The sequence below is a fragment of the Equus przewalskii genome, chromosome 4, assembly GCF_037783145.1.
Source record: "Equus przewalskii isolate Varuska chromosome 4, EquPr2, whole genome shotgun sequence".
Classification (NCBI taxonomy): Eukaryota; Metazoa; Chordata; class Mammalia; order Perissodactyla; family Equidae; genus Equus; species Equus przewalskii.
In genome coordinates, this window is record NC_091834.1 from 46,776,002 (window position 1) to 47,929,434 (window position 1,153,433).

The window sequence follows — 1,153,433 nt, forward strand, 5'->3', positions numbered from 1 at the left end:
GCCAGGAGCCAGAAGCCAAGAATGTCAGCAGCCTCTAAAAGTAGAAGCAGCTAGTATGTGATTCTCCCTTGCAACCTCCAGAAGGAACAAGCCTGACAGACACGTTGCTTTTAGCCCCTTTAAACTCATTTTAGACTTCAGATATCCAGAACTATGAGAGGATAAATTTCTGCTGCTTTAAGATATTAAATTTGTGGTAATTTGTTACAGCATCTATAGGAAAGTAATACAATCTATAAAGAAGTTCGATCAAATGATCGCCAAGATCCTTCCATGATTTGAGAAAACTGCTCTGCACTGTCAGCTTTGTGGATTTTTATCTCAAGCATTTTTTTAATAAGCATAACTTAAGAAAAATCATTTTTCATTAGTTATTTGGAATGTAACATTCTTTGTTGTAATTAGTCTGTTGGATATTAGCATGTCATCATCAAGAGGCAGCAAACAATAGGGAAGATATTTCTTTTAGTTTCTTTTACCAAGTTGAAGGAAAATGTTATTAATTGATTTCTATGTTTGAGTAGCCAATTCAATTAGAAATTCAAAACACAAGAATCTTGCAGAAATCAGCTGCCAGATTTATTAATCTATCTGAAAATAAAAACACAACCAAACAAAAGTATAATAAAAACAGAACTTTGAAAAAAAAAAAAACCAGATACATTTCCCAAAAGAGTTTATAAAGCGATGTTTTGAACCCTTCTATATTGGAAATATCTTTAATGTTGGCCAATTACTTACTTACTTCAGTGAGTCACTACCTTAAACAGCAAAATACATGGTTTGTCCTTAAATATATATAATTAACACCAGCTCTTCCTCTGATCCATTATGATAACTCACAGCCCAATTCTTCCTCACTAGTTCTGGCAAACTAGAACTAGGATTTTAAAAAGCAAAAAGAAAAAGGAGAAAAATAAAAACAGAAGGAAAAAAAAGGAAAAAATCCTTAATACAATTTTCATTTAGATCATATTTTCAAGACCCACTTTCAATTTCTCCAAATATGTCAATTCTCTTCCCAATAAAACTTTAGCTGAATATTTTAAAATCTGCTTTTACTCTAAGTGCTGTAAATGGCCTCATGAGCATAGTGGGGAAAAAAAAGTTCGGACTTTTAAGGCATATAGCCCATAATGGGCCTAATGATATATAATGCATATGTAGAACAATCATTGCAATCACAGGTTACACACATATGTTGAAGTTAGAATCCTTTTTTTGTAGGATTAAATGTGAATAGTATCGATTATGGTATGTGGGTTTCCCAATAACTGTTCAATTTAGCAACATGAACTGTGATCGGTGTTGTGTTGGAAAATGGGTTGCCAGAAAATCATTTTTCAACAATCTTTCCTGTGCTTGTCATGAAACGCCTTCATAGGTTGATTTTGGCTTTGTGTTTAGGATTTTTTTTACCAATTTTCTATACACTCCTAAAAAATCGTTGTTCCTCTGGGATATTGATGGACTGAACAAAATTCGTATTTCTTGTTTGAATCGTTTAGCAAGCTATTCAGAGTTACTGCAACACCATTTACTTATGGTCTTTTCAAGGTGAATGGAACAACACAGCCTGCTTCCAATATTTTCTCCAAATGCAAAACAAAAACAAACAAAAACCTTTGAAACTTTAAATCTTTAAGTTTTCTTTCAAACAATCCAATCACATTTACACGAGTGTCCAAAACAACGTGATAGATAATATCAGTGCCAGCACTATGTCATACAGCAACTTCCTCATATTCTTTGACAGTTTGTAAATAATTTTCCATTTCACCAAAAGTTACAAAAGTTTCCACAGTTTCCCTTAGCAAGCTGAAGCTTACTCTTCATTTGTCAATGTGCATAAAAGCTGCTTATAGCATAGCATGGCGTAAGCTATTTTTTAAGCAATAAATGGTTCGAGTCATCTATTTTGTCCTGAAATGCTATCTGTAGTTAACTGCATTGCTTATAAATGGTCATAGTAAATTCAGCATGAAAGAGAGTATTACAGAAAAGACAGCAGCAGAAGCATTAGCATTATCTAATATTTATATATGTTATCAACATAACACAGCAGTAAAAGGTTTAAATGCATATCAATGGGTACCATGTCTAAAAATTACTATAGTACCTATTTAGTGTATTGGATATTTTTCTTAAGGAGTGCTTGCTGCATCTAGGACAGCATAATATGTGATTTAGTACAGTTAATTCTTATTGATTAAATAATGTTTTTGTGTACTGAAGGAAGTAAAAGGAGACAGATATTTTTTGCTTCATTGTGATCCCAGATTTAACATTTAAATGAAGATCTCAAAGAACCATGACATATCATTATTTAAAAACTGAAATGGGCTTCAAAATATTTAAATGACAGTATGATTTGTATCTAAACAGCAAGGTGGCACCAGATACATGTAATGCTACTGGCCTGTGACTCAGTTTGGAGCCAGAGTCCAAAATTGTGCCCCTCATTTACAGTCATGGTGATTACTCAACTTCAGAGAGAATTACCCATTTTATGGTCATCCTCTGTGAGTCATATATAAAGCAAAACAAAACAAGAAACAGCAAATGCAATCTCTAAATACCTTTTTACAAGAGGTGCAAAAACAGTCATTTCTAACAATTAAACTGCCATTTACAGTAGATTTTTTTTGTACACCTTGCAGAGACTCAGAAATGATAGGGGAAAATGCCCAAGGCAATAGTCTCCAAGTGGATATTTACACAATGTGAATTAACTGTACCGTAGATACCCAGAGAAAAGAAACATTTTCTTATGTTGTTATGAAATCAAATCAACATGATATAGCTTCATCATAATTAAAACCTGTAGGACCCCATCCCAAGCCTAAGTAAAAAGTAATCCCCGACTCCCCCCACCCATTCACCCATTATCTTCCTGTTACACAGAATAGATGTTTAGATTACTCCCACCCACCCTCAAATAAAGTGCACAGTCCATGGCAGACCATAGAATAATGCAACAGGAAAAGCCCCCTTTTGCGTATTATTATTTAAAAATAAAATACAAACAACAAAAATCAAACAAAGATTGAAGAGAATTCAGAGATTCTCTGCATCTTGCAAAAAGAGGAAAAGCGCGAGGAGGCCCTGCTTGACTGTCACTTGCGTTAATACACATAGCCTTCATTGTAGGGGTGGGGGTTGCAGCAGCCCCCTTCTGGCATGTAGGCCATGCTCTCGTCAAAGTGAGACAGAGGCACCGTGTCCTCTTCGTTGATGTGACGCTCCATGTCTGTCTTCAGCAGTGGACGCTGATTATCTGGAAAGGCCATGGAGAAGAGTGCTTCTGGATCGCACACAAATTTGTAGACATATCTCTCTCCAGCCACCTGATGAAAACATGGAAGAGAAAAACTCATCCTTATGTATAGCTCTGGATGTTAACCAGACATACTGTGGTGATCACTTCGCAATATAGACAAATATCAAATCATTATGTTGTACACTTGAAACTAACATAATGCTATATGTCAATTATTCCTCAATTGAAAAAAAATCATCTTCACCATCCCCAGGGAAAAGAAAGAACAAAACCATGGTTTAATACACCAGAAAGGATGGATAACAGAAAAAAAAATAACCGAGTAGTAGAAGGTATACATAAAAGAAAAGAAAAAGTCCTTTGTGAAATAAACTATGGCTAATCGAGGGAAATGCAAAATGTTGACCTTGAATAATAATTACATTTATTCCAGATATAGCTAAAACGCTTAGCAGCTTGCTTGCTTTAATATGCATATTATTTGGAGGAAAATATCAATGATTCCATTAGGCATCTCACACTCAAATTTTTTCCCTCTGTTTTATGAGGTAATACTCACAAAATAAACTGGACCTTTACTTTTCTGAAACTGTAGAAAAACGAAACTTCCAAACCTTAAAAGGAAAATGCGTCATGTTCCTAATAAGGCTACACTAGTGATTGACTGATTCACAGGGTGAACTTATTCTTTTTTTTTCTTTTGCAGTGTGTATTCTCATGTAAAAAAAAAATAAGATGCATAGCCTTATTTAAATGAAGGATGGATCAAGAGGACAGGATTATCCTGGGTACATCACTTTAAAAAATGAAGGCAAGATGCATTAGACAGAAGTTAAGGATGTGTGTAAAGTGTCAAATGGAAGTAGAGGTGTAAAAAAGTGAAAGGAATTTAAAATACACAATGCATAGGGAGGAAATGAGAAAATGAAATGTGACAGCTGCCTGAAATAAACGAGAAGTAGCATAATTTATAGGGAATGACATGTCCCCAAACTTAAATTTTGAAGACTAATGCTTCTCTAGGAAATTATAAACAATTGAAGGAAACAAATATATGTGCCCCCCCACCACCACTAACAGACAATGCTGAGGTTCTCAAAACCCCCAAGGCAGGGGGGTGTGGGGGCAGACAATTCTTTGTGTTAACTTTGATAGTAACTCCGTGTGTATCTAGAGCTTAGAAATTTCAAAAAGGTGAAATTACTCAACACCTCTAGGTTCCTGTGTATCAAAAGGGCACAGCTAGTGGCTTTGTGATGTGGGGAGACAGTGAGTTCACAGTTTATAAACTATCTGTGTTATGTTTGGGAGAAAAGGAGCTAGCACCAAAGAATATTGCTGTTCTGGACTCAGAGAATTTAGAACATTTTTTGCCCTAGATTTTTACCCTGTAAGAGGAACCAATTTAGAGACTCCATATAATCGGAAAATTTTTAAGTTTGAAAACAGTCAAAATACTTAGTGTTTGTGAACTTGGACATGTTTCTTAAACGGCCCTCAGTTCCCCTTCTTTGTGAAATAGAGACAGAAACAGCTCCTTCGAAGCCTGTGGTAGATTCAGATGGAAGTCTCTAGTACGATGCATAGCAAACAGAAGAGCCTGGCATAAATTATTCATTTTAGTTCTTTACGAAAAGGAAATTAAGTTCATAAAGGTGAAATGGCGAAATTACCGTAAAAATAAAAATAAGCAATATCAGAAACATACCTGAGATACTAAATCCCAGTTTTTCTTTGTTCAAAGCATTTTGAGACAAAAATAAAATAAATGGCCTGCATACCTCAGAGCTTTTAATAACCTGCCTTGTTTTGTTTGGGGCTGCAGAGAAAGTATTTGCTTTAGGCTATTGGACCTTTGTTGTCCAACCTATTGCTATTGGTTATAATTAGAAGTGATTTGATAAATCATTGTGAGGAATTAAACTGTATAATATGCAATCAAGATGATGAAATCTCTTAAGGACTCTGCTTTGACTTGCTGCTTCCCTCTATTTTTCTTCTGAATAAACATTTTTAGGGCTACTACTATATTTATAGAGCTATGTTAAATACAACAGAGTTTAGAACAAGGGCTGATAACCAAACAAGGGAAAAGTGTCTTCCATTCTCAGTAACACAATTACAATACGGAAAACGCTGTGCATTAAGTATACCCAAACTGCAATGCTGAGATAGGTAAAATATGAATTTTGCAAGAGAGATGAATCAGAATTAAACAAGGCGGTATCTTTTGAACTATGCTTTGCAAGACTAGATATTTAAATTATGTGTTAACTTTTAAAATTTCAAAAGTAATACAGAAATACTGGAGGAAAGCTAAAAATTACAGATTAGGCCAAAAGAAATGAGCTATCATCATATCCTCCAGAAATAACCACTGTTAAAATATTGGTATCTATTTTCTAGGCATTTCTAAACTTTAAAGTAGAAGTATACACATGTACTAGCTATGAGGTATAATAAACATTACTCCATCATTTCTTACTTCTTTCACAAATCCTGAAATAATCAGGTGTCTTTCACATGTTTAGATCCAGTTGATTATTTTTATTTTATTTTCTAATCTTTCCATTTAATTTTCTTTTACATATACCATGTATACACATAGTTTTAAGTTTATGAACAAGTGTGGTCATATAAACATTTTTCCCCTACATGTTGAAATATATTAATTCTAAATCATAGTTTTTAAAGAAAGGACTGCATAATTTTCTTCTGAATGACTATACTAGAATTTACTTAAACATTAGAATGATATCTATGTTAAAATGTAATGAAGAGAAGAGAAGATATTTTAGAAAGAGAGAACAATATGAGTGAAGAAATCAGAGAGTCACAGGTATGTCAGAGCAGCAGGTCGAATTGCTCAACACGTGTGAGGAAGAAGAGCAAATATGCAAGGCTGTAAAAAGGCCTTGATTGTTGTGCTAGTTACAAGTAGATTTCAACTTTCACATGTTTCACCATTAAATGACCTGCCCTTTCTTACATTACACAGCAGCACCCCAAAAGGTCTGTCACATACAGCATTTTGCTGTCCTGTAGAAGCTGATAAATAAATAGCTACAAATAGTTTCCTTTGGCAATTACAGCCTAATAGGGGAAAATGTAAGGAGTAATGACATTTTTATCTGTATTTAAACATCCATGCCATTATTTGATTATTTGATAGCATCTCGCCTTACTGATTTATTAAAATAAGAGGTAAACAAACAGAATATGTAATAATTGGATAAATAAAGAAGAACACGGAAGTGGTGATAATAGTAATAAGAAGCTTAAGTTTGAACACCTTTGCAAATATTTAAGACCAGGCCTGACACATTGCAGATGTCCTATCAAACATTGTGCCTAGAAACTGAGGTGTGATTGGAGATCCTATAATACTTTCTGGCAGTCTGTTAATGCTCCTTTTAACAAGGGACTTAATGGTCAAGACACATAAGCCAAATATGCCTTGGCTTACACTGGCTTCAGGATATGAGATGCATTTGTTGAAGATTTTTATTGTGCCAGGTACAATGCGTGTCTCAAGCACATTATTTTATTTAATAGCCCCAACAACTTTAGGAGGTAAGAATACCACCATTTAGTAGGAGAAGAATCTGTTCGAAAAGGTGACCCAATGAGAAGCCAGCATGCAAACCTAAATCATGACTGCATTTTCTTTGACTGCTGTGCAATGCTGCCTGGGGGGACAGCTGAGCACCTGCTATGCCAGCCCACTGGATGTGCCGGAATTAGGCAGATGGTGAGGAAAATGAAAAGAACGGCATGTATTTGAAAGGATTTGGCTGCAAATGGGAGTAGTAGATGAGAAAATGGGAGGAATTACAAATGACTCCAGGGTTGAGATAGAGAAGGCAGGAGGAGCAGGTAATAAACCATTATACATTTTGAAGATGAGATTCAGGGAAATAGGAAGCAATTGAGAATCTAATTCAGCCTGTCTTTTAAAGATCTTGGTGGTTCTAACTTCTGAGATGGCAAACTCCAGAGCGTTGATTCCCTTGGTCTGGGAAACTCATTGATGCTGTTCCCCTCTGTTCTAGTAACTTTCATGTAGCAACTGGTAGCTTTTTCTTGGCCTAACCATAGTGACATAAAAATGTGCAGCAATCTGCAATATATAACTATGCTCAAGTCCCCCTAAATGCACAAAGGGTGCATAATAAAACCATAATGTTCACAAAGGATAAATCGTAAACTTAGTTCACAGTCAAGACAATTGGATTGAAGACACATGCAGGGCTGAGGATGTAATAATAACAAACATACAAATGTTTTGTCTTTATTCATTTATTCATTACCTTCTTCAAAATTTTTACATTTTCTGCTAAATGTAATTCATTTGTTTTAACTAACTCTTTTTTTAAAAAGCTACTTTCAAATATTAAGGGAAGCTCATTTGAAATAAAATATATTTACCTTCATTCTACCAACAAAATAAAATCAAATACTTATTTTTAATAAAATGTTTAGGATGTTAAGCTGTCAGGCAACGAAATCAGGCAAGGAAAAAAATGTTTCTCAGAATAAAAAAAAGAAATGTTCTGAATGTTTCAAGAATCAGAATCTATAAGCAAAAGTATTTTGAAATCATATAATTGTGGAGAATGTAGGAGAATATCAATGACTTCTGGATATACACATGCAATATTAGTACTGAAACAACATTTTTTACCAAACACAGCAAAGTGGGGACTTCCAGAAAGTCCACTGCTTTGTATATGGTAGTATTACACATTTGTCTATAATACCCATGAATTTATAAACAGAAAGGCATGTAATACCAAAACCAAGAGCTAAGCATATGTTAAAGTGAGTGAAAACCTTGCTTCAGCAATGCAATGATATGTGGCTTTTAAAGTGTGACATGCAGATTAATGTGCAATATTTCAATGAATTTTAATGCTGTATTAGCTGCTCACCTTTTGCATGATTCCTTTCTCATAATAATAGCGGAGTGAACGGCTAAGTTTATCATAGTTCATAGCTGGCCTGTTTTTCTGAATGCCCCAACGCCGGGCCACCTGCCACCAAAACAGAATTCCATAGTAGTAAGTATTAACTTATCAACATATTTCCTAAAAATTAGTTAATTAATTAATTACTTCCAAACCCTCCAAAACACATCCAAATCAAAGACGTAAGTAAAAAGAGGCAAAAGGTATCATGATCTGAATTTCCTCCATCCTGGTTTGCTTTTTAAACCAGGCATGCAGTGATCATTCTGAAACATCACAATAGAACTCTTTGTCACTATTGTTTTGGATACAAAATTAAATGGAAATAAGGGAATGTATTTACAATGGGAATGAACAGGCTGCAATTCACCAACATGAGGCAAGCTTCCCATTCTGAGATATGTTGTCAATTTTTCCTTCTTAGTTTTTCAGATAAAAACTATAGAGCAAGAGCAGTTTAGTGATCTCTTTGTAAAGGTATTTTTTGAGGTTATGCTAAACCAAAGAAAGATATTTTCCTTGATACTAAATAAAAGAGTGAAGAAGTGGTATAGTGTGCATAGCAGAGGAAACAGTGTACAAATTAATAATCTGAACTGCAAATAATTTTTATTGCCTGAAGCAGCATCAGAATAAAATTGTAGCCAATACTAAAGTGGGGAATTAAACATTCATTTAGAGAACAGTAATTGGATGCTAAAAATAAGAAGGAAGTGGAAAAGGTCACCGTGTACATGAGACCACATTCAAAAATCTGTAAAGCAGAATGTCCACTTTGTTGTTTAGTGAAAAATCTCAGAGCTTTTTGTAATGTGGTTGGAGGAGCAATTTATCTGGCAAAGAGAGAGTTCTTCAAGAGCTTTAAGAAATCTTCTTCCTCAATATATGTGTCTGCCCCACCTCACCAGCAAGCTGAGCTAGCTGAAGCATTATACAGAATAGTGTCAGCTGCTTTTGTTACCCAGCTAAAGTCACGTTCTCATTAATTTCCACTTTTTATTAGTCTGAGCAGAAACTGCAGCTCGCATGCATACCTAGCCAACCCCAAGAGAGTATTATCTAATAGGGTTAGTGTTTTCCTTCGTGTCCATGAAATTCCACATTTTTACTATGTCACATACACTAAAATAGAATGCTTTTCAGAGAGATCATTCTCTCTCCTCTTTATTAGCAATAATTTTTCTCCAGGGTTTGTTTTTTTCTTTTAAAAATACTGATCCTTGCTATTTTCTCTCTCACTAATTTGTATTCCCTGAATGAAGATACAACGTAATTTAGTCACATGCATCAGTATACTTTTTTAAGAGCAGAGAGATGTGACAAAACGGGGACATGACTATACATTCAAGCAGACAGTCACACTGACAGGTACATCTTAATTTTCCAAAGATAAACTTCATTTTAACGTAAATGTTTTGAGCAACAGTGAAATGGGAAGGTGGCAATAAGAAAGGAAAGTAATACCCTTCTAAATAAAACATCTTTTAAAAACCTAACAAGGGCTATCAGTCAATCTTTAATAGACACGATAACTGAGAAGCATGCAAACCTGGTGGGGCCGTGAAATAAATTATTAATATCTCTCTAAATGAAACAACAATTTCTGAATACTTTTTCATTTACAAATGAAATTGTTTTCTAGAAATTCAACAGGATGCACTTAGAAAGTAAAATATGTGCAACAAACTTTAAGACAACACAGTGGAAGACTTTGGGGAGAGAAAGATGATTTTTTTAATACTCTAAGCGGAGTTTGACTTTTATGATGCTAGTTAGTTCTCAGCATTCTGGTCTTAGCAGACATTTTGAAACAGTAAAATTTATTCTTCGAGCTGTCTCAATGTTACATTCATCACAAAGCTGAGGGAAATGGGACATACTAATACGCCTGTGAAACGCAGACAAGTCATGCAAGATGAATAAGTTCTAGCAATCTGCTGTATAACACTATGCCTGTAGTTAACAACACTGTCTTTACACTTAAAAATTTGATAGGAAGGTAGATCCCATGTTAAATGTTCTTACCACAACAACAACAAAAAGACTGACGCAAAATGAACAGATAACATAAATAATTTCCACCCACCAACTAAGAGAGTCCATTCAGCCCTCACATATCACCCACCAATCACCACCACATTCAGCACCACTAAAAGCCAATGCATCACTCTCAACACGGAGTGGGTGCAAGGTTGGAGATACTTTCAGTGACTTCCTTCTAACACTCCTTCAGATGAAAACTTCGGCTGTTAGGGAGGAGAGTGAGAAGATGATGGCACTACAGCATTCACCCACACTGTCAAATGAATGGAACAGGAAAATGTAATAGTTGAAGTATTGTTCACTTTATTTTTAAAAATCATGCTTGAATATGCAAGAGTAAACCTGGAAACCACAATCAGGGCCTGGCTCTCAGACTTCTTGGCAACTCTTCCAGCTCAACAAGTTTGAATACCATCAGAAGACTTCACTCTGAGTCCTATAGACGCTTTACTGTGCTAATAATTGTTTCCTGGAGCAATTCCCTAGGATCTAAGATTGATCTAACAATAACATCTCGTTATCTCAAATATCTTAAAAGAGAGATGTTAAATATTATGTGCTTGCTAAAGTTATCCAAACGCACTGAACAGATAATCAGCATGAGTGAAGTCTCACTCAATATTATTCTAAACTGCAAGATGAAATATAAAGAAATGGAATGCAGGAATAATTCCAACAAGGATGGCTTCGGAGCCACCTTTCACGAGCTGTGCTGACACAGATCCCCAGTCCCCAAAGAGCTCAGTGTAGTAGAAAGAAGAGGCTGAGGGTGGGCCACAAGGCTAAAGAAATTTCACAAACATTTTCCAAAGAAGAAACTTAAACATAAACAGCACAGTCATTGCCTGATGGAAGCAATTGCAACAGTCAGCAATGCAGCAATCAGAAATGAGACGTTTCATTTCAAGCAAAGGCCTTAGGAGACATTTAGTGCTTACTGCACAATTGCCATTGAGTTAGTTACTCTTTAGAAATGGTCTACTGATTCTGAATTACCCAGCCCTTTTTTCCTTTATGTGTCTGCTACAGAAAAGGTGTTTAAATGTTGGTTTGTTGTATGGAACAGATGTAATCATATTTCTTCTCTGCATTTAAAAAATCAAAGAAATTCAGAATCTGATAGAACTTAATGGTCATCTGGTCAAGTCTCCTATTCTACTTATTCAAACGTGATCATCATAAAAGTCAATAGTTGCTAGATAAGGAACTTAATCATTTGCGTAAGAATTTTTACTCTTCTGAATGGATCAATAATTACTAACATAATTCAGTAATTTCCCCTATCTTAACAAATGTATGACAAAAATAAAAAATTCTGTTTCTGCTTATTTTAATCACAGGTGGCAGGAGATAACTGTTTGATATAAATTCTTGTTGAATGTACTCAGTTCTCGCATGAACCAAGTCTTGCAGCGATTATTAACATCTTTCATGAGGTGAAGAGCACACATACCCAACATGTTAAAGGGCTTTCAAATTACTTTACATTACGTGTTTCTAGTCTCAATTTGTTAGTACTTCACATTTTTGTGGTTCTCTCACTTACATCATTTAAGTATATCTACATAAACATTTCCTTTGACAGGCAAGTTAAGTTTTAGACACGCTACAAAACTCAAACACCCAAGCATTCAGTCCACACTAGACAATGGATACTTTCAAATTCTGACACTGAGCCCTCTGTGTGTGTGTGTTTGGTGTGGGGCAAAAGAGATGCAAAGCTAACCCTCCAGTACAACTAGCGTATTGATACAACCTGGAGTGGATTTAACTGTGCTAACCAGCTCCTCTTATTTTGTACTTCTTTTTTTTTTTTTAAGATTGGCCCTGAGCTAACAACTGTTGCCAAGCTCTTTTCTTCTTCTTCTCCCCAAAGTCCCCCGGTACATAGTTGTATATTCCAGTTGTAGGTCCTTCTAGTCCTGCTATGTGGGATGCCACCTCAGCATGGCTTGATGAGGGGTGCCATGTCCATGCCCAGGATCCTAACCAGTGAAGCCTGGGCCACTGAAGCAGAGCATGTGATCTTAATCACTCTGCCAGAGGGCTGGCCCCTTGTACTTCTTTTAACACATATTTGAATCAGATAATCTCTTAAATCTTCATCAGTAATGTGCCCTTATCTTCTGGATATCAGATTAGGGCATGTTATCTGATTATGATAGAAAACATGGTTTCATAGGGCAGAAAATTTAAGAGGTATAGCCCCATCAGCTTAGGTTGTAAATGTCCATCTATACCAAATAATCACTTGAGTTTAAAAATAGCTGGATATCTTACTCAATTTTTTTACCTTCCTGAGGTGTTTAGATCCTACAGCCAATATGATCGGTCACAGGCATTTTAGCTAAAAATCTTCCATTGCTTTCTTGGCTGATGTAAACTAAAGTCAATTTTAATAGAAGCAGAGAAAGCATCGTTAATAACACACAAACATTTCATATGAAAATCACCTTTCTATAGAGGTCCAAAATACTATTCATGGGTTATGCTGTAATAGTAACAGCAGCATTAAGCCTAAAGCTGGTCCTGGGAAGAATAAAATTTAACTGAGAAGTTCTTCAGGAAATACTCCTTTTGTATGTGTATGAAGGCCAGGGGGCACCGAGATAGTTGAAGGTAGCTGAAAGTGTGTTCCATTTATCCATATTATCTTTATCCAGGGTACTCTCATTGTGCTAATTTCTTAGCAACATTTTAAACTTTATCCCTACCTTCCAAGGGAGTGTACACAGCCCAGCTGACTTGAAACAGATGTCACCAACAATCAAAGGGAAACAACATTCCTACCAGGCCCTTGTCTCCTAAGAAATACTTAAGGAGTGAGAATTTTCCACTGTGGCCCTTGCATCCTTTTATCCCCCACAGCTGTTTCTCCCCCATTCCCTGTTGCACATGACTTTAGTCTCTAAATGTTCCTCTCCAACCCCCTTGACAAAATCAAGATTGTCCAAATAATAGCTGCTAATTCTCAAGAACAATTCCTCCATACCCAAAACTAGTTGAACTTTGGCAGACATCTCTCCTCTCTCCCTCAAAGACCACAAAACATCCTGCCCTCCTGCTCCAACGTAGATGCTCTTTTAGAGACTTCCCAAGTCCCGCATTCTTGAATAATGATGCTCTGGTTGATTTCCTTCAACATCAATTCTGTAGGATAGCATTCAACAAGCATGCAACACGTTCATTTTTATTTTAAATGAACACATGCCTTTTTGCCATCCTCCTTCTAACTCAGAAGGTTTCCCTAAAGTTTTAGAATTAAAGAAATACATTTTGGCATGTTACTCAAATATACGTTTCTTTATATTATATCTGATTTTCTTAACGAAAATCTACTAAACCCACCTCTTCAGGCTCAATCAGTTTAAACTCCATGCCTCGCCCAGTCCAGGCAATGAAATGAGAATTGGAAGGGTCGTCCAGAAGAGCTACCAAAAACTGCCAGAGCTGCAATGATCCTCGCCGCTGGTATGTGGGGCCTTCCCGATACATTCCTGGCTCTTGTTTGATGTCCCCTAAATTAAAAATTTTTTAAGTTTCTATTATTAGCAATATTATGACATTTACATAAAATTGACATTAAACCAATCACGAAAATGGTTAAACCACAACTACTTTATGGGTTTCTGTGAACTGTAATGTTACCATTAAATAGGGATTTAAAACAGTTAAAGAGTTGAATGTAAACTAGGAATCAGCACAAACTTGTAGACAATTATATATAATATATAAAGGTCAAAATAAATGCACACAGGTGCAGAATAAACCCACAGATGTCATTTACTTATAAAACTTTTGTAATAACTATCTTTTTTTCCCATTCATTTCTTTAACAACCATAGCATCTAATCACATTTCTTTGCTTTTATTGTTAATGTCATTACTCACTGTTCTAAGCAACACTGAAGAGGGAGTAATCAATTTTAAGCTCTGGGCATTTTATTTGTACAAATTAAATTCAGTAAATTACAATCATTAACTTCATTGACCTGTAAATACTTCACTGACCTCTACATGACAAACTATTGTAAATTTTAATGCAAACATTTCAACACAAATTTAATAGCATCTTAAACTCTGAGTTAAGTAATCTTCACTTTATATAAATTAGGAAAATCTCTTGGGTAATTTAGGGCATACCAGATTACCATCATACCATTCTCCCTCCACACCTTCATACTGGCACTACCACATTCTCAACTGGAAGCAAATGAAAATTCTCTCATTTTTCTTTATCTTCTGTTTGCATTTCACTCACTTGAATTCAGTTTGCTATTCTTTTTCTAAAAGTCAAATTTAAAAATGTATATATCAGAGCTTTCTAAAAATCCATATTTTTAAGCAAGAAAAGTTTCTGTTACATTTATTTGTTATTCATATATAGTGTAAACATCTATTGAGTAGATGACAGCAAAGAACGTGTTAGTTTTGCAAGGCTTCTAGTATAAATCTGGTCAGATATCTTGGTTTTACCAAAAAAGAAAAACACCTCAGTTTCATGTCTACTGATAATGTACTTCAGTCTCCAGCCAACCGTCTCAAAAATATGCGGAATTGGTCACATTGGGGATTGAATGTCTAGGGCCCTGCAAGCATATCATTGTTAATGCATGAATTTCTCTTCTCCGGTAAAGAAACAATTCGGCCAGAATATATTCAAGCTGATCTATTCACACTAAGTTTAAATTATAAAACAGACCAAATCACAAGCTTTTTAAAACTTTCCTTTAGTCTGTAGACAGAAACATACCTTTTAAAATAATTACAGAAAGAACAACACTTTAAAAACCTACAACAAAATAAAACTACTCAGTCAATAGCTACTAAAAATTATGATGTTTTGGTCTAAGCTAGATATTTAGAAGTGTCGCTTCATATTGATTTTAATGACAGTTTTATTTCTCTCAGTTTTTCCTTCTGAGATTTACAAATTTTTTTCATGGGGGTAACTGAGCAATTGTGCAGAGAGAGTGAAACACTGTCAAATTTTATAATCTCTAGATTGCTTCTGCCTATAAATGTAACTGATCATACTGGCCTTATACAATGAAAAGATAACCCTTGGTCTCTTTCTTCTTGTTCTCTATTCCTTGTAAAACGCAAGACTAATACTATCTTCCAAAAAACGTTTTCTTAGTATAAAATTGAGGAATACTTAAAAGTCAAAAGGAACAAATAATGAAGACAGTTAGCTTCGGTAAACACTGGTGTGACTTTGGCTTGTTAGATTATATCATAATCCTGTCTATCCTTTTGAGCAATTTTTCTTCCCTCAATGCCCATACTGATTATCAAGATTTACTAAAATATTAAGCTCACTAAGAATGACAGAAACTAATGAAGGTCATTCCAGGAAGTAAAGGCTTCATGCCTTGTGTCAAGAGAAAAGGCTGTATTTTAAGAATCATGATGCTCTGCTAACGGTGCTAAATAACACAGATCACACCTCTGAAACTCAAAGCTTAAAACAAACATCTATTGTAGAATAAGGCCAAAAAAGTGATCCTTATTGGAGCTTAATCCTGCGACCTTGAACGAATTTATCAATTTAAAGGAAGGCTAAAGAAGCAGATCTTTCCAAGGTTTATCATCCCTTCTGGGAAGTATAAGAAAGCAAAACCCTCTGGAACAGAGTACGTAGTGTTCAAGCAAGTAATTAGAGATTGAGAAGCAATCTGAGCATGCACTTTGCTGTTTAAATAAGGACAATTAAAAACTTCTGAGAGCTACCAAGTCATTACAACCACGATCCCCAAAGTTTGTGCAATCAGCTAATCAGAGGCCCCTGCTCGCTTCCTGTTAAACAATCAAAGCAGGAACTAGGGAGACCACTCTGAAGAACCAAGACATCAGTGAACTGTTCACTTTTTACCCAAGCTTCCTTATAGATGGTGACTTCGGGCACCGTTGTCAAGAAAAGAAGACTCTATCTAACGTGACACCCTTTTCTAACATCTGGGACCTTTTCACTGCAGCAGCAAGTGATATTAAGAAGGTAATGCTCTCCTAACTCCATTTGAAGCAATTACAAAGTAATGCCACATTAGTAATGAACATCTTCCAGAAAAAAAAACAAAAAAGGACAAACAATCACTAACTAAACGGGCAGCTATGCTGTTCCTGTGTTCCATAATGCATCTTTTCATGAACAATAAAGGGAAAGAGTCTGCATTAGTCATCTGTGCATCCACAGTAGCATGCTTTCTGTTCTGCTTTGTTAATTATGGGATCAGCTTTCAATAAATCTCGAACAAGCTGCATGTGCTCAGCAGGGCAATGGACAGGCCCCTCTCACTCTACACAAAGCTCCTCAAGAACGATACTCTGGCTGTATCTCTAAAAATGGGGTCTCTCATAGGGGGAAAGAAAAAAGCTTCCGGATGGAGGAAGGAAAGAGAGAATTTATAAGAGGCAAAGTTTAGCGAGAGTTGAGTGCATCATAAATGATGTGCATAGAAATCTTTAAGTAGGGATGTTGACTGTTTTCAGCAAAGGCGAGGGTGATCTCTCCACTCCCTCTTATAAAAATCAAACCTTGATGTACAATCAAAAACCTACCATCGAATTTCTCTGGGACAACACAGGTGTCATCATAAAACTGCCTGGGGCCCTTTTCAAACATACAGCCTGTGGGGGAAAATAGGATACATTTACTCATGACAGAAATGAAGCTCACAAACAATTTAAAATATAACCATTAACACAAAAATTGGGGTGGAAAAGGACTGTCACTTTGTAGCTCTGTGACCTTGGACACATCCGTTTAACCTCTGTGCCTCAGCTTCCTCATCTATAAAACGGGAACGATGATAAACCATCTACCTTATAGGGTTGTTCTGAGGATAAAATGATTCAATATATGCAAGTTGAGAATAGTGCCCAACACACAGTGATATATGAGAGTTAGCTATTTCTATTATAACTAAGCCAAGCATAGAACTCACGTAAACACTGGCAACCTAGGAGTTATAACATTATTATCTCCTTTCCCATTTTCTTCCAAGTTTCATTATTCAATGAGACAAGAGAGAAATCAAAGTGAATTACTGATATTTATCTTGCATTATTACCCCGATGAACTAAAACACATTTGGTTTACCCCCTTGCTTCACTGGAGATATATTCAGCTAGGCTAACCTTCTCATGTTTTCATCTTCAATAGCCAATGTAGTTGAAAGAAATTTTCTTTTTGAACTTTCCTTTTTACGGTAACATAACTAAGCTCACAGAAAAAAATGCAAAATAAATTGACAGCTCTTCACAATTGTTTTCTCCCCCAAATATCCTTGATGGCGGACCTTCAGTTAATAGTTGTTATCTTTAATTACCAGGAAGAAATTTCACCTAGGCTAGTCACAGTTTTATTTCTCAAATGTATTGGTCTCTATGGTGGGTACATAACATTAACAACAGCAGCAACGATAATTACACTGCATTTGTGTGAAATTTTTGGTCTCAAATATTTTGGATTTACCAGCTCATTATATTATCCTTTGGGAGACTACTTCTATTTTTGCTTCTATTTACTTCTGTTATTATCATTTAAACAAAACAACCAATATTAGATCTAACCTAGAAAGATATATCTAATTCATTTTACTGAGGACGCATAGCATATTTACACCAAGAACTATGCACATACTTCCCAAAATACTTTAATGGGGATTATATCCAGATAAAACCATTTTTATTCATTACTTTGCATGTTTCAAAGTCTATTAGATCAAAGCTTTCCGATCATGGTTACCATAAACACATCCACAATAAAAACTCCTTCTCTAGCCCTCTTTTGCGAAATTCCATTCTTAACAATAACTTGTCCAAAAATGTAAAATCCAGGATATTTAAAGGCAAATATATTTAAATCTACCATGTTTATTTCAAAACAATGACTTAGGTCTGTAAAGCAAAACTAAAAATTCCTCGAAGATACTTTTCAGTAGAGAGCAGTAAGGTGGGATAATCTATAAAGCACATGTCCTATTTCAAACGGATGTTGTTGTTGGCAAAAAAGAATACAGAAATACACTTTTCTGCTGTTTATATGCACATGACTCATGTTAACAACCACCTACAAGATAGCATGATCTGAAAATCTTCCTTTAACAAAATAAAGTTTTAAAATAATGGTTTAGGAAACATAAGTGATTTTTCCCGGAAAATATAATGATTAAGTGACTGCATCCTTGGGATGTCTGATTATGTTGAAAGGTATTCACAAGGAATTTTAATAATGGAAAACTTAACTTCTGTTCTGCTGGGATGAGCCAGGAAGCCTTCTTGTCTCATATAAATGGAGTGGCAGCTAGGCACTTCTGAAAGAAGAAACAACATTGGTCAAAGAAAAGTCTGGAGCTGAAAATGTGCTGTTTATCAATGGACAGAGTGAAGATAGGAAAGTAACAGAAACTGACAGGAGTCTCCACAAGGGGAACCTATCAACACATAGTTAACATTTCAGGTAGGGCCCACACAAGAGATGGAAGAAAGAGACGCACATCATGGTGAACACTGATACTCTTGAACAGGCATGTGCATTCAAAGGTTTACCCATATCAACCTTACTAAAGGCTGGCTCTACCTGCAACCCCATAGAAACGTGACAGTGTCCTTGAAACAGTGTCATGAGTTAAAATATGTTTTAGGACATTTATGGAATAAATTTGTATATCCCACGGCATTCAAAGCAAAGATCAACAGAAGATTCATTCTGAGTTTACTTCATGAAACCTGGATAGCAATTACTATGAAAAGACAAAATTGCTACATCTCTTAAAATTAGGTCAGCCTTTTAAGGTGACTGCTATTTTTTCCCCCAGATAAAAGCATAGCTGGCTTTTCATTTTGTTAAGCACACAGGTCATATTCAAAACCAGAGGCTATAAAACAGAAATCCAACAATTTTATAGCAAACATGGTTATTACCCTAAGAGTGAGGCCTTGCCTATGTGGCCAAGTTAACTCATCACTGAAAAAATAAATTTGGTTAATGGTTAAACTTGAGTTATAGTGATGGCTGTGTATTTAATATGTTTAGTAGCTTAGATATGGGGAAAAGGAAAGAAATATGGATTAAGAGACAAAAGATTAAAATTCAAGTCCTGAATTTACTCCTAATAAAGCTGCATGACTTTAGCTAAGCCATCGTGTGTCTAAGTTTATATAAAATAAAGGGTTGGGTCAGATGTTATCGAAAATCCATTATGGTCCCAAGTTCTTTGATTCTGAATATAGAAGTTTACTCACGTAACCAGAGGTCAGTTCATGGGGAAGCCAATGAAGTTTCAAGCTGAGGGCCTTCACTTGCAAGAGTCCCTTCTGAGCCTCTCTACCTAACTTTGTACATGCTATTTAATTTTCTTTCTCTTTCAGAAGGTTCCCCAAATTTTATAAGTTTTAGATGCCATAAACCTGGGCCTAACCTTGCATATAACATATATCGGTTCTACAGGAATGTATAAATATATGTGATTAAGTTAACTCTATCTTCTGTATGCGTTATTAAAGCTTTTTAAACAACACATACAAAAATAAATTTATAAAATATATATTATGTGTGCTCTTTAATATAAGAATATGTCCTCCTTTTCACCACTTTTAGTAACCACGACTTCTGAACAAGTAATAAAGAACATTTAAATGAACTGGAATTTAAAAACCCTTATCTCTTCTTAACTATCTGTCTATAGACTTTTGTGCTATGAGAGATAATTACCACTATTTACTTGGCCCAGATGTCATTCTTTCTTATCTGGAATGTTCCATTTTTAAAGTCTATCTGATTTTTTAAAAACGTGACTGGTAATGAATGTCAATCAAAATATGAGACACTTTTTCACAGAAGAAAGTTTCTCTCATGTGGTTTTAGTTAAAAATCTTAATGGCAATCCATAAGAGCAATAACATTTAAAAGTATGTAGGAATCAATAGCTTACAAGTTGAAAACAGTGTAAAACTCATTATCAGATGTTTTACTATATCACGCCTTGTTATATAAAGTATTATGTAGTACGCAATTCTGACCTTACAAAAGGCAGAGTTAACCTTGTTTCCTGATATCAGCACTTATGACAGGGTTGCAGTGTAGTTGATCTGCTAGGTTACCAAATAACAAGCAATCCATTTTATCCTAACTTTTTAACCAATGGTACTTTAAATTAATTTTTAATGTTATTTTGATTTATTGCCATGCATAAGGTCCCTCAAAGCAGCTGGGGCTGGAAGGAACAGTGTTAATGACTCTGCCATCAGCTCAACAGCTGCTTAGAGGCGAGCATTTTGTTGTACCAATGTTGACACCCTGCCACAAAATACTTTTACTGACTGCTGCCCAGCTGGAGTGTGGCTGTAAAAACAGCTGGCTGGCTCTGGAGGCAGCTAGATGAAAACATATAGGCAAAACTCTATTATATATAAGTGTGACTAAATGCAGTCTTTCCTCCCCAGGGTGGGGAGAAAGAGAGGAAGAGAGGAAATGCAAGCAATTCTGAGAAACCCACTATTCAAAGTTGAAGGAACATCTGATAAAAGTACTCTAACATAATACAAAATAAGCATAATCCTGGAAAACTAGACATTTGACATCAAAGACAGGCTTTGATGGATAATTTCACTAATACTCATGTATCTATTGAACTGGCTGATTTGTTGTTTCCTGTTCTACTTACTCTGGAATATTTTTCACAAATTCTATTTACTAACCTGTGATAGTTAAAGTATACTGATTTAAAATTCATAATAAATTAATGAATTATAATTAGGCTAAAAACCAAAACCCCTACTACATTTCCAAAGGCCCAACTTGTGATCTAAAAAAAAGCACTGAACAGCAATTTAGAAAAAAAATACATATATGAGAATATAATTGGGTTTTCGCCAGCTCTGAATACTATTTATTCCACCCCAGAGTAAATAAAATTAACATCTAGCTCTTGAAATTGAGACACTTGGCTAGCATTGTTTAAATCCAGTCTATCTTTAAAATCGGTGTCCTTTACACAGTCCAGAGAAGCCTGAAAAATTATGGCTAAGAGGAGTTTATTCCCCTAAAGTAACTAAAGTCATGTTATCCTAAAGTGATATCAGTTAATTTATGACTATCAGAGTGGGTCAGACTCTAATCAAATTGTAGAAACATTTCCAAAGTGATTATTCAATCAAATGACTAACATGGTTAATTAGGAGCCATAAACATTGCTCTGAAGTTCATCAAAGTAATGACTTGCCCAGAAAAATTACTGCTAATTAAATTGCCTGCTGCTTTCATTTCTACCTTATCTAATAAAAAATCCAACCAATGAAGTTTGGCATTACATTGTAACTTTTGCTAAATGCTCAACTGAGATCCAAACTAGCTAAGCGGTGACTTCAAAGGCAAAGGTTTTGTGGCAGGGAATGGAGGCACTGCGTATGTATTCACTTAGGTTTTTTCATGGAATAAAACTTGCAAAATTCAGCAACAATGATAAGATGTAATTGAACCTATGCACAAATGTTAAGATGACAGCATATTTGCACTGTCCTCTTACACGTCCACAGATTATAATCTTAGGATCATTCATACAGCATGGTGATTACAAACATGCACCATGTCATCTAATTGACCTGGTTTGCATCTCATTTCTGATATTTTGTGGGAGTATGGTATTTTGTTAGTTATTTAACATCCCTAACTCTCAATCTGCCCATGTGTAAAATGGGAATAATAATGGTGATATCCTTCAGAGGACAGTTGGGAGGACCATATGGGGTAAGTTATAGGCAACATTTTGCCCAGTATCCACAAACAGTGAGGATTCAATATATGGTGCTTATTATTAATAACAATCCATTTTTAAGTGAACCTCACAAGTATTTAAACTGAGTGAACCCCAGTACTTAAAACTAGAAATAATTATGTATTGAAATTATTTTTGTATCTTAATTTGCTATTCTTAAATCATGTATCTATTAAGATGGTTGATTTGTTGCTTATTAATGTAATTATTTAGTAATATTCTTCACAAATTTATCTATTAACCTATGATATTTAAAATATATTGACTTATAATTCATTATAACTTTATGACAAGTTTTAAGTGAGAATCTCCGATACATTTTCAAAACATTTGGAGGTACCTCTTTCGAGCTTCTTTTTATTGTATTAATTATTAGCCCCTGATATTTGGTGCTAAGTGACTTTGGTCTAAAAAGTTTTGCCTTTAATCTGTAAATTGAATTACGTAAATTTAATTTAGGACAAAGGATTTTTTACTATTTTGAAACATGGACCAAAGAGCCCTACAACATGACATTAGTACTGGGTCAGATCAGCTCGCAGAAACTAGACTGCCTATAATTTGTCACAGATGGGTCCACGGTGATGAAAGCTGATCTAATATGCTGCAAAAATTCAAAGCAGCAAAGCACAGTTGTCATTTTAATGCACTGGTCAATGTAGGGGGAGTTAGTAAACTACAACCCAAACTACCCGATTTGATTAGTCTTTACCTTTAGTAACACTGGTAAAATTCCCTTTAAATTATGATACACAGGTATGAACATAAACTTGGCTTCTCTGCCTCTTGACTTGCATTTTAAAGCTGTACTAGGAAACAGAATATAGATTTGGGAAGCCTTACCAAAGGTGGGACCACACAGTGCGGTTTTGAATTTGCACATAGAACACTGCTAGGTACTGCCCTGATTTGCATATTTGCTGCCCAGCAGTACAGAATGAAGGTTTCCCTTCAGGGCATGGTTTGCCTAAAGTTTCAGAAGCTACATCAGGCCCAATCAGAAAATATTTGCCACAACTGTCTGAGACATCCTTATAATTTGTTGAAATTGTTATCAAATAGTGTGCAAACCTGCAAACACTTCAGATTGTGAACTCTGAATACAGAAGAAAAAAACACCTCTCTTTAATTTGATGCTTCTGGTTAAATTCTTATAGCAATAATCAACGTAACTTAATTAAGCATTCAAGCCTCTGAGAGTAAATGAGAAATCCCAGTAAAACAAGTTTAAGTTCAATAATGTATTTTAATGTGATTTTGCCTTCATATGAGTATGCAATGTGAATATGGATTGAATACACACTTGACTAACTTCTGGAGGAGGTGCTGTGACAAAATCAAGTCCACCTAAATTTGTGTATTGTATATTGATAATGGTGGAAAACTCAGCACATTAAACGTCCAGAGCCAAAATCTGTGTGTGGACATACATCCAAAATTATCAGATACTTGGTGAAAAATGCATGTGTGTATATGTAAATCAATGTATACATAAGAGTTTAAGCAAGTGTTTCAGAAGCACGTATCTGTTATCTAAAGAAAAACTGAGCTGTATCAAGAACTAATGACATCAAACTCATTCAAGAAAGATGAGCATTATGACTGATTTTGCCCAAGTTTTATCCGTCTTAAGCTTCATGCTTGACTGTTTTGTTTGTTTCTTCTCATTTCCTGGCAAATTTGCAGTTTAATGCTTAAAATCCAAAGGTTTTCTAGAGTGCATAAATAATATGAGCTTTATGAAGATGTATTTAAATACAAATGCATTCACATACATCCTAGTGTGCATCCTCTGACTCTGCATTTCCACTTGCCACATGAATAGATTTTGTGTAGCTAATGGAGAAAACTATATTTTATAAAGTTTTCTGAAAAGGATGCTAATGGAAGAAAATGTTTTTATGCCCATATGACCTATTATAGAACAAACCTAAAAGTAATTAACCCTAAAATAAGGCCCAGTATTAGTATGTCTGAATTCACCTGAGAAAGAAAGCAAGTGTGATGGCAAAAAAGTCATTTTAGGAGACCCATTTGTTGTCAGTCACAAAAGCTCTATGTGAATTTAACATCTTGGTGACTGAACCTCATGTGAAGAAGGCAGAAAAGTTAGACTTGGCTGAAACTTAAGAAGAGCCTGATGAATTTAGTATTACCTCATTCACACTCAGACAAGATCTTTCTGATTCGCATTTTTAGAAAACTGTGAATATAAATAACGTAAAATCTGCAGAGATATCTCTTCCATCACAGCTCAGATGTACTGAATCTACTGTGGATAGACTTTGAGGACAGAGAGAGAACCATGTTAGTGTTTATATGCCTAGCATAGTGTTTGCAAAATCCTAAAAAAGAAAAAAAGTAATGCAGTTATCTGCATTCAGATGCTTTTAAAACTTACAGGTTACAGAAGGTGAGAAAAACAGGACCGAATTTTACCTACAAAACCACAAACTTCTCTTGTAAGCACTAGGTTTTTGGGGAACAGTAGCCTACACAAATAATGACCAGATTCAAACAGGATTAGCTTATATGATCTAGTCGGCTCACAAGTTTACAAGTTTTACAAGCCTGTGAAGGTTTTATTAAGTTAGAGTTCAAAATAAAGTTGAAGTGATGGGAGATATAAGCACAACTGTAACTTTGACTATTGATTAGATATTATTGTACTCTGACAATTAACAGAAGTTTAAAAGAAAATATGAGAAAAGATGTCTTTTGCTGCCAAAACAGGCCACAAAAAAATTCTGAAAAGGTGGAAGATTTAAGGTTGAACTTCAACCCTCAATTGTTCCCCTTCTGGAACCTACATGATTTGAAACAAATACATCACAGATTGCTTTGTCCTCTCACTTTCATCCCTCCTTGGATCCCCACAATATTCAGACGATTTATCTTGCTTGCTGTGAACATGAATAATACCAGTAAGAATTTCAGTACTTTTGTGTTTCACAGTCAGAAAACAGTGTGACAGGGTAGTATCTTGTTGGCCTTGCACAATACAATTGTATTAACATAAGAACTTCTCCCTTCTTTATCTTATCCTCTAGCTCCAAAAAATGTATTTGTAAATATAAGAAACAATTACGGCATCTTATTCAAGGACTAGCGATCTTTGAGGAAATCTCCAGAAGTAAGATAAAATCCTTTATTACTGCCTGGACCCCAATACTGTTTGGATAACTTTACAAACGTAATCATATTTAATCCTTACAAAAATACAAATGGATGGGAATTATTTGTCCCTTTTTATAAATGAGGAAACTGAGGACAAAAAAGAGATAACAAATCATGCTCAATATGACATAGATAGTAAACAGATTTCAGGTCTAGGATTCAGTATAATATTTCCAGTGTCATACAAAGTGGGTGGTTTTCTTTCTTAATGCTAAGGATAACAAAAACATGTGGATGAAGCAGTGAACTGTGGGGGCCCACACACTGAAAGAAGGGTCACCAGAATGGAGAGTTCAAAGAGGCTTTTCTAAACTGAAGAGAATAGTAAATAAATCACAATGACACATGCTTGTCATTCGTTTGGATGTGTTTTGTTTTTCACATGTATTTTTGAATATCTATCCTTGTAAAGTTTTCCAGACTGTATTGGAAACAATTAACTGGAAAATTCACACACAGACATAGGCTAAAAACAATCATCATCTACTTAATCTGACAAAAATTCCTTGAAAAGATTTCAGTTGTTATTCATATGTTAGGTAAAAATATTTTATGAAATAAAAAGTCTCTCTTTTTCTCTAAACTATTAGTTAACTCACTTAAGTATAGAAATCCTTCAAGTGCAAAAAAATTCCATAACAATCTTCTAAACCTAAAAACACATACTCAATTATATATATATACGCATATATATCTTTTTAAAAGTAAATAATATTTATCTTCCCTTTCTTCTTCACATTCATGAAACACACACACACACAGGGAATGACCAAAATATGCCTGCTTAAACTGTCTCATTTAATTTCAAATGTCAGTTGCGCATGTAAAAACAGTTGTATGTTCATTTCATCCACTCCCAATAAGTAGTTCTCAGCCCAAGCATCCTGGTTGCCTTCCTTAAAAAGAAACTAAGAATCCCACACTATAACAAGACGCTCCCCTCCCCCTTCTAATTCTCTTTTTTTCATGCTAGTACAACTCACAAGCAGCTTATCCCTCCCCTCCCCCTTTCCTGCCTGTAAAATCCAAGTTAGACAAACACTGTGTGGCTAAAATGACATATTTGAATGGAATTCAGACCCACCAGTTCCTGTTTATGTTTCTGATTTGAGAATGTTGTCTTCTCATTCACTATACATTAGGAACACTGCAAGGCCATAAATAGTGTCGGGTTACATGCAGGCAGGACCAATGAGCATTAATCATTACTTCCAGTCAACTGGCAAAAGCAGCAGCTGATGGAACACTACACCCTTCAGCTCTGTATAAATGGACATTCCAGAGAGTAAGAGTGTGTATGTGTGTGTGTGTGTGTGTGTGTGTGTGTTTCCTTTCAGTCTCCATTTTATGAATGAAACTCCAGGCTCTATAGAGTCCATTCATGGAAGAGAAATGCTTACAGGGCTCTGCCCCTAGGGATCAATCAGTCATGGGCAAAACTGATATGATTGGTTTAAGACAGCCTTCAGCCTTCCATTACTGACTTAAAATGCAGTCCCTGTCCATTTGACCTGTGTTAATGCATAAAGAGTAAATCCAGATCGTGGTCTCAATTCTCAAATCAAATCACTAGCCAATGCCACTTACTGTAACTGTAGATTTAGAGCATATTTAAGTATTTCTTAGAAAAACTGATATAGTGGTCCAGAGTACTGTTTTGGGAGATTTGCTATTTTAGCTCAGAAACGAATGAGGAAAACTCATATGAGATATGCTAGCGATAAGAAGCAAAGTCAAATTGTGAGGCCAATCCATGACCTCTGTTATAATGACAAAATCAATTAGGAAGACATCACTGTGACTTTTTCAATTGAAGGACCTAAAAATCAGAGATTAAGTGATCTACTAGTCCACAAATCACTGGCTGAGTAAAAGAAAATTATCTTTGGACGTTAGAGAAACAGATAAGATGTTAACATTTTCTGAAGGATCAATAGCTCATTCCCTTAAATTCCCAAGCGATCCTCCAGTTGAATTTCTTGAAGCAATGGTTTAAAAGTTGAGAGGGAAAAAATGAACTGCCATGTTTCAGGAGAAAATGTGGCCACAAGAAAATGATGCTTAGTAATGGAACAGGGCCAAGGCTGGGCCTTTGGGAGTGTTAAATATCAGGTACAAAAAGCCAAAGTTCATGGGACCATAATCATCACTGCACTGGAAATTACTAAAGATGGTAATAGTGAAAAATATCTAGAGATTTTAGGAGGAGAGAAAAAAACTATGTATGAGCAATAATGGGAATGATTTGTGAAGAGTCAGTCCCATACTGAACACTATTAAACATATAATAGGTTTTATCAGCCATCTGTAACTTGCTCCTTGACTCCAGAGAGAAGAAAACACTTCTCTCTTCCAATGCCTTGAAGCCAGAGGGGAAAATAGTTGCAGTCAACAATCCCTGTATACATCTCTAAAAGACTGCTCAGGGGATCTTTACCATGTCTGTAGAAGAAGGAAAGAGGAGAAATGCGAAAAAGTGCCTGGTCTTTGGTTTTAAATTTATAAAGGATTGTTTACTATGGCATTATGACAATTTAACATTTATCTTCCAATGTCTAATATCTGGTAAAGAAAATGGTGGAGAATAAAGTTCTGAGTTAAAAATAAAAAAACACCATATTTTGGAGTTCAAAGTTGAATACTTGACACAGCCATGTGGGGAGATGATAAGGATTCCTATAATCTTCCATCCAGAGAAAACATGGACCAGAGCAAGACCACTGGAGTGAACACGCATGAAATTATTAATTTCAAATAACATTTTTTCAAGGCTTTAAAAAAATTCAGTATTCTTTTAGGAAATGCTTTTTAAGGTGGTCCACAGATACGTAAATAAAAATGAGGAGATGAACCTGAACATTTTCTAACGTAATACTTCATATTTTTAAAAAATATGATTTTTGATCATGGAGACTTCCTTTTTGGAAATGATGACTCTTGCTAGTTTATGGCCAGAACTGGATATTCGAAGTAAATATCAGTAGTCTTGTCTTCTACTCTCTCTGTTCTAGACAATTTTAATTAGCATTTTTCAACAGTTTATTTTTGTAATCACTGAATTCCTTGTGTTTCTTGAACAATATTTTTGGTTGTTTACCTATGTGTAACTCAATTGTTCAGAAAGGATGTAAGGAAATTTAGTAGAAAATATGTATTTCTCTGAAATAGATATCTTCTAAGTAAATAATAAGAAATCATTTTAAAAAATAATATACTCTGATGATAGCATTTCTAAGACATTATTATAGTCATAATAGTAACAATCATATAGTAATAGTTTAGAGATGGACTACTAAGTAATTTTCTCCTTCTGAATTTGGTTGTTTTTTTTTAATTTTGTGCAAGTTGTGTCAGTTGATTGAGGCCCTATCAAATCATCTCCAAACACATAAAGCGCTATTTATGTTTCTGTGTGGCTGCAGAAAATATTGTTCTTCTTGCTCTGCTGTCCACTGATTTCATCTTATAACTTTTACTTTACAGCCATATTATATGCTCTGTAAGGGGAATCCCAATCAGTGCTTACTAGAAGCAGCACCGGGAATTACTTCACTACTTACCCTAATATATGATTAAGACGAGGACCCACCAACACAGCAAAACACACAACAACACTCACAACATAAAAATCTTCCTGTCTTACCACTTCAGAAACCCAAGAGTAGCTAACTTTCTTGATTAAAGTGCCTGGGCTTCTGTGAGTACCAGATATATTTGTCAGCTCTGACGGAGGAAAGTTCAACATATTCCTAGTTTTAACATATTCAACATGAGGTAAATATTTTTTCAGTACCTATTTCATTTCTCTGCCTGCATATAATTTTTCTACATCCTAAGGACAGATAGCACTTTCTAAATTTAAAGATTTGTCTATCGGCCTTCTTCAAAGTCCCAAGGTGATGAAGAAGTATATGAGGAACGTGGGAGAGATTTCTCAGAGGAGAATGGATGGATTTAAAAATGGAGGGCTCTTATTCTCCCAAAGGGAAACTTTCCTTACATTACATATTGCAGTCCCTCATAAGCTTTCTGGGAAAAATCAGATTTGGCTGACAAAGGGCTGTTCTAGTTAAATTTTAACCTATTGAGCTATCAAGAGTTTTAACAAAGAAAGAGTGAAGTCCAATAAGAAGGCTCAGACAAACTGAAAGTTCATATACTCAAAGAATTTTAGAGCTGCTTGGGCCATTAATTTGCTCCTTTTCCTGCTAATCATTATTCAGTTTTTTCCAGAGGAACTCTTAGGGAAAGTCTCTTCCTTGACAATCTCAACTCTTGGCAATGTTTATGGTATATATATTTTTAAAGGAAACAGGATGCATTTTAATCCTAAATATCACGTGAAGTCCTATATTTTCCTATCGCACAACAGCGAGCATCTAACAATTAGAATAAAACTGGTGGACCACTTAGTGTGAAATGTACACCCCCAAATTAGGATGACCACACTTTAGGTCTTAGAGTAGATGCTGTCATTGTTCTAGATCGTGCAGAGCTTTTAAAAACCATAGAAACATACTTAGTCCAAACATTAGAGAAAAGGATCAATAATATATGTAAAAAACTGTGCATTAAAGTACTTATTTTGGACAATTGATTAGAAAGACAGACTGTAAACTATGCTGTAAACTAAGAATAAGAAAACCTTGGTTCTAGTTTTGGCTGTTTTACAAAATATCTAACTGATGGTAAGTGAACTTGGATAAGGCTCAGACATTTTTATCTGTACAACTGAGGGGTAGAGAAGGAATGTGAACCAGGTGATCCAGAAGAGCTTTCATGAGTTTTAAGATACATAGTTCTACGAAACAACTATTTGTACCAACTTCCCAATTTAAAATAGTGCTAACATTTGCCACCACATAAATGTTACGCGCCTCCAAGTTGAAACAAGGCCTCATCAGTACTAGCAGGAAAGGCCCCAGAAAATACAATTCAAAAATACAACAACATTTTCTTCAGGACACACGTGATGTCAGCTTTCTCCTCTACCCTCTACTTTTACTACTTCCTCTTCTGAAGCTCAAGGTATGCACTTTCCCCCATTTTCTCAGTTCAGCAACCTTCATCACATCCCTGAAAGTTCTCCTTTCCCACTCATTATTTCCAGCTCTTAGATTAAACTTCACCACATGGCTGGGAGGCAACTTTGAAACTCATTAGAGTAATAGAAGGGGCCTCCAAGACTAAAAACACCTCATTAACGTGTTGTCCTTCCAATCAACTCCTAGGTTAAGATTTTAATGCACTCCAACTTGAAAGGAGCACAGCACCAACAGTGGGTGGGACTATAAGCACTGTGCAGGGAGGAACCTGAAACCCACAAGGAGCACATTAATTCTCCTCCCACCTCTAAGGCAGCCCTGGACGCAAACTAACGCAAAGTCAGGTAGGTTTGCAACGAATGAGAATATAATGTCATCCTTTATTTAGCATTCTTTTCACTTATAGGACTGCTGTGATTAATTTGGACACTTCTCTTCTTAAACTCTAAATGGGTTATTTTAAAACGCACTTATTCTGTCTGCTCAGGAAAGTAGTGCGTAAGCATTGTTAAAATACAAGGCACTTTATAGACAAAATAGAAATTGCCTATAATATCACCACCCACAGATAGCCACGGCATTTCTGTACTGGGTCTTATTTTGAATCACTTATGCTTTACATATATATATATTCAATAGTCTCATTTCATTAAACATTTTTTAAAAATCTGACCTCTAATGGCTGTAATAATATTTCTGTTATAGATAGCCATACCTATTTTACCATTCAATTACTATATATTTGTAACATTTCTCTTTCTCAAACATTCATTGTGTCTTTCATTCCTTAAGATAATTTCCTGAGTGTGAAATTACCTGATCAAAGCGTATGAACGTTGCATGCTAGTATTTTCTTGAGTCAAACTTTAGTTTCATGGGCCTACCTCCTCCTAAAAATACTACCCTAAACTATCAAAAATAAATTAAAAATGAAACAAAACACCAACCAATCAAAGAACACATACAACTCTAATAAAATATGCTGTTGTGAATATCTAAAATATTTGCCTTATTGGGCATTCTGAGCCTGGAAAACCCCATATGCAAGCATGAAAACGACAAAATAACCATGATTCTATGAAAAGGGGGCAGTGCATAAGGCACTCCAAATGAAGCACTCAATCCTTTTTATATAGTCACTTCGCCATAGGGGCAAGAAAGAGAAAATCGTGTTGGATTCAGGAAAAACCAACCAACCAACAAAAAACATACAAACTGCTTTGTGCAGCACTATTAGGCTAGAGAAGAAAAGGAAAACAACAATAATCAATGTAATTGGACTGTTTAGAATTTAATATCATAATATAATCACTATCACACTGTACTGGTTCACCAAATTAGCCCTAAATGTCATTTTTTTATCACTTTGGTGTCTTCTGATTCAAGTTTTTTTCTCTTCTCCTGAATAAAAATTTCTACTCTACTAACATACTATTTTGCATTTTTTTAGCTTAAATACCCAGCAGTTGAAATTGCATTCCTGTAATTATAATTACAACTAATAGACCTTCCATTTCCCATGTCATAATTAACGTCAGGCTTTATTAGAGCATAATCATGCTGCCTTTTCACTTACAAAGCTTCTTTTATTTTCACAACATTTACGTTATATTGAATTAAACAATAAAAAGTTCTAGAGGCCTTCTGAAAGGACAACCTTTGGATCATAGATGCTAAGAAAACTGACTATGACCCTTTTTGCGCATTGTTTTTAAATTACATAAAATATTTTCTAGTGTGTTATTGTTCAATATCAACAAGTGTACCAAGAAATCAATGATTCAGTGATAAGTACATTAGATTTCCTAAAAAGGTTATTTAATGTACTCTCAGCAAGGATGAAAGAACTAACGACAACAAAACAAAACACCTGGAGATCAGACTTGTTGACTGCAGTGTATGACATATACAGACATGTCAACTTAATTGCAGCAATTTGGTGGCCAGTAAAATACATTTTGATATGCACAGATTAATTTTTCATAGGCCCTGGTTACACTGTTGCTTCAGTTCTTTTAGACCACATTCAGAAGACACAACTTTACCATTTATTCAAGCAAAACAGAACTGAATCCTATTGGCAATACTGAAACTGGAATTCAAAGGTATCATACAACTTCGGCCATTTGAAATATAATTTAGAAGGGAGAAAGTAACATAAATTAATAGCTTCTCAAATATTAAACAAGTGTTCCACAAATCATTTGCAAGGTATATGGTACACTTATAAAAGAGATGCCCTACATACCTTTAAAATATACTGGACTGTAATGGACTGAATGATTGTGCCCCCCAAAATTCATTTTTGAAGCCCTAATGACCAATGTGGTATTTGGAGATGAGCCCTTTGAGAGGTAATTAGGATTAGATTAGGTCATAAGGGTGGGGCCCCCATGGTGGGATTCCTCCTTTCCTCTCTTTCTTTCTACTGCGTGAGGACATTGACAAAGTGGCCATGTGCAAGCCAGGAAGAGGGCCCCCACCAGAAAGTGAATCTGCTGCCACCTTGATCTTGAACTTCCCAGCCTTCGGAATGGTGAGAAATAAATGTCTGTGGTTTAAGCTTCCTAGCCAATGGTATTTTATTATAGCAGCCTGAGCTAAGACATGAGCTATGCTTTTTAGGTTATAAGTGACTGAATCTGTGCTTTTGAGGGTTGGACAGTAACTGACTCTGAAGTTTATATTCTGTATGGCTCACAAATAATGCAATTAAATTACAGCACCAGCTCCTATTTTTTGCCCTCATTGGATTATTTAAATCTCCTTCTTATTTGGTTCACATCTTCTCAAGAAGAGTTACATATCCTCAACACTATGTCACATATAATTTTATACACAATATAAATATGAGGAGAAAATATGTATGTATGTGCATATGTATTTGTGTATATACCAAAGAATCAAGAAAATGGTTTCAATGTTAATCTTACTGGGATTATACGTATAAAAACATTTCTAGAACACACAAAGGAACTTTAAATGCTATGCTCTACAATCCGGTTGAACCAATTATTTGGGCTATTTTATATGATTTCCATGTGAAGTTTCTTGAAATCATGGTGAATTAGAAAAACATCAATTTAAATTGATGCATCAAATTAAAATGTGGTTTAGAGAATAAGGATAACATCAGTTAGCAGGATTTGAAATTTACAGAGAAAAATGAATCTGGTTTATAATAAAGTCCATTGTATTGCAAGATTCTTAATTATTGATGTAAATTATGGGCAAACATAAAAGGTTCTAAACTGAAACCACTATGGCACATTTCAAGATAGTCTCCAAACTACAGGGCCTGGGGCAATCATCCAAATAAAGGCCTTCACCTCATATGTTTAAATTATTAAAATTAAAACCCAGTCAAACAAACTGATAAATAAATATATTCTCTCCTCCCAATCTTTGAATATATACCATCATAGCAACCTGGAATGTCAGATCAAATCTAGAATTTGGGGAAATCTCTAAGATTTGCACTGGAATAGGATAGCATGGAGCCAGTTTCCAGTCTTCAGACCCCAGCCCACCCCACTTCCTGCCTCTCTTCCTATTCCTTGACCCCACATTGTGCCACACCATGGGCACCTCACACACAGGCATATGGGCGCATCCAAGCTCCATCCTCATCCTCCCACAAACAGCTGTCCCTTGGCCACCTCCTAGGACCTAGGGGCATCCACAGGAGCAGTCTGCTCCGCCTTCAGAAAACTGCGCTTGGGATAAACATGCTCAGGTTCTGGAAGTGGACTCAGGGCCAACTGAGCAGGGAATTCATGGGTCCTGGGTAGCTGGTACTCTTTCTAGAAGTGGAGGCGTGGCCTCTGAGTGGGCAATTCCTCTCAGTCCTCTAACCTTCTTGCCAAACGAGGAAAGGAGGCCAGAGGGAGACTCTCTGCAGTAGGGCTCCCTCTTGGTGAGCATTAAGGGCAGTTCATATCAAAGCAGGTAATTTTATGCAAGTTGAAAATTCAAGACCTAGAGACAATTTTCTTTCCTCAAGTAGAACTGATAGAAAAACTCAGCAGAGTTATTTCAAGAGAAGCAATGGTTCCTTCATAAAGAACATCCATAACTTTGCATCCCAAAAGGAAATTACGTTGTTTTCAAATACTTCCAAGTCCACAACAATCTACTGACCAATTACAATAATAATATTAATATTTCGCAAGTACACAATGCCCTTCTTATAAGCATTAGCTTTTATTTCATACATTTTTCAAAATTCCTGAGATGTTTGAAAAGCAGATGTCCTGATTTTGATATTATAATAGGAGAAACTGGGCACAGATGAGTTAAAGTAATTCTTCTAAGGTCTCAAGGTCAAATGCTGGCAAAGTTGGTGGTAACATTTGCGATAGATTTAAGCGCTCCTTACTTTCAGGAAACCTCTCTTCTCCGTCTTGATATACTACTTCGTGGGGCCTTTCTGGCTCAGTGAGACTAAAGTTAATCTCCATGAATAAACCATAAATCTTTATTTTTGCTATTCCTCTCCTAATACGTAAGAATCTATATTTTTGGACAATTGAAATCTTGCCACCAATGAAAGAAAAAATAAACAGTTCTAAGCAATGTGACCTAGTACAGAAAAATATTGCTTTCTGTAAAATTGTTATTAAATTATTAAATAGCGCTGCTGTAGCAAAATGGAAAGAAAGCTCAGAATCAAGAAAAGAATGACAATGTTACTCTCTGAGGCTGAGAGTGTGCTTAATCTTACAAATTGCACTTTTTTGGACTGGTTTCATTTATAGACACTATTTCAACTATCAGCTCATGCCAAAATGGTTTGATACTCCAACCCTCCATAGACAGGGGAAAAATTCAAAGAAGGGATAAAATCGGAAAGATTCCACAAAAAATGGTCAGGAGCCACCCAGTCTGGCGCCAACACTAATCAAAGTGTCAAGCAAGTAAAAAGATGTCTTGATTGTAACATAAAGCGTGGGCCTACCTGAATCATATGCAAAATCTCTGGGTTCCTGTTTAATCATCAGAGGAGGGGGGAAGCTTTGGCTGGCTGCACCACCAACCATGGTGTTGTGTTCATACACTGGGTCGTGGTACTCCTGCTTAAAGCCTTGAGGTGGGAAGGGGATGTTTGGCTCAGACATCTGCCGTTGGTACATAGGACGTCCTTCCCTTGGCATTGTCGGCAAAGGAGGAAAGGAATTACAGGGTTCAGAAAGCTGGCGGCGAAATCTAGGAAATAAGAGAGCATGTTTCAAATAAAATGGTAACAAGGAATACTCTTTAAAATACCGGCATGATTTTTAACTACTTAGGTAATGAACATGATACTAACCGACCTGAAGTGTGAATCTTTACCAAAAACCAAATTTCTCCTTCCTGGGTAAGTAGCACTGTGCTTTTTAATCATAATTTGACTTGTGTTCCCTCACTAGTCTCTTGCAGCACCATTTCAGCACATTGCAATAAGTTAAAGATGTGCTTCGAGTAGTGATAGGAGAGCAGTGCACTATTTTGAGAAAATATGTATCCTGACAGTTAAAATGCCCAATTCTAAATCAGTTGGATCGTTTTCCATATTTCTATATTAAGAGGGTCTCAAATAATCATATACAAGAAAAAAACAGGAAAAACAGAAAGAATCTAATCTTAAACTACATCCCCTTTTATTCTGTTACCAAACTAATCAACAAACAAACAAATCAACCAAATAAAAGGGAAGGTTTTCCTTCCCTTACCAGCAGTTACTGAGGAAGCAAGAGAGAAATGACTCTCTTCTCAAATGGGGAGGATTCAAATCTTCAACAGTGTCCTAAATCACATGGTATTCTAGTGAGAAATGAAACTGGGAAACATTACAGAGACTGAAATCCAAGCTGGCTTTTAAAAGACCTTTTTTTTTTTTTTTTTTTAAAGATTTTATTTTTCCTTTTTCTCCCCAAAGCTCCCCAGTACATAGTTGTATATTCTTCGTTGTGGGTCCTTCTAGTTGTGGCATGTGGGACGCTGCCCCAGCGTGGCCGGATGAGCAGTGCCATGTCCGCACCCAGGATTCGAATCAACGCAACACTGGGCCGCCTACAGCGGAGTGCGCGAACCCAACCACTCGGCCACGGGGCCAGCCCCTTAAAAGACCACCTTTTTATTGTCAAATAGCAACACAGAACAGATTGGCTTCCAATAACTCCAAACAAAATATCAGGATGATAAAAACAAGCATATAATACGCAGCAGGCCTGCAAAGATGAAAATAATGTGTATGTGTTGCATTGATTTGGGACAAGGCACGCTGTAGGTAATGAGGAAGTTCTGAGGCCTTGGCAGAAGGCTGAGAGTGAGTCTCTGTGTTCCTTCCTTCTTGGTTATACTGTGTAATGATTGGCTACTCACATAATCGTTTGGTTCTGTGTTTCTCATCCATAATATCATTGACCCACCACAAAGATGTAGATTAATTAAAGATTTAAAAGTGGTCTAAAAATGCCCCAAGAGTGCTTCAAAATAACCTATCCAACATTTCTATGAGCAAATATAAGCCTGTTAACTCCCCCCACCAACACTAAAAGCATTCCTGAGACTTTAATTTGGAAAGTTAACATTTAATTTTGGTAATGTTAAATAAAAATAAGGTAAAAGCTAAAGAAAGGCAAAGCAATTGCTTAAGCATTTCTAAGAACACTCCATACTGTGATTTAACTCTAGCCTCACCAGCTACCATGGAAAGCAATGAAATTTCACCTACACCTGCAGAAAACAAACTTAGAGACTCAGATATCGCAAAACAGTTAGGCTGACTGGCACTGCATTCATTTCCCTTCTCTTGCTTATTTCATTAGCCAAAAAAAGAAACAGAAATTATCATTAAGAACTGTCAAGGAGTGAATCAGAAAATTGTAACTTGAAGTTATAATAAGAAACCAGCTCACTTGTGAAGCCTTAAAAGGAAGTTAATAATACTTGTACTAAAAGCTTCGTAAGGAAGCGAGCCATTTGTTTTTACGAGTTGACCTGATTCTACTCAGTACTTGCTGAGGACCACGTATATATCAAACATACATGCTTCATAGGAGGCTACAAGTGTTTGGTGCCAATCTTATCAGCCACTGACCAACCGTAAAAAGAAAGTGACTCAAGAAGCTTCTGGAAGCGGGTTAATGGGTAAGGAGAGCATGCTGATGAACTCTTGGATAAAGAAAAACAGTATATACAAGTGGCAGGAAACACTGAGAAAAAGAGACAGGGCTCCTGAACAGTGGGTTCAGGAAACCGTGCCAAAGGGCTGGCCCGAGGAGCAGAATGAGCCTCAGGAGAGGAAGCAGGGTGCAGCCCTGTTGGCCATAAAGCATTCCCAGAGTGAGGTGGGGTGCCAGGGCTGGAGGGGGCTATTTGAGGAAAGGATCTGTTCCCAGAGCAAATTTGCCATTTATAACTGAGGGACTGTCAGTTGTTGGCTAGAGCCCTCCAAGAAATCCTCCTCAGAAACATACGGCTTCAGAGATTTTCCTGGGATTGGCCAGCTGGTACTATCCTCACAACTCAGTGGGGGGCAGTGGGAAAAGACCCCGAGCTTCCCTCTTATAGTTCCGGGCCGGCTGTTCTCAGTCTCCAATGTTTGACTTCAAGTAGAGAAACTAAAATGGATTTGGCTAAAGCATTTCAAGTTAGGTCACCTCAGAACAGGCATACTGCTTGATCAGCAGTCACCTTCCATAGCTGTTTTGCACGAACGGCATACTAGGCAATCTAGAATTCTGGCACTCAATTCAAGGGTGAGAGATTCAGGTATCAAGAAATCTGGGAAGTCACAGAAGTGGACAAAATAAAACTTGCTTTCTTGTTTGTACTCTTTTTCCCTTTTAGTCCTGCACAATGTGCATCTGTTGAATGGCCCACCCTGCAATAAGATTTCTTTCATCTGTATTTACAAAACTGTTTACACAGATGCGCATACCATCACCCTCTGACAAGGTTTCAAGTCTGTGGGGTGAGGAGGGAAAGATAATAGGAAACATTTCATAACTAAAGTACAAGAGGACTTGATGGAAACAAAGGTAGAAAAGATATGATTTAGTTTTACATCGGAAAGAATGACATCTTCATCTTATCCCTTCATACCGAAAGAGAGTTACTGAAAGTGAGGTTGAGTCCCATTAAATAAACTATAAAAAGCAGATCTGAGTATTCCCTTATTTTCAGAAAGTTGCTAGTAGCACTTCTTCTGGTTTCCTCTGCTGATCTAGAGGATTCCTTTGGTTGAGTTATTTTTATAATGGTGTGTCAGAGCCAGTTTGTACTGGCTTATTGTTAAATTTTCAGGAATTTTGTGAGCTAAGTGTTAAACACATCCATTATTAACAATTGGATTACGTAAATTAATAATTTTTTAAAAATTATAACAAAGGCAACAAATACTCGAAACTCATTGCTTCCTAATTATTTTACTACATTTTACTCTAACTATGCTCTTGAGGTTATGTCTATTTCTGTATCGGTATGGCAGAAACACTAAATAATGGTGCACTACTGCACATCTCTTTCCAACTCTACATTCAGGGTTGTCACCTTGACAGCCTGGAGTGGGCCATGGGGGGGATATTTACATCACAGACTCATCAAATGCTACAGATGAAGTCTTTTGGTTTTTCTCCCACAGAACCTGTTGTTCCACATTTACAGACTTTATATAAGTACAAGGTAGAAGGGGAGGGAAGGATGCTGCAGACAATCAACGTGTGTTTTAAGTTGTATCATTAAGAACTCTAAGTCCTCCAATGTTTTATTTAAATATGAATTTATTCATCTCTAGGAGTCAAGAATTACCCACTACAGCATTCTCCCCAGCTCCGCACTCTGGTTCTTACCTTGTGTCTTTCTAAGGAACACTAATTCAGTCTCTAACTCTTTAACTTTATATTCTCAGTATCCAGGGTCCTGCATCTGCTGACATTAAATATTCATCACTTGGAAAGCATGGAAAATAGTTTTAATCAAATAAGTTCTACGCTGCAAAACTATGTACAGCTAAATCATTCAATCTAAGGTAAAGAAGCTAATTCCATAAGCCACCTACTAAAATTAGTCTCCTAACTTTATAGAACAAGAACACACATATGCTCATAAAAATGGGATGATCTGATTTAAAGTTTAAGTGAAGCAATTTAATTCAAGCAAAGCGAAAGGGAAATGTTCAAATGTCAGTATATAGATTAATTTTCCATTTTAGCAACCAATTTAAATGTTTATAAAAGAAATGTTTATAAATGACCTTCTCCACAAATTATTTATAACTAAAGATAGAGCAAGCTCTTCCCAAAAATACTTTACATAGATGTGCAAAATTAATATGCTCACTTTAAATCTACCACAGGTCTTAGGAACTGGTGATAGGAATTCCTTTCAAGATTGCTAAGAACAGTTTTAAAACAACCAGTATTTGCAGTTTACCTGTGGTCCATGGGGTAGCTGCTGTCTTGTATGGACTGCGATGGAGGGAGGTGAGCTGGGAAGGCGCGGTCAGGTTTCGGAGTGTGAGTTGAGTTTGGAGATGCATGATGTAGTGGGGACACTGGAGTGCTGGATGGTGTCGGGGGGTTGGAGGGCCTCATTCCCACTTGTGGTTTCTGATCATAGGCACTACCCAAGGAACAAAGAAAAGAAAATATTTGTTTCTTTGGAGCAATTAAAAAAACATTTTTTGGGCCACCCGGGTGGCGCAGCGGTTGAGTTTGCACATTCTGCTTCGGTGGCCCGGAATTTGCCAGTTCAGATCCCAGGTGCCGACATGGCACCGCTTGGCACGCCATGCTGTGGTAGGCATCCCACATGTAAAGCAGAGGAAGATGAGCATGGATGTTAGCTCAGGGCCAGTCTTCCTCAGCAAAAAGAGGAGGCTTGGCAGCAGATGTTAGCTCAGGGCTGATCTTCCTCAAAAAAGAAAAAAATCAAAAAAAATTTTTTTTTCCAACCCAAGGGAAGAAAAAATATTTTAGGCTTAAGTCATAAGTCAGTCAGAATTTTATGTTTTTTGGTTTTTGTAATTCTAGAATATGTAATCTTCAAAATCACCATAACCTTAAACAAAAAATAGGATAATTAATATATCATTTGGAAATGGCATAAATATAAAATATATTTTTTTTACTACATATACAAATAACTTAGTATAAGGAAAATCACCGTCTATGAGAGCAGTGGCATTATTTCCATCTATTCTTGAGATGTCTCCTTGAGCAAGTTTGATCGACTTTTTTCTAAATTATTAAATATTCCTGACATTATAATTCTTCCATATTGCATAATATTTTAGAGCAAGAACTAACATCATTTTAAAAAGATGGAGACCATATCTGGCATGCCTTTATTTGTGGTAGAATTTTTTAAGGCAATGCTTCTGCCTTATTTTCATTTCTTTGACATTAACTTCCACACATGGGGTAATAAAGATTAATGAGACAAATTTAATGTCTCATATATTTAAACTTTCTTGGTACAAAAATAGGTACAAAATAGTGTTAAGAATAACATCCTAGGGGCCAGCCCGGTGGTGTAGTACTCAAGTTCTCATGCTTTGTTTCAGTGGCCTGGGGTTCACAAGTTCAGATCCTGGACACAGACCTACGCATCACTTATCAAGTGATGATGTGGCAGGCGTCCCACATATAAAATAGAGGAAGGTGAGCATAGATGTTAGCTCAGGGCTAATCTTCCTCAAAAAAATAAATAAATAAAAGTAACATCCTATTGTCCTTGTCTAGTTTCTAAACATAAATTACAAAAGAATAAAATGCGTAAGCTTATTTTTATATACTTTATGAATTTAAGTTGCTTTCTTTTGTGTAGCTCTTAGGAATACGATTTAACTAATTTTTGTAATTTAAAAAATATTTTATTGAAACTAATTTTACTTAAATTTCTAAATATAAAAGGTATTTCTAGGTTAAAATACTATATTTTTTTAAAATAAAAAGCATTCATCAATACATATTTTTTCTTTAAAACCAAAATGGTTTTTTTGATTGACTTAAGCAATAATTTATTCTGTCGCTCCATCTATACAATAGCATTACATCCAAGTGCAAAAACACCCCACAGAAGTGAAGGCATGCATGAGGCATCTGACTATTCTTATGCAATAGTATTCATATTATGTTTGGTTCTACCTATTTCCATTATCAGTATTTCTGAACGAGACCCACTTCTTTTACAAAATGGTTCACTTGTCTCATTCCCATGTAACAAGAAAAAATGGTATACCTTCTGTTCTAGGATATTACTTTTCTCCTCCTATGAAATGCTGTATTGAATTATATTGTTTGTATAGAAATAGAAGCACCAGAATTTAATCCATATATTAATGTGGGAATTATTGGTCCCCAAGAAGAACCTCAAAATATTTAGCCAATTCTTGTACTATTAATTTATGAATGTCAGATACGTTATATAAAACAATAGTTAATTCATAGTCACACTTCTGATCAATGCTGAAATGAAACGACAATTCTATATCTATTTGGTTCACTAATCAAAAATTCTTCGATACGTTAAATAATTATTTTGTGAATACGCAGTACTCTTAAGGAGAAAATGCAAAACTTAAAAACACTGTAAAATAAGACTCAATTTGATCAGTATTGCTTTATCTGAACTCAGTATGTTTCAATAGTTAACTTCTGCAAGAGATATTTTTTATAAAAGCTTTGTAGTTTCAATTGAAGTGGCTCATAATTTCAGGCTCTGGTGACCTCCTCAAGAAGCAGATATAAAAGACAAGTTTGCAAGAACGAATAGTGATAGACTATCCAACCATTGGTCAGATGCTGTGAGACTGCATAAATCTAAGTTTCTTGAATCTTATATCCCCTTGGATACCAAAAGTGCATAGAGTAAACAAACAAGGAAATAGAAGACGCCTTTGGATCATAATATATTGTAAACTCAAAATGCAACTTATAAAACTGCAAATATTTGTAGTCATTTTTATAAGTGTTCAAACTAACTTTTAAGAACTAAGTTTCTACAATATTTGAGAGTAATAATATTCAATATACAAAAATCAACTTTTTCCTTATGCAATTATACAATTTACTGAGAAGGATTTTTAATGAACATATATGTTATCAAATTTTCCAACAAATGAACAATGCACTTTTACTGCTCCACCCTTTATTATGATCAGAAAGAGCAACCGGCTTTTTAATAGATAATAGCCTCTGCTAAGCTTTATAAAATTCTAACTTTATTGCAGTTGTCCATGAACACATCTTATAGATCATTTGCGAAGACTGTCAGATGACTAATGTACTGCTTAGACCTGCCAAATGTTTCATTTTTTTCGACAAACTCTATCTAAAGTGCATAATGCATTCATTCTAATGAGAACTTTCAATAGCTGTCCATGCCAAGTAAGACCCTCTTTTCAAACTCAGGATGCATCACTACAGCAGAAAAGCAACTAACAATTTGGATGAAAATTATTGCTTTAAAATGATTCTAAAAGTGTGTGATCAGATGGTAAACGGTTCTTCAGAGTTCTGCTAAGCGCATTGCCTAATTAGCTTGTTGTATGCTGAAGACGTAACTCTTATAAAATATGACTTGAGATCTTATATTATTCTGGACTCTTTGCTTCAGTAAGAACGACTATGCTCTATATATACACCTGATTGCTTTACCTGACATTGTACAGGCACTTTTCTCCATAGCTGAATTTAAAGGGCTGTTCTTGACTGCAGGCAGAGCCAAGTTCTGAACACGGACTGTGGGGTTCTTTCTTGATTTTCAGTGGTAGGCCATGAAAAGCCACTAGAAAACAAAATAAAAATACCCACACAAATGAAATGCAATTAGGAATTAAGTATGTTAATCTGTTCTACTTCATTTGGTTAAAATGTCACTAACATTTCATGTTAACTGACATATATAAGAAAAACCAAATTTGATTAATTTCATGGAAGAAAAGATTCTGGAGAATTTCCGTATACTCCTTTTCTGCTTTTATTGTATGACAAAATGCATGCTTGAACTCTCTCTCATTACTTGAAGTGAATTGCTTGTAATTTGCTTAGCTGATATTAACAACATCAGAAACTCAGTTTTCAGAAAGTAAGTTTTGAAAACATTTCAGAAAGATTTCCAATGACTAAAGCAGAAAAAATACAGCTGATTATCTAAGAATTAACTGAAAACTGGAACACAATTTTAAGCATTATTGAAAGAAAAATATCTCAAATCAATCAATAGTAATGGTTTAATAGAAAGACAACTGGACTATGAGAAAGAAAATTCAGGTCCAGGTCCAGGTCCAGTGGTAACTGATGATACTTTGGGCAAAAAACTCAACATCTCTGAGGCCAATGCTCATCTATAAAATAGAGATAAAAGTATGAGCCTAACCACTTAACAGGATTTTGAAGAGGAACTGTGAGAACTATGTTAGAGTTCTTTCTCACATGTAATCCACCATAAAACATAAAATTATTCTATCTTAAATGATTTCTCCTTTTTCATATGACTTAATGTATGGTTATGCTTATATTCATTAATGCTTAATATAATACAAAGATCATATCATAAAGTACTAAGAAATATGTATATTTGAGGGGAATCATCTTTAAAAACCAATAAATAAATAACTATATATTTTATTCTTCTATATGAAACTGGAAAAGTACATATTAGAGATCCTATTAGAATAATTGAAGTTATGGTGTAAATGGAAATTTAGTAAAAAGATATGAGAAAAACAGACTGAGAATGGATTTTATTTTCATGTACAATATGCACAAGTATGACTAATAAAGGGAGAAACACAAGGACACATGTTCTGGAGATTTGTTTTAACTCCTACAAAAACTAGAATTAAAAAACAAAATGTTACGTCTGTATTCTATAAAGGAAGATACAAAAAGAAATTTTGTGGTTTATGATACCATTCGATCTTGATCCTAACATTACAGCATTATAAACTTTTACTAAGCTTGAATATCATATATAATTTTAATATAAGAATTTGATATCAAGAACTATCAAGCTTCAGGAAAATAAATGCTATTTGTTTATGTCTGGACACGATTTTGACAGAAATGTTCAATGGTACTTAAGAGCCATCTGAAACATCATAGAAAAATTTACCAAAGAAATAAACAAATTTTACCTAAATTAGTTGTCTAACAAAAACTTAGTAAATAATAATAATGTTATTTCACTGAGTAGTTTATTTCAAAGTATGTTTTTAATGTAATGTGTATTTAATATACCTGTTCAAAGTAGAGAGGACAAGAATAGAGACAAAGGAGAAATTACATAGATCTTCATATGCCAGGGATGCATGTGCACGTGCTCATTACCTCTACCATGTCAGAAAGTTATGATTAATTAACCGTCAGATAGAAGAGGTTTGAGAACCTCAAGAATCAATTATGAGGACTTGCTTGGTTTCTGCTTTGAACAAACTAACTATAAAAAAACTGTGATAAATAAGACATATTGAATATGGACTAAGTATCAGATATTTAAGAAATTATGGTTAATTTTGTTGAACGTGATAACGAAATGGCAGTTGTACATAAAAAAGGTTTAAAGTTAGAGATTCACAAACTATTTACAGATAAAAAAATACGTCTGGGATTTTCTTTAAAATACTCTAGAAAAAAATGATGGATGGGAGATGAATCAAATTAGAAGAATGTTGCTAAATGTTAAAAGCTGATTGATAGGTAGTTGGGAGTTCATTATAGTACTCTCCTTACTTTTTTCTGAGTCCTAAATTCACATAATGAAATGTTTTTAAAATGTAGAAAACACCACAAAGATTTAAAATAGTACTCTATAAGAAAATTCTCTCCTTTTGAGGGGCTGGCGCAGTGGCACTGTGATTAATTTTGGGCACTGCTTCAGCGGCCTGGGGTTCACAGGTTCAGATTCCAGGTACAGACCCATACTCTGCTTATCACCATGCTGTGGTGCCATTCCACATATAAAATAGAGGAACATTGCCACAGATGTTAGCTCAGGGACAGTCTTCCTTGCCAAAAAAAAAAAAAATTCTCTCCCTGTGTGTATGTGCGTGTGCTACTTCTTAGAATGACAAATATATACGGTACAACCTTTATAATACATTAACTATACATTTGTTGCCTGTCTTTTTTTTTCACTTGAGTAAGAATTGCCCTGAGCCAACATCTGTGCCAATCTTCCTCTATTTTGTATGTGGGTCACCACCACAACATGCCTGCTGATGAGTGGTGCAGGTCTTTGCCCAGGAACTAAACTTGGGCTGCCAAAATGCAGTGCTCCAAACTTAACCATTAGGCCTTGGGGCCAACCCCTTGTTACCTTCTTAACAAATAGTTTTCAACTATTTATTACTTCTTTGAACATATATAGGAAAATGTATACTCAAGTTCAGCACTTTCGATTAAGTAGTAGGTTTTACATTTTCTTAAGAAAAAGCAGTAGCGACATACAAGGAACTCAGTTTGTCATTAAAAGAAATAAGCAATCATTATACCTGAGAGATCAGATCTAATTTATATGAATAAAAATTGATAAGACTTCAAAAGCTAATAAATGTGCAGTATGATGCAAAGTTTATCATATTTATCAAAATATCAGGCATATCAGAGACTACTATATTTGATATTACTATATTTTAAAAGTCTTTGGGACCATGAGGTAGGAAAAGATTTGTGAACAGGACACAAAAGCATAAAAAAAAATAATCTGTATACAAATTAGGCTGCATTGAAATTAAGAACTTCTCTTCATCAAGACACTATTAAAAGAGTGCAAAGTAAGATACAGCAAGAAGATGTTTGCAATAGGAAAGATGTGACAAAGAACTCGTATTCAACATAATAAGAACTGCTACAAATTAATAAGACAAAACAAATGACCCAATAAAAACGGGCAAAAAGACTTAGGCAGTTCATAAGAGAAGACATTCATATCGCAAAACAAATGAAAAACAAAAAAAGCATATATGAAAAGGTATTCAACATCATTACTCATCAGGAAATTGCAAAGAAAACCACATAAGATTATCATCATAGACCTACAAGAATGGTGAAACTGCAAAAGATTGGCATTGCCAACATTCGAAGAAGACCCAGAATAACAGGAACTTTTAGATATGCTGCTGAGAGTATAAATTCATAAAAACACTTTGGAAAACTTTTTGGCAGTATCAACTAATTAGACTCTTAGGTACATATCCAAGAGAAAGGACTGAATATGTTCACCAAGACTCATATAAGAATATTTGTAGCAGCTTTATTCATAATAGCAAAAAATGGAAAAATTCAAATGTTCATTAGCAGGAAAATGGATAAAAAAATTGTGGCATATTCACACAATAGAATACTATACCAGAACAACAAGGGACAAATTACTGATACATGCAGAAACATACGTGGTCTCAAAGACATGAAGTTGAGTAAAAGAAGCCAAGCACAAAACATTGTAGTATATGAATTTTAAGAATAGACCAAACCAATTGATAGTGAAAGAATCACCTTCTATTGGTGGAAAGGAGGGCTAATGACTGAGAACGGGCCCTAGTAACCTTCTACTATGCTGGAAATACTTTATATCTTGCTGTGGGGGGGTGGTTGTACAACTACATACATGTGTAAAATTCATCAAGCTGTACATTTAAGATTTTTGCATTATAATGAATGCATATCTCAATAAAAAGATTAAAAAAATATGCGGGGCATCAAGCAATGCTATACAAATCAGATATTTTAACATGTCTGGCCTCCCGTTCCAAGAGAGACATCTGAGAATATGCTTCAACTTCATAAGATAAATAATTCCAGATGGGTCAGGGAGGAATGACAAGTCTGTGGCACCATCATGAATGGCTGTCAGCATGACAGACAATAGCCTCCTATCAAAATGTCCACTAGTATCAACCTAGAAGCAAAAGGCATGGTCCATCTGAGTGGCTACACTGTCTGGAGCTCAAGTGCTTTCAGATTGGCCCCATGAGCTTCCTGAAGTGACTTTAGAAAAAAGGATTTATGGATTCCCAAAGTGTTATCAGAGGCAAGTTGATCCCTAAATGCAGAATCTCCAAATCAAGCCAATCGTCAGATTACTCAGAGAACTTCTGAAAAAACAGGGATTCCCAGAGCCCATATGTTATAGGTTGAATTGCGCTCCCCCATCTCAAATTCGTATGTTGAAGTCCTAACCCCAGTACCTCAGTATGTGACCTTATTTGGAAGATTAGTTAAGATGAGGTCATTAAGGTGGGATCTAATCCAATATGCCAGGTGTCCTTGTACAAAAGAGGACACAGAGACACTCACACAGAGAGAACGCCATGTGAAGATGAAGGCAGAGAACAGAGTGATGCTCTACAAGCCAAGGACTGCCAAAGATTGCCAGCAAACCACCAGAAGCTAGCGGAGAAGCCTAGACTAGATTCTTTCTCACAGCCCTCAGAACCCTGCAGACACCTCCATCTCAGCCTAGCCTCCAGAACTGTGACACAATACGTTTCTGTTTTCTAGGCCACTCAGTTTGTGGTACTTTGTGATGGCAGCTCTAGCAAACTAACGCACCACTCCCAGCAACTCTGATGTACTAAGGCTGAAATATAGATCAGCATTCTGTGTCTTATAAAATTTACTACATGCTTCTCATAACTGGCCAAATTTCAAATCCACTGTAACGCTTGGCAACACCTGAATCCAGTGTGTGCTGCATTGAAATAGGTCCAGTACTTGAAAAGACTTAAAAAGATCTAACAGTGTCTTCCTTTTCATTAGATGCTGACGCTCAAGGATGCTCACAGTTTCTCCAACTCAAAAAGTTGAGGGCTCCTCTACCCTCTCCATAACACATTCAACCTGTGTGGGCCTCTTAATCATTGTGGGCCCTTGGAATTGTGATTTTTTTTTTCTAATCATAAGCCAAATAAATAATCCAATAAATCTGAGCTAGCTAGGATTTTTTTTTTTTTACTCGCCGTGTGTGAGGAAAAAAGAAGCCAACCTGAAGATCAACACTTTGCACAAGAACCACACGCTACTTTATCTTCCTCATTGTCACTTTCCTACTTCCTGGAGATTCTATGTCACAAAAATGACTTCTCTTATTTATTCTTAAATAAGGGCAGCACCGAGACTCCCACCAGAGAGGGCTGAGCTGAGACCGAGTTGAGTATTTCATCACAGGGCTCAAAGTCTGAGCGTCTGCTAACAGGCAGTTTTCCAGCTCACTGGCACAGGCACAAGGAAAGCAGCGCATTCATTTTGTGCAATTTGCTTTACCTTCCCACATGGAGTTGGTGCATGTAAAAGGCTGTTAAGTACTAAATTATTCCTTATCAAATCACCATCATCTGGAGTCATGATCAACACTAATTAAATTACTTTCGCTGAACACGGCTCCAGCCTGCTGCCGAGGCTGCCAGGTACATTTCATTTCGCTTACTCTGCTGTCCTTGCTGGGTCTGGAACAGAGAGCTACAGGCATCTGCATTGTTTGTAGTTTTAATTAAAGTGAGTCTTTCCTTCTTCAAGTGCATCAAATCAAGTGAGTTAACTCCTTCATTTCATTTACAAAGAAGTGATGGTTCAAAATGATATTATATCTTTATCCTTGACTTCAGACAGTTCAGATAATTTATCTATGAAATCTGCAGGCTTCCTCAGGCATTCCTAAAACATGTTTCCCTGCAAACTCTTATGACCCCCAACTCCTCCAGACAATCAGATCTTGAGGAGGAGAAGGAAAGAACATTCAAGAGATGCATCTTGCATTTTTTCTTTGACGGAAGCCTGACCTTTAAAACCACATCTTAAGGCTGACTAATGATGACTGAGTTCTAATGGTTAAATTTAAGAGCTCCAAAATACCAGGACTTTAAAAAAATGCACTTTCAAAATAAACTTAACCACTTCTTAATTCAAAAGTTTACTTGGGGTTATGTTATTCGCCGTAAAGTATTGGGTAAATTAGTAATTGCTTTCATTTTAGAACTATGAATTATGAGGCAGCATCTTGCTTCCATTTTTTCCCCGCCTACATTTTAGAACAGAGGCAGAATCTTGTTGTCATTCTTCTGGAGCACAGAAATGCCCTTGGCTTTCCATGTGCAACACTGCTGGTATACAACATCTTTGGTTGAGGGCTGACATATAATAAATCACATTTGAACACCTAAAATATAGATGGAGATAATAAACAAAAATTTGCTCATAGGAGAATAATTTCCCAAACGATCATAACATTGGAGCATTTTTTAGTACCATAAATGGAAAACAGACCATGTTTGTTATAACTGACTGGTTCATGTTAGCCCAGAGAATAAACAATGAAATCTATGAATCGAGTTTCTATTTATGTTTCTGTAATGAAGATGATGATGTCTTGTAAATTAATGAAGGAGAATATGTTTAACTGTAGGTGTAGACTTATCAAACTGTGGTTGAATTTGGAATCTTGATAAAAACACTAGCTATGATGCTTTTAAAAAAAAAAAAACCTTCAAATTTACATAGTAGTATACAGTTTTCAAAAATCTTCACCTACTCTGATTCTCATATAATGCAATCTATTTTGAATAAACAGTCTTATGATTTCCCTCATGCATGAGCACCACTATAACATTGTATCATGTTTCTTTGCCCATTTGTTCCTCCATTAATTCATTCGTCTACCATGGCCCATACCATGCCAGGTGCTGAGAGGGAGAGGGAATATATGGAACTAGAGGATGAAGATGAACAGTGAGACTCAGTCCTTATCATCAAGAGCTCATACAAAACTGATTAGAGCTTTATTTAGGTTTTTTTAAAAAAAGTTTCCTCTAATAAAGATATTAGCCAGTATTCTTAAGTTTGATTAATTTATGTGTATGCAATGCATATTTCTGTATACATGACCTTAATAATATATTCTTAGCACTGGTATGTAAATGAAAACACTTCTCCAAGGATTCATGCTTGTGTTTAGGCAATCTGCCTTCTTTCAATTTATTACTGTGACCAAACGCATTTAAAAATTCACACCACTCAAACTCCACTGAAAGAAAGATGTTGCTGTCCAGCCTTTAAAGCTGCCCCGGACTCTGATAACCAAAATGTCACAAGTGACGGGTCCCCTTCCACATGTGGACAGTGAATGTAAATACAGTGATGAGTTGTCTTGGCTCTGACCTTTCACTCTCCTTTCCTCCCAATTCTTATCACACGAGTGAAATAGAGGAGCAATTTCTATGTGTACAAAACAATTACCCTGGGAAGAAAAACACATTTTTCATTACTTCTTCTCTAAACACAACCATGTCTTTGAAGCAAATCTATAATGTTTGAAGCAAAACTAGGTAGGAATACAGTGCCTTGATGAAGTCTCCTGGTTTTCGTGTTGAGATTTCTGGTCTGCTCAAAAATCGTTTTAGAATAGCCTACTATAGACATTCTAGCATAGAGGTTGGCAAATTATAGCTTGTTGGCCGAATCCGGCTTCCCACCTATTTTGGTAAATGATGTCTTATTGGAACACAGTTCCACCCGTTCATTTAGGTATAGTCTAGGGCTACTTTGAGCTACAATGGAGGAGTTGTGACAGAAACCCTACGACCCACAAAGCCTGAAATATTTACTATAGACCGTTTACAGAAAAAAGTTTGCTGATCCCTGTTCTAGAATATGGTCTACAATGGAAAAGGAGAAAGAAAAAACCAAAGTGGATGGATGGAACACTGACACCTGCTAGTGATGGGGTACAGCTAAATTTGTCAACAAAGGACATTTAATTTTGCTCCATTAACTCTTTGATTACCTTCTCAAAACCAAGTGTGCAGCCTTGTGTAGCCAATTTATGGGGAAATACACAAACAAGATGATGAAAAATGACACAATATTGAGGCTCTAAAACACTACAAATTTATGTGCTTTGAGGAATTTCAAGGCATTTACTTAGACCTCATGGTTGGGTTATACATGGAGAATTTTTTATACTTGTCTACAAAAAATAACTGAGAATATCAAAACAAATCATTCTGTGGACACTAAAGTGCTCGTAAAAAAATTTCACTAGGCTATAGCAGAGAATTAAAAAAATCTGTAAAAGGGGAAAAAAGTAAATGGTCTACATAAATTAGATCATTTAAGACATCAGATAGAAGCATGGCATGAAAAATGCATGCAGCCTTTCATACAAATATATGTAGTTAGGGATTCACTCACTAGACAGAAAAGCATTCACTTTAAGTTAATATCACTTCAATTTCAGGTGATAAATGGATGGCAATGACCTCAATTAGTACTCAGTTAAATTCCAGAAGCAAAGGGGAAGGCTTGTATACAAATAAAGACAACAGTGTCACATGCGCCTTAAATCCATCTTTCAAGACACTCAGAAAAGCAGCAGGCACTTCTGCTGCATCTGAGCCTCTGAAAGATTCTTTTCCAGTACATTTACCTCTCCCAAGCCCTCCCCCCCACCCCGCCCCTGCCCCTGCATACACATACCACTCACACATACACACACCAACATCCATTACTAAAGGGCCTAATCTCAGCTATCAGCGGAGTGCCTTTATGGGGCCATTAAACCATTTCTCTTGTTTACAGTGCCTGAAGAAAGATGTGAATTATGTCTGTGACAAAACAGGCGATAACATTTCTAAACTGCTATCAAAATGCAAACTGAATCGCATTTAAGGACAGGGACCCTGATTCGAGTTTTCAAGATTTTCCATTATTTGCAGCATCTGGAAATACATTCACCTATAATATTTCCAAGACAGGAATTTAGACTGTAGCACAGCAGGTTGATATTTATTTTTTCTTAAATAATATTCTTTAGGTAGAACAGTTATAAGAAAGATGATGCAATGTTTTTAAAGGAATATCATCAGTTGGGATAGAGATCCCACACCTAGAGTGCCTTTTGCTGTTATTTTGGCAACACATAAGATACTGTTTAGTAACACCTAATCACAAAGGCAAAGGGAGACTGTCACCCCTTGTTATGAATCTCAGAAATTTTGAATTGAAGAAAACATTAGATGTGATCAAGTTTTTAAGGATTGAGCTAGCGTTTGCATACTCAAGAAATTTTTGTACTAAAGGAATCATAAGTGGAAGCCTAACGGGTAAAAAGATTAAATAAACAAAAAAAGGAGCTACTTTTGTTAGAAGAAGGCAAAGGTCATACTTCTGCCCCTACCTTGCTCCCAGAAGTAAACACTCAGCACCTGCATTTCCTGGGCAGTTTGGAAATCGGAACTGAGTCTCAGAGAAACCATGCATTTCTCAGAAGAGGATATCAAACTCTTCTTTCTTTGACCTAACTCCTATCAGTAACAGCAACCCCACACTACTGCAGTGATTCCTAAGTGGTCTTGCCAGGGGCGTACCTGAATAAAGGAGGGGGTGCAGTTTGAAAAAGTCCCGGAGGTGATCCTGCACCCCACAGCCCCATCCAGAATCAGATGTCTACAGACTTGGAAACCAGTGCTGAGGACAGAGCCAAAACCAGAAGCCAGGTGTCCTCACAGTCTACAGAGCAAAGTCTTCTGACGATGGTACAGCCTCACAAGATACACTTAATAATTCAACTCTGTCTACTTTGCAGAGTACCATTATGCCATCTTACTCGACGGAATAGGATGGACAACCATTCTGGATTTGGGCCTGTCTTTCTTCTCTTCAAAAATTAGTAGTGATAGCGAGATACGGCCAACTCTCATTCAGGTGAAGGTCACCTGTCTATCAGTCCTAATGAGCTAACGGAGGTTGCCAGCATTTCCGTCTGGTTCACAGAGTGGTTTCAAATAATCTCAAATAGCGGGGATCATTTAAAAACCAGTTCCAAAATCTTCTTCTGGTTTAAAAATCCAAACTTCTGGCTTCTCTAGAAAAAACACAATATCCAGCAGCACTGAGTCCACTTTCCAGGCTGAAAAGGAGGGCAGCAGTTGGCTGAGCCCACTATCAGCTGCCCTTTTGGCCAAGAGCTCTGTTTTCCTATTTGCCACAGTTCCTAGCAGCCCTACCACTCCACATCCCATCATCTTGTGCACCAGATTTACTTCACTCACTTATATGCTTGGCATACTGGCCTCCTACCCCATATCTAACACATAGCCAAGAAATCATTAGTGACTGTGTTTCCACTTGTGGACATGTGTGTGCACATACACACATACTCTCTCAGACATCACCTCTAATTAGCAAAAATAAATATCGCAGAACTCATATTGCACTGTGGCTTAGATACTCAAGTACTCATTCTCAGGCAATAAGGTATAGTGGCAAAGCTAGCAGGCACTTACATCTGCCTGGTTTCAAATAGTGCCACTGGCACTTACCAGCTGTAAGACTGGGCAAGCCACTTAACCTCTCTGTGCTTCAGTTTCCTCATCTATAAAATGGGGATGGTGATAGCACCTGCCTCATGGCGTTGCTGATAGGACTAAATGCGACACGATGTGTGAAGTGTGTAGTACGTGCTCAATGATGTTAGCTTTGGTGCTGTTATTACTCAGACCCAGAATCATTGGGCATGACAGCTGGAAGAGAGCACGTAGTTCATCCAGAAATGCAACAGCAGAGTGGTTAAGAGCATGGAGACTGAATCCTGGCTTTGCTACTTACTAGCTAAAGGACTTCGGGGAAACTAGGTAACTGCCGTATGATTCGGTTTCTCCCTATATAATATGAGGCTTATCATAGACCTTGCTCACAGGGTGAACTACTTTTTCTATTTCACCTTGTTCTCAGTTTCACTTTAGTCAGTCAGCGACAAAATAAGAGCAAAAAATTTACACATGGAGAAGAATCTGTAAAGGAAACTTACCCTGACAGAAAAAAAACAAAAAGCAATTAAGCAACTAGTGTGGACTGGTAGAACGAGTACTGGATTAAAGTCAAGTAATTTGTACCTAGTTCCTACACCACCCTAACTAGCTGATGAGCATGGGAAAACTGTGCAACCCCTCTGGGCTTCTGTTCCTAATCTACGAAATGAAGACATTAGACTCAGTAATCTTTCGTTATAGCTCTAAAATTTAATGCCTGGGTGTAAGTACCCGCTTACTGATGTCAGAGAGAAGAGGAAAATGTAAAGATCTGATACAACAATTCAAAGGGCATAACATTCTGAGGCTACACAGAGCTCTGAGCACTTCAACAGCAATAGGGCATTACTGCATTTCTCAAATGGTGGTCGCTGAAATTCAGAATCACGGGCCTTAATCATCACTAAAAAGCAAAATCGACTGTAATCTAGTATATTGAAGAAGGGAGGGGACATTATGCACATTAGAAAGGTGTACATATGGTTACCATTTTAAAACACTTGATGCTTTAAAGTGTTTCACACATCATCTCCTTTCCAGTTGATGTCAGAAACTAATATGCTATTATATTAACAAAACAAAAAGGAGAATCAAAAAACAAAAGCTATATTCCTGATTTTAAAAGCATCACAAGTACCATTAATTGAAAAATAAAGAGACCACGTACAGAATATGTTGATTCTCTCCTCTAAATTTTCAAGCCCAGTCCTGCTATCACAGTACTTTAGCAATAGTGGCACTAAATGATCCTCATCTTCACAGCCTAATTGCCAGGAGAGAGTGCCCTGGGAGTAAAACTGGTTCTTCCATCTGGAAAAGAGTAAGAATAAGGAAAGGAGGCCTAATGTCTGAACAATCCAAATCTAATCAGTTTTGCGTTTTGCATTGGCTTCAAATCAGATCTTCCTACCCCTACTGGTCCAGTAGATGGAAAGCAGCACGACACTATTTTTTTGGAAACAAATTCTGTACAGCGAGCCCAAACATACAGTACTTCATATCCAACTGGCAGGAACAAAACCTGAACAAGCTGCAGCTATTTGAGAAACAAATCCAATAAATTGAAGGGAAGTTCTGAATCAGGATGCCCACCCAAACCCCCACCTCTCAAAAATTGCTCTACATAATAAATTACCTAACTATGACCCTTATGATAGAAAAACACCTCTTCTGCGGAAATTGTTCCACTTTACTTTAATATGGCTATTCTTTAAGCCCTAGAAAGTCACGAAAATAAATATTACTTGCCCGCCTAGTAATTCTGTAATTTCTTTCAAATATAATGGACCACACTATTTGGAAAAGACTGGGCAGTACCTATTATTATTCCCAGCCGAGCAGGGGGCTGGAAGATCCCAACACGACCTGGTGTTTCTCAGTCTAGCATGAAGAAGTTCTGAGGAACAGTGTGACAGATGGGCCCTGCAGATACCCAGACACCAAGCGTGCTCTGTCCTCACCACGGTGCGACTACGAAGACAGGGCCTTCCCACAGGAGGAACATGTAAAAGGTGGGCTGCTTCTATCCTGCATCCTCAGTGTCCTCTAGCTCTCCAGAACAAAGCCCAGAGTGCCACCCTCCACAGACCATCTGTATCGATCTCTAACAAACGGTTCAGGAAAAAGGGGTAAATATATTCTTTGAAACCCACTGATACAAAAAAGAAAGCAGGTAATAGAGAAGAATCCATGCAGATGGTAGCATCTAAAGATATTTTACTTAGAAGTGATAAATGATAAATGGGATCTTTAATTTTCCTTTTTTATTAAATCACAAAATAGGAGCTCCCACCTAAAATTTTACATTAATTACTCTACAGACCACAGTAACATAAAAAACAAAATTAAGATAATATTTCATTGCCAAAACAGACTGCCAATTACTAATATGCCTGTCACCACTTTGGAATAATAATTACTAAAAAGATCAGCAGTTTCTAAGATTTGTAAGTTTCCCTCACCAAGAACAAGTAGTCAAATAAATAAGTTTTATGAAATAAAGTATAACCATTTTCTCCAGTATCCTTTTAAAAGCAATGAAATAAGTAGTTAGTGATGCAAATACTTGCTTAAATGAATTTATTACTGTGGTCTTCAGAACCACAGCAATATAATTCTAAATTTAGAATTCATCTCACATGCATCAGCATGATCTGGAAAAGTCTTTAAAGAAGCCCACAGGTAAGAGAAGTGGTACCTGGCCTACAGAGTGGATACCACCACCGAGACGACTGAAACTCCAAACCACACACCGTGGTCTCAAGTCTAAGGAAATTCTATTATTGTTCCATTTCTTCAAATGTTTGTGTTTTACTTGTTTTAATATGTATCCCCTGAAAAGGAACTTTCAATTTTGATTTAGTGAACCTGTACTGCTTGAAAAACTCTATTTTCTTTCAAGTTAGTGAATCCTTACTTTTGATTCATAATTTCAACATACTTTTCTTCCAGGCTGTATGTGAAAAGAGCCTGTAATTTGCATGGCCTTAAATTGACCACTTTGGTACCAAAATGATACACTGTATAAGCAGGAAGCAACACTCAAATGGCTGAAGTACACCTGCGGCTTTCTGATGTCACTCTCCTGAAGACAGGATTGAGATCAATTCAGACATTATTAGCCACTTGGCTCCTTGTTCAAAAAGACCCCATCGGTAGACAATCAAAGTTTAGAATATGTTCTGAATATCAGAGCTAGGAAAGTTTGCCCAAAAAAAAGAAAGCCAGCTGGCATGGGCCAAAAAAAGTACCTTTCAGTAAAAGGCAATAAAACTTTACAGGCTGCCAAAATAACAAAGATAGAGTAATTACAAAGGAAACTTTGCAATTTTCCTGACAATAAACACCTTCTTAAAAAGAAATTATCTGTCACCTGGCCTAAATTGTTACGGCTGTTAATACTAGCCAGGGTAAATCCTGCAAACGCATTTTATTTAAACCAACTACTAATTTGGCACAAAATTTTTATAATTTCTTCCCCAAAATAAATTTGGGGATTTTCCTTAAATATACCTTGTAATATTTAATTCAATGTATATTAGAGCAGTTTCCATGAAGAATCTCCACTCTTACAGAAAGGTTTTCACCCAAAGTATTTTTCCCAGCTTGAAAAATGTTCATTTAACTGTATCAGATTAAGAATCCTCCCAAAAGGAAAAGAGAGATGCACGAGATACGAAAGTAGAGACTATGATTTGAGCCACATTTTTAAATGCCTTTATGAGGAAAACAGCCTTATGATGGAAAAAAAAAGATCTGTCATTATTTTTTAGAAACATTTATAACCCACGTACTTTATTCTTCATACAGCAGATAACATTGATGTTGGCCAAACTTCCTTATGGAAATCCATGAGACTTTCTCAAAAAGTAAGACTCATAGCAAAGCAGCAGTGTTTCCTTCCTAAACTAAGACAAACCACCATCAGCGCCTCTAGATGCCAATCAAGCCCTTTTATCATTGCTTAACAAGAAATATTACCATAAAAACATCTAGAGCACAAGAGTGATATCAGAATAATGAACTGGAAAATGTCTCTACGGACACAAGCCCAGCCCTCATCATAAAACAAGAAGCAAACAGGGCCAGCCTGGTTGCCTAGTGGTTAAGTTCAGCACGCTCTACTTCGGCAGCCCGAGTTCCATTCCCAGGCGAGGACCTGTACCACTGGTCAGCCATGCTGTGGGGGTGATCCACATACAAATTAGAGGAAGACTGGTGACAGATATTAGCTCTGGGCAAATCTTCCTCAGCAAAAAAAAACCACAAAAGAAACAACGACAAAAAAACACAAGAAGCAAACGAGCTGCTGAGAAGGAAAACCAGCCAAGAGAGCCTTGAATAGGTTTAACTAAGCATGTGACATAAAGAGTCAAAAGACACCGTATAAGATATACTATATAAGGAACTGATTTTACTTTGGAGTGTTGTACAAAGCAAATGTAAATGATCAGGATATATACATTCCCATGGCTGAAGGATATAATCTCAAGAAACCATTATTAGAATGAAGAATTTCAGAATTATATTAACATTTCGTAAGTAATTTTTATGATTTCCTAACGTACCCATTTTTTAATAGATTGCTTACTTTGAATATAAGCTTCTTTTTAAGAATGTGTTATATGTTAGATTAAAAATTCTTCTTTTCTACAGGAACATAACTCTAATTTTTAATTGGCATGACAGTTGCGAGTTATGAATCACAAATGAACCTAGTCAGATTACAGCATTTCAGAAGGAGTTTAGGAGATTATTCTTGTCCACTTTCATAATCTTTACAACAAGCAGTTCTGAGAAATACTTTAATCATGGATATACAATTGGCTAAATGTGATTTCTATACCCTGCAGCCCAATTTATATGAAGACATTTATATAAACTTACAACTACATTCGACTTAGTTGATATGATCCAGTGATATACAATTGTTAGAATAGCAAGTATTAGACAACTTGTCATTCATTATATACACTTAAAACCTAAGAGGTTTTCTTAATTTTCACCCTATTTACAGTATTCCAGAAAGGCTCCTTAAATGTGTAGAAAATTATTCTTAAATTTTTATTACACTTTATAGCGTTGTTGATGTTACTTCCCAGCTGCTAGTTCAAAGAATGCCTGCTTCTTCTTTTTCTATTCTAAAGAATAGAATATTGCACTATCCCACAAGTGCATCCTTGAGGCTACATTATAGGAGAAAATTCCATATGATAAGATCATTCTTATCCTTCAGGAACCAAGCCCTGTCTCATGGGAACCAAGACATCTCACCAGTTACTAAATTTGCGCCATAGCAATAGTGTCATGGCAATATTCCAATGTATATTTTGTACTTTGACTTGCTAACTGCAAATAAGGGGAAATTAGATTACCACATTAAACATAAAATGTGGAGCATAAGTAGGTAGCAGTGGTGTACAGGTGTTATCAGAAATAGAAAACTGCAGCAGAGGCAATAATATTTGACTATTACAAATCTTTTTACTTCTATATTGGGCAGAACATTCCATGGGAACATCAAAATACATATCAAATCATACTAATCCTTGCACAATGCAAGTCTTTAGGTTATTTATAATATACAGATGCACTAACTGGAAAATAAATTCTGCACTTGATTTTACTTTCACATAAATTTCACTTAAATAAGTATTAGAATTACTAATCCTTTTGAGCTTTTTTAAAATTTAAGGTGTAAGGTATATAAATGGATCTCTATTCCTTTTTTTTTTTTTTTTGGTGAGGAAGATTCACCCTGGGCCAACATCTGTGCCAATCTTCCTCTATTTTGTATTGGGATGCCCCCACAGTATGACTGATAAGTGGAGTAGGTCCAGACCCGAGATATGAATCTGCAAACCCAGGCCGCCGAACTGGAATGCACAGAACTTTAAACACTTGGCCATGGGCCGGCCCCTAGATCTCTATTCTTAAATGAGGTGGTATATCCAAACCCTCAACTTATTCTAATGTTTAACAGCTTTCTTTTAAACTGTCAAAACTATATTTACTGCTATGTTAACCTATTTAAATTTAACCTTTTGAGATTCTTGGGTGTTAACAGCATGCCCATGTGAACGAACAGATATCATAATGCCTGCTATGGATCACAGATTACAGGGACAATCATTTTTCTATAATTTAGTGATCAAAGAGGATGATACACAATGACAACAAACAGCGTTCTTTCAAGTCCCTTAATGGTTTACCAACACAACACATTGTAGGAGACTAGTGTGTAGATGGATTTCTTTTCTATATTTCCTTTTTGATTTACATTCTGAAATATGACCCAATTCTTTAGAACGCAGAGCTTGGCCAATGTGTCTGCTGTAACTGCAGGTGTAAGGTGACTCTCCGCTGTGTCAAATACTGTAGTCAGCTGACATATTCAGCAGCCGATATTAGCATGTAAACACACAAAGATTTATACAGCCCTCCTTTGTAATTGATAATTCCAAGAAACTAGAAAACTATGAAGATGAAAGAGTACTCTACTCTCCTTCCATGTGTGCAAATAGAAAAGACAAGCTTCGGAGAAACACAGGGATACCAAAACAACTGTATGATCACAAACACAGTAGCCCTGGTTTGCATTCTCCTCCTGACCCCTTTGAAGTTAACAGAGCTTTGTAAATTGAGGGTGTGCATAAGGATGAAAATTAAGTCAGGTAAAGCCGATTATCCTCTTCCCTTACAATGCATGCATAAATTCTTAGCCAGTGCACATTTCTTTGAATTACTACATTAGATTCCACTGATTCAATTATAAACTTTCTGATATATATGCATTATTTAGTTTGTATTTTTTTTAAACGTGGTTAACCATGCTGTGCATATATGCTAAAACACATTTACAAAAAATATACTATGCCTCTTTGGTTTTTTCTCTTTACTTTCTCTTCCACAACAATGTGGCTTCTAACTTCATGCTTAGAAATTTCCAGGCTGGCTCAGTTGTCCTTAGGATAAACCCCAAATATATCTGGTAGACTTTTGCTCACCCAAAAAATCTGACTGACTTTGACCCATCAAACTTCATCTCCAGCACTATCCAAGGCACACCTCTATCCAAACACTGCTGCTGAGGAACAAAGAATGCGCTTGCCTATTTCAGAGCAATTAATGTCTGGTGGCATCACATCTCATAGGCCCGCCCTTCATCACTGGGTATATCATGCAAATCTTGAAGAGCCAATGAGGTGTGGTAATCACAGGTATACTGAAAATTAGGTACCAAGGAGGATTAAGTTCCACTTCTGTCACTAACTACTTGGGCACTAACTACTTGTAACCTTGGGCACACTATTTTGCCCGACCAGCTTAACTCTGGTACACAACTCTATCTGAAACAGTATAGGACGCTGTTTAAAAGTATAAACTCCAGAGTCAAATCTGCAACTTGGTTGCTGTGTTACCAGAAACAACCCACTTAACTACTCTGTGCCTTATTTTTCTTCCCTGAAAAAAGGAGATAATCGTTCCTACTAAATAAGGTTGTTGTGAAGATTGGATGCATTAAGGTATAAAGTGCTAGAAGAGTATCTAGGACACAGTGAGCACTAAGCAAATATTAGCTATTATTATCCATCCAATATAGCAATATTGGCTGGATAATCTCTAGGCTCATTTCCTTTCTAATATTTCTTGAGTCTGGATTTCTAAGTCCATTTCATTTTTTCATTCAGGTCACGTTTCATTTTTTTCATGAAGCCATTCTCAACTATTCCAATCTGTTGATCTCTTACATTAAAACACACACACACACACACAACTATAGAATTTACTGTCTATAACATTCATTTAATTTGTAGTCATGTAGTATCTTTTATTGTTAATATTAGAATAGAAATGAAGTTTATAATTATGAAAGTCCTGACTCATTCCATCCTTACTACTGTAAGCCCCCTTGTAAGATAAGGAAATGGAAGTATGGGGAGATTAAGTGACTTACCAAGGTCACACAGCAATAAAGTAGTAAATAGGGACACTGAGCCTAACTAGTAGGACCCTATAACGTGCACTCTGGACTGCTACATTAACTCCTCACTCTACTGTATCTTAACTCTCCCAGAACGTTTCCCTCTATTCTTCCAAACTCCCCAGGATATTTTTTGAAGTCAGATCATCTGTCTGTTTGTTTGTTTTAACATATTTTCATGCATATGAACTGTATCCCATATAAATAAATACTTAAATATTTGTCTGTCTTTCTCTTGGCATTATAACTATGCAAGTAATTCATACAATTTTAAAATGGAATGACTCTCAAAACCATAGTTGAAAAATGCTTTGGTCTGTTGAAGCATCTTTTTTTTCCAATTATGAGTCATGAATACGGGAAGGAAGCACTTAGAGCCCTGTGCATGGACAACCTACCACACACACTAGAGAAACAGCAGGGTCTTCCACAAATTTGTAATGTACACGCTGCCACATCTGTAGTTTTCCTCCTTTTGGATTGGTAATGGAGCATAATGGAAGGGAGGCTGATGTTTACTTTTTAGAGAACAATCTATTCCTTATGGCTATCTCGGGAAGATATACTTCCAGCATATGGTAGGTGGCAGGAATGACATCACAAACCAAACTTTTTTACTGCTAGGTCAATCAAATGCATCATTTTGAATTCTTTTTAACTGTATGACTGGCATTACTATTCTGAAACTGTTACTGTAGCTTATGAAACCCTCTGGCCAGTACATATATTAAATAGATATTGATAACGTTTTCCTTCTTTAGCACTACTGAGTTATCAAATACTTAGCTGTGTCCCAAAATTTTGACACAGAATATCTCATTTAATCATTACATCAACCCATTTGCTTTCCCATTTTACTTACGAGGCTCAAAGAAGTGAAGTAACTAGCCCAAGATGACAAAAATGGTAAATTATGAAACTAAGATTTGAACCTAGACATGTGGGGCTCCAAAGCCGACATGTTAACTTGTGATGTTATAGTTGCTTTAAGATTTTTACTTCACTTCAGAGTCCAATTGTTGAAACGCTTAAATTCTAATTTCTTTCCTTGTGGTTGTTGATTTTCCTTGGAAGCTCAAAATACGAAAATCTGATATCATATATGAATGATTGCACTAATACTTGTGAAATGCTTTGGGTCGAACACATCTGGTCTTGTAGAAGCCCAACCACTGCCTAATAATTGATTCACTGGAGTAGTAGCTATTTTATAAGGATGATCTTAGGTCATTCACAATTTAAGCAGCTAATTTACTTTTAAACGGGCTTCCAGAAGGCCACATCTAAGGTCGAATACCATTTCATCACAAGTAGTGTTACAGCAAGGGTGCCGTGGATTAATTTTTATTATTTAAATAGAAGATGATCATAAAATTAGCACCCTTCTAAAATAGTTCTCATCTTGATTATTGCTATTTAACCAGTGAAATTTTTTCTTCAGGCTGAGTGAACACTATAATTATTATTGCTTTGCATTGTAAAGGTTGCATCTTAATTGAAAAATCAACACTTTTTTCCCTTTCAATGAATACATCAACTTCAAAGTCAACAAAAACATTGAAGATGCAGGCAATTTTGTTAGACACACCAATTAGGCTGTCCTTGATCAACCAGAATTCATAACCCATAATCTTAAACATAGGATGTTAACTGATCCTATAACCGGGCCTGTATTGCAAGAACTGAATGTTTCCAGCTCAAATTTCTTTTTATGAAATCCCTATGGTCAAAGTGACCATAGCTTTGAACCAACAACACCTCTGAGTTTCTTCTGACAGTATCATTGTGGATAAGCACCGACCTGCTTCCTGTGATCAACAGGAAAAGTTCAAGTTGTTCTTACAACTATATGACAGTATATGTACATACAGCCTATAAGTTGGTAGGTGTAAGCATAATTTTAAGTATGGCACAAACAAACAAGCAAAAACAACACAGAAAGGTAAGTTGATCAAAATAAATGCATTTGTAATATACTATAATATGAAATGTGTATTTTGTATATTTCATGTATATTTGTATATATATATAGAACAAAATCTTATGTGCTTTCTATGTGCCAGACATACATATTACTTACATATTTCATATAAACATATACAATGTCTTGTATATATGTATATACTCATTTAATACTCAAGTTACCCTAGCGAAAGGTAACATTATAATCCCTATTTTATGCAGGAGGACACTGAGGCACAATAGTCTTAACTTATTTATACAAGGTCACACAGCTAGTAAAAAGCAGAGATTTGAGCTGAAACATCTTAGGCCCAACTCCTCGCTCTTATGCAGTACACTGTACTCAGTCTCCTGAATGAGTCACATCATGTTTATATTATATAGCTTTAGTGTCTACAGCATTAATACTACGAAATAGTATGAATGGATACAAAAAAGTAGTATCAGACAAAATGCCAACGGGATCTTCAGTTAATTTCAGTATAATATTTTCAAATGTTTCCGGCCTAATTATACGATGCCCAAAGATAAACAGCATCCCAAACCAAAATTTAAAAAGTCTCTTTTGAGAGCTTCATTATTTTGTTAAGCAAACGTTCAAGATTCCTGAAGCTGGAGGCTAATGTACACATAGGACTTAACCACATTTCTACAATTCAAAGCATAAGGATGAAGATTTTCATAGAGTAAAAGGAAATTTAGAGGGCTGTCTACTCCACCCTTGCTTTCCATATGTGTATTATTTTGTATATTATGTTATAAATTAGAAGAAATCACTATAGAAGAAGAAACATTTCAACGTTTTCCATTGTTCCTTCATTTATTATATTATACACACAAATTTATGTATGTGTACCTGCATGAAACAAAAATACTTAAATGTATTTTATCCACTTGTATAGTCATAGCATTTCAATAAATGAGTGGTTAGCACATTTTGCTGGAACGTGTACAACAGAAAAGGTTACAAGACGAGTCTCGGCTCTGCCACTCACTATCTATGAGACTTTGGGAATCACACTAACCCTGTGTGAGCCTTGTCTGCTCTGCCTACAACCCAGGGCCATTGTGAGAAGCAAATGAGATGTGGGATGTGAAAATGATCTATGAATTCTAAACTGCTAAACAAATGCAAAAGATTAATATTATCGTTAGTAGTTTGTATCTTTTACTCCGTAGCATCTAGTACAATGCCTGGCACTATGAATGTTTGTTGGCTAAATTTACTTTTCATTATGGGAAAAAAACAGCCAAGGTAGGAACTTAACCAGAAGAACAAGCTGCATTTTACCAAAATAAAGATGCCAAATCTTAAGATTCTAAAACTGTTATCCATTTAACTATATAGTTAATATGAAAAGAAGACATATTTTTTTTCTCATTTCACAGTCACAGCATTTGTGCCTATTTTACTATGTTTACAATTATTGAAATTTTACATTAGGAGTTTAGGATGCATTTTAATATCAGTCCTAACAAAAAAAGGATTAATATTTAAAGAGAGAGGGAGAAGGAGGTTTGCTGATGATTAGAATTTGACAAAAATTTTAAGACAAGTGAGAAGGCAATATTCTAAATAAAAAACAGATGGAGTCATTTGTATATGTGGGTCTCCTTATGTGTATAACACACACACATCAATTCATATGACTACATCTAAATTTATATAAGAGGATAGGTCTATACATTCCATAAGCACGTTATCAAAACGTTATCAAAACGCTTCAGGAATTGCCATTTAAAAGCCACGGGCCTTAATTTCCACTTTGATCAATGGGACAGCTTTATCACAAGATGGGATGACTGAAGTTTATTGATTAGCTGATAACCTCTAATGTACCAGCCTTTAATCTGCTATAAAACAGTGAATGAAAGTCGAGCTTTCAGAAAGGAAAACAGGTTTGATTATCCTAGAAGAACAATATGGAGAGGCTTAGAACAGCAAAAACATCCAGGAAAACAGTGCAATGACATCCAGTTACTTAGCTCTCCCTGTAGACTCAAGACTTGAGACAACTGCGTCACCTGACATTCCAGCCCCAGTGCCAAGGACTAGAGAGTCAAATCAAATCAACATAATAAGGCTGTTGTGTCATGAGGATGGAGAAAAACAACCTCCAACAGCAGTAAAAGTTCACTTCACAGCATGACTGCCATTTCAAAGGGAAAGCTAACACTATTGAAGAGTTTACTTCAATGTTATCCATACATCTTGACAGGAACGAGCCATTTTTCACTGAGTTTAGTGGCCTTGAGAGTATCTGACAAGACTTTTGCTGGCAATGCTATGACTGGAAGGAAATCTAAGAGCATCTTAGTGTTTAGGACTAAATGTCCGTGTTGACAAGTTCAGGGGGAAAAGTGGACAAAAGACAGATATATATTTCTTTCTGATCAAAATTTATCCAGAATTTGGGACTGGTTCATAGATCTCGATCATAATTAATATGAAAAACCTAAATAACAGTAAACTAAGAATTATGTATAGATACACTAAAACTGATAAAAGTAGATAAACACAAGCCTGGCATAAAGATGTATCAAATTGAATTTCTTCCTCATCCAACAAGTACGTATTTGTGCTAGTGAAGTAGCAGAGAATAAAGTAGCTTCTTTAACAAGAAAATGATTGAGAAAAATATTTCTCACTCCAGTATTACAAAAAAGGAATTTGATAAAGAAAAGGTTACTGATAAGTATAAGTATGTAGGTCCATATAATATTTATTTCCTATTTTCCCAATACACAGGTAAAGGCATATAATCTTCTTTTAAAATCAGAGAGCCCAACAACCATTTTGGATTCAGTTTTTCAGCTTTAAAACAAGAGAGTTGATAGCGTTAATGTACAAGCTCTCTTCAAGCTGCCATTTTGGGATTTTCATGAATATTTCCTGCTGCTTTGGGAATTCCACCAATACTACTACTATGACTACTACTACTACTACTACTACTACTACTGCTTCTGCTGCTGCTACTACTGTCTCAACAGCCCAAGTGGTTCTTCTCCCCAGTGAGGAAAATACGCCATGTCTGAAACATTTCTGAGTTTAAAAGCTGCACGTAAGCAACATGCAAATAAATACTGTTGTCAGAAATCTCTCTCAAATTCTGGATAAATGAGAAAAATCTTCATGGCAGGAAAATGCAAGAACTGTAGCCTAGGTGAGAATTGGAATAGTTCCCAAATACTAAGAACTTCCATCTTACACTCCCACAGCTATTTGCTCAAATAAGTTCACGGACTATCTTCCTTGGGACAAACCTCTATTAGAAGGTTCTCTTGGTCTCACTCAATCTATCAATATAAGAAGAATTTTTAAACAAGATCAATGTTCTGTATGAAGAACATTCTTTGTTAGTGATGAAGATTTTCTTTTTTTCTTCAAGAGTAGTAACAGTCTTGAAACCTTTACAAGGGGGCTGAGTACTGGCTCTTAGGGAAGGGAGAAGGTCCCCACAGACTAAAGTAAGTATGAGCTGGGAACCCGAGCTACGTAATTTCAGTCATCACGTGTGTTGGTTATTTGATTATTTTGTGCCGTAAGTTTATCTCTATATAAAATGGGAATAATATCAAGTTATTTCAGAGTATTTGTGCTAAATAGAGATTACTGAGAAATGTATTGTGAGATATGAGTATCAAATGATATTTATTAGAGAGCCCTAATCTGATAATTGACACTTAGCTCTAAAGTTACATAAATGCAAACAGCTTTCCACTATCCCTCAAAGAAAAAAGAAACACAGGAAAATAAAGCAGATATTTGCATTAGATTTCAAACAACTTGAGCCACCTGTCCATGAATATGTTAAAAAAAAATATCTTCTAAATACCCAAGAAGCTATTCATTCAATGCAATTCAATATTCACTGAATACCTATTACATGTAAATTACAAAGATAAGTAGGACATGATCCATCCTCTACAAGCCAAGTGAAATAGTATTAAAATGGAGATGTATATAAAGCATTTATGGGCACTTAGAAGTCATTAATTCTGAATAAGATAATCAAGGAATAAATAACATCTGAACTGAATCTTAAAAATGAGTATGATCTCAAAAAACAAAGTAAGTCAATATTCTGTATATATATTAATTACCATTAGAGTACACAATTTTTATAAAGCTGTAAGATATTCTTCTAAATACCCCATCACAGGAATTTAGGCCTAGGCTACAGAGGTGTGAACACAGACAGTGACAGTCATCCACTGGGAAATTCAGTGGCCACACCTTTGAGCAGAGTGCTTTTTGTGGAAATAAACATAAAATTAAAAAAAAGAAAAACCCTCAGCACATTTCCTTCAGAATGTAATAGATCAGCATCCGAATACACAATGATTATGCATATCCACTGACCCCTATACAATTTCACATCCCTTGACATGAGATGAAAAAGATTTTATTTATCAATTACATGCACCTAGGAATATAAGTTCCATGAGAACAGGGTTTATTTTTCCTGTTTGTCCACCACTGTATTATCAGTGCCTCCGCAGAGTGATGCACATAATAGGCTCAAAATGTACTTGTTGAATGAATAAACTTTAAGAATCTTAAAAACCTACTTAGCATCCCCAAGAAAAGCATACAACTGTAGATATATGTATCAATAAATAAGTTAAACTAAAATCTCATTAGTAAAATAAGAATTGTTACATTGTTCACATTTTTTATTCATATTTTAAATCATAAAAATGAAGATAATGTATATGGCTCACATTTGCAAGAATACAAGCATTTCAATTTCGCAAGCAGAACTATGAATAGAAGATTCCCCTACAATAAGACATAAATAAAGGAACAATCACAATTCAAGCCTCTTCTACGGGATCTAAAAAACACTCCTAACAGGACTGTAAAGCCAAAAACTAGGAGTAACCATGAAACAACCTTGAATGGTTTAACAATGTGGCATCTAAAGCAAAATGACCGTCCTTGCTAAACCTTAGATTTATATAAGATTCAGAGATTGCAGACAAAACCATTACATAAAAGTACTTTTTCTTATCTTAAAGTTTAATCAGACATTGTATAAACAGGATTTTTAACCTAGCCATTCCTGATATATTGTCAATAGTTGAGTTCTTGAGTTAACATCACCGTCAGCTACTGTCAAATGCAAGTAGTGCTTGTTGGGGTATAATTCATTAGCTTTAAAAAAGCAACCACATCAACCAACCATTTTTATTTAGTGAGACACCGCACAAACTCTCATTAGGAGAAAATTCAATAACAGACACAAGCAAATATGCACTGCGCATCTTAAGTAGATGTTCAATGTTATAAAAGGGAAAAAAGTGGAGAAAATGATAAAAATAAAAGCCCCCAAAACATTAAACACCTAAGAAATATACTTGTATGGAATAAAAGTTGACACGTACTAGTTTAGCTCAGATTATTTCTTCTTTATAGCTGATTTCATGAAATTTACATGTTCTATGAAATGGTGGCTCCCAAAGTACACCTATTTTCATGACTGCTTTGGCCTTATTTGAAAGACTAATAAATGTTGTGTTTGCTCTTTTTTATTCATCACTATACAAAAGTGTATATGTATATATTAAAAATACTAGAACAAAGAATATAATATTTGGTTCTATAAATAATTTCCCACCCTCATCCTTTACCTAAATTTTCCAACAAATACAGTTTGGCTCTCAGACTAATAAGTCCACTTGCTGTGTAACAATATACTTATTTTATACTGAGTCAACTTCAACCAAAGATGGCACAGATTACTTTTCTCAAAATAATTTGTTACTAATTATAGGCAGGGTGAGTGGAAAGTATTTGTTGACATACTTCCTTTGAGTATGCCTCTGAAGTCAATTTCTAGGATAATTTGTTACACTAAAGGCAAAATTAAAGAGGATAAATAAAATAGGAAAGAAAAAGCTAAAAACTTGGGTTGAGATATATAATTTTAGTTTTCAGCTTAATGGAAAAACAAACACCAGTTTTGTGGGGTTGGTATTTTTTTTTTTTTTTTGGCTTTTCACTTTAGCATTAAATCTGAACTATCTACCTTAAGAAGAATAAACTGGTAAAACCAAAAGTTTTGAAAAGGATCTACAAGAGCAGATTTTATTAAAACTGATGCAATTTTCTAGCTATAATTATATAGTCATTTATAAAAATTTCTATTTACACATTATTTTCCTATTAATTATGTCTTTTCCTAAAGTCCACTTTTAAATTCAGGCGAGCAGTCACTATATCTTTTCTTCTTTTCCCTGAGTGTGGAAAAAGTGTCGTTGAATTATAATGTGGCCTGGGGCTGAGAAATTATTTATTTCCTTGTCATTTTCCAGATAAGTAAATAAAGGTTAACTGACATGTCCAAGGTGTATGATTTAGATTTTGTTTCTTCTATTGAACTTGATGGATTCCTTTAAGGTTATCTAAAACAAAATTTCTTGCAAGATGTAGCTTTTTCTCCCACTGGATTTCTGTTTTGATTTGAAAAATATACTCCTTGTGAAATAAATAAGCATCAAACTAAAATGTTTGTTTTGCTAAAAAGGTGGCTGCCAGACTCTAAACCATGACAGGCATAGGGCATAAATTCACCCGCAATGGAAGAGCAGACCACCTGATGACAAGAACCCTTCCTGGATGCACCTGCAACAGGGTGGGCTACCAATGCTTAGTTCTCTCTGATCAACATTAGGAAGATTTAAAATTTACTAGGTATCTTTCTAAACTAGAATGATTCAAGAATGACAGGGTTCTACAATCAGCAAAGACTTTCTTATAGTAAAAGTAAGAGAAAATAAGTAGAAAATAGTCTTCAGAATTGGAAAATACAAACAGTCAGCCCTCTGCATTTGCAGGTTCAACCAATGGTGTATAGAAAGGCCTATAACGGTTGCATCTGTACTGAATGTGTACAATTTTTTTCTTGTCATTATTCCTTAAACAATATGAAAACTATTTACATAGAATTTACATTGTATTACATATTATAGGTAATCTAGAGATGATTTAAAGTATATACGAGGGTGTGTATAGGTTATACGCAAATCCTATTCCATTTTATGTAAGAGACATGAGCATCCTCGGATTTTGCCATCTGTGCGAGGGTCCTGGAAACAATCTCCTCATGGATACCAAGGGGATATTCTTGATAAAAATTAAGAAACTATTTTAACAATATAAATTTTATACAGACTTTATTTTTAATTTCCTAGTATATTTAAATAATAAAATGATAATATATTACCTATTTAAAAATTTTCAGAAATTGTATCTATTATATAATGAATTGTATACGTGTATGACTAGCAGAGTCCATCACACAACTTAATTGCAAAAGACTGATCCTGCTGTCTTTGTTCTACAAACAAGCAAATGACAGGTTAGGCAAAAATGTCTAACCTCGTGTTCCATGGAAGACCTGCATCAGAATTATCCACAGCTCATTAGAAATTTGGGGGCCTCATTTCAGATCTAAAAAGTCAAACTCTCACAGGATAGTGAATATGAAGCTGCATTTGAACAAGCTCCCGAAAGGATTCTTCTTCAGACTCAAGTGTGACTCAGACTCCTGGGCTGGACTGATGTAAAATGACATAGCTGATTACTTTCAGTAAAATAAAACTTATCCAAAACTTATCCAAAACACTTACCTATCTGCATAGGGCAACAGACAAAATCTAAAACTGATCAATCAAGAATTTGTGGCACAAGCATATTATTTAGCATGTGGGACAACTAAAAAGGAAAAGAAAGATGACTGCTTCCAGAGAATAGGACTGTGTGGAATAGAAAACGATCTTATTTGTGTTTTTTTCCTACTCTATGAATATACTGCTTTGATAAAATATTTAAACGGTGAAAGGAAAAAAGCAAAAGACAAAAAACAAAGCAACAAACCCAAACAATCCAAACAACAACAACAAAATACACAAAGTAAACTTAAAGCCTTCAAGAATAGCTATTGCTTCGATCTCAGGCGGACTCTCTCACGTGAGGAAGGCGGGAGACAATTTATCCTTGAAATGGATAGTTTGAATCTGACCACAATCACATGTTGAAATACGCCTCAAAAAAGAATTAAAAGGAAAACAAAACACAGTCACAAACTCACGTTCTCAAATCCCAGAAATGGAATTCCTTTTTGAATATGTGCTCTCCTTCTGGTATAAGCCGTCAGAGAAATGAAAAAACAAGTTCTTCCCTGCCAGTCATATCCAAAAATTTAATCAGGCAAGAAAGGTTTCAAAATTAGTAATAAAACGTAAAGTTTTATAAAGTACTCACTGTAGGTGTAGAAAGAAACAGAATGCAGAAGGTAGCTTAGCAGAAAAGAGGAAAATTAAGAAATGCAAACCATAAGTGGAACTTTCCGATCCAGGGCAAGTACGTTAATATAAAAGAAATTACTCAGTCAAAGTCTGCATAGACCTATCTGACTTCAGTTTTCTAAGAAGCAGATTTGTAACAGTAATCTGTTAAGGGATGTTCCCCCACTTCGCTGCACAAAAAAGAGACCCAAACTGCTATTCTTTTACAGAATGATTCTTAAGAAAACGAAGCATAGCTATGACTTTTATTTACTTGAACAAAGTGTCACCCACATAACAGTAGTTTTAAACAGTAGAGTCCCCCCACACCAGCCTGTCTTGATTATTTTCAGATGGATCACTAGTATTGTATCACAAATTTCAGTTAAAGTCTAGAAATTTGCAAACTTTTTATATTTACTTTCATAAATATATCAGAAGAGTCCAGGTTATTATTCTTTTAATGACATCATCCTAATTGTCCTGCATTCCATTGTTCTTTCTGGAGTGTAAGAGAAAGGAGCAGCGTTACAAGGATCTATCCTGCTGGGAATTTTGCATACCCTGACTATCCCCCTGGGAATGTTCTGGGAGACGGTGAAATGTAAATGTGAACATCAGCTATCCTGTGAGTCACCATAGAGGAAACAGTGAAAGGAACTCATGTAACCAAATGAAACAAATTTCTTAGAAAAATCACTTTAACTTTATAGTGAAGAAATGAGAGGTGGTCGATTTTTTAAAAATTAGTGATATAACTAAATTTAAAGTTTAGGATTTAAGATTATTGAATAAAAATTTAAAACACCTGCTTTACAAAAATTCAGTTTATATACAAATTCAGATCTACTTTGGAAAGATAAGTTTCATCTATGTTCCAAATTCTCTTCAAATTGTCTTTTCTGAAGAGATGTAATTCTACTTCCTCTGGACTGAAGCATATGTATCCTAAAGTAATTCTTTCCTTTTTTTTTTTTTCAGCAAGTATCTTGAGTTCTGAGAAGATTTGTGTCTAAGAAATAAAGAATTTGTTAGAGCCATGTCATTGTTTCTCTTAGCCTTCATTCATTTCCTAGGATGAGTTTGTAGGGAGTTTTCTGTTTATTTGTTTTCATTTGTTGTTAATGCCTTATTCGTGCCTCAAAAGTCAGCATCCGTCAAAAGTTGGCAAGCCACAGTGTAACATCATTAGATTCCAGATCTCCAATTGAAATATTTTGTAAATTAAAAATAAAGAATGCTCAGGAATATTTGTAGAGAGTACCCAAGTGTTACGGTTTAATTTCATTTTTCACAATTTTTGAATGCTTTGTTCACATCTCTTCTATGTATATGTTTACATGTTACAGTCAAACGTATGTTCTGTAATCCAGTGTTGAGCAGAATTTTGCTATTCATTCTCCTAACCTACATTTACAAAGGGCTAAAGCACTAAAAGCAAAAACAGAAGCATTTTATTTGATTGAAGAATGTAAGGAAATCTGATTATTCACGTCTGAAAAACTAACCCATAGAATTTATAGACGGGCCACACAACAGGGATAGACTTTATTTCTATTCCTGGCGTAGGATCCCTCTGCCCCACTAGGAATCAAACATTTGTAAAAGGCGTTGAAGAGATAATATAACTTTCATTTCCAATATACGATAACCTTCCCCATCTAGAAATCCTCCTCAGAATTTAGTCCCTATGCTCTAATTTTATGCTCCCTCTTTTTAAAATCATTTCCCTCTTGTTTCATCCTCAACGAAGACTGAAATTAGCTGGTCACCATTATCTGAACAATAGTCTTTTCTGTCAGTGAAAACGTGAAATAAAGCACACCTTCACTTTCTTTTTATTAGACTATTTCAGAGTTATTTTTACCTTTTTTTTATAGATTTCCTTTATAATGAGGTGTTTTATTCACGAGTCCCAGAGCCATATTTGTTAAACTGTAAATATTCACTAACTGAAGTAAAATAAAATTTCAGCATTCTGAAAATGTTTGGTTAAACGTTCATGGTTTCAGCATGTTTTTCCAGAATGAGACTATATATATCACTTTAAGACATGATCATATGTTTCTACCTTAAGACAGGAATTAGGACTTTGAAAATACTTAGGAGAAAATATGCACTAAGAAGCTGATCATGATTATGACAGTTTTTCTTATTGTGCTTTTACAACATGCAAGGCATACTGAATGTGACATGCTCCTAATCCTCAAGACGTTCACAGTTTTATCAACATGCATCTAAAATATTATAATATAAAACAAGATACAAGATGCTATAGAGTCTAACTCTGCAGGGTAAACATGGCAAAGAAAAGGTCAAGAGAGATTACAATGTGGGGAAGTTTAAGCTGAGTCTGGAGTAGGGAATGCACCAGATTGCAAAGCAAAAGTAAAAAGTTTTAAAGCAAAAGGAGCACACACAAAGGCAAAGAAGCATAAAACAACTTGCTGTTTGGAGAACTGAAAATATTAGAAGGGCTCACTCTCAGAGAGTGGGGAGGAACAGTGTGCTGGGATGGCAAGAGTTAAAACTGAAACAGTAGTGAAGGCCGAGGTATAGAACAATGTTCTACACAGCTAAAGAATTAGGACTTTGTCCTGTAGGAAGTTTAAAGAGAAAATTAACGAGATCAGATGGCTGTGTGTTAATGCCATCGCAGAGAGTGGACTGGAAGGAGAAAAAATAGAAGGCAAGAACACCCATCTAAAGGCTGATTCATAGGTTCAGTCAAGGCAGAACAGGGTGTGAAGTAGGGTAAGCAAAACAGAGATGGAATAGAGGCCATGAAATTAGGCTATTTTTGAAAAGCAGAATCAACAACTTGATAAGCAATTGGAGGTTAATGGTAAAGAACTGGGAGGGATTGAAAAGACATCAAAGGTTTTCAGCTTGGATGGTAAGGCCATCAACCTAGAAAGGCAACAGAATTAAAAGAGAGATGTTGGTTAGGAAAAATAATGATTTCAACATTGGCCTTGCTGAGTGTGAATTGTCTGTACAGCATCACATTGAAGATCGTGGTTCCTGTGTACACGGTGTTTTATACCAACACTCAGCTGAGGGCTGAGGGGGTGAATCCAGAGGTGTCGCATTTTTCTAATTCACACAAAGATCCCAGTGGTGGATCAGGTGAAGATGTCCAGTAGACACGGGCAGAGTGGAGACCCAGGCTAGAGATAAAAACGTAGGAGACATAGCTACACAGAACTGTGCTGACCACTACAGTAGTCAATACCCACGTGTCTATCAAATTTAAAGCCATGATAATTAAAAATGCATTTCTTTAGTCCCATTAGCCACATTTCAAGTGCTCAATGACCAGCGTGGTTAGTGGCTACAGTATCGAATGGTACAGATATACATTATTTCCATCATCACAGAAAGTTCTAAGGGACATGCTGGCATGGTATGTGTAAAACCAGAGGAAAGATTTGGGGACAGAAACTCAGAAAAGAGAAGAAAGGAAGATGAGTGGAGTGAGAAGGAGTAATCAAAGGAGTACAAATAGAAAGGAAAAAATGATACCACTGTGGAGCAAGAGAAGAGAGTTCAAGAAGAAGAAATAGTCAAGAATACAAAAAACTGAAAAGAGGTCAAATAAGAAAAGGAGTAAAAAATTACCTTTAGGTAGTTATTTTACTCAGCATTTGGGATAGTACTGGAATCATTACCAGTTTCTTCAGATGTAAAATGATTCAATGAGACTATTCTCCAGCTCAGATGACAGGTTTAGCTTTTAGAAAGAACTCAAATGCTCCACAGGAAGGGAGGTTGGAAATGTGACCATTCTCTTGCCACATTTTAACAAAGAAGCAAAGGCCTTCCTTAGCCAGCATCCTTAGCTATCATCCTTCTAGGAGTTTCTAAGAGTCTCTAAATAAGGTCTATACCATTGCTGAATAAGTTTCTTGAAATATATCTAATAATAATATTCAGACATCAAACAGCACACAAATTTCTCTTTTCAGATCAAAAATCAAACGGAGAGAAGAGCAGTTACCAGCGGCTGGGGCAATGGGAAGTGGGGAGGCATTGTTAGTAAGTGTCAGTATGTGATGATGAGACAGTTCTAGAGATGGATAGTGTTGATGTTTGCACAACAACATAAGTGACACTGAATTGCACACTTAAAAATGGTTAAAAAATTAGGGCTGGCCCGAAAGCATAGTGGTTAAGTTTGTGCGCTCTGCTTCGGCGGCCCAAGGTTCATCTGTTTGGATCCTGGGTGCAGACCTACACACCACTCATCAAACCATGCTGTGGCCACAGGCCACATAGAAGAACTACAAGGACTTACAACTACGTATTGGAGATTTGGGGAGGAAAAAAAGGTTAAAATGGTACATTTTCTGTTGCATATATTTTACCACAATTTAAAAAATTTTTTTAGTGAAGCTAAACAAAAACATGTAACATGGGAGAGAATCTGGAAGAAACTTCTTACAACCCTTGACACCTGGGAAATTTAAGATACCAAACATAAAACTTAAAAACATTGCTCACAAACATCTGTTACGTGAAGTAACATAGGTATTTGTATTAGATTTATGATATTGGGTGTGAAAATAGGGGTTTGGTAAGTTGTAAGATATTAAATATCTCTTGTTGCTGTTGATATTGTCTCCTGTGAAAATGTCAATGGTCTGGAAAAATGAAACAAGTTAGAGCTTTCAATGGTGCTAAGAGAACAAAAATGTATTAGGCCAGTTTCACAATCAAGATGGTATTTATACCTTTTTCTTTACTATTCACACCTCAGGTCAATAGATGCAGTTAGCTGGTAGAATGGTAAAGCATAAATATCAGAAAAAACCCCGAGGCAACCGTGTTTGTACAGGCAAAATGCTCACTCTGCAATTACAGGAGGGCAAGTAGCCCATGAATCACTCCTCACGCATTCTCTGACAGCAGGCCCTGGAGCAAGGCTCAGGGAAAGAAATACTGAAGGGATTCTAAGAGAAGCCAATGGCTACTTCCATTTGTGTTACTGCAACCAGGAAGCAGAAAACGAGGCTAAGAATTAAATCAAAGCAGGTGAAAGTTCATGAAAGTAAAATAATATAAGCCAATGAATGCTTGGTGCAGAATTTTTGTTACACAATAAATAATCTCCTAGGGATTTTAACTACTAACTGTCTCCCATCAGCACCCAGACTTTTCCTTGTGAACATACTGAAAAACTGGAACAAACACTTGCATGATCATGGATCACACACTGTTTCTTCTCCAAGGAAATTAACCAAATACAGAGAACAAGACTACCTTTTAATCAACTCAGTTTTCCTTAGCTACTATTTAGAGCCCTGCTCAGATCATCAGGGATTCTGCTGATGTCACAACCTGACAAATAAAATCACCTCATGATTGTGAGCTAAAGAGGCACGGACACAATGCAAGAACAGACACTGGAAGTGGAACAAACCAAAGAGAAAGAAGGAAAGAAGGAAATCAGAAAGACAAAGGAAAATCAAGCGATGAGTCATACTATACTTACAACTTTCAGCCTGATAGTCTGGCACAAACTGCTCATCATTGTCAGGTACCTGAGCTGAAGAAAAAAAAAATTGAAAAAAAATTAAGAGAGAAACTGCCAAGGCATAAGGAATGTCAAGTAAGATCTTTCAAGTCAGATCTTTTTAGGCTAAGATCAAACCTATTATTATTTGCCAATGAGCTCCTATTTAAAATGGTATTGACAGAGTACTTAGGGGGGAAAACAGAAGCCATCACTGATGTCAACTAGAAAACATATATGTCAGAAATATAACGGTGGCAGTTGTAGTCCCTCTGAATTTCACCTGCCAGGTGAAAATAAAAGAGACATGCAAAATAAAAGAAGCTATGGGATTTCTATTAGCTGTAGTGTTACTTTTTGCAAGAATAGACTAAAAGGTATTCCAATTGACCCACTGCCAATGCTTAAGCAGCCCATTTAAATTGACACAATTCTTTCAAATGATGCAAGCTACCACACACATCCTTCTGCTTTTTAGAAATGTCTGCTTTTGGTATGTTCAGTCTATTACAAATTAGACTACCATAATTAAGAATGTTTGCCCTGCATTTGGCCAAAATATGTGACAAAATTTTTTAAATGAAAGCATTGACATTGATTTTGGTCATTTAATAAAATATTATGTTTCATTGATTATGGTCATGATAAAAATAATAAATGATAAAAATAAACTCCATTTTTTCATGCAAAATATTTTCCTAGTGACTATTCAGCACTAACAAAAAGAATGTCACTATTTCATCAGTCCTAATGTCAGAGGACTTCCCTATTTTTAGTAAAGGAAAAAAATACTGAACAGCCAGGACTTAATGCATTTGGCAGCAATCAAAACACAAGTACGCTTTTTCACTTCTAGAATATTTTCATCGTGGTTGATTGAGACATCAAAATAACCTATTTCGAATTGACAGAATATTACGAAAATAAGTTTCTACACGCACACACAAACATGCACTCACACACATACAAACTATATAACATAGAAGTTAGGTTACTTTTAATTTGGTAAAAATACAGTGTATTATCATCCTAATTAACGTTAGCTATGATCTAATTAGCTAGTATTACTTTATTAGTATTATCTAATACTGAAACTTTTTATCTAATCAAGTCATACTAAAACAAATGTCAATTAATTTTTTAAAAAAGAGTCTATTCTGTATGGGAGATGCTTATTAAAATAATCAGTCTCTATTGAAAAAGTGTTGGGCTGGTAACTGAATGAGTTAAGAACAATTCTACATAAAAAGAAATTCTATACTAAAAATTCCATATATAAAAGGAATACAACATATAGAACATATAAACAAGAAACATATAAAAGTTTCTTTTAATCGGTTTATTTAACAGTATTTTTAAAAATAGAAATTTTGGGCTGAATAAAGTTTATGTTCTATTATGAACAGCAGAACTAATGATAATCTTGCCTATTACCAAAAGATATGCAGTTTGACATTCATTCTAACAACTTTATTCAGTATACCAATACTAAAACTTATTAGAGACAAATTCCATTCTCTGGCACCAAATGAAAGCAAAGAAATTAAGAACTTTTTTTCCAAATTATAACTGATGTCTATTTGATCAGCCTATACCAGAAGAAGAGTTTTTTTTTTCCCTCCATAGTCCACTAACATCTGATACTAGCTATCATGGGTAACTAAAGTCATGCAAACTTCAGATCATAGTTCTATGACATAGAAGCTGTGTAAACTGTGTAACATTATTTACACTCTTTGAACTCCATTTACTCATCTGTTTAATGGTGATAATGCAGGCTTTTTGTGAGCATTAAATGAAATAATCTAAACACAATGCCGGATACTCAAGAAATGTTACTTATTTTCTTCTTTCCAAACCTCCACCACCCACCCATTTTTTTTCAATTCACACACAAAAAACTACTTCAATCATTACAAAGTAAGTTTAAAATCTTTACTTTCAATGAATTATATTGGAGACTAATAAAAGTAATAGCTAAAATTTGTACATTAGCATTCTCTTAGCTAAAAACACCTTTTTTGCCATTGCAGTCAGCTTGATTTTTCTCACAGACTCACAAATTATTAAGTGGAGGAGTACCCGTTAAAATAAATCTTCATACCAAAAAAAATTACAAAAATGTTTTTAATAAATAACATAGACACTCAAATCCTACACGTTTTTTCCATCATATCCACATGTTTTGGTTTTCCTTCTAAATTAACGGCTAAACAGATATAACTATTGAGATTCAAAATTATCAAGCACAGCAATTACTATGCTTTTAAAAAGCTGGCATTTACAAGAATTTAATAAAAATGTAATACCTCTTTACAGGAACAGTTAAAAATAGCTGGTGAGTAACAAAAATATATTTGTAACTAAATATGCTGGTATGAATGTCCTAAAGATCAGACTTTTTTTTTCCTTACTCTCATAAGACAAAGTTGTAACTCCATGATACGCATCACTCACTGCAGGGAAGGCATAAAAATCACTGATGGATAAGAAACGTGTGTTGGGCTACGTGTGGAAAAAAGGGCAAAACTTTAGAAGCAGAGGAAACCAGAAATTATACCTCACAAATATACACAAATTAGCTGCATACTCACAATTTGTAAAAAAGAATAAGGATAAGAATTGCTATTTCTGTTCTAACTCCTTAACATACTGAATAAATACTTCACACTTATGCCTGAACATATTACAGAATTTTAACAAAAAACATATGACTCACATTTTCACAGAAGCTAATCTTAAGAAACTGAATAGACCAAATGAAGCAGCATGCTACTTAAATAGACAAAGGCTTAAGTCTACTTCTCATTTCAAGTTAGAGTAAAAGGAAAGCAGTTAACGAAAAACACAAGTTGGATCTGGGCAAGGAAAATATGACACAGTATTGCCACACTCGGTTCAGAGATTTCCTTTTTTCCCTCAAGTCCCGGGAATTCTGTGAAGTAGCAAACTGCAGCTGCCTGCAAATTTGTGGCAAGCCATACCAACTCCAAAGTGGAAAATTAACAATAGAGGCCAACCTAAAAAAAACGCTTTTTTACTGCTGTCTATTATAAACTATGCTTGGAATAATCACCTTTGGGGAATGAAAATGTTTCCCCACACTACGTAATTAAAGAGGAAGGGGAAGGAAGAGTAAGAAAGGAGAAGGAGAGAAAGTATATACCCAAAGACCAATAAAAGGCTTTCAAGAAGATTAAGCATGCGGATTTTATTGGTAATGGCTGGAGCGCCTCTATCAGTTCATTGCACATTAATAGACAAGTTGCCATCAAGTCTCAGGACTTCAGCTTTAAAAGGCCAGCATCTGCACTCTCAGCTATCTGCTTCACCTAGATTATTATCCAAAGTTGTTTTTCTCTCCTCTCTTTCTTTTTACTACATAGCAATCCATATCATGAGAAAAACTCATGAAAATACTAATAATGATGTGGACATCACAGAATCACTAACCCTCATTTTCAATTTTAATATACTTTCTTAACTCACATTTCCTGGGAGGTGGGAAATTTTTAAATAGAGTTTGCCTTTATTCTATGCTTCTTTTAAACTTTCAAATAAAATAATAATTATTACTTAAGAAAAGGTGGGTGTTTAAATATTTTCCAAGGTTGGCTGCAGGCAAGTTAAAAGCCCCTTTTTCTTACAAACTAGGCGCCTGTTGAGTTTTCCTTTAAAGCTAGGAAAAAAGTAGAAAAACTACAAATGAAACAAATGTCAAGTATAAAAGGGGTTAATATTTAATTAAAACCAGTTCTATCCACTGTAACAATGACCTGGAGCCAAACAAGGCGGAAGATGTATGAGTCATTCTTTCTGCCCGTGAATGAGACAGCTGATCTCCTCAGCAATTCCTCCAGACAAGCAGGCAGAACTGGAGTTCTGCCTCCATTCACAAAAACACAGTCCAGCATGAGCCATGTGGCCCAACCGCAATCTTTTCATGTCACACCCTTCCAGAGAGCTAAAGCAAGTCAACTTGAACTTACAATATAAACACACCGATTTTATTGCTCTATCTCAAATACAGCTCAGATCCATTAACGTCCACATTTAAATAAATGACAAGTTTACAAAATTAAATCCACATATATTTATATATGTTTAAGCCATCCTGCTTTATAGGAACTTGTTACAGAAACTTGAATGTACAAAACCAAGAAAGGAAGGAAGGAAAAAGGAAGAGGGGAAAGAAACAAGGATGGGAGGATGGAAGAATGGATGGAGGAAGGAAGGAATGAAGGAAGAAAGAGGACAAACCATTAAAGAAAAGCCTTATTTTTCTTGCCTGTTATTCAAATTTTCTTTTTCCTAGGATTATAATAGATTATTGCTGAACTTTGTGGCATTTCACTTTGAATCACAGGGTTAGAAACAAGCTTCTCTGAAGACATTTAAATTTTATTTTAAATAAAAGTAAAACAACAAGAAAATCAACCTTCGCACAGTGGTATTCTGTTTAATCCTGAAACGAAGCTTCAGGCCATGGAACAAAATAATCATGAGGCCACTAAGCCTAGTTTTATACCACATCCGCTTTTAACATTAAAACGATTGTACCAGTGTATAAGCATTAATTAATGCAGAAGTATAAACATATTTAAACATACAAAAAAAAGGGCCTATTTCCTCATGACAGAAACATCTTTAATACTTGATAAAGACATCCTTTCTCTATGCTCTGAAAGAAAGAAAACAGTAAGTTTTAGTCGTCTTTGGTCTCAAATCAGCTTCAATTCCTAACTCTAAACTGATCCATATAGTGACTTGAAAACTTAAGAGTACCTCAGAACTGTTGTTTCTAGCCAAATATTTGCCCCAATGCTACAGAGGTCTGACTTTATTATTAGCGGTATTTTAATTACAACATTGTACACAGGTCAAAGGGAAGAAAGGTACATTATGAAAGTCAAGAAATTACACATTTACTACAACTAAGCTAGAAAAGCTCAGCAATATTTCAGTAACATTGATTAGAACCCTCTGGAAAAACTGTATCTAGGCTACATCAAATTCAAATTTTATTTGGAAGAAACTTTTCTATTTTGCAAATAGACCCTAGATGAAAAGGCATTTATATAATTCCAATGAATATTTAAAAATATAATACATTTACTCTACATATCTTTTATTCAAGTCAAAACAAGAAGTCTTTCATATTTTAGAGTATTTCCTGGCACAGCAAAAAGAGGGGTGATAGACCTCCCTTCCCTCTTACAAAATGACTCTTGCTCAATTCTAAAACATAGTATGGACTTCTGTAATTTAACGCTTAATTCTCAATTCCTTTTTTATGTAAACCACATAAAATAGTGTAGTTTTTAAAGTCTTTATTCCTTACTGCATCATATGAAAAAGAAAAAAATTTCGGAGCACACATCCAATTCACGTTCCATTTTAAAAAGAAACAGTATAATTTTTGAAAAATAAAAATGAGTGCATTATGCCTATTGTGTATCGTGGATGACATTATGTACAGAGAGCGACAACAGCCTATAGTATTTAAGGAACATCATAACAAATGATTTTTAATATAAATTTAGTGTCAGCCACTGAAGTGAATTGAGGAGATACAATATCTCTACTTTTAAGTCAACCTGACTATTATTTGAAGGTCACAGAAAACAAAAGAAAAAATAGCCTGATCTGCATGAGGTAATAACTTTTGGTGTAGAATGGTTGTTCTTGGAGATAAAACTTTGACTCAAGTGTGGTGGCAGCACGAAACCCTGCTACACCACCACTGAAAAATATTTTACCCCGATGGCAGGGAATCACTGTTGACTTTTTTCCTTAGTATTACTGATGAAAGGGAAAAGCAAGAACATCTACACCCACATGCAAAATAAGGTTCGAAAGTTGCTATATATTTACAGTACATACATATGACATTTTTTATTTCTCTTTAAGTTGTGTTGGTAGGTAAGCTTTAATAAGCATCTTTAGAAGAATGCAATCCTTTTTAAACTCAATTTTACATCCTTCTATTTCTGTCCCCCCCACGCTAAAGGGTCCATTTTAACTATGAATTTCTGGGACACCATTCACTAAAGCCCCACTTAAAACAGATTGTTAAGAACAAGATGTTACCACGATGATGATGGGATTGATATTTGAACTCATTATTTCATGGGATCAAATAATTGAAATGGCCTTTCTGTCAGTAGCAATCTAATTCAAAAGACAAAGAATCAATAAAGAACTGTACATAGTAAAATTACAATATAAAGTAGCTATGGCAAAATTTAAAATAGGCACATTCTCTAATTTTTTTTAACTGCTACTGTGGTCACTGAAAACATTACCTTTTCAATTTTCTTCAGAATGAAAAGTGATTATTTTAAATTGTGGTATATATGTTAAAAACTTTTAAATTGCAGTGTTAGTACTCAGAAAGTGATACGAATATAAAGTTCTATTCTTCACAAATATATTTTTGAACCTCGTTTGGAAAGCAATTTTGGGGCAGAACGGCAGTATGTTTTTAGAGAGGACTTTAGCAAATTGAAAATACCGGTTCTCACCCCGCCCTCAAATAGTCCTGCCTTACCTATCCCAATTTCTCCATTGACATAAAACACATTTCATAATCCATAATAATTCAGCTATGACTGATCCTTACATTGCACTTTGGGTCTAATCTATAAAAATTCTTACAGGAAAAAGTAAACATGCTAGGATGTATCATTTTCCAAGTATTTAGGGACTTGGATAATTTTTTAAAAACACGATTTTTACATGACACTTTACAACTACCTTGACTCTCACGTCTAATAAGATTTTTAGATCTGTTTAACTTCCAGTGGGATTCTAACTCATGGGAGAAACTTGGCTAATTGCCAATGATCTTTTTTAAAAGGGTCAAGATGCCTTAAAATTCCATGGTCACTTTCATGGCTACAAAGCGCTTTGAAAAGAAATATGTAAATGGTTCGTAGTCTGCCAATTTGGCAGTGTTTTAATTTCTGGATGTCCAGAATGACATAAATGGACAAATCTAGCTACGAATAAACTAGTGTAATTTTGAGATCTCTTCTTAGCTAATATTGTTCAAGATGTGGGATAAGTCAAGTCAAAAGGCTAATGCAAATAGTATAATTACATATAATTGCTAAAAATAAAAATAAATGTGCAGTCTATTAACAAATAGTAAAAAACAAAAACTCTTCTCACTGTTAGATTTAAAAAATTGTATTAACTTTTGGTTTATATCATGGTAGGATAAATTAATGTAAGTTATTTTGAAAAACGTTTAAATTGTTCCAAATTGCAATCTTATCCATAGTTTGTAAGTAGCAGCCCACCTGCATCTTCAGTAAGACACTCCGAGGACTAATTCCTGAACTTATTTAAGCTTATGAATTCTTTTCTAAGTAAAAGTCCATGTTCCTCCAAATACATCAGTCATTTTCTAGGTTTATTTTATATAAAGTTGAATCTTCAGAACTGATTTACAGGTATGTTAATAATCATGGGTAAGAATATTCAGTGCAGAGTTTTGAAAGATAGACTGGGATAAATTATTCAAATCACTTATCCAAGAGACAAAGGAACAAAACAAGTCAAAAGTAAAAAACTGTGCTGAAACTGATTATAAAATGGTAAGAGTCTGTCACAGATTCCACATTTTAAAATTCCAGGAACAGAGTTGCTATGCACATTCAAAATCTGCCAGCAAGTGCACTGACTTGGAATCAATGAGACTTAAACATCTCAAGAACCAACAAACCTTCCAGAACAATTAAAATAGATATTTTGAGTTATTTTGGAGAAGCGAATAAATTCCCTTAATGTTCTCACAAGCTTCAACTTTGCAAAACTAACAGATGAAAGTTAATGCAAGAACCTCTGTGCAAATTTTTCTTGAAAAAGTTACGTTTGAATACATGGCTTATGTTGCAATAATAAGTAATCTATTGCAATAAGTTTCATTTACAGAGACAAGCAAAATGACCTTTAAATGTAAGAAAAACTTTCATTAATACTTACCTTTCATTAACATACAAATACAATCACCCTTTCAAAGGGCTACTAGGAAATCTATTTAACTGAAGATTCATAAAGATTGCAAAAGCTCTTTGGAGAACTAGAATATCACCAAAACAAAGAAACTTATTTTACATGCTAACAGCAACTTGATCAACTGCAAGCAAGACCACCGATAAAATGCAGCAGTCTGCCTCAAAGTAGAATAGCCACACTTGGGTTCCATTTAAAGAGACCCTCTCTCTTCTTTTAACCATCTTAAAAATCTGTTCCAAAAATTGCATGTTTCCCATACAATATAAAGACAGAAATAACACAGTTATACTTAGTGCTTAAATATCTATAATTTTCTCTTTGTGTTTCCCACAAAACACATCACAGGATAAAATTAATATTTCACATTTATTATGACAAATAGAAAAGAAAAATTTCAAACTACGGACGCGAAGAAAAATCTCTCAACATTAGGCAGTTCTCAAGCTGTATAAAGCTGTACTGAAGCAATATCTCATTGTTCCAAAATAAAGTTTCACACAATAAAAGGTACAATAGATTGCAACACAAAATTTTATCAAATAGTAATCAAAAATCAAAGTAATGCCCTCTAAATGTCTCCTTGCCGTAGTAAATAAATTCTAAAACAAGTGACATAATAGCAAAAATCAATTTCAACAAACATCACATAACAGTAACAAATAAAAAACATTTTTAAAATTCTCAAAGCCCCCAAAGATTTATTTTAAAGCCACAGATTTCCTAAGTATTGGATACACACCTAACGTTCTGTGTTGTGAACAAGGTGGAAAGAAGACACTTGCACTTAAATCTTGAAGCATCCCGTCCTGATGAACCCAGAGAAACTAATTTCTGCCATCAGAAAAGTCCTCCACCAGAACACCAAATAATGATATGCGCTGCTCTAAAGGAAACAGCAAGCCGGGTTCTGGCTCTAGGAGGTCTCTCGAGGTACAATAATATAAACCTGATCAATTGCAATTAAAATCTGAACAGAGGCTTAGAACTTGAAGTCTTGGTGCATTAGTTCTTGCCAAAAGCAGATGTGATTGTGAGCTGGAAGCAATTTCTCCTGGTAATTTGTGATGACACTGGGTAGTGCAGCCCCACATTCCCCAAAGACAAACTCATCAGCGGCTCTAATGTATGCATGACACATGAGGTGGCTCTTTTAGAGCTCAATTAATTGGGCTGAACATTAAGACAGCAAGTTCAGGACTTTTTTTTTCCCTTCTAGAGTTGCTTTCCCCCTCCTTTTAAAGCAATTTTTTTTTTGCCTTACCTTCTGCAAGCCATGTTTCCTGTAATTGACTTAGATCTTGAAAGAGTTCTAAAAAACAAGTCAAAGACATAAACAAAAGATTTGCAAAGCTTTAGGCTTCATTAAATGGAAATGTTTGTCATGAAATTGGTATTAAATATCAATTTAATTTGGGGAGGGAGTCAACATAAAAAGAAAGAGGATTCATAACTTAAATATCTCACTGATCCTGCCCATTTTGATGGCTATTAAGCAACACTTCTTTAAGAAATTCTTTTAGTCGACTAAATAATAAAGTCATTATCTTTTTTCTCCCCCCTTTTAACAAATACCTTAATAAATAAACTCAAGGACACCAAACACACATACACTAGGATTCACAAAAAGGCTGAGGTGAAGGTGTGTCTTTCCACGGAAATCTTTCTTAAATATATTCAACTCTTGCTAAAATAGTAGTAGGGGAAAAATTTTAAAGACCGGAAAATATTTTATATATATCTTCTGAATCTGATGTAAAAGATGTAACAGGATATGGTGTAATTCTCCAAATACTATATGTTTTCAGGTTCAATGCTTCCAAACTAAAAGGGACAGCTTTTAAATATAAGATTTTAGAGGAAAATTTCTACTATAGGTAGACAAAAGCTTTACAAAGGTCAGAGAGATAATTCCCTGGTACCTGTTTCTTATCAAGTCCAAAACTGTGTGTTTTGTCATAGCGGGGAGGGAGAGGGGTATCCAGTTAAGTATGAAGATTTGAGGAAGTTTCAGAATTCAATATACCTAATCTAAAGGGCAAACTGAGCTTTGATAATTAAATCTAAGTATATTAAGTTTATTGTGAATGTTCCCATATGGCTGGAATAATTTATAATACATTGACCTCCTACCAACAGTTCATAAAAAGAATCTGCAACTTAATTTCCCAAATAGGTATTATAATTACTAATTAGGCCTTAATTATGATTCAGTGAACACTTTAAGGCCTGTAAACAAAACATTATGATCTCACAATGGAGTCATCAAAATCATCCATGAAAATTTTGATAATAGTATATGGTTTTAGTGTCAGGGGGATGGGAAATCAAACAATCACTTATATTGTTTAACTTCTAATAAAGTAGAAAGGAGAAATTAAGCAGTGTACATAGCTGCTTATTTGTTCCACTGTGTTGGATATTTTTAAATTGTTACCTTAGTGTATGCGATTAGTTATATGCCATATGGACATGGGTATTTAAACACAAAAGAATGATTAAAAGAAGGATGTCAACTGTTAAGTTTTTATTTCCTCCTTTCATTAGTTTGTGACAGGGCCATAAAATATCCTCCAATGCAAATCATCACGTTATGTTAAGTGCTCCAAGTAAAAGTCTTACTTAAATGCAGTAATTTGAAAGTTTATCATTTTTAACCTAAGACTGAAGTGCTCCTCTTCTCTATGAGGGTGGAGAGTATAGGTAAAGAGGGGGTATTCAGCCCCAAATCAAACCTCACCTTCTGAATCATGAGCCAGATCTCTGTTAATGAATTTTCTTTTCCTGACATTTGTTGGTTTCTCGTTACAATTTCTCCCACGCTGATTCTACAAAGGGAAAGATAAAATCCTTTAGAAAAATGTAAACCTCAGATGTCACACACAAAAAACACATGCACACATAGTCTACTGAACCCTCTCTCTAAATAGAAAAATCAAACTCAAGAGTATAAACGCTAATATTCATTTTCTGCCTTTATTTGACAGTGAAAGCTTATGCTGAGAACTCAACAGCCAGGGAGAGTTGCTTGCCAGTGCCGATCATAACACACTACTATTTATCAGACATATACTCATGGTATCTCAGCATCAAAACAACATTAAGCAATTGCACTTAAAGTCGTTTTTAGGCTGGATCAAAGCTAGTGATCAAATTAAAATACAGTGAATTTTATTCTCTGATAACCCCCCCCCAAAAACAAAAGGAGAGTGGTGAAATAAAAAACAGAAGAGAGAAAATGAGAGAAAAAGATAAAGAAACAAAAACAGCCCATGTAAACAAAAAGTGTCAGCATTTGTCTCAACTTCATTCTTTTCAATGTGGCAGACAAACCCAGCCAAAAACTTTGAGTGCAGCAGCTGCTGCTGCCCTCCATCTCCTCTTGCACTCATCTTGGGCACTTTAATCAGAAAAAGGGGTCTTAAAAACAAAACTATGCCTTATCCAAATCACTGAAAGGTAAGCTCATTTTGAAGATTGGGCTTCTAGAAGCAGAGTCGCCCTACAGTGGCAACAAAGCAGATAAAGTATCTGCAATCCCAACCCCCTTGCCCCCCTCCCTTCTCATTCTCTCCCTCCCCCCCCCACCCCCCCGTCGGAGTCAAGTTTATAAACAGCAACTTTCGAACTGATCACTCACATTGGTGACCATGTAAGGCACTTGCTGGTCATAAAATCCATCCATTCTGCCGCTCTTCGCAAATCCCAGCTCAGTGTTTTATATTTTGAGCATTTAGCTGGAGATTTCCTCGGGATCTGGACTTCTATCAACCTAGAGGGGAACAAGATGGCTTTTAGGCTAAAAAAAAAAAATTCATGAATGAAGCTCTTGAATTTGCATAGCTAATTACCCTCCGACGGTCCCATTCACAAAAATAACCCTCCCTACACCGCCTCCTTCACCTGGATCCAAAGAGAGCCAAGAGAGTTCACAATTTACATATTTTCGGCAGTAGCAAAAATCCGAACAAGAGGCGATGTATTTATTTACACTCTCGATGTTTCCCTGCGCGGTCGATGTACCCCGGGCAGCTCTGATTCGCAAACGTGTGCAAAACTAGCAATGGCGATCAACGAGACTTGCTTTGCACCTAACGGGACTAAAGAGACGGAGACACCTCTTTCATAAGGATAGTTTTTGCACCCCGCAACCATGCAATTATCTGGAGAGACACAAAAAGTTGTTGGAAAGACCCACCTGAAGGCCACGCTAGGCGAACGGCTGCAAAAAATTCCCTCTAAATTTAATAAAAACATTAATTATTGCCCAGCACTTCCCCCTTGGAAGCCGAAAGCGCCTCTGACAGAGCTCAATTCGGTGGTTTTTCCTCTACTTCTCCTCCAGGGGCCTCCAATCCAAACTGATGGATCGCTGCCTCCCATTGGCTCCGCGTCTCTTTCACAAGATCAGATTTCGGGCTGTCAATCAGGCGGCTTGCTGCCCCTTCTCCTGGATCTTCCGCGCCCCTCTACCCAAAGCGGGTGCTCCACCGGCTGGCGCAGGGTCCACAGCCTGCAAACGCCACGGAAGAAATCGACTGCCTTCCCAACCCGCTGCTTATTGTTAAGGCGCCCGGGGACTCTGAAGCCATGTGTATCGAGTCGCCAGTTCTCCTTACTGGTGTGTTTGGTCACTACTGGGCTGATTTCCTAAAGCACTTTTGCTCGGCTCAGGTATATACCCTGAAGTGCGATCCACTAAGCCTGTGCCTCCTTACTCCCCCTCCTCCCCTCCCTTAAGATCTGCAGCCCCCCTACTTTTAACCGAAGGGGCACACCTCGCTCTGTTGCCTCGTTCCCAACGACCTTTTGGCCCAAGTTCTCTTCTCGTTTTGCAACACCCACCACCACCATTATGGTTTATCAAAAACATTTTTTTTTGACGACCATCCTCAAGTAAAACAAGACCTTATCTTTCATGGGACAGTAAAATAAAAAATCCATGGGGGAAGCACCTGGGAGAAGCAGAGGAATTCCTTGTAAGGAGGGTTTGCGTTGGAAGGGAAAACGGAGGACTACAGAGCGATTTAGGTGAGGAAAAGTAACAAAATCAAATTTGTCTCACATGTACACTGGGACAACGTGCTTCCAGTCCACTGTGGAGGTGGGGAGGAGCAGGGAGGGAATGGAGTGGCTCGGATATCCTAGGGACCCGCAGGCTTCTCGAGCTTTTGTTATGTATACACGGAGGTAGAGGGTGTCTCTTACTGTACTTGACGCTTTCACTTCCTCTCCAGCTTTTAAACAGCCAGAGCCGGAGTTGGGGGCGAGTGGTGACGGGGCTCGGGTTTCAAGGACAATGACCAGGACGTTAAAAAGTGAGGGCTGCAACTCTGAAAGCACTTGCCCTGTCCTCCTATGGGGCTTGCAGCTCTAGTCTCTTAAGAAGACTCGGCTTAACAGGGGATGGGAGGCCTCGGGGATGGGACCAGGGACTCAGTGGTGTTGAAATTGACTGGTGACGACCAATGCTAGAGACCAAAGGACGTTTCCGGCAGCTGTTCCACCCGTTGGGAAACGTGCCGCAGTTCTCGATTTCTGTTTGAAAGTTTCCTTCCTTAAATGGAACGTTATGTAGACGCAGGAGTGTGAACGCACAACACTCAGTTCAGGATCCATGTAAGGAACGAGGAGGGGAAAGATCTGTATCAAAAACAATTTTTTTTAATGTATAAAAAAACATGACTGGGGAAACGCTCAATAACTGTGGACAGCAAGGACACACACTGTACATTCCCTGAAACTTGTAAATCAGAGTAGCTGGTGCTAACACACGCACCTACAAGCATTTTGAGCGGGAACTGCACTTTAACCCTGGCCAGGGAGGGGTTCCGAGTGCAGCCTGGACCTGGCGGCGAGGATTGTGAGGTTTTGGATACTTTCTGAGGGTGCAATCAGGCGGCAACCCAATAACAAGGGTGTCCCGCCGCACAGCACTCCCCGGATAACCCAGCCCCTGTAATCTGAGCAACAGTTTCCAAAGACCTTCTCTGCAGCCGGAGCCTGACGGGTATCCAGGGTAACCGGGAGGGGGCGGAGCTTCGGGTTAGGCCCCCGCGAGGTTCTCGCCGCAGCCAATAACGAACCGTGTATTCCCAGCCCATTGTTGTTTACTGCTGACCCCGCAGCGCTCCGCTAGGAGATTGGCCGTTTGGGGAAGGGGGCGGAGCCTCTCCCGCCCTGCAGCCACCTTTCGGCTCCATTCACAAAATTCCGGCTTTCTTGATCACGTGGTTGGGGGCGTGGAGGGGCAGGGGAAATGACACAACAAAGGCCCAAGTTTCCCAAACCACAAAACTTTTTTCTGCCTCGCTACCTCCTCTATGTCCCGTCCCTAAACAAATACTAGAAGACGAGGAAAAGGAGCCTTGGGTCTGGGAGCAACAACCAGAGGGAGAGAAAAAAGTTCGAAATGAAAGGAAGGCTCACAGGGGGATAATTGTAGGGTGCACTGCATACGAGAAAAGCTGCGAAAGAGGAAAGGAAGAGAATTCAGGAGAGTGGGAGAAAGCCTTAAGGACAGACTAGTAACTTTTGCTTGCTGTTTTAGGTCACTGATTTTACAAGTGCGAACAGTTCGATTGTAGATGGAGTTCAGTTTTCTCACTTAATACTCTGTAATTTTCATTTCTACTTTGGATTGATCCCAGTTTCTTGTTAACATTTTAAAGCTTCTTTCAGGAATATTGCAGGTTTTCGCTGGCTGACAGTTTTAGTTTCCATTTCCCAAGTCATCACACTTTCACAGGCCCCCAAAAGCACCCCCCTGTCCCCACTAGCCCTGGACTGGCAAACCGAAAGGGCACGCTAAGCCTCCAATTTTACTACGTATTGCGGGGGCTCCATATTTCGGTTTTGGAGTCTTTAAACGAACTCAACTTTTAACTATTTGATCTTAACAGTAATTGATGTTATGTGAATAAGCGGACAGTCTTGCTACACCTCAGTTTTGTTGAAATAGCATAAAATTTTGAGATAAATATGTCCCCCTAGCAAGTGAGCTATTGAACCAGACTCCATTCTCTCTTCTGTCCTTTCTGTGCCGTGATGCTTCGTGAGACACAAGCTTTTAGTCTGGCTGCTGTTTATCTTCTATGCTTGGCACTGGGAAAAACCAATAGACCTAGTGGCGGGAGACATCGCAAGGGCTGAAAATTCGTCGTTCAGAAAATGTTACCCTTGTGGAAAATGTCTACAGAGGCAGCTGATGCATCCCCAGGGAGGAACATCAAAAGTTGCACAAAGTTTCCACTACCTTTGAAAGTGAGTCTTTTAAAAATCAGCTTAGTAAATGCCAGTGCTTCTTGAATGGAAAATTTCATTTTGGCAGGATTTCAGGCACAGAATGGCAGAGCGGAGGCCAAGAGGCTCTGACATTTATTTACTTGTATTTTGAAATCCCATTTGGGTTTTGAAATAAGAGCTCTTGAGAGAAAGCCTCCCTTCCAAAAAAAAAAAAAAAAAAAATCCGTTTCTGAGTTTGGAAAGTTTTTAACTTGCATATAAAGCTATTTAAATGTTTATGGTTCCTTTGCTGTTATTTAATAAAGTAAAATAATACTTATTAGTGGCTTTTCTACAGTTTACTTATTATAACATTCTACTGAAAATGCATGATGTTAAATAAAGCAAATTTCTAAGAGCAGCAAAAAAAGGAAACAAACTAAAAGGATACTGCTGGTTTTAAATGGTGAATATGATTAGAATTAAATAAAATTTGCTCCAACTAGGTTGATTATTAAGTAAAATAGTGACCTTTATCATTTGTTTTTAAAAAATGCTATGTAAAGTAAATTGTGAGTGGCCTAGTTTGCACAGAGCTACATCAAATAGACAAGAAAAAGATGGAGTATTAAATAGGCAAATGGACAAAGGAAATGAGCAGGTGAATACAATTCCAAAGGAAAACTTAGAGGCCTTCCAGAACGCTGAAAGATAACCAGTAGTTTTAGGGGGCTCCCTGTGGGAAGAGAAGCAGGGATTGGAGAGGAGGGCGGAGCTTAGGAAGAAGGTCAGGGTATCAAGGAAACTGACACTGTGTAGAAGGTGTTAGCTCCCACTGTCCACCTTGCTTGCCATTGTCTGCTGGGGACTATCTGCAAACTCCAGAAGGAGAAGAAATACAAACATGGGATAAAAATAGTTCTTCACTACGCTGAAAGTCAGGACATTATAGCTTTAACAAATGAAGAACATTTTTATCCCGTCAAGTTGGAAAAACTTTTCTAATATCCAGGAATGTCAGTGTTGGGATAAAGGCACTCACATATATTGCGGGTTAGAATGTGACTTTCTGCAATCTTTTAAGTAAGTTTACATTACCTACTAGACACTAAAATGTACAATCTCTATTAGATATTTATTATTTGTTTATATTCATATAAATATATATATTTTTATATATTTATTTATATATTAGTTATTTATAGAGGGCAGAATTTAGAAGCAACTTTAATATCCACCAATAGGGGAATTATTTTAACAAAGTATGATAGTTTCACACTTTGGCATTCCATTATGTTATGTAGCTGTTAAAAAGTATGTTAAAAAGTTATGTCCTTGGTTCTCAAACTTTAGATCACGTAAGGAGCTCCTTCTTAAAAACTCCTATTTGTAGGTGGAACTGTAAAGGTCCTGATTCAGTAGGCCTGGGCTGGCACCCAGGAAGCACATCACTTGGAAATGCTGTTGCAGGAGATTTTCTTGTAGTCATTTTCTGACTCTTTCTTGAGAACTGTGCGTTGGACCTCTCCCAGAAGTTCAAAGGGAGGCCTGCAATGTGTCCTACTGTGGACATGTTTTACTTGACTAGCATAATGTTGACCCTCATGGCAGATTCACTGTTAATATTTAAAATTCAGATTCCTAGTACTGCTTGACAAATTGGAGAATACAGTAACACTGAGCCCAAAGTCCCACATGGCAATCACCAGTTGGAGCTGAATAATTTTACCCTTTGTAAAGGAGCATGGCTCTCAATTTTGCCATGGTCTACACTCTTCCCCAATCCCTGCTTTTCTTGTTTATGTTATCCACCTGGTGCCTGTAAGCATTTGCATATGTCAACCCTGATTTACATGTGAAATAGCAGGTTAAGTAAAAAAAGCAAGACACAGAATATAGTTTCATGTATCCTGTTTTTGTTCAAAAGAATAAACAGTGTACATAAAGATGTGCGTATATACACACATACAGATATATGTATATATACATATGTACCAGTGTTTCTCAACATTTTTTATTATGCCCCCTAAGGAGCCTTTTGGGACATTTTTTTCCTTATTGCCATTCTCCCATCTTTTTCCCTAATTGCCCTCCTCTCATTAAATTTTAAAACCTCAGATATATTACATATCTCTTTATGTCACAAACCATTGTAATACCTAACATCCATCCCTCCAAGAACCAATTTTCAACACTTGGGGGCAATATCACCCCCATGGAGAATATATAACGTACACCTATAATTTTTTCTTTTTATAGATGCTTTACTTACCTATAAATATTGTTTTTTTGTCATCAAAAAGAAGGATACACAGCCATCTTTTATTAGTAGTTACATATACCTCTAGTAGATCTGATTGTAGTTGTGAATTAAAAGATAATCAAATTTTTATTCTACTACTGGGAATAGTTTGTTCCAAAATGCATGCATCATAGTCATATTTTTTAATCCATTAAAGGAATGAACAAATTAAAGTTAGTCTTGTAAGAACTACAGAAATTTTCATTTATAGGACTGTAATATATCCAGGTAGTCATGGGTCTTAATTTTTGAGAATATATAAAGTTTGGAATAACTAAGAAGCAAGGAACAAAACACAAATCCTTGACCTTCCTTTAGAAAGAGGACCACTTGCCTTTCTCTTAGAATTGCAGATATGGCATTGGGAACTTTAAAATGAACAGTAAAACATCAGCAGAATTCACCAGTCTCTACTCTTATAGCTGTTTTCTGGATCACAGTGAGAGATGCAGGTGTGGTTGCCGTGCTTCCCTCAAATGTAAAAAGCAGGTCACTAACAATAAAGTTAACCTTTTATGGGTATTAGACATTGGGAAGAATATTATTTCCAGACTGGCTTCCCAAAGTACCTCCTCTCGGAGGTCCTCCTGGAAATAGTTTGTTTTCCCCAGTTTTGAACCCCAAAGTTGCATTAGGAAAAGTCCTTCTTGGGGGCTCTCAAAGTTGGCATTTTTCCATAATTCTAAATTCTAAATTCTGTGTAAATGTTTATTACTGTCCTTCATTCAGGACCTCCTCAGGACCTCATAAACTCCTCAGGACCTTGATTATGATTGTGTTCCTAGCCACTGGCGCATAGAAGGTGTTTAAGGCTTGTTGTTAGATGAATGAATCAGTGAATGGATAGCATGCTTCAGAATTGCCTTCCTCTTCAAATATAAACACATTTCAAATATTAACCTAAGCAATGTTGTGGGCGATGACTGTTCTGAAAACAAACAAATAAAAAATTACCAGACAATGGAAGAGGGCTGATTACCCAAGTACAAATGGCTTTTAAATAAAAGTTTACTCTTAAAATTATTGTTGAAAAGAAAATTAAAAGCTGCACTGAGCTAAATATATTTCTTTTATGCATATTTCATTTTTTTTAGCACAGAAAAACATTCTTGCGATTTTTAAGGATGTGATACTTATTTGACCAACAGCAAAGTATCTGAAGTATATAATTCAGAATCATAGCTTATACCAATGTGACCTTTCTTTCTCTCTCTTCTTTTAATTTATTAAATGAAAGGGTTGTACTAGATGCCCTTGAGATATCTTATGAAAGAAATTCCCTGATTTTCTTCTTTTTAATCAATTGCTGTGTTGAACTCAGTCATAGAAAAAAAAAAAGTGTGGTGGAAAGAGGATTTGGCATCAGACAGTCATGGATTTGAATGCTGGCTCCACCACAGGCCAAATTACTTCATCTCTCTGAGTCTCAGTTTCCACATCTGTAGAATGGAGATAAAACTTATTTTCCAAAAGTGCTGTGAGGAAGAAATGAGCTAATGTATTTCAATTGCCTAACAGAGTTGACACTCCACGAAAGTTGCCTTTCTTGTCCATTGAAGCTTTTCTCTAACACAAGACAATAGGTCTCTCCTCTGTGGGTCAGTCCTCCTGGCCTGATGCCATAGATTTATCCCTATGACCTTCTGGATGATTTTTAGGACTGTCCTTGACACTTGGGAACGGTCAACCTGACTTCCTGCCCATGTTTAAAACAATTTTTAGCTTCACGTCCATGTAGAGGCCGATTCCTGGTTTCCAATACTTATCCCTCTGGGTAGGGGGATTAACACAGCAGACGCCTCTCCCTGGTCTCTGCTGGTCGGCTGACTTGATGCTGGACAAAACATACCAGTTTTCGTGCAGTTTAGATCTCCTTACTATATTCAAAAAGTGTCGGATAGTAGTTGAAGGAGAGAAGAAAATGCTGCTTGATGAAAATGCACAACAGAGGAATTAGTCTGAAGATAATAAAACAGAATAGTGGTCCAAAACAGTAGTTTCTGAACAGGGGCCAAAAAGTCTTCCCTGAGTGAGGGTCACCAATGATACTTAAGTCAGCTTCTTGGTATTTGAAGAACAATGTGTCTTTGAACTTTGTAATGGTGATTTCACTTCTTTGTGATCTTCCTGAATTTCCTTTTATATTTAAAGTATTCCTTTTGTCCTGAATTTCTTCTCAAGTTTAAAAATAGCTGTTTGACTACAGGCATTTCATGTGAGCACATCAAAGAAAGCTACAAATCTTCTTTGTATCTGTATGACACACTCTAAATAAAACTCAGGTTTTTATTCTTGATTCACTTTTATATTCTAAATTGAAATTACTCCCTGTTTCTATTGTGTCAAATAATGCCAACATTCATTAGTTTATCAAATATATTTGGGAGCAACATGGTCCACCCAGAAAATAAGTTATTTATGAATGAGAATCTTACCTTCGTGGGAAAGATTTGTATCTGACACTCGACATCATTTGGTTCAATAAAGGAAAGCATTATCAGAAAGGCATTCAGGAAGCAGAACGCCATTGTTTTACGTATGTGTATGGATGAGAGCTGAAAATAATCTTTGCATTTAGACTAAAACAAATGCATCCTTTTCTATACATGCACAAATTCTCACACTCATTCCTTCTGAAATCTACTCAGAATTCTTAAAATAATGTGTTATCAGTAAAAATAGAGGAAAAGGCCATGACATTTATTATAAATAGCTCTTGTTATTTGACTCATTCATGATGTAATGGGAGGTATCAATGCTTGGATCTTGATAATTCAATCTTACCGCAGGAAGAGGCATCAGTTTGTCATCAATGCCGTAACTGCTTTTCTGATTTTCCAGCGTATAGAGCCATCCTTAATAAAAGCTTGTCAACTTTTACTTCAGCCTTCAATATCTGACCACTGATCAAGAACACTCTAGATCATTGTCTCTCAAACTATCTGCAATGAAAGACCTGTATTAGTTATCCGCCACTGTGTTACCCCCAAATTTCGCAGCTTAAATCAATATACATTTATTATCTCACAGTTCCTGTGAATCAAGAATCTAGGAGCAAGTTAGTTGAGTGTTTCTGGCTCTGGGTCTTTCTGGAGGGTATAGTCAAGCTGCGGCTAGAGCGAAAGTCATCTGCAGGGAACTTTGCTTCCAGGCTCACTCATGTGGTGGTTGGCAGTCTCAGTTCCTTATGACTATTGGCATATAGCTCAGTTGTTCACCATATGGGTTTCTCTGTAGGGCTGCTGCTGACATGGCTTCCCAGTGCAAATAACCCAAAACAGAAAGAACTCAAGATGGAGGCCACAGTCTTTCATAACCTAATCTTGGGAGTGACAAACCATCAATTCTGCCACATGATACTAGTCACACAGACCAATACAACATGAGAGAGAGATGGCACGCAGGTGTGAATACCAGGAGGCTGGGATCATTGGGGGTTATCTTAGAGGCTAATTATAAGAAGATTTTTCTTTCTTTCTTTTATTTTTGCTGAGGAAGATTCACCCTGAGCTAACATCTGTGGCCAATCTTCCTCTATTTTGTATGTGGATCACCACCACAGCATGGCTGCCAATGAGTGGTGTAGGTCTGTGCCTGGGAACCAAACCCCAGGCCACCCAAGTGGAGCCCACTGAATTTAACCACTAGGCCTTGGGGCCAGCCCCAAGAACAATTTTCTTTTTAAAATGTCCAATACATCACAGATTGAACAGATTTATTTGCCTTTCCAATTAATGCAAAATGGCTTCCACAATTAGACTGAGGCTCCAGGAGAACAGGAACTTTATTCATGGTTGTGTTCCTTCATACCCTATTCTTAAAGCTGCTAAAACAAAGTGCTATAGACTGTATGTTTGTGTTCCCCACAAAATTCATATGTTGAAATCTTAACCCCCCAATGTGATGGTATTGGGAGATGAGGCCTTTGGGAGGTAATTAGAGTTAGATTAGGTCATGAGAGTGGGGCCCTCATGATAGGTTTAGTGGTCTTGTAAGAGGAAGACAGAAGGATGTCTTTCTCTCTCTCTTCTTTCCCTTCTCCCTCCCTCCCTTCCTGTCTTCCTCTCCTTCTGTCTCTCCACTTGCCGCCCAGTCCACCGTGTGAGCACACAGTGAAAAGCCAAGCCAGAAAGAGAGCTCTCACAAGAACATGAGTATGCTGGCACCCTAATCTTGGATTTCCAATCTTCAGAATGATGAGAAAATAAATTTTGATTGTTCAAGCCACCCAGTCTGTTATATTTGGTTATGGCAGCCCAAGCAGACTGAGATGTAACTGTGGGTCCACTACGACCAGTTCAAACTGACCCCAACTTATCAACAGAGTGATTGAGTTGTTTTTCATAAGCAGTAAGCAAAAAAATGTGCACGTCCCAAAGCCAGAGCATGTGCAGAGGAGAAAATCTTGACCTGAAATGACACCGGAACCAAACATTCTCCCTCTAGCAGAACCAAAGGACCAGGACATGACCAGAGCTTGAAAGCTGGCCTCTTTGTCAGAAGAGAGGGGTTCCTTGTCCAGGTCGATCCGGTGTTAAAGTCCCTTCCACACCTTACCATAAATGTTTAAACTCCACCAAACGAAACCCACCCTGCCAGCGTTTCTGCATACCAGCCTGTTCTTCCTGACCTCAACCTCTTAAATTTCTCCCCAAACCCTGAATCAGGGAGAGAGATTTGAGAGCTTTTACCTCTTGTCTCCTCACAATAGACCTTTTCCTCACAACCTCACAATAGAGCTTTTTCCTTTTCTCAAAAGCTGACGCCCTCATAATTGGTTTTTATGCAAATCAGGCAGAGAACTGCAATTTTGTGCCTTAACAGAGACACAAGGAAATCGAGAATTTCAAGTTACAATACCATTTAGGGATTTCACGCTGCAGGATTGGGATATGTTTAGTAATAACTAAACTAAATCCCTTATCCTGAAGTTTAAATTTATTTTCTCAGATTAAATTCTCTATTCAGCATTCACCATCCCAGGGTACCAGGCATTGTGTTAGAGTCGGAACTCACAGATAATATAGTCCCCCCACCAAATGAAAACCATAAACTAGAAGTAGAGATATAATAACGGTAAAATACCCCCTTAGAGGGGCCTTTCATGACCCCCCCCCCATGTTTCCCCTAACTCTCTCTCTAGCATATTAATCTGTTTATTTTCATCATAGGATTTAGCTTGTGTAAAATTTTCCTACTGTTTACCCATATGCCCCTGGTTTTTGTTAGTTTCCTGACCCCTCCTTGCGCCTTCTTCCCCCAATACAAAATTTAAGCTCCAGGAAAGTAGGGCAGATCCTGGTGGTCTTGTTCATTATTTTATTTACAAGTCTGCCTAGAACTGGACTTGACTCCAACTAGGTAGTCACCAAATACACATTGAATGAATACAGTTTTCTAGAGGTGTGTTCAAGGCAAGATGGAACCTATTACTTTTTTCTATAAATCTTGTCTCAGACTGTCCATGACACAAGGCCTTAAATTCTACCTCTTGCATTTAAGCTTTCCCTTAAGGTCTTGGCTTTCAGTGTCTTGATCATTGTTTCGTTCCTCCACTGAGTCCTGTCCTCCCAGCTTCTTGAGTTGTGGAGCCACAACATAAGCACAATATTCTTGCATCTGTTCAGTGATTCTGCTTTTGTCATTTACATTACTGCATTTAGTTTGGAACTAAGTGATGTCAATGGGAGTTTTGCATGCATAAGGACTGCAAATGAATCTGCTTAAATTAAACGGAAATTAAAGAGACCTTTTCAAGGACATTTGTTCTAAAAATTGATGTACTTTGCCGCTAGTCTCATGTAAAATTATTTTTCAGTAGTCATGGAAATCGCAGGTAGCCCACTAACCCAGGAGGAGTAAAGGAGACCATTTCCTTGGAAGTTATAAAAATTTGGATGGCAAAAGTTTTTTTTTTGTTAGAATTTTTTGTTAATTTTTACCTGTTCATTTGTGAAATGTAGGGGGTAAAGGATGGCTTGGAAAAAACATTGAGTTCTGCTCTGTGCTAAGCTGTGTACTGGGCACTTTATATACTGCAAGAATTCTCTCACTGGATCTTTAGATCAATACTGCAACAGCGGTATTAGTGCTCCATTTTACAATTGAGGAAACTGATACTCAAAAAAAGTGAAAGGATTTACTCCAAATCATAGAGGCAGCAAGTGGAGGAACAGAGCCGCAAACTTCAGCTCATTTGACTCCTGTGAACCTCAAGACCATGAATGATTGGTTAAGTCTGATTTCAAGCACTTTCTAATGTGTAGTCTGGACAACTATGGCTACACAATAAACAGAATAGACTTTCTCAGTTTGTCTCGAGAGAAGGAGAGAAGAATCTTAGAATACTAATAAATGTCATCTGGAAAAGAAAAAGTTGCTGGGGTAGGTTTGAATGTTTGAGAAATGCTGAGTTGAACACAACTGAATCAATTTAAAATGATAGGATGTACAAACTTCTAATCATAAAATAAATAAGCCATGGGGACGTAATGTACAGCATAGGGAATATAGGCAACAATAGTGTAATAACGTTTGTATGGTAACAGATGGTTACTAGTCTTATCAGGGTGATCATCTCGTAATGTATATCAACGTCAAATCACTATGTTGTACACCTGAAACTAATACAATATTGCATGTGAACTACACTTCAATAAAAAATAAAATCAATTTAAAATGAAACAAAACAAATAACTCTTTGGCACTTATCAGAGCCTTTAGTATGCTAAAGTTCCCTGTGAATTAAATCTCAGTGGAGGTGGTTTAGTGCCTCCTAGAGGTGGGGATCATGGGGGGCAAGGTTGAGACAGAGCAGACTAAACTTTCCAGAAGTATCTGATCATCTAACATTTTGCCCCCAGTAGAGCATCTTGTAGGACTAAAGCTCTGTGGATGAAAGTTTGTGAAATACTTGTGTAAATGATTAGACCAAAATCAAAGCCGGAATATTGAAAGAGTTTACCCCTAGCGCTGCTAATTATACTGATTCAATATCACCGTGTGGACATAAAAGATGCTCTTCTTAAGAAAAGGCTATAATAAGAATAGTAGAAAATTGGTATCAATGAATATTGAAGAAATGACACATGGAGGCCCCTCTCTCTGCCTTTTTCCCATCGCCACTTTTGTTTTTTCTTCTGTGGTGCCCTAACTCTAGCAGGCACCTATAGCCTTAACAAGCCCACTCAGGAAAATGGGGAAACTGTTTCTTGCTTAGAATACCAGAGAGTACCCTTTGTAGAGATTTGATGGTTCTTGAGTATCATATCAGGTTGCTCACATTTTGGAATGATAAAATTTCAAAAAACTATTTAAAGGTCAACATAAAGCTACCAGCTTTTTATTTTGCCAGATAAGAACACAAATACAACAAGAAAGGTGGTGGGGGGCAGGGAGGGGTGCAGGGGGCAAATTAGGGGGTAGTAATTTGACTATCAAGTTACTTTATGAAAAAAGAATACATTTTAACAAAAAGTTTTAAAACGTATAAAGAGCATATACTATATACCTAGACTAAGTCCTATAAATCAAGTATTATAACCTCATAACACCTATATGTTATGTATGTACACTTCTGTGTAGATATTTCACTTTTTTTTACACTTGTGTTTTAGTCTGTTCAGGCTGCTATAACAAACGATCACAGACCCAGTAGCTTATAAACAAAAGAAATTTGCTTCTTACAGTTCTGGAGGCTGGAAGTCTGAGATTGTGGTGCCAACGTGGTCACTTTCTGATGAGAGCCCTCTTCCGGATTACAGATTACCTTCTTCTCTCTGGATCCTTAGCCTGAGAGCGGAGACAGGAAACAAGCATTCTTGTGACTTTTATAAGGGCATTAATCCTATTCATGAGAGCTTTACCCTTATGACCTCATCTAATCCTAATTACCTCCCAAAGGCCCTACCTCCTAAAATCATCACATTGGTGTGTAGGGTTTCACTGCATGAATTTGTCTGGTTGTGGGGGGAGGCGGCACAAATATTCAGCCCATAACAACTTGTGAATAGGTTTTTCTGTATGAGTACTTGCTTGTGGGCCAGAATTGAGAAACCACTATTCTAACCTGAATCCCCAGACCAAAGTAGGCACCTACAATCTCTTGTTTGAAGCCCTTGTTGTTTTTCGGAGCAGAGAAAGAACTCTACGTCACCTCAGTATACTGCGTGTTGCATAATACTCAAAGGGTATGGGACCTGGAATCTAATATAGTGATGTTTCTGTAATAAAGCATGGATATTCACACACAAAAAAATCAAATAAAGGTAGATTATAACAAGGCCTGACATGAGTGCGGATTAGGATGCAACATCTAAACTACCTTTTAGTTTTCAGAGCATTTTCAGATGTATGTCATCCATTCCCCCTCAAAAAAACCCTTGCTCTCCGTTAAATTAATGCAGCCTAGTAAAATAATTAATTTGATTTCAGTTCTATGCTTTGTGAAATTGACCTCAGCTACAATTTATTGTGTCTACAAGAACATTCTCTTATGATCCTGAATATGAGGTTTAGTAGTAATAGGTGAAATTTGCGTGAAAAGGAAGATTTCTATTTCTTAATTCCTTAATGAAATGCCATTACCCAGGGAATAGGAAAGATGCTAAATAATAGGCAGGTAACTATTGGGATTATTTCCACAACTAAACTTAAGAATGTTTGACTGTGAATTTTATTAATGAGCAGCAGTATAGCACAGCGCTTAAGAATATGGCTGTAGTTTGACTTCTGTGGGCCCTGAATGCATTTGTTTTCATAGGCTCCTTCCTCATTAAAAAATTAATGACAATAAATATATATATAATTATATTATTATATTTTGAGACTGTTGGAATAAGGAATCATTATATATTCAATATTATTATATTCATTGTATTTATTGCATATTCCATAGGTACCGTGACAGATAAAAATTAGACTATTGGTGGTGAGCATGATGCAGTCTATACAGAAACTGATAAATAATAATGTGATCTTGGGCAGATTGTTTAATCTCTCTAAACCCCATTTCCACATTTTTTTAAATGTAGGTAATAATTACGCCCAGTTTACAAGGTTATTGTTGGTTTAAATGACCATTTACATGATACACTTAATAATCGTGGTTATATAACATGAACAATTATTTGTGTTTCTTCTTAACTTTCTACTAGCTGTTTTACGCTTTAGTTCTCCCTTGTTACTGCCATCTTTTCTCGGAATCCAGAAATGTTGGCTTCACAGTTCCAACTCTATGGAGTGACAGCTGTAGTAGGGGAGACCTCAGTGGTCTCCTCGTCTCCCCTTGATCCAAAGTGTGTAAGGAACTACAAAACATGAACACTAAGGAAATCCTACAATATAAATACACATTTTTCATCATTAAAAAAAATTCTTTTCTGCGTTTTCTCACTAATCTCTAGAAACAAAAATACTTTCTTAATCCGCATTATCAATTTAGCCATTACTGAAAAAAAAGGAAGGGGGTAGAGAGAAAAATGGGGATGTGGGAGAGAAATGTGAAGTGTGACTTCCAGTTACATTCACTTTATATATAAATCATTGATTCTAAAGAAGAATCTCCGATACATGACCATTACCCAGAATGAATGAAATGTCATTTTAATTCAAGCCAATCCTTAATATTTTCAGGACAACATAATATTTTGGACAAAAATACAAATGAATGCCCATAAAATCGTGCAGCCCTGTACAGAGCTAAGCCGCTTCTTGTCTGGGTCTAAGGACAGGAGTGCTTAAATGCTTCATAATCGTCTCTCGTTCCCTTCTATTCTCCCACACTGTTAAGAATGAAAGAGGGTAGGGTGAATATGTACATTTGGTATTCATAATCTCATTCTAATAGTTGGCTTGTGTTCAACAAGAGTCTCTAATTCAATGAAGTGGCATATCTTTAATGGAGGAATAACAAAGAAGGGAAATTTGCATTTCCTGTTTGATAAAGTGAATACAATATATAGAATTTAGGAAGTGACTGTTAATATTGTTAGGAGGTGGTTTATATACTATTACAAAAGATTTGCTTTCCAACTGAAGTCATATAGTCATATATATGGGCATAATTTGGGGGACTAAAGAGGAAAGAGTTAACAATTTTAAATCGGACTAAAAACATAGGTACTTTGGGGTAAGTCTATATGTGTATACATAAATATATAAACATGAATACCTTTTTTAAATATAAGAGGGAGCAAGAGAAAATATTTATGACATATTCATCTATTCTTATAAGGTTTCCTACAATTTGACTGCCCAGCTTATTTTCTGTGAGTTAAGAAACCTAGAGAGATGATTTCTTTGGTGTTTAAATGTTCAAATGTCATAGACATGTCATAAGACAGGCTGCAGCCCCCCACAGCATTATCTATTGCATGTTAATTATTTATATTAATGTTTGTTTATGAAGTGGGCAAAAACTTACCTATTGACTAAATATTCTTGCGCTCCAGTAAGTACAAAGTATAGCCAGAAAGTTTTACTGAGAGAATTCATCCATTTGACTTTATCTGTTTTCATTGAGTGAAAGATACATGGCTTAAGATTCTTTATGTTCTAGACTTAACATTGTCTACTCTATAACTTTGTGGAACTCACTTAATAATGTCTCTGCTTCAGTTTTTCTTACTGTAAGATGGAATTACTACCTATCTTTCTGTTTTATTTCCTGCCCTCAAATCCTGTGGACTAATCTGAGTATTCAGAGTTCAAGTGAATGCTTTTGTTTTAGTCTCATTAAAGTATTGTGTACAACTCCCATTGGTAAAGGCTAATGTGCAAAAAATACATACACACATTGTGATTGTACAGTTTTTGAACTGATTTCCATCAAATATTCCAAATCTTTAAATACAAAAGAATGCTGGGACTTTGATATTCTGGGTCTTTGATTAGCAGTGGGCATATGTCTAACAATGCCTCTAGAAAGGGCATTTCTTTAAGAAAGTCATAAATAAGGCAAACACACATTCCTTATATGCAGAGGAATCAAATACAATATATAGACTAAAGGGTGATGCTTATTTCAAAGACCCTGCCATTGCCTACAACACCTTCAGATCTCATCCTTTGTAGCTCGCATCAATGCTGGGAGCAAATTCCTGTTGAATAATTTTAATACAAGGGAGTCTTTGACTGTGGATTTTCTTTGAAATAACTTAAACCATTTGAAGAGGCATCTTGTGAATAAAATGAGATAGGTAATGTTGCCTTTGTTCAAATATTGGTGTGAGTTTAATGTAGCAGTATTGAGACTCATTTTGTTGTGTCACTCAAATAGACTCTGAAGACAATAAGAAAAGGGAATTCTTAAATGGGTAGCTGATGAGAGAATCATTATGGTGACTCCTTTAACTGGCAATATTAATACATGAAGGGCAGTGAAGACGGCAGTTCTTAGGGTATTTGGCTAAAGCCCAGGGAAAAAAGTATTTGGGAAAATTTTCATTATAATTGAAAACTTCAAGTTGGCTGAAGCCCTGGAATGTCTCATTATAATCTTTTTAATTTATAGGTGATACCACTGAAAACCGGAGAAGTTAAGCAATTTAATCAAGTTCACAGAGTTAAGGTCAGAAATTGGGACTAGAGTGAGGATACTTGACACAGTAGAATGTTTTTCTCACCACTACATCATTATTGGTGACAGGTTCACTGACTGCCTCCTGAAATAACTAAGCTTTGTAGAGACAAATCTCTCAAATGTGTAGTGATGTACACAGATAAGTGCTAAAAAATGTTGTATTTTTTAAATTTTAGATTTCATCACTTAGAGCTTTGAAAAATTCTGGAGGAGTTTTACCTACAGTGATTCATTCTAACAAACTATAACACTATTTTCACTCTATTGGAATATATATGTATATTTGATACATATAGTTTGAACTTTACCTTTTGACATTTATAGCAGAGGAAAATAATTCTAATTTAAGTATTTGGATTTCTAGTTTATAGCTCATTTTCAGAAGAATTGTATTGCTCAATACTTGCTACCATTATAATTTTCAGTTCCTGAACTCATGAGCAAGAAATGTCAGATGATCTTTCATGTCGTTAAATTGAATTGAATCTGATCCCAAGCCTCTTCTTGCCAGCTGGTAAGAGATCCTAACTTTAGTCATTTTGGCAACATCCATCTACCTTTCCCTAGGACCACAAGGGAATCCAGGAGTTTTATAGGATGACTGGAAAATGGGGGAGGGCCTCAGTTCTTCAATCAATCGTGACTCTGACAACATGCTCAATATCCAAGCCCACTTCTTTTTGAAGATACTTAGGCCAGTCAAGTAATCTTTAAGTTCTTCAAGATTCGCCGCCCTGGAAGTCCCATGTACTCAACCAACCTCCCCCAGGTTCTTCCATACTCTTAAGGTTTCATCAAGGACTAAGGTCCAGTAGCGACCCACCTCTTCCTAGATAAGACAATCTTCTATCTCTACTTTGATGGTTCTGCCCCTCTGCATCTTCCCCCATTCCTCTGCCTCTCTCTCCAAACTCCAGCATAGCCTCTCAATATACTGAGGCTTTTGAAAACAAAAGGTGGGAAGGGAGTTTATCTTAAGGTAACAAAAGGAACACAAATTCTGGTTACTTTTTGGAATGAGGAAGGGCATGGAATAGAGATGTCAAAGTAAAAATAGATCTTGTTCTTTCTGATCTGTTCATAGGAGTGAAAATGAAACGTAAATTAATATCTCAATAAATTATGCTGTCAGTTGCTCTACACTTAGGACCATCATGAGTATACTCTGTATTTTGATCATTATGAATATTAGTATATAAAAGTAATGGCTAAGCACAATTCTTTACTATTACAACATCTTATTATCTGAGAGGACCCTGGAGCCGATGCAGTATCAGTTCCTCACCTTATAGCAAATGAAATTAAGAACCAGAATGAGACATCCTCATTCTCACCATCACAGACTTAGGTAAAGTTAGTATTAATTATTTTCTTGGTATTAGAAAACACTTTTCCTTACAAATAGAAATGAATGATTCTAACAAAAGCCAAAGAGACTTTTAAAACACCAACACTGGCAAAATTCACAATAGTTTCAGAGTTATTTACACACCGTCCTTGCCTGATATAGACCTGAATCCTAGTTAAAATCAGTCAATAAAACATTGAGTAATTATATAGAAATAAACAAATTATTTTCATTACAAATTACTTCAAATTGAACATTTTTCCCACCTCTCCACTGCACTATATAAAGACAGTATAAAATCAAAATGTTTAGACAGGAATAAATGAATTTTTTGTGTTTCCTCCTTAATGATGTAATGATAGTTTGGGGGGCTCACTTTCCCGTGGGATCTCCCTTACCTATTCTCTACCCATGGCAACTGGGGACAAGTAACATACCTATGGGTCACTCTCTTCAGAACTCCTGGAACAAAAAGAGAGAACCAGTAATTATTAAAATATATATAGCAAAATACAAACAAAGTCAGAATTGTGAGGTCCATTTTGACATGAAATTTATAACAAAACTGGGCTAAGGATTTTTGATAGCCAATCTACACAGTTATTCAAAAATAACAAAGTTAGAGAGAATTCAGTATTGAGTCTTTAAATACCACAATAATGCTACAATAATACCATTTAAGCAACTCTTTATCTTGAATTTTCAGACCCAAGTTCTTAAGTATGACCATTGTACAACAGTTAGTAGTTATGTATTAATTTCCGAGAAAAAAAATGAAACAAGCCCTAAATTCTCCTTATTATTTTGAGCTTTCTAAAACTGTTTTATCTTATATATAAGAGGCTTGAGAGGAATTTAAAGTTTTGACTATCTCAGTATTATTAACAAAATGTTTAGCTAAATACATAGTTATAGATCTTATTAAGTATGATGGCAAAGTAGTAAACTTTTTGAAATAGGATTGCATAATATAGCCTAATAAAGTGTTCTTATATAATATTTTGCTTAGACTTCAGGCAATCACCAGCAATCAATCAGGGAGGCAAAGATTTGATAAATTAATAAATGTTGAAATTTTCTTTAATGATGTCATTTTCACATGGGAGTCAATTTAAATGTATAACATATTCTCCAGTGTATTTATGTAAGCATGCTCCATGAAGTTTCCTTTAAGGAAGGATTTACTGAAACCGATTTTGGGCAACATGCGTCAGTCAACCAGGGTAGATGTTAAAAATTCAGATCTTAGGCAATTTTCTCATGCATTTGATCACTGCAGATTAAAAATTATACTTTTTCATTCTTCTGTTTGGTACAAACGGGAAACAAAATCCAAATCCTTGATATTTTTAAGCATAGTTTTACTCATTTAAATTGCTAGCATGAATGAAATCATGCTATGTAACTTCTCACACTGTAGAACTATGAGTAATAAAGAATAATTAATAGAGGCCAGTTATATAAACATTTTGTTGAGTACGAAGACAAAATTGAATATATATTTTTTCCAGTTTCATAATGGAGATATAGAAATCAAATTTCTATATTGGTTAATTTTCCCTTATTTTCTTATGAGTTTCACTTGTTCCAAGGAATATCTACAACTGCATCTTTAGAAATGAACTCTTTTGACATATAGTCATATGTCAGATATTAAATATAAATTTAAAAATATGAAAACTAGTCTTAAAGACACGCGGTAGGCAGATCATTGTTCTCAGTTCTTCACGTCTTTCCAATGCATCCACACACTTTGCCATGTGACTTTGGAGTTGCCTCTATTAGAGGCATTTATATTGGACTTGGCCAAATTACTTCCTTCGGCCAATGGAATGTGGGAAAAAATGATAGTGTGACAATGAGTCTCTTTCTTGAGGTCCAGTAACATACTAAGAAAAAGAGCATGCCCTAGATAGTTGCTGCCCCTTTAGCTTAGCCCCAGAGAGAAGACACATGAAGAAAACCTGACCCCAACTGTGAGTCTGCAGCTAAGACTCGCTGAGCTATAGCCTAAAACAGAACTTAATGTAATTCAGCTGAAGCACAGTCAACGCTAGTGTGCAGAGCATGAGGATCAAAGCTTCTCGCATGCAATGGAAACTTCTCATTGTTTACTATAAAATATTGTTGAAGCAATAGAATAAGCTTACACAATACACATATAAAAGTGAAAAATAAATATACTAATTCATTATGAAATGAATGTACAAATCATTTGGACAGAGAATTAGCCCAACATTCTTCTCAACCCAATGTCCTCCTTAGCAGTATGATGTGGGTAAGTCATGTGGTTCTCAGATTTCTCAGCTGTGTTGATGTGCTGGTGTTGGATGGGATGATTTCTAAGGTCCACAGACATTCAATAAAGCAAGAATGCCTTTGCACGCCAAGAGAAATTAAAAGTGTCAAAATATAACATTTCATAAGTTGAGTGTCTCTAGAAAACCATTATTGCAAGCTACTTGTTACTGTCATTTATTCATTCAGTGGTTACTTTAGAAAACCGTCTTGAGTCCAGAATTTATGCCAAGCACGAGGGATGAAAAGGGAGAGATGATGTGTTTTTTGTCTGTAAGAAATAAAAGACCTAATAGGGAACACACTACAAAAAAGAAAAATGTAAGTATTATAAGAGTGTTACTAACTAAGGGCTTTAAGAAGGTAATCTCTTCCAGCTGGAGAGATTAGGAAAAGCTCTTGGGAGGAAGTGGCGTTGGAGCTGGATCTTGGTGGACATGATTTCAACGGGAAGAAATTTAAAGTCATTTGTTGACTGAAGGAAGGGCACCGAAGCAGGGCAGAACTAGTTATTTGAAATGGTGAGTTTTTCTCTTTCAGTGGCGTATACTGTGTCAGGGACAGGATGGAGATATGGCCAAGAAGAGAGGTAGGGGCCATATTTTTGAGGATTTTGATTTTTATGTTCAGGAGCTTAGAATGTATCATGCAGAGAATGATTAATGACTAAAAGATTTTGAAAAGAAGAGGATCTAATGAGTACTTTAGAAAGATCCAACTGGTAATATTCGGGGAGAAAAGAGATGAGGAAGACTCAGGGGAAGTTGGAAGCAATTTTGGATGGGCCTGAGCTAGGGTGGGTGGGACAGGGAGTGGGCATTTTAGATACAAACTCCAGGATGTGCATTTATTTTCTTTTAGGAAGATAGCATATGGATAAGATGATAGAGTTACTAAAGAGTGACTTTACGGTTAGATGATATGAAAATAATATTTAAAAAAAGGAAACAAGTATTTAAGTAATTTTTAAAACTTTAATGTACATAAGAATAACTTGGGTTTCTTGGCCTTATAAAGATTTCTGGGCCTCAACCCTGGAGATCTTGAAAGAGTTGGTGCTGAGAGAGACCCAGAACTTGTATTTGAATAAGTACCTTAAGTGATAATGATGCAGGTGGTTTGCAATCATTCTTTGACTTTGGTTGGAAAATATAGTATGAAAGGAAACATTTATTGCCCACTTCCCATGTGCAGACGCTTGGCTAAATGTGTGCACAGAGGATCTCATTTCACCCTCACTGTAAGCCTAAAACGTAGCTATTAATATTATTCTCCAGCTTACAGAAAGCCAAGAATTAGAGGGTTCCACAGCACTTTGAAAGGCAGAGAGCTAGTAAGTGATGAATTCAGGATATGAATCAAAGACTATCTGACTTCAGAACTCACATTAGAGAAGTTCATGATGTTTGAGACTGTAGTTTTTGTCTTTCTTCTTATACTTTCTCTTTTCAAAACTTTCAACTGATTGGGACCAGTGCCACATATAACAAGATTGTCTGATTAAATTTACTCCAGTAAAAAATTTTATTCCTAAGTAGAGAAAGACCAGCTGGAACATAATCAGTCATCATAGTGGGATGCCCTAGATATGAAGAGGCCCATCCTACCAAGAATAATACATATGCACATAGCAGTAATTCTAAAATAAATATAGAAAATTTCTACAGCATGTGTTATTATAACTATTTAAGCAGAAACACAAGAACTTTAAAGTGGAACATTATCATTGCCTTGTACATTTTTCCCTCACTGTCTTAAAATTGACATCTGAAAATAAATTCATGATCTTGAAGCCTAAGCATTAATTGTCTAAATGAATGGTTCACAATAAAACATACTAAAAGTCTGATTTAACTTTATTCTTTTTAACTTTCTCTTGGCTTAAAGTACTTTTTTTTTCTTCAGACTGAAGGGTTAGTCATTTATCTGCATTTTCTATAATAATGGAAGCAGTAGTAGCTTATGTTGCTTCAAGAAATAGAAATGAATTAAATATGTTATGGGTCATATTCAAATGCCTGTCAACCCAATACATATGTTAATTCTCCCCACTTTGAGAAATACGCCTAAAGAGGGAACCATTAATAGATTTTTCCTCCTAAAACTTAAGGAAAAATGCACACAAAAAATGTCCCGAGTTGGAGCAGCAATTGATATCTGTCATCATTGTAAGTTTCCAGTTTTAAACCCAATAACTGTTCATTGTTACGTTATTTGTTCTCCAAGATGGTGACTGAGGAAAAGGTGGTGGTAGCATGTTGTCACTTTAAGTTGATAATGCAGTTTTTATTTGCTTTTCCTATCAGTGATAATTTTTCCTGTAGCAACATTTCTCCCTTGCTCCTGGAAGTGAAGATGACAGCATTAGAAAGAGTTCCTTTTAATTGCAGACTTAGTAATCAAAGTCAATTTATGAAGATTTCAGTATTGTTTTCTAGGCCTTTTAGAGGTGGCTTTTACTTAAAGTTTATAGTGATTATGTCCCAGACACAGTGCTAAACTATATGCAGGCACCGCTGGGTACTGATTTCTCTGCTTTTCTTTATATTTCTATCCAGCTTGCTGTGTATCTTCTCCTGTCCTCAAGGAACGTATTAACTCTTAAAGAAAAGGGGGGGAATAAAAAGCCTATACAGCACCATGAGTAGAAAGTTTGATATATGATAAAAAATATATATTTGAAAAACACATCAAACGAGAGATGCAGAATTCCTTTAGAAGAATCATTCATGACAGGTGCGGGACATTTGGCCCTGACAGAAGACACAACGAATAACCCTTCAAGGTCTGTTCTACAAAAGTCCTCTGGCCTACACTTCAGTATAAACTTTTCGATTCCTTGATAATGGGGAGACAGCCTGCCAAGGAATGGAAGATCAAGGAGAGGGCGCCAAAATTTTTACTTAGGATATGATAAGTTACTGAGAAGCCAAAGAGAATCAACCGAAACTGTGTAAAACCAACGTATAAACACAAAAAGTGGATACAAAAGAAATACATCTAAATCAATAATATTCTTACATTGAATCACAAAAATACTTTAGAATGAAAAGACTACCCACACCTAATAAAAACAAAAAAATAAGGTACCCAGTAATAATCCTAAAAAAATGGACAGAACTTATATGAAAAATCTATAGAAAATTAGTATCTCTTTATATAACCAGTTTGCATAGATGAGGAGAGAACAGATGTGAGTACTCAATATTGCAAAGATGTTGATCCATTCCAAGTGAGTCTATAAATTTAGCACAATTCCACTCAATATTCCAATTAGATTTTTCGTATAAAAATAAAGAAATAAGAATATATCCAACATTTTTTCTTAAGAAGAGTATTTGAGGTAAAATTTAAAATTTATTTTATATTATTAACTAATATAAGGTGGTATGATCACAAGAATTAATAAGCAGATAATTGGAATGTAAGAGAAAATCTAGAAATACAACTTAACATATATAATAACAGAATATAATGAAGTAGTGCTTGGATTCAGAGGAAATATAATTAAATATTTGGTATTGAGAAAATCAGCTAATCATTTAGAAAAACATAGATTAATAGTTCCCAACTCATACTTTACACCAAAATAAATTAAAAACAGATTAAATAAAAATTAAATCAATGTGATACAGTTTTTCTATAAATCAGATTTGACAAACTGTTTTTACAGTAATGGCAAATATGAATTGGTTGAAAAATTTGAACAAGGAATTTGGCAACATGTACCAAAAGTTTTCAAACACGCATGGACTAACAATTTATTTTTAAGAATTTATATGAAGAAAAAAAATAGGACAAGTGCGAAAATATTTATGTATAAGAATTTAGTGTATTTTTTAAACTTTCTCTTTTTTACTATTTTTATTTATTTATTTATTTTTTGAGGAAGATTAGCCCTGAGCTAACTGCTGCCAATCCTCCTCTTTTTGCTGAGGAAGACTGGCCCTGAGCTAACATCCGTGCCCATCTTCCTCTACCTTATACTTGGGAAGCCTACCACAGCATGGCTTGCCAAGTGGTGCCATGTCTGCACCCGGGATCCAAACCGGCCAACCTCGGGCCGCTGAAGCGGAATGTGCAAACTTAACTGCTGCACCAGCAGGCTGGCTCCAAATTTCACGTATTTTTTAATAGAGGAAAATTAGAACTGATTAAATGGTCAACAGTCAAGGATTTATTTAGCAAATGATGAATGCAGCCGTGCCATGGAATATTATGCAATGATCTAGAATGATGATTGGAGTGTTTATTCAATCCTCTTTATTCAATGTACCATTTTCATGTGTAGATAAATATAAATTTTAAAATATTTACAAATACACACAGCTTGAAGAAAATACATAGAAAGTTTAATAGTGCTTATGTTTTGGTTGTATACGAATACTTTTCTTCTTTTTGTCTTCTGCTTCTTTCAATTTTCTTATTTTCAAAAATAAATAGTCTACTTTTAAAGTTACAAGAGGATAAAAAATATTATTTTTTCTCTCCTGAAAATGAAGCAGATGAAAAATTAAGAAAATAAGTACCCTCTCACGCAAGCGAAAATTTCATTACCACTCTTAATGGCCTTGCCACCCGTACTAATCTTGCTGGAATGAATTCCCAAGTATTGGTACCAGGATTCATTCACTGAGTTGTAAAGACCATTCAGTATCTCCGAGTAACACAGAGGAAGTGGGGGCCATTTGATCTGAAGGATCTTAAGAAATCTTATTAACTATATTAAATCCATTTGCCATGGGAGTTGGATAATACCTTTGCACAAGACAAACTTAGAGGAAACGTTCAAAAAGATTTTTAAAACCTCACTCTACAATATCCTCTCCATTCCAAATTTAACTTTCTTTAATCATAACCCACAGAACAAAAGGGCAAATGGAAAACTCTCTGATGTTTATCACATCACAGGCACCACCCTCTTTTTTTTTTTTTAAAGATTTTATTTTTTTTCTTTTTTCTCCCCAAAGCCTCCCGTTACATGGTTGTATACCCTTCATTGTGGGTCCTTCTAGTTGTGGCATGCGGGCTACTGCCTCAACGTGGCTTGATGAGCAGTGCAATGTCCGTGCCCAGGATCCGAACCAACGAAACACTGGGCCACCTGCAGTGGAGCTTGAGAACTTAACCACTTGGCCGTGGGGCCAGCCCAGGCACCACCCTCTTTTTGATAGGCCATGGCCAGTCACTCTGACATCCCACGCCAAGCATTTCGCATCCTAGATATCTCAATCAAAACGTAGTGACCATGTACAAAATCTCTGCAGCCAGTATATCGGGATTGAGATTCTGGCTTTGCCTCTTGACTAGTTGTGCAAACAATACCTCATGCATCAGTTTTCTCATTTGCAGACGGACGATCCGGATTCTATATGAATTTTTGAAATTTTTAATGCTAACTCAAGTTTCTTTTGTAAATATCGTGTTGTTCAAACCTAGTACATATTCATGTGGGTCTGGTCCCTAGGCCTCCACTTTATCAACCTCTTGGGACCTTCAATATAAACTCTAAACTCCTTGGTTTGGCCTAAGAAACCCAGCTTTGATCTGGCCATGTCTTTCCTCATCTACTTCTTCAACTTCCTAGGCTGCTTTCAGTTCTTCATACACAGCACACACCTCAATGCCTGTGCACATTGTATCCTTCTGTATATAATTCAATCCCAACTCTGCTTCCTTACTCATCAACTCTTCTCATACAAAACCCAGGACTACCTTACGCAGGAAGCATTTCCAGCCTTTGCCTTAGTCTGTCTAGATTCTCTTCCTCTATTTTCCCAGAGCAACATGTGTATGGCTCCATCATATCACCTAGCAAATTATGTAGTAGTTGTAAATGTGTCTTTCTACAGTAAACTACAAACTCTCTGAAGACAGCCACTTTGTCTAATATTCCATGTTTCTAGCACAGTTCCTTGCCCCCAATACATGTCAGTAAATTTCTTGTTTTTCTGTCCCTTTACATCTAGAAATGATGAAAAAATTCACACTGAAGTAGTAATTTCTCACAAGTCTTAAGTGCTGCTCATTTTCCGGTGTCTGTATTTATTGTGGGTCCCTTACCTTTTATCAATGCAAACATTAATGGCAAAATTCTTGTCACTTTATTACATTATTTCTTCAGGGCCAAGTATTTTATTACCCTGAAGACACACAAAGCATGCAGGATTCTGAATTTCTGATCATGAGCATTTTGTTTGCAGATTTGCCTTCTTCCTCTTTTTGACTCTGGTAGGCTGGCTGAAAACGTGCGGAACCGAAAGTGAAGAGGGTAGAAGAGGAGCCACTTGTAAGGAATATGGGTAATTTATAAACTGGATAAATTGTTCTGAATATTTGAAAATTGCCTACTTAAGACTACTAAATTAAGAGCAAATATTTTAGTGTTATAAACTGCTTTAAGCTTCTATTGGTAAAGACATTGCTCAGTCAATGAGGTAGAAACTTCAAATGAAAACCCATAAACAAGTCTAATTTCGTAAGACTAAACTAATTATTCTTTTTTGATGTTAGCAGAAGATGTGGAATGAATTCAAAGCAACAAATAACTAAAATATAAAATATGCTTATGTTTTAACACAGTAGCAGCCTGAGTCTGGAGAGCATGGAAGCCTTCTTCAGTTTCACTATAATCCACTCCTTGTCTGGTCCCCAATATTATAGCAAGCCTGCCCCAACATCTCATCATAATCTCAAAGGCCTACCTGTAGCGTTTCTCATTATATGGTCCAGACTATCTCATCGAGATCACTTGGATGTGTAAAAATGCAGATTCTTTGACACTATTCTAAATCTACCAAATCATGTTTGGCACATTATGGTTAGAGAATCTTCAGTCTCTCACCAGCATCCCATGTGGTTCGTACTTACAGGAGAGACCAAGAGTGACTGCTAGAGGTGAGAGGAAAAAATGCTGAGCAGTGCCACATAATTGTTGTCAAGATGATGGAAAATAAAAAATAACGTCAGCTGCACAAACCGAATCATAAGTTATAATTTTATTTGTTCCTTGACAGTAAAAAAAATATTTTATTAACAGACTTAAAAACACAAAGAGAGAGAGAGTCTTGCAATAAAGAGCTTTATCGCTTCCTCATCAGATTATGCTCCTGCTTGCAATTTTCTTTACTCAATACTCAGGGTAGAATTTTAAAAATCTGTTCTTTTAGCTTAAAAAATAATTATGACAAACTAGTTTCTTCCTCGAAATTAAGTGCATTCTTTTTTTCATGGAATGACTATTTCCAAGTTTTGCGTCATTTTCTGGCAACTATTTATATTCTTTAAATGAATTATCAGCATACAATACTCCTATTATTTTTTCCCAGTTTAAAAAAAAAATCTCTCTCGACCTCACTTATTCCTCAAGTTATGACTTGTTTCTGCTCCTTCTCTTTACAGCAATACTCCATCAAATATTTGTCTATACTTTTTTTTTTTTGAGGAAGATTAGCCCTGAGCTAACTGCTGCCAATCCTCCTCTTTTTTTTTTTTTGCTAAGGAAGACTGGTCCTGAGCTAACAGCCATACCCATCTTCCTCTACTTTATATGTGGGACGCCTACCACAGCATGGCTTGCCAAGCGGTGCCATGTCCGCACCCGGGATCCGAACTGGCGAACCCCGGGCCACCGAAGTGGAATGTGTGCACTTAACTGCTGCGCCACCTGGGTTTTATACTTTTAAAAGCTTCTCTCTGCCTATTCTTTCTTCAGTTAGCCCTAATTCTCCACCAGAATGCTCTTATCAAGGTCACCAAAGACTTTCATATTGCTAAAACTAGTGGTCCATTCCCAGCTCTTAGTGCATTTGACCTATCAGTGCATTTGACAGATGTATTTAAACACAACTTGTTGAAGCACTTTTTTCTCTTCACTTCCAGGATACCACACTCTCCTGCTCTTCTTATTTCTTTACAATCTTCTTCCTTTCCTTCTATCCTCTTATTGATCTTCTTCAGCTTCCTGATCTCTAAATTTTGGGGCGAATCCCGGTTTGGTCCTTGGATCTTTTCTCTTTTCTGTTGATATGTCAGCTCTGGATAGTCTTATCCCATCTCAAGCCTTTGCATACTACCTATATGTATTTTGAATATTCCTTAAGTCATATTTGCAATTAGGCCCTTTCCCTTGATCACCTGCCTCATACATTCAATTGATGACTTGAAGCTTCACTTGGCCATCTGTTGGGCCTATTCAATGAACAGGCCTCAGACTGAGCTCCATATATACATCACCTCCAAACCTACTTCTCTCATAGCTTTTCCCCATCTTTGCAGATGGCAGAGCCATCTTGCCAGATACATTGAAGACATTCTTGACTTTTTTCCTTCTTTCTCACAACTTACTTCTATTTCATCATAAAATCCTCTTGGCAGATTCTGACCACTTCTTATTGCTTCTACTGCTTCCACCCTCGTTCAGGCCTCCATCTTCTCACCTGAAGTAGAGCAACAGCCTCTTAATGCTTTGCTATGGACTGAATGTTTGTGTCCTCCTGGATTCATATGTTGAAACCTAGTACTCAATGTATGGTATTAGGAGGTGGGGTCTTTGGGAGGTGCTTGGTCATGCTAGATCATAAGGGTGGAGCCATCACGAGTGGAGCCACAATGAATTAGTGCTCTTATAAAAGAGACCATCAAGAGATCCCTAGTCCCTTCTACGATGTGAAGATACAACTAGAAGTCAGTAATTTACAACCTGGAGAGGGCTCTCACCAGAACCTGACCATGCTGGCACCCTGATGTGAGCCTTCCAACCTCCAGAACTGTAATACATTTCTGTAGATAAGCCACCCAGTCTATGATATTTTGTTATAGCAGTCTAATAGGACAAAGACATTCTTCTTCTTGCTTATACGCTTACTCCCAAAAAAACATTCCCAATGCAGCAGCAAGAGTAATCCTTTTAAAATGTAAGTCATCACTCCTCTGTCCCAAACTTTTCGATAGCTTTCCATCTCACCCAGAGAGATGAAAAGTCATTACAGTGGCCAAAAGATCTTAGGTGATATATTTGTCATCCATGCCTGTATAACAACTTACCCCAAATCTTACTGGCTTAACACAACAGACATTTATATATCACAGCTTTTGTAGGTCAGGAATCAGGGGGCAACTTTGTTGCTTCCTCTGGCTCAGGGTCTCTTAGAAAGCTGTAATCGAGGTGTTGGGTGGCACTGTTGTCTCATAGGAAGGATCCATCATGGAAGATCCACTTCTAGTCTCACTCATGGGATTGTTGGTAGGTTTCAGTTCCTTGCTGACTTTTGGATGGAGGCCTCTCTCAGTTCTTGCCATAGGCCTCTCCTTAGGTCACTTCACAACATGGCAGCTGGCTTCCATCAGATAGATCAAGCAAGAAAGTAAGAAGAGGCAAGCAAATCTGGAACCAGAGTCTTGTAATCTACTCTTAGAAGTGATAGACTGATTTTTGCTGTATTGTTGTCACTAGAAGCAAGTCACTAGGTCCAGCCCACAGTAAAACGTTGAGTGTCAAACAGGAACATGAATCTCAGGAGGTGGGCTACATTGGGAGCCAGCTTAAAAGCTGCCCACCACAGATGAACTGCACCTCTTCCATTACACATCTGACGTTCTGTCCTGTGATTTTCCCCTTGATCATACTGCTTCATTTACATTGGCTCCTTTGCTATTCCATGTGTGAGCTATACCTTCTCAGGCCATTTGGGCTATACATGTGAAGAGACTTTTGAGGTTTTTATTTTAATTTTTCTTTTCGTTTTTTTGTTTTTCATTTATTTGTTTATTTTCGGATGTACATCATAACATATGAGACTTTTGAGTTTTAAAGGTTGCATTCAAGTCCTGAGAAGTTGCCTAGAGCAACAACGATGGTAGTGATCTCATATCAATTTCACAAGAATCCATTGTTGTCCAGAAATGAGTAGCATGTTTGAGTCTTGCTGCTAAGAGTGGGCTATGTAATGTAGTACCATGAATTTATAGCGTCGTGTATTGATGGAAAGTATCTGAGGAGTCATATGGAGCTGGCTTTTGTGAACTACAGATTCTTTTGACCAGTTGCAGTTTTATCAGCAGGTAGGAAGTGAATCTCAATGATCCCAGAGCTTGTTCATTAGTTAAGACAAGAAGGTCATGGTGGCAGCAATGCTTAGAATGATCAGAAGAGAAATACTACGTAAAAAGTCAAAGCACAGCTTCAGAGGGAAAACAAAAAACATTAAGAAAAAGAAAAGAAGAAAACACAACTAATATAAAAGTTAACCAGATTGAACTTCACAGGAACTTGAAGCGAAGATTATAGACAACCTGGAAAGTCTATAAATAAAGGGAAAAGTTAGTATGTTAGGATATGGGTAAAATATTCCATTATTACAGAAGCAAGACCAAAGATGTGGACTTAAATTGTGACTGTAAAAAATATCCATCATTCATCTGTTTTGATGGAACAGTGATAGGAAGTGAGAAAGTCTAAAGGACAAAAATATTATAAGAAGAACTCCATTTTGATAAAATATTTGCTTTTGTTCCACCAGATCTTTCATCAGTAACTTCCTATAAAGGTTGGCTGTGTTAGCATACACTCCTTCAGACAAAGATCAGGCTTTGTGGGTTTCCAGTGAACTTTATAGATACTTCATAAATATTAAATAATTAATTTTGACTCAGCAAACAATGACAAGATCTTCAATAACAGCACTACATTTTCCTGACCAGTACATCATCTACAGATAAATGAATTTTTAAAAAAATGACAGAATACTATGTTTAATATTTAGAGTACTCCTTTTTCATTAATTTACTATCTCCCGCAAAACATTTATAGCTCATTTAACATGAAGTCATATTTTCTACTTAAATAATAAGATAAAATTTGAGTATTATAATTACTGGCATATCAGAAACTAAGAAAGACTATTTAAAAAGAATCAATTTTACCAGATTATTAAAAGTTCTAAGGCCTTTTAAAATTCTTATTCTGTAAAAAGTTTACTATAAGTTAGATTACTAAGGCAAACATTCCCAATTGCTATAGAGTGCATAAATAGTAAGGTTTTTAAAATTATACATTAATAGGAAGGGGTCATGGTTTTGATTAAATGTGTCTAATACTAGCTAATCATATTCAGAGTTCTCTTTACCTAACATTGTTTACCTGACATTTAAAAATTAAATAGGAAGAACAGCATCTAAGTCTACGCTACACATTTGAAATTGATAGTTTATATTTGGTATAAAAGGGATAAAATTTATAGTCCTGAGTGACAATTTTATGTAACAAGGCATGAGAATGTAAAATTCCATTCAAATTCCCTTCTTATCACTATTCATGAAAACAGCATTTCTCAGCTGGGAAAGCTAACGGTGATATTACATGGTGACATTATTTCAGAAGAGTCGTCGACGATGCAGAATATCTAATTTTTTCACACATGAGTAAGGACTATGTAAAATTTAGCATTTAATTTGCATTCTATATGCAGTATTTTAAAGGGCAAGGTTAAGTATTTTTTGAAATGTTATAATAACCTAAAATTAATTTAAAAACAAGAGTTTCATATTTATGTATATTTTTTCTTCCAAGAATTTCCAAGTAGCTTTTCCAGAAAGAATAGTCTATCTTGATATACTAAAGATACAAACGCTATTACTGCTGCTTTAGTAAAAAGGAAACTGGAGCATGGAAGTGCATAAATGATTTTTCTAAGGCAACCCAAATAAAGGACAGGAGTAGAGGAATCGTAAGATAGCCACGGCTTCAGTATTCCTCATTTTAGTGCATGATGCTTTTCTTTTAAATATTAAAACCAGTGGAATAGCCTAATAACATCATGTGCAAGGGATGAAGCTGTTAACTGCACTGTTTTCACAAGCTTAAGAAGTCACAGTCCATGCAAGACCACGCAATTTAATCCCCTGTCTTTATGGACAAGGAAATTTAAATCTAGAGGGATTGTGACTTGCCCAAGGCCATAGAGTATGTTAACAGCACAGATAAAGCTCAAACTCAGGTGTCCTTTATTCCCTGAATAGTGCCGTGCCCACCAAGATTAAAGTGAAAGAATTTAATCAGGTTCCCAGATACTTTGATCCTTTATGTCCTTAGATTAATGATATAAACATTTTTGTTATAATAGATTTTGCCCTTACTGTGTTTCTAATATAAGCTGCACATGAGGCATTGTTTTCAGTTGACTTTTATACTTGAGGCAACGTAATTTTAATAAACTTTTTTACTTAATTCAAACATAAAGATAAAATGTTTGCTACTCTTCACGTCTGATTCTCCACTTGTTTATTTTTTAACAAAATAGCCGCTAACTCTTGTGTTCCTGTAGCTTCGCCATCTAAAGCAGGTGTCAGCAAACATTTTCTGTAAAGGGCCAGATAGTAAACGTTTTTGTAATTACTCAATTCTGATGTAACTACCAGTGTTTGTAGCAGCAAAGTAGCTACAGACAATATGGGAGTGAATGGAAGCGGCTGTGTTCCAATGGAATTTTATTTACACAAACAGGCAATTGGCTCATAGACTATATGGTTTGTCGACGCTGATCTAAAGCATGGTGATTGCAGAAAGAAGGACCAAGATGATGGTACGCTGTGGCATTTCAGTTCGGGAATATTTCAATTCCGTAATGAAATCACCATTAAAGTCTGAGAGGTCTAGCTTCTTGAAGTGGTATCTATAGATTTACTGAGTTGGCATTCCTTTTTAAAAATAAAACTTATTTTAACCTTGCTTAGATTTCTTTTTTCTTAAGTTATCTTAATGTTATCATTGGCATCTTTTTTCTTTTTAGGAGAGAAAACTGAAGAATTAGACAATATATAGGGTTTAAATACCACTTTATATGCTTTCTTAAATGCAAATATTTCCAAACCTTTGACCCTCACACCCATTTGTCTCATTGCTCATCTATGCCTCTTGAAAACCCCGATGAAATGCCAGTAAAAGAATTTAAAAAGCTGCAAACCCACAAGATTGTAGAGAACTGGAGGAGACAATTTGGTGGGCAGAATTCTAAACATGTGTTTGGAAGATGGGAAGCAAAGCAGGCGTGGGGACTCCCTTGGATTAGCGGGGGAGGCTAAGTGGAAAGTGCCTGTGGAGGAGGGCAGCATGAGAAATGAGCCAATCCTGACCTCCAGTTGCAACCTTTTGGGGAGACTCGGCACTTGAAGGCACCAGTTAGCAAGGAAGGTAAGATGTGAAGCATGGGAGTGAAGATAGGAATATTGGTTTAAAGTTTGTACATAAAATGTGTAGTTGCCTCCTTCCCAAAGCCCAGATCCCCAGCTCTCTCACAGCCCCGCATGCCTTCAACACCTCCATAATTAGTAGGCACTGGAAATTTACTCTGAAGAAACTAAGCCAGAGAAGCTCAGGGCTCAGGGACACCCAGTGCAATGGGGAGCTAGCAAGAGAAATGGAACAGAAAGCAAAGAGATCAAGTTACAGTCAGCACAGTGAATTCTAGGTCTTCTAGGCTTCCTTCTTACCTTGCTCCAAGAACACCAGCCATAAAGCCTGAGGAGACTTCTCTTGAGAAACTAATAGTCAGGGAGAAAAAAATAGAAAACAAGAAAATGCTGTATATTGACAGATGAGGATCTCACTTACCAAACTCTGGTACTCAAACTTCTTTTCCCTGTCTTTCCTCTTCAATCTCTCCTCCCACTCCCCACAGCTCCCATTAGCTTTTGAGCATCTTATTATTAGGTGTGATCTGTCACTAAGGATCACCAATTATTGTAAGAAATTTTGTGGCACAAAAGAAAAAGACATCAAATAAAAAATTAAAAACAGAAAAACCCTCAAAACAGGAAGCTAGAGGAAACAGATTCAAAACAGGAAATAGGCAGAAACTTACATTTAATATCATCAGAGAGGAGAATATTTATTACATCTCTAAAATGGGAACAGAATGATATTATAAAGAAACAGTGATAGAATAAACAGAAATCACTTAAAATTAAAATTATGACAGGGAATATAAATCAACAGTAGGAATATAAAAAGAGAAAAATCTCATAAGTTAGAACAAAGAGACAAGTAAAAAACATAGAAAAAAAATAAACTTAGAGGATTGATCCTAAATGACCAACATCCAACAAATAGTCTCCAGAAAGAGAAAAGAGAAGGATAAATTATCTAAGAAGCAATAAAAGAAAACTTTTTGAGAAATTATTGATTTTTTAAAAGAAATCCATGAAGTAACTTCAGGACATTTTAAAATTTTCCTAGCCTAGTGTTTTTATACATGAAGAATGATTGTAATAGAGATCAGAAAATGTGATACTTAAAATTTAGAGCAGTTTTAAAACCTTGACAACAGAAATGAATTATGCATAATATAGTAGAGGCTAATTTTGATCTATTCTGCTTTAGTCAGATTATAAATAGCAATACCGTCTGCTGTATTGGGTGCCATACTTTCAAAGGGCTGGATCCTCCAAGGGATGGAGTAATGAAATGGGTAGCGGGCAATTTGCTGGATCAGTTATTTATTGCTGGATAACAAACCACACCAAAACTTTGTGGTTTCAAATAAGAAACATCTCTTTTGCTCATGATTCTGGAGGTCAGCAATTTAAGCAGGGCTCAGCTGGGCATTTCTTCTGCTGATCTAATCTGGGGTCATTCATGCAGCTGTCATCATCCGGTGGCTAGACTGGGACTGAATACCTCCTTTATGTGTCTGAAATTGGTGGTGACTGACGGCTGAGCCATTCTCATCCTCAGGGAGACTAGCTCAGGCTTCTTCACATGGATGTCTCAGCTTCCGAAAGTGAGAGTGGAAGTAACAAGGCCTCTTGAGGGTTAGACTCAAACCTCTCATAACATCAGTTCTCCAGTATTCTGTTGGTCAAACCTGGTCACACGAGCAACTCAGATTCAAAGTGGTGGAGAAGCTGTATTCACCTCTTCTCGTGACAAGCTGCAAAGGCATGTGCATGCAGGGATGGGAAGAATCTGTACCCACTATTTTGCAATCTATTACTTTTACTCGAAACCATGTCGCATGAGCAATGGTTGAAAAACTTAGGCATGATTAGCCTGCAGTATAGCACAGCAGCTGTGGTAATTATTTTTGGACATCTGAAGTGTTGTAATGTGGAGGGGATGTTACACTTCCTTTTTATGGACCCTAGGGGTCAAATAAAATATGCATACAGAAGTTTTGGAGCGCCAATTTCTGCCTGTTACTAAGAAGAACTCTTTAAAAATTGTGCAATGTTCTGTCACAGGAAGGCTTCAGGTATATGTCAAACCACCATTTGTTTAGGATGTGGCAGACGGGATTTGTGTATAGAATGACATGGGCTCCAGGGCTTTGAATGTCTCTTCCAGTGCTGGATCCTCATGAGACTTTCAATTTGTAGGGAGTATAAGAGAGTGCTCAGGACTAGATCATATTTGGGAGAGGCCTGTAAATAAATACTGAGGCCTCACCTCAGTAACTTTATAAATAGGGAGAAGAGCAAAAGAGAGGAGAAACAGAAGCACGGGTGATTCTGAAACTCCAGGGGAGACAAAAAAGCAGTGCCAAACAAAGGGCTAGGAAAGGAAAGGAAAAAAAAATCAGAATCACTGATTGAACATAGTATGTCACCTCAGTGTTTATCTCTGCGTGTAAAATTTTGTACCGTATTTGAAATATCCATTTCACCTTTTTCTTCTCTGATACATAAATCTTTTTCATCTGAAATTCCTATTTGCGAAGTTATTACTTGGTTTCCAAGTTATTCAGGCTCAAATACCTCCCTCCCCTCCGAGTTTTCCATCTATAATAGCATCTAACTAGTATATCTTTCCTGGGAGGATAAATTACTACAGCTGTGGGTTTAAAATCTATGGTTACCTTCCAGCCTCCTGCATTTTTAACTGAGTTTATATTCAGACTCCTCAGAGAGAGAAATATGACCAAACAACCAGGAGAAGGCTGCATTACCTAATCCAATAGTACATTAGTGGCAGGATAAAGACAAAAGCTAGGCCCAAGAAGCCAGGTAGACAATTTCCTGGAGACTCTTGTGTCTCCTGCTTCTCTATTTAGCTCTTACCTGGGACTGGCTCAAGTATGATAATGGCGAAAGTTATTGATAGAGAGACATCCACATTTTTATGAATCCCTCCCTACTCATACAATAACAAGACCTTGGTATTATAAATTTAGTAGATGGAAGACCACAGAAAGAATAAAAACAAAACTGTCTATATTTTTCTTTAAGATATGCTTTTTTTTGATGAGGGAGATAGGCCCTTAGCTAACATCTGTTGTCAATCTTTCTCTTTATTTTTTTTTCTCCCCAAAGCCCCAGCACATAGTTGTATATCATAGTTGTAGGTCATTTTAGTTCTTCTATGTGGGATGCTGCCACAGCATGGCTTGATGAGCGGTGTGTAGGTCTGCACCCAGGATCCAAACCAGCAAATCCCAGAGGCCTGAAGCAGAGCATGCAAATTTAACCACTCGGCCATGGGGCCAGCACCAAGAAAGCATTTTCAAATGAAATCATGAAGGCTGCAGGTAAATTAGGTCAATCTAAAAGATATGAATTTAGTATAAGCAGGAAACATTATAGGCAAACAAAGTCTGAATGGGGCTCCTTCCACCATCAGATTTTGGATTGGATATCCTTGATGGGGACCTGTCGCTTTACTAAGGCAAGTTAAGCCAGGAGGAGGGAATTGCTGGAGTTTGGGAAGAATTGTTGGCTTAGTCCATGCATTCCTCCAGCTTTGCTGGAGACTAGACCATGACTAAGCAATGTATGTGAATGCCTGCCAGCCTGGGTTTTCCTACCTGGAAATCCCCTGGCTGGCACAATTGGCACTTATTTCTTTGAGGAATTTCTAGTAAGGCAGATGTATGCCCTACGACACCCATTACTAATATTTTCCTATATTCTCCAAACTGAACAGTCTATCTAAGGAATTCACATTCTTCCTTCCAAATTCTTCTGGATTCTTGTTACGGCAATCTTTTGTGAGGGATAATCCATGCAGTGTTCTTTTCCCTTAGCTTTCTAAATGAATCTCTAATTTGTAAATTTATGTATTGAAACAAATTTTATTTATATTTATTTTTCTATGTAATAGTTTTATTATATATAAGTATATTGCATGTAAATTGACATAGATATAGAAATATATACCTGTATATATTTCCAAATACACGTTTATAAATAATTATTTCTAATTTCTTTTCCTATATCTTAGGAGTTTTTGGAAAAATCAAAATACCTTTCTTAGGATTCTTTAAGTGGAGTTTCCTTTCTGGCTGCTGTTAGTGTTGGCATTTGTCCTCAGTTACCAATAATCAAAGTGCTCAACATTTTATTTATATTCCAAAATAGAAAAAATATTAGGATAAAGTAAGATAACATTTCAATAACTCCAGCCCCGAACGCATGCATCTTTCTCCAACATGTCAGCAGACCATGCTTCAAATACTTATTGCATATTCCTCAGAATCAGCAAGCACATCCCTCATTTGAGAAGTCACTAGTTATCATTTTTCTTGGTCCGTGTATTTATATATTATTACTGGCGAACAGCTATCAATATTCACAACAAATTTGGGGAAAATAAATCTAAGAAGTGAAAATTCCTCATGCTCTTCGTCTAACACCAAGTCTTAAAGACAATCGCTAACTATCTCATGTCTACTAGAATTTCCATCTCCCACCACTCTCTTCTTTTATTCCTCTCATTAATTGGCATCATGCCATATATTTGACTTTTATAACTTTATATATCGCTGACATTGTTCCAGATCAACAAATGGTTCTATCTCATTATTTTTGATAGCTTGCAGAATATCTCTCTATTTTATTTAATGATTTCTTTATTGATAGGCATGCAGGATGCTTTTCTTTTCTTTTTTTTCTATTATAGTCAGTGGTGCAGTGAACATGTATACATACACACAGAGGCACAAACAGATATTATTTTTGCTATGGAGCATAATTCTGTAAGTGGAATTGTTGAGGAATAAGAGAAAAATTTACCTGCCAAAAAAGACTGTCAACTTGTACCCTCACCAACAGTTCTTCACAGTATCATTTCTCTAATAATCCATGTCAAAATATTTTTAAATTTTATAACTCTGATAGACAAAAACATTCTAATCAGTGTTTCTTTCATTTCTGGAAGGAATAACCACTGCTTTATACCCTTGCCCATTTTTGAATTGGGTTGTTTGCCTTCTTTTGTATTGATTTTGTATCTACTGTTCTGCCAAATTTTGTATTTATATTTATATTTTTGTCTCAACAGTAGATCTGTTATATTTCTTGCAAATATTTTCTACCTGCCTATTATTTTTCCATTTATTTTTCATATGAAAGAGCTCTGTGTGCTGTTTCCTAATGTTCTCCTTGTACCTGCTCCCATTCCACAGAGATCATCGTCTTCAAGTTTGTTTTTCTCCTTCCTTTTGTTTTTTTGTAAAATACAGTTTTACCACATATGTATGTATTCCTAAGCAATATGGTGCTGAATTTTGCTTATTTTTTCACTCTATAAACATGGAATTACACTGTTTGTACTCTTCTTTACTTTGCTTTTTTCACTCAATGATAAATTTCTAAAATTTAATTCATGTTGATATTTGTAGCTATAGTTTGTTTATTTTCAGTAATTACTCTTATGTTCAAAAAACTTGCTAAACCCTATTTTTAATTATAATAGACGGTTCCTGTATTTTTTTTAATGTTGGCAATCATAACATTACTAAGTAGTGACTTTTATTTCTTACATCCCAACTGCTATCTCATTTATTTCTTTTACTTCTTTAATTGATCTACTCAATGGTGTTTTGACAAACCAGCTTCCTCCAGCTCAGCCTGCCCCTTATACCACCCCTTCCAACAAAAAAATCCATGACGTGTAGTATTTGCCAATTTTCATAAAGCAAATAATTCTACTATGGACAATTTCAAGATACTGCTACCAGCAGTATCTTGGAGTTGGGAGGTGTGCCTAATGGGCTCTCTTTGAGGCTGTATGAGCAGGCTCCCCCAGGCCAAAGGATTGTAGGCTCTCTAGTGCTAACATTTTATCATTGAATCAGATGATTGCTATAAGATTTTTTTTTTTTTTTGAGGAAGATTGGCCCTGAGCTAACATCTGTTGCCAATTCTCCTCTTTTTGCTGAGAAAGATTGTCGCAGAGCTAACATCTGTGCCAATCTTCCTCTGTTTTGTCTGTGGGATGCCGCCACAGTGTGACTTGATGAGCAGTGTATAGATCCGCACCTGGGATCTGAACCCTCCAACCTCTGGCTGCTGAAGCAGAGGGCATGAACTTAATCACCGCTGGGCTGGCCCCTGTACTTTTTTTCATAGATACCTTTAATAGGTTAGAGAGTTCTTTTCTATTTCAAGTGTGCTAAGAGTTCTTATCATGGTTTTTGAATGTTCCAGCAGCTCTTCTGCACCTAGTGAGATGATCTTGTTTTTTTTCCCCTCCCTCCTTTATGTGTTAAATAAAATTTAGAACTTCTCTAGGGCTGATACTCTTTTAATCCTCAGGTAACCTAACATAGTAATTATCTATTATCTTCTTTTTTTCTTTTTTAAGATTTTATTTTTCCTTTTTCTCCCCAAAGCCCCCTGGTACATAGTTGTGTATTTTTAGTTGTGGGTCCTTCTAGTTTTGGCACGTGGGACGCCACCTCAATGTGGCCTGATGAGCAGTGCCATGTCTGTGCCCAGGATTCGAACCAGCGAAACCCTGGGCCGCCGAAGCAGAGCCGGTGAAATTAACCACTCGGTCCCGGGGCAGGCCCCTCTATTATCTTCTTTACACAGTGTTAGATTTCATTCGCTAAAATTTTGTGTGGGATATTGCATCTGTATATGAGTGATAGTTTTTTTTCTACAGCAGTGCTTTGGAAATATAATACCCTTCATCTTAACATTATAATTTGAGGAGCTTTTCTTCTTTATCTGAGTCAGTCTGTACACGTTCTCTATTATCTGTTCCAGTAATATTTGGTAAAATTTGCTTAAAAAACTGGTTGAGCCTGGTCTTCTTTGTGAGAAGATTTTAATTAATAACTGTTTTCATTAATAGATATGGGAATATTCTGTCTTTTGTGTGATTTTAAAGTCAATTTCGAAATACTTCTTTTTCTAGGTATTTCCTATTTTGTGTATGTTTATAATATGAATTAATGAACTATTTCTTTGTGTCAACTATTTTTATCCTTTATCATATCCCTCATTACGTACCTGTTTCCAAGTCTTCTCTTTTTTTTCTTCATCAGTCTTATTGGAAGATTGTACATTTTATCAGTTTTTTCAAAGAACTAACTTTCGCTATTCTTGGGTAAGCATCTATTGTACCTTTGGTTTATTTTATTGAATTCTGCTCATATTTTTATCATTTCTTCTATGTTCTTTAGTTTTTATCTGCTTTTTAATAAATTTATTCATGGTGTATTTTTTCATACAGGTAGTTTAATTTTTATCGTTAAATCTAGCCGTCTTTCCTTTTATGATTTCTGAGTTTTGTGTCATTTGAGCAAGCTATTTCACACACCCAAGGTAACGAAAGTGGTATCATATATTTTCTTCTAGTATTTTTATCATTTCTTTGTTATTGCTACTTATGTATTAAATCCACTTAGAATTTACTTTTGCTATCATGTGTGTTATTTTTTTCCAAACTGATAGTTAATTGGCCTAACAACGTTTAGCAAATGCTTTCAAAGTTTGACATCCTCTTTTGAAAACCATATATTAAACTCCCACCTCTATCTGGATTTATTTCTGGATCCTTCATCCCATCCTACCTAGCCAGCTTTCTATTTGTCTCGTGGTAACATGCTATTTTAATTATAGTAGCTTTAGAGATTATTTTAACCTTTAATAATACAAGTCCTCCTCCATTATTCTTTTCCTTTTCCTAAAATTTTCTTAGCTATTTTCACACACTTATTTTTCTTAATGAACTTTACTTTTTTTTTTTTTTAAGATTTGGTTATATGTACATGTATCACAAAATTTACAAAAGGAAATACAGAGAAAAGTAAGTTTCTTTGTACATCTTTCCCCCACTCCTCAAACCTCTCACTGGAGACAACTTCTCTTATCAGAGACATTCTATGCAATAGCAAAACATGAATACATTTTCCTTTTATTCTTATAAAATAATAGCATTTGTGATGTACTTTGCTTTATTTTCACGTACTATCTTGGCCATTTTGTCAACATCAGACATAGGAGACTATGCCTGATGAACTTCAGAAATAGTTTGGCAAATTTTCAACAAAGTGCATATCATTGAAAACTCAAACATATGGTCAAATGCCATTTTTAAATGCTATTTTAAGTAACTTAAATCCGAGGAAGTAATGTTTTGTCATATCATATGAGGTCAACTTTTCAATTCAATCAAATAACAAATTAAGTCACTTTTGGGATAATATTCTTTAAAAGATGAAACATACCAGCTTTCGTGTCATCACATTGTACTGAGCAAACACTAACTTTAAATACATATATATATATTTTCATAAATTTGTGCAAAATACTTATTCTCTCTATGCTCCAGTTTCCTCATCTTTAAAGGCAGATTTGAATGAAATAACTGAAATCACTTTCAACTCCAAAAGTCTACTCTTTTATTTTATTCTCAAAGTAATTACTTCTTGTTAGTTCAAACACAGAAGACAATGGATTGGAAGGATAATGTAATACATGTCTTCCTTCCTGAAAGAGGTGAACAATTGATCTTTAAAATGCTTTGTGATCATGGCAGCTTCAGTGGCCTCAGCAGTAGCCAGCTTAGCAAAGTATTACCATTAATATGATTCAACCGTCTAAACTCCCCTTTTCCATGTCTCTGAGTTCAAAATTGCACATTTTTAGGATGGAGTGTCTGGATTGGCTCCACTTGAGTCTCTAGCCACCACTGGAACAGGAACCCAAAGGTAGCAAGATGTATAGAATAGCTCTCAATGCTGGAGCATTTCATTGTGAATTGAAGCTTTTCTGAAAAGAAGACACTACTGTCATGACCTTGGCAGCTATATCAAGAGGTGTTTATTCATCTAATATGAAGGATACTCTGAGTATAATTCTGTATACTAAGCATATTCCAGTTTTTGTATTACATTAGGGGAGAAAGTACCGCACACCATTATTAAGTAAATATTTCAATTTCACAAATGCAATTCAATTGTAAACATTAAATTTGCAGTGTTTTATTTCTATTTAATTCTTGAATTTTCTTTTAAGATTACCTCCTTTTTGTTTTGGTGTGGGAGTACTCCGAATGTAAGTTTTATTCCTTAAAAGATATTGGAGTCTAATAGAAAACAGAATAAGCAGTATTGATTTCACTAAGAAGTCAAAGAATATAATTTCTAAGATAGTGCATTCATGTTTGTTATTGTATAGCTATTTGTTTAATGGACAGGGCAGTCGATTGAAAATGAAGGCATGTTATTTTACTTATCTATGAATGAGGACTCATAATTTTGACCTATGAAAACAGAGCCTGTGAGAAATAACAAGTGTATTTAGAGGAATTTAGGAGTAAAAGTAGCTGACAATATGACACTGTAAAGGTTTATTCAAGGTCTAGCTTTTCCTTAATAGTTTTACCAGATGATTGTTAGGTTGTAAGCTCCCTAAGGACAAGAATCAAACTCTTATTGCTTATTATCCCTAGAAATTGTGGCAAATGATCAATGCCTATGCATTTGATAGAAGGAAAGTTGTCCTGGGCGAAAAGAGAAATGGAATTACAATACAAAATATACTTAAAATGAGACCAATAAAGCCGTAATTGTAAAGGTGAACAGCGTAGAACCTCAATAGGAATGCACACGCAGAGGAAACACTATCAGGGAAAACGGAGTTCATAGCTGGGCTGGGACTGGAAACAGGCACACACAGGAGGGTATGACCAGCCCTCGAACCCTGCTGCCCTAGGCAACTGTCAATCTTCCTTTTGTCCTTGTGCCAGCTTGTCACTCTCCTCTGATTCTTTGAAACCATGTAGATTCTACAATAGTCCAAGAAACATTTCTCTCTTATGGCTTTGAATCTTTAAATCATATTCAGTTGATATTTGACATACTTGTTGACAGCCTAAATGGATTTTGTAATAGTGTAGCTTAGATAAATCTTTCTTCTGTTGTAGGGGAGCCAAAAATGTTTTTACGGCTAACTCTAGCTTAATAAGCAGCCAGAGTTTTTAAAAAATGCAACCATTTAATTTTTAATATGGATTGGTTCCTTTTGGTAATTAAAAACAAACATTTTGTAAAACTGCCAACATATTAATCAAAATAATATAGGGTTATGTACATTAGGCATTTAAATATGTTTTAAACCTTTCTTAGATGGAATCTTCAAATAAAATTAAAACAGATTGAAACAAGGCCCTTTATTGCTTATGCTCTGTGTAGACCAAAGGTCATATATAAAATCCAGCTAGGACCATATTAAATTTCAGTAGATTCTAAGGTTTACTTGGGTAATATGTATTTAAATGTTTGTGTCACTCAACTAAAATGTGGCACCAGGAAACAAAGGAACTATGTATCACCGTGCTTATGTAGGCCTCAAAGTTTTTGCCACTGGTCAAGTTTGATCAATGATGATCCCAATCTCTTTCATTTTTCCCATTAGTAGCAATGTTAGTAAGCTCCCAGACATAAAGATTATCAAGTATGATCATTTCAAGGCCCTTGAAATGGTTATGCTTCTGTGCAGTTCTATGTAGTTGCTGGCATTTCATTCACTTCTATTATTTCTGTACTGCCAAGGGTATTCCAGGATTCCTTTTGCCATCTTAGCCATTATATTAGTAAAATAGAAATCAAATAGTAGTTATCTTACATTAGTTTGTAATAAAAATCAACTTGTTAAGATTTTAATCTTAATATTAAACATCATGTATCTTACCCTTTTATTAGTATCTTACTAATTTTCCAACATCAAATCCTAACACGTATATGTATATCTCCTATCATGCCATCCTGGCAACTCTTTTAGTTTAATCAGAATCTTACATCATTAAGATATTAAGAATGATTAGATACTGTATGGAACCACCAAAGATCTTGAATAGCCAAAGCAATCTTGAGAAAGAAAAACAAAGCTGGAGATATCACACGTCCTAATTTCAAAGTATAATCAAAGATATAGTAATCAAAACAGGATGGCCTTGTCGTTAAAAATAGACACAAAGATCAATGGAACAGAATAGAGAGCCAAGAAATAAATCCATGCATTTTTGGTCAATTAATTTTCAACAAATGAGCCAAGAATATACAACCGGGAAAGGGTAGTCTCATCAACAAATAGTTTTGGGAAAACTGGAGAGCTACATGCCGAAGAATGAAACTGGACCCCTATCTTGTACCATACACAAAGATTAACTCAAAATGTTTGATTAAAGACTTGAAGATAAGACCTAAAACTGTGTAACTCCTAGAAGAAAACTGTGGTTAAGGCTCTTGACATTGGTCTTGGCAATAATTTTTGGATTTAACACCAAAACCAAATGCAACAAAGAGCAAAAATATGCAAACCACATATCCAATAAGGGGTTAATATCTAAAATATGCAAGGAATTCATACTACTCAATAGCAAAAAACCAAATGATCCAGTTAAAAAATGGGCAAAGGATCTCAGATATTTATCCAAAGAAGACATACAAATGGCCAACAGATACGTGAAAATGTACTCAACATCACTAATCAACAGGGAAATGCAAATCAAAACCATCTCACACCTTTTAGCATGTCATAAAAAACGATAAGAGATAACAAATGTGGGTGAGGATGTGGAGCAAAGGGAACCCTTGCACACTGTTGGTAGGAATGTAAACAAGTGCAGCCACTGTGGGAAACAGTACGGAAGTTCCTCAAGAAATTAAAAATAGAACTACCATATTATCCAGCTATCCCGCTTCTTGGCATATATATCTGAAAGAAATGAAATCACTATCTTGAAGAGATATCTGTACTCCCATGTTCATTGCAGCATTATTCACATAGTCAAGATATGGAAACAATCCAAGTGTCTGTTGACAAATGAATGGATTAAGAAATTGTAGGGGGGGGTGTGTGTGTGTGTGTATGTATGTATGTACGTCATTCACACACACACATATATATATACAATCGAACATTATTCAACCTCAAAAAAGACGGAGACAGAGAAAAACTATTGTACAGCAATCACTTATATGTGGAATCTAAAAAAAAGAATTCAAACTCACAGAAACAGTGTAGAATGGTGTTTTCCATGGGCTGGGGGAAATAGGGAAAGGCTGGTAAAGGGGTACAGACGTTCAGTTATAAGATGAAGAATATCTGAGTATGTAATGTACAACATGATGACCACAGCTGATAACACAGTGTGGTATAATCAAAATTTTCTAAGAGTAGAATTTAAGGGTTCTCCCAAAGGAAAAAGGAAAGGTAAATAGGTGATGTGATGGGATGTGTTGATCGACTCAGTGGTGGGAATCCTTTCACAATGTATATGTCTATCAAATCATCATGCTGTACATTTTAAATATACAAGAAATTTAATGTCTATCAAATCATCATGTTGTACATTTTAAATATACAAGAAATTTAATGTCAATTATACCTCAATAAAGCTGAAAAAGAAAAGAATGATCAGGCATATTCTGACTATGTCACTTCCATCCTTTCAAAATGTTAAAATGAGAATGTGATACAATTCTTAATTCTGAACTTAATTTTCTTATTAAGTAAAGCTAGGATAATAATATTAAATGATGATTATCCATTAAATGATGAACTCAGTAAAGTTAAACAAACTAGATTCAAAAGGACTTTCCCTCTGCTCAAAGACAATGTAGCATCATTCATTTTTAGAGAACAAATAGGTTCCAAGTGCTAATAGTTTGGCCTACATAACATTTAGAAGCTTTAAGCACTTTGAAATAATATGAAAGCAAACGTGGAGATGGGAGTTTGGACTGAAACTTGAACTACCGTATAGATCTGTCTGCTTCCTCCTGATTGTTAGTTTTTCCATGTATTTTTGCAGTACTTGGGAGGTGAAGTTCACTAGACTTTCATTTTCTTTATGTTGATGGAGCCACTGAAAGCCCCAAACTACCACAAAGTCAGGAAATGCAAAGTGTGGTCACTTTCCACAAGCTATTATGAAATAAAATTGCTTAGTATTCTTGCGTTATATGAGGTTTCAGTTATCGATCTGGAGCATACATCATCAACAAGCAAATAAGTGAATGTGGCCCTCTTTCCCCCCTTTATTCTCTATAAAAAATCAGCCTGATATTATAGCCAGCCGCAAACCTCTCTCTACTCCCAAAAGTTTAGTGGACGTAGGCTACAAAACGCAACAACTAATATGTTTTTTATTACTATATAATATTAATGTGTAGTTTATTTTTGTGATGCGATTCTAAAGTTACTTCTTTTTAAAGGCTCCTGTAGTTCCGTGTTTGGGAAATACAAGTATAAACATTAAGAAATGCTTCAACTTCAATACAAAGTGCGGAATTTTGGCCTTTGGAATATAAGGCCGTTTCTTGGAGGCCACTGAAGTGCAATGGTCTTTAGTTATTCACTGGCTGGAAGGTAAGACCTATGTTTTGTCAATTAATGCAGCTCTCCAAGTACAAATGTGTAGGCTAAGACAAGCTTACATTTAATATACATTTTCCCACAGCATCCACTGAATGTGTTCTTTAAACTTTTGATGTTTTCCTAAGAAATAACTTTATCAATTTTCCCCTGAAATGATCCGTCTCATTTGCAGTTATAAACCAAGAGCGTTAAGAGACAATTTGAAAATTCTTAACAGTTTCCCTAAAGCCCCAAAATTCTGTAATGCAAAAGCCTATAGGATTTAAATTTGTTCTTTTTTCAGCATCATTCCTGAACTTTACAAAACATAAAACAAATACAAGCCCAAACCCCAAACTAAAACCGCCAAATTCTGTAATTATAATGCAGTTGTTGAGCATGTGGAATTTGGAACCAGGTAAACTTGGGTATGAATCTCAGTTTTCCTGTATTATCTTGGACAAAATATTAGCTTTTCTAAGCCTTAATTTCATATGTAAACTTCCGGGCAATGATAGAGTTAACCTTGTAAGATTCTCGGAAAGATTCTCTGATATAGTCTGCTCAGCAGAGCACCCGCCACACGGGAGACTGGTTATGAGGCGATTGTTTTTTGGCTTTCGTCAGACTTTCTCTACTGTTATGGGCTGAGTTATGTTCCCCCAAAAGTCATCTATTGACGTTCTAACCCTCAGTACCTCAGACTGTGACTGTATTTGGAGATAGGGCCTTTGAAGAGGTGATTAAAGGACGGTGAGGTCACAGGGGTGAGCCCTAATCCAATATGACTGATGTCTTTATTAGGAGGAGATTTGCACACACACGAGAGAGTGCACAGAGGAAAGACCGAGAAGGTGGATATCCACAAGCAGAGGAGAGAGGCCTCAGAAGAAACCAGCCCCGATTGGCACCTTGATCTTGGACTTCTCCCTTGCAGATCTATGAGAAAATAAACGTCTCCTGCTTAAGCCTGTGGTATTTTGTTATGGTAGCCTTAGAAAGCCAATATATCTACCCAGGAAAAATTTCTCCTCTTGTTTTGGAAACAGATCTCACTGCGTTGGACAAAAATGTTGAGCTTATGAAGCTCATGACTAAGTTAGGTTGTGATCATAGCACCTTATAACATCCATAGTCATTTGTCCAGACTTCAAACCAGGTCACTCAGAGTCCTTCTGTAGCTTTTTCTGCTGAAGGAGGCGGGACGTTTTTCTAATTCTTCACTTAAGATTATGGTTCTAGAGCATCTGGTAACCACACCTGGTGAGGCAAGGATAAGCCAGAGAGGATATAGTGGGTATCCAGAGGGAAGCAGAGGTGAGAGGCAGGGAGGGAGAGTCCTGGAGCTTCCCTTCGATTCAGAAACTCTCTTTCATTTTGTGAGCTTACTCTCAAAAAATGTTCTGTTTAACTTAGGTTGCAGTTACTTTTAGCTAAAAGAATCCTCACTATTCTTTTGATTTTTGTTATAAAATTGACCATGTGATTCCACAAGGGAAAAGAATACTTACATCAACAGAGTTGATTTGTTACGGGTTGAATTGTGTGTCCCCCCCCGAAAAGAGATATGTTGAAGTCCTAACTTCCAGGACCTCAGACTTTCTTTGCAAATAGAGATTTTGCAGATAGAATTAGTTAAGATCAGGTCCTGTTGTAGTAGGCAGGGCCTCTAATCCAACATGACTGGTGTTCTTCATGAAGATATGGAGACCCACAGGGAGAATGCCACGTTAAGATGGAGGCAGAGATTGGAGTGATGCATCAAGAGGTGAAGGAATGCCAAAGAGAGCTGGCAAACTGTCAGAAGCTGGAAGAGCCAAGGAAGAATTCCTCTACATGTTCCAGAGGAAGCATGGTTCCACAATAACTGGATTTCAGACCTCTAGCCCCTAGAACTGAGAGACAATACATTTCTGTTGTTTCAAGCCACCTAGCTTGTAATAATTTATTACAGAAACCCTAGAAAACTAATATAGCCTATGAAAAAGGGATTAAGATCCATGACGCTCTGAATCTTTCCTTGAGATCCCATATTTTGAGCAATAAGGCCCTCCTCTCATCTCCTCTAGTCCTTATTTGCACTCCTCATTTTTTAATGAATAGTGCAATTTGCATTGCTGTTTTAACATATATCCTGTATCAACAATTAGATGATAACACTTTTGAGGTCAGGGCACATGTATTTCAGCTCTCTGCAGCCCAACACAGTGCATAATTAATCTACATGTTGTCATTGTCGTCATCATCATCACCATCATCATCACCAGCAATCGACACCCTTAATACAGCTACCATTTGTTGATCATCTACTACATTGCCAGGAGCTAAGCAAGGAGCATTCCATACATTATCTCATTTAATCTTCACAAGACTTGTGCCAAATAAATTTTAACCCACTTAAGGAAATGAAACTGCTGCTGAAAGAGATGAGTAAATTCCCAAAGTTCCCACAGTTGGTAGGAGAGGGGAATTAAATGCGTTTCTATATGTCCCCATAGTTAGAGCCTTGATGATAATGTACTTGCTTTTTGGAAAGCTTTTCTAATTTTGCAGCTGTTATGCATTCTAGAATCTCATGTATGTTCTGAGTTACCCAAAATGCCCTTATATCTTTTTGTAGGGACTTTGTGATCCTATGATATTATTCTAGTAGTTAGATTAGTAATTCTGATCTCTCTCTCTCTCTCAATTTATCTAATCTCCTGGTTCTCATTGTGATTTAAGGTTAGGTGAAATGAAATTATTACTTTTTCAATACCATATAAAATTAAAATTCCAAAAATAAATTTTCTTGAACTGATTTGTATTCTTTAGCTACTTTTATAATTCCCAGGGCAAAATAAGGGCTCCCTTAAAAACCACTGGGGCAACATTGACTTCCCTTCAGTCTCAACTATGAACTCAAGCTGTTCTATCATTGTTTCCTCAGAAAATGCTTCCTTCACTTCCCATTCTAGAGAAATGTCCACATTATATATTATGATAGTACCATGCCCTATTCTTTGTGGGAGGTTATTATTATTAATTTTTAAAAACTTGTTTGTGTGATGTTTTTCTCCTTAGTAACACTGGTGTTCTCCACTATTCTGTAAATTTCATGAGGGCATTACAGCTTCAACTTTTTTATTCACCAGTGTCCCTGGTGACTAGTTCAGTGCCTGGTATATAAGTAGTATTTAAAAAACTGAATGAATGGGTGAATAAACGACACTAAGTGCAATGTCCCTCACTTCTTTCAACTTTCATTCCATTTTGGCTCTGGATGATTTGAGCAGTTGAACAGTCCTTCTTTCTAACAGTATCTTCCTCATGGTTTCCATGACCCAGTAGCCTGGGCTCTTCTCCTATCTGTGTGCCCACATGCTTGATGTCTTTTCTGGATTCCTGTCTTCTTCTCACCTATTAGCGTCGACATTTTTACAGCCTATTTCGTCCTTCCACCCCTCAGGTGGGCACCTTCAGGTGACATTCTGACCTTCCTCCTCACTCAATTCTTCCACCAGTGCCCAGCTTGGAGCCTGTGCCTGGTGCATATTCCATTATGGCAGCAAAATACTTCATAGCATTCACTTGTCTACTGTGTCTGTCTAGCCTGTCAAGCTTCCTTAAATGATGGGAAGGATTTATGTCTTATTTCTTTCACCTCGTATGGTGCCTCACACGTATCTTTATGAAAGAATGATTGAATCGGCTCCCTGCTCTGAAGCCTCTAATTCTGTCCATCACGCTTAGAATAAAGCCCAGTCCTGAGCATAGTCATCAAGTCATAACCTCATTTCCCATGTTTCTGCTCTCACTCAGCTCAAGCCAAAATGGTCTTCTGGCTGTTTCTTGACACACTAGGCACATTTGCATTTCAGGGCTTTTGACCTGCTGCTCCTTCAGCCCTGAATCTATCTATGGATAGATTTTAAGACATCTGTGAACTTGTCTCTCCCACCGCTCCCTTATATTCCCATGGCTTTTCTTATTCAAGTCTCCACTCAAGAGCCATCCTCTTAGAGGCTTTCACTGAAATTACCTAAATAGCATTGCACTTTACTTTCTACACTTTATCCTGCTTTACTTATTTTGTTTTTCATAGCACTTAACAATATCTAATATGATATGTTTATAGCCAGTTTATTGTTTGTCTCTGTTACTAGAATATAGGCCCTGAAGGGGAAGGGATGTTGTCTATTTTACTCATTGCTGCATTTTCAGCATTAAGAAAAGTTACATAGTAGGTCGCCACAATTATTGCTGAGTGAATGAATTGATCAATATGCTCAAGCTTTTCAAAGGTGGGTATCATTTCACATCCCTTTTTTATACCACCAATCATCTGACACTCTGTCTTTAATATAATAAGTTTTCAAAAACTACTTGTTGAAGCTACTTTCATGTGAGGCTCCCAATTCCGAGCAGTGCATCCTGTTTCAAACCTTGGATCACTAATCTACAGGTATCAGAAGAGAGTCTCTCTCTTAATTGTTGATTCCGAATTTAGTCCTTACTCTTTCTGCTAGTACATTATTTTATTTTACTTTTCTATCTTATTTTTCATGCTATGTTTTCAGTTTCAACACGTTGCAATATTAATTGTATGAACTATCCAAACGAATGAGCGCATTTCAGGTCTGTGCTGCAACAGCTTCTCTTATCTGGGACTATTCTAGTCCTGCTAAAAATTACAAACATTTCCATAATTCTTTTAGAAAGAGTTACAGTAGATAGGTTATATATAATTAAGGAACAGAATAGAGTCTCTTCTGGTATCATTTTGGCTAATCATTATAACTTTGTTCTTTGGGGACAAATGGAAATCATGATACACTAGGCTTTTGATACCATATAGATGACAAGTAGTGATCACTTATCAGAGAAGAAAGAAAATACATAATGTCACTGAAATGTTTATAACTTTGGGAAATATTTTAGAAAATCTTTTATGTAATATGAGCATAAAAGTCCCTAGACTAAATTCTAGCAAATCAAATTGAAGTTTAACTGCATAATAATTGTGATTTAGAACCAAATGACTTAAATTCTTAGCATCTCAGCTTTCTTTCTTATATATAATCTTCAAAGAATTTCATCAAGGTGAATGAAATGGGGAGTCTTGTTTTTCTCTTCTTTTAACAAGGTCTTATTCATACTTGCATGTGAGCATTCAGCCCCTCCTTTAAAAGCAAAAATTTGTGGCACAACTAGTGCGAGGAAGCTGTGGAGCTTCTCAAAAAGAAAAATTAAAAGCAGACAGGAAACTGGCACACAGTAGGGAATCCAAGCTATGGTTTCCTCACTTACACGTTCTGTTCTGGTCATGCTATGTAAATTGAAAACATGAGACATTTTTGCAACTGCCTCTCATTTAGCATTCAGAGACTTTTCCATTTGAGCCAAACACATTACTAGCTAAAGGGATGGGAAGGAAAAGCAAGGAATCAAAGCTGCATCCACAATAAAAGGAATCTGAAAGACAACATGGTTTAGCGGAAGATACTCTAAATTGCAACTATTACAAGGAAGACAGGAAGATACTTTTTAATAAAATTCTACGTCAGGGGTTCACAACCTCACATCCACCACCCCGAGGGTCCATAAATAGATTTCAAGGGCTGTATGAACTTCTATGGGGAAAAATTAGATTTTTATTCTCATTAGCCTCCAACTGAAATGTAGCATTTCCTTCAATTATGAATGTAAGCAACAGCAATAGTAGCGTTACTTACAATTTAATCATCAATAGAAATCAGAGATATTTTTAAATCACATTACAGTTGGTGATATCACAAATTATTGTTTATACTCATCACTGCTTTGATAGTTATTTTCCATATTGCTAGGTCTTGTTATTTAATATGTTAGTAGAGTCACACAATTTGAAAAAATATTTAAATGACTTCATTTCAATAAATTGGCTTTGTGATCCTTTCTGTTTTGTTTTATGCATGTCAGAACATCATTCTGGGAGCTTAGTCTTTAACTGACTCCCCAAAAGGTCCATGGCACAAAAAAGTTTAAGAATCTCTGATAGGTTGATATTTTGTATTAAATTAGTATAATCTGCTAAGATTTATCTTTTTTTTTTTTTTCCTTTTTCTCCCCAAAGCCCCCCAGTACATAGTTGTGTATTCTTCGTTGTGGGTTCCTCTAGTTGTGGCATGTGGGACGCTGCCTCAGCGTGGTCCGACGAGCAGTGCCATGTCCGCGCCCAGGATTCGAACCGACGAAACACTGGGCTGCCTGCAGCGGAGCGCGCGAACTTAACCACTCGGTCACGGGGCCAGCCTCTAAGATTTATCTTTTAAATCAGTTTCAAGGGCAAGATAAAAATAAGAATTGGATAAAAAAATTTCCTCAAAAATCATAAAAATGACGTAATGAGGTCAAAACAAAAAGGGCGTTATTGAAAACATACCAATTAAACATACAAATTTCTATGTTATAAAACGGTGGGAGGGTAACTATCTTCCACTAAGGTATATAATCCTGCACACTGACCTTGTTCCAAAACGGTCATGACCTCTCACAATGCAATTTCTATAGTATGGATATATGCCAGAGAACAGATAGCAAGACTTTCCACAAACATGACATTGCCTTTGAAGCCACATGTGTGAAAATTCTTTTACGGGTGATTAGAGTTTTTGGTATATTTAACAGCAACACCTGTATTATTTGCACATATTTGTTAAGAAATTTTATAGACAATATTGCCCTTGTGATGGAAACATAATAAAAATACGTTTTCCTAATCTAAAAAAAGCTTTAAATGTAACATTGGATTTGGAGCACTGCAAATACGATTTCTCAGAATCTCTGCTTTTAAAGGCTTCTCTACTTCTAGATAGAGATAACTGGAAAATTGCAATCTTTTTTTTTCATTTCTGAGGATTTTTTTTTTTTCAGGAAGATTAGCCCTGAGCTAACATCTGCTGCCAATCCTCCCCTTTTTGCTGAGGAAGATTGGCCCTGAGCTAACATCCATGCCTATCTTTCTCTGTTTTATATGTGGGACGCCTGCCACAGCATGGCTTGATAAGTGGTGTCATGTCCGCTCCTGGGATCTGAACCAGGGAACCCCAAGATGCTCAAGTGGAGCATGTGAATTAACCGTTATGCCACCAGGCCAGCCCTGATTTCTGAGCAACTATTGAGGTACTCTCTTTTCCTTGAGTTTTGCTTTCTTAACTGGAGATGAAATGTATTTTATGTTACCATTGCATTTGAAAATCTCTGTAGTCAGTGAGAAATCACCAGACTGCTTCTGAGGATGAAAGGGAAGCATATTGACAAACAAAAATAAGCCCCAACATCAATAATTAAAAAAATATTGGGCTTAAAAATAGGATAGATAAATATTATTTATTTTAGAAAAATCATACTCTGTTACTAAGTCATTTGCATATCAGTTATGATTTGTACATGAATGTGACTCTAAGGTCCCGGAATTTCTTTACCTCTACATTTATCTTTCTTGAAATTTCAGGGTGGAGTGAAGGGAACTAGGGGGATGATGATGAGATATTTCAAAAGTTTTCTTTTAATCTTTCTTGAAAAATTTATGGTATAGTGGATACCATCTCTTCTAACCATAATCTACATACAGTAGTGTCCCTCCTTATCTAAAGTTTGGATTTTCATGGTTTCAGTTACCATAGTCCACGATGGCCCAAAAATATTAAATGGGAAATTCCCAAAATAAACAATTCATAAGTTTTAAATTGCACACTGTTCTGAGTAGCATGATGAAATCTCGGGCTGTCCCTCTCCATCCTGCCCGGACATGAATCATCCCTTTGTCCAGTGTATCCACGCTGTATATACTACCCACCCATTAGTCACTTAGTAGAGATCTCAGTTTTCAGATCGACTTTCTCGGTATCACAGTGCTTGTGTTCAAGTAACTCTTACTTTACTGAATATTGCCCGTAAAGCACAAAGTAGTGATGCTGGCAATTTATTACAGTACATAGTTTTAATTGTTCTATTTTATTATTAGTTATTGCTGTTAATCTCTTACTGTCCCTAATTTATAAACCAAACTTTATCATAGATATGTCTGTATAGGGAAAAAACATGGCCTATGTTGGGTTTGGTACTATCTGCGGTTTCAGGCACTGGGGGTCTTGAAATGCATCCCCCATGGATAAGGGTAGACTACTGTCCCAAAATACTATGATGACCTTTAATCTCTACACAGAGATATTTTTACAGATACATTTTATGAGAGGTTAAGCCAGGAATAAATATCCCTTTTTTCAGAAATAGGGTAAATGGGGCACTGCTGTGTGGCATAGTGGTTGGGTTTGGTACACTCCGCTTCAGTGGCCTGGGTTTGCAGGTTTGGATCCTGGGCATGGACCTACATCATTCGTCAGCCAAGCTGTGGTGGTGACCCACATATAAAGTGGAGGAAGGTTGGCATAGAAGTTAGCACAGTGCTAATCTACCTTAAGCAAAAAAGAAAAAAAAGAGCAAGATTGGCAACAGATGTTAGTTCAGGGCTAATCTTGTCAGCAAAAAAACCCACAAAAGGTAGATATATTTAGAAATTATGAATCAAAAGACATATGTATTAAATAACCACCTAATTTATATTTATTTCATTTTGGTAAACTACATATTAACCACAGGCTGACAATAAAATATAGAGAGTTCACCAACATGGGTTTACTGTCTATGCAGACTGAAAAAGATGTCACTTTTTGAAGTGTTAGTAGCTTACTCTTTTCCGTCATATTTCTTATTACCAGATAGAAAGGAGTCTTAATATCAAATCAGAGCCAATAATCCAAAAATAATTGACTTATAACTTAAAGGACTCTTTTAGAAGTTTTATAGTTGGTCCTTCTATCTTCAGAGAGAAACATGTTTAAACAGTAAAGTTACAAAACAGAAAGAGATTAAATTGATCAACTTTTTAGACTTTGAGTGAAAAAAAGGTTAAAATCTTCCCCATTTTTATGGTCACAAAGCCAATTCTCTATCTTACCTAAGTGGAAATTTACCTTCTTGTTCATTAACTTGTTAATCATTCTTTAGCTGAGTTTACATCATAAATCCCAACACAAATGACAGGAAATGTATCTTTTGCTTTTCTTACTTCCTCTAAAACACCTCAAAATAATAATGATCCTTGACCTGACGTTTGTATAGCTCTTTAATGAATTTAAGCTCTGTCTCATACATTACTTTATTCAGTCCTTGGTAAAACTCAGGAGTAGATATAGTGGTGTGCTGGAGCCAGCCTGTCTCAGCTCCTGAAAGCCGATTGTTAAGTTTTCAGGAATAAGTTCAATAAAATTAAATACTAAATTATATAAACTTATAATTACATAAATTATATTTGAAACGAAAGTACTAACTATTCAGGACTCATAATTTCCTAATCACTTTACAACAAATTTTATCAATTAGGGCTTTTTTCCTGCCACTAAATAGCTATTATTAGCTTAACTTTACTAAAGAGGAAACTGAGTCTTTAAGAGAGGAGGAAGAAAGAGAAGGAAGAGAAAGAAAGTGACTTACATAACATAGTAGGGACTGGCGCGCTTCTAACCCATATCTACTTTCTTTTTTTTTTTTGGTCGAGTGCTTGGTCAACAGATAATGAGTACCTCTACTCGAAAGGCATTATAATAGGAAATTTATAGTGAAAGCCTAATGCCTCCTTCTCCATCCTCACTCTCAGCCAATGACTTTGCTGTCTATTTCACAAAGAAAAGAGAAACTCTCAGGAGAGAACTTCTGCGAGCTTCCTCGACCCCTTTTGATCTTCCTCCTTGCATCAGCACCTCATCCTAGGTGATTTATTAGCATCATTTGATTGCGTGGATTTTTCTTCTTTGAAGCACTTTGTTCTCTGGGATTCCAGGACATCACTGTGGGCTTGGTTTTCTCCTTACCTTTCTGACTGCAACATCTCCTTTGTTTTCCTTTTCATGCCACTGGCCTCGACGTGTTGCATTGTGTATAGGGGATCTTGTCACATCTTATGGCTTTAAAATCTGTCCTTTTGTCTCTCTATTTATCTGCCTTTTTGACTACCTATCAGATTTATTTATCTTTATTCCAGAAAGCTCCCCAGAATTCCAGATCTCTCTTTCTCTCTGGCTTATTTGACATTTTGGCTAAGAAGTCTGCTAAGCATCTCAAATTTAACATGCCTTAGCTCCTGGTAGAACTGCCCTCTACCTAATCCTGTGTCAGCTCCTCCTATAGTCTTCCCATTTGGGGCCACAAATCTTGATTCCTTTCTTCACTTACACCCACATCCATCTAACAGTGAATTCTTTCAGTGCTATTTCCAAATATATGCATAATTGAATTGCTTCTCAACATCCCATTGCTATCACCCTGGTCTATAGTGACCAGTCAGCTCCTAGCTTGATTATAGCAATAGCCTCTTAGCTTATCTTCCTTCTTCTTCCCTCAGGCACACGTAGTCTGTTACTAACAGAGTAACCAGAATGATCTTGGTAAAACTTGTCAGAACACGCCACATCTTGTCTTAGAACCTTCCAGTAGCAACCCATCTCACCTAGAATAAAAGCTAAAATCTGTGCTATGGCTGAAAAGCACATCCTATCTGCACCTCCTCATCTGCCTCACTCTTCGTCTCACCTCTCCCTGCCCCATGGCTCTCTGACCTCATATCCTAATATTCTTCCCCTTGCTTATTCTGCTATTCTTTGAACACCTGCTACTTTGCCAACATTGGGCCTCTGTGTTTGCTTTTCTCTCTGCCAAGAGTTTTCCAAGTGTGCTCATAGTAATGCTTTACTTTTCTTTTTCTTTTTTGGCGAGGAAGATTTGCCCTGAGCTAATATCCATTGGCAATCTTCCTCTTTTTTTTTGCTTGAGGAAGATTGTTGCTGAGCTAACATCTGTGCCAATCTTCTTCTAATTTTTGTATGTGGGATGCCTCCATGGCATGGCTGGTGAGTGGAGTAAGTCCACACCCAGGATCTGAACCCGTGAACCCAGGCCACCGAAGCAGAGTGCACAGAACTTTAACCACTAGCTGTGGGGCTGGCCCAATGTTCTTATTTTCGTAAAGTCTTTACTCGAAAGTAACTGTCTCCCTGTGGCTTTCCCCAGCCGCCTCACCTAAAATTCAAGCCTCCTTCCCTTCTTCAGTATTTTATATGTCTTTCTTTGTCTTATCTTTTTCTTCTCAGCATCATCACTATCTTATACAGCATATTTAACTTATGCATCTTCTTTTTGGTATCTCCCTTTCTATAATCTAAGTTTCAAGAGACCAGGATTCATTTTGTCATTTTGTCTTTCAACATGCTATCCTAAAACCTAGAACAGTGCTTGATGCACAGCCATTGCTAAACACGTACAATCACGTGTTGCTTAATGATGGGAATACGTTCGAGGATGGCATCATCAGGTGATTTCTTCGTTGTACGAACATCCTAGAATGTACTTACACAGACCTATGTTGTATAGCCTACTATACACCTAGGCTATATGGGATAGCCTGTTGCTCCTAGGCTACAAACCTGTACAGAATGTTACTGTACTGTAGGCAATTGTAACACAATGGTAAGCATTTGTGCATCTAAAACATATCTAAACATGGAAAAGGTACAGAAAAAATAAGGTATAAAAGATAAAAAATGGTACACCTGTATAGGGCACTTACCATGAATGGAGCTTGCTGACTGGAAGTTGCTCTGGGTGAGTCAGCGAGTGAGTGGTGAGTGAATGTGGAGGCCTAGGGCATCACTGTACCCTACTGTAGACTTTATCAACATTGGACACTTAGGCTACACTAAATTTATAAAATTTTTCTTTCTTCAATAACACACTAACCCGTTTACTATAACATGTTTACTTTATGAACTTTTTAATTTTTAAAAACTTTTTGACTCTTTTGTACTAATGTAGCTTAAAACAAACATGTTGTACAGGTATGCAAAAATATGTTCTTCCTTTACATCCTTATTCTATAAGCTTTTTTCTATTTTAAAATTTTTTAAATTTATTTTTTACTTTTTAAATTTTTTTGTTAAAAGTTAAGACACAAACACACATGTTAGCCTGGTTGTATACAGGGTCATAGCCTGGTTTTATACAGGGTCAGGATCATCAATATCACTGTCTTCCACTTTCATACCTTGTCCCTCTGGAAGGTGTTCAGGGACACTAACAGTCATGGAGCTGCCATCTCCTATGATAGCAATGTCTTCTTCGGGAATATGTCCTGAAGGACCTGTCTGAGGCTCTTCCTGAGGAGGGGTCACTCTTTTCAGAAATACATCCATGGTGGTTTGCTTGGTTTATTTCTCTTTTTCATCACAGATTTGCTTGTAAGCAGTTAATGCACCATGAACATTCCTCTTTATTAATGAAAATCTTTTGGTATTGGGGTCCATGTTTTCAAACTTTTTAAGGAGCTTGTTGAAGCCTGCAAAAGCTTCTGCTAAACCCCTCACTGTAAATTTTCTTAAGGGTTTTTCTTCTTCTACAGTTTCCTTTTCTCTTGCTTGTTCTTCATGTATGTGACATGATAGCTATGACGTCACTAGGCAATAGGAATTTTTAGGTCTGTTATAATCTTATGTGCCCACCATCATACATGTAGTCCATCACTGCAGTGCATGACTATATTTGTTGAATAAAAGATTAAATGACAAGACAAAAATATGGAAATTAGAGCAATGAATCATCTAGTTGGGCTTACATTGGCATAAAGAAGAGAAATTCAGCCAAGTATCTCCATGTTATGAGGAAGTGATTGTGACTTCATATAACTAGGAACACAGAAATTTTGAAGTTTATTACAAGGTAATGCCAAGTTGATTCTGGGGACTTGGGGAGAAAGAGTTTGTAGATCCTCACTCCAGCACTGAACCATTAACTTGGTTCAGCAACTCTGGGCAGGTCTCACTTTTTTCTCTAACCCTGCTAGTCTACTTTCAGACAGTTTACGTTTTCTGTGTTTATTCTCTCATGCCTTTGGCTTGAACGTAGCCCATGTCCACCCCTACCCAAAGCTCTACTTCTGGCTTTGTATATCATGAACTCTCAGTTTCAGTTCCCACTGCTGTTTACTTTTCTCTATCTCTTACCTGGAAATCATAAGAGATAGAATCTTCTTTAGCAAATATTTTTACAGTTTAGGTAACTGGCCAGTCAAAGAATTGGCCTCTCTGTTTCAGACACACTGCCATGTTACCATCTGGTACAATGGCACTAAATATCATATAGTACAAAATGGTTTCCTAAAGACTAACTGGTTTTTTTTAATGTTTAATATATGGAAAATTTTAATTGAAGACAAAATAATGTTCCATTAACTTTCTCAACAAATCTCTACTTCCAGATTAATGGCCATTAGTAGCAATTTCGATTTAACCTTTTCCCACAACATCTTACTTTTAGAAAATAATGACAGAAATACTACTATATTACCTTCTGCACTCCATATAATGATTATGTTTAATTTGTTTACTTGAAAATACTTACCAGTACTTATACAAAGAAATGGAATATACTGAGGAACAAGACAGAGTCCTAAGGACTAACTGTTCAGCAGAGGCTATCAACAAGGCATGGTTACTTAGAAAGAGTCTTAGGTCAATTATAGCATCAAGACTGACACATTCAGTAAAATGTAGTGAGATGAGAAACATCATAATTATATTAAAAATATCACAATTATCACAATGGATGCTAGAGTGATCATTCAACACATATTTATTGAGCAATTTTTATCTCCACACACTGTTTTAGGCCATGGTGGTGAACAAAATAAGCAAGGTCCTTGTTTGTATGATACTTAATGCTGGAGGATCGGATGGACAATAAACAAGTACAAAAAAAAGACTATTTCTGATTGCAATAAGTGCTATGTAGAGAATTAAAATAAGTGCCAGGTGCTATTTTAGATTGGGAAAGAAAGTCTCTGAGACAGGTGACAAGCCAAGATGTGAATGACAAAATGGTACCAGGCTTGTGAATACCAGGGGAATAACACTGCAGGTCAGTGTAACAAACTGGATAAATTTGAGAAAATTTAATGATAGTGTGACTGGAGCCTAATGGTTGAGGTGTAGAGACCAGAAATTTTAAAGTGAGGATTTTAGATTATACTCCAGGTGGGATAAGAAACCACAGACTATTGTTAAGAAGAGCAGTAACATGATCTCATTTACATTCTTACCAAAGATCACTTTGGGTGCGTTTATTGTAGGTAGACAAGAGTGGAAGATGGGTCTACAGATTAGTAGAGCGTTGCAATCAGCGAACATCCAGGTGAGAAATGATGGAGGCCTACACAGCGAAGGTGTCTGCGCAGATGGCAAAAAGGGGGAGACTTACACTGGTTTTGGAGATTGAGTTGATAGAAATTGCTGATAGATTAGTTGTGAGTTATATAGGAAAGAAAGAAATTCAATCCTCAACCTTAGAAATTTACCTTGAACAGCTGGATGTATTTTAATATTATTTACCAAATTAGAAAGAGTGGGGAGTAAGACGTCTAGTCATATCTAAATATTGTCTCACAACCATCTCTACCCTTTTAAATTGTCCTCTGTTTTGCAATGGCTGAACACATGGAATCTATGTTTCTCCAACTCACTTGTCCACAGGTACTGGTTTCACTTTTGCCAGTGAGGGACTCTTGTGTGAGATTTGGAAGGTGAACAAGAAGAAGGCATCATTCTTCCGTGGGAGCTTTAGACAGCTGCGTGGGCGTGGGAGACGGCAGGTATAGGATTTTCCCCAGCGGCTTCCAGATACCCTCCGTGCTGTGGGTAGCTGAGACTAGTAACAGCAGTTTCTGAGTTCCTACATATCCTGATTTTGTCCCTAGTTGGGGCTTCCCCAGACTTGCTAATGGTTTTATAATTCTCTAGTTCCTTGAATTGTCATTTCCTGTATGAAAAGCTTAGAGTGGTTCATAGTTTCCTAAATAGACTCTGACTAATATAAAGAGAATAATCAGTAGTTCTGCTTTCTGGATTTCAAGAGAGAGAGATCAGAGCTGGAAACATAGATTTTGAAGTCACTGGTGTTTAGATAATAACATGGGACAAAATAAAGTTTCTTTGTAGATTAAAAAAATGGGGCAGGAGAGAATCCTGTGGGTTCAAAGCTTTTGAAGTCAAATAAAAGTAAAGTCAGAAAAGGAGACTGAGCAGGAGAGGTCAATGAATTAGAAGGAAATGCAGATGGATATGGCGCTATAAACGCCGAGGGAAGAAAATGTGTCCACAAGGAGGGAGGTCATTGAAGTCCAGAATGATCAGGGAAAGTTTAGATGGAGATGAGGGGTGTAGAAAGGTGAGTATATTTTGGATAACAAAAGAATAAATTTTTAGCTACTTATTGAAGACAGCTAGAAGAGTTTGAGCAGAGGAACAAAAATGCTAATGCATTTAGAGTCTTCATGGGTGAAGTAGGGTGACAAAGAGGGTGTGAAAGAAACATGAGAGTCAGAGGTTTTGGAATTGGTGAAAATTACAGGTGGGGCAGGCCATTGAAAAAATAAGGTGAGATAAGCAAAAGTCTTTCCAGTGAAAGGCGTTTAGTAGGTCTTGATGACATTGAATATTGACATTAAACACATCACCTGGGGAGGTTTACGTTGAACTGATTAAGAGGAGGATAAAATTATTGGCAAAAAGAGAAGTTAGGAGAGGGATGTGATTCTGCCTTTTCTGTAGAAGTGGCATTTTTAACACCGAATGATTGTCGCTCAACAGAATCAAAGAGTTAAAAGTCATTTAATAAAAATTTTATTTGGAAAGAAATTGCTTTTCTCCTTTGCTCTCGGTTTATTATGGAATTCCAAACTTATACCAAAGTAGTGAGAATAATATGATAAATCTTTGTATTTCTAATATCCACTTCAACAATGCTCCACGCAGGCCCAATCTTGCTTCACCATAGTCCCATCTACTTCCCTTTCAACCCCCAGATTATATTGAAGCAAATTCTAGTCATTATATCATTTAACCTGTAAATATTTTAGTATGTATCTCCAAAAGAGAACTGTAAAAAAAATCATAACCCTAATACCATACCTAAAATATTAACAATAATCCATTAATGTCAGTTAATGTTTAGTCAGAGGTCAAATTTCCCTGATTTTCTCAGAATATTTTTTTGTTGGTTTGTTTGAATTAGTATGCAAATTATGTGAGTGATTCCCTTTTAAAAAACATTATGTAATGTTAATACTCATAAAAGGGTATATATATATATATATATATATATATAACATATATGAAAGATATAAAGCAAATAATGAAGTAAATACTATGAATCCGAAATCCCAACTCAAGAACTAGAATTTATCAATACTGATAAACTACCTGTTTTCCTCTCCCCTAGTCAAACCCTGTGCCATTGTATCTAAAGTTAGCACTATTCTAGGTTTCATATTTGTCATTCTTTGCTTCTTTTTTAAAAAAAATAGTTTTACCACATATGTATGAGTTCTTAAACAATATGTTGTTTAGTTTTAGTTGTTTTTAAACTTTAGAAAAATATCATATACTGTGATTTGCTTTTTTTCACTGAGCATCATGTTTCTAAGTTTCATCCATCTTGTTTTGTGTAGCTGAAGTTAATTTATTTTCACTGCTTTATAATCTTTCACAGCGTGACTATCACTGTTTACTTACCCCTTCATGGACATTTTGTTTCTGCATAGTTTTTTTTTCTATTATGAACAATTTTTAGAAATGATATATCTATTACACATGTACTAAAGTATCTACAATGTGAACCAAGGAATGGAATTGCTAGATCATAGGTTACTGTCATGTTCACCTGTGCAAAATAATACCAAATTGTCTTCTGCAGTGATTATACTAATTAACACTCCCACTGGCAGTTTATTAGAATGCTTACTGTAGCGCATCCTTACCAAAGTAGAATGTCAGACTTAAATTTTGCTCGTGTAGTTCGGAAAAGCAGGGTCAAGTCTTGGTTTTAATATGTATTTTCCTAAGTTCTAGTGAGGTTGAATTATTTACTGTCAAGCTCTTCCGTAAAGAGGTTGATCATCTATTTTTGTCTTTTTTAGGGATTGACTTTTTTAAATTATTAATGTGAAAGTGTTAACCTAGACAGTAATCCTTTACTATTAATGCGATTTGAAATACCCTCTTCTAGGTTGTGGCTTCTATTTTCTCTTTCTTTGTGGCATTCCTTGATGAACAGACATTCTTACTTTAGTGTAATCAAAAGGATCAATCATTTCAGTGTTAGTGATTTTGGAGTCATTAAGAAATCCTTCTTACCTCAAATTCAGAAAAATTATCTTTATTTCCTTCTAAAGATTGTACAGTTTTATCTTTCACATTTACATTTTTATTTCATCCAACTTTTGTTTGTATTTTCTATAATAAATGAAAATATTTTTAAATTTAAAGTATGTTATATCAAACTTCTAATAATTGTAAAATGAGTGCTGTGGGTTAGACACCCTGGGAGATGGATTTCTGAGATTCTGGGATTTTTGACAAGAGACTAATTTTAGGAACAATACCTGGGAAGGGTGAGAGTAAAAGGGCAAAAGGAGAGGCTGAACTGTGATGAAATTAGAGCAGAGGTCTCAGCTCCTCCAAGAAGGAGCTCTGAAAGCCAGGAGGCCATTCTGAGCAGTCCCAGTTGAAGCAACAGCCTGGCCTTTGCTCTGAGACGTCTTCCAGTCACTAGCGTAGCTGCCACAGGGGCTCCAACTTACAAAAGGCCGACTCCTTAAACTAGAGGCAGTTCCCAGAGAGGGACTGAGGTCTGGACCTTCAGTGGCTCAGGACCCCTGGCCGTTGAGGAAATGGTCACCCAGAAGTGGGATCTGAGCAGCACACAAGACCATAAAAACTATAATGAGCTCACAAAGTAAGGTTCGAAAATTATGTTCACTGCTGCATCTCCAGTAAGAACACGGGATTAGAAACAGAGTGGGCAGACAATCAATCTTTCATGGGAAAGTGAATATAACATGAATTGGACACAATGGGAAAATATTTCTATTCCTTTTAAGTTGCTTTAGCTGTGTGTTAAATAACCGAATACAACACATCGAATAGACTTTGCTGAATTCTGTTTTTATCATCTTAATTGGTAGTTGAATTCAGAAGGGCTTGTTGGTTGCACACAATGGGAGTTCAACTTGAACTAACTTAAGCAACAAAAAGGAATTTGTTTTCCTTAAAATAAAAGTCCAGGAGATATTTCAGGTAGAGTTGGTTCTAAGGGCTCAAATGAAGTCAAAATGACGTCAAAATGACTCATATCTGTTGGCTCTTCTTTCTTTTGTATTGGCTTCTTATTTAAGCTCTCCCCATACAGAAAAAAAATAAACCAAAACCATGGCCATCTGCAGCTCACTCTCAGATCCTGCTATGTGGCAACTACATAAAAATTGAGTTCTCCCCCTAACAATCTTAAAAAAGATCTAAGGAAGACTTGAAGTGACTTGGCTCGCATTGCATGCCCAGCTTTTAATCGTTCACTGTGACTGGCTCAACAGAATACTCTGATTGACCTGGCCTGCGTCATGTGTCTCTTACGGAGCCCAGAGAGCAGGTGTAGACTTCATTGCAATGACATGGACGGAACAGCACTGTTTCCATCTCACTGCAATCATATGAACTCAACAGTATGACTGAACACCATAGTGTCCACCTCACTCCATCCATATGCACTGAACGGAATTCTTATATCATGAGGGAGGGATGGTTCCATAAAGTGATGGTGCGAAGGTATATATAAATATTTATGTACCTATATTTACCCAGTTTTTAAAAATTTAATTTATTTTGTATTTTAAAGGAAACAAATTTTTCTTGCAAAAAAGAAGAATATTATTCCCTTAAGGAGTTTCAAAATTTTTATGTGTGTTGAAAATACCATATTAATTGTTATACCTGGTCCAAATTGAGCATTTAATTTATATACCTGATTCAGAATAACATATTGATTAGTTACATATATATTTTACAGTGACAGCTTTTCATTTAGTTTGTTATTTCATAATTTAAAATATGACTCAATTCTTATGTATTTATTTGAATATACTTAAAAACAAGTATCATAAACATGTCTTCAAGTATAAACAAAGGCCCTCTCTGGCAACCAAGAAATCTAGTTGGCAAAACTTTATCAATATGGAAGGGTTTGAGCCTCTAGACTAGCCTAGAAATAAGGACCTTTGGGCAATAAGTATCCTATTTCCAGTTTCTGAGTAAATTTTTGACAAAGTGCCAAAAGTTTATACAGATGATTGCCTGCCCTCCCCCGCTTTCTCACTGTGTTAAACAGCTATAGGATTTAGGTTGGAGACTTTTTCCTTTCCAATGAAATGATGTGATAATGATTAATTATCGTTAAGCTAATTATCATCAAGATAATGATTAATCTTGAAACGCGTCAGCTTTGGTAGTTCCATCAGGCCATGAATGTTGGTTTGCTAAAAAGACACCTATGTCAATTAACGTATATGGAACACAGTACTTGTCTAAGATGTTTTTTCTTTTTTATATGTGAAATTGATATCGCTGGGGGAATTTTTGTCATATCATTTTATATTTTTTCATGTAGCAGCCAAGATTATATCACCACACAGTCTATACTGAGAAGTTATAGTGAAGGTTCTTCTATAGTTGCTTTTGAAGCTCTGTTTCAGAATTTGTGACAAGTTGGAGAAATATGGATAGAAATTTATTTTTATTCTGCAAAGGAAAATAAAGGGACTTGCTAAGCAAGAGAACATTGTGCATTATATCATAAAGGAAAAGACTTAAGAGAACTAGCTGCTTTAACCTCTTGAAACATTTTCTTGTAATCTGAATTATAACTTTATTAAAAACCATACAATTTTAGTTAGATGGGTACTATTCGGTTTAGTTTGGTGTTTTGCCATACTCGTTTCAAATTATTTTCTACTCACTAGAGCAAAACACCAAAGTTATTTGTTTAAGCTTGTTGTGTGTTAAAAAATGATTAAATCCATCTTTTAAAAACAGGTATTCAGGTTTTGTAGTAGTTCAAATAGGCTTTCTCCAATTAACTTGAATTCACAGAGTATTTTTTCACTACTTAGTTCTTTTGTGTGTGGGAGGAGATGGTAGAAAAGAAGTGATACACTTAGGAGAGTAATTACCAGAGCTTTCTGAGAAGTATTTTTACTCAATACAATCAGGTAGTTTTTTAATCAAGTGATAGCATATGGGGATGAAGAAGCATATGCGTAATTTTATAGACATGTGATTTCCCTCCACATGTGACTATAATAGACTCCATGAAACTGATGGCCAATTCTCCCTTATCTTGAAAATTACCTTCTACCCTCATACCTATGGTTATGGAGGAGCGGCTGAACGGTTTGGGATGGTATCTCTCTGGCCCTCTTACAGTTTATCAATCCACCGTGGGCGTCTGACCTAAGTCTGGTTATTCAGAATCCTAGCTCAGGACTTTTACGTTGGCGCCCAGAATACTAAGTTCGTCCCTTTCTAAGGACAACTGTAAGATGTAAACTGTGAGCTGCTTTTGACTGATCTGAAGTGAAGGCAAAGAATAAAGCTGACGTGGAGAGCAAAGCAAAGTTGAGAGGTGCAGAGGATGTCCTGGGGGCACCGCATCCCTGTATCTAGCGGTTCCTCTTACCTAAGCTCATTCCTAGTCTTGAGTTCCATGAGACATAGTGTCTTATACTAATGATCTTTGCTGTCAGTTGTGAGAGATGAAATTGGGTCTATGTCAATTGCAACCAAAAGAGTCCAACCTAATACAATTGCTCTTTTTTTTAACTCTGTTTTCAACCCAATTTAGATCATATGAAGTGTACCTCCAACTTATTGAAAGGTTATACATAATGGATATTGACTTGTAAATTAGCTGCTCTTTCAGTTAAAAAGTTGGTCACCTATCTACATACAACCTGAAAAAATTCACAGAAAAGATGTGAGCAAAAGATTTTTTTACACTTCTATTGTTTCACATGGGCAACTTGACTTTTGTCCTCTTAGGCTTCTGTTGCTGATTGCCGTTATTGTGGGCAGCAACCATTGCCTGTAAACGACTCTGACACTCTGTTAAAAATGATATAAGTCTGGAGTAGTGAAAGCCATCATGTAGAGAGAAACTACAGAGAATGAAGCCATCGCAGAGGAAAGCTGAGATGACAAATGGGTAACACCGTTTGAGTCTGGGAATCTAGCAGTAACTGAAGTCAGTATTTTTCAGATACATAAGGTAATGAATTTCCTTTTCTTATTTAAACTGATTTGAGTTGAGCTTCCTTCTGTAATAAACTGTAATGATCTTGAGCAATGCAGAAAGGCATAACAATAAAGAATCAGGATGTAATTCTTCCAGTATAAATTATGTTTCTTAGATCCACTTTGATGTTGGCCTACCAAAAAGAGAATTTATGAAAAAACTGAAGATGATCCAGTGAAAACAGAAACTGTTTTATGTAGTAGAAAAATAAATCTTATAAATAAAGTTTACAACATATCTAGAAGGGATAAAATAGAAAATTGCTTAGATATAGTGGACTGCTTTCTATGAAAAATTTTGCCATATATCTATCTCCCAAACTTAGTAGAGACATCATCAATCACTGTCTCCCAGTCCGTGATCCCATCCCTTGCAGTGGGCAACTGTCTGTCTATGGCTCCTGCTGAAGCGCCTTTCCTGGGAGCCGTGTTTTATACCGTGTGACCATACCCACAGGTACAGAATTATTAGACTTGGAGTAGTCTCAAGGACAGTTAATCTACACACTCAATGACGTCTGGTGCAAAATGAGGAACATTGCTAAATAGATTCCTTCTTTCAAGAACTTGGGACATTAAGTCCTGATAGAATGCACCTGTTAGTAATGGAAGTTGAAGCTGAAATGTCTCACACAGCGTACAGTTAGACTATGATGGCCATATACAAGTTAAAATGATAAAGAAGGAACCAAAGAATGAGGAGAGAAAGGTAGACTTACTGAAATATAACTTGAGAAAAGAATTACAGTCAGGAGAGAGAAACAAGAGGAGAACTGGTCCCTAAGGCAAGACTAGATTCCTTACGATTTTCTAGTGTCACTTAGAAGTTCATTCCATTCTCATTTGTGCCAGTTGTCATTTTATTGCCTTTTGACTTCAAATTCGCCCTTCAATACCTGCTCTGCAATAATGGATTGGACTTCAAACATTTTTCCATCACAGAGAACACATGTTAAGTTTTGTCAGTAGAGGGCACAGGAGAGACATTGAGGGAAGAAGCCTTCTGATTCTGGGATGTTGTGTTTTGTTTTGTATTTTATTTTTTGCTCCTGCTGTATGTTCTGTCAGTGGTGGGTGTAGAGGGACATCCATTGGCACTCTGTCCCAACTGTGACCCCAAAACACGTAGTCCCTCAGTCACCTGACACCTGCGGTCCACTTGTGATCATTTCACTTGGCCCTCCCACCTGGAACACCATGCTCCAGGCTCTGTGCACCTGCCCCAGCGTAAGCTGTCTGTGCACCTGGAAGGGCTGTATTCCGGGAGGAGTCCTCTCCAAGTGGACACCACAGGCTCCAATTCTCTGGCAAAAGCCCCACCCCTTTTCCTCTGTACACACCCACTTAGCAACCTTGGCTAGTTGTGACCTTAGTTCCTGCTTGCCCAGCCACGTAAACTAGCAAACTTTCCAGAGGTTTGCATCCACACCTTCTCCAACAAAATCTGAAGCCCACCTTGGAATCCCACCTTCAACCTTGTCCTTCATTACAAACTTTCCCTCAGCCCTAGGATAACCTGTAGAGTTCTCTTTATAGTTACTCTCCTAACGTAACTTAATAATTCTTTAAAAAAAATTTTTTTATTTCTTATTGCAGTAACATTGGATTATAACATTATATAACTTTCAGGTGTATATTGTAATATATTTCAAATTCTGTGTAGATTACATCATGTTCAACACCCAAAAAGTAATTATAATCCATCACCACATGCGTGCCTGATCACCCCTTTCATCCTCCTTCCTCCCCACTTCCCCTCTGGTAACCACCAATCCAATCTCTCTTGCTATGTGTTTGTTTGTTGTTTTTATCTTCTACTTATGCGTGAGATCATATGGTATTTGACCTTCTCCCTCTAACTTATTTCACTTAGCATAATACCCTCAAGGTCCATCCATGTTGTCACAAATGTCCGGATTTCATCATTTCTTATAGCTGAATAGTATTCCTTGGATATATACCACCTCTTCTTTATTCATTCGTCCCTTGATGGGTACCCAGATTGCTTCTGAGTCTTGGCTATTGTGAATAATGCTGCAATGAACATCGGGGTGTGTGTATCTTTATGCATTTGTGTTTTCAGGTTCTTTGGATAAATACCCAGTAGTGGGATAGTTGGATCATATGGTAGATCTATTCTTAATTTTCTGAGGAAACTCCATACTGCTTTCCATAGTGGCTGCACCAGTTTGCACTCCCACCAGCAGTGTACAAAGCTTCCCTTCTCTCCATATCCTCTCCAACATTTGTTGTTTCTTGTCTTGTTAATTATAGCCATTCTGACTGGAGTGAGGTGATATCTCATTGTAAGACTTGAATGTAAGACCTGAAACTGTGAAAATTCTAGAAGAACATAGGCAGTACGCTCTTTGATATTGGTCTTAGAAGCATATTCTCAAGTACCATGTCTGACTGGGCAAGGGAAACAAAAGAAAAAATAAAAAAATGGGACTACATCAAACAAAAAAGCTTCTGCAAAGCAAAGGAAACCATCAACAAAGTGAAAAGACAAGCTACCTATTGGGAGAAGATATTATGCAAACCATGTAACAGATAAGGGGTTAATATACAAAATATCCAAAGAACTCATACGTCTCAACAACAAAAAAATCAACAAACCAATTAAAAAATGGGCAAAAGGACTGAACAGAGATTTCTCCAAAGAAGATATATGGGTACCAACAGGGTGCCAACAGGTACGTGAAAAGATGTTCAACATCATTAGCTATCAGGGAAATGCAAATCAAAACTACAATGAGGTATCACCTCTCTCTGGTCAGAATGGCTATAATAATTCTTGATACCAAAACTTTCGTGTTCAAATTGCTGTGACTTTTCCCCCTATTAGACTCAAATCGCTACATCCCCTTTATAATAAATTTCATTTGTCTTGTACTAACTTGAATAACCTTGTTTCAAGAGCTGGATTCAAACAGCCAGAACACACGAACTGATTTTTCTCTTTGAGATTCAGATGCTTCTACCCTTGTCTTCTGACTTTCACAGACTTTCATGACACTGACCTCAAAGCCTAGATCTGACTGCACACACCAAGGTGCAGAACACTCAGATCACTTTTGATGAACCCAAGGTCTGATGTATTTGTCAATAGTACCAGGAATAGTTTTGCATACTATAATATTTAGCAGCCACAGGAGAAGGGCAAACCAATGTAAGTCAGGTTAAGGGTATATGGAATAACTGATTCAGAGAAGCTGAATATGTCCCTATTTCTATTTGAACTCTGTTCATAAATCAATGAGCTAGAGCAAGAAATGTAAAAAGAGTAAATACCCAAACAGAATTTGCTTGAGTTTCCCCAGATGGACTGTGAGTCATGCAGGTTAATTTATCCTCCGAGAAAGCATGTAATTTTCTTGATATACCCATATGCTCTGGGGCCACAAGTTAATTCTTTCATTTAAGAAAAAAAAGTCACAAAATAGCTTCAGTGCTTATTTAATGATTGACTTCATTAAGATGTGTGCCCAACAAATTTCTGCAAAATTAGATTCATAGATGTTGGTTCACTATTGCAGGAAAACTTTAAAAAATGGAGAATAGAAATGAAGCTCCTATAACATCTCAGCCCATTCTACATTTAAATGTGCTTAGTCATTAATTACATCACTAACAGGCTACACATTTGCTTTTTTTTTTTCCGATAAGCATTGATAGAAAAATATCAAGTAGAATTATGAAAAAACACATGGATATAATGCAAATGTTTGGGGATTTTTAATATAATAAGTATTTTTAAATGATGTAGTCTATACTAACAACAGAGAATTAAAAGCAGTCTGACAATCAATAACTACACAATCATACTGGAAAGAGCAAAGTACAATGACTTTCAGTATAGCTGACTCTTTAATTACAGATAAAACATCTTATAGAATATGAAAAGATGAAGAGCATTTCTGCTTAGAAAAGCTGATTAAACATTCTAGTGTGCAATCAATATGGTATTTGCAGAACATCAAAAATTAGTACCTAAACATTAACCTCCTCAAAGAAAATTATGGCTAGGTCATGCCACATTAGACAATGACATTGAAAGGAGACGCTAAAAAATGTCTTTCTGAATAATTTACTTTTTTATAGTTGAAAATTATAAGACTGTATTATAAATAAAAAATTAAATGTAAAGAAAAAGCTTTTAAAATGCTTTAAGATACATTCTTAAAATAGCATTCAACTGAGATCAACACTTCCACTATCTTGAGGTGAAAAGAACAGAAGCATGAGTGTTTTGGGTGAGGAGAAGTGGAGAACCAATTTGAATTTCCACAGAAATGATTTCTCCCAAATTAAGTACATAAGCATTATGTAACTCTGTTCTTTATGAATGTATGGAATAATAAATTTCAAAGGAAAGTATTCTTGTCTAAAGAACATGGTTTTAAGCAGTATTTTGTGGGTGTTTTCCTTAACTTTAACCTATAATTTATAAGTAGAATTATATATTTGGAGTATAAATCAAAGGTCTTCAGAAATTTTAAGAGTTCAACAAAATTGAAATAAGCAGGAAAGATTGTAAGAAAATTCCCCAAAGAGTAAGCGTTACAGATTGTTAGTGAAAATACCTGAAAGCAAAAAGAAAATAATATTTTAGAGGAAAATATTAAATATCTAACTCAGCCTCTAGATAAAAAGGATTTTATGGAAAGAACACAATGAAAATATATACAGAAAAGTGAAGTTCTTATGCCTTGAATTTTATAATTGAATTCCTGGAGAATACAGTTCAAGAGCTAATAGATGACATTTGGGAAGAAGAGCTCAATTATTCCTTAGAGATGCTGAGCCAGAATTGGAAATATTCTGTGTATGAGTCCAAATGTTGTCCATTCCTGTTCTTTTGAAAACTCTAAAACTCTTTTATTTACACAGGACTATGGAATGGTAGCAACAAGTATTGGTTAAGAGCCTAGTTCCACTCAGCTCCACATCTTATTACCTGGGTGAACTGGAACAATTTCTTAGCTCTCTATACGTCAGTTACTACCTGTACAATTGGAAAATAATGTCTATCTCATAAGATTATGTGAACATCACATAAGAACATATAAAGTGCTTAGAATAATGTTTAACTCATAATAACCATTCAAGTAACATTATCAGCGTGCAATGTGGTTTATTTAGTATTCTTTCAGCAGCATTAGTTTCTATACATGCATGACACAGCGACAATTAAAGGTCATAGATATCAATTTAATCAGCCTACTCGTTCTTTCCAAAATAGTCTTATTTAAACTCTTTTTCACCATTTTACTTCATTGTTCAAGAACCGATAGCTCTCCCCTACTGCCTAGGTCATCAGAGGTAAGTTTTATCTGGATTCTAAAACTCTCTGTAATGGAAACCAATTTTACTTATTTAAGCACCCACCTTTTTTTCTTTCTGAGGAAGTTTAGCTCTGAGTTAACATCTGCCGCCAATCCTCTTTTTGTTGGGGAAGACTGGCCCTGAGCTAACAACCATGCCCATCTTGCTCTACTTTATATGTGGGACACCTGCCACAGGATGGCTTGACAGGTGGTACACAGGTCCGCACCCGGGATTGGGGCCAGTGAACCCAGGGCCACCGAAATGGAATGTATGAACTTTGCTGCGCCACCCGGCCAGCCCCTAAGCCCCTTTACTTTTTACCCCACATTATTTCCCCTCCGTTTCACTTGAGATTGCCCATTCTTTCCTACATGTGCCACGTCTTTGTTCGTCTGTCCTAGTGGCCCAAAACAGTTTTTCTCTTTCCCATTCATTCAGAGACAGTTCCAAAGCATTTCATTGAAGAGTCCTTGTGCTTGGAACTCCCTTCCCCTTCATTTTTCATTCAGAAATACATTTGAGTATCTAATCTTTGCAGAGCCCTGCCAGGTACAGCAGGGAGTTAACCAGCATTGTCCCTGATCTTGTTGACTTTAGAGATTTGCATAGGAGATAGACAATGAAATATCCAACCAGCCCATAATTGGTCTGCCTAGATTGTTCTTCCCCAAGATCTTCACAAGCCCAGCTCCTTCTCATCATTCAGGCCTCAGCTCCAATATGGCCTTCTCTAAGATGTCTTTTTTGACCACCCTGTATGAAACAGCACCTCTCCTACCTACAGTCAGTGTCTATCAGACCACCTGTTAAATATTCTTTATAGCATTTACTATTATCTGAAAGTATCTTTTCCACAGGTGGGTTTACTTGTGAAGAGGAGCGTTGCATTGTGTACCCTGCTCCCTCCCCCCACCTCCCCACCCCAATTATCCACTGACAATAGTACTGTGGTTGTTTGGCACAGATAGTCCTTAACTCCGGTGTGGGCCCTGATTGGCACAAGTTCATCAGAATCGTTCCTCCACCTTTGCCAAAGTAGGTGATTTAGGAGTCAAATGTTTGTGAGGGGACGGAAAGACCTTGCTTTTGCTCTGGACGGTGTGGTGTACACATATAACGTCTGGAATTGCTGCAGCCATTTTGCTGCAAATAAGACAGTTTTCTTTCTTTCCTTCCAAACTGTATGCCTTCTATTTCTTTTTCTTGTCCTATTGCAGTAAATAAAACTTACAGTAATATTGAATATGAGTGATGAAAGTGGATATTCTTACCTTCTTCCTGATTTTAAGAGAAAAGAATCCAGTCTTTTATGATTAAGTAATATGTACTGGTAATGTAATTACTTAATATATACTGGTAATATAATGCTCATTGTTGATTATTTTATAGACGCTCTTTAGCTAACTGAGGTAATTATTCTCTATTCCTAATTTGCTGAAAATCTTTATCCTGAAATGGTATTGGATTTTGTTAAATTCTTCTGGGCTAATTGACATGATCATATGATTTCTTTTTTTAAGCCATTGATATGATGAATTACATTGATTGATATTGGGGGAGGAACAGAATTGGCCACCCCAAAATGTGTCTCTTTGGGTTGACTATTTTTAGGAACAAGAGACTGAAAGAAACTTTGACCTCCCCTCTAACTTCCCAGAAGAATGTAAGATAGAAGGCCTTTCCCCAGGACAGGCCATCAGCATAGATAACTCTGGGTATTGATAGACTGGTAGGGTCCTTGCTAAGCCCATTCTTATCAAAGTTCTGTCTACCAGACATTTGCTTTTCCATTTCCATGTGAGTTGCCTTCCTCCTCTTTGAAGTCCCAAATCTCTACCCTCAACATTCTCCTTTGTCTTTAGCTGAAGATGGTATTTAAGGTGGTGGGCTTCCGCCATTCTGGCGAGTTACTCAGCTTTCCTGGGTTTCTCCCACGTATATGTGTTATATAGCTTTGTTTTATTTTGTCTTGTTATTCTGTCTCATGTCAATTTAATTCCTAGACCAGCCAGGAGAACCTAGAGGGTAGAGGAATTGTCTTCCTCCTGTACACTATTTAAATACTTAACTAGCTTTTGCATATCTGGAATAAACATCAGTTGGTCATGGTGCATCTTTTCACATGTTGATGGATTGGGTTTATTAATACTATTGTTGAGGATTTTTATGAGTAATTTCTTGAGAGATACTGGTGTAATTTTTTTGCACTGTCTGACTTTGGTGTCAGAGTAATTCTGGCATCATAAAATGAGTTGGGAAATGTCCCTTTCTCCTCTATTTCTCAACTAGATAGTGTAAAATTTGTAAAAATTGGTGTTAATTTTTCTTTAAATGTTTGGTACAATTCTCGAGTGAAACCAGCTGGAGCTGAAGATTTCCATTTGGGGAGCTTTTAAAATATGGATTCAATTTCTTTAATAGTTACAGGACTTTTCAGATGATCTATTTTACCTTCTTCAGTTTAGGTAGTTCGCAGTTTTCCAGGAATTGGTCTGTTTCTTCTAAGTTGTAAATTTTATGAGTGTAAAGTCGTTTGTCATAGTTCCTTATTATTTTTTTAATGACTATAGGATCTGTGGTGATATACCCTCTTTCATTCCTAATATTGGTGATTTGTGTCTTTTTGTTTTTATTGATGTCAGTTTTCCCAGAACTTTGTGAATTTTATCGAGTCTTTTGAAGAACTAACTTTTGTTTGATTTTCATTATTGTCCTATTTTTAATTTCATTGATCTCTGCTCTTATTGTTATTATTGCCTTCCTTCCACTTTCTTTGGGTTTATTTTGCTCTTTCTTTTTTCTAGGTACTTCATGTGGAACCTAGATGAATGATTTGAGCTCTTTACTCATTTCTAATGTAAACATTGATTGCTATATAGTTTTTTTCTCACATGGTTGTAGCTGCATCTCACATATTTTGCTATGTTAGATTTTTATTTTCTTTCAGTTCTATGTATTTTTAAAAAATTTCCTTTGAGTTTTCCTCATACATTCATGTATTTTTTTTAGGAGTTTGTTGTTTAATTTCCACATGTTTAGAGATCTTCCTGTTGTTTTTCTGTTGATTTCTAGCTAAACTCCATTAAGTGAGAGAACATACTCTGTATGATTTCAGTTCTTTTAAATTTGTTAAGGTTTGTTTTATGGCCCAGAATATGGCCTGTCTTGATGAATTTTCCATTGGTCTTTGAAAAAAAATATGTGTATTATGCTGTTGTTGTGTGATGTGTTCAATATATGTAAATTTAATCCTCTTCGGATTGTATTGTTCAATTCTTCTGTATCCTTGCTGATTTTCTGTCTAGTAGTTCTATCAGTTGCTAAGAGGTGATGTTAAAGTCCTCAACTGTAGCAGTGGATTTGCCTGTCTATTTCTCCTTTCAGCTTTGCTAGTTTTTGATTCATGTATTTTGAAATTGTTTGGTGCCTATACCTCAATCTACCAGGAAGACATAGGGTCATATGTCTTTCTAGCAGACTAATTTTGTTTTTATCGTTATATCTTACCCTTCTTTGTCTTTAGTAATTTTCTTTGTACTGACCTCTATATTATTGGATATTTATATATCCATTCCTCCTTTTTTATGATAAATGTATGCACTCTGTATCGTCTATGCTTTTAGTTTCAACCTACCTAGGTCATTGAATTTGAAATGAGTTTATTGTTATAAATAACAAATGGGCCCTTTTGTAAAAATCCTTTCTGCCAAACTCTGTCTTTTGATTGACATTTAAGGTAATTATTCACATTTAAGGTAATTATATGTTAGGATTGTCTATCATTTTATTATTTGTTTTCTGGTTCTCATTCCTTTGTTTTTCTTTTTATTCCTTCCTATGCATTATTTGAACATATTTTGGCATTTTACCTTGGTTTATTTATAGTGGCTTTTTTTTGAGTGTTCTCTTTGCATGCTTTCATGGCGGTTGTTCTGGGCATTATAAAATACAGATGTTACTTAGCAGTCTGCTAGTATAAACATTTTACCACTTATAGTGAAGTGTGTAATCTTCATTTCCGTTTAGGTCTCTTTACTTTCCTTACTTTAAATATTACTGTTTAGAGTATGAGATGGTATTACAAGTTGTGTTTCAATAGTAAATTTATAAAATTCATGAAGTGTGGACAGTTTATTATATGTACCCGTATTTTCACTCTTTCAATTGTTCTTTCTTCAATCTTAATGTTTCAAGATTTTCTCTTTTTTCATTTCTGTTTGAAGGACTTTCTTTAGACAATCATTAAGGGTGGGTCTGCTAGTGAAAAATTCCTTTAGTTTTCTTTCATCTGAGAATGTCTTTATTTTTAATTCCTGAAGGATAATTTTGCTGGTTATAGAATTCATAGTTGACAGTTATTTTCTCTCAGCACTTGAGAAGAATGTTGTGACACTTACTTCTGGCCTTCATCAGTACAGATAAGAAATCATTTAAATTGACTTTTCCCTGTAGGTAACATGTGCCCTCTCTCTGGTTGTTTTCAGAAGTTAACTATGATGTGCCATACTGCGGATTTCATTGGATTTTTCCTATGTGAGATTCACTTGACTTCTTATATTTGTAGGTTTGTGTCTTTTTCCAAGTTTGGGAGGTTTATTATTTTTTTGAATTTTGAATTTCCTTTTGAATTTCTTTGAATTTGAAGTTTATTATTTCTTTGAATAATAATCTTTCAGTCTCATTCTCTCCTCTCCTTCTGGGACTCCAGTGATATTAATGTTGGATATTTGTTATTGTCTCACAGGTCCCTGAGACTATGTTCATTTTTTTCAGTCTATTTTGTGCCTGTTATTCAGATTTAATATATTCTGTTGATTGTCCTTAAGTTCACTGATTCTATCCTCTGTTGTCTCCAATCTAGTATGGAACCAATCCAGCAAGTTTTTTATTTCTGTCATTGAGTTTTTCAGTTCTACATTTTCCATTTGCTTCCATACATTTTTAAAAATAATTTCTCTCTCCTGTTTTCTATTTTTATTTGTTTCAAGATAATTTATAATTGATGTTGAAGGGTTTTTATGACAACTGTTTTAAAATTGGATGTCCAGTAACTGCAACATCTGATTTATCTCAATGGTGGTATCAGTTGATTGCCTTTTTTTCATTCAAGTCTTTATTTTCCTGGTTCTTACTATGATGGGTGATTTTTTATTGTATCCTGGAATTTTAATCTATTGTGTTAGGAAACTCTGGTTCCAAGTTAAATCTTCTATTTTAGTACTCAATCACTCTGTTTAGCTTTAGCATGTAGGTCTTAGCCTGGTTTTGTGAGCTGTTGTTCCAATGACAGTTTAATTTCATGGAGTTTTTGAGCTTTTGTGGTTTTATTTTGGTCTGCTTTGTTTATCTTGTGCTACTGGGGCTCTCACTACTTCTTGTTGGTACTTCCTCAGGGGATGAAATGGGTAGGGATTTAACCAGACCTGGCTGCTGAATGGGGGAGGAAAGTCTCAGAACTACAGGTCCTTGCTTGTGACCCTCCACCTCTATAGAAACAAACTCCATAATGGATGCTTGTCCTCCACCCAGCTTATGATTATACTGTAATAAAAAGAGTCCCATTAGCAAGGCACTGTAAGTGATTTTGCTGTCAGAATCTTAGGAGGATGTAAAAGAAGCAGTCACAGATCTTTTATCCCAACTTCCTCATATGAGACTTTGAGATAATAAAAGGGGGTGACTATTTAGGACCTAATTATATGGAAGTCTTAAGATGGCTAATTATAAATGGTATGCAACAGGAGAAAATTGACAGTGTGTTCATCAAAACCTTGGTGAATTTTATAGGAAATTCAGAAACTTACAATTATCTCTCCTCAAACTTTCTAGGATATAAAAACCTTTAGGCAGGTAGGCTCAATTTATCTGAGATTAGACACCAACTACAAACAAAGAAAAGTTCTGATGAGCCTCCAATATTGGATGCCAGAATGCTCTCTTTTAACATTAAGTTTGTAATATGAGAAGAAAATTGACGTGAGGGTCATGGTCTCTTGACCCAGTCTCCAGGAAGCTACCCCAATATTGGGTGAAATTACTTGGTGGTTGAGTATAAACTCTTTCAGGTTTATTGGATAAAGGAGCACAGCATATACTATTAGATAATATATTATTAGATAGACCTGCTAATAAGCCTCTTAGGGGCAATGGAATTAATTTACGGGGATATGGAGATGCCGCTGTAGTAGGGTAAAAATTAATGTCTGGTAAAATTTTGGAATGTATGATAAAAAAAGGTATATCCCAGTGGCATCTACATTACTTGAATGTATAATTAATATGGATATAATATCTGAGTGGAAATTCCTTCTCTTAACTAGGTAAAAATGAAAAGAGATCTACTCTTTGTTAAATGCTAATTAGACAAGCAAAATTGAAGCCTTTAGAGTTACCTAAGCCAACTTGAATAGTAAATTTGAAACAATATCAGATATCTGGAGGACAACAAGAAATTACTGACTTAACTAAGAAAATGTTAGATTCAAGTGTATTAGTGCTCACAAACTCATTGTACAATAACTGGGTCTAATTTATAGGCCAACAGTAAATTATAAGAGACTCAATAAAACAATATTCCCAATGGCATCAGTTTGCGATATGATACACTCTTCAACTGATACAACAAAATATAATGGTGACTGGTATTCTGTAATTAATCTGGTTAATGTGTTTTTCTCAATATCAGTTGTAAGGGAGAATTAACAATGATTTTGTTTAACTGAAGTATCATAAGATGATTTAAATTTATGTGAAACTGTTTCCAACACACAATTACTGTATTATCTTAAGGATGTTTGAACTCTCGCTTATATTGTCATAATCTGATAAGATGGGACCTAGATCTAATACTACTGGCAGTATTATAATATACCATATTGATATTCTGAAACTAAGGATCAAGCTTAAAGCTATCTTACTATGGTCATAAATCACATGATAATCAGAGACCGTTGATTAACCCCACAAAAGTCTAGAACCCCACAAAGACTGTGAAGGTTTTGAGAATTATAAGGACAAGAGCAACCTATGACTTATCACAGACCACTAAAAATAAGTTATTTTTACTTCCTTTTTCTCATTGTGAACAATGCCTATTGGAATTTCTTGACTTGTAGAGAAATCATATCCCTCACTTTAAGATACTGTTGGCTAGAATCCTTAAAATTGTTTTCTAAAAGGCCATATTTAATTGGGGGCTTAAGCAAAAACAAATCTTAGAACTACAGAAGGCTATAAACCCAAGCTATTCTTTTATGACAACAAAGTCCTAATGCTGGCAGTAGGAAGTGTTGGCAGCCTATACTCATGCCAACTGGACTCTCTTTCAAAAACCCAACCCTGCTACTATTTAATGGTTACTTCTGGTCTTTTTGACTAGAAAATTATGAGATATGGCTCTCCATCATACTCCTTTAGATAGACAGTTACTGGATTATTATTGGGTAACTATGCAGACAGCCCAAATAAGTAAATGGCTTATGACTATATTAAGTCTTGAAATATCTATGACTGTGGGTGGTACCAGAAAAGCATTCCAACAAAGAAGGCAATGCCCAAAGAAGCTCCTTCATAAGATAGAATAGAAATAGTATATACAAGAACATCCTACCAGGGCGTCTACAAAAAAGAGCCATTGTATTCATAACTAAGTAGTCTCTTCCCTCCTATGACCTATTGTAGAGCTTCCCAAGGACTTGCCTACGACTACTGCTGAATGGGAATGCTTTTGATCAAGTGTCTGAGGAGGCCTGGCAATTGGCCTGGTCTACAGAGGGCAGTTCTAGAAGCAAGGGCTATGATTCAGTGTAAAAATCAGCTACCCTGTATCCAGCAAATAGTAAAATCCTTATGGAAGAGCTGAATTACAGGCTCTGTCCCTTGCCATGACAGAAGAACTGGAAACAAATAAAAGTCCCACTATTTAGGTATATTGACTTTTGGGCTTGCAATTTCTTCTGTAAAATGGAGCGTAAAAAAGATCCTTATATGGGATACTGCTCTTTGAAAATCACTATGGAAATTCTGAGATAAAATCAAAGTAAGGCAGGCTGATGCTGACCAAAAGTGTCCTGTGCCAGAATCCGAACGGGATTGGAATCAAGAAGCTGATCTCTAGTTTGATCTCTTGAAGTGGCACCTTAGGTCCATGACAGGAACAAACAATAAAGGAACTCAAGCCATGCAATGATGTCACAAATGGTGACATATACTGGTGGCCCCCGCCAAAGTCAAACGTTTAACAAAACAGAAGAGGGAAAGTCTGCAGTTCACCCTTGCTAGCATGTGGTTGATAAGTAGATTACTTTGGTTTTTTACCTATTCCTGGGGCGAGGGAGGGTTGCTGAAAAGGACATTGACAGAACTTGATCCATATTCTGGGTTTGGATTCCGATATCCAGTAACTGAAGCCAATGCTTTCAATGCTGTCAAAGTACTGGGACAAACAGGAGTCAATGCTGCTAATACTATTAAAAGACCAGGACAAAAAAAATACTGTACCAGTTTGGCCCTCCTAGTTACATTTCATCAAATCAAAGCATTCACTCTCCATCCACCTAGTTCGACTATGAGTGAAGAAACATAGAAACATCACTCTCAATGGACACTTTTTTTTAAAGATTGGTTCCTGAGCTAACAACTATTGCCAATCTCTTTATTTTTCTGCTTTTCTCCTCAAATTACCCCAGTACATAGTTGTATATTTTAGTTGTGGGTCCTTCTAGTTGTGGGATGTGGGACACCGCCTCAGCATGGCCTGACGAGCGGTGCCACGTCCATGCCAAGGATCCGAACTAGCAAAACCCTGAGCCACTGAAGCAGAGCACACGAACTTAACAACTTGGCCATGGGGCCAGGCTCTTAATGGACTTTTCGTATTCCTCATCATCCTCAAGGAAGTGAGTTAATAATAATTGACATGGTCAATGTAAAATAACTGTTTAAAGAGATGGAGGGTGACAAGGGATTGAAGGGCTAGTCTCTAAACTTCCAGACTTCTATTTTACAATTCAATATCAAGAATTCAATATTGTAAAAGGTGGTAAAACTGACACTGATGCAACTCAACAACAACAAAAATAAGTAATACAATTATAAAATGGGCAATGGACCAGAACAAACACTTCTCCAAAGAAGATATACAAATGGCCATCAAGTATATGGAAAGATGCTCAACATCTCTAACCATTAGAGAAATACAAACAAAACCACAATGAGATATTGCCTTATACCTACTAGGATGACCACTATAAAAAAAATATCAAGTGTTGATGAAGATGAGGAGAAATTAGAACCTTGGTGCACTGTTGGTGGGAATGCAAAATGGTGCGGCCACTATGGAAAACAGGAGATTCCTCAAAAAATTAAAAATAGAACTACCACATGATCCTACAATCCCACTTCTGGGTATATATGTACATCCAAAAGAATTCAAAGCAGGATATTAAAGAGAAATCTGTACACTCACAATCATTGCAGCATTATTCATAATAGCCAAGAGATGGAAGAAGCCCAAATATCCATCCACAGAAGAATGAATAAAGAAAATGTGGTAGATACATACAACAGAATATTATTCAGTCTTCAAAAAGGAGGAAATCCTGTCACATGCTACAGTATTGATGAACCTTGAGGACATTATGCTGAGTGAAATAAGCCACTCACAAAAGGACAAATATTATATGATCTCACTTATGTGAGAAATCTAGAGTAGTCAAAGTCATGAAAACACACAGTAGTATCATGGTTTCCAAGGGCTGGGCTGGGAGGGGGAGATGGGGACCTGTTGTTTAATCGTATAAAGTTTCAGTTTTGTGAGATGAAAAAGTTCTAGAGATCTGTTAAACAACAATTGAATATGGCGAACACCACTGAACTGTACACAAAAATGATTAAGAGGGTGAATTTTATATTATATGTTTATTGCTACAATTGAAATTTTTTAAAAACCTGATATTGATGTCAAATACATTGGTATACTAAATTAAATCCTCCTCAGGTCATTACATCTGTGGAGGAGGATTGGCCTGAAGAAGAATCAGACTCAATTACTGATAGAGTTATTAGATGTACTATAGCTCGTAATCACTGAATAGATGTATACCATAAAGTACAGATAGCTGAAAATCAGAGATGCAAAAGAATAGCAAAGTTAGCACAAAAATACAAGAAAGTTTGTGCTGATGTTATTGGATGATCAAGTTGTCTGTTTAAATCCATGCTAATCTCGAGGGGCTATTACAAAAGTGCAAAATGTAATCTGTAAAGTATTCTTAGTTGTCTGTTTGATTATGCAATAAAACAAGTTATTGGTTAATGACTAATGCAATCACTATCACTCCTGAATCTATTGTTTCACCATAATAAATGCACATTTGAGCCTAAGTTGCATAGTTCGTTTCCTAATACTATTAAGTTTTGTGACATGACATATACACGGGAATAACTGTCATTTGCAGCCCATCTTCCTATACCAAAGAGATTTCTACTTTGTAGTTCTATTCTACCTTTTAAGAACAGTGAATTCTGATACATTTGCTAAAAATATGTTAGATCTTAAGGAATATGGAGGAAGATCCATCCCTTTATCCATATTAAATGATTAAAACTGGCATAATAGTTATTAAAAATTCTCCTACTTCTTTCCATTTATTAAATAATTTTTATGACATCAAAGGTGGAATTATGGTAATCAATTATCATTGCCTGTCCTACAGTTTCACTTAAGGACTTTTCTATTTAGTTGTCTAGCCAGTTTTGAGACCCCTATCCCAAGTTAGAATAGCTAGTACCATATTGGATAATGTATACTGGCCACAAGATATTTAAAAAAATTTTTTTTTTGGTGAGATGCTTATTGAACAATTTGGGGATTTTCAAAATAGTTTTGAAGAAAGAAAAATTTTTAAGTAAGAAGTGCTGTAAATATTTCTACCAGCTATCCTACCACATAAAATTATCTGGCCAGTTCTAAGGAAAATGCACACACACACCGCCCCTCCTCCCCAAATATCCAGAACTGAAGCTATTCTTTATTAATTTAAATGATGTTATAAATTTGGTGCTTTTCTGTATTTTAGATTTTTGTGTACTTTCTCCAGTTCTCTACTTAGTGGATTTGAAAGACTGTAAAACTTGAAGTTAGGAGAAACTGTTCTAATTCTCTCATGAATTAGCTGTGAACTCGCCTTTTGGAAAGACCCATCATCTGTAGGTCTCCATTTTTTTTAATATCTAGAGTGAGGCATTGATAATGTCAACGACTTTAATTTTTTTAAGGTCATAGAAATGTTTATTTAAATCAACTCTTACAAAGAAGGACAACACGTAAAACAGATGAAAGTCCAACTTCTCAGATAGTGGTGGGAAGGCGATCCTTGGGAACACTTCTTACTTGTGTTATCCACATGCCTCGCACCCTTGTTTTCATCAAAGCCTCACCCAAAGGGTCTCTTCAAAGTACCAGGAATCCATTAGCTTAATTTGATAATCTGTGGATTCAACTATTTGCAGTTTCATTTATTAACCTAAAACCCCAAGTACAAAATCTAGCTTCAATTAAATGATTCACCTAAAAATCAGTCTAATATTTTAGCAAATTTCTAATCATTTAAGGAAATTAAATAAAATATAATTTATATTTTGTCTCTGCAAGGTTTCAGGATAAAGTAATTTAAAAATACAGCAATGTGTTTTATATTCTGTACTAAGAAAGTCAGAATTGAGATACAGTAGCCCAGAGCCTCACAAATTAAAGTAGATCCTCTCGTGTGTGACAGCCAAGAGAAAGTAGGAGATTCCTTAATCAGTGTCTTTAATTCAAGTCAAAACAAGACTAAATACATAAAAATGGTGTTGTTTTATTAAAATTCAGAACTCTAGCTCCATCAAAGTATTTAAATTTTAAATACCTGTTAACAGGACATTGATATTTATTTAATGTCAATGACAATTCGGCAATATGGAGTAAAAACAGCACTCAGCCCAAGAAAGGTAAAACAGATGCACAGGTGAAAAGAGATACAGGGAGGCTTTGGGCACCCTGTCCTGAGTATTCTGATGCTCAGCTTTCATTTCTCTTTCATTAGACCCAGATGGTACAGTTTCTCCACATACCTAGTAGAAAGGCAAGTACAAGATGTTCACAAACTAACAGACTTCCAGTGATGAAAACGCGACTGTTAATTGCAAAGTTTTATTTCCAGATGTTCAGATAGCTGAGTGCTTTTCAGATGGCACAAAAAGCTTGACAGAATAGCTCCAAGAAAGTAAAATAAGACAAGAAATCAAAAAACTACTGAAATTTGAGAAATATGAAGCCACCATAAAGGAGTGGATATTCGAAAAATCTTGGTGATGGGAACATCTGGAAGATATGTAGAATATGCATTAGGAAGTAGAACAATCAGTTTAGGCTCATTTTATGGAATATAATGCTCATGATAATTTAACTTGAATTGTAAAACACATAATATCCTTTTTTTTCCCCACTAGGCTGTTAGTGGTGAATGTCAAGAATTCAACAAGAAGAAAATTAATTTAATATGTGGGTACTTGTTTAAATAAGTAAAATGAGTCTCAGCAAAAGGAACATGATTATTCATTTTTTTAGTGTTCTTATACTTTATTATTCTTTCAAAAAATTCCTCCAATGCAGAATATTGTTATATCTTTATTTAAGGACAGTTGCAAATTTCTGTGGATATATGTGTCCTATAAAAATCATATTCTACATATGTATAAATATTTCTCCTCAAGTACCATTGAAAAGCTTGATTTCATCTGGAGTAAACTTGTGAACATGCTAACAAATCAAATATGGGTGGCTTTTGGGCAGTGTAAGAGGATAATTTTCATAAACTGTGATCTCCAGACACTGTTGATCATATACTAATATCTGTGAAACATTTTTAAGTTTATACACCTAGTATACGTGTATTAATATTGGTAATAAAGAATAAACCTGTTCTTCTGTTCTAGCATTTAAACTACATTTTAAAATATATTTAAAATATATTTTAAAAGGATAAGATAGCTCTGTGTTGGATGTAATACATTGTAATAGGCCAATGGTCCTACCACAACTAAAAATTAAAAAAAAAGAAATAAATAAAACTGTAATTTTGAGAACATCAGAGTACTCTGAATTAGTGAAGACTGAGTGAAATAAAATTCCAGAAGTGAAAGAGCCCTCCTGGGGAGCTCCAGACCTCTAGTTGTTTCTTTCCTGAGAGCATTTATTGAATATGGGTATGAGCTGAGGATAGCTTGGGTTAGGTAGAGGGTCCCTGCTATGGGAAAGGGAAACCAACACAGCTTTAAATTGTGCAGTTCTAAATTACGGATTGATATTTGAGGAATTCCAAATGGATGACCAGCTTTCACTCTGAGATATTTGCTGAATCTAGGGGGCTATGGGAGGTTGGGAACTCGGTTGGAAACACGTTAAGGGCAGAGTGAAATATTTTGTAACTTTATGGTGCTTAAGAAACAGAGTTCTCCTAGAGGGACTACTTCAAACTCATGGTCATCTCTACCTCAAGATGTAGGTCATATTTTGATGCTCCAAGGCATAGAAGTTTAAAAAGCTAAGCTCAAAAACTAATAATGTAGGAAATTAATCCCCCACCGTGTTTCAGGGCAAAGGAAGCAGAGATCTTCCAGGCTCTCTATCAAAGCCCAGATGAAAGTCTGACTAAAACTCAAACTCATCCAGACTCAACCTTTTCTTTTCTTTCAACACTTTAAATAATTCACTCCACTCTCTTCTTGCTTGCATGGTTTCTGAAGAGAAGTCTGATGTAATTCTTATCCTGTACCTGTATAAGTAAGCAATGTTTTTTCCCTCTGGCTTATTTCAGGATTTTCTGTTTGTCTTTGGTTTCTGCAGTTTGACTTGGACATGCCTAGGTGTAGATTTTTGGTATTTATCTCGCTTGAAGTTCTTCAAGCTTCCTGGATCTGTGGTTTGGTGTCTGTAATCAAGTTTAGAAAACTGTCAGCCATTATTACTTCAAATATTTCTTTTGCGTTCTCTCTTTCTTCATCTTCTGATATTCCCATTATGTGTATGTTACACTTTTTGTGACAGTTCCACAGTTCTCCAATCTTCTTTTCTTTCCTTTTTTTCCTTTTTTCTCTTTGCTTTTCAGCTTGGGAAGTTTCTACTAACATATCTTCAAGCTCACTGATTCATTTCTCTGCTGTGTTCAGTTAACCAATCAGGCCATCAAAGGCATTCTTTGTTTCTATTACAATGTTTTTGATTTCTAGCATTCCATTTTGATTCTTCCTTAGTGTTTCTATTTCTTTTCTTACATTACCCATCTGTTCTTGCATTTTGTCCATTTTTTCCCATTAGAGACTTTAGCATATTAATTATGACTGTTCTAAATTTCCAATCTGATGATTCCAAAATCTCTGCCCCATCTGCATCTGGTTCTAATACTTGCTCTGTCTCTCCGGACTGTGTTTTCTCTCACTTTTTAGCATTCCTCGTAATCTTTTTGTTTAAAGCCAGACATGATGTTTCAGGTAATAGGAACTGAGATGTATAGGCTTCTTCTTTGAGCTCTTATGTTTATCTGGCTAGGAATTAGACTGTATTTAATGTTTGTTGTAGGTCTCAAAAGCTTCTTCTAGTGTTCTCATTTTTGTCTTTGGGTTTCCATAGAAATTCCTTCTTAAATAGAGTCAGTGTCTATCACTTGTGTCGGTTATAATCCACTGTTATTTTATCAGGCCCTCTTGGTGTGGTGGTAGGCAGTGGGGAGGTGAAGCATTCTATAATGTTTTAGTTAAATATCAGTGTTTTTCTGAGGGCCCGAGTTGCTGGATTATGACTTTCAGAAGAGTTTCTTAGCCTCTTTTTTCTCCTGTTATGTGAGGCAGCCAAGCTAATGTGGCCTGGGGTTGTGTAAATGCTCTTCTCCTAGGCAGTATAAGGTTCTGGTAAAGTAGTTTGCCTTGAGGGTAGGCCTTTGATATGGAGACCCGAATTCTCTGAGCATTTCTTAAAATGCTTACTTTTCTCTTGCATGTAGTTCAAAATGGTTACTTCCCTCCTCTCCCCATTTCTGGAGCACGAGGAGACTTTCCTCTAATTTTTTACCATGGTGGGGCTCCTGGAGATAAAACTAATGAAAATATGGGCAACGTTTCTAAGATTTTGCCCTTTTAAAAATATGTTAAAACTTTTTTTTCATATTTAATGAGGATTATACAGTCAGATTGTTCAGTTTAGAAAAGAAACCCACGTTTGGAATAAAATATAAAAATCCTTTTTTAGTTTCCACCAATTGCCATCTTCTCTTCAGAGGTAACCACTTGTCAGAATCTGATGTCCCTTAGATTTCTAAATAGGCAATCATATATTCTGCAAACAATGTTAGTTTTATGTCTTCCTTTTTAATATTTATATTGCTTGCATTAGACACATCTTACGTGCTACTTTAGATCCTCTCTCTTCTCTCATCTCCAGTCTTGCCTCATGCTCCTCCTGCTCACTCTTGTCTTCCGTGCTTCCTTCTTAATAATAAGGTACAAAATGCTATTGATTCTCAAGCATGTGAAAACAAAAAGTTTGGGTGTGTTAACTCCCTATGGGGGACTAGTGGAACTCAGGAGTCATTGGATAAATCTTTACTCCATTTGCTTCCCAGACTAGACTTTTTGAAGATAGTTCTGTGAGACAGAGCAACCAGTTGTGCTTAACACCAAGTGGTGGCCACCTCAGTAATCCAACCTTTCATTGATCGTTTTTCTTCTCTGCCTCACTCCTGCTTCCTTATGATTGTACTTCTGAAAAAAAATAGTAGCACAAGAACTTTTGCCTCAACATTTGCTTCTTAGGGAACCTAGGCTAGGAAACCATTTTTTCCTTTTCTTACCTTATTACATTGGCTAGAACCTCCAAAAGAATGTTGAAAAAAGGTGGTGATGATATAGATTACAGATGATATAGATTTCATGTATGTCTGAAAATATCTTTATTTTGCCTATCCATTCAAATAGTAATTTTTATTTATAGACATAAATTTGAAGGTTTTTTACTACAAAATGTGAAGATTTGTTTTTTTCCTTTTCATCTGACTTCCTGGTCATGATGAGAAGTCTGATGTCAATTTTATTTTCCTTTTTTTTTTTTAAGGGATCATATGCTATTTGTTTTTAAGACGATTTTAGAACTTCCTTCTTATTCTTATGTTTTTTTTAACATGAACCTCAATAGTAGGTATCTATATATAAGTATTTTTTCCATATATATATTCCTATATATACTTTGTCTTTGATATTTTCTTTCTATCTGAAGATTTGAGTCTTTCTTCAGCTTGGGAAAATGTTCTTCAATCTTTCTCCCTTTCTGTCTCCCTTTCTTCGTCCCATCCTCCTTCCCTTCTTTCTTTCCTTCTTTTTAGATTTCTTTCTTTTCATTCTTTCCCTTCTAATCCTTCGAGGATGAGATGCTGATGTTTCTGAAAACAGTATGTCTTTCAAATTGTCATAATTTTTAAATATTTTTGTTCTATATTATAGAAATTTCTTTGATTTTACCTTCCATACTACTGACTTGTTCTTCATCTATTTATTCTATGATTTTACTCTAGTAAAGTTTTACTTTGGCAATGATATTTTAACTGTTTCTTTTTTCCATATAGATTCTTTCCTATAATCCCAATTTCTCTTTTTATTTTTATAGTTGCAGTAACTTCTCAAATCACTCTGGAAAAATTATAATTTTTAATTCTCTTTTATTTCTTGTATTATATCCCTTTTCTATGGGCTTAATTGTTCTGTTTATTCATCTTGGTCCTTTTCTTTCCTGCCTTTGATTTTCCATAATGACAGATAAAACTCAATCATCTGCTTATTTTTGCTTAAGCAGTAAAAATATCTTGACTTTCATAAATGGCATGTCTAGGAGTGATCAGGCTTAAACAAGATCTCTCTCTTCCATTTCTAATCTCCATTTTCTTACAGATTTTTAAAAATTTTCAGGCAACAATCTTCTTGCAGAGAGATGGCTATGATTCAAGGTTAATATACCATCTGCAAACCCAAAACATGAGCTTTGCTTCTGAAAACTTCAGCAAATACAACAGAAAATAATCTGCTTAGCCTTACTGAGATTACATACTGTAAGTCCACATTTGAAGAATTACCAAGGAAATACATGTTAATTATAACAGATTTCAATACCAAACATAATATTCTTAAATCAGACATAATATTCTTTTTAAAAATAGACCTCCCACTCTTATTTCAAACTATAAGATAATTTTTTTCAAAGTTTTGGGTTATATGAATTCAATCATTTTTTCCAATGAGTTTTGAAAAGTAAATTCCTTTTTTTCAAATTACTTTCACTCTTTCTCATATAACTAAAGGCTTTAAAATTATGCCTTTTGATTTATTTTAAAATCATAAGGAATTTTTTCATTCTATTAGAATAAATGCCAAGAGATTAGACAGCTGTCTCAGAGAAACACAAATGAAAGGGTGAGACTCTGTGAAAATGCAAAATATTGCCGTTTATTTACATCTTCCAAATTTGGGAGTTCATTTCTGAACATATATGTAATATTAGAACAAATATAGAATGTGAACTATAAGCAATTATTTTTTACTATGATGGTTCATAAACTCAAATTTATTACGGGCTTTAGCTTGGGTCTTATAAATTTAAAAAGGTTGCATGTAACTTATAACCTCAAGGAAGGGCTATTTTGCCTGATCTAATCCATGTGCTACCAAATCTATAAATTATCCAAAGTTTAAAACACCAATACAGTTATAGATTAAGTTGGATTGACATAGGATAGGAAGACTAGCCTGTTGAAAAGAGGAATATTTTCAGTACAAAGAAATCACTACCAACCAGGGAGAGGCAGAAGAAAGAACCGTGAAGAACAGTATGAACCTGGGACAATTGCATAAGGAACTGAAGAGAAGACCTGTAACCTAGAGATAAAAAAGCCTGTTTCAGAAAAAGATCAAAGCTCTCACAACAGAGGGAAAAACTGCAAAAGGAAAATTGTTGGAGGTGATCATAGAAATAGGCTCTCTCCTATTGGAATGGACTTGCTGAAATTTTGTTACATCATTCAAAACTGCTTTAAATACATCATCGAAGGGTTTCTTCAGAGACGCTATCTAATAGCTAAAAGCTCTGTAGTTGAAAGAGGAAGAAGAAAGGGTTTTGTTATGTAACGTGCTATGTTTGATTTGGAAACCTTTGCAGGTATTGAAATGTCTATTGTGTATACATACAAGCTGACAAAGGTACACAGGAGCACACTGAACATAATCAAACTTCATTCTAATTCTGTTTCCACCTATGAAATGGGGAAAACAGTGCACTCTCTGAGGTGCACGCCAGAAGATGTCTATAGGGATGTAAAATACTCTTGACATGATAGATTTAACAACCTGCTTTAGGTTATTTTTAAGAGATTCTGTAGATCTATATTGCATAACAATATGTAATTTTGCTAATTATGAGGTGAATGACTCATAGTACAAGACCGGCGTGTAGAAATCAGCTTTAGCTAGTGAGTGAGATGACCACCGAGCACTCTCATTTCATTGTGTTCTCCTCTTACATTTACAGTACATAAAATTCCAGTGAAGTGCTACAAAATTGTCTTTCTTTATGTAAAACGACTCTGGAAAGAAATCCAGCTGCTAGTGGTAGAGATTCATTAAAAGTATTAGTGATTTTTACCCAGAAATTAACACTTTGGATAAATTAAAAATGTATCGTCAAATTATTTGGCAGCTTGGAAATTTGAAGTTGTCAAGCCCAATATAAGTTCTGTGTGAAGACAAGAAAAAGTGATTTGTGAATCTGATTCAGCAAATGTTCTAAATAGTCCAAATTTGTTCTGGTTGTGAAAGATAAAACTTTAGTAAAATCTGAAAAAGCAACTAACTTGTAGTATGAAGCACGTAACATTAGAAGAAAATGTGCTTTTGGAGACATTTTAATAGCTGTATAGGTAAACCATATTCCCATGTTATAGATACATTAAAAGTCTGAAAGTATTGGCATACTTTAGTTATAGTTGATTGCATTTGAAAGAATGAAATATATGCTTAGAGCTGTATTCTTGAATTTGAGAAGGTCTCAGAAAGCACTTTACTAGAATATGAAAGCTCTACTATAATTCACTTAAATTATCAGGAAGAATTCATAATGTAGTAGAAATAAATATGATTGGAATCCAAGAAATCTGAATTCTAGCCTTGATTTTGGTACCAGATAGATGTGTGATTTTGTTCAGGGCATTTGATCTTTCCAGGGTTTGGATCTTTTCTCTTTCAACTGTGGGGGTGTGGAGTGTGGGGGTGGTGAAGGGTGGAGTAGTAAATCCAGGTGAGTCCCTTCTAGCTCTAAGCTGCCATGCTTCCTCTGATGTTCTTTAGCCACGAAAGAAATGTCAACATCCCAAAGTATCTGCAGATGATTATAAGTCGCTCCAGCTGCTCCTCACTTTGCATGTTGGCAGCACTACAACTAAAGAAGCCTTTGTGCCACGAGATGAGTAAGAGATTGGGATCCATCTACACTGCAAGCAGACTGGCTTTGCTTCTCTCTGCCACACGCCCTCAGAGTGAGTGGGATGTGACTGCCAAGGCAAACATGATGAAACTGTGGATTTGAACATTAGCCTAAAATACAGGAAAAAGTTAAATGCTGTTACAACTGTCTATGGTTCCATCTACCCTTCGACTAAGTATTCATTGAAAGGATTCTGTAATTTAAAAACATTTTAGTACTCAAATATTTCTATAGCTTTCCCCTCTCATCCTTTCATGCTTGAGAATAATGTTTGAGGCATTTTTATCTGTGAAGAAACGTAAGAAGAAGAAACTAATGGGTTTGATCAGACAAATCATTTACGCTCTATGTTTGTCTGTGATGTTAGAATTAAAGAGGAGCAACACACCTAGAGCAGGTGTGAACGCCATGTCTCCACCTAAAATTGCCAGAGAGATGTCAAGATGAAGTCCCATTGTAAATTTAATTTCAAAGGACAGAGATCTTTTTTAAACTTTTTATTGAGATTATGATAGTTTACAACCTTGTGAAATTTCAGTTGTACGTTATTGTTTGTCAGTCGTGTTGTAGGTGCACCAATTCACCCTTTGTGCCCACCCCCCCATCCCCCTTTCCCCTGGTAGCCACTAATCTGTTCTCTTTGTCTACATGTTTAACTTCCACATGTGAGTGGAGTCATACAGAGATTGTCTTTCTCTATGGACAGAGATTTTCATAATTCTCCTCGATAGCTAAGATGTTTAATTGCTGAAATAGGCTGGAGTTTCCAACCAGGCTTCAGGGTTTATTCAGATTTGACCTCCTCTGTGAATCTGGCCTGCCTCTAGTGAGAGCACTCAACTCAACGGCTCTTTGCCCTCTGCTCTCTACTCTGCAGTCCATGTGGCACACACATATGCATTCCAGCAAGCAGCAATTTTTGATGCAGTCTCTTTGCATTTGCAGATATAACATAGCAGTCCTTGAGGACAGACTTTCTCTTTGCTCTGCTTTAGAAACTAGGAACCACCTGGCACATAGTAGGCCTTTAATAAATGCTTATTGAAAAAATGTATGAGTCATGCTGCCCGGATGCTAGTGATATCCTCTGGAATTTTGTTGCCAGAACTTCTTCCACAAACAATGGTAGAACTTTGCCCAGCAAATTCATTGCTGAAATTTAAGAGGATGGAAGGCTGCCTTTTTGAAAATGAGAGAAAAATTTTATTCTAGCTAATATTTATCGTAGCTAATATTAAGATAGAGCTGAATTCGTGCCAAGCTCTGTCCTAAATTCTTTTGTTTTGCTGGGAAAGATTTGCCCCGAGCTAATATCTGTTGCTAATCTTCCTTGGGTTTTTTTCCCTTCCTAAAGCCCCAGTACACAGTTGTATATCTAGCTGTAAGTCCTTCTAGTTTTTCCATGTGTGCTGCCACCACAGCATTGTAACTGATAAACGAGTGGTGGTGTTCCACGCCTGGGAACCAAACTCAGACTGCTGAAATGGAGCGCCCTGAACTTTAACCGCTAGGCCATCAGTGCTGGCTCCTAAATTCTTTACATATATTAACTAATTTAGTCCTTACTCAACCATATGTGAAAGATGTCATTATAATTCCCACTTTACAGATGAAGAAACTGAGGCACAGAGAGGCTAAGTAAATTCACCAAAGTCATACAGACATTGGCAGAGCCAGGATTCAAAGCCAGGCAGTCTTGTTGCAATGTTCATGCTTTTAACCATTATGCTATGGTTCCCAGAAAAATAGTCCGTTGTCAGTCAAATGGAACTGTATTTATAGAATTAATAAAGCTGATTTAGTTAATTAGGATTAGAATACATCATTCAGAGTAATCCTTAATCAGCTATGCTGGTTAAAAACACTCCCTTTGGTGTTGTTTTAATCATTTAAAAAGAAATAGCTCTATAGGATAAGGGTGAAGGATTTCCCCATTTAGAAAAAGGATTGATTTCACAAAAAATCTTTTGCCATCCCCTTCGGTTTGTAAATCTGAGAAAGCATGTTACTTAGTCCTCCCACATAGCTCCACTGTAGCTAAGTTCATCGAACCAGTGAGGAGACTCAAGGAAGCTTGAGCAATTCTCGCGTGGCAGGCCGCTTGGGATTCTTGTTCTTCACATTGCCTCGCTGCCCTCTCAATACTCTACTGGCTGCCTGATGATCCTTGTCAAAACAAGAAAACTAAAAGCATGATAATGTAGATTTCTGTGGTCCAAAAATTAAAACTAATCCGGACAGTCTAAAAAAGTTGGTGTCTGGGGCTCCCTGTAACCCCCACGAGCAGATTGCTGCATCGCATTTCAGCAGTGGGATAATTATGTCGTGAATCTAAGGCTGCCTTAAGAAAGGGAATAGAAAGGGAGAAAAATGGCTAAAAGTAGACACATACTTGGCATCAAGCCCTTTATTGTAAAACAAATTTTGAATTTGCTGGGTCCAGAAGTCATTACAGTACTGAGTAAATAATGAATATGCATTTGCACTGTAATTTTTGTTGGAAAAAAATGTAGTGTTAATAAAGCTGTCAGACTTGAGAGAAGCATTTCCTAAATTGTCAAAGGATTTCCTGTTGCTTCAACTTCAGCTTCGTGTTGGTAAACTCTGACTGTTGTAAACTAGTATCTGAGGGCCTGGCAGGACCGATAGTACTTTTACGTTAAATTCCTTTTAGTGAATGAGTTACATTTTCATTACTCTGAGTGGTACTTTAGCTTTTGAAAAAATACAGTCACTTAAGGTATATTTACTATTTGTATAATGAATTTTTTATTGGGAAATGAAAATTGGTCTTACTAACCCAGAAAGTTTTGTGTTAAATTCCCATAGACACTGTATTTCATATAAAAGCTGCGCTGTATCATGATCATCTGTGATGGATTATTTCACTTTACGAATCGTTTCTCCACCACTGGTGAGTCTTTAGAGTATACTCTAAAAAATTAAATTTGTGCCTGTACTGAAAATGGTATTTGCAGAGGATCATATGTTAGTTTTTAAACTACTATACTTAAATATATTATGTGATAATAGTGTTATTTAAATTACTATATCTGATGCAAGCAATATTTTAAAAAATAGATTATATGTAGAGTAGTGAAATTAAGATATATTTGAGTATATTAGAATGATTTTCAGAAAATCTAGTAGGGTCTTATTCCAGAAAATTCTGGGCAACTACAGAAGTAGGAATTATGTGTGTCCCATGACATACAAATCAACTGACACTTTTGATTCTTCTTCCTTATTTACCTGTCAGCATCTTTTCACCCTAAGGATTTCTCTCCCTCTTGTCATATGGCTCTTGTAATATAAGTCCCTGGTGGTTTTTTCTTTATCTCTTTGGCTGCTTCTTCTAAGTCTTTTTTCCCTTTTCCTTCTAGCCAACCTATAAATGATGATATCCTTCCATATCTACAGCCCAGACATCTCTACTGAACTTTTTTGTAGATATTTAAGTCAACATCTCCATCTGCACTTGAACGACTGATTTATCCTTTCCCTCCTTCAAAGACAAAAACAGGCCATGATATCTATGCTCCTCAGGCAATGTTCCCTATATTTGATGATAATACCAATAGCCATTCCATTGCTTAAAATAGGAATGAGGAAGTCATCCTTGCATATTTTTTTTTTACCTTGTCTCATAATCAATCACCAATAACTGTATACTCTACCCTTCAAACATTCTCACATCTGTCCCATTTAAAAAAATTTCCTCTGTGTTCTCCCTTTATGCAAGGAGCAGTTTCCTTAGAGAAAAATCCAGAACAATACTAAGTGTTCCTTCCATGCAATCCTATAATTGCATCATACTATCTCTGTTCACCCAGTCATCACCAGATGTTGGAGCTTTCCAGGTTAGACATGATCATTCTAGTTTCATCTCCATACTACTCTTAATATCCACTCTCTGACTTAAGCACCCACACAGACACCTCCTAAAGACCCTCCCACCTAACTACTGGATCACCCACTCTATGATCAGAAAGCTCCCCATATCTTCAAACTCCTCTTAGAATATTCTTTTCTCTTCCTTGCCTTAAGTGAAACCTGGATATCTACTGGAATAACTTCTTCCTCTTCTTTGCTTGAAGTTGTTTCCTTTCTCACTCACTGCAGGGTCTAGGTGTACTACTTAGAATTTCCTGCTTTCCATTGTTACTTACAATCCATACTTCAAGTTTTTAAGATTCATTTCTTTGGGTAATTACCTTATCCTTCTCATTCACGCTGTCGTCTAACAACCTTCTCTTCACCCAGCTCAATCACTGAGGGCTGGAACTTATAGCTAAATAATTGTCCTCCCACCTCAGGTCATTTTTCCTTATAACTTCCATAGGTACAAATCTTATTCCCTGGTCTCTCACTTCTCTGATGTTCTCTTTCCATTGGCCTTTTTAGCCATTCTATTGCTGCCATTCCCTCTTATGATAATATACATAAACCCTGTTATCACCAGAAACTTTTAAAATAGAAATTTAAAGCAATTCACTCTGAGATAAATGACTTCATTTTTATAGCTTTCCTATCAAATATTTCTATGGCTACAAACATCTGACCTCACTAAGATCCCCAGTGTATTAACTCCATCACTTTCTCAACATCCATCTGCTTCCTAGATTAGCCTTGTTTCTGTGGCTCATAAATAACATTTCTCTTTTGCAAATATTCTCAGCTGGTTCTTTGACTCTCCCTCTGTGTTACTCACCTAGGGAAATAGTAGGTCTGGCTGAGCTCTACCATCTCCCTTTTCTGTATTTAAAGTGAACTGCAGAAAAACTATGGAAGAAATCACCCAATTGAGCCACGGAGTATTTGCCATACATTTTTTAATTAAAACTTCAACATTGTTAATTTAAAATTTCTTGATTTGCACTCAATCTGATCCAACAATTCTATTATATCTCAAATAGACTGATTTCCCCCACTACCAGAAATTACTTCATACCCTTGTCTTGAGGCAGAAACGGGTTAGCTTCTCTCCAAATCATTTCCTGTTTCTACCGGACTCACCAGCTGACTATATTTCCCAGCCTCCTTTACAGTTAGATATAGTCTAGTTCTGGCCAATGGAATGTAGGCAGAAGTTACATTCATCTCTTTCAGACCTGGCCCATAAAAAATCTACACACAATCCTTCTCTTTGCTGATCTGCTGAGTGACTGGAAAAGCACTTTGAGGACCTAGAAGATGGTGAAGTCACCAGTTGGAAAGAACTTGAGTCGTGAGTGAGTAGGAGGAAGATAACTTGCCTTTCAGGAGCACTCACATTAGATTTTGGACACACGATAAATACACATTTATTGCAATCAGCTGCTGGAAATTTCAGATTTCCTTTGTTACAATAACTAATATTATTTATTTTAACTAATGCAATACCCTTTCCTCCTACTGTATTCTCAAGTAATGACCTTGTGAGCTAATTCATTAAGAAAATTGAAACCACCACAATCAAATCCCTCCATTTCACATCACTAAATGAACAATCCGCTTACATTTGCACCCATCTTTTGCTTTTTCTCTTCTGTTACAATGGAATGACTGGCCCTCCTTATTTCCAAGGACAATAAGTCTGCTAGTGCTCTGAAACCCACTCTTCTTATTTTATTTTATTTTATTTTTTGTGAGGAAGATTCACCCTAAGCTAACAACCAATGCCAATCCTCCTTTTTTTTTTTTTGGTTGAGGAAGATTAGCCCTGAGCTAACATCTGTGCCAGTCTTCCTCTACTTTGTATGTGGGATGCCTCCACAGCACAGCTGGTGAGTGGAGCAGATCTGTACCTGGGATCTGAACCTGCGAACTGGGCCACCAAAGCACAGTATTCAGAACTTTAACCACCTGGCCATGGGCCAGCCCCTGGGATCCACCCTTTATAACCTCTTCAAGGAGCTATGGTCCTTCATTTAGTCATCTCCACTTCACCTGCAGAACCGATTTTCCAGCTACGTAGGATCCTTCACATCAGCATAGAAACAGGCTCTAGGTTCATCTATTTCAATAAAAACCTTGCCTCAATTCCATGTTTCCTTCCAATGACAGCCTTTACTCTGTCTCATTCATAATCAAACCTTTTCAACAGTTTTCTACATCTACTCTCTCTACCACCTCACTTCCATGTATTAGTTTTATAATTTTTGACTGTAGAGTGGGGGTGAGGGAATCAGAACACCGCAGAAAAACACAAAGAAGAAAATAATAATCAGTCACATGTCTACCAGCCTTAATTAATGTTGGTTAATATTACTGTTTATTTGCTTTGGAGTTTTATTATTTTTTTCTTATTTTACTTTTTAAAAATCAATTTATTGTTTCTGCAAAAGTGATAAATATGAATTATAAAGTTCAAATTTTGTAGAGAAATTAAAAAATGAAAGTGTTGAAAAAAATCTCCCAAATACCACTCCCTTGAAATTATTTTCATTTACACAAAGCAAATGTATATATCATTCTGCATTTGTAAACAAAGAATGCTTGATAGAAATTTTCTTTTTGAGGAAGATTAGTCTTGAGCTAACATCTGTGCCCATCTTCCTCTATTTTACATGTGGGACACCTGCCACAGCATGCCTTGCCAAGCGGTGCATAGGTTGGCACCTGGGATCCGAACTGGTGAACCCCAGGCCACCAAAGCGGAACGTGCAAATTTAACCGCTGTGCCACTGGGCTGGCCCTTGATAGAAATATTTTTCTGCAAATGGAATCATACAGCATATATTATTTTAAATAAAATAAATTTTATTTTATTTAAATTTCACTATTAATACTGTTGCCTGTATACTTGACTGATACTTTGGCTGGATGTAATATTATTGGCTCATACTATTCTAAGAACGTTTTGGAAACTTCATTGTATTCCGGCTTTGAAGGCTGCTGAGAACTTTGATGTGAGCCTGATTTTCCTCTATTGTAGGGAACTTGATTTTTAATTCTAGATGCTCAAAAAGGACTTTTTAAAAAGAATACCCAGGGGCTGGCCCAAGTCTAAGTGGTTAAGTTCACACATTCTGCTTTGATGGCCTGGGCTTTGCCAGTTTGGATCCTGGGTGCAGACATACACACTGCTCATCAAGCCATGCTGTGTTGGTGTCCCACATAGAAGAACTAGAATGACCTACAACTAGGATACCCAATCTGCCAATCTTCCTCTTTATTTTTCTCCCTGAAGCCACAGTACATAGTTGTATATCCTAAATATCTGAGTTAGAATATAGTTTGGTCTTAAGATTTCATTATCAAACCATCTCAGAATAGGGTTTTCTTTTAGTTAACAGATTTAATTATTTCTTTATTTCAGGGAACTTCTCTTGTGTTACATTTTAAAACAATTTTTTGTTCTATTGTTGGATTTGTACTTCAAGAACAAAAATTATACTTAGATTGGCTTATCTTGTTCTATCATCCATGTCCAATTGTTTCATTCTATTCCATTCTTTTTTTTAAGGAAGATTAGCCCTGAGCTAACGTCTACCACCAATCCTCCTCTTTTTGCTGAGGAAGACTGGCCCTGAGCTAACATCTGTGCCCATCTTCCTCTACTTTTTATATGTGGGATACCTGCCACAGCACAGCTTGACAAGTGATGCGTAGGTCTGCATCCAGGATCCAAACCAGTGAACCCTGGGCCGCCAAAGCTGAACATGAGAACTTAACTGCTATGCCACCAGGCCAACCCCTCATTCTATTTTTCAGGTTCTTTTTTTAAATCTACAGTGATTATTTAAAACCCTTCCTCTATGTCAGCAATTTTATTTTTAGTTGTGTCATTTTTGTTCTTTGCGTCTTCTAATTAATTTATTCATTCTATTATAATGACTTAATCTTCATTTCCCCTTGCATTTGCAATTATTTTCAATCTGTCTTATCATTTCATCTTGGAGCACTTATATACAGAAATCACATTTCTTAATTGGTTCTACAATGTGAAGCAATCATGAAGAATGTCCTTTTGTTCTTCAAGTTATGACTTCCTACTGGATGAGCTCTTTTTCTGTCTTTTCCATGCTTTCTTTCTTATCTCAAATTGTTTTGCTGTTGTATGTTTGCTTAATTGCCATGCTGGTGGTTTTTTTCTTTCTCATTCCCAGTTGTCCCTGTCTAGATGCTCTGTTTGCTTGGATAATTGTGAGAGTAACTAGGTTATCTTCCTACAGCATCAAGGTCTGCTTTGCTTTATTTTCTCTCTGAGATATGGCATGAAGGCTGGATAAATTGTCGCTATCCAATTTTTGTGGGATGGGAACAGCTCTGAGAGTTGAGGTGGTGGTGGTGCTAGTGTTGTTTGCAGCAGAGTCCGCTTTTTCCTTTATCAATTTTTTATGTACGATATCCAAAGTTTAGTCTTCCTACTTATAAACGAGTACAGGTAAGTTGAGGTTTAGTGAGTTTATACAAATTTTAGGGTCCTTGTTAAGGAAAAGAATACAAAATTATGAATACGAATTCAGTTTCAGTGCCTCAAAAGGGGCTCATGTAAGTGAGGGAAACCCAAGGCTTAAGCTTTGTTAGCATCCGGTAAATCTGCCTTAAGTAGGTGCATTTTGTACCCATGTGATTCGAGATTATTTTTCTTATGTAATATATAGTCCTGATGCCTTCCTTTCTATCGGAGACATCTTGTTTTGTTTCCTCACTTTACAGCACTCTTTTCAGATGATGCCACTTTCTCTGCTTCATGATCAGAAGAAGAAAAAGAGAATGTACCACCTTTGGTGGTTTCACTCAAGATTTTGTGGTGTTGCTCAGGAGTTTGTGCAAACACCAGCATGTATTAGTCAGGGTTCTCCAGAGAAATAGAACCAATAAGATATCTATTAATATTTATGAGGAGACTTATTATTGGAATTGGCTCATGTCACTATGGAGGATGAAAACTCCTAAGACCTGCTATCTGTAATCTGGAAGAGGAAAGCCAGTGGTATAATTCAGTCTGATTATAATGGCCTGAGAAGCTGGGGGACTGCTGGTGTAAGTCCTGGAGTCTGAAGGCCCAAGAACTAGGAGCTCCAGTGTCTGAGAGCAGGAGAAGATGGACATCCGAGCTCAAGAAGAGAGAGAGAATTCACCTCCTCCACCTATTTGTTCTATTCCGGCCCTCAGTGGATTGGATGATGTTCATCCACTTTGGTGAGGGTGCATCTTCTATACTCAGTCTACTGATTCAAATGCTAATCTCTTCCAGAAACAGCCTTCTAGACACATCCTGAAACAATGTTTTACCAGCCAACTGGGCATCCCTCAGCCCAGTCAGACAGGTAAAATTAACCATCACAGGAAGGGATAGGAGCAATGTCATGTGCTGTCTTTTTACTCTGGATAGAGTCCAATACCCTGTCATTTTTCCAGCTTACTGATTAAAGTTATTAATGCTTGTTTAGCTAGTATCTGTAAATTTTATCCTGGGTTTTACTATATTTGAGGAGATAGGAGATAGGTTTTGTGAGGAATTTCTCAGGGTAGAATTCTCCATCACTCCCCAATCCTTCCAAACTGTTCCCATCGCTTCTCTGCTCCTGTCCAGGCCCCTCTGGCCTGCTGAGAATGGACAGGGCTGTATGTCATCAGTGAAGGAAATATGCTAACCCCCAAAACCTCTTCCCTTCCTTGGCTCAGGAAACATTAAAAGTGCTGCCTTTCCTGTCCACCACCTATGCTCAATAGCATCTGCACACTTCTATGTCCTTCCTCCACACACACACAAACACACACACACACACACACAAATTATATGTATTTAAATCCAGATGATGGAAAATTACCATCTCAGAGGTGAAAGTTCTCCTGTCTGGATCCCTGAAACACAAAACTATTGACCCCTAAGGAAAAAGGGTAAAACAAAACAAAACAAAAACACTCTCTTACTGTGGTGCAATCAACATCTTAAGGAAGACCTTCTATGTAAACCCAATTGATAATCTCATCTGAATCTCTCTTGTATTTTGCCCCCCAGTTTTGCACTATTGGCAGACCCACTTCTGTGACTCTCAGTACCACTGTTCCATGACAGTTTATTTCTCCAATTGCTCAAACTTTGTCACCAACATTTCTATGGTTCTAGCTGCTTTGGATGCTATTGGATTAGGTGACTCCAGCTGCTCCTTCACTGTGCACTCTGCTGAAATCCTCTTGTTTTTGCCCTTGGAAAGTCTCAGGTCCTTTCTCTTGGCTTGCCTGTATCTTTATTTTGAATATTTTCTTTGCTTTCTTCTATACTCTTTTCCTTGTAAAAAAATGTGAGGAATAGTATGGTCTGACCTGTCTTTTAGATGAAAGAAAGAAGCTTTCAGGTTGACTTTGACCCCAAGCTTTCTTTGATACTTCTTGAATTGCAATATCAAAGAGCACCTTCATTCTCCACTCCAGCTGAAATGGCTCAAAACTTGATAGCATAACTGTTCACTGCTCACTTCTCCGTGGGCTACATCGATGGATTCTAGAAACTTACACTCATCAAGGGCAGCTTCCATTTTATCAGCTGACTCTATTCTCTTTATGAAAAAAATAAATGACGGCAATGTCTCTCGTTAGCGATGGAGTCATCTCTTACCTAGTCTGACAACACTCTGTTGTCCTTCTTACATCACCTATTCTTAAGTTTTTCATTCTTCCACATTAGACAAACAGACTGAGGAGAAGAAAAAGCAATGAGATTTAGTTTCTGGGGTTTTAGGATTCATCTAAAACTTTGAAATTTTTGTTTTTGTGCTACAATAATTTTCTGAGTGACTAAATTATCAATTAAATTCAGGTAGTATTTTCTTTCACAGAATTTTGCACTATCTAAAATCTGTCTTCTGGCAAATGCTTAAATTTAAACTCAAGGATACATTCCTATCCGTAGTCTGCTCTAGCCCTCTTCTTGAAGAGGCTCCTATTCTTTCACTTTTTAGAAATATTTAAATGAACCTTTGCAATTTCTCCACGATCTTCTTAAAATTTAGAGTGCTAAAAAGGAGGATGAGCCTAAAAATCAATTAGCAGTTCGTAATTTTCTTTCCATAAGTCACAAAACTGCCTGTTACATTAAACTATGTTAGGCTAGAATGTACTACCCTCTAATACAAAGCATGGCTTTCATGTCACAGGCCATTCCTATTTTTGTAAATTATGTAGAATAAACACTGACAATCATGTTGCTTTTGAGCAATTGGAATTGAAGTTATTTTTCATAAGAAACCACTGAAAAATTCCTCCAATGAAAGTTGGGATGAGAATATGTACTTTATAACTAAACTTTGGGAAAATTACCCAGCTATCTAGGTGTACACCAGACACAGACATTCTTCGCTGGGACCTTTCTGTTATTTATTCTTCTATTAGCACTAGTTTTGAAGTTTCTGACCTTCAATGTCAGAGAAAGTTCTCTTGATGCCAGTCTTTCATCCATGTGAACTGAAATTCACACGAAAAGTACAGTATAATCTAGCTTCAGAGCAGCAAAGATATTTATAAGTTTGAAAAGTTTTGCTAGTCTTGGCTAAAATTTTAGCTTTCAAAATCTAATTTATTAGAAATTAAATATGGAATATGTTAATAGTATAGATAGTATTCATAAAAGGATGACTATAATTTATACTTCGTTAGTATAGCTAGGCTATGATATTCCATGAAACTCGGAAGTGATGTTTCTTTGCTTTCTGCTTTATTATATACAGAGAATGACTCTCTCAACTTATCTCTGCCCACTCTATAACTTTACCCACTTATCTCAAAAAAGACATGATATGACATCATCTCTTTGCATAAGACAACAATGAATCCTTTTGTTGTAGAGAGGTTCAAAAAGTTAGCCACACGGGGCTGGCCCCGTGGCCGAGTGGTTAAGTTCGCGCGCTCCGCTGCAGGCGGCCCAGTGTTTCGTCGGTTCGAATCCTGGGAGCGGACATGGCACTGCTCGTCAGACCACGCTGAGGCAGCGTCCCACATGCCACAACTAGAGGAACCCACAACGAAGAATACACAACTATGTAGCGGGGGGCTTTGGGGAGAAAAAGGAAAAAATAAAATCTTTAAAAAAAAAAAAAAAGTTAGCCACACTAAATATGATTTTGGTTTTTATTATATAACAAAGGCCACAACCTGTATTGACAGCAGAGTCACATCTTTGTAGTGCAGATAGAAAATGAGAGAATTGGAACTTGCTAAACTGCTGAGATCACCAACATGCATTATTAATTAAAATAAATAAGAAATAAAAGAAAAAATGACTTTTACTACTGCTGTTTGAAAGGTCTGTAGTGCATTATCTATTCATCAGTTCAATTTCTTTTACCACATCACGCATCCAGACTTATACTATGTGGGTGACAAAATCCTCTCTATGACCTTGTCACTTTAAGTTTTCATAAATTTCCCCCACCCCAGTGTCTGTGTCATGTTCACAAGAAGCTCACTTCACTGAGTCTTATGTTCACAAAGTCTCAAAACACAAGTAAAGCTGCTGTCATTGATGGACTATTTCAAAATAACTAAACACGATATGAGTTAATCTGTCACTTGGAAAACTAAAAGTGAGTTCCACATTTTGTTGAGTGACCTTGGAAGAAACATGTAGGCTGTATCTACTAGATTCCAAAACAGACAACTGAGGTGGTCAATTGAGCAAAATAGCAGATTTTAGAGGAAGAAGGAGATGAAAGAGGAATAGGAGAAGAAGGAGGAGAAAGAATGAAAGAAAAAGAAGGAAAGAGAAGAGAAGAAAGAAAGAGAAGGAAAATTCAATTTACTGAAAAAACCAATTATGCTTTAGTGAATTTACTAGCTAATAGATTAAAATAATCAGTCTTTTAAGGAAAAGATGTGAAAATTTTAATCTCCTATGTAGTCTTTGGTGATTTGAAAACATTTATGCAAATTCAATGACATTCCTTTCTTTAAAAGGAGGAGCCTAATTTCCCTACCCTTGAATGTGGGCTGCACTTGTAACCCATTGTCAAAGAACAGAATGTGGTGAAAAATCAAGGTTTGTCCATAAAAAGAATAGCTTTTGCCAAGGCCCCGCTCTTTTGTATCACTCCTAGGGGAAGCCAAACGCCATAATGTGAAGACACTCAAGCAGTTCTGAGAAAGTCTTATGTGGAGATCTGACGCCTCTTAACAATAGCCAGCAACAACTTGTCAGTCATATAAGTGAGCCACCTTAGAATTGGATACTTCTGCCCCAGTCAAGAATTCCAATGACTTCAGGCTTGACCAGCATCTGACTACAACATCATAAGAAATCTCAAGCCAGAACTGCCCATCCAAGTTGCTCTTTACTTCATGATCCATATAAACTGTGAGAGATAAAATATGCATATTGCTCTTTTGAGGCATTAAAGTTTGGGGAACCAGACAAGGACAGTACAAGAAAAGAAAACTACTGGCCAATATCCCTGGTGAACACAGATGCAAAAATCCTCAAGACAAGTTATCAAACCAAATTCAACAGTATCTTAAAAGGATCATACACCATGATCAAGTGGGGTTTATTCCAGGGATGCAAGGATGGTTCAACACCTGCAAATCAATCAATGACTTATACCACTTTAACAAAATAAAGCATAAAAAGTAAATGATCTCAATAGATGCAGAAAACATTTTTGCAAAATTCAACATCCTTTCATGATAAAAACTCTCAACAAACTGGATATAGAGGTGACATACCTCCAAATAATAAAAGCCATATATAACAAGCCCATAGCTCACATCATAGTCAATGGTGAAAAATTGAAATCTTTTTCTCTAAGATCAAGAACAAGGCAAAGATGCCCACTCTTGCCACATTTATTCAACATCGTAGCGGAAGTTCTAGTAACAGCAATAAATAATTAATACTTAGTCATGATACTAATATTTTCATTCTGTGGCATCTACTGTTTGAGTTAAAAATGGAGATGTGTTATTTTTTATATATTCTACTATAAACTTGGTTCCTCTAATATTTCTCCACTTAAATTACTGAAAAAAAATCTAATGGAAACAAATATAAGTTAATATTAAAGAGGGCTTTTGGATATGATGGAGTAAGAAGTCTCAAGAATAGTTCTTGTTTATGTCATACCTGCCACATTTGGTGGATGGAGGATAAAATCCCATAACCATAATTTTTCCAGAAATGGTTTCAGCTTTTTAAAATTTTATTTAATATTATATAATTTTTTCTCTCATCTATATCATCCATTATTCTTTGTATCATTCCTTTCTAGGGGTTATATTGGTTAAATATTAGGAAATACATTATAATGCTCATTATTAAATATCTTGGGAATGACTGAGGGAGAGAAATATCTAGGAAAATGCTCTTTTTTGCCTGGGATTGGGGAAGAATAAATTTTGTCATTCTTTTTGTTTGGTATAGGCATTTATTTTACTCCATTATTTTATTTGCTTTCTTAAATAAAAACGTTTATTTAATATTACTTATTGAGGGGTCTAATTTTCAACTATAGAAACAAACATAATTTTCAAGTACCTTAAAGTAGAGTCAGTATAAAGGAAAGTTATCACGTAAAAATAATTTCATCATTTACCTTGTCAGTAGGTTAAGATATTAGAATTTTAGAGCCAGAATCTTAGGATTTATCTGGCCTGACTCTATCAGTTTTTATAAAGGAAAAATCAAGTCCCAACAAGGTTGAGAAAATAATCGGGGAAATAACACCAGAATCCAAGTCTAGTAGAGCATTCTTTCCATTTTATCATCTTGCTGCTTGTTTTGGATATATTTTTAACAACTTGCCAAATTTACTTTTGACACCAGAGTTATTATCTTATTCTCAATACCTTTACCATTATTATACTTCCCAACTGACTAGGCTAATGGAACACAAGCTTTTCTTTATCATGAAAACATCTGGGAGCTACAGAAGTGCTTCATAAAGCCCAGAGGCTGTTGTGACTCTTAAATCCATTACCTGGGCCGCCAGAGCATAGGTCCAAGAGAGTCATTAAGAAACTTGAACTGTGCTCTGGTTCATCAGTACCTGCATATGTACAGGTTACTTTTCCTCTACACCAATTTTCTTAGATGTATAATGAAGTTAGTAAAAAATGGAATACAAAAATATTTAATTGATCATTCCACTCACAGTTGGTCATCACCCAAATCTCACAGTCCTCACTTTCTCTGTTGAAATCTGTCTCTTCCCTGGGGATACTGCTTTCTCTGCAGTCAGTCATCTCGAGGCACAGGTTTGCTTCTTCACACGCTGCATGCTCCTCTCCCAGAGGTGCAATAGCCCTCCTTCTTGCTCCTCATTATGATTTGCAGACAATTCTCACTCCTTACTTTTTAAAAGTATGCAATTCTTACTCCTAGAATTCTGTGTCGTGAGACCATCCTATCCAGTATCTCTCCTCGCTGCAGTTGGTACTTGGCTCTCTTGTCACTTTCTTTTATTCCTTGAGAATTTTCGTTCGGCTCATGGTCACTCCCCACCACTACTCCTGCCATAACGCTAAAGAATTTCAATGTTTACTTAGATGATTCTTTCAATATCTTTGCCTAAATTTCTTTGACCTCCTTCCCTCCAGTGCCTGTGAGCCCATTCACTCTCAAGGTCACACTCTAGAACCTGTCGTTACTAAGAACTGCAGTCCCTCTAAATTTCATTTATAAGCATCCTTTTTTTCCCCAACAACTATATCCAATCTTTCCAGTTCACTTGGTCTAATATCCCAACTGGAACAATCTCTTTAACTCCTGGGGTCTATAATCCATTGACCCCATCACCTTTTATTATCCCTTACCCATCCTCATATTTCTACTTTCCTCATTATCCTGCTTAAATTCCATGTTCAGTCATTATAACCACTCCCCGTCTTCTACCTTCAGCTCTCCTGCCTTTCACTCACTTTGCTCTGTTTTCTCAGCAAAGCCTGTGTGTATCCTGTTTACCTCCAACTTGCCTGTCTTTCCATTCCTGCCCAGACAGTGCAGCTGAACATGCTGGAGAAAAATACCACATCACTTTAAATATGACCACAAATGTCAAGTGAGCTTTTAACGATTCCTGGAATTCACATTGTATTTGCCCAATCCATTCTCTCTCTCATTTTCCTTGATGACTATTTCAAATCATCTTCTCTTTCCTCAAATCTCTAACACCTACTCTTTTATGTTAAATCTCAGTCGGTGACCTACCATGCTATTTTTCTGAGAATTTGAAGCAATCAGAAGAGAATTTCAAAAAGCCCTGAAAAATACGTATACCCACCTATCTGCACTTATGCCTGTAAACTGTCTGTTGTATAAACTATTTCTACCCTGAGTAATGACCAACTCTTCCAGTTGTGTGCCAGTTTCTACTTAATGACTCAAGCACATTGCTTCTGCAAATCTTCCCCCGGCTTCCTCATTTCTCTCCTCTCTACTAAGATTTTCTCATAAACATAAAATATTCTGTAGTACCTCCCACCTTAACACAATTCTCCTTCGATCTCTCTCCTCTCCTCAGTTATTACATCAGGTTTTTTCCATTACTTTAAAGAAAACCTTCTCAAAACAGTTGTCTTCACTAGCACTCTCTAATTTCTCTTCCGTTATTCTTACTTGAACTCACCACATTCAGGTTTACTTGCTTTCAACTCCAAGGAAACTACTCTTGTCAATGTCACCAATGACCTCCACATTGCTTGCATGCTTGTCCCCCCATCTACTGACCTATTAACGGCATTGACAGAGTTAGAGAATCTCTAATCCTTAAAAAACTGTCTTCACTTGGCTTCCAGGTTGCCTCACTGTCAGGGTTTTTCTCAAGAATACAATCTCATTTACAATTGCAACAAAAAAGAATAAAATGCCTGGGAATAAACTTAACCAAGAAGTTGCTCATTCTCAAGCTTTTCTGCTAATATCTCCTTTACTCACCTATCTCTTAAATCAGAATATTCCAGGCTCAATCTTTGGACCTTTTCTCTTTTTAATCCACATTTTTTTAAAATCATAAAACATCAACTCTAAAGATTATTTAAATCTTGACAAATTCTAAATGAACATCTTGAGCCCAGACCTGGTCCCTGATGTCCCAACCCGAATGACTGCTGACTTGAAATTTTCACCTTGATGCTTAATGGTCTAATGGGCATCTTAAAGTCAACATATTATATAATAGCAGAGAGAGAACTCAAGAATACAATCTCATTTACAATTGCAACAAAAAAGAATAAAATGCCTGGGAATAAACTTAACCAAGAAGGTAAAAGCCCTGTATAGTGAAAACTACAAAACATTGTTGAAAGAAATTGAAGAAGACTCAAACAAATGGAAAGATATTCTGTGCTCATGAATTGGAAGAATTAACATGTTAAAATGTTCATACTCCCTAAAGCAATGTACAGATTGAATGAAATCCCTATCAAAGTCCCCATGACATCTTTCATGGAAATAGAATAAAGAATTCTAAAATTTATATGGAACAACAAAAGACACCAAATAGCCAAAGCCATCCTAAGATAAAAGAACAAAGCTGGAAGTATCACACTCCCTGATTTCAAAGTGTACTATAAAGCTGTAGGAATCAAAACAGCATGGTGCTGGCAGAAAAACAGACACACAGATCAATGGAACAGAATTGAGAGCTCAGAAATAAACTCACGCATCTATGGACAGCTAATTTTTGACATGGGAGCCAAAAACACAATAGAGAAAGGAAAGTCTCTTTAATAAATGGTGTTGGGAAAACTGGACAGCTGCATGCAAAAGAGTGAAAGTAGACCACTATCTTATGCCACACACAAAAATTAACTTAAAATGGATTAAAAATTTGAATGTAAGACCTGAAACCGTAAAACTCCTAGAAGAAAATCCAGGAAGAACACTCTGACATTGGTCTTAGCAGCATCTTTTTGAATATGTCTCATCAGGCAGGGGAAACAAAGAAAAAATTAACAAATGGTACTACATCAAACTGAAAACCTTCTGCATAGCAAAAGAAACCATCAACAAAACAGAAAGACCACCTAACAATTAGAAGAAGATATTTGCAAATCATATATCCAATAATGGTCTAATATCTAAAATATATAAAGAACTCATACAACTCAACTACAACAACAAAAACAAATAGAGGGCAGATTAAAAAAATGGACAGATTATCTGAACAGACATTCTTCCAAAGAAGATATACAGATGGCCAACAGGAACATGAAAAGATGTTGAACATCACTAATTCTTAGGCAAATACAAGTCAAAACCACAAAGGAAATGCAAATCAAAATCACCTCACACCCACCAGAATGGCTACAATTAATAAGACAAGAAATAACAAGTGTTGGAGAGGATGGGGAGAAAAGGGAACCCTCATACACTGCTGGTGGGAATGTAAACTGGTGCAGCCACTATGGAAAACACTATAGAGATTCCTTAAAAAAATTAAAAATAGAACTACCATATGATCCAACTATGCCACTTCTGAATATTTACCCAAAGAACGGGAAAACACTACTTCAAAGTATATATGTGCCCCTATGTTTATTACAGCATTATTCACAATAGCCAAGATTTAGAAACAACCTAAGTGCCCATCAACGGATGAACGGATAAAGAAGATGTGGTATATATATATATACACATATAATGCAATACTACTTAGCTGTAAAAAAGATGAAATCTTGCCATTTGTGACAACATGGGTGGACCTTGAGGGTATTATGCTAAGTGAAATAAGTCAGATGGAGAAAGCCAAATATCGTATGATTTCAGTCGTATGAGGAAGATAAAACAATGACAACAAACAGACACATGGATACGAACAATAGATTGGTGGTCACAAGAGAGGAGTTGGGGAGAATGAAAGGGGTAAAGGGTACAGCTGAATGGTGATGGATGGCAATTAGACTTTTGGTGGTGAACACAGTTTAGTCTATACAGAAGTTGAAATATAATGATATACACCTGAAATTTATAAAAACGTTATAAACCAATGTTACCTCAAAATACAAAAAAATGTCGTTCTAAAAAAAATCTTAACCAATTTTAAAAAATTAACATATTACAAAATGAACTCTTTATGTTTTGCCTTCCAAAAGCTGATTTCCCTACAGTCTTTCTTACCTGCTAAATGCAATCCCATCCTTCCAGTTGCTCATGCCAAAAATCTTTGAATCATCCTCTTTCTCTAACACCCTAATTCAACCTATCAGTAAATTCTTTTGGCTCTACTTTCAAAATAAATCAGAACCTGACCATTTCTCACCACCTTTTTTTATCACTCTGGTCCAAGCCTCCATCATTATTCACTTGAATTAATGCTCAAGCCTCCTCACCAATCACCCAGCATCTGCCCCTTCACTCTGTTCTTATTCTAACAGAGTGTTTCTTATAAAACACAAATTAGATCAGATCAACCCTCTGCTCATGATTCCTCAATGGTTTCCCATCTCATTCATGTACAAGCCAAGTTATTGGAAAGATCTAGATTCCTGTTCAAACCTTCACCCTCATCTGTTATGATCCCCCCTTTCTCACTTTGTTGCAGACACATTGACCTCCTTTACCTTGCCTAAACAAATCAGACATGCTCCCACAGGCTGACTGTTTCCTCTGATGGCAATGCTCTTCCTTTGGAGACCCACGTGTCACTCTTTAGCTCCATGATCTTTGTTCAAATGTCACCTTCTCTATGAAGACTTTTGGCAACTCTATTTAAAAGTGCACTTTCCATATATTCCCTATAATCCCTCTCTTCTTTGTTTTTCTCAATAGCGCCATCTAATACATTGTGTATTTTATACAGTTTATTTACGATCTGTACTCACTCACTAAGAAACTAAAAACCCTGTGAAAGTAGGAGTTTTGCTTTGTTCACAGCTGTATTCTCAGTACATAGAACAGAGCCTGAGGCAGAGTAGAAATAATGGTGGTATTTGTATTATTAATTATACTATACAAAGTAATAAATGAGTTGAATTAATGTTTCAAAGTGTTGTATTTCTTTTACATTCATGATGATATGAGAAATATAAACTAAAAAATGTTTCTTTTTTTTTTTTTAGGGATGTTTAACGTTGAGTGGTTCATAGCACAGAGCACAGAGATGAATAAGAGTGGGAGATACAGGATCCTCTCAGACTGGATAGATTTGGGCAGCATGAAAATGGTTAGGAGGAGAAACATGAGGACAATTAATACAGGGAAGGAAGGTATGCTCTTTCTGTGGCTTCAGAGTGAAAGCTGAGATTGAATAAATTCAGGCACTCACATAGTGGGAAGCATCAAGGTATGGAAGATAATTTCATGAGCTACACATATGTCCAATAACTCAGACCACGAAAAATGGACAGAATCTTATTGATATTTACAAATAAATAAGCAAGAACTTTCACCTTTCAGACTAGTGCCAAGGACTAGCTATCACCAATGTGGGCATAGCCCTTCGCTATTTTAAAAATTTTGACACATATTCCCTTATTTAATCTCATAACACTTGGGAAAAGGCAAAGACTCATTTCAATTTTATAGAAATGATGTTTAGAAGTTATGTGCCATGGCCAATATCTCAAGGCTTCAAATGAGTAGAGCTAGTATCTTTGCTAGACTCTCAGTTCAAAATATTTCCCTTTGCATCATTTCAGGAATTAATCTGGGTGCCCCAGGCTGAATCTACCCAGAGAGCGGGTCTTTATCCATGTTGCATGACATTACTGTAAGGCGTTTGGGACTGGACTTTCTGTTCCAAGGTGCCAAGGCCTGATCAACGTGGACAGATCCTTTCAGTGAGGCAGGGCTCCACAACCATTCAAGATGGAGTATTGTTGCTGTATTAGTCGTCTACTGTGCATAACAGTTTATCCCCAAACTTAGTGGCTTAAAATAATAATAAGCATTTATCTTTTAGTTTCTGCTTTTCATGGATTTTGGAACTATGTAATTGGGTGGTTCTGGCTTGGGGCTTCTCATGAGGTTACAGTTAAGATACTTGCAATCAGTTGAAGGCTTGATTGGCACTGGAGGATCTCCTTCTGAGGTTGCTGTCCCATGTAGCTGGCAAATTTTGCTGGCTTTTGGCAAGATCCTTGCCACATTACTTCTCCATAGAGCTGCTTGAGTGTCCTGTAAGAACAGCTGGCTTCTCCCTGAGTGAGTGGTCCAAGAGAGCAAGGTGGAAGTCTTATTGCTTAGCCTTAGACAGCACATTCCATCATTCTGCAGTATCCTGTTGGTGACACAAGTCAGCCCTTTACTCAATGTGGAGGGCATGACATCAGGGTGTGAATATCAGGAGACTCATCAGGGCCATTTGGGAGGCTGGCTACTGCAGCTGCCCACAAGAGATCAAGGGCTCACATTTCCAACAAGAGCATTATACTTTTGATAGGATTGGTATGACTGTTGAGGCCTGGGTAAATGAACTTTTCTAATGTTATAAAAATAGTTATTTACCTCAGCTTCTTATGTTAAAAAAAGTTTCCAATTCATACTTCCCTCTCTGCATTCAAAATACAACTCAGCATTCAATTCTTTAGGAAGCTTGGCCAGACCAATCAGTGTACGAGCAAAATAGTGATAAGATGAAATCTCTTTACTCACATCATAATAAAATATCTATTCCTGGTACTCCAAGAATAGTGATGGTTGCATAATTCTCATTAATTTAACTTTAATAAAGATGCAGCAAGAATTACTTCATCAAATAGGTTCTATTGCTATAGCACTGTCTGTTCAACTGTTTCCTGATCAATTTAAATGTATTTTTGCGTGGAAATAGTGGTGAAAGTCAAATAATCTGTAGATTTGCAATGTAACATTTTGGTTGGAGGAAAATCATATATGATCCAATTGAATTGAATTGATTACACTGAGAGTTTCATCCCTCTCAGGGAGTTATTTGTGAACAGAACATAATTATACACATTAGTAAAGCAGTTGCTCAAGATCAAACAATACGCATATGCAATAATCATAATTTTGAAGTATCAGATAAAGTTCAAAATAATCGAGTCCAACATATAACCCAATAATCCCCCCTTGGACGTGAGCGACAGGTGGCCATCGAGACCTTCACTCGGCAAAGCTTCCCTGTAAAGAGACTAATAGTAAATACTTTAGATCTGTGGGTCAGAGGGGCTCCTGCAGCCACTCAAATTTACTCTTGCAACGTGAAAGCAGCCATAGGCAGTATGTAAATTAACAAGCATGGCTGTTTATTTATACTCCTTTATTTACAAAAACAGGCAGCTAGCTGGACTTGACCCATGGGTCATAGTTTTCCACTCCCTGATTTAGATTATGGGTCATTTACTGGCAAACCAGGCCTAATATAAACAAGATAGTTTTCTTTGATTACTATTGCGTCCACGTTTTTTTAGAATGAAATGTGTTAAGCAAACATGTTCTTGGAAATGCAACCATTTTTGACTCTGTTGTTTCAAACTCAGTCAGTGTTTAAACAATTGTGTTTATTGTACACATCCAAATGCATTTGAGTCCAACTCACATTTGGTTAAACGTCTTCTGTGTTTGAGATATCAACACCTCTCAAGGTAATTCATTAGATGATTGACTGTATTTAAATGAATTAATCACTACATCCTCTGTACTCCCTTAGTATATTATATTACTTTATCACATTAATTTTAATTTTGTGACTATTGGCCTCCTCTACTTGATTGAAGACTCTTTGAGAACTGAAATTTTATCTCATGTACTTTTGTACCCCAACATCTAGAGCAGTGTGCAGCATATAATACATGCTTAAGAAATGTATGTTGTTGTTGTTGTTGAATTAAATCGGAAAGTTCCTTATCTTCCCCCTTTTAACTTCCTTGCATGGTCTCTCCTGCCTTTGGAAAACTAATTCTAACATCAATTCCATATCAACGTCATGTAGTCACGGCATATTATTATGCCACCATATTCATCTTTTCTCTCACGCTTAATAAATTCACTTCTTTCAATGATTATCACCTTGCCCAGCCTGTGGATTCTTCATTACCTTCATTATACATCACTGGATGTGCTCCCAGTTGTTGGGATCCCTCTTAAGGTACAATGCCCACAGTAGCACTATATTGTTCAGTAAATCTTTATTTAGTACATACTGTATGCCATTGCACTGGGGAGGACACTAGTAAACTCTGTGCTTAATCATTTATTTTTTCTGGTGAGAACATTTAAGATTTACTCTCAGCAGCTTTCAAGTTTATAATACAGTGTTGTTAACTATAGTCACCATTCTGTACATTAGATCCTCAGAACTTAATCATCTTATAACCGGATGATTATACCCTTTGACCAACAAAGGATAAAACTTCTTGACAGTCATTGCCGTCTTGTACGGTCCTTATCTATTTTGATTTAAGTTCAGCCTGGCAAAGGAAGAGCTTGTCAGATGCTACTGGGACTCTCTTGGAATACTAACGAAGCAAGACTCCTTCATCTGTAGCACATGTAACTGACAGATTACTTTTCAGAATATGAAAAAATAATGTCTACAGATTCATAGAAAATAACTAACCATCAGATAGATGATAAGACTATAAAAATCACAGAAGAGGAAATCTGCATGGCCAATAAACCTCCTTAGTGATCAAGGAAGCCCTGTAATATCTATGTGGACAAACATAGTAACTTACAGTAATGTTTCATGCTTATCTTATTTCTCATTCCCTGGGTATTAATGTATAAGAATAAAAATCTGATCCTAAAATTTGTCTTCCTGACACTCTTTTCAGTTTTCTCTACTGGTTAGTCTATTTTCTGTTTTCTCTTTTTTGTGTATATTTCTTTTTCTATGAATTTTTACTCCAGACATCAAATTTTATTTAAATGTTTTCTCTAACCCTATATATATATACATATATATAGAGAGAGAGAGAGAGAGAGGAAGAGAATTTGTCACTTCTAAATGCTTTAATTCCCTTTCAAACCAAACCCCTAACCAAAAGTTTGAAAGCTTTAGCAGTGCCCATGTGACCTCCAATTTCTTATCACTGAAAGACATAACATGCGTTTTATTTCTCTTCTAGAAACATCCCAACCTTCAGCGTTGTGGAACTTCGATAAATATTTGTTGAATTGAGTTGAAATGCATGATGTACATTGTGTCTTCACATGGAGTCATAAAGGAGGTGGCAGTGAGTAGGGTTGATATATACCACCGGGACAGAGACCATTTTCCTATTAGGTGTGTTACACTCGGCCTCTTGGGCACCCTTCATCAATGGCTATTTAACAAGCTTCTCTAACTGATATGAGAATTCTTCACCTCTACCATCACCTAGGAGTCATTCTTTTCACTTGGGTTCTCCTATTTCCAAAGGCCTAGATCCCTGTTTTGCCAACTAATATTAACGATTCATGAAATCAATTCATCATCAGTATGTTTTTTTAATGATGTGATATCTTAGCCTGGGTCCCTCTCCCCAAAAAGTAGAAGCTGAGACTAGGATATATATATAAGTGATTTATTTGGAGTTTGAGCCCAAGAAATAGTAGTCAGGAACTCAGAGTAGTGAAACAGGGAAGAAGAAAAAACAACCCAGAGGAACGTTATTTTGGTCATTATTATGGGCATCAGGGCTAGATCCCACTGGCATGGCTCTGAAAAGTCAGGAGTCATGTACCTCAGAAGGGGAACGGAAGAGAGGAGTATTTTTCCACTGTCTCCCATCCCCTAATAGTCAAAGATTACTCCAAAAATGTGTTAGTTTTCTCATGCTTCTCCGAATGGTTGATGGCGTTCTTGTCTAGTCCCAAGCAGAGGTGATTGAGAGGCCCCAGGGCAGGAAGCAAGAAATACCTAATGCAGCTGAGGCAAATACTAACATCTGGATGCACAGCAAAGACTACAGTTAGTATTTGGGGCACAAAAGTTGCCCCAACACAAGGGAAACAGAATAGAATCGGATGAGATGAGATGACATGGAATAGGATAGCTTAGAAAACACCAGAATGTGTTGCATATAATAATGGCAAGTGTTTTTCATGAAAATTATATTTCAGTTCTTTCCCTTCATGTATGTGTGTGTATATGTGACCGTGTATGTGTATGTGCATGTGTGTTACTGAATTATGCAGTAAAATATATTTCTTGGCTTTGGTCTGTGGTCAAAAGTTGGACAGCCGCTTTTGCCATGCTTTTACATGCACATCTTGCTCTACTTTGGTTTTCCATCTAGAACCCAGATTAACCTTTTTTTCTCACCTCCTCTGTGATCATTTATATTGAACCATGAGAATATCTAATAAACAGAAGCATACAGAGCAGTTCTTCAACACTGTTCAACTTTCTCCTATCATTTATAACTGAGTGTTTATAGTTTGAATATCTCAAATCAGGTACAAATGGCATTTAGACTGGAGTGTGGTTTACCAGGAAGTTAGGCAGAAGCTACATATTGTACTTTGTGGATAGCTGAGGAATGATGGCTGCACCTTGGAATACACTACGAGAAAAATCAGTCAAATAAAACATGGGCAATGCATTGAGTTAAAAAAGAATTAAACTTTGGGAATCTGCAACTTCTGTAAAATGAATCCATTTTATGCACTTGCTTGATGTCACGGAGAAAACCAAATAAAATAATGTCGAAAGGCCTACATATGAGGTACAGTCTTTTAAAAATAAAATTTCTGAGTTTTGACTATTACAGGATCTTCTCGAATTTACTTCTTCATGCAAGAGCTTTTGGCTGCTGTTGGGATATTTTCCAGAGGTAAAGTGTTTGAACCTGAAAGAAAGGCAATGAGTTGGATTTTTCACCTATCATGGCATTCATGTTGAAAGTGTACATTAGGGCATGTGAATTGACAGCTTTGAATAAATTATTCAAAACCCCCTCCATTTTTTGGTAGATCAGGAGCAAAGTCTTTTTGCAGCAAGGTGTTCTTCATGGCCTTCTTCAGAGAAATGTTATAGAGGTTAGCAAAGTATGTAGCGCAGCATGGAAGTTTCTATTTCATGCTTAACATATCTGATCCTATTGGGAATGAAGCCACTGTCAAGGGGGCTAAGAAAAGGTCATTTGTGATTTAAAAGTTTTCAATCTTATAAAATAAAGATAAATATATGTATATTTCAAATATCACCTAATCTTTGTTTGTTTTAGAGCATTTGCTTTGCTTTGAAAATCTTATATTAGTGATAGCTAGATATATAAATATTTAAACCGTAATTTCAAGTGCTAGAAGTCAAATGTTAAATTGATTGAATTTTCTGCTTTGAGTTTCAACATTCATGTGTCATCATTGTGACATTTTCTTACTTAATACTTGGACATCACTAGCTTTTAAATGAAATTATACTTTCTCACTTTCCATTTTCTATTAACTTTAAAAGCTTGAATGCTATTAAAGAGTAGCAGCCACTTCTTTGAAAGGTGTGGTCTGTTCTTAAATAATTCACTCAGAGACAGCTAACCAGTAACACTCTAGTTTTGCATGTGTGGCTTCTTTACTGGGCCTGTTATTAAGTCAACTCAGAGAAAAGGGCCAGAAGAAGTTCTGGTAATGATATAATTCTCTCTGTTGGGAAAAAAATAAGCATTTGAATATGGATAGGAAGATACACAGACTGATACATGATAGTTGAAGAAAGAGAGAAAGAGAGGAAGAGGGAGAGAGAGAGAAAGAGAATGGGAATTGAAGTGTTGTGTCGAAGTTAACAATAAGAATCCCAAACCTCCAATTTTCAGTGGCTTCCTGGTATTGCTGCAGATCTATAGGAAAAGTATATCACAGAGAATAGTACAAAGAGCTCCAAATCCCTATTTGGTCTTTCATCTTAGTGAAATAGTCAGATCTTGCGTGAGCCAAGAAAATTCCTTTTGCTTTTTTAACTTGAGGCTCAGACTAAGTCAAGCCAAACAGTTTACCTCGTTCTTTTTCCTAATCATAGATAGGGCAGCTTACTATCCCGATAGGTTGAGAAAGCATGGAAGATTTAGCTCATAGAAAAAGGATACCTATCTCCTTCAAAAACTAGTATGCAGAGCCTGCCACCTCACCCATTTTGTGGCTCCAAATCCCACCTGGTCCTGTTAAGTCTTTTCAAAGACAGAGAAGCAGGTCTATGCTTATCTTACTACAACCTCCATTTGGGAGAGAACGTAGAGAAGAGAAGACAGGAAATGCTGTGCAAATTCACAAAATTAATATAATAACCAACAGTTTTTGGATCTTACTATGTGCCAGGTACTGTCCTAGGCTATTTATATTTGATATCTTATTTTATTCCTTACAATGTAAGAACTATTAGGATCCTCATTTTATAGATAAAAAACCACGGGCACTAAGAGTTTACTAGAAGTCCGACGTCAAACAGTTAGTGACTGGAGGAACTGGGCTTCAAAAGGGAAGCGCAGGAGGTACCAAGGGAGCGAAAGGCTTTATGCACCTCACTCTTCTCACCTAAAGCTTTGCCCGCTAGCCTTGTCTCCCATCACGCAGACTATAAAGTCTTCCTCCTTAGGACATGGTAGGGACAGTGAGAGAATTTGGCCCACAGAGGGCAAGTTTTTAAATGTCATCATTTATTTTTAACTTTTCGCTTCTATTATTATATTGTTTTCAATGACAGAGTCTCTTGAGGTTTCCAAGGAGAGAATCATAGGTTTCTTGAGAATCGAATCTGTCACATTATATGTGTTTACTGAGGTGGTTCCACAAACATTTAGCTTCTGTTTGATACCAGTGTCAAAACATCCATGTGTGCTTCCAGAATCACGCACAGCTAATCATCTAAAATATCTATGTGGCGCCTGTGCCATTGCGAGTTTGCGTCCTCTGGGATTGCCTTACTTAGGATGCGATTTGAAGGGGAGAGATATTTTTACCAACTTTGTTTTTACATTTAATTCACTCTCCTGATGAACTTGCTGTTCCAATATTCTCTAAGGACAGGAGAAATTAATAGTAATGAGCTCATTTGGAAAGAAATGGGCTCGTGATGATTTTGGCTTTGTTCACACAGCAGTAATGGCTCCTGCTCATTTTATTTTAAGGAATTTTGCTTAGGCAAGATGCTGAGTGCAGCAAGGTGGTTTTCACTAAAAGAAACGTATTGAATTTTGGTGAGCCTCGGGGACAAAAAAGGAAAGACAATTGCCTATAAAACGTGGTATTGTTATCTTTTGGCAAAGAAGAACAGTAGGTGTATGCAGCTTCTAAGTGATAAACATGTACGTTTCTAACTTCATCTGTACACCTGCCAAATCCCCCCGGCAGCTGTCTTCATTACAGCCATCTGAGCACTAAGAGAACAAGTCCAAAATTTCCCAAACATCACGCATCATAGCTAAACTTTAAAAAGGTTTTTACATCATCAGTTGGAAAGTTTCTGACAGTATGTATAGTAAATTTTAGAGTGTAGAGTTTGTGGAGATTTTTATTTCTTTTGTTTTACATAAACACTATGGTTTCAAAAGATAGCATATTTCATAAATGAGAATGAAAATGGTAACAGGGTTTCTTCGAGGAAACAATGTATCTGTTACTGCTTAGAGAGATATTAGAGAATAAGACTGTTGAGTAAGATTTTAAGGAAATGATCACGTCCTATCACAGATTCCTATTTTCAATGTACATAGTTTTGAGTACCTGATTCCCTGTTTTCTTGCCAGGAAAGCTTGGAGAACATGGAAGGGAGAAAATACTCCCTGTGTTTCTTGGGGAGATTCTTTCTAGAGGGCGATCCTGGGCTCCTGTCTGACCAGCTCACGAGTTTGCTTATCCCATGTAAGCACTGTAAGGTAGAATGGGGAAGCATCCTCACTAGTTGCAGTTGTGATCCTGGATCCTCTCCTACTGACTCTGGTGCTGTACCTCTCTGAGTTTACTCATTTGAAATGTAAGGACTAGGAATCACATCCATTGCATAGTTATTTTAACTGTAAGGTAATATAATGCGTGCAAAGTGCTTAGCATATTACCTGGCACATATAGCCAAAGGGAGGCAATTAATCATCTCACTCAGGTGAAACCTAAAGAAATTTCTTCATGAATTGATTTTCATGTTTGGAAATTAAGACTTATTTGAGCAGGGCTTGTGAACGTCCTGAGCAAATGTCCTGAAGAGTGGAATGCATTTTGTGGTCAGCCTTAAAAGGGGCTGTGGGGAGGTCAGGCCACACTGCATAGAGGGGCATGATTCTTATCATAGAAAGAAAGCTCTAGTCTCTCAAAAAGGGAATGAGGCAGATGGCTCCGTGTGTGTGTGTGTGTGCGTGTGCGTGTGTGTGTGTAGCATTTGCATTTGGCATCTGACTGGGGAAGAGGGAACACAAAAGCAAGTGAAGTTATAGCAGAAAAACTCCTATGTCCTAAGTCCTACTTCATAATTGATAGTCCAGTAGAGTTGGGAATAACATTTAGAAATTGATTCTCAGTCTGTTCATTGATTTCCGATGACACATAGGGATGGAATTGTATGTGATTTAAACAAAATTTGTTTTTCTACCAGAAGAGCAAGTAAAATAGTTTTTTTAGTTTTATTTTTAAAGCTGTATGACCCTTTGGATTTTGAGATAGCTTGATAGACTAGAAAATTGGTGGACTTCAAAAGCAGGCACTGCTGATTGAATTCAGCTTCCCTTGTATTGCTCTGGAGTTTTCGTCAAGTCCATCTCTTTGAACTGAGTGTCCATGCTTAGACAATGGGGGGTCTTAATACCTACCTTACAGGATTCTTGAGAGGATCAAAGTGAATAATAGATGAAACACCTACGGTAGCGCTAGGCTTATTGCAGGCAGTTGAGAGATATTATGTTAGTCTCTTTCCATTTAGGAGTGGAATTATTATTGTTAACTAGGGAGGTGTGGTAGCTAAAAAGTTTATGCAAGTGAACAAGGAGAAGATGTTCATGTAAAAGTCAGTGCTTCAGATAATATTAGGAGAAGATGATTCAGCAAAGCCAATCACTTATTAACACTAATGAAAAACCAGTTTAGTGAACTCTTGTGATGTGTCGGGTACTGTGTTAACTTCTTATATGCATTGTCACAGCCGGTCCTCACAGAAGCCCTGTAACGTTAGTAATTACCCACAGTTTAGAAATGAGCAAAGAAACAGAGAGATTTAGTAGTGGTGCTAAGTATTTCCCTCGTTAGGTATAGAGGATAAAGAAAAAGCAGATATCATTTCCTGTATATGAATAAGTGAACGAGTTCTAGCTCATTTTTTAAAACTTTTGGTTGTTTCATAATCTAGACAAAGACAGAAGAGAAATGTAAGAATTTTCCATCTTTTGGTTTCAAGTACGTAAGATATTTACATTACGGGACATTAGATACTTTTTTGAAGTCCTATTTTTAATAATAACACCTTACCAATGATATCTTAAAATTGTCTGTGGTATGTACGTTTGAAAGAGTTTTCGAATTTCACAAACCTTCTCTCATAAGAGGCAGCAAAGAAGAGTGGCCCAAATGTGCCACCGGAACCCTGAGGTTTTAACTCCCCACCCGCTGCGATCTACCTTTGTAAACTTGGGAAAGTGAAAACTTTTTGAACCTCTCTTTTCTCAGTCATTAAAATGAGCGTATGGGGGCTGGCCCCATGGCTGAGTGGTTAAATTGCGTGCTCCACTTCAGCAGCCTGGGGTTCGCTGGTTTGGATCTTGGACGTGGACCTACACACTGCTCATCAAGCCATGCTGTGGAGGCATCCCACATAGAAGAACTAGAATGGCTTACAACTAACTAGGATATACAATTACATACTGGGGCTTTGGGGAGAAAAAAAGGAGAAAGATTGGTAACAGATGCTCGTTCAGGGCCAATCTTCCTCAAAAAACAAAAAAACTAGAGTATGGTCTAGATCCTCTCTTAGATCTCTTCATTTGAAAAGTCTTCAAGATCACACCAGGTAAAACTAAGAAGAAAACATTTGAAATGGCTGCTTTTTGGCATAAGGGAATCACTAGTATGAAGCAACAAAATGTTTCCCGTTACTGTGAAGAATATGCCGTTTCATTTTCATAATGTTCTGAAGTGAATATTTAAAATTATGCACAAGACATTGTTATAAGAAATATTCAATGAAAATTCTAATTTTATTCTTTCAAGGATTGCAAGTTGATTATGTATAGGTTGATTCAAAATACATGTCAATTTAAATTCTCTTACATTTTAGATGCCACTGTTGAATAACAGGTATCAATAAAATCCTTTCCAAATCAATCCATATTGAGTTTTCATATTATTCTTTGTTTCGGTCATGTCAAACATACATTTTTCTATATGAATTGCATTTAGTAAGAAAATTATATTGTTACCAGTAATAATACCTATAAAGAGTGTTGTATAATCAATTCATATTGGATATTTAATTTATTCCTCTTCCTCTTGCCAGAAGAAGCTTATAGTAGCATTTTAAGAGGATTTGTTTATTAGAGGGAAAGGGGAATGGTTTCAGATTTGGGTCATATGAGGGAAACATTAACAAATGAAATAAACGTGATTTGGAGCTTTCTAGCACTTAGTGGCATAGTTCACTTTGAACTCTAAATTATTTATGGCACAGAAAGAGACACTTGGTAAACAGCAGGAAGCGCATAGAAATCAAATACAAATTGTGGTATTTGCTAACTTTAACACTTGAATTACCAAAACCCAAGCCTGGCGATAGTTTATTTACTCTGCATTACTTCCCAAGGAATAGTTATATTTCTCAGGGAAAAAATAAATCAGCAAATGACTAAAAAAACTTTACAAGGAAAGTGAAAATAATCCTTCTGATTTGATGTTAAAGTAAATTGTACAAAGCTGCCAGGAAATTGAAAATGCCTTTTTTTTTCTAGAACTGACAAATTCTTGATAGCCTATCTTATTCCAGTACAAATTAACGATAATGTGTCTATGAAATGCAATATATCTCCACCAAGGCAATAAATAAGCAAATAAACAAATAAACAAATTCCTTTCACAGGAAAGTTGGAAATCTAGGTGTGTGTATAAATTCTTACATATATGTAAGTAAATAAATATATATCTGTGTGTATGTGTGTGTGTGCATGCATGTGTGTATATGCATGTGTATATATCAAAAATTTGAGAAAGCTTCTCTTTAAAAAAAGGAAAAAACAATGAAAACCAAACACCATTTGTGTAAACTACCATGAATTAGAGTCTACCTATTCTAAACCAAATTAGAGTTACGGAAAAATTGAAATCTTAAATTATCTCTTTCCTTTAACATATTTCAATCTCCTCTACAATATGCAAATAATTATCCTTACTTTTGAAGAATTTTCTTTTAGTACTTCTTAAGAGTTTCTCTTCTTTATATAAACTTGTTTCTACTTGTGGATTTCACTTCAGACACCATGGGCTGAATCCCAAGGATCTGGTAGGCCTCCTTTTTCACGGAAGAAAATGATCACAGATGATGCTTCTTCTCTTGAATTCAGGAGTGAAGCCTTTCATTGTCATCTACTCCTGATGACATCTGGTTTATTTGTCATGTAACAGACAGATTTACTTTTTAAAAAGATTGAAGTTGCGATACTTTTTTCCTGGAAATTCCTTAAAGTTTCACTATGGATACCTTTCTAAAATTCAGTATTCATTATGTATACTGCTCAAGTTCATGGCATACTTCCTTTAAATATAAATACCGCATCACTCATTTCAGTTTCCAAGTGCTAAAGTCCAAATACAGTAACAACTAAGAGCCCGAGTGCAGCTTTTACTTCTTTTCTCATTCGTCATTGCACATTTATTCTGTTGCTTCTTTTCCTTCTCTTGTTATTTTCTTTTTCTCAGGATTTTGGATCTGGGCCAGGTTGACTGTAAACCCTGTGAGATTTCCACTACTGATGACTGTTTCTCAAAGGAAGCACTTTGCAAAAACTAAACCCCTAAATGTAAAAGATCTGGTTATAAATATTCCCTATGATCATAGATTGTATTATCAGTTTTTTGATCCCTGAGACAAACAGATCTGTCTCAGTGGGAAACATTTAGCATTTTTGGTAGAACACATGCATTTATAGAAAGGATTGGTAATGGGACCCTGAAAGAAGATGAAAAACATTAAGGGAAGGTAAGCGTTGCTGAATTCGCAATTTTGACCAAGGCCAGACCAGGGTACGCACACTGATATAAAAGGTGCTCAATTAGGCAGGATGTATGCATGTCCGTAATCTCCAGGACAGGCTGCAGGCAAGTAGACACATAAATTATGGGATGTGAAGGGGAATAGCTGAGGAGGGCAGGAAACCTGCAAAAGGGTAAGATAGAACCTCTCGTGACTTCATCATGACTGATTTCCTGAGATTCTTGCTCTTCCTCACTGATCACAGGAAACAAGAAAGAAGCAAATGGCATAATTGTGGGAGATTAGAGAGAAATATTAACCTCTTGCTCCCTAGATTTAAAGGTAAAGAGACCAGAGTAGAACAGGATGTTTTCGGAAAGGTCTACTGGCAGGGAAAGGAAAATTGACCCCTAAAATAAAATATCTGTGAGGAAAGGTAGAGTCTAAGCTGTTTGGGCTTAAGTTCTAAGAGTCTAAGAGTTCAGGCTTAAGACAAAGGTCGAAGCAATAATGAAGGAGAATTGATGTGAGCACAACTTTGCCTGAAGGAGGAAACCCATCTCAACAGAGCAAACACAGCATGGTGCTATATTTTGGGGAAAAATGGCTAAACATCATGAGTAAAGGAAGAGAAATGTAACTTTAGGACCTATGCTTGGGGTGTAGTCAGTCCTATAGGCGCAACCACCAGGAGTTTGTTGACAACCTTCAATGGTGTCATCTAGTGGCTGTGACAAAACAATAGCACAAGTGTATGTGTCAAGACTCATCTTGGCCTCTGTCTGAGCCATGCCCCCCACTCCTTCTCCTTATACCACAGGGTCTTGGTGATTCCTATAAGAAAAGGAGATAGGAACTGGTTTCTAGGGTAACAGGAAATGTAAAAAACATGAGCAATCAAGAGTAAAAATAAATATGTAACTGTATTTAAATCCTGAGTTTATCGAGAAGGTCAAAGATGAAACCCATACCCATTTTCTTCTCTGTCTGCCAGAATAGGACTCTGTTAATCCACTGAAAGCACACTAGCAAGTGGTCCAGACACCATCAGCAGAAGAGGAGTAGAGCTGGGAATGACCATGCAAACACAGGCAATAATGTAACAGAGAAGAATCACTACTCTATCACTTCCATGCAAAACTGAAGGTGGAAGACAAGCCTTGTGGATGACTTTTGACCTCAATTTAAAATCCATATTGCATTGGTATAGAAAAGCTAAAAGGCAGTAAGTATATTACTATATATAGTAATATACTGAGTGAGTATATATATATAAGGTATTTACTCTTTTAAGTGTTGAACTAAGGAATTCTATTTTACTGGTAAAAGTTGCTTCAAATCAGTTTTTAAATAAAGAAATTTGTTTTTTTATTAAAATAAAGGAAGAAAGGAGTGCTCTTCTCTATCTAAAATCAAACGGTGCTACAACTTTGGTCTTACGTTTTCAGACCACTGTGGATACATAACATTATACTTGGCCACAGAGTTTCTTAACCAAAGTTTCTAAACCAAAAAAATTTGAAGGAATCTGGGAGCCTAAACTTTTAAAATAACAAATAATATCTTAATAATTAATATAAGTATGTGCATTATTAGGTTGTCTTATCATTATTATTTTTAGATATTTCAATTATAACTTCCAATTACCTTCATGATTTGGGGTTTTGCATTTTATCCAAAACATATTAAAAAATCTAAAAAAAACTTGCCAACTCCTGTCAACCCCATTCCTCAATTATCCCTACATCCTCAGGCATTGTTTATTTAGGAGAAGTAAAATTTTAATATTTGCCTAGTAAAACATAATTATGCAAATTGCCCTAAAATTAAACAATGTTCTCTAAAATCTAATATTTTGGAAATAACTATTCTATCATACACATACTTTTATTTTATTGGGTAATTCAGATTTGACTATAATTCTTTTATTTTGAAAGTCTCACAGTTTTTTTTTTGCCAATTTGAGCTATTTATGGAGATAGGAATAGTTCTGGAGTATGTGGGTGTTGTGTTCCTAGTTAACTGTGAGAATGCGGCCAAAGAACTCTAACTATGCAGGCATAATTTAAAAAAAAATAGTGAGGCGTTCCTACAGCTCTAAACACTTTTTGATTCTAAAATATACAAAGTAATGTTGGGACTAATTTAGAGAACTTAAAAATATGATAGAAAATAAATAATATTTTTGTCCAGATAAATGTACCAGAGAATGAGGATCATATTCAGATATTTGAAATATACATCCCCAAGATGCAGAAAAGGAATGCATAATTTAAATATCAAAATGAGATATTAAAATCTTTTTACAAATTTGAAAAAGTCAAATTCCAAAATAGCTCTAAAATGAAATGGAAATTCAAATAATTTAAAAATAGATACAAAATCAGAGGCTATCATGCTTTTCAAAAAATACGTGGTCTAGAAACCAATGAAAGACTGAGTTCTAGGGAGGATCATTGACTTGATGCTTTCTATTTCTGAAAGCCTATTTTCCCTTCTCTAAAGTTGACAATTGTTTACAGTTAAGGATCACTTGTAAACTAGGAGAACTAAAATGAACATAAGATCAAAGACGTAAGAGCTTATTCTTGAATTTACAAGTTTCACTGTTCTTAAATGTTAAATATTATGTGTTGGGCAGCAAATATAAGACTTATTTGAAACCAAAGGGTCATTTTAGAAATCTTAAATTATGCAATTATTAAGTAACAAAACATTTTTACCTATGGATCATCCCTGATAGTTCAGCTGCATGAACAAAAGGGAACCTCAATGTACCTATGTGTTTCCTTACATAAAAATAAGAAAGGGGCCAGCCACATGGTCTAGTAGTTAAGTTTGGTGTGCTCTGCTTTGGCAGCCTGGGTTCAGTTCCCAGGCACAGACCTACACTACCGGTCAGCTGCCATGCTATGGCAGTGACCCACATACAAAATAGAGGAAGATTGGCAGCAGATGTTAGCTCAGGGTGAATCTTCCTCAGCAAAAAAATAAATAAATAAAACAATTAAATAAAAAAGATATATAAAGTAACAATTGAATGAGCATTTTTCAATATTTTAAATTCCTTTCCATGATATAACTTTCAATGCCTTGAAATTAATATAGACAATATGTGAGTCTTGTATTCTTCAATTAAACTTAGTTGCCAAGGTAGCATGTGTGTGTGTGTGAATAAATGAGAGTTAGACAAAACTTGTGTCTTTCCCTTAAAAAAGTCTCTAAAAGGTAGAATCTACATATTGAGAACAAGAAAAAAAAACCCATATCTATGATATAACAACTTTAAAAGAGATGCCAGATATTTAGAACTACATATGTTAAGGTAATCTAAAATATTACAAGCCAAAACCCAGCTAATTCTTCATAGATGTGAAAATAGAGCTCACAGCATGTAGTACTAGAGAGCATAGAAAAAGTTACAAATATGTATAAACATTTTGAAAATATTGTTTAGCCCATCTGCAGCTCTTTAAAGATGCTAAGTGCTTTAAACTCCTATTTTATCCACTATTTCTTGCACAAGTTCCATTATAAGTTACAATTTGTTTAATGACTGGAGGCAGTGAAACAAGCTTTGAACACATCAACACATTCTCTACTAAATAATGAGATATTAAAAGTTATGTATTTAGGATGCAAGGATGCAAGGATGTTAGAGGGTAAATCAAATCTGAGGGCAGAGGCCTTGAAACTCCTTGGAGATCTCTGAGTTGTGCCGGAAGTCTTCTAGGTCAGCTATTATGCAACAGTGTTTTCTATCTATGTGGTGGTGAAGGCCATCAGTACCACACACCTAACTCGACTCTGGACTGTGGTTTTGATAAGATACTGTTGCTGTGTATTTCTATTATTCTTGTCCTTTCCTCCTTCACTCACAATAGCTTATTCTAATGCAATAGAGTAAATACACGTTATCATGTAAGAATTTTGAAGCTCTTTACATTTATATGAAAAGTTAATAATTCACTTCATTCAGGATGTAATCATTTTTCAGTATGTATTAGTAGTATATTAGCAATACATTCATCTTTTAGAAAAATTTCTTTCATCCTGTGGTAGGATCATTGAAAACAGAACAAACTGAAAGCAGGTAGATCAATTAGGTAATTATTGAAAAAGTTCAAATGAGAGACAAAGACCAAAGATTAGACAACAGCAGTGGGGACAGAAGTAGAAGATGAATAAATAGATGTGACATAAACTGAACAGAAAAGCCCGGTTGACTGATTCCATATGAAAGCGTGGATCATGCTTCCATTAAGTGAAAAAGCAAATACAGACAGGAGAGCAGGTTGTCACGTGAGACCGTGGACGAGTCCAGTTTCGGGCACACTGAGTCTTGATGCCTGTGGAACATCCAAGTAGAGTCAGTAGTAGGCAGTTGTTACAGGTCTGCAGCTTAGAAGTGAGATCTGGGCTGTTGACAAAGATTTGAGGATGAGGTAGTGCTTTTCCCAAAACATCTTCCGACATTCTGACTGCATAAACCAGGGAGCTTGGGGGAATATGTGAAGTGACTTATTGCAAACGTGAAGTTTCACTGTAACATTTGTTCCATCTTAAACACGTATATGCATTTGTGTTGGTTTTTGCATAAACTGTATTTATTTATTTTCTAAATCTTAGGTGAAGGTGAGATCCAAGAAAACACTCACTCTCTGGTGCGGTGTTACCTACCCTACCGTAAGAGGCAGTGAGCAGTGAAAAGTACTTTGTAGAGAGTCAAGCCAATATTCAATTCCTCATTTTTAGCTGTGTGACCATGCGGAGATCATATTCAACTCCAACAATTAAAAATAACAACATCATATAGTGGAAACAAATCATCTATCACTTTGACTTTTTATCCCTTTCCTTTCAGGATACAGTAGTAAAAGTCCTGGGTAAAAATAAGAGTCAATGAAACTTGATTAGGAAAACTGAATGGTAGAGAGCAAAGAATGAAAAATATTCCAAACCTAATAATAATATAACAGGAAAGCTATTGCTTCTGCTATCAAAATACTTGCTTATAAACTTCCCAAGTATAGGACAGCCTCATGAAAGTTGTTAATTATAACTTTTAGATCTTACCATTTTAAATGGCATACAACAATGGTTTAATGGTCATAACAGATAGAATCGCATAACCCACATGAGGACAATGGACTGTTTTATTCACAGATGTTTCCTGAGCTCACAGGCGTTCAATAAACACATACAAAATTTGTTAAATGAATCAATAAAAGACACGCAGCATTTTTGTCTCATCAGTGTTTCAGCATATTTAATCTCACTTGAAACAATTCATGTCAACTCTGACCCAGATTCCTAGCTGAGAAATTGAGGATGGTAAGGCAGCAGTAAGTCTTATCATTATCAGGCAAACAGTTCTCCTTCTGACTGCAGAACTGACCTTTTAGAGGAAAAAAGTGCTTAAATGAAAGATGGAGAGAACTGAGAGCTCGTGGACTGAAAAATTTACAAAAGTGTTTTTGCTTGTTAGCCACAGCATTCTAAAATTAAGAGTTCATATAAAAAGCTTATAAAAATCTTCCAATTCTCTTGGAAAATGGAAAAAATGGCAATGCCAGTGTGACTTTCTCATTTGGCAACAATTTGCTTGCCCTGAGTGGCTACAGCCCCTAGAAACCACTCAGAAACTGAGTGTTCAGTTGCAACACAGTTCTTGCCATCATCCAATGCCCTCGTGGGCAGTTTACCCAATGGGCTTCTCTCCTCAGGTTACCCTTGTTAAAAAACAAGACAACAGGCCAAATGGGGTCATTTGTGCTAAGTCCCACGTCACCAACCTGACACTTAATTGCAGTTTCAGCTGTCCCAGAAATGGAATCTTAAACCAGTCAATCAGGAATCTCCTAGTTGGTAATCTACCTGATAGACCGCTGCCATCCTCGAAGGAAAGCAACCTTGCAGTAACCAACCTACTTTTCTGCCTTGTATAACTTCCTTGTTTCCTCCCCCTTTTGTTTATAAAAGTCTTTCCTTTTGTGCAGCTCCTTGGAGCTCCTTTCCGTCTGCTAGATTGGATGCTGCTAGATTCTAATCCATTTTTGCTTAAATAAACTCTATATTTTTAATATACATCAGTTTATCTTTCAACGCCCTCTTGGCCTCTTTAGACATTTGATGTGCAATCTTTCCTTTAACCTTTGATTCATAGATCTCTAGGAGAACAACAGGCTTAGGTGGGACATTAATACTGTCTTCATTTGGGTTCAAACAAAGCTCCCTCAAAGGCAGAGGCTGAGGCCAGGTCTTGGGTGTTTATTAGGAACATAATGCCAGGAAGCAAGAGTGAGAAACAGGGAAAAGCGAGACAGAGATGCAAGACAAGCCAATAGAGGGTACATTAATGAGTGGGCTACTGCTGTGGGTAACAGGAGTACTGCTGTGGGTAACAGGGTCTACAAAACTGGGTGGACCACATCTATGAACTGTCAGATCTAAAAGAACAAGGAGGCTGGGACATTTGTCAGCGGACGCTCATTCGCAGTTGGTTGATGGTGGGGCTGGGAGATATTACTCTGCTGCACTTCAGCATGGAGCCTCGGAATGTCCCACCAAGCTTGCTTCTTTGCAGGAAAGTGTTCTCAAGCAGAGTAGTGGTCAGTGTGCAGGGAACTTTCCGGAGCTGCAGGTAAACTCACGCAGGATGTGGGGGATAGGGCCCTTTTACAACTGGCTGTGTCATGCAATTACAAATCATTAATTTTTTAAAACCTTTGCATGGGCAATAATAATTATTTCCATATTCTGATATTTAAAATTTTTTTGTTTTTAATCTACATCAGTTGGAAGTTAGGTGACTAATGCTCTCAAGGGAATGATATTTTATATGACTGGAATTTTGGAACAGCTTTTTGACTCTGATGATATACTGCCATAATACCAATTTTCCACTATACCAAAGACTAATGTTAAAGAAAAGTTATTCAATGATAGTTATCAAAGCAACATAAGGAAGACTTTATTTAAGGGGGGACTATTGTGATTGGCGATAGGGACCACTGCAATGGAATTTTGCAGCGGGAGAGAGAGATTGGGCTCGACTTCAAATACAGCATGGCCAAGTGGAAATTGATAGCTAAGGAGCAGGGTGGGGATCAGTGGATGGAGAATGACTAAGAGGAAACATCAGGGGCAAGGGGGCATTCTTGCTGAAGGCATGCCAGGTAATCAGGCATCACCTGGGGGGTGATGGAGGATAAGAAGGCAGATTAGATATGAGGGTGATCAGATATGAAGAATGGGGGATTCCGGCTAACTGACTTAGTAGGATTCTTGCTAAAATTGGACAATGCAGACATGAACACAGAAGCCCAAAAGTTGAAGCCTAACTGAAAGAATTCAGAGGAGGCTGAGTAGAGTCCAGTTAAGGAGAGAATCTTTGTCACTAAACTGTACCAAAAACTCCACGGAATTGATTGATTAATTTCTCCCATGTGTGTGGATGGCAATGAGTCTCTGGTAGCTACATCAAACTCGGTTACAGTAGTGAAGGCTCTGGAATAGGAAAAGGACTCAAGGTAAAGACATGCTAAGTTTTCATCCAGCTGGCAACCTTCTTTCTACTCAGGAAATTCTGATCAATGACAAGACCCCCAGAAAATCTTTTATGCTGTAAAATATTTTCAAGGCACTTTAATTTTCCCCTCCAAACACTTGGTAATTTACACATGAACCAGTCTAAATTTATTAGTATTTGCCAAGCACACACCTCTTCAAGAGATTCAAGAGATTCAAACTGGGATAGCAATCCAAATGCAAAAGGTGGGCTCTGACCCAGCCTGTAGGGGCGGCTTCGTGAGCCGACTGTTCAGCTATTGCTCCAGCTGAAGCAAAACTTGTGAAATGAATCTACCGGAAAATGTGGGGAGACATAGTATACATAATTTAACTTGAGAGGAGTTCTCTAAACCTCTCATTTACGGTCACCTTTTATTACTTTCTTATTTCTACAGACGAAAGTAGAAAGTGTCTTCATTGTTCCAAGAAGGAGGAAAAAAGCATTATTATATTGCAAACTTCCAAATAACTAAAACCAGGATTAAATATATTACCTGAAGAAGTAAATTATTGAGATCATTGTCTTCAGCCAAATGGGATTCATCACAACCAATGCTTTTACTTTTTCACTTTTTGCTTGTTAGAGAGATAGCAATCAAAAACTAATGATCTAGGAAATAAAATCTCTGTCTCTTTCTTCTCCACCTTCCTCCCCCTCATCAACTTATCTACATAGAGTCCAAGGTGAGACATGTATACTGGATTCTAGCAACCCAGATGCACTTAAGTGAGGATTAAGCAATTCAAATGCATTAAGGATTAAGTGAGAGGACTTTTACTTTACTTTAAAAGGCATCAGTGTGTAGACACAGCTCTGAATATGGATATTCTACTTGCCTACCTCCCTATATTAGTTTTCTATTGCTGCTGTAACAAATTATCACTAACTTAGTGGCTTAACACAACACAAATTTATCTCACAGTTCCATGGGTTAGAAGTCCTAAATGGGTCTCACTGGGCTCAAGTCAAAGCATTTTCCTTCTAGAGGAAAATCCACTTGCTTACCTTTTGCAGCATCTAGAGGCCCCTGCATTCCTTTGCTTGTGGATTCCCCTCTACCATCTCCGAAGGCAGCAGTGTAGCATCTTCAAATCTCTCTTTGACCCCTTCTTCTGCCTCCCTTTTCCACTCTAAAGGATCCTTGAGATTACATGGGGCCAACCTGGGTAACTCAGCTGATTAGCATCCTTAATTCTACCTGCAACCTTAATTCCTTGTTGCCACACAATGTAACCTATTAACAGGTTCCAAAGATAGAGTGTGAGCTTCTTTTGGGGGTTATTTTTCTGCCTACCATCACACCAGCATTCCCTGCAGAATAGAAGACAGCTGACTACTACTCCCAACTCCACCAGGCATGCAGACCCTGCTCTGGCCCGATGATAGCCACTTGTGAGTTAAATCATGCCATATTAGCTACTGAATTGACTGAAAAGTTGGAAATGTTGTACTTTTGCATATGGGAAAGTGACAAGAGGTGAGAAGGACATCAGGATGAAGTGTAAGTTTATTCAGCTAAAGTTTATAAGGGATAAAATATTTTTTTTGTGCTGACATCAATTTCTTATAATTTACCAAATACAGACTATTTATTTTTCTTTTCTTTTCATATACTTTCTTCTGAAGCAAGTAATACATTTTATAGTAACTCAGGAGTTGTTTTGGTGACTCTTTGTTATTTACTCAATCAAACATTATTGGATTTCAAATATAGGATAACCCCATGGGAATAGTAGTGACTAGAACCCAGGACTGGCTTTCAAATAACTCATCAGTTTAATGAGAGAATCACACAAGTAACCACTTAAAATACAGAGTAAAAGAACTTTATCGTAGGTAGCAGAGTCTTAAAGGAGCACCAAAGAGACTCAACTCTCCAAAGAGTCACTCCAGTGCATTCTAGACCAGGGTGGTCCCAGAAATCCTTCCAAATGGAGGTGAACTAATCCTTGAGGAAAGGAATGTGCCAATGAGTATAAAATTTGCTGAAGTGCATAGTCCTGCAAGAACATGGCATGTCTGGTGCGATGCAAGTATAACAGTGTAGCTGGAGCTAAGTTTGCACACGGGGATAAAAAGGAAGAAGATGTAGGAAAGGTTGACAACATCCAGCTCATGAAAGCCCTCATTTGCCTGAGGATTTTGGACTCCTATCATACTAAAAATGGTGATCCGATAAGGGCTACCACCTATTTCTAGAAAAATACAGTTGGCAGTGTGGAGGAAGGATTGAAGTGGGGATAAAGAGGATTGTACTGCTGCTACCACTACCACTACTATTATTACATTTCCACCACAGCTAAACAATATGATTTGAATGTTTGCTAAAAGAAAATAATTTTGAAAATTATTTCTATGTAATCCTCACAACAACCCTGAAACAGGTCCTATATTTATTCCTGTTTTACAGATGAGAAAATTGAAGCTTAGAGAGATTTAAGTAACTTTCCCCTGAAAGATATTCTGTAAAACGGGCAGCTGGGAGTAAAGTTTACAACTCTCTTATAGGTCGCAAAGGCAGATTTACCTTGAAGTTCTCAAGCTGAATCTTCCAGTTATCTTACTGGCATGGGCCCATTCCAAAACGTAATGACTATAAGGAGGAAGCAGCAGCCTGGTCAGTCACATGGCAGAGTCACAGAGTGCTGCCTCACTCTGGAGGCCACCACATCCATGGGACACCAGACAACACTCTGGGTAGCCTAGGTGAGCATCTGCACTAATTTTGACCTCAAGCACAAGGAACCCAAAGAGACGCTGCTCCACTCCATGCTTTGTGGCCATTTTGACTTTAGCCTCCTGGCCTCCTGGCCCAGTGAGGACCTGAATGAGTTAAACCATGACTAGTGAGCTCAAAGGGCTGGAATTCTCTGAGACACCCCCTAGAAAAAGAACTTTGGAGGAATTACCCTTGGTACTTTACCAACAGGAGTTAGGATGTCAAAATAAATTTCTAAACTATCAATTAAAAAACTTATTCAATCATCTTTAAGAAAACACTGAGTTATTTTTCTATTTGCTTTGTAGAAAAATACTGCAAAACTGTTGTCTGCAAAGAGAGAACCAAAAAAGATGCAGTCAAAAAAATGTAGGAAAACATATGGAAGTGCAACAGGCAATTAATTCTCTTTCTAAAGAAATATTTTGCTTTATAATTTTGTATTCTTTTTCTTAGTAAGATGTCACTAAATTGTATGAGCTTTAGGACCCACAAAACTTGGATCCACCCAACTATAACTGTAATCTAGGTAGGAAATGAGAATCTGAACAAAGACAATAGGGATAATGAGTAGGGAATGGACTTGATAAATATTAAAGTGGTAGAGTGGATGGGACTGATATGAATGGAAATTTAGAAGAAGTAGTGGTTGAGCCTTTTCCTGGGATTCTGACTTGAGAGACCAAATGAGTACTGGTGCAATTTACTGAGCAAGTCCTCCAGGAGGTGGAAGAGGTTGATATTGAGAGGCAAGGTGAGTTTTATTTTGGAGACTTTTATTTTAATATGTCTGTGGGGCATTCAGGTAAAGATGGAGAAATAGTCAGTGGTAATTCATAGGGAGAGTGAAAGTTGGATATACAGGATACCCCTAATTCCATATACCACAGACAACAAGCTGTGGAATGCCTCCCATTATTGTCCACACACCTACTTTTCCATCCTCTCTTCTTCTTTCTCACAGCCAAAGATCCAGGAAGTCCATGGATTCTGCAGTTTCTACCATAGCCCTTGAGAGGGTGACTCTGGGGGAGTGCTGCCTGGCAGGGTGAGGCCTACCCACTCCTCTGCTGGGTCTGTCCAGAGCAAAGAGGGTAGGTCCCCATATATGAGAGCTGTGGAGGTGTAATGGGCTGGTAGATGTTAGCTCTCCTCCCAGTGGTTCTCCTTTAGGGCCTGCCAGGCCTGGGTGGGTGGCATAGTAGGAACAAGGGGAGTCCTTGGAGTCCTGGTGACTGGCTGGCTGGAGGAGGGGGAGGATTGTCGAAAGCAGTGTTATTACATGAGGCTTTTAGGATCTGACAGGCATGAGCACCAATCATCTGTTACAGGTCCTGAGGTTCTCCAAAGAGAGATGGGTTAAAACGAATGCAAGAGGAAAGATGTGCATTCAGCGCAGAGTTTGAGTGTTGACAATGAAATCTGGATACCATCAATTTGTGTTTGAGGTGTGGGGGTGTGGTGGATGGAGAATCACAGAGAAGAATATAATTAAGAAGTTGTTAATGGAGATTCTAAGAGAGGCATGCCTTTGGACAGTGGCCAAGGATTCTGGTGATGGGTGTCAGGATGACATTATGGTACTTTGACCCTCAAATTGCTATGGAGTTGTCCAACTGCAGGCTTCTCTGCGTGGTCTAATGGTGTTTGATTGGATTTACAGTTTGTAGGAGGTTATTCTGGCACATCTTCAAATGTCCAGATAACTTTGTGGGAGAATTAGGCTAGGAGAGTGTAACACTATCTAAATAACCTGGACATACACTGACAATTTATTTTGAACCTGAAGTTGACAACTGTTTTTCTAGTAGATTTGTCAACCATTTTTGCAGAACAGAATAAGGTCTTCTGTACTATGTATATTCTTGTCCTTTATTAATATGTATGTGCCAGGCATGGTTGAATTCTTTAATGTATTAATTAATTTATTTTTAAAGACATATTCTGATTTTAGAGTTGAGAAAATTGAGGCACAGTGACCTCGAATAACTTGCATGAGGTCACATAGGGAGTAGGCGGCAGATCCAAGAGTTGTACCCAGATCTGGCCCCAGAGCACGCACACTTAAGCATCTCAATATCCACAGTGGACTGACAAATGCTTGAAGAGTTCATTCATGGACAAAGCCTGGCCAAAATGGCAGTAAGAAATGACACAACTGAGTGGTTAACATTTTTATTTCAAAAAGCAGGATACCGTAATAACACTTTCTGAGAAAATAATTGATACTGTAATTAAATGAATTCCATGTTTTTAAACACAATGAAGATGTATAGAATCCTTCCAATGTGAGTTTATTCAAACTTTATTTAAATAGAATGCAATTTAAATAGGAGATTTAAGGGGTGATTCCTTCTTTTCACAAAATAAAAGCTCTTTTGCAGGTTTTTGTTTATTTATTTATTTAAATTTTACATCCTCAACATATATTACAAGGGCTTAATCTTTTAATTTGGAATATAAGCATTATATTTGAATAATTCTTTGAGGGTTATATGTGCCATGAAAAGTACATTTTCTTTTTTATAAACAACAAACTGACACAGAAGGTAATGGAGCCATGTAAGAATTTTGTCTCATTCAAGTAGAACACAGTCTGAGGTTCAAAACAGATTTTTCCTAAAAACTTGCAATTGCTTTCCATCCCCCTGAAAGAGGAAAAAAAGAAGAAAATCTGGAAATATATGTGATTCATTGATTCTCATTGGATTTAAATTTCTTCCTGCGGTCAACTACTGTAAACATCTGAGCCTTTTGCTTTATTCTGGCTGTAATCACATAACCGGTTTAAAATGAAAACTGTTTTAACATTTTATTTTCTTCACTTTCTACGAGGTATCTCCTTTCTTCCACAATAAATTGACCAGTACTTTTTGCAGCAAATGCACACGGTATGCATATGTCAGTGGAAAAATACATTTATATCCTTTAAAATTTCTGGTTCTTCATAGACACTTCCATTCCTATTAGAAGCATGGATATCCAGGTTTATTCTGGAATCTCTCTCTGTTTATCAACTCAGGGTATGGCAATATTTAGCAAAGTGCATTTCTCTTTTCCCCTTTTCCTTTGACCCCTGCAAACCCAGTTAATTTTTACATAGGAGCTTCATCCACTTAAAACTTTACACTGCTGTGTCTACTATATTTAAAAGAGATTGAGTCAACAACTCAAACACTCACCCACACACGTATAAGAAAAATTTCCATCTTGTAAAGCTAACATTCATTATTCAATATTTTAATATACCATAGAACCTTCAGTTTAGAATTTTCCTTAAAATATATATTCTCCACTTGAAGCTGTCATAAAAGTGAGTAGAATATCTTCTCTGATTTCAAAACCATCAAAGTAGGTTTTTAAAAACTACTTTCCAAATCCCAGGAGTCACGTACTTGACGGGCAAGCACATCAGTATCTTTAGAAACTGAGTTGGGGAAAGTGAAATTTGACTTTTATTTGAACATTTATTATGGTACCAATGAATCGCACTGACTGAAAAATGTAACTAAGATTATCACTAATTATAGTTACACAGCTACATTGAGTAAAGCAGCATCCCACGATTTCAATTATTAAAGCCTTATAGGCAGGTTCTTTGATTTGCCTCATCCCACTGTCTATTCAACAGCTTCCAGGGCACAGATTGCTAAGAATGATTCACAAACTCTTCCTGCCTTCACGATATACTATAAAAGGTAGCCAAGAAATAATTGTATGTTGTACTGAACATAAAATAATTTGTGGCTTCAGAATATGTTTTTGACACAGAGCCTGTCTGCGCATTGTAGAAAATTTTGTCAATTTATGTGAAAATATTTATTACCTGTAACCATAGACACACAAAATCAATGTGTGTGTTATATAACATTATGTCAGTAATGCATTTGTTAGTGTTTTGAGCTTTCCTTTGGTCTAGATTACTGCTCCGCCAAATAAGTTTTTTTTCTTTTATACTAGGGCAAGTGATTGCTGTGCTGCGTTTGCAATTGTAATGATAATTTTCCTGGGAATGCTAAATTATGTCTTAATTTTATTCAAAAGCTTTTATTTTCAAGGCAATTAAACTTACTGTTGATTGATATTTACCATCCAACTTTCCTGGGACACTAAAAGAATATGCTTTATACATAATCTTCCATTATAGCACATTGCTTGAGAGTAGCTATTTGATATAACAGCATTCAGTTGAGTTTTCAAACCAAAGAACAAAAATTACAGCAATTTCACTTGAAATCCATAAATCCATGCACAGGATTGCATTCAACAGAATCACTAGATGCTATTTGTTATTCAAAGATGAATGAATCAATAGAAAAAGAGAACTGATAAATCATTAGTACTTTAATGCAGAGTGGAGAGAGAAACTAATAAATCATGCATTTCAAGCACTTGCTTTCCTTATGGCATGTTTGAAAACATAAAACATGCAATGATGAGATGCAGGTCAATAAGAACGAACAATACCAAAACTGCTGGGAGTAGCATTTCATTTTATACCATAGGTTTAATGAAACACTAAGCAAATACTAGTCCATAATTTCTTTAAACAATCAGAGAATCCAACCATGCCATGAACACCTTAAACAATGACCCAGGTCATTATTTCCAAATAAACATTTGAAATGTCACAGAGATGGGACTAGAGTTGGGGCGTTGCTAATTGCATGCATGATTTGCTTCAATGAGTTCAATATTATTACAGGTAGCAATTTATACTAGAAAGGAACTGATACAATCATTTACTTTCTCAAGTGTACTTAACTGATCCATTAAAAATTACAGACATCTATACTCATAAACGACAGAAAAAAGCAAGAAATCAGCTATTGAGCTTTAACTGTGTTGTATGGCCTATTGTCTGTGAAAGTGAGAATTTTAATTAGAATTAATGGGTAATTCACTTTTTTCCAGAGTTTTGGTCATCACAAAATTAAACATAAGACTATAAATATTCTCCACAATGTTTAATTAATTGTGCATTAACCCATTTCTCTCAAGCATCTTTTCCTGAATCTTTGGTGGGAAACACAGTTTATTAGGCACATAGTTTAAAACATCAATATTTGGTTACTGGTGTGGTTATGAATTTTCTTGTAGATTCACATGCAGAAAGGCATAAGGCTTGTCATATTACCACACTTGACTGCCAAGTAACATGTTTTCACTTATTTCTGGAATTAAAAACAAACTAAACAGAATCAAAACCACTTTCTATTTTTCAGCACAAGAAAACTTTATACCTGATATTTTAAATTCCACTCAGCAGCATTAAGACGTCAAAGAAAACCTATTTAGGTACAGCAAGGTATCATAGACAACTATTTAATAAAATCTTTCAGTTAAAAGTTTCTCCTGAAGTCATAGGTTAAAGATCATCAATACACTGTTTTATTCTAAAAGGGAAAAGTAAAGCAATCTGTGATTATGATCATTGTAGCATTACTGATTACTGCTTATTAATAATTGGAACCACACTGAGAATCATATTTCCCGTGGTACTTCCTTTTTTATGTTTCACAGGTTTTTCATAGAGGTTAGTAAATGGAAGTTGGGAGAGGAGTGGGTGAGAGACATAAAAATCTATGGGGATGCATGCAACAAAAATATGCAGTATCACTTCATGTAAACTTCTGCTTTCTTCATGCAAAGATGCCTATAAAAACTGAGACAATAAATTTTCTAATAGCTGAATTTTACATTAGCTCAGTAACAAAAACTGTTAAACCAATTCCATGATTTTGCATGAACAGGAGACTTGAAATGGTTCAAAGATTTCCAGCATCAGTGTTCCATGGCCCAATTATGCTAATTAGACCTCTAAGAATGAAATGATACAGGGTTATTCCTTGCTTCGGTTTCTTGTTCTTTTGACGAGGGAGCAGAACAACCCAGTTTTTGGAGGAGGGCCCATCAGCATTGGGGCTTGGTTCTTGTGTGTAATTTTTATCTACGATAAAAAAAAAGAGAGAGAAAGAGAGTAATCTACAGATATAACACCAAGTTCTGAGAATTTCTGTTAGGGTACTAATATTTCATGAGCTACTGAAACACCCCAAGTGTAAAAGGTAGTTACAGAGTTTCTATGATTTCAAAAATATTTTTTAAAGGAGATAAAGATTTGCATTTAAACCATATTCTAATGCTCAGGGTACTAACAAAAAATAAAAATGAACTGAAATCATATTTTAAATATCATGTTACTTCTAAGCTCACTTGTAACACCCCAAAACTCCTAGTTTAGGCTACATGATTATCTAGTACAATTTATTGACCATTAGCTACATATTATTTACTTAAGGCAGGAAAAGATGCGCCATCATAGGATTCAAGAGTCCCAGTTATAGCCCAATGTGAAGATGTACTTGGTGTCAAGGCAAGCCTTATTTATCTTGCTAATCAGATTGTTTCTCTCTTTCCACACGATCTGCAAGGTTTAATTTCAAAACAATCATTAGGAATGAAAGTCAAAAGTTAACGCGCATAAAAGGTCAGCAATGATGAACTGGCGTTCTAATTTGTTAATTAATTGGTAATAGAATAGAATCAAATATTGAAAAGCCTGGTTAAAACACTTTGAGAGACTGTTCTAAAGCTACTCGTTTTGATTTCTTTGATATAAAACTACGAATCACCTTAAATGAGACAACCTTAAAGTAGATTATGTCTGCAATTTTCTCTAATTCAAGTCTAAATTAGAGAAGACATTTTATGAATATATGCTATGCTCAAAGCTAATTGAAAGCAATTATCAAAGTGGCATTTTGTCTGTGACTTTAAGATACATTGTAGGATAATAAATGATTCTCATTATGTAATAAAAAGGTCTCATCTTGCCTTTGGGCTAGTGACGCTAAGAGTTTTTCAAAAGCAATCTGAGACATTTTCTTTGGAGAACTGCGACTAACACAAGAACCATCGCTTATTAAATATCAGTTGTCACCTGCACAGCACTCGCATCAGAGATGAGTATTTCTTTCAAAAAGAAACACCACCTCATTAAAAGCTGCAAGAATATATCTCTTAAAGTGCATACCTGACATTTTCAAGTTAAAATGAATATCCTTCACTTGTCATTCACTAATAGCAATGAAACAAAAAAAAAATGCATGTCACGTGGACGGGATCATTAAAATTGGCACTGGGGCTTTTGGGAAATGGAGATTTACTTCACGGTCTAGAAAGACAGAAGTATGTCAAAAACCTGGAAAAATGAACAACTTTATTCAACTCTGTTGGAATCAGGTTATTCTTGGAAGAGTCAGTGTTCTCTTTACTGTAAAAATAAATTGCACCTGTAAAAGGCCACTAGGCTAGACCAGCCCCAACTTGCTAGGTATATGATTTTTATTTTATTTTATTTTTGTTACTTTAAATTGAGGAACTGATAGCCAGTTAAGATGCCAGAGTGCATCTATCTATGTAGACTGAAAAAGATGTCCACCAGATTTTCTCCTTAATTCGGTTTTAGATTACACTGTACCTTATGCCAGTGATCTTTGAGCTCCTCTGAACCCTAGCTTTGTACAGGACCTAACACAACATCATTTATTCATGTCACGAAGTTTATTGAGCCCCTACTATGCTTCAGACACCATACCAGGAACTTTTAATAAATAGATAATGCACAATCTCCGTCCCCAAGAAATTATAGTCAAGTAGGAAAGAGAAATTTAACAAGTACATTCAACAGTGTTACAGATGCTGAAATAGGAGGCTAAGCAGAAAGGCACCATTTGTTTTAATGCTGAAAGTGAAAAGGAATCTCTTTACACAAAAATTTCACTTTAAAATGAGTACCTGGGGAAGCAGTTATCACATATTACTTGTATGATAACCTTATATTCAAACAGGACATTAGCAGCTAAAGAAAGAAAGTATACATTTCTGATTCACAGTTGCTGGACCAAATCTGTTAGAGGGTATAATAGTATTACAAAATTTTGCAAAATAAGGTCATTATTACAAATTATTGTTGTTAAGACATTGGAAGAAATATATTGTTCTAGACACTTATATAAGGTTACCATCAATTTATGACAAAGCATAGCCAAAATACCACAAATTATTGTGTATGAGATTTTGTTTGGTCTTGGCTTTTTTAGGTATTTGAATTTTGTTTGCTCTTGGCTATCTTTATGTTGGCGATCCTTTTTTGAAAGAAATCACGTTATTCCTTCAAAAAAATAGCACAGTATCTCATTCAGTGCTCTTGACACAATGGGACTCTTAGTCCGTGCTACTGACTAATACAGAATTCTGGTTTTCAATTTCTAAGCAGGATAACGGCCAGTTCTACTTTAAAAATTATCTACAATATCTCTTCTTGGTTGTTTAATTACTCCTATGTTCAGAGTACACAACTCTTTCTTGGATCTAACACTATTTATGTAAAAAATTAAACCTACATCTTTTTTATCTGTTGTTTATGGAAATGAAAAACAATTGGCTGTGTTTTCCTCCGAGGGGAGGTAAGTTGGAGGAAACTAGCATTCAGGAAATGTCTATGACATATCCTGGCTCTCTACATACATTATCTCATTGGATAATTACATGACTTTGTATATTTGAGCATAAGCAAAAACTACTCCATTAAGGACGAGAATAATTCCAGTCCAGGTGAATTGTTGGTGTTGTAGTCACACAAAGTCCAGGTGTGGGCTTCAGAAAGTTGTAGAGACTTAAGTGCAACTTCAGATTCAGATTGTGGGAAACCTGGGTAAGGAGCCCTCACTAGACCTGGAATAATGACTCAGATGCCTGTTTTGTATACATTCCATGCTCTCGTATTTTTATTTCTTTGAGAACCTGCTATCGACTAGAAACACAATGAGTAAGGAGCAGATTTTATCCCTAAAGAATTTAGAATGTATTAAGTTTCAGCAATTTGAAGATATGAACCAAACATTAGGCTCTCTTTGACTGTTTCCATAGTTACTTTTTAGGTGTTCCTCAATACATCAAATATTTATTGAGCACCAGCTATGAGCAAGGCATTTTGCAACTTGATTTTGTTTAGTTTGGAAGAGAATCTGAGATTAGAATTGAGAGAGAATGGTGGGCGATCATAAGCAATGGTGATGGGGCTCCTAGAAGCTGGAATGGCTGCATGAAAGCAGAAAAACCTGCTTAAAAAGTGCAAGATAAATAATGTCAGGAATAGAATGGAGACCTCCTATTTTGATACTCTTCATTTCTATGTATCCCACGCTCCTTTGGAAAGTAACCGTGGCAGAAGACAGGCACTTCTACTGTCCCCTGACTCTTTCTACTTCTATCTTTCTATTTCACATTAAGATTGGACACATCTAAAAACATAAATGAGAAAAAACTTGATTTCAGTTTCAGTTTTACAATTATTCAATATGAAATAAAGATGCACACATAGAAATCAGATCAAGGATTACAAGACACAGTTTTCTTGTTTCTATCGCATTGTCAGAGTTGCATAGTATGATAGCTCCACCTCATAATTGTAATACCAAGAATAACAGGAATTAAAAATAACAAAATTTGGCTTTTACCGTGTGCAGAGCATTATGCTAAGCACTTTATACACGTTATTCAGATGCTACCTGTTTCATCCATCTCTTTGAGTTGCCCTCAACAAAAGTCTACTCTCGTAAAAGCATTTTTTATTGCGGAGTGTAGAATTGAAGTATGATTTCATAAAAGGGATAGAGAGGGGATTTATGTCTTATGGCAGACAGTGAACAGTGTCTATTGCAATTAGACATTTGTCTTCCCTCCAGACTTTCCTTAGCCCTACCAAAGTCGAGGGAAGAGAGGAGGCTCTCCCCTGACTGGTTCTCCGGGCAGGTTTGACCCAACTCATTGGTACTTTCTTTCCTAGTTCACTGTTCCTCAGTGTCAAATGTTCCTACCACCTTTTATAATTCGCCCCTGAAGGCCACATTGCCCATCTAAGGGCTTGTCAAAATATTCTGATAAGATTAAAACAGAAACAGATCCATTCCCTTCAAGGAGTTCTCATACCTGCTACCAAAAGAATAATTTTTTTCACAATTTTATTATTACATTACCTGGTTTTATCATTCCATCAAGCCTGGGAGGTAGGTGTCAGCATCCTTATTTTATGATATAAGACAAGAACTTAGACAGGTTCCATAACCGGCATTCCACCACTCAGGCTGGTAAGTGCAAGAGCTAGGTTTGCGAGCTGCTTCTCAGCTCTCCTAAGCACACCGTGTTAACGCCCACCTCTGCACCTTTGTTCCAGCGATTGCCCTTTAGAACCTTCCCTCCCTTTTCTGCCAATCACATTTTGATCCTTGTCCTACCCAGATCAAGTGGCACATTATTGTGAAATGTCAAAGCACACGGATAAAAAGAAGATTCTAAATGTCCACTGAGAGGAAAAACAGGTCACTTACAGAAAAATCAAAATCAGCATGGCATCAGACTTTCTCAAAAACTTTAGTGCTAGAAGACAATGGAGAAACACCTTCAAACCCAAGAGGAAAAGTTAATTTTATCCCAGAATTCTATCGTTAGTCAGTGTATTGATTAAATGCAAGGGGAGCAAGACGACATTTTCAGTCATAAAATGATCTAGAGAATTTACCTTTTATATCCCTTTGAAACATATTTGAGGGTGTTCTTCAGCAAAACAAGTGAGTGGACTAAGAAAGATTCAGGAAACATAGGATCATATTGACAACAGGAGATGCTAGAGAGGATGTGGAACAACGGGGAGTCTCATACATTGTTGGTGCGAATGCAAAAATGGTACAGCCACTTTGGAAGACAGTTTGGTGCTTTTTTAAAAAACTAAACATACTCTTACCATATGATCCAGCAATCATACTCCTTGGTCTTTATCCCAAGGAGTTGAAAATTGATGACTGCACAAAAACCTGTACACAGATGTTTATAACAGCTTTATTCATAATTGCCAAAATCTGGAAGCAACCAAGATGTCCTTCAGTAGGTGAATGGATAAATAAACCATGGTCCATCCAGACAATGGAATATTATTCAGTGCTAAAAAGAAATGAGCTTTCAAGCCATGAAAAGACACGGAAGAATCTTAAATGCACATTTTTAAGTGCAGGAAGCCAATTTGGAAAGGCTATGTACTGTATGATGCTAACTATATGACATTCTGGTAAAGGCAAAACTACAGAGACAATAAAAAGATCAGTGGTTGTCAGAAGTTAGAGGGGGTGGGATGAATAGGCAGATCATGGAGAATTTTTAGGGCCGTGAAACTGCTCTCTATGATAGTATAAAGGTGGATGCATGTCATTATACATCTGTCCAAACCTACAGAGTGTACAACACCAAGAGTGATCCCAAATGTAAACTATGGACTTTGGGTGATTATGATGTGTCAACATAGGTTCACTGATTGTATCAAATTACCACTCTGGTGGGGGTGGCGATAATGGGGAGGCAATGCATGTGTAGGGGCAGAGGGTACGTGGGAAATCTCTGTACCTTCCCCTCAATTTTACTGTGAACTTAAAAGTGCTCTGAAAAATAAAGTCTATGAAAAACACCACAATGACAACTGAGACCCAGGATAATAGATTTGCAAGAAACCTAGACAGAAACCTGCAGGAAAGGGCTTCTGCCATTCAAAGAAGGGGAGTGGGGATAACAGATAAATTGATGTGTTAGAGCTTTAAAGAAAATGAGAACTATTATAATGATGACTTTGCAAAGAGAAAAAAAAGATTCTAAAAGTATTATAGGAAAGAAAATGTGATTGTGGGTTCTACAGTTGATAAGTCAGTCTCCATGATTGTATATTTTATATTGATTTAAACAAAATTATTATATAATTTTTCAGAAACAGAACAGCATAATGGTTAAAGATCAAAGTGCCTGGGTCCATCACTTCCTGTCTGGGGACTTTGGGAAAGTGACTGTGACTCATTTCCTTCACCGATATGAAAGAGATTTTAATATAGGATCTGCTTCATTGGGTTCTTGTAAGTACTAAATGAATCAATGCACACAAAATGCTTAGAATGTTACCTGGCACATAAAAATCACTCAGTACGTATTAACTCTTACTGCTAAGTAAGAGAATTAAATAGAGTACTAGAAGAGTGTTAAAAATCGCTTTTCTGGAGCATGAAGTAATACCCAAAACTAATAGGTCAAAAACCGGCAGCCAAGTGTATTGTTTACAGATACGGAGTAAATGATCAGAAGACAGCCAAAGAATTCGAAGAGCAGCCCTGGTGACACAGAAGTGATGGCACAGAGGCTGGCTATTTTTCTTGAAAGTCTATACATTCTGGTTTTTTCAATGTGCATATATTATTTTGGTACAAACGTTAAATGATTTCTAAAAAATCCCTCTGCAGGTAATTGTCTTATACTCCAGTGTTTTTTCTAAAGACTGGCACCTGAGCTAACATCTGTTGCCAATCTTTTTTTTTTTCTGCTTTATCTCCCCAAACCCCCCAGTACATAGTTGTATATCTTAGTTGCATGTCCTTCTAGTTGTGGCATGTGGGACGCCGCCTCAGTGTGGCCTGACGAGCAGTGCCATGTCCACGCCCAGGATCCGAACCCTGGGCTGCCGCAGCAGAGTGCGCGAACTTAACCACTTGGCCACGGAGCCGGGCAAAAGTGGTCCACAAACCAGGAGCACAGATATCGTTGTTAGAAAAGTAGACTCCCCTGTCCCACCCCAGACCTTCTGACTCAGATTCTGCTTCGTAACAAGATCTCCAGGTGATTCATATTTACGTTTAAATTTGAGAAGCCCTGGTCTCTTTGTCATTTTGCTTCTCTTCCTAAGGGGTAAGGCCAATAAGAATCTGTTGACTGACTGACTGACCAGCACCTTCTTATATTCACCCCCAAAACATGTGGCTGAGAACTAATATTAAGGGAACCAAATAACCTATTTCACTCAGCTTTAATTAGCTTTGTTGTTAATCTACTAGGTACCAGCTTACTTCAGTTTAGTGCTAGGCATTCCAAATTGAATAGACATTTTTTAAACATCATTGAGGTGCTTATAGTTTAATGATGATAACATATGCAGTAGTGGAATGTGATATACAGTGTACTACAGTGATATTCTCAGGATACAATGGGAGCACACAACAATGCCATTCAGGTCATGGTGGAAGGGTAGGTCATAATTAAACCCAAGCTTTCGTGTTGGCACAGCAGTTAAGTTCACAGGTTCCACTTCGGCGGCCTGGGGTTCACTGGTTTGGATCCTGGGTGAGGACCTATGCACTGCTAATCAAGCCATGCTGTGGCAGGTGTCTCACATATAAAGTAGAGGAAGATGGGCACAGATGTTAGCTGAGGGCCAGTCTTCCTCAGCAAAAAGAGGAGGATTGGTGGCAGATGTTAGCTCAGGGCTAATCTTCCACAAAAATAAAAAAGCAACATCACTCTGAAAGCATGGATTAGGGGCTGGGTGCCATACCAAATGCAGGGAGATCAGATGGGAGCTTAGTGCAATAATCTAGAAAAGATGTTAAAAGGACTTTAGTTCCAGCAGTGGCAGTGGGAATGGAGTAGGAGGCAGAGTTGAGAGATATCAAGGAGGCACAATCTATAGGACACGATAGTTAATTGGATGAGTGGAGTATCGGAAAAGGGAAAGATTCTACAATGACTTTCAGGCTTTTAGCTTTGTTTGCTATGTGTGTGATGATGCTTTTTATAGAAAGAGATGCATTTTGGGCAGGAGTGGAAACTAGGAAGTTGGCGAACTCAGTGTGGAGTGTGATATTCTGAAGAAAATGTTCAGTGTCATTTGGATATGTAGATTTGGGTGTGATGAGCCTATAATAACATCATCCATTGAGAAGAGATTAAAATATTAATATCAGATATTAGAAGCGAATGTCAGGGGCCAGTCCAGTGGTGCAGCAGCTAAATTCACATGTTCTGCTTCAGCGGCCCAGGGTTTGCTGGTTCACATCTGGCGTGCGGACCTACGCACCACTTGTCAATCCGTGCCGTGGCAGGCGTCCCACATAAAACAGAGGAAGATAGGCATAGATCTTAGCTCAGGGCCAGTCTCCCTCAGGAAAAAGAGGAGGATTGGCGGCAGATGTTAGCTCAGGGCTAATCTTCCTCAAAAAAGAAAAGAAGCAAATGTCAGATACTAGACTGGGTAACTGAGAAACACCGACATTTAAGGGTGAAGCAAGAGAACGATATCCTACGAAGAAATTTGAGTACACACAGCCAGAGAGGCAGATGAAAAACCAGAAAGAAGGAGCATCGTATAAACATTTCCATTCAAGCCTCAATGTGGCCTATTCCTCTTCTGTTAATGAGGGTGAGACCTTCAAACTGCATGTATCCAGGCTAGGCGTGCCTCAATTTGTCACAATGGTATACATATAAGTAATGTAAGCTCCTATATTGTTTATACTAATTCTAAATCTGAAAATCATTATGTTTGAAAGTTACATATTGCAGGATATTTAAGCAGTTTGTCATGGGGTTGGCAAGCATTTTCTGTGAGGGGCTAGATGGTAAATACCCTAGGCTTTCTGGTTTCTGGGGTCTCTGTAACTCTTCAACTCTGCTGTTAAAGCACAAAAGTCTCCACAGACTTTATGTAAATAAATGGGTGTGGCTGTGTTCCAGTAAAACATTATGTCTGGAAACTAAAATGTGAATTTCATGTAATTTTAATGCTACAAAATATTAGTTTTCTTTTGCTTTTTTCAACCATTTAAAAATGTAAAAAACCATTCTTAACTCTTCCGCTATACAAAAACAGGCAGCTGTCCAGATTTGTCCCAAAGGCCATAAATTGCTGACCCCTGATGTAATTACAGTCAAATACTGAAAATAACATCTAGAATTATGAGGCATAAGGTGAAAGAAAGGGATCTTAATTTAAAATTATGATTTAATGGGTCAATAGCTAAAAGATGCATAAAAGTGGAAATAATTTCATATGGCATATCTTTACTATATTGAGTGCCACCATTCAGAATTTATTCTGTGAAAATTCTGAATTAGAATATACACTAACTTTCCCAATTTTGTTAATGTATCCCCTGATCAAATTTGGCTTAAATGCATAATCTCTTTACTGCTTTGCACCAGGGTAAGCCTAATAATATTGTGGTTCTTAGAAAGTACCTCAGCAGGTAGCATTTTGCTTTTTAAATATTCTCCTGTATCTAGCCAAAATTTTCTTCCCTTGCTTCATCTCTTTAAGAGTTTATTATCACTGGATTTATTCAGCTACTTTAAAAATGAATGGGGTGTTCAGAGCAAAATAAATGCCGTAGAATATCTGTGGAGAGAGCTTAATTTAGCAACTATCTGGAAGATTAAAAGTTACCTAGCTTGATTCTGGAATAAGATTGTCTCCTTCCAATAATGGAAACCATTTTGAATTCATGCATATAGCTGAGCCATATGACAGTGGGAATAAAGAGCATGCTAAATTTTTTAGGTCCATAACTGCCAAAAAGCAAAGCAATGAAACATAACAATTTTCAAAATCCCTTTGCCAGCTACTTTATGATTCTAGCCATTATTTTCTGAAATGTTAGTAATTTCCAAGTTTAATGTTAAAGGATTTGATCTAACATTAAATTCAGAGAAATCATTGTGAAGATTTATAATAAAATCTTTAAAAAATGGGTTTAGGAGGTTTACTTGCTGATGAAATTCACAGGAATTTTAAACATGTATGGTAATGAGGAAAGAGAAACTTTTCCCTGAAAGTGATGGGCTATTTGGCCACATTATAGGGGAAATATTCACTCCTGGATTTGAAATCTCTTTTAAGATATAAATTTGGTTCTCCCTTCCAAAATATTTTATGGTTGTAAGTTGGTTGCCAGGAAAGGTCAAAGAAATTTTTTAAAATCTTTTTTATAATTTCCATGTCTCTACAGAGAAATTATACCCACAAGTTTAACCCAGTAACTGTTCTTCTTTTCCTGGGGGCTCTCCAAAATTTTGGTCGGACGAAAAAAATAAAAACAAAACAATACAACAAATAATTCCCTCCAGACTACAACCAGAGAATATTCACAATATTCATAACTTGTGATTCTACCTTTCTTAATGAATAATATTTTATATACTCTTTCTTGTGTGGTCTTTTCACATAGCATAGTGGTGAAAATCATGGATTAGAGTCACTAAGCAAGGGTTTGAGTCCCAGTTTGGCCACTGGCCAAAAGACCTCACACTTTTGGGCCTTGGTGTCTATTTATTAAAGGAATAATAATACACTTACTTTATAGGACCATTGCAAGTACCAAGTGAGGCTATGCATATCGTATATGTGCTTAATAAATGTTACCTATTATTTTTAGTGTAATTATGCTTAGTTGAGTGGAAAGCACATTTTGCTAACTCCCTTCCTAGTTGAGAGAAAAAGGTTTTCTGGATTCCTTGGGTGACATTGGGAGATGGGATATTATCGCTATCTGCCTTCTCTCTGAGGAGACCAGAACCACCTGGTAGGATTCCAGTTGCATGCCAGACTCCCCCTCTACCCAAAGGAAAGACTAGAAAAAAATCTATGTGGGACATTTACTAACACACAGAAAGTATGGGGTTTTTTTTAAACCCAGGGAAACCAACAAACTTATACTATTATATTGTGAGAGGAAACTTCTTTAATGACCCAGTTCCTAGACTCAGGTATACCCTTGGCTATTTGGAACACCATGGCACTGATCTGAAAGACTTTCTCATCAATGTTAAACTATTTCATGCTAATCCAGTAAACATTTTGACATGGTACCCATAAAAAATTGCCAACATGGTATAATGATAATTGACATTCCTGAAAAGTACCTAGAACATTGATTAGGCAGAATAATTTAGTTGAATTAAATTGGAGTAAAGAGGAAGTAACCTGATTATTTTCCAGATTCTCCTATTTCACGGAGTTGTTCCATCATATATTCAGTTGTTTAAGGTAGAAATCTGGGTCATCCTTGGCACCTTCTCCTTACTGCTCATAACCAATCTATTACTAAGTCTGATCAGTTTTATCCCTCAAACATTTTCTGTATCTCTTGACTTTTTTTTTGTCTTTCTACTATCACCACTCTAAGGCCTGAACAATTGCAGAAGTCTCCTAACTCATTATTGTCTTCCCTTCCAATCCATTCCCTACCCAGAACGATCTTACCACCATGCAAATTTGATCACATCTCTCTTCTGGTTAAACTCTCTTTGGTTCCACATGACTCTTAAACTATAGTTAAAAATCCTTCCTGTGAGCTTCAAGGTCATGCAGCTCTGATTCCTACTGAATCATCCACCTTACCCCACAGCTCTCTTCCTTCTGTTCCACATCTGTCACGTCATCTCTCAGATCCCTGTACACATGATGCTCCCTCCCACCCGGTGCTGTTCCCTCTGCATAGGACACTCTCCTCTTCCTGTATGCCTAGGTATATGCTCCTCATCCTTTAGTTCTCAGGTCTATTTTGAGTTCCTTTGAAAGTCTTCTTAGATCTCCTCTGACAAGTTCAAATCCCTCTATTATACCCTGTCATAGTACCATAGTAGCGCAGTACATAGTATAACAGTTATAGCATCATAAACCTTTCATTCACAGACCTTATATAACTATTGAAATTTTATATTTGTGTGACCCTTTGACTAATGTATACTTGCACTGAGTTCGGAGATCATTTTCTTTCCTGTTTTGCTTTCTCTCCACTATAATACTCTAGGACAAAAATGTCAGCATCTTCATAAAGAAGGAATTCAATAAACATTTGGGGAAGGAATGAAGAAATGAATCACTGATGTTCTTGGCTTGGATGAAATAGTTGTATTCTCTTCTTAATTTGTATTTATTGATTTGAAAATCATGTTTAATAATATCTATTTTGTTCACCCCATGAGATTGTCATGTAGATAAAACAATATAATATGCTAAAATTCTTTAAATTTTTTGTCTCCTCAAATGAAACATATGCAACTATGTCCTGAATATTCATATAATATTCAGAACAGGAAATAAAAACAATAAATTATTAAATTCTATTCAATGCATTTTTATTAAGAATTTTTTTAATTTGAGTTTTTATTTGAAATTGGTAACCCATCCTGGGAATATCTCTATGAGACACTGGACCCTGTTTTCTGTTAGTGGACAAGAAGGCTTACTCTGTAAAACCTTTGACAATACAGTTTGTGGCCTTTTGAGGAAAAGCTTAGAATACGTTAGCCACATTTTCTAATTTTAATACATGAAATCAGAGGAAATGAAGAGGTAGATAAGGTATGACCACAAGGCAAATGTGGGAGGAAAGTCAGGCTCCAGCTTTTTGACTTTATAGTTTGTTATCCCCAGCAAAGAGACCTCTAACTGCTCTGGAAGGAAAAGAATCAAATCAAATGGGTAGACAACTAACTACCCATTCTAGAGAAATATATTCAGTTTTGAACCAGGTGTGACTATAAATAAAATAAATATTGGTGCTCTTGAAAACTAACGACAAAATTCTGTTAAGTACATACAATTTTATCACTTTTAGAATGTTTAACAGTCCTGGACCACATTAATATAAATGCATAAGGTATGTTACATACTTGGTATATTTCTCATTTCACTTTTTGCCCTTTCACGTTTTTGGATATTGTGTCAATTTGGGTTAGGAGTTCCTATCAAGAATATGAAGATGAGACACTGTTATCCTTTACCTGAAATGAAATGAACTCTTATAACTTGAAACTAATGACTAGATTATTTCAGGTTTCAAAATAGAGACTAAAGGAGCCATTTAGGTTTATTTCACAGTATTTAAGTAGAATATAGTAAAGAGAAGAAGTATACAAAGGTAAGTCTAATCATAAACATAGCATGTTTGAGACAACTTTTTAAGTATAATATAGTAAGAAAAAATTCTTTAAAATACTTTTGTGTAAAATGCAATCAAATTTAATCAGTTTGGCATTAATTAAGCTCTAATAATGTACTTCAGTGTGTTTCCTAAGTAGTGTGATCTGTTTCCCCTTCATCCAGGTCGATTTGTGCACATTATGGTGTCATCATAATTTTAAAACACACTGAGAAAATGACAGATCTGCAAAATTAAAATAAATGATTAATGGCATTTTTTTTTCATGTTTTGCACTAATAGGTATTACTGAGACTTTAAATTAATAGAGCTGTCAAACTCTTGGGTGTTACAGACCCAGCAACGAACCAAAATGGAAATTATATATTCCACAGACACCTAAAGATGACACTTTGGAATATTTTAATTTTTAATTAGTAGGTGCAATTGTTCTGTTCCCCGTAACCACTGCAAATTAATTGGGAATTAGTCACAACCAATCCTTTTTTTTAACAATCTGAAATGAAGAGATCGGTGCTTTACACCTTAACATTCTCATTCGGGGGGCAGAAACCACACATGCAGTAAATTGCATTGTCAATTACAAAAACAACAACTGTTGTGAAATTAGGAAAAATTATGCACAGGTAAACAAAACTAATTAATGCATAAGTAACAGGGGAACACACAAAATAATGCCCAACTAAACACTAACGTGCCAGTCTTTGAAAAAAATAAAAGCTTTAGAAACATAAATTTATGCAAAAGCATTTACCAGTGAAATCCTAGGTAAAAGGATGCTTTCCGTTTATGTTTTATTTAACTGCTTTTGGAGTCTCACTACCACTATGCCTTAAAAAAACACCCACCAGAACAGAAGTCTGCTTATTCTAATACATGTCAAGATGGCAGAAGATTGTTAATTTTCTACTCCTCGAAATTTCCACATTTAGACTCATTAAATAAGAAACAGTGGTATTTCCTTCTTTAAGACTTATCCTTATTCTGTATTTAAATATTAGGCAAGTGCAATTTCTAGGAACATCAGGAGAATATTCATTATCTACACTTACCTGTTAAGCATTTCCTACTGATAATTTATGGATTACTCTTTTCTTTCATCACTAAAAATACAAATGTTCCCTTGTTGGCTTTTTCCCTCTTCTAAAGTAAGCCATTAGAGCAGCTTAAGATTCCTTAAAAATGGTGCGTCTACAAAATCGGTGTCAAGTTACAATAGCTGTATAACTTTTAATGAGAAAATTATATTCTTATCAAATTTTCAAAACAAGACTAATTTCCAGGAAATCAACCTGGTGCATTAAATATTATTTAATAGTATTTAATCAATTTAAAGCAAGGGCCTTGGGAGTTTCAAGAGTTGGGTAAACTTGCAGATAACTTTCACAGTGCTGTTTTATTCTGGATGAGTTTTAATATAATTTTCTTTTCAGCTAATTATTAAAGATGTGCAAATATTGTGGTGAAATGATGTCCTTTACCAAAATGAGTTTATCTGTAAATGATCATGGGAAAACAATAAAAGCCACGCTACATTTTCTGTAACACTTTGGCCAAAACTCAAAAAGATGTCAATTTTTGTCCCATCATAAAATAAATGAGTTTAACGTTTTTTTCCTGTATGATTCAGGATAACAGGGAAGTTAATCTAAACAATGAAAAAGAAGAAAATTCAGGTTCATTATTAAATGTAACAATAATATACACCATAAAATAACTAAAACTTGCTTAATGTTGCTAAATGTGATATACAGTAATTTTCAACAAACCTTCAATACTCCTTTGTGATTTCTAGGTAGCTGGTTATAGGAATAAAGAAATAGTTTCAAGAAGATTAAGTAATTCTGTGAAGTCCAGAGGTCACTGATACAACAAATATAAGACCTTGGACTCTGGCTTTTAGTCCTGTTTCCTATGCATTTGGATATATGTATTTTGCATAGTAATCCTCCTAAGAGAGTTTTTCCCTCCTTCCTTATGGAAGTTCCACAAAACATTGCTTGCAAGGAGTGAAAAATATTTTTAACCTCAGACTATCTTGAATTTCTGCTAAAGTGCTAGAAAAGTTGATTATTTCAGTTGTAGATGCCAGCTTGCTCAAAGTTAACTTTTAAACTATTAAAACCTAGTGTGGGTTTCAAATAAAAACCTGATATACAGATGTTTTAATAAAATGGTTGAGATTCTATAATAAAAGAGTAGTAAGGCTGTATAATTTCTAATCTGTTTTCAGTTCCAGGTCCGTGATCAGTTAATTTAGGTAGTAGATACAAGGAGATCCACCTACCATAAAGACAAGCAAAGTAAAGCTATTTTCCTACTTCTCAAATTCACCCCATCCTCCCCATAAATATTCCCATGTACTGTTTATATTGAGGCTTTAGTAGCTTCTTGTTAGGAAGCAGTTCTATCTACAATTTGCCTTTAAAAATATGTATTGTATTTTTATTAATCAAGAGAGAGATAAGCACATCAGCTCTGGTAAAAAGCAATCCATTTGACACCATTATATTTTCTAATACAATATTATGTGAAATGCTCATTTAAATGGTATCCAAAGTAGAAAGGATTTTCATGGCATTCAATTTTACTCGTAGATTGAAAGGGCCATTAAAACAATTTCTTCTCCAAGCAGCTTATTTTGCTTCTCAGCTGCAAGTGTCCTATGCTAGGTTTACTGTGCTTAGAGCGGCTGTGTTGTTAGTGTCATCAAGCTCTGCGGAGCCTGTCCACCACGGGTGACCCTGCTGGTATTTGAAATACCAGTGCACAGCTTTCAGCATTACCTCAGCCACCACCGTATGACAATCTACAGATGGGTGGTGTGGTTCCTAGACCAGGAAACAAATCGGGACAACAACAGTGAGAGCACTGAATCAACCACTAGACCACCAGGGCTGGCCTTGAGTTGCAGGGGAAAGGCAAAGTGCCAAGGAGACTCACTGCCTGGCTGCCTGTGTTACACTTGTGCTCCTTTACTCAATGCTATGCATTACTGAAAGCTTCAGAGACATATTTCCTCCTGTCTTGACCTTTTTATCCTTAGGCAAACAAACTTAATGAACTGATGACAGGTTTGGGAGTAGAAAAACAAGTTAGGAACAGTCCCAGTCTTATAACTCTTTGCTTCATGACCTTGGACATTCACTTAACCTCACCTCCACAGTCTAAAAGCCCCTCCCATAACTTGTTCGTAATAGTCTTAAACTATGTTTGCCTATAGAAAAGTAATCTAAAACATATATTGCGTGTGGTCATCCACATCTTACTGGCCTAAAGAAATATCTAAAAGTTAACTTTATCCTTATAAATGAGCAGAAAAACTATGCCTTTTTGGTCACTTATTATCACTCAAGCAACTGTCTCTTTTACTTGAACAACTGGTAGATGCTATCTCAACTGCTTAAATGCAGGACACAAGATTGGGGGAAAAAATGAAGTTTTCTCAAAGTGAGTAAGAGTTAAGATTCAAAGTTGAGGGCATTTCTCAGACTTCTTTAGTATTTTTGTAAGAGATATGGAAATGGAGACTATACTGTGAAATCTCCAAGTTGGCAGATAAACACTTTCTGGCTAATAATATGCCAAACTGATGGGGACAATTCAGGCAGATCCCAAAACAGCCATATACAAATGCAATCTAAGGAGAGTGGTGGTGTTTTCCGTTCTAGCCAAGAAAAAGTGAGTACACCTCCCTGAAGACACCTACAAACCCTCACAGAATACACGGGCAGCCAGCGGAGGATGGTGAAAAGCAAATGCTAGCAGGTAGCTTGGGGAAGGAAACCAGAGCCTAAGGTGCTGTTGAACCAGTGAGGTGTTTCTGTTTTTTCTTCCCTCTCATACTTCCTAGCCTGGATCTATATAGGCACCCACAAACTTAGAACTGTACACCAAGCACAGATGGAGAGCTCCAAGAAAAGCCCTGTTTTTCTCATTCAAGGGGTAGGAAAGAAGGGCCCTACAGGTCAGAGAGAGTGGGAGAAATACCTTCTTTCATTCCCCGCCAACCCCTCCCATCACAGTTCCCTGGCTCCATAGCAGTGGCAGGTGCCTACAACTCCAACGAAGGAAAGCCCTGCTTTCTGACCAGCGAAACGATGGTCCCAAAAGTATGGATGGATACCTACTGATCTTTTTCTTTCTCTCTATCTCCTTACCACAGGGCCCTGGAGGCAGACGCTATATCAGGAAGTGCATGGCAGAGCAAGGGAATTAAAGCCTTGGATTTCTAGCCAGAAAAGCAATATGAGAACTCTGGGATTAAAAAAACATCAGTGAGATCCTGGAGAGGAGAGGGGCATAAAAAGCTATCCCTTAAAGTTGTGTGTGATCTCCTGAGTTTACCCCTGACCATAGATTTGACTTTAAAAAGCACACTGATAACTCGGATAACTGATTTAGGAACTAGACCACCACCAAGGTTCCAGACAGGCCTATGCATCTTATACACTTAGGATAAATCTGAATAACAATGCAAAGACTTTGAAAATTAAACTGACATTAGAACCACAACTTACAGGAAGCAGATCAGGATTTGTGACCCAAACCCAACTGGGCCAATTACCTGCTAAAATAGCAACAACAACAAATCAACAGTTCCCACATGAATTAAACAATACACAGAGTCTCATAACATGATATTTAAAATGTGCAAAATGCAATCTAGAATTTCACAACATAGGATGATCCAGGAAAATCTCAAAAACTTCCAGGGGAAAAGATAGTCAATGCTGCAAATCCTGAGATGATCCAAGTGTCGGAATTATCAGACAAGAGTTTTACAGCAGCTACTATAACCATGTTCCAAGAAATAATGGCAGACACTCTTGACATGAAAGGAAGGATGGACACTATCTGCTGAGAAATAGAGGATGTTAAAAAAGGAAACCAATTGGCAATTTTACAACTAAAAAAATACAATGACCGAAATAAGAAATTAACTGGGTGGGCTCAAGAACAGGATGGAGATAAGAGAGGAAAAAGTCAGTAAACTTGAATATAGATGAATAGATATTATCCAAAACAACAATAGAAAGAATAAAGAGGAAAGAAAAAAAAAATAACAGAGACTCAGAGATCTATGAGATAATACGTAACGTATCTAAAACATGTCATCAGAGTTTCAGAAGGAAAGGAGAAAGAATGTGATGCTTAAATCAATATTTGAAGAAATAATGACTGAAAACGTCCCAATTTGGCAAAAGACATAAACTTACAGATTCGTGAAGCTCAGAGAAACTAAAACAGAATAAGCTCAAAGAAATCCATGCCCAGACTCATCAAAATCAAACTGCTGCAAACTAAAGACAAAGAAAAGAATCTTGAAAGCAGCCTGAGGAAAATGATGCATTACTTACTGCGGAGCAATGATTCAAACGCCTGGGGATTTCTAATCAGAAACCATATTATGTAAAAGACACTATGCAAGGCATGAAGGGAAATTAAAGATGCATCTTAAAATGTTTACAATTAAGTCAAAAGAACCAGACACAAACATGTACAACCAAAGCACAAGGCCATGCATCGGGATGGCATTAAGAAGATAGCAACAGAGAGTCACAGGAGTACAAAGGATCAGGCAAATATTTCAGACAGATGGAAAGTTAAAAAGTCTTCATGAGGAAATTGCTGCTAAGCTTGGCATTGAAGAAAGGGATTTTATTTTATATTTAGTATATATGTATTTATATCCCATCAGCTTCCAGAAAGATTTTGAAGTAACTTAGGAAAATATATCTATCCCACCAGGATAGGATAATTAGTTCAGGCAATCTGAGTAAAGGGAAAAAAAATAAGTCTATCAAAAGAATAAACCATAGGTAAGATTAGATGCAAGAAATGCAAAGCATGGATGCTAGAGAATTGCTGGAAGAAACCACAGATTTGCTGGTAGTCTGCTTGGAGGCCAGAAGAATGAGTCTCTTTCTAACCCACAAAATAGAGAATTAGGATTTTAGGTACAAAATTCAGCAGTATGAGTAGTGAGCCTCTGGAACATGGTCCCTATGAAGCATGGCAGGCTGATGGCAGACTTGGGAGAATAATTGAACGCCAAGACAAAGACTCTGAACTTTATTTTGTGTAAAATGAGGAGGGATCGGACTTTGAGATCAAGGCGTAAGATGATCATAGTTGGGTTTTTCAGCTGTAATTCTGGCAGCAATGTGATGGAGAGTTTTGGCAATACTGGGAAGCGAAAAATAATGTATTAAATAAAGAGAAAAAATGTAAATCAGCTGAAGAAGAATTGAATTCTGTTCTAAATGATAGAGTTGTAACTGACACTAACATTAGAGAAACATTAAGGCCCCGAGGAGTGACTGAGTGAGGCATCAAAGTGTCATAATGAAGAGAAAGGCAGTAGAGCCCCCGAGCCTCCCCTACCTCTTACTGTGCGACCTGGGGCAAGTTGCTTGACTTATTCGCTTCACTCTTTTTAATTTATGATATGGGAATTATAATAACTATTGACTTCTTAGGGTTGTTTTGAGGATTAAATAAATAATGAATATGAACATACAGAACAGAAACTGGTACATGGTAGACACTCACTAAATGTTAGGCCCTGCTACCATGGTTTCCTCCAAACCTCTCCAGGACATCCAAATGTCTTGAAAATTCAATCAGCCTTCATCTAGATACCACTAAATTTGTGGGACTAGAAAATTTTAAACCTATGAAATTTGTATTTTCTCTTTTAGTGGCCTGAGATCAACCTGTATTCTGGCAAATGATTCAAAATTAAATACCAGTTTGAAATCAGGATTATTTTTAATAATTACAACAACAAATACATAAATAAAAATCTAATAGGCCCCAGAACACTGTTGCTCTTTTTAAAGAGTTTGTGTTTTAAAGTTGTGCTAGATATAGTTTTTTTGTGAAAACAGTGTCAAAATGAAGTTAAACTCCAGTTAACAGTGTCTAGAGCAATGGGAAAAAGATCAGGTCTTCCTAAGAGGGGGTGCAAGCAAAGGTTAGGCAAGTAGCCAGGGTCTGAGTCAAGTAGATGCTAGAGCCAGGGAAGAAAAGTGGCATTCAAGTCAAAATATAGCATCTTATAGAATGGTCCACACAGTGGAAGTGGGGCCAGCAGGAGGCAGTTGCTCTTGGGCACTAAACAGCCAGGTATCTTCCCCAGGAATACCAGGGATCCAACCTGAGACAGCAAGACTACCAGGCTTGGCAGGCACAGACTGACTACCAGATCAGCGCTGAGTTGAATGTTAAAGGTATTTAACATTGGAAGCTGATATTGGGCAAAGTGGCTTCAGAGTTATGAGACGTATTATACTAAGGAAAGTATATAAAAATGGCAAAGGGAGACGAAAACACATGTAAATGCTTTCCAGAATTTGCCTTGACTTCGGCTGTCACTTTGATGAGTCTTTGTATTTTACCTGTGGTCATTTCACCATTTAGCTTATGATCTGTTCATGATGTCCTGTCCATTCTCTACCACGTGGAAGAAAGTTTCAGGAATGCTTTCTATCTTAATCAGAGATGAAGCACCTAGAGTGATAATTGCATTACAACCTCTTTGGCATTGCTTTTCATAAAAGTATCACAAGTAATAACTAATACATGGCTATTAATATTTCAAAGTATGAACAGAATGCAGCCTATATAATGTGTAAAATGAATACATAATTGATAATGCAGAGGGAAGTAGCCCAAAGAAGCTTAATTGTATCATACCAGGAAACAGAGCGATTAAATCTTTTAAGGGTGAAAAAGTATTTCTTCTCTGATACATTCAAATTCTTTGCTTTGAGAATGTAATGAATAAAGATAACTCAAAATAACTTTTACATGTATTTATATATGAAAAATATGTGAATGAATTGCTAGCCAACCTACATTATGTTCAGTGAAAAAGATTTAGTAGAAAGCATTTTTTTAAAATTGTTATACTACCCCAAGAAGTATTTAAGAAATTCACAAATTCAAAACGCATTTGATATTGGTAGGCTAATGATGTGTGAGGCACAGTGCTATGCTCTGGGGGTACAAAGATGACCAAAATCCTGGTGCCTGACCTCAATAAGCTTATTTCTACCAATGAGCTAGGCAGATAAGCTGATAATTTCAGCGTAACATAGTTACATGCTTAGTGCTTTGATAAGGCTGTGAAGCACTCAGGCTAAGCTTTTAGACTAGTTGGGGTCAGGGATGGAGTAGAGAAGTGGAGAGAGGGGCCACGCTCAGGAAAGGACTTATGGAAGAGGAGCAGCACGAAATGAGTCTCAAAAGATGAGCTGTGTTACTCAACTAAAGAAGGAGAAATGCTTATTTGGATAAGAGGGAAGTGCATGAAAAGAGGAAAAAGAAAGAAGAGAAGATATTGATGAAATCGGAAGTCTAATTCAAATAATATTTTATCAGATATAAGGTAATTTAAATCACTTTAAGTAGAAGAGTGTCATGGTGAGATTAGTATTTTATAGTGATCATTCTAGAAAAATAGATTTACATGGAAAAGAAAGAAAATGGAGATGCAGAAAGATTGATGTGATTACTGCCAGGAGGGAGAGAGAAGTGAAATGAGCCAAATCTATGACAGTGGTAGTAGGGATAGAAAGAAAGGAAAAGATTCCAGAAATGTATCATATCAGGAAGTGAGCATGTTAATTGAATTTGAGGGTACGGAGAGAAGTGTGGGATGACTCTCAGATTTCTAGCTTAGGAAACACTGGGTACATAATGGTTTCACTAACTCAGTATGATAAAGGGAAGAGCAAGAGTTTGGGAATGTACGAAGTCAGTATTTGGTGGCGGGAAGGAGAGGGAGGGAGGCAGACGATGAGTCCGTTTTGCTTATTCTGAATTTGAGGCTCCTGGGACTTTGTATAGTCACTCCTCACTTAACAAATCTTTACTAGGCACCCATCACTTGTAATAAATGGGGGCAGAGGGACTGGATGTGCAAATATAAAATGAAATCTGACCTAGTCTATAACCTCCCATATCTTGCCGTTCTCCTCCCTCTCTTCCTCCCCAAGCTGCCCTTTTTTTCTCCCCGTAATAGGAAAATATTGACAATAGAGTCAGTGTGTTCAACACGCTCAGGAGGGAGGACTGGGGAGGAAGAAGATAGAAATGAGAAGACAGGCACTGGAGTCCAGCTTACAGAAAGGCTCTTCTTAAACTATTTCAACATAAGCTTTTCTAGAACTAACTGTCTCTTTAGTTTGATATGCTTGTTAACACAGCTAATAGTTATATGGCTAAAATTCGTTCTTTGTTGACTCTGTGACTATTACAAAACTGTGAACACAGGAGTACTTAACAAATTTCTGTTGACTACTTTCCAGTAAGATAGTTGAAAAGGTCATAAAAATAATTACAAAGTATATATTTAAAGAGTTGCTTTTAAGCTCTTTGGTTTTGGCTTTTCCGGATATTTGAACTCAGGATTGGTGAAATTTGTAAGTACAGATGACCTTAATTTTTTTCAATTACTTTTTTAATCCTGGTAAAATACACGTAACCTGAAATTTACCACTGTAACTATTTTTTAGTATACACTTCAATGGTGTTAAATGCATACACATTGTTGTGCAACCATCTATCTCCAGAACTATATTACTTTTATTATTTTTTAAAAGTACTAATTGATCTAAGAATCAAGACCCATTTATCACCTGCTTTTGCATTTTATAGATTCCACTTAAACAAAAAAAAACAGAACTTCTGCTGTGCTCTAAAATTATATCTAGAGCCATTCCTTCATAAATTGAATATCAACTTATGGATATTTAAATTCAGCAAAGAATTTTAACTTTCTACCAATTCTCATACTCTGTAAGAAAAACATTGTGTTATTCAACTGAAGCAAAGAACACTGTCTAGTTAAACCATACCAATGCTATGAATACTAAATATTCTCTTTAGTTAAAGTGAAATTTAAAGTTCAGAGCTCCATGTTGTTCTAGGAAAAGTAGAGTATGCCGGAATGTGAAATAACAATAATGAGCCGCAGTCTAGTACAGTTCGTGGCCCACTGGAGGCTGTGATAAATGTTTTAAATGAATAAGAGAGTTTCCAAGGAAAGAAAATTAAATATAAATTATATAAAATTATTATTAATTTCACAATGGTATAAATCATGATAATTAATAGGTGAAATGTATGTCTTGTTACTAATTTAAAGTTAACAAAAGTATCATTAGAAGGGCTTGTGTGAAATAAGCTAAAATTATTCTAAAACACTAATTAGATTTTAATAGACATAGACTATTGTCTATCAAAGCTGGAAAATGGCAGTAAGTAATTTACCAAAGGTCACACTCTGGAGGGTGGGGTCCCCAGGTTGCCCTGGGCCTTTTCAGGTTGAGACCCACAGTGGGGAGCAGTGATGAAGAGCACAGACGGTGGAGCTGGGCTACCTGGCTTTCAGCTTCTACTCTGCCTCTTATCACCTGTGTGGGATCAGGCAACCTATTTAACCTTTGTCTGCCTCAGTTGCTTCATCCATAAAATGAGGCTAATCATAGGGTTTTGTGAGAATTAAATGTGCCAAAACAGGTCAAACATCTCAAACTATACGTGGCACAAACTAAAAGCTTAATAATTGTTAGATATTATCATTGCCATTAAGACGTCTTGATGTAAAACATGGCACAGGGACTAAACTCTCCTGCTCCCAAATGAATACAGACTACTCATGGAAGGTGTTTGGGTTCATTGTCTTTCATTCATTGTCTTGCGGGCCAGAGTGGTGAAAAGTGATCTTTCATTAAATACAAGAATACAGCTACCACCACTCCCACCACCATCACCCCCACCGTTGCAACTCACTGCCAGCACCTCCACCAGTTCCACCACCACTGTCATGACCACCATCATCACCATCACCATTATGACCACTATTACTGTCCCCACCATCCTAACCAGCAGCCCCACTCACAACAACACCAACTTTAACATCCATGTGAGTATAAACGTGAATTTGAAAGTGTCTTTTGAAAAGTGAAGAATAATGGACAAAACACAAGTGTATACCTGCTAGTAAAGGGAGGAATAGGAATTTTTTAAAAGATATTTTGAACCAAGTACAGAGAAAGTAGAAGGCATAGAAAGTAACCAGTCTAGAGAGATTTTTAGACAAGTTTGTTTTACATTATTATTACAGAAATAATGGATTTCACAAACTTGGGGTTCAGGTAGCTAAAAGGAACATGCCAAGAACAAACAACAAAAAGTCATACTTCTGTGCTGTACACAAAGACTAAGCCAACAGTTTCAGAATAAAACCGTTGGAAAGGTAAAATGAACACGTCCGTCTTACATGTTAAGCTGTGCTGTTTGGAATCTGTACCTAAAGTTGTTTAAACTAGGGGTTAAGAGAACGGGTTTTAATCAGGGAGTCCTGGGTTTGAGTTTCACGTCTGCTACAAACCTGACTTTGAGTAAATTATTTAACCTCCCAAAGCCTCAGTTTTCTCCATCTGCAAAATGGTGATGTCCATTATTGAAAGTTTGTGTGACCATTGACTAAATACTCACATGTAACGTAAGCACTTAGCACAATGCTTGTGCTAATCTAAGATTAAGAACTTCCCAGTCGCTCCCAGACCAGTCTCCCTCTCAGTCTTCACTATGCAGTAAATGGCACCACCATTCACAGGTAAGAGCTAATTTTTGATTCATCTCTTTACCTCATCTTCCATCCCCAAGAGATCTCATTAGCAAATTCTTTCTGTTTCACCTCCAGAACGTAGCTCAAATTCATCCACTCCCTGCAGCTGTCCTTGCCCAAACCCAGAGTACTCTGATAGACCCTGTCTCCCAGCTGCTACTCAGTACAGTCCATTCTTCAGAGAGCAGCCAAGTGAACTTTAAACATGTGACTCAGATGATGTTTAAAGCCTTGCATAGCTTCCTATTGCTGTTAGAAAGAGCTGCTACTCTACCATAATTTTTTCTACCTGATCTGTCCCCTGCCCATCTTTTCTACTTTACCTCTCACTGCTCTCCCCTTAGCTCTAGAAGCTTTGGTCACACCATCCTCCTTCCTGTTTCTTTAACACACTGAGCTTTTGACTCTTCTTTCAAAGAGGCATCCCAGATCCACTTATCTAAAGCAGTAGCCACTACGCTCCAGCTAGCTCCTCTTCATCATTTTGCCTTATTTTTTGATAACTCTTGTAATCTGAAGTTATATTTATTATATTTCTGTTTGTTTATGTTTAGTTAGTTTCCTGTTATCAGAATGTAAGTTCCTTGAAGGATGTTATATTATTGTCCATGTTCTGTTATTGATTATGCTCTATATTACTGATCATGCTTCTATTCTCAGTGCCAAAAGCAGTGCCTAGAATATTTTTGAAATGTGGTTAAAATATTCACCATACAAATGGAAATGAAAACTTTTTCAGATCTAAATGTCTGAAAAATAACATCTCATTATGGAGAAAACAACTATAGAGGGAACTGTCTATAGGGAAGGAGGCCCTCGAATCCCGAAATGGAGGCAAAAAAGCACATGGGTAATAAATTCAGGAAGAGTTATGTTTGAAGGGCCCATAAATAATTTTCTCATAAGGTGTTCTGAAATGAGTACTAGAAAGGTTAAGAGAAACTTTTTCAGTTTTGTTTAGTTCCAGAGTTCATAATTAATCTATGGCATCTACAGGTTAGACTTAGGCTAACACAAACATTCAAAAGCTAAATCATTGCCAAGGACATATACTGCTGAAAACCTGAATGCAATGGGTCTGTCACATAAATGGGACAAAAAAGGTACTTGCTGATAGGCCCAAAGCTTATATATCATGAATAGTTAGTTATAGGGGTATGTGAGTAGTTACTTATAGGTGTATGTGATATCTGGAAAGCAAAAATGAAAGTGACATAGCATTTCAACTACTTCGTACTCACCGTGCATGGGGTCTGCATCCATGGTTCCCCATCGATCTGCATTGGCAGAGACTTGCTAGTCCTGGGGGAAAATATTTCATTTTAAGTATAACACTGACATACTTTATATAACAGACTATATGTAAGGTGTAAGATGATGAGACCAAAGAGGGCAAATACGGTAATAGCTAGGCTCTAAATTTATCTCTTTTGAAAGGGACTTCAACTCTGGACTATTAATAAATATCCTAAAAAGTACCTTGGTCATAGGAATGTTAAAAGCTTCCTCGTAAATGTGATGATATAAACAAAAATTCTAGATGCCAAAAGAAAAATGTAGGGTTTATGTTTAATGACACAATCAGAATTCCTACAGTTAAAAGCGCCTCCTTGTTTTCGTGCAAACCCATGTCGTAAACCTGGAGAAAAAGTGTTTGATGTCTTAGATTTCCCAGTATCAGTACTTTCACATACATAACATCAATTATATCTGTGCTGTAATCCATGGTTTCACCTTAGGGTCCTTTTTATTCTACAAGTAAAATTTTGGAAAAAATGTTTCTTGGAAAATTGTAAATTTAATCCACATATAAAACCTTACTTTCTAATTATTATTTATTTAATTTTATAGAAACAATGGTGCACTTTAGTGCATGAAAGAATTTAAGTTAATGATGCTTCAACAGTTTTTTTACTGGGTAATTTGCCCAGTAGAGGCTTCGATGCTTCGGTAAATTAAACTGAATGTGAACCAGATTAGAAAGGATGATATTTCTATGTTAGAATTGTGTCTATGATCTCAACAAGAAAGAATCAAATTTCAATGAACCTGACGAGTATAGCTAACTAAAATTTTGTGAAGTCTGCCAATTTTCATTATTTTGAAATATATCAGCATTCATCATTGATCACAAGAGGCAAAAACAAGGCACATGTCGTTATTGGAGGCCTGCATACTTTTAGTTATTTGGTAGTCACACCACGTCACATTCCTTTCTCAATTATAGAGAAAGAACTACCTGATGACCACAGAGGAGCATTGAGCCAGCCGCCGTCCAGCACTTTTCAGTCCTGTGTATATTTGCCCCATCTCCATGGCTCCTTCCAAGCCAACCACCTCCAGTAGCTGATCACTCAAATCTGAAAGAAAAGAGAAGTCTTGTAAGTTACAGTGCATATGCATATGCCCACAATTGAATGCCATTAGATATTACGGAGATGAAAAATAAAGGCTACTTCAAAAAGAAAGCTTTTCTGTCTTGGAGATGGAAGCAAATGAAAAGATGCCCTACTTCTGAAACTCTCAGTTTAAGTAAACCTTGAGGTGCTGTGGAAAAAGATTTTCTGTCAGCTTATTCTAAAACAAAATGGGAAGAATGGATTCTGAGCCAAATAATGCCAAAAAATATACCAGTAGTTTTTAACATCAACAAACTTAATGTAATTCCACATGTATATATGGAACATTTATACATCCCACATCAGACATTTGGCAGCAAATACACATTTCAACACTGCAAATAAAGTATGAAGATGTGCTGTCAAACATGATTTTGTTAAATTACTTGAACAAAAGACCTTAGAGATCATGGACTTTCTCAGTTTAAAGATAAGACGACTCAGTCTCTAAATCATTGAGTGACTTGCCCACAGTCATAGGTAACTTTGAGCAGAATTTCAAGAAAGAACATGAATTTCTTGAGATGTTTTTCTGATGATAAGAACTATGCTACCAAATATTATTTGGGAGTAGACTAGACAATTAGCACAGTGCAATCTTTATTTTTTTAACAGACGACAGTTGAAAGAGGCTAATAGTATAGATATTGTTTGTTGAGTGTTTACTAGGTGCCTCGCATTGGACTAATCACTTTCTATACATCATCTCATTTGCTCCCCCTCAAAACCAATTTAAGATAAATATGCTGATTCCCGTTTACAGACAGAGAAGCTGAAAATTAGAGAAATTAACTACTTTATTCATATTCCCTACCTAAGAAGTGACAGAGGCAAAATCTGAACCCAACCACTTTGATGCATAACCACTATGCTACATGTGATAGATCAGCCATACGAGAAAAAGAGACTTTAAAAATTTATAGAAATGCAGGGGGCTGGCCCCGTGGCGGAGTAGTTAAGTTCACACGCTCCACCGCAGGTGGCCCGGTGTTTCGTTGGTTCGAAGCCTGGGCGCGGACATGGCACTGTTCATCAAACCACGCTGAGGCAGCGTCCCACATGCCACAACTAGAAGGACCCACAACGAAGAACATACAACTATGTACCCAGGGGCTTTGGGGAGAAAAATGAAAAAATAAAATCTTTAAAAAAAAATTTATAGAAATGCGGGTTATATGTGAATAAATAGTTTAATATTATTTTAGTAGCAGAAAAAGCTGTGGGCTGTGACATAGAGTGGGAGGGCATGATGATGATATAAGATAACCATGCAATAGTTGCTCATCACTGAGGGTAGACTTGAGGAAAAACAGGCAAATGTGTTTTGTATGGACTCCATTTTGTATGGAAAACACTCATTACCCACTGATGAGTCAGTCTATCGTAGCATGGCCTTCAGAGATGTAAATGGTACATTCTCAGTGTAGTTCAAGTGCGTGGCAAAAAGCACTTTGAAATCTCAAAGTTCGTTAGGCTCATGATCACCGGCAAATTTAATATAAGCCCTTAAAACAGCAAGTGTGACCAAGCCACCGTATTTTTTTAAGTGAATTGATTTAAAAAAACTCAGTTTTTAAACTTTAAGCTATAGCTGTAGCTTTGAGATTTCTCTAAGTAAACACAACCTTCTAGCTACAAAATCAAATGTTAACAAGTCATAATAACTTAGAGCATTCACCTTGCTGTTCTAAACCCTATTTAGACATATTTCTCATGAAACTTATTCTGTGTTTCTAGTTTAAATTTATGTTGCCAAGAACAGATGGACAAGGAATAGAAACATATTCTTTCAGCTGTAGCCGGCACTAAAATGTGCTTGGCTCTATAGCCTGGGTGTTAATATACGCATTTCTTAGATATATGTCAAGCTGAAAACTACATTGTGGCAAGCACTAAAACCCCAGATGTGTGTCTGGTGATATTTATAAAACAACAACAACAACCACAAGATTGAAGTTCATATTTGGTATTATATATTTCACACTGCCTGATTTGTAAATAGGTGAAATTTTATGCTAATTTTTGTAATGATCTGGTTGATGGGAAGTATTCTGCAAGAAATTAGACACTTCCTCACGACAGAGTTAATCTGTGAGCCCTCACTTTTCCACAAATCACAGGGATTGTCTACACCCACACCATATTGCTACTGTCTACCACCCTCCTTCTGATTTTTTTTCTTTCTTTTAATTTGTCTTTGTTTTTCTCCCTGCACAAATGCCTTGACAATCAATTCTGCCATAAATAATCCGTAATGAAGACATTTCTTGTGGATTTGGAAGACGTAGGCTTTCAAACTTTCATGTTCAGCCCAACACAAAGAATTGTACAGAAATTGTGGAATATTTGCTAACTCTGGTAAAGGTAAATAAATATCGTATTCCTTCTAATTAGATACTCAGAAAAAATGAAAAGAAACTCCACATTTGTGCTGCACAAATTTACTCCCCTAATGCTTCTACATTTTTTGATACAGCACAGTTTGCAATGTCTGTATACAACTGGTGCCTCTCACATACTGTCTTTGAGATCAGGGTCCTGATTGATTTCAGGCAAAGATAGTGTTTATCTCTATAATTTTGAATTCTGCTTCCATATGTAGCATCATCTAAAAACATCAAAGACTTCCTCACTTCACATTCCAGCTAAAATTTATTTTAAGTGCAGGTCCCCTTGAGATGTCATAACCAAGCGGATTAACCTACTTAGTTGATTTGCTACTGGTCTATTGATTTCATACTAGGAGTAGCAAACGAGAGCCCGTGGACCAATCCAGCCCACTGCCTGTTTTTGTATGGCCTGCAAATTCAGAATGATTTTTACATGTTTATAGAGGGGGAAAAGTGTTTAAAAGAATAATATTGTGACATCTGAAGATTATATGGAATTCAAATTTCAGTCAATAAATTAGTTTTTCATGGAACACAGCCACACTCATTCATTTAGGTTTTGTCTAAGTCTGCTTTCACACTACAATGGCAGAGTAGTGTAGTTGTGACAGAGACCATATGGTCCACAAAGCCTAAAATATTTACTGTCTGGACCTTTCGAGAAAAAGTGCCAACCTCTGCTTAAGAGAAACATTAACTCTTTCAGGTCACTGAGGTTTTCACTTTAGTTCTGCCACTATCAATGCTAAAGGGAATCACAGCGGCCCCAAAGACACAAGACCCAAGCACTCATTCCACAGTGTATGTATCTGTGTGTGGAACAGCTGTTCTCAACCACGAGGTCTCACCACATTAGAGTACTGTGAGGATCCTCATAATCAATTTGTTATTAATCATGAAATAGCAAACTTCCCAAATAACTTTATTGCAAAGGAAGAAACTAGAGCAGCTTAATGTACAATGTTACGCTCAGTCACTGCATCCTGGTTGGCTTGCTTGAGTGTGAGAAACAGAAACAGAGTCATAGAGAGGAAGATAGAAATTGCAACCAGACCTAGAGATCCAGGTGAGACTCAGCTTCACCTGTGAGAATCACCTGCCCATCATTGAGAAATCATGACATCCTAACATTGGGAAATATGTGTCTATTCTGAGGAAGATATTATTTTTGTTCAATTTAATGTTATGAGATGTATTTTTGAAGGGGAAAAAATAGTACATTTCTGAAAGAGTTAACATGCCTTTCCAAATGGCTCCACGGGAGTAACAGAGGCAAGAGAATCTGCCAAATTTGATATTTTCGTATTTAAAATAGAAAGTCTAGTAGAGGTGCTTCAGAGGGAAGAAACTTAATGAAATAACCAAAATTGGGTCATATTAGAGTGAGATTCTTAAAACAAGGTCAGTGATTCTGAATGGGGAAAATGCTTTATTTTTACTAATATGGAATTGAAATTAAGCATTTATTTCAATTACAAATTTAGCCAAGAAATCATAGCTACGACTTTGTCACTGATACTTATCACAGATCTTTTCATATCACATTATAGTTGTTGCAATATTTCAAAATGCTATTTAAACTAATTATTACCTTGAAATCTTAATAATTATTGACCTCCTGCTCGATTTTAAAGTTAATTTATTAATAAAGAAGCCCTTATGTTACTAAGTCAAAATTTTGACAATGTTTCAATATAATTGATTTCCTTTGTTGGCCTACATATTTTATTTTATGAACTTTAAACATTACTCTGAAAAGAGATGGTAGATTTCACGAGACTGGCAAAGCAGACCATAGCACAAAAATGGTTAAGACACCCTATTTTAGAGTTAAATTTGCCTTTGACTTTGCAAATCTTTTCCTGTACATTGTTAGTGCTGCATTATTTTGTCACACAGTGAATCAGATATGAATGCAAAATCTGAAAGTCAGGGGCTCAGTATAGAGCTGAGAACACAGGAGCAGCACAGCTAGTAAGTGGGTAATATTTATTCATAGCTTCGTCTCTTCATTTTTGACAGTTATGCCCTGATAATATGTCTCATTATGTAATTGTTTCAGACTGCCATATGTGAAGGAACAGAAGAGGATGCATTACAAACACAGACCGAATGTGGGTTGTAGCATTTCGGCGTTTCGTAGACTATAGTGTGTACCGAAGGGAGAAGTACAGCGGTGGAGGCAGGGCTTTCTCCACAGGCATGGTGTCCAGCGAGACGCTGCAACACTGTGGGAGGCCACGTCCTGGGGTACCCTCACTGACTCAGTGGGGACATTTTGTAATCACCATAAATTGCTAATTATATCACTGCCTATTAGGTCCTTATTTGGCCAGGGTGAGAACAGCTAGCTACAGAGTTGCACTTTCTGAGAGTGGCTAGATTGTATATTTGCCTGCCAGTGATGCTTCATTTAGGTAGCAACTATTTGAAACATGGCTGGGGATCCAGAATAAACTTTTAAAAAGCCAAAGAATAGATGAAATTCCTCCACCAATGTGAATGCTTCGAGATTCTTCCTTAAAATGTCCATCTATTACCTGTTGATTCTTAATTTAGATGTACTTCTAACAAGCACAAATGGCTGTTTTCCGTGACCTCCATAAATTAGAAAATGCAAATGAGAAAAAGGGATGAGTGGAAAGAAATGGAAGAAAAATTTATTAATATGGATTCTGTGTTTCCCAGTACAAGTATGTAAACATTAAAGCAGACTTTTAGCACCCTAGGGAACACACAATACAATGATATGTCTATCAATGAAAGGGGCAGGGTTAGTATCCACAGTGTGTGCCTACTATGGGCAGGTTCTCTGCTAAGATATTGACAGGCATTCTCACATTTAAGACTTCCATTTAACACTTCTTTGAGGCTGGTTATTCTCCTCTCTTTCTTGATAAGGAAGGTATGTTACTTGTCCAAGTCTTCACATATAGTTGAAAATCTAGTTTTCCAACTGGGTATGCCTAACTCCAAATTCCATGTTGCTGTACCTACTGACAACACTAAGAATTAACCAATTAAATATTAGCAGTGATGGAAAAGAAAAAATAAATACTGCAAAGAAATATATATAACACCTTAAAATGGTACTGCAAATAATCATACAGCTAAATTGTTTCAGATGCCATCAGCAAATGAAACCACAGTACAAAACTCTCATTCATCATGGCTACTCCAGGTCATGTGTGAATTATATACTGAAGAATCGCTGTAAGAAGGCTAAGAAATGCAAAATACTTTTTGGAAAGATTTCCATCCAAAATCGTTAAAATGTAAAAACTAAAACGATTAGAATCTAGTACATAAATGGATTAACTACAGTTATTTGGAGAATCTAGCAGTGGGAAATATCCCATTCTCTGTTGAAATCTGAAAAATAAGGGGTTAAGATACATATACAGAAATATATATATATAGAGAGAGAGAGAGCCGAGAGAGAGAGAGAGAGAGAGAGAGGGAGGAATCACATGCCTGAGTTTAAAAATGACTTTTAAAGAATGGATTTGATCATCTCTTTTAAAGCCATATGGCTTTTGAAAACAACCAGCCAGCCAGAGCTGACTATAACTTTATGTATTTTCATTCTAAAATTCTGAACTTCCCTAAAACGGATCCAAAAAAAAGCAAAGACCAGAAATCACAGTATGGCGTATTGTCAACAACTTTCCTGCTGTGACCAAAGTAGTCCAGGGCCTGCAAATCATTTTGCTGTGGTGGACTTGAAAAGTGATCTTCACCTGGGGACACACACCCAAGAAATCATAGGCATTTCATTGACAAGGCCCATGGAGAACCAGCTTAAAGACTTCCCGCAGCAATCCATGGCTGCAACAGGCAATGTGTATTACCAGGAAAAGTAAGTAGAGTTTATGAGCGCAAGCTAGCCGTGAATCTGAGCACCGCCGCTTCTGGGTTCCTGAGTCAGTTTGTTTCGTCCAGCTTTGTGGAGGGACTCAAGGCTGTTGCTTGTTTTCCTTGTGAATAAACTGTTAGTGTGTGTGGGGATGTTTTCACAGCACCAGTCCTCCCCTGCCCTCTTCCACAAACCAAGCTACTTTACGTGTCTCCTCATATTAGTGCCATCACTAAACAAAGCAAGTGCTCATGAATGAAGCCTGATGTCAGCAAATTCTGAACAGCATCTGGAGGGGCATCTGGCACCCTAACACTGATGCCTGCTAAGGGGTGAAGTCACCAGGAGATCACCAACCTCTATTCTCCTAAGACTTAAGCAGTTCCAACAACTGAAAAAACCCCACTCAAATTAAAATCCAATTTATTAGGGGGCAGCATCAATATTATTTTACATACGACTGTGTAGTCTTTACATTCAGTTTCCAGAAGCTCTACGAAGATCAGTTACTTTCTTAAAATATATAATGGCATGTTTCTGCTGTCTCCTTATTTTAGTTTCAATGAAATATGAAAAACAATAAAATTTTAAAAACATGGTAAAGCATTTGAACTCACTTATAAGCAATGCTTAATTAAACTTAAAAAATTAAGGACAAAACATCATGATGAGGAATAGCGATTTACACTAAAACGGTCCCTGTATGACAGAGCTGGTTTTGATATCCGATTATTCCTGGTTACATATAAATATTGTGCTCCTAGCAACAGACTGAGAGCCTCAATTATGTTGGGGTTATTGTGCTTTCTCGGGCCGTTTGCATGAAATCACTGCTCGTCAGAAGTAAATCTCACTCTCCTGGCAGTTTGTCTTCGGAAAAGAGCTACTTGACTAAATAGAATTAAATCCCAACAACTTTCATCGGGGACTTTTTGATATCGGTAAACTATAGGATTCCATCCTGGAATCTGGTGTCCTTCAAGAGAACTCTCGAAACCCGCCGAGTTCAAGACACTGCACAAGAGAGCTGCCACAGCGTCTGTTTAGAACAGGGTGTGTATATAAGGAGTGTTGCTGCTGTGCAGGACTGAAGATCCCACTCTCAGCTGAGAAAAGGACATGAGAACACAACTGAGACAAGGACCACTATTGTCTCAAGCACTAACAACACACTTCATATCATTATTGCCTCACCATTTAAAGATGAGCACGTCTTGACTCATCAATGCCTCTAGGAAAAGATTATTTCAGTGAGAGAAGACTCTGCTTAGTTTGGCTTTTCAATTTTTTAAGCTTGTAATAGATTGTAGGCAGATGGACTAACATATCCAATAGGCTATCTATCAACATGTTAGTAAAGCTTAAAATATACCTGCATTCTTCTATTTTGTATATATTCTCCGTCTTTTTCTTTCTTATGCAGTAAGATAATATTATTTCATGACTTATGGCTACAGAAAAAGAATTATATTACATCTTGGATTACTAAATTGAATTAATGTTGACATAAGTGGTTTTATTTGGATGGGATTTTTCAATTAATCTCATTTGTAAATACTTATAAGAAATACAATATCCTTTGTCATGTCAATTATGAAGTTGGTGGAGAAATCCATTCCACACATGAAATCACTCAGAAGAGAGAGCCTGCAGCCTGCTACTGTACCGGAGAGCTTCAGCATCTCTTCACCTCCTGACGCTTATTAATCATGCACTGACAAGTTCCCACAGAGCTTGAATTAAAAAAAAATAAAGAATGAGCCCTTGTACATAGACATGTTGAGGGATTCAGATAAGCACAAAAGATCTCTGTGAAAAAGTTTTCCTTTACATTTTAAGAAGCATGTCATGTTATCTTTATAAAAGAACTGCGTTGATATTAATCCAGATTTTAGAAAATACAGCAGCCTTCAAGACTAATAGTAACGCGAAAGTAGAAATGGAACATTCAAAGTACTTTCGCCCCAAACAACACTGAGAACAGAAGAGAAGTTCAAACGCAAACTTTCCGATTTCCAGCGCTGCGAAACTAAGGACTTCACCTCTCCTTTCACGGAGTTGCCTTGGGGTGGGGGAAGCCAAAATCTCTTTTATAGAACAAACTTTACTGGTATAACTCATTCTTCTCCTACGTCTTCTTATAGGATATATCCTTTTTAAAAATATTTTAAAGTACCACTGCATTGACACTCTTGGTACAAAGAAAAATTATTCTCTTGAGTTGTATTCTTTTAAAAGTTATTTGTTTAAAAGGGCTTCACTGTATTGGTCTTGTAGCCCTTCCTACAACAGAACAGAAGCAGTTCTATGAAAGAAGTCTAAACTTGGACAAACCGTTAAAAAAAAAAGCAAAGTTCCTCTCTGTTTTTATCAAATTTGATTGCTGCAGCTGTTCCCAGTTTCTGTATTTTAAAAATAGCCTTATTCAGTGCCTTGTTGGCTAAAGGCCAGAGTGCCATTAGAACATGCTGTACGGAAAACCTCGATTCAGTTACAGATACAGAAATATATTTAAGATCACTGGGGGTCATCTGCAGCAAACACTTGTAAAGGAAAATAGAATTTTAATGTGTTTGGACTGATCGCCACTTTTACCAGACAGTTTAAAGCTCCTGTGATGAACTTTCCTATTAACATTTTTCTCTTAGTTGGGTAAAAATGCAGAATGAGTATCAATTTCATTGGAAAAATATTATTAGAAAGGTCTGTTTCTCAAATAGCAGTTGTACAGCTGAGATGCACATTTCAAGGAATACCTACTAGTGGATCCTGTTTGACAAGTTCCCAGGTACACCTCCCTCCAGTAGAAAGGCGGGTATCATGGAGCAAATGCTACAAAGGGAATCACAGCTTCTCTCTGACGCAGGCCACCTAACTAAGGTCACCAGGTGTGAGATAGAACAATGTACCCAAGGAAAATGAGTCTAGGAACTCATTTTGGACTGATAAATTCATACCTTTGGGCTTAAAGTATGTGGGGATAGGGTCAAAGAATTGAATTATTCAGTAGAGTCTCAGAGCCGTACACTCCATCTATTCAGTTCTTTCTTTTTTCCACAACAAAGGACTGAAACTAGCATTTGGGACTAAACAGATTCATAAAGGAGTGTTAATTTATGTTGCAAGTAGAAAGAATCTGTCCTGTGTGGATCATCAATAAAAAGAAGGAATTTTTAAAGCCGGGGAATGAGAGTAGCAAGAAACAACTAGAAAGCTGGTGTCTAGGGAGAAGCTAGGTGAGAAGAGCAGCTTTCATCAGGGAAATGGGCATTGTTGTCAAGAAGTGAAGCATCTGCGATTGTACCTTTCTTCAAAGCTAGCATGTCAGCCTTCCACAGTTTTGAAGAGGCTGGCAGAAGACATGAATCTCTGGAGTCAGCGATTCAAGGCTTTACTACCCACAGCATTTATGTCAGCCCTCTGACCCCCAGTTTCCATAGGGCAAAGCGAAGAGCATTTCCACCCTGGAGTCAGAGGGGGATAGAGAAAGTAGGTCAGCACTCTGCAGGCCTCTTGGGACAGGATTTGGCTCAGTGTGAACCTAGGGGCAGAAATAAGACTCAAAGTGGTCTTATTTCCACAGAGAATGAGGATGAAGAGATGACACCCAGGTGTTCTAGGTGCAAGGCTAGGAGAACCACAAGTTCAGAGGGATTGAATTGGGAAGCAGAACAAAGCTGCACATAACGGGGCTGGTGGCAGCTGACTGTAATGAATTTCTTTATTAGGCTATTAAATATAAATTATTTTACTGTTATTCTTTATGATTTCTCAAATAAAAGTGGAGGTGATAAAGTATACAATATCTTAGATCTCTAGATTGCAATATTACAAAATAAGACATTTGTTATTTACCATGTGCTTATTATAACCTCAGGAATAATGAAAACAAAAATGTCAAAGCAAAAAAATCAAAGAAAATTATTAAAATCACATATATCAGTTGCTAGCTAGGTGCTGAGTACACAGTGGTGAGCAAGACATAAAGAGAGATTCTTAACACAATCACTGGACAGGAGAAGTTCACATTTCACTGTAGTTCAGAACGAGGAATAAATCTGGAGCTCCTGGAGGCCACTGCATGGGAGGAGCCATTCTGGTTCCTAAATTGTTTGAGCACTTGGATTCAGCCATGTCTGAACCTTGTCATGGGATTTTTCAGTTATATAAGCAAATATATCCACTTTATATCTTTTAAAATCATTTTAAGTTTAAACGTTTAAAATAAAAATAGTCTACTTCTGTTCAGCCAGCTGAATTGAGTTTCTCTCATTTGCAACTGAATGACACCTGAGTGACATGACTTCCGGGTCTTACTACTCCAAGTTTCATCGTCCTCAAGATACTTTGGTGGTATCATTCTCTCCACTGACGCATTGAACTGATTTGTATTCCTTAAAGATCAAGAACCTTGGCATTCAGCAATCCATAAACTTAACTTCATTTCCAATATTCCTCTATGCAAATTTTTATACCTTGTCCAAACTATTTTCTGTTTCCTAAATTGGACCAATTGCCACTGCTCAATAATACGGAAAGCTTTTCCCTCCTCTGCTATTTAAATTCTGCTAGTCTTTTAAGGCTCATTTTAATAACACCCCTTCTGTAATGCTTTCTCTTATGTCACCAACCCACTGGTAAATGTTATAAAAACATAGTATCTTCATGACTCTTTTGGCATTCAACCTACACTATGAGGGAGCAATCACAGAATCAAATATTCACCTAGTGTGGCTCCTGGAGTGCAAGATCTAGTAGTTAAAAATGGCACATAGCACTTTTCACTTTGATCATCTCGTTGCCTAATGAGCTACATGAGAGTGTCTTACTACTGAGTATGATCATCATCAATGTTTCAGTCCAAAGCTGATTTTCACCCCACATTACTCACCAAAGTAGTACCCATTTTTACATAGCTATTATGAATTTCTGATGATCTCTTTTTGTTTCTTCTTGATTAGGGATTTAGGCGAGAGTTTTTATTTTGCTGGCTTACACTTGATCTCTATATTTATTTTGTTATATCATACATATTGTTTCATAATACTACTTAACATTCATTTGTTCATTTATCCATTTATTTCATACAAGATAGTTACATTGAACACCAAATAGTTGCTCAGTATATCAATATATGCCAGGCAGTGTGGAAGCTGACTGAGATACATGTGAATAAAATTATCATTCCTAATCTGAAAGAGGTTAGTAGCCTTAAGAGACTTGACATGTAAAAAAAAAGGTACCGTAGTATAATCAGTGCTACAATAGCCAAGTGTGTGAAATATACATTGAGAAAAATGGAGAGCATTTAATTCTGTGGATGGTAGTTGGGGGTAGGGAGAGTTGGGATGGGAAGAGTTTAGTGAAAGTCTTTCTGGAGCTGATGATATTGATGGTAAATTTTAGTTTTCTGATATTGGGTTGAATGAAGCTCTTCCAGGATGAGAAAAGTGTATGAAAATATAATGACATATAAGGTCACATGGTATGTTCAGTTAATTATAAACATCTCCGTTTTCTTGGAGTAGAAATAGCAAGGGGAAGAGTTGTGAGAAATGAGGTAATGAGGACTCAGTCATAAAGGGCCTTATAAACCTTGCTTGGAAGCTTGGATTTTCCCTGTAGTTGACTGGGAGCCAGTTAAGATTTCTAAGCTAAGCAGAGAAGTGATTAGATTGCAATTTAAAAAGAACATTGAGGGAGTCGTGTGGAAGATGGATTGTAAGGAAATGAGGTAAGAAGCAGGGCGATCAATTAGAACAGCACTGAAATAATCCTGGTGAGGGATGACAAGGAGTTAAAGTAAGGCAGTGACCATGTGCGTGAAAGGGAAAGTTGTTTAGGAGGCAGGACCAACAGTACCAGGAACCAGGAGACGGAGTGTATTAGAAGGCATGATGATGCCCAGGTTCAGGCTTGTGAGGCAAGCTGACGGTAATGCCACCAACCAACGTGGGGAAAGCCCAGGGGAAAGTCAGTGGGGCAGTAGAGAACATAGTGAGTTTGGTTTAGGATATGCTGATATTGTGGCTCTGTGAGACATTCACGCTGAGCTCTCTGAAACTCTGCAGAAGACTGCTTGGAGAACATGTATCTGTGGATACGAACACTATTTCTAAATGAACTTAAAATCTTTAAGGGTGAGAATCATATATTGTGTTGCTTTGGAATTCTTTTGTTTTGTTTTTAGATTCCCAAATGTACAACCTGGCACAGAGCAGACAATCAATAAGCATATGTTGAATTAGTAATAATGTACTGTATTAAGTACACTTGAAGCTTTCCTGATAGTCTTCTGGAAGTGTCTCCAAAAGAAAGACAGACTCACCTTAGAATTTGTTTTACAATGAGTACTATCTTGGAAAACAAATGGCTCATGATTTCAGAGAAAATTTCTTGAAGTGACAAATGTATTCCTTTTGATTAAAGGCAAAAATTGATAGATTATCTTTTATGAAGTAGTTATTTCTTATACTTATCTGCTCTGTTTAGTTTCCCACATTTTTTCATGATTTAACATACTCATAGTACTTAAGAACTATGCTTAAGCCATTGTTAGATGGGTGTTTTTTTTTTTTTAATTTGCAACCAAAAGGATTCCTTACTGATACAATTTTACAGATGGGGAAAGGAAGTCAGAGAAGACAAATACTTTGCCCACACTTATACAGTAAGTGTCCTGGACTCTTCTCAGGATGTCACAATTCCTGCCCGCATCTCAAGGATACTGATGGAAAGAGTCCTTGGATAATTGTCATTAATTAATAATATCTTATCAAGGTAATTTTCAAAGGTGAAAGCTGTTGTTATCTTGCCATTCTTGTTGTTGGAAACCCTTCTATCATTACTAATTCTTTTCAATCCTCAGAATGATTCAAGAATACTGATAACTCCATTAATTTCACTAACAGCTCCAAAGACTGAATTCAATTTGCCACATTCTTTTGATATCTTTTAAATAGCATAAATAAGTTAGGAGTAAGTCTGTAACAATATAATAAAATGTTATATAGCTGTCTCCTAAATGTTTTGTTTTCAAATATTTCCAAAAACAATTACAATTTGATAACATTTTTAAAAGTTAAAAATTCTTTCTTTAAATCAGAAATATCTAGGTACTTATTTGTCATTGTAAGATGCTAATCATATCACATTGTTGGTTGTTAGAAGTATATTATGAATTCTGAGTTCCATTAAATGATTGCTTTTTTCCAGATAAGTCACCATGCAAGAGGCATTTACTTATTACACATGTTTTTCAGCATATGTTGCAAGTTTATTTTAATGCTGAAGAGGCACATTATGATCAAAGCAGAATTCTGCCCAATTTAAACTGTTCCAAGCTATTTTCATACATTCACTCATGTAATACTGTAAGATTTACATTAAAATGAATGCTCCTCTACAATTAAGTGATTCAGTCAACATTTAAAAAAAAAGGTGCAAATATGTGCAATGTGAAAAAAAATCCACAGATGTGCGAATAATCTCTGTTTGGGGGCCAGTACCAGAAAGTACAGTAGCCAAAAAAAAGTTCAAATTTTTGTCCTTTCTATACTCAAGTTTTTCTGTACTCATGTTAAAGGACATACTGAAAAACAATCACAGGATTTTCCCTTATGATGCTAATTGGATTAGCCAATAACAAATTGGAGTGAGAAGCAAATAAACTACAAAATCAACAATAGCACTTAGAGATGGATATATATTTTGATTTGTCTCATTCTTATATTCATCTATTCTGATAATGAATAAATTTCAAAGGCAGCAATGATTCACCTATGCTCAGAGAAGGTTCTTATGTATAAACCAGAATATTTAGCATTAAAGCATTTAAATAGGAGTTAGCCAGCTAGGATGCAATAACAAAAAGAAAAGCTTCTGATTTAGAGGTCACTAAACCTCTAGCCTAGTGTATGCAGCTGTCCAGGTTGTATCCTATATAGCTCTAGAGTCACCATTCACAGCCTAGGCAAGTGGATGGCGTCTCCTCAAATTTGTACAGAGCACATCCTGTACAATCATAATATCACGAAGCTGTAGGAAATGTGAAGAAGTTTATTCACATGTGACAAATGAGATCAAAGTGCTTCTTAAAGTTTAATTTCTGTTTTCATGAGATATATTGTGGTGGCCATTGGAAGAATGTCCAGTCTTTATCTACTTCAATAGGTGTGGAGCAAAGAAAGACAATGTCAATTGACGATCTGAACTATTTAGACAATCTGAAGCTTCTTGTCAAAGAGCAGCAGTAAAAGGTCCTTAATTGTCATCCCTATTCCCTTCTCCCCAAGGAAACCGCAGGATATTTATCCTTCCATCATTTTAACCGAGCTTCCCAGTGCCATCTATTTGAGAAAATATAAAAATGGAAATGGCACTCACAGATGAGCATATTCCTAAAAAGAAGGACAATGAGTTGATGTAATTGTACTTAAAAACATTTTCCATTAATGTTTTTTCAACTAATTAACATTTATAGAAATCATTGATATACGTTATATGAAATCACATCCTTTAAAATGAGGACAGTGCTTCTGTTCACAAATTTCAATGTGCTCTGGTATAGTAGATGAAATTTTAACACGTAGAAACTTGTATACTGAGGCCTAATGCATGCCTCCATGTTCAAATCTGATGTGACCCAGACCTTCAACGGTTCTGATTTATTGCAGCTTTTCTACACAGTTCTACAAGTAGCCTTGGTGAACTGAACCTTGTGTCCATATATGTGTCCATCTAGATAAATATGAGCAAGGAAATGATTAACCTGAGGTCTCTTGTTAAGTCACTGACCATACTTCCATTAGTTACATGAGGCCTCCTCTCCACACACAGTTTAAATTGGGAAATATAAAACTGCTGAGAAAATACAGCGTTTACGATTTGGTGAGAAGTTAATATGACCTAAATTGTCTCATAAAAATCTTCATTGGCTCTTTGCCCATGAGAACTAAAAGGTTCAAGTTCTTAGTCAACTGGCTAAAGGGAAGTTCAGAATATTTTTGGAACAATCTGAAACAGCCAAGACCCCTGTTTTAATAGCAGGGCAGCAATTATTTTGCACACAAAAAAAGGATAATAAAAGCAGGGTCACGGGTATGGGACAGGGACATATACTCAGGTGGATCAATGCAAGGAGAAAAAGAAACGTATTACTATGAACAATGTTTCTGTTCTTTATCTCTGGTAGTTATTTTCATGCAGTTCTTTGAAATTAGGAAATGTGCTTTTATTTGGAAAAGTGTTAAGCATTTGAAGCCTTCAGTGTGTGTGTGTGTGTGTGTGTGTGCGCGCGCGTGTGTGTGTATCAGCCCACAACGTTAGGTGTTCAACAAAAATATCATAGTTTTTATTTCCTGTCAATCAACTTAATTCTGCCTCCATGTTCCCATTACTCCATCCTATCAGTAAATTCCATCTCAGATATTTTAAAAACCAATTTCCTCTTTAAAGATTGTAGAATAGCCAGGAAAATTTGAAAATTGGCTCTCATTCTTACTGTGTCATATTGCCACTGTTATTCCTGGTATATAAGCTTGCATTCTGATGCCGTGTACATGTGGGACTGAGGACGCTTGTTGAGACGCGTGCTGGGGCTGCCTCCTAGCTCTTCCATCTGAGATGGAAGATCCCTCCACAGCTCTTCCATCTGAGGACATCTCACCACCTTCTTAGGATTCTTCCAGGGAACCACTTGTGGTTGTACACTGTTCTTGGGATCCACCACAGTAGCCCTTTCTTCTGCCTGGCCCAGCAGAACCTCTCCTTTCTCTTTCCTTACCCTTAAAATCCTCTCTTTCTTTGGGACGTCTCATATCCTCTGTTCAGGGAGCAAAAGTCACAAATTGTTGGCTAGAGGACTGAATCAAAAGAAGTGTCAAAGAACTGTTTGACTCAGACCATAACATGTTCTCAGTTTTTCAATCCTTGCTAAAACTTGTTTTTAATATATCAAATTTTTCTGTTTTTTAAAACCACTTTATTGAGGTATGATTGACATATAAAAAGCCGTATACATTTAATGTACACAATCTGATGAATTTGGAGAGAAGCATACAGCCATGGAGCCATCACCACAATCTATGCCATAAACATATCCATCAGTGACAAAAGTTTCCTCTCCTCTTTTTATTTTGTGATAAGAACACTTAATGTAAGATCTACTCTCAGCAAATTTTTAAGTATACAATACAGTGTTGTTAACTATAGGCTCTATGCTGTACACTAGATTTCTAGGAGTTATTCTTGTATAACTGAAACTTTGTACCCTTTGACAAACACCGCCCTGTTTTCCCCTCCCCCCAGCCCCTGTAACCACCATTCTACTCTCTGCTTCTATGAGTTTGACTATTTTAGATTTCTCATGTAAGTGGGAGCATGTAGTATTTGTTCTTCTGTGTCTGGCTTATTTCCCTTAGCATAATGTCCTCCAAGTTCATCCATGATGTCACAAATGGCAGGATTGCCTTCTTTTTAAAAGCTTAATAATATTCCATTCTAGGTATATGCCACATTTTTTTAATCCACTCATCCATCAATGAACACTTAGGTTGCTTTTTTTGTCTTGGCTTCTGTGACTAACACTATGGACATGGGAATATAGATAACTTTTCAAGATTCTGATTTCAATTCCTTGGTAATATACCTAAAAGTGGGATCGATGAATCATATGGCAGTCCTGTTAATTTCCTGAGGAGCCGCCGTACTGTTTCCCATAGTGGCTGCACCAACTTACGTTCCCACCAACGATATACGAGGGTTCTCTTTTCTCCACATCCTCACCAACACTTCTCTTTTTTTTTTTTTTATAATAGCCATTCTAACAGGTATGAGGTGATATCTCATCGTGTTTTTGATTTGCATTTCCCTGATGGTTAGTGATGTTGAGCACCTTTTTCATATACCTATAGGTAAATGAATGTATCTCTTCTTTGGAGAACTGTCTATTTTGGTTTGTTTGTTTTTGCCGAGGAGTTGTAGGAGTTCCTTCTATATTTTGGATATTTACACTTTACCAGATATATAGTTTTCAAATATTTTGTCCCATTCTGGCTAACATTTTAAAAAATAAGTAGATTCCAAATAAATATGTAATCATGAGATTCTTGAAAGATTGAAGGATCTGGTAAAATTGGGCCAACTTGCCCTCCTTGCAAATTTCCTCCTCTTTAGAGAAGGCATGCCCTTTCCAATTCAACCAAGTCCCTACCCCCAGGGCTTCACTTTTGGCCCCACTGGTCACTTGTGATTTTGTCTTCTGAGCATAGAATACTAACTGCAAAAAGCCCCAGGGCCAGAATGTGGAAGAGCCTCACTGCATCCACAAAACAGGAAATGGCATCATACAGGCAGACAAGCCAAATAACAATACAATACATGCATGAGTCTTATATTAGAGATAGAGATGCAGACAGTAAGAAGGATGTAAGCAAGAAACACTATAGACTTTGAATAAGATCATTTCTTATCTTTTTCTTCTTTTGAGGAAGATTAGCCCTGAGCTAAGTACTGCCAATCCTCCTCTTTTTACTGAGGAAGACTGGCCCTGAGCTAACATCCACGCCCATCCTCCTATACTTTATACGTGGGATGCCTACCACAGCATGGCGTGCCAAGCAGTGCCATGTCCGGACCCGGGATCTGAACCAGCGAACCCCGGGCCGCTGAGAAGCAGAACCTGCAAACTTAACCACTGTGCCACTGGGCTGGCCCCGAGATCATTTCTGACATATTATGCTAACCAGGTGATAATTAATTTAATAACATATTCAAAAGAAAAAATTCTGTACCAACTACAAGCTGTCAATTCCTGAAAGGGCTGGCATTTCTGAGATAAATTAGAAAGACATGGTAAGTGACTCCACAGAGATTCCAGTCTAATTAAGAGAGAAGGTAGTGTGTGGAATCCACATAGGCAAACAGTTCACTAAAAGACCTATTGAGAAAAGTGATAGGGGTTAAGAGAAGGCTAAGTTCAAGGTGCCAGGTTGTTTGTAGGAAGGGAAGTTAACCATCCTGAAAGGCAGATTTCCCAGGGGAAGTCACATGTCAGCAACAACCTGAGACTCAGCCAGGTGAACAGGTAGGCAACGGTGGTTTCAAGCAGAGCAACACTGTCAAAGGGACAATGAAAGGTGAGATAAATCCTGATACTTAAAATAACCTAGAAATTGTTCAATATAGTTGCAGCATGGAATTTCAGGGGCTATGAGGGAAAAGGCATATTGGGCTCAAAAAGTAAGCAAGTTCATGGGCACATGGTTTTACAAACCATGTCAAACAGTTTTGACTTATTTGAAGGGCTGTTGGCCCCCCCATTGAAGTATTTTATACAATGAACAACATATGCAGATTGTTGGCATGGAGAAATCACATGACCCTTCCAAAATACAATTTCTTTAATCTACAAAGTGGAAATAATGTCATCCTGCTTGCCTCATCAGATTATTGTAAAAATCAATATATGCTAAAGTTCAGCAAACTCTAAGATACAAGTAAATCCCATATTGGATAAAATTCATTTAATGTTTCAACTATTTTTGTAGGAAGTGAGTGAGCAGGATCTCTGATAGGTTAAATAAATTTTATTACATAAGACAATAGTAGTAAAGTACAATTTACATCAGTTACTAGCAAATATTCAACTAAGAAAAAGACGATGCAGAAAACTTAAGTATTAGGGTAAAAAAAATAAGATGGAGACTATAGGTATTGAAAATAACTTTTAATTAACCTATTATATTCAACTTATTGGGTGTTGAAGACACCTGTCGTACTTTCTTCCTTCCCCAACTCTTTTTAAGCAACCTCCGTATTCTGGCCAGGATGGCATGGAGACATTCTATTCTCTGAGAGAGTCATGACAGAGGTCCTGAGGTAGCATCCTGTGTCCTGCATCTCTATGGTAGGGTGTTCTACTCGTACACAGAAGCAGTGACACTAATGTTCCCTATGCAAAAGTTAGGCGATGTACTTTATCCGTGGTTCCTGGATATGCGGCTTTTAAGCCTGATTCTCTGTCATTTGGAGAGACTCTGTGGCTACTAATATCATTAAATAAACTCCTTTTTTCTACACAAGCGAGGCTCGATTCTGTTGTTTGCAGCTAAGTACATAACTGATACATGTGTCAAAGTAAAACTATAAATTTTATCCTGAGGTGGCAATCTTTTTAGTTCCACTCTTCAATTGTACTTTGGAAGCACGGCATGAAAAAGTGAGGGTGAGAGAGTAAATGTGGAACGAAAGAGGAGAAAGAAATGGATCCCAATGCTATATCCTCAAAGAAAAGTAAAATAGATATTTTTAAAGTAGCAACCTCAAAACTTAAATATGTTAGCAACACAATTTTGTTTGTAAAGCTCTACTGTGATCTTAGTAAAGTCTTATAGAGATTAATCATGCAAGCTTTATAATGTGAATTCTGGGTCCAGATTCTTGCTCCTTAAGTTATTAATTGTGTGACCTTGAAAATATATTTAATCTTTGCAAGCGTCCTTTGTCTGTAAAATGAAACAAAAAATACCTAGTGAGAGAATATATTCATCACACTTAGCACCGTGCTTGGCACAGGACAGGCACTCAATAGTTGCTGTTACCCTCATAAACAATATTAACATTTCCTTGAACTAGAAAAGGATTCCAAGGATGGAAGAGGAATAGTGAGTACTGGTACTCTGGGATCTTGAACTACAGTGGGAGTGCAGTATTAGAAGGCCTTAAAAACTCGAAGAAAACAAAGACTAGTCTAGGATAAAGTGTATTCTATTTAATCCTCATGTTTGAAGTAGGAGGCAGCAAGGATTAATGGGGGTTCAGGTTCTACTTCAAAAGGCTCCCGTCCATTTTGGTGGATGCCAGGGACAGCCAGACAGCCCTGATTTCTCCCTCTCCTTCCCTCTTTCTTCTAAGTTATAGATTGATGTTTCTTTGTGCTTGTGTGTACGCGTATGCTAGTATTTTTATATTGAACGAGAGTTCTAAATGAAAATAATTGCATTAATTTTAGAATAGTTAAGGAACCTGACTTTTATTGGTTCTTTCTTCATTTTTCTGCATTCTAATTTTCTGTCTAATTCTGGAATGCAAGAGCACTAGGTAGACTCTTCAGCTAGCTAGATTCTCTAACTACTCACTGAAGCCACTGCTAGTGTCCGTTCAGGCCTATCCCAGTGCTCCAAGAGTTGGCAGAAATAAACAAAAGGACATTCACAGCCTCCTGGATAGGGTTAGTTTTTATTTTTTCATTTATCCTTTTTGCTCCTTCATTTTTCTGTTTGGATCCTCCTCTTCTTTCCATTCTATCCCTTAACTATCTGGCATCTTGGTAGCCTATATATTCTAGACAGGGAATTACTAAATTACAGGAGTGATATTGATATCGTGGCATACATTGTTTCTCTTCTCTCTGTGGGGGGCATATGTAAGTCTCAAACAGAATACACTAGTGGCTATATGCAGAGTGGGAAATAAACAGGACATGGGTATAAACCTGGGAAACTATTACTACTGATGAAAAAAACCCTTTGAAACACCACTCATCAATTTTTAAAATGTAGCTCATGTTTAAACATTTATTTGCTTCAAATAAATAATGAAAGGCAGTTCTATCTCCCCCAAACCAAAATTAAGTAGTGTTGAAATTTCTTTTCATAGAGAAATATATTTCTAAATTAGGTATTTGGAAAGAGACAGACACTGCTTGCAACTATAAAAACAAGATCAAAACATTTTGATGCCCTTTCCCCACTTCAGTAGGACAGCAACTACACAAAGCTATTCTCTGGAGTAATGATCTTGCCTCCCTCCAAAGGTTTTTTCATACCATACTCAGGAGGTCATATCCAGTCTTCAGCTGCACAGAGCTCCACTCCTATTAATTTAAAATGGGGGCCTCAGAGATTCACCTACAGGAAAATCTGCTCCTTACGAGGTAGCTCTATCAAAAGCCATTTGAAGAAAAAAAGGAGAATTTAGCTTTGAGAAAGATAACTATTTATATAATCTACCTTCTTCACTAATAAGAAATCAAGAAAAGCTTAAAACAGAAGTTAATAAAACATCTTTGGCTCACACAGAGTTCAGTTTCCTTCATGTTTCAGTAACATTGTTTTGGGGGTTTACTTTTTGCATCTGATATTGTTATTTTTTATCATCATCATCATGCTCATCATTTTGTTAAGCTATCTGGCAGAGAAAAAGGTTATTCACCCTATGGCTGTCTCGTTTTTTAAAAAGTGTCGAGCATTCATTGAAAAAGAATGAAAGAAATCTGGTTGAAGATGCAGGTGCACTAATAAATGGGTGGTCTTTGGATGACAGTATTTATGTGTACTGTGGCAAAGCTGAACAGAAACCTAAATGTTATACATACAAAGTGGTACAACAAGAACATCTGTGTTGGGGGGATTGAACTGGCATGGCTAACACCTCCAGTGCCAGGTGCAAAGGAAATTTCAATACAGCTTGAGTAATCTTGACTGCTAGCATCTGCCTGCATCAGATTATCTGCTATGTTCCTAGTCCACCACTATCCATTAGAGTATTTATGTGATACATCTGGTGGTGCAATGGCCAAGCAAGAAGTGGCGATGCCTCCATTACTGGGGGCAAATGCCTGACTCTTTAACTCAACACAAAAGCAAGCAGGAATTCTTTTCAGGCTCAAGGGCAGCCAGCCAATTTTGGGAGACTGATTAGCACATAGCACTAGAGAAAGATGGCTGCTTTGTCCTTTCAGTTTAGTTAGATACATATCCATGTGCACAATCTGGAAAAGGTTAACTCTTCAGTTTAAAATTCTGTCTCTAAATATTATTGCCAGAAAAATAACAGAGTTTTAATGTGTTGTGAGAATCATAACAGAATTTTAATGTGACTTGGCTCCATCCAAAGTCTCAACGTACATCTGATTTTCAGAATCCATCAGCGTGGTGGAATGAGGATGGTGGAGATCATCCATCCAGCAGTCTCTATGACCTAAAGCCTCATGTAATCAACAACGCGTTCTACACAAACTTCACGTCCCTCTCTTTAAATCTCCCTTACCCTCAATAAATGACCATGCCACCTACCATAGAGAAACTAGAAGTCACCGATGGGCACTGCTTAAACATGGCACCATCTTAGAGCCTACAAGGACCAGCATTCACCTTTTCCTCTTTGTTCCCTTTTATAACAGGTTTGTTGTTCTTTTTCTTTATAAAGTAAGCCCATTTCTTCCTGCTTTATAGCCTCACCTTTTCTTGATTTTTCATTCATTCTCCCTCTCCATTGGATCCTTGCCATCTGAATTTTAACCCACTCAGGATTCTCTCCTGAAAAGAAAATTTATATAGATGTTCTGTTCCCCTACAATGATCACTTTCACCATAACTCCCCTCTTTCTCAACTAAAAATCTTTACAAGTTTCTTGACTTTGTTCCCCTCCTTCTTACCTCTTAAACCACGCAAATCTGGCTTCTTTCTTTAACATTTCATTAAAATTCATCATATTCATTTCATAAGTCATGTCTCTTCATGCTGCTCAAAGCAAAAGACTTCATCACCCTAATAGATCTTTCGGCAGCGTTTGACATGTCTGATCACTACTGCTTCATGCAGTCTCTTTCCTCAGCCTCTGCTTTGTGACACTCACTCTCATCTTCTGTTTTGTTTTGTTCCCCTGACTTCTCTGGCCGCTTATTCTTAGTCTCCTTTGCTCTCCCCCTTTCTTCTATCCAACAATTAGAGGATGAAATTCTGCAGGGCTTTGTCTTGGGTTCTCTTTTCACTGCGTCCTTTCTTTAGAAATTCTCATTCACCAACACGGCTTCAGATACCACCATTTTGCAGCTGACCTACACATTCTAATCTCCAGTCTCCCCAAATTCAGGCCGTAACATCAAACTGTTCATTCAACATCTGAATTTGAATGACAAACCCAACACTTCTAAATTGACTCATCATGTCCATCCCCCCCAAATACCCATTCCTTTTCTACATTTCTCAATCCATCCAAATTTTACTACCACTCACCCAACTGATTCAGTCAGATAACTTGTCAGCTTCGATACCTATCTTTCTCTTTTCCCAAATCTATCAATTACCAAGTCTTGCCAATTAACTTTTAGAAATTAAACAAGTCATACATGAATATGTCCTTTGTAAAACATGGCAACAATGTCCTTTCAGCATCACTGTCAGTTCTTGTCCAGCTTTGTCTTTCTCTATCTAGAGATAAAATTACTTATCAATTTGGTGTATATTCATCCAAATCTTTTGTCCATTTTTACATATACTCATAGGTACAAGTTAGAATTCAAATACACGGATTAGTTTGTATGTCAGTTGTTACAAAAAACAAATAGTGACATGCTCTGTAATTTGGTTTATTCAGAGAAAAACATATCCTGGCTAGATATTTTTTAATATATAGATTTGTCTCATTTTAATTAATGCACAAAATATGACGGTATAAATATCCTACTGTTAGGCTTTCTTCTATTTAAAATTAGGCTTTCTCCTCTTCTCTATTATAATGCTGCAGTGAGTATCTTTATACCTGGCTCTTTGTACGAGTGTTTCTCAAGGTTGAAGAATATAGTTTTAAAAGATACCACCAGAGCATACTCCCAAGTAGTGGTGGGACACCCTTCTCCATGGATTTGTCAGATTTCTGTGTCTGGCAAGTAAGGCTTTATCTGTCTTTGTATCTTTTCAAGGATGTATAATACAGTGTTGGAAGATAATGTGTCCCCCTCCAGAGTGAAAGGAAGGTATGTTTATGCTACAGTGTAATAATGTTCCCCTTTAAGCTCCAAATTCTCCTATAATACAACCCACTGCACAGGCAGATGTTGTCTGGCTCTCTTTGCGTTGTCCTGTGGAAATTAGAGCTGGGGGAACTAGAACAAAAAGCCTGATATCCTGGCTACTGCTACCATTATAAGTAATAAACTATACTTCATCATCTAACCCAAGCTTCTTGTGTCTTCTGCCAGCACTCATGAAACTGTGGCAATGGCCACGTAGGTTATATTCTCACCAGAGATTATGGAGACTATAATCTTCCCCACATTTTATGGCCTTAATTGTTACTATCAATCATAGTAATAAACTTTTATTTTTTTGTTTCCAATAAAATAGGAGAAAAATGGCCTCTCCTGTTTTAGTGTGCCTTTCTCTGGTTACGAGTATACTGAGGTGGTACATATTTCTTTCTCCCTCTCTCCCCATGTGCACCTTCCCAGGTACTCCTCACACTTTTTCACTTTTGTTCATCTCTGATACCACCATCCTAGTCCAAAGTAACTGTATTCGCTTCCTAACTGATTGCCCACATCTATTCAGCCTCTCTCAAGTGCAGATCATACCAGTTTCCTAATTACATACACTTAGCCTTTCTAATCATTCTTGGGATAAAAGTCCAAAGTCTTGACCAGGCTTACATGACCACATATTATCTTGTCCATGCTCTCCTTTCTAGCTCTATCTGCTGCCATTCTTGTCTTCATTTATAACAGTAAACATAACTCTTCACTTTGTTGAATATATCATATTCTTTCTTGTTTTGGGGATGTTCATCCATATTTGAATTAAGCATAAATATTAGTTATTCTCTTACATGCACATTCCTTTTTCTCTCGAATTTCATCAAAGTCTGTGCATGCAGATGAGCCCAGAATAATAAGAATGTCAATAATAATACTATTTTGAACATTTAATAAGTGCAGTTAATCTACAACAGTTTTATATGTTTTATCTCATTTAATCCTCAAGTAGTCCCATAAGGTGAGTACTAGTATCATCTCCATTCTACACGAGGAAACCAAGACACAGAGTTAAATAACTGGCCCAATTAATTAATGGTGGAGCTTAGATTTGCAAACTAACATTCTGATTTTGGATTTGAGCTCTTTCCTAATAAGATGACTAATGTTACTCCTCTGTGCACTGAAATAATATGTATCTGAAAAGAAAAAAAAATTTGAAAGAAGTGTTTTATTCAGAAAAGTCAAACATTTTCAAATATATTTGTTTATACTATGCTAATCTTGTCTCCCTTTATATGTGTGCTACCGTCTACATGTGGCCTGGATATTTCTTTTTTGTTTTTTGTTTGTTTGTTTGTTTTGTTTTTGGAGGAAGATTAGCCCTGAGCTAACTACTGCCAGTCCTCCTCTTTTTGCTGAGGAAGCCTGGCTCTGAGCTAACATCCGTGCCCATCTTCCTCTAGTTTATACGTGGGACGCCTACCACAGCATGGCTGCCAAGCAGTGCCATGTCCGCACCCGGGATCCGAACCAGCGAACCCCGGGCCGCCGAGAAGCGGAACGCGCGAACTTAACCGCTGCGCCACCGGGCCGGCCCCTGGATATTTCTTTAAGCAGATTGATTTGTAGAGTCACACAAATAGTTACTAAGCTCTTACTATGTCTCAAGCCTGGTGCTATGACTTGAAAGCGAGTAGACAGTATTCTCGCCTTCCTGGCGTTTACTGTCCAACGAGGATACAGGTTTAAAACAAAAACTGATACATAATTGCAAATTATAATAAATACTATGAAGGAAATGAAAAAATAGGCCATGATGAGAATGAATAATAAAGGGACATAATTTTGATTTTTTTTTCCTTTTAACTTTTTAACCTGATCAGAAACTAGAGGTAAAGGAATGTGTTTAAGAAAGAAAGAAAATGACTGGTAAATATGGGTGTTATCACTCAAATCTCAGACATGCTCAAGATTTTTTTGGATTTCTCAAAGCCACACTAGTGTATTGTTATGTCATGAGCGATAAACGTGGTTTAAAATATTATCATAAATCAAAATTATAAAATTTAAAAGGTGGTTATGAAAATACATATAGTAAGTTACCACTTTTGTCAATGAAAATGCCTTGGGGGGGATTAGGAAGGGGGTATGTGTCCAGAAGATAAATTGGAGGATTTGTACCAATATGCTGGTCGTGGTTATCTTTGAAAGATGGAATTTTGAATTATTTTCTGTTCTTTTTCAACAATATATACTTTCTATATATCTTAGTTTTTATGTATTACATTTAATAAAAACTACATAAATATATTGTTGTTAAAAAAATTCTTCTGAATCTCTAGTGTATCTTCTTATTTCATCTTGTCCATTGAATGAGAACTTGAATGGACTGAGAAAGTCACTTTTCTCTTTACAGTCCAATGTCTACATCAAATGACAAGAGAAAGGGCTAGAGGGTCTCTAAGTTCCCTTACAGATCCAAAGTGCATTATATTTCTAAAGGATATGCATGAGGATTCTAAAGCACTATTTGAATATTAAATTTTTTAAAGTGAGAATAATGCAAAGTTTTGTTTGTAAATAATATCATCTTTTCCCATAATGATTTTAATAATTATGAACAACTGTCTACTAATTTTCTCCACCTTCAGTTGAATTTAATGCTTAGATTTTTGCTTGCTTCCCTGATACATGGATTTTTTTCTAGATGCCAAATCTCTGAAGCTAGTTGTCTAGCTGCAATCTCTGTAACTTCATTCTTCCCATTTTCATTAACCTTAAAGAAAAACAATCATTGCAAATATTCTTTGGTGTTTATCTGGATCAACAGTCTATAAAGTATTACAAAGATTTTGTGACCATTGTCAGATTCTGAAGAAATTAATCGTACCAGATTTATGTAAAAGTCTATGATGAATAGTCATATTGCAAATTCCAAAAGACCTATTTAGAATACAAGTGGAAAACAGAATACACCTCAAAACAAGCTACAAGCAAGAGAGATGCAAGTAGGATCCACATAGAGCTCAAGCTACCCATTCCCTTTTCTCCTTATGAAGTCCCACAGGCTTGCTCGGTGGACTGATCCTTGACAGAATATTATGTTCCTCTCAAGGCAGCTCGCTCTCCATCATTCTGTCTTTTCCCCCACTTTCCTCTTTCCTTTTCCCTCCTTCATCCACTGAGGTCAAGATGGTGACAACTCCATTGCATCTGATCCCATGGTTCTATTCATACCTTTGTAATAGGTCCCAGTGTAAGTTAAACCTCCTCGAGTGAATCTAACTTGAGTGTTTAATCTGTTTCCTGTTAGGACCCTTACTAATGAGTAAATGTTAGATTTCATTTGACTTTGAAATAAAGTTTATTTGGTAGCGTAGATTCACATAAACACACAGATACACACACCAGATAAAGCTTTGTGTTCATAAGACTACAGTCTTCAAAAACATTTGAGCAAAAAGAATTTTCAATATGAGGTATTCTAATATTAATATGTTCAAAATAGAAAGGAGAAAAAGAAACATATGGTTTATTCAGAGGAAATGGAGAAAGAATTTGAAATCTTTTCCCAGTAGATAATAAATTTCAGCTCTAGGCTAACTTCACCATGACGCTTGAAGTCATATTTACAAGGTCATAGTTTTAATAAGAGTTTTAAATCTTGATCAAGATTACTCTATGTGTCTCAATGCTGAAACCATCTTGCAAAAGCACTCAATAGTTAAATAAAAATATCACTCTTAAAAAAAATGTAGTAAAAACCACAATGATATTTGCTCACCCTCATAGGTGAATTTGTTGGTGGTCTAAGATGTCTGCCAACAAAAGCTCTTTTTGTGCTGTGAATTGACCAAAGGCCAAATGCTAATGGGAATGAAGACGATCTGCCTTGGAAGTGGCTCTTGCCCATAATGAATAAGAGATGGCTTGAAGGAAGATAAGGGGAAGCTGATCATACTTTTGTCCATTTATGGACTTTATAGACTAAAGTATTACATTTTATTCTTTGAGAAAGAAAATAAACTATCATTCCTGGGACAGAGACTCTTTTGTACAGCTTTATTGAAATATAGTTCACATACCATACAATTCACCCATTTAAAGTATACTATTCAATGTTTTCTAGTATATTTACTGATATGTGCACCATCACCACAGTAAACTTTAAAACATTTTTTATCCCCTCAAAAAGATACCCCGTATCCTTTAGATATTGCCCTCTTATTTCCCAATCTCTGAACCCCGCCAGTCTCACTATCTCCCCAGCAACTACTAATTTACTTTCCATGTCCATAGATATTCTGAATATATCACATAAATGAAATATAATATGTGGTCCTTTGTGACTTGATTTTTGCACTTACTATAATGCTTTTAAAGGTTCATCTTTGTTGCAGAATGTATCAATACCTCATTCCTTTTTGTAGCTAAATAATATTGAAATGTATGAATAGATTATATTCTACCTGTCTATTATGAATAATGTTGCTATAAACATTAATGTACAAGTCTTTCTGTGGACATATGCTTTTATCTTTCTTGGACATTTGCCTAGGAGTAAAATTGCTGAGTCATATGCTGACTCTATGTTTAACTATTTGAGGAATGGCTAGACTGTTTTGCAAAGTGGAAGCGCCGTTTTACAATCCAACCAGCAAGATATAACGGTTATGATTTTTCCACATCCTCATCAACACTTCTTATTATCTGACTTTTTGATTCTAGCTATCCTAGTGGAGGTGGAGTGGTAGTGCATTGTGGTCTTGATTTGCATTTCCTTGATGACTAATGATGTCAAGCACTTTTGCATGTGTTTATTGGCCATTTGTATATCTTCTTCGGAGAAATATCTCTTCAGAACCGTTGCATATTTTTGAATTGTGTTATTTATCTTTTTGTTATTGAGTTGTAAGAGTTCTTTATATATTGTACATACAAGTCCCTTAGATATATGATTCACAGTTATTTTCTCTCATCTGTGTGTTGTCTTTTCACTTTATTGATTGTGTCCTTTGAAGCACAAGTTTTTAATTTTGATGAAGTCCAATTTATATATTTTTTCTTTTGTTGCTCATGCTATTGGTGTCATATATAACAATCTATTGCTGAATCAAGGTCATGAAAATTTATCCCTACTTTTTTTCTTAGAATTTTACAGTTTTAGATCTTACATCATGGCCTTTGATTCTTTTTGAGTTAATTTTGGTATGTGGTATGAGGTAAGGGCCTAACTTCATTCTTTGTAAGTGGCTGTCCAGTTGTCCTGGCATTATTTGTTGAAAAGACTATTACTTTCCCACTAAACTGGTCTGATGCCCTTATCAGAATCAGTTGACCACAGACACATGGGTTTACTTCTGGATGCTCAATTCTATTCCATTGATCTATATGTCTATCATTATGCAAGTGCCATGCTGTCTTGATTATTGTTGCTTTGTACGAAGTTTTGAGTTTGGGAAGTATGAGTACTCCAACATTGTTCACCTTTTTCATGATTGTTTTAGCCATACCGGATCCCTTGCAATCCCGTATAAATTCTAGAATCACCTTGTCGATTCCTACAAAGAAGCCAGCTGGGATTTTGATAATGATTATGTTGAGTCTGCAGATCAATTTGGGGAGTATTAGCATCTTAAAAATTTTAAGTTTTCCAATCTATGAACATTAAACGTTTATGTATTTAGATCTTTTTCATTCATTCAACGTTTTGTAGTTTTCAGAGTACGAGTTTTGAATTCTGTTTGTTAAATGTATTCCTAGTATTTTTTTCTTTCCTGATGTTACCATAAATGAAATTGTTTTCTTAAATTTCATTTTTGATTGTTAATTGCAAGTGTGTAGAAATACAACTGACTTTTATATACTGATCTTATATCTAACAAGCATACATGCTGAACTCATAAGTTTAGTAGATTCTTTAGGATTCCTTGTATACAAGAAGTTATATTATATATATATATATTTCTTACATTATATGTGAATAGAGATAGTTTTATTTCTTCCTTTCCAATCTGGGTGCCTTTTCTTTATTTTTCTTTCCTAATTGCTCTAGCTGGAACCTCCAGCACAATGTTGAACAGAAGTGATGAGAATGGATATCTTTGTCTTATTTCTCATCTTAGAGGGAAAGCACCCAGTCTTTCACCATTAAATGTGATATTAGCTGTGGGTTTTTCATAGATGCCCTTTATCAGGTTGAGGATTTTTATCCTAGTTTGCTGAGTGTTTTTATCATGAAAAGAAGTTGGACTTTGTTGAATGTTTTTTTCTGTGTCTCTTGAAAAGTTCCTGTGATTTTTGGTTTTCATTTTGTTGATATCACGTATTACATTAATTTATTTTCAGATGTTAAATCAACTCACCTTCTTGGGATAATAACACCTAGTCATGGTGTATAATTCATTTTGTATGTTGCTGGATTTGGTTTGCTACTATTTTGTTAAGCATTTTTGCATCTATATTCATAAGACACGTTAGTCAGTAGTTTTCTTTTCCTGTTATTGTCTTTGTGTAGTTTTGGTGTCATGGTAATACTGGCCTTATACAATGAACAAGGAAGTCTTCCTTCTTCTTTTATTCTTTGGAAGAGTTTGTAAGTAATTGGTATCAGTTCTTCGTTAACTGTTGGATAGAATTCACCCATGCTGCCAACTGGGCCTACACTTTTCTTTGTGGGTAGATTTTGATTACTACTTCATTTCTTTACTTATCAATTCAGATAGTCTATTTCCTTATGAGTCAGTTTCAGTACTTTGTATCTTTATAGGAATTTATCCATTCGATCTCATTAACGTAACTTATTGGCATACAATTTTTCATAGCATGCTGTTATAGTCTTTCTTTTTTTTTTCTGTAAGATCAGTAGTAATGTTCCCTCTTTGATTTCTGATTCAAGTGATTTGAGTCCTCTCTTTTTCTTGGACAATCTAAATAAAGATTTATTAATTTTGTTGACCTTTTGAAAGAGTCAATTTTTGGTCTCATTGATTTTCTCTATTGTTTGTCTATTCTCTACTTCACTATTGTTTTTCTCATTCTTTTCTTCTTCTATTCTCTATTTCAATAATTTCTGCTCTAATCTCTATTTCTTCCTTTTTTCTTGCTTGCTTTAAGTTTAATTTGCTCTTCTTTTTTCAGTGTCTTAAGATAGAAGGCTAGGTTATTGATTTGAGATTATTTTTTCAACCTATACATGCAGCGCTACAAATTCCCCTCTAGGCACAGCAGGCCATAAGTTTGGTAGGTTGTGTCATTTTCATTAATCTCACAGTACTTTCTTATTTCCCCTTTGATTTCTTCTTTGACCAGTTGGTTATTTTGGAGTGTATTATTTAATTCACATATTAGTGAGTTTCCCAAATTTCTTTTGTTATTGACTTCTAATTTTGTTCCATTGTGGTCAGATAACATACTTTGTATTATTTCTACCTTTTAAATTTTATTGAAGTTTATTTTATGCCTAGCATAAAATCATGTTCCATGATTTCTTGAAAAGAAAGTAAACTACTGTTGTTGTGTGGAGTGTTGTATAGATATTATATAGATGTTTGTTTTACAGGTGTTCATACAGATGTTATGCAGTGGTTTATAGCATTGTTCAAATTTTCTGTTTCCTTGTTGATCTTCTACCTAGCAGTTCTATCATTATTAAAAGAGGGATATAGAAATCTCTGACCATTATTGCATTGTCTTTTTCTCCCTTCATTTCTGTCAGTGTTTGCTTCATGCATTTTAATACTCTGCTGTTAGGTGCATAGATGTATGATACTTACATCTTGGTCACAGATTTACCCTTATCATTATAAAATGTTCGTCTTTATTTTTAGTAACACTCTTTTTTTTTTTTTTAAAGATTGGCACCTGAGCTAACATCTGTTGCCAATCTTCTTTTTTTTTCTTCTTCTTCTTCTTCCTCCCGAAGCCCCCCAGTACATAGTTGTATATTCTAGTTGTAGGTCCTTCTAGTTGTGGCATGTGGGACGCTGCTTCAGCGTGGCTTGACCAGCGGTGTCACATCTGCTTCAGGATTGGAACCAGCGAAACCCCAGGCTGCCTAAGCTGAGCATACGAAATTAACCACTCGGCCACGGGCCAGCCCCAACATTCTTTTTTGTAATTTTCTTTTTATGTTACTATAGCCACTCCAACTTTCTTGTGATTGCTGTTTGCATGATATAACTTTTCTCAGTCTTTTACTTTCAATTTATTTCTATCTTTGAATCTGAAGTGTGTCTCCTATAGATATCATCTAGTTGGATTTATTTTTTTCTGTTCTGACAATCTCTGCCTTTTGATTGGGTTGTTTAATGCATTCACATTTACTGCCATTTTTTATATAGTTGAATTTATGTCTGCCATTTTACTTTTTGTTTTCTGGATGTCTTGTATCTTTTTTGTACCTCTTTGCAAGTAGATATTTTCTAACCTAGCATTTTAATACTTTAATGGTTATTACTTTAATGATTTTTTCACTATATTTTCTTGAACAATGTCAGTGTTTGCTCTAAGGTCTACTACATACATCTTAATTTATCAGAATCAACTTCAGACTTATACTAACTTAATTCCAGGGAGATACTGAAGTGTTGCTCCCATAACTTTATTCTTTATTCTACCCTTTCGTGATGTTATTTTTATAACTATTACATCTATAAATGTTAAAAACATAACATCATATTTCTAATGGTTAAATTATATAATTTCGTGTTTTTTAAAGAAGCTGAGAGAAGAATCGAGAGCATTTAAGTATTTAGAGCTTTTGCTAATTAATCTTCTAATTTATAATTTCTGTATCTCTTCATTTGTTTCTGTGAATCTAGTTACCATTTGGAATCAATTCCTTAGCCAAAACAGCTTTTATTTCACTCATCTTCTCTGTGCTATTATTGCCAAGTGTGTTACATATCTATATGTTATAGGCCTAATAATATATTATATACCTAATGTTTTATACAATAGTTTTTAAACCAGTTAAGAGAAGAAGAGGAAATATGCATTTACACCATCTTTTATGGTTAAATTATTATCATTGCTCTTTGTATTTGCACGTGGATTCAAGTTACTGTCTGGAGTCAATTGATTTCAGCTTCATAGTTTTCCTTTAGTATTTCAAGTAAAGTGAGTTTGTTAGCAACAAATTCTCTTGGTTTTTGTTTATCAGGAATATGTTTATTTTGCTTTAATTAATGAAACATGATTTTGATCAATATAGAATTCTTGGTTGATACTTTTTTTTCTTTGAGCACTTTTAATATGTATCCCAATTCCTTCTGACCTCCGTGATTTCTCATGGGGAGTCATCTATTAATCTTACTGGAATTCTCTTGTAAATTGCAGTGTGTTTTCTTCTTGCAGTTTTCAAGACTTTCTCCTTGTCTTTTGCTTTCAATACTTTTACTATGATGGATCTGATTGTGGATCTATTTGTCTTTATCCTTTGTGTTTGTTGAGCTTCCTGGATGTGTAGATTAATGTTTTCAATACATTTTTTAGCCATTACTATTTTTTGAATAGTTTTTCTGCTCCTTTCTCTCCTTTCCTTCTGATACTCCTATTATGCATACATTGGTGCACTTGATAGTGTCCCATATTTCTCTGAGTTGAATTTTTTTCATTTTTTCTCTTTATTCATCAGATTGCACAATCTTTATCAATCAATCTTCAAGTCATTAATTCAGATCAAATCTACTGAATTTTTCACTTTGGTTATTGGACTTTTCAACCTCAAGATTCAAATTTGGTTCTTTTAAAATAATTTTTTATCTGTTTATTGATACTGTATTAATATTGTCTATTTGATGTAATATTGTCATCATACCTTCCTTGACTTCTTTAATCATGGTTCTTTTACTTCTTTTAATATATTTACAATGGTTACTTTGAAGACTTTGTCTGTTGAAACCAACATCTGGTTACAATCATAGGCAGTTTCTATTGGTCACTTTTTTCCCTTGTGTATGGATTATACTTTTCTGTTTCAGTTCTTGTATTTTTTTTTATTGGAAACTTAACACCTCAGATAATATGTTTTAGCAACTCTAGGTACTACCCTCCCATCCTTGGGGCTTGTTATTATTTGCTTATTTATCGTTTAGTGATTATTTCAGTGAAGTCTACTCCACCCCCTCCCCCAACCTCTCCCCACCCTGTGTGTGTGAAGCCTCTACTGTTGCTTCTCAGAGAACACAGCTCTGGGTATGCCTACAGTCACCCTTCGATGACAATGATTTTTGCAGGGCTCTCTTTGACTGTCTCTTTTTCTTGTCACACTCAGCTCCACTACTTGCAGGCCTATTGTGCTCTTATTTTCAACAATGCCCTGGGGGATAAATTGCTTGACAGACTGATCTAATCAAATTTAGGATCATTTAAAGGGATAGTTCCTGAGATCAGAGTTTGAGATTTGTTCTGACCCTTGGAGGGCACTTCCCAGCTGCGTCTATGCCTAGTTCTCTCCAGCTTACAGTTTAGCCTGTATCTCCAATAAATCTACCAATCTCCTCCCAATTGCCTTTCACCATAATCACCAGTGTTTTTGACAGCACCTTTCAGCTTGAACTTCTCCACATTCTATTACAAATAAAGTCAGTTCCTGTGGGAAGAGATATGGAGCTATCTATTTTACAGCCTGTTTTTTTTTTTTCCAATTGCAAAATCTTTCAGCCACAGCTCTAGATATGGGAGTGGGGACAATAGCGCACTTGTCTCTGAGTAACACCTCTGCTTTAGGAGCTGGGTGCTCAGTTGATGGAGGAGGGCACAGAGTTTTAGCAGATTTTCTTAAATGTTACTTAATTTATTCATTATATGATCCATGTGTTAAAATTACTTTTAGACAATTTTTTCCAGTTTCAGTAAGGAGCAGGTCCGCAGAGCTCCTTATGCTGTCAGGCTGGAAGTGAAACTTTGACTTTGGTTTTCGTCTGGGAGTAGGGACTGGATTTACCTGATTCAGCCAAATGTATTACTTGAAATGTTTGTTTGTCCTCTTTTGTATAGCTTGCATGCAGTCAAGGCCATAGAATCAAATAAGTATTACATATAGATATTAAAAAGAAAATGACTAATAGAACATTGTGATGAAGCTTTGATCAGGTTAGCTAATAACGTACAGCATCACATGATATATTAAAAAGAAGAGATAGTTAGAAACCAAGCAAAAATAAAAATGAGTGGCTTAATTAAGAGTACAATTGTTTTCTTTCTTACAACACAAAAGCTTAAATTTATTCTCTAAAGTCAGCCACGTTTATGCTTGTGAAATGTGCTCTTGTTATATAGAGGGAATTTATTTATTTATTTTAGCAGATGAATTCAGGTTATTTAATCTTATAATTATTTCCTCTAAAATAAATTTAAAAAATATTACTTTTCTCCGTACTTAATAGAATTTCTATTCATTTTTCCCTCCCCATGAGTCATTGATATTTCAGTTTCTAGATTGGGTACTAAGTTTCAGTTTGAAATATCTGAAGGTCAAATTATTATTTGGTTATAGAGATCCAAGGATTGAGAAAATGTCCAATCACATCATAAATAACCTTTCAGAATCCCCACAAGAATAATAAAAATGAAATAAACATAAATCCACACACACAGACAGAGGCACATCAGAAATTATTGCAAATGGTTGAATTTCAGGAAAAAAATGCTATTACAAATATGTAATCCCTAGTTATTCATTTCCCCCCCAGATTCTTAGATTTAAAGCCAGATTCCTTCATTATTTCTGACCTGATATGAAACACCATCTGGCATGTGCATGTTAAGAGGATTATATGTAAGCAAAATAGATATTTTTTCTCTTTCTGAATCTAGTACTTTTAAAGGCATGTAGATTATTTAGGTTTGAAATGAGAATTACAACTAAACTGATGAAGAGAAAGGATGAATTTTGGGATCCATTTTTTAATAAAAGCAATTATATATTTAACTATTTTAATTGGAATTCTGATTTCTCTTTTATATTTTAGCCTCATGTCTATTTTCCTCAAAGAAAGATTATAAATCAAGACTCTATAGAGGAAATGATAACGTAAATATTTTTATAAAAATTTTATAATGTGTACATGTCAAACTGAATCACATAGTTCATCAAATCTATGTTGGCCACATTTTCCAGATAATTAACAAATATTTATCAATATCCAGTTGTTTCACTTATACTAAATGAAATGAATCATAAGTGAAAAATGTTACATGGCATTGGAATCTATGTCTATGATTACTTTTTTAGATGAGGCATTTCTGCTGTTTTTAACGTTTACTTAGAAACTTTTAAAGCTGGTAGCTAATAGGTCATGTTATTAAAAATTTTTCGTTTCTTTTTTAAAGATTTTATTCTTTTTCCTTTTTCTCCCCAAAGCCTCCCGGTACAGAGTTGTATATTCTTCGTTGTGGGTCCTTCTAGTTGTGGCATGTGGGACGCTGCCTCAGCGTGGCTTGATGAGCAGTGCCATGTCTACGCCCAGGATTTGAACCAACGAAACACTGGGCCACCTACAGCGGAGCGCGTGAACTTAAGCACTCTGCCACGGAGCCAGCCCCTAAAAATTTTTCATTTTAAAGATAAACAAGCTGAGGTCTGCGAAGTTTATATAACTTATCTAAGGGCCTACACCTATTTAGTGAGAAGTCCAACTACAGATTGTCAAGTCTTGGTTCATTACACTTTGGACATTACTGTGCTTCTTTTATACCCTAATGAACTTTGGTCCAGAAAATCTCACTTTGGATGATCTGAGAATACATATGGCTACCCCATCTTCATGCACACCACTCTGGAAATTGAAACTAGATTCACGCTTTGGAAAGTTCCATCTTTTTAAATTTTTACTCAAACAATCATAGTGGCTAAGTGTTTGAATTTCAAAACATTTCCCAAATGGGTAAGCTACTAGAGAACTCTATGAGCAAATAGCCAAACAAAACTAGGCAATGCAAATAAAAAGAGCCGATTATAATAGAAGTAACCGTAAAGGATTTTCTCAGGTCAATTCACCAGGAAATAAGAGTCAACTAAATTTTCATTTAAAATATGGAATAACAAAGGCTTAATGGGTTCTTTCTAGATAAAATTACACAAGAAGGAGGGGAGAGAAGGAAGGAGGCAGAAAGGAGAAAGTGAGTCAGTAACCTTATTTATTGGTCTAATCCTTTATACTGGACCATATGACCAAGAAAAATATGCAAATGCTAAAAGCACAGAACAAAGGTATATAATTATATACATGTCACATATACCTATGTAACATTTGTCCATCATTTCATTAAAACAAAACAGCAGAAAAAATAATGAGAAACTTAAAACTTGAAGTTCTGTTAAAGTCTGATCTACTCTCTTTTGCTTCTTTCACACAAGATCACATCTGTCTTCAGAATTCTGGACAACTATGTATGCCACTGGAAAATATGAAACAAAATAGTTTAGCAAAGTACATTTGTTGTTGTTCGGTTGTGTCTGCTAAGAATAGGATCAATTACGATAGCATTTATTAAGCCATTGCCTATGCTGAACTAGCTTCTGCTCAGAACGATTTAACCACTCTTATTCTTTAGGCTCAGAGAACTCAATTTCAGCATCATAGAGAATTTCTGGCTTTGAAGACAAAGGTTATGATGTCATCAGCTTCTGTGGCTGCCTAGTTCCAGTGATGACAGTGTTCTTTGTAATTTAGTTTTATTTTGTTCTACAACTGATGCCTGTTTGCCTTGTAGGCCACAAGACAGAAACAGCTGCAGTGCATGCTATTGATTATTTCCTTAATTTGAAGGAAATACAGATAGAGGCTGACAAGACTGAAGGACAAAGACAAAGTTGTTGCTGGATGTACTCTGGTACACAGGCCACTTCCCATTGCAACATGCTCTAAATTAATGCAGAAAGTGTACTCCTTGTTATTTTAATACTGTAACCTTGTGAAGTGGCCTATCTGTTGTAATTGGGAGTTTCACCTTATTATTGTTTTTATAAAACCAAAGACACTAATTTGAAAAGACACTAATTTTAGTACGAGTAATCTGAGAAAATCTTTAGGGCTATGTTGATAGCGTGCACGTGCACGCGCGCGCACACGCGCACGCGCACACGCACACACACACACACACACACACAGAGTATAATACTACCCTAGGCCATCATCATGATGATGGCCATCCAGGAAGTGTGACCCACAAAGCAAAGTGGCTTTGCCCATAACAGTGGATGTTAGCAAATGTGAAACTGGCAGATGATTTTGCCCTTTGTGGCAATGAGATAAATCATAAGAGAAAAATGAGCAGTAAGGTTTTCAGGGACAAATAAACACTCAACCTTTGCCATTGCATGGCACATACCAAACATTTTTTTTTTTTTTAATATATTTCTTTGGCTTGATTTTTATTTTTTAAGATTTTATTTTATTTTCCTTTTTCTCCCCAAAGCCCCCTGGTACATAGCTGTATATTCTTTATTGTGGGTCCTTCTAGTTGTGGCATGTGGGACGCTGCCTCAGCGTGGTTTGGATGAGCAGTGCCATGTCCGCGCCCAGGATTCGAACAAACGAAACACTGGGCCGCCTGCAGCGGGAGCGCGCGAACTTAACCACTCGGCCACGGGGCCAGCCCCCATACCAAACATTTTTTAAAACCTCTCTTCTAACTCAAAACTCATTACTTCTGTCACCAACAAAGAGGATTAAAGTTTAAAACTACTGGAATCAGTTTTTTTCTCTTTTTGTTTGTGTGTGTGTGTGTGTTTTAAAATATTTTACTACAAATGGTGACAATGAATTCACAAGAAAAGTATTTAGGATTACTTACGGTAAAGTTGATCATACAAATTTTATTAAGAAAATGATCAGGTGGTACTGAAATAATATATGTTTGTGTGTGTGTATATAATTTGATATATATATAATTTGATTTTATATATACATATATAATTTTTAGTATAACAAAGATTTGAAAGGAACTTTAGAGATCATCTAGTCTGATCTCTACATTTTATAAAGGAGAAAATCAAGGTATATATGTGTAATAATGTAACTTTCCACTGTATATTCCACAAAACAGGTGCAGAACACATTTTATATTACTCAAAATAAATGTAATTATCTTTTATATTAAACCAGCAGATTTGATTATTTATTTAAGATGTTTTCCAATTTTAATTGTTCCACATTATTTTACTAGTTTATAAAATGTTTTCATCATTACTGATAAATAAGGATATATATGGATTAGTATATACACGTTTATGTATATTTCATTCCTTTTATTCTATGAAATTTACACCAAAAGCAAAATGCAAGAAAATTAAGCCATTCAAGGAGAAGTGTTAATTTCTAGGAAATATTGCTTTATCAGTGACTACAAAATGCATCTACCTTTTGTTCAATGACCGTCATTCATTGCTGAGTGTAAAGTTGTTAAATAATTAAAAAAAAAATTGTAGTAGGATAAATTATGACATATTCCATCCCAAACCAAGATAACCAAATAATTTTCACCATTAGAAAAAATATATGAATTGAATAATAGAAAAAAGTTTATGTGTAATAAATGATAATTCAAAAGTAGATAAATACAGTTGGCACATAAAATGCAATGCATAAAATCTTATTTTCTTTGCTAAAAAAAAAAACTTCACAATGAGAGATAGCTGGTGGAGGAAGTATGAAAGAGAGTTGGTTCTTGGAAAGTTCATTCTTCCTGAAGCTTTCTTTCAACTATACATTTTTTAAACTCACATGGGCTCATGCTTCTTCTGTATGAAAATTGAACTTAAAAAGTCATAGAGGTTGAAGATTTCTGATTCCATATGTAAGGAGTTTGGAAGTCACCACTCTGTCCTAACAACAAATAAAAGGCTGCACAGGCTGAAAAATCAACAACTCTTCTTGGATTCATAAGAGAGAAGAGGACTCAGGGCAAACCACAGCCTCTAGGATTGAAGAGACAGACAGGCAGATATAGGAGTCCAGGCTTACTGGGCGAGTGACTCAGCCACAAGCAAAACTGCCATGGGAATCAGTACCAGAGTAGGGAACCGTAATTGAAGACTTGCTGGAGGCTCAGCATGGACAACTCTCACAGTTAAAAACTCCAGGGGTTCCACTCATAGGGGGCCCCTAAGTTATTGTGAGATTTACCTCCAAGAGCTTGACCAGATTCCCACAGTAAATACCGAGAAAAATCCCCTCAGGTTCCCTGTAGGTGGGGGGTAAAAGGAACCATTTTTAAATATACCAGAGTATTCTGTTCTTTTTAATAAGGTCTGCCTTTAGAGGAAAATAATTAACCACAGCCTAACCTGCTGCACTATTATCTGAGCCTAACTGACCTGGGGAAGGGAAAGAACAACTCCAGCTCATTCTAGCCATCCTGATCCACATAAGGAGGGATAAAAAAGCTGAGAAATACTTGTGAAGTTCATAGTCCAGAGGCATAGACTCGCTGAAATACCGACACCTAATTATAGGACTCTAGAATACTCCCTTCCCTCCACACCTTGCCACCACATTACTAAAGGCCTCTTTACAGCAATTCCTTTTACTTGGTACACCATGTCTTCTATCAAGAAAAATTTACAAATCATAGAAAAAGGCAAAAACCATAATTTGAAGAGACAGAGTAAGCATCAGAACAAGATATGGCAGGGATGTTGGTATTATCAGACCAGGAATTTAAAACAACCATGATTAATATGTTATCGCTCTAATGTAGACAGTACACAAGAACAGAGAAAGTGAACAGAAAGATGGAAATCCTCATAGAACAAAAAAAGAAATGCCATAGATGAAAAAAAAAAAACTGTAACAGAAATGAAGAATGTCTTTTATGGACTTATTAGTAGACTGGATGTTGTTGAGGAAAGAATCTCTGAACAAAGGCTGAAATACGCAAAGCAAAATATCGAAAGACTGTTGGAAAACTACAAAGGGTATAACATATGTGTAATGGGAATATCAGGAGGAGAAGAAAGAGAGGATGAAATAGTTGAAACAATAATTACTGAGAATTTTCCCAAATTAATGTTAGACACCAAACCACAGATCCAAGAAACTCAGAGAACACCAAGCAGGATAAATGACAAAGAAAACTATACCCAGGAATATAATTTTCAAATTATAGAAAATCAAAGACAAAAAAAAAAATCCTGAAAGAAGGCAAAGGAAAAAAACACCATAGCTACAGAGGAACAAAGATGAGAATTACATACAACTTTTCTTCAGAAACCACGCTAACAGAAGAGTGAGTGAAATATTCAAAGTACTAGAGAAAAAACCCACCAAGCTAGAATTCTGTATTCTGCAAATTTATCCATCAAAAGTGAAGGAGAAATAAAAACTTTCTTGGACAAAGAAAAATTGAGGGAATTTGTTGTCAGTACTCTACCTTGCAGGAACTGTTAAAAAAAAAAGTTCTTTAGAGAGAAAGAAAATAATATATGCTAGAAACTCAGATCTACTTAAAGAAAAGGAAGACCATTTAGAAATGAATATGTGAAGGTAAAAGAAAACGTTTAGTTGATCTAACAGATAACAGTTTAATAAAAATAATAATAGCAACAATATATTCAATTATGTATGCTTATGTAAACATCATATATATATATATACACATATATATGTGTGTGGGTATATATATATAAGAGAAGTGAATGACAGCAATGATACAAGGGATGGGAAGGAATTAGGATTATTTTGTTATTATAAGGTACTCACACTACCCGTGAAATTGTCTCATTTGAAAATGGACTTTTAGAGACCATTAAAAAAGTAAGAAAAGTATAACCAATATGCTAAAAAGGAGATTTTATGGAATCATATAAAATGGTCAATTAAAAACAGAAAAGGCACTAAAAGAGTGGAAGACAAAAATAGAAACAAAGAACAACAGTAACAAATATAAAACAGTAGTGAATATGCTGGATGTTAATCCAGCGACATCAATAACACTTTAAAGTATCTAAATGCACTAGTTAAAACACAGTGATTGTCAGAATGGATCAAAATCCACAGCCCAACTATATGTTGTCTAGAAGAAACCCACATTAAATGTAAACACATGTATATTAAAAGTAAATGGACAGAGAAAAATATACCATTCTAACACTAATCAAAAGAAATCAACAATAGTTATATTGATATCCGACAGAGCAGACTTCAAAGCAAGGAAAGTTTTCAGAGCTAAAGAAATGCATTACATAATGACAAAGGGATCAGTTCCCCAAGAAGACATAACAATTCTTAATGTGTATGTGCTAGCAATAGAGCACCAAACAACATAAGGCAGAAAGTGATAGAACTGCAAGGAGAAATCCAACTATCACAATTGGAGACTTCAACATCTCTTTCTCAGAAGTGGACAGATCCAGCAGGCAGAAAATCAGTAGAGATACAGTTGAACTCAACAATACTATCAATCAACTGGACATGATTGATGTCTACAGACGACTTCATTGAACAATAGCAGAATGTACATTTTTCTCAAGCTCACATAGAACCTTCACCAAGATAGATCACATTCTGGGCAATTAAACACACCTCAGTAATTAAAAAAATCTTAATCATACAATGTCTACTTTCATATCACAATGGAATTAAACTAGAAATCCATAACAGGAAGATAATTGGAAAATTCCAAAATACGTGGGGCTTAAACAATGTACTTCCAAATAACACATGAGTCAAAGAAGAACTAAATGAAAATGAAAAGACACTTATAATTTATGGAATTCAGTGAAAGCAGTGCTTAGAGGGAAATTTATAGCACTGAATGCATATATTGTAAAAGAAGAAAGATCTAAAATCAATAATATCAATTTCTACCTTAGGAAACTAGAAAAAGAAGAGCAAATTAAATCCAAAGTAAGCAGAGGAAAAGAAAGAATAAGAATTAGAGCAAAAATCAATACACTTTTAAACAGCAAATTAACAGGGAAAATCAATGAAAACAAAAGCTGGCTCTTGAAAAGATCAATAAATCGATAAGCCACTAGCCAAGCCAAAAAAGAGAGGACACAAATTATTAATATCAGAAAAGGAAAAAGCAGACATCACTACAGATGCCATAGAAATTAAAAAGATAATAATACCATGAACAACTCTGTGCTCACAAATTTGATAACATGGATGACATGGATCAATTCCTTGAAAGACACACCTGCCAAAACTCACAGAAGAAGAAATAGATGACCTGAAGCGGACTATATCTATTAATATATTAAATCAGCAATAATGACCTCCCAAAACAGAAAGTACTAGGCCCAGATGGGTTCAACAGTGAATTCTTTACCAAACATTTGAGAGAGAAATTATACCAATTCTCTGCAATTTCTTTCAGAGGATAGAAGCAGAGGGACTACTTCTTAACTCATTCTGTGAGACCAGCATTACTCTAATACCAAAACTAGACAAAGACATTACAAGAAAAGAAAACTACAGACCACCATCCCTCATGAACTTAAAAGAAAAAATTCTCAACAAGATATTACCAAATTGAATCCAAAAAAGTACAAAAAGAATTATATACCATGACCAAGTGGGATTTATTCTAGTTATGCAAGACTGGTTTAACATTTGAAAATCAATTAATGTATTTCATTACATCGACAGACAAAAAAAGAAAATCATGTCATCATATCAATAAATGCAGAAAAAGCATTTGACAAAACCAACACCTATTCTTGATAAAAATTCTCAGTAAAGTAGGAATAGAAGGGAATTTTCTCAACTTGATAAAGACTATCTATAAAAAGTCTACAGCTAACATCATACTTAATGGTGAGAAACTTTACACTTTCCCACCAAGACCAGGTACAAGGCAAGGATGTCCCTTCTCACCACTCCCTGTCAACATCATAGGGGAAGTCCTTATCAATGCAATAATGCAGAAAAAGGAAAATAAATGCTACAGATAGGGAAGGAAGACATAAAACTGTCTTTGTTGTCAGATGACATGATCATCTACAGTGAAAATCTGAAAGATTTGGCCAAAAAAAACCCCTCCTGGAACTAATAAGCAATTAGAGCAAAGTTCTAACAATGTTAACATACAAAAATCAGTTGCTTTCTTTGTACCAACAATGAACAAGTGGAATTTGAAATTAAAAACCCAATACCATTTACATTAGCACCCCAAAAATGAAATACTTAGGAATAAATCTAACACAATATGTACATGATCTCTATGAGGAAAACTACAAAATTCTGATTAACAAAATTAAATAACAACTAAATAAATGGAGAGATATTCCATGTTCATGGATGGGAAGACTCAATATTGTCAAGATGTCAATTCTTCCCAACTTGCTACATAGATTCAATGCAATTGCAACCACAATCCCAACAAGCCATTTTATGGATACCAACACACTTATTCTAAAGTTAATATGGAGAAGCAAAAGACTCAGAATAGCCAACATAATATTGAAGGAGAAGGACAAAGTAGGAAGACTGATGCTACCCATATTCTGGACTTACTATAAATCTCTGGTAGTCAAGACAGTGTGATATTAGTGAAAGAACAGATAAGTCAGTGGGACATAATAAAGACCCCCAAAATAGACCCACATAAATGTATTGAACTGATCTTTGACAAAGGACTAAAGGCAATACAACGGAGCAAATATAGAGTTTTTAACAAATGGCGCTGGAACAACGGGATATCCACATGTGAAAATCAAATAAATCTAGACAGATACCTTACACGCCTCACAAAAGTTATCTCAAAATGTATCACAGACCTAAATTTAACACACAAAACTACAAAAGTCCTAAAAGGTAACATAGGAGAAAACCTAGATGACTTTGGGAACGATGATACCTTTTTAGACAAAACACCAAAGCCATGATCCATGAAAGATAATTGATAAGCTGGACTTCATTAAAATTAAAAACTTTTGCTTAGTAAAAGACAATATCAAGAGAATTAGAAGACAATCGCAGACTGGGAGAAAATATTTGCAAAAGACACATCTGATAAAGGACTGTTATGCAAAATACACAAAGAACTCTTAAAACTCAACAATAAGAAAACAAAAAACATGATTAAAAAACAGACCAGGGGCTGGCCCTGTGGTCTAGTGGTTAAGTTTGGCATGCTCTACTTAAGTGGCCCGAGTTCACAGGTTTGGATCTCAGGTTCAGACCTACACCACTCACAAGCCATACTATGGTGGCGACCCACATATAAAGTGGAGGAAGATTGTCACAGACGTTAGCCCAGGGCTAATCTTCCTCAGGCAAAAAAAAAAGAAGAAGATTGGCAACAGACATTAGCTCAGGGCTAATCTTCCTCAGCCAAAAAAAAAAAAAGACCAAGATCTTAATAGACACCTTACCAAATAAGATATAAAGATGGCAAATGAGCATATGAAAAGATGCCTTACATCATACGTTATCAGGCAAATGCAAATTAAAACAGCAATGAAATACCACTACACAGCTATTAGAATGGCCAAAATCTGGAACACTGACAACACCAAATGCTGATGAGAATAGGGAGAAACAGAAATTCTCATACATTGCTGGTGGGAATGAAAAATGGTACAGCTACTTTGGAAGATACAGCTAATTTGGAGGTTTCTTACAACACTCAACCTACTCTTACCATATGATCTAGCAATCATGCTCCTTAGTATTTATCCAAAGGAGTTGAAAACTTATGTCCACACAAAAACCTGTACACAGATTTTTATAGCAGTTTTATTCATAACTGCCAACACTTGGAAGCAACTGAGATGTCCTTCAGTAGGTGAATGGATAAATGAACTTGTACACCCAGACAACGGAATATTATTCAGTGCTAAAAAGAAACGAGCTATCAAGCCACGAAAAGACATGGAGGAACCTTAACCGCATATTTATAAGTGAAAGAATCAATCCGAAAAGGCTACAAATTGTATAATTCCAACTATATGACACTCTGTAAAAGGCAAAACTATGGAAACAGTAAAAAGGTCAGTGATTGCCAAGGGTTAGAGGGGAGGGACGGATAAATAGGTGGAGCACAGAGGATTTTGAGGGCCATGAAATTATTCTGCATGATGCTATAATGGTGTATACATGTACTTGTCCAAACCCATAGAATTCATAACAGTAAGGTAAACTCTAATGTAAATTATGAACTTTGGGTGATTAAGATGTGTCAGCGTAGGTTCATCAGTTGTATCAAACATACCACTTTGCTGGGGGATGTTGACAATGGGAAAGGCTCTGCATGTGTGGGGCACAGGGGGATATGGGAAATCTCGTATCTTCTCAGTTTTCTTGTAAATCTAAAACTGCACTAAAAAAATGTTTAAAAATAAGCAAAGTTATAGGTTATGTGCCAGAAAGCATTATTAGGAGAAAACAAATGCTTAACACAAGTTTGCTTCAAAACAGGAGGAGTAGATTGAAGTAATGTAAAAGATTCCCTCACTTGGCAAATTCACACAGTTTAACTTTATTTCATATGGTTTGTTTTATTAGAAAATGTGACTTCCCATAAGTTAGTGAATGTATTTTTGCCTAAAATATTAACGTCAATATAACACCTCTTATGGTGTAGTCACTCAGTGTATTTTTGGGGAAAAAGTCATTACACTGGGAAAAAAGGAAATCTTGCCTGAAAAATGGTATATATTTTCAAAAGCTGTTACGATGAAAAGTCATTAAGTAAGGAATTATTACGTGAGGTAATCTGTAAAGTCAGAAATCCTCTACAAATTAAGAAAAAAGAGTAGAAATTAGTGACATCGAGAGAAGATAGAGCAATAATTAAACTATTTCAAGTGAAAAACTGGTATAACTAGAGAATTATTATAACATTAACAACTTCGCCACATTTTATTCTAACAACACAGATTCAAAAGCATTTTAAAATGTTAACTTAAACTTCAGAACAAACTTTCTAGATCAGAAGATCACCCTCACTAGTTTTAACTCTTTTCAATCTCTTTGAAGTTTACTTTCCTTATTTCAGTTCCTGCAAAGAACCAGCCTCAACTATGCAGGGCAACTCTCACACACGCTCTGTCTGTCTGGAAAATGACCCTCTCTGAATTTCCCACGAAGTCCAAATACCTCAGCGCAGTCTTCCTTCCTCTTCTATCACGTGAAATATGTCCCTAACATGTAGGTCTGTTTTAAATATCTTTACAGCAATTAAATAACGAGTATGTAATGATTTGTATCTTCATTATTATGCTGTAATCCTCCTGGAGAACAAGCGTTGAATCTCAGTTGTTCATTTTTGGTTGACAAATTGGATTAAGCAAGAATCTACTTTTTAATGACAATTCAGGTGATGCTGTATTTTCCGATATTCTATAAAAGAAAACTACTTGGGGCTTGCCGGTGACACGTTTGCACACGTTCTTCTTATGCGGCCTGGGGTTTGCTGGTTTGGATCCTGGGTGCGGACCTATGCACCGCCTGTCAAGCCATGCTGTGGTAGGCGTCCCACATATAAAGTAGAGGAAGATGGGCACAGATGTTAGCTCAGGGCCAGTCTTTCTCAGCAAAAAGAGGAGGATTGGCAGATGTTAGCTCAGGGCTAATCTTCCTCAAAAAAAAAAAAAGAAAACTACTCAATAAAAAAGTAATTTTTTAGCATATTGAAGAACTGACTATCAGAAATTGATAAAAGAACTTCTGCAGAAAAGTAATTGCTTGCCATATTGTAAAATTAAATTTTATGTGTGTACATGTTTGTGCATTCTTATTGTGCCTACATATGTGTTTGCACATGTATATGTTTATACGTTTGTGTATATGTGTGTGTGTATATACATATATACATATACATGTATGTTTATATGTACAGTCTCTTGGTATGAGATGGAAGGCAATTTTCTGCTATCCACGAAAAACATTGCTTAAAACTAATTACTGTGTTATATTCCCTGACAATGCCTGAAGGTTCACTATATTGCGATTCTGATTAAAGACAATCATGTTTACTAGTTTTCAAAGTGGAAAAGGAAAAGTCTAGTTGATGTACAATTTTCATATTTCTAAGGAAAAGAGTACATAGTATTGGAAGTATATTGACAATATTATTCAAATATCCTGAAGCTATCAAGTCTGTCTTATAATGTTCAATTTAGCCTAAGCCCCATCCTATGAGTTTGAGAGAGGTTGATGACATTTATTGAGTTTTCCTGTTAATACATCTAAGAATTCCCAGGAATGGTTCACATCACACAAATCTGCTAGGTGCTTATTTCCTGTAGACCATTGCCCTGATTCTTCTGCTGGTCCACTCCAGCTAGCTCAGGGCCATTTCTTCAGATTGCTGTATTCTTTCTGCTTCCTTCTGGCTCTCCTTTAATTCTCCTCCCATATATGATACAGTTAAATAAAGATTTAAGGGAAGGAAATTAAAGGAAGAAAAGTAAAAGGTTCAAGTAGATATTAGATAGTCTCTCTTTTAGAATCCATCAGTCTTGCTTTCCTGAGGACCCCTACCTATTGGCCTTCTTTATCTTTGATCCTTCAATGCTTTGGTGTTTCAGGAGTCATGTGTCTTCAGTAGACAAATGACTGCTCAAAATTCCTTCCCCTCAAAAAATATTTGCAAGTCATACATCCGACAAAGGCTTAATATCCATAATATACAAAGAACTAACACAACTCAACAACAAAAAATCAAACAACCCAATCAAAAAATGGGCAGGAAACATGAACAGACATTTCTCCAAAGAAGATATACGAATGGTCAATAGGCACATGAAAAGATGTTCATCATCGCTGATCATCAGGGAAATGCAAATCAAAACTACACTAAGATATCACCTTACACCCATTAGAATAACAAAAATATCTAAAACTAATAGTAACAAATGTTGGAGAGGTTGTGGAGAAAAAGGAACCCCTCATACACTGCTGGTGGGAATGAAAACTGGTGCAGCCACTATGGAAAACAGTATGGAGATTCCTCAAAAAATTAAAAATAGAACTACCATACGACCCAGCTATCCCACTACTGGGTATCTATCCAAAGAGCTTGAAGTCAGAAATTCCAAAAGTCCTATGCACCCCAATGTTCATTGCAGCATTATTTACAATAGCCAAAACGTGGAAGCAACCTAAGTGCCCATCAACAGATGATTGGATAAAGAAGATGTGGTATATATATACAATGGAATACTACTCACCTGTAAAACAGAACAAAATCATTCCATTTGCAACAACATGGATGGACCTTGAGGGATTTATGTTAAGTGAAATAAGCCAGATAGAGAAGGACAATCTCTGTATGACTCCACTCATATGAGGAATTTAAAAATGTAGACAAAGAGAACAGATTAGTGGCTACCAGGGGAAAGGTGGGGTGGGGGGTGGGCACAAAGGATGAAGGGGTGCCCCTACAACACAACTGACAAACAATAATCTACAACTGAAATGTCACAAGATTGTAATCTATCATTAACTCAATAAAAATTAAAAAAAAATTCCTTCCCTTCAAAGTCCAGAGCAAGTCTTGGAGAAAAAAAGAGAATTCTTCCCCTCAGGAGTCCAGGGTTGACCAGTTTTTGTGAACTTGGGATGACTGACAGTATGACCACGCATTTGCCTCAGGAGAAAATTCCCATACCACCATGAAGAAGGATCCAGGCCACAGAGACAAAGTCAAGAGAATCTTTAAAGTAGACCAAATGCTTCTCAGAATCTGTGTGATTCAATCTTACCTTACCCGGCATGTAGCATGCACTAAGACAGGACTAGCTCAAATTCCTAATTTGGAAAGTGAAAAACTAACTTCTTCAGGGGCATGATCCTGCAAAGGTGCACCCAAAATGCATTAAGAAAACACTATTTACTGTAAATTGTCTGATTATTTTACTAGTTCAAGCTTTATCTCAAAGCCATGAAGAGGTACTTGTGAAAAGTGGTCACTGAAGTGGCAGTCCCAGAACGGTGGGTGTGCCCACTTTAAGGATGAATTCCAGGCCCCACCTTATAAGCAAAAATTCTTTAGAAGCCCTAAGATGTCAGTTTCCATGCTCCAACAATTTTAAGATCTAGACTACATCCAGAGCAACAGGAAGAATCTGCTGGCCACTTTAAAATAGCATTTTGTCTTTGGAACACAAAGACAACTCAAGCTTATTATCCATGGTTGATATTTTGCCCTAATGGTTGCAAAAAGGAAGAGTGATTTCTTGAGGTGTCTTGGCTAGAGTTGGAAGACAAAGTGAAACCCATGAAGGGAACTCAAGACAATGCAAGTCTATGTGTACAAAAGGCTTGCCTTAAGCTATGTGCAGGCAAAGAAAGAAGAAAGAAGAAAAGGGACATAGAAAGGAAGTAGTGGGAAACGATTTTTTCAGACATTTCTCCACCCTTGTTTGGTCAGCCAATGACAAGCGGGACTATCTGAAGCAACTCTGACTGAAGAGCAGTGTCAATGTCTCTCTGTCTTTCTTTTTCTTTGTACTTTATATCTTAGCCAAGGGAGGATGTTCATATTTGCTATTTTGTAAAGCAAGAATTCATGCCAATGCCCTTTCTTCTTTCCCATAAATTGAGTCCCAGAATGTCCTTTTTGATGCCACTTTGAGCCCCAGGTCTCTTTTTCATCACTCTGAGTTGCAAACTTAGTTGGGTAAATGCCCTCACTTGCTCCTTTTGTTTTCTTAGCAAGTGTATCAGGTGTGATTGGGGAAAATCCTTTCCCATTGGAAGTCCGTACTGCTCAGTAATAACTTTTCTCTTAGTTGGAGGTACCATGATTGAATCCCTGAGGTGAAGGTAATAAAGTAGGAATGCATTTGATCCACTGAAATGGATATTCTCTGCTCCTATATAAATCGCCTAAAGATGATGAGCATCATCTAAGAATACTAAATGCAAGCTATGGGGAGGGGAGAGGGTGGTGGGTAGTCCCAGGGGAAAATTATCTGTATAATTAAGAACCAAATGTCAAGAAATAGGAGCCAGAGTACGGGAAGAGTATGTGGGGTGCATCCACAGGTAGATAAAGAGAAGAGTATCTCCCACCCCTCTACCTGCCATGCCCACTGCTACCCCTCGGAAAGGGAAAGAAAGCTGGAAATAAAGGTTTTGTTTGTCACTCCCACATCACAATTACACTCAACCGAGCAAAGGTCTGGCAAGGGCAGTTTTAACTTCAAACCTCAGGGGGAGAAGTGCCCCTAGTTTGGGTTCAACAAAAGAAACCCAAAATGCCTAGAAGATATGTTATCTTCACGGCACTCCTTGCCAGGCAAGTAACAGCCCTGTAAGCTACACACCTCTGCCTATGTGTTCATCCATCTACCTCTGCGTGGGATGAAACCGTCCAACGTGGAGAAAAAGTAGGGAACCTTGTGATGGACTTGGAAATTCAACACACTACATAAATAGTAAAGAAAAAAATCCTCTACCTCATCTCAAAAGTGCGGTTACATACACACTTGTCATTGCTAATTGACTGGAGAATGAAGAATAAGGTATTAAGTACAGATTTAAAAGAAAAAGAAATTTCATACAGTATTCTCCGAAAGTAAATGTGATTTCTGAAATGTACAATACACATATGTATTTTTATGTTTCTGAAACTATTTGGCCCTCTCTTTGCAATATCATCCCAATAAAATATTCCTCTTCTTCTTGAAGACATGAACCACAAAATGCTAAGTGAAATACTTATTACAAATATATTTTTTAAGTGGCTTAAACGCTCCAAATGCCAAGTAAATTACTAGGAATAAAGATAACATTTTTGAAAATGGTTTCATTGAATGGATTGTTTATGCAAACATAAACTTAATAATCTGAAGCCAAACAATAAAAATCTGTCCAAAGTATCCTCATTATATTATACCCCTCTATCCAGTTTTATCAATACTTATGCCCTTGGAAAGTTACTTCTTGTTGATACTTTTCCATTGGCAACTGAAAAATCCCAAGGGATTTAGAAAAGGTGATGGAGGGGGTGTATTCCCAATCTTATATCATTGCAGTATTCACTTTAAAGCAATGTAATCCTTTTCTGTTTCTGCCCCAACATTTCATAATTATGTCATTTTACAAGAATCGTGTAATTTACATAACCACCTAAATTGTCATAATTGCTAGAAAGTGCTGAAAAAGCATACGTTAGGCATTTCAGATTCATTTCTGCTCTCTGTTTTAAATTCATTTGAAATGCCTTTTGCATAAAAATTCTTTTGGTCAACAAAAAAGTAACTTGGGTTTGATTTTGAAGGAACCCTCTCTTCTCCCGCCCAAGATGACTTCTCTTCTTCCAGGAAGCCTTTCCCAGATGGATGCTGAGGTTCTGTCTGAGTGCTTGAGGGCCACCAAGATAAACAAGCCCCTCCTCTTGATTTTACAGAAGAGGAAACAGACCCACAAAGGTCAACTGACTTGGTCTGAGTCACACAGGTCATCTCCATAGAGTCAAGAATAGAACTCACTTTTTTGACTCGTCTATTTAATTCATTGTCCCACACTGTTATCCACTGCATTTAGAAAGAGGAAAAAGGAAAGATAAAAGAATGGAACGGTCTCTCCACAGTTTTCTCAGCATGCCATTTCCATTATAATTATCTTAACCATCTGTTTTGCTTGGAACAGGCAAAAGAATTTGATATTAAGAAACTAAACTGTCATTCTGTACAACAGAGAGGAGCTTCAGAAACAGGACCCTATTTCAGGATACGGGAGCAGGTATCAATTTTATCAGAGGTTTCATCGGCACCAGTGAAGTAGAATGCCAATATCTGATCATTACTCTTGGGAAAATTTGTAGCTCATGTAATTTTAAAAATAAAATTTTATAGCTAAAATCATTACAGCATATTGCATGTGATAGTTGCTAAAAGTGTAATCGGGAAACGTGAAGCGAAGCACCATAAAACAGTTAAGCGTATTTGAAAATGCCAAATAATTGTCTTTATCTAACTCTGTTTCAACTTCTCTAAAAAGCTAATCTATCCTGTATTCTTAAAAGACAATGTATCAATGTTTAGCATGCTGAAGCTAACTCTGTTATGTGAAGCTATAAAATTTTGTGTCAATATAAGTGATATGCATAAATAGCAAACCATATTTCTGGAGTGTTCCCCTTTGCGTGTGCACACATATATAGACACACACGCTGTACACAACACACACAATTTATGATACTACTAATTCAGACTGAGTTTTAAAATGAAATAAATAAAAAATGAGCCGATTCACTTATTTGATATTTTTTTGTCAAATGTTACTGCAAAATATGCATTTTAATCATGATTTAAAAACAGAATTTAAAGAGTGATGTACCTATTTTGCACTTACAGACTTTTCAAATTATAGATATTATTTCAAAGAAAAATAATACTTCATATTCATCATGTAAAATGAATTATAACTGGTAAAACTTAACAGCATCAGAACAAGTAACTATCAACAGAAAAGGCAGCTTATCACTTCCCAAATAAGCAGGGAAGGCAGAGCGATTTTCTTAGGAAAATGAAGAAAGTATTCAATTCAATTAAGGAGGAAAAGAAATAATAAATTATTAATAATAATAATAATAAATTATTATTTCTGCCAAAAAAATTGGGAAAATATTAGTAAAGCTAAGAGGAACCACAGACTCTTTCAATAATAACTTCTTCCAGAACATATAATTTATCATAATGATATTGCATAAGAAAAAAGAAAAAAATGAAACAATACGTATTTTGATAAAAGGACAATTTGAGGTTTTCAATAAAAATCAAATGAGAATCAAATTTTATACGGCCGATACACGTAACATAGTCCTGTAATTCTACTCAAATAATTTTAGGAAAGGTAGGAAATCTTCATCTGAAAGAAACATACTAGAGTTTATAAAATTGTCTAAAAATTAAAGCAATTAAACTTTTCCCAACTATGAATTATATATGAAAAAGAAGTAATTTAATTTCAAATTTCTCTTTTCTGAGATAGTTACCCAAAAGCCATATCAACCAATAACTCAACACACTTAAGTCAATTCAGTTCTTACACTAGCAATTCTAGTAGCTTGATCAAATCTCAAAAAAATTGAAGTTAAATGGAAAAAATTTTTAGTGAAAATAAGCATGTAGAACACAAAACACTTTCAGAATTTAATATTAAGCCTTTTATCTTCTCCTGGATACTTTTTGCTTTTCCTTCCAGTCTTTTTCTTCTTTCAAAGATTGGCACCTGAGCTAACATCTGCTGCCAATCTTTTCTTTTTCTTTTTTTCCACCTTCCTCTCCCCAAAGCCCCTGAGCACACAGTTGTATATTCTAGTTGTAGGTCCCTCTAGTTCTGCCGTGTGGGACGCCACCTCAGCATGGCTTGTTGAGCCATGCTAGGTCCACACCCAGGATCTGAACCAGTGAAACCCTGGGCCACTGAAGCAGAGTCCACGAACTTAATCACTTGGCCACGGGGCCAGTCCCTATAAGTCTTAATGTAATATTTACCCTCCATTTTTTGGCAGCATGGTAGAAGACTAATAAATCAGTCTGGCATACTAAACCTAATAATCAGTTTCGAGCATAGAGAAACATCTTGCTGAGACTTTTTACATTTACTTTCTCATAAAAAAAGGTTCATTTTTAAAGTGACAGGTAACATTCTGCAGTCCAGCATTACACCTGCCTAATACTCTTCCACATTCATCACTCATAATAACTTTTTACCCTAATAAAAAAAATATATGCATACTTAAATACTTACATACATATAAATATTACTCATTTATAAATATAAAAAATAAAGTAGAAATTGATTCCACTGGAACAAGCAACATGAATATGAATGGTATGCTCAATTTATTCATGCTTTCCTTCTTCCTTCCTATTATTTTTTATTACTTTCTGGTTTATATGTGTTGTCTTCTGTGTTTCCCTTCAAGAGGCCAGCTGTGAAAATGTTAATGAATGAGGCATTTATTTTTTCAGGTAGTACATTCAATCCACTAATGTGACTGTGTAGCCCCCAAACTGGCACTAGGGTGAGAAAAAATTGTCTCGGGTAAGTGTGAACAATATATACGTCATTTTTTCTAATATTTTACAATTATTCAAGATAATTTTAATGCCATTTGAATTTTAATTGATATAGGACTCATGCAATTCACCCAAGACATTTCGAATAAGAAACAGAAACAGGTCTGATAGCAACAAAATCAATTATATGGAGGAGTCAACAATGCAATTACCTGAGATATGAAACAAGCCATCAAAATACATCATTAATTTGGCAACCAAGATTAGAAATTATCATCATTTTAAGTTCACCTACTTAAGATGACCGAAGAACAAGTGTTTTTTTCTTTCATGTATATTTTTCTTGATAATTTTTGCAGTGTTCAGTGAATGTTAATCATTCATTCACTATTAATTTAAACACAAAACATTCAAGAATTCTGTGGTCCTTACTAGAGTGTATATTTATTAAAGGCTATTTTTATTACCATACATGTCACTGGAACCTAACAAAATAATTTTAATGTTAACACATTTTGAATATATCTATTAAATTGTTGGCATCCTCTCTATACGCAACCATACAATAAATATCTCTCAGAGGTTGGAAAGAAAGAAGTTTCTTTAAATTCATAAACTTCTTTTTATCAGAAATAAGAACTAACGAAAACTGTGTTATTTTTGCCTTGGTTTCCAGGAATCCCAGGGCTAATTTTGGCTCAACTAGAATAACCTTTCTTGGAGTATATTTTTGATTTAATAAGAATGAAACTCAGCAATGCTTAAGAAAATCATCATTTTCAAAATAGCTCAGGACAAAGGGTTGCAATTTTAATCTTCTGTAGGGTGCAGAGAAGTGGAGGTGAAGCTGAACCCAGGCAGGGAAGTTACACATAATACTCTCTAGGTTGGGTGTCTGGGCAGTGGTGGTCCCCCCCAAGCTTCCTAGTCCAACCTCCTTGGATTAAGCTGGCAGGCAGGAGCATTGTTCATATTTGCTACTGGTCAGAAGTCCCAGGGAGCCACAAGATCTGTGCCATCCCTACTGATATTTAAACCAGATTAGACAATGGTCTCCATGTGCCAAACCCAATAGAGATATAGGAAGACGAAGGTGGTGACCCACACCCGTGGGTCTCCCAGATGGAGAACAGTACAGAAGCACCCAAAGTCACTTAATTAACTTCACAATGATACAATCCTACATCTTATGGAATTGGATTCATGACATTGTGGTGGGAGTTTACAGAATTTTCCCTCCTCAACTCTCTACCTGTTTGACCTTTCACTTCGATCTCTTTATTCCTACTTGAAAGATTTTCAGTTGTATTGCATCTGTATCTTTTACTGTAAAGCTTGAAATCTTATGGAAATAGGTATAGTCTAAATTCAGGTATGACAAAATCTTTAACAACTCTTGAACTATTATGCTAGTCAAAGAACTTGTAGGAAATGAAAAGGAGAAAAATCCATGTGAAGTGCTCATAACAGGCATTCAGTAAACAATAATTGTTATAGCTATTGCTACTCAGACTAAAATTAGAATTATACAGATTTATGAAAAATTAAACATAGAATAGGTGAATTTAGTTAACCAAGGCAGGTAATTCTTAGCAAGAACATACATCAAAGGAGCAGTTGGGTGCCAGTCGAAGAAAATATTAAGTGACATACTGCGTATTGTATATACGTATATATGTTAGTTAACTTTCAGACGCCTGTTGAAGTACCATAGGAATACAGCCTATGAAAGTTAGCCTGCTTTGTCTAAGGTCTTAGCATTTTTTTATTTCCTTTTTTTTTACCTGTCAAAAGTAGATGGAGTCATACAAAGCAATGATTATATGACAGTGAGCAGGGATTTTGTTTTGTCAGCAATAGAGAATCTTCCAAGGGAGATAGATGAATGCCCACTCCCAATGCCTAACTTTGTAACTGCTTTTGCTGTTTGTTTCCTCTCATTCATTTTGCATCCGTGTTAGGCTTGCATCTGTTTATGTACTTGTCTATTATTCATCTACAGGATAACTGCTCAGCAGTCGTTACTTCCTTTCATATCTTCTCTGCATCTTTTGTTTCCATGGGTTGTTTTGGCAATAAAACCAAGAAAAGGGTACAAAGCTTATAAAAAAGTGCAGTTGGAACATCATGTTTTTATAGCTCTAGGAACAGTATTGCTGATTTCAAAAAGTTTTTAAAAATGTTAAAATGTATTCAGGAAAGTTTAAAGCTCATAGGTATGATAAATTTGAAAATTTGAGAAAATGGAATTTAAGAAGTGTTTTCTAAAACAGCTCATTCTTGTTTGATCTTTACATGGCAGACTGCCTTGTGCAATTTTCTGTAGACTATACATTTTAATACCAAAATCTCAAGCAATGCAGTCACAGGAATTCCTTACATTTACATAGCGCTTCATAATTTTATTATGTGTTTACTCAATCATTACGTCCTCTGATCTTTCTAGGTAGATAATTAGCATCTTCATTTTAAGAATAAAAAAGGAGAATAACTATGTTAAATGATGTGCTGAGGTCAAAAGGTCAATGAATCTCTGAGCCTAGACTAGAATTGATATTTACCTGATACCCATCTAGCCTCGTGTGGGCCAGAAGAATCCTCACAATATAGAGTTGCCCCAGATTTCCTGTGAGCCTAGGGGGTAAAACATAATTTGGGAATCTTAGATTATATAAGCATAGCTCTCTGTGTAATTTTAAATTATTATTGTGTTCTCGAATCCAATTAAGACTTTATTTGTAATTAAGGTCCATTACACAAGAATAAAAAAATTTGCCTTCAATAACAGAGTCTTCACGGATTCTCTGAAATCCTTCCATTCACCTCAGAATAAAAACTTCAACTATGTATGATTAATTTGGTCTCCTCAAACTATATTATTTCTTGAGCATCTGATTCAACATGTTAGGCTGGACCTAAAGTGTAATTCTTAGGTTACTTCCAGCAAAAAAATTGAAGGTACATAAAACCAATTCAAAGAATCAAAAGAGAAACATCTGTATAAGCCCATGTATCCAGAATATGCTCATATTTGTTTCTTTGTGAAATCTTCACATATGTAGGAGATAATTTGTAGATTATTAGAGATAATTGTTATTTTCCTTGTTCAGACACTTGTTAATTTGTTCAATAAGTCTTCATAATTATGAAAAACATGAAGGACCATTCAAAGGCAACTGCAATGTCATTCCTTCAAATACTAGGCTCTTAAACCATGAAAATAAGAAATTCCCTAAATTTTGATAAGCACAATAAAAGAAACAATGAAAAAGTCCTTGTGTACTATTTAGGTTTGGTTGAGAATGTTGAAAATGACATGGAGAATTGCTTCTGACTATGGCAGTGATTTTTATCTAAATGATGCAAAATATTCCATGGTTTGGGAAGCCTAAAGGACATCTCAGATTTAACAGCACTAATCCTTTCATTAAATGCCAGAGACTTCCACTGGAGCCTATTGAGATAGGTTATGATTTCCAAAATAATTGGGATTGAATATTTGGGATATTCAATTGGGATAATTGGAATAATGGAATTGGAATCATTGGTGATGAGACCATCCTGAGCTGGCCTGATTATTACGGGATTGGAGTTTAGCTGGTAGAGGGGATTAATATGAGATTGGAGTTTAAAGATAAGTCTATAGAGATGAACATGTATTTTACCACATTACTATTTATAGACCCTATAGGAATGCATCTTAGATCCAAATGTTGACATTTAGACATAATTAAAAAATAATTTGATCTTGTTACTTTACTAGCCACCATATACAAGTTTTGTTGAAAACATTAGTGGAAAGGAAAAAGTGAGAAAGTGGAGAAGATAGCTCAGTAGAGGTCCTATATGTCCTATATCCTCCCTCATCAATTACATATTGCCAATATGTTGCCATTAATCAGAAAACACTTTTCTGCTAAAGAGATTTCATTATTAACTCTCCATGTTAAATTATTTCAACATCCTGTATCTCGCAGTTGTAAAAGAACAACAAAGCAATTCACCAAAGCCTAGTTTCCATTTAAAAGAAATTTTCTTTGGTAACTATATAGTAGTTTTGCAAAATCATAGAATTTCAACAAGCCATTTGTACTGCCTCCAAAATAACCAAGAAGTGTCAATCTTTAAGCCAATTACTTAATTATTTTAAAAGTTATTGTCTTTGTAGTGGTTAAGCAATCATCAGGTGATAAATGGCAAAAAGATTTTATTTTGGTCCACGACATCTAGGATTCTCCTAAGAAACCTACGTTCCTCCTTCTTTATCATTGTCAGACCTATCACTGTGGCATAAGATGACTGATAAAGAAAAGTAGGCTACCTCCCTCTTTCAAACTCCTCAATCAGAAATGTCAGAAAGTGCCCCCTTACCTTTTGTTCCCTCCCCAAAAGAAAGATCCTTGTGAAAGGGCTTAACTTCTGCCCTTTGGGTCTCCTGGTTACTTATAGCAATAAAGAGAGAAAAAGCAAGCAGCCAGAAGAAGCTGTCTCTCTGTTCTAACATTTCGCTCTTCATTGTTGTCTTTCAGTCACTGAGTAATTAACTCTTAATAAGCTAAGTGACATCTTCAGTAAATGATTACAGTTTAGAAGGATTAACAGAAGATGCTATTAAAAAAAAACCTAAGCCACAGAAGTCTGAAAATTTTTATATGTGCCCTTATCGAATTTGCAGAAACTGTGAGTTAATCATTTCACAAACCTTTTTGGGAGGGTCCCTACATGTCTCCTTCAAGTAACTATGGTCATCAATATGGCCTTAACATTGATGTGGCTTTTGTCCTCTTTTTTGACTCTCACTCATAAATGCCTGCTAGCGGTAACAAACTCAAGCACCATCAAGAAATAGTCCGGAATTGATTTAATTATGTTTTGACTTGAAGTTAGTCTTTTGGAGCATTAATTAAACGTATGGAGCTTTCTTCTAACCTAGCTTCATGGGCATCCACTTAAAGTAAATGCTCATTATTATTGTTATAAATTATATTATTAATAATTCATATGCATACTGTATACCAGATAGAAGTTCACAATATAAAAACAATCAGTAGCCTGATTTTCACTTAGTAGTTCAAAACATACAATTTCTCCTACCTAAGATTTCTACCTTAGCATTTTCTTCCATAGTGATCCTACATAAATCCTAATACATTAAAATTAAATATGTGAATGTTATGTTCCTAAACCTAATTCATATAGTTTATGAAAAATGACATATAAGCAATACCCTAGAGAGCTTATGCATGTCCTAAAGTTGTCCTTGAGAAATAAGTTGACTTTTAAACAGTTTATACACACTTAACAAGAAAGTGCAAATTAAGTCTTTTAAAAATTTAATTGAATTTGAAAATGTTTTGTTTTAACTGGTTGGCTTTTACCTGAAAGTAGGAAAGCAAAGTAAAATGAATGAGTAAAATTGATTTGCCTGGACCCCAGGGAACTGACAAATATATCATGAAGACATTTAGGTAGACATAAGAGCAAAAAGGAGAACATGAGAAACATAATATGCAAAGTACAGGGGAAAATTTGAAGAACAACAATCAATTTTACAAATATTGTAAAATGACTGCAAATTAATGATTAAATAATAAAGTAGCAAGAAAATTCCCTGCAATAAATTAGTTTTAGAAGCAATGAATATAAAATAACTAATTGGGGTAACAGGACAAATTGTATTAGGTTACTTGACCTGCAAGAATTTATATATTTCAATACTTATATATAAAAAGGCCAATGTGAAAGGAATTGACAATTTTTTGGCTGCCATTTATTAGGCAGATGATGCCGGATGAATGTGGAAACCTAAGCCGATTTCATGTGATGTCGTCAGTCCCTGACCTGCCTGCAGGCTGACATAATTTTCTTTCGCAGAAACCAGTCTCCAGTGGTTACCAGTCTTGATCTTCTCCAGGGTAGGATGAGTTCTCTTTGAATTACGGGAGCAGGGCGTATGCTGCGATGGATAAATCAGCCAAACAGAAAGGCCTGACAGGGCAAAGAAGCAGTAGGGCACCTGTCCTTACATTGTCCGGAAAGTGACCTCGAGAAGTGACTTTCCACGAGGTAAGAGGTAATTCTGTCTCTACTTTGGCTTAGCTGATATCACACACAGTAAAGGTCGCAAATTGTGACAGCTTTCTGTGCTCGAGAATCAGATTCCTGTTTGTCTGAGAAGGAGCAGAGAGCCGTGAGGCCAGCTTCTCTGAGGAATCTAGGTCAGGATTCAGCCAGGAATGCCACCCAGGCCCATCAAAGCAATATCTTACATTGTGGAAATACTTTGAGCAAATCCTAACGGTTGTCCATAAATTATATTACAACCTGAAGGAAGAAAAAGTTATTCTGTCCCTTTTTTGACTCCAGCTTTTCATAAGGTAAGTCATAAAATGTAATTGGTGACCTCAGAGAAAGGTCATAGTTCCTAAATTCAACTATACCCTTCATAACTTTCAACTCAATAATAATAACTGAAGATAATATCAGTGCTTCCAAATTCAATAGAAGTGTCAGCAGCAGTAAATATACAAGAACCACATCCAAATATATAGGAGTTTTTTTTAAAAAAAGGTATATGAAGCTTTCTGGGTGTCCCTGAGATACTGAAAATGTTCGGAATTTGGATTTCATGCAAATAGGAAGCATAGGCACATTTCTTAATAGAGGTAACAGTATGAAGATTGGAGATTGGAAGAGAATATGATAGAGGAAGAAAATTACAGTAATAGAATGATCAATTTTTTAAAAAACAGTTTCAGACATTCAATGTAAATATATGAGAAGGTCCATAAGTAAATACGTTAAACTTATTTTTAGATGATTTACCTTTTTGTAGACCAAAAGACAGACAGGAAAAGTAAGAGATTAAATGGAAAAAGAAAGACTTAAAGGGAAATTTGCTTATTGCTCTGCAGTTGTACAAATAAAGTTGCCAAAGCTATGCCCCATGCCTACTAAAGTGCGAGAAACAGATTTGGCGCCTAAGGTGTTGTGCAAATGTGACCCGAGTCTGGACACCTGTCGCTAGCGAGAGTGGAACTGAACTTCTAGTTCCCTCAAGGGCCAGGCAAGTCAAAGAAGGTGAATAAGTGGTGGAAATTGCTGGTGAGAAACAAGCAATCAGAGACTTTTTAAAATTCCTAGAACCAGATGGATGCTAATCTATTAGATTTAATATTAAATAGCTCAATTTCCTGATTGTTATCTTGAAAAGTCAAGGTCAAATGCTAAAATCACCAAATTTATCCACCCAAGACACTATTTGAAATAGAGAAATCACACTTTTAGACCCTGGTATGGCATTTCAGTTTCCAAAACAAATATATCCAGGAATGTCTTTTGAAGTATTAGTACATCAAAGCACACTGCTTTTCAAATACTTCCTTCAGAGATAAAGCATTCAAGTTGGATGATTTCCTTAGCACACTGCATTTCATAAATAAAAACTTCCCCTCTTAGTATGACCACTATTCTCCTGATAAAGCTGAGACTAGCGTCACCTTAGACTGTAGCCTCTTCCTCAAACAAGGCCACAGTATTGTCAGCTCTCCCTTCAAAAGGACCCTCACTTTGTCCTTTCTACTTTCACGGCCATTGCCATAATTTGGAACTGAACTGGGATCCATGATAACTGATTTCTGTCTCATCTTTGCTATTTGATATTGCTCAAATCCTAATTTTGTTTACTAAATGAAGGTGTAAGACCACTCGATCTAAATTTCTATTATTCATATTTTCCTTCAATATGCATAAAGTACTATGGGAGATTTTGTATGTGTGTGTGTGAGAGAGAAAGAGAGAGAGAGAGAGGAAGAGGTAGAGAGAAAGAAAGATATTCACTTTCCAGATGCTCACGATCATATAAAGAGAAAAAATTGACTTCTGGGAAAATGAGAAAAACTGGAAAAGGCATAAAGAGGAGACAGAACAAGATGCAGGCCTTGAATAATGAGAAGAATGTTAAAAAGTTAGAGGAGAGGGGAGTAAGAATGAATTTACCCACTACCATTTTTCTTCTTAACAGTTTTCTTAAAATTCATTTTTTTCATAATTTCTTCCAGCCCAACGTCACTTAATACCAGTCACTTTTATTACTCCACAACTCTTATTAATTTTACTTTTTGTATCTCATCTGTGGCGAGGTAGACATGTATGGAGTAATTTTTGAATGGAAGGAGGAATGAGCGTCATGGAGATGTCATAGAGGAGTCTTCCCAAATTCGAAACCAATTTACTCTTCAGATTTATTTATACTAGAGAAACAAACACACACCTCCCGTGATAACCTGGGAATAATAAAAATAATTTTTTTTAAAAGGGCTATCTGGTACAGTAAATTTCTTACTGAAAGCTTTGTTACAGACTCAAAGTCTAATTATGATTATTTATGGGTAACATCAGGTAAGGAAGTTAAGAATTTGACTCAAATTGATTAAGCAGAAAGAGAAAACATGACATGTTTAATTACATTATACCCTGTTAGGAAAAAGACTTCACAAACTAAAAGAAGTGAGTTGAGTACCCCAGGTAGGCACAGAAAAAGGGGGATTCTAGAAGCAGGTGGTGGCCAAGAGTTGAGGAGCCTATCAAATGGCCTCCAACATTCAAACCTTGCGGCTTCCATGGCAAGACTATCAGTATAACGGGTAAGAGTGCTCAAGCTATTTGAACTAAGGGACAGGTTACCAACAGAAATTATGACAATTTTACCCTCCGTCTAATCTGTCTTCATGAAGGGAATGTGCTGGCTAGATCAAAGTGAAAACAGATTCATTCGACAATTATATCTCATTGTAAATAAGAATTGGCATTCTGGTTATACATTGGTTTTCTATATAGAAAGAAAGACTTCTTCAGGGACACTTCTTAGCTGGTTCATCTGTAGCGTTCATGAAGGCTTCAATCAGCCCAGGGATCTATTTGTAACACTGCTTGAATTTTTTTTTTAATTTCAGCATATTATAAAAAAATTAAATCTAAGTGTAATGCCTAATATTTACTGGGTGTTAATTACTTGCCAGATGATGCTCTAATTGCTTCACATCTAACCTTGACAAAAACTTTATGTTATACATTTACAAATCAACTCCATTTTATAGACGAGGGGACTGAGGCACAGAAATGCTAAGTACCTTGCCCAACGTCACACAGCTGATAAATGGAGGAGCCAGAATTCAGAAGCAGATAACCTAGCTTCTGCAGCCACATTCTTAACCCATGTGCCAAACTGCCTGTCAGATTGTGTTGAAATGCCTACATCCATCTTCTGTGCTAAGAATGGCATATAATTCACTATAAAACTACACAGTAAATTATAATTGTAAAGAATGCATACAGTAGCTTTTGAAATCAAGTTCTACGTTAGTTTTTTCTTTTTCTTTTTGACTAAGGAACTGGGAGTAACGTTAACAAGTGTGGCTGAGAGATCAATTCCCTGAGTTTTGAGTCTGTGCCCTCTGTCTGGCTCCAGGCTATAAGGACTGGATTCTCTAATATTTCCTTGAGGACGCTTATTATCTACTCTTAATAATTGATTATTAACCACTAAAATAGACACAGCTCTCTATTTCTCTATCCTTAATGCTCTTATATCTGAAGTCTCTCTGGCAACCGATTTTTTTCTCCCCTGTGGGACTAGAGTTTTGAATACTGTGATGAGGATGAAATTTTTAAATGCTTTCAGTAAAATCTTTTCCTGTTTGGAGTTGGAAATTTACATGACTATCCTCGTCATTTGTTCTCCTCTCAGAACCATGCATCTACTCTATGAATGCAATCTGACTCTACCATACTCATGACTCAGCTTCTCTCACTCTCCTTTGTCTGCCCTTCCTCCACCCCGTTCCTCCCTCTCTTTCAAACTCAATAAGAGAAAAGATCCCCTTGAGTCCATTTCGTGGTCTTCTGAAGTGGACACCTCTCTGTTAGGCAATATCCTTGTGTTAGGCTGCTTCCATGGCCCACTGGTCTCACACAGTGTACAGATATGTGCCCTTGGTTTAAGTACTATAGCTTGTCCAGTATCAGTTAGGACCAATTTAATAGGATTGCATGAGAAAAACATAATATTTCACGCTCAGAAAACAAAGTGTGACTGCTAAACACAAGGATCATGTGTAAAATATTCTTGAGTTATTTATGGATTATCCACTATAACTATTACACATTTCCCTAAGAACAAGCTGTTTAGACTCAGTAACAAGCGGGTTTTGCTTTTATTTATGTAAACTCATGAAGGAGGAGAATGAGGAGGAGAAGAAGAAGGACAGCAGCATTTTATAAATGTAAAATCTGAAATACAGCCGGAATGAGTGGCTTTTCTGAGGATATGGAACTAACAAAGGGCAGAACCAAGATTTGAATCAAAAGTATGATGCCTACCTTATACCATCATGCTGAATCCCGGAGTAGATTTCACGTTCTTTTTAAGAGGCCTCTCTACACTCTTGTGCTTCTCTATATGTTTCATCAACTTCTCTCTCTCTTAATCTCTCTCACACACACACACACACACACACACACACACACACACAGTACTTTACATATTCCAGTTATTATTATTTTAAGCCTCTTCTAGATATTTAAAAACCTCTTCTAAATGTCCAACATTGTGTTTCTTTCACTGTTTCCCTGCTTTTCTTCCAGGGCAAATACAACAGGGTATTATCAAGTTTATGCTAAAAGTAAGATAAGAGATGAAAAATAGAACCCAACTGAGGTTTTCCTCCTTTTCACCTCATCTCAAACACTTCCTAACACCTCATGAAGCGTTCTTCCTACCTTGGGTATTTAGAAATACTGATGATTTCCCTGGAATGAACAGTGCTCCTCAGCTCGGACAAGTGTAAACAGTCGGGCTTTTCTTTTCCACTTGGCAGGGCAGCCAATAGAAGCTGGAGGAAGTCTCACATTCCATTCGTTATATTAAATTAACATGAAAAATTCACAAATTTTTCAGCTAAATAATGAGTTGTGGCAGAAAAGAGGGTTACAAAAGAAAAGACAGATGTGAAAGACAGTGTGATGAAGTCTAAGCGTGGTATCAAACCAATTAAATTAGCCTTCTCTTAAAATGGTTACCATTGCTTGGCTAAGAATTATTTGCAATCAACAAATTTGAAAAGTCTTACTGAAAGACAGATATAAATGTTGCAGTAAAAATGAAAACATTCCCATATTAAGCCTTGAAAAAATAAAATAATTTAATTAGAGGTGTTTTAATGATTAAAATATTTTAATATTAATCACCCTCCTATTGCTACTACACATAATGCAATCAGCAGAGTCAATACGTGTATACTCTTATGATGATAAAGCCCAAGACACAGAATTCAATTAAAGACATTCACTCTACTCGAAGCATCTCCCTTGGCCCCTAATTAAGTGGGAAGAAAGACAAAAAGTATAAACACTTCTTGAAAAATTTTCAGAGAACTGTGAAACAGGAAGCATATCAAGAGGTTACTTGGAGACCTCTATGCTGTTGCAAAGGTAAGAGTGAAAAACAAGGCTAAAATAATGCCCTTGTCAAAGACTTCCACACACACGCGATAATCCTGTGGGTACCTACTCCTAGCTCCCAAACTTACCTCTCTCTACCAATTCCTTCACCGTAATTTGTGAAAAAGCCCTCCATCTTTATTGTACTGTCCTCCTAGCTTTTTTCTCCTCTCCCCTTCATAGATAAGCTTTTAGTAGTTTGTTGCTCCTCACCATTGAACCAGTGCCAGCAAAGATCACCAAGGTCTTAGCAAGTTCGAGACATAATGCATGTACATTTCAGACCCTCTTCTCTTGACCTTTCAGAGGATTGTGGAATACTCTATATTCCAGAAATTCTCTTATTTCATCTCTTTAGCACAACATTCTCTTATTATTCTCCTCATTCCTTATTGATCATTCCTTCTAAATCTTAGTAGAGTTTTGTCCATTTCATTAGACTTTCAAAGAATCAGTTTGTTTTATTTGCTTGTCTATTGAATCTTTGTTTTCTATTAGAAATCAATTTTTTCTCTCAGCTTTTATATTATTTCCCTCTTTCATATTTTTTGCATTTATGCTATTTTCCTAACTTTGAGTTGATGTCTTAGCTCATTAATTTTCAATCTTTCTTCTTTCTTAGTACTTATATAATAGCTATATAATTTCCTTCTAAATATCTCTAGCTGCCACTCTTAAAGTTAATCTATAGTATTTTATATTTAATTCCATTGTAGTATTTTCTTAATTTCATTTTGATGTTTTAAGTTTTCAAAATGTATGGATATTTAAAGTGCAACTTCTTGGGGCCAGCCCCATGGCCGAGTGGTTAAGTTCGCGCGCTCTGCTGCAGGCGGCCTGGTGTTTCCTCGGTTCGAATCCTGGGCGGGACATGGCACTGCTCATCAAACCACGTTGAGGCAGCGTCCCACATGCCACAACTAGAAGGACCCACAACGAAGAATATACAACTATGTACCAGGGGGATTTGGGGAGAAAAAGGAAAAAAATAAAATCGTAAAAAAAAAATAAATAAATAAAAATAAATTGCAACTTCTTTATATTTTATAAAAAATATTTTAAGTGGGAGAATGAAATGATCTGCTTTATGTGTTTAGAAGATTACTCTGGCTTTTGTGGTGCTGGTGGATGGAATATGTCCAAAGTGGACGCTGGGAGACAAATTGGAGGCTATTGTGGTAGCTTGCTTGAGAGAGAATGATGGTCTTATTAGGATATTCATAATGAAGATAAAGAAAGAGTGAATAGCTACAAAACATACATTGAGGGTCCAATGGACAAGGTAAGTGATAGCATGAGAAAAACATTAAGAAAAAAGTGAGTGAAGGATGAGCAAGGGCCAGGAGCAATAGATCCTCCCTGATTTCTCTATATGTGTCCCTTCTCTATATGAGTCCCTTCTAATTAAATAATGAGAATAATTCATATTCAGTCTAGGCTTTAAACTACCTGAGCCTTAACTGCACTCATGATTTCCACTATTAAGAAAAACACAGATATAATATGTTTTATTGACTTCGTAAACAGACTTGAATGATGTCAATACAAAATAACACATTCTTTATTTGGAAGAGTGTGTAAATAGGATAACCAAATGAGCTAAAGGACTATGATGAGTAAAAGTTGACATACATAAGAGGAGGAAAACTTTAACTGTAAAAAAGCTTAATATAAATCCTGTTCAATAATCACTTTTTCATAAATCAATAGGATTTCGAAACATGGTTTACTCAATATGTTTGATTGCACTTCATTTTTAATAGGTACCCAGAAAAGAAAGATTTTGTGTGTGTTGATGTAGGAAGAATTGTGCTTGGAGAAGTTACTTTGGATAAGAAGAGGAATACAGATTCCTTCTGTGGCTGCATTAAGATTTCTTTGAACAAATAGTCTAAATTAAATAGATTTTGGATTTGTTGCCTAGAGGAATAACTAAAGATACATTTTCAAAGACTATAGATAAAATTTCCAGAGAGCTGAAATTAGGGTGAAATGCAACGGGACATTCTCTGCCACTTTGTGCTAAAGCTTTCTTGCATAATCCAAGAACATTTAATCAGTTCAAATTTGCCTGAATGGAAGAGAACAAAAATTTCTGGAGGGTGAAAGGGATGGGAGGGAACAGCCCAGAGATGGCGATTGCAGCTGTAGCTCTCCAATGGCAACAAGTGTTATGGAAATACCCATAAGCACAATCAAGTCTATGTACAGCAGGAACTTGGTCTTTGGTGCAAAGAGGAACAGACTTTTCACAGTTGATTTAATTTGCCCATGTTACAAAATGGAATAATGACCATATAAGGGAATAAAAAAAGAATTGGTAGCTCTAGAGTAAATTTGTTGCTTCAACTAAGGCCCACTCTTCTAAAAAATGTGATTAGCCCTAGGAAAATCTGCATCTTTTAAATTATTATTGGTAGACGTTTATTTTAAATCTAGAAAATTTTGATTCTTAGAGCCTTCCAGTCCTGCTGTATTTTGTAATGTAGATGTCTCACGTATTTGTCCACAAAATTTGTTCAACAGGTGTGAAGCAGTCATCCTATAGTACAACTTTGTTTTTGAACTCTACACAATTCCCTGTTGAACATGGATTAAAAAATCCCTTGGACATCCATCTCTTTCATTCCTGGAGTAGAGGACAGATTCATTACTGTGTACTGACTGTCTCTATTCTACCTAATTTTTCATAGAAAGACAAAAGCTAAATACAAACTCAAAAGAGGAAAGTGCAACTATGCGCGGTAATCTTTGATAGATAAGGGCCATTTTGTATATTTATCAACAAGAATTACTTTTTAAAAATGCAAAACTGGCAATGTAACAGGGTCTGTTAAGTTATCCCCAGTGAGACTTTTTGCATTTGTTCAAAATACAGTAAATGTTCATTTAGTAAAGTGAATATATTTGAAATATTCATTGTCATTGCAGTTGCCTTGTAACTATGGAGCATGTAAGATTGTCAGTAGATAGCTATGGGTTTTTCTTCTTTGGTAGGTAACAGGAATTTCTGATGTTGTCATTGAAACATTAAAATTACAGAAATTTTTAATTGTGTTTCTTCCCATTTCTCTTTTCACCTTTGATCTAAAGTTAAATGGTGTTTCTTGATTTCACAAGCATCTTATTATATAAAATAAACACATTTCAAATTGTTGAGCGCTTTTATCTTCTACGTTTGCAATTATGCATGTCCTGACTTTGAAACTTTATTGCAGATTAAAAACAGATTAAAACACACACATACACAGACACACACACAACCTTGAATTTGCTTAGGAAAGAAATCCATCAAAATAAATAATTCATGATGTTGGGATGGACTGAAATCTAGTCTTTTAGGAGGTGCCAACAGATGGTTTACATTTATAGAATGCACACTTGCTGACTTCCAAATAGAAATTAAAATTCATAAAGTATATCATTAGTACTCCTTATAAGCAGCATTATGTTTATGATATGAATTTGGATTTTCCCAGGTGAACAGTTTTCTATCATAATTTTAATAAGAAAAAAAGTAAAACAAATTGCTTTTCAGTTACTATTTTATGTTAGCAAGTTTAAAATTAAACTCTACTTGTGATCATCTAGCAACAAAAGCCAATGGGCTCAGAGCTAGATGAGGCTGTTGTTTTCATCATACTCAAGATTCTATAAGACCTCAGATATTGAAACAATAGGCATTATAACAACTAATAAAATAAGGCAGCCTCTCTAGCTTTCATTTCTTATTACATCACTTAGGTGCGGAACTTTCAACCAATATAATTAAGAGTGAGACTTCAGTTTATTAAAGGTCAGGCAACTAGGCATTTTTAGTTAATTTTAGCAACTCTTTCACCTAAGTGTGGCCACTTAATACCATAGAATTACAGTAACATTTCACTTTTAGTGAACCTTGCTACTAACCAAAATGTTAACATTTAACTCCGGTAAGGCTATGACTAAAACTTGCTTTAAGTCCACAAAAAGAGATGATTTCTTGCTCATTAAGATTCTCTCTATACAGTAGAAAGGGGAATATTGTCACTTACATATTTAATGCAATCAAAAAGTCAAGAAAACCGTTAAAAAAATAACCTGGGATCTTCTTCAGTAAGTGTGGCTAGTGGCTTACTTGGTCAAACTAACTAACAAATAGCAAAGCCTCTTCAGAATGGTTGTATTTATTTACAAATGCAGAACATAAGAAAGTTAACTAAATGAACTGAGAAATTACTAGATGCTCTTAACTATGTTTTAACTGCTTTAAATGATGTGGGCAATTGTTTTCATTCTTTTCTTCAACATGTTGGGTTGCTCAACACCCAAATAATTTAGACAAATATTACAATAGCAAAAATCTATCATTTCAGTGAAAAAAAGAGTCAAATATAAATATTTTGGTATCATAGCAATAAAATAACTAAAGCTTAGGTTGGATTTGTTGCTTTTCAAGTAACAGTTTTAATAATGTGTAAATGGCTCCTTCATATTTTTAGACAGAAATATCTAAGCACATATAATATTCTCCCTTTCTAAATTTTACTATCATATGCCCTTCGGTGAAGGATAAGAGACACAAGTTTTGGACACATCTATTCAAAAATACCTAGAGTTGAGCTGATATTTTTGCCTTCTCAGTGACTGATATGCTCAACTGACAATAAAATTAGACATTAAGGTTAAATTCAATTAATCCATACTCCATTTAATATGTGACGTGGACAAGACCAAATATAAAACAAGATTGAGCAAGATCCTCTTCCTTAAAATGGATATAGCAAAGAAACCAAAACATATTTTATGTAGAATATAATTTTTGATGTTTTAAAAAGAGATTCAATGATCTGGTGGTAATTTTGAATTTTATGTACCGAAATTCAATATTCCTATCTGTCAGTCTGATTCTTTTTCAGCTAGATGTGTAGTATTCCAAAACCTTACATTCTATATATTTCTTTTGAAAAGCAATTGGCATTAACTGTCTTTAAGAACACAAAGCAGAAATAAATTCTTCCACATAAAGCTTTCTAATTAAATAACTTAAGAACAAACTGTGAGGATAAGGTTATACTTAGTGAAATGTACTTTAAACATGACAGAAGACCTTGAATAAATCCTGGGTTGTGTGGTGAATAATGACACAGATTTATCCTCTCTGGCCTTAGGTTAGGAGAAGGTGTAGTGAGGGCAGAGGGGGCCCTCTGGAGAGTAGGAGCTCCCCAGATGGTAATATAGTAATTGAATTTTCAGCCTAACAAAGGAAACTCAATAATCTAATGGTATTGAGTAGAAAAAGTCTACATTTTTGAACCATCTCTTTTGCCTTGTAGCACGAATGGAATCCAGATGTACTCACTGTCCCCGGAGGAATGGTTTGGAGGACTTCTGGACTCAGAGTCAAGGATCTGCCACGGGGCTATTGCAAAGGACAGTTCAAGCAGATGAAAGTGAAATACCCAGAAAGGGAGTGGATGTGGGATGACACATTCAGAGTTCTGGCCAAACCAGCTCCTACCAGTCAGAGCACATTGTATTGAATCAGACTATAGCTTAGAGCACCAACTGGGCAAACGGCAAGGAATTAGACAAAGGTTATTCCCCTTGGGAACAAAGGGAGCCAGAGAGCATCTTATCCAACAAGTCAAGTTTCCCTTCCTGTCACATCATGAGGTGACTTGGGCCATCCCTCCCATTACATGTCAGGACAACATCTTGGAAAAATTTTGGGGAGGGGGACAGGTGGCTTAGAACTCTGACAGATCACATACTTTATCTTAGAATGACTGAGCATCACACAAAGAGATTCATTAAGTGTCAGAACAAGCACGTTTTAAAATAGAGAGGACTATACTTTGTTTTTCTTTCCTGATACTCAGCAGAGGGTGGTAAATTAGACTCAATTAATTATTGATAAAATAAACTGAATGTTTTCTACATACCTGAGTAAACTGCGAGTGAGTTTGCGACCGTACAAAAGCAGGTGGTATTATGATGATTATTATGTTCTTTATTGTGTGATGACATAGTGCACATCCAGGTGAAGGAGGGAGCCATGGAAAGATCAAATTTTCAGTATTCATGCATTTTATGAGAAATCTCTCTAAAATAGCTGTACCACATGCCCTCAGGTTGGCCTTGTGCTCTACATTAAATGAGCCCAAAGACAAATGAAATCACCTGCCTCTGGGGACCTCAGTAGCCTGATTCTGAGACATTTAGGGATGCTCCAGTCACTTTGTTGTCCAGTCAGGGATCCTAAAAAGATCTTCCTAAGTCCTGATCATAATTAAAAATCTCACTCATGGGAGGAGCCCATGGCCTAGGGGTTAAGTTTGGTGCACTCTGCTTCAATGGCTTGAGGGTGGATCCTGAGCACGAACCTACACCACTGACTGGTGACCATGCTGTGGCAGTGACCCACATACAAAATAGAGGAAGATTGCCACAGATGTTAGCACAGGGTGAATCTTAATCAGAAAAAAAAATCTCACTCAGAGGATAGGCTCAACTCTTGTGGGTGATAGAGATCATCAATGATCAGGGCCTAAATCTTAAGAAAGCCAAGTAGCTACTGTTTTTGCACTTTTTGGAATTCTGATTCACCATATAAGAAATCTGGCTAATCTTCTGGAGTGACCTTTAGGGAGTTCAAATGGAGAGTGAGAGTCTTTGAGACCCCATAGAAAGAGGCCACGCTGTCCAAGTGTCCCGGCATAGGCGCAGTAGAGTGAGGGAGCCATGTTGGACATTTCAGCCCATTTGTGCACCCAGATGATCACAACCCCGGCCAACACCAGTAGGAGCAGAAAATCTGCCAAGCTGAGGCCAGGAATTGCACAGAATCATGAGAAAAACATGGTCATTGTTGTTGTAAACCACTAAAATTTGGGATGGTTTACCATACAGCACTAAGTAACTAAAACCAAAACTTTACCAGAAGTAGGGTGTTACTGTAACATAAACCAAAAATATGTGGCATTGGCTTTGGGATGGAGGCTGGGAAGAATGTGGAAGGACTTTGAGGAGACTGTTAGTGAAAGCTGGAAAAGCTTATTTTTTCAGCTTTCTACCCTCCACTTGAATTTATGCAACAGCCTCTTGATCTTCCTGTGTCCAATCCATTTCTTCCAAGTCAGAGATCATTCTAAAACCAAATCTGATCACAGCAGATTTAAAAACTGTCAAAGATACTGCTCTAAGCATTGGATAAAGTTTTTCATTTTCATTCTGGAGGGTTCATGATCTGTTTCATGTTACCTCTCTGGTCCTAATAGTTAGCATACACTTTTTGGCGTTAGGAACGTTTCTCTAAGTTTGGAATGTTTCCCATCCTCTTACATTCTCTTTTAAAAGATTTTTTGCTCTGTAGTGTCAGTTCAGATGTTACTCATCTTACCACTTAAATTTCCGTACTCCTCTGCTGCCTTCCCCATACTGTGCTAACTGGTGCAACTAACACATTTTTTCTAATCTGACATTTTCCAGGCCAAACTAATTCCTAAATGTCCTTTGGGTACTTCCTTTGGAAAATCTCTCCCTACTTTTCCAGAACTGAGTTAAATTCTCCACCTATGGATCCTATGACATTCCATCCTTGCACCAATAACTGTTTTTCAAACTGTAGTATAACTGCCTGTTGACGTCTATCTTCCCCTTAGATTCTCAGTATATTGAAGGCAAGAGCTATGTCTATTTCTCTCTACCCCAGGGTTGAGAATAATATCTGGCCAACAGTAGGCTCTTTATAAATATATTCTGAATAATTGGGGCCAGCCCGGTGGGGTAGAAGTTAGGTTTGCACGCTCCACTTTGCTGTCCTGGGGTTCACCAGCCAGGAGCCTGGGCACAGACCTATGCACGGCTTGTCAAGCCATGCTGTGGGAGGCGTCCCACATATAAAGTAGAGGAAGATGGGCACGGATGTTAGCTCAGGGCCAGTCTTCCTCAGCAAAAAGAGGAGGATTTGTGGTGGATATTAGCTCAGGGCTAATCTTCCTCAAAAAACAAAAAAAGAAATATATATATATTCTGAATAAATGAAGAAATAAAAATGAATAAATGATTGGGCCAAATACTTTCATACTTTTTCCCAAACATTGTTTTCATTCTGGCAAAGTAAACATAGATATAACGTCTCCTAATTTGGGGTGTTATGTGAAATTTAGTTTGCTTCTCGCTTTTATTGTGAGGGGATTATACAGTGAGAATGGTGGTAAAATAGGGGAATTTAGGCTGTTGTTGAAGTACCCTCTTGTCCTTGGCCCCGACTTAGTAGGTAAATGCTATTGAGTGCATGTTAGTGCTACATAAAAGGAATCTTTTCTGTGGTGGTCTATTCTCTCTGTGCTCATTCAATTGTTATTTTTACAAGGCAAATAGCTATCAGTGTATAGAGAAGCCATCAAGCTCTTGTAGATGGTTTTAAAATACTGTTTTTAGTTTGTATGCCTTCAAATTGCGCCTAAATAACACAGTTATTTTTGACTGATTGATTCTAAGAATTTTGCTATTACAGCCAAACTATGACATTTTGCGTCATATATTTTTAGCATTTTTAAAGAATGAAATGCTTTTCTATTTTTTTAAATGATTTTTCATTTTGAGTTTCAGCCAAATATTTCAAAAATCCATAGCTCCTAGAACTCAGAGAAAATTAGCAAGGCCAAATAAATATATGCGGCTTGCTGCTGCAGCTGTATACTTTAAAGAAAGCTAATATATCGACTAATTCTTAGAAGAGCATCCATAAATTGCTGTCTTTGAAAAATGTTTGTAGCTATAAAGGCTAGAGATGATGTCATTTTGCTGCTACAGGTAAAGAGGCTTCTGTGTGTTTGACCTTTTAAGTACTTCTATAGAGATTCTAAATACCAAGGTATCAAAATATATCCACTATTATTTATCCAACAAGGCTCAAAATAACATGACAAACATTCCACTGTATCAATTTATAGCCTTATATATTTTTACCTTCATATTATTTTAATGGTTCGGTTGTGTTTTAATACACAAAAGAATATACCTTGGTTTAACTAAATGGACAAAACTGTTCATTTTAATACAGCCTGCAAATTTAAAATGGTCATTGTCTAATCAATTTCCTTGATGTTAATGATCACCACCAGCATTAAAATACATTAATACTTAAGCAAGCTGTTACGCTTCAGTGTAACTGAAGTTTTTTTTGTTTTAATTTCTTTGTCATATGACTATTACTTTCTATTTTAAAGCCAATTTCCTTTGAAATACAGATAATAAACAAGTTAGTTTCCCTCTGGAGATATCTGTGCTATATGAGACATATTTGTGTATGAAATGTGTGTCTTCTAGGGTATGGCAGATGAAAGATGTCGCAAATTCTTTGATGCTTTTCTTATCAAGTCTTAGAAGGCTCTGTGACTGTTTTAACCAAAATGCAATGGCAGAAGTGATACTGTGTCAATTTCCAGTCCAGTCCTTAGGGGAGACTGGAAGCTTCCACCTCCTTTCTCTTGGAACTACATGGAGAGGTAGACGGATCCAGATCAACCTGGCCCTTGAGCCCTCCATGCTAAGATGCCAAGCTGAACATCACCAAGTGATCCTGGTCATGCCGCATGGAGCAGAAGAATTACCCGCCAAATTACTGACCCACAGAACCATGAGTTGTAATAAATGGTTTAAGCCACTAAGTTTTGAGAGGTTTGTTACACAACAGATAACCAGAACACAGGGTAGATGGTGTGATTTGTTGGGCTGACACTCCATTTTGTGATTCACTTTCATCAAACTACTTGAGAACCATTCTACTAACTAGGCTACAATAGGATAAACATCTAAATATGAGAAAACGACTCACTATGGTATATAGAAATACTGCAACTATTAATTCAGCCCTGTAATTCCAGGGCTGAAGAAAAAGCAAGTCAGGGCTGCCAACCACGTATTATCCAATTTTTATATTTGTTTTGGAGATAAGCCAGGTCTGTTAGCTTGTGGCCCACTGATCTAACCACTGAGTAGAACTCTCTGATTTTTAGATTTTAAACATCTATCTTAAACATTAAAATAACACACATACATATTCCAAATCCTTCTCTTACATCAGCAGATTATAAAGTGCTTCATAAAGCATCTTATAGCCAGCCTTGATGGTCTAGTGGTTAACATTTGGTGCTGTCACCACCATGGCCCAGGTTTGTTTCCCACTCAGGGAACCACAACACTCATCTGTCAGTTATCATACTGTGGCGGCTGCGTATTGCTGTGATGCTAACAGCTGTGCCACGGTTATTTCAAACACCAGCAGAATCACCCATGGTGGACAGGTTTCAGTGGAGCTTCCAGCCTCAGACAGACTAGGAAGAAGGACCTGGCCGCACACTTCTGAAAAAAGTGGCCATGAAAACCCTATGAATAGCAGTGGAGCATTGTCTGATACAGTGCTGGAAGGTGAGAAGATAGTGCCAAAAGACCAGGCAGGGTACCACCCTGCTGTACACAGGGTCACTAGGAGTCGGAATCGCCTCTACAGCACTAACAACGAAAGTCATCTTATAAAGATTCTGTGAGATAAGCAGTGAATTTAACCCACCACCCACAGACAGCTGCTTCTGGGGAGGAATTAATCTACAACAGCAATAAATAAATAAAGAAAACAAAAACGGAATGAAAAGCAACATCCACATTTTAGTATTCATGTATATGTATATAAATACACAGAAATGCTTCAAGCATATGCAGGGTTATTGATTTAGAATTCAGTATGAAGAGGCGCCCAAAGAATTCTCAGAATAACAATGCACAACATAAAAGAAATTCTTCTTCCATTTGGTTTCTTTTAAAATTTAAAAATGAAACTAGCACAATTGAAGAAATGAATAAAAGAAATATGTTAGAGGACGTAGACTCTTTGGGGATTCCTAGCATTACTAATCAGTTTTGGAGAAAGTTAATTTTACTTTTCCTTTAAGAAAAGCAGGTAAATCTTCCGTTGGTTGAACAATGCAACTCATTTAATCCTCCAAAGCACAACACATTTAGAACACACACTGAACGTTTTGAGAATAAGTTATTTTATGGATCACTTCTGATAGGGAAGGGGTGACTGAAAAATAATTTGAATATTAGAACATTAAGTACCTTTCACTCTGATGGTGTCTCTGTAGAATGGAAGGGCAGTATATTAGTAATCTGTTATGGGTAACAAATCACCTTTGAACTTAGCAACTTAAAACAGCAAATACATATTATCTCACAATTTCTGTAGGTGAGGCGTTTGGGAGTAGCTGAACAGAATGACTCTGGCTTAGTGTCTCTCATGAGGTTGAAGCTAAGTTGTCACCAAGCATCCGAGGGTTTACCTGGGGCTGGTACCCTTGATGGCTCACTCGCATGGCTATTGGCTGATGGCCCCAGTCCCTCACTGACTGATGGCAGAGGACTTAGTTTCTTGCCATGTGGATCTCTCCACAAGGTTACTTGAGTGTCCTCATGACATGGCAGAGTGAAGGGTCAGAGAGAAAGGAGGAAGCTGAGATGCATTTTATGAGCTATTCCCTGCAATCTCACATCACCACTTGCCCTTTACTCTATTCATTAGAAGTGAGCCACTGAGTCTCCCCCACACTCAAGGGGAGGCCGATTAGGTTCCACTTCTTAATGGGAGCAGCATCAAAGAATTTCTGGAATATTTTAAAACCACTGGTAGGTTCAAAGACTCGCTAACAATCAATTGCATTGGTTTGTTTGCTCCTGAATTAGAGGTGACAGCCTAAGCAGCGCATACTTCACAGCTGTGGGCCATCATTAGTGTATATTTCTGAAGACTATATTCTTTCAGGGCTTCCTCTGAATTCACCATTTCTCTAACCCCACCTCTGAGCCTCACAGAAATCAAATATATCCTCTCAAAATGCAACTTCATATTCTGGCAGCATGGGAGCAATTCAGGTCAAGGTGTTAGCTAGATCAGAGGAAATAGTGCAAGGCTGAAAACAACCAGCATTGAATTGAAGTTCATGGATTTAGAAACTTCCTATTTAGATGCAACCCGTTTGTCTTCTTTATTTATTTGTTAGGAAAATTTTGTTTTCACTCCTGAGAAATATTGTCACATGATTGGAATCCAAAATAAATCTTGGAATCAATTACATATATAAGATTTCATAACACTTCTTTAAATAAGCAGCAAATATTTAATTACCTGTACTAAATATCCTGTAACTCCATAAGTTAGAGAATTAATAGGTGGACATTGTGGAAAGGTAGAAATATGCTGACCTTTCTGAATCAGGGCTCATGGATTCCTATGCCTTTTGCTAAGTTTATTACACGGCTCTTATTGTTGTTGTTGCAAGAGAAGGATATTGCTCAACCTACCTCACCAGAAAGGGGTTTCATTTTCAAGAGGCCTGTGGACAGCAGTGAAACAGAAAAGTAAGGCTGTCAACCGAGACGCAGCTCCGGCTTCAGGCGACGCTCCCTGTTTCTCTGTTAGGCCGCACTCCGTTTCTCGTGGCATTTCCACTTTTTACTGCACAAATGCTACAATTTCCTCCTTTCTCTCTCCTAACCAGCTACCTCTGCTTGCTCACAGTTTCTCCTCCCTCACAACTTTAGCTGGCATTTGGCCTTTGCAGCCTCTCTCCTCCTCTGTATATCATACCTTTCAGCTTCTAAGTCACCTGTTAGCCTATGTTCTGTCCTGTGTAATATGTGTTGGGGCCCTGACCATCCTTTCAGCCAGTCAGCTCTGGAGGGCAGACAGGGGAACAGGGGCTGCAAAACCCTGCTCTTCAGGAAGGGCTGTGGCAAATTTGTTCCTCTCAGAGGGGGTTGTTGATAATATAGGCACTCTGAGCCCTTGCCCAAGTAGTACAACGTTAAATAAATAGGTGATTAAATGAACACAATATTTTAGTCCTATCTCTTCTAATAATTTCCAATATGACCTTGAGAAAACGCTTTTATGTGTACATTTTCTTATCTGTCAAAGAGCAATTCATTTGTTTATTTACTAAATAGACATATTAAAGGCCTATTTCTGTGAAGCCATGTGCTAGAATTTGTGGGCCTTGAAAGATGCATAAGAAGTTCCTTACCTTCCAAACTTTCTAGTGATTAATAGGAGGGATGGAGCCTGTAAACAAATAAGTGAAATATGAGGTAGAAAGTGATTTTAAAAAAAGACAGTTTAAACGTATAGCTATTGGGGTTCAGATTAGAGCTAGCTAAATCAGAGATAAGAATATCTTCATCCACTATCCTACAGAACAGATAATATGCTAACTGACATAACATGGGTACAAGCTCTGAAGGGAAAAGGTTGTAGGATAAGTTTTGAAAAGAATAGAGTCCTCTAGGAACACAGGCTCTCTTATGAGTAAGCAATAATTTAAGAATTGATGACTGACCAAAAAATTTTTAAAAGCTGCCACAAATTATTCCAAACATTTTCACGAGACTCTCAGACTTTTTTCAAAAAAGTCTGTGGCCAAATTTAAATTCATTTTCTTTAATATTTTAATCGATACCGGAAATTCTAGTCAAAGAGAAATAACATGAGAAAGAGAATATGCCGTGGTCCAACCTATGGTACTTGCTGTTTTGATGTTCTTGCGCAAGTCTTTTGCTTTCCAAGACCTCAGTCTTGAAAACATGAGATGACTAGACCAAAGAATTTGAAGGTCCTTGTAGCTCTATAATTCTATTGTGTCTGGTCTGATTAGTCAAACAGTTACCTGTCATTACAGTGGTTGCGGTTATATATTTTAGCACCAAACCACAATTTAATAACAGGGCCCAAGAGCCGCAAAGCCTCCTATTCTGTTCCATTACTAATTTATCAGGGGCTAAAAGCAACCGAACTGAGGATCCCAGGCAGACAATGGTGCCTTTGAGGGGCAAGGGCAGCATCATTTAAAGGGAAAGCATTACCATTCTAAAATAATGGCAGAGCCCATGGCCTGAGTGCTTTGAAAGAGAGCACTACAAAAAAGGTATTCTCAGCTTAAATGCCCCAACACAAAAGCTTTCAGTTGGGCTTATAAGGGAAAAAGAAAATAGCTCCTCATAAATCCGTTTCACCAGTATCCTTTTGTGTGGGTGCTGGTGCCCAGGGGGTGGGGTAAAGGCAAACTATGATTTTCCAAAACCTAACAATATTGTGTTTCCTATTTAGAACAAAATTCCAACATTTTGCTAATGAGGATAAAGAAAGTAGAAGGCATTCTTGTGCTTTTGCCTATTTTGGTTATTAAAAGATCCTGCGTACAACCATGCTTATTCAGTGTATTAGCAATTTAGTTACATATCTTCTGCCCTCTACTCTTCTTGATGCTTTGATCTAAAACAAGTAAATAAGCACACAGTAGTATATGTGCATATGTGATTTAATTCAACTTGATTTGAAGGGCAGCAATGAGACTAAAAACTAAATAATTCTTACTAATTAATAATGTCATTTATATACTATCTCTCATCAACGACATTTGATGATAGCATGTTTATTTGGAAAATTAGATGAATAAATGGTCTGCCAATTTAAAGAAATATAGAAAATATATGTGGAAGTAATTTTTTAGTAGCCCAATCAAGTTGGCAAGGCATTTGTTTACAGATTCTCAGTACTAAAGTCCTTTAATTGTGAAAAATTCTATATAAATGCCAGGCATTATTATGACCATATTTGTTGTTAGTGCTGTCAAGTCGATTCTGACTCCTGGCAACCCTGTGTACAGCAGAATGGAACCCTGCCCAGTCAGCTGCACCATCCTCTCATCTTCCGGTGCTGTATCAGACAATACTCAGCTGCTATTCATGGCCATTTTTTTCAGAATTGGGTGGCCAGGTCCTTGTTAGTCTGTCTTAGTCTGGAAGCTCTGTTAAAACCTGTCCAGCATGGGTGACCCTGCTAGTATTTGAAATACCAGTGGCATAGTTTTCAGCATCTGCAGCCACTACAGTAAACAACCAACAGATGGGTGGTGTGGTTCCCCAACGGGGTAACGAAACTGAACCATGGCAGCGAGAGCGCCAAATCTTAATCATTAGACCACCAGGGCTAGCTATTATTACCATATACAAATATGTAAATATAAAGTGGAAGCAAATTCTCATATGATAAAAAGTGAAAGTGTTTTCTAAATCTGTATAGATAACCATAAACTATGAAAGAACACTTAAAGATTTAGATCAAGGGGCCAGCCCCGTGGCCGAGTAGTTAAGTTCATGCCCTCTGCTTCAGTGGCCCAGGGTTTCGCTGGTTCCGATCCTGGGCATGGACATGGCACTGCTCATCAAGCCATGCTGAGGTGGCATCCCACATGCCTCAACTAGAAAGGACCCACAACTAAAATATACAACTATCTACTGGGGAGGATATGGGGAGAAAAGGCAAAAAAAAGAGAGATTGGCAAGTTGTTAACTCAGGTGCCAATCTTTAAATTAAAAAAAAAAAGATTTAGATCAGAAAAACATATTTTCCAACCATTTTTCTGTTGAGATTTGTCTTTGAAGAAGCTGTGCACACAATTACTTGACAACTGCGTTATACAATAGTTATCTTTATCTTCCATATCGTTAGAACCTCCTTAACTATATGTCTATTGTCACTCCACTTTTATTGTTTAAACCAGATGTTTTTCACGACTGAAAACATTTTCTCTCTGACCCATTAGTGTCTCCACGTAACAGAATAAATCCCATAAGAAACAGGAGATGTTCATAGTCCATGCTGTTGATTTTTAATTTAACAATTCTACTTTTCTTGCAGAAATGGCTGTTGTTCCAATCGCAAATCCCTTTCGAATAATCAAAGATTCAAAAGGAAAAGAAGGATATAAAGTTTGTAGTTTGTAGTATTGCGAATAGGGAACCTATTTTGGTAGGTAGATGGGACAGTTGAATAAAAGGATGTTTCTGATAATAGTCAAGCTCTCTGGTATAGAAGAAACAGGAAAAGAAGATAACGTAATCCAGTATGTTTCATCCCACTATTAGTTCGAAATTCATAAGAAGAATCACAATTTTCCTCAACAGGACATATGATGTTGTGCTTGGCAATCTCATTTCAGATGTAACAATACAGTAAGGACATGAAACTGATGTGCACGTGTAGTTTATAAATTCAGGTCGATTGCCTTATACTCATAGCCAATATATTTATATTGAGCACTGTGGGCTCTCTGGTTTTTCATACTGTTGTAATGACAGCAAGGCTGGCATGCTGGGTTTGGGGATGATTTAGGATCTTGCTGTTCTGGTTAGCATAATTTAATTGTGGATCTTCATGTGATATGGTTCAAAGAATAGATTCTAATTGAATGACAACTCTACATACAAATGCTATGGATACCTCCACTGGCTAAGCTCATTGTTTTGAAAAAGGCACGTTCTAAAACTGTACAAACCACGTCACTCAGTTGTTCTAGTAAGTGGCTCTAGCTTAATCTTTTCTTTCTCTTTCTTTCTTTCTTTCTTTCTTTGTCATCCATTCATATTGAGGCAAGTGTGTTGTGTGTGTACAAAAAAAGTATCTACATATTAGTGATTTCTCATTGCAGCCATAGATAATCAATATGATAATATCTAGAATTACTTACTTTAAAATTTTACTTTCAGAATGATTTTTCAGAGGGATTTAAGTTATTGGAAACATATTTATATTTCATTGTTATGTGGAAAACTGTCCTAGACTTGAGCAGCTATGTCCCTTTCTGATGAGTTTGAGCAATGTACTTTGGAGGGACTTTGGCTAATATGAGAGTATTGTGTCCTGCATGCTCAGTTGCCGGAACAGTCCAGGATTTGAGGTAGAGGGTAACATTCTTCTTTTGGACATTGGGACTGTGTCCAGGAGGTCCCCTGCAGGTGATAAGCAATGATCACTTCTGTGTTTGGCAATAGCCTCCAAATTTTTTCTTATTTTACCTCTTGACAACAACTAATCCTACCTTCATATATACCTGGTCAGAGTTTTCTTTCTAAAATGAAAGCCTACTCATGTCACTTCCTACAAAAAGTCTTCAATGATTCCTAGTTATCCAAAATTCAAACTTGTCAGCATGACATAAAGCCCCTTTATGAACTGACTCCTCTCTATTGTCTTTATCACTGGATACTTTTGCTCATTAACATCAGACTTACAGTTTCTTCACTCTATACTGTTTCTACCCCCGTATGTGTGTGTGTGTGTGTGCGTGTGTGTGTGTGTGTGCTACAAATGCAGTTTCTTCTACTTCGAATGGCCTTCGTCATTGGCCTACATAAATTTCTCTTCATTATTTAAAATTCAGATTCAACATCACCATCTCTGAAGCAAAGTCATTTACAATTTTTATGTTACCATTGCTTTGAATACACTTAAATTCTGTATCTGCCTATATTGTATTATAATTTTGCTTTGTTTTGTTCTGTTTTCAAAAGTGTGTTACCTTCTTGAATCCTGAGGCAGGTATCATGTCTCATACATATTTGTAGCCCCAACCTCTACCACAGGTCCTGACATAGGGTTGTCTACTCAATACAAAGACTTGTAAAAACTTGCTGAACTAATATTTAATCATGAGTATTTTTTTTCCCCAGAGATAGAACACAAGGTCCTTGGTTATAGTCCAACGTGAGCCTATTTCTTCAGCTAAACGAGGCTTACACTTAAATCTTTCCACATTTTTTCCCTCTAATTGCTTTTCATCCAGAGAGAAGAAAGCAACATTTAGCAAGCACTTAATTGCAGCGTGTGTAGAATGAGTCAAATGGTGTCCATGTGTGGAAAGTTTAATAGTTTCGTTTTACACGAGGTCTCTGCCTGATGAAACAGCCATGTTTCCTTGGCCTCAGATATTTGACTGAAGACAAGAAATAGCTAAAACAAATAACATCTCTGAAGAAAATCAGCTAGCAATTTTTAATAGTCCTTAACAAATCCACAATGTCAATGATGTCCTGCTAGTAACAGATTAGAAGAAATCCAGCAATTTGGAAATACATCTCCAAAGCTAGTTCATAACGATGATGAGGCTAAGCAAATCTTAGGACAACGCCAATTGTAAGTAACAAAATAAGGCATCATTTAGTCATGTCTTTTACAGTATGTGAATATTTATCCAATTCTTAATTCATAAACAGTAATTTCTTTGTCCTTTATGAATATAAATGCAAGAAGTTCTCAAGTCTCATTCATAATTTTAGTTGCTAGCTTCACATGCTGTAGTACTAGACTTCAGTATACAGAAAATATTTTGTTCTTTTTTTAATAGTCAAAAATTAGATTGTATAAAGATTATACTACTGTGATTTTAATAGCTGAAGCTTTATTATTTGTTAACTTAGCACAGTTATATGTAACCTGCTCCTGCTAAGAACTACGGTATCACTATTCAGTGACAAAAAATTTTTCCGTCAATACCACACAGCTCCCTATTCCTTATAAGAAAGGCAAGTAAATCTGTTCATCATTCTTGTTGAATTGTAGACCTATGTATTTTCTTACATCCTTTCCAGTCCCCTCAAACATCTTTAAATAGGTAAACACTTCGTGACCTTCTGTTTTTTTTCAAAAAGTGTTTTTTAGTTAATAAAAACATGATAGAATGAGTTGAATCAATTACAGTAGATCTACATGATAGAATTCTATATCTTAAATTCATCATTGAAATTCTATTTTGAAAAATATGTTTATGATATTAGGTAAATACCCAGGGTACATTTTAGGTGAAAATTTTAGTTTTGCAATGTTATATACATAGTACTTTTCCAAATTTGCGTTGTCTGTGTGTGTATATATATATATATACACACCATATAATATAATAATACACCATGTAATATAATATATATAATATATATATACCATATAATATACATATTGAAAATATTACTGGAAAATACACACTAAGTTATTAGAGGGATCATGCCTAGATAATATTACTATGAATTATTTGTAGTTTTTCTTTGGTGCCTTTCAGTATTACAAAAATAAGAATCATTAACATTTAGAGACTATTATACGCTGGCCACTTTGCTAAGATCTTTCCTATGGATTACGTCAGTTAATAGAATAGCCAAATAATGTAGGCACTGTTATAATCTCCGTTTTACAGATGAAGGAACAGAATATTTTCAAGTTTTAAAAACGTTTATTATTTTGAAAAAATAAATTGGAAAGTTCTATTCTTAAACATTATTTAGCCATATTTTCTCTCTCTGTACCCATAGAGACCATTATTTCTTCACACTGAATCAAAAATAACTTGACTTAATCCTAGTTTCTAGCAGATATATTTTATTGATTTCACCATATGTGCACCCTGCCCTAACCAAGCTCCTCAAATGCAGTGCCATTGCATGGATGCTACAAAGTTGCACAGGCCATGAGACTTACTAGCTTGTCCAAAAACAAGGCACTGATTGATGGCACCACAATTACTGCTATAATAGAGGGGTTACAAAGTGCTAATGGTAAAGTAGTGGGAGGGGTGTAGAAAGTACATGTCTCATAGAGAAGATGCCCTTTCTACTGGGTGTTTAAGCTGCTCATCCTATTCAGCTTTCTCGAAGGCATTCCAAGTACAGCAGACTGAATTAGGACAAAGAACTAAAATTAAATATATAATGGTTTAGCAGAGGACAGGGAAATGTTATTTTCAGATGAAAGCCTCCCAGACCACTTTGCGGATGATGTGTCAGTTGGGCTGGGTTCCCCAATGGTTGTGCCAAACTGTATCTGATCATTCACATTGTATACTAATTGGACACCACTATGTGCCAAAGGACAGATGTTAAATGCTTTTTATTTTTAAAATAAATTATCACACATATTTTGGAAGGTATATTTATGTATGTGGGAAGATGTCTTATAAATAATTTAGAGAAACAAAGAATACATTTATGAGACAAATTCACATTTAGCATGTTTGAGAAATCCTTGACCTTAACAGGCCTAACGGCAGTCAGCATTTCTGAAATAGCTTCAAATACTTAAATATCACACCTTTTTGTGTTTAAAAAAATTAAGAAAGGAGACCTATTTTTGGACCTGCCTTTTCTGTATTACTAGAAATTGTATGCATCAATGGACTAGTATAGGTTTTTGCTGTTGTTGCTTTTTAATTCCCTTTAGAAGGTGGCAGCAATTAGATGCTGGAGACTTTCTTGCCTACTGACCCACAAAGCTTGCAATGTCAGAAATCATTATTTATAATTAGTGCCAGTGCACAGCCGAGCATTCTCTACAACCACAGTGGGAAGCCCTTTGAAATCTATCTTAGGTAACACACAACACCTGTGAGCCAGCTTTGCCTGGAGCTGTGTGGTATCACTTCCTATCTATCCAAAAAGTGTGCTTCACTGAGCACCGAGGCACAGTACTTTGGAAGGGCAGAGTACAGGGGACCAGGCAAACGTAGGGAACAACTAGCTTCACATGTTAGCATGGCGACAACACGAACTTTGAAAAGTGAAAGGACAATGGGAAAGTATTATTTGAGTGCTAATGTCTTACACTAAAGGATATGAGGGCAACCAAGATTTGGAATTAGATTTTGGTAACTATTGATCTTCAAAAAGGGAGATGATGTTTGAATTGGGAATTGAGTAAATGGTCATATCATGAAAAAGTTTGCTTACAACCGACTTAGTCCCTTATACATTTCACTGCCCTAAATTCACATTTTTGTAGTCCTTTAAGTATGTTTTAAAACACATTTTTTTAAGATCTTTCTCAATAGGAAATGTTCAGAAGTTCACTGCACGTTTAATGTCCGGACAATTTCTGAGATTCCAGGCTGTGTTTCCATAACTGCAGTTATAAATACATAAGCATTTTATAACTTAACATATTTTAGTTATTATTAGAATTATAAGATATGTGCCAAAAACCTAGGACAACATTAGAAAAATGTTTCAATGGACAAAAAGCCACTAATAACAAAATTTTCTTCACCTGCAACCAACATATTAGCCACTTAAGACGTTACTTGTCCTGTTGGACACATCTTTGTATATAAAGTCATGTAAACACATGGACATTTAAAAAATATGTTTGTTTTTGCTGTCGGTGTGGGAAAAAGTAGGACCGTGTGATCTCTACCCTCTCTTTCAGTATCAAAATTCTGTGACTATGATTAAAATATTTTTGTCCATTAGGAAAATAGATTTGTTAACTTCTTGTGGTGGAAAGTGTTACTCAGATCCTACAGACTCTAAAATTCAATTATGGCATAGAATAAAAGTTAAATTTTTAGTATGCTCAATACATCTGACAAAATAACAAAGGAAACTATAGGTTTTCAGACTATGTTGGTTCTTCTATCACCTGTCCTTTTAAGATGTTTTAATGGGTTCTTGAGTTCTACATTTCAGTATTTCTCTTCTGTTAAGGTTAAGATTAACTCAACGAAGTGGAGTTTGTGATGTTACTTTTTCTTTTCTTTTTATTTTCCGAGGAAGATTAGCCCTGAGCTAACATCTGCCAATCCTCCTCTTTTTCTGAGGAAGACTGGCCCTGAGCTAAAATCTGTGCTCATCTTCCTCTACTTTATATGTGGGATGCCTACCACAGCATGGCTTGCCACGTAGTGCCATGTCCGCACCCGGGATGTGACCTGCGTACCCCAGGCCACTGAAGTGGAACGTGCATACTTAACGGCTGCACCACCTGGCCGGCCCCACTACTTTTTCTTCTGTCCAGAATTTGTAATGAAATTTATAGGAAATTCTAAGTTGTTCTAATGCTTATCACCATGGTTGGCATTCAATAGATGCACAAGGAAGATCTGTAGAATTAATACTCATTCATTTACCTATTATTTTTTTTACCTACCTTTATTGCATGGCTTAAATGACTGATAAGGAAATTGAGTCACTGTAAATACGCCATTGCTGTTCATGGTTAATGTGGCATCAGATCTTCAACAGGAATATGTTGACAACTGCTATACTTTACTCAAAGCTTTTAAGTGCAGCGTCTTTTTAAACTAGGAGGTGGAGTAGTGAGAATGGAACAGAGAAAGGTGAGTGTAGAGGTCTTTGAACACACGGGTCCTGAAATGGGACCTTGGTGTCAAATTGTTGTTTAATATTTCATTAACATGCTTGGGTCAAAGATACCTTAATAATTTAAATTAAATTAAAGTAATTAAATTATAAATAAATTATTAAAATTAATAATTTTAATTTAATAGAAGGGCATCCTGGCCTCACAGAAGCTGCTGTGAAGTATATGTGAAAGGTGACAATTTTAGATGCAATTTTATCCCATGGCATTGCCTCATTTCCACATTGGTCCTATTGGGACACATGAGAACATATAAGGGAAAGGAAATGACACAGGCAGCTGAGGCTATGACACTTCAGGAATAATAGAAGGTTTCTTTACAGGGAGCTTTCTTAAGTTTCTTATGATTCTTATTTTACTAGGATCAGAAATGGAGGAAATGGCCAGTACTATGTTGGAGCCAAGAAGATCATGTTTGTGAGCATATGAGAAATTATACCTTCAACTTTCTGAACTCATTGGGAAGAACTTGAGGGTGCTAGAATTCTTGACATTCTGTAAGATAGACCTATCTCTGAGTTTTTTACTGTTATAGCTCTAGACTGCTGTGACCAGGGAGAGAAAGATTATGATTTCTTCATTTCGTAGTTATATTCGTGGCATGCCTATGGTGCATTTCATCCCCTGAGTTCATAGATGTACTGAATTCAAAATCCTAACTTGAAAAGCACTCACTCAGGTATTGATTGCAAGGATATATATTAGTAGTTAGGCCTAATTGATAATTTCTGTCATTTACTTCTGATCGACTATATATTCCCAGGAATAAAGTGCCTCTTGCACATTTAACCATTACCCGCTCCTATTTTCTTCCTTGCAACTTTTCTTCCTGCTTTCCTATGTTTCCCTTTTAGTCATCCACCTTATTCACACCCTTCTTTCTACTCTCTTTAACTTCACCATTTTGTCCTTGTAGTGTAGCCAAAGTCAGCCTTTGGTTGTTAGTCAGACTCCACGGGCAATTCCCTCAATGTTTTCGTTGTTTACATGACAGCATCCAAATGTATATCAAATAGACCAGCTGGAAAGCTCCCCACAGACAGATGCATCCAAACAGGAGGTTCCTTGATGTGTTGCGGTGGGTCAGTCCGGTTCTGCTACCAGAAAGAACAGCCCACACCCATATGCACTGTTGCTCCTGAATGCAAGGCTTGCGATAGCATCCACATGGGCTGGGCTTTAGCCAAAACAGCCCTTAGCACATACAGCGATACAGAAGGATGTGACAACGACAGGGTTTTGGAATACTGTTTGTAGCAGGCTGTCCTTTGGCATAGTTCTTCAGAATCGAAGAACAGATTTCTCCTAATTTTCCCAAGGCACATCGTTTATTACAGAATCATGCTTTTAAAATGTCTATAGATTTGAAGGCAATTGCCTAATTTAATATTAAACTAATTATTCATTGTAAATATTTGGAGATTGTTTTGAAATGTTGCAATAGAGGCTCATGTTTAGGAAAAGACCACCTCATTTTTTAGTATTTTTACAGAGTGAGGAAAGAAGAAGATTAGTAATTGGATAAATACAATGATCCTTGACTCTAATTCGAGAAATGCAGTGAAGATTTATCAATAAAAGTAAAATGCTTAAAAACTGAAGCAAATATATTTGAGCACATCTCACAAACATCGGCACTTTCTGAACAAAAATAATACATCTAAATAAGTACGCATTTATATTACACACCACAATAAAATCCTGTTTAAAAATTAAAGACTTCATGCCATTTATACACTCTACATTGAAGATGATAGATGTGGGCTGGTAACACATTAAATCAGCAAATATTTTTGTTATAAGTGACTTGAAAGAGTAATCGCTTACAAATTTCTAAGTCACAGTAGAAAGAAGGAGAATGCCATTAAGAAATCATTGTCTTGGTTTTAGTTTTAAAAAATACCCTCTCCTTTCTCTATCACTATACTTTAAAAATAGAATAAAGCAAAAATAAATAAGAAAACAGCCAAAAAAAAAAAAACTAATGAAAGTAATTTTTTAAGAGTTTTTTATTTTTCCTTTTTCTCCCCAAAACCCCCCAGTACATAGTTGTATATTCTTAGTTGTGGGTCCTTCTAGCTATGGCATGTGGGATGCCACCTCAGCATGGCTTGATGAGTGGTGCCATGTCCGCGCCCAGGATTCGAACCGACGAAACCCTGGGCTGCCGCAGCGGGGCGTGCAAACTTAACCACTCAGCTAGGGGCCGGCCCCGATGAAAGTAATTCTATAAGAGTAGTGTGGTTAGAGAAATATATCTCTAGTCTCTCCTAAGCAAATGCCTTGATGAAAGGCAAGTGGGACCTTGCAAATCTGATATGATTATTATCAAGAAAAATACAGTTGTATTTTTCAGTACTTTGTTACTCTAGGGTGGTCAACCTGAACTACAAACTCATTGACTGGCACTCAAGAAATGTGCAAAATCAGATGCTATATCCCAATCCAAAATGTATGTAGCACTTTTATAAATCTGATGTACATCACAACCAACATGGAACCACCAGTATGGAAGGTTTGGAGCTACCTCCTTGCTCATGCTCACAGGCACCCTGCAGGAAAGGGAGGCCCTGGTCGGACCCCAAGGCCCAACATGGGCTCTGGGAGAAAAGCTATAAGCCTTGTTTCAAGCAGCCTCAGAGTTTCAATGCATTGCATTCCAAGAAAGAGTTTTGGAAAATAGAAGAGTGGAAATTAGATCTCTTGTCTCTCTTTGTGAAAGACATGAAATTGAATTCCAGAGACTGATTGATTGAAAGTTAATTATTTAGTCTTCTGCAATTTGAACATCTAGGGTAAGGATGACTTCTTAGACTTTACTTTTGGCCTCAGAAAAACCTATAAATTGTGAGAGATGAATGTTATATCAGTCAAGAAAGTCTAGGTTATACTGTTGCACAAAGAACCCAATGTGTTGGTGGCTTACAAACCATCAGGTTTTATTTTTCTTTCATGCTATATGTCCAAGGTGAGTTGTAAGTTGGCTGCATATTTCCTTCAATCTACCCAGAACATTGCTTGTTCTTATGACAGGGGGAAAAAGGGACACACCAACTACACACTGGCTGTTAAAAGTTCTGCCCAGAGGAGACACTAACTACTTCTGCTGACATGCCATTGGGCAAAGAGAGTCTCATACCACGCTGGAGGTCAATAGGTTAAATCAACCAGTGTAACCCTTTTTTCCTATCTTTGTGAACAATAGTACACTTTACCACAGATAGCATCAGGCAAACTAATTTCCAGGAGTAAGGTAGAGGAATTGCCTGCTACTGTGGACTACAGTTGGGAATGTTAGATGACTAGGCACTTGGATGGACTGTGACTTCATGCTCAAGCCAAATAACCACAAATAACAGATCCATTGCACCACCCCTAAAATATCATGCTATCTAAAAGTAGACAAATGCTGTTCATTCTTAAGCATAGGGAGATGAAACATTAAGCAATTTCCTAACTTACAAGTTCAAGGAATTTCTCCATCATTGGCCCAAATATAGGAAAGAATTTCATTTATGTCTCAAGTAGGCACGAGCTCAAAGTAAAATGGGTCCTAAAGAGTCCTGTCAAGTTTTGGTCCTTTCCTTGGTAATCCTAAATGTGGATTCAGGAACCTTAAATTGTCCTCAAGATGAATTCTTCAATCAGTCTTATAAGGAATCTGTAGTTTGGGGGACCAGAAGACCTAGACAGAATGGAAGCCTGAAACTCTTACTCTCTGCCATTTTTGTTTTGCTGAGAAAATTTTTCAGTATAATCACTTTTATGGGACCCAGATAAAGGTCCCAATTTTAAAATATTATTCTCAGAAAACTTTTATAGAGTTTTATATCATGAATAACAAGAGTATATCCAGGTAAATTGTTCAATGTAAGCAGAAAATTCTGCCATTACCAGTGAAAATCACAAACCCTATAAGTAGGCAACAAAGATCTTGTTGCCTTAAACATTCTACTTCTCTAGCAGCAGACCATAATCGCATTTTAGACATCAAAGCAAACATTGGCCTAGAGAACCAAGAGCTAATCTCAGGAGTCTGAGATAAAGTAACTTCTGGAAATTGTTAGTAGCACCTACTATTACCTCCTCTTCAATTTCTTCATAAAAGAGGCACAATCGCTGAGGGACAAATGCTCGCTTTTGAAGTTTGAATGTTATGTTTATCAACGTTATGGGAAGCAGTGGAAATTATGACAGTTTATTTGTTCTGTTTGTAAAAAGTGATTTTGATCTAATATTTTTTGTTTTAAAGAAATAATCGTAAATGTCTTTTGGGAAGATATTAATTGCAATGTTCAAATTCCAGGCTCCCTCGCTGTGAGGAATTCTCCCATTCACTGCATTTTAATCTACTGTGGCTATGCCATGATTCATTTATGTTGTTTTTTTCTCCCTGCTGCTGGGTCTTCCCTTGCAAAATGGCATTGCCCCGTCAGCACTGACTCAGAATGCGCAATGCAGTGAGGCTGCCCTTCTCACAGGATTTTCAGTGTATTCAAGCTGTGAAAAATGTAGCAGCAATGCTCCCATTCCGTGTCAGCTGAACACTATTTGCTCATATTCATATCTTGGATTGACTACAATTCAAACGTGGTTATTTGTTTTTTTCTATAAATTGTTACAAGATAAAAGGCATATTTCAGCAGCGTTTTGGAACCCCTAAATAGGAAACCAATTTTTAGACAGATCTATACCATTCCTTCTTTGGGAGTATCAATCCCTAAACCAGCAGGTGAGAGCACATTTTATTAAATGGCTCATTCAGTTCAGATCCTGGGTGGTCTTGCTTATAGATGAATTGTGCTGCCATCCCAAGAAAACCATTTAACCTATTTGCACTTAGAGAGCGCCTCTGTGTACCTGCTATCTGAACTCAAATCATAAAATGGGAGGCTTCTGGTTCTGAAATCAGGTTTCTCAGAGGTGCTGGTTTTAGCAGTGGGTGCTACTTCATTAAAGAAGAGACAGGATAAATACGCAGAGATTTGACCACTACTGGTTCACATTAGACCATCTCTACATGATGTAAAATGCCAGATCAAAAATGAGTCATCCAGTGCTCTGGGCTTTCTGGAAGGCCAAATCAGAGACGGAGAAAACTTAAATGATTGGGTGTAAATCATTCTTATAATGAGACAGAGAAAAAGAAAAAAGAAAGATGATAACTTCAGTAGACGCCTATTGACATGTCCTTTCAGTACGTGTTTAAAAAGAATTTTCTTTACATTTAGATTAGAGATATTGCTATTTGCTGAATGAGCACATTATAGTTTAATATATACATTATGCTTAGCAAAACAGCAAATATTGAGTAGTCTGGAAGTAAAGCTTTTTTTAAATAAATTCACTCACATAAAAATAAGAAAACTCAGAAATCACCTCAAGAAAACCAGTTTACCTGAGTGTGCAGGTGCATGATAAATATATCTCAGAGAGCAGCTTCTCTTTGTACTTGCCAAGATGAGGGCAGACAGGTAAAACTGTGAAACTGTCCCATGGTTTCTGCATGTCCTTCCATCTTGGGTCCCCCAATGCATTCTTGTTTCTTCACAGGATAGGAATTAATATGTTATACCTGTGGCTGATTTATTCTCCGTATGGTACGCCATTGATTGTTATTTTTTAAAAATTACCAAGTAAAATGTGCTTGATAAAGAAACTTGTAAAACAGAAAGACAAAAAGAAAAAAGAAAACACACAAATCATCTGTCATGTCACCACCCGAAATAGCTACTGGTAACATATGGTTTGGCCTTCCGCTATTTTTTTCTATGTCTATTCTTCATCTCTTCCTGGGCTCCCTTCTCTTTTCTATCTGCATACTTTTTCTAGGTGATATCCTCCAGGCATGCCTATACTCCATCCTCCATAGAGCAGACTGAGTTTGCTTTTTAAAACTCTCCAGTTTAAAACCCTCCATGGCTTCCTACTGCACTTTGAATAAATTTCAAAGTCCTTATGCTGTTCTTGCTGAGTCTTTACAGCTTTCCTCTCTGACTCTGCACAGTCCGGCTTTCTTTCTCCCCTTGTCTTTGTTAGTTTTCTGTTGCTGAAACTAAATTAGCACAAACAGCGAATTAAAACCACACAACTTTTTTATTTCAGTTCTGGAGGGCAAAGGTCCAAAACAGGTCTCATTGAGCTAAAATCAAAGTGTTGGCAGGCTGTCTGCCTTTCTGGAGGCTGGAGGGGAGAATCATTTCCCTTGTCTTTTCCAGTTTCTAGAACCATCTGCATTGCTTGGCTCATGGTCCCCTTCAAAGCCAGCACCATTGGGCTGAGTCTTTCTCAGGCTATTATCTCTCTGTTTTTCCTTCTTCTACCTCCCTCTTCCTGTTATGAAGACTCTTGGGACTACATTGGGCCCACCCAGAAAACCCAGGATCATCTCTTTAAAGTCAGTTGATTAGCAAGCTTAATTCCATCTGCAATCTTAATTCTATGTAACGATGTATCCGCAGATTCCGAATATTAGGCTGTGGACATCTTGGGTAGAGGAGGCATTATTCTATTAACCACACTCCCAAGCATTCTTTGAAGAATGGAAGATAGCTATCCACTACCGCCAACATCAAGCATGCGGAACCCGTGGTGGCCCACTGAAAGCCACTGTGATGTGAGGAGTACCATACTGTGCCTAAAGAATAAACTGAAATGTTGGAACATTGCAAATGGAGAAGTGTAAGAATGGAGAAAGACATCGGGATGGAGGGCAAGTTGATTCAGCCAAAGTTTATAAGGGATAATCAATATACTCGTTTCATTGTACTGACATCCGTTTATTGTGATTTACCAGATAAAGGCTGTTTATTTTTCCTTTATTTTTACATAATTCTCTTGGAAACAGGTAATGCATTTTATTGCAACTTGTGAAGTGTTTTGGTGACTGTCTGTAATTCAGTCAGTCAGATTATTGAAAATCTATTATGGGATGGCCCTGGGGACATAGTATTGAACAGGACCAAGGACTGACATTCTAGTGACTCACCAGTTTAACAAGAAATCAGACAGGTGATCACAGAGTAAGAACTTTGGCATAGGTTTCAGAGGATCTTATGGGCATTCAAAAGAGACTAAATAGGGAGAGCTACCTAACCTGGACCAGGGAGGTTCCAGAAATCTTTCCAAATGGAGATGACCAGCTATCGAGGAAGGGCGTTTGTCAATGGGTAACAAATTTCTTTCTTTCTTGTCTTTTTCATCCCAAGAGCTTCAGGAAAGAAAGAATTCTCTTTCTCCTGATCATCACTGTTTCCTCAGCATGTAGACTAATTCCTGGCACGTAGTAGGTTCTGTATAAACATCTAATAAATGATTACATGCATATAAAATATACAGTTTTCTCTATGAAAAAGACGTCATGCAAGAATGAACTATTTGGTAACATGTTCCGCTTTCAGTTAGTAATATGATACCATCACTGTCTGATTCCATTTTGACTGAAATTCAATCCCAAATAAACGTCTCTTCAACCAGGCCTTTCTATTTTAGGTTTCTTTATTTATAATTACGGAATGAAAGATATTATTTCCTTTTATTTCTTAAAAGAGCTTCAGGGACCAAAAGTGTGTTTGGATTATAATTTTGCAAAGCCTGTAAAACCTGTATTCGTCTAACATGAGTCTGTTGAAAGCGTTCTATGCTCTGGATCTTTATTTATCTCCATTTTCTATCTGAGTCCAAGGCTATAGGGCTGGCACCTTCGCTTATGTTTTTCCTAGATGAGGTTTTCTGGGATAGTTTACTTTTAACACACTCTCTCAAAACTTAGACCCTATTCTATCTTCCCAGTAAATAAGTATTTCCATCTTCAATCCTCCCTCTACCTTGTTTCAAGAGCTTTATGTTATTTTCTATAATACAGTACTTAATCCTCATAATTCTACATCGTATCTGTCCAACAATAGTGGAGGGGTGGCTGTGGAAGCGGAGTATTGGAGGAAAGGTAGGTAGTGGCAGATGGAAAAAGCAAAGGTACGTTTTTAATAGTTCCAGGCTGGCTACAATATATAGTTTCCCAGGAGAAAAGTGAATGAAAAAATGCCCACATAGAAAACCTTGTATCACATGTAGAATTACATGTCCATAACCAGTCATTTCACTGATGTATCACAGTCTTCCAGAATGGTTTTTGATACATTTTAAGGACTCAATATTAAATGGGTGAATGAGTAAATTATAGAATATATTAACAAGAGTTTGGGGGGAAAAGCTAATTTGGTGCAATACAGAAAGCTAAATAAAATTAATAAAACTACTAAGGTGCTTCATTTAGAACAACGACAACTACAATGTGTTACCCACATTTTAGCCTCTTAGTTCTCTCTCTCTACACACACAATGTGTACCCACAGTGATAACATATTATGAATCAAAAATTGAGTCACGTGATTTGACTGAATGGATAGGAAAGCATGTGCGGGGAATGGTTTTCGGAAAGCAGGAGAAGGGGCCACAGCACATCACCCCATCTGTGTAAATCACCTTTTACACCTGCCATCTCCCTTACGTTTTGTTACATGTCTCCATGGGGCATACCCTCTGTTCCTCATTCCTGAGAAGTACTATCGAGCTACTATTAAGAACTTGTGAAGATTATTGAACCAAAACAAAAACAAAGCACTAACAAAAAATCGCTGTATTTAGAACCATAATAACAAAATATTTGAAAATGGCATAGTCCCCTATGCGACAGGACATATGGTCACTATATTCACATACCAACTACTTCCAAAAACATGTAGAAGAAAGCGTAATGAAACTTTTACGATTGCTGAAAGAAATCTACCAAGGATTATAAAATAGCTGTAGTGAATTTCCAAAGTTCACAATATTTTCAAATCCTATGTGGTATAAATATTTCCTAACAAAATTAACTCAACAAGTGTTCATTCCTATTTAAGATGTCGCTATTGTTTTAAATGTTGCCATATAATAGCAAACTGCACCTCATTCTTCCTATTTCACTTCTTTCTCTGCTAATCATCATTATGACATTTCTTAAACGGTCAATGATATGATTCGTGGATTGATACATACAACAATACTGTTATAATCGCCCAGTGTATCACTTACTCTTCATTTAATAACCCTGTGCAAAACTGATCACATTCTTATCAGTAATTAACGATTACAAATCTACTTGATAAAGTTAACTACTCTACAAGTCTCTGAATACTTGCAATCAAATCTACAATATTCTCTCTTTTTTTAATTGAGGTAATATTGATTTATAATGTCATATAAATTTCAGGTGTACACCATTATATTTCAGTTTCCGTGTAGACTACATCATGTTCACCACTCAAAGACTAATTACCAGAGAATATTACAATATTCTCTTAACTTTATATTTCTTTCCTACTTTAGATCCTTCTTTTGTTCTTTTAAGATGCCACTCGATTTTAATCTTAAGCATATTGACTTTCTTAAAGACATCGGGAACAGAGTTTTAACAAATGTAACATGCATAAAGATGTCTCCTCTATGGCTCTACTCTTTTTCAGTTTCCTGGTTTTGAATAGTCTTATTTCTATCATCAACAATGAACTTTAAGGTACCTCATTTCAACTAGAGCAAATGGTTGTTAAATTCAATGACTCACTCAGTACAGAAATTCATTAGACATTGGTTTATCAGTCAAAGATGACATTTGTTTTGAGCCAGATGGGTTTTCTTGAGGAAATCCTTTAACGGGATGCAGATTTGATTGGATTTTAGCTTTCTTACACTATTAAGCTTCAGAGTTTCATATGGCACACACAGCCTGCAATATATTTGTATATACTCGACATGATTTTAATAGCGAAGGTTTTAAAAATAAAAGATTGTACTTTTCCTTTAGTTTATCTATTTGTGGTATTTGACATTTTATTTGTTTTAACACATGTGTCATCTCATAAATATTCTCCAAAACCTAAAATCTGAGAATATATTTTAAAATCAAATGTTAAACAATAACACCAAAGAACAAAATGCCATTTGACTAAGATACCTAGTAACGATGGGATAGGAATAGTTGATCCTAGACATAGTTTTCCCTTGGCTATCAGACTCCTCAACTCCTCTATTTTCCATATCCTACTTATCCTAAAAATTGGCAAGTCCTGAGATTTCTACTAAAAGGAAAAAATTCTCTCTTCACAACTATCATACCCAGTCAGACATCTTCATCTATTGTGCAGACAACAGCAGTATTGATCTAATTTACATCCTGCCTTCAACTCTTACCACTTAAATCCACTCTCCTCAAGGCAGTCAGTAATCTTTTAAAAATATAAATTATGGAGACATCGTAATAAGAACTAGGTAATTTGGGCCAATCCTACAAAAAGAACAACCCATGCTGTTATATACATACACACACATATAGACAAACATATTCATATACCTACACATACACGTGCACAGATATGTGTGGATGTAAGTGTAGTTGAGTGTGTATGTATATATACATCTATTTGAAGGTTTAGAAAACTAACAGGAGAGTAAACAAACTGGGCCACCATGTGACTAAGGATGGAGATCCCCAGGGAGGTGGACTGCTTTTGCCCTGGGGACCTTCACTCGTTCCAGGACGGAAGAGTGAAGAGTCCTTTTGTCAGACTCATGGTACTGAGTTTGGGGCCAACTAAGTAGGCAGCTTAGGAAACACCCCTTTTCTTGGGTTGGGACCCCAAATTGCAGTACCCTAGCAATAAGAGCCAACTGGAATTGGGCAGATTCTCACAGGAACTGCAATTCTGTTTTGATTCTCTCAGACTCTGTAATACTACATAGCAACAAATATGAACAAACTAAAGTCAAAGACAACAAAACGAGCAAACTTCACAGAGATAATATTGAGTAAAGGAATGCAGATACAAAAGAATAAATACTAAATGAGTGTATTTATCTAAACATGCAAATTAAACTACAATGTTTAGGGAAGCATTCTTAGGTGCTAAAATTAGATGGAGAATCAAGAAAGCACTTATAATCAAAGTCTGGATAATGGTTCCTGCCATGGACAGCAAAGTCTTACTAAATTGAAGAGAGGACATAAAGGAATTTTCTGGGGTGCTGCCAATATTCTATTTTTGGGTGATGCTTACACAGGCGATCACTTTGTGCTAAATCATTAACCGTATTTTTGCTTTGACTTCGTGTATATGAGCGCTATATATTTATTTATCAAATCATGTTGCTCCCTACTGAAAATCTTCCAATAAACTGCCTTTGTCTATCTCCTACTCTCTTCTGGAAAAAGCCTACTTTCCTCCTGCTCATTTCACTCTAGACACACACAGTTCCTTGCTCTTGCTCAAAAAAGACAAAAAAACTTGCCCACTTCAGTCTTTGCACTTGAACTTCCTTCTCTTCCTGCTATACACTTATTGGCTTATCACACAACTGCTTCCTCATTCTTCAGCCTCAAATTAGTTGTAGCTTTCTCCGCGATGCATTCCTTGACCACTCAGTCTAAACTGAAAGCCACCCACCAATTACTCTATATCACCTTGTTTATTTCCTTCATATGGGAAATCTCCATAAGATGAAATTGAGTTTGTAAGGTTTTGTATATATCTTTTATCTTTTACTTAATGTAAAATCTTTGCTATAATGTAAAATCTATGAGAGTGGGTACACTTTTGCTCTTATTCTCAGCACTGCATAAATCATTGCCCAAGAAAATTTATTTTCAGAAGGGAATTTGTTCAAACTCTAAAGATTAGTCTCTTATACTATGGATGGTAGGAGAAGCCTAGGGTCTCATTATATAATTTCGTTATCATAGCTATGCTGCCAGGCAATAAGGATATTTATTTACTCCAGCTATCCAGGATTGTCTTAGATAAATTTTCATATGTATCCAGTGCCAATTTTCAAAACGATTTTTTTTTCTGGCACACCTGAGTGAAGTATTTCTTTCAGAGATGTTATGAAATAAGGAAAAGAAATGCCTTACTTTATATAGTAACAACAAAGTTTTTTTTGTTTTTTTGGTTTGTGTGTGTGAGAAAGATTGGCCCTGAGCTAATATCTGTGCCAATCTTCCTCCACTTTGTATGTGGGATGCCACCACAGCATGGGTTGATGAGCAGTGTGTAGGTCCACACCCAGGACCTGAACCTGCAAACCCAGGACAGCCAAAGCCAGAGCACGTGACTTTAACCATTGCACCATCTGGCCAGTCTCGACCTTTTTTTAATGACAAAGTTCAATTGTAATGTAATTTAACATAATGACAAACATTACTGTATTTCATTTTTATTTAGGACATTGCATATCTCGTTTAAGAAAATTTGCCTTGGTGCTTTTGACTATTTTTCCCTCCCTGGTTACTTTTTTACTTTATGAAGTATGTTTCACATAACAGCATATTCACCATTCTACAACAATAAATGCGTATTTTGCCTTGAATTGAAAACCCATGTATTTCTTATTGATTATTGGTCCTTTTATACTGTGCCTCTTTCCACTTCATTAAATAAAATAACTTATCTGCCATATTTACCATTTGAACACTGGTTTATGTTCCCACTCAATTTTTTTCTTTGCTGTTTGATATTTCTTTGCCTAGACCAAAACTGGTCTTGATCCAGCTGCACTGTGCTTGTGTTCAAGTTCAAACACATCCTTTGAACCACGGCAGCACTCTCTATTAACTTAGAACCATCAAAGAAAGTCAGCCAGAACAGGGATAGAAATTCCAAAGGTCAACTGCCACTTACACTGGAACACTGGCTCCAGGTAAACACTTAGTCATCTCTTTAGTTATGAAGAGTGAAGTGGCCCAGGAGCCTTCGCAGTGGAGGTGGCCTGGTGCCTGTGGCCAAATTTTCATGCACTTTGATTGCAAAAACTTCTTTTGTCACCAGGAAAGTCACCTGAGAATTGAAAAATCTATCAAATAGTAGAGGGGGAAAGCTATCATGTACACAGATAATTTAATGTTTAATGAAATCCTAGATGGGAAAATGGGCTTCTTCACTCTTATTTTGTTTTATTTTTTATGTTACCTGTCTGCTAGTCTACACAGTTTCCTCTTATAAAACTAACATCACACACACACACCCCTTCTCCACACACACACCTCAAGCAAAGGAGGTTGCAATATTTTTTTCAAAAATAACAAATCAACCTGCAATTCTGCATGTTAAAGGAAAGGTTTATGTATTTGCTTCAAGTTAAAATGACTACCTTTCATAAGAATTATCTTTTTATTTTCAGTTTTTCTTTTTTTGAGAACTGCCTAGGCTTTCAGGATTCTACATTTAGCATCATTACACCCAGTTAATGTAAGACAAGTTATTTTTATAGTGTGGTGTTTTATAGATTTTTTTATTGCACCATTAAGAGCATTTTGATTTCTGCAATATTCCCAGATTTTCTTGTCATAATACACAACATTCCACAGTCCCACTTTGTGCTAAGCCTCATAGCATCCACTTACATCTAGTTTTCTGCCTCAGAAGGCCAGGTAATGAGATAAGCTTTGGAAAAAGAAATTGCTGGTTTCGTTTTTTCCATTAGAGCCCAAGCAGATCACTTTCTCTTCAATTGCAAGCCAAAGCTCAGGACTCAGGTATTTCCCCTGGCAGGTAATCATTGCCAGTTTAGCGTCCAGTAGTGAGCTTACAGTTCATACATGTCATTTTGATTTTTAATTTTAAATTGAAAAGTAAAATGTCTATTTCAATATTCTGTGAATTTTAATGGAAATTCCGTGGAATTTTTCATCTTCTCAATAAAACAGAAATTTGTCCATTTAGGGCATGGTGGGCCTATTTTAAGTCTATTGAAAATTACTAAGGGATTTATGTAATTGACACTGATTAGTTGTAGTAATATTACAGAACTATTTCAATGATAGAGATAGCCTCCAGTTTTCAAGTTTACACAATTTATTACTGCATTATCTGTGACTTTTCACTCACTCAAACTACGTGCATATCTCATAAAAATACCATTTGAGATCCTTATCTCATTTCTTTTTTTTTTTTTTAGCCTTTATTATTTGTTAACTTAATCTGCTTAAGCTGTATTTTTGCTCTTTTGCTTTTTTCTTACCTCATTTCTGATACTCAGTAGAAGTCTAATTTCTGGTAGTTAGTTTTGACGTTGACATGGGGGAGAAAGGTGGTTCTGATGAGAAGGAACTGATTTTAAAGACAGCAAGCTAGGGGCCGGCCCAGTGGCGCAGCAGTTAAGTGCACACATTCCCCTTCGGCGGCCTGGGGTTTGCCGGCCTGGAGCCTGGGTGCAGACATGGCATCACTTGGCAAGCCATGCTGTGGCAGGCGTCCCACATATAAAGTAGAGGAAGATGGACATGGATGTTAGCTAGGGCCAGTCTTCCTTAGCAAAAAGCAGAGGATTGGCAGTAGATGTTAGCTCAGAGCTAATCTTCCTCAAAAAAAAAAAGACAGCAACCTTTCTCGTTTACATGGATATATGTTTGTAATTACTGTTCAAAAACTGAAATTCAAAGCTTTCTGAACGTGTTTACCATCAGTATCTATTTATAGGCTTAGAGGTTTGTGATCTATCAGATGTCACAATTGCCACCAGCTTCAGGGACTAGAATGTCTTCCTGGCAGTGGTCCAAGATGTTGCACAGGTATAATTTCAGGCCCTGATTTGCCAATGATCTCATCCCAGTGTGATCACTACAGTCTTTTCAGGTTTCTCATTTTATAAGACAAACACTAGAAAGCAAAATGTTCTAGAGTAATTGCCATAGCTTGATCAGTTCTTAACCGACAAGATCACTAAACTGCCAACGTGTTTGACTTCATTTTTGAAGACGTCTGTATTTAAACTTACCTAAATGATCAATGTCAATTTGCATGAGAATAGCAGACAGCCAAAGCAAATGAACTTTCAAGGGTTAAAAAGAATGGATGACACCCAGTTTAACTCTAGGACTTAATTTTGAAGATTAGATTTATTCATCTAGTTTGACCTGACACCTAAGTGATATTTTTTCTTTCTTTCTCTTTTTTTCCTTAGAGCTGATAGTCCCATGTAGGATTTCAAAATTCATTCTAAAGCAGTTAAAAACTTTGAGGAATGATTTACTTATCTGGAATCATTCAGTTTTATCCTAATTCAGTTTAATCCTAATATTTCTAAATATATATAGATGTACATATGAATTAATACGGTCAGTAAGGCAAGATAAAGAAGTTAAATAGATTGGAATCAACAAAATGTTTTAATAATGCATAAAACTAAAATAAAGTGAGCAAGAAGTAAATAAAATAAAAGGTATTAGGGGAAAAGCAGAAGATTTAGAGGAGGGATTAATGAGTCTACCTCTGATTTCTAAGAAGGAACTGTTAATGTTGCAAGAGTGTGACTGGGGTTTTGAACACGGATTTTTTTTTTTTTAAAGATTTTATTTTTTTTCCTTTTTCTCCCCAATGCCCCCCGGTACGTAGTTGTATATTCTTAGTTGTGGGTCCTTCTAGTTGTGGCATGTGGGACGCTGCCTCAGCGTGGTCTGACGAGCAGTGCCATGTCCACGCCCAGGATTCGAACCAACGAAACACTGGGCCGCCTGCAGCGGAGCGCGCGAACTTAACCACTCGGCCACGGGGCCAGCCCCAAACACGGATTGTTTTTTATTGGCCAATATTAATAGCAGTACAATAGACACTGGTAGGATATTAGCCATTAAATGGTTATTCTATGCTCATTTTGGGGCTTTCATCAAGTGATGTGAGTCTTTTCCCAGAATTTTCGGGATAGTTTGGTAGGGTCGAGAACTGAAGTGAAATGTTCCCTGGATCTTTGGGCTTCATGCTTCAAAACTAAGCCTATGGTTTTCTTTCAAGGGTTATCACGCATATTGGAAACCACGTCGGCTTTGGAGAGAAGAGAGTTCTTATCCTCATTATACTCTATACTCATTCTATGAGTTTGAAACTATTTTAAAAGCTGAGTCAGTCTCTTCAACTGTAAAAGGTTGCTTTTTATGAAGATTAGCATTAATGTATCTCTGCAATGTACACAAATTCTGTCCTCAGCCTCATGTCTTTCCAGTCCTCTCCTATTTTTTTTCACAAGTAATCATTTTGTTCCTACTGCATGCCAGGAACCCAGCCCAATCTTGGGAACACAAGAGGAAACAAAACAGGTATGTTCCCTGCCCTCAGGGTGTCTACAGGTTAGTAGGAGAGAAAGGAACAAAAGTCAAGTAACCAGACCAATAATTAGTTAATTCCACTGTGATTTTATACTGAGATGCCTTTGGCTCTTCAAATGTGTCCTGTTGCCTGAACAGAAACCTAGAACAATAGGACCATTCCTCTCCCTCTTTGCATACCTAATTCGTTCTTAATCTTCAAGTCTCAGCTTAATATCAGGCATTTTCTAACCTCCCTAATCTTTTCAACAAAATTTGGTGTTGCTAGTAAGTATTTCTATATCACCAGTACTTCCCTATTGTAGCACTGACCATACTTTATTACAATTACTGGTTTAAATTTCTTTTCCATCTTCTTTCTATTTAAATCTGCCACATTGCTTGGCATACAATATTAGTACAATAATGATGTTAGTGGACAGGATAGATAAATAATTGAGTGATATGCTTACTTCTATGTTTGGAGTATAGAAGGAAGCCAACACCTAAAAACTACTATCAGTATCTCAAACTGTACCTCTCTCTAATTTCTAAAACAAGAGAATTTTAATAGTATAAAAATGCTTATAGTCATTTAATATTTTCAGACTTCAATTAAACTCTTTCATAGAAAATGATGTGGTGTTATAAGCTTTCATCCAAGACATTTAATTCTAGTTTTAACATATTTCTAATGTATGACTGGGCATATTAATTGATTAGTCAAATAACAGGAAAGGTTAAAGAGCAGAGGATGTTTAAATGAAAGATGAGCAGTAGGCTGCTATATATGCATATAGGAAAAGAACAGTGGGACTTTCTTAGGATTAAAGAAATGTGGCCATATGTGTACATATAGAATACAGATCTTTACCAATTACAGTATCGAATGCCAACTTATAAATGAGCTGATCTATGGAGAAAAACTCAACATCAGTATTTAATATGAATAACAGTAATGTTAGCAGATTTAAAGCAAGTAATCTGTCTCATTTATATGTCGCTAACTATATCCATTGTGCTTTTCCCTGAATATTGTATTGCATCATTGACTTGGTTTTTCATTTTCTTTTAAAATCATAACATCTTACTCAAAATTTTATATAAGGTCTTTAGCTTTGCTCTAAGCCATTTAAATATTCCTATATTAACATCTTTAAATTATATGGAAGTTTCCTTCTCTTCATCTCACATGCATCAATATATTTATCTAATGATCCTAGTGGCTTACAGCTCTGGGAATAATTATCAGTAAGAATTTTTTTAAACAAAAGCTTTTGTAATAACACATCTTCTTGATTTTAAGAGTAATACAAACTAATTTTAGAAAATTTGGGAAAATAAAAATAATGTAAAAAGTGATCTATTATCTCGTTTTTTGAGATAATCCTTTTTATACACCTTATGTACATGTATATTCCAAAATAAAATAATAATAATACTGTTTATGTAGTTTTATATCAGCCTTTCTTCATGTAATTCCACATCAGAAATATTCTCAATGTTATTAAAATTCTTCAATCATCTTGCAATATATAAATGTATTGAATCAGTACATTGTACACCTTAAACTTACACAATGTTACATGTCAATTATATCTCAATAAATAAACATATATAAATAAAAGCAAAACAAGTAAATGTAAACACAATAACAGTTCAAACTTTTTTTTTGAGGAACATCAGCCCTGAGCTAACATCTGTGCCCATCTTCCTCTATTTTATATGTGGGAGGCTGCCACAGCATGGCTTGATAAGTGGTGCATAGGTCCATGCACAGGACCCAAACTGGTGAACCCTGGTCTGCTGAAGCAGAGTGCGAACTCAACCACTATGCCACCGGGATGGCCCCCAACCTGTGATTTTTAATGGCTATGCTGTGATTAATTTTACAGTTTCCCTAAATTTGGACATTAATTTCTCTTTATGCAATCAATATATTTCTATATAAATCATTTCTATACTTATTAACTAAAATAGATTTCTTTAATAATGATTACTAAATTAAAGGACCTAAACTTCTTTCTTATAGAATATTTCTAATATTAACATACTCTATAATGGTATAAAAATATATGTTCAAAAGGATAGCCAAATTACAAATGCAATTTTTCTTTTAATCACAAATATCTATGCCAATACATATAACCACAGAGAAAGTAATAGTGAGGCATAAGTATCTTCTTTAACATGTTGTATGACTGGATGAAGATATGGAATTAGCTACAAGACCACAAACATTAAACAATTGTTAAAAAGCTATCAGGTAAACCTGGTAACAAGTGTGAAACGGCAAGTCTTAAGGTAGATAAAGGGGAAAAGGTATGTGCTACATTAGGGACATGAGAGGGGACCGGGGACTATTAAACCAGGGAAGCTTAAGGGAAGAAAGCCCTTAGAAATGGTGCCAGGGTAGAATGAGGTCCTGTTTCTAGAATAAACTAAAAATGTGGGACACATTTTTCTCAGTTCCACAAGTAGGTCTCTAACAGTCTCTATGCTCTTTGTTCTACTATTTGAAATAAATGGTTTGAGTTTCCTCAGCTTAAAAATTAGAAAAATACTGCTTCCTTTGCAGGATTATCATTAGGATTCAATGAAACAATCTGCTAGAGGCAGAGCACTGTCTCTTTCTTGTTCACCGTGTATCTTCTATCTGCAGGGGCTAGCACATAGTAGGTCTTCAATACAATTTTTTTGATGGCTCTGTGTGAAAGCAAATGCCACACTGATTAATCAGCAATCCCACGCAAAAGCGAAAATCAGGGGGGCTTCTTTTACAAGACTTAAGGAAGTCTAATCTGCAGCCAGAGAGCAAGGGGAACAAAAGACCAGGTCCGGCGCTTAATCATAACAGCAGAAGACTTCACAGAAGTCTGATTTCCTGCTCCATGATCAGGACCCTGAGAGTTGTGATGGAGATGTATGGATATCGAGATGTCTGCAATTCAGAAGTCAGATCTCCTAGATTCTCTCTGGGCCTATAGAAGTGGCCCAATTCCTCTTTTTACGAGATAGTATCTTCCGCATCCCCACTTGTAGACATTATAGGAACCTGAAAAGATGCAGGTTTCTTATAAATAATCCTTGCCTTCCTTCAGGATTTGCTGCCACCACTCCTCATGACAACCAGACAAATATTAGGGTCAAATATCAGCACAACCAGAACTAGGACGTTATGGGACTGCTAAGAGAGGAGAGGGGCTGTCACTAAAGTTACTGAAGGAGAAAGTTGCAGTTGCTGGGAGAGTATGCACGGCATGGATCCTGAGGGTCCTTGACAACAGGTGACAGAATATACATTTAGATACAGTAATTAATTGATATGGTGGCAGTCTCCTGGGATATAAGATTTAAAACCCTGGCATATACCCTGGGAGATGGTGTTAACAGCTCTAGGATGGTTTTTGGAAACTTAGAAAAATTTATGACCCATGCTAAGTGAGATAGAAATTCCAGAACTGCCGTGGAAGATGAAGGAGAAAGAGATCAAAAGACTCAGTATATTGGGCCTGCTTGAGAAAAAAAATATGTGTAAGACTAGAAACCCCACCAGCTAACTATAGTCTACAGGATAGCCCATTGGACACTCCATTTACCAAACAATAAGGAAGGAGCTGTGAAGAGGGGCATCTGTATCTTTGAGAAGCTCCATGGTAGTTTTCTTCTGTAGGCAAGGTAGGAAATGACATCACAGAACTGGGATTCCTGACTAAAATGGGAATGATAAAATCTGTAGACACCTACAACCACAACACCTATAACAAGGTGTTGCTTAATTTGTATAATAAAAATAAATCAAGAATGGATGATCAGGAGGCTAAAGGTAGGTTCCTTCCACTCCCCACCCCACCCTGTGCCCCCCAAATCATCATCTCTTGCCCGGTTTCTAGACCTAAGTTGATCCTCAGACTTTTGTTTGAAAACTATTGATTGAAGGACGGGGCAAATCTCCAAGAGGATGGACCTAGCAATACTATGAGAGTGTGAAGTAGTAATTCCAATTTTCCAAAGGGACCTAAGGCCATTTACTTAAGTCACTATGCATTAGGTAAAGAGGAATATCCAGAACTTTTGAGGATTGCTGAATTCAGAGTCATTATTGAAACTGATATTCTGAGGCCCAAACTGATCCAACATCTCCCTAATAGAATGAAGGCATATGGGAGCCAGACAATAAATGGAATTTAGGGTTTTTTTGAGGAAGATTAGCCCTGAGCTAGTATCTGCCTCAGTAAAGAGGAAGATTGGCCCTGAGCTAACATCCGTGCTCATCTTCCTCTTTTTTTATATGTGGGATACCTGCCACAGCATGGCTTGATAAGTGGTGCGTAGGTCCTCACCTGGGATCCGAACTGGCAAACCACGGGCCGCCAAAGCAGAACGTGCAAACTTAACTGCCGCACCACCAGGCTAGCCCCAATAAATGGAATTTTGGCCTGCATCTGGCCCACAGTAGTCCATAGACCCACCAGGTAGTCTTTTCCAAGATCTCCAAAGGTATTATTGGATTGCACATCCTTGGTAACCGGCAGACCTTTCATATTCATTTCTTGTCACGTATATAAGAGCTGTCAATTATTGCCACCCACAAAGATTTAAACAAGGCAGAGGTGGCAGTCTCTGGTATATCCCCATTTGTTTCACCAGACTAGCATCTATAAATAAAAAGATGGATCATGGCATATGATAATGAATAACTGTAAACTTTACCAAACAGTAACCCCAATTGCATTTGCTTTACCAGATATGGTATTTCTTCTGGAGCAGAGTAACACAGCCTTCGATGTGAGGTATGCAGCCATTGAAATGGAGAATGTATTTATTTCTATCCCTTTCAGAAAGAGGAAGCAAAGTCAGTTTAGCTCCATGTGGAATAGACAACAGTAAACATACTGAGCCTTAGTTTGGGGCTCTGTTAACTCTCTTGACCTCTGTCATAATGCATTTGGAAGGACCCACCAAGTCATAAGCTCAGAAATCCACTGTAAGAAGGAAGTAGGACACCTGGATCAGACATGAGTAGGGCCAGAAAGCACAAAAAGTTGCATGAAAATGTGGCTCTGATCCCCACCACCGCTGGACCAGCCCCTCTCCCTCAGCTCCTTCCAGCTGAGTGACGTTTTTGACCAGATGTCAGAGAAGGAAAGTCTAAGCACTGTTCATGGATTGTTTGTCTTGTTATATTAGTCTGCATCAAAAATGGGTTGCTGTTCTACTACAAAGCTTCTCAGAGATGGCAGTAAGGGGAAATTCTCCCAATAAGGAGACCTCTGAGAAGCATGACTGGTCATTGTCTATGTGGAAAAACAAGTAGTCCAAGGTGAGAATCTACATGGACTCATGTCTGTTTGGACAAGGAGTTCCAAAGATGCTTCTGTATGGATTTCAAGGAATGGGAACAAATTTTGAAGATCTCTTTATCACAGATTAACACCCACCAGACAACTTATTCCACAATATCACCAGATAGACAGAATGATCCAGCTAATTGACAGAGAAAACTACATAATATTGTCTTGGCCAACCGACACCTCTTTCAGCAAAGGAAGTAGAGCAGAGGGCATATTATCATGGACTACGCTGGTATAGTTACTTTAGCCACCAAGAAAATGCTGAACTCATAGAAAAGTGGAATTTCTTTTTAAAGAAACTCAGCCAAAGCACCAATCAGGAGATGGTACCCCACAAGGGTGAGGTGCCACCCTCTAGACACAGTATATACCCTAAATTAATAACCATTGTATGGTGTTTTGTTCTCAATATGTAGAATGCAGATCCAGAAACCAAAGAAAGGAAGTACAAGTGATCTTATTTACCATCATTTCTATTGACCTACATTAGGAATTTGTGCTTCCCGTGCCTGAAGCTTTAGGCTCTACAGATCTAGGGGTCCTTATATCCAAGTGGAAAAATGCTTTCACTAGGAGACACAGTAACGGTCCTGTTGAGCTGTAAGCATTGGCTGCTACCCACTCACTTCAATGTCCTTGTGCCAAGAGACCAGAAACTAAGAAGGGATCCATCATGCAGGCAGAGGTCATTGGCACTGATCATCAGGAGGAGGTATGAATGATGCTATGCAATGGGAGCAGAGAACAATATGTCTGATGTTTAGGTGATAGACAGGATTGTATCTTGGTGCTTCTATGACTTGTTTTGATGAAAAATGTACAAATGCAGCAGCCAGGGCCTAGGAAAGATGAGGATTTGTGCAAATCCATCAGATAAGCTGCCTAGTTCAGCAGAGGTACTAGCTGAGTGAGGGGGAGCTAAAATGGGTGGTGGTGGAGGAAGAGAGTAAAGATTATTGAGATCAATTGTTTCAGTGGGTATTTTTGTTAATCTCATTAATACATCTCTAACAAGTTCCCCAGGAACTAAGTCTAACTTGAATCCTGGAGAAGTTGTCCCTAGCAGGAGCAAACTATAAGAAGCAATTGGAATGAATGGTTCAATGGGTAGAAGAGATATTCTATTGCTCCACCCAAATCCACATTTCATGGCCAAAGCATCTAACTCCCAGCTTCTGGGGATATTGGCTGCTGATCACTTCACAGCTGTCCCCTCACTGGGATTTGTCATCCATCCCAGGGAACTGCCTCAACCATATCTCCTCCCCTGTTCAGGAGGCACCTATCCAATAATAGGTTGATGAGAATATTCCAAACCCCAACATCTTGACTAAATTCAACACAACGCTAAAAGGCTGTCCCGGGTACTGGAGGATCACTTTGAGGCCTCAGTTGCAATGCATTTGTGGATCTGCTTCTCCATCTTCTGCAGCCTGACTTCCTCACTCCTTACAGGTGTTACTCCTGAGGCTCTTCTCCAGTAAACTGTCTGCATGAAACTCTGTCTCAAAGTCGCAGTCAGTTTCAAATGAATCCCATCTAGAACATCAGTACTCCTGGATTAACAGAAATATGTGGAAAAATGTACAGGGAGATTGATAATAACAATAATGCTTTATGGGATTGAAAATATATGTATAATTAAAATGTGACAAAAATATCACACAATTGAGATGATGGTAAAAAAATTGGTATAGTTTAGAATTTTATAAGTCAAATTACAAAAGAATGTATAATTAAGACAAAAGAGGGAAATGGAATAATTAAAAATACTTCCTAATCCAAAGGATGACAAAATAAGAGAGAAAAAGTAACATAAAAGAGATCAGAAAGGGGCTGGCCCCATGGTCGAGTGGTTAAGTTCGTGCGCTCCACTGCAGGTGGCCCAGTGTTTCGTTGGTTCGAATCCTGGGTGCAGACATGGCACTGCTCATCAGACCACGCTGAGGCAGCGTCCCACATGCCACAACTAGAAGAACCCACAACGAAGAATACACAACTATGTACCGGGGGGCTTTGGGGAGAAAAAGGAAAAAAATAAAATCTTTAAAAAAAAAATCAGAAAAATAGAAAACAAATACTAAGATAGTAGATATATTAGTAATTGTATTAAACATGAATGGACTAAATACTAAATAATAGTAAAAAATTGTCAGTCTTATGGCAAAAACAAACTTAACTGTATGCTTCTCATAAGAGACACATCTTTAAATGATATCAAACATTGAGAATAAAGGATATAAAAGAATTTACCATGACAACCAAATAAAGTTGGTCTAGCTATGCTAATAGATACGACCGTCTTAAGGTAAGAAGCATTACTATAAATGAAGGATAGAGCATACTGATAAAAGAAGTAAACCAATGACAACAAAAATTCTAAATATGTATGTCCAAAACATATATGTGCCTAAAACATAGCATTGATATGAGTAGAATAAAAATTGACAGAACTATAAGGAAAAATATATCAACATAGCATCATAGTGGGAAAATGCTTCAATCCATAATTAATAGGAGTAATACATAAAAATCAATATGGCTAAAAAAGCTTTTATGAAATATGTGCCAAAAGGGATCATGTGCTGGACCATAAAGCAAGCCTTATCACTTTTGGAAAGACCAAAATCATTCACAGTATATTCCTCACCACAGTAACGTTAAACTAGAAATCAATAACAAACAGCAAAGAATTCTCCAAACTATTGGAAATAAAGCAATGTGGCACTTAGTAATCCATGGTTCAGAGAAAATATCAAATTAGAATTAGATTTCATAATAATAATAATAATAAAACAATATATCAAAATCTATAGGATCCCACTAAAGCCATGCTTAGAAGGCAATGCAGAGCCGTCAATGCATATAGTATCTGAAAAGAAGAAAAGCTAAAATCAACAAGCTAGGTATTCGACTCAAGAAGTTAGAAAAAGAAGAACAAATTGAAACCAAAGAAAGTAAAAGGAATAAAAAAATTATAAATATGAGTAATGAGGGGGCTGGCTCCATGGCCGAGTGGTTAACTTCGCGCCTCCACTGCGGCTGCCCAGGGTTCAGATCCTGGGCGCGGACATGGCACCGCTCGTCAGGCCACGTTGAGGCGGTGTCCCACATCCCACAACTAGAAGGACCTGCAACTAGATATACAACTATGTACCTAGGGGGGGAGGGTGAGGGGGGGACAGTTTGGGAAATAAAGCGGAAAAAAAAAAGAAAAAAGATTGGCAACAGTTGTTAGCCCAGGTGCCAATCCTTTAAAAAAAAAAAGGAAGATTGGCAACAGTTGTTAGTCTAGGTGCCAATCTTTAGAAAAATAAAAAAATAAATAAATATGAGTAATGAAAACTTGCATCATTAAAGACAATATAGATATTAAAAAGAAATAAGAAGATACATGGAACAACTTTATGGCAATAGACTTATAAATGCAGATGGTATGGACAAATTCTCAGGAAAAAAATCTTCCCAAAACTGACACAAGAGGAAATGAGGAAAATTTATGTAGTATTTTTAAGATAATTGAATTTTTAAACCTTCTCATAAGGAAAACTTGGGGTGCAGATGGCTCAGAGAATAATATAGAGAGTAAGATAGAAAACTCCCTAACTTGTATTATGAGGCCGGAACAATATCCTCGGTTAACCTTGCTAACCTAGTTAACTAGGTCAACCTAGGTAACCTTGTTAATTCAACCTACTGATGACATTATAAGAAAATAGTGACAATTCTTATGAACATAGATGCAAAAATTGTAAACCTATTATTAGTAAATTCAATCCAGTATTTTATAAAGAAGATAACACATCATGCCAAGTTAGATTTATTTAAGGAACACATGGTTGCTTTAAAATGTGAAAATTAAGCAAGGTAATTCATCATGTTCACAGAATGAAAAAGAACATTTGCATGATTTTCTCAACAGATACAGAACAAGAATTTGATAAGTTCAGCACTCATTTATAATAGAAACAGTAAACCTTAAATAAAAGAAAAATCTTTAGTCTAGGGTGTATCTATAAAAGTATACAGAAAACATCAGATAAATGTGAAATATTGAAAACTAACCCCCCACTCTCCAATATTAATGTTCACTATCATTACTTGTATTCAGCATTGTCTTGGAAACCTTAACCAGAGAAATAAGAAAAGGAAAATGAAAAGATGTAAGTGTAGAAAAAGAAGAAATAAAACTGTCATCACTCATATGGGACATGATTACATATATTCAAAATCCAACAGAATCTGTGGATATACTATTAGAACTGATAAGTGGCTTTAGAAAGTTTTTATTTGTATAACAGCAACAGACAATTAGAAAAGATACTATTTAGAACAGCATACCAAACCATCAAATATCTAGGCATAAGACTACTACATTGAAAATTACAAACCATTATTATGAGAAATTAAGAAAAACCTAAATCAATGGAAGGATACACCGTGTTCATGAAGTGGAAGACACGGATTGTAAAGATATCAATTTTTCCTAAATTCACCAATGCAATTCCAATCAAAATCCCTGCAGTTTGTGTTTTTTAGATGGGAGGAATTAACAAATTGATTCTAAAATGTGTAAGAAAAATGTAAAGGGTATGTTCTTAAAGAAAACGTTAATTAGGACAGTGTAGTATTGACATAAAGATTGATAAATAGACTGATGGTGTAAAACAGGTGTCAGCAAACTGCAGCCTTGAGCCGAATCTAGCCTGCTGCCTGTTTTTGCAGGTAAAGTTTTATCAGAACACGGCAATGCCTGTTCATTTAGGTATTGTCTCTGAGGGTTTTTGTGCAACTGTGACAGTGTAGGTAGGTGCAACAGAGAGCATATGACCCACAAAGCTTAAAATATTTACTATCTGACACTAGAGTTTGCCTATTTTTAGTGTGGAATATGAAATTCAGAAATAAGTCATAATACATAAATGGACACTTGAATTAAGATTATGTTACACCAAGTAGTGGGGTAGGAGCCTTTTCAATAAATAGTGCTGTGTAAATTGAATAATGATATAAAAAAATTATTCCTGACCGCAATCTTAAACATGCATTAAAATCAATTTCACCTAAACATTAAAGTTAACCAAAGCTTCTCAAAACAACATAGGAGACATTAAAAAGATTTAAAAAGAAAGCTAACCATAGATAAAAAGCAATAACCAAAAAGGGACAAATTGATTCACTGGACTTCAATAATATTAAGATGTTCTGACTTTCAAAAGACATCATTAACAGAGTAAAGAGGCAAGCCACACAGTGGGAGAATGTATTTACAGCCCATAGAACCAACAAAAGACTCTAGCTCTTTCAAATACAAAGAGATAGATAGATAGATAGATAGATAGACAGACAGATATACATATGGATAGATCCAATTTAAAAAAATAGGCAAGAGACTTTGACAGACATTTCACAAAAGAGGATATCCAAATAACCTGGTCACATAAAATGGTGCTCCACATCATTAGTCATCAGTAACATGCATATTTTAAACACAATAGACTAGAATGGCTAAATTAAAAAGACTCATCATGCAAAGTGTTGGTGAGGATACAGAGCAACTGGAAGCCTCGTCTGCTAATTGGAGTGTAAATGGATATGACAACTTTTAGCAGTTTCTACTAAAGCTGAACATACACAGACCCTAAGACCCAGCAATTTTCATTCCTCAGTCTATACCCAGAAGAAATATACACACACATCAAAAGACCTGTACAATAATGTTCATAGCAGTAAAATTTATAACAACTCCACACTGGAAAAAAGCTGTATCCTAATATAATAAATACTGTTGAGAAATGAAAATATGAAATTAAAGAAGCTGGACATGAATGAATGCATGCCATATGATTCTATTTATATAAAATTCAAAACCAGCAAAACTTAGCTATAGCAATGGAAGTCAGCATACTGAGAAGGGCATGTGTCTGGGGGGCTTCTGTGGGTTTGGTAACGTGCTATTTCTTGATCTGGGAGAGTGGTTACATCGATGGATTCACTTTGTCGAAATTCATCAACTGTGCATCTAGGATGTGTTCACTTTTATGTACAAATGTTATAGTTCATTAAAGTGTTCAGGTTTTTATAAAGGGTAACACATAGTGGGACAGGGAGTAGGGGGTGGGAGGGGATGGCATGATATTTTAGATGTGTGGTTAGGGAAGGCCTCTCCCAGAAGAGCATATTTTAATGGTGACCCGAAAGAAACAAGGAAGAAGCCATGTGAAACCATGTGAAGACCTGAAGTAAGAATCTTCCAGGCAGAGGGAATATCGAGGCAAAGGCTCTGAGATGGTATCGTGCTTGGTGTATTCGATGAGCATCACAAAGGGCTTGAGTGGAGTGAATGAGGAGAGCAGTCATGAAACAGATTGGCTGGAGACATATTAAGCTATTGAATGAAAGAGATGTGCATATTGATATTTCTGGTCTTAACATGACTTTTCTTTGTTATTTGTCCATTAAATATATATATAGCACATTGTAAAATGGTTTTTAAAACTCTAACTACTAGCCTTCGAAGAAACAGCTTTAAAACTAGAGTAATCAATTTAAGAGCTGAGCCTCCTTTCATTCAATCTTTAGAGTTTTGTCCATCCTACACAATTCCTAATGAAGACAGAAACCATCAGCTAATCAAGAAAATAGGTTGATAAAAAAAGTGTTAATAAAAGCATAACGTGTCCAGCATTCACTGATCATTCATAGAAAAAGTTATATGCAGATTTTATATACACATATAAATGGTTTATATCGAGATAATGCCAGATTTAAGACATGATGCCAGCAGCAATGGAAATAGAAGAACAGAAAATCATTCTTTAAAGGGAGACATTACTGTTAAAGACATAATCTACCCTAGCGTGGTCCATGAAGAGCAGGCAATGACATCCGAGACAACTGAAACCTTCTCCAATGGCAAAAGAATAGGGACAATGATTATACTTTCTACACTTTATGAGAACCTACACATCCCACACTCTAACTCTGTGAAATGTTCCCTTTTTAATTTAAAAATAGTAGCAACAACATCACCACCACCAAGAAAACAACATATGCAAGAACAATAAAATAAAAATTCAAAGTCTTGAGACCATGCAAAGAGCTTCCCTGACAACTGTGAATGACCTGCAATGAGACTGCATCCTTGCTGCCTGGGAAGAGTTGTTCAAAAGCAAGTGGCACTGAACTTTAAACAAAACCACAGAACTTCAACCTGCCCTTTCTGACTGAGTCTATGTTAAAGGACGGTAAATCTTGTTGACAGTTGTTGCCACATCTCTCGACACACAGCGCCAGTTGGAAAAGAGTTTTGCAGCCTAGCTAGGAACCATTACCTGTTCCCTGTCCTCTCTTACAATTGATTTTCACCCCAGCAGGCAGCACCTCACAATGTCATTAATTTGTTAGGTAGCTTGTACTTTCCGGTACAGCCTACTTCAGAAAGGGCTCTTATAAACATCTGTGTGAATCACAAGCAATGCATTGTACCATCAAGAGGGAAACACATTTGAGAGCGGCAGGTACAATCTGAATTCGTTGCTGAAGTGGCTTGGCCTGTGCTGCAAAATTAATGGGGTGGTCATGGGCAATTTCCTTATGCGGGTCCCAGGGAATCGGTACTGTGGCCACCACAATCTTCCAATCTTTGTAACACAGTGAGACTTAGAAGGTGCACAAACAAAGGGAGTGCAGAAAGCAAACACTGTATGCCATGATTCACCAAGAGGAAGAACGGAACAAATGAGTAGATGAGATGCCAATAAACTAACCAGCATAGACAAGATATTTCAATCATTCCAACACCTGGAAAGAGTCAACTGTATTTTAACGAACTTTTATTAGTGTATATATTCTACTAGGAATTGCCCCTTTCTTGGGAAGGGATGATAAAAACTTTTAATTCAAAGATGGACCAGAATGCAGTCAGTACTGTGTTCCTCATCAGATCTCATTTAAAGATTTCAAGTCTTGAGAGCTCCACTACTTAACTATAACACAGTTTTTCTGAATAGGAAAATGCTCTCATAATCTGAAATATGAATCCTATTTACTTTTATAGTTCTATGGTGCCAGGATTAATTCTTTAAAGAGCTACTGGTTCCAAAGCTGGGGAATGGCTCCTTAACTTTTGCCTCCTCTTTCACAAATGGCCAAAAGTGGGAAGTGCCTCATATATTCTAGAATGACAGCCTTGTGCATATTCTTAGGTTAATGGAGTAATAATAAAACTATCTTACATTTCTTACTGTTTGAAATGTATTGAGATGTACAAATCACTCTATGAGGCAAAAAAATCAGAAACAATTGTCTTGATTTACATAGGTTAGGAAACAGACTTGGCTAAGTTAATAACTGGCCTGAGGTCAGAGATTTCTTTTTACCACATAACTTACTATGGCCATGCTTTTATAGTCTAGAAAACTAAAATTAAATCCTGTCTGTAAGAAGTACACTGGTCTTCAATGTCCTCGTCAAAAGTCTTTCCCTACAGGGGATGTGAACTTGAAAAGAAGGTAGGAGAAAGACAGCCTGGACTGAGATGAGAATTCTGTGTGAGATAAACAATTGGTGTGATATTAATTTGCTTATTTTTTTCTTGCCCATGAAACATAACTTCTTTTTATCATGCACCTCATAGGAAGACATAAAACCAAGAAAGAAAGGTCAATACAGTATAATCAACGATATTGTATCATAAACTTCAAAGTTACTAAGACACTAGATCTTAATTATTTTCACAATTAAGAAATGATAATTATGTGACTTGATAGAGATGTTAGCTAACGCTATGGGGGTAATCATACTGGAATATATAAATGTATCAAATCAACATGTTGCACACCTTAAACTGACACAATGTCATATATCTATTATATCTCAATTAAAAATGCAAAAAAAAATTAAGCATCTCACACACAAAGTCAATACAGTGTCGGAAGAAAATTTTCCTACAGATCTTTAGAAGCTACTGTCTTCTGACCCATGAGTACGTGTAAATGTGTTACAGGAATCAATCAAGAGAGTGAATTCTTCAGTCACTATGGCGGGATCACTATAGGATGGGCCCTCTCATCTAGAGGAAGGGTGATGAAATCTGAAGAATGCAGTATTCTCAAAGGATCACATGTAGTGGAAGAAAAGGAAGGAAGACAAAAGAAGGAATTCCCTTCTTCCTTCTACCTATTTTCATCCTCCTTCTCCCTTGGGATAATGAGGTAATGATTTGTATTTTAGAGAACATTTCATTCTCTTACACTCTTCTTCTGCTATTAAAACAAAAATACCCCCACCCCATCCCTCCCACTTCCTTCTTCCTAAAGCAATGCTTTAGTTCTTTGGTTTTCTGATTGGGACTTCCAAAATAATTTGTGTTCAAGCAATGTTTTTCTTCTATGCATCATTTTGATATTTGCACGTCCATTAGCCTTTCCCCGTAAATGAAGTCTGTTTATATGTACACAGACACAGACACACATATACACACATGCACACAAACTTTATCAAAACACATACATAATCAAGGCACTTGAGTATTCACTAGTAAATATCATGATTTATCAAAGTCTACTAGAGGGTTTAAAATTTTAGATTTTTTAAAGCTTAATTCAACTTTTATGCCTAAACAAATGCATTTATTTCATTTTTGTTTGTCTGCTGTGTTTTGGATAACTGAAACAAGGAAAGTCAAATTTCAATATCTACCATAAACAGCACATTCACTCCCTTCTTCAAGAATGAGAACACTTGTTATAGTTCCTTGTTAACTGCTGACTTTTAATGAACATTTGGATGAAAAGTAATGTTTGCAAAGGTAGCATACATAAAATATTCAGAAGTTAAACTGCAAAAATGAAAAACAACAGAAAAAGCAAAGGAAATCTAAACTAGTCTATCTTAACAAAACAATTAAGATGAAGACCTTATAGAATCCTTCTAAAGAAAAGAGTTTTATTAATAAAACGGACAGAAAATATATTAATGAAGAATTTTAAAACAATGCCTACCTACAAAAATGTGCAAGACCTCAGACTCAACCTCCAACTGGAAACACCACTGTTAATATTTTAGTTACATGCTTTTAAAATGAGACACACAGATTAATTCATTTCCTATCTCAGAGCTCTTCAAATCCTACACACATTTAGAATTGCTATTTAAATTTGATACTATTACTGTCTTCTAACAATCTAATCGCATCTTTCATAGTTTTATACTGGGTAAAAGACGTATTGGCTCCCTGCCTCCCACTAGGCTCACTAGTTATCTTGTTACTTTAGTCTTAGTGATCTGGCCAGGATGATGTTAGAAAAGGCTACAATATAAGGACTTTTAGGGAAAAGTGCTTATTATAAAGCATAGAAATTTTGGCAAAACGATCAATGATAAATATATTATTTCATTATTGCTCAATTACTTGCCAGAGAGATTTAAGATAAGAGTTAAGGTGTTCACATGCATGTGACCCATGGACAGGTTATTTCACAGCACCAACATGTTCAAATATGAAGTGACGAGTCTCAGACCTCTTTTCTATCAGAGTCACATTTTTATGCACATAACTCTCTTTAATTTTGAAAAGACATTTAATCACAAATCCCATGAATCTTTCTTGCACTAAATCTAAGGATAGAATGTTCTTTGATATTGGTTGATCTTCTGTCTCTTACTATTATTCTAACAAGATACTCTGAAAATTTCCATGCCACATACTTAGTAAGAAAATGTGCTTTATATAGTTCTTTAGATGGAGAAGTATATTCTCAACATCAATAGGGAAAAAAGTTAAAAAAGCTAAGGGCTTTAACTATCAGAAGAGGCATGAATTTAAATCATTGTGCATAAAGAGATTGTTAAATACTTTGTTATTCAATACTTTTTGAAAATATTATGTTTGTGCTTCATTCACAGAAATTGAGTTCTACAAATAGCAGCTGATTCTTTCATTACATCAGAACCCAATTACTAACTTCAGTATTAATGGTTAGCTTTGACATGTTTAAAAAGGGTAGAAGGTACTTAATAGACCTGTCTTCAACTCTGAAATGAACAACTGTTCAGGGAAATGAAATTGTTCAAAGATACATTTTCTTTCTGCCAATCTGTGAAATATAATATAATTATTCTCTCTTAATGAATCTCTCAACGAGGAGCAATCTTTCAGAGCTTGAACAGGTAAAATATAATGATAATGGGAGCAGCTTTGTAAATAAAAGGATGAAATGAGATTGTTATTTTGTGCCATATTATGGATAATTAGAATAACAGTGCAGCATTCATCAGGCATTTGAACTTTCTCAAAAAAGCTCCCTGGGGCTCATTTAAATTAGTCATGTTTATCCATGGAGATTTTTAGTCTTATTTCAAATGACTGTCACCCTATAACATTCAGGCCTCAATCTTTAGCATACTCTGATTAATAGCTGTAGTATATAGCAGCCAATAGACACTGCCTAAAACAGACACCAAAAACAATCCTCAGTTTATGAATCTACAGTTTATAAAGGGAGAACAATAGAATTATTTTTATTAAGCCAGGAGAATAATTACTCAGTGTGGACAGAATGGTGACCTATATGAATCAATTTCCACAAAAACAGAGTTGGCTGGATATCATCCAAGAAGCTACCATTTATATGTTAACAAGCTCTATAAAATAAAAGACTATATTCGTGAAAACTAAATTGATGGCAATGGAACTCCAGTGGTTAGTTGCTTTGATTAAGTCAAAGTCAAACAGCTCAAAGGTAACTAAGTAGATGGTGCGATATGACTCTTTCAAGAAACATGTCTTTCTGCTCTCTGTTGGCCCCCTGCACTCTTTGGTAGTTAGATGAACATGTGCGAGAATCAGGTGCTAGTTTGTGGCGGTTCCCCTGTACTCATTAAGGTAAACCGGAAAAAAAATACTTATAAATAAAGAGGGGTAAAATAAAAGTCCAATATCTCTCCTGGTATGACTTGAAATCTCTAAATGAGATGTCATTCCACAAGATGGAGCAATTGAAGTTTTGTTCTCAATAAGGTTATAGTTTTCCTTGGTTATTGTTTTCTATCTTGACGGCAAAGAAAATGTTTTTTATTAACAATAGAAAAAAGAATAGAACCATCACTTATGTTTAACAATTTATGCAGCTGATTTCATATCTTTTTGATAGTTTTTTCATGTTTACTATTTAAAAAAAATTTCCCCTTATTGTCCTATGTTTTGATTATTGGAAAAATTATTTTAAATTCCCTGGACGCATCTATTCCATGAGCCTCAAATCATTACCCACAGATGGCAAGATTACTGTAGGGCTTTATATTTAGGAAGCTTCTATGAATGGCCTCATATTTGGAAACTTTCTGTGATTACTATTTGAAAGCATGCTCTACACGCATTATTTAGTTAGTTGAGGCTTATATAATCAGCCAATATTTATTTAAATGGAAATATGCTTTTCTATTTCCACCAATGCTTAAGTTAAATTTACTTAAACTTATAATAGTACCTTAGCCTGGGTGGATGACATCATTATTTTCAACAGACTCAGGACTGGGTACACCGTCACAGACACAAGGAAGATGGGTGTTCTATAACTGATATTAGACATCAACATTGTAGAGAAAACGGCCCGTTAAAGCATTTATATTTTCCATCGCTCTCTGAAATTATAATTAAAATCACTAGCTAGAAATGTAGAAGGTTTCCAAACAGCACGAGCATTTTGAAAATAAAGGAGGTAGCCAGCCTCTCCGCCAGAGAAGGTAACAGCTGAGCCTTAATTTAGAAACTCAAGTAAACAAATCCCTTTCCTTTTTCCCTTGCATCTATTAAATTGATTTATATAAAATTGATATATTTTTCAAAATGCAACTGCTACTAAAAACTCCTTTTTCTCAAATTTTCCCAGAATCATTAGGTGAAAGCAAGTTGCCCTTGTTCTTCCATTTCTACCCACCTTTTTCAGATTTTCTTCATTTTCCTCATTTCAATTTGTTTTCAAGAATAAATCCTTAATAGCAAGGATCTCATTTGTATATATTGAAAACGCCACTTTCCTGTTTGAATAACTACTTATCTGTTATATTATATCCAAAATGATTTTATGGTCTTACCATTTTTACTACAAGAAGTTCTAGAATTACAGCCATGTCAGATTTTGTTTCTAGAATTATACTGCACGTCTGAGTTTGAAAATTTGACTATTGAACATGGAGAAAAGGGCAATAATAGTAGCCTCAAAAAGGTATTTTATATAACACCAAAAGCTACATAGAATATTCTAATGATCACCATCTAATGTTTCAGTTGTTCCTAAAATATTAATTTATTCATAGTTATGGTTCCTGCTTTTCAAATTTCTAGGAAGCTAGCAGTTTCTGTCAAGTTTTTATAGTGCCATTACAAATAGAAATTTCATAAATGCTTCTTCATAATTATATCCTTTTATAGTCCAATGATAAGACTATATAGTCTTATATTTTGAAAACACGTTTGAATTTTTACATACAAGGATTACATCTTATAGTCTTTTTTCTTTGACTATTATTTATAAAGCATAAAGCATGCCTTTTATAAAAAAATAGCGAGTCATCACAGTAAGATATCCAGGTATATGATTCAATCTTCAATTGCAAATAGTATTTTGATATTTAGATAGCTTTATTAAGTGCATGCTATTATTTGCATCACCCATTGCTTGAAAATTTCCAAGGAGGAAGTTTAAAAACATACAATTAGGAACTCATTTTGAGACATCTCCTTAAAGGTTACTAGATAGCAAATGTTTGAATCTATCTATTTTCAACCAATGAAATTTTCATGATATCAGTACATACATATATTTTTTTGACATACAACACCCCAAATGCCATGATCTTTTCTCAACAATTTTAACATCCAGGTGTAATAATGCAGCATGAAATCCTTTTCTTGTTTCTAAATTTAATTGATTTAATCACTGAATTTAAATGCTTGGAAATTGTTCCGCTTGCTGGTGTTCGAATGCCAAATACATCATCTACAGTTCTAAAATGAATATTGCAGTTATATTTAGACAACTGAAAACACTGCCTTCTAAATTACCCTAAATAACCCATAGAAATGTCTAAAAAAATTGATAATAATGGATGACAAATGTCCATTACTATCAACTTTCAGATAAATATGACTTTTAAAAGGTATAGAAAGTGTTGGAGTCTTACTATTTAAATGCTCTTTGTGCAATTATCCAGGTAATACAATTCACAGCACACACAGATTAATCTTCACTCTTCCAGAATTCACCAACCCCATTTTGAAGACAGAGACATCGGAGCCAATAACCTTATCTATCTTCAGAGGCAAAAGAAATTTAAGTTTTGCCAAGCTTTCATAGACGTCTATTCATTTATTCTCTTTGATCAATTTGGTTTGTATTGACGTTTTCCTTCCTACTTTCTGAGACCTTAAAAAAAAATAATAAAGTCACTTGCTGTAGAAAGATTCCTTGACAGCCAATCAGATACAAAGTCTTTCCCCTCTGGCTCCTAAGAAAAATAAGAGTTTTAGTCTTCCCTAGTACAGAGCACAGACATAAATAGGCTAGGATGGGGGTATGAGTAGTATAAAGTACATGGAAAAGCTTGTTCTTGGGGAACTGATACATCGTAAACTTTATGCAAGATGTGAAGAATAAAAATAATGTTTAAGTATTCACACTTGGGGCTAAGCAAATGATATGAGGTGGTGGAAGCTGCAATATTAGCCTAGTACAGTTGTCTAAACTATAGTCTTTCTTGTCCTGTCTTCACAATTTTTGCTGTAGCCAGGTACTTCCTTTATTATTATTTAGTTTAGGTTTTTACCCTATTTTTACTTAAAGGGATTTATTTCAAAAGTAAAATTTAGATTACACTTATAAGTTCAAAAAAAAAAAACAACCCATCATCTCTTACCATAAAGAAGAATCAACTGTAATAGTAAATACAAACAATTTAACTTTAAAATATTCATCCGTATTGCTTAAACCATTTTAATTTTCCATCAGTGGAATGCATGTTGCACTTCAGGAAATTCTGCCCAAATAAAAGAATTAGCATTGGTAAATGGGATTGAAATCACTGAAAATTTCATGGATGATATCATACCTCAATTAGTTTTTAAAATAAACTTTTGTATGACGGGTACCTGGCTACGTGTATCCATATGTGGGGTAAGACAGTCACCTAGTTAATGAGGTTTCAAGCAGGAAGTCCAGCTGCTCCCTCTCGTACCTCCCTCAGTTTCTGGCAAACATTTGAAACTCTATGGTTTGAATGTAACCACTTTTGCTCAGTGGTTTTCAAACTTTTTAAAGTAGTCAATCTTTCTCTTTTTTTTCTTGCAAATGAAGCAACATTTTAAAAACTAGTAAATAAAAGAGAAAATTAGAATTTTATTTGCACAAAAATATTTTAAAGGTTCAGATTGCTAACACTTTCAATACAGTCAATCTATGAGAATAATGGAGTTATTTTGATGAAGACAGCTGCAGGGTCATAGACATCCTATTTTTCGTTGATTTTTGCATTTTGTTTTGGTTGTGTGGTATTGAGAATATCCTGATCGAGACAGATATGTAATTGTACATGATATGAACTTTTTACATCTCACTTGGCCATCTTGCACCATCCTGACTCCATTAGAAGAAAATGGAATAGTTGGACTTGTGTCTTCAAAGCTAAAACCATTAGAATAACTGAAAACTGCCCACATTACTTGAGAGGTCCTCACTGTTTGGTTAAAAAACACTTTCCAAAGGTGTCTTTTTTAATAGTTTTTCAACTTTGTCAACACAAATTTATGATATGATGATAACTTGCTATCTGGTTCAAATGTTCACTTGAAGTTTCAATTAGTCGAATTTATGTTATTCAACATACTTAGCCAAAACTTTGTTTCAATTTCATTGCTGGCTGTTTAGCAGCAGTTGTGAGCATGTTTATATCACAAATCTCTGATAAAAGTGCACTTGATATAGTGCACTATACTAGTACTAGTAATAACTAGTACAAGCCAGTTATACTCAGGAGTTAGTTAATGCAATTTCTTTTTAAGCAAAAAATTTTCTAAAAAGTGATTTCTATTTTCGTTTAAAATGTCGGCATTGTCACTTTGTTTTCACTTCCATTGATTGTCGTGCACTGTTTATTGCCTATGCCAAACAAAGTTACTTGAGTTTGCAAGCCTTTTAACTGCAGGCAATTCACATGCATCATGGTGGTACTGTACCCATTTATACAAGTATCCTCATCAAATATTTATTTATTTATACGTGTATATGTATATAAGTATGTGTGTGTGAATATGCATATCTATCTTTCCACACATCTATTGGTATATCCGTCAATTGATCAAGAAGGAAGAAGAGGAAGAGGAGGAGCAGGAGGGGGAGAGGAAGTTGTTTTCATCCAGCAACACAATTTAATGACCTGAGAATTATTAATATGACAAAATGATTGTAGAGAATATACACATTAGTGTGGTTTTTTTCTCTTTTATGTGAGGAAGATTGACCCTGAGCTAACGTCTGTGGCAATCTTTCTCTATTTCACGTGGGACACCGCCATGGTGTGGCTTGATGAATGGTGCTAGGTCCATGCTGGAGATCCAAACCTGCAAACCCTGGGCCACTGAAGCGGAGTGCGCTAACTTAACTACTGTACCACTGGGCCAGCCCCGTTAGTGTGTTTTTACTATAGGTTTTTTTTTAATTGTTCTAATTAACGGCAATAATGCATTTGAACCAAGTTTTTACAGAACCTCTGAAGAATTGCAGCTATAACTCAACGGAACAGAGTTTGAAAAATAATGGTTTAGCTGAAGGCCTTTATTTCTTTTAAAATGCAAATACCTCTACTTTCACCTGCAATTAGTCATTTATACATTAATGTGAATGAATTTATTAGACATCTTCCTGAGGCTTGGATTTAATTCAGAAAGAGAGGGAAGTAGAAAGATGAACTCAACAACTATAAGAAATGGGAAAGACTGAATATTAAGGCTCAGAGCACTGAAGACCTACTTTATAGTTTTGCTTGAAGACCATACCGTCTATACATAATACACTCACTTGTATTTTTCTTGAAAAAGCTTACCAAAAAAGCAAAAGACAAACCCAAAAGAAAATATCTACTGAATTAGATGAGTCTGAGTGTGACTGCGTTTCAGAATTGCATCCAACTGTTTTAAAATATTTTGCTGGAACAATAATATAATTAAAAGAAGTACTTATAATTTTGGTCAACTTGAGTTACATCAACCATAAAATTTCTCACTAGTGAATTTAATAATTGAAGATAGTCTAATCTTATTCTGTAAGTGTTCTCAAAGATTGTAAGCAAATTAATTGTGAAGGAGTCCCAGATCACACACAGCATAATATAAATGAGGATTTAATGTCCCCAACCTGATCTTGTACCTTTGGTCTGTGATATATTTTTAAATTAAAAACAACTTGCAAACTTTGTTTTAATTTAAATCTTTCTACTAAATAAAATATTTCGTTACAAGAATCTAGTTATGTATGCTTCCCCCACACTCCCCCTACCACCAAAAGCTTCCTGAAGTTATGAAAACAACATCCATTCCAATATAGTAAAAACTTAGGTTCAACTGCAGACTTTTTACAAAGGCTTATCAGAAAAGTTGTTAGTTAATATTTAAAGAAAGCGCTTCCTGAAAAAGAAGAAAGTTACATTATTAAATTTTTCATTTCTTTATTTATATATTTTCTAGGAGTAAAGATATTAATTTGAATCTGGGTTAAAGAAACGTGTTGCACTAGAATTATATTTCCCATATTTCATTTTAAAGTCAATACTAGTAATCATTTTATGTAAATTTCAAAATATATTTAGATTAAAAATACTGACTGACCCTCACATTTAGTACTACTGTTGTTTTTGTCTCAAGAAATTAAAAACAAAATCAAACATTAGAAATATTTACCATTCAGGAAATGCAGGTATTTTAAGTAGTAAATTTCACTTCTTACTATTAGGTATGACATTTAAGAATTGACAGAATAAATGTGAAATCAAAACTTAGAAGTATTTTGAGGTATTTTTGGCTTTTCTGTTACAAAATACATCAAAATGAAAAAAGTTTTCTTGATAAAATTAATAAAAAGGAAAGTGATGAATACATAAGTCTATTTTTTTATATTCAGCTATAGATAAAGTCATCTTTAGCAGTGAAATTATACTTATCTTGGACTAAATTTAAACCCAAACTACAAGCATAGTCAGTTAAGAGAGGGAAGAACAAATTGAGCTGAATCAGTTATGAACATGTTTCCGCTATTGCTCATGCAGCGGCCCTCAAAAACTCTGATTCTTACTGTTTTTCTCCATGTCTGTATTGAAAAAAAATCGTATTCCTAAGTCACAAAACCTATAGGTTTCCACTTATTTTCTTTCCCAAGTTTATGGAAACTTGGTCCTAAGAGTTCCACAGTAGAAAACAAGAAGACAGAACGGGAAGAGAGACCCTTTCCTACGGTTATGGGCACTGAGAGTCTGTGACAATACTTCTGGCTGATTTGTCTATGTTTTATTCCAAAGGTGGATTCCTGCAAAAACCATACAAAGAGAGATGCATGAGGCCAGCAAATGGCATGTCTGCAGTAGCTCCATGAGGGGTGTACAGACACTTGTCCTGGTAGGGCACAGCCATGAGTCTTATAAACTTCAGTAGCTCAGTGGGCAAACATAGTTGGCAGCTGAGCATTGAGAATCAATCTAGATACATATCTGGAATGTCTACATGCAAAGGACATGCCAAGTATTGGTATGTAGTGACCAAACAGAAAAATAAACCTGGAAACTACTATATATATATATATACATATATATATATATATATATATATATATATATATATATATATAGTAATGTATGTAAAACTTTTTTTAATTATATAGGCTACATTGCTATGTAATATCTATGTGCTCATTGCTTCCCTAGGGAGAGAATAAGATTTTTAAATTTGATCTTAGTATGGTCTTGGAACTAATTTTAATACCTAGAATTTTTTTATTAATCTTAGAAATCTAGTAATCTTACATTAAACATAAATGTAATATTAATGTCAATAATTCCTGGAAATTAGTAATTATACCTAACTCCTCTCATTTTTAAATTAATATATCACAAATCTACTCCTTTTTTCTAAGTATTTCTCCTTCAAAAAACCATTTTCCTCCATGTTTTCAAACAGTTATATTCATTCTGAGCAGAAAGCATTTTAATTTATCTGGCGTCATCTTGCTGGTACTAAATCACATTACTGTTCAGGAGTTCTCTCTTTAGGATTGCCTATATATTTAAGGGGCATCAAAACCTTTTGTCACTGGCAGGTTATAATAAGTACTTCTTTCATGAGGATACCTAACACTTTCTCTATCAATCTTTGTCATCCTCATGGCCACCAAATTCCATATAATAGAAGTCACCACATACCACCAAAACATAAAGCTATTTCCCACCACCATCAAGCCTACCACCACCCTCATAATTATTTATTTAAAAATATATTTATTTATTTTTATTAGGCCCATAAGGCTGTAATCTCTTCATGTTTTATCTTTGCTACACTGAGCTGAGCCATATGTTTTCTTGGCTCTCTGAATGCCAACAATGGTATTAGGTAGGTTCTGGAACACAAAAGAAATATTATGGATAATATACATAAATTATTGGAACAGGATTAATTTTTAAAATACTACCAATTTGATGGCTTTGTTTATAAAATCTGTCAATAAGAATTAGTGTGGATTATATTATAATGGAGTTGAAAATTCTGATCCATAGCTATTCTATCCTATTTTGTTAGTCCTTTGCCCTCTGTTTTCCAGGTCTCCTACTTGTTGTTATTACATTTCTGGAAAAATAGCAGTAGGTAACCAAAATTTATTGTGGGATATTTAAACATGCTATTATATATGGTACTTAGAACAATAGCTTAGTGTAAGATAGCTTCAATGTCACATCCTGACTGAAGAAAGCCAAGAATAAAGAATCTTGCAATACAACGTTAGAAAAAACTTAACTAGGCCCTTGTTACAGCAGCTCAAACATCCTGAGCAAGACAATCATAGCCCAGAACGTAATGTACAATATATCCTATATTATTAGCCACTAAATACCCACATGTATTTTATTTTCTGTGGGGAAAGTTCTATTCAAAGAAGGGAATAAAGAAGAAAAAAAATTATAAAAAATATAGCCAGTTCATACATGATTTTAGAATTTATTATAATATAACTTAATTGCACATGTATATCTGATAATATGAAAAATACAACTGCATAAATACATAAACTAAAGTGTAATGGAAAATTCTTTCACTTTAATGTAGTTTGAAAGCAGATTATGAAGCAATTTAACAAGTAAGCGTTAGAAAGCTTACCTTGACTTGCAAACTTCAACTCTTTGGCATCTGTGAGCGTGGTCCTTTTGTCAGACCCTTTTTTCTCTATTCGGCGATGGCTTCGCCTTTTCTTAGACTCTCCCCAGAGATTGGATCCTCCATGCATGCTCGGTATATTCAAAATAGCAATTCCTTCCAGAGAGATGTTTATTAAGTCTATCTGCACCCCGTCACACTGATCAGTAAAGAGAAAAGAACAGAAACACTAAGATGTTTCATCTTTCTTTCCTTAATTTCTTTAGCATTCCCTTATCTTTTAATAAGAGCTTTTAAATCCATAATATTGCCATTTCTAAATAAACTTTTCAAGAACACTTAAATGGTTACCCTAAATGTCAATATAAAAGATAAAGCAGCCACTAACACTAACCAGTTACCATTAATAGTCCTTAAAAATGATCAGATTAAATCACTGGTGTGTCTTTGTTTACAGAAAACCTTAGGGAGGGACACTCTTTGGTGTCTGTGTATATAACCAGCTGCAAACTTCCAATGTGTTACAAAGAGGATGATTCTGGGACGTTTGGTCAAATTTCAGGCAGAAATTTTAATGATTGCCTCTATTTAGGACACACTGCAAAGCACTATTGGGGGAAAGTAAAGAAACAATTCATAATTCACAGTCTCACTTTTTTGGGCAGAGAAAGAAATAGTTTAAGACATTTTCAAAAAAACAAAAGTACATAATAGCAACTCAAAGAGATCTGAATTACATTGGAATGACCAAGGGTGGTTTCTCGGACTAGGTTAAGTTCCAAGCAGAGCGTCAAAGGTAATGAGAAGCACAGTTGTCTAAATGAATCTGGAGGACCACGCAGGTGGAATGAGGGAAATGCCAAGACTGCAGTAAATCACGCAACCTCCAACCCACGTTACTTTATAGCTGCTGTAACAATAGACTGAACAACATGAATGATTAGTCAGCCAGATATTTTTGTTTGTCTGGTGACAAAACACACTTTTGATTATGAAAAACATGGAACTTGCTAACAGGCAATGCTGTCCCGTATTCAGAGAGGTCACTTTTTAAGTTTTTGAATTTTCAATTCATTCCTGATGACGTGTGTAGAGTGACAAGGCTATGCTATATTTTTGGAATTATTATTTATTCATTTGCTTTGAGCTTTCTAAAATGGTAGTTATTATAAATCTATCCCAGATATTGTTCTCTTGTTTTCAAATATAAGTCAATATGAGAAGAGATGTGAACCTGTAACACTTTGTTTTACAGAAAGCTTTGTTAGGGATACGCATTTCATAAATCGAAGTACATCTGCACTGGGGTTGCTTTATTTGCTGTGTCTTGTTACAGAAAAAACGCAGATACTATTCGTCATTCTGTCTTTCTCATGGCAATCATGATTTTTGAAACTAAAAGAGATAATGCGCCCCCAAAATGATAAAAACAAAAACCAAAGCTCTCTCTTCCCACATTTGCCTCATCATACTGAATCTAATACTGCATCTTGTTCACTACAATATAAAAACAGTGAAATAAAGCAACTCATCTTGAGCCTACTTGGCAAGGCTAGAAACAAATTCTAGAGAAAGTGCCAAGTTTTCATTCAATTTGTTTCAATGAGGGTGAAACCAAGCTCTGGATGCTGCCTTTTTTTCCCCCAGAAACAAGTGATTTTTTCCTCCTTTTCACGTATTAAATTAAGATGATTTCTTTTTACTAAAGAATTCTGCTCATGTGTATACTCACTTACTGCCATATATTCTAGATAAACAGATATTAATTTCATAATTAAAAGTAATCTTGTGTAAATACCCTGCAGGCCTCAATGAATCAAACACATACTGTGTGTCAGGCCTCCCACTGTCTTCAAGTGGAATGTACTGGCTGGATAATTAGATAGTACATATTTTTTAACCTTATTTGCATGCATATTATATCTTTTGCACACTGACAAGCAGCAGTAACAACAAAAGTCAGATTACCACAGGGAATTCCCACAAAGAAGTCTTCATTCCTTATAATTTGCAGCCTAAATTAAAATAATTTGATCTTTGACAAGGATGAAATGTCAAGCAGAAGGGGGTCCTCTACAAGCCACGGCCTGTGGCTTCTGAAATCTGCCTAATTTATGTCAGTCACTTCTTAATACATATTTAAGTATTACACGAAAAAGATGATAAATATGCAATCTGACACCTTTGGTATTTCCCTGCTGTTAATTTATAAAGGTCTGGATTCCCCCAAACTGACTAAAATCATTTAAATAACAGAAGAATTGTGAAATAAGCTGGAGTTGGGGCCCGGCTTCCATTTTCACTCAATATTGAACACAGCGGGTAGTACACTAAGACAATTATTTGACTAGGCCTTAGAACCCCACTGTGACAAGTTACTTTCAGAATTAGTGAAGGAGTATTTCTTTGTTCATCTGCAGAAAAGGAGAGCATGTTGCAAAGAGGCCTTTTTTTTTTAATTGAACTAGGGGAGTTCCACGTGACAACTGAAAAACATCAGTGTATACTATTATTCATGTTTTCACTCTTCGGAGTCTTGTCACGTGTGGTTTTAAGGAAACAGAATAAGTAGCTCTCTGAAAAGTGAAAAAAATCCTCAAGAAATCCCAAAGAAGGACTGACGAAGAACATTGTGGATCCTATGAGAACAGGACAACGTACTTACATAAATTGCTATTTATTAATGAGTTGTTTCCACTAGTTCTTGACCCCAAGCTACCTTCCTCTGTTTGCTTTAACATTATGTTCATTAGTCTGGAAAATTTCAGCGCTGGTTCTGATGGAGCCCAGGGATTGGAGCACACCAGCTGAGTGCATGGAAATAAAAGCTGAGGTGAAGGCTATGAAATAGAAACAAGTTATAATACTGTGTCAGATAATATTTTCATCCGTTTTGAAGATTTATGATTTTTAAAAAGGTAGCTACAGAGGAAAAGAATATAAAAGCTTAAAAGCTAACAGCCTCGGCCAGTCAATAAATCCTGAATATTTTTATTATGTAGAGAAAAGGTCGTTAACATATAGTACTGTGGGAGCTATTTGCGGAGCGCAATGCTCTGATGCTGTTGTCCACCCTTTTCAGTTTTAAAATGGAAGATTTCATTCCAGAGACAAATTTGCCTAAAAGAAAAGAAGGTTTACAATTTTCTGCCAAAGTGTTTTAATTCTAGTTTACAGATAGACCCTGTGCCATATTATACAGAGGTGTTAAGGACAAGCTTTTATATGTGAATCTAGTATTTCAGATTCAGTTAACATGTCATTTGAGAGGAAAATTCAAAACATGAAGAACTTTGGAGAGCTGTACGTGTGGATAATAAATCTAAGTAACAGTTCATGATAAACTGTAAATATTTTTTCCATGCTGAGTCTAATTCTATGCCCAGGGCAGATAAAAATTATTCATAATTTTACTCAATGAAACATAAATACGTTGCTTTGTTCATTTTATAAAGTAACGTGGAGTAAATGACTTATCTAAGCCTACTTTCCGAAGTGTTTCTGCAAATTCATATGTAATGCATGAGACAAAATTATTTATGTTTTTTACAGAAAACTACTGTAGCAAACCTACAAATTAAAATAGACACCTATACATAAATGGCTTAATAATATCTCTTCTGATATTTGAAGGCTGTGGTACTCTACATTTTGCCAGTGATCAAACTCCATGTTTTTTGAGAAGCATTGGTAAGTTTTATCGATAAAACACAGTGTGATATAGGTGCTCAGAACATGCCTTTTCGGTGGTTTTAGTATTAGCTGGCAGTCCAGTGAGGGTGATGGAAGTGCTGATTGTGGATAATCACAAGACATCTTTCAGAATGGAATGAAAGGTAGCAGGTAAGCGAGAGGAAGACGGGGGCAAACCCAGAAAACAGCGAAATTCGAGACTGGAACCATGGGCCCACACACGCAGTTGTTGAACACGTTGATCATAACAATAACATTGCTGGTTCAAGATATCAAGCATGAGCCATAAGTATTCACAGAAAACCAGTTTAATTTTACATATTTTTCCTTTCTAGCAGATACAGTGAAAGCTAGAAACTAATCTTGGAATAATAGAATTCTTACCAAATGTTACCTTATTAAAAATAACTTCTGGTAAACTCGAAAGAGAATTTTCACCTTTCAGTCATTCACTCTCCTTTTACCTATCTCATTTCAGCTTCACTCTCCTCACTAAGAAAAATTATGACATATTTTTCCTAATGAAATGATAACGCTATACCTCACGCCCACCACCTTTCTTGTTCTTTCCTGGAATAAAGAGTTATTTTTTGTTTTGGACTTAATGAGTCCACCTTTTGTTTCCTATGATCATCTTTGATGAGGTCCACATTTTTACCGCCTCCCTTCATCTTTGCTTCTGGAACTTCATTGCAAACAAACAAACGAAACCACCTGGGAAGCTTTAGAAGAGAGGGTATCTTTATTTGTTCTTATCTCTCTCTATCTCTCTCTCTCTCACACACACACACACACACACAAGGACAGCAGGAAGAAACTTTTGGAGGTGATGGATATGTTAATGGCATTGATTGTGGTGCTGGTTTCACAAGTATATACTTATCTCCAAACTCATCAAGTAGACACAATAAATATGTACAGTTTTTGGTATGTCAACCGTGTCTCAGTAAAGTGGTCTGAAAGAAAAATCTATTCACAAGTTTCATTTCTCCCATCCTAAAATAGTGTTTTGGTAGGACTAAAACTAGGCTATGGCCCTCTAAAATGCCTGTACAGGGTGATTTTGATACAGGTGGGGCACAAGCTAAGCTGGGAAAGTCTGTTCTATTGCCTTTAGGAGCCCTGTGCTTTCCAGGTTACTGGGCAATAGCAGTCTTTTCTGGTCCTGCTAATTTAGTTGTGTCCTCGACACTCTTCTTGCTGTTTGTTAATTATTGAGATCATTTAGGTTTTATAGAACTACTTAATCAGTAAGACAGCTCTCAGTATTTTGTGATAGAAATTGGTGGCCTTGAAACTTACCACTCTTCCCAGTCTCACTGACTAGCAAAAGACTGAAATGCTTTGGAAAATGGGCTATTTTATTCTCTCACGGACTTTGTCTGGTACCTGGAGCAAAATAAAAATCCGTGAACTTCAATCCCAGATGTTGACCTGAGATTCTTAGGGACATATCTATGCCCCAAATTTTGCTTGTAATATAGTATCCTGTAATTTTAAAGCTTTTCATTTTATTTTTTATTACTTTGTCTTTTGTAACAAAGATAATTGAAATTCTTAAAATTAAAATCTTCAACTTTGTTAATCTCTCTTTCTCTTGTCATGTATATGCATATTATATATATGTTATATATGGATAATGGTTTTAGGTATTTTCACCATACGCATCTTTGCCGCAAGTAGTTTTGCCACAAACATTTTCGCTGCACAACTAATTGGTTGTAAAGGCAATTTGGCCATAAAACATAAAATAACTCGTTGATTGACATTTGGGTTTCATTATGGCTTCATTTGGTCCCAAGTGGTTTTCATTTGGTTACAAATATGCATCCTTATGTTTGAATGAAACTGATACCTCTCTCTCTCTTTTTTTTTTGGTTTGTTTTGAGAAAGATTAGCCCTGAGCTAACATCTGCTGCCAATCCTCCTCTTTTTGCTGAAGAAGACTGGCCCTGAGCTAACATTCATGCCCATCTTCCTCTACTTTATAAGTAGGATGCCTACCACAGCATGGCTTGACAAGCAGTGCATTGGTCCACACACAGGATCCGAACTGGTGAACCCTAGGCCACCAAAGTGGAACCTGCAAACTTACCCACTGTGCCACCGGGCTGGCCCCTTATACCTCTCTTAATGAAGGAAAAGATCTTAGCAAAAAAAAAGAAAAAAGTACAAAGCCAAACAAGGTGATGAATCAACAAGCAAAAAAAAAAAAAAAAAAGAAAGAAAGAAAGTATAATAATATGAAAGAAAGACTTGGAAGACAAAGTGCTTAGGTAACAATCTACAAAATAAAATCAGTTCTTGACACAGTATTTATATATATTTTCCAATTGATTTGTTTCCTTAGATTTAAACATTTTGGCAGCAGTATAATTTTTGTTTTTCTTAAATTATTAAAAAAAATGCTCATCTGCTCATGTCTGTAGTGGAGAAAGGATAGGATCTCTCTTATTCACAGGATTTTGACAAAGACTTAAATCTTGATAATGTATGTACATTGCTTAGCGCCAAGCCCAATGTATAGTTAATAATAGGCAAATCTTAGCTATTATCACTATCGACTATTATCTATGATATTCATATCATTCCAAATATTCATCCTTTTGGGAAAAGCTTCCTATATGAAAGAGAAATGTAAAATAAAGAGTCACACAGCAAATGATTTGTTTTGAAGAAGCTGCAGATAAAACATACATCCATTACTTGAGGTACTCTTGTACTGAAGTGGTTTCATTCTCTGTTATATATTCTCAAACCACATTTGGAATAATTTTAGGCCAAATAGGAAGCAACAGCAAACAGAATCAAATTTCCAAATTGCTGTTTTTGTTATATTTAATTATAAAGTAACCTTGAGGGTGGAAAGGCGCATTCTGCTAATATGATAGACTGGATTCATTAAAATGTGAGTAGAGAAGCTGATTTTGCATTACCATCCATACACACAAACACATATACACACATACACACCAAGTTTCAAAATTGAGACAGATATGTAAAATTATAGCAATATTTCTAGATATGCAACAATAGAATATGGAGTGAACAGCGCTGGTTCTGATTTATAAATGCTATTGAAGTGGTTTCCTGAATAAGCCAGTAAATGCAGATCTGGGAAGCCAGACTTGGAGGGCATGTAGAAACACAACCCTAAGAAGAATAACTTAGTTCTAGTTGCCCAGATTTCTTGGGGGAACATTCTAACTAGTTTTTCTAGAAGATGTAAAGCTCTGTGAAACAAAATCACTCAAATTTATCATTTATAACTTTCAAATCAATGTTTTACACATTTGCTTTCATTCAAATGTCTTTTGCTATATGATACAACCTTTTCCATGAAGATTTTTTGCTTGTGACACATATTATACTAGAGATTAGTGTGTTTTTTTTTTTAAATTAAGACTATTTTTTTTAGAGCAGTTTAAGGTTCATGACAAAATTGAGGGGAAAGTACAGAGATTTCTCATTACCTTCTGTCCCCCCACATGCATAGCATCCCCCATTATCAAAATCTCCCCACCAGAGTGGTACATTTGTTACAACAGATGAACCTACATTGACACTTCCTAATCACCCAAAGTTCATAGTTTACGTTAGGGTTCACTCTTGGTGTACATTCTATGAGTTTGACAAATGTATAATAATATTTATCCACCATCACTGTATCATACAGAGTATTTTCACTGCTCTAACAATCTTTTGTGCTTTGCCTACTCATCCGTCCCTCCTCTTACAACCCTGGCAACCACTGATCTTTTACTGTCTCCATAGTTATACCTTTTCCAGAATGTCATGTATCAGCATCGTATGGTATGCAGCCTTTTCCAATTAGCTTCTTTCACTTAGGAAAATGCGCCTCCCTGTCTTTTCATGGCTTGATAGCTCATTTCCTTTTAGCACTGAATAATTACTCCACTGTCTGGATGTACCACAGTGTATTTATCCATTCAGCTATTGGAGGACCTCTTGTTTTCTTCCAAGTTTTGGCAATTATTAATTAAGCTGTTATAAACATTTATGTGCAGGTTTTTGAGTTGACAGAGGTTTTCAAATCTTTTGGGTAAATACCAAGGAGTATGATTGCTGGATCACATGGTAAGAGTATGTTTAGTTTGTAAGAAACCACCAAACTGTCTTCCAAAGCGGCTGTACCGTTCTGCATTCCCGCCAGCGATGAATGAGAGTTCCTGTTGCTTCACATGCTCAGCAGCATTTGGTGTTTTCAGTATTCTAACAGGGGTGTAGTGGGATCTCATTGTTGTTTAATCTTCATTTCCCTGATGACATTGGATATGGAGCATCATTTCATATGCTTATTGCCATCTATAAATCTTTTTGGTGAGTCTTTGGCTCATTTTTCAGTGGGGTTGTTTATTTTCTTATTGTTGAGTTTTAAGAGCTCTTTGTACATTTTCCATAACAGTTCTTCATCAGATGTGTCTTTTGCAGATATTCTCTCTCAGTCTATCTTGTTTCCTCATTCACTTGACATTGTCTTTCACAGAGTAGAAGTTTTTACTTGCAGTAAAGTCCAGCTTATAGATTATTTCTTTCAGGCATTGTGACTTTGGTGTTGTATCTAAAAAGGCATCACCATATCCAAGGTCATCTACATTTTCTTCTATGTCATCTTCCAGAGTTTTATAGTTTCGTGTTTTTAATTTAAGTCTGTGACCCATTTTGAGTTCACTTTTGTTAAGGGGGAAGGTCTGTGTCTAGATTCGTTTTTTGGTCGGTGGATGTTCACTTGTTCCAATACCATTTGTTAAAAAGATCTTCCTTGCCCCATTGTAATGCCTTTCCCCCTTTGTCAAAGATCAATTGATTCTATTCATGAGGGTCTATTTCTGGGGTCTCTGTTCTGTTCCATGGATTTATTTGTTTATTCTCTCACCAATATCACACTGTTTTGAGTAGTGTAGCTTTATAGTAAGTCTTGAATTCAGTTAGTGTTAGTCTTCCAACTTTGCTCTTCTCCTTAAATATTGTGTTGGCTATGCTGGGTCTTTTGACTCTACATATAACTTAAGAATTAGTTTGTTGATATTTACAAGATAATTTGCTGAGATTTTGATTGGGATTGTATTGAATCTATAGATCAAGTTGGGAAAAACTGACGTCTTGACAATATTGAATTTTCCTATTCATGAACATGGAATATCCCTGTTAGATCAATTTTTTTTCACTCTGTGTTCAGTGGTAGGATAAGGTAAGGAGAAGAGCAAGAGGCTTCAGAGTATCCACACTACATTCAACCAGAACTTTTTTTTTTTTGAGGAAGATTAGCCCTGAGCTAACATCTGCTGTCTATCCTCTTCTTTTTTTTTGCTGAGGAAGACTGGCCCTGAGCTAACATCCATGCTCATCTTCCTCTCCTTTATATGTGGGACGCCTACCACAGCATGGCTTGCCAAGCCGTGCCATGTCTGCACCTGGGATCCAAACCGGCAAACCCCGGGCCACCGAAGCGGAATGTGCACACTTAAACGCTGTGCCACTGGTCTGGCCTCCAGATCTCATATTTTTAATTTTTACATTTTTGCCTTCTGCTACAGATTTTCTTTGAAGATAGGTTTCTAAGGGTAAGAAATGTTCAAAATCCAGTTTTAAATATTGATTATTGAGGGTAAAGAAAGATTTTTGACTTTCTTTTTGAGGGAGATTACCCCTGAGCTAACATCTGCTGCCAATCCTCCTCTTTTCACTGAGGAAGACTGGCCCTGAGCTAACTTCCATACCCATCTTCCTCTCCTTTATATGTGGGATGCCTACCACAGCATGGCTTGCCAAGCGGTGCCATGTCCACACCCAGGATCCAAACTGGCGAACCTTGGGCCACCAAAGCAGAACATGCACACTTAACCACTGCACTGCTGGGCTGGTCCCTGATGTTTCTTTATAAATATATATACACATATATAACTATGTACATATATAACACTATACGCATATACATAAAACATATGTGCATATATATTCATAAATAGTAATCACAGAAAGTTCAAGTGGAGCCCAATCCTTCACCTTTGGTGATTATATTCCTGTTCAGGGTTATGATCTGATTCAGCCATGAAGGGCTTTCTTCATTCCATGACCGTCAATTCTACTTCTAATGCTTCAATTTACCCACCAATCATGACGAGAAAAAAGTCTGAAAATGTTGCATTCTGAAATAGTACCACTTTTCTGTTGTTATCATTAACAGTAAATTAGAAAGCTTGGATAACGAAGAACCTAGCCAGGCCATCATGATCCTATGTGGTTCACAACTACTTCCATTTACCAAACTTTTTACTTGAATATATGCCATTAATAATTCAGGTCTCAGTTGATGAGTTATGCATTTATTTTTAAAACGAAAAGTGTTGAAGCCAATATTTCTCAATTTATATCAGCTAGTCATTAGGTGTTCTTGCTTTATAATTCTGTTCTTTTGGTTTGTCTTTACCACTTAATAAAATATAACTCTTCTTTTTACTTTAACCCCTAAAACCTCTCAATAAAACCAAGTCATTTTCTATTATAACCCATCTCCGAACTTTTTAGTCCTACAATGTCTATTTTTTTTCTTTTTGGTAGACCTATTTGCTCCAAATCTTTTTAAAGTGTATCTTTTCTTGCTATCTTTGCTCTTTCTTAGCTTTTCCACTTCCTATAAATGTAATGGGGAAATGGCAACCTTGGGAACTGAGAAAAGCTAGTTAATGAATGGGAATGAAATGGAAAAGTATACTTTTTAACCTTTATTCACGAAAGTAAGTACAATTTTAGTGAACTGTGTTTTAAAGGTTATAAGATATTGAGATCTGAAAATAATGGTTTTTTTAATGTATCTTGCAACTTTTTTCTTTCTCTTCAAGTACTTTCTTTTATCTTACATTTTTCTATCCACACTATGCCAGTAAGTTCTCCATTGATTTCTAAAGTTGTGTTCCACCTCTCATTCTTTTATACTATATTAAAACAACTCATACCCAAACTTAACCTTATTCTAGTATTTCAGATAGTGCTGGATTCCTAATAAGTGGGAGAAATGAAATTTTAGAATCATGGTTAAGCTATACGGGTTGCTCAAAGTATAACTCCTTCTATGGGTTACCACAAACATATTAATAATCAAACTCAAGTCATTTCATAGTATTATAAAAGAGAATTCATTTTTCTTACTTCTATTTCTACAGATTCATGTAGCTTCTTGCAGGTGGCTGAGAAAGTTTCAGATGTGCCAAACTCAAAATACCAAAATTTGTTCTTCATTCTGAAAAAGGAAAGGAAGAAGCAGCTTAGGCAATTATCAATAACAGAAGGGATTTCTTTTTTAATTGGGCAGCTCTCTCTTGTACTATAAGTGATAGGAAAGGTTTGAGGACGTGTACCATCCATTATGTAATAGATGATCGCATAATTTTCAAAGTTTAAATATTGGTGTCAAATCGTGTGATTGCCCCTGTGGGGATTACAGGAAAGTGTTCATCTGACAAATTCAAGTATATTGTTTAACTTTTCTCTATATTGGTTGCTCAGATTTTAAAATATGATTTTAGTGCTTATAATTCTTAGCTTGTTCTTAGACAACTTGACTTTAGACCAGCCTCTCTGTAATCATAAAGAAAAAAATTAAATCTAGGCTTTTCATGAGAAAAAAGAGACTAAGCTAAATATGCTAAATTTTTCTGGACAGCTATGTATGCAGTAGAAATTGGCATGATTGGATAGTATATTTAAAAAATAATGGTTATCCATAAAGATAAAAAATTTAGAAACTTTGGGATAACCATTAAATTTTTTAAGATATTGTCCTTTTTTAATGAACAATAGTGATAAATTATGATACAACATAGAAGAATTAAAGAAGTGATAATAATATTTTATGAATATGAAAGAACACAAAGAAAATATAGTTTAAAACACCTCAGTATTTAATCTAGAAGTAAGATGTTCAAAATGATTTTCCCCATGACCCAATGACCATATATTTGTTTCTTTGTGCCAGGTAATTAAATTTATGATCATTTAATATAATTTTGCAAAGGTTGACTAGATTTTTATATCACCCAGTATCGGATTTACAGCCATTCTCATGAAAAAAATGCAATTTTTAATTATACATATTCTAATAAGGTATCATGCCTTCAATTAGAAGAAAATCCAGGTAAAATAAGATACATTTTCACACAGAAAGGCAAAACAGAAACAAATTTTTGTTATGGTTTTCAAATACATCCCTCAACCAAATTATTCTTTTTGACTTAGAAATATTGATATGCTCTTTTCACATAGAATGTAAAACATTTCAACAATTAAAAACACTTTTGGCAAGGACCTTACTCCTTAACTCGACTCTATTATTAGTTATGGAAAATGACATGAAAACTAATACAGTACTTATTATTATGCTGTGTTGAATAGAGTTCTCTGATATGAAATCACAAGTTACAAAAGTAATCTCATCTATCTAGACATATTCAACAATAATTAGCTTCGTATAAGGCTTTATTTGCTTACAAAATTTTCACTAGCCCTTCTTATATCAATTACCATATTCAGGTAAGTAATATGAAGACTAATATAGGTTTCATAGGATTCTAGCACTATAAATCCTTATTCTTTCTAGAGAATATTTTATTTGGGTTTGGGCCTTATTTCATATATCTGAGTAGATAAAAATAGATGATAGCCAGTTGGAAAAACAGAAGCAAAGTTTAACACCAAGATCTGTGGCCCTGAGCCTACATGCAAGTTTATATTAAATTAGTGCAAACACCTACTTTATAGAATAGATGTGCTTTTAAAAATTTACACAGTGGCTGAAATTATGTAAAATTAAAAATATTTGCCTATTGTTTCATCATTCTGATGAAAAAATATCATTCAGTAAATTGGGAGGGAACTATTAGTCTGTATGTGGGAGTCTCAAGACAATCTTAGAATAATAATTAGTAGATGTTTTATGACTTGAATTGTCTTTCTACATTCAGTAAATTTTCTAACATTTTTATATTGGCCTTTTATCCAGACTTTCCTGGATTCATTTATTCCTCCATTCATTCATTCAACAAATGTTAGTGAGAACATTCACTTTGATATGCTACTGTGTGAACTTCTAAAGATACAAATATGAACACACTTATCTTTGTCTTCAAGGAGCTAAGAATGTTGTAAGATTATGGGCATATAAAATAGTTAAAAAGTTAATTCTCTAAATGAAATATGAGCAAAGTATTGTCAGAAAACACTTCAATGAATGAACTCCTTTTACCTCAAGGAGTTCAAAAAGCTTTAGAAGAGGTGACATTTTAATAGATAAGTAGAGGAAGACAAACAGGAAGAAGATGAGACAAGTTCCAGGTGTTTTGAAGAGTGCAGTTTACCTTCAGAGAATGCTGACTGCAGGCTGACAAGGGGCTGTTTCAGAACATGTATGCCGCATTAAGGAGTTTGGACTTCATATTCTAAATTAAGAGGATGCTGATAGAAGTTGATAGCAGTGAAGTGACATGGCCAGCTTTGTTATATGGGCAAATAAGTCTAGCAGGAATATTGAAACACTGGTATTGTGGACAGAAATATAGCTATTGGAATATTACAAATGAAATGTAACTGAAGGCTTAGACCAAGTGGCAAGGGAAGTGGAAAAGAGAGGCTCAATTTATGAGACATAAATGAGGTAGAATCAATAGGAATGGGTGATATTAGATTATAGTGACTTTTGCCATACCTAGGTTATCTCTGGAGGCATATGTGGAAATACCAGAGCATTACTATAGCAAAAGAAGGACTGTGGGTTTATATTTTGACAAGTTCTGTAATCTAATGTGTGTTGTATTGCAGTTGGAAAATTAAATAAATATACGAAGCTTCTGATTGCATATAAATGATTACTCTCTATTTTTTCCGTCTATCTATCAAAGTTCTTCATAGTTTAGTTAAGACGATGAGGAGCCTGTATCCGCTAACCAAGATATACTCACTTTAGCAAACACATCCCAAGAAAGAGAAATTCTGAGAATTTACATTCAGCCTTTATTCACCATATTAGTTAGCATTACTGCTCATGTGCAAAAGCTGCTTTAAATTCTCCATTATTACAACCATTTTATGTTTCACTTAGATAAATATATGGAGGTAATAAAAAGCACATAGAATCAGATTCCACAGGACAAATTAAAAGCTGTTAAATTTTATTTTTTTCAGCCAAACTGGTCTTTAGGTTGTAGAAATGCAAAAAAACACATTTAAGCATGTATGCTATCTATTTTTATGGCTCACATTAGAAAATGATCCAAATAATTCAAACTCAGATTTGTCAGAGAAAACATACAGCTTTGGATTTTAAGAATAAGGTAACTGGACATGTAACCCACTGGGAAATGTTCAGGCCGAAGTCAAATTTATTGGATTCTTAGACAGCTTTTGCGATTGCAGGTATGATGACAAATGTCCTGCCAAAACAAAAAGGTTGTTCCTACTATTATAATTTTAAGTCATTAAAATATTAAACCCCACTTCAATGAATTTAATTGTAAGCTACAGGTTTCAGTTTAATATTTAAAGTGCCTGGCTACCAGATGTTCAGGTCAAATTGAAATCATTAGCTCCCATTTACCAAGGTTTTTTGTCCCTAACGGGAACGCTGCTTCTTTTATGTCTCCTCAGAGAAATGTGGCTCAAGCAAAACACCATTTATGTTATTATGAAATTTAGTTCATATTTAGTTCTCCAAGAACTGAACTTTCAAATAGGTAACTTAATTTCTAGCAATACACTTTCCGTGGAATTTTTCTTCCTGGTTTACACGTTTTTTCATTTTGTCTTTGTCCACTACGTAATGTTATGTGGCAAACATAAAATAAAACAAACAAACAGAACATGAATTACTGGTGCATTTCCCAAAAAGCATACTAAAGACCCTAATTAGACACGAAGCTCATTTCTAACAGAGATGCAGCATGAAGAGAGGGGTCAAATTGCCTTATTTATCTTGCTGTAGAAAGCTCAGAAGTCATAAACACACAGAAAGTTTTTATTCAATGAAATTACTCAAATTAAAGGTCAACTTTTTCTCTCACAGGTGTGTTGCTGTTATTTTATGTATTTAGTGGTGAGATAGGAGATATGGGAAGACGATTTAACAGGAATAAAGCTGAAGTCTGCTAACAGACACTAGAATCCCTTTTCAAGCATCTTCAAGTGGTTCCATCTACACTCTATGGATAACATGCTCATCAGATGAGAAAATAAATCTCGTTTGATCTTTGCTTTTCAAATGAAACCAAAACCAAAATGTCCTAAGTAACTTAGTTAAAATGGATTTAAATCTAATGTATTTTTTTATTCATTAAAGATGTTTCAAAGATCTCATCCTTTACATTAGCTTTCTTCCACTTTTGCCCTGTTATGAAAGTATTTCAACAGTTATTTCAAATCTGGTTTTAAAATCATTTTCTCATAGAGAACAGTATTTCTAACAATTCAATAACTTTGTTTTAACAAAATAGTCTTACAATTCGATGGGATACCTTAGAAACATAGCAGGAATTTTGTACTTGGCTAACAATGTTGGTGATGAGAGATGTGACCCTGTTGACTTAACAGCAATAGGGTTATTGTTTAAAGTGGTACATTTATGTCATAGAAGCAATTCGGATTTATTGCTTTTGATTGCAGAGAGACATTGCACTAAACATTGGTTATAGTGTTACTCATTTATCCCTAAATGTAGGGAGGTATTGCTTTTAAAAATACACTGCAATTCAAATGGAAGAGCTCCAGTGGGACCAGATTTAACCAGTGGCTGAGCAGCATCTGAAAAGAGCAGCTCAAGGAAGGAGAAGCACTTGACAGAGTAGCTGCCGCAATGTTCGCAGGGCAGCTAGGCTTTGTCAGGCCACGACCATAGCTTAGCATAGGGGGAAAGGTGGGGACACTTGTAGTGTGCATTGCTTGTCACCTCTTGAAGTCTCCTGTAAACTAATGCCTGTAAAAGATGCCACCTGTATGGACTACAGTAATGGGCATTTGTTAAAAACTAAGTCAATATCCAACTTGAATGAAGTCAGCAATTTAATTGCTCTCTTTTGATTGGCAACCATAAATTCATCAATAAATGATTATGAAAAAGGTTCAAAATTTGAAATAAATGGAAATGTTCACTACAATTTATAAAAATCATAGTATCAAACACAAGTATATAGAGTTATATATTCGCTTGTATAAACTTAAAACTACAATTTTATGGTAATTACTATCTACATGAACACACTAGCAGCAGAAGTAACTCTGTGTGCTATTTCATTATATTTTATAAAAAAGATTACATTTTATTTAAACCCTCAAACCTGAGCTTTTTTTAAACAGCAATTTATAGTTCTCTCATAGTAAGACAACATTGAGAATACTATTTCATAAGGAAGAAACACGGCTGTAATGAATACAGTGAGGACATTTGATATTCACACCAAAGAGAGTAAACATTTTTCATGTCTCCAAACAACAGGTAGAGATATAATTTTTTCAAATGACATATAAAAATGCTTGTATCTAATGCTCATTCATAAGATACGCTTGTTAAGTCCCAAGGAGACAACGAAACAGGCTATAGAAACTTCAAACAGAATCATGTAACACTCCATCTTAGTTTGTATAAAAAGACGGATATTCTAAAAGTACAATTTTTAACCTGAATTACTTTTACAAGAGCAAAGAAAGTTTCTTATATGTAAGTGTATGGAAAAGATGCACCCCAAGACCAGACATTTTAGCATATTTTGTTATTATTTCACAATTCTCTTTTAAAAAGAAATGTGATTATATGAGTGTTTTTGTGTATAAGAACTTTCTATCATAATATTAATCGATTATTTTTTTCCTAAATGATCTTTTTCTCTGCTTTCTATTGCACATTAAAAATAATTCTGAGAGTTAGACTGGATACGTACGTCTGTAGCGATGCTACATTGCAGAGTCCATTCTAAAGTATACACAGATAGTAAGACCCCAAAGAGCAGTGATAAATTAATTATGTGAAATGTATAAACATATAACATATTTAAACAATGTCCAAGCATGTTTAGAACTGAATATCTTTCAATAATAATTGGATATTTACTATTAAAATAAATATCTCATAATTATAAAATTTTCACAATCAAAAACATTTTTCTAAGAAAAATCTTATGAAGAGTACATGAAATTCCTGATGGCAATAATTATTATCACCATGAGCAGGGCACTGTCACAGGTGAACTCAGCGAGGCGTTGAAGTCACTCTCCTACCATCACATGGGAAGTAACAAAATCTAACTCAAAAAATTCTAGCTTTTTCCCCCCATGCTGTCTCTTACTAAATACAATAATAAATGTAGCATCACCTGAAACTTTTTTCTAAGTCATAAGGAAAATGTCATATGTCAGATGGGTCATCATTAGATGACTCCTTTGTTCATACTTCTGTTTTAAAAATGTTTTTCGTCCCCATCGTAAAATAAGGCAACCAAAGATGACGATGAAAGCTAGAGCTGACTAAGGGAACCTGAGGGCTTCTAGGCAAGATTCTGCACTCTGACAAAGAGACACTTACAAAGCTAAGGCTCTGGCCTTCCTTTCCTGTTTTGCATATTGTCAAGGAAAAATACTATAATTGGATACGGAGCAGCCATTTTGCCACCACGAAGGGAAAGGCCAGGGAAACCCAGAGACGCTGACCCACATCCCTGACAGAAGTGAACTGCCGAAACAGCCAACTCTGAAACAGTCTGTCTCTGGATTTATACTTGTGAAATTTATACATATACTGTTATTTATTTTGTGTATTCTATTACTTGCAGCCAAGAGCACACTGACAACAAAGCTCATTGGAGTTTATAAGAAAATTTTCACTTATATTATTATTAATGAGACATTGGGGAAATCTAAATGAGGTGATATATTTGGCACATAACACTGTTTTTCTAGATGTGAAATTTGGTGGTAACTGAAATAAAGGAGTTAAGGTGAACAATTTCTATTCAGCATAATTCTCTGTTTATCTTGTGACTAGATATGCAAATACCCCTGAATATGCTTTCCTCATCTGACTCACTATCTCCCTGAAATTTCTAGGAATGATTTCCACGTTTATATGTTTGAAATAATCTTGGGGGAAAAAACTCATAAAACATCCCTTTTTGAAGTGTCCTCGATTTACGTCTGATGACTTTATTATAGTCAATGAAGTCTGTATAGACTAGTAAGCAGCTATGAAGCTCTTACTTTTCATCTTCCCCTATCCCCTATTCAGTCACTTAGAAATAGAGTCACCTGGTGATATTTGAAATAATAAAATATAACATGATGTCTGAGATTACCTGCAGAAATATTTAAGGTATAGTATTTCTCACTATTATAGATAGGAACATGTAAAGTCTAGCCAAAATTGATAGTGAAAATGTAATTAAGTTTTGTATGCTTAAATATAAAAGAAAGCTCCAGTTTATTAAAGTGGATTATTGTATTCACAAATAGAAAGTGCCACAGCACAAAAATTATCTTCAGTATGTTTAAAAACAAAAATAGGAGAAGAAAAAACAGGTGAAGGGGATCAAAAGAGAAAAAATGTAATAAAAATGAAAATGTAAAAAAAACAGAAATTACAAATTCAATTTAGAATTAGAAAAGTTGAATGAAGCAATATGCAAGGAAAATATTGGCAAGTACGAGAGGCAGTATGCATAATGGTTAAGGATGTGAGATCTAGCACCAACCTCCTGGGTTTGCATCCCAGCTTCACTTGCTGGGCAAATTATTCAACCTCTCCAAACCTCAGTTTCCTTAACTCTAAATTGGTGACAATCACAACATCTCCAAAGTTGCGTTGTACGTGGAGTCAACAAAGTTACAAGCAAACTCTTACCACAGTGCTAACAGAAGGCTTCCCAAAAGACACCATGCCATAATTACCAAGCAGTCTGGGAGTTAATCTCGCTGTCCATGGATTTTGATATCATAAATATGATGTCTTGATTTATAGAATTGTGTGTTCTAATATCTGGAAAGGAATTACCACCATCTCCTCTCTGTTTTACGAGGTATATAAATTTTTTACTTGGTAAACTTGAGCAAGTGAATAAGAGCCTGATCACTTCTGGGTGCCATGACACAATTATGTTTTTGCATTTACCAAAATGAGGATAAGACTGGACTATGATTGCACACTCAAGATATTGTCTGCTGGGGGGCTGCTGGAAGACCAAACAGCCTTCATAGGTAGCGGGGACGACTAGTTGGATAACACAAATTGAATATGTTGAGCTAGATAGTGAAAGAATTGCTTGCTACATCCCCTCTCTACCATTCACCAATTGACTTTCTTGGTTCTTTCTCTCTTCCTTTCTCTGTGTCTCTGTCTCTCTCAGTCTCTCCCTTCCTCTGTCCTGTTTGGTAGCTTTTACTGAATGGATTAAGCCAATCAATTATTTAAGCACCAGGTATAAGAATATAAAGGTTCTTTAGTGTTAATATAGTTCAACAGCTGTTTAAGGAGCACCTATTAGCTTCAGGAGAGTTAATTCAATGTAATCGTTTCAGCAGACTTCCAGTAAAGACGGCTTCAGTTTTTTGTCCTGACTCCTGGACAACTCTTTACAACTAGAATATAATTTGACTGGTAAATTTGTATATCTACCAACTATGAGAAGGAGTCATTATTAAACTAAATGACCCTGTTTAATGACATTCGATTTGCATATTAAAATATGAATGGCATCTGAAATCAAAAGATAATGCATTTTCAAAATACAACATAAAGAATTCAACATTCGAAAACAGATAGTACAAATATTTTTAAAAAATACATTTACTTTCATCACTGAAATGCCAATTAATACTTTTCTATTACTATCCTCAGTGACATAGAATAATTTGAAATCAATAATTATGTATCATTAGAAGGTATTGTACCTTTCTACATTTTAATCTGTTTCTCCTAACCAATTTTTGGATGTTATATCTTGCAAAACTTGCAAAAATAGAGAAAAATATTACACTTCTCCAGCTCCTTCACACATTATTTCTCTTACCTATATTCTGTGAAGACTACCACAGCTTTGCAACTTAAAAGAATACTTTTAATAAAACTTGCTTCTACTCTCTGCAAGTTAGTTAACTTTTACCTTTTGTCTTTCTTCACACATCAGAAGTCCTTTTCCAATTCTGTAACAAGAAGCACAACTTTGCATTTTGAAAATGTTGTTCACCTTAAAACTTCTCTCACACAAGAACTAAAAAATGGGGAATTCTCCTTTGTCCAATGCTACAGAGGAGTGGTTTTACAAACACATTAATTATCTTGTAAAAAATGATAAGGATAGGAATCAGACTACATGAGTTACATTGAAAATATTGATATTTTTAATCAAATTGAAGAATTATATAGTCTAACACATAAATCATTGAATCCATTATTATTTAGATTGCATTTTTTGTCACTGATTTATATCTTGAGGGACCCAGATGACTCCCTGAAACATCATGATCTGTCTTTGTTTCCAGTCAAGATGCTGTAATTTATATAAAATATTCAGGCTGGCTTGTATATAAACTAATTGACAGATGTAGGCATTATCATTTGGGGATTAATCATTGTGCTGATACATTCAAGTACATGTTGGATACTTCTAAGACAGATGTAGAAGAAACATTTCACTCTTTCTCTCTCTAGTATTATCTATTGTTTTATTTTAAAAATATACCTAGCCCATATGCTATTTTCTCCTGTTTGAAATTATACCCATATAAGCAGATAATAAATGGAGATGAATTCCAGTTGGAAATAGTTTTATAAAATAAAACTATTTTCAACTTGCATTACCCTCCACATATCAAAAAACCACCATTTTTTGCTATATTAAAATACTTAGAAACGTGTTGCATGGGTTTCCAGAATTTAAATAAAAAGTCATCTATATTTTTCAATTAAGCGAATACAAAGTGATGTCCTTGTCCCCAACGGTAGTACTACAATCTGAACCCAGATACAGTACTGAAACCATCACATGTTAAATACGATTGGATATTTCTAGTCACTCATTTAGGTTAATGATTCATTTAGAGACGTTTCGTATTCTAAACAGATTAGAGAGATTGGAGAGAATATTCCATTGTCATTTTGTGTCTATCACTATGAAAACAAAAATCTCTTGAAGGCTCTTTTTAGTGTGAGGTCAAATATTCACAAAGTAACCCTAAAACTATTTGTACTTATATAATATGCTTTAGTGGTACTAAATCTTGTCAGAGGTCACTATTATTTATTCATGGAATCAAATACGTGAGCAGAAACTCCATTTCCCGTTTAGCTATTTTCCTAAAAATTTACAACCTAATCACTAGAGACAGATGAAAACAAAAAGCAACTTCCTTAGGAATGTGAATGGGAAGACCAAAGAAAGAAATGTCTATTATTTTTGCTCATTCATTCAACAAATATTTATTGAACACCTCTTATGTGCCAGGCACTCTTCTAGTTACTAAAAATTCATTAGTGATTAAAAAAGACAAAGTTCCGCTCTCGTATTGCTCATAGCCATTATTTGTCTACATGTGAGATTAAACTGCCTACTATCACTTAGAATTCATGAACCACTTTCCATCTCTTCTCATTCTTAGAACAGAGTGTATACAAAATAACCCTCTCTCCCCAAAAATACAGCAAAACATAAAACATTTAAATCAGCCAATTCATGGACTACTCTTTAAAATTAAATTACAATTGTACCATAATGAACTAAAATATTATTGAATACAATGGTGGATTGTTTAACGGTCACAAATTCTTCCCAATCCTGCATGCATGCCCCTATGCAATGGGACTATGCCACCTCTCCCTTCTGTAGGTAAATCCCTTTCTCCACCCCCTTGAATCTGGGCTGGGCTTAATGACTTACTTTGACCAAAAGAATGTAGCAGAAGTGACGTTGTACAAGTTCCAGAGCCTAGGCCTCAAGGGCTTGTAAAGGCTACTTTCCTCCTTTTGGAGCGCTGACCTGAGTCCTCTGCGTTGTGAAGAAGCCCAGAACGGGAAAAGACATGAAGAGGAAGATCCGATAGCCTGGCTGAGCCCGGCCCCCAGTTCATCCACCAGCTAGCTTACTGCAGCTGAAGAGCTGCCCAGCCAACCCACAGAAATATGAGAAATAGTAAAGTGACTTTTTTTAAGTCACTAAGTTTTGGTGTGGTATGCGATGTAAGAATGGATAAAAGACACAAAAACTTATTATATACTTCACACTGTGCTAAGCACAAATATGCAAAAGTCAGCAAAAGCTTCCATAAGCTCTGTCTATAGTCTCTGACCTACATTATAGTGGGAAAGATAGTAATTCTTTAAATGCTCACACAAATATTGTGAAATTGGTATGGTAATATGTGAAGGAAGCAACAGTAAAAATATTTCATGAGAGGCTGTAATTCCTGGGAGGGATGCACATTTCTGGCACTGCTGACTGTCAACACAAAGCTTCTGTGGTAGAAAGCAGATACCCAAAGCCAAGTGAAGGAAAGTCAAAGAGTCTGGAATAGAGAGAGTGTTAGTTCATTGTGAGAAAGATTGTGCTGGAGGTTAGGGCCAGATGTTTAGCTGTGTAGCATATTTGTCTTATGATGAACACTGTTAATAGCACCAGTTATGGAATTTATATTTCTTTGTGTATGTGTATTTTATCTATTTGATACAATTATTTGCTGCATGAGCATTCAGGAAATGGCAGCAAAATATGTTTCTAAAGGATCAGCAGAGCAGTGCTTGAATTTCATTGTTAAAACTCCTTGTATATCCAAACCCTTAGAGTTGAAACTAAGTAGTCTAAAAAAATTTAATAATGGAAATGAGCTAGAGAGAAAAAAGCTTTTGTAATTGTGGTTGTATTTGTCTTTCAGTTGAACAATTAGACTTTTATATAGAAGAAAAGGAATATGATAGGGCTATTAACTAGTAATAGCCAGGCAAATAAACAAGTTTCTGACGTACAGGTTGACTCTGTACTATGTGGTCATCAATTTTATTAATTTAGTATAATATAAAAAGTATGCAAAATTCTGAAAGGATGATGAAATTTCTCAAATTCTTTTATTATTCACATAAAAGAAAAGTGTTGAGTGAAAAAGTAACAGTCAATTATTTCCAATCAAATAAAACTAGTGAAATATTGCTGTTGGAAACAAAGTCTTACTTTTCTCTCAGCTCAAAAGCTATGGACATAGCAATTAGCAATCCTGAAGTTCCCATCCTTTGCCTGCCAGACTCACAATAATATGATTGTCCAGAAGTACCGGCAAGTAACAAGGATGAGGTAGCGTTGGGGGGATTGTTGGCTTAAGCAATAACCCCTTAAAGCAAAGCAAGCCAAGAGCAAAAAGTAAGAAAAGAAAAATTCTGAATTCTTTTTGTTACATTCAATCGTCACAATAGAGTAATTTTCTCTCATCATCCATAAATCTATCATCTTGCTAATACTTTTGTAAAATCATTTCATTGTAGCACATAATATATATTAATAAGCTACTAGACTTTTTCTAATAATCTACTTTCCTTTCCACTTTAGATTTAACAATCATATAATAATCACTGTTCTGCTTGCGAATGAATCATACGCAATAGTAAGGAAATAGCTAAAAGGGAGATGCAGCCCATGAGAGATTTAATCATAGGAAATGGCTGACTTTTTATTTCCAATAACCATCTGCACTCATGGTAAATCAGGTGCTAATGAAGCTCAGGCCCAGACTGCACAGGAGCATAAATCTCAAGAACCAAAAGATGTGGAGCAACAGACTTCAGAAAAACAGAATTTTCTAAAGAAATGCACCAAGATTATCATATAGAAGGTCACCATCTGCAAATGTGTCACAGAAATGAATAGATTCTGTAGTCCTAATACCACTTTATGACACTGGCTGTAAACATCAAATAAGTACCTTTCTTTTGAAACTTATCACTTAAAAATATTATGATCACTTATGGCTTCCTCCCAGACAGTCACCATCTTGAGGGTAGGGGCTTTCTATGCCTGTTTCATTTTAATCTCCTTCATAGTACCTTAGACTTATAAATAGTCAATATTTGGAGAATAAATGATGGGAATAGAGTTATTAATTATGGAATCCTACTTTTAGAGCAGAAAAGTACTGAAGAATTTTCTTTTTTCCAGTGGATGATGAAGCCAAGTCTAAACTGGGTAGAATTTGTGCCAGACATGGGATTAGACTCAAGTCTTCTGAGAATCACTCAGTATGACTATGTCTTCGAAGACTCCTTGTTTCTGTCATCATAATCCTAAACTTCATGCCTCACTCAGTCATCGTTGGGGTGATAGCCACAATAAGAATCAGGACAGAAGCAGAAGGACAAGGGACAGCCCAGAACATACAGTATAATTCAAATTCTGTGTCACAAAAAAAGGATCCAAGTCTGAGGACTTAGCAGAATGACCTTTTTCTATATGCTAGTGTCAAACATGCACCATGTCTATCCCCATGATTATTAATGATTATATTCTTAAACATTTGCAAATAATACAAAAGCAAGAAGCTGGAATCACAGGTAAAGATGAGGTGTGGGATTTCTATTAACACTTGAGTCAACTTGAATTCCCCAGCATCTCCAGTTTAATGTGGCATCATAATTCTCCACTAGTTACCATGTATGCGGATATCCTAGTGAGGTGCTAAAAAGTCTTTTCTCTCACTTTTGTAAACAAAAAATTAGAAAGCACTAAAAAGGATTCTAGATGCTAGAGCCAATTAGTCATTTAACTTCATGAATTACATGAGGTGCATACTTAGAGCAATGGTTCTTAATATTCAGTGGGTCACGGACACTTTGAGAATTTAATGACAGTCATGAACCTTCTTTCCTGAAATATACACATGACACATATGTGAAGGATTACGCCATGGGGCTGGTCCAGTGGCATAGTGGTTAAGTTTGCACACTCCCCTTTGGCGGCCTGGGGTTGCAGGTTGGGATCCCGGGCATGGACCTCGCACCACTGGTCAAGCCATGCTGTGGCGGCATCCCACATAAAATAGAGGAAGATTGGCAACAGGTGTTAGCTCAGGGCCAATCTTCCTCACACAAAACAAAAAACAAAACCCAAGGATTATGCCTAAAATATCAGGAGTTTTACAGTCTTCTTGAAATCCATTAATAGTGCCCGGAACTATGTAAATCCAGGCTAAAAGTCCTGACCATGGTCATATTTGCAAACTTGAGCATTAACAAAAATCTTAGGTGGTATGCATCATAAATCACAGACTTTGAACATAAATTATTTTTTATTTCCTATTCAAAGTTGTTTGGTACCAGCATTTATCAAGTTAGACTACAGATACAATTTTCAAACTGTGTTTTCATATATCTACATGAAATCCATGTGAAATAAAATGATAATTGTTTTCATTCAGAATTGAGAAGACAGGCACATTTTACCAGTTAAGAGATACTTGAGGACATGGTTTCTAATACTGAGCTGTAGTTATATACTATTTGCTATTCTAACAAGAATTCACAAAATACCGTTGCTTACGTGTAATGAGTGGGTTTTAACTCTCAGTCCATACTCCTGCCTCTGGCAGATTTACATTGCTGTATGCCAAATACATTGGCATTTGACTTATTAGAAACTAATTTGCCGTTAGGGAGAGGAGCATTTGTATTTAGCGCCTGCAATGTATTATTTTCTCTTTCACTCATTTATCTTAATACATGGTAAAGAATTGACTAATCTGTGTTTCATAAAACAAATTCTTATATTTGAAGCCAATTCCTAGTCTATTCTCAATTCCACAAATAATATAAACTGAAAAGGGATTTTATAGCACTTAATATTGTAATTAGGTATATTTTTAAAATAACGAATTGTTATTAAAGATAAATGTTAGTAAAAGCTAAATATTAGATTTGAACTTAGGGCCAGACTGGTGGCACAGCGGTTAAGTGCCCAAGTTCTACTTTGGTGGCCCAAGGTTCACTTGGTTTGGATCCTGACTGAGGACATGGCACTGGTGGGAAGCCATGCTGTGGTAGGTGTCCCACATCTAAAATAGAGGAAGATGGACACGGATGCTAACTCAGGGCCAGTCTTCCTCAGCAAAAAGAGGAGGATTGGCAGCCGATGTTAGCTTAGGGCTAATCTTCCTCAAAAAAAAAAATATAGAGATTTGAACTTAAAATTTTCTTCAACAATTTCCTCTAGAAAGGAATATACTTTCATAATTAGATCCTTTATTCTGTTAAAAATAATAGAATTATTTAAAAACAAAATGTGAAAGAACAGAGTGATAAAGCCTGTAATGTAAGTATGTCATAACTGTCGCAACGAGTTCAAAGAACACAGGCCAAAGCACTCTGGTCATAAGTATCTGTATCTTTATGATTTGGCTTCTATTTGTTTTGTGATATTTTATTATTATTATTATTATTATTATTATTTTGGTGAAGAAGATTGGCCCTCAGCTAACATCTATTGCCAATCTTCCTCTTTTTGCTTGAAAAAGATTGTTGCTGAGCTAACATCTGTGTCAGTCTTCCTCTACTTTGTATATGGGACACTGCTACAGCATGGCTTGATGAGAGGTGTGTAAGGTCCATTCCTGGGATCCAAACCTGTGACCTCTGGGCCTCCAAAGTGGGGCAAACTTAACCACTATGCCACCAGGCTGGCCCCTGTTTTGTGATATCTTTACCATTATGAGAGAAATGTATACTAGGAAGAATTATAGATAATGATTTCCTAGTGCATTTCCTAGAGAAATTATACCTATATAATTCTATCCTATTTAAAATGTTCAATATATTTATTAATATGTATTTATTAATCTATTGCTTTACTTATATTTACATTGTTTTAGATGCTTATATACTTTCCTAGAAACATATAAGTTGCAAGTATTTTTTGAAAATTACACCTCTAGAATAATTTATTCAAGTTTATTCTTCAAATCTATCCATTTAGTTTTGCCCGTATCTATTTCTAATACTTTAGTCCCAGTCATTATCATCACTTGCCTTGATTATTGCATCAACAAAATTTGACAAATATTTTCACTTTCTCTCTCTTGGGAACAAGATGGGATTACACTTCCAGGAGCCCTCATGGTGGGATGAGGCCATGTGGCTACTTCTGGCCAATCAGATGTTAATGACCATGATGTGGGTCATTTCAGGACCGGAACACTTAATCGCCAAAGTGAGCTCCTCCACAATTCTCTTCCCTTATTGCACACTGAATGGCAAGGTTCAAGTATGTGGTTGTGCATCCACTTGGATCCTTGATTGAACAGAGTAAACAAAGCTCGCCTGCCTCTGCAAACACCTGGGAATATGATTAGAGAAGAATCTTGTGTGGTTTCCAGTCACTCTTATTTTGGGGTTGTTTGTTACCTCAGCATAACACTTCCTATCATGTTCAAATCATGCTCTAATGTATCTTTTCAAACACTATTGCTCCACTCCCAAACTATTCTCCAAAAAGGAGCCATGTTTTTGCTCATTTATTTCAATTTGTGCAACAGTAACTGTTATATTGAATTAAAATGATTGAAGTGACGTTATCACAAACTAAACAATTTTTGAAATTTGTCTTTAAATTTATTCTATAGAGTTAATTAGTTCTTTGCTCAAAATAAAGTTTCAGTTCATCAATTAAAATGCTAGTTTCATCAAAACCCCTAATCTAATTTAGAGTTGAAATTTCTTCCCTGCCCTAGCTAATGGCTAATGCAAGAAGAATGCTGATAAGGAAAGAGATGGGAGAGCAAATTCTTCACCCAGTTCTCACCTAGGACTTCTCTTCTTGCTCCATCTTACTCCAGGTTCTCTGACCCTCTCAATTTGGAACACAGGATAGGAAAAGAGGTAGGGTCGTTCTTATTTGATTTGTATCATGGTAGAAAGCTTCCACTAGAACTTTCTAGTTTGGTCGTATTTTTAAAATCCACTCTCTTTTGAGCCCTCGCTTTCATTTTTCAGAGACTCCTCCCTACACTGCCCTCAATCCTTAACCCCCAACACTGGAGCTATTTCAACCACAGTCCCCTGACGTGGTCAAGTGCATTGCCACTCCAGCTGGTCCATTTTGACCTTTTCCACACCCCCTGGACAGCTGCCCCTCTAAATTCCATTTCCTTCTGCTGAGGCCACTTTGTCCTTTCTGAAGGATATAAAACAATCCCAAAGCAGCCCCTGGTCTCCCCTCCCATTTCCCTGGCTCCCATCCTTGCAGAGTTCACACACCTAGCCCTCATGCTGTATGTTTGGCCCTGGCAAACTCAGAGCCCACAACACTTGCTCAACCTGCAGTGCCCTGCTCTGCTATCAACAGCCACTTCAGTCAGTTTTCTGTCCTTAGCTCGCTCAGATGTGACTCATACCCAATGTCCTACAAAGCAGTGGACACAAATAAAGACCTCCAAGTGAACTTCTTACACCTCCTTTCCCGACTTTGGATTAGAAGGTGTTAGAAAAGACTGACTCCACGAGGAGGGGTGAAGTGGAACTGATAGCAAATCTCCCTCCAGAGAAATCTTCGAAAACCTTCCAATCTCTACCCGTTGGCTCTTTTATACCTTTGGTGTGGCAGAGTGCTTTAGCAGTCTGCAAACTGGTTCTGTATTAGCACCTCTCTTTGGAATGTGCCTCAGCTGAAACTCCCGTTATAATAATATGTTCCAAATACAAATCAAATTTTGCCAACCCCATCTGTCCCCGACGCCCTCACCCTCCCCACACATCCTGCTTATAATCCTCCAGTGATTTTGTTTGAATTCAGGATACAATCTAATTAAGCCTATAAAGTCCTACATGATCTGGATCCTGCCTGTCTTCACAACCCTGTGATAATAAGAGCTAGTCACAGGGGTCTTCTTTTATTCTTATATGAAAGCACTTTCTTGCCTTAGAGCAGCGTTTTTCAACCTCAGCACTGTTGATATTTAAGGGCCAGGTCATTCTTCGTTGTGGGGGATTGTTCAGTTGCATCCCTGGCCTCTACCTACTATATGCCAGTAGCACTTCCCCCTTCTGACAATCAAAAACATCTTCAGACATTGCCAAATGGCCCCTGAGGAGGGGAAAAATTGTCTAAATATTACCTTTGAAACTTCACACGTGATACTCCCTCTGCCTGGAAGTTTCTCTTTCTCATTCATCACATAGTAAATTCTTATTAATCTTTAGCCTTGGATGACCAAAACTAGATAAGTCAGTTCTTCTTTTTGTAAAGGCATCCCACACTTCACTTTTCCTTTGTGACTAGACAGGTTTTATGTAATCTCTCCCTCTTCGCCAAAGAAATACTTTTAGAGTGTTGGTACATGGCACACGCCACAAACCAAGGCCAGAACAACAAAATGAGGCCATTGATAATGCAACTGAAGGTTGACTAAAAGCCAAGACTCTGTTGGGTGAGCCTTGCATACAGGGTAATGGTTTCAATTTTCATTTTTTTGTAATTTAATTAATTAATTAATTTATTTATTTATTTTTGTGAGGATGATTGTCACTGAGCTGACATCTGTGCCAATCTTCCTCTACTTTATATGGGATGCTGCCACAGCATAGCTTGACAAGTGGTGCCAGGTCTGTGCCCAGGATCTAAACCCACGAACCCTGGGCCGCCAAAGCAGAGCTCACGAGCTCAACCACTACGCTGCGGGGCTAGCCCCTTCAATTTTCTTTTGGATATGCAATTTGCTGAATCCAAGCCTTCACTGATAATTCCTTTGAGAGTAGAATAGATGAAACTGAATGAGTAATAAGAACTAACATTTATTGAACATACACCACATGCCTTACTTAAAATGATACATTCAATCCTCCCAATGAACTTGCTACTGGTATTAATTTCATTTTACAGAAGAAAAAACTGAGACACAAAGAGAATAAATTATTAGTTCAAAGTTATGTACTGGTTTCATTGCTGAGCTTTGCTCAGGCCAGGCACAGACTTATCTCCACTCTTTATACTTGCTGTTGCCTCTGCCTGGAATTTTCTTGCTTCAAATAACCGAATGTCTTTCAGGTCTCTATTCAAACGCCACCTTCTCAGAGAGGACTTCTTGCCTGCTCTATTTAAAATTACAACCTCTGCCCCATCCTGGATTCCCTGCCTTCCTTTCTTCTATAGAATTTCCTACTTTCTGAAATACTGATGTTTTATTTGATGATTGTCTGTCTCCCGCAAAAGACTAGAAGTTCCTGGAGGACAATGATTTTGTTTCATGGCTATGTCCTCTGCTCCTATGACATGCCTCACATTTGGTAAGGTCTCCATAAATATTTGTCGAATAAATGAATACACTTCCAGCTTTAAAATGTGGGTCTCAGTATTTGAACCAGACCAGACAGCATAGGGACCTGGGTTGAAGTGTTGGCTCAAATTTGTTTCAAGAATGATTTCACTTTAGTTTTCTACAAGTAAGGATAGCTGTGCAAATGTTATACAGGTGATCTAGGATGCAAGAGAAGTGCTTTCTCTTGCCTCTCTAGTTTCTGCCCAAATAGCAAGGTCCTGAGACAGAAAACAGGTGGATACCTAGCTTGCACTGGGGGAAGGCTGCCAGCTTAAGGCAGGGCTGAGCCGGCACAGAATGTCCAAGACAACTGTGCTGGCATCAGAGGTGGACTACGGGAATTCTTCATGGGGCACCAAAGTCACCTGCTAAGATAATCCACCACAGTAAGCTTTTATATTTCTCAAAACTCTCGTTAATTTCCTAAGTAACCTAATCCATCATGTGATATTATAAATATATTTTTTATTCTTCTTGTCACAGAGACTATAAAAACAGATGAATACTCTCATCACAAAAATAACCTTACATCAGATGAAAATTTTACCAGCTCCCCGTCAAAAAGTTAACAAAAGTTAAAGAAAAAATTAACAAAGTTACTAACCATGCAATTTTTCACTTTAAATTAAATCATAGGAATAATTTTCCTCTCTCCCTAAGCCCGTTAAAAGTCCGGTCCTTTATAGCAGAGATGACAGTGAAGGATTCACAAATTAATGAAACCACTGTTACAGTGTTCTAAACTTTAGGGAACGGAATTATAAAAGCCATATAAAATCATGACTGTCCCCGCCTCTGCTGCTTCAGAAGCACATGTTTTGCTTATTTAAATACGAAACCTATGTAAAGCCATTTTACGGACACTTTTGTGCTAAACAATTTCCTAAGGTGATTAAGGAGTACCCAGATATTTCCAGGTAGGCAGTTTGGTGAGAGGCTGATGGAACATTCAAATTGCAATCTTGTCCCTCGAAGCAGAAGTGGGCTTTCCATAAACAGCCGAACTTGGAAGAGAAATTTTGTAGATGGTGTGAGAGGTTGGGGCCCCTTCCTGGCCCCAAAGCCACCGGGAAATTTTCCAGAAGACCCATGATACGAGGCCACATGAGGCCTCTGTAACTTAGGTCAATATTTAGGAAATGTAAGTACACAATTGTCTCTGCATTTCGCAGGTTCAAGTAATGACGTTACAGCACCCGGGTAATAGGATACCAGATTCTGAACCATGAGAACCCCTAAAATTTGAGACAATTTTGTGTCATGATATTCTGAATTCTGTCTCAACGGATATTATCCTTTGACCTATTAGGCAGAACTATTTCCTGATTAGGCTGTTTCAAAGCTAAAAGGGACAAAAATAGGGCTGAGCAGCCAGCCAGCCAAATGTACCTTTTATAAATCTATCTCTAAACTTGTAGAGAACTCTAACAATGGTTTCATTAATTTAGCAATCACTCAATGTCATATCTATTATAATGTACTAAGCTCTTAAGAGAGAAAGAAAAAAGAAAATTGTTTTATTCCCATGATTTAATTTAAAATGAAAAATGAAAAATTGCATTGATGGTAGTCTTGTTAAACTTTTCTGATTTGCTTTATGATTTAAAGTATGGACTTTCTTTCCTTGAGGGCCACGCTTTTGTCTTTTATTTTAAAACTCCTGAGTGAACGGTCTTATTTTTCTAGGACAGATATGAAAACACTTAAGTGATTTTAATAAAACCTGTTAATATGTACTTAAAACTTAGCAACAAGTGCAGCCCCAAAATATGTGTATTAAAACAGTGTATATCAAAACAATATATCTTGCTGGGTCCCCATGTTATCCTTCGTAACAATGAAGCACCCTGTTCCCCATCAATAATCGCATCCCTCACAGTAGCTGGGACCCTCTCCTGGATTGCTGGGATCTTCCAGGGGTTCCTGCCAAACCCAGTTCTCAGATCCCAGGTGGGTTGTGCTCCCCTTGGCCGTGTGCAGAACTGTTCACAGCCATGGCTTGGGATTTTCCCACTGAAGTATGGCTGTGGACAGCACAATACTGCTCCTTCCACAGAATGCTCCTTTGACGATGGCCTAAAATTTCTGTCTTTCCAATCCACAAAGGGTTTTCCAAGCAGGGGAATTTCTTGGATCTGCCAGCCTACTAAGTGCCCCCTGATTCTGCAGTGCAGTTGAAGTATCTCAGAGTTCCTCCGTCACATGCTCTTGGGAGAGTTTAGACTTTACCCAGGATAGCACGGCCAAAACTGTACAAATTGTGTGGCTGCACGGGAAAGTCTTCTACTGAAAGTGGAAAGTATATTAAGACAAATGAATTTAATTCTTGGCTCATGAGACCCCTTTTCCTCCCTACTTATTTTGAAGCTGACCTCTTTATGAACACTGATTCTCTCTGGAGATTCAGTCATTTCTAGGAGAAGAGAGATAATATTCTAATCCATTTGTCCGTATAAGCAGAGTCAAAAACATAGCAATGTTCTCTCTTAGTTTTGAATGTTCACTTCCTAGTTTGGCAAATGTATCAGGATGATGTAACACGTTACCTTTAGGAGAAACTGCTTAGAAGGTATATAGAAATTCTCTGTGCCGTTTTTACAAAATTTCTGTAAATTTAAAATTATTCCAAAATAAAAATTTTATTTAAAAAATTTGTGGTATAGGGAATCTCCACTAATTCAAAAAGTCAAATATACCTATGGGAATGATATAATCTCTTTATAAAGGACAGAAAATTACCTAATATCTACCCTGGATACATTGATTATTTTTATCAGAGACAAACACCAATGCCTCAGCCAATGTGTTTTTGTATAAAACACTCACAGACTTAGAGGGATGCATGCAGTAGGATATGTACTGAAAACTAACTCAAAAGGACCAGAAAGACTCCTTATTTTAAATAAACTGTGTACTTGAAAGCATATACCTACTTATTTTCTTCAGATGTTTTTACTAGGTAATTATGCAAAGAATTAAGAAGAGAGAAAAACAATCTATGTTTTTGCTCTTGTCCATTGCAAATACTTAGTTGTTTTGGTGCAGCGGAAAGTGGTTGTTAGCAAACCTGATTTGGAAGGATAGGAGGAAATTTTGATTAAAAATAATGTAAGGCATAATGAGATTGGGAAAAATGTCATCTGAGGAAAATATTCTTTTATTTTTTTATTTTTTGTGAGGAAGATTGGCTCTGAGCTAACATCTGTTGCCAATCTTCCTCTTTTTGCTTGAGGAAGATTGTCCCCGAGCTAACATCTGTGCCAATCTTCCTCTATTTTTGTATGTGGGATGCTGCCAGTGTGGCTATGCCCAGGATCCAAACCTTTTAACCCCAGGCTGCCAAAGGGGAACATGTGAACTTAGCCACTATGCCACCAGGCTGGCAGCTGAGGAAAATATTTTTAATATATATATATATATTTTAGTTTTTACTAATGTTCTTTTTTGAGAGTACTGCAGACAGTTAGGCTACATACACATTTTAAGACTTTTTCCCATTACACTAGATTTCTTCATTTTCTAAATTTGTTATTTGTAAATCGAATTCATTTCTCTGGCTTCATTTTCTTGTCTCATTATGCTGAATTCAACGAATGTTTGTTTTGAAACCCTCTTTAAATAAGAGCTTCCATTTCTTTTCATCATCTGTAAGTTCTTAACCATGTACAAAATCATTTTTGTTGCATCAACTTTCCAGTTCACATACCACTGCTACCAGAAATTCTATGATGAAACCCATCATTAGGTGCCTCAAAGAAAGTATGGAGTTATTATTTCCCCACTTTCTGTTTTTTGCCTATACTTGAGAAATTTGATGATTCAGGGAAAGAGGAAAGAAGGTGGGGGCAATCTTGATTGATGTCAAATGTCCGGCTAGTTGATGACCTCAGTTGGCTCTAAGCAATTGCTTTTGATACAATAATTCCTCTTTTAATCTCTGCCCAAATAAAGACATGCAGTCTGCTTTCCTGATGATAGAACATGCTGGTGTGCACCATTAGTCCCAAGAGTTGGCGAAGGGGCCACTATGTGCAGGAGACATGTGCAGACTGGGGTGTCCTGAGAGTGAAAGCGAAGCTCTTCACAGCGCATGATGGAGCTGGGGGTGGGAAAAGAAGAGAACAGGCCATTGCTGAGAGCTGGGGCCAGGCGCTCTTTCTCTCTGTGCCGTCATTGCCAGGTAGAAACTCCAAAGAGTGTGAACCTGGCCTTCTATGCTGTCGTGCCAAGGTAATCAGATAGAGCTTATTTTATTCAACATCGATAAGCAAGTTGGTTAAATTGATTTAAAACTTTTAGATATTTAGATATATGATATGTAGACCATCATTTGTACTTTTGCTCCAGATCCTGAAAACCTCAGGTGAGCCCTGAGGATAATTATTCCAGTGACTAAGATTTACTGAGCGGCTTCTCTAGGTCAGATACTACATAAAAAGTTTTCCATGTACTATCTTAGTGAATTCAGATCACAGCTCTTTGAGAGAGGAACAATTCATGTACACATTTTAGAGATGAGAAAATGGAAATTACAGAGTTAAGAAGAGTGATCTTACCAATAGCTTTTCCTTTTAAGCAGACAGAGTTTGTGGAATGCTTCTCTCTCTGGCATTCAGGAAGTGGGCATCCTCCCCAGTTTCTTCCTGTTTTTCGCCTTGGTCTAAGCACAAACCTTTTTCTAACTTATATTGGTCTTAGAGGAATGGTGATGATGTTTGCCACAGTTTCAGTTTCCATCTATGCTTAAAAGGGAATAGCACCCACACTTAACAATCTATAGCTTTGGTTATTCATTTGGCAAACTCTTCATAATAATGCAATCTTTTCATTTTTGTCAGTGTGATTTCTTTTTTGGACCCTGAGTTATGCGTTTCACGTGGGTTCAAATTCAACCATCTTTCTTCTCCATCTTATTTTTACAAGACAATTTAGTCTTAGGACTGCAAGTTTTCATCTGAGATTTCACCTTTGATAGGCTGGTAGTAACTGCCTGGATGGTTCTGCTAAGCAGGACCATGAGTCTGCATGTGGATGCAGCAGGAAACAGCGACTTAGAAAAGGAGACTGGGAGTATGTCTTCTATGAATTTCTTATCCACAGTTAATAGACTTCTTGTGCACAGATACACAAAAGAGAGCATTTTTATCCACCAAAGTGTTATTCAATGAGGCACACGCAACATATAGAACAGAAGATCCCCCTTTATTCACTCATATATACTTTCCTTTTGCATTTATCAACATCCATTCCCAATGATCTTTTTAGCACTTGCATATATGTGCACACATGCACTCACACACATGCATTCATGCACACATATGCACACACATCCCAAAGTTTTTGAAACATAAAGTATAGGTGGTCTTATAGAAGGAACAGGCTTGATCCTGGTCACAAAAGTAATTTTTATACATCCTACTGATAGGCATGACAAGTTATGAAAACTTACTCAGGGAGTATTAAAGCCCAGAATAGCAACTCTCAGGAAATCAAGTATTTCAGAGCACCCAATAGATGTCTTTTAAAAGAGTCATGTTTAAAATATAAAGGACCATAAAGCTTATGAGTTTTTATTGCCATGGGCTTTCCCCAGTAGCTATAGATTGAGAAGAAATAATAGAAGGTGTCTGAGGGTTAAAATGAAGACTCCGCTGGGACATGGCTGAGTCTTTGAATGGCCATTGGTGGTAACTCTCAGCGAGGCGGACAGTGCAGCAGCAACAGGGCCCAGTGGGCAGTACCAGTGAAACAGAGGGTGAGGAAGAAACAGGAGGGGATCCTTCAGGAAATGGTAAATATGAAGAACATGTTAACAATGTGCTGGCAAGGGAAGAAATTGAATAATCTCATTCCTCTTCTGATGGCTGTTTTGGTAATATTTTTATAGTTTTGAGCAAGAAGAACTTCCTTCTCCCTTTCTTTTGGAGTAGACAGAAGAGAAAGATCTGTGGTAAAAACAAAATTCAACAGGAACTTTTTTTTCAGTAAAAGTCTCTATTTATAATGGCTTATCTCACTCTCAGGGAAGAAAATCTGAGGAGAACACAGGATCCCTACATGCCATTTCATATCTCTTCACCTCTTTCCTTTTGGGACTGATGCCTTTGTAGTTTGTTTGAGGTATACCAGTTCCTGAAGCAATACTTAGGAAGCCAGGGTTTCATACAGTCATCAAGCGAGCGTCCGAATCATTTTTAAACTTATGACTAATTCAATCAATTATCATATTTTCCATTAGCTTATAAAAGATAAGGCTTCATTCACTTTTCGTTTAGAAGATGTGGGAGGTATGCAATCCTATGTGTTGGCTTTTCAGTGTCATCAGGGACCCAGATTCCTATCTTTCTGCTCTGCCATCCTCAAAGTGTGACTTCTGTGCTCATGGTCTAAAATGGCTTCTGTTGCTCCAGCCCTCATATTGGTGTACCAGTAGAATGAAGAAGCCAAAGAGAGCAAAAGGAAGATCCTTCCTGAACCAACTTTTTTTAGGATTCCTTCCTGATGTCCCACACAACACATTTGCATAGTCTCATAACTTAGTCACACAGGCACGTGAAATTGCAGAAGAGGCTGGGGAGTTTAGTCTTTTGGCTGAGTACATTATCACCCTGAATTAAACTGAGAGCTCTACCCCTAAGGAAGAAGGGGAGCACAGCTATGGAGAGGTGTCATTTAACACAGTCTGTCTATAGAGGACTTGGTAATTGGCATTCATACTGATGTTTTAATAAAGCATGTAGTTTGTTTATAAGAGCCAAGATTGACTATACTTTGGCTGTCTTTGGTCATCATTAATCACAGACTGAGAGGCTTTTAAAGATGAGGTATGCACTGCCTAGCATTTCTGTAACAACCCACTTAGTCATTTCCACCTTAATTTCAGGCACAAGATACCAAAATGTTAACAAATCTGTGAGGAATAGGCCAAGTTGATTCACTAATTTAAGTAAACAAACTTTTAGATAAGAGACAATGCCAACTTTGAAAATTAGTATGGTTTAATGGTTAGTTAAATGTATACTAAATGCGTAAAAGAACATTTTCTTAGAAAGTATCTTTCCTTATTCTAGATCTAAAATTAATAAATAGTATTTAAGGCAAGGGTTGGCAAATATAGGTTTCTGGCAAAATTTGGTTTCACAAGTTTTTGTGTAAATAAAGTTTTATTGAAACACAGCCACTCTCAAATGTTTACTTGCAGTCAGTGGCTGCTTTCACCCTATAATGGCGGAACTGAGTAGCTGTATCAGACAGTCTGCCCAACGAAGCCTAAAATATTTACTAGCTGGATTCATACAGAAAAAGTTTTCTGATCCTTGGCATAAGGCCTAATAAAATAAACATAGGACATATTGAATTTCCCTCACATGGAGAAGGTACCACAGAACCCTCTTGAAAAATTGCTTCTATAGCTATAATACTTAATTATATAGCAGATTGAGCAATTTTTACCTTGACTCTGACATATTCTTAGAGAACAGCAAATTCCTTCCTCTTATAAACTAAATATTTATTCCAGTGGATCTCATATGGGGACAATTTTGCTTGCCAGGAGACATTTGGTAGTATTTAGAGATGTTTTCAATTGTCACAGCTGGGGTGGAGAGCGGGGTAAGCTGCTGCCACTGGCATGTAGTGGGTAAAGGCCAGGGGTCCTGCTGAGCACCCTACAATGCACAGGACAGTCTCCCACTGTAAAGAACTATCTGGCCCACAATGTCAATAGTGCTAATGTTGAGAAACCCCGTGTCAGGTGAGAACGCCACAGGACTAAACAGGTGGTTGCCAATAACTGATCACTCTCCTTGAAAGGAAAGCATCTTGTGGTATTCTATCCCTGTAGTCATAGCTTTGCCATATTCCCTCAACAGTTTTTCTCTAAACAACAACACCATGCTTACCTGCACTTCGCAACTCAAAGTTTCCATCAATCACTTAAAATGTACTGACGCAATATTTCAGACATGGATGTCATGCTACATGCTAGCTCCTGAATTCTGTTCTGAAAGAGAAAAGGATTCCATGGCCAAAAGAACCAGAGAAAGGATGCTTATAACATCACCATCTTGGTGGTTCACTGTGTACAAGGGTATTAAAGGCTCCGAGCAGTCTGGTGGTGAAGAAACTTGTGAACTTTGGGCATGTTGATGCTGTTGAAACAGTTGGTTATGGACAGAGTTCTAGCATAAATTCAGGAGTCAGTGAAGCAAAGGTCATGCCTTTTCTCTAATTTTTCTCATCAGCGTTCCTTTAAGGACTCATTCAAACATGGTTATCAGTGGGAAAAATAAAAGGATTACTAGATAAATAAGTTTGGAGCTTACTAGATTAGATAGAGCTTAATGAGTTTATTTACAGCAAGAGTTTTTAACGATTTTTTATGTGAAAGATCCTTTTGATAGTCATAGATCCCTTCTCAGAATAACGTTATTAAATACATCAAACAAAATACATAGAGTTTCAAAGGAAATGAATTGTATTGAAGCAAAATTATCAAAATATAAAAATAAATTTATGGCATATTAATGCAAGTATTTCTTTAATGATAAGAGCTAATAGTAAGTCTAATAACTACTATAATTTTGAAATAGTAGTGAGCATTAACAATATTTCATGATAGTTTCAACAACTATATTGCGATATGAAAACATTTGCGATTGTTATTGGCCGCAAACTCTTAGGTACTGCTAATATTACTAGAGCTTGTTGTCTTCATTCCTATTAAAGGAAATAATATCAATGAGAGTTTAGTAAAAACAAATATATAAACCATCACAGAGCCTTTCAAATGTTAATTGTGAATTTTCAAGAGTGAAGGTTGTGGGACTTATTCGAACTTGTTTGAATATGGGAACTATTAATCTATTTCAAAAATACAGTTCCACATGGCATGTGGGAAATTCTGCACTGAAGTAGTGCTTTGGGCCTGGAAGCTTCTAATGTCATGATGCAGTATTGCATTTATAATCATTGTTTTAAGCTAGCGTTTTCAAACCAAGTTCAGCTCCATGATAACAGCTGTTGTTTTCTTTACTGATATATTTCGCTTTCAGAAATGATTTTTTTAAAATTTCTTTGAGTTTCATATTTGTTCCTAGCAAGTATCTCCATTTAAATTCCCAGATGAAAGGAAAAATGAGTTGTCTAACACCTCTATACTTAGTGAGTCTAAGCTATTTGTGACCTTTTGCCCTAACACGTGACTCTGTATCAAGTACAATCCTCTCCTAATTAAGCAACCTCATTTATCAAGAAAGATTTATGGTGATAAGGTATTTTTTGCCATAGGAATCAAGACACAACCATGTGCCAGTTGCTGAAATAGTTGCACAGATTTTAGTGAAAAGCAAGAGATAAGTGAGATAGAAAGTGTAAATTGTCAGCCCATAAATTACTGTTGCCCTTGGTCTACAGTAATTACAGCAAAGCTGGAGCTAGCTGTCCCTCTGCTGAACTCCTGCAAACATGGTCTTTCAAGCTGATCAGCATATACACGTACAGCTCTACTCCCAGGAGACCTGACCTCTTCTAAATGATCAAGTATTTTGATGGGGTAAATAAAGGACAAAAGAGGGAGGAAAACAAAGATTCTTAACATTAATTAGATTAATTTTTACAAAGATTCTTAACATTAATTAGATTAATTTTTACAGTTATTATTATTAAAGTTATATCTAATAGGAGACTTCTATCTATTTTACGGTTTCTCTAAGTGATGCCTGCTACTTTAAAGACATTTAATAGACATGGCAGAAAGCAGGCAGGGAGCTAAATTTTGTACTGTGAAAGCAGAATACACGAGAGACTCACATATCACAGTTTTTGAGCTACAAACTCAAGTGATTGACCATTATTCCTATTACTTTTTTGGGGTATATTTTTGTCCTCTCAAAAATCTCATGAGGTGGGTGCTCTGCTATTATTCCCATTTTACAGGTTAGTATTGCCTTGAAGAAGGGTCCTTTCCAAGCTCCTACTGCTAGGAAATGGTGGTGCCATGATGTGAAGGAAGATTCTCTTTTGTAGATTATGCAAAATGCTCCTGAAATAATGTCATGTGAACCAACATGCAATTGATTTTTTTTTCAATATTAAGCAAATAGACATATCTACCTAAGCAAAATAGGAAAAAAAAACTGAAAGGAAAAGTACTAGAAAGACAACAGTGCTTACTCTAGGCTGAAAAGATTATGGGTGATCTTTTCAATATTGAAAATTTTATGTACTGTCGAAATTTTCTACAATATGTAACCATGGTTTTATTGTCATGAAGAGAAAATTTTATAAAATAAAGGTGACTGTATATCTTTGAAAATTGTAAGAATAAGTAGATTGATGAATACAAAGGTTCAAAATTGCTTTTAATTGATAAAATGATTTTCTAACTACTTGTAGTAAGGTGGAACGAAAAGAACATTGACGACTTTCTCAAAAAGCCCCATTTCAAAAACTGTATAAGATGGTGGATGTGGTGATGGTAACTGAGAGAAGAGCACAGAGATGAAATCAGAAGCTCATTGAACTCCTTCCTCCCTTTCCAGCCAATATGGAATAGAGAGCTTTTATATAGGATTTCAAGTGCTGTCCTTTACCTCTTTGTTAACTCCTTCTAAATGTGAAGGCCAGCACTCTTGGAAAGATCATTTAAAACATTAACTGCCCTTTCATTATAGCCTCGTCACACCTTGCCAGCTTGAAAAGTAAATCATAAATCATTTTTTGTTATTGTTGAAGCATATCTTTCAATACTGTCGCTGATTTAAGAGTTGATGTCTTTGTAAAAGTCAGACTAACATGGTAGCCTTTGGGATGAGCCCTCTTTTGTGTGCCTGCTTCGTTCCTTTGTTGGAGTTCCACATTTTCTGTGTGTAGGATTGAGGAATCATGGAAAATTGCCACTTGTGTGATAAATTACTATTTTCACCCATCAACCATCGAAAATGCTCCATACGAGCCTTGCACACCATTATGTTGTCCCATCTAGGACCCTTTGAAAGTCAGCAGGGTGCATCTGGCTGAAATTCAGTCAGGCGATTAAATTTATTCAAGCTTGGTGAACTTGAGAGCTTTTGAAAAGAGAGTAACTGAAGGATGAGATGATAGTCCTGACAGGGCTCTGGAAAGGTGTCTGACATCTGACTGCTCATAGTGAGGCATGATACCTGTTCCCATTGATTTGCAACAAAGTCTTTCTCAATAAGTATTTCCACTTAACATTTCCTCTCAGGGAACCTGTGCAGTTGAAGATATTTACGAGTTGCTTTCAGCTTAAAAATAAATCACCTCTAATTCCTCTAAGCGAAATCAATCAAAAACCTGTAAAAAATGGACTGGTTGTTTGGTCGATTCTGGCAGAAAAGTAAACAGCACTTCAGCTTTTCTCTGCCATTAAGGTCTAAATGGCCTAGAAAGTAAATCAATATTTCTAGTCAGCCTTCTGGCTATTGTTTAGCCAGTAGATATGGATTTGCTCTGGCTTACTGCACTCCTTTGGGACTAACCTATAATCCTCTGAGAGGAATAATAAGTTCGTTATCTAGTTCAGCTCTCTGTTGTACATTTAAATGGACCACATCCATCAGCGGCCCTTGTTAAAGTTAAAGGATGAGGGCATTCCATTCAACTGCCTTTATGGTGAAACACTTCCAACATAGTGAGGGGCACAGTATAACCTAAAGTTACACTGGTTGGCAAATGACCTAAAAGCCAGAAGTGGGGGTGCAGGCAGTGATCTGAGCATGAGGAGGCTTGTATCATGGCTGTTTGAAGATAGGAAATACTCCTTACCCATTTCTGAGTAAACTACAATAAATTCATACAGCTATATGCCACAGAATCTTTCATTATGCCTACTAATAATTCTCTAATATTTCTATTTAAATATTGGTGTGATTCCACATGGTAAAAGCTGGTCAGAATTTCCTCCTCTTCTGATGCTGCAAACTAAAATGCCTCCCTGTCTCCATGTCAGCAGCTGACAATCCTCCACTGTCTTATTAATTTCACTTTAATAGTTTGCTATAATAACTTGGTGATAAAGTTCTTGGGGATTTTGGAAGAAGAGAATCTTGGGGAAAAGATAATTCCTTGAAGGAAATAATTTTCTCTTGCCTTTTCAACTAGATAAAGTTAAATTCTTCTTTAAGAGCCATCCATATCTCCTGGCTTAATATGAAGAAGTTATACTGAAGGAATAATATATCTTTGAACTATTTTATACGTTTAATTCTTACATCATTTTATTGATTTCTTGATAAGAATCACACAGAAAAAGATGAATTATGATCATTTGAAACTTTCAAATGTAGATATTTAAAACGTGCAAGACGTTTCTTCAACAAAACAACAACCATGAAAACAACAAACAGAAGAAATTTGGGGGTATTTTTCATGTATTCAAGAGTCACAGGCATCTCTTATTATATCTTTGTCTACATTTCATTCAGAGAAGTTTTTCACAGTTTTATAAGAAAAATCATCACAACAGAATTTAGAAGGGGAAATATAATTAAGTAAAATATCAAAACAGAATTCAGAAGATGGGATATATATGCAAAATATACTCATTTAGGAAAAAAGTGAATTGGTTAACCAATATTGATTGAGAGTGGGTAAAACAACTTGTTCCGTAGAAAGATTTTTGCTGTTTCGTTCTTTAGGGACTCAGTTCTTCAATTTTTGGAAAGTTTGTTTCAGCTTCAAATAACATGATCTTGAATTAGAGAAATATTTAAATCTTTGGAAATTTGTTATTGGGAAAAATTACGTTCAATGATAGTCAACATAAAACCAGTATATATACAGTTTGACACATTTATTATCTCTATTTCTATTTAGAGGTATTTTTGTGATTAAAATAATAAATTTAGTAACAGTATCACCTTAATTCACTTTTAAGAATTCAATTCAAATTAAATTTTGTATGGAAATGTACAATTTTCTCTATTTTGGGTTCTGCTGTATTTTGAGGAAGTCTAGGGAGAGAGTCTGAGAGAGTCAGATCTCGGTGCTTGCAAGCTGAGCTAACCTTCCCTCCCCTGACCTTTTATATTCTTCATCCTACTTGAGGGGTGAGGTTCTAAGGAGAAAGGAGACGGTAACTCGAAAGATAATGGAAAGGGGCTATTTGTGTCTTTCAGATATGATATATGGCCACTTGAAATTCATACTTGTATTTCCTTAGTAGCGTACATATGCTAAAGACAAAAGCATTGCAAAATGGTAACTATATTCTCCTTATAACATTGAATTGGAAATATGAAATATTGAGAGACTCTACTAATATAAATGAGAATCCGAAAGAAATAATTGAACTTATTTACAAAATTGAGTTGAGTTTCCTCTTTGATTATGCTTGAACATCCCTATTAAAATAAAGTTTCACTTAAATTGTTTGAAAATTTACATAAGAGCAATAATTCCTAGTACATTTTTAATATAAATTCATGTATTTTCCCAAAGAATATGTCATGAATAATCTGACAGGACCAAAGAGTGCCTGACCATTTCTTATTCGTCAAGAACTCGTATCATATACTTTTGATATTGACTGATTTGGAAATTTCAATACATGTAAATTTTCTATTTTTATTTGCTTCATTTTTATACTAATGCTTGAAAAACACTAATTTATACAGAAAATACTGTTATATCAATAGGGTTGAATTTGCCAGTCAAAAACTTTTAAGGTTATAGCCTTTACCTGGGAATTGCCATTAATAGATGACAATCCTAAAAAAAGCTGGCAAGAGTCAGCTTACTTTGTTATCCAGTTAATATTATGATGTAATTATCTAAGAAAAACATTCATAACATATTTCTGTATCTTAATAATTATTAGTGAATGGGACATAGCATGCATTCAACATATGATTGTTGGAAGAATGTATAAATAAATTAATAAGTAACAGATTGTATATAAATATAAATTAATGCTATAATTTTCTTTCTGTGACAGAAGCTTAGATCATTCATCATCGGATCACTCAGGTCTCACCACGGCATCAAGAGGCCTCAGCAGAATGAATTCACCGAATGAAGCAGATTTGGTGCTATTTGCTCTCAGGGAGTGGAAAGTGGTTGAAAAAAAATTATTCTGGTCAAATCTTGTTAGAAATTCCAAGTCCTCTTGGCAAAAAGTGGTTCTGAGACACATTTAATGGACTAGAAAATCTTTATTCTATACATCAAGATATTTTTGAGGTAAAAATTTCCCTATTATTCTTCCAAAGTGGGGATAAAATTTCTAGGGCAATAGCTCTACCCTATGTCAAAAGTAATTTAGGTTAAGGATAGGCAAACTATGGTTTGCAGGCCAAAACAGGCCCGTTTTTGTACAGTCTGTATATTTGCAATTGATGTGGTGACAGGGAACACTAACTTTGAATCCCAGTTATGCAAAATGTTATTCCTGCAAAACAGAAATCTAGTCTTCTCACTAGTAAATATGTATTATGAAAAAAGCACTCAATTAATATCATATTTTTAATGTTATCAGTAAAAATATGTGGAAATTTGTTTTCTTTCTTATTACGTAATAATCTACATAATATAATTCATTTTGCATCTTGACCTGCAAAGTCTAAGTATTTACTACTTGGCCTTTACAGAAAAAGTATGCCACCACCCTGTTCCAGAGTGTTGCATTGCTCTCTAAAGATCATAACATATCTCCATTGCTAATTTGGCTGATACAACATCTTTGGGCCTTTATCTTTTCTCCTTCCCCTCACCATTTATTTAACTATCGTATTGGTCTACAGCTGCATATGGAGCAGCCAAGGCTAACGTTTTTATAGTTTCTAATGACTTATTTATTTCTAAACCTGGACAAGAAACTCTGTGTCTACTATTTGGTTTTAGAAAAACTGTAAGCAAACTCTGTGACCTGATTACATGACACAAAGATTGAGCACACCACCTCAGAGCCACATGACTAAGGACAATAGGAGTCCAATGACACAAGCAAAAAGACAGAGGAGAATCTAGACACAGCTGTATGCTGAGTAAAAGAAAAAAAAAACGTAAGCACTCATAAGTTCAGTTCATTTCTTTTTGTCTTAAATAGCAAAAAATAACCTTTTTTCATTTAATTCATAGTAGTATCTAGAAATCAGTGATAGAAAAGAAGATCAATTAGGTCATTTAGTTCCTTTCCAAGTTTCCAATTTTCTCATTCAGCATAATAACTTTGGCCTGTCCAAATTTAAGTGACTGAAGAGATGGGTTTGCACAACTTAACTTGGGAGATATTTCTAAATCAAATTCCTCTGTACCAAAGCATCATTAAAGACTTTGCTATTAGAATTATACTAAATTGTTCTCTGCTTAATTGCATCTCATTTGTCCTTTTTTCCCCTTAGCGACCCAAAGCAAACTTTTTTCTTTGACTAGGCTTATTTTAGACCAGCTAGTCCACATATATTATTGATAAAGAATATATCATTAATGGTTTCAGTTTATCACTTGTATTGTTACTTAAATATTCGCGTTCCTTTGCTCCAACTACAGTAGAAAGGAGACCTTTTGTAATAAAAATTACCACATTTTATAGGAACATTTCTTAGATTCAACAAGGACTGCAGTGGCTTATGTACAACTTTTCTCGCTTTATTTATCAACACATCGAACCGTGAATACCCATATAACTTGCTATAATATGTGCACTTTCTTCCTGCTATCTATTTCCCCATCAATGCTCATATTTTGATTTTCTGAAACCTCAATCACATTAAGCTTTTCTTTTTCTGCAGTAAAGTATGGCTCCCATACCCCTCATTGATTAAGTCTAACTCAAGAAATTCTGAGGATGCTGGGTTCAACAGCATATTGTTCTCTTCTTCCTGCCCAATTGATGGATATCCTGTAACACAATCTTGAATCCAAAAATGAGCTGATTAAAGAAGTATTAAGAAAATCCATATATACGACTAAGTCAATCCATCAGTGTTTTGCTCAGTAGGGTCAACTTTTTCTGTATGTAGAAAATACCACTGCCAGGAGATAGCAATGAACTACGACCTCTGAGAGTGTTGCAACAGGAACTAACGACAAGGAAACATTTGCTATTAGAGCAAATAGACTCCTAATCAACATATTATTGATCCTTCATTTTTGTCAAGGTCATTTTGTGCTCTAAAAAATGATCCCACAGTAAGGCTTTAATAGGAAAAGTGGACTAATTTGATTTAAAGAGTAAATGCTATTAATTATGAAAGACAGTCAATAAAAAGCTTGTTCTTCCAAACATAAAGGCAAATCTTCCAGTGCCTTTGATTTATGGTAATGAACACAATGATGAACTATTTTCTCTAGTATCTCTTACTCACTCTCACTCAATTTTTGCTCTTTTTCTTGCTCACACATTAGAAAAATTCTTTTCTTTAAAGAATCTTTGTAATTCAAGGAAAATTTTAGTTCAAGATATTTCTTCATAATTTTATTCCTATGCTTTTTATTTTCAAGAGATTATACAACTTCTTGACATTATTTCTGAAATAAGTTTAAGAAAAAGAAAAAATCCCATTTTATAAAGATCTAGGTACAAATTTTAAAATATCTTATTATAAATTCTTGATATCCAAACTTAGCATATAGTAATGAGATTTAAACAAAAATTTTAGCCTCTGAAATCCAGATAAGTAAAAACACTTTAGAAAACAAACTGCTATGTCTAAATAATATCTCACCATATGTACAAATATGTACCTTACCATATGTATAAATATGTACAAATACCAAAAATGCAATATTTTATATTCTGGGATCTATTAAAATCCTTTCTATGCTCAATTAATTTATTATTTACATTATTTTACCTGAAAGAAACCAACAAATAAATTATTTAGCTGATTACAAAATAAACTCAGTGAATTCAAGAAAAGTAAAATGCTTGAGCCCCTATGCATAACCTATTGAACCACTGGTTTCTTCAAGAAAAAGGGTAAATATTTTTCCCCTAAAAATGACTTCATTGTAAGCAATGCAAGCTACTCTATATATCACTTTAATAACATACAATTTCTTGGTTATAAAATATGCATTTGAAGAACTGCCTTCAATATAAGTTTTCCCATCATGAGTCATCAATATGTGAATTGAAGTTTGTTCTTCTGGACTGTAATTATGTGGCTGTGTCAATGGAGAATGGTAGAGCAGGTCAATCTTGTGTGTCTATGAGAATGCTATTTTTTTCTTTTTATGAAAGAGCAAGTTTATTGATTAGGAAATAATATATTTTAAATATAATAACTGGATATAAATAAATGCGAACTTCTAAGTCTAGTTTGCTGGCAAACTGCTACATGAGAAATCTCAATATTATTCTAAAGTTTACCGAAGATTTATTTATTTGAAAGAAACAATTTGTGCCAAGGTGAAAATACAACAGTATATCTTGTAGGAAACAAGAGGCATAGAAGTCTAGCTTTGCATGGTGATTAAATGATCAAAACCTTACATAGAACAAATATTTTAGGCCATTTATTTAAATTATGAAAAGATTATATTTAAAAAAATAACATATGACTTATTACTGGAGTCCTATTAATTATGGATTCATAGGCATTATTAGGTAAACCTTATATGGTGGGGTTTAACGTACAGATGATACTCAAGCTTAACACAAAGCAGGAAGATCCCCAGCTTTATCTGGCTATAGACCAAAAAGCTGTTATGAGGTTTTGTTTGTTGATGGGGCTTCTTCAAATAGCATAACATACAACAACACTGATGACATGTTGATCAAAGCAGATAGCATATTTAAACACAATCAGTATTATATTTTAAGAAATGCTATAATCACTGCATTTTAAAGTGCTTCCAGTTACATTTCATAGTAGGGTGACCATATGCTTCAATTCGTACCCAGTTCTCCCATAACCGAAGCTATCACGCTGTGCAAATATCTATCAAATTGATATGTAATAAGCCTCTAAAGACCAGGGCCAGAATGAAAATATACAGGTTTTTCACTGAATAAAAGAAGCAGAATATATTGCCTTATTCTTCACATCTGACTGATTCAGAGGAGGGCAAATTCCAAACTCGGAACTGGGTTGAAAAGTTGTCTACTAATTAATTTCCAAGCTTTTATTACAAAAATCATGTTATATGGAAATATTGAAGGGATGAAATGTTCTGGACAAGGAACTTTTCAAGCTTTCTCAGATAGTTTTTTATTTAGTTACACAAACTGGGGCATGGAAATCTCTCGAAGAATTATGTGTCTCTTACACTTGTTACCTAGGTAGACAGGACATGATTTAAACTTTCTTGACAACAGAAGATTACATTATTTGCACTAATATTTGTCATCTAGTATATGAAGAGCTGAAGTTACAAACGTTGTTTTTACTGCTGCTGGACTGAATAGGGGAGAGGAGCTGTCAGTGCACTGAGCTGTGGATGTCTGCTGCCCTCAGACTATTTAACTACAGAGGTGGCCTACTTTGAAAACACAGACTATTTAGGGAGGTATAGAAATATGAGTGCATACTTACACCCCTTTCCACTGCCCAGTCATTAGAAATATTCTATGAATGTCTCCTCAGGTTCTATTGTGCTTAGTTAGCTCTCCTTTTCTCCTTTTAAGGTAGCAATGATCACCTCCATTTATGCTTTCCACAAGTTTTGGAGTCCAGAACCACTGTGTCTGTCTACCAACAAAGCTGCTTTGCCTATTTTGCCTCTTCATTAGTGATTTTCTTCAGCATTACAGTCTCATTCACCACTTCTGTCACTACCATTGACTTGCATCATCACCGCCATGATCCAGTGGACCCTTCTTTGCTGTGTGTTCTCTCTTTTCATTATGGATTTTCACTTTTGTGGTTATGTTTTGTTTAATGTTACTTCTCCTCTGCTTCTTATCTATCATGTGAAAAAAGTGGCTTGTTCTTGTCAGCTAATCAGAGTATTTGCTGTTTGGCTGCTTTCTTATAGCAAGTGTAATCTTTGGGTCTTACACTTTTTTTAAATAAATTAATTGTTTCTGGGTGCCCCCAAATTAGCTTTTGTGTTCAAGGAATTGTGAGCCTTCTTTTGTGTTTATGTTCTTTCAAGATGAATGGGAGTGCAAGAAGTCTGATTTTAGATAGTCAAAATTTTACTGCAATCTCTGAACACTTAGCATTGATATAAAACATTGGATTCACTTCAAAGAATGCTTTGTACATGGGAGAAAACGTGACATAGGCACCATAAATGCTCACCTACTGCAACTACCTAAATATCTACTTTGATCTCAGCCTCATTAATGATTTTGATCAATGATAATGACCAGTTGAAAAGATTAAAGATGGAAAAAATGAAGAAATGCCAAGTTTTAGAGTGCTCATTGTGAAACATTATGCTAAACCACATTTACCAACAAATAAATAGTCTCCTATGTTTCCTATGAGCTGAGGCCTTGAAAATGTCCTTGTGAATTCAAAATGACCAATTTGGAAAATAGAAAGATACCTTGTAATGGACACCACTATGATTGGTATATAGCACTAAAGGTATAATTCATTCAAAAGGCTGAGTAAATGACAATCAGTGCTTTCAGAACAATTTCATATTATGATTTTGACAAATTTACACTGTCATTTTGAAAATGAATGGTGAGGCAAAGCTACAACTACTTTTATAAAAAAGAAAAACTAACTTGCAGGTATGAAGGCAAAATCTTGGACTCTGTTTTTATTAACATTTGTGTCTTTTAAAATGAGCAAATCATCTGCAGAAGTAAAGAATTTAGTAGTAATTTATCTCTGATGAGTTAGAATGACGGTGGAGCCAGAAGAGTGGTTAAAAACACAGCATGGGAATGGAATTAGCGTGAGCAGTGGTTGACGTTTATCTAGAGTCATCTATGAAGTAATGTGAGCTCAGATTCTAACTCATGGTCTGTGATTGAAAAAATGCAGGAACAAAAGTGAAGCAAGGTATTGGCCTGCAAAAGCCCATGATTTTGAAAGCCTTTGAGGTTTTCAACTTGGTTGTCAGTGGTGGGCCCAGTCTGATGCTAGGGAAGAAGATCTAGGCGCTACTTGAGTGCAACTTCAGCAAGTCGTCTTGAGATGAGATATGCCTGCCTGCAAATCCTGTAGATCTGGGAATCCTACTCACATTTACGCCTGGTGAACATGGAGGAAAGGTGTGGTGAATTAGTAAGAAATTTGGAATCAAGAGATATAAGCCTATGATTTGCTGTGTAACTTACTCAACATGCAAATCTGAATTAATCTTTTAACTTCTCTAAGCTTCATTTCCTCACTGGGAAGATGGGGGTACCATTATTATTATCATTACCATTATTATTCCTAAAACAAAAGTGGTCTCAAGCTTTTGGGAATATACTAAGAATATATTTCAAAGCACTTTCCTACGTAAAACAATATGAGTATCTATTATTACAAATAAGAAAGAATAATTACATATCCAAAAGCTTTTTGGATATGGATCCAATTATGGGAAAAAAGCAAATTTGCCATCTCCACCTGAGTGTTCAGTTCTTCAGTTATTAGCTGTAGCTCTATTTAGTGCCATAAACCTAAACTAATTACACAAAAGTATTTAATTTATCTGATATTAGTTAAATTCAGAATAATTATATTTTGCCATCAACATTTAAGATTACTCCTAGTACCTTCAATTCTGTAAAAAGATATTTCTATAATAGAAACAAAGATGAAAATTTAGAACCCATAGTGAACCATATCACAACCTTTAACTAATTCTATAGCCAAGCACAAGGGTTTGAGAAAAAAGTGAATCAATTACCATGTGGGGAGATTGTCTTATATATTTACTTCCATAAAAAAGTGACGTTTGATTTTGGCCCGAGAAAAAAGCAAAGTTAGAGTTGATTGTGCTTTAAGTGAGGCAGACTATGGGATGACATCCAAATTATGTGTTTCTAGAACGGCAAAGAAAATCTACTTCAACAGGGTGTTCTTTGAAAAAGCCATTTCTCTTGAAGTTCTCAAAAGGACACAGAACAGGGGACAGACTATTCTGAAGCCTTTGAATCTAATAAAATTTTTTTAAACCACCCCCCATAGACAGCCAGATTTTTTCCCTTTGGATAAGAGAGATACATGAAGACATTAACAAAAATTTTAGATTATTAATTAAACCACTATGAATTTTGGCAAGAACAATAGAATTTCTTTTCAAAGTATTTTAAGGGAAGTTCTACAGAAGTACTTAACAAACTATCAAAAACAAAAAAAAAAGCATTTGTACACTGAAGTGTGTATAAAAATAGTTTTCTAAAAATCCATTTTGAAGTACCATATAAATCTCTTCAATTAAATTGTGAGTCTCAAATGAAAACACCCTTTATGGTCTCCCTTAGAGCCAGGACCAAGATTTGACTTCCTTCCGACTCTCAGTGATGCCAAACGTAATGCATATTCAGCAAATAGTCAGAATAGCCCACAAGTTTCTTTGCATTATGTTTAATAATTTGTGACTCCTAGAGAAATTAAGCAGTGATTCCTTAGAGAAATGTCCCAACTAATCCAATCAAAATTCAAGTATTCCAGGGCTCCTTTGCTGTTTCTACACTGGCCAAGTTCAAGCATATACTCTGGCATTTGGACAAACACTGGTGCCTGTAAGAAAGCACCATATTCCCCAGAGATCTGGCAAGTAACAGACTTCATCTTGCCAGTGTAGAAATAGCATTAGAGCAAGACTAATTGCTGGAAAGCCTGTTCAGAAAGATTTGTCATTCAGGATGGTAAAAATAATCCCACTTTTCAGAGTACATTCAAACTTCTTTTTTTTAATTTCCAGTATTTAATAGAGATCAAAACATTTCCATTTCCACAAGTGAATGCATTTTACGTAATACAGCTATTTCCTTTGATTTGAGTTCAAGCAGGGAAGCTACAACGAAAAAAAAATTCTGTCTAGACGTACCATGTTTGTTTCTTGTGTAAGATGAAATTTATTAAGCCTGAAATGTGGCTTAAGGAAGTATTCATGTGTTCCATAAATATCTTATTGAAAAGTAGGAATGCCAAGAGGGAGAGACCGCTTAGATATACACTTCAAAGTACAGTAGAGTATAGGCAGGTTAGAAGCAATGATGGGTCTAGAGATTTATAGTGAAGAGAGAGTTTCGGGGAACCTGTGTGCCAAGCAATCCTTGACTGCTTCCCAGCTCAGTTCGCTGCCCTGTACTAGATGTGATGTCTTCTTACTCACAAAAATTACCACCAAATATGCCTGCTTACAGCAGTAGCAGCCAGCACCCCTTGTGACCTTAGTACCCTTATTCTGCTGGTGACAATATCTCTAACAAAATCCATTGCCTCTGATTATTTTAACTTCTGGTTCAAGCTTCTACATTTTAAAAGAATGTTCTCTCCAGAGTTACATAATCAAAATGGCTTCCACTGTGCAAGGCCAAATTGCCACAGTCTTATCTAAACAAAGTCCAGATTAAGCCAATTTTTTCACTCTCAACCATTACTGGTAATGGGAACATAATTGTTGGATTTCCAGCATCTAGTTTCCTTATCTACCATCCCATGAGCCCAGGCAAGCATATCTGTGATTTGTAACACAAGAGAGCCAACCTAACCACAGTAAATAAAAGAGAAACATGTTATGATGTTAAGCCATGTGCATTGCTTGGCATTCATTCAGTTCACTGTAGCTGAAAAAATAACTGTGAGGCTCCATATCCCATTAACATAGCGTTAATTATTGTCATTGTCTCATCAGTGGTTTGTTTATGACAGCTCTGGCTGACAGGAATAGTGGGATGTTCTGTCAAGGCCATCACCTGATGAGAGTTTTATTGGCAAAAGATCTTTTTTTCCTTTACTCAACTACGTTAGGGGAATCAGTGCTTCATTAACTCCAAACATAATCGCTTACATTAGGCCAGTTTTTAAATGCTTCAAACAATTGGTGTAATAGTCCCTTTCTGGCATTATAGTTAACCAATTCACTCTCTAAAAGTAAGAGAAAGTCTTCAATCTTTCTCAGCTCAAAAGAATTCCACACAAAGGCAGTGAATGAGAAATACTGCCTCACTGGGAGAGACTTTTTAAACAATAATAAGATTTTCAGTTCCCTTATCTACAACCCCTGTGAATAAGAGTGGTTCCACAGGGGGGAAAATCTATGTCAAGGGAAAAAAAAAATCACAATAATTTGTATACACACGCACACATCTAATCAACTAATATGAATCATTGCACTTTTTCTTTTAGGATGTGAGAAAAAGACTTTTAAATCTCCCTCAGTGGGAGGAGTACTTCAGATTCTGTACCAGGGACTGATAATTATCACTCTTTCTGTAATTCTCTCTCTCTTTCTAGATATAGATACAGATTAAGATTATACGAGAGAAGTAGGTCTATTTCATCTCTTGTATGATTTTAGTGTTCATCATTTTTATTTTTTAAATTTAATTTGATTTAATTATTTTTGAGGAAAATTAGCCCTGAGCTAACATCTGCTGCCAATCCTCCTTTTTCTTTTTATGCTGAGGAAGAGTGGCTCTGAGCTAACATCCATGCCCACCTTCTTCTGTTTTATATGGGGACGCCTGCCACAGCATGGCTTGACAAGTGGTGTGTAGGTCCACGCCCAGGATCTGAACCGGTGAACCCTGGGCTGCCAAAGAGGAACATGCAAACTTAACCACTATGCCACCAGGCCAGCCCCTAGTGTTCATTTTTCAAAATTAAAAAGAATACAGTATCATTCTTACTATCAAAATTGTCACAGTTTACCTATTTCTATAAGGCAAAATATTTCAAGATAAATTAAAGTTGCTTATAGTTTCAAATTCATAGAACAATGCTAATTTAACGATAAAGATGACAGTCCTACTCACATCAAATGATGCCTAATTTTAATTCCAAGCACATATTTTCTTCCTAACATTTTTTTTCTTATTGATTGTTAATAAAATTCTTTATGACATTGGACGTGGACTTCAATCTACAATTTAAGAATTATGTTTATAATGATTCTGCTTCCTCATTTGTGTCATTAAAGTCAAATTTGCTGCCCTGCTTAACTTGCAATACTTTTGTGACAATATGAAATTTATGACTATGACAGTGTATAAAAATAGTTATAAAATGTGAGATATTATTATCCGTAGCACAGACGTAGGCCATGAGTAGATACAGTAAACGTGATGGCTAATTTTATGTGTTAACTTGGCTAGTCTATGATGCCCAATTGTTTGGTCAAACATCAATCTACATGCTGCTGTGAAGGTGTTTTTTAGATGTGATTAAATTTAAATCAGTAGACTTTGAATAAAGCAGATAACCCCCCACAATTTGGGTGGGCCTCCTCCAATCACTCGAAGGCCTTAAGAAAAGAGACAGAGATCCCTGTAGAGGAAGGAATTCTGCTCTGCAGATTGCAACACAGAAATTGTGCCTGAGTTTCTAGCCCTTAGATTCATGACTGCAATACCAACTTTAGCCAATATTTCCAGCCCGCCAGCTTGCCCTGTGGATTTCAGATGTGACAGTCCCCACAATCCAATCGCATGAGCCAATTCCTTAAAATAAATTTCTCTCTTTATATATGTAACTGTATGTGTATATTTGAAATGTGTTTTAAATATATATGTTTATATGTATTTTAAATACTTATATTATATATGTATATAATATATGTGTACATCCATCTTTTTAGTTCTGTTTCTCTGGAGAACTCTAATACAATAAGTGTTTTGGGGAAGAAATTATATACATTTACATACTCCTCTTGTAAATTGAATTCAGAATCTCTCCCTTAATAACAAAATGTTTGACATTCTGGAGTAAGGTCTCTCATTATGTCATAATTATTTTCTGCTCCTAGAGAGAGTACATTTCTGCCAATAGATATCACCTCCTCCTTCCTCGAGCCTTATGCAAGCATGAAAGTAATTAATTCTCATGCTTACTTGAGTTTGGTTTGGCTTTGGCACAGCATGCTTTCCCTAGCAAACCATAATTGATTCTGAATAATTGATCAGCGACGAACATTCAATTTTCTTTATCTTCTCTTCCTCTCATTCTCCTATGATATATGTTTTCATTGGGGAACCATTTTCCACTTTAAAAAAAAGCCCCAAATGCAAGGCCTTTTAGTGATCAATTCAATTTACGCTGCTTTCTGCCAATTCACATCAACTCCAATGTGACTCCTCTTGGAGAACTCTTAGGAAACGCTAATTAGTGTCCCATAGTATCCATTAGTTTTTAATAAGGAAGTAAACTTCTCATGTAAAGACCTTGGAAACTATTTACATATGACTGCTTTGCCATCTATCTAACCAGCACACTGACTTCCTTTTTTCAAATATCCTTCGATAAGGATGGTTACTGAAACCATTAAACCCTACATGAATCACGGAATCTGGCAGGATAAAGACATCTAAAATCAGGACCTGTGATACTCATCTAGGCTTTGTTAATTTGTCTAATGCTTATGTTCTTTACTTTTCTCTTATGTGAAGGTAAACCTACCTTATAAGAGCATCCCACTTATTGAATTATTACAATTCCTTAGCCACTAGAAGGAAACTATGTTCTAAGATAGAAGTGAAAGATTCCTTGAAGAAGGTAGTTTTCAGAAAGTCCATACATTTTACACTGTCAGAGAGAAATGGGCAGCTTTTTGGCCAAAGGCATGCTGAGTGTAATATGCAAAACTGATTTAGAAAGGTTGAATATCTACTTTCCCCTTATTGTCAAACACTGATAGTAGATCAAAGGTAAGAGTAGAGTAGGTTAAAAACTGTTGGATGCTGATATAAGATGCATCACATGTACTCTTGGATATCTCCATTTAACCTACTTTTCTTCAGATGCAATGCCCTTCCTTCTTCCTCAAACTTCTGAACCAAGAATGTTACCATTACTTTCTCTTTATGGAATGCCATGCTATGTCACTCACACCTTTCTAATCTGCTGGAACCAAACATTTAAAAGGGCAAATCCACAAATGGTCGTTTTTTTCATTGTTTATTCTCCCTAAAAGCAAATTAGCATGTACACGCAACTGCTCACTCTGCTATAAATGATTCCTCAGATCAAATGATAATTCAATCCTGGTGTGTGAAATTAACATTTACTGGGTAGTCGCTATGTGCCAGAAACTGAGCCCAGTGAGAGAAAGAGAGCTGCAGCTTTATTTCCTAACAAAACTTCCCAATGCAGTGGTCTCTATTCACTTTTTTGATTACCTCATTCCACATTCTCACTCAATCCCATCGCTTCATTCTTCTCCAATACACCAGAAGTGCTCTTTTCTGCTCTGCTCTTATCTTACTCTGCCTTCACCAGAATTTATTGTTCTTGAATCACTCTTTCCTGTCCATGTCTATAAATCTATACTTCCTTGCTTTTCCTTTTACTTTGCTGGCTGCTTTTCCTCAGTCTCCTTTTTTGCTCCCCCTTCTCACTTCAACCATTAAATGCTGGTGTGACCCAAACATCAGTTGAACGCTCTGTGCCCACATTCTCTCCCTGGAGAGTCTGTGAATAATCTGATATAGCTCTGAGGTTGAAAGCCCCGCATAGAACTTGATTGTTTCCAGATTGATATCTAAAGTCCCAAATTCCAGCGGGTTACTTGATATCACCATTTAGATCTCATATCTAATGTATCTAAGCCCAAATTCTTGATTTCCACATTCTAAATCAATTCCAGCCCAGTTTCTTAAAACTGGTGATCATATTCATTACTGCACACTTGGATAGCTATGACATTATATATGCAAGAAAATAAAGGAGAAAAATTCTCTTACAAAGCCTTGTCAGTATCTTTGTTTTAGATGACATTTTTAAAAACAAATTTAGGTGAAGAGCATAAATTAGGGAATCACAAAAATGTGTTTTTACAGATACCACCATTTCTTAGCTTTTTAATAAATTACTTATTCTTACGACTTCTGAAATAACTCATGAGAAGCTACTTAATCTCTATACTTAATCTCAGTGTCCTCACCTGTTAAATTTGGGTAATAATAGTCATTATAGCACTGACTTGTACTAAGAAGTAAATAAGATGGGCTTCCTAAAGTCCATAATCAGATTTTATTCATTCATTTGTTCTTTGACTCATTCAAGAAATACATAAGTCTAATATGTCCCATTCTAGATGTTGAGGATAGAGAGATAATTAAGGCGGACAAGGCTTCAGCCATCATGGAGCTACAATCTAGTTGGAGAAGAAAGTCAACATGCAAGTAAAGCAATAATCATGTAAGTTGTACAGACTGTGACAGATGGAATGAAAGTACTTGGGATGAGACCTAAAGGAGAAGGAGCTCTCCACGCAAAGAGTGAGAAAAAGCCATTCCACATCAGAGGCACTAAAAGAAAACAACAAAGCAACTATGACTGGAGGAGCTTGGTGTCTTTTAGGAAGAGATGCAACTCCAAACTGGGGCTGGTAAGTCAATACAAGATTAGCAAGAGCAGGAAGCCACTGCTACCTCTATAACCTGCAGGGACAAAAAGGGGACATGGTATGACCAGAGCCCAGGGGAACAGTCACCCAGCATAAGATGGACTCCTAGGTGGTCTGGCCAAGGAAAGCTGGAGCAAATGAGGAGATACAGCCACTACTACAGGGGCTGGCCCGGAGAGAGAGAAGGACAGAGTTTTAAAATTCGCTTTCACCCTTTTCTCCATTATCCCATTATCAATGTTCGTCTCCATTATTGATGACTTTCAGTGGCTGAACAAAATCATATACCAGATGACACAACTGCCTAGCAAATGCAGCCTAAGAATTTGGCCCCTTACCTACCAGTAGAAAAAGCAAAGGACAGGGAATTGATCTGAGAGCAAATTGGTTCCGAACTAGCAGAAGCTCCTTCAGGTCATTAAGGGTTATCTCCTTTCATATTTTGGGCAAAGAACTCCACTGTTGAGGAAAAGGGGATGGATTTGCAACTGTTATATTTTTTAGGGATATAAAGAAAAATACTGCCTTGTCCTGACATAAGGAAAAGGGAAATTCAGACAAAAGATTTGGGTCTATGGGTTGGTATACTCTTAGTCAAGATCACACTTACAGGCCCTATTTGGTTGACTTCCAGAAAGATGGCTGTGTATGGGAAACCAGAAAGAAAAGAAATTTTTATGGGGACACTATTTCTTTAAAAAAAAAAAAGCTCTTAGGATGACGAGGACTAGCCCACTTTGGGACTGTCTACACCTGGAGATCTTGGAAAAGCACAGAGAGAAACTTCTAGAAGATCCTAAACTTTCTGCTATTAAGCTAAGTGACATTTTGAACAATTAATTTGTCTGATATATGACCATAATTTCACCTGATTTTGTGGAGTTATTCAAATTATAGTTTTCCAAAGTGCTATTAGTAGTCTGGATGAAGGAGTAAAAAGATAAATTGTGGGCTTGATCTATGTTTGGGGTTTTCAGGGAAGATACAGCCAATGAAAGAGGAACAGATTTGTTGAGGATATAATCAAGGGAATAACTACGGATTCTGTACTGAGCAGAAAATTTAGTTCAAGATGTTGTTGATGGTTATGGGAGAAAACGCAGAGGTCAAGTACATGAGGTCTCTATGATGTCAAAGAACAAGTTAGAAGGAGTGAGAGAGCTAAAAGGATATAAAATATGTCAGAGAGTGAGGCAATGATACATTCTAGTGTATGAATAAGACAGGGAGTAGATGAACAGAATGGAAATGGTAGTTTGTCTAGTTCATGAGTTCCAGAAACTACAATCTTAGGGCAGTAAAAAGTTGCCCAAATTGATTTAGAATTTATCCTGAATTTCTTCATTCAATGTATCAAGTGTTTATAATATCTATTAATCAGTTTTGCTGATTAACAAAGAATTTCAAAATCTCACTGGTTTATAATAACAGATATTTTGTCTTATCCCCATGGTTCTTCAGTTTGACCGTATTCACCTGATCCAGGCTGGGCTCACCTGGGCTACTCTGCTCCAAATTGCTGATGTAGGGGTCTTTGCTCCAGTATTTGGAAAAGAAGCTGCCTGGGCATGCTCTTCTCATTTGGTGACAGGAGCACAAGAGGCACACCTAACCATACAAAAAAATTAAAGCCTCAACTCAATTCATGCATGCTAAAATTCTACTGGCCAAAATAAACTACATGACTCGAATGGAAATTAAGGAGCTGGGGAAAAATACTCCACCTTTTCTAATGCATTGTACTACAAAATCTTATGGCAAAATCTGTGGTTAAAGACAGAGAGTAAAGAATTCAAATGATGATGCAATAAGAATGAAGACAAATGCCATAACTCAGGTAGCTCTATGGTCCTTTGGTACTATCGGGAAACGATTGGGAGGTCAACAGACACCAACAACAAGAGAGAGAGAATAAATAGATTTAGGTATTAAACTTCACAGATTGCCCCCTCCCCTCCCCAAGAGAAGAGAAGAGTAATAGTCTGGATAGGACAGTAGGGCAGTGTAAGAATAGAAGCTCCCATCCCTTCTGCATGGAGGTGGCGCACAGCTAACTTTGGGTTAACTTTCTTTGTGTTTTCCTCAGCAGTGTATAAACAGTTTATGATCAATAACATAACTTATTGGAAAGTATGGGTATTGACACGGATAGACGTTAGAGGCAAGAGAATCACCAACTCTAAAATAGTTTTGTATTAAACACAAACTCCAACAACTCTGGAAGACATCACTTTTAAATTCTTGGAGTGCATATTGAGAATTATTAATCATCAGGAGCTAACACTGTGTAACACATACTCTATTTAAGAAGAAAGAACATATTTTAGCAAAGTCACTTGTGAAGAAAAAGATCTGGTGGTTCTTGACAAAGTAAGCACATCCCTCTCCCAGAGTTTGGGGATTAGTTACTCAGTTACAGTTTTGGTCTCTGAAGGCATAACAGTTGGAGTAACCACGATTGGGACTTTGTAGAGCTTGACATTAATAACTCCAGGGGCCAGACGCGTCCAGGGACAGGTTAATTATCACGGAAGTACCCAGGGTTTTTATCTTTGGTGGAGTAGGTACAGAAATAAAGAAACTTTTCAAATCAATAAGCAAACAATTACATGTTTATTTACCACTACATGAACAGTATAGGGAATGTGGAAGGATTATAAGATTCATTTTCACAGAGTACAGCAGAGTAAAACCGACCACTTTACCAAAGTTCCCAGGCTTTGGGGTGAACAGGAACTGTTTGGATAATTTATTCCATTGAGGTGAGGGCCGAATACCTTTAAGAAGTACACTTAATAACCTTCCAAATTCATGGAACAATTGTCGTTTCTCACTTATTTTATAACCCTATTCTTCCAGTTAACTGATTTTTTTAATTTTAAAAAATTTCATATTTTCTTGTTCATTATTGCAGTAGTTATTGGATTTCAACAAGCAAATTGTTGATAGATCAATTCACAAAACTCCTGTCCATACTCAAATCTCTTAGATATTCTTCCATTAATTTTTCTTACCTTTTAAACACATCAAGGCTGTTAATACCAATAGCATGTACTCTTTTTTTTTAATAATCTTCTTTCAGCAGTAGCTTTTAACATTTTTTAAAATTTATAATATAGCTGTATCTTTTTACAAAATCTGGTTCTGGGTAACTTTCTATTCTGTTTGCTCCAAATTCATCTCATGTGTACGTTCATTCTATTTCCCATACCTCTGCTATTCTTATCTCTAAGACATTTTTATTCAGTAAGACACATCTAAAATAGATTTCATCTATATTCACTTATATAACCAACCAGAATTGTGCTTTATATTTCCAAGCATACTTCTTTCAAGAATTATTTAACCTTTATCCATCATTAAAATGTTTTCAAAAGTCAAATCTCAAATATGGTAAAAGCTTGTGACTTTGAATTATTTGGCTATACAAAGAGTTTAAGTGACTGCAACGCTAAAAGTACACACAAAATTCACATACATACCCCATAAACAAAATTTAAAAGAAATTGACAAAATAGCAAAATATTTGCAGTATAGATCTTCCTCAATTTGCTATGGGGTTATGTCCCAATAAATCCATTGTAAGTTGAACATATCATAAATTGAAAATGCATTTAATACACCTAACCTACCCAATATCATAGCTTAGATTAGCCCACCTTAACTGTGCTCAGAACACTCACATTAGTTTACAGTTGGGCAAAATCATCTAGCATGAAGCCTATTTTATAATAAAGTGTTGAGTGCCTCATGTAATTCATTGAATAATGTATTCTGAAAGAGGAAAACAGAATGGTTGTGTGGGTGCGGAATGGTTGTAAGTGTATCGGTTGTTCACCCTCGTGATCATGTGGCTGACTGCGATCTGCTTCCCTGCATCGTGACAGAATATCATACTGCATAGTGCTAGCCTGGGAAAAGGTCAAAATTCAAAATTCGAAATACAATTTCTACTGAACGTGTATCACTTTTGCGCCATTGTAAAGTTGAAAAATCGTAACTCGAACCATCATAAGTCAGGGACCATCTGTATTTGAAGTACACAGTTAATGTCCTTAATGCAGAAGGAGCTCTGATGAATCAATTCTATTAAAAAATTATACCAATAAAGATGGTAAAAGATAAGACTAGACAGCTCACAGAAAAATACAAATGTATTGAAGCTTACTTGTATTCAAACATGTAATAATGTATTAAAAACGAATTCCTATATCTTTAAATGGCAAAAATATTTTTCCTTAGTAACAATAATAGTAATAATAAGATGGCATAGATATAGAAGTATAGAGCATAGAATAATATAAAATATTGGAGGGCATTTGACAATAAACATAAAGAAATTTAAAATGACCATCGTCTATTATTAAGTCTTTTTGTAATCAGATAGTCTAGGGCTCAAATTGTTGGTCTGCCACTTGCTTGCTATATAATCTTGGTGACTTACTTTGTGCTCTGAATCTTAGCTTACCTCTCTGTATAACAGGGATCATAACAGCCATCTTACAGGGTGGAAGGAAAATAAACAATATAATATACATGTAGATTTAGTACATTTTCTGGTAAATGATAATTGCTCTTCAGATGAAAACTAGTTGTATCTCATCATTCTCTTTTACCTCCTTATTTTCCTCTGGAACTAATTATAGATATCAACAAAGCTTAATATACAAAGATGTTAACCAAGTTATTGTCTCTAACAGTAAAATAAGAGGGCACTGATTTAACACATCTTGTCACATTTGTACAGTGGAATAATACGTGGCCATTTAAACACTATAATGGAAAAAATAATGGAATTATTTAGTAAAAATAGTCAGCCCATATTGAACAACAAAAAAATCAGATTGTATAAAAATACGTGTTTTATTATCATAATTTGGTTAACATGTGTGTATGGGGGTATGTGAAAAGGCAAGTATTTATGTGTGTAGGTCACATGTGAGCAAATGTGATATGTATGCATGTATAATGGTGTGTATGTATGTGTAAGTACAAAGAAAGACCAGAAGTCTATAAACATTCATTTATTCAAAAACCTGATGAATTTCTGCAATAAAGCAGTTACCATACTAACTTCTGGTGATAAAATTCTCAGAAAAGACAAACACAAACACAAACTTGTATAGCAAAGAATATATTAGGGAGACAGATATTATTAGAATAATCTCACAAATCGATTTCAAATTATAACTGGAATAATGCTACAAAGGGAAGATGCATGTAACGGGGCATTGAAGTCTAAAAGGAAGTCAGATTCAAATCAGGCTTCCTACTAAATACACAATTGAACTGAAATCAGAAGGAAAAGCAGGAGACACACAGTAAACATTGGAGGAAAGATAGCTTAGTGAACACAGGTGGACAGGAGCAAAGGAATTGGGGTAGTTTTAATAGGTGAGCATGGTACCCAGTGAGGCTGGAGAATCAGGTGGGTGAAAGATCCCGCAGGGTTTGTAAGGCATTACTAAGGAGATTTAGGGAGTTGGTCATACAGGTGAAGCGATCAGCGATCTGTGCAAAAAATATCACTCTGGCTACACACTGAAGGTGAGCAAAAGTCAGTGAAGACAACTGTGAAGTTATTTGAGTGACGCAAGTGAGAGATTACAGGAGGCTGCCTTAGGAAAGAGTTGGTAGAAAGGGAATGAAATGATGGATCTAGGCGCTACTAAGGAGGCAAAACTAAAATGATATAGCAATGGATTTGATATGGAGAGTACAATGTGCAGACAATAATAATATCTACTTCATGTGGTTATGAGAATTAAAAAACAATAAGTCATTTAAGCACTCAGTACAGGTCCAGGAACAGAAAGGAACTGATATTGACTGAGAAGGAGCTGATAAAGGCAGTTTATAGGACCCTGACTTGCATAATGAGATGGAGAGTGTTGGCATGCATGAGATGGGAAATTTTGGAACAGCATCAAGTTTCAAGGAAAAAATCATAAATTCAGTTTTACATGTCTTAACCTTGAATTACCTTCAAAATCTGCAAAAGGAGAAGCCAATGAGATAGTTGGATAAATTAGCCTGGATCAGAGGAGAGCTCTGGATTATATATAAAATTTAGGAGTTGCATATGGCGTCAATAAAGCTAAAGGTAAAAGGGCCTAGTAATGAGTCTTGAGCTATCCCAGTAAAGGAGATTAATCCTGAAGGGGAGATAGCAGGAGTGGCCAGAGATATGGTATCATGGAAACCAAGTGAAAAAAAGTGTTTCAAGAAGTATCCAACTGTGATGAATTCTACAGAGAGTTCATGTAAGATGTAGTTAAGAGAAGTCTCACTGAGGGAAGTGAGACGGAGGTTATTGGTGTCTACGGCAAGTGATGGATGTGTAGACACGACTGGATCAGACCTGAGTACTGAAAATAGAAAACATAGAAAACGTCTTCAGTATTTGGGCTATAAAGAGGAGGGGCAATAAAGGGTCTTAACTAGAAAGGCATGAGCGAGGAAATGAAAGTAGAATTTGTTTTTCAATGGGAGAGATTTGAGCACATTAATAGTAGAGATCTGCTCTTAGAAGTTAAAGACTGAATCTAGATTAAGCCTTTTTTCTTCAATATTTTTTTAAAACTCTTTATTTTCAACAATGTTCGTATTGTTTTTAATAGTTTGTACATATTTTAAGTTTATAGGGTTACAATCTCTCACAGGTACTCAAGAAGAAGAAAGAGTAAATAGATCCTAGTAAAAGGTGGAAAGTTTCAATATATAGCAATAAAAGGATGAAGTAGATGAATTAGAAACTAAAGTATATCCTTTCAAAATGTCTAGAGCTTGGAAAGGGAAAACTTATTGTAAGAACTGGGATGGGCCAGGTCAGAGATAGGTGAGTACAAGAAATGTGGAGGGGTTAAGCAAAGTTTACTCTCTGAAAGAGGAATAGAGCATGTTTTGGGAAGATTTAAAGATGTATTTGAATAACTAAAAATAAAAAAGAGATGAAAAGAATCCCATGATATTAAGAAGGCCATTTCAGCATTATGTGACATACAAATTGTTCTGGAGATGGTCTGACTGAAAGAGCCCTTCCCTAGAAGTCAAGGACAAGGGTTTCCTCTAGTCCCCACCAATAATAAAGAAGGGTACCTCGGATAAGTCATTTAATTAATCCAGGCTTTAGTTTTGGAATATGTGTAATTAAGAATTTCCCTATATTATCTGTAAGTCTCTGACAACACTAAAATTCTTTATTTCTGTTACCAAAAGAAGAGGAAAGATAAGCTGCAAGAAAAAAAAAAAAACATTGATACAACCTTAAGTATCTGTATAGCATGATATTATCAGAACTTTTTATTGTAAATCCCCATGTAAATGCGGATAAAAGCCCCATGCATTCTTTGACTTAATTCTAAATAGGTTGGCAGGGGTGTGAAGGACATTCTCCAGCCTGAGGGATGTGTGAAGTGCACTTAACATTTTTGACAAGCTGAGTCATTTGACATTACTCCCTGTGTCACTTATCCATTACAATCCTATCTCTTGGGCACATAATTTTTAACTACATAAAATTTAAAAACTCTGAATAAGGCAGCTAGTCATTTTGAGGCGTTTTGTTGTGATCTATGTTCACACAAAGAAAAAAAATCTACAATAGAGTATCAGTAGAGAAGAATTTTAAAAGTTAAAACGTATTTCTAGAAATAAACATACTAAAATAAGCATATAAAACAATCAATAGATGACATATTTTATATAAAGTGATTATATGTAAACAGATTTCCTTTTTGTTGTACTTTCTAGTGAATATTAAAATTGGTTTGGCTTTCTGCATCAAATCAATGGTTAACTTTGAGTCAAATGATATTCACATATTTTTAAATAGGGTTTTGCTTTGATTTCATTATATTTAAATGGATAAAATTCTATGGTGTTTCTTCTCAGCTGTATTTTATAGAATATGGATAACTTCTGAAATTTTGGAAGATAAGAGGAATCTATTTCGCTTATTAACCTTTGTTTCAACTTCGTAAAATACATAGTGTTGTAAAATATATACTGTTTAAAAATATATACTTTTAAAATTTCTTTACATTATGGATCAGGACCAGAATCTTACTCTTGGCCTCACATCCTTTCTTGAAGAGTTTAAAATAGTTCATGACTATAGCTCCAAGTAAATTTACTCAACATTTTCTTTGTCAGGTGACCCACTCAAGACTTTATGAAGTTGCAACCCATGTCACCAATTTTTTTTTTACTTTTTTATTTTCAAACTATACATTTATCCTGCTAAGAATGCTAGGAAGTGATTAAAAATAAACTTCAGTAAAGCTATTTTCTCTGGAATTTTGGATGAGTCAGATGGTTTGAATAGCTGAGCCTTCTGGATAATTGAGGGCATGTAATATTCAGCAACAAAGGAGAGAAAGAAAACAAACATTTTTTTTACCAAGTTTGGATGAGAAGCTTCTTGAATATTTTATGTACTCATTTGGTAATTCTAGAAAAATCGGGGAGTTACAAACGTAAGTAAACTTGGGCTTGCTTATGCTGGGTCATCATTTGCTTAGGAACGAATGCAGCTTTCTGCAGCACACTGCTGTTTGTAGGACTTGGTAGATCTCTGTCTCTGCTTCAAGTAGCTTCAGATTATAATGCTTCTAGAATTTTCCCTGAAATATATTTAGATTATATGTAGATATACAATTATAAATAACAATCCATAAAATGTTATATATCTATTTATATACACCTTTCCATTTCTCTCTCTCTCTCTCTTTTTTTTTTTTTTTGGTGAAGAAGATTGCCACTGAGCTAACATCTGTGCCAATCTTCCTCTATTTTATGTGGGATGCCGCCACAGTGTGGCTTGACAAGTGGTGCTAGGTCTGTGGCCAGGATCCAAACCTGCAAACCCCGGGCTGCTGAAGCAGAGCATGCAAATTATACCACTACACCACCAGGCTGGCCCCTTATGTACACCTTTTCTCTGTGGCAGGGTGTATAATATCAATTCCCTCTAATTAAAATAATAAAGCATGCAATGTAAAGTGAAGTAGTGTCTGGCACATAAGAACTACTCTACATGTTAGTTATCATTACTGTTATTAAATAACTTGCAGAAAGCCTGACATTTTATACAAATCCCTTTTTTTTTTTAATGCTATCATTCTGCTGTAAAAATAAATAAACAATTTTGAATTATGTTGAAAAATGGATTAGGTCTGGAGTCAAAGACCTGTATTTAATCCTGGATATGTTATGTAATAGCTGTGTTAATTTCATTAGCATTGTTACCCCTCTGAGCTTTTTTGTCTTGATATCAAGTAGAAACAATAATATTTACCTCACAGACTTATCAGCAATAAATCAAAAATCAATGTGATAAAATTATGTGAAGTGGCCTATCACATAGAAGGCATTCAAGACGTTAGTTGAACCTGAAATCAGGAAATAAGATTGCTTCTTGAAATATAAACATTAGTAAACATTCACAATACCCCAGACCATACCTTCTGCATAGCTCATCACAGAGACAGGATCCACTTCCATTAAGAGCCTCATCATTGATGATGATTATTTTAATTGAGAGAGTAGAGGTGGGAGAATATTAGAATCTTTACTCTGGGGCAGGAGAATGTCTGTGCTATTTAAAAAGCCTGTTACACAATTATAATAAATTATTTTACTTGAAAAAGTAAATTCGTTATATTTAATAAAGTATACACAAAATAAACATCTGTAAAATTCTCTCTCTAAAGGTAAAAGGAAAAGAGAGTGAGAAAGCAGCCTAAGTGAACTCTACAGTTAATATGAAAAATAACGTATTTATTAGTTCAGAACATATAGAAAATGTGAATAAAGTTATATTGTAATCAAACTGTAGTAGGAGTACATATGTAAAGACCTTCCAAAATATTTTTTTATCTAATTCTCATCAATTATAAAACTGTTGAAGTTTTGGAGATACAACATTTGAGTTTTGCACAAGCTTGACTCGTTCTTTTTTGGCTTTTAGTTACAATGAAGGAAATTGTGATGTGCAATCATGTGTTGATACTTGCTATGTGGCTAAAGACAATGTGAAAAAATGTAATTTTTCAGGTCTTGGCAATCATCACTAAATTTGATGTTCTCTTTGAAACTGTGTTGAAATTATTCAAAGTAAAGGAATTTAATTTGCAAAAAATATTGGAGTGGTGCTGATGGTGCTCCAGTGAAGCTGAATGAAACTACAAGCAGGAAAATTGCTCACTAACAATTGAGTTAGATTTAGGCACCTAATTAGCTCTAAAAAATGGCCCTTTCCTTATCAAGATATAAAGTATATATATAAAGTATATAGATTTCAGTTTCAATTCATTTGCCAGTATAACTCGTAGAAAATCCCTGGGGAAGATGTGGGTAAACTGTTTCTCTGTTTACTATAAATTTAGTGCGCAGATCTTTGGGCTCTCCACCCCATTTACGTCAATATAGCTTTAGGAATCTGCTTTTTTCCTTCTATATTTCTGAACTGAAAAATGAATCAACACAGTAGATTTGAATGTGAAAGTGACTGCACTGTCCTTAATCTTCTACCCCATCCATGATATGAGCGCAGAAGCCTCAGTTCACCTGGAAATCCTTAAAGACATCGACCATTGCATTCAGTTTCATTTACCTTGAACTTGAAATTTAAGTTTCAACTATGTATGGATGAGATGTTGATTTATTTCAATTCAAATATTAGCTAACTAAACCCTTATCTAGCTGATGAGAAAGAAACAAATTGCTCATCCTTTACAGATGTATATGCTCATCTTAATTTTTAAAATAATTTCTTGGAATTCAATGTTTAGTCATTGAAAAGTCCCATAGTATTTTGGAAAAGTTAATGCAAAGGACTGCAATGCTCAAAGGATTTTAAATGGTCCAGCCTTGTAACTGCCATGTACTGGCTGTTTGACCATAAGCAAATGACTTTCATCAATCACTAACCAGATAAATAAATAAATGGTGATAATGATAAAGATAAGACATCTCACAGGATTGTGCTCAGGCTTAAATAAAATAATTTAAAAGTACTTAGTAAACTGTAAACTGTTACATAATACATCAGTTGTTATTACTTATGGTTTTTTCCAGTCAGATGAAGTAGAAAGTTGATAAAATTTATTCTAAAGTAAGTTATTCAAACATCTTGGGTGGGTTGCCTGTAGAATCTTTGAATAAAAAAAGAAAGAAATGTTTTGCCTTTCAACCTTTATCAATGGAAAACATTTCACTCAATCTCAAAATATATTTTCCACAGATATTTTATTGGGTAGAGTACATTTTAAAAGCTCTAAAATAAGAACATGGTGGTAATGGAAAACAATGTTTAGTATCAACATTGAATAGGCACAAAGAGCACTCTTGCAATTAGACATACTTAGACGTGTAGCTGAAGAAAATATACCGCAGGGAGAAACTCTAACTGCTGTTACTATTTTCAAACAAACATGGGACTGAAAAGTACCTATTTCAGTGCTGATATTTAATGTCTCACCATGTTTCCATTTTAAACCCTTCTTTAAGGAGTTTATAACCAGGCCATAAAAATTCACTTCTGGCACTCCTTAGCATCCAAAAAAGCTATTACAGCCTCCTGGGAAAATAATAAGCATATTTATAGAATGTATATATAAAAATATTGATATATTGTGTTTATCTATTTTTAAAAATGCGCTCATGACAACTAATCTCCTTTATCAATTTGCTGAATCATATTACCTTCTTCGGTTCCATTAACCTAAAAGGAAAAATACAATTAAATTCAGTGCCCTTTCAATTGTTTTTAAATATGATTAATCTAGTGTCAACAAAGTATCACTGTACTTCAAAATTTACTAGCTGGCTTCTAAAAAAATCAAGAGAAGGGCCAATCTTTGCAATGGGAATAAACTCGCATTTATTTTTCTGAAGTTTATTTTTGTGTTGTTATTGTTGAGAATCACTGTTGAAAAAGTTGTATGCAACCAAAAACTCTGCTGCTATATTAAAGATATGAAGAGACTTACTAAGAAATATAATGTTGTCTTTGGATGGTTTCTTTAGAATCACGATGTCCTGAAATCCGTGACCATTTTATTTAGGTAGAAGACCATCGAATTTTTCCACAGTTATTCATATACGGCATCAAGGGAACACAAAGACCTCCTAGGCTTTATTTATTTCAAATATCAAAGGACCTTCTCGAAAAGAAAATGCCTTTGTTGTATTTTATGTGATAATGTATTCTTAAGATTCTATTTCTCTCACAGGATATTTTTAATCTTAACTGCTGAAAAGTTCTCCTCATTAAGACATTTTTAGTGCTTAATTCTCTGGTGTTCATACCTGAGTTTGGGTGATTAAAAATGCTGTAGATAGAAGAGATTCTTCAAAATATAATAATAATAATAGTGATGATTAATTAAAAACAATACAAGGAATGGCAAGTACCCTTTATTGAGTTCTTTCTGTACTTCCAGTATGGTCTTAAGTTCTTTATATGCATTATCTCATTAAATTCCCCAAATAACTCTATGAAGTCAATGAATGTTTTGATGCGACAACTAGGCTCTAAAAACAAAATGACTGATACAATACTATATAGCTAATCACTGGCAGTGCTGGAACTCAAATTTCATTCTGAAGATAAAGTCTTATGTTAATGACCATGCTCTACCCTTCTCTCTCTTCTAGAAGAACAGCATTATGATTCAGTAAGTTAAATGCTCTAACAACAAAAACAGTATAGCTGACCCAGGTAATAGATAGATAATTCAATGGCAAGATAGCCAGATGGCTAGATGCTAGATAGGGTAATTGAATATCTCTATGCTTTTTGCAAATTCAGAATATATTTTTGTCATCCTAAAAACTAGTCTTTAAACTTACTATATACTTTGGTATTCCAGTTTGAAATGAAAGATTTAAAAAAATGGCCTATCTTTAAAATAACTGTCAAAAAGGATAATGCTATTTACCTTTTGAAATCAGCAATGGAATATTAATTACATGAAATCTAATAAAATTATCTGACATTTAAGAAGTTTTAAATGGCTTCATAACTCTTACGTTTTTAGTCTTTGCCAAATGGGTGCTCAAATATCACCTGGTCCATAATTAGTGTATAAAAGCCAATGAATCTAGTTATGCATAAATTTTTTATTTAACTCTATAATTACTCCTTAGTAGTTCCTAAAATTGCTTTGGAAATATTTTGAAAGGCTTAGCAACAGCTTTGCCTCTTTTAAGTCATGATACTGTGATTCCACGAAAAGTTGGACTAAAATTCAGCAAGGAGAATTTCTGAAAACAGTTAACTGAAATCATTGACATTTCACACAATGATGATCACATTAAAACCACTGACATACATTTGACATTTATAACTGTTCCAATCTTTGAATCTGGTACATGGAAATTTATTGAAAATAAAAGTCTTGATCTCCTCATCAATCTGTCTCTCCGATAATATTCTCTGAATAAATGGTACTTCTATTCCTCTAGTTGCTCAGGTCCAAAATTGTTAAGTTTAACATTTATTTTTATTTCACATGCTAAATAAAATCAGTCAGCAAATTCCATGAATATTACCTTCAAAACGGAGCCAGAATCCAGCCACATCTCTTCCCCTTCACTCACCACCATCACCTTAGTCCAGTCAATGTCACTCCGTCCCTGGACATGGGCAGTACTCTCCTAACAGGTCTTGCCACTTAAATCCTCGCTCCCATGCAGTTCGTCTTCCATACTGAAATCGGAGTTGCCGCGTAGAACTTGCCAAACCCCACCATTCAGTAAAACCCAATCCTCAGCACTGTCTATGAGGCCATACGCGGCCTGGACCTCTGCTCTCCTCTGTCCTCCTTCTCTCAGCCCCTATTTCTCCTTTTGCTCCCTGTACTCCTACCATATTGCCTCCTCGCCTTGAATACACCAAGCCTGGGTTTGTTCCTGGGCTTTCATGTCAGTTCTCCTCCCTGTTCGAAATACCCTTCCTTCCAGATTTCTGCATGTCACATCCCCTCTCTTTTTCTAAGTCTCTGCTCTAATGTCATTTAGCAAAAAGCCTTCTGTGCTCTCCCTTATATATGAGAGTTATGAGTTCCATCACTCTTTATCTGGAAGCTTTATTATATTGATATTCCAGGCACTCTGCTAAATGAATTACATACTCTATCTTATAACCTTCAAAACAAATCTAAGAGGTAGGTTTTGCTTTTTCTCTTTTATATTGAAGGCTGGAGAACTTAAATAACTACTAAAATTTACACAACACACTACACGTGTGGCTAACATTCAAACAGGCTCTCCAGATTCTTCAGCCCCTGTTCTTTATCAAATACCTAACCCTTTTATTCTTGAAGACTCTCCCAATTTTACAAACAGGAATGTGAGGATCAAGAGTTTAAGATAATTGTCCAACATCACATAGCAAGTAAATGATAGAAAGAAATTCAAACCTAGGTTGATCAAATCTGGTGATTACTCCCCTGTACCACACTGCCTTCTTAAAGAACGGGTAATGTCACCGTTGTCAATCGACAGCCATAAATAAAGCATTTGTTCACTTGGCATGCATTCTAGACTTTATTTTTGCTCACTTACCCAAGTCTCATGTGAGCAAGTGTTTACTTCAAACCTATGACTTGGCTGGTGTGGAAATATAAGAAAAGCAGACGTAGATGATATAGAACAGTACCAATATATACTTCATCCCCAAAATTATTTAGGGTTGAGATTTATGATTCTCAATGATTTTTCCTTCTTTTATTGGCTAATATTCTATCCTCTTAACAACATAACTGTTGAACTTCCCATTTTTCAATGTCCATACTGGATGACTGAATTAAAATCCCTATAAAATAATAACTAGTACTTCACTTAAATATACTTTTAACCATACTATAAAGCATATTCTGTTAGAATCTTTGTAATGTACCATTGCTCTAAGGCCATAATAAAAGTTTCCTTTTATTTTATTGTTTTATATTAGTAAGAGACAAAAATCAATTGCACCAGGGGCTGGCCCCATGGCGTAGTGCTTAAGTTTGACGCACTCCATTTTGCTGGCCCAGTTTAGCAGGTTCAGATCCCAGGTGCAGACCTACACCACTCCTCAGCCATGCTGTGGCAGTGACCCACATACAAAAGTAGAGGAAGATTGGAACAGATGTTAGCTCAGGTGAATCTTCCTCAACAACTACAAAAAGAATCAATTGCACCATACATTTGCTTTATATCTAAATGTGCCTTTACATATTTAATTGAATTTAATAATTGTCATGGGTGAAAAACGTCATTTACATACTGGAATCAAATATAACGTAACATGAAGGACACAAATTTATAAATTTATGCAAAGATACATTGAGCTACTCCTGGTACATCTACACCCAACACATAGAACCAATCAACTACCAGCAATAATCTGCTAGTATTAGATATAATGCGATTGAAATAGGATTTGGCTACAAGATTAATGTCTCCTGACTTGAGAATGAACATTTCAGTTTTGTCTCAGTATTTATCCAATAGCAGGAGAAAGAAGACAAATTATTTTGTGACAAAATTTTGCAGTATGTCATTGACATTATCTTTAATAAGACTTACATTAAAGATTATTAGAAGTATCTGGTGCCTAATCAGTGTAGTCCCATATCAGCATATACAAAAAGGAATATCTTACATCATTTTAAATCAGTATTAGTAATAATAGTTTTATTCCAGTCACCTCAAACCAAACAGGAATAACAAACAGTTTCATCTAAATATTTTTGCAATAATCTGAAAGGAGATACAAGTATTTAGGATTACTGAGATGCAACTTTTATCTAATTAACCTCAAACTTCTGGTCTGTTTTTTTAAAATCCAGATTTAGGGCACTATTGTAGCCATAGGTATTATTTATATGAATTACCAGAAAAAGAAATATTTGCTTCATGTGTAGTCAAGACAGAGTTTCATGAATTACCTAATTCAAATTCATTGTAGGCACGGGAGAAGGAGGTTCAGCCTACTACTGGCAATATAAGCTCACTGTAATAGAAATTTGCTATTTGTGCATCAAGAGTAAGACTGCATTTAGAAATCTGTAAACAAACTAAACTAAGTGATTTGAAGCCATGCAATCTGCATGTGAGATATATGAAATCAAAACCTGATGCTTTATTGTAATGTAAACGTTGGTGAGGAAGTAACATTCACTTGTGCCTAGCATGCAGCGGGAGATCAATGTTTGTTGAATGAATGCATGAATGGATAGAGTGGCTTCATTGCACAAGAAAGTCATCTATCACAGTAGTTAAGGGGCACAGATGGAAACAACAAGCCTCTGCAAAATAACTGGACTAAAAGATGTTTAACCTTATCCCACTACCCTGCGTCACATTTAAGTGATTTCTTGATAATGAAATATTCCCATCATCTCTGCTCAAATTATGAGTAGAGAAAGGACAAACTAGCAAGAAGATTACAGATCCTCATGAAAGCTATCACTGGCCCTTGAATTTAAAGTCTGTTGAATCTAGTATAATTAGTTCCACTAAATCAGTATTAAGCAATATTACTATGGTAACTTTATTTTTACTTACTAAGGATAGTCATATCTCTAAATCCAGTTGTTTCATCACTGATGCGTTGTTTAATAAGTGAAAATTTAACCGACCTTTTCAAAAAAAGTGATTTGAAACAAGTCTTCTACAGGGAAAAACGTAAGGATCCAAAGCCTGAAATAATTAAATATTTCAGACGTCATTAAAAAATATCACTGAAGGGGGCTGGCCCCGTGGCCAAGTGGTTAAGTTCGCGCGCTCCGCAGCAGGCGGCCCAGTGTTTCGTTAGTTCGAATCCTGGGCGCGGACATGGCACTGCTCATCAGACCACGCTGAGGCAGCGTCCCACGTGCCACAACTAGAAGAACTCACAACGAAGAATACACAACTATGTACCGGGGGGCTTTGGGGAGAAAAAGGAAAAAATAAAATCTTTAAAAAAAAAATATGTATCACTGAAGGGTCTTCTCAGCTTAAGATACTTAAGCCATTTTCTTATTCTCTTTTCTTATTTTACTTTATTTAAAACTTTTTCAATATGTTCAAATTTCAATTACCCTACATTTGTTTCTTCTTTAATTCAGTTGTATAATATTTTATTTCTATTTGACTGTTCAGTTTGAACAACTCACATTTCTCCAACGTGAAAATGAAAACCGACCATCATGTTCACATAAATGCTAAAACAATGGTAATATAAATGGAGGACCACTTTGCTGTTTCTAATGATAAAGTTGTCCTTGTCAATTATCTTATTATGCATATTTATGTAAATCTTAATGTCCTAGATCCAATTCTCCTCAAAGAAAGATTGATTAAATGCAGCTGGATAAGACAAAGAGGCTTAGTGCTCTGGTTTCTCAAAAGCATTATTTGCACAACATTCCCAAAGCCTCTGTGTAAAGACTTTTCTGACTTGCTTATGATTTCAACTAAAATGTAAACAAGATCAATTAAAATAGTTAAGCTTATACTAAATGTATTTTATATGTTATAATAAATAATAAATGCATTTTATATATTATTAAATACATATTTATAGCTTATTGCTTCATTATTTTAAATGAAATCTGTTAACCTTTCTGTTCCTATGTTTTTATTTATGTTTTCATTTGGTTTTGTAAAAATAATTTACAGAATTTCTTAAGAATTTTTTATTCTCAGCCTACAATTAAATTATTTGTATGCAGGGCGGCTCGGTGGTGCAGCGGTTAAATTTGCACGTTCTGCTTCTTGGTGGCCTGGGGTTGGCCGGTTCAGATCCTGGGTGCAGACATGGCGCCACTTGGCAAAAGCCATGCTGTGGTAGGCATCCCATGTATAAAATAGAGGAAGATGGGCATGGATGTTACCTCAGGGCCAGTCTTCCTCAGCATAAAGAGGAAGATTGGCAGTAGTTAGCTCAGGGCTAATCTTCCTCAAAAAAATAAAATTAAATAAATAAATATATAAATAATTTGTATGCAACATGCAATTCTTTCATTGTAGCATCCACAGTTTTTTGTATGTTCAACAATATGTTTACTATTGATATATTTGTGTCCAAATGAAATTTTGACTGGTTATACATTTTTGGGTTCACCCTTTGCACATTTAAGAATTTTTTATTTTATTTTATGGAGGTCATGATAGCTTACAACATTATGAAATTTCAGTTATACACTATTATTCGCCAGTCACCATATAAATGTGCCCCTTTACTCCTCATGCCCACCTCCTAACTCCCTTCCCCTCTGGTAATCACTAAATTCTTCTCTTTGTCCACGTTAGTTTACTTTCCACATATGAGTGAAATCATATGGTGTTTGTCTTTCTCTGTTTGGTTTATTTCGCTTAACATAACACCCTCAAGGTCTATCCATGTTGTTGCAAATGGGATGATTTTGTCTTTTTTTATGGTGAGTAGTATTCCATTGTATATATATATATATATATACCCCACATCCTCTTTATCTAATCATTGGGTTGCTTCCACTTCTTGGCTATTGTGATTAATGCTGCAATGAACATAGGGGCACATAAGTCTCTTTGAATTGTTGATTTCAAGTTCTTTGGATAAATACTCAGTAGTGGGATAGCTGGGTTGTACAATATTTCTTTCTTTTTGTTTTTTCTGAGTAATCTCCATACTGTTTTCCATAGTGGCTGCACCAGTTTGTGTTCCCACCAGCAGTGCGTGAGGGTTCCCTTTCCTCCACATCCTCTCCAACATTTGCTATTTTTTCTCTTGGTGATTATAACCATTCTAACAGGTGTAAGGCGATATCTGAGTGTAGTTTTGATTTGTATTTCTCTGATGATTAATGATGTGTATGATCTTTTTGATGTATTGCTGTATTTGGTTTGCCAATATTTTGTTGAGGATTTTTGCATTTATGTTCATCAGAAATATTGACCTGTAATTTTCCTTCTTTGTGTTGTCCTTAGCTGGCTTTGGGATCAGGGTGATGTTGGCCTTGTAAAATGTGTTAGGATGTGTTCCATCTTCTTCAAATTTTTGCAATAGTTTGAGAAGGATAGGTATTAAATCTTCTTTGACTATTTCATAGAATTCTCCAGAGAAGCCAACTGGTCCTCAGTTTTCATTTTTTGGGAGGTTTTTGATTATTCTTTTAATCTCTTTACTTGTGATTGGTCTTTTCAGATTCTCTATTTCTTCTGGATTTAGTATTGGGAGGTTATCTGAGTCTAAGAATTTATCCATTTCTTCTAGGTCATCCAATTTGTTGGCATATAGTTTTTCACAGTATTCTCTTATAATCCTTTGTATTTCTGTGGCATCCACTGTAATTTATGCTCTTTCATTTATAATTTTATTTATTTTAGCCCTCTCACTATTTTCTGGGTGAGTCTGGCTAAGGGTTTGTCAATTTTGTTTATCTTCTCAAAGAACCAGCTCTTTGTTTCATTAATCCTTTCTACTGTCTTTTTGGTTTCTATTTCGTTTATTTCTGCTCTAGTTTTATAATTTCCATCCTTCTGCTGACTTTGGGCTTTGTTTGTTCTTCTTTTCTAATCCTGTTAGGTATAATTTACAATTGCTTATTTGAGATTTTTCTTTTTTGTTAAGGTGGGCCTGTATTGCCATGAAAATTTCCCTCTTAGGACCCCTTTTGCTGCACCTCATATGAGTTGGTAGGATATATTTTCATTTTCATTTGTCTCCAACCATTGTTTTAATCTCTCCTTTAATTTATTCAATGATCCATTGGTTGTTCAAGAGCCTGTTGTTTAGTCTCCACATATTTGTCACTTCCCCAGTTTTGTTCTTGTAGTTGATTGCTAGTTTCATAGCATTATGGTCAGAAAAGATGCTTGATATGATTTCAACCTACTTAAATGTATTGAGGCTTGCCTTGTTTCCCAACCTATGGTCTATCCTTGAGAATGTTCCATGTGCACTTGAGAAGAATGTGTATTCTGCTGTTTTTGGATGGAGTGTTTTATATATATCTATTAGGTCCACCTGGTCTAGTTTTCCATTTAAATCCACTATTTCCTTGTTGACTTTCTGTCCATATGATCTATCTATTGATATAAGTGGGTTGTTAAGGTCCCCTACCATTATTGTGTTTTGTTAATATCACCTTTTAGGTTTGTGAATAGTTGCTTTATGTACTTTGGGGCTCGTGTGTTAGGTGAATATATATTTCGAAGTGTTATGTCTTTTTGGTAGAATGTGCCTTTTATCATTATATACTGCCTCTCTTTGTCTCTCATTGCCTATTTTATCTTGAAGTATACTTTGTCTGATATAAGTATGGCAACACCTTTCTTTTGTTAGCCATTAGCTTGGAGTATCATCTTCTATCCTTCTGCTCTCAGCCTGTGTTTGTCTTTAGAGCTGAGATGTATTTCCTGGAGGCAGCATATTGTTGGGTCTTGTTTTTTAATCCTTCCAGCCACTCTGTGGCTTTTGATTGGAGAATTTAATCCACTAACATTTAGAGTGATTATTGATATATGAGGGCTTAATGTTGCCATTTTATCACACATTTTCCAGTTGTTCTGTATTTCCCTTGTTTCTCATCCCATGTTTTTCAGACTACCAATTCAGTTTGGTAGTTCTCTATGATGGTTTTTCTCAGTTTGCTCTTTATTTATCATTTGTGTCTCTGTTCTGATTATTTGATTAGTGGTTACCATGAGGTTTGTATAAAAAAATCTTGTAGATGAGATAGTCCATTTTCCGATAATTCTCTTATTTCCTTAGACTAAGCTGATTCCATCCCCTTCCTCTTTCCATTCTAGGTTATTGTTGTCACAACTTATTCCATCTTGTGTTGTGAGTTTGTAATTAAAATCATGAGATTACATTTATTTTTGGTGTTTTCCTTCCCTCTCTCTTAAATGCTCTAATTCAGCTTTTGCTAACCTATTCTGAGAGAAAGGTGCAATTTTCTGATTTTGTCTGTCTATTTATCTCCTTGCTCAAAGCTTTGTAAACCTTTGTTTCAGGTAGGAGGGCTCCTTCCATTATTTCTTTTAAGGCAGGTTTAGTGGTGATGAACTCCCTCAACTTTTGCTTATCTGGGAAAGTTTGTACTTCTCTATCCTATCTGAGGGATGGTTTCACTGGATAGAGTATTCTTGGTTCAAGGTTTTTGTCTTTCAGTATTTTGAATATATCATTCCATTCTCTCCTAGCCTGTCAGGTTTCTGCTGAGAAACCTGCTGAAAACCTGATAGGTGTTCCTTTGTAGGTTCTTTTCTTCTGCCTTGCTGCACTTAATATTTTTTCTTTCTCATTGACTTTTGCTAGTTTTACTATTATATGCCTTGGAGTAGGACTTTTTACATTGATATAATTAGGAGTTCTATTGGCTTCCTTTACATGTAATTCCAGTTCTTTCCTCATGTTTTGGAAGTTCTCAGCTGCTATTTTTTGAAGAAGCTCTCTGCTACTTTCTCCTTCTCTTCTCTCTTTGGAATACCTACACTCCTTAAGTTGCATTTCCTAATAGAGTTGTGTATTTCTCATAGAATTTCTTCATTTCCTTTTAGTCTTAGTTCTCTCTCCTACTCCATCTGAAGCATTTCTATATTTCTGTGCTTCTGACTGCTAATTCTGCCCTCCATAATATCAGCTCTGTTATTCAGGGAGTCCAGATTTTTCTTTATCTTACCTATCATGTTTTTCATCTCCAACATTTCTGATTGGTTTTTATTTACAGTTTCAATCTCTTTTGTGAAGAATTCCCTCTGTTCATTAATTCTGTTTCTGATTTCATTGAACTGTCTGTATGTATTTTCTTATAACTTGTTGAGTTTCTTTATGATAGATGTTTTGAATTCTCTGTCATTTAAATTATAAATTTCTGTGCCTTCAGGATTGATTTCTGGGTGCTTGTCATTTTCCTTCTTGTCTGGAATATTAATATATTTCTTCATACTATTGATGGTGTGGATTTGTGCTTTCTCATAGTGATAGTATCTGGTCACAGCTTCCACTTGCTGCCACTGGGGGCATCAAGAGCTGTGTATTCTGAGATGCTGTGGCACCTTTATCTGTCCTTAGACACTGTGCTGACAGGGACCATCCACAATTTCTGGCTCACTTGTTCACAGCTGCTGCATTTCTAATGTATGCTCGGGCACTCTGGCTGACTGGCTGAGCTGGAGCATGTGGTGGAGTTGGGAGGGAAGGGAGGTTTCTTTCGTGTGCACAATCCCAGGGGCATTCTTGCTCTGTGCTCGCGATATGCTCTCCTGGGATGCTGGCTTGATGAAGACATCCACACAATAGCTTAGCCACCTCTGTAAGGGGCTTTCCCACAGGCTATAAGGGGACTTGGAGAGTGAATGTGTTCCCCTGGAGAGCCTCCCTTCCCCACTCTTTTCTCAGAGCAGTCCCATGCACTGGGTCACTGCCATTCAGGAGGGAGAGGAGATCCTCTTATCTCTTTCCACTTCCTTGAGGGTTTCCAGCACCTCCACCTTCAGACATATGCTTGCATGGGTCTCTCAGATGTCTTTAATTTTGTGGGAATGTCCTTTGTTGTTTTATGGATGTCCTTTTCATTGTATCTGAGGGGGGAGAGTCTAAGGGGAAAGCTAACTCTGCCATGATGCTGACATCACGTTCTACATATTCTAGAATTTTGTAGGTAATTTTCCTTATCTTCTAGAATTGAATGCTGCTTGTGAGAAGTCTGAGACCAAACAGAAATGTTTTTCTTTAGAGTCAACTGGAAGTTTTTTGCCCAGATACTCTAGAGATTCTTAATTTTTTCTAAATTTAAAATCCATTTAATGTAATATGACATGTTTTAGTCTTGGTCATTTCATTTTAATCTGTCTTTTAACACATTTGGCCCTATAAAACTATAAATTCAAATCTACATTTATTTCTGGAAAGTTTTCTTGAAGCATATCCTTGTACATATATATTTCTTTCTATTTGTGCAGTTGTTTTCTTCCAGAACATCAATTTTTTTAGGTGTATGCATTTGTTCAAATGGCAATTGGCAATAATAACACAATTATTTAATACTACTTACTAGGTATTGTTCTAGGCTCTATGTTTTATAACTTTTTCTGCCTTATATATACTTTGTTTTTCTCTATAATCTTATTCAGTTACACTTTCCTTTCGATTTGTTTTGCTTACGTTATCAGTTCTGTTTTCTGCATCCCTCACTCCTTCTATCACTGCCCTTCTGAGTTGCTCCCATTTTGACTTTCATTTATGTAATTGTTTTATATTTATCTTCTACATCTTTCTTAATCGGTCTCTTCCAGTTCAGGTTTATCCTTGTCTCATTGTACATTCTGAGGAATTGAATTTTTGCTTTGATCTGTTGCATTGAGGTTTTTTTGAGGGGGAGGGCCTGAGGAAGTGGGTGATTCATGGCAATAAGACAGTTGTGATTACTTTCTTCTCATGGCAATATTTTTCCAGTGAGTTTTGTCAGCCTGCCATTTCTCCCTCTTTCTTTTCCTCCTTTTGTTCCCCTGTATCATTGCATAACATCTGTACTGGTTCATTTTCTTCATTATCACTCTTAAATGGAGTAAGTACTTCTTTGACCATGGGAATGAGTTGGGAAAGCTAGTGCAGGATAGCAGAAATGTTTTCTGATTTAGAGAAAACTTGTTAGGGCAGAAATAGATGTTTGTGTGAGTGTATGCATGTGTGTGTTACACTGTAAACCTCTGCCTCCTTTAATATTGACAGTTACTGATTCAGCTTAAGGAAAGATCTAAGAACAAAGGAAATTGAGCTCTGTAGCCAGAACACTTCATAGAATAATCAGTTATCTTGGGAAGAAAAAATACTATTTTTAGGGAAGAAATAGGAATTTTTGTGTTACTGATAATACAATACTCATTTATGAATGCTTTTGGATGTCTTTAGTCCTTGTAGTCACATGTAAGATATATCTTAAAGAGTCTCATCTCCACTTCACCCTGAATGCTTTCCAGTTTTTGATGGGTTCTAGAGTGCATACAAAAATCTATTTTGGGGAAATTCCTACAAGCCTACTAGTTTTAACACATATCAGTCTACCTTCACTTGGTAAGTCATTGTCTTTACTCACTCTTTGCCTTTCTAGAACTTTTACTTTCATTCTTTCATAGAAACTTTGTTAGGTTGAATGAGACTATTGTTAATTAAAGTAGGGAAAGTCTTTTTTTTTTTTTGGCCCATTTTGGGCCCTGTCAAGATGAAGGTTGGTTTGCACTTCCACACATTGATGCCACCTCTCTGAGCAAAAGAAAGTAAGACTTGAACCAAGATCTGTGCTTTTATATCCTACTGTAAATTAATATTTTAAAAATATTGTTTCAAATTATAATGCTTTATCTTGAATGGCTAATAACTTTTGCTAAATTCCGTTAATTTTTTGAGATTCATGTGACGTGTATCTATATTTTTGAGTCATTGATATAAATTGCTGCATATTTAGACATAGAATATAAACTTTCAAATGATCTTTCTTTTCAACTACATCCTAAAACAAAATTCATGATTGTTTTCCATGTGCTGTGGTTCCATTGATCTTATTGAGAATAAACTATCAGAAGCCACATCCATAGTTTCAAGATCTAAAATTTCACATTTCTGTGACTAATAATTTATAAATCATTCCAAGCCCAGTGTCTAATACATTGAGACAGTAAATATTTGTTAAGTTATGTCAAATGCTACCACAGCACTAGGTTATACTTTAGATGAGTAAAATATAAGTTGATTTATTGGTTGAACATTTGTTGCATAGTTGGGTAAACTGTCTAGGTAACTCTCTTCAAATATCCAAATTTTATATATATAATGCTTCCACATTTCTGAGTGATTTTATTGGCACATTTTTATGCTTCAGGAAAGCTCTTTATAATTTTGATGAAAACAACATTTATCTAATTTTATTCATACCATGTCATAGCTACATATAAGAATATGCTTTAATTTTCTAACTATAACCCGTTTTAGACAATTCTACATACAGTTTTGTTTTCACTTCTACCTAGAAATATCTACCTAGAATTGCCTACCTCAGAAAGGAATTTCTTCTAACGCATCATTTTCTTGTGGCCAATCTCCTGTCCTCCTTGTTCTGATCTATCAGTTGACATGACCTTCCTAGCTGTTGTTTATTTCCTGGATCTCTGATTATCTCACAGTGTGAAAGGTCCCTTCTCCCTTATACTGCTTCCTGGCTTTCTACTTCATTGTCATGTGTCCTCAGACTTCTTTCTTGACTGGTTGACTTATTTCCCTGACCCACCTGAGTTGGTGTCTGCTTTCCCAGCCACTTACCTGGCACTTGACCCTTTATCTGTTTTACAATATCACCTTTATCAACTGTTGGGGTTCATTAAACCACACATATTTATCTACCTCTAGCATGATGTCACTTTAACCTTTAATATTATAGACTGTAACATTATTTTGAAACACAATTTGAAATTTTCTACTTTTGCAGATGAAAAAGTGGTTAAACAATAGCAATTTAATTGGATCAACCTAATTTAAAGGTCCTGCTGAAAATGTTTGGAAATTCAAATTACTGTACTTCAAAGCTCTGACACCGTTTCATGACCAAAGGAACAATGTGGTAGCTCTTACATATTAAACTTTTAATTATCATCAAATAACATTATGCACCTACTTTCTTCAAGGCAATGCTCTTGGGGCCTCAATCATTAAGTTTTATCTGTAATTAGGTATTAAACAAAAATTTCCTGACAGTATTTTAAATAATTTTGCTCTTAATCTGATCATTAAAGTGATTGTTATATCTATATTACTAAAGAATTAATAAATTCTTGAGAAAAAAGACATACATATTGAATTATATGAGTGTTCTCATAAAAATTATATTAAAGCAAAAAGAAAAACATATGTAATCACAGGAAAACCACATGAATACATATGTAACTATGGTATAAGAGATCATGTCTTCATTATGATCTTCACTTGCACACTTATACAATTATTTATAAATGTACATTTTGCAATGTCTTGACATTTGTTAGCGGTGAAAGGCTATGCCAGATACGCTTCAGTGGAAAATGAAAGTGCTTGCCCAAAAATATAAAAATGGTGATGTCTCTTCTCCTAATATTTATATATTTTTATTTCTATTAATAAGAATAGAACTCAATATGCTTTCATCTATACACGTGAAATTCCTCACTTACAAAATCCCTTATAATTATTCGTTTCTCACTGATGAGTATAGAAATTGCTACCATCAACTCAGAAATATTTCCCTTTGTGACTTTCTGTCCTTACTGTTGTCCTATCACCCCTATAAAGTGTTCTCTTGGTCACTTTGACTAAGAACTAATCCAATTTGTAGTATGGAAACTAATGTAAAGCAATAGCTATTACAACTCTTCCTAGAGCCATGCATTCATGTACCACCACCTGCTTCAGGCAAAAAAAAATGGGCTGCAAACACCACCACTGTCTTCAGCAGTCTTTTCCCAATTCCTCTGCCATCTACTCCTAAACTGATTCAGCCCCAAACTATTTCCAACCCTTCTGTTTCTTATTCATGATTCTACTTCTACTTACTTAGCTTGGTCTGTGGCTCTTATCTCTCTCAATAGTGACTTTCAATTTGCCTTCATGGCGTTTGGCTCGAATTCTACCCACTAGATTTCCTAGTTCCTGGTTCCCATGTGTGTCTCCACCCTCTCTGCTGAGTTTTGAATTCTTCAGCCTTGTCCCACTGTTGATTTCCTTTCCTCCATTTCCCTCACTTCCTGTTTCCTCTTTACCCCTCTTCCTTCTTCCTTTTCTTCAAGCTACTCCAGAGCCATTTATTTTCTCAAGTGACATGTTCCAGACATGTAACCTGGGAGGAATAAGAAAATATGAAGCCCAAAAACCAATCCTAGGGAACAAAATCAAGTACAGTGAACAGAAAGAACTCTAACAGGTGCACATGGAAAGGGCATAGATGTAATGAATGTTTTGATGATCTTCCCAGTCTCCCTCCTTGAAGACTAAAACACTTATTCCTCTAGCTGTTGGAAATATTGATGACTCACAACAGCTGAGCAGGGAAGAGCCTCTTTGCCCTAGGTCACAGTTTCTCCCAGGGAGCAGCTCACATCCATTAACTGGTCAATTGAAGATAAAAGACTTGGCTTTCTTTGCTTCAACAATTACACTCATGGGCCTTCTGGTTCTAGAGCTCCCCATGGGATCAGCTGTGGCCTTTTTTGAGATTTCATTAAAAAGCAACTCTTCTCAATCCAATTTCCTTCACTCCCTCACTGGTTTGATACCAATAAACTTCCTGCCTTTAACTCTCCATCTCAGAATCTTTTTTCCAGGGAACTTGACCTGAAACAATATGCTTTGGGAGCCCAGAGCTGGGGTTGAATCCAAGCAATTTAACTTGCTATGTGACCTTGGGTTTTTTAGTCTCCTCAGCCTCTGTCAGCAAAAAATAGTAATATGAGGGCAATAGTATTTTATAATACATTTTATGAGAATGAGATCATTGGAGTTGTGAAACATGATACCCTGAAAAAAAAAAAACATTGCTTAAGTGAAAGATTAAATAAGATAATATATTTAAAACATATCATTTTGCAAAGGAGATGCTCAATAAATTTTCTTTATTTTCCTTTACTTTTGGAGAGATTGAGAAAAATGAGAAGATAAAGCACAAACAGTTAATAAAAAACATCTAATTACCACTTTTGGAATATAATATAAAACATTCATCTCAGAATCAAAGAGATCTTTGCTTACTTTAATTGGACCAAAAAATTAAAGCTGAACAGGTGAAAAGTATAATACTGTTGAGTTATCTTTATTTTGACCTGGAAATCTTAAACTCTTTGTGTTAGGCAGAACAATACCTACCTCCCCCAAAGAGGTCTAATCTTTTTTTTTGCCTAATCCCCCAGAACCTATAACTATGTTACTCTACACAGTCAAAGGGGCTTTGCAGAAGTGATTACATTTAGGATTTTGAGAGGGGAGATTATCCTGGATATCTGGGAGAGCCCAATGTGATCTCAGGAGTCCTTAAAAGTTGGAGGCAGAACAGAATCAGAGGGAGATGTGACTATGAAAGAGGTGAGAGTGATGCGATGTGAGAAGAGCTCAGCCTGTCACTGCTGGATTTGAAGATGGAGAAAAGAGGCTATGCTAGAAAAAGCATGGAAAGGGATTCTCCCCTAGAGCCCACAGAAAGGAATTCAGCCTTCCAATATCTTGTTTTTAACCTACTGTGTCAAATTGCTGACCTACAGATCTGTAAGATAATAAATTTAAAAATTTTTGTATTGTTTTAAACCACTAGGTTTGAGGTAGTTTGTTATAGCCGCAAAAGAAAACTAATACACACTTCATGATTCCTGGGAAGGTTCTTAACAAATATACTGGGTCTAGGTTTGTATGTAGCAACAAAAAAGACTCAAAGAAAGGGACTAACATTGGGAAACCAGTGAGAAGATGACATTAATCACTGGACTAAAATATATTTGATATATATCAGTTGTTGATTGTATAACATCTATGCCATGCTTTTTCTACTTAAGCTTGTTTTGCTAGTTCCATTCTCTTGCCTTTCCAATTCGCCCTCTCTTCTCTACCTCCCTTTAAATTCATACAGATACCAGAAAAGTTAAATTCTTCCAAGTCAATCAAACAATCACATGGAAAACTTTATTTCCCTATTTTTGCATTCTTATTGCTTATCCTTTTTTCCCCTAATATTAACACCCAGTTAATTCAAACTAGCTCTTGACCTAGATTTTTAACTCATTTCAACCTCTATCTTATGTGACTTTTCTCTTCCCACTTGACCAGAAATAAACATTGCTCTCACTTTCTTTTTGTTGTTGTTTATTTTATTTGTATCACAAAGAAAAACTATAATCATGACTAACCATCTGTTGATTCATCAAAATAAAATAAAAGAAATCTCTGAGTTTTAGGTGATTTAGACATAAGACAAAGTTTGGGATCAGGAGGCAATATGGAGAGGACTAAATGAAGTCAGACAGACCTCAGTTCAGTTTCTGCTCCCTCATTTGGTCAGTGTCTGAAGCCAAGAAAATTACTTAAATGTCTAAATCACAACTATCTCCTCTGAAAAAAGGGTTCTACTGATGCAACCAGGTGGTTGTGAGTATAGAAAATGCACATAAAGTGCTGTGGCAAGTAAAGAGAAAAATAAACTTTCAGTAAATGTTATTTATTATTTTTATTACAAGAATCAATGGCATTAATTACTAATGCATTGACAAAGCTCCCAACAAGATATCAATGTCATATTATCTTCAATGGTGTAGCTGCCCATGACCACACACTCTTCTAATTTACGTTCCTTCCCTCATACAAGCAAACAGTGAAATCAGTTGCTTTTATCAATTTGAAATTTTAATTCTCTTTGCAAATAATATTCTTTTAATTTTCTATTGTAAATCATGACAGAAAAACAGTTTTATGAGTTTATTTATGAAAGCTATCTCTGGAAACGTGTTCCAAGCTCCCAACAATCATGTATAGTTGTTGACTTTTGGTACATATTGTATTAATATTTCTTTTCTGGAAATATAGGGCCAATGGGTACTCAGATTATGATTTAGAACAATATCAAAGGAAAGATCAACAGAAGTCATCATTGTTATTCAGGCACAAAATATTTCAAATGGAACTTAATGCCTGATTTTTCCTGCTATATGTCTTAGCATATTAATTTAGAAATTGCAGAATTTAAAAAATTAATTCTCAATACCAATGATTATTTCTTATTCACTTTTACTAGTACTGAATATTTAGGTCTTTGAACACAGAGCGTTATTAAATAAATAGAAGGTAAATATTAAATTCAACAAACTACTACTTACTACAAGAGCTAGATTCATTTACCAACACCCTGGATATTGCTCCTCCTGTGGGCCATGGCTGAGGACTGAGAATTCTTGCTCCCTCTCTTCCTAAGCATCTCTGACTCTCTGGACAGTTGTCTTGGCATGCTGCCCACTTGGGGACAAGGGGCTATAGCCCAGACCACTCTCTTAGCCTACTGCCCAGAGAGGCCACCCTCCTTCTAAAATGTAGTGTTTTGTTTTTAACCTAAATTCAGTACCTAGATATTTAAATACTATTAGACGTTCCTCCGATTTTTCATTTCACTCTTAGTTACTTCCTAGTGATTGATTTTCAACTTGTATACCTGTTTCTATCATAAAATTCATTCAAGATAGTTTAGCCTTAGCTCAAATTCTAGGAGCCTGACCTTTGTTTTAATTAGAGTTTGCAGTATTATATTATTAAAAGTACTGGAACCCAAAAAAGCATTCATCATCCTTGAAAATATTTTAATGAGCCGCAGAGTGAAATTACCCAGGTGAACTATTAAAAACTATATCATTGTTAAAATGCTTTCAGAGTATTTACTAATTAAGACAACTAATTTCACCTTCCTTAATGAACTTAACTCAGTTGGCATTTGGGCTTTTCTTTCTTTTTTGGTTTTCTTTTTGCTTAATTGTGTATTTCTGCAGTAAAGAACTGCAACCTCAGCAAACCATAAATTTTATTTTTTATACACAAAATATTTTTCTGGGAACCAAGACTTAATGATTTATGGAGATACATTTCATTTTTAAATATATAAATAAAGGAGCTGGAATAATGACAATAACAGCACAAAAAAAAGTCTTATGCCAGACCAAGAAAAAGTGATTATAATTAAAAATTAAGCTGGAGTTGATTAATTCAGTAACCAGGTCCATGAGAACAGAGCTTCAATTTTTACATTACTCAATAATGCAGAATTAACATAAAATGATTTTGATAATTTTGAACCTATTCACACTTTTGCATTTATTTTGAATTTCCTACACATTTACTTATTAGTTTATTGGTTCCTGGATTAGAAAAGTAAAATTTTAGTCTAAGTTGAGAGCAATACTGACTCTAAAGAAAGTATGTTCCACTTTTAAAAGTATGCTAAACATACTCCTTAAAGTTTCTCATTAGAAATTATTTACTTACCAAATGTGATTGCACGTGCCAGCTTTATTTAACTGTTTTATTATTTTGATTGCATACCTCCTAAACATGTTTTCAACTAAGATAATTGTGTTAATTTGCATCTTGAAAGAAACCTTTCAAAATAGAGAGTTGTCTTTAAGATAATCTCTGGAGGATTAAAAAAAGTATTTTCAATAATTTATCATGAGATTTTTAAAAGTGAATTCCCCACTTACTCCATAACCCCCAAATTTCCCCTAGAGTTCTCTTTTAAATCCTTCTTAGAAAATAACTGCATAAGAGTGTGGCTTAGAGAATTCCAGGGAAAGTATCTTAAAGGCAGAACTTGCTGATCTTTAAGTAACTGAAAAATAAGTCAAAGAAATAAAAGCCGAGAGCTTAATATTTTCCCCTCAGTACAGGAAAGATGAAATTATAAAAAAAAAATTTTTATTGCAAAATTACAAAATGACCAAAACTATTAAGATGTCATAGTACCTAGAAGGAAGAGCCTTATTACCAAGCCTCAAATTTGGAAAGTTTTGAAGTTTTCAAACAAGATTATTTTTTTCCGCAAGTATCTATCTAAATTAAATAAAAACTCAGGGATACTAGGACAAATTATTTCAAACTTGACAGATTGCTGATCCAACTTGTCAGTCTAACACTAGAATAGCCAGGATTAAGAAAACGGGGCTTAAGCTTTCTGCCTCGTTAGTTGGTTATATGCTGTCACTGCTTCATGTGACATTGGAGGGGGACTTCGTAGAGAAACCATGAAAAACATTTTATTGTTTTTGTACTCATCTTCTAAAAAGAAAAAAGCAAAAAAAGAAGTAAACTCAGACTCTCTTATTAAAGGGATATTGTCAAGCTAGACTTTTATTATGTGTTTATTGAGAACAATTTACTGACCAAACCCTCTATATGGTTAATACAATAATTTAGATTAAAAAAGTGCAGTGAATCTGGCTTCCTGGAGTGGCAGAGGTTGGAGCATAGGTGAGATTTCAATGAACTACACTTATGAGTGGCCATGAATTATAGATGACAGCATAGTTAGAAGCATTATTTTATCTCAAATTAGAGCCGACATTGTGAAGCAAGATGTCCTTCTAGCAATCTTCGTAAGTGTTGGCACCAAGAATAGGTTTCAATTCAGCAATATATTCCTTAAAGAAACAGACAATTACGTATCACCTAATTATCTTCTCTATACTTTTGAAAGGTTAACACTTCCACGTTTTAAAATCTAAGTAATAGAAAAAATATATAGTGATGTGAATATACTCTAACCTTTAACAATTTCTAAGATGGTGTTTAACATTTCAAATCCTCTAATAATGGAGAAATTATATAATAATGGGGAAAACATGACTTTTTTTTTTTCTTTAATCCAGGCTCTTTCCAAGGCAAGTGTCTGTATATCACTGGAAACACAGGCAGATCAGATGTCTCCAACTAGTGTGTTCAAGGAAAATAAACAAACAAATGTGAAAGGGTGTGTGGTTTCCTTAAGAGAGGCTTGTTTTTATCACATGTACTTATATCCAAACGGCCTCTTTACATTTTTTCTTCATTACACTCATTCCTGATAAGCTGATGTATTGTCAATATTACTTGTATTTCAACAGAGAAGAAAACAGGGCTGTTTTATGACATTTGTATATGTTTGTTTAAGCAGAATTTCAATATAAAGACAACAAAATATTTGTATTTGTGTTGAAATATTATTACAAAAATTTTTAGATATATGACAATGAATAAAAATAACACACAAAAAAGCCGTGTTCTCTTCACACTTTGAGGAAACAAAATGTAACAAATATAAATGAAGCTCCATGCTCCCTTCCTCCCTCCACATAGATAACCTTATTTTTTCAGTTTGGTATTTATCATTTCCATGAATTTATGCTTTCTCTATGTATGGATGAACTTCTAAAACATAAAAAATTTTGCAAGTTTGAAAACTCTATAAAAATGCTATCAGAGAGATGTATTTTTCTGGACTTTGCTCTTCTACAGTCCAACACTCGCACTTGTGAGATATATTCAGGTTGACAGAAGTAACTCGAATTTCTTCATTATCACTGCTGAATGATATTTCACTGTGTGAATTTGCTACCAGAGTTTATTTATTGACCCACTGTTGATGGCACAGTAGGTTGACTCCAATTTATTTTACAAGCCTAAACAATGCAAAGAGTGTTTAACATTCTTAAACAAGTCTCATGGTACACATAGGTGAGTATTTTTCTAGAATACATAGGTAAGAATGAAGTGCTGAGTCTTAGTGTATGCACACCTTTAAATTCGTATCTATTGATAAGCTGCTCTTCAAGGTGTTTCTATCAATATATACATCACAGGCAGTGTATAAGATTTGCCTTTGCTCCTCATACATGTCAACACTTGGTCTTGTCAGACTTTTAATATTTCTGATAGCTGTAAAAAGGCAGCTTGTATTTTCATTTGCTTTTAACTATTTGAAAGCAGTTGAACAGCTTTTCTTGGGTTTATTAGGCATTCATTTTTCCTCTTTCAGAACTGCTTTTTTCATATCTTTTGCCCAGTTTAACACAAAGTAGCTCTTTCCTCTTTATATCATAGAAGTCCTTTTCATATTCTAAATAATAATCCTTCATCACTTACAGACATTACATTTATCTCCTCCCTGGAGGCAGCTTTTCTTTCATTTTGCTGTTGTTTAATATACAGAAGATTCCAATTTTTATGGTCAATTTTTTTTAAGTTTTAAAAAGTGTTTTAAAGTTTTGTCTATTACATTTATACCTTCAGTGCGGTAAGAATTATTTTTTGAGTGTGTATAGTGTGAAACAGAGATCCAATTTAATTTTTTTTCCCAAATGAATAACTAATCTCTCAATACAATTTGAATAATCTCCTCTTTGATTTGTGACGCTACCTCTGTGCCTGGACATGTTTCTAGGCGCCTGTTTCTAATGGTATTTTTCTGTACCAGCTTCCACATTATTGTGCCGTCATAATAAATACTGGTATTTGGTAAGGTCAACTCTCTGACTTTGTCTTAATTGTTACTAAACATTTGCCTTCCATACACATTTAAGATAAGCTTGTCTAGATTCTTTTTAAAAAAACACTCTTTTAAACCTATGATTGGAGTTAAGAAATTAAGGAGAACTGGTATCTTTATGATATTTAGTCTTCTTACTAATGAATAGGGTTTCGCTCTCCACTTATTTATTTCTACTTTAACGCCTTTCTGTAAATGCATCATTTTTGTCCTTGAAGGTCCTGTGCAACTTTGTTAAATTTATTCCAATGTAATTTGTATTTTCTGACATATTTTTAAACAGAATCTAGCTTCTTTATCTTTCCAATTATATTTTGTAACTACCTTTATATATCAGATGGCTCATATTATTTCTAATAATCTGAATGTAGGCTATTTAATGCTTTCCATATAATCATGTAAATGATAAATAAGGACAATCTGGTTTCTTGCTTCCTAGTCATTATGAATTTTATTTTATTTTATTTTATTTTTCCTAGATTGGCACCTGAGCTAACAACTGTTGCCAATATTTTTCTTCTTCTTCTTCTTCTTCTTCTCCCCAAAGCCCTCCAACACATAGCTGTATATATTCTAGTTGTGAGGGCCTCTGGTTGTGTATTTTATTTCATTTCATTTTGTTTCATGTTTTCGACTTACTGATCTGGTGATAACTTCCAGTATAATGTTCGACAGAAATAATGATTGTGAGCATCTTTGCATCATTTTTGAATCAAAATGAAATACTTTCAATTTTCACCATCATGTATCAAGCTTGTTAATTTTTTTGTTTTTTTAAATAGCTATTCTTCTTTCATTCTCAGCATAATAACAACTCTAATCAGGAGTGGAGATATAATTTTATTTACTGCCTTTACTTTTTGCTTTTAACGAGACTTTTAACATTCTATTTGGATATATTTCTTCTATAATAAATATCCTAATTTTGAGCCATTCTTGTATTCTTGGGATAATCCAACTTGGTCATGATATAGTAGATATTTTTAAATCTGTGTGTCTCTGGTTTTGATTTCCTACTATTTGCTTAGAAATTTGCACCTAGGTTAATATTTAAAATTAGATTAATTTCCCTTTCTTATTCCGTCTTGGATTATTTTTTTTTTTTGAAGTTCAAGACTTGTACCTTTTATTTTATTTTATTTTTATTCTTTTCAATTGCAGCACATTGGATTATAACATTCTATAGCTTTTGGGTGTACATCATAATCCAAATTCTGTGTATATTACATCACGTTCACCACCCAAAAACTAATTATAGTCCATCCCCTCACATGTAAGCCTAATCACCCTTTTTGCCCTCCCCCCTCCCCCATGGTAACTACCAATCCATTCTTCGTTGTTATGTGTTTGTTTGTCGTTGTTTTTATCTTTTACTTATGAGTGAGATAAGACAATATTTGACTTTCTCGCTTTGACTTATTTCACTCAGCATAATACCCTCAAGGTCCATCCATGTTACAACAAATGACCGGATTTCATCATTTCTTACAGCTGAGTAGTATTCCATTGTGTATAAATACCACATCTTCTTTATCCATTCGTCCCTTGATGGGTACCTAGGTTGCTTCCAAGTCTTGGCTATTGTGTATAATGCTGCAATGAACATAGGGGTGCAGGTATCTTTATGTCTTTGCGTTATCAAGTTCTTTGTATAAATACCCAGTAGTGGGATAGCTGGATATATGGTAGGTCTATTAATTTTTTGAGGAAGCTCCATGTGGCTGCACCAGTTTGCACTCCCACCAGCAGTGTACAAGGGGTTCCCCTCCCTCTACTTCCTCTCCAACATTTGTTGTTTCCTGTCTTGTTAATTATGGCCATTCTGACCGGAGTGAGGTGATACCTCATTGTAGTGTTGATTTGCACTTCCCTGATAGCTAATGATGTTGGGCATCTTTTCATATGCCTGTTGGCCATCTGCATACCTTCTTTGGAGAAATCTCTATTCAGATCTTTTGCTCATTTTTTAATTGGGTTGTTGGTTTTTTTTGCTGTTGAGCTGTATGAGTCCTTTGTATATTTTGGATATTAACCCCTTTTCTGATATATGGCTTGTAAATATCTTCTCCCAATTGTTAGGTTGTCTTTTCGTTTTGTTGATGGTTTCCTTTGCTGTGCAGAAGCTTTTTAGTTTGATATAGTCCCATTTATTCATTTTTTCTTTTGTTTCCCTTACCCGGTCAGATATGGTACTTGAAAATATGCTGCTAAGACCGATGTCAAAGAGTGTACTGCCTATGGTTTTCTTCTAGAATTTTCATGGTTTTGGGTCTTACATCCAAGTCTTTAATCCATTTTGAGTTGATTTTTGTGCATGGTGTAAAGGAATCGTCTACTTTCATTCTTTTGCATGTGGCTCTCCAGGTTTCCCAACACCATTTATTGAAGAGACTCTCCTTTCTCCATCATATGCTCTCGGCTCCCTTGTTGAGTATTAGCTGTCCATAAATGTGTGGGTTTCTTTCTGGGCTCTCAGTTCTGTTGCATTGATCTGTGTGTCTGTTTTTGTGCCAGTACCATGCTGCTTTGGTTACTATGGCTTTGTAGTATATTTTGAAATCAGGGAGTGTGATACCTCCAGCTCTGTTCTTTTTTCTCAGGAATCCTTTGACTATTCGGGGTCTTTTGTTGTTCCATATAAATTTTAGGATTCTTTGTTCTATTTCTGTGAAAAATGTTGTTGGATCTTTGATAGGGATTACGTTGAATCTGTAGATTGCTTTAGGAAGTATGGACATTTTAACGATGTTAATGCTTCCAATCCAAGAGCATGGAATATCTTTCCATTTCTTTGTGTCTTCTTCGATTTCTTTCAACAATGTTTTATAGTTTTCGGTGTACTGATGTTTCATCTCTCTGGTTAAGTTTATTCCTAGGTATTTTATTCTTTTTCTTGCAATTGTAAATTGGATTGTATTCTTGATTTCTCTTTCTGCTAGTTTGTTCTTAGTGTATGGAAATGCAACCGATTTTTGCCCGTTGATTTTGTATCTCGTGACTTGACTGTATTCCTTTATTGTTTCTAAAAGTTTTTTGGTGGATTCTTTAGGGTTTTCTAGATATAAAATCATGTCGTCTGCAAAGAGTGACAATTTCACCTCTTCTTTTCCAATGTGGATCCCTTTTATTTCTTTTTCTTGCCTGATTGCTCTGGCTAGGACTTCCAACACTGTTAAATAAGAGTGCCAACAGTGGGCATCCTTCTCTGGTTCCTGTTCTTAAAGGGATAGCTTTCAGTTTTTCTCCATTGAGAATGATATTTGCTGTGGGTTTGTCATATATGGCCTTTATTATGCTGAGGTATTTTCCTTCTATACCCGTTTATTTAGAGTTTTTATCATAAATGGATGCTGTATCTTGTCAAATGCTTTCTCTGTGTCTATTGAGATGATTGTGTGATTTTTATTCTTCATTTTGTTAATGTGGTGTATCATGTTGATAGATTTGCGGATGTTGAAACATCCCTCCATCCCTGTAATGAAACCCACTTGATCATGATGTATGGTCTTTTTAATGTATTGTTGTATTCAATTTGCTAGTATTTTGTTGAGGATTTTTGCATCAATGTTCATCAGTGATATTGGCCTGTAATTTTCTTTTTTTGTGTTGTTCCTTGTCTGGTTTTGGTATCAGGATAATGTTGGCTTCATAGAATGAGTTAGGAAGCCTCCCCTCCTCTTCAATTTTTTAGAAGAGATTGAGAAGGATAGGTATTAAGTCTTCTTTGAATGTTTGGTAGAATTCACCAGGGATGCCATCTGGTCCTGGACTTTTACTTTTTGGAAGGTTTTTGATTGCTGTTTTGATCTCCTTACTGGTGACCCATCTATTCAAATTTTCTACTTCTTCTTGGTCCAGTTTTGGAAGGTTGTATGTTTCTAAGAATTTATCCATTTTTTCCAGATTATCCAATTTGTTGGTGTATAGCTTTTCACAGTATTCTCCTAGTATCTTTTGAATTTCTGAGGTGTCTGTTGTAATCTCTCCTCTTTCATTTCTGATTTTATTTATTTGAGCCCTCTTTTTCTCTTGGTGAGTCTAGATAAGGGTTTGTCAATTTTGTTTATCTTTTCAAAGAACCAGCTCTTGGTTTCATTAATTTTTTCTATTTTTTTTTTTTACTCTCTATTTCATTTATTTCTGCTCTGATTTTTATTATTTCCTTCCTTCTGCTGATTTTGGGATTTGTTTGTTCTTTTTCCAGTACCTTTAGATGTGCTTTTAGATTGTCTATTTGGGATTTTTCTTCTTTGTTGAGGTAGACCTGAATTGCTATGAGCTTCCCTCTTAGAACCGCTTTTGCTGTATCCTGCAGATTTTGGCATGTCGTATTTTCAATTTCATTTATCTCCAGGATCTTTTTGATTTCTCCTTTGATTTCTTCATTGACCCAATCATTGTTCAGTAGCATTTTGTTTAATCTCCACATTTTTGTGGCTTTTCTGATTTTCTTCCTGTAGTTGATTTCTAGTTTCATACCTTTGTGGTCAGAAAAGATGCATGGTATTATTTTGATCATAAATTTATTGAGATTTGTTTTGTGTCCTAATATGTGATCAATCCTGGAGAATGTTCCATGTGCATTTGAAAAGAATGTGTATTCTGTGGTTTTTGGATGGAATGTTCTGTATATATCTACTAAGTCCATGTGGTCTAATGTGTCCTTTAAGGCCAGTGTTTCCTTATTGATCTTCTGTTTGGATGATCTATCCGTTGGTGTAAGAGGAGTGTTAAAGTTCCCTACTATTATTGCGTTACTGTCTATTTCTCCTCTTATGTCTGTTAATAATTGCTTTATATATTTAGGTGCTCCTATGTTGGGTGCACAGATATTTACAAGTGTTATATTTTTTTGTTGGATTATTCCCTTTATCATTATGTAGTGCCCATCTTTGTCTCTTGTTACAGCTTTTGTTTTAAAGTCTATTTTGTCTGATATAAGTATTTCTACCCCCACTTTCTTTTCTTTGCCATTTGCATGGAATATCTTTTTCCATCCTTTCACTTTCACTTTGTGAGTGTCTTTAGGTCTGAAGTGTGTCTCTTGTGTGCAGCATATACATGGGTCTTCTTTTTTCATCCAATTGGCCACCCAATGGCATTTGATTGGAGCATTTAGTCCATTGATGTTTAAAGTAGCTATTGATAAATATGTATTTATTGCCATTTTGTTACTTTTTTTTCTGAGTGTTTTAGTAGTTCTTCTTTGCTCCTGTCTTTTTCTCTTGCTCTCTTCCCTTGTGGTTTGATGCTATCTTTAGTAATACCTTTGATTTCTTTTGTCTTACTTTTTTGCTTGCTTATTATAAGTTTCTGATTTGTGATTACCATGAGGATCCTTTTTAATATTCTATGTACATAACAGTCCATATCGAGTTGATAGACTCTTTAGCTTGACCTCTTTCTAAAAGCTCTACTTTTTCACTCCCTTCCTCCCTCATTTTAAGTTTTTCAAATCATATATAGTCTCTTGTTTAGTGTGTGTCCATCCCATACCCTCTTATCATTGAAATAGGTGATTTTAGTACATTTGTCTGTTAACCTTCATATCATCTTCACAGGTAGTTAATCTTCTAGCTTAGCTATATTTTTACCTTTATAAGAGTTTTTTATTGCCTGGCTTTTTTGTTGTTGTTATGTTTTTTTGATAATAATTTTTTTTATCTCTATTTGTGGTCATTGCTTTCCCACTTAAATAAGTCCCTTCAGTATTTCTTGTAGAACTGGTTTCTTGGTGATAAACTCCTTTAACTTTTGCTTGTCTGGGAAGCTCTTTATCTCTCCTTCCAATCTGAATTACAGCCTTGATGGATAGAGTATTCTTGGCTGTAGGTTTTTTTCCTTTTAGCACTTTAAATACGTCATGCCATTCTCTTCTCATCTGTAGGGTCTCAGCTGAAAAGTCCACTGATAGCCTGATGGGCTTCCCTTTATATGTCAATTGTAGCCTTTCTCTTGCTGCTTTTAGGATTCTCTCTTTATCCTCAATTTTGGACATTTTAATTACAATATGTCTTGGTGTGGGCCTCTTTGGGCTTATCTTGTTTGGAGCTCTCTGTGCTTCCTGAACTTGGATGTCTGTTTCCTTCCTCAGATTAGGAAAATTTTCACCTATTATTTCTTCAAATAAATTTTCTGCTCCTTTGTCTCTCTCTTCTCCTTTTGGGACACCTATAATATGAATGTTAGCACATTTGATATTGGCCCAGAGTTCCCTTAGATTGTTCTCATTCTGTCTAATTGTTTTTTCCACTTGGGTGATTTCCTCTAGTCTTTCATCTAGCTTGATGATCCGTTCTTCTGCATCCTCTACTCTGCTATTGAGTGCCTCTAGTGAATTTCTGATTTCCAGTATTGTATTCTTCATTTCTGATTGTTTTCTTTTTTTTTTTTTTTTTATATCTTTTTTCTTTTTTTATATCTTCCAGTTCTTTGGTGATATGCTCACTGTTTTCATCCAGTCTTCTCCCAATATCTGTGAGCATCCTCATGATATTTTGTTTGAACTCTTTGTTGAGTAGTTACTTGTTTCTGTTTCAATTAGTCCTTTTTCTGGGGTTTTGTCCTGTTCTCTTGCTTGGAAAGTATTCCTTTGTCTCCTCATTATGCCTCTTTGTGCTTATTTCTATGTATTAGGTGAGTCAGCTATGTTTCCTGATCTTGGAGAAATGGCCTTATGTAAGAGCTGCCTTATGAGGCCCAGCAGTGTGCTTTCCTCTCGTCACCTGTCCAGAAGATCCAGGAGTGACCCCTTTGTGGGCTACTTGTGTCCTTCTGCTGTGAGGGGTTGCTCTTAATGCAGGTACCCAGGGAGTCTGATCTTTCCTTCCCTGGCCAGCTCTTTGTAAACCCAGTTTGGGTAGCCTCAGCACTGTTGGCTACAAAGTCTATCAGCACACTCCTATTGCAGTTTTCCTCTTAATTGGGTTGGTACCCAGTGTAGCTGGTTGCCGGGCTCAGGGGCTTACAGTTTCGATTGGCCTCAGGCCTACAAGGCTTTTGTCAGTTCTCTTAGGAGTGCAGCTGAGTGCGGCTTGCCCTAGGCATGGGAGCACTCAATTGTTTCATGCTTTGGAAGGTGGGCCTGATCCTTTTTATGGCTATTTGTGAAGCACAGGTCTTCTGCTGCTGATAAGCCTCACCCCCAACAGGACCACACACACCTTCAACTCAGTCCTGGTCCGTGCAAACTTCTCAACCCCCTGGAGCGTATCCCAATGACGCACTGCAGAGGCCCCCACCTCTCCAACAATGCCCCCCACAGTTCACCTGGTCCTCTCACAGGCCCTGCCCCACAGAGGCAGACACCTTTGCCTGCCTGTAGAGGATCAAGGCACCCAGTCAATTTAGGCCAAAAAGTAGCCTGAGGGCTTGCTGTTAGGTGGGGCCAGTCCCTGGGGGGTTGCCTGCCTTGGCTGAACTGGATTAAATCTGTGCTCTAGTGGGTCTGGCAGACCCCTGGGCTAACAGGCCAAGGGATGAACCTCAATGGCACCCACCAGTGTCTGTGTCAGCATACATGGACCAGTTCAGATAAATGGCCCCCAACAATATCTCAGTCTCCAGAGAGGTCCCTCCTTTCACCAAGATGCCCCCAGAGTCCACCAGGTGAGTCTCTTTTCACCAAAGGACTGTCAGCTTTCTCTCTGGTGATTTTAGGTTGCTGCAATGAGTGAGTTTGCGCATGGGCCCTTTAAGACCCAGGTCTTTTTGGCTTTCAGCCAATAGCTTTTCTGGGGGTGTCCCCGTTGCAGTCAATAGCCAGCAAAGCCAGACAGTAAGACCCCCGTCTCAGTTGGGCTGAGTCTGAAGAATGGTTATAGCAGTATCAGCCCCACTCCAGACCTCACTTCTCCAGGGATGGCTGCGTCCCTTAGGGTGGCTCCCGCCTGGCCAGCTGAGAAGCTCCGCTGCTCCCAAAGGTGCCTTTTTTCCTCTCCAGCAGGAATTTCTGCCTCTTCTGCCTTCATCAGGACTGCCCCTTGTTGTTGGGGGTTCTTTTTATCCAGTTTTCAGTTTTCTCTCTGGGGTAATTTTTCCAAAAATAGCTGTAACCTGGTTGTGTTTGTGGGAGGAGATGAGTTCAGAGTCTGCTTACACCACCATCTTGACGACATCCCCTGGATTATTTTTTATTGATGTTCAAGCTTCATGAAGTTAGTGGAGAACAGTTCCTTCTTTTATACTCTTCAGTTGGTAATTATGCTATTTAAATCAACTCTTCCATGAGTATTTGTTAAAAGTTGCCTTTAAAAATATCAGTGAATGGGGGCCAGCCTGGTGGTGCAGCGATTAAGTTGGCATGTTCCACTTCTCAGAGGCCTGGGGTTTGCAGGTTCAGATCCTGGGTGTGGACATGGCACCACTTGTCAAGCCGTGCTGTGGTAGGCATCCCACTTATAAAGTAGAGGAAGATGGGCATGGATGTTAGATCAGGGCCAGTCCTCCTCAGCAAAAAGAGGAAGATTGGCAGCAGATGTTAGCTCAGGGCTAATCTTCCTCAAAGTAAATAAATAAATAATAAAAAATCAGTAAATGAAGGAATGCATTAATTTTTAACTACAGACTCAATTTCTTTAATGGTTTTAGGTCTGTTAAGTTTTTCTTTTACTTATTTTCAGTTTTATAAACTACATTTTGGAAAATTGTTCTAGTTTTCAAATGTATAGGAATAAAGTTCTTTATAACAGTCTTTTATCTTTATTTTGATTTCTGCATTTTAATTCCCTTATAATTATCCTAAAATTCTTTATCATTTCTGTTGTTGGAATTTTTTGTCTTTTCAGTAAGTGAATATTTAACTTTGCTTCACCCTGTCAAATTTAAGTTTTCATTCTATTTCTTTAATATCATCTCTTACAAATATTTTTAAATCTCTTCCAACTTTTTTTAATATTTCTAACTTTTTAAGTTAAATAATTGGCTCATTATTCTTTTGGCCTTTTTCCCCCTAAAATAAGTATTTACAGCTCTAAGTTCCCTTCAATTATATGCTGACTCTATCATAAAAGTTTTAATATAAAGAATTTTCATTATACTTAATTTCTAAATATTTTCTAATGGTCATATGACTTTTTTCTTTCATCTATAATTTATGTGTGATTTTGAATTTCTAAATAAGGGTATTATATATGTTCTTTCTGTTGATAATTGATATTGACGAATATCCTTTTGTATGGAAATATTGTTTACATGATAGTGATTCTTGAAAACATAGTATCACTTACATATTGTTCAATTTCATAAATCTAAACTGCCAATCTCTGTTTTGTACCTGTCAAATTTAATTCAAAATGATATGTTGAATATTCCTTTATTTTGCGTTTTCTATTTTATTGCCTTTTCTACAGGTCTCTTGCAATCCTTTATTATCTTTCTTTGCTTTACTTGAGATTTATTTCATCATGTTTTTCCTTTACTAGTCTGGAAGTAGAGTCCTATTCCTGAAGCATACAATAACCTTAAAACTTGAAATCCCATTATCTCCTTCCCAACTCATAGTTGAATGGGACTTTGTTGTTTACCTCTCTGTTAAACATTATTGATTTATTCAGTCAATGTTTATTTAGATTTCCCTACTTTTATAGAAATTTCTTTTCTTTTTAATAAATAGTTATTTATTTTTATTCTGGTAAGAAATACATTTTAGAACTTCCTTAAGTGAAAGTTTATTGCAGGTAAGCAATCTTACTTTTTGTAGGAACGTGTTCTCATTTACCTTTTGGTTCCCAAATGGTAGGCTAGCTGACTTTCAAATCATGGATTGACAATTATTTTCTCCAAACTTTAAAGATATTATTCTGCAGTCCTCTGGCTTCTATTGTTGATGTCGATTGTCTCTTTTTGTGTGTTCTTTTGAAGATAATCTGTCTTGTCTCTCTGACACTTCTAAAGTTCTCTGGGTTTCTCTCTCTCTCTCTGTCTCTCTTTCTCTGGTACTCTGTAGTTTTACTAAGATGAATCTGGAAGGTTTTTTTGTTTGTTTTTATGATGTTTTTACCCTGCATAGGACTGATTATGATTCCCGGATTCAGAGTTTATGTTCTTTGTTAATTCAGCAAAATTTTTATGCATTATCATTTCCAATTTTAGGCCTCTCACCTTCTCTTTATTATCTATTTCTGGAATCCTATCACATGCTTCTCTACTTAACATTTCTTTTCCTCTCCTTTTAAAAATCTCTTTTCCTCAAAAAAAATCTTCTTTTTCCATTTCATTTACACTTTCTTCAGCCCTGTTCTAATGTGTTTATTACTCTGCCATGGAGGATTTCTTCTTTCAAATTTCAATAATCATATTTTACATTTATAGACATTGGATTTGCTTTGTCTTCCAAACTGATGGGTATTTAAAAAAATAGTCATATTCTTTTCTCAAATTTTGATTTTTTTATGGTTACTCTTTTAAAAATGCTTATTTTATATCTTCGCTAATTGTAATACTATAGGTTTATTTTTTTGGTATCAATCTGCTGTATTCTATTTCTGCTGTCTCTTGTTCATGGTGATTTATATTCTCATCCATTTTAAAATTTTCTGCTGTGACTTCTTATTCATTGGGCCTTTTCGATTTTATGGGTGGTAATTGTACAAGCCTTGGATTCAGAGTGAATGTCTCCAGGTAGAATTTGCTTTTGGTCCTGCCAGCTAACCAGTCGTGATGTCAATTCAGAATTACTTTAAAGTAAATTCTCACCTTCGGTCTTTTTCAGACTTCCAAGATATTAGAAATCCCAGTCGCAAAATTGTATGAGGTTCAGCTGTGGTTTTTAATTCTACATGAATCGTTATTGTATCCACTTTGCAACCAGACTAAAATAGATATCTTTATCGTTTCTTCCTGTTGAGGATGGATTTTTCTTCCCCTTTTCTGCCTTTTCATTCAGTTTAAAGCATTTCAAATGTCTAGTTTTGTGTGAAAGTAACCTTCTAACATCAAATTGAAGGGGTTGAAGATCTTGTCTTATGACCCCAGTAGAACAGGTAAAAAGAAATATTTGAGCATACTAAATTCTGCAGACATGCCCAACGCAACTTTACTTCCAGTTAAACTTAGATTTTTAGTTTCCTTTTGTTCCTATTTTTTGGACACCAGGAAATTCCCTCTCACTTGCAATATAGCCATGCATTTATCTTTTATATTTTATCATAGCCCTGCATTTATATTTTACCCAGCATTTTCAAGTGTTTGGTTTGAAGGTTTTTAGGATATCTATCCACCTCAATGCCAAGAAAGAAAAGAACATATTTAATTATTTGCATTTTGACTTTGGAAAAGAAATTTATAAATAAACATTGGATATTATATGAAAACAGTCATTCTTTATACATCTAAAAATAGTCACTTTCATTGCAAATGCTTTCATCCATACACATACATCTTAGATGACACTGTCAACTATTTCAGTATTATATTGCCTGAATTTTATAAATCCTCTTTGTATCTACAGCTGTAGCAACTTGATTATAATTGTTCTTAACAATATTAATAATGATTAGTCATCTATAAAATGTAATAAAAACAGATGAAGGTTTTTAATTTTCCTTCCCTAAAAATTCTAAAATTTGTGTGCGAAATTTTGATACTATATTTAGTATTATTCAGTGGGTATGTATTAGCATTATTTTATATTAATGATAATCATATATTATTTTTCTTAGTAAAATTTTAACTTAATGTTATAGCAATATCACGTGTGACAAAAATATAAGCTATATGTTCATTAAAAACTTTATAGGATGGTTGCCAAATGTTTGCACTTTGAAGGTGGATAAGAACTCAAAAATTCACTAAGAATTCAAATGTAGTCCCCAACAATTAAAAGTTTGATAACTTATTTGACCTTTCTTATGTTCAATTTCCTAATCTGGAAAATTTGGATAGTAAATATGGTACATTAAGTGCTAAAATAACAATAAGAATGAAATAAATAACATCAGACAGTTATTGGACACTGCACTAAGCTTTTGATATTGATCAGACATTTTCATCTGCACAGGAGACTACGAAGGAGAGCCTATTAATATCCCCACCTCACAAATAGATGTGATGCATGAAAACCTCTTAGCATAGCATCTATTACACGGTAAACGCCCTAACAAATAATGGCCAGTATTATTATGTTTAAAACCCTACACATTCAAGGAAAACTCATGAATAGTGTGTTCTTCAGAGTGGCATAAAAATAATAATTAATATACTATCACATCTGAAACGCCCAAAATGACTAATGAATATATCTGTTTATTCTCTGTAGCAAGTTCATTTGAGAAATATTATAATTAACTATTTGGTTACTAAATTCAAAATGCTTTTTTTCCAATTAATGAGTAATAGAAACATAGCATTAATTCTTAATATATTTCAGATTGTATACCAGTACCACTATTGTCCCCTACCTCTGTCATTTGTGTACTTCTAATTTTTCCTCTAGTCATCATCATGATGGTTCCTTTATTTGCCTATAAGATCCAAGACTGAATTTTTTTCTGGTCATTATGGTTATCTCATACTAAATCCTAGTTTTCAGCACTCTTTTAAAAAATGCATAGTGGAGTATTTTTTTAAATCAAAATAATAAAAATCAAGGAAATAAGTTAATTTTCTTTTTCTAAATTATGGTTCTATAAATTATAATGATTTTTATAAAAGATCTCATCCCATATTTTCCATGTTATAAATGGAAAAGGATATCATTTAGCTTTTTTCCTTCCCTGGATGAATGAGCTTAAAATATTATAAAATATATCAAAATACATACATACATTTGGTTGTAAAATGGAGGCATAGAATTAGAAAACATGAAGACAAAAGAAAATAAAATTTTAATTTGAAAATCTGACATACATAGGATCACACATCTGAAGAATTTAAATATTAAAAACTTAATATTATAGAAAACAAAAGCAACTACCAACAGTCATTCATATTGTCAACTCCTGAATAATTCCTTGCTTTAAGTTCATGTCATCATATAAACCACATTGGATCTTCATCAAGAGGATTATTTGCAAGGAATTGTTATATAAATGAGCACTTAAAGGTTATCACGGCCAAGTTAATAACAAAACCTGATTAAACATTCACATGAAAAATTTGTGCCAGCAAATTTTACCAACATCTTTTAGCAGATGACTATTCTGTAGAGATATTCAATGGAAAAGAAAGTGGGCAAAATGCTAATGCCCCAGTTGTATGCAAAACTTTATTTAAGGTCAAATCAACTTGTTAACTACTTTAAAAATATTTAAGGGAAGATACCTGCAAAAAATGTGAGCTAATCTTTTCCCTAACTTGTTTCTTTATCCTTGCCATTTCTTTTCTTGGTGGCTCCCTGTCATGATGAATACTTTAAAACTTGTGTGTAATAGTCTAGGATGACAAACACTGAAGGAAGTGAAGGAGTAAAGGCTTGGTCTCTTGATTTCCTATTTCCACTACACATTTTAGGCATATCATCTCAAAGGCTGCCCACATTCCACTGCATTATTGTATGCAAGGTCAAACTAGTAATTATTATCAAGCAAAAGTTGATTGCTTCTGAGAAAAAAATCCAAATAGAAATGTCCTCTTAACTTTGTAATAGACTTTATTCCTAATTTGTCAACTATATTTATTTTCTCAAATTATTTAAAAATGTTTTACTAGGACACACAAGAAGTGTACTTAAATAAGAAGAACCAGCAGAAAGAAGATAATGGAGAGAAGGCCGTAACAATGGAGCCCAAAATGAAGCTAAAATGCATACTGTGAACTTTGGCTTTAATTAACCATGATTATAAAATTAGTTAAACCATTTCTAATTTTAACAAGTAGAAACTGTTGCCAAGGATCATAAAGAGAACCCTGCATCTTAAAAAGTAAAGTGTCTTTAATGACATACATTCATTAAACACAGCCATAAGTTTCGTTTCCTATAAACCAGGGCATCTATGAAAATGCTTTTTATTTTTTTCTAGAATTATGATTTTCCAAAAGCAAGTCTTACAGTACTGCCTTCCATGAAACTCAACTAGTTTTTGCTACAGGAATTCCCTAGAATTCAAAGTCCTACCAGAAGGCATCTACATTAAATTGTTTGGAGGCATTGTTTTACTTGTAAGGTAAATTTCAATCACTATAAAAGCTGTTTCACTGACTTCCTTGGCCATTTAGTCTCTCTTTTACACACATTGCCACCAAAATTTCCTCCAAACACTTGTTGCAATCTGCTGTTTAGTCAATGTATAGGGTTTCCCCATACTTCACGAAAGGAGTTCCCTTTGAAGTCAATTTGTGCCCTAAAAGGTATGGAGAAAATTCGTGTCAATAGTGGACCAAAGAGCCACATAAACTTTTTGTCTTTTGAAAAGCAGCTACTTAACTAATGCTCCATTCAAATAGAATCTGTTCTTTTCTAGGATAGTTATTTAAGCCCTCTTCTAAGATCCTTACCAAACTTTCCTGAGAACTTAGGTAAATTGGTTCACTTAGTTTTTTCATGAATTTATCTGTTAACTCCTTAAGAGTGACACAATAGGGTAAAGAGGTAGAGTTTCCTTTCACAGAAATTTGCCTTGTTAACTCGTGCACACTCCACATAGTCCCTTAACACGTTGCATGCAGCCAGAAATAGACTTACCATGAACGGCAATTTAAAAAACAATTGAACTGAATATTGACAAATGATCAAATCTTTGAAGAATCATATATCCAACAAAAAATGTTAAAATAGCAATTTCTATGCCATGTATTCTGAGAACTCTGAATTTCTCTCTTATTCAGCTCAACATTTGTTTAATTTGTTTCTAAGGATATGTTTTAAGTACCTGGTCCAGGGTTCTGGGTAGGACTTTTGTCTAAGTACACATACAGACTCTTATAAAAACAAGCTCATAAATATGGCCACATTAATGCCATGGTAGATTCCAACAGCTTCCAAAATATGGATCATGGGTAGGTTACAAGAATATGTTAAAGTGGGTCTGCAAATTCACACATAGAGAAAGACACCTGTAGAATACTACTTTGCATTTATATATACTGATAATTTTCAAAGACATTTGTTTTTAACTAGATTATAAAATGTACTTATTTTCAAGCATTGGCGTATTTATTCCACTTTGTACCATTTTCTATTTTCTTAGTCACTGGGTACTAAAAGTACAACTGCCAGCACATCCAGATCTCAGACTTGAAACTGAAAATCTTTCTTCTGCATACCAAAAGACCTATGCTAATAATTGTGCAATGGCTACCATGGCCATCTTTGTCATGGCACACATCCCAGCTGTAGAGCAGTCATAACCCATTAGCTGTTTTTAAGCTTCTACGTATATTGGAACATTTCCTTGACTTTGGTGATCTGAGGAAACAGTAATCCTGTGTTTTCATTGGGAATTTTAGGCTACTCTTCCTTGACTTACGATGGAGTTACTTCCTGAGAAACTCATCACAAGCTGAAAATATCATTAATGGAAAATGCATTTAGTACACCTAGCCTACCAGACATCATAGCCTAGCCTAGCCTACCTTATATGTGCTCAAAACAGGTAGATCAGTCTACAGCTGGGTAAAATCATCTAACACAAACCATGTTTTATAATTAAGAGTTGAGTAGCTCATGTAATTTACTGAATACTGTAGTGGAAGTGAAACACAGTGTGGTTGTAGGGGTACAGCATGGTTGCCAGTGTATCAATTGTTTACCCTTGTGATCGCATGGCTGACTGGGAGCTGCAGGGGCTGCTGCTGCCCAGCCTCACGAGAGAGTACTCTATTGAATGCAGCTAGCCCAGGGAAAGGTCAAAATTCAAAATCTGAAGTATAGCTTCTACTGAAGCATATCACTTCTGCACCATCATTAAGTCAAAGAATCGAAAGTCAAACCATCAAAAGTCAAACCATCGTAAGTCAGGGACTGTCTGTATTTACCTGATTTTTAGAGGGCTCTTGGCTAAAGAAATAGTATCTAAAAGCTAATAGAGTGACACTGAAATTCCAAGAACCTTAGACCTTTCAGTCTCTTTGAACTACAATAAATCCCTTTGTTGGATATTTCAGTTTATGCATGCATTTACTTATCCGCTCCTACATTTTCTCATTCACCACATACTCACTGAGCACCTTTTGTGTGCAAGGCCACATGCTGGGCACTGGTGTTATGCTCTGAGAATTTAGCAACTTAGTTGGAGAGATAGTATGAATTAGAAACAACTTAATAACAACATAATGTTGTTATATACGTGGCTTAGGCTATTGGAGGAATTTGGAAGGTGAAGAGACTTAGGAAGAAGGTGAAAAAGGAAGACATAATGCAGGAAGTGAGATTAAAGGACTCTGAATGTTGTGCATGATTTAATGTCTAGTTTGGGCGTGGAGATGGGTGTGGTATTGGAGTGCTGCTCAGCATCCTAGTTCTAGGAAAGCTTGAGGTTAAAAGGTACAAGCAAGAGAGCAGAAAACAAGTGAAATGCTGACTGAGTAGAATGCTTCCCTTGGAAACGAGGTTAGTTAAGACTGGAAAATGGGATATTAGTTAAGATGCTGGAGAAGACCTCGAATGCCTGACTAAGAATTCTGAACTTTCTGTTCTGCAACAGGAAGTTCTAAAGCTTCCTGAGCATGATCTTGACCTTTAGTTAAACACTTACAGTGCACTTGCAATGTGCCCAGCATTGTTTAAAATATTGTGCAAACAATAACTAATTTATTCTTCAAAACACATTCAAAGGTAGGCAATTTTATTATCCAAGTGTTTTATACTGGAAGAGCTAAGGAACCAAGAAGTTAAGTAAGTTGTGAAAGGTCCAAACTAGGAAGTGGGAGGACTGGGATTCAAACGTAGGCAGTCTGTTTCCAGAGTCTGTGTTCTTACCCATGACACTATCAAGTGGATGAGCAAAATTGATTTTTAAGGGAATCAATCTGAAAGCAACATATATATCTACTTAAAGAACTCGAAAGATTGGGAATGCAATTCAATTAGAAGAATTTTCAGCAGTATGGGCATGAAGTCATGTTATTTAAACCAGAATGGTGGCTGCAAGAAATGGATGGATGGATAGATTCAAGAGGCCTTAGGCAACCAAAACTGAATATAATGACCACAATATAGCTGAATATAATGACACAATAAGCCACATCATATCATTTTTCAGAGAGTCTATGCCTACCTCTTTATACATTGCTTGTTAAAATCTCTTCTGTTAAAACACAAACTCAGAAGTAATTTTAGTACGGTTTTCCTAATTAGGAAACTATTATTTTTTATTGATGAGCAATAGCCAAGTGTTAAATGTGAAAATATTGACCGTGGTTGGCTAAGTTCTATTTTATGTGGTATTAACTTTGTGTTGGTATAAGTTTGCATTTTACTGATTCTTTACAGACGACACTGTGTCTTTGTGAATTGTCTGTAAGCTTTCTGCGATATAAATTCCAGGTTATTTTGAAGTTATGCCTGTTTGTATCATTCGCCCACTCAAGATATCACACATTCTTCCAACCACCCCCTACACTTGGAACAGGCACTCAATTAATACACGCCAGGCAGGCCACCTTGCTCTTCTCCTTCAAAAACTCCTAAAAAACCATCTGCTCTGGGAGGCATTCCAGCTACAATAACCACCTACTACTTTCAATTGCCTATAATATCTACATCCACTTTCTTGAACACTGCTGACATATTCTATCATTACAAAATCCAGAAGAAAAGATATTTTCTAAATATCGTCAATGGTATTTAACCTCTCCTCAGACATCTACATTCCTTTAATGTAATAGCATATTCTTGCAAGCTTTTCTTTCATGACAGATTAAGAAAACATCAGCTTCAAAAGAGTCAGAGAATTAACATTTAATTTGTGTGTGACTCTCAGATCAAAATTTTTAGCCTATCCAGTTAGTTATTCTGGTTTGAGTTTTGTGCCAAAGGCTCATGAAGAATGTTCAGCAAAACTATCTAATTGTATACTTTATGAACATACTCTAATGTAGAAAGTAAACAGTGTAGTGAATTGTTTTTAAGTTAGTAGACTTTGATTTTCAGAGTTCATTATAGATTACTTCCTAGGCAACAACAACTAATTTTGATCTTGCGATATTTCCGATAAATTATTCCATGGAATAAAAATGATTGACAAGAAAACATTTGATATCACTATGCAAAATAGATAGAGACAATTTTTTTTTTATTTTTGAGAAACTAAATCCATGTGTTGTCATTCTGGTTAATACCAAAATCCCGAATGCCTGTGAATCTCCCACTAATTATGTCAACAAGGTACATATCTCTGCTGGAATGGCATTATCCAGGTAATAATCTAAAGACATGCATTTTTGTTTGCAAAAGTGAGGCCTCGCTGAAAGATAAAGAGCCCTTCTTTGTATTTCCAAGCAGGGATTTACAAATCAAGAGACAGGGACCAGAAGACTGAAGACAGAAGCATTAATGCACTAAAGCTATAGAATAAGGGGACACAGTGGGGGATTTCTGCCAAACTAGAAGAGCAAAGCCCTGCTGTTGCTGGGTGAAGGTGGTGGGTGGTAAGATGGGAGCCAAAATATTGTGAATAGAAAGACAGGAGATGAGATATAAGTGTTGGCCCCCTCATTCTTCAAGTCAATTCCTCAGAGTGGAAAAGAAAACTACCCACATAGCACAAGGCAATCGAAGAATCTTAGGAGTTGCCTTGGAGACCCTATCTGCGACAGAGAAAAACAATGCTGTTTTCCTAATTCTCTGCCCTATATGCTGTAAGGTATAGGAGCAGAGAAGTAGCAATGACTGAAGGAGGTGTCCAGTCAAATGGATCTAAAGAAAGCCCTTGCAAGTTTACCTAGACCATATTATGGTGAAAAAAGCACCTTAGAACTGTAAGACCCTCCCACAAAAGGGACTCAAAAATGCTAAGAGGATGAAATAAAAGAGGCATAGGTCGAAGACAATAGGTGGTGAGTGTGGGACACTGAGAATAAAGGCAATGACATGGTCCACAATCATCAGGAGCACATATCAGCCAGATCCCAAAAACATCAGGGGAGTGTCCGCAGAGGACACCAAGGAAGACGCCCTGTGACCACTGGACTTCTGGTACACCGCAGGACAGACAGAGATCACCTGATAGAAAGCAGAGACAGTCCTCCCTTCAGTTAAAAGGAGATGTAAGATGCCCTTTGCGCCCAAATGTTGTTCTGGGAAGGAAGGAAGGAAGGCCAAAGCCAACGAATGGAGAAAGACACTTAGAAAAATTGGGTAGTTACCTGAAAGAGAAAAAGCTTTAAATCAGAAAAGATTGATGTATTTTAATTGACAAAACCAATTGTTTATTCTATCAGTGAGAGAGGTAAGTCAAGAACAAGATGAGATCAATTATGGAAATTAAAGAAAGACACTCTTTTGCACAGTTAGACTTATGATTGCTTTATTAATTTTACTGTTGTATTAATGTGGTTATTGCCAAGGCTAGTAACTTTTATATAATAATGTAAAGTTAACTTAGCTTTTCTTACCATTAACTCTATCCCACAAACATTTAGATACGAACAGAAGTAAATCACTAAAACTTCCATTAAAAGATAACAAAAGAAGTTTAAAATTTATATCACTTAATGCATTTTGAGGGCCTACTGTGTGTTAGGTACTTGATAAGCCGGGAACATAGAAAAATGAATAAGGCATGATTCTTATCTTTAAGAATTTAGCATAATAACTATTTCTAACAATGAAATCTTTCAAGACAATTTCTACTTTATTTTCTGAGTCCTTTTTAAAGTCATTCAAGAAGTTTGTTTTGAATTTTATTTGGAAAGGTACACCTATTTTTTGACTGTTTAGAAAATATTAATTATCACCATCAATATGCTTGCAATATTTCCTGCCAAGTAGAAAAGAGCATGCATGGCATACATCTCTGTGTTTAAACATCTCAAGATCACATGAAATAATGCATATAAAAGCAAATTTAAAACTGTAAATCAGGATGAATATGATATTTTATTATCTAAACAATAATTATGAGGGCCAAAAATCTTCTTAGAATACAAAAACAGCCAGATAATTATCTAAGATCTGTTAAGAACTTTATTCTCATATGAATTCCAAATTATTCAGCTTTATATTTTAAAATAATATTTCTCTTGAAATTAAGGAAAAACCTGTGACCCTAGAATTGCAAATTTTGTCCTTTAGCACGAAAGTATTTATGCTTCATTTCAGCTGTTAAGGTCCCAAAGAAATATTTATATAGCAACTAACATTTGGATAACTATTGTTGCAAATCACTTTATAATATAATTTCTTGACGGAAATTTTCAGATAAGATTTCATTTGCCCAAATAGATATATCTATCTGAAGGTAAATTTAAATCAGAGACCTATGAAGACAAAAAAATGGATTAAATGAGACTGACTGAATTCATACCACGTGTTGAAAATCATAGATAGTAGACATAAATGAAACAGCTAACATATGCATGTGCATGGAAATGGAAGTAGCAGTGGCTTACACATATAGTGATTACTACCTGTCAGGCACTGTTCTTTGAGTTCTATGTGTATTAACTCATTACTCCTTTCTACCCTACAGGGTAGGAACTATCTCAGTGCCTTTTTACAGAGGAGGAAACTGAAGCACAGAAAGGGTTAGGCTGCTTTCGCAGGGCCACCCAATTGATAAGCAAAGGAGTCTGGCTTTGGATTTAGACTGTCAGATTCCAGAGTGTGTCCTCATCACCACCATAGCCATTTCAAAGATCAAATAATATGGTTCTGCTGTGTATTGCCTTTCCTAACAAACAAATAAGCAAAGCTGACATAGATATGGGACTGTCTACTCAAGAGTCTGTTTCACATATTGTCCTAGTGCACTACTTTGTGTAGTACATATGGATCTGACCTGGAACGTATTACATTTTGTAGAGAATCTCAGCTTCTCCTCAATTCCTCAAAATTCACATACTACTTAAGATTAGGATTCTACTTAAATTCCTCATCCACTGTATTTCTCAATTGTATCTATTGTATAGGTCCCTATTTCATTTCATATGCTCTGAAATCTATCCACGCTTGTTTTTTTTTTTTAAAGATTGGCACCTGAGCTAACAACTGTTGCCAATCTTTTTTTTTTTTTCTGCTTTGTCTCCCCAAATCCACCCTCCCCTCCCCGTACATAGTTGTATATCTTAGTTGTGGGTCCTTCTAGTTGTGGCATGTGGGCTGCCGCCTCAACGTGACCTGATGAGCAGTGCCATGTCCGCACCCAGGATCCGAACCCTGGGCCGCCGCAGCAGAACATGCGAACTTAACCACTCAGCCACGGGGCCAGCCCCCATCCAAGCTTTTTTTAACCCTTTCTTTCATAGTTACAGTTTTCCATCTATTGCAGAGGTGTAAATTTTTCTGTAAGGGGCCAGATAGATAATATTTTAGGCTACGTGGATCATATGGTCTCTGTCACAGCTCAACTCTGCCCTTGTGGTTCCAACACAGCCATAGACAGCAGGAAAACCAACAAAGTTGGCTGTGTTCCAACAAAACTTTTTTTTTATCAAACCAAGAGAGTGCTGGAATTGGCACGTGCACCACAGTTTTCTGACCCCTGATCTATCTCAGTATGCAACACTGGGAAGTGTTTATATCTTGCTCTGCCTTTTGGGAGGAAAGTATTTGAAAACACTCTCCCATTTAGAGAAGTCACTTATTAATCTATGGCATTCTCTGTATGTCTCTATCAAGCTTGCATTCTCTTCTTGACGATGATTTTGATGGGAAAACCATTTTGAGCCAATTCTTGTGTAGCCTGTGTTTTCCCAAACATTATCACACTGGATTAGCCACAATAACCCTGTGAGTTGTCTTACCAAAATCACTCCAATTTACAGAGAAGGTAACTTCCACAACCATGATTATAATATGGCTGCTTAAACCAAAGCCTGTGGTTTTTCCATATAACACAATTTTTAAGTTACATAGAAAAATCATGTGATTATTATCAGACGCATGTTACCTCTTAAGTATTAAATTTTTCAAAAACTTCCAAATCCAGTTTGTACTTTGTACAAATCACTTAACAATTCTGATCTACCTTCCTAAATTCCAGAGAATTAGAAGACTCCTGCAATACAACATCCATATTCCCCATGAGCTTGAGTCAGATAATAGGTTTTTCTTGCTTTTTGGGTTTTTTAAGGAAGATTAGCCCTAAGCTAACATCTGCCACCAATCCTCCTCTTTTTGCTGATGAAGATTGGCCCTGAGCTAACATCTGTACCTATCTTCCTCTATGTGGGACACCTGCCACAACATGGCCTGATAAACTGCGTAGGTCTGCTCCTGGGATCCAAACCTGCAAACCCCAGGCCACCGAAGTGGAGCATGTGAACTTAACCACTATGCCACTGGGACAGCGCCTCAGATGATAGTTTTGACAGGAAGTTCTCATGGGGATGAAAAGGAAAGGAAGCAGAATTACATTAGCTACATTATATGCATTATTCAATTTAATTTAATCTTACAACAATCCTGAAAACTAGGAATTCTGTTGTTATCTTGGAAATGTTTCTGTTGTTACAGGTGATCAAATGAAGATAATTCTATTTAATTTACACAAGGTTTCAGAGCTGGTAAGAAGCAGAACCAGAATTCAGACATAGACAGAACCGAAGGCTCATGGGCTTTGTGTGACACCATGATGTGCCCTAGGGCTGTCATCTATGGAAGCCAATATCAAGTCCAAACTTCCAAATCATCATGTACTTTTTCTTATGTAAATTCTGCTTAGAATTCTCTACATTTCTTAATGAGGACCAGGAAAACTTGCTTGTATTATGTGAACCGTGAAGTTAAAAATCACAGAAATAACTTCAATACAAATTTTATTACTGTTTATGTGCTAGAGAGCCTGGAACATTCTGAATGAAATTAAAATGCACTTCATTGGTTGTGGAATCATGAACATTTGTCAAAATTGTTTTGTACAAAACTGTCTAGGTTTTCACAGCTGTATAAAAGCTCTCTCAAAGAAATAATTGCAGAATGAATAAAAACAGATGTGGCATTTTTGCATATTATCAACAAAGATCTTTTTATTTTATCTTGCCGATGGCTTACTATAACTTCATTTATGTCATAATTCTGTATATAATGTGTGCAAAGGAAGCAGATGAAATTCGCAGTACATATAATGGTCTTCAATAAGGTTTCTTGGTTACTTATATTTCTCTAGAGATCACCTTTGCACAGAAACTAATTTTGGATGTTTTTTAACTAAAACCCAACCTTTCATGCTGTGCACTCAAAGCCACACCAAACATTCTCCAATCTATTAAAAGTAATTGAGTCAGAACGTTTAAAGGTATTTTAAATGAATGTGCACTGAACATTCTCCAACTTGGTTCAGGAAATAGATTTAGAGAAGTTTTTAATACTCTGCAAACTTTAAGAAGAGGAAATTAAAAGAGTGGGCTTTAGAACTTTTAGACAAGGTGCTATCATTAACCCCAAGGCAATGAAAGAGTCTTTCTTTTAAAAAAGTCACTTAGTGCTTTGTTTTGTTTATAAATTGTGTTTTCACTGTTGGAAATTCAAACACCATATAGTACTTTTTTAGGCACTTAGGTATGAGATCTAGTTAATTTTGTGTAATATAAGGCTAAAATTGAAATGTAATAATTTGAAGTATCTAACAAGAATTTAAACTCTCAGCAACATTAGAAATTAAGGGTGCTAATATACATGCATAAAACGATTCTATGTGACTTTTCAAAGATTAAGTTGCACACTCTGTGTGGACAAAGGAACAAATTAAATCAGGATATGAATGAGTGCTGTTTTATTAGGTAGATGTTCTAAAAGTCTAATACCATTGCTTCACCTGATAAGTTAATCACTTCTTATATTATTTTTCCAATTGTTAATCTTCCAAAGACGATATCTTAAAATTAACTTGGTGTATTAGCTGCATTCACCTCAAAGTCCCCATAGAAAAAGATTTTACAGCTTTTAGTTGTTTCAAGTTTATATAAAAGATTAAATATATTTTAACAAGCATCTACATAAGTGACATGATTATTTTATTCTAATCTGAAAACCTAATTATCACCTTCTTATGGGGGATAAGGAACAGCTTTGGAGGCAAATTAATGTATGCTATCAGTGGGATAGTTTGTCACTTTATTAAATAATCATCATCTTGGCAAATAAAATTGTTACAAGCTTCATGGAATGAAGAAAAGAGATGGGACCCCCTCACACTATTACACGTTAAAATTAACTTCCCACGGGTTTTTTAAACAGTTTACTACACTTTCACTGTGTTGGAGCATAAAATGGAAATGACAGCATCAACTTCTCTTTAAAACATAAGAAGCAAATATGTTTCATATGAGCTTTTAAAAGTAAACAGATTTCAGATACTATATAGATATATCATATATTTAATAATACACAGTTTAAAAGTATGCTGCATGTTATAATAACAAGAAATCATAGTGTACTAGTAAAAGGGGTATGTAAAAAGGCCTGTATCATTAAAAAACTAATGTGTAATATTAAGTAATTACCTAAAATATATAGTTGTCAATAATCTCTGTATATTAAAGAGCGTCTATGTGCTTAAAAGAATAAATGTTTCCTTATTTATTTATTTAAATGGGCAATACAAGAAAAGATATTATAATATGTGAAATATGAGACTTATTAAAATACTTTTAAAAGAAATATGGTATTACTTGCATTTTTAAAATATTTCTAGTACAATATTTTTGCAAGGTCATTAAATACTTCTAAACCAAAGAGGTATGTGAGAAAAAATTTTATAAATAAAATAATTGATGTATTATACAACAGTAATGGTATTATTCCTAAATTTAATTATCTAAGAATTTAAAAAAACAAGAATTTCTCTGAGAGTGCCCTCAGTTTCGATTAGAAAACTGTTTCAGACATTTTGGCATTTATTTAATTAGTAATGTTACAATTAAGACAGAGCATCAACGCTTTGACTTTTAGTATGACTGAAGTAAAGTCTCTTCCACCTCAGATTAAAACTGGTCTTGTTCATCTAAGGTAATTAAAAGCTCCTTAATTAGTTAGCAGAACTAAGGTACACAGATGGCCTTTGACCTCCTACCACAGATTACTCAGATTTTGGTATTTTATAAGACTCTCAAGTGTGCTGGCTGACATTCAACTACAACTCAAAATACGCTTTGCCATAAGAGATGCATACTTCCACAAGAGAAGGACTACCAGTATAAATATCTAAATTCTGGCATTAACGCAACACTCAGCAAAACAATTACTTTGCCAGCGTGCTTTTTAAGAAAGGACCTTTCCTGTGTTTTCTTGATCCCAAGGATGGCAGCAATGACTGAGTGCATGTAGGCCAGCGCCCTCTGCTGGCTGGATTCTTCAACTTCTTTAAAGTACTCGAATCTTTTCAAGCCTTGCTTATAAGGATGCCCTAAGGCTTCTCTCTTTCTGAAATTAAGAATCTATGGAAACTTTACATAAGAATTTGAATTTTCAACCAAATTCCAGGCACTCTAACAAAATGAAATTTTCTGTGAGAGTCGCAATAAAGTTAGATTGTTAAATTGCTTATCCTAAAAATTAAGGAACAATTTAAGAAGTTATTATGCCTAAATAAATAAATGCTACTGATAAAATAGTCTACATAAACAAATAGAATAATTTAAATAATGTCCTCAGACAAAACTGGTAATTAATACTATATGCAATTATGCAATTACATATATTATTATAATTATATGTAACATAATTTTTCATAATATATGAAAATAAAATTCACCAATGGTTTTAAGTCAATCTCTCCAGAAATTGTAAATACTATTTACTGTAACAAATATAGTTCAAAATAACCAAACACAGTCAAATAACACAATTATCACTACTCAAGATTTTACCAATACTCCAGTTTACAGATGATGGAGCAAGAATGTCTTTTATTATAATAGCTCTTCATCTCACCTAATTCCGGGCCAGTAAAACGATCTATTGTCTATGGAATTGACCTATATATCCCACAGATACCTCACATTTAACAAACGCGGGACCAAATTCATAATCTTCCTCTGCATGCCGCTTCCTCTTCCTACATTCACCTCTTGCTTGTACTGCAGCATTCTTCATTCACATGCTTTCGGTCACCATTTCCTCCACATCGAGATTCACACCCATATCAGTTACTAAGTATGGTAACAGTAACCACTATTCTTTTCTAAAAGTCCGTTTCCTTAGTCTTACGTCCTAATTTTAAAACCCCATAATTGTTTCACATTCCCTCAAGGACAAGGTCCAAGTTTCCAATGGGAATACCCAAGTCCTTTGTGATTTGTGTACGATCAACAAATTCCCTTCAATCTTCCATTTCTCACATTTCAAACATTGTTTATTTATTTATTTTATTGGAACTATTTATGATCTCCACTACACATTGGTATGTTTTATGCCACTTTATCTTAACACATGACATTCCTTCTATTGACTCCATGGTCACTTATTAAGTCCCTATTCATCTTTTAGAACCATGTTCAGGCATTATGATTTCTACAAAGCCTTCCTAGCACTACCACATGAAAATTATTTTCTCCTTTGTATCCTCATGTATGATACTTCGATTACTGCATTCATCTCACACACTGTACGTATTTGTTTGCCTGTATCTATCCCCCAAAAGACATGAACTCTAAGAGGCTGGAAAGGTATCAAACCCATCTTTTACTCTGAGCAATAAAAACCTTTTCTGCTTTGTAGATTGCAATAAATGGCCATTTATCTGGACAAAATAGTAACTCACTAAATATGTAAACTAGGGCAAGTTACTTATAATTCTAACTCTGTTTTCTAATATGTAAAGAGGGAATAATACCAGCAACCATGGCCTTGGGTCGTGGATTAAATAACATAATCGAGAAAAATCATTTGGCAGATATCTGGAACACAGTCTAGTCTTTAAGAAATATTAGTGAAGAGTTTATTATTATAGTGCCTTGGTACACCGCAGACAACTAGTAGATGTATAACTCTGTCTACGAGGCTACAAGAATTCACAATGAAAATAAGATGAATGAAAATAGACTAACTATTGTGGCATTATTTTAAGTTTTCATGGTAACCCAAATCTTTTTTTTTCTTTCTGAAATCATTTGTCTAACAAATAATGATAAGATTAATAGATATAGAGGAAGCAATAGAAAGTTTTTATTAGGCTTTGCATTCTTTCTTTTATGTCATATAATAGTTTCAGTTAGCTTAGATATATTTGAATATGGTTTAGATCATTAAGTGAATACAAAACAGGCTAAAACACCTAGTTTGAGGTGTAAAAAAGTCAATAAAATCAAAGTAATTAATGTGAATAAATAGATTTCATAGTCATAAATTTACATATTACATGAATTGCAGTTTCTGCACCTTAGAAGTTACTACCCAAAATTCCAAATGACCTTTGTAATTTGAATATGCCTTAAAAATTAAAACAATAAGTTAAATAAGAAAGAAAATTAATGATAGTAAGATGAAAATAAATATGTAAAAAATACATGTGAAGAATTGAATGCGTCTATGTGTAAAAATAAAACAAATCATGCCATCGCAGTAAATAATAAAGTTATCAGTAAATGAGAAGGGTGGCATAAGTGGCATGCACCCTGCTTAGGCATGAACAGACACGTATAAACTTAAACTGATAAAGCAGATAAATTTGGGGCTGATTGCTTGCACTACAAATAGATTTTATAACATAAGATTTTCTCATCATACCTGTAAGTATTTTTATTACATCATTAAACAGATGCAGTAGAAGATGAGGACCATAGAATTTTAGATGTAAGGGACTTCCTAAAGCCAAGAAAATGAATTAAGAAACCTAAAGTCTATCAAAAGCCCAGCTCATTTTTACAACATATGAAGATTTTGGCGGAGACTTTGATTAACCTCTATTGTCCCTTTTCCTTCCTTTCTGTGTGTACTAGAACCTGTCAGGCTTTAGCGGGGCACAGGACCACGCAGCAGGAGACCACGTTTTCCTGAGCTCTTGCCTCTCAGGGAGGCTGTTTCACTGAGTCAACTTGAGCAGAAGTGACCTGTGTAACTTCCAGCGGAGGAAGCTGGTGACGATGCTGTGAGCAGTAGACATGGGGATGAGAAGAATATCCTTTTGGGAGGGTGCCTCCTCTCCCTCTTACCTCAGACAGAAATAGACACTTTCTCCTGGCAGCACACTGCACTCCATTTTGCATTTAACTTCAGTGATAGTCTCACCACATTTTATTGTGATGACATGTTGGGTTGGTCTTGCCCACTGGCCAGTGGGATTTTCAAGGGCACGGGGGATATTTAATTATTAACCTTACTTATTTTCCAAGCACTTTCATATTATAAACCTGTAATAAATATTTCTCTCGTGGTATACATTAAAATAATGAAAGGATATGAAATTGTGTTAAGGGTGTTTGTGATAAAGTTGTGGAGATTTTTTGTTTTTCAAAATTTAGTAGTTGTTTTTCATAATGAAAAGAATATAAATGTGAAAACCTTTAATTCTTTACTGAATAAATGATATGTAAATGAGTATTCTTAGACTATTAGAACATCAGGCTATAAAATAAGAAGTGATTAATTTCCTATGAGTCAATATTTGCCTAAGAAAATTATGCATATTTGACATATATACATAAAACATTTATGTTTCAGCTATAGGATAAATCTCCTATTTAGTGATTAGACAGTTTCTTGAATACTTATAGTCAATTTTCTCTCAGCATTTAGAAAGATCATCAGAGAAGAGCAGAGCAGAGACCTAGTTTTAAAAGACATGTTACCCAGCAAGTCAAAGAAATACTAAAATAAAATAAGAAGGCCCATATAGGCTATAAAGAAAAATCATTGTTGATCAAATATTTCACTTTCTATTCCACTCAAAAGACAGAGGAGAAGGATGGAGAAAGAGAGAGATCAGGGAAAAAATGAAACCCAGAGAACACACATTTACCTAATCATTTGAAGATCCACATTTGGGTAATTATTTGAAGATCCAAGTATGCTAGGCCCTATCTAATGTCTTTTATAGAATAAAATTATTCTAATATAGATTTAAAACTCCTTTTAAAGTTGGTTTTCAAACAGTTTAAAATTACCTTTAAAAACTAGCTTAAGACTTGGAGAGACATTCGTACATCAATATTCATAGCAGTATTCACAATAGCCAAAAAGTGGAAACAACCTAAATGCCCACCAACAGATGAATGAATAAACAAAATGTAGTATATATACAAGGGAATATTACTCAGCCTTGAAAACGAAGGAAACTGACACATGCTACAATATGGACTAATTATGAAGACATTATGCTTTCACTTTATGAAGACATTATATGAAAGCAGCCAGTCACAAAAAACAAACGTTGCATGGTTCCACGTATGTGAGGTACCTAGAGTAGAAAATTCATACAGATAGAAAACAGAATGGTAGTTGCCAAGGGATCGGGGGAGGAAGGAAGGGGAGTTATTGTTTAATGGGTACAGAGCTTTATTTTGGGAAGAAAAAAAGTCTGGAGATGGATGGTGTTAATAGTTGCACGACAATGCGAATGTACCTAATGTCACTGAAGTGTACACATAAAAATAGCTAAAGTGGTACATTTTTGGTTATATATATTTTACGGCAATAAAAAGAAAAAATCAGTTGAAAAATAACAAAGCATCAATCAAAATTTTTTTTTTATTTTTTAGGAGGAAGATTAGCCCTGAGCTAACTACTGCCAGTCCTCCTCTTTTTGCTGAGGAAGCCTGGCTCTGAGCTAACATCCGTGCCCATCTTCCTCTAGTTTATACGTGGGACGCCTACCACAGCATGGCTGCCAAGCAGTGCCATGTCCGCACCCGGGATCCGAACCAGCGAACCCCGGGCCGCCGAGAAGCGGAACGCGCGAACTTAACCGCTGCGCCACCGAGCCGGCCCCAGCATCAATCAAATTTTGAAAAAGATCTCTAAAACAAAATAAACACCTGGTTTCATTCCTATGACTTTAGTAAAAGCCATATAAATGTGTCTGTATAAACAAAAGTAACCTTTATTCAGCATATTCAGCATAAAGAAATCTACGAATTTGTCAGGTTTGGTATGTAATGAAGCCTATACTAAAACACTGAAGTTGAGAATTCTTAAAATTTGGAAGATTGGAAAAACCATAATCAGATTCATAAAAAGAAAAATGAGAAATTCTAACAACTAGAAAGAACATTGGAAATAGCAAACAGTAAGATCCTCCTTTACTGTTAATGTTTTCATGGTCATTCTTTCTTGTGTACCAACAACTCCAACATTAATTTCCTGATTAAGGATTTAGCTCTTTATTGCCAAACTCCCTTGAAATGCCATAAAAAAGTACATGTTTTTAAAATGAAGCTATTCTTTTGTTACAGATCACTACAGAGACTCTGCAATATCAGAATCATGATTATAACATAAATCACACTTTCCGAGTCCTTCAGGACTCTACTTTTGATATTCACAAGCCAGAAGTATGAAATTTTCAAATCCATTCTCAGATTTTTGTCTCTCGCATAAATTTCACGTCTCGAAATTTAATAACTGAGAATTTCATCCCTTCTTTCTGCACCATATCATGAAGTAGTAGATACATTATAGTTTGGAAAAAGGAAGGGCCAGGCAGTTAAATCAAAATTCATCAATTAAAAGCACATCAAGTAATATTTCAAATTATTAATCCTATACAAATTCTACAGAAGAGAAAAAAGAAGTACAGGGTGGTTTGGGAGTCTAAGCTAGTCTGGCGGAACAAGAGAGGACTCTCCTGAGGAAGTAGTGACTGTGCAGATATCGGTCTAATGGATAGCAACAGCCAATCTAAAAGGAAAGGAAGAGTAGAAATAACAAATGACAGAGACAAGGTTAAAAGTCAGGTCAGTAACCAGATCACGGAGGGCCTTGTAAACTAGTAAGGATTTGAGAAATTAATGGGGTTGATAAAGGAAAGTAAGCATTTTTAAAAGATCACTCTCAAGAAGTTTTAAGAGATCAGAGAAGAGAGTGTAAGCTACGGAAAGAGCGTATCTCAGAATTTTGAAGACCACTAACAATTATGGGTTAGTTACACAGCAAAAGAAACCATAAATAAAAGAAAATTTAATAGGAGCAGTTAAGATAGTGTTTTAGAAACCAAGACAAGAGAAGTTGTAGGAAGAGAGAATAACTGACAAATTCAAATCTAACTTCTGTAGAGGTCAAAAAACGTTTATATATTGGATTTAGTGACTGTGACCTTAATAAGAGCAGTTTCACTTAAGTGGAATGAGAATCCAGATTAGACTGTTTTTCATGAGGGAACGAATGAGCAATGGGAAAGCGCAGGAAAGGTATTCCAAGAGTTTGGTTGTGAAGGGAATAAGGTGGATCAGGTGTAGCTGAAGAAAGATAAGATCAGGAGACTGATTTTTTTTAGTATGAATTGAAAAGTTTGGTAGAGCTTGTTGGGAAGATGTTAGGAAGGAGCATGCAGTAGGAGGATATGAAAGATCTTGGAAAAGGGATAAAGGATGCTTCAAGGTTTGGAGAAACAAGATGGTAGTGGTCAGAAGAGATATGGGTCACAAGGTGAAGGCATTGGCCCTAGATTAATGGATGGGTAACTTTGTTGTGTTAGGAAGGATGAGGGAAAGATGGATGTAGAAGTAGATGGATTTTTGGTTTGTTATTTGGGAGTTGGGTTAATCACTTTCTATCTGGTGGTTTCTATTTTTTTCTCATTGAAGTATAAATCAGGGTCATCTCTAAGAGTAAAGAAGATTTGAAGAGAGTGGGGAAAGTTGGAAATGGGTGCTGTGGAGTTGGAGATAAGGAATTGGATAAGGAAATATATGTAGGATTACCACTCAAGGCTGAACACTCAGATAAGTTTAGCGATCATGATAATCTGTCTTGTTTTGTGATTTTCTGCAGTAAAGTTCAACGTACAGAGCTAAGCTTTTGCCAGTGGAAAACAGCAGAAGAGTCAATAATTTTAGTTTATTGGCAATGGTGGTTGAAACAATAGATATATAGGAATAACATCAGGAATTTCTTAGCGAGTGACACAATCAGCCCAGAATCTGGAAGACAGTATTCAGATTTATGTAAAAAAGAAGAGGTAAAAAAAAAAGTCAAGTAAAAGAAAGTAAAAATGTTGTTATATAAGTAAGGAGCCAAGTTTAGTAACTGATGATTACAATCGCTTTGTAGTACGTGTAGTGAACACAGCAGCGTCTCTTTCTCAATCCCCAATCGCCCTCTGTCTCCATCTAGCATAATGGTTTCAAGGGAAGTGATTTCCATCCTACGGCAAAAGTGATTGGTTCAGTGGCAGGCATGTGACAGACCAAAAAGAGTGAAAATCAGAACTTCCTTTCTCTCTGGACAGTGTGGGTTTGCAGATGTAAATCCTGGTAATATTTTACTACTATAACCCAGGTTAGTCTGCAGGCAAATTTAACATACAAAGGAGGGTAAAGACAAGAAAATACAAGAAAGATGAAATTAGGACTTGATCATTTTATTTATCCTTGGATCTAACTTGACCTGAAGGCTGACCCATCGTATTTTTTTTCAAACCAAAAATTTCCTTTATTTTTTTAAGCCAAGCTAAGATGGGTTTTGAAAACTTTTGAAATAATTTATTTGTTTTTCTCAACAGGGCTTTTCTTTTTCAATCATCCATCCCTCCAGTAAGGATTTACTTTGTGATATAGTAAAGGCATAACTAAATCTTGGTTACCACTCCCTTTATCACTCTTCACTGGAGGATCTGCAAACTTTGTAGTGTTCATAACTAAGTCAGAGTTGCCAAGCATGTGTGTTGCAGGCGTCCAGGTCATTTTTAGGTCCATATTCCTTGTCATTCACCAGGAATAAGAGTCTGCAAGTATGGCCCTGATGGTAAATTCAGACTCTTGAAGAACAATCGAAGAGGCAAGGTAAAGAAAGCTTGAGAGAGAGCTGGAGGGTCCTGTGGGGTTGTAGGCAGTAAGTGATAAGGTCATGAATCACAATTACTGATATTTCTTGGGCCCTTAGTACTTGCTAGTAACTTTCTGAGTGTTCTTCATCCATTGTATTTTATCGTTGTAACAAACCCCCAAGATTGGTACTATAAGTATCAATCTTCATTACACTGATTAGAGATCTTGGCCACAGTAGGATCAGCTATTTTTGAAGAAAAAGAGCCAGATTTGAAGCCAGAGAGTCAAGCTGCAGAGGCCTAACTCACACACTAAACATGTCTGGGGGAGAGACAAGGTGAATTGAGGAGATCCAGGCATGACTTTCCACTCAGATTCCCTGCTTATTAGCATTGTCTTTAACTCAGTGCTCATGGTAAAATGCTGCTCATTGCCACATATGACATACAGCTAGTGTCACTCCTAGCTGCTGACATACCCCACAAATAGTGGAACTTTCTGTGAGGCATTATCCAGAGGATTTGCCTGAGTAGGAACTAGACTCTTGGATGTTCACACAAGCTGGCCTAAGGACAGAACTGAGCCATCAAGTGGGAGAAGATTGAATAAATGCACAAAGCAGAAACAGGAACCCCGAGATAAATCTTTTCCATATTTCTTTCCTTTAGATCTAAAGGGTTAATAAAGCTTAAGTACCATTTCCAAGGAAAAATTCTGAATAAATAAGGTATTATTATTTAAATACTAAATATTTCAGTTCCATAGCTACTTCCAGGAACCATAAACCCAAAGGAGATTAAAGCAGGAAGGAGTTGTCACTGGTTAGGTGGACACAGAATAGGAATGAGGAAATCAAACTGGTCTTCTCTGTCAGTCAGTCAGTCAAAAAATACCACCAAACTCTAACTCAGCCTCTACTCTGGATACATCAGTTATTAACACAGCCTAGGTCCAAACTTTCAAATAGCAAATGTTACATTAGATCGTCTTTATATACAGAGGCTGGATGGATTCTGCTTGGTACCTTATTGCTGTGGCAACTGTCATTTATTTTGACCAGTCAAGCCACAGAAGGTTTTGTCCAGAGAGTGATCTAAAGTTGTGTTTCTTAAAGAACAGTTCTCAGGACATGCCCATTAGGATTTCTGGAGGTATCTGCCAAAAACGAAGATTTCTGGACTGTACCCTAAACATATTAAGTCAAAATATAAAAGGATTGAGCCTTGTATATAAGTATACTATATATTTTACATATTTGTATCTTATAATTATGATATATAGATCTACATAAATTAAGAATTTTATGATATATTTATTTTTAGACAAATATATATTTATTTTATTTGAGTATTTTATTTATTGATTTTTTATTACTTATATATTAAATTTTTATGTAAATGCTCATTTATATAATTAATTATATTATTTATATAAAATATAAATAATATATAAACATGTATATATTTATATTTATATAAAATACATATTTTTATTCTAGATAATATAATTATCATGCTGACTAATCCATGACAAATCCACGGTTTGGGAAGCATGGATTTAAATGCCCAAACAGCTTCTAAAAATTAAGACATCAGGCAGGGCAGAGCTGCTCAATTATCTGGAGCAGTTGGTCAGGATCCACATGTTTTCCAGGACACCTTTCAGGTATGTCAGCCTCTGAAAGCCTCCTTGTTGTCCTTGTAGATATATATTAGTGCTCGATTAGGTTCAATTTTTAGGAAAAGTATGAAAGGGACTTAGCTTTTGGGGGCCTCTTAAGACAAAATGGCACCAATGGCCATGATTTACATGACAGAATCACGCTGGTGGGATATCAAACACAATAGGATTAGCACTGACGTGGAGAAGAGCTGTTTAGATTCTGGAAAGACTCTCAACACCCAGGACTATTCAAGTAGTTGTTTCTTCTTCAGAAGGTCTGAGATAGAGGCCATTAACCAGTAGAGTTTAGCATAAAGTGCCAGTAATTTCCCAGAAATAAGAAATTGTCCTTAAAATTTAAGTTGTCCTTAAAATTCCAATAGCTTGTTTTCCAAACCAGGCCATTTTAGTTCTGTCTATAGAGATGAAGCCTTATTCTACGTTATTTATATAATCTACCTAAAGAAGGTTATATATAAAATATAGCATCTCATTTGTCACCCTGACCCTCAGCAAATTATAGGCACCCTTAGTCCCAGGTCTAGCATGGTGAAGATATAGGTACCCAGTATAGATCTCAAGGTCAGTGTCAGTGATTAGCAGTAGCTGATGTTAGTGAAATGCAACCAGGGTTACAATTGCTTAAACGTTACCAGATGCAGAGGACCAGAAAATGAGATAGAAAGGAGGCAACTGGAAATTCCAACAGAAGCCATGACTCAAGAACGAAGAGAGTAAATAGCATGGAGACAAAGGCAGGACTTGGAGAAACAGGGAGATATTTTAGAGGCACAGTTTACTCCTGACTATAAGTATGTCTTAAAGAGCACGAGCTGTGGTTCTGCTACTATGAAGTGTCATGTGGACATTATCTGTAAAATGAAAATAGCAATCGTTACAGAGTAGAATTACTTTGAGGATTAGAGAAAACATTGTATGGTAAAAACAACTTAATGATCTAGAAGAGTTATTCCTAAATACCTAGTAGACTTTACTATAATTGTGTGTTCTGATATTATTCCCATTAAACTCTCAGCTCCTTTGAAACAGGAACCTGAAACCCCTGTGTGGAGGTTTTAGAACATGTCTTGATACTCCTCCCATTGAAAGGTGATATCTGTGTTTCCTCCCTTTGAATCTGAGCAAGCCTTTGACCATTTCAATCAATAAAAGTACTGTAAACATGAAACTAAGCAAGTTCCAAAGCTAAGTGAAGAAAAGGCCGTATAGCTTCTCTTTGTTCTCTTGGGACACTTACTTTTGGAGGCCTGAGCTGCCATGTCAGAAGCCTGGCTATCCTAGGCTACCATCCTGTGAGAAAGCCCAGGCCACATGGAGAAGCCGTGTGTAGGTACTGTGATGCTTCATTTTATGTGACAACTTGACTGGCACAGGGGTCCAGATTAAATATTATTTCTGGTGCACTTGTGAGAGTGTTCAGGATGAGAATAGTACTTGAATTGGTGGACTCAGTAAAGCAGATTACCCTCCCCAGTGTGAGTAGGCATCATCCAAACTGTTATGGGCCTGAATAGGACAAAAGGAGGAAGGAGGAAGTCACTGCTCTTTTTTCCCTGCTTCATTGATTGAGCTGGGACATCTCAGCTCATCTTCTCCGGCCTTTGGACTGGGATTAACACCATCAACTCCCCTGGTTCTCAGGCTTTCAGACTCAGCCAGATCACACCACCGTCTTCCTGGGTTTCTAGTTTGGAGAAGGTAGATTGTGGGACTTCTCAGTGTCTCACACCATAATCATATGAGCCAGTATATGCACATGTATGCTTCCTACTGGTTCTGTTTCTATGGAGAACCCTGACTAATACAATGCTCCAGGTAAGGTCCCAACCAACAACCAGCATCAGCCACCAGACATGAGAGTAACCATCACTCCAGCTGATTCCATCCCCCAACTATCAAACCACTTCCAACCGTTGAGTCTTCCCTGTTGAAGGCCCAGGCATGATGAAGCAGAGACAAGCCTGCTCTGTTTGAATTGCTGATCCACAGAAGCTACGCACGTAATAAAATGGTTGTTTTATACTGTTAAGCTTTCAAGTAGTTGTTATGTAGCAATAGTAAACAGAAGAGATGTTGGTTTGTGTAAGTGAAGTGCTGCCATGACAAAAACAGAAAACATGCGACATTTACTTTGGAACTGAAGGCTAAGAAGAACCTGGAAGGGACAAGAGGATGCTGACAAGCCTTAGGAAACTATTAGTGAGGGCTTCAACAATATAGGAACAATGTTATTGGCAAGGGGAGGAAATTGAACCCTTATTATATAGCGGCAAAAAGTTTGTTATGAAACAATTATAGCGGGGATATGTTGAAAATTCTTAGAATATTTCTGATCCCTTATAAGTGTTTGCCAAATAAAATCTTCAAAATCACAACAAAGTTATAACATTTTTGGTATTTTTCTTGCTAGAAGCTGAGGTGGGAAAGGAGTGAATTCTGAGAATTTAGAATTAAAAATTCATAATAAATCCAGATTTTATACTTTTACTTTCTAACTCTCCTCACAAATTTTACCCATTAAGGAAATATAGTCTTCATATTTTAGTGCTAGTATGTATCAACATATAAGTTGACGAGTGTTGCTTAAGTAAGATTCCCTTCCTTCTGAAACATTGGTCATGTAGAAATACAAAGCAGAACACACAAATTTCAAAATACTGCATGTGTGAGTTATTTTTCTCTTCAAAGAAATATGTACGTGAGGGAAACTTTTTTAAAAAAAGTAAATCAGCCATTCAAGGTTAACATTCTAGAATTAATTATGCTTAGTCAGAAAATAATGTTGAACAAATCCATATAAGAACATGTATTGCAAAAGGGGAGGAATTGGTAGCTAATGCTTAGGTGAAGCAAGACGCAATGGAGAGCTTCTAATTAGTTCCAATTAGCCATGCCAAGGGATTGCTTTCTAGGTAAAATTACCTTATAATGAGGCGATTAACCTCTTTGGAAAGAGATCAAGATACCCTTACTTTATACTTAACATGTCCTATAAAGAAGTGGCATAACAAGGTCTTCAAAATTGTTCCAAGAAAAAATTTTTAACAAGAATAAATCGATGTTGTTCTAGAAGAACCAAAAACACTTATATTATTGGCAGAGCGAATCCTAAAGCATCTATACATTATAACTTTGGTATTTAAATTTCATATCAAATTAACCATCTTATATGGCGCTGACTTTATCTATACTAAAGAGTATAACAATTGAACTTTAAGCAATTCCAAATGCTGGCCTATAGATTATCTACGAACATCAAAGGAAAAAAGTGTCTGTCTTTGACCTTGGTCAATGTCACAGGCTCATTCCCTAAAGTCGGCTGTCCATCATCTAATTAGTTTAGTGGGTCCCTTCAGTCCCCAGAGCACAACTGCCTCTTGTTACAGTTGCAGAGATTAATGCTGAACGAGGAAGCAGGCCTGAATGCAAAGGAAATGGAGCTGCAGTGTTTCTAACCCAAAAACTCTTGGTAAACTGGGGTTATGTTTCTTAGAAACAGCAGTTTTAGCTGATGGCTAGGCTTGTCTTTGAGTTTTCCCTTAAACAGATAATTTACTTATTATGGACTAATTGAAATTATACACATATAATTTATATATATATATCACATATATAAGTGTGTGTGTGTGTGTGTATATATATACACATATTTGCTGTTAGCTTGTAAAGAACAAGAAATAATTTACTTTGAAAAATATTTCCCGAAAGTTTCCATGTAGGCATAGAATCTGGAACAAGTAGAAATCTTTTTCTTAAACTTCTTTCTTATGTTTAGTACTCTTGCCTATAAGAAAATACTCTATCTTGGATTATTCAGTTGTGATATTGCGGACATCTCTGAATTAACTACTGTTACTTCAATCTCGTTTCTTAATTTGGTATCCTAGGAACAGAGTGTGTGCATGTGTGTATGTGTTTGTGTGGGTGTGTATAAAATTTTTTCATAAAACACATGCAAATTCATGTAAAGCAAAACACAAATCCTGGGGATAGAAAGGCAAAACCAAGGAGGAAAATATTTAGAATATTTGCATGGAAATGACGCTAATAAAATGTATGTATCTTGCAAACAGAAACTAGAAATATATGTTTCTTCTTCAGCCAAATGAGATAATCTATGAGCAACCCCTTCTTTAGCATAGCTCCTTTAGAGCTCAATGATCATCTTAACTTGGGAGCCCCAGAAAACATCCTTTCCTCTGTACTATTACAATGTAGACTTTTCTTCCAGTTTATATTCTTCCGCAGAACCTATCATGATATAAGGTTTCTATGTAACCCCAAATTCATTTTCCTCATTTGCCTCAGAGATTTGAAACATTCAATGTCCAGCTGGATGTCCATCAGATAAAAGGGGTTCCTTATTAAATGTCTGCAGAATAAATAATCAACTAAATCAACAGCAGAGAGGCAATGTTTTAACCGAACTTCAGGATTTTCATTGATCCCTTTGTTACTTCACTGCAGTGGCAAAAACAAATGAAAGAAGAAAGGAGAACAGGAATAAAATATCTGGAGAGAATGAAGAAAAGACGGGTGAAAGGCAAAGAAGAAAGGAAGAAAAGTTATTGAATCTCTCTCTTTACTCATCCCTCAGTTCTCACCTACTCTATTCCAAAGAGCCATCTTACAAACCTGATTTTGAACAGCCTGGATACAAAAAATGAGTGTTCTGGTTTAATGATACCAGGACATGAGTAGGAATATTCAGGTGATTCAAATCCTTTTCTCAGTGTGCACACAGTTCTGATTCATTTAACCATTCATATTTCTACCTGCTCAGATCAGAAAAAATATTGAAACGAGTTTCACATACAAATGAAAATATATGACTAGAATAGCAGAGTTCATAACTTGTTTTGAAAGTCTTATATTAGAAACACCTGTATAGCAAGAATATAAATAATTATGAAAAATTTACATAAATATGATACCATGAAAAACTGAAAATCTCAGAATATATATATATATGTGCACACATATATAAGTCTACATATTATCTATCCACTTATTTATCTATATACTATATAGCTTATCACAGATAATAGTTTACTCATCTGGAAAACTGACTTAATGCTTACACAAAGGATTTCAAGAAATATTATTTAAAGGACATAATTGAGTAGTCATTCTTAAGTGAGAATGACAAATGAGTATCTTTGTCTTTTAAGAACAGACCAAAGTTGGTTAGGTACACAGAGAATAAATACAAAAAATGCTTTAGGCCATGAAATTCTCATGAGTATATAATTTTGTTCAAAAAGTCTCTGTGCAATGCTAACATTTCTAATGAATATAGATTTTATTCAAAATACTAAAAATGACAAATGCTTAACTTTTAGTATCAGTACTACTGTTTCCTTAGTTGCTTTATAAAAGATGGTAGCATTTACGTAATGTGGAAGTTTAAATTAAAACACAATTATTTACATTTTTAAATATAAAGCATGCTTCACTGTACAATAATGAAGTTGTCCTGACTCATGGATGCAAAGTTGATGTCAAACATCTCAGAGACAATTCCATGCAGACTCCATTCTGTCTTTACTTTCACTGCGTTTAATGGAGTGTGAATATGTCAGTAATTTAAAAATCAATTGCTCTACAACTAAAAATATTATAAGTAAATGTTGATATATGAAGGAAAATTTAATATTTTTAATTTGAAAAGTGAAAGAAAAGATGAATTCCTGTGAAAATTTTATAAATTTACGTACTAAAAACCTTCAGAGAAAAAAATAGGAATATCTTTATTTTTTTTGCCATATCATGATTGACTCAAGAATATATGTAAGATATATATATGTAAGACACTATATCATGAAAGTTATTGAAAAATAATTTTCAATTTGCTTTTATTAAACATAATTTAAAACTCCTTACAGTTTCTGAAGAAAATTACATATGAATACAACATCATGTCTTCTAAGAGAATTTGAATGTTGCTTTCAAAGCTTTGAAAATTTATTTTATTGAATTCAGAGAAACAACTTCTCAATGGTCTTTAAATAGTAAGTAAAATATAAGGTTATGATATAGCATTTTTCCATCACTCCTGAAATATTATTGTATTTTATTTATTTATTTATTTATTTATTTTTAAAGATTGGCACTTGAGCTAACAGCTGTTGCCAATCTTCTTCTTTGTTTTTCTTTCTGCTTTTTCTCCCAAATCCCCCCAATACATAGTTGTATATCTTAGTTGTGGGTCCTTCTAGTTGTAGCATGTGGGATGCCGCCTCAACGTGGCCTGACGAGTGGTTCCATGTCCCTGCCTAGGATCCAAACCAGCGAAACCCTGGGCCGCTGAAGCAGAGCACGTGAACTTAACCACTCGTCCACGGGGCTGGCCTCTATTATTTTATTTTCAACTTCACATTTTATTCTAGAACTTCAGTTGGATCCTTTCTGTCTAGATAACAATTGGCAATTTTCCATTTCATTATTCTTGTCTGTCTGCCCTGTCTCCATAACACCAAGGTAGAAAGTAAAAAAAGAAAAAAAAGAAAAGATTCATACATTTTATTTCTAGTAACTAGGAAATTATAATTTTTCACATAATGGAATCTGTAATATACAGAAAACTATAATTTCCAAGTTAAGAATAGATATACACATACACATAAAGTTCAAAATAAAGAATATACAGGTATAAAATTGGCACTTCAAAATCAATAAAAATGTTGTATGAGCTATTCTGACTAAAAAATATTTGCTTCTGTACAATATCTATTCAGATTGTTATAATTTATGCAAAATTGAGTTTTCTTGTCTTTAGCTTGATATCACATGATATGCAACTTACAAAATAACCAGAGAGAGAGCTTTTATAACCAGTCATCAGTTCAACACCTTCACCAGGTGAATATTAATCACTGGTTGATAATTACATACTGCTCACCTATAAAGTTGATAACAGCAAGTGCTAAACAAACTTATAAGTAAACTTGTATTATTCATTAGCAAGACATTCACAGCATTCAGGGATGTATATTGTAGAATTCTTCTTTGTTTGTTAATGTTGCTGGGGCCTTCAGAGATTAAGTACATGAGTACTGAAAAAACTAAAAGGCATTATGAGTACCCAAAAGAATAGTTACTCAGAATCAATGCTCATGCTAGGCATATTTCAACTCTATTTTTTCTATCACATTTTTTTTCGCTATAAAAGCACAAACTATAAAAGTAGTAAGACATTTGGAAGACAAATATGCCACTCAATAATACATAATTTAGTGAATAAATTTAGCAAAGTTCTATTGAATGGTCATTGTGTTCCATGCACTGAGTAGATACTAAAGTCACAGAGAGAAAAAGAGACTCACTCCATGATCTCAAAAAGTCTATTGTCAGAAAAAAAAAAAATCAAGAATCACTCCACAGAATGAGTGTGGTTTTAAAGGCAAAGGCAAAAATTTTCTAAATTCATATATGCTATTAATTTCTTGGGTAATTTGGGGAGCATATGTTCTTTTTTAAATTAGGTTTACTAATATAGTAATAGCAAATCACCAGTCTGGTATACCAGTTTGTCAGTTTTGTTTCTTGTCTTCACACATTTGGAAGGCAAGACCCTCTGTCATATCTGATATCACTCCATAGAGTCTGAGTTAAATTGCCTTATTTAAATTCACACACCAATTTTGGTTTCCTAGTTGTAGATTTCTTCATAAGAAGCAGAAGTAGTACAGAAATGAAGTGCGTATCTCTGAAAGGGGGCTAAGAAAATGATCTTTGTCTTATTCAGGGAGTTAGAGACCAGATACTTTTACATAATCAGTGTGGGCTTAATGAAATAGTATCTTTGCGGAGTGTTGCTGGCTACCAGTACTTGCCAGCAAATGGTATTAAGCATTGTATTTTGAGAATTTGAATTTGTTCTTTAAGAATGAGCTATGACTGCAATATTAAGAAATATTTTGGGGGCTGGCCCTGTGGCACAGCAGTCAAGGCACACATTCTGCTTCAACAGCTCAGGGTTCACAGGTTCGGATCCCGGGTGAGGACGTGGCACCGCTTGGTGTGCCATGCTGTGGTAGGCGTCCCATGTATAAAGTAGAGGAAGATGGGCACAGATGTTAGCTCAGGGCCAGTCTTCCTCAGCAAAAAGAGGAGGATTGGCAGCAGTTAGCTCAGGGCCAATCTTACTCAAAAAACAAAAAGAAATCTTTGTAAGACTGCCAATAGTTTTTCTATAGTTAGTTCCATTTTGCATATTACTTGTAAGTCTTTATCAGTGTTGCATGGTTTTACTCAAGGAATTGAACAGTTTCACATTTTTTCCAAAATTACTATAAACCTTCGTAATTAGCATTTTAATGGATGCATATTTTAGTGTGTTAATATACAGTTATTAATATCAAATTTTTAAAACAGCAAGAACTTAAAATGCTCTATCTAAATTACAGGAGAAGTATAATATATGTGAATTATAAGAGCATAGTATGATTGTAAATAGTAATAATAAAATTATATAAATATTTTAAATACCAATATTATGTAATAAATGGTTTTAAATAATAGTAGCATAAATATTTTATTTTGAGGCTAAAAGACTGAAAATTTTATTTAAGTTCCGTTGGGTAGAAGAATATCTTACGTTTAGAAAGTTCGATAGCACACTTTCTTTTAACAGTTAACTTAGATTTACATAGATATTTGGAAAAGAATATGATCTAAACCTCTCAACCAGCCCTCTCTTAAGCACCGGAAAAATCATTACGTTGCCCAGTTCTCTCCATTTCTGTCATAAGAAGCATGGAGAGCAGAACTATATATTTTGGTAATTAATTTCCTTAAGATAATGTTAGAAACATCATGTTCTTTAAAATATAAATGAATTTCAAGGTGAGCATGCTAGAAGTAATATTAATGGCATATGATTTATTGTGACAAGAGATCTGGTCTGAAACACCATTATTAGGAGTACTCAAAAAAAGTCCATTTGCAAACTCCTGAAAACGTGAAAGAGTGCTAGAGCTGAACCTGTCCTAGTGTTGAAATCTGAAAATCTGTCCCTTGTAAGTAAGAAACTGCTTGTGCACAATATCTATGTTTTCCTCATAGAAATTTATTGGAAAATTTTCATATCCTGACTACACAGTATTGCAGTTTAAGGAATTACTTAAATGCTTGTAATTCTGAGTGAAGACAATCTACAAAAGTATATATTGAAATGAATATGCCTAATCGACTTGGAAATATATGTAATTTTAGGGCAGATTGTTATCTTAAAAAATAGTTGGCCAATAATACATTAAACATCTACTATATAGCTGGCATTCTTTGAACTCACAATAGAAACATGTGCCCTGTGTCAATCTAGAAGGTGTTTTTTATGTTATTACTGTTCCAGGAGAAAATACCCTTTAAACTATTATAAGCAAGATTTACTCGTGCCTCAACTTTGCAAATAAGTTTCAATAAGATGTAGTTTTACATCTTATAAACACATCTGGGTATACAAACACATTGTTGTAAATGGCATCTAACCACATACTGGGCAGTGAGGAATGTCGTAAATTAGTAGTGCAATTGATAATAAAAAATTAAGTAAGTATACGTGAATAATAGAAGCCTTTTTTATTAAGAAGAATTAAAATTATTCTGGAGAACAGAATTCATTAGCCTCTGACACTTGAGGGAGAGCCATACATATTGGCATTCTTTTATATAGGGTGTCAAATTTGAGTATCACAGAAATATATTGACACACAGATCTATACTTTTAGTATTCTTCCTCCCCCATACCGGCCATTCTCTCTTTGTTTTTCTTTCTCTGCTGATTAAGTTTGAGACAAAAATGCCTTAAACATCATTAAACGTTTTTTCCCCTGGGTATCTCTTACAGCTTTTAATGGGCTTTTACATAGTAAAACTCCTGAAGGGGTACGCTGCATTCTGCATTTTCCGAATAGCATTTCTTTTTTGCTTGAATCCTATTTTAACATATGAATATAAACATATGAAAGCTTCAAAAGTGGGTGAGCATAGGCTAGTGTATTGTATCATATGGTTTCACGTACATCAACAAATACATTCATTTCCAGGACATTCAAGGTGTATCATCAAGTGCTAAAATCTACTATAAAGAGAATATAATTTCACTGCTACATCAATTTATTTTCATATATTTCATGAAATGAAACTAAATCTTGTAAAATAAAAATGTCTTTTTATTCTAGATATAAAGAAAACTTAATAGGTGAAAATTTTAACTAGATTGCTTTTGGTTCAATTTTATAAAACACATGGCACAAATTTAAACAGTACAGAAAAGTACGATAAAAATTCAGTCTCCACCCCAACCACTTGGTTCCATTCTCCAGAAACAACTAGAGTTAAAATACTTTTTGTGAATCCTTCTAAAGATATTATATACACATATAAATATTCATATTTACACATTTTTTTAAATAAAAATTTATAGCTGTCTGAGCTATGGGAAAAAAAGCAAACCATAACATCATGATTTATGATTTGAAGGGTAATAAAGAACTCTAGGCAATACCTAACATAAGTATTCGGAATATTTTCATTTGTTTTACTAAAACATTACAATAGGTCAATTTAATGAAAATTCAGATAAGACCTCACTAATCATGAAACTATTTAGTTGACGATTCTCATATAAAGTAGGACACTAAAGCATATAAATAAAAATCTAAAATAATTTAAAAATAGATTTTAACATTTATTTATTATGAACCTACATGGAAGAAAATTATGTCAATGTACTGATGTGTGACAAAAGTGAAATAAACACAAGAATTTCCAGGGGCAGTTACCTAATAAGGAACCTGCAATATTCATGGTAAGATGTCAACTTAGCCAAATATAGAGACCATAGAAGCTTTGGCTTTGAACATTAATATATAAATCACTTAAATATCTATACAGAAAGGCTGATTATGATTTTGTAACTTCATAAAATGAGCAGAGTAGAAATGGCTATAATTGAAGCAAAAGAAGATTCAATTCTTCTGCCCCATTTTTCCAGGAAAGTGGGAGAGAGAGCCAAATATTCTTCTAGAAAAGGGGAAGACACAAAGTCAAAGTTTTCCCTATTTCCCTGAATAACCAAGAAAGTCAATGCCTACATTTTGGAGGGAAAAATGTTTGTATAATGCTATAATAGCAAAACAAATTTTGGTTGTCCAGGCTTTTCTCCTTGAAGAAAAAGTCTTTAAAAATAGTTTATGTTGGCATTGATATTTTTCTGGTTTATTTTCCATAGAGCTGAGGCTGATATTGGACTAACAGTAAAAAGATGAGAGGCCTTATATAATACCCACACAGCATACAGTTACTCAGCATTATCAATTCAGAGCCTTTGTGTTTTTCCTTGGGACTTAGGATAATTGCCCCTCAATAACAAGCCATGTAAAGACTTCCAGTATATCTTAATAAAATAGTATTGTCGTGTTATACTTGAAATCTTTCTTTTCAGCATATGAAAATAGACTAGAGATGGCCACATTGCATTTCCTATTATAATTTCATCAAAACCTAAGGGGAAAAATTAAATTCTTTTACATTTTTGTCTTAACACACACCAAGCATCACTTAATCAACATATGTAAGATATTTGATACCTTATAGTGATTTTTACGCCATAAATCATCAACAAAAAAACCATAATTATAATTTCATCATTTGTTAGCTTACCTACTGTTGAACTTCTCTGGGTGTTTTTCTCTCATGATATGGAATCTGTGTGCAATGGAGGCATCCTAACGAGAGAAACAGAAAAGAAAAACAGGACAGTTTATGATCCTATTATCTTGTGGAAATAAAGATCAAAAGAGAAAAGAAGTTAATGAATAATATTTTTAAATGAACATTTTCTTAGCAATATCATTACCAGGAAGATGTTCTGAAATTAGGCAAAATATACGTAATCCACATAAATTATGTGCAAGTGTGATTTATGTCACGATTTCACCATTTGTTTCTTGTCATATTTACTTCTAGGAATTGATTTCTATTTAATTTATATATATTCTTTAATAATTGGTTTTGGCCTCATGCTTACAGTGTGTTTAAGATAGTGCATGTGAACAAAAATGTGAAAAAGCAGTTGCAAATATTGTTACACAAGAGCTGGAAAGATGGCCTAAGTGGAGAAATGATCTGTTAGAGAAGCTCCAGTCCTTTGAGATTAATTATAGGTAAAAAATACTGTAAGAGTGCATATCTAGTAAAATTAAGTATAATACATGACTTCAAAGTTTGGTAAGTGTCGTGGATATAATTATTATCTGTTCATTCCACAAGTAACTTTCTGACATATCTTGCTTAATAAAGAAAAGCAACAGAAAAAATCTATTTTTGGAGAATGGGTGACAAGTGTAACCAGGCTCTGAGACCCCAAATGCACCAGTTCTAAACGCTAATGGATGTTTCTTCCTTTTAGGAAATCCATTCATAGTTTCAAAGAGACAGAATCACAATGAATGTGTGAGATTGGTGGAATATTGTGATTCCAGCTTTTCAAACACAGACTGTTCTTACTGACTTTTAAACAGTTGCCCCGGTTATTCTAAGCAAGAAGATATTTTTCCCATTCTTCATCTACACATGATTAATCACTCCAATGAGGAACTAATATATTTACCAGTCATTTCAATAGAAATGGGACTATTGTTGCGATTAACTGTTAATTTTGTTTCATAGTGGAGATAAAATAAAAAGAAAAACCAAACACAAAGGAAATAAAGAAGTTGTGTATTTGAGAGGAACTCGAAAACACTAATCAAGGATTAAAAGTCTAATGAATGAAATGAAAAGGCTAATGTGCTTACTCATGCATAACAAAGCATGAAGCACAACAAGAGAGGGACCAATGCCCACTGCAGATGGCAGACAGAGTTGCTTTTTCTCTGCAAGATAGAGCTGTGACAGAACTGTAATTTTTTTCTGTACATTTCATCCTCTAAAAATTGTTTAGCAATGGAATTAATCCACAAGTGAAAAGGACACTAAGGTATAGATAGGTGTGTATACAAACAAAAGTTAGAAAAAAGTTACAAAAAAATAAAACCTCTGTGGTTTGATATTCTAAGATATAACTTTGTTATATATACATGGTCAACTTCCTGGTTTGCTAAGAAATAGGAATATCAAGATGGTTCACTTTTATTGATCCAATACCTCTCAAACTCAGTCACAGAGTTTCCGCTTTTTTTAAAAAAAAATTCTCACTAATAAACCATAACTATATTCTATCTTAGATTGTGAAGCTGTCTTATTGTGGTATGAAATTATAGAAAAATCTGAGCTGGGCTATATATAGTATATTATGTAGCATGATCATTAATTAATTTTTAAAAAATCATTTCTTTTCACTTTATCTCTAATTTGATTCAACATCAATTTGCAACACCTTATAATTAAATGCATACATCCAGCAGACCAGTTAAACAAAAGCAAAGGAATATGAATCAGGTAGTAAGAATGGATGATCAATATTGGTTACCCATAGGGAGACTATCATTGAATTTACTTCTTGTTGAATTATTTGTTTCCGCTAGTTTAGAGAACTGAGACTTTAAAAAACAGATTGCATAGTATAATTTTCTTCACAAGCATATATTTTTGCAATAACAAATCTCTTGCTTTCCAAAGCAAGAGGACAGACAGAGGGAGAAAGAAAAGAAGAGGAGGAGAGGGGAGAGGAGAAGAGAGAGAGCATCAAAAGAAGACCATGTAAGTAGACTGGACTATAACTAAGTAAACTCCTGGAAATATAGAACACCAGACAGCCAAAGATAAACTGAATGTTAGCTCTATCTCCAAGACAGTTGAGCAATGATCATATAGTAAAGAGGAGAAAAATAAAAACTAGTGAGGAACACTGGCATGCCTTTTCCTCATGTTGAATGGGTTCCACCACAAAGAGAGGGTTGGCATTGCTGACTACAGGATTGATAAGAAACAATGACAGCAGGTGTTCATTTGGATGAGAACTCAGACCAAATTCCCATGGGACCCCGTCCCTTTGGCACAACCCCAAGAGGCTTGAAAGGGAACTGCCAAACGTTGCAAACTTATCCAGGAGCCATATTTCAGGAACACTTCTGATTCTCTAAAAAGAGACTAAATAAGAAAAAGCTAGAATATTGTTGTTGATTTTTTAAATAAATGTTGCTCTCTCTGTCTCTATGTATTGCAGTTTTTAGGGAACAGAAATTAAGTCAGCCTCACTTCCACACTGTGGAATGGACAAACTTTGAATTCAGACAGACTTTCACTTCCAAGACTTCTGACTCTGAGCAAATGACTTCCTTACTGTGAGTCACAGCTTCCGAATCTTTAACAGAAGACACTGATACACTTTTATAGTACGTGGTAGTGATTTTTTTGAGATTATTCTGTATAACAATTGAAATAGTGTTCTCTACAGCTGGGTGCTCATATATTTTATATCCACACTAGAATTTTATTGAAAGTAAAAGGGGGTGCTAAAACATAGTTAAATTTTGAAGTATGTATTTATTGACTCTTAAATTTGTTTTATTATTTCCTGAACTTCTATAATACTTTTATCTTAAATTAATTTAAAAAACAAAATCAGATCTAAAAAAAACAAAGTATATCCATCTTTATTCAAGCAAAACAAATTTAAATCTCATCATGTTGACTTTCTAAGTAGCAAAAGTTAAAGTAATTTTTCTTGATATATATCTCAATACTTACAAATATATGTATATCAGAAAATCAGCTGCTTACTCATATCTTTCTTTAATACTTTGTCACTGGTATTTTTCTGAAGAGTGATTTTTTTCCTTTCCTGTAAGGACTTATTTTATGTTTTTTAATAAAGCTACCCAAAATCTCCAAAGTTGCATTTTAAGCTATTTATTTGAATAATTTGACTATTTTCTGTGGATCATAACATTTTCAATAGAGAAAATACTCTATAAGTGCTGAGACACCTGAGCCTACAGTGAATTCTGCTAAGAAGAGGACATTATTAATATTAATCTTTTTCTTGAAGTCTAAAATATATCTGCCCAAATACTGTCATAGGTACTATTATTTTTATTCCATTTAAAGAAAATTTCTCTGACAAATATTTTTACGAAACTTGTCAAATAAGTTGTTTTCATTTTTGTTTACTGAATTATTATTATAATGAATTAAATACCTTCTCAATTTCATTGCATTTCAGGATAGGATATAAATTTAGTCAATTACAAATTAGTATCATCAAGAGTTGTTCCAAAATGCAATTATGGAATTTAAAATTAAACTTTGCACACCAGATGAGTTTTCATTGTTGAAACTCTTCAGTTCCTCCTTAGTTTTGGATGGAAAAATTGCAATGTCTCCCTGTGTGCGAGTTTTTGGGTTTCTTAAAATAATTTCAATTTGCTAGAAATCTTCGAAATCTCAAGTTTTTGGTGCTCCATTTGTTGGATATTTTATTAAAGGTTACCCAATGTTTTCTTCCTTTTTTTGAGGTATTATTTACACAGAATAAAATTCACCAAGTTTAAGCGTTCAATTCAATGAGTTTTGACAAAGGTATACAATAACCACCTTCACAATCGTGATATAGGAAATTTCCATCACTTCAATAAGTTCCCTAATACCCTTTGTATTTATATACTTTTATACTTATATAAATCCCCCCTCCACTCTTAAAAGTCATTGATCTGCTTTCTGTTGCTGTAGTTTACCTTTTCTGCAATTTCCTATAAATGGAATTTAAAAGTACTCTCTTATGTCTGGCTACTTTCACTTATTATAATGCTTTTTTTTGTTTTAAGTGAAGAAGATTGGCCCTGAGCTAGCATCTGTTGCCAATCTTCCCCCCTTTTTTTTTGTCTCTCCCCAAAGCCCCAGCAAATAGTTGTATATCCTAGTTGTGGGTCATTCTAGTTCTTCTATGTGGGATGCTGCCACAGCATGGCTTGATGAGCAGTGCATAGGTCCATGCCCAGGATCTGAAGTGACCAACCCTGGGCCACTGAAGTGGAGCACGTGAATTTAACAATTCAGCCACAGGGCTACGCCTATAATGCTTTTAAGATTCAGCCATTTGTTCTGGCACCAGTGGTTTGTCCTTTTTTGTTGCCAAATAGTATTCTATTCAATAGATTCACCACAATTTGTTTGTTTATTCACTAGTTGTTGACATTTGGCTTTTATGAAAAAAGCTGCTATGAACTGTTGAGCACAATTCTTTTTGTAGACAGGTGTGACTGTATCTCTTGGGTAAATACCTAGAAGTGAGATTGCTGAGTTGTATAGTAAGTGTACATTTAACTTTATAAGAAACTGCCACATTATTTTTCAAAGTACTTGTACCATTTTGCATTTCTACCAGTAATGTACGAGAGTTCCAGTTATTCCACCTCTTTACCATTACTCCACATCCACAACTCTCGGCAGTCTTTTTAATTTTATCATTCTAAAAAGTATGCAATGGTATCCTTGCTTGGAGCCTTAACCCTTATGAGCCAGCACCATCTGCTTCACTAGAGGCGTCTGCCAATTGTGATGAAACTATAGGGTTTGAAAGTTCTGGTACAGACTTAACGGATGTTCCTAGCTCTGTCAGAATTTGTCCATCCTCACAGCTCTTAGAATATTTTCTCTGTTACGCTACTCAACGATTCCAAAATAGCAATGAGCGCTCTGTGGAATTCCACTTGTGCTTTCTACCCCACATTCACCCCAGGCACAGCCTCAAGGGTTTCAAAGGGTTCTTTTTTCCATTAAACGCCTCCAAAAGATATTCCGAGAATATATGCTTAGAGTCCCTCTTGAAGAATTTTGGGCTCTCAAACGGATTATGATCTTTTTCTCTAGTTAAACTATACTTTAAATACAAGTAATGTTAAAAAATTCAATGTATATAAAAGTACATAAAATGAAAAGTAAAAGTCTCACATTTTTCCCAATTCTAATTCCTGAAGATAAGAACCAAGATCCTTTTCTCATGCATCATTTTTAAAATAGTCTATACATATACAGTATATATGTATGAATGCATATATGCATATACGTATATTTACAAAAATAGATTTAACTATACAAACTGTTGAAACTAGCATATTTGCACTTATCAATATAGCTCAGACATCTTGTTGTATTAGTAAATACATTACTAATACATTACCTAATCATTACATACATTACATAATACTAATCATTAGCTAAAAACACCCTGTAAGCTTACATTTATGTGTTGAGAGTACAGTGTATACACAGAAAATTTTCTAATTTTATCAAAGAATGATGTATCCCGTATAAACATATTTCCAGTATATGTTATGCACTAAACATTTAAATTTAACTTTTACTAATTTAGGCTGAAAAGTATTTTATTAAATCTATAGATTTAATTTAATTTACAATAGATTAATTTAACCCCTTGTCTCATTAAAATGATACACAGCACCACCCTTAGGCTCCTTGTAATGGCTAGGGCCATCCTGTTAAGTATCGCAGACCTTGCACAGTGACATACTGTGGCTCTCAGTGGGCATAGTGCTGCTGGCTCTACAACTGAATGACTCTGGAATGATATGTTGTACTGTTCCCTAAGGATTTTTTATTCCTTTTCTCTTCTATCATGTCAAATTCTTAACTTGCACTTCTTGCTGCAAAGCATGCCTGTCCCTAGCAGTTTCCTCTTGTTTCATTGATTTCAGTTTTCATACTTTGAAAAGAAATGGAACCTTAGAATTGTCAATCTAGAATTGACCTTAAATACTGCTCATATCCAAGACTAGCAAAGTGGATTAAACAAAGCCCATAAAGGTCAAGATAAGGCCAATAAGCATAAAACGAGCTAGAACAGTCTATGGAATTCTCCTACACGTGAATTTCACAAATTTTGTGAATGAATTTTGAGTTAATCATTTTAACTATTGCCAAACATTTTATTATAATAACTTTCTAGTTGGTATTTTACTTCAAAGAGCCAAAGCTATTAGGAAAATTATCGTTGATAAACATTATGAGGATTTCAATATATTATTTTTCATCTCTTGTAAATAAAAATTTGTTAAAATTGTAAGAAACTATGATGAATGAAAGGAAATGTACAAATGATTAGTTGGAGTTTCACTTCCAAAACTGAAAATCCATACCTAAAATTAGGTAATAAAGTAAGATTTTACTTAAATTTTAATAATCTTATTGAAAATTCCTGTTGTTTATATATATTTCATCCAGAAGAGATCATAAAACCAGGCAGACTAGTTCCTGTTATTGGAAGAAATATTTGACCTCAGAGAATGTAGAGAGATACGCCAAGGAGAGAACCCAAATCATAAGTCCCACTCTTCCTCTTTGGCACATACAACAAACGGGATTAGCACTGCCAAGAAACTTCTAGAACAGTTTCTTCACATTAACCTTAAGCTTTGTGAACAAACTTGCAGAAAGAGTACTAAACTTACTATACACTTACTATTATCACAACGATGTGATTTCCATGATCAAAATGCTCCCTTAAATATTGTTCTACTTAGCAAATTTTGTTCTACTTAGCAAATTCCTGACTTGTTTTTACTGAAAGTGAAGACTAGATTTCTCTAAGTGCTTCTCTTGATTAAAAATTCCTAGATTTGGAGGCCTACACTTCTCAAATGAAGCAAACAGTACAGAGCACACATTGGTGATGGATCGCTTTTATAGTTTCGGTTTGATTCCTAATGGGGACTGATCTAAGGAGACCTTAGTTACATGAAAATACGTGAAAGCCCAATTCATAGCAGTTTCAGTAACAGTTCATCATTAGATCAGGAGCTCTCTTTCTATAGAGCCTAAGGTCAGAAGTAAAGAAAGAAGTGTGCAATTTAAGTAACATATAGAACGAGGTTGGTGTCTAAGAGGCAAAGGAATATTTAAATCAAAATTGTTACTGAAAAAGAAAACACAACTGTAGAATAAAACTAAAAATTTTAGTTTCATATTTTTGGTGATACAGTGATTAAATCAGTCTAGCAGTGAAACTCAACTTGCCCAAACCCTGATGTAAATCTGAACTTCTCAAGAGGGACCAAAGTGTTATAGAGCAGTCCTGGAAAGGAAACCCTAGACATCCCCTTTCAGAGGGTTCCGATGGAGTCAGACCCCTCTGAGAATGCCTTGCTTTGGGTCTACAAAGGAGGATATCAGTCGCTATGATGCAAACTCACTCTCCTCACGCCTGAGAAAAGAGGATTCAACACTCCTCACGTTTAAGGTCTAGAATAGGACCAGAGTCAATGCAAGCAGGCCAGGATTCCAGGGCATGGAGAATTGGAATACTGGAGTGTTAAGGCATAAAGACACAAGACAGGGACCAATTTACTGAAACGAGGAAGGCAGAGGCTTGCTCATAGCTGAGCAGGATAGTAATTAAGAGCGCATGCTTTGCAATCTGACAAAGAGCTCATATACAGATATACTCATGCCCTCTTTATGCCACTGTTTCCTCATTTGAAAAATGGAAATAGTCTATATCTATGTCATCAGGTTAATATTAATTAAATAAGATCATTCTTGTAAGGATCTTTATCCCTTTGCATAAAGCCTGACAGTAAACAAAACAAGAAAGCTAGTATTAAATTGCTCGGGTACTAGGCAAATGAAAGCTACTAGTCTAAGAGTAACATATCACAGAAGAAACAAATTGATGGCATCTTACACAGAACCAACCCACTTCCTTAAGTATCATCTGATCAGAAAATATTTACAAAAAAATCTTCACTAAGATGATCACAGGACTAGAATATTTCATAAGTTCTGCCACATCTATTGAATATTGTAGGGCTCCAATGCGTTTTTTAAAATTTTTGATCTCTCTGCAGTAGAATTCTTATCTCACAGTTTGCGTTCTTCTTTCCCAGTTTGAAAAGAAAAATAACAAGTATATGAACTTAAATACTGAAATATTTAATTGTTATAATCACTAAATTTGCCTGAGATTTTGAATTCAGATAAATCATCAATATCATACATTTTTAACTGCTCTTTTCACAGTAAATTAGATACTTAACTGTTTTAGTTTCTGAAAACCCTAAGCATTTTGTTGATATCTATTATCTTCAAGAATCAAGAGGTCCTTTTCAGTTAAAACAGAAAGACTGGATCCATCAATTACATTTATATCTGAGGTTGATTTGGTCATTACAATGTTCACTCAATCTGATAAAAGCTGCAAATGTATTCAGTGCTTTGATATAATTTCAGGAAAACTGCAAAGAAAGTCTTGTCATATTTGAATACCCAGGGGGTTGAAATGTGATAACATTTTCCATAATGTCTCAAGGTAGGCATAATCCTTACATTTGCAAAATAAATCTAAGTCAACATCTGGCGTGTGATTACCAGTCATTAAATTGGGGCTGGGAATGACTAAGGTGGTATGAGTGCAACCAGTAAATTGGATTGAGATGGGATGGAGGAAGAAGTAGTGAAACGGTAAGAGTCGGGGCTGAGGTGCACATAAAGGAGAAGGGGAATCAAGATTTAGAAAAAAGAAGAAATTCTATTTACTGTCTGTAAGTAGAAATGGGAACAGATCTCAAAGGTGAGGGTAGACATAAGCCTGCATATGAGACTGGGGGGTCCCTGGAGGACACACTGGGGCAGGGAGATGAATAGTTTATTAGAACCAAAAATAGGAGTAAGATAATTTTCATAGAAAAAGTAAGAAAGTAAGGCCCTCTATAAAATATTCACAAAGTCAATGAATGATAATAGTGCTAATCATGTACCAAGCATGAGGTACAAGGTGCAATTATATAGTCTTTATCCCATTTAAATCCATAAGGTAAATACTATTGTGGAGAAAAACCTGAAGGTTCATCTGTTTATATAACTAGGCAAAAGTCATCAATTGGAGTAGCCAAAGTATAAACCAGATTATATGTGTCTATATGGAAATAGTTAATAGTCATGTAGTACACTGTCTCTAAAGGCCCTATCTTAAGAATAGCTTTCATAGGATTCTAGCTTTATTACAGGAATGATTCCCAAATATGACTATATTCTTTATATCTGAAAAATAACTGATGCTACAAGTTTGGTTGATTTCAATAAAATATCTCAAAGCGACAGCATATGTTCTATTTATTTGTTCCATCTTAGGGGAGAAATTCACTATAGAGTATTGCACTACGCTTCATTCTCCTGTCCTCTCTCACTTCCGTCCCTCCACCTTCTCCTTCCTATCCATCTGTGTTCATTCTCTGTCCTTCTAAACACACACATAGGAAAGTCCCTTAGGAAGATTTCATCTTTTTTCTACAAAATATTCCTTTCCTAGAACTGTATACCTACCAAAGGCATTTTGGTTCTAACATGGTAAAAGAGGACAATGGCAGATGCTGCTTATTGCCTTACCAGTATGCATTTCCCTCCTCTCTTAAACCAATAGAACTCTCATTTCATCCATGTACCAAGCTAATAAACAAGTAAGAAAACAGACAAACAAACCAATCCTAAATCCCCTAGGTACTTTGCAGTTAGGAATGGTGATTTACATTCAGTTCCTTTCCACCTTCTACCACCACCACCACCACCTTACTCACAGGAATGGCAGACCTCAGTTCCCAAGAGGTATGGCAGATAACTTCAAAACATAAGGATAAAAGCCAACCCTGAGAACTGCCAGTGGGAGAAAAGGGAGCCTAGTCCTATAAAACATCTTTGGTCCCAGTAGCTCTGAATGGACTTCCTCCAGATGTCCTATTAGCCGAGAGAAGAAACCCCTGAAGTGTAAATTTGTTATTCCTCCATGCAGACAAACACAATCTTAACTGAAACACGGGTCATCACTTCCCCAGCTTTTCATTGCTCTGAAAACATAAAGATAGGGAGTGTGAAAAATCTGTACTAGTGATTTCTGAGAAATATTTCACTCAATTATTTTTCTTTGTCATTAAAATCACAAATCCTTATATTTGTACAGAGTTGTGTGATTTCTAAAGGATTTTCTGGCAAATTATATATTTTGACCTCATTATTCTTGCTAAATTAGACATTTGATCTTGCTTTTGAAAGAAACAGGGAAGATATAAATATCTTTATTTTAGAAAGAAATTCTCTCTCTGGCTTAAGGGAGTTTCCAGAGGTTAGGCAGCTCACCGGAAGGGCAGCTGGGTTTAGTCTTATGTCTCCCAGTCCATGACTCAGAGTACGACTTCTAATTGATCTCAGCAACATGGTTAGTTCACCGGATGTTCATTCTGATGTTCTTGTCTTTTAAGGTATTCCAACATTAATTGCTGTTAATGCCATTTTCTTGTTAGTGCTGTGGAGCTGATTCCGACTCCTAGCGACCCGTGAACAGCAGAGCAGAGCCCTGCCTGGTCTTTTTGGGCCTTCCTTTCATCTTCTGGCGCTCTGAGACAGTGCTCTGCTGCTTCTCATAGAGTTTATTCATAGGGTTTTCATCGCCAATCTTTTTCAGAAGTGAGTGTCGTAGTCCTTCTTCCTAGTCTGTCTTTGTCTTGAAGCTCTGCTGAAAGCTGCTCACCATGAGTGATGCAGCTGCCACAATATGACACCAACCGACAGAGGGGTGCTGTGGCCCCTGACTGGGAAACACCCCGGGCCGCGGCGATGAGAACTCCGAATCTTAACCAGTAGACCACCAGCGCTGGCTGTTAATGCCATTAGCATCTCAAATTTCCTAAAACAACTAACATTATTCAGAAAATCAGGAGAAGTTGCTTGTGTCCATAATTCTATTCATAATCTAATGGTAGTTATCATTTAATTAATGATGTATTTCCTAAGTGATGTTAGCAAATAAAATTATGTTGATTGTTCCTCATTAAATAATAAGTAGCATTTGTGCTTATACTTTGTTCTCAAGAATAAATATAACTTTAACTGTCCTTTCCTGTAATCATAGTCATTAAAGAGAATAAAATCAAAGTCAGTAGCTTTAGACCATAATCAGATTCCTAATTTATCTAACTTAAGTTAGAAGAATTTGAGTCCAAAATCTTTCAGCAAAAATACCTCATGCCTTGATGCTACCGAAAACATCATACAAAGTGACCACAGAACTCCCACTTCAGTAAACTAGTCCTTTAAGGAGGATAAAGGGCAATGACATCATCTGCATGAATGCATAATATTGCTAAGTGAATTTGCAGAAGACTTCAGAGATAAAATTACTCTGCTTATAAGGTAAGATAAAAATTAAAATCTATTCCATATCTAGAAAAACATTAAACATATAAGAGAAAGTTGTTCCTGTTTGTCTGCTTTTACTGCTCCAAAACAGGGCTCGAACTATTCGTATGGGCAGCAGAGAAAGGAGCAATCATTTCAAAGGGTTTTATGTACCAGGGAAGGAGCAGTCCTGTTGGGGAATGGGAGGGGGATACAGTCTGGGGCAGAGGTTATGGCTGTAGATGAAAGCCCTGAGGACAACTCCATAAATAACCACGAAAGAACATACTTCAAACATTGCTTCGGTAACATTTAAAATATTTGGTCATGTTTTTCCAGCCTAAAAGTAAAGGCCTAATCCTTATGCAAGGAAAAGTATCCTGCGTATTGGCTTGTTTGAAGATAAGTAAATATAGTTGTCACATTTATTAGTGTAATACAGATTACACAGATGCACAGAAGTAATGAATATTAGAAACATTAATCTCTGCCTCGCACAAACAACGAATCCCTGTGGAGTGTTGCAGGGAAGTCCATAATAGGGGTGGCAATAAAATCTGAAACTCCTAAATACCATACACATGCCTTTCTTGAGCAGCTATTACACATGATTCAGTATCATGTTCTACAAAAGGTTTATCATAGTGGCAAACTGTTAAGACATATAACCCTTAAATGTTATAGCATATACAACTCTATTGGTAACAGAATACAAACTGTTAACACACCAGGACTCACAACTTCCTCCTCCTCTGTTTGCCCACCTAATTTCTCTCTCTTCCCCTGTCTGCTGTGAAAAGAAACTTTGGTTGCCTTTTGGGCTGATTTTCTGGAGAAAAGCAGTATAAGAAAAAGAATTATACCTCTTATATGGATGTCTGAAAGAGTCAAATTCATAGACTCAAAGAGTGGAATGGTGGTTGCCAGGGGCTGGGGAGAGTGGGAAATGAGGAGTTACTAATCAAAGGGTATAAAGCGTCAGTCAGACAAGATGAATAGACTCTACAGATCTGCTGTCCAACATTGTACCTATAGTCAATAATATATTGTATGCTTAAAATTTTGTTAAGAGGGTAGATCTCATGCAAGTTTTCTTTCCACAATAAAAGAAAAGAAAAGAAAAAAGAAAATTAAATTAAAAGAATTACAATCCCCAGAAGGCTACTTACTGAAAGGGAATATAATTTATCTGGGGTATACCTTGTGGGGTAGTGTCTTCAAAAAGAGATAAAAGATCACGATGGCAACATAATGGGAGGAAAAGCAGTGAGTTCTGTGGAAACTAGAGAGTGTAGATGCACTAGAGGTTGGCACTGGACTGATAATGTTAAAACGAGTTGCTGTGTTCAAGGGAAATATGAACACAGATGAAAGATTCTGTTTGGGTCATCCTCTAAATTCAACTTTGCTCCAAAATAGGACTTCAGAGGTTATTTCTTTATAAGCAGTTCAGGCACTTTATTTTTATTTTTTAAATAGTTTTGAAATACTTAAAGCTGTTGTTCTGTGAAACCTTCTTTCTGTGAACATTTTTCATGATGAAATTTCCTAGAAGTAAAAGAATATAAGAAGATTCTCCTTAGAATAGCATTGAGTATTTATAACTTTATGAATTTGGAAGTGCTAATCAAACCTCTTGATGAATATATAGGCCAACTGCTGGGGCTGAAAGTACAGTTTTCCACACTTGTTCCAGACCTGATGTCTTTCCAGGTCTGATCTTTGATTGATGGCATCTACTGGGTTCTGATTTGGGTTTGAAATCTGCGCAAGCCCTGTTCATGCTAGTTGGCCAATAGTGTTTCACACACAGACTTTGACTTTTTGGACATATTAGACATTCTCATACCTGTTCAGGTGGCTTTATCTCCTACATACACACACACACACACACACACAAAGCTAACCAAAGGAACTTTCCAACATCCTGCCATCAAACTTAACACATCACTGTTTCCAAACATACTCCTTCTCTCTATCACAACAGATTCCCCTTCTCCATTCTAAGACCAGTCCCCCAGGCTGTGCTTGGATGCTATCCCTTCTCAATCTCTCAGGAAGCACAATACATCAGGAGTTTACATCCTCCCTTTCCTGTACTTCGTCCTCTCCCCCTCTATGGGATCTTTTTCCTTAACTTTAAAATTGCTTAGGTACCAATAATGTAAACAAAAATCCCTTAACCTCCTGTGCCTGAAAAATACTGACATTTCCCTTAACCCCTTTCATCCAAACTTATTAAAAATACTGACTAGAATTTCTCACTTCACTTCCACACTCCCTCTGACTCTCTGATCCACTGTAGACTGGCTTTCTACTTCACAACTTAAAATTATTGACTGTGATTTTTCTCTTTGCTTCCTCAAATAAACTCTCACTCCCTGTCCTACCGCAGTCTGGCATGTAGTTCATCACTCCATTATAAATTACATCCTTGACTTCTTGGCAATTTTGACTCTATTTCTTTTCCTTCCTTCCTTCCTTTCTTTCAATACTCTCTTGCTTTGACTTGCATCAGAGCAATTCCTGGTTTTCCTCCTATTTTCCAGGCCACTCTATTTCAGTTTACTTGGCAGGCTTCTCCTCCTCTGCCTGTCTCTGCAATAATAGCCTTTCTTGGGATTCTGTCCTCATACTCTTTTTCCTAACTCTATACAGGTGGATCTGAAAAGAAAAGACCTGTAATGATGTTAGAAAGATGAGACTTGATTCTAAAAACATGAAACTACAGAAATGCTTTAAACAGGGCGTCTCATCTGTATTTTAGAGCAAAAAATCTGTACCAAGAGCAATCACTTGAATACTGTATGGATGACTTATTTGGTGGGCTCAGTATTGGGGAGATATAAAATAACTGCCGAATTAGATCAGTAGTAATGGTATGGATGAAAAGGAAAGTGCTTGTCCATGACATATTTAAGAGGTAAATACTGGCCTTGATGTTTGATTGAGTATTCATTGATTGAGTGGTAGGAGCAAGGAAAGGGTCAGAAATGGATCGCTGGTTTTTAGCTTTGGTAATTGGATTGATATGGTGCCTCCAAGTGAGATAGAAAAAGAATAGAAGTTTGGCAGAGATGACAAAGTCTTCTTTGGTCATATTGAAGCTTTTTGCTTGTTTAAGTTTTTATTGAAATTTACGTCTAGTGTAAAAATGTGCACAAAATAGCTAAATGGACACAACTGTGTCACCCACATCCAGGTAAAGAAAATAGCACATTTGTATGGTCTCCATAAGTCCAGTCCCCATCATGAGAAGCTGAATTTTAGTTCCTTAACATTTCCTACTGAGCCTTGACTTTGATGCAAGTGTAGCTCACATAAAAATCATACACACACACAGAGAATAATAGCCTTCACCCAAATATTATGGTAAAATATGCCATTTGACTACAGTCACTGCCTATGTCTTTGAAAGGCTGAATGGCTAAAAGCCCATTTAAAGTTATTTCTGGTATTCGCAAATTTACGCATATCTATAATTATGCGATGGTGTATGTTAACAACTTTCAAATAATTACACAAATAGTGGAATAGATTGATGGTTAATGACAATATTAAGAAAGACTGTTAACTAGAAAATATTAAAAAGAAAATTAGAATCTCAAATAAAAACATATGGCACATGTTGCTATAATATTAACAAAGTCACTTCCTTTCAGACTTTATCTTCCCTTTGAAAATTGCCAATAATTATCAATATTTAGATAAAAATTTAAAATAAAATATATGAATAAATTTATGAATGTTTACATGATGAATAATTGAGACTTTGCTACTTCATTATTCCAACAATGCTGATTCTTGTTTTATTTGATATAGGCTAAATAAATAACCATTGAATCTTTCATTGGGAAAAAAATTCAGTCTAACTGGTGATTTGCAATCTAACAGTCCTTAATTTGAATCCTTTCTCTGTCACTTGCTAGCAGTGGGATCCTCAGAAAATTGCTTCCCCTCTTTGTGGTTATGGTAAGGAACGAGTAAGAAAATAGTTTGGTGAAAGAGTCAAACTAGTACCTGCAATATAGAAAATAGTCAACAATAATAATTTATTCTCTTTTTCCTTTATATTTGGATTTGCTGATGTAAAAGTTGTCACTGAAAATTTATTATAAGAAAAGTGTCAGATTTCTGACTTCACAAGTTATGAGATTTTAAAATAGCTGCATGTATTATCTTTTAAATGTATCAGTTAAAAACACTGTCTTCACTTGCAAGTTACATACAATAAATTGAATTAAGTTTTAAAAGAACTAGAATATGTTCTTTAGAAAAGTAACTGCATCCATGAAAATTTGATGTAATGATTGGTTTTGTCTCTGGATTTTCCTTATCTTTCCAGCAATTCTTAAACTGTAAGCATTTAAAAATACACCATATATTTGTTTCAAGACCTTAGTTGAATGAAACTAGGACATATTTCATCGACAGCTTTGATGAGAGATTAAAGTTATCAGAAAGTTCACAGCATGAGAAATTGAGCTCAAATCACTGAACTCTAAGGCCATTTTCAGGCCTGTTCTCAATCTCTGCAACATTCAGCACTGCTCTCCTTTTCTTCCAAACGTGGTCTAAAAAACTCTCATCTTCGGTTACACTCTCTTCTACAGCTTTCATCTATTCTGATAAAATCTAATTCAATATCTGCAGCCTTGACTGCTGTCTTGATATTCGGTTCTGTGTTTCCAAATCCATGTTTTGGATTGCCTTAATGTGTCATGCTGAAAATTCAAACTCAACATCATCTTTTCCCCAAAAGTGTATCCTCTTCTCAAATTTGTCATTTTCATCACTGATGCCATCATCCTACTGTTAGCTACTCAGATGCAGAGTTCGAATTATTTCTGATTCCTTCCTTTTATCTCATATCTATTCAACAGCCAGTCTTGTCAACCTACCTGTAGCTTTTCATTTCTATTGCCTTTGCCTTAATCCAGGTTTGACGACAACCCACCCAAGCAACTACAAGGGTGTTTCAAATAGTTTTTCCTTCTAATAATCCGACCTACTAATACAATTCATCTTAACTACCATTACTCATTTAAATGTGCTAATTACTATGTGCCATTAAAGTCCCAAATCTGAGGCTTAGCTTTCAAGACCTTCCATCTTCTGGCCACTCCACCATTCAAAACTCATCTACCTCTAGGACTCTATTTCAGTATTGACAAATATTTAAAGATAAGCTGTAGACTTCTACTTCCACAGTTCATCTGTTTCTAATTAACAAATATTTAACTCTATTATGCCATTATAAACAAATTTCACAAACACAAAACTTTTGAGTACCCCATGTAATTATAGAACCTGTAAAATTAAGATAGAGGGATTACTTCATAAAGTAGTAGGTGCCAAGAAATTTAAATCATTTTGGTATTTCATATTCAATAATAATAAAAATCATAAGAATAAAATTTCATATTTATGGCATATGGAAATCAAATAGGTAAAATTGAATGGAGTTGAAAAAATAAAATTTTAATTATACTGTTTGCATGTTGTAATGAATAGTAATAACCACAGTCAAATTTTGCAAAGGATAAAACTATCCGTGTATACTTATATTGACATAACCATTTCTCAATACGGCTATTTGAATGCTTAACTTATGCAAACTCTTTTAGAGGCATATTTGCCTAGTGTTGCTACTTCTGATAAAATAGTTTTTTATATTAATGCTTTTAGAAAAATGGCTTTATCATTAAGAACAAAATAAATGTTCAATTATGTTTATTTGAATAAATTATGGGTTAAAAATGGAGTTTCATGTTCCACATTGCTAATTGAAGACTAAAAAAAAGAGAGAGTAACACTTGATAAATTCATTGATACCAACACTAAAAAGCCTTCTATGACTCTGGACTTAATCACTACGAAAAATTCTCATATATAAAACTATTACTTCTAACTCTAAGAAGAAAAAAAATCACCACAGAATTAACATATCACTATAGTACAAATCAGAACAATTAAACAGAAATGTGATCTTAATCAAATGTCACAAATCAACAGACAATCTATAAATACATGAATGGACAAAAAAGTCCATGTTATATTGGCACCAACATATTAGTTTAAGCCTTTTAAGGGCTTTGAAGATTTAAAATGTATGAAAATGCTCTTCAACTAAAATTATAAAGTCCCACTGCTTAGAGCAGATGTATAACTAAAATGTATTGTCTTCTGGAAATTTTCCTTAAAAAAGTATATTTTCTATTACATTAATTTAGTATTTTATCTCATTTATTACTTACCATTTTATCTTATATATTGTTGTAGCATTTTAGTTTATTTAATGTCTCATAAAATGACTAGATTTTAGATGCCTGACTCAAAATGTATAAACAACTTGAAACAATCTATATTTAGTACTTCAAATGGGATAATTTTTCCTGTTTGTGCTGAGTTTAATTCAGGGTCCCACTATACAAAAGAGGTACAAAATTACTCAGTTTTTGCATATATAAGAATATAAATTTAATCTAAACTTTGGTTCATCTCCTTTCAAATAAGCTACATTTATAAAAGTCGTTTTCATTTGTTAAGAATTACAACGAACTTGAATTAGTCTCACAAACAAAATATTATGGGGCACCTTGGACTGAAACGTTTTGCAAGGCAAAACATCACTGACTCTCTGCCATCAAACATGCAAAGTGAATAGAAGGATGAAAGCTCCTACGACTTTTGAAAGATATTCAAAATTATACATTTGTAAAACACTACTTTGCTTCCATGATTTAGTTAAATCATGTTATGTATGTCAAATTATATGCCATTCTTTTGCTTTAATGTGAAATGAAAAAAAACTGCTAAACCAGTGCCTAGTACTACTGGTCATTGTGAGTCTCGTGGATGGATGTGATATGGCTTCACGATAAACAGCTATCTTCCAATGATTAGCAATACTGGTTTAAAAGAAAAAAAAGCTGTTGAGAAAGGCAAAAGTATTAAGAGGTAGTTTAAGTCAAATTTGATACTAATATTGATATCTATCACAATCGAGTTATTTATTTTTGTTGTTTAAAGGAAAAGTTCAAATATGTTCCTATTATATTCCAAGTTGACCTGTTAGTCTCTAAATATAGTCACCACTAATTAGTGTCAGCATGGAGTTCAGAGACACATCCTTGCCGACACACACAATGGAAAAGACTTTAATAAGTGAATACCTAAGAATCTATAACACCATTACACAAAGAGAACTATAATAATGGTCAACGAATGACTTTTTAAAAATGCACTATTTGTCACTTAAATACACTGCCATTATAACAAGAAACCTTTTGTGCTTTAAAAGGGTATGTTTCTCTCAGTAAAATATTTATGCTTTTAGAAATTACCAGACTATATAGTTCATCCACAACAATTTCACTGTTATTGCATAAATTGTAAATTATTTCTTTTAAATTATTAATGCAATGGAAAAAAGAATTTTTCACGCTTATAGTCTTTTGAAAGGACAGCAAAATAGATGAAACAAAACCAAGATGACAATTTCAGCATTTAAAATCTACACATGATAATTCAAACAAATGTTATGACATTTAAGATAATGAAACCCTTCATTTATTCTACTATCTGGTATGAGTTTTATTTCACATATAAGGAGTCAGAACAGATGTCCAAATATTGTAATGCCAAATAGAAAGTTAGGGCATATCTTGATTAATACCCTCAGAGCAGCCTGTAGTGTCTCTTTAAAACTGGCATGCATTACCTCAAAAAAACTGTTCAAAATCCATTCTAGGAAATACAGCTAGACAAAGCATTCCCAAGACAAAAAGAAAACAATAAAGCTCAGTATAACCCTTTTAGCAACAGGAGTTGCATGTTATTGACAGACCACTCATTGCAATCAGCAAATGATTAATTGCAAATTTGTTGCTAAATTGACCACCAAAAAAAATAAAAATAAAAAAAATAAGACAAGCTTCAGGCTACTGTTAAGGGGGAAAAACTTATGTTAAAAATGATTGGAGACTTTTTGTAGTGAATTAATTCTAATCAATATGCTTGTTGACTACACAGTAGAATAATGACTTCCTTAAATAGCAGAAGTACCCATTATTGTAGACGTTCAAATTAATATTTAACCTACTGACTTGCATTTTTTAAAATTTATTGAAGTAGCATTTTCTTGCCTTACCTTTAACAAATAAATAGTCCATGTTTTATCAAACATGTGCATAAAATTTGTTTTTCTATTTCCAACGTAGATTGCAAAAGTAATGCCCAGATGGTCAAACTTATAATAACTGCTTGAAGCAATTTGTTCTTGGAATTTTAAAGATGAACCTCAGTGGCATATTAAAAATATAAAAGGTGATAAGATAATAAGATGCATGAGTATTTGTTTCTTAGTTACAAATGGCTATTTCTTCACAAACACAGCATCTCTAGGGTTCTTTTATTTGGATCAGAATGATTCAAGCAAAAAAGAAAGGTGCAGCGGTATGTTATCATAGACAATTTGTTCAAAATGACCATTTTCATCAAACTAGCTTTCAAAATTATTTTCCTGAATAGTTATTAAGCACCTACTATGTGCCAAACATGCTATGTTCCAAGTTGACAAAATTATATAAAACCTAGATCTGCACTTAGGAAAATAAGAATATTTGTAAATCTCTTCCTTGTCTTATTTTTCTTTGAAACTTACTGAGGATGCATCAGTGATAAAGAGGCAGGAAAAATATTCTGAAGTTCTTGAAAACAGTAGAAGTAATATATTTTGCAATAAAACTAGAAGGTGAGTGTAGAGTTGCTTCAGATATTTATAGTAATTTAATTACTACTAAAATTCTGTTGGTGTTTGCACAATCCCATTTTCAGATAGGGTATCAAAAATCAATACATCTAATAAGAATGTATCTAAAAATATATGAGAGTGCCTCAAGATGTAGACTGTACCAGGCAGGAGAGTGGTGAAAAAAACTGAACATCTTCAGTTTTCAGCACTAGCCCTCCATATTGACACTGCTTTATTCTTTGGGGAAAACTACCACTAACTCTGAACTCCATTACCCATATCACAGAGATGTCTTCCTTGGTCAACTTTATGCTCCTGGGTTATTCAACTGGGGCATTTAACAGAGTGTGTCACTATACTCCTCACTACATGGCCAGTCAGGCACAAGTGAGCGAAAAGAGCCTCCGCTACATAACCTAGAGAACAACACATAACCCAGGGCTAGTAGGCATCGGGACTTGGCTGGATCACCTGGAATAATAATAACTTACTGAAGTGATCCGAGGTTAGATGTTACTATATACATAGTTGAGTGAGCTGAGATTCAAAAATGTTAGGTAAATGGTACGGTATTGCAAAACCAATATCTGTTTTCAACTGATATTCAACCCCAGGTCAACTGCCTCCCTCTGTTCCAGGAGGATGGCTGGTTATCTTATTCACGCAATGTCTCTGAACTGGAGGAATTGCTGTACCTCACCAAGTGCCTCTCAAGGAAGAACAAGTGACATTCCAGCACCACTAAAACTCAAGTAAGAGTTTTGTTGTACATTTAACTTTATTAATAAAAACATATATTTAACATGTCTTTATTTTAGATTTTTATGTTCCATTTGTATTGAGTTAAATTCTTATGCTTTTAAAATACATGGGGAAATAATCACGCTTTATTCTCTCTGAAGGGTTTAAGTCCAGTACAGGAATATTTTCCAGTTCAAAAGGTATGTAATTTATACGTATTCCTCCTTAATTTCTGAAAAGTGTCTTTTAAAGCAAACAAACATTGTTACAGTGAAGCAAATTTGCCGCCTTACACATTCTCCTTAATAGCATTTGTTAAAGATGCTTACCTTGCTTAAACGTCTTTAAATCTCATTAAAGTATATTCACAAACTTAAGGGCTCCATTTAAAAAAAACTGCTCTGCTAAGGATACATTAATATAGCTAACTTAATTAATGCACAGTATTATAAAATCATAGCCATACAAACTTAAGAGAAAAATAGCACAGGTAACAAGCCATAGAACTTTAAAAACCTCAACAGTTTTTAGAGATGAAAGCTCAGAGATTCAGAGAATAAAATAACCCGTTGAAAGGTTAGTGCTGAACCAGAAGAATAACGAAAGTCTTCTAAATTAAAATGCTGGCATCCTGTTTATTTTACAATATATCATCTGAGTTAAGGTCTATTGAAAGTAATTTCAAGGAGTCACCAAATTTGTCATTTTTTTGCCTCAAAATGTGTGCTATTCTGGCAATGTGTACTAGGACTTGTCCATAAGCACTTGTCAGCTTTAAGCTAGCAAGGATAAATAGCACTAAACTAATTTGGATTGTACAGTGAGAAAGTACTCATTCCAACAGACTGAAAATGTCAAAACTACTAATTATTTTACATAGTGATAGAACAAGCTTACTTGCCTGAAATTTACTAATTGCTCACATGTGGGGAATAGACCATAACTGGTAGGGAAGGAGAGGAATCGCTTGGAGATGGAGCTGGAAGAAAACTAGGTTTTGAAGAGGAAGATAAGACATTGCGTGTAAATATGAAGGGCTTTGAGAATGTGAAGGTGAAGAGTTTTAATTTGATTTGATTCACAATTGCGTCCTCATCATAAGTTCTTGAACAGAAGGAGGAAAAAGGTATTTTTTAGAGATGGGCCTCACTCTGAAAAGATAGCTATGATTCTGTTATCGAGAGCGTGCATATTACTACACAAATCAAAGGTTTTTACACAGGTTTCTGAAGTGGTAAAATGTATCAAATAACGCCCCAAACATATTTATGTTCAAACTTATTTCCTGTCCTTTTTACTGGTTTTTGCCCAAAAATATAACTCCATTTGTTCTGGGTTGACATCTAGGAGTTGTGTGAGGTACAGAATTACCAGTTTTGTTGGGAGCAAGGCATCCTTTGATTAAAAAAAATATGGTTCCATTTATCAGTATGTTTTGCTCATTTGAAATTCTTCAAAGAAAAGATGGGGGAGTTTTTTGCTACCATAATCTATAAAAACATCATTTGTATTGACTATCAATGTCACTCCTAAAGTATTCATTTTGGTTTGAGTACTCTGTCTTCTGGTCCAAGTTTTCCTGAACACCAAAAATGAAAATAAAGACATCCCAGATGAGGGATAGACTAACAATCAGAAAAGCATAAACTTGGAATCTCACAGATCATCTTGTTTGAAAATTTCTTTTACAAGCAGGAAAACTGAGGAAAAGACCATAAATAGAATGATTTGTAAAAAGTTAATAAGCTGACGGCAGAGATGCATCTCTTGATTCCTAGCGTATACCCTTTATATGACATAATCTAACTTTAATGCCATGTAGTAAAGAAATGGAATACCTTCAAGAATGTGAATGGCAGACTTTACTCAAAGCATGGCCTAGTGTAGTAAGGTAAAGAATAAAATGAACAAATATTTTTCTGCATACTAAAAACAGAAAACCTGAGAACTTCCATAGTGGATCAAACACATGGCTCATGCCAGTATTTTCTCTCTGGCAGTGGCGATGAGAAAGAGGGCATATTCATTTCCCACAGGTCAACCTCAAAAGTTGGAAAATAAAATAAGGTGAATCAAGACTATAACTCAAAAGCCTGTTTACCCTTGGGGAATTATTATTCATTAATTTGCTGTGGTTTTCTAAAATATTTTCATATATCTTTCTACTCTCCAATTTTGTATGCTCCATAAAAAATATTCTTGACTGAGTTTTCATTTGCTGTATATCAATATTAACTTTTAAAACTCAGACATGGCCCTTTTTCTTGTATTTTCAATTTGATTAACATCTTTGTCCTTTATAACTTTATTGACCTAGACTATAAGTTATCTTAAGCTTCACATTTTTGGATAAAAATGTTCATAAGATTTTAATATTATTTTGACTGGTCAGTCTTTCAAACAAAATTATCTCACCTTTCTCTGCATTTAAAAATTGCTCATTTTTTTACTATTAATTAATTCATTTATTCATTGAATCCTTAACATATGTTTGGTACTGGAGTAAGGGTCTGAGATAAGAAAATGGACACGACTGAAAAGTTCCTTGCTTGCCTGTCATATCTTTCTTAAAGTAGAATAATCAGAAGGACAAATAGTAACTCTATCAGCTTGTCCATACACTTTGTAAAATCTCCTCACCTCCACCCTTTTAATTTCACTATCATTATTAACAATGCTAAAAAATAAAAAGTAAATGATATATACTACTCCAAAACGTAGCCAATCTAGTGGTATTGGAAGCATGGTGCCTGGAAGTGTTGGTTTTGGCAATGGCTGATGAGCAGAAGCTCAAAACATTTCAGGGAGTCTACTGCAGAGATTTTAAGTACCATGAGGGAAATGTTATTGGGAGCTGGAGAAAGGGGGACCTTTGTTGTATAGTAGAGAAATGCTTAGCAACATTCTTCCTTCTTGTTACACAGACTATAGAAATGGTATCTAACAAACTCATGAATATGGCTGAGAAAATTTCTAGGCAAAAATGTAGAAAAGTGCCCACTCACATCTTCTAGCTTTCTATAATAAAATAAAAAGAGAGAGAGACAGATTAAATAACAAAGGAACTTAATTTTAAAGCAAAATTTAGAGAAAAAATTAATGAGCCAGGACTTGAATGGTTTGAAAATAAAACTGTTTTTCAACCTCAGTCCCTCCCATCAAAAGATTCTCAGGAACTGGCTTCAGGGAGAAGATCAAATTCAGTCACTACCAATAACACCAGGACTCAGGCTTGAGATCACAAGGTTGTGACTAAGATTCCTTGCTAAGACTTCAAAAATGTTTAAGGTCCTACCTAGTAGAGCTTTTAAGCCACCTAAGAACATGCTTTATAGACTCTTTCAATTAATAGGGTTTTTAAGAATCTTAAGGGCACTGCCCCACAGTAGCCTCTTAAGCAACCCAACTTAGAGGAAAGTCCATCAAGAAGAGATATTTGGGTCTGGTGGTTCTCTAATGCAGTGGACTTATAATTTAACATGTAGGAAGCACACAAAGTTATATTTATTTATAATTATTTATAATTTAACACATAGGAAGCACACACATAAAAAAAAGCACACAGTGGAGCTCTTCCAGTTGGTCTAAAAGGGACAAAGACAGTACGAAATGAAAAGGTGTTGTTGAAGTCCCAGCCTACTATGGGAAGGCAGCAGGCTGAGAAAACTGTTTAAGAGAAAACACGGGCTATCTTTTTCTGGAAAAGAAATAGTGCATCGGACAGTAGAACTAAGAGTTCGGAAAATCATCTCCAGGAAACTGAACTGGGTACTAAACAAACTGGCAATATGTGCTCTGCTGGATTTCAAAATTGCTATGAACCAATGACTGCTATGTATTTTGCATTTCCTCATTTTTTGAATGAGAGTGTCTATTGGTGTGTTTCTATGCCATTTTATGTTGGGTGTGTATATGAGGTGTAGATAACTTGTCTCTTTAGTTCACAGGTCTGTATTTGAAGATAAATCATGCTCAAGGAGCTGTACCTGAAGAAGTAGCCTCAGGAACCTCATCTATACCTGGAGCTGATTTAAATAATGAGGGTCTGGACTTTGAGCTGATGCCATAACAAGACTTTTGAGGGTGTTGGAAGATGGTGAATACATTTTGCACATGGGGTGGTCACAAACTTTGAGAGCAAGGAGGGGATATTTGTCTCAAAAGTTGCTGTCATCAATTTTATCCCTATCTGATCACATATGTCATGCCACAGTGAAAGGTGCAGTCTATTTCCCCCTTCTTGAACCTGAGCTTGACTAACAGAATGCAGTATAAGCAACATTCTAGGCCTTGCTGCTTCCACCTGTTTCTCTTGGAAAGCTTCCTTTTGAAATGTTTGCTTTGTGGGGAGCCAGCCTCCATATAAGCTCAATTAATCTGAGACGTCCATGCTATGAGAAGAAAGAGAGGCCTTCTCATCCAGGAGAGAGAGAGAAAAGCCAAGCAGAACCAGGGTACCAGACACAGGAGTGAAGAAACTATTTTGGAATTGGATCCTCCAGCCCCAGCTGCCAGAGCTAATGTCCAGGAATCAGAGACAAATCACTCACTGATCACTTTCCAAATTCCTGCCCTACAAAACTGTGAGCAAAATAAAATGGTTGTTTTAAGCCATTACATTTTGAAGTAGCTTGTTACACAGCAATAGATAACTCTTAAGTAAGCCAAACAAACCTATACTGTCATGTTAGTATTCATTTAAGATTCCGAAATACTTCCGGTAATAGTTATTATTCTGGTACTAAAATGTAATTTATAAAAGTTGGAACCCTAAATATAGTTGATAGAAATATAAAGATCACGAATTTCGACATCAATTGACAACTTAATTTGAAGTTTGATTTAGATTGTCTTGCGTTTTATAATTCCAGTTAAAATGCCAATACAAAGTCCTTGAAAATATGATCTAATCTATACCACGGCTCCCATCACAGTGCATCCCAATTGCAGAACCTCTCTTGCTGCTTGCAGTAACCATTCAAAGCTCAGCATGATTCCTTCCATCTTTGAAAAACCTTTGCCAGTCTTTTGACTCTCAGCCTTCCTTTCTCCTTCACCTGAGAGCTTTCTACTACCCTCAGCAGGAACTCTTTCCAATATTCCCTTCGAGGATCAGTTTACTTACAGAAAACTGAAATCAATGAAAGCACCAAGTGGGATAGCTTAACATTTGAAAGGCCTTGCTCTGTCCTTCTTTGACTTTCTACTTTCACTCCTGTAATTAAGTTCTTGTCTTTTTTTCCCCTTGTGATTATGCACCTTTTCAGGATCTAATTTATGTAAGTGACTATATGTTGCTGTGAGTCCTTGTTTACAAACATCTGCATGCCTGTATCTGTCATTTTTTCCTGCTCAATTTCTCAAAATAAAAAATTCAAGTGGCCGGCCCCATGGCCTAGTGGTTGAGTTTGGCATGCTCCGCTTTGGCAGCATGGGTTCCCCGGTTTGGATTCTGGGTATAGACCTACAACACTTGTTAGCCATGCTGTGGCAGTGGCGCATATATAAAGTGGAGGCAGACTGGCACAAATGTTAGCTCAGGGCTAATCTTCCTCAGCAAAACAAAACAAAACACCAACTTACTGTGTACTTCAATATCTGTGTAAGATCTACTGCTGGATCTACCTGATATTAATTGTTCTTATAAAGAGTAATGTTTGGTAAGACATGAGCCTTAAAATTCTTTCCAAAAACTAACTCCATATTTGAGCAACTGTTTTCTCCAGGAATTGATCAATCCTTGTCTATTGTGTTGTCCTAAAGAGGAGATCATGGTTTTAACAAACTGCTTTCTCTTTCCTGTAACACTGCAAGGATTACTTATATAGTCTGATTTTTCACATATTTTGAATTTATATCATGATCTATATTTTTACTTATTTTTTAAGTAAAAGCGTTAATCATTTGATTCAATTGGGAGTAGCCTCGAGTCAAGAATAAGATTATTTATTACCTGTGGTATCCTTAATATAGAAGAGGTTTTCAGAGATTAGTATACATCAGATTAACTCCTGGACTTACTCAATGAGTCTGGAATGGGGCTAAAAATCTGCCTTCTAGTTGCTTCTGGTGCAGATGGCCAGAGACTAGACTGCGAAATACTGTTCTATGAAAAGAGGACAAGATTCAAGACAATTTTTTTTTGAGGAAGATTAGCCCTGAGCTAACATCTGCCACCAATCCTCCTCTTTTTGCTGAGGAAGACTGGCCCTGAGCTAACATCTGTGCCCATTTTCCTCTATTTTATAAGTGGGACGCCTGCCACAGCATGGCTTGCCAAGTGGTGCATAGGTCCGCACCCGGGATTCGAACTGGTGAACCCCAGGCTGCCAAACTGGAACATGTGAACTTAACCGCTGTGCCACCAGGCTGGCTCCTCAAGACAATTTCTAATAGTAATGTAAGGCAGGGAGAGACTAGAGAGCCAGGGAGAAAAGCTTTGCAAAAGTGCAAAGGAGAGCTAAGAGAGGCCTGAACCAGACAGTGGCACTGGGGATAGAAAGGAGGGGACAGATGGAAGCTAAACTAGCTGTTAACAAGTTCCTGAAACGGCTTTCTATCAAAGCTGCCTGAAAAAATGAAAATGCACTGTTGTAAGCACTAAAACAAACACAACCAAAAAGATGTTTTCTTAACTGGGAAATTATGATGTGCAGTTATGTTTGGTATCTAAATGCAAATTTTGCATGTAGGCTGCATTTATGGAAGAACCGAAAACAACCACAATATACTATATCACAGTAGAAACAAAACAAACTAGCTGTACTTGGCATAGCAATGATAAGTCCTTTAAATTAAATCTTTATGCAGATTCTATCTTATACTCCAAACTTTTCATGGTGCCTTGTGTAATTCTGAGGCGTAAACCAACAAATAGATATGCTCTGTGTATTGAGTAGCCGGTTTGGGTACCAGCTGGCTTGGCTGTGTGCCTTTCTAATGGTAATGAAGTCACACAGCTGCTAGGACAATCAGCTGGAGTTCAGATTATCACAGGCTAAATGGATACCCATTGACTAGCTTCTTATCCGGACTCATTAAAGTTCAGTATTGACAAATGAAGAGTGGCTAGAGGTTTACAGCTAAGAGGCATCTAGAAATGAACTTGTTGACTTTTTTTCCCTATAGTTTTCTCCTTCTGATTCACAGAGTATCATTCATCTATTTGAGATCTGTGATTACTAATGTACTGTAAAATTTTAAGCACTCTTTCATTTACTGTTTTTCAAATGAGTGAATGTTCTGGAGCAAGTAGTCACATGCATCAGTAAGTTGTCAGTATATGAATTGAAAATGAAAGCAAAAAGAATACGAAAGCAAAGGAATTACCAAAAAGTACTGTTTTTCTTTAAACCAAATAGAAAAAGACATGATTCCCACAAAAACTTTATAGTCAACTTGCAATTGATTTTTATTTTAGGGACTCTTACTTATAGGTATTTTAGTGGATAATTTCCAAGATTTGATTCTCTCTACACTAGTCAATATGTCACTGAGAAATAAATGATTTCTCTCAACCTAACAAATTAGGTAAAGTGGGGTCAGTGTAACTTAGTTAATTCTATAATTATCCCTTGAACATGTTAAAATTTTTCTAAACCCTCAAGGTAACGAGGACTAGAATTCAACACCTGTTACTCTCTAAAGGTCAGAAGCAGAGAACAAGGCTTCCCACTGTGGTAAGCTCTCCAATGCTCTTCCTTCACTCCATGGGGCAGTCAAGACACGGAGCTCAGATGGAATCTTCCATTCCTTGCACTCATACCCTATTGATTTCATGTATTTAAAATTCTTTTTGTTTCATTTGGTTTCAAGGTTGCCTAACTTTATTTCCCACACTTGTCCTCATCCTCCCTTACCTTCTAGACTACCTTATACCTGTCACAAGTTTACCACCTTGTAAAGATTTTGAAAATGCTTAGTCCATCTTATCCACCTTTCGTCTCCAAAAATCGATTTAAAATTGCCTCCTAACCATATATGTATACAATTATTTGCCTTAGGCTTTGATGAGATATTCTTTAGAATCTTCCTCTTCTTGAAGCAGAAAAATTTTAGCAGACCTCCCTCAAGAAGATATGGAAGTAGAAAAAGTGCTGGGGCGGTACAAATGTGAACGATGCACAAATGCCTAGTTTATTTGCTTCTCTATAACGTCTTCCTGTAAATTCTGTATGCCCTCTCTTGATCTGCAATGTACATGTTAATTTCTAGGGCTCTTGACTGCTGATTCTAAAGACAGAGCAGCATTCTTCCCCTGCTAGTAATGTGATTTAAAAGGCCCAGATGTTTCTATAAGTCTGCCTAATATTTTCAAGTGGAAGTGCTACAAAGCAGGACTTATGGAGTTATTAAATGTATATTCTCCAGCTCACCGGGTACACTACACTATGACTAACCACACTTCCTGGTAACGCATAGAATAAAGATTTTGGCAGAATCCTCTTATTAGATAAGAACAAAATTCCAGGCCTCCCACAAACCAATAAATGTAAACTCACCCACATGAATGATGTGGTGCTGACTCCACAGAGCATGCTCAGAGCAAGTCCAGACCTTCATGTAAAGTACAATTTTTGGAGGCAACATGGCACACTCCTACAGTTAAAAACTACTTCTTAATCGTTTTTTAAACTTATTAAATGGAACAATTAGGTTGTTGAGCTTCAAAACATTTATGCAAAAAAGGTAGACAATATTCAAATAAAGTTTCCCTAGATTGGCACAGCCAGCCCTGGGGGTCTAGTGGTTAAGATTTGGCACTCTCACCCCCACAGCCGTGGTTTACTTCCCAGTTGGAACAATACCACCACACCACCCGTCAGTCAGTTGTCTTACTGTGGCAGCTTCATGTTGCTGAAAGCTATGGCACCAGTATTTCAAAAACCAGCAGGGCCACCCATGGTGGACAGGTTTCAGCAGAGCTTTCAGACTAAGACAGACTAGGAAGAAGGACCTGGCCACTCACTTTCAAAAAACTGGCGATGAAAACCCTATGAATAGCATCAGAGCATTGTCTGATATAGGGCCAGAAGGAGAGAGGATGGTGCAAAAAGACCAGGCAGGGTTCCGCTCTGCTATACACAGGGTCTCTAGAAGTTGGTATTGACTCCATGGCACTAACAACAAAGACTGGCACAGAGCCGCACCAGGAGTCAGAAGATCTAGCTAACCCTGGGAATTTATGAGAGTTATTTAATCTCTTTTGATCTGATAAATAAAATCGGAGTTTAGATTTCATTCATTCATTCACAAAACAAAGATGTGCCATAAACTGTGCACTGGGAACACAGAATTAGAAAGCCACGCACAGATCTGTGAGGAGATCGTACCTGGGATCCTTGGGGTCCCTGACAATCCAAGATTCTGCAAGTAGGTGAACAGGTAGAGATATTACTACTTTCTTGGATTCTCCACACAAAAACAGAAAATTTACTGCTGACATCCTCTGCTAGAGCGGAAGCTGTTGATACTGCCTGATACTCTGTTCTCTGCTGTATTTCCCAAAGGTTGACTACTGACTAGCTCTCGCCAGTAGATTGTAAATGGAGGTAATGGGGGTAACTTCCAGCCAGGAGTAGTTACATGTCCAGGATTCCTTCGTTTTGCCCTCTTTCCCATTCCATCTGTAGGCTGAATGATGCCAAGGTGACGTTGCACTTCCAATATGGCAGAGGTACTAGCTGCAAGAGCCTGATGCCTGGGGTGTTTAAAGGACAGCTCTCTGACCCATAGATAAGATATAACTTCTATTGTATTAAGCCATAGAGAGCCAGAGACTTGTTTGTTGTTGCAACATAACCTAGCATAGAATACTTAATTCAAGAACTATATATTATTATAAGTCTCACTCAAAGGCATAAAAAATTAAAAGCAACATATTTTTCAGTGTTTTTCACAATTCCAATACCTAGCACCTCATTCTCTTGCCTACTTAAGAGTAGCAGTTAAGCTCTGATATTTTCTTCGAGGAATGTTGCCAACTTTAATGAAACAATTCCCCTGAGCATGCTGTCAGGGAAACTCCTGAACTATTAAATGTGCCATGTAAAAATCTTAATGGTCTCTTACTAATCAACATTTGCATGGAGAATCCACATACGACTTAATGTTAAATATGTCAAGTCATAAGGTAGGTGAGGATGTTTTCATTTTGTGCTTTGCACAGAGATTTTCCCAGTGTTCTTATTTTTGTTGCCATTTGGGAGTATCTGTGGATCCCATGTCTTTGTTCACCCTTTCTCCTCAGGTATCCACGGAAGGCCATATGTTGAACCAACGTGGTGCCCCCTGAAGCAGGTTTTCCTCTTTAAAATGCTACATTTTGCAGCATTCTCTGTATCATCTATCGACATTCCATTATGTTGGCACAGGTCTGACCAACTTGCAAGCAGGCACACTGCCAAACACACAGATGGCATGAGGGGAAAGAGCCAAAAACAACATGCGAATCAACTGTGGGTATCGATGGCATAATTCCCAGACATGGAGGTCCAAACACTTGTCCATCCTAAACTTATAGTACATACTTACAGATACACAGATTTGTCAACAATAATATAGCCCTGACAGATTAATTTTTTAAAATTATTTTTAAAGCCACCTTTAGCTGATGGGACAAGTTACAAGGCAATTATTCCAACAAAGGTTGATATTCAGTCTTTTGTCTCTACACAGGTGACTCTTCAAAAGACAATCAGGCATCACATTTAAAAAATTATTTGTAACTAAATCAGTTATGAATAAAGAGACTATCTTGGCTTTATTCATATAAACTGTACAATAAAAACAGAAGACAAATGTCAATAAACTATGCGCTAGGACCAAAGACTATTTGCACAGTAGGCTTCAAATGGTGGCTCTATAAAATATTCATCTTTGACCCTTCTGCCTGTGTGATCAAAAAATGTATTTGTTTACTAAACTTGTAAACTTTATTATGAGGATTGGACCCACGACCATATAAAATGAACAGTGCATGATTTGAGGATCTTTAAACGGACCATCCCCTTAAAGAATCCATTCTCTGCTCTTCTGGCAGCCCGCCTGAAATTTCTTAAATTATTGCCACTTAGTTAGGTTAAGCTATTGTATCTGCTGAAGGTGCCTATTGCAAGGAAAATATTTTATTAGGGAAAGAAGAACAAGCAGCTTTTGGATTCTTGGGAAGGATGAGATGGAATTATTACAGCCCAGATCCTTTGGATCTATTGTGAAAGAGCCCTTAGAATCTCTTCAACCTTACTCATAAGCTTTGCTAAAGGACAATTCTTATTACATTGGTTTTAGAGATAATATCTATTAGAGAAGTTAATACTGAACTTCTCATAGTTGGAAATACTTAGAAAATTAATTTGGGACCCAGATAACCTATTTAATATATTCAAAATGACTCAGTGAGTCATATACTTAACCCAGGTCTCTTGAACTCAAATGCAGTGCTATTGTTATTATCCTATCATCCTGCCATTTTACGGAGTTGAACTAGTTCCTTTGTATAACTTTTACAGTTTAAGATGTGAGTAGAAATATTACATTCAATTTTCAAGTAAGCATTTATTTATAAGACCACTAGCATATTAAGCTCAAGATTTCAGTCTAGCATGGAAAAAATAACTTGCTCTTTCTAAGTGGGTGGTTATGCCCTGTTATATTTCTGTAATTTATTTAAATTCCATAGCATTGACTACACACAGATATTTAGTCTCTTCTATGATCAAATAGCACAGTACCACTTTAGGCTTGATTTCTGGTCAATTTATGTCCATTGCCTCTAAGTGTTTCTTGTTTACCAAACACTGAATACATACTTCCCAAACAAAATATTCACATTTGCAGAACGTCAAACACAGTCACAGAAACTGGTATTTGAGAAGTCTGCTTTATCCTTATTTTCTTACAAGACAGAATTATTTGGCTTCATTTGATTACAAAGGAGAATTTTAAAAAGTGAGATATATTCAAAGACTACGCAGAAAGTAAAATTTTCTCTATCATAACTCTGTTTTTCTTGAAAGATACTAAAATGTTAAGAAATAGGCTTACTCTTGAAGTTTAACTTGGATGTGAGATAGGATTAGAATGCCCTTAGCTTGCTTGAACCTTCTTTTCAAAATCTAATCCTGAAAACTCAGTCTCTCTTTTATTTTTAATTTATCTTAAAACATTCCCATAGATAGCTTGGGTTTTAGAAAGTGGCCTACAGCTATTCGCAAAACAAAGAAGCTAGTATAGTACTGTAGGGTTTTCTAAAATTATAATTAAGATACACACTTGGAAAACTCACTATTTTATCAATTTTTCCCTACTAAATGTAATTGCCTTGTCCATTAATATTTTGTAGAACTCAATTAAGACACAGTTCATCACTACACAGCTTTTGAAACGCCACAAGTGATAAAATCTCCCTGACAGGAAAAGTTTACACATCAAAACCTGAAACATCTTATTTGAACTAAATAGAGATTTTGCTTTGTGACAATTTATTCTTTTTTTCATTCCTTCATTCAATCATGTGGTCATTTGTTCATTCACCAAGTAATTGTTGAGCATCTACTGAATGTCAAGAACTGGGGCAAATACAAAGATCTGGTGTGTAGTCAAAAGAAAATTCCTTTGGTACAAGATTCAGAATTGAAAAGATTATATAACTTCTGCAATGAATACATGAAAGGAGATGAGGTTTTCATTCAAGGTAGAAAATGACATCCATTATAAAAGTGCTATTAATAATAGCCCTTTAATATTTAATAGAGCGGAGTGATTAAGACAGAACCCATACTTTATTATTCTATCTTCTATATGTATTAAGTAGGTTTGACCACATTTGGGGGTATTACATATAATTAAGAATAAAACTGAGAAGTTTTTTTTTTTAAATCCATATGGGACATAGTATATGGTTGTGTCCATTTAAAGCAACCACATTTATGTCAACAGCTTTTTCTGCTTTTACTGAATGCGAGTTTGTTGTGTAATTACTACTTTCATGCCAAAAAAACCAGTGAGTTAAAATAAATTAGCTATGTGAGCATCACGAAGGGAAGACCTTTGAGAGTTTATTCACCTGACTTTAAGACAGAGTCAAACAGTCTAATTCTGGGAGCAGCTAAGACTCAGATAATTGTTACCTATATTTTTATATTATATCAAAACAATGGCTTTATTTTATTTTATTTTATTTTTTGGTGAGGAAGATTGGCCCTGAGTTAAAAGCTGTTGCCAATATTCCTTCTTCCTTGAGGAAGATTGTCCCTGGACTAACATCTGTGCCAATCTTTCTCTATTTTGTATGTGGGACGCTGCCGCAGCACGGCTTGATAAACAGTGTGTAGTTCCGCTCCCAGGTCTGAACCTGTGAACCCCGGACTGCGGAAGCAGAGTGTGTGAACTTAACCACTACACCACCGGGCCAGCCTCAACAATGGTTTTATTAAAACAAGATTTTTTTCAATACATCTACTGGATATTAAGCACTGTAGCTGAAGGCCACTTTTTTATTATGAATGTTGTCAAAATTTTATATTGAAATACAATATTTTGCAAATTGGAAATGTTTTTACAGGGAAAACTATGTGTTGTTCATCTTTGTATACTCCCCAGGACCTAGCATAAAGTTTCATTTAATGAAAGAGTGTTAGAATGAAATGGTGAACATATGGATGGTTTTCTAAATATAATAACACTGTATGTAGTTACTATGTTCTACCGGTCACTAGTGGTTAACATCTTCTACCTGCTATTTTGTACCTGCATTTGTTGGGATTGCTTTTGGTCTACAGATATTTCTAGGCAGTTAATTACCAAAAAGTAATCTGCTTCTCTTTTTAAAGTTCCATTTCTTTTCAATGCAAATTAAAATCTTTAAATCCATGAGATAAATGATAAGTGTTAAACATGTATAAAATGCCAATGAAAAACCTACTAATTAACTTGAGAACTGATTATATTTTGGGTACTATTTAAATCACAAGACTTCTATAGTTCTAGCCAATGAAATTCTTTCTATATATCTTTCTAAATTGTGACCCCCTACTTACAAAAAAATGAATAAAATTTGTTTTCCAATACTTAAAAATTTTACTTCAGAATCAACAAATGAAAATGCACATATGGGGATCATAGTCCCATCTCAAAATAACTTTTAAAAAACAGGATAGTAACTTGACTTCCTTAAAAGCTACACACAAGTAGAACTCTAACACTACCAACTGCATTATTTGGACAATTTGGATATTTCCAACTATTATTTGTAGTCCATAGAATTTGATTATAACTGCAAACATCTTTTATTAAATATCTGAATATAAAATTTATTATGGGTTGGTAAGCTAATTATAAAACAAACAACTTATTAAATACTTCTGTTATTTGCCAAACAGATACCTATCAGGATCACAAAGATATTACTTAACATATATTATCTTATTTTGTATCAAATGAACCTATTTTTAATCCTACCCTGTGTCATATATGGTAATAAAATGAATATTCTCAATTAATTTTTACCACAACCTTACAAGAAAGGTACTACTAATTTCCCATTTAAAAGAAAAGTAGAGGGCAGCCCGGTGGCATAGTGGTTAAGATCGAGTGCTCTGCTTCAGCGATCTGGGATTTGCAGGTTTGGATCCTTAGTGCAGACCTACATACCGCTCATCAAGCCATGCTGTGGCAGCATCCCACATACAAAATGGAGGAGCACTGGCGTAGATGTTAGCACAGGACCAATCTTCTTCACCAAAAACCAAAAGATAAGTAGACTAAGTGTTAGTGACCTTAAGATCCCCCAATCAGGGCTGGGACATTCCCTCAACAGTAAAACCTTCTTAAGTAACAATCCTCATATTAAGAGCATTAGAAAGTTAGTTAATAAATATTAAAATCAAATAACAAAAATGAAAACCAGAAACACTCATCATGACATACATATATTGTTTCATTATTTCTAGTCTGTTAGTGATTGCAGAAAAATTACTCAACATCTTTGAGGAAACTGATTATAGTAGATTCTGTGATTATTTGCCAGGAAAACAATGAAATCAGTGATGGCAGGGTTCAAAGTTCCATAATAAAAATAGGAGTTGTTTGCTTTGAGATGGATTGTCTCTTACATGTTCGTGACAGGCAGACCAAACACTTTTTCCCCCTATTATTACGAACAAATCAGAAACTCATTCAAACAATCTAACACATTTAATAATTAAAATTTATTAAACTATCTTTTCAATTATCTATTAACTTGCACATCAACTGGCTTTAAAAAGGGTTTAGGCATCTCATCCAAAAATGTATGAATTACAGAATGGGAAAAATCAATAAATTTCACATTTCAAGTGTCCAATATGAAGGTATTCACACAGCGTTACTACAATCTGGCCAACATACTCAACCTCCTGTCTGTTCATCTAGAAAAAGAACTTGATCACTAAATTATTTGAATAATCACTTCGGCTATTTTTCTTAAAGCTATGTGGATTATAAATAAACGACATGATTATTACATAAATGTTAGAAGACGTCTCACTCCAAAGTGCTGGCGTTGAAGTTAGACTTTCATTTAAAGAAGAAAAAAATTGTTTTGCGACACAAGAAAACAATCTATTATTCTGGGTATGAATAAACTACTGTTGGAATTCTCAGCACATGAAACAGAAAAATAAACCAAAACAACTACATAATTTGAACAAAGTCATTGAACTAATAAAAATATGGCCATAAATTCAAACTCTGCATACTCTATCCCAGAACCATTACAGCAATACTATCTTAAAAATACTTTCCTGCATACTGGAAGAATTCAATATACTTTACAAAGTCCGTAATTTGCACTTAAGTAGTTTGGGGTTACACTGAAGAGTAGGAGTAAGCAAATCAGCCCCGGAAGGTACATGTGGACGGTAAGGATGAATGAAGAGAGCTGTGCAGGACAGAGACACAGAAGAACGCATGTTGTCTGGAGGGATATCCAGAACCTGCTCCAGCTCAAAAGAGGGAAAATGAGAGGAGTATTGCCCCATCTTGTGATTTTTCAAGAGAAACATGAAATTTAGAATTTTATATACAATACTTCTATTTAAAAATATTTACTACCTGCACCCCTATGTTCATTGCAGCATTATACACAATAGCCAAGACTTGGAAGCAACCTAGGTGCCCATCAAGGGACGAAAAAAGAAAGAAAATGTGGTATATATACACAATGGAATACTACTCCACCATAATAAATGATGAAATCTGGCCATATGTGACAAATGGATGGACCTTGAGGGTATTATGGTAAGTGAATTAAGTCAGAGAGAGAAAGTCAAATACTGTATGATCTCACTCATAAGTAGAAAAAGATAAAAACAACGACAAACAAACACATAGCAACGGAGATTGGATTGGTGGTTACCATGGAGGAAGCGGGGGAGGGCAAAAGGGTGAATAGGCTCACATGTGAGGGGATGGACTATAATTAGTTTTTGGGTGGTGAACATGATGTAATCTACACAGAATTCGAAATATATTATGATGTACATCCAAAAGCTATATAATGTTATAACCCAATGTTACTGCAATTAAAAAATAAATAAATAAATAAAATTGAAAAAAAAATTTGCCTATTCAACACTTTAAAAAACTAAAAAAAAAAAAAGTATTTGGCTTGTGGGGACTTAGGAGATATGAGCTTTTGCTCAAGAGAACCATCCTAAAAGGAATTTGAAGGTACGTGGATCTCAAATTTCAGCATGTACCAGGATCACTTAGGAGTCTGTTAAAAATACAGATTGTCGGGCCCCTCTCCTAGTGTTTCTGATTCAATAGGTCTGGGGTAGGGTCTGAGAATTTGCAATTCCCAACAAGTGTCCAGGGGGTGCTGCTGCTGCTCCACTCACCGACATGTTGGGTATTCTTGTTTAATGAAAAGGAACAAATCAGGAGCTTCCATTAACTGTTTAAATGCTACTTTTTAAATAACAAACATCCAAGTATTTGCATGGGCATAAATTTTCATTTCTATATGTTTCTAGATGTGGACTTAACTTTTTAATAAGCTGTCAAGCTGTTACATAAAGTGGCTGTTTCACTTTATCTCCCAGAAATTGAAGCCGCTTCCAGGTTTCGCACATCCTCTCCATCACTTAGTACTATCTGGGTTTTGATTATAGCCTTCCTAGGGAGTACATAGTAACACCTCACTGTAATTTTAGTTTGCATTTCCCTAATGATTAGTTATGTTGTGTTCTTCATGTGCTTATTAGCATTTTTAAAACATCTTCTTTGGTGAAATGTCTATTGAAGTCATTTGTCCATTTTTTTTAAATTGAGTTATTTGTGTTAGTCTTAAATAATACATTATTTATATAATCTGGATACAAGTCTTTTATCAGATATACGATTTGGAAATATTTTTTCCACTCTAACTTGTCTTTTCATCTTCTGAATGGTGTCTTTTATTTTTATTTATTTTTTTGCTGAGGAAGATTTGAGATTCACGCTGATCCTACATCCACTGCCAATCTTCCTGTTTTGCTTTTTTTTTTTGTATGTGAGCTGCCACCACAGCATGGAGACTGGCAGAAAGTGATGTAGGTCCACACCCGGGAACCAAACCCAGGTCACCGTGGCGGAGTGTGCCGAACTTAACCACTAGGTCACCAGGGGTGCCTTAATCATGTCTTTCAAAGAGCAAACATTTTTAATTTTATCAGGGTTCACTTTATCAATTTTTTTAAAGATTTTTATTTTATTTTTTCCTTTTTTCCCCCAAAGCCCCCCAGTACATAGTTGTATATTCTTTCTTGTGGGTCCTTCTAGTTGTGGCATGTGGGACGCTGCCTCAGCGTGGTTCGATGAGCAGTGTCATGTCCGCGCCCAGGATTCGAACCAATGAAACACTGGGCCGCCTGCAGCGGAGCGCACGAACTTAACCACTCGGCCACAGGGCCAGCCCCCAATTTATCAATTTTTAATTTATGGGTCATGCTTTAACTATTGTGTCCAAGCACACTTTGCCTAACCCAAGGACACAAAGATTTTCACCTGTTTTCTTCTAGAAGTTTAGTTTTAGTTTTTATTATTTCTGCGTTTTGGTAACGTGTACGTTTTCTCAATTTTCTTGGTCAGTCTAGCTAGGTTTTTTCAGTTTTGTTCATATTATTGAAGAACAAATCTTTGATTGGGCTCATTGATTTTCTCTATTACTTTTCTATTTTATATCTCATTGATGTCTGTTTTGATATTTATTATTTCATTCCTTCTGTTTGCTTTGGATTTTGTTTTCTTTTTCTGGTTTTGAGCTGGAAATAGAGTTTTGACTTGAGATTTCTCTTCTGATATAGACATTTAAACCTATAAATACCCCTCTAAACATTGCTTTAGCTGCATCACATAAATTTTTATATGTTGAGGTTTCATTTTCATTCAGTTAAAAATATTGTCAATTTTATTTGTGATTTTTTCTTTGATCATGGATGATTAGAAGTATCTTGTTTAATTTTTACTATTTGGGGTTTTTCCAGATTTCTGCAGTGAATTTTTAATATACTTTTGGAGAAAATGTGGTCAAAGCAATACCTTGTGTGATGTCAACATTTTTACATTCACCAAGACTTGTTTTGTGGAACAGCAAATGGTTTCCACTGGAAAATGTTCTGTGAGTGTGAGTGTTTGAACAGAATGTGTCTTCTGCAGTCATTTGGTGGATAGCTCTGTATATGCCAACTTAATCTAGTCGGTTGACAAAGTTGTTCAAGACTCCTATATCTTTGCTATTTTTAGTCTAGTTTTCCTATAAATTACTAAGTGTGGAGAATTGAAAAATCATGGCAATATTGTTAAATTTTTCATTTTTTCTTTCAATCTTTCAGTTCTTACTTCACGTATTTAAGGACTTGACAGATTTATAAGTGCATATACATTTATAACCCATACTCCATGAGTGCATATGCATTTATAACTGTTAAATTTTCCGATGTAATGACTTTTGTCATGATGAAATATTCTTTCTTACGGTATTTCTCATCTTTAAGCACTCCAGTTCTCTTGAGGTTACTGTCTGCACGGTGTTTCTTTTACCATCCTTTTACTTTTAGCCTATTTATGCATTTGAATTTAATGTGAGTCTCTTATATTCAACACATAGTTTGATCTTTTTTTATAACCCAATCAGACAATCTCTGCTTTTTGAGTTGGGTATGTAGTCCATTTCCACTTAATGTAGGGATTGATATGGTTGGATTTATGTCTGCTATTTTGTTATTGTTTCCTGTTGTCTCATGACTTTTTGCTGTTCTATTTTCCTTCACTGTTTTCTTTCGTGATTTTTTAGTGTATCAATTTAATGTCTCTGATTTTTAAAATTATATTAATTATGTTCTTAGTGCTTTTGCTAGTGATAACAATATGTATCTAAACTCATCAAAATCCAATTCAACTTTATTCTATTAAAATTGAAACTTTGCTCCAATATATCTCCTTTTCTTTCATTCATTTTATACTATTATATATTTATGTCATAATCGTTACATTACAATATATAATCTCTCTATATCACACCATTTCACAATCATTGCTTTATAACATATCATGTATTTTAAAGTGATTAACAGAAGAAAGAAGAAAAAACAAATTTCTAGAACCTTTTATATTTACTCACATATTTACCATTTCCGGCAGTCTTAATTTCTTCCTATGATTTTGAGTTATCCACTGGAGTCACTTTCTCTCATCCTGAAAGACTCTTGTAGTATTCCTTATATGGAAAGATATCCTATATGAAATCTTTCAGTCTTTATCTGGAACAATCTTTGTTACCCTTCATTATTAAAGGATAATATTGCTGAGTATATATTATTTTTGTTTGACAGGTTAATTTTTCTCGTAGCACTCTCAATGTTACTTCACTATCTTTTGGTCTTTGCTGTTTCTGATTAGATGTTGGCCATTTTCTGTATTGCCATTCCCCTTTATGTGAAGAGTATTTCTCACTACTTTCAAGATTTTCACTTTGTCTTTGCCTTTCAACAGTTTAACTATGGTATGTCTCAGTGTGGGTCACTTAATATTCATCTTATTTGTAGTTTGTTGCTTTCTGGGATCTGTAGATTACTGCTTTTCATCAAGGATGGGGAATTTTGAAATATAATATCTCAAATTTTTCCACCTTTCACTCTCCTCTTTTAGGACTCTTTTTTTTTTTTTTTAAAGATTTTATTTTTTCCTTTTTCTCCCCAAAGCCCCCCAGTACATAGTTGTATATTCTTCGTTGTGGGTCCTTCTAGTTGTAGCATGTGGGATGCTGCCTCAGCGTGGTTTGATGAGCAGTGCCATGTCCGTGCCCAGGATTCGAACCAACGAAACACTGGGCCGCCTGCAGCAGAGCACACAGACTTAACCACTCGGCCACGGGGCCAGCCCCATCCTCTTTTAGGACTCTTATCACATATATATTGTTATACATGATATTGTCCCACAGGCTTCATACTCTGTTAATTTATCTTCAGGCTTTTTTCTATGTGTTCTTCAGATTTCTACTGATCTGTGTTCACATTTACTGGTTCTTATTTCTTTTCCTTTTTTCATAGACCTGCTATTGAGTCCTTTTAGAGAATTCTTTATTTTTTAGTTATTGTATTAATCATTTCCACAATTCCCATTTGGTTTTTTTAAATAATTTTTTCTCTTTTTTTGAGATTATCTTATTCACTGAGTCAGTTTGTCCAACTTTCTACTTGTTTTCTGGAGAAAGAATTTGTTGACTCCCGACTTGGTCATGCCATCCATTGACTTTTCATTGTTTTATTTATAGATTACTTAAAAATAACAGAAGATCAAGAAATTTGACCTCTCTTTGTGCAGATGGAGAAACTGAGACAAGAAATAGTATGAAACTGATCAGATTTGAAATAGAAGTTTTTGACCAAGTTGAGTCTATACCCAACTTTCATCAACAGCTCTCTTCCATCTATGATATTACACTTCCTGAAGCCTAAGCACTCAGGATTATACTTAATAGTCTACAGCTGTTGATTCTAAAATAAAAGATAAATATCAATAATAGGAAGCCATGAGTCCAGAACAAATTGATAGTATCCTTTTATTTCTTTCTTAAATAATGAATTCTCTTTAAAAACATATTTGAAAGTAAAAACTAAGTTATCAGCAATAACCTCTCTAAAAATCACTTAAATTTGACAGCATCTCCCTTGACAGAAGGTATCATAGAAATCATCTGAGAAGAGAGATTTCCATTTACTTTGTTCATGAAAGTTGTTCAAATGGAAGAGATTACATTCTGTCCAATATCTGATACAAGATATTCCCTATGCATGCTCTCACGTGTACAGGCTTCTTGATTGACTAAAAATAGGTCAGTGCTGTATAATGAAGAACTATTTCCTTCATACAGTTCAGTCAACAACCCACAAGATAGCCTTGCTTACAGTAAGCTCAGGATCTCTGAGAATATTTGTGTTAAAATTATATTCCAAATCAAGACTACATATAAAACATAAATGTTTATATATTGCAACATGGTGTACTATGAATAATATCAACAAAATAGTCAAATGCCATCTTGTTTGGATATAATTATTATATACAAGTGTTCCCTCCAAATAATTATGAGTCATAAGATATCAAATTGCTGCTGAATATGTTTCGTATGAAACATTGCACATTGTAGTAGAAAGAGCTTGAGTTTGAATCAGACACATCAGTGTTTGAATCTCAATTCCACTACTTATTTGCTGTGTGATTTAGTGTAATTTAGCCTCTCTCTGTTTTAGATTCCTCATCTTATTAACAGGGATTAAAATATATTCTATACAGTGTTGCTGTAATAACTAAACGGCATAGTATATAGAGCATATTTGTTACCGCATTTGACATATAGATCAGAGCTAATTAACTGTCTCTCTCTCTGCATTCTCCAGCTCTGGATGCAGTCACGTAGGCATACTGAATAAACTGTTTGTTTTGTAGCTCCTCAAATGGCCACTTTGGAAATGTTTGTTTAACATCAATTTAATGAGAGTTGAGAAACTGATTGTCGGCTAAATTTTTGTATTTTATATTTATTGTGTCATATTCAAAATATAAGACATATTTCATATTCTAAGACAGTTTCTTAGGAGATATATTAACAGTTTAAATTTCAAATTGAAAAAAATCCAGTCTTCCTAGAAAATAGCACTCCTAGTGAATTGGTTATAGTTCCCTTCTCTGAGTTTGGGTAATTGCTCTCACTCTTTGCTGAATTCAGGACAAGGGAGTAGTAAAAGCAGCACCCTTTCCCCAGGGATGGGCCAGGCTACTGAATTAATCTTTGTCACTTGTGTTACCCCTAAACTCTGCCTACATTTTCCAAAATAGTTCACCCATTAAATTGCACTTTAAATGATTCCAATTTGAATGTGCCATCTGTTTCCTATTGGAATTGTGAAAACATTAAGGAATTATTGTTAATTTTGCTAGATATGATAAAAGCATGGTAGCTGTATAATAAGTAAAATTCCCTTAGCAATTAAAGACACATACTAAAATATTTATAGGTAAAATGAAGATTGGCAAGATGTTGCTAATTATCAAAGTTCATTGATAAGTACATGACCTTCATGACACCCTTCTCTCCGTTTTGTGGTAGAGTTTAAGGTTTCCATAGTAAAAATTTAACTTTTTATTTTTACTATTGCTACTTTGAACCCCTTTGATAAGTTATTTTTAATTATTACCTCTGGTTTGGTGGCCCTGTCATGAATACAAATAGCATAACTGTTTCTAAGACAAATAGGCCAGTGTTTCCTCTTTTGTCCATTCTGCAGCCGTGATCTTGGTAACATTCTCCCACTCCACTTAAAAAGGTCTTTATGCAGGATCCCAAACTTCATTTTCATTTATTCCAGGCCAGCTCTATGGCGCAAATGTGACCATAGTATCAGATGAAAAAGAAGCCGTTCTGAATGCTTTGAGTTAGACTCTTCTGGAAATAAGAATGACTGCTCTGGAAATTATACTCTTTTGCTACATTTATACCATGTCTTGAAAAGAGTATTATCAAGTTGTCTCCATTAAGCAGCAGAGGAAAAATCATTCTGCCCAACAAGGAATTCTCTCTCATTTGGCTAATGATTGGGTACACGTCCTTGGCAGGTCACTTAAGTGACTTGGTCTAATGACCTTTAAACTAGAGTCACAACATTGTTGACAGTAGGCAAGACGTGATGATCCAATTGCTATAATGGATATGGAGACATTGCAATTCAAAAGAAATAATCAGTAGGCAGAATAGTTTTATTTATGCAATAGGAACAATACTTTGGTCTTTTTTATCATTTACTAAGCTAACTACCTATCTCAACATATTTTCCAGGATTTATTAATCTTTATTAATAGCATCATAACAATTAGTCCTCAGTTAAGTTATGAAGTAAAGGAACAATATTTGAAGAGAAAATAGCATTAAAAAGGGAAAATTTTAAATTTAAATTTTTTAAGTCATTAAGAATGATGATTTATATGGCTGCTTATATATGCTGAAAAGTATGTGCCCACTTTCAAAAAGTAGGCAGACTAATTTTTATGTTATATTTTATACAATATTTTTTCAAACTCAATTGCATGCAAATATTTTTTCTTTATGTATGTTTTAAATAAGTGTGAGGAAAAACAAACTGACAAAATTCCACGTGACTAATTATGAACTATTAAGGTCAATGTATGCTCACTACTTTAAAGCAGAGTTTTCCAAACTCAGCACTATGGAATTTGGGATGGATAACTCTTCGTTGTGGAGGGCTATACTGTGTATTGTAAGATATTTAGCAACATCCCTAGTCTCTACTCAATAGAAGCCAGTAATAGCCCCCTATCAAGTTGTGACAACCAAAAATGTCTCCAATGTCACCAAAAATGTCTCCAGACATTGTCAGATGTCCCAGGGGAGGCAAAACACACCCCATTGAGAACAACGCTTTAACGTGAGTTTTGCTTTGTGTCTGCCTAAATTCCAACTACTTCCAAAGGATTGCAACTCACATAATGGAAAGAGTCAAAGAGAAAAAGAAATGATGGATTTTGAGAAAGGTGTTGTGATAAGAAACAGCTTTTCAATCAAAAAATATTTCATAAACTAAATAATTTCAAGTAATCTATGCTGAATGTCAGCATCTGTAAGAGAGTGCCACCATGAGCTACTGTTTAAAAAACTCAAGTTGCTTATAAAGCCCAGGGAAATAGTAGGATGGCAAGCAATGCGTTTTTCATCAAATTGCTTTGATCTTTCTTCATCTAGAACAGCTCATCATAGAAAAAGAATAAATACCAAGCTTTCATACATGCAAACCAAAATTAGTCAGACGTAAATACACACACACACACACACACACACACACACTTTGATGAATAAACACTGCTTTTTACTTACCTAGCAGTTTACCTTTTCCTACCCTCCTTTTCAAAAAAATCAAATGATGTTAAACATGGTTGCCTGAAGAGTTAATTGACCTTACGCTTATCTACTTACAAAGCCTACAAGTAATAATATATTCAATTCATTTGTTTAGCTTTCAAGGATCTTTATCTTATTCTAATTGTCCTCAGCATTTATGTTCAAAGATGGTCTTGAACTACCTTGAATTTGCTTGCACATCTTAACATCGATCTCTGGCTGACTGATTTCATCTCAACGACGACATAGGAAGCTCATTTGGCTACCACTGCCCACTGTGTACAGCAAAGTGTTGGAAGTACAATAAAACCTGAATAAATGTTTGAAGACTTAAATTGAGGGATTTTTGCTTTGTTTTGTGGCTATCTTCACTTTTAGCATCTTCAGCAAAGACAAGCCAAAATTTAAAAATAGTAAAAGCAAACATCCAAATTGCTGGTGAACTGCATTTTCGCATATTTTGGCACTCGAGGATGCACAAAGAGAATTAGGGTAGAATGGATTTCAACTCAAACTTTTCCTGGGATTCTTACAAATGCTTGACTCTCCCTGGATTATTTTTGGAAGTTTCAAAGGAAGTGTGGGACAATATTAACATAAAGTGCTATAAGTTTGGTTGGGTTTAAGATATATTTTTCCCTGTTAACACAAATAATGCCATATTTATATTTAATGCCATAATTCATATTTAATGAAATGATTGTAATGAAAATAAACACATAGAAAATAAAACATTATAGAATTAAATGAATTACATAGTTCAGTAGGAAAATACAACCATGTAAAACTATTTCTAAAGCAGAAACTTCTATTTAACTCTCAGGGTGAAAAATTATCAATTCTTGCCATGCGACAACTCAGTAAAAAGAAAATGTGCGAACTACGATCTTTTGCTGATGTGCCAGGTGCTGGCACTCGAAACTTCTTGCTATATGGAAGTGAGATGAAATTTTTTAGTGTGTGAACTTTGTACTATGTAATTTAAAATGGTCTATTAGTAGCCAAAAAAAGCATCTTTGGGTAAAGTGAAAAGTGATACCTTAGCAAAAATGACTTGCTGAAAAGAACACTTTGATGGACTTCAAAAGTTTTCAACAGTCAGTATAAACTCGGGACTTTCTCTTTCTGTACATCTTTTGTATTTGTTCACCATGCCAAAAATCTTAAAAACCAGTCACTGCTACTTTCCTTTAATGAACCTTTCCACTGACTGCACTGCCACCTGCTCTCACCTTTACAGAGTGGCTCACTCTCTCATGCCATTTTTGCCCAAGACAGTCTGCAGTGACCTTTCTAGGCCTGAGTCATAAATCCCTAAACATAGGGGATGAAATCACTGACAGTGCCTTACATATGGTGGTGTGAATGCACTACAATAATTGCTCTGTAATTGCATGGTAATTATTGACCATTTAAATACATTTAAGAACAGGGTGAGCACTATGTAATCAAAGACTAATTATCTGATTATTTCTGTCTTTTAAACTGTAGGCCTCCAAGATATAAAAATTGCCAGTAACATGGTGATTAGTCATTGAACTACGTGGTAACTTGAAGTATAATTATGAAGTAATCTGTAGAAATTGTACTTGTATCGTGGTTCTCCTGAATAGTAATTGCCTAGTAGCTATACTGTAATACACATTCTATAAAGTGATAACAGAAAAAACACTTCGATACATTATACTAATAGAGCACAAGTACATTAACCAAAAATATTACACAATTCATGACAACAAAAAAAACCCCCTGTGAATGGGGATATATATTTTGCAAGACAGGTAATTGGTATCTGAATTAAGGATTGCTATGGTTTACCTATAAAATACAGAGATGCTATTCTATCTTTTAATAGTCTTATGTAATTTCCTTGCATATTCCTTAAGAAAATCTGTTATAAGAGCAAATAACTGAGACAGGGATAAAGTGGAATTAATATTATAAGATCACAAGAGGTGGAGTTCAGATATTGATCAATTGCATTGGAGTTTAGTGACTGAGTCTAGCTCAAGAATGTAGCTTAACTTTATTACTAACTGGTGACCCAAGTTGGAGTCATTTCGCTTAACTGTCTTCTTCCTGAAATTACTAAGTCACTTGAGAACAGTGTGGATAACTACATACAATGATACTGAAATATACTAAAGATACTTACTGAAAATTATTTCCAAAGCTTCTATTTGAAGTTTGAAAAGGGAATGATAAAGGATTCTCCTCTGAAAATTTATCTGATATGGGGTGAATGTAGAAACCATCTAAATAAATACAGAAATTGTGGAGTCGTAAGGATAGGCACCAGGAAAAGGACTTAGGGGAATTACAGTTTATACATGTGTTTGCTATAAAAGGTGAAGATCAACTATTTTGTTGAGCAATGGTGTTAAACGTTAATAATCCATAAAGTCTGTTTAACTATTTCTTCTTCGGTAATATGATTCAAAACACTGATAATACGAGCCCTGGAATAAAAATCATGTAGATTCCATCACATAGTGATTATGATGATATTTTATATGTAATAGTGGCACGGAGCTCTGGAATGCGTTAATATTATCACTTTCCATGAAAAAGGCCTTTGAGTAATAGGTAAAAATTCCTTACCCAAGGGATAAGGACAATTTGACGTCATTCAAAGAAACAATAATGCTATCAAAATGGAACCTGGCTTCTTTGAAATTCTTTGCCCTATTTTTCAGCATAGTCATAATGTTGTTGTTTTTTAGTGTTTGTCTATTTTCTCCCCCAGTTCCTTGAAACACAATATAACTGCAAGTATTTTTGCATGGTTTATTTTAGATTAAGACTTAATTTATACTGTTTTGCCTGCCAGGTTGCTTCTCCAAGGAATTCTACACTACAATAAATTGCAATCTGAAGTACTTTCAAATAATGTCTTGTACAATTAGCTAGATACAAATGCATAGTCAAGTGAAATGCTATTAGTAGTCACTTATGAACTTGTTAATCTTTTGACCTAAGCAGCTACTCATAAAGTGAAAGGCAAAATGGACTAGAGTAGATTTATTTGATCAGCATCGATTAATTCCTGTATCATTACTGAATATTTCCTTTGATTGAGATCTCATTAAAGGTCTCTGCCTTATATAAAAATGTCAATAATCCTTCTAAGACAGGAATGCCATTTTATTAAGGTTATATTATCTAATGTAGTAACTAAAAAATTATTTTCAATTGCTTTTCCAAAAGTGAATCATTACACTCTTAATTTTTAAAATAAATTACTATATACTGTTTTATGAAGTATAAAAAATTGGGAGGTATTAAATAAAGATCATGTGTTGAGTGATGCTTTTGGTCAGCCTGAGGAAAGGAGTTAGTACGTCATTAACATGATTTGTCATTCTGTATATACAGTAACACAACTCAAGTTGTCTCCTCCCTTGATCACTTCTTAACTGATATCTACAATTTAAAATCCCTGTCTCTTTTATCAGGGGGTGAGAGTTGAAAAGTGGATAGCATATATAAAACATGAAAAGATGCTTCAAGTGAGTTTACCATAAATATTGGGTGCCCCATGAAAACATAAGATGAGACCAAGCTACCCATTATATTAAATTCCTGAGGAAAAATGTGCCATCATACAAGATATAGCAAAGTGGTTCAAACTGACTTCTTAACAATCTCACTATGAATCATTTATGTAATTTACCATTAGACTAAACCTCTCCTTTTCCTCTACTAATTCATTGCTCTTGTATGGAATGACATTTCTCATAAAACAAAGAAGCTAGCAGAAAATGTCATGAGTAGATACAAACTAAGTTTCCCAGTTCATTTTATCTAGGCTATTTCCTGAATAAAGTAAATTAAGAAAATAGATAGCAAAACTAAATAATCTAAATGTAAAACAAAACACATAACACCCTGCTATATAATATGGAGTAAAAACAAAGTAATTTTAATCTTTAATAACATTACCAAATATTGTTACACATAACTGGCAATTATTTCTACATTTCTATATTGGCAAACACATGTAAAACAAAGCTGTGTCCTCAAATACACTTGAGTCTATCCCATAAAGAATTGCTACACCAAATGGGATATCCACTTTCATGACTTATATTCAACAGTTCACTGGAGGTTGTAGCTAGAGCAATAAAAAAATAATTAAAAACATCCAAATTGGAAGGGAGGAAGGAAAACTATGTTTTATTTGCAGACAATTTGATCCTGTGTGTAGAAAATTCCAACCCAACAAGCTCAACTTAAAAATTACTAGAACAAATAAATGAGTTTAACATGATCACAGGACACAAAAATCAATCTAGAAAAATCAACTTTATTTCTATATACCAGCAATGAACAATCCTAACTTAAAGAAAGAAAATAATTTCATTTGTAATAGTCCCTAAGACTAAAATATTTAAGAATTTTTTTTAAAAAAGTGGAAGACTTGTATAACGAAAACTACAGAACAATGCTGAGAGATTTGAAGAAGGTCTAAATAAATGGCGAGATATTTTATGCTAGTGGATTGGAAAAATGAGTATTGTCCAGATAGCAATTTTGCAGAAATGCCCTATAGATTTAATGAAATCCTTATCAAGATGCCAGCAGGTTATTTTAGAGAAATTGACAAGATGATCCCATAATATATGTGGAAATAGAAAGGACTCAAAATAGTCAAAACAATTTTGAAAAAGAATAACAAAATCAGAGGACGTAAACAATCTGATTTCAAAACTTACTATAAAGCCATAGCAATGGAGTGCATGGTATTGGCATAAGGATAGGCCTGTAGAACAACAGAACAAACTTAGGAGAACCCAAACAAATTTTTACATTTATGGTCAACTGGGGGTTGGCCCGGTGGCACAGCAGTTAAGTTCACACGTTCCGCTTCTCAGCGGCCAGGGGTTTGCTGGTTCGGATCCCAGGTGTGGACATAGCACCGCTTGGCATGCCATGCTGTGGTAGGCATCCCACATATAAAGTAGAGGAAAATGGGCACAGATGTTATCTCAGGGCCAGGCTTCCTCAGCAAAAAGTGGAGGACTGGCAGTAGTTAGCTCAGGGCTAATCTTCCTCAAGAAAAAAAAATACATTTATGGTCAACTGATTTTTGACAGTTTTTGACAATGACCAAATTAATTCAATGAGGAAGAAGATAGAACTTTTAACAAATGGCAGTGGGATAATTTGATGCCAATATGCAAAAAAAACGAGCTTAGACCCTTCCTTCAAACCATACACAAAAATTAATTAAAAATGGATACCACCTGGGCTGGCTCAGTGGCATAGTGGTTAAATTTGTGTACTTTGGCAGCTCAGAATTTGCAGCTTTGGATCCTGGGTGTGGTTCTAGCACCACTTGTAAAGCCATGCTGTGGTTGCATCCCACATAAAATAGTGGAAGATTGACAAAACTTGGCAACAGATGTTAGCTCAGGACCAATCTTCCTCACCTCCTACCTCCAAAAACTGGATCCCACATATAAACGGAAAGGTTAAAACTATAAAATTTCTAGAATAAAATACAGGAGAAAATCTTCACGACCTTTGAGTTGGACAAAGCATTCTTACCAAAGAGTTCTGACACCAAAAGAATGATCAGAAAAATTACTAAATTGTACTTCATTAAAATTAAAACCATTGTATGTCAAAAGATACCATCAAGAAATGGAAAAGACAAGTCATAGACTGGAGGAAAATATTTGAAAATATATTTCTGATAATAGAACTCTATCTAGAATATATAAAGAGCTCTTATAAACAACAACAAGAAGACAAAAGACCAATTTTTAAAAATGGGCCAAAGATTTGCATAGATATTTCATCAAAGAAGATATATCAATGGTTAATAAGCATGTGAATAAATGATCACCATAATTAGTCTTTAGGGAAATACAAATTAAAATCATAAATATATGGAATGACAAAAGACCTCGAATTGCCAAAGCAATCCAAAGAAAAAAGAACAAAGCTGGAGGAATCACACTCCCTGATTTGAAAATATACTACAAAGCCATAGTAACCAAAACAGCATGGTGCTGGTACAAAAACAGACACACTGATCAAAGGAACAGAATCAGCAGCCCAGAAATAAACCCACACATCTACGGACAGCTAATTTTTGACATGGGAGCCAAGAGCATACAATGGAGAATGGAAAGTCTCTTCAATAAATGGTGCTGGGAAAACTGGACAGTCATGTGTAAAAGAATGAAAGTAGAACATTATCTTACACCATGCACAAAAATTAGCTCAAAATGGTTAAAGACTTGAACTTAAGACCTGAAACCATAAAACTCCTAGAAGAAAACATAGGCAGCACACTCTTTGGCATTGGTCTTAACAGTATCTTTTTGAATATCATGTCTCCCTGGGCAAGGGAAACAAAAGAAAAAATAAACAAATGAGACTACATCAAATTAAAAAGATTCTGCACAATAAAGGAAACCATGAATAAAACGAAAAGACAACCTGACAATTGGGAGAAGATATTTGCAAATCATATATATGATAAGGGGTTAATATCCAAAATATATAAAGAACTCATACGACCCAACAACAAAAATACAAACAACCTAATTAAAAGATGGGCAAAGGATCTGAAGAGACATTTTTCCAAAGAAGATATACAAATGGCCAACAAACACATGAAAAGATGTTTAACATCACTAATTATTAGGGAAATGCAAATCATAACTACAGTGAGATATCACCTCACACCTCACAGAATGGCCATTATTAGAAAAAAACAAGGAATAACAAGGGTTGGAGAGGATGTGGAGAGAAGGGAACCCTCATACACTGCTGGTGGGAATGTAAACTGGTGCAGCCAGTATGGAAAACAGTATGGAGATTCCTCAAAAAATTAAGAATAGAATCACCATAGGATCCAGCTATATACCACTTCTGGGTATTTATCCAAATAACATGAAAACACTAATGTGAAAAGATATTTGCATCCCTATGTTCATTGCAGCATTATTCATAATAGCCAAGACTTGTAAACAATCTAAGTGCCCATCAAGGGATAAATGGACAACGAAGATGTATATATACACAATGGAATACTAATAAGCCATAAAAAGATGAAATCTTGCCATTTGCAACAATGTGGATGCACCTTGAGGATATTATGCTAAGTGAAATAAGTCAGACAGAGAAAGTCAAATACCATATGATTTCACTCAAGTACAAAATAAAAACAACTACAAACAAACGCATAGATTTAGAGATTACATTGGTGGTTACCAGAGAGGAAGCGGGAGGGAGCAGGGGGAAGGGGTAGTAGGGCACATGTGTATCATGGATGATGATGAGTCTTTGGGTGGTGAACACGATGTACTCTACACAGAAACTGAAATACAATGATGAACACCTGAAATTTATATAACATTATAAATAAATATTGCCTCAACAAAAAATGAAAAGTCATAATGAGATACCACTACACACCTACTACATATGATAGACAGAGTATATCGGGAGTTAGTGATAATGTGGAGAAACTGAAATGTTCATGTAATGCTGGTGAGAATGTAAAATGGTACAGTCCCTTTGAAAAATAGTTTTGAAGTTTCTTAAATTATTAAACAGATATTTGCCAAACAACTTAGCAATTCCACTCTTAGGAATCTGTCCAAGAGAAATGAAGACATATGTCCACACAAAGAAATGTTTGCGAATATACCATTATTTATAATCCCAAAGTGGGAATAATCCAAATGCACGTCAATTAGTGAAAGGATATATAATATTTGCTATGACCACACAATGGAACACCATTCAAAAATTTTTTAAAAGTGAACTACTGAGGTATGCTATAATATTAATGAACTTAAAACATTAAACTAATTAAAAGAAACCAGATACAAAAGACTGCATACTGTATGTTTCTGTTAATATGAAATGGCTAGGAAAACAAATTTATGAAGATAGAAAGTATATCAGTGGTTGTCTGTGACTGAAGATAGGAGTTGGTACTAACTGCAAACAAACACTAAGAAACCACTGCATTGCATACTTAAAATGACTGAATTTAAGACTATGTATATTATACCTCAATTGCTGTCAAATAAAATCGGGGGAATAAAAATGATACAGAGCAAAAATTTGCTAAATACCAAAATAAACACGCAGTAAATGAGGGAGAAAGGAACAAAATTTCATGAGACCTATAGAAAACAAAGACAAAATGGCAGATGTGAAAAGCACCATATCAATGATCACAGAAATATGAAAAGACTATCACTTCTACCAAATAGCAAAGATTGTCAGCCTGTATACAAATCAAGATCCAACTATATTCTGTCTACAAGAAACATGCTTTAGATTCAAAGACACACATAGGTTGAAAACAAACGGATGGAAAAAAGCTATATGATGTACGTAATAACCATAAAAGAGCTGGTGTGGATACAGCAATACAGGAGAAAATTAACTTTAACGCTTGAAATATTGTTAGAGACAAAGAATGATGTTTCATATTGACATTTACAGACCCTGTGTTTGCTCTTCCAAGGGGTAGGCCAATGACATTCTGCCAGAATCAACAGTATCATTTGATAAAGGAATTTTTTCATACGTCATTTTTGGGGTATAATATTTGTTATTAACCTTGCAGTTGTTATAATACTCTCAGCAATCATGTGACATATTTACTGTGAAAATGTAACTTTAATGATGACTTTGAAGTGCTGGTCTCTTCCTTGCCTTTGGCAAAAATAATAGTAATCAATTTTGTAAACCTTATATTACGATTGTTCTGAAATAACTCAATTGGTTTACCAGAGAGGTTATTATGCTTTGTCTGAAAATTAAGCAAAAGTTCATGTCCCAAATTGGCAGAGATATCTAACCTAAAAGGCTCTAGGGTAAGATAAAAAAAACATAAATCCAATAAAATCTAATTTTAAAAGATTTTTATCTTGGTAATTCCTATCATATCATTTTCTGTTTTGGCTGCTCGTGCGAAGTCATCACACTTGCTAATTCGCTTCTCTGAGAATATATAGTTTTACCTTCTCCACTTGTAATATAATCTGGTTCACAATTTGAGTTACAAGTTTATGACTGATTTTATCATTACATTTATATTCGGATGGTTTATTTCGAGGCTTTGGTTCATTTCTAACGAATTTTGGATAAAACTCAACATAATAGGAACAATAGAAAATGCATATTTAAAACATACAAGCAATAAATGCAAATAATATGAAAATATTAGGTAAGAGGAAATTTAGTCTGTTATCTGGACATGTTCTGAGACAAACGCATCAACATTGTCTTTTTAGCATTGATATAACCTTTCAAATGCAATGATTATTAAAAGTACAATAGAGTATCTATGAAAATAGTAATTAATTTTACTTTTCAAATTTGTACAATATATATGATCAAAATGACTTCATTTTGGTTTCTTGCAAAGCCATCAGACAGCTTACTGACATTGACAGACTATAGAGATCCACTTGTGGGCCATGGGTTACACTTTGAGAAACATTGCATCAAAAATGTTGTCTCTTCCTAATTTTTTTTTTCCAGCACACTTATATGACAAGCTGTCCAAAGATCTATAAGATTCCTTCACTCACAGGAGGAGAGAATAACTCAATTGAAGGGCAGCTGTAGTATTATGATGATAACTAGGATTTTATGCTAATAAAAGTTAAAAAGAAAATAAACACAGGTCAGTTATAGTACCACATGACCTGTAAGGCACACTGCAGTGCTTCTAAACTGGATGAAAAGATTTGGCAATGCCTTAGAGCCCAAATGGAAAAGTGGAAGTGTGGGCAATATGTCCTGCTACTGTTAACATGACAAATGGAACAGGTATGATGTGACCCCACTGAAGATAAACAAGTAATAAAAGATAAAATGTCACTGAAACGCCCCCACAAATACATGTATAAAATAATACATTTTAAAGTAGTTATTTGTGTTTTAGAAGTCTGATTAAGAAACAATAGACTGATAGATATTTGTAGACAGCTATACAGAAGCAAAGTTAGATTGAAAATCTAAAGATTTTCAAATTTCCTGAAGCATATAAATGACATTCTCTATCTGAGTCCTGGACCACTTTCTTTTACATGCTAAAGGATTTTCCTAGTAATCACATCCATATCAATCTACTCTCAAATTTTTATCACCACACCCTCTTTTCTGTGTTACAGACTTTAACTTCCAAGTTCATATGAATGTCAGAGAATGCTTTGAAGTCATAACATTTTTAATAGATATGTCAACCTCAACTGAAATCTGTCACTAAATTCTCTCAATTGTTCCTTTTGTCCTTATCACATTTTTATTTCTAATATTCCCAACCTGATAATCCTATTCTATTTCATGGCATCATCATCTCAGACCCTGGAAACTCTGCTAGCTTCTGAACTTGTTATTGGCCTCTCTGCCTCCATTTTTGAATATGCTTTCTTGGCTGCAGGTAGATTGTTCTTCCTAAAACACCATTCCTTCCAAATAATCAATTGTTTTTCCAAAATCTTCCAATGGTCCCTTATAGACTACATCTTAACCTCCAACCTCCTTATCAATTTTTTCAAAGTGGACAAATACTGCTATTTTTGAACTCTCTCGTGATCATCTGCTTCTCCCCTGCAAGAATGTCAAGCCACAGAGCTCACTCTCCTCAAAACATGGCATGTACTTGCATTCCCCACTTCATGACTTTGCTCACAGAATTTTTCTCATCCAGAAAACTTGCATACTTTTTTTTCCTATTTAATTCCTACCCTCCCTTGAATGATCCTGGAGAAAAGGATTTTCTGCATACTTTTACTAATTTGCATTTCACTACTTTGCCTGGTCACCTAAACCAACCTGTAACTGCCTCTCTCTCACAGAAGCAAAAGATTCAGACATTCACATATGGGTATAACACTTCTGCCCACCAGTGGTCCAAGCACTTAATTCCAGGGTTCTTTGTTGGGAAGGATTCTGCATAGCGATATCTTCCTAGGACTTCGCCCATGCCTCCCTACTCCCAGCAGATTGCCAGCTAAGTTACCACTGTGGCCAGAGGGCGGAAGGGTACTTTGATGTGCAAGGAAAATGCCCTATCTCTACAACCATACTGCTCCCAAATCTATGTTTACAGAGACTCCAGAGAGTTGTGTTTTAGTTGAATTTGCTGTGATGGCTTTGAAAAAAGAGTGGATAGGTCCACTGGGGCCATTTAAGTATTCCGAGATAAAGATTTATTTGCCCAGTTTCACACTATGGGCTGTAACACAATACTTGGCCTATGTCATGTCTTACTCTGTCTTAAAAATGTTAGGAATTAAAGCAATTTCTAAATGCACAATGATGAACAAATTTCCATTTTATCAATGATACAGTATGTAAAAAGGATCTATTTATAAAGAAATAATTACAAGACCGTTAGAAGACCTACCTGAAAGAATGCAAAAAGAAGACTGACTTTTGATAGCATCCTCCCCCTTACCGGCTGCATAAACCTGGCAAAATTAACTTCTCTGAACCTCAGTTTCCTCATCAGCGGAATGAGACAAGAATAGTAGTGACTAAGTCACAGTGATATGGAGATAATTCAATGAAATAATATTTGTAAAGCATCTAGTACAAAGTAACTTTCATAGATAAAAACTCAATAAATAACAGCTCATTGTTATGCCCATGAATTTAAAAAAGACAATGCTAGCTCAGAAAGTGCTGATTGGTCATAAATCCTAAAGAGGAAGCTCCCCAAATCCTTTCTGGACATCTGCAAATGCCTCAGGGATTTCAAAAGGACAGAAAGGAAAATTTTAAAGTGTAGAATATTATGTGCATTTAAAAAAATAATTTCATTTTGATAAAAATGAATATATTAACTAAAATTTCTTTTTCATGAATTATTAAAGATATTACATTGCTCTTAGGATATCATTTTTATTTCTGTGTAATCCAGTCATTAATTCTGGAATTTCAAATGGTCTTCAGATAATTAAAAATATTCCTTGAGTTATAGTTATAAGACAATGATCAGATATGTAAAAAATCACATATATTTAGGAAATTTTGGCAGAACATCAGAAGAAAGCCTTTGACATGGTACAGTTTATGATAATGAAAGAAAAAATTCTCAGTATTTAAGTTCCTTAAAATTGAACTAGGTGCGTTCATTGAGAATATTAACTGACTAAAGTATTTAATAAAGTTTACACAATAAATTTTTATGATTTTATATTTGTAAGTGCTTTGTTGGTGGGATTATAAATTGGTGCAGCTACTACGGAAAACAACATGGAGGTCCTCAAGAAATTAAAAATAAAACTACTATATGATCCAGCCATCCAACTTCTTCGTATATATCTAAAGGAAATGAAAACAGGATCTCAAAGAGGTATCTGCACCCATGTTCATCACAGCATTATTCACAATGGGGAAGATACAGAAACAACCTAAATGTCCATCTATGGATGAATGCACAAAGAAGATGTAGTGTATCTCTCTCTCTCCCTCTCTCTCTCTCTCTCTCTATATATATAATGACATATATCTATACAGTGGAAAATTATTCAGCCATGAGAGAGGATATCCTGCCATTTGTCACAACCTGGATGGATCTTGAGGGCATTAAGTGAAATAAGTCAAACAGAGAAAGACAAATACTGTATGATATCCCTTATATGTGGAACCTAAAAAAGCAGAACTCATAGAAGCGGGAGACTAGTATGGTGGTCCCCAGGGGCTGGGGGATAGGGGAAATGGGGAGACATTTGTCATAGAGTACCAACTTCCAGCTACAAGATGACTAAGTTCTGGGAATCTAATGTATAGTATTGTGATTATAGTTAATAATGCTGTGTTACGTACTTGAAAGTTGCTAAGAGTGTAGATCTTAAATCTTCTCACCACAAAAAATAAAAAAGGTAATTATGTGACATGATGCAAGTTGATAATTATTTTGGAATATATGTGTATCAAATCAACAGGTCGTACACCACAAACTCATAAAATGTTATATGTCAATTATATCTCAGTAAAGCTAGAAAAATTTTTCTATGACTGTTTTTGTAAATATTTGTAGAACAGCAGTGGTTTTCATCAGTCTTGAAGAAATTTATGAAGAGATATATGCATATAGAACAAAGTGAACAAACCTAAAATACAGAACCATTCAAAGAATGGGAAATCTGCATTACAGGAATTTAAAAATCATTAACACATATGTGGAAAGTCACTTATTTTTGTGTATAAAAGAAGTCAATAACATCTCCTTGTATTCTCATGGGTCTCTAACACTGCTTATATGCAAGTCAAAATTTGGTGTATAATAGAAAACAATTCAGGTTATTGTTCTTCAAGAAAGAATATCTAAATTAAAGCTGGCATATTTATTATATGGATTATATGAATAGTCTATAATACTGGGTCTTGAATAATAACAATGATAAAAACTTCACATGCATTTTTTGACAGGAAAATTCTTCTAGGACAGGGTGTTAAATTCTTTAGTAGTGTTGTTTTCTCTTTTACAGAAATTCATTTTTGCTTTTCAGACTCATCACACTGTTTTTTTCCCCTATAAGTAAGTACTTTCTCTGCTTTTCAGGCTTGCTCCCAAATGTCAATTTTCCCTCTCATTCACTCCCACTTGTATTTCTACTGTCAGATGCTTCTTCATATCAATGCCAAAATATGTATTTTAAAATTTCAGCTTTTGAAACTCGCGTTTCCTTTATACCTGCTACTATTTCATCCTTTCTATCATCATTCCTTCCAACCTCCCTCTATTGCTAAATGTTTTATCTGTCAGATTTTTCTAAAATTTCATTTACTTTTCTCCTTCCTCTCTATGCATCCAGGCTAGAACAGTCATTAGGGACATTTGTCCATATTTCAGTTCTCCTCTTTCTGGACACTGTCAGAAATGAAGGGGTGGCCATGTGACTTGCTTTAGGAAAAAAAAAATTAACCGAAGTGATACATGTCACTGTCAGGCAGATGCCTTGAAGAGCCAAAGTGTGATTCACTGTAGCTCTTTTCTGCTGCCAAGGCAACTATCAACTTTCCAAGTTGTGGAAACAACATCCAATTGTGGGTCCATGAATGAGGAAGATATGGATCAGAGAATTCTGGCAACACATGCTGGACACATAGCTTGAATGAAAAATCAACTGTTTTTAATCCACTGAGATTTGGAGTGTTTTTTGTTACCACATTGTAGCAGAAATTAATACCTAACAGAGCATGCTGCCATAATTTTTAACAAAGAAAACATATGACATTGGCTTAGCAGTTAGGCCTAGGATGGTGCACAGTGAGAAAACTATTATCAGAGGTGGTAGGAAAGAAGGTGCTAATCCATGTTATGTCTTGGTAAAAGAGAAGTGGATCATGTGCTTAAATATCTTGAGTGCTAGAAGAAGAGATTTTTAAAGAAGTAAGTAGTGTGCGTTGTTTCCATTGTTGGTATTTGGCAAGGTATTCCAAGAAAGAGTGAGCACAGAAAAGAATTGGAGAGTTTGCAACCAAGAAAAAAAGAATAGAGAATTCACTAGGGCTGGAAGAAGAAACTTCTCCTCCCATACAAGACAAGATGAAACAGAGAGTCTCAGAGAAACAAAAGTAGATTAAAGAAAAAAAAAATGGATTCATACATATTATCACAAACTTTCAACTTATTAAATTGCCTCAGGACGAGGATGTGATTAAAGTTGTGGCCTTCATTCTCATTGTTAGAACCTCTGAAAGATTAAGATGCATTGGAAAAAACTTAGGCTAATGTGTGTGGCACACAGTAAATTCTTTCAATTACAAAGAATGTCTCAGGGAAAAAAAAATTAAGGGTCAGTGTCTCCCACTGAAGTATATATAATTAAAGGATCCTAGATTAAAGGAATTGTGGTTGTAGCTATTGGGCCATGTTGCTGACTGGAATCAAACAGTTAACAAGCCAACTAAGTAGTCGAAACATACTTCCAAAAGCATGGACGAAAAGGGACTGCCAGTCTACAAGATTTGAGATGATCCATAAGGCCCTAACAATCTATAAGAGAAAAGTGCTCTGAGAAAACATCTCTCAAAAGAGATATATTACCAAATGCGTACATCAGATGAGGCCAAAGAGGATAATGAAAAACAATAAAACAAAGGAACTATGAAAAACAATGGACAATGGAGCCTCTGGAAAGCAGAAAAAAAGGCTTAATTAGCTTCCATCCCACATTCCCAGAGCTGAAACCCTCCAGTATACACTCAGCAGCATTTATGAATTACTACAGGGCCAGTCCGGTGGCCTAGTGGTTGAGTGTGCACACTTCAATAAAGCAGCTGAGGGTTTGCAGGTTTGGATTTCAGGTACAGACCTATGCACCACTCATTAAGCCATGCTGTGGTGGCATCCCACATACAAAATAGAGGAAGACAGGCACAGATATTAGTTCAGGGCCAATCGTCCTCAAGAAAAAGAGGAAGATTGGCAACAGATATTAGCTTGAGGCCAATCTTCCTCATGAAAAAAAAAGAGAGAGAGAGAGAAGGAGAGAGAGAAAAGAATTGCTACAAACCAGGGTCAGCTGGGTAACTTCCATTCTTTCCCTTTCTGGGAGCAAGTATTGTGGTTATCATGTTCCTAAGCCATCATCATATATCTGGGGAGAAGGAGGGCGGTAAATTTGTTATTTTTAATTCTAGGTCTCAAGCTCAAGAGAGGCCACATGAGAAACTGAGGCAGACTACTTTTATCACCTTCTGAGGAAGAGATCAGAATGGTTAAGGCTGAGTCTGGGCTCTGATCAGCCTGGACATGATTGGCTGGGACGATAGAGTTAATTCCCTTGACCAGGGCCTGATGCTACTGGGTGTGAGGCAGAGACCAAACTGAATATTTTCTAACCAAAAGAGCTGATTCTGATAATCACTGGACACCCCCGCCCCACAATATTCTGTTTTTTCTAATAAGTACATGGTAAAAATAAACTTTCCTGCCCCCTTTTGAGGTTGTCAGTAGCTGAAAGACTTCCTTTAGTAATAAAATGTAAATAGAAGTGATTTATATCAACTTTGGGTAAAAGCCTTTAAAACCCAGTGTTGAATTCACCATCTTCCTAGCCCCCTGTCATAGTGAAAGAAGATGTTCTAGATGGAGAGGTTCTGTCATCCTGAGTCCCTGAATTAGCACAGCTGGAATATAGACCCTTCTGGACTGTGACGGATACATAAGATTTTGAGGGTCTGTTTCCTCAGCATAACCCAGCCTATCTTGGCAAAGACATATTTACTTTGGTTTAACATGTTACTCTCCTTTTTATCTAGTAATTGCATCTTTAAAAATATTAACAAATCAAAAAAACCCTCAATTTTTTTCATAGTTTCTCAAATCTTCTCAGTTATATTCAAGCTTCTTTAGAGGAAATATCATTTATTACGGTACTTAAGTAATATTCACACCAACAGGGACAGTTAGCTGCATGTATGGGGAACCCAACAATTTGAATTAAATTTTACTTAAATGAATCTTTCAGTTTCTTTCTTAAGTGACTTCCCAAGTTTTTAAATGACTTCTGGTGAGCATCTTTTTGGCTTTACCTGTCAAGCACTCCTTCGCTCCCTTTGCATGATAGAATCTCTCTTTACAACAGGAAACTTATGCCTTGGGACTCAAGTGAAATAAACTCATCACCACCAGCACTACTCTTCTTTGGGGTGATAGTAACTCAGGGTACAGTGATTTCTGCAGGAATGAATCCTTCAGGAGCATAGGATTTGGGTAGTCAAAAGGGGCCCCACCCTCAGAAGAGCCTTTCAACCCATTTACTGTTCTAGTGCTGCAGTCTTGAAATTCTTAGTAACTTTCGAACAAGAGGCTCTTTGTTTTCAGTTTGCACCAGGCCCTCCAAATTATGAAGCCTATTCTGAGTGCATGTCGAAAAGTTCGTCCATCAAGTATCTCCCTAGGTTTGCTGCTACAACTATGAGGTGAGACTGAGTTTTTCCACTATGGATCTAAAATTCCAGGAAGTGATCTTTTTCCACTTAGTGTAGTGAGTCTGAGGTAAGCAGACCCAAAAATGGAGAGAGAAATTGAATCCAAGCAACGCTTTTTGGACCCAGATAGCAAAGAAGTCAAAGATGAGCTGAACCAAGAGATAGAGTAAGTCACATGGCATTGATGATGTTGTCAAGCCTCTAAACCCAGCCTGAAACCTTAAACACTCCAGGATCAGTTACATGAGTCAATATATTTCTGTTTGAGTGTAAACTCACATGAGCGGGGTTTTGGCTACGTGAATCCCAAGCAGTTCTCACCAAAACAGGTTTTATTTCTGTGCTGAGTCTCATTTGTTTTCCTACTTCCCTAAAATATTCTTGGACATGTCTAGAAAAACATCACAGTTTGCATAAAATAAGCTCTTTCCTGGTTAACTAATAGTGATTATTGAATGTCTGAATTTGTTACAGATTAAGTGTTCAATATGGAATGATCAAAATGGAATAAAAATCTGGTCATGGGTTTGAAAGGTCAAAAATTCCTTACTCTATTTCTTCGAATTTTTTTTACTAACAGGCTCTCCATGCAGACTGAATGCTATACCTCTGCTTTGAATTAATATTTATTATATACACCTCCACATTCTCAAAAACTCCAGACTAAACCTGCTATATCGAGTGCCAACGAGAACTAATATAATCCCAAGAAATCAGGTTTTATCTTAAAATTATTCATTTCTGTACATACAATGTAAAGAATACACATTTACTTCTGCCTTTCAAAGAGAAACAGTAAATGGAATAAAATGAAAATGTATGACAATTATATTAAGATAATATGCCTAAAGTATTAAGATGAATTGTTAATCATTACTTAGCAAATTACAACTTTCGTACGGGGAAAATAATACCTTACATATATAATGAATAATATTACACTTGGACTAATATGGCTGTAAGTTAATTATAGACTACACAGCTGATTTAGTTTCATTTACCTAAGGAGCTGTTCTGACCCTGTTGCAGATTAATTACATCTTCAGGAATACATTCTCATTTATCATTGTCACTTGCAGCATTACAGCTCATAGTAAGACTGCAGGGCTCTTTTTAAGGTAAAAAAAATTCCTTAGCTGTGCTACATTTTGCAAGTTTAGTCATTAAAAGCACATGACAGCTAAAACCAGGTGAAATTAAATTAGCTCTGGAACATTAGGAAAGTTCATGTCTCCCAAATTAAATGACTATAAGAAAATCAAAATCCTGTTAAAATCACTCAAGTCAGACACAGGCCTTTCTTATATTTTATAGAATTTTTGAGAAGATCCAATGCTTTGAAATGCATGTGTAGAAAATGTAGGGCACATTATGAATTCCTTTATGCACATTAGGCAGCTTCTTAATATTCTCATTTTCTAAAATTGTTAGAAATATTCAAAAGAATAACATGCTTACCTTTATACATATCTAGAAAGTTTTGTTTAAATCATGATGAAAATTTTATACTATTTGCTTTTCTCTAACAATGAGAATTTTCTTAATGAAACAAGAGCAAGAGAAGAATGAAAGAGATCTGTCTGTAGCTTGGAATAGAGTAGAATATTTATTCATTCATAGCTAAATGATCATTTAATATCTACTGAGAACTGTTATATGCTAATGCATGTGCAAAGAGTAGGCATATTTGAATAACTTACATTCCTGAACTCAAGGAGCTCAGATTCTAGGAGAAGAAAGACAAACAAACAGATGACTGTCAAAACGATGTGGGGATGTGATTAACGTTAAATAAAGATATGTGAAAAGGAATATGAGGGACTAAAAAGGAGTGGCAAACCCATTGTGGTAGCTCAGGACTTTTTGAGAGAAGAGGAGTCTAAGTTGATTATTCACAAATGGAGAGGAGCTAACTTTGTTGCTCATGAATGAGAAAGAGTGGGTGTATTTGGGGGCTATTCGAGGAGGGGGGATGAGGGTGGTCAGTTTCACCCAGATGGAGTTGATGACATGAGCAAAGCAACAGAATCAAGAAAAAGCATCTCAGAAACTATGGGCAGTCTCTAAAATGGAGGTGAGGCTGAAGATGAGGCAGGGCCAGAACATGATAAGGAGATTGGAATTTATGTGTCTGCAATAGTGGGCCACTGGAGGCATGGCTGGTAGGTGGAGCATGGATCTGAGAAATCAAGACTGGAGGCAGACAGAGCAATGGGAAGGCATTACAATAGTGAAAATGAGAGGTGATGAGAGTTTGAGTTACTTAGGGGTTAGGAAAAAATATATATTTAGAGAATATTTAGAGATTGAATCAACAGGATTCTTTGATTAGTTGTTGGGATTTAGGAAACTCCAAGAAAAGATCTAGATGGATGACATAGAGAACGCTCTCATCTGCATAGATGATGATTGAAACCATGAGCAGAAATGAAATAACACAGGTAGATGCGGAGAGAAAGAGCAGAAAAACAATCCTGATGATCATCAGCAATTAAAGGGCAGGTGAAGTGAGTAAAGCCCACGAAGGTGGCACAAATCCAAGAAGGTGGTCAGTGAAGAATTATAAGACTCAAGAGGGTATGGGATTGAGTAAGCCCAAGGAAGGAAGGAAAGAATTTCAACAAATATAAAGTATGTCAAGGTTAAGTGCAGCAAATATTGAGAAAGATAGTGCTATTGGACTGGTAAATTTGTATGTCAAGGGTGACAATAGCCAGAGAAGTTTTAGGAAAATGGTACGGGAGAGAGTAAATAGAGATAGAAGAGCCAGCTTGCACTGTTTCAGCAAATGGGTGATGAAGTGGTGACAACTAGAAATAATTGTTTTAGACTCAGAAATTACTTAGGAATAAAGAGTTTCATTTTGTGCATGTGTGTGTATGTGTGTGTGAGGGAGATTCACAATGAGCTAACATCCGTTGACAATCCTCCTCTTTTTTTGCTTGAGGAAGATTAGTCCTGAGCTAATCCATCTGTGCCAGTCTTCCTCTACTTTGTATGTGAGATGCCTCCACAGCATGGCAGATGCCTGGAGTAGGTCTGCACCCGGGATCTGAACCTATGAACCCAGGCCACCAAAGTGGAACGTGTGGAAATTTAACCACTTGGCCATGGGGCTGGCCCAAGAGTTCCCTTTTTAAATTGATGTATCTTCCATTTTCTTCTTTCCTCCAATATTTTAACATTTATTTAAAAATATTCTGTTTAATATTTTGTATTTTTTTAAAAATTAAACACTGCATTTTATCTTCTTCAGAGATCAGGAATTTTTGTCAACAAGAAAAACCCATTGTAAACTTTCTTAGGTGATAAAGAAAATGCAGGAAAAATAACTCTTAAAAGTACTTAAGTCTGCACATTAAAAAAACAAATATTTACCTGGTGGGAAAAAAAATTGAAAAATATAGCAATCAGTTGCTTAATGAAAGAGCAATTCTTGCAAATTTATTAATAAAATATGAACAATAATTTTGTATCAGCCTCTGATTCAATGTTCTAGTTGGGGCTTTTAGTTTTAGGGGTAAAATCAAATTATAATATCCATTATTGCTTTTTATATGATGGATCTGTTTTGCAAAAAGTCCCATTGTTTTCTATTTGATGCTTAATGAATAAATTATTTAGCATTTAGTGAAAAATAAGTTGCTTATTTATTTTTCTAAAAATAATTTACTAAAGAGTTGAATGTGGCCAAGTCAATAAAAGAGAAACACTATGTAATTGTAAGAAAATGGTTGGAATTAAATTTGCACTGAGATTTTGTAAGGAAAATAAACTGCATTGAGGTAAAATTATCAAGTATTTGAGATTAGTGGTCTTTTTTGTGATTGACAGTTTACTGAAATAATGGAAGCCTTTCTTGAGATAAATAACCATTTCAGAAGCAAAAGTCCTATCAGACATACCTTTCAATTAAAAAACGAAGTTGACTTTCCAGGAAGAACATTTTACACAGGTATAGCATTAATGACATTATAAATTTCTTCTTGACATAAAATGGGAAAAAAATACATTTCAAAACAATGTCTTTCTATAATGAGAATTATAGTCTTCATTTGATTAACTTTTTCAATTTCTCAGATATATAAACCAAGCTCCTCATTTAGGAATCACATAACATTTATTGTTGTCAGTATAACAACAGAACCATCTTTAGACCAATAGAATTTGGCCAAAACAAATTTAAGTAATAAAAAGGTGGTAGGTTAAAAGTTATATAAGCTTTATGAAAGAGAGGTAGATGAAATAGATAAATCAAAGAAAATGAGATTTAACAAAAGAGATTTTGATCATGTCAGAGCCCGATTTTGACTTCAGGGCCAGATAAAAACTCGAGGTTATCAGTCTGTGATCATAACTAAATTTCTACATTTATGATATTTCCTTTGTATTTTCAGTAAAGGCATAGGAAAATAAAAAATTTAAGAAAGGGTTGATGACTGAAGGATTTCTGAGTGGTAACTACTCCGCTAACTTGAAATTTATGGTTATGAGAATTAAGCAGTCATATTTTTCCCACACTGGCGGAATAAGAGGCTCTTAGTGACTGACTAAGGCTGAAGGATACTAAATCATAACCATGCAAATATCTATTTGATAGGACATTTGGGTGGTAATATATATGGTGCACTAAAAGTCCACTTGTCTTTGTCAGATTTCTTCCACACTCAGGGAGTGATTCCACAGTGAGCATAGACCCATTTCCAATTTCAAAAGTACTAATGTGGATACAGCTTTCATTCTCATGTTGGCTTTCGCTTTTTACACAGCGTGTGATACTAATTTGTTTCTGGATATGTTCTACAAAAACTGGAGGACCTTTCCAGAAGCCTTTGAAATTCTTATTGCCTTGCTTGTTTCTGCTCACAGTGCTGACTTCTGTGTTGAAGAGTGTCCAAATTGGAACTTACTGGGATGATTAACAGCTGCTACAAAATCAATACTCTATGTAGGGAAAACAGAATTGGGCTAAGATGGTCTTACATGAGCACTATTCTGTGGCTGAATATCATTCGATGTCAGCAAGGCAAATAAAATTTACGTTGGTGGAAGCATTTCCATGGATATAATCCATGGGCTTTTCAGACTCGGCCTCAGAGACCTAGGGGGTGGGGAAGATAATTCATAGGTTTTAATTATGCACAATTATGCATATTCTCAGTTGCAAAGCTGATCACTGTTACCCTTAGTGAGAAATGGGTTTGCTTAAATCTTTCATTATTTTAACATTTATTATGGTTGAAACACTAAGTCATACTATTATTGCTACTGCAATCTGCCTCAAAATGAGTCTTAAAATTTTTTTCTCCACAAATTAAATTGAAAAGCAATACAGATGTTTGTGGATTTGGTTTTCATACACTGATGCTTTAATTACAGAACAGTAAAGTAGTTGCTGACATATGCCTTAAAAATCCTTTATAGCTATTTTTGTAGGGTTAAATACTCTTTACAATAACTTACACTCTTTACAATAACTTATTATAACTTTACAAAAACAAGCTAAATACACTAACAGTTTAAAGGGAAATAAATTAGTTCCCCTAATCATTACTTGTTTGTATCTCTTCTAGCCACATTCAAGGGATGATGCATATGTGGAAAGTTTTACCTGCAACAGACTAGAATTCTCACCTCTTTCTGGCACCATATTCATCTTTGTATCCCCTATAATGCTTATCCCAGGAATTAGATCAGGTGCTCAATAAGTATCTGTGGAATGAATGACCTAATAAATGAGATCCTTTGTGACTACATACTAATCAGGACTAGGGCACTCAACAGCCATGACAACTTGATATTTTAGATTTTTATACTAACATAAGTACAGCATATATCAGAAGTTAAGAAATGTTTATTCAATAATCCCATTTATAAATCCTAATGACTGACCCATGAAAGGAATATTTTGTGGATCTGTTTAACTGAATCCTCCAGTAGGAACACCTTTGCAGACCAACACCCCTCCCTTTCTGGTAGTGCACATAATACTCTCATTATTGCAATATGGCATGTGTTGCTTGGGTGAATGGTATGTCACAGGCAGGAAAAACTTACTGTTTAAAGGAAATTACAGTGATTTTTGTATGTGTGTGAGAGACAGCTGTCATTAATTTGAACTATATCCTTTGTATATTAAGTATGTAATCTCTCTTCCTTTCTGTGCTGTTGAAAAGCGAATATTTTTAACAGGGAGCTATCATGGAGTATGGATTCTATAGTTCCCAGTTATATGGGCTTCCTGTCACGATTTTATCCAGAAATTGACTCTCCAGCTCAAAACCACAAAGAGAAAAACATGATAAGGCAGGGTCAGTGTTGCTACAGACCAGGATATCACAGCTATCAACAAAACCAGAAGGCTGGAAAATAAAATTAATGAGGCAGCGGTCTTAAGGCTAATAGGGAGGGAACTGAGACCTTTAGGATGCATAAGGCCTAATCCCTAAAGGGGAGATAGCCAGAGAGAAAGCAGAGCTTTAAAGAAGGAGATAGAAAGAATAGCACGTGAAATCGAACTTGCCATGGTCTGGTACAGGCAGCTCAGCACAGATGAATTCCTTGTGCAAAATACATCAAATAAAGTAGAACAAAACCAAAAATATTTCCCCTCCAGCAATGAAATAAAGACTCTATGCAATCGGCGTGCATTTAGTTGCTTTCATAGTACCCTACATCTTTTCCTTCATAACATTTATTGATGTTTGAAATTCACACATAGTGTTTCACCCCTATGAAAGGGAGAACTGAAGTTTTGCCTGCCTGTTCTCCAATACTGATTTCCTCCAGACCATCCAATGTTTAGAGGAGTGTCCAGCACATAGTAGCTACTCATCTAAACACATAAAATAAACTTCTTGTATAAATGAGTAAAAGAGAAAGACACAAGAATACATGAAACAATAAAGGATGAACAGAACAGCAACTTAGAAATTAGTGGTCTGTCCACTTAAAATGTGATCTAAGCAAATAAAACTCCATCAGCTCTCAAATCATTATTAAAATAATTCTATAAGAGGCAGGGACATAGAAGAGGTTAAAAGTTAATATTTGAATGAGAATTTAAGCTTTATGGTAGTAGGTTTAGAAGTATTTAAATAAATTTGATTAATCCTGTGAAATTTTAAAGATTTCCTATGGTCCCACCACATTTTTGAATTACAGTAAGCAAAAAAGAAAAAGTTTCATTTCCCTTTCCATATCCCTGACACCAGAGGTTAATATTGTTAACATTTCGCTCCATATATTTACTGACTCTTTTATATGATCTTAGAGACAGAGCTATACAAACCCATTCATATTTTATCACCATCATCCTCCCTACCATTGCTTAAGCCCTAGTGCTAGTATTGTTGTAAGAGCTTTAGGAGTCCCTAACAACCTCCTTAAGATGGCTTCTGAATTAACTTCATTCACAAAAGAATAGGAGAACCAGTGCTTACTTATGGACAACTTTCCTTTGTGATTTAACATTATAATTTGGGTACCTCTTTTCCTATTGTATCTCATTTCGAATTGATCAACTTTTAGGTTGTTCCTAACTGTATGTCATTAAAAATAAATGGTGCAGCTTAGACTTTTGTATTATTTATTTCTGTGGAATGGAGTCTTAGAAATGGGATTGATGGCTCAAAGAGTATTCACATTTTAAATTTTAGCAGATGCCATCAAATTATTCTCCAAAAATAATTTAGAGGTCCATCATGCAATTATGAATGTGCCCATTTTTGTATACTTATAGGCATTAGATATTATCAATCTTTGTAATTTCTAATAATCTGAAAGGCAAAATGATATCCCATTGCATAATTTTGCATTTCCTTGCTAATTAATAACATTAGGAATCTTTTCACCAGGCTATTCATTATAACTCTTTCTCATTGTTTCAGTCTATTTTTCTATTAGATGCTTATTTTTTATTAAGAATTCCATATTTTAGTTTATTAACCCCTCGTTTATTCCTTGTATTGGAAATATTTTCTTGATTTTTAATTGTTACTGAGTTTTAGCATTCTTTTTTTAAATGAGGATTATGAAAAGTAATTGCAATTTCCTTTTCCTTTATGGCTTCTAGGCTTCCTTTTGGCCTCAGAAAGGTTTCTCCTACCTAAGCAATATACTTCTATATTTTCCTCTAATATCTTATAAGTGTATTACTTCAATTTACATTTTTAATCTATTTGATGTATATTTCATATGAATATGAATGTAAATATAAATTTATTTTTATTCAAATGAGGAACCAATTCTGTTGCCTAATTTTTTGTGCACTTCATCCTTATCCAATGAGCTGAAATTTCAACATCTCACAAGTACAAAATTCCCTGTCTGTTTATTTTTTGGTCTAATTTTTATTTTGTTTTATTAATCTATTTTTGTGCCACCATATTTTAGTTACTGTGACTTGCTAGTATTTTGTACACAGCAGGGAAATTGAAGATTATGGGACATTAATTATTTCAAAAAATTCTAAAGCTATTTTTATCCAACTGTAAATTGTCATTCATCAAAATAACCACCAGTAATCCTATTAGAAATCTCAGTAGCAATGGACTAATTGTATAAATTAATTTGAGGAGACTTGATCTGTTAATATTATTAAATATTCCCATATAGGAAGATGAGTTGACATTATTATTCAGTTTTTATTTTATAACTTTGTATATTATTTAGTTTTCTCCCTATGAGCTGGGTATCTTTCTTATCTTGTGTAAACTTTGGTATTTTGTAGTTTACTTATATTGTTAACCAAGTTACATTCATATTAACGTATTAACTGGTAAGCATATAAAGGAAAGCTACAGCATCACTTTTTTTTATATGTATCTAGTATTAAAGGAAAGCCATTGAGTATTTTTTTTGTATATCTATCTAGTATTTGGCACTTTATGTTGATTTACTAGCTTTATTTTTAGTTTATGTATACTTATTAAATATGTGATAGCATCTTCAAATAATCTTGTCACTTAATATTTATATGACATTTAAAATTTTTATTATTAAATTAGCTCACTTTTCTAAAAGTGTAAATGGCAATGGTGATAGAAAAATCCCTGTATTCTGCCTGATTTTTATTTGGAATGCCTCTAGTACGCCACAATTAATAGGATATTAACTATTGATTTTTACAAAATGTTTTACATATTTTCCAATAGTTTTTAATTATAAAAATGACAAATCTAGTTTACATTTAAATTAATTATTGTAACATTGACCCATTTTGGCTTTCTTGAAACAAACCCTACTTGGTCAACAGGTTTTAGTCCTTAAATCCTTAAATATAACACAAGAATTTATTTGCTAAGGTTTTTGTTTACAACTGCTGCATTTATATTTACATGTGTATTTTCTTTTTGGGGTTATGTTCATGAGGCATTGCTACTGAGGTTTGCTAGCTATGTAAAATTAATGGGAAAAAAATCATTTTAATCTATGTTCTGGAATAATTTTTAAAATATAAGAATTATTTGTGCTGTGAAAGATCATTTGCTGTGACACCAGTTTTAGACGTTCTTTTACTACATTTTTACTTCTTTCTCTTTGGCTATATGCTTAGAGCAGTGGTTCTCAAAGTCTGATCCTGGACAAGCAACATTGGCGACACCTGGTTGCTTGTCAGAACCATGAATTCTTGGACCCCGTCTCAGACCCACTGAGCCAGAAAGCCTGGGTATGGGGACCACCAAGCTTCAGCTTAGCCAGCCCTTCAGGTGATGCTGATACATGCTTAAGTATGAGAACTGACTTGGATTTGCTTCTCCTTCCTCTTCAGCAAGTGCCAGCTATTTATATTTGGATGAAAAACTTTAAATTTCTTCTATATGATAAAGATTATCGGCATAAAGAAGCAAATGATATACTCTTAATTATTTAAATATTTTCCATAGCTGCGTTTATATCTTCAAAAGTCTGTTAAAATATTCTCGGATAGTGACCTCAGCAAGATGGTGGAACTGGAGTTTTCAGCCATCATCCACAGAACATCGATTTTGACAAGCACTCCCAGTGAGAGCACCTTTATGGGAGTCGGGAGTCTAGCGGAGAAGTTCCGGCGCACCATTGGAGCAAAAAATCCAAAAATAGATGCATTGAAGAGGGTAAGAACACTTTCACTTTACCTGCATCACCCCTCCCCCAAGGTGTCACAGTACAGTGCCCAGAGATCCCCCGACATCCCCACTGCCACCCCAGCCTGCTGTTTCTCCCATGGGGAAAGTGAGCGTGTTATGAGTGAGTGCTCAGCTTCTCAAGTCTCGCAGGACTCTGCCCACGGGGCCACTTCTTTCTTGCCTCCTCCAGAATACTGAGGGTATCAGCACAGCTGGGAGGTTAGGAGAGGCTGGCAGCAGATAGGAGGGGCGAGGACTCCCAGCCACACGGCTTGGAACTCAACAAAGGGCGGTGGATCCTACAAACTGTTTCACCGACTGCATCAAGAGGCCTGCCCACGAGCTGACTGGCACGCCGCAGCTGAGAAAGCCCCCAACAGGCCCCTGTGGCGCCCCCAGTGCTTTGTGGGCCTCACCCCTCTCCCTCCCATGGGTTGCTCCCATGCGAGCCCCCGTGAGTGCCCTCCCGCGGGCCTGGAGGAAGGCACACACACGTGTGCATTTCAGGGCGCTGCCCTGGGGAAAACACACAGGAGGCTATCGGCACCCAGTCAGCCTTTGCGGGATGGGGAAAAGGCATACAATCTCAATAATGACTTCCCAAAGAGGGAACCAGGAGGAGGTGACTGCTTCTTCAGATTCAGTCTGACTGCAGACCTTGAGGTGGCCCTGTAATCTGGCTCCAGTCCCTGTTAGCAGTGGCCCGGGAACAGTCCCGTCTGCTCAGGGACCCAGAAGGAGAGTGCCCACTTCTGTCCCCGGAGGAGGCTCGCCGACATCCGACCTCCTGCAGATACTGAAGCAGCCGCGTAACTCAGTGCCAACCCTTCTCAGCCTAGTAATCCTGCATATTTGTATTTCCACATTTCGAGGTTTACCCTTACCGAGAGTCATCTGTGTTGTTTCCAACCCTGTTTATGCCAATTCTAGTTTTTATTATAATTATATGTTTTAATTACATGTTATATAAATAGGAAATTATGATTACAAAGAGTCTTTGTTTTATATAGAAACAAGGAAGATTTGGGAAGATTTGCTATAAATGCAATGTGGAAATGGCTATAGAATTATATATTGTTTGCTACAGAATTATATGTAAGAGAAGATAAAAGATTTTTTTAAACTATTGTAAAAAAGAAGGATTTTATACTCAGATTGCTTCACAAGTATCTTTTGAGTTTTTATTTCACCTAAAAGAAAGTAAAAATGGAAATCATAGATAGTTATCATGGAATGTGATTTACATAAGACAGACTTTGTAGAACCCCACACAGTGACCCACATTCAAAGAAATGACATTAGCTGGGCCTATAAGGGAAGACGGGCCAATTCAAGTACATTTATAGGTTTTAGGTTAAAATGAAATATTCAAGGTTGTAGATATCATCTTGTTCTATCTTTCCATTAACATCTAACTATCACCTCCAGTAGAAGAGCTCTTGCTGTATGTAAATTGAACTACATCTTTTCCTGAGTATAATTGTTGAATCATTCAAAGGCATCTCTTAAAAGACAAACACCTTACCTTGGCTTCCAAGAGTCTTGAAAACATGGCAGCAGCCACCTCTGTAACTGCCTTTTTTGTTATTCACTCCCACCTTCTCCCTTTATGTTCCAGGCACACCAACCCAGCAGGCCTTTGAACTCACCAAGCTCTCTCTCACCTCAAGCTCTTCACATAGAATTTTACCTGCCTGGTCTGCTCTTTCAATCTCTTTGATGCCCAACTCACTTACATGCATTCTTCAGATCTTTTCTTAAATGCAGCCTCTTTATATAGGTCTTCCCTGACTATGAGATCTAAAGTTGCTGTCCCTTATTCTAGCTCATGGTAACTTTTGTTTTCTTTCACAGTATTTATCATAATTTAAAAAAAACATGTATTTTTGCATTTATTTTTTAATGAGTCTCTCTACCATTAAACTCCAAGTTCTAATAATGAGGTAATCCATTGCTATAACTCTAGGGCATGAGCAAAAATAAAAGGTCCTTAGGTTTTATGTTTATTAAGCAAATGAATGAAGAATCAACCATGAGGATAAAATTAATGACATATGTGAATTTGGTGGCAATGAACTGGGTAGACAGTTTTCTTCCTGGGATTTTTGAGATTATCTAAAGTTATCTTAAGGTACAAAATCAGAATGAAAGGTAGCACTTAGCAGTTTTTCTTATTAATTTCTGTAATCCATGCTTCTTATGTCCAGCTGTTCAGCCTCTCATGACAATTCTCTCTCACCTCACTATAATGTAAGCTTAGTGATTACATAGACTTTTTCTATCTTGTTCCCTGCAATCTTCAAACAGTACCTGGTACATTGTAAATGATAGATAAATATGCTTTTATTGAAGGACCACTATGGTAGAATAATATCTATTTTCAGAGTTAATTATGATTTCAGGATCATTTCCAATTGTTCTGGCTAAAAGTGAAAAGTATTACAAAGAAGGAATTAGCAGAAACTGACTAGTTATTTACCAATTTCCTTTTTCTTCCTGGGCTGACAGAATTCCTTTCCCAGTTTCCTACAATTAGGTGGATCCAAGTGATGAAGATATGACCAATGGGTTATAAGTGGAACATCTTCCACGCCTGGCAGATAATAAAAAAAAAATCCATTCCAATACTCCACTCTCTTTGGTTACCCAATTGTTGAATAGAGAATGCTCTGTATATCCAGAGGAGGGTGAAACCACAAGATGGAAGGAACCTGGGTCACTGACTGACAAAGTGGAGCAGGGCCTCTCCCCACATGTCAACCCACGTTGTCCTATCATGTGAGGGAAGAACTAATTTTCAGTTGTTGTCAGACCACTGACATTTTGGGTTATTTGTACCAGCAGTCAACACACTCTGACTGATACAAGGGTATATCATAATGTACAGGATGATATTTATCAATACATTTCCGACCATCACAGGTTTTCTAAAAGTTTGAGGCAAGGTTTTCTGTAAAGTGTAAAGTACTTCCAGTGAGTATATGAAGGGCGATAGTTAAAATCATGAAAACTATACTGACAGTAGAGTCAAACTTTGAGATGAGACCACCTTGTAACTAGGTGGTAGCAGGGAGCCTAGAGATAATTTCAAGTATAAATTATGTGCCGTCTTAAGCTTTCTCATGCTGGTAATAGCAAAAAATTGAAATGTCCTCCTCATCCTTTCAATGCTCTAACTCCAGTACTTCTTATATATCCAGGAATAGCTTGAGATAGATGATTCATTTCATTTCACTGTTTTCTGGATTCATTGATTGGGGCAGAGGAATACAGGTTGGTGAGTATAAGGTGGTCTTGCTGAGTGGCAGCCAATGCTTGAACTTCCTGTAAGGTCTATTGCTCTGATGTTGGCCCTGAGTGTTGAGCTTTTGTCTTACTCAGGGACAGGCAAATACTTCCTGAAGGTATGCTCTCCTCCCATCACACTCCTACTTCCCATGTTCTATTCAGTGAAAGAGGCTCCAAGTCAAATGGTACAGGACCATTCAAAAGAAAACGCAATCAAAATCCACCATGTTTAGTTAGTTTTGCTCCACCTCAAGATCATAAATATATTCTATTACGTATTCTTTTATTAAGTCCTAAACTTTGCATTTCAAATTTAGTAGTTTAATAAATCTAGCAGTTTATAAAATATAATGTAAATATAAAAGTAAAATGTAAGGTAGAGTTCTAATAAAATTTTCTCCTCCTAGAAAGCTAGTTTTTGACACTATCAACTAAGCAATCTCTCATTTCTCCAGTGAGTTTTTCTGCCACACCTATGCTGAATTTCAATATCTTTCTCTACTTCTCTGCTGATTCATTCATGTATTTTTTCATAGCATCTTTCTATTATAATTATCCAATCCATTGGTAACATGTTTAATTTGGTAAAACACTCTCCTCCTTTTCTTTTTATTAAAATTGATTTAACTACTTTGTCATATATATTTTGGAATAAGTTTTCCAAGTTTGTCATAAAATCCAGCTCTAATATTGATTAGTTATAGATTAAATGTATAAATTAATTTGCATATTATATTAAGCTATTTCATCTAAGGATGGAAATGTCTCCATTTATTCTGATTTCTTATGTATCTATAGAGAGTTTTAACATTTTCTATATGTAGGCCTTGTATATTCTTTATTAATTCCTAGATATTTTTAACTTTTTGGCTGTTTTTGTAAATTCCTTGGTTATTGCTGATATAATGGAATTCTATTGAATATTTAAGTTGAATTTATATTTGGCAACTTTGCTATGCTTTGTATTTTGTCCCAATATAATTTCAGTTGAGATATTACTTTTTGTGTATATGGGGTTTTTTTTCATCTTATTCACTCTATATTGTTATTTACAATTCTCTTTACAATATTTTTGTAAAATCAATTTTGTAATAGACCTGATTAACTCTTCAATAATCCAATTTTTGGTTTCAATAAGAGTCTCTATTTTTTTATTGTTGTTATTCTCTGCTGTATTTCCTGTTTTATTTCTATTATAACTTTCCTCCTCATTTCTTTGGGTTTTTGCTCTTTCTCCTTTTCCAACATCTTGAGTTTTGTATTTAGTATTTCTGTTTCTTGATGTCACGGTTTTTCAGCCTCAAAACTATTGATATTCTGAGCTGTCTAATTCTTTCTTGCATGTTTGGGAGGTTGTTCTATGCAGTGAGGTGTTTAGCAGCATCCCTAGCCTCTACCCACGAGCTGCCAGTAGCAATACCCTCCCAGTCATGACAGTCAAATGTGTATTCAAACATTGCCAGATGTCTCCTGTGGTGGGGAGGCATTATCCTCTGTGAGGACCACTGGAAATTTACCGAAGGCATATATGAATTGTGAAGTGTTTGTTCAAGGAAAACTACTGAACCCCAGATAGGAATAGTGGTAATCTGTGATGTTTCAGTCTTGGGCCGCTCCCTTACCGTCCAGCCCCATCAGTGCTACAGTTCTACCAGGATGGGGCAAGCTATGAAAGCCAACAACTTTACTGTCAGTGGAAGTGACCTAATTTGGAGTGGAAGCCAGAAAAACTCCATGGCCTGGAGAGTTACCTAAAACAATAGCGATCTACATGGCAAATGGACAAGGAAGGCCAATGTCACAGCTCATCTGAGTTTGCAAACTGATTAGGTCAAGCAACTAAGCAGCTAACTAGCCAGAAATTCAACAGGAGATCTTGGGAATCAGACAGCCGTAATGAGCCTTGATAAATTTCCCCATATCCTTGGCTGTCTGAAAGGCCATATGCATGTGTAAGACTACAAACACGTTCAAGAAAGACCAAAGAGGGTCCTTGCTATCTTCATATCCTTGAGGAGCCATGTACATAAAGAGAAGAGACAAAATAAGGGCTAGCAGATATTAAAGCTGAATCAGATTAAGAATTGCCTGATGTTCGTATGTGCTCCCCAATGAACACACATATCTAATGGCAAGTGGATGAAGACTTACTGGCTCAGGGTATTTGAGCACAAACTCTGATCAATTGTGCTGACACAGAGGTGATCCCTAGGAAGCTAGGATTAAAATTAAAACAAAAACTAAAAAAAAGAGACAAACTGGAGCATCAGTATCCTTGCACCACAGAGGAGAAAGGCTTCACATAATTAGTGCAGCCTCATCACTAGACAAACACAGGAACAATCACAACCACTGTGGGAAAATCAAAATTCAGAGTGTTATAAAATATTACATAAAATGTCTAGTTTTCAACAAAAATTATTAGACATGCAGAGGAATAGGAAAGTGTGACACGTATTTGGAAAAAACAATGTCTTTTATGGGGCCCAAGTGCTATCAAACTCTCTAATGGTCTCCAGATATTGGACTTAGCAGACAAAGACTTCAAAACAGCTGTGATAAACATATCAAAAAGATAAGAAAACCATATTTAAAGAATAAAGGAAAGCTTAACAACAATGTCTCCTCAAATACAAAATACTAATTAAAGATATAGAAATTATAAAAAGAGAACCAAATGGAAGTTCTGGAGTTAAAAATTATGGTAAATGAAACAAAAAATTCACTAAAAGGACACAAGAGAGTGGCGTTATTCATAATATCAAAGGCTGGAAATTCTCTACATGTCCATCAACTGGTGAACAGATAAACAATGTGTGATATATCTATACAATGCGATACTGCTCAGCAGTAAAAAAGAATATAGTATTCATGAAGTTCACATGGGTTCATGCAGTTCACATGTGAGGTGAAAGAAGCCAGATGCAAAAGGCTATATACTGTATGATTTCTTTCACATGAAATATCCATAAAAGGCAAATCTTAGAGGCGGAAAGATTAGTTGTTGCTTGGAGCTGGGAGAAGCCAGAATTGACTACAAATGGGCATGAGGGTTCTTATTTTATGCTCTAAAATCGGATAGATTTATTAAAATCATTACAAGATTCACTTAAAATGAGTGAATTTGGTTGTATGTAAGCTATATGCCAATAATGCTGTTAAAATATTATTATTTATATTAATATCAAATATAAATAAGAGGACTTTTATGGATCAAGGTGTATTGCATTTTCCTTGCAAATCATCATCATCATCATCATAGCTTTAATAACAATTGTATATTTAGCCTTCAATATGGACCATTATTGAGGAAGTTTAAATGTATAATCACATTAATTATAACTATGAGAGAGAAAATAATAACCATCATGAAATAGATAAATGAATGGACACAGAATAAAAAATTTGCCAACGTATTCTTACCTAGGCAGCTCTACTCCTAAGTTCGTGGACTCAACTAATGCTTTTTATAGTCTAGTAGTGGGATGTGTATGCGTGTGTGTGTGCATGAGAGAGAATGTGACATGGCATTAGATAATATTGATTGACATGTGAAAAGGAATGTAATTTTGTAGATAATATATTTTTAGACTTCATAATTACTGGGTTATATATATATACATACACATATAATCACTGTTAAAAATTATTAATCCCTTAAGGATTAAAATTTCAACAGCTCTTTCAATTGCCAAATGATATTTTACTTTCAGTCCAAGATTTTTCAAGAAATCAAGTGAAAAGTTAGTCTTTGGACTTATTAACCACTTGAGAATAGTAGCAACATTTTTTCTTAGACTTCAGACTTAACCAAAATTTAAAAAGAATATCTGTATGTAAAAACCACCTGGCAGGTTATAACGATATTATAATATAGATCTCAAAATATCATTGTTTTCACATTTTCACTAATGTGGAGCTTTAGTATGTACTCTAAAACTTATAACTATCTTAACATAAACCATTCTATCCTTCCTTATAATAACACAATCAAGCCGATTACAAAACATATACTTTCTTTCCTTTGTTTAACACATGAAAAATTCATCTATTGCTGATTCTCTGACTTTAAATAAACTCATAAGCTGTATTATTGCCCATTACAAGAGGTGTTTTGCTGACACGAAGATAAAATAAATTATTTACAATCAGTCAATCGTCTTAGTGTGAGAGTTTACATGCAGTGATTATGCAGGACTGGTGCAAAAGAACAGGTAGTGGAAAATCTTACCACGCCAATGGAAAAGTAGTTATTGATGATACTGTAAGGCACTGGGTCTCCCTTCTCATCTTTGTCATTAGGTATGACTTCAAACTTCCACCTGTCCAACATGATTTCTGTGCTGTTTTCAATGTCTTTTAGGATTTTCATCAGATTCTCACCTTCATAACCTAATGAAAAAAAATTATCTTGAGAAAAAGCATAACCAAATAATGAAAGCTACATTTATGCATTTCAGTGTGTGTATGCATGTGTATCATGCTAAAGCTAAATAATGCATTTTAAAGTAAATTCTGGCACAAAGTGAAGAAATAATTATAATCTTATATTCATACCAATATTTTATTTTTAGTTTAATTTGCAACTTGTATTTCTCTCCTGTGGTGCAAATTCTCAGTATAGCCAACTGTCAAATGAACATCTCCACTGCATACCCCCCACAGAACTTTATAGCAACATATTCAAAATAAAACTAATGATCTGCTTCCATATCTTCCTCCTGTGAACACTCTCTCAGAAAAGCAACACCCTCCACCCAGTTGCTGAAGTAACAATCTAGATGGAAATTTAGACTTTTCTCTTTCTATCACTCCCCTACCCCTCTGGTGATCCAGAACAACTTTGAATGTAAGTAGAAAGTCCTCTTTTTAATTTTGTGACGTATCATCTCTTATTCTAAATACACAGAATATCCCCTTTCTTTCGGCTGGCTTGCTTCTGCTTCTTCTGCAGGTTTTGTATTTGATAGCACTTCTTTCTGGAGGCCCCGCTCCCAAAATAATGGATTCTATGCAGTCCCGCAGCACATGCTTCTGAAAACTAGTCCTACCTTAGAACTAGTACACTGCAGTATAGTTATTTGCACTTTCTCACTACAAGTTCCTTTTACCAAGTCTGCCCTAGAATAAATGCTCAACAAATCAATTTTTTAATGCATCTACTACAGTTGACATGGCCTGAAAAGAAAGTTATTGTTTAACATTACATTTTCTCTTAAATGTATCTATAGGTATATATCATTTTAGTTAAGACTGTAGCCTCATCCTGGCTGTGTTACTTAAATGTTTGTTTTTAACCTCCCTAAATAGTTTCATCCTCAGGAAAAACTTAGGTTTGCTGGGAGAATTAATTCAGAAAAAAGATGAGAAAATACATAAAAGGTCTTGGTACATGAGGTATAAGAATAGAAAGTTCTCACTGATATAATAATACTGACGATAACATCAGAATTTGAAATGTTGTATTAAGTTGAATAATGTATGTTTCTCTAACTCTACACACACACATTTGCATTCTTGAAATGATATTTTGAGTTGCAAAAATATTTTCATAGATTTTTTTCTGTGTCCAACTTTGGTCTATATTTTAACAATTTATTCATGGAACAAGTAAATTCCAGAGGCTATGAGTCCTCATTAGAGGTGTTAGCACACATAGCAGTGTAAAAGCTAATTGGATTAAAAGAAAAAAGAATAGGCACTGTCATAGGCCAACACTCTCTAAAGATGAATAAATTACATTTATGGTGTATTTGTCACATTAACTATTAGAGGGTCAAGGCAGCCAGAAACTAGAAATCCTTATTTTGGATCCCATCATCACTTCTTGTGTTACACAGGTTTAAAAAATAACTAAGGGGGCCAGCCTGCTGGTGCAGTGGTTAAGTTTGTGCACTCTGCTTCGCTGGCCCAGGGTTCACAGTTTCAGATCCCACGTCTGGACCTAGCACCACTTGTCAAGCCACACTGTGGTGGCATCCCACATAAAATAGACGCAGATTGGCAGGGATGTTAGCTCAGCAACAGTCTTCCTCAAGCAAAAAGAGGAAGATTGGCAACAGATGTTAGCTCAGGGCCAATCTTCCTCACACACACACAGACAACAAATAACTATGCACTATTAATACACACAGCAAGGAATACAACAAGCAATAATTATACAGATATAAATATTAAAAATATCCAATATTACTTCAATAGATGTCATGTATTTTTATAGCACAATTCAAAAACTATGAACATACATAATAATATGCATATAATTGTGTTCAGTGATATAATATTGAAGTGTTTAAACTACAAGACTATAATAATTAAATTTACTTATATTTCAGAAGTTTCTTAGTAGTTCTACCCTCATTCTCAATGTTTAATTTCTTCTTAATTTTTTTCATTTCTTTTAAAAAGAATAAATAGTAGTCCCACCCAAAATTGTATATACTATTTCCCTATTGAATTGAATAAAAACAGTTAAATATATTCACCTATTTTCGGAATTCTACTCTTGTTTGAAAATAAGTATGATGGTTTTCAGACATAAGTGAACTTACATATATTTATACGACACTCTAGTAAAATATAGTATGGAAGTAGAGTAAAACATATATAATATAATATTATATATATACACATGCACACGCTCAGCAGAAATATGAGTGAGTAATGCTTTAAATCAAATATTGCACTTGTCCTCAGCTATATCTCAGGTTAATGGCAGCATGGTTCAACATAACACTAGAAAAATGTAGGAACAGCAACTGACGAGGAGAGAACACAGTAGGAATGAATTTAGTGTAAATTAATTACTACATCTAGACTCTAGTAGGGTCACTCAACTTATAATCTTTACCATTGGTTATGTTCTCAAAGTTTTAATGGCTAAACCTGAAAAAGGCTGGTATCAATCAACCTTCTAGCCAAATAAAAATGGAAAGAGATAGGCAACAAATCTATTTTGAGAATCACAACATCTGCAGTTCAGAACTACTTTACAAAGGTGAGAAGAATTCCAAATTGTAGTCCCCTTTTTAACGAATGTCTACACCTTACTTGTTTGTATTTACCTATGCTCAAGCTTGTTTAATAATGATCCATAACTACAAATAGGATTCCTGAGCTCAAGATCATATTTTTTTAAAAAGGCACATTAAACTCAGTAAATATGCAAGCAAAAACTTATTTACAGAAAAGAATGATGCTACTTTGCTTCCAATATTTTAATTTAAAGCCTATAATCACTCTAGGCTAAGAAACAAAATGAAAACGTAGTTAATATTTTCTATTTAATGATATGATATCATAATGACTGAATGGATCTAAAAAGTCAGAAGATTTTACAAATGAAAATCACATAAAGACAACAATAAATATTTGTAAAGTGTTCCCCATCTAAAACTCAGTCTCTTACCCCTTACCTCTTCACAAAATAACACTTTTTCTTGCAATAATCTTGAAATTTGTTAGACTAATTACTGCTGGAAAAATTGCAAAGAGAATATAAATTATGTATTTTTCAAATGCACTAGGATATCCTGTTATTACACTGTTACATTTTCTGCATCCAAAATATGGAAATGCATTCTTGTAAAAAAGAAGCTTCCAGGGGGCCGGCCCCATGACTGAGTGGTTGAAAGTTTCACTCACTCTGCTTTGGCGCCCCAGGATTCACAGCGTTGGATCCTGAGTACAGACCTGCTCCACTCAGCCATGATAGCGTGTGGAGGCATCACACATACAAAGTAGGGGAAGATGGGCACAAATGTTAGCTCAGGGCTAATCTTCCTCAAGCAAAAAAAAAAAAAAAAAAAAAGAAGGAGGATTGGTAACAGATGTTAGATCAGGGAGAAGCTTCCTCACAAAAGAAAAAAGATTCCAGTCAATATTTTCCAGTGACCTGAAGTGAATCAACTGATTACTGGTTGAATAAAGTCCTTTCTTTCCCAAATGTTAAGTATGATAATTACTAAGACTACATAAAGTACTCAGCATAGATGCTGGGCAAACAATTTAGTAGTCTGGCACAAGAACTTGCGAGGCAGGTACAATCATTTTCTTAAATTCTGATGAGAAATCTGAAGCACATAGTTGTTAAGCAACTTGCTCAGTTACACCCCTGGCAGGAAATAAACCCACTTCAGTGCATGTTTTGTTATTAGTAAACTCTCACAAATGGCATCTCCAATTTCCTAATCACTCAACTCTGGCATCTTTTAGTCCCTCTTGCTACCTCTCTTTCCCCAAAGCCCCTAACTAATCCACTGGCAAGTTCCATCAGTTCACCCCCCAAAATGTGACTCCAGTTTGTCTACTTACCTCATTTGCATTACCACCACCCTAGTCCAGTCCTTTTGTTCCCTCATTATGACAACTATAAAGTTCTCATTTGGAAAACTATAATTCTCCACGTTTTTACACTTTCTTAACAGTTTACTGTACACACTCAAATTAGTCTATTTTGGAAGACATGACTGTCATCATGTCACTCAGCTTTTACAGCTCTTTCGAAGTTTCACTTTGTGCTTCAAATTCACTCAAATAAAATTCTTACCATGACCACCAAGCCGCCTGCATTATCTGGCTCCTGATCTCTCTCCAGTCTCATCCTATTCACCCTCGACTCCATGTCTACCCACCACCCCGTGACGGCTTTGAGAATCACACCGCCCTCCCTTCAGTCCTTTCAATACAGGAAGCTATTTCTCCCTGTTCGTCTTTTAAATCCTGCTTGAGTGTTACTTCTTCAGGGAAGCCTTCTTGACCATCTAGCTAAATAGTTCCCCTCTGTTGTTCTCTAAAAATACGCTCTGTTTCATTCTTTCATGGCCTTGATCTTATTTTGTAACTATATATTTCACTGTTCATTGATTTATTGTCTGTATACTCAATGAAAATGTAATCTTCAAAAGGAGTAGGAGTCATTTATTTATTCTCTCATTCTGTATCTAGCACCTAGAACAGTGCCAACACATGCCAGGCACTCACAGAGAGTTCATCATTAATAGATACTTTGACATATACTACAATCCATGTATCTTTGGCCATTGATAATAGTATCTTTAAAGTAGTTTTATAAGAAAATCATTAGAGTATGCCCAAAATGGAACTTTTATATATTTTTTGAAATTTAAGCCATTTGCTAGTTTGGGACCAAAAATAATATCATTAATTTTCAAATATCAAAAATATTTTCCAGAGGACTACAACAAGAGGCCACATGCATGATTCCTTCCTTTTAATCAATACACATATATAGGCACTGGCAAATATGAGCATCTCATAAGTAATGCTTCTATCCTTAGATTCTATGAGATTTAAGTCAATATTTAATAATATTCTTTTACTGAATTATATCCTTAATGAAGATCATGAATAGATCATATACCAAGTTTTTAACTTAAATCTCCAATTTGGTTGTATGCATACATACAACTTAGAGTTCACCAGTTGGCCAGATACTCATGGAAAAATTGTTCTCAAATTTTGTTGTAAATCATAGTTAGTTAGGGAGTTTGTTTTTTCAAAAAAAATCATATGTCCAGGTCCCACCCCCAGAGATTTCCATTCAGCATATTTAGGATGAGGTCAGGCCACTAGATTTTTAACAAGCTCCCCAAGGGCTTCTGATCTGTCTTAGTAGACGCTTTTCAAACTTCTCTTAGTGAGTTAGATGCTAAAAATATTTAGGATTCAGTTCTTGCTTCTTTAGCAAAATCTAGTTGTTTTTTTCCCTTTTGATATCCTCAGGTAACTATAGCCTATTAATGACCCTTCAAAATATTTTAAGAACTCATCCTGAAATACTCTCCCCTCACTCACCATGTTCCATCCACACTACTCCATTTTGATTTCCTTGAATACGTCAAGGGCCTTCCTACCTCTGGGCCTTTGAACTTGATGTTCCCTCTGCCTATAAAGTCCACCCCCAGTTTTATACGGTTCTGTCATTATCCAGCTATTAGGTTTTTCCTCTGTGTCATCTTGTCATTTGCTGGGTGAGGCCTTTCATTATATTGGTTTTCTGTCTACTTCTTAGTAGGAAGTCTCACAGTTTACATCTGACTTTATGTGCCACTAGAATTTAAGGCCCTTTTGGAGGCAGACCTTGTTTTCTATTCTTAACTCAAGTGCAGAACACACTGCCTGGTGTAAAGTGGTCTCAAAAAATAAGTGTTATTTAATGTGTTCATTCCTGGACAAGTCATTCATTAGCCTTTCAGCTTTTTCCTTTGCTGGTGATTTTACCATACAACTCAGAGATTAAAAATCAGAACATTGCTTTAGAGTTAATCTACGCTTATCTCATTTCTTAAATTAGAAACCAAATAACCAGAGAGGTTCGAAAGCTTGCCTGCTTTATCAAGTCTATAATTAGCATCAGGTTAAAAAGCCCAACGCTCAGTCTAACTCTTGGTCCACAATTTGTTTATCTAACCCAGACTATTGTTCGAAATCATTTACTGTGTCTGCTGAAATCACATGGCAGTGGCCATGCTGTAAAGAACTGCTGGTTTATTTTGGGGGAGGGGTGCATTCTGCATGCATCTCTGTCTGTTAAGTTTTTGGTGGTGTTGCCACTGGTTTACCTCCTCCCCATCGCAGGCATCTTGCTAGATCGTTGCCCGTTCCAAGAGGCAGAATGGCAACTGGAGGATGCTTCACAACGTTCGCCTTTTCTGTGGAATCAAGAAATTAAAATAAAATTTTGATACAGATAGAACAACAGTAAACAAGACAGCTTGGCATGAAATGAAGGCATCCCGATAGGTACTTATAAACAGAAAAAGTTCTATTTCATAGATATATACAATTATAAATTATGATTAATTTGTATACATTCGTAGCAATTTATAAAGACAAATAAATACCATAATTCACAAAGTGATAGGAATATTCCAGACTCATGAATGAGGAAGGCCTTTTAAATATCTTAGTTAAAAATTGTGGCGAGTTTGATTTAAGTCCTTTGACATTCCCAAGGATGCAGGTGTATGAGCAGAGGAGTACACACATAGGGATGTCACCAGAGTGGAGAGGTAAGTTCCTATAAAGTCTTTCTGCAGCATCAACTCTAGGTACATTTTACTTTAAGGAGTAAAATATTTTGAAAACAGTCAAATTCTAAAAGCGAGTAAAGAGCTAACAATGTCGCTGTGTGGTTCCCAACCATGGTTTACTCTGCTTTGTGACAGAGTAAACAATAAAAGAGCTGGGCACCTCTGGATCAGCAGGTTTTCTTTGAATTCAGCTTTACATAACATAGTGCTTTGGGTTCAGAGCAGCAAAGATCTCGGCCAGTGAAATCCTATATACTTTTGTCTGAATCATCACATGCCTTTAAAGACTCTCACAAACGTATTACTTTTCTTTAAATTTTCTCCCTTCACAGCCCCTCAAAGTCAGTATGTGTCTGTGTGTAAGAACAGGGAGGGAACAGATTAGTTGGGGATGTAACACAGTGGCATAGCCAAGGCTTAGATTGTGGGGGCTAAAACAAACCAATAACATACTACTATTTAATTTTTCACTCTAAAATTCTCCTAAGCCCTCAGACATTGTTGAAGCAATTCTTTAATTTTTGCAGTTCTCAAATTCTGGTTTTATCCTTAAATACAGCATATTAATACTATTTACACATTTTATTGGAAAATCAAAGAACACAATTTTCAGTTTCTTTTGCAGAAAAAAATATTAGTAGATTAAAGTCGTTAGACGCTTATCAAAAGTGTGCTGACCATATGTATTCATTTTTAATTTGAATACTTTTGCATGTATGAAAAAATAGAATATTCTATCCTACATTGACTAAATAAAAGTTTGCTTCAATTTATATAAATAGCAAAACTTATTTGCAATCAATTCTTTCCTTTTTGTGAAAGGGCCTGGTTTTAACAAAGAATTGGTCAATGCACTCACTGAAATGAGAACTAAAGAAGTGATTGTTTTGGATTTATCTCCTCATAAAGGCCAATTCAAGATTTATTTTACTGACTGGTAATTGGTTCTGACAACTGACTGTCTCTGAAAAACCAGATAATTTTTCTGAATTTATCAAGCTTTTCTTGGGATACATTCAACCTTTTCTCCTAAATCAGGTACCTGTTTTGTTTGCTTATAAAAATCAAGCTTTCTAAATGTAAATAGAGAGGAAATATAGAAAAAGGTTAACGTGTGAGCTCTAATCCCAGCGCTGTCAGTGCATGGCTGTAAAACTTGGTTCTAATTATTTAACTTCTCTGCGCCTTAAATTCCCTATCTCTAAAATGGGATTATCGATATACGGAATTGAGAATTAAGATGAATGGGGTAAAAATCTTAGCACAAAGCCTATTAGATAGTACGTGACAAATAAAAATTAGCTATGATGATGATAACAATTGATGATGATAGAGTGTACATAGAGGGTAAAGTTTCGAGGCTCCACACATGAACAAAATAAGTACATCTATTTGACACAGACTTTATCACAAATGCTAAGATCCTCTTTGGCTCCCTCTCCAGTGCAAATACATAACTCGATTTTGTAGAGCCCACTTAAAAAAATAACCCTGAGGAGTTAGTAAATTCCATGAGAAATAAATGAGAAAAGGATTTCTAGATACTTGTAAATTATTTTGTCACTTAAAATTTTGAAATATAGAAGAATAAACTAAACTAGTAAACAGTGCGCAACATACCACATCTCATTATATCACTACGGCATCCAAAGACATCAATGCATTCATAAAATAAATGAACAAAATGTACAGAATTTAAGGTTACCACTCTCACCCCAGAAACGTTAAATATGTGTCTTCATTACCTATGCAGTCCAAAATCCACCCCACAGTTCCGTCTCCACCGCAGGCTAACACTCGGAAGTCAGGAACGTCACGGAAAAAATTTAACCTGAAAAATAAACATGTTATGGCACATGATTGATATTTTAAAATTCGGACTTTTTAAGCTTTGTGTTGTTAGCATTTCATCTAACGAAAGACATTTTCATTTTATGAAAACTGTAAAGTAATCTCAATGATTTCATTCAAATATAGTAAATTCATATCTAGAATAAAATTCTAAAAGTATTAATATGTCAACATATTTTAATTATATAGTCTAGATTCTATAATAAATATATTTTATTTTTCGTTTATTGACTCTAACTTTAGAAAAAAACAAAATTAATAAATTATAATAATTTTCATTAAGATAGTCTCCCAGATGTGGTCTGCAGTTCACATAATCTAGTGACACACATGTTATTATGTTTAACAATTTTTATTAATCAAAAATTCTTTTTCAAATAATTATATAAATGTAACTATTATGTCGGTAAATATGTCTTTGAGAGTTTTCTGCCTTCCCCATTACTGGGAGAAATTGACCAGGCTGCATCTGGGGTTCTAGCCAACTGTTTCAGTGTTTCCTTCTGACTTTAAATCTGCAAGCAGGAGCCAGGCTCCTCCACATCTTTGGACCTGGCGGGAAGTGTTTGCTACCCAGGAACACTCAAGCCTAATTGCTGGGTCTACTACAGTAAATGCCCACTCTTCTGTTGCTGCTGCATGCGGTGTGCTTATTAATGCATCCTACCAAAGGGAAAGTTACAAAGGCAGGTAATGCAGCCAGTTATACAATAATAAATGCCTATTTTCTTGCAATAAAATAGTTGAAATAGGACAGAAATATTTGGAATGTGTCTCTTCACCTTCCTTTCCCCAGAGATAACCATGGTAATAATATAATATGTAATCATCCAAGAAATTTTTTCTAAATATTTACATATATGAATATACACATATAAATTTTATTAACATATTTTAACATGAATGGGATTATGCTATATCCTGTTAACTTATTTGTGTGCATTTTTTAAAATTTAAAAATGTCTAAGAGATCTTTCTGTGCCAGCACATTTGGTGTTGCATCATGCCTTACAGTAAGTGAATGAATGTATTACATAAGGTGTACATTCCATGATTAAATAAATCATTTTTCTTCATGTACTTTTAGACTATTTCTAGTATTTCATCATTGCAAAAAAATAATTGCTGTAGTTAACATTATTTGAAGCACATTTAAGTGAACATGTGCACGTTTTGAACGCTAATCTTCTAGAAGGAAAATCTTCCACTACACCATCGTATTATCCTCTGAATGGCTGCCACTGTAGAAGATCTAAGTGTCCATTTCCCTGCAACTCCAAAACACTACATATAAACTTTTTATGATATTTATTCAATAATAGTGAAAAACAGCATCATGCTATTATTTTGAAATCATACATCTCCGTTTCCTAGCGGATTGGGTATATTGTTGTCGGTTTACAGATGTATGACCTCTTCTGTGAACTGTATCTTCAAAGCCTTACCCCTCTTTTCGGATGAGTTGTCTTTTACTATTATCTTATAAACTCTTTCATGTTATGAGTGACATTTTTCATTTAAATTCTCATCGTCAGAAAATAACATTATTAAAGTAATACACAGTATGCATAAGTATAATAGAAATGCATAAAAATTCACTAAAACCCCACCATCTGATAATAAGAGCCATGAAAATTTAGAACATGGAACTTTCATGTATTTCCTTAGGTATTATATTGAGAATATTTACCTTTTGTTAGATATGTTGCAATATTTTCTTCCAGTCTATTTTCAGTTGGTTTACTTGTATTATATATAATCTATGTACCAATTGCCCACTCCAAGGGTAGAATATTTCCAATAACTTACATATACTATACCTCTGTGTTCTTCCCTGTAGCATCCCTCTTCCTCATGCACAAAGGTGAGCCTTATTCTGAATTTTGGGTTTTCATGTACATGCCATAAATAACATATTTTTTGCTTTTTACTATTTCCACTTAGCATTGTTACTAAGAGTCATTCACATGGGAGCTGAAGTTCTCTCCATATGTAGTTGAAGTTATTCTATTTCTACTGCTGAATACCATTTATGTGAACATGGCTTTTTAAATTCCTGTTAACGAACATTTGGATTGGTCAGTTTTATGTTCTTATAAAAACATCATTCTTGGACCTGCTTCCTGATGCTTGTGGGCAGTGGCTACTTTTGGAGTATATTTTTATGGAACTTTTGTTTCCCAAAGAAGTTGTACGAGTGCATACATCCAATAACAACGCAGATAAGCTTCGGCTAAGCCCATCCTCTCTAACACTTGTAATGTCAAACTTAATTTCACGTGTTTCCTCTTTCATGAAATGTCAGTTCATACTTTTTGTCTCTTTTCTCTACTCCTTTTCTTTTCCTGTGGATTTGTGAAAATTCTTTCTGTGTTCTTAATTTTAATCCTTTTGTTTCTGTTTTTTGGTAAATATCTTCTACAAGTTGAAAGATTTTTCTTTTACTTTAATTAACGTGTATTTTAATGAACAAGCTTTAGTTTTCATGTGTTCAGATTTATCAGTCTTTTCATATGTGGCCAGCACTTCAGTCTGTTTGCTTACTCAGAGGTCAGAAGAGAATTCACATACACTCTTTTTGAAAATTTTGGTTTTACTTTTGACAGAAATTCTATGTGGTCATGTGAGGTACAGATTATAGTCTACTATCATTATATATAATGATATGTTTATATATAAACATATTTAATGTATATTATATATATTAATCTATACAATGATAATAGACTAGAAACCCTACCTCACACCATCACATAGAATTGTATATATAATATACATAAAATATGTTGTATAATATATATCAATATAATACGTAAAATATTCAGAATATTCTATTGTGGTGGTGTGAGGTAGGGATCTCTTTATTCCCTTCTCTTCTCTCCCTCACTCCCTCCCTTGCCCTCTTTTTCTCCTTTTTTCTCTCTTTCTCCTTTCCTCCCTTTCTCCCTTTCTTCTCGGTTTTTGGTTGTTGTGCACCAATTTTTCTCTTCATTTTTTAATCCATATTTTCATGTATTGGATAATTCAACTTTCTACCATGCACACTCCATCATATGTCAAATTTCCTTATATGATTACATTTCTTTTTGGACCGTCTATTCTATTTCGTTCATGAATTTGTCCATCTCTGCACCAGTACCACACTCTAATAATTACTATAGCTTAATAGTCAGTCTGTATTTCATAAAGCATGAATAATCTAGGCGGTTACTCCTTCTTTGCTTTTCTATATACATTTTAAAGCTAATTTGTCATAATCCACAAAAATTAAAAAAAAGAAAAACATATTATGATTTTGACTAGAGTTACATTAAGCTTATAGATCAATTTTGGAAGAAACAACATCGGTGTAATGTTAACTAAGTTTCTTCATCCATGAATACAGGATGGTTTAATTTACTTAGATATTGATTAATGTCCTTCAATAAAGTTTTCAATTTTCTACTTACAGGTCTTGCATATATTTTATTATATTTATTCTTGGTTGTTTTATAATTCGTGTTGGTATTTTAAATATTTAAAAAATTGTTTATGTTTTTGTTGTTGGCGTATATAAATATATTTATCTTTTATATACTGATCTTGTAAACAGCCACAAAACTCCTATTTTTTCTTTTTTTTTAAAGATTGGCCCCTGAGCTAACATCTGTTGCCAATCTTCTTTGTTTTCTTCTTCTCCCCAAAACCCCTAGTAGATAGTTGTATATTCTAGTTGTAGGTCCTTCTAGTTGTGCTATGTGGGGCACCGCCTCAGCATGGCCTGATGAGCAGTGCCAAGTCCACGCCCGGGATCCAAACCAGGGAAAGTCTGGGCTTCTGAAGTGTAGCGCATGAACTTAACCACTAAGCCATGGGACCCGCCCCTACTTTTTCTATTGTCTATATTTTGTTTGTAGAGTCGTTTGACCTCTATGTAAACGATCGTATCATATGCTAACAAAAATGATACTAATAGTGATCTCCAATTCTTATAATTGTTATTTCTTTCCCTGTCTTATTGTGCTGGCCAGAGCTCCAATACACTGTTGAACTGGAGTATTCACAGAGAATGTCCATTTTGTTCCTGAATTTAAGTAGAATACTTCCAGAATTTCCCCATTTAGGATGGTGTTTGTTGTAGGAATTTCTATCTCTTTTTTGAGTGACACCTTTCATAAGGTTAATAAAGTTTACTTCTATTCTTGTTATAGTAAGAATTTTTATCATAAATAAATGTTAAATATTTTTTTCTGCATCTTTTGAGACGTTGATATGGTTGATCTCATTTAATCGGTAATGTAAGAATACACATTTATACATTTCTGCATTATTAAACCGTTTTCACAATCTTCTCATGTACCCCAACTGGACCTTGTTTATTAACATTTCTATAGAGAATTGGATTTAGTTTGCTAATATTTTGTTTAGAAGTTTGTATCTATATTCATGAACACAATAGACTCAACATTTTTCTTCCTGATACCATCTCTAATCTTTATCAAAATTATTCTGTCTCATAAGATGAGTTGCAAAGTATGCTCTCATTTTCCATTTTTTGAAAGCATCTGCATAATTTGGAAGTTCCTTAAAACTAGTAGAATTTGTATATAAACTATCCAATTTCTCATGAGTCTTTGATTTCTTTTTTTAAAATAGAAAAGTCTTAAAAAATTGTGCTAAATCCTTTAATAATTATTGAGAAAATTTCCGTTTTCTAATTCTTCCTAAATCAGCTTTTGCCTGTTATATTTCTGTATTAATTTGTCTATCTCCTAAGTTTTCAAACATTATGTCATTGAAGGCTACAAAACTTTTCAAAATATTCAAGCGGCTGAAAAGTTTACCATAAAGCTCGTTGTTTCTGGTGAAAGCCTAACCATCCATTTGACTCACCATTGTTCTTCTACTCCATGATGATGTTTCATCTGTTATTCATTCTTGTTTTCTTTTAAAATTGTCATCATTGGTTCTTCAGCAGCATCCTACCCCCAAACATAAACCCCATGTGACTGTCAGACCAGCTTACTCTCTGTAAATTGATTGCTAAATGGATTGAAAACCTGACCTCTCTGTCTCAAGCTCCTAGTCCACTCAATCCATGCTGTTTTCCCTAGAGATTCATTCATTCCTTATTCCACTCATTCATTGAATAGTAGCCTTGGAAAATTATTTAATATTTCTGGGCCTCCATTTCCTTATCTTTAAAATGGAATTAACACCACTGGTTGCATTGGGCTCTTTTAAGGAATAACAAAATGTGTATGTAAATTACATTGTACTGCCCACAGGTTATTACTAATTTAATTATGTTTTACTTCATTAAAAGTAGAATATATATTTTATAGATCAGATTGCCATCCCTTTCTTTCCCCACCTCCCCCACTGCCAGTGTTCTAGCAAAATAGTCACAAAGAGAACTTTCTTACAAGCAAAGCTGGATGGAGAGTGAGGACGTTCTCCTCTCTCCAATCTGAAACTGTAGCCAGTGAACGACTGGGAGACCTGCTTATGGCACTGGGGACAGAAAGTGCAGAGGAAAACAGCTCTGAATGAGAAAAAGCAAATCCAAGAGGCCGGCAAGAGCCGAAATTCAGGGCTCTGTGTGAGCGTTTACCTTTTACCCATAAAGCTGTTGAGACCAGCAGCTGTGAGGCTCCCATTTCATAAGTCATCCTAACAGTGGGGAGGATGAGGGAATAAGGAATGTCTGGAAAGATGCCCACTTGTGGAACCTTTAGTACTGTATACTATACTTTCCTCCTGTCAATTTCAGAAGTTGACTTGCAGAATTCGTAAGTATTAACATTTTTCAATGAAGCAATCATGCATGGCTCTGAATTTATTTATGTTTTTTATGGAAATATATTGAAATTAAAACTTAAAATGATTTATGAAGTGGATTAATGATTTTTGAGTTTTCAATGTTGGTCATTAATGCTCTCCTAGAGCATTTACTGTTTATCCACAATAGCTAAATTTAAACAGAGTATGTTAACGTGCATGTCTATTAGCTCTGTATCCGATGATTTCTTATCACATTTGCTCAACAGCCACCACTACAGCACATCCTAAAAAAAAGTGGGTGTGAGATTATGATGCTTAACACCGCTAAAAGCTAATCATACATTTTCACATTCCTTCATATTAAAGAAACATAAGGTTGAAGGATCAAAAATGACATCATTGGGCCAGGCCTGGTGGCCTAGTGGTTAAGTTCAATGTGCTCCACTTCAGCAGCCTGGGTTCGGTTCCCAGGCATGGACCTACACTGTTCTGTTAATGGCCATGCTGTGCTGGCGGCCCACATACTAAAAATAGAGGAAGACTGGCACAGATGCTAGCTCAGGGGAAATCTTCCTCAGAAAAACAAAATAAAAGAAAGAAAGAAAATGACTTTATTATATGTCATCCACTCTCCTCCTTCCTTTTCCCCTTCTTTGTTTTGAAAAAATAGTTTACTTCAAGAGCTTGCCTTAAGTCTGCATTCTGATTTAAGTATTTTGAGCCAGAAACAAGCGTACTTATCTGTTATCATTCAGCTCAATTCATATTCATGCTTGCGTGTACACAGTTACGTTTTATTCTTAGAGTTAGAAGATTAGATGGCTTCACAATTGCCTCACTAAAATCAGGCTAAATATCTGGTTTGTGATGTTATTATTGTGTTTGAAACTATATTTATAGTGTAGACAACCAATTCTTAATACCTCCCGCATTGTTTTTTAATACCCAGACTGCACCCATATGTACTTTGCTATCATTGATATTATTGCTGCTGCAGCCACTTTGAAAAATCTATGCATGAAGCAGTTATGTCCCCCAAAGTTTCTTCTACAGTATATAGTACAAAATGGAGGTGTGGGGGTTGTATTTCATCTTTTTCTGTGGATTTTGATAATGACAGCTTCAAACTTACGACTCATCAACTGAAATGTGCCTCCCCCATCATTTCAACTTAAAGTAATATCGTATATATTCTATTTTACCAATAAATTATGAAGTTTAGATAAACTAGGAAATGTACCTGTTTCAACAAATTTGGCTGATCTTTTGAGGATGTTGTGTGGAAGATGAATTTACACTGTTTGGGGTGAGGAGACATTTCATGTAGATAAGTAGAATAGTTATTTTAAAAAGTAATTTGGACTCATCATTATGAGCTGAGTATAGTTTAATGCTGTTACCACCATAGCCAGAAATAACTTTCAGAGTATTTGAGAAAATATATATTCCAGTGAACCATTAATAATTGAAAGATTCATTGCATTATTTCTGGAAATCTCAAAAACATCTTTTATGCATGTGTGTATTTTAGAAGAGAAGGAGGGAGAGATAGAAAAGGAAAGGGGCAGAGAGAAATGACAAAGAGAGATGGAGCGACAGAAAATGAGAGTGTCTTTACTCCTGGGAAACTGATGATGTTATCTCATTAAATAATTTTAATATTCACCCTAGTGTAAAATGAATTAGAAAGAAGTCAGTAAACAGTAGGCTGTGTAATGTGGTCCAAATATGTGCTCCTTTTTTGACTAGTGCACATAATTCGTGGAAAATTAATGTCTTAAAAGGAATATTAAATTCTCTCAAGTCAATTTGAATAAGCAGAAACAAAGTAATGTGTAGCTAAAATAGTCTTGACCTTTTATTGAAACAATTCATGATTTCATTAGTATAATAAAACACTTTTAAAAGATCTTACTTTAAAATATAAGTTTATTACAGTATGTGGAAAATAGTAACCCTTTTAGGGCATTTTAAATATATGTAAACATATATTAATATTTAAGTGTCAAGTAGCTGAAGAATATAAAACAACTTTTTTTCCCAATTATTTTCCCTCATCTATAAATGTAGGAGTTTCCTGCCTTAGAATGGGAGCAAGTTAATTCGACTCAGTATTTACATACTATATTTAGTGCTACAAATATAGAGTCAAGTTTATGGTCATATATATGTATCTTCATCACACAAACTACTGATGTCTATGTATATGTTACATGTATACTAATATAAACATATATTTAGAAATGCAATTAAAAATATTTCAAGTTTGTAAGTTACACGACTACCACTTAAATAGGACTGACTGACAATTTTGAAGTAAAGAATGAAGTGAAAGATATAATAGTTTTAATTTCACCAAAAATTACCCATATTTCCTGATCATTCAAAGAAGTTAACTGGGAAGAACTCATACTTACTCTTAATACTTCCAACTGGAAAGCACAGAGATATTGTCTATGGTCCAAAGGACAGTCTAAAATTACCCATAAAATGTAGCAGCAAAAGTGATTAGGTGGCTTGGGTCTGCTTGGCAAATCTGCTCAAATCCATTCTGTCATCCTAATGCTTTTATTATCAGTAATGAGAAAGAGTTTTTATTTTATATGCATCAGATCATTCCACAAAGTTAACTTTAGAATGTTAAGTAAGAAGGTATTATAAATTAGGAAATAAATTTAGACTACTATAAAGAAAAAAAGTTACTACGACTGGGGCAAAATACGAAAAAATAGCTATAAATGCCTAAGAAAGAGAGAGAGATTTAATGGAAAATCCATATACCTAGAAAAGTAACCTTATAAATGATATAACTCCTGTATCGATTCACCTATTTAATATGCATTTATTAACTGCAACTGTGTACTATTCTAGAGATTTGAAAGCAAGATAGAGTCCTTGCCTTCAGGTATCGCAGTGGCTTAACCGAGAAGGCAGACAAGAAAATGCACTGTTGAGGTCACTGTGGGAGGTTCTTTGAAAGCAGTTCATGCGGATTAAGTACAGAAGGATACCAGGGTTGGCTTAATAAAAATGGAGGCACCAGAGTTGAATTTTGAAGCTATGGTAAAATTTAATTCACTGATGAACTTGGGGACAGGCATGAGGAGGAATTGAGTGAGGGATAAACATGTAAGAAGCAGGGGGAATAATAGGATACCAGAAAAGAGATTAGAGGAGAAATGCTGGATGGCATAAAATAATGCATTGTCAGAGATGAGAAAATGAAATATCTTTCCATTCATCAAGCTAGAGAATAAAGTCAGCGAGCAAGTTCGGAAAGGCTTTAGTATTAGACATGTAAAATTTGAGATACCTATGGGACATTAACATGGAAATGTAGAATACATAGTTAAATCTATATGGGGCTGCAGGAAGAAATCTGAGATGCAAGTAGATATTCAGAAGCAATCCATGTACACTTGATGATCAAAATCATGAAAGGAAGTAAGAAGAGGAAACAGAACACAGGTTAAAAGGAGTGTGATGGAATACAACAGACATGAATTTGCTCTTTTATGAGACTAAACCCTTGAGCAAATTATTTAAGCTCTCCGATCACAAGTTTCCTCATCTCCATAGAAAATGCCTAACTCATAAGGTGGTTGTATTTGGCGTATTCCCTGGCCAACACCCAACAAATCACTATTATTTCATGATTATAAGGTTAAGGAAGCATATGTACATGAAATGAATGGAGTTTTGAATATCAAATTCTAGGAAAAAGTGACATTAAAGGAATGGGTCAAGGAGAATGTATTCAGATACATAAGAAGCAGCACCTTAGAGGTAGGAGACATTGATTTCCTAATATCCAAGGGAGAAGAAACTTTTAAGAAAGGTGAAAGCAGCCAAGACTATATGATTTAACATCTACAAGTTTATTCGTGACAATAGCAGTCTCAGTGAGGAGTAAAGTCAAAATCCCAACAGCACTGGAGAGGAGATGGAGAAGTGGAAGACCGGTCCATTTTATTAAGAATGTGTTTGTGAAGAGAAGAGAAGAGTTGGAAAGGTAAGCAGCTTTACTTTTGCATAGAGATTTTTCAAATTAAAAATGAGAGGCTTGTCAATCGTACATGTTGCTCATTTTTTGCAACTCTGCAGTGACCTAGGAATTGTTTGTCTGCGTCCCCTTGGTCTTGAACCTCCATCCTCTTTCCATTCTTGTTGTAATTTGTGCTTATTATAACAATTTAATTATTGCACAGTTTACATAAGCTAATCCAAATCACTTTAATACAGAGTGGGCATATATTAAGAGGTTTTACATATTTAAGATAAAGAGCCAGTAGAACAGGCACAACTCAAGACGTAATAACAAGAGGGTGGGGATAATGAGTGAAGTGTCAGAGAAGCAAGAGGAGCAGGGAACCGGAGCAGAAGTTGAATACACTTTATTTAGGAGGAGTGATGCTTCATCCACTGAGAGAACAGGGAAGGAAGTCAAGATGGGTATGAATATCAATGCATTCATAAGAGTCGGAGTAATGAAAATATGTTGAGGTAATTTCCTTCCCATGATCTCTGATTGATAAATTAGGAGCAGGAATGAATACTGATTTTGTGGGATGTGATGTTTATAAACTTTGAGGGCCTTTTAAAGAGACCATATGTAAAAATGATGTATATAAACTTAGGTTTATATAAATTCTATATAAATATATATAAATACCTGTTGAAAATAAGTCACAACAGATTTCAAATTTAAGATTGTTCATAAACACTACATCATATGATCGAGAATAATAATATAGTAATTTTATTAACTGCTTGATATACTTTAAAAAATTTATATTTTACTGGTTTTTCATTTGATAAAAATTTTGAATAATATTTCTATGAAGAGATAAATACGAGATTAAATTGTGGATTTCTATAAGCCAATTAACTCTATATTAAATTACCTTACACTTTCATGCTTCTTGAGTGTTATAGCTTTAAATGGAAGACAAGGGTATGAGCTGGAAAAGTCTTGCTGGAGGAGTGTTATCCAGAGAAACTTTAAGGACTTCTTTACTTTAGTGACCTATGATTTGAGACTTGCTTTTTTTTTTCCAGAAAGCTCCTTGGTGACTATAGAATCAAAAGGAGAAAAGGAGAATAACTGAATAATTTGTGTGTGCAAATGCACACACATACAACTTGACAATTAATGCTTTTAATTAGTAGAATATTAAAGTTTTTTGGATTCAGTTATGATTTATGTGTGTACAAGACCAATTTCAGAGCACATATTTTTATCTATTGTTTCTTATTTTAGTGAAAACGATGTTGCTGCCATGATGAAGGGGCTCTATCAAAATCTGTATTCAAATTATCACCATAGAAACAAATAATTGAATCATTAGTGCTGAACTTTTTAATTGAGTTTATGATAGCATTATCAGTAACGTTGGATGTTTTATCTTCATCCACGTGAACTTCCAAAAACTTTATCTGGAGTCCACTAATTGCATGCACTCAAATCACTATCACAATAAACTGATTTCCTATTTAAAGCATTCTGATCATCTTGATATAAAAATGGCATTATTTGATCTTTTTTAAAATTTTTCTTCTTCTAATGGATCCAAAATACTAACACCTATCGCTTCACATATAACGCATGTAAGAAAACTTGGAATTGAAAATGAACATTAATTTCGAAGAGTCTTTTTTTTTTTTAAAGATTTTATTTTTTACTTTTTCTCCCCAAAGCCCCCCAGTACATAGTTGTATATTCTTTGTTGTGGGTCCTTCTAGTTGTGGCATGTGGGACGCTGCCTCAGCGTGGTTTTAATGAGCAGTGCCATGTCCGTACCCAGGATTCGAACCAAAGAAACACTGGGCCGCCTGCAGCAGAGCGGGCGAACTTAACCACTCGGCCACGGGGCCAGCCCCTCAAAGAGTCTTTTGATCTAAATGAAGACTCATGCTCCAAAGAGTGATATTCAAAGGAATTTTCACATTTTAAATGATTACTTTTGGGCAGAGAATTCGCTATTAATTTTGAAGCTGATACTGATCCTTCTGTGGCATATTTGTGTTTATGGTTTCCACACGGTCAGTGGTATCAGTAGAGCTCCCATCAAACAGGGTAAATGTTGATAAATATTTCATACACATTATGTATTCATCTTCAACTAACTCTTTTTAAGAAATAGAAATTCAAGGGGATGGCCCCGTGGCCGAGTGGTTAAGTTCGTGCACTCTGCTGCAGGTGGCCCAGTGTTTCATTGGTTCGAAATCTGGATGTGGACATGGCACTGCTCATCAAACCACACTGAGGCAGTGTCCCACATGCCACAACTGGAAGGACCCACAACGAAGAATATACAAGTATGTACTGGGGGGCTTTGGGGAGAAAAACGCGAAAAATAAAATCTTTAAAAAAGGAAAGAAATAGAAATTCTGAACTTAATTTTTCATATAATATGCATTTTCATTTTTGAGCTAATTTTTGCTGAAAGTTTTATTGCAAAACAAAAAAGTCATAAAACATAAATATTTAAAGATGTAAACTGCATGTTTACAAAAGAACTGAGGAAGAGTATAAAAACTATTCACTAAACATTCTTGGCGCGACTATTCATCTTCTCTTTCTCACTTGTATTTCAAGTACAGCTAACCTATGATTTCCCACAATCTCCACTGACATTGCTGACTAGTACACTTGTTCCCCTTTGCATCTCACAGGGAGGTGTAAGGCACAGGCCACAGCATAACGGACTGGCATAACAGGTATACCAGTTGGCCAACAGGCCTTGCAGTACACATTTAATTTTATCTTAGAATTCTCTGCACACTGTATTTCAGAAGTTGTTGTTTGCCCTTTGTGGGAAAAGTTGAGAAAAGAGAGTTTTTCTGCTAATATTTCAGATGAAATGATTATATCTTAAAGTTAGAACTCTGTTCATTGGACATGTATGTATTTTACATCCTACTAGAGGATATAGTAGAGGATAACAGAGCAGAAGCTGCATGGTCAAATTGGAAAGTTCCCAAACCCATCATTATCAGAGTTTATTATAATATACCCATTAATAGTAATACTTAAATTAAACATACAAAAGTTCTGGGCCAAAGCTAAATTGGGCTGGTTGCTGGAACACCAAGAATAAACCAGAAGAGTCTTGGATAAACCTAATTATTATGGTCACAGTAATTGTAAGACCCTATGGGATCTGGCCCCTCAGTATCATTATAATATGCTACCACTATCCATTTTGCTCTAGTCACCCTGGCCTTCTTGCTAACATTTCCCAATCACATCAAATATTCTCCCATGATGATACTTTGACTCTTGCTTCTCCCTCTGCCTTAAATGTTCTCCTGTGAGATGGCCAAATGGCTTCTCCCTCATCTCCTTCATGTCTATTCTCAGTGAGTTATTCCTGGAACAGCCTGTTTAAAGGAAAAACCACAGAAGATTCACTATCAATGCATATTCCATTCACTTTCCTTGCCGACATATGTATATGTATTTTTATTAGCTTAAAGTATGTCTTCCTCCACTAAAATATAAGACAATGTGGGCAGAAACTTTTGTTTCTTTTGTTCAAAGTGGATTGGCAGTGCTAAGACTTGGTCCTGGCATCTGGTAGCCACTGAATAAATATATGCTGAATCAATATATATTACAGTAATGTATCCCTTAATGACGGCAAGAGGAGATTTTGTCATTGTGTGAACATCATAGAATGTGCTTACACAAACCTAGATGTTATAGCTTACTACACACCTAGGCTATATGGTACTAATCTTATGGGATCACCATTGTACACGTGGTTTGTTATTGACCAAAATGTCATTATGCAGCACACGACTGTATTATTATTGTTGTTGTAGTTGTTATTGTCAAGCTACCATTTCACTTTTTACTTAGTTGCTGCTTTGTTATTCCATTTGAGTGCAGACTACCCTATCCACTGTTATTCTTTCTAGTTAAATTATAGAAGTAGGTTACTACTTCATCATTCTTTTTTTTTTAAAGATTTTATTTTTTCTTTTTCTCCCCAAAGACCCCCAGTGTACATAGTCGTATATTTTTTGTTGTGGGTCCTTCTAGTTGTGGCATGTGGGATGCCACCTCAGCATGGCTTTATGAGCGGTGCCACGTCCACGCCCAGGATTCGAACCAGCAAAACCCTGGGCCGCCAAAGCAGAGCGCATGAACCCAACCACTTGGCCACGGGGCCGGCCCCTTCATCATTCTTAAAGGATTCTGAGATAATCATCTACTATGAGTTTTCTTATTTTCACTCATTCGTAAGACATGTCATTTAACTGCCTGGGGCTGATGTTAAAGTTGTATCAGGGAGCTAGTGAAGCAGGCTTACATAACAGTAAATGGAGGATATTCAAATGAAATACTCTGGTATTTATTAGAAAATTGACTTTTGTAGAATAAAATAAGAAACAGGTTAAAAGATATACATAAATGAATTGATGATTTCCAACAGCCAATTAAGGCAAAAAATGTTCTTTTTTAGAGTGTTCAGGGACTTTGGATAAGTAATGACCTCTAAACAATTGCACATGGGCTCTCTAGTCCAATTGCTATTCAGCCAGCTACTAATCCTTTCCTTGCAAAATTAATAATGAAAGTTCAGATTGTTCAACATCTTTAAAGTCATAATGCATTTGGTGATATATGTGGAAAGTGACTATAAAGTTGTAATACCCAAAATGAGAGAATTCTTCTGCAAGGCAGTCAGTTATACGACTTTGTTCATTGTAGCAGCATGTTATGTTTTTTGTTACTTTTATTAACTGTAGATCTTTAATATAGAAACATAAATTGATCTTCAAACTCACTTGCTCTAGTCATGAAGCCAGAGACGGAATTATGTTCACACATTTAATGGGGGGTGGGTGGCTCGCAAAATCATCTGCATTATATCTTATGATTAATCATATGGATTCAAAGAGTGACTAGAGTGCTTCATTTTTACATTAGCAAAGCAACTGTTTTTTTCTGGAAATTTCCATTAGAGCTGGGTTGAATTTTGATGAACATTTTCTTAGCCTTTTGAGGATTTTGTTCAGCTCTCTGACATAACAAGATTCCATAATAAGAGACGTATTTTATAGGTCATTAAGTTCTGATTCAAGAAGGATTTAATTTAAATAAAATATGGTAGAACTTTTGTTATATAAAATGATATTTTAAATTAAGAAAGTAATGAAATCTGTGGAATCTGGGGTGTCTTTTCTAAGTTACACATTTATTTTAATAGGAGAATATCTTCCAAGTTTTCACCATGGAAATATGTATGATTCATGGAATATGTGAATTTTTAGGTTGACTCTTAAATTCTATTTTTAAAATTATATATGTTTTACATTTAGCTCAGGTAGATGAAACCAAAGATTTCTATAAAACACTTATCTCACAAATAATTCGCTATAGCTAATTATGGTGAACCACCTGGAAAATAATTAATTTTAAAAGATTTGTCTTATTTTATTTCAATTCAATAAATCTTGTTATTTTTTACTTAAATATTTTAGAGATGATATGAGAATAAACCATCTGTACTTATATGTAGCTTAGAGTCAAAAGGGAATAAGCCATGTCACAAGCATGCAAAAAACTTGATATTAACTTTTCATAAGTCACATTAGCATATGCAGTTGGTATAACAGCCAGGGATGTGCATATTTATTTTAAATTTTGTGAAAGAAGGAAAAACTTATCATTCTATGAAGACCAGAGAGCAGTATATCTTCTATATTTCATCTTTTCTAACTAATTTATACCCATACTTTATTCGGTTATATCATAATATGCATCATCAGGAAGAAACAACTTTTATGACACAGACTCTACTTTCGGACATCTTTAAATAGAATAGTCAGAATCAGAGTCAGAGAATTTAGATAAGGAGATACAACGGAAGCAAACAAACAAATGCTCATTCATTTCTGTCCTGAAAACAAAGATAAAAAGGGAAATAACCAGAGAGTTTTGATATTTACTAGATAATTCATGCTAGAAATTAGCATAGTTTTAATACATTGAGAAAAGCTTCTACTCTACAAAGAATTAGAAAAGGAATAAAATAAATATAGGATGAGAGAAGAGATGCATACAAAAAGATTTAAAAATTTGGTGTGGTAAAGAGGAAAAAGTGGAAAAAAGGAAATTAAAAGAATGGTGGCTCAAGCTGGCAGATAAAAAATATATTTTTAAAAAGTATATTTATTGCAGCATTGGAAAAGTTATAAACCAGAAATGGTGATGAAATTCAGTCGCAATGGGTGTTAGATTAGTAGAGAAACCTTACAGAATTGAGCAACTTGCAAAGCAATACACTGAAAGGGAGCCATTGCAAAAGGAACTCTCCCAGCAGACCCAGGATCAGGGAAAGCACAGCTAGAAACAGGGATGGGAGGAGTTACAACAGGTGAGCAGGTCAGCCATGGGATTAAGTGAAAGTTTACAGCATAGCCTGGTAGAGTCCCCTTTCAGAGCAGCTACCTGTGGCATTTACTTCCAGGATAACGATGGAGAAACAGCTCTCTAACAGAAGTGCAGGTCTGCCACTGGGGACCCAGTGTGGGCACTGGTATTAGAGCAACAGGGTATTCTCATAGTAATCAAGGTGAAACTAGAAATTCAATGCAATTCCATTCAAACTCATATTTTAAAATCTTGAGACATTAACATTGGGGAGAGTAAATGTCACTAAATTTTGAGAGAATAATTATAGAGTTACAGTATATAAAACAGTCTATCATAAGAATCATCAAATAGGTCATTTGGCCAGTGGGCAGTATTTCAAACAACAAAACTTACTGCCTGCTTTTCTGGAAGGAATGATGTCCAGAGTTTAGGAAACATAAATTCAACAGTATTGGCTAATAATATGTCTCACAGTCTTAAAGGACTTGGAAAGGACAAGATTGGAGAATTAGTGATGAAAGGACAATTTATATAAGTGAATTTCTCAGAAAGGACCATATTTGGGACTATAAATGCCCCCAAAGAATGCCAGTCAGCACTTTTTCTTAGTCACTCTTGGTGAGTGTTCAAAAGGCTCATGTTTGTGTTGGTAGGGGTGAAGGGTATGAAGGAGATAAACAACATTACTTTATCTTCAACAAGAAGGGTAGTTACTGACTCTGGGATACTCAGTTGTCATCAAAGGAACCAATGAGTGAATTCTAATATGTTATTAAATCTCAAGGGAATCAGGCAGCTACTTAAGGGTAGCTGAAATTCACTGGACCCTTTCCATAATGGAACTGAAGCCATTTGTCTCACTTCATGAGACATTTATGCCAGCAATTGGATTTACTTTTCCTTCCCATTATGTCTTTGTCAATGGTCATAGCAATTGACCTGCTGAATGCCTTATACACTATCATAGTATCTCACATATTGCTATCTCCTTTCAAGGAATTCCTTTCACAAAGAAGGAAGACAGACACTGGGCTGAGGCCCCTGGGACTTAGAGGCCTTCTCATGCATTTTATCAGGGAGAAGCAGTTGGTCAATAGAACACTGAAATAGCCTACTGAAGACTCAGTCACTAAACACTCAGTCGCTGATTCCCACTGAAGAATCAGTGGAACAATTAAATGGTGTACTGTCAAAGAGCTGTAGCATGTGCTCTGAACTATATTATGCTGCTTTATCCATGTCAGAAAACAGGGTTTTGGGGACAAAAGGTAAGGCTTGGGTGATAAAACTTACAGTTACACTTCATATCCACTGTGATGGTTAATTTTACGTGTCAACTTGGCTGGGCCACAGGGTACTCAAATAGTCCATCAAACATTATTCTGGGTGTTTCTGTGAGAATGTTTTTGGATGAGATTAACAATAAATTGGTAGACTGTGTAAAGCATATTTCCCTCCTTAACATTTGGGGGCCTCATCTAATCAGTGGAAGGTCTAGATATTATCATACACTGTATAATGATATTTCAGCCAATGACAGACCACATATATGATGGTGGTCCCACAAGATTAGTACCATGTAGGCTAGGTGTGTAATAGGCTATACCATCTAGGTTTGTCTAAGTGCATTCTGTGATGTTCACACAATGATGAAATTGCCTAATGATGCCTTTATCAGAACATATCATCTTACTAAATGATGCATGACTGTAAAACAAGAGGCTGACCTTACCCCAGAAAGAGTATTCTCTATCCCGATCGCCTTCAAACTGGGACATTGGCTCTTCCTAGTTCAACAGTAGCTTGCCAGCCTTTGGATTAAAACAGGAACATCAACTCCATAGATTTTGGACTTGCCAGCCTCCCTTACCATGGAGCCAATTCCTTATAATAAATATCTCTTTATATATCCTATTGGCTCGGTTTCTCCGAAGAACACTAACTAATACACCCACTTTCACAGTTTTGCATCACATCCCCTCGGTTTTGAACTCTTATGGTTTAGATGTTTTAACACCAAAACAAGGAATGCTGCCATATGAGACAATAAAGTTTTCATTGAATTAAAACCTGAAACCGACACCTGGACATTTTGAGGCTTTTCATACCACTAGACAAACAAAAAGAAAGATATGGTGTTAACTGTTATAATTGACTCTGATCCCCAAGGAGAAACAGGATTGCTGCTATAGAGTGGGAATAGGGAGTCCTGAAAGGATCTCTACTCCTATCATTGGTGTAGTCAGTAAAGGCCAGGTCACATACAGTACCAAACAACCCAAAATCTTAGTGGTAGAACATCACAGAGACTTATTTATCACTCATTCTATGAGGATCATGGGGAAGGGGAGAGGGGGCTCTCTCTCCCTGTCTCTACTCTGTGATCGAAGCTAACAAAAGAGCCAATATCTGGAATATTGCTGGTTACTGTGGCAAAGGAAAATAAAGCATGGAAGATCTAATTTCTGCCCACGGTTTATTGTGACAGAAAGCCATAGGGCCACTCTTAATATCTAGGGTTAAAGGAATTGAAATAAAATCAAGTCCCTGGAAGGAGAACTGGAAATATTTGATGATAGCGCTAATGCTGTCATGTACCACCGTGCCTATAAGCAAAGGTCAATGAGAAACTGATTCAGCCCTACATAAACAATACTACCAAAGTCTCAGACCTTTTAGGTAAAAAGATTTACGTCATGGCGCTGGATAAGGATTTCTGAGTGGCTGACACACACATAGGCAGGAGAAATGTTTTAAGTTTCAGATACAATTTTCAATCAGTTGCGAAACTAGGACTATAGACATTACATATATTCACTCTTTTTATTATTAAAAGCTTCATTTATTTAAATTCATATTTGTAGTTAAAGTCTTAATTTTCTCCTTACCTATCTGTATACTGAGGCCAAATGGATGAAAAGAAAGGAGAAAATAGTCATCTCTTGACATGTTTCTAGAGAACAAGGACTTGAAGCTGGATATAGTAACTATACAAGACTTTGGGCTGTCTACATTTTAGGAGGATGTGAGTGTATTTTCAGTTATATATTTAGTAGTAGCAATATGTTGACTGGTATAATTTTTTTTCAATGCATATGTTCAGAAAAGAAGGGATATTGGACAGCCTAATGGTTGGACTTTAGTGAACACCTATTGTTTATTCCCACCAAGAATTCTTCTTTCATCCTCAGGTTATAGCATCCTCATTTGGCTTTCAGGAAATAAATCATTTTGATGTAGTCTTAACTGGACCCTCAGTCAAGATGCCCCATCCCAAACTAGCCAAAGCTGTGTCGTGAGAAACAAGATAGACCAATAAATTTGCTTCTCCCTGGGCTTTGAATCCTGAGGAAGAAATAAGAATATCAAGAGCAAGTGGAATCAGTTCCTCTCAGCAATAACTCCCATGAGACTTTGTCCTTTTATTTCTGCTACTCTATTTCCTCAAATTGACTTGATCCCTATCTTTTCTGAAACAAAGTTCTTCATTTTTCTATTAATTCTATGAGCAACTTTATAATTTTCCAGTAAACTTTATTTTGGATAAGAAGCCAGGCTATATTTCTGTTGTTTATAGAAAAGTAAATCTAATTAATACCATATTCAACTTTCTAGTTGATCAGAGACATGCAAATAAAGATGATAAGGATATATTTTCACTTACTTTGGACAAAAATAGAAATTATTAAACATAACTAATTTAAAGGAGGTTGTGGGAAATAAGCATTACATACTGCTGCTAGAATTATACTTCAATACAATCCTTTTGTATAACACTTTGGCAGAACCTGATGCAATTAAATTTGAAAATATTCTCAATCAAGCAATTCTACCTATATCAAACTCTTCTGTGAAAATATTTGAACATGATTTCAAAAGAAATAGATAAATTGGCAGATGTTAACTTAGCATATTTGGTAACAACTTAAAATGTAGGCAATCTAGATGTTTATCAATAATGGAATAGCTAACAAAATTATGGAAAATAGTACAGCTCTTAAAAATAATGAGAGTGATCAATATCTACTGAACTTGAACAATATCCATCTTATACTTTTGAATTAAAAAAAGCGAGTTGCACAGCAATAAAAGAACTATACTCCAAGTTGCATACAAAAATCTTTCGATACAAATTACATATGTGTATGTATCTGTGTCTATATATAATTACATTATATATATGAATATATTACATACGTACATTATGTTACATGTTTATAAAAGAAGTCCTAGAAGGATACACACAAACAATTCACAATGGTAATCCCTGAGGAGTGGTAGTGCTTAAAGTGGGACTTTTAACTTACTTTCTAAATAATATTCATGGTAGTGTGGATTTTTAGTACATATGTTACTTTCATTTTTTCAATCTATTAAAAGAGTAGAGGATAATAGGATACCTAAAATGGAAAGAATAAAAGGAAATATGTAGTACATATTTAAAGTTGAGTAGGAAAAAAATGAAATGAGAAAACAAGGTTAAACTCAGCATTATTGCAGTATATTTACATACAGCTATAAAGTGGCACGTGTTTTTATTATTAATTAATTCTACTACAAATATTATTGATAATAAATAACAGTAATTGAGGACAAATTATGTGGTAAGCACATTTTTAAATGCTTCATAGGTATCATCCCATTTAACTTCACAACTATCTCATGAGCCAGGTACTATTTTTCTCATTTTATGGAAAAGACAATGAAGACACAGAGAGGTTATGTTACAAGGCTTGTAAATGGCAGAGCCGTTAGGCATTGCATTTAACTATGAAATTCAGGCACAAACTGGATTTACTTGGTCTGGATGGAGCTACGGAGGTCTAAGATGGCTAAACTTTTGAACGCACAATTCCTTAATCCTGCAGAATAAGAGCTACTTTATTGAAGTTTAGAGAATATTAAAGAAGAAGAAAAAAAGCCACCCTAACTTAGCTTCTGCGTTAATAGCCAGACTTTACTTTTGCCTGGCTTTATATAGATTGAGACTTATTGCATGTGGCTCACCCAACCAATAACCTTATCATGATCCTCTAGATTCTGGAATATGGAGCTTGACAAAGGCAGTGTTGTGAACTAAATTCCTGTGGTGACCCTACCTTCTACAGCAAGGAGGTTTCAAATGCTTAGCCTTTGAAAACTGGCCCTGGACAACAGGCAGTGGAAGAAAGAGAGGAGTATAACTGTGGAAGCCTATGCTAATTAATTGTACTTTATTTACATTTATTTAACACAAGACACAATGTTATACATTTTATTCTGAGCACTTACAAGAGTACAGACTATTTCAATATTTGGTTTCTAGTTTCTGAGAATAACCTAGCAGACCTTTTTAATCATACTGATTTTTTTAAAAACAGAAGCTTATACAAGGTTTATAGAGCTTTTCTCCACTTCATCTGGTCTAATGTTTACTCTCATGTTGATGGAGAGAAAACAGGTCAGTGGAAGAAGATGACACTAATTAGTTAACTAGACCAAATTAATGACAATTTATTACAGTGCATACTGGTGACATCAAATATATATAGTTTCTGTTGAAAAAATAATTTTATTTTACTACATCTTACCTATTGACAGTAAAGCATTAGAGAGTGATATTCATTAGATTTTGTAAGTAGTAAATGAAAAAATCATGTTATGATTTCTATTCTTTGTTAACTAGCTTTATCTTTACTCTGTAGTAGATATATATTCTGTATTTAACAAGCAGAGGGGAGTGGTTCTTCAAACAGATGGTTTAGAAGTTTAGGCACCCAGCTAGTATGTGTGTGTGTGTGTGTGTGTGTGTGTGTGTGTGTATTATTAGTAGTAGTACTACGATTACTTCACAATATTTAGAAGGGAGGCAAATCTGCTGGAAACAGGCTATTGTGAAAAACAGTATCTAAACTGGTTTCTCTTATGTACTTGATAGTCAATGATTTTTTTTGTATATTGATCTGGGTCCTGTATTCAAATAACATTAATTCTAGGTATACCAGGCTGTTTATTTAGTTAATTAGTATTAAATGAGTTAATGATGATGATATTTTCCTTACACTTACCCTGGCATTGGTCCATTTCCAGCAAGACTGTAAACCTGACGAGGATTTAGTAGATACTGGAATTTTCTGTAAATTCTATAAAGATGAAAATATAGAAGGAAAAAAGTATTTAGTGATATTTTAAAATTTTTAAATAAACAGTACCCCTTAATGTTATAATTATATATGATTATAATTAAATATATTTGACAAATTTTGCATTAAAAATATTGTAAGTATAATAGCTTAATGGGAACTAATGGTTCTTTTTAAAAAAGAGGCTTGGTAGACATTATAAAAGCAATATAGCTTTTAAATTAGAAACAATGATATTTGCATTATAAATATGCATATGCACTTAGAATATTTTCTATCCTGTTTTTGAATATTATTTAGATAGACTCCAATAAATATTTTTAAAGTATCAGTAAAAAATTGCTTAACTATCTTCTTTTAATAGATTCTTGTGAAATTTATAAGTTATTGGGAAACCTAATAGAGATGAAAACTGTCTATCCCAAGCTGAAAATGGGATTGTGCATTTTGTATGTGTGTATGTATGTAAGCAAAGAATGTGACCTCATCTGCCTCATTATTTCATAAAAACAATCATCTTGTCAGTCAGCTCACAAAACTGCTAAACTGTCTCAACAGGCACATAGTAAATAGCTCATTTTTTTCTGTAAGAAATCAATCTCTGTATAACAAATGCAACAGACATGTTTCTAAGTACACACATATCCCACGTGGCTGGCATTCTTAGACAAAATATTAAAAGTGCAAGAATATGTTTAGCTTTTAAAAATCGGTTTTCATACGCATGTGAAAATATTACTATATATTTTGCAAACACATTCATACTATGTTTACCCATAGAAACTCCAAATTCACAACATAATATCTGCTTATATCCCCCCACTCCCAAATCTGGAATAACCCTCACATTCTAGTTTTTAATTAATTATATCACCTAGTATCTCAAGAAAGATGAGTTGTTCTTAATGCATCCTTTTTCCAACACCTGAACATGATTAGTGGACAGTCTCGTACCTTCTGCATCACGTCTGTGAAGCCTGGCTAGACCATCTTGCTGCCTTAGTTGAGGCTTTCGAGTTTTCTCACCATCTCTCGAAAACTCTTGCCTATCCAGCCCTCTCCTATACAGTTATTCAACTACGGTCATGATGCTTCCAGGATGAAAGAACTCGCTAGTGTTGAGTTACTTAAAATATTTCATTAAATTGAAAACAGTTTACCTTTCCCCTCCTTCTCCTTAAACTTTAACCTCAGTGACTACCTCCTGGTTCTCTGACAGACACCACGCCCTTCACAAATCTGTCTTTCTCCTTCCTTCACGTGGCAAACATTTACTTATACTAGAACCAACGCAAAAGCTACTTCCTCTCCGAAGACTTCTGAGTCTTCAGAGATAGTCATTTCTTCCTTCGAATTTCTATAGCACTTTCATTTTAAACATTTCTAGTTTAGCATTTACCTTGTGCTATTGCAGTGTATCTGTGTACGTGCCTGCCCCCCTGCGTGACTGTCTTACGTCCTTTATCCCCAGTGTCTAGTAGACTCTGTTTTTGCTCGGGCATCGCTGCCTGAATGAACAATACGTGAACACTTTCACACCTGTTGGCTGGTATGGTAAACTTTGTACGAATCTATAATTCTGCGACCTTTTGCTACTTATCTAATATATCAAAGTCAAAAAAGTCCAAAATATTTTAAAAGGAAAACCCAGAATGGAAGTCCATTGTTTGTGAAAGATGCCTCTTATGCATTCAGGAAAATTTATGTTTGCATTCTTAATAGATCTCCATTAAACCATATTTACATTTCCTTTGACTTTGAATGGTCCCCGTTAGTGTATAAAGGACAAAACATAAGTGGGTGTGCATATAGCTGCACTCAAATATCCTACCTCCCTTCATTAATTTTAATTTACTTATGACCTTAGTGTATCTATATTTTTTTCTTTACAATTTAAAGAAAATTTTTTTTATGTAGTAGGAGAATGAGAAGGCAGATATTCAGTTAAGGGTCATTCTACATACTTAATGTAATCTTAATTTGAGGGGACTGTTTTTCCTTTTGAAATATATCTATTTTTTTCTCTTGACATTTAATTTGTCTCTTATTTCCAACATGAATTTGTCTTATCTAATTCTTTGTGAAGAGTTTACTATTTTCAAGATATCCCAATATTTACAGCTGACAGACTATAAATAGAAAAGGAGAAAATAATTTCATGTCTCTATAAGTGAGGCAACTATTCTCTTTAATAAATCATTGTAAGCATTTTAATTATTAAATATTCATTAATTTAAAATAATTTCTATCATGTTTTGCAGAGTAAGAACATAACTATATGTTGAAGAAAGGGAAAAAAACTTTTAAGCAGAAATAACATGTTGCTGATTTGAAAATGAAGAACGCTCTTCATTTCATTGAAATAGAGTTGGAAAGTTAAATGGTAGGAAAGGAAATTACTTTACAAAATTCCATTATTTACAGAAGTGAGTCAACTTCACTATTTTGTAAACCATAAAGGGAATTTCGTTTTGATTAGCATAGTGTTTGTGTGAGTGCTTGTATCTGACTGCTCATTTTTGGTTGGGATTAGTAAAGACTTCTAGAAATTATGAAAGCAGGTATAATCACACTTTTGTTTATGACTCTTCTCTTTAGGAGGACAAAAGATTTACTCTTCAATGTGGTGATTTTCAGATTTTTATTAGATATGATTTAATCATTAATTTATTATAAAAATGAAAATTTTGTGTTGTCAGCCAGAATACTGAGGTACCTGATAATGCAGTTCATTATTATTCAGATTAAATATATTGTGCTTCTCCAGGAAATACAGCATCATGTTTTCAAAAACGCACATGCAGAAAATCATTATAATATATTTTGTCCAGAAGCTGGATATAAATTCTCCTCCTCAGTGTTGGGTTATGATTTACCTGAAGTCAACTTGCTGACCATTTAGAGAACCAATTTTCATTCAACAGTATTTATGTTATGAGCCATGTTGTATGCAAAGCTCTTTGTTAAAGACTATAGGTGACAGGCAGGGTAGAGAGAATTCAGATATCTCAGTTATGACAATAAATATATTTACAAAAGGCCATTATAATAAAGTTTCAAATGTAAAAGCAAGGAAAAGTCATATAAATATATTACATATAGATGCTAGCATCATTTATCTCACATTAAAATTAGTAAACCACGAGAAATACTGCTTTTACACAATAATTTTAGTGACTCATTTTACATATATATGACATAGAAAGTAAACATGATTTTTAAAAACATACCGGTCTCCCTGCTTCCCACCACTTTTGGGGTTCACAAAAACCAAAAGCGGATGAGTACCAGGAACAGGAGTGATCTAGAAGAAAAGGTGGATATATGGACCAATTATTCACATTATATATGAAGAGGACGCCTTGTTATTCTAAGTCATGAAACACAAATTAGCAAATTCAAGAATATGGCTCTTTTGTTCTGTAATATGGATAAAAGCCAGATGATAGATAGATCTATTTAGTAACTCAATTACACCCTGTGCTTTGACTATATATATATATATATCTCTACAAGAATATCCACTCCACAAAAAGAGGTAGGGTCTAGTTAGGTACAGGGCAGGGCAGAAGGCAGCTGTGAAGATGGCAAAAGTTAGAATAGCCTGAGATGAAAATAAAAGGTACACTTTTTGGAACAGTGAGCAAACCAGCCAGAATAAAGTTGAATATAGTGGGGAAAATGATTAAAAGAAAAGTAAAGGATCAAATTATAGAGAGCCCTACTTTAAAGAAGACCCTTACTTTTAGAGCTTTGTGGCATGTGTGGAATTCATCTTCCCAAGAACTTGTGAATAAAGTGGTTTGAGGCCCCTTTCAGTCTCAGAGCCCCTCTCTACACAATGCTTCCTTCATGCTGTCTTGCCCTGCTTGGGCAGTAAAGTGCCAGTTAATCAAATCTATTTGCTAAACAAGAGTCCGTTAAATTGACTGTGTCCCCACTATATGTCACTCACTGCTTTCATAATTACTCATTTCTCAGTTGAACAACAAAAAGTGCCTGCCCTAGTGGAGCTCACAGACAATAAACAAATAAACAAGCAAAGGTGTTTAGTGGTGACTTGTGCCATGGAGAGAAAAAAAGCAGGTAAGGACATGGCAATTTATTGTTGGGAGTAAAGTTGTTTTTGATAGGGTGGTAAACGAGAACTCATATTTTATGTGACTTCAATGTTGAGGTAAAGTCTTTTAAATAAAAATATTCCTATTCGATATACCCCTATAAAACGCCATCTAAATACAGTTTGACAAAACAATTATTTTAGTAGCAAAAGCATACAACTAATGGAGCCCTCTAAATATTAAGTTGAAAAGTTTTAGATCAATTTACTTTTGGAAAGTAGATTCAAAGTGTTCTTTATTGCTGTGTTATTTCCCCCCTAGAAAGTATCCTTAAATATTTAATGAGATAATTAAAAACAATCATTTCACTATATCATACTCTTCCTTCCTGCTTAAACAATATAAGTTAAAATATTCTACCAAGATATTTTCTTCCAATTCTTAAGTGAAATGACATTTTTCTAATGAGTACAGGCACTGGGAAAACGTTAAAATCTTCACATTGGCTATAAGAGAAGGTTGTGTAAGATATTCTTAATTTTTCTCTTCTTATCCCACTTGTTCTCATTACAATCTGCTGTGTCTGTCTGTGTTTTACTTTCTTTTGAAAAGAGGACACGGGTTCTTTGTTCCTGATTTGTCTCTGATTCAGCTGGGAGATGAGACAGATGAACCGGATCTGTAGTAACTTCCTAGTTCTTCTCCCCTGGACCAAATGTGCCCGGTCAATTAATGTAAAGAAAAAGTGCCGCCTAAGTTAAGTCATTGTCCTACGGGCTTACAACGTGTGCACTTCTCCCTCCATTGAAATGTAAAATGAAGAAACACTAAAACACATCTTTCTCTGAAGACTAGTATTCAATTTTCTTTAATTCTCATCCTATCATAAAATCAAATAGAACTCCTGAAGTTTTTACATGCCAAAAGTAATGCTAACAAATGTGGATTTTAGTTGGTTTTTGCACTTAGTTTGAATTGTTGCTCCTTATTCTTAAATAGAGGTGAGACTCTCAAGGTAAAGGTCAGTACCATGCTACATAACCTTGTGTTCTAAGTTGCACATTATTATGAACAATTAAATATCCCACTAGAATAGATTATGGGTTAGTAGAGAACCTCAAAATACAAAACTCTAGATCTTATTTTTAGAAGTGAGTAAATGGATAAATAGGTCAAATGGATTAGAAACATAGAAGAGAATTTAGATAAAGGAAGAATTTAGTAGAATAATGATACTTTACAAGAGACAAAAGTCAAATACTCGAAATGAAAACACAGGAATAATAAAATCAGCTAGGGATCATTTCCTCACATATCCCCTTATCACAAATTAGGCTTATAAAATAAGACTATCTAAAAATAAAACATTAGGGGCCGGCCCCCTGGCCGAGTGGTTAAGTTCAGGCCCAGGGTTTAGCCAGTTTGGATCCTGGGTGCGGACATGGCACCACTCATCAGGCCATGGCAAAGTGGCATCCCACGTAGCACAGACAGAAGGACCTACAACTAGAATATGCAACTATGTACTGGGGGACTTTGGGGAGAAGAAGAAGTTAAAAAAAGAAAATTGACCACAGTTGTTAGTTCAGGTGCCAATCTTTGGAAAAAAACTAAATTAAAAAAATAAAAATAAAACATTAAAATACATATTTCTTTCAGAGAGCTTTAAGAAGTTGTAACTTTTAAGAAGTTGTAACTTGTAAGAATGCAAAGAAATATTCCAAGTAGGAAAAAAAGTGTCTATGTTTTGTCTGACAAGATATAATTGGAAGCTGCTGTGGACTGAATTGCGTATACTCAATTCCTATGTTGGAGCCCTATCCCCCAATGTGATGGTATTTGCAGATGGGGCCTTTGGGAGACAATTCAGGTTAGACAAGTTCATGAAGGTGAGAGCTTCGTGATTTGCATTAGTACCCTGATGAGATGAGGAAGATAGATCTCACTCTCTCTCTCTCTGTCTTCTGTGCACACATAAAGACAAGGTCATGTGAGCATACAGAGAGATGGCAGCCACCTACAAGCCAAGGGAAGAGGCCTCAGAATGAAACCTACCTTGCCACACCTTGATCTTGAACTTTTCAGCCTCTAGAACTGTGAAAAATAAATATCTGTTCTTTTAAGCCACCCAATCTATGGTATTCTGTTACAGCAGCCCACTCTGACTAATACAGAAGGATTGTATGGAAACTTAAGAAATGCTCTTTAATAAAGAAGAGTGAGAGCTTCTAGTCATTTTCCTCCTCATGCCAGCATGAAATTTGACATCGTGAGGACCAGTAACCATCTTTGACCTTGAAGATGCCACGGGTAGAGGGTGGGAAAGATAGTAACAGTGCTGATGAAAATATGGAGCTGTCTTATTAGCCCCATTTCCGGAGATCTTACTTCTGGACTTCATTTACATGAGACAAAAATTTATGGCTATCTTGTCCAAACCACTGTTATGTTTTGTTTGGTCCTTGTTTTGTTGTTTCCTGTTAAATGCTGCAGAACTAACTGTAACTGATATGAAAGATAGGATCCATAGGGGCACAGAATTGAATACAGATGGAACCAGGCATAGAAGCTTTATTCTTCATCTAACTTGTTAATGTCTCTAGTCCCTGAGTGAAGAACAACAGAAACTTGATATCAAAATCCATGAACAGCCTCTTTATTTCATGTTATATTACATTATGCTATTCTCACTATTGAATATGGGCATAATCATTTTCAGTCAATCCTTGCATGACTTAAATAGTCTGAGATAAGGAAAAAATGTAGGTATTATTAGATGTGATATTTCAGTTAGTTAATTCAATCTATCTGCTTCCAGATTCTGTTTTCCAGAGAAGTCTAAATCAGGTAAGAACTGACTTCTGGAATTCAGAATTCAGTTGAGAGGAGCTAATTTGTTGTAATGCAAATCATTTATACTTAAAGGAATTCAAGTAGATTAAAGGAATACAATGTTTTCTTAGTTTCTGAAACTCACTATGTCTGATTTGGATGAATAAAGTTTTAGAAATACAATAAAATTATTGTAAATTTCTTACAAATTTTTTTTATTTTACAGTGATATTTTTTAATACTGTGAAACAATTTCAAATTTGCAGAAAAGTTGCAAACACTGTACAAATATGTTTTTCCTGAACCATTTGAAAGTGAGTGGCCAAAATCATGCTCCATCACTTCCATTAACTGTCAAAATAAGTGTGTTAACATGATTTTGGACTAGCTTCTTTTGTTATAAAAGCCATTATTGAAATGTGAAATGTGAATGGAATCTCAGGATTAGATAGCACTAATTTATCAGTTTTATCTTCCAGTTCACTAATTCTCTTTTGAACTATATCTAATACAGTCTTTAACATAACAAATTTTGAATTTTTACTTTCATACCATAATTCTGAAATAAGATGTACAACTCAGTTATTTTGAAAACTGATTTATAGCCATCCTGAAATATCGTACCCTTTTTGTTATAGATTTTGGTGGGATGGGAGGGGAAAGATAAAAACACAAATATATAAAAGATTCTGTTAGCCTAACCCTATTTGTTCTTGGAAGTAAATACTTACACAGCACTTGAAATAATTTTAAGTGGGACAGTATACAAAGCTGTTATGTATGATGAAAGCGAGTTGATCTGGTTGACATGTGAAAGAACCCTGAACCTGTTCGCAGCCTCCCCTCACTCTCCATTGTGCTTGAAGCATCTCTGCAGAACCCTGGGCTTCTCAAAACAGTTTTTAAAAGACATTGGGATAGGGTAATTCAGTATAACCAAGAAAATATTAATAATGGGAGAAAGCATTCAAGAAGATTTTACAGCATCTGTGGTACCTGAAATCTTAAAGAATGATTATAAATTGGGTGTGAAGGGCATTCCAAAAGGAGACAATTCATATTGGATTCTCCACTATAGATAATAGAGCAAAACATGTGAAATCTTATTTACTCACATTAAGGGGAAATTTCACATAGTAATATTAAAGTCAGTCTGGCTTGGGATCCCAGTTCAACCACTCCTCCCTATGTAGACTCTCTCCCTTTGAGACCTCATTTCACCCTAACGGTTTGAAGTGCCGTCAATATGCCTTTTGCTTCCAAATTCATATCTCTCTTTTCGCCTGAATTTTGGTGAATTCTGGTCTGCCTGCTTACTTGACATCCCCATTTGAGTGTCTAACAGCATCAGAATTTCTCTCCAAATCTTATTGACCCAGACCCTTCTCCATATCATTCAATGGCAACTCTATAATTTCAGTTGCATGGGACAAACATTTTGCAGATGTCCCTAACTGCTCACTTCTAAATGAGGCCTAATTTATCCATCTTACTTAAAATTATAGACAACTCCAACTCTCAACTCTGACACTTCTTACCTTACTCAGCTCCATTTTTTCCCCTATCATTTATAATCTAGCACATTACATGTATGGAGACAGGGACTCAGTTTAAAGGTTCTTTTAATACTCAAAGTATAGTGTAATAATTCCAGACTTAAAGAGGGGGCTAAAATGATAATGAAGAGCTCATTATGAAAGAATCAACAGGCTTGAGGATAGGAAAGTAGGCAAGGAACACACATACACATACACAGACTTCAATCAAAGAAAGGGAACTAATTTTATACACACATACAGTTGTGTACAGTGCATATGTGTATGTATAGTTCACAATCTTGGTGATGATAAGAATGAGATATTGTAAATAAGAAAGACAACAGGGACAGGAAGCAGTGGTGGTGGGGGACAACACTGGTTCAGTTTTAGATATTTCGGTATAAAGCTTCCCCTTTTCTTCTTGTTAATGCAAGAGTATTACAAACTAGAATTTTCGGTCCTCCAGTGACCTTTTTATTTAGAAATTTTTTTCAAAGAATAATTAGGGACTAGCTAACATCAGCTTAATACATTTTAAAAAATACTTCTGTTTTTCTACTAATTTGTTCACGTGTGGATAGTCATCTGTATTTTTACACCTCTTGCATGTTAAGAAGTTGTACTTTCAATTACATTGGATCATATGTATTAAGTGTAAACGTATGGTGTGAGCGATGACAAAGACAGAGTACCCAACCACCTCTACTTGAAGTCCCGTAGGACTCGGGTTAATTAATGAGACTCATCCTAAGGTTATACATGATCTATTACTTCCTCTAATTAGAAATAATAATCCTGATCATTATGCTGGTTAGCTGGAAAGAAGTAAGATGAATGTGCTTAACTATGATTAATAGTCTTCTTTAAGCAGTGTAGCTCTCTTCTGTCACTGAGTTATACGCAAACTGGGCTGCAACTCAATGCTTTTTCATGATATATATTTTTTAAAACTCAAGGAAAAAATTAATTTTCTCAAAGATCTTTTTACCTTTCCTGATAAAGAACAACCATTTTATTATTTTAAAATTGATTACCACAACAAAAAATTACTTAGTTTTCCATTTTGCATGTAATAGCTATCCAAGAATGTGTTCTTTTACTTTTTTTATATTTTCCCCAAAATTATGTTAATACCTATTTGTATCATGTTTTAGTCCATTCTGCTGAGGTGAAACAGACTATTGCACATAAAAATTTAAAATTCAAAAAATTATGAAGATGATGATCATTACAGTATTTATTTACTGCTTTTTAGGAAGGGCTGATGTCTACACGTTGCTTACCCACAATTTTACCTAACACTTTTGTGTGCCAAAGAAAGTTATGAAAAATTATCTGTTAGAGAGACTAAACACATCCACAGAGAAAGTTAAGCATCTTTGTTTTTAATGTGACTAGTTTAATTGTAACAAGATTGAATATTTTGCATTCTTTTTTGAATTAAAAAATATGGCTAATACTGCTATGTCAATTTAAAGCCTTTAAAACACTCTGCGTGTACCATTCAATTTTGGTTCTGATGTCTGGGTAAAGTCAAATAGGACTATTTAAATCTTAGGGAACTGAGACCAGAGAAGTTATAATCCTAGTGCATACATGATTTTTAGCTCAAAATTTGCAACAATATAAAAGTCCGTGGAAGAACAAGGTGGTCAGGAAATTTAGCACTTACACACCTGTTAAAATTTATTAACCAAGGAGATGGAGTATCTTAGGAGTAAAATACATAAACTCTGACTCAGATGGTCCTCATTCAAACCCTCGCTTTCCCACTGACTAATTGTGAGGCCTTGGGTATAAATTTACTCCTGAACACCAGTATGCTCATTTGCAAAGCGGTGATAAAAATAATGATATTTATCATGTGTTTATTGAGAAAATTAAGAATTAATATTTACCTTAAATGTTTATTGAGAGAATCCACTTAATTAACATGCATAAAATATTATCATAGTGCCTAGTATACTGTTTAACAAATGATGCCTGTTTCCTTTGCATGTTGAGAAGTATGTGCCTACCATGTGTGAAATACGCTTGAATCTTAAAATTAGGTTTCCCTTTTGTTATTTTCATTGCAGGAATTCAGAGTGATTAAAGATTTAAACTAATCAATATTTGCCATTGAAATGTTAAATTTATAAATATTGATTATTTTTCACTAAAAATTTCACAGGATCACTTAATAAATTCAATTTTTTTGCTATCAAAATTGTGGATAGATTTCATATTTGGGACTTCAGTGAGATTACTAAAGACAAAGACATGATTTCCAAAAAGTGCAGATCAGGATTTCCTCTTTTGATAATTAACTCCCATACTATTTAACCAAAGTAATAATTTTATCATTCAGAATTTCCTCTTTTTATATTTGGGTTTAATAATTCATAAAAGGTTTTTGATTCTCAATGTGTTTTATTAGATCAAAACAAAGCATTAACCTGATTATCAATATTTAGGCAATTATTAAATTTTCAATGAGATATTCACAACAATAAAGAAACAAGCATTTAGGCAACTACTGTATGCTCTGAACTGTGCTTGCAAACTAAGGAATGTGAAAGAAACAATCCATAGTATCACAGATAAAATAATAAATAAAAGAAGAAGGTATAAAATCATGTATACTGAATGCAAGTGTATAACATAATATATCTTTGTAGGGTAAGTGGTTGGTAAATTTTCCTGGAGAACATGAAACTTGAAGCAGATTCTTAAGGAAAGGAATTGGAAATTGGAAGAGAGAAACATACAGATAGGAAAACAAAAAAAAAGGGAACTCCACAATCTATAATTTCCTAGATTAAGCCAACTTCATTGATTGCTTTCATGTTGGAGTGAGAAACGGGAAAATAAATAAAATACATTGAATCTATATGATGTCTTAAAATGCAGATGGAAAGAACTCTTTTTTTTTTTTTTTTGCTGAGGGAGATTTGCTCTGAGCTAACATCTGTTGCCAATCTTCCTCTTTTACTTCAGGAAGATTCACCCTGAGCTAACATTTTTGCCAATCTTCCTTCATTTTGTATGTGGGTCGCCACTGATGAGTGGTTTAGGTCAGAGCCTGGGAACCGAAGCCAGGCCACAAAGCGGAGCACGCCAACCTTAACCTCTAGAACACGAGGCAGTCCCAGGAAATCTTATTCTTGATGTTACAGACTCCAGGGATAATTTAGAGGTTTTTAAAGTACTAGAAACATGATTTTGAGCTACCTGTGTTTACTTAAACTAGAAATATATATGGTGATTCAATTTTCACTTAAAACTCTGGATGATATGGGTAAATTATACTATATTCTTTATTTTTATTATTTATTTAGAAACAAAAGTATCCAAACAGGTAGAGTTTATTTTATTCTTTCTTAAAGAAATTTGTTGCCACCAAAATGATTCTTCCAAATAGAAGCAAGAATATATGTGGAGAAAGTACACTTGTAAATAGACAATACATGTGTATATAATAAATGTGTATATTTACTAATAATTTGCAAAAACTTCAGATTGCCAAAATATCTCTTACCAATTTGTTTAAATGGAGACATCATAAAGGTTAATCTAATCAGAATATCACTCTGTCAATCAACCATAAAACTGACATCCTTATAAATTAATAAAGATCTTTCTGAAGTTGTCTGCTGAGCAAATCTGTGCATTAAATAAATGTGTTGATAGCTGGAAATATGCCCCTGTAGGAGCACAGAAGTAACAAACATGACAGCTACCAGGATTTGGATTAAAAGAATCCTACCTGTAGGCCTTGTCCATCCACAGTAACGGAGTTGGCTCTTTGCATTTTGTTTTTGTCGATCACTTTGTTGGGCTGCTGGGAATCACCCTTTTCCTTTTTCACTGTTGCTTGTCTTTCCTGCAAGGAAAAAACATTTTATAAAAATGTTGAATTGTTTTATTCTAAAGGACAACATACAGAAGAGTTTCACGGCTACAAACTTGGGCCCAAATTCCTAATTTTGAGTTTCTAGTAAATAATATGAAAGCTGTTGGTTTCAACTGGCTCAATATATATGATAGATGCATGATCAAAATATCAGTTACAGAAAGGTTGTGAAAGAAAACCAAATTGTATTATCCCTGTGTGCCCAATTATCTATGACTCTACCAAAAGTTATTAAGAACTACTAAAGATAATTATTGTCACAAACAATGGTACAGATAACTAATGTAGAACTATAATTTAAACAATTTGGTACTGAGCACTAAAAATAATGCTTATAAATACATGCAACATTGAAAATGAATACATGATGGACGTTTAAGCTACTATTTACATCAAGGATGGCATAAAACTTAAAACTCATGCTCCATCCCAGCTAATTCCTTTGTTCACCAAAATGGAAAAATTCCTTATAGCTCTCTGCTCCTTGTTTCTATATCCTCTCATCTTGCTCTCTCTTCAACCCAACTCAATAAACTTTTATCACCATTAATCCATCAAGTCAGCTTTTACTAAAATCACCAGTGATCCTCTCATTGCCACACGTGTGGTCAGTCTTCATCTCAACTTTTAAGCAGCATTTGACAGAATTGACATCTTCTTCCCTCTTGAAAACTTGCCTCACCGTATTTCCAGTACACGTTTTGCTCTTAGATCTCTTCTTACTTTACCACCTGCTCCCTCATAGGCTCTTTGGTTGCTTCCTCCTCCAGCTTTACAATCCAGAACCCTTGAACTTCCTTGGACCTCTCATCTTCGCTATCTACACTCACTCCCTACGTCACTTCACTTAATCTCAAGGCTTTCAATTTCAACTTTATGATGAAGACTTCTAAATTTATATTTCCTGTTCAGATATCTCCCTTAACCTTACTTAACTTCTATATACAAATGTCCTTTCTATCTTTACACATGAGGATCTAAAATGCATTTCAATTTTAAAATGCCCAAAACTATTTCTTTTTTTTACTTTCCTGCCTACACCCCTTGAAAATAAATCCAAAACCGGACAATTACTCACCACTTCCATCATTACATGACTTAAGCCATCATTATCTTATTTGTCTGAATTATTGTAACCATCACCTAACGGATCAATCTGTTTCCATCTTTGTCTCCTTACAGTCAGTTCTCTATACAACAGCCACATTCATCCCTTTTCACTCCACTTCGGCTACACCCACGTCCTCATTGTTGCTTGATCACGGTAATCATGCTTTTACTTCAGGGCTCTTGCAATCATTCTGCTGGAAAGATCTTCTTCAAATATTTGTTGGGCTTGCTCCTCATTTACTTGAGGTTTCTGGTCAAATGTCAGACAGCCTTCTCTATTCTCTTTAACCTCCTTTTATACATACACACACCCACATATATATGTTATATATATATATAGTTGTTGTTGTTGTTAGTGCTGTGGAGTCAATTCCATCACCTAGGGACCCTGTGTACAGCAGAGCAGAACCCTGCCTGGTCTTTTTGTGCCATCTTCTCACCTTTCAGCACTACATCAGACAATGCTGTGCTGTTATTCACAGGGTTTTCATCTCCAATTTTTTCAGAAGTGGGTGGCCACGTCCTTCTTCCCAGTCTGTCTAATCTAGAAGTTCCACTGAAACCTGTCCACCATGGATGACTCCACTGGTGTTTGAAATACCAGGGACATAGCTTTCAGTATCACACAGCTACACATAGCTACCACAGTTTGACAACCAGCAGACAGGTGTGGTGTGGTTCCCCGATCAGGAAATGAACCGGGGCTGTGGTGGTGAGAGCAGCGATCTTAACCACTAAACTATGAGCACCTGTAATTTATTACAACCTGAAATGTTATCTATTTAATTCATTTAAGGCTGGTCTTCTCCCACTTTAATGAAAGCTCCATAAGAGAAAGGACTATGTTTGCCTCACTGTTCTACATGAGATCCTAGATCAGTGCCTGACAAAAGTTAGGACAAATGAGTGGAGAAATAAATGAATCATAATTAAAAATCCAAAATTTTGTAAAGGTCCTGAAGCACTGTGCTGAGAAGACTTTGTGGGCCATGTCTCAGCTTGGTGTGAAAAATTGTCTTGATCACTTAAATGTCTGCCATGTGTGCTTAAATGCTTGCCTGCCACGTATCTCCTATTGCTTATTCAGATATATATTCCTAGTCCATATATTTGCTTTTCAGAGTATCATTTCAATTTCTGTAATTTGGGAAAATATTTTTAAGTGGACTTAAAAGTAAAGCTCTTTTTAAATAGATTAGGGTTGGGTAGATCAGAAAACATCTCAGATCAAAATAAATGCTAATCAGTATAGTCCATTTACCTTGCAATTTCATGTGCAAAAACACTGAATATATTTTTTGTATGGCTGAAAATGGATGGCATAATAGGATTTCTGAAATTCATATTCTTTGGAAAATAATGTACTTTCATATAGCATAATTTCAGGCAAAAAATTTGATATTTTTAAAGATAGATCATTTTTTCGAAGCTTGCAAATTATAATTTTGTCCGTAGATAGTTAAGGGTATAATGCCTAGAAAGATTGCATTATAGAATGAGGTTTGGAGTCAGGAAGCCTGGGTTGAATCCTATCTCTGCTCCCTAAATAGTATGTAACCTTAGAGAATTTACTTACTCAAGATCGAGATAGTCATACCTATTTCTCAGAGTTGGGTAAAGTTTAATGCAAATTGTACAAAGTTCTAACATTGGGTCTGGATTAGAGTATGTGCTCAGTAAATGAAATTTATTACAAATATTGTAAAATAGGTGTGGTCTTCCTATTACGCTGTTCATTAATATTACCGTTACGCAAAGTGTCTGTTATATTTCCAAATGCATATACATGAAAAAATTCCACTAGTTTACACCATGTGCATGTTTAAATAAGTAAAGCTCAATGTTTATATTGGAAAATCCATAGCTTGTTTTAAGAGTTCAAAAATGTAATACCATTGGTGAGTATGGGAATAATTTATGCGTTCTTACCTGCAGGTAAATAAAACATGATAATAATATCCTATAAAAATCCACAATATGAAAGATATACCTTATCTTATATACTTTATATTCTGCTGTATAGTCCAGCAATTGTTATTTATCATTTAATTCCTAAAATGCTGAGGTTACAAGAATTAAATAAAATTTAAGTTGATTAGTTACATTGGAACTGGGTATATGTGACCGGACTATTTATATAGGTAATTCTAGAAATTAAAGATGTATAAGTATATATCAGTAAAGAACTACCAAATAATCTACTAACAGTATTTTTTTCTTGGCTGTGCATGTAGCTGGGGAAATTCCCGTGTGGAAACAATCTCCAACTAGCAGATAGCAGTTGATTAAGTGGCTTCATGTCTCTCCAGGGAATCATCCCTCTGAGTCAATTGTGGAGACACTAAACAACTGCTCTATAGTAACATTTGTAAAAAGCAAAAACAAATTTTAAAACCCTGAATAGAATTTTCAATTGATAAGGTTTTATTTTTGAAAACTATAATTATAATTGTATGTAACAAATTAAAAAATGCTCAGTATCTATCTGTATGTGAATTTCATTAAATAACCTGGATAATACTAAAATGAACATTTTTTAAACACACATACACCAAGCAAACCAAGTGGTTTCTTTGTTTGAGGGAAATATGCTTAGTGGGTGGAATTTGTGGAATTAATCGTCTGAAAATTTAAAAACAGGAGAGACTCATAACCATTTAATTTTTCCCAGGGTTTCTTTTTATGATACTCACTTGCTCTATATTTATTTTCAAATTGTATAGAAGTCTCTCTGAGATAATTCACTATACTTTATTCAGGCAGCATGAGCTACCAAGAGGGAAGTTGGATACTTTCTCCCATTTCCACTGAGAAAAATCTTTCCTATTCTGTATAAGAGACAGGAAGGGGGAAGCAATGGCATCCTTGAAAAATCTGCTGTCCAGAACCATTTCACTAGGCTGTTTGGGGAGCTAATTAACCCTGACTGGCAGAGCTCTATTCGAATATTGAAGAGAGTTACTCCCAGTCATGAAGTTACCAAAAAGTTTCAGGAAGAGCTCGCTAACCTTATTTTGCCTCATTATTCAGGATAAAATTGCTCTCTGATAACAGGGGGCAGTGCTCATCACTTCAGCTTTAGCTCTTTTAAGTTTTGGTGCTCAAAATCACAAAATAAATTACTTTGTTATAATTAAGGCAAATTTTGTTCTGCCAGATAAATTATCCCAGTTACAAAAAGAATTGGAAAATTATTGTTTTAATCAATAAAAATTATTCAAACACTGAAAGAGCTACTCCAACTAAAAAAAAGAAAGAAAATATAGAACCTATAACTACAAAATATCAAATGCAGTTATTGATATTTCAGCGTTTCCAAATAGCAAGCATTTGCGTTTGCTACGCGGCAGACACTTTTAACACAGAACTCGATGTTTTGTGATCCTCAGACTCTCCAAGTAGCACAATAGATCTTCACTGGGGAATATATTGTATTAGAATTCCAAAGAATAATCATCCTCATAAACACAGAAGAAAAGCTGAAAAGACCATTCACAGAAAACAGAAAGATGAAATAAATGAAATAAAAAGACCTCACTTTAAATATGTGCTCTAAAAAAATCTTTTTCTATATCATGCTGGTTCTCAAGAGGTGGAGTAGTTCTACATTGCTGAAAACTGCTTTCACAAAAGGGACGTTTACCACAATACTTAAGCCTGCTGTTATTGATCACTCACAAACTACAAGCAGCAAGCGATGATTACTTCAGGCACGGGGTTTTCTTCTTTTTGTCCAGTCTCAGCAGGAGAGACAAGCTGGAGCAAAGCACCTCGACTGGTACCAAGCCACAAAGGAGAGGAGTGCGCTTTGCTGCCAACAGCATCCTTCACCGGAATCCTAGAACCTGCTTTATCGCTACTTCACCACTTGCCTGAATGGAGACTTTTCTCTTTCTGCATTGCAGCTAGGCCACAAGGATCTCCCAGAAACTCTAGAATTTTAACGCAAGGATACTTGGATATTCACAATATAAAAGATCTCCCTGACGCAGAAGTGTCATATTCATTGAGCCTTTTAAGGGGTACGAGCTCCGAGAAACCAACTTACAGCTGCAAGCTGCCCCTTTAATGATTGTGACCTTATTATAAGATTTGAGCATTTTCCTGCTGAGAGAAACAAATTCATTTCAAAAATGGCAAAGGCTTTAAATCTACTAGGAATCCTTGGAAGTTGCAGCAAAACTTATTATTACTGAGTAGCAAAGTAATCTTGATCTTTAAAAAATATTTTATAAACTTTTAAACATAAATATAATAAATGATATAAAGTATTGATTTCGATTTCTTTTTAATTGGTTAAATAAGTACTTATTAAAAAACAAAAACAAAAATTACTTTGGGCAAAGGCAAAAGTATAAGCTAGGAGGCCAAATTCCAGCTTTGTCTCCTATTTGCTGGGGAAACTTGGGCAAGCTATTTACTATCTCTAAGCATCGTTGAATTCATCTACAAAATGAGAAGTTTCATATCGTAAGGAATTGAGAAAATGTAGATAAAGTTACCGGCATAAAATAAGCACTCAGTAAATGGCAGTAATTTTTAAAATATAAAAAAAGAATATTCGTACTTTTTATCATGTTTAACCCAGGTACGCTGCTTAGATCATGATAAAGATGGGTGTTGTGAAGAAGTATTTCACTTTATGGTACGGTATTTGTCCACTAAGTCACCACACTGGCATAACTGTTGTGGTCATCTGGATTGGGTCTTTTAGGGGAGATGGGAGGCAACAAATTAGACAGAATGAAGCCTAGCCTACAAGTACCTGGAGGTGCGCTCACCTCCCAAACTCGAAGGAGCAATTTGTGACTTGATCCTTGAGTCCTGGCTCACACGTTACACGAGATGTACATATTTTCTCCTGGGACAATTTCACATTGGGTGTAAACTCTTATAAGATTTCTATTCAAAAATCCTGATTGGAGGAAATGAAATTTAGGAATGAGAAGGCCCATGCCAAAATCATTTAATTTGGGCTGGGCACTAGCATATGGCAGTGCCGTTACAAAACTCTGTATGTGTGTGTGTGTACTTTAGCTTTACTCACTCTCCATTCCTTTTGCATGAGAAGCTAAAGGTTAAAAGCCAGGAGGCAGCGCTCTTGTATGTTCACACTCATTTCTTTCTACCAGTTGAGTTCAATGATCAACATAGTGATTTCTGTGTAGCCCCCAATCTGTTTATGCCAGTTGCAAGCGGAATTTATCTTGTTATTGTAACTGTGAAAATTAGTTATTACTTAAACCATTGGATTGTGCATGTAAAATGACTTCTTTTTATGAAAAATAACTTGTGTGCTTTGGAAACACACAATAATACAAGATGTGTACGTGTGTGTGTGTAGGAGGAGCCATCAAGTTAGGTCTGGACACCACAACAGTAAAAGCTTTGAGAATTAATAATACAAATCGAGAGAGTTTTTTCTACACTCAAATTCTTTCACAGGTGTCCTTGAGTTTCTATTGTACTTTAAAACAACTGAAACTGAGTATCACGGGTGACATATGCAAGAAAAGCTATATGCCATTTCCAAATAGTAGATTTGACCTCATGGAAAAGGCCTTGATCTTATGTCAAAGGTGTAGTCAGTGAATATACATTTCCATAATTTAAGTAAAACGTTCGAGGCACATATATATCTTTCTGTAAGTTCCCTCATATACACTTTAACCACACTTTCAATAAACCAATGAGCAATTGTTCCTGATGGGGGAACATTCGGCTTCTTGTCTCTGTATATGTGTGTGTGTGTATGTATGTATATTCACACACTCATTCATTTACATACCCATACAAGGGCTTCAGGAAATCTTTGGAACAACGTAGTTGAAAAGAGTTATATAATGATTTCAGAGGATAGTGGAAACTTTAAGTTAACATAAACCAATATATCTTTCCAGAAAAAAAATAGGCAGTATAGGAAGACTTTTAAAAAAGCTGTCTTTTTAACAAATGAAAAAACCATATTACGAAAAAAGGAATTTGGTCTATTGATTCAATCTACATAATACAAATTATATAGTTGAATATGGGAGACCTTTAGAAATTAACAGGTCTAAAGAGAAACTTTGAATCTCCAATAGAGTGCCTCCATCTGCTTGATGGACTATGATGGGGCAAAAATAAACTCAAGGGCCTCAATGTATAAAATTAATTCTTTTACATTTAAATAATTAAATGATAAACTTCTTAATAACTTTGTCACTTAAGCATGTAATTTAATATCTCTATTTTATAGTAATTATGATAATAGTGATATCAACTGACATAGAATATAAAATGTTTAATATTTCTCTTTGATTATTAACATTATATTTCAAGCATATCTCCAAGTATATTTTCAAGTATAACTCTGGTTATGAAATGAAAATTTTAAAAATTTCAATGAGGAAGTCTACATTTATTAGAAAACTGTTTTTAGGGGAGAGGGGAGAGACGTTATTACATTTTTGTGCAATTATATTATCTTCTAAAACTTATGTAGTACTCATATTTTACAAATAATATTTTTCCTAAGCAAGCAAATTCCAATTATAATTTTAAGAAAAATAATACCATTTGGGCATATCCTTTAGATATGATACAATTGAACAGGATATTGTCACCGAACAACATGCAGGCTTCACTTTATCAATGCGAAGATAGAGCTAACACTTTACTAAAACAAATGTTGTGGCATGCCTACATTTTTGTCAAAATAAAGGTCATTTATTCTGTGACTTTTATTCCAATGACTTTCTATACACTATCTTATACTAAATGGTGAATGTATCTGAACTCTTTTTAAAGTAATGGGCCCTTCAGAGTGAGCAAGAATTTCTCAACCTGCTATGATTGAAAGCTACATTTTAATAGCTCAAAGGACTCACGTATTTAGGGTTTTCAGCAAGGTATCTACATTTTAACTTGACAAGCAGGAATGATGCTATTCTTATACACCGGTCAAAACTCTTTGCAAAGTAACCTTTATTTTTTTCTGTACACTTTGTTTCACATAAATTTTTGTTTTCTTAACACTTATCACAAACATAGATTGAAAATTCTTCAAGTTTATCCCATGATGAAAACATACAGATCCCCGATTCCAAATATCAGAATATGAGAAAAAATAAGATGTACAAATTAATATTAGTGGATCACTGAAACAGTTCAAAATGTTCTTTATAACAATATAAGATGTATAATGACCTATAATTGCAAGTGTGAAAATCTTTTTTGATTACGCACCTCAGGGACTGAAACTCCTGAAGTGGGCAGAGTCTGTTGAAAAAGAGAAGTTCATATTAAAGCTGAAAAAGAAAGCCAAACTGAAAACAAATACCGCTGAAGCTTCTTATATCATTATTCTCCTGTGAAATAAGTGAATATCAAATGTACTTCCTTGTCATAATTTTTCTGCTTACTTTCATTAAATAAACGAATATCTTTTCACAAAATAAGCAACATTCTAATGCAGAGTGGGTTAGATTGTAGAATTACTTATCCAAAATACAATTTCATCCGCCCAAAGTAGACTGATCCACATCCTTGGCCAACTTCACAGACCTCTGTACAACAACGCTCATGTACTACATTCATATTTTGGAATAAGAACTCATCTCCATATTCTATTACCCTTCATAAACCATTTCTACTAATTTTGTAAGTTGCCCATTTACCCAGCCCATTTTTCCATTTTCCAGTCCAATTCTCAGTCCTTCCTAAAAAAACTCTGTGTCTTTTTTGATGTGGGCATAGCTTATAGTGTTGATTTTATTTTGTGAAATTCTGGAAATAAGAAAAAAAATATTCCATTAGTATCAGGAAACAATAAAATGTAATCAAGTAGGTAGCAAGATTTTACTTGAAAGAATTAAAAGAAAAGGTGAAATGAAATACACTGAAGCAAGTCATCATGTCAGTGTATCTTCAGTTACCCACCACTCCTTTTCTGAGTCCCATTGGGAAGGTGTTTGTTTGTTTGTTTGTTTTTCTGGCAAGAAACACAGAAAAGTTTATCTAATTCCAAGAGCCTGTGTCCTATGGTGCTTAGAAAAATTTGGAAGAATTGTTGACAAATCTCACACATAATACTACATAAAGTTTTTCCACGGTGGAGGGTGGGGGGAGTAGAAAAGCTGGATGAGAAGCTAGGAGTTCTCAGATATTTGTGTGTCTCTGAAAAGGAGAGAGTGGTCAGCATATTCCAGTTTCCTCCCCAGGACCAAGTTACGTGAAGGGGACTCTGATTGGTCCCCGAGATGGGTCTGAAAAGTCTGAAAGCGTAGATATTAGTTTAATCCTTACCCAGTGGAACTTCAGGAATTCAGCAAGAACCAAAGAATAAACAGCTACATCTGAGGTAAAGGAGGCCTTAGATGGCTATAGCTGCTCAGCATAGAGATGGACTAGAAGGATTCAAAGCACCCAAAAGTGGAACAGAAGGAGAAAGGATCTAGGGCAGCCCTAGAGAAAATTAAGATGTCCAGGAAGACAATTCTATCTAGACGATATTTCCATAATGTTAGTAAAAAATACTGCAGCTGGAGATTTTTAGTCAAAAGAATTCATGAAGTGTGGGAGGATGAACTCAGATCAACTAACCCATTGACAAGATAACCCTATGGAAGTAACTGCTATCACTTCTCAGATGGATTGACAACAGGTTTAATAGAACTTTCACTGACAGTTTCCTGATTCCAGTAACATCCTTGACTTATGAGTTCAAGTCAGTCTACATAACACCTGCGGCAATTGGTGGTGGGGGATATGTTTGTGCTAGCTTCAATCTGGATCAGCTCAAAGCTTTTTGTCAGCCTTACTATTTTTCTTTCTCAGCTCTTGGTTGAAGCTTAGAACTGAATAAACATTTTAACACATGAATGTAGTCCTTCCATCTTTATTAGAATATATTAATGCTTGTTCTCCCTCAAATCCAGATTAAGTGACTTATCCTATGATTCCTTATCCTATTCTACAGCATGGGCCCAGAAAAGTCCCAGAAACTCTCAAGCAGCCAAACTAAGATGCTTATCAAGCAGCCTCCAGGGCATGAGTCACAGATGTCTTCTACCTTGGGAAAAGTCTATGCTCGTTGTACCTATGTCTGTACAGACTAAGGCAATGGAAAGCCCAGTGAAAAGATGACAGCTATCGAAATGGTTCAGAATAACAACAAAGTGAGTGAAAGAATCTCAAAGAGATCCTCCACCCCATCTCTACCACGAATGGAAAAAAATAGAAAGCTATAAAAGACATTTTTGAGACAAGTGTGGGCATTTGAATATAGAAAGGATAATGACTGATATTATGAAATTATTGCTAATATTCTTAGGTATAATAACAGTACTGTAATTGTATGGAGATTGTCTTAATCTTAGAAGATGCCTGCTGAAGTATTGAGAGATGTAGTGTCATATCACCTGCGATTTACATTCAAAAGTTTCAACTTAATAAAATATATATTACGTGTGTTCACTGTTGTAAATATGTATATACATCCATACAAAGTCATATATACATTCCATCCATCTATAAAATCATGGCAATGTAATAACATTTACTGAATATAGGTTGGGGATATACTGGATTTTGTGGCCTGATCCCACAAAAAGCATAGATAGATAATAAAAATCCCATTTTAAGGCCCCGCAAAAGAATCTGTGGGATGAAATTGAGCCCTGGCTGCCGCTTTGCTACCACTTGTGTAAAGAATTGGTAATTCACGGCTATTCATGTTTGCAGGTTTCCTCTTTCTAAGGGTATTGGGGATATGGGTTATCCACTGAGAGAGAATGAGGTTTGCAGAGAGGTAGCGAGATGAAGAAAGTAAGGAAATAGCAGAGATTTTGGCACTACTTCTCTGAGAATGGGAAAGCAGTCGACTAAGGATGTGTAACAGGATCAAGCAAAATTAAGGGCTCAGCTGGAGCAAGAAGTTATAAATATGTAAGAGAGAAAGCCATCAGCTCTGAAAATTTTCCCCAGCAACACTTAGACGTCTGAGAGCAACACCAGAAATTCACTCCAAGAATAAAGGTGATGGAACAACATATATATGAGCTCACTTACAATCAAGATGCATAGGCAAAGAGTGTGTATTAAATTAACATGTCCATCAGTAGCTTATCCCTGAGTTATAATAAGAAAACCATGGTATCTAGGTAAAAGGAAAGGAAGCAACTTGTTAGAACACAAATTCAGATATTATATTACTTTATTATTATATTACTTCATTTTTACTCTTCTGTTTATAATTTTTAAAATATCAAAGATGAGTAGAGTAAATGTTTTGGTTTTTTGAAAGTTATCATGAGTGTACAATTCTAAATGTAATATATTTTTAATCAGAATTAATCCAGGAACTGTATATTTGTATTTAATCAAATGTGAGTTGTGACTACAGAAGAATGTGATTGATTTTATTTAATCAGTATCATTTTAATATTAAATAGAATACACAGTACAGATAATTAGTTTAAAAGATGCATCTGCCTTCAGGGCACTTATTAAGTTCAACCTAATATCAAAGAATTTTTAAAAATCCTATTATTCTAAAGTATTGAGATATCTCTTGTCTTCATATTTTCTAACCTGTAATCATTTTAAATTGACAATTTAATCCAAATTGTCATAGGACAAAGAAAAATCTTTGTCGGAGAGATTATTGGAAGTTTGACTTAGTTAAAAATATAATAAGAGAACAGTACTCCCATTAAAAGGGTCATCAGTTATTTCAAGACTAAAGTAAAATTAACAGAATTATAACTTATACCTATACAAAAATGTTCTTATTTTTGAAAAATTGCCATTATGTTTATTGTCTCATTTAATCCTCCCACTAAATCAAGATACTCCATTTCTCAGACTGGGAAACTGAACCTCAGAAAGATGAGCTGACTAGCTCAAGAAAATAAAGTTAGTTAGAGAATCCAAATATATCACTTCCTTGTCCTAGGCTCCATTTATTCAAACAACAGCAGGTTTAACAAGAATTGTTTTTAAAGGGCGTTCTTTTTTAGCCATATCTATATTTTTTAAGTGATTTGGAAATCAAATTATTTTAAAATGTTGATGAACGCTGCAGAGTATTCTGAAACCACAATGTATATCTGTTCTGCCTGAAAGAACTGACTTCAATATCAATATGGCTTAATCTAACATCATAACTTCCAGTGCAATGGCAAATTAAAGTAGCCAAATAAAGCTATTTTAAATAGCTTGTTTTCCTTGTTTACAATTGGATATCTCTTGCATAAATAAACAAGTGGGAGACAGAGAGAAAAGCATATTTGGGAAAAGAACAATGGTCTTCCTAAAATGGTAAAGCGTCTCAGCCTGAAAGGGGAAGCTGTTCTTCTCTCATACATTATGTAAACAAATAAATAAAATGTATCAACAGCACCTCTAGGATATATAGATTAAATACATTTGCTTTGCATTAATTTTATTTTCACATTTCAGCTTCATAATTCTTTTAAACTTTTATGATTTTGCAGATCCTTAAGTGCAGACACTCACACATAGGAACACAATACAAATTAGAAAGCAAATGAGAGTGAAATAATTTTTATACTACTAGTGTCTTTATTAACATCTTTAATCAAAGATGACTTCAATGTATGGCAAGTATGTCAACTGGAAGAATTATAAACTGTTTTTCTTTTCCAATGGCACTTGGGCATATCTAATTAAAGTGTAACAATCTAAAATAAAATATTTTAGAAGGTACACATAATATAATCTTATCCAAGGTCCCTTACCTAACCACTTCTCACTTGAGTCAAATTTTTAAGCTTGCATCAAAATAAGTTTAACAGTAAAAATAGTTTTGACTGAGGGACCGGCCTACTAGTATAGTGGTTAAGTTTGTACACTCCACTTCGGCGACCTGGGGTTTGAAGGTTTGGATTCTGGACGCAGACCTCTGTATTGCTCATCAAACCTTGTTGTGGTGGTGTCCCACAAAAAAAATAGAAGAAGACTGGCACAGATGTTAGCTCAGGGACAATCTTCCTCAAGCAAAAAGAGGAGGATTGGTAACAGATGTTAGCTCAGGGCCAATCTTCCTCACCACAAAAAAAAGTTTTAACTGAGATGATTTCACTACCCCCACAAAATATTATCTCAGAAAAATATTTTGCTCACAAAAATATACTATTCTCACTCTTGTAAATGTGATCATTTATGCATATTTGCAGAGTTTTCTTCTGAAGATATTTCAGAGAAGGGAGTTTGAGTCTCCCTCCTTAACAGCTCCCTCACTAGGTGTGCATGTCTGTGTCTAGAAAGGAAGCTCACTGAACCTTCTGGGAAAGTAAAATGGATATTTAGAAAGTTAAGGGGCACCAGATGTTTTCAACGAAAATGTTAAAAAATTTATCTTTACAGAGATATCCAAATCATTTCGAACATAGATATCTACATATAAAAGGAATCAACGAGAACAAGTGAAACCCTTTCTAATGTCATTGTTAATGTCTTGCCTATTTGATTAGTGAACTAAAACCATTATTGGTTAGGTCTCATAAAATCATCAAAAGCCAATATGGCTGAAGAAGGGTTCTTCAATTTCTTTTTAGCTCTGATCCACAAGAAGAATATTTGTATGTTTACATACTTGTAAAATAATTTCACAAAGACCACTTACCCTGTGTGCCCCGCTCTCTGATACATTCTGTTATTCTCTTCTCTTCACTTCTATTCTTCTTTACTTTACTCCATTGCTTTTCTTTCCATTCCTTTTTGAAATGCAGGTATAGATCCCCTAAATTTATTTCATGCCTCCCTCACCAACTGTTGGGGACTGCAGTACGAACGTGAAAAATAGGTTTAGAACATAGGATTTGGGGTAAAGCAAGTATTGCTTCTGCATGTTGTGTGATTTTAGGTACACTTCTTAATCTCTTTAAGCTTCACTTTACTCAAATGTACAGTGGGCAACATAATGTTAGGATTAGAAGGATGTCTGGCTAATTTAAGTTCTCGATAACTGGTAACTGTTTCATTAACCTTAGAACCCAAATGATTCCTTTAGTTTCCACTGCCTACTTAAAGCTCAGCAAGAAAGGAGTGCTTGCAATTTCTTCAAATGAAACCATTTTTGTTGCTAATAAGTAGATGGGAACCAACGGATTTTTTTTTAATAAAACATCTATTTTAGGGCCTTTAGAAGCAAGGGAAAGAAGGAAAGATGCAGGAAGGAAGAGAAGAGGTCAAAGAGAGAAAGCAGTGGAGAAAAAGGGAGAGGGAGGGAGAGGAGGCTTAGAAGAGAAGAACGAAGTCCTCCCTGCTACTCTCCTCAATCCTAGAGACCATCCTTTCCAAACTTGGAGTAAAGAAAACAATGAAATTGAGCCAAAGAAGGATAGGAGTTGATATTTAGAGATTACTTTAGTTTTTTGTTTTTGTTTTTGTTTTTTGGTGAGGAAGATTGGCCCTGAGCTAACATCTGTGCCAATCTTCCTCTATTTTGTATGTGGGATGCTGCCACAGCATGGCTTGATGAGCACGTGGTACGTAGGTTCACACCCTGTATCTCAACCTGTGAACCCTGGGACGCTGAAGCAGAGCGGGCAAACTTAACCACTATGCCACCGGGCCAGCCACAGTTTTTTGTTTAAAGTATTACAAAATTCTTAAACATCAGATTTAACCATCCCCGAACCCGTTTGAAAACAAAACACACATCTTATTGATTATTTTTTTTCAGATAATTCTTTAGACCTCATACTTTACATACAGATAATTAACAGATAGTGATTTATGAGTATGTGTATGTATATATGATTATGCTTGTGAATGCCTGGGACAGGGATCTAAATGTGGTTAATGGTTTGCAATAGAGAAGCACTCTCAAAAAAAATCTGATTGTAATAGATTAATACCTAGTGGATTTATGTTCATAAAATTAATCAATAATACTTCCTGTTATGCCTGTTCTTTCTCTTAACAAATACATGAACTCATTCTAGAAATGTATCAGTGTATCGTTAACGTACTGCTGCTTTCCAAAATACAGAAAAATCACTCTAGGTAATGAAAGAATATTGATAATAATATTTAGAATTAAAGCATTAGGTTGCTAAGTTTTCCTTTTCATCAATCTTAGCAAAGACCTTGAATTAAAAAACAAATAAGTTGTAATGAAATTTGTTCTCATCGTTTGCCCCTCTAAATATCCACTGATCTCACACCAAAGCATTTTGTAACCAGGTTAAAGTCCAATTCTGTACTCACATTAGGCTAAGATTCAATTGAGTTAAAATTTTACACTGACTGCCAGTCAACCTTATCATGAACTTTCATTATGTGCATGTAATTAATTGGGTCCAACGAACAATATCAGCACAGAGTTATAGACTCTTTTCCCCCGACCATATAATTAGAATATAATTACCCACAGGATATCAGAATGATGCAAAACCTTTCCTCTAAATGCGCCCTCATTAGGAAACAAGTCTCAATGTACATTTATTCAATCAGTGTGAATTAATTAAAATGTTACTGAAATAAAAGAGGGCAGCAATAAAGAGTATCTGACATCTATTAAGAGACTATCACTTGAGATCTGCATGCACAGTTTATATTTAAACCCATTTAGCTCAAGTAGGAACTTGGCCATGTAATATTATGTACATCCGGGATACTAGGAAATCTGGATAAAGGAATCAGTGTGTCATTGTTTTTGAAAAGAGTGTAGTATACAATGCATACAAAATCTTCAAGAATCTGAGTAGGTTTCTAGAAGCCCCATTATTCCCTGATGAATCCATAAAGATGTTATCATCACATAGTGGTGGAGAGAAATCATTTTTAACTATAGGTATCCAGGGAATTAGTTGTTCATCTCAGACCTTTCTATTACAAATCTGACATATGTGTTTTAATATGGCTTAGGAGATAATGGTCGCAAAAGCCTAGACTTACAAAAGCACTAATTATTTTTGTTTTTGTGATAAAGAAAATAGCCTCAATCACTTAAGCTAGCTCAAGTTATTTCAATAGCATATTTTTTAAGCAGAACATCCACATGCACCTAAGAATATATTCTTTTTTAAGAGAATGCATATTACATCACACTTTCAGATTATATAAAATATGGAAAAAATAGTAAATGCATAAAGAAGCTGAGAGACATATGATGCATAGCCCACAAGAAGCTACTGATTCATGTAAAAACATTCTTCTTAACACCTATTTATCTTGATTTCTCTAGTACCTGGCATGTTGTCATATGCAATAAAAGTTTATTGTATAAATTAATTAATAAATAACCCTAACAGAAAGGAATACTTAGTGTTATTCAAAAACAATATCATAAACAGTAGCAAAAATTTTAAAAAGCTATCTGTAATACTATATAAAGACATACAGAGATTTTCAAGCTTTCTACATTATCACATAATTACTCAGACATTTTTAGCTTTAGAAATAAGTTTTATAAAACTTAGTTCTGCTAATCAAAATCTGTCGTTCATTCTTACAAAGAGACATGACCACTTTATAATGGAAATTCTGAATGAGAACTAAGATAAATAGGCCATCTATAAAATTGCTACTTTTCATATGCTCTTTAGGAGTAAATTCCAACTGGTTTTTAAACGGTTGCTTGTTTTATTTTAAAAGAAACTTTAACTCCATAAAATAATATATTTTCTAAATGTTCTGAATGCAGGTTATATTTACAAAATGGTGTAATGTTTCATTCAGATATTAGACTGGTCTTGGCAAAGACTAAAAAATGAAAAAAATAATGGACTCACTCTTGCTAAGCAAGAAGGGAGATTGTCTCACACGAGTTTGCTTTATTTTTAACATAAAAGTTTCTGTAGAATTTTAGTAACAAAGACATGCAGCTATAGTTGCTTGCTGAAAATGCAGTGATTTGAGTAACATTAACTAAACTACCACATTAACTAAGGGTAATTACCACAAAAAAGAACAAAAAAATCCTACTAATAGAAGACGAACAATTTTAAAGTCCCATATAGTAGTAAACATCAATTTTCATTTTCTGAGCTACGCTGAGTGAATATTTATGATATTTTACAGAGACTGCTGTATTGCTTAAGCTATAGTTTTAAAAATCAGACTTTAAATATAATTTAATATCCAGAGGAAAATGTCTTGATTCTCCTCAGAATTCTGAAACGCTCCTTTTAAGCTCTTTACTCGCAATACCACTTTATTTTAAATATCATGCATTTCACAGTACCATCTATTGGATATTTTATATAACTACAACAACACAGCAACCATAAATTTTCCATAATTTAGTAACAACTATAAAATACTTCAAGTTCCACTCCAGAAACTAAAAACAATGCTTGTTTGACATCCACTAATATTATCTCGTCATCACATAATGTAAACTCAATTTTATTAGCTTGTAACAATAAAATTCAATTGGCATGGTTATTAATGATTTTTAAAGAAAGCCTCTGTGTCACACATTTATTTTAATTCTTATTTGATATTTGTATCACTGTTTGATGTATTTCTTCTTGACTCAGGAAAAAGAGTGATAACACATGGGAGTGAAAAGAGCTGGCTGAATGTTACTCATTAACTCAGTAAAATTTGATGAGCATCTACTACATATTAAATTGTATTAGACACTAGAGATAAAGAGAGAAACCCCTATAGTGTGAGTGATAGGTATGATGGTGGTGCTATTCAATGAGCACAGGGAACAGTTTCACAAGAAACATTTTAAGTTCAGTTTTTGGTGTGTCGAGGCCTCTGTGGGACATCCAAGAGGAAATTTACATGAAGCTGAGTATTTTGATCTAGAGGAGGGAGGGAACAAGCTTACACAGACATATTCAAAAGTGGTAGTTGTAGCCATGGAATTGGATGAGATCATTTACATAGAATATAATGACAAGAGAACATAATTAAAAATGGAAACCTATGCATTTTTAAGAATAGAAAGAGGACTAGGAATTTAGCAATATAGATAAAGTGTGGCTAGAGAAATAGAAGAAAAACTAGTAGAAATGTGTTAGATGAGCATTACATAATATGAGAACCAAGCATTTCAAATACTGTCAAATGCTGAAGGGAATTCAAAAAAGATCACTCTTGGAAAGGATGTCTAGCAGATGCTGTTGGTAGCCCAAAGCAAATCCTTGTTACCTGCCCGTGGCGCGTATCCCCAAACGCTAAGTGTGCTGACTGCTGAGAACTTCTAACTGTCCCATTTCCTGAAGAATTATCTTTTGCTCACAGGAGCAGGCTCTCCTGGGAGCATCTCCTATCCTGGAGGAGGTCACAGCTGTTGAATGAATAGTATGGGTTAGAAAAAGTCAGCCCCTTTGTCTTCAATTAACAGCATTTCTATGGTATGATTTGGTCCCAGATTCCCCAAGGTTCAGGCCAAGGCTTAAAGTCTCCCTGTGACCACTTCCTTGCTCAAAGCATGCCCCTTTCTTTTCCTATTTCCTCCCTCCCTTAAAGATCTTTTTTATAAAGAAACATTCCTCCCTCTATAAATCACACACAGCTGAATCCCTGCTTCATGCTCTGCTCCTGGGGAATCCAACCAAAAAGAGTGCCATTGGATGTAGGATGGATGGTAAGAACATTTTTAGACCAATTTTACAGTCAAAGATTAGAATAATGTGGGTTGAGGAGGAAGAAGGAGGGAAACCTGACAGTGAGTGTCCTTCACACTTGCATATACTTATGGCTACATTAACAGGCAGACAAAGACCACATCCATGTACAAATCCAGAAAATAGCATTGCACAGGTGAAAGAACAGCCCTTCCTCTAGTAGGGGTTCTATGACAGACACTCAAGTAAGAGTAAAAACAGAGAAGTTTCGGCGCTGGGCTCAAGTCTGGGTGCTGTCAAGTGCTACTTAACCTAAGTATGTTGGATTACACCTTGAGTTTTTTCAACTGTAAATTAATGAATCAATATATTATTACAGATTGTGACAAATGCCATGAAAGGAGAAAAACGGGGAGTTCTAGGAGAGAGAAGCAGAAAATGATAGAACAGAAGAAATCAGAGGAATATAGGCAGTGGAATACTCAAGGATGTTGGAGAAACGGTAACCAAATAAAAGAATTTGAAAATGCTTGTGGTTGGGATATAATAGGAGTAATGTAATAAGGAATAAAACACAAGGTGGTGAGTTGTATTCCTCCAGGATTTGAGTTTCCTTGGGCAAATGAGGCCAAACTGGTCAAAGCTCCTGGGAGTATTAGCAACAGAATTTGAAATGATAGATTTTATCATCTAGACTGAATAGCTAGGAGTGGGCATGGAGGTCTAGACAAAACTAAACTATCCTTATTCCACATAAAGGGGAAACATAGGTTGAACTAGGGAACAAAGACAGGAATGAGTCAAAAATCATCGCACTATGCATGAAATTGATGTATAGACCAAAAGTTACATCTCAATCAATTCTTGCTCAAGATTCAAGCAAAAGTTGAGAATAGACAAGTTATATTTAATAATAAAACAGAGGAAAGCATATACATAAATACTTTATGATCACCACCATTTCATCTGGAATCATTAAAACCACAGGTTACCTTTGCAAGGTGGAATATATCCGTAAATGTCTAGTGGTGAGGGGATTCTGATTTTTATTGCACTCAAAATTTAAAAGTTAGAAGACGGAAATGATATAAAGCATTTATTTCTACTGTAATGCAGTTAGATCTGGATATTTGCCCTGCCCTAACCCCAGTCTTCCTTTGAGGGCACACAGAAATGCCAACACAGAGGTTCAGGTATTTGGGAGCTTTCACGACACAGTGTGGCAATTTAGACTCACTAACGTTGAGAAGACCCGATTTTGCACATCCTGTCAACACTGAGTATTATCATTTTAAAAATATTTGCCAAAATGGATAGAAAAAGTATATCTCACTGTTTTAATTTGCATTTCTTGATTATTTATGAGGTTTAGGTGTTTAAATTACTTTTTAGTTATTTGCATTAATTTCACAAAAGAGAACTTTTCTTGTTATAATGCTTATGTTTACCTTGATTTGTAAGTTTTGGTCTTTGCCATTTTTTACAGAAATTTTTGATTGGTCAAGTCGGTCAACATTTTTTTTTTATCTTTCCCTTTTTATGAAAAAGGTAAAAAGACCTTCTATAAGCAAAAATTAAATCTTTAATCCATGTTTGATTTATTTTGGAACAGGTTTAAGTAGAATTTATTTAGTTTCCCACATGGTCGTAAAGTAATCTCAATACTACTGATCCCCACCATCTCGGCCAGGTTTGATGTGCGACCTTCATCATATACTACATTGTTGCACATAGTTCAATATGTTTTAGACTTTCTACTAGCTCGTTATCTGTTCTAGAGCAAGTATTATATTATTTTGATCACTGTAATTTTAATAAACATATTCTTAAAATTTCTTAAAACAGTTCTTTCCTTATTACTCTTCCTTCTCAGAATTTATAATGCGTTTGTGCACATTTATTCTTCCAGGCAAACTTTGGAATCATTTTGTCAAACAAACAGTGTTGCATGGAAATTCTATTAAGTAGATGAGTGACCGAAACGTAGGTTCTTTATAGTTCAATTTGATTTTCTTCAGTTTACTTAAACTTAAGAGAATACTTTAGTTTTCAGTTTTTGTTTAGGGACAGCGTGCTCTCTTTTTACCTTAATACCTGTGCATCACAGGAGATTTTCCTAATCCTCTCCTTTCAATTACTGATTCAGCATCCTCCATGAGGATCTGATGTATTTTAGTCTGTGCTAAGACATCATTTTTCTCTACATCTTTTCTTAACCTTCCAATTATCCATTTCAAATCAGTATATTGCAAAGTAGATGTTTTCTTTAGTATTCCTGACCATGTAAAACAATTGCTATTAACATTTTCTTCTGCCCAATGCAATAAATCTTCATGTATGACATCCATCTAAACTTTGACTGTGATACTTGTTTCTTTTTGCAGAATTATTACTATTTGATTTTGGCAACAGGTAGACTTATTTATACTAAAACGTACTTTGGCTATAAGCCATCAGGCTACATTGACAGATGTTATAAAAAAGCGAAACTTAAGGAAACCAACACTACTACACTGATTCTAGCAATATTGTTGAGGTAGACTCCCTACCAACACACTTTCACATGGAAGAAATTAAACTCGGGTCTAAGTAACAACAATAACAATAAAAAGTGTTTCCTCTCAGTCAATGGTTTGGTTTTATATTGTGAAAACCGTCAAGTTTGTATTTCCCCCTTTTTCCTAAGGCTAGTAAGAAACTCAGGGACAAATTTGCAAACTACCTCTGTCAACATTTTAGGATATTGTGACATAAATTTCTATGTGTAACGTAATTTTGGCACAAACTTACCATGTTTTACATTGCTGCGTACTGTGTGTTTATAAAAGCTTTCTGGAATACTGTTGGTAATAAGTTGTAGAATAAAAATTCATTAATATATATCTCACCTCTTCACTTTAAAATCAGACACAGATGATATTCTTTGTTTTGTTTGAGCCTATTTCATAGATTTTAGATTTTAAGTATTTTTAATCCTTCTTTAAATAATGCTCATTTTTGGCTACACGTTTCAGATTTCCAGAAGATTTTCAATTAACGGAACTTCCAGTTTTTGTCATATCAGCCTTTTGTTTTTGCTTTTCTATAAATCACGACAAAACTGACAGAGTATAAGTGCATTTTCTTTAAAAAATTATAATAACTTACTCTGGTTACAGATATATTTTAGGCATAAATATCATAGGAACTTGTAGAAATATTTTACAGTCCTATCAAAAAACCAACTAAAAATAGTATTTTAGATTCCTAAAAATAGATCTCTACCATATTTATTTAGGTAGAAAAGATATAATTAGCCATAATATGTGAACTTTTCCTCTAAATTACACCTTGTTTATAAGTATACATATTCCATGTAATATAGCCTAGGCTAACATAAATATGGGCTCATCAGAAACTGGCAAAACCAGTCTAACTAAGGCAATGTAAAAGATAACTGGTTCATCTCACAAATATAGATGATGGAATCATCCCTTAGTGATGCAGGGTCACTTTCCCACTTCTTAGACTATATCCCTTTAAGTATAGGTACAGGAACACTGTGCCCAACCAAAATGAATGTACACGTATTTTGTAAACATTATAACTCTCTAGTGCTTAATGTGTTCCTCATCGGAACTGGAATCAGAAAACCATTGGCAAAAAATATAGAAACATTCAGAATTTCATTCTACACATTAAAAAAAAAATAAATAAAAAGTAGCTATCCTTTATGAATAATACCATGAAATTGAGTCTAGGTTAGAGTTTCAAAATATGGAAAAAAATGAGATTCCTTTTTGCCTATCATTACTATGATGACAATTATGAATTGATCTATAATGAATATTAATTAAATGAATATTAAGTAATGACATTGATGAAACATTTATTGAGCACTGACAATGTGCTTTGTCCCCACTCTTTAGACAAAAAGAAATTGCACAGGCACAAACCACATAGTACATTACGTAAAGGATTTCAAGAACATAGATGACTTCAGTAACTGTGGTTAAAGGTTAGAGAGGTAAATGGAAAAGAAGGTAAAGCAGCCAAAATGAGGTTAAATAAAATCTGAAGCTCAGTATTGCAAGTCACATCCTTAGCCAACTGTTCACACCTCTCCACCAGACTCTACACTTCTGGGAGCTCTATAACTAGTATAGGAAACAAGGTGACAGAGAATTCAAAATCCGAATTTCAGAATCACAGAGAATTCAAATATCTCCCTCCCTCCTTTACTTAGTTGATGTTTAGTATTGAAGTTGTCATTATTAACTGTTGCTGGTTAGAGTTAGGTGACAGACAGAAGAGAAAGAGCCCATAATACTCAGACTGTGAAAAAGAAACACACGCTATACTGCCACTCCCTAACAGACCTTCTGACACCACTGAGGAGTAATGACTTGGTTCAACACATGCTCTAAGGAAAGATTAACATACTCTATGCTATTTAAGACTTAATCACCATATCTACAACGCATAATTTAGTAGAATTCTTATAATTATGGAAGAGAAAGCAAGATCGGAAGTAGAGGAGAAGTTAAGATAGACATATGGTTCTCTGAGAGTGTTATGCGGAGAGAGACGTAAATTGCTGCTTCAGCAACACCACAACTTGGCCAAGTTTGCAAAGTCACAGTGAAGAAGGAAGAGAGGTAGAATTGGAACCATTTAGATCAAATCGAAAAAATACATTTAAAATTGATATTTTCCAAATAGTTTTGTTTTTCCTTTCTCTGAGCTAACAAACTTTATTTACTTTGTTGATATTTAATGCAATATAGGATATCATAACAAGAGAAAGTATTCCAGGAAGAACACACCACAATTGGTCCAAAAGGGGCACAATGCTGGACATAATCTCTGTTTTATATTATATCACTTCCTGCCAATGAATACTACTTTTACTGTATGTTCTGATAGTTTTATATTATATCACTTCCTGCCAATGAATACTACTTTTACTGTATGTTCTGATAATACTATGACTGTTTAAAAGTAAGGTAACTTAATCATCTAAAATTAGTTTTTAAATGTTTAAACAATTAATAGTTTATTCTAAAACTAACTTTTAGTTTTAGGAAATATTCTAATTACTATGTTCCTGATTTGGGAATATGTTTACAGGACAGAAAGAACTCAACAATTGTGAAATCTGAGTCATCTGTAGAACAAAATAATACAGTATTGGAAAAAATAACACTGTTTTGCAGTATTGATTAGAGAGTAATCAGGAGAAGCCACTCTTCATAAAGATGTTTACTAAAGAGTTATTTATAATAACAAAATAAGGAATTGCAAGCATGCTAGATTTAAACACTATTTTAACTAACTTATGAAATCTTCACTTGAGATATTATGGAGCCATTAATAGTCATATTCCATAGCATAGAGAAATGCATAAACATTTAAAGATATCAGTTTAAGTGTACAAATAAAATGCCATGTGCCATATTAATTTAATTACAAAAATGTCATAAAATATACATCTAAAAATCAAAAGGAAAATTTTAATAGTGGTTCTATTTATATATTAATAATGGTTCTTATATAACTGCATTAGAGATTTTGAAAATTTTTCTCTTCATTCTTATATGTTTCCACAAATTGTATTTAATAAATGCCTAGTCCTTTTATAATAAAATGTTGAAATTCACTTTCTTAGTTCCAACATAAAACCTACAATAATATCAATATTAGAGGATACCAACTGAGTACTTACTATATCGTAGGCATAATTCTAAGCAATTTTCATGAATTAATTCATTAATTCCATTTTACAAATGGAATATAGAGGTATAAAATGTTAATAGCTTGCCCAGATCATAAAACTAGTGAAAAAACCAGGATTCAAAAAGCCAGGATTCAAATACAGAGAGCCTACTGCCTAACAGCATTCTAAAAAGATTGAACCAATTTACTCTCCTACCTGCGATGTATCAATAATGCGATTGCTTCATATCCTTTCCAAGACTTAGGACTTTAAATTGTCTTAATCATTCTGATGGATCTATAGTGTTATTTATTGAGATTTAAATATGCATTTTTCTGACGAGTAATAACTGTGGGTATATATATGTTCATAGGTGAGTTCTGTGTACAGTCCTGTGCCACATAAGGATGTTTTGGTCAATGAAGGGCTGCATATCTGACGGTGGTCCCACAAGATTAGTACCAGATAGCCTAGGTACATAGGAGTCCATATGATCTCAGTTTGTGTAAGTACATTCTATGATGTTCGCACAATGACAAAATCACCTAATAACACATTCCTCAGGATGTATCCCGTCGTTAAGCGACGCATGACTGTAATTATTTTGTACAAATGCCTGTTTACGTTTTTTGCCGTTTTGAATCAAATTGTTTGTTGCTTATTATTGATTTATAGAAATTCTTTTTATATTCTGATCACAAGTCATTTGTCACCATTCTATAACCATTTGAAAGAAACAACCTGCCCACAAATCCAGAGTTTACGTTAGAAACTTAAGTTTCTAGTCTTCTATCTTTTCTAACTATCACTATCCCCTGCTTATTTCTGATTTCTTTCTCCTCAATTGCTCTTCCATAACTCACCTCATTTCTAAAACTTTTCACTGGACTATCCAGAACTTTTGTTTAAAGTAAACAAATTATCCTTTTCTTTTCCAAGTCGCTGCCGCTTTCCCTCTAACAATTCTGGAAAGAGGTTGCTTATTCTCTTACCCATTACTGGTTCTATACTTTTTATGGAAATCTCTTGGCTTTCCATCAAAAACATCATTCCTCCAGCCCCAAAGTAGAATCTGTTTTCATTTGAGGCCCATGGAATCTAATAGTTCTCTCCTCAACCCTTATTCATTGCTGTCCCATAGCAACTGTTTCATAAAGACTCTGCAATTATCCTGGGTGGTTTTAAGGACAACACATAATAAACCATCCCCAGAGGTCCTTGACCTCCTGCCAGCTAGTGAACTTCCTCTGCACCAGTTGAGCCCCCTACATCCATGGCTGCAGGCTGGACTTTACCCTCCTCTGGAACTAATCAATTCTGAAATCAAGTCAAACTCTAACATTCCACTCTCTGCTACAATCTTCTCTCCTGGTTCCCTCATTTTCTTACTCTCTTGATGTTTTCTGAATATTCTCATCATACTCTCACAATTAGACTCTCATATTTCCTCTGCTCCTTGCTTTAAATTCATTTTAAATCATACTCCTGGCAGAATTATAATTCTAAAACTCAAATTTGCTCATGTAATCTCGATTATGTTCTGGATAAAGTCCAACTCCTGGACCACACAGGTCAGCTTTTCACAATCACAGATCTTATCTTGTCTGTCTCTCCAAGCCTCACCTTTACCCACAGTCTTAATAAACATTTTGCAGTTTCGAGATCTCTCTCTGTATGCTCTTGTCACTGAGACAATTCATAAGGAGCTCACTTTGCATTTGCTGGCCAGGTTCCTATTTACTTTTCAAGATTCAACTCAAGCATCATTTCTTCATGAAAGTTTTCATTTACTCTTTGAATTACCATCAGGATGGATGAAGATTCTCTTCACTAGAACCTCAATAAGTTAATATTCATCACACCATAATATGTAATCTGCTTGCCTGTCTTGACCAAGAGACTCTACATTGCAGTAAATAAGAGGACCATCTTATCTACATTTTTAGCTCCAGTGACTTTAATAAAAGCCAAAGGAAAGAAGAAAGAAAGGAAGGAGAGAGAAGAAAAAATAGTAGGAATCTAGCACTATAGATATTGTGTATATAAATAATGTACATTAATTATCAGTGCTGATCTTAAAAATACTTTAAAGATATAGTCACAACAGTTAGTATATAAAAAGTGTAGTGGCCGGCCCTGTGGATGAATGGTTAACTTCGCGCACTCTGCTTAGGTGGCCCAGGGTTTCACCAATTCAGATCTTGGGAGCGGCCATGCTGAGGCGGTGTCCCACACAGCACAACTAGAAGGACCCACGACTACAATATACAACTATGTACTAGGAGGCTTTGAGGAGAAGAAGGAGAAAAAAACAAAACAAAACAAAAAAACCCAAAAGATTGTCAACAAATATTGGCTCAGGTGCTAATCTTTAAAACAAAAGAAAAAAAGTGGATACTTATCTGTGCTATAAACTCAAAGTAATCATACTTAAAGAAAAGTAATAATAAACTTCAGGTAATCAACACTATATCATCCCTACTTTTTAAATGATCGATTTCAGCAATATATACTGATACAGAAAATGATTAAATGGTTAATTCCTTATTTAGAGCATAAGAACCTTGCTTTTAAACAGTAATGTAATTATTTTATACATAGAGAAAACTAATTAAATCGTGTAGCTAAATATAATAGAAATGATTCTTATGATGATTTGCTTCATTTCGCTGTTCAAACATAAAGTTTAAAATGCTACTTCCTCATGAGACATCTCAAGTCTCCTTTTGTGATAGTGGCAGAATTAATTGAATAAAAACTTAACCCAAACTGAAGAATCACTATAAAAACTCACGTAATCATAGAGACCCAGTTTGCCTGATCATTAAAAAAACATATAAAATTTAGAATCAATGTGAGACTATACTATAGCTCTAGAGAAATTGATCAAATTTATAGCTTTCTCTATGAAATTACTCTAAGAATCAAAGGGACTCCATCTAGACTATTCCTTTGATTTCTGTGACCTAAGAAATTTGTATACTATTAAAAAGATTTTTAAAGTACTAAATGAGGCCATTATAGTTAAGGGAAATTTATGAATAGGATAGTAATAAAGTTATAGACTAGCACACAGAAGTAAATAACATGTATCCCAGCATCATAGTCAAATGTGGATATAAATTTAACCCTAAGCTTCCTAAGGATAGAAGATAAAACATGACAGTAATAAGACTCATAGAGCCCAAAAAGATAATAAACCATGATAAACAGGCCTTAAAGGGATTTTTGTTAGTTAATGAAGGCATTTCCAACAACACACCTTGTTTTGTTACAATAGAGGGGTTCATATGATTTTTTTTAAATGCTTTTCAATGCCAGTTAATGACATAAGAGTGAATCCAAATTTAATTTAAGCAAATCTGTGAGGGAATAAAAGAACATGGAACCAATCTGTCTTGGGTTAGGGGTAAACTTTAGAACATAGAAGAGTGCGTGGGTTGCATGCTTATCAGGCCATGTTCCATATCAAATTATTGCAACTTTCAGCATTGTAACTTCGACTGGGATTGCACAGCAGAGATTTTTGAGTGTGATCTAAAATAAGAATCAAGAATGAATTTAATGGAGCCCATTAAAGACAGAGTACCTGTTTTGTCAATCAATGGGTAAGGGTTAAGGGCCTTTAATAGAAATTAAGAAGCTGATTGAGAGTCCCAACTGAATAAATTAGATTCACTTTCCATTTGTTCAAAGGTGAGATGGGGGAAGACCTTCAAGAAATCTAGCTTTGTAAACAGTTGTGAATTATCTTCAACATGGCAGTAAATGGACTGTCATCGTAAACATTTTTTGCTGGAAAATTTATCAAAGAAAGCATTATAAGTACCTAAACACAGTCATTGAAAAATTTTGGTAAACTTTAAGCAATGCAGCTTTTTGATAGTATTCTCAAAATATGCTAGGTGCCAACTGCAACTCCAGAAAACAGCGATTATATTTGACGTATGGAATCATTGGTTACCTTTCGATTTTAATTTCAGAGTAGCTGGTTTTAATCCATTTTTATGGCAATAAGTACTATGAAGACCAATTATCTGTGGAAGCCATTTGTAATGCATGCTTATAAAAGCAAGTCATCAGTGCAAAGAAGATGCTGACCTTGCTAATGTCCATAATAGCTGAGCACATATCTATTGAATGATTAACTTAAAGTTAATAACAAGTGTTAAGGAGGGTTTAGAAGGCGAGAAGAGTGGTACAGAAATTTGAAATAAATAAATAAATAAATAAATAAATAAAAATAACACCTGAAAAGATGTTGTAAAATATCAGAAGACTGCTGCTATGAACCTTGACCTTGTAGTATCTCCTTAGGATGCTTCAACCAGGAATTAGGGATCCATATGGAGTTTATATTGCTCATTCAATAACCAATTCCTGACCACAGAATCAAAGGCAAGGGGAAAAAGAACCTCAATAAAACTAGATGTCTTAGGCTTTCCATTTCATATTTTCTAGAATGAGATAGAAATGATAATGATGACCATTTTGTAATAACTGAGTCTGAACCTCATCTGCCCTTCTTAGAGAACATTATCATGAGAAACTGAGACTTACAATTTTTTAAGAAGGAAATTGTTATTGAAGAATAAAAAACAAAACAAGATTATAGTATTTCTGAGAACTAACAATTTTCTTTAAACAAAAACGTAAAAATTTACAGTGGATGATGCTGTATGAACTCATTCCTGGGAAGTTAATGAGAGTTCACAAACTGGAAAGTCTCAGAGCCCATCAGTGGGAAAAGATTAAGCACTTTTGTGTGCAGAACAACTTTATTAATTTGTTTAAGGTATTAGTATTTAAATCATTAATGGCTTTAATAGTCAATGCACTTATTCCATGCTAAGAAAGTAACCTTTAATTTCTACTTAGAAGGCAGAGAGAATTTTAAAGCAAAGTGATTTAGGCTGATTTATTAACATATACAAAACCCCAAAGGCTTTAGAGAGCAGGTGTACTTAGAGAATTACAAGTAGTTCAAGTAATCCTTGATTTCTAGCGTGGAAGGTGGTGTGTGAGAGATTGGGTGGGTTGATCCTGTTAAAGAGCTGTGTTTACCAATCCAGAGAGTTTGGAATTCAAATAGGGAATTTCTGAAAATATTTTAAAATATTTAAGTAGAAAAATACTTTATTGCATTTTTGAAAGTAGATCCAGGAAGCAGTGTGGAGGATGCATTGAAAGGAGGCAATTCAGTAAGGATGCTATTAGATCAATTCTGGGGAACAATTTGTAAGGGTGACATAGGAGACTTACAGTGAGCTAAGGAAAAGAGAAGGAGTAAGTACATTAGAATAGGCTGTCTAATGATTAATTTGATATTCAAGATGAGGCATCAGCAATGATTCTTAGGCTTCTGGCTTGGGATAGTTAGGTGAAGGTTCTAGTCACTGAGATAAGACAAATAGCAAAAGGCCTATATTGGGATTTGGTGAAAGGGTGAGAATGATGAGCTCAGTGCACAGGCTCTGGAATGATACTTCTTGGGTTCCAATCCTGGATTGTCACTTCATAGCCATGTGACATGGGAGACTTAACCTCTCTGTTAATGAGTTAAGTTAATTCATACATATTATTACTGATAACTGCAACCCCTTCATAATCTCAACCATTACCTCACTCACTCTTGTAACCTGACACCGATAACCTTGATTCCAAAAATCTTTGATTCCGCTGTAATTCACCAGGTATTGTTCTTAACATCTGTTATTGTGCCTCACTCTTCATGTCCTTACTTCCCTCATTTCTCAGCTTAAATTCCATGGTCAATCCTTATAGTCACTCCCTTGCATACCCTCTTAACTCCCTTGCTACTCTCTCCTTTTATCACATTGGGCAAAACAGTCTCCTTAAGACTGGGCTATGCCTATTCTACTTTTAGAGCCACAATATAACTGAGGAAACATGACCTAATGTGCTCGGAGAAATATACTCATCCAAGCTTACTGGTCTTGTTCTACATGTATGATTAAGTGACTGCTCATTATTCCCTGGCAATCATATCATATTTCTTTGATCCATGGAGCTTCCAATTTCCCAGGTGACTGTTGTGAAACTTCTTCCTAATCCTTAAACTGCTCATATGCCTTCTACCATTCTTACTCTCAGCAATGACTGAGTGTCCCACTTCTCTGAGAAAAATCAAAGTGTCATATCTTTTTTCCATTACTGCCCTCTCAACACAGAAGCTAGATTATTCTTTTAAAAATGTAAGTCAGATCATTCCCTCTTCTGGTCAAAATCCTCTAATGGCTTCCAACTTCATTCAGAAGAAAAGCTAAAGATCTTTTATTGTAAGAGCTACACTGGCCTAAATTGCCCTACACGATATGAAATCTTATGACATCTTTGACCTTCTCGTCTGTTCTTCCTCCTGCAGACTCAGGTCCAGACACGACTTCTTTTGATGCCCTTCAGATATGTTAGGTCTTGGAGTCTTTCCTTGCCCTCCTTGCTGACTACTCTGTCTGTGAAATTCTGTCCCCAGATAGCCACATGGATGACTCCCTCAACTCTTCACTCGACTATCTCCCTGATGAACCTTTCTTGACTGTCTCTTTTATAATTTTAGCTCCAGCATTACCTCTCTTCTTTTCCTGCTTTAAATTTAAAATACAATCAGTATTCTAATAAATAATTTACTTACTACATTGTTTATTGCCTATTTCATCCCAATAGAACAAAAACTCTAAAAACTCTATGATTTAGCTTTTTACTGTTTCTCTCCCTACCTATAATACTATTTGGCACATACTGGACACTCAATAAATGCTTTTTAAATGAGTTAATTAATACATTTAGCATAGTAGCTGGTATAATATACATGCTCAATAAATAAAAGTTATCATTAATACATTAAATAATAATGATGCACTGGGCATGTAAAACAACACGAGACCTCCAGGTTGCAGCTTTATAGGTTTGAGATTGAAAAGAGGAAGATGAGCTTCATATAAATTAACATGGTAATGAAATCAACTAAATAAACAAGATCCCACTGGGAAGAATGTTAAGAGTGGAAAGCTGTGACATGTGAGGGCACAGCACAGGGTTGCACCAATGTGGGGCAGGCTGAAGTCGTGAAAAGCCAGGAAAGATGCTAAAAGGAAGTATCCAGAGAAACAGCAGAAAGATCAGGAGAATGTGCTATAATGGAAGTCAATGAAAGGTAGACATTTGCGAAGGATGAGGTAGTCAATAGTGCCTAATATTTCAGAGAGATAGCGCTGAGGAAATGATAAAACAGCAAACGTTGAGATTCAAATGATTAAAACTGAAGGAAGATTTAATGATTGAAAATAAATCTTCAGACTCAAAAGTGTCTAAAAAAGCAACGAAAAGGTTTGCAAGATTGTTAGAAGGCAAGAATATTCGTGTAACACATGTTCTTTAGCTTTGATTTTCTCAAAGAAAGAAAGGATAGAATAATAAAAAGAATCTATCTCATGTTTGACTTTATGTGACCAGAGGTTGTCATAAGTAGTCCCCTGACTCACTGAATTGAGATAGGTTTACACAGACTGCTGGATGGCAGGATGACACAATAGATTTCTTCTTAGAGTTAAAATCTGAGATCAAGGATGCATCTAAACCAATAAAATTACTATACATTTTAAAAAGAATGAAATTATGCAAAAATCCTACAAGTCCTTTCTCTTTAAGAATAAAAATAATACCAAAATTCATCTAAAAGGTATAGTATTTTTATATGGCTCTCATTATTTTTAATTAAGCTTATTTACTACAGGATGTCTAACAAATCTTACCTAAAGAAAGGAAATTTAGAGCTAGCTATTGCTATAATCAGCAATGTGGAGGTATTTTCTTTGGCTCTATATTTGTAGTTTGAGGAAATGGAGGATTTTAAATAATTTTTTAAATAAAGGCATTTAAAATACAACCAGTATTTTACAGATAATTACAAAATGAATCATAAGTGGGTGCAAATTGAGTAATTTGATTAATTTCTAAGTTGACCTTTAGAAAAGTATTTGTCTAACATTTCTTAGTTGTTGTATTTTTATTATATCAAACTGAAGTTCCAGCCACTTAATTTCCATGTTGTTTTTAAAAATGAGAACTGCATTATGGATATAAAATAGTTTGTTTTATCAAATAACCATTTCACTTTAGAAACAATTTGAATTTTGAAACGTAATATGAATATTATCTTTGAATATCGGTTTCTCTTTCAAACAAGGTTTGCTTTTTTCAGGGTTACCTTACTCATGCATTCTTCACCTGTATATTTATCGAATTAAGGAATTATTTTGCAGGTACTTAAATTTATTGGTCACTAATAAAAAATAAAATACGCCTAATGGCAGTGCACAGCTTTCTTCAAGGTATGTGTCCTCCTTATAGGTAGCCTCTGACCTAGATTAGAGACCTCAACATTGCAGATATATAATGTGCATCCCCAGCAAAATTGCCCAGAAGAATAACTTCATTATTCTGGGAAGATAGATCTATAAAACATGTAAAACGTAGCAGTATTCTGTCTATATGATTTCTGGTAAGTCCAGCATGACTAAGTGATGAAACCTGAGTCAGCTTCAGTTAGAGCATACCTTACTAAAACAGTTACTATGCCATGAAGGAAAAGGAAATATAGTGAGCCAAGGTGTCTCTTCTCTGAAGCAATGAGGTATTTTAGGTCTATAGAGTTCTGCCTCGATCAATGGAAAATTCGCTTTAGAAGCATTTACCGGTACAGTGTACCAGTAAGTCACAGAAACCCCAAGTTTTGCAGAATGATGAGAAGGAAAAACTCACCAGTACCACTGGACAGATTGTTGTGGGTGGTAAAATATGGTCCTTCAAAGGTCCACAGTCACATTCAGGTTTTAGATGAGAAGCACATTTATTATGCAGCTAGGAAAGGAGAAAGAGGACACTATCAAATTTTGCATGACAACAGCAAACATGGGCCAGATTATATTTCAACTGAGATACAGCAAATACATTAAAACGACAATAAAAGAATTACAAGAACAAACAAACAGGATCATAAAAGGATTCATATTACATTTGCTGTTATATATCTACCTTAAATAAACCATTTAGTAACTTCCATGACCCAACCTATATATTTTCTAATTCTCAGAACTGTTTATATAAAAAACGTACTTCAGATTTTACACCAAAAAAGCTTGATTTCTTTGACAAATATGCATTATTGTCCATTACAGTCCAATTCACATTATTGTCCTTTGCTTATCTGTTAGCATAATCTTGAAACCACTGTGTACTGTAGATGCTTTTTTTTTTTTGACCCTCCTGTTTTCTCAAAGTCATTCCAAAGTGCACAGCTCAGTATGGGGCATAATTGATCCCATCATTAGTTTTAACTTTGTAATTCAATATGTAAATGTAACCAGAGATTCATCTCAGTAGGAGCAGGATATAAATATAAGAAGATGATTATGATTATAAAAATTTATCTTTATATTATATTTATCAGCTCTACGTTGTTACTGTATAATCATAAGATGTGTGATTTAATTTTCAACATGTATGATCCTAAACCGATATTTTTATCAACGCTGGACACAAGTTTAAATTAAAATGTTACAACATACTGCATTAAATAGTGATTTTTTAAATTGAGATGATAGTTTTTATTGAAATCATACAGATTTGCTAAAGTTATAGTTGTTTAAAGGGATTTCTCCCTCCCTTAGTCCATATCAATTTAATATGAAATACTTTAGAAAAATTATACATGTTAATAAAATAACATATCTGTTTCAAAAAAAAGAAGGAGCTGCATCATTTTTCAGTTTTGAACCAAAAGCCACCCCATTTAAGTCATGGTTACATTCTTCCACAACAAACTTACCTTCGTAACAGTTAATTAGCAAGCAAGCATAGGAGTCTGATGAGTGTTGATTTACTGTTGGTGATAGAACTCTACTAAAGAAGTATTTCTGCTGTCCTTGAATCTAAAACATCTGTCGTGCTAACTCCCTACCTTGGAGTTAAGGCTACTTGTACTGTAATTAATGCACATTAGGCCACATTACAGAAACAAAAGTACCTTTACACACTCATCCATAATTAGCAGGTCTGCTTCTCAGTGGCATGTAAACTCCTTATAAAAAAGGAGTTTAATCTTCTTATCAGACACTGCTGATCTTTGTCAAGAGGCAAGAGATACTGAAGATAAAGAAGCAGTTGAAGCCACATGCAAAACAGAACTAAATAAATGAATACTCTGATTTGGCAAATGAAAATGCATAGTTTCCTCAAAATAAAATTAGTGACTGATTTAAATATATTATTAACTTATTGGACACGGTCAATTTTCTTAGAATAAATCACAGCCCTGGAATTTTGGATTTAGAGATAATGGATTATCAAGTGTTGGGTTGAACTGGGTCCCCAAAAGTTATTTTGAAGTCCTACCTCCTGGTCCCTGTGAATGTGAACTTATTTGGAAATAAGATCTTTGCAAAAGTATTCAAGTTCAGATAAAGTTATACTGCATTAGGTTGGGCCCAATCCAATGATTGGTGTCCTTATGAGAGGAGAGAAATCTGGGGGCTGGCCCCATGGCCGAGAGGTTAAGTTCACACGCTCTGCTTCAGTGGCCCAAGGTTTGGCCAGATCAGATCCTGAGCACAGACCCAGCACCACTCATCAGGCCATGCTGAGGTGGCGTCCCACATAGCGCCACTAAAAGGACCTACAGCTAGAATATACAACTACGTACTGGGGGGGCTTTGGGGAGAAGAAGAAAAAACAATTGGCAATAGATATTAGCTCAGGGCCAATCTTAAAAAAAAAAAGAAGAGAGAGACCTGCAGACAGACACGGAGAGAATAAGACCCTGTGACAACAGAGGCAGAAATCTGGAGGTGCAGTTGAAGCAAGGAACACCAAGGATTACCAGCAGCCACCAGAAGCTAGGAAGAGGCAAGGAAATACTCTCCCCTACAGCCTTCAGAGGGAGCACGGCCCTGCCGACATCTTGATTTTTGGATTTCTAACCTCCAGAACTCTGAAAGAATAAATTTCTGTTGTTTTCAGCCACCTATTTTGCGGTGCTTTGTTATGACAACCATGGGAAACGAATACACCAATCACCATGAAAACTGAACCAAAACCAAAGACAGACTATGTGTCTTAAGACTCTTCCGTGCCACGGGGTCACAGAGAAAAAGCTTTTGCTTTTTGGTCCCACACAACCTTTTTAAAACTGAGAATGCAGACTCTAAGAAGCCTCTACACATAGCAAGAGCCCAGATAAAAATCCCTGGGTGCACAGAGTGAGAAAGCATTGAATTTACTATTGCCTGCAGTTTGGAAAGCCTCGCGTGTGACTTTAAAGGACAGGAAGGCAAGGCGCTCTTGCCAGCACTGACCACAGATGCTCAGTTTGAGGCCCCAGCCGCCTCCAGGCCTCCATTCCATGTGTTTCTAACAATTTGCAACCGATATGGTAAGGGATGACTAATCTCTCACTATAGTTATTTGAGGGTTACCAGATGTAAAAAGAGATGGCAACAATAAAATGAATTTAATGACAGTTTTTTGGCCTTTAGGCTAGTTTCTCAGCCAAAAAGAAAGAACAGAGGACTCAGGGAGAATCAGAATTGATGAGCTGAAGAGAGTGTGTGTGTAGGGGTAACTCTTCTTATTGAGTCTGAGGGTTTCAGAGTATAGGTACCGGCAATTTGTCCCATAAAATAGTGATTTCTTCAGAGCTAAATAAAACTAGCAGGGGACTTTCCAATTCGATTGCCATGTGGCCCACGTCTCTGAGTTTTGTGTAGGCAGCTGCAAGGCAGAGTCCTACAGGAAGATATGCATGTAGCAGGGTCTGTAGGAAGGTTGGTAACCATATCACCCTCAGAGATACAGGGACACACAGTGCAAGAAAATTCTCCTATCCGAGAAGTCTGTATTAACTGATACTGAGCAAGGATGCCTTAGACTTTTGCTAAGACTGGAATCAGGCAGCTGCAAAATATATTTGAGTGGCCATCAACCTCATGACATTGTTTATAGAAAGAAGTGTCAAAGTTGAGGACGTCATGTTGGAACTACCGATCAGTCTAGAAACTGTGAGTCAAATTTGTATAGCAGGCCTGGTTTATTCACCATACTGCTCAGAAATATAGTTGAGGACAAAAAGACAAAATGTGAAAGACAATGAGAAAATACTCATAGTGCTCAGGATAATTTATCAAGATTAAAAGTGAAAGTTACGTTTGCTGTGACTCTAAAACTGCTCTAAAAATAAAGTTTATTTAAAAAAAAGCAATATTAACAAAATAGAAACCGTGTAATAGAATTTAACAGCCCCCGCCACCCCTCAAAATATCTTAGGTTACTGGTAATATTGTTTCTTGATCAAGTGCTGATTACATGTGTGTTCATTTGCTCAAAACTCATTGAGCTCTTCCCTTAGGACATTTATACTTTGATGCATGTATACTTTTCAATAAAACTTTAAAAAGGAAGAAAAAGTGAACATAATCAGCAATAAAAAAAAGTTGCTTAAACGTGACATTTTAGAGACAAGGATATAAGAATAAGACACAGCTGAGTCCTGCTCAATGTCAGTAAGATGTCGAAGGCTGATAATTGTCTTAAAGATAACTCAGATCCCAAGTTAGTGCAGGCATAAATACGAAGATCCTCATCAAGAATAGAAATAAACTAGAGCATTGATGAATCCTGCTTCCTCAGTAAAGTGGCCAATGGAGCCCCAGAGAAAAGGAATTGTTACCTTTTTTAAAATGTTTTCATTTTTGTTCACAGTTATCTTTGTATTTTTTAAGGATAAGGCATAGAGATCCTTGGGTCATTAATTTATTATATGTACAGAAATTCTCATTCGTGTTAAGGGAATCAGTCCCGTATCTAGGAAACTCATAAAATATGAATCAGATTTTCCTGGAAGCAAATTAAACACTTGGAAATAATTTCAGAGTGTATGGCAATTTCCAACAGCACCTAATTTAGAGCCAGATCTATGTTTATTGGAAAAAGCTATCTCAAGTTAGAAAGGAAAAGAAAACATGTGAGTGTGTGTGTGCGCATGTGTGTATATTTATGTATAGAGTTGAGAAAAGAGTGGGGATTTTGTACTGAGAAGCAAGCAATGGAATCTAAGAATATAAAAGGAGGAAAACTACAAAATAAATTTTCATAAGAATTTGGAGGAAAAAAAAGAGGTCCTTCTTCTTTTTTTTAAAAAAAAAAAAGATTGGCACCTGAGCTAACATCTGTTGCCAATCTTCCTTTTTTTCTTCTTCTTCTTCTCCCCAAAGCCCCACCAGTACATAGTTATACATTCTAGCTGTGAGAGCTTCTGTTTGTGCTATGTGGGACACCACCTCAACATAGCCTGATGAGTGGTGCCACGTCCGCACCCAGGATCCGAACCAGCAAAACCCTGGGCCACCAAAGTGGAGCGCGTGCACTTAACCACTTGGCTGTGGGATGGCCCCAGAAGTCATTCTTCTAAAACAAACAAACAAAACCAAATTAAATGGCCTGATTTAGAGGAACATTTGTTAGTTTACACATCCTTTTGTCTCTAACATTTTACATTTTCAGGGTGTTGCCTTCATGCTGGCATTTACCAAAGATAAACTTTCTATTCGAAAGGCATCAAAAACATTTAAACACTACTGTTAGGAGCTTAATATTTTAATAAAAATAGTAGCCTTGCTTGATACTAAAAGTAAATAATTCATAGCCGTAATATAGTCTTTCTTTTGTCAAAAGAAACATATCACCCTCCTGTCTTGGTGAGTCCTGCCTGATCAGGGACAATTTACTACAACCAGGAGCAAATTACAACACGTTTTAAATAGAATGTCAAGGAAACACACTCACAGCAGAAAGGAACAGGTAGAAACAGTGGGGTCTAAGGATCAGGGAGCGTAAGCAAGAGAAGGAACAGAGAACCAATGAGGATATTGAGCCTGGCTGAAAGGACTGAATTATAAACCACAGGAATATGGTTGCCTAAATGTTACAAGATAGTTTACACTGTTCTTATTTAGGATTTTTCTGTTTTTATTTTTTTAAGTGGTTAAATTCACAAAAGGAGACAAAGCTCAGTTCTAAGATCTTAACTTCATACCTACAAGATGACAAAATAGTATATTAAGAAGCCACAACATTGACTAAAAAAGGGGTGTTAAAATGGGCTTTTAATCTAACTATTTGTCTAAACTTGCTTGTGTATCTGATGCAGATGTGAATATTACAGGATGATTTTTTAAAATAGAATTTTAAAATTCAATATTTAACCGTAAGAAGAGTAGTGTCGCAGTCATCAAAATGAACTGATTGAGGACCTCCCCTAAACTCAGCACTCCCTCGAGAACGTTGGGCAATGAGAAAACAAATGTGTATGTTGGATCTGGAGCTGGATCAGATTGTAGTCTAGCAGTGTAGACGACATTAGCATATAGACATGAACCCTCACTGAAGATCATTTCAGTCTTTCCTTGTGGTGTGGAGCAAAAGTACAGAAAGTATTCAGAAAAAGGAAATATTAGTGTCAAGGAAGATTTCAAGGAAGATATGGAACTTAATTTGGTTCTTGAGGTGTGGTTAGAATTTAAAGTGGGTACATTAAGGGAACAGAATGAGTAAAATGATGGGGAACAGGTAAGCATGGACCTCCTAGGGTACTGCCAACAGATATGCACAGCTCCAGCAGGGGCTTGCATATTGGGAAATATTATATACTTCATGGGCTGAGGTTTGGGTCTGATATTTGAGGAACTGAAAACCAGGTCGGGGTAGGAGGAGGTGAAGGATGCATTTATTATCACAGAACTATTATAAGTTGCTGAAGGTGCCATATGATAACAAACGAGTATTTTCAGAAGATGATTCTGGAGGTGGTTTGCAGGCTGCATTATAGGAAAAGTACCTTCTGTTAGGGAGATAAGCCAAGAGATTCTGACTCTAATCTAGTTAAGAGGTGCTAAGAGCTTGCACTTGGGCTGTGAACGGTGGAGACAAAAACTCAAATCTGAGAGAGATATTTTAAGGAGGAAATCTCATGGCTCAGTGATAGGTTGAATATATGAGATAAAGGTGAAAGAAAAGAATAAAAGAAACTGACTTCTAACTTTATTTCCAATGACTGCAAGCATGATGACACCATGTCTGATAGAAAAGATAAAGTTGGAATAATTGCTCTTTGTGAATACGAATACATCAGCTTAGTCTAGGATTGAGTGAAATTCAGGACCACATGGTTCCGGATGCTTTTAGAACATGCAGGTGCCATTCTGACTTAGACAGGGCAACTACAGATCCTTCCAGAGATGACAGAGAAACAGCATGAGTAATATTCATGGAGTGCCCTCTGCGAGCCAGGGGTGGGGTTTTGTGCCCCCACGTAATATTTTACCTAGTTTTCACTCTGCTAATAATCGTCAATTACTGAGCACTCACTATAGAAGAGGTCCTGCTCTAAACACATCTACCCCAAATTTTTTTTCACTCATTCATTTAATTCTTATAACAATCCTACAAGACAGGTATCATTAACTCCATTTTACAAATGAGGAAACTGACCCAAGTTTGCACAACTACTATCTTAGTTGTTGGACACACACCATTTTAAGAATCTGGTCAGTCTGGCTTATAAGACTCAAGCTGCTTCCAAAAGTAATATATAAAAGGAAGTAATGGAATTTGGAGAAATCCCTGAAATGAAGCCAAATTTCATTCCCTTCGTTTCTCTCTGTGATGTATTCCTCTCAAACTCCATTCAGATAGGCCTTCCTAACGCTCAACATTGATGGTGCCATATCCCATGGCTTTTACAGCTCTGCTAGCTCTTTGCTATATTAGTAGTACTTTCTGGGAAGCAGAAGGATATAAAGTAGATTCAGTTTGTTTAAAGGCAATCAGTGGTAGGTACACCTCAGTGAAGAGCAAATCAGATTTTCACCAAAATTTTCATACAGTGGTTCAAGAAGAAGCTATAGATTATACTAAATACATAAATGTCCTGAGGTAAATAAATTCTGTTTAACCTAAGCACAAAATCAATAAATTAATAAACGTGCCCTTATAATTGCTTTAAATAAAAAAATCTAAAGTGCACAGAGGCTGAAGTTACTTTTGAGAAGGTTATACATTCTTCTCGATATATGGAAACTTTGTGCAAGTCTTGTTTCATGAACCAAATAACCACGGGACCCCTGGAGATCATGGTTTATGGCAAATAAGGCTGAGGTTGACCAGAAGCCTCAGGACTTGGAAGAGCTTCATAAGAGGGCCACCATTTTGCTCTGACTCTGCCTTAAACCCCTCAGTGCTCTCCGATTAGCCTTTCTTCCTAAGTAGGACTCAGGGATTTAAAGACATTTGTAGATTATACTGTATTCTGCCAGTGACAAATAGAATCATCTTCATGTACACATTGATCTTTAGTTAAGAATAAGATGTTAGGGGCATATTGTTTGAACTGATTTGGACATGAAATCCTTAGATTTTGAAGAGCATAGTTTATTCAGAGGTAGTACCATCTTTCCTGTAAAAGGAGGGGCCTCATTTCTTGCAAGCCTAGGGCCAGGTTCGAGACCAAATATAAATGTTTAACTGGGTAAGTAGTTGGACTAGAAATGTAGATTTTGGAGACACAGATGACAGGAATCATTAAAACAAAAGAAAGAAAACCAGAAAAACAAAGTGGAATATAAAACAAGAAAAGAATTTCAGGATGCTTTGAGTACCAATAAGAGACCACTAGCAATGGTAGTTTGAAGGAGAGTGATTCCCACAGAATGGAAAGGGCAAAAGATATACTTCATGAAGATTAAATGGGGAAAGGAGGAGAGGAGTCAAATCAAGAAAATTCTAAAAGCTCTAAAGGCTTTTGTATTAGGAGAGGCAGCAATACATACTTTTAGAGTGTTCAAGCTAAGTATGCATTTAAAACACATTGGTTTGATTTCAAGAAATAAACAAAAAGAAGAGAAAAATAATAAACCTAAGTTATTACATTTGAAATTTATGAAGAATGGGAAATTAACTTGAAATAAAAAAAGAAATAAAATTCTGATATTCTCTAAATTCAGTTCATATTCAAGATGTAGCTAATGAAAGATGCATTATATGGAGAAAAGAAGAGGAGCAGGCTCCTACAAGATCTGAAACAAAAACTCCATATTTTTATAGATGCTTAGCAGAAGAAAACTAATAGTTTTTAATGTGCATGAGTTTTTTAAAAAAATGAAATAGTTGTGGTCTTCTTAAAACTTAGAACTCAATATGCTTAAGTAATTCATGTGTGTAATTTAAATCATTGTTAGAAATTTTATTATAATAACCAAACACTTCAAAAAAAAGAAAACTGTCTTTCATAATTGAGGAAATTTCAAATGTAAATATAGTTTGGGTAATAGCTGAAAATGACTGAAGAAAATGTGTTCATTTAAAAAAAGTACTTAATTGTATTTTTGAAATGCAAGTCACAGTTTGTTTTTCTCATTATCCTGTGTATATGTCTGTGTCTTTAAGAGAGAATTTTTAATGGTGGTGGCAGGGTTTGAGGGGCACTACAGAGAAACTTATTTGTTTAAGTGAATCAGTGCTCTCTACTGTTTTATTTCCACAAAAGCAAGAACAATTTGTCCTCTAACAGGAGGACTCATATACTAGCTGGAGAAGAAAAAAGCAAAACAAACAAAATGGGGGAAAAAACCAGTCCCATAAATGTTTTCATACTATTTGTCAAAAATGGCTATTCTTGATTAATTCCCAGAAATTAAACATGAAACACTAGAGGTAGCACCTACATTTATTCCAGAAGTTATTTGAAGCAGGCTTTGACAATCACGCAAACCAGGTAGAGTTCTAAAGTTTCCCAGGAAAGATCAATTTACATCTTCTTTTTCAAGTGTCAATACCATTAATGACCAGCACTTACATCTATATCTCTTATCCCTCAGGATATGATTTAACTGAAGGCAATAACAAGTCGTGAAGAAGGGTAAAGTGAGTTCTTAAAAGCATCAAGTAGTAAAACATGGACCCACTTGCATCTTTGTAGCCATGTGGTCAACAACAATGTGATTAGCTTTTCTTGGTCTTAGTGTCTTCACTATATAGTTAAGAGTTTGGACCACATTGTTCATTTTTCTACCCTTCTTTAGCCAGTAGATTCTGTGATTAAAATAAATTTACAACATGCAAAATGGAAAACTCTACCAAAATAGAGTTGTGGCGTGGAGGAAGAGCTGAGCTCTACCCAGTCAATATTCCACACTCATTGCCCACCCCTAGCTGTGGCTTCTGATTACCTTCCTGGTAACTTCTAGAACTCCATGGAGCACAGTTTGAAAAATGTATAATGTTTTCATCTCTAAGGTTGTCACTAGCTCTAAAATTCTGGATTCTAGGAGGACAAATCCGACTCTGACCCTTATTCCTTTGGGAGCCACATGAGCTAAGAAGCCTCTTTGGTGTTATGCTGACTTAGTCTAACATTCAGAATAATCTTCCAGGGTAGGACTCTCAGAGAGCATGGGATACACAGTTTTCATTGTGAATAAATGCTGGAGATTTGTTTTCTGACGTTACTCACTGTGATCTGACACCAAACACAATGCAGTCCTGTCAGGCCCTGGTAACATTTGACTGTTTTGTGGCACTTATCACATTTGGTTGGGCAGTTGCCTTCAACCCAGTAATGGTGCATGACCTAGAACAGAACAAGACCATTGCGGTAAGAGGAGGCATCCATACGTGCCACCCTCAGAAAGCAAGCACAGCCGCACACTTACATCAGTGTTCTTCTTGGACTTTACGTAAGTCTTGATGCAAGAAGGAGGCGCTCTAGCCACACAGCGCTCGTGGACTGTGTACTTGCAAACTGAAAGGAAACATGTACACAAATTCAGAGCTAATCTTGGTCCTGATTGCAATTTTATAGGGAAAGAATGACATTAACAGAACCTCATTTCATATCCACTGCTCCCTAATCAATCCAATCAGCCGCATCAAGGAAAAGTCCAAGTCGACTGTTTTTACCATGGAATACAAAAGGCCAATTAGTACAGGAAGTATTATGCATGTGAAAAACCAAGATCCTCTATCATGGCATAGCAGGAAATGCTTAATTAAATCAGGCCTCACTCAAATTTTTCACAATAATTCCCAGATGACAAAAATATTAAAGACAAATTGATGACTGCCAAATGGCTTGGTGTCATTTGCTAGAAGGAAGAGATCTATATTTTACAAAGTATAGGCATGAGAGCAGCTGGCAGGCCTGGGAATAAAAGCCCGTGAGTTTATGCTATTTTGTCTATTGATTTATCTAAAGCTTAAATGGCTGATTAGTTTATTTCCAGAGAATAGATTTTATCATACATGCCAGGCCTTCAGTAAAAGTTCATCCCTCATCTGCCATCATGGCACTGTTTGTCCAAATGGAACAACCTCTGCTAGGAAGCATAAGATAGATACAGATATATATACATCTATAGATATATATATCTATATATATACACACATATGCAAAATTTTATATTTATATTCAAATATGTATATATATACATATACAAACATACACGTGTGTGTGTGTGTATAGTGTGACATAAAACCAAGACATACACTTTGTCATTCTTCATTATTTCATAGCTCAATTCTAACATAACTTAAAGTCATATACGGATGCTCTTTTAATAAAACACTAGTTCCAAATTAAGAATTCTAAATGCATAAATATATGGAATAAAAATTAAATCAAAAATGACCATGTAGCCCTTTCAATAAAACAAAAACTAACTGCTGTATGCAATTAGAATGAAAAATACTCAATCCACATACTATTTATATATATAAATATTACTATATATACTAAAGTATACATATAGTATATATAGTTATACTATATATATATGGTAAAATTCTTACAAAATATCCAGATCTGTGATTTCCTTTGGCAACATAGTTTTCCTTCTCTTCAGTATTGGCAATAATGTTAACAGTATTGCATTCGTCACTAATCAGTTAAAATTTGTAAGGGAAATTCTCTCTTTCTATATGACATCACCCAACTTACTTGAGAGTTATCATTTTGTTTTGTATGCTTCCATCATAGAATCTACCATGAAAAATTCTTTCCCTTACAAATGATAGAACTGTAAAAACAAAGTACTTCTTTTGTCCACGAAGAATGTTCTAGTGTAACTAGCCTTTCAAACATGGCCACCAGAAACTGCCTTCTAAAGTGACACACAGCAATTTCACGTAAATGTTTAAAAATCTTTAAACACTTTAAAAAGTCACTTAAATGTGGCACTAAGACACAGTTTTTAATGTTAAATAATACATCTGACAGAAAGCTAATCCCAAACATACTACCAAAGAAGCCACTAGCTAAAAATAATATCTGAAAACTATATACTGTATGGAAGCCAGGCAAGAAATTTGACTTAATATAAATGCATAAAAATAGGATGTGTCTAATAAGCTTGACAGTTGCAAAAACTCCAAACACAGCAGAAAGGGCATGGATGAACAAGTTGCTAGACCATGGAGAACTTGACACTTACCTGAGAACACCGCAATATTCCCTCCGTTTTAAGAGGGGCATCAGGGAATATAAAAGTTTCTCGACATATATGTTGTTGATTTAAAAATACTTGGGTGACTTTTATAAATCAATAATAATTAATTATACTGTTAGCAAATTCTAATGGGCAGTCCTTACCTAATAGAATAGAATGAAAATTGCAAAGATAAACACTGAAATGAAATGAATTACCACAACTCACGAGTTGGCAATGCTTTGGGTTCCAATATCTATTAACCATATATGAAGATTTTCTTCATGATAGCATTAAAAATCATGGGCTTGAGGTGTAAGATTAGTTTGTATTCCTTGTGATTTCTTAATTTGAATGTGAATCAATAATCAACCAATTTAACTGTTTTTTAAAAGACCTGAAGGAATAGACTCATTATAAGAAGTTAATGTATATAGAGTGGCTAACAGAAAAAAAAAAAAGATAAACATGAGTAAGATATAAATATGGGAAACTAGTGGAAATTTTTATAATAATCCCAGAAGAAATGAGAATCATGAATAAATTAAACCACAGTGGAAAGAAAATGGATAACAAATTGGAAAATGTCCTTAGCTCTTTTCCAAGGGGATGGTTTCCCAAAATTGAAGGAAGTTAAAACTAGAGTGACCTAAACAATTGAAACATTCTGCAGGGAAATATAAATCACAGGTACAGGAAGGGTCAGGATTATTTCCTAGGTCTCCATAGACAAATAGGACTATTCCATGAAATCAAGGTTTCCTCACTGGAGGTGATGACAGCTGGGCAGAGCAAACATACTCACAGGAGCAGCAGAGGCCCTGCTTCCCCACACCGATCAGCATGTTCAGGCAAAGATTGCAGTAGGCAGGTTTGTTAAAGTGCTTGAGTCGCCACACATGCTGTCCGTCATCCTTCACGTTCTGCACAGGACATAAGAGAAACAGATTTCACTTAATGAAATAAACAGTGGAATATGTAAGTGCCAATAAAATTCAGAGCTGGACTGAAGCATTCGAAGACAATCTGTTATTTCATCCCGGACTTTCTCCAAGATCGCCACAGCGTCTAGAAAAACACATGTGCTCTAGTGGAATGAGATCCTGCTAACAAATCTCGGATGCTATAGCAACCCACAAATTCTTGTCTAATGTCAACAGTTCAACAGCATGTCCCAAACTATCATAATGACCTGCCAAAGTGAGCACTCCCTAAGAACAGGGACGTGTCTGCCTCGCCTTTGAATACTTTATCCTTAGCACAATTCCATAGACAAATAAACGAATAAAGAAAGAGAAAATACCCTTGAGTGGAAGAGCCTGAGAAATGAAAACTTGGAAAGAATATGTTAACCCTTACTTAGTAGTAGGAATATGCAAATTTCATGATGGTGGTTAGGTCTTGTAAGGGGGCAGAGGGATAGGATGGGATGGAAAGGAACAATACTTAAAGGTAAGTTATTGGTGATATGCTAAGGCTTCAGATGGGGATTGCTTATATGATATAATTTACATCAATATGTTTTTATATGTCTCAAATGGTAAATTTTAAAAGATAAACTTTTTACGGTGCCTAACTACCTCATTATTTTGTTCACTCCTCTTCTGTAAAATATGCATGGTTTTAATCTCATAGAAAGGTGGTAAAAATACTAAAACCGTATTACAGTATTTATTTATAACAATCACTATAGTTATTTGCTACAATAAAACTTTGAGTTTAAATTAATTCACATTTTAGCAAAACAACTGTAATTATTACCCTTCTAAGTAAAACTCTGTATAATATCATAATAGTTACTTCGTTAATAGGTATTTAATTATATCTACATTGTTCAAGATTGAAGTAAAATGAAATAATATTATGTGTATGAATCTCTTGAATTCCTTAAGAGAAAGTTAAGATATTAAATGAAGTTACTGTACGTTACTTTTGTATGCACATTTTCTCCACCCTTATGTAGTCCTTGTACACCAGTCAGCAGCTTGTATCAAACTCAGACTAATTTTAGACATCATTATTGGTATTCTATAGAAACCATTATAGGACATTTTTCAGGTTAGCCAAGTTGTCATATTTCTTAAAACACATTCACTTAATAATTTTTTGAGCACCTACTGTGTGCTGGCACTAATACAGATTCTGTAGTACCGGGACAATATGAACATGCTCAGATCATCTTGTTTCTCCTGACAATAACACATTGACAGTAATGCTTCCTAACCACTTCTTCCTATTCCCAGTCAAGAGATAAACCACCAGATTTGAAGTACCTGATTAAATTCATAGTAACTAATTCTTACATTAGAACCAGAAATGTCAAATTTGCATCATAATATGAAACATTAATGAAATAGCTTCCTAGGAGATAATTCTTTGTGGGTCTCTTGAATTTCTGCACATTTCGTAAGCAGAAGAACTGCCCTTTTTTTCAGGCTCTCTTTTCGAAGATGTTTGAATAACAAACCACCTTGGACAATAGAGATGCATCTCCCTCCAGAGGTGAAGCAAGTTTACTTACCGTTTAGTATAATAAAAATAATCTCTCCCTTCTAAGAAAAGGTTAAGTAGGTTTATCTATTGTACATTATAAAAGATTTAGTCTCCCCAAGCCAGGGGTTCCAAGCTCTGATGCTGTCCAGCAATTACTCGGGCAGCACTCCATTGCTCCTATGAGACCTTCTGGGCCAGGAGAACTCGCTCACAAATGAAGCTCCTACTGCCTGCTTGCTGTGAGTAAACAAGTACTTTGTTTCTGACCCAGGTGTCTCATGTCATTTGCCAGCATCTATGAAACTGTGGGGAGCTAACTTGTTAACTTGCAAGTAGGGTAACTCTCAGCCCCTTCACAGTTGTTCAAAACGCTCAGATTCATTCTTCTGGCAGAGGATTAAGAAGCTCTCAACAAGAACAGTTATGCAGAAGGAGTCACGGAGAGGACATCAGAAGACATTGGTGTTTCATTCTTCTTCCAAAACTTAAGAAATAGGCTCTGTAATAATTTCTGAATCCAGTTCTGGTTTGCTTGAGTCATAAGACTTCTAGTATCTTTATTATATGAATGGTATGCTTTACGTATTTATTTAACTTTACTATCTTTTGCAAACTGACTATATTTTTAAATTTCTATTCCTTCAAATAAGAATAAAACGGCCTGATGTGAAAAGTTTAAGTAATGGGGTTGTTAATTTTTTTTAAAAAATTGATAAAGTTAGCACTTCAATGCTTTTAAAAAAATTTTAAGTGAAAAGGAAAAAGGAAAAATCTAATTTTCATATGTATTACTGTTCTTATAATCCTTGTCATTATATTTTTAAATGATTGTCCATTACATGTGAATAAGCTTCATCCTGTTGAAGAGCACATATGGACTAAGTTAACTGGCATTTTCCTTATCAAAAAATAAACAAGTCTGAACGTGGGTGTTCTGTCAATCAGAACACTTAGCCATGTTACAGGCTGCAACTGATGTACAAATCCATTACCCAGACATAAAATGCTTTACCAAAAAACAAATTAAATAGCTTTATAGCTCTTAGCCGGATACATTGCCAAAATATGCAAAGGATGAAATATGTATGTGACTTCAAGAGAAGAAATTGAAACCAGGGGCCAACTACTTCTCAGCAGTGCAAATTATTCTCCAGCTCGCTGGATTTTCATGTCTTGTCTTGTTTGTCTCATTTAGATCATAAACTTAGCGGGGGAGGGGAAGGCTGTCCTTTACTAGATTCTATCAGCCAGTGATGCGCATTCCTATTAGTACTTCTATTGCAAATAAATATTTATTGTCATAGAAAAAAATTTATTTTTATAAAAAAGAAATGAAGAGGAAATCTGGAAGGCTTGATTCCTGGCCTACTACGAAAAGGTGGATAAGCCATTTCACCTTTCTTCTTATTTTCCTCTCTAATAAAATGAAAGGACCCACTTTCCTCTCCCAGGCCATGGTGTGAGTTTCATTACGCAATACCTGTGAAGTCAATTTAGCTCCTCAGAATACTGGTGTTATATAAACAGCAAATATTATTACCATCATTGGGTTGAGTTGTGTAACATCCCAATGTTTCAGCCAAAACATTTGAGAAGGATATTTGTAGGTTTACTGTACTTTATTTCACAAACATTTTATTCTCATGATTTTTCATTACCAGATATTATACTTCATAGAAATTTATTCCTGATATTTAGAAAACGCCGTATTTTATAATGAAGCAGCTCAGTTCTGTGCTGACGACAGAAACGTTTAATGAAAGCTCGGCATGTTCACACTGAGAAGGAGCTCCAGGTTCTTCCTTCCCTTTTAATCCTTAGAAGTCAAAAGGAGGTTTCAAAGGGAAGAATGCCCTTTGGAACTTTTTGAAACCTATTTCATTATCCTAGTAATTTCTAAAGTTTTAGTTTTTCCCTACATATATCCAAGATCACATCACACATAGTATTCAAGTGAACTGGGGCTATTATAAATAATATCATTTTTTAAAAGATCTCAAGGAGAAATGTCACTGAGGTCACAGCCAAAATGCTCTTACCCCTACACCTAGCCATACCTATGCTTCAACTGACTTCACTTACAACACACAGAAGAGCTAATGGTGCAAATTCATTCCAACTCATTAAATAATAAGCACCACTAAATTGCCTGACTTTTCTGTTCAAGGTCTCCAAAAAATTATAACATGAAAAAAACTGTTCTTTTAGACAAAAAGGTGAGCAGCATCAGGCCTAGGCAAAGAGAATGCAGAGAGCAGTTTTAAAATTGTGAGTGGTGGTGCAACCAACTGTTCTCTCCAGATCGCACTTTCTGACGTCAGGCTCAGACCCTGCCCTTCTTAAGGTTCAAATGCAAATTCAACACCACTAACACCACATAATCCTTTTCCTTGACTGACCCAAACTGGAATCTCAAAAACTTTTGCATTTATCCAGTTTCATAACTCTTTTCTAGATTGAGCAATATATAAACAGCAAAAGAACAACTCAACCAAATTAAATTAAATTAAAAAATTGAGTGTGAAACATTAGTTTACCAAATATAGCTTAGTCTGTTAAGAGTACATCATCTTCTGCTTTCCACCATACTCAGAAATTTCATCAGAAATCAGGAGGCAAAACAAACAATTACTTTTATTTTATTAATTCAGGCAAAAAAAAATGCATCCTAAAACATTTCAATTAACAGCAAAGTTTAAACAATATATTGGGATTAAAGACCAGTATTCTGGGAGCATATACAGTGAAATCAAAATATATATCCATTCAAAAACCATACAGGCCAGATGTGGGCAGAACAATCAAATAGTAAGAAAGTATCTTATTTCAAGCCAGACTCCTAGTTAAATGTGTATTCCTGTTTTTATGATAATATGAATTCAGGAATTTTCCTTCAAAAATCTAAAAATGATCCAAGATTATAGATTTCAGGAATTGGAGCATTATTAATAATCTTGTTCATCTAGGAAAAAGAACGTTTGAACTGAAAGAATATATAAAAGGAAAGGGATATTCTTAAACTTCTTTTTATTTGTCCAGAGAGAATAATTGGCTGGCACAAAATGACCTTGTTAGTTAATTACAGAGCCAGGGTGAAGACCAATTTGATAAAGTTCACTATGTTCTCTCTTCATTAGTCCTCATGACTTGCTGAGGTTGTCTAATTGAGCTAAATAAAAGTTATTAGATTTGTTTCTCCTAAATGACTAAAAGTAAATGAAAACCTTTTCTGTTTGTAATATGACAAATTAGTAGTAGAATAAATCAGGGTTCAAACTACGGCCCTTGGGTCAAAATGGTCAGCAACCTGTTTTTGTAAATAAAGTTTTATTGGAACACAGCCTTGCTCTTTAATTTATGCATGGTCTGTGATTGCTTTTGTGCTATACCAGCAGAGTTGAGCAGTTGCAACAGAGGCCTTATGGTGCTCAAAACCTAAATGATTTGCTATCTGTCCCTTTACATACAAAGTTTACCAATCAATGGAGAAGAGTTTATTGCTAGATCCAGTTATTTTAACAAGAAAAACATGTTCATTGAAAATTTAGATTTTTTTTTAAAAGTAATTCTTCAATGAAATGAATGCTGAAGGAGAAATGAGTAAGTCTCAGGTATAAATTTTTTATTGTAATCAAAATCACATATGCCACCCAAACTCTCAATTTTCTCTCAGATGTAAGAGACTGTACCACTTCATACTGGGGATCATGAAGTTTGAAGGACTTCCCATAAGACAAAGGAAATGACTCTTACTCTCTAGCATTTGATATAGAATCAAGGTCTGATAAACTACATTTCTCATTTTGGCACCAAAACAGATATTGTTTAAAATAAAGTAGCTTTTAAAACGCTATTGATGAAGAAAAATAAACTACAATGAAATCACAATTGCTCTGCCTTACATTAGAAGTGAGGATTACTCTCCCAGGACAATAATCTCATCTGGGTAATTTGGCTAGTACAACACAGTCACTTTCAAATACACTGTGGTATTTAACATGCACTATCAATTAGAATCTACTCCCCAAGCTCATAATTGACACTAGACAAGAATAGATAGGACAACAGAATAAGATAGGCCCCACAATAAACGGCTGGATTCAACCTAACGCTTCTAGATTTCCAATTTGATAAACCAAAGTGGAGGAAAAATGGCATCATGAATCAAATTCTCTACAGGTAATAAGATAACACATCAACTGCCTACAGAAAGGAAGTAAATCTCAATTACTAAAAAAAGGCCCTCATCACTCAGTTGTCATTGTGTCATTCCTACTTTGTAAAACACTTGCCATACCTTGGAATTAAAAAGCTGTTTCTAACAAATAAATGCTGTGTTTTGCGATCATAATTCCATGGTTTATACATCTTTATTAAAGGACAATTTAAAACCTTTTTGGCTTTTTTCTTTTTTAAAAAGTGAAGGAAAAGGGATATTACTCTCAGAATTGTTCTTTGCAGGTGAAAAATCCAATCTCATATTTAAATTGACTTATAAATGTTAAACAATGTAGCCCTGCCATCTAGTGGCCATCACTGGGAACACAGCTTTGGAACACAGTTCTGGTTACCACCTTGAAACCCTAAATTGATTTTTCCTACTACACTCCAAAAACATCTCTTTTTACTAAAAACATGAAATACAAATTTAAGAATATGAATATAGAGTAAATTATGTATCATTAACCTGATGGGCATTAATGACAAAAAATTGTCATTCAGTTGAAATAAAGTTACTGCTACACTAGAAACTGACAAGGTATGGTATTTGTTAAAAATATTTTGAGGTAAATCCATACAGATTTGTGGACTATATTTACCCATGCTATTTTCATAACTTCACAAGTATCTATATTTATGAATCAAATTATAAAGAATTTCTAAAGCATAGTTTCCAAAGAAACACATCATTTCAGAATCTTTCTGTGATATTTAAAATAGAGATGACTAAGTCTCCATTACTACACTTTCTTGTTCAACTCCCCAACTACCGAATGGTTTACTTACTCCTTCCTGCATCTTCTCTCATTCTGTCATCCCAGAAGTTCCATAAATATTTAGAATAGACAAAATTTTAGTTTAAAAATATAAGATTCCCTTCTAGGGAGCCACTATAATTAGAACTTCTTGACTAGACATTTGACAACTATGCTTCAGCGTTAAGTATAAACTCAACCTTAAAACGTCAACATTTTGTCAATTTTCTTTGTTTTCTCCCAATAGTCTGATTTACATACGCTTTTGTTGGAGGTATATTAAACAAACAAATATTTATAATACAGAGATATATAATAAATTATTTAAAAAGACACTAGGTTGTGTATAGTATAAGAACATCAGACACAAGGAAATATTGCTTTATTAATTTTCAGAATGTAGAAATATATATGTATTAACATTAAGATCTATATTTATTATCTTTGTTTTAATAAGTTATTTACTTTGAGGGTAATTTCCTATACGTCACCTATTAGTAGTTTTTCTTTTCCTTCCTCTGACCATATCTAAAATCCCAAGGGCCTCATGAAGGGTAAGGTTAACCTGAATGCAAAAGAATTCAAAGATCTAAATGAAAAAGAGGCAAATGATCCTATCCTGAAGCCCAAACCTATATGTAAATACGTACAAACGTATTTGCAATACTTTCTCACATGTTTTACAAACACAGACTGTAAGATTTCTTGAGGGCTGATTTTAAAATCTTGGTATCTTGAATAACCATGGTATAGTCCAATCTGAAAAAGTGTTACTGCTAGTAACAAGAAGCATGAAAGTTTTTGGATCAGCAGCAAAGTGGTAGACACTAGGTTCTTGTACCTCAAAACTCTAAATATTGTATGTGTCATGGTGCTTTGCATCAGTAACACCCTTTCAACCTGAGGATACATTTTACTGTATGCATGTTACAGTTAATCTTGTCTAACTATTAATGCTAAATACAAAAATCTAGTATTGACTCATTGGATTTTTAAATTAATTGTTGCTGAAATTCACATCAAGGCTGGGGCATCAAGATTTGGTTTCAAAGTCACTATCATATCACATTCTGAACTTAGGTTGATCTATATTATCCCCCCAAACCAGTATTTAATTAGCACTGGAGGCACTCATATAAGAAAATTTTTGACAGGCTTACAGTGAAAGCCTGGCTGATCTGCTGATATGTAAAAAAACTTATGTTTGATATATATATCTCTATAATTTTATTGCATTTATATATATCTTATGATATATGTCATGATATGATATATATCATGATATATATATATATATAAAATATATATATATCACCTCTCAACAATCTTGGTATATAATTGGCTTTTCCAAATATAGGTTATCAATAAACTTTATCTTCATGGGGAAGGGGAATACGGAATAAGATGGAGCACCAGAAGAGCCACAGAATGCAATAATATTGAGAAGTTTCTTGCATTAGTTAAAATGAGACGGTCAATAATTTTTTTAACTAGATTATACTTTAAATTGAGGGAAAAAACCAGAGAAATTGTGTATTAAATAATAAGGTAATACCTAAAATGAGTCAATATGTTCATGGCAAGTATTACTATACAAGGAGTCATGGGTAAATTGCGCGGTGGCATACTTATTAAAAGGTCCAGGTACTAACTACATGTTTACTGGTAGAAAATGGCCATATGAATTTATAATCAAAACGTGTAATAGAGAACCCCACTGACTTACCACCAGGCCACCCACTGTGTGTTACTACTCACATTTTCCAAGCCCAGAAGCACAAGAAGTGGAATTGTTGTCATTCCTCCTTGGATCCATTCCTCCAGAGAGACCGTTCCATCATGATCATAGTCAATTTCTTCCATCATTTCATGGAGGATCTGGAGTGGAAGAGATGAGGGAAAACTTGCAATGAATCAATAAAATAAATTTCATATGATACAACGAAGCATTGCGCTGGTTATAAAAAACTATGACTACTAGCTAAGTGGAGAGCGACACAAATATCTGGGTAACTCAGTACAATGTTAATCCTATTACTGAGAATATAGTGGCTTTGTTATGATTTCTAGAACCTGACTACTTACACTGATCGCTTTTAGAAATAATTGTTTAACATTTCAATATTTTGTCACTCAGTGGTATGGCTAAAACAAGAAGGTATCTTTAATTTAAGGATGAAAATGGTCTTTAATTGCTTTCTCTAGATTATTTTTTTTAATTCAAATATATGCCAGATAATGTCTGAACAAATTAACTTCATGGCAAAGTGCTGAAGTAATTCTTTGCTAAGTGGTAAGGAGTGGGGGAATTAAGTTGCTTTTAATTGCCTATCAGAACTTAATAGAGCCAAGAACTTAAACGATCAAGTCATTTTTGATTAGATTTCTTTTCTAAAGATGACTTGTACAGTGACCGAAAATGTTCTGCACAGTGTGTGCTTGTAATACATTTATCTCTAGGTCGTATAGAGTTAATATCAGTATTTAATTCAAGGGATTCTCTGAGAGTTAAATGTGTTAATATATTATAAGTATCTTCAAATTACATCTAGCATATATCGTGTCATGTAGGTGTTGTTAGTGTTACATTTGCAGAATTTATATGAGTTGCAAACGTGTTACCCTTGGCTGCTGGGAATGTGAAGTACTTCCCATCTAAAGGCATCAAAATGGCAGACCAGGTGGAGCTCTGGTGAAGAAAGTAACTCACCATCTTTATCTAATACGGAAACTTTCATCAGTTTGGCAAAAGAAAGAAATACAGAGAGCATTAGAACAAAAATTTGAAAAGGTGCAATAAATGGAATATTTGACACACTGACAGAAGTGTTGTTTGCCTGAAAGTTCCTGAATTTGGTCGATTGGAGTTTTCTCAGGAAGCATTTGAAAATCAGATTATTTTCCTTCATAAAAGCAAACTTATCTATAGGCATTCGAAAGAAAGAGGCTTTTTGGAACAAAATGATGCTGAAATAATTATTTCATCATTCTCAAAATGAAAAACAGGGGAAATTATTTAGAATTTGGCAGAATGGTGTAAGAGCTTGTTAAAATGTCTTGCCCCTTGAAGGCACTCTGATGAAGTAGTAGAAATGAATAAATGAGAAGAAAACTAAAAGACAGAGTATTTGTTTCAGACGGCTAATGCTTTCATTTTGTACCTAATAAATCTAATGTTAGAGCCTGGGTTCGTTTTTGAAAAACTTCTTCCAAGAACATGTCAGTCTTCCCTACTAACTGCCATCAACCTCAAATGTTCAATTCTCTTGATTCATATATGCAAACTTATCAGAGATCTGACAATGTGTACAAAGTACACACGTTTAAAATGGGGAGAGCTGTTGCATCATTAGGCAGGATGAGGCAGTTACTATGGCAGTAAACACAATGCACAGTAAGTCTTTGATCTTGACTTTCTACTATTTATACCACGTGGAAGTGGCAGACAGCAGTGTGTGCAATAAATGACAAATAATGTCATATAGTTTATTATTTGTATTTTCCCGAAGTTATTTGTCATAACTAGACTGCCCAGCCACAAATCATTCCCTTCCTTACAGCATCCAGATCCCCCTTTTCTCAAATGACACTCTCCCCAAATCCCCTGCCACCCCAAATATTTTTTGTTGAGAAGTGGTGATGCCTGCTTCTGCTTTGGAAGCTGATAGAAAAAGATGCCCCTTTCCTCTATCACTCCAGTGAGGACAAAGGTGCTTGATGGATAGATGAATAATACTCATAGGTATTAAGGTGAGTAGGATGAAAGCTGTTTTAGATTAACATAACCAAAAAGGGCAATAGAACTTATAAGCCCCTTGATTTCAGTGAAAATAGTATTAACATGAATCAAGAAGTATTCTCAGAATGAAATACATGTTGCCATTTACCTTATTATTCCATATATGAACTGCAACTTTAATTATGTGCACAGCATGTGCATTTCCATATCCAAAAAAGGAAAAACCAGCTGAGTGAAAACTAGGAAAAACCCCAGTCCCAGTAGAAATGGTGGTCTCCTTTGTACGTGACATTGCACATGACTTCATGGTACTTTATTGGCATTAGTTTGCCAAGCAAGGAAAATGCTATCAGAGCTCTCGAATCACATAATCATGCCATTATCATGCTGTTAACTGCATAAATGTGAACCGTGGTTAAAGAATAAGCTTTCTGAATTCATATAAAATGTAAACCATTTAAATAAAATTGATGTGTACTTGTTTGATTCATGTACAATTTGCTAAACTTAGTTTCAAAAATAAACTAAAATCAACAATACATCAACTCTCCCAAAAATATTACTTGTGGCTAAAGTCAAAGTTTCTGATCAAGTATGTTTTAATATACATTTGAATAATGTTGTAACTTTGGTATAAGTCTATTGAAAATGAGAAGTTTTCATATTCTTATAAGCATTGTTAGATACTATTTTTCTAAATTTCTAAGCTCTATCTTTACCTAGCTGAAAAGCTTTGGGCAAGTATCTCTAACATTTGGGGGTCTCAATTTCTTCAAGTGTAAAATGCATAAAATGGTAGTATCGACCTCAGAGAGTTACGAGCAGTAAATACCACATATACCCAAGATAACACAGTGCACTGTGCACAGTAAGCTATCAGCATCATCTTCTTAACCACTTCATCCTCTTTTAGAATGAATATTTTAGCTATTTCCATATAAGGAAAATCAGAGAGATCATAAAAAACATATATCAATTCTGACTTTTTTTATGGCACAGCATGACCTTGGCAGCGTCCATCAGCAGCTTCTATTTACCTACATGTATGCAAGATTGCCATCCAAATTAATTTCCATGAGGAAGAAAAGCAGAAGTTACTGCTAAGAGGTTCAGAATACCATATATACCTTTTCTTGCTCAAGATCCAATTTACCCACTGATTAGAAATAGGAACTTAGAGTTAGCAAAAGAAAAAAACAAATGACAGTGATACATTAGGGTGCCAAAATAGACAAAAGAGAAAGGGAACTTCTGGAATTTGGTCAACAGTTAAAGCATTCATATACCTACTGGATTAAGTTCAGTGACATCCCATTCAAGGTACTCTGCAACATGCATCATCTGACTGATGATGTTTTCTAGCTCCTGGAGGAGAGAGAGACAGAGAGGGAGAGAGAAGGAATACAAGTTCTAAGGAAGTTCTTGAGCTTTGACTTACAGGAATTATTTTGTTGAACGTGTAAAGAAGTTATAGGATTAAATTTATAGAAATATAAATTTCATATTATTTGTATTTATATTATAAATATATATACTTATAATAATTATAATTTATATAATTCATACAATAAAATAATTTATGAAATAAATATATGTTGATATTATTATATATTAACATATTATATATATCCTTTTTAAAGGTCTAATTATACATAAATGACGAGCCTAAATGTAAATTCATTTTGTACTTAGTCTAGAAATCTTCACCAGTAGAGGGCGCAACCATACAAAGAAAGATTTTCTTCCAGGAGACGAAATATAAGGAAGAAAATCATTCTTTGGCAAGGAGTGTCTGACGAAAGTAGGAGCACACATATTTTCACATCTTTGCCTCCAATATGTGAACTGTTACGTCTTTAAATTTCCAAAGAATGAAAAGGAGTGTCTGACGAAAGTAGGAGCACACATATTTTCACAAGATGTGATTTCTAAGTCACTGAGTGTCCTGATCTTTGGGCTTGAAAATAGGTGTGGAAGGGTAGAAAGAAGTGTTTGAGGGCAACTGAGCAGTTTATTTTTATTCTGATACACTGAGAACGTATATAGACTTTTCCAGCCATGTACTGGGATAATTCACTCTGCTAGAGGTATGTTTGGGATGAAGGTTTGGAGGCCAAGTCCACGTAGAGTTTATTTTATGTGGAGATAGAATTTTAGTTTGAAGTTTTACATTATTCCGCACAAATGTCAACTCTTTGAAGAACTGTTAGTTAATGGGTATACGGCTGGGCTATAGAAATTAAAACTTTTTTATACCTATTTTTTAATGTTTTAATTTGTCCTTATCTCCAGAACAGAGTAAACATACTTTGTAAATGCTAGTAATTTTAAATGCAGCCAACGACATAATTAAAAGTGGTGTTTTATAGTATGATAATTGAAAATACAAGAAGTATATAAGAGTAAGGCTTGAAGCATATTAATCAAAGATTATTGTACTCAAATTTCTCATCTAAGATATGTAGTTAATATTCCTGGAATGAAAAAGGAAATATGGTAAAAGCTGTTTTCTTTTAGGAGGTCATGGATCCCTCTGAGAAACTGATGAAAGCTACACGCCCTCTCTCCAGAAAAAGGTAATCATGAAAATGTTATTTATGTAACACAGGTTGCCCCAGAAACAATATGAATATAAACATATTTATTACAGATAAGAAAATTTTTAAACACCAATCGTTTAGAATTATAGGCTGGAATTGTGTGTGTGTGTGTGTGTGAGTGTAGGTGTGTGTGTGCTAATATTCTTTCACCTTCTCTATCTTTGCTTATATACGTCTTAATGGTTTGGAACAGTTGAAGTCCCTGGACATGTTTTTAGGAACAGAAACTATTTTTGGTGGACTATTATTTAGGCAAGTGACATTAGATAAGTCATTTAACCTAAGACTGTTTCCTCATGAGTAAAATAGATATTCTAATCTAAGTTCATAGAATTTCTGCAAAGATTAACCATGCTATTACATGAAATACATTTATCTTGCCTGGCAAATTGCAAGTGATCAATAAACATTAACGAGGATTATTAGACACAGTGACCATTTTTCAAAGTATCAATTTTCCTCTGATTTGCCTCCAATATGTGAACTGTTACGTCTTTAAATTTCCAGGACAAATGACATCAGAAGGTGCAATTTCAACCTGACATTGAACAAAATACAATGGAGTCATGAGTTGTGTGGAGAAAACCATAAAAATTAAATCCAGACATTTAAGTACAAAAACGAAGAGTATAAGTACAAACAAATTTATCTGTCTCCTACTTATTGTTTAATATTGGGAATATAGTTTTAAATATTGCTAGTAATCTACTATATGTTAACAAAAAAATGGCCAGAGACCAAAAAAAACCATTTGACTGAGTTTTCAAATCAGCTGCCAAACCATGGCTAAAAGCCTAGTGAAGAAACATTCTTTTAATTTAATTAAAAAGAAATATTAAATAGAACAAATCTGCATTAAAAATATAATTTCCGTTAGTGTAGTCAGAAGTGCTACAATAAGCATATTGAAATATCTAGAAGAAATCTGAACTCCTAGCTGTGAAATGCCACCAGAAAATGAGCAAATCTATCTTGCAGCTTAATATTCCTACATGGAAAACTGAACACTACTAGACATATAAAAATAATAGCATTTGCAAAATGAGAGACTTAAACATGGGAAATCCCACAATCACAGCCTCAGTTCAGATTGGAGCTCATTTCCTAGAGCAGGAATGATATACTTTTTCCCTCTCTGGAGAAGCTGCTGTACCATTATCCTCCTCAGCGTTACACAAGTACATCTCCAGATTCACTGCTGTGCTTCTAAAACCCTATTGCAGTTTTGCCTTCGGGAGGGACATCAGAGGATGAGAGAAACTCACTTATTATCAGAAATAGTGTTTATTTTAATCAATATTAAATACATTAAAACACTTTCTTTTTAATATACCTGTGTACTTCAAAATTTTCATAATGTGACACATTCTTTTATTAATATTCTTCTATTTCCTTTATAGAAGAGGAAATAATGTAATATGCATAATATGTTATTAGTAAATATAAAATAAATTATTGGATGGAAGCTGAGATGGATTTACATGTGAGACACTGATTTGTGCAGTAGAACTAAGAGTCTAACTACTTCTCTGAAAACTATCAATGATTTGCCTATATTACAAACAAAGGAAACATCCAAGTATTCCTTTCAGTTAATCATACAGAGATGACATTTTTTCTTCTATTGCTTTTTATGAATAAAACTGTGGATAATGTGAGTTGCATTTAAAATTGGATGAGACATTTTAAAAAGGAAGTTTCTCAAAGCAATTTGTAAATATATTTACCTATTTCAACAGCATATATGACTAAGAACACTTTTAAAAAGTAGGAGAGTAATAAAATGATTAAATTGACTTTATAATTCCTCTAATTTCTACTCGTATTCTCGATATTTTTCTTACTCAAATCTCACTGATTTTTTTTTTCTCTCCACATCAATGGTCTCAACTTTCTCTTATGTTTTATTCACATGAGGTTGGAGTCTTCTTTATCTTTCAGTGCATAAAAAGTCATTTTTTAAAGTAAATTATTCAATACAACAATTGTAATCCTAACAGTTTCCTCAGATCACTCTCTTTCAAAAAGTCAGATGATAAAAATGCTGTGTGAGTGCATGGAAATTATAGTAAGTGTGTCTTCAGTGGTAATAGCTATAAATTTATTCATTGCATTTTCCAGAACAAACTACTTTGAAATTTTCACAGAAAATTCAAAGAAAAAAATTACCGAGCTGTCCAGGAAGCCATTCCCATCTGTGTCATAGAGGCGAAACATAACTAGAATAAAAGAGGTGTTGAAAAAAAGATTATAGGCGAGTAAGATCAATGTCCGTATAAGGCATATTCTTTAAAATTTATTTCCTGTTGAAAACGAATACCAAATCCATCCCTGCTCAAAGCAATTGATTTGAGAGGGTCTTTTCTCAAGATACGCTGAAAATGAATTAATCAGTTAATAAAAATATTGGATATCAGATATAAAGTCTATCAATTTTTGTTACATAGCTAGAAAACACTAACAAGTACTATTGTTTGTTCAAATTCTTTATTATAAGATCATTAAATGGAAACTGAAAAAAGAATAGAAGAGAATGAATTTAGACATTCAGAGTCTGGATATTAAAGCGCAGAGTAGATGAGAAGAAATGACCAACTTGGAGGTCTGGAAATCAATTATAATTTGAATCCACCATCCGCTATTATGTGAGCTGAGTCAAACACTGTTTTCTCATCTGTGATATGAGAATAATCACCTTGTCATAAGACACCCATTTGTTTGAAAGTTAAGTGAGAGGATAGACACAAATGCATATCAAAAGCCGTAGGTCACTACACAAATATAAGCCATTGTTTTGATTGATCCCCAAACAGTACGGGAAAGGAAGGTTAGTGCAAGATAAGGGAATTTTTCTGATGGAAGATGGTAACACATAAAATGCATTATTATAATGGTGTCTTTGTTTAAATCTGAGATGCAGTTTCATAGGGTATAACCACTCTTTGAACTAATCAAGCAGGAAAAGGAGAGTGCTCTCTTTGTGGCAGTGAGCTGAGGAAAGAAGGATGACTGAGGTGCATGACTGGCCTGAGGATTCCCTTGTATAATTCACACACCACCAGGAGACTACAGAAGAGGCTGCAGGAGCCATTTGGAGATAAACAGAAAGAACAACACAGCTGTAAAAATAGAGGAGTAGAAGTGAGGTTTGTGTTGGGTTTGTATAATTCCCTGGAGAATCTTGATATCTGAGGTCTGTAATACTAAATGAAGACATTGATAACTGGAGGCATAATTATGCAATGACCTCGACATATATCTGTAACTAATTATTATTTTTGGATTTTAAAATAATTATATTCTATCAATTCTAAGATAGGATTACTTATAAGATATAAAGCTAGTCTGTATATCAGTAAAAGGAAAAAACGCTGGCAATGTGCCTATCATCTTCTATTTACTGTAAAATGAAAACAGACTTTAAAGATGTTAAAATATAAGGAGAAAATGCATACATATTGAATTAAGAGAAATAATGTTAGCCTGGCTAAAAGATGTTAAGATCCTCATTTGCAAACCGTGATGATTGTTGGCTGTCATATACTCAATAAATGGGAAGAAAATTCAGAAAGAAAAAAAACCTACCACAATGTGGATACTGAGCATGTCCACCTTTTCTAGTCCAGCAGAAAATAGTAAAAATATCTTTGTAAGTGACAAGGATTCACACACCACTCAGAGAATGGGTTAAGTACCAGGAACAAAGCAAGGACTTACAAAAGCCTAACTACATTTTAGAATGAAGGACACTTCTATCTCTGTCAATCCTTATTGGAGTAAATGACTGCTAACCCATTTCATAACAGCTCACATATATGGACACGCTATGCCTATTAGTAAACTTTATTGGAAACATGAGCTCAAAGACATACACACAAGTTGGGTGGTTGTGTGGGTATCTGTGATTCATTTTGGTAGCCTCTGAAACTTCTTCCTACGGTCTAAAAGCTACGCTTTGCAAAGCACAATAACAGATGAAATCCCAGATACCTTTTATTTACTAGCCTGACTTGAAGATAGAATTTGTACACGACCCAAGCTCCACCAATCAGAAGCACGAGCCCAGACATCAATCAGATGCCAGTGACCCATGAAAAAAGGGCTGCACAGAATCCATTCTGGTGATGGGAGGCAGCAGCAGCAGTAGCAGTGATTGAAGAGAGAGCATCCAGAGTCTTGGATGTTTCAGGGGTGTTGGCATTGAAAGATGTTCCGTCTGTACAGAGAGGCAGCAATGGGTTTTTTCCCCAGTCCAATTTAGTATGTACCTAGTTTAGTTATTGCTTCAAACAAGAAGCCTCCTAATCTGGTTCTCTGACTCTCCTAATGATTCTGTGTGCTCCTCAATATAATTTAAAAAGTAGTAATAGGGGCCAGACCTGGTGGCCTAGTGGTTAAGTTCAGCACACTCTACTTTGGCGGCCCAGGGCTCAGTTCCTGGGCACGGACCTACACCGCTCTGTTGGCAGCCAAGCTGTGCTGGCAGCCCACATACTAAAAAATAGAGCAAGACTGGCATGGATGTCAGCTTAGGGTGAATCTTTCTCAGAAGAAAAGAAAAAAATAATAATAACCCGCTTGTTAAAAAAATAAACAATTAAAAACTAACCTGTTTCTCTGTCTCTCCCAGTGATACTGTGCACTCAACATTGATTTTAAAAATGAACTTATTGAAGTATTACACCTATAGAGAAGTGTAACATTCAATAAATTATCAAAGTGATCACACCAATGTAACAAGTTATCCAAGTCAAGGAATAGAATATTGCTAACACAACAGAACCCCTCTCATGCTTCCTCATCATTATTCCTCTCCTTTCCCCAGAGATGACCACTATCTTGACTTCTATATGCATTCTTTTGAATGTAGCATCATTTACTGAGCATTATGTTTTGGATCTTCATCTGTATTCTTGCAAATAACATTAACTCATTTTCTTTTCTGCGTATTATTCCAAAGTACAAAAATACCACAATTTATTCATTCTAAAATTGAGAGATATTTAGGTTGTTTCCAATTTGCTATTTCTAAGTAATGCTGGTGCGATTTCAAACAATTCTGCTATAAACCTTCTTGGAAATGGCTTTTATGCTTTGATGAACATTTGCCAGTTGTTTATAAACCAGTAAAAGGGAAGGAATCTCTGGGTCATAGGATTTGCAAATGTTTATGTTTAGTTATATTGCCAAACATTTCAAAAGTGGTTTTACCAAACTAGATTCTCAACAGCAGTCTATGAGAGTTCGAGCTGCTCCACATCCTCACTGACATTGGGTATTATCAGTCTTCTAATTTAAACCATTCTGGTGGAGGTATAAGTGGTATACCACTTAGGTTTAAATTCCATTTCCCTGATTATTAGTGAGATTGAGCTAATTTTCCTATGTTTATTGTCCAGACAGGCTTGAATATTCCCAGCATATACCAGACCTCTACTGTTCAAGGTCTAGCCTATCTAACTACAATTACGTGACAGACCTACAGACAGAACTGCTCAATTAAGCTTTTTCCAAAATTCTTACCAAGACACAAAAATGAAAGACAATAAAATGAATGCTGTTGTCTTAAGCCATTAAGTTTTGGGAGTTACTTGTTATAATAGAAAAAGAAACAGTATGGTTATCCAATTATCCAAGTATTATTACTGGAAAGGTGATCTTTACTTGCTCTGCAGTGCCAACTTTGTCATAATCAAGTATGCTTGTAGGTTCCAGGCAGTTTCTGAATTCTCCATTATATTCCTTTGGCTTATTTGCCTGTTACTGCTTCAATACCACACTGTCTTAATTACTGCAGCTTTCAAAACTATCTCGTTATGCAATCAAATATATCCTCTAACTTTGTTCAATCTCAAGATTGTCTTGGCTTTGTTCAATCTCAAGATCCTTGGCCTTTGCATCTACATATAACATTTAGAAAAATGTTTTCCAACCCCCCTCCCTCAAAAACAAACAAAATGTGCATTAGATTTCTATTGAGTTTATCCAGCATCTATGGATCTATTTGGGGAGAATCTTTACAATGTTGAGTCTTCAAAAACTAAAACCATGTTATATTCCGCAGTATTTAGATCTTCTTTAATTTCTGTTAATAATATTTCATACTGTCCTGGGTAGAGGTCCTTCAAATATTTGTTAAAGATTTTTTGCAGGCACTTAATAATTCTGATGTATTATAAATGATAATTTTTTTCAATTTTATTTTTTATTATTTATTGGTATCATATAGAAATATGTGATTTTTATTATTACTTTGTATCCAGAGTCCTTGCTAAACTCATTTATTAATTCAAATACTTTTCTGTAGATTACTTCGGATTTTTATATGTAAATAATCATATAGTCCATACACAATGACTTTTAATTTCTTCCCTCTTATCCTCATAAATTCTATGTATTTTTCTTGCTTTATTGCCATGGGCAATGATCTCCAGCACAAAGTTGAATTAAACTTAAGATACTGATCATTCTTGTCTTGTTCCACTATCAATGGAAGTATTTGCAACATTTCATTGCTAAATATGAAGCTTGATGCAAGTCTGTTGTAGATATACGTTCTATTCAAGAAGTTCTTTACAATTTCTAAGTAGGTAAGAGTCTGCTGTTGTGGTTGTTTTGTTTTTAATAGTGAATAGATGTAGAATATGATCAAATAATATAATTATTTTATAGACATGATCGCAAAAGTTTTCTCCTTTATTCTCTTAATATGGTAAATTACACTGTTTGATTTTCAAATGTTAAACCAAATTTACATTTTTGAAATAACCCCAGCTGGGATCTGGACATCATATATTAGCCACTTTTACCTATGTAACTAGAATTGAACTGCTAATATCTTGCTCCCACTCTTGTTTGCTAGAAGATTATCCGTACAACTATTGTTTTTAATTTCTTAAATTAAATGTTTACTGTAACACACTGGGAAAGACATCTGGCCCTGGACTTTATTCTGAGTGAAAGTTTCATTAAATCAGAGATTTAATCTATTTAACAGATATAAGAATATTAAGACTTTAAATTTCTACTTTGCTCGGTTTTGTTAAGTTGTATTATTCTATGAACATATTTTTTAACTTTAAATTTTCAGCTAATTGCCATAAAGTTTTCCATAAAATACTTATTATATTTTTGGTGTCTATAGGATTTGCAGCAATGTCTTAGTTTTCATTTCTTTGTTGGCATTTGTACGCTCCCTTTCTTTTTTTTTTTCCCTCAATCTGTCTTTCCAGGGGTTTGTCCATTTTATTGTTATTTTTAAAGAAAAATATTTTTCTTTGATGACTTTTTCTAATTTGTATGTGTTTATTTCATTAACCTCTATTCTTACTGTATTTTTTCCTCTATTTTCTTTTTCTAAGTTTTTTTGTTTAGATGTAGATATCACTGATTTTCACCCTTTCTCTTTTTTTTCTAACATATGCCTCTAAAGTATATCTTTTTCTTTAAGTCTGGCATTATCTCTATTTCACATTTTTTCATGTTAAAATTTCACTATCATTAATTTCAAAATATTGTCATATTAATTTCTTCTTTTCCCATGGGTTATATGAAATATGGCATTTATTTTATAAGCAAATGAGTATTCTTCCAGGGCTCTTTTTATTACTAATACCTAAATTAATTCTACTCAGTTTCATAGCAATACTTTGAAACTTGTTGATTTGCTTTATAATATAGTATATAGTTAATTTTGATAAATATTCTGTGAATATTTTGTTTTTGGGTGCCATTTAAAAAATGTTCATGTCAGTTTGTTAATTATGTTACTCAACTTCTCCATTTCCATATTGATTTTTTCATTGTTTTTACATGAGAAATCAGAGAAGTATGTTGAAACCTCCCACTAAGTTGTACATATTTTCATTAATCCTTTTAATTATTTTGATTTTTGTTTTATGTATTATCACACTATATTATTAGATAGATACCAATTTTGAATTTTCTATCTTACTAGTATCAGGAAAATGAAGGAGGGACATCACCACAGATCACACAGACAATAAAAGTTAATAAAGTGATATTTTGAAATACTTTATGACAATACATTTTATAACACATAACTGCACATATTTTATTGAAACATACAACTTACTAAAACAATAAGTAATAGACAAATCCTAATAGTCCCATATCAGTTATAGAAATTGAATCCATAATTTTAAAAACACTTTCCACATAGAAACCTCCAAACATAAATTCCTTTAATGGTGAATTCTACCAAATATTTAAGAAAGAAATAGTATCAATCCTCCACAAACGTTTTCAGAAAATGGAAAAAGGCCTTATTTTATCAGGCCAAACTAACCCAGATGAGGATGTTACCAGCAAGGAAAAATAGACCTATCCATCTGACCATATCAAATACAAGAATATATGATAAAAATAAAACATCAAGGCTAAATGGACATTATGTCTTGAATGCAAATTTGGTTTAATACCAGTTAATAACTCCTACATTAACCAAAACGAGGAGAAAAAAATATGATCATCTAAACAGATACAGAAAAAGCATTTAACAAAAGATGATACCCATTCATGATTAAAACTCTCAACAAAAGAGGAAAAAAAAAACCTCCAACAAGACAAAGAGCACCCTCTTAAAATTCTACAGTTAAAATCATAGCTATTAGTAAAAGTTTAATAGTTTTTCTTTAAGATCAGGAAGAACTCAAAAATGTTCTCTCCTATCACTTTTCTCCAAGGTTGTACTGGAGATTCTAGTTCTTGCCATAAGTCAAGAAAAAAAATATAAAAAATGTACATGTTATAAAAGGATTATTAAAACTACCTTTAATTACAAGTAATATGTTTGTGCATTTAGAAAATCCTATTGAGTCTTCAAAAAAGAATTAGAACTTATATAAATATAAATTTCATATATATAAGAACTTATATAACATATTTAAGTATTAGAACATATATATTTTTTTGTGAGGGAGATTAGCCCTGAGCTAACATCTGTTTCCAATCTTCCTCTTTTTGCTTGAGGAAGATTATCCCAGAGCTAACATCTGTGCCAATCTTCCTCTATTTTGTATATGGGATGCTGCCACAGCATGGCTTGCTGACGGATGTATAGGCCCGTGCCTGGGATCCAAACCCAGGAACCCTGGGCTGCCAAAGTGGGGTGTGCAAACTTAACCACCACACCACTGGGCTGGCTCCATAGAATATATATATGTTTTTATATATAAATATATATCTATATATGAATATTTATTTTAGCAGTGTGGTAGGATATAAAGTCAATTGCATTTTCATATACTTGCAAAGAAGACTTGGAAAATGAAACATAAAATATATTATTTACAATAGCATCCCAAAACATAAATACCTAGAGAGAAATTTATCAAAAGATGGGCAAGATCTCGGTGCAAAAACCGTAAAAGTTCACTGAGAAAAATTATAGAAAACCTATGCAAATGAAAAGATATATCATGTTCATGAATTGGAAAATGCAACATCATTAAAATGTAAATTCTTCACAAATTGTTTTATATAATAGATGCAATCTCAATCAAAATCTTAGCAGCTTTGTTTTAGAAATTGCCATGCTGATTCCAACATTTATATAGAAATATAAAAGAATACCCAAAACAACCTTGAAAAGGGAGAATACATCTGGAGGATTTATTACCTGACTTCAAGAGTTGCTATAAACCAAGGGTAATCAAGACAGTGAAGTACTGGCTAATGGAACAGACAAAGAAAACAATGAGAGAGAATAGAGTCAAGATATAGATTCATACATATGGTCAAGAAGGATATCAAAATAGTTCAATAACGTAAGAAAAATCTTTTCAAAGACTGATGATGGAACAACTGGATGGATATCTATATAAAAAAAGTACCTGGACACTTACTTCACACCAAACATAAATATTAGGTCAAAATGAATTTTAACTTTAAACTAAACTCTAGATTTTTTTAGAACTAAACTTTAATTTTAACATTAAAGCTAAACTATAAAGCTTTTATAATACAAAACTATATCTTCACTACCTTAAAGTAAGCCAATATGAACTATCAATGATAAAAAAAATAGGTAAATTAAACTTCATCAAAATTAGAACTTCTATTCATCAAAAATATATATAGAGAGAGAGAGAAAAGAGTAAGAAAATAAATAAACTAGCCACAGACTTGAAAAATTTTCAGAACACATATATCTGACAAAGGACTTGTTTCCAGAATATATGAACAAACCTTACAGTTAAGTAATAAAATGACAAACAACCAATTAAGACAGGCAAAAAATTGAGCAGATACTCCAAAATAAGAAGATATACAAATGGACAATCATAACGAAGTGCTCAACATCATTAATGATAAAGAAAATGAAATATATCTATTAGAAAGATTTTGAAATTCAAGTTTTTTACCCAAGACCAGTCTACCAAAACTGTTCAGGTTCTCAGACTCTCAGTTGCTTATGAATTTACAATTTACAAACAGTGGCAAAAGCCAGTTTCCTCTCTCCCAAAAATTTGACCCACAGATCCAACTTGCCTTGATAAGTCCCTGAAATTTTCAAACAGGTTTTTTTTTTTTTTTTTTTTAAGATTGGCACCTGAGCTAACAACTGTTGCAAATACTCTTTTTTTTCCTGCTTTTTCTCCCCAAATCCCCCCAGTACATAGTTGCATATTTTAGTTGTGGGTCCTTCTAGTTGTGGCATGTGGGAGGCCACCTCACCATGGCCTGATGAGCAGTGCCATGTCCACACCCAAGATTTGAACTGGTGAAACCCTGGGCCACTGAAGCGGAGCTCGAGAACTTAACCACTTGGCCATGGGACCAGCCCCTCAAACAGATTTTTAAAAACAACATTGTGTCTAAATGTTCTTGTTGTTTCCAGTAGGAAAGTTGGTCTGAAAACTATCAATAATAATAGCAATAATAAAAATAGCATATATGTATTGAGCACCAAGTATCATATACTATAAATCTCACCAAGTTAAAATCAAGTATAAAGTTTTTTCGGATCCTGGATAAGAGAGAGAAATTCTAGGGTTTTAATTTTCAGAGATAAGTTTACTAATTTAAAATTGTAGCAGGGTCACGCAAAATATGAAGTATTGAACACAAATTTACCTTGGCTTTCTTTTGAAGAGCCACTATTCTAACAGTAAGGGAGGAAATAGGCATAAATCCGTAAGTACAAAGAAAACATAAGAGGAGAAAAGAATAGCCAAATTTAAGAAGCTGGAAAACAAATATATACATGGTAGTTGACTTTGAAATCTGAGAAATATAAACTTAAGCTGGTAGGGACGAGGAGACACAGATTTGCACAGAAAGGGTGATAAGTTGGAAAACTAATTGAAAGTCTTCATGAAAAGAAGTTAGATCCTCAAATACTACCCCTCACACCTTACACCTGAGGCTATGCCAAGTTCTCTTCCCCAGCAGAAGCCTGGACCTTTGAGCTCTATAGCAGTCAAACCAGAGGGATTCTGAGCTCAGGCAGCTCAGGAATTCTGAGGGTAGGGGTGCTATACCCAAGACAGGGAAAATATGTGAAAGTCGCCAGACTGAACATTGAGAGTCGAGTCCACTTCCCCTTCTCCAATGAGTCAGACTTGAACCTCAGCCACCTACCCACCAACCCACCAGGGAGTCCTTTCAAAACAAAGGAATTTGGGGGGAAAAAAAAAACCAACAAAGCGGGGAATGGAAAGAAATTCCTTATAAGAGGAGAGTTTCAATCCATGAAATAAGAATAGGAGCATATAAGGCTCATACTGAGAACAAAACGGATTCTCTGTGAAGTTAAAAGTGTGAGGGAAAAAATGAAGAAAAAAAGTCATCATAGATGCAGAAGATGTCCCAGGTGTCAAATGAAAGACGTAAGAGAAAAGAAGTTGGAGAATAGGAAAATAAAGAAAAAAAAATTCAAAGTTCTGTCTTAGAGCTTCAACACCCAAAAATAGTGGTTCCGGAAAGACTGAACAAGTCAAAGAAAAGAGAAAGTCACAGATAATGAAAAGATTAAAGAAGAAATGAAGAGCACAAGTTTCCAAATCAAAATTTGTGGTGGAGGATTTTGGAATTAATCACCTGTGTAGGAATAGAGAAACTAATCAAACAAGGAAGAAAAGACAGCTATTAACACCATGGAAAATTAAAAATATTTGGCTTGCAAAGCCTATGGGAACTTTCCCTTTTAAAACTATATTTGAATAATATTGAAGAAATTAATACCGATCTTCAAACATAATAAGACTATTTCTTCTTGAATATAAAAGTCAAGTTAGGCCCCAAAGTCAAATAAATCATTGAACAAATAGATCTTATTTTTAAAACCAATATAATAAGGATATAGATTTTTAGGTGCAAAAACAAGGTAAACTCAATATTAAAATTATTCTGTTAACATGATAGCTTCGAAAGGTGAGTAACTATTACAAAGTTACAAGCTAGTTTAACCCACTTTTTTCTATTTTTATCCTCTTGCAATTTCCCTTTATACGGACATAATTATATGCCCACACATGAATTTGGTTAAAAGATCAGAGCAAAGGTATGTTATGCAATATAAGGGTAATTTTCTATATCTAGAATTTTTCTCTTCCAAAAGATTTGCAAGTTTTTAGTCTATCTATTTTCACCTTGAATATCCCATTGTATATAGTTTGGTGCTTTTGTACTTTATATGTTATTGATATGAAAATATTAATATGGAATTTGTTATTAAACATTAGAAAGTGTCTATTTCAAAGGACATTTTATGTGGAATTTCTTTAACTCACAATTTTTTACTGTTTTATGAATTTCCAGACCTACTTAATAAACCTTAAGGGCTGAGGGAAAGAAAAATTAGCTACTTGGAATTTGTGACATCTAATGTAATGGATTATATTTTCTCCTTTTTTCCACAAGAGAAACAACAGTAAAAACAATGGAAGGAAGCTTTCAAAATAAAAAGAGTACTTATACAGTAGGTGAGAAATCATGGGTTTTAGTCACAGTTAGCTAAACCAATGGTATAATTTATAACCAGTCTCTCTGGGCTGCAATTTTTTCATTGACACTCCAGGGAGGTTGACCACATGATCTTCAGGATCTCTTTGATGTTAAATCTCAGTGGTTCTAAGATTAATACTATACATAGCAGTAACTTTTACATACAGGTTAGTCTTCATTTTAGTGATACATTTTCAGTAAATGTAAACTAATTTAAAAATTATTCTGGTTATAATAATAATAATAATTTATAAACACTAATCCAAATGTGAATATCATTTAAAGTCACAGTATAAACAAATTTACTATTGTTTCATGCGTTAAATAATTCACCTTACTTTTTTCTTCTCAAGCACCCATTAACTTCAATTTAACTATCAGTTAGTGAGCATTTATCTGTTGAAACACATGCACACACAAGTGGTAGGTGCTAGGGTGGGAAATTACACATAGTGCAAGGGTACGAGGAAGGCGAGCAAAATAAATCCAATTAGGAGATGATGAGAGGACTCGTGATATGAGCTAGGTCTCAGTGTAGACTGAACTGTATCTGATATACACTGGGAAAGAACACCACCAGCAAATGCACATTATAAGCAAAGTGATGAAGGTGGAAAAGTTCAGGATCTGTCTGATGATTGAAAAGTAGACTCATGTGACTGGGACGTCATTTGTGCATGTGTGTACAGGTTAAAGCCAAAAGCAACACTAGCAAAGTAGGTTGGGGTTAAATTGTGGAGCCCGATCAGTCTATGGATGCTAAATTAAGGGCCTAATTTTATGTATTATTTATTCTCTAGGGAACTATCAAAGGTACAATTGTTCATCCTGAGTCAGAACAGAAAGAGGAAAAAACAGGTCTAGAAGTTGACAAGTTTTAGGTAAAATGAAAGGAAGTTACGAGAATTCACACCTAATAAGTGAGATGATGATGAAATAGGTAAGTGTTTGAAGAAACGAAGCATCTGGATTAACTTTTAACTAGAAGAAGTTGATGACCAGAGAAACATTGAATGCACTGAAGGTCATCTGAGGTTTTGAGTAGAGCTATGATTATAGATTAGACAATATACAATTATGTTTTTATTTCACTAAATCTCTGCTACCTCACTATACGAGCAAATAAATTGGGTGCCTGAAACTAAGTGTGAAAGAATGATTGACATCTAGGATTACAGAGTCAGTCTATATTTGAAGGTATGGGAGGCAAAAAGCAGCAGGCAAATTCAGGAGGAAGGGAAGTGGTTAAGGGATAAGAATTCTTAACTTTTATTTCACTTAACAAACATTGAGGTGAACTAATAACTGTGAAGGAATTTGTGTGAGCAAATATTGGTTCATTTAATCTTCATAGCAAACACATGCACCAGATATCATTATGATCCCAGTTTTACAACTGGGGGGGCTGAGGCCTGAAGAGGTTTCTAAAATGTGCCCGGGTCACTCAGATAGAAAGTGTCAAAGCTAGGATGCATTCATTTAAGTACTAAGGATGCATACATCTTAAGTACTAAGATTTAAATTAAAAGTAGGAGAGTGAAAAGTTAAGTGAACATAAGCTGTTGATAAAGTAAAATACAGTCGGTGCCCATATCTTCAGGTTCACGAATCCACCTCAATATTCAACCCACCTCAAATAAAAAGGCCTCCAACGGTTGTGTCTGTACTGAAAACGTACAGACTTCTTTTTCTTCTCATTATTCCCTAAACAATACAGTATGACAACTATTTGCATAGAATTTGCATTGTATTAGTGATTAAAAGTAATCTAGAGATGATTTAAAGTATACGGGAGGATGTGCAGGTTAAATGCAAATACTATGCCATTTCACGTAAGGAACTTGAGCATTCTCGGGTTTTGGTATCCACGGGGGTCCTAGAACCAGTCCCCTGTGGTACCAAGGGATGACTACAATAGAGTTTAAAATTTTAGAAAAAAGCAGTTTTTGGGAATTACAAGGCTTTGGGTATTGCAACAGAAGTGAGTGGCTGAAATAAAATAGAGGTAAGGTCACAGAATTTGAGGAATGCGAGGAGACTAAAAGAGAGATGTACTGCATGGATCTCCACAAAGTATTGTAGTGGGTTTAAGGTGAAGAGGGTAATGAGCCCTGGTACAATGCTCTCATTCATGCACGGGGGATGGTTGGTAACTGACACCAACAAGGAGAGATAAAAATGGAATCCCCTACATCCTCAAGACGCATACACACACACACACACATGCACGCACACACATGCACACACACTTTCCAAGGGTCCATGGGAGTAGGTGAATAAACACCTTCTACCTGATAGGGCCTCAGTATAGGCAAAGTCCTCAGTGAGGAATTAGAATTGGGTTAAGGAAAGGAAATTGAAGAAATGGCTTACAATCCATGGAAAGTTTAGGAGCTTTTCTTTGTTAACTTCCTTTCAACAACAATAACAAAAAGCTTTATTCTAAACATTGTGTAAATGCCTGGCAGAAAAGACGGGAGGGAAGACAGAAAGTGACAGTAAGCACTGAACAGATTTATAAAACATTATTTTCGTGAAAAATGTATTTCCTTTATAAACATTTACAACAACGTCATTATTTTATATAATAACCCAAGTGAAAGAACCTACCAAATACTGCCATCATTCAATTCCAAGAAACAATCATCATTTCAGATGAATTGTGTGTGTCTGTGGCTGAGAGTGTGTGCGTGCGTGTGTGTGTGCGGATTTTCATTGTCAGAAGGAATTGCATAAAACAGTGTTTCTCAAAATGTGGTCCCTGGTGCAACAGCAGCATCACCTGGAAATCATAGAAAGGCAAATTCTAAGGTTCCACCCCAGGCCTCCTGAATCACATATACTGGAGTTGGGGCCCAGGAAGCTGTCTGTTCACAGGCCCTGTGGTGATTCTTATGTGTGATAAAGCTGGAAATCTCTAGCCTAAACCAACGTGTATGTATTCCTTTCTGCTTGGCTACTTGGAAATTCAGATCTAAATTTAGCATTCACCCACAAAAGTTAATTATATTTGGTGCTTGGTTGTAACTATTTCTGTTTTAATTACTTTTCCTTCTTTCCTTTCCTCTAGTTTATATTGTGTTAAATAAGTCATAACCATTTTGGAAATAAGTATATATTAAATTACAACCATTAAATGTTTTTAAAGTTTTACTGAAGCATTTTTAAAAATCTATAACTTTAAAGAATACATGAACGTTAGGAATTTGTAATTGCCCAACTGTCAAAGGGAAAAAATGCCTGGCTCCCTGCTAAGAAAGTGAGTGAGAGGAAAGGATTCTACTTTAATTGATGTCGAAAGGGCCAGGCACTGGCATTTGAAAAACAACAAACAAAAACAATCTCCCGATGGTTAAGGAGCAGATTAAGGTCCTCCAAAGTAGAAGATAGTAGAGAGAGAAGCAGAACATAGCTGGACCGTAGTTACACCTTAATGTGCTTCGGAAATTGAAATTCCCTTACTTTGAAGAGTCTGGTGAAAATCACAGTAAAAATGCCAGGCCATTACAAGTCTGCCTAGGAGAAGAATCTGAAGAAATGGTGAAGAAAAAAAGGAAAATGCAACTGAATCTGATGTAACCTTGAAAAAGAGCTGGAAAATTCAAAGGAAGAAGAGAGGGGAGGGGCTGATAGCACTGAAGAAAGGGAAGCCGCAGGTGAGGTTTCACTTGCTTCACCAAGCGTTTTGAATGATTTCTGGGTTAACACTCTGCCTGCGATTGTGGACAAAGACTGTGGATTCATAGACTCAAGCTGAGAACTTCAAAGCATGCCTCTTAGGAATTCCACCTTGAAAACAAAATTCTTCCAGTTGACTAAAAATAAACTGCAACACAAAGACCATGTTGGGTAAGAGTGATGGTGCCTTTATTCAGTCTCAGACCTGGAAAAAAAATATTTGCCCTTGTACTTTTAAAATCATCCCAAACACGGTCCTGACAGCACCTGAGCAAACTTTGTCTCTGGCTATCCCTTCAATAGAAATTCACTGAATGTTAATATTTATTTTGGAATGAGAGAGATTTCTGTAGGTGCTTAGGAAAACAAATAAATCTTGAAATGCAAATATTCAACATTTTGGAATAATAAATATGTATTTAAAGAATGATGTTATCATGGTTTATTCATAATTTAAGCAGGTGTGACTCAAATAATATTATAGTAAATTCTTTGTTAGTAAGAGAAATATTATCAAGTTACTATTACATTTGACTAAACATGCTTCCTAATCATAAGTCTGAGATGTCACAACATTCTATACTTGCTTTAGAAATATCAAATTTAGGATTTACTATCTTCACTCTCATTTTGGGACAAGAACTTTTAATTCTCTTAAATGGTATCCAATATAATCAAGTTAATCAGATTATTGAACAAACCAGCAGCTCTATATTTAGCAAGGGCTTTGGAGAGAGAATAGATTATTAAATCATCAGGCTTAGAGCAAACGCTGGAGAAATCTTATCTTGCATTGCAATGAGTACAGTTTGCCACCAGAGAGAGCTCAGTCACTACATTTTATTAAGGAGAGCACCACTTCCTTTCAACCAGATAGAAATTCTCCATCTGCAATACCTGCTCCATTGTAGAAGAAACAAACAGACTAGTGTTTAATTTTTAATATCCAGAGTCAACTCCTATAAGTGAAACTCTCATGTTTGCCTTTGAGAAATCATTTCTCCCTGGCAAAGAAAGTGTCAATGTTGAAGGTTCCAAGGAAGATTTTGAAGGGAGAAAGGTTCAGGTTGTGTGTCTACAGTGAATGCTCTTGCTGACTAAAGGGAAGACCTCATCATATACTAGAAATAAATGTTTTTTTTCAAAACAACTCGAAGGATACTTTCCAATATCATTTTGTTACCAACCTTTAAAAAAAGTCATTTGGCAGACAAACATGCTCAAGAAATACCTGGTAATAAATGGAATTTGATAAATAATAACCTGAAATTGATAGATTCTTAATATCCTTTAATTGTCTGATTCTCAATCGGGGCAATTCTTAATTATTAACCAAGGTCACTTTATTTAACAAAAAATTAGACAATCGTAGCAGATACAATTTTAAGGTCATCGATATCCAGTCCCTCTCCCCACCCCCAACTGTGATAAGTAAACTAAATGAAGAAACACATACACTCGAGTTTATCCTCGGGTCTTCCTCTTTCAAGGAGAGACAGGTAACAGACAATGTCCTTCAGATGGATCACTTCTGGGGAACACGTATTCGAAGGAGAAGTACGGGGAGGTGTGATGGCGCCTTTATTCATTCTCAGACCTGGAAAAAATATTTGTCTTGATAGTGTTAAACATATTCACAGTGTTCTCAAACAAAAAATCAACAAAGAAAATAGAGAGAGAACGCATAGCCCATGTAGAGAGCTATATATTTCTTAGCTGTAAGATAACCAGATTCTCTGGAACTCTAGTCTAGAAGAGTCAGACATATTCTATGACTTGTAAATAATGGAGCTCTTTTTGGGATTTGAGGACCCCAGGACTACTGTGCCTGCCTACGGGAGGGTGTTGGGTCAGGATCTTATTGCCCAGGGTGAGTTGGTAGACAGATTCAAATGTACGAAGAATCACTTTCCTATTCCACCTTTCTCTGCTTTAGGCAGTGACAGCAATAAATGAGCTGGGAAGATACTAAAAATCGGCCGTTCACAGAAAAACTGAAGAAGAAATGTGAGTCTGCCACAATATGATTTATATGTTGATAATCAGGAGTCTTTCATTCATAAAAACATGTGTTTATGTCAAATATTTGCCAGCACCATGAATAAGGCATCCTTTTTTGCTATCAAGGAATTTGCCTTGAGTAAGAGAGGGAACATAAACAAAAATCTGGATAAACATGACATTTAATTAGAGAGGTAAGAACATATGACTGTAGTTTGGTTTTAACATGGTCCATATTTTATTTATGAAACCCATTCACTGTACCTATTCCAAGAAGGCCTGTTCACAACACCTGATGACTGGAGACCATCCAGGCAATGGTAATTAAACTGAATCTCATTCACGATAATGGTTAGTTCCATCTTACAGATAAGCCTCTGAAATCACATCATATGTACTTGAAAGACCTGAAGGTAAACCCAAATTATCCTTTCAGGTACATTTGGCAACAGAAGAGGTATTTGAGTGAGATGGCTAACTGGCTGAATGGCTACTAGATTCCTGATCAACGAGGAGTTATTGGAAGGGAGGGAATAATCCCAACGAAATATATAGTTCTACAAGCCTGTCATTCCTTAGCACACTTCTACCTGACCACATTTCTTGCTCTAGCTTATTTCCCTTGATGCGTAACTTTGATTGAATGTTTGCTATCCCCTCCAGCCATCCCAAAATAGCCAGCATATAATTTAATGCATTCACACATTAGTTTTATCACTTACAATGTCACTACTAATAAAAGGTACCATTTATTGAGTGTCTAATATGTGGCAGGAACCATGCTGGGGGTGTTAGCATGTCTCCTCTCTCTTAATTCTCACATTAACTCTGTAAGGTAGATTGTATTATTCCCATTTTACAGATGAGAAACAAGCTTATAGAGATTAATTTCCCAGAGTTTCATAGCTAGCAAATCCATCCTCTTTATTCTACACTGATGGCTGACAGACTATTTTTGTTCAAGATTAAGAAGAAAAACAATTTACATCTTAATCCAGCATAATCCACACACACGTACTTATCATTAATAGGTTTCATAACTGCCCCAATATTTTATTTTCTATGTTAACCTATTTTCTTCTCTTCTATTTCATACTTAAAATTCAGTCAAAGACCCCCTAAATTTAATTCACTACCCACTAACGAGTCACAACCCATAGTCTGAAAAACACTGGTTTCCACCCTTTCTTTCTTTTCTTGACCCAAGTCTTACTATTTCAAATACATCTCTACGCTTCACATTAATTCTACTTCTGTTTATAGTTATTGAAAAAAGAGATATATAAATTGACTTTCCTTCTTAACAGATGTGTCACTATATCTAATATAAACTAATACAGTTATTTTTATAAACCAAGAAGGCAGAGAACTGAAGACAATCCGGAGCTTTAAAAGAAAAAATCTGACTAATTCTAACTAACCAGCTGCAAGAATAAGCAGTTCCAACTTATGATAAAAGACATTTTGGCGCTGACCCTTGACATGACCATAACTTCCAGACTTGGAGAACACAGCACTTGAATTATGGTGGGATAAACTATGACCTAACTCATCCTGCCTGATGAGCTAATCCTCTCTTCTATGCTTCCTCCTTATGGTACTGAAATGATTTAATCAGCTTGACTTAACTCTTATACAAAAACTCAGAACAAAACAAAATAGAATGAAAAGAACATGTTGTGACATTCAATTGAAAGAATGCCAAATGTATTACACAGTTTCACTTATTTAGAACACTTTATGATCATGTATTTGTACTTATAAAACTAAGGTGCCTGGTATTTCATTATCAGCTTTCATAATACTGAATACAAACAATTGGAGAATGTGAGGATCATAGATTTTCTGTCTGCTGTTCCTATATGTAAAGTATATATTGAACACAAGCATCATATAATTTATATTTACCCCACCTTTTTTTGTTTTTTTGGAGGAAGATTAGTCCTGAGCTAACATTCAATGCCAACCTCCCCTTTTTGCTGAGGAAGATTGGCCCTGAGCTAACATTCGTGCCCATATTCCTCTATTTTATATGTGGGAGGCTGCCACAGCATGGCTTGATAAGTGGTGTGTAGGTCTGCGCCTGAGAGACAAACAGGCAAACCCCAGGCTGTTGAAGCAGGGCGCACAAACTTAACCACTATGCCACTGGGCTGGCCCTAGCCCCACCTTTTTGATAAAACATATTACTGCACTAAAATTGTTTTTGTCTTACAAAATGAGTAAATATTTACTATATTCTGTTCATGATATGTTGTAAACTAAAAGCTGTACCATGTATTTGTGTCATGGTATGACATTTAAAAGAATTTAAAGTTTATACAAAAAATAAATTATGGGCATACAGAGAATACACTTTGAAGAATTAATCAACTCATCCTCAATCCAATTACAGCCAAATTTAGAGGTAAAATATACACTTTCACAAGGATTTATCAGGTGCATCAAACAAAGATATTAAATGTCAAAGACCTTTTTCATAATTACTTCATAAGAAAAAAATTGTAGAGCTGGACTTTACTAAATCTTGAGGCTTTGAATTGATGAAAAACTCACGGGTTTGTTCCTGCTCCCAACCCCTCCCCAAGATCAGCCCACTTTCTCTTTTGTGGTAAAATGTTTCTTCATATTTTCATTGAATTTCTGAAAGCAGGCCCTGGGGCCTCCATCTGTCTTCATACAGATTGTTTTTACATCCTACTCTACCATTGATAGTTTTTTTCCTTTCCCTAAATCTGGCTGGAGATCTTTCCCTGTGCTTATCTCCTTCTACGACAGTTCATTGCTCAGAAGAAAAGTCCTTTCCCTTTTTTTTTCAAAGATTTTATTTTTCCTTCTTCTTCCCAAAGCCCCCCAGTACATAGTTGTATATTATAGTTGTGGGTCCTTCTAGTTGTGGCATGTGGGATACAGCCTCAGCATGGCTTGATGAGCAGTGCTAAGTCCGCGCCCAGGATCCAAACCCATGAAAACCTGGGCCATCAAAGCAGAGCGCGTGAACTTAACCACTCGGCCTGGGCTAATCCAGTCCTTTCCCTTTTAGGTAGTTTGTGCTAATGTTTACGCAGGGCACACAGGAAACAACACAAATGGCAAACAAGAGGTTGCAAGCCTGGTTTCTTGACTATAGCTCCGCAGTGAGGTGGTAAATGGAATCTTATGTTCCTCTTTAGCAGCAACAGCCTCTGATGAAGAAAATTCTACTTCCCACTCACAAGGGCCATTTTAACCCATCCAATCATGGGTGAAACTCTTGGTTTAGAACTGCAGCTGAACATGAAACTAGGCAAAACAAAAGGTGCTGCTTTGGCCTCAAGTGGTCAATATTTAGCTCTGAAGATCATGCAATTGATTGACACTCAATCTGCAGGGTCTCTGACTTGCCTAAGTTATGCTTCTTTAAATATTTCTTCCAAAAGTGAAGCAAGTGTATATACACACGTGCACACACACACATCATTTATTTCCACTCACCTATATATATCTAAACATCTATGCATAATATATTACTGTATACAACAAAGTACAAAATAACGTAAAAAAATAAGCATCATAACCGGAGTGTTTTAGTTTTACTAGGAAAAATTATGTTGTATTTGAGTGTGTTTTTCTGTTTATGATCATTTTAGTATATGTATAAAATGTATATATATATATATTCTTCTCTTCAACGTTTTAACCTCAAAAATAGTTAGTATTAGTCAAATTGAATGTTACCTACTCTTATCAAATTCTTCAAGCACGTGATTTTCATTGTACTCTAATCTAGATAATCCATTTTTTGAAACAATAACCTAAAAAGTCTTGTTTGAATAGATACTTTTAATTACAGTCTCAAGGTTCAATTATTAGCAAATAAGTTTTGGGTACATGTTCAATTATTGCCTTGGCTCCAGTTCATTTTATTTTCAAACACTTGCATCTCAGATAATGAAAACGGTAGCGTTATCTACATTGTTTCCCTTCATCTATTAAAATGAAATATTCCAAATTAATAACATGAATTACGTTTCTAAATTTATAAGGCAGTAAAACACTCTGAACATTTGGCTTTTCCAATTTTTTTTTATACTGGTTCAATTTGCAGAAGTTTATCAGGATTATGAAGCAATTTGTCACTTAGTATGATTATATTTCCAATATCCATATTAATAGTTGTGATGAGTAGCATACATAATCAAAATTAAAAACAGTTATTTAGTATTATCATACATTTCAAGGTTTTTAGACTTAACCTTCCAACTATGCTTCTCCTAGGATAGTATCATAATTATTACTTTTTTTTTATGCTTCACAAACTTGCAGCTAAATGAGATAGGCTGGGTTACAAATCAACAAGTAATGTAAATGAGATTGTGATTCCTCATAAAGTGAGGACAGACAGTGGGATACAGTCCTTGACAAGAGACTGGGGTCAACAAAATTCCTCTAAGAACATACTCTGGGTTTCATCTGCTTAGACATTGGCAAAAACACCCAACAAGCAATTCTAAGGAACAGGGCTTGACGTGCAGATCATGGGGCTGATGCTCTAGGAGTAGAGCGAGTTCTGTGGAGGAGCAATGATACTAACACTCCTGGCTGTGTGCCAACAATACTTTCACACAGTGGTCTTATTTGACCCTGTAATTCCACTTTAGAGATAAGAGTGTGGAAAGTGAGAGAGCAAAGTAAACTACTGATGGTTACATAGCAATCTGGGAAGTCAAGAGTTGAAGACGTCATCTAATTCCAAACTTTAGGCTCTTTTCAAAAGCAGTAAAAACAAGATCTGTCTACATCAGTCCTGTCCAATAGAATATTCTGCAATGATAGATATGTTCTATATATGCACTGTTCAATACAGAAGTATTAAACACATTTGGCTTTGAGCACATGACATGTGGCTGGCGTGACTGAGGAACTGAATTTTTGTTTTATTTAACTGTTAAGTAATTTAAATTTAAACGTAAATAGCTACATTGGGCTAGTGGCTACCATACTGAATGGTACAGGTGACATACTGCCTGCAGGTAGAGGCTGAAAGTTGGTTGAATTACTCGCATTTCCTTGAATATATCTAAGTATGGGAATAAAACCATTACATATTAAAAAAGGTCCATATTAAAATTTCTATGTTTGTCACATTAAAAAGAAATCCCAATAATACTCCTTAAATTTCATTGCACTCTTTCAGAATGCATGACATCTTAGGGAAAAAAAAAAAAAACTACATTGACTTTAACATTTATCCTGTATGTGCAAACTATAATACTGGAAAATAATCTGTTTAAGGGATAATGGTAACAGCTGGTGTTTATTAAACACTTATAATGTACCTCATACATTATGTTTTGAGTCCCACAATACCCAGTAAGATAGATGCACTTCTTATCTCCATTTTACATTCAAGAAAACAGAGACAAAGGCAAGTAGTGCAGCCACAATTCAAAAAGCAGTCTAAATTGGGATTTTATGCTTTAAGTGTAACTCCGTGGGACTAGAGAGAGAAAAATAAATCAGAGGAATCTGTCTCCTGCTTCTCAATAAATGATCTTATGTTTTAAGAGTCTGGTTTTCAAGACTCTTAAGAGTGCATTCATTGATTATTTCATAAAGCTTTGGAAGGAAATTAGAAATCTTAGCCATGGTACAGAGCTCTAAATGTTCCTCTTCCATTCAGACCGTTCCTTAAGCCATGTATTATAATATATGTTTGAGAGAAGTGTGTTATGTGAGTGTTTGCATGTGTAAACACACACATACTTATATACATAATTACTAAATCTTTACCAGTATTTTCTTATAGGGAAATCAATTACAAATGATTTTTCTTTTTGCTTATCTGTGTTTTCTAGCAGATATACAGCTAGCATGCCCTGTATAAACATACATCCAAATAAATATTAAGGACCTTTCATTATTCATGTAAAACCAGATTCTAGGCATTGAGGATAAAGCATTGAAGAAAGCAGATGAAAAATCCCATTTTCATAGGGCTTTCATCCTAGTGGATCAAAGCAAAATGCTCAATACCATTGCATATTTTCTAGCTATTACTACGTATTTTTAGAACATATCACAAATTAAATAACGTTATGATTGATTTGGAACTCTGCAAAGTACTGAACATCACATTTGCCTTTATTAGAATCTCAAAAATTGTAAATAAATATTTGTGAACATGACAGTGCAACAATTTAAGATAACACTATCATTTAATGTTCAATTAATAAGATGTAACTGAAAATACAAAAACCTTTTTCTCTTGGATGAACAAATTTAATAGTAAAGATGGAAAATTTGAAGACCAAAATTTTACTTAGAATATTCAGATAGAAGAATAAAGAAACCTGAATAACAAAGTCCAATATATTCAAACCCATTTAATAATTAAAGGGGAGATATGGAGAAAATTTTTCCTTTACCAAAACTAATTTGGGTTTCTCTGGTTTCAGTGAAGCATTTTCAGGATAAAAGATTTATTGGAGTAGAATAATTTTTGTATTACTACTACTAAAAGTAATTATAAGTGTGAATTTAGTACTACAGAGACATAAGAAATGTAATAGATGATATAAATAAATGCTAATTGGCCAATGAATAGAAAGTCTTTTATCTTTAGTTCTAAAGCATTTGTATGTAAGTATGTAAGCTGTACAGACTATAATCATTATTATCAACAGTAAAAGTGTATCAACATTAATAAATGTATGAGTATATTTAAAATGATTACTATGTGCCAAGAACATCCTTATCTCATAGTCACATAAGCCCTGTACCCTGTTGAGTTTGTGTTTTTCGGGAACTTGTCTGCCCTTTCTTGCGTGGGGGAAACTGAAATAGCTAATTAGACACAAAAGGTCTACAAAGCTACCTACAGTAAAAGATATACACACACAAACACGCATATTTTTAATATTCTCAAGACAGTCCTGATAAGAGTAATAGTTTCTTCTCAGCACAATTAACGAAGTGTGTCTTCTGGCAAGAACATTCAGTAAGGTCATTTGGCAAAAGGACGTTTTCCCAAAGGTTCAAGGATTTTATTTTCACTGTATAATTTTCTGTTCTTAATTTGATTAACTTCCTTATAGACAAAAAGGAACTGTTTTTCCTTTTTCTGCCTAAAAATAGTACTTGTGGTGTAACTCTCTGGTTGTATAGAAAACATGAAAAGAGTTAAATATTACTATTGACATTGTAACTCAACAGCACAAATCAATTAACCATTGCCACATTGGATGGGCAAGGAGAGGGGACCAAAGATAAAGTACCTTAACTTTTTTAGAGAGAGTTGTTGTTATTCTCAATCTTAAATATCTTCTGGACTCCTTTACTCATTCAGCCGCATCCCCCTTCATGATAGCTTCCACATCACAAGCAGTGTGATTATTTTCTGGCTTAAAATCTTATAATGGCTCTCCAGCTTCCTCTGGATAAAATCCAACATTTAGCATGACAGACAAAACTCTTCACCGTGTGGCCTGGGTTACCTCCCCGCCCTCTTCTCCAGCTGTTCTCCTTCTGTCAGTTCACCTGCCCCAGCCCAACTGAGTCAAAGCATAGATCCAGATCTCTCAGTGCTCCCCGTAAGTCTGCCTTCCTCCAATAGCCTCAGGCTATGAGGACTCTGATCCTGCCGGGACCACTCCTCCAATCCCACCTTGATGCTATGTCCTATACTTCCAACCATCTTCTTATGACCCTTATGCCAGTTTCAGTCAGTCATGAGAAGCCCAGGACTCCGTCATTCTCAGCCTCGACCTGCATTTTCTATCTGGTTCATTTTTGCCAATCGCACTCACTACCATCTGAAATGCTATGTATTTTTACCAACTTTTTAAACGAATAAATACTGAATGTCTTACAGTTCGTGTTCTGTCTTTTGATGGGACATGTTTTTTATATTTGAATAGAAATGTACATGTTGCTTTCTCTTCTGGGACCCCCCTTCTCATTCTCATCCACCCATATCTGCCCGCAGCCACCCCCTACTTAACCTGGATAATTTCAGTTTATAGTTAAAATCTCAGTCAGATGATCCTGATAAAACGATCACAGCATTTATTTTATTGTAATATAACGGATCATCTGATTGCCTGTCTTTTTGCTTGGCTCTAAAGGAGTCTCAGTTTTCCTGTGGAATTCCTGGCACATAATGTGTATAAATCAACAGCTAGTTGGACACATGAACTAATGAACTAATAAAATGAATAATTAAGTGGCAAAACTGGTGAAGCATTAGCGGAGGCTTGAAGGAATTGAGTTTTACTGTGAAATAAGGGCAGAGGAAATATCATCAGGAATGCATGGAATCCTGAGTAAGCAGAGCAGATTTAGGTCACAGCAAACAGTTGGATATAAAATGAATCTGGGTGCATGGAGCAAGGAGACAGAGAGAATTGGGGCTGCGAGCAGACTCTATAAGCTGCATGGTGTTGTGCTTAATGCTATGGAACTCAGATCCCCTCATCTTCTTAACTGCATTGCCCAGGCCCCAGAGACTCATTCAGGGCACTGCAGGAGGGGGTGTCTCAAAAGGAGGGGGGGAGGCAGAATGACTAGGATTCCCTGTATTCATATCTCTCCCACCACCTCCCTCCACCAAAGCAACTCTGCTTTAATCAGCTTTACATATCAAGGATTTAAGTTTACTTGGAAAATAAAAGTTTAAAAAGCATTCCACAAGGTGATAGTCAAGGCCTGAAACTTGGAAACCCAGGAATAACATAATCAGGCCTCTGTGTTAGAAAGAACGTTTTGGAGATGGGAAGTCAGGGCCCGCTGGGAGCCATGCTAACTAACAGTCTAGGACACAAACAATGCTGAATCAAATGGACACTGGCAGAATGTCTGAAAAGAAGTTATAACGAATAATAGAGAGCATTTTGGGATTAACCAAAAATGAGGGGTGTGGCAGTGAAGGGTAGGAAGAGTCCAAGATCTTAGGGTTGGGAAATTGACAGACACTTGGGTTCCATTCACCACGAGAGTAGACAGAAATAGAAGCAGGTTGGGGTAGAACATAATTAATTGACTTTTAGACACATTTAGTTTGATTCCTTATGAGACACCCAGATGAAGAGCTCCATCTGGAGTATAGTTAATATACATTCTCTATGAGCTGAGGAAACAGTCCTGGGTTGTGTGTGGGATAATTGAGGCATTTTATGTTAGACAGTGCCTATTTTTTTGTATGATATGAAAAATGTCATCTGTTGAGAAAGAGGGGAAAGATTTGAGTAAACTAAGGGTGTTAGAAAGTTTAACCTAATTGATCTAGGACAGAGTATGAGGAATAAATACTCCTTATGATAGATTCTTTTAAAAAGCTGAAGAGGTGCTAACGCCATGCCAATACTGGTTGTTAGGAATTTGTAGTGACAGCAATTTGCATAATTATGAAATTTCTCTCAGGTTATGCTCAAAGTTCAAGTTGTGGGGACTGAAATACGAGATCATAATATTGATTCATGGTTGAAGGTTTGTGAGCCACTTGCAGAAAAGAAAGTTTCCAAATGATTGAACAATTTTGCATAAAGTAGTTCAACTGATAGATCTAGGGATGAAGGCAAGATCAGAAGTTGGTCGGGGCCGGCCCCGTGGCTCAGTGGTTGAGTTCACCTTCTCCAATGCGGCGGCCCAGGGTTTCACCAGTTCGGATACTGGGCATGGACATGGCACCCCTCATCAAGCCATGCTGAGGTGGCATCCCACATACCACAACTACTAGGACCCACAACTATAATATACAACTATGTACTGGGGGGCTTTGGGAAGAAGAAGGAAAAATAAAATCTTCAAAAAAAAAAAAGCTAGTCATTGGATTGGCAAAGAGATGAGGCATTTGAGAGCTGGCATTTACAATGAAGCAGAAGAGGTTATGAGAAAAATCTTCAAAAGTCAAAAATCCAATCGAGAACAGCAGAAGTAATCACCTTATATTTAAAAAAGGTGGTAAGAGTCATGCATGCTGCAATAAAATGTTCCAAAAAATAAATCATCCACTGCATGAAATGCTAGATGGATCATTAGGTATTCTAAGTTCAACAAAATACAACTACACAACACACACACACACACCCTTTACACCTCTTTATAATTATTTTTAAAATTTTTATCCTATAAAAACTAACTTGTTTAATTTTACCATATTTCCTCTACTTGATTATTATTAACAAGAATAATATTTTTTCATTTTAATTTTGCTTTTTACTGAGAAGCCCTTGGTGTTCAGCTGGTATACGGAGTCAAGAATAGCTATCATAGAGGCCTGCCCATGGCCAAGTGGTTAAGTTCTTGCGCTCTGCTTCAGTGGCCCAGAGCTTCGCAGGATCGGATCCTGGGCGCGGAGATGGCACCGCTCATCAGGCCACGTTGAAGAGGCGCCCCACATAGCACAACTAGAAGAACCTATAGCTACAATCTACAACTATGTACAAGGGGCTTTGGGGAGAAGAAAAAAAAAAAAAAAAAACATTGGCAACAGCTGTTAGCTCAGGTGACAATCTTTAAAAAAAAAAAAAGAATAGCTATCATATTCCTTATGGTATTGTGGTAATGAAATTTGGTGAACTCTGAAATGGGATAAGCAAAGCAGATTATAGCACTTCTCTATTCAAGAATGATTTGTGATTTTTCAAGTACAAATAAATCTTGTGTAGATAACTTAGATTATTGCAAAGCAAGGTTCTAGGAATAAAAATACATTTATTTTTCAGTTTCTGAGGCAAGGCTACTCCAGTCCCTGAAAATTTTCTTGTTGTCTAGTGTTCCTTATTCTCCAGAAAAAAAGAAAAAGAAAACTATCAAAGATAAGTCTGAAAAGAATATAGGGTTAGAAACCATCCTACAAAGGACACTATGCACTTATGTTTTAAAATGTGGAGGCCAAGCTTTGAAAAGAAATCACAGTTTAAGTTGTTATTGTCGCATGAGGGTTGTTACACAGCTATCTTGTAATTCCTTTCAAGTAGATTCGTACAGAACATCTGATTGTCTCAAATGAAGTACAAGCTGTTATTCCTTATTTTTTTTCCATTTTGAAACTTAATTTGATGTCTACTCCTTGTAAATTTGGCGTCTTCTATGTTGTACTTACTATATGCTATTTGAAGAAAAGAGGGTTTGAAATTTGAATTTCTCACAAAATTACCTAAGCAATTAGAATTGTTCTCTTTCCTTCAAGTCTGACACAATTGCTCAGACAGATAACATATCAAAAAATGTTCCTCCTTCTTTCTCAAAACCCAAGGACAGTATTGCTTCATGTAAAATTAAATAAGGGGTAACTTTGTTATTTTATTCAGTCTAAGGCATTTGGAATGCATTTATAGCATGAAATGGTGAACAGGGAAGTTTTAATTACTAGATCAAAATAAGGAATTGTCCCATTTTAAAATGTTCAGCCCAGAACACTGGTAAACTCTGATACCACATTTTAAGGACAGACCTAATGGAACACATTCAGAGAAAAACAGCAAATGCGGTGAGTCCTTTCAATTCATGATGTAAGGGGAATTATTCAAGGAACTAAAAATATTTTATGGGTAAAGATTATGATGCACATATAAGTTATTATATATTTTGAAGAGATCAAAATAATATTATGTGGAAGGTGTACACTTGTTTTAAAAAAGCTCAAACCAAAATGTGATTGCTCTAGGAAAAATACCTTTTTCATTTTTTTTAAAGATTGGCACCTGAGCTAACAGCTGTTGCCAATCTTCTTTTCTTTTTTTTCTGCTTTTTCTCCCCAAGTTCATAGTTGTATATTTCAGTTGTGGGTCCTTCTAGTTGTGGTATGTGGGACGCCGCCTCAACCTGGCCTAATGAGTAGTGCCATGTCCGCGCCCAGGATCCGAGCTGGAGAAACCCTGGGCCACCGAAGCAGAGCCCGCGAACTTAACCACTGGGCCACGGGGCCGGCCCCAGGAAAAATATCTTTCTTCATTAACAGAAGAGAAAGCAGCACAACATAAGGCTTATTAATAATGCATCTCTTCATCAGATTGCCCAAGTGTTTTTATGGCTCAACTACCTATTTCTTAGTTATATGTTTAAAAATTTTATTATTAGAGTGCCAGTTATTAAACTTCTCATCTCTTTACCCACACTTTGATATTCTACTTTGTGATACTACGGCTGGAAGTCTCTAGACCAGTGGCTCTTCTGGGAACTCTAGGCCCCTTTCAGGGGATTTGTAAGGTCAAAATGGTTTCAATGATGATTCTGAGATATCCTTTGCTTTTTTCACTCTCATTCTCTCATGAGTGTACAGTGAAGTTTTCAAGAGGCTATATGAAATATGATGTGGCAACACGGAAGCAGATATGGTTACTCAGCTGTCTTCCCTGAAGCTAGTATTAAAGACGTTTGCAACAATGTAAAACAATGCCACTCTTCCCACTAATTTTTTTTGGTTTTTGAAAATAGTCTTTTTCTAAAAGGTTTGCTATTTTTTTAACATGTAATGGGTTGATCATCGTTGTTTTTAGAACGTCTCATCTTTAATATGGTAAATAGCAATAGATATCACCCACATAAGCAAAAACTCTTTGGGGCCTTCAGTAATTCTTAAGAGCCCAAAAGAGTCCTGAGATCAAAGAGTTTCAGAAACGCTGCCGTAGACTACGCTTCTCCATTGCCAGCTGGAAACCTGTTGGGTTCACAGGGGGCACTAGAGAGATATGAGAAGGACGGGGAAGGGGCTCATTCCTGCTAGTCTATCTGCACTTCCTGTTAGATCTCTCCAGCATTTCACCCTTGCAGCACATGGTTCCGGCAGCAATAGGCTCTAGTCTCCTGCTTATTTCCACCCCAAGAAAGACACAGTGAGCTCCTGCTACATGGTCCTGCACAGACCATAGTGACGCTCCTAAGAGGTCTGACTTCCATGGCTGCAGGCCCCTCCTTGAGCTCCTGAGCTGCCAAAGCCAGCCAGAAGTGTCCCCTCCACAGAAGACCAAGGGCAAGATCTGCCAGGCAACACTCTCTCCTCAGAACTCTGCATCCCAGCTCTAAGAGGTCCTTCCTCCAAGCTTCTGCGTTTTGATTTCTCCAACCTAGGGGCAGCATACACTTTCTGTGGTGTTATCTCTGCATTACCTCAGTGTTCACCTTTGCTTTTTCAACTCTCCAACATTGTTTAAACAATTTCCTATTTCACATTCTCTAAAGTAATACAGTGAGATTTCTGTTTTCTTGACTGGGTAGAGAGTGATACAATTTGCAAAAGGTATTAATGTATTAGACATCTCTAAAAAGCTACACTAATGAGAGAATCAATCATCTCTATGGTGACAAAAATTTAAGTATCTAAGAGAAAAATCAAAACTCTGTTCTGAGCTTACAAATCTAAAACTGTGAAAGTATGTTGGTAATTGGTGGAATTGATATTAAATATTATGTCTTCTACATCTAGCTGCTTTGTGACTACATTTTTATACATACATTATCCAGTCATTTACAAGAGGACTTTTCCGTATTTGATGGAAGTATCTCTTAAAATTATTACTTAAACATAGACTTCTAAGTCAATGAATGACAAGTGATGGATAATAAATTATATTTTCTTTAATATTTAGCTATTATTAGATTGGAGACATTTTAAATACTTTGCACAGTCTTAGGATGAAAGTATGAACACAGGGGATTTTTAAGCAAATCATCTCTTCTCTTACAGAGAAGTTGATACTGATTTTCCCTTTGCGGTTTCTACTATATTTAAATTTTTAAAGTAAATAGTTAAACTTACCACCAGAAAGGAGAGCAGGCTTACTTTTTACCATTGGACTAGAATGAGGAAACTTGTTGCTAAATGACATGAAAAGGTGTGCTGTGAAATCATCGGGAAGCTCGGCTTCCAGGAATGTCTTCATAAATAGCTTGAAACCTTCAAAATCTATCGTCTGAAAAAAAAAATGTTAAACATATATTTTAAGACTCAGCGAACGTTAGGATTTTGTGCTATGTTCAAAATCATTGTAGAAGAAATGACCTCATACATTTTTATATCCAAGTCTACAAAAGGAAGGTAAGTATCTGAGAAATTGATTGGGCAATTGCAGGCCAACATTGGTGATTAGATACATATGTCTTCCCTGTAGCACGGTACCAGGAAAAGCACGAGCTTTCCAGTCAAACATTTCTGTTTTCACCGTATCTGTATGACCTTAAAATCTTGTTCTTTGAAACTTAGTTTCCTCCTCTGCAAATTGGGAATAATATTCCCAATCCCACAGAGTTGTTGCATGATTAAATTAGGCAATTAAGAAGAACACGCCAATGCAGAGTCACGAATACAGCACGAGGACTCCAAAAGAAAGGAATTTCTCTGATCTCCTTTCCTTGTCTCTAATGGTGAATACTGTTTTCAACAATTGGAAAAATGGTTAACATTAAAGTTTCACCCCAACACCAAGATCAATTGATTTAAAATTCCAAAGTGAACATCTAAAACTTCCTATGCAGACTTTCAAAGAAATATATTTCAAGATCCTTGTCCACCCTTAATCACTTCAGGGCTATAAAAGAGTAGACATGTATTTCGAAAGAATTATTGTTTCATTAAGAGTCTCTAGGATGTTCACTTGGGGAAATGATGATGGAAGCAAACTTCTAGCTTCAAGTTAATGAGGAGATTTCACAGGAGCCACCTGGAGAGCTTGCTTTCTCCAAGCAGATGAGGACAGGGGGCCAGGATCTGACTCCTGCCTGGGTAACTGAGGACAAGAGTGCAGGTGCTTTGGGGCAAAGGCAAGTAAAATGGTACTGTATTGGGCGTGGCCAACACTCCTTATAACTGCAGGGACAACAATGCATAAATTTTTCCTGGGAAATAGATGTAGACCACATGGAAGAGAGGGCCAGTGGAGTCGTGTTGGGTCTTATCTAGTAGGACATCAAAGGAACTAGAGACCTACCGAGAAGAAGCTGGAATAAACCCACATCTCTCCAGATCTAAAGAGTGCAAGGATGATGGGTCTCAAAGGAAACCCTTGAAGGGTATTTTTTTCTTACCCAGTTTAACGTAACTGAGATGAAACTAAAAATAGGGCAAAATATTAATTTGGAAGAACTGGTGCTCTTAATTTTCTTTAAACTCCTGGACAATGAGAATAAAATTAATTTCTTAAACTTCTATTTTGGATATACAAAGGCTATTTTTCCTATGTTATAATATAGGGGGATTGCGGTAGAGAATGACTAATTATATTATTGTATTATTTTGAATAAACCTAAAATGGAATATGACAGGGATATTGGTAGAGAAAGTAGATTTTTGCAGATTAGATCATGTGCCAATTAAGTATATGTACCGTGTAGGCTTTTACACCTAGTATAATCTCAAGCCAATAAAAAACAAAACCAAAGACTTCTCTTTATTTCTTAATAATTCCAAGCCTCTGCCTAGCCCTGAACCTGACATTTTAGTCTTGCTTTACTTATTCATTCTCAGAAGGGCCATTCAGACATTTATATTGGTAACAGTAACAAGGCTTCATTTTCTTCCATATTTAATAAATCACCACCAACAGAGAATATTGTAAATTCTACTAACAGACTGAACCACATAATTAAAAATGATGAATAGTATAAAAATCTAAAGAACAGCCTCCAGTAGCAGATATAATATCAAAAAGCAATTTGCCAAGGTTTCAAAATACATAGATGAGGCCAACAGCCAGACCAGCATATCCAAATAAGTTTTCTTAAGCAGGAGCATCGATTCTTACTAATTAGGGTTTCTAGAGATGGCCTATCTAAAAAGTAACCCACATGCAGTTGGATGAGTGACCAAACAGTGATGGATAATCTTCAAAATGTATGAAGACTCATGGGGAACCAGGAGTTAATTTTATCACAAAGTTATACGATGTTTATGTGATGAACATATTCTTAAGCATTGTGTTTAAAAGCAAGGTTAGTTATAGTTGCTCTTCCTTCTGTACCCTAAGCCGTTGTAGTTAGCACTGTAGTTGACAACATAACAGATGATAGGAGCATGGTTTCAAAGTCAGACTACCTGGATCAACTCTCAGATACAACGCTTTTTAGCGGTGTGAAGGTGGGCAATTTATTAAACTCTCTGTGCCTCAAATTCTTCACCTATAAATAATAATAATAATACCTACCTCTTGGTTGTATAGGAGGGATTCCAAACAATATTTGAAGAATAAGCCTCAAAATCACATTAACTTAAATGTTTTCGTATACATTTAACAAGTCATTCCATGGTTCATTGTTTTATGGTCATTTATTTTTTTGAGAAAGCTGATAACAAAATATTTACAAAGGACTGGATTTGCTGAAGTTTTCCTCTGGTTCTTCTTTTGGAATAAGATTATATTTTAAAATGAGACTATTTTAAGCCAAGAGTTTAAGGGGTAACATAGGAAAACAACAACCACCAACCAACAAACAAAAACAAAAACAGGGATTTCAGAATAAAACAATTTTATTTCATATTCCAATACCTCCACTTGCCACCTGAGTGGTTTGGAGCAAGAAATTGATCTGCTCTTTTAAGGAAACAATCTGCCATATCCCAAGTGTTCACTCTTTATAGAGACTTCACCCACATAAAACCTCCTTGAAATTGGCACTTATGACTTACTGATGAAAACCAGAAAAATACCCAATCGAAAGGCAAATATGGACTGTAATGTATGGCATCCATCTTAATAAGGAAGACATTACTTCTTGGTCCTGCTTTTTGGAGTTTTCAGAGAAACTTTCTGAATTTTCTCAAGTGTTAGGCTCTTCCTTACTCAGCAAGCAAAAAATAGCTTGGTTTTATTCTCTGAGAGCTCTAAGCCTTAACTTCATCCATTTAAGGTCAACCTTTCAGGGTTGTTGCCTACATGTAATAATAAATTGATGAAATGGACTTAATGTATCCTTGGGCACACAGTATGTAAAATAAATAAAATAAAAGGAAGCACTGGTTTGAGATTAGATGGATTTTTTATTATCTTATTTTGTTCTTCTCTTTATTCGTTCAGAAAACTGGAAAATTCACTGCATCTTCCCAGATCAAACCTTCAGTTTTTTGTGTCTTAGATATTTTGCTATAATTATTCTGTTCCAGGCAACATAGGCAAATTACTGCTTTCAGAAAGCAAGCATTTAAGAACAAATTATCTTATTTTAAAAAATAAAAGCCTGTTACAGATGTAAGAATGGAATAAAAATTTCCTCAGTTCTTAAATGATTTCTATGAGATGATGTCATGCGCTTTATTAATGATGATCTGAATTTCTTTCTCCAACTTCTTTACATGTTGATGGGAGCAAACTTCCTTTCTTTTACATTCCTGTCATTATATGCAGCTCACAATGTTACAAAACTCAAATTTCTTTAAAGCCAAAAAATAGATGCTTCAGTGTTTCCAATTCATTGAGGAATTCTTCTTCAATGTCTTTGTTAGCTAATCCATCTCCTCTTTTCTTATTAGTCAAAGATTTTCAAATCTCTTCTAAAATCCTATGTTGTCCAAAATATCAAACATTTCTGTAAGTGGATACCGTCCTCAATCTATACATTTTCCTTATCTCATGATTTAGCAGAACATTTCCAAATTTAGGTATCTTATTTTCTACTGCTGTCATCCAGCAGCAGTAGAATTGGTTTTTGAAGACTGTGATTTTTAAATAGAATGAGATCATTTATATGCATATCAATGGAAACACTAATGAAAAAAGTTGGGTGGGACTTAATTGAATGAGTGTTCAAAAATCAAATTGGCTGTCAGCTCAAACAGAGACATACACACCAAGCAGTGTTTAAAGTTTTGAAAACTGCTTTTCCATTTTCTTTTTTCCTTCAGGAGCAGCCACCAGACTATTTAGGGAGATAACATAGAGAATCTGTAAAGAATACAGACTGAAGGAGCTGCTCAGATGTTGCTGCCAAATTGGCACAAGTTCAAGTCACATTTCTATCTGCCTTTCATTCTTATATCTGACCATCTGGATCCTTTAGTTTCAAATCCCTGCTAATACTAAAGAAATAACACTAGCATTCATCCAAGTAGATTCAAAGTGAATGAAAATAAATGTCGTCACTCTATCACCACTTGAATTTATTTTGGCAGTTTCAGGGTGGAGATTTTCTCATATTCAGCAAATGTTCATTGTGCACCCACTCCGTACTGGTCTCTGTTCTAGATGTTGGAGCAAAAATGTTACAGGAACATGCAAAAATCCTTCCATCAGGGGGCTTATCTTCTAATGAAGAAACTAAGAAAATAGCAAAATAAATAGGCTAAATGTACAATGTCTCATGGTATTAAGTGTTGTAGAAAAAATAAAGAAGGAAAAGGTTTATACATTTAGGAGGGAAGGATCTGTGCAGTTGTAAATCTGATGACCAGGAAATGAAAATCTGTTCTTTGAATAAAGATTTAAAGGGGATGAGGAAGAGAGCTTTGCACATATTTGGAGAAAGAATATTCCAAACAGACAAAACAGGTAGTGCAAATACCCCAAGGTGTAAAGATGCCTCTGTTTTAGAGGAATTCCTGTAGGAGCCAGTGAGGAGGAGCAGGAGGCTGGAGCAGGAGTGAGGGAGGACTGGAGTAGTAGGACAGGAGGTCAAGGATCCGATCTTTGGTGGTGTGTGCACTGGGGCAGATCAGGTAGGATATTAGACCATCAATAAGAGTTATGACTGTAAGATGGGGTGAGAGGAATGGTCACTGGAGGGTTTGCAGCAGGAAATCACAGGATCTGATGTATTTTAATAGGATCATATGATCATAATAAGATCTTTATCTCAGAAAAAAGATAATCCACGTCTGACTTTCTAACAAACTTGTATACACAGCTAATTAATAAATGATCTTTAAAAGACAAAAATGAATCATTGAACTAATATAGATTAAGTAACTAGCAAAAACTGTGAACAAAGAAATAACTTTAATTCATTAATCAAAAAATGTTGATTGGGTGTCTACTATGTGTATATTACTGCTAGCTACAGAGTAAAAGAACTCTGATCAAATGAGGCAGGCAATACCTAAATTAGCTAGAGGTTTTCTTTCACCATTTCCATTTCATTTCTGCTTTCTAATTTATATTATTAATTAATTATGTTAAATTTAAAATTTATTTAAAAGTATATAAATTAACATGTAGCATAGCTAACTTCCTGAGATTTCAAAACTGCATTTTTATATTAAAATACTTTCAGAGACATTTGTATTTTTAAATGTCTCATTTCTTATGCTTATCTTGTACTGCAATTGATTGTTCATTATTTCAGATTTCAGAGAGCTCCTTGATAGTCCCCTACAACTGCCAAGTAGAATCTTCCTTTAACAAGAAAGAGTGAAAAGTGTGAAAACCTGAATCTATAAAAATTAGTTTTGTCAAATGAAAACATTTTTACTGCTCAGAGGCACATAATCCATTAACTGTAGCTTTACTTAAAACTAACATTTATTAAGACTAAGTAGAGAGAAAATTAGAAATGTATTTTTTAGCGAAAGATGATAAATGGCAAGAAAAACAATGCTACTACAAGTTATTTTAGGAATTGTGAAATGCAAATAATGGATTGGAAGAATTTTAAGCAGAATATTTTAATCATAATTTTCAGTATATCTCATAATCAAGGATCTGTATCTAACTAAATTTTGTACTTCAGTTGGAATCCATTTTAATCTAGTATGACACTGTCTTGTCTGTTTTATAGTGTCATCACTAGGACATGTGTGAGCTGTTACTGAAGCATACACACAAATGTTTTAAAGCTATTTTCTCCTTGAAAAATAAAACCCAGTAAAGATTTCTTGAACAACTATGCATATACAGTTTTCATTAATAATGTCAGTTTTTAATTATTGCTGACTTATATGTTCATTTTTAAATAAAATTTCCAAAGAGAGTTCTTTTAATGCAGATGTGTGTGCAGGCAGATTTACAAGTGTATCTTCTTCCCTGCTAGACTATAAGATCCAGCACAACTTTGCATCACACAGTGTTTAACACTGCGTCTTTCACATTGTAGAGGTCTTACGTTACATTAGTGTCTTACATTACAGTATATATTTGAGGTGTGGATACTAGAATAGTAAAAACAGCAAAATTGCACTCAATTACCTCTTTGTAGGCAATCTAGCAAGAAAGAAAATTCATTCAAGTGGAATGATAAGAATTTGTGAAATAGAATAAATACAAAAAGCTTCTCAGCAGGAGTATATTCTTTCACTTATTAAATCTCAAATGAGATTATTTTAAAGTATAATAGTGTATGGCTATGTACTTAATATTTTAGCAGATTAAAACTAAAAAAAAATCAACAAAACGAATGCTAACAAAATAACCAATAATTTGGAAGGTTTTCAAATATATACTATCCTATAAATTCTGTTCTTTTTAATCCATCAAGGCCAAAATCTACCAGAGTTAGTACTAGGAGAAACAGCAAGTTGAGAAGGTGTAGAAGACCAGGAAATAGCCAACATGTAAGAGTGAGGGACTGAGATTTTACAACTGGGTCAGGGAACCCACTAATTATTCTCAGGGCTTAAGAATTCCCCGAGTTGAAGCATTCTGTCAGTAATTTGTAAAATAGATTTATTAGTTTGACACTCTTTGGTAGCAAAGATCAGCTTGACCATTTCTGTTTCTCCCACAGGACCAGACACAATATCTAGTATATATTATACGAGTAATAAATGCATTTGGGATGCAATCCAATAGCTTCTTTCTGTTCCAAATGCTTTTCTCATTTCCTGTATGCTTATCTCTTATTGGTGGATATATTTATGCCAAACTACTCCTTAAAGCCTCTAATCTCTCCTTTTAATCTTTATAGTCAGTGATATGATCTATTATCCATAAATGGAAAGCTATTAGAAATATGATTGAAAAGTTTGTCCATATAATGGAAACACTATCTAAATGTTACTGTGCTGTAGGAGATACACTAAGTATGCACCATGTATGCTATACTTTAATCCTCACGGTAACCCAGTCAATAGATGCTATTATCACTCTAAGTTATAGATGAGGAAACTGAGGCTCAGAAAAGTTAAGTAAATTGCCCAAGGTCAAAATCTCCTAGTTAGCACCAAGGACCTAAATAGTTCTAATTTCAAAGTCCACTCTGTTATAGTTAGTCAAAGTATAATTTTACAGACAGATTTTCCAATATTCACACGTGGTACAAGATACTTTGCCACTGGTTTATCACTAACAAATGTATTGACTAGTCTAACAATAAGCTTGCCACTCTAGAAAGAAGGATATAAAATAAAGTATAAAAATAAAAAGTAATGGTATAACTACTCAATTGCCCAATCTTGAAAGCTCTGAGTTGACTGCCACTCCTTATGTATACTTTGACGTTCCAAGTATAACCTATTATTATTATTATTGATCTTATATCTGAAATGTGTTCTAAATCTGCCCCCAGGCCCACTGCTGTCCCAGTTTTCATCACTTGATTGGACTGCCTCATACCTGGTACTCTTTTCTACTTAAGCTTATTGTCCATGTTGCCTTCAGAAGTGGAAAAATTAACTTGTTGATCTTAAATATATCATTTGTGATTTCCTTTACCTATTAAAAAAAACTTAAAATCCTTACACCTTCTAAGCCTTTCTACTCAAATCTCGAGATTTATTTTACCCTAGCATCCTTCAGTTCTCTTCCACCCAAAAAAGCTATTACTGATGATGAAAATGCACAAACAAAAACATTAGACAACCCCTAAAAATAAACTTCAGGTGCAGCAAACACCTAAAGCGTTTGTTCTACTTGTCCTTGGAAAAGTGAAAAATAATCACCTGAAGATTTCGGCATCACTTTTTTGTCTAATCTGCTTTTTGACTCCTATATAAATTGTCTAATAAATGTTATGAAATAAATGAAAAAAGAATCTACCTAAAGTGTTTAAATATTACTTTTCAAAATTGGCTACTATTAAACTAAGGAGAGCTATTAGTTTGTTTATTTTCCAAATTATTTAAGCTTGTTTTCAAAACTCATTTGTAGAGAAAACAATTGGAAGCAATCAGTATAACTGTATTTTATGCACCCTGAATATTTACCTATTTTTAAACTTCTATATCTTTATTATAGAAAGTTGGGGGAGAAATAGACAGATACCTTCTAGCCACTTAAAGTAGTCAAATCATTAATCTAAGCTTTCAATTTAGGATAAAGATGTTCCAGGTGGTCCATTCTCAAATTCTAAATGTTTTCATAGATATACGGCAGTGTATTTTTTGTAAACGTTGAAATTTGATCCTCAGTGCAATTGCTAGATATCAAATTGATTTAATTACGATATGATGTAACTAATTAATCTCAAACGTATCTATGTAAATATCTTCTCAAATTGTTGGGCATGGTTCCATTCTATGCTAGAACAATTGTCTGAATGTCGAGGCATAAAAACTGAGGCTACACAGTGAAACAAAAGTTGCTATATATTTCAACAATAATTAATACATAATCAATATCAGGTTAGTAACAGAATTGTAGTAGGCATTTTATTATTCAGTTTGGTGGTGTGTTTTCAAAAGTGTGTTCTGGTTGTAGGTTTGACAAAAAGAGGAAGATGATTGAAATTATGTTGATAGCAAAGGGAAAAGAAGCAGAAATATCAGTTAATGCATTACTTCTATTCCTTGCTAACTAATTGTCCTTGCCATTCGTGCAGTTGTGGCAGGTGGAGTAAATATGACAGACACAACACCTCTACTATCAGGACAACCTTCTGGATTGAAGCCAGGGTTGGCAGGGGGAGCATATCACATGTCATGTCCCCTATTCCTACCTCATGGTAGAAGGAAATTAATACAGAGTTGGAAAAGACATCAGAGTTATATTTCTTCCCTTTATAAGAGAGAAAATAGAGGATCTGAGAAAATCGAGGTTATAGGATTGATTAGGGATGCATCTCAGCTATTCTCACTTTCACCTTTCATACAGACTCCCGAACTTTTGTATGAAATCATTGTTGGTAGCTAAAGCGTGACCAACAGCTACCGCCTCTAAACATCAATGAACACCTTTGTGTCAGAAACAGAGCAATTTTACATTTATTTTGGAATTTAACTCTTTTAACAACTCAATAAGGCCAATACTCTCTTCATTTTATAGGTGAACAAACTGAGACTAGGAGGGATGAAATAACCTGTCCAAGACCTGCTAATATGTGGCAGATGTGGGATTTGAACTCAGTTCGGCTGTACTCCTAAGGCCATGTTTTCTCTGTTATGCTTTCCAGATGCTTGCTTTAACAGGATTGGTTGAATTTGGTTCTGGAAGGACAATTATAGATTACAATAAAAGGGTGTTTATACCATTGCTAATAATTATATCAGTGTCAATATCCTTGTTAAAGACATTTAAAATATTACATTAGGCAGCAGCACCACAAATTGTAGGTTCTGATTTCCCAGGTTTCTTATTAAGGGATTGAAGCAACTCACTTGTCTGAAATGCAAAGGTCATACACATTAACAGAAACTATTGTACAGAGGACCCAGTGCAAAGATGAGGGAAGCCCAGGGAGCGATAAAAATGTAACTCAGTCTTGGGGCAAGGATCATCTACGGACAGGAAATGTAACGAGAAAATCTTACCCTCACAGAACACTGATAGACAAAGAACACATAAATATGCATGCTCTCATTCTTTTTTCCCTTTGGATACCCTCAGCTCTCCTCGTTCTTTCTGTTCTGCAACTGAAATTGCTTGCCTACTAAACAACTGCATATGGAACAAAGATTGAGCAAGGAAAAGGAAGGAAGAAACTCATTCTGCTGACCCCAAGAAAAAGCAGGGCTAACTTTGCCTTTTCAGACAGTCTCTGGTGGGGATGCAGGTTGTCCAGAAAGGTGTGTTTGTTGAATAAGGTGCTCAACAAATAGCTAAGGCCTGTTTCATGAAAGCAACCATTTCCCTTGGAGAGTTGCCTCCTAGCAGAGCTCATATAGCCTGTCTTTGAGGGAGCTAGTAGGTTTCCATAAAGATCGGGGATGAGATCGGGGAAATAGCAAAGTCATCGCAGTCACTGAGTTGCCATTTCAGCCGTGCTTTACCCTAGGAGACTGTAATATGTAGGATCTGTATCTAAGTCAGTCCGGATCATTTTGATGTAATCAATTTCACTGTGACATATTGAGGATGAAATTACAGTGGTGGTTGTTACTGAAGCCACAGGGAAACTTGTGAATAAGAAGCTGCCAGTACATACCCATATCGTCCAGGGGAGACAGTACTATGGTTTTAGACAGCTCATGCTCTTTAGTAAGACATATTCCTACTGTAATAGAAAAATCCATTTAGAGGACCCAAAAATGTGTTGTCATTCTATGCACCCAACTGAACTATGGACCTCAAATTGCTTTCCACAATGGACTTTACTGACAGAGAGTGGCTTAAACAACAGATGGGTTAACCTTTTTCCCAGGAGGGCAAAAGTCAACAGCTTTTCAGTTATATTTCCCTCACAGACTCTAACAGCCCTACAAAACAAAAAAATAGGTCCACATCAATTGCATTTGAATGCAACTTTTAAACCTGCCATTGTAAATTACTAAATTAAGACTTCCCTTAAATAAATTATTTTATCAGAGCCTGATTATGTTTTGGTGAAATTAGAAAATCAAATTCAAGAGTCTACAAAATTGAAGCCCACACTCTGTACCCTTTTTTATTCCATTAAGGTATCAGCTCCTCTGTTTGAGACTTTGATTTGAACAAATATCAGTCAATTATAACTTTATAAGTATAAGTATTACAGATAATCTTACATATTATATAAATCTCATTGGTACAGAAGTATAACTCAGTGATATGGATGAGAAATTCATAGCTCATATCAGAATAAAGAAAGAAAAGACAGATTTTAATAGAAAAGAAAATGTCTTACTTGGTTAAGAATGTCTTGTTTCTGTGCATGCAAGGAAAGAAAGAATACATGTGTTAATGTAACATAATTTATACTCGTTATCTCATATCGACGATAATTTAACTAAAAGGTCAAGTTTACAAATTGATTTTAAAACATACTCTAGATCCATGGGTCTCAAAATGTGGTTGCAAAAACAGCAGCATCAGCATCAACTAGGAAACTGATAGAAATACAAATTTTTGAGCCTCACCCCAGAAACATAAAAACTAAAGGGAGAGGGGGGCAGGCAGCAATCTGTCTTTTAAGACCCCCAGGTGATTCTGATGCAAGTTAAAATTTGAGGATCATTGATTAGATCAATCTTTGAAAGTAATAAGCAAACAGTTCTACGTGACATGAGATAAATATAATGAATAACAGATACAGTATGATTAAAACTTCTCAGAGATTATGAAAATATAACAGTATTTATAAAGCTATATTAGATTATGAATACTTATTCCCCACTCCTAATGTTTCCTTCTATTAAAATAACATGCCTAGCCTCTCTCCATGCCTTTAAATATCTGTCCATACATATGCCACTACTTAATTTCTTCCCTTCTCTTTAGATGTCAATGGAACAATTTGGAATTGAATTTGAAATCCAAGGGGGAAAAATATATATTTTAAATATTAAATATATATTTTTAATATATATTATTAATATATTGTATTATATAAATATATTGATTATATATTACATTAAATATATATAAAATAAATATATATATGCATGCAATGCAATACTGGTTCTTTCTCTTATTATCAAATTCCAACACTCATGAATCAGTTATATCTGAGATGACCTGTGTTTTACTGTGAACCCTCTCGTTAAGACTGGATTGCTACTACAAACTAGCTATAATCATACTCTTAACATTATATTATTTACATAAGATCAGGTGGAGACTAATAGGAATCTCTTACCTTGTCAGGCATGAGTCAGTAATAATTATATGCACTGGAATATGCCATACTTATTCCATAAGCAATGTCGTTCAAAGTACATGAAATACCTTTCCCTTCCCCTTATTCTTCTCATCTCCCAAGGCCTTCCCTATCTTTCTATGGCCTAGTCAATGAATTGAAGAGGAAAGAGCATCAGTCTTAAACTGGGATTCCAGACAACTAAATTTTAATTATAGTTATTGTCACAACCCTATCTGGTTAATCCTGGGAAAGTCATTTTACCTTCCTTAAAATAAGTTCCTTTATTTAAGAACTTTATAATCCGTTTGGGAATGTCAAGACCTTTTTAAAGTTTTTATTTTTAGAGAATCTCTAAGGCCATCGTTTAGATTTATATTTTATAATTCTGTTATTTATTGATTCAAAGAATGATTATCAAATTATCTTTAAAAAATAGGAATTAAAAACAAATGATTCATCCATCTATTGCACTTAATATATGTTCTCTAAGATAGACTCAAAGAGGTCACGTTTTCACTGGATTAAGTTTTCTATACACAGCGCTTTTAAAATTCAGCAATTCAAGTGAATAATAAAAAAAATAATGCATCTACCATTTAAGCGGCTTTACTCTGTAAGGGGAGAAGCGATTTAAGAGATATTTAGGTGTTCTTTCTTTGCGAGTACATTTTATATGGATGATACAGGCCATGTTCATTTTAGAAAACAAAAGATCAGTTATTTATTCTAAAGGTAGACTAGATGAATCACTCTCCAATTTTTCTCGTATAATTGAGCTTCAATTAAGTAGTCATTTATGCCAAATAATTTTGAGCTCAACTTGACCAGTCAATAAAGAGTGACAATTTCACATGTCAATTGACAGTATGAATTTTCTTTTATAAACTTTATAAAGTTTCTTTTACAGACTTTTATAAACCTTTTATAAACCAGATGAAGTCATGTACTGAAGAGAACTTCAAGGCCTTAAAGATTCCTTTCTCAACATTGAATATTCCTAATTATTTCCTATTGGCTTTTGTAAAACACAAACTTGTGTTTTTAAAAGAGTCATACACGTTTAAATTTTTCTCCTAAAGGGAAAAAACCTATCAATGTTAAGATTAGAGAGTGGTTTCACTTTTACATTAGAATTACTTTTGTGTCATAATGAGATCTGACTTTTTTGTTTTCCAACTGTTCGTTATTTTAATAATGTATTTCAAGAGCAGATCTGTGTATTTGTGGAGAGGTATTACATTATTCAAAAGGCTGACATCGCATGTGTGTCTAATAATGAATCTAGTAATTACCTCAATAAATCCAGCATGCAGTGACTGATAATCCTCATGAAATATAATATCAGTGATACTGTCTTGAGAGTCCTTTAATAAGAAATCACTGAAGCAAAAAGGCTACTTTGCAAACAACATCACATTCCAACTGAATTCATAGCCAGCAGCTATCTTTAGGAAGAAAACATGTTTTATCTCTGTCTATAGATTAGATAACACGCATGTTTACAAGTATGGTTGGGAATGTAAATATTAATGACATTTTTAGGTCTTAAAGCAATTCAGTAAGGTTGTCATCTTTGCTTTTCCCACTCTGCTCTCTTGGTCTCTGAGATTTTCAGTTCTACAAATTTATCTGCCAACATTTTTCTCTCACTCTATAGCATCTAGGAAAATAAAATGTGAGGGAAATGTAGGTCAGAAGTCTGCTTTTTTCCCTGATACAGGGAAATGGGAATGATTTTAAATTGCCTTATTTTCCCCATGATATGCGGGCACTAAACATTAACTTCATTTTTTAAAAAGAAGATAAATCTTACATTAAAGAGTTTTAAAAGGTACAATATAGACAGAACAAGAAAATACGGCATGAAAAATTGTTAACTGCTAGAAATACTGAAAGGAAATTTAAAAAGAATATGAAAGTTTTGACCTTGGAATTTAGAGATCGGGTTTTGACTAAAATGCAAGTTCTATAAATCCAAGAGAAATATAATGTTGAATGGTAATCAGTAACCATGGTCTGGTAAGCATTCAAAGCCACAATGACAATGATGACAAGAAACAAATCACATTTTAATCCGCAAACAAATCTATCTAGAGGGCTAGATAATACATCCGGGCAAAAGGGTCTTTTGCAAAGGGCAGTTTGTTTCAATTTCCATACAACCCAACTACCACTTGGTGAGGCTCAAGAGACCTCACAGCAACGTCAAACGTTTAAAATGAAACATCTCTTGGCTAACATTAAACAGAACATTATTTAGCAAATAATTAGGGTTCACTCAAGCATGGTATTCAAAATCAATCAACAGGACATAAAGTTTTTATAGGGAAAGAATTTCAGTGGCTTGTAAGCTTACTGGGTATAGGTTAACACAAGATGGGGGAAGAAATTCCTCTCATTTTGTCAAAGCTGGCTCTTTAAAGCAACAGATCAGTTAGAGCCTTCACAGACCCTTTCTTCAGTCAAGGGAATAATTTTCTGAAAGAAGTAAACCCCCTGCCTCACAGCAATGTTCATTTGGGGGTGAAATTTGCATGACATAGAGTGAGAGTCAGGCACATTTGCTCTGCCCTTCTATCTAATTCTGTTTGCTGACATCTAGGAAAATAACTTAACAATGTATTGTATATCATCTATACCCTTTTAAGCACATGATGTAGACGTTATTTTCATTAGCAAAATATTTTTGGATGAAAAAGGTAGTACAACATTTAATGTACCTTCCAGAATAGCATATAATAATGAATTTCTTTTTGTTTATGCTATAGTATACAGAATATGTATATTTCTAAGAGTTCTTCACTAAGAAAACTCTCCTCCAAGCATATATATAAAACTATGAAAAATAAAGAAAAAAGGTTTTACCCCTTCAGGATTATACTTTGCAAGCACACCATTACCATGGAATTCTTCAAGAACATCCTTTAATTTCTTTGTAGAATCTATAAGAAATAGAAAACGCACAAATTGTTTATATATGCCTAGTGTGGTTCTGCAACCCAGTTGAGAAACAAAAGACTTCTTAAAATAGAAATAATCACCAACAGATATTAAATTTTAAAGTGAACATGTAAAATTTTCTTTACCACTTTTGAAAGTCTATTTAATTGGAAAAGGCAACCACGAAAAAAGAAAGAAACAGAAAAAAGTACGTTTTGCCCAAGGCTATTGCCCAAGGATGGGGCCATGCCTGTGTATTATATGAATTGAGTAAATAAATGAATAGGTAGTAGGGGTTTTTTTTCCCTCTATTTTGATAACACAACATCTAAATGAAAGAAGTAACTTAATTTAAAAAGAAAACTTGGGCATTCGTTGTTGAATTTTACAGTTTACACAGTGCATTTTTTGTATATCACTGTATTAGCTAATACTAACCCTGCTGGATAAACAAGAAAAATAAAATGTGTGGCTAAGCCTCAGTGGTGAATGCACTCAGACGCAAGCTGTAAGATTTTAGTATTTTTCAGATATTTTTAGAAAGAATTTTCTAAATATACATACAGCTCAATACTAAAAAATATTTTAATTCAATTAAGAAACAAAGTTTAGATACGTTACCAAATGTATTTCAAATTACTTTTCTCAAATTTTTTATAATTTTTGGGACTTTCATCATATTAAGATTGAAACAAGAGAATCCTGAGTATTAATAATAATAATAATAACTTATGAAAGACAAATATTATTAGAATTTTAAAAATTATATACAAATATATGTATTTAATATACTGAAATAAAGCTCTCATAGTTATCAGAATATAATTTTTTGACCAAACAATCTCATAACTACAGCATATTTAAGTTAGAGTAAAACTATAGCTAGTAAATATTGGTGCCATCCAAATATTCAATCAAATTTGATTAACAGTGATAAAACAAGCTTTAGATAAAGATGTGGGATAAGCAGAAGGTTCTTAGTTCTCCACCATGGAACAGGGCATGGATATTGTTTCTTAGCATTTGAATATAACTCTTCCTGCCTTTCTCCAAAGCTTGGTGATATTTGAACCACCATAAAGTATTTACCAACACTAATTTACTAATGAGCTTTTGAAACACCTTGTTTGAAAATCCACTCTTAGATGCCCATCGACTGCATTATATCTACATTTTGTGAATTATAGTTTCCTTCAGAATGTACAACTTCATTTCTTTATATTGTATATTCTTTGGGGTTTTATAGGTATATGACTTTTTTTTATTGCAGTAAAATTCACATAATGTAAATTCACTTTAACCATTTTAAAGTATACAATTCAGTGGTTTTTACTATATTCACAATGCTGTGCAACCATCACCACTATCTAATTCCAGAACATTTCCATCACTCTGAAAGGAAACCCCACATTCTGAACATTTCATAGAAATGGAATCATATAATATGTTTTCTTTGTGTTTGGCTTCTTTCACTTAGCACAGTGTCTTCAAGTTTCACCGATGCAGTAGCACGTGTCAGCACTTCATTTCTTTTTATAGCTAAAAAGCATTCCATTTTATGGATATACTACATTCTGTGTATCCATTCATCAGCTGATGTACATTTGAGTTGTTTCCGTGTTTTGGCTTTTATGAATAATGTTGCTATGAACATTCAAGTATACATGTTTTTGTGCAAATATGTGTTAATTCTCTTGGGTACATACATAAGAGGAGAATTGCTGGTCATATAGTAACTCTATGTTTAACATTTTGAGGAATTGCCAAACAGATTTTCACAGGGCTGGTACTATTTTGCATTCCTGCCTTCAATATACGGGGGTTTCACTTTCTCCACACCTTTGCCAACACTTGTTATATTCTAGTTTTTTTTATTATAGCCATCCTAGTGGATATGAAAAGGTTTTGATTTACATTTGATTAGTCATTTGCTAATGACTAATGATGCTGAACACCTTTTCATGTGCTTATTGGCCATCTGTATATCTTCTCTGGAGAAATGTTTATTTAAGTCTTTTGGTCATTTTTCAGTTGAATTGTTTGTCTTTTTGTTGTCAATATTCTCTCTTGTGGGTGTGTGCATGTATGTATGCATGTGAGTGTGAGTGTGTGTGTGTGTTCACACTATAGCATACTTGAAGCCTGTACAGCTTCCTATGTATTTCTTTTTCAGTGTATATTTTGCTAGCACTTTCCATACTGATCAGTTTATTTGTAATGCCATGTTCCTTGCTCGACTACAGGTTGCCCTAGGAAAGAAAGGCAGAGCATTCAAATTTATTACCAAAAAAGCTGAAACAACAGAATTGTAATAAATATTGGGATTGAGTTGATCAGAGCTATTTCTAAATTAAAACAAATTACAGTAATTGCTTCAATATGCAATTTGGCAGAAACTTACACTACTTCAGACACCAGGTCGCATATTAAAAAGAGGCATGAAGCTGATTCCTCCCTCCCAAATCCTTCTGTGTGAAAGATAAGCCACTGTTCTAAGTTAGCAGAACAGCTTTTACTTCCTCTTGTTTATAGATGCAGACCCTTCTGTACATACCTACAGAGACAGACACGTATATAGATGCATAAATTCTGGAATAACATATCCCAAAAATCTAGGTTTATTTTAATCACCTTAGCCCCATGACAAAATGGAAGGGGGAGGGAAGAACACTTTGGTTTCTCATACATAGGCCTTCCACAGAACTTTAGAGACTGCCTGAAGGTGGACATTTCATTTCAGGCTTCCACAGGAGTGAGAAACACATTCAGTAATCATTTATAAATGTCCCAGAGAAAACAATAGCCTTTAAAATTATTCACGTTATTTTTCAATGGTTTACTGGTCATAGTTTCTATTGGAATATTCTTAGTGAGAAGACCTCTAGGAATAAAGTAATAAATTAAGAGCCAAAATCTCTCTATCTGTGACTGCCATTTCCATGAACTGAGGCTCATTGATGATCTTGGTCTGGGACACTTTAAGAAGCTCCAGTTCATATTCAGGTGAATCACCACCAACTGAACTTACTCCTTTTCCAATTCTCAAGTTCCATCTTTAATATCTTGACATCTGAATTTTACCCAGGATCCAATACTCACTCCACAATCTAGTTTAGAAAATCGAGTATTATCTTGTTCTTATATTCCTGTCCCAATAACCTTTCTTGGGCCCAGTCTCTCTAAGATTGAGGCCTTGACTTTCCCAGCCAATCTTCTTGGATGGAGATTTTGGTATGGAACAGCAGAGGCTTCCAGATATCCTACCAGGCCCCATAACCTTTAAATAGAATTCCCTTATGTGAACTGTCTACATATCTGCTTGGAGTCCCAAATTGCACTAGACTGTGAAAGCCCCATTGCTGTATACTCCCTTCCTTCATAGCAGAACACACATTTACTTATTTTCTAACTCAGCTGCTTTTCTGAATTTGTTCCTATTACCTATCACCATAAACCTTCCTATCTTTTTGATTACGTCAACTCTGAATCTGTCCATCCAAAACAACACTGGGGCAGTGGGGAGGAGAAGGGATGCATGACCGGATCTGACCTACCCCCTAGTACAAGACAGACACCAAGGACGTGACGCCTGGATGAACAGATAAGAGGTGAATGAAAGACATATTTCAGCTAATATTGGAGCTTCAAGTACATGAGCACAGTGACTGATTCTGAGCTGAACAACGTTGAGAAATGCAGGCTGGCAGCCAGACAGGCAGGCAGCTGTGAGCTGGGATATCAATTCACACTTAATATATATCTGTAATGGGACAAAGGTTTGGAGTCCGAGAGGGTTGGCAATTGCTGGAGTGCTGGGCAGCCAGGTTCAAACAGCTAGTTTAATCCTTGGGATAAGAGATCAGGACAGATGCTCAACACAAAATATCAGGTCTCCTAGAAAGCAAAGGAGGGTTATGATTTAGGCAACTCTGAAATAGAGAGCTAATTCCTAAGGCACTGTTACTTGGCTTAGCTAATAGGGTAAGAAACTTGGAGAAGAATGCTGGATACCAATTGCTGTGCTTTGACTGGCATATTCATCTTACCAAGAAGTAATTTAATATTAATAACTACAGCAGAGAATGAGGTCATTTTATTTTGTCTTTTTCATCACCATCAGAATCATCTAAGAACGAAGGGGGTACTAAGCCTAAAAATGAGAATAATTTTGTTCAGCAAACACTTTTGTTAAATGCTGGGACAGAGGAAATGTATATGGGGCCTGATAGAGTAGATTTTCTCTTATGGCTTGTCTTTCTAGCATCTGCTCTAGTGCATGAGCTTTTCCAGAAGGCCCCTAAAGTGCCCACTCCCTGTGAACCCTCTCATGTTTGGCTGAGTCAGGTAATATACAATGCCATGAGAGTTAAACTAGTAACATTTTAGGAATGTGCAGTTAGGAATGTTCTGAATTTTAACATAAATTTCAAGGAAAATTTAATTCCTTTCACATAATTCTGGAATAAAAATAAATCAGTAAGTACACTTGGCAATGTTTAGAAAATAGAAGAGTCAAGTTAATGAGTCTTAAAAAATGCTACATGAAAATTGAAACACTTTTGCGGCCAGCCCTGTGGCGTAGTGGTTAAGTTCGGCATGCTCCACTTTGGTGGCCCAGGTTCACAGGTTTGAATCTCAGGTACAGACCTACACCACTCATCAGCCATGCTGTGGCAGCAACCTACATACAAAATAGAGGAAGCTTGGCACAGAGGTTAGCTGAGGGCCAATCTTCCTCATCAAAAAAAAGGAAACACTTTTAGTTTACTTCATATCTCTTTGGGTGTCTGTTACATCTTGAATGAGCTTCCTTTGTGATTTCATGGCATCTTTGCCTCTTTATTGCAAAAATCTCAACACACACTTGTCAGACTAATAGCATAGGCCTAGCAGAGTAATGGAAAGATTTAAAGCCAGATAGATTGGATTTTGGATTTGTGTCCTGTGTCCAGAATTCTTGGCTGAATGTCCCTGGGCATATTTTTAACCTCTCCATGACTCAATTTTCTAATACTTAAAACTAGAATAATGATACAGACCTTGCAAGACTATGACTAGCAAATTCTCTGGTGCCCAAGAAATTCCTGCTCCTTTGTTCCGTGCTAAATATGACTTCAAACATATTATCATCATTCAATAGTTTCCCATTGTCTTTAGATTGAAGCGCAAACTCCTCTTGGCATCATGTGTGTCAAAATATGGTGCAAACGCACCTACCAATAATTATTTTCTATGCCTTCCATATTTACAATTTAATATCCAGTCATCCAATTCTCAACATATCTCCTGATTTCAGAGCGCTTTCTTTGCTCACGATGTTCTTTTTGCCCAGGATTCCCTTCAATGAAATTCCCATCAAATGAAGTTCAAACAATGTATGTTACAGTTACCTGCCACCTTGTTCACAAAACCTCTCAAGACCTCCTTCAATCATAGTAGATAGCAATTTCCCCTTCCTGAAACTCCCCTTAACAATTCTCTTAGAATTCGCACCTAATTTATGCATTGAGTACTATTAACACTATTAATTAAAATTTGCATGTGTGGAGTCTTTTAGAGTTTGCAAAGTGTTTTATCTTATTATCTCATTTAAAACTCATAATTACAGTATGACTTTATCAAACTCTCTTCCCACTTAACACATGAAGAAATCAAGGTTAAAGAAATCATCACATTTAAAATTACACAGTTAAATGGGGTTTGAAGTAGTTATCCAAACTCTTGTATATGACTCAAATCTTTATCTTGGAAAAAGAAGCAACAGAAATTTCCAGTACAGCTGAGGCATCTATTTCAGAGTTCATGACTTTTGTTAATATAGTTCAGGTAATTTTATTACCTATTTTTCTAGGGCATGGAAATATTCAACTTCCTTTACCCACTTAAATTAACAGATGAAGAATATACCTTATAAATACACAAGAAATGCAACAAAAAACAAAAGAAAGAAGAATCATATGGATATTTTTTAAATTAAAGTGTTTAATTGCATTTTATTTTATTTTTTGCTCAGGATTAACTTTCTGTTTGATAATAGAATTAGAATACGTATATATCTTTGTTTTTCATTTTGAAAACTTTAAAATACGCATAAATTTTGCACAATATATGTATTTTATATAGTTATTATAGGAATGCGTCTTAAAGAATAAACTTTAAAATTGTTTATGCTGTATTATTAGGGGAAAGTACATGGAAAAGACAGAGGATTATTAAACAGAAGTAAAAGAGAATTCTTATAATGCCTCATGAGAAAACCACTTTTTATTTATTCCAAAGTGAATATATTTTAAAAGTCAAGGCCAATAGCTTTACCATCCAAACTGTAGTCATAGCTGCTATGAGATTATCATATTCAACTGTTAACACCAAGACTATCTAACTTATAAAATGAATTTGTCATTTTTATAAATAAGTTTTTAAAGAACTGACTGTAGGTAATTATAACATTACATGGAACCATGGAAAAGTCATCTTTTGGTTCTCTCAGCTCAGTGTTTTCAAAAGTTTTCTTCAAATCTAGGCTTCCCAAGCTTTTTCACCTTATCACAAAGGATATTTGTGGCCTAGAAATCTTTTCTTGGGCCCAGCAAAAAGAATCTTTGCAGTGGCTATTTTAACCCTGTAGCAGATAAGTTAGTTTCAACTGTTTAAAGAGAAGAATTTCCTAATTTAAATACTGAGCGAGCATTAATGTCGATACAACATATTAGTATTTGGTACAAAATTGATAAAGTTTCCCTTAGTACGTAGTACTTAAAATTAGCAAAAGAGTTTTATCTTTCTCTAACCCAAATGTTTGTGTGTAACCCAGTGGTACTCAAACCTGGATCCATCTCAGGATCATCTGGGTAGCTTTTAAATACACTGACGCCTGGGCTCAAAAAACAGTGATGAAGATTGCATCGGCCTGGGGTGGATCCCAGGCACAGGAATTTTTTAAAAACTCCTCACCGGTTTTTATATGTAGCTAAGTTTGAATTAACCAATGCTCTGATTCTTAAAGAGATATATAAAAACAATTGAGAGTTAATCAGCAAATTTTTTCCTGCTAAGTTTTCCTATATAAATATATACATATATATTGTTTGGTTCTCACTCAAGGGGTTCTTAGGGAAGAAAATTTTAGAACACTTTATTTAAAAATTTATTTATCCTCATCTCAGGTCACAATAGCAAAACATGGTACTTTTCAAAACCAGAAGATCCAGAAATTGATTTTTCTATTAATGCAATTCCCCAGATGATAGAAAAGATGTTCTACTTAAATTGTAGTCAGCAGCAGAAAAGAAACACCTACAGCACTATAAAAAAAGATATTTGGAGAACTAGTCACCAAGAGACAGAAGTTCATATCTACTTCTGTGAGGATTATAATAAAAGTATAAAGAGATTGAAAAAGAAATATGGAACTATTGTTAAAAATAATAAGAGGCACGTTGTAGCAATTTATATAATTGAAATCTATACACCTGGACACCCAGATGTTTAAAAAACATCCTAAGAAGAATATTCTAATGATACAGCTACACTAGGAAGAGCTGTAAAAAGGCTTTGATGCTGTTCCGAGTGCAAGTGTCCTCTCTACATGTTGCTGCTAAGATCTTGTGCTCACTGTTAATTTAAAAAGATGATGGTCATAATATCTTTGAGAAAACTGCTATACACTCTGCAGTAACTGTTTCTATTTATTTGGAAAGACTACTATTTAATTCCAGAATAATGTTGATTTGAGACTATGAAGAAAGTTTCCTTTATCCTTTTGAGAATCATTATTTTCTGACACTCCTCTTAAACAACCAGTTCCTAAAACTCTTTCCTGTATTTGTGATTTTTTTCCTTCTGCATCTATCTGTACTTAAGTTTTTGATGTGTACATCCAGTCTAATGCCTTGCACAAAATATTTGTAAGAATGATCTTTGAATACACAGAATATCTGATAATTTGGTTAGCAAATCTATGCCCGTCAGACACTGTCCTGGGAGCTCAGGAAATAATTTATATTTTATATAGATTTTATTGTGTAGAAAATTCATTAGGATACTATACACTTGCATTTGAACCACTCGCCCACACTCTAACTAAAAATTTATATTGAAAGCATAATTTTAATTAGGAACTATAATTGGTGACTAAATTGACTGGTGCAGTAAAGTGGTGTGCTGGTAAATGTTTACCAGCTGTTGAGGATGCAGAGCGCTGACTCGTGGTGTTTGCCAATTTACCTGTTGTAAACTTTCCCACCATGGCCATTTCAAGCCCCTAGCATGACATCAGGAATGTGGAGATGGGAAGAGACGCTAACATTCAACTCTCATGAGCAGCAATTAATGAATTAATCAGCATAGAATTTTATACACTTTAGTGAGAATGAACATGTCTTCCAAGACAAATACAGAGATAAGGAGCAGAAACCAAAGGCCTCAGTTGTGACTGCTCTAACAATCCTTCAAATATTTGAGAAGCATGTACTGAGTTTAGAGCAAGTATTGTTCTAAGTACCTGGAATATACCATTGCACAAAACAGAAAATATTCTTGCTCATGTATTTTGTAGTCTAATGCAAGAAGATACAAAACAGAATAAATTAATATAGTATATCAGAAGATTTCAACTGCTACAGAAAAAGAAACAGTGCAATGTAAGGAAGATTATCCATTTGCAGGACACAGTTTGCCATTATAAATAGCAAGGTTAGAGTAGAATTCCATGAAAAGGTTCCATTTGGGCAAAAAATTTTTTTTTTACAGATTGGTACCTGAGCTAACATCTGTTGTCAATCTTCTTTTTTTTTTTCGTCTTCTTCTTTCCCCAAGCCGCCAGTACATAGTTGGGTATTCTAGTTGTGAGTGGCTCTGGTTGTGACATGTGGGATTCTGCCTCAGCATGGTTTGATGAGCGGTGTCATGTCTGAGCCCAGGATCTGAACTGGTGAAACCCTGGGCAACCAAAGTGGAGCACAGGAATTTAACCACTTGGTCACGGGGCCGGCCCCTCGGCAAAATTTTGAATCTGATTTATATTTCCAAAAAATCACTCTGTTCCTGTAAAACTAAAGAAATCTGAATAAACTCTGTGAATTATGCCAAGGTCTATTTTCTGTTTCTGATAGTATTTTATAAACTGTAGTTATGCAAGATGTAACCATCTGTAATTGGTACATGGGGCCTTCCTGTATGTATTTTTTGTAATTTCCTGTGAATCCATCATTATTTCAAAATATTTTTTAAAAAGAGCACTCTGGCTATTGTATTGAAAACAGACTGTAGAAGACAAGGGTAAAAGCAAGGAAATAATTAAGAAATTATTAAATTAAATCCATCTAGAGATTTGATGACTTTGCATGATGGTGTTAGTGGTGGAGCAGGAAAAATGGATTATTTACAAAGTGGAGCCAAAAGGATTTCCTGATGGATTGAATATGGGTTGTAAAAGTGAAGAATCAAAGATGATTCTGAGGTTTTATGTTTGAGCAATTGGAGGGACGAAGTTGCCACAAAGAAAGGAGAAACACGCAGATGGAGCAGGTTTGGGATTGAGAATTCTCAATTTTAGTGTTAGGTATTTTATATTTAAGAAATCTATTAGGGGCTGGCCCCGTGGCCAAGTGGTTAAGTTCGCGCGCTCTGCTGCAGGCGGCCCAGTGTTTCGTTGGTTCGAATCCTGGGCGTGGACATGGCACTGCTCCTCAGACCACGCTGAGGCAGCGTCCCACATGCCACAACTGGAAGAACCCACAACAGAGAATACACAACTATGTACCGGGGGGCTTTGGGGAGAAAAAGGAAAAAAAAAATCTTTAAAAAAAAAAGAAATCTATTAAATATCCAAGCGTAGCCTTTAAGAAAGCACTTATATATGAATGTGGAATTCAGGGGAGAGTCTGGGCTAAAGAACTAAATTTGAGTGTTATTTGTATAAATGATGTTTAAAGCTAGAGAACTGGATGATATCACATGGAGAGTGAACATAGAGAAGATACCAAGGACTGAGACCTGGAGGACTCCAAAGTTCAGACAGCAGAAAGAGAAGAAGAATCTGCAAGAAGACTAAGAATGAGTCTCTAGTGAAATAGCAAGAAAACCAGGGGAAGCAATGTGTCATGAGAGCGAAGCGTCGTATAATGTCAAGGAAGATGAGAAGCAGAAACTGACCACTGGATTTTTAGGAAGAAGAAAGTCATTCACGTCCCTGTCAAGAACTGTTTCAGTTTAGGGATTAGGGCAAAAATCCCGATCAGAGTGAGCTAAGAGCAAATAAGATGGAAGGAATGGGAGGCAGCAAATATAGGCAACTCATCCCAAAAGATTTGCTGCAATGGAATCAAAGAATTTGAGCAGCGGTTGGACTGCAGGAAGTGGACTCAAGTTGATTTTGTCAGAAGAGAGAAAAGAAAGTAATTTTGTTCACAGCAGAACACCTGGTTTAGTACGAGGGCATGGCCAGTTCACCTAAGTGGAGAGGCATAGTATATGGGTTCATATGCTTGGGGGAGGCAGATGTCTGGTTGGTGTATGTAAAGTAGTTGGAAAGGTCAAATTAACTAGGGTTATGGTTGTCCGTTCAAGTGCTATAGAGTGAGAGGGGCAAGGACGTTAAGGAAGGAAGCAAGAAGATAATTTTAATGACTTTTCAGGGGGGACTACGCTTGGGTTTTGGATTAATACTTCAGTCCAAGTGGACTATTACTTCAATTAAGGAGGAGGCCACTGTGTGACTGCTGGTCATTCTCTTTAGTTTGAGAGAAAACAATTTCTGGCAATTAGTGTGCCTTTCAGAGCGTTACGCCCTCTACTCAGATGCCAACCTCCTCTGTACCAGACATAAGGGGATATGGAAAAGAGAAATTTGGAATTAAAGTTCCTTTCCAGGTGGGTTTCCCAGGAGTTAACGGTACCTCAGTCGTTCTTGTCTTTTTTCCCCCAGCCTTCCTTCATTTTTCTCTCCATTCTTTTGAGTGGCTAATTAAGCTTAGACACATTTAGTTCCAGTTAATAATTATCTTTTCAGCCTTCTTCCTCGTCCAGCGAATGATAAAATAGAGAACCCATGTAGTTCAGCTCTATGTGGAGCCATCACTAGTAATGGTGGAGAAAGGTTATTTCCCTGGAGAGATATTGTCAGCCTCATGTCCCTACTCCACTGCGCCTGCTCCTCCCTTCACATCTCATGATGCTCTACCATCTCCAGCACACACTCACCCGAGTCATTTTAGAGAGGTTGAAAAATAACAGTGAAATGATTCGGGAGACTTTCTGCCCCTTGATGACACTTTCTAACCTATATGGTTGAAGTTACCATATTTTTTTCTGCTCCTTTGGCTTAAAGTTTCCTTATTTATTCTCTACAATTTTTTCTTTCTTTTTAAAGGTTATTTTGATTCATTTCTTGGGCTTGGTGAGGGGATGTTTAAGAAAATGCATTCATTGTATTTCCCCAGATAGACTAGATTTTTCTAAAAAAAATATTGTTGAGGGGCCGGCTTGGTGTCTCAGCGGTTAAGTTCACAGGTTCCGCTTCGGCGGCCGGGTTCGGATCCCGGGTGGGGACCTGGCAGTGCTTCGCACGCCATGCTGTGGTAGGCGTCCCACGTATAAAATAGAGGAAGATGGGCACGGATGTTAGCTCAGAGCCAGGCTTCTTCAGCAAAAAGAGGAGGATTGGCAGCAATTAGCTCGGGCTAATCTTTGCCCCCCGCCAAAAAAAATATTGTTGAAAGAAATGATGATTTCATGCACTATTGTTCAAATAGTTCCTTCACAAAATATGTGGAATCTCCAAACTAATGAATCAATTCATCAACTAAATATCCATATTTTTAGATTGACAAGTGTTGCTTAACTACCATTCACTATTTGTGGTGACATTATTGCTACTGGTAAGTGGGGATAACAATAATGTCTTCCTTATCCTTATGCTGCGGTTAGTACCTGGTGCATAGTAAATCTTCAGACTGGGAATCCTCATCCTCATCTGTGCTGCCAGATTTACTCTGAGTTCTGGGAACTTTTCTTTTCTTTGCTATAACCTTAATATCAGATTATTCTCAATTTTCTTCATTTTCTTTTGCATTTTCTCTAGATACTTTAAACCTCCTATTTGAACCAACAACCAGGACATAATACAAAATGTTTTAACTAAAGTTACACTCAAATTATCAATTTTAATTTTTTTGATATGGGAAATTCACTTCTGTGGGCAATAAAGTGCAGTCATTTTATGTGTTCTAATCAAAATATTTAATGAAATGCAACTATGAGTTACATTTTGAATCTGTACACTATTAAAAATTTTTAAACCAACACTAGTTTAGAAGATGACGGTTTTTTTTTTTAAGTTCTTATGTGGGTTGCAGAACACTTACTGAGAAACCAGACATTCTGGCAACAATTGTGTATTCCCTAGTCATAAAGCTAATAACATCTTGTTTTTTGTGGGGGTTTTTTGGTGAAGAAGATTGGCCCTAAGCTAATGTCTGTTGCCAATCCTCCTCTTTTTGCTTGAGGAAGATTGTCACTGAGCTACCATCTACGCCAATCTCCTATTTTGTATGTGGAACTCTGCCACAGCATGGCTTGATGAGCAGTGTGTAGGTCCGTGCCCACGATCTGAACTGGTGAACTCCAGGCTACTGAAGCAGAGCACACGAACTTAACGACTATGCCACTGGGCCAGCCCCAACATCCTCTTTTAAGACAATACAAAATTACCAAAGCTTTCAATTAATCTCTGACTGTAAAAATCTTCAGCTCTCGGTACATTTACCAGGAAACATAATATTAGGCAATCTGAGAAAACGGTCTGTTTATTTTGCGGATATACATATTTCAAAGAACATAATTTTCTCACATACATATTTTAAAGAACTTAAAAATCCAAAATACTATTCCCAAATCTTAAATTCAAAGCAGAGTTCAGGGAAATATGCCATATTCATCTGGTGGCTTTAGCTATCTACTCATCTTGACCATGCCGCTGAAGGCTGGGAGAGCTTTAGTGTGAACAGGAGGGCTATAACTGTACACGTAATTAGAAGTAGTTCAAAGATTTGCTTCCAGACTTTGAGTCTTACATGATCTATGGGATAATCCTTTCATAAAATGGACCTCCATTTTCTCCCTCTAAAACTGAGGAAATTAGAAGAAACAATATGTAAGGACTCTGCCAGCCACAACATTCTATGATTCTATGATAACAAAGATCTCCAGATGTCCTGGGAGGACCGGCAGTCCCACACCCTCTAAATATTGCCTTCCTAATATTCTCATCTCTAATTCTCACTTCCCTCAATCTTTATCCCACTTTTGAACAGAAAAGTTTATACTGAGTAACTTGGAAATTTCTAATCCCATTACCAGAAAAGCTGAAAAAAGGGGGAGCAGAGCAAGAATCCCAGTTCAGAAAGGAATATGATTTTCTGGCATGTCAAATTCCCCAGCGTTATCACACCCTCTTACTGGTATTATATTTGAGAAACATATTTAGAATTATACTTATTACTCTGAAAAATGATGAGCTTTGATCAAGTTCCCTTAAAGCTTAAACTGACAATTTTAAACTGAGAACTTAACCTACAATGTGAAAGTCAATTTTCATATTTTTAAAAATTATTGGGCAAAGAGTAGACAGTAGATGAAGCCCTGTATGTATGGACATTGTCCCTTACTTCTGATGGACATCCCGTCACACAGTGTTCAGAAGGGAAATCTATGCTGGTGTTTTTTATTAAATGGTACCTCTCACAATCTATATCCTTACATTGGAATGTTTGTTACTACAACTTCCAATAGTCTTTACCATAATTTGCTATCAAATTTAAAAACTTGCTAAAATTGAGATAATGTGTAGGCTCTTCTGAATGAAAGGAGTTCTGACACACCTTAGCTGTATTTCAGCCATTCACCTAAAAGGATAAAGGCTAGTCCCAAATTGTTCAAATATTTCTGAAGATCTAAAAAGAAGTAAATGATTAAGGGTGATGATTTTGTAAAGGAGTTTAGTTACAAAGTAAGTCTGAGACAGTTTGAGAGATTTAAGGACCTGGCAACATTGCACCGTTTAAAAGTCGAGAATGAGAAGATTCTAGCGAGGGAGGTTGCCGCAGCCTCCCTGGTGGTTTGCAGGGATCCATTGACCAATGCACTTCTATGACAGAGGAAATTCTCAGCCATGTTGGGGGCAAAAAAAAGAAAAATCAAAAAGCCATGCCAGAACATAAAAGCTTCCAAAGGGAAGCTAATACTGTTTATTAGTTTCCTAGGGCTACTGTAAAAAATTACCACAAATCTGATGGCTTAAAACAACAAAAATTTATTTTCTCATAGCTCTGGAGGCCAGAGGTCTTAAATTAAGGTATCCTCAGGGTTGGTTCCTTTTGGAGTCTCTGAGGAAGAATCTGTTTTATGTCTCTCCCTTAGCTTCTGGTGGCTGCTGCAAATCCTTGGCAATCCTTGCCTCGTCGACACATCCCACTAATCTCTACCCTTGTCATCACACGGCCTTCTCCCCATCTCTCTGTGTGTTCTCCCCTTCTGTCTTTTGTAAGGACACTGGTCTTTGGACTTAGAGCCTGCCCTAAATCCAAGATGAGCTCATCTTGAGATCCTTAATTACATTTGCAAAGACTCTTTTCCCAAATAAGGTCACCTTCACAGGTTCCGGGGGTTAGAACTCAGAGATATCTTTTGGGGGGCACTACTCAACCCACTACATACTGGTTTTAGGTATAAACTTTAAAGGTGATGTTTAGCCAGAACTTTTTTTGATGCGTTGCTCTGAAAAATGCAAAGACCTTAATGGAATTTTGTAAAGTTTATTTTTTTGTTAAGCGATGTGTTAGTTCAGGTCCTCTGAGAAGCACATGAAAGAAACTGGAGAGACATCTGGGAAAGATAAGGGGGAGCAGAAGTAGGCAGGGAGAACCTTCAGACTGTGGAGCAGGTCTAACAGCTGGGAAAGGGGACACGAAGGAAGGGCCCTGAGTGGCAAGCCCTCAGAGGTGGTGCAGCTCTGAGAATGTCTCCACCAGGCCAATGAGGGGCTCCTGAGCAAACATCGCCCATTGGAAGAGTGCTGTGCTGGAACTGGTATCTCCCGCCAGTACTCTGCTTGGTCATTGACTCAGAGCAGACCAGGGAGAGCATGGCCTCCACATCAAAAATGCGGTAAATCCAAAGGGTAAAGCCTAAATGATGAGGAGGTAGTCAAAGCTCATGTGAAAAGTCTTCTGTCACTATTCATCAAAGTCCTGAGAAATTCAAGAAGAAGGAAAATTTTGCGAACATAGCTCTTTTGATATCTCTGGGACATGTCCTGCTCTAGGACATCCTTGTAGGATTGTTGATTATGAGATAATGCAAAGAGATCTTTATGACTCCCAATACCACTGTTATTATTACGGTCGAGAGGTACTGGCAACCTTGAAGGCATATTACATAATTTTGGTGATATAGTATCTGGAGTAGGGTGCTGATGCAGATGACTTTGCTCTGATGAAGGATTACTTAAATGTTCCTAATAGCAAGAAGGTACTTGAATTGATTAATTGGGCTACAAAACAGATCTCATGTCTGACAATAAATTAAGTATTAAAAAAGACGCTGTTCTATAGTTTCTTTGCTAAACTTCCAAAATATGTTTGAAGCAAGCTAACCAAATATACATCTTAGGTCTAGTACCGAGGCCAGATTTACTATTGTGGACAATGAAAAGTTGAAGAGTAGTTTGCACAAAATAGTGAAGAATTACAGCAAGGAATTTGTTTCACTTAATTATTGCTGTGAAGTGGAAGGAGAGAAAGCATAAATACTTGATACAAATCTTTAAATAAATTTTAGATTATGCAGATAATAATTTGGTAAGCATATGTGGTCATGACACAAATATGAGTATCACATACTCTCATATTATCAACAGTCATACTGACATAAGCAAAGTGAATGGAAACAGATGCGGAATCTGAGTTGTCAGACTCTAATTGCTGTTGTCTACGGCATCGGTTGATAGTTCACAGCCATCCTTTTCCAGAGTCAGTAGACTCAACAGGAGAAAATGCTCCACTGGCTCCAGGTACTTAGACATGATCTTGCACACAGACACGGCCAAACCTCAGTCATTTACTTCCTGCCTCTCCTATGCCTTCACCAGCTCCCACCTGCTCTTCCTTCCCCTTCAGCAAGCGGCAGCATTCATTACATTTTCCATCGCTCTTTTCACTAAACTTCAGTGAGGAAGTCTGCAACAGTTTAGTTTTAAAAACTACCTTGCCTCCGTTGTTTTTGTTTTGTTAAAGGTTATTTTCTTCACTGCATCTTTAACATATTATTCATTCTTCAAGTTTCTGCTTAGAAGGAAAAGGTAATTTGTATCTAGTACTTTACACAGCAGAATTATTGTATACTGCACACACATGTACCAATAAGCTCATAAAGTGCTAAATAATTAAATGTTAAATGATTAAGTAATTGGTGCTTTAATGCTTTATATTTCAGTATTTATTATTACTTGGGAAAACTTGGTTGGGTATTTTCATAAGCTTGGAAGCATTCTTATTTTCCCTATTAAAAAATAAAGGCATAGCGGCTTCTACTATTAAAAAAATCAATAATCAACACATTTTCAACAATGGATTGGATTCAGATCACAAGGGATACATGCATTACACTTATTAAGTAGAAATAGAGTATATGTAGTCAGTGAATTCAGTCAAAGTAACTGAAGGATAACAAAGAAGTTAGTGAAGAAGAGACCACAAGAATGAGAAAAGCCAAGAATAGCTTTGGAATTTAGCCAAACAGAACAGAGGGTCCAAAGAAACCTGAACAGTATGGTCCCCAACATCAGCTGCTCTAAATAAGGAGTTCTAGCGCAGACCCCGTGGCCTAGTGGTTAAGTTCAGCAAGCTCCGTGTCAGTGGCCTGGGTTCAGTTCCCAGGCACAGACCTACACTACTTGTTGGTGGCCATGCTGTGGCAGTGACCCACATACAAAATAGAGGAAGACTGGCATAGATGTTAGCTCAGGGCAAATCTTCCTCAAGGAAAAAAGGAAGATGGGCAACAGATGTTAGCTCAGGGCAAAGCTTGCTCAGCAAAAAAAGAAAAAAATAATAAGGGGTCCTATCCTCAGGTTTATAATGAAAAATGTGAATTAATCAACAATGAGGAGCAGAGAAACATAATCAAACTACCCCTACTGCAGAAGAAGTTCTAGAAAGGAGTATGGGGGTGCTTTTCTAGTGGACAAAAGATGAGATCACCAGGAGATGTACATGAAGCATAAATAAAAATGATTATACTGGCCTACATCAGTGGGAAATTATTTTGTATTGCAACTTGCCAAACATTATGATAAAAGCATGTTAATATTAGACAGTTACATTTTCATGAACCATATTGCCTCACAAGTTTTTTGTAGAGTCCACTGCAAAGGGGAAAAGAAAAAAGGAAACTCAAAACAACAAGCTCATTTTCCTGATGGTGTGACTTTTGTAAATTGGCTTGAGTTACTAGAATATGCAACAGCCAGCTGCCGTGTCTGTTTTTTGGCCCTTTCTTGCATTAGTCTTATTTGCTCTCACCTACAGAATTGAGAGGAGTCTAATGATGAGTTAAAACTCTGTCTGAATGACTGGGCAGAGAAGATTTACAAGCCATGGAGAAATTCTCTTGAAGTTGCTTATATGATAAGAAGAACCTCAGAAAGACTGGGAAAGTATGGCCTCCAAAATTAAAGCTGGTCTGGAGAAAAGCCATTTAAATTAAGAGAATTCCAAGAAATTAAAATCAACTCCAATTATTACCTAGCAAGAGCTTTGCCTAAGGCACATTACAAGGCAGATACAGAACTATAAAGAAGATTCTAAACTGTTTAGAGATTTGTGCCACTTAAAATCTGAAATTACAGAAAAGCTGAGATGAGGCAGTGTGTAATGGCAAGTGTCAAAGATCTTAGGTCTCTTCTTATTCACACATCATTATCATTGTTATTTTGTTATAGCATACTGGTTTTGCTTGAATATTGCTCAGAATGAGGTTATCGGTTTGATGACTTTTTAACAACTTGGCCCTTTGCAAATGTTATTTAAATCTTAATCAGATTATAACTGGACATCAATCATCCTTTCTTCAATTTAAGAATATATATAGTCATAGGTAACAGTGTTCTCCAAATTATTAGATTTTCTAAGAAAGTCTGAATTAATAAAGACAGATGGCCAACTAAAGTAATATTGGCAGCAAATTTATCTGAATTAATGGGATTTTTAAAAAATAATTTGTGATCTTAGAATTCTCCAATTTCTCTCCTTCCTTTCCTAAGTCTTCTTTCCACTGCAGATCGCTTTACATGCCTCGGCCCTCATTGTCCAGACTGACATCGTCTTAAGTGGCATGTGTCCCTTTGCTGTTAAGATGGAAGTGATTTTCATGTTTAAAGGCAAGATCGTCATATTTTTTACAATTACATAGTTAATAATGCCCATTAAAAAAAAAAACAGAAAGCACTTAAATGTAAAAAGATAGCCACCCATAATTTTTCTCCCTGGAAGTGACTACTAATATCATGGTAGTTATATCCTTCTGAAATATTTTCAATATGCATGTATAAACACATATTTATAAAACTGGGATCAGAAATTGTGAAAAATTGGATTAGAGATTACATGTCATTTTCAAGCTGCTTTTACACTTAATATGCTTCAAATTTTTTTTCATATTAATAAACATATATCCAGACTATCATTAGTATTGGTTGAATAGTGTGTCCATAATTTCATTTACTGGTCTCTTACGTTTAACCATTTAAATTGCTGTTAAATTTATATTAGTATTAAAAGTATAATAAATGCAAGATAGATATAGGTATAGATATAGATATTTTTTGAACATATTTGATTCCTTAGGAAAAATTCCTAAAGGTAGTATGGATGGGTCAAAGATTTCATACATTTTAAGGTGTTTTTAATATTATGCTAATTTGCTCTTCAGAAGTTTGAACCAATTTAATTTATCATAACAATGTATAATGTGAAGTGTTTGTTATTGTATGTAGAATCTAGACATAATTCAAATGTGATGCAAACCTATTTTCTTTCTAGCTACAATAATCATATTCTCAAGTAAAAATGTCACATAAATTCAAATTTCATGTCACTATAAATAAAGGAAATATAGACATTACTAGTAAATGCTCTTTCTTGCATTGTAGTAATTACTGAGCATCATGTTCTAAAAGATTACCAAGATAAAGAAGAAAAGTGCTCTGAAGTGGAAAGATGACAGGATTCAAAGTTACGAGACCTGTATTACTAGGATAAATATATTATTCCTTGCACCTAATTTTTCCTTATCTGTAAATAAAGATGACAGATTGGGCAATTTCTAAGCCTTTTCCAGTTGTGAAACACCCTATATATGCTATGTTGCAAGTTCCATTAAGCAAATGACTATGACTTCTTTTCTAGTTTTCTCTGTAGCACCTAGCACACAAAAGACTTTGCATAAAATACTTATTTCTATGTGCTACACAGATCATATTAAAATCTGTTTTTAAATCAGTATGCTAGCTGCTTATTAATCAAATCTCGTTTCATAGGATTGTACAAAAATAGAGTAAGAATTGATTTCCCAGTGCTAGTTACTCTATAACCCTTTGCAGATGGAACCATCTTCCAGTTGCTTAAGTGTTTTTAGAAAGTGAAGAGAAAAAAGTTGAGGTTTCATTCAACGTTTACTAATATGAACTATTCAGTCAACAAAGAAAGCACTGGTTTTATATTTCTGGCTTTCAGCTAAAAGAGGGAGTTGAAGAAGGAGTTGATTTTTAACTTTTGCTCTTGTATAGATAGCTTTACATTTTAAATGTAAATATTAGTTCATTTGTGTAATTTTTAAATGTAATATGAATTACTCAGTAGAAAGAAGAAAACATTTGTTTTTTTCAAGTTGCTTAAATTAACAAAGGAAAATGTCGAAAGATTTGTCATCTTTAATTAAGAGATATAGCTGCCTCGTGTTAACATTATTCTATTTTTAATTATAAAAGGGGTATAATTATAATCATCATTTAAGAGTAATGTAGTTAAAGTAATGACTAAAATATTCAATCAATACCAAGGGAACTGAAAAGTAAAGGCTCCCACAAACCTCAGAATTAACTATTTTAGCCATTTCTGTTGTGTTTAGCCATTTGTTTCTTGTCACAATATCAATTTATTACCTGATATAAAAGGGAAAAAACGTTGTATATATAACCTCCCCCAACACACACAGAGATATTAAAAATTTTACTGGTTATATTACTAGTTTTAGTTTTTCTGATTGGCATTTTATAACTGTAAACATTTCATTAAAAACTCTATTTCTTTTTTTTTTGAGGAAGATTAGCCCTGAGCTAACATCTGTCACCAATCCTCCTCTTTTTGCAGAGGAAAACTGTCCCTGAACTAATATCCGTGCCCATCTTCCTCTACTTTATATGTGGGACGCCTGCCACAGCATGGCTTGATAAGAACTGCATAGGTCCGCACACAGGATCTGAACCAGCGACCCCTGGGCTGCCGAAGCGGAACGTGCAAACTTAACCACTGCATCACTGGGCTGGCCTCTAAAAACTCTGTTTCTTGATCCTTCAATTTCCGAGTGTCTATTGTCTGTTCAAATTGTTTGACCTACACTTCACTTCATGACTCTTTTTTCCAACTTTTCTTAACTACAGCTTTACATTTTTATTCTGCCATGGTGATGCCTCTTCCTCCATACTTAATGTTGTAGCTGAGTGTGTGGCCAGCTTAGATGCAAACACAGGGTATGGAATGCAAGGAAGTGATCACAGTTAATTCTCAATTGGGACACGTAAATAATGACATGCCTTCTTCATGCTTTCTCATCCCTGTTTTTACCAGCTGGAAAATGAACAGGACCTACGCCCAGCCTAGCGTGTGTAGGAAATGGCAGCGCCGCAAGATAAAAGTAAGCTGAGTCTATAAATGACCCTGTGATGTAGAGGCACCCACAGATCTGGAACATTCCTCAGCTGACTATTTTGTGTAGGAAAGATATGAACTTCTTTCTGTTTTAAAATCTCAGAAATTTTGGTCTCTCTGTTTTAGCATCTTAATCCGTCTTAACAAACACACTTCAGTATTTTGCCTATTTGTTGATTCTAAAATGTCAAAACCACTTAGCAGCACTTATAACACTAGGCATATAATGGTATAATTTACTTCTTAACCAAATATTGTGATTGGTCCCTGAGGGAAGGAGTTGTAAAGCTGGATTAATCCAGCGTCATTTGAAAACGAATGTTCCAAGCATCAGGTAGATTCCATTTTCTTATATTCAAATGACAGCTCAAATCATGCCATATTTTACTTTGCCGGATATTTTGAACATGCTATTCTTATACAGATTTTTTTCGAAATACCAAAATGACTTTCTTTATTCTTTCTGAGATGTTTGCTAAACGAATACTAGACCTTATATCTCTGTTATTTTGCCCTATGTTGAAAATAGATCCATTGTTTACAGTCAGGTCTTCTTCAACTATATATATTGTATTACTCAATATTTTTTTATGTTGGCATCACAATTTTAATTTTGGAGAAGTCTTGCTAATCTTTGATGGTTCCTATTTCATCATAGATTTTTCTTGTTTAATGATGCAGCATTCTCTTAAATCTCACTAACAATAATACTTAAAAATACTTTTTTATTATAATTAAACCGGTAGCTTAATTTGTGGACAATTGATAATTGTTTTCAATATTGGGTCATCCTAGTAATGAACATGAAATAGTGTTCCTTTTATTTATGTCAGATTTAATAAGTTTTCATAAAGTTTGATAATTTTCTCCATTAGGTTTTTGTACGTATTTCGTTAGATTTTTTTTATACAGTATACTTTTGTTACTATTTTGAATAACATCTTTTTTCTTTTTAATTACATTTTCTAGTTGTTAGTTTTGGAATATAGAACGTTTTTTCTGTACTGATCTTACATCCAGAAACTGGTTACTTAAATTATTAATTCTCAAAATGTGTCCATAAAATCTTCGAATTTTAAAAATCAATAATCATAAAATCCATGGACTACGTTAATTTGCTCTTTCTATTCCAATTGTTATATCTTTTGTTTCTTTTTTTATTTGACTGGCAAGAACTTCTATTATAATGTTTAACAGAAGTAGTGACAATGGGCATCCTTGTTGAGTTCCTGATTTTAGAGGGAATACTTATCCTGTTTTGCCATCAACTGAAAAAGATATTTATTATAGTTTTCTATTAAATACTTATTATTAAGTTAAGGACGTTTTATTGTTATCCTGATTTACAAAGAATTTTTAATCATGAACGTATGCTGTTTTATTGAATGCTTTTAATGCTTCTTTTTAACTTGAATTTGTTATTGTAAATTGCATTAACTGCAGGTTAAGTGTTAGAAACTCTTTCATTCCTGGAGTAAATGTAGTGATATCAGGATATATTGTATTTTTCAATGATCACTTTCTATTGATTTGTCTCCCTCACCGCACGTTATTTTTTTGTACTCTACTGGTTTGTATGTTGTATCCTGTGATCTATTCTTCGAGTGGTCACACTACAGATAAGATTATACATACTTAAATTAGTAAGGTCTAATTTTAATAAAATCTGAATAAAAGAGCCATTGAACATCTTAACCATGTTCACCTGTATTCCAAACAATATGCTATTTTGATTAGGATTTTAATCTAATTTTTTAGTCATCACAAGAAATTATTACAATTATTTATACACTTCAGATTGGCTTAATTTCCTGGTATTAGCCTTTTCCCCAAAGCAACTTGGCTTCTTTGTTCTCTTACCCCTCCTGTGTCAGCTTCTTTTTTGCCCCCGGGAAATTTCCATACTTCTTGTGAGTTCAACAACAATATATTTTAATGTATATTTCTTGTTGAAAGGCTTCTCAATGTGGCTAGTCTGCCACATGAGTGGAAAAGAAAGTTTCTCACTCTTTTACTAGAGCGTCGCTATTATAAAGTAAGTTTCTGGTTGCATCACACTAAACATCCTAGTTCCCTATGGGCCGTAAGATGGAGGTAACAGCGTACTTTCTATGGAAGAAGAGCAAGAAAGAGTCAGCTTCAAAAAAGAGTGATTTTTATCTATATTTTCTATCTTCCCTTGATAATTTCACTTATTTGATCATATGACTTTCAACATCTCAGAAAAAAAATAAAGTAAAAAGTAATATGATATAAAAATATGACACTTCAAAGGTTTAGAAATAGCCAATAGAATTGACTTTTTTTTTTTTTTTTTTTTTTTTTTTTATTTTTTCCTTTCCCCAAAGCCCCCCAGTACATAGTTGTATATTCTTCGTTGTGGATCCTTCTAGTTGTAGCATGTGGGATGCCGCCTCAGCGTGGCTTGATGAGCAGTGCCATGTCCGTGCCCAGGATTCGAACCAACGAAACACTGGGCCGCCTGCAGCGGAGCGCACAGACTTAACCACTCGGCCACGGGGCCAGCCCCATAGAATTGACTTTTTAATATCATTTTTGGGTATCTTACTATCAGTGTCACAAGAAAAGTATAGAAAATGGCTGGCAAACTCACTAATTCTAGAAAATGGTTTCAGTTTTTCTTTTTCTAACCTTCTCCCCTTGCCATTTGATCCATTTTTTAAGTAAAATATTTTGGCTCTAAATACTGACTCCTTCCATCTAGTTTATTAAAATCATATAGAGATATATAATATGATGCAAATATATGACATAAACCTTCTTGCAATTCACAATTAAATTACACTAAGTCCATTCACTGCTGTACTTCTGTCAGCAGAACAGAAAGAGGACAGAGGTCTCCCTAGAACTGAAGTAGAGATTCGAGATCACCTGCATCAAAAACCTATGAGAGAGAGCACATAAAAAGAAGAGTGTGACACCAAGAAACCTAAGCCCTCTCTTCTAAGCTGAAATTCTGAAATAGAAAATCAAATACTGAATCATAACCTCAAAATATACAGCCATTGTACGTTCAAAAGCCATGAATAAGATTATTTCTGAAATACCAGATTAAGTTAAACATTTACTTCACACTGCAAAATTTAGGATAACTCGAATGTATGTGAATATTATTGGAAAGTACAATATTCGGATATGAAAGGAAAAAGAATTTTTCTTTTTGTTACAACAGCTGAAAGACTTATGGATAAAAGAAAGCTATGTTACAAGTTTTTATCCCTTAAGTTCAAATAATTATTCACAAAACAGTTGCTGAATTCTTTGACAGAAAGTCATTTGTGAGAGTCATCTGTCTCTTCCTTTTCTTTGCTCGTCATGACATTTCTAAGCAATTACACAGAGATCTCCTGTGTTACAAACTTTATAGGAAGCAAAAGTCAGAAAAATTTCCAGAAATACACAAACACACATTCTTACAATATTATAGATTCCAAAAAAATGTGACGGCTAACACTGAGGCTGGAGCAGGAGAATGAAGACACGCCCCAAACCCCCAGGAGCATTGCACTGAGTAACATGCCACAGCAGGACACTGTTGGGAAAGGGAGAGACAACTCCTGTTACCCTGATCCTAGGGAAAAGCTTGCTGCTGTTGGAGGAGCAGAAAAAGTTATAATGCTCAGAAAATTGCCCTCATACAAAGTAGAGGTCTGTTGCCTCTGGAGGAAGTTTAGAAATACCAAGAACGTCACCCCTGAGGATCAGGTATAAGGAAACTTCTAAGTCTGAGGATGCAGCAGATGATGTGAAACCCTCCACCATCATCTCCACCCCACGGAAAGCCCTGTATATTAATCATGCCTTTTATTTTCTGATGCCTTATATATATTTTTTTATATTCTGATGCTTTGACATCTTGGGGCCCTGCTGACCCTGGAGAGACAGTACCTTTCAGGTTCAGCTAATTCCTAGAAATAGCAAAAAACCTGCCTATGAGCGTAACTTTCATATACAGACCAATCAATCCAAAGCTTATACCCCAACCACCTCCTTTATCAGGTTCTCACACTCTGGGTCAGTACCCATTTGCCCTAATTGCCCCAGGGCCAGGTACCAGACAACTACAGACAGGCCCTATGACACAAAGCCTGCTGAAATTATTTAAATTAACCAACCCTTAAACCTGCTTACCCAGCCTCACCCATTTCTTCCCACAAAAACCATAATAAAGACTCTTGCCGTGTTGTTTCCTTACTCCCTCTGCTTCCTGATTGACCCTGGTCCTTCCCCATGTGGCCCCTCATGGAAGTCTGTGTCCCCTTCTCTTAGGATCTGTGAGTACAACAAACTGTCTTCTCAACTGCAACTGTGCTCTGATCAGTTGGCCTCGTCATACCTAAACAATAATAGAAGTTATTTTTCAAAACACTGTACACCAAGTAAAATAAAGCAGCAGTCTACATCTGAAGGATAGATAGCAGCACAAAATCTCCTCTATGGCACAGGCATTGAGGGCCTCCTGGAAGATGACTGTGGAGCAAGGAGACTGAGGAAAATCCTTCACTAATCCAGATCAGACCTTACGCACAATGAAGCTGCAGCTTACTGATGGGGGAATTGTTTTTCAATTAAACATTTAAATTTGAGATAATTGCAGATTCATATGTAGTTCTAAGAAATAAGACATAGAGATATCATGCTTCTTTTCCCCAGTTTGCCTCAATGGTCGTATTTTGTAAAAATATCATACAATATCACAACCAGAATATTGATATTGATAGAGTCAAGATGCAGAAGAGTTCCATTACCACAAGGATCCCACGTGCTGCCCTTTTGTAGTCATATCCATTTCCCTCTGGCTCCCACCTCCTCCAGCCCATGACAAGCATTCATCTGCTCTTCATTTCTATGATTTCGTCATTTCAAAAATATTATATACATGTAATCACAGAGTATGTAACATTTTTTAATTGACTTTTTTCTGTCAGCTTAATTTTCTAGAGATTCATCCAGGTTGTTACATGTATCAATACTCAGCTCATTTTCACTGCTGAATACTATTCTGCGGTATGGCGCTATCACAGTTTGTCTAACCGTTCACCAGTAAAAGACAACTGGGCTGTTTCTGGTCTTTGTCTGCTACAAATAATGCTGTTATAAAGATTTGTGTATAGGCTTTTACGTGAACAAAGTTCCATTTCTCAGATAAATGCCTAGAATTGCATTTGCTAGAATTGCATTATGGCAGTTGATGTTTAGTTTAAGAAACTGCTAAACCATTTTCTAAAGTAGCTATACTGTTTTGAATTCCCACCTGCAAAGGATGAGCAGTTTCTCCATGTCCTCTCCAGCCTGTGGCGTTGTCACTAGTTTTTTGTTTAGCCATCCTAAAAGGCAAGTAGTGATATCTCATTTTGGTTTTGATTTGCATTTCCCTAATGGGTAATGATGTTGAATAGCTTTTCACGTGCTTACTCCCCATCTGTATATCCTTTTCAGGGAAATGTCTGCTTATGTCTTTTGCCTGTTTTCTAAACGGAAGATTTGTTTTTTACTGTTGAATTTTGAGAGTTCATTATATATTTTAGATGCTCGTCTTTTGTTGGATCTCTGTTTTGCAAATATTTTCTCCCAATGCGTAGCTTGTCTTTTCTTCCTCTTAAGGGAGTCTGTCGCTCACCACAAGTTTTTTAATTTGATGAAGTCCAATTTACCTATTTTTCCTTTTATGGATTGTGTTTTTGTTATAAAGTCTAAGAAATGTTTATCTAGCACTAGATCCCAAAGATTTTATTTTATGCTGCTTTTCCCTAAAAGTTTTATAGATTTATGTTTAAACTACAAGGCTGTGAGCCATTTTGAGTTAATTTTTTATAAGGTATAAGATTTAGGCTCAGTTCCTTTCTTGGTTTTATTTATTTAATGGATTCCCAATTGCTCAAGCATCATTTGTTTAAAAAGTTATCTTTCCTCCATTGAGCTTTTGCACCATTGTCAAAAATTAGTTGGGTATATTTTTGTGGGTTTATTTTGCGGGTCTCTATGACTCCATTGATCTATATCTCTAACCTGAAAATATCACACACTGTTGACTACTGTGGCTATATAATAAAGTTTTGAAATTGAGTAGGCTAATTTCTCTCATTTTATTTTATTCTTCTTCTAAATCATTGTGGCTATTCTAGTTTCTTTGCCTTTTGTCATATAAATTTTAGAATAATCTTTATATCTACTAAAAAATTCTGGCTGGGGTTTTGATAGTGGTTGAATTAAACTGTATATTATTTTAAGGAGAATTTCCACCTTTGCAATGTTGAGACTTCCAAACTATGAATATATCTGCCCATTTATTTAGATTTTATTTGATTTCCTTCATCAGAGTTTTTCAGTTTTCAACATACAAGACTTGTACACATTTTGTTAGATTTATACCTAAGTTTATTTTTGAGTAATAACAACTATAAATATCATGTTTTGAATTTCAGTGCCGATGTGTTCATTGCTATAGAAATACAATTGACATTGAGATGTTTTTGTATTCTGCAAATGTTATAAATTCCCTAAGAATTTTTTTTTTTTTTGTAGATTCCTTGGGATTTTCAACATAGACAATTATGTCAGCTGCAAATAATGATAGTTTTATTTCTTCCTTTCTGATGTATATGCTTTTTATTTCCTTTTCTTTCCTTATTGCCCTGGCTAGAAATTCAAACATTATGTTGAATTAGAATGGGGAGAGTGGACACACCTCCCTTGTTCCCAGTCTCAGGAGAAAGCCATTCTGGCTTTCACAATTAAGTAGAATATTAGTTGTGTGTTGTTTGTAGATGACATTTACCAAGTTGAGGACGTTTGCCTCTATTCCTGTTTTTCTGAGAGTTGTTCTTTATGAATATATATTTAATTTTGTCAAATGCCTTTTCTGCATTGAGTCATAGAATTATGAGGTTTTGATTCTTTAACCTGTTAATATAGTAGATTATACTGATTGATTTTCTAATATTGAACCAATCCTACATCCCTGGAATAAACCATACTTGATCACGGTATATCATTATTTTATATGTTTTATTTGCTAACATTTTGTTAAGAATGTTTACGTCATATTTATGAGGGATCTTGTTCTGTAGTTTCCTTTTTAGTACTGTCTTTGTCTGGTTCTGGTACCAGGGCAATACTAGCTTCATAAAACGAACTGGTAAGTACTCCCTTCTATTTACTGGAAGAGAGGGTGTAGAATTGGTCTTACTTCTTTAAATCTTTGATAGAATTCTCCAGTGAAACCGTCTGGGCCTAGAGATTTTTGGGGGAGAGTTATTAAGTTATTAATTCAATTTTCTTAATAGAGTGTTATTCAAATTATCCATTTCATAATATGATAGTTTCTGTTTTTTGCAGAAATGGTCTATTTTATTTAAGTTATCAAACATGTGTATAGAGTGACTCACAGAATTCCCTAACCATCCTTTGGATGTGTGCAGGATCTGCAGTGGTGTCCTCTGCTTCGTTCCTGATTTTGGTAATTGGTGTCCTCACTTTTTTTCTTTGTCACTCTTCCCAGAAGTTTATGACTTTTACTGATCTTTTCAGAGAATCAGCTCTTTGTTTCATTTACTTTCTCTACTGTTTTTCTGTTTTCGATATCATTAATTTCTGCTACCCTTATTATCTCATCCTTTTTCCTTGTTTTGGGTTTAGTTTGCTCTTGTTTCTCTAAGGTCTTGAGGTAGGACATTAGAGTCTTGATTTGGATTCTTCCTCTTTTCTAATATATGCATTTAGTGCTGTAAATTTCCCTCTCAGTACTTTATGAACTATGTCCCACAAATATTAATGTTATATGTGCATTTTCATTAAGTTCAATATAATTTTTATTTCCCATAAGAGCTCCTCTTTGACTTAGGGTTTATTTATTTTTTTTTTAAAGATTGGCACCTGAGGGCTAACATCTGTTGCCAATCTTCTTTTTTTCTTCTTCTTCTCCCGCAAACCCCCCAGTACATATGTGTATGTTCTAGTTATAAGTGCTTCTGGTTGTGCTATGTGGGACGCCACCTCAGCACGGCCTGATGAGTGGTGTCACGTCCATGTCTAGGATCTAAACCAGGAAAACCCTGGGTTACCAAAGCGGATCGTGTGAACTTAACCACTTGGCCACAGGGCCAGCCCTCATTGTTTATTTAGAAGTTTAGTTTCCAAGTGTTTTGAGATTTCCTCTTATTTTCCTGTTTTGGGTCTCTAATTTGATTCCATTGTGATCAGAAAACACACTCTATTTGATTACTATTCTTTTAGATTTTTTCAAAGTTTGTTTATGGCCCAGGATAAAGTCTACCTTGGCATATGTTCTATGGGCACTTGAAAAGAATGTATATTTTACTGCTGCATAGAAAGTTTAATAAAGAATGATTGGATCCTGTTGGTTGATGGTGTTGCTAAGTAATTTTATATCCATTTTTTTATATCTAGTTGTTCTATCAATTATCGAGAATGGGTATTGAAATCTCAAACTCTAATCATGGGTTTCAGTATTTCTACTTTCTTTTCTCTCAGATTTAGCTGTATATATTTTGAAGGTTTATTGTTTGGTATAACTACGTTAGGATTACTCTGTCTTCTTAGTGGATTGAAACTTTTATTGTTACATAATGTCCCTTTCTATTTCTGGAATATTCTTTATTCAAAAAATCTATTTTATCTGACATTAATTTGTCTATTCCTACTTTATTTTGATTAATATTTGCATGATACATATTTTCCATCCTTGTACTTTCAATCTATCTATGTCTTTATAAGTGAATTGAGTTTCGTCTGGATAGCATATGGTTCATCACTATTTTTAAAATCCACTCTACCACTGTATATCTTTAATTGGCATACTTAGACTATTTTTATTTAATGCGATTTTTCATATATGAGGGTTTAAGTCTGCCTCTTTGTTTTGTTTTCTGTTTGTTCTCTCCGTTTTTGTTTCTCTCATTTCTTTTTCTTGCCTTCTGTGAGTTACTTAAAGATATTTTAGATGTTCAAGATTCAGATGATTTACCTTTAGTGTTTTTGAGTATACCTCTTTATATGGCTCAGTGGTTACTCTAGGTAGTACACTGCATATACATCAGTTATCATAATCTACTGTTGCCACTATTTTATCATTTAAGTGAAATGAAGAAAACTTACCTCCCTTTACATCCTTTTATCTTCCCCTGCTAATAATATAATTGCTTTAAGTATTTCCTCTACATACATTTAGTTATTTGCCAAGAAAAATGAAAATATTTATGGATAAAGGACTTGTACTCAAATGTTCAAAGCAGTATCATTCGTAATTGCTGAAAACTGGTAACATTCAATTCAACAGGTTAATTGATGAACAAATCATGGGACATCAATATAGTGGAATATAGTAGCAGAAATAAGAAAAACAAACTACTGATACATGCCTCAAGGATGCATTCAGACCATTATACCAAGAGAAAGAAGCTAGAAAAAAAGGAAAACATAAAACAAAACCAAAAAATTATACTGTATGACTATTTTTTTGACATTCTTGAAAAGACAAAACTGTAATAATGACAAAAATTAGGTCAGTGGTTGCCAGGTATTGGGTATGGTGGGAGTGAATTGATTTATAATGGGTTAGAGGGAATTTTTTGATATGACGGAAATTGCAAATTAAACATTTTAAAGCAGTTAAAGTAATACATTACTACATGTCTAAAGTACCTTGCAGAATGCTTTCATACATCATCTCATTTAACCTTCATATGAACTCTTCTATGTAGCTTGTGCTATCCTTTTGTAATTTAAACTTAATGAAACTGAGGCTCAGCAAGAACCCACAGTCTTCCCAAGGCCACCAATCTTGGGAACCTTAATGGGAAAGTTAGAAGAGGCAGTAAAGTAGCAATTGGACTGACTAATCTACAGGTTTTCTGTACGATCATTTGCTGTATCCCTTCTACTAAGATGCTAAGCTATGCTAGTGTATGATTTTTAAAACTTTACACCTCAAGTAGGGTAAGCGTTGCATGTAAGACGAAAAATCCAGCAGTGTTTTTTAAAGGATGACCTTTACCAGGGTGATTATGGGAGCAAGAGGGTGAGAGAATAATGCTGAGGGGTCTAGGAAGGTGCAAGCCAGTCCTGGAAGAGTGAAAACAGAAGCACTGTAAAGGCAGAAAGATCAGCTTTGTTTTGCTGATATCCATAAACATATTTTAAATAAAATGAAAGGTTATTTGGTGCATCTCAAAAATTGTCTTTAATCTGCTTTTCTGAAAGGTTCATAGAGGTTGTCTTCAGCTTTAACATAAAGCATCTAATGGTTTCCATCAGAAATTATATATGAGTACATCTGTCTTCTTATTGGCTATTCCTTTGTCAAACGTCCCAAAGTGATCAAAAACGGAAAAGAAGATCAATCACAAATCAGAGGGCATCCTGTTAGTTGAAATTGTCTAAAGAATTTTCTGACAGTTTTCATTGCTGTATTACTTAAAATAATCAACTAGGCAGGTGGGATTGTTATTACTGTTCTACGAATAGATTTGTTTACAAATGTCAGGAAGCCTTGACCGAATTCTGATTGATAGTTGTACAGTCATTTACCTTGTTTCAGACCTATCAGGTTGCTTTGCCTTCCCTAAGCAAAATGTTCTAAGTCACCAAATATCAAATACAAGAATGAAGTGCTTCAGCTTATTCATGCCACTCTAATCCCCAAATCCAATTAGCATCCAGCCTTGTCGTGTAGCTATCCTTCTAATGCTTTTTCAGCGACCTGAAGTTCTGAGCTCTGATTAAAAACAGTGGGTAGCCTTGATCACTTAGGTGCTTCTTATAAAATCTTCGGGAGCTTAGCAGAGAAAGAAAAGGAGACTCAGCAAAAAGATGGAGACTACATAATAGTCCAAAGAAAACCACATTGATATATGCCAAGAAAGACATTTTCATCTTAAACCATCCATTGACAAGATCAGATGAGGAAGATGGAAAATAAGATAATACTTATATTTTTGCAATATCAACTTGAACAATGCAATATAGAGAAGAAAGAAAACATAATTATTGTGGTTACTGTATGCCACATACTTTTCAGAGTTACACAAATTATCTCATTCATCCTCATAATGATTTTCTGAGGTCCATGTTATTTTCCTCATTTTACTAAGGAGGTAAATGAAGATCAGAGATGCTAACAACTTATCCATAATCATGGACCCAGTAAGCAGCAGGGAAAACTTCAAATCTAGGTCTCTTTGATGCTAATGGCCAAGCTATATTTTGGGTTTTTTTGTCTCCCCAACCTATCATTAAATAATACATTTTTTAATTTATCAATTAACTTCCTAGCTTCTCAATAACTATACTTTCCTTTAATCACCCTGATATATCTTTGAGGCATCTATTTTAAATGGTTTTATCTCTATAATTATGTATAAATATGAGATGAATTTGATAACTGCCAGGAGTAAAAGAAGGATACTGCCCAATTAATAAAACAAATATATATATATAGCTTTGGGGATTGTCAACAAAGGACTGTTAGACAGGAAATTTCAATAGGTGACAAAGAATACAATATAGTTATAAAGAAATAATGAGAAAGATCTCTATATACTCCTATGGAAATAGTTCCAGGACTTAAGTAAAAAAGCAGAGTGCAAGAGACTATATATAATACCTTAAAGAAATGTTGTTTAAGAAGGAAGAAGGATAATAATGTGTATATATTGGATTTTGCTTACATTTGCAAAAAGAGACACTGGAAAGGTATATAAGAAACTAATAAAAAGAGTTACCAATTGAGAACCAGAGATGGGGTAAGAAGTGAACAGTGACAGCCTCTCATTGTTAAGGGAACAAGACTTCTCAGGTTATTCCCTTTTTTATGGTTCTGTCTTTTAAACCATACACATATTTAACATATTCAAAAATTATTTAAGGAGAAAAATGTTAAGGACCCATTTCAGATAGTCAGAAGAGTCAGGTCAGTAATAGATAAGGGGGATGTAGCTCAATAATTTACCGTTCCATTCAAGCAGAGTCAGGAGGCTTAGCTGAAACCTCAGCTGGGACAAGATTAGACATTGGGTCAAACAATCCTGAGTTTCAATTCGAGCTTTCTTGTTTGCTAGCTATGTGATGTTTACAGTTTTCTTAACATCTCTGAGTTTCAATTCTATTATCTGCAATAATAATGATATTGACTTCAAAGGATGTAATGAAAATTAAATAAAATAATGAATGTAAGGTACTTAGCATATAGAAAGTGTTTGATTAAAGTTAAGACTTGCCATAATTATCAACATCACTCTCATCATAGAAGTGGAAAGGAAATAGATGGACAATACCTCTTGGAAGCCACCCAAAGAAAAATTCAGATTAGGAAAGTCTCAACTCAAATAGTTGGACAATGATGGGCAGAAATAAGGGAAGGGTTTCATATGTTTTGGGCAAAATCAACCTCTTTTACTAACGTTTCTATAAATGGAAACACTGGTAGCTTGAGATATCTTCATATTTATATTAAAAATAGGTTAGTAGACTCAAGTCAAAAGATGAACAAAGTCAAACAAGAAAAAATTTGCTGAGCAAACTTTAAAAGTTACTGTGTAAATGTAATGTTAGAATACTTTTGTTTGTTTAATATAGTTACACCGCATCCTTTTGCAAAACACCTTTAAAGGAAAAGTCGCCATATCTATGGTATTATCATTAATCCCTTCATACTTTTTCTGTTCAAATACATTCGATTCAATCCACTACAGAAATTTCCTCCACGGGAATATAACGCTGGTCTTTTCTATTGAAAATTAGTTCCACCTTAAACTAAATTTCTTGAATTCATCAATTAAGAATATACAAATTAAATCTAAAGAAAAACATTCTTGCAGCAGAAGCACTAACATTCTAATTAAGGAGAAAAGTAAAGCACAGGCATGTGAAAATATACACAGACCCAAAAGTCACATGAGACTAAATCAGCAACTGAGATTCTTGAAAAAGGACTGCACATACCAACCCTACCTGTATATAATATACATTTTAGAGGAAAGAGGAAAGTGAAAACAAAGGAGACAACAGACAGAGAAGCTTCTTAGAATTCTTGGAGGAAATGGGTGGCCTGGCTACTCTGCATATGTATCATGGTGAATTTTAAGAAAAATAATGGCAGTCCTTCTGGCAAAAGTCTATTGGAAATGCATTCTATAAGAAATGTTTCATGAAAATTCTTAGATAGAACTATTGGAATGGGCTTCCTCTCCCATCTTGCCTTATCAGTACATGGCATTCCACCACCACTGTCCCAAGAAAACATTCGGGAATTTTCTCCCTATACTTCTCACTTGAGATACTCAAATACTATGTCCTCTTTCTGTTTCCTGGATACATCGACCCTGTTTTGCTTTCTCTGTCTGGCTTTCTGAACCTCATTAGGATATTCAGAGTTTAGAAATTAGGGAAGATTGTATGCTTTTTACAGTATCACTCAAATATTTTGTGTAATTAGCACTTAAGAGTTTTTATGAAGATGATTAATATTGCTTGCCAGAAGCAGGGATGTACAGAAAACAGCTGTTACAAAGAGTATATGTATAAGTTGACTTTATTGAAAAAAATATGATAAGATTAATTATCTCCATGAGAAATTTTTGTCATTATATGGAATGTTATAAATACTGTCAAAGTCTGGGATGTCGTGTCCAATTTATGGTCCTTTTAAATCGAGTTTATTATTTTGTTACAAATTAAAGACTATTAAGATCATTTAAATCATTTCTATATTGATTCAATCTCCAGTTTACAAAATCATTCCCACTACTATAAATGCCACCTAATTTTAAAGGAGCAATCATTTCAACAATTCTTTTTTGCCTTCCTCTTTTTCTTTTTTGTTATTAATTTTACAAATACAATTGCTTTTCTGCAAATGTCCACGGCAATCAGTTGGAATCCAACCAGCTGGAATGTGAGGGCTATAGCATTTAAGTTGGTAAACCGACTAAAATTTAGCGAGCTTGGTATTAATAAGGTCAATATTATATATTTGTTTCTCTCAGCCTATTTTGTGAAGATTTTGCAAAATATTTTTAATTTCTGTGAGTTTCTCTGAATATTTAAAAATCTTTACTTAACATTCTTAATATAATTAATTCATAAAACAATGTTGAAGCTTTACCAAGTTATGATGGATGAATTTATCCTTTCATTAGAAATATTTCAAATATATAGAAAAGTTTAGGGAATAAACTCATGAACATCTGTGCACCCATCACATAGATTTAGCAAATGTTAAAATGTTAGACTTTTCTTCAGTTCATCTATAAAAATCAACATAAAAATGGTAGATTCACTAAAATCTTGTACACATTCCTCTCCGTCCTTCCTGGAAATAATCACAGTCCTAAAACTGGAGTGGGTCTTCACCATCCTGAGTTTTTATGTGTTTGCTGCATAATTATGTATCCATAAACGTATAAGAGAATATTTATTTTTCAAATATTTGCATAAAAGTTTCATTTTCATAAAAGTTTTCAGTAATTTATCTTCACTCATAAAATTTTTTAAAAACTGTAAGCATAATGAAAAAAGGTCTTGGAAGTGATAATGATAAAAAAAATTAAAGGAGGGTTTGGAGGGTGTGAGCTGGGGGTAGGTTGCGATTTAAATAGAAGAATGAATACAGGCTTCTTGGAGAAGGTGTCATTTGAAGAAACATTTTAAGAAGAGAGAGTGCTTTATTTTCCTCATCTATTATTACATTGGTTTGGATCTCTGAAAACAAGGATAAAGCCTTCTTTGCCCTTATTAACATGCTTTTGCTTTTAATCCTTTTATCTAATGTTGCAATATAAGCTAATTGCGCATGTGTATGTGTGTGCAAGGAGTGATTATAATTTACCTAAATACTTCCTGCCATTTTCTTTTCACTTTGTCTTGTTGTTTCTTCCTCATTTCTTTGTTATTGATTGATTTTAAAGCACTGAATGGCTTTCTTTTTTGTTCAAATTTGTTAGACACTGTCCCTCCATGCCTGAGTTAATGTTTGAATTTATTATGATTGCTTTTTAACTGAATTTATTTCTATCATCTGTTGTGTGTGTGTGCATGTGTGTCTGTGTGTTTATGTATGTTTTGTCTACTACAATTTTTCTTTGCTCATTTAGTTTTCCTTTCTAGCTTCTAAAGATACATATAGTTTTCTTTCTTTTTTTTTAAATCATTTACTGTGATCTTTGGAAACTAATGACACCATCTTTTAAATTGATTACTCTTATATGTTTAAAATAATCAATTTACTTTTTCTAATAATGTCTAAAATAGTTCAATATCTCTATTATTGTTTCGAAAGAATCTTAGCATTGTGTGTGTGTGTGTGTGTGTGTGTGTGTGTGTGTGAGGAAGATTGGCCCTAAGTTAACATCTGCTACCAATCTTCCTCTTTTTCCTTGAGGAAGATTGCACCTGAGCTAACATCTGCGCCAATCTTCCTCCACTTCATATGTGCCATGATGCCACGGTGTGGCTTGACAAGAGATGTGCAGGTCTGTGACCCGTATCTGAACCCACAAACCCTAGGACACCAAAGCAGAGTACGCAAAGTTAACCACTACACCACTGGGGGCCGACCCCAAATCTTAGAATATTTTAGTCACAAGTGACCCTCTCCCACATTAACCTTCTAACTATTGTCTAGAATTTTAGTACTTTGTTTTTAAACACATAGCAAATAATTTGAAATAATTTGAAACACAAAAAATAATTGCTATCATTTATTCCACTCAATAGTGCATTACATTTACCATGGTGTTTCTTGTATTGTTTCTTCATGTTGAGTTCACTTTTGATTTTTGTATTTTTTAGTAGCTCTTTCACTCAGGGCCTTTGTGTGCTAAACTTTGAGACTGCATATTTTATTTGCCTCCACTCTTGAATCAATTATTATCAATTTATAGAATTATACTTTTACAGTTAATTTTCTTGAGCATTTTGAATTATTTTTTCATTGTCTTGTAATATCTCTTATTACAGAGGGTGTCTGCCACAGTCTTTTACAAAATAAATTCAGAGGGGGCCGGCCCTGGGCCCAAGTGGTTCAGTTTGCATGCTCTGCTTCGGCGGCCCAGAGTTTCTCTGGTTCAGATCCTGGGAGCAGACCTAGCACTGCTCATCAAGCCATGCTGAGGCAGCGTCCCACGTGCCACGACTAGAAGGACCTGCAACTAGAATACACAAGTATGTACTGGGGGGCTTTGGGGAGGAGAAGAAAAAAAGAAAAAGATTGGCAAAAGATGTTAGCTCAGGTGCCAATCTTTCAAAAAATAAAAAAAAATTAAAAAAAATAAATTCAGGGGTTGGCCCAGTGGCGTAGCAGTCAAGTTTGTGCACTATGCTTCAGCGGCCTGGAGTTCCCTGGTTCGGATCCTGGGCACGGACCTATTCACTGCTTATCAAGCCATGCTGTGGCCGGTGTCCCATATACAAAATGGAGGAAGATGGGCACGGATGTTAGCTCATCGCCAATCTTCCTCAGCAAAAAGAGGAGGATTGATGGCAGATGTTAGTTCAGGTCTAACCTTCCTCAAAAATAATAATAATAATAATAAATTCAAGTAAAATGTCTTTTTTCTCTAATTGCTTATAAGATTTTTCTCCTTATATATTCCACAGTTTCAACATTAAAGTTTAAATATATATTTTATATGTTTCTATTTTTACCTACCTACATATGTATATGTGTATGTATGTATGTACGCATGTATGTATATATCTATTTCTATCCATTCATCCATGCATCTCTCTTCTATTTTCCTGGTGAGCACTAGATATTCAATTTCAATTAGAAGACTGTGTCTTCCTTCAATTCTAGATAATTTACAAAAACTATTTTTCAAATATCACCTCTCAAGCTCTATTCTCTTTTCTAGCACTCCTAATAGTCACATGCTACATTGCCTCAATCTAATTTTGGTGTCTCTGAAATGTTCCTTTATTATTTTAATGTTCTCTGTGCTACATTTGGGGAATAATCCTTTACTTTCTTCCAATTTGCTAATCTCTTTGATTATTTTCATTATAGGTACTTTTCTATCTATTGAGTTTACAGCATCTCAGTGACTGTATTTTCTTTCCCAGAGATTTCTTTGGCTCATTTCAGGTACACCTGTTATTATTTTGCTTCTGTTTATTTTAATTCATTATATCTGTTTGCTGCTGTTGCATATTTATAAGTTCTATTTCTTTATCTCTTTGAGAATTTTCAGTCATTATAAAATTATTCTATAAAAAGTCATAAAATTATTCTTCTCTTAGAGCTTATTTTTATTGGCTGTTTTCCTTTTGATTGGTTTTCCTTACTGGTTGTAGTACTTTGATGTTTTTAGGCAGATTTTGAGTGGAAGATCTTCTTCCCTGCTTTATTCTCACCTGCTCCTTTATAGAACTTTTATAGTTGTCTCCATTCAGTCCTAAGGCCCACTGCCTAAACACAAGATTTAGGTTGGTGAATTGTCATCCCCAGGACTGCAGCATACAGCTATCACTACACAACTCCAATGAACCCATTGATTTGGACTGCGACGTGGGTGATACCCCTGAGAACTGTGTAGTACACCATCTACACACGGTAGGCTACTGCCTGTGGAACACATCCAAGCATGAAAAGGGGAACATCACAGAACCAGCCATAGCCAGGGGGTGGAATCATGTAAGATTCTAGCTGCTTTGTTCTCCTTCCCTGAAAATGCTGCTCCAGGCAGCAAGTACATCATTTTCAAGCTCCTTCTCACTAACGGGTTAGAGTCACCATAGTTCCTTGTTTCTAAGTTGAACACGGTTCTGATATCTCATCTTTTGTGGGAGTTCTCCTAGTTTCCATTGATATACAGGAATTGAAGTCCCAGCCTCTTATGTTTGAGTCTAGAAACAAAGTCCAGCATGCCTGCATATTTAGGTACATATACTATTTTATGTTTCTCTCCAGTTTTTAGTCCATGGAGATGTATATCTTATATTTTAGATAAACTACGATTTAGTTTTTCAATTTTTGAAACATCTAATTTCTCAACACTAGTAAGTGTTTGTAACCATAGAGTGTGAAATTACAATTCTATTTTGATAAGAATTTCAAAGAAATGATCCATATGTTTTTTCTTGGTTCTCAAATTTGTTAAGCCTATAACTCTTCCTTCTAAAATAATTTTACCAAGAATTCATAGAATTTGAATCTAAAGTATCTTTGTATGTTTTTAGTTAAAATATATCCTATATTTGTCCTTATGTTTTAGAAAATATCTTTACACCAACTCAAATCATTTCAGTCTATTTGAACTTCCAGTCTTTTTAAAATTTTCATGTAATAATTTCACTACTGTTTTTATATGTTAGGATATTAAGATTAACAGTTCCTTAATTTTACTACAAAAATAATTGAAATGACTTTTTTTTACAAATTTATATTACAAGACAACATGGTATTCTGTTCCCCCCATTATAAGTTTGAATAGCAGCCATTATGCTCCATTCTTCTTATAACTCTAGCTTAACGTATACTCTTCCTGAAGAGCTCATTTTAACTCGAAGTGCTATAGTGAGAGGTTCAGAAAGATCAAAAAAATATTCTTCATCCAATTTACATTTGGATAATTTTAACTAATATTCATATATCTGTGTGTGTGTGTGTGTGTGTGTGTATATATATGTAAAGGATTATTGCCTAGCGTTGTACTATATCCTCTGATTACACAGCTATAGACCCCACACTAAAGTTCCTCAAAATAATCTGGGTCTTGTACATGTGTAAATTAAAGTTAAGTAGTTAAGTATCATGTTAAGTAGTTAAGTATCATGTGTTAGTTAAATAGTTAAGATCATGTCACAATACCTAGTTCTTCATTACTGGTTATGTAAAAATGTAGTTCCAAATAAAGGGAATAGTAAACACAAATGGGCAATTGATAGTTGTTCTCTGCTTTATAAAATCTTGTGAATGTCACTTATATTGCTATAGTTTGTAAGGCGAAACTTGAAAACATGGCATGGTACTCATGTTCTTAATTCACATGGCATCTCCTTTGTTGGTGTACAGTGTCCCTCTTATGCCTTCCTACAGTATCTTATAATTGTCGTATCTTATTTCCATACAGAAAATCTGTTTTATTTTCTTACTTGGTATTCATAAGGTGCCCTCTCTTTTCTGATAACACACCAATTTCCTTTAAGAATCAGCTTTGCTCTTACTCTCAGACCATGTTGTTCCTGAGGTCCTCCCTATTCCACAATTACAAGAATGAGAATATAACGTAGACCCAGACAATCAGAACCACAGCATTTGTCGCAGCCATAAGCAAGTGAGCTGAGACATCATTTAGCATCATCAGCTCTAGGAGTTTCCTTGAACAATTAGAAACATGACAGCTTTTCCTGCCAGGTTTGTAGACCAGTAAGGTATTCATCTATCACTGCTGGAGCCATATCACTACCAGAAGGAAAGACAATGAAGCTCTTGGAAAGGAAAATCAGAGTTTAGAGATGGAGACAAATTCCTGAAAGCATGAGGTTATGCCTAAAGCTAGGACAGTCCTGGAATTTTTCAGTTAAGTCCGTACATTCATTCTCTCTGTCTCTCCCTCTCTCTCCTTTGTAGTAGTCAATTAGAGTTTAGTTATCTCTCTAACTGTAGGAGTTATATCTCACAGGTCAAAATTGCTTGTTCCCTCTGTATCACTCACTCTTTTGTTTCTTGAGAACAGAAGTGATGCCTTGTTAACCATTTTATGTTCACTTCCTATCTTAGTGCCCAACTTAAATATCTAATAAAAAATAATGGATGAATAGATAAGCACTAATTTTCACAGCTATATTACTGTAGTTATTATTAATTTAAAATAATTGATGGATAACTTTGTATATAATTCTGAATTAAATATCTTGAATTGGCATGAAACAAATATTATTTTCCTTCTACTCTGTCCCATGGGAGATCATAACGAAGAACTGGGATATCAGATTAGAAAAAGAGTCATCAACTATGGTGTCAAATCACATTGATGAGACAAGATCAGTATTGATGTGTATAGCAATGATATAAATGATATAGAAAGGGATGGAGTTGAAAGTCATGGAAATATCTCATCACACACATCCTCTCATCTCTGCCACAGCAGCTCCTGCTTTCCGTAAGTATATAACGAAACAAATATGTTACAGTAGGAAAAGTTCAAGTATTACTGCTTAAGAGCATCTTCTTAAAATAATACTCCTGTTTTTGGTTTTAGCTTTGGTTATGAAAAATTTTACATTATCAAAAACTTGCCCTCAAACTAGTTTCAATAATTGTAATATTTTGTTGTATTTGTTTATCTTCCATATATCTGTGTACATACATATTTTGATGTCACTTTAAAGTAAGTTGTAGGAATCATGACACCTCACCTATACATTCTTCATCAGGCAACTCCAAGGAAGAAGAAGAATCTCTTACAATGCCACAATGAATGCTATTATAACACCTAAAATACATGACAGCAATTCATAATCTAGATTCTAAACCTTATCAAATATCTCCAGTTAGCACAAGAATAGCCTTTAGAGGTTCCTTTTTTATACTAGGTTCATGCATTGCAAATGGTTATGTAGGCTCTTTATTCTAGACTAACAGGATTTCTGTGAGAGAAGTTTATAGGAACAAACAAACCAGATTATCATTTCCTGATATTCCTCAAAATACTGGTGCCAAAAAGGTTAATGTTAACTACATAGAAAATAGTATTATGAAGGAAATAAGTTCTTAAGGAAGAAGAGTCCTATACAAAAGTAATAAATAATTAGCAATATGAAGAAGGCACATTGGTTAACAAGTTGGCATAGTTACAGAAAAGATTCTGAACTATTTAAGAATCATGCATTAATAAAAAATGTTCATCACTTTCCATTAAAACTATGAAGAGTCCAAAAGGAAGGTAATAAAATAAGATTGAATAGAAAAAATGAACGATTGCACTCTAGAGGGTTTCAAGGACAGTATACGGACACTGAGCTAGAATCAGTAGTCAGTGAAGGAGTTCTGCACAGGATAAAGACTTGATGAAAATGCTAATTGGGGAAAAAAACGAATGTAGCACAAGAGACTACAAAAAGGAAGGAAAACACGGACATGGGCTGTTACAGTAACACGGGTGAAAATGGATGAGGATAGAAAGTTTGCTTTTAATTCCTATGTTTCCTTTTGCCAGAAAAGGCCAAGAGGCTCTTCAGAAACAGTAGAAATAACTACACTAGGATACAGGTACACCAGGTCCTTGCCCTGGACCTACCATTGATTAGCTGTGTGACCTGTATAACTCAGGAAACATACTTAGTCCTCAAAGGCCTCAACTGAAAATTGAGGGGGTGAAATAGATGACAACTAAGGTACAGCTCCAAGTTCCTCTTAAGTCGGGAATGGCCCTACTATCCTGGCCATCTTCCATTTACACTGGAAGTTTCTTGAGGTTTTCAAATGATGTGGATAGAAAAGCATTTATTTTTAACAGAGGTTAAAGATAACTTTAAAAACAAAACTTGAGAAAGTGGTAACTTTACTGTAGGCCAAGTTTTCTCCTAGCATTCTCTTTATAGTTATTGCAAAAAAGTGTAATAAAATACTTTAAAAGACAAATATATGATCAGAATATCTCATTAGAAAGTCTATCTAGGGGCCAGCCTGGTGGCATAGTGGTTAAGTTCATGAACTCCGCTTCAGCAGCCCAGGGTTCTCAGGTTTCGATCCCTGGCCTGGACCTACACACTGCTCATCAAGCCATGCTGTGGTGGCCTCCCTCCCTCAAGCACAAAGAGGAAGATTGGCAACAGATGTTACCACAGGGCCAGTTTTCCTCACCAAAAAAAAAGAAAGAAATTTAAGGATTTTGGCTAAGTTATTTATATCAGGCATTTAAATATCTTTTTTCACAGGTACAATTTTAATTGTGATTTAATTTAGAACAGTATTAACTACTCACCTATAAGCACAATGTGTCCCACTATAGGTCAGGCATTCTCAACCTCTAATATTTCAGGTCAAAGACTAATAGAGGCCATGTTTTCAAGGTCATATCAAAGGAGTGAGTGAAAAATCAAGTTTAAGACCTCAAGCTCAACTGAGTTTATGCCAAGGACTGAGTAAACTGTATGGGAGGTCCTATTTTACCTTCTGCTCACGTAAGAAGGGCAGGATTTTTCCAATAAAAATTCTAACACATTTGGGACCCTCTAAAAGTGTTCATTAGTAAAGAATGCATATCACCAGGCACTTCTTTTTGCCAAAAAGTATTTTGTTCTCGGGTTTTAAGTTAATATGTTTTACAAAATCAACTTGAATACATGCCTAACAAACAGCTCTCAAAAGTATATAATAATTTAGTGCCAATGATGCAGCAGTGTTTTAGGCAATAAAAGAGTAGGGAGTGAGGAATATTAAAGGTAGTAAATGTAGTTCTTTCCTCAAGAAAATTGTAGTCTGGTTGCTTTAGACTGCATGTATGAAAGTGAGCAGCAGACCCTTTCTTCAGCATCTCCTGGAACAGTTTGGGGACATCAGGCGGCTGCATTTACATGAAAAATATATCTCTATAGATTTCCAACCATAAGCTTCTAGAATTGTGTTTACTCCCTTGTTTTCCACTAAATCTGGTGCACAAACAAATCCATGTAAAATATGTTAGGATCCACTGTAACTCCTTCAGATCACTGAATTTCAGTTTCTTTAACCTTTTGTTATATTTAAGTTTTTCCTGGACACTTGAAAGAATATATCCATACTGCAAACAGGAATGACTTTTTATATTAGGAAACTGGCCAGAAACTAGGAAATAACGATTCTCAAAGGCTAGACTCAGAGATTAGGAGCAGAAGCACCTGTGTTGCCGCTCTCAAGATACTACAATGATTTGGGGACAAAATAAGTGAATTACGGTCTACTTTCTGGTAATCTAGGGCAACCTAGTCACACCTGGCAATTGATCCCTATCCTGAGTGAGTGCATCTCATCCTGAATTTAACACCTCACTGTGAGGCTCAGTTGTGTTCAGGTTATAACAGTCTAGGATGGCATTTGCTATCAGTTAAATATAAGGCAAGTCACAAAAGTGTGCCAAAAAAGTAAGTTAAAATTCTGTAGTAGCCACATTAAAAACATAAAAAGAAATAGGTAAAATTACTTTTAATGATACATTTTATTCAATATTTTCAAAATATTAACATTTCGACATGCAATCTTACTTTAAAGCAGTAATGAATATCTTTATCTTACTAAGTCTTTGAAAGATAGTCTTCATTTTATATTTATGGCACATCTCAGTTAGGAGTTGCCACATAGCACATGCTCAACAGCCCACATGTGGCTTGTGGCTACCATGTTAGACAATACAATTCTAGAAAGTCGAGGTTTCAAATACTTCAAACAGTGCCAAGCAGAGTATCTTGAGTCTGAAGATTATTAAAATACTCTTTAATAATAACAGTATAACTAAAAGGTGGGGCTCTGGAGGCCCAGAAGAGACCTCATTGAAATATTCCAGATTTCTTAATCCCTATTAATACAATCCCTGCAAGGTTAAGTTGCTTTAAAACCAAATACTAAGGGCAATTTTAATAATATTTAAATTGCTCTCAGTGTTTTACTATACAGAATTATACCTAAGAGTTATAAAATAAGGAGCATTACACTTTTCTTTTAATTGTGGTAATGTTGGTTTATAACATTATATAAATTTTGGGTGTATATCATTATATTTCGATACCTGTCTAGATTACATCACGTTCACCACCCAAAGACTAATTAGAATCCATCACCACACACATGTGCCTAATCACCACTTTCACCTTCCTCCCTCTCCCCTTCCCCTCTGGTAACCACCAATCTAATATCTGTATCTATGTGTTTCTTTGTTGTTGTTTTTATCTTCTATTTATGAGTGAGATCATATGGTATTTGAATTTCTCCCTCTGACTTATTTCACTTAGCATAATACCCTCAACGTTCATCCATGTTGTCATAAAATAGCTGGATTTCATCTTTTTTATGGCTGAGTAGTATTCCATTGTGTATATATACCACATCTTCTTTATCCATTTGTCCCTGATGGGCACCTACATTGCTTCCAAGTCTTGGCTATTGTGAATAATTCTGCAATGAACATACAGGTGCATATATAATTATGGATTTATGTTTTCACATTCTTTGGATAAATACTCAGCAGTGGAATAGCTAGATCGTATGGTAGTTATATTCTTAATTTTTTGAGGAATCTCCATACTGTTTTCCACAGTGGTTGCACCAGTTTGCACTCCCACCAGCAGTGCATGAGTTCCCTTTTCTCTGCATTTTCTCCAAAACTATTTCCTGTCTTCTTAATTACAGCCATTCTGATGGGCGTGAGGTGATATCTCATTGTAGTTCTGATTTGCATTTCCCTGATAATTAGTGATGTTGAACATCTTTTCATATGCCTGTTAACCATCTGTATGTCCTCCTTCAAGAAATGTCTGTTCAGATATTTTGCCCATTTTTTCATCAGGTTGTTAGTTTTTTTGTTATTGACATGTATGAGTTCTTTATACATTTTGGATATTAACCACTTATGTGATTTATGGTTTGCAAATATCTTCTCCTAATTGTTGGGTTGTCTTTTCATTTTGTTCATGGTTTCCTTTGCTGTACAGAAGCTTTTTAGTTTGAAGTAGTCCCATTTGTTTATTTTTTCCATTGTTTCCCTTGCCCAGTCAGACATGGTACTTGAAAATATGCTGCTAAGTCCAATGTGGAAGAGCATCCTGCCTATGTTTTATTCTAGAAGTTTTATGGTTTCAGGTCTTACATTCAAGTCTTTAATCCATTTTAAGTTGATCTTTGTGTATGTGTAAGATAATGGTCTACTTTCATTCTTTTGCATGTGGCTGTCCAGTTTTCCCAACACCATTTATTGAAGAGACTTTCCTTTCTCCATTGTATGTTCTTGGCTCCCTTGCTGAAAATTAGCTGTCCATAGATGTGTGGGTTTATTTCTGGGGTCTTGACTGTGTTCCATTGATCTGTGTGTCTGTTTTTGTGCCAGTACCATACTATTTTGATTAGTATAGCTTTGCAGTATATTTTGAAGTCAGGGGGTGTGATACCTTCAGCTTTGTTCTTTTTTTCTCAGGATTCCTTTGGGTATTTGGGTCTTTTGTTGTTCCATACAAATTTTAGGATTCTTTGTTCTATTTCTGTGAAAAATGTCATTGGAACTTTGATAGGAATTTCATTAAATCTGTAGATTGCTTTAGGGATTATGGTCATTTTAACTGCTAAGTCTTCCAATCCAAATGCATGGACTATCTTTCCAATTCTTAGTGTCTTCTTCCATTTCTTTTGACAACGTTTTATAGTTTTCAGTGTACAGGTCTTTCACCTATTTGGTTAAGTATATTCCTAGGTATTTTATTATTTTTCTTGCAATTGTCAATGGAGTATTCTTACTTACTTCTCTGCTACTTCACCGTTAATGTATAGAAATGCAACTGATTTTTGTATGGAGATTTTGTATCCTGCAACTTTATCATATTTATTGATTATTTCTAAAAGTTTTTTGCTGAATTCTTTAAGGTCTTCGATATATCAAACCATGTCATCTACAAATAGTGACAGTTTCACTTCTTCCTTTCTAATTTGGATCCCTTTAAATAAAAGGGATCTTTTTCTTGCCTGATTGCTTGGGCTAGGACTTCCAATTTTATGTTAAATAAGCATGCTGAAAGTGGGCACCCTTGTCTGGTTCCTGTTCTTAGAGAGATAGCTTTCAGTTTTTCTCCATTGAGAATATTAGCTATGAGTTTTTTATATATGGCCTTTATTATGTTGGGGTAATTTCTTTCTATACCCATTTTATTCAGAGTTTTTATCATAAATGGTTGCTGTATCAGGTCAAATGCTTTCTCTGCATCTATTGAGATGACCATGTGATTTTTATTCTTCATTTTGTTAATGTGGTGTATCATATTAACATGTTGATTGATTTGCAGATGTGGAACCATCCCTTCACCCCTGGAATAAATCCCACTTGATCATGTTGTATGATCATTTTAACTGATCATTTTAATGTATTTCTGTATTCAATTTGCTAGTATTTTGTTAAGGATTTTTGCATTGATGTTCATCAGTGATATTGGCCTATAATTTTTGTTGTTGTTGTTGTCCTTGTCTGGTTTTTGAGATCAGGGTAATGTTGGCTTCATAGAACGAGTTAGGACTCTTTCCCTCCTCTTCAATGTTTTGGAAGAGTTTGAGAAGGACGAGTATTAAGTCTTCTTTGAACTTGTGGTAGAATTCGCCAGAGAAGCTGTCTGTTCCTGGGTTTCTACTTTTTGAAACGCTTTTGATTACTATTTTGATCGCCTTACAGGTGATTGGTCTATTCAAATTCTCTATTTCTTCTTGATTAAGTTTTGGAAGGTTCTATGATTCTAAGAGTTTAACCATTTCTTCTAGATTATCCAATTTGTGGGCTTATAGCTTTTCATAGTATTCTCTTATAATCTTTTGTATTTCTGAGGTATCCATTGTAATTTATGCTCTTTCATTTCTGATTTTATTTATTTGAGCTTTCTTTTGTTTTCTTGGTAAGTCTAGCTAAAGCTTTGTCAATTTTGTTTATCTTTTCAAAGAACCACCCCTTAGTTTCGCTGATATTTTTTCTATGTTCTTTTTAGTCTCTTTCATTTATTTTAGCTCTGATTTTTATTATTTCTTTCCTTCCACTGTTTTGGGCTTTGTTTCTTCTTCTTTCTCCAGTTTCTTTAGGTGCACTGTGCAATTGTTTAATTGAGGTTTTTCTCATTTGTTACGTAGGCCTGTATTACTATAAACTTTCTTCTTAGAACCACTTTTGCAGTATGGCATGAATTTTGGCACATTGTATTTTCATTTTCATTTGTCTCCAGGTATGTTTTTATTTCTCCTTTGATTTCTTCATTGACCCAATTGTTGCTAAGTAGTATTTTGTTTAATCTCCACGTTTTTGTGGCTTTTCTGATTTTCTTCCTGTAGCTGATTCCTAGTTTCATACTGTTGTGGTCAGAAAAGATGCTTGGTATTATTTTAATCTTCTTAAATTTATTGAGATTTGTTTTGTGTTCTAATATGTGCTCTATCCTGGAGAATATTCCATGTACATTTGAAAATAATGTGTATTCTGCTGTTTGGATAGAATGTTCTGTATAGATCTACTAAGTCCAACTGGTTTAATGTGTCATTTAAGGCCTATGTTTATTATTGATCTTCTGTTCAGATGATCTATCCACTGGTGTAAGTTCAGTGTTAAAGTCCCCTACTATTACTTTGTTGCTGTCTATTTCTCCTTTTATTTTTGTTAATAATTGCTTTATATATTTACATGCTCCCATGTTGGATGCATAGACATTTACAAGTATGGTATCCTCTTGTTAGATTGTTCCCTTTATCATTATGTAGTGCCCTTCTTTGTTTCTTGTTACAGCTTTTGTTTTAAAATCTATTTTGTCTGATACAAGTACCGCTACCGCGGGTTTCTTTTCCTTTCCATATGCATGGAATATCTTTTTCCATCCCTTCACTTTCAGTTTGTGAGTGTCTTCAGGTCTGAAGTGTGTTTCTCATATACAGTATATGTATGGATCTTGTTTTTTTTAATCCAATTGGCCATCCTATGACTTTTGATTGGAGCATTTGGTCTATTGACATTTAAAGTAGCTATTGATAAGAACGCACTTATTGACACTTTGTTACTTTGTTTCTGGGTGTGTTAGTATTCTTCTCTGTTCTTTTCTTCTTCTCTTGCTCCACTCCCTTGTGGTTTGATGGCTTTCTTTAGTATTATGTTTGGGTTCCTTTCTTTTAATTTCTTGTCTATTTATTAGGTTTCTAGTTTGTGATTACCATGAGGCTCATGTATAATAACCTATGTATATAGCAATCTATGCTAATTTGATGGTCTCTTTAGTTTGACCTATTGCTAAAGGCTCTACTCTTTTACTCCTCTCTTCCCACATTTTATGTTTTTGATATCATATCTAACCTCTTTTTTGTCTGTGTGTATCTGTTACCCTCTTATCATGTAAATAGACAATTTTACTACTTTTGTCTTTTGACTTCCCTATTAGCTTCATAGGTGGTTGATCTGCTATCTTTATTTCTTATTTGCCTTTACCAGTGTTTTTACCTCTTTTTTTTTATGATTTGATTCCTATTTGTGATCTTCTCTTTTCCACCTAAATAAGTCCCTTTAGCATTTCTTGTAAAGCTAGTTTATTGGTGATAAACTCCTTTAGTTTTTGTTTATCTGAAACTGTTTATCTCTCCTTCCATTTTTACTGATAACTTTCCTGGGTAGAGTATTCTGGGCTGTAGGTTTTTTCCTTTCAGCATTTTATACATATCGTACCACTCCCTTCTAGCCTGTAAGCTTTCTGCTGAGAAGTCAGCTGATAGCATTATGGGGTTTCCTTTGTATGTAACTTGTTGCCTTTCTCTTGTGACTTTTATGATTCTCTCTTTATCTCTAATTGTTGATATTTTAATTATAATGTGTCTTGATGTGGGCCTCTATGGGTTTATCTTGTTTGCTGCTCTCTGGGCTTCCTGTACATGAATACCTGTTTCTTTCCTTAGGTTAGGAAAGTTTTCAGCTATTATTTCTTCAAACAGATTCTCTGCCCCCTTTGTCTCTCTCTTCTCCTTCTGGGACACCTAAAACATGGATGTGAGTGTGCTTGATGTTGTCTCAGAGGTCCCTTAGCTTGTCCTCATTCTTTTTAATTCTTTTTCCTTTTTTTCTGTTTGCTTTGGGTGATTTCCTGTAGTCTTTCTTCCAGCTCGCTGATCCATTCTTCTGTATCACCTACTCTGCTATTGAGTCCTTCTAGTGAATCTATGTATTAGGTAGATCAGCTACGTCTCCCAATCTTGGAGAGGTGGCCTTATGTAAGAGTGCCTTATGAGACCCAGCAGTGTGCTTCTCTCCCCTCACCCGTTCCAAATCTTCCAAGAGTGTGTCCCATATGTGGGCTACAGGTGTCCTTCTGTTGGGAAAGAGTTGCTCTTGCTGCAGGTGCCCATGGAGGCTAGGCTGTCCTCCTGCTGGTTGGTTGTAATTCTCAGTTGCATGTGGCTGCTATGGTACTTTCAGTCACTTTATCAGGCATGGGGAGCCCAGCTCAGCTGGCTGCAAGGCCTAATAGCACGTTCCTGTTGGAATTTTTCTGTTAAGTGAGTAAGCCCCCAGTGTGGCTGGTTGCTAGACTCAGGGGCTTACAATTGTTATAGGCCTCCAGCCTGCAAGGCTGTTATCAGCTCTTTCAGGGTTGTAGACGAGTGGGGTAGGCCCCAGGCATGGCAGCACCCAATTGTTTCAGGCTTTGGAAGGTGGAGTCTATTCCCTATGTGACTGTTTGAGAAGCACAAGTCTGTCGCAGTTGTCAGGCCCCACCGCCCACAGGGCCACACACTCTGTCAACACAGTCCTGCCCCATGCACAGGACCCAACCCACTGAAGCGGACCCAGTTGCTTCACTGCAGAGGCCCCACACATTCCACCAATGCTGGCCCACCCAGCACACCCTGCCCCACCAAGATGGACCCACTTGCCTGGTTGCAGATATTCCAGGCACCCTGCCTATGTGGGCCCACAAGTTACCCAAGGGCCTGCTGTTGGGTGGGGCCAGTCCCTAGGGTGGGCTGCCTTCCCTGGCTGAGCTGAATTAAATTGGTACTCTAGTAAGTGGGGCAGACCCTGAGCTAACAGGCCAGGGGAAGAACTCCAATGGCATGTGCCAGTGTCTGTGTCAGCACACCTGCACTAGGTCACAATAATGGTTGCTGCCAATGTCTCAGTCCCTGGAGTGATCTCACCTCTCACTGAGATGCACCCAGAACCTATGAGGTGAGTCTCTTTTCACAAAGGACTGTGCATCTTTCTGGTGATTTTAAGTTGCTTTCTGAAATGGGTGAATTTGTGCATGGGCCCTTTAAGAGTTGGCTTTTTTTCCCCTATGTCCGATAGCTTTTCTAGGGGTATTCCCCATTGCAGTTAATAGCCAGCAAAGCCAGGTATTATGACACTTGTCTCAGTTGTGCTGAGTCCAAAAGTTGCTTAATTTGGTAACATTCCCCACTCAGATCCTCTACTCCTCCAGGTGAGGTTTGCTCTCAACCAGCCACGAAGCAATATGGCTTTTTTCTCTCCAAAATGGAATTTCTGCTGCTTCCACCTCAGTCAGCACTGTCCCTTGTTATGGGGATTCTTTTTACCCAGTTTTCAGTTCTCTCTTGGGGGTAATTGTTCTAAGAGTCGCTGTAAATTTGTTGTGTCCATGGGAGGAGGTGAGTTCAGAGTCCACCTCTGGGGCCATCTTGACACCATCCTCCAGTACACATTTGTAATTAATAGCTCTTCTAGATCAAAATTCAGACTTCTCATAAAATTCTTATTATTCAAAATGAACAGTCCTTTCAATATTTTTTATTTATTTCAAATTTATAATAGTGGAAATGGAGAATAAATAAATTGTATCTACTTTGAGTGAAAGAATATTCAAATTACTCATGTAATTGGTTAAAACATCCTAAAATCAGAATTCCCTGAGTAGAACATTTTCATCCTTTCACTATAGTTTCTAAAATTGGGACTTCACCTTTTTTTATGGTAGTAAAACATACATAACATAAAATTTACTGTTTTAACCATTAAGTACATTCACATTGTTGTGCAACTATCGCCAATACCCATCTCCAGAACTTTTGATCCTCCCCAACTGACATACTGTACCCATTAAACATTAACTCCACAGTTTTCTACACTCCCAGCTCCTGGCAACTACCATTGTACTCTCTCCCTCTACGAATTTGAGTACTCTAGGTACTTCACATAAGTGGAATCATGCAATATTTGTCCCTTTGAGACTAGCTTACTTCACTTAGCATAATGTCTTGCATCTTCATCCAAGTAGTTGCATGTGTCTGAACTTCCTTCTTTTTAAGGCTAATATTTCTTTCTATGTATAAACTACATTTTTCTTACATATGCATGCTTTGATGGGAGCTTGGTTGCTTCCATATTTTGGCTATTGTAAATAATGCTGTTATGAACACAGGTGTGCAAGTATCTGTTTGAGTCATGGCCTTTCATTTTTATTACCTGTCCTGAGTTTGTGGGCCATTTATCTTTCTTATTTTCCTTCCATTAAAATGGTGGCAGATTTTTCTTTCACTTTAGAATGAATTAGAATGAAATCTTTCCTCTTTGTGCTGGTAGTATACAGTCTTTCTTCCTAATAGGACTGATAAATTTACTCCCTTGAACACTTTAATTTATTCCACTCCTTATTTCTCAGTTCTTATTCCACTATATTCTTCTAAGGTCATCATTCTTTAATATTAAGTCATGTCACATATAGAAATATTAGCATATGGAATTCTGAAAATTAAAAATATCTGTAGAATATTCTAAGCTCCAGCTCCCTGAGTCCCAGATAAATTACCCCAGTTTCACATTTTTGTGAGAATTTATCTTGTCACATACTCCAGGCTTCAATCTTTCAACCTTCTTCACTCTATTAGTTCTTCTCTCAGCTCCCACATGTGAACTATTCTTGGTATTAAAAACTCATTTTTAAAGCAATACGATTTCAACAACTCAAATACCATGTGTGCTTGGTTAGGTTAAATTTAGCCTTGTGAAATTGCACCTTAGCAATTTTGCAGCATCAGTAAGTGTTTCCCTTATCTCCAGTTCTTTTTTATCCCAAATCCACAATTCACATTCAATTGTAATTTCTTCCCCTCTAGTAAATGCAGCCTTGAGGACACATGATCCAAACCAAGGAGAAAGATAAACACAATGATATACCAAGTATGATCTAAAAATAAGAAAACAAAGCTCATGAAATCTTAAGAATTGATGCTCACAGCAAAGGTAGACTGTTCTTGAACTTGTTTAATGCCATATTCAGAGTGTTCAAAGACTTGTGAGAAGCATATGATAATTTTATTAATAACTAGAACCATTCCAAGGACCTTAACTGTCTGAATTTCTAACAAACAGTGTTCCTTACTTCCAGCTATTTCCTTTAGTGAATCTTAGTAGGAAAGGAAGAGAAATATAGATGAGCAGTTGTAAATAATGCAACATTTAATTTTTGCTTCAACTGCAATAGAGGAGATACTCTCATATTTAGTATACCCATCAGGTATATTTCCCCAACTTGCCCTAACCAGGATTGTGCTTGGCAACATCAAGCTACCATACAAATAAATATCAGTAAGAGAGAGATGACATAAAAAAAATATATAGACACATATATATTGCAGCCACTTTGAGTCAAGATTTCTACTACTGCGACTAAAAATACTCTGTACAGTAAGAATTTCTTTAAATGATCCTTTTTTGATTAATAAAGGACTGATGTTTGAGACCACAGGATCTTATATAAATGTTTGGGTATCAGTCTCTGTTGTATTCATTTATGAATGGAAATGTGGTTGGGTTGAGAACTTTGGAGTCGTTTTCCATTCAACATTTAAGTAATATAACGACATTTTCTTCTGAAAATTGGTTTTAAGGAGATAAATTCTATTAGACCAATTTTTTTTTTTACTTTGGAGATTACTTGCTTGAGTGTTTATAAATATTTTCTTTATCCTTCAAATTTAAAAATACTATGACAGTATTCTAAATAAGTGTTTCTTTTTATTAACTGTATTTAATTCACCCTTTTGGTCAGCAAACTTATGCTCTTCTTCAGCTCAGAAAGCTTATCCTAAAATATAAGTATTGTTTATGATTGATTCCTTCTGCTCTCTTATTCTGGCATTTCAATTACAGTATTTTATATTTCTCTAATTTTTATATCTACTCTCTTTTCTCACCTATTTAATTCTTTTCCTGTTGTTCTACATTATTATAAATGAAACACTGTGAATTACAAATGAACTATTATGAACTACACATGAATATAGAGGGGTATAAACAGAAAATGGAGGCACTGGGAAAGAGGGAATAAATTTTTTATTTTGTTTTCTTTGCTTCTCTGTTGTTTCCATCTTGATTGTAGCTCCCTATCTGACTAGGACTGCTGGTGTCAGTATTCACTGTGAGGCAGGCATCGAATGCCAGGAAGCTCACATGCAGGTATGAAATCTTCACTCAGGGTCTCCCATTGCATATTCCTCTGACACCGGAAATGAAAGCAGCTCATCCTCTCTTCCGCACCCTAAGCTAGTGGAATTCTTGCTCCAAGGTCCCCTTATCAGCAGGCCTCCTTCTGGGGTGTGATACTTGCCAAAATAGCTCAAGTCTACCCAGTTTCACTGAATCCACTTAATTCACGGAAAACTTATACATCCTTACAATGCCACAAGATGAGGTATAGGTTGCCCCATATCTGCCTCTCTTTTTCTATCCACTCTTTTCACATGGTTATTTTTTCTCTTGCTTAGGTAGGTGTATGGCACATTAGCAAACCCACTGCCTAAGCCAAGATCCTAACAGAGAGAAACATGACTTGTTTTCTTCTTCCAGCCATCCCAATATCTGGGAGTGGTTCTCTTGGTGACCCAATACCCTGGGTTTAGTGTGGTTTGGAGGACTTCAAACCACGGAACAACCCACCAGGCAAGCTCAACACTCTTTCTTCCTCCCCTTAGTTATTTCCTTACATCAACAACAGCATGAAAACGGGTCATGAGATCATAGACTGTGGATAATCATGGAAAGAAAGAAAGCTGTAGGGAATATATTGTGAGAAGCCATTCTCCAGACAAGATGGACAACAGGGGATGGCCAAAATATAACCTCAGGTTGAAGTGAAGGGAGAAGATGCACATTTTAAATGTAAAAGGTTTACCTTGCAGGCTATTACAATATGGTTATATTATGGATCTGTAGAGAACAGCTGCAAAGTCCCTCTGCATGCTTATTAGAAATTATCTTTATGTTCCTTTTCATTCTCCACCCAGATTGTCAATATTTTATTTTCTTTTTGGTGAGGAAGATTTCCCTGAGCTAACGTCTAATTGCCAATCTTCCTCTTTTTGCTTGAGGAAGATTGTCCCTGAGCTAACATCCATGCCAATCTTCCTCTATTTTGTATGTGGGATGCTGCCACAGCACGACTTGATGAGCTGTGTGTAGATCCATGCCCGGGATCCAAACTCACGAAACCTGGGCTGTCAAAGCAGAGAGTGTGAACTTAACCACTAGGCAACCAGGTCGGCCCCCAATTGTCATTTTATTCCACATTTTTTTGAGCTCTTATCCCATGTTGATGGTTGGAAATTGTCTAAACAATCACTGTTTTTAGTCTCTACGTGTTGTTGGGCACAAGGCTTCATAGGCCACTCATCAGAATAGCAAGCGAATAAAGAGCATGGACTAGGGAATCAGATGGACCCAAGGTCCACTTCCATTTCTGACTGTGTGCTATAGCTGTGCCATCTCTCTAAACCATAATTGTACTGGTTTGAAAAATATTAAAACTTATACTATCTCACAACTTTGATGTAAAGATTAAATGAGATAACATAAGCAAAAGACATGGCACAATGTTTTACATATGGATAAATATCTATAATTATTATACGATGATACCTACAGTCTCTGTCAATGCTTTTATTGTAGTAGCAAAAACAAACAAGCAAGCAAAAACCAAAACCTCTAACCAACATACGCTAAGAACATTGACTTTCTCTGGGCACCCAACAGATTCACACAAATGTCATTCAGGGATGAACTCCTGGTGAGAAATCTGACTTTATGTTTCTATGCTGCTGATGGGGCACACTTAACACACAAAAGCTCACAAACTGTTGACACAGTTTTCTGTCTGCAAGATGCTTCTTTTCACAATATGCATCAATATTTGTCATTTTATTTTCCTCTTTTCAGTTTCATACTAAAGTTCAGAACCAGTTCCAATTTTTGAGATTTCAGAAAATAACTAAGGGCTAAGAGTATCGCAAAGTTCATCTCCAGATTACTTTGATTATAACCTCTCTCAGGGATCTTGACCTTCGCTTCTGATGGTATTGGTTAATGACTTCATCTACCACACACATATATGTAACTAAATGCCACTGGGATATTTCAAGTTACTTATCCCACTAACAGTACATCTCACAGTCTGATAAATGTTGCAAGTTTTAGTTTGTCAATCATAATACATGTCTAGATACACTAGAATAAGAATTAAATTACAAAAAGCCCAGGTACAAAATTTGGCTTTAATTTGAAAAGAAACACATGAAATCCAGTTAGATATTATTATATTTGAAAAATCAAACAAAAACCAAACAGAAATAAAAACATAAAAGCTTCTAAGGGATTAACCATGATCAAAATGATCAAGGAAATGTTAAATAGCAATAAAAAAAAACCTGAATAAACATTGGATTTTGATTTGGAAAGTTTTAAAAATGTTTTTCTTTTTTTGAGCTGTCTGATATTTATGCTTCTGCAGCAATGTACTCATTTTTAGAATTTGAATCAGAGTTAGATATTTTAATTAACACACATTTTTTTCTTCTTACCAGGGAAATGCACATTTTCACCTAAATAAGCACAAATTGACACAATGTTTAGATTATATTGTCAAAACTAATTGCCTACTTAGTGTCTTTTCCCATGTCCCTGCCTCAGATATTGACAATAATGATATAAGACAAAGTAAAGTCTATTTTTCATAACTTCCCAGTGAAATATAATAATACAAAGGTACACGTGCATGCAGAAGCACACAAATTATGACATGATGCTGATAGCAAGAATAAATTCTGGTAATAACAACAACAAAAAATCAGTAGGCGTCTCCTCTATCTGCAGATCCTAATTCTGAATTTCTGTACTATGTGCTAATAGAAGAGACAGCAACCCGGATACCAACTGGGAAAAACTCCAGATTTTCTCTTGGGTATACAAATCGTGACTTCTGCTAGGAAACTGTGATAATACCAATGTTCCAGAAGATTAGAACATGAATTCTTAAGAGTCTTAAACCTCCACAGGCTGATTCAAGGGGTGCCCTTAACAAGTAAGTACATTTCTTTCAAAAATATCAAGGTAAATGGGCCATTGTTCCAATCCTCCTACAAGGTACTATTGAAAGTAGTTTAAAGGTATTTTCCAGATGTAAAAATAAAATGGCTAAATCGAGGGTGGTCCAATTTCTATTCTTTATTAATTTAAACACTTAACTCTGCCCCCTCTAATGCATGCAATTCTAGAATCTTGAACCAGTGGGCTATGATGAGAATGCTAACCTGCACACATAAAAGGGAGCAATAAATAGCCAGGCGGGGTGGCCTGCTATGTTCCCCAGCAGCATGGAAAAACCTAGCCCTCTAGACTCCTGCAGGTACCACTTTCCCTTCTGCCTCCCGCCATCTTGCCACAGTGTCAGAAAACTTCTGGGAAAGGTTCTGAGTAGGGGACATGAAGAAAGAAACTATAAAAGAGCTGCAACATAAGGGAAACAGAAGCAGAGGCAATGGCTGTTGGGAGAAGAAAAAGACGAACTAAAGAATACAATTGCCTCCAGTCAAATTATTTTATCAGTCAGGATTCTAAATGCAACTTTCAGTTGTCAAGTGGAAGTTTCCACTTTGCAAGTGAGGAGAAGGGGATGATGGTAAAGACAAGAACATGTCAATTGCTGTTGAAACTACATTTGGACTACTGTACACTCAAAATCTTTATATCAGGGATGGTAACGTCTGAGGGAGAGAGAAAACAACTAGAGATGATGGTATTGTAAGGAAGTGCAGAGACAAAAAGTCAGACATAAGTGCCTACTACAAAAATAAGCATAGTTCTTCTGCATTTTAAAAATGAATATAAAGTGGGAAATGTTTAGTTATTCATTAAAAGACATCATTGCATCTAATCTTTAGGCTATTTGCTCTTGCCTTTTTTGCTACTCCTCTGTCCACTTTGCTCTTCCTCTTGGTTTCCCTTAGTCTGTGCTCCATCATTTCCAGATTCCAAGGAGTCATTCTCTTTCCAAGTTCGATTTCTTTTTCCCAAAATCTTCCATGTTTCTAATACATACAGGGTACCTAGTGTGTATGACTCTGGGGGACAAATGGACATAGAGCCCCTATCTTGAAGTTACATGTATTCTATTTGGATAAATTCATTGTTTTATGGATCAATAACAGTAAGACGTAATAATGATAATTACTACCACTACATCCCTATGACATAGTACTATAATTATCTACACTTTACAGATGAGGAAACTGAGGAACAGAGATGAAGTCACTTGCCCAAAGTTGCATGGTTTATAGAGTCAAAATTCAAACATAGGCAGTTTAATTCTAAGCCCAAATCTTTAACCATTAAACCATATGCCTTTAAGAGTTAAACTACATGAAATAAACATACTAGATTAAAGCACAAAACTAATAGAAGAGTCAAATGAAGGATATAATCAATAAATGTAATAAATTCTGAAAAGGTAGAGATTACGATAGGTTGAAATATTCAGACAGGTCTTTATAACACCAACCCCTCTCACCCCATACAATGTTTTGATATCTTGTGGGGAAGAGAGACTTATAAAGAAAGAGAAGTTAGAAAGAAGAGAGGTAAAAGTTACCAGAATGTTTTTCACTCTTTCAATACATTGCCTGATGTTAGCTCATTGTAGGAATTACCTAGTAACCTTCAATCATCAATCATCTAATGATTTCTAATGATTCTCTATGTTTTAAGCCATGCTTGGTCACCTCTTATATAAACAACAGAGAATCTGGATCAACAAAAAAATCTTCTAAACCCAATTTAAATTCACCTTTTTTTTAAACACCAGATAGAAAATCCTATTCCTTTACTATAATAATATGTAAGCAATCTTGTATTACATAACACTGGGATACAGTAGCATTTTGTTGTTTTCCAGATTGCTTATATCATACTTTATCTCAACATAGAGTTAACTATCTCTATAATTTAGTTCTGTGAGTGCTAAAATGCTAAGGAAATCTTGGCAGTGGTGTTCTGCAGTGTCTGAAATTACTTGCAAAAATTCCCTTGGGTTGGACATTTTAAAGCACTTCCAAATTTTTTAACTGCACATATAATCAGGAAATGATGTTTATCATTCATCGTTTCTAATTAACTAAAGTCTCATATTAAATAAGTTTGTCAAAAATTTCAAATTATTTCAACATAACAAAGATAAGTACAAGAAGGCCAGTCCTAGTGATGTTGTAGTTAAGATTCAGCACGCTCACAACCTCGTCTTGGGTTTGTTACAGTCAGGGAACCACACCACCCATGTGTTGGTTGTCAGAATGTGGAGGCTGCATGTTGCTGTGATGCTGAAAGCTATACCACTAGTATTTCAAATGCCAGCAGGGTCACCCATAGTGGACATGTTTCAGCAGAACTTTTGGACTGAGACAGACTGAAAAATGACCTGCCACTTGTTTCCAAAAGGAATTGGCCATGAAAACCCTATGAATAACAGTAGAGCATCATCTGATAGAGCACTGGAAGGTGAGAAGATGGCATAAAAAGACCAGCAGAATTATTCTCTGATGTGCGCAGGGTCGCTAGTAGTTGGAATCAACTCAATGGCACTTACAACAAAATACAAGAAAGAAGCAAATTTTCTTAACGAACGTAACGGTTGACCATTGGATCATTTTAGAAACATCTCAGGTATTTACAATAAGTATGGTGAGCTGTCTGTCCTCTCTGTGAACATGTTCAACCAGATTTCAGAAAGGTCTATGCCTCTGCTCTATAGTCACTTAATTACTTAGAGATTTAAAAAAAAAAAGGTCTATTCACATCTCAGTCAATAGCATACCCATGACTAGGAAGAGAAAAATCTTGAAGTCAGAAAAGTTTATTTTTGTATCAAAGCCTCTTTGAACACCCTGCCATGTCCCTTTCTATATACACAGACCCAAGACATTTTCCTTATTTACCTTAAATTTCAATGATTCATTCTATTCATACTTATTGCATGTCCATTGTGTGTTAAATGTAATGTTCACATGTTGAATATATATATGTGAATAAGTAAACTACCTTCAGGAACTAGAGATGATAAAACAAATAATTAAAACACCAAATATATAAATCCAAATCACACTAACTGTGATGAAGGACATGAATAAGGTATAGAGGTAGATAATATTGCTCAGGGAGGAAGAACTTCAAGTGACCAGAAGATGCATCATAGAGGGGTTGGCATTTAGACTGAGAACTGAAAGATGAAAAGGAAGCAGCCTGGGAAAAAACCAAAAGGAAAATATATTCAGAAAAAGAAAACAGAATGTGACAATATTAATGTGGCTGCACATAGTAGGCAAAAGAAAGTGGTCTCTGTAGTTGAGTACTGTGGACCAAAGGCTTACCAATACAAGTCTTGGAGAGAATGATAAGAAATCTGGATCTTACTTTATGTACAATTGGACATCATTTCAAGGTTTTACTTGGGAAAGACATAGTTGGATTTATGTTTTCCAAAGATTTCTCTGGCTTCTCTGTGGAGAATACTTTGGAGAAGAACATGGGTAGATGCAGGAAGATCAAGAAGGAGGGTACTAGGTAATCCAGGAGAAAAATACCGGTGACTGTGCTGAAGGTGAAAACAGCATAAATTAAGAGAAATAGAAAAATCATTTTAGAGGTTGACTTGCTGACAATTCATATGGTGAAAGTGAGGAAAAGATGAACACTAAGGTTGAGTCTTAACTTTTCTTTCAAAGTTATGGAAAGATAATAGCACCAAATCAAAATGCAATAGCCTAAGAGAGGAACAGAGTTATGTTTTAAATTTTTTTTTCGTTTTGATGGTTCTGAAAGGGAGTCAAGAATTCAATTTTGGATCTGTTAAATGTGAAACGTTGATGAGACATCCAACTGAAGATGTCAACTAGACAGCTACACATTTAGAGCTGAAGTTGAGAGGAGGGGATTGGGTTAGAAATATACACTTGGAAGTCATTGTCACACACATGGTGTTCAAACACTTGGAACAGATAATCACAAAGGAAATAAAAGTTGAGTTTTAAAAGGGAACATAAGAATCCAAGAACTAGCCAACATTTAGAGGTCAGGCTTAGAAGGCAGGCTCTACAAGGAGATTGAGAAGGATACAAGATGGGGTAAGAAAGAGAGTGGGATAATAAAGAGAAAATTATGGATCTGAAAGCAAGAGACTTGAGTGTTTTAGAAAGAAATGACTGATTATCTAAATCAATTAATTTGAAGAGTTCAGGTAAAATAAACAATGAATATTTACCATGAAAACTTTAGCTTTAATGGTTTCCTGAATTGTTGAGAGCAGAAGCCAGGCAAATAAATGGAACAGTATGTATAGAGAGGTTTAGTTAAGCTCTTATATAACCAGCAATTCTAGAGTGCATTTGTAGGTTGATAGAATGATAGAGTTGTAGAGGAAGAAAAATAATTTTCCCTCTACTCTTCCAGGTTATTGGCTGAGACCCCCTGTAATAAAAGACAGAACAAACAGATGAAAAAAAATAGAAGTTTAGTAATATGTATACCTCCTGTATACATGGGAGATACCCAGGAAAATTGAGAAATTTCTGAAATGGCCCAAGCCGCCACCTTAAATTCCGTCTCATCTAAAGACAAAAGAAAGATGTTATGGGAGGTTACCAGGAAAAGCACAGTAAACAGAGGTAAAGTTGTTATGCAGATTTAACCTGGTGCCTAGAGATTTGTTCATCCTCCTCTTTCAGGTACAGAGAGGGAGATATTCTTACAAATGGAGACTTCCACTTTTACTCTGTTTTCAGAACTTCTCCCATCTGCAGTTTCTTAAAAATAACCAGCTCATGATAGTCCTTATGCCAAAGAAGCATATTTTGGGGTAGCAAATTCTGCTCCCCTCCAGAGTAAAGAAGAATTAAGTCAGTGAGGAGCTACAGAATAATGGGGGAAGTCCTCTAGACCAGCGAACAAGTGAGCTTACGAAAGGATAAATATAAACTACCAAATAACAGATAAAACTGTTCTAACAAGCACAAAACCACGGATTAAAAGGATGAAGTTCTGATTATGAAGATCTATTTCTAGGAAGATTTTCCTTTCATCCCAGATCTCAGGGATGCCTTCAACTATGCTTTTCTACTCGATATCTTAAGTACAGTTGCCTGATTTAATCTGTTTTTAGCTAACTCACCAAGGATTTAAGGCAATTTATATATTTTTACTGTAAATAACACATTTTGTAATTTAAGAATTAGATTTACATCTACTTAAGTCATTTCATACAATTATAGAGGGTCCAAGATATCTTTGCACATTAAAAGAAAATTGAGTGAAAAAAGCTGTTTAAAAACTAATTGTGGAAGCAATACAAACTAAAATTAAATTAAGTAGGAGACAAAAGACTAAATTAATGGATAGAATATTGAAATACGTAGATAAGCTACTATAGAGGAAGGAAAATGTTCCCTTCTTTGCTGCTAACTTCTCTGGCTAGTCTAATAATCAAATCGACATAACACAGATCAACAGGAGAAAAACTAATTTAATTTTGTAGGTAGGAGTCTCATAAAAATATGAGACCCAAGGGCAAGTTGGGCAGGTGAGGATCATATGTCATCCTGAGCTAAGGAATGGGAAAGGGGCCTAGGGCTTCAAAGAGGAGGAGGGTAATTCACAGCATGATAGGAAGAGTAGAGATTTGGGAATTAGATGTTTGCCCTGCCACACAGTTCTTTTGGATAAAAAGAACTGGTAATCGCTCTCTTTCTGAAGCAGTCCCCCTATCTAGATTCTTTCAAGTAGCTGAGGGAGAGGTAAAAGTTTTTCTTGAGTCTGCTGGGTCTTGATTGCCTTTAGCTCAGAATAATCCACATGCCAAAGTGACATATTTTGGGGTCACATATTCTGCTCCTCCTCACTACAATGTATAATTTCTAATTGATCCTCATTTCTTGTGTCTTCAATTACTACTTTTTTATTTCTAAACTGAGCAGATTTTTAAAATATTTTCTCAAATTTAAAAATTTATCTCTGTGGTATACTAAATAAAGGATATTTCTGCTGTGGCAGAAATTAGCCTTTGGTGAGGGGAATCATAGTTATTACAGAATCTTATTAAAGGTAAAACTCACAAGAACATAGAGGATTTCACATTTTAGTTAATTTCAACTGAGAGAACTTAAAGTCGACCATGCTTTACAATGTCAGGTTTAAAAATTTATCTCTGGACTAAAAATAACATTATTTTCCTTACTGAGAAAAAAAAAAACAATGTTTAACATCAATTACTCCAAAAAACACTCTCACCAAAATAACTAGAATAACAAAAACAACAAAACTATGATTAACAATCAAGAAGGAAGTGAAAGTAAGAGTATTAATTTTTTCCCTGCTTCTCCATATTTTGCAGATTACCTACAATGAATATATGACTTTTAAAAATAAAATTTCATTTCTTTAATTGCCTTACTCATCAATCTATATTAGCATATCCTGTATCACCATTGACTTTTCTTTTAGAAGCATAATCTTTCCCATCTCGTCATTTTGGGGTTTTTTCTCGCTAAATAAACATTAAATGATAAGTTAAGAAAGTTTCCATGTTAGAGAATATAATAATTTTATTTTTGTCAATTAGGATACTAATTTTATTTTTTCTCTCAGGATTATGATAAAGAAAGGAAATAGGGGCCAGCTCAGGGGTATAGTAGTTGGGTTCACACACTCTAATTCAGTGGCCCAGAGTTCACAGATTCAGATCCCAGGCAAGGAACTGTGTACCACTCAATGTGCCGTGCTGTGGTGGGATCCACATACAAGGTAGAGGAGGATGGGCATGGATGTTAGCTCAGGGCCAATCTTCCTCAGTAAAAATGAGGAAGATTGGCAACAGATGTTAGCTCAGGGCTAATCTTCCTCACCAAAAGAAAGAAAAACAGAAAGAAAAGAAAGGAAATAGAGGGTTTAAGGGAGGAAAATAGAAAAATAGAATGAAGAGAGAATACAGACTGCGGAAAAGAGAGAGTTGGAGGTAGATAAAATTTAGTTATTCTGGAAAAGAAAATTAGCAGCAAAATATCCTTATTACTAATTAGAATTCAGAAAGCTACGCTATATTATATAGCTGAAAAAAATCAAGATCCTCAAAAGTTTCTTCGTTAGCCTAGACTTGGAGAAATTTTTATATATGGTTTACTGTGTCACAACCAAGGTGAGTGACATCAGAGATTAAAATATGTATTAAGTTTATTTACACCTACCCTTTCAAAAGCTACGAAATTGACCTAGTCTTTGTCATTCAAGATCATATTACAAAGTTTTATAAAACATCATTTAAGGGTCTATTTTTATGGATTATAAAATTACATACTTTTAGACTTTTTTATTCTCATAATAAATTATCCATTCCATGTTGATTAGTCTCAAGGGAAACAGATTATTTAATAGATGTATAAATTGGAGACAAATTAAGAAAATTACATCCCAGGTAAACAGAGACATTATGGAGCATTCATTTAGCTGTTGTTTGGTATGTGTTCCTGAGAGCTGCGAAATGCGTAGCACCCAACAGGCTTGAACCGAGGCATTCCTCTCCAGAGCAGGGCTGTGTCTCAGATGGACTAAGCTAGTTCAGCTGGCTACTGGCTAACAAAGCAATGCACCACTTTCTAAAAATACATTTTGAAAGGTTCACAATTTAAACAAATAATCCAGACAACCTCTCCTTTCCTTAAAATTAACTCTCTATTCAAAACGAAAGTATAACTGAATGCTTACCTATTAAAAAGAAAAACATAACTGAACTCTTACCTCTATATTCTATCAACAAAGGATATACTGTGAGGTGGAGGTTGAAGGAATACAAATCCAGAGGTATCTTGGGCTTTCTTACTAATTCATTTCATTTTCATCAATTGCATTGATTCTCCAACCGCAAACTTCTCTTTGCCCACTTACTGCATTAGACCCTAGGCATGTCTGTGACTGCTGCTGCCTGAGGGAGCCCATTTGATTTTGCCTATGCTGCTCAGGTGCTTGCACAGAGCAGCAATGTTAAACTTGCAGTAAAAACGAGACGAGCCTTTAAATGCTTACTCAAATAACTTGGCTGACCTCATCATGCTTCTTCCTACTAAAGTCTGGAAATGGATTCTGCCTGGGAGAAATGCATCTCTTCATCGGAGCTTCTGCCCAGAAGCTTTGATGTTTTCATGAGTTTCCCACTGCTTTCAAAGTGACTTCAATCTCCCTGCCCATCAGAACTACCTTGAGGCTGCCTTAGAGGATATGCTGAAAACACTTGGAAAACTACCCATTTCTCAGCCCAGCAGCTTCCAAGGAATATCATACTTTATATTTCTCTTCTCAGTCATAGCAAATATTTGTATCCTTCATGAATAATTTGAACTTATGTTAGAATGGAGTTTCCTGGTCTATTTATTCATTTTCTTCCTTCCTATTCACATTTCTGTTTGAGGGCAATTTTGCTTGCTTGTGCTTTGTTTTTAAGCTAACGATCACCCAAGGGATAGTATACAGAGAGTCAGGATAGCAGAGTGATTAAGTGTATGGATTCTAGACACAGTCCACCTGATTTGAACCATGGCTCTATCATTTAATATCTCTATGTGCTTAAGCAAGTTACTTAATTTCTCTGGGGTCCAATTTTCTCATCTATAAAATGGCAGTAATAATAATAATTGCTGGCCTGAGAGGGTTGCTATGGGGATTAAATATGTCAATATAGTTAAAGCATAAGTGCTTAGAAAAATGTGACCTATAATAAACTCATGATGTTTAAGAATTAGATATTATATTAATGTTCCACCCAAGATATGTTTGAGTGATAATAACTATCGGCATGCAAACACTTGGCTGGCCTTGAAATTGCACCACTCCAAATACTCTAAAATAGACCCACGCTCTACAATGAGCCATCTTTTGCCCTCATTGGATGAAGCCATGAATGACAGTTGACCCTGACTACACAGGACACCAAAATAATGGTCTTGCCAGCTTTAAGCTTACGGGACTCAGGCAGGATGGGGCCAAGACCCTGCAAAGGGCTACAAAAAGAAAGGAAGGGAAACAGGAGAAGAATGGACATAGAACAAATGAACAAATGTTTTGCTACATCCTTTGTACTCTAGGCATGGTTTTTTCTCTTTTTTGTTTTTTTTTTTTTGAGGAAGATTAGCCCTGAGCTAACTGCTGCCAATCCTCCTCTTTTTTTCGCTGAGGAAGACTGGCCCTGAGCTATTACCCATGCCCATCTCCCTCTACTTTATATGTGGGACACCTACCACAGCATGGCTTGTCAAGCAGTGCCACGTCCATACCCAAGATCCGAACTGACAAACCCCGGGCCACCGAAGCAGAACATGTGCACGTAACCTCTGCGCCACCAGGCCGGCCCCTAGGCATGGTTTTTGATCACCTACTTATAGTACTACATTCTTTGTGAAACATGGACTGTACCTGGATCCCCTTTAAAACACTGTATGGAGTCATAGTAGGGGAAGTGTTGGAGAAGGTGTTGCCCAGGATTTTTGACCTGTGGAATGGCCACACCTAAATCCAAGCATACCAAAGCAAGTTCCAGAAGCTTTCACCTTGGCGTTTAGACTGATAGTAGAGAGGTGTAGAGCATTTTGAGAGAAAGACACTGACAACATGGAGACATCTTGGGATCTGCAGCGGACCTGCTGAAGGAAGATAAGCTTTGAGACTGTTGTTTCTACTCCAAAGTCAGGACCAAGCTATATTATGTATGACTTAACCCTATTTATTATACAATGTTTAGAAAGAAAGTTGGGGATTCTTTAGGGAGAATAAAGACCCATGAGAGATTCGGTGTAGCTGTGGGAGTCTATATCACATCTGTGCCATTCACACATCAGACTCTGTGTGGACGATAATAGATGAGTTACACAGCTTCTGCTAGATATCACTAGACATTATATCTCAAAATATTTGAGAGGCTGTTTAGAAAGTTCCAGGGGAGAAGAATATGAACTATCTATTGAAGAAGTCATAGTTACGCAACAGAAATATGGACTCTGAAATACAAGCAAAATATGAGGAGTTTAGAATGCCAACTTCAAGACAGCTTATGAAGGAGAATCTGGAGGAACCTGGAGAAAGTAGTAGTACCTCTCTGTCCAGAGTTCTGTGCTATTAGTAGTTTAGAGAACAAATCTTCACTAGGTAAGGAAATGTCAACATATATACACTAGGTTCTTGATGAGCTGGAGAGGACAAGACATATGCTATTTCGTGGTTCACTAGAAAGTTTTTACAAAGGCTGCTAGAGAGGAGGGCTTAGGAAAAAACAGCCATTGAGACTCAAACAAGGCCTGGTAGGAGTAATATATGGCCCAGTGCCAAGCTCTGCCAGCAATCAATCTACCAGATGTCTGAGTATCCCTGTGGTTTTGATTAATTCAAGGGAGATCAAGGGAAGTCAGAGGTTATGGAGAACCAGGGGAAAAAAATAGTTGAAGAGGCAAGGATCATATATCAACTCAGAAGATGCATCTGATTTAAAGCTGAGAAGTTGATGAACACCTCAGACAACTGGAATGAGAACTTCCAATCCTCACTTTCATGAGTGGAGGTGGTGCTATGGGTGACCTCAAAAGGACACCCCACCTACAGCTATCATTGCAGTCTGAGGAAGTGTGCAGCAGAAACTGGTAAATTACATTTCCAATGGATTCTTTCCTAGAATTGGACAAAACACCATCCTATTGGATTTGGCCACACTACCTTCAATAGAACCCTATTGTAGCTCCTGTCTTACAACACCCTGAGAAAAGTGTAAGCAACCTAAAGTGTCTGCACTAACAGAGGAAGAAGAATTTTGGACAAAGAGTCTCAGGGGACTATTATTATTTAGTCCATCTCTGGGCATTGCTGTCCACATTTCCCTACAGAGACTATTGACATTAACTCTGTGGTCTGATTGTACAAAGTTATCTACACCTGAGCTGGCTATACTGAGGAGTGCCTGAAATTGCCAGAGGAGAATGAAGAGGTCAGAGAAATGATGCATATGGATCCAGCCCTTGTAACCAGACTAATGTTGCTAACTAGAGTCAATTCCAACTTCTTTTGGGTATTGAGCTATTCTGTACCTCTTACAGGAGAAATTACTGACACCTTAGCATGCTCCCCTTACAAGCGTTGGGACCAACTTCTATGGCCGGGTAGAAATCAAAAGTATCATAAGAGCATTTCTAAATGTCTCAGCCTATAGGCTGCAGTGAAAAAGAATCTCACACAAAGTATAAGCTCTTTTGACACTGAAGTTTTCAGATAGCCAAGGACCTGAAAGAGTAGATGAAAGGGAAACTACAAGGAAGAGTTCTCGTGTTTTACATGCAATGTGGGCTTAGGAAGAGCGGAGCAATATGCAACCACAGGACACGTGGAATTTTATAGGTGATCATTTTAAGAATGTCTGTTTCTCTAAGTTGGGTTCTCTGAGGGATTACTTTAGGGAACTCTTGAGTTAATGGTATTGTTTTTTACTTCTCAGCTGTATGCTTTTTTTTTTTATCATACAGGGAGATAAGGCAACAAAAGGAAAATTAGCACAGAACTCAGTATAATGATTATGGCAGCCAACAGTAGAAGGAGAAGGAAGACTTCTGCAAGGTAACTTTACCAGAAAGCAACTTTGGAAATGGGAGAAATTATCATTAAATGAAGGGGTACCAAATAGTAGTGCCTTATAAATGGCCTGTGGAAGCAGTTATTGCTGCTTCAGAAATACCTGCCAGAGATGTGAGAGCAATGTCTGATGTCTTTGAGAGAAGAGACTGGAGATTATTAGGGTTCAGTTTTTCTGATCCAAAAGAGTCCAAGATGTTTAAGATGCTAATTTTTTTAAAATTCTGGCACCTGTGAAATGAGTATAAGGGAGGTGGAAGGGAAAATGTACAATTCCAGAAAGGTTTATTTAGAATGACTTTTAAGTTTTTTAAAAAATTGTATGTATTAATTTTTTTCCATCATAACCACCTAACCTAATATTGGTAATAGACTATTTCAGGAGTCACATAAAATCATATTCCACCAATAATCAGAATATGTCCTCTGTTTTGTGAATTCTGTGGGATTCCTTTCATTACAGACTACTTCCTTGAATACCTTCTAACCAAGGCAGAGCTTTTAAGAGTCAATTTCTAGAGAAACACTTTCATTTGGCAGAAGTAAAAAAAATACCATAACTAATTTCTGATATCCAAAGGGGAACTATAAACCAGAAATATTTGGCAGAATTTTATAAACATCTGGTGGACACTCCTGTCCAAGTCAAAGCTGTAGCTACCAGTATTTTACTCTTCTTGATTTTTCATATGAGAGCTTTGGCTTCCCACTGACTTCAGTTTGGGGATAGGTTTCAGGGGACAATGGATTACCCTAATCTAGTAAGAAACTAAGCTGAAAAACACTATAGATGCCACTTTTCATTTGGCAGCTGTAGCAGCTCAAACAGTAATACATTCTGCTCCAGAGGCACTTATGATGTTGGGCAGGAAGTCAACAGCATCCTCAACAATTCATTCAATTGCAAGGAGTTCTCACAATATTCTGCAAAAGGATTGGGGTTATTTGTCCCCTTCTCCCAAATCCTTCCTTTCTGTATTCATTCTACAATAAAACACTGAAAAATAAGCTAATGGTGATTGATACTTGAAAGAAAAAGGTGTGTGTGTGAATGTTTGTGTTTTAAGAGACTTATTTCTTTGAATGAAATCTAAGAATTAAGCCTATTTGTCATCTAGGCTCCAAATACCAGCAACTAAATGGCTTCCCCTTCATCCTCCATGGATGAATATAGAAAAGTGGGTGAGTTTCCTTCTACCTTGAAGACATAGAACACAAATAGAATGGATCTGAAAACCTAGAGGTAGGGAAAAGAGAAAGAAAAGGGGTCAGAGATCAAGACAAAGAGCCTTTTGGGCACAAATCTAAAGCTACCTTCATATGGACTGAAGGGCAACCTCATGAGAAAATATGCTTTTTTTATCAGTCTTGAGACTACTGATTATGGTGGTAATGACTATTATAAGCTTATGTTTATTGGGAGACAATTCTCAATGTTTATTTCATGTTCCTGCAGGTTACACAAGCAGAGGCACAGACTACTTTTATTTCAGACTATTGTTTCAAGGGTGTTTTTGTCACGAAAAACCTTTGACACACATCATGACCCCCTCTTGAGCAAAAGGCAGATTTGTTTACTGTCTGTAAGAATAGATCCAGGTTCTCTAAGGGGTTCCTCTCCTACAATTCAACTCACTATTTGTGCAGAGGCAACCTGGCCCTTTTCATGTTTCCCTATGGGACTTGAAGTAGGGGAGCCAATGAAAACATGAGGTACATGCTGTTTGCTGTGACATGATTAATAAAGTCCTTTGTCTCTGATCCAGGGGCCTCGTGTCTTTTTTACTGTCATGAAGCTATAGCAGGCTAACTTATTACATTGTAAGTAGGGTAAAATCTCAGACTAACCACAGTCTTGGAAATGCTCTTTCCTATATAATATATTTATGGGTATGAGAAAATAATTCTTGCTCCTGAAGATGCCTAGGGAAGGCTTTGAAAGAGGCTGAAGGATTTGAAGATAAATTGTGATCTAAGAGGTAAAAGCGAAAAATTGGGCCACAAGGATCAAAAGGGTATTTCTCACATAGCCCCAAAGAAGCAAAGCGTAAAATCCAATAAATAATGAAATTATAAATGTGTATTTGGGAGAAGTAGAGATACTGAACTACAGAAAAAGAAAAGAAACAGTAGAAAGATAACTGAGAACATTCTATTGATAATAACAGTGAAAGCAATAATTAACTTACATATGGTAGTTTGCACTTTACAAAGCATTTCCACACATGTTATTTTATTTGAGTCTTACAACAATCTTGTGAGATAGGCTTTATTATTTTCTTAATTACACAGTTGAGAAAATTAAAGTTTAGAAAGATTATGTAACTTTGTAAAGGCCAAAACAATACATTAAGAAAATAAACAGAGATGGACTTAAGAACATTAAACAACACAAACATCAAGATTGGACATAGGCTCAGAATGCTTCCTCACAAGTTATCCTCTTATACAATGCCCTCTATAAGCATGTCTTTCTCTCCTATGTGAAAGAACAAAATTCCTCTTATTACCTTATTCATTTTGGCTAAGATCCTTCCCCTTTCTTCCTTCTAGCTAAGATTCTATGAAAAGCAAATTATAAGTAGTCTTTCTGCCTCTCTTCTTTTCCACTCATCCCACTACTATTCTAAGAAAAAATGTTTATTAAAATCACTGGTAACATTCCAAATGATGAAGACTCTGGACACATTTTGGTTATTAACTTAAGTTAGATCTCACCTTCTAAAAGCACCTCTCTTCTCTCAATTATGGAATTCTTCTCATTCACTTATTTCCTTCTTCCTTTTCTGGGTACTATTTTCCAATTGATTTCGTGGATCTCTCATCTTCCAAATACCTTGGATATATAATGTTCTCTACCATTCCATCTCATCCTTCTCTTCTTGCTCAATCTGCTTCCACTGGGTCATCTAATCTATGGCTATGATTTGATTTCCACAAACAATGCGAAAGCACACCCATTCTGGATCTCCACCTCTGATTTCTTTCTTGAGCGCCAGACCTATATGCCAAAGAATCTAATTTATACCTCAGTCTGATACTCTGTGGGAATCTATGGTTTAATATGTGCAAAATCAAACCACTTGAGTTTCTCTCTAAACCTATTCTTTTTTTGTATTCCTTTCCTGGATTTGGTGAATCACATTGACTTAGTTTCTCAAGCTGAAGTACCCTATCCTCCTACTTTAGTCCTCATATCCTTTTGGTTATTGCATTTGGCTTATTCTGCCTCTAAGATACTTTAATATGTGTTTACCTCTCTGTTAACAATGCTTTAATCTTATGTAACCCTGCATATTCAACAAGATGTACGAGCGGAATATCCTCCTAATTGTTTTCCAGTCTCCCTTTCATCAAGGTTATTCTGTATTTACTTTTTTCTGAAATTCAAATCTTACAATTTTGCTGTCCCTCCAATTAATATCTTTAGTGTCTCCCAATAACTATATGTTAACGGACAAATTATTTTTCCAGAAGTGAGCCTTATTTTTTGGCAGAGAAGGATTTGCCCTGAGCTAACATCTGTTGTTAATCTTCCTTTTTTTCCCCCTCTCCAAAGGCCCCCAGGGAATAGTTGTATATCCTAGTTATAAGTTCTTCTATGTGAGCCATGGCCACAGCACGGCAATTGACAGACAGGCGGTGTGGTTCCATGACCAGGAAGTGACCCCAGGCCGCTGAAGCAGTAAGAGTGCTGAACTTTAACCACTAGGCCATCAGGGCTGGTTCCAGAGACAATTTTTTAATAACGGCATTCACGAACCCATCTTTTATGACTGTTGCTGAATTCTTCAGCCTTGTTCTCAGTGCTTATACACAGGCCCATGTGCACATAGATATGCTCATACACAAATATGTGCATACGCCATCACATAGCCCCCAGATTCAGTGAAGAGGCAGCAGACTAAGGTATTCAGTCTTTCCCTGAAAAAAGCCTATTTGTTTATCTTAAAAGCTGTGGCCAGAGGGGTAATCGTCTAATTTAACACAACTGCAATACTCTCCAGAGGTGGGGAGGCCAGCACTCTCCCTCTGCCTCGCTCTAGGGTACCTGTATCTACCAGAAAGGAGCTGGTACATACATCAGACACCTGGGCTTTTGCAGCTGCCACCAGGGATACATGCCTTGATCACCTAGCTCTGGTAGCCAGCAGGGCTTATGTTTGCAGATCCCACAGGTCTGTAACAGAGAATCCCTTCTTAACCACCTAACCCCCAGGGCATAGCACAGACGTGGCAGGCTGAAACACCCAGTCTTTTCAAGAAAGACACCTATTTGCAGATCACATCCAGACAAATAAATGAAAAGGTGCTCAATATCACTAATCATCACTGAAATGCAAATCAAAACAACAATGAACTATTACCTCACACCTGTTAGAATGGCTATTCTCAAAAAGACAAGAGATAAGTGTTGGCAAGGATGTGAAAAAAGGCACCCTTTGTACACTTTTGGTGGAAATGTAAATTGGTATAGCCACTAGGGAAAGAGTATTGAGGTTTCTCAAAAAAAGTAAAAACAGAACTACTGTGTGATCCAACAACCCCGCTTGTGGGTATATATTCAAAGGTAACAAAATCATTATCTTGAGAAGATATCTGTGTGCCTGTGTTCATTAAAGCATTATTTGCAATAGCCAAGACATGGAAAAAACTTGTGTCCATAGAAAAATGAATGGCTAAAGGAAACATAGTAGACATTCACAATAGAATATAATTCAGCCATGAGAAAGAAGGACATTCTACCATTTGTGACAACATGCATGGACCTGAGGGCATTATGCTAAGTGAAATGTCAGACAGAAAAAGACAAGTACTGTATGATCTCACTTATATGTGGAATCTGAAAAAATCTCAAACAGATTGCGATTGCCTGACTTGGGGGTTTGCGGGTAGTGAAATGGTTGAAGTAGGTCAAAGGTACAAACTTCCTGTTATAAGATAAATAAGTCCTAGCAATGTAATGTACAACATGGTGACTATAGTTAACAACACTGTATTGTATATTTGCAAGTTGCTAAGAAAGTAGACCTTAAAAGATCTCATCACAAGAAAAAATATTTGTAACTATGTGTGGTGATGAATGTTAACTAAACTTACTATGGTAATCATTTTGCAATACATTTCAGATCATTATATTTACACCTACAATTAAGACAATGTTATATATCAATTATATCTAAATAAAAAAGAGTCTTGCATATGTAACATTCAGAGACTATATTTCATTGCTTTATTATCTGCTACCATATTTATCTCTCTAAACAGACTAAGCTCTTTGATTGAAAGCACTGCAATATTCATTTCTGTATTACCCAGAGCCAAGCGTAATGACTAAGAGTAAAAGGTACTAAATGCTGTGGACTGAATAATGACCAATGAGTAAAATTAAGTTCCTCTAGCCTGCATACTGATGTTTATGTTTGCATGTGGCACTCCTTGCCATAATAGGGATGGAGGCAACTGAGGAAACTTAGAGTGAATAATAACCTTTACTCTATAACTGAGTTAAGGATGAAGTATATAATTCAATAAGTATGAATCAGTGATAATTTTTGTTATAAATTTGTCATATTAATATTAGTAATAAAAACACATTATTTATACATAGGGAGTATTATCCTCACTTTATAGGGGAAGAAACAGAAGTTTAAAGAGACTATGATGACTTGACTAGTGTTCCAAATTAAATGGTAGGTCATATTTTACTGTGTGATACTGGCTACATTTATATTTTCACCAAATATTTTAGTTCTCCCCTGACACTGGACAGATGGAAGGAATGCATTTCTCTACTCCCTTGAAGTTAGATGTGGTCATGTGGATTGCTTAGGCCAAAGAAATGTAGGCATAGCATTACCAGCAGAAGCCTGAAGAGCCAGCACCCAATTCACAAGCTCTCTATTTCTCTCAGCCACAGCATCGGCCAATTTTTGAAGTTGATGACTGCTTCATTTGACTGGGCCTTGATGAGGGGCAATGTGAAATTAAATCATTTTGCTGACTCAGATATGGAAATGTAATATGAGTAAGAAATAAACTGCTATTTTATTAGGCCTCTGAGATTTTGCGAATTTTTCAATCACAGCATAATCTGGCACACTTTGACCAATACTTTACAGAAGTCCCAACTTCAGTATTAAAGTTTGTCTGACGATAAATCTTAATAAAACGGAGTTATTTTTGGCAAGTTTGAAAAGTCCAAAAAAATAGATGTTTAAAAATCATTGAAAATTGTGTGTCTTCAAGATACTAAAATAACAGAAATTTAGACATTCACGGTTAATACTTTCTTTTACTATTACAAGATTTAGGTATTGAAAAATTTAAGACATATGGACCCAGAGAAACCACCAACAGGAAATTCAGTCTGAAGCAGTACAACAAATAGGAACCAGAACCAGAAATGAGGCAAAAGAGATTACGCAGCCAACATACATTCCAGAAATAACATCTGGGTCAGAGCCAGGAACTGCTGAGTTAATCAATGCGAATCAGAAAAAACAGGGTCGGAAATGAGAGACATGTTCTATCTAAAATAGCGTCACAGATTCCATTTTCAGACCAAGTGTCAGGGTAAAGTCAAGACATTTCACCTAAGTAATATAAGTGAATAGGCCTAAATCAAAGAGAAAAAGTCCTCATTTGATTTTAAACTACTTCAGTCACCACCACCATAATCCTCATCATAGCACTTTACATGCGTTTTCATACTTAATCATCAGTGCGATCCTACAACATAGATGAAGAAACTGAGGTGTATATCACAGCACTAGAACTCATCCCGTTTTATATGACATCAAATTATGTACTCTCAGCCACTATGCTAAGGGACCCAGTGCCACTGACTCTTTTGTCATGTACAAAGAGAGTAATTATCAGTAAGTGGTTTAGCCTCCCAAAATAGAGCCAATCTAACACAGGGCTTAGGCCCAAAGTAAAAGTTAACCTCATCATGACAAATCATAAAGAGGATTATAGCATGTGATATAAATTTGCTTAACAATAAATTGAATAAACACATGGGAGGAGGTCAAGTCTCTCTCCTTCCACTCTCCTTGTCCCATCTCGTATGGATCAAAACATGTCTCAAAGACACAATTAGATCATCACGCTGGAGGGTGGGGTTTCTCAGGAGAGTATGGCTACTTAAAATGGAAAAGGACTTCATCTGACTTTTATTACAATTGCTTCATGATTTTCTTCTCATCTCTCTTTCCACTCGCATGTTTTTTGTAAAGGAACAGTGAGGGAGTTTCCAGGGACAAGCGGAATGAGTGTGGGTAGAATTGCTAAAATCTGCCTCTACTTTAGGCAGAGCATCACTGAGGCTCACACACGATCCAGTCCAATCTACCAGGATAAGAAACCAGAAAGACATTTTGGGGTCAAAGCCGTAGTTACTAGCTTTGCTTCTTTGCAAAACCCTTTGACAGATGGCTGTGGCTGATGAAGCTATGAAGACCTGAACCTCCAATTCCAGCTTTCCCTATTTTGGAAACATAATTAACAACCCATTTATTAACATATTAATCTTCTTTAGAATCATAAATGAATTATTACTGTTTTGATCTTTGTTATCACTTATGTGTCACAGCTATGTGCTAGGTAATCTGCCTGAAAGAGATCATTTGCCTCTCTCTAAGGCTTATGTGAGTATTAAATGAGTTAATACTTCTGTGTTGTCTAGAGTGAGGCACTAAAAATCTATTATTAATTATGGTGATGATTATTGTCTCATTAAATTCTACAAGAACACTTTGAGGAGAAATTCTACTTTTCCAGGTGAGAAAGGTGAGGCCCAGGGAGTTTATGTAACATTCCCAAGGTCACACCACTAATAAGCAGAAGATGGGCCTGGGATTCAACACTGTCAAATACTGGTTTGCCTGCAAAGCTGTGCCTTTTCCACTAAGCTGTGCCGAATGCCTCGCTCCAATGGAAGAATTTGTACACTAAGTCCAAACATTAAGCACATTGGACCTTATTGAAAAGAACAAGTTCATCATAATTTTGCAACTCTCTACAACGCCAGCTGCTATAAACAGTGTGAAATTTATGAAAGTTTGGAAGTGTTCCCACCATAATAACACAGTATTTTTCAAAAATAATTTGCATGCTATATAACTCATTTTATATATAGCAAATAAAAAGCGAATCCTAAGTGACAATACGTGGGCAGATAATGAATCACTTGGAAATATCGTGTAGATCTTACATAGAAAATATTGTTATCTATGAAAAGACTTGGAGTGTCTTAACCCATTGCTGTGCCATGAAACCATAGCAGGAAGCATGGACAAACTGATAATGTGATAAGCTCAATTCTCTACACAGCGGGAGTGAGAGTTCTCTATCTTGTAACAGTTTGGATGACTTTATATAAAGAGTGGAAAAGAAAATTATATTCCTCTCCCACCTATCAATGGAAACGTTCCCCATGGAGTGACTCAGCCTGAAACCCTAAACAGGAGCATGGTCTCAGCATGCTGTAGGCAGCCACAGCAGGCTTCACATTAGCTGCCTTCAGCGTTTGTGGGGACAACACATAACCGAGGCTGCCAATAGCACCAAAAGCTTCTACCTTATGGGAAGAATTAGTCTTGTATCAGAAAAAAAAGACACCAACTCTTAATGCTCCAAAATGTGGCACTTTTCTACTTGATCATCAACAATATGTTCAAACAGCCAACATAACACATTCTCTCCCTCTCTATTAAAAGAATAACTGTAAACAATTATATCACAACTTCCCGGCACTGTTCTCATTCTTTGACGTACATTAACTTATTTAATTCAGTACTTACAACGCTTGACATATTTATTATTTTCCCCATTTTATAAGTGTGAAAAATGGGACACAGAGATGCTAAGTAACTCTTCCAAAGTCAGAAATCTAAAATATGGCGGGACCAGGATTTGAACACAAGCTGTCTGATGTGCTAGCCGCCTAACCAGGAATGCTGTGCCAATATCACTCCATTTTTTCCCAATTAATCATGAGGAAAGCCTAGCAGTTAAAAGAACATTTATAGTTGCAGAGTGTAATGGACTAAATGTTTGTATCCTCCGCAAAATGCATATGTTGAACCTCTACCCCCCAATGTGAGGGCTCGGGAGACAATTAGAATTAGATCAGGTCGTTAGGTCAGAAGCCTGATGAATTTAATTACTGCCCTTATATGAGTCCCTGGAGAGCTTGCTGCTCCTCTCTCCCTCTTTCCACCATGTGAGAATAGAAAGAGAAGTTGGCAGTTTACAGCCCAGAAGAGAACCCTTACCAGAATCCAACCATGCTGGCACCCTGATCTTGGACTCCCAACCTCCAGAACTGTGAGAAAATAAATTTCTGTTGCTTAGGGGCCAGCCCAGTGGCACAGCGGTTAAGTGCACACATTCCGCTTCTCAGCGGCCTAGGGTTCGTTAGTTCGGATCCCAGATGTGGACATGGCACCGCTTGGCACACCATGCTGTGGTAGGCATCCCACATATAAAGTAGAGGAAGATGGGCACAGATGTTAGCTCGGGGCCAGCCTTCCTCAGCAAAAAAGAGGAGGACTGGCAGTAGTTAGCTCAGAGCTAATCTTCCTCAAAAAATAAAATAAAATTTCTGTTGCTTATAAGTCACCCAGTCTTTGGTAGTTTGTTATAGAAGCTCAAACAGAATAAGACACAGGGTATATTGTGGCGACTGTGGAGAGAATTCAAAACCAGCTAACTTGAGGAAATGATCTTTATGGTATTATCTAGGTCCCACATTGAATGATTCAGTTTTGCTGGGGTAGAGTTTCCATGAACTCATTCATTCGACCAAGAGCTCTACAGCCCAACTCCATCCTCAAAAATCACATATTTAATTTATATCATGTATAATCTTAGCATCCTGCAAATTTAACCTTAAATCAATAACTTGTTTGTTCAAATTTAGAACTTTAATATATGTAAACAATTTCATATTGAAAATTACAAAACAATTAAAATCAAGAAAGCAAAGCCAACATACCACTTTTCTAATAGACTACAGAGGAATATCACCTTGCCAATATTGCATTGCAATATGAAAAATCTGATCCTCAAGTGTTGCTGATAAGCTGATTGCATGTACTGAATAGCTTGGAAAATATACTCCTGTTATAATCTTCAGGATAATAATCCTTTTTCCAGTTATATTTGACAATGGCAATTTATTACACAAGGATACATTCTAATTACGATATTCTTTGCTTCCTAATTATACAGGAAACTTCTTGGAGGATTAAGTCTAGCACTATTCATGTTGTCTTAGTCACTTAAAACAGAGTAGCAAGTCAAATGATCATGGAATCAGCACTATGTTTTCATTCACAGTTAATTGGTTAATTTTTCTTCTCATAAAAGCCATTTTAATAATGTTCTTATACTCACCACGTCACTTCTTACTAGCAATTTATTGAATGTTCATTAATCTTTGTCTCAATATGTTACAACTTTTACATTTATGACAATTTTTATTACCACTTATCTTAAGCATTTCCACAAACTGGTTACTACATCAAGCATTCTTATGATATAATTAAATGTACCCCCATATTTCTTACCAAATGAAAGTAACAACCTATATTATACTTAATACTTTAGTGTTAAACCTTGTTTAGCAGTTCAAATGGAATTTGAACATCTGAGCAAAAGTCATTATAAAAGATAATTTAGCTATCATGACAATAATTTACTTATTTTATATTAGTGCTTCCATAGGCATTTTTCCTGAAAGCACCCAAACAATGGAAAATATATTTTAATAACCCAGCTAAATTCAATATAACCTAAACCAAACTCAATGTTTTCTTTACCTTGGAGATTATGTCACCAAATTCCCCCATCCTCCAAGTCGAATCTTTGGAGCTTAAGTTTAGATTTTTCTCTCTCTCTGTCTGTCTCTGTATTTGTCTGTCTCTCTGTGTTTCTTTCTCTTTCAATTCTCTTATTTTATTATTCCCCAAGCTCTCCTTTGTTAGTTTTAATGCTACAGTATCTGAATTTATGCTTTTCTAGTCATCTTTCATCATCCACATCATTTAGTCTATTCCGATAACCCACTGGCTTGACTCTAGTCTCTTTCCATTACCATATACCATTTTCGCATTTGCCAAAGTAAACTTCTTAGTATAGCATTGCTCATGTCCCGCTACCCTTAAAACCCTACAATTACTCCTCTCTGCCTAACTCAAGATTAGCATTGTATATTTTAATTCCATCTCATTTTTACAGCCTTAATTCCATTTACTCTTTTAATTTGCAGTGTAGCTAAATGTGGCTCATCTCCCTTCCTCAAACATATGCTGAATTTTCCTTTTTATCTATATCATTTTCATCTCCATTTACCTTAAACTTAGTTTTTAAGCTGCATTTCAAATTCTACCTCTTCCAGGAAGACTTTCCTTTCTCCATCTCCAACTGCATACTAAAGCCCTGTAGCACCCTAAATTTTCCTTGTGGCACTTACAATATTCTGCCTAGACAGAGTCGTGTACAATTAGCTTCTAGCCTCCATTAAATGATAAATTCCTTGGAGCTGGCCCCATGGTGTGCTGGCTAAGTTTGGTGCACTCTGCTTTGGCGGTCCAGGTTTGCAGGTTCAAATCCCAGGCACGGACCTACATCACTTGTCAGTCACGCTGTGGCAGCAACCCACATACAAAATAGAGGAAGATTGGCACAAATGTTAGCTCAGGGCTAACCTTCCTCAAGGAAAAAAAAAAACCTATAAATTCTTTGAAGGGAGGGTCTACATCTGTTTATATCTGCATTTCCTGCAGTGTCAAGCAGAATACTCTCCCCAAAGAAGATGCTCAGATATATTTACTTAATTATTGGATATAACACAACAACAAAGAGCATATAAAAGTTGGAAAATATAAATAATTTTTAGTCAATTTGGAAATTATTGAGTATAAAAATGCAGATAAGAATTCAGTCATTCTAGGCTAACTTTTCTTCATGTGATAAGTGGATGAAATGTGCTTGACGTGGCTCAAAACAGTCTTTGAATATGAGGACCATATTTTGATATAAAAAATTTCTGACCACCCCTCCATTGTGACAGTTGTTGTATTTTTATTAACCAAGAAAATGTAAATGTTGGGGCTGGCCCAGTGGCTTAGAGGCTAAAGTTCTGCATGCTCTGCCTTGGTGGCCTGGGTTCATGGGTTCGGATCCTGGGCACAGACCTACTCCACTCATCAGCCATGCTGTGGAGGCATCCCACATACAAGATGGAGGAGGATTGGCACAGGTGTTAGCTCAAGGACAATCTTTCTCAAGCAAAAAGAAAAAGATTGGCAACAGATGTTAGCTTAGGGAAAATCTTCCCCATCAAAAAGAAAAAGAAAAAGAAAATGCACACATTCTTATGGATTTGAATCTTCCTTGCAACTACCCAGCAGCACTCTCACAGCCTCACCCAGAACACTTCAGCCCTTGAACTAGGAAGATGAGGAAGACTCTAGAAAACCTGTGAAATTGGCCCTTTCTAATAATATACCTTAAGTGTTTATCAATGTTCTTGACTAACATGCACCCTATAAATGTGAGTGTTATTCACTATTATCACATCTATTTCTTATTATTCTAAATTCCCCTTCTGTGTTTAATATTTTTCTGTGCCTCTTTTTCATAATATTATACAATTCATTCCTGATGCTTATCTCTGATATGCCTCACCTCCTGTCTGCATAAGCATCTCCAGTTGCTTCAATTTTTGCCTCCCTAACTATTATGTGCTCTTGGTTCTTTTTCTCTTTCCACTTCTTGCATTTGATTGTCCCAGTCACCATGTTATTCCCCCAACTCTAACCATTCTTATTATATTCTCTATGTATAATTTTTTCTCTACTCATCATCTTCCCAACGTTTTGGTGCTTCCTACTTATTGGTGGCTTCCTTTTCTTTCTTCAATACCTTGATCCAGTTGCTATTCATATTTATAGTTGCAACTCATTTTGTGAAACAGATATATTCGTGAAAATCTACAGTAAAAGCAAATTTCTTGTAAATAAAATCTTACTGTTTATGTGTAAAGAAACTTAATATTTAAAAATAGCAAAGAGAGCTACCATGGCCTATCTTTTGTATAAACACAGACACAAAACAAGTTGGCTTAAGGTCCTGATATCTTCTCTTGCTTTTATAACCTCTGATTCCAACTCCACAATGTGTCTGTGCCTCGGTACTCTCAGTCCTTTTTGAAATGTTATGCTAACAGGAAAAAAAACCCTCACTTTTCCCCATACTTCTGTTTGTCCCTCCCCTTCTTGGTCAGGGTATCACTAGTCTCCATTCTCCCTAACTGGCATATTTTTTGCTTCACTTTTATTACTCCTGGAGTGTCTCCAAGTTTAGTTTTGCATGTAACACCCTAGCTCCTTTTCTTCTAGATTTCATGTTGATTTAAGTTTACCCCTGCCTTTTCCTCATGCCAAATAAAGGGAGTCTCAAGTCGACCCGCTTGCAATTGCAAAACATACACCTACATCTATCCTGATACTGAACAGGATCCATAATCTGTTCTTGGAAATAAATGACACCTTGTCTAGCACAAATGCCAAATAAAATAATATTATCAATATAAATACTTACACTCAGCATATTTCTGAAGTTGGGAAAATTCTGAGGGGCTGAGGTGGGCCCACTTTTCCTGGTTTGTCATGGTGGTGGCGAGGAGTTCTCTTACATACCAGGTAAGGAATTCTTTATTCAGGGGTTTCACAGCCTTCTAGGCTTCAAAGTTTCCACATTGCATACTTCATATGAAATACCTCAGGCTTTCAAAATATGCAATCTATTAACATGCAACCGCTGTGGATGTGAGTCTGTAGTTTCAATAATGTATTAAAGCACTGCAGAGAGAAAAACAAAAAGATCAAAAGATTACCATTATTGCACTAAGGAAAAAATTGGCAAGTTATGGAATATTAAGGATTTTTAGTTCCTAAATAATGTATTCCCAAGTTATTAGATTTTGTATTATACTTAAATTTTAATTTCTCATTCACTCTTTAATGGCATTTTATATACATTTTAACGCCAAATCATAGAAATAAATATGATTAAAAATACAGGAAAAGAAGGATCTGCCCCGTGGCCTATTGGTTGAGTTTGGGGTGCTCTGCTTCAGTGGCCTGGGTTCAGTTCCCAGGCATGGACCTACCCCAAAAGTTGGTGGCCATGCTATAGCAGTGACTCACATACAAAATAGAGAAAGATTGGCACAGATGTTGGCCCAGGGTGAATCTTCCTCAGCAAAAACAAATAAACAAAAAAGCAGGAAAACAAAGAAAGCTGTGAAGAAAATTTTATAGTCTAGTTTCATACAAGTAGATATTTTTTTTGGTTCAGTATTATAAGCTATACATTCCAAGAGCAAACAAAGGTATCATTTTTATCAGTCTGAACTTATCAATTCTTTAATATCTAAACAAACGTTATGTAAAAAACCTGGACTCAAATTATCAAAGGAGGCTTACGAAGTAAGCTCTATAGCTCCCTGCACATACAATCTGCTAGCGGATCAGAGTTCCAGCAATGTTTTGGAATGGTCCCAGGAGTAGTAGTACATATATTTGCAATCACGCAAGTCAATTTTGGGGGTCATATAAGTTGAATCTTTTCCAGCAATAAACTAAAGAGAATAATTTTACAATTTGTAAAAATCCCAATAAAATTTACCAGATTAAAGCAATTCCAAATGTCTGACAGACTTACATAATGATAGTGGATGAAACTACTGTGAATCATGCTTAAAAATAAATCCCTAGGTTGTCATGGTCCTACATTCACTGCTATATCTATAAAGGCAAACAAAACGAAAAACCATCTGGTTTCAACTTTTTATCGGAGACAGTAATCAATTGCTCAATAATCAACCAAACTGGCACTGTAATCATTACAGAAAATGAGTGTTTAGAAACAATTACTTACTTTATGAAGTTATGTGATTGGAAGGCTTGTGTATACAGATGTCATTACCTGAAGCCACCACCCTTATATTTGGCATTAGTGCCTAACCTTTCTTCAGCATCTCTTTACTGTTCTCCAATGTCAACCCCACAATCTCATTGTCACATCCAGTCATCTTTGCCTTAAAATGCTGTTCTTATCAGTCTCATCTGTTCAAGGTTCCCGCACTCAGTTCTACAAGGTTTGCTATTCAACTGGAGAAGATGAAGATACTGAGGCATTAACAGAGGCCAAATTGCTAGGTCTCTTTTTCCTCCCAGGGGATGCGCTTACATCACAACCTTGACTTTGTGGAAGCAGTGCAAACTAAGAGGAATGGGAACCTGTGATGGGCATTTCGTTCTATCTTCTATCCAGTTTCTTCCAGCTGATTTCATCCTTCACATTGATTTCATCCTAATTCTTTGTTTCTCTGCAGTTACATGCAGTTTTGGTGGGACCATAAAACAAGGTGTCCTGTTCTCTTCTATCCAAAGGGAGACAGATGATTCAGTCACATTTGGTACATTAGACTCTGTCTCATGGGACTTTAAGTGTTGAGTGCAAATATTCAAGGACAGGGTGAAAATATTTGCACCTAAATAATTGCAGCAATAATTGGATACATGTCCCCATCTAAGCCTGACTCTGCAGCTATCTTGTCACTTCTGGAGGCAAGTAACATTCTTTTAATAAAGTATGAAGTGGGCCAGAACCAATTTCTGCTGCCTACAACCCCAAAATCTTAACTGATGACAATGGCAGTTCCTTTATTCATTCAAAAAATGTTTATTGATTCCCTCTGTGTGCCAGAGAGCATTCTAGGCACTATAGGAAACTCACATTCAAAATGACTGGTTAAGTGACATGCTTCAGATGTTTACACCTGGTCTCACCTGGTCATTCAATTTAAAATTGCACATCCATATACATCATCCCTCCATCACACTTTTATTTGTTTTGAATATAACATCTTACCATCAAATATTTAACTTATTTATATTATTTAATATTTGTCTCCTTACACTAGAATTAGGGGAAATACAAGTAGTTTTGAGCCCCGATGGGATTCCACCAAAAAGAACAAAGCAATTAAAAATACATATTGGATTTTCCCTTGATTTTCATCTGGATGTATCTATTAGATTCTCTGTCACCATCCTTCAAGTGCTCAAAGATATAAGTCCCATGAGGGCAGAGATTTTTGTCTGTTTACTGCTATTTTCTCAGTGCTTAGAAGAATGGTTGATATATAGTAGCTGGTCAATAAATATTTCTAGGATGAATTCATTTATATACTTTTTTCATAAGGAAAAACTTGGGTAGGAGAGTTAGAAGGAGACCCTGAAATTGAGAAAGAGAAAATGGTGCATAAAGAAGCAGTCAGGAACAGAAGTCACTATGGGCTTCACTTCTCCCAGGAAACACATCCCTTTCCTTCAACTTAATGGACACAAGCAAAATAAGTCGCACTTAGAGATACAAAGCATTTACAGTTGCAAAAAAAAAAAAAGGCTTTACTTCACATAGTTTGTGAGAATTTTCTTTTTGTTGTTGCTATTAAATATAACTAACTCCGTATAAATGAGCTTCATTCCCAAGGGATGCCTTAATTGAGATGTCAGTTAACCAGTTTATAATAACACACACAAGCATCAGGACTATCTTTAAATTATTTTTAAATATCTAACAAAAACCTTACTTAGCTTTCTTTTACTTAGCATGATCCTGTCAACTTAGGTCTTCACTTTTTGTATCAAGCACAGCTTCTCTGAATTGATTTAACCCAATATACATTTTAACAAGAGCTATTTAGAGAGTAATGGCACCCATGAAGGACTCAAAGTAAATTCTTTGGTTCTTGGATTTAGTTTATTTCAACCCCAATATGTGTTGAATAAAAGTTCTCTTTCTCATCGTTCTCCTAGTAGAAGCCTTTGTGGTCTCACAATTCGGCTGGTTCCAACTCTCATCATGTGATGTGACGTGTAACCAAATAAGAAAAAAATAAGGGTTGGGTACAGATGGGGAAGCGTGTCCTAATCAAATCTTTTAAACTATTTGAACTAACATATCATAAGTTTATGTAAAGACTAATGTGTAATATTAAATCAAGAGGCACAGAGGCCGGCCCCGTGGCCAACTGGTTAAGCTCACGCGCGCTCTGCTTCAGCGGCCCCGGGTTTTGCCGGTTCGGCTCCTGGGCGCAGACATAGCACTGCTCATCAGGCCATGTTGAGGCGGCGCCCCACGTGCCACAGCTGGAAGGACCCACAACTAAAAATATACAATTATGTACCAAGGGGCTTTGGGGAGAAAAAGGAAAAAAATAAAATCTTTAAAAAAAAAAAGAGGCACAACTATTCCTCATGCCTCATAAGGAGGTGGGAACGATGGCAGCACTTTCTTATAGTCTCTGCCTCTTTACAAATGTGTAGAAAGAGAATTCCTGACAATATTCAATTAAGATTCCCTATGTTACATTCACAGACTTCCCATTTCTCTGCAAGGGGCTTTTTTTAGGTACATAAAATGAAAACCAGGAAAGACCGACTTTGCTGCCTGTTGGAAAGCAGTCTAATTCTGGCATTCTCATCTAATCAATAGATGTGCCACTTTGCTTGGTGGCAGGAAACAATTATGGTGGAGGAGTTGAAGAAGGCTCCTTGGCCTATCGTACCTGGGCTAAAACACATTGTCCATAATTAGGGAAGGAAATCAGTCTCCTCATGGAGAAGCCACAGCCAATGTCTGGATAAATGGATCTCATGTGTTAGATGCATTATTTGTTAGGAGTAATATAAAGTGTAGATTTCTAAGAAATTATTAAAAGTCAGTATGTCATGACTCCATCATTGAATAAAGTTAATATTTATGAAGGTACACTAAAGATTGTAGGTATACAAATTTAAGGTATTAAGATGACTGAAAATATTTGCTGGGTTTCAACGGTCATAAACCCCAAATTATTAGGTAACCAATGGAAAAATCATATGAGTGAAAAATGATGAGAGCCAAAATATCAATCACAGAATTTCTGAAAGAAAAGTAAGATGAAATTAAATGAAATATTAATGCTATCACTTGATCTATACTTATTTGTTCATTTATCCATGAAAAGAAGTCTAAATTGAGACCCAATGACATGCTGAGCACTGTGCCAAATGCTGGGGATGTAGTTATAAGCAAAACAGATATGGTATCTGAGTTCCTGGACCTTGTATAGGGGAAAGACCTACATTAAACAAACCAACTTCACACCTAAATAATTGTAAACTATAATAAGTTATGTGAAAAGAGGGCAGTGGAATCTACGAGTGAGTATGACGGGAGCCCTGACTTAGATTAAGAGATTCAAAGAGCAACCCATAGAGGAAGTTTTATTGAAACTAAATGATAAAAGTTGAGTAACAGTTGAAAACTTGAGTGAGAAGAAAAACATTCTTAGCAGAAGCCTGGAAGTGAGAAAATAAAAAAATCAGAAATATTAGAAGATCTCTAAAGAAGGCAAGTGTGACTGGAACCTGGTGAGCAAGAGGGAAAGGAGCACAAGATTAGACCGGAAAAACAAATAAGAGCTACATCACCGAGATTCTTAGAGGCCATATTGAGGACTTGTCACAAGTAAATTGACGTGTTCTGAGCAGAAGATAAACATGATCCACATTTATTTTAAGAAGTCCATTCTGATCAATGCACTAGAAGGTGACAAGAATGTAAGTGGGAAGGCCAATTATGAAGCTGCTCCAGTACTGGTTGAGAGCTGGTAGTGGCTTTAACTAGGGATGTGGTAGTAAAGATGAAGTTGAGAGACATATTTCTGAAGCTGGACTTGATAATGAATAGGATATGCTATGTGCAGAATGAGGAGATCAAGAATAATGCCTATGGTTTTGGCTTGAGCACAGGGTACAGAATGGTAGGGTTTAAAGGATTCCTAAATCCTAGAGCAGCATCAGGTGTGGGGAGAAGAGAAAAATCAATATTTTGTTTTGGGATGTGTTGAATTTGAGAAGAGACAGCTAAATTGAAAGGACTAGTAGACAGTGAGATCAGCCTACGACTAATAAAAGAAAGACGGAGGTATGATATTATGAGTTACTTGATATTGATAATATTTGAAGATACAGGAATGCATAAGTTTGACTGAGGGAACAGCCACGAAGCGGTTCCATTAAGCTCTGCCTTCAGGAAAGGACTTGCATTCAGCTGCAAAGACTGTGGTTAGCTGACAGCCTCTAGCTCTTAGTGCCTTCAGAATCTAATCGGCTTTTGAACCAAGGTCATACTCTTTACAGGCAGGGGTCAATGACTAAAGATGATGGATGTAATAGGGCCATGTCATTTTTGTCCAATGGCGGACTGCTTTAACCTTCCATATTTGCTCCAGAACTCCCCATTGAGCTGGCTGAGACTTTGTCAGATCTGCATTGTGATCTGAAGCTATGCATGAGGAATCCTACACCCCCCAGCTCCTTTCTTTTCTCAGGTGTCAGATCTGCAATATTGTTTGAAGGCTCTCTCTGCCCAATCCTGCTTTTCCTCTTTTATATCTTTCACAGGAATAATTTCCTGATAAGCCTTTGGATTCCTAACTCCATCTCAGTGTTTGTTTCCTGATAAAGGATCCCATGTGTCAGGATCCCAACAGAAAACAGACGGTATACTTAAAATGCGTAAATAAGAGTTTAATAAAAGAATTATTTAGGAAGCGTGAACATGGTTAGGAAAGCTAATAGAGGCTAGTGCAGTGTCCTGCTTTAGCAAAAGTTGGGAACTTAATGACCCTAAGTCTCAAAGGGCTAGGGATATTGCATCTAAGACACTCCAGAGGAGCTATACATAGAGGATCATCTGATAGAAGCCATGGTCTTAGCTGGCAGGACAGACACCTTTTCAAATGACTTAGCTGCACAGGAGGTAGGGAAAAAACTTCCCTGACCTTGTCCTCTGCCAACTGTTCAATCTCCTCCAATGCCTCATATTGACCAAACCCAATCACAAGCCAGAGGGCAAAGACTACCACTGGTGCAGTCTATATAAAGCAGCGTCATGAGGCACAGAGCAAAATGGGAAGAAGATAAAGGGAGAATCTGAAGGGGCAAATATAAAATATCAAGCATATCTGGAGAAAGAGTTTGGTGTGAGAAAGAGGGCCCAGGACAAAGCTCCAAAGATGTCCCATATTTAGAGATTAGAAGTGGAAAAAGACTGTAAAATAATTAGAAGACTATGGTTTCAATGGGACAACAGAAGAAGAAAAGAATCCTTCAAGGAGAGGGTGGAAGGCTCTTTTCAAAAGTTGCTGAGCATTAAGTAAGATGAGGATCGAAACATTCAAAGGCAATACGCTGGTCACTGGTGACCTTAGCCAAACAATTTATCTGAAGCTGGGCAAGTCAAATTGGAATGAGTTGCATAGTTTGGAAGTTTGAGAAGACTGTGAATGTCATCAACCCTTTGAGAAGTGTGATTGTGAGGAGGAGTGGAGAGCTAAAAGTAGCTATTGAGAGAAGAATGTGAAATCAAGGAATTTGTTTGTTTGCAGAAATCACGGGAACGATTTTTAAATTGAAGAGAAGTGTTTATAGTCAGAGTGGTTCAAGCTTCAGGAGAAAGAAGAAATGATTGGTATTTCAAAGTCCTTGCAAAAAGGCAGGAGGAGGTAAATTCCAGAAAATATGTGAGGGCCAAAATTAATCTTAACAATAAGTACAGATGCAAGTAGCTTTCTAGAACTGGTGCTAAGAAAATGGAAGATTTCTTGTTGATGACTTCGGTTTTCTCAGTGATGTATATATCTCAGTTATCATCTGAGAGTTTAGTTAGGCAATGATGGGGGAAGAGGGAAGTCACAGTGGGAAGATAGTAAAAAGTTATATACAAATGTGATAAGGTGAGCTCACTAAAGGCATGTAGTAAGAATAGCAGAGTTAAAAGTCAATGCAATATTGCTATTAATTAATTTAGAACTATAACCGCCTGATTTTAAATTATTAATTTACAGACTATGGCATCTAAAGCACAATTAATCATATTCTTCATCTCCCACTTTTGAATCAGATAATCTGTATTCTCATTCAAGTTCTGAACTGTCTTCCCTATGTAAAGTGAATCACTTAACCTATTCAATTCCTGTCTCTTGAAAAGTGGTAATACCACCTATCTCCCAGAGGCATTAGCATTTGAAGAAATAACATGTGCACAATACATAACAAATATAGAAGTCTCAACAAAGGTTTTTTTCTCCTTGCTTTTATAAATAAGAATTTAAGATATATTTGCAGTACTGAATTTGAATATATACACAGTATGCATATAGGAGAAATAGATTGGAAGTCTACAAACCTTCCAGGAGATTACGTGGGTGGCTTAATATAAGATTCATAATTGTGTTATTTTTGGACTCTGCTGACACATAAAGGAAAAGAATTCCAAGGAAATCTCAGGTGGTGCAAAACAGGGAAATATATCCAGCTTTGTATTGTCTACGTTTTGTAGTCACGGTTTTGAACATGGATTATTATTTTATTTTATTCTTTTTAAGAAACTTACTTTATGTGAATTTTCAATTCCTTTCTTTTCATACATAGTTTTAAGGAGAACCCCTCTTAGAACAGATATTGGAGGTAAAAATAGTGATCATGTACAGGGGTAGGGCCTTGCTCAATATGAAATACTGAAAGTAAAATGTTCTGGTAGATTCTATTTTCCAAGAATGACCAGAACAATATCTCTCATCTCATTTGCCCTTCTAGAATCCTGCTTTACCCCTTCAACAGGTGGTATCTATGTTTCTCTCCCTTACATTTGTGAGTACATTTGTGACTATCTTACTCAATTGATTACAGCAGAAGTGATGCAATTTGACCTCTGTGGATAAGATCATAAGAATGTCATATACTTCAGTCTTTCTTTCTTTCTTGGGACACTTGCTCTTGAAAGCTAATCAACACATTCTAAGAAAGCCCAAACTAGCCCATGTGAAGAAATCACTTGGAGACACCATGCATAAGTGCACCAGCCAACAACCCAGCTGAAGTCCCAGTCAACAGCCAGTGCCAACCGCCAAATATGTGAGTGAAGATGTCTTCAGATGATTCCAGCCCAAGCTGTCAAGTAGCCCCCTTCTCCAAGGTGGAAGTCTTCCCAGCCAAGGCACCAGATAGAGTGGTATAGAGACAAATCAATCCATTATGCCCATTTTAGAGCCTGACCCACTGAATCCATGAGCGCAATAAAATTGTTGTTTTACAGCACTAAGTATTTGGTAGTCTGCTATGCAATAGTAACTAGAACAAGTGACTTAGGGCAATATTTGACACATATAAAATTATCAAAAATATCATTATTTTACCACTACTACTATTTACTACTACCACTATTATCATTATTACATTTTTGCATATGCTGGATGAAATGTATGTATATGTGTGTGTTTACTTCTGAATTTACCATTCTTACATTGTATGGTCAAGTTTATATTGTTATCAATTTTCCATCTCCCTCGGAAGTGAGAAATAAAGTCTTTGAAAGTTGAGTATAACATTTGACCTAGGTTTTCTTCTAACTTAGGACTTTACAGCAATAGATTGTGGAAAGATTGAGAGTCGTGGACTAAAAACAAGAACCCGGCATAATACGTTACAAAAAGTGGAAAACTCCTGAACCCAGAAAGAGAAAAGATCCATTTTGTAGGCCATTATGTCTTGTCAGGGAACAAGGCCTGTTTGAGTCTTTTGTAAAGGTTTTCTAAATACAAATATAAGCCCAAACAAAGAGGAGAAAATGAAAAAGGACAGAGGATAACCCCTTCTTTCACCCCTAGGAGGAAAGAGTGATTATGGAAGAATGTCATTGGATGTTTTTTCCCAATCTATCTGGCCGGGGCTTTTTTCAACAGAAACAGGTGTTTCCTATAATGATGATTATTACAAGTTGATAAAATTATCTTTTACTGTTTTCCATGCTCAACGTAAGAAAGAAGAAATTCAATAAAAATATTCTCCAACTATTAGCTCCTTTTCTGAAGAACCTCTGATATAATACATTCAGACATTGTATTGAATTAAGAATACATGCGTTTACAATTTTCTTCTATTAATTAAAAGATAATAAATTCAGTCTCAGGTGCTTCCTGGAACTTGATGATTGCTGGTAAAGAACTAATATCTTTTAAACCTTAAATCCTAAAAAATAATCAACTTTAATGCTGTTACTCAACTTCAAGTTGGAGTACACAACCGCCTAATGAAAACCATTACTGAAGTATGCTGGGGACATTTCACCAAATGAAATTTGATGTCTGCTCTGCGAAACAAGTAATGTTTTCAGTAAATCCATAAAAAAAAAGAGAGTTGTATTCAATCTACAGACACAGAAATAGATGTCAGCAACAGAAAAATACATATTTTAGCCATATGTAGTTTTGTTTTCTTCTAAACAAACACTATCTTAAAATTTCCATGCACATCCTGGTTCACCAAAAACGTCGCTAAAAAATATTTACAATGTAATTTTCTCATTTGTTTTTCTCTATTGTTGCTAGTTAAATATAAAATGTTGCCTTCCCCTGCTTGATAAAATATTAAAGTTTTTTTTTAATTACCCAAGGGTTCAGGATTAATGATGTTTTAACAATAAACTGCAGAAAGTTTTAGCAATGAGCTTGTGAAACTTTTGGAATATATGCATTTTTCTCCAAAATCATGTAAAAACAGTGATCAGTTTAAATTTCACACAACATTCTGCAAGCAAAATATACATGGTCTCCATCCCTCTGGTCATTGCATTGCTTCACATTTTATCACATCTGCCCTCACCTAGTGGTAGTAAGTCCCCTTTATCCGTTATCAGTACCGCAGTCAAGGTACTCCTCCTAAAAGCCATCTGCATATGTGACTCTCACATCTGACCCCCTTTAATCGTTCTTCATAACCTACAGGATAATGTCCAATTTGTGTAGTTAAACATATATAATTCAATCATGAACTCTAAACTCGTTAAGAGCATACCATTTAAGGTAAGTCTGGAGCTCTTATCTGTCCTAAAACTGTCACTTTGACCAATATTTAACTCTTTATATTCTATTAGCATCTTGGGCAAAATGATACAGATGATCTCAGGAGAGCTAGTTTATTGCATGTTTATTACAGTGGAGGACTGAACTGAAAGGAGGATTTCTTTTTTTACAAGTTAAGCTTTTATTCATAACCTGTAGAAGTTTATCTACAGAATTACAAAAGAACAAACTGACTAATGAAATTAGTCTACTGTGTATGTTACTTGGCCTAAAGGAAAAGAAAAAAATTAAGTTTTTATAATAAAAGACAAATAAACAATGAATCATATTCTGTCCTGGAATAATTGCTGGGTAGAAGCATGATGGGGTGTAAGGCCCTTGAAGGAGCCCACAGGACACCTTCAAAAACCAGAAACACTGACAAACTGAACCATATTACAAAAGTTTTAATGTAGGTTTCTAAAAAAATGTATTGAAAATAAATTACATTTTTGGGGAAGAATTCAAGGTGTGAGATGAGGCCGTAATATTTTAAATCAGGTCCATCTCTAAAAAGGTTGGAGATCAGGGGAGAGAGAGCACGCCTCAGCCTCTCCTGGTTAGAATGGCCTAAATTGAGCAGCACTTGGAAATCCAAGGAGAACCTAAATGACCCCGTGAGATCCACTGTCAACTAACGGATTCCTTCTTCAAAGTCCTTTCAGAGAGAGAATACATATAAACTTTCCACCTGGGTACACAGTTTTAATCTTGAGAGAGGTTACAAATATGTGTCTATGACATACTGGAAAAGGACAAAGAACTGAAAATGTGATTATGTAAATCTGTATTTCCATTGACCAACAGACATAGCTGACTCCCAATATAAATACACACACACACACACACACATCCACACACATGCGCACATTTTGTCAGAGACTGCTCAGGAATTTTGCCTTCCTGGTTTACAAACGATTAAGGTCTTTAAGTCAAGTCTCAGATATTTACCAAAATATTTTTTTGAATACAATGTTTTTAGAAAGCTTAGATTCTTTCCATACTTAATTTCTTGTTCTCAATTTAGTTTCTAAATATTAACACCCTATTTGATGTTGATTAGATATGACTTTTGGTATAACTTCCTTTCTGTTCTTTTGAACGGCGGCTCATGTGTACTTTAAAAAATACATATACATTTTTTTTTGAGGAAGATTAGCCCTGAGCTAACTTCTGCCAATCCTCCTCTTTTGGCTGAGGAAGGCTAGCCCTGAGATATCATCCATGCCCACCTTCCTCTACTTTATTGTGGGACGCCTACCACAGCATGGCGTTTGACAAACAGTGCCATGTCCACGCCTGGGATCTGAACCAGCGAATCCTGGGCCGGCGAGAAGCGGAACGTGCGAACTTAACTGCTGCGCCATTGGGTCAGCCTCCAAAAATATTTTTTATTCTGAGTAATATGGCAAAAATAATACAAACAAAATGTAATGTAAAATATGCAAAAGACAATATACAAAATACCATTATTATACTAACCTAATAGTATTGTGTCAATATGCTAATTTAGATGATGTATATAAACACTACTAATTAACATTTTCCTAAACCTCTATAGTGCACTCGAATCTCAGAAGCACATATTTCTATCAATTTTAATGACAGATATATTACCTTAATTAGATACAAGATCTAATAGCCTTCAAGATACTTTTTATAAGGGAGCTCATAAGTGAAGAACTTCCAATTTATAAACTTTTATTAGCCTCCTGAGTTGAAACACTCTTCCTAAGAGTTGAAAAATCCCAGATTAAAATTTGAAAGCTCTCTCAGTGGAATGTTAAACACAAAGATCCCAAGCAAGCCTTTGCAAAAAGATTCTTATTGAAAGGCAAATATAAAAGTATCCAGTTACAATTTATCATTTTCTACCTGGTAAGCATACATTTTTTTCACACTCACAAACTCACTCACACCTTTTAAAGTCCAGGTGTTAACACTGCTGTTTATTATTTCTTCTTATTATTTTACTATTTACATGCTTCCTTTATTCTTTTACTGTATGTTACATAGATATGTATATATAAATATATATATATAATATGAACACTGCATAATACCATTTTATATGTTTTGAAACTTTATATAATTTTGCATTACACTGCCTATCTTTTTCTGCAACTTGCATGTACATATGAGCATATGTGACTCTGATTCACTCATTGTCACTGCTGTGGAGTACAGGTATTCATTCTATGAATATATCAAATTTATTCATCTAGTCTTCTATTCATGGAATTTAGGATTTATGTCTTTGTGTGTGTGTGTGAGGAAGACTGGCCTTGAGCTAACATTGGTTGCCAATCCTCCTCTTTTTGCTTGAGGGAGATTGTTGCTGAGCTAAATCTGTGCCAATTTTCCTCTATTTTATGTGGGATGCTTCCACAGCATGACTCGATGAGCGGCGCTAGGTCCATACCTGGGATCCAAACCTGTAAATCCCGAGCTGCTGACGCAGAGCACGTGAACTTAACCACTATGCCACTGGCCTAGCCCCTGTCTAACTTTTCATTATTAAAAAAGAATGCAATTGACATACCTGCATATGTCTGTTGGGCATGTAATTATACATGGAATTGCTGGATTTTGGAGTGTGCTTTACTATATGCTGCCAAATTTGTCTTCACAATGGACTTATTTTAGTCAACTTCTTAAGTTTTTGCCCACAAGGTATGTGTGGTAGACACACTCTAGGGTTAACCTCAATTATGCCTTTAGGTAATCCCCTCCCCTTGAATGCGAGTGGGACTTGTGACTTGCTTTTAACCAATAGAACATGGCAATGGTCACTCCTTTGGATAGATTACATTAGATGGCAAAGGTAAAGAGATTTTGCAGACAATGAAAGTCTCTAATCAGCTGACTTTAAGTTCATAAAAGGAAGATCACCCTGGATGGACTGGATCTAGTTAGGTGAGTGAGCCCTTTAAAAGGTTTAGAAGTCAGAGATTTGAAGCATCACTCAGTCTCTCTTTCTCTGTGCCTGGCTTTGAATAAGCAAGCTCCCATGAATTCTACAGCCTCAAGGAAATAAATTTTGCTAACAACCTGGGGGAGCTCAAAAGTAGATCCTCCACTAGTCAAACTTCCAGATGAGAATGCAGCCCGGCAGACACCTTGATTTCAGCCTCGTGAGACCTGAACAGAGAATTCAGCTAAGCCATGCCTAGATCCTAACTACAGAAACTAAGAGATAATAAATGGATGCTCGAAGCAAAATTTGTGGTAGTTTGTTAAGGAGGCATAGAAAGTTAGTACAACGGTTATAAGACAGCACCTTATTTTTGTTTTAATTTGTCTATTTTAGATTCTAGGACAAAGAGAACCTTTTCATGTGTCCCTAAGGAATTCAGGTATCCTTTCCAATACAATGCCCACTTATAGCCTTTTTCCCTGTTTCTATTGGGTTATTTTCCTTTTTCTTTTTCATACATTGGAGTTCTTCATACATAAATTTATTGCTTTAAGCATATTTCAGTTGTTGATGGTATCTTTGTTGTCAGCACTTTAAATTTTACCTTGTTTAAATGTACCAATTTCCAGTTTGTAATTTATTACACATTTTTTAATACCGCATGCAATTCTAAGTATCTCAAGAGACAGGAAGTCTAGAAAATATAAATGTCCAAAGTGAATGAATCTTTGGCTATACGGACAATTTCTTACTTGCCCTGTGACATTTTAGAATCAACACTCAAAGGATACTAGTTCTCAGCTATAATTAAGGTTTATATTCCAGTCATCCGTAACTGCACTTTTCAATATAATGCAAAGGAATATTCAAGACTGTAGTGAGGAATGCGCATGTGAGGGTAAAACTGTTTTCCTATATTAGCTTACAACACTTTAAAAACATACCAAGGAATCATGACTTAGCGTTTCTTTTTTGTATTTAATTGCCTCAATAAGATGCTGCTTCACTGGAAATAACCAGTATTTCTGTATCTTTATGCTCTTGGGTCTAATTGCCATCACCAGATTGTCCACGGCAGGTCTCTATGCTCAAAAATGACTACAGTTAAAAGGACTTTTAAGACCAACAGTAACATACATCAAAGAACTGGCATGATTACACTCTTCACATATTTGTTTTAGGATATCAATGTATTTCTTCTGAGAAAAATAAAAATTCAAAATATGTATAGAGATAGGAATATATATGAAAGCAATGGAAGACACACGTAAAAGGGGACAAAAAACTCTACATTAGATTAAGATCCTGCTCTGTGGAGCACGAACAGACAAGATTTGTTAAGTGAGGTGGCAGCTACAAAGGGAGTATAATTACTGGGCCTATAAAATGTGTATTATCATCAGGTGGCAGAGCACCATGAGGGATATTAAGTTGTCATGGTGTCAGATGGCAACAGATCAAGGAGTAAGGGGAAAGAGAAAAAACCACTAGGCTAGCAGAAAGCCAAGAGATATGAACAGGAAGCTTAGTAAGTGACCAAGAGATGGAGACAAGGTAGACCAGCAAGGCAGTGGATAAAAACCAGCTCGAGTTGATAAGGTACAGATATTCAAATCTAAACAGTCATCAAACGACAAGTGCATGTCCCTGTCATAGGTTCTGGGGAAAACAAACATGATTAAGCAGTGGCCTCGGATCCCCATGATCTCACAGTCTATTTGGAAAGACACACTTAAACAGATTCATCTTTATCTGAGGCGGCTTGGTGAGTAACAGAGTGCTGTGGAAGCACAGAGGTGGAAGTGTGATTCAGACCGGGAAGATCAGGGAAAGCTGCAAAGCGGAGGTGTACAGTCCAAGTTTGGCCTTGAATTATATGTTCACCAGGAGAGAGAGAACATGAGAGAGGGCATTCCAGGCAGCAGAAACATTGTGCTCATCAATCAAATGATCCAGGCAGAGAGTATAGCTGTGGGTGGATGTCAGGAATAGAAACCAAAGTCTGGACAAAAGGAGGTTGGTACCTGGACAAGAGATCTGAATATCAAGGAAAGAGGAAGGTAAAGGGAAGCAGTCAGAGTGGAGATGCCCTGTTAGTTTTGGTAATGAGATTTGACTCCTCAGTCATATGTGAAAATCTAATATATTGTTATTACTTCATTAAATACGTATTTGTTCAGCATCAGAAACAGACTATATAAGTGAGCCAGAAAGAAGATAGGAAAGGTTGTCTTTAAAAGATGAACCAAGAGAGCTGAATTACAGCGGATCACTGCTTCTTATCTTCAGAATGCGCAAGGGTGGAAAAAGAGGTAACTAGTGGGGTAGAATGGCGGGAAAGACATATTTTCAGGGTTTTTTAAAATTATTGTTTTTAAGAGTTCACAAATTTCCTTCTCCGTTCTCCTCTTTCCAAACCACTAAAGATTACTGCTATACTCTCTTGAAGCAACATTTACTTAGGACCTCAATGATGAAATCTCCATGTTGTTTAATAAATATTTTCCTTTCTCCCCTCACCTCTTTTCCTGATCAAATGCAAACATCTGGAATGCATAAATGCACCTCTCACAGTAGTTGCGTTAGATCCACAGATCCCATTTATGTTATAACGTCACTTAAAATACACACTAAGGACATCTGATTAGACACAGCATATGCGCAGAGGTGTAACAAAAGCCTAAAATTTAGGTGATTTCAATGACTACTCATATGACCAGAAAATTGAACCAAGAAATAAAAACAATTTGATGAGATCTACTTATTTTCACTGTCACAAACAAGATGACAAGAAATAATTTCATTAACTAAAGAAATAATGAAAAAAGAAGCTCGTATTTTCATACTTAAACAATATATATCCTAAAAGCGACATGCCAGATATTTCCTTTGTTAAATACCTTCTTTGACTAAAAGGGACAGCATAATATATATTTAAAATACAATCTATCATTTCTGCCATTTTAGAAATTGTGAAATTTTATCACATAAAGCACTTATTTAGAAATGTTTTGTATTTCAAATCTATAACGGAGTAAGCATTTTCTTACAAAACACACGTCATTCATTATTGATAATTCATTGCCTTTCTTGTAACACGAGTGCTTCTTGGACAAAATTTGAACTCTGATGACAATCATATACATCTATATTTGTCTTCCATTGCTTAATTCTTTTATATGTGTACATAATGCCTAATAAGTTGGTACTCAGGAATTTATTTTGTGAAGGGCAAACAAAAACGGAGATAAATCAAGAAGAAAAAGGAAATGATTTTAAAGTGGTATTTTGGTGTCATTTTCCAAAGATAGTCCATTCTCTTTTTATCACATTGTAAAATCGGATGACATGTAAATCCTAAGAGATGATTATATCAGTGATAGAATATTAATCTGGGGAAATTTTAAATTAGATGCTTTTAAGGTTGTTCACGAGTTTTGTAGTTTCAAATGGCACAGTTATATGTTATTTATATTTAGAAGATTGCATAAAACAATCTCCTTGAGGTTTTCCCTCAGGATATCAAACAGTTCATATGCACTGCCAGGGGATCTTTGAACACCCTGTTATTAATGTGCAAAATTGCATGAATAATGTGTACACCTAGAAAAAATTCATGGATTTCATGACATTCTTTAACGGTTCTATCATTTGAAATATTGAGATCACAGATTTTTCTCGGAATTTAAAATGATGCCATGTACTTCCTTAATAAACAGTGAAAGACACACTGTATCCCTATATCACTGTATCCTAGCAAGAAAATGATTATTAGCTGTGATGCGAGACATCATTATAATGGGAATTCAAACTCAGAACTCAAATTCAGGATGATTTTCACGTAATCTCACTTGATTTCAAGGTAGCTGGTGTATGTGTGTAATAAATCTAGAGCACTGAAATTCTTTGACCATCATACTTAGTATTTGAATTGTATAAACTTACTGGGTTTTTCACTATTTGCAATTTTTGACATTTTATATTTCTCAGACCCTGAGGCATCCAATAAAATGTACAAAGTTATTTCTGCCTGTTATACTTTCAGAAAGGAAATATGTATATTAAATAGATATTATAACATAAAAATACGTGTTAAAATGTCTGGGATTCAATAGGAAAAGAGGCAAAAGGAAAGACTAAAAAGTTCCTAACACTTCTCCTTATAAATTGTCCTATTTTTTAACATATAATGCAATTGTATCTCCTCAGTCACCTTTACAATTTTTTTGTATATGTGTATTTGTGTTTTATCTTGACCACTTTATTTATTTATTCATTTTTTGTGAGGAAGATTGGCTCTGAGCCAACATCCGTTGCCAGTCTTCCTCTTTTTGCTTGAGGAAGATTGTTGCTGAGCAAACATCTGTATCAATCTTCCTCTGTTTTATGTGGGACACTGTCACCACAGCATGGTTTGTCGAGCAGTGCCAGGTCCACACCCAGGATCCAAATCTACGAACCCCTGGCCGCAGAAGCAGAGTGCACAAACTTAACCACTGCACCACCGGACCAGCCCTTATCTTGTCCACTTTAGCTCAAGTGCATTCAGTCTTTTAGACAGGTTACAGAAGTCATTAAATTTACTTTGACTTTTTTCTATGCTTTCATTCAGGAATGATTATTTAAAATAATCTTCAAGAGAACTCTTTTTATATTAGCTACTTCAAGAGGTGATAATATGATATAGTACAGAGAGTCAGGAAATATAGACTTGGTCATGGCAGTGAGTCCTAAGAATATGTTTGAATTATTTTTGATTTGTTTTGATTTGATGGTCCAGAAATAGTAAACTCTTTCAAATTGTACTTCTTTCAGTTTTAGCGAAGTTGTGAAACTCTTTATATTTATTAGGCATTTGTAATATTTTGTATGTGTATAAATTGCTTCTTCAAATCACTTCATGCATTTTTCTACTTTTTTTCTTACATATTTTCTTAATATACTATTTTATACTAGGTATTAATCATTTGGGTCTCATGCGTTGTAAACATTTTCTCTCATTTAAAATTCAAAAGACATTTGGCACAGTTTGTAATTATGGTAAAAAAAAAACCCTAATAATATTTATATTAAAGTTACCTATTCTAGAATTAAATATAAAACTACTATTTCACAACATACTATTTTACATGACAAATTGGAAAATCATTTCAAACCCAAGGGGAATGGACATTTACTACATATTTATAGTTGTATAAACAAACGAGAATGTTATAATATGAATTAAAATACAATTTTAAAGTTTGGGGCAGGATATGTTATAATTACATAGATATTAAATTAAAAGTGGGATACTGACTTTGCAAAATTACAATTACTTAAGGATTTTTGGCCCAATGTAATTTGCTTCCAGAAGTTATTTTATAATTATAATCATTTTTATTTTACACAATAGTTTCTTACAGCTACGTTTCCATAGGTATTTCCACTTGTCACTTAAATGAAAAAGTCTATATGTCTAATATTTACCAAAGAAAACCCCTAACACACACACGAGCATGCATATACACACAAACACACACATCCAACAGAGCAGAAGTGTTTTAATGGACCAGAAGAGCACTAGAAATGCACCACTCTGCAATCAACAAGCATTTATGTAGCATCCGCAATGAGCCTAGCACGTCTCCATAGTATAGTGATACAAAGATGAAGAAACACAAAACCTGCTCTGGAGAAGTACAAAGTCTAGTCGAGAATGGGTAACATACATAAACTCTTAAAATACAAGGACATAAATGAAAAGAGAGTTATGTTTAAGCAGAGTGATGGGAATATAACTGGGTTTGAGTAAAAGGTTTCTAAAAAAAGTTTTCACAGAAAACGGGGTATTGAGCAGAATCCTATAGAAGAACTAAGAATTAGCCAGGCAGAAGGAACAACACATGTAAAGATAGAGAAATGGATAAGAGTCAAGTGTGTTATAAGCCGTTTAATAGGAGTGAGCAGCGGCTATGGACAAAGGGATGATAGATGATGATGTGCAAAAAATGGAGTCAGAAGCCATATCTTGCCAGGCTGAGGCCTTAAGATTTTATTCTTTAGGTGACAGGTAACTATCTTACAAATAAAAATAGGAGAATATCATCATTTCATTCATACTCCAGATGGAATTCTGCTGGCATTTAAGGAAAGACAGGCAGGCCTGCTAGTGAGGAGGCTTTGCGAGAGTGCCAGTAGAGGTATATTACGGATAGGCACAAAAGTCACTGCAGTGGGGATGAAGAGGAAACGGCAAATTCTAGAGATACTTCAGACTTAAAATTGTAAAGAATTGATGACCTATTGATGCACTAAGAGACAATCCAAAATGACCCTGGTAAACGTTAATTCCATTAGTGGGACTCTGGAAGAACAAGGGATTTGTGTTTGGGTTAAGGAAAATGACTTTAATGAAATGATGTCGCATTTCTAATACCTGTGAGTTCCAGGCCTTGCTTATTTGCACTCAGATCTACTCCCTGTTTCTCCTGCATCTCCCTAGCTCCCTTCCTGACTGGCTTTAGAAAACCACGACATAGGAATGGAGGGCAGGAAGAGGGAAGTAGCCATGTATTTCTCTCTCTCTTGCTCTGCCTGGAGGTGGAGACTTTGGGATTCTTGTTAAACCCTGTATGGAGTTTCTTCAGCCCTAAGGTAGCAGTGGCTTCCTGCTGTTGCTAATCTCTGGCTTCTCTTTCTTCCATCAACTTTGTTACCAAATGCCTGAAATGGTTCCTGTCTCTTGACTGAATTTTAGTCGATACTCTGTGGAACACTCAAGCTACTATGTACCATTGGAGGAATAAAAGCAGGGTAGGGATCCAGGGCAGAGTTCTATTTGAATTTAAAGACTGGGGAGTCATCATTATATATGAACGAAAACTGATGAAAGAGAATGTGTTGGGTGAGAAGAGAGTCAAGTATGCAGCTAAGCTGGAATGAGAGAGAAAATATTGACAGAAGGCCTAGTATAGCTCAGATAACTTGAAACAAACTCATGAAAAAGTGAAATTTAAAGCGAGCACTGAAAATAACTATAATTTTCATGAGTTAAGGAAGAAAAGTAAGGCATTCCTGGTGACATAAACTGTACAAGCAAAAGCACAGAGATGAATTAAAAAATCCAGATAATGATGGAAGAGGTTGGGAGGTGGTGAGGGAGAAAGGTTATTTCCCAGACTGAAGCATCCTGACTTAGAGAGGCATAGCCTTAAAAGAAATGATTTATTTGGATCAATATTTAATAATTAAGCTTTTGGTATTCTGTTATCAAGATCTCAATTCCCATGCAGAAACTAGCACACGCAAGAAAGCCAAAAAAACTCACCTAGGTTTATATTTTTGAAATAGTTTCAATTGTTTGGAATACAGATGGCACCTAATTTTTAATTATATTTGAATTTATTGGGCTATCTCTTTGATATAAAAACTCCATTTCTAAAAAGTAAAATGAGAATATCTTTCAATGAATTTGACAGTCATCAACAAAATAAATCCATTTACACACAGGATTTCTAAAAAGACAGCCAGCAAAGACCATGCAGAACTCCATACTGCATGCACCTAGATTTTAATTAATCTCAAGAATGAGTTTATTCTCTTTTCTTTACTTTTAAAAATGTAGCCCATGTATGGAGTCTGCCAAAGAAATGGTAATTAGTGCCAAACCTGTATATCCTCAACCAAATTAGATGTCTCAACTTCTCAATATTTTAAATTTTCTGAAGACTTTCCTCAAATAAGACAACTTTTATGCATTCATTCATAGTAGTAAATAATCTTTTTGATTGACAGAGATAGAGAGCATCATCTACCAGTAGTAATTTTTTTGAGCTACACTACTATACAAAGCTTCTGGAAAGTAAGCATAAACAGGATGTCTGTATTATTTGTAATAATTATAAACAAGTAAATATTAAGTTTAAAATGATGTATGAAAGTAGCTCAGATGGAATTAAATGATGATTTTTATAGAGTAGTGATTCTCAACCTGAGACAATTTTGTGACCCAGGAGACATTTGGCAACGTCTGGAGAGGGTTTTGATTGTCAGGACTGTGGGGTGGGTGTGGGGAATGCCATAGGCATGTCATGGGTAGAGGCCAGACATGCTGCTACATACCCCGTTATAACATAATAAGTCCCAAAGAATTATCTGGTCCAAAAAGTTAACAGTGCCAAGGTTGAGAAATCCTGTTATAAAGCATTGCCTTGTAAACTGGTGCTCTTTAGATACTGATATGCATAAACTTAGGTGGGTTATATTTTTATGATGCTGTTGACTATTTCATTGGCCATTCAATTATCTGAAGACAGTAGTCCTATTTCTTAGTACATTTATATATATTTACTAAGTAGTGTTTCAGAAAATACCCATTTTCTAACTAAACCGTTTTTCTGAAATGTCATACATTGTGTTTCAATTGCTCTCAGAACTAATTTCCAGCAACATATAAAATATATTAAGGCCAACATTTTTATTTGTTTATTTGGTTTTTTAATAATAAATTCTTGAAATGCTTTATTTCCTTTTACTGGGATGGTACTTGTTAAATTATTCTTCAAATTTCAAAACTGACTTTGTGTTTTCTGAAAGGAGATCACTAATTTTTCAAACTCATTTGCTTTATAGTGTTTGTGAGCAACAATAAAGCTCTAAGTATTTATTAATTATTAAAAGCAAATGTAATTAACCTACATACATATCTTGAATGAGATATAATTTCTCCTTTAGTTTTAATAGGATGCAAAAGTAATTTAGGCATCTGTTTACTCCTTTGAGAATCATCTTACAAATAACACTAGCAGAGTAGAGAGAATCTGGTGCCTTAGGCTATGTCTGTGGGAACAACTAGCTTTGATTCTTTGACTGACATCTAATTCTGAGACATCTGCCAAAACAATCAAATCAGCTGTCCAGTCAGACATTGTTAACAGAATACTAAGGTATCATCGATAAACGATACAGCAATGTTCTTGAGATATTTCCCTTTGTATTTATAACTGATTTCAAATTGTATTACAAAGTGATGTAGTAACAGAAGTATGAGATTTGGAGTCAGAACTGAACTGAATTCTATCTTCAATCCTAATTAACATCTCTACTTCTCCGTTCCATCATCAACAGGTAACCTTCACGCAACTGGACCTTCTCGTTCTGGTGCTAATCTGACCAAGAACCTTCTTGGGGTCAGTCCTTTATTGACAATAATGTGGATTATATGGAACATTTTGTGGTAAAATACAGAAGAAGGAACTATTGCACACATTTTCTGAGCAAAATATCCCCTTAAACCTTTCTCTGGTCACTGCTCCTACTGTAGCTGTCCCACCTTTGACTTTCTATCCTCTTCGTAGATTCTCACTTCACAGACCTTCCATCCCCAGCGGCTCTGGCTCTGCTCCCCAATTGTATGCCTTCTCACTTTCTTCCCTTTAACTCTTCCCACCATTTATTTTTAATGAACAATTTCTTTTCTGTTTAATTTCTCCAATTTTCCATTTTCCAGTCTCCCTATTTAGAAGTGGAAAAGAAGGTGAATTTTCTCTGTTAAATGTAACATGAGAAAACAGTACCTACCTCAAGGAGCTATTGTGAAATTAAAGGCCCAAGAATCTAGCATAGTCTCTGTTGCATATTTAAGCACTCAATCAATGTGAGTAAATTGTTAGTTCCCTGCTTCCTTGCATAAATGCAAATTCTGAATTCCTCAGGGAAGGTGAAGACAGAAAACAGCTCCATGAAGACCTTTGAAAAAAGAAATCCTCACCATTGCTTGCCTTAGAGGTAAAGATAGAACATTATTATTAAACTACAAGGACAGTCCTTCTAGATACTATAATCTAAACATTGTCAGAATTCTTCATAACTACATGTTAAAAATTCTACCTTGGTACTGGTACAAAAACAGGTGCACAGATCAATGGAACAGAATTGAAAGCCCAGAAATAAAACCACACATCTATGGACAGCTTATCTTCGACAAAGGAGCTGAGGGCATACAATGGAGAAAAGAAAGTCTTTTCAACAAATGGTGCTGGGAAAACTGGAAAGCCACATGTAAAAGAATGAAAATTGATCATTCTTTTTCACCAATCACCAAAATAAACTCAAAATGGATCAAAGACCTAAAGGTGAGACCTGAAACCATAAGGCTTCTAGAAGAAAACGTAGGCAGTACACTCTTTGACATCAGTATTAAAGGGATCTTTTCAGACACCACGCCTTCTCAGAGAAGGGAAACAACAGAAAGAATAAACAAATGGGACTTCATCAAACTAAAGAGCTTCTTCAAGGCAAATGAAAACAGGATTGAAACAAAAAAACAACCCACTAACTGGGAAAAAATATTTGCAAGTCATATATCTGACAAAGGCTTAATATCCATAATATATAAAGAACTCTCACAACTCAACAACAAAAAATCAAACAACCCAATCAAAAAATGGGCTGGAGACATGAACAGACATTTCTCCAAAGAAGATATACGGATGGCCAATAGGCACATGAAAAGATGCCCATCATTGCTGATCATCAGGGAAATGCAAATCAAAACTACACTAAGATATCACCTTATACCCATTAGAATAACAAAAATATCTAAAACTAATAGTAACAAATGTTGAAGAGGTTGTGGAGAAAAAGCAACCCTCATACACTGCGGGTGGGAATGCAAACGGTGCAGCCACTATGGAAAACAGTATGGAGATTCTTCAAAAAATTAAAAATAGAACTACCATACGATCCAGCCATCCGACTACTGGGTATTTATCCAAAGAGCTTGAAGTCAGCAATCCCAAAAGTCCTATGTACCCCAATGTTCATTGCAGCATTATTTACAATAGCCAAGACATGGGAGCAACCTAAGTGCCCATCAACAGACAAATGGATAAAGAAGATGTGGTACATATATACAAATATGGTACAAATATATACTACTCAGCTGCAAAACAGAACAAAATCATTCTATTTGCAATAACATGGATGGACCTTGAGGGAATTATGTTAAGTGAAATAAGCCAGCGAGAGAAGGATAATCTGTGTATGACTCCACTCATATGAGGAATTTAAAAATGTGGACTAAGAACAGTTTAGTGGATACCAGGGGAAAGGTAGGGTGGGAGGTGGGAACAAAGGGTGAAGTGGTGCACCTACAACACGAATGACAAACATTAATGTACAACTGAAATTTCACAAGATTGTAACCTATCATTAACTCAGTAAAAAAAAATTCTACATTGGGATGGCAATCACTAAAACAACCAAGCGCACAGAGATAAGCAATGGCATCTTGCCAAAGGGAATATTATATACAAAGAAAAAAACCATGTTCCTCATCAAAACGAGCTATGATAAATTAAAAACAACCTGTGTAATATTTGGAAAATGAAATTCAATTAAGAATTTAGCATCACTTCTTACTTCACATTAGGGTCCACCTTGGAGACTTTGAGACTCTATCACATTTTGATAGGACTAAACACTTAAGGTTTAACTGGGTCCATAATTTCTTATGCACTTTAAAGTTTAAAGGTTTTTTTTCTCACTAATGCTTTTTATTATAACTTCGTAACTGAGCACACATTTCTTCAAAAGGGGAAGAGAGCCAGCCCTCTGCATGCACAGGTTCCACGTTCTTAGATTCAACCAACTGCAGATGGAAAGGCCTATGATGGTTGCATCTGTACTGAACATGTACAGTTTTCTTTCTTATTATCACTGCCTAAACAATACAGTATAACAACTATTTACATAGCATTTATATTATATTAGTTATTATAAGTAATCTAGAGATGATTTAAAGTGTATGGGAGGATATCCGTAGGTTATATGCAAATACTATGCCATTCTATATAAGGGACTTGAACATCCATGGATTTTGGTATCCGCAAGGGTCTTGGAACAAATCCCCTGCAGATACTGAGGGAGGACTGTATTTTTTCCATTCTTAGGATAATGTTTAAACTGCCATGCTGTATCATAGTATCATAGTATTGTTATTTATGCCCCTTCGTAAATTAATAAATTCATATCAAATAATTAAGCACTTTACTTCTAAAATGAAATGTGATCAATCTTACCTCAAGAAAATCTTTTCTGACAGTTTATTCTCATTGAATTATATAAAAGCAGTTCATTCTTAGGGAAGAATATTGCAAGCATTTACTGTGCATGGGCATTTCTCTGTTCTACACGTAACTTATCTTTTGAAACAATTTTATACACAATGTATATTTATATTTTTAAATTAACTCTGCTTTGCTTTTACAATAATTTACTCATATGTAGTCAGTATCGATGGATCATGACAATAATAAAGAAACAAGAGATTACCCACTAATGTCCATGCTAAACCAGAAGATCTAATTTATGATTTGGGAGACAATATTAAAAAATGTTTTGTAATCCAACACATTGTTTTTAATTACATTCTGCCTTGACTATTCTTCTCCCTTTCTATTTTCTAATTTCCTTTATCAAATTGTTTTCCTTTATCCAACACCTTCACCCACAGTTGTAGCTTGTTAGTCTTGGATCTACATGCTTTTTCTGAGTTATCTCACCCACGTCTTTGGATTCCACTGCTATCCATATGAAAAAGCCCTCTAAATTCATCTCAGCCCGTAATTCTCCCCTGACATCCAAGCCTACAGTCATATATTAACTAGACATCGTCATCTAGGTATCGTACAGTTATGTTAAATGAAGTACTCTCTCCACTCTCCTGTTTATCCTCCTTTGTATCTTTCTATAACTTGCACTGTAGATGCACAAGCAATTTTTCTGGACATTGAATAAAGGAGTAAAATGAAATAAGCACATGAACTAATGAGTTAACTTTTTAGAAAATACCTTGACCTTCTGCTCAGGATATTTTTCCTACTGTCTTTGAAAAAATCCTTCTCCGTTGTCTCTAATTATGAAATTCTGACAAAGACTAAATTAAGTCTGACCTTCTTGAGAAAATGCGGCTCTAGCCACCATGATTTACTCTCTGCTTAAGGTCAGTCCCAAACAGTTTATCACTTATTTATGAAATTCCTGTTGTTCTCTGCTTTTGGTAATTTTAATATGCCTAGATGTCTGGTATGCTAATATTACCTAGAATTTGGACTAGCTGAGGATGAAGTCTCCTTTTTCTTATAAAATATGCATAGCATAGTACTGAAAAACAAGTCTTGGAAAACACAGATCACTCATCTATCAAATCATTAATAAGCATTTAGTGAGTCTTTACTAAGCCCCAGCACTGTTTAAATTTTGTAAAAACATTAAAATATTTATTATGTTAGTTGCTATGTAGAGGGAGATAAATTTGGTTAATACAACACCATGGACTTGAGCATATGTGGTTTGGACCCTCAAACCATGCAGCAGAAGGCAATGGTAAACCACTACTGTATGTTTTTCCTTTTTCTCTTTCTTTTCAACTTTGTTTACCTTGAAAACCCTATGATGAGACAGTCCAAAATGAAACATGAGATAGTGCTAGAAGCTGAGAGACCCCCAGGTCAGAAGGAACACAAACAACTATGGGGAAGAGCAAAGAGCAAGTCTTAAGAGCATTGTTGTTGCTAATGATGCAACTGGACTAGGGCTGAAAGCATGTCCAGTGGCTGAAGTGTACAAAGGTGAAAGGAAAGTCCAATGCTATACAACTCACACACCATAGGAGCATGGAATATGAGAAGCGTGAACCAAAGCAAACTGGAAACTGTACGGCAACAAATGGAATATTTAAATATTGCAGTGCCTGGTATTAATGAACTAAAAGGGACTGGAATGGGACACTTTCAGTCAGACAACTATGAAGTAATATACTCTGGAAATGAAAAACTCAGAAGAGACGGACCGGCTCTAATACTGAGACAAGATGTAGCTCAGGCAGTTAGAGGCTCTAATGCAAGGTCTGACCAAATAATATCAATAAGACTTCTGGAAAAACCTATTAACATAAGCATCATCCAAGTCTATGCTCCAACTACAGTTGCTGAAGAAGAAGAAATTGAAAGTTTGTACTCAAATATCCAAGAAGAAACTGAAGGTACACCAAAACAAGACATGCTGATAATTATAGGCGATTAGAATGCAAAAGTAGGAAATAAAGTGGAATTGAACTTCATCAGAAAATTTGGACTAGGATTCAGAAATGGAGTAGGAGACCAGCTTGTGGATTTTTGTGACGCCAACCATCTATCCACTGTAAGTACATGCTTCAAACAAGCGAACAGACGACCGCATATGTGAACATCACCAGACGGCCAATATAGAAGTCAAAGAGTCCATGCAATTGGAAGCAGGGGATGGAGAAGCTGTATTCTCTGTCAAAACAAGACCAGGGGCAGGTTGTGGTCCTGACCACGAGCTGTTAATATCAAATGTCAGAGTGAAGCTGAAGAAGAGCACGAAAAGAATCATAGTGCCAAAATATAATGTAAGCAACATTCTCATGAATTTAAAGTCCACATAAAAAACAGATTTGCTTTGTTAAACTTAATTGACTGAGAACCCGAAGAACTGAGGACTGAAACCAGAATCACTATTAAGGAAGAACGTGGAAAGACAATGCCGGACGTAAACAGAAAAGACAAATTGAGATGAATGACAGAAGAAACACTAAAAGTTGCTAAGGACAGGCGAGAAGCAAAAGTAAAAGCTGATAAAAGCCGGGTTAGAATCCATAATGCAATTTCTCAGCAACTATCACATAGAGATAAAGAGAATTCCTATAATGGCCAAGGCAAAGAGATAGAAGAAAACAACAGAAAGGAAGAACAAGAGGTCTTTTCCAGAAAATTCAAGAAATCAAAGGGAAATTTAAACCTAGATTGGAAATTTAAGCCTGAACAACCAACAGGGAGGCACACTATCTGATCAAGAGTAAACAGAGGAAGGTGGAAACAGTACACTGAAGATCTATACAGAAGAGACAAAAGGATGACAGATGCCTTTCAAGAAGATTCCTATGAGGAAGAACTCATAATTCTAGAAAGTGAAGTGAAAGCTGTCCTGAAAGTACTAGGAAGAAAAAAGTCACCAGGAGTAGATGGGATATTGATAGAATTATTTCAAGCCACAAAGACTGAATCTGTCAAAATCCTAAGAAGAATATGCCAACAAATATGGAAAACAAGACAACGGCCTACAGACTAGAAACACTCAATCTGTATCCCAATCCCTAAGAAAGGAGATGTCAAGGAGCACCGGATCATTGCTCTAATTTCTCATGCAGGTAAAATGATGCTCAAGGCGCTGCAACAAAGGCTTTTTACTTCATATAAAGCAAGAAACGTCTGATGTCCAAGCTGGATTTTGAAAAGGGAGAGGCACGGGAGATCCAATTGTGATTACTTATTGGCTACCGGAGTGTTCCAAAGAATTTCAGAAGAAGGTTAGTCTATGTTTTATAGACGACAGTAAAGCCTTTGACTGCATGGATCGTGAAAAGCTCTGCGCTGCTCTGAAAGAAACGGGTGCGCCTCAGCGCTTGATTGTCCTGATGCATAACCTGTGTTGTGGACAAGAAGCCACGGTCAGGACAGAACATGGAGAGACAGAATGGTTTCCTATAGGCAAAGGTGTTGGACAAGAGTGTATTTTATTTCCCTATCTGTTTAATATGTACACAACATGTACGAAAAACTGGGCTGGACTCAGATGAAGGAGGAGTGAAATTGGTGGAAGAATTATCAACAATCTAAGAGATGCAGATGACACCATCTTACTGGCACAAAGCAGCAATGACTTGAAACGACTTCTGACAAAACTGAAAAAACAAAGTGCCAGAGCAGGACTGTATTTGAACATCAAGACAAAAATTGTGACCACAGAAAAGCTACACAACTTTAACGCAGACAATGACGACATTGCAATTGTTAAAGGTTTTGTTTACCTTGGTTCAGTTATCAATTTAAATGGAGACTCCAGGCAAGAAATCAAGGCTGAGACTTGTAAGAGCAGCAATGACAGAATTAGGAAAGAGCATCAAATGTAAGGAAGTGTAATTAGAGACTGAGGCCAGGATTATCCACACCCTCGTATTCCCAATTACTATGCACAGGTCTGAAAGTTGGACAGCGAAGAAAGCTGACAGGAAAAGAACTAATTCATTTAAAACACGCTGTTGGAGGAGAGCCCTATGGATTCCCTGGACTGCCAGAAAGATGAACAAGGTGGTCGCAGGGCAAATTAAGCCTGAACTACTGCTGGAGGCAAAAATGATAAACTGAGGCAGTCCTACTTTGGGCACATCATAAGAAGGCAGGATTCTTTGGAGAAGACAGTAATGCTGGGAAAAGTAGCAGGCAGCAGGAAAAGAGCAAGACCAAATATGAGCTGGATTGAGTCCATAAAGGAAACCATAGGCATGAGTCTGTGGGAGCTGAGTAGGGCTGTTGAGGACAGGACATTCCGGACATCACTCATTCAGATGGTCGCCAGGAGTCAAAGCCGACTTGACGGCATATAACAACAATGGGGAGATATAAGGATGGATGGCATCGGGCAGACATGAGGTGATCATTATCAAAGTGAATTTCAATGTTTACCCATTTCGTTTTTGTACTTTTATCTAAGACAACCTTTAGAAGTTGGAAATGCAAGCATTCTCTAATGATTTTTGCTAAAACTTCTATCATCAATATGGCACTTTGCCCAAAATAAAGCTATCATCAAGACAGGACTGGGATTCTCAAGAACATTAACCTCCCTACGTTCTTCTTGAAGCAAAGGGCAAAACGGTGACTCATTAGATCTAAAAATAAATATGAGTTCGTAAAGGATGAAAAAGTGAGCCTCATAAGTCATTGCTGCAGTTTCATATAAGAACCTATCATATATTAATCTGCTCATTTTGTGCACTATATAAACATGGTACCAACTTTTCAAATGAAATGCTGATTCTAAATAAGAAAATGATAGAACAGGATAACGGATATATGATATACCTGCTAATACTAAGCACTCCCCTCCCCGACACATAAACAACCATAGTCATAAATAAATGATTAAAATATTTTACTACCGAGCCCAGAGGCGGGCTCAGAATCCTTCTCTACACAGCACTAACAGTGAATGTTACCCATTGATCAATGTTGGCATACGTAATGAAACCTACTTCTCACCTGCTCTAGAGTCACAGAATTTACAGAAAGTAGATCAACAAAGTGTCTGTCTTATGTCATATTACACTGCAAATGCCTAGCACAGCTCTGATTTAAGGCAGTTACTAGATAAATTGTCCCAACTCCTTCTATGTATTCTTTATCTATACACACATATGTATGCACATGCTTGTCAATGGCACATGCATGCACAACAAATTATAGTTAATTTTGAGCTTCACTATTTCTAAGTAAGTTACCTTACGGTCCAAAATTATAGATTCATTGTTACTGAAGATCTCTGAATTGAGTGAAAATTATTTAAAAGTCATTTGGTTTCTTTAAAGAAATATAATCAGCAGAATTCAGTAATGGCAGTATTTACGTATTCTTATGAGTAACTTATAACTTATTCCGTAAGTTAAAGTATTACACAGGTAGTTAGTACAAAAATATGGAATAATAATTTTGTTAATCAATATATAGAAAAAATAGAATGTTGGGTTAATAAGAATGAAACAAAAATATTCAGTAGTGATTTTAAAACATTTCTAGTAACAGCATTCTTTCTCTGAATAAAATTCTTCTAGTACCGTGAACTTATCGAACAGGGGTTGAAGATGAAGACGTATACCGTTATCCTGTATTATCACTTATACACACACACACACACACATAAACTTATTCTTAAGAAACCTGTCTTGAAAATGCTCAGAAAATCAGGACCTGACTTCCTCTGCTCTCCTCAGACTCTTTAGTTGCTTCACCCACTTCTCTTTAATCAGGGTTTATTTTACCATAACTGAACTCATGAATCATTTCAGTAGACATGCATTTACTATAATGCCATTTTTGTGGAAACAAGTTAGTTGACATAAATTAGCACTAGAAACAGCATATATTTTCCATATTTCAAATTAAATCCACTAAGGTAAATAATATAAACGTATAGTTTTCATTCGTTTAACTTAACATAGCAGATGTGCTTAAAGTATGAGAATCCCAATTTTCTTATCTCCAAAAGCTCACCATGAGATTATGATGAGGAAAAATACTATACTATTTTATGGCACAGGAAATAATATAATACTATTAATATGTAACATTATGTCTTAATATATAATATATAATACTATATACATATATATGTTTTAAAAGGTAGGGGTGTATTGCTACGGAAGATTGAAATCATCTGAAATATTGCTTTTTTCAGTAACAACTGAAAAAAGTGATAATAGGAACAAAATTCATTGTACCCTGAGCTTAGAGGCATTATTCAAAATCAATTCCCCCACATAGACTTATTATTAGATACAATATAGTCTTAGATCACACAGTCCCCTGCATGTAAATTTTAAAGTTGTTTCTCTAAAATAAGTAGGAAGAAAAAATAGCTTTGCAATGTCTTCCCTTCCCAAACTCTTTTTTTCATCTTGCTAGCTTAAGGAAAAAAACAGAAAAAAAATTAAACAACTAGATATTTTGTATAATTCTGTAGGGATCTTTGCATGGTAAGAGATTTTCCTTCAGTGTTTTCTCCCTGAAAACCATGGACAGTACACAAATAATAAGATAATGTATCAACAGTTTGATCAATATCATATTAAAAGAAGTGATTATGAAGAAATGAAGCTGTCTCTACAAGCCATGGACAAAGTAAGTTTCATACTTCTAAAGCTATTTGCCATCTAGAACCTTCCAATCTTTTCAAACATCCTCACTGAATGCCAAATGCTATTTCTTTTATTTTGGAAGGGGAATTCTGCTTCCTGTATATGCTTACAGCTTAAAATCTAGGAATACTTTAACTGTTTGCTTTTTAGAAGTCATCATACTTTTTCTTATTAAGCTGCATAGATAACCGAACATATCTATCCGAAATATACATGTATATACATGAAATATACCAATTTGCACACCTCTGTAAAATAAAAATGCCTTTCCTAACTATAAGTTGATATGTCTTGTGTTTTCACATTTTTTGTAAAAATAAATAATGCAAAACTATCAAGACCATTGTCAATGCTGTTGCTTAATAATTGTCAATAAAGATCTTCATGAAATTTACACGAATTAATACATGCATATGTACTAAATATGTCGGATGTGTGTGAATACGATATCCTTATCTCAAAATGGCCAAGATTAGGATAAAAAGATATTACCTTTCTTAACACGCTCTTAAGCATCATTCAAGTAAATAATAAGACCTTCATAACTATCTTGTCTACAGCTTTGCCTAGATTACTAAGAATAGTCAAGCTAGATTTCAATCACCATTCCTAACCTGTTTTTCTTGTATTTCTTGGGTTTTCAAGTTTATTTAGTATCAGTGCTACCATATTGGTTTTATATTGTTGTATTTATTATAAGTTGCAACAAATTCAACTCAATGTAACTTATCTGCCTTTCTAGACTTGTTTTCTCTGTATAACTGATATTCAAGCTGAACCATATGATGCTCCATATTGTCTTTCAGTGTCACATACATGTCTCAACTTGCTAGGCAACATATTTTGCACTTCTTTTAAGTGCACTGTACCTAACACTATTGTAGTACATTCAGTGTAAATAATTGTAATCAATTAAATCAAATCATAAATAAAAATTTAACGTATATTTCCAACTACTTTTTTTATATACTGTATGTTATTTAACTAAGATTAGCAACATCCACCAAATTCTGTTTTAGGAAAAGAACAATTACTCAATGTCTGCGAATTCAATATCTCTATGCTTTCTATGTGCTAGGAAATGTGCTTACTGCTGGGAAGACAATTATGAAGACATTAATATTTTTCGACTTGAATGTGAAAAAAATAAAAGGACTTCCATGGCCACAGTTAATTAAGAGTGTAACAGTGCTGGGATACTAGAGGAAGTGTCATAACCAGGGACCACATACTGTCACTGCAGTCTCTAAGAATCCACATTTGTAACTCTACAATATTACTGCTGAAATTCAGCCAAATTTTTAGTCTCATTCCTACTCAAATATTCTTTTGAAAAATTCCATTTTGGGCAGTCAGTCTGGCATTGCATTTCATCACCCTTGTGCACAGCTTGTGCTGGTTTGCATATGTCAGTGGTTTACAACTTATGTATACCTTCTTTTGTTTTGGAATGTTCTCCAGAAAACCAAACTTGTGATAGATGCTTAATAAATGCTTATTAACTAAGGTAACTTCAAATTTTAAATTTTTTGCAGGAGATAATTTAAAAACTCTCCACAGTGCAGCTTTCTGCAAACAATAGGCCCTGGAAGCTTTTGGAAATATGCTGATTTGTCACGGGGAAACATCATATATAGGAGAATTAAGTCAACCCTTAGCTTTGAAGGACTGATTATCATTTTATGACTTTTTGTATCTCTAGTGCCTAGTTTATATGAGCATATATTCAAAAATGAGTTCATATTTGTGCCAACTCTTACAGAAGGACAAAAATAGATTTTTCATTCCGTCTGACTTAGGTGACTTTGGGATTGCCCAATAAGGGGAGAAAAAAGCCAGTAATATGTTATCATGAAATATGCACATAAATATGCACATGAATACAGTCTGTCAACAAAAAATCTTTATATCTGACCTTTACATATATGAATCTATAAATCAAGCTAACCAGAAAAAAATTCATGCCAATAACAATTCAGAAGTTAACAGTTCTACCTTTTTCTTTATTTCATCTGCATCGATAAATAGCAACATAGGGTAAAACTTTTACCAATTGCTTAATCTTTCTCTTTTGCAGTTGCTCTATTGTTCCTGCATTGAAGCTTTAAAAGACTATCAGCAACTAAGGTAGTTATATGACGACACATTTTACTGTGTAATCTGTAAGTTGGCGAAAAATCATTATAAACTACATATTTATTTGGTATAAAAAAAATTCGAAGAGATAGATATTTGTTATTTATTTCACATGATCTATTAAAATACCTTACAAACTAATTTTTCTTTCTTCCTATTAAATTTATTATGGATCTTGCATACGTTTTAGCTGATGGGCTGTAGGTCATCAGATCCCCCAGGCCATTCAATTTTGTATCAAAAGACAACAACATCTATTTAAACACCGTCACGAAAATAAATGCTACAGCTCTATAAATCATTGCATTTTAGTACTCAAAAATCTATGCTTTAATTTGATAATAATAAATGGTATATGCACGGCCTCACATTACCAGACCAAACAAAATGTCATACAGCTTCCTGATATATTTGTTTTATTAAAGAAGTAACGTGTATCGAGACAAGGACTCACAGCTCAAGGAAATGTTACTCTTCCCAAATAATGACAAACAGAAATTATCCATATTAAGGTATTTCAAAATATTCCTGACCTGAGGTAAAGGACATCTTGTTTAGATGCCTGATTTGTCTATGTTAGTCAGTCAAGTCTAGTTAATGAAAGAATTTAATGTGATAAACTTTCTCTCTCTGCATTCAGTAAATGAATGCGGTCAGATACATACATCACTTGAAAGCGATAAATAGACTGTTTCCGTCACTTCAGGTGGGAGTTTGCTCCCTAAATATAAAATACTTAACTCTCCTTCCAAGTTATTCAGATATTTCATACTTTATCTTCTTAGAACTTTTTTTAGCCCTGAGCTAACTACTGCCAGTCCTCCTCTTTTTGCTGAGGAAGCCTGGCCCTGAGCTAACATCTAGCCCATCTTCCTCTACTTTATATGTGGGATGCCTACCACAGCATGGTGTGCCAAGCGGTGCCATGTCTGCACCCGGGATCTGAACTGGCAAACCCCGGGCCGCCGTGAAGTGGAACATGCGAACTTAACCGCTGCGCCACCAGGCTGGCCCAAGAACTCTTAAATTAATACTTGCATTCTATCTAAATATTTTTGCTTTAGAAGGTTCTAATCCAGGTGGCCATAACTTTTTTTACTATCTGAAATGACCTAGGGCTATAAAGTCCAAAAAATTATGCCTATGATTCTAAATATTTATGTTACTAAACAAATTTGTAAAATTCCTTTCTTTTATTCAATGAAAATGTCCATAGTAACAGCCCTATAGCTGGAAGAAAAATCAAACAAGGACATTCATTGTTCTCCATGGTAAATTAACTCTATGTTGAAATAATCCTGCCACATAAGACTTTTGTATGATACGTTGAAATTCTTTTTAAGTGAAATAATTCAGAAGCTGTCAATGTAAGTAATAAATGACAATTGTATGTCTGATCCTTGTTTTCTCTCATAATAAGATTCCAGTTTTAAAAAATTACATTTAATGAATATTTATCTAGTTCACCCCACACAGCATACTGAAAATCGTCATATTAGCAATTCTGAGCTTCATAAGATGTCAGTTTGGTTTCTATTAAAAAACTACATTCCTCAGAATCCTTATGAGAGTTCATAACTGGGGGACATGATTTCTGCTGAAGGATCAACGTGGCAGTTTTAGGGATGTGACATTTAAACTGAACCAACCAAACAGAGTATTGGAAAGGTGGTTCCAGCCAGGGGGTATGGTAATGGGCGGGAAGGCTTTAAGGTGAGAAAAATTACACATTTTCAAAATAAAACTAAAAGCTGGATATTCCTTCTAGATGCAGCTAAGGAGTGCTAGACTTGCTCAAGTTCAAGTTGGAGCAGTAAGCAGAACTGAATCACACGGGCCTTACAGACAGGATAACAGGTTTGGATTACATTCTAACACCATAAGAAGACCCTTGAAAGATTATTGAGCATGAGGTCAGAGTTATAGCATAATAATTTAAAATTATATGTATAATATTAATATTCTTTTTAACAAAATTCTAAAGTATCAATATGCAAAAGCAACAATGCCCTTAGGCACCTCATACCATTCTCATAACCTTAATCTAACCACTGGTAAAACTTTGTGTATAAATTTTCTTTGCTTATACATCATCATCATAGATAGGGAATATTGCTTTGCTATTAGTTGTTTTCAAAGATGTGATCACATGTTACACATTCTATAACTTACCATTTTTACTTAAAAATGGAATGGACATACAGGAAATTATAACTCATTTTTTTAAAGACATCATTTTATTTTATTTTATTTTTGGTGAGGAAGATTGGCCTGAGCTAACACACCTGTTGCCAATCTTCCTCTTTTTGCTTGAGAAAGATTGTTGTTGAGCTAACATCTGTGCCAATCTTCCTCTATTTTGTATGTGGGATGGCACCACAGCGTGGCTTAATAAGCCATATGTAGGTCCGTGGCCAGGATCAGAACTGGCAAACCCCAGCTCGCAAAAGCAGAGCAGGCAGGCTTAATAAGTACACCACTGGGCTGGCACATATAAATCATTCTTTATGAGAGCTACAGAGCAATACAGAGTATGGAAGGATAATTTACTCAGCCATGTCCCTACTGATGTTTATTTGCTCTTCTTTCCAGTTTTATGCTATAATAAATAATGCTACAATAAAAAATCCCTGCCATTTGTCCTTATATCCTAGTATCTACTTTATTGAACTAATAAACCATAATGGGACTGTTGGGTGAAAAAGGATGGGAAATTTGAATTTTAATAAGTTATGGCGAAATGCTTTCCAAATATTCCATAGCATTTACATAATTGCTGATAGTTTATAAGAGAGAAATTTTCTTAGACCCTTGTCAATACTGGATGCTATTAAATGTTTTTAAATTTTGCCAATCTGATGGGTAAACCTTGGATTATATTGCTGTTGCTGGTGGTGGTGTTATGGTCATCATTTCATTTCTATGACAACGGTTGAGACTGGGCATCTTTTCACAGCTTTGGCCATTAGAATCACTTCTATAAATTGCTTGTTCTTACCCTGTTGATTTATCTCTGTGGCTCTGTCACCTTTTTTAGATTGTTTTTTGCACGTCCTTGAACATTAAAGAAATTAACCCTTTGCCTATTATATGAATAAAAAAGTATTACCTCCCAACAAACCACTCACTTTTGATTTGGATTAAGATACTTTTTTCATAAAGGTGTTTTAAATTTCTATACAATAAAACTGTTCTCTACAAAGAACATTCTTTTTTTTTTTTTTTTTTATATGATTGTTTTTTTTTTTTTTTTTTTTTTTCCTTTTTCTCCCCAAAGCCCCCCAGTACGTAGTTGTGTATTCTTCGTTGTGGGTCCTTCTAGTTGTGGCATGTGGGACGCTGCCTCAGCGTGGTCTGATGAGCAGTGCCATGTCCGCGCCCAGGATTCGAACCAACGAAACACTGGGCCGCCTGCAGCGGAGCGCGCGAACTTAACCACTCGGCCACGGGGCCAGCCCCTACAAAGAACATTCTTGCAGTTTTCTAGAGAATGTGTTAGGAGTTAAGAGTTATGTAGAACAATTAAGTATAAACATATGTCTGCATTTGGAAACAGGAGAAAGGATTACTGAGTGTCTTTGAGCATACTGGCTGGGTGTTATGTACCACATGCACCCTAACTGGAGATTTTCTTATTTTCTCGGCCTGTGTACCTTTGTTCCACTTCCTATTTACTATTGATCAAGATATGTTGCAACTATATAAGAGTAAAATTAACTTGTAGAACTGATTGAAATGCCGATGATCCTTCTCTGAGAAAATTTTAAATGATTTTGTCCAAAAGCAATGCAAATGACTTCTATACCAAATGTAATTATTCATTGCCCTGTATAACTTAGTCACTTTTGGTAAATTCATTTCTTCATTCCTTTAAGTGACCGACTCTATAAATTTCACATCTTCTAATTGAATCACTCCTGACATTTTGCTAGTTCCTTCATTAATTAATGAGTTGAGTAAAATCTTTGAAGTGTGTTCATTTTGTATTTCCAAGTTATATATTTAACTTTAACACATGTTTCCCAGGCAAGAGATTTTGGTGGTCTACAATAGAGTGATAAAAATAAAGAGTAGTAGATTTTGGACGTAAAAAGAGAGAAACTAAATATGAATATATTTCAGAGTATGAGGGAGAAAGAGGAATCAAGGATGAGGGAGAAAAAGAGAGAGAGAATGAGACTGAATAACTGAGGTAGTCAACAAGAAGGGTAGAGTGTTTGACAGTCTATATTTTTTATATATTATATTTTAAATATATTATATACACAATTTTTTTTCTTTTTTTTTTCTTTTTTTTTTTCCTTTTGTCTCTCCAAAGCCCCCTGGTACATAGTTGTATATTCTTTGTTGTGGGTCCTTCTAGTTGTGGCATGTGGGACGCCGCCTCAGCGTGGCCTGACAAGCAGTGCCATGTCCGCGCCCAGGATTCGAAACAACGAAACACTGGGCCGCCTGCAGTGGAGCACGCGAACTCAACCCCTCAGCCACGGGGACAGCCCCCAATTTTTTTTCTTTTTGATATATTTTATTTATTTAATATCACCTTGTTGTACAAAAGTCTCAGAGTGGTTAAGACATTGAAATTGGGATCAAGAGACAGAAAAAGGCAAGTCTTCCAAGCTCTTAGACCAGCAGGCCAAGCAGGTGACAAATTGAGGTGAGCCAGGAGAGGCCACACCCTCCCTAAGGGACAGCTGCTCCTGCTTCAACAGGTTCCTGTCTCAAGAGAGTACACATGCCCAAGATTGCCAGATCTAACGTCTTAAAGGATGACAGAAATATAGGTTTCCTGATTTATAAATATCAGAAGCTCAATGTTTTAGAAACTTCAGGTTTGAATCTCTGAGGTTAGAAGTCGTGTGGCAATTTTCCCTGGAGGGTGGGGATGAGCAGGAGGGGACACCAGAGGGATAGCCAGGAACATTCTATATCTTGATCTGGGCTGGTTATACGGGTGTGTGCAGTTTGTGAACATGTCATGGAGCCATCCACTTATGATTTGTACCTTTCCTCTCAGATAAAACCGTAAAACAAAAATACACATATAATTTGTTCACAATGTATTAAATGTCCATCCTCCCCAAATATGAAGGCTTGATGAAGTTAAGAATCATGCCTTTTGCTCCTCTTTAGCACCTAGGACAGTGCTAATATTTGATTAGATGAATATTAATGAGTGTTAGTGAACAACAAACAAATGCATAATTAAACACAAAATATGTAGATATATGAAATATTTAATGAATTCAAATTTTCCTCTTTCTTTAAATAAGTAATGGAAGAATACACACACACACACACACACACACATACATACATACATAGAGATAGAGATGATAGAGACAAACTGAAAGGTTTTTGCTAAGAGTCCACACTCAAGGCCATGTGGTTTTATACTATTAACCACTGTCACTATTTGTATTTTTGTGCAAAGTGGAGAGTCACTTTTTGGAAACCTCTTAGAAGAGGGGACCTGAACCTAGAAGTTCAATTGACGTTTTGCTCACATAAGTAGATTCAGTAACTCTGCAAACAATACCTAATTCTGTGATATCTAATTAAGCCTCTGGTAAATGATTTAGTTGGATGAGGCAGATATAAATTTATTGCCTTTTCACTTTTAGCCCTATTCTAAACCCAATTATACCCAACAAACTAATGAATCAGTAGGATAAGACTACCATTTAATAACTAGATGCTACCATCACGATTCTATCATCTATCACAATTAGAGTAAATTTCTTATTAACGTCATTATAGAAAACAGAGTAAAAACTTTCCTTTATGACAAAATTTTCTGCTAAGTCATGGGTCAACAAATTTTTTCTTTTTCTTTTTTCCTTTGGTGAGGACGATTGTTGCTGAGCTAAGATCTGTGCCTATCTTCCTCTGCTTTATGTGAGATGCTGCCACAGCACGGCTTGATGAGCGGAGTGTAGGTCCACACCCATAATCCGAACCTGAGAACCCCGGGCCGGGCCGCCGAATCGGAGCATGGGAACTTAACCACTAGGCCACCAGGCCGGCCCCAAAAAACGTTTTCTTAAAGAATCAGAGAGTCACTATTTTAGGCTTTGAGGGCCTAAAGGTCTCCGCTGCAACTACACAACTGTGCTGTTGCGGTGCAAAAGCAGGCATAAACAATATGTAAACAAATGAATTCAGCCATGTTCCAATAACATGTTATTTACAAAAACAGGCAGACTTCTGCTTTAGACAAACCTAGGAACATATTTATTTTAACATAATTTATTTCTCCTATATCATGATATCTATTCTTGAAACAGAATGAAACAGAACCATTAAACTATTCAGGTCTCCTCAGTACTACATTATAACACGAAAAAAATGTTCATCTTTGAATCATGGATTTCAGATTATTCTTTACGCCTGGGCAGCCCATAAATTATAAATAAAATAGATATAATGCCATGTCAGATTGACCTTCTCTCTTACCTTAGAAAGTTTTCACACAGGTTTTTAAAAGGTCTGTCTTTATCCTGCTATGCTTCCCAAATGTGGAGATAAATACGTTCCCTGACAGCCTGACTTTTTCTGAGGTGGCACTCAATTTATCACTGCTCTTCGAGCACACTTTCCAAAATCTGACAAAAAATCCCCAAAATCTTCAGAGGGGAAAAATAAACTCTCATCTCAGACTGTGCAAATTACCACCAAGTGTAGACATGAATAAAATAGAAATCAATCCTGATTCATGCTTTTGGAACATCCTCAAAAAGGTAGCTCATACTCAAAAGGCCATTGCTTGGCAGAACTTAGATCACAAGAAATTAGTCGGGAAACAGAAAAGATATTAAATATTCTCTTTTATGCCACATTTTTTTTTAAAAAAAGAGGCCAATTATTGGAGATTTCTGAATGGAACAGTATTAAGCTGATGCTTGGCGACCTCTCCTAAGACTGCTTCCTTCAAATTATGTATAACTGGGAAAAAAAAAAAAAAGCTAATGACTTGGAACACAAAAGCAGGACCATTGTTGCCAGGAGGGCTTAGTTAAATGCACTTAGAGTTCCTGAGAGCAGAGGAAAACACATTAGCCCTGATTGGTTTAGAAGACTGCTGACTTGAAAGCTCCTGTCCTTAAGGAAAAAGATCTGGGACAGGAAACATGATGTTTCTTGATGGAGAGTACAGCCAAAACCAGTCTGCGTGGGAAGTACAAGAGAGAATATCCACAGGTGACTGAAAGAACTGCCCACATACAGTGCAATCATTTGTTCATGAACACTGGAAGAACTATGGATGCTACACAAATGAATTCCCTATAGTCAAGGACCACCATGTAGTAAATGTAAGAAAGTTACATACATAACTACATGCAAGGAGCTGGTAAGATATATGTCAAAGTACATAAAAATATAGGGTAATTGAACATGGGATTGGAGAGGGGGAAGGGCTGAGTAAAAAAGGAATGTATATTAGAAAAAGTGAGAATGGAGCTTGTCCTTGAAGAGATGAAAGAATTTAGACAGAAAGAAACTGTCTTGTGGGGAGAGTCTGCCAAGAGAAAGAGTAAGCATTTTAGTCAGAAGAATTCAAGGAGTCTAAAATGTCACATAAGAGAAATGAAAGGCATGCTCACAAAGAGGTTAAATGTGCCCACGGCATACATAGAGGGGGCAGAGTGGGAGGCTAACAGAATAATAATAGAAGCTGCATTATTTGAGTGCTAGCTTTGTGCCAGGGACTGTGCTGAGAGAATTTCATGAATTTAGACTTTAAACAAGCATGTAAATGAGTTGCTATTATTAAGCCCATTTGAAAAATAGAAAATTGTGATTAAATAACTCAACCAAAGTCACAAAGTAGTAAGTGCCAAAGTCAAGATTTAAACAAGGCAGTTCCTAATCACTGTGTTATATACACTGTGGCAGGTTAAGGAGAATCTACAGATTTTTATTTTAGACTGAATGCAAGGCCAAGGTGAATCTGTAGCTTATTTACAAGGAAAGGAGGAGACACTGAATTATTTTGAGCAAGGAAATGGGAAAATCAGAATGTTATATAAGAAAATTGATACTGAGGATTAAAAAAAAGTATCAAGTAAGGAATGGATTGAAAATGAAGAGATCACATAGCAGGTTAAGAGTACAGTAAAGTGAAATTCAGGAGGTTGAAATTTCCTGGTAGGAATAAAAGTGGAAAAGAAAGAACAAATATGAGAGAGAAAGATAGGAAAGATCAAGAGGCAGAACATGAGTCAGCCAATATGGAAGTTGAGAGAGTACTAGGAAGAAGGGACATTTCAAGAGGATAGGGTCTGGAATCACAGGAAGGAGAAAGTTTGGAGGATGAAGATGAACTCAGTTTTAATAATATTTTTGAGGAGTCAGTAGGATATATAGACAGAAAAGTCTAGTAGGCAGATGAGAATGGCTCAAAATTCCTTCAAATTTAACATGTTTAAGTTTAATTCATTAAGGCCCACAAAAATAACAGCAAACCAATGGAATCCTGCTCTAATTCTCTCTCAGTTGGTGCCAAGGCATTGCCTTGCTACTATAAATGCCACAAGCTAAGAGGTCAAACTTGACTTCTCTATCTCATTTCCTCATATACTCATATTCAGACTGCCATAAGCACCATCAATTTCACTTCATAAATATCACTCAGATTTATCTTTCTCTTCATTTATACCATTACTACTGTAATTCAGGCTAAAATAATCACTAATCTTTATTACTACAATGGCTTGCTAATGGGCTACCCAACTTCCATCTGGATGACCTACAATTCATCCTACACACTCTTTAGCTAGAGTAATCTCATCAAAACATAAATAATGTTGACAGTGACATCAGCATCATGGCAAAGTGAGTTGTTTCCTTTGTCTCTCCCTTCTAAGTTACAACTAAATGGACATTCATTAACCAACAGAGAATTCCCTGCACAGCACAACAGGACATGTGAGAGATCTATATACCTGTGCATTTGAAGGTGGGTAGACTAGATAACCAGGAGGCAGTGGAACTAGGTGAGTGCACCCCTCCCCCTTCCCAGTGGAAGTAATCTAGGTTGCAGGTCCTCACACAGCAGCTGGCATGATTGTAAGAGGTGGCATGGGCAGTGTGACCCATGAAAACATCTGCAGAGTTGTAGCCCAGTTCGCAGGAGTACCCATCATGCTGCAGCAGCCCCTCCTGTGGGAACATGCCCCATGAAGTGTGTGGCTCACTTCACCTGTGAAGGAACCCCCACCAAGCACAGCAGCTAAACTGAGCCACCCATGAGTGCAAAGGCAGCCTGCATGGAAAAGAAAGTGCCCCTCCCCTCCTGCCTAGTGCAGCAGCTCAACTGGTCTCCTGCCCAATACAGTGATCCCACACCAGAGGAACCAAGTGGTGGAACACAGAGGTCCCAGCAGCACATGCATGACCTGTCAAGAAGCTGCAGCCAGCATACGAATGCAGAGAAGCTGTACCAACACAACTTACAGCAGACAGGGGTGGATCAGAAAACACAGCTCCTGCCCTACCCCTGCAGTGGTGGCAGGTGGAATATGTGACCTGATACTACCACAAATGCACTGGCAAAGGAACACTTATTCAAACACCATTAAGAACTACATTAACACTTCAGAGCAGAAGGAAGATGACTATTCTCCACAAACCAAACCTGAACTCACAGAAATTTACAATCTAAATGACAGAGAATTCAAAATAGTTGTCATAAAGTAACTCAGTGAGTTACAAGAAAACTCAGAAAGACAGTTCAATGAGCTCAGGAATGAAATTAATGAACAGAAGAAATACTTCTCCAAAGAGATTGAAACTATAAAAAAACAAGCAAACAGAAATTCTGGAGATGAAGAACACAATTAATGAGATAAAAAGTAAGCTAGAATCCATAAAAAATAGAGCTGAAGTTATGGAGAACAGAATTAGTGATTTAGAGAATTGAAATATACAAATACATCAAGTGGAAGAGGACAGAGAACTAAGATTTTTAAAAAATGAAGAAATTCTTCAAGAAATATCTGACTCAATTATGAAAAGTAATGTAAGGATTATAGGTATTCCAGAGGGAGAAGAAAGGAAGAAAGAAGCAGAGAGCTCGTTCAAAGAAATAACAGCTGACAACTTCCCAAACCTGGAGAAGGAACTGGACTCACAAATACATGAAACCAATAGAACTCATAATTACATCAATGCAAAAAGACCTTCACCAAGGCATATAATATTAAATCTGGCAAAAGTCAATGATAAAAAAGCATATTAAGGGCAGCAAGGTAGAAGAAAATAACCTACAAAGGAATTTCTATAAGGTTTTCAGTGGATTTCTGAGCAGAAACTGTACTGGCTAGGAGAGAAGATAATGATATATTCAAAACAATGAAATACAAAAACTTTCAGCCAAGAATACTCTATCCAGTGAAACTAACCTTCAGAAATGATGGAGAAATAAAAGCTTTCCCAGATAAACAAAAGCTGAGGGAGTTCATCGCCACTAGGCCTGCCTGACAAGAATCATTGAAAGCAGACCTCACATCTCAAACTAAGAAACAAAAGGTTAAAAAACCTAGAGCAAGGGGACAAATAGACAATGGAATCAGAAAGTTGCAGCTCTGTATCAGAATAGGTTAGTAAACAATTATAACATAAAAGACAAAGGGAAAGAAAGCAACAAAAATAACTATAAATACTTCAATTTAGTTACAAACTCATAATACAGAAAAGAACAAGTTGTGACAACAATAATTTAGAAGGGGAAGAGGAAAAGGATGGAACCTGCTTAGGCTAATGGAAATAAGAGACTATCAGAAAATGGACTATTCTTCTATAAGATTTTTATATAAACCTCTAAGTGGTAACCACTAAGCAAAAGTCAGAGCAAAGCCACAAACCAAAAATAAAGAGAAAACTGAGAAAACCATCACAGAAAACCACCAAACTGAAATGGCAGTCAGAAAGACAAGGGAAAAGAAACAATGTAAATATAGAACAACTGGAAAACAAGAGGCAAAATGGCAAGATTATGCCCTCATATATCAATAGTCATTCTAGGGGCTGGCCCAGTGGCAGAGAGGTTAAGTTCACACATTCCACTTCGGTGGCTTGGGGTTCACCAGTTCTGATCCTAGGTGCAGACCTATGCACCACCTGTCAAGTCATGATGTGGCAGCCATTCCACATATAAAGTAGAGGAAGATGGGCACAGATGTTAGCTCTGGGCCAGTCTTCCTCAAAAAAAAAAAAAAATCACTCTAAATGTAAATGAATTGAATTCTCCAATCAAAAGACACAGAGTGTTGGGATGGATTTAAAAAAAGACCCCAGAATATGCTGCCTCCTAAAAACAGATCTCAGTTCTAAAGACAGACATAAGCTCAGAGTGAAGAGATGGAAGATAATACTCTAAGCAAATGGCAGGCAAAAGAAAGTGGTGTTGTCATACTTATATCAGACAAAGCAGAATTCAAGATAAAAAAGTCAATGAGAGACAAAGAGGTGCAGTGTATAATGATAAAAAGGACAGTCCACCGAGAGGACATAATGCTTATGAATATATATGCACCTAATACATAAACTCCAAAGTATATAAAGCAATTATTAACAGACCTAAAGGAAGAAACTGACAGCAACACAATAATAGTAGGGGCCCTTAACACCCCACTTACATCAATGGATAGATCAACCAGACGGAAAGTCAACAAGGAAACAGTGGACTTAAATGAAACACTATACCAGATGGACTTAATAGATACATACAGAGCATTCCATCTAAAAACAGCAGAATACATATTTTTCTCAAGTGCATATGGAACATTCTCAAAGATAGACTATATGTTGGGAAACAAGGCAAGCCTCAATAAACTTAAGAAGATTGATGTTGTAGTAAGCCTCTTTTCCAACCACAATGCCATGAAACTAGAAATCAACTACAAGGAAAAAGCTGGGAAAGTCACACTTATGTGGAGACTAAACAACATGCTACTTTACAACAGTTGGATCAATGAAGAAATAAAAGGAGAAATCAAAATATACCTGAAGACAAACGAAAATGAAAACACAAAATACTAACCCTTATGGGACACAAGAAAAGCAGTGCTAAGAGGGAAATTTATAGCAATACAGACCTGCCTGAACAGTCAAGAAAAATCTCAAATAAGTAATCTTAAACTACACCTAACAGAACTAGAAAAAGAAGAAGAGACAAAGCCCAAAGTCAGCAGAACAAGGGAAATAATAAAAATTAGAGCAGAAATAAATGAAATAGAGACTAAAAAAGCAACAGAAAGGATCAATGAAGTGAAGAGCTGTTTCTTTGAGAAGATAAACAAAATTGACACACCCTTAGTCAGACTCACAAAAAAACCCAGAAGGCTCAAATAACTAAAATTAAAAATAAAAGAGAAGAAATTACAACAGAAACTACAGAAATATGAAGGATTATGAGAATACCATGAAAAACTATATGCCAATAAATTGGACAACCTAGAAGAAATGCATAAATTCTTAGACTCCTACAACCTCCCAAGACTGAAACAACATGAAATAGAGAATCTGAATACATGAATCACAAGTAAAGAGATTGAAACGGTAATCAAAAACCTCCTAACAAACAAAAGTCCAGGACCAGATGGCTTCACTGGAGAATTCTACCATACATTCAAAGAAGATTTAATACTTATCCTTCTCAAACTATTCCCCCAAAATTGAAGAAGACAGAATGCTTCCTAACTCATTCTATGAGGCCAACATTACTCTGATACGAAAACGAGACAGGAACAACACAGAGAAGGAAAATTACCAAAGATTAATACTGCTGATGAACATAGATGCAAAAGTCCTCAACAAAATGTTGGCAAACCAAATTCAGGAATACATTAAAAGGATCATACATCTTGATCAAGTGGGATTTATTACAGGGACAAATAGATGGTTCAACATCCACAAATCTATCAATTGTGGTACACTACCTTAACAAAATGAAGAATAGAATTCACATTAGATGCAGAGAAAGCATTTGACAAGATCCAACATCCATTTATGCTAAAAACTCCCAATAAAATGGGTGGATAAGAAAAGTACCTCAACATAATAAAGGCCATATATGACAAACCCATAGCTAACATCATACTTAATGGTGAAAAACTGAAAGCTATCCCTCTGAAAACAGGAACAAGATAAGAGTGCCCATTCTTGGCTCTCTTGTTCAACATAGTACTGGAGGTTTTGGCCAGAGCAATTAGGCAAGAAAAAGAAATAAAAGGGATCCAAACTGGAAAAGAAGAAGTAAAACTCTCACTCTTTGCAAATGACTTGATTCTATACATAGAAACCCTAAGGAAGCCACCAGAAAGCTATTAGAAATAATCAACAACTAAATCAAAGTCTCAGGGTACAAAATCAACTTACAAAAATAGTTGCATTTCTATATACTAACAATGAACTAGCAGAAAGAGAAGACAAGAATACAATCTCAACAAAAATAATAAAATATCTAGAAATAAATTTAGCCAAGGAGGTGAATGATACATACACTGAAAACTACAAGATGTTATTGAAAGAAATTGAAGAAGACAAAGAAATGGAAAGATATTCCATGCTTATGGGTTGGAAGAATAAACATAGTTAAAATGCCCATATTAGCTAAAGCAATCTACAGATTCAATGCAATCCCAATGACACTCTTCACGGAAATAGAACAAAGAATCCTAAAATGTATACAGAACAACAAAAGACATAGAACAGCCAAAGCAATACTGAGATAAAAGAATAAAGCTGGAGGCATCACAATCTCTGTCTTCAAAATATACTACAAAGCTATCATAATCAAAGCAGCATGATACTGGCACAATGACTGACACACAGATCAATGGAAGAGAATCGAAAGCCCAGAAATAAAACCACACATCTATGCACAGCTAATCTTCAACAAAGGAGCTACAAAAACATGCAGTGGAGACAGGAAACTCTCTTCAATAGATGGTATTTGGAAAACTGGACAGCTACGTGCAAAAGAATGAAAGTAGACCATTATCTTACACCATACACAAAAATAAACTCAAAATGGATTAAAAACTTGAATGTAAGACCTGAAACCATAAAACTTCCAGCAGAAAATATAGGCCGTACACTCTTTGACATCAGTCCTAGCATCATCTTTTCAAACACTGTGTCTACTCAGGCAAGGGGAACAAAAGAAAAAATAAACAAATGGGAGTACATCAGACTAAAAAGCTTCTGCAAGGCAAAGAAAACCATGAACAAAACAAAAAGATGACCCACCAACTGGCAGAAAATAATTGCAAATAATCTACCTAATATAGGGGGTTATTTTCCAAAATATATAAAGAACTCACACAACTCAATAACAAAAAGACAAAGAGCCAGATCAAAAAATGGGCAGAGTTGGGCTGGCTTGGTGGTGTAGCAGTTAAGTTCACATGTGCTCCGCCCGGGGTTCGCCAGTTCATATCCTGGGCGCAGACTTATGCAACGCTTATCAAGTCATGCAGTTGCAGGCATCCCATACATAAAATAGAGGAAGATGGGCACAGATGTTACCTCAAGGCCACTCTTGCTTAGCAAAAAGTGGAGGATTGGCAGTGAATGTTACCTCAGGGCTAATCTTCCCCATAAAATAGGGCTGAGGAGGGGCCAGCCCAGTGGCGTGATGATGAAGTTGGCACACTCTGCTTTGGTGGCCCAGGGTTCACAGGTTCTGATCCTCAGCACAGACCTAGCACCACTCAATGATCCATGCTGTGGTGACATCCCACATAAAATAGAGGAAGACTGGAGCAGATGTTAGCTCAGCAACAATATTCCTCAAGCAAAAAGAGGAAGATTGGCAACAGATGTTAGCTCAGGCTCAAACGTCCTCACAAAAAAAAAAAATGGGCAGATGATATCGACAGACATTTTTCCAAACAAGACATACAGATGGTCAACAGGCACATGAAAAGATGTTCAATGTCATTAATTATTAGGGGAATGCAAATCAAAACTACAACGAAATATCATTTGACATCTATCTGAATGGCTATAATTAACAGGATGAGAAATAATAAGTGTTGCAGAGGATGCAGAGAAAAGGGAGCCCTCATGCACTGCTGGTAGGAATGCAAACTGATGCAGCCACTATGTAAAATAGTATGGAGATTTCTCAAAAAGTTAAAAATATGAATACCATACAATTCAACTATCCCACTAGTGGATATTTATCCAAAGAACATGAAATAAACAATGCAAAGCCATCTATGCATGCCTATATTCATTGCAGCACTATTCACAATAGCTAAGATGTGGAAGAAACCCAAGTGCCCATCAACTGTTGAATGTTTAAAGAAGATATTTTACATAGATAGATAGATAGATAGATAGATAGATAGATAGATGTACATATATATACACAATGGCACAATAGAATACTACTCAGCCATAAAAAAGACAAAATCATCCCATTTGCAACAACATAGATGGACCTCAAGGGTATTATGTTAAGCGAATAAGCCAGACAGAGAAAGACAGATACCGTATTATTTCTCCCATATGTGGAAGATGACAAATACATGGGTAAAGAGAACAGATTAGTGGTTACCAGAAGGGAAGTGGTTAGGGGGATGGGCGAAAGGAGTAAAGGGGCACATATATATGGTGACCGACAAACAGTAGACTATTGGTGATGAGCATGATACAGTCTATACGGAAACTGATATATAATATGTACACCGAAAATTACACAATGTTATAAACCAGTATGACCTAAATTAAATAAATAAATATTAAAACAGAAAAAAAACTTCAACAAAACATAGATAATGTTATCTACATATCCCCACCTCCCTTAAATCATCAATTGAGTTCAGTGCTCTAAGGTTAAAGATACAACAGCTTTGCGTCACAACTCCTCTTTAAACTCATACATACCCACTCCAATCTGTACCGACTTCTTTCTGCCTCCAAGTTTTCCTTGCAATAACATCTTTTTACAAGCTTTTCTACTTTCACTTTGTTACCTAGTTAATACCAACTTATCCTTCAGACCTTAGTTTATAAGCACTTCTTCATAAAGCCTTTCAAACCCTCCTGACTAGGTCAAATAATAGTGTAACATTTGGACCATTCATTTCAGGCACGATTTCCAATTTGTTTGTATTGTTATTTGATTTATTTTTCTCTCCACTTCAACACCAACAAGTCACACTTTAATGGGCTTCAGTCAGATTTTTGCCCCCTAGCTCCACTGAAACTGCCCTTTTCAAAGTCAACAAAGACCTATCTTTCCCAATCCTGTAGTGCATCTGCAGTCATCTTGCTTGTCCTCTAGTAACAACTGACACATTTCAACAGCCCTTCCTTATTGAAACACTTTGTTATTTGGCATCCAGGGAAGTAAGCACATTCTTCCGGCTTTTTCCTGCTGCTCCTTCTCCCTCATCTTTGCAGATTCCTCCACCTCGTCTCTACCCCCACAAAATGTTGGTTTACCCCACAGCTCACCACTGGAACTTCTTCTCTGTCTACACCCAATACCTAGGTGATCTCTCTAGGCATGTATTCAGGTCTATATACAAAATCTCTCATTTTTGACTCCAACAAATTCCCTTAATTTTAGCCTCGTAGTGAACTGCCTACTTAACATCACCTCTTGGATATGTTAAAGCCATTTCAAATGTAAGATGTCATCACAGAATAATGAGAAATATTTAAAAAATAAATCTAATATAGTACACTGTTTAAAATAGCACCCATTCTCCATCACTTTCTTTCCTCTTGCCCAACTTATTTTTCTTCATGGCACTTACATGTAAAATTATACTACATATTAATTGTCACTTTTTATCTTCTCCAAGAAAATGTAAGTTTTTGTACTATTTTTACACTGCATTTCCAATGCCTAGAACAGAACCTGGCACCAAGTAGATGCTCAAAATATTTTTGTTAAGTTGAATAATAGATCATTAACACCAATCACCCTCACTAAACTGTAAAGTCACTGAGGACAGGGACTATTTATGTGTTTGAGTAGCATTGTTTTCTAAGTGTTTGGCAAATGGTAGTCATTAAATGCTTTTGACTGCTTGAATAAATAGAAATAATATTAGAGTAGCACAGTCTTACCAATGACAAAGGTGGACAGAGTAGCAACGATGAGTGAAACTATCGAAAATGGAAAATGTTGAAAAGAGGCTGAAGACGTTTCAAACTTGGCTATATGTAGATAATGTTTGAGCCCTCTTATTTAAATATTGAAATTGGGAAGTATAAGTAAATAACGGCTGATAACTGTAATGTTTACTGGTCTCTCCAAATTTTTCTAAAAATGATTTTTAAAACATTTAACAAAACTATACAGCTTGCACCCTGGTGGGTATGATATGGAGGATGAACACCATGCAATTGCGGGAGCCAGGAAGTGTTGATGTTATGCAAGAAGTGGCAATGAATCTGTCACCCACTCCAGCAAAAATCTTTTTTACCATCATTGACTCTAAGCTGGTCAGAACAAAAAAGCTGGTTCAGGTTCTAGAACTGGCAAGAATTAGGACCATGACTCAGCTACACTTGGCTTTCACTTTGACTTACAATTATACTAGCAAATAATCCTTGCAAAGAATAAACATAGGATTAAGAAAGCAAGTGAATAGATGCCCCCTGAGGCTTTGTTTTATTTCACACAAGGGCATAGCCAAATTTCACTACTACCAGAATCCCAGGCAGAGGGAGGAGTCCTCCCAGTCAGCACAGTGCAGGGCGTGGGGGGATTTTGGTCTTTTATAACCATCTGGGTGGGGGGCCATGTCAGCACTAAAAGGCCAGCCCTCTTCATTTTAGTGGCATCCTTGCTGCACCACAGATGTATACTTCTGCATTCTCTTTCTTATGCTTCATCAGGCCAATCAGAGTTTCAGGGCAGCAGGCTTGATTACGGCTCACCACAAACCCTACATGGAAAATCGCCTCCAGCCCCGAAGTAGACAGGAGAGGAAGCTCATCTCAAAATCAGTACTCAGTTTAAGAAACTTTTAATTTTCTCAGTTTAAGAATTGCATGTCAGCTAACAGAGAATGAACGTTCCTTGGGTAGTAACAGGCCACCAATATTTTGCTCATGATATAAGAAAGAATAAGCCTTCGTAGGAACCAATTAATAGTTTAAACTTCATCTCTTGGCAATCTAAAGTAGAAAGTGAAAGGAAAGGAGTTCTAAAATAAGAACATAAAATCCCACCCCCAACCTACAAAAACAAAAACTGGATTGAGTGGAATCTGGACGACATACGACAGACGCAGACTTGCCCTCCATTATCTTCATCTCGGCCCTATCGAGAAAGTCATTTCTCAAAACTGAAAATTTTCATTTTTTTTTCCTGTTTGGCCTGGAATAAATATCATACAGAAATACATTCACCTCTTTTAGTGATGTCAAAAACCAATTTAAAAAAGGGAAAAAATCAAACATAAATGTATTAAAAATATATCAGCTTATTGGAATTTACCTAATCATAAAATCTAACAGTTTCCCAGTCTGAAAGTCTTCTCTTTTCACACAGATTTCCTTGTGATGTTATACTTTTTAAAATCCCATGAATAACAATTAATGAGGGCACATATTATATCATGTTCTGAACAAAATGACTGAGTATACTTTTTTTTAGGTCACAGCTAACCTTATTTATATTCCTTAGGTAAAATTACATAGAAAAGAAACATTAAAAATTCAAAAGCTATTGCCAGGACAACCTCATTCTGTGATTTCTGAACTACACGTAAGTGAAAAATGCACACTTGCAAAGTAGACTAGTGTACTGCTATGGATAAATCCGCATAAACAAAATAAGGTTTGATATAAATCACGTTTCCCCCCTAAAAATGCCTTCATTTATCTCATTAATTGATATCTGCTTCTATGGAGAGAATGGGGGGAGGATAGGAATACAGGAAAGCAAGAGTCTGAACAAATAACCACGCTCATGAATTACACCTGGAAATCATGATAAAAACCTTTTATAAGCATTTTTTTACACTTCTTATAACAAGTATTTGATGTGGCTGAGAAAAATATTTTCTTTCTGTTGTCATTGGCACATCATCATTTAAATGAGACTCTGGGAAAGTGTCACAGCACTGGGGGAAACAGATTGGGTCATTGTCTATGCTCTTCACATGTGTGACCTCTTAGCCTTCTGTTTACTTCCTCAAAGTCTTTATGCTTGTTCTTGTCAAATACTGAAAATAACCCTGATCCTTCCACTTCTTTATATCCAGGTTCACAATTGCATGCCAATAATCAATTCAAAGAATGTGTCACAAATGAAACAAAGGCCTAAATCTAACTTAAACTGCTAATACTGGAGAAATAAAGCTCTAATCATTACACTTGGTCAAATTAGGAATAATCTCATTCTCTCAAAACAGAGTAATTGAATATTATCTCCAGAATGAAGAAATATATTTATTACCGTTATGTACCAAAGAGAAAACACATGCTAAAGGACAGGCGCTTGTTAAGAATCAGCACAAACCATGCTGAAAAATGGACAGAGAAGAGGTAAGAAAACAGTGGATTTCAGAGAAGGAAGAAGATGGTCACTTACCTCTCTAACAGAGGAGACTGAAGGATAAAATCATTGTTGGCCCAGGGGTGCTTTATGAGACGGTTTATTACCCCCAATCAAGAAAGAGGCATTTTCAATGTTCACTTATTTATTCAGCATTTTGTTAGCTACCTGTTTCATACTAGGTACTGTTCTAAGCACTGAGAAAATAAAGAACTGGAGACACGATGGGAGTGCAAGTAAGGTGAGAAAGGAGCGCTGACAGAAAAGGTATTTTAAGCAGCTTAATGTCACAGAAACACTAGATTGGAAGAGAATAGAGTGGCAATAGACATTCTGGAAGAGATAAAGAGGGAACGTGTCATGATGCTTTGTCAAAAAGCAAGGGTACAGCCAATGTGGGGGCAGTGGGGAGAAGGGTTAAAATAATTGTGGATATTAATAATTTTTCAATTAAAATCCAAATTTAATTAAAACATTTAAATGCCAATACACAAAATAAAAATAAATGACACAAAGAGGAAGAGGTTAAAGATACTCAAGTCTTTTCTTTCTTAAGGAAATATGAAGTACATGTGTGGCAGGGCTTTATAAGAGGCTGCTGTAGACAATGGAAGGGAAAATAAAACATGGGCACTTAGAAGAATTACCAGGGTCAGACTGAGATGGGAGATCACAAATTTATTATGACACCAGTTTTCATGGTTTTGTGATTTTCAATAGCATACAATACTGCAAGAGAAAAAGCAAAGCCAGATTGCTCCATTGAGAAAGGGTAAGGATCTTGCCAGGTGTAAAACGGAAGGAAATGGGTACAAAGAAATGAGGATTGGGGTAAAAGAGTAAAGTTACATACTAGGTAAGGAGAAAGTGAATGAGAAAAAAGTCACTGGAATTAAACAAGGTGTGTCAAGGTGTTGGAGACTGGTGGGATGTAGAGAGAGCAAGGTGATTAGTGTTTCGTAATTCATAACTTCAGAGAGGAGAAGTTCCAGGTACTATCAAGATCCAGAACAGAGTCATTGGCCACTAGTTATCATGGAATGGAGTGGAATGTCAATGAAGGTAAGGTGGTTAAGGAATTTCTGTAGTGTATTAACTGATTGTCAACCTATATATTTTAATTAATCATAATGATGACAGGAGATATAGATAAAGGAAAATTGTCATCCAAATTTATAAATCTGAAGGAGTAATAAAGATGATGATAGATGATACTGAGGGGGTAGGTGATAACAGTATAAAAGGCAAAGCAAAATAAAATAGTACATCTTGGATGACCTCTATGTTTTCTATGCCACATCCCAAGCAGATGAAGGCAGTCACACATTGAGGAAAATTGTTATCATAAATTCATGACCATCTACTCAAATTGTGCCCCCAGTATTGCCCAGATCCTGGTAGATAACTCTGGTCAATAACTTCTCCAACCATGTCCCAAAACTTCAAACTTTCTCTGCTTCACTCAAATTCTACTAAGAAAATCTAAATTCCAGAAATATTCTCCACTTAGCACTACAAAACCTACACACTTATTCCAAATTCTCCTTTCTTTCCTTCTTCCCCTCTGCTTTATAGAGGAGGTTACCCCTGGTCAAGGTCAACTCATACTCCATATGTCTTTGAATCTATTCAATTCCACATTCTGAAGTATCCATCAAGCATATATATATATGTTTTTTTGTTGTTGTTTTTTTTTTGCTGTGGATGATTTGCCCTGAGCTAACATCCATTGCCAATCCTTCTCTGTTTGCTTGAGGAAGATTCACCCTGAGCTAACATCTGTGCCAATTTTTCTCTATTTTCTATGTGGGTCACTGCCACAGCATGGCCACCAACAAGTGGTGTAGGTCCACACTCAGGTCGCCAAAGTGGAGCATGCAGAACTTAACCACTAGGCCATGGGCCTGCCCCTCTCTTCTATATTTTTAACCACTTCAACATCTCATAGATATTTAAATATGCTCAAAAATCTCCCATCTTAGAAAAGTAAAAGCTCCTTCAAACTTTTATTATTCTGCAGAAACAGCTCTTTTTTCAAACATTCATAGACAAACTTTTTGAATAGTCATTCTGTCTCCATTTCCTGAACTCCCACCCACTCCTCAAAACATTTTTACCTGGGTTTCACCCCAATCACTTAAGCAATGCATCGTTAGCTAAGATCACCAATGATCTCCTTGTGTTCAAATCCAGCGACTATTTTTCATCCCTCATCTCAGTTAACCTCTTAGCAACATTGAGCAGTGATAATTACTTTGTCTTTCTTATAGGATGTTTTTCCCTGGTCTTTGGAATACCACAGAAGTCTGTTATTGTTTTCCTTCTCTGAGACAAGTAATTTTCATTCTTTACAATCCCATCTACTCCAATTTACTCTAAAACTATGAGAATTAATCAGTGTTTCTTCCTAAAATGCCTAAAATCTTCTTTCTCCCTCTACATTCTTTTCCCAGGGATTCTTATCTACTCTAAAGGAATCAATTACTATCTGTACCACCAAAGTTATATATCTCTTTCCCAGCTTGCTGCTCTCATCTCTTTATTCATGTAGCCAACTATTCACTTAAGAGTTACACTCGGATGAATGAAAAGAGTACTGGTTTTCACATGAGAGTAAAAGAATAATGATCTCTAGCTATATCTTAGTAAGTGCTTTTATTGTCCTTTTTTGGTAAATTCCTACTTTCTCTCAAGACTCAACTCAAATTCTAAATTATCTGTGATTAATTTCTTAGTCTCCTACTCTCCTCATCCCCTGGAACGACCTAGATACTACCCACGTACTACTTCTATCACTGCACAGAGCCCACGGTGTTAGAGTTTCTACATCTATGTGTCATCCCCCAATCCCTAGTTTAGTCAGGGCCAGGTTCTAGGCATAATGTTCTTCCCAGAACTAACTTACTACTCTGGTGTATAGTAGATACTCAAAAAGTTTTAATCGAATGCCAATAGACCAGTAAATTGTGCTCTGGGCTTTTCAAAGAGATATAAATAGACGCTCCCAGAAGGAGGGATTCTGTGATTTAATAAGGTCAGGGAAGTTTGGACTAAATCCTGCTCAGAGATTCCAACACACTCTTGCATCTGAAGAACTATAAGAAGTCCTTAAAATAGAAAACTATTTAACTTGGTTTAATGTTTAGATAAGGAAAACTTTCTTTCCCTTTTCTTCTTTTTTTCTCTCTTTTTTTAATGTAACTTTCAGGTATATAGCATTATAATTTGACATCTGTATTCACTACAAAGTGATCACTACCACACCATCCATCACTTTTTCTTCTTTTTTTTATTTTTTTAAGATTGGCCCTGAGCTAACATCTGTTGCTGCCAATCTTTTTTTCTTTTTATCTTCTTCTCCCCAAAGCTCTCCAGTTCATAATTGTATATTCTAGTTGTAGGTCCTTCTAGTTGTGGCATGTGGGACACCACCTCAGCATGGCTTGATAAGTGGTGACATGTCGGAGCCCAGGATCCGAACCTGTGAAACCCTGGGCCACAGAAGCGGAGTGAGCGAACTTAACCACTTGGCCACGGGGCTGGCCCACCCCTTTTCTTCCTTTAACACACATATTAGAATTCCTCAAACAAGTTTTTCCTTATATCTTAACACAGTTTGGATTTTTACTTATTAGGATCACAAAACATATATTAAAGAAACAGAGGGTCTGCACCTACTCTTCATCCTGGATGTTCTCCAATGTTAAGATACGGGTGCTAATTCCTTCAATATAACTTTGAAATTTCTTAGAGGAGAAGAAATTTTGATCAATACAGTACTGCCATACTATTGATATACACATCAAATTGAGCAAATTCTTATTGTTTTCTTTTTTGTATAAATTATTAATTTCAAGAATTAAAGAACATTTCCTAACCAAAAAAAGAGCAATATTGTTAAAGCCACATTGAAACTAACGCTTTGCTTTGTTTTTCTGAGAGTGCTCCTATAAACATAATATAGTTGTCTAAACACCAAATGTACCACCAAGCAGTTACACAGGTAACTTGAATGATAGAAGCATTAACAGCTCCCAAAAAAATTTCCACTGGAAGCCCAAAAACCTTACCACTTCACTTTCACAGTGCATTGTCTAGTAGAGTTTGGATGACGTACATTTAAAACCAGGGACCTGAGGCCAGCCCAGTGGTGGAGTGGTTAAGTTCTTGTGCTCCACTTTGGTGGCCCGGGGTTCACAGTTTGGTATCCTGGACATGGACCTAGCACCACTCGTCAAGCCACACTGTGGCAACATCCCACATAAACCAGAGGAAGATTGGCAACAGATGTTAGCTCAGGGTCAATCTTCCTCAGAAAACAACAAAAACAAAAATACCAGGGACCCGAAACAAAACAATAGTCCTCCCCTGAAAGGCTTTTATGCCACGCTTTCTTCAATGTGTGACAGGGAAGGTAACTCTATTTGCCAAATAGGAAGTTCTGACATACGGTGTGGCAAATAACATTACGTAACAATAAAGCACCCATCCTGGTAATCAGGACACTTATTATGAACAATAGGATAGCGAAGTGACTCATCAGCTTGTGTGCTTTTTCTCGATTCTAGTAATTTGGGACAAGTGTGGGGAAGTTACAAGTTGTTTATGCACAGCCCCAAATGACAGTCAAGAGAAGTTACTAAGCAACATTAAGTCCTTGCATTTTTCTAATCTTTAAAAGCTGCCACAAGCTAAATAATCCCATAATATAAAGGAAAAGGGAAAAGTAATGTGGGAGTCATGTTTCTAACTAAATGAAAATGTTTTGCTCAATAATTCCAAAATTCTGATTCACCGTGAGTTCGTTTGTCTTGGTTTTAAGGATTACTTCAGGTGTATAATCCTCTTCTCCTCACTGTCAACACAGGAAACCTGTTCTATCATGAAGAAAAGCATGGCGGAGGGGGGTAGTAGAGGGAAGAGGTCCTTATGAGTCTTGAAACCAATTTATTCCCTAGTAAATAGAACCTCAGTTCTCTCTATTTCAGCTCTTTGTCTCTTTCATAGCACTGATTACAACAACAAGCATAAGTCACGTACTTCCCTCCTCATTTAGGTGTGTTTGTTTCTGTCTTTCTCTTTCACTGAAGTATCTTTAGTACTGTAGGAACTTGCCCATTCTTTTACTCTTCCTCCCCTGAGCCTGGCACAGTGCCTGACACAGAATAACCCATCAATGACTGAAAGGTGAAATAGAATACAGGACCATGGTGTTAGTACTTCCATTTCTTAAGGTGATAGTTTTAATAACTATGTCTATTTATGTGAACCCTAAATTTCCCAGAAGTAGCCAAGTGTTACTTATAATCTGTAAAATACATGCTAGGAAAGGCAGGCAAGCGAGAATTCCCCCGCCCTTATTTCTTTTCATTAAGGAACCAATGAAGGGATTCCTTGGTCAAAAGCCCAGGAAAAAACATTTCCTTACATTCTCTGCCTCAGCAAAACAAGTTGCAGAATAAACTACAGACTCATCTTTTGTGCTTTCTGTTTTCAGGTCAAGGATCCTGTACGGCTGTTCTACAGCACCTCTCTTTCTTCCTCCTTTCCAGTTCATGTAACTCAAAAGGAGTCCATGTAGCTAGTAAGAGATTTCCTCATATAAGAGGTCACATTTCCCCAGTCTGCTTAGGTATAAATAGCAGAATAGTCGAGAAAGATGAAAACAGGATATCATTTTGTATATTAAATGGATGATAGCTCTGACTACGTTTTAAGGATGCCAGAGAAGGAAAAATGAAAGACCTCAAGGGGAAGGGAATTAAAATGTCTGAGGGTTGATGGTGTGACAGCCACTCTCCTGAGGGTGTTTACATGTGTTACCTAATTCATCTTTGTTAGCAATTACCTTTGTTCTTTTGTAATTCAATAAAAACTTTTGGGGAAAAATAATAAACAAAGAGGACCCTGTAAGAAGGTGTTTACAATAACATTTAATAGATGTTAAGAGTCTTATAGATATTTCTACTAATATAAAACTAAAACAAAAACTGTTTTCAGATGTAGATTTTATTTAGAACATTTTCATTGCTATTGATACTTTACTCTTTACCCAAAACAATATCCCAAGTAAGTAGGAAATAATAAACAGCTAATATTTTTGAGCCTTTATGATGTGCCTTCTGTTCTAAGTCCCTTACATACATGATTAAATCACGTAATTCTATGAAGTGGATATCATTTTCATTATCCCTGTTTTACAAAAAGAAATATAAAGCATAGAATTTAAGTTACTTGCTCGAGGTCAACCAAGTAGTAGAGATGTGAGGCTGAGCAATTTGAATGTAAAGGTTAAGTTTTAACCTCTATATCACACTGCTTAAGAAAGGAATGAGGAAATTCAGATGAGTATCTTTGCATATTGAGAAATTATACATGGAGTCCATTTCTCCACAGCTTCATCCACAATTCCATCATCATGAATAATTAAAACATGATATAAGCTGAGATTGTTTACAGGAAAAAAAATTATAAAGAAAGGCCCAGCTACCTCACTGGGGTAGCCTCTCTGAGATTACTCTGTTGATGGAACTCCAAAAAGATTTTAGAGAGCTATCACTCTTCTCATCCATCCATTCTCATCTAAACCAATTCATATGGATTAGAAACAGAATCAGGGCCAGCCCAGTGGCCGAGGGGTTAAGTTTATAGGCTCTGCTTCCGAGGCCCAGGGTTTCGCCAGTTTGTATCCTGGGTGGGGACATGGCACTGCTCATCAGGCCACACTGAGGCGCCGCCCCACATAGCACAACCAGGGGCACTCGCAGCTAGAGTATACAACTATGTACTGGGGGGCTTTGGGGAGAAGAAGAAAGAAGAAGAAGAAGAAGAAAGAAGATTGGCAACAGTTGTTAGCTCAGGTGCCAATCTTTAAAAAAAAAGAAGGAATTAAATCAAATTATTTAACTCAAGATGATACTTTTAATAAAAATGTTGTATTTGGAAGGAAATATTTGTATTCTCACATATCATGTTCATCCAGTTCACATTATTATAATATTTAAATACTTAACGAAATGTATAAAATCATTAATAAGTAAAATCCAAATTATCCCATAAACTAAAAATGCTTCCTTGGGGGAGGAGGGCAGGCTCATTTTCCCACCATTATCCATTTCTTCAACTTTCTCCAGTGGTAGTCAAGCTTCCAATGTCTGCTTGCAGACATGACTCGATATTTGTCAGCTATGACTGAACCAGAATCTTCTCAGGATTTTTTCTCAAAGGAAATAAGAGTTGAAGAAACAATTCTAAGAAGCACCACTTCACAACTACACTCTATTGTCCCACAAGAGCAAAATATCTTTGATGAACCATTTATTCTAATATCTATTTTTTCCCCTCTAAAGATATATTAATATCAGAAATCAGGTATCACTAAAACTTTCAATGTTATGACCTGGAAATAAATATGCTATCTGTCATATTCCAAAATACTGTCTCCTATATTATAAGTATGTAATACCACAGGAGTTGGTAAATGGCTTTTGAGTAATTTTGTAATAATTATGAGTTCTACTTCTTGAAATATACTATCTGCCTCAGACCCTGTAACTTGCATTTGAAAGACCATTCTCTAGTCTTTCGGGGGTGAAGGCTGTGGAAGTGAACTGTGTATCTCTTCAGGGAACTGACTTAGAGCTTTGAAGTCAGTTTATAAAAGAAGTGTTTCTTGAGCGCCAATATTGTATCATACACTATGCTCAGCACTAAAAGTCCAAAGATAAATAAGGCTTGGATTCCTTTCTTGAAAAAATATTATTTCAACCCTCTGTGGTATATTAGATAATAAAGGCAAGCACAGGTTTCAGCGGAACCATAGAGAAGAACAGTGGAGCCAGTGGTAAAACCCAAATAGAATGCCCGAAGCTCGTGATGCTGGATAGAAGCTTAAGGGATAAAGATCATCATCAGGTGAAACACTAATGGAGTGAGGGCAGAGGAATCTGGGTGTCAAGAAAGAAATTACAGGCAGAGATAAAGAAGGTGAAAAAATAGCATGAAGTATAGAGGGTTATAATAAGCCAGTGATAGTTAATAGCGGACTTGGAGCCTTTTGGTTAAAAGTATGGCCTCTAGAGCCAGACTGTCAAGTTCATACTCCAGTTTTGTTCCTATTAATTTCTAACGATGGGTGAGACATTTAATCCTCTGTGCCTCAGTTTGCTCTTTTATCAAATGAGAATGAGGATGATAATAGAATTGTCCCATAAGGGTATTGTCAAGATTAAATGTGCAAGATGCTTATACAAGCAACTGGAATGTAGTAAGCACTCAATAAAAGTTCTTGTCGTTATTTTTAAACTACAAGGGGAAGACAGCCAAAGCACTACATTCAAAAATCAGCGCTTAAAACTAACTCTGTTCCCAGCCTTGACCTGTAGTGTCACAAATGACGAGAGACAAGAGAAAGAATCAGGCCTGCCAATGTGAACGTCTTTGCAAAGCTCCATCACCATATATATACATATATATCTGACAACAGCTCAGTAGCATCAACTTTCCTTATAGAGCATACACATCTATAATCTGATTTTGAACGTAACAGCTTTTGTGCTCCTTGAGCTGTAGTACTTGGCATATTGCCAATAAAAAATAACTGAGTCAAGGACACTGTGTTTCAAACTTACAATAAAATACAGGTTTCCTGTTAAAAGGCAAATCCTTCATTTCAAATTGTTGACTCAGATAATACTTAAAAAAAGAATTTCAGCTGTTTAAATTTAGCATGCTGAGAAAAGACCAATCTTAAAATATTGTTTGGCTTTACGCCCGCATTTTCATTTTATTCCTTGTTAGTGTTTGTCTTCTGTCGTAAGACAAGTGACAGTAATCATGTTGTTCTCCTTAACACATTAGATTTTACCTAAATGACCCATTTTGTTTTTATCTTTAGCAGTTAAAGATGGCCCTTCATTTTCTGGCAAATTTTCAGAAAATTATTACGCAAGAACCAGTGACATTCCCATGCCCTGTTTTACCTCTTCAGTCATCATCTGGCCTTTCACTCCTACTTTCCTTTGAATCATCATATTTTTACTCTTAAAAAAAAAAAAACCATGTAAAGGAGATTATCTGAAGACAGGCCTAATTTAATTTTTATAATCAGACCTTACATCTATTTAAAGAGATGACTGAGTCTGTGCTTTATCTGTAACCTTAAAGATCTCCACCCCACACACAGTCTAAAGAGTTTGTTTTTGATAGTCCCTCAGGGCATAGAATCTGAACAAATTCTCATACCAGCCTCCCACCATGTGATCCCTTATTTTTCTTCCATCTCTCTTGGTTTTGGGATCTTCTAACTTCTCTCCTCTCATATTAACTTCATCATCTTTCTTCCTGGAAAAGATGTCCCCAGCTTCATTTCCATGGTTCATGAAGCCAGAACAGAATACTGAAATTGGAATAGGTGCATATGTCAAGTTTGGATTTGGGGTCAATTTAGGTTCCAATTTACGTAGATCCAATCTCGGGTATTAGTAGAGCAGAGAGTTCTCTCCTGACTGATATAATTTCTCAAGCACTCTCAATGGACTCTACCGTAAAACTATAAGCTCACTCCACTTGCTCCATGGTAGAGTACCATTTTAATAAAACTACCTGGCAAAGTGATTAAGAGTTAGAGCCAGTCACACCTGGGGGCTAAGTCTAGCCCATCATTTACTAAATATATTGCTTTAGGCAATTTGCTTATTACCTCTAGGACTGAGTTTCTTCTAAATGGGAGAGAATGCCATCTCCCTCCTGTAGCTGTTATCCCATAAGCAAGAAGACAAAGTGCTTCACCTAGTACCTGCCATTAGTGTACTCCCAATAACTGAGACCGACTCATGCATTGTGCAGTAAGTAAATCATACACGCAAATAATCCAAGGAGCTATCAAGGAGTTGAACCTACTTCATAGTCAATACCTAAGGGTGAATAAGTACCTGGGATTCTTACATGAGGTCAGATTTTGTGTTGGTGTTTTACAAGATGGAGAAAATGCCAAAAATGGGAGAGAGCTAATAGGAAAAATTTTACCTGAAGCTTCCTCCACACAAGTGCTCCTAGGCTATAGGCATTCGTCTTAAGAGAATTTTGCAACACTATCTTGCATATATAAGTACAGTTCTGTTCCTGAGGCTAGCCAGGAGGAGAAGCATCCAGGAAAGGATCTTCTTTAAATGTCATTTCAAGCCTATGTACCAACATGGTAGCCATTATTAGTAAGCAGAATTAGATTGAGGGACCAGCAGCTATCCTTATCTGGCTACAACTCTTCCTTCTTTCAACAGTGTGCAAGGAAAAGCATGAGTCATAGGATGCTTGTCTAGTTCAGACACCGTCCCAGTAAACCTTACCAATAGTTTAAACCTTAAAATGAGGTTTTATTTCAAAACTCGTTTGAAAATCTTCTCAGACATAACACAAGGTTCATTTACCAGTAGGACAACCAAAGTATGAAGTAAAGGCATTCCCAAAACTCAGCTTCCTCTACTTACGTTCCTACCTTTAAAGAAATTCTGACAAATTTCCATTCAGTCCAAACTCCTATCAATTCCAATCAGGCTCTCAGCCTGATTTTTCTTCTCTTTAGCTAAATACTTGAGGTTCAAGTATGATCTATTCTAGAGTATCAGGGGACTGCTTGAAAACTCGCTCCAACCATGTTCTTTTAGTTTTTGTATAGATGTTTCTGTTTCTTTTTTATTGCTGTCTAAAATGTTTAGCCACTCTCATACATGCACTATCATAACAAATATATACCCTGGATTATATTTTACTCAGTGATTTACGAAGTCATACACAGAGTTTTTGTACTGAGAAATTATGTGTGTGTGGAATGGGTTACCTCTAACAAATCTGGTATATCAATAATGACAAAAATATTCTATCTGGAGATCCCTGAGATGAGTAGGCAAAGCAATTCAAATTACATTCAGGATGTTTTCTTTTTAATAAAATAATGAAGATTAGATGGATTAGAGAAAGAGTAAAACAATTTAAACCTGGAACAATTGGATAAGAATGATCCTTAGTTTCCTCTTTTCTAAGGACGGAGAATTTCAGAATTACTTTGCATTTCACAATAGTCATTTCATAGTTTTGATATCCCTTTATCCCATAGAATTTATGGCAGCCTATGGAAGGGTCCCCCTTAAAATCCTGGATTCTGTTTTAGGTAAACTCTGTTTCTTCATTAATCTTTCTTGCAGAAAACTATACTAATACAGTCATTTCTCCAACTAAGTCCAATATTTTTGTGTAACATATCCTTTTTTGCTTGAGAGATTTCTCTTTTTTCTTCATTAAAAAAAATCTGATCCGTGTAAAAGAAGACCTGGTTAGAAATACCCCAACATTTTTAGACTAATTATTTCTGATTTCCTTCCTTAAAAAGACCTTTAGTATTGTCCTTGCACTCACATTCACTCAGCCCTTTGCTTTACAATGGGCTGGCCCTTGCTGACCTGTTTTTACCTCCTTTAAAAAGAGTTGGTTAACAGCAATTTGAGCAACCAGTTGAAAAGTCGTTTTTTAAAAGTTTTTTAAGCCTTCATTTTTTTGCCAGTGAACACAGTGCTGCTTGGTTCTGAGCATAAAGCCATCTATGTAAAAACCACCCCACTGAAATCACGAGGAAGGAATGGTTTAGCAAGTGGAGGAGATTATTGTAGTAGTAAGAAGCTGGGGGAATCCTGCCCCGTGCACCCACTAAAGAGTATTTTAACGTTTATCCTATCATCAGTGTTCCCCAGGCTGTTGCCTAGCAGTTCTCTGGAGACCTATTTCATGTTTTATTTTAATTTAATAAAGTACCTCAAAGACTTTTGTTTCGTTTTGTTTGTTTACTTGCTTCTTTATTTTACAGATGAAGTCTAGAATGAAACTTGTAACAATTAACTGGTCATTGGAAAGTCTAAACCAGCCTCTTTCCAAATTTTCTTTCGAAAAGGCAAGCTGTCACCATTAGCAACTTTCAGGAGACCACTCTTGTAATTAAATCAAAACGCGTTTGCCAGTTTTGTTGCCTGAAATCACAATGGACAGGGCGCTTTTTGCATACCTAACCAACGCGCGGTATGCGTCTGCAAATAACTGAGCGTAACGCGACTACACGATAACTAGGACGGGAGTCAGGGAGACAACCGATTTAACATCTCACGGGGAATTCAAAGCTATGCTTTTCTAACTTTCCTCGCCATTTCTTCTCAGCTCCCCTTCCCCCGCACCACATACCCAGAAGCCACTCAAATTGCCAGCCGTGTCGAGTTTAACTTACTGCAGTGTGATGCAGGCGAAGCCTGGGCGCATCTCTGAAGCGAGAGCAACTGCTTTTCCGAAGAGGAACTGGGACTAGCCAGCTATCACGATCCTTTCAATTCACGGGCTCTCCGCTCAGTAAAAAGGTTCCCTCACAGCTCGGCGTCCCCAGAGGAGTGGAGCTTCAAGAACTCTGCTCTCAGCATTTCCTCCTCTCTACTTCCACCCCCTTCCAGAAAAAACAGCCCATTCTAACTAGTGTCTGAAAGATGGAAATCGACTTCCAGTCAACAACACAGGCTGCCTGCAGTCCAACAGTCCCTGACAATTTGCAACTCAAAAACCACGGAGGCTGAAAGATGTAGGTTTCCGGAGCCTGAAAGTCATCTTTGGCATCCCTCTACCCCACCTCTCACTCCTCCCACTTCCCCCTCCTCTACCGCGGCCACCTCCAGTCTCCCACTCAAGCTAGGTATCACAAATGATTATTTTATTATCCATACCAATAAGCATCAGAAGGAAACTGAATTTGTCAGAGATGAAATACCTGTTGTCCATGACTAATGCTCTTCTCTCATCTCTTTGAGTCCTTGATTTATATCAAGACGCGTTGATATTGGAAATCTGTGCTCTGTGCGTGTGTGTGTGTGTGTGTGTGTGTGTGTGTGTGTTGAGGAGGAGGCAATCTGCGCGGCTGCAAGCAACAGCCCTGCCTATCTCTGGCTGCCGCTTCTACAGCTGCTGTTGCTACTATTGCCGTTGGAGCTCAGAAAAATGAGACAGGGAGACAGTGCTTTACAGCTATCTAACTGCTGGACCAGTTATAAGACAAGGGAGGAGACCGTGCAGGTATGAGTTGCTGGGGTTGAGACATTAAGCTTGCTTCACTGCATTTACTACTGTTCAAGATGCATTTCCCCTTCAACAGGAAACCTGATACCTGTCACCCTCCTCCCTTTCACTAACTCTAGTCCTTGATGGGTCATTGTTCGTCAACACCTGCCTAACCCACTTCCAGCAGTTGTAACAGCTGCGCACTTTATTTCTACATTCTAACTTGGTGACCTGGGAGCAGGTGACTGGAGGATGGACGAGGATAAAGTAGAAAGGAAGGGAAAAAGCAGGTGAATATTAAAAGGAAAAGTGTATATATGTGTAATCAATCAGGGCACAGATTAAAATGATAATTTTGAGCCATGTGTATAAAATAATGCATTGGGGTAATAAAAATGTAAGCCAGTAAATAATCATGTCTATTTCATAGAATGTATGCAAAACCAAATAGTTATTAAGGAGTGTGCTTACCAGCTTAAATGAAGGGTATCTTGATTTACATGCCCCTTGGTGGCTCTCAGCTTCCCTGCATAATATCCACTGTGATTTCAATGCATTAATATCTCTGTAAGCTACAAATTCTGGTGAAACCTACTGGTTACTGCTGCTTACGGACCCCCTTTCTGTCCTTATTGGTCGCTCATTCCCCGCCCTGAATTATCTCCAGTATATTCTCACATAAGGTGATATTCAGCGAAATTTAGAAGTTAAAGAAGTTCTCAAACCCCCCAAACACTAGATTACTTCTTAATAACTAAATTTTATTTCTCTAGCAATAGTTTGTCTTCATATTCTTGTTCTGTAATAGATTGGGTAATCCGGAACAACCTCTTCTAAATATACACGCAGATACCACTTAATTGAATAGTTCTACTAATCCACTTTCAGCCTTCAGTTGTCTGAGCTAAAAATAAACTTAATTCCTCTTGATTTTATTTGTAATGCACACCTTTAATTATTTCTGCCCTGCTCTGAGCAATTTGCAGGTTTGCCATATATTTTCCCAGTTGTTAGCGCTAGTGTAATCAGGGTTAAATTGGACAGATGTTAATGCAGAAAGAGGAAAGCCCCTGGAAATATAACAGAGGATCCAGAAGGAGGAAAGGAACCCAAAAGGATTAAATAATACATCTTCTCCTGATCTGTTTATATTAGAAAAACACTGCTTTTAGCTAAAAAAGGCCAGCTAATGTTGAAAGTATTTACAAATTATCTAATAAATACCAATTTACCAAAATCAACTTAACTATAATCATAACAGAAAATACACAGGTTAATATTTTATTTTAAAAATCATACAATGTACTAAATTCAAAGAGTATCCAGAATTTTTTAAATTTCAAAATCCTGATAAAACGTGATACCAAACAGCCACCTATTTTTGCCTCTTCATTTTTAGTCTATTAAATCACTATTATACAACATACTATTAATTATTAATTATTTTAATTAATAAATATTAATTTAAAATTAAAATTAATTTTAAAAATAAATATTAAAAATAAATTTATTTTTATTAATAATATACATATTATTAATTAAAACTCTGAAGAGTAACTTCATATTTCATACGTATCTACAATGCAGTGTAAGGAAGCAGGCAACAGTAGTTTACACCCATTAGAAATACATTTGATACAGAAGGAAAATTTTACCCATCGGTCACATGATTTGAAGCTTATCCTGCCTCTCAATCTCATTCTTTACTAAAACTACCAGATTCTGGAATTCCATAGTTTCACGTTGGATTTTTTTGTTATTATTTCACCTTTACTCTTATTTTGAAATTCAAATATATTTAGGAAGAACATTTACGATTTAAACATTCTTGAGAGAGATAATTTATTAGTTATCTTTATTAGAGATAAGCAGGAGCCTACACAGCCAATCTGGGTAGAGATGGAACAACCAGGAAGTAATGAAATAATTGTAATGAGTATTTAATGCTAATTTCTTTGGCTTTTTCAAAAATTGCGTATTGCATTACTGGGATTTAAAGAAGAGACAGCTTTCTTAAAAAAAATACCACACAATCCCCAAAGTGTGGTAATGGAGGAAGAAGATCTTCAGTTGGAGATTGATGGCTGACCTTTACTCCCTGACTCTTTTAACTCAAGATTTTCCATTTTGTGGGAAAACTTACAAATCACTGCTTTATAACTCTGTGCTCATTTCGCTAAGATGTCCTCTCTGCCCTCCTCACTGGATTTTAGAAACTTCATGAGGATCTTTGTGTAATTAATCAATCTCAAAAAAGAAAAATAGTGGTAGAAAAAGATATTTGTTCTATAAATTCCCATTAATCAACAAAATCAACAATTTATGGGAATATAGAAAGAAATAATATCTTAATTTCCAACTAAATCTCTTTTATCATCAAACATGTACAGTCATGCACCGCTGAATGACATTTCGGTCAATGACAGACAGACAATGGTCCCATAAGATTAGTACCGTATAACCTAAGTGTGTAGGAGGCTATAGCACTTAGGTTTGCGTAAGTACCTTCTATGATGTGCGCACAACGACAAAATAGTCTAACAGCACATTTCTCAGAAAGTATCTCCATCATTAAGCAATGCATGACTGTATTCCCAACTAAATTCTGTAATGTAATTGATACTCATTCATCAGAGAAAAGTCAAAAGATTATAAGCTCTGTAATGGCAGAAGCCATGTTTGTTTAGTTCACTCATGTGTCTCTAGCAACCGTAAAAGTACTTAGAATGTGGTATGTGCACAGTAAGTAGTTTTTTAATAAATAAGCAAACAAGTAAATAAATTAATCTCTGAATACAGGGCAATGGGAAGATAAGTGAACTTGGAATAAGGATGTTTAAATTCTTGAAGTCCTTACTCTGCTGCTAAATAACTGGGGCACTTTAGAGAAATTACTTACTTCTGGTGGTCTGGTCTCGAAGTATCCTTTCATGTCTATCACTCACAGACTCCACAAAGCTGTGTAATAAATGTCTGACCCCAATACCCCTCCAAAACAGTTTTCTATTATACAAATTCAATCAATATAATTACCAAGAATCACATTTCCTCAGCATTTTGCAAACCAGTAACATCAGGACCTATTAATCTCTAAGAAACATACAGTTTCCCCCACTTTTGACCTCCAAATCTGTACCACATAGAGTGGGTGGTAGACTAGTTACTTAAAGAAAGCAGGTGCTTACACATTTACCTGTATGTGTATTCCTAAAATGTTAGCCCCGTATGCAGGGTTACAAGCAGGGTAAACTTCGTTGACCTTTTATGAATCAAAGTAAGGTAATTCTTTTATTGTTATTATTATTATTTTTTTAGGGAGATTAGCCCTGAGCTAACTGCTGCAAATCCTCCTCTGTTTGCTGAGAAAGACTGGCCCTGAGCTAACATCCAGGCCCATCTTCCTCTACTTTATACGTGGGACGCCTACCACAGCATGGCTTGCCAAGCAGTGCCATGTCCCCACCCGGGATCTGAACCAGTGAACTCCGGGCTGCTGAAGTGGAACGTGTGAACCTAACCACCGTGCAACTAGGCTGGCCAGTAAGGTAATTCTTAAACAGAAAAAAAATTATGAGAAACAGAGCTTAAATAGTGACATATCATAGGTTATTTTAAAGTAAATATAAGTTCATATTTAATAACAGCTTTTTATATAAACCAGTGCTTAAAAACACCTTATGTCGATTTTATTCAACAAACATTTATTGAGCACCTATTACGTGCAAAGCATTAGGAAGAGAAACATAGTCCAATCAGCCATAGCATCTGCTTTTAAGGGCATATGCTTCCATAAATAAATGTCTTCTTACTTTATAATCTAAAATGTTGTCATTTAAGTTTGTTTTGTTTCAGAAAAATCAAATAGCTCAAATTTATATCAGACATGATTAAAATCATCACCAGCGTTGACTTAAGCTACTTCCTAAACTGAGCAGATGGTCCATGGGAACTTTTTCACTGGTTTTTGATCCATGAATCAGTAGATATAGGCTAAGAGGTTAGCAGAGATCTAGAAAAGACCCTACCTTTAAAAAGAATAATAGTTATAAAATAATTATAAATTTAGATAAGCTGTTAGACATTATCTAGTCCAATTCTCACATTTTATAGGATAGAAAATAACACGGTAGGTCACCATGATTTATTGCTAGACGGTCATTTACCAGTCCTTCTATGGGACTATCTGGCTAGAAATAGTACAGTGTTAGGCATACAAGCTTTGGCACAAAAAAGGCATAATTTCCAGGTATGTCAATGATTAGCTGTATGACCTTGGGAAAATTATTTTTCCACGCATCAGTTTCCTCATCTATAAAATGAGGATTTTTTTTTTTAGCTATATTGAGGTATAATTTACAAATAAAATTGGAATATACTTAAAATATACAACATGATGATTTGATGTATGTATACAATATCAAAAGATTCCCACATCAAGTTAATTAACACCTGCATGATCTCACATATTTGATTTTTTTCTTTTTTTGCTAGAACACTTATATTCTACTCTGTCAGCAAATTTCAATTATACAATACAGTATTATCAACTATAGTCGTTGTGTTTTTCATTAAATCCTCAGAACTTATTCATCTTATAACTGAAACTTTTTATTCTTTCACCAGCCTCTCCCTATTCCCCACCCCCGCAGCCCATGGCCACAACCAGTCTATCCTCTGTTATGAGTTCAACTTTTTTTTTTTTGGTTCCACATATAACTGAAACTATGAAGTATTTGTTTTTCTCTTCCTGGTTTATTTCACTTAGCATCATGCCCTCCAGTTTCATCCATATTGCTGCAAATGGCAAAATTTCCTTTCTTTTTAAGGTTGAATAATATTCCAATGCATATATGTGCGTATTCATGTGTCTGCGTGTGTGTATCACATTTTTTTATTCATTCATCCATCCACATACATTTGGGTTGTTTCCATACCTTAGCTATTGTCAATAATGCTGCAAAGAACATGAGAGTACAGATATCTCTTTGAGATGGTGATTTTGTTTCCTTTGATTATATACAGAGAAGTAGGAATGCTGGATTATATGGTAGTTTTATTTTTAGCTTCTTGAGGAACCTCCAGTTTTCCACAGTAGCTGTACCAGTTTACATTCAGACCAATAGTATATAATGGTTCCCTTTTCTCCACATCCTTGCCGGCATTTTTCTTTTCTTTTCTTTTTTTTGATGAGGAATATTGGTCCTGAGCTAACATCTGTTGCCGATCTTCCTCTTTTTGCTTGAAGAAGATTGTCACTGAGGTAAGATCTGTGACAATCTCCCTCCACTTTATGTGGGATGTCGCCACAGTGTGGCTTGAAGAGCAGTGCTACGTCCATGCCTGGGATCCAAACCTGCAAACCCTGGGCTGCCAAAGCAGAGCATGTGAACTTAACCACTACACCACTGGGCCAGCTCCTCTTGTCTTTTTGATAATAAACATCCCAAGAGGTGTGATGTGATATCTCATTATGATTTTGATTTGTATTTCCCTGATGACTAGTGATGTTGAGCACCTCTTCAATTACCTGTTGACCATCTGTATGTCTTCTTTGGAAAAATGTATATTCCATGTCCTTTGCCCATTTCTTAATTAAGTTATTTAGGTTTTTTTTATTGTTATTGAGTTGTATGAGTTCCTTGTATATTTTGGATATTATCAAATTATTAGATATGTGGAAATATTTTTCCCCATTTCCTAGGTGGCTTTTCATATTGTTGATGATTTCCTTTGCTGTGCAGCAGCTTTTTAGTTTGATGTAGTCTCTTTTATTTATTTTTGCTTTTCTGTCAAATCCAAAAAATCATTGCCAAGATCAATGACAACACCATACCCTCTATGATTTTCTCCTAGGAGTTTTATGGTTGCAGGTCTTACATTCAAGTGTTCAATCCATTTTGATTTGATTTTTGTGTATTGTGTAAGATAGGGGTCCAGTCTCAATATTTTGCATGGTAACTGTGCATGAAAACTGCGGCTACCTAGTTTTCCCAATACCATTTATTGAAGAGAGTGTCCTGTTCCCAGTGTGCATTCTTGGTTCTTTTGTCATAAATTAATTAATCATACATATGTGGGTTTATTTCTGGGCTCTCTATTCTCATTTTATTTATTTTTGTTTTCTTTTTTTCCTAGTAAGTCTCGCTAAAGTTTTGTCAGGTTTTTTTCTCTTTTCAAAAACCAGCTCTTAGTTTCATTGATCTCGTCCATTGTCTTTTTAGTCTCCATTTCATTTATTTCTGCTCTGATCTTTGTTATTTCATTCTACTAAGTTTGGGCTTAGTTTGTTCTTCTTTTTCTAGTTCTTTGAAGTATAAAGTTAAATTATTTATTTGAGATCTTTCTTTTTTTTTCTTAATGTAAGCATTTATCATTATCAAGGTCCCTCTTACAACTGTTCTTGCTGCATAGTGTAAGTTTTGGTATGCTGTGTTTCCACTTTCACTTATCTCAAGATATTTTTTGATTTCTCTTTTGGTTTCTTCTTTGACCCAGTGATTGTTCAGGAGCATGTTGTTTAATCTTCAAATATTTGTGAATTTTCTAATTTTCTTCTTGTAATTGTTTTCTAGTTTCATTCCATCATGGTTGGAAAAGATGCTTGATATGATTTCAGTCCTCTTAGATTTATTCAGACTTGGTTTATGGCCTAACATATGATCTATCCTGGACAGTGTTCCATGTGCACTTATGAAGAATGTGTATTCTGCTGTTGTTGGATGGAATGTTCTGTATATGCCTGTTAGGTCTATCCGATCTAATTTGTAGCTTACGTCCACGATGTCCTTGTTGATTTTCTCTCTAGACAATCCATGCATTTTTGAAAGTGGGGTATTGAAATCTCCGACTATTATTGTATTGTCTTTCCCCCCATCCAGATCTGTTAATATTTGCTTCATATATTCAGATTCTCTGATATTGGGTGCATAAACACTTTTGACGAATTGACTCTACTATTATATAATGACCTTCTATGTCTCTTGTTGCCGTCTTTGGCTTAAAGTTTATTTTGTTTGACATAAGTATAGCTACCTCTGCTTTCTGTGGTTTCCACTTGCATGAACTCTCTATTAGGTAAATCACTTATCTCAGTTTCATTAAGATCAATTTCTGAATATTTATTTTGTTCTTTTGTTTGGAACATATTCCCTCATTTCTTCATTTTCCTTAACACTGTATGTTGGTTTCTGCACATTAGATAAGAGAGCCACCTCTCCCAGTCTTGACAGACTGGTCTTTGTAGGAGATAAACCTTTTCAATCAGCCTGGCCTAAACTCCTGGTTGCCTCTCAACTGTTATGACTGTTCAAGCCTCAGTCTTTGTTCTTAGTAGCCCCCTGCATTAGAGGATGTGCCAAGACTCATCAGTGTCCCAAAGGCAATGATCACAGTCGATATCCAGATGCAGGGTATTTAGAAACCAGATCCTTAGGCAACAGCTGGGAAAGTATGGAGTTAAGCACTTTCCAGAGAGAAACTGGGATATGGGCATTTTTGCCTGTTCCTTCCGTGCCGAGCATGGGTGTATAGACACAGTGGAGGGTTTGGGAGATGCTCCCGATCCATCTAAAAACTGCTTCTTTAGAAGAGACAAATAAATAGAAAGATATTCTGTGTTCATGAATTCAAAGAATTAAGATTGTTAAAATGTCCATACTACCCAAAGTAATTTATGGATTCAATAAAATCTGTATCAACACTGATAGAGTTTTGATCAGTTTATATCCAGCTGATGTAAAAAAATACAATAGTGTGTTGGAAAGATGACTAGCCAAGGAATCAAACAACATACCTATGAATCCAATGGCATTTTTCACAGAAATAGAAAGAGCAATCCTAAAATTTGTATGGAACAATGAAAGACCTTGAATAGCCTAAGAAATCTTGAGAAACAAAAACAAAACAGGCATCAGGCTCCCTGATTTCAAACTATATTAAAAGCTAATGAAAACAGTATCATATTGATATAAAAACAGACACGTAGATCAATGGAACAGAAGAGAGAGCCCAGAAATAAACCCACACATGTATAGCCAACTAATTTACAACAAGGGAGCCAAGAATATACAATGGGGAAAGGATAGTCTCTTCAATAAATGGTGTTGGGAAGACTAGATAGCGACATGAAAAAGAAAGAAATGGATTCCTATCTTATACTATTCACAAAAATAAATAAACTCAAAATGGATTGAAGACTTGAATGTAAGACCTGAAACCTTAAAACTCCTAGAAGAAAACATAGGGGGTAAGCTCCTTGATCTTGGTCTTGGCAATGAGTTTTTGGATTTGACAAAAAGAGCAAAAGCAACAAAATCAAAAATAAACAAGTGGGACTACATCAAATTGAAAAGCCTCGCACAGCAAAGAAAACCATCAACAAAATGAAAAAGCAACTAGGGAATGAGAGAAAATATTTGCAAATCATGTATCTGACAAAGGTTCAACATTCAAAATATGCAAGAAACTCATGCAAGTCAGCAAAACTCCAAACGATCCAATTAAAAAATGGGCAGAAGAACTGAATAGACATTTTTCCCAAGAAGACATATAAATGGCCAATAGGTACTTGAAAAGGTGGAAACATTACTAATCATGTTTTGTTCTTGGTAGTGCTGTCAAGTTGGTTCTGGCTCCTAGCAACCCTGTGTATAGCAGAGCAGAACCCTGCCTGGTCTTTTTGAGCCATCCTCTCACCTTCTGGCATCATATCAGACAAGCTCTGTTGCTACTCATAGGGATTTTTGGGCCTGTGTTTTTGGAAGTGGGTGGCCAGGTCCTTCTTCCTAGTCTGTCTTAGTCTGGAAGCTCTGCTGAAACCTGTCTTCAGGGGTGACCCTGCTAGTATTTGAAATACTGGTGTCATAGCTTTCAGCATCACAGCAACACATAGCCACCACAGTATGACAACTGATAGATGGGGGGTGTGATTGCCTGACCTGGAAAGGAACCAGAGTCATTGCGGTGAAAGCACCGTATCTTAACCACTAGACCATCTGTGCTGTTTTTACTAATCATCAGGGAAATGCAAATCAAAACCACAAAGAGATATCATCTCACATCCATTAGAATGTCTATCTTCAAAAGACAAGAGCTATGTGTTGGTGAGGATATACACAAGAGCCCTTGTACACTCTTGGTGGGAATATAAATTGGTGTAGCCATTATGAAAAACAATATGGAGTTTCCTCAAGAAACTAAAGATAGAACAAAGATATGATCCAGCATTCCAACTTATGCACATATATCCAAATATATATACTATTTATAATATATACAATGTATATAATATATAATAAAATGAAATATTATTCAGCCATGAGAAAGAAGGAAATCTTTCCATTTGCAAAAACATGGATGAAGCTGGAGGGCTTTACGCTAAGTGAAACAAGCCAGACAGAGAAAAACTCATGAACACTTATATGTGGAATCTGAGCAAAAACAGTCAAATTCATAGAAAGAGACAATAGAAAAATTGTTTTTGCAGGTAGGGGTGAGGGGAATAGGGAGAGGCTGGTAAAAAAGCACCAACTTTCAGCTATGAGATAAATAAGGTCTGAGGATCTAATGTAAAGCATGGCGACTACAGCTGATAATACTGTATTGTATAATTGAAACTTGCTAAGAGAGTAGGACTTAAACATTCTCACTAAATAAATAAATAAGTAAACAAGTGGGGCAATGGATGTGTTAATTAGGAATCCTTTCACAATGTATACATATATCAAATCGCCATGATGTGTACTTTAAATATCTTATAATTTTATATGTCAATTATATCTCAATACAGCTGAAATTAATGACATTTTTTAAAAAACTACTCCTTTGCTGTAGTCCTGTTGGAGTTATAAATACAAGCTCTTCTGGCTATCGGAGCCATGTGATCTGGGCTCTGGTCCCTTTGGCTGCAGCCTTAAAAGCCCATCACCAGGCATGTGTACAAGCTCCTTCCAGAAAGATGTTGGCAACCTGTTTTATCTTGGGGCACCCCAGAGGGATATGACGATGAATTACTCACCAACTCTCCCTAGCTCCATAGAGAACCACAGCCAGCTCCTAGAAGCACGCAAATTAGAAGCTGGACCCTCAGGCAGCAGCTTATAAAGTATGTAATTGAACCCCTTCCAGGGAAAGACTGGAAGATGTGTGGTTTTGCCAGCTCCCTCTGTTCTGAGCCCTGGGGTGATAGCTCCGGCTAGTCCTTAAGTGGACCTTAAAAACTGCTTTTCTGTTTTCTATAGCCCTGCAGGTCATGTGAATGCAAGCCCCTATGGCTTTCAGAGCTAGGTGTTTTGGGAGCCCATCCCTTGAGCAGGAGCCTTAAAAGTTGGGGCACTAGATGTGTATTTCAAACCTTTTGCTCCTCAGGGAGAAGCTGGGAGTTAAGGGTTCCCTCCCAATTGAATGGTGCTGTGCCAGAGGTGGGACTTATGGGGAGAGTATGTCTCAGCCTTTCCTACCATTTTAGATGTGGGTATTTTCTCATGCACCTCATGTGTAGGAGTCACTCAGCTGGTTTCTGGATTTCTCACAGCTCTATGCAGCTGTCCATTCAGTGTATCCACAAGAGGTGGGAAGTTCAGAGCCTCCTGTGTTGCCATCTTGGTCCCTCTCAAAACGAGGATAACAATAGCATCTACCCCATAGAGTGGTTTAGAGAACCAAAGAATTTGGCACATGTAAAGCACACAGCATACTGCCTGGAAGAGTTCTGTGTGTTTGTGCACACATGCATGCCTATGCATACGCATACACATACATATACACACACACACAATCAGTTTTTATGACTATTACCTCTCCTCTTCATTGGAGTCATAATTTCTGAGGTTGATGTTTAAAAACATGATTTTCCAGTTATTTAATTTTTTTAATTGAATGACTATGGCAGAATTTGCATGATTTACTTAGAGGCAGCTGGCATTTTGTGACCTAAGAGAAAATTTTTAAAATCAGGGAGAATTCTCCCTCTACTTCAAAGAAGGGAACTGGTGTTGCAAAGAGGTCTGACTGAGCGGTGATAAATAGCATGAATTACTGAAGAAGCCATTCAATCAAACTTTCCTAAGCACCCATGCTATGTGAAGTACTAAGCTGCATACGTGCTTAAGGAACCATAGAAAATGCAGGAAACACAAGTTAAAGCACAAAATAGCCTATGACAGAAAAATTTTGTAGTTTTGAAATTGAAGTTTTATGTGGGAAATTAGCAGACTCCAATACAGCCTAGCCATTTATTTGACTGTCTCCATGATGGATGTGGATTACAGTATAATTGATTTAGCAATGGTCATCCACACAGTGAATTTCAGGACAAATTCCTAATAGCGGCCATATTTTGTATTGCATGATCTCCCTTTATTATTTAGACCAATGGTTTAAAAAAAGACAAAGCAGAAGTATTCTGTTGTGACTTTTCTCTTAGTTTTTTCTAAGAAACCAGATAGGTATAATCCTTCTGTGCCTTCTCTTACCCTATAATGGCATCTCATCATTCTCCCTACCACTCTGGAGGCCACGTACTTGCTTGTCTCTTCATCAGACTTACAGGCCCAATTATATTTATAATTGCACAGGGCCCTAAAAACAGAAGGCACTCAAAGATTTTAACTGCATTGATATGGAATTGTAACAAATAATCATTTTAAATGTCATTTTTTGGAAGAGAACAGATAACCTTCATTTAATACTAAATATTTAAAACAGCATGGTATAAAGTTCAAGCAAATAGATACTTTAGCTTTAAGCTATTTAAGTGGTTAAATATGGTTTATATTGTCTACAGTTTAAAAAAGGCTGCTTTAAGATGAAATGCAGGGGATTTTTTTGGTTGGAGGGCTTGAATAGCTTTCTATTATATCTCATATGTAATTTAACCTTAAATTTTTATTAAATTGAAACTTAGATTTCTATAACGTCTGGAATGGCAGGGAACCTGAAAGGAAGAGTCTGTATTAAAATTTGTAACAGTAATTATACCCACCTGCCCTATTCATTAAAAATGACACACACATAGATTGCTTTTTGGTGGGTTTAACAAGGCACTTTGTTGAAACGACAGATGCTATATGATTGTGATATGATTGTGAAAATTTAATAACAAGATTCATTATCTTTATCTCCACTGTTGTGAAATCAGCCATCTATGTGGTATTTGTCTTTGAAGTTAGTTTGAGAAACTGAGGATGTATTTCTCCAATTAGCCTTCTCAGTCTATACTGGCTGAAATAAATATAAGTATTAAAATAATAAAGCATGTTTGCAAAATGGAGAAGCTCATTCTAAGCCACAATTAAATGTTTCTCAAAAATTGAACTCTTATGTCTTTGTGATGCCTTTCTATTGTATGATTTCCCTGTATCCAGCTTGAAAAGTTTGTAGGAGGAAAAGTTTGATCATACATGTGACCCGCACAGTCCCCAAACGGCTATGTCCGTTACAGTCCATCATTTCACCTTACAGTGAATAAATTCTTGTCTTTATATTGGAACCATATAATTAAATGTCAGATTCTCAAAAAATTCAGCATAAAGAAATATGTCCTGAAAGAGGGTGTGTTTTGTGTAATGTTTTCCTTGTCTAATCACTCTTATATGCTTTTTATAGCCTCATCATTCTTTTCATCCATACCAATAATGTATATATATTACATTATTGGAATTCAACTTAGTAGTTCTTCTTAGAGCCTTATGAAGAGGAACTTTAATAATTTGTAGAAATAGAAAGAAAAATACTTCTCATTGGAGATTTTCTCAATAGTTATAAATATACACCAGCCCAAAGTTTAAAACTAAGGTTTCTTGGCCAGCATGAAAAATTAAATTTGCAAATGAGCTTCATTACATGTCAGCTTGCAAATTACAAATACATTGCATAATTAAAACAGACAATGACTAAATACATTTTTTAAAAAATCAGTCACTTTTTCCTCAGTTGGCATGACCTGAATTCGGAAACCATATTTGCCCTGGATGATTTATCTAAAAATGGCTTTTGAGGTTGAATCGTTCCATAAAACACTGGCATATAGGAACTTTTACCTCAATAGGAATTGACACCAAAACTGTTAGGGAAAAACCATCACCCATTGTGACAATCCTGGGAAGGTGTGATGTTATGATACTTTATACAAACAAAATACATGATATTATTTAAAAAGCAGAAAAACTAACACATGTAGTAAGCAATTGTTTTTCCTTGGAAATATGTATTCCAATATATAAAATAAAAGCTTAGAAGAGCTCTTTATGTTAACTTTTTGTCCATCAAAATATGTTCAGTTTTAGTAAGAACGAATACTTTTATGATAGGCTCTAAGAGCTATGTAACGATGACACCTCATTTAACTATCACAACTAACTTATGAAGCAGATACTGCTACCACTTCCAATTTTTTAGATGAAGAAACAGAAGTACAGAGAACTTCAGTAATTTATCCAAGGATCAACACCTGTGATGAGTGGCAAAGATGCCCAATCTTCATAATCTGGCTCCAGATGTCAAATTCTTAACAGCTCTACTATATTGCCTCTCTACTTCTAGCAGAAAAATATCATTTAAGGTCTGAAATTAGAACGCTTAAGGCAATATAACAGATAATTGATTAATCTGTGTTTAATCAGTACAGTACCTAACTAACACTTGAAACGTTAATTTATATTAACTTTAAATCACATGGAGATAGAATTCTTAACTTAATATTCTCATTAAACTACAAATTCTAGATTTCTTACTTTTTTTCATGTTATAATATATTTCAAGCATTGCATATCTATTGTAACTTACAGTTTGTACCAGATATATTTCATCCCAAGGTAAAAAATAATTAATAGAGCCATTAATTTATGCATCTTAATAACTATGTTAACTTTAGAATGTATTTATATAGTGAGTGCTATATTATTATATTTAGTTTTTCTGTAGCTTTCCCTCAATACACCATCAATTTACTGAGGGAATAACTACATCTTATTTGCCTTTGTAACTTTAGTACTTTGAAAAATGTTGGGAATGGGAAACATTGCCAAAAGTTATCGCAGCAACAATAAATGTGTTTGTGTAAGGATCTGTCCAAATGCTGAAAATACTTTTAAACAATTGATTTATATTATGTAAACTTTATAGTCTAGTATTGAGGAATAAGTATATTTTCTTTCCTAGGGCTTAGGATAATTATTAATTATACAGAATATTTGTTGTTTATTTGCTTAATATCTGTCAATCTCGCTGATTTGTAAGCTCTATGTGGGGCAGGATTCTTAAAGCTTTTCATTACTATAGCACCATTACTTTAGCCCAATGCCTGGCAGATGGTCACTCAAGTTTGATGATCTATTAATTACCCACACTAAAGAAGATTAATAAATTCAGGAGGAGTTGGTAAATCTCTTCCTTTTCTTTGTTTCCCTTCACAAAATATACCAACTTTTCCAAGTCTAACTCATGTGAGAAAGATGTGTATGTTCACCTGGGGCTCCCATTGTGCCTTAAGCTGCAGGGTAAGCATCTGGGTACCATGACCTAAGATAGGAGACCAAAGACATAAAAATAAAAATGAGAGCAATTAATTAAATTAATGAACCATTCTCTGTTAGGCATTTTCTGCCTTTGTTTATACAATAATATGTTGGAATATTGTATGACACTAAAACAGTGTATAGAAACTGGAAAAAAGAAGAGGTTGACTATCAGGTTAGAATGTTTGGATGATGTTCAAAATACATCTGAGTTTTGATTGTTTTGGAATTGCTTTCATTTCCATTTATTCCTCCTCAGTATTCAGTTCACTGTCTTCTGGTAACAAACTTTGATTTTCCTTTCGATACAATCTTGCTGGAATGTAAGTAAAGGCACCTTGCTGCCAAGGCCAAGGTGACCTAAGTTAGGCCAACTAGATCCTTTCCCTAAAAATTTGAGCTTCCAAAACCATGTGAAGCTATTGGAGTTGGTAAATTCCAGTAGAAATACCCTCAAATGATTCTATCTAGATCTTCAAATTGGTCTGTTTCCTAACCTTTCTAAGCTTGATCCTATTATGGCTTATTTTAGTCTATGAACCTCTTTACATTTGTTGAATGATATTATCCTCCATCAAGTAGCCAGCATCTGTTTAACTTGCCTGCAACAAGAACATCAACAGCTAGATCAGGCAGTGATGAATCATTTGGAGTTTCCATCAGAGGAATGATTTCATTGGGGGAGTGGTTAGAGTAATTCACCTGGTGGTAATGAATAGAATGTATTAGAATAAAAAGAGACAAACACCAGGAGGATCATACAGGAGGCTGTTGAAAAGTTTCCATGAGAAGCCAGAACTATTTTAATAGAGTCAAAATGAGAAGTATTTAGTGTTATATAGATTCAGATACAAAATTCATTATTTCTCTAGCTGCAACGGAGTAGGACTAAGTGGATGCTAATGTCAAAGCCAAATATTGTAGTTGAAATCTATTGAGTTGTCTGTTTCATCCCTATTGTCATTCTCATGATTTCAATGGTGGCTGCAGGCTCTATTTCTCTTGTAGGGTGCTGAGTGTCCCACACATATGACTGCCCCACATATATCCACCTCCTCCCTACCTACAGACAATCTCTCATATTGCCTTGTACAGGAAATCCTCTGTTCTCTTCGAGTTGTCCTTCTTTGTTTTAAATCACTGTCCTTTATTTAACTTGTGAAAGGTCGTTACTCTAATTTCCTTAATATACTATTTCAGACTTCAAGGCTTTCTTTGAAACCCCCAGTTTGCTCAACCTTCTTTCTTTTCTTAGTATGTCTCTGTATTTATTGAGGTCTTCTTTGACTTATTTCATCAACGTTTTTAAGTTTCAGCATATATAGCCTATATGTGTTTTGTTAGATTTATAGCTAAATATTTCATTTTTCTGTGGGGAAATTATAAATGGCATTGTGTTTTTAACTTGCTTCCATATGTTCATTGTTGTGTTTCAAGCTTATATCCTGCAACCTTGGAAAGCTGACATCATTCTAGGAGATTGTTGGCTTGTGTTTTTTTTTTTATTTTTAATTTTTTTTGTAGATTCTTTGGAATTTTCTATGTAGACAATCATGAGAATTTCAAATAGGGATAGTTTTAGTTTTCCTTTCAAATACTTATTCTTTTATTTTTCTCGTCTTATCAAAATGGCTAAAAGTTCTGGTATTTTGCTGAATAATAATGGAGATAACAGACATCATAAACTGTTCCTGAACACTCAGTCTTTCAACATTAGGTATGATGTGAGCTCTAAGTTTTTGTAGATGCTCTTTATTAAGTTGGTGAAGTTCTCCTGTATTCCTTTTTCCTAAGAGTTTATATCATAAATTGGTAATGAATTTTGTCAAATACCTTTTCTATATCAGCTGATAAAATATGATTTTTCTTCTTTAGCTTGTTAAAATGGTGGATTATGTTGACTGATTTTCAAATGTTGAGCCAATTTTGTATGTCTAGTGTAAATTCCACTTGATCATTGTGTATAATTCTTTTTATACATTTGTTTGCTAACATTTTGTTGAAGATCTTTGTATCTATGTTTGTGAGAGCTATTAACCCATAGTTTTCATTTCTTGTAATGTCTTTGTCTAGCTTTGGGAACAGGACAATACTGACCTCATGAAAGGGGTTGAGAAGTGTTACCTCTTCTTCTATTTTATGGAAGAAATTGTGTAAAATCGATGTTAATTCTTCTTTAAATGTTTGGTAAGATTCTCCAGGGAAACCATCTTGGCCTGGAGATTTCTTTTTCAGAATCTTTTAAACTATATATTCAATATCTTAAACTACTAGATTATCTATTTAATCTTGATTGAGTTTTAATAATTGTAGTGTTCAAGGAAGTGCTGTGTTTCCTCTATGCAGTCAACACATGTGCATAAACTTGTCCATATTATTCTCTTAGTATTCCTTTAGTGGCTGCTATAACTCTAGTAATATCTCTTGTTTGATTCCTGATATTGGTTATCTGTTTCTCTCTTTTTTTCTTTTGTCCTTTTCTTTTGACAGTCTTGCTAGAGGTTTAATAAATGTATTGACTTTTTTTTTTGGACAAACCAGCTTTTTGTTGCATTGACATTTGTTTTCCTATTTTCAATTTCATTGATTTCTGCTCTTATCTTTGTCACTTCCTTCTGCTTTCTTTGGCATATTTGCTCTTTCTAGTTTCTTGAGGCACAACTTAGATCATTGATTTGAGAATTTTCATCTTTTAAGTAAGTATTTAGTGCTATAAATTTCCCTCTCAGCACTGCTTTAGCTGCATTATATGTATTTTGATATATTAAATTTTTGTTTTCATTTACTTTTATGTATTAATTAAAATATTAATTTAATGAGTGGGGTTTTGGGGGTTTCTTTTTGCTCAGGAAGATTCACCCTGAGGTAATATCTGTGCCAATATTCCTCTATTTTGTATGTGGGTCATCATCTCAGCATGGATGCTGACAAGTGGTGTAGGTCCACGCCTGGCAACTGAACCCAGACCCCCAAAGCAGAGTGCACTGAACTTACCTACTAGGCCAGGGGGCTGGCCCCTTATGTATTTTTTTTTTTTAATTCTTTTACTTCTTTAACCCATGAGATTATTTAAAAGTTGTTTAATTTCTAAATGTTTGTGGATTTTCTGGTTTTCTTTCTGCAATTGATTTCTAGTTTGATTCCATTAAGATCAGAGAACATATTCTGTATTATTTAAATTATTTTATATATATTGAGTTCTGTTTTACAGTCCAGGACATGGCCTCATTGCTGAATGCTCCTTCAGTGCTTAAAAAATTTGTATTTTTTGCTATTGAGTGGAGTAGTCTAAAGACGTCAGTTAGATTCTTCAAAAGGAAAATTGTAGATTTCTGTATTTTTCCTTTCAGCTCTATCAGTCTTTGCTTCACATATTTTGAGGCTTTGTTGATTATACAATGGCATATACAGTTACTATCACTATGCATTCTTGGTAGATGGATCCTTTTTAAATTATGTAATGGCCCTCTTTATTTCTAGTAATTTTCTTTGTTCCAAAGTCTCCTTTATTTGATATTAATAATTATCCCTGCATTTCCCCCCCTAATATCTGCATGGTATCTCACCTTCCATCCCTTTTGTTCAATGTCTGTGTTTTATTTGTAGTGAATTTCTTGTAGATGCATGTTGTTGGATTATGGGTTTTTTTAAAATCCATTCTGCCAATCTCTGTCTTGTAATTGGTATATTTGGACCATGTACATTTTAGTAATTATTGATATGTTAGAGCTTAATTATGACAGTTTATTTTCTATATTTTTTTCTCATTTTTTCTTTTCTCCTTTCCTGTAGGAGACTTGATGAATCAGGATTCCATCTTGATTTATTCATAGTATTTTTGAGTATATTGCTTTGTATATGTTTCTTGGTGGATCTAGGTGTTACAATATACACATATAATTTATCACAGTCTACTGATACTGATATTTTACTGCTTCAAGTGAAGTGTAGATGTCTTACTTCCCTTTGGAATGCTTTACCCTCCCCACTTTTAAAGTGGAATTTTCTTAAGTGTAGGTTTACTGGTAACAAATTTTTATAGTTTTCCTTTGTCTGAGAATATCTTTTTTTTTCCCTTTCATTCATGATGTTTATTTTCACTGGATAAAGAATTTGTACTTACATTTTTCTTTCAATACTTGATAAATGTCTTGTACTTCCTTCTGGTCCCTATAAATTTTATGTAAGAAATCTGCTGTCGTTCAAATTGGTGTCCCTCTATAATTAAAGGTGTCTCTCTGGTCACTTTTGAGATTTTTTTGTCTTCAGTTTTCATGAGTTTAATTATGATGTATCATCACATGGATTTCTTTGGGTTTATTATTTTTAGTGTTCATTCAGCTTCCTTAATCTTTAGGTTCATGTCTTTAACCAAATTTGGGAAGTTTTCAGCTATCATTTCTTTGAATACTTTTCTAGTCCTAGCTCTCTCATCTCTGCTTCTGGGATTCAGATAAGAATGTTAACTTGGGGCCAGCCCAGTGGCATAGTGGTTAAGTGTGCACTTTCTGCTTTGGCAGCCTGGGGTTCGCTGGTTCAGATCCTGGGTGCAGATATGGCACTGCTTGGCAAGCCATGCGGTGGTAGGCATCCCACATATAAAGTAGAGGAAGATGGGCATGGATGTTACCTCAAGGCCAGTCTTCCTCAGCAAAAAGAAGAGGATTGGCAGCAGATGTTAGCTCAGGGCTAATCTTCCTCAAAAAAAAAAAAAAAAAGAATGTTAACTTGTGTTGTAAATTTTAAAACTTCAAATTTTCTGACTGCCTCAACATCTGCACAAACAGGCTGTGAGCACTCTACCTAGATGACCAACATCAGTGTGGTAAGGTTTGCCCCTGTAGCAAGTTCCCCTTCTTACTCTCCCCTGACTATGACCTAGTGACATTCAAGTTTACCAGTGAAATTCTTTTATGCCTTTTGCTTGTGTACTCCACTCTGATCCCCAATAAAGGCACTGTCCACATGTCCTCACTCTTTCTCGCCTTGCCCCCACTTGGTGGAGCTCATTCTCTTTCTTCTCCTCTCATGTGGCCCCCTCATGGCATGTGATGACTCTGTCTCTCTAAGACCTGTGAGCATTATAAATTTTGTTTTCCTGTGCTGCTGTGTCCCCTCTTGTGACCACACTTGACTGACCATCTCTTAAAAAAATACAAAGCATAACTCTTTTGTTTTTGGTTCACAGATTCCTAGAGTGTACTAACTTTTGTTGTTGTTATTCAAACTATTTTCTCTTTGTTTTTCAGGCTGCATAAATTCCACTGATCTGTCATTAAGTTCATGGATTCTATCTTTTGTCATGTCCACTGTACTACTGAGCCCATCCAGAAAGTTCTGTTTTGTTTTTGGTGATTTTATTTGTCAGTTCTATAATTAACATTGGATTGTGTTTTATAATTTCTATTTCTTTGCTGAGAGTAAATTTTTTTTAGTTGTTTCAAGAGAATTCATAACTGCTTTCTGAAGCATTTTCTATTATGGCTGCTTTAAAATTCTTGTCAGATAACTACACCATATGATTCATTTTGCTGTTGGCATCTGTTGACTTTCTTTTCTCATTCAATTTCTGATTTTCCTTGGTCTTAGTAAGATGAGTGGTTTTTTGATTGAATATGTGAATGCTTTATTTTTCAAGTCCTCTGGTTCCTAAACAGTCTGATTTCCTTTTTTTGCCTATCAGAATCTTTCTATTTTGGTTGTTGCATTATGTTTAACTTTTTTGTTTGCAAGTGGGAGGATTTGTGAAGAATAAAGCTACTCTATGTTCATGGAATCAGAAGTCCCATATTTCTAGATTATTTTATGTTTTTCTGTTTAGTTTTGATGAATCTGTCACTTTTTATGCCTTGTGCTTCCTTCTCATATCTTTAATACTTAATTTTATTTCTTTAAATATATTTAATATAAGTACTGTATATTTTATGTCTGGCATAGCCAATATTTAATGTCTCTGTTTGGATGTGATATCTATTATTTCTTCGGGTTCTTGCTGGTAGTGCCTATTTATTTTTGTGTTTTGTAAGTTTTAGAAATCCACGCATTTTCTCTTAAAATTTACCATGAGAATTCTTTGACACCTTGCTGAATGTGATTCTCTACAGGATATTTGCATTTGCTTCCATCTGTTTGGAAGAGTACTGGAGACCCAGGACCATTTAAATATAAATTCTGAGCTTTAGGTTTTGAACCACCCAGTTAGTGAAAATTTGGGCTTCAGACTCATGATGGAGCCTGCTTAGCATCACAAATTCACTGGAGTGATTCTTTTTTCTTTCCACACCAAACATCGAGTTTCAAGACAGGCATTTTTTTTCTTAGAGTTCCCTGTTGTCAGAGTCATTGGGAGGTGGATATTTCTACTTAGCTATTTCAGTGATTATTTCGATTGTATGGATTCTGATTTTACACTGGGATGGGGTGGACAGGGGTCTCCTATTAGAGTGGTTTCCATCACGAGTGGGCCACGGGCCTTTTTATTCTTTCCCCTGTATCCCCATGAAACTAAAAATCACGTGCATCTACTTTTGTAAATGCTATCAAGATAGAGAGAGTTGGTTTCAGTGTTCTGCTCATCTATTTGGTTCCTGCCTTCTCATAGTTTGGGCCTTTAAACATTGATTTTATCTCCAGTTCATTGATGCCTTTAAACAAAATTTTGAACGTTCTTCTAACGTTTTTTGTTATTTTCAGAAGGTAGGTATGGCAGGATATCTGTCCCACTATATATTATCCTTATCTTTTAAAAAATATATATACTGACTTAGGAGGATGTGTGCTAGGTTTTATTTTGTTTATATCATCTGCGTAATTGAGAAGTTTTAAAAGCATATAAAAATTCAATGCAAACTCCTACACAAATCCTGTACTATTAAACATAGTAGCCATGGTCAAGGAATATTAAGATAAAGGTTAATATAACAACAGGATTATATTTACTTTGAAAAAGTATATTGCTTCTTGCTTTCTATGAAGAAAAACAATACCTCTTTCAATTATAATTTTCCCCATTTTCTCCTCAAGTTATGTTCTGTATTCATAAAGAAAAGTCAGAGAAAAGAGAATAAACTCAAAAAAATAAAAAGAATTTTACAAAACAGTTTAACCAGTCTATTTAGTAGCAGCTGAATACATTTTGCATCTTCCTCTTTCCTAAATATTTATTTGTAAAATCAACTCTAAAATCCCTAAATTTGAGATCCCAAGACAGACTCAACTTACAAAAATTACATTGCTGACTAGTTTGTTTAGCAGGCAATTTATAGTTAATTCTGGGCCAGTCTATAAAAAGGCAAGATTGCTGCTACAAATATATCCCTCATAGTACTATGTCTAGATAGTATGACAAGAGGAACTAACAAAGTCCCTTGCGAATTTGAGAAATCTAATTCAATAAAATTTTCTGGAGAAGTCATTTCAACCTGAAATAAAAATCTATTTAAAATTACATTTATATATAACAGTTAATAAAAATAAGTATAGCAAAATATAGATTAATTCTTTTAACAAATATTTAGTGAGTAACAATTATTTGCCAGGCACTGGTAATTTAGAAGTGGATGTAAGGCTTTGACCTGCATCCTAGTGGGTAAGTTTATAAAAATTTATTTGTTAGCAATATGGCAACATAAGTATTTATCAAATCCACAAAAAATTATTTTCCATAAAAATAGCCAGTTATCCTAGCAATACTCTAATTACATCAAAATTTTCTTAGAATTTTTGTTAAGCCATTAGCATCTCCAAATAAACAAATGAGTATGTTCTTTTCTCTGTCAGATTAAAAAAATCTCTTGATCACACATATTTCTTCAGATGTTATGAAATTTCTCTGTTGTCTGTTTTAATAATAATGTACACATGCTGGATTAATTTCCTCAGTGCTTTAACCCAATGTTATCTGTATTCTGTACTCAATATGCCACTGAAACTGCTCTTTACGATGACCTCTCTTTTGTCAAAACCAAGTCACGCTTTTTTCTCTTTACCTGAATTACTAATAGTCTTCCCAAACGAATAACATAGTTCCAGATTAGCATACATTCAATCAATCCTGTAAAATAATACTTTTTAAAACACATGACTAGATATGCTACCTCCATGAACAAAACCTCTCAATGATTTCCATATCAGTTAAGGTACATTCAAGAAATAGAAACCAATCTAAGCATTTCAAACACAGATCATGTAATATAGATAATTGGTTACTCAGATATTAAAAGGCTAAAGCGAAAATGGGATCTACAAGAAGCAGTCTTGACAACTAAGGCTTCAGAAACAAAGGACCAGAAGTGTCACCAGAAACTAGGAGTTCCACAAAGCTTCTGTGCTCATTACCAAGGGGCTTCTAGATGGTGTGTTGGGACCTGGCTGGAGGGTTTTGGGGAGGAAGAGGAAGTGAGGGCGTGTGGTGAAAGCATTATGGGTAATTCTTGAGCCGCCTTGGAAAGTGCTATCAAATGGCACTGATCTGCTGATGTCTGAAAGGATGTTGACAGAAGCTGAAGGCAGAAAAACAGTCCCTTCTCCTGTCCTCTGACCTTCCAATCACACGTCATTGCTTTCCATACAGTAAGAAAATCATACAAATGGAGTATATAGACTCCGATCCCCAATATCACAAAGCATATCATAAAATTGGTAGCCTGGCACTGAGAGACAATAACCACCAGTCTATTTCAGTTATGATAAGCCTTCGCTTCCAGATTAATCTTCTCCTAAAGTATCATTGCTTATTCTCTTTAGATTATTCTCTATCACATGAACACATTAAATCTGCCATATGGACATTATATTACAATTTTTTTTTTAAAGATTTGCAGCTGGGCTAACAACTGTTGCCAATCTCCTTTTTTTTTTTTCTGCTTTTTCTCCCCAAATCTCTCTAGCACATAGTTGTGTATTTTTAGTTGTGTGTCCTTCTAGTTGTGGCATGTGGGATGCCGCCTCAACCTGGCCTGACCAGCAGCGCCATGTCCGGGCCCAGAATCGGAACAGAAGAAACCCTGGACCACTGAAGCGGAGCGCACAAACTTAACCACTCGGCCACGGGGCCAGCCCCACATCATGACAATTTTTCATCCGTGGAGTACACGTCCTCTTCTTCCTTCATCACTGGAAATTGTCTCTATCAATCCTTTAGTTCCTCTCTTAAATTTGATTTTCTTATAAAGATTTTCCTTATCCCCAGAGTCAACTTTTTATTCTTAGTATAATATTTGGCATATAGTCTATGGAAACTTTGTGTGTTTCATAAATGAAGTGCATTTTCCATCTACTTTTGTATCTCTCTCAAGGTTACCATATTCTGCCTTTTTCTTTAAGTAATTATTGTGCTAATTTTGTCACTTCACAAGTTCCTTGGTGGAACTGCTGTCTTACTCGTATTCACAGTCACCAGGTGCTAAGTACTCATCAATTGATGGAATTTCCAAAACTGATGCATACAAAGATAGAAAAGCAATCAAGATCTTATGAATATACGAACTTTAATTTTAGGGAGGCAAAAAGTTTAACTAGCTTCTTCAGAGCACAAATTTCTTTAGTTTTTCTACTTTATACTTTGCTTCTATTTAAGTATGATTAACATTTAAGAAATGAAACATACCTAATTTTCAATGGCCCCAAAATTTTCTCCATTCGGTTGATGTTTGAAAGTTGCGAGGCATTACTTTATTGCTTTTTCCTTTATCAGTTATGGCACATAAGTCAAGAACTGTGAAAGCTTGTCTTCCTAACTATGTGACATCTCAATGTGTTCCTCTTTCGAATCCACCCCCGACTCTGTAGGAAAGGATGTACTGTCAGTAGCAATTTTTCTTCATGACACAGCAAAAAATTACACCCTTTCTGAATACCTTTCTATTGTTTTATATCTCCAGATGATCAATATCCTTAGAAAAAAGTGAGCATTTGAACTACCTGTCAGCTCTGCATTTGAGAAACAAGGTTTCAGTGCTTCAACCTCATAAATAATTTCAACTTCCATTCGATCAGCAGAAAAATAATTTAAATTATTTTTTCCTTTTGACATCACTAACATTCAAAAGTACTATTTTAATAAATTGCTCACAAGAGAGGAAAATCACTTTTTTAATTTCAAAGACAAACTTTATTTGTATGCCAATATTCTAAATAAGCATTTGTAATAAGAATAGAAATTATGTTATATGTAAAAGCAAACAATCATCCTATAATCTGCTGGATTATCAATCCTTTGAATAGGAGTGCCTGGCATGCTATAAATCACCACTCTATGATCTTGCTGAATTAAAAATTCATTCTCATTTATTTATTTTTAAGTCATTGTTGTGAGATTAAGCTATTGCTTTTTGAATATACTGATTGAGGACCCCAAAGTAGAGAAGAGGTAAGCAATAAGAAATCATTAAATGCTAATTTTAAGAATAATCAAGGGGCTGGCCCCATGGCCGAGTGGTTAAGTTTGCGCGCTCCACTTCTGCAGCCCAGGGTTTCTCTTGTTCGGATCCTGGGTGCGGCCATGGCACTACTCATCAAGCCATTCGGAGGCAGTGTCCCACATGCCACAACGAGAAGGACCCACAGCTAAAAATATACAACTATGTACTGGGGGACTTTGGGGAGAAAAAGAAAAATAAAATCTTAAAAAAGAAAAAAGAATAATCAAGAATATATATATACATATACATATTTCGCCATAATCCAGTCCTGTTTATATCTCTACAGCATATTCTACCTAATTTAATACATTTTATCATGCAAAAATAATATGCAAAGATGGGTATATTTCAGAATGAATACTCACGTAAGCAGATGAAAAACAGACAAAGCCAAATAATTACAATAAGGAATGTCTGCTTCAGTCAGTCCCCTTAACATGATTTAAAACTCCATGTGGTATGCTGATCTGTACTTGACATCTGCCTAACTTTTTTAATTCAGTGATTTGTGTAAGTGGCTCAAGCAAAGAAAAGTAAATCCATATAACTGAATTTCTTTGCAGTCCTAATTTTACCTACAGCCTAATGTTAGATTTGGAGTCTTGTGGTTCTGAAAACACATTACCAAAGCTGACACGAGCCTTAGAGTCAATTTGAGTGTTGTTGGACAAACAAGCATTCAAGTGCCTGCTTCGTTCTGAGCATCTCAGCTGACAAATCAACAGTGACCAGGTCCTGTCTCTTTGTGGGCTTTGAGAGGCCTGCAAATGGGATTCCAATTTAAAGTGACTTTGGCAGCCTTCTTGATCTGTGAATTCTCAATGTTTTTATACGGAATCTCCAAAACGGAAGACAGCATTTATTGCGAAAATGTGTAAGAGAGGTGGGTGTGTCACACTGAGGTTTTCTATCAAGGAGAAAAATAAAATTCCTTTTACAGAACAGCAGGATGAACTGTGTAGGCTTTGAACGGATTGCCAAAGTCTCACCAAGACTCAATAACATACTTCAATCATCAGAATGTCTATCAAGGAACTTTTTTTTTCTAGAAAGCATCCTGCCGGATAATTCCTGACAGAAAAAGTTCATATAAAAATAATATAATGAAACCATCACATACAGTTTTCACTAAAAGCATTCAGATAAACCTTTCCATTGGTTGGTTGCAGTTGGGTTATGGTAGCTAGGAATAACAGCAGTAATTCTACCTAAAAATAGAAAATGAGGAAATCAGTCAACCACACTTAAGTATCAAGACTATTGAACTCATTTTGAGAAAAGCTAATCGAGACAAAAGACAATGGACAGCTAATCATGGAATGTTGACTATAAGACTGAGAAGGGTAATTTTTCAGAGCCATGAGTCTGAGTGCTGAGGAACATCTCCAGGTCTTTAATATGGCTGACAAGAAGAAAGGTGATATTATTAGAAGAAATAGAGGTGCCAGTGTTATCAGTGAATTTGACCTGGAAAACAAGTTCCATTTTGGCATGATTGAGGCAGCAGCGTGACAATAGGTGAAGATCCCTAAACAATAGTTAGAAATGAAGTTTGTAGTGGGGAAGAGAAGTCGTGCTTATACCTATAACGTTTAGTTAGTGTCTAAGTCGTGGCATGAAATGACAATGGTTGAGGAACAGAACGTAGAGAACACATGTATTTTGGAGATGGGCAATGAAAGGAATGTCATAGAAGAGAAAGAGAAGGAGCTATCAGAGGATCAGAGGAGGATAATCAATATTAAGTGCCTGAAAAGTGAGAGAGAAGGAAGTCTTAAGGCAGCTGCTGTAAGAAAATACAGTGAATTAGAGAGTATAAGGAACAAGGAAATGCGTAAAATTGTTAGTTAAGAAATCATTTTAAAAGCAACTTATGCAGCGTTCAGCATCAAACACCAAAGTGTAGGTAAGAAACAGCGATGAGTAAATGAACAGTGCAGGTATAATTTTTTAATAAGAAGCAAGGAGAGAGAAACAGAGAGAGACTGATTGAGAGGGTAACAAGGTTGAAGGAACGATTCCTTTTGTTTTGCTTTCTCTGCAACAGGCAACTTTGAAGGTATTGTCAGAGGCAAGTGAGTCACTAGATAGGGAGAGACTGACGGTACAAACAAGAAAGAAGAAAATTGATGTAGAATAGTGCCTGTGAAAATTGGCTAAATTGGATCAAAATCATAAGTGGAAGTTTTGCGCTTGAATGAAGAGGAAAACCTAATTTCAGGAGCAGAATGGAGAGGAAGAGAGGGTAAAGAGAGCCTTTGGAAGCTTCTAAATGGTACAATAGGAGGGACTAACACTTGTTTTTTTCCTCCTGTAGTATGAATGTTCAATTTTGATTCTAATTTTCTTCTTCTTCTATTCTAATTTTATTCTCCCAGTTTTTTAACATAAGTTGAACAAAATTGGTTTTGCAACTAGAGAAAGTTAACTGACGCAGTATTAAGTATGGGAGGTGATAATTTGACATCATTTGGCAGTTTCTTATAAACAACAAGAGAGAAATTTTTAGAGAAATTTACTATTACTCATTCTTTCTGGGAAGATAACTTCCAACCTCCAGACACAGTTAAATGTTCTCCTTGCATGCTCTTCTAGCATTTTGTGTGCATACGTTATATCATAGTAAACCAAGTTTACATGCCCACCTCCCCCACCAAATTTTAAACTCTTCTAAACTGGACTAAGTCAACTATATTTCTATTCTGTGCATTTAATTCTATGAGAATTATCAAGTAGTTGCTCAATAAATATGTATTTTTCTACACCGTGAAAGAGTAATAGATCAGACCTTTTTTCTCCATTTTGTGACGAATCACTCTCAATATTAAAACCATCACGTACACTTATTTTTGATAACATATATTTAAAGGTTTGTGAAATGTCCAAAGATCCCATATAGTGTTTTCATCTTAACCTTGATGGGAAGAAATTTTTCCTCTATTAGAAGTCTTCTGCATGCAATGCTCAAATTCTGGGAAAATCTAACCAAACAGAAATTCCAGAAAGAGTGGCAGAAAATTTTTTAGAAAATTTTAGCACCATCAGTATTTCTGATATCTCAGAAATCTTTGGTTGGTAAAAAGCATATGGTTATTGAAGAAAGGTAACATACATGGTTTAGTTATTTTCTAAAACTGAAACAATTTTGATTAATGAGACCAAGCAGAATGTTGGGCCTCCCTTGTTAATTTGCAAAAATTAAGGACTTCATGCTCAATTTTGTCTTTCAGGTAATTTAGGAAATTATTTGATAAAATAGAATTTTTCGTTGTATGCATTCACCCTGGAAACATTTAAATACCCCCTTATAAAGACTTTCCGTTTAAGTGTTATAAAAACAACTTTTGATCTGATTTATTGTTTCTCATTCCAAATCAGCTTGACCTGACTTTTTCCTTAGCTTACTGAGATTCATGGTAATAACATGGTTATATCTACATGATTAGATTTACAATTATTCCACATTTACAATTATTTACATGATTAGATTTACAATTATTCTACATTTTCCACATTTTTATTATTCCAGATAGTATATATATCCACAGTTTTAACAGTGTATATACTACCAATGTTGGCCGTTTGAACTCTGTTTATAACAGAGCTGTCTTATATCAACATCTTAAAAAGGAAAATGGAATGGAGAGAACAGAAAATGGAAAAGCCAGCCGGCAATAAAAAGTGACTTGAGTAACTAAATTTAGTATATTGCCTAAATATTCTGGGCAGAACTCAATAAAGGTGCTTTTACAGCAAGATTGTACAGTTATGTTGCCTGGACTGGGTTTTACATTTCAAAAATATTTCAACTAATTTTATCCTTTTTGTATTAATTGTAAAATTGTCACATGTCAAAAATACACATTTGAGATTTGTTCTCCCAAATCACACTAATTTACTTTATTTTAAAGGATATTCCCTATGACAATGTTTTTTTACAAAAAAATGTTAGGCTTTTCATTGCCAAATAAAATTATTAAAAAATCTGAAATGTAAAACAAAGTAGATTGATTTATTACTAATAGAATTAAGATAAACATTAAAGTCCTCTTCATGTTTGTAAATGTAGCTTAATTTTATAAGTGTACCAAATCCTGATTGAATATGAATTTTATATGGAGGAAGGGTCTCCTGTGGAAAGATGCTCCCCTTTGAAAGAAGGGGGACAACCATGCATATCTATCTTTACAAGAATCCAGCTGGATTGCACGGCTAGCATAATATGAGCAAATCGGCACCAGTCACTAGACAATCATTTTCACATGTACATACAGATATAGATTTCTAAACTCAAGCTCCTTGTTCTTTCTTTTATAATTTTACTACATACATATGTGTGTACATATAGTGCATATACATATATATGTATAGTATTATCTCATTTGTAAAATGGGAAGATGATTAATACCAGCTTCATAGCACTGTTGCAAAGATTAAACGAAATAATTTTTATAAGATGCCTGGACATATCTGACACACACTAAGCCCAAATAAGACTTTTGTTCCTTGTCTTTCCTCTGTTATTTTTGTGGCCACCCTCTCTGCCTAACTCGAATATATACGGATATGCACATGTAAACACAAAACTACTCAAGCAGGCACATATATTTGTGCACACATATGCAAAGAATGACCTAGAAAACTATGGACAGTCTGCATGTTGTTTCTAACTCTACAGAAGACACAAAATTTCAAATTGCCTAAAAAATATGCATATGTTGCCATTTTCAAAAGGCTCTGAAAGGGCTTCTAAATGTAATTTGAAAGTTGATATTTAAGAGGTAAAATAGAAGATCAAGCAAGCAAGAAGACCCCTGGAGTAGGCAACATGAGGCATGTGAGATGGGCCTATTAGAATAGGTGAGCACATAGTCAAGCTGGAGTTACCCTCATAACAAAAAGAAATAAACAAAACTTTCAGTTGCATTGTTTTTATTGTCTGATTACAAAAGTTTATAAACAAATCTGTAGAGCCAAAGACAAATATTCTTCTGTAACTCTACAAATATTTCTCTGCAAGGTACATCTGTCTGGGACAACATTTTGCAAAGAATACAAAGTTACTATTCAAAATCTAACATTTCCTATGTTATTATTCTATAAACATTAGGGACATTTATAAATCCTATTTCAAGGGCCGGCCCTGTGGCCAAGTGGTTAAGTTCATGCACTCCACTTCAGCAGCCTAGGGTTTCGCTGGTTTGGATCCTGGGCATGGATATACAGTGCAGCTTATCAGGCCATGCTGAGATGGCGTCCCACATGCCACAAGCAGAAGGACCCACAACTAAGATATACAACTATGTACTGGGGGAATTTGGGGAAAAAAAGCAAAAAAAAAATCCTATTTCAGTTGAGGTATATATCTTTGGACACTAAGATGAGGTTCCAGGTGTTTTACTCTCTGGTAGCATGATATTAATAAATTTTCAATAATTCCTTAGACTCTTTTTTTCAAGTAACATATGTCTGAAGTAAGAGAATATAGACTTATTATTGAATTTTCAAAGTGTACAGATCACACTTCTTATTATGGTAACAACCATGATTTAAATACTAGATGTGCGGAAGGCAGTTATATTTTTTCATGAAAATTTATGAGATGAATTACTTATTCTTGCTCAAAGCAAAGGTCAACTAACTTCAGTAGAGCATGGACAGTGGGAATTATTATAACTAGAACTGATATTGTCATAAAAATTGCATCTTTCAAGCTCTTGCAAAAGAAATAAATTATTGAAACAGTAGTGCTCTGTATAATGTCAAAGAATCTTGGTCTGAGATTGTATGGGGCAGGACTTAGGAAGAGATGGCCATATCCATAAAAGAATTCAGCATATAATTTTAGATACATCTATATTATTTGACATCCAGCTACTTAAAATTAGGTGAATTAATTGAATAAGAAAGAGATGATTTTAAAAATATTAATTTAAATCTTAACCTGAGGTCCAAAGACTTATGGATTACTTAAATGAATCTTATAAATAGTGTTCACTCTAGAAATTTTATGCATAATTTGTGAATATATATAGTTAGCTACGGATATGGTTTCTAGTTTACCTAAGATTCTTGGAGTGGTCTTCAAACAGTTAATAATGACTAGAAGGAATTAAAACTAGGATACACAACTATGTACTGTGGCTTTGGGGAGGAAAAAAAAAGAAAAAGAGGAAGATTGGCAACAGACCTTAGCTCAGGGCGAATCTTTCCCAGAAGAAAAATACATATTGGTGAACAATATCAAATACAAACTAAGGTTTTTTCTTATTCATTCTGTGATTGTTATTCACAGAATGAACAAACAGAATGATTGTTTTGTTATTCATTCTTATGTAAGTAACTAGAAAGAAGGGTCAGTTCTTAATCACTTAAAATAAAGATGACATAAAAATTTTAAAATTACCCTAGATTTCAGGTTTGAGTATAATAGAAAGATGCTGAAAGATTATACTTAATAGTTTAGATGCAGATTCATAAAAGGTATGCTTGCGTAAGAGAGGAAGACATTTCCTCTACCCATTCTAGGTCCTTCTGGCCAGGCCATGAGTTAAATTCACATGAGACAGAATAACAAGAGAAAATTAAACAAAGCTTTATAACATCTATTTACAGGAGAGACCCAGGAAAACTGAGAAACTTGCCATAATGGCAGATCTCATCTTAAATACTATCTTCAGCTACAGACAAGGAAGATGTTGGGATTGGGGGGAATCAGTTATGGGAGATTATCAGAACAGCACAGTAACGAAGAGTGAGGTTATTATGCAGATTTAAGTCCTTGTCTTCCACATTGATAAAAGTTTTTAGAGACAAGGTCATCTCCCCTTCTACCTGGTACAAAGAGGAAGACATCCTTACAGATGGAAATTTCCCTTACAAATGTAAATGTCTCTTACAAAGGGTAAGTAAATTCTATTTTTCAGAGTTTCTCTCATGTCTGCAGTTTTTGAAAGTAAGCAGCCCAAAATAATCCTCATGCCAAAGAGACATAGTTTGGGGTGGTCAATTCCAAACCCCCATACTTGGAAGCACTATAGATATAACAAAATATAAGTTCATACTTTGTTAAGTATTACTTCCAACTCAACTTCCGTAACAGTCTATTTTAGACTCCAATTAGTAATAGTTTCTTTGAATCTGTGCTCATTTGTGATAGTTTAGTTGAGACTTATCTTTGCAATTGAAGACTTACCAGTTCAAATAAATTGAGAAATATAAAGTGACAGATATTATTGTTTTCCCACTCAACAGTTATTTTGCTCAACCTCTACTTCCTTGTTAACAGAACCACAGATTTATTAAAAATATGTTTTTTGGATTAGGCAGAGCAATTTGTTTAGGTAAAGTGGGCCCCTTTCCCGAACCCACATCCTGAATCAGGGATGTCCAGAATGGGTTAATTCTGTCCTTCTGTGCCAGTGACTAGTTTCTACTGGGACCTGAATGGAAGTCTTTATCCTGACTCAAAAAAGAAAGACGGGTGAGGAAGTGGGGCATGCATTGAAAATGAGTTCTCTTCTAGACTGGTCAGACACGATGCATACAGCAGCAAAAGCAATCGTTTGGCTATCAGAGAGAAAACTGAAAATTGCGTAGGAACTAGTGCTGTTCTGACATGTTGAGCCTTTGAACACATCCTAGAACTGGCTAACTCCAGGCTTCTGGTTTGGAAAAAAAATAAATAGATAAATATTCCTATTCTTAAAGATACTTTGAGGAGAAGTTTCTATTACCACTAAAACCAATGCAAATGAGTGCCATGGCACACCCTCTTTAGGCTCTCTTATTTGGAAACACTCACAAAACTGAACTCCAAGTCTTAGCCATAATAACGTTTCAAACACAAATGAGCAATATTTCAATAATAATCTATTGTTGTGTCAACCACAGATGTAGAAGTGATGTGGGGTCGGTGAGCCAAGGAGTCGAAAGAAAGATTTCTTTAGACTCTTAAGATCTGGCAGTAGTGCTCTTTTATTTAGAGAATAGTATAGAATAGCATGGGGACAGGACCCATGGGCAGTCAGAGCTTCTGCTGCCGCCGCTTCTGCTGCCCCCGCTGGCATGGGGACAGAGCCCATGGGTAGGCGGAGCCGCTGCTGCTGCCCCTGCTGGCATGGGGACAGGACCCATGGGCAGTCAGAGCTCCTGCTGCTGCTGCTGCTGCTGCTGCTGCTGCCCCCGCTGGCATGGGGACAGGACCCATGGGCAGGCAGAGCTGGTGCGTGGGGACAGGACCCACGGGCAGTCAGAGCTCCTGCTGCTGCCCCGAGTTGAGGGTTAGGGCTAAATTTAAGGCATAGGTATGTGAGTTATCTCTTTACAAAACAAAGAATATGTAAAAAAGTTAAAATGGTATCAGTGCCCGTATGGTCTGGCCATTTGGCGGTCCCACAACTTTTAGATAAGAATCAAACCGGATTGAGTACATGGCAGAAGTCACCGCTTGAATTTTATCCTCGGCTAAAGACAAAGGAGGATTTGTGAGGGGGGGGGGTGGGGGTCAGTTACATGAGGTTGCCAGACAGTAACCAACTTAAGTTCTTGCCTCTGGCATTGATTAAGAGCTTCTAGAGATAAGACCATCCCCCCTTCTTCCTGACACAGAGAGGGAGGCATTTTCACAGATAGAGGTTTCCCTTAGAAATGTAAATGTTTCCCAACAAAGGGGCAAACAAATTCCACTCCTTGGAGCCTGAATCTCATCTGTAGTTTTAAAGCTAACCAGCCTAAAAATCCTCATCATAAGCCATTTTAAAATTTAGCAGCCTAAAAATCCTCATAAGAAGCATCTACTATAAGCACACAAAAAAGTTCTAAAAATTCAGATACAATATTGAAAAGGAATTGCATATTAGATGATGAATTAAAAAATGCATCAGAGGGCTAGGACATCAAGTGAATGTAAAAATGTCTTCATAATAATTTGAAACATAAAGTTGAATGTGTAATGTTATGAAAACCATTGAGAACAGAAAATATTTCTATTATACAGTACTTTCTATCTCTTGCTCCTACATAAGAGCTTGGCACAAAAATAATGCATATAAATATTCAATAAATAAATGAAGTAAAGTCTCTAAAGAAAGCTTACTGTAATAAAAATGCATAGAATGTTGAGATACAACTTAATTTAACAGGAACAAGATTATCTCCATTCCTGTTCATTTGTATTATTACATCATATTTATATTATTACCAATAATAATTTAATCTTATTTTAAAGTTCCTTCATGTTTATATTTTTAGGAAGGAACGAGTCTCTTTATCTGTAGTTTAATATTGGGATATATCCTAACCAATCAAGCTTAGACAGTTAGAGCTTCAGTCTATGATTTTGCTGCTGGCTGTCTCTTAGATTCATCACCCTTCCCTGGCTTAGTTTGCTCCAGCTTTTCTCACTTCCTTCTTTCCTTGAGCTCTCTAAACATGCTTCTGCCCCAGGGCCATTTTCTTTGCCTGGAATTCTCTTCCCTCAGATATTCATATGGCTCAGTTTCTTGTTTTATTTAGGCCTCAACTCAAATGTCTCCTTATCAAAAGTCCTTCTTTTACCACTTTATGTAAAATATCTCTCCACTTCATTTGCAATCCTCTTAACATAAATTATTTGTTTTCATAGCAATTACTTAATTTGTTTCAAAGCCTGAGCTAGCATTATATATAATTTCTTTCATTTGTTCATTGTCTGTATTTCAATGAACAAATGTAAAGGAAATGAAATGAATCAAAAGGCCTAGAATGCAAGCTCTATGAGGACAGACAGGTGGTCTATTTTATTCATAGCTAGACTAATTTAATGAGCGCATTGTAATTTCTCACTAAATATGGATTGAATGACTGATTGACTTACTAATAAATGTGTAAGTTTTATTTTCTTTATTTTTATACTTAATATAGAAAAATGTGTTTAAAATACCATGATCACATTCCTTCACTTGGGATACGATGAAAGGTCATTGTTCTGTTGTATTATAATATTGTTCTTAGAAGGAAGAAAACGTTGGATATTATTAAAGTTAATGAAGCCTCAGTTTTATAATGGACAAAATCATGTTTATATGCATCAATTAGTTTCTTTCTTATATTCTAATACTATACATAATATGTCATAAGAAACAAAGACCCTCTACACTCAAAGGCAGACTAATATAATACATCAAGTCAAGTGCAGCCTGCATCAGATAACAATGATTACTTTTAGATGGTTATTTTATAGACATGTTTTGTGTTCATGGAATGCTTGAGCACTTAAGCTCGCAGAAATTATCCACATTATTTTTATTGTTATGGAATGATGAAAATGAGTCTTAGACTCAGGTTTATAGATAGTTTGATAATAGAGTCATTTTTGGCCAGACATTCATCAAAAAGCACTTTGATTTGTAATGCCTATTTTTGAGATAACAAAGCTCATTGGTATGTATTACTCATGCATTTTCACAATCAGTGTTCATCAGTGATTTGCAGAAGGCAGTTTGTACCAAATCATGATTGCGAAATTTTCAAGAATCTTCTGATCTAGTTGTCAAACACAGCTATCATTAAAATTAACTTCCAGTTAAATGTTACATTAAAAATAAAGAGAATACTTGAAATTCATCATCTATTAATTTGTTTTACTAGATTTTATTATTATTAAATCAAATTTGATCTCTCCTGGCCCCTACAACTCTTTCTTTTCTTTCACAGTGTCATCTGATTTCTCTTTAGCAGTTGATGGCTCTTAACCTGGCACCCTACAAGGCTGTCTCTCATTCTCCCAACAAACGCATTCATCAAAAGTCACTTTATTATTGCAACAGGGTTTTTCTGAGAGAAATTCAAGCTCATCGTTAATGGCATCTTGATTATATTTCATTGTATTATCTAATGAATTAATTAAATTTAATTTAAATAACAGATTTATCTGATAAATCTAATAAATTTGTTAGTGATGTATGTTTTATTATCCCAAAGCTTTACATACTTTGATGTGGATGAAGGCTGCCCCAGGGAGAGAAGCCCAAGGCTCCTGGCCTACATGCTGATCTGTAGGACCTGATTCATATCTGAAGTTATACAACCACACAATAACTAGACCCCACCTGCACTGATACCATTTAATGACTTTTTACATCATCTTTCCTTTGTCTAGTAAAAATAAGTCACGTACCTATGCCTTATAAATTTATCCCTAACCCTCAACACATTGCAGCTCTCCACTGCCCATGGGTCCTGTCCCCATGCTTTCAGCTCTTCACTGCCCATGGGTCCTGTCTCCGTGCTTACAGCCCTTCAGTGCCCAAGGGTCCTGTCCCCATGCTATTCTCTGAATAAAGGAGCACTACTACCAGAACTTAGGGTCCCAAAAATCTTCTTTTGACCCCTTGGCTCACCAAGGCCACATCATTTCTTCTGGTGGCCCATATGGGGATCTTACTTCACCAGCTTGTGAGCTTAAGTTCTGGTAAGTGCCCTTTTCTTCTTTGTGCCTTTCTTTTTTTCAAGGATGCATCTAAATTCACTTATTCATCAGGAACCTTCTTGGACAGCTGTATGGATCCAAGTTTGCTGCCCATGGCTACTCTATGGGGCAAACCATGGCATTCAACCTGAAGAGAATCAGTACCTTAAGCCTTAGGGTGATGAAGGATGAATTAATCCATCCCTTTCTAATCTTATCTCTAATATACAAATTTTACATGGGCACGAGTCGACCACTTTAAATCATTAGGACAGTCACCAATCTCCAAGACTCCCGTGGCAGGTTTCTTTTCCTAAGGCTGGATTGAGATCCCTCCCTATTGCTCCTGGCCACACTCTGAACTGCAGGAAAGTCTCAACTGGGACTCCAGTTCAAGGAAAGTACCAAACTCTAACCTTTGGTTGAGTACGGGAATCCCTGCTTGGGAGAACGGCACCAGGTCGCAGTTGGGTAGAATGTCCCCTAGACTGGCAGAAAATTCTTCACTGTTTTTCTCTATACTTCTTTTACCTCTGGCGCCATTCACCAGGCATCTATTCCTGCCAGGCATAATAGAGAAGGTATACAAGGGATGCAATGCAGGGGGATGCTCCCATCACCCCTTGCTACAGGAACGCCACAGGCAGAACAAGGTAGGATGTTGCCCTAGGTTCAGGGGGGATTTCAAGGTGATGGACCCTTTTCTTTCATCTCTCTTAAAGGTACAGTGGCCATTTGGGCTCCTTTAGAGCTTTGAAACTGAGAAACAGAGAAATCTTTAAAGAGTCAAAGGCTCCACCTCTGAGAACCCCTTCTCTTGTTTCTGGGCCTGATCACCCCAGTGACCCCAAGTGGGGTGCCCTCTCTTGGCAGTTGACTTATTGAGTATTTTAGGTGCCTACTGAATCAGTTGTGAGGATAGGAGACCTGTGATTCATTCTGTAAACTGTCCCGCTGGTGTTGTGTGCCCCACCATGGGAACTGTTGTTAACCCTTAACTGTTGTCTTGATAACCCTTGGGAAGAGGCCGTGAGGGCGATGCCTCATCTCCTCTTTTCCTTTCTTTGTTTTGTTTGTCACCTCCTCTATTGTCACCAAGTTGAGGTTAAGGTCAGGCTGGACCTGTGCAGAATCTGGACCTTCTGTAAAATTGAAAACTTGAAAACCTTTTGCCAGGAACTTAACTTTCAACCCCAGCACGGTAGCCCCAGCCCCAGCCAGCTCCTGGCCTTTGCCTCTTGCCTCTCTGGCTCACGTTGTGCCTGGCTCAGGGACTAAGTGCCTGGGCTGAGCAGGACTTTATTAAACCTTATGACTATGTTGACACTTGCAGTTGGGCTCTACACCCTTTCTCCAGCCACTGTCAGTCAGACACCGGCTTTACTGCCATGGGGAATGCCTCAAGCATACCTGAAGACTCGCCCCTCGGGTGCATTTTAACTAATTGGAAACACTTTCAATTGGATGGCTTATGCCCCAGAAACTCTAGCTGGGAGAAAACTTGAGGAGTTTCTCTGTGGCTTTATGATGTAGTTGGACAGACTGATCAACCCATAATGTCATTTGAGTTACAACCCAGTTTCTGGGAAATCAAGAGCAATTGTGCTTAGAAAATCCTTGCAAGATTGGAAAAGCAGCTCTAGAGACAGTCAAGATTCCACCCAGCTCCTTTATCTCAAAAAGGATTATCATCTCCCCTCTCCAAGAACTATTATCTAGTCCATCGCTAATTCCTAAGACTGGAGAAAAAAAAAAGGAAAAAGGAAAAAACAGCCATAAGTGTGCCCTTGCCAAAAAATCTAGCATCTTAAATGTCTTCTCCACAAATACTAGTAAAAGGCTCAAAACAAAATTTGGATTCATAACTGGTGAGCTTTGGATTACTGTACCTGATTCATGGCAGTAATTTTTAAAATAATAACTGAAGAGACTCTGTGTATGTGTGTCTATACAAAGCCAGTCAATTTTGACAAACTCCAGGAAATAACTCAGGGAACAGATGAAAACCCCGCCCTTTTTCAAGGGAGATTAGCTGAAGCTGTTCAAAAATACACTAATCTAGACCCTACTTCTCTGGAAGGGATGACTCTTCTAAACATGCACTTCCTTAGTCAATCCGTCCCAGACATACACTAAAAACTGACTAAATTGGCCTTGGCTCCTCAAACACCTGTACAGAGACTTTTGGAGTTTGCTACTCAGGTGTTTAATGATTGGGACTTGATTCTTAAACAGGATAAGGACAGAAGGGCAAAATTACAGGTAAGGTACAGGCTCACATTTCAGCAGCCTCCATTGCGGATATGCCACAGAAGCAGGCTAACCAGGGTCCCAAGTGTCAAACTACCAATGCCAGAGGCCCAGGTGAGTCCCCTTGTTACCGTTGCCATCAACTTGGACACTGGAGCAGAACAGTGCCCAAGAAAGGATCTTCCTCCTGGGCCTTGCCCTCTCTGCAAGAGGGAGGGACATTGGAAGCATGATTGTCCTCACCTCCAGAGTGAGGAGGGACCAAGAACACACTTCCCTGCCCAGAGATGTGATCCTGAGGACTCCGGCTGAAGGGGCCCAGGGGCCAGTCCGGCTCCCACCACCATGGATCAGACTGAGCCCTGGGTTACTCTGGATGTGAGAGGTAAGCAAATCAGTTTTCATATTGATAAGGGAGCCGCTTACTCTGTACTTGTTTGCCACTCTGGCCCAACTTGTAAGTCCCATCAAAAAATTGTTAGAATAGAGGGCTACTCTAAGTTTTGTTATCAAACTCTTTCTTTATTTTGTCAATATCCAACTGGGATGTTTCCCCATACTTTCCTAGTCCTGCCTACTTGTCCTACTCCATTATTAGGGGGAGACTTAAAGAAAAAATTAGGAAGCCAATTTATTCTAACATGTGAGGAGGACGGCTTGTTTGCCGCTCTCTCTCCAAGCTCTGTTGTTTCCCAGATTCCCTCTAATATTCCACCCCATAAATGGGAAGCAATTGATCCCCAGGCTTGGGTCTGCCCCCTTCTAGGAAGAGCTCTAACAGCACAGCCAGTCTCTATTACCCTGCAGGGTAATTACTCTTCTCTTGTACCCTATAAGAAGCAATACCCTTTAAAACCAGAGGCAATTGATGGATTATAAACCCTTATATTAAAATTCCTCGGTCACGGCCTCCTTAAACGATGTCCATCTCCCTGGAATACTCCTATCTGGCCTGTAAAGAAGCCAAATGGAGATTATCGTTTGGTCCAGGACCTCAACACAATTAATGAAGCCACTGTCCTATCCCTCCCATGGTGCCTAACCCATGTACTATACTTTCTCAGATCCCAGAAAAATCTAATTGGTTTACCATTCTGGACTTAAAGGATGCTTTCTTCTGCATTCCTCTGGATGAAACTTCCCAACCTTTATTTCCCTTTGAATGGAAGTTTCCTAATGAAGCTCTTCCTACCCAGTTGACGTGGACAGTCCTCCCTCAAGGTTTTTGGGATAGCCCCCGTTTGTTTGGAAGGGCTCTAGGCAAGGATCTATGGGATGTCAATCTCCCTGTTGGTGGCTTAATACAATACGGGGAGGATATTCTTACTTGTAGTCCCACAAAGGAGGATTCTGATCACAATACTGTCCTTGTCCTTAACTTCTTAGCCCAACGGGGATATCGAAAAAGGCACAAATTTCACAACAGCAGGTGTCTTATTTGGGCTATGATTTAACCCCAGGACACCGGTCACTTTCTTTTTTCTTTTTAAAGATTGGCACCTGAGCTAACAACTGTTGCCAATCTTCTTCTTCTTTTTTTTTTTTTTCCTGCTTTTATCTTCCCAACCCCCCGTACATAGTTGTATATCTTAGTTGCAGGTCCTTCTAGTTGTGGGATGTGGGGCGCCGCCTCAACGTGGCCTGACGAGCGGTGCCATGTCCGTGCCCAGGATCCAAACCCTGGGCCGCCGCAGCGGAGCGTGCGAACTTAACCACTCGGCCATGGAGCCAGCCCTTCACTTTCCATAAATAGGAAAACTTGGCTTGAACTTGGACTACCAAAGACAAAAAAGACAACTTTGCACTTTCCTGGGTGTGGCAGGATTCTGCCATTTATGGCTTCCTCAGTTTGAGGTAATAGCAAAGCCTTTATATGAAGCAATTAGAGGATCTGATACAGAACCTCTGGAATGGACATAAAAATAGAAAATGGCCTTTCAGTTGATTCAACAGTAACTGTCTTCTGCCCCAGCCCTGGCTCTACCTAATGTCAACAAGCCTTTTATTCTTTATGTTGCTGAGAAGTGGGGCCAAGCCCTCAGTACCCTCATTCGAAGACTAGGCCCAGAGACCTGAATTGTTAGATATTTCTCAAAAACTCTAGACTCAGTGGCTTTGGGATGGCCAGCCTGCTTAAGGGCTGTAGCAGCTACAGCTCTGTTAGCTGAGGAGGCCTCTATATTAACTATGGGACAACCTTTAACAGTCATGACTCCCCACCAGGTACGAGCCGCGTTACAAACTAAGGGACGTCTAGGGACTGGAGGACGTCTGACTAAATATCAGGCCATCCTCCTAGACACCCCTGAGATCATCGTTAGGGTTTGTCAAATGAATAATCTGGCACTCCTTCCAAGTGGTTGTGGTCCATCACTGGGGACATCAGAAAGTTTTATCTTTAGAGAGCAAGGGTAATAATTTCGCTGACTGGGAAGCTAAAGAGACAGCTAAACAAAGCAATCTTTTAAGCTTACTCCCTATTCCCCCCGCTTTAGGCCTTATTAGTCCTATTTATACAAATCAAGAAATAACTCTGGCTATATTTGGGACGAATATATTTGGTTCACTCCTACTAGTGGTCAACTCAGTCAAAAGGCCAGTCTATGTTGGGAACAAACCAATCACACTTGTCATACATTGCCTAATAGCACCCGGCCTATGGGACAAATTCCCCATTATATGTGTTCTCATATCATAACCTTAAAAAATACTGATTGGTTTGGGACTGACTGGGATAGATGGCCCAGCACACATTGGTTAGTGCCTAACAGCACTCAGTGGTTATGTGGTTCCAACTTATGGCCTTGGTTGCTGCCTGGATGGTTTGGGCAATGCACATTAGATTTCATCTGGATACAGGGTAGAACTACATTTACTATATCTCCTCCTGCTAACCTATCCAACCTACAACAACACTGGACCCATTCTGTCTTCCATTGGTATGATCAACCTTCCTTCTCCAATTAGGAATCGAAAGTGTCATCTGGCACATAGAAGCCCTAAATAAATTTCATATCGGATATGAGTCAACAAATTAAATCCATGTCCGAATCTACCCTATCCCTAAATGATTGGTTGGACTCCTGGTCAGGTACAGGTCTCTGGACTACTATCAAAGCTTTATTCATTGGGTTAATTATATTGCTTGTATTTCTTATTATAATTTTTTGTCTATTTTGTTATTTGTCTTCCACATGTCAACAAAGTTTCGCCTCCTGGACCGCTTCTCACCAAATGATTCTCTCATCTCCAGGGGACCTGTATACCTTGTCTGCCTTGGACTCCGCAGGCACAACCTTCTGGTCCACTGAACTTCCTGCCTGTACTCCTATGGCCCCCATTTAGGGACAGCTCTACCACCTTGTATGGCTGGAAGTAGTTACAGAAGATTGACCATCATCCATATCCCCAAAGGATTTGGGGGCCAAATGGGTTCAGGGGAGATTTTATGATGTGAATCAAGGCTGCCCCAGGGAGAGAAGCCCAAGGTGTCCAGGCCTACATGCCAATCTATATGACTCAGTTCATATCTAAAGTTATACAATCACACAATAACCAGACCCCACCTGCACTGATACCATTTAATGACTTTTTACATCATCTTTCCTTTGTCTAGTAAAAATAAGTCACGTACCCATGCCTTATAAATTTAGCCCTAACCCTCAACACATTGCAGTGCTCCACTGCCCAAGGGTCCTGTCCCCATGCCTTCAGCTCTTCACTGCCCATGGGTCTTGTCCCCATGCTTACAGCCCTTCACTGCCCGTGGGTCCTGTCCCCATGCTATACCATGCTATTCTTTGAATAAAGGAGCACTACCACCAGACCTTGAGAGTCCAAGAAATCTTTCTTTTTACTCCTCAGCTCACCGAGTCTGCATCATACTTCACATACAGAATCACACTGAGACCTCATAATAACTCTACACGCTAACAGTAACAACATTCTGCAGATGGTAGGAATGAGAAATACAGAGATTAACTAGCTCACTCACTATCATAAAATGAACAAAAGGTAGATTCAGGAACTCAGATTTGTTTGGTCCCAATTAACCACAAAAGCATTATCGACTTAAAATAACCAATGACCACTCTATAGAGAAAAGAAATAAGGTAAGTTTTACTTGAGCCAGAGTGAAGATTATAACCTGGGAAGGCCTTAGAAATCATTCCGCAGAAGCATGGTGTTCAGTACAGTCTTATATCTTTTTAGAACAAACAACATACAATAAAGACACCCAGGATACATTTTCATCAAAGTTTCAAAGAGATATTTAGTTGCAAATTAGCAGGACAACATGACCCTGATGTCGGGTAAGGGACTAATCCGGGCATTACCAATAGGGCATTAGCAATAGGGTGTAGGGGGGAACTATGCATTCTTATCTTAAGAGAGTGCATTCTTTGCTTTAGTGGTTAAGCAGATGTACGATGTATATTTGATAGGCCATAAGTCAGGCTTTTTAGTTCAAGCCGAATCAGTTTTGAACCTGAATAGTTACCCCATATACTTCAGTATGTGAAAATCTCTTGTCAGCATGCATTAGAATTTTTTGGTACTGCAATTAGCTGGTAAAAGAGGGAATTTGTGATATTTGTGAAGAGATAGAGTAGGCAATAACCGCTGATGATAAGAGATTTTGAAATCTAGAGTAAATAGGTCAAAAGTATTCTTTTGGAATTGATTATTTTTGAAAAGGATTCATATTCAAATTTATCTTTAGAATAAAATTTTAAAGTTTGTTTAGGAAATTTTTTCAGGAGCAAATCACAGGATTTCTTTTTTATAACACACATAATCGACATTATTTACTAATTTTTCTGGATATTTCATCCCAGTGATTTTAAACCCAGGTGATTTCTTCCCTTTCCCCTCCCCTGGGACATTTGGCAATGTCTGGAGACAATTTTGATTATGACTGTGTGGGAGCTGCTACTGACATCTCATGTGTAGAGGACGGTGATATTGCCAAATATCCTAAAATGCACAGAACAGACTCCCACAATCAATAGATTTCCCATCCAAATATGTCAATAATGTTAAGATTGGAAAAACCTGAATTAAATCTGCCTCTTATTTTGTTTGATATAGACAATGAATTTATTAAAAGATAACACTGGAAGTATAAACTTTAGGAAGGACGAGAATAACCTATGTTTTTAGATGAGATGGCTATCATTTGGGAAAAATCTAGTGAGAACGTAAGTGTTGGTGTATAGACATAACAGAAATGGGTTATATATGTTCACTAAAATACACCTACTCATATGATTATAACATCTTATACATAATATCACAAAAGTGAAAATAACATAAATGTTCAGAATAGGAGAATGGGAATAAATTGTATAATCACATAAGAGATACTATGCAGCAATAAAAATTCATGAACTATAACTATATGAAACAACAGGGATAAATCATCACAAACATGACGTTGAAAAAGATACAATAATGTCTGTATCATATAATTCCATTTATATATAATTTAAAAACAGGCAATATTTATCTATAGTATTAGAAGTCAGGAGAGTGCTTATCCTTAGAGAGGGGTAATAACTGAAGGGGAGCAACTGAAGAACTTCTGGAATATTGGTAATGTCCTAGTTCTTGAACTCAGTTTTGGTTACATACATGTGTTCAAGTTTCAAAAATGTTTTGATCTACACACTTAAGATTTGCCCACTTTCTTTTTTGTATGTTATGAATTAGACAATTACTTACAAAACTAAAAGTGGGTCTGGTTACAAATAAACATCAAACCAACCAAATCAAATCAATCATTATTTGGTTTACAAATAAACCAAAATCAGATCTTTTATACATACCCAAGATTCTTATTAACTATGGTGCTTGTTCTCCTATACACTCACACATAAGTGCACACACAAACGCAGATATGTACATCCCAAAACGAACTAAATCTGAACATGTTCCACTAATCCTCAGATGCAAATAACAGGCAATAATACAAATATTCTACCGATAGAAATCTAACCATTTTAGACACAGATGAGGATAAATGAAAAAACAAGATAGTGTCAAAATACAATATTCTAATTAGTAATGTTTATTTGTTATAATTGGTCATCAATAAGAATTAATAAAATTCTTGTTCTTTGATGACTTATCAACATCATGCACAATATATCTGTATCTGGTAAATGAGCAAATTATGGTAGCCTAGTTGTAATTTTCTCTTGCAGTTTTCCATATCCATAACTATCTAAGAGAAAAATCTTGTATTTCAAGGAGAAAATATTTTAGTATTAATGTTACCGTGGCATTGTAGAGTTAAATTTCTTTTTAGATGTATCAGCATGAAGATGTATTAAGCATCTAATATAAGATTTTGCTATTAATAGATAAAATATCGTATCATATGAGTATTCTTACTCTTCTAATTTTCATTTGTTGAGAATTTATATACTTTCTAGTATTAATATATTTCTTGCAAAGTTTTCCATATTTTAGCCAGTTAATTTTGTAGTTTAATTCCATATAGGTTCTTCAGCATTTGTGCTTTTGGTTTTTCATGATGTGCTCAACACCTCCAGGGGAATTTAAACTTGACTTTTGATAGAGTTGTAAAGAAAAAAACTCATGGACCAATTCTTGCAGAGAAAAATCAATGAACCTTCCATTTCCTTAACTACCACCTTTATAGAGACCAAACTCCCATTTGCTTTTACACGGGCTTCTTAATATATTTCTCTCCATCCTGATCATGGTAATCTTTGGTTCAAACTGATCCCTCTTCATCTCAATATATAAAGAGAAAGCATTTAACAAGATCCAACATCCATTTATGATAACAACTCTCAATAAAATGGGAATAGAAGGAAAGTACCTCAACATAATAAAGGCCATATGTGACAAATCCACAGCCAACATCATACCTTACTGTGAAAAACTGAAAGCCATCCCTCTGAGAACAGGAACAAGACAAGGGTGCCCACTCTCACCACTCCTATTCAACATAGTACTGAAGGTTTTGGTCAGAGCAATTAGGCAAGAAAAAGAAATAAAAGGCTTCCAAACCAGAAACGAAGAAGTAAAAGTCTTGCTGTTTGCAGATGACATGACCCTATATATAGAAAACCCTAAAGAATCCATTAGAAAACTATTAGAAATAATCAACAACTACACTGAAGTTGCAAGGTACAAAATCAACTTACAAAAATCAGTTGCATTTATATACACTAATAATGAACTAGCAGAAAACTAACTCAAGAATACAATCCCATTTACAATTGCAACAAAAAGAATAAAATACCTAGGAATAAATTTAACCAAGGAAAGACCTATACAGTGAAAACTATAAGACATTATTGAAAGAAATTGAAGAAAACATAAAGAAATGGAAAGATATTTGATGTTTATGGGTGGGAAGAAGAAACATAGTTAAAATGTCCATATTACCTAAAGCATTCTACAGATTCAATGCAATCCTGATCAGAATCTCAGTGACATTCTTCGTGGAAATAGAACAAAGAATCCTAAAGTTTATACGGAACAACAAAAGACACCTAATAGCCAAAGCAATTCTGAGAAAAAAGAACAAATCTGGAGGCATCATAATCCACGACTTCAAAATACGGTACAAAACTATAGTAATCAAAACAGTATGGTACTGGCACAAACACAGACACCCAGATCAATGGAACAGAATTGAAAGCCTAGAAATAAAACCACACATCTATGGACAGCTAATCTTTGACAAAGGAGCCAAAAACATACAATGGAGAAAGGAAAGTTTCTTCAATAAATTGTGTTGGGAAAACTGGACAGCCACAAGCAAAAGAATGCAAGTAGACCATTATCTTACACCATAAACAAAAATTAACTCAAAATGGATTAAAGACTTGAAACCATAAAATTCCTAGAAGAAAATATAAGCAGTACACTCTTTGACATCAGCCTTTGCAGCATCTTTTCAATTACCATATCTACTAAGGCATGAGAAACAAACAAAAAATAAACAAATGGGACTGCATCAGACTAAAAAGCTTCTGTAAGGCAAAGGAAACCACCAACAAAATGAAAAGACAACCCGCCAACTGGGAGAAAATATTTTCACATCATATATCCGACAAGGGGTTAATTTCCAAAATATATAAACAACTCATATGACTCAACAACAACAAAAAAACAACCCGATCATAAAATGGGAAGAGGATCTGAACAGACATTTTTCCAAAGAAGATATACAAATGGCCATCAGGTACACGAAAAGACGTTCAACATCACTAATAATTATGGAAAGGCAGATCGAAACTACAGAGAGATATCACCTTACACTCATCAGAATGGCTATAATTAATAAAAACATAAATTAAGTAAAAACAAAAAATAGGGGGCGGCCAGTGGCGCAGCAGTTAAGTTCGCACATTCCGCTTCAGCAGCCCAGGTTCCCCGGTTCAGATCCTGGGTGCGGACATGGCACCGCTTAGCAAGCCATGCTGTGGTAGGCATCCCACATATAAAGTAGAGGAAGATGGGCACGGATGTTAGCTCAGGGCCAGTCTTCCTCAGCAAAAAGAGGAGGATTGGCAGCAGATGTTACCTCAGGGCTAATCTTCCTCAAAAAAAAAACCAAGAAATAAACCAAAACAAAATAACAACTGTTGGAGAGGATATTGAGAAAGGAGAACCCTCACACACTGCTGGTGGGAATGCAAACTGGTGTAGCCACTATGGAAAACAGTGTGGAGAGTTCTCAAAAAATTAAAAATAGAGATACCATACAATCCAGCTATCCCACTACTGGGTATTTATCCAAAGAACTTGAAATCAATAACTCAAAGTGATTTCTTCACCCCTATGTTCATTGCAGCATTATTCACAATAGCCAGGACTTGGAAGCAACCCAAGTGCCCTTCTAGGGATGAAATGATAAAGAAGATGTTGTATGTATATATATATATACACACACACATATATACATATATACGCAATATATACAATATATAGTATGTGTGTATATATATATATATATATATTATACACATACATACAGTGGAATACTACCCAGCCATTAAAAAAACCAAAATCATCCCATTACAACAACGTGGGTAGACCTTGAGGGTATAATGTTAAGCAAACTATGCCAGACAGAGAAAGACAAACACCTTATGCTTTCACTCCTACGTGGAAGATAAAGAAACACACGGATAAAGAGAACAGATTAGTGGTTACCAGAGGGGAAGGGCGTTGGAGGGTGGGTGAAAAGAGTAAAGGGGCACATATATATGGCGACAGATTACACTATTGGTTGTGAGCATGATGCAGTCTATACAGAAACTGGTAAATAATAGTATACACCTGAAATTTCACAATGTTATAAACCATTATGATCTCAATAAAATAATTAAAGAATAAAAATAAAATAAAATGAAAAGGTTGTCACCTAGCATTGTCTGCATTGCTTCCTCTCGTGTTCCCTCCCTCCTTCCCTCTCCTCCATGCTTCCTCTCCCTTTTCTTCCCTTCCTCCCTTCCTTCCTCCGTATCTCTTTCCTTCTGTCCATCCTTTCCCCTTCCTCCCTTATTTCCTTCCTTCCATTAAAAAAACAAAACAAAACTGATCTCTCTCCTCCCCGCCCCCACATACTGCATATGAAATGAAATCTACATTTCATAGGTTGGTATTTAATCCTGTATCTTTTTTCTATATAGCTCAATAGCAGCATCTTCATCCCCACTTCAAAACTATACACATACACACAAACAGACAAATATCAGGCCCTCATGTTTCTGAATGTCTTTCACCCGAAAGAAATCTATGTCATTATGTAAGTGGAGAGACTGAGAAGTCTCATAAGGACACAGGACTTGCCCACAATCACATTGCCATTGAGTAATCAAAAAGAGAATATCACTCTGCCTTCTAAAACTCCAGCTCCAAGCTCCTTTCTCAACATTATTTACCATTGTATCTATACTTCTTAGTAAGATTCTTCTAACATTTGAAGCAAGTTCCTTAAAGTTAATCTATTTTTATTATACTTGACTGGTTGTATAATCATAAAAACCATCCACCTTATATTTGTTACCAGATAGAAATAAGTGAAAAATACTTCAAAAGAAAATAGCTTGTTTATAATAGTCAGGAAATAATAAGCTATAATCTAAGAAAATATTTAAGGGGTATTACATTTTTAAAAAGAGATTAATTCACTTAGCTAGGTTGTTGTTAAGTCAAGGATTAACAAAAAAGGGGAGAAAACCTGAAAAAGAAATGAATACCAGTTGCATACAATGTCAAGGACTTCCAGTAGGAAAGAGAAATTCTAATTTTTGTGATGAGTCACGCTCTCATTTTACTAAAGCATCTTTATAACGTTTCAGTTTGTTATGTTTAAACCTAAAAAGTATAAGGTCTGTTTAGGTATCTAAGAGCCTAGCAACAAGAAGATTGTTTGAAGCCATTTGTTACTTTGCTTGTAAAACAAACTCCTTTATATAGAAATGGAAAAACAAAACTGTTCTGTGATGAATCTTTTAATTTATGTTTCTGGCATTCCACTTATTTCTGGATGAATTATTGTTAAAATGTAAATTTGTACTTAATAAGATTTATTCTTGCAGCCTTCACTTTCTGAAATATATAGAAGTTACGTATATATTTAACTAAAATTCTTATGTTAAAGTAATGAGATTAAACTAAGCACACTGGAGTCATGTTAATGTAATTATATGATCATACAATAGTGTGGACCGAATAACACCCACGGAAGAAAAACGCTCTTCTAGGTTTATATAGGTGAAGAGCTTTAAAAAGAAACAAACCTGAAAATGTGTGTATGTATCTTAATTTATTTCATATATATTTTATCATGTATGTTCAAAGAGAAGTTGGGGAAAAGCAAATGTTGAAAGAGTGTCACTAGATAGAGCACTGTGCACACATTTCCCCAGAAGCTTTTTTGTCCCAGAATCTGTTATATTTCCCCATATCAATGGTTCAACAATCCCACTCACCCCACTGTCATTAATCTACTGCTTTGATTGCAGAACTTCTCTCATATTAGTTCTTACTTTTTCCCGTTCATTGGCTTCCTTATAAAATCAGTCTATCATGAGGATTGAAAGGGAAAAATAAAATATTAGCCTCCCCACTCAGGTCAAAAGAACAAAGGATGGAAACCAGCTGCTCAACCCACACATGCGAAGCAATATTCTTTAAGTGGGTAGTTTACCAATCTAAGTATAATGCAACTGTATTTTCCTTATCTGAAGAGGAATTTCTCCACAGAAGGAAAAGAAGTTTTGCGAGGCCTAGAAAATGAGATTCAGGAGCAAGAATGTATCAAAGCATCTGAAATAGGATAGCAAAACTGAAATTACAAATGCTTTAATTTTACTCTTTTCTCTCTTCACTATTTTGTTTTTCTAATCTGGGCTAAAAGATCATGTACTTTAAACTCATTTATTATGAAAATTCTTAACAACGTTTGCCCCTTATGTTTCTACTGAGGTTTTCTTGTAAAAATTCAAACTTAGCAGTATGTTATTTAAAACGGTGGTTTGGTAGACCAGTCCTCTGGATCTCCCCTCCCCCTGCTAACATATATTAAGCCTCTGTATTAGCTACAACATACAAAAAGTTTAATGCTCTACTGGGTTTACTAGAATGTAAAGGAAATTTCCAAATCATAAAACAACAACAAATATGGAGTTTAAATTTTAACAGAGATAAGAAACAAGGAAAGTATAAAGCATAAAATATTTTTCCTTAATATATCGCAATCAGAAATCAGTATACCAATGATACTGATATGAAATATACTCCAGGAATCCGAAGAAGCTAAACTAAAACTCCATTAATTTCAGGACAAGCGGAAAGGTCCCAGAAATTTTGATGCTATTGACTTAGGGCATTAGCGTTTTTAAAAACGCCCTCAGGTGCTTCTAATGTGCAGCACAGGCTGAGAACTGCTTGTTAGAACAATGGTTCTTAAATTATGGCCCCCAGACCTGCAGAATCAGCATCCCTCGGGAACTTGTTAGAGATGTAAATCCCTCGATGCAAGCCCTGAATCAGAAACTCTGGGGGTGTGATCCAGCATTTTGGGATTTATGAACCCTCCAGACGACTTTGATGCTGCTAGAATTTGAGAATCACTTTATTAGGGAATCAAAGAAGGCTGTTCTGAAGAAGTGTTATCTAGTTTTAGACCTCAAATTTAAGTAGGTGTGGAGAGGGAAGATGACGTAGGTCTGCTTGCTCGAGTCAGAAACCTGGGAGTCATTTCTGACTCCCCCACCTCCGAGGTGAATTGTTCACTATGTGCTGAGATTCTGCATTTCTAACAAGCCGGCAGCTGATGTCCGTGGTGCTGAGCATGAGAACAGTCTATTAGCAGTGGGTGGGGAGCATTTCAGGCAGATGAGTGCTGCAGATGAAAGAGTTTGGAGAAATACATTAAATGTCAGAGAGTTATAAGATGAGGCTAAAAAATAAAAAGGAAAATCATGCAAAGCCTTACAAGGAAAATCAAGGTTTTGAATTTTATCCTAAGTCATAGGAAGCCATGAATAGTTTTAAGCGTGTAGCGATATGATTAGATTTTCATTTTAAAGAATCACTCCAGCCACTGAATTGAGAATAAGCTGCAAGGAAAACCAAAGTGCAAATTAGATTATTAATAAGGGAATATTTTTTTGGATTACAGATATGGTGGCAAGATAAACAAATGTGGACATATTTGAGAGATTTTCTGGAGGAAGAAACAATCATTCTTTATATATTGGATATGAGGTAAAAGCAAAATGAAATATGACTAACAGAATATTTATAATAAAATATTTAAAATTTTGGATGCCTACTAGATAACCAAGTGGTGAGGACAAGTAAATAGTTGGCTGTACAGGTCTGGAACTCTGAAAAAAGTTTAGGTTCAAGTTCAAATTTGAGCGTCACTGGTATGTAGATATTTTTCCAAAGCGATGACCAGCTGTAGAGAAAGTATACAAAGAGAAGCTGATCTACAACTGAGCCTGAAGAAACTTTAACCTTAAGAGATCTGCTAGAGGAAGAGTAGATGACAAAGGAGACTCAAGAGAAGCGCCAAAGAGTTAGGAGGAACTCCCCGACAATTGTGCAGTTATGAAAGGCAAGAAAAGTAAGTTTCTGGAATAGGAGCGAGACCAACACTGTGAAAAGCTACCGAGATAGCAAATAAAATTAGGACTTGGAAGTGCACATTTGACTTCACAATGAAGATCATTTGCATGAGCAATCCTATGGAAAAGTTAGGGCAGAAACCAGATTGTCTTTGCAGCTGCAGGATGAAGAAGAGAAGTAGAGAAAATGTGTGTGAACAATTCTTGTTAAAAGTTAGTGTTTCTTAATCTCTTTTGTAAGCATCTCATTCTAAGCTCTTAAAGTTTGGGATTCCTCTCTTTGACTCTCATTCTACACATTTTTCATAAACTATCTAGACTATACCCTTACCTTTAAGCAAAACTTCGTCTTCAGAGCTAGTTCTTTACATTCATCTAATTTCCTTCTGGAAATAGATTTCTATTTTGAAATTCTCAGTAGTACTTCAACCCCAACTCCTCACCCCAAACCAATACACACATTTCTGATCATCCTCCTGTTTTCCTTTCATTCATTACGACATGAGCGTCAACAAAGTTGCTAAGTTAGAAACTTGGAAGTTATCTTTAACTTTCTAGTCTTCTCTACGATGAAATCCAATTGCTTGTATGTCACATGTCCTGTTGATTTTTGCCTCGCTTACCACTCCACCAAGTGGTCTATTTATATGTCAGTCTTTTTTTTTTTTAATATATGTAATTGCACAGTTTCTTATCTGAATTTTTTTCCATTCTCATGGCCCTCTTCCTCTCTCCTTCTATTCTCCATAGTTAATACATTTCCATTTTTTTCTTAAAGATTGGCACCTGAGCTAACAACTGTTGCCAATTGTTTTTTTTTTTCTGCTTTATCTCCCCAAATTCCCCCAATACATAGCTATATATCTGAGTTGCAGGTCTTTCTAGTTGTGGCGTGTGGGCTGCCACCCCAAAGTCACCCAACGAGTGGTGCCACACCAGCGCCCAGGGTCCAAACCAGTGAAACCCTGGACTGCCACAGTAGAGCACGCGAACCCAACCACTCAGCCATGGGGCCAGCCCCTAAATGCATTTTTTGAATCAAATTTGATCATCTTACTTCCCTTCCTTGAAATATTTCAGGGCTCTTCATTGCAACTGGAAGGAAATCTACAATTCCTTAGCAAAACATGAAATTTTTTTTAATACCACTGCCCCTTGACAATCTGTTCAGATGATATCCTATCACTTCCATTCCATGCACAATTCTTAAACCATAAAGTGTTCAATTTCCCAAAGCACAGGAAAGCACTCTGCTTTTTACATAATTGCTTCCTTTACCTTAAAAGCTCTATCTTTTGGTGGCCGGCCCGGTGGCGCAGCGGTTAAATGCACACGTTCCAATTCGGCGGCCTGGAGTTTGTCGATTCAGATCCCAGGTGCAGACATGGCACTGCTTGTCAAGCCATCCTGTGGTAGGCGTCCCACATACAAAGAAGAGGAAGTTGGGCAGGAATGTCAGCTCAGGGCCAGTTTTCCTCAGCAAAGAGAGGAGGATTGGCAGCAGATGTTAGCTCAGGGCTAATCTTTCTCAAAATAAAACAAAAACAAACAAAAACCACAAAAAACTCTATCTTGTGGCCACACCATCAGGAATTAACTAAACTCCTACTCATCTTTCAAAACTCAGTTTAGGTATAATTCCCCATATTAACTGAGCTTTTGGCCCATCTCCCCTCCGCAACCCCTGCTGGTTAGGTATCCTCCCTAAGCTTGTAGGCTTATATTGCAGCACTAACTATTTGCAAGATGGAATTGGGTGTTAACTTGTTTGTCCCCTGACCAGACTGAGCTCCTTTTCTCTGTAGCACTAGCACTCGTCATGTAGGAGTAGTTCCATTAGTACTTGTTAAGTAAATGAGTGAATAACACATGACAAAAATGATGGCTTTGCTATTGTATTAAGAGTCAAAAAGTGCCACAACTAGAAGGACCCACAACTAAAATATACAACTATGTACCGGGGGGCTTTGGGGAGAAAAAGGAAAAATAAAGTCTTAAAAAAAAGAAAAGAGTCAAAAAGAATATTGATGAGATTAGAGAATATAATTATAGAGTTACATAGACCTTGGAAATTGTTTAACAAATACTTCATTTTAAAAGTGAGGTGAAATTATTAAGCAATAAAGAATGGTTTACAAAACAACAACAACTATAGTTGGAAATAGACGATTTCGATTCAAAATCCAACCACAACTTACTAGCTCACGGCCTTGGATACGCCATCTAACCTTCTAAGCTTAAGTTTATCAGTTGAAAGAGATTTAATGAACTCATAGGGAGGCTCTTATGGACTGAATGTTTGTGCCTTTCCCAAATTCATATGTTGAAGACCTCACCCCCAGTGTGATAGTATTCAGAGGTGGGGCCTTTGACAGGTAATTAGGTTTGGACGAGGTCATGAGGATGGGGCCCCCATGAGGGGATTAGTGTATTTCTGAGAAGAGGAAGAGCTCTCTCTCTCTCCCCAACATTAGAGGACGTAAGGAGAAGGTGGCCATCTTCAAGCCAGGAAGAGGACCGTCACCAAGAACAAATCTGTTAGCACCTAAATCATGTGATTTCCTAGCCTCTGGAACTATGAGAAAGAAATGTCTATGGTTTAAGCCACCCAGTTTACAGGATTTTGATATAGTAGCCTGAGCTGATTAAGATAATAGTCAAGCTCATAGGATAGTTATGCTTTTAAATAAGATATTGTAATAAGATGATTGGTGATTTGCATTGTTTATATTATAATTTTGAAGACCCAGGGCATGAAGCAATTGAAGAAGCAGAACTAAAACTGGAAATCTAGGTTTATTTACTCCTAGTTCCACAGGTTTGGTTGGGTCATGACACTGTTTTAATCCCCTAGGTTTCCTGTGGGGCCAGGTGGGCCCAGAGTCGTGACAGCTCATCTGCTCTGGCTGGAATTGCCCTTTGAATTCCCTCAAGGTACTATACAAATTATAACTGCCTGCTGTGCAGTGAACCGGCCAAAGTTAGAGATCACTAGTTTCTATAACCAGTCTCCCTGCCCTAGCCCCACTGATGGTCTTTCCTGGTTGCCAGGCACTGTTTGGTATTGAGGTAGAACACTCACAGAGTTCCAGGAAGGCAAGTATAACCCATACATTACCGGCCAGAGGCAGAGAGCAGTGCCTTGTGGAGCCAGGAAGGGCCTACTGATGGTCACAAAAATGTCTTTCCGCCTGGCGCCTGTGTGCTACTCTGACGGTGTTGTCTGAATTATGGACACAAGGCCCAAGTCTGCTTGAGTTTCCCTTGGAAATTTTGGTATGTGTTGTTTTGATTATCTGTATAGTAAAAAGTTGACACACTTTGAGGAAAAATAAGCTAGCAAAAAGATCTGCCATGGGCCGGCCCATTGGCGTAGTGGTTAAGTTCATGTGCTCTGCTGTGGCAGCCTGGGGTTTGTGTGTTTGGACCCCAGGTGTGGACCTATATGCCTCTCATCAAGCCATGCTGTGGCTGCATCCCACATACAAAATAGAGGAAGACTGGCACAGATGTTAGCTCAGTGACCATTTTCCACAAGCAAAAAGATGAAGATTAGCAAGGGTCAGTCTTTCTCACCAAAAAAAAAAAAAAAGGAAAGGAAATCTACTGTCTGAGTAGAAGAATAAAGTTAGTGAGAAGAATAGACTCATTACAAAAACTTTGATGCCCCTGAGTCACCTGCAGTGTAAGGCCAGTCCTCCAGAGTTACAAACTCTGTGTTTGGCAGAACTTAATAAAGATGTTGACAGGTCCACCTTCTCACTGTGGGATAGAGTCTATCTTCTTGATTGAGAACAGAAGAACCAGTCTCATAAAATTTCACTGCTTGGAGTGGTGATGGCTTGTCTTGAAGGACAGTCAAGGTCACTCAGAGGCATCAAAATCTCTCCAGTCCCAAGTGATTGAGGCCAAAACATCTTAACGGCTCAGAAGAATGTAGAATGTCAGAGGGAAATAGTTAATGATATTCATGTAAACATTCAGCTTCAGGAAAGCCTACAGCTGCTTGTCCATGAAGACGCTAGCTGGCAGGAAAGAAGGCAGGAGGTGAAGGAACAGAAAGAAATGCTTGAAAACTTCAACACACAATGGGAACAGGAGAAGCGTGATAAGAGAGCCAGTTATAATGTCTGACTGACTGTGCTAAGATAATGAACTTACCTGCTCTCTTTAGAGATTGCACACAGATGACTCAGATGATCATAAATATATAGGTAATCACCAAGTAAGCGTTCGTTGTTACAAATAATATAAATAGAATACATGTCTGAAGCATGGTCGTGTCCTAATTTGATTTAGGTCATTAGAATTTAACTATTTAGGAAGAACTACTAGAAATTACACTGAAGAAGCAACTATGAGATGTGTGTATTCTGGAGAAGTGATGAGAAAAAGTGATCATTCTAAGTTAAAACTAAGCCTGGCAAAGTCAAGTGATAATAAGATGTATCAAAATATGAAAAAAAAAATTCAAAGTATGCTGAGACCCATCTCAGGTAACTTTAAGAAAGATGATTCCTCTGACAGAAGTGCAAAATTGAATAGAGATTGAGAGATTAACTAAAATAATTGCCTGTGCCATTCATGTGTAGGATACTTGACACTTCTCAAAGAGTTCAAGTACAATGCTTTACCTAGCAGGAGCTTTCCAAAACCAGAATGAGTCTTGCCTCCCACAACAACTCTGATGTCCACAGAGTGAAGGACTCACTAAATTTGTTCAAAGACTGAGTACTCTTCTCAGTAAAGTTAATTACCAGCACACCTATGTGCTACGATTTAATTAGTTAGGTAAAGTTTGCTCAGAATTTGTAAAGATTTTAGGAAGGCTTTGTTAAAATTCAAAATCTGCTGCAGAGTAGGAACACATTACAGGGTGCCATGTGAAAGTGAGCTATTAATTAATTCCATTTAGCCAAAAATTAATACACATTCTATGTGTACCAAAGAGGCTACATGAGTAAGTAAGGAAGCTTCTCAGCCTTGAAGCTCTCAGCTTCCAGCAACATTTGCATGTCTATACAAGAAATATTACTGTAACACCATAGACTAATGTGCTTGCATAAGAATATATGGGCTCTTAAAGAAGAAAAAGGTGAACACACCCACCAGTGCAGCACAGCAGATGTAGAATACATGTCTGAAGCATGGTCGTGTCCTAATTTGATTTTAGGTCATTAGAATTTAACTACTGAAGTATCAGCTATCATGAGTATCAGCATTAAGGTGAATTTTTGGTTGTGTTCAACCCAATTTTCTTCTTTTAGGTAATAAAAAGCAGAAAAGGTGTTTCTTGAAAAAATACAATATGAAACACGAAAAGGCAAATAAGCAATTAACATGAAGCGAACCATTCTTGGCTTCCTTGTGTCTCCCTTTTCCTGCCTTCCTACCTCTAGTGCAACCTTCACGATTCCTTTGCAAAGGAATGAAATCTCTAACAGGTAATCACATAGCAGCATTTTTTAGCAGCTATCAAGAGGCCAAATCTGAATTTGTGAGCCTTTTAAGTTTTCTAGTTCCGTGGTCGAAATTTTCTATTTCTAATTTTACTGTCTTATGAATTATCTTGCTTCATTTTTTTAACAAAGGGGGTGCAAAAACATTAAAAAATTCTTAGCTTGGTCAATACCTCCAAAAGTTAACCCTCAGACAGAATTTGAAAATTCCAGATACTCCTTTTTTTTTTAAAAATTTTTTTTTTCCTGGAAATGATCCAAGCAGAAAGGTTTAGCATGCTGCTTTGATCCACTTAAAGGGTTATTTATTCTGTGCTACCAATGGGGAGGGGGATAAAATCAATTATGTTTTCTAGTATTAGAGACCTTTTCTTATACAACCAACTATAATAGAAAGTAGAATATGTTGAAAGTGATCTTTGGGGAGCATAAGAAGAAAGAAACAGAGAGATTAATTCTAACTAAGGAAGACTGAGAAAGACTCCATAGGAAAGCGCCTATAAGGATGAGGAAGGATTATGAATGTATTTCCTGAGACTAGCTTTTATCCACCGAACAATTGTCTTGAAACTCTTTCCTTATGTTACATATTGGCATATATTGTGCTTTATAAGATTTTTTCTTTTTATATAAGACTTTTATTTATTTTTAAACTATTTACATGTATTATATTTTATTTATATAAGGTAAATGTCACAATTTATAACCATGCCTATTTCTATGCAGTACAGATTTTTAATACCTGCCCTAAAATATTATATATAAAATGCCTGAAATATATAATTTGATGATAAAGCAAACAACCTCATTTATAGAGTTAAAACTGAACGTGTAAGTGAATACTAACAAATAGTGAAACTTCAAAATTTAATTCACATCCATAGCACTGTGAAAGCAAAAACTTTATAAGTGTTGCTTTAAAATATTTCTATCAGAAATATATTTATGGTAGTAAACAATTATACGATAAACACTTCTGTTTGTGTAGAATCTGTTATATTGCATAGGCATAATTTTAAATGTATTAATTTGAAGCCGTTACACAAATTCTAAGCTATTCTTACATTCTTCAAACAATTTTGGCAGCATCAATTCCCAGAGTTCAATCAACATCCAGTCCACCCTGGTGCCCACACAACTGGACACATCAGCATACGCACATGTGGTGATGGGCATTAGTTTCCTGCTGATCTACAAAGTTCTCCAAGACCTAACCAAGAAAGCCTCCAGGAGCTTCTTGTGGGCTCATGAGGATGAGGATCAGTTGAGGGAAGTGTACATGTGACACAGTAGTTTAGTTTTAGACAAGTAAGGGAGTAGATGGCAGATGGTGAACACGTAAAACTGAGCGAGGTAATTTCTGAAATTGTTAAGCACCCCTTATTAAAACATAAACTGTCTTAAGCATGTTAAAGTTTTTAAGAGTTCATTGAGCATAGTACATTGATTCAGATCCGACAGAGCCAAACCAAAGATGGTTAGTCTCCACTCACAGTAGCTCAGGGAAAAGTTTTTATAGAGAAAATGCTAAAGCAAAGCAAGGACGTTATTTGATTGGCTACAGCTTAAGTAAGTGCCTGATGTGGGAAAGCTTGGTTGCTGTTTGTGGTTGGTTGTCCTTAGGTTTTATTGTCTCAAATTCTAGTGCACTGACTCTGGCTTAGGTTTGGGTTTGCTTTCATAGGCTACCAAGGCATTAAAGCCACCTCAGTCTAACGGCCTCCTTGTTTAATTACTTTAACACCCTCTCCACCAATACCTCTCCACACACAAACACACACACACACACTCCTTCTAGGAAACATTAATAAAATAGCAAAAAAAAAAGAAAACGGAGAGAGAGTACAAGCTTCAGGAAATTTCTCTTTTAGTATTGTAAGCCCAAAACACCTGATTTTCTTCCTTTATGACCAAATGTCCCAAAGACATCATTTCCCTTTTCTTGAAGCAACCTATATTTTCATTACTTCAAGAGTTTCAACGCCAGACTGTTTGTATAATACCTCCAAAAGAGTACTATGCATGTCCTTGGCCATATTTTTACTTTTTATGTGAGAATCTTTATTTTGACAAATAAGTGCAGTATAAAATATTTGACCTGAAAAGTAAAAAAAAAAAGCAGGTAAAAATAAATGTTTACAAATTATTGCAGAAACAATACAAAAGAAGGTTAAAATTTTCAATGAGGAAAGCCAGAATGTCTCCAATTGTATAAAGGCTCTCCCCTTGCAAAAAACAGGGAGAAAGCTGAAGACCCAGTTTGGTTTTGCTGCTGAAAAATGTACAAAACACTTGGAAAAACCAGTCGAGGTCCAATTTGTGAGCCCACTACTTGTACCTGCCCACTCTTGATCTGAGAAAAGTTGCTAACCACGGGGCAAGACAGAGCTTTCACGAAGATTCCTGCCACCTGCTGGGCGCACGGCTGGATGTTGTGGCCGTATATTGCGCTGTGGTCCCTTCTTCCTCCACAGGAGCTTCTCTTGGGATGGAACTTTTAGGTGGGTTAAAATTCCAGGCGTAAGAAAATGTCCCAGATCATTTCTGAATAAGTAATCTAGATTCTTATGTCAGAAGCCAAGATTGAACCTAACCACAGATTTCCAAAGTTTCATGCTGGATATTGTTTCTGGAAATCATCTCTGTCATTTGTTTGAAAAATCCCTACTGTTGATTTGGTATTTTATTCGGTATTTTGTTTAGGGTTGCATTGTGATAGACCAACAGGAGGAGGAGTTGGAGGAAATGACATCTTTACAAATGTGTCTTTGCATTTAGGTATATTGAATATATTTCTGCTTGCTCAGATCTTTGATATTTTTTAGTAAAATATTGTAAATTTCTTCATAGGATCAGTGCACACGGATTGATATGCTTATTTCTAGGTATTTTACAGCTTTTTTCAGTTACATTTTCTAACTGGTTATAGTTGGTTTATATGAAAGCTATTGCTTTTGATAAACTGGTTTTATACCTGGCTCATGACTCTCTCTTTTGCCAGCGCAGTAGAAAGGGTTTTTTTGAAATATATTTTTCATCCTTTTAGGTATTTTAGGTGTGAAGGAGTTATATGCCTTTATTCATTCAATCTGCCATCATGATCCAGTTTCTTGGATCTAATATTTTTAAATTTGGGGGAGGAAACTAATTTGGGTATTCACAGCTCTTCAGTTCACTAAGGACAGCATAATTCATTTGTAACCTAGTAACCACGTTTGTCACTAAATTACATATTGCCGTGCTAGCTAAGTAACTGCTCCAATGTGTCAGCCTGAAAGAGGTCACTGGAAATCTGAGTAATTTAAAGATTTTAGCTCTGGAGAGGTGAATGTAATTCCTCCACAATCATTGCTGTGAGGAGAATGGAAAGCTCTACAATATAACATTAGATTTTATCACTGAAAGTAAAAAAGAAAACACAGTAGTTTTCTCTAGTAGCTTTCCTTTGCTTGAAATTAATTTACCCAAAAGATCTTCTCTCACGTCAATGAAAATAACTACATGCATAGGAATATCTAAACACATAGAGACGTTTACTTATTGTATGCTTAAGAAATAGCCATATTTTTCTTTAAGCAATATGATTTTGATATCCAATCGTGAGTGAAAGCATATCATTTTACTTCATAGCTTTTTCACAAAGTGGTCACAGGTTTTCCTGTATTTTCTAAGTGAAGACAACATTATCAGTCATTTGTGATCACAGGTGGAAGTTAGAAGTTAGAAATTTACCTCAGGGTAGCTTTGGAGACTAATTTACCTTTTAAATTACAAACGTGAGAATTAAGATCAGCCTCTTACCTTTGATTGCTTATTCTTATAGACTCTTAAGATGAACTTGCGAAAGAACTAAATTCAAGTACTGAGGTGTGGTGAGTGGCTTTGGTTCACTTGGTGGGATATTATGCTGCCACTCAAAATAGTGATTAAGAGAATATATAACAGCTTGAAACAGTGTGACGTAGAAGAAAAAAGTAACAGCTAAATTTTTATGTACTACTTGATTACGAACAAAAAAATTTGTCTTTAAAAAACTAAAAAATGAAACAAAATATTAGTAGTACTTACATTTAGATACTAACAGCATAGGTAATCTCCTGGCTTTATTTCTTCTTGTTTTTTACAAGATCAACCTAAGAACTGTATTATTTTTCAGTAAAACGTATTTCAAAAGTATTATCAATAAAAACATACTGCGATAAAGGTAAATAAAAGTAGAAAGAATGTAAATATTGTTTATATTGTAATTTGAGAAAATTTATTCTACAAATACCATTGTGTATAATGCAGTCAGAGCAAATCCAAGCAAGGAGTGAAATGACAAGACAATGATCATTTCCTCCAAAATTTCATTTGATACCAGTGTAATACTATTGTCAATGCCATGTAACAGATCACCTTTTTTTTTTGGTGAGGAAGATTGTCCCTGAGCTAACATCTGTGCCAATCTTCCTCTATTTTGTATGGGGGAAGCTGCCACAGAATGGCTTGATGAGCAGTGTTTAGGTCTACACCCGGGATCCAAGCCCATGAACCCTGTGTCACCGAAGCAGAACATGCAAACTTAACAACTACACCACTGGGCTGGCCCTCCTAGATCATCTTTTTATCTATTCTAAAGTTGATGTGAATATTGCATACTTAGTGTCGTGAATGCATTTACCTTCTCCTCCCAGATTTTACAAGTTATACTACCTAATACTTCTTTTGCTATCAAATCAAGTCAAATACAAACCATTGGCAAATTTTTCATTACCCAGGTTCTCAGGCAGAAGGGCTCAGGACAAACACCAGAGAACGTGGCATGCCAATTTAAGGATTTATTGCATCTTATAATTCCACACTCATTTGCACATTCTGGCGATGTCGTTCATGGAGGTGATGATTACTGTGGGGGTTGGACTACGCACAGCCACTTTCCAAGAGCAATGCAGAATGGAGGTCTCTCAAGATTGTACAGCTTATTCCAATGTGTGTTCTAGTTGAGAAATTATTTTTTCCAGGTTCTTTATTCCATTCTTCTTTGTTGTGTGTCTGGTTGTATTCCTTTTCTATTTCTCTTTGTTTCTTAATTTTTACCATATTTTGAAAATGTGTTTTATTTGCTTTGTTTTGGAAATTTGTGTATATGCAGGTTAGCTTTTTTTTTTCATAATAAAGTTTTATTAAACAGAATATTGACTTCTTTCCCTATCTCTCCCTCCATTTTCTACTCAAGGACTCCCTGGTGATGACTCCAAGATTCATTAGTAAGTAAAGTCTTCCTAATTTAAAAACACATAATTTGGAGTTTTAGTCAGTGGTCTTGTCTCTCAATGAATTATGTTTACTAAGGTGATCAAAGCACACTCGTTTTATTAGCCTTATGTATTTCAAATGTGGCAGTCATGGAGCTGCAGTGAAGCAGCAAAGGCAGACTCCCTGGCCAGCTCTGAAGAGTGTGGTTGGGATGACAGCCACCAGCTGTTAACCGTTTCCAGTTCATTACAGCTTTTGAGCCAAGGTCACTCTTTGGACATAGCAGATAACTGAGTAAACCGTGTTATATAATTCAGGCCATTTCTGCTTTAATGTAGGACTCTTGTAACAGGAAATCTTTCTTTTAGACCTTCCTGTTGGTTGGCAGATTTTATCAAATCCAAAACATGGCCTGAAAATTCCTCCTGCTTCTTCCCTTCTCTCTCTCTCTCTCTCTTTTTTTTTTTTTTTACAAGAATTACTCCAGAAGAAACCTTTGTAGTCCTTCTGAACTTCAATCTCAGCATCTGCTTATCAAAGGATCCAAATGTCATATAACACAAAAATTATAATACACTAAACCAAATTATTGCAGGCTGATTAATTATATCTATCCACTGGTTAAAAACACTGATCCTCATAGCCTTGACATCTTGTGGAATTATATTTTTACAAGTTTTTATAATCACAATCTCACCAACTTTATAACCATTTGTCTAGAACTGTAAAAAAAGTGTCAGTGTGAACAGTATATAACACAAGTCTACAATCCTCAATAGTCATCAGTTTAATTTATTATTGAGTGTGTAATGGTTCACATATTTTTATGAGGCACTTCCAGAGCGTCCATCTTGAGAAAGAAATTATACATCTGTATTCTAAGTTCTCCTGTTTCTCCAGTTTCAGAAGTGAAAAAGGTACTTTCCAACTGAGAATAGCTGACTTCATTGACATTCTCTACCTGAGCTGCAGAATTTTAGAGGATATCACACCTTTACCTTAAATTAACAATAACCACAACAACAACAACAAAAGCATTGCACTGCCTTTTTCGAAGATCAAAATCACATTGATATTTTATGTTTTGAATAAAATGGTTTCTTCTGGGGTAGGAAATGCATGTTCATGTTAGAAAAAAAAGCCTTTCATTACAATCCTGGCTAATCAAGATTTTGTCTTTTTTCACTCATTGAAAACATAAGGAAACATCTCCCTGTATTTCCTCAGAGCACATTAATGTTTACGGAATTCTCTGTAAGCAGATGTAGGGGTGTCTGTGTGTGTATGAGTGTGTGCACAGGCAAAACAAGATGCTAGTACTAGCAAGGCTAATAAATGTTCCTACAATTATTTCAAGTGATGTTCCATTTTTCATTTTCCATTTTATTATTTTCATCAAACATATAAAATCTTTTAGCTGCTAATGTATAAGCTATTATATTATTTATCATTCTATTGGTTGCAAATTATAGAAACTCAAGTAAAATGAGCTTAGGCAAGACGTGGACTGTATTGAATATGTGGCTCATGAATCAAACTATAGGTCTCAGGGCAACCAGAACCAAGACCTCGTGAATCACTTGCCTTTCTCATATTTGCATCTCTTTGCCTGCTGGCTTGTTTCATGAATTCATATTTGAGTCGGGGGGGAGGGAGTGGTGGTATGGTTGCCTCTCGACAATCAATTACCTTGATAAATTCAAAGACAATTGTTTGACAACTGTTTGATATGCTGAGGAGTGATGGAGCAAGACTTGATTGCCAGATAGGCTTGTCTAGAGTTCCTGGTTTTAAACATGTGCTATATTCCTATTCCACAACTAACGCTAATTGAGGTTTTTCTTGGTTTTCTTTCCAGTAGGTAGGAGATTTATTCTAATTCAACTAATATTAATAAAAGTCTACCATGTTGTAGGCAGTAAGTCAAGCACTGGCAATAGGTGGATAAATATAGTACAGATCTTACCTTGTGGTAGCACATAATCTAAAATAAAGAAGACAAAAAGGTAAAAATAAAATAAAATTATATAAATGTATACATGTAAAATATATTCACTATTATAAAGTTATATGCAAACTTTACATTAATAAAAATTTCATTATCTTTGCAGAAAAGAATGGAAATTTGGTAGTAGGGAGAGATTTTACCTTGGAGGTGATGCCTGCAAACATTTGTAAGAACTGATGTGTTTAACAGTTGAATTTTAAATAAAAATATAAAGCATTAAGGCATAGAGTCACAAAATAACATGGTACTTGGAAGAACTGGATATATTTCAGAGAAATGGAGAATAAAGCACACGAGTGAGTTTTACAGAGTTAGATGGACAGCGAAGGCCAGAAATAGAAAGATCTCATAGGTTATGCAAAGGATACTGGAATTTATTCTAACATAATTGAAAGTTTTTAAACAGGATTTGGATGACTAGGGGACAGTGACAAGGTCAAATTTTCATTTTAAAGAGATCTTGCTGGCAACAGTGTGGAGATAAGATTGATGAAAAATTGACTACTGGCCGTCAGAGGCATTATTTCTTGAATCAAATGAGTGACATTCAAGATTAAAGATTACTGATAGAAACCTGAGCATCATTTACAGCATGATTTCTAAGAAAAATATGTTCCAAATTTTAAAACAGACATTAAATAAAACAAAAACACGTCTCCTAATAGTCGATTAGTGGTGGCGTATATTCATCATATATATGCACCATTTAGTTATCAACTCAAGATTACTAAATTTACATACATTCATTAGTAAATTATAATTTGATTCAACATATAGAACAATGAAATAGAACTGAGTGATAATAACATATTAACGCCACTATCCATGCCCTGTTAAATTTATATCAGCCTAACATCAAAAGAATAAAAAACGTTATGAACAGACATTCTTACCAGTTCTAGAATCCCGTTTTATGGACTTTTCAGTGCTCTCCATCATTTGGCAGCACCCTACAAACTGAAAACCATTTCCGACTCGCACACATCAAGCACACTCCAAAACTTCCATTCCCTTCTCCCTCTTTAAGACTCTTATTTTCTTCCTGACTCCATACTTTGAGCATATTTTCTGCCATCATGGTACGCTTTTCACTCTGTCAACAAAACTATATCCTCACAAATTCCTAGGGCCTGGCTGGATCTTTTTCTTCTGTGGTGATTTTACTGTGACAGCCCATGCTAATGATTTCCTTCTCTTATTTCCTACTGAACGAATAAGATACAATTTAGCTTTTAAATTTGTCTCCCTAATTAGACTCATAGTGCCTTGCTGGAAGGACTGTCTTAAAAGGCTTTTTTATATCTCACGTAGCACAGCACTAAAGACATAGTAAAAGTATGCTAAACAACTTTTTGTGATTCATGCTGGTAATATCAGAAGGGATTGGTATCATTTTCCTTATTCAAGGAAAAATCCTAATTAGATAAGAATGGTAACAGTTTTTAAGAGGATATTCAATCAGTGTTGTTTACTGCCCCAGCTTGTGCTTCTTCTATTATTAGAACAGACTGACCAGATGAGAGATCTAGCTGGATTTTTTCCTTGGCCCCATTCCAGGATAACTTCAGGCAATCTAATTCACTTCTCATTTTTTTTTGTCAACTGAGGTACAGAGATGTTATAAAGACAACCGAGAATTAGAGGAAAAAATATTTCCATTTGGTTACTGAAAAGATTTTTGTTAAAATGTATCATATAAAAATCAATACTACAGACAGTTAAAATGATAGATGATTCTTAATATCTTAAACCCTTTAAAATTTCATCCCAAGGAAGTAAAATGAATAAATTGTGCATTTTACAATAGAATCTGACATGTTTTATTCATTCTATGTATAATGCAAATCTTTTCAATGAGCCAATTTTTTGAAGTGAACCAATTTAGTGATATGTCTGATGGCGTTATTGGTTCAAACTACTGAATTAATATTAATTTTTATTTTTAGATTAACTTCAGCTGGTTAGCTGCACACTTATTTTTACACGAAAGATGGAAACAATTTTAAATGAAAAAATTAATTCAGATGTGCTATGCTAGGGAAAATCTAAGAGGATTTTAAAACTCCTACATAATGTAAACAAACTCTTTATTTCATCCACAGCACACCTAAACAACAAGTGCCTTCCAACTTTAGACACAAGTAGTTGACTCTTTCAAGGAGAATGTCTTTCATAATGAAAAACAAAACTGAAAAATTCTTTGATTTGACATCATTTTGGACTTGATTTTTGGGCAAAATGGAATTGTAGAGCTTAAAAGACCTGAATTATCCTTGCTGGTGAACGATTTTGTTTAAAATGTTAAAAGTCAGTAAAGCATATAAGACTAATCAATTTCACTGAATTTTACCTAGAAAAATAATCAGAGCTAAAGGTATTAGGAAAGTGAGAGACAGGGTGAAACAGAGAGATGAGACAGATTTCTAGGTTTAGTCCAAAGCAATAACCTACTCTAGTAATTGCTGGAGATCAGAGTCTCTTTCTGACAAAGGCATGGAGAGAAGAGTCTGGTAACTCACTCAGCCACATTCCATGCGTTAGAGAAATTCAGAACTGAAATACCTTTGGGCACTTTCTGCTTAATGTTACTAGCAGCAGAGAAGTCATAAACATTTATATCTTCCTATGTCTTTTTATCTCAAACAAGTTTGATCTTTTTTCTTCCCACTAAACAGTAAAGTATTGGGATAATGAAAACAAGCTTCCATTGACTAACTTTCATATTAGCCAAGAAACTCTAAATATAATGTGTTCTCTTAGTTGACAAGCAACACTTAGAATTGAACTATTAAAAAAATGAGTTCCTAACTTGAGGCTTTAGAACATTTTATTTGAAAGATCTTTGATTTATTGTGTTTGTGTGTATGGCTAACTGAATCAAGGTAAATATAATATTGCTGTTTTCACACTGAAAAGTAAAATATCTGTGATAATAAATTACCCATTTGTAGCTCTTTCTAAGATAGCAGCTGAAATTAAAATCATAGGTTCTCAAGAGAGCTCTTTTGAAAAAAGAAAAAAAACATTAATGTTTCCTACCTTTGATGACTGGAAAGAAAAGATTTTAACTCTATCTTTCCCCATCTACTTTCCTGGGTTTCCTTTCTTTTCTTTCTTTCTTTTTTTTTTTTTTTTTTTGCCTTAAATAATTTAGCCAATAAATAAATCTCAGACTTGAAAGGGACTTGAGTATCATCCAGCCCTTCCTACCAGCCACTGCATGTATTCTTCCCATAACCTGACTAAGAGACATTCATTCCTTACTCAAAGACTTCCCATGGCAAGGTTCAGCCCCCTTACTCTGGAAATGCACGGAATAAATTAAACTGACCCTGTTAAAATGAAAGTAAACTTTTAGTATCCATCTTAAAAGGCAGCGCACGGTATCCCTCATTTGAGCATGTATGTTTATCAAAGCACATGAAATTTCACGTTTTTAGTGTATTCACCATACATTTTCAACATTCAAAGAATGTGATTTGTTTTGTTTTCATACTAATACTGTTATTCTGAGCATTCTATTATTATGTATTATCAACTATGTTTTTAAACCTAAATATGAGAGTTTCCATTCATTTTTGTAAAATTCTAGCTCTTCATTTTGATTTGTTTTCCATGTATCAAAATTATTTTGATTATTCATTGCTCACCTAAAGTCTTCACTGCCCTGTCCAGTGTTATGCCATTTGCAAAAGAATGAACAGAACTACAAGAACACCAACTGCACCAGCAGCCGATGATATCAGAGGGAAACCGAGGGTAGAATCTTGGTGTTAGCATCAGTTCTCCTTAAAGAGTCTGGTATCATAAACAAATGTAAGAACAATTACGGGCCCAGGCCTCAAGTGATTACCATTTAATACTTTCTTAAGATCTCACACAAGAAAAGTAATTCTAATTCCTATCAAATACAAATGCACCTGAGGGATAATACAGAGGAGTGATTGCAGATACCTTCAGAGTATAGGACACTTTGGATTATTTGAAAGTGAAAACTTACGGGATCAATTGCTCATTAAGTGCAGTAACATGATTTGGGGCTAATTCATCTCAATGAATCCCATGGTATGACTTCATTCATTCATTCTTTCATTTACTGAATAAACATTTTAAAATTTTAGCAAAGGTTAGCTGCTATCTATTATTATTATTTACTATAAATATCACTATTATGAGATGCCAGGAAACTCCATAGGTCTGGGAAATTCAGCTTTGAACGACACCTAGAATTTCTTTTTCTCACAAACCTTACACTTGTGAGAGGAAAACAGACAATGTAGCCAGCAAACAAATAGGATGGTTTCAAGTAGTGACAAATGCTGTGAAGAAACAAAACAGGGTAACAGGAAAATGCAAAGGCTTGAGGTAGGAACAAGTCTGGCAAATAAGGTACAAATAAAGTGGCTCATATTGCTAAAATGCTCAATATATATTAGTTGAATGAGTAAATGAAAAATGACACAAGGGGAAATGGACGTGTATGAATGAATGATTCAGAGGAGAAAAAGACAAATAGGATAGAAATCATCTTCAAATTGTCCACCATTGCATCAATCACAAAGAAAAAGCAGATAAAATTGCACCTCGGATTTTCATGCCCACTCCCCAAAGTTGCATGATTGCCTTTTTGGAATCCCAACTGCCCCCTACAGTGGGCTATACAGGTTTTCCCCACTATCCGAATGTTCTCTTTATGTCACTTGCTTTTACCAAAGATTTGCATTAGTACCGAGAGAAATTGGAAGAGGATTTTTCGCTTTTACGAAAAAAGGCAAATAGTGAAAATAGCACTTACCATTTGTTTTGCAGCTAGCCATTGCAGAGGCACCAGCACCCTGAGCAGCGCTGCCAAGCTCCTTCCGCCAGGACTAAACTCAGCATCGCACCAACAAGCCACCGTCGCTTTGAACTGTCTGTGAGCGTCTGTGCTTGGTCTCCATTTATTTTGGCAGGTTATTTGTTGGGTCTTGAAGCGCTCAAAAGTTTTTCCCATATAAAGTAATGGCAATTGCTTCTTCGCTTTACCCCATTTCAATGGAACGAAAGGTTTCCTGGGAATGCTCTACTTTTGGATAGCTGGGGAAACCTGTACTTTTATTTTATCTTGATTCAACAGGTGCAAATCTTGTTGAGAACAGACCATGTAATATTCCTTAAATTCTCTCTTCCAAAATATAGCCCTGAACGCCCGCCCTGCTGTGAAAACCATTTACAGATCACAGTCTGGGAGTGCAATATATGCCAGGATGGCACAGAGTACAAGGTGGGGAGGGGTGGAGGTGTCACAGGGCTCTTGGACCATTTTTGTGTAAAGCCCTAAAGTGGTTTCAAGTGCAAATTTGAATGAAAAATAATTAGCATTTTCTTTTCTTATCCCAAGGTGTCAGATAAGGTAAACTATTATATGGCAATGAAAAGAAAGACAAACCCATGCTCCGTAAATGATGTTCAACTGTTGGGATTAATTTCTCAGCCGAACAGCATCTTCAGGTGGGATTATTCTTTTGCTGCTTCTGTTCAATTCAAAATATTTTCTGACAGATGGTGACAGCAAGTAAATAAGACCGCTGTCTTTCAAAGGCTGCAGAATGCCTGGGCTCATGAAAAGCAAAATAATCATAAATAAATATATTTCAAGGTGTCCCTATGTTTACTGAGCTCTGAGATGGTAGAGGAAAAATTCTCATTTATATTGCAGAAAATCAAGTTTCCTACCTCCTTTCTCACTCCTGAATAAATCTAACAAAAGGCTTATGGTCTATTTTTGTCAGAAAACTCGGGTTACAAGATACCTCTTTGTGGATACTAAATATAGTACTTTTTAAACAGTTATTTGGTTTAAGATTTGTAGGTGAGTAAAAATATCTAGCCTATTTTCCATATCCTAACTGCAAGACAGAATCAATTAAATTTAAAACAAACATTTGTGAAACCAATTAGGTTTACTCAGGAAAAAGAAAGGAAAAATAATAAGTCCATTAACATTAAGCTTATCAAATACAATATTGTTTGTAGGAAAACTCCTGGATTGATGGAAACCATTTTTTTTTTAAAGTCACAGCAATGCCTAAACTTACTTATGAAAGAATACTGAATATAATTTTAAGGCAAATCAAGATGACATTGCTTTAGTAAAATAATGACAGGTTACTTTGCCATACTTTTATTTTATGGCAAAATAAAAGTATCTAAGTGTGACAAAAATCTGTCTGGAATTTCTATCGTTCTACTCACAAATACCATTTTTACCATGCTTTGCAAATAAACCAAGGTTTGATAAATACTCTCACTTTAATACACATATTAGAGAAAAGTTTCTGTTTTAGATGTATTACCTTTCTAAATGTTAGGATTTCTTATGTACTACAAAAGTTAGTTGATGTAACTTAAGCCAGCAAACTGGAATAAATGAGCCCATGTATAACACAGAGATTTTGCCATCCCTTTGTCCTAAATTTATAAGCAGCAATTTTTATTTAGTTCCAGAGCAATCAACTAAAACACTTGTTTTTTAAATCCCCCACTGAAAAAAGAAAAAGAAAAGAGTAATTCACTGCCTTCTATTTCTGACTTCCTATAAAATCCCTAAACTTAAATTTAAAACACTGAGTGAGACAGTAATCATTATATTAAGGTGATTAATTTAACATTTGACTAGTATTATATTAGAGCTGAACTGTATTTCTTAAGAAACTATTTGAACTCTATTTGTAAGGATATAATTTTGATGTCCTAGTTCTCTCAAAGATTACCAAAAAAACTACTGTTGCTTAAGTCTTCAAATAAAATATTGTTCTTAGGGAATTTGGTTTTAAATTTGTTTACTTCTGCAAGGATTTTAAAGGAGAGATGTAAAAAATAAAATTATGCTGAAAAATATCATTTGGATTATTGAGAAGAATAAACACCAAAGCACGTGAGGGTATGTTTGTGTATGTGTGTGAGTATGGGCAGAGGTGGGAGAAAGTAGGTTAACTTTACATAGGATATAGAAAATCTAATGCTTGCATTATTATGTGATAAAAATAGGTTAGATGGATGGCGTCAAGCAGACTTTTTTTAGTAATATACAATATGCTCTGCCAAAGGCTTATTTTAAAATAGAAACTACAATTTCCAAAGAATTATGCCTCACAAAAACAAATCTCTGAAATTTGTGAGGAAGATTGGCCCTCAGCGAACATCTGTTGCCAGTCTTCCTCTTTTTCTGAGGAAGATTGCCCCTGAGCTATCACTTGTGCCAATCTTCCTCTATCTTGTATGTGGGATGCCACCACAGTGTGGCTTGACGAGCAGCATGTAGGTCTGCGCCCAGGATCCAAACCGGCAAACCCTGGGCTGCAGAAGTGGAGCACGAAAACTTAACCACTATGCCACTGGGCCATATCCTGAAATGAAATTTATTTTATTCTTTGTTTAGATGATGTATAATACAGCTATAGTGATTATAATTTGGAAAAACAAATTGTTTAGTTAAAAATAGTATAATCAGGGGTCTGTGGCCTGGTGGTGTAGTGGTTAAGTTCATATGCTCTGCCTTGGCAGCTCAGTGTTTGTGGGTTCAGATCCCAGGCACAGACCTAGCACTGCTCATTAAGCCATGCTGTGCCAGCGTCCCACATACAAAATAGAGGAAGACTGGCACAGATGTTAGCTCAGCAACAATCTTCCTTAAGCAAAAAAGTAAAAGCCAACCCCCCCAAAATTAGTATAATCAAAATATGTACATTTTGAGTTCTAATATAGAGATTGATACAATAAAAGATGGATTGAATATTAAGTTAATCAATCATATCACTTCTCAGAGAAACCTCAGGCTGCTTATAGATAAATATTACTCATTTTAAATTATTTGGAATTGCTTATTTTTCTCAATTGTTCTAAACAGGTATTTGAGTGACACAAATAACGTACTTGAGTTTTTGCATCAGCTAATATACTTGGAATCGCTCTCCCTTCACCAAGAATATTTCTTCTTTTCTTTCAGCGTCTCTAATACCAAATGATGCATTACAAAAAACGAAACAGCCTTTCAGCCATGTTCATTAAGAATCTTGTAATTAAGAAGTTGCAAGAGAACACAGTGTCCCTCTCTCTGATTACAGCCCATGTTTAAATATGACATCTAACAGTTATATTCTCTTAATTCCTCAAAATGAAGAATAAAGTAAAATCAAGACAGGTTATACCTTTGGTGTTCTTTTTATAAATCAAGTCTTATAAGGAAGAAATTCCTCTAAAGCGTTTCAGATTTGGCTCAGATCAAATAAAAAGGCAAACATTACTGGGAAAATTGCCATTTGTCAACTGTTCCATGTCATATCATGTGATGATAGAGTTCTCTAAACAGCAAATGTCAGATGCTGACACTCTACCGTATAAACTAAAACAAGGAGAAAATCGAGCTTAAATTATCCAAAAATATTGGCAGCAGTACGTTTCTAGTTGAATGGTGTTTGTGATGACTAATATTTTCTTCCTAAGGTTCTAGCATGCCTTCATTTATTTTCTATAGGACATCCCTGCGGGGAGAGACACAGAGAACACAAGAGAGTCGTTATTTTTAAAGTTAACAAAGAAAAAATGATTTTGAATCCTTGCTTAATTAAAAATGGAACAGTACAAGAGGGTGACTCACTTCTCCCGTAAGAAGCTGAAAATTAAAAATTATGCAGTATCCTAAAAGTATAAAGACTGATTTAAATATTGCTTCACATAAAAACCTTCAAATAGATCCCAAAGCTCATTTATTTAGTTAGACTATTTGTTGATGTCTCTATGCTGTGCTTTCTTAAAAGCAAAATATGATAAGCAGGTAAAAAGAAGAGCATTTATTGAGTCAAATAGTTCCTTATATTATAATGATAAAGCAATTACTTCCTTTCAAATTGACTGAAAAGTTAAAGTACACACTCTTCAAATATTCAAATCTTACCTTTAGAGAAATATTAATGTGAATTGTTTCTTCATCCAATTGTGAGTCAACATTCCCTAACCATTACAGTACTAATTTATGTAAGAAAGCAGAGGTCCTAATATGTGTTACATTTTATTCAGAAATATAGAGGCAGTTCCTTTTACTAGGTAGCTTAGAGTGGCTACTTCTTGTCATAATGTTGTCATAGTGATAGTGACATAAATGTACTTCATGGTAATCAGTGCAATGATTTATCTGAGAAAACATGAGTGCTGATTCCTGGTGCATTTTACATTTCAAAATGCTGTGAAACATACTATTTAATATATTACAGGTAAGTGGGCTTTCCTTAAGTAACGCACCCCAAACTGTAGACTAACTGATGAATATATATATCTATGAAATGTAGAGAAATACACAAGTGTCTGAATGGATGATGAAAATATTGCTGAACATAGCCAAGAGATCATGATTAACCATTGGTTGCTAAGGACGATTTTGCTCTCAAGTGCCTTTTGCCAAATACAAAAGCTCCTCAAGTCCTGAGCTCAGTTTAATTATTCTGCAAAATCCTTTTTAATTTTTTTGGACTCCAAGAGTGAAGCAGGGGTATTAGTCCTGAATTCTGGATTCTGTCCCTCACAATCTTGGCAAAACACTTTCAGTCATCACCTTTCGTGCCAGAGTTGTTATTGAAACTTCAGATGTTACACTTAGTGGTTCAGATACCTCCTACTCCAGTGCTCTGCAGATCGCTGTCACAATAGGCAATGAGAACAACATTGGCAGAGCCTCTCAGAGATGGAGAGAGAACCCCTATTGTTAGATCACCAGTGTATCAAAAATAAAAAAAATACAAAAAAGACTTATAATTTTTTGGTATATTTAAAATGTCCTCTTTTTCTAAACTAATTATTTTAACACCAAACGGTGATACAATGTAATTGAGCTTTTCACACGAAAATTACAGGATTTATTTTTAAAATAATAATTCACAATGAACCATGGATGTTGACCAGTAAGCGATCTCATGCTGAAATTTGGAAGAAAATTACTCCCTCTTCCAATCTGGGAAGCGTGTCTCTGTAACTGACTGTGCAGCCTCATTTTGAAAAGATCTTAATGCCCTTCATGAACGCATGAATCTGGCTAGTCGTGAGTTTCTTATCTAAGAGTGATTAATTCTAGTTAAAACAAAGACATATCAGAGGCTCTCTGGGCAAAATAGACCTTACTGTACCTAAATTCCAGACTCGTGAAAGTTCTTTTTTCACTTTACATTTCCTGATTTATGTAAAATCTATCAGTTTATGGAGGATAAATTATGAAAACCACAACTGGATTCTTTCAGTTAGCTATTTGCTTCAGTTATCATTCTCATTGGTTGGACTCTGAAAAGTAGCATTGCTTTTTTGTCACCCCCACAATTTTACTTTAAAAACAGTGACTTAGATATGGTCAAGTAGAATAATCTGTTTGCTCTGAAAGGACTATCTTTTAGTTAATTAAAAAAATGAAGTGTTAGGGCTTTATTAGTAAAGATAGTTTTCATAAAGCTGATTTTGATTCAATATTATTAGTAAAGGATTTTATTTCCATTGAGGAAATTTTCATGTCACAGATTTGACATCTGAAGTGTTGAATATTTATTTTGTGCCACACCATCTCAGACTGGTTTAGCATGGAGGGATTGGAGGCCAAAAGCAGAATTGAATGTATGCTGTCAATAGCATGTTTATATGTTGTATTTACATCTATAGAAACAATTATATGAACATATTCATACTGTTTAATGAAATGTGCACTTTTTTGTTGCATCATTTAGATTTAGTTATTATAAGCCATTTTGTAATCCCAGTTAGGAAATTAGCATAGACCAGCATCCCCAAATGAAGGCTATTTTGTCCCCAGGAGACATTTCCCAATAACTGCCGATGTTTTTGTTTGTCACAACTGGCTAGGAGGGGGTGCCCTGGCAGGCAGTGGGTAGAGGCCACGGATGCTGCTAAACATTCTGTGAAACATAGGACAGCCTCTCACAACCAAGATTTACGTGGTCTCATATGCCTCAAATGTCAATAGTGCCAAGGTTTAGAAACACTGTTGTAGACACACGCAAACACACACACACACACATACATACATACAAAGGATATATAAAGCCAGTTGATAATCATGGCCACATTCTGTTGCTCTGAGAGCAGATCAAATAATTTGCATCTTATAAGGATGTTCGTTTATCAAGGCTTAATCTTAAATATGGTATGTGATACATCATCCCAATTTTCAGACACATGTTCAGGCTACCTCCAATCCAGTAGCAGTGTTGAACACTTTTTCTTATATGTTGTAAATAAGCGTGAGGTTTGCTGAACTGAATTGAATACATGCTGCTGCAATGCATATATACTTGGGAAAGTAACCATATTTCCATTCAGCCAGACTTGCTAGAAAGTGTGATCCTAAAAGGTGCATCATAGCTGTTTACATTGTGCATGTGCTCTGTCTGGAGGGTGAACCATATTTTCAGACCCATCCAGGAAAGCCTTCTTGATGTTGTGGAAGAGCATATGCTTGCTTTGTTTTTGTTTTTGTATTACTAAACATATGTTAAGGAAAACATTTATCACCCAGAAGAGTAGAGATCAAATCCAAGATGACACAGTATTTCTGACAAGGAAGGAAGGAAGGAAAGAGGGAGGAAGGAGGGAGGGAGGAAGAAAGAAAGAAAGACTAATTCAGAAAGATTAGAAATATCAAGATTGCACCCAATCTTTTATCATAATTGGTAAATATCTGTAGTTTTTAGCTTAAAAAATGCATTTTTTCCCAATCGCATGTTTGTTTCTTACTTCCCTTCACTTCTTTCCTCAGATTGCCCTATCTTACTCTTCAGTTAACAAATATTCAGCTAAAATATCCGATATACTCCATAAAACCATTCTTTCAAATAATGCTGGAAGAAGATGAGGGGGTAAATAAGCCCTCAGATTCCAGAAGAGAACTGTCCAATAGGACTTCTGCTCTGGAGAAAATGCTCTCCTGCATTGACCCTTACAGTCATAACTAGTTATATGTGCCTATTGAGACCTTGAACTGTGACTAGCGTGACTTAAGAAATGAATTTTCAATTTTATTTAATTTTAAAATTATTATTATTATTATTTTTAAAGATTTTATTATTTCCTTTTTCTCCCCAAAGCCCCCCGGTACATACTTGTATATTCTTCGTTGTGGATTCTTCTAGTTGTGGTATGTGGGACGCTGCCTCAGCGTGGTTTTGATGAGCAGTGCCATGTCCGCGCCCAGGATTCAACCAACGAAACACTGGGCCGCCTGCAGCGGAGCGCGCGAACTTAACCACTCGGCCACGGGGCCAGCCCCTAAAATTATTTTTTAATTAATTAAATTTTTAAATGTTTTATTTTATTTTGACTAGTAGCTACTGTATTGAAGAGTGGAATTCTGGAATACCAATGACTCAAAGAAATTGAGATTAGAAGAACAGATAAAACTAATATGAACAGAAGGACAGAAGAAATACTAAGACAAAAAGAAAAAAGTTTACGATGAATCAATGCCTATCAGACTTTAGTCTTCTTTTGACATTTAGGTTATTTTGACATTTAGGTTACAAGGCCTTACTGAAGGTAGAAACGTATTATCTAAATTTCTTTTTTAACTTGATGTGACTTTTTGCTTTGGGGCAATTCTAAGAATTTAGATAACTTCAGATTTGGGTGGAACATTCAATTGCTTTATAGTAAAAGAAAATCAACTACATGTTTTATGAAATGTAAAGATTTTTTTGATAGTGAGACACAATACACTGTCACTTGGATAGATGAAAGGCCAAACTCTGTTATTCAGAGCTCCAAAGGAGAGAAGGCTGCCAGCCTGGGCCACACAAGGATTTCCCTCCCCATCCCCCCATAAGGTAACGGCAAGCTGTAGCTATAGGGGGCAAGTGGGGTAGGGTTAGCTAGGTTTAGAGGGCTCCTTGTGGATTGGCTAATTTGAATGATTTTTCAGGTTTAGGGGCATAGGGGCTGTCCCTAACTGTCTGGTTCCTGACCCTGAGACAATTAGGGTGTACATATAGGGGTCCTGAATGTGAGAGCCTGATAAGGGAAGTGGTTGGGGTGTGGACTTAATCAGCTGCTCAAGAAGGGGAACTGACCAGCTTTTAGCCAGGTCCCCCAAACTGTGCCAAGACAGCACCAAAACAAAATAAAATTATGTTACGATTGACCTTTTGTTGTCTAGACATCAGTTTTGAGCTCAATTATTCAGAAAATTCCAGTAGCCCAAATAGTAGAGGAGACATTTAGAGAGTAGGGTATAAATTCCCCTAAACTATAGGAAACTAGGAAAATATTTTGTTATGAGACTCAAAAGGAGTGAAACAAGCAGAAGTATAAGCAGGTTAATCAAGTTTCCTGTTTATATGGCAAAAATAGATCTGAAGTTTTGGCTTCACTAATAATATCACGGTGGAGTTGTAAAATGTGTTAAAGTATCAAACATATTTTTATGATAATATCTTGGTTTATTTCTTGAGTTAAGACGGTAGGTACAGCAGTTTTGTTGTTGGAGGATATGAACTGATAGTTTAGTAAGGTATATGTAAGGGTTAGCAGTATTGTTTGTAACTAAGGGGAAGGGGTGGTTGTGGAAGTCATGGTCAGTAGTCAGGGTGGGAGGTTGTGGTGGTAACCTGGAGTGGGCAGTAGAAGAAGGCTCGGGGAAGTGGGAGGTCCACTCGAAGGGTGGACCAATATGAAGCAGTCACTTACTGGAAGAGGTAGTAATCTCCATTAATTTTTAGTGTGGCACAACAGTAGTAGTCTCTATACTATGTCCCTTTAGGTATGAGAGTACAGTCACGGGTCGCCTAACAATGGGATACATTCTGAGAAATGATATTTGGAAAAATTGTCATTGTGCAAACATCATAGAGTATACTTAGACCCAGACGGTGTAGCCTACTACACATCTAGGCCATATGGTACTAATCTTATCGGACAACCATCATATATGTGGTCTGTCGTTGACCGAAATGTCATTATGCAGCACAAGACTGTATAGAGAGCAAAGAGCATACTACATTCTAAGCAAACAGCAAGCTCAGGAAACATAACAGGACCTTTAATACCAAAAGAAAAAGATCAATAAATGTTCTGTGTCCAATTTGTCAATTTGTCAGCGTCTTAGGAGGGGCAGTCAGTGAGTGGTGCTGGTGTGGTGGTATCAGTGTCTGGGGAGAAGTTGTCTTTGATACAAGGCACAAAGTCATTTCCAGTGGCAAGGGCTTGGGACTAGGCAATGCCATCTGAGGTGATATCTTCACCAAGGGCAAGCTCCTGGGCCAGGGCAGTCTCGTCTGGGGTATGGGACTGGAGTATCCTTTTTAAGTGGATACCTACTAGAGTTGACGTGGGTCTTGCTTTTTGGCTTTCTGGTATTATAGCAAGATTGAGCGTCTTGCAAAATCTGAAGGCAATGCTGGGCCTGGGAGCTTGACTTATAAATATCTTTTATGTCAAGGCTTTGTGGGTGCACATCTAGCAAAGGTGATGCTTGCCTCAATGATATTGCTGTAAGTGGACCAAAGTGCCAGAACTCGACTGGCATAATTAATGCCCTAATTAAGAGTGACCAAATCTAAAAGCTCCCAGTTGTCCAAGGTTTTATCTATATGGGTGATGAGGGAGCTTCTACTGCAGATAGGTTTTAAATCATATAGCCAGATTTGGTGCATGTCGTTCATAGGATGTCATGTCGTCAATTAAAATATCTGTGGCTGAGCTTGGAGCTCCAGTATTAGCCTGTAGGCAGGTCTTCCAATTAAGCCAATTACCGCAGGCCCTTTGCCTCAGTTGTTGGTTTGGTTGGTGATGGATTAGCCAGCAAAGATTTTGAGTTGTAGGGATTTGGGCTTCAGCATCTACCAAGTTTGACTGAAACCATGACCTACTTGGAGGATTTGAGCCTCTAGATTGCATACCAGTGAAAGCATCTGGACCAACAGGAATGAGACGAACAGACACAGAATGGTGTGTAGCTGCATTTGACAGACCTTTGTGGTCTGATGCTGATTTTCCTCTGGCATGTATTTTTATCAGTGAGGGGTTGTCTGGTTTCATCATTATGGTATACGGTGTTGATTTTATTATTATCTCCAAATGTTATTTTTATTTTATTTACTAAGTCCAGTTTTTTCTTTCCCTATTGGTGGTCTACACTGTCTATGCAAATAGCTCTGGAAAAATAATTTTAATTTTCTGGAGGGAATCAGAGCAAGAGTAGTTAATTATCTACCCCTTATAATCTGAATATTGACAAAGATTTTTTGGATGGTAGAAGTTTAGGCTCAAATGGGTCCGATATCAGATAGGCAGGGTCCTGGCTGTGGGAAAATCTGTGGTGAACAGGTCCCAGGAGAGTATGGACCCTAGATCTGGCCTTCAACTCTATGGGATGGGGGCAGAATCAAAAATCCATAATGATATGAAGAGACATTATTAAAGGGTCTCATTTATAATTCATCTTTATATACATGTAGGCCAGACATAGTCCTCCCTTAAATACAGAAAAGGTCAATAGGAAGGTTTTCTCTTAAAGTTGATTTGTGGCGTGAGTCGGCTAAAGCGCCTTGAATTAAGAGAGATTAATGCAGGCAAGATAGACACCATTTAGTGATTTGTTATTTTGTAACTGAAAGGAGAGTTCTTTGTGGAGCCCATTAAGCCTCTCAATTAAACCAGCTGTCTGGGAACTATTGGGGAAGTGAGTTTTATTGAATGTCTTTTCCAAGAGCCTAGTATTACATATTTTGAGAAATGAAATGTGTATTTTGGGTACTGCCACTAATGTCTGGAGCTCCAAAGGGGATAAGGAGTGTTTTGATGAGGCCTTATCCTGTGGCCTTAGGATATGTAGAGATATGTGTGACCTTGATTTATCTTTTCAGTATAGGAGGTTCTGTGAGATAAGAGGTTCACAGAGTTCTTTACCCTGAAAAACGCAGACAACTCCTAGGCAATGACTCAAGAATTTTTAAAAATGTGTAGATGGGCTAATTTGCTGACTAGGGCATCCAGTGCTAAAATGACTGCCTGAAGTTGGGCATATTTGCTGATTCTTGAGCTCTGTCCTTTATCGGGAACATATCAGTTAAAGGATGGAAAGCTGCACCATACCACTGAGCTCCATCATTTATAGTGATGGCAGTGACATCCATACAGTCTATGAACTCCCACTGCTGTGCATTCAGTTGATCTCAAGGGACTCCCCAGGTAGCTAAGGTGTCTGGGAGAAGGACGATCTTATATAGGTCCTGGCATCTGGCAAGGGATTGAGGACAGGAGAGATCACTCCCTCCTCCAGGTGGAATATGCCAGAAGGTCCAGGTTTGGCTCCATCCTGTATTAAGGAGGCTCAGTAGAGGTGCTGAGTTTGAAGGGTGCTGCATTTATGACTCAAGGCATAACGGGCCACTGGGTATAGAGGGTCACAGGCTCAGGGACCTGTGAGAGCCACCATTTCTAGGAAGGGCCAGTATGTGGCCAGTAATTTTTGCTTTAATGTTACATAGCACAGAGGCAAGGTTTCTAACACTAGCAGGCCAAGGGTAACCTATGGCCGTTATAGGTGTCCAGAGAATCCGAGAGGCGTGAGAAGAGGTTGCTAAAGCTATAGTCAAGGAGTCTCTGAGGGTGGTAACAGGAGTGCCTGTCAATTTTTTTTTCTAAATCAGTGATTTTCATAAGAATAAATGTGCTTCTGAGAGAAAATAACTGAGCTTGTTGATTTGCAGTCCTTTAAACAATATGTTCTGATATTTAGCTGAAAGTATGTATTGCAACTATTGAGATCAATAGCATTTAGTACCTCTCTGTTTTTAGGCAAAGATAAGCCTTGTTGGTGTTTTCTATTAAGAGATATATATCCACTGAGATGAGAGGCCAAACTCGATTTTTCATGAGATATTTTTACTTTGGTCTTCATTGTCTTCCTGTCAGCATCATGCACGACGACCTGCCTTGTAAGACTGTGTTTTGTTGCAAACCTTTGCCACAGCCAGCATGTTCATACATAAATGAGTGCTTCTCTTCATGAAAGGAGAAAATATGGTTCTGGAAACGAACCACAGTTGTGAGTTAGTTAGCTTCCTCCATAGTCTTCCCTCAGACCTTGACACACATCTGTTACTGGGGCACGAGTTTTCATATGTTGCTTACCTTCACCTTTGCGTTTGAATGCTTTCTGGCATACTTCACATGTTATTTCCTTTGTTATGGGTTTCTCGCACATGTTTGCCACAATGGAACATCCCTTTTGACATTGGTAGCCCTTGTGGACCTTCCGGTGTCCTTTCAGACTGCCGAGTGAAGCAAAGTGTTGCTATATCTTTCATGGTTTCACTTGAAGAGTGACTCATTTTTCTGCTGGCACGGATGGATTTTCAGCTGCTGATGTTTCTCAAAGGTCTTCTTATAACCTTCAAAACTGCATACATATTGTTTTCACTGATTTTCATGTTTGCGTTCAGAATGTTTCCTCAAGTTTGATTTTATGTTGAATTTTCATCCAGCCACTAGCTGCACAAATAATCAGCTTTTCTCCAATGTGGATCAGGATGTGGTGACTCAGAGGGTAGTCCCTGATGAAGCCTTTGCCAGACTCTTCATTGTCACAAACAAATCTCTCCCCATGTGCTTGCACAGGTGCATGTCTAGTTTTCAGGCCTTATTGTCATTGGCTCTGCAGTCTGGTAAGGAGCAGAAAGACCTCCTGTGGAGGGCAGGGAGGGAGCGAGAACACGTTAGCCAAATCTCTACTATCAAAATATTTACTGGCTGTTGAGTGGATGAGGTCAGGAATTTCAAAAATATTGGGTATTGGGTTTGAGGACGATAATGGATGGGACCACAGCATTAAAGATGTAGTAATCCACCATGCGGCACTATTCTTTTTTTTCTTTAATTTTTGAAGGTGTAAGAACAGGCAAAATTGCCTGTTAAATGGAGGAGCAGTGGGCATAGTCACTTCTTTATTCATTAGATCTTATATAACACGTTTGAATTCTTGAAGGCCCTGTTTTAACTTACATTGGGCCATCTTAACTATTTTAACTGGGAGGTCGATGGGGGTCCCTTTTTGTCAAGCCAATCTGTAAGTGCAAAAGACTATTTAGTTTCAAGTTATTACTCATTGTTTCAGAGTATCTGCATCCAACAGGGAATATTTTAGGGCAATGGATATTATGACTATGGGAAATTTAGGCAAAGTTATTAAAATGAAGAATATCTTTTTTTTTTTTCTATTTTCTGTTTAGTTACTTACTCTTCTGAAATTAAAAGGGATGCCATGTTTAAATTTAGTGGGTTCCTCTGGTAAAACTATAATTCAAGACCCAGTATGATTAAGCCCATGAAGCTTTGTCATTGGTGCATTTTAGCAGTTGTTAAAGTTAATTTTGAACCTATGCTGTAGAGGTGCAGAAGGCAACCAGTACCCTTTTTAACTTTTTGTTATAAAAATTGTTTTAGTAAAGTTTGGATTTCCAATTGGGTCAAATTTTGGAGCTTTGAACTTAATTACAAATGTATATATATAAAATTTATTTATTTTTAATTTCCTCCCCCGTATCTATGTTTTTTCCTTTTATTTCATTATTTTCCCCTTGTTCTGGGCTTCCAGCCACCTAAGGCTGTGGTTTTAGTTTCTGTTTCTGTCTGATAACGCATAGTGCAAACCTTATAGGTGGTTACAAGAAAGGAGGGGAAGGGGCCCAGAGGCCTGCCTTGTAGGCAGTTGGTTCTTGCTCCAAGTCTTCCCAGTGCCTCTCTAAAGGATTGGTGTTTGCACTTGAGAGCTGTAGCAGCCATTCCTTGTGAGAGCGTAAGCCCCATTGTCAGAAATATCAGCCCCTTCTCACGTTGTGATGGGGAACTAACTAAAGCTCAAGCACACTGGCTAGGGGTCTTGCATTATTTGAGTAACTGGTAGGTGTTCTGAAGGGGGTTGCTGGGATGAGATATTAGTTTCCTTGTTGCCCTCCCCCCAGCCCCCTTTGGATTAGACATTGGGCAGCTGGTCTCCAAGAGTGCAGTCCATGATGCCTCAGAGGGTCTAGGGAGCATAAAGTTCCTTGGAGACAGCAATGAGGCATGCAGCAGCAAAGAAGACAGGTAACTGCTATTCCCACCTGAGCAATATTGACCAAGAGAACCAAGTGTCATTTCTTTACCACGGGGGTGCCCAACTAACATCTGCCTGCACAGGATTCGCCTGAAACATAGACAAACCAGACTTCTGCCCCAAATAATAATAAAGAAACTTCAATGTCAAAAAAGTGACAAGCCCCTGGAATAGGCCTCTGCCAAACAGACTGTGAGTGGAAGCCCACTGCGATACCCTGCCGTGGAAAGTGGAGCTCAAGTGGCCGATTGCTCCTATCTGTGTAAGGTGGGCCCGACCTGTGCTAGCATCCAGCCCCTAGAGTTGAGCCAATTAGCACTGTCTGTTTTGAATATTCTGAGAGACATGGCAACCACCAGCAGATACAGCAGCAGAATTTGAAGCACAAGCTCAAATTCCATCCCAAGCCACTCTCTCTGTGGTCTGGAACGAATTAGTAAAGCAAGAGCAGTCTTCCAAGAAGTTATCCAAGAGTCAGCAGTTATGGCCACAGTGCCAATTGTTTTACAAAACTTTAAGAATTCTTTTGATGGTGGGATACAACACACTGACACTCACATAGATGAAAGGCCTAATTTTTTTGTTACTTACAGCTACTAAGGGGAGATGGCTTCTATGCAGGGCTGCAAGGGGACTTGCACTTAGGGATGCTGTAGGGGGCAACTATGTAGGGTACCAATGGCAAGTAAGGTGGAGTTAGCTAGGTTCTGTAGGCTCCCTGATGATTGCCTCATTTGAATAATTAGCATAGGCATTATCCCTAGTTATCTGGTACTTGGGGCAAGTAGGGTGGTACAAAGTGTGAGAGCCTGACATGAGAAGTTTAACTTTTCAGAGCAACATGGCGGGCTTTAGCAATGCGCATGCTACACTCAGAAGCCTAAAGCAGCCAGACTACAAGGGTGAAAGCATGGCATTGCATAAACATCCAGAAAATTTCACAATATATAGGCATCTAGAGATTTCATTAAAAAATAATATGTTTAATGATTGAGAAATGCCTATTCTTTTTCATTTTTTGGCACATAAACTGAATGTCGAATTAGGCACTCCATTTTCTTAATTACTTTTTATAAACATGAAGCATTAGTTCATTTGATGAGTTTCTTTTCAGAAGTTTCTAAAATTCCAATAAAATGTAGAGAAATGATGTCAACTTTTTAAAACCTCCCATATGAGTCTTCACTTTGAAACCTTGAGAGAGTTACTGAATTTCATAAAGTGCTATATTTGTAATAAACCTACTGACTAGGGAATTCCTAACACAGATTAATTAAGCAGGGATATGCAAAAATAAAATATGTCAGTCTTCCTAGTTTGGGACGTTTTTAAAAGTTTTTAAAAAGAAAAACATTAACAGAGAAGCTAATAAACGTAAATTTTAGGGCTTATTAGCATCCAAATTAACATAGCAACTCGATGTAAAATTAACATGCTATTACAATGATTTTATACAGATTTGTGCAAAGCAACTTCAAGCTGATCTTTAATACAGCTCAGCAATTCATCTGTGTTACTCTAGAAACCGTCTGTCAATTTCCCCAATGATTAGTCCAATTTTCTCCTCTTTCCCTATTTGTCTCCTTCTTTCCTGTTACATTAGAGGCAGTTTTTCTTTTCCTATCTAGAGTCACTCCTCCCATCTGTGTGTTTGGACCTCATTATACTTTCTTGGGAATTTTAGCAACTTCCTTTTCCTGAATATTCAACCACAGCTTCTCAACTAGATCTTTTCCATCAATATGGAATCCTTCCTCGGCCTCTAGCCCATATCGTCCTTCACTTACAGTCTCTCTTTCCTCTACTCCACAGTGAATCTTTTAAAAAAATGATTTATATTCTGCTGTCTGCATTTTCTCTCTTCCTATGCATTTACTAACATACTCTGAGCCAATACAGCTTATGTACCGTTATTTACGGGACAATCCCTAATGGCCCTCATTTTGCCAATTCTAGGGGATATTTTTAGTGCTCATTTCCTTGATTTCTCAGCAGCATCTGACACTGTTAACCATTTACTCTTTCTTGAATTACCCTCTTACCTCTGCTTCCGTGATGCAGTATTTCTATACAATACCAGAATTAAACTACTTCATTGAAAGCAACATCAATAAGAGTGTAAGAAAAAAGAGATGAAATACATCACCAGAAAACCTGCTCACCCAAAGATAATTACATAATTGTTGCAGAGACTATCAGCTGTCCACAAAAATCCATTTTCCCTTCTTTTATAGTCACTGGGCATCTTATAAATCAGCTGAACTACATTTTTCAGCCTCCCTTGCAATTGGCTGTGACCATGTGCTAAAATTCCCTCAAAAGGTATGTGACAAGTACTATAACTGTCTTATGAAACTTCCTACATATCCTGCTCTGTGCTCTTCCCCTTTCCTGTGGGCATGTTGGGGATGTCAGAGATACAGTCAGCTTGGGTCTCTGAATAACTAAGTGGAGCAGAGGCACACCCTCTCTCATGGGCATACACACCCATCTCTCTGGGTTGGAAAATTGTCCCATAGCCTTCAAACTTCAATGTGCATCAGAAACACCTGGGAGGATTGTTGAAAGACAGATAGCTGGCCCTCAGTACCAGAGTTTCTGATTCAGTTGATCTTGAGTGGGACTCAAGAATATTCTTTTCTAATAGCTCTCAGGCTTTGGGAAATGCTGCCCTAGACTATTGCATAGAAAGAACAAATGTCTATTTTTTTTGGCCATTACATTTTGAGTCTATTATTAAAGCACTTTAGCCTCCCCTATCTAAGTCAGAAATGATGGTGGACACTTGGTCAAAATTATCCTATTTTCATGTTGGCATGAGCACCTAATTTGACATAAAATACAACAAAACCTTGTAAACACGTTGAGTGATTGGGAAATGAGTCAAACTGTCTAAGTTCTCCAGTTTCATCTTCCTAAAGATTGACCTATTTTTCCTAAAACTGACCCCCAGCTCCCAGGCCACAGTGTCTTGCTCAAGCATGCTCAAATGCAGGAATAATTAAAGAATTAAGGCTTAGAGTAGAAGAAATAAGGGGACAAAAAATGGGGGATAAAAGGCACTTCTTAAAGCAACATGATTTGGGATTTTGAAAATAAGAAAGAGAAAAATAAAATTTTGTTCCAAAATTTGTCTTCTATTCTGGGCAGGGCGTGAGGGGGCCAGTGAGGGAGAGGAATGTGTGTTATTTGGAGCCAGGATACAAACTACAAATGCCATTGAGAGAGAACAGGTGTACTGGATAGGAGAGCAGAAATGGTCACTGATTCAACTTCTGTAACTGATTAGTCGAGAAACCTTGGACAACTGAGTTCAACTATGAGGGGAGTGATCAAGAGGAGCCCTAGATCCCCACTGATGCGGGGTCGGCGAGCCAAGGAGTCGAAAGAAAGATTTCCTGGACTCTCAAGGTCTGGCAGTGGTGCTCTTTTATTTAGAGAATAGTACAGAATAGCATGGGGACAGGACCCATGGGCAGTGAAGAGCTGCTGCTTCTGCTGCATGGGGGCAGGACCCACGGGCAGTCAGAGCTCCTGCTGCTGCCCCGAGTTGAGGGTTAGGGCTAATTTTATAAGGCATGGGTATGTGACTTATTTTTACTGGAAAAAAAGAAAAGATGATGTAAAAAGTCATTAAATGATTTCAGTGCAGATGGGGTCTGGTTATTGTGCGGTCATATAACTTTAGATACGAATCTGGCCATATAGATCGGCATGTAGGTGACGATGCCCTGGGCTTCTCTCCCTGGGGCAGTCCTAATTCATACCATAAAAAAAGTCCACTGGGTCATATAGTTTGGCATGTAGGCCAGGTCACCTTGGGCTTCTCTAGCTGGGGCAGCCTTAATCCACATCACCCACCAGATGGACGATCTGTGACTCTGTTACTGAACTGTGTATTTTATAACAGGGCAAATTGTCCTGTAATGATACATACATAGGCTCAAAACACTTTTAATGGATATAGATATATATTTTTTTATGCCGTTTAAATAGAGTAGAGAGAGGTTTCTATCCTTAAATGACATATTTTGGTTTAAATGCCTTGAACTTCTTTTTTTTGAAGGCATGAAATAGAAAATTGAGAAATGCTTGTTCTTAGCAGTATCCAGTAAGTACAAGACAAAGAAGAGAGCTTACACTCTTCCAAAGACAATTTTGTATAATTGCTTTACTAATATTTAGTGTTTCAATTTGTCTCGGTTTTAGGAGATGCTTTTATTTAATTATTTTCTAAATGTCCTCAGGCCATTTAATGATGGAACACAAGTTTTTCCTTTCCCATTATTATTCTTCATCTATTTCCTGTAACCAAGATTGAATTATTTAAATTGACAGTTTCTTTATTGGTTGACATTCAAGATACCTTGAATTTTTCAAGAAACCATTTGGACAAAGTAATGATCTCCTGTGTTCCTCCTTCTCTCCTTTGATTTGAATCATAAGCCCTAGAGACCACACAAATACTGTACCTAGAGTATCAAAGATATGCTAAATTTGCTCCTGGGAGTATATCTTATAACTTCGTATCTTCTCATGTCTTTCTTCTACTTGACTATTACTTGAAAAAATGGAAAAATTTCTGAGCAAGAACAAAGTATGGGCAATTAGGCAAACCAGAAATTAAAAAAATAAATTGAAAAACCAAGGTAGTCTACAGTTAATTTGATTTTTTAAGGCGGGAAGAGAATTGATGGATGACTAAAAATCAGTGCATTGTACAATGCATTATAAAGATACATTCACTGGAAACAAAAGACACAAGAGACTAAATTCTAATATTAGGGTGATTTCTAAGAATGTTAGAGACCTGGTTTGCTGTAAAGTGTAGAAAACTTGACAGTAATATGGGAGGTCTGGTCTTAAGCCCCAGCTGCTCCATCCCACATTTTATGAGGTTAACAGGTTTATTGAGTGAGCTAAATTTGATGGAAATGTGTTCCAGAAACCCCTTTATTGTTCACCAACTATTCCTCTTAAACATTCCTTTTGGATCAACCTTCCCGCCCCTGATTGCACATTATGCAAATCTCATAACTTCCAAGTTGTTTCTAATTCCTTTTCCATCATTATGATTCACTGTAAGTTGTTCAAAGGCTCAATCAGGTCTAAATCAGAGCTCCAATCTCTAATTCCTCCAAAGCTTCTTTCTTCTCCACAACTCCAGACTGGCCCATGGCTGAAAGTCTTCTAGTGAGAAAGGGCATTTTGACTTTTCTTTCACTTTCCCTCCTCTTTCTCTTCCTTCTTTTCCTGCTTCCTCTTGGACTGAGGAGAGGAAGGGAGAGTTGTGGAAGAGTTCCCTCCTATTTCTGTTGTCTGGCCTTTGTTGTTTTGCATGACAGCATTCATATATGGCTGCTCTCTTAGGGCATATACGTGAATTTTTTCAGAGGATGCTGGAGATCCCCACCGTGCATTGGACTGTAATGTGTGTTAGGCTCTGGGGACTCTCTTCTGGGCAAGCTTCCCTCTTTCATGGTGCACATTCAAGAAGACTTAAGCTGGGCTACTCTACTCTGCGTCTATTGGCCCATGAATCCTTGCCATTTCCAATGGTAGGAGTGCAAGCCCTTCACCCTCTCAGGTCTCTCTGTAGTAGTGGACTGTTCTAGCTATACTCCCAATCACAGAAGACTCCAGGCAGTAAACAGGTCTAAGCCTTCATGTACATGAATGCCTCTACCCTGCAGGGACTCAGTTAAGCACTGTCTTGTGCTCTACTCCAAGAGAACATGCAACATGAGACTGTGAGGTTCTGTGGCTCATAAGCATTCAACCATGGTGTGAGATGCAGTCTACCTCTCTTAAAGGTACTGCCAGTCTCTGTATGCTTTTCTTAGATCACCTTGCCTTGGAAGGGAAAGAGCCTCCATGTCCCAGTACTCTCTTCTGAGCTCACAGCTCAACATTCCAGATGAATTCCCTATTCCCATAAACTCCTCTAGACCTTATCTAGGTTGAATGGGTGTGAGTGTGACCTATGTTAAGTGAACAGGAAGAAACATTCAGAACGGCTCCTCCTATTTTATCAGAGCAACAAGGAAGGCTCAGAGGAGAGGCAAGTCCATCTTAGATAAGGGATTTAATTTGAGGATAACACACCAAACATAAACCACGTGGACGCTGGTCACTGGCCTCACTTACCTCTGGAAGGGAGAAATGGGTGCTGTGTATCTGCTTGCTGGCCTCTCCTTGGTGGGAGGGTCTTTTGTCTTGGGCACTGGGGTGCCTAACAACAAACTGTGGGGATGGAGGGGGCAAACTAGGCTGTGGCAAACAGTGGAGGAGCACAAGTTGGCTCTGGGCAGTCAGCTTCCTTGTGCCCTGGCTAGGCTCACTCTGCTGTTCTTCTCATGGCCACACATAAGCCTCACCTGTTTAGGACCTAAGACCTGGGAGGCTGACAGCACTGGTGGGCCATCTTGTGAGGGAAGGGATGTCTTTGCTGTGATAACAGCTAAGCTGCCCCTTAACAGTTATCCACATGGTATTTCCAGCTATTCCATCCCACTAATATTGATATTCCGACATTCCAAGACTAAAGCAGTAGGCTTTGGAATGCTTTTATACCCCAGTAGGCACTGTTACAGCTGCACTATCATTTCAGGATTATCTTGTTGGAAGCGTTAGGTCCGTTTTGCCGAGATGGAAGCAGAGCATTTCTGGATTGAAGAATACTGTTGGATGTCTATTAATAAAGGGTTCCTAGGCCACTGGTGCGGGTGGTCTCTGATATGGAAGAACCGCATTTGATGACAAGTTTGTGAAAACCTGTAATGAATAAATATTTCCCCACCAAAAACAAAAACAACAAAAGAACAAAAACAAAAACTTGCCCTGCCAGCTTTTAGAAGTAAAGTAAGAGTTACTTGTAACGACTTGACACTCTATTTAAAATATGGGAGCAATTTTTGCCTATGATTGTAAGCTTTGAAGCACTGGCTGAGAGCATAGGAAAAGAACATTTAACTTTCTGTTACAGAGATGTCGTGCTATTGAACAAGTTACCTAACTTTTACCTGAATTCTTCAGCTGGGCTGCTGTATTAACTTCCCATTGGTGCTGTAACAAATTACCACAAATTTGGTGGCTTAAAACAACACCAATTTATTCTCTTACAGTTCTGGAGGCCAGAAGTCTCGTCAGTTTCACTGGACTAACGTCAAGGTGTTGATAGGGCCCGTTCCTTCTAGAGGTATGAGGGGGTTATCCATTTTAGGGCCAGTTCCTTCTAGAGGCCTGAGGGGATTATCCATTTCTTTGTCTCTTTCTAGCTTCTAGGGGCCACCCGCATTCCCTAGCTCATACTTCTTCCTCACATCACTTCAACCTCTTGTTTCCAAGTTGTATCTGCTTCGTCCCTGATCTCCTGCCTCCCTATTATAAGAACCCCTGTGATTACATGGGCCCACCTGAATAAGCCAGGATGGATCCTCATCTCAAGATCCTTAAGCTAGATCATATCTGCAAAGTCTCTTTTTGTTATAAGGTGTCATTTACAAGTTCTAAAGATTAAGATGTGGATAATTTTGGGGCCAATATTCAGCCTACCACAGTTGTTTTAAGGATTAGATAATATACATAAAGTACTTACCATGATGTTTGGCACATATTATCACTCAGCATATGTTCATTTTCTTCTTTCTACCTCCCCATCCTATATACTAGGTTGCATGATTTTGGTTAAGACACTTGATCGTTAAAGGGCCTTTGCTGCCTTATCTGTAAAGCTAGACATATTTATAACACTGCCTCTAGGGATATAAGGATGAACAAGATTTACTTAACCTCTGCCATCTTTCAGTTCTTAAGTTCACATTCTATTCAAGGGAGTGAACAATAAAATAGTTATATATATGGTTAATATATATATATATATATATATATATATAGTATTAATCAGTGCCATAAAAGAATTTAGTCAGGGAAGAAGAGACAGAATGATGGGGGAGGGCAGGGTCATGCATGGTCCACTCTGTTTATTTGGCACCTGTCAAATGTCCCTTCCATAGAAAGGACTCAACTGACCATATGATCTACAGGAGTATCCCTGCCTGCTCTACCCATCATTCTCTCTCTTTGTCTCTGAATTAAATTTTTATGACTCTAATTACTATCTCATAATACATTTATTTATTTTATTTACTATTTGATTGTCTGCTCCCTCTAATACAATGTAAGCTTCAGGACAATGGGGGTTAAGTCACTCTCATTCATCATTATATGCCCAGAAGAGTCTGACAAGAGTAGTGGCTCTGTTAATGTTAATCAAATGAATTACAGGGCTATATAAATCTCACTAAATACTAATATTAAAATTCTATATATTCATTTTAAGAAATAGTGGTAGATGCAAAGTTGTTTCATATCTAACAGGTAAAAGATATACAAATACATTTTTGAGCACATCTACCCAAAGATTGCAGTAAAACTCAATGGTGAACTTGTGTGATCATTTATCAGAAACCTACATCTTTTTTTTTTTACAACATCTATGACAGAGGATAAATGAATTGAAAGAGATTCCAATCCATAAATAAAATGTGAGAAGATAATCTGTATACGGAATTTATTCTAAACATCTCATACAAATATCTATACTTGAAAAAAGTTGTTTAAAATGTTTCTCTCATAATCTTTTTCTGAAAATTGAGTAACTATAGGCTGTATACAGGAGAGAAGAGTATTTTACCACAGATAAGGTAGGAAGCATACGGTATTACAAACATGTATGTAGATCTATAATAATTATGAAAATAGGAAAATATTTCAACTCTAAGCAGACTGAATATTTTAATCTGTGGCATTTTTATGTCCAATTAATATAGATGATTCATAAAAACATAGGTTTATTAAAATGAAAGCGTGTGGCAGTCTTTAAAAAAATTCTGGCCGCAATTCAATTTCAATTATACAGGCTATAAATGACAATTTAACTTTGTGACATGTTTACAAATTAGCAACTTAATTTATGGTTTTGAAGATGTTGGTCATTTTATTGATGTCCTTGTTAATAAATTGTTGATTGAAAATAAGAACACATGGTATCTACCTGTTAATTCAATTAGTCACTTTATATCTATTATTTTGTTTAAATGTGCACATTGGTCAATAATGAGATTCTGGATTTGGAAATATCTTTAAGTAAATAATATTCAATAGAAAAAATATTGCTTTTTTAAAAAAAATAAATCTCATTCAAGAATCTAATTGATTTTCAAAATTGAGGTTGGTATATGTTATCTAAATAAAATTTAAGTAGTTTTCCTAAAATATATATTGCTTATCTGATCTATAAAAATTAAAAGCAGAGTTCATGTACTATTCAAGTATATATGAGTCTCCCAGACCTTTCCACTAGTTCCAACTGTCTATGTTATAACGACTTGGTTGTTTGGAGAATTGGCATATATAAGCACTCCAAATTGTTTACAAGCTACGTTTTTCTATAATAAGGTCAAAAAATATATTTTCAGCAAAAGATACCAGAGGGCAGCAGGATGGTGATGCTCAGTGAGTACAGCCTTTCGAGTATCACTAGTTCCTTTAGGGTCAATGTGCTCAGAAGGTGGTGAGCAGATTCTGCTTGTGCAGGATGAGGTCCTGCCAGCTTGTGAGAAGCAGTGGGAGGAGACATCACCTAACTTCTCACTCTTCTACAGCAAACTAAATATGACCACAAATGCTTTGGCACACTTCCCACCAAAAGTTGGGGTCTCTTGTGCCTCATCTTTAATTTGAGCTGGCCTATGACAACATTGACCAATTGAGTTTGGCACAAGTAAAACTATTCCAGTTTTAGGCTTAGCTTTTAAGAGCATGGGTGGGTTCCACTTTGGTCTCTGTAACCCTGAGCTTCCATAAAAGTAGTCCAAATACCTTGCTAGAGAGATCAGATGGTGAGGTCCTGAGACTACAGGAAAAAAGAAAGGGAGAGAAATCCAGCCGAGCCCAGCCTTCTAGCAATACCCACCAAGGAAGAAGACGTGTGAGAGAAGCAGTCCCAGACCCTCCAGTTCAGCTCAGCCCCTAGCTGAATACCACCTAGTGATCCTAATCATTTCCACGTAGAGCAGAAGAATTGCCCAGCTGAGCCCTGCCTGAATTTCTAACCCCAAAATCACAAGATATATTATAGTAGTTGCTGTTTTAGCCATTAACTTGTAGGGAAGTTTGTTGGCAGCAAGAGGTAACCAGAACAACTCCCAAATAGGTCATCTTGAAACTTTAGCATAACAACTTGATATGTTTGAAAACAGTCATTCTCCAGCCATGTCAACAGATTCAACTCTAGACCTGGAAGCAGTGTCTTTACATTACTAGGTCCATGTTTCTGCAGTGGCTCTAACGATGAATTGTGGAGATAAATGACTCACACTTACAGAGTACATCAAAACTATGTAACGTCATAATGAGCACACAAAATCACTCATGTTCTGCTTTACAAGGTCTAGGAGAAACTGAGAAGGGCAGATCTGTCAGTGCATACATACTTCAAAATCAGTTGGTCTAATGCAAATCAATTTCATTTTCCTCTTTAGGAAAGAGCTAACCATTCAGTCAGATTTAAGACATTAGAACCATTTTCAACTATTGCTCAAATAAAATTTATATCAGAACTCTGTACCATCTGCCATTCTTAAAATCTATTGCAGTAGCTTTGCCTCATTTACCGATTTGAGATCTTCATTACTTTTTGCATAGTTTCCCAAATTCATTCCTCTAATATTTTCATATCATTTTCCATCTTAAAAGCTTTCAATGATTCCCTATTACATATGATATGAAAAATCAACTCCTTATCCTTGTTTTTAAGTCCTTCCATAGTACAATAAAATTTTCTGCTCTCTACTCCCAAATTCACTTTTTTTTTTAATGCTGGCCAGTAGATCTGTGACCAATAACATAGCATACTGAAGAAGAAAAAAATGGAAAAATAAGAGGACATTGTTATCTGTGAAGAGAAAGCTGACGGTGAGCCTCATATCAACAGACATTGTAAATTACTCTAGATGAAATTTTAAATGTAAAAGAAAACATTTTAATCCATCCCTGTTCTAGAATTTTTGCCCTGGCTTAAGGTAGCATGATAGAGTTGAATAGGTAAAACGGCTCATGTCCAAATGTGTGGAGGCTTTCAGATCATGGCAATGAGGTTCAAGTCAATTGAGAAACTACTTGATGGGCCCTCTTAAGAGTCCTAACTCATAGATCATAATAATAGACTCATGGACCAAGGGAAACGACAAGAAACATTTCCCCTTGGTTAAAATGTCTCTTCAAAGAGCCCATAACCAACCAGCATATATTCTCTGCTTCTCTCAATCTACCAATCTTAACTGATACTCTGTTTTCCACAACCCATCTTAAAACCACTCAAACCAAGCCCCAAGACCCTATAAAAGCCTGTCGTAACTTTCTCAGATTAAGAAACTCCTAAGGCTTGCCTGTGGAGTGTTCTCCCTTGCTACACTAAGCTAAATAAACTTGGCATTGTACAACTACAGGCATTCCCTTGTTACCCTTTGGTGAATGGGCTTCAAAACTACCACTAACTCAACGTATAGTCTTGGCCTAGTTACTAATAATCATGAACCTCTTTTCTCTCTCCTTATGTAATACTGATAATATTTATCTTGCAGTATTTTGTGAGGTTTAGGGACAAGACATGAAAAGTATCTAGTGTGGTATACAGTAGATAGCAAGCATTAGTAAATAATGGGTAATTATTAGTATATTTAAGTTGTTTTTTAAAAAATATGCATTGTGCCTAATAGAAATTTGGTGGTTTTCCTGATATAATTTCTGGTTTATTCCTTTTAAACTTACTTTTCATAGTAGCCCATGTCTGGGAATATAAATCTGAATGAACTGTCAGATAGGGATGTCTCCAATAGGGATGACTAATGCTAATTTGGAGGACTGAATAGAATGTTCATAGTCTACTGGCTTTTAAAAATTATAACTAAAACTGGATTCAATGACCTTTCAATTTTTCAGTCCTTGTTAAATCATGCATCTAGAAAAGGAAAAGTCAGTGTCCTGTATTCTTGATGTGATCAGAATTTGATCAAGAATATGGGACAGGAAACAAAGGGAGGCACTATAAGAGTTTGTGAGACAAATAAGCAAAATATTTTAATAAAATGATGGTAAAGTAATGATAAAATGCAGAGTGTTTCCAATTTGCTTTTATAGTGCATGCAATTTCAAAATATAATTAATTAGGGAAGAGACCAATGCCAAGGTCAGGTTCCTTAGGAGACAAACTCTAAAACTCTGACATTTGAGTGTATGTGGTTTATTGAGTAGAGCTCTTAAGAACACCCGAGAGAGTTAAGGAAGCAGGATTGGGCGGAGGGAGAAGGTGAACTGCAATGCTTTACAAAGAGGACTTAGCTGAGCCCTGGGGGAGCTTTGGAGCTGGTGTTCCACTTCAGAGATTCCCCAAGTTGAGGCAAAGGGGCTCAGCCTTTGTACCCTTTCATTCCTCATCAGTCAGTGGAGAGGCAGAAAGCAATAGTATTAGAGAGAGTCTTGGCTGTGAGTCAGGCAACACTTCTGCTGCTGGGGGAACTAGCCTAGCGCATTGGTCCCATTGGGGGATCTATGCTGCATTCCTCAGTATCCACTACGGTGAATTAACAACTTCATCTACTTTTGTGCATTAGGACGTGTTATCTGATTATCTTCTATTTGACCTTTGAAGAAATAAGCAAAGTAAATATTAGTTTAAGATTTATTTAGGAAAGAAGTTTTAAGAAGGCTATATTATTAAATCTAGTATTAAGACTTTCTTAAAGTAATTACCCCCTCCCCTTATGTGCATGAGATTGTGGTGCTGCGGTCTGACAACTATTTTTACTTCGCTTCCCTTGTCGGCATTTACTCTCTGAAGTATTACACTGGGTTTATGTGTGGTGGAGATGAATGTCTTCAGTACTGGGTTGCTCGTGCTTTTGTTCTTTCAACGTAATTTTTTGGTTCCTCCTTATTATTTTATCAATGGCATAACAGTTTAGTTCTAATTTTGCTCTCTTTCTGACTCAGAATTGGTGGGAAGCTGCGTGAGACAAGTGGTGCATCAAGGGCAGCAAAGCTATTGAAGTATTTCCATTGAATATTCAATTGCTTTTGCACGGAAGAAAGCAACAGCTTAAGAGGTGTTTATGTGAGACATACATCACATACCAATTTATGAGCTGAAACTTTCCCAAATGCACTGGCTTACATATGAGATTGTTACCACTTGATTAATTTATTTAAATGGTGATATAAAGTAAAACAACCATTTATGATATTTGTATCTGTTTTTGTTCTTCCTTCATTCAATTTCTGAGTGTCACCTAAAGGTTGATCTATATTAGTTTATTTCCTGTTGCAGTTCCTGGATCCATAAAGGCTATGTCCAGTACTTCATCAAGCAAAAATGGGAAGTTAATAAATTATTTTCTAATGTGGATCACACGACCAGGTACAAAAAATCTTTTGTAATAAATGCTAGTTAATATTGTGCTCCATCATATTTAGATATTTTTTCCTTCTTTCAAGCTTCAGTTTCTGTGATGTCATCTTGAGGTCTTCTACCATTGTGAGGAATTCTAAATAAGTAAAGATAAAATGCTTCCCTGCAAATATTTAAAGTATATATTTTAAGATAAAACATTTCCTTAGCAAGGCATTAGAACTAGGATGTTCTTGGGGACATAGAGTGCAAAATATGAGGATAATTTTGGCTAAAAATGATGGCTTCTTCTGCCTGAAATGAGTGATATGCACTTAGCATATAACCTATGCTTCATTCCACACTGGGCATTGCTATGAGTTATATGCTGCCCATTGGAGTCTTTAAATTGATTGTGGAAGGTTAAAAGATCATTTTAATTTATCTGTAGGAATAGTCTTTTGGTTAGTGCTGTTCATTTTCCATTCTCTGGTGAGACTCTAAAATCTCTCAGTGGGTACCTTATTTTATTATCTCATTGACACTGAGAAATCCTGATGAGTTAATCAAGAGCACCTGTGGAACACCTTTAGTACATCTCTGAAGGGTGATATAACACTAGAAATGAGAAAAATGTGTTCGCATTTTTGCTGTTTGAGATGCATAAAATTCTCATTTTAAAATGAATCATCCTTGCTCATCCTCTGTTTAGATAGAGGTAAACACATTTTATTTTCTGTTTTGCTCTGTTTTTGTTTCTTTTTCAGGTGAAGAAGATTGGCCTGGGCTAACATCTGTTGCCAATCTTCTTTTCGCTTGAGGAAGATTGTTGCTGAGCTAACATCTGTACCAATCTTCCTCCATTTTGTATATGGGACACCACCACAGCATGGTTTGATGAGCAGCATGTAGGTCAGTGCCCAGGATCCGAACCCAAGAAACCTGGGCCACTGAAGTGGAGCATGGGAACTTTACTACTACGCCACCATGCTGGCCCCCGTGTCATGCTCTGATTTGAGTGTGCTATTTTGATTTGTCAGTACCAAGTTAAAAAAAATAGAAATGAATTAATACATTTTTAGAATTTCTCTCACCTGATACATTTGATGAATGAACTGATGTGATGATTAACATTTTCAAGTTAATTAAAAGCTATTTATCTTTTTATTCTCTTTAATGTGTATGTGTTATTTTATAGGTCTACAACAAACTTGGTTGCTATTTTTAAAACTAAGAATTAGTGTTTTAGACTTTAGCATGATAGGTTACTCTTTTTTTCTTTTAAAGATTTTAATTTTTCCTTTTTTCTCCCCAAAGACCCCCAGTACACAGTTGTATATTCTTCATTGTGGGTCCTTCTAATTGTGGCATGTGGGATGCTGCCTCAGCGTGGTTTGATGAGCAGTGCCATGTCTGTGCCCAGGATTCGAACCAACGAAACACTGGGCCGCCTGCAGCGGAGCGTGCGAACTTAACCACTCCGCCACGGGGCCAGCCCCAATAGGTTACTCTTTTAAGGTTTAGAAGGATAGGATACACCATTTCACTAGAGCCTTAAGAAAATCTTCAGAGCCGCCCATTCAAGGCTGCATTTTACATATGAGGCCTCAGCTCAGACAAGTTAAACAACTTGCTTGAGTCCAGAGTACATGACAGGGCCAGAGCTTTAGCTTTGATTCCCAATCTAATTTCATTACTCCAAATTATGGTACCTCTGTTTATTGAAATGCAGAAGTAAGGTCCATTAGCCTAGCTGAAAAAGCCTTTGTCTATGAAAAGTTAATTAAAAATTCCAGCTTACTTAGCAGTGCCAGGCAAGGCTACTAATAGTTAAAGAATGAAAAATGACAAGTGGTGCTTAATAATTAGATTTAAACATATGGGGCAGCAATATTTGTTTAAGAATTACATTTCTAAACACCCTTAGAAGATATCATGCTCTAGTTTCTTCTAAGTTAGTCTATTTGACACATGGAAAGTGAACATGAAATAGACTATAATCCAAGTTCCACAGGCCTAGGGAATTTGTCTGCAGTTCTGTCCCCAAAACGTAAAATAGTGCCCGGCACACACTAGGCCCATTACATGTATATTGAGTGAATGGAAGACTTAATGGCACTTAAACAGCCAACCTATAAGAATAATTTATAAAAAATAGTTCCTTGGAAAATAAGTAATTAAATCATTTGAGCAGGAGGATAAAAATTCTACTATTTAGAAATTACTCAGTGAGGGCTGACTTTCACCATAGGATACATCCTTTGTGCTCAGAAAATTTAAATCTTTGATTGATTTTTTAAAAAGTGAATATTATAGAACTAAGTAAGTGGATGATTCAAATTGGGGAATCTGCCAATGATCTACTTATTTGGTGTGACTTTTTTTTGTCTGTTACTCAGACGTACTAAGAAAAAACTAATGCCCTTGATTTTAAATGACATCTCTTCTTGCTGGTTTACAATTAGGCTAAAAAGACCAAGAGGAGAATCTTTTCTTGGGGGAAGCAAAAACTGTAATTCATTCAAACTTACAAAAATGTCTTATTGATGTATCTTATTTGTAAAAACTTATTTCTGTGGCTCAATACTTAGACCTTTAGAAATGTCTACAATTTATGGACTGGTAATGCTTTAAAATAATCCTGCTTTTGTTTCTAAAATAAAATGGTTCCCAAACTCATTTTGACAGAAAGCCATTTGACAATCTTTTGTATGACATTTTTACAATCATTCTCAATTACGTAAGAAGAGTGAGCCATTTGCCTCCACAGACGGTAGACACAAAGAATTATAGAACGTTGAGTCTGAAATGGACCTCAGACAATCTGGTAAAGCCACTTTACTTTTACAAATAAAACAGAATGAGATCCACAAAGATGATATGACTTGCCCAAGGTAACAAAGCTAGACACTAACAGAGCCAGGATTAGAAGGCAGAACCCTGCCCCATTTTGCACGAGAGGACTCAATCACCACAGAAACATGGCTCTTAAAAATTATGGAATACTTTTGATCTATATTTAACCCGTTTTTGACACTTTACAGGTAGCACTGTGCTGCTAAGTACTGACTAATCTTCATCAAGAAAGCATAAACCTTGTTTTCTGTCTTAATAAAAGAATACTCCACACTCTGCAATTATCTCTGACTCCTCTTTCAAGTGGCACATTCGCCTTGTCTCTGGCTCCTTTGCTACTGATAAATATCCATCCAGAAGCCATCCTCTTTCATGCTCTTTTCTACCACCTTGATCCCAATAGCAGTCATCGTACAGCTGTTGACCACAGTAGCCCCCCTCTAGCTGCTCCCCCTGCTTTTAATTCTTCCTCCTTATATCTATTCTCCAAAACAAGGTAAGTCAAAAAAAGGTTTTACTATGCTAAAACTTTCCATTGACCCCTCATCTCTCTCTGAGTCTAAACCAGTGTCCCTCCTCTGACCCCCAAGTTCCCACCCCTCAGTTTCCCATCTGACTTCATCTCTTACCCTAGCCTGCTCACTCACCCCACCCCGGCCTCACTGGCATCCTTCCTGTCACTGGGACACACCAGCTTCATCACACCACAGGGTCTCTGCATTTGTTCCTTCTCTCTGGAATGCTCCTCCTGCAAATACACTTGCATGACTCACTCCCTCACTCCTCTCAAGTCTTTTCTCAAATGTTACTTCTCATGGAGGTTATTGCTGACCACCTTGTTTAAAGTTGCTAACTCTTAGCTCTCTCTACTCTCTTCCCTGCTTATTTTTTCCATAGGGCTATGACCCTTTCTGTACTAAATGACTTACTTATTTATTTTGATTTTTAGTGTTTCTTTTCCCACCAACTCAACTAAGATGTAAGCACCATGGGCATGAATTTTTGTCTCGTTTGTTCACTGATGTATCTTCAGTACCTAGAATAATACCTGACTACATGCTAGAGGCTCATGTAAAATTTGTTTACTGAATTAATGAACCCTCTTAGAAGAACAATGGAGGAGAAAATCCCCGTTTGGGGAAGGGCAGATGTATCTCATAGCCCCAACTCCCGGTCCCAGATCCTTCTTTCCTTTGTGGGAAAGTAGGACTGCCGGGATATCACTGGCTCCAGGTCATGCTGTTCTCCCCCTTACCACCTGGCTCAGGTGTGACCACAGACCTTTCCTATAAGGCCCACAGCAAAATGAAGCCAGGTTGTCAAGACATCATTCAAGGTCCAGGAGTAACAGACAGGAGATACAGGAAAGAAGATCATTTATAATTAACTTCCTAGGTTGTCTCTTGAATTTGCTCATTGGCCCCTGCCCAGACATTGGCTGCTGTTCCCTTATTTCTTTTTTTGCTAATGGAATCATTTTGACGGCCATGGTCTCACTATAAGCCATCAGGGGATCCATTTCAATCAAGGTACTGGTATTCTCCTTGCCAGTGACTGATTCAGAAACAGACATATGACACTGGCTGATGGAAGGTGAGAGGCAAGTCAGCGGAGGCAGCCTCCGGGAAGATTCCTGGGCTCTTCAAAAAGTATACCAGGAAGTTGCATGCTTTTCCCCACACACCACTCCCTGCCTCTGCTTTGGGACACTGCGTGTTGTAATTTGAAGATGTGATTCTTGGAAGTACAGGATCATATTGCATTCATAAGGGACAAAGCCAAGGATCTAAGCCAACATTGTGAGGATGGCAGAAGGGAGTGGCAGTGATGACAGTGAGAAACTGTCCTTGATTACCTTGCTGATGCTCTGGTTTGGCCCACCCTGTCTGGGAACAGCTTATCTTCAGCCTCCTCAAATGTGAAATAATAAATTTTCTTAACTGTTTGAGACATTTTAAGTTGGAATTTTCTTTTAGGTGAAGCCAAAATCATTCTCATTGACAGGAAACTCTCTAGGGCGCCCTCACCCCCACCCCATTTCACTGCTGTTTCCTAATAGCTGGGATATCCTCCCATCAGGCATGTTAGCCTTCCCTGAAAATTCAAGCCAAAGAGATAGAAACCATGTGCGTGCGTGTGTGCGTGCGTGCGTGAGTGCATGTGTGTGTGTGTGTGTATTGGGAGGGAGGCTCTCTCCCAAATTTAAAAACTTCCCACTCCCGCATTTGACTGTTCTCAGAGAGTTGAGAAACCCTATGGCCCTAACAGAGCAGCTGGGACATATAACCAAATTCACTATGTACGCAAGAAGCAACACCCAGTATTTTTCTCTTCTAGCGTTTGACAAGTTGTAGCCTGAATATAGCTTAAGGAAAGTTTCATATCCTTGGAGGCTGGAAGCAGGAATTCAAGCCAGCGAATTGATATGGGTCTATTCTGAACTAATAGTTGCCTACCTCTGAAGTCCAGAGTTTGCAATGAAGGCAGCAGGTTTTTCTGGGAGACAAACCATTTAAACATTACATTTGAGGATGTTGTCTAAAATTAAATAGACAAAAGGCAACCTACGGGAGGGAGAAAATATTTGCAAATCAAATATTTGATAAATAGTTAATATCCAAACTATATAAAGAACTCATACAACTTAATAATAAAAAAAAAAAAGAAGAAAAGAAAAAGAAAAGCAACCACCGGAAAACAATTTTATTAAAAACTGGGCAGAGGAACTGAATAGACATTTTTCCAAAGAAGACATAAATGGCCAACAGGTACGTGAAAAGATGCTCAATGTCACTAATCATCAAGGAAACGAAAATCAAAACCACAATGAAATATAACCTCATACCTGTTAGGACGTTAATATCAAAAAGACGAAAAATAAGTATTGGAGAGGATGTAGAGAAAAGGGAACCCCTGTGCATTGGGGGTGGGAATTCAAATTGGTGTAGCCGCTATGAAAAACAGTATGAAGGCTCTCAAAAGATTAAAAATAGAACTCCCAAACTCCCATACAATCTAGCAATCCTACTTCTGGGTTTATATCCAAAGGAAATTTTTTTCTTTTTAAAGATTTTATTTTTTTCCTTTTTCTCCCTGAAGCCTCCCTGTACATAGTTGTATATTCTTCGTTGTGGGTCCTTCTAGTTGTGACATGTGGGACGCTGCCTCAGCGTGGTCTGATGAGCAGTGCCATGTCCGCACCCAGGATTCAAACCAATGAAACACTGGGCCGCCTGCAGCGAAGCATGTGAACTTAACCACTCGGTCACGGGGCCAGCCCCCAAAGGAAATTTTTAAAACAAGATCTCAAAGAGAGATTTGCACCCCCATGTTCACTGCAGCATTATTCACAGTAGCCAAGGTCTGGAAACAACCTAAGTATCTCTCAACAGATGAGCGGATACAAATGATGTGGTATATACATACAACAGAATATTATTCTGCCTTGAGAAAGAAGGATATCCTGCTATTTGTGATAACATGAATGGCCCTTGAGGGCATTATGCTAAATGAAATGTCAGACAGAGAAAGACAAATGTATGATATCACTTATATGTAGAATCTAAAAAAGCTGAATTCAGAGAAAGAGAGTAGAATGGTGGTTATTATTCTACTGGGGGGTGGGGGAAAAGGGGAGATGTTGGTCAAAGAGCACAAACTTAAAGTTACAAGATGAGTAAGTTCTGGGGATCTAATATACAACATGGTGATTATAGTTAGTAATACTATATTACGTACTTGACCATTGCTAAGAGAGTAGATCTTAAATGTTCTCACTATAAAAGAGAAATGGTAATTCGGTGCCATAATGCAGGTATTAGCTAACTCTGTGGTGGTAATCATTATGCAATATATCAGTGTATCAATTCAACATGTTGTATTTCTTAAACATACATAATGTTATTATGTCAATTATATCCCAATGAAGCTAGAAAAAAATTAACTGGACAGTCTTTTTATTTTTTTTTCCCATAAAACAGCCTCTGGAGGGAAAACCAGTTGAAAAATTTGAGAGGCCTGATTTGGGGCTGTATCACCCATGTTAGCCAAGACTTACTTTATTCACGGGGAGACCATGCTGGTATGTGGAGTTTTCTACCAAGTTGCTAGAATTTCTCTATCTTTGTATGTGCTACAGCTATGACTAATGTGGAGAAGGCCATAGTTAAGGCTTAAGTAGAAAATGCAAATGAAGAGAGTGCAAATCACATTATAGCTGAGCAGAAGGGGCAGAGGAACTGAATAGGGTCCCGATATTTCATGACCATACCATGCCTTTGGCATAAGCATTGTCCTTTCTAGTTGTGTCCTTTTTTAAAGTGCCAATACCCCTAGGAAATGTTATCCGAATGAGTGTCAAGTCCTTTCTTCTCTATCAAGAAGGAACAAAGTATCCAAAATCTAGGGTAGGGTTGGTGGTGGGCATACTGGCCAGGTGGGAGAGAACCTAAAGGAAAGTGGGCAGGTTGGAGGAGGGGAAGCTATTGTTAGATCCATTTTACACATGTGGATACTGAGGCTGAGATGCTAGCGGGCCACGCTCCTAAATGGTGAAGCCTAGATATACATGTACTCCTAGCTGACTCACAAAACCCATAAGATTGTTTACTAGATCAAAGTCAAATTGACATGAAATTAATTATATTTAATGTTATCAAGCTGCCTAACTTTTCTTTGCTCTTTCTCTATTAAAGGAATAACCAACAAATATAATGTTAAAACAAATCATAAGTAATTTTGAAAATGAAAATCAGTATAGCATGGCTGTTTATGGCGCTAAGTAATCTTGGACAAGTTGTCTCTATTGCTTGGTTCTGTCATCTGAAAAAAATGAGATAAAAATACTTATATCTTAGGATTGTTGTGAGAATCAAATGAGTGCTTAGAATACTGCCATGCACGCAGGCAGCATTCAATAAAGGTTTTGCTATTATTGGAGTTATTTCCTTCATTTAGATTTTATGTCTTTCTTTTTTTTCAACTGATCGGAATGCCTATTTTTAAATGAATTTTATTTCACTTTTTGGGTTCGTTTTGTATTTTTAAAAGTCATATATTTTCTTTATATAATAAAAAGCAAGATTGTTTAAATCAGAAAATTAAAGTGCCCGTCTTCTTCCTTCAATACCACCTCTCACTCAGATGTTCCTACTGTTTATATATATATATAATTTTTTTCAGTCATCCCCATTTCTTTTCCTGAATCGTTACTTTGCTCTTCACAATTTCCAGCTACCAGTGACTATGAAAATGAACTTGAAACGTTGTGTATCTCACGGCAAACTAGCTCTAACGACAGACTTAAATGTGCAAAAGGTACACTTAGAGCATATAGCGAAGTGCCTGGGTGCCCATCTCTATCTCCATCTGCAAACTTCCATGTTTAGGTGAAAAGAAAGGCATTTTTCCTGCCAGCGATGGTTACAAATAGGAAGAAAATATTCCAGAACTGGCACAGGTTATTTTCTGAAAAGAGTGTGAACCAACAAAAAATCTCAACTGAAAACCTAGGTTCTCACTCTCCCCACCCAATTTTCCCTTCTCCACCCCAGACACGTGTTAATCCAGGTGCAACTTGTTTAAAATCCAACTCCGAGGGCAGAGGCAGTGAGAAGGGGAGGGAGCCTGGGGTTGTGGGAATGGAAGAGGGGAGAAAGGAGGAGGCTGTTTGGGTTGCCTTGGCAATACAAAGGAGAAAGTCAAGGGGGAGGGATTTATATGCTGATGCTAATTGCATTTGCTAATTGCATCTATTGTGCTGACCTGCCTGCTTCCCCAGTTCATCATTCTGAGTCCTTAAGCTGATCCCAGAGCTTTGATAAGCTTTGCGTCCCCTCCCCATCTAATTTTACCCCCCTCCCAGTCCCCAGGCTCAGTTACCAGAGTGTTACCTTTGGTAAGGCACTGGGGGAGGCGCTGTTGTAATTGACTGTGGAAGATTTTTGAAATCCTGTAGAAAAATTCTTCCCTGCTGGAGTTTGCTGGAATACTGCTTTGCAGCTCAACCATAGCACGGATTTACAACTAAAAAAAGCAGCTGGAAAACCAGAAAAATAAATCTGAAAGAAATTTCCCTCAGTAAAATGCAGGCTGCAAGTGATTCACCAGAAAAAAAGAAAAAGTACTGAGCAGTTCCCTCTGGAATCTAATGCACCTTCATTTGGAAATGTGCCTGGACAGGGCTATGAGATTTGTTCCCTTGCTCCCTCTGGTGGGACCTTGATTGAATTACAACAAGAATCTGAGAAGCACATCTGAATACGTCAGTACCTAGAGGAAGGATGCTTTCTTATAGCTCCTCATCACTGACATGGCATATTAGTTTCCACCACTTCTTACATGTGGTAAAAACCAACAAAGACATTACAAAGCAGCCAGTTTCAATTGCAGTGTAGACATATTCATAAATCATGCAATATATTTAAATATTTCAAAAGTAATATTTATGAGATCTATGCTAAAATCAGTTACTACCGGTAATGCTTTTTGTCTCTAATCATATTCCTCTTTCCCTTTGATGTCTTTTTATAAGCGGGGCCTAAGAAATGGCAAAGTCTTTCTTCAGTCTATTTTTGTTTCTCTTAATTATTTTTATTCTACTTGATTTAAACATTTGCTCTCCCAGTTTATTCCGTCGCTACCAATTTCCCTGGAGTAAGATTTCTGTTTTCTTCCACCTCTTGCATTTTAACAATAGACCTCTCCTGACTCCTCACCTGGTGTTTCTGTATCTCTCAAGCACTGACGCATTTCACTTGCTCAGAGCTCAAATTGGCTCCTGGAAGGCAGTAAAAGGCAGGTCAGGCTGTCTCCAGGCTGCTCGGTGTCCATCATCCTGTTTTGCATTTGGCCATAAAGTATGGCAGATTTATCTGAGTGGAAAATTTTTTCTATGGAAAAGTTTAGTCACCGTACATATTGAAAAAAACATTCCCGGCAAAAGAGCAAACTCCACCCCATTCCTAGCGTTCGGTCTCACACCAGTGGTTTTTTTCCCTTTTATAAGCATATGAAACTTTCTTCAGTCATCAGTGATAGTACGGGAAAAGGGAGAAAGAAGGCGGCTTTGGCCGGAATCCTTGATGATTATGACAGATTTACTATAAGGATATCTGAAACCTAGGTCCATGACAGGCTCTGTGATGCTGAAGCCATATTAATTATTTTGCCTTTGTAGAGTGTCACAATGTAAAATATGGGGTGGTTCATCATATTAGAATTGTGAAGTGGAGCAGAATTTGTCACCCCAAAATATGCTCTTTGGTATAAGGATTAATTTAGGCTGATTATTTTTAAGAAACATCAGACATAAGAACTAAGTAGAAGTTACCCTTTTGTAAGAGGCATTTACATTTATAAGGGAAATCCAACCTCACTCTCGTTTACTGTGCTTTTCCTGACAACCTCCCAAACTGACTTCCCCCACCCCCAATATCTTCTTTTGTCTTTAGCCGAAGAAGGTATTTAAGGTGGTGGCTTGGGCCATTTCAGAGATCTCCCATGTATGCAGAAAGTATACATGTTATTAAACTTCTGTTTGCTTTTCTCCTGTTAATCTGTCTTTTGTTACAGAGGAGTCTCAGCCAAGAGCCTAGAAGAGGAGAGGGAAAATTATTTTTCCTCCCCTACAATTGCAAAGCATCTTCCATTAGCCCTCAACACAAGTCTGAACCTGCCTGGCTGCCATGTTTGTTTGTTTTCTTACTGAAACAAAATTTGGAGGAGGTGGGTGAGGATCTTCGATTGTATTCCAAGTCTGGGAAACAGATGAGACGTGTTCTCCAGGTCCCTCTGTGTGCGAGTTATGTAAGAAGACCCTCCTGGGAGAGAGATGTGTTTGAACCACATCAAAACTCGGTTATCAGAAGGGTAAAGTGATTCTGAGAAAACCATGGGACATTCACTAATTTCTATCTCACTCAGGGCTTCATGGATTTGTACCTGAATCCTAAGAGAGGTGGCCATGAATTAAAAAAGTATAAAGAAATAAATAATCAAACATACCTTGCTCTACAAAATATGCAGAGCACTGGAATAGAATATGCCATTATTGTTATGAGGTGCAATTCAGAAGAGAGTGATGAACCTTTTCTCTTTTTCTGGATCTTACTGAATGGAGTGGGTCTACACAGAATGTTTCAAAGCACTCAACATTTCCAGAGCAGCAGTAGCATATGTAGTGGCGGAGACTGGCAGTGGTACAAAAAGGTCACAAATGGAAGTCTACCTTGCTGAGAGCTCTGGGGACGGTGGCAGAGTACCTCCACATAGCTCCTCTGGTGGCAAACATTAATAAGCTACAGCTTGTGGGTCAGAGAGGAAGAGAGGAAACGGCTGACTTCATGGAGGTTGACAGGAGCAGCTCATGAACACACACGTGAATCCCTCAAGATTTCCCAAAAATAGTAGAGGAGGATATTGTTAGGAAATGAAGGCCTGTATTAGTAATTTAGGGTGACGTGTTAATTAATTTCTGTTAATGGTAGTTAATTTGTACTCTGGTAGAACAGGGATGGCAGAAAATCATGTTCTGTATTTTCATTTCCCTCTCGTCTACAAATATTTGTCAATGAATTTTTATTTAGTCCCAACTCTGCTCCAGGAAATTTGCTAAGAAGCTATAATGTTGCAGTAAATGAGACAGACTTGGTCCTTAGAGATGATAAACAAATAATAACAAGAAAATCAGTTAATTATAATTGGATAAAGGAAACAAATGAAAAGTACATGAAAGCACATTTTTGAGGGGAACCTAGGCAAGTCTCAGGTGGTGGGCTGTGAGGCAGCCAGGGAAATCTTTGCTGCAAAGCAACCTTGAGCTGAGATTCGAAGGAAGAACAGAATCAGAGTTGGCTGGCTAAAAGAAGTGTAAGCTGAAAGATCATTCTAGGCAAAAGAAACAACATCTGTGACAACGCTAAGTGAGGGAACTATGTGGCTGGTCCTCTGAGCGTGAGAAAAGTTGGTGCTGACTGCAGTGGTTAATGCAGGCAGGTCCAGATAACACAGGACATGTTAAGAATTTGAGACCTTTCATAAAATAGTGATGTCTTCATGCTAAATCTGTCTCTATAGGTATTCAAACCATTTATTCCCTCAAACGCTTATTCTGAAAGGACCATGTGCCAGGCGAGACCCTGTGGAGACTGTAGTAAACAAGACAGATGAGATCTCTGTTCTTAGCGTTTACATTCCAGTGGGGAAGTTACAGCGAGTAAAGAACTACATAAAGCTAGAAAACAAGAGAAGTTATTAATGAAGAAAATAAATGAGGTGAGGTGATAGAGAGAAACTGAGTGGACGGGGCTCTTTTAGATAAGATGGTCAGGAAATGCCTCTTTGAGGAGACATTTGAGTTGAGACATGAAATTGAGAAGGAGCCAACTGTTCAAAGCACCAAGAAAAAAGAAAACACCATGATCCCCAGATGGAGCAGAGCCTGTCTTCATCAATGACTCAGGGAAGACTAATTCGGCTCAAGAATAGTGAGTGGGGGGCAGTGTTATAAAGGGTTAGACCATGGAAAAGATTGTGGGTTTTATTCTAATTGCAATGGGGAGTCCTTGAGAGATTCTAATGGAGGGATAATCTTGTTGTCTTTGTTGTTGTCATCATCTAATATTTCTACAGGGATGAAAGAGTATGGATTAAAAAGAGAGAAAGAATAGAAGCAGAGAGACCGATCTAAAGGCCATTGTATTAGTCTGGGAGAGTGAAACTGAGCCAAGATTAAGGGAGTGGTAGTGAAGATGGGGAGAGGTAGGTGTTTTCTAGCTATATTTTGGAGATTAAAAATGGTAGAACTTTTTGATGAATTGGGTTATGGGGAAGAATAGAAAGAAGATGATCAAGAAAGATTGCTAAGCTGATAATGGTGCCGTTTCCTGAGACAGGAAAATAGTCAGTGCTCTGATTTGGACATGTTAATCATGATGAATTTTAGATATTTGATGAAGACAACATAGGAGTAGCTGGGTATGAATCTAGAGCTCAAGAGGAAGATAAGAGTCAAGAGTCAAGAATAGATTTATAAATTAGTGGTTCATGGACAAAATTTGGGCCACAGATAAATAAATAAAACATTATTGACATATATATAATTTTGTTTCGTTTTAAAATAGTCATCAACATTAAAAAAAATCAGGAGAATTCATACAAATGAGATCTAATACTAGTAACTCTGCATTCTCACACGACTCCAGTGACCCGAAGCTGCGCCTCTTCTGTAGGGCTTTTATTCCTCCACTTGCCATACTCTCCACCACTCCCCATTGTCTCTTGCACAATGAGTCTGAATGTCAGTTGCCATTGATGAAATTTTTTTATAGTAGAAAAATATTTCCATTTACTCATGTCTGAACCAAAGAGGGAGAAAAATAGATAAGCCTGAAGACCCTGTTTTGTTTGTATCTAGCCTTCATTATTCATCTTATGATTCCGTGTTTCCTGTGAAGCACTTACAGGCACTTGAGGTGTGATCCCCCTCATTTAAATCAAATTCACAGCCTAGAAGAGAACGGGAATGTAGACAGAGGGAAGAGGGCCCCATAACAGAGTTCAAGGTCTTGATACTTTCAAATGATGTGGATCATCCTGAGATGCATTTTACTGTGCTAAACAGTCAGATCTTATGAGGAAGAAAGCCAGCAGATGAGAAGGGAAAGCTAGAGAAACTAACAACCTGAAGGCAAGACAAAGGATAGCAGATGACAACTGATACTGGAATTTCCCCAGAATGGATGGAAAAGGATGAGGTAAAACACACACACACACACAGAGCAAATGGTCCCTCAACGTCTACTTAGGAATATTGAAAGACAGCCACAGTAAGATTTTGTCACGGTTACGAAGCTCATTGTAGAGCTCATGTTATTATAGCTCTGGGTGCTAATAAGAAAACTCATGACAGTTGCAGAAAAATAAATCCTCTCTTTTCTGACATAATGAAGGAATGTGGTGTTCTGGTTAGTTAACGATTCTAAGGAATAAAGTGGCCATATCACCCACATTGATCTATCATATATACCACAAATATATTTCCACACTTCAAACTTATGAAAAGGATGACTAGTCTTATGCAGAGGAGGTAGCTTCCTCTGTAATACCCATGTCTTAAAATATTTTCATCACCAGGCTGCCTTAAGCATCAAACTTCTATTATTCCTTAGACTTAGAGTAGCCTGGCCAAAATAAAGTATAAATCTTGTACCTTGACATTCCACATACTTTCAACATCTGAGGGTGATTATACAACTATCAATTGTTAATGTAACAAAAAAAGTACAAATTTCAAGTGAATGGATATTTCTAGATGATAAAATAGCAGGTTAATAGCTGCCTTTGCATATAATATTTTGTGTGTATGTACTTGTGTATCCTGTAAGAAGCTGTAAGTTTATTAAACACATTTCAGAAAAAAGAAGCATAAGCAGTAGACAACCATGGGTCAGATCTGACTCAAAACCTAGCTGACCTGGACACTCCCCTATCAAGAGACAGAATCTGGTTTTCCTCCCCTTTGCACCTGTGCAGTCCTTATGACAGCATTGCCAGTAGAATACAGTGGAAATGATGCTGTGCCAATTCTGGGCACAGCCCTTAACTGGGCTTGACAGCTCCTCTCTCTTGGAAGCCAGTCACCACATAACAAGTGCCTAGCCTCAGATCACCATGCTGTGAGAAGTCAAAGTCACACGGAGAGGCATTAAAGGATGTGATGCCTGGTTGAGAGAGAGAGAAACCAAGGGGCATTAAGACACAAGTCCTGTGAGTGAAGAAGCCATATTGGAAGTAGATCCTCTGGTCCCAGTGCCCTAGCTGACACCACATTGGATCAGAAACACACCTCCCAACGAGACTTTCCAAATTCCTGATGTACAAAATTGTGTGTTAAGAATTTAGCCACTAATTTGGGATGGTTTGTTATGCATGAATCGATAATGAGAACACTATCCAAAAGGGTTGTTTGGAAAAGAAAAAAAAAAACAAGATATGTGAAGTGGTAAATATTTGATATCTTTTACATTCTTGATAAATTATAATAAAAATGGTAGGAAACAATCATGTGCATGGTGCATTACAGTTTATAAGGAATTTTAAAAATTTAATCCTTAAAATTTCTCTGTAAGGCAACATTATCACCTTCACTTTATAAATGAGAGTTTAGAGAGTCAGAGAAAATAAATGATGGGCCTAAGATACCACATGGCTGTGCCAGAAATAACACCTGGTCTTCTAGTTCTATGCCAGATGCCCATCCACAGCTGTCCTCTAGAAGAAAATAATTTCCTCTTCTTGGCATTGATTAGACTATGAAATTGTCCACACTAGGAGAAAAACAGTTAGCCGTATCTCTTCTCTTTTCATACAGTATCTGATTTTACATTGTAGGGAAAGGATTTCTAAGGAACATCTCTATGATAAATCCACGAAGCCCTTTCCATAATAAATAGAGGGCAAATCAAAGACAATTTCTCCTTGGGAATAAAGTACTTTGTGGCACAAGAAATGTGATTTAAACCAAGTTTCTAATTAGGACCAATGATGTCTAAATTATAGTTGAGTAAATGATTTATAAACACATATATATTCACATGTATATCTACATCTATTTACATTTTTCAAGAACAAATTACACTTTTTCTCATTGCGCATTCATTAAACTGCAGATTCAGTCTGATTCTAAAACTTCTTGAAAAATTTGCTTAGCAATCATTTGAGATTAAATAACATGGGTTATTTGGTTATTTGGGCTAGTCCCCCTCTAGGCTGTTCACCCAAAGATACTCAAATATCTCCTCATCAGTGGCATCTGCTAGGATTTACTGCAGTCATGACTGGCATGATACTGTCACTACTGAATAATAGCAACCACTTTACAGATTTCCTCTGGTTTCACACTATTCCCCCCAGATGCTAGGTGACAGAGCATCAACCTGGTATAACCCACTCCCTTCATCAGTGAACTAGCTCTCATTCCTAGGTGGGGGGCACCAAGAGAGAACCATGCAGAAATATATGCACATATTTACGAAATACATATGAAGCTTTCTAGTTCATGCATAAAAACTGCATACCTACTAGTTGAACTTCTCAAAAATTATATTTCAAGAAGGGACAGGTATTGCAAATCAAGTTTTGTTTTTTTTTAAGTCATCTTTATGTGATTGAAAGCAGTAGACATTATTCCTTTTGCGTACCAAAGGGAAACTTCCCTTCTCCTTGGCATCAAGTATCATGCAATTCTGGAAAGGAGATGAAAGGAAAGAGATTTAGAGTAAATCCTCTAAAAACAATCTCAGTTTGGAAAGATTGCTTTGTTCTAAGGATACATGAGTTATAGTTCCTTGAACATTGTATTTCAACAAAATTATATATTTTACAACCCCACTGTACTAAATAGGGCTAATACAACTCATATGCTGCCCTCTAAATTATTATATTTCACCCGACACTTTTTAAAAATATATTACCTTTTTAACAAAATATTTTCCTTCTCTGGGAAAGCTTTCTTTATCCCTCCTCCTCTCCTTTCCAACCCACACACATGCACATCTCAAACGGGAACCGAGATATTTTACCATATCGTGGCTTTCCAATCCTTTCTTTGGTGTCTTTTCCATTCTTTCAGTTTCTAATATTCTTTAAATCTCAAAACCCCAGATTTCTTTGCTCATTCTGTGAGCTCAGTCTGTAAAACTCCAATGTAAATATGTGGTTTTTTTTAATGACCTATGTGGAAGGCATGGCTTTTGTTCTCATGAACTATGTGTATATATATATATACATACGAAACCAAACTACATTTCTTAGGCCCAGACCGCCCCAGCTCACATTAGTGGGTAGTGGCACTATCCTTAGAGCAAATGAGGACAGGACTAGCCAAAATGATTATATTTGTGTTCCTATTCCTGTCTTTGGCATGATGGAGTATTAGAGACTAAAGCCACTAAATCCAACCTAGTATTATGTATAGAAAAACAAGCCAAATCCTGGTTGTATAAATAGAGTGAATATATATACTATTTGGAGGTTAAACATACAAAAAAGAAGTAATTCTAAGTCAAATAACTGATGCCAATTATTTTCCTAATATTTATAAATATAATGGTTATGAGATTTACTTTATTTTGTGTGTACTTTGCTATGATCTTGTTTGAAAGAGAAAACAAGTGGTCCTAGTTTAGAGCATCACTTGGCGTCCTGTCTCCTACTCAACTGATGAACATCTGTGATCACTGAGGCTGTATCAGTGGGCATTAACTCTGGCTGGAAATGAGAGTCACCTAAGGATCATTTAACATTTGCCAATGCCTTAGGCCCACCCTAGACCAGTTAAATCAGAAACTCTGGTGGTGAGGTCTGAGCTTCAGTATAGTGAAAAAGCTTCCCAGATCATTTAGGGCTGGACCTGCTGAAGAATTCTCCTTCCATTACCAAAAGATCAATTGTTGCCAAGGCCACACACATTGACATTCCAGGCCTCTGGATTCAATATATAAAACCAGTGATTTGTCCCTCAGCTGCTATAGTGAATGGCCTATAGTTTTGTAAGGATTATAAACCTGAAACAAAACCATGGTGCAAAGATACTCCTTTTGAGCCTATTAAGCCATGAAACTGAAGTCTAGATTTCAGCTGGCAGTCTGTTTCAAGCCAGGTCTGGAGGTACCAAAGGTTAAGCAGCCATGAGGAACAACTCTAACCTCATATATTGGTGCATCACAGCAATCACAATGAATAGACCTCTTGAGGTAAATAAATTCTGTCAATCAATGGATCCTATTTTCAGGTAAATCATCAGCTCATTTGAGGATAATAACTTGGCCTTAACAGATTTTGAAGGGCAGCCAGACTACAAATATAGAGGTCCAGGAATATGTAAAGAGCTGGGCAAGGGAACCAAGAAAAAGGAGGTTGGGGTTCCATTAAAATAATTTCCCTACATTAACAATTTTTCTAAGCCTATTTTTATATGCCAGAATGACAAATCATTAATCGTTGGGAGTTAGGACTAAAGATTTATGATTGGCCAGGTTATGGATACTTAAACTATTCAGCTTTTGACCTAATTATCAGTCTCCAAAATTAGTTTCTTGGCTCAGGAAGAAAAATACAATCTTATACAAAACCGTAGTCAATCAAACTAAAGATACTTAATTTGCCTACCCCAAATTCTTTTGCTAGCAGGCATAATAATATTTGGTTCCATTAAGAACCAACTGTGAAAAAAATTCTTTTGTACCTGGTTACAAATGTTCTAAATGGCATGGAACAACTTATTCTATTTTTGGTTCAGTTAATGAGCTTTCTCAAAGGAAATGACTTCAATAAATTAAAAGAAATCAAGTAAAATGTCTTTCCTGAATTAAATTAACCATAATCTGTTGGAGTTTGAATAAATTTGTGATAGCATTAATAGCTCATATATACCAAAAAGCAACAAGCAATATTCTCCCTGTACTTTCCTAGGAATTTCTTACTCCTTGCATCCTCAATGGTAGTAGCTATCAAAGTATGTGTCTTGATGTAGTGGAGAATGTCCTGCTTTAGAAACCAGGGCATTTGCTTCTTGGTTCTGCTGGTGGTGTAATCCATTCTCTGACGTCTGGTAAATCATTAAACTGCCACCCTTTTAAATTTCTCCAACTTTTAAAAGGCAGCAACACACCTTATCTCCTTCTGAGGACTTCTGTGAGACTAGTAAACTCTAACGAAATGAAGAACACAAAGCACTTAAAATTTATAAAACTATGTATATTCAGCAACTGCCTCTTTTTGGTACAGTGTGGACATACAGTTTGTGAAAGTAACACATAAGTATACAGATGCATTAATTTCTTCATGTGTGAATTATCAATCTCTAGACAGATATACAATCTTAACCAAGAGGTAATTATTATGGCAGTGAATGAAGGAGGAAGTTAAGGGAGATGATAGACCCTTGGCAAGTGGTAGCATCTGGTTTAACAAAAAGAAAATAGATCAACAACCAAAAGGACCCACAACTAGAATATACAAAGAATATACAACTATGTACTGGGAGGCTTTGGGGAGAAGAAGAAGAAGAAGAAGGAAAAAAAGGGAAAATAGATCAAGGAATGATGATGATGCCCTACTACACAGCAGTAGACAGAATGAAAAAGACAAGGTCAGGCTCAAAGCAAAAGTGATTCTGGAGAGGGTAAGGAGGTGGTCACTGTAATGGGAACAGCTCTTAGGGTCACTTCCAAGGACAATATTTTCCTTCCTTTCAATTATTGAGGGCCAACTCTCAGCTAATATTTTCTTTAATTAGTGTTACTGGATAACTCATAAACAATATCTAATTCATCAAGTAAATAATTATAACAGATTTTCTTCACTCAATTGGGAAATTAAACACATTTTTAGATTCTGAACTAGGTTTTCTCTTTTTGTCTGAAAAAGACAAGAAATTAAACTTTATCAAGAAAGGAAAAACACATTTCTTATCTAAAAACTATTTATGTATACTTTGTATTAAAATGGCACGTATAATCCAGTTTTTATTAAAACTTTCCCATCTATATATCTCTAGCTGTCTCTCCTTGTAGTCTTCTATTAGTACATAGGGATGCCTAGAATGGTGTTAATCTGATTTTTAAGGTTTATTTGTATGTAAGATATTAGGTGATATTTTACTTTTTTCTTTTGGATTTGAAGTATTTTTAAAAATAATAAGCATGTATTGTTTTTAGAAAATAAATTCATTTTGAAAACACTGTTCAAATATTTAAATATGTACATAACAGTTATAGTGGAAATTCTCAAGGACCTAGTAATATGTAGTAGTTTTGTTTTTTTAGTCACAGTGAGAAAAATGCAGAAATCAGACTTCGTCACTGACAATAATACATGGTTTCTGTCATGGTCATCTACACATTTGTAAGCAAATTTATTATATATGACAGTGCTGGAAACTTTGAGTGGAATACATTCACAAATAGGAACACGATTGGGTAACAAATTAAAGAAAGCAGAACAAATTTTATAACTGGTCTTTGAAGCTATACTTATTTTTTCATTATTTCAGTTGGCATTAACAATAATTAGTATTATTATCGTTACCCTATACAATTATTAAAGCAAGTTTTCTCCAATTTTTGCAAATCTCTCTGCCTGAAGATGTTTAAATTGCAAAAAGACTAAACCATAAGGTACTTGAAAGTATCATGTCTCATTAACTTTATGTTTTCTCCCAATAAAGAACTGAAACTTTCTAAAGCGTAGTAGCAGATCAATAAATGTTGGAAGAACAAATGAATAGATGAATGAATGGGCTTCTAGTAGGTTGAGAAAAACAGCAGATGACTCTACTGATCCCCCACATGATAGACAGCATGGTTTTTTGAATCAGAAAAACCTGGAGTTGAATCTTGACTTTATCGTTTAATAATCCTTAGTTTTCCTATGCTAGTGTGTTCCAGTCTACCAAGGGCTCAATAACTTTGTTTTTGTGTACGATTGTTGTGAAGACAAAATGAAATTCGATGCAAATCCAAAATAGTTCCTGGCACAAAAATTTCCAGATGGAGTCTTTGTTGTTGTTGTTGTTAAGCCAGAGGAATAAAGAATAACTAGCTGCTCTAGTGGGAGAAACCAGATGAGTGTGGACAATATGAATAAATACAGGGATGCAGGAGGATTCAAGTTTGAAAGCAGCGATGGAGAAGGAGAGGAGTAGTAGACAGAGAGTGAATCCAGAGTGGGATGGGTTGAATTTAATGTGCTTCTGAGACTTCTGGATAGTCTAGTTCAGGAGAGAAGTCTTTATTGAAGGTAAAGATTCAAGGATCACTTACAACATCTTGATTATTATCCAAGATTAAGTCTTGGATGTAATGCATTCACCCAAGAAAAGACGTAATTTTCTTAATCTTTTCTGTGTTATTTACCGCTTTGATAGACTGGTCAAGTCTATAAAAGTCTTCTTGGATAATCATTTAAATATGTAGAATTAAATATATAGGGTCACAAAGAAAACGATTTATTAAAATACAATTATCAAAATATTTATAAAACATATTTGAGTTATGGTCACATATCTGCTTATATACGAACAAATCAATGAGAACTCTAGTGGAAAATCTAATGACTACTGCAATTTCAAACTAGCGGGTGTAAATGATATATTGAGTATCTACGCTAACTGTCATATGATATAAGAATACTCAATTTCTGTTGGTCACAGAGATACATGTACTGTTGCTACTACTGTGATTTCTTGCCTAAAATCAAAATTTAAGTTAAGGGTAAGTGAAAATATAATTGCAATTATTTTTCTTATTTAAAATAGTAGATTCCCATGAATTCTAAGAACAGCTTTGAGGCCTGTGATCCTCAAGTTAAGAATATCTGGCATGGAGTCATAGAATCCTGGGGAAAACTAATCGTTAAAGATAACTCACAGGAGAAGAACTGCCAGCTAAAGACCTAAGGGAAAAAGAGTTAGAAGGGAAAAATAATTCAAGACAGAGTGGTCATTTTGCAGTCAAGATAGAACACAGTACATACCAATAGGTGGTGGCCAGTGCAATACAATTGGAGATCAAATAGAATAAAGTTTGAAAAGCCAACATTAAATTTAACAATTGGAAAGTCATTGGTATTCCAATGCTCCAATTTCTATTAAATATACCAGAAGAATCCAATGCTTATTTAAAAAAATTATTTTATTGATGTCATATTGGTTTATAACATTGTACAATTTCAGGTGTACATTATTATATATCATATCAGTTTCTTATAGACTGCATCTTGTTCACCCCCAATAGTCTAGTTTTTATCCATCACCATACATATGTGCCCCTTCAGCCCTTTCACCCATCCGTCCGCCCTCTTCCCCTTTGGTAGCCACAAATCTGTTGTCCTTATCCATGTGTTTGTTTATCTTCCACACAAAGTGAAATCATACAGTGTTTGTCTTTCTCTGTCTGGCTTATTTCACTTAACATAACACTCTGAAGGTCCATCCATCTTGTTGCAAATGGGATGATTTTGTCTTTTTTTATGGCTGAGTAGTATTCTATTGCATATATAAACCACATCTTCTTTATCCATTCATCGGTTGATGCGTACTTGGGTTGCTTCCACATCTTGACTATTGTGAATAATACTGTGATGAACATAGGGGTGCATATATATCTCTGTACTGTTGATTTCATGTTCTCTGGATAAATATCCAGTAGTAGGATAGTTGGATTGTATAGTATTTCTATTTTTAATTTTTTGAGAACTCTCCATACTGTTTTCTACAGTGGCTGCACCAGTTTGCATTCCCACCAGCAGTGTATGAGGGTTCCTTTGTCTCCACATCCTCTCCAACATTTGTGGGTTTTTTTCCTTGTTAATTATAGACATTCTGATGGGTGTAAGGTGTATCTCATTGTAATTTCAATTTGCATTTCCCTAATAATTAGTGATGTTGAACATCTTTTCACGTGCCTGTTGGCCATCTGTGTATCTTCTTTGGAAAAATGTTTAGATCCTCTGCCCTTTTTTCTTTTTGCTGAGGAAGATTAGCCCTGAGCTAACATCTGTAACAATCTTCCTTCACTTTATATGTGGGTTGCTGCCACAGTATGGCTGATGAGTGGTGTAGGTCCATGCCTGGAATCTTAACCTGTGAACCTGGGCCATTGAAGCAGAGTGCACTGAACTTAACCACTACGCCATGAGGCTGGCCTCCTATTCTGCCTATTTTTTGGTTGGGTTGTTTGTCTTTTGGTTGTTGAGTGGCTAAGTCTTTTATATGTTTTGGAAATTAACTCCTTGTCGGATATATGATTTGCAAATATTTTCTTCCAGTTGATGGGTTGTCTTTTTGTTTGGTTCATGGTTCCTTTGCCTTGCAGAAGCTTTTTAGTCTAATGTAGTCCCATTTGTTTATTTTTTCTTCTGTTTCCCTTGCCTAAGTAGGAATGATATTTGAAAAAATACTGCTAAGACAGATATCAAAGAGTGTACTGCTTCTGTTTTCTTCTAGGAGTTTTATGGTTTCAGATCTTACAGTCAAGTCTCTAATCCATTTTGAGTTAATTTTTGTGTATGATGTAAGATAATGGTCTACTTTCATTCTTTTGTATGGAACTATTCCGTTTTCCCAACGCTGTTTATTGAAGAGACTTTCCTTTCTCCGTTGCATGTTCTCGGCTCCTTTGTTGAAGATTGACCATAGATGTGTGGTTTTATTTCTGGGCTTTTCATTCTATTCCATTGATCTGTGTATCTGTTTTTCTGCCAGTACTAGGCTGTTTCGATTACTATGGCTTTGTATATTTTGAAGTCAGAGATTTTGATGCCTCTAGTTTTGTTCTTTTTTCTCAGGATTGCTTAGGCTATTCAAGGTCTTTTGATATTCCATCTACATTTTAGGATTCTTTGTTCTACTTCCGTGAAGGCTGTTCTTAGGATTCTGATTGAGATTGCATTGAATCTGTAGATTGCTTTAGTAATATGGACATTTTAACTATATTTATTCTTCCAATCCATGAGTATGGCATATCTTTCCATTTATTTATATATTCTTTGATTCCTTTCAACAATGTCTTACAGTTTTCAGTGTATAGGTCTTTCATCTCCTTATTAAATTTATTTGTAAATATTTTATTCTTTCTGTTGTGATTATAAATGGATTATATTCTTGAGTTCTCTTTCTGCTAGCTCATTATTAGTGTATAGAAATGCAACTGATTTTTATAAGTTGATTTTCTACCCTGCAACTTTGCTGTAGTTTTGATTATTTCTAATAATTTTTTGGTGGATTCTTTAGAGTTTTCTATATATTGAATCATGTCGTCCACAAATAGCAAGGGTTTTACTTTTTCCTTTTGAATTAGGATCCCTTTTATTTCTTCTTCTTCCCTAATTACTCCAGCCAAAACTTCCAGTACTATGTTGAATACGAGTGGCAAGAGTAGGCACCCTTGTTTTGTTCCTGCTCTTAGAGGGATGGCTTTCAGTTTTTCTCCATTAAGTGTGATATTGACAGTGGGTGTGTCATATATGGCCTTTATTATGTTGAGGCACTTTCCTTGTATACACATTTTATTGAGAGTTTTTATCATAAATGGATGTGAGATCTTGTCAAATGCTTTCTCTGCATCCATTAAGAGGATCATGTGATTTTTAGTCCTTATTTTGTTAATGTGATGTATCACAGTGATTGATTTGTGGATATTGAACCATCCCTGCATCTCTGGTATAAATCCCACTTGCTCATAGTGTATGATCCTTTTAATGTATTGTTGTATTCAATTTGACAATATTTTGTTGAGGAGTTTTGCAACTATGTTCATCAGCAATATTGGCCTGTAATTTTCCTCTTGTGTGTTGTCCTTGTCTGGTTTTGGTATCAGGGAATGTTGGCTTCATAGAATGAGTTAGGAAGCATTCTGTCTTCTGAAGTTTTTTGGAATAGTTTGAGAAGGACAGCTGTTAAATCTTCTTGGAATGTTTGGTAGACTTTTCCAGAAAAGGCTTCTGGTCCTGGACTTTTGCTTTGGGGGAGGTTTTTAATTATTATTTCAATCTCTTTACTTATGAATGGTCTACTCAGATTCTCTTTCTTCTTGATTCAGTTTTGGGAGGTTGTATGGGTCTAAGAATTTACCCCTTTCTTCTAGGTTATCCAATTTGTGGGCATATGGTTTTTCATAGTATTCTCTTATAATTATTTGTATTTCTATGGTATCTATTGTAATTTCTCTTGTTTCATTTTAAATTTTATCTACATGAGACTTCTCTCTTTTTTTCCTTAGTGAGTATGACTAAGGGCTTGTCAATTTTGTTTATCTTCTCAAGGAAGCAGCTCTTACTTTCATTGATCCTTTCTATTTTTTTTTTTAGTGTGTATTTCATATATTTCTGCTCCAATTTTTATTTCCCTCCTTCTGCTCACTTTGGACTTTGATTAGCCTCCTTTTCATAGTTCTGTTAGGGGTAATTTAAAATTACTTATGAGAGTTTTCTTCTTTGTTGAGGTAGGACTGTATTGCTATAAATTTCCCTCCTAACACTGCTTTTGCTGCATCCCATAAGTGTTGGGCTGTTGTATTTTCATTTTCATTTGTCTTCAGGCTTTTTTTTTTCTGCTGAGGAAGATTTGCCCTGAGCTAACATCTGTTGCCAATCTTCCTCTTTTTGCTTGAGGAAGATTTGCCCTCAGCTAACATCTGTGCCAATTTTCCTCTATTTTGTAAGGGGGTCACCACCACAGCACGGCTGCCAATGAGTGGTGTAGGTCCACACCCAGGAAACAAACCTGGGCCACCAAAGCAGAGCATGCTGAACTTAACAACAGCCCCCCTCCAGATATTTTTTGATTTCTCCTTTGATTTCTTCATTGATCCAGTGGTTGTTCAGTAGCATATTGTTTAGTCTCCACATATTTGTAACTTTTCCAGGCTTTTTCTTTTAGTTTCAGTTTCTAGTTGTAATTTCTAGTTTCATAGCACTGCGGTAGGAAAAGACGCTTGATATGATTTCAGTCTTCTTAAATTTTTTGACCTGTGTCTTGTTTCCCAACATATGGTCTATCTTTGAGAATGTTTCATATGCACTTGAGAAGAATGTGTACCCTTCTGTTTTTGGATGGAGTGGTTCTATATATATATATCTATTAAATCCATCTGGTCTAGTTTTTCATTTAATTCCACTATTTCCTTGTTGACTTTCTGTCTAGATGATCTATCCATTGATGTAAGTGGGGTGTTGAGGTTCCCTACTACTATTGTTTTGCTGTAAATTTCTCCCTTTAGGTCTGTTAATAGTTGCTTTATATACTTTGGTGCTCCTGTGTTAGGTGCATATATTTCATAAGTGTTATATTCTCTTGGTGGATTGTCCCTTATATCATTATATACTGACCCTCTTTGTCTCTAATTATCTATTTTATCTTGAAGTCCTCTCTGTCTGATATAAGTATGGCAACACTTGCTTTCTTTTGCTTGCCATTTGCTTGGACTATCATCTTCCATCCCTTCACTCTCAGCCTGTGTATGTCTTTAGAGCTGAGATTTATTTCTTGGAGGCAGCACATTGTTGGGTCTTTGTTTTAATCCATCCTGCCACTGTGTGTTTTTTGATTGGAGAATTCAATCCATTTACATTTAGAGTGATTATTGATATATGAGGGCTGGATACTGCCATTTTATCTTTTGTTTTCCAGTTGTTCTATAGTTCCATTGTTTCTTTTCACTTGTCTTTGTGACTGTCTTTTTGGTTTTGTGGTTTCCCGTGATAGTTTTCTCAGTTTTCTCTTTATTTATGATTTGGGTTTCTGCTCTGATTTTTTGTTTAGTATTTACCATGGGGTTTGTATCAAAGATCTCATAGATGTGATAGTCTATTTTCTGATAGCCTCTTATCTCCATTAGCCTAAGCAAGTTCCATCACTTTCCTCTTCCCCTTCTGAGTTATTGTTGTCACAAATTATCCTGTTTTGTGCTGTGAGTTTGTGACTACATTGAAGTGTTTATAGTTATTTTTGATGCTTCCTTCTCTTGATCTTTTATGTTATAACTAAGTCTTTGCTACCTATTCTGATAGAGAGCTGCAAGTTTTTGATTTTGTCTGTCTATTTATCTCCCTCCTCAAAGCTTTGTAACCCTTTGCCTTTTTGCTTCAGGTAGGAGGGCTCCTTCCATCATTTCTTGTAAGGCAGGTCTAGTGGTGATGAACTCCCTCAATGTTTGTTTATCTGGGAAAGCTTTTATTTCTCCATGAAATCTGATGGATAATTTCACTGGATAGAATATTCATGCCTGAAAATTTGTGTCTTTCAGTATTTTGAATATATCATTCCATTATCTCCTAGGATGTAAGCTTTCTGCTGAGAAATCTACTGAAAGCCTCATAGGGGTTCCTTTGTATGTTATTGTCTTCTGCCTTGCAGCTCTTAATATTTTTTCTTTGTCATTTATTTTTGCTAGTTTTAGTATTATATGCCTTGTAGAAGGTCTTTTTGCATTGATGTAATTAGGAGTTCTATTGTCTTCATGAACTTGTAAGTCCAGTTCTTTTCTCAGTTTGGGAAGTTCTCAGCTATTATTTCTTTGAACAAGCTTTCTTCTCCTTTCTCCCTCTGAAATACCTATAATCCTATGTTACCTTTTCCTAATTGAGCCAGATATTTCTCAAAGAATGTCTTCATTTTTTAAAAATCTTAGTTCTCTCTCCTCCTCCACCTGAAGCATTTTCATATTTCTACCTTCTAATTCACTAATTCTGTCATCCATAAGGTCTGCTCTATTTTTTATGGTTTATGAATCATTTTTTATCTCATTAATTGTGTTCTCTATAACCATAATTTCTGTATAGTCTTTTTTAAGAACTTCAACCTCTTTGGTGAAGTATTCCTTCTGTTCATTAATTTTATTCCTGAGCTCACTGAACTGTTTTTCTGAGTTTTCTTGTAACTCATTGAGTTTCTTTATGTTAACTGTTTTGAATTCTCTGTCAATTAGATTGCAATCTTCTGTGACTTCAGGTTTGGTTTCTGGAGACTTGTCATTTTCCTTCTGCTCTGCAGTATTACTGTAGTTCTTCATGATGTTTGATGAATTGATTCTATGTGGCACATTTGTGGTAGTATTGAATCTCAGATTTCACCTGCCATCACTGGGGTGTGGGAAGGAGCTGTGTTTTCTGATCCTGCCCCCTCTGCTGGTAATTGTGCTGGTTAAGCCACTCCGCATTTGTGAGGGCTGGTTGCAGCAGCTTGGTGGGTCTGGCTCACATGAGTGGGGCCACTGTGCTAGGCAGATGGGTCTGGCTAAGCTGCTGCACTAGATGGGTGGAGTGTCTTCTCACAGGGGCTGAGCTGCTGCCACTTGGTGGGGAGCATTCATAGGGCAGGGCTGCCATGGTATGCTGGGTGTTCCTGCAGGCCAGGCTACCACTCCAAAACCATTTGCCTGTGGGCCAGGCTGCCCCTGTCTCCACTCACAGTTGTGCCACCTACTGTTTGAGGATGTTGGACATGAATTGCTGCCTCTACTCCCCTAGTTCCACTGCTTCCATGGGATCCATTCCACCCACCTTCAGATGTACAGTAGCATGTATCTCTCAGTCATCTTGTTTTGCTGCATAGGGAATCTTCTGCTGGGTAATGAATGTCCATTTAGTTATAACTTAGAGGGGAAAGACAAAAAGCACAACTCACTCCACCATGATGCTGATGTCACTCTTCTGAATGCTCATTGTGAGTGCAAAATAGGACTTGAGATATTTAATAAAACAATTACTCAGGTAATTTTGACCACATACCTTAGACATTGTAGATATTTCAAGATAAATTAAAATTAAAACAATTCATAAGTTAACAGATGGACACATAGATTATTGTGGTCTATACTAGTTCATACCACTTCCCTGTGATGGTCAAATTTTGTATTTTTAACTAAATCAGCTAAATATGTGACAGACGCACATTAAAAAAATTTGTATTTTTTTCCCGCACTGCAAAAAAAGTCACACATAAGATCTCTTTTGAGGTAACAAATTCTCCTCACAAAATTTATGTCTGTTAACCATTTGTGTACTCTTCAAGAAATTTTCTATGCATATGAAAGCATACATACATAGGTATTATATATCAACACATGTATATAATCTTTTTTACACTAAAAGAACACATTAGAAACATTTTTCTACCTTTCACCTTTTGCTTAAGAATATATCTTAGAGATAAATAATATACATTTTAAAAGTTATTGCATAGTAATCTAGTAAGTGAATCTATATAGACTAAATGAATGATTTATAAAACCAATTACCTCTCAGCAGTTAGGTCACTTGCAGTGTTTTGTTATTGCAAAAATAAAAACCTACAATATATCCATGAAACACATCTGAAAATCTATCTGTGGACTAAATTTTGAGCAGTATAATTTCTAGTTAAAAGCTAGATATGAATTTCTAATTTTTATGGATACTGCCATATCACCCTTCTTATGGTCCTACCAAGTTACTTTCCTCCATTGGTACAGTGTATGAAAATTCCTGCCTTCCCACATCCTTACCAGTGTATACTATCAAACTTGGTGCTTTTGCCAAAGTAATAGAGTAAAATATCCCCTTGTTGCTTTAATTGCATTTATTCACCTATGTGTGAGATTCAGCAGCCTTTCAATATTTTAGGACACTATTTACCCCATATCTAGATGGCTGAAATAATCTGACTGAATGCAGTTGATCTAATTCTTTAGGATATTTCCCTAACAGGTTCAGACACACAATCCTATTAAAGCTTCTTCAATGCTTTTGAAGGTACATGAAACGACAAGATTAGAATCAATTTGATTTCCCTCTTTCTGCCATACCCTACATCCTTTCCATCAACAGATCCTTTATCCAGCATCCAAACTCTTCTCACCACCTCAATAGATACACTTTGGTCCAATAATCAACTCTTGCCTGGATTATTACAATAAATCCTACTACTAGATCCCACTTACTCCACCCTGTTTACTCTGCATCCTAGTCTCAATACTCATTCAGGGGCATCCTGTTGAAATGTAAACCACATCAAATCCACTCAAGCAAATGTAAGAATCCTTCATCCCACAACTAGAAGGACCTTCAACTAAGATATACAACTGTGTATGGCGGGGTTGGGGAGATAAAGCAGAAAAGAAAAAAAGGTTGGCAACAGTTGTTAGCCCAGGTGCCAATCTTTACAAAAAAACATGTAAGAATCCTTATATTAATCTAAAAACCCTATATGAGCAGGGCATCTACAGGCTGTGGGGTTTCATCAGTTGCTATCTCTCCTGCTCTTCTACTAAGATGAGGCCCAGCCACCCTGACTTCCGCGCTGTACAGTAAATATGCATATTAGGCTCAGATATTTAACATTTCTTGACGTTTCCTTTCAGGGACAACTAAAATAATAGACTATACATGGAAAAGATTGAGAGAGGAGCAGACTATTGTTGGTGATGGTTTCATTTAGATGTTTGGTTTTGCAATCAGGAATTTGAAATACCTATTAATTCCTAGTAACACCATATTTGTATACTGATAGAAGTGGAAAGCTCATCCTGATTTTATAAAATGCAGTAGAAGAATGAATAAAAGATAGATTATGTTATTTCTAAAGGTGGTACAGTTTTTCATTAGGGAATTTTAGCCACACCATCAAATTCACAGAGTCTCTAGTTTGGGAAAGTCTGATAAGAGAAGTACATGCAGACTTAAAAAGGAAGTGTTAACAAACACTCTGATAGATATTACACAGAGACAGCCTGTTAGATGTATGTGAGGGATCGTCATGAGAATCCACAAACAATTACAATTGTTTTCTTTGATGACCCATCGAGCTGCCAAGGGCAGAACCCTCTGACTGGCTTCTTTGTTGGCTGCTAGCCAATCTGAAAGAAAAACATTAATTTTACCAAAGCCATCGGTATTTTTTTCTTCCCTATCTCATCTTTTATATAAATAATACTCTTTTTGTTTTTTTTGTTGAATGAAATAATCTATTGCTTGTTATATCTTACATATAAGTGAGAGCATTTCCTAAAAACTAACTAGATGTCTTTGAATTACACTTTGGAAGTATCTCTAGTAACAAAAAGTCTAACCTCCAGCTGGAAAAAATCGGGTTTACTTTTTGAAACGATGTCTTTACAAGTGCTTGGTCATTTGATTTTTTTGTCAACAACATCAAAGCCCATTTTGAAAGGCTAACATGGGCACACAACTCTGCTAGTCATTGTGAAGCCTCACATTTCCTAGTTTGCTTTGTTACAAGAGTTTTAAGTCCATTGGGAAACAGAGGCTAAACTAAAATCTGTATCTAGTTTAACAGTAGCTCAGTTTCTGCTAGCATTGAGGAGAAACCCTCTTTGTCCCCATTCCTCTACTATCCCACTTTGTACAGGTTTCTGTGTAAGGAGAGTGGATGAAGACGGAGATAATGATATGGTACACACTTCTTAGACTCTGCTTCTGTAAGACAGAAGACTAGAAATTAACAGAACTGGTTTTTCATGAGAGACTTAGTGAGGTTCTCACTGATGGATCAATGGATTGAGGTCACTCATGAGGCACCATTTTGAAGATATTCAACTACAACTGGAGGGTAATGTGACCCAGTTCAGTGGTATGATGGCATATGTTAACAACTGGCCCTGGGAGGTATTCCTGATGTGGAGGTACTATATGCTAGGATCTTGAGGGTTTTTTTCCCCCCAAAGTTTCAATGTGCTTGAGACTCTGTGTTGAAGGATTCAAGAGCTGAACTTCCAGGAGAACTTTAACTGATACAGAAAACTTGAAGTAAAAAAAAGCACTGTGATAAATTAACCAACAGAATGTGATTGCCAATCTAAAAATCTGAATCATTTTCAAATGAGCAGGGAGTCTAAGTGTCAGTGGAGACTGGGAGTATGTGTGGAACCAATAGTAAGAAATACGGGAGAAGGAAAAGAGGGACTCAAGTGGAAGAACATGGAGGAGACAAATAATTTGGTAATTGTTAACAGAAGTGGCTGCCCGGGTGAAATGAAACAGAAAAACATGGAAGAGAAAAATGTAATACTCATCATATTATTATTAAATTTGCTTTTAGTACAAACATATTTGGAAGAACTGGATAACTCTATAATAACTAAGTAGGGCAATGTTCATATTGTGCATTAAAGTACATAAAAGCCTGTAAAAAAGATAATTCTAATAATTCTAAAAAGTATGTGCTCAGGAAATTGATTCAGTCTCTCTGAAAAATTAAACTCAACCCTTTTTTCAAATGAAGTAGCCATATAACCATTTACTTAAAATAAGAAAATACCCATAAACGTTATGTGAATAATCACAATTTCTTGAAAGCTTAACTGTTAAATTACAAAATATTTGCACATTTTTATTTTGTTTGCTCACTAGGAGGTGTTTTTCTCTTTATGTTTCTTTCATGAGTAATTCCTCAGAATTTTTACAAATAGTTCTTTTTATTGAATTAATTTGAAATGTAACACTGTGTAATTTTAAGGTGTAGAGTATGTTACTTCGATACATTTATATATAGTAATATGATTGCCAATGTAGCAATATTTATCATAGTTTTGAGGTCTAGATTAAATGTCCCATTGTCAAATAGCTCTAGGGAAATAAAGAAAAAAGATGTGGAATTTCAAGATACTTTCAAGGGTCTCTCTAACCCTGTTTTTTATAAAACGTATTCTACTTTTTACATTTCCATCACAAGTCTTTTTAATGGACAGCATATTTCCAAAGCAATGAATTTTGAAATAAATTATTCAGCAGTGTGTTTGGAAATGGCCTGTTTAGAGTCCATTCTCATGTCAGGTTTTGCATGTTCCTAAATAATGTTGTAATATAAGTATCATTGAAAGATAGAAGTTATAATATGTATATGCCATCCAGAAAAACATCCTCATAATAAAAAATTCTAGTGAGTACCAGAGACTTATTTTCTACATAACATAGAAGTCTATTCCTTGACTATTTTCACCTACTACTGAAATAGCCAAATAAAAATAACAATAAACAAATGTATAATGACAAAGAATTAAGATCTTACAGAATACTATATGATGTTCAACAACACATGCTAAGAGAAAAATAGGATATCCACAGATATTAAGGAAGATTTATGTGTCCACATCCTTCAGCAATTCTTTTCTAACGTAGATTGCTTTGCATGTGTTGGTGAGAGAGCTAAATTAAGTCTTAGTGGGAAACCTATAGGGAACAGAATAAATGGAGATGTATGTGTCAATTATGTGGCCAAAACGCAAAATGTGAGAGGAACACAGGAAGAATAGAGAATAAAAGAAAATTAAAAAGAAGACTGAGTTTAATACAAAGATGCAGGAACAGTTTGAAGATATAAAATGAGATTACGTTGGAGTATTTCAGAACTGATAGATAAAAACATGCAGAAATCACAATAGACTTCATTTCCTCCTCTATTTTTGCTTTATTTAAGAGGATCAAGACCAAATAGTGTACTTTCTTTTTTAACTCCCCCCTCTTCCTTTCCCCTATATCATCCCTTTTCAATCATCATACCTTACACATTTTCTATATCTTCAAAATTTTCTCATCAGTTTCTGAAACCCTACTAGCTAAGGCACCGAGGTTTCTCTTTCTTTTTCTTTCTTTCTTTTTTAATTTTTTTTTGGTGAGGAAGATCATCCCTGAGCTAACAGCTGTGCCAACTTTCAATATTTTGTATGTGGGATGCGATATGTGGTTTGACCAGCGGTGTGTAGGTCTGTGCCCAGGATCCGAACACTCAAACCCCAGGCCGCCAAAGCAGAGCACGCGAATTTAACCACTATGCCACTTGGCTGGCCCCTGTCTTTCTTTAAAACAATAATGCAACCAACAAATGATAAACCTGTCGTGTTCCCTGTGAACCACTTGAAAGACTGCTTGATCATTTTTCTTCATATGTATGATTGAATTTTAAATATTAACTTCTAAACTGTACATAAGCACATTAGAGAAAATTCAAGCTAAGGAAAAATATATCAAAAATATGTGAAAAATATAAGTACACTATAAGACACTTGAAAAATAGAGAAAATTTTGAAAACTCAATCACAGTTCTATCCATAGTTAGCAATTCAGTAAAATGCTTCTGCCTGCTTTTTAAAAAAATATCATTAAATGGCAACTAGACTTTTGGTAGTGAATATGATGCAGTCTACACAGAAGTTGAAATAAAATGATGTACACCTGAAATTTATATAATGTTATAAACCAATGTGATCTTGATAAAGAAATAAAATAAAAAATATCATTGATTTTAAATTAATTTAAAAGTTTTTCTTTTCTTTTTTAACTACATCAGCCTTCACTGAGCAGTCATTGCTCAATGGATAGAACTTCCTCCTGGTGTTACTGCAAGCAGTTTTAGAGAGAGCACTAGGTGTCATGTAAAATTGATTGGAAAAACAACCAACCAAAGGACAGTTCACAGGAGTTACTAGAGAGCAAAGCACATAGTAGAGAAATGACAACCCTTTTATCCTGAGAAGGATGCAAGCAGAAGGAGGGCCAGAGGGAAGGAAGGAGTTAGCATGTGCCTTCTGCTCAGCGGATGGTAAAACATATCATCTGCCAAGAAGAAAATGGAATTATTTTAAATTTTATCCTAACTTCTTTCCCAATATACGTCTTCTTGGAAAATGTATACATATATTCTTATTCTCCTGAACAATATTCTGGAGATTTTTAAGATATCTCCAAGAATAAGTGTAGAATATAGTATCACCAAATCACTGAATCTCAAAACACTATCCTTTGGCTATACAAAAGAACTTTGCATATGAAAACAACTTTGTGTGTGTGTGTGTGTATGTGTGTGTGTAGGTCTTTAAGTTCTTGAAAATATCACAAACTTTAAAGAAACTCTTCAGCTTTGAAGAAATTGTGTTGTAAAGAGTCCCTGGTGACTGGTTTATTTATTTATTTTTGGCACACATGCAGATACGGAAATTAAGCATTATGCCAGCCTGTTAAGAGACAGATTTGGCTGGATAAACGAAGTGCTACTGATCTTTCAGGATTTCTGGAAGTCCCACTTTCCTGAAAATCTGCTTTCCACTCTTTTAGCTCTCTGTCTTTAAAACTGTATTGCATACAATCTATATAGTATAACACCTGTCATTTATTTTCTCAATGTACAGAAGATATTTTCTACTGGGAAATGATCCATATCATATGGATAAAGTCACCGATTTCTTTTAAATTGTGTTTTCTGTTTATTTTTCCCTTTTTCTACAGTGCCTAGTAGAGTACTGTTAAAAAAGGTACTCAACAAATGCTTGCTGGTAAATTAGGTGCTCATAGAAGGCAAAGTATATCTAGGTGTGATGTTTGTATCAAGCTATTTTAATGCTTAACATTAATATCATTAAAGTATTAATAAGGGTAGAATGCAAAAAGTAATAATACACATAGAACATACAGAAACTTATTTGCAATGAAATAAGTTTGGTTATGGCACCATGATGAATTCATAACTGAAGAAAAGACAATGTATGATTTGTGCATTTTTCAAGTATGTACTGAATAATATATTATAAAGTTTTTCGATAAACTTTCAAAAGTGAAATATAATTTACATAGAGTAAAAAGTACAGTGGAGGTTGGTGAGGTTTAACAAATGCACACACTAGTGTAGCCCATAACCCTCTCAAGACATGGAAAAATTTTATCACCCCAGAAAGACCCCTCACTTCTGTTCCCAGAAATCTCCACCCTTTCTCCCCCATACCCTACAACCCCATCATCCCAAGGCAACTGTTGTATTTTCGTCAGTTCTAAAACTTCATATAAATGGAATATACGGTATGTATGTATTGGATGTGGTGCCCTTTCTTATTCAGTATGACCTCACCTTAACTAACCACATCCGAATAGAACCTTTCCAAATGAGATGACATCATGAGGTTTCAGGTGGATGTGAATTTTGTGGGGACACTATGCAAACCAGTATACCCTCTATGCCCCACCATCCAAAAGTATCTCAAGGCAGAAACCAAGAGGATGATGGGGCATACTATTTTTGTTTCCTAGCTTCTGGCTGTGGAAGCAACCTAAACTCAGAAGGACACCAAATCTTGATTTCCTTTCTCAGACATTTTGGCAGTTTTATAAAAAACTATTTGCATTGTGTCCTCTATGAAGCAGTTCCCGAGACAGAGTTAGGAACACAAAAAGTTTATTGGAGAGTAAGACCAATGAAAGGAAAGAGGCAGGAGCAGGATTGGAAAGGGGGAGCCATCAGACCATAACGCAGAATGGACTCATTCTGACAGCCCAGTATGAAGGGAAGATGAGCCCTGCTTTGGATGGAAATACCTGGGCCCTGGTATCACAGTGTTTCTGTCAGTGACTGGGGCCACCAGAAGAAGAGCACGATCTTAGCTCAAAAATAGAGGCTGACCTGCAGGAGTTAGCCGCTGAGGCTGTGGGCTGACCACAGTCCTTGCAACTAGCCAAAGAGTCCTTTCTTGAAGAAGATCTGAGCAGCACATCTCCATATCTGCCACCGTCATCCCCCTGTGCTACATGAGTCTACTTGCCCGGATACATTTAGGGAGCCCTTCTCCAGAATTCTAGTGGGCTTGCTTTAGTAAGGGGATGCTTAGAGGAATGATGTTAATGTGGACAAAAATAGTCCCTCTCATAGTTGTGGTCACAACTGGTATTTGTCTTCTCCTTCTTCTACTTTCCAATCTAAATTCCCTTAACTCTCAGCTACCTTCTCTGTTGGCCTTGGTTGCTTATTTGGAGGGGTAAGAAAACTTCATTCCTAAAGCGATCTGAGCCTTTGGTAACATATCCTTCTCAATTGCCGCGTTTGACTATTCCATGTGAATGCAAACTGATTCTATTTCCTAATAGGGATAGGAAATAACTTGTTCACCAAATCAGTGGCTAAATACCACCCACCTGAGGCCTCTTTAATCAGCTCTAGCAGTGATATCAGGTGAACATGGTAGGTGTGGGTGGACTACTTGGAGGAGCTTTGATAGTCTAGCCATACTTCAGGATCCATTCAGTTTCTGCAGGAGTCATACTTGCTAATATAATTGAGATGCAACAGAGACTACCACCACTGCATTGCTTATATCTCTGTTATTATCCTCATAGAGATAATGACTGGAGGGGTAATTCAGAGACCTCTACTTGGCCTTCCCTACTATGATAGCTCTTACTGCACAGGATAAGGACCCAATATAGTGGGTCCTTAGTAGTCTATCATATATGTCTATACCAATTATACATTCAAGAATTGTGGAACTGGCCACTAACTGGGTCTGTGGACACAGTGGATCCACCATATGCCCAATTGGCCAGGCTCCATTTATTCCCTAAGCTCTCTATGCCCCCACTGTAATAACTTTTCACATATCTAAGAATCAGTCATCTCCTTTTTCCACAATGTGGAGTTATCCTAGTAAATGCCATAGGTCCTATTTGGGAAGTCTGGGTGTTTTATAAGACTTAAAGATTATTTTGATGGTGGGACACAACACAATGACGTTTGGATAGATGAAAGGCAGAAATCTTCACTACTTACAGCTCCCAAAGGAGAGAAGGCTGCAGGCGGAGTCACATAACAGGTTGCACCTGGGACACTGTAACAACAAGCTGGAGCTATAGAGGGCAGCTTATGCATATAGCAAGTGTAGTGGGGTTAGCTACGTTCCTGGGCTCGTTCTAGATTGGCTAATTTTAATAATTTTCTGGTACTTGGTTCTGGGGCTATTAAGGAGGGTGCATAGTGGCTTGGAGTGTGAGAACCTGGTAGAGGCAGTGGTTGGGGTGTGAACTTAAATCAGTTTCTCAAGAAGGGGAACTGATTGGCCCTTAGCTAGAGCCTCAAGACTGGGTCAAGACAGCATTAAAAAAAAAATACTGATGGGCATCATTCCAGTTTATATTTGCCATAGTACTGCAGGATCCCTTTTCCTGGAGACATAATCAGCTCTTCAGTCAATACGTTGTTGAATTTGAAAGCTGGCTCAAATCCAGAAAATTGGCAAGGGATCACGATTTTTTAATGTAGCAGTGTCTTAGTCATCTGTTCTTTCTTTATTTAGAATACATATATATTCTAAATATATATAGCAGCAACTTGTCTGTCTTGCCTTCAGGGACACCACATTCATAATCATCTCCACAACTTTCTGAGGTTCAGATACCCTAGGCTGCCACTCCAACTTTGTGGATCATTACAGAAATTGTGACTAGCCCCTACTTTGGACTTCAGTTGTTAAACACAACCTTTATCACTTCATGGACTCATCATCATCACTTTTATTAAATGAGTCAAGCTCTATGACAGCCTCTTTTCTGACCCAGGACATGCAGAGGAAAAGCATCACTGAATGTCTTAGTGAGGCTAATGTCCTTCACCATTGCATCGCTGATGACTGTGGTGAATTGGATGTCTTTTGGGTCTTCCCAGAAATGTAATCCTTTGTTGTATCATCAGACTTTACTCAAAATATCCACTTTTTCATGCTCACTTCTCCAAGCCTTTTAACCCATTTTTCAATTGTCTGCCAAAGCATTTCTTGTTATTTCAATTTACTTCTGCAAAGCCATCATTTTCTGGAGGTTTCTAGTACCAACCCAGCAGTGAATTTCTGGGCCCTTGCTGTGGTGTTAGATCCAGTGTCCCAAAAGGGGGCCCCAAGTCAATAAATGCATCCTTATCCAGTCTTATGTTATGACCCACTTGATGAAGCACCTTCGAGATCTAGTCCTACTTGTGCTCCTCCAGCTCTTGTCTGTACTTGGCAGCTAATTATTATAGTTCTTTTGACATCTAGTCCTCTTCCTCTCTTAAGCTATGTGGCATGTTCCTGACTAAGGTATGTTGTACTTATCCCTAGCCAATGGCCTTGAAGACAGGTGAGGAGGTAAGGGTAGATCCTCAGGTTAGCCTGTTACATTGGTTGGGAGAGGTTTCTGCAGCATTTTCCCACACAGGGAGATCACAGAATCTTAACAGGGAGGACTGGGCCACCTATACAGGCTCTGAGGGTTCAGAGAAATCTGGGGAGCTGAAATCTTTGGGTTTTCTCACCAAGATCCCTTGTATCAGGGGCCCAGGTTCTCCCAACCAGGGCTGTGACCTTGGCACAATAGACCTGATTCAGCTGAATATTAAAATGTCATGGAAACTTGGCAACTCTATTAAATTCTGAGTTTATCTTTTTCTTTTCTCCCCCTGCAGGAGATAAAGCCTTCTGGCTTTCACACTTAGTTTTCAATTATTTATTAACAGTCTTTAGGCTTTCAGTATCTTTTACTTAGGGTATCAATGAAACTTAATTTCAACCAACAGATTCTATTAACCTCGTATGCATTGTTTTTGTCTGTATTCACACCAGTGACATGGTGAAATTTTAGTAATTGGACTTCCAGCTTGAGCTAGGGACTATCTATGCCCCACAATCCACTCAATACACAGTTATCACTCCTAGCTGGGCAGTGAGTGACCCAGTTTTAAAACTCCGGTTCTGGTATCATTGAGTCCTCTGAGAAGCAGATACTGATAAGGAGTTAGGAATACACAAGTTACACTGGAGAGAGACACCTGGGAATGGAAATGGGAGGAAGCAGGATTGGGAAGGGACAGTCATTATACCACAGTGTAGCTCTGACAGTCTGCAAAACCTACAATGAATACTATCTACCGGAGAAGTCCCACGTTGAGCATAAATGACTAAGTCTTGCTCACTCACTGGCTGGGCTCATTCCATGGAAAGCATGTCCTCAGCTTAAAAGCTGAGATGGACTTGATGAAGATAAAGTTTCAAGGCTCTCCACAGTCCTTGCAGCTAGGCAATAAGTCCTTGCTTGAAAGGGGATTTTAGTGGTGCATCTCGATGTCTACTGTAAGTAACTAAATAACCAAGTAACTGGATGAATGAGTGAACAAATGAAAAAAAAAAAACAAATAAAATCAATATTTAAACAGCAACAATAAGTTCATTAGTAAAGGAGCATGTCCTGGTTAAGTCCATGACATACTGATAATCAAGGTCAATTCAGGTTTGTCTTCCAGGTCACGCTATGAAGACTTTGGGCAATGAGGAGTAGCAGATCTCCTCATGTTAATTTGAGAAGCCTGGGTTGTATTGTGAATCACAAGCTATTTTCAGTGTCATACATTAAGGTCAAGCACACCATTGATGTTGTTGTATATGAATTATCCATATGTGATTCAATATCACAAATTTTTTTCCAATGTTGCAGCTTATTGAAAGCACCACCTTTTACACAAGTGCATTGTCTTTTGTGGGAAGCATTTATTATGTTATGTATATAAACCAGACTCATTTCAATTCCTCACAGATCTATAGGACGCAGTAACTGGAGAGATTAGTAAAGAAGATAATAAACTCATCTATAAAGGATGTACCAGGAACACGCAAGAACAGTTTTAAAGTAGAGTTTACAGTGAGTGGACTGTTGAGAGTTTTGTAAAATAATAAATTTGTGGTAGGTGGAGAAAAAGTGAGGACCATCATTAAGATGGTACAAAATCCACTTTCAGAGCGTGAACCCAGAAATTCAGAAAGCGTCATGGTTGAGAACTTACCAGTTAGAAAAAACATCAATCAGATACTAAAGGCTATTAACTGTATATTAATCTGATATTTAGATAAACAAGAGGGAGTCCCGATTGAAATTCTGTGTTACGTTTGCCAAAGCAGGTCAACCGGAAATTAATGAAGATCATGGAATTAACTAAAACAGAGACAAGTACACTTTCTGCACCCTTTTTGTCTTCTTTTCTCAGGTAGGTGGATCTGAGGGAAGGGCAATGAGAAGACTGAGATATAATGCTCCTAATTAGACAATCAGAGAGCTCTTTTTAGACTCAGCCATGAAGAAGTAAGCCTGTTTGTGTTTGTTTATCTATGTGTATATTTTTTTTTTTTTTTTTTAATTTTTTATTAATGTTATGATAGATTACAACCTTGTGAGATTTCAGTTGTACATTTTTGTTAGTCATGTTGTGGGTACACCACTTCCCCCTCCGTACCCTCCCCCCACCCCCCCTTTTCCCTGGTAACCACCGATCAGATCTCCTTATCAATATGCTAATTTCCACCTATGAGTGGAGTCATATAGAGTTCGTCTTTCTCTGACTGACTTATTTAGCTTAACATAATGCCCTCGAGGTCCATCCACATTGTTGTGAATGGGCAATTTCGTCTTTTTTTATGGCTGAGTAGTATTCCATTGTGTATATATACCACATCTTCTTTATCCAATCATCTGTTTCTGGGCATGTAGGCTGGTTCCACGTCTTGGCTATTGTAAATAATGCTGCGATGAACATAGGGGTGCAACGGACTCTTGAGATATCTGATATCAGGTTCTTAGGATAGATACCCAGTAATGGGATGGCTGGGTCATAGGGTATTTCTATTTTTAACTTTTTGAGAAATCTCCATACTGTTTTCCATAGTGGCTGTACCAGTTTGCATTCCCACCAACAGTGTATGAGGGTTCCTCTTTCTCCACAACCTCTCCAACATTTGTCGTTCTTGGTTTTGGATGTTTTTGCCAATCTAACGGGGGTAAGGTGATATCTTAGTGTAGTTTTGATTTGCATTTCCCTGATGATTAGCGATGATGAACATCTTTTCATGTGTCTATTGGCCATATTCATATCTTCTTTTGAGAAATGTCTGTTCATGTCCTCTGCCCATTTTTTGATCGGGTTGTTTGTTTTTTTGTTGTTAAGCAGTGTGAGTTCTTTGTATATTATGGAGATTAGCCCTTTGTCGGATAAGTGGCTTGTAAATATTTTTTCCCAATTAGTGAGCTGTTTTTTTGTTTCAATCCTGTTTTCCCTTGCCTTGAAGAAGCTCTTTAGTCTGATGAAGTCCCATTTGTTTATTCTTTCTATTGTTTCCCTCAACTGAGGAGTTACAGTGTCCGAAAAGATTCTTTTGAAACTGATGTCAAAGAGTGTACTGCCTATATTCTCTTCCAAAAGACTTATTGTCTCAGGCCTAATCTTTAGGTCTTTGATCCATTTTGAGTTTATTTTGGTGTGTGGTGAAAAAGAATGGTCAATTTTCAATCTTTTGCATGTGGCTGTCCAGTTTTCCCAGCACCATTTGTTGAAGAGACTTTCTTTTCTCCATTGTAGGCCCTCTGCTCCTTTGTCAAAGATCAGCTGTCCATAGATGTGTGGTTTTATCTCTGGGCTTTCAATTCTGTTCCATTGATCTGTGGACCTGTTTTTGTACCAGTACCATGCTGTTTTGATCACTGTAGCTTTGTAGTATGTTTTGAAATCGGGGATTGTGATTCCGCCGGCTTTGTTTTCTTGCTCAGGATTGCTTTAGCAATTCGCGGTCTTTTGTTGCCCCATATGAATTTTAGGATTGTTTGTTCAATTTCTGTGAAGAATGTTCTTGGGATTCTGATTGGGATAGCATTGAACCTGTATATTGCTTTAGGTAGTATGGACATTTTAACTATGTTTATTCTTCCAATCCATGTGCAAGGAATGTTTTTCCATCTCTTTATGTCATCGCCTATTTCTTTCAAGAAAGTCTTGTAGTTTTCATTGTATAGATCCTTCACTTCCTTGGTTAAGTTTATCCCAAGGTATTTTATTCTTTTCGTTGCGATTGTGAATGGGATAGAGTTCTTGAGTTCTTTTTCTGTTAGTTTATTGTTAGTGTATAGAAATGCTACTGATTTATGCACGTTAATTTTATACCCTGCTACTTTGCTGTAGTTGTTGATTATTTCTAATAGTTTTTCTGTGGATTCTTTGGGGTTTTCTATGTATAAGATCATGTCGTCTGCAAACAACGAGAGTTTTACTTCTTCGTTACCTATTTGGATTCCTTTTATTTCTTTTTCCTGCCGAATTGCTCTGGCCAGCACCTCCAGAACTATGTTGAATAGGAGTGGTGAAAGTGGGCACCCTTGTCTTGTTCCTGTCCTCAGAGGGATGGCTTTCAGCTTTTGTCCATTGAGTATGATGTTGGCTGTGGGTCTATCATATATGGCCTTTATTATGTTGAGGTACTTTCCTTCTATACCCATTTTACTGAGGGTTTTTATCATAAATGGGTGTTGGATCTTGTCGAATGCTTTCTCTGCATCTATTGAGATGATCATGTGGTTTTTGGTTTTCATTTTGTTGATGTAGTGTATCACGTTGATTGACTTGCGGATGTTGAACCATCCCTGTGTCCCTGGTATAAATCCCACTTGATCATGGTGTATAATCTTTTTGATGTATTGCTTAATCGGTTAGCCAAAATTTTGTTGAGGATTTTTGCATCTATGTTCATCAGTGATATCGGCCTGTAGTTCTCCTTCTTTGTTGCTCCTTGTCTGGTTTGGGGATCAGAGTGATGTTGGCTTCATAGAATGTGTTAGGGAGTTCTCCATCTTTCTCAATTTTCTGGAACAGTTTGAGGAGAATAGGTATTAAGTCTTCTTTGAATGTTTGGTAGAATTCTCCAGAGAAGCCGTCTGGTCCTGGACTCTTATTTTTGGTAGGTTTTTGATTACCGTTTCTATTTCCTTACTTGTGATTGGTCTATTCAGATTCTCCATTTCTTCCTGATTCAGTTTGGGGAGATTGTAGGAGTCTAGGAATTTGTCCATTTCTTCCAGGTTGTTCATTTTGTTGGCATATAGTTTTTCATAGTATTCTCTTATGATCTCTTGTATTTCATTGGTATCTGTTGTGATTTCTCCTCTGTCATTCCTGATTTTATTAATTTGCGATTTCTCTCTTCTTTTCTTGTGTAGTCTGGCTAGGGGTTTGTCAATTTTGTTAATTCTTTCGAAGAACCAACTCTTTGTTTCATTGATCCTTTCTATTGTCTTTTTTTTTCAATATCGTTTATTTCTGCTCTTATTTTTATTATTTCCCTCCTTCTACTGACTCTGGGCCTTGTTTGTTCTTCTTTTTCTAGTTCTGTTAGGTGTCGTTTGAGGTTGCTTACGTGAGCTTTTGTCTCAGTGAGGTGAGCCTGTATTGCGATGAATTTCCCTCTTAGGACTGCTTTTGCTGCATCCCAAATGATTTGGTATGTCGTGTTCTCATTTTCATTTGTCTCCAGATAATATTTGATTTCTTCTTTAATTTCTTCAATGATCCATTGTTTGTTGAGAAGCGTGTTGTTTAGTCTCCACATTTTTGCACCTTTCTCTGCTTTTTTCTTCTTGTAGTTGATTTCTAGTTTAATAGCGTTATGATCAGAAAAGATGCTTGATATTATTTCAACTCTCTTGTATTTATTGATGTTTGCTTTGGTTCCCAAAATATGGTCAATCCTTGAGAATGTTCCATGTGCACTTGAGAAGAATGTGTAACCTGCTGTTTTTGGATGAAGTGTTCTATATATATCTATTAAGTCCATCTGGTCTAATTTTTCATTTAATTCTATTATTTCCTTGTTGATTTTCTGTCTGGATGTTCTGTCCATTGGTGTTAATGGTGTGTTGAGGTCCCCTACTATTATTGTATTGTTGTTGATGTCTTCTTTTAGTTCTATTAAGAGTTGCTTTACAAATTTTGGTGCTCCTGTGTTGGGTGCGTATATATTTATAAGTGTTATGTCTTCTTGGTGGAGAGTCCCTTTTATCATTATATACTGTCCCTCTTTGTCTTTCTTTATCTGTTTTGCTTTGAAATCTACCTTGTCTGATATTAGTATAGCAACACCTGCTTTCTTTTGTTCATTATTAGCTTGGAGTATTTGTTTTGTGGCCTGTTACGACTTGAGTTTACGTATTGCTGGGCTGAGGTGTGTTTCCTGGAGGCAGCATATTGTTGGATCTTGTTCTTTGATCCATCCTGCCACTCTGTGTCTTTTGATTGGGGAGTTCAATCCATTTACATTTAGAGTGATTATTGAGACGTGGGGACCTACCACTACCATTTTGTGTCTTGTTTTCCGGTTTTCTTCAGTTTCCTTTGTTTCTCGTCCCATGGTTTAATCTGTTCTGATGTAGAGCTGCTACTCTCTGTTGTTGTCCTTCTACTTATCTCCTCTGCTCTTGGTTTTGTAGCCCCTTTCCTTTTTTGGATTTTTCAGGAATGAGGGTTTTCCTGAGGATTTCCTGAAGAGGAGGTTTTGTGGCAATGAACTCCCTTAATTTTTGTTTATCTGGGAAAGTTTTTATTTCTCCATCGTATTTGAAGGATATTTTCGCTGGGTAGAGAATTCTCGGCTGTAGGTTTTTGTCCTTCAGATTTTTGAATATATCATTCCACTCTCTTCTAGCCTGTAAAGTTTCTGCTGAGAAATCTGCTGATAGCCTGATGGGGGTTCCTTTGTAGGTTAGTTTCTTTTGCCTGGCTGTCCTTAATATTTTCTCCTTGTCGTTGACTTTTGCTAGCTTCACTACTATATGCCGTGGAGTTGGTCTTCTTGCATTGATAAAGTTTGGAGATCTATTGGCTTCTGTCACCTGAAGATCCATCTCCCTCACCAGATTTGGGAAGTTCTCAGCCATTATTTCTTTGAATAGGTTTTCTGCCCCTTTCTCCTTCTCTTCTCCCTCTGGTATACCTATAATCCTTACGTTGCATCTCCTAATTGTGTCTGATAATTCTCGGAGAGTTTCTTCATTTCTTTTAAGTCTTGCTTCTCTCTCCTCCTCTGCCTGCAACAATTCTATATTGCCATCTTCCAAATTGCTAATTCTTTCCTCCATATTATCGGCCCTACTGTTCAGAGCATCTAGATTTTTCTTAATCTCCTCTATTGTGTTCTTCATTTCCAATATTTCTGTTTGGTTCTTCTTTATCGTATCAAACTCTTTTGTGACATAGCTCCTGAACTCGTTGAGTTGTCGGTCAGAATTCTCTCTTAACTCAGTGAGTATTTTAATGATGGCTGTTTTGAAGTCATCATCATTTAGGTTATATATCTCATTTTCTTTGGGATTGTTTTCTGTGTATTTGTTACTTTCTTTCTGTTCTGGAGATTTAATGTATTTTTTCATATTGCTTGATGATGTTGATTTGTGCCTCCGCATGGAGATAGAGTTTAGTTGCTCCTTTCACTTGTTTCAGCTGCTGCGGTGGGGGGAGCAGCTGTTTATACTTCACCAACCAGGAACCCTGTCCGTAGTTGCTAACTGGGCCTGGGCCCCTCTTCGTAGCCACAGTGGCCCTTTGGATTCCCTCCTCTGCCGTGGGGGCCGTCACGGGGGGCTTCAGGCTGCAGGGGCCTACTGTTGTTGCCCACCTAGATGCGCTCTCTCCTTGGGGTCTGCAACGGTGTTATGGGCTTTTCCAGCGGCCAGGGGTGGGATCACTTATATTTGTCGCTCCGTTGCTGTCGGCACCCACCAAATCTCACTTGTCCTCTATGGGTCGCAGGAGAGCTATTGGCATCTTCTACAGTCTGTGGTTAGTACACCTAGCTATGCTGCTTTTGCCCTGGGGTCTTCCAGCCTTGTGGCTGGCGGCTGGGTGCCTTCTACTGGTGCTGTGCAGAGGCTTTCCCTAAGGCTTCTGTGAGCCTGTAGGGTTTCCCCCTAGGCTACTAAGCTGGGTCTCTGGAACTCTCTCCAGCCCCAGTCCTCTCCGAGATCTCCGGCAATCCCTAGCCTCACCGGGTGGGCAACGGCAGCTGGGGGTCGCCCCGCCCTCTGGGCTTCTCTCCGGGCCTCTGCCGGGAGCCCTGAGTGTTCAGCGTGGCCCCTCTGCTACTGGCAGACAGAGAGTTTTGTCTGCTGCCTGGCGGAGCTCCGGCGCTTCCCCACCGGGTCGCCGGATGCGCCTTTGAAAGTTCCCCCGCCCCGGTCCTCTCCGAGATCTCCGGCAATCCCTAGTCCCCCGGGGCGGGCAACGGCAGCTGGGGGTCGCCCCGCCCTCTGGGCTTCTCTCCGGGCCTCTGCCGGGAGCCCTGAGTGTTCAGCGTGGCCCCTCTGCTACTGGCAGACAGAGAGTTTTGTCTGCTGCCTGGCGGAGCTCCGGCGCTTCCCCACCGGGTCGCCGGATGCGCCTTTGAAAGTTCCCCCGCCCCGGTCCTCTCCGAGATCTCCGGCAATCCCTAGTCCCCCGGGGCGGGCGTCTCTCTGGGACCCTCCGGGCGCCCCGAGCACCAGGCTGGGTCTCCCCGCCAATGGCGGGGAGAGACTCTCCCCGCGGGCTCAGGTGTGCAACTCCAAAGTTTCCCTCTGCGTTTAGGAGTAATTGCAGGGGGTTTAAGTAGGGTTCTGGTCACCTGTTTCCACCGTCGCTCCTCTGTTGTGTTCTCGCTCCTGCCCTAGATGTGTGTGGATCCTCTGGGGGCGTCCGTTGGAAGAAAGCCGCTTGCGGGTACTAGGCTGCCCGTCGGGGTCGGAGAGTTTTCACCTATTTCCACATCCTCCCGGAGGAAAGTCCGTCCGCCTTCCGATGTATAGTCGCGTGGGTGTCTCAGACGTCCTGAGATGCTGTCTGGATATCCTTTGTCAAGCGATAAGTGTCCAAATAATTGTAGACTCGAAGGGCGAGAGACAAAGAGGACTACTCACAGCGCCATCTTCTATCTATGTGTATATTTTAAAGTTGTATCAGAGAAGGCAAAATAATTTGCACAAAAATTTGGAGCTAGGCAGTTCACAGAAGGCTGATATTAACAGATTTTTTTTTTTCAGTCTGACATTGCAACCATTTGAAACCCCTGTTTAACTCCCATGTTGTAATTTCATGTTCTATAAGTAATCTGATGATAGTTTGGCTTTCCTAGATTTTGTCCACAGAGAAAAATACATACAGGAGTTTATTCCCTGTACAACAGCCTTTGCAGTTTTTAATGTAAGCCAGTAAATCAGTGTTTTTATGATTTCACACTGGTGTCTGTGAACTTAATCGAGTTCCACCTGTGAGAGATGTAGCACCATTTGATACACTCAGTGTTAGGTTTCTGTGGCTTTGTAGTTGAAGGCTGGCCTATGAAATGAGCTAGTTTCTCCAAGATAAGGGCCAGGGGGCTGGCCCCACAGCTGAGTGGTTAAGTTCGCGCGCTCCGCTGCAGGCACCCCAGTGTTTCGTTGGTTTGAATCCTGGGCGCAGACATGGCACTGCTCATCAAACCACGCTGAGGCAGCGTTCCCAATGCCACAACTAAAAGGACCCACAACGAAGAATATACAACTACGTACTGGAGGGCTTTGGGGAGAAAAAGGAAAAAAAAATTAAATCTTAAAAAAAAAAGATAAGGGCCAATTTGTAGGGGCTGATCTGATGGACACACCATCACAGGTCCCTTATTCATTGTGAGATATCTTTGAAATTTTCACATAAATAGAAATAATTATTCGAATCTCCTAGAACATAAGCTTTATGAGTGCTGGCAACTTTGCTTCTTTCACCAATGTATCCCAAGTGCCTAGAAGAGTGCAAAGCATAGAGTAAGCACTCAATAAATTGTGTTGTTAACAACTCACTCTCATTAAATGAAATTGTTGCTATGTATAGTTTTAGTGTAAGTTTTAGATAAACTTTTATTACTATAGATAATTTGGGATTATGGATTTATTTTCTTTGTACCCTTGAATGATTCCTAGGGATCCTGAAGCATAAAGCAAAACACCACTCTCTCTACTCTACAACTTATTATGATAAGCAACATAGATTAGCAGCTCTTAAAATAACACAGCTAACATTCTAACTTGTCTAAAATTATCTAGTTTACTATAAACTGTTTATTTTATTCACTTTTATTTTCATCCATATTAGATTTTGTTAAGGATAGTGACATATTTCCATATTTGATATACTATTTTCTCTAGGGAGGAATTTACCAGGTGTTGAGAGATTTCATGAGTGAAATTATAATTTTCAATATAGATGGAAAATCTAGTACACCGATTCTTGTCTTATGAGTGACTGTTGAAAAGGGTTTGGCTTTTATAAAAGCTGGAAAAGCTGGCTTACAATGTTCTGTTTTCTTGCAGTTATAAAATGCTTCTGAATTGTAATATGCAATAGGATTTCAGGTATTCCAGTGTAATATACTTGAAATTAAGTAAAAAGAAAGTTTACGCTAGTCACGTTGTAAATGAAATCTTATAATTTCTTTAAGAGTGATGTTTTTCTAAATATTTAAAGAAGACTGAGCCACCCCTCAAAGTGAAGTACTCTCAAAGAAGTGAGTAATGGATAGAATCAAAAAGTAGTAGAGGTTGCTAAAACCTGAACACAGTGGTGGACTGTCAACGTGACTGCTTCTAATTGCTCAGCATGGTTTTTTCCAATGTGCCTTCTTCTGGTAACAAACCCTGACCCTGGGTACAGAGTGAGCACATTACCCAGGCATACTCCACAATAACGCCTAGGCACATGACCCAGCAGGGCCAATCAGTGCCCTTCTCTGGAATTTTTATATGTGTCTTGGGAGGAGGAAAGGAGAGTTTATTCCTGCTTTGAAGGTTAATCTGCATTAAGTAAACTTGGAATTTGGAGAAGTCATATTCCCAAGTCACAAGGTCAAAGTTTGTCAATGGAAGGAAGCAACACACAAAGAAAAACTGAACTGAGAAATAGAGAGGGAGACCAAAAGAGGGCAGGTTGCAGTGAAACTAGTTTATAAGGCACGTTAATATAGTCTGGAGTGTCAAGAAGCCTCTATTCAATTGATCAGTTTGCTTGGGCTGTCATAACAAAATACCATAGACTATACAGCTTAAACAGAAATTTATTTCTCAGGGCCGGCCCTGTGGCCAAGTGGTTAAGTTCACGCACTCCACTTCAGCAGCCCAGCGTCTCACTGGTTCAGATCTTGGGCGTGGACCTAGCACTGCTCATCAAACCATGCTGAGGTGGCATCCCACATAGCAGAACTAGAAGGACTTACGACTAGAATATACAACTATGTTCTGGGGGGCTTTAGGGAGAAGAAAAAAAGAAATTTACTTCTCATGGCTTTGGAAGCTGGGAAGCCTAAGATCAAGGTGCTGGCCTACTGAGTCTCTGATGAGAGCTTTCGTCCTAGCTTGCAGATGGTCACTTTTTGCGATGTCCTCTCCTAGCCTTCCTTCTCCTCTTCTTTTAAGACCACCTGTCCTATCAGACTAGGACCCCACCCTTATACCTCATTTAACCTTAATTACCTCCTAAACGCCTCATTTCAAATACAATCACATTGCAGATTAGGGCTCAACATCTGCATTGGGGGGGAACACAAGTCAGTCCATAGCAATCAGGAAGTGAAATTCATTTCTTTACTCTTGTTGATCTCTCCCACATTAGTGTCTTTATGCTGCTCCACTTTGCCTACTTAACTGTTACTCATTCACAGCTCAGTTAATCATTTCTTTGTGGAAACTTTCTCTGACCTTTATGATTAGGTGACATCTCTTTATTACTCTCTTATTATATGTTCTCATACCGCCACATGCTTTTCTTTCATAGCACTTTCATAAATGTCATGTTATTTTTGCAAGTATTTGCTCCATTTGTTTTCCTATTTTGACTCTAATATCCTCAGGGCCAATGACTGTGTCTGATGTTGCTCACCAGTACATCCGCAATGTCATCATAGTACCTGGTACATGGTAGGTAGTAAGTACAAGTTTTTTGAATGAATAAAAGGATAAAATATAAATATGAGACTAACCTGGTTATAAAACAAAAGACCAAGTATTTTCCAAGCAGAGGTAACATCGTATGCAAAGACTCTGAATACGTTAGAATCTTATCTCAACGACGAAGCTATTTAAAGGAGACCACAATGAGTGGAACAGGGAGATTGGCGAGAGTGGAAAGCTTGGAAGGGATCGGATTCTTCAGCTTCTTATATTTCATGTTAGGGAATTTTGTCTTTTTTCCTGAGAGAAAAGAACAAATGAATTTTAAGGAGGAAAATGTTATATTTGTTTTGCACATTATTAGAAACTCTCTAGCTCCTGTGTGGAAAATGATTGGATAAGAGCAAGGTAAAAATAAATAGAACAGATGGGAGGCATTATAAGCATTTAGCAAGGACATAACTGGATGAACTAAGGTAGTGACAAGGGAGATAGGGAACCAAGAATATTAAAAGGTGTTTGAGGACATATGACAGTTTACATTTAACCTATAGTAAGGCAGTCCAAAATTTTTATTATAACTGACTAATGCTCCCTTTTTGCAAACAATATGTCAGTTTTCCATTTACGTCAAAACTACTCAATATACATTATTATGGTTAAGATTATTTAGTGCCATGAAAATAGAAGTGAGGAGTAGTAGTAATAAATGAATGGAAAGTCAATGACTTGCTATTAAAATCCTTCAGGCATTCAATTTTATGGATGCTCTGCAACCAGCTAAGAAAGAAACCAATTCATAAAAATGCATAAATGCACTTCATAATGTTCAGGGCATGCTCACTTATATTTGGCTGTATTAATAATAAGTTCCAGAACTTAAATCAATAAGTACACAAATTAGAGGTACTTTACTGAAGACTTTGTTTTATGTAATCTTTTTGTAAAGTATGAGATGGTTAATTCCATTAGACATGAAAAAAATTGTCAGTGTGAAACTTTATAAAAACTCCCAATAATCAGAAAAAATTAAAATTTGTAAAGGACATAGGCTGGTTTGCTTTTTCTTTTTTCTTCCATTGACTTTTAGTCAACAGTTGGGTGTCAGGAATTTGCTTATCATTTTAAAATTAATTTGAGCAGCAGTTAAAAGACCGGTAGAAAATACTCACATAGTAATGAAATATCTAGGTCAAGATGGGTGACTGCATACTCAGGTTTTTCTCTAGGCTTTTCAAAAAACCTATTGAAATGCCAAAAATAAATAATATAATAATAATAAATAATTAAATAAAGTCTGTTCTGGTAATCTCAAAAGATTGCAAGGACTTCACAAACAAGAGGAGTGAGGAGTTAATGGAATTGACTATGAACTAAACAGGGTCAATATAATTATGAATCTTAAGACAACTAAAGAGTTCATAACCCCAGGCCACTCAAAGACAGGAACTAGCGTCAAAGGTGAGTTTTCATAACAGAATCTCGGAATCAGCATCAGAAGGGGACTGAGGACAATTGCCTTAGGTGATCTGCCAAAGCGTGGCGAAACAGCCATTCTTATGTTCTTTTTCTAAATGCTGCTAGCTCCAGTGTTTGTCATGACTTCAGCAGTGGAGGGTGGCTCTCTAAATGAAATGTGGATGTTCTAAATTGGGAAACTCTAAAAAAGAGCACTGGAGTTACAGAAGCAGGGTACCACCGTAAGACAAAGGGGACCCAAAAATAAAAAGATAAACTATGAAAAGAAAATTCACCTTTTCATTGTCCTAAGTCTCCTTTTACATTTCCACATCCATTTCAGAAAAATCTTGTTAATTTCTACAAAATAACCTGCTGGGATTGTGATATGGATTGTGTTAAATATAGAGAGAAATTAGGGGAGAAATCATATCTTTACATTACAAGCCTTCCAACTACTGAAACCAGCAAACAGGTACCATTGAGGATTAAGTAGCTAGGAATTAAAGGGTATTTTTCCTTTTTGCAACTAACGATTATAGCTTTTAACTGTTTAACCCACCCATTGTTAACTGTGTTGCTTAGGCAGTATGCTATCTGACTCCCTCTAGATTCCTATAGATAACATCTCCCTGGAGCCTAGGTCACCATGGTAATGGGTATGTGAGCTGTTTTTCAGGAATTAGAACCCCTTGTCCACTTCAGGCCAGGTGAGACCACCAACTCATCAACTGGGCCTGTGCAGATGTCCCATAAGTGGCTTTTCAATGTTAAGAGGCTCCACCCTCAGATAATGCTAACACCGCCATTTTGTGAAGATGGGTCCTATGAAGAGGCAAGGACTCTGACTACACTTGCACAGATCATCAGTTACCTCACCTCTCCTCACCTTCAATCACCTATCTCCATATTTTAGACCACCTTGCCCCTCCACCCCATAAATATCCCTGAGTCTGCATTTTTGGGGAAGCAGATTTGAGACTCATGCTCTCACTTCCTCACATGGCTGCCTTGTGATTAAAACCCTCTCTCTGCTGCAATCTCGTTGTTGCCTTGGTGTTTGGCTTTCTGGTGGCAGGTAAAAACAAATCTGGTGTGGTAACACTATGAGTATGGAATGTCCTGCCATTTACTTAGGATTTCTTTGATTTCTCTTTATAATGTTTTGTACATTTCCACTATAAAGTTCGTACACATTTTTTTATATTTATTTCCAAGTATCACCTGTTTTTAATATTAATTTAAATACTGTCATGTAAAAATATTTTCTATTAGTTTCTGTATTTGGAAATGCAATAGGATTTTATATATGTATATATATTATAGATCTTTTGTCTAGCAATCTTGGTAAATTACAGATTAATTATGTTACCTGTAGATTGTTTTGGATTTTCTACATACACACATTTTCCACATACAATGATAGTTTTTTATCCCTTTTATTTCCTATTCCTACAAATTTTATTTATTTTCTGGCTTTGCCTAATAAATTAGGACTCTGGAAACATGACTGACAGAAGAGCGAGTGTAAGCATCTTTGTACTCTTCCAAATCTAGAGGGGAAAGTTCTAAATTTCACCAGTACATATAATATAGGTTGTAGAAATTTGTAGATATGCTGTATTGGATTGAGAAAGTTGTTTTTTTCCAGGTTTGCTTAAAAAGATTTTTAAAAAATCATGTTTCCCTGCTGGATTTTATCAAGTGTTTGTTATGCATGTATTAATAGAACTAGATAAATTTGTCTCTTTTTTTATCCTGTTAATATGTGAAGTATAGTAATTAATTTTTGACTGTTAAACCTGCCTTGTATTCCTGAATTAAACCCTACTTGGTTTTGATGTACTATGCTTTTATATACTGTTGGCTTGGTTTATTTGTTGGTTTCTTTCTTTTGATACTGGACCTGATATCATCTTCGCTACATTAAACCCAGCATATATAAGGTTAAAATCAAAACATTCATCTCCTTTCCCTGCTTACTCCCTGGCTTCCTGGCACCAGAATCCACTATCCACCACGGAGATAGACAACTAAGGAGAGCCACCTTCATATTCTGTTATCTCCTCCTCCCCCTCTCTGCAAGCAGCTGCAGGCTGGTGGGAAAGCGCTGATCAGCAAGGTCACAGACTCCACTACTCCCTACAAGCAGCCACATTCCTCACAAACCTTTAAAAACCCTCACCTCCTCATTTCCTAGGGAGATAAGACAAGATAATTTGAGGGCTCACTCTTGTCTCCTGGCTGACATCAATGGAAATAAAAACCCTTTCCTTGCCATAAGCCCGGCATTCTAGTTTTTATTTGGCCCCTCTTGTGTGGCAGGTAAATATCCTATGTTTGTAGCTGGTAACACTTTGTTTACTTATTTGGATTTTAGCATCTATGTTCATTCACGAGAAAGATAAGCTTGCAAATTTCTTTTCTTGTAAGTTCTTTGTCATGTTCTGATGTCAATATTATACTGGCCACATAAAACAAGTTGTAAAGTACTCCTTTCTTTTCTATCGTGTGTAAATTTGGTATGAATTATTTCTCGAATTCACCAATGAAGTCCTCCAGTCTGCTGTTTTCTTTGTATAAAGTCTCCTCCCCTCCTTCTTTTTTTTAACCTAATAGTTTTATTGAGGTATAACTCATACACCACAATTCACCCATTTAAAGTGTACCATTCAATGTTTTTTAGTATATTCAGAGTGTTACAATCATCACTACAATTAATAGTAAAACATATTCATCTCCTTAACAAGAAACCCGTAACAAATAGCAGTCATCCATTTAGTCTAAATCCCTCTAAACATGAGCAACTACTAATCTATTTTCTAACTGTATAGATTTGCCTATTCTAGGCTTTTTTTAATTTTATAAATTAAATCATTTAATACATGGTCTTTTGTATATTGACTTTTTACACTTAGTGTAATGTTTTCGAGGTTCATAAATGTTGTAGCATGAATCAGTACTTCATTTATTTTTATTGACAGTATTTCATTGTATTGATATACCACCTTTTATTTAACCATTCATCATTTGATAGACATTTGAGACAACTCCATTTTTTGGTTAATATGAATAATGCTGCTATTAACAATTGTGTACAAGTTTTCATTTGGACATATGTTTCCAATTCTCTTGAGTATATGCCTAGGAGTGGACTTGCTGGTTCATGGACAACTCTGTGCTTAACCTTTAAGTAACTGCCAAACTGTTTTCCAAATCAGCTGGACCATTTTACTTCCTCACCAGCAGTGTATGAGGCTTCCAACTTCTCCACATCTACTACAGCATTTGTTACTGTGTCTTTTTGATTATAGTCATCGTATAGTGTGAATTGATATCTAATTGTCGTTTTGATCTGCATTTGCCTAATAACTAATGGTGTTGAGCATCTTTTCCTTTGTTTATTGGTTACTTTTTGGAGCAATGTCTATTCAAACTGTTTGTTCATTTTCTAATTTGGTTATTTGTCTTTCTTGTTGAGTTGTAAGGGTTCTTTATATATTCTGGATACAAGTCTCTCATCAAATATATGATTTGAAAATGTTATGATACAGGGATTCATGCTCCAAGAAGAGGCAATAGAACTGAATGTTAATATACCTAACAACAGAGTTCCAAAATACATTCAGCAAAAACTGACAGAACCCATTCCTGGCATAGGATCTAAAAATAAAGCCCAATGTTATGTACTGTCTTAGGATCTAAAAATAAAGCCCAACGTTATGTACTGCCTTGACATCTGGTAAAAGCAAGAGGGCCTTGAATGGCCTAATTGCAAGTTTTCCTCCCAACTCTGCTCTTGTGAATAAGTTCCCTAGCCAAGAGGACCAGGTACAGTTCTTGCTTATCTCTGAATAGCTGGTTTCAGTTCCCTGTCATTGACTGAATTATTCAAACAAGCCAATCACGTCCTCCTACAGGAACGAGGGTTCACCTTGCCCTTTGATTTGTCACCTTGCCCTTTGATTCTACAAAGCCTGCATCCCTTTGTCCCTCGTTGTTCATATTGTCCACAAGTGCAACATCTGTGTGGCCCTGCATGGCATGCAGTGTTCTCCTCCTTTGGGCTGTGAGCATTTATGACTAATAAACTGCAGTTGATCTCATCATTCCAGTGCCATGTGTAGTATGTTCAGTCATCTTCATAACCTAGGCTGGGAATCCTTCCCTCACCAAATGGATGGACGGGAAGTGATTAAAACACAATAGAAGAAACAGAAAGCCACAGTTATAGTTGGGGACTTCCCTATATCTCAGAAATTGATAGTAGTGGACAAAAAATCAGGATGAATATAGAAGGCTCTACAGTAGTATCAACCAACTTGAACAAAATGACATTTATGGAACACTCTAGACAAAAACAGCAGAACTCACATTCCTTTCCAGTATGCATCTATTATTCACCCATAAAGACCATCTTCTGGGCCACAAAACAAAGCTTAACAAATAAATAAAATTATAGAAAGTATGTTCTTGAATTACAATGAAATTAAACTAGAAATTAATATGAGAAAAGTATCTTTCTGGAAAATTTCCAAATATTTGGAAATTAAACAACTCACTTCTAAATAACCAATGGGTTAAAGGGGAAATCATGAGGAAAAACAGAAAATATTTTTAATTGAATGAAAATATAAATACAACATATAAAAATTAGTGGGATGCAGCTAAAGTAGTGCTTAGAAGGATTTTTATTCCTGTAAATGCTTACATTTGAAAAATTGAATGGCCTCAAGTCATTGATTTAACATTCCAATAATGTAACTAACCACACCAACAGATTGAAAGAGAAATAACCTGACCATCTAGGTAGATTCAGAATAAACATTTGACAAATTTTTACAACGTTACCTTAAAAAAAAATAAATTTGAAACAGAATAAAACTTTCTCCACCTGATAAAGAGCAGCTATGAAAAAATATCTGGACTATATGCTAGCAATGAATGATTGAAATTGAACGTTTTTAAAAAGTATCATTAAAACATCAACAAAAAACCATGAAATACTTAGGTGTGTATCTTATACTGAGACCTACAAAATATTAATTAAAAATCAAAGGAAACATAAATAAATGTTGAAATATACTTTTTTCATGAATCAAAAAAATCAATACTGTTAAGATTCCTATTATTCTTAAATTGATCTGTAGACTCAATGAAATTCCATACAAATTCCCAACAGGATTTTATGTAGAAATCAACAATTTGTTATTAAAATCTTTGGAAAAGCAAAGGAACTGTAATAGCTAAAACAATTTGTAAAAGAAGAACAAAGGTATAAAATTCTTGCTACGATATTTCCAGACTTAACATAAAGTTAACAGTAGTCAACACCATGCGATATTTGAGAAAGGGTATACATATATATAAAGATCAATAAAACAGAATAGCAAGTCCAGAAGTAGACTTACATATATATCCCCAACTGGTGTTCATTGAAGGTAGAAAAAACAATAATTCAATGTAGAAAAGATAGTCTGTTCAACAAATGGAGCTGTAGTAATTGGATGTGTATATGGGACAACATGAACCTCAAACCATACTTTGCAACATATGCAAAAATTAATTAAAAATGATTATGGACACAAATGTAAAACATAAATCTCTAAACATTCTAGAAAAAAACATAAAATTTCTTTGTAAATTTTGATAATTCAAAGATTTCTCAGATACAATACCAAAATATATCTATATCTATACATATTTATAACATCTATTCCATATATTGTGCTTTGGTATTGATCTGAGAAACTAATATAATTAGAGAAAGAAGATAATTTGGACTTCATCAAAATTAAAGACTTCTGCTCTGGAAAGACGCTTAAGTGGCTGAACACTCAAGTCACAGAGTTGGAAAAAATATTTCCAAATAATATCCCTGATAAATGACTTGTACCAGAATGTACAAACAACTCTCAACATTCAAAAGAAAATAATGAAAAAATAGGATGAAAAAGTGGGCAAAATATGTGAATGCACATTTCACTGAGGAAGACAGATGACAAATCATACAGATAACAAATAAAGCATATAAAAATTTGCTCAATATCATTAATCATTGGGGAAATAACAATCACATGTATATATCACTACATACCTATTATAATGGCTTTAAAAAAAGTAACAATATCAAGTAGTGACAAGGATGCAGAATAACTGGAATGTTCAACATTGATGGCAAAAATACAAATTGTTCATCCACTTTTGAAAACAATTTAGCTGTATCCAATTAACATTTATGACTTTATGATCTAGCAAATTTAAATTGGCATTACTCAAGTGAAATGCAAACCTATGTTCACTCAAAAATCTGTAGGCATATATCTATAGTATTTTATTTGTAATCACCCAAAACAAGGAGCAATCCAAATGTCCTTTAACTAGTGAAGAAATAAACAAACTGTGATGCTCTCAAGCAAAGAAATACTGCTTAGCAATAAAAAGGATGACGCACCGACACATGCAAAAAAATGGATAAGTCTGTGTAAGAGAAGTCAGACTCAAAAGCTGTGTACCATTTGATTCCATTAATATGGCATTCTTGCAGTAGCAATACTATTGAAACAGAGAATAGGCATGTGGATGACATGGACTGGGAGCAGGGGAGGAGACTTCAAAGGCAATAGTCTTATTCTTAGAGGGTGATAGAACTGTTCTACGTCTTCATTGTGGCAATAGATACATGACCATATATGTTTCTCAACACTCACAGAACTGTTCATTGAAAGGGTGAATTTTCTTGTATGGAAATTATACATTGATTTAAAATATATAAAAAATAGAATAAAGCAGCAGCTTCATTAATGATTCACACCAATAAAACAAAATCTTCTGTGGTTAAGTAAGTTGGCCCTGCAAGTCACAGAGAGTGGTTTTGGGGAGTACTTCTGATCTTATTTCTGTTGACCACAGTGCTGTGATAGAAAGCATCTCTTTGTAATTATTTAGTGACTGTACACTTATTATTTACTTTTATGCTGTGTGACATATTTGACATCAAAAGCTTATAAAGGGAAAAAGAATCAAACCTGGAAACAACCACAATACTAAGTCTCACACTATGAAAATACGTCCCAAATTTAGTGAAATACGAACTAAATCAAGGGAACAGTCCAAGAGAAAACACATTTCTTTAGATTTTGAGCAGCATATAGAATTCTGTAAAAGTAGCAGCAACTGAAGTATCAGCTTATTTCTTACCTGGAATGACAAAAATCAAGGATGTGATAGCATCCATGATTTTAAATGACTCCATATAATAACTGGGGGATGGATCTAAATGAAAAAAGATACCACAGTTATAAGAAACTGACTTTTGTTGCATATGACTCGGGGGGAAGTTAAGGGGGTTTCTGGAGGACATTACTGTGTGTGGCTACTTGGGGGGTGGCTACATATTGCCAAGGCTTTATCAGGGTGGGGAGTTCTGTTTTTCTGCTTATTGTCTGTGACAGACATTGTTTTGGTCATAATGAATGATTAAATCCCTCTATTTCTGATGTAGAAAGTTTCCAGTGCCCCAAACAAGGCTGGAAGAAACATGAATACTAGAAGATCCAGCTCTACTTCTTTCTTCTTTCTTTTCCTCAGATTCTAGAGGAATCTGAATGGAGTGTGTACCTATATTTTTGTTTGTCGTCCTACTCCCATCATCTCTCTTGCCAAGGTATTTTCTTCACTCTCCAAATCCTCTATTCTAAGGTTTAGAGTTTTCCTAAAAAAGGCAAGAATATTCTGCACATTTTTGGGTTTATCTTCCCATCATGTCTCTTTCCTAAGTCATAATTAAAGGAAGGAAAGAAAAGTGAAATATAGGATGAGGGAAACAAGGATTAATATCCCCTTTATATACTCATAATTATCATCAAGTTTAAAGTCTCACTGACAAGCCTAAAAATAAATGTGCAGCATATGAATGAAGAAAACTCTAGCAAATGAGTGAAAGCATAAATAAACATAAAAGTATGGTCGTTCTTAAATATGAAGACAATAGACAGATGTCAACCCTCATAATAAATCTACAAATGTTATGTTTTGGGGTTGGGGCAAGAACTTGACCAATGCTATTAGATTCATCTGAAAGATTAAACATCTAAGACAAATTAGAAAAGAGAAAAATTTTTTAAATAAGGAACTCATGGTCCTTATGAATTTTAAAAACCCTATGATCATTATTAAAAAACAGTGGTAATAGATGTAAAAACATATGGGAACTTAATCCCTGATAAAGATGACATTTTAACAATTAGAAAGCATGAATTGTCTCATAAACCCTATGGGAAAACTGCATAGAGATTTGGGGGGAAATGATGTGGGATTTCTAATACTTTCCTTATGCAAAGCAGAGTGGAATCAAATTTTTAACGTAAAAATTTGTAACCATAAAAATACCAGAGAGGAAGAGAAAGAAAAATTTAATTAGATTGAGGAGATGATTTCTAATTCAACAATGAAACCCAGAAGCCATAGAAACACACTTTACTTTGACCACATAAAATTTAGAAATGTTATAACAGTAAATGATATGATAAACAACAAAACTAAAGTTGCAAAGAATAAACAAAATAAGAAACAAACGGTTGCCAAATGTCAACTCCCCACCGTCAATCTATGAAATTAGTCCTAAACTAACAAAAGCACTAATAAATTCATCTGGGGACGTGGTTGTGTTTGATTTGTTTTTTTGTTTTCCTGTAGTGTTTTAAGACCAATCAATATTTATTGAGGTAAACCTTAGGGTACCTTTACAGATCTGTTATCCTGTCATAGCATATGGAAGTGACCTTTAACGTTTCAAATGTCTACCTGATCAGATCTGACTTCAGTTATGGTTTATGTATAGTGCACCAACTAAGTAAATTCGAATACAATACTGCATGATGTAATTCCTAACGGTCCAATGAAATGAAATTATATACTTTTTTTAATTCTTTTTTTTATTAAAGATTGGCACCTGAGCTAACAACTGTTGCCAATCTTTTTCTTCTTCTTCTTCTTCTTTTCTGCTTTTATCTCCCCAAATCCCCTCAGTACATAGTTGTGTATCTTAGTTGTGGGTCCTTCTAGTTGTGGCATGTGGGACGCCACCTCAACATGGCCTAACAAGGGGTGCCATGTGCTCGCTCAGGATCCAAACCTGCGAAACCCTGGGCCACTGAAGCAGAGCATGCAGACTTAATCACTCGGCCATGGGGCTGGCCCCAAAATGATGTACTTTTAAGAATTGTAGTAAAACCATCTATATTCTGAAAACAATATCTTAGAGTTTATGATTGTATAAAACTTCAAAAGAGTAAATACAGCATCAATTAAGTAACAAGTTAAACCCAAAAGGCATTGATCAGAATTAATTTAAAGAAAGAGAACAAATCAGATGTCCCACTGAGTATGTAGCTATTCGCGATTTGGCTGCTGTAAACCTCAATCAAACCCACCTATCACCCTGGGTCTTCACATCTCACCCCTCCTGCTCCCCTGGAGACCTGATGAGAGTGGATGCCCTGATCCTCTTGGGCCACTGCCCTGGGCCACATGTGGCATCGTAGACACAAAGGGGCCACTTAGAAAAAGTTGGATTTCAAACTCTAATTCAGTTAATTTTTGCCTGTTTTGACCCTTTTCTTTCCTTAGATCACAGAGCTTTCTCTTGTTCAAAATCACAGCCCAAAAAATTTCTTGAGCTATTTTCCCATGTGAATTGATTCACCTTTGATTAAAAGAAAAGGAATATCTAATTATTTCTCCAGGTCCTTGACTATCTTTCTGTAGGAGTCAAAGTTTTGATGTCTAAGGATGTTTCTATATAGTTTGGGAAGTTTCTCCTCCATTTCTTTTTTTTTCCTCCCCAAAGCCCCAGTAGATAGTTGTGCATCCTAGTTGTAAGTCATTCTAGTTCTTCTATGTGGGACACCATCACAGCGCGGCCTGATGAGCGGTGTGTAGGTCCGTGCCCAGCATATGAACTGGTGAACTCTGGACTGGTGAAATGGAGTGCACAAACTTAACCACTCAGCCTTGGGGCTGTCCCCTCTCCTCCATTTCTATGCAGCAAATTCCCTCCTCCATTGATTTTCTGGGAAACTGCATTTCATGATCTTGATTTAGTTTATGCAGTGTCTGGAGATTCAGGGGAAGCTTTTGACTCTCCATTAAAACTGTACATTTTCTCAGCTCACAGAAAGACACCTGCCCTGGTTTGCATCTTTTTATTCATTTATTTAGTTACTTTATTTTTTAATTAATTTTTTTTTTTTTTGGTGAGGAAGTCTTGAGCTAACATCTGTTGCCAATCTTCCTCTTATTTTTTGCTTGAGGAAGATTGTTGTTGAGCTAATATCTGTGGCAATCTTCCTCTATTTTTTGTATGTGGGACACCACCTCAGCATGGCTTGATGTGCAGTGCATAGGTCTGTGCCCAGGATCCAAACCTGTGAACCCTGGGCAGCTAAAGCGGAGCATGCAAACTTAACCACTCTGCCACTGGGCCAGCCCCTGGGACTTTTTAAATACTACTTATTTTCCTCTTTTAAGTTTTTTTTTTTTAAAACAAAGTATTTAAGTTAACAGCATCAATGAGTTTCTTTAAATTGACATCTGACTGAGAATCTTGGTTTCCATCTTTTGATACCATTTTTGTCTAATGACAACTTGTCATCATCTGTGTAATCTCTAAAGATAACAAGTAAGTTTATCATCTTTAATGATGATAAATTATTAGTCAGAGATTTTAGTCTGATGGATCATCAATCAGAGATTTTAACTGGTTCTCTTTATAACTGACCTCCTGTTCCCTTTGTGAGTTGACATTTTCTATCATTTTTTTTCTGTTCCTTCAACTCCTGAACACTTTTCCTTTCAGCATCTTCTTAGGCAAGCAACTTTAAGCTTTCTTGAAGCTGAACATTTTCATCAAAGCTATTAATTATTTCCCTCTGACTTTGCTCTTTATTTTTCTAAGAAGATTTTAAGATATTTTTGGCCTCAGACTCTTGGGACTAGGGCTTTTGATGCCTCTTTTAAGTGACTATGTCTGTCCCTCAAGACAAGCCATCATCATGTCATGAAATGAATTTTAGAGGACTCACTTTTCTGTTCTTGGTGGAGAAGGTCAACTGTATTCCCCAGTGAAAAGGTGGACGGGACTTGTTTGTGTCTTTACTAAGTGCTGCCAAACACAGAATGTGTAACTTCAGAGGACTGGCCTCTGCTGCAGAGGACTGGAGGGCTTCAAAGGCATCTGTAATGAGTCTAATCTTCTCACTGACTTGACATGATTCTTCAACTTGGGCAGCAAGTCTCTTTGCTAGGTCTTTTTCCCTCAAAGTACATTGCCCTTTTACAATAAAAGCAATCAAAGTAGCATGTATAAAAATTTCCAAGGGAAAAATTAAGCAGATTTGAGCCTTGTGTCTATAATTCAGATGTCTCCATCACAGCACCTCACAGCTGCCACAGGACTAGCTGGAAAGACATTTCCATCAGCAGGGCAGGCCTTCCATGGCTCCAGTGGTAACTTCAGCTCTACCTCTGGCCAATACCCTGTGGACTGCAACTTCCTGCCTAGAACCCTGTGAATGTTTTACCTTGAAACAAAACAAATCTCTGACAACCAGGACAAATCATTATTGGGGCTACTGGGCAAAGTGGGTGGGCAAATTTAAAAACTACCACTCTTTAACTCTGCTTTAGTCACTGCACAAGTAGAAAGGATTATTATTTGTAATACATTAGGAGAAATGGAAAAGACAGATTACAGCCAGAGAAGATAAGCCCATAGGCTGTGACTCACAGAAAACCATGGAGCTCCCATGGGGAACCAGCCACAAAAAAACCTATTGAACTAAAAGTGAATTACACTGGATTTCCAGTTCTATTTCTGCTTATTCAATACCTTCATTACCTGGGACTTCAAAAATCACAACCAATATGAGGGAAACAACGCAGATCATAAGTCATCTTCCTATGGAGTATCCTATTTAAACCTGACTATCCTATGAGGTTGGCAATCCCATAAGGTTAAAAATCCTATCAAGTCCACCATCCTATGAGGTTGTTAAATCTCTTTTAATTGATAAATTTAAGCTTGGAAGTTAAATGGCTTGTTTAAGGACACCAACTATTAAGTTGCAGGGTCAGATTTCGAATCAAAATCATCTGACTCCAAGTTTAGTATTTTTTAGAAATACTTCTATATTCCTTCATGTGGACAATCTACTCAACATCCTCTACTGACAAAATAAAGGGATTGGTAAACAATGTCTACAGGCCATGCAACCCAAAAATTCTCTAATTCCATCATCATTCCGTCTGTCTTTTTAATACAATAGCAAAGTTTCAATTTTTGTCACATGTGTTACACACCCAATTTTTCACTATCAGTAATAGAATAACTCCTATGTGACAAGTACTAGTGTTACAGAAATAGTCTGGTCAAGGAGACAAGCAAGTTAAAAGACAATTGCAACAAACTGTGAAAAGTGCTACAGAAAAGCTTGTAGAAGCCTGGGGAGGACATTCAACAAAGAGGAATTGGAGAGTGGAGATGGACTGAAAGCTCAGCACCATGGAGAACTACAACCAAGTGAGTTTTGAAAGAAAAATAGGAATTAGTTAATTTCAGTGCTGTGGCTAGAAGATAGAGTTTTCAAGGTAAAGGAAACAATACATTTAATGAGAGACAAAAAATAAAACTGTGTTTTGCAGAACTGAAAGTAGCTTTATAGTTGAAGCATTGGGTATGACAGTAGAAATGACAGGATATCATCTGAGCACACTGTCATTGTATTGAAAAGTTGTCAAGGACTTCCGGTTTCTGGTCCAACATGTAAGGAACTTGGAAGTCGTCACTTCGGTCCTAAGATCAGAAAAAAGCTGAAAAAGTATGCTTTGAAACATGCCCAGAGCTCCCTGTGTTCTTTAACAAGGCCTGTCCTCAACATAACCTATTTTCCCAGAACCTAACTGAGAGGGTTTTACCAAAGCCTACCCTACCTAGAGGAAGGGAAATATGCAAAGAAAGCCTTCTCTAGCCTTTGATATGGGGGAAGAGAAATATCCAACTCAGGCTCACTACAAGACTGAGACTTAATCATAGCACTTTAGAATGCTTGCCTCCCCCTGCGCTTTCCTACCATATCTATAGGCGTCCTGTATCATAACAAGGGATTACAACTAAAAGAACTGTAAGCCTCAGACTCTATTTAAAGACTCTCTAGGAACACCCAAAGACAACATGGGAGACAAGGACATTAGAGAAAATTTTAGCCTCTGATACCACAGCTATAGCAAAGAGTGAACACAGACTAACTCCTAAACAGCTAAACATAAAGTCACACACTAACGGCTGAAACCCCGGTTCCTTTCACCTGATGCAGCGTGTTTGGCTTTTAACAAAAAAATGACAACATGCTAAAAGTCAAAAAATGCAGTAGGAAGAGACAGAACGAGGTTCAGAACCAGACTCAGTTATGGCAGACATGTTGGAATTAGCCGACTGGGAATTTAAAGCACGTATGATTAATATGCTCAGGGATCTAATGAAAAAAGTGGACAATATGCAAGAACAGATAGAAAATGTAAGCAGAGAGATGAAAACTCTAAGAAAGACTTAAAAGCAAATGCTAGATATCAAAAACACTGCAACAGAAATGAAGAAGGCTCATCGGTAGATTGGACACATACAAGGAAAGAATCAGTGAGTTTGAAAACATGCCAAAATTGCAATGCAAAGAGAAAAAAAATTAAAAAGACATTATTTGGGGTGTTTTTTTGAGGGTGTTTTTGGGAGAATTTAACATTTCAATTGATGGAACTGAGTAAAATACACTGCCCTCTCTAACGCAGGCAGGCCCATCCAATCAGCTGAAAACCTGAATAAGACAAAAAGTCTGACCCTCCCCCGAACAAGGGGGAATTCCTCCCTGCCTGACTACCTTTGAGATGAGAAATTAATTTTTCCTGTCTTTGGACTCAAACTGGAACATCACCTCTTCCTGGGTCTTGAGGTCAGAAGTCTCAAAAGAAATTTACAAATTATTTCAAATTAAATGAAAATACAATTTATCAAAATTTAAGGAATAAGAAAAAGCAGTGCTAGATGGATATTTACAGTGTTGACTACATATATTAGAAAAGAAGAAAGATTTACAATCAATAATCTAAGGTACCACCTTAGGAAACTGGAAAAAGAAAATCAAATTGAATCCAAAGTAAGCAGAAGAAAATAAATAATAAAAATTAGAGCACAAATAGATGAAATTGAAAGTAGGAAAATAATAGAGAAAATCAATGAACTGAAAGTCTTTTCTTTGAAAAGATCAATACAATTATTAAAACACTGAGAGGCTAGCCATGAAAAAAAGAGAGAAGACACAAATTACTGATACAAAAATGAAAGAGCAGCCATCACTACTGGTCCCATGTACATTAAAAGGATAATAAAAGAATGTTATAAACAACTCTATGCTCACAAATTTGATAAGTTAGAGGAAATCAACCTATTTCTTGAAAGATGCAATCTATCAAACTTACACAAAGAGAAATAGATAATCTCAATAGGCCTAAATTATGAACTGGATTAAGAAACTAAAGAAATTAAATCAATAATTAATAATTATTTTTCAAACACATAAAGTAGCATGATCAGAAGGGTTCACTGGTGAATCCTACCAAACATCTGAAGAAGAAACAATACCAATTCTGTACAATCTGTTCCAGAAAACAGAAGCAGAGGGAACACTTCCTAACTCTTTCTACGAGGCTAGCATTATCTTAATATCCAAACCAGGCAGAGACATTACAAGAAAGGAAAACTACAGACCAATATCTTTCATGAACATAGATATGAAAATCGCTTGCAAACATACATCCAAACAATAGGAACTCTAAATTGACAGAGTGGATATAAAATCTTTTCTACATATTGGTCTCACTTAAAAAGAAATCTAATCAGAGAGAATTTTTTTTAGTGAGAAAAATTAGACATTTCGGCAAGTAAATTGTAATCATGTCTAAATCTTTTGTGAATGCAAGCTTGTACACTTCCTCTTTGGCTTCATATGGAACTGCTCCACACTGAATAGGCAGATAGGATTAACTTGCTGTCAAACAGGAACGAAAACCAAGCCTTGTTGACAACATAGACCTGTTGTGAATGTAGCTTATGACGATTTCTTTTAAACATTCAATTTTCCAAATGTTTCTTACCAAAATCATGTATTTTTCCAAGAAAAACATTTCATACAGACAATTTCTCAGTAAGTAGAAGTCTGATAAAGACTTGCTAATATGATGCCTCAATTTATATATCACTTGCTTATATAATTATGGCATGTTGATTTTTTCTCTTTGGTGAAAAAAATGCACATGGGGAAATTTAAGATATACATATCTATATCTTTTATAAGAGATGCTTTTTTCTAAGCTTCAGAAAAGTGCTACTCTAAAATAGCGTACCTTTCTGAGTATGTTTTATTATATGATATAATTCAATTTGACATGTCACAGTAATAGTATGTCTAGCTGAGAGTATTTTAAAAAGAAACATTCTGGTTCAAAAGACTAGCAATTCAAGATGTTGAAAATATAAACTTTGCAAGATTTGGATGATTTTTAATCACTAATTTGTAACTAAATGATAAAAGTCACTAATTTGGGTATATTAGTTATTCAGAAACAAATCATTTATCCTGTTTATTATTTGGGAGATGGTATTTTTAGAGAAGGTCAACACTGATTTTTATAGTAATTACACATATGTTTCAAGATATTCTCCAGCATATTAAAGTGCTATGATTATATAGATGGTTTTTCTCCCACTAAGGCCTCCCATCTCAACAGAAGGTTTATCATGTTATTAAGCACATCTTGTACATTTATCTGCATCGTGAAACATATGGAAATAAAGAGTTAGCTACAGTGGATCATGACTGGGAAACTCTTTGTTGACAAACAAGATCCATTATTTTGCTGCCAAGATCAATCTTGTAGTAGAGTAATAACCAGCTTGTAGAACAGAATAATCTGGCTGGAATGAACTTGAGTAAACATTTAGAAAACAATTCATTTCACAGAGTCTGGGACTAGAGAATTAACACTTGTCCAAATTCTCAATATTAGTGTGAGAAAACATCAGATCTGAAATTTGGACTCCCACCTATCTGTATGCTATATGTCACACACAGTCTTTCAAGTAGCTCAGTGTCCTCTCTACTGGGGAGCAAAGATGCTAGTGATAGGAAAGAAGAGAATTGGCCCCAGGCACCCACCAACAGTTTTATTTTCAGTATAAACAATATATTCCTGAAAAAGAAACTAAAGTTTCCTGAAAAAGAAATTAAAGTTATGGTGAGAAAAGACCCGAACTTGCACTCGAAAGTCAATAGCATGTTCACATGCACTTCTTATTCTGTTTTGGGCCTTAAATAAGTCACTTTACAATCCTAAGTGTGTTTCTTTTTCTGCCTACCTTACTTCATAAGGTTGTAAGAGTTAACTAAGATACTGTAATTGAAAGCTCCCTGAAATACATAGAGTGCTGATAAATGTAAGGCATTATTAACAGTATTCAGCATTTCTAAAGATGGATGTGTCTGGTTTGGCAAATGTGGATGCAGGAAGCAAGATTAGCAAGTTATCTCGATTTCCTATTGGGTAAACTATGTATAAATTAAAAATTATATTGAGGACATTCCATTTAACGTATTTTATATATTTTCAAAAGGGTCTTACATTTCTCTCTTAATCTCGTTAAAGCTTCTCACAGTGACGTGCACATAGCAGGCTCACAAAATATTTTTGTTATATTGTATAACATATGTTAATAGTATATATTGTATAACATATGTTAATAGTATAGTAATACTATTAACAATGTCTAAACGTAGACATTGTTTTGGATTTATTTTATTTTATAGAATCCCTCTTGAATAGAAAAATTCAATAAATTATGTAGCATTAAGAAGGAAATAAAAATTTAGAAAGCTTATTTTAGACTCCCAAAAGAAATAACTGTAGTTATTATACAGTATTAAAACTTGTGTATTTGTATTTATTTCTCTGTACATACTATAATACCACCTAAAATCCAATGTATCCATGTTTTAAAAGTTGTGTTTTTGTCTTTTAAAAATAAGGTATCTTTGAAACTTCCACACATAAAAATACATTAATAATAATAAAGACACTGAGATTATAACAGAGAACATGGAAAGTAGTGTTAAGTTTGAAAAGTACCGTGAAACTTCAGTTCAAATATATTATTCACAATAAAAAATAAACTATTTTATTTTAATGTATTTGCCAGTGATAAATTGTTCAGTTAATTTGCTTCAGGAGTCAATGAGCACAATAATATTCATCAAACATTTAGTAGTCAGTTCCAGGCTCCCAGATATCAACAATTTGGGTCTTTTTTTGTGAAATGTGTCAAGTTGTAAGGTTTTAATACTTTATCTAACAAATACATTATGAAGAGATTGATTTTTTATTTCAAGAAAAAATATGGAATATTTTATAGATTTCTATTTTACTAACAAAATATTAAGCAATAATATTTCAGAATATATGATGTAAAGTTAATAATATTAAAATTCAAAAAAGCTTGTATTACATTATGTGTTATATTTACATACAGTAAAGTGCCCACTCTAGGTGAGAGCTGAGAGGGACTACACCTGACAGGTGAATCTACGAGTACTGAAGACTGCACACAAATCTATATGGAGACCTCTGGGGAGACTTTTGGGGGAAATTATTTTTAATCAAATCCATAATTGACATTAGGACATATACAGATATATTTGATAGATTTGGAGGATCAAATGGAAACCAAATTGTTGGAAATCAATGAGGTATGTGATAGATTTCACCATAATGGAAAATGTCTGGCATAGAAAGCCCAACTGAGTACCAGGATATACACTTTAGATGGAGTTGGTGGTTTTGAGAATCAGAATCAGCCAAACCCAGCAATTTAGTGGGTATAAAGATGTCTGGGGAAAAGTAATATTCATTTGAATTGAAAGAATTGTCCTACCAAACTCTGTAGCATGAAAAAAAAGTGTGCATATTTTATGAGGAGAGATTATAAAAATCTCAGTGATTCAGTAGCCCACAAATTTTAAGAATGTTAGAAGAAAAACCCTATAAATATAAATTTAAAGTAATTGTGGCAATTTAAAACTCTGAACAATATTTGAAAACATAAATATGATTTTACTTGTAAGAAACGTTTTCTTTTGCAGATTAAAAGGGCAGAATAAAAATAATTATTTTCAATATAAAATTTTCCCACATATCAAAATTATTTGTGGAGATCACAAAACAAGAGAATTCTGCAGTAAACCTATAATAAATTTATGAGGTAGATGGTACTATATCTAGGTTTTGCTTCTCCCTGAGGTTTTACAATATGAAGCATGTTGTTTTCCCTTTTCTCTCATTTCCCTTTCCATTCTCTTTCCCCTCCTCTATCCCACATCCTTTTCTAATATTCAGAACTTCCTTACTCATCTCAAGAATCCTTAGTTAAATCACAACATTACTGGAAGCCTTCAGGGTTTCCCTAAGGGAAACTAGATACACTGCACAGAATCTCTCTAAAGGATAACACAATCTCACTAGACATAGCTTCTTTTGCAAGGTCAAGGAAGCAATCTAAAGAAAAAGTAAGTTAATATACATGATTACTGAGAAACTAGTTGAACACAAATATTTATTTTCATACAAAATGGTAAATAGAATGAACAGCATGCAAATACTCATGTATTAACAAATAATTTACTCATTTATCACTGAGACAGAGCTCTGGACTAAAAAGAGCACAAAAATAAACTTCGAAAAATACCTCCCAATCACTTTACTGCCAGTATAACTAAAAATATTTATGTTCTAAAATTATTTCCCTTCAATCTAAGACTAAAACTTTAACAACAAATTCTTACTGTGTATATTTGATGTAATAATTTAATATAATGAATGGACACATATATTAGGATAAATGGAAAGTATGTAAAATCATCTGGCCATCTTAACAAATTAAGAGATCTAAAATGAAATAGGCAGTTTATACTCCACTGTGAAAAATGCAAAGCTGGTAGCTGCATATTATAAGATCCCATATAAAGTTCCCAAGTATATAGTACCTAGAAAAAACATCTATACACTAAACAGTTATTTCCGGAAATTGAAATTACACGGTTTTAAGGAATGATATACATTCCTTAAAGGAATGGTATACATACTTGCAAGTAGAAAAGAAAAACAACAGAACTCAGAATAGGGCATGCCCTTTTAATGTTATTGGGTGCCTTCTCTAATAAGGACTATATTATTTTCTAGGTCCCAGGAGAATATATCTGTTTTTTACTTTCATATTTATTATTTAATTGTAGTCCACACACTGTGACGTTGACTTGTAGATTCCTGTGGGGTAAACAGGACTAGCCCAAAGGTTATGGATTTATTGCCAAGGGGGACATTAACTGGAATTGTACCCAATTAACAATCTTATCCTTACATCATTCTTCTCCTACTCTTCCTCCTGGTCCTCCTCTTTCTTCTAAACCTATAAATGCCCAGCTCTTCCAATGCTCTTGGAATCACTACCATTTTAGTGATTTCCTAATTAATGGGTGATAAATTTTTGACATCTTTTTGGAATGTGGGGTAGTTCTTGAGAGTTATTTCCAAGTGCCAATAGTACTTTAATTTCTCTCTGTCTCTCTCTCACCCCTAATTCCATTTCAGTTTAGTTTCAGGCTCTTGATCAAGTTTGGATCTGGTTCTGGTTTATGTATGACTAATACCTTATTTCTTATTGGGTGGTAGCAATGATTAGGATTCTGGTTTTATGAGCTGAACATTTGGTGATCTCTATTGAGATGATGGTAAATATATTTTGTCAGGTGAGAGATGATAGAAATCTGAACATTTAGTTCTTTATTTTGTTTATTTGTGTGCTTCTCTATTTGTGGGCTTGACTCAACGAAGAAAACATTTCTCGCCCCTTGGAAAGGAGGACAGCCCTTTAAAACTCATAGCAGTGATTTTCTTATTGTTGTTATGTATTTATTTTTAATTTGTGACTGAGATTTTAGAACCGAACCTACGAGCTTTCTATACGTCTGTTTGTAATTGGGAAACACCTGTCCCTTGTGCTGTAAGTTTGAAATCCTTCCTTCATAATATATAAATACATTAAATTATAAAGTCTCTTAACCTGAAAGAGCTTTGTTTAATTAATTTATAAAGACTAATGAGGGTAACATAAATCAAATATTAAGGAATCCAAGAATTGGGGAAGCTAGAGGAACAAAAACAACTGAACTTCTAAAACTTTAAATATGAGAATACTTTAAGAATTAATAAGCCTTAACTATTTATTAAGAATTAATAAGTATTCTGTACCATTTGGGTATGTGAGCTTAAAATAATTTCCAATATCCTTACTCAACTTAAAGATTTGGACTAATATTAAATCAAGTAATTAATAAATAATATGCAGATATCTGGTGAAATATTAAGTAAGATTGAATACTAAAATTTAATTAATATACATATATTCCTTTACTTATTACTTTAATATGTTACAGAGAGCCATATTTTGGGTCAAGTTAATGAATATGTCCATTTAGTCACTTTAAGAATGAATGAAAGGGATGTGGGTGTCAGTAGGTGGTCATTATTTTGCTCATGAGCTTTTGCTATTTGTCCACATACTTGGCAGTGACAGTCAGTTATCAGTCATTACCTTCCAGTTTTCTCCTTGCAATAGAACTTACACTGATTAAAATTTATAATTAATATTGATATTTGAGATTATACTAGAAATGATACCGGTGTGGAAAAACAAGTCTGTATGCATGAGTTAAGTTCTTGATTTTAAGATAATAAAAGAATAGTTTTGTCCTAAAATAAATTTTTCAGGACATTTCAGGAAATATAAAAGTCAGGTAAAGGGAAACACTTGAGTGCATATAGCAAGTTTTAGAAGGTTTGAGAGAAGCTAATTTTATTTATCTTGTAAATAATCTGCCTACAAATAATAAATCCAAAAAGAAGCAAATAAATAGGTTAAAAATTTGGCATAATTTTAGTATTAATGGCCTTTCAATAACATTTTTTAAAATGAGCTTATGAATGTTTTATTGACACATTATATTAATGTGAAACTGAATTTTGTTATCCTTTAAGGTGGCAACTGAAGTATTTAGCTGTTTCTTAACAAGGAGTGCTAAAATGGTATGCCCAAATAGCTGAGTTTTCATGCCTCACCAGAATAACTGAATAATTTTCTATGCTTTGTTTTGACTTTACGATGTCCTTGAGTTTTAAAGAATAAAATGATATTGCTTATATTGAAGGAGCTGAGGTTCCTTCTCTCATGTTTACTTAAAATATTATATTGCCACATTGATTAATTATTCTTAGGCATCCAGGATTCTATTTTAATCAAGTGACCAAATCTTCTTTGCTGAGCTTTTTTTATTTGCTTTCCTCTAAATCAGACTATTTAGTGGGAAAAAATTGCCTGTCTTTTACATCTAAAACTAAAGTTTAGAGATCTCAGAGGGTTTCTGGGACTCACAAAGCCTTGTTCTTTCACCTTATCAAAAGGGAAATGTGAGAAAAAATGAGATTCATTTGATATGCTCCGTATTTCTTGACTAGCTTAACACTATCACAAAAGATGCACGGAAATAGATTTCAAACCAAAGAATGATTTTATACAAATAAATTATGAATAAGATAAATATTTCAGAGATTTTTACAAAACAGTTCTGAAGGTCCTGAAGATTTGTCAATGCTCTCACTGTCCTTCACATGTTCTCCAAGGCAATGCTGATAAAATTCTTATGAGTTATTAATTGGACCCCAATAAAGAGTTTTACTCCTCTCCACATTGATATCAATGGTTCTGTAATAAATTAAACACAGCCATTCAGTATCAACTACAGATGTTTTTTGCTTTTATCTCCTGCTTTCCTGAAGTCTCTGTAATAGGCTACAGAGCACATTTTTGCATTCAGTCTCATGGGAAGCAATACACCAGGTACTACTAACTGTTGATACTTCAAGGAATAGACTTACAGTTATAAGCTTTTGAGCTTAAAGCTGGCATCGTTTAGACAATTGTCAGACTCAGTCGGGACATCCAGGTTTTTTTAATCCAGAAGCGGACAACTTCATAAAAGCAGACAACTGACCTAAGACTCAGTAAAAGAATTAATCCCATTGGACTGAATGAACCAATGAGGGAAATTTAATCGTGGTTATTTGTTTGCAAAATTGTTGATTTAATTTTATTGTTCTATTTTCTGATGGTTACGTACGTAAACCCATTCTCACCTTCTTAATATACGTCTAACCTCAATTTAGTCTCTTTTACCCCTCATGCTTCAGAAACAAATACTTCTACTGAGTCATTGTATTTTTCATAAAAATTTAGTTATTTGCAGAGGTTAAATAAAAATCTGTTTTCCTTTTATTAAGATATAATTGGAGATATCAATTGTGAATCCAAGATTACACCTGCAGTGCCATATTGAGATTGCTGTTCATTTAATCAGAGCATTCCAAGCCCACACTTAAGGAACAAGTTTTTAAGGAACAGGCCTGCCTACCTGTTACACTTTTCTAGACTCACCAGTAAGCAAGGTTCTTCCTGACAGACCTGAGATCTTAACAGATTTTACACACCTCAAAGAAAGAATTTCCCCAAATTTATAGGAGAGATTTTCTTGGTCTTCGTTTCCTGTCCTTGGTATAAAAGGACAAATAAAATAAGCTTTCAAAAATACAAACTGAGCTTCTTTGTGAAAATTTCTAGACAGAGTTAATTTTCTGGTAGATGCTCAGCAGTTGCTCAAAACTATGTGCTCAAGGAGAGTTACATTGTTAATCAATGCCTCTTACTGTCACTATACAAATAAGCCATCCAACAATAAAGTGGTCAACCTTCATTTGTGATCAAGAATATTCTTTGTAGATTACTTATCAAAATGGGGGATTGTTAAGAAAAACTATCCACAATTTGGAACAAAGGCAAAAGAAAGTACATGATGTTTTTTCAATGTCATAATGGAGCACTGCTCTCATAGGTTCAGTGAAGGGTTATCAAATTCTCTAGAAGAATGTTCCTGTGTTTGATGCTGCAATTTACTATTTGATTAGAGCTCAAGAAACTATGAAGTGATGTACTAACTTGCAGATTTCTGTCTGGGAAAGAAGATAAGCCCGATCTGATTTTATCACCCTGTAAGACATTAACAAGTTTTATATCTAAATTTAAGAAATCTTATTTCAACATTCCCTTTTTAAAAATGCTCATAAATACCCACTTGCACTGGCAACCACGTTTAACATCCTACTAGTTCCTTCATTAATGACTTAGAAAATATTTGACATATTCATTCTATATATGCACGAGAGTCAAATTTTTATATTTTGAAAAATATACTTTGAGGTGAATTTGACATTCTAATATTTTGTATTTTTTAAATATTTACATTGATTTTACATAACTTTGTTATCAGAAAAATTCTACAAAGAATTAAAATAGATTATTTTGTGACTGATATAGCAAAGCTACTTTGGGGGGATACATTATCCCTTGCAATGTTTTGAAGACAAGGAAATTCAACTTTTTGTTCTTTCGTATCCCAAAATAGCCACAGCTCTTTGGTATTGAGCACCAAATCCACCCAAAATATATCTGAAATATACAAGATATAGAGCCAAGATTCAGTGGTAGCAGGCAATCCCTCAGATACGCCCCAGGGCATTACTGCTCTCTTGCATTGATTAGAATTATTTTTACCCTCCCCAACATTATTGGTCATGCCCTCTTATTAAGTTATGTGAACTGTGTCTGTCAGATAGTGGCGGTCTGCAAGTGAGTGATGGAGAAGAACAGACAGACCAAGGCTATATCCTAAACCTTCCGAAAATAGGAACTCAGCACCACTCATTATCTTTTCCTACCCATACCCTGAAAACTCCCTTGAAGGAAAGGGCTACATAGCCTTGTCCTACAAAATATCATAATATTACATTGGAAGCCTAGTTGCATAAAAGCAATCAAAATTTGCCCAGAAAAAATTTTGGAGTTTATTTTGACATTATTTTGTATGAAACAGAAAAGAAAATAAAACTCTGAATAAAAACAGATTTATCAGGATTTTACTTCAAGTAATGAACTTACTAAATGGAAAAAGAAGCCTCATGTTTTGCTACATTCTTGTTGGGTTTGTGAGTGTAAGACTGAAAAAAACTTTTTTCTATGAATTTTCTGAGACAATGAAGTTTGGCATTTAAAAAGAATTCCATTTTTTAGAGTAAGAGACTGTATCTCAGTTTGCTGCTTTCTGTTTTTGAGGCATTTCTAATTCTTTCTAGTGGTTATTTTTTCCTTAATGATATCTGCAGTTTGTACAAATTGTATCAATCATTAGAGAAATTTTAAGGATTTACAATAAAAGGAGGTTTAGGGTAAGCTTTTATGGAAGGGTCTTTATGCAGCATTTAAAAGTTTGAAGAAAAACACAAGATAATTGTGCATCCTATCTTCAAAGGATACAGTTAAGAAATAAAAGTAGTCTGTGTTGAACAATGAGATCATAATATGTTGATGCAGTTTTTGGAATTGTAAATTTGTTCTGATATTTCAAAGATGTTGGTGTCATCTAGACACTTAGCCTGTTTCTAAAGAGCTGGAAGTTTCTGAAATACATCTGCAGACGTAGAAATTCTTGTTTGGAACTTTGGAAAAGGAAGCTATTAAACAATAAGAAGATTTAATTAAATATACTGACTCATTAGCTAAATGAATAAAACCACCTGTATTCATTCTAACAGAATTACCAGAATGAAATGTCCAAAAAATATTTTAGGTGTGAAAATATCCAGATTAGTATAGTTATTTGGATATTTATACCTTTGTTCTTGGCAGTACATCATCAGAGACATTTTTATATCAGAGAGATTAAGAAACATCTCACTCTTAAAAGGATGGAGCACAAATGAACTGATTGGAGGCCCAGCTGCATTCTCCTATAAAACAGAGGAATAACAGGTGCCTAACCCACCTCCAGAGGGAGTCCCCCAGCAGAGCTCCGGCACAGCTCTTCAATCACATTTCTCTGTTGGTCGCATAATAAGCTGTAGATATTTCTGCTCCTTCCCTTCCCTCCCTTCCTCCTGATAATTGCTGGCTCCACTGAGCCATTTGATTTGAGTGAATTTGACAATAAATAAGCTGTATATTTTCTGCAATCCATTTACTTCCAGCTGGATTTTCTATTTCCTGAAATAAAACTCCAAGAAAAAAATGTGTCTCACATAACTTATTTAGCTGATTTTTATTCATGAGTGTGTGTAACTGTGTATAAGTAAAAAGAGTTTTATTTGAAAGGACTACTTCTTCAATTTAGAGAAGTAGTTGTATGTTAGACGATGCTAAAAAATACCTTACGTCTCTATTCTGTCATGACTTTATCTTATCCATCTAGACAAATTCAAGAACACAGGGGAAAAATATGTTTCTAATGCATCAGAGAACCTATTTGGCCTTAGATTAAAAATTCCCAATTCAAGCAATAGAGAAGGGAAAAAAAAGACGTCTTCTAAGGAATGGATTGAAACTGAAAATTAATTCAAAGGAACATTTCTTTTTGTTCTTAAATCACTTAGTCATAAGAAAAAAGAAGTTTAAGTAGGAGAAAATAATTTGGTACAATTACTTTAACACAATCTACAGGAAGTCTTAGGCTATTTTCAAAGACTAAAAATTTTAAATTGCAAAATCATAATAGTACTGGTATTAGGATTTCCCTATTCTATTTTATTCTCACTCATACTTATACTCCTATTTAACTATTTCTTTTTAATAATGATTGGTCTTAAGGCATACTTTAAAAACTTAGTGCTTTAAAGTATTAAACAACTTCAGTTGGCCCTTCTTACACTTTTCCAACCTATTTTATCAAGGGGAAAACAGTTATATGTGTATGTCTATAAGAAGTTAAAAGTTTTAAGATCAATGCCTTTTCTTAGAGAAAATTTAATATCCTTATACTTTAATCCTACATACTTGTTGCAAATCACAGTAATAAATGGCGTCAAGCTCATACCTGTAACTAAGTATTCTTCAGGCCTGAAATATTATTTGTGTCTTCTCCTCTAGTAAATTACTATTTTAAATTATATATATATGTATGTGTATCATTGCAAGATACACACACTTATGTACTTGCATTCATCTATAAAAAGACATAACTGTCAACTCATCTACTGAAAAAAAGGTGAAAGGAAACAATTATAATAGCTCGCATATTCCATGGGAAAACGGAATTTAATATACTGAAATAATTTGCTTAAATGTTGACATTTAGAAATTAGTTTGTACCATTACTCATTACATGATATGCTCGTTTTTTAAAAATGGATATGTCTGAACTTTTAAACATTTGGTAAAAAACTACTTAGTAAACCAATGGCCTTCCTGACCAAAGCAGTCAGATAATTCAGATAGTGGAAAGTCAATGGTAAAGAGCTTTTCCTTTAGAAATTGGTGAAAAGAACATGTTCATTGTTGAATATATCAAGGGATGCAATCAGCTCTTTAAGAAACTAAATAGGGAAGTTTGGAATATATGAAAGCAATTTTTTTAGAGCTCCTTTCTTAATCAAATTTTTATTATCATCTTAATATTTGGGAAAAGAGCACAATTCACAGAATGGAGAAAACAGTTGCAGTATATACCTCTAACAAAGAAATGATAATCAAAGTAAATTTATTATAAGAGAAAGACAGAAAATCCAACAGGATAATGTGCAAAAGACTAAACAGACATTTCACAAAAGATGTTTGCTATTTGAAAAACCAATAAATATTTGAATGGGCATTTGAAAAGACAGCAATTAGCAGAGCACCCATATAAAAAAGATTCGAAAGATTCAGGATTGTGGGCCCCATTACATCCCCGTCTTTTCACTTACATGGCCTCTGGTTAAAGCCATCCGGATCACGGTGGATGATGGTGGTCTTCGATAAACTTATCAAAATGGTAATCTCAGTCGCAACTGCTGTACCCAATAGGGAATGACTCAGATAAGCAGAATCTCTGGCATTTAGAATGCAGTAAGTGATGTAGAACAACTTTTCTTCTTGAGTTCCGTGTTGGAAAGGCCAAAAGAAATTTGCCTTCATATGTTAAGGCCAGCAACACAGCTTCAGTGTAGAACTCAGGTTAACTCTCTTCTGAATTATATATGCACACAGACTTTGATTTTCCTTGATATGCCACAAAACATGACACATGATGTACTGTACATGGTCTACAGATTATCACACACAGTCTATCAATAACAGCATATTGATCCTAATGAGCAGAATGCCGCAAGTATGCTAGATACTCTAGTAATTCATTGTGTCAGAATATAAAAGATACTTGCTGGAGCTGGTTTGCAACAGATTCTGAGATCGAAATGTGCATATCTCTTCCCAAGTATGCCCCTTTGATAGTTTGAAATCAGTCATGGCGGAAATATTTATATGAAAGAAATTGACAAAACTAAAAACCAGTACTATCTTTGTCTCCTAGAGAGCTAACTGTTAAACACTTACCAGCACACCACTGGAGAAACTCTATAGATATTGAGGGGTTTACTGCATTGGTGAAATTTGGGTGTGAGGAGATCCAGTGGTCTGGAATGTTCTGGGATATCCCTTCTAAGATAAAGAACAAGCTTTTTTACCTTGTACTTCTTGCCACTAAAAAATAAGCACAACAATTTTAGGTCTTTTAAGATTTTAGAAGTAGCATATAACACACTTGAAAATAATGTTCTGCCTCATTTATCATAACTTGTGGAAGGTTGCCAGCTGTGAGTGGATCTCAGTGAAAGAGAGGGCTCTGAAGCAAGTCCAAACTATGGGTTAAGTTTCCCTGCCAATTGAGCTATATTATCCAGAACGTTGGACAGGGCTGGAGTTTACATTGTCAAATCGGGATGCTGAATAGAGTCTCCGGTAAACACCAATAGGTGAGTTGCAACGCAGATCCTCAGAAATCTGGAGCAAAAGCATATATACCATGATAGAGAAAAGATTCTACTTGGAAAAAACATCTCTTAATATGCTACTGGACTTTTGTAGAGAGAGAGATTCTGACCATGGGACAATGAGCAAGCATGAGTTTTAAGTGCTATTCATGAGCTGCATGTTATTGTTACTAAGTCAGAAATCATGGGTATTTCAGAAATTCATCATGCAATGGAAACCACATAATAGGATAGGACTCAAGAACATTCAAAACGTATGAGTAAATTACATGAACAGCCAATGTCTCACAAAGAGACATATCCATTAACTCAGTCAAACAGGACAGTTCTAAGAAAGCTATGCAAATATTCTCTTTCAGAAAAGTATATTGGGGAGCAGGGAAAGGACAGTTTATCTTATTTGCATTTCTGACCCCCTGCTGGTAAAATTCCACCCCATGGGGAGTTCCTAACCCTGATTTTCAGGTTATATTTGACAGGTCATTTGACAGCCATTGGGGAAGGCAATTCCTTGCCATATGGTGTGCTACTTCATCTGGAAGTGGTGAGAGGATCATGAGACTCTGGGCATCAGCCCCAGATGAATAGAACAGCATGGCCACATGGAGTTGGTTGTCATGGTAACAGTTGGTGCAGCAAGCCACTAAAAGATCAGGAGGCAGGTAAGGTTGAAGGAATCTGACATCACCATGCTTAAGATATGACTAGCTCACTTTCATAACAAAAGTCAATAGTCTCATGCAGATTTAATTTAAAAATCTAATTATATTTTGTTTGCTTGAAACAAAATAATAATATCAAGCACTTATTATGTGTCAGGTACACTCTTTGACATAGGTCTTAGCAGCATCTTTTTGAATACCATGTTTACTCACGAAAGGGAAACAAAAGAAAAAATAAACAAATGGGATGACATCAGACTAAAAATCTTATGCAAGGCAAAGGAAACCATGAAGAAAACAAAAAGACAACCCACCAACTGGGAGAAAATATTTGCAAATCATATGTCTGGCAAGGGGTTAATTTCCAAAATATATAAAGAACCCATACAATTCGACAACAAAAAAACAAACAACCTGATCAAAAAATGGGCAGAAGAGGGGCCTTCCCAGTGTTGCTGCAGGTAAGTTCGCACATTCCACTTTGGCAGTCCAGGGTTAACTGGTTCGGATCCCAGGTGCAGACCTACACACCACTTGGCAAGCCATGCTGTGGCAGGCATCCCACATGTAAAGTAGAGGAAGATGGGCACAGATGTTGGCTCAGGGCCAGTCTTCCTCAGCAAAAAGAGGAGGACTGGCAGCAGATGTTAACTCAGGGTTAATCTCCCTCAAAAAAAAAATGGGCAGAGGATATGAACAGACATTTTTTCCAAGGAAGATATACAGATGGCCAAGTGGCACACGAAAAGATGTTCGACATCACTAATTATTAAGAAAATGCAAATCAAAACTACAATGAGATATCACCTTATACCTGTCAGAATAGTTATAGGTAACAAGACCAAATATAAATGTTGCAGGGGATGTGGAGACTACAGATACAAGAACTTTGCAAAAAAATCAAAACATTCTGCAAGAATCAATTGGCTATGTGGAATTTACAATGAAGAATATTGTATATTTTACTATCATTTGTAAGTTGTGTGATCCAGAAACTTTAAAACTGAAATTTAAAAATTGATAATAAATATATGTGCATATATGTTTAAAAACAAACAAACAAACCTATACCTAGTGAAAATGGCCCAAATTCAGTTTATACATCTCCATCCACTAATAATCAACTAGCAATAAAACAAGAATGGAAAATTACGTTCTACACTAATTACACCCTCAGTATAATTTGATGACAGAGAATGCCAAGACTTTAAAATACCTTGAGTAAAAAAGAAAAGTAATTCACCAAACAGCAGCATATGATCTCTCACACTATCCTGTCACTTCCTCCCCATCGACAATCTTATGGGAACAAAGGTAAATGATGAAAAACCCTGGGAAAGACAGAAGGAGTCTAAAGTGTTAGAGTTATACTTGTTTTCTTAAAGGAATTTGAGTTTTCCCTCATTTCATTGCTTTGGAATGATATTTTATAGGCCATGAGACTATCTGGTTTTTGAAGATTTGGTATACTTCTTGTGTGAAACCCCTGGTGCTTCCGGGGCAGTTCCTTAGTAATTTTCCTTATTAGGAAATTGGTCTATTGAAGCTGTCTAACTCTATTGGGGTTAATTTTGATACTCTGCGTTTTCCTAGGAAATTATCCACTTCAACTAGGTTTTGGAATTTATTTGCATAGGTCTACAAAATAGTCTCGTTAAATTTCTTATATTTCAATGGCTATTCCCAATTGTTACTTCTTATTTTGAATATGCCTCCTCCTATTTTCTCTTGATCAGCTTAGCTAGTGGTTGATTTGGTTTGTGAGTGGTATAAAAAGGCATGAAAAGTAATCCTTTGCTGATACCATATTTCTGTCTTGAATGAAGTGGGGTTTTGTGGTGATTTCCTTATGATAATTTTCATACTTCTCTATTCTAGAAATTCAAAAAATATCTCAGGAAATCTAGTACGATTCATTGCTTACATAGTTCAGAGGAGGAAAAAGTCGTGATTTAAATAAATGTCAAATTTTTATAACAGAAATCACTATCCATTTCTGATTACAAAACAAACAAAACTCAGTGAAATATCACTAGAAGAATGTTACTTAATATAATATAACTTATAATCAAATACTAAAAGCATGCTAAGCGGTGAAAAGAGACATTTCTATTAATTAAAAACCAATGCAATAACTACTGCTAGGACTATTTTTATTTACCCCAAAGTGTTAACTAAAATAGATTAGCTATTTTAGATTAGATTAGATAGAACATTAATAGATTAGAGACCAAAATCAAGGCTAAAATGTTTTAAGCAAGTGAACATTGTCAAAATCTCACAAAGTCAGTCAGTGATTCTAAAACGTTTCATGGGTCATTCTCCTTTAGGAATCTGATTATTACTATTCTCCCCTGGGGAAAAAAAGGTCATATAGTCTTCAAAATCACAAAATTTTGCATGAAACATATTTTATCCCTTTGAACTTCAGTTATTATTTACATATGACATAGGAACAGTATTATCAAGATATATTTCTCCTAAATTTCCTTTTTTATCAACAAAGTTGATTACCATTTCAAGGAAAAAGGGAAATTAATACAAAATGTACAATAAAGCAAAAATAAATTTTAAATATGCTCGAAATTGACTTTCAAAATACGTATGCTAAAATGAAGTTTAAATAAGTATTTGGAAATGGGGAAGAGTTTGAGAAATGACAATGGGCATGTAATCATTTCTATTTAACCAGTTTGATTTTTATTTTTATGGCATGTGTGCTGACAATTCAGACTCACAAATATATGTGGAACAAAAAAAATCAAGGCTCTCTTAGCTTACTTTGCCAAACACATCTAAACTGTGTCAAGGAACATCAGAATTCTCTAATTCTCAAGGTGAATTTATGCTATAATTGCCTTTGTACTTACGCCAATTAAATAATATCTGTCTAGTTTTGTGTCAGAAGTGCTATGTATATCTGCAAAGAAACAACTGAGAAACCACCTTCAAGTTTGAGGTAATCTGAGTAGGTAACCTTTCAAAGAGTTTTGCAATGTTTCCAGGTGACTGAATATTTTAAACTTTCAGAGAAAATAAAAACCTTTGTCAGTCTCAAATCCCATCTCTTCTAACACTTTAGCTTTGAAGAGTTTACATCGCTGAACGTTTCCAACATATGTAAAGGAGAGCCAGAATATTTTAAGGAAATACTGTACCCACATATAGGCTAGTTAATTTGAAATCTCAATAAGTTAATGATTTTTCTAAACATATATGAAGGTAAAATTTACTCAAAAAAGAGAAAACATGGGGGCCGGCCCATGGCATAGTGGTCAAGGTCACGGCCCCACTTTGGTAGCCCGGAGTTTGCAGGTTTGGATCTCAGGCACAGACCTAGCACCACTTGTCAAGCCACTCTGTGGTGGCATCCCACAGAAAATAGAGGAAGATTGGCACAGATGTTAGCTCAGCGACAACCTTCCTCAAGCAAAAAGAGGAAAATTGGCAACAGATGTTAGCTCAGGGCCAATCTTCCTCACAAAAAAAAAAAAAAAAAAGGAAAGAGAGAAAATATGAATAAAACATTAACTGCGGAAAATGATTAAAAAATTTAAAAATTACTTCCAAATAGGGGTTGGCCAGGTGGTGCAGGGATTAAGTGCACACATTCTGCTTCAGCAGCCTGGGATTTGCTGGTTCGAATCCAGGGTGTGGACATGGCAGTGCTTGGCACACCATCCCGTGGTAGGCGTCCCACATATAAAGTAGAGGAAGATGGGCACGCATGTGAGCTCAGGGCCAGTCTTCCTCAGCAAAAAGAGGAGGATTGGCAGCAGATGTTAGCTCAGGGCTAATCTTCTTCTTCAAAAAAAAATTACATCCAAATAAACCTCTGGGATAACATAACTTACGGTGAGTTCTTTCAAAGAATGTATAATTGCACATTATATAATGTGTGCATGTATTTTAAAGTTTCTTTAGGTTGCCAGGATATCTAAAGTCTAATTCAGGTGATGAGAATTTATTATAAAGTTGTACAAAGAAGTTTCAAAAAAATTGAAACAGCTGAATAATCAAACCTCACAAAAGAATAAGAACTGGTAGATTACTCAACATTAAACAGCACTATTAGCCAATTTATCTATTTATCTTATCCCATCCATGGCAATGTTTACTGTTATATATTCAAACACCTCTTATGTATGCTTTTGGTTATTTTAAATCTACTTTTGTGTTAAAGACTTCCTCTCTCTTTGTAAGCTTTGAATTCAAACATCTCCTGGGGAGAAGAGATAAAAACAAGAAAATATAACTAATTTGGTAAGTCAACATTCATTATTGGTTACCCAGATTGAGTAGAGTTAATATTTTTTCATACAGACCCCATATGCACAAAGCACAGATTCAGTCAATAATAAAAATTTAGTCATATATATACATAAGCTTAAAAAACCTTGTATAGGAACAATAAGATATAGATGTAAAATCCTACATAAATTCTAGGCAACTGAACTCAAACATCATAATGAACCTGGATTTAGCCTATCAATTAAATAATAATTTAATATTACAAAATCACTACATTACATCCCAGTTGAGTAGGAAAAACGTTCACAATTACCTTAATAGATGTCTGTCTCTAGAGAATTCAATTAAATCATTCTTAAAATTAGTTGGAAAATAAAAAAGAAATTCCCTTAAACTAAGATCTAATATGACACTAGATTCATTCACATTAAAATTGGAAGGTTTGGGCCGGTCGGGTGGCGCAGTGGTTAAGTTCGCACCTTTCGCTTCTTGGTGGTCCAGGGTTCGCAGGTTCGGATCCTGGATGTGGACATGGCACCTCTTGGCACGCCATGTTGTGGTAGGCGTCCCACATATAAAGTAGAGGAAGATGGGCCTGGATGTTAGCTCAGGGCCAGTCTTCCTCAGCAAAAAGAGGAGGATTGGCAGTAGTTAGCTCAGGGCTAATCTTCCTCAAAAAAAAAAATTGGAAGTTTGCTGTCAATAGTATTATTTAGTTCTTCATTTGGAACATCTGGCCAAAAGAAAAAAAATTAAAAAGACTGCTGTACCTACGAAAAGAAAGAATATATTTTTGTTTTGTTTTGTTTATGTAAATAATATATCTGAGTTATTTTGCCTAGGAATATCCAAAGCAGTGATTTGGAAAATTATAAAAATTAATGATTGATTTCAGTAAAGTGAATGTGGACCAACATCAGAGTGGCAAAGTACTGTCTGCAGACCAAATCAGTCTACTGACTATATTTGTAAACAAAGTTTTATTAGAACAGAGCCATGCCCATTCATTTAGGTATTATCTATGGCTGCTTTTGTGGGTGGAGTTGAATACTTTTGCCAGAGACACTATGGCCTGCCAAAGCCTAAAATATGTAATACCTAGTCCTTTACAGAAATATTTTCTGACCCCTGATTAAGACAAATACTTAATAACCAAAGTTTTTACCCCGAAATTAATAGTTCCATAAAGAGATAACAAAGAAAGATATAGGGAGAAAAATTTCTCAGACCTGGAGGATATGGGTTTTCAGATCATAAGGGCTCACTGATCACTCCACATAACACAAGAAGAAAAACACCACAGCAAGCCAGACATGATCGTAGTAACACTTCAGATCTGCATTCAGAAACTAAAAACTTCCAGAGGAGGAAAAAGATTACATACAAAATTTGCATCATATTTCTCAGGATCAATCTAGGAAACTAAAAGTTGATGAAATAATTCTAGCCAACAATTCTATATATTCAGTGTAAAGTCAAGTCGTACTTAGACACATAAGGCCTTTAAATGCTTTTCTCCTGATCTCTCAGAGAATATACTCCACCAAAGTTAGATTGTAAACAGCAAAAAGGAAGACAGGAGATGAAGATAAAGACAATCCAACATGGAAGAGAGAGGAAGAAAATGCCCAGGGTGATGAAAACAATGATAATTTTCCAAAGCTATATGTGCATAGGCTTCGTGAATAAACAGGTCAGACGGGAGCAGGGGAACAGAGAGGTCTAGGAGGGATATATTAGGGGAAACAGAACGAAAATTATGGAAGCATATTAAATCGTTGACCACATTGAAAACAATTGTACAGTTCTGTCAGAGTGTTTGGATGATGAGTTAGTGATAAGCATACAGAAGAGAAGCAATCGAAAGAATGAAGCAATCCCAGGATAAAGAAAAATTCAGACAAGAAATGAAGTGTTAGTGTCTTTAGTATAGAAATGAAGTGTGAGAGTTCTGACAATGGCTCAGCTAAGAGCAATATTTGCAAAACCAGAAAAATATAAACATTGAAATCTGACTTAACAAGGAAGTTGAACATTAGGTTTGAGGAGAACGGCCAAAAAAGTGGAGTCACAAAGGGAAGAAAAACTCTATGACCTACATCTTTCTCTTCTGTAACATAAGCCAATAAGGAACATTTAACAGTGAAGAATAAAGAAATAACTATGACTATATTAGTTAGGAACATGGAGATAAATATTTTTTAAAAAGAGGAAGAGGTAAGGTATATGAGAAGGAGTAATCGGTGATGGTAAAAAAAAGGGGCATTTTTTATTTTTAGCTTTGCAGTACTTTTAGATATTTAAAAACAAAATAGAATTTTTCAATTATATCTCAACAAAATTAGAGAAAAAATATAAAACAAAATACATATTGCTTGGGCCCTCCTGGTGGTGTAGTGGTTAAGTTCGCGTGCTCCGCTGTGGCTGCCAGGGTTCGCTGGTTCAGATCCCTGGTGTGGACCTATACACTGCTTATCCAAGCTATGCTGTGTCAGTGTCCTACATATACAGTAGAGGAAGATGAGCACAGATGTTAGCTCAGGGCCAATTTTCCTCAGCAATAAGGGGAGGATGGCAGTGGAGGTTAGCTCAGGGCCAATCTTCCTCAAAAAACAAAAAGTAAGTATTGCTTATGAATACAGGCTCTATATTTAAAAGGCCTATGTATAACCAAACTTGGTCATTTACTGACTGTAACTCTGGATAACTAAATAAATTTCTACACGTCTCAATTTTTCTTTTCCTTCCTCAAATGGGGATAATGAAAGTCCATACTTAACAGAGGCATAAAAGAGGGAAAATGAACTAATACATGTAAGACATTTATTTTAAATACATGATAAAATAGCAATTACAATTTTTAAAAATAATTTGAAATATAAATAAGAAAAGGGTTTCTTCACAAGTACAAAGGAATAATCAGTATTAGTTGTGTATAAGACCTATACAAAGTGTTAGTAAGTTTAGAGAAATAAAAGTTTTGAAAAATCCTGAATATGAATCAGTCCATTTAAAATTGCTATTAATTCTAGTAATGAGAAATATGTTTTCATGCTGCTGAATCAGACTATTTTATTCAGAAATAGATGCATACAAGGTGTTTATGAAGAGAAATAAAACAATTTTCATAAAATTTTATAGACATTTAGAAGACCACTGGCCCTTAGCTATTCTCTCTTAGGGAAAACACGTTACACTAAAAGGAAGAGGTGCTATGAAATCAGAATTTTGCATAATTTTAGAAATATTTCTAAGGACCTAGTTTTTCCAATTCAGCCTCTTAAACAGACTTCATAATTTCTTTCCTTGTTGGGTCATTACGTTTACCACTGGCTATTTACAGCCCTTTTGACACTATCAGATATAATACCCATTGTACTATTAATATTTATGAATAATTATTTGTTATTCAAATATTAATATCCTTTTGATGAGATTGGAAGGAGGTCTATGGAGAAGTGCTTTAAAAATGTATACATACACCTAAAAGCTTGATCCAGAGATAAACACTTAAAAGTGTGCGACATAGTCCTGAACTGTGAGAAAAGCAAAATAGTTCAGAGACCTCGTCCTTATCCCTCCCAAATGGAATAAATATTATGAATAGAGACTGACCTCATAGCAACCACTAACTTTCCTTATAAGTTGAGGAATTTAACCACCCAATGTGTGACATCAATGGAATCTACAGTCTCAAAGTAATTTGCCTGAATACAGCCAAAAAGTCATTTGCACTTATGAAAATGTCCTGGCATGGTGGACAGAGTCTGGAAGAACACGTGATCCACTTTGGTGGTTCAATCCTGCCCTCATCACTACGGTGTGCACACCAGTCAGTTATGAACTCCGGCCTGGCTTAACTGCAAAAGTTCCCCACTTTCCCAAGGGACCTGACAAATTTTAGGCTCTTCTGGAGAAAACAGTGACACAAAGTTTCACCACATTTTTCTGCACAGGTTATACTTGAAAAGGGACACAATATGTATTTACTTAAATGGTATTTTAAAAGAATTTCTAAAGGTTTCTCTTTCAAAATACTTCAGCGATCAAATAGAAGCATATGATAGAAATAATTTAGTAGCTCCCTACCAGAGAAAAGGCAGTGAGTAACTAGACATAAAATAGGCTTTGTTGGGGACACTTGGCAGAAATGTATATTACAGGTAATTGCTGGGGTGGACAAGATACAGTGGGATGGTCACAATTGGTAGGACAAAAAGTTGGGCAGCAGAGGCACCACAGGGAAGTGGAGGTAGCCATGTAACCGTATCATAATGGTTACAAGCCCAGTCTGGAGCCCTACTGAATAGATTTGAATGCCAGCTCTGTCACTTACTGTGCCATTTAGCTGTGCACTGGACAACTGATTTACCCACTGTGCCCCTTAGTTTCCTTGTCTGTATAATGGAGACAATGATAGTACTCACTTCTTAGGATTATAGTGAAGATTAAATTAGACTTCTGCATGTATTTACATTAGTTCCTGATATATAGTGAGCAATAGCTATGTTCTTGTTAGAAGAACTCAGAAAGAGAATCCAGGTGGGCAACCAAAGATATAAATTTCTTGACCCTCAATTTTGCCCAAGTCTGTATCTGAATATTATTAATATTTTTAGCCCAGATTTGATGCACTGGGGCCTTTTAGAGATTATTTCACATCTGTGTGAAATATATCCTGTGAAAATTCAAGCAGGGTGCTGACCTCCCTCAAAGGAGGATTAACTGGTAAATGATTGCCAAGCACTTTGAACACTTGAAGAGTTCCAAAAATGTCGCTTGCTAATTCTCCTCATCTTTGAGAAGGCCAGCTGACGACGATTCTAGGCTGAAGTGTCTCATGTCATATAAATACTCAATCCAAAGTTCTTGTGAAATTTCCAATTTGCCTGTGGCCAGAGGGCACACGAAGAAGACATTCATTGAAGAGCAGCACATTCTGCACCTGGCATAAGATTAGTGACTGCTTAATGAAATGTTATTTCTGACATTCAGTTTCCAGTTTGGTTTATTTTTTCACATTTTCACATCTGACTAGTTAAGCGAGCTTCACATAGCAATCTTCCTGTCATATATAAGAAGATCATATGGTGAAAGACAATATTAGCTAAGAAAAATTCTGCTACATTGAGACTATGGAAATAAATTAGATTTTTTTGGGTTGAGTAAGGTCTGCAGATGACATTACATTCACAATTTTTATTGCATTATTATCCTCTAGGAAAGATACTTAACAGTCCCAAAGGCATCGTCAGCAAAAGTACATGATGAAATCTAAAAGGAAGCAGTTTTCATGGAACTGTGAATTGCACAGGAGTACCATCTAGAGATAAATATTCATAAGTCATTAACAAATTCCAGATCACTTCATGATTATTCATCATTAGAGCACATGTACTCAATTTTATATGAATTATTCATCAGCTTTGTTTGTGAACATCTTTAACTGATTAATGGCAAATCTTGATGAATATTCCTGAATTGTTCAAACTGAAGCATAGATCATAATGAATGAAGTCATGCATTGCTTTTCAGGAGTGTGAGATGAATAACCGATACAGGAAGAAAAATAAGAAATTGCAATGGTTTTTGCAAATATGTCTGGTTTAGAAATCTGAGGGCTTAACTTTTTATTAGTAACACATTGACAATCAACATCCCACTCTTTAAGCTATGAGTTTTGGCTTCAGAGTCAAGGTGCTGGAAGCCGGTGCCAGGAAACACGCCTCAGGCATTTCAGAGCGTTTCTGTGGCCCAGCTTTCTGAAACCAAGCCTCAGCTCTTGAATAGGTAAATCACGCATTTAAATAGCTTCCTCAAAGATAGTATTTAATTCTAATTTACCCAATAAAGTTCTTTTTAATTTTGTTTAATTTTATTGTGGTAACATTTAACATGAGAGGTCCCTCTTAATAGATTTTTGAGTGAATAATACAGTATTGTTAACGCTAGGCACAATATTGCACCGCACATCCTTAGAACTTCCTCATTTTGCATGACTGAAACTTTATACCCATTGACTAGCAGCTTCTATGAGTCTGATTAATTTAGATACCACATATGAGTGAAATCACACATTATTTGTTCTTCGGTGAATGGCTTATTTCATTTAGCATAATGTTCTTAAACTTCTGTGTTTTCACATATTACATGATTTCCTTCTTTTTTAATTCTGAATAATATTCCATTGTATGTCTATTCCTCATTCTCTTTATCCCTACATCCATTGCTGGCTATTTAGGTTGTTTCCACATCTGGCTATTCTGAATAATGTGCAATGAACGAATAATCTCTCTTTGAGATCTTAAATTCATTTCTTTTGGATATATTGCCAGAAGCAGAATTGCTAGATCATATGATAGTTTTATTTTTAATTATTTGAGGAACCTCCGTACTGTTTTCTATAGTGGCTTCACCATTGTTGCATTCCTACCACAGTGTACAAGAGTTCCAATTTCTCCACATCATTGACACTTACCTTTTTTTTTTTTAATAATACCTACCCTAACAGGTGTGAGGTGATACCTCATTATAGTTTTGGCTTGCATTTCCCTAATGATTAGTGATGTTGAGTGCCTTTTTAGAGACCTGTTGGCTATTTGTACGTCTTCTTCAGAGAAATGCCTATTCAAGAACTTAGCTCATTTTTAATGGGGTCGTTAACGGTTTTTTTCCTATTGAGTTAAAAGAGTTCGTTATATATTTTGGAAATTAATTCTTTATCATCAGATAAGGCTTTCAAACATTTTCTCCCATTCTGTAGGTCGACTTTTCATTCTATTGACCGTTTCCCTTGCTGTAGAGAAGCTTTTTGGTTTGATTGGGAGACTTAATATTGTTAAAATATCCATACTAGCCAAAACCATCTACAGAGTCAATGCAATCTCTATCAAAATCTCAACGGCATTTTTCGTTTTTAAAGATTCGCACCTGAGCTAACAACTGTTGTCAATCTTCTTTTTTTTTTTTCCGCTTTTTCTCCCCATCCCCCCAGTACATAGTTGTATATTTTAGTTGTGGGTCCTTCTAGTTGTGGCACGTGGGACAACGCCTCAGCATGGCCTGAGGAGTGGTACCATGTCCGCACCCGGGATCCAAACCACTGAAACCCTGGGCCCAAGTGGAGTGCACGAACTTAACCACTCTGCCACAGGGCAGGCCCCTCAATGGCATTTTTTACAGAAGCAGAGAAAACAATTCTAAAACTCATGTGGAATCACATAGGACCCTGAATGGCCAAAATCATCTTGAGAAGAAAGGACAAAGCTAGAGACATCACATACACTTATTCTGATTTCAAAGTATATTACAAAGCTACAGTAATTAAAACAGTATGATACTGGCATAAAGACAGACATATAGAAAAATGGAACAGAATATAGAGAATCCAGAAACAAATCCACACATTATATGGTCAACTAATCTTTGATAGGAGCACCAAGAATACACAAGAGTGGGGCAGGCCCAGTGGTATAGAGGTTAAATTTGTGGCACTCTGCTTTGGGGTGGCCTGGGGTTCACCAGTGCAGATCCCAGGTGTGGACCTATGCACTGCTTATCGAGCCATGCTATGGCAGGTGTCCCACATATAAAATAGAGGAAGATGGGCACAGATATTAGCTCAGTGCTAATCTGCCTCAGCAAAAAGAGAAGGATTGGTGGCAGATGTTAGGTCAGGGCTAATCTTCCTAAGGAAAAAACAGAAGAATACACTATAGGGAAAGGATAGTCTCTTCAACAAATGGTGTTTGGAAACATGGCTATCCTCAAGCATAAAAATGAAATTGGACCCTTATCTTAAACCATACACAAAAATCAACTCAAAATTGATTAAAGACTTATAACCCCTGAAACTCTAAAGCTTCTAGACAAAACATAGGGGAAAACACTGTGACAGTTGTCTTGGTGATGATTTCATAGATATAACACTAAAAGCACAGGGAAAAAAGCGAAAAATAGACAAATGGGACTATACCAATAATATTCTTGAGCACCAAAAAATCTTATTTTTTCATAAGAATTGCATTTTCTTGATGATAAATTATTTTAAAGCAAGTCAATGAAGTACATTAGAAAATTGAAAAAAAGGAACAAAAAAGATAATCTATATTTTTGCCTATGTTAAAACTTAGTAGAGTTCTGGTAGGTTTTTGTGTCTCTTCATTAGTCAATTTTCATATATATTTTTCTTATTTCTGTATTTTAACCTGATTTGTGCTATACTAAGATATTTATACTAAAGCAGCATTTTATGAAAGAATTGGAAAATAATGTTCTCATATTATTGATTAGAATCACACTAAAAGACTAAAGACAAAAGTGATTTTTGTGGCACAGAGTTTAGTCAGAGTTCATTACTAGGTTATTATTAGAATGGTCCATAGTATCAGAAAAAATCACAGAATGAAGATAAATCTTTTGGGAAGTCTGGATAAAGGGGAAAAACTGGATTGTAAAATGAAGTAAATGTAAACGTAAAATGAAGTAGGTAGTAAAACCAAGTGAAAACTTGAAACATCTAGGAGGAATGTTTTGTTGAAGTTACATATGTTACTGCTCTTGATTTTTATATTCTGGAAAGTAAGTACAAGGCGGTAAATCACAAGACCTAAGAAAATTTCCCTTGTATTCATGACTTGCTTTTTCTAAAATTTTTGTGATGGCCTGAACCTGGTAAACTGTTTTGATAATTCCTAAGATATTTCCTAAGATAATTCCGAAGATACTCTGCTTAGGCCAAATTGCTATGTCATATCTTTTTAATTTTATTAGGCTAGTGATTCTCAATCAAGTTATAAATTTCAATCATGTGTATGGATTTTTACACACAAATACACTTGAATGAGAATTTTTAAGGGAGAGAGGCTACATATATTTAGGTTAATATGCTCCACAGATGCTAACGACTCCTTAGAGTAGCATTCAGTGTGTTCATACCAATGTGGTAGATTGATTTTTATTACTGAGGCTGCTTCTACTCCCATCCAGCAGTGTCTATGTTCTTTGACCAAAACCCAAGAAATATTCTCCCACTCTCACTCTGGATTTGGGCATGTGACTTGCTTTGGCCAATGAAATGTTAGCAAGTGTTTTAAAAACAAAGGCCCAAAAAGTGCTTTAAGCTTTGATTTGTGCCCTTGCATGCCTGCCATCACTATGAGAATATGCTCAGCCTAGACAATTAAAGACACATGGAGTAGAGATATTTGCCACAGTTCCTCTGTCTGCCCCCAACTGACATCAGCCTGCAGCTGATTGATTCCCAGCCAAAATGAGCAGAACTGCCCAGCCAAGCCCAGCTTCAATCACTCAACTGCAGGCTCATGGGGTAATACAGTAAATGATTATTGTTTTAAGTCATTGAGTTTGCAGGTGTTTTGTCATGCAGCATTAAAGGGTCAAAATAAAGTTGAGAACCATTTTAAGCAATAGGTTATTTAGCCTTGATTGCAATTTATGTTTCTAATTACAATTATTTGGAAAAATCCAAGGTAGTGAGGGAGAGTTATGGAAAATAAGGTTAGATAGATGGATGAGCATATTTAGTGAGAAATAAACAATACTTTTAAGTGTTAATTTTGGTAATTTTAACTACCTAACATGATTAAGATGTGACACATATAATAACAATTTTAATTCCTCATCATTCCAAAGGCCACAGTTATATTCATTGAGTCTAATAAAATCTGTATATAAAAACAAGCTAAATAAACAGTAATGGAGTAAATGATTTACTAAGATTTTAAGAATTATTTTATTCATCGATCTGTTACTATTTTTTTTTTCAGGAAGACCAGCCCTGAGCTAACATCCACTGCCAATACTTCTCTTTTTGCTGAGGAAGATGGGCGCTGAGCTAACATCTGTGCCTGTCTTCCTCTATGTTATATGTGGGACCCTGCCACAGTATGGCTTGATACGTCGTGCACAGATCCATGCCCAGGATCCGATCCAGTGAACATCCAGGCCACCAAAGTGGAGTGTGTGAACTTCACTCCTGCAACACTGGGGGCCCCCTGGTTACATTTTTAAGAATAACATTTTTGGTATTCTGCTGTATATAAATATGTGTGAATTATAATATGCATACACTATATATTATATGCATATATAGTAAATGAAATAAATAATATATAAGAAAAATACTTATCCTACCTCTCAAATATAAATAATTTCAGTATTACAGAGCATATTCTCCATTTTATGACATGCTAATTGATCACAACTGTTTTCTAAGTTTTTTAAAATTAATATGTCATGAATCTGTTTGGATAAAATTAAATATTCCTTTTTTCAAGAGCATTTTAATGACTGATGCATTATCATGTATGTAGAGAAGACAGATTATATAGAGAGAGATGTATTATATAGAGAGAAGATACATTATAGTTAGAAATATATTATCATGTATACATTATATATATAGAAAAGAGAAGGATCCAGAATAGAGTCAAATATATTCCATATTTAGATTAGAAGGTAAATGAGGAACAGGAATCAGCAAAGGAAACTCGGAAGGAAAAGTCAGAGAAGTAAGAAAAACATCAGGGAAGTGTCCTGTCTTATAAATTAGAGAAGTCAGTTTTCCAAAGAGAGGGAGTGGCCAATTGTGTCAGTTGTTGCTGAAGTCATTAATCTTCATGGGAGCCATACACAGGAGGAGGTGGCATCCACTTCTCTATGTTGGGAAATATAGAACACAGAAGCCATGTGAGAGGTTGAGGAGAGAGTGAAACACTAATCGTAGCAGAACACATAGAAACCTGCTGGAGTAGGTTTGCCTCTGTCACCAGTATATCATCCAATTATCTCCAGTCTTGAGCTACATAAGGTGGAATTGTTGAAGAATGGGTACTGAATGGTTGGCAGTCACATGTGGATTTAAAATGTCATGAGATTCCAGAAATAAGGGATGACTGTAGACCACAGAAGGTGTAGACAATGTCAAAGAAGAAGAAAAAATGACCTTAAAGGTAATATCAGAAATCTTACTCTATCTTCCAATTTAAAGAGTCTAGGTGCCCATTACATGTATCATGTCACAGTCACGGAAAGCAGGGGAGAGACTGGGGGTGACTGAGTAAGATCTTGAAAATTTTCTCATATCTTTTGTTTTTTGAATAAAACTTGAAATGGAATCTAACCTACCTCTATAATTTCTTTCCTTCCACAGCAAAAGACAACATAAAATTTCAATTCAGTGAGCTAGCCATGCCTTTCTTTTTTCTTTGGAGTTACTAACAAAGGTAGAGTTCTAATTCTAGTATCCCAGAGTGTGGAGAAAGTAGAGTACTTTGTGGGGAACATATGTGGCAGCAGGGGAAGATAGATGATGGAAGTGATAAAAACATGCTTTACATAGAGTAGAGGATTCAAGTAGAGCTACCTAGAATGCCACTCTTCTATAGAAATTATGAACTCCATGCCTGGAATTGTATTTCCTGAGATTTTGGTTTCAAGTCTTTCCAAAATACCATTCAGTTGTATAGCCTTTCTTTTCAATAGTGATATCTGAAAGCTTCTGCATTTAAGGGCTTAAATGATCTCAGTTTCTTCTCTTGACAATGCAAAAGAATTTTTAAAAAAAGGAAAAAGAGAAGAAAAGAAAGGAAAAACAAATTTTATAACTAAATCTGAGTGGTATTAAAGAATTTACTAAAATGCCAGTTCCCATTCATTAATTACCCCATGCCCACCTACGCCATTGCAGTAATGCTAGGAGACTCTGGGAATACCAGTGTAAGCAGACAGCAAATAACCAAAACTTCAAGCCGAGGCACATGCTCTCTCAGATCAAAGAGAAGGTCATTTTGCCATCAGTGTAAATAGAGAGACATTGTTGTCCTTGGCAACGTTTTCTGTTCAGTATCCTATCAGTATAATCACACTGTTTTCCCTTTTTGGTCAACTTAATGCAGGTTTTTAAATTAAAAAAAGAATTTTAAGACGAAGATTGAACACAAATCTATCTTCATTACATTTAGACTGAAGCAATTCAGCTATTAGGAGTCTGATTTACTTGATAGCGTCATGCTCCTAGAGTTTTATTTCATTTTAGGATTGTCTCCTCAGGGCTAGACATTTTAGACATCAACCATTATCGCAAATTGAAGCAGGAAAGTTAAAAGACAGCAGAAAAAGGAAAGTATAGAATGAAGTACGAAAACAAGTTGTGGCAGGGTAATTACATCCCAGCCAGCAGGTCACAAAACTATTTATTTGGCACATATTTGCTTATTCAATAGGCAATCTATCAAAGTAGGTAGATATGTGGAAAACTACTTTTAATTGTCTCCCAGAGCAAATGATGATGAATTTAGGAAAATAAGACTTGTTTTCACCTATGCATATATGTTCCTCAGTAATTCTTTCCCATAAAAATTCCCACGACTCCCCCTTTTATTTTTCTGCTTGCCTCAGTGTCATGATAACAGATATTCTCTAAGTTTTTCAAAATACCTTTCATGCTCTCTTCTTCTTCTTTGTTTTTTTGCTGAGGAAGATTAGCTCTGAGTTAACACCTGTGCCATTCTTCTTATATTTTATATGTGGGTCGCCACCACAGCACGGCTGATGAGTAGTGCAGGTCTGTGCCTGGGATCCAAACCTGCAAACCCGGGCTGCCAAGGTGAACTGCACCAAACTTAACCACCAGGCCATGGGGCCAGCCCCTTAATTTTTATTCTTTTAAATGTTCACATCAGGATTAGTAAATAACAATGTTTCCAATAACCATATTTATATTTGTGAGCAAACAGAGTACATATTCAAGGACTAATGTAAGTGATTTTAATGGAAACGTTAAATTATCACAGTATAAATTCGTCATATTTCAATGAAGTCAGTTGATTCAATACATTTGAAGTTTCTAAATTAGCTGGACTGTTATGACTTTGTTCCTGAGATTCAGAGAAAAGCAAAAGTTCTTATGCTACATGAATCTTTTCTTGGATCCCCTGGGGTCATACCCAGACATGAGTTTCATGGCTTACTTAATTCCTCTTTCAGGATTATTAGAGATTCTTGCAGCCTACTCTCTTTGAAATAATTGTCTTGCTCATATCTTTTACAAAAAATACAACCACATCTAAAACTGAGCTGGAGTCCAGCATCAGGGTGAGAACTCTAACATTTGTAGGACTCAAGAATGCTGACTTAATTTTACAGATTTTTGTAGATCTGGATGAAATAAAATTCTACATTTTAATGAAAACTATAATTTATGAATTTTGCATATGACTGAATAAAGACTCTTCTGTCTTGATAACAGTTTAAGGGGAAAAAAAGAAAATACTTTGAAGTAAAATAATGAACCTGTCTTTGAAAAGCTATAGAATTAGCACAAAAAAGAAAAAGAAAAGAGCACAAAGTTTGTAGAAAACAAAGGAAACTCAAGTATTACTTTTGTAAGTATTTTTGAGTGAATATTATGCTTTTTAGATATTTGAAAAATGCATTACAGTCATCCCTCAGTATCCACAGGGAATTGGTTCCAGAACCCCCTCTAGATATCAAAATCCATAGATGCTCAAGTCCCTTGGTCTGCCCACCATTCCTGTGGACGCAGAACCCGTGGATATGAGGGCCGACTGTATTTAAAAACATGGATCCTCCAAGTTCTATTACTCACAAACCAGGTGGCCTTGGGAAAGTCAGCTGGTCCTTTTCTTCACCTCTAAAGTGGGGAAAAGATTAGCCTTTTTACTGAGTCATATAAAAGAAAAACTATATGTAAAGTTCTTAATACAGTGCATGAGCTGAATAAATAACTACAAAGAGAGCTGTTCTGTGCTATTAGGGTCAAGAAATCTTATGATGCATCTATTATCAACAATATGAAAACAATTAGGGAGGTTTATGAATTTGGTTCATTGGGCCTCTTATTGTATGACTTATCATGTCATCAACATTTTTAACCAATTTTATTTGTCTTTTTTTTTACCATCCATTCAGAGAAAGTGACATTTTAATGATACTGGAAGGAGGTGAGTGAGTCCACGCATACCTGGGGAAAAGAGCAGTTTAAGGAGAGGGAAATATTAGAGCTAAATTGGAGACTGCTGAGTATATTCCAGCAAGAACAATAAGGCAATTGTTGCTGGAACAAGTGAAAGAAGAGGAGCTTCGCAGAACATCAAATTGCTTATGGAGGACCGGACCATGTAGTACTTCATAGGCCTTGAGGAAAGTGTCTCTCTTCATTATGACTTTAACCTGGATAACAGTGAGCTACGGCATTATGAGATGTCAATATACATGTGAAAAAAATTAAAGAAATGTATTAAATCACCAGTTCTAAACCATTTTAGACCTTATAAGAAAAACCAATATGTAATTACCACATTAAACTGTTATGTTTTCAAAATATCCTACTAAAGACCATATAGAATCTAATATATTAAGAAGATACTCAACTAAACTATTACCAGAATAACAAAGAAACAAGGAAAATTTCAGAATCTTAATTTTGAGGCAAATATAGTGAATCTGTTGTTTTTCAAATGGGCAATAATTATCATATCAATTTTATTTAAATGATACAATGGTAATATGAATTATACTATCAAAAGGTAAGAGTCAAATGATAATTAGAATGTTCTGTTCTTCTTTCCACTACCATAGCACCATGGACAGTGACTCACCAACACCAACCAATATTTAAACCCAGTCTGTTGGTTAATCTGGAAAATTCATAAATATCACAGGTTTTATAAAGAATGGTCAACTACATAACAAGGCTTTGAGGCAATAGTTAAAAACCAGATATATGATTTAGTTTCTGTGTTTCTAGGAAATGCATAGTATAATGGAAAGAAAACTGGATTGGAATAAAGACAAATGTTTTAAATATAGCTCTAAATAAACCTCTTCTAAATATAGATATCTAGGCTATCTTTAGTAAGCCAATTAATATTTCTAGAGTTCATTGTATTCTTTGTGAAATGGTAAGGTAATGAAAGAAAATGTGGGAAAAGCTATCTAAGGTCCTCTCCTGCTCTAAATTTGAATAATATTACCTAAACATTGTCCTACAAATTTAGATGAATGCAATCCTAATTTATAAACTCATGCCATTGATATAGACTTTCAATATTATCAGACCCACTCAGCTAGAATGTCTTATATAAATAAGTGCTTCAATGAATTGAATACCAAACATCAACTATGATGCAAGTAAGAGAAGACCCAAACAAAAATAACTTGGCAATATAGAAATTTAATATTGCATATAAAAAGAAATTCAGAGGAGGAATGATTGGCTAATCTGGTGGATAAATTACAACATAATAACTCATTCTTTTTGTGATTTTTCTCTGCCTACATGTATGTTGACTAATTCTCTTATGCTGTTTCTAGTGATGCTCCCAAAATGACTGCCAAAATTTCAGCTGTCACAAAAGAATCTAACAAAGGGAAGACTTGTTTTGCTCTGCTTTTCTTTGTTAGTGGTGAGAATAATAGTCTTTTCCAGAAACTCCCTTGTAGATTTTCCCTAATGTTTGTTGGGCCAGAATTCAATCACATGTTTATACTTATCCCAGTCATTGGCATGAAAACAGAATTACAAACATAGGCTTAGAGCTGAGCAAAATTAGCCACTGCTATATACATTTTGAAATATATAATCTTATCTTTAGTATATGGCTATCCAAGGCCTGAGAAGAACTGGGGTTCTGTTAGCAAGAAAAATGAGAAATGGCTATGATAAATGGCCTATCCATCTTTTTAAATAGCATAGGTCCTACCCCATTCTGTAGTCTACTCTCTAAGCAAGTTGACATTGACTAACGTGAGCAACTGCTTTGCAATGAGATATCATTTAGAAAATTGACCATCTCTTAATAGGAAGAGTCTTTATCCATGGCTTTTCAAACTCTTTGGAGTTTTATCAGTTATTAGCATCACTACTATATGATTTTAAAGTAAGAAATATGAATTAATATCTTATTAGTGCTGTGCTTATAACTCTTGTTCAACTGATAGTTTGTTGAAAACAACTATCCCACACACATTTATACATTTATCCCACCAAATTTATACCAAAGGCTTCTAATAAACACTGACATTTCCAATCAATATCATTTCAAATTAGTGTTAAATTATATCCAGAAATACTTACTGAATTATGTTTCACCAGGTGTGATGTAACATTATCTTACCCAAAATCAGGTCCTCTCTTAAAAATTCCATGTTATCATTTTCCTCTAATCCTAATAACGCTAACATTTACATTTTAATTTTAACTTAATGCTAATAATCCCAAATCCTATAATGTATAGATGATATATAATGTACTTAAAATACTAATGTAATTATTCACTTGAAACACTCTTCAAATGATCACAAGAGGGTATGCCTTAGTTTTCTTTGCCAGAGAGAGCCATTAGCACCTGAGTAGTATAAAAATTTTCAAGTAATACAGAAAATGTGAAATCACTTTCCAAAGTCCTAAGCCAATGAGGAGGTATTATGCATTATTATCCTTACTTTACCAAGGATACAATGTGCAGACAGGTCAACAGATTTGCCACACCAAAACTGGAGACTGAGAACAAGGTCATCATGAGTCTAATGACCAACTCTATTCTTAATTCTCTTAGTCACAAAAATATGATTAATGAAGCAAATGTGGGCTTGTTACCTGATTATTATCCCCTCTGGGTATGACATAATTCTGTCTGTCTCTTTACAAATATATTCCATGTGTGATGTTGATCCAGTGGTCTGCAAAACACACCAGGAAGGCATTAAAGTCTCTTTGCTCAATAGAAAAAATTCATCGGATTTACGCAAGAGCTGAAAATGGAGAGTTATATTTTTAAATGCCAAATGCCATTTTTGAGAGGGCTCTGGTTTTTCCGTGTGCAACATCATAATTGTCCTGTGAGGGAGATGAGGAATGGGAAAAGTAGCTATTAGTTGATCCTTTAAAAGGCAATGGTTCTTGGATCTGAAAATGGATTACTCAAATGTTAATTTTTTGATGATACATTTTGGGCTTATTTGTTTGAACATAAATGATATGAAAGGTCATATTTAGTCCTACAAGCACTGAACTGCGTTTCATCCTTAGTGTCAAAGTCTAAAGTCAATGAGTAATGGCTGTGAGAATGCTGCTCATAACCTCTCCATCACAGAATGCATTTAATATGCTACAGTTACTGAAAGTGGGGGAAAAAGACAAAGACAGAGGTAATGAAAAAAGTATGAAGACCCTTTAGATCAGTAGATATAGATCATTTTTTTCATTTATACAACTTAATATATGGTAATTGCATTTCTGAGAACCTCAACTGCCCCATAAAAGCCAAACTTGTCACAGACAGCAACATCCTTAGTAGAACTCATATCTGAAGACAAGTGATATGCATTGGTGACGTGCATGGGTAGAATATTATCACAGGGAACCATTTTCAAGACATTCAAGGACAGGTTGTCTTGCTTTGTGAAATATGCACTTATGGAAAAATTACCTATAAAAATTTGCTGTACATAAATAATGATTTATTAGAATCCTGGAAAGAAGTTCCTCAGTAAAATGATGGAGGAAAATAACACTTTATAATGAATAAAACCTTTATTATTGCATTATTAAGTAGAAATAAATTAGTTTCAGAGAACTATTTGCAGGAAAATGTAAACGTACGTAAATGAATATTTATGTTTCTACAACGAATTAAAGGTCACAAGTTCACAAGTCCGCTGTCATACTGAAAAGACAACTCAAGTTTAACAAAATCCATCAAAATTTCACAGAAGTTGCCTTTCTGAATTTGATTTAGCAGATCACTGGAGGGATACTGTAAGAACATAAAGTGGATTTGTTGATGTATACAAGTGGGAAGAGAAGATCTAAAAAAAAAGGTGACAATTCAAAATGGAGTAATAAATGAATAATGGACAAACATAATTCCTAGGAACATTGATATAATGTAATAGATGGGGTTCATTTATATAACATGTTTTTCCCAATGCCCTGGAAATTTTGTAGAGAAATTTCTCAGGGTCTGTAAATCAAATGTTCTGATTTTTATGTGTACTTTTCCTGTAGAAAGTTTTAAATCAATTTTGCTTTTGTTTTAAAAATATTTTCATTCATTTTTTAAAATGTAGAAGTTACAATAAATGCAAGGAAGAAAATACAAATCACACATAATCAGTGTATGAAAACATGCTTTTCTCTGATTATCCTGATAGGAAACTAACAAATGCACTAAGAAAAATGTAATCTCATTAAACATTACTATTTTTGTCTAGGCACAAGATTGGTCTGTCAAAATATGTTTCTTTTCAATGTTTTCTTTGGTGGATGATGAAGGGTTTTGAAGAGTTCAACAGTCAATAGACTCAGTTAATGTAATTTATATTAATCAATATATATACTTCACCTCTTCATCTACTAAATTGTAATCCAAGGTTTCTCTTACCAGAAAAGATATGAGAGAATTGATTACCACGGAAGAAAAGCTGGAACGCATATGACTCCAAAAGACACATTTTGTTAACATTTTGGTTTTCTAAATTAAAATGTATATAAATTTGTTATAAGATTTTCAATAGAAATAATCACTCCAATTGGAAAAGGAACACAATAAACAAGAACTGGTAGAGGTAAACTTTTAAAATAATTGAAAATGAAAGAATTGTTGACCCTCTAATGTAAAATGAGATTTACTTGAACTATTACAAACTTATGATACGAAGAAAGCATATGGAGAAAGTTTTACACATTTTTTTTATTCAGGTCTTTGGAATTTTCAAAAATTATTTTTCTTATCATACTGTGTAAGATGTTAGCTACAACATTTACATAAAGCTATGTTCTTTTACATTTGTGGCAAAGCCCTCAGTACAGTTGTTACTTTACACTTTTATTAAAGTTCAGTAAAACACTAAAATACTAACTAGCAATAATAACTATTTATTGAGCATACTCCATGACAGACTATACCAGGTACTTCACATACAGTTGAAGTCACAACAAGTCAAAGATGTAGATAATATAAGAGGAAATTAGAGCTCAGAGAGATGAAGTGATACACTCAAGTCACTCTATTAGTCAGTAACAGAACCAGGATTGAGCCCAACTCTATGTGACTCAATTTGGAACTCCCACTAGTAATTATAAATTACCTTGCCAGCTAATATCCTTGCCACTTTCATAGCAGGCATTGGAATGACTATAAAAGAAAAAAATATGCTAGAAATCTGTCTTAAATGCTTTGTAAAAATTTCATTCCGAATATTTTGTTTAGCATAACTGAAGCAACATTTCCAAACTATTGATAAAGATTTTATATGAGAAAACAAGCTATATAGAGCTAACATTTCTATCATTTATTATTTATATGTTACTTCCTTCCAAAATGATTTGAAGTATTTCCAGAATTGACAATGCTAAAACATTTATGATAGATTCTAACATCCTGAATAAAGTGGCAGAACAAACACTGGCTGACCATGGAATTTCCTATCTTAAACACATTTTATTAATGAGGATATCTGGATTGTGTGTTTTCCGGAAGCAAACTGATCCAAATGCACTGGGGAAAAATTCAAAGCTCAAGAATATCCCCAAAAAAGGATAGAATATACCCCAACCAGGTGGTGTAGACCCTGTAACAGAACTACTGACAAACTGCCAGTTCCCAAACTGGAACAGAGTTCTAATTTCACACTTTCAACCCCAACCCACTCCCACCTTCCCCCCACACCTACGCAAATACAAGCATATGTTCAGGCACTTAGAAAAGCAAAAGAACATGTAATTCATGTCTCTCAAATAAAATCTTAGATGTGAAGACAAATCTTAGATAAATGTACTAAAGGAATTTATGAGAAATTAACTACACTATATTGGAAAAACAAAATTTTTAATAAAATTGCTTGAGTTAGAAATGAGTCAAATGAAATGAGTCAGAATAGTGTATAACTATAACACCATAAGAAGGTAAAATAAAGATGTAAAAATCACAAAATAATGAAGTATTCAGTTCTGAGATTGAATAAAACCCGAGACAGAAAAAATAACCCCACTAATGCTTTGGTTGTTTCCACAGAAGAATTTAAAGACAGTATACATTTAATGAAATGAGATATTAAACATGAGATGATAAAAGATTACATAAATTGGAAGATTGCCTAGAGAAACAAAATCACAAACCAAGCCACAACGTCACAAAAGCAATTAGTTTGAAACAAGAATGAGAATAAAAATGGCTGAAGTACATTAATAGGCTAGAGATAGGACTTAAAAAATTACTGTGAAAATGAAACATTGGAAAAAGAACTGATAAAGGCAAACTAAAAAGAATATAGTAGATAAGGAGAAAAAAGGTGATCAAACATCAGGCAAATTTGTTTCTCTTAAGTAGACCATCCAACACACAGAATGGAAAGCAGTTATATTTCCTTCCAAGGAGGGAAGAATTCAATCAGTCGATTGAAAAGACATTGTGTTACTAAAAAATTTGATGGGATTATTCCAGAAAAAATCCACCCTGAGACATACTCTGGTTAAACACTATATTTTCAAGATAAAACAATATTTTTTCAGAGAATCATGTACAAAAGTAAGAGGGAGAGAAGTTTGGGAGTAGGGGAGAGAAAATCAAACTGGCCTCCGATTTCTTCACATCAATATCCAATCTAATAAAAATTGCTGGGAATACCAAATACTGGAAAAAGAACTGATTAAGACTACTAAAAAGACTATGGTAGATAAGGAGAATAACAGATGCAATCTCCTCCAGAAATATCTCCACAGACACACCCAGAAAGAATGTTTGATCTGGGCACCTTGTGGAGCAGTCAAGTTGACACATAAAATTAACAGTCAAAATCCTTCTCTTGAAAATAGCTAAAATAAAGGATAAAATATTTTAAAAATCACCTTTTTCAAATACTTTGCTTAATTGGCCCGATAGTAAGGAAAATACAGTGACCCTAAAAGTGATGAGAATAGCATGGTTGGTAGGGACATACTATCATTCTTCTAGCAATTATAAGAGGTGCCATTTTCTTCAATATATGCTGATTGAATCTGCAATGGAGATTATTATCTGTAAATAACTCTAAATTTTAATGTTATTCTTTTCTGTAATTTCCAGCTATAAACTGCAAATCATTACAATTTTTAGCCTCCTGACCTAAGGTATTGCACTCTGATAGTTAAATTACAAGGTGATATGTTGAAGAAAGTTTGAAATTATTGAAATTTTCATCTATCCTGTCATTAATAATTTCCCACTGCATTGGAATATAGATGATGTGGTGAATATTGTAGAAGTTCTTTTTTACTAACTAGTTAGGGTGGATTGTAGTGTATTTAATTGTGTTTGTAAATGTAATAGCTTTCTTACTGACTTTTGTATTTTTTCATTTCAGAGTTGCTTTTACAGGCTCTGTAATTAACTCAGGTTTTTTTTCTGTGTTTTTGTATGATTCTGGTAAATCTTCATCCTAGCACTTATGTGAAAAATTATATTGAAAATATCTAAGTGTCAGTTTTTCTCAATTGATTACAAACTCCTCCAGGACCGGGGAGTGTCACTTTCCCACCTACACCATTCAGTTTTTTCACAGTTCCCCGTGTATTGAACTGCCCTGATTCCCCTCTAGGAGTGTTGACATCATTGTGTACTCTAGTCTATCTTAATCAGCTCTCTGCTCAAACACAAGATTACATATTGTATAAATACTTGCTTCAGTTTTTAGTTTTTACCTATAGGAAACAGAAGAAATCAATGCTATTATTGAGAAAAATTGACAAAATATTGTGATCTAGTTTGGCTAATGGAAAATAAATTCCCTCCTTAACCGCCTAATTCTTCATTTATTTTCTTTGCTTAGATACAGCTAAATTACCCAGAAATGAGGCAGACAGTCATGGCAATATTAAAGACATGTGGCTGTGTTTGTTTCTTCAGGGGAAATTACTGACATACAGAATTGGCTCAATGTAAACAACATTAGAGGAACAATCACTATTGAATTAACTAATTATTTTTTTTAAATCAAGCAGGAGACCCTCAAATATTATTGATGGAGGCTGCTAATTCTGATACTCCCTCTGGGAACTCTCACCAAATAAGATGTGTTCAGTATGGCTTCGATCTATACAGGAGAATAGCAGTGAAAGACATATGAATCCAAGACATCTCCATAAACAAATCAATGAGCTGGAGGTCTCAAACACATTTGTACAGCCCTTGTTCTAGTAACACATTTCACTGGCTGTGCTTTTAAGCATCTCATTAGCTGTCCATTTAGAATAAGACATTCTCTTTGTCCCTCCAGGGGCCTCACCTTGTGTGTTCTCTGGTGACAGAATGTCATTATCAGGCTTGGAGGGAGGCAGGTTCTCTATCCACACTGCCAGAAACAACTCCTGAGAATGCAAGAAGCCATTCAAGTAAAACTTCAGAATTATTGGTTTTCCCGTGGAGGACTTTAATCTTAATTATCAGTCTCTCTAAGCTTTTAACATGATTGAAAGATTACCTGATAAAGCACTGACGGTTTTCTTTTATAGATTAATCAGCATAAATTTTAAGAATAGAATTATCGTAATTTATAAATGTGTTCTAAGGAAAATTGTATGCACTCCAGGTATTTTTCAAGGGATGTTCTCAGTGTTTTTTTTTAACATGAAAAGTAATGCCCATGAAAGAAGTAATAGAACAGTAATTACCAGATCAGATTCTCTCACATGAAAGTTAGTAAAGACGTAAAAATCGGAGGTGGCACAATTATTACAATGTGTCAGCACAAAGGCAGAGGTGACTATCTAAATTAGATGAGAAGGGACAGGGCTGTTTTATTTCAGGGGGAATTGTGGAATTTGTAGACATTATTGTCATTATACTGGCAAATGTTTTATTCAGAGTATGTGTTCTTTGGAGACATGTATGTCTCTGTGATTTAGATAAAATTTTGTTCTTAACCCTGCAGCTACTCATAAAGCTGAGTCAAATTTCTTCAGATTATTTTTAAAATATATAAAATTACCAATACAATAAGAAAAAATAATGAGGCATGGATAAAAAGGAAGAATAGGAAAACCCCAAAAATATATTAAATCAATACAACAAGCATCTATTCCTTGTCCTACTATGCACACCTGCAAAATACTTTTCTTCACTCTACAGTCTCTTCTTAGAAAATTTGTAGTTTGGTTATTTCTCTAGGTAGATAAATCCAAATATATTTTTCGCTTAGATTTCACTAGACTGTTCTTCCCCAAACTAATACTGTTCTAGCAAATCTGGTATCTTTACCAGCAATCTAGGTCTCAGTAAACGGGACTACCATTATCCTATTTTCCTAAGTTAGAATGTTGGGAGGAATCCTAGATTCTTCGCTAATTCCTTCTACCATCCAGTTGACCATTTTAACTCCTAAATATTTGTTGAGATGTAAAATAATAAAGTGACCCTAAAGCAGGGCCTCTAAATTTCCTGGTTAAAAATTCATCTCCAATTTTTAGTATCACTATGATCTTAAACAAGTTACTCAAACTTTTTAAGGATTAATTTCCTCTTTTTTCAAATAAAGATAAAAATAGTTCTAACTTTACAGGGGTGTCATAAGGATTACATAATATAATTTATGTAATAATCTTTCCACAGTACATGTCAAATACTAAGTGCTCAAAAATGTTACCCATAATCATCAGCAGCAGCAACAGCAGAAGTAACAGCATCACCATCCTCATCAGCATCAGCCTTACCGGCATCAACACCATCATCATTATAATCATCATTTTGCATCTATTCCTACCTCTCTATTCACACTTCCTCTGCCTTAATTCAGATTTTCAGTTCATGACCCTTGGGAATATGATACATTCCTGTCATTTTCAAACTTATCACTCTTTGAAAGTTGTTTTTTAAAATGAAAATAGATCATATCTCTCTCCTACTTAAAATATATCCATAGCAAAGCCCAACTTTGTAGTTGAATATAACAAATTTTGTTGATTTGATCGTTATTTACCTCACCTGATTCATCTCACAGAATTCATCTATTAAGAAACTATACTCCAGATGTTTCAGAAGTGCAAGAATTGCTTGACATAAAACTCCATCTGGCCACAGTCCCATCTTCACTTGAAGAATACCCACTGTCCTTTCCTCTGGGAAGCTCTCTGCAATCCCCCAGTCTAAATGTGTGCTTCTGCGCTTCCAAAGCACCTAGTTCATACCTCTGTCATTCACCTCATTGTATTCTGGTTATTTACCCATCTTCCTAAGTAGACATTATACTTCACAAGTGCAGAGATTATACATTATACATATGTCTATATCTCCAGTCCCTGCACGGTGCCGCATGCATAGCTGAAACATACATAGATAGGAAGTGAATGCTATTTATTTTTCAGCATTCCTTTTGTAAACATTCTTATTGTCCTTGATCTTATCGTCTCCAACAAACTATGTCAATTTGTTACAAAAACCTATAGATGTAACTTTCTCAGTGACATGCACATCCAATCTCAGTTCTTTCTGATTACTACTAACTAATAGGCATTAGCTTCCAATTTATTTATTGTCTATTCACTCCTTCTTCTAGTGCACCTCTACATCACTTTGGAATTGATTTTCCAAAAGCAGAGGGGGAAATCCATTTACTCTCTCAAACTCAGGTTCACCTATCAGACTTTTTCCCTTGATTTTTTTGACATTTGCTTCAGCATATTTTCCTATTTGAATTTCCACTGTGTGAGCATGTGCATGCATGCACACACACTTACACACACACTTACACACACACACTAACTTTCAGCCAAACTTCCTCCCTTCTTTTCTGAACCTCTCTCTCTCTCCTTCTTGTTTAAATATATGCCATTCTTTACTGGTTCTTTAGGTTGCAACGCTTCATCCTGCCAACTTACTGATCAAAATATTACTGTGAAAGATTATGTAAATGGAGCCATATTAAAATAGATTCAAAGCAGCCATTCAGAGGAATTGCCTTGCACAGCCTTGTTATTTTTCAAACTGGACCAAACCACCAACATTCTAAGAAGTCAGTAATAACAAGAATATCCTGTTTGGAAGGACTGATCAGATTGGACTTTGCCAATGACCAAATCTCGTCAGTCTAAGTACAAACCTAGTCTTACCTCATCCAGCACTAATGAATTCTTCTTTAATACAGCACACGTCATCCTTCTCTCTTTTTCCCATAAAAACTTTGAGTCCCTCTCCTGTACAGGGGACACTGTTGGGTTTCTACCTGAATCTGCGTACCCTGAATTGCAATTCTTTGATCCCAAATAAATGCTTTGCCTCTTAAACTGGCTTCTGAGTTTTATAGGTTGACATTTCCAATAAGATGTGTAATTCATAAACTCATATGCTCCATCCTAAAAACAACAACCACAACAAAAACAACAACAGCAAAACAAAAACTTTTCTATTCCTACGCCAATCATGTAATGTATCATTCCTTAGGATCCTCACAGGACTTTTGTTATTCTCTTAAGACAAGTTGTATATTCTGCCTTTTATATGAAATTTTTAGTTTAATTGAGCTGTATACTTAATTTAGCTCCACCTTAAAAAGAAGGCCAAAAATGTTACTGTGCTTTAGACCAAATAAATTAAGCCCTGTGCAGTTTTTAATTACTTATTTTATTAAAAGCCAGGGATAATCAACTTTGCCTATTAGTAGAAAGCTTATGTAAATACTTCAGGTATTAATAGGGTTCTACTCAGAATAGTGGAATATATTCTTGTCTTTTTTCTTGGCATTTTGATTAATGTTGATTTTTTTCCCTAACAATGCTATATTCTTGTTTTTCTGTTGTTAGTGTTAATTTTTATAAAGTATTAGTATCAGGATATAATTGTTTTGCAGTCAAACTATCATTTACTACTTATAAATCAAGACAAAACTTTATATCTGTCTTCCAACCAGATTATTGATTTTATTTAAAAGTATCCACTAAAAAGTTGGTGGATCTCTAATCAAGACAAGGGTTCATGCTTCATTTGAAAGAACACAACTTAACGTTATGTATGCAAGACATGAAACAATAGTATCACACATTGTTAGGATGTATTAGAAAGGTTCTGGACTGAGAGGTTGGAAACCGGAGACCATTTGTAAATATGGGCTTATCAAGATGAAAACTTTCTTGATTCTAGATTGCCGTAAAGAGGAGTCTTACACACTACTCGAATTAATTTAAACATATTGGACATAAAAGTAGAGAATCATATTTCCTTTTGGTATTGACTTCACTTTATCTAGGATTTCTAATCTTCCAATAGTTGTGAAATACACTTTTTGTTTTAAAAAATTACCTACATTCTTTTAAGTCTTGTATGCTATGAATATCTCTTGAATATTGGAATGAATTCAAATAATTCACTTGGAGCAACTTTTTTTGGAGAAGGATAAAATCTTATCCTAAAACAAGGGCTGGGCATCAACATTCTTTAAGAATAAAAAATACATTTTCAGAGATCTAATCTTACTAAAAATGATTTTTCTACTTTTTTAAATAAATAGTCTGTTTCTTTCCAAAAAGGATTTTGAGGTTCCTTGATCACATTGAAGCCATACCTGCAAAAATACCTGTGCTTTCGATATGCTTTTAATAAAACTCAGTTTAACCTTTCTTTTGGGGCAAATGCAATTTTTTCATACCTGCTGTAGATAACATGCATTCATTCATTTAGTCAACGTGTATCATATGCTTTCCATGTGCTAGGCATACAGTAAATGCTATTGATACTGGCTCAACACAAGGTTGACATAAGGGAAGCCATATTGTGGAAAAGAAACTATACTGTAAATTTGAATGACCTCTGATTAATTCACCCAACTTGATATGTGCCCTCCAGGAGCTATACATCCTCTCTAGATTTTACGGCCCCTGTTTGTGTATATACCTCCCAGCTGAGATAAGACAATAACTTTGTTCTTTTGAGTTCCCTAGGAATGTGATAAGCACTGGACAGAGATTCTATGCAACTGAAAAATCTGGTGTGGCAACTCCCAGGCTGTAACATCAGAGGGTCAACATTCCTAACCCTCTCCCCTACAACCCACTGGCCTATATAACTGCTTCAAGATTCTGTATCCCTCTTAAGATGGTTCTTTAGGATGCTGGTCCTCCATCTCCCAATTTGCTAGCTTATCACTTATTAAATGCCCTATTTCCATTACCATCTTGCCTCGTGATGATCGGCTTTTGTCTTGCAGTGAGCAGATCGTGCCCTTTGTGTAGTATCACTCTCTCAATAAATGGCTGAGACTACGAGGTAAGACACCGGTTAAAGGCTACACTTTTTATCTAAAGAGACTCTCACTAAGTGGATTTTTCCTAAAGTGAATTTTCCAATGGAAACTTAAGAAACACCACTTCTAGAGTCAGCCAAACCCCCATGTGGAACAATCTTTTACATGGCTGCTAAAACTTCAGGGATATTGGTACAGCTCTTCTAAAATCCCAAACTAAAAACAAAACAAAAAGAACCACTCAGTTCTGTTGGATAATGTTTAAATTCCCAACAATAAAGAATCTTTCATTTTGCTTAATGAAGATTTAGGTCTTGTTTAAACACATATTTCATAACAGATCCTCTGAAATGTGAAGTCAGGTAGGGTTCAGTTGCTTTCGATTTATGTGTAAATTATTAGTCAAGTTTTATACATGATTCTATCTTCATATAGTACAAACATGTTTTAGAAATTTCCTCAGGGCAAATTTTGATAGAGGCTATGTTTGTTGAACATGGAATCTCCGCTCTCCTGAGGGATTATCACCAGGGTAGTTTAGGGAGGAACTGAGGATATTTCTCACAATTTATAATTTGATCTTGACCTGTCCTTGGTTTAACAACCTATTTCTACAGATAGCTCAGAAATTTCTGTAGAGATGCATTTTCTAAATTAAACTGATTAACTATCCTGATCAGGCCGTTGTAAAAGCACTTTCTTTCTTTAAGCCTAAAGGTGATGTGCAAATGTCTACTGACATTCAAACACATTCACCAAATCAAATGCAAATACAATTAACAAAAATACCAAATGACTGCAAAGCTGTATTACATAGGAACCGAGCATACTTGAACTTCTATTTAAGCCAGAAGTAAAAACAGTCTGTTTCATAGCCATGAAAACTGCTATGATGATAAATGTGAAAGAATTCAAGAGTCTACTTTTAATTAAATTCCTCCTCTTTATTCATTTCACACAAATCAGTTTAATATTTTTATCCCATGTGTTTTTGTGTTGCTATATAACTTCTTTATGTCCTATTTTTCTTCCTATTTGTTCTACTTTCAATTTCTTTAGTAGGCTTTATATCACTTTTTAGCTTTGTTTATGTATCCTATTTTTGTAGTTTATTTTTAAGTGTAAAGATGGTAATTGGTTTGGAGAGTACTGGAGCTGGTAAAATTTGCTATACTAGGATAATGTTAAAATTATGGATTTAGTAATTCGGTTTTATTAAAGGGACATTCAATATTTTACCTTTGGCAGTCCCTTAATCTTAAAATGTAGACTTACTAACAAGCTAATAATATTTCTAGTATGTTTTCCAAGATAAATAAAAACATTATGCCCACACAAAGACCGGTATGCAAATATTTATATTCATTACACCAAAATTTTATTACATTGCTTTATTCATTACACTAAAAATTAGAATGAACTCAAATGTCCATCAACTGGTGAACAGACAAGTTACTTGTGACAATAGTAGATTCCTCAGCAATGAAAAGAAACAAACTACTGATACATGTAATGACATAGATGATCCTAAAAGGCATTACATTAAATAAAAGAAGATAGATGCAAAAAATTATATCTATAATTACATTTATGTGATAGTCTGACAAAGGCAAAAATATAGCAACAAAATCAGGTTAGTGGTGGCCAGAGCCTCGGGGTGGTGGGAGGAAAATAATTACAAAGGGGAAAAGGGAACATTTTTAGGGTGATGCAACCCTGACTCGTGTGGACATCTCTAACTTTTGTAGGATAATATTCTACACCTTGGTTTTGGTGGTGGTTACACGACTTTGTATGTTTGTTAAAACTCAACAAATTTTATTTCTAAAAAGAATGAATTTTACAGGTTATAAATTAGTACTGCAATAAACTCGACTAAAAAAAAAGCAATTGAAGAAAATTCTAGATAAAAATTTCTACACGTCCAAGTTTCCTTGGTTTATGGCCATGATCAATGAAAACAATTTCATTTAGATGCTGGATTACCCAGGAGATAGGTAAAACGCTCAGCCATGTTTAAGGTGGATAGGGGAGAGAATACGATATGGTCCAGTTTATTGATGCATTTACTACCTTTTATCTCCTGCTCTCAGTTCCAAATCTCCTCATTTTAGATGAGGGTTTTTTAACTGAAATCATCAAGTTTGATGCAACAGTATTTCACCAAAAAGTGGCATTGATTCAAAACATGAAAAGGCACAATTTTAATTCCTTTAGCAAAAAGGAGAAAGAAGCTGCACTTTTTGCCCAAAAAGGGACAACTTTTCACAAGTTTCGTGCTGATCTAGTTGAATAGATATTGAAAACTTATATTTTCTTATTGCAAATAGAATTTTGCTCTGTAATATTGATTGAAAAGTCAACCAAATAAATATCAAAGTTATAAAACTGATCAAAATTTCCTAAGAGTCAATGTTGGCTGGATTAAAAAAAAAAAGAAAAAGCCAAGCAGGAAGACGGAAATCTGTAAAACAATACATTTTTCAGGTAGAAAATCCAAAACTTATTCAATAGGATATGATTCCATATTTTAAACTCTTTATCCACTCAAAAAAATCAAACCTTATCCTTATTTTAATGTAAAGAAGGACTTCTTTAGGAGGAATCATAATCTTAGTTATACGCAATTCTCACTCTAGTAGAGAAGCTCTGTGCGCCAGGGAGCAATTTCTAATCTGGTTGAGTTTCTGTAAAACTGATCTTGTTTGCTCAGCATAAGCTCACTTTGTCTATCACAGTTTTCTGTTCCAACAAAGAACGGGATGCTGTAAAGCATTGATTTTGCCTTCTCGAAAAGATCATTTGAATCATATATTTCTAATATCTTTTATGTAGGTATGTTACTAATGACACTTTCCGTAGTTATGAAACCAGGGAGGTAAGAAGTGTAATTTGCATTTGTTACTCTCTAATTATCTCTGCTAAAGGAAGCGCAGTTCAACATGATTAGAGAAATACTAAACATTTTCCTTACGCTATTGGTTTTTAACCCTGGCTGCCCATTAGGATCACCTGAGGAGCTTTACAAAAAGAAAATGCAGAAGCCCATACCTCCACCCACCTCACTCCAGGTATTTTGCTTTAGTGGTCTGAGACCGAGCCCAGACATCAGTATTTTCTAAAAGCTTACCAAGTGATTCTGTCACATATCCACCATTGGAAAACACCGAGTTAAGCTATTGTTTTTTTTCCTTTGATCTTTATAAGAACGGGATATGAGCAGAAAATTTATTGATGTGACTGTCACTACATCTCCCACTTGCTCTTAGAGAAATGAATAATCAGTGAAAGATACAGGGATGAAATATAGGTAATGATATAGATAGACAGATAGATAGGTAGGTAGATAGATAGATAGACAGAGATAGATATATTTACAGTTAGACCTATTACACCTTGCAAATTGAATATACCCTCTTGAGTGAGGCAATATTTAACCCTGACTTATATTGACATATCTAAGTAGAGAGGTGTTTTGATTACACATAAATAATGGGTAATATATTATTTGCATATATTTTATATACAAAAAGGATACATCCACTTTATGATGATAATGTATATAATTTTAGAGTTGGAATGAATATAATTTTAGAGTTGGAAAATTCAATTTATATGCTGCACACACATATAATAGTTCAAATGTTGCCATATTTAAAACCGTGGAAGTGTCAACAAATGAAATGAAAAACATAATTACAAATGATTAAAATGTAGGAATACAATCTGTAAATTTTTTGTGATTGGTTATTGAACTTAAGATAAGTTAGGAATTGTGCTACCTGCCCATTTAAATATATAGATTTATAAAAAGATTTAAATTTATTTATAATAAATTATGCCTAGCATTGAGACATGCTGGTAATTAAGCTCGCCCTATTATATACAGTACACTTTAATCTAGTGAGCTGATATAAAAGATTATATCAGGAATGAATACTCTGATTCATATAGGGAAAATAATGCTCCCAAACATAATGCTTCTAATTTTTTACTATGTTAAAAGCGACCCTACCCACTTGTCACTACCCTACATTCTTCTGATGCCTTTTCCCTTCCTCACTCAGCTTAAATTCTAAGGTCAGACATCATAAACACTTCCTTGCATACACCCTCAGCTTCCTTGCACCTCTCTGAATTTGTCAAACTTGCTTGGCTGATTATATCCAATTTATTAACCCCTGCACCCTTGCAGCTCAATGTGGCTTTCCCTTTTAATACAAGACCAGGAACCTCAAACGGGCGCTTCTTGCTTCCACAAAATCACACTATACTTGCAAAGACAAATATTCCATAATGACTTAATTCCCAATACTTTTTCTCTTCAGCCTCAATCTCAGATAATTATTCTACATCCTACAGAGAGAACTGAAACAATCAGAAAATAACTTCTATACATGTCCACTACACATCTACCAATCTCTCAGCATTTGCTCCCACATTCTTTGCTACCATAGATAGATAAATAATAATGTGACAAGGTTGGGCATGGCCTTTATACTAAAAAAAAAAAAAAATGATACTATCAGTACATCCTGTTTAACTGGAAAAATAAGTCAATTGACCCATATTTTAAATAGATCTTTGAGGAGTTCATTTAGATCACACAAAAATTGTGACATGAGTAACAATAAAATCACGTAATTTATCATAATAAAGTGGATGTACCCTTCGTTTGGGACACTTTTCCTACTCAAATAACTTTCTGCAGTTTTCTGTTAAATCTACATCTGAGCCAATCTCAAATGTTCTTGTGGAATGCCTCAAACCAGTACCGTACAGCATAACCTGAATGTTTTAAAAAGCTCAGAATTTTCACTGTATTTGAGATGAAGTCCTTCAGTAGAGATGGCATAGCTGATGAAAAGGCACTGACTGCACAATCATTGTTTCACACGTATAGTTACAGGCAATAATAGGCAGGCAGAACAAAATAAAAACCAAAATTAACCAACCAACCAACCGAAAAAGCAGCTAAGAGCATTGCCCTGTGCTTGCTTGTGGCTGACCAGCTTTTTCTGTATCCTGTCTTTTACTTGAGCCACTTATCTCTGTGGTAGCCATGGTGTCTCCTTGGTAACACTCTTTTTGTGTGATCCAGTATGCACAGCCCAGATCTTTTCCCATAGCCTGTTTGTATTGTTAATTATCATGACAATAGTATTTTCCAGCAGTCCATATTGTGCTATTCTTGGCCTCACATGATCCAGGATATAGGAAGATCCTAAATGGAAACCGGAGCAATTTACAGTTTTCAGTCCAGAGTCACTTAACTTGAATCAGATAAAACCTTTTCCTGTTTATAAAATTTCCAATTGCCTGATACATTCTTGTGATCTCTGGAAGGAAGCCAGAGATGGCATTGTCCCCCTCTCCATCTCCTTAGTATTCAAATGATTTCTTACATGTAACTAAAGGTAGACATTTTTCAACAACATTGGAGTATTTATCAGATTTTACATTAGACTCAGGGATGATATCAATTAACCACTTCTCAAGATGTTACGAAAATGCTACAATTGTTTGTAACTGGACTCAGACATTCAATAAATCTTCTAAGACTAGTGCCTCCTACAAAGGCTGAAGTCATGGCAGCACTTGAATCATGAAAGTGAATAACATATTGCGGAGCTGCTGCCAAGGAGAACATTCATGTAACGGCTGAGGATGAACTGAGAGGGCACAGAAATCAATCATGACAGTACGGTTTGATAAATTTTAGGATAAAGTTATGAAATACTATGGAAATTTAAAAAGTGGGAAGAAAACTATTTTTGGAATAGATGACTTCAGGAAACAAATGACAATTGAGTTGGGAACCACCTACTGGGAGTATTTTCATTACATCCAAGACCAAGATACTTCTACATACAAGATCAAATCTGTTTTCCAATCTATAAAAATAGTATTCCATAGTTGGTATATCTTTGAAACCATATTTAACAGTTTCTTCCCTAATTGAGAAGTTGAAGATACAACCAGAATGTATGAGTTTGTCCTCAGAGCACAGGGGCTAAAACTGTGACTTCCCTTTACCCTCCTGTGCCCTACTCACAGAGTGACTCAGGGAGGGACACTGAGTGGTTTCTGGTCTGCAGGTTGGGACCAGAAATGCACTAGAGGTAGCTTTATCTTATCAGACTACTGTCAAGTGACTCAGAACTTATTGCTAAGAAGTGATTGATTTTGATATAAAAAACAACACACAATGAAGGGCCTCTAGACAGACTGTTAATAGCTCTCTCCCAGCCACATTTTTTTTTTTTTTTTTTTGCCTCATGCTCAACTCTAGAATGCTTTAGCTATTATTAATCTCTTCCTTTAGCAATACTTCTTTTTTTAAAACTCTCTTGCAATACTGTTTATGTTGACAAGGTGTCTCGTGTTTCTCTTCCAGAAAATGGGTATATATAACCAATAACTTAGAGAAACAGGCAGGTTAAATATGTTAACCAACTGGTAGGTCCTTGGGGGACCAAGTAAAAAGACTTAACAATAGAGTCACATAGAGATAAAAAAGTGTTCTGTCTCCAACAGAGCAGGAGATCCTGAAAGAAGCATAAAATTAAACAGACATGGCCATGAATTCTGACAACTGTGTGACCTCAAACATGTTATTTCATCTCTCTGAATCTCAATTTTCCTATCAACTAACTTTTAAAATCATTGTAAGCATTAGAGAATAGCTGTAAATCACCAAATATAGTTTTCAGTATTTAATAGGTATTCTATAGTATATTAATTAGTAATGAAGGCTATGCAAATGCTAGGATTGCTTATAACTAATCAGCAAAGTTGTATATTTCATACTAAGAAAAAGCTGGGAACCAGGCACAGATAAGCCCCCTTCTGGTGAAGCACAAATAGCATAATGGAAATTGCACTCAGTTTGAAATTACAAGACTTGGGTTCTTATTTAGACATTACCGCCTACTAACTGCATATTTCCATAAAAATACTTAAACTCTTTGAGTCGTTTTTCCATATGAAGCCAATCATAATGTACCTTAGTAACACTGTAAATATAAAAGAGATGTTTGTAAAGCAGACTGTACACTATGAATGAAAGACGTAAAAAGTGTAATACCTCCTAAACTTACATGAATCATAGAGCATGCCTATTGGCTCAATAGAAGTATAAAATCTATTAAATTCTTGTAATAGCCTCTTATTGTGATCCACTTTTACTTGTAATAATGGGAAATAAAAGAATGTGTACTCCTGTTAGGTACCATATAAAAATAAAATTCAAGTGATCAAATCTAAAAATGAAAGACAAACATATAAATATATGATTCTAAGATTCATTCTTTCCCAAGATAGTCTTTTCATAATGTGGCACTCTTTTGGCCCTTTGTGCTGAAATGACAAACATTTTCTCAAGTTCGGAAGTTATTATGAGAAATATATAAATAAATCCTCAACAAACTTATTTTCCAGTACATGCAACAGGGTCTCCTGGATCTTTTCACATTGAGAAAAAATTTATTAAATCACCTCTCATGGAAGATACTGATAGAACAATATTGTAAATTAGTGACTGGAAACTGTATCTTCTCCTTTCAAAGACTGAATGATAATAATCCACTTGTGCTGGTCTAGAGACAAAAAATCCAAATCACTCCAAAATAAAATCACTGATGTAAAATTGAAGGCCCAACCTAGAATTATTCCTAAAAATAGTTTGTTTTAATGTTCATAATTTGGTTTGATATTTCTATCTTAATATGTCTATTTTAAAGTCAATGTTTTAATGAAATCATATTTCTTTTTTCCTACAGAATCTTTTAAACATGATATTCTGTGGTTGTAAATTTGTCTATTTATTATCTTAATTTTTCATTCTTGGAAATGCAGTGAAAATGGTTGATTATAATTCATCTGATTTCTCTTCCTTCCAACTGGATCTTCAGGAGTTTGCACTGTTTTCCTCTTCACTCCTTTCTCCCTTGGTGACGCTCCTGTCCCCAGCCTTCAGTTCTTGCCATCATTGCTCTTATCCTACTCCGCCTGTTCTAAACCACTGCTTGTAGTTTGGAGACACAACCACGAGGGTCCAAAATGAATTTCTTGATTATTTTCTTCTGTCTTACAGCACTGCTTCTCTCTTGCTTGGCTGGAATCGCAACAGTGCCATCTAATAATTGGTCTCCGTTCAGTAGTGCTTATTTCCCTATGCAGACCTTCTTACAGGGAGATGGCTGGCAGTCACTCAAGCATGTGTGAGAAGAGATATGCCTGGCGCCTCTGGCAGACAAAAGAGAAGCAGCTGTGGCCATTTCTCCACGTAGCTGGGGTGGGGTGGGGGGAGAGGGGGAAGAAGTTCTAAGGGAAAAGCAAACAAAGAAAAAGAAGAATAAATTTAGTGAAGCTGAAGAAGTTACTCAGTTTTCAAAGTCATCAGTGTAGTAGGGGATATTCTAGTAAATTCTTTTGTTTTAAGTTTTATTTTCTTGTTAGTAGTCATTTAGTGTCTATAAAACTATTGTTTATCTATTTGTGATAATTCCTTTGAATATGTGATTTGTCTTAGCTCTTTAAAGGAAATAAAATTTAGTTCTATAATGGAAACAAAGCTTATTTCCTATTTAAAATAATTTTGGTATCAGTTTGAAATGCTACTCAAGTACACAAAGTAAAAATACATAAATACGTATATGTGTGTGTGTATGCGTAAATAGCAAAAGATGAAAGTTACCTATAACGTCTAATCCATTCCTCAGATATAATCACTTGAAATAGTTTAAAGTGTATCTCAAAGCAAATTTGAATCTAAAATCTTAAAAATTCACGTACACATTTTAAGAACATCAACTTGTATGAAAATAGATGCATATTACCCAAATGAGGACAAACAAAGGCTATTTATTCAGAGCTTGCTCTAGCTAGGGAGTCAGCCACTATCCCATTCAGCAGATCCTCAAAGGCTGTCAGGGGAGTGGGCAACTTTCTGATGAAAAAAGAAACAGCCTCAGGTAAGCTCTAATCGAAGGTTGTTTCAGGGGGAAGCAGGAGGCGGGCTAACTAAAAGTGGGACACCTTATGTGACTGGTTTGGGGAGCACATTTGGCTTTCTCAGGTTGATCCTGAATTGGAAGCAGGCAAAGGAAAGGGGAGAAATAGGGAGGCTGGCAGTCTTTGGCCACGTCAATCATTTCAGGATGATTGCTGCATTGGGCTTCCTGGCCTGGTTGCTGCAGAAGTTGTTTGGCTTCCCAAGCTGGTTGCTACAGAGGTAGGGGTTAGAGTTCTGTTCTATTTTATTTATATTGTTCGGCCATTGTTCAGTTGTATATCCAGCCTGTCAATTTACACATAGATCCATTTTATTTCTACTACATAGTTTATCAAATTATTTTATATACGATATGAAGAAATGAAGAAAATATAGGAAGAGGATGTGTTTCACATCACATTTAAATAAAATAATCCCTTTTTGTGAAAAATGGGGAAAAACAATGCATTCTGACAAATTTAAGATTTCCCATTGCAGTGACTTATTATCACTGATATATTATTAGTTTTCAAATGTGAAGTTTGTACTACTAAAAAAGTCCTTTAAAAATGTATTATTTGAAGAGACCGGTCCTCATAGGAATACGAACAGAGTATGAGCGACTCACCACCTGGGGCCAGGATGAAGTGTTTTCCCTCAGGGGTATAGAATTGCATATCCATCCAATTGCATTATGGGTGGTTTTGCCCTTCTTTGGAAGCATCCGGTAGAGGCTACTTCCCAGACAGGATATTGAACCAGAGTTCTGCACTGGTATGACAATAACCACAGGCAGGTCCTGCAAATATTCATTTAGTGATAGTGTCTGAGGTTAACTCAACACAGCCTTGTTGTCACTTGTCAGGTAAATCAAAGGCACATAGTGTGTATTGAATGCCTGATGGTATCTAAGTGTATCAGTCATGCTTGAGTAATCCCAAGGGTTTAATTTAAAGAGAGGAATGGAAAATCTGCGTTGTATAAAAGTTGGGGGTCTAGGACATATGTTCTAGAAATAGGAAATCATAAAATGCTACATAAAATTCCTCCCCTTTTTGCAATTTTAATATGCTGTTTTATTTGGTGTATGAGTTCAACTAGAAATAGAAACTAGTTTTATTTTAAATAGCATAAAATATATTTAATTTGGTCTCTGACCACTTGGGTTTCTTTAGGGCAATGGTTCCCAAATTTATTATGGTAATTATACTTCAGAAACTTGGAATTTAATATTTATTTTCTTTTTCTTTTCTTATGTTTAAAATGAGATGGCTTTTATACTCACAAATAGCCTACTTTTATTTGTTTTCTGTGTATGGTGAAATCTTTTTTTTATTATTGTATTATTGCTTTGTTCTTCTCTCCTATGACTAAAAATAATATTCTAGAACAATGGAACATTTTCATGAATGTTGGTATCATATTTTTAATGTCCCTTCTCCATTACTTCTTCCTAACCCTTCAAAAAAACAATTAGGGCTGGAAATCATTTAAAAAATGTCCTAATATGAAAAAAAAAGGTTCTCTAATTGCTGTGAGGTGTGATCAAGGAGACTATAGCATAAGGAGAGAACAAGGAATATTTGAAAACAAAGAAACAGATTAGGAAATCAATATTCTAGTTATATAATCTATGTAATTGTTAGACTTAATACACTTGGCTATTCACTTTACAGAGAAGGAAATTTTGTGTTCGTTTGAAATATTGCTTAAAGGAATAGAGAAATTTTAAAAATACGGTGTTAAAAATGATGACATCACTTTAACCTCAACAATAGGACATCTGGTATAAGCGCGTGTGTTATAAAGATATACATATATTTCTCAGGAGTGAGCAATGCTCTCCATTCTTATCTTGAGTATCACATCTGCTGTGTTGTTTAAAATAATTAACTTCTTTGAACATAGAATCTTGGTTCATGCAAAATAATTTTAAAAGATCAAAATAATTTATTAAGCTTCAAAAACTGTTAGATTTATCAATGCTCATAGTTATATCATTCTATTTAAAATCTTTTTCCTTGTAACTCTTGTGGACAGATGAAACCACTTTGTAAAAGAGAAGGCAACTTCAGGAAGATTTTGTCAGAAGGAGAAGATTCTTTCTATAGCCTCCTGAGAATCTTGGCTTAAACACTGGTTCCACCAATAAGTGGAGACTTGTTTATCTATAGAATCATTTCTATCATTGGTGAATAAAACAGTCTTTTAGGAAGGGCAGAAAATTGCTTAATTACTTGTAAAATGGAGTTAGAGCTCTGCAGCTTATTGGACAACAGTATATAATGCTAGTCATTTCCTGGGCTCTCAAAGTAGGTTAAGCTATATTAACTCATGACTGAGAATGATTTATTTATTTATATTACCCAATAGGTTGATACTTTCCTGGGTATTGAATCTTTGGTTGAAAATTATTTTCTCTTAGAATTTTTTTTTTTTTTTTAAAGATTGGCACCTGGGCTAACAACTGTTGCCAATCTTTTTCTTTTTTAATCTGCTTTATCTCCCCAACCCCCTCCTGTACACAGCTGTATATCTTAGTTGCAGGTCCTTCTAGTTGTGGGATGTGGGACGCTGCCTCAACGTGGCCTGACGAGTGGTGCCATGTCTGTGCCCAGGATCCGAATCCTGGGCCGCCGCAGTGGAGCCTGCGAACTTAACCACTCGGCCACGGAGCCGGCCCCCTCTCTTAGAATTTGAAGGCCTTCTTCCACAGCCTTCAAGTATGCAGGCTTTCTGATCACTTCTGCTATTTGTCAGTGACTTTTGTCCCTAGAAAATTTTAGAATATGCTTTTCATCCGTGCTGTTCAGAAATTTCAAAATGATATATACCAGAGCAATTTGTTTTTATACATTTTACTTGGAAAGAAGGAAATACTTCTGATCTGATAACTTATGCTCTTCAGCCCTGAAGATTTCACTTTTACTTTTATTTGTGATTTTTTTCTTGCTCCATATTCTCTGTTTTCTGTTATTTAAGTTGTTTATAGTTTAATACTGTACTTTTTTTACTGTAGCGAATTTTGAAGAGGAAATAATTCCTCAGGGATTTGGGGAACATTTTGGAGGAAATAGGACTTGCTATGTGTCTTGAAACAGGTGGTTAAGGACGTGATGTAGTGGGGGGGTAGACATGTAAAATCATGTAGACATGCAGTGGCTGTAGACATGTGAAATCAAAGGCAGACCAGCATGCAAATCAAAGCAGATTGAAGATAGTGACCAGATTTACTTATTTATTTTTATTTATTTATTTTTTCTTTTGAGGAAGATTAGCCCTAAGCTAACATCTGCTGCCAATCCTCTTCTTTTTGCTGAGGAAGATTGGCCCTGAGCTAACATCCATGCCCATCTTCCTCTACTTTATATGTGGGATGCCTGCCACAGCATGACTTGATAAGTGGTGTATAGGTCTGAGCCCAGGATCGGAACCGGTGAACCCCAGGCTGCTGAAGCAGAACGTGCTAACAATGGCTGTGCCACCGGGCTGGCCCCAGGACAGATTTATTTTTGATGAGGTAGTTTTACAGTTGGAGATTAGTAGGAATGATGGTTCAAAGGAACTATTCTGATCATTTTGAGGAGGTTCTTGAGTTCATGCCCCAGAAAACATTCCACTATGTGAAGGGGGAGGTCAGTGAATATTTTTGCTGTGGAGCGAGATAATTGAAAGTATTCTTAAAGGAGCAATCTAGTTGTGTTGAGGAGGAGAGATAGTAGAGAGATGAGGTAAGAGGCAGTGAAACAACACAGAAGGCTTTAACTTGCAAAACTGCTTTCCTTGCGTCACTGTTTTCTGAGAACTACAGTCTCCTCATCACTTCTCAGTCCCCAACACTCTCCTGCCCTTTGCTGGCCCTGGAGCCTGGCCCTCTAAGGCTCTCATCCTCTTTCCTCACCTAGTGATATCTTACACCCGCTTCAAATCTTGCTCAAGTCTCAAGTTCCTCCACTTGCTACCTCATCAGCCCCTCAACCTAGTTAGAATGACCCTCTCCTCTTTGATCACGTTTCTCTTTTGCAATACATCTATTATTGGTACCTTTATCTTGCTTAGTTGTTACTTAATTCTGAACCAGTTCCCCCAGATAGTCCTGGAGACAGGGCACTCAGTTTTATTCACTCATATGCTCAGAAAAACTGTTGGTGAAATCTGAGTTAGATTAAGTCATGGCAAGGAACATGTTGTATGTCTGATGACTTTAGTCACTCCTGGATGATTTAAGCAAAGAGCAAAAGACGCAGCATGTAAATTAGATTCCACTGCACCACCTAGACAAGATAAATCATAATCCAGACATCCCAAACATTGGATTCATTCTGAGAAAATGAGCTGTTGAATCAGTATTCATCAAGCTTAGTCGGACAAAATAAAATTCCAATTATCTACATGAGAAATATATTCTATGCAAAAACGCAGAGACATAAACTAACCTGAAAGCATTTAAAACCACTTGTTTGTCTGAGTGATACATTACAGCACATACTACCAAGAGTTATCTAAGCAGGGAGGAGCAGATCATACTGTTTCCAAATTTCAATGTTTCAGTACGTATCATTTCACAAATAACTTAGAGACTGAGATGGTAAAATATCAATTAACTTTAATGAAGCTGATCAACAGAAAATGAAACCCTTTTTAATAAAGATAAAATGTCTATGAAACCGTAATTAAGAAACGTGATGCAAAGGTTGATTCTATAATCAAAAGTCATAAAAATTACAAGTCAATTTTGTAATTACATTTTTAAAAATGTTATTAGGCAATATTTGACACACATCAATATCATATATAAAAATATAATCACATATTTAAATTATAAAGCTTAATAGCAAAATAAACATCCCTCCCCAAACTCAACACCCCAGTTAACATCTAGTGCATTTCCAACACCCCTTCTGCTATCTGTGTCTTCCTATCCCATCCTCTGCACACTACCAAGCAAGGAGCCACTGTCAGGAATTTTATATTCATCATTCCATGGCCATTCTTTTATTATCTTTGCCACATAAAACATGCAACTCTAGGCAACATGCACTTTTAACTTTCTGAGTTCTCTAAAATGGTATTACAGTGTCCACTGTCATCTTTGACTTGCTTTTTCCACTCACAATTATTTCTAATTTTCATCCAAATTGGTATCGGTAGATGTTGTTCATTTTCACTGCCTATAAAACTCATTCTCCCGAAAATGGGCATTTTAATTGCTTCCAACTTTTTATTATCGATAGCACTATTATGAATATTGTTTTGGGGGTGGGGAATGGGTGCAGATTAAAAATAGAATTACTGGAGTATTCATCTTGTGAACATTTAATCTCACGAGATTGTGCCAAATTGATTTTCAACGTATTCCAACTGTGTATAAGAGTTGCCATTGAGTTACATCCTTGCTGTTAATCAACATTTTACCAAAACATATTTAAATACAGGATACACATTAAATACATTAGACCCTGGCCATGGTAGGGAACAGAATAAAAGTAGGGATTTGAGTTAAAAAAAAGTAAAATTAAAGAAAAAGAGAGGACATTTGCACCTGGAAATAATAAAAATATAATATAAATTATCTATTATACAGATGTTACATATATGAAATATTAAAATATGCCATGAGGGGCTGGCCCCGTGGCCGAGTGGTTAAGTTCGCGCGCTCCGCTGCAGGCGGCCCAGAGTTTCGTTGGTTCGAATCCTGGGCGCGGACATGGCACTGCTCATCAAACCACGCTGAGGCAGCGTCCCACATGCCACAACTAGAAGGACCCACAACGAAGAATATACAGCTATGTACCGGGGGGCTTTGGGGAGAAAAAGGAAAAAATAAAATCTTTAAAAAAAAATAAAATAAAAAAAATAAAATAAAATAAAATAAAATAAAATAAAATATGCCATGAAATTTGGAGAATGAGTCACTCACTGCTTGAAACTGAGCTAGACGGAATTAAAATAAAAAAATAAAAATTAATTTCGTTATCTATAAAAAACTAGATTTGTACATATTTTCTTAGTACTTTGGAGATATTATTCTAATATCTATCACAGTCATTATTGCTGTTGGCAAACAATTGTCACTCAAATTGACATTCCTTTGAGGAGATTTGTCTTTTCTCTCTAGTATATTTTAAGGACTTCTTTTACTAGTCTCCATTTTGTTTTTCCCTCCAATAGTTTTAAGTATTGCTTACTTTTTACTTTATCTTTCAGCAGTAATAGAAACTATTCAGTGGCCATTTCCTGACATATTTCCTCTCTCTCATTTCATTTGTTTTGTTCTTCTGGGATTCAAATTAGACATATGCCAGGCCTTCTGTTCTCAAAACAGCTTACTCTTGCTTTTATTTTATCCATCCCCGTGCTGCTTTTTGCCATACTGTAATTTCTTTAGATCTGTTTTCTAGTTCATCAGTCCCTCTTCAGTTTTGTCTAATCTATAGTTCAACCCATACATTCTTTTTTTATTATTATTTCAATAATTATTTTTTTTTTCTTAAAGCTTGTTTTGGTTCTTCCAAATTTTCTGATCATTTTGAATAGTTCCTTGTTAATTTTTTCCTTTTTATGACTTTATGTTTTTTTATCTAAATATTTCATATATGGTTATTTTATATTTCATACATGATGATTCTAAACGGTGCCAAAATATGCCACTTTGGCATAAGGATTACTTTGAGTTAAAGGTACTTGAAAAAAGAGAAAGGCATTCTAATCATTTTTCTTTCTGGAACAGCAGATAAAACTCCCATGTGAGAGATGCCCTCCCTGTACCAGGAGAAAAGAAACATTCTTCAATGGGGAGTCAAAGTCTAGAGAATTCTGTACAAACAGACCTTGTTGAAATAATTCTTATCTTCCATTAGCCTTTCTATATATATTATTTACTTTTACACAATTGTCTCTCCTTGTTCAAACTTGTATAAAAGCATTTAGGTCTTGTCAATTCTTTGGGTCTTTCTCTCTTTACGTCACATAAAGGTAGTATTTGTATGCTTTACTCCTATTAACCTTTTTTACATCAATTAAATTCTTGGGTCCGGTAAAAAACCCTGGGACGGCAAAGGCAGAGTTTTACCTCTGCTGTAATTCCAATAGCTTAGGGTCTTGGGGCTCCTAAACTAATACCTTTTTCCCACTGACCCTTATTTATGGTCATTTGTTTGCTTATGTGCTTGGTGCTCTTTATTATAGGGTTATTTAGTTGAACTTGATCAGTGATCTTTCAGAGTAGATACGTATTTCTTCCTTCCAGGAATCAGGGGAGCTCCAAACTGGGACCAATTTATCCACCTTCTAGGGTTCTGGCCTTAATTAAAGAGCCTAAAGACGTCTATCTTGAAAATAGTTCATGGTCCAGTCACCTGACTCCAGCACTGACGGCATTGTCCCTGAGAGGAAGCCCGTTCTTTGGGTGTTAATAGGCACGCTCTCATTCCAGTTTCAATCTCTTTTTCTGAGTCTGTTGCTTTTGTTTTGTCTCCTTGGAGATGCTCCCAAATTCTGATTAATCCCGTTAATATAATAAAACTATGTGTTATGTAAGATCTAGTTTCATTTTGTGTTCCTAAAGGCTACACAAAGCAACTGCTGGGACTGGAAAGTCTGTAAACTTGACTTTTAAGAGATTAGAAGGCCTGATATGTACTTCAAAGTAAAAATGGCGGTTACATTATTTGGGTTAATTTTAATATTGATGACTACAGTACTAAATCATCTTTAAAAATTAAACTAATGTTGGGGCGGCCTGGTGGCATAGTGGTTAAGTTCGCCTGCTCCACTTCGGTGGCCCAGGGTTTGCATGTTCAGATCCCTGGTGCAGATCTAGCATCACTCATCAAGCCATGCTGTGGTGGCATCCCACATAAAATAGAGGAAGACCAGCACAGATGTTAGCTCAGGGACAATCTTCCTCTCTCTCTCACACACACACAATTAAACTGATATTAGTGTCAAATAGTATTTAATTTTTTGTAACTGCTTAGAACTAAGCTAGGAATCTCACTCTGTAAAGCCATAGAGCTCATTAAAGAACAGGTTAAAAGCTCTTAAGAAAGATCACCTCAGCCAGCATTTCTTTTCCTCCCAAAAGGCTGGTCAGTGTGTCTTTGCCTGTGTGTTAGCCTAATGCTAATTCCACAGTCAAATATTTCCTGATCCAAAAGGTATTCCTTTAGCTCCAACTCTCTACAGCAGGGTCCAGTGTAATCTTCAGAACTCTCATAATGTTCCTAATCTCTGTGCGCTTACTCACACAGGTGTACTAATGATTAGAATATCAAACATAGGAATCACAGTCCACAAACTCAAGTATATAGGAAATAGCCATTTTAAATCTTTTATTTTTTTAAATAAGCAAATTTAAATGGATTCTAAGTCTCCATACATGGTAGGCAGGGAATTCTAATTCAGTCATTATTAGAGCCCCTTTTTCTTTCAAGGTATCAGTGAAATATGGCCTGGGAAAGGAAGCCAGATCCACTAACATCTGAACCACGGTAGTAACAGCTGGAAACATTACTGCCTAAGTGTGAAGAGGTTAACATCTAGAAACTCTGTTTTCATGGTTTGCTTAGAGTAAGAATGCTGTCCCAAGGCTGGGAATTCTGATGTTTATTGTTCGACATCCACAGCCTCTTATAATCTTTACCTTCAGTGTCTTCCCACCTATTGTTAGACAAGAGGAAATACCTCTGCCTTTCCTCCTGATCTTTCAAATTTTCCTTTTCGCCTCTACTTACATTCACGAGCATTTCTACTAATTCCTTCATCCCAAGGCTTTAGACACCAAATGGGAAGAAAGGAGGTGTCTTACGCAGTTTTTATTTTTGGCCCAGCAATGCAACTTCCCCTGAGGCTTTGGAATGCAAAAGATTTTGGCTACCTCAATGAAGCAGAGGGAGAGAGGGGTTGCAGAGAGAAAGGACAAAAGTGATTATCTTGCCACAATAATTACTGCTGATATTTATTTAATATTTCTTGAAAGCATGGTACGTGCCAGAAAGGAAGCTAAGAAACTTGCTTTACAGTCATTTTCTCATTTAATCCTCACAACAACCGTAATAGGTACTAATATTATTTCAAAATATTATTATTATTAATATTATTTACAAAAGGCTAACACGAGTTTAAATCGCAGCCCCGATCCCACTGATTTAAACCCCAATGATCAGACAATCGGACTGTAAGTGACAGTGCCTTTGGTCATGGATTAGGCTCCTGAAATCTTGCTTCTTCCCTAGTTCCTCCTTTAGTAACTACCTAAACAACCAATCCAGGATTTCCAATTCACATTAGAGATCTATATTTCTTCTGACAGTTTTCTCTGAGGATCTGGAGCCCTCCTACGATTGAACCTCAGACTGATGAATGGAAATCTCACTATCTGTTTTTCGAAAGACTTCTCCTAAGGCCAGCTTCTAATCACAGCCAGCCATTCCACAGAATCACCTAAAGTCGTGCTCTGTAAATCTGCTCAAAGAATTGCTGCTGTTGCCCTAAACCCATATGTGACATGCTGAGGTGGCAGCCTATCCCGCCCAGTTTGTCCCATCGGCATGGCTGTTTTGTGCCTGTCTCTCTCCCATTCCTTCCCTTTACCAGACACCTGGCATGACCCCCTGGACGTTAAGGATGACTAAATAACATGTAGACTATAGTAAACCAAGAGGTACTTTAACAGTAAAAGTCATTTTGGTCAGTGAGTAAATAGTTACACTATATAAGCATTTGGTCTTTGGTGCCATATGTATAAGCAGAAGTAATTTAAAAATCAATTCTACTCAGTAAAGCAAGGCTTATAGAGAGAGTCAGTATGAAAATTTCTTACTTAAAAATGTGTTAAACATACACAGTTAAGAGTTTCAGACACTGGGGCCGGCCTGGTGGCGCAGCAGTTAAGTGTGCACGCTCTGCTTCGTTGGCTCGGGGTTCGCTGGTTGGGATCCTGGGTTCGGACATGGCACCACTTGGCAAAAGCCATGCTGTGTGGTAGGCGTCCCACATGTAAAGTAGAGGAAGATGGGCATGGAGGTTGGCTCACTGCCACTCTTCCTCAGCAAAAAGAGGAGGACTGGCAGTAGTTAGCTCAGGGCTAATCTTCCTCAAAAGAAAAAGAGTTTCACACATTATAAAACAATTTGCTCCTTGAAACTTCAAGTTTTCTTAGAATGAAAGGAGTGATGGGAAGATTTTAAGGATGATTTTAATCATCCTGGAGAACACACTCCCAGATCAAAGTGAACAACTTTGGAAATGCTCAAATAGTTAGACTGTGCAGGAATTAGAAAGCAAGAACATTTAAAAATTGGTAAGTAGTATACATTGTAAATTATACAAGAGGAAATTTTATACTATGAATAAATTATGATAAAATATGTATCTGCTCTATCATTGACCTATTGAACAATCTTACATTTTTATTACTTGGCCTGTATAAAAAGATAAGTATCAGTGTTAAATTTGAATATCGTATTTACAAATATTTCTCTTTCACATGCATAAACTGTTGTCAGATCCCAAAAGGCAACTGTATACTGCTTTTTCAAAGTCTGGAAACTCAGGCTAAAATTGGTGTTATTAGGCAGATGAGTATGCCAAAAATATTCAGTCATATATTTTGTTAGATACACAAAGAACCTAGCACCTGCTTCACTTTTTCAGTACTGTTCTATGCCATATCTTTAATTTATTAGGAACAAGTATGTCTTAATTACTGCAATGACATGAGACTACAGTACTTTTTCCGAGTCTGTTTCACAGAATAGAAACTAAAGATTTAAAAAATCTAATTAAATGACTCAAAAGGTTACTTACCTGTTACCCAGAAAAGCATAAGAAAATGCAAACAAGAAAAAAAAAGGGCATGATTCTTACAAATCCCTAACATTCTCAGCAGCGTGTATGTGCGTGGGGAGTAGTACGTGCGTATTTTTAATAAGGAATAACAGGTGCTTCCAAAATACATTATATTTGCCTATGGTAGCCTTTCCTCAATTGTAACGATGTGTTTACATGCCTGTCTACACCTGTGCCTTTAAGGCAGACTACAAAGTTTAGGGTATCATGAGAATTTAAGCTCCAAGATGTTCTGTACAGTCACTGGCGTTTGGAGACATTTTTATGTCTTAGTTGCAAGGGAGCAGGACAAGTGGTACAACTTCATTTTCATCAATAGGGTCAAAATATCACATGACTACTGCCCTACCCTTTGGAAAGAAGATGAGGTAAGATATTGAATAGATAAATGATGTCTCAATTGCCATCTTCAGCTCGCTTCCTATTAGTAGTGTTTGAAAAGATAATTGCTTCCTGAATGCATCCAAAATAAGGAATGATTACAAAATCCTATGAAATAAAATAATACATAGCTATTAAAGAGCCTATTTAAAACACATGAAAGTGCTCAGTCTATCAAAGTATGAATGCAATGTAAATTTACTGTTACAATAAAGTTATAGATATGTTTTAGATATATAAGCTTATATACACAGAATAAACAACAGAATAGAAATATACCAAAATACTAAGGATGGTTATCTCTAGGTAGTAATATTATGATAATTGTCTTTGCTGTATTTTCCACATTTTTAAACCAAAAAACTGCACTGTTAAAAAGGGAAAGTAAATGTTATTTTAACCATATTTTAAATTAAACTATTCTTACCTTTTATGTTTTTCTATATACTTCACAATGTCAATCTCCATTATTCTCACAATAGAAGATTCTTGGATTATTACACTTTGTCTCTTTAGATATTCTGTAACAGAGAAATTTAATGGTTATTTCATGATTACACAATAAAGCATTTATTAAATATAAAATATTAAAAACTAACACAAAGCACAGATCTAATCTTAAACGCAAAGCATAACTAACAAATAAAATCCTGATATAAAAAGGTTAATACAACCATATATTTAATCCTGATACATTTTACAATTTTTGAAATATAAGCATTTAGTCTTGTCAATTTAATGCTATAAAAATACGTATTTTCAGATTTTTGGTAACTGATTCTTTAAATCTGTAAAGTTAGTATTTTATTATTGTAAATCTAACTTAGACATTAGTTTCTTAAGAGAAGAAAGAATGTAAATAATTTGTACATGAAACACAAAGGTTAACATGTAGCTAAAACATTGTAATCCCAAATGAATTACTAAAAGAAAGAAAGATGTGGTAGAATTATTTAGTGCTGCACGAATGCTAGGCTTACATATTCTGTAATTTAATCATTTCCTACTATTTTTAAGAAGCTTAGCTTTATACATTTTACAAACTGACTTTGTCTAGACAAAGGAAACAATCAGCTATTTTTGTCAAAGTTCTCTTTATTAAAATGAAATAATTAGATATGTTAGTGGTCTTGGCTCTGAGACTCCATTACAATTTTATTAAAACTAAAATAAAAAAAATACACCGTTCTCTATTATTCTTGTTATTACTTAAAATTACCTTTCCATTTGGATAAGGAGTAAAATTTAGTCTGAAAGCCATATACTTTTTTTCTGGAGGACACATGCGTTACAGATGAGACTATCCTCACAGCCCTTCCCCGGCAGATTTCTCCAGTGATTTCATGATCATGGTATTGTCTTCTAAAATATAAAGTAATGCTTGAAAATCATTGAAATATTTATAGCATAAGAAATAGTTAATGATGTTTTCATGAAATGTAAAGATCAAAACTGTTTGCAATAAAGCATTTCAGTGTGCCTATAAATTTATATACGTACTTTTTATACTCACTGTATTATTTACTTCATATTATATAGTTCTACTAAGTATAACAGATACAAAACAACAATGGCTTAAAGAAGCATAAAAGTCCAGGCTGATGGGGTGCTCTGAGTGTCAGAGACCCAGGCTCCTTCCTTCTTGTTGTTCTGCCATCCCTGGGGTGGGTTCCTCCTCCTCAGAGTCCATAATGACTCATCACCACATTTACAGTCTAGCCTTAAAAAAGAGGATGGGGCAGGTAGTAGACAGCACATTCCTTCCTCTTAAGGGTACATCCTATTAGTTGCACCCATTATCTTTTAATGTATCTCATTGGCCACAACTTAATTTCAGAGCTAAGGCTAGCTACCAAAGAGACTAGAAAATGTCGTCTCTATTCTTTGTGGTTATGTGACCAATTAAAAATAAGGAACTCTGTCACTATGAAAGAAGAGAAGAATATATACTGGGAGAAATCTAGTAGCTTCTGCTGTAGTCAGATTTGCACAAGCTCTAAAAGTCTAGTCCCTCAAAACCACCATGAGATATCACCTCACATCTATTAGAATGGCTATCATCAAAAAGACAAGAAATAACAAGTATTGGCAAGGATGTGGAGAAATGGGAACACCTGTCCACTATTGGAGGGAATGGAAATTGGTGCAGCCACTATGGAAAACAATATGGAGATTTCTCAAAAAACTAAAAATAGAACTACCATATGATCCAGCAATTCCACTTCTGGTATGTATCCGAAGAAAACAAAAACACTAACTTGAAAAGATATATGCACCCCTTTGTTCATTACAGCATTATTTACAGTAGCCAAGATATGGAAACAACCTAAGTTTCCATTAATGGATGAATAGATAAAGAAATTGTGGTATACATGTACAATGGACTATTATTCAGCCATAAAAAATAATTAAATCTTGCCATTTGTTACAACATGGATGGACCTCGAGGGCATTAGGCTAAGTGAAATAAGTCAGACAGAGAAAGACAAACACCATATGATCTCTTTTACACATGTAGTCTAAAAACAAAAACAGACTCAGATACACAGAACAGATTGGCGGTTTCAAGAGGTAGGGGTGGGAGGGGGGTGGGAGAAACAGGTGAAGCGCTTTTTTTTGTAGTTAAAAAAGAAAGCCTAGTCCCTGAAAAAGTGTAATTGTTAAAAGAAGACTGAAATAGAATCTTTTCTTGATTTATACACTATACTTGTACTAGACTTAAGCATTATTATTTTGACTTCTAGTCAATATAGAATATGCTTGTCATTGCATCAAAATCAAGTGTCAAATTTGGAATCTTTTCCAACCATGTAAGAGGGAGGCCCCAACTAAAGCAATGTGGCTAAATTTTGTTTGTTTGCTACAGCACAGACTCAAAAAAAGTTACAGAAACCCTGGGGAGTCTTGTTCACTGGCAAAGTATATCAGAAGGAATCAGTTACTAAAAACACTAGTATTTATATTATATTTAATAGAGTTAGTATTTAGATTTAGTTACATTTTACATCTTTGCTTACAACTTGTTCCTACGTTTCAGTCCTTCTTTCTGGAATTACTTTCCTTCCACCTAAAATACCTATTTTAGAATCTCCATTAAGAAAAGTGTCTTAAATACGAAATGTATTTTGCCTTTATTCTTGATAGTTTTGTGGATATAGAGTTTTAGGTTGACAGTTACTTTCTCTCAGCACTTTGAATATATTATTCCCTTGATTTCTATTGGCTTTCAAAGTTGCTGTTACAAACTTAGCCATCGAATGATTGTTTCTTTTAGGTAGTCTGAATCTTCTCTCTGGTATTAAATTCTTAAGACTGCAAATAACACTCTTATTTGACGCAGATTTTGAACAATTTTGTATGTAGTTATATTACAGTCACTCACTTCCATTGTGATCTACTTTATTAAGAATAACGTAACTAAATAACTAATATTTATTTAGCACTTACCATGTGCAGGACGTGTTAAAAACACCTCGCCTTATTTATCTCATTCAGTTCTCTCAATTTTTGGATGTAGTTACTCTGGTTACCTCCGTTTTCGGTATGAGGAATACGAGGCTCAGGAAGGTTAGATAACCTCCCCCAGAGCGCTCAGCTAGTAAGTGAGAGGGTAGGAGAGCAAAGACTGAAGTCACGGAAGTAACGCAAGCCTGGCTCAGGTGAAAACTATTTATCATCTGAATGTCAGACGGTGCAGCTCTTTGTAGCCCGCTAGGCGAAGGAGGAACTACATTTCCCAGAATGCTTTCCTGTGTGCTTCCAGGTTAGTGTCAGCAGAAGGATTGATTTGCGGGCGATTTGGAAGGCGGGAGGGACGTAGCGGTCATTACTCTCCGAAGGTCGTCCAGGTAGCTGCGGTGGGAATCCGCTGCAGAGGTGCCAGCCAGGGCATTCAAACTTGCCTTGCTGTCCTTTGCTCGATATCCTACTCCCCTTCCTGCCAGGCTGCCGGCTCTGGTGACAAACAGTGACCCCACCAGCCCCACCTCTCATGCCAACAGGTGCCGAGGCAACAGCTCTGCAGAGACTTCTCCCGCTTCGCCTTCTCTTTTCTGTTCTGCTCGCTCGGCGGGACAGGACCGCCTTGCGGGATTTCCCTGACCGCTTCCACGCTTTCATCGCTGCTCAGGAGCAGGAGAACTGGCCTCCACCTCTTCTTTCCAGACCCTGCTTCTCCCGGCCTCCCACAACTGGCTATGTCTAACCACTCTAATAAATCCCTTCTTCCATAACAATCGCAATGATTCCGTATCCCTATTTGAACCCTGAATGAACTCAAGAGCAGTGTTTCCAAAACTTTCTTGTATGTACTTGTTAAAATGCAGATTCTAGGACCCCTGTCTTAGATAGTCTGGTTACTAGGCAGGGCGAGATTCTGACTTTCATGGGCCCTAGGCACCTTTAGCGTCAGTGTACCCCTTTATCTATAAAAAAAAATTAAACTTATTTTACAACTGGTATATACAAAGAAAAATATAATTCAAGCTGGATTCTATTTATTTATTTTTTCTTCCAATTTTAAAAGAAGTTAGAACATTTTCTTGCATCCTGAAAGTATCGTGGACACTAGGCACTGTGTCTACTGTGGCTAATGGAGAAGTTCGCCCTGTTGCTACGTTTGGAGAGGGGCCAGGTATATGCATCTTAGCAAGCCTCCCTTGTTGATTCTTCTCATTGGGCAAGTTTGAGAAGCACTGCTGGAGGATATGGGTTCCTCAGGACCTCAGAGAAGCTCTGTGATCACACTGTCAAAGGGTAAACAATGAAAAACAGCCTTCTGTAGAAGACAACACATTTGTGGGGAAAACACTTTTTAAGAAGTACAGTAACAACAAAACCTAGCCCCGAAAAATAGCAACAGATGTCCCACCTATGCCTATGCTTATAACACATGTGATTTTTCAACATTTGTTTCTTTCCCGTGCGCTGGGCTTACAACTGAATCACAATAGGGTTATTACTGTAGGAAATAGTTCTACACCAGTGAATCTGTCTTGTAAGCCCCTATGAGAATTAAGGCCCAAAAACAAAGGAAAGTTACAATAAATTAGGTCCATTCACAAGACAGCATCTTCCAGACTGCTGTGCTTATAAAGCTCCAACATAAAATTGACTTGCCTTTGTTTGTTTCCTGTCTCTGGATTAAATTTTAATCTTTTTTCCTGGAGGGAAATAAATTGTATAATATATCCCAGGACTTAGAACAGTGCTTTAATCAATGTAGATTCCTTAAGAAACACCAAAGATAAAAATAAGGAATACAAGTAAATATAATGTTTTATTTGGCCCTGAAAATAAACACAAAATGCTGAGCGAAGGCAAATATTTAGGATTCATGTTGTTGTTGTTGTTTTTAGTGTAACTATATTCTCTTAAGCAACTTATTTGTGTGTATGTCTTACTTCTATCATCAGATGGTTTCTTGATTATGTTTTCTTTGTATTTGATTCCTAATAGCACACATATATTACCATAAAAGCTGAGGTCCCTAAAAAAAATAACCTTTTGTACTTAAATGAAAAAAGAAAAAAGCTTGAGATAGATTTATAAAATATATTTCTAGTTATTTTCTGTGGGGATTGGGAAATGGGACATACCTATTTATGATGAGCCAACGTTAGTAGGCTTTGGTTGAAATAAACTTTTCAAAATATCTGAAGGTTTAACTCTGAAAAAATCTTTAAGCTCTACAGAAGGGCTAAGACACACAGCAGAGATTGATTGCTTTGTTTTGGATTCTTCTGCTGAGATTCCACTTCTTCTGTTTCTTCTCACTACGTGCTCCCAGGGCACGTTTCCAGGACTTGAAAGGAACAGAGCGTTAGTGTATTCTCTCTATGCTTATTCTCAGCTAGAATGCATGTTAAAAAAAAAAAAAATCCTATCTGTGCTTTTCCTAGGGAAAACAGGAACTACATAAGAAGCAGAAAAGCTTTAAAGAAGTGAGCCCAACAAATATACTACCAGTACCTGACATCAGTCTGACAGATGTCACTTTTCATCCAACCTTATAGGTAGAAAATATTGACATGCTGCACCATGGGGCAGGATAATGCTTTCAGAGATTTTTCCAGTTGCCCCAATTTTACATTTTTCATGGTGCAATTATATTACTTTGTTAATTTGCAGATTCTCAGAGAATATATTGCAAAGCATGCTATAAATTAGATTTTCTACATGGAATGTTCAGAATACATAAAAAGAAAGCAATAGAGGAAAAGAGAATGTATATCCAAGTACCATTTCATTGGTTATCCTGGTGTGATCATGCAGAGGAATTTGTGCGTGTAGGAGACTTCACTGCTGATGAGTTGCTGGATCACATCCGTTAAAAACAGTCGTGATGTATCAGTTTTCGAGGCCAGCTTTTCTCTTAGAATGTGGTTACCACCTCAAAAAGGTGATAGAAATACTAAAAATAGTATTATGTACTTTTGGTCACATTCTTCAATTTTTAGGATTGAGAAATCCTCATTTACTGTTTTGAATATCAAAATGTACTGCCTGTTGGTCTAGCATATTTAGAATTGAGAATATTTCTTAGAGAAACCTGATGTGATAGAGACAGAGGGCACTTGGATATTTTCCTGATTCCTGGGGGAAGTGACACTAAAGCTTTCTTAACATTTGCATTAGGCTTACTTTGATCCCGCACCTCTTCCTCACCACTACTTCTCAAGGTGTTCCCAAAATGGAAGATTCGAATGAAGTGAAATCAATAAGTAAAGTAAAAAGTGTGACACAAGTTGATAATTGTATGTTAAGTGCAATTTAAACGTTTATTTGATAAGCGCTATGAATTACAAGAGTTATTTTTGCATTCAAAGTTTTTTAAATCCAAGAGTGATAAAACAAAATGGAATGCCTTTTTACTTTTCTTAAAAAAGTTGCTTTTATTATCTGTAGAAGGCATTTTTGGATGCAATACCCAACCTCCCAACTATTTTCCTGAAATCTACATGTCCCATATCCAAACTCTTTGTGAGGAAGAGTCCCCGGAATCCATGTTTATACATGTGACTGCGCCATCTGTGCCGTAGTTGGTTACGGCAGGAGTAGAAACTTGATTCACTTTTAGCCAAATTCCCTCCAGTAAAATGGAAAATGAGATCAGCAGATATTTTGCACCAGGCCTCTGTAAGCGGTTAATACAGAGATGATAAAAATTCAGTAGCTGAGGAACTTGTGTGTAGAGAAACAAGGAAAGTTGAACTAGAGAAAGAACAATGTGGACGATGTAAAAGAGGAACTTTAATGAGATACATTGTCTCAAAGAATGATTCTCTGGGTTCTCTAGTTGCCTCACTTTCACCATGAATCCCCTGTGCGCTTGTTACTCTGAGCTTTCATAAAATAGTTCTGTGCCCTCAAAATAAAACTCCCCCTTTCTCCTTTGGCTTGTTCTAAGTACACTTCTATCTTATAAAGCCAAAATATCTCATCATCCCATAATTATCAGTTGCAAATCCTGGCCACAAAAGTATTTTAATTTCTCTAAACATTTTAATACCCTTTCAACAGCAAAATATTTATTTTTTTCTACATAAATTATCCAAGATACCAAATTGAGCTTTGTTCATAGGTGTGAATAACAGACTATATGTTCACAGATCTGATGGTGATTTTCTGATGATGCTGCCTGCTCACACTTCCAAAACAGTCAATCAAATACTAAATTTATAATCAAACATTAATTGAGTAGAAAATGTTTTTTAAAAATGTTGGACTTTGTGCTGTGGAGAATGCAAAGACAAAATAATGGAATTCACACAAGAACACATCATTTTTCGATAACAGGCTGTCTCTGATATATGAAAAGTAGTGATCTAGTCAGTAAATTTTTTAAAAAAATGTTCACAGGGGGATGGGTTTCAGCATGCAAATGGCTGCATCTAATTTTCTGAAAGAGTCACATCATACAATAATTTAATCATCCTTCTGAGAATTCATTATACAGTATTTGGACTTGGAAGCAATTTCGAATGGTTTGAACGGACTTTTCAAAATTATTTCTCCTTATGTAGGGCAGAATAATTACTTTGTATGTCAGTCAGTATTTTTAGTATAAGTAACATAAATCAGCTCTGGCTGAATTAAGCAAAATTTATCAGAGAATATTGAGTAATACATATCATCATGAGAAAGGCTGAAAAACAAAGATTAGAGATGATACAGCAATGAATAATGCTCAAAACTGTGTGGGAGAACTGATCTAGCAAGGACACTGCCCCCTCCCCCAGGCACTACAAGCTATAGCTCCCACAGCCGAAAAAGGCCGCTGTTATACAAGGCTGTCATACAGTCAGCATTCCACTCAGGAACTCAGTTTTACCATACCCACCACTGTTTGAGAGAGAATTCTGCAGCTCCTGCTTCTCTGCATCACTAGCACCCAATTCGTGGTCTGGCAGAGCATAGAATCCATAACTGTGCCCAACCTTCAAGAGAAGCCGGGAAAGAATGAATATGGCATTTTTAGCTTTGAAGGAAGAGGTAGGCTCTACTCCCTCAAAGATCCAAGGAGTAGAGAATGCCCTTAATATGGAAATGTGCTCACTATCCTGAGCAACCAAAAAGTGTGAGAACTGTCTTCTACACTAGGTATGCCAAGGACTAGCACAATTTATGTCAGTCCTTTTTTTCTTCTTGTTTTCTTTATAGTACTTTTTCTCCTTTCAAATTGCTTTCTCTTCAGTGATTTAGGGTGAGCGTAGTGGAAGGGAAGGAGAACTATTCCTCTACCATCTGTGTTCTTCTGGCTGGTCTAAGAATTAAATTGACATGAGGCAGAATAACAGGAGAAAATCAAACAAAATTTAGTAACATATACATGGGAGAAAACCATTTCCATGTGAATCGCCATCCTCCCCTTTGAAATCCCAAACCATCACCCCCAACATCCTCTTCTGTCTTTAACTGAACATGGCATTTAAGATGAGGGCCTCCGCCACTTTGGTGAGTTTCTCGGTTTTCCTGAGTCTCTCCCATGTATACATGTTGTAAAGCTTGTTTGATTTTCTCCTGTTATTCTGTCTCATGTGAATTTAATTTGTAGCTCAGCCAGAAGGATCTAGAATGGGTAGAGTAAATGTCTTCCTCCCTAGAGAACTATAGGATAGATTGCTTCCTAAGAAAAGAAAAATATATGATCCAATTTCTTTGACTTTAAGGAGAAGGGAATTTTAAAAACCCTTCCCAAAGTATACAATTTGAAGAGTTGTGGGAAACAGGCATTTAATCTGACATGTACAAGAAATAGTGTCTATAAATTGTGATTAGGAAGGAAAGACAGAGATTACTCCCAGGAATCTGGGAGCATCAGCAGAAGCAAAAACAGAGATAGACATGTTCATATGAATATGAATGAATTTTGAGTTCCTTATCACACTACCGAAAGAAAGGAGAAGTAAAGGAAAATACAGCACCAGAAACTGCCTTATGCTCTCAGACAAAAGGTTTCTTTTCTCATTCCTCACTCATGATTGTGCTAAAGTTGTTTTCATTTGTATTCTTCCTAAATTTTATAGTTAGCCATTGCAAATGGAGTTTGCATTTTCTCCAGTGATGGAAAGAGTTTCAGGCCAAGTGAAATGTGGTCATGACATCCCCATTTACTCACTCTCCTCAACCCCCTCCCTGAGACATACACCTGGTGAACAAATGTAAAGCAGTAAGATATATTGAGAGATGAGGAAACCCTTTGGTTTAAAATTAATTCAACCTGACTTTGTTTTTCCAGAAAGACTTGACGTGGTCCATCGAGCATGCGTTGTACATCTGGTTTAACCATTTACAATATTCCCAAGCCAAGAATGATGCCCTTAAACATAGGGATGTTGCCTCCCCCCGTATCATTATTTGTTTATAGATAAGCATTTGTTCCCAGAAACTAACGGTTAATCACTGAATTACTGTGCTCATCTTGTGACCACTGACCTGCTGTGCTAGCAAAGCATCTCATGACAGTAGTAAAAGAGATGTTCCTGTCACAGGTGATGTATGTTCCTTATTCCAAGACCGTATATAACCACTCTGTACCCTGCTTCTTCAGAGTGCTTCCTTCTTTGGTGAGAGTCATTTTCTCCCGAGCTATGGTCCTCAAAACTGGCTCATTTAATAAACTCACCCCAATTTTGATTTATAGATTGATAATGGATTACTTGCCTTGACAACTCAAAGTGGCCAGGGCCCTTTATGCCAACAAAACCTTTATCAGAATATCCACATATATACAGATGCCATGAGTGTGAATTAATTTGGAATTATTTATTGGTTTGTGTAATGGTTTACTCCTAATTTTTAATGAAGTTATTTCTTATAGAAAAATACAAATAATCAGAAATATCAGGAAATACATTGGAAGATAGTGTGACTTCACACACCAAGCAATGAAAAAATAGAGAAACTAAGGATTTAATCTTGAATCATGTATCTGCTGTGACTCAGTATGTGACCAGAGACAAGTCACTGTGTTACCAGCACATTGGGTTCTCATTGTCCCCAGAATAGAAATCCAGAGAGACGACAAATGGATGTAGAAAAGTAAAAGTTTATTAGCTTGTGCACAGGAGAGGCACACACAAGGGAGCCAGTGGGGAAAGGAAAGGGGCAGGTGACTGGCTCATTAGGGAATGGGATTGTGGGGCTTTGATTAGTCAAAGGCTGGGGAGGAATGCTTTGTCATGGCATGTAGAGGTGGGCTTGTGCTCCTGCCTGTGCTGTTGTTCAACACGCCGCCTCATGTGACACATGTAGCATTAGCATTCTAGCTCTCCACCCCTGGGTGTGGTTTTTATTATGCTAAGGAGACTAGGGTCACCTTCAGGGGACTTCTGGGTGCTAGGGTGCATGCATAAGCCCATGAAAGTCCAGAGGCTGTGGAATGTGGATCTTCGTGGCCTCTATCTGATTCTCCTAGCCTGCTGATTGGTTAGGGGCCTTATCTTGTAAGGGCCTTATCTTGTTAGGCCCAGGGCCTTGCAGATGGCCCTGTAGCATTCAGCCTTTTATAGGGCTTAAAACAACATCCATAACATTTTGAAGTTTACTTCACTGAAATATATGAAAGAATATTCTGGAAAGCGTTGGAAAACACTATTTAGAAACCATGATTGATAAGTTTTCGTTATATTCTGTGTCAAAGGTGAGCAACTCAAATAAAATATTGTTTTAAAACATTGCTTTATTAATGAGGCTAGTTATTGAATCAAACATATAGGAAAAGCCAAGGAATAAAAAGTTTCCTTCAGATTTGTTTTATTCAAGAGGATTATCAAGGAAGAACTTTGTATCGGATAATAATAAGTAGGTATATTGCAAGTGACATTTTCCAGGCTATGCTAAAGAGGAGACTTTGACAAAAGAAACTGGGTAACTACATTAAACTGCTTTATCCAAGCTGCCTGTTCTTGAATAGCAGGATTCAAAGCAGACTACAGGTTTTAAAGTTTGTGTATTGAGAAGGCAATTATAACCTCCAAACACTAAAAAAGAAAGAAAGAAATAACACCGAGAATGTATTCTTTTTTTAACAATTATAATACATTTCAGCCATTCACTGGGTTCTCAGATCAGACTGAAAACTGAAAGTTCACATCTACCTAAAGTTGTCTGGCTAAGATAACTGTTCTGAGTGCTTGTCAACCACTTTAGAAGCTTCTCCAAGGCCAACTCAAGCAAGAAATGTAAATCTACCATCCTTTATCAGTGCTTTGACACCATCAACTTCTATATCTTTTAACTGTATGACAACGGGCATTTAAAATTCCAAATACTATTGTTTTGAAAGATGTTATGGAAATGGAAGTGTAATTGACTTTTAAATGCTGTGTCCTGGGGGAACAGTTCTAAACCTTGATAAATATGAGACGTAGACATCATTGTCATTCGTTGTGGCACAGATGGTCTTGTGCACAGGCAACTGGCTGCCTCTGTGGAAATCCAGTGAGCACAGAGGGTCAGAGCAGACCCCTACGATCATGCAGGAGCCAAACATATCTCAGCAAACATATGCCAGCTAGCCATACAGACATCCACTGCAGATTCTCATTGCACAGGGCATGGCAAGCCAATGCCAGCTGCACTGGCCTCAGTAAAGGTACAGGTCGTTAGCCAGCACAGGCAGCCTTAGGGTATATATGCTCAGTTTGACTTTGGCTTTAAACTATGCCTAGCATCCCTAGCGCTAGAGGGAGGAGATCATCAGCATAAGCTGGCAGATCTCAAGAGCCCTAATATGCAGGTGCAACAGAAGTAAGGATTCAAGAACAGCAAAGGAAAAAACAAAGGGAGCCTTTATAGGCCTTGTATACATTGATGGGCATATCAATCTTTCCTATTTTTAAACTATGAAGCATTAATGAGATCCTAAGCTTAAAATTGTTATGGCACCACCTGGTTAACCAGTATATGCTGCCCCAAATGTCACTATGCCTATAGAGCCAAGAAGGGAATTGTGGAGGGCTAATTTTGGATTGAATGGCTTGCCCACAGGTTTGAGTATCACCACTACCATGTGGTCTCCATTTGGCTCTGTATCGGTTAATTATATAAGAGGAAGACTCTTTCCCCAGGAGGCAGGCTATTTTTAAGCCTAAGTATTTTCATAGCAAGAGGCAGTAGAAACAGTTCCTAAGACACAGGGCTAAAAATACTCACACGAGAGCATGCATGCTCTGACACTAGATGGAGCCCACACTCCTGTCAGTTTTGGGGTGTCAGAAACATATGACTCAAAAGCAACAGGAGAATTAAAATGCTTTAAATATGTTAGATGTGAAAGGAAGGCACTTAAAATAAACCTGGTGACTGGGGATGCCATCATGAAAATTTCTAAACTTTGCAAGAGGGTAGCTGTGTCTTTAACAACGCCACTCTGTAGAAATTCTGATAGGCTGTACGCAACAACATAGTAGGAAATTGTTTGGACTGGGGAGTGGAAAAAGAGATAATTCTCATCTTTGGAGTTGGGTTACCTAGTATACTGTTCTGACCTAGTTCAGAGGCTTCTGGGAGAGTTGTTCCAGGGGCAAGATCAATTTGCCTGTCAGTGGTCCCAGGGAAGATAACCAGAGGACTCGTTGTTGGTATTGTGGGAGAAGCCTCATGAAGACGGGCACAGACCTGGCTGGAGAGATGGCCGATAGCCTCTACTAAGGGGGAAAGCAGAGTCCCTGATTGAGTCCAGGTGAGGGGCCAGCAAACTTTTCCTATAAAGGACCAGACAGTAAATATTTTTGGCTTTGCAGGTCAGATGCTCTTTGTCACAACTACTCAACTCTTCAACATGTGGTGCAAAAGCAGCCACAGACAAGATGTAAACAAATGAGTGTGGCTGTGGCCAATGAAATGTTATTCATGGACACTGAAATTTGAATTCCATATAATTTCCACATCTTACAAAATATTATTCTTCTTTTGATTTTTTTCCAACCATTTAAAATACTGAAGCCCATTCTTATCTCCTGAGCTGCACAAAAACAGGTGGCAGACTGGAATGGTCCATAGGTTGCCATCTTTTGCTAACTCCTGTGCTAGGTTAAATGGTAAGGCCAATGTGCTAAGGTGGGAACTCTTTTACCTATCTATGATGAAAGGCATCCATCAAAGTTATACTTCTGGCCTCTAGTTCCACGCTTTATTCCTTTCATGGACATAGATTTACCAGATTAGTGGAACACACCATTTGTTCATCTCTCTCAATTGGACAGAACTAAGCTATTGAAGGTCCTAATTCCAGGTAGATTGGGGTAATTGGTGTCTATTGTTACTACATCACTTAGGCAAATGGGAGTCAATAATCTGGGTAGATTATTTACCATTTGTAGACTTAAGCTTTTCCTTGAGATGTCTATAACAGACTTTGTTTTAGTATTCTCCAGGCAGCCCATGTATCAGGGAATTTGACGCCATTTCCACTTCCAGTTGAATCCTGATTAGACCAAATGCATCATTCCAAATTTCTCCAACAGTGACTGGTTCAGGAAACTTGCCTTAAGGCCAGTGAGCATTCATAATATGTGTAAAGGAAAAACTTAGACTTTTCCTTCTTGAATAGAGAAAAACCCAGTTCTTTCCCACTGTGTCGTCCTTCCCTGTGAATTTCCTTTACTACTCACACAGAATGTGAGTAGTACACACTTCTGGGCACCAAATGTGTGGAAGCCGTTCCCCACATCAAGCAAGTCTCTGTGACACCTGCTGGGTGACCTATAATCTAACTCAATTCTGACACTATCTACCTGGAGATAGCATCAGATCCCACAGGTAAAGGGCTTAGTCCCACAAGACTATCTCCCCTAAACCCCCTGCACACATTTCAGATGCCAGTTGCAAGCCCGGGTTATTACCTCTGCTTCTGACCAATCTGCTGTAGATTGGAGGTTCCAAAGACACCTCCTGGGTTCGACCAATTTGCTAGAGTGGCTCACAGAACTCAGGGAAACACTTACATTTACCAATTTATTAAAGGATATGATAAAGAATACAGATGAGCATCCAGATGGAAGATATCCATAGGGCAAGTTATGTGGGAAGTCCATGCCCTCTCTGGGTGCGCCACTCTCCCAGCACTTTCATGTGTTCATCAACTCGGAAGCTCCCCAAATCGCCATACTCTTGGAATTTTATGGAGGTTTCCTCCTGTAGGAATAATCAATTATTAACTCCATTTCTAGCCCCTCTCCCTTCTTTGGAGGATGAGGGGTGGGACTAAAAATTCCAAGCTTCTCATCATTGCTTGGTCTCTCTGATGGTCAGCCCCCATCCAGGGGCCATCTAGGAGCCCACCCAGAATCACCTCAATAGAACAAAAGATGCTCCTAGTGCTCTTATCACTTAGGAATTTACAAGCGTTTTAATATCCCTGGGTCAGGGACGGGGTCAAAGACAAATATTGGAACAAGAGAAGCTCCTAGTATTATCACTTAGGAAATTTCAGTGGTTTTAGGAGTTCTTGCCAGGAGCCAGGGGCAGAGACCAAATATATATTTTCTATTATCTCATAATATGTAATGGCAAATGTTGCTAATTAGGGATGGGCATGGTGACATGAATTGACTCAAATCTTTTTCCAAGGTTGGAGGAGATGTTTTTCCTCTCTTCCACTGGATATAAACAAGAAAGCAAGTTGCCACGAAATTAATGCTGACATCTATCTTGTGACCATCAGGAAAGCAAGCTGGAGGACAAAGCTGGCATGCTGAGGACACTGAGCCTAAAGAGAGAGTGAAATGTTTCCAGAGCTCTGTCTCATACATAAGGGGAAGTCACCTAACATCTGGATCTCTTGTTTTGTGAGAAAATACATTTCCGTATTGTGTAGGATTTCTGTAGCTTGTAGCTAAATTGAGCTATGTAAAAGGGGACAGAAGAATGATTTTACATTTGCTTTTTTTATTGAACAAATAATAAATGATTAACACAGGAAAATACAGATTAAAAAAAATTCCACCATTAAGGCACAACTGAGGTTAGCATGTTATAATGTCATTCCAGATATCTCACTAGGTTTATACACACATACGTGTATATATATTTTACACTAACAAAGATATACTATGAATAATGTTTATTTTTAGCAATTTTTTAAAATTTTAAATAGGATTAGATGTAGAAAAGTACAGTGTTCTCATAAATCCCATACCCAGTTTATTACATTAGTATGGTATGTTTATCACAATTAATAAACTAATATTGCTACAATATTATTAACTAAAGTCCATACTACACTCAAATTTTCTTAGTTTTTACTTAACATCTTTTTTCTGTTCCAGGATTCCATGCAAGATAACACATTCTATGTAGCTATCATGGCTCCTTAGGTAACCCTTGGCTGCAATAGTGTCTGAGACTTTCCTTGTTTTTAAAGATTTTGATTCTGATGGTTTTAAAGGGTACTGGTCAGGTATTTTGTAGAAGTCACTATATTTGATTTGACCAATTTTTTCTCATAGTTGGACTATGATTACGGTTTTTGGAAGGAAGACCACAGAGGTAAAGTGACATTTTTATCATATATCGAGGGTATGTACCATCCACATGACTATCAGGAGGTTGATATTGACCTTAGTCACCTGCTCAGGTAGTAATTGTCAGCGTAAAGTACATACTTTTCCCTCTTTCCATACTGTACTCTTTAAAAGAAAGTCACTATGCACAGCCTACACTTAAGTTGTGGGGAGTTAATTTCCACCTCCTTGAGGGCAGAATGTCTACATAAACTATTTGGAATTCTTCTGCATAGGAGATTTGTCTATTCTTCCCTTTTAGTGATGTGTAATATAGTCAACCACCACTTTCTTTCAGTAAGCAACTTATTATGTCTTTTCATGTCAATAGTTAAAAGATTTGCATCATTTTTTAATTAGCTGCCTACTAGTTCACTTATACTAGTCCACTAGGCCACTATACACACTTATAAGTGTGTAAATTATTTTTAACCAATTTATTATTAACCTTTAAATTATCTTCATTTTAACTATTATAAACACTGCAATAAATATTAAAAACTTGATAAATTCATGGGAAGTGTCATCCCACAGATGTGATGTGTGAGCTGAGTTTAAAGAATGTCAGAAATTGTAAAGAGATAGACTCTCTCAGAAAGAGAGACACACCCAGATATCTGAGTAACAATCTCTGTGGCCAAGCACTAGAGGCCACTTACAGAACAACTATTGATGGCCTGGGATAAGCTCAAATTCATAACTACATCTCAACAAGGCAGTGAAAAATGCTCTCTTTTGGGTTCCAACACAACAACATACCAGAGAGTTCTATTCACCATGACAAGACTTGGAGGCACAGATGCTCCAGATTAAATTTCATAGTTAAGTTTTTGTAGGCAAGAAATTTTAAATTAAATTATAGTCTTCATTGTAACCCTGAGGGTATCTAAGCCACAGGAATGAGGAGGATAGAGTTGTTCATGGCTACCCTTTGGGTACAAGATTGCCAACTTCCCAGACAGAGGTATGGAGCTGTCCACAGTGCACACCAACTAGTGTTCACACCAGCAAGTGAATCTCATAAGCAAGTATCAGTGGGTAGAGGTGTGTGGGTTAAATCATTCCAATTCAGGTTTCTCCCAGAACCATCTCAGGGCTCAGGTTGAAGATAGTACTTAGTTACTTCTAGTCTCACAGAGAGGGCAAAAACTGGGATTGCAGTAGTCATTTTGTAAGCCTCCGCAAGGTGAGGTAGATTCATTGATCACGCCTGGATTGACTAAAACGTCAAGACTTAAACAAAACCTGACATTTTACTTAGTTGGAGTGAAGAGCAACGGTTGTTGACGGCTGCGATCCTAAGATTTTCATTGGAGGTTGAACACCTTCTCTTTTGAAAGTTACAGTGGGAGGCCCAGGAAAGTTCCTCAAACCCCAGTCCCAGTCTTGTAGGGATGGACTTTGAAGGCTCAGCAAGCTGTTTGTCAGTGCCTCTACGGGGTGAGAGAAGAATTATACTCATCCAGAATCCAGAGCAGGTGGAGAGGAACGGACAGGTGAGATGCTGAGGAAGAGAGCTGTGCCCTGCTGCCTTTCCCTTCTTTGCGTTCAGGCACAATCACCGCCCAGAAAAGGTTTTATATCTGAAACATCTTACCATCACAATTGATAGGCACAAATAACTTCAGTGAGAGGCAATCTCAAAGACAAGGGCTTCTGAAATAATTATATCCCATTACACCTGCTGAAGAGGTCATATATTTCTTCATAGCTTCTCTTTTTATATGTATATATGTTTTTACTGAATTCGATTTTTCAGCTCAGTTCTATCGAGTAAATGTCCTTACATCATTCCAGAAAAGCCAAATGCTTTCAAAGGAGCTCATTCAAAGGACACCCCTTGTACAGATTTTTTAAAGACAAAAACAGTGAAACAGGGTGGCATATCTCATTTTATAGGAAGGGAGAAAATGCCATTAATTTCATAGAATAAATTTTCCATCTCTTGGCTTTTTAATGGTATTGAATAAAAATTTTTAAAGTCACACTGATTTCTTACAGCAGTATGAATAAGATCTATCTCCTATGACTACAATCAAAATTAAGCTATCTGCCTGGCCCACACAGCAGCACCTTGAGATTCAAAATGAAACCATGAATGGACTGGGCAAAGGAATGTGACTATAACGTAATAAAAATTTATAAATGAAATAGGTATAAAACTACTGAGTTGTAGTGCTTATGATCACAGAACTGTGACAATGTAAAATGGACATGGCTAAAAGAAAATAGGATACGGAATGCAAAGGGAGTTAGGAGTTTAAGTTCACGAAATTCCTTATTTCGTATAACAGAGTCAATAGATATTGTATAAATTTGAAAATGCAGTTTAAGGAAAAATTATGTTTTCTTTCATATTTCTCTTATATTGTCTTCATATTTTAATTCTTGTATTTAGTGGGATTTATTCTTAAGAATTAATTTTTTTAGTGGAAAGAAACATTTGTTTAAAGCTCAGCGATTCTTTTGGCTTTATTTCAACTTCTTTTCATTCTGTAGATGTCATGTTAATTTTAATACATTTTCAATTTTAAAGTAACATGAAGAGTATGATCACATTTTATCGTTCTTATTTATATTTGTGTTTATAGATGCAAGAATTCTGAACTGAGGTTTTTAAAATATTGAGGTTGTGTTCCTCGGTAGCATTTGGGTGATTGTTACTTCCTTTTTAAATCTTTCAGTACTTCTATGTATTTCTTGAGTTTCTAAAATTAATAATTTCCCCCAAATAAATAGATGTATATGTGTATAAATAAATAGATGGATAGACCATGTGCTACATCTTTTGTATATACACATCCGTAGATAGGTAAACACATAAAGCCTAGTAAAATAAAGTTAACAGTTTTTACCTGGAAGGAGGGGAGTAGAGTTAGGGGAGAGTGAAGAGGAATTATCACTTTTTACTTTCTATATACTATTTGCATTTAATCATATAGTACTTTTGTAACTTTTAATCAAGAAAAGAAACAAGTTAAATTTTAAGAAAATACTTTTCTCCATCATATACTTGATTTTCTTATATTGGTAAAAGCTCAAGGAATAATGACGGGCCATTTGGTAAGGTCTGTAACCCAGCTCAATGTAGTGACAATGTGTAC

At 35.8% G+C, this 1,153,433-nt stretch overlaps 2 protein-coding genes, 2 long non-coding RNA genes and 1 pseudogene across 18 annotated transcripts; 1 reads left to right on the top strand and 4 right to left on the bottom strand.

The window, feature by feature from the left end:
• Nucleotides 1–557: 557 nt before the first annotated feature.
• On the bottom strand, nt 558–90,898 carry ETV1 (ETS variant transcription factor 1). Of its 6 annotated transcripts, XM_008529393.2 has the most exons (14): nt 89,553–90,006; nt 89,258–89,454; nt 88,995–89,126; nt 88,095–88,182; nt 86,619–86,666; nt 77,315–77,368; nt 42,937–43,066; nt 39,710–39,898; nt 35,250–35,497; nt 18,540–18,608; nt 16,852–16,920; nt 13,639–13,808; nt 8,212–8,313; nt 558–3,347 (listed from the first exon to the last, which is right to left on the bottom strand). In XM_008529393.2, the coding sequence occupies exons 3-14, from the start codon at nt 89,037–89,039 to the stop codon at nt 3,126–3,128; spliced, it is 1,434 nt and encodes a 477-aa protein (XP_008527615.1). In that variant the 5' UTR covers nt 89,040–89,126; nt 89,258–89,454; nt 89,553–90,006; the 3' UTR covers nt 558–3,125. The 6 variants fall into 6 exon arrangements, with proteins under 6 accessions (XP_008527615.1, XP_008527617.1, XP_008527616.1 ...); XM_008529395.2 differs by lacking the exons at nt 89,258–89,454; nt 89,553–90,006 and adding an exon at nt 90,420–90,898; XM_008529394.2 differs by lacking the exon at nt 89,258–89,454 and having other exon boundaries at nt 89,553–89,717.
• Nucleotides 90,899–136,551: 45,653 nt separating this feature from the next.
• On the top strand, nt 136,552–137,661 carry LOC139082807 (uncharacterized). Its single transcript, XR_011539059.1, has 2 exons — nt 136,552–136,705; nt 137,498–137,661. It is a non-coding gene; the product is annotated as an uncharacterized lncRNA (long non-coding RNA).
• Nucleotides 137,662–230,399: 92,738 nt separating this feature from the next.
• On the bottom strand, nt 230,400–905,549 carry DGKB (diacylglycerol kinase beta). Of its 9 annotated transcripts, none has more exons than XM_070615803.1 (26): nt 905,199–905,476; nt 838,642–838,901; nt 756,315–756,391; nt 752,496–752,516; nt 741,358–741,511; nt 727,075–727,215; nt 711,141–711,190; nt 707,662–707,736; nt 704,391–704,510; nt 695,969–696,086; nt 693,394–693,482; nt 693,195–693,311; nt 683,396–683,494; nt 658,610–658,642; nt 650,126–650,242; nt 641,177–641,250; nt 637,872–637,946; nt 615,569–615,654; nt 613,353–613,442; nt 607,001–607,161; nt 527,049–527,113; nt 400,123–400,213; nt 389,263–389,458; nt 258,769–258,889; nt 257,771–257,831; nt 230,400–232,026 (listed from the first exon to the last, which is right to left on the bottom strand). In XM_070615803.1, exons 2-26 carry the CDS (start codon nt 838,709–838,711, stop codon nt 231,919–231,921), a joined length of 2,409 nt encoding a protein of 802 aa, XP_070471904.1. In that variant the 5' UTR covers nt 838,712–838,901; nt 905,199–905,476; the 3' UTR covers nt 230,400–231,918. The 9 variants fall into 9 exon arrangements, with proteins under 9 accessions (XP_070471904.1, XP_070471903.1, XP_070471907.1 ...); XM_070615802.1 differs by lacking the exon at nt 905,199–905,476 and adding an exon at nt 904,671–905,176; XM_070615806.1 differs by lacking the exon at nt 658,610–658,642 and having other exon boundaries at nt 905,199–905,549.
• An 81,073-nt stretch (nt 905,550–986,622) lies between these two features.
• On the bottom strand, nt 986,623–988,784 carry LOC139082729 (transcription factor IIIA pseudogene; annotated as a pseudogene).
• Nucleotides 988,785–1,121,558: 132,774 nt separating this feature from the next.
• Nucleotides 1,121,559–1,138,065, bottom strand: LOC103557962 (uncharacterized). 2 transcript variants are annotated; one of them, XR_011539061.1, is made up of 4 exons: nt 1,137,770–1,138,001; nt 1,135,542–1,135,684; nt 1,134,750–1,134,843; nt 1,121,559–1,122,420 (listed from the first exon to the last, which is right to left on the bottom strand). It is a non-coding gene; the product is annotated as an uncharacterized lncRNA (long non-coding RNA). The 2 variants fall into 2 exon arrangements; XR_011539060.1 differs by lacking the exon at nt 1,135,542–1,135,684 and having other exon boundaries at nt 1,137,770–1,138,065.
• Between the last annotated feature and the right edge of the window lie 15,368 nt (nt 1,138,066–1,153,433).

What these genes read in the sequence shown, in the direction of transcription:
- ETV1 (XM_070615799.1), bottom strand. Translation starts at nt 88,746, where the DNA reads ATGAGTGCAAGAGGAGATGGAGGGCAGCAGCAGCTGCTGCACTCAAAG. An exon ending in AGACTATCAGGCTGAAAGTT is followed by an intron (nt 43,067 to 77,314) that starts GTAAGTATAGTA and finishes TTTGTTTTCTAG; the next exon opens with TGGCTTTTCATGGCCTACCA. An exon ending in AGAAAGGAATCATGCAAAAG is followed by an intron (nt 3,348 to 8,211) that starts GTGAGCAGCTAA and finishes TGTTTTCATCAG; the next exon opens with GTGGCTGGAGAGAGATATGT.
- DGKB (XM_070615803.1), bottom strand. Translation starts at nt 838,711, where the DNA reads ATGACAAACCAGGAAAAGTGGGCCCACCTCAGCCCCTCAGAATTTTCC. An exon ending in CCAGAGAAGTTCAACAGTAG is followed by an intron (nt 400,214 to 527,048) that starts GTAAGCTAACAA and finishes TTCCTTTTTCAG; the next exon opens with AATGAAGAACAAATTTTGGT. An exon ending in TGCTCCTCTGTGGTCATCAG is followed by an intron (nt 257,832 to 258,768) that starts GTAGTTCTTTCT and finishes ATTTTCCCCCAG; the next exon opens with GACTAGCAAGTCTCTGCCAA.